We start from the raw sequence: 1,128,467 nt of genomic DNA, 5'->3' as shown, positions 1-1,128,467 counted from the left end.
CGTGGAAGATAGAATATTACTTTTTCGCATTCGATTTATGGCATTTTTGATTCAGAGCCAATCGCGTTTGAACGATCCGAGATCGCGCGGCGGAACGCCGGGGAACAGCCGGGGGTGTGGGTGTCGGGCATTCGCATCGTCAAGTGCCAAACGAATAAAACCTGGAAGAAGGACCTCCCCCATTCACTTCGTACGGCCAAGTGCGTAACTCGCCGTTTCCGTGAGTAAACGAGCTCTGCGAACTTCCATTCCGATTCGCGTTCTTTTCTAGAATACAATAACGACGACGACAACTTGACAGGGACTCGACGGGACAGGATTCTCTTTCAGTCTACTTTCGTCGCGTCACTATTGGTGCTTCCACTCCTCGCTCTCGGCGGAGTTTCGCGTCTTTTCGCCTTTCCAGAGGCAACAGGTCAATACATACAATCTACTTTGCGCGAGCGAACAGACTCTCTCCCGATATTACGTACGTACGTACGGCACATAAGAGCAGATACAACACGAGAGGGACACGTATACATATAACGACATATAATATGTAGGTATACATCACATACGGTACACACGTATATACACATACATATATATATAATATATATATATATATATTTTTCTTCAAATAATGGAAGACAATATTTCTCCGCTCTCCATCGCGTTAGAAGTAAGACTATAGCGATACACGAGTGTAATTCGAGTAATTCGAACCGCGTTAGCTTTTAAGCAGAACCTTAGCGACTCGCGAGTATAATTCGCGCACGGGAGAAAGTCGCGCGTATAGTTATTAAGACTAATTCACATTATCACATCCGCGACACATCACATTGCCGCACGCGATCGGCGTAACTTAATCAGCTCTTAAGAGAGTAAGGAAACGGCGAGTCGACGAGTTCTATTTAAGCTAGACTATAAGCGGGTAGTATCAATGATTAGCGGATATAGATATTTATGAGAAAGAGAGAGTGAGAGTGACGAAGAAAGAAGAGCGAATAACAATGAGGTAGAAGGGCCTCCGCCCTTCAAGGGAGGCCTCGGTGCGCGCGCGAGAAAGAAGAATAACGAGAAAAAAGAGTGAGAAGCGGATATTTAAAAGATATTATTACGCATCTTTATAAAATACACTTAAGAGTTCGTGCGACCGCGTCTCCGCGAGAAATGGAGAATCCAAGATTGAGATTAGCTCACGTAACTCAAGCGATAAATTAGACTTAAGTCTTTAAACTGCGTAGGTAAGGAATTTGTGAGAAGTATTATATATATAAAAAAAAAAACTCGTTAAGGGAATTGCGAAAGAAATGGATATTTAATTTATATGTATTCACACGCGTATTCATTAATATACGCCCCGAGATCGACTCGACGGCGGCGAGTGAACGATTGGCGATATTTTCACGAGAATACTACTCTCGTTTGCGTTTTACCAGATTCTCCGTATTTAAAAAACAAAAAAACAAAAAAAAAGAGAGAGAAAGGAAAATACGCCAAGTGTCTTTCAAATCGATATTTATTCGCTATTTTTTTCCTCCTCTTTGTTCCGTTATTAAATTATTTTGCCGGAGTACAAAGCGTTGGCAGTTGTTGTCCTTTTGCCTTTAGTCCGTAGATCGAGTCTCGTAATACGACCGTCTGATGTAAACGCGCGATATTCACTTAATTAATTAATTAATTTCTTTTTTTTTTTCTATTCTTGTAGTCTTTCGTATTATTAGTAGTTCGTTGTAAGTGTTAAATGACGATTGCACGTGTCAATTTGTCGCCCAAATGATCTCACGTCGATCGATGCTGACGAAGTATCGCGAATATCCGCACGAATCTCAACGGTCCCTTTTGATCGAGGTAGTTGGACCGCCGTCGGCGAGGACGAGCGCGGGGCGTCCTTAACGAGGAAAGGATCACGTGAGGGATGTGGGAAATTTCGAGCAATAAGCGATTGACTCAAACTTTTAAACTGCGCTAGACTACTACGAGTATTACAGTAATGATAATACAAAAAAAAAAATAAAAAAAAGGGAAAAAAAAGAAACGCGACAGCGCTTGTTGCGTGGCGCGTGTAATCGATATAGATAATCCTAGGTACATATGCAAACAAAATACTCGATGCGAAAGGATTTGGATAATAATAAAGTGTTGATACGGACGGCAAGGCGTCCTAGGAGAGCGAGGAAAGATCGAGCGAACAAGAGTTCGGGAAGGATGCGTTCCTTCCGACACACAAGTAATATTCTCTAGTGATACTATATACATATAAATATATATGAACAAAAAAATATAATTATATACATACACCGTGATGCGTTAAGGATAACAAAACTCGCGAGTGATATTTATGACATATTAAGGGGATATTACAAAAGTGAAAGCGAAATGTAAAAAGGAGGGGGAAAAAAAAAGAAAGAAAAAAATTGTGGGAGAACGAGCGAGCAAGTCATGGCAAATATACGTAGGGAGAAACGGATGAAACGTAACGTGATGAATGATGACAAAAACGATGACAGATAAGCGCGAAATGCGACGGAGCAAGCGAGAATCAGCTGAGAGATATACGTCTCTCGCTTAACTTCCCGTTCTCGGCGACTCCGCGTGCAATAATGTGCAGAACGGGCGCGTACTTAAAAAAAAAAGAAAGAGAAAAGAAAAAAAAGTCTTCCGGCCCGAATAACTCCCGCGACTTCGGCGCGACAGCCTAGCTCCTGTTTTTATTCCGTCATCAATCCATCTGTTTTCGGTTTCCTCTCTAATGCTATTTTTTTTATCTCTCTCATTTTCTTCACTCGAGGAAATTTCACGCGAAAAAGAAAAAAGAAATTAATTAGGACGTAGAATATCTATTCAAGTAGTAGCATTTTTTTTTCTTTTTTTTTTTGACGACGTTTTCACGAGGAATAACGAAGTAAAGGGGGGAAAGGGAGAGACCACCTGCCGCTCGCGGGAGTTGTTCCGAAGGGAGATACTTTCTGAGTTAAATCAGTAACGTCGGGAGTGTCGGGGCCTTTATCGATGGACTTATTTTCAAAGTCGTCTTCTGGAAGCGCAGAAATCACGAGACGCGCTTAACGAACACTCGACGATGCTATTTGACGTGTTTTTACGAAACTTCGCCGGAGCGCGGAGAACTGGAAATTAGAATCGACATCTCTATCAAACCGAAACCGAGACCGAGAGTCGCGAGAATCGAGTCGGATTAATTAGAATATTTATTTAATTAATTCATCTCAAGTCTGCCGACTCGAGTCCGTGTTGTCGGCCTCACAGAGATGGTACCGACGTAGTTTCGACGGGTTCAAAATTCGACGCGGATAAAAAGGGTCTCTATCTCGTTTCTATCGTCTATCCTACCGCGCAACGAACGTCGATATTATTTCTGGCAATCGAAATTTGATCTCGCCGAAAAGATCGCTACCGCTTTCTTATTCTCTCGATAAAGTACTTCGTCTGGTTTCTATACGCTCTGTATACGAGTCGAGACAAGTCTCATTCCCACTTTGTTCCAAAGGGAAGCCAAAACTCTCCAAACGGATCCGCATCGAAACTGCAAATCGGTGCCATTACGCGTGTCTCGAAAAATTCAGCGATGTATGAGTCTGAGAGCCGTATTGACGCGGTGTTAGCAGTATTTCCTCTCGGTACGTAACGGAGAAGAAGCGGTAAAAAATTTCCCGTGAAATTCAGCAATAAATTTAACTGTACGGAGCGGATCGTTCATCCGCGTCGTGATGCGTCACTTGACGCTCCTCTGAGCTATCATTTTAGAAGTATCTCACAGCAATGTCGCACCGACGGGAGACGTGACGATTTTATCGAGTGCTGTAACAATTTTGCAAGCTCTAATGGAGCGCCGCGAGCCGCAATGGAAAGAAATTTTTTAATCTTACCGCGATGCCGCCTTCGACAATTCGAGAGCGTAGAATAAGATCGCACGATAGACACAAGATTAATGACAGCGCGAGTGATATTAATTCTTTATAGGGCGGGAAGTTAACCTGTGGCTTTCGAAGAACAAATTAATGGGAAAAAAAATAATCAAAAAAATACATCACATAAAATGACTGTCTCGTAATAAAATGTGATCGCTGTGGACGGAGTCGCGTTGATAACAAAGTAGAAACCAAACTTTTACGACGCACGGTTGTGCTTTTTGTTCGCCAACTTTGCGATAAAACTCTTTACACGATCATATTCATTTTTCGTTTACCTCCGTATACATTTTTCGAAGCGAAATTGGTTAAAATATCGCGGTATCGATGTCCTATAAAGAATTGATGTATTATGGTCGCTGACAATCGTCTCGTGAAGCAACCATCGTGCCCGCGAATCCGATAACTCGGCAGAACTTTGCAATTTTGAAAACCAATGAAATCGTCATCGTCAACGGATAAAAAAAAAGGCATGATATTCGCACGGCGAGAGTTGACATCGATATCGGATAATCGAGCTTTGCCTTGTCTGATGTTCATCTACGATCTAATATCTGCTCAGTGACAAAAGGATAATATCTCGTTATCGCCGAGAATAATGTGTCACCACGGCTAAAGCCACCTTTCTTTTCCAGACCAGCAGGTCTTCCTTTCCTCTCCCTCCCGCCCTTCGATTTCTTCCGATTTGTTCCGATTCCGTAAGCCTCCCGGTATATACGTACATACACATACGTACATGCATATGTACGTATATACGTATATATACATATATATTTATATTTGTATCTCAATCTGATAATTATGTATCTTATATTGCGAATGTTGATATAGTAATTATATTAGCGTAGCTGGTATTTTTTGATGAGCGCTAACCACCACTAGTTGTGTATGAAACGTAGGTGAAGCATGCTGATTGATACATCTTTCCTCCTATATAATATCAACCTATTTCTTATTTTTTTTTTATTTTTATTATTTTTTTTTCTTGCCCTCTAAACCTTCCCTCCTCGTCTTCCGCTTTTCTTATTACGGTTTGCTTGCGATTTCGCTTCCCACCGACACGAATGTCATCGCTCGAGCGTTCAAGAGGGACAGGATATAAAGCAGGATGAGATAATAAGGATTCCGACTGCCAGTGTATCGTACGTTCTCTATATTCAAGCTTTCACAATCGCGTGAATCCTTTAACGGCTTCCCGTCGTCGGTTTTATCCGCAAATTGCGTTCTTTCTTCCCGCGGCTGCGATTAAATCTATTCGCTTAATCACGACTGGCTCCACGTGGCGGCTGTGACGATTCCAGCTAATCGAATAACTACGAGCGCGCTTCTCGTTTCCTCGTACAATTTTTATTTCACGCTCTTTATCTCACTCAAGCCTCGTTCGCGTGATCCGACATTGACGCGAAATTATTAAGAGACGAGCGCGAATCGGTGATCTCGCCGCGATTAGCAATTTCTTTTTTTTTTTTATTTTTATTTTTATTTTTTTTTAACTTTTAGCTGATTTTTTCCCCATCCTGTTTGATTACCACGATCCAAACTACTTCCACCTGACTGTGAGAAACATCTATACGAGAAACGCTCGCGAGCGAAAGCTGTCGTTTCGGATTTCTCACGACAGATCGATAGCGATGCGGGAAAAGGTGAAAAGAATTTGCAGGAGGAGAGAATAAGAGAGAGAGAGAGAAAGAAAGAGAGAATGTGAGAGAGAGAGAGAGAAAAAGAGAGAGAGAAAGAACTCCGTAGTATATACATATATACGATATATACGCAGAGCTCCTCCCAGAACGACTAATTGCGTAAGCGCTGATACTCGATACTCGAGAATCGTATTACTATTACTATTACTCATTATCATTATTACCGCCATTATCATGATTATTATTACTATTTGACGATAATTATTATTACGCATCAGCATCATTATTATGCTTGTCATTACTTATGATTATTATATTATTATTATTATTATTAGCTTACATAAATGCAAAACACACTCGTATTACGTTACTGTGACACGCTTAATTAATTACACGCGCGAGTGTGCGCATCGCGCGCGTGTCCGCGTGTATGTGTCGCGAACCGCGCAGTTTCATCTAACGTCTTCCTCCGATCCGGAAAAAAAAAATCGTTCCTCCTTTACGTTTACTTTTACCGCATGTTCCCTCATTATTCGTCGCTACATTCCTATAATGTGCCAGCCACGTAACGTGCCATAAAGGGGACAGGGGTCAGGCCGGGGGTCTATATAATAATAGACGCGCCGCGACGCGCGTAACCGATTTGATATCGCCGATTGCTTCCTGAAAAGAACGGATACGAGAGGGGAAAAAGACGTTTCGCGTAAAGGGGACGCGCGAGAGGGTGATTCGCCATGTAAAGTCACCCACGGAGGGGAACGATCGATGACTACCACCCGCGACTCCCTCTTTCCCTTCCTTTTCACATCGCCGAGCTTCGAAATTCGAAAAGATGTTCGCTTTCCCTAGGCGTCTCACTTTTCTTCCTTTTCCTTTCTCTGTTCTCCGCAGATCGCCGACAGCGAAATGTGGAAGCCGATGTAAACGCGACGTTCGAGTCTCCGATTTTTAGTTCGCGTTTTTATTTGCCCTCTCGTTTTTCTTTCCGTCTCGGTTGATTCGTTCGTTTTGACTTTTCCGACTTTTTCGTTTCAAGGGGAGAGGAGAGGAAAAAAAAAAAAAACGGGAAAACAGTGGATCGTTCAACGACGACTTTCGCGCTCGCGTTAGAACACGCGCGCGATGAACACGCGTGTGTACCAACGAAAAAGTACACTTCCACATACAGACACAGGTATAGACATACATGCAATATCCGTACACGCGTACATACAAGGCAGAGGAATTATACGATATTAATGCAAGAATACGCTCGACGGCGCACGCCAAGAACAACACACACGAACGAAAACGTAACGTAAAACTAGTATAGGTTGATGCCTAGAAAAATTGCCAATAAAGTAGTCGTTTAAAACTTGTAGCTAACCTCTATTTGTGTATATCTTTCCTTTATGTATTTTCTCACTCGGCTCCTTTACCCCACCCACCATCCCGTCCTCTATATATAGTTACAGATTTTCTCTAGGAACTCTCGGTTCTCATTTACGGTCCATTTCTCATTTATTTATTAATTAATTTATTTATTTATTGACAAATTTCGTATGTCCTGCCTAACTTGTTGGCAAAAAGTAATTGCGTTGGTGCTGTATATACTTGATTATCCTATTTATTGTGTACGTTTATTTGTTCCTTTTTTTCTATCTTCTTAATAAAACGAAATATATGCATAATTACGTTTTTTATTCATGTGCATTTCATATATTTATATATGTGTGTCTGTTACAGGCCAAACTCGAAATTCGTCAGAACCTGTCTTTGTTAAACAGAACTCGTACGAAGTTGAAAACTCATTAGAGTGGGCGCAATGATAGACTTTACCTCGGCCCGAGAACGGAATCGAGGGGTAGCTGTCTCTCGCGAGATGGTGAACACTCACGTGGGAGCCTGGAATCATTCCAATTCCGGCTGATAAAAATCGGATTCTGACTGATTTCGAGTTTTTCTACCGCGACAGATACATACATGTATACGTAGACATGGATAGAAGACGTGTGTGCATCTCGCGTGGGTGCGTGCGTATGCGCGATGCACACACATGCACCCACGCGTATGTATAACATATAATCGGCCTTTTTACTACTTGTCGTAATAATAATTATAGTTTTTGATTTGTTATCACTAACGCCCAACTAAGCGTCTGTGTTTTGCCCGGTAGAACACTGGAACCGTCGCGCGCCCCGCGGAGGTGGCGGCTCGCTAATTGGCAAATTAATATGAAATTGCAATTACTGTCGTTAACCCCGCTGGGCGCTCATTTCGAGCCGCTCTCTGGTTGGTCCAAACTTTCGTGACTTATTTCATATGCGTTTTCACAGAGAAAAGAAGAAAGAATTAAAGGTATTGAAAGTTAAAGTTTAATAACTCGCGACGGATATTCTACTTTTTTCTATTCTTATTTCTTTTTTTTTTTTATACGTCAAACAACTCGCAGCTTCCCGTTATCTCGCGATTACGCGATCGATTGCTCCATCGCCGGAGCAGTGTAATATAAATTTGCCCGGCCCCTAGTGACAATGTAAAATTCATTTAATCGCACTGCCGAATTTATCACCGTACGGCCCAGCATCGCTGAGATATTGGACCGACGCCAAGGATAACCCGGATTTTAGATCGTGGCTTCTCTTTTCGGAGTTTGTGCGTCTTGAATATACGGAGGGGGAAATCAAAAATCCGCGCGGATCTCGTAAAGAAGAATATTACATTTATTCGAGTAACGCCAGCCGACTTTCAACTTCCAGTATCACTTGTTGCTCTATTTGCTGCTTCGTGTGTAAAGAGGATTACCGACATACACGCTATACTATATAGCTGATCGCAAAACTGCTGAACGTATCTCAAGACTTTGTACCTAAGCGTCGAAATCTTTTATCGCACCTTTTTCACGTTTCTGAAGCGTATCTTCGTAATTGTACCTTAAATATAAGTTTTGAAAAATTTTACCGAACACGAAATTAACAGAGTTATATAAGTTTGTAAATTTTTTTTTGCGTTAGGATCCGTTTCGATCAACCAGAGAATAGCGCGCATTTTTGTTAGATAGCTATCTTGATAATTATGTCTTTTACTCTTCCTATTACCCCTGACGCTTCTTAAATGGTTTAAAACAGTCGGCGAATTTGTTGTAGCGCATGCATCTTAGATAGACCACCTCTGGCGCACTCTAACCGGCAAGTAACAGTATATCTCGATGTATTTAATTCACACTTTTTCATTATCCATTTCCTGTTGGTCCCCGTGTTAAAATAACGTTGCTGATATTTGTTCGCCCCAAGTCTTTTATAAAAGTGATATCGATTAAGAGAAAATAACTGCCCCTTTTCCCGAGAAACGATATAGCTGCAAGGAAGCATTGCCAATTGTTCATATTCATTGAAATTTCGTAGCACCACGTCAAAGTAATTAAAAAAAAAAAAAAAAAGAAAGAAAGTTAATGACAGCTATGTAATAAACATGCGGCTAATGCATTAGCATTTAAGTTAATATATGCATTGTCTTTATGTGATTATAAAAGTGATTAAATCCTACAGTCGTGTAATTGCCGAAAATAGGCCGCTGATAAAATTTCAGCAGGAAATAAATCGCGATAATTGAATACGTAACAAGCGTGAGATTGAAAATTTTGAATGAGAGCAAACATTAATAAATTTCGCTCTGTTGCAAAATAGTATAATATGATTATATATAATTACCGTTTTTAATTTTACATACAAAAAAATTATATTAATAACTAAATTTTATGCCAGCAGCTATACGCGTTCCTCCGTTTTGCCTTTTATAAAAAAAAAACTTAACTTGTCCATTTCCTCTATTTTCCCCCCTTTCCACCCAGTTTCTTCCTTTAACGAGTACAGATGATATAATAAATATCCGCAGCCGGACGACATAGCGCATACAATTTTGCTACTTTATATCGAAGTAGATGTGTGCTCTACTAGCTTTTGGAGGCGCGTAGGCGTACTTTTCTTATGAAGAAATTGCACCTTGTCCCATATCCATCAAAAAAAAAAAAAAAAAGAAAAAGAAAAATAGTGAAGTCCTATCTACGTTCGATCAGAAAAGCCGTTGTTAACGATGGGCGCTTTTTCTTTCCTCGAGCATTTAATTACAACATTTCCTTTGCCAAGCGTAAAAAAAAAGAGTCTATTACTTCTCACTTACCACGCGAATTTATGCCTCGCTCATCTCTCTAGCTTTCAGTGAAGTATCTAAAAGAGAGATGAGACAAGAGCGCGGTTATTTATGCTGGGAGCCTGCAATTGCAATCTTTATAACGAGCGAAATCTCTCGCGAAGAGCAGCGGATGATGAATGATTCATCCTCCGACGAGAGGATGATGAATCCGCCCATCGGTAAAACGTGCATTCGCTGATACGAGCGTGTCATTTCCATCACAGCACGGAGAAAGAACTTTTCCAAGTCCCGAGTATCGTTTCGCAAAAAAAGGCAAAGATGACCCGAGGCATTTTCTGAAGACACAAAAGGAAACCGAATCTGCTCCGCGATACGGAAACTGTTTCCTTGCGTTTCTTGGCGCGCCCTTTACTCGAAGTCTTTCCGGTGACCAATATTAGATACGGAGTATATCAGACGATGTGACGTGTACATGTACGCGTGCAAGCGCGTACATATACACGTGTAGATAAATATATATCGTCTTGCCTTTGAAGAAGAGTGATCTCGCGCGTACTTCGTAACCGCGATTTTGTCAATCTTGTTGTTAATCGTAAGTAGAGCGACTAGCGAGCAAATAAAGGGCGGGAACGAGGGTAATTAGCCGAATCGGAAGTAACGTAGACCATAGAGAACTTTTTACACGCTCCCCCGTGTCGGCGACGCGATGACACGCGCCTACCTTTCGTCACCCTTTCCTACCTCCACCCTCGTATAGTGGGTAAACGAACCGACGAGAGAGCCAAAAGTATTCTCGATAATGTGATACTAGAATGAGACCACCTTGCGGCAACTATTGCGAGAGCAATGGGAAGCCGAAGGCGTCGAGTTTGACGGTTAAAGCGACGGCTTTAGTCGTTACTCGTGCGCTCATTCACCATTAACCCCCGACTCGCCTCTTTATCCCCCGGGAGGGGAAAAAAAAAAAAAAAAAAAAGAAAACAGGGAAAGAAAAAATCCTTCGTTCTACGAAAAAAAAATCGAGGAGACGGCTGTTACTCCTTCACGATCGGCGTCCTTTTCCCGTACGATTTTTCGATGGTGTTACTCGGAGAAATAAACGAAAGTATTATCGCACCATCTTCATCCCACTTAAAACCCCCCGCGCGCTCGACGACCCCCTTTTTCCGATAGCTTTCTCCGTGCGACCACCTCAGCCCCCAGTCTTCCGAAGCCCATTCCTCGAATTGTAATGATTGTTTCGACATGATCCGAGTGCCTTAATCCGATCTCTATGTCCGATATCTTGCTCTTCATGTGTAACGAAAGAAAAGAAACGGAAGAGAAAGCCCTGGGACGCCCGCGATTTAGACGCATATTAATTTCTATAGGCAGTAGAATTGAGTGTCGATTGGTAGAGAGAACGCGAGAACAAGGCTGGCGAACCGAGGCGACTGTTTCGAGAGATGGTGCACGTGGTGGAACCAGGTAAGACTGTTTAACAATTTTCTTTTACCTCCTTTCTTTTTTTTTTTTTTACTTTTTTCTCACTTCGATATTGCCTTCGTAGACTTTACTTGAATACGTCGAGCTGGTGTTTTTTAACCGACATGTTTTTTTCGAAAGAAAAAAAAACCGGGGAGATCATTTTCGAACAATTTTGAATCCACCTTCTTAAAATGAGATTTATTTTTAAAGATCTGAAAAGGTCCGAGAGAAATAAGCTTTCTTTGTTGTAACAACTTCGCGCCATGAGTTTAACGCTTCTCGTTTAGAGACGTACGAGGGAATTACGGGTCTATCTACTTGGATAGATTTCCAAACGGTAACAGTTTGAAAAACACCGTGCTCGAACATTACGGAACTAATGTGTTTGGAGTACTGAAAGCATCGCATCCGTCAAAACGCGACGCCGCGGGCGTTTTACGCTCCGAATCACGTGCAGACAAAAAAAAAAAAAAATTGACGGTGTTATCAATTTGCTGAGAGTATACTCTCTTTTACATTAATATAATTACGGTATTAACACTGTTGTGTTCGAGCACATACATGTCTGACACGTATCCAATACCTTTCCCGCAAAACATATATATCTTTCGGTAAAAGTAAGATAGAGAACCACAACTACTTTGTAGCGTACTGAAAATAACGAGATATCTGGTACTTATTGTTCGCGCTTGTGAGACGAGTGGCGTCGCGCTTTGAAAAAGAAATTCTAAAAAGTTGATGGATGCGATGCACGAGGACCTCTTATATAGCGAGCATTGATGTTATCGAATAACTATGTCGTTTCCAGTGTACCTTACTCCTCGCTGTTAACACGAAGAGAAGACGTATTACCGTATTGTATAGTAAATGTCGCTCATAGTACTAGCGATAGAGAGAATTGTCGATCGTGTAGGCGTGTAGTTATGCATAACCGCGACTTTTAGAGTAATCTGACAGAATCGGGCTCGAAAGTCGTCGGATCGGAGGTGAGGGAGAACGATTCGGGCGAATGGATCAAATAAGCAGAGATTCTCAAGAGAATTTCCAAAAGTATTTACCAAAGACTTTGTCGTAACATGCATTATCGCACGCCGGCATAAAGTAGAAAAGGAGCGCGATTCACAAGATCTGATGGTACGTCGATTCCGATTCTGGGCATTACGTCACTGACTGAAACTCAGCGTGGAGACGATCGCGTTTTAATCATTTTCAAAAAGGGGAGTTATACCGAGGAACGCTTAAAAGATGCACTTCGATCTCGAGATCTCGCGCTATATCTCAGCATTCTCAGTAGTTGCCTTTATGTGACTTGGTAGAAGAAGAAAAAAAAGAAAAAGAGAAAAAAAACGGCATTAAATGTCAATCAAAATGGAATGTACGTTTACGGCTCCCTTTTCTGTTTTGCACTATTTCTCGCACCCGGATGTAGGACACCGCCGAGGTGTCGAACAATTTTGTGATTCACGACGGTCGATGGAAACGTATCGTTTCCACGGCAATAGTCTACTATAAAGTACTAATGTCGGGGGATAACTCGTTGGCGGGGAAAACGCCTCTGTATCAAGGCGGCAACGAGGAATGCGCCCCGTGCATGTGTAACCGTGATTTGTACATATACTAACATATTTCCGAGCGGCTGTCCCGCGCTCGCGACAAACTCTCACAGTTGGATCGAGCGAAATCTTATCTAGAAAAGTATTACGTTCTCGAACAAATCCAAATTCGTTATTTATTTCCGTCGCTCTTTATCGTCACACGCGTTCGAAACTTTTGAGTATTTATAGCTGCGCGATTTCGCACTCTTACATTATCAAACCTTACGAATACCTTTAACCGAAAAAAAGTGTGCATGCACCGGAAGCTTGAATATTTATGTACGTTCATAATCAATCCATTGCGACGCAAGACAGCCGTTTCGTAAGAGGCAGTGAGGCCTTACGTAATCGCATGTGTGATTTAAATAAATTATATATATATATATATATATATCATTGAATATTTGTAATGGTTCGTCGTTATTGCTGTCATCCAGTACCACCAATGTCACCAATCATCTTCATCATTACTCTCTCATCGCCATCGTCATCGCCATAGTCGACTATCACGTTTACTTAGCAAGTAAGATTGTTGAAAAAAATCGATTTTAAAGCCGCGCGTAAAAGTACGGCGCGTTCGCACGTCAGTTTTTACACGGGTGATGTAATACATCAGGCGTAACTCGGTTTGAAAACTTTCCCCTCTTCCGAAGGGGTAATTTTATTCGAGCCGCATCGCATGTCAAATAATGTAACATAATATTCTCGTTATATACAGTTAGTTTCGATCGCGGTAATGTTTATGCCTCCCGCTAGACCATTAAAAGAAGTTTTTTCGAAAATCAAACACGCAACAACGCGAGCGTATGCGACAATATAATTATTAACGCGCCGATCAATCGTCAGTTAACAGTATTAGGTGGAAGCACGCGATTGAAGAGACGATCAAATTCAACGAAAATGTTGTTAGTGAGTTACCCTATAATAACGATCGCGAATCAAGAATTTATTGGTTTTCTTTTTTTTTTCTCTCGCATATTACTCTGACGAGACATACAGCTGTCGGCTAGGAGACCCTGAGATCGACGAAGATGTATTGTCGCAACACGACAATAAGATATAATGAAAGAGCGAAACGATCATCATACGACACTACAACGTGCATTATAACTCTTTTACTTTTCGAGTGACTTTTTCGAAATGGGACCCACGCGTTTTTCATAGCGCTTTTTTAAAGCCGGACACGCGCGTCGTGCTGGCGTCTTGTTCTTCCAATACGTATATATTACATACACACATTTAGGTACGCGACATTACATATGTATTTACGTACACGCAATTATACTTATAAAACACTCAAACAAGACATATATCTACTTTTATGGCATATAACGGTTGTACGATTAATAAGGACGAAAAATTCGAGCGTGCGGTAGAACGTAGATATAGAATTTCGTGGAAAGGATATTTAAATTTGTAGCTTTGCTTTTTCGATATACAGAAGAAGAAAGTGTCGCTATATCGTTTCATAACGCGACGTTTTGTCAACGAACTGAGATTGTGCCGCTTCGTTCCTTTCCCTTCGTCTTATCATAACGGCGGATAATATCTGCATATTAATAAGTTAACAAGGGAATCGAAAAAAAATATTTCAAAAGCACGAAATATTTTATTCGGCATTGATTTGACCCGAGTATCGCGGAATACTTATTATTGTCGTATACTGATACATATCGGAAGACAGATTTTTTTCAGTAAAATATATTTTAACGAGATAAACGTTGTTTAACTGACGACACGTCGTACGAAAATCGATGACTTTAGTGATAAAGCTTTCAAGACCTTTTACTGTAACGAACATTACGTGACGGTGATTGATACTCGACGATATTCATACACATATACTACATTTGAGAAATATGTATTGAAACTTGCGCCTATACGTAAAATACAAACGCGATTAATTGCAACTATATATATATATATATTTTTTTTTATCGCAAATTGATTTTTACGTGAAAATTAATACGGCCATATAGACGTCTCTATTGGCACAAACAGAATACTTTTTCCATCGCGATTCTTCATGCAACTTCTGTACTTTACAACATCGCGGATCCCACGTTGTCAGTTACACACGAAATATTTTTTTATACACGACATTTATCGAACGGCATATCAGTGCGAATCGTCGCATGACAATATTCGGAAATCAAAATAATGGGGTCTTCCAAGAATAAAATTTAAAAAAATAAAAAAAAATAATAATAAAATAAAATAAAAGAAAGGAAAAGGATACTCGTGCACCTTTCGCATGATGAGAACAACTTTACGTTGATTCTATCGCATCGCCTTATCGCTTCCATGTTGAAATTCTCGTATGAGCATCATAAAGAAGCATTATTCTTTTATATATAATTCACACTGTAAATACTCTTTTTCTCTACGATGTAAATACTTTCTTCTCGAGATATCAAATGATATTTATTGGAAATGAGTTAGCGAATGAGTGAGTGACTGAGAAAGAGAGAGAGAGAAAGAGAGAGAGGTGAGAGAGCATCTTAGTGAGTTCGTTAATTTCGCAAGGCATTACGGAACGTGATAAGTGGCGGTGGTCGGCTGAACCTTGCGATCGGTTTTCGATCTGCCGCTGGCCGCCACGTTTTATTTAATTCGTCAGGATGTCGAACGACTATATTACGACACGCTTTAGAGATAGTATCCTTAAGAGACGTACAAGTCTGCATTATATAGAAAAGCATTCAGTTGAATTAATCGACCTTTACGTCGTGCTGCGACAGCGTGACGACAGGTGATGGACCGAGGATAAGATCCGCTCTTCGAAAATATTCGTCGCGGATGAACGCGACACGAACATCGGTAAAAACTTTTTTTTTTATTCACGGGGCTGCCTTTCTTTCAACGATCTTTCTTTAAAAAAAGTGAAAGGGCGGTAGAAAAGAATTTCGGCTTCACGTTCGTGCCTGAGAAAACGATCTTTCGAAGACCGGATCTCTCCGTCGGCTTTTAGCGTACACGTAGCATGTCAGTAGCAATATATTATATCTTACGTGATAATTGAAAAGCTCGAATTCATCACTAAGTATCATTAGCTCTATACGACACATGTAATCCGTTGTCAGTCGAGTGCAGCCTCCAGCATATTTCACCGCATAACGCCATTTGATTATTACGACCGTATTATTATTATTATTCGATGATAATCATCGCGCGTTGCGATATCGCTTCAGTGTCAGTTCAAAAGAAGTCGTTTCGTCGAAGTGAAGAAACGAGGGCGATGAAGAGGCACGGTATCGAACGATCGCGACGATATCACACACGTACATATGACGTAGCTGGTTGTTTAATTATTTATTTATTTGTGGGAGACACGAGTCTATTCCGTAGCGTAAGCCGCTCTTGTAGGGGGATAAAATTTAAATTGACATTATTCTGTATATTTCCCGCATTTCTTTTGAGGAGGCTTCAATGTAGCGCCCATTCTTTCGCTCACTCCACCTCTGCTGGCAATGATTTCATTATTTTCGCGCGTACACACCGCCATGCATTTGCAAAAATAACGTCGCACGAAATACTGATCCGCATGGTACTAACCACCTTCGTATTATTTCGAATTCGTTTAATCGTGTTTGAGACACCCCGCGTCTCTCAAGCAGAATAAAAAAAAAAAAACACGTTGGGCATTCTCGTCGAATTAAATAAACGCAGAACGAGAAAAATGATAAAATCATTGCCAGGAGAAAAAAAAAGACTCAATTTCTGCAGCACACATACGCATACACACATACATAAATACATACATACATACACACGGACACAATTGGGCTAGAACTAGCTAGTTAGACGGCTGATTAGTAAAGATCTAGTAATCACGTAAATAATTTGGTTATCCATATATATAGATGAGTAAGCGCAAAAGACAGTAATAAGACATAGATTTTAAGCGGCTAGTAGGATAATAATAGGATGCAAACATCGTGCAAGAGAGAAAGACAGAATTGTGAGAAAGAGAATAATTACCAACGTATTTACTGCAGGTAAACACTGGTTATTGTACCTGTTGTTGTTGAAATCATTAAAAATACTCTTATTCCATGCTAATCGCTTACTAAAACTTTGTTTTTCTCCCCGTCCCCACCCTCTATCACCGTTATCTAAGTCTATAAGTAATTGAACCTATAATTGATGCCCGATTGATAATTGACCGAACGTAATTAATCGGAACCGGATCGCGAAATACACGCAGAAATGCGTATCAACTAAAACACGATTTCCCAGACAAAGTGTTAAAGATTAAAAAAAAATCTAGATTTAACGTAAACTGTTGGCCACTTTTTCAGAATTTGTTCAACAAAATGAAGACTAACGCAAACCACTTTACGATAGTTGTAATAAACGATTCAACCAATTTACAAACTTGACAATGAACGTTAATCGAGTCGAGGTTCATTACTGATCGTAATTAATAATCGAATAAATTAGTTTCTAATTTAAACTGTTTAGATGTTTGACGATTTAAAATTAATAAGCTTGAAGCTTTCTTGGATCGTTTTTTTTCTTCTTCTTTTTGCAAGCGTGGTAATTAAAAAAATAGCCGTAATGAATGCAAATGCAGTACTGCAATATTTGAAACAATAATTATGAAATCGGACGAGTACGGCTTCGTACGAACGTAAGTTAATTAATTACGATTAACGTATCGAGATGCAGATAAGAAAAACTTGCAAACAAATTTTTTTCGAAACGTCCGCCTTTTTTTATTGTGCTCTCTGCAAAGCACTCTACGACAAGCTTCGACAGGGTACAATTAACGAGACGTTAATTTTATAACGCGCGTTGTGTTTTGAGACCAGCGTTTATTCCGCGAATCCGGAGTATTAGTAGTACTCTTCGTAGATAAGTAGACAGTGATTATGTAAGTCCTTCCTAGATTTTTCAAATATATCTCATCACATAGCGCTTGGATATAAGTACTTTCTACAGTGTCCCACCGTATCTTTCAACCGTGCCTATTAAACACTTCTTTACGTAGATGTCAGTTTGTTCACATTTTATAAATATATATATATATAAATATTCCCGTAAAAAGATGTCTATTCCAGATTCCACAGTGAAATTCCGGCGAGTTCTACAAGGAAAAAAAAAAAAAAATTCCGCGGGACGGAAGCGTCCCCGTGACAAGACGCAATCTCTCGATTCTTGTCGGAAAAATATCGGATCCTAACGAGCGATTCAAGTGCGACTCCACATAAAAGTCCGCGATACGTAGATCGATCCGGTTCGCCACCGCGTTTGCCGCGCGCATATGTACATAGATATAAATACCAGTATCTTTTTTGCTGTAGTAGCTAATTTGCCCCGTAACGTACCGGTGTACCATTCTCACCCTCCACCCACATCCGCCGTAGAATCTTTTGCGCCCTCCGTTTCACGCGGTGACCCGACCAGTCGGTGAACGGCATGTAATCTTGGTACCTAATTGCGCTCGGTTTCCGGCGAGTGATGCTAGTAGACTAATGCGTAGATTTGACTTGACATAATTAACGGGAATTAAGGCCCGGAGGTACGTTAACGCGGATGCGCTGGACAAGCAGCGAGGAATGTCAGAGAGGTGAGTGTGACGTCAGGAAATAGATCGTTACGTTCTTTTTGTCTTTTTTCTCCGTTTTTTTTTTTTAGGGAGAAGGGGCTCATAATTTCTTTTTCCACCCGTTGCACCTATCCCGCTTCTCTCTTTTCTCTTCCGCCCGCTCCCTCGTTTGACCAAAAATCAATGAGATGCAAATTGCATTGCGTCGTAATTATTTCCTGGCGATTGCCCGCGTGTTATCGCGCGTTTGACAAGTCACGGTAGCTCATGTTAAATTCATTCGTCATTGTTCGCAGATGGTTATTCACGACGAGTGATCCCTAGCGCGCGTAATTCCTATTAGTCGAGCAACCTGTCCCGTCCGAAATTTCGTTTTCTTGCGGAGGGCATCTCGCGTCTACGTACGCACTTTTTCGTGTTACTTTTATTCTCCCGCTTACAACGTTACGCAACGTTAACATTCCGTATTAGAACCTCCGTGGTATCTATAACCATCGTTATTTAATACGACTCGATACACGATCGATCCCTTCGCCTGTCGCGACGATATTTTACGACACTTTAAAACCACTCGAAGCGTATATCGCCTTTCGAGTATCAACATTGCCCCGTGTTAGTAAATTGAATGTAAAAAACATAAGATTATTGATCTCCGACAATGCATATTGCAGAGAGACATACAAATAGAGATACGCAACAGTAAAATGCACGCTGATTGCGATAGAGATGGATTTTCCCTAATATACATCGAACTCGTGAATGAACAACGGTAAATAGGCGGACTTAATTACAGGTATTTAACGAGACCAAAATGTAAAAACCTTTTGATTAAGGAAATTAATGATTAAGGAATTATCTGCGCGATTGGGATTCAAATCCCGATATCGTTAATCGTGATGTTGGCCTAACACAGGAGGAAAGCCGCAATATGAAGGCGAACCAAAGTAGAACTTTCTACGCGAGATAAAAGTTCGATAGGAATTTTTACTAGTAGATGAGTAGATAATTGGTAGACAATTAGAGAAGTTTTATGTTGGGAAGAAGTCGCGCTTTCGAGTACTTATCAGAATTAGAAAGAGTTATAAGACAAATTTATACGAATAGAGAGACGTAATATATCACGTGTTTTCACTGTTGGCAGATATTTACAATTTATCGTAGTCTAAATTTTATTAACATTTGACTTTTAATATATAAATTGCATGGACTTCCCTTTTATTTAAATACCTATGTAAAAAAAAAAAGAAAAAAAACCGTACAACGAGGTTCGATATTTTTATCTAATAAATTTTATTCTCTAGTCTAATTATTAATTTTTAAAAATACCGTATATACACCTGTTATATATGTAAATACTTTTATAATTATATTAAAACAATATATAGACATATATATAAAAATATATATATATACATATATATGTTTTAATATATTTTTTATTAACATATATAATTTAATATTACGTACACAGACGCGCCGGAGTATTCGTGCCTGTGATAGAACGCGAGATATACAGCTTGCTTGGTGATCTTATTCTTATCGGTCGTAAAGCCAGCAAGTTATTACAGGAATTGTCATTTGCTTATTACCGTATTTGTGAAAAAATGGAATTACTATAAAACCGAACGGGTAGAAATTGATCGATATATCATTAAATATCTATAACATATCTATAACATTAAATATTATTTTATGGTATCTCGCGCACCCCTTCGTGTGCATTATGTTCACATAGCACTAAGAAAGCTAGTAACTAGGCGAATGCTTTTTGTATGTTTACTTAAAGTACAAATCGTACAATAGCATATATAATACATATATGTGATCTATTTAAATGATAGTCCACGGATCGATATATTTTAGATTAGACGTTACTAATTACGCAGAACCTCGCGGTGGACGCGAACGGTGTAACGCTGTCGCGAATGACGCCCGTAACGAGGGGAAATTCCGAGCTCGTTGACTTGAAAACGGTGGAAAGTGAAGTAATTGTAATTGTAATAGAATGTAATAGTGTAGTAGTCTCTTTTGCTTATACGCGTGGTTATCTCCATTAGCACACCGACTATCACGACGATCGGTCGCTCGGCGGGAAAAAGGTGCAGCGGGAAAGATATGCGTCGCACGCCGGCCAAAAGAGTGGAAAACGCGATAAGTCCACGGCGAAACCGACGAGTGGCAATCGGATAGTCGGTGTGCTAACTGCACAGATCACGACATATCGAACCCTGCGAGGTCTTGGGCTCTAAGTAATAATTTAATTTTCTACGAGTGACATTGCGAGACCGATACAACTTTTGCAAGTTTAGACCAAGTTTCTAGCTGGCTGGATGACCAAGGGCTTTTTTCTAAATCGTAACAGCGTACGTCGTGAGAGGGGAGGATGTAAGTCGCAAAAAAGATATCTACCTGCCTACTTCCTTCCAAGGACAGCGTTCCGCAGCGTTTTGAACAACGGAAGAGAAGAACGGCGAAATGTGAGAGTATCGAGAGAGCGTCTATAAATTATTCTCGAAAAGTATTCACGGTAGCAACGAATTGATCAGCTGTTCCCACCTCGAGGGATCACTTGATATCATTATACCGCATTAACTTTATTAATGATATTATCTCTATGTACATATATACATATACATATATTTTAATCAATACGTAAACCGTCGTCTAAACCCTGTTTCCAAAATCCTCCGTGCACGATGAAGAAACGAACGCTCGAATTGTACCCTAAAGCATCACTCGGGTAAAAATTGCTTGCGATTTTACGGCAACGAAATTTCATAAAGAAGCGGAAGAACTTCTCGAATCGAATGCTCGCGATGCAAGTTAATTCACTTGAAGCAGCTCGCGATCGACAAGTCTGTCATTATTTTCACGATCCGTTTCATTTATCGACGACAAAAATGAGAATCGTTAAAAATGAAACTACGAAAACGTCCGCGTCTTCCCGAAACTTTCTTCCTTTGATTACAGACATTTTGCCGTTTTTAATATTTGATCGTCGACGAAAGCGGATCCTCGGTTCCGGCTCCAAATAAATTCACGTGAAAAGGACGACGGGCTTCTCAGACAGGCATATATTCCATTAGGTTTGTACAATTCGAGCTGTCCGCTGTTGATATGCTACAGAACGAGCGGGCGTGGAGGAGGTAATACGCAAGGGAGATGCGAGAGGAAATCGATATTGCGACCCCCCAGGGGCACGCGTACACCCGCGTCAACCGAAGTGCATCCCCTACCTTATTCTGTACCGAAAGCTGTTCCGGAAATTCCGTAATCTTCCGCCCCCTTAAAAAAAAAAAAAAAAAAAAGTCACGTAGTCGCGGGTACAGCTATGTTATCCTCGTTTTATAATTTTTCCTTTCACGAATAAAATGCGCATAGATTGCGCGTATATTGGAAAAACCCTGGCGGCGTACGGAGGAGATGGATCAAATTTCTACTTATTATTTCGTTGCACGGGGGCTTTTTACGTCTATCTCGGTGCATCTTTTCAATTTTGAAATGGCTCCGTAGTTCGCATATACTTAGACCGGGTACTGCTGGGAGCAAGGATGCCTTAAATGTCGTACCGTGGAAAATGTCGTCTCTACAGCACGACTCAGATCCTTTTAAGCTTTCGACGTAATATATTCCCTTTAGACAGGCTGACATTGTCGTCTGGCAAATAACTGAGTCGTTAAAATAACGAGACGCGGTATTAAGTAGCCTTGGGCATAATTAGAATTCCGTAATGCGAACGTTACTCTCTCGTTTATATTTTATTTTATATGTGAAATTGTTTCGATAGCGAGAGAAATTACTTAAGATATTCGGCAACGGTTTTCAGAATTTGCTTTTAATTGTACGCGTTACCTGATGTTAGTCGTGTCAGAGAAAAGCTTAAACGGCCGTGATACGTGAAAGACTCTGTAGCGATCGTAAAGACTTCCAGAGGGAATTCCCTTCGCTATTATTCCGCTCGCGTTAGGTCTTAGAAAGCACGAGAAACATTACCGATGCAGGGAACATTATCTATACATGTATGGATGATATTTATCAACGCAATAAATACCATATCAAATATTGTAATAACAGGAGCAGCCTACAGAATCTTGAAGTAACAATTTTCGTATTAAAAAATAAAAAAATAAAAAATAAAAGAAATACTTTGCATAAAAATTGAAACGCGCGTATTATTAACAATAGAGCAGAATTATATTTAAATAAGAAAATAATTAATTTCTCCAAGTATCTCTTCTTCTTAACATTTCGCATAATAAACAGTTAAAAATCTCCGCGAGTTGAAATATTCGTCGTGAATTCAGTAAATTAACAGGCGAAAGGTTGATTAGAACATTTTTTAAAAGTATCGAATAATTGATGGTGTAAGAGAAGACAAGATCGATCGGAGAAACATTTTGCCGAAGTCGCTCGGTCTTGAAGCAATTAAGTTCTCTTCCTAAGGTTCGACCGAAATTAATGAACGAGGTCACGGCAGTTTTACTTGTTGATGCTCGCGAGAGGTTCCGCCTCGTTTCTAAGGGCGACGAGAGCAACGGCCCTATATCCACATAAGTCCACAAAGCTTGCCGAGGATTTCTTTATCATTTTACCACAGCGAAATATTCAATATAGCCGGCTGCATTATGTAGCGAGCTCGGACAAGATGCTTGAGCGAAGAGGAGGAGAGGCCGGTGGCTGTGGTGAAGGAAGACGGTAAGATAGGTAGGAAAAAGTTGAAGGGAATAGAAAAAAAGGAGGAAAGTATGCCGCGAACCGGCTCTGCATATCAACTACTTTGCAAGATACTCTGGCTAGACTACACCGGTGATACCGAGTCACCGACACACCCCCCTTCGTCATTCCTTGGTCTCACGCGTGGAAAGTAAAGTGGAATCACGCGGTATTCTAAAAATCTACCTGTTACTCTTTGTATTTTTTTTACTAATAAATTAAATTTTCTAGACATCGACATCACGTTTATAATCTTGCGTAATCACCTGATCGTGTAATACAAATGTCTCTTATTTTCTCGAAAGAGTAACGACGTGCAACTCGAGTCGCTATAAATTAACTTTGTCTACCCGATGTCCTGGGAGATGTAAAATAACGAAGAAAACGGTGTTTTTCTCTTAAGACACGCCGCACCGGGTGTTATTTTTACACGTGTAAAATAGTTTTATTGTCCCTCTTGATTAGAGGAGGACCAAGATTACTAGTTGCTAGTATAGAAACGGAAGCAGGAACGTCTGTTCCACATATCGCATTAATTCGTGAAAATTTTATTACGAGACCACCTACGAAATTCTCCAACGTTAATATTTAAGGGGCGGGAGAAAAAGGGATTCAGCCTATCCCGTGAGGATTCTGGACGATGCTTTCGCGCCGGCGGAACGTATCTCAGGAAATATATGGGTCTCGTGCAGACCATCTCGGACAAGCGGTTGCCGAGGGTGGTCGGGACGCGAAAAGGGGGTCGATAGCACAGGTCTGCCGGAAAACGGTGCCTACGTGTGAGCCATCTACGAGACATTCGATTCCGCCACACGCGGAGCAGTAAACCCACCCAAAATAAAAATTTAATTCAAGGAAAACAGTTTTACCAGCGAACAATATACATTACATACGTATTAAGTTACGCCTATAATAAATCCAGGGAAATCTAATTATTCCTGTCCCCCCCAGTAAAGAATGAAGTTTCAGGTAAGTGCGTATTAATTAATTTTTATCTCGCAAATGCATACGGTTAACAACAGAATCGATAATTAAAAGCCAGGAATGTGATATTAATATATTAATAATTTTTCATGTAATATAAAATTTTTGGAAAATTAAAATTTGGAAAAAAAGAAGTTTATAGGTTTGCAAATATAGGATTTCACCGTTTAATATAAAATATGATTATTTATTTGTACGTTGTTAGTATTCAGTAAAAAATTTATTTTAAATGTGTTGGTGCAGATGATATATTGAGAAAAAAAAAAGCTTTTTGACGCCTTATGCTTTTAGTGTTAATCTATATTTCACGAAATGTTTAATGTTTTCCTTAAATTAACGATTAATCAAAGTCAGTCGCGTTAATATAGCTCACCTCCCAATTTTTCTTCAAACCTTCAAGCGTAAAGAGCATAGAGTTTTTAGCTTTGCAGCCGCATCTCGACAATGTCAATCCACCCAACATTTCTGTGTAGAAAACATAAAGTAAACGTAGACACGCGTTCTTTTAGCTCGGACTTTTAACATTATTATAAGAGCAAAACGTAATTCTCTCAGTTGCGTAATCATTAAGTAACGAAGAAGAGAAATATGATCCGTTCCACTTACTTGGAATCTGAACTGTTTGTATATTGTAACGTCACGGTTTCGACGGGAATTAATTTCGATAAATTGTTATACGCAAAATCAAAATGTATAAACGCTGACGAAATAAACCGAATATCTGCCTCGTCAGAAAAATTGTGCACGCCTCATTTGTTAATTGTGCCTCTTTTGTTGAGAAGTTACATTCTCGCGTGTATTCGCAACGAAAGTAAATGTCAACTGCCTAAGAGTTATAACTTGACAGTTTTAAAACGGCAAGGTTATCACGACGCTTCGATGGTATTTTCGGAGTATCGCAGTAATTACACGTAATAATTAGTATCGGGCATAAAACATATTACGCACGACTTACCCCATTAATATCTTTTTATTATAACGCTGACATAAAAAAATATTTTTCACTCACCAATTTGATGCGCAGCGGCGGAGTTCAGCAACGCACTTGCGACGATACTATAACATAAAATTGAAACATATTAATTGTAGAGGCGTTCAAATATCTATATTATATTATAAAAAAAGTTATACGTAGCTTTAATTAATTTCTCAATTATAAACTATTAAAAAATAGAGTTAATTTCTAATAAAATAAACTTTTTGAAGATGTATGATTGTTTTCTTTACTAGTTATTCAAGTTTTAATTATTTTTAAATGTTATTGGCACAATAAAGCAATCTTAATGAGTGACAAAAAATTTAATTATTAATTTTTAACAAATAAAAATTTATCCTCACCGAAATGTTGCTCCGCCGAGGCATGACGCCCATCCTGGGCCTCCTCCTCCTCTCCGTCTGGATTGTGTCTTCCGTCCCCACACAGGAAACTCGCGAAAACCGCGACCGTGAGTTTACAATCGCGATAATTATTGCACACATTCTTTAGCGCGATATTGTACCACTCCGCGTTTGCAAAAAAAACGAATAGACAAATTTCATGGCCCGATAACTATGCGACATTTCCGAATCGCCCGACGAACTGGCTGTTCGTACATTTCATATCGGCGACGAGAGTTGATTTTTCCTTCGGACTTTTATCTAAATAAAACAAGTGTTTTACTTAGATAATATCCTAGGAGCACTATGCTGAAATTAATACAACTGTTAATATATACATATACAATTGATATTTAATTTCAATGTTTAATTGTCTGAAATATTAATCCCGGATTTCGCGAACCGTTTGTTATTAATATTATTTTACACGTTTTTTTTTGGGGGGGGGGGTATTATTTTATAACGTACCTAATTTATTTAGTATTATTATTTTTTTATTTTGCATATAATAAATATTCCCACCCGAATATTTAGATATCTAAGAAAATTAAAAAATCCATGCGACTCACCGTACCGATGCGCAGCAGCGGAGTTTTGTATCTGAAACATAAAAATAAAATTTAAATTATAGGAGCGTTCAATAAAATTCTTATTATTTCAAAAAAAAACTTCTTTTGCGTGATTTTAATTTTTTGATTGTATTTTTTTAATTTTTAGTAGAATAAAAATTGATCCTTACCCTTAGGTTGCTCCGCTGAAGCAGGATGCCCTTCCTGGGCCTCCTCCTCCTCTCAGGATGTGAAGATGTCGGGCAGAAATCTATCTAAACAAAAAAAGAATAACAGATTTGTTAGATACTTGCTCAATCACCGCGACAAAATTATAATAATAGAGAGAAAGACTTTATAAGACAGATTTATTTACCTTTTGGAGTTCCGGTCAAAGCCCCGCTTCCTATTGATAAAAAGTACCGAGTGATACTGCGAGAAATGCGAAGCCTTGCCTAGTGCAACCTTCGAAAAGGATGAAAGCGAAGAATGTGAGGTACACAGCTCCGTCCGCCCGTCCTCTCGTGTGTATTTTTTCACCTGAATACCTGCAGGCAATGTAACACGCTATAAACAATTTTTAACACCGAATATAATATCTACAATATTCACTTACTGATTCTGATGTTGTATGATGCTTCCAAGGTCTTCCGGATCCTTCTTCTACACGCTTTGGCAAAGGATGCTTCTCTCACCAAGTAACGGTGATGAGCCCACTTCAGTTTCTCTTGACTCTAAAACAGAAAAAAAAGTTTTATTTGGTTAATAACAAATTCGTTTACAAAGTATGAATATAATATAAAATTTTAATTATTTCGCGGCGCGTGTAGAGACCTGCTCGCGTCGTTAGCTGTGTAGTTAATGCGTCGCGAGACATGAACGTGCGCACGAGTCTTGTATGCCGCTAAGATTGCTCTAGATCACGCGGTCGTCGTAGGTCTGCATGGCATCAGCAGAGTAAAATCAGTGGAGTCGCTCGGCTGTGTAGTTGATCGGCACGGCTAGATGGTCGCCCATCTTATATGGTGTGATCGTGTGAAGGTCGTGCGCGCACGAGTCACGTACGCCGATCGTGCGACCGACCTCTGCGAGTCACTTGCCCGCTACTCAGCAATTATCATACTCAAAATTACGCGAATACATTACGAACATCTACCTGATTAACATGTCACTATTCTCGTCGATGAAGTCTCACTTCGAGTCGAGCGAGCCTGAATCAATTACTATCGGATTACATAGTCGGATCGTAGAAGCGAATATATTTCTCGAACGAATTGGGAGTATCACTTACTTTAAAGGAAGGGAAAACGATGTCGGACACTCTCCGCACATACAGGATAGGAAAGAGAAGGTGATTTTTCGCCAGGGTTGCATCTTCGTTCGTTCTTGTAAGCGGAAATTGCAGAAAGAAGGGAGCACGCCTTCTGTAGGTCCTACTCGGTCGAGCGCCAGCAGCGGATAGAAGGGGGAAGGAGAAGCGTGGCCGTGCACGGACTCCCTTCCGCACAGCAGCACATGCGTACTTAAACATTTAATGACTTACGTTGTCTTACCAATACGATATATAATAAGTTACAAAACACATTACACGCCGAACATGATATAAAATATTAATCAAATGTTAAATTAAATATATCGCAAACCTGTAACTGATCGCTGCGATGTTTGTCGATTATTTAATCACTTGTACTTTACGTAATAAATTTTTTTACTCCCTTCTAATCTTTATCAAAATTATTAAAAAGCTATACGAATCATGAATATTCTCGGGAATATACAAACCAATCGTGAAAGTATCGATTTTTGCGAACAATCATGCGGAAAATCAGCCGTCGTTTTTTCAGACTCGGAGAAGAAAAGTCTCTCGTTCGGAACCAGGTAAAATTAACGCAGCAAATATCGATCTCTTTTACGTAATCGCGAAAAAGTTGCCGACGAAGAAAATTATTCAGAGACGCACAAGGACAAAAAAAAAGACATCGTGATGGAAACGAGCTATTAAAATATGTAAGAACAACAGGAACGTGACCACGGTAAGCGAGCGAAAAGTATATTTATTTTTCTCGAAGAATTTTTCCTCTCTATCTCTCTCTCTCTTTCTCTCCCTTCAAACGTACGTTGCGAATTTATGTCAACCTACCAACTTCCATTAAATTAGAAAGAAAGTGCCATTATTCTGAAATTATATTAAGCACCACGAAGACCGCGCTCAGAATTTTGTGATACGATTAAAGATAACTAACCATCACTTTAAAGCCGAAGTTTAAATGCGTTCTGCAAAACTATAATTTATTAAATTCCTTTTTATAAAGATGCCCTTAATGAAACGTTATTTTCTTTCTCATAATCGAATGTTAACCGGAACGCATTACGAGCGCACGTTCAATGCAACAATTGGAATAATTGTTTCCTTGTCGTCGTAACATTTCAAAATTTTATGTAAATACATTAATAATAAACGTAAAAAGAATTCGCTGTTTTAAAAACACGCTGACACGTTTCGAGTGTTTCGACACGATTAAAATTGTCCTCGAAATCAGCGTCGTCGAATTTGTAAATCCTATGAATTATCACTCTATAATTTTTTTTTTCTTTCCTGAGCGAAATTCAAAAGAGTTTGCGGCGTGATTTTGCGGAGAAAAAAAATTTCTGATAATAAATCAGCCCGGCAAACATAGATATCATTATTATTACAATATTGTCGCGATATTGCCGCAACATGACGACGTTGTTGTAACGTCGCTACGATATTACACGCCGGGAACATATTACATAATTATAATCAATCGGAATACGCGGCTCTCCGTCGCTATCAAATATCAGAATTAAATCAAGAGTAATAATCGGCGATTCGGTGCGATTAATTAAGAACAGGAATCCCTTCGGGCGAATAAAAATAATCGGTAGGCGCCCGTCTCGCGTGACTAATGAATAAAAATGATAAGAGAGAAAGAGAGGAGAAAGGAGGGCGGAAAAGGAGAGTTACGCGACGACGTGACACGCGGTTTCGTTTGACGTATAGTGCACACGTGCGCGCAAACACGCACGTAAGTACGTAATCGGGCTCGCTTCACGTGGCTGCGCTCTTTCACGTCGATTGTCGCGGGACGACGAAGCCCTGCTGTCACGTGCGGTCGCTTAGTTGACGGATATAAGCCCGTGGATTCTCGGGATCCCGGTACTCGGGCGAATATTTGGCACGTGGAGCTCAAGTCCGAAACCGTGACGGAATCGTGATGGTATCTTAGCGGCAGGGGACGGACGACAGGTCGGCGGGGGTGGTGGCGCGGGTGCTGTTGTGTTGCTGGCGATGACGGTGGCGGCGAGGTACGCGATTTCGGGACGTTAATATCGTTCGGCGCCGGGAGAAGGGAGCGTATCGCTAAGAGGCCGAGCGAGGCCGGGAAGAAGGTGAAACTAGTGAAAGTGAGCCTCCATCGCGGCCGCGGCAGCGAACGGTGCATAACCTAAAAATAAAAGCGCACCACGCACACATACGCACTCTCTTTCTCTCTCTCTCTTTTTTCCTCCTTCGCGTACTCGTTGGGTTCACGCTCGCTCTCTGTGCGCGTAGTCGTGCGCGCAGTAGGTTGTCCGTGCCGTCCGCTGACTCGCCGTTCCGCTGCGGAAATTCTTCACCGTCGATGCTCGCCGCACGCCCGCTCCGGGAACACGTCGTCGTCGCGTCGACATGACCGCGCGGGGCCGGTCGCGAAGGTGCTCGCTGAGGGACGAATGATTTCACCGAAGGATCGCCGGCAGCGTATGGAAAACATGGACACCGCGAGTAACGAATCGGCGGGAGAGCAGGCCGTCCCCGACAGCACGGTGCCGCGGAAGTCCTGGTCCGAGCTTCGTGCCGTTGTGAGCGACTTACGGAGGAAGCTGTCTGGGGTGTCGGCTGGATCCGTACCGAGCTCGATAACCTTCCGATCACTTCCGGACGGCCGGTGAGGATAATAATGCGCGCACGATCGCGCAACATATATGTCAAATTTGTTCAGGAATGATTAACGCTATGCTCACTCTTCTTTTACAGGACTAGAATATATTTTCTAAGCACCCCGAGTAACGGTTGGGAGACCACCCTTTTGTACGTAGACATTGCACATGCGGATCACGCCAATGGCTACCGACTGCACTGGCAGCCTGTCATAGAGGCCAATTTTCAAAGGTAAACACTACCCTTGGCTGAGATATGCCGTTTGTACTGTTGAAAAGCACTTGGGTCTGTTATACAATAATTTTAGCGTATCAAGTACAAACAGATTGTCGAAAGAGGAACAACTGTTGTGGGAAAGGAAGAGACTCGCTACATGGGGTATAACCAGCTATGAAATCCATGCAGAAAGTGGGAAATTAGTCTTTCCTGCTGCTAGCAGCCTTTATCAATGTGTGGATACTGGATTTATGGTAGTATCAGTATATCGTTGTAAGACGAAAAAGCAAACGTTTAACATACATTTTTTTTTTTTTTTTACTAGCCTGGGCCTCTCTTTCCATCAGAGATTAGAATGTCAACGACTGGGGCAAAACTATGTCCTCAGATTTGTCCCTGGAATAACGCTTTAATCGCTCATACATGTTCGGGAGATTTATACTTGTCTCATAGTATCACAGGTTCTTCAGTTCGATTGACACATGCCAGAAAAGGAGGCAGAAGTCTTATAGACGATCCACTCACTGCTGGCACTCCCTCCTATGTTATGCAAGAAGAATTCACAAGGTTGAGTCATTTATTATTAAATTTATTATTATTAAATATTCTCATACTAAAAAAGTAAAAATTAAATAATACTTTTCTATTATTTGCAGGTATATTGGCTACTGGTGGCAGCCAAAGTCCATGTTTGATGGAATATATAGGATAGTATACGAAGAAGTGGATGAGAGTGATGTTAAGATATATTGCTTCCCATCGTCGAATTCTGACGAAGTAGATGAATTTAGATTTCCTAGAGCTGGTATGCCGAATGCCAGAAGTAACTTGAAAATGGTGCAGTTTCGTCTAACGGAATCATTACATATCGTTGATATTGAAATACTGGAGCTGCAGTACCCACTTCACATTATGTTTCCATGGATGGAGTACATGGTGAGAGTTGGATGGACTCCGGATGCTCAATAGTAAGTTTAAGGCAAAATTTGACACGATACAGTAAGTCTTGTGTTAATACTAGTAGATAATGTTGTTTTGTCAAAATGTAGCATTTGGGTGCAACTGTTGGATAGAAAACAACAGAAACTTGAACTGGTTTTGTTGTCGATAGACAACTTTTGCGAGCCACCACCGAATACGTACAATACAGAAAAGCACTTTATACCCGCGTCACCAAGCGTTCAAGTGATATATTCCGAGCAAAGTCCGATTTGGATCAATGTGAATGATCTGTTGTACTTTTTGGAACCGAACGACGTAAACGAAGTTAAATTTATCTGGGGAAGCGAGGAATCTGAGTTTCGACACTTGTATCTCATCACGTCCAGTATAGCAGGTTTATAATACGAGATCACTATAATTATTTTAGTAATAATTTTACTCGACACAATTTTTTTTTACATTTTATGTTTTAAATGTAGGGTTGAGTAATGGAGTGGAAGAGCCTTTGGATAGAATGGATAGTATATTTCTTCGACCACGTATTACTTCCAAGATAGCTTTAACGCAAGGAGATTGGGAAGTTTTAGGAAAAAAAATATGGGTCGACGAAGTCAATTTCATCGTCTACTTTTGTGGATTTCGAGAAGGGCCATTGGAACAACACGTTTATGCAGTTTCGCTGCGACGACCGTTAGAAATACGATTGTTAACACGGCCTGGCTACAGTTATAACAGTATATACTTTAACAAAGAGTGCACAATGTTGGTCACTGTTTATAGTTCCATTAAAACATTACCAACTTGTCAAGTACGTTTTCGATAGAGCATACCTAATAATACTTTAATACGATGAGTAAAATTATATCGATTTTATAGGTATTTAAAATATCACAAACTGATTGGACAGTGGAAAGTATATCGCTCACACCTGTAGGATATCTTTTGGAACCGTCGGTGCCCGAATCCGAATTGTTGGCGCCCGAGATTTTCACACATAAAATTAAATCAGGGGACACAGTCTATTCAATGATATTTAAGCCTCACAATTTTCAACCCGGAATCAAGTATCCCACGATATTAAACGTTTACGGAGGACCCGAGGTACAACTGGTATCAAACACATTTAAAGTAGGTATAATTGTTTTAAAACAGATACATGTTACGTAAAATTAAAACCTTACTAATTATTTTTTATTTTTGCAGGGTTTAAGACATTTACGAATGCACATGTTAGCTGCTCAAGGATATTGCGTGGTTTTAATAGACTCGCGAGGCTCACAGCATAGAGGTTTAATATTCGAAAGTCATTTACGACGTAGGATGGGAACGGTAGAGTTAAACGATCAAGTTGAGGTGTTGGAGTGGCTGACAGAAACCACTGGATACATTGATCTAAATCGAGTAGCTCTTCACGGCTGGTCTTACGGCGGATATTTAAGTTTGATGGGTTTGATACAATATCCCGATATATTCAAGGTGTGCACACACTTATGCTCAATGTTTTTTTTAAAGTTTAGAAATTTTTTTAAATACGTCTTTATTACGATTTGTAGTTGGCCATTGCTGGTGCTCCGGTTACCTCATGGAATTTTTATGATACCGGTTATACCGAGCGTTACATGGATTTGCCACAAAACAATTCTCATGGTTACATGGCTGGATCGGTGCTAACATATGTAAACAAGTTTCCCGACGAAGAGAATCGTTTATTAATTATTCACGGTCTCATAGACGAAAATGTACATTTTTATCACACTAGTCAGTTGATCAATGCTCTTGTAAAGATCGGTAAACCGTATCAACTGCAAGTTTATCCCAACGAGAGGCATAGTCTGAGAAGTCTGGATGCCAGCAAACATTACGAGACGACCCTGCTGTCTTTTTTACAGAATCATTTATGAACCGACGTTCTCCTTTTTACTTTCGTTGTTTTTTCTTACATTGTTAGATAGTTCGATAATAACCGTTCCTCCAAGCAAGTTTTGCAAGTTTGAGTAACTGCCATTAATTTATGTACACATTTAAGCATAAAACTTAAAACAAAAAAACATATTTTTAGGTAATCAGATACCTGTACTAATTTGTGTATAAAAATGTGCCTGTATAAGGCTTTTAAGATAGTATTATATTTTTTTTATGTAAAATATCTACAACAGCACAGTGTGAATATATTATGTAATTAATTACCAGGACGAACTTCTAGCAAGGAATTTATAATGCGTAAGTTATGCATAATTGAAAAAAAAAACTGCATACAAATTTACGAAACGCCGCTGTTAAAATGTCACATAATAATCACGTTTAAAGTTTTCTTAATCAGCTATTGTCAAATCCTATGATCGTGATAATATTGGTTAATCGTGACTATTTTCTAAGAAAAAATGGACAATACTCAATTTACTGACAATAGTTAATCAGGAAGACTATTCTGAGCATGTTTCTGTTTTGCGGTCGTTTCACAATATGTTAAATCGTTAAATGTTACCAACTGTGACTATGTACATACATTTATTGATATACGTATCCCTCTTATCTTTCTACAAAATGAAAATCTGCGTGAGAAAAGTATTTGCGTTCTTCAATGTTGTGAAATAATCGTATATCCTCAATGGATAATTTATCAATAAATAAATTTACTATTTTATATTTTTTATAAATTATTACTATAAGCTACAATTATGATATCGTATACAATTATTTCATTGCCCTTGTAACAAAAAAATTGTAAAAATATTTCCTACAAATCTTTATTTTTTACATGACACAATTATTGCAGACTTGTTATTGATAAAACCAATTAATAAGAAAACAGTGATTGCATTTGAAAATTAAATTAAAATGTAATTATGAGATATAAACTTAATTTTATCTATTTATGTATTCTTGGTTTTACGGTTCAAATACCTATAGAGGTAACGAATTCTTTTGTTGAGTTCCTTCCACTTGGTAGGTCTTGCAATTGGAAAAATGCCCTTTGCCCAAATTTTTTTCTTTCTCAGTAAGATTTGATATTCATTGCCTTTAATACCTCGCAACCATGAGGGCACATTGTAGAGAATTTTTGTAGGATGTAAATTATCTGAGCCTAATATATCAATGTAATCATTCTGACCATATAGTGCTTTTTTTTCAGACCAAGCATCTTTTGGTCTATAAATTGGCATAGGAAGTCTCCGAGTAATATTTGTACGTGGTAACAGGCCAGTTATATTAATTAGATCGTCATATCCATATCGTCGTATTAAAGGGCCTTTTGCTAACTTGTCTGCATGGTAGCGAAACCGTACTGTTGTTATTTGTGGAGTCCATGTGCTTGCAATAGCACGAATAGAGTTTATAACCCAAGACATGAGGTCTAAAAAAACATATAAATAAGAAATTATATACAAATTTTGAGGTTTATATATTATATTTTAGTTATATCCTACACTTTATTATGTAATTTCATCTGTGACAAATAAAACAACTATAAATATAATACTGTTCAATATAACCTTTTCGTCACACATAATACTATGAGCTTATAAAATTATAAAATTGAATACAAATAATAAATAAATCTTACCTTTTTCCGAATAGTAAGAATGCCAAAATTTCGTATAAGATTTAGAAACAATAATTTATATAAGCTGATTTGGTATCAGATGACTCCTCTCACTAACTAAATTCGATGGTGGCTCGACGAGATACTCGCCATACTCGGAACTCGGAACTAAAATAAAATTCTATTATTTGATTGGTCTTTATGGGCCAATCAGTAGCAAACGTCGATCCCGCCAATTCATGATGGCCGCCAGGAAATTGGCGGAAAACGGCTTTTGCCGTGACATCAACTTACTTCTCATATACTTCTAATATTTCGTGAGCATCTTCAGATACTCGGAGCCACATTGTAGTATTTAGTTTTATTAAAGGCACAGTAAAAAAAAAATGATATACACAGTTTACAAAATTATTTAGAACTGTAATTTTTACATGAAAGCTTATGCTGAACTATTACAATTATTTGCATTAAAATTATTTCAACATTGCTAAATTATTTAAATATGAATACTTGAATATTTCACGCATTAATTTTTGTTAGCGAGCAACTTGTTGTAGGAAATATGAGATTGCGACGAGTATCCCGGCAGCCGTCATTAACGAGCCTGCGAAATAAATAAAGAAGTAAGAACTTAAAGTAACTCGATTGAGAGTTGGGCCGAATTAGTTTGCGACGATGCAATTAAACGTAATTAACCTTTGCAACGCTCTCCTTCCCTACACACGCACTGCTGATTCTTACACTCCATTGTGTCTAAAGACTTGTCGCCTTCGTAGCATTCATAGTTATTCGAGCAAGTGAAGTACAAAGCTGCGAAATGATAAAATAACGTAAAAAATGTATAACACAATTCCTTAAAGAAATCAAAGCAACTCTACACAATCGAAAGTAAAAATTACGATAAAGTTACAAACTATAAATCGCGTAATATAAAAACTTTTATTAAAAATTCCAATTTATTGAGATAACTTGCGAGAAGTCCTCATTCGCTTATTCAATTATAAATTTTTTTAATCCAGTTTTGTTTCTAGCGGATAGTTAACAGACTCGCAGCCGGCTGTTTTCCTTCGTCAGCTTTCACCTTGAAAAAAGAAGAATGTAAGTTATATACCTCGACTCTGCACGCAGGCTCCAGTTTCATTTACGAAGTGATATCCCGTGATACATTGACATTTTTCGTTGATGCATAACGCATAATTGAAACTCTCTCGGCACAAGTCGGTGTTAGCTTGACATTGATCACCGATTTTAACTGGTCCTGTAACGTTTCATTTTTCAATTCTGCCACTTGTAAAATACGAAGATCAGGCATGATAACTTTCGTAACTGTTCCTTTTCTCGTTTTACCACGAGAAGGATCATGATTTCTACTTACTCCTGATGCAATTTGAAGAGTTTTTACTGTCAAGGAAGAAATCATCTTTGCAAGTACAGGTGTTTTGCTTGCATTCACTGTTCGTGATGGTTTGACACGGTGTATTGTCCAAGCAACTTAGGCCAACAGCTGCATAAAAAGCAAATATAAATGTTTAATAATATAATTCTTTTTTGCAATCTAACTACGTAACCAAACAATTAAAAATTAAACGAATTAAAATGACAAGCAGTGTACAATAAAAAAAAGTAAATAAATAAATAAATAAAATGTATGCTGGTAATATTATCGCATCGTTATGCTTCTCACACTGTTCAATTCTGTGCGACACTGTAATCTAGAATATATTTCGCTTGAAAATTAATTGAAACAATAAACTTACTGGCAATGCACTTCGATTTGTCGAGGCTTGGTGAGTAGAACGGATTGCATAGACACATTTCTTGCCACCGACAGAACGCATTTTCGATGCAATCGACATCCCTCTCGCACTTCTCGCCAACGTACGCAGCATGCACATGTTCCACTAAAAATCAACAAAAAAAAGTTCTCGTTATAACAGATAATCAATCGATGATCAGAACAGACAATTTGTTAAATATAACGTGACCGATTTGCGTCGAAATTTATGTTGGTAATCGCGATAATTCGGATACACTCACAATCCTGTTGAGAGGAAACGTAGCCAGCTAGCGAATAAAGAATGAAAGATATGCAGACGAGAGTCGTCATTGGAATAAAGACTTATATTCAGGTGTGAACATGAGGCATATCCAGGCAACTGCCAGATAGCAGGTTCACTGTGTAATTACTTTTCACTACGGGACTTTACGCCCTGGTCAGATAAATGTCTTATCTCTAGGCGTATCTAGCGATATCTCGTTTGGAGTGAATCACCAGGTTTCATTTATCGAGCAAAATGCGTTCATCGTCGCACATTAAAAATAGAAGATGTGTCAATTTACTTGATTTCATTAAAATAAGAAATGCAAAAAAGTCTTCTTTTATTTCCGACAATTTATCCTGGCTGTTTGCATATTTAATAATATTTGGTTACTTAAGAAAGACGTTAGAACATCGGATAATCTCGTTTCTCATCTGTATATCGTGTAAAATAAAAATAGAACAATTGTGACGTGTAATTAATTTACAAATTTGCAACTCTCCAACCTGATATTCGAGATAAGGCAAGATTTACCGCGTTACTTTATTACATATCGTTTATATGCGTTATGATAAGATCGAATCGAAGATCGTAAGAGAATCAAGATCAACGCCACTGACATTATTATTACTGCAATTCGCACATTTTGATGAGCGTTTCTTTTTCGTCAGTAAAAATCAGGGTCAATGATCGAAATAAAATGATACGAATGACGTAACACAATCGACGTATTTTTTAATTACATGCCAGACCCATTGACTAAGCGTTCATTCAACGGCGATTCGTGTCGTAATCGCAATTATTCTGCTAATTCAGTCTCATCAAATTATTATTCCTGTTACTATGTGAAATCAATATTTAATTTCACTGGAAATTACGCAAAAATTAAATACAACAAATACTTGCACAAATACGTTGTGGATTTGCTCAACTTGATATTTTTAAATATTTTTTAAGCACCGGTAAAAATGCATCAGCAAATGCAATAATTATTCGTAATTGTATTACCTTTAATTAACAATGACTGTGTAAAATAAAAAAAAAAGTTGCTTTCCGACTATATAAAAATCATATTTCGCATTAAATTATTTCAAAACTATCTTAGCTGATTAATCTTAGTTTGATTTAAAAGTGTATACCTATTTAGATTACTCACAAACTTTACAATTAGTTGCAAAGTAGTTTTTTCTGCAAATCGCAGCAATATTCCCCCTCCCGTTCTTCCTTCATTAACCGAAGTCGTCAAGCGTGAGAGGCTTATAAATCTAGTTTCAACTGGTTTTCGTGTTATACGAAGAAAAATTAATTGAGAAAAATTAACGAAAATGAGGTACAATCGGTTATTGCAACGGTAGAAAAATTGAAGCAACAGTTGTTTAATGAGTTCTGTGAAACTAATGCGTGTTTCGTGACGTTATTAACATTCATATAGCATAAATGCTGATCCGATCTGTTCGATCTGTTCAGAGCGAAGCCGGAGAGGAAAATAATGCCGTCGTAGTGGGAGAAGAGAAGACCGCCACGGAGACGGACAAGCACAGAAATGTATTTACAAGCGAGTAGTCATAGGGTGTAAGGCAGTGAAGGAGACGTAAAGGAGCATGTGCTTAGCAAATTCGCATGTGGATTCTACGGCTCTTCGAACAGTTCGAACTCACATTTGCCGCACGCGCGGTGCCGATCGCGTATCAATTTTCTGAACAATCGTGCTCGTGCACTGCCCACTTGCAAGTCAAGAGCACGCTGTGAAAAATAAGCAAATTGTAAAAGATCCTTTTCAAAAGCAGAAGAGATGAGTCTTACCGGTGTGAAGATCTGTGTAATCTTGGGCATAATTACGGCGATTGGCCTTGCAAACGGATATAAAATCGGTAAGTGTGTAACCAATGCCATCGATCTGCCTTATTAACTTCATCATCTCGCAGGTTTTGCATCCATCAAAATAATTATTTATAAACAGAGATTTAAATCTGTCTCTCTCTCTCTCTCTCTCCCTGGAAAAAATAAAATGCTTGCATTTTTTTAAAACAATCGATTTAATTGCAGATCCGCCTATTCCGTGCTTAAACACGTCAGATTGTAGAAGCTTACCGGCACTTAAAAGCGATGCTTTTTGCACAGAAGGAATTTGCATGTGTCCGAGGGTAGAATCTGGCATTGAAATATGCTCTAGCATCAATGCATCTTTGCATGAAACAAAAATTTCAGGTGATAATTGCAAGCGAAACGCAACTCGAGTGTATTAACTGGAGTCTTGTTTTGTTTGTTAAATTTTCTAAATAAAATACCTGTATCTATAATTTTTTTGTCTAGGTCCGCTAGTTTTTCGAGTATGCAAACACCAGAAAGACTGTAACTTTACAGGCGGAATATGTAACACTACTAACTGGCAGTGCAATTGTATGAAAAACTACGTGCCGTCGAGCAACAATCATCATTGCGTTGAAAGTAAATTCAGAGAATTTTTTATAATAATTTTTCTTTTTACAAACTCTGCTTAGTAAAAAAAAAAAAGGCAATATTAGACTTAGCATTTTTTTTTAGCTCAAACGTAATTCAAGATTTTTTAACTTATTATTAAATTATTTAATTTTTTTATTAGTCTTACCTTCTTAAGTATTAAACATATTATTTTTTCCAATAGTTGTAATAATTAATCATTATACTGACACGATTTTTTGAACAGAAATCAACTTTGAGGATCCTTGCATAGATCATAATCAATGTGCAATACTTGTGACGAATTCTACTTGCAGTAACAATAGATGCATTTGTGAATCTGGTTATCATCACACAGATAACTCATGCTGGAAAATGGCGAGTAAGTGTTATAATAATGTCTGTTTCTCACAGAAATTTTTTTTGCAGTTTCAGGCAAACTCTAAAATGACAGAAAAACGATATAAAATTTTATAAATAATAATATTGTTTTCCTATTTATAACCTTAAAAAAAAACTTTGTTTTCTATTATTATTCTCTCTACTGTTTTTCCTGGCTTTGTAAATACTTACTGTGAATTACAAGCGTACAAATACATTTGCAGAATATAATGAGCCGTGCACAAAAAGTCAGGAATGCTCGCACATTGAAAATAGTATCTGCACGGAAAATATGATATGCGGTTGTGCAGCTGAAACGGTATTGAGCACTAACGGTGCGAAGTGTTTGGCTGTCGCCAAAAAAATCCAGGACGAATGCACGGAATCGATACAATGCACCACAACGTTCGAATTTTCAGCTTGCGTTGACAAAATGTGCCAATGCGAAGAAAATTTTCATTACGAATACGAGTTGACGAGATGTTTTCCCAACAGAGGTATGTACGCTGGAAAGTAGATATAGCGTTTGATGCGCCGACGGCAGCTAGCGAACGTGATTTTAGAGTCGTGTGCGTAGAGTTTCACATGTGCCGCATGTATGTACCGCGCCGGCCGGATTGCCGAAGATTGATTTCCCATCGTTCTCTCATCCCTTGCCTCTGCCGCCTAGGGTTACGTATGCTAGTCGCTGTCACCGCAGAAAACGCCATATCTGATCTTCGGTGTATATACATGAATCTTCAACTAACAGCTTGCTCGTAGAGTCGTCGCGTGAGATTTTTAATTAAAATTTAATCCCACATTTCAAATTTAATTCCACAAATCTTCTCTGTAGTCTATAAAAAATTAAATAAATTGTTTTTAACATTTTGTAGAAGTTGGCGACGAGTGCGCAAATAATTATGAATGTTACCAGATCGAAGATTACAAGAGTGATCCGCCGATCAAATCCGTAATGTGCAACTCTAATAAATGCACGTGTGCAAACAATTACACCTTGATTGAGCATAAATGTGTAAATGATGGTTAGCAAGAAGCAATGTATATGATACGCATTTATAAAAATATAAAATTAGAAAATTGATAGTTACCTATTTGCAAAGTATAATTTTAATTTTACTCGTACTTATTAAGCAAATTCTAGCTTATTGTAATTTATGTTTGCAGGTTTGAAGCTTTTCTCGTCCTTGTCATTAGTCTCTCTTATGGTAGCAATGTATTGCTTCTCGTAAAACAATATAATTCTTTCAAGAAGAATACTCGATTATTTATTAAATTTAATTAATAAAACCTTTTATTGTTTCAATTAGATTATTTAAATAAATATCACTATACTTTAAGTACACTATATTTAAAGTACATTACGAATCAACAAATATGAATGTTTAAATCTATATTTGCGATAAAGTAGTAAGCCATTATTATTAGTTTTGTTGTAAAAAAGTTTCTCACCTAGACTGTCGATAAGGGCGAATCCCTCGAAGAATGGAGAGAGCGTCAGTCGAAGAAGCCTTCAGCGAGGGAGCTGCGAAACGTTGGTCTGTCAATAGCGTTTTGCCTTGCTTTAGCTGTATGGAGTCATGGACTTGACTTGGACCGCTTGGAGTGCAGTCGCCAACGCGCACAGCTAGCGTGAGCATCCGTTTTGTCGGCGTGAGTTGTAAAGTGTCATCCGGGAACATCGCAATCTTGGAGACAAATATCAAGGAACACTGTAAAAATATTACGTTAATAAAAAAAAACAGGTGCGATATTGTGAAAGAGATGTGAGTTAAAAATACAATGGCTTTAAAATAGTAATTAATACAACAAATGCTTGAAATATAAAATTATAACATGGATGTAAAAATCAAACTGATTATCAAGTTATGAAATAGTTTCAAAAATATATCGAGAAATAGTGCGTACTGATAAAATTAAGTAGATACAAAAAAACATTAGTTTAGTCCACTCGTGACTTAATATTAATTATATAAACTTTGTAAGCCTATAAATTAAGTGTTGCTCAATATTTTAAATAAAAGTTAAAGTCAATACCATAATTTTAACATGCCGAATAATTAAGCAAGACGCAAAATTAATTTTTTACTTGTCAAATTTTGATCGGAGATTAATTGATCAGAGCTCTCTATAAAATAATTGTTGTAAATGATAAACCGACTTTCTACTGACTAATTGAACTGTCGTGTTTCAATTTGAAAAAAAAGACAAAATCGCAGGCACGACTGTTTTAAGGACAGTATTTTTATGACCCAGTAATCTTTTCCTCTCCTCCACGAGGAATCGCGGAGATCGCGGAGTCGTGGAGACCGGATCTACGCTCCTGATTCTCACAGTTAGGTGAATGTCGAGTAGAGCCGCTCATAATTAAAGAACAAAGAGGGTCTGTTCCCTACGGCCGCCTGTTATTCGATTCAACAATGTGTTTTGGAAATGAGATTACAACATACGTGAGTCTTCAACAAAGCTCGTAATTGTACGAAATGTTAGATATTGCGTAAATAAGATTAGACCATTAAATTAACTGCCGTTTTAACTATGTCACTAACGTCGTCAATACGATCTAGGAGTAATTATCGAATCGAAGACCAATTTAATTCGATCTAATTATTCAATCTCTTTTCATTCAAATTCCTCATTTAAATTATTTATTTTTATTTCTTTTTTTAATTATTATTATTTTTTAAATTATTGTCTATAAATGGACCATGTCGCATCAATCACGTTCGAGCAAGAAATCACAGAAATCACGTGCATTTATCGTTCGAATGGTTTTCGCTCGTAATACGGTACTCTTGGGCACAACAATGGCTTCTGCTGTTGTGCGATGTAGCACCGCGTTGCGCAACGTAAACCGAAACTATAGAAACGTAGGGCGCTAAACTCGTTTTGTTGTTCGCCGCGATCGACCTTCGAGCGCGTTCCCGGGACCGTCATTGAAAGTCCAAGCGGACAACTTCGCCCACGGTTTCGTGTCGACAGACCTGCGGCATTGAAAAGCCGCTGGTAAACGCTCGGAGTGTCCACGCTTGTAGGAAGCGCAAAGGCGGAAGTTTTCGCGAAGCATTTGCATAATCCGGTGAAATATAAATCGAACTATTAACTATCGAACTATTAACGCAGAAGAGAAGCAACGCTGAGTTTGCGAAGTAAAGCGTATCGTGTTCCAAGAAAATCAAAGGGCCCGCTTGGTTGCACTCGCGCGTAATTCTTTCCGCGGCTAGTGCTCCCGTCGACGAACGGAAGGATGACGTTTCTTGAAAAACACGTCGAGCATTTGCGCGTGTTAGACATTAGACGTTGTGATTTTAATTAAAATCGAACGGGACCGGGATGCGTTAGGACGATTTAACACCTGTTACTCGTTGACAATTCGACGCGCGCGAAACCATTCTCAGCGATTACCGTCAATGAATATGCGATATGTACACATTTACACTGTAATGCATCGTATTCACAAAATCGACAAAACAAAATAATGCTATAGCGACAAACTTGCTCGCACGCGATTATTATCTACCGCGAGAGTCTGTCTGCAAATTACAGCGAAAAAAAGATCTCTTACGTTGGAAATTAGTTAACTCTCTGCTACGGTACCCATTTTTAACTCCATCGATGAAGACAGTCAATCGACATTTCAATTAATTCCTTAAACAAAAGATAGATTAATTAATCGTTAAAAAGTCGAGAATCAATCCGACTACATCAGAGAGAACAAAGTCAAAATCTCACGATCTTTCATCGCGTGAGACGTGTCTAATGAACTTACGTGAATCCGAAGAGTGACGTTCCAGATTGATTTATCAAGGACCGACGGTGATCGATGCCACGCCTGGGATAAGTGAGGAAGAGGCGACGGATATAGGTGATCAGGGTACGCCTTGATGATGTCCACCCGAGGGTGTATCCGGGTCTCCCTGCCTACGATCGCCCAACAATTGAACGGACGAGGGGATCATGCGATCATCGTCGTGAGCTGAACAGGGGAGTCGAGGCTGTCGGGAATCGTGACGTGGCGGCCTTCGAGCGATCAAGACAATCGGCCGGGCGATTCCCCGTCTCTCCCGCGCGGCATCTGAAAATGACAACAAGTCAGTGGCGGCGGCGATGATGAAACGTCCCGTATGCGGCGTTAATCCGCCGTCGCGAGGATGACCGGAACGTGGACGGTATACGGTTTCACGGGGCTGCTCGTCCTCGTACCCGTTACCGTCTGCGCGACAATCACCTACGTCACCGGCAACGAGGACTACCTGCCCCCGCGATGCGGCGACCGCGTTAACGCTAATCGCAGCAACCGTAAGCACAAGACGAAACGATGTCGGTGATATCGTGGCGCAATTCGGCTTTCATTAATCAATAAGGACGAGGCGGTTACGTCTCGCATGTCGGAAGCTCGTAAAACGCAAGGCTTCTTCGATCGTTCATCCTTTACGGATCGTACCTAATCGATTATCCGACCGTGCTAGTTGCGTCACGGTTAATTGACCAGCGAATAAAGCCGATTACGTCACGTATCCGCTGACGTCTCTCTTTACTTTTTTTTAATTAAACGTGAATACAATTTTACGCTTAATTTCCCCTTTCTTTTTGCTTTTTTTTTTCTTTTCTTTCTGTCACGAGGTAGCCACAAAAATTGTTGAAAGTTAGTCGACCAATTAGATTTTCGCGTTTCACGAAACCGTGCCTAAGGGCACAAACGATATGTATCTAGATTTTACCTTATAAGTAATTATTTTCTAAATAAGATAAATATCCTTTTCTTTTTCTCTTATTTCAGAAACATTCTCCCAGTGTAAATACGACGTCGACTGTATTCCGAATGCATTTTGCCGAAACCAGCAGATCTGTTCCTGCAAAGACAATTACATTGAATTTAGGAATAATAACAACTACAAATGTTTGAGAGGTATTGTCACACTTTTCTTTCACGTTCACATTGCTCGGGCGCGATAACGTGATCGATTACACGTTAACGTTTTATTACCTCGCAGTCAGAAGTAAAGTAGAATTTTTAGAGAAAAGAATAGGAGCGGAGAGGGCTGCTCTAGATCTCGATCTAATTATTCGAGCAGTCGGGAACGATGTCGTCGACCTCAGAAATGAGATCCCGCGAAGATAGCCGTTCATCCCTATTCGCCATCCGCTCCTTTCTCACGATCCCGCCTCACCTGAAGCGTGTCGTCGTGCTTGTTGAGCCAGCAGAGGTCGCGAATAATTTCTATGAATGAGTCAGAGTGGCGTAGATCCGTCTCTTTCGGCACGATCATTGAATAAAGATACTTTCCGAACATAAGCTCCAAGAACGTGCTCGGTGTCTTGTCTTGACGACGTTCACTAAAAGTTAAGCAATCGAAATTAAAAGCGTGCATTGTAAGACATTTGCACTTTGTGAGGTAAGCGAGGTTATTCGTGGCGCTCGGGGCGAGATTTATTCGCGAACGGGATGACAAAATATAGAAAAAAAAAAAAAAAATTTAAGAGGTATAAGGAACATTTTATTTCAACAGTGGCCACTCTCATCGGCGATCCTTGCGAGGAGGACATCCAGTGTGAGTTTACGTTTACACCACAATCGGAATGTCGAGAGGGCACTTGCCAATGCGCCCACGATTCCCACTTCACGGACGGGAGGTGTTACGAGTCCGTCGGTGAGCATTGCAGCTATTCCCTGGGAAGTATCCCAGCCGGACCCTCCATTGTGTATATTTATGAGAAAAATAAATAACCCGAGTTAGCGTAATAGTTAGAGACGACGCGACGAGCGGTCTATTCAATTTGGTGAACAGACGTGACTCGTAACGTAATAAAATACCACGGCTAGCTCTCCTACCGTTAACGTTTTTTTTTTCCATTTTGCACATAAATTACGTTTACCGTTGCTTGCGTGAAAATCAAACGCGATGGAAAAACGAGGATTACTCTGCTTTTAGGTTTGGGAAAACGTTGCCGCTCGAATCGCAATTGTTATATCAAAAATACTTTCTGCGAGTACGGTTTTTGCACTTGCGGTTTGCGTCGTCACGCGAATGCTGATAACACCGGTTGCCTGCCGAGCGCCAGTAAGTATTATAAAACTCGACATAATTTGTTATTTACAATTTGATTTGATTTGATTTAATTTTAACTTATTTTATTTTATATTATTTTATTTTATTTTATTTTATTTTATTTAATGTTAATTAACTTAAATTTAAACACTTTCCAGAGTTAGGCGAACATTGCAACAGCGATGACGAATGCATCGTGGAAAATTCAAAGTGTGTGCACAACAAATGTGACTGTAAAGTTGATTATGTGCTGGCCAAGGAAGATCAGCGATGTTTGAAAGCCGCTTCTTGGATTGGCGACGAGTGCGAACAGCAATCCCAGTGCCAACTGTTTCTCAAGCATAGCAAATGCGGCACGAACAAAACATGCGAATGCATCACCGGTTCCCACAAACGTGGCCATCGATGCTTCGTCGATGTAGGCAAGTACTTGAATACTTACATTCCTGCTGATATTTCATATTTACTGCAAAACGTTCGCTTGCGTTGAATATCTTTATACCTTTGAAACAACATTGCGATGATATTTTTTCATTACAATTAAATAAATTAATTAAATAAATTTAAATTAAGCAAAATGTTATATCAGAAAATTAAATAAAAATATAGATTTTTACATGTTTAATTTAAGCATTTTGATCGTCCATTATCGGAGCGACAAAATTTTATGTTTTAGACTTGGGTGGTCGTTGTGAAACTCATCATCACTGTATTACTATGACGTTGAAAGACTCCAATTCGACCTGGAAATCAAAAGTCGACTGTGTTAATGGTATAGAATCATTTGCTAAATATATTAAACGAATGATTAAATGCATAAAAAAATTTGTTAACGCAAATAAAATACTATTTTATATTTTTTCGCAGGTTTTTGCACCTGTACTGAAGGCTATACGTTGATGGACGAACTGCAGGATTGTATACAATTCAGTGATAACAGTAAAAAATATTTATAATATAATAAAAATATTTAAATTATAGAATATATATAAATACATTAAGTGTGTAATAATCAAGAATCTTTTTGATTATTTATTTTATTAATACACGTATAACTAAATTTATTTATTAATTTTTAATATTTTATTTTTACAGGTGCAAATGTATGGCAAGTGTATAGAATACTTCTTGTTGTCGTTATTGTGGAATATCTTCTGCGCTAAAAATGGTGAATAACAATTTAAATCAGCAAAATAAAAATTTATCAGTCTACACTATTTTAGAATATTAAAAAAAAGTTAATTAGATTAGGCTGAATAAGTTATTTTATGCAATTTAGACCTGTATTGTTTTATTTATTTAAATTATTATTTAAACTGAAACGCGCTTTATGTAAATTTGCTATTTCAACTAACAGTTATAAGCAGCCAAAGAGAGCTTTTTCCTTGGAAAGCAACAAATGTACTGAATTATTAATAACACTATTCTTTTTATTTTTATTTATTATGCTCCAGAGACATAATAGACTGTCCCTTTTCATGCGTTTCGCGAAAAGGAACTCTTCCAGTCTTCCTTAATCATATCACTGGCCTTCTCAGCGATCATGTACGCCGGTGCGTTTGTATGACCGGCGATTATGGTCGGCATCACACTGGCATCCACAACCCTGAGACCATCGATCCCGTGTATCCGCAACCTGTGGTCCACTACCCCGGAATTCTTCCGTGTGCTCATCTTGCATGTGCCAGCGAAGTGACCTAGAGTCGTAGATACGTGACGGGCGATGCAGGCCCAGTATGCGTCGCTCTTGAAAATAACATGCTTGCATCCCGGAAACGGTACCGGAAGTAGCGTGGCATTGAAACGTTTAAACGCCTTCGTGGAAGCTACCTCGATAGCCTGCGAAAAATAGAAGAAAAAAGTAAGTAAGATTATTAAAAAAAAAAAAAAATATATATATATATAAAACATCCATATTAATACGCGAGGACTGTTCTTACGATCTTTATAGCTTGCACCATTGTATTCAGGTCATCCTCGTGATCGTAGTAATTGATATTTATGACTGGTGAGTCATGTGGATCGCTACTTTTTAGGGTAAGTCTACCGCGACTCTTAGGTCGCAGAAGCACAGGTACGATCATGAAGCTGTCGAGGCCCTTATAATCACTGAAAACCTCCTCGTAAAACTCTTCTGTTAATCCCAGGAGACCGCGATAGCTGCCGGAAGTGTCACCAGCTAATGAACTCGCGCCTAACACTAATTCGATGTCGGGATACTCGTCATCTAATGTCTTGCTCGGGTCAGCGTAAGGATACGGTTTGAACATATTAGAATTCACAGTAATGGAAGTAATGTTGGGAATAACTGTAAAAAAATAATTTATAATGGTTTTTGTTAGAGCAAATTGAGTTTAAAAATTAATAAAAAAATAAAAGACACGTTAGTAACATTGCAATAAATATATAAAATACGATCCGAGCTTCCATATTATTGTTATAAATATTTAAATTAATTTTTTTTTTAATAATAATCGGTTATGATTAAAAAAAAAGAAATATAATTTTTTTTGCGAGTTTTAGGTGATGATAATATAATACTCACCGTATTGCTTATTGTTCTTGTGCGTATTTACACTTTGATTGTATTTGAACTTTAATTTTTCTTTTTGCGCTTTTGTTATATACTTATTAGCCTTGGTATTAACAAGAGCCAAGGCTTCGGCACCTCCAGGTATCGTTAAAGGACCTGTGCCTTTTGTTAGGTATTTCAAAAATTCAGCCGGATTTGAACCTAAACGTGGTTCGACAATAGTTACGCTCTCGTTGACTAGAAATGTTAAAGCCGACATGCTCACATGATCCTGCAAATTAAATCCTACTGGAAGATCCTCGATTACGTTAATGCCTAACGAATTTAAATGATCTCTCGGACCTATTCCAGAGAGCATCAACAGCTGTGGTGAACCAAAAGTACCTGCGTAATAAGAAATATTATATTTAATAAAAAGGTAAAATTTATCTCCAAAAGTATATTTTTTAAATACTTTAGTAAATAATCAGATTATAATTAATTACGTTTTATGTAAAATTTCATGTTTGCTTTATTTTATAGTTATATTTATCCACTTACCTGCACAAAGTATAATTTCTTTAGTAGCTGTAGCGAAGTACGTTTTATGATTCTTTACAAAATTAACTCCAACAGCTTTTCTTGTTTCAGGGTCAATGACAATTTTCGTCACTGTCGACAGCTTGGATAAATGAAAATTAACTCTATCGCGAATTGGGGTAAGAAAAGCTTTGTTAGCGCTGACTCGCTGGCCCTTTCGCAGATTTACTTGCGCTGTCGAGAAACCAATGAACCTATCACTGTTGTAATCTATCAGATTGTAACCAAGCTCTTGGCCAGCCTCTAGAAAACGTTCTCTTAGAGGAGTAGCGTAAGGAGGAGTCGTAACATCAAGATATCCATTGTATCCGTGATATCTAACGAGAAAAGAAACGCATAAAACGCAGGATGAGAAAAAGCGTTGTATAAGATAGAAATTTTTTTTAATTATATAAAAAAAATCTAAGATAACGTCAGTAACACACGATTTCACCACGTAAGTACCTTACGTTTTTGTCAATCAATCTACACTTCTCGGACTTGATAAAATACGGTAGCACATTCTTGTAGCTCCAACCAGGATTGCCGAACGCTTCCCAGCCATCGTAATCGGCACGCGTGCCTCTGGAGTAGATCATAAAGTTTACCACCGAGGTGCCACCAATTGCCTTACCGGTCACAACTTTACAACGACCGTCAATCATCGAGAGGCAGTATCCACCGCGACCGTGTACGTCCTGTGGTCGCGACTCGCTTTTGTACACGTGAACGTAGTCCGTGATGTGGAGAATCGGCGCCAAAAAGGGGATATCCGTGAGGAAGATTTCATCTCTGCCTTGCTCGAGTAGCAGGACGTTCCAATCGGGATTTTCGGTCAGACGATTCGCGAGCACCGATCCTGCCGAGCCGGCACCGATCACGAGGAAATCAAAGGAGAGATAATGCCACCTGGGTACAGCATCTTCGTCTGGCATCAGATCGTTTGGCGATGAAAGTCCCGCGAAGAAGTGGAATACCGTTTCGAGAATTGTCGGCGGCAAAATCCCCCCGGCACATCCCAGGAACAAAACTATCAAGCAAAACTTGAACATCGTGGATCTAATTTTATCGCAGCTAAGAAATTTTTGTCTAATTTTTTTTATTTATTTATCACAGTGTCTCTAATGCATTATTTGCATTTTATTGATACGATAATGAATTTTCTGTAAAAAGCTAAGACGTTGACATTATTAACTTGACGAATCGAATTAGAATTGTAATTTAAAAAATCTCTATTCTCAGTTTAAATGTAATTGATGAGCTTTTTTGATTAATTATTTTTAAATTGGTATAATTTAATTTATTTGATTAACTTTCTATAAATCGTAACGAAGTCTTTCCAATATAATTGCCACAGTCTGTCACAACACAATGTTCATTCGCATCGCAAATTCTCATAATGGTTCGAAATCATTAATACGTATTTATCATCAGTTATTTAACTCAATTATCATTCCATTCACTTTGAGGCGCAATTTTCGAAAGCTCTCAAATAATCATAATATGGTCGGAGATTTATTTTTTATATAAAATTGTTTACGCAAATATTTTAAATTTTTTACATTTTTATCACTCGTTATGAATGTATTTTTTATTGTACACAATGCATGCTTGCCTTTTCTGATTTAACTGGCAGTGTTGATACACGTGTAAATGTAATAGCTTTACTTTGTACAACTGTTCCGAAAGCACGAATTAACATTTTAATAGAAAAATTATAATAGTGATGGAAAATCGATTAAAAGTATAAAATCGTGTTTGTACCACGACAGTCGCTCAAATACTGAAATCGAATTAAATCGACGATCATCTGTAGCATTAAAATTGGGTGAGAGAAAAAATGGCAAGGACGACCACTTTTGATATTCTTGTAGAAACATTATGTGTGCCGTCAAAATTACGATGCGGTGTCCAAACATCTTGTGCAATTCTCGTTAACATTTTTTCTTTCCATTGTGGATTATTGTAATTTATATATTGGTATAAGATTGACATAAAGTTTAAATATCAAAACGTTGAAACTGTTAACAATTTATATTGCAACAATAATTAATACTACCAATTTTTTTTTGTATAATATAATAATTTAATGAAGTAACTTATTTTGTCTTCATCTTCTAGCATTTTTTTAACGAATATGTCTATCAAATTAATTTTGAAATTAATATAAAAGTATTTTAATGAGTAAAAAAATAAAATAAAATTTCCAACGTTTAGCCGAAAAATCAATTCTAATGGCGACATTTATACAGTTAAATCATTGTGATTATTCAATGTGTAGCGTCTGATTGAACGAAGCAAAAACACCGAAAGTTCTTAAAGAAACCAGTCTCGCTTGTGACCTACATAAACAATTTCGTAATACACGCTGTATATGGAACATCTATTTTTACGTCTTAGAAGATTGGGAATTGCAACTTTATGTAACGCACGATTGATATTACATAATAAAATAATTTCTATCTTTGTTAATAATTTGAATAGATTTCTATTCAAATTTGTGGTCATACCGGTACCGTATACAAAGAATATGTAATAACTAAAAATAAATAAAAGAATGTAATAATTAAATAAAAGTAATTTATACTTTGAATTGTTTTAAATATAATTTCTACCTCAACAAAACCCAGATTAAGTTTATTTTATTATTATTTTTTTTGATAATATTATTTCGTTGATTTATTACTATAGTAATCTATAGATTGTTAAAAGCAAAGAATATTTAATTTAAATGCAACAAATATTTATAAAAAAGAGAAAGTTATAAGCCAAATATGATTAAAAATGAATACATTATTTAACATTTGTTTAGTCATTACCAAATAATTTGATTATAAGGCCATTATTTCTTCTAGAAAATTATTGTCAAATTAAACGACGCAATAGGTTGAAGCCTTATGTCGCCAGGATTCAACTAATCGCGTTGCTTCATTCGTACAACTGCTGACGGTGAAGGGTTGTAAGGTTACATTCCTTTCTATTGTTTTATTCTTTCATGGTCCGACGTGTCAAGCAGTCATATGCGCGCGCGCGTGTGTTCGTACGTGTGAGACATAAATGCATCTTGCAAAGTAATCGCATTCAGCTTGATAAAACATGTATTTAGCGTGATAGGCGTGCGTTTGGTACAACAATTATAAGTCCGGACGACAGTCCAGCGTCAGGATGAACGTCGTCACCGCGTTGAAGTTCTATATAACGAGAATGACAGAAGACAGTGGCCCTGGCATGAAAGTTCTGCTGATGGATAAACAAACGGTAGGAATAATACATAAATCACGTCATTTGCCTTCTTGCAATTTATAAAATTCTCTTACCTTCTCATTTCTCTTCTTCTTCGATCATGTATCATTTCACTTTGCTCTGAAACATAATAAAGTGGCTGTAAAAAACTATGATCAGATTTTAAAATGTCATTATTATTTTTTTTTTTTTATATTCTAGACAAGTATAGTGAGCTTACTCTACAGCCAGTCTGAGATACTAATGAAAGAGGTGTACCTGTTTGAGAGGATAGACACAGCTGTGCATAATGACACCCTGAAACATTTGACATGTATAGTGTTTGTGAGACCAACCAAAGAAAACATTGATTTGCTTTGTAAAGAGCTCAGATATCCTAAATATGGAGTGTATTATATTTGTAAGTAGCTATGCATTAAAAAAATGAATATTAAATGTTGAAAAATTTATGAATGTGTTGTAAAAGCTGGAGATGAAAAGTAACAGTTGTAATAATTTTTATTTATTCCTAGATTTCAGTAATATTATTGCCAAGGCAGATATAAAACTTCTGGCAGAAAGTGACGAGCGAGAGGTAGTCAGAGAAGTGCATGAATACTATGCAGATTATTTAGCCATTAATCCACACTTGTTTTCACTTGGAATAAATGCTTGTTCTGAAGGTAGTTGAATTTTTAAAACATGTTATTGAATAGATCTGTGAAAAATTGTTCATTTTTTATTCTGATTTTATTTATATATTGCGGCTTAAGGACTAACATGGGATCCAGTACACTTGCACAGAACTGTTCAAGGAATAACTTCAGTTTTATTATCGCTAAAGAAATGCCCATACATTAGGTACCAAAATAGTTCAGACATGGCAAAAAGATTAGCAGAAAAAATAAGAGAGGTGCTCAGTAAAGAGTCGAATTCCTTCGAATTTCGCCAGGAATCTAATCCTCTTCTTCTGATAGTTGATAGAAGAGATGACCCTGTCACACCACTGCTTAATCAATGGACGTATCAAGCAATGGTACACGAATTATTAACGATTAATAATAATAGAGTGAACTTATCCCATGTGAAAGGCATCTCAAAAGAACTAAAAGAAGTTGTTCTGAGTGCAGAACATGATGACTTTTATGCAAATGTAAGAAAATTTTTATTTTATTAAATTAAAATTCTTGATATCATTTACATGTTTTAATAATTTTATAAGCTACATTTTTTATGAAAAATTTTAAAAATATATATTCTTGAACAGAACTTGTATCTAAACTTTGGGGAAATAGGACAGACAATAAAAGAATTGATGGAAGAATTTCAAAAGAAGGCAAAGAAGCACCAGAAAGTTGAGAGTATAGCCGACATGAAACACTTTGTAGAAACGTATCCACTTTTCAAGAAACTCTCAGGTACTGTATCAAAACATGTTACAGTGGTCGGAGAGCTATCGTCTCTTGTGGAAAAACATAATTTGTTAGAAGTATCAGAATTAGAACAAGAACTGAGTTGCCAAACCGATCATTCCTCGCAGGTAATTGCTTCATTTATTTTTACAAAATAATTTTAAAAAAGTATATCTTGCATCTCTTTGTAATATTAATTTTTTTCCATTTGTGTTTATAGCTGCAAAAAATTAAAGCACTTATTAGTAATCCAAAAGTACGAGATGTGGACACGGTACGACTCGTAATGCTTTACGCACTGCATTATGAAAAATACACGAACAATGATATAAACGGTTTAGTAGAATTACTTAAAAAGAGAAACGTTTCAGATAAATATATTAAGGTATCTATATAATTAATAATTTTTATAAGAAACATTCACGTATATAATATATAAAGATCTAATATTTCCAGCTTGTATATAATATATTAGAATATAGCGGTGTTAATGCAAGACAAAGTAATTTATTTGACCGAGAAGCAGTTGCTAAAATAACCAAAAAGTTATTCAAAGGACTGAGTGGAGTAGACAATATATATACGCAACATTGTCCTTTAATAAATGAAACGTTAGAAGATTTGATAAGAGGAAAATTAAGCACACAAATATTTCCATATCTCGGCAACATGGTAATGTCGCGAAGGTAAATTACATTAAATGATCGATCACACATACATGTGTATTAAATATTATTAAATTATACACTTTATTGTCCCACTTTTATAGACCTCAAGATGTAATAATATTCATGATTGGAGGTACAACTTACGAAGAAAGTTTGGCTGTGTATAATTTAAATAAGCAAAATCCAGGAATGAAAATTATTCTAGGTGGTACTACTATCCATAATTTTAAAAGTTTTGCCGAAGAAGTGCACCATGCCACCAGCGGTATTTTAATGCGATATAAAATCGGAAAACATTAATAATGTTAATATAACATTATGCCAAAATATTTATTTACTTCGTTATATATTTTGCTATTTATACATTTATGTAATATCCCCCTCTTTCTTTCCTATGTCACGAATATAGAACTATTCCACGTAAAGATTTTTTAATGTAAATCATTGCGAAATAGTGCATGAAACAAAACATTCTGCATTTAACAATTTTATATTCTATAATTTTGTCGTAAAAACATAATTTTCTTCTTGCTAACTGCTATTCATCATCCTCATCATTCAGCACATATTCTAGCGGCACATTGGAGATCTCGTCATCCTTTATTGGTACCTTTAATAAACATACATTATTTTTTTTAATATTGCAATAAGCGTAATAATTTTATTTAGTTAAATTTTATTTGAATTTTTTACATTATATATATTTTTATAATAAAATTTTAAATTAAAGATTTATTGAAATAAATATATTTAAAATTAAATAAAAGATATTAAACATGTTATTAAGAAATATTAAACATGTTATTAAGAAATATTAAATTTTTTAATATAAAAATTGATATTAATTGGTTAATTTTCATATAAAAATATATTTTCAATATACAACACTAGTACTCACGTTTTCTATTCTTCCTAGGTATTTTAATAAATTTTCTGCTTCTTAATAAATATATTAGGACCTACAAATAAAGCTACTTGTAGCTTTAATTCCACTATTGTGTCAATTTTGTCTTTTGAAAAATGTATTTGCAGAAAATAGTACTTTTTATAACAAAAATATTAATTAAAAAAAAAATAGTTTTCGTTAAGAATTTTTTCAAAGCAAATATAAGAAACCAGATAAACCAATTAATATCCAATATAAATTATATGTTGCAAGAATTCTTATTAAATTTATGCTTTTATACACACACACACACACACACACACACACACACACACACACACACACACACACACACACACACACACACACACACACACACACACACACACACACACACACATATATATATATATATATATATAAATAAAATTTACCTCTACAATACCAGTAGATAACGCATAGCCTGCCATCGCCACTATAGCGACAATTGCGGCGAAAATTTGGTTTCTTCTTTTGTTAGGAAATTCACTTTCAGAATCTCTTCTTAGTCTTTCAACATTTTTTTCAGCTTTTTGCTTCTCATAACTCTGATAGTCATTCTCGAAGTATCTCTGTGATATGCGTGACACATACTTTACTAGATTTGTACAGGCTTTTAGATGATTTTGTAAGATTGGATTTGGTAATGGAGCCTTAAGCAATGGTGCCAAATACGAGTATACAACAGCGTCTATTGTGCTAGGCTGTTCCCCACAAAAAAAATTTTCATCTCCAAGCCTTGTGGATAACAATGTTAAACATTTTTGTGCTTCTGAATATACCTATTGTTATATAAATTTTTAATTAAGTTTTGTTAAATATACCTTCGATTATTTCGCTATACATACCTCATTTTCAATAACATTTATATTTTCTTCTAGAGGATATAAACTATCTATTAAAGCTTGTGCTTGTCGTTCAAATTTTCCTGGATAATAAAAATTAAATGGAAAAGATAATGCTTTGCAGTACCATGGTCTAATTAGCTCATCTAAATTTTTCTTATCTATCCACCTAAAAATAACAACATGTAATAATCATACATTTTACATTATTATACATCACAGTTACAAAAAAATAGCATTGCATAAAGCTTTAACAATGTTACTAAGATGCACTGCAAATAAAACTATTAAAATTATTTCTGTAAAACTAGAGTACTCAACAAACATGTATGTAACATGACCAGAATAATATGCAATTCATACTTAAAAATAGTGTTATTGTCAGAGTAATAACTAATTTATCTAATTAAATTAAACTTGATAAATTTAAAAGTAATAAGTATTGAATTTTATTATTCTGGTACATTTCTGCAAATCTTGTACCATATAAACTGAAAAGCTGGATATAACTTTTCCTTGAGCAGAGAATCATAAGCCAAGACATCTGCACATTGCTTATCACTTAATGTATAATCAGAATTATAATGATTAGCCCTGAAATAGGGTAGTATATCTTTAACTGTATCCAAAGTGTGCAAATCAGCTTTAAGCAAAGGTAATCGACCGTTTGGTGTTGTAAACAGATTACTAGCTGGATTAACTTTTAAAGGTATCTCACTGAATTTGGCATATGCCTGCAAACAATGACATTGTGTTAGAAAATGCATACCTTTTATGTTATAAAGACATTATATTGCTATTGAATAAGTATTGACATTAAAGTTTCCCAGTGAATATAACGCAGTTAATATAAATTCTGATAATGTATTACTGTTATAATTTCTACAGCTAAAACTATCGTCTTCATTTATTGGTGATTTGGCAAAAATTCTTTTATTTTATCAATTAATCATTCGTTTCTTAGGCCGAGTATATGTCAGTCAAAAAATCGACTCAGCGAGAAAAATCCTCGCACACGCTGGAGTCAATAATATTAAAAAAAAAATAATTAATAATAAAAATGGAATAGAAACCGCCGTCGACTAGCGTGCCTTAACCTATATTCATCGACCCGACGCACCAGAACTTGAAGACATTCAATATCGACTGACGGCAGACCCCAGTCGCCCTTCCACACGTACAACTGCAGCATCTCGGCGTTTGCTATTTTCGAAAACTCTCATCGCCAGTGAGATTACACGCGCTCGCTCGAGCGAGTTTCTCTGAACCGAGAATGCCCGTCCACTTGCGTTCACTAAAAATTTTCTCCGGTAAACAATACAGGGTCGCGTGGCACATTGCGGGGTAAGACGGTTTCTCGAGAGAATTCGGTACGTCACAATTGAACTCTCTGCACTTTTATTTCCCCCCGACCTCCACCTTTCGTCCAGCTGATCGGCAATATCGGCATTATCTCTAAGACGATGTAATAATTATCGTAAGCGTGAGTAAGGATTTTTTTGCATCGTGTTTTAATGGGTTTAAGGGTCAAGCGCAGTGACAAATAAAAATGGAAATAATGAGAACAGGCTGCTAAAGTTTTTGAAGTGAAAAAGTGGCGATAATTGACGGTAATCAAAGATCTTAATTGTTAAAATTGTTATGATAAAATGTCTAACACGCTCACGCCGTTTGTGTATTGGGCCCAGACGGAGGGCCAGATCTCGCTAAAAGTTGACCTGACCGACGTAAAGGTAATCACACATTCCATACCTAGCACAAGTTATTCTGTATCTGTAAATGTTAATTCATGATTGTGATACTGATAAAAATTGTCACTGTACGTTTTATTTTGCAGGATCTTAACGTCAATTTGAAAGAAACCACGTTGCAAGTCACTGCTTGTGGACAAGGAGCTGGTGGACTGAACAATTACAGCTTTGATTTAAATCTTCACTTGCCTATTGATCCAAATGTAACAAGTTCATATATTTTTACATTTATTCATATCAATGCAAAATGTACTGAAAAAATAAATTGTGTAATTTTTATTGTAGGAGAGTAATTTCAAAGTGATTGATCGCGAAGTGCACTTTGCCCTGAAAAAAAAAAATAATGGTTGGTGGCCAAGATTAACTAGTCAGCCACAGAAACCTTCATGGCTTAAAATCGATTTTGACAAATGGAAGAGCGAAGACATGGACGACAATGAAGATGAGAAGCGCGACATTCTTAATGATTATCCCGATATGTACGATAAATTACATAAGGAAGAGTTTGGTTACAGAAAAGGTATACATCGCGAATAAACGTTATCTATAATAATGTTAAAATTTAATACATCGTATTATGATTTTCCAGAGGATTTTATGAAAGTGTATCTAGTCATATATAATCTCTGTCAATTTGTCGGCTTCATTTACGTGCTTGCTGTAATGGCTATACGATATTCGCGCGATGGGCCAGGTATAGTTTTATTTACACACATTATTTTGTTTTGTGTGAGAAACAAGTTTTAGAAATTTTATTCACAGCGGATTAACTTTATTTTCGTAAATGTATTAGTTTCGTAAATTTATTAATGCAAAATTTCAGATTCCATGAAAGAAACGTACGACACAGTTGGTGGTCCTTTCAAGTTCATACAGCTTTTACAATTTTTGGAAGTGATGCACCCTCTGTTCGGGTATACGAAGAGCAGTGTGCTGGTGTCCCTTTTACAAACGGGGGGTAGAGGGTTCGTGCTATTTTGTATGATCGATGCCGAATCTCGTATGCAAACTAAACCGGTCGTTTTCTATCTGTTTCTTGTATGGAGCACGGTAGAAATAGTTAGATATCCGTATTACATTACACAATTATTGAACATTGAAATACATTTTCTAACCTGGCTGAGATACACGATATGGATACCGTTGTATCCATTGGGCTTCATATGTGAAGGTATCATAATGCTGCGGAACATTCCGTACTTCGAGGAGACTAAAAAGTTTACCGTTTCTTTACCGAACAGTTACAATTTCGGTTTTCACTTCCCATCTGTTATAAGGCTCTATTTACTCTTCCTGCTCTTACCTGCAATGTATACGGTAATGTCCCGTATGAATCAGCAACGCTTGAAAAAGCTGCGAAAGCCTGAAATTAAAAAGAAGTAAAACTGATTTTGCATAGATAAACTCTAGGCTCGTATTCCTCTTTTTATCTGTAATTATTAATATGCAAAAAATATAATAAAATAAATCAAGGCACATAGGAAGAATGTTTTAACGTATAGAGTTTTTATAATAATTCTGTAATTTTATATAGACGTTTTGTATGTTTTTATCGCTAGATTTTTGTAAAAAATTGAGTTTAAATTGTAATAATGCATTTAAATTTTTTATTCTATGACTTATTTAATACACAATTAAATATTTTGTAATATATTCAGTGCGAGATATATTTTTAGTCTGTGTACCGATATATAAGAATGAAAAGCATTATTCATATAGAGTTGTCTCATCTGATAATTATACGATAATTATAAATATTCAATTATATTTCATAATGGTGTTACTAAGAATTTGGTTTTTTAGATACATGTTTTAGGTATTCAAGTCTTAAATACATTCTGTATATGGAAAAAAAAGATTAATAAATTATGTAAATAGAACAAGCATAATTGAAGGTTAATTATTGGATATACGTTTAGCTTGTGATAAAGTAACAGCTTTTAATATTTAATAATATAAATATGATTTGTAATTTATTATTCTTATTGCACGAACAATATAGATAATACAAAATTTGCTTGTTTTATAATTATGTTACGTTACTATTATTTCATTTATAAAAAAGAATTAATTCTCACCTAAAAGTTGCTCCGCCGAAGCATGATACCCTTCTTGGTCCTCCTCTTCTTCTCAGGATGTCTGCGGAATGTCGGGTCGGTCCTTTCTTCAATGCTAGAGTACTATCTGAAACAGAAAAATTACAATTAATATTCTGTTCTGTTCGATGTCTTATTGAGCTATCGATTTCTTGAATCAAAATTAAAAATTTAACGAGAAAGTTCTTCTATCCGACGGCAGCCGAAACGCTGGCTTCACACGGACGAGCCTCTGTATCTGTCGCGTGGAAGCCGCGATTCCAAGTTGGGCTCTTTGCGTCCGAGACATTAGCAGGCGCTACGGGCACACACGGACACGGCATTGTGCCTAGTGTGCGTATGTTGCCCGTCTAAAATCTGCGATCACTGGCGCAAACTCCAGTATAATTTTTCGGAGTCGTAGTCTATTGTTTGCGGTGGTCTGTGGATTGCGTGATTATTTCGCTGTAGGTTTTTGAGTTTTATACAAATATTAATTAACGACGATTTCAAATAGTCATGAATTATTGTTCATCATTTTACGCAGACCTATTTCTACGGTATGAAAATTGCATTGTAACTATTATCTATTTTAGTACTAAGATCAAGGTTAGGTTTTGAATTAAATCAATTCGTAAAATAATTTTTATTACTTTCACTGGTTAGGGATTGTGATTTTTTCACAATATATGATTGTCAAGAATACAGCATTTAATATCATAAATTGTTTTAGCTATTTTAGATATCAAAAGACACTCAAATAACTAATAAAGAAATTATTCTATGGATTCATCAATGACTAAAGATAAAAAGGTTGCACTATTATATTTATAAATTTTATATATGTTGCTTGTTTTATTTATTTATACAAGTATATATGTATATTTGCTGGATGTGTCTAATTTATCAAATTAGTAATACACATATATTTTTTATCTACACACAAGTTTCTGTAATAAAACTATTGTCAATTGCTTTTTAGTAAATTGTTCACTCCATGTATTATTATTTTTAATCACGTTTTATAATACTGAGATGATTCAAGATGTACACAATATTAAATGGATGCCATCAATAAGATTGCTTAGGTAGGGTTAAGATTAATTTATATAATTTAATTAGTAATGTTTATTTTATACCATGGCATCTGAGCCTTACTTGTAACATTAAAATTTTTACTGGCAATCGAGGACAATTTTTATCATTGTATTGATTTTATTTCATCGATATATATGTCATTTAATACATTTAAATATTGTAGTGTAAAAGTTGAACATTAGAAAATATTTAATTCCTGCTTTTTATGATTTCAGTTGATCCCGCATGCCGTGCACTGTGTATCGACGTACTGTCTATCTGCTACACCTGCACCGTACTTTTTTATTTTTTTTGCCAAATAAATTACGTTCACAATAAAAATTTAAATATGGCTGCCTTTATCAATCGTACAATGGTACAATCATCTATGATTGGAGGGGACAGCCAACTTCGATCAGATATTAGAAATGATAATTCTCCTCTACAGATCTTTGTTAAAGCAAAGAAACGGATAAATGATGTATTTTTGGATATTGAAAAATATGTAGAGGAAACTGTTGACTTTATGTCATGTGAGTGAAAAACATAATAAAACAAATATGTACATAATATTATAATATGTTAATTTAACTAAATTTGTAATTTATCTAATTTTATAAAATTTTTTAATAGCATTGCAAAATGATCGGGATATTGTAACAGAGACGGAAGCTGTGAAAGTAAAAGGTTACATAGACAAAATACGAGCAATTAAAGATGTTCTTAAGAGAGATCACATGAAAGTTGCCTTTTTTGGCAGGTAAGCATAATTATTAAGTGATTATTGAGCAATAAAATATATCGTATATGTATTTACAGAACGAGCAATGGGAAAAGTACTGTAATTAATGCTATGTTACATGATAAAATTTTGCCGAGTGGTATAGGGCATACTACAAATTGTTTTTTACAAGTTGAGGGTTCTGATAATGGAGAATCATATCTTATTACGGAAGGATCTACTCAAAAACAACCAGTTCAATCTGTTGGACAGTTAGGGCATGCTCTTTGCAAGGAAAAATTATGTGAAAGCCATTTAGTAAGAATATTTTGGCCAAAAGAAAAATGTTTATTGCTACGAGACGATGTAGTATTTGTTGATAGTCCGGGAGTAGATGTGACCCCAAATCTTGACGAATGGATTGATAAGCATTGCTTAGATGCAGATGTCTTTGTTTTAGTAGCAAACGCTGAATCTACTATAATGGTTACTGTAAGTATAATATATCTGTATCTATTTATAATATTTGTATAATCTTAAATGCATAGTTTTTTATTTAACATATAAAATTAAGTAATTAATACATTTTTTTTGTAGGAAAAAAATTTCTTTCATAAAGTTTCAACGAAATTGTCAAAACCAAATATTTTTATTTTGAATAATCGATGGGATGCATCTGCTTCTGAACCAGAATATTTTGATCAGGTATGTTTTATTCACCAGTATTAATTATAAAATATTAAGCATTTTGTTACACAATTTAATAATATTACTGTATATATTGTTACGCTCCGCGTGCATTAAACACCACACTCGCGAGTGCTACACGGAAGCCGCGAATTTTACGCCGGGCGTAACAATATGTTTAACAATATTACTTTATGAAGAATTAACAGTATTAATTGTATGAGTAAAAAAGTTTTCTATAATAACATAATCCTTAATGAATTTGGCAATATTCTTTATTCTTTAGCTGGCCAAAGAACAAAAGGAGGTAAGTTTGCGTGTATGATGAGAGTTGCTTATTCTTTCATTGATATCAATCAGTTTTGATTGATATAAAAAACAAAAGCAAATGGAAAGAAAACTCTCTATATTTTAGAAATGTAATATTTGTTGCGATAAGAAAAAAAAAAAAAAAAAGGGAATAGATGCTTTGTTATATAATGTTTCAAATATATTCGATCTTAATTGCAATTTATACACTGTTAAAAACAAATGCTATGCACCTACTGCATGAATTTGTAATATGCTAATTATTATTTAACATGAACATTTTATAACACAATAAAAATTTAATAATAGGGAAAATATTTTATTCATTTTAATAATATCAGCAAAATTCATTATGCTTAACATCACGATAAAGTATAAATTATAATATCTATTTTATTTATTTATTATAATTTTTATGTGTAGGTAAGAGCACAACATCAAGAACGTGCTGTCGACTTTTTATCGAAGGAGTTAAAAGTCTACAATCCAAAAGATGCTGAAGAACGTGTTTTTTTTATTTCTGCAAAAGAAACTCTTCTAGCTCGAATGCAAGAACAACGTGGACAACCTGCTCATAGTAAATTTTTTTTCGAGTTATTTAACTATTTTTGTGTTTAAAAATTGTTTTTGTAATGTAAACTAATGTATTATTTATACAGATGGTGCACTAGCAGATGGTTTCCAAAATCGATATTTTGAATTTCAAGATTTTGAAAGAAAATTTGAAGAATGCATTTCAAAATCTGCAGTAAAGACTAAATTTGAACAACATTCTCAGCGTGGCAAACATATCGCAACGTAAGGATCTTAATTAATCACATAATTTATTTTGTTTTTTAAATTAAAAAGTTGAAAAAGGAAAAAAGGAGTTATTTATATTTATAAAAGATGTAAACTAATTTTTTTTATTAATTATAGAGACATACGTCAAGCATTGGATGAAATATTAGAACGAACGCAAAAAATGCGAAACGAACAATTAAATATAAAAAAAGAGGTTCATGATAAACTGAATTTCACAGAGCAACAATTAATGTTGCTAACTCAGGAAATGAAAGATAAAATTCATCATATGGTAGAAGATGTAGAGCAAAAAGTTTCTAAAGCTTTAAATGAAGAAATTCGGCGTTTATCCGTTTTAATAGATGAATTTAACGTACCATTTCATCCTGAGCCACTTGTTTTAAATGTATATAAACGAGAACTTCATACGCATGTAGAAAATGGTTTAGGTAATTTTTAATACGTTATTTTAATATGATAAATTTATTATGTAACAAATTTATTACTACTTTATGTTTTAGGATCAAATTTACGAGCCCGACTTAGCACTGCTTTAGCATTAAACATGGAAAATTCACAACGAGAAATGACCGAAAGAATGTCAGGATTATTGCCCGAAAATAAAAAACAAATGTCACTTAATATTTTACCACGTCGGGAACCATTCGAGATATTTTATCGATTAAATTGCGATAATTTATGTGCAGACTTTCACGAAGATTTAGAATTTCGTTTTTCTTGGGGATTTACAGCAATAATTAATAGATTTGCAGGAAAACAAAGCCATAAATTAGCTATCGCAAATTATCCGCAAGAGGTAAAATTGCGGATATAGATTAAATTTTTTTTTTATTAAACTAAAAAAATAATGGTTTATTTTTCAGATTCCACCATGTATTACATCACCTGCCGATAGCATCGATTCTCTCAAATTTGTTTCAAGTACACCAAGCTTTCCACCACGGTCCGATGATTGGTCATTAGCTACTCGTATAGCAGTTGCATCTGTAACATCGCAGGGCACAATGGGTGGTCTTATTATTGCCGGCTTTGTATGTACAATATTAATTGCAATTAATTTTTATATTTTTTACATGTAGAAAAGAAAGAAGGGAGAAAGAAAGAGAAATTTTCACAAATAAATATTTCTTTCAGATGTTAAAAACAATAGGTTGGAGATTAATAGCAGTAACTGGTGCTATCTATGGTGCTTTATATCTCTATGAACGTTTAACATGGACTAATAAAGCAAAAGAACGAGAATTTAAACGACAATACGTTGACCATGCTACCAAAAAGTTACGACTAATCGTGGATCTAACTTCTGCAAATTGCAGTCATCAAGTACAACAGTACGTTATAATATTTATACAGATACATACAATTACGTTCAAAAAATAATTGTACTTTAATTTTAATTATTTTAAAATGTATTTGCAACGTAATATGTTTTTTTTTTTATATATATAACTTCTCAAATTAACTTTTATAATTAATATATAGAGAGCTCTCCAGTACGTTCGCACGGCTTTGTCACTTGGTAGATGAAACTACATCTGAGATGGATACTGAACTCAAAACTATAGCAAATACTTTAGCCGTATTGGAAAAAGCAGCAGCTAAGGCAAAGCATCTTCGAAACGAAGCCAACTTTTTAATAAATGAGCTCGATACATTCGATGCAGCCTATTTAAAACCTTTAAATTAAATGAACAATTTGTTTTGTACATGTTTATGAATTTATGAAAATTGCATAATAGTTTTACAAAACAATACTTATATATATATATATGATATAGTTGTTTAAGTGTCTGTAATACTTTGCTTTTAGTTTAAAAATGGAGAAACTAATACCTTATGTGACAATTGAGTGATAGATATTTATATACATATATTTAGATTAATTTTCTCATTTGATAATTTAATATAATTATCAATCTTTGTTTGTATAAAAAATGTGATTTCCATATTAGATAAGTCAAGAGAAATGGATAGTCATATTTAAGTTTGTTATTGTTAAAGTTCTAGTCTTATCATACAGGAAAATCAACTTCTGTAATAAAATATACCGAATAACTTATCTTTATTAATGATGATTATTTGATTTATTAGAAAATTAAATAAAAAGTAGAGATATATAAATTGTTGCATAAGAGAAACGAATGAAAACCATTAATTTATATGTATATTCACATTTTTTACTTTCAAAAGCATTCTATTACGGATTATTGAATATTCTACGTTTTTCTTTAATAAGGCTTATATAAATCGTACTTTTAGACCTATTACAGATCATCAATCTTGTTTAATTCGATATTTCGAACGTATACATGTAAAACTTTATCTTTTTATTAGACTGTATTCACTGAAGAATGTAACTGTAAAACTACGAATAAATAGAATTAATTGTTACACACGAGTAATGTATTATCTATATTTCATATAATTTTATGTATTGGAAAAATATATTTCTGTTTAAAATAATTAACTTTATTGTTAGATTAATTTTATAATTAATTTCCTTTTTATACCCTTACGTACTATATATTTTTCTTTATTTTATTTATTATTTATTTTATCATATTTTATCTTATTTAACTAAATTTTTAATAAATACATTAACAATTGAATAAATAATAGTAATTTTTTAATTACAATTAAATAAAAACGGTAACTTAATCATGCGTTTATTAAAATAAATAAAAAATTAAAAATAAGATGAGAGATTCGTCAACTGCAAGGTTTCGAGGCGGCAAATCGTCGAAATCGTCCGAAAAGTATTAGGAGGTATTAGAAATATAGGAGAAATAAGTTCGTGGCTTAGCAAAGTTGGCGTAAACAGGCTCTCGCCGTGCTCTCAACACCAACTTACTCCTTCTATCTTCTTCTCCTTCTATCTATACTTCTAATACTTTCCGAGCATTTTCGGATACTCGGCGCCGCGAAATCCCAGAATTGACGAACTCGACAACTTATGTTACTTGTGTCCTGCATGCTGCATCTCGTTGAATACTTGGTAGAAAACCTTATCGAAAGTAAAACAAATTCTTAGCAAGAGCAACAAAATAAGAATCAACGAGTCCGAGTAGTTGATATTTTTCGGGTAAGTAGCCTTTTTCGCAAATATAAAATTTATTATATTGATCAATGAAGTTTTAAGGTTAGATTTCGTTATTCACGTTCTAACTTGTTCACGCCCGGCACCTTCGCGACGTTTACGTAACGTGATTATTTTCAGCACGTTGATAAACGAGCCAGCAAAAAAAACTCACAGGAAATGGATCCAGGATTTCAAACGCGGAAGAGGAAGGAGCGGTTGTACAACAAAATGCACAAAGGCGCTGTGGGTGTTTGTATGGGCGTCACTGCAATTGGTGGTCTTTTGCTTTGTCTCAAAGTATACGAATATTTTCGATACATTCAGCCTTTGCATAATGCGCAAAATAAACTGTCCCAGGATGAGCTGCTGCTCGAGGGGAGGAGCAGAGAAGATTCTCCCAATGTAGACCTTTCAACATAGAACAATGCAGTTGAAACATATATATAAGCAATCTTTTTAATATATGGCCAAAGAAAATAAAAACGTAGAATGAACATGATTAATTTGCCTCCTAAAAGAAAAGTAGCCACACTGAACGAAGCATTGTAGTTTAAAAAATGTATATGCCTATTTATAGATTGTAAATGAACTTGTACATATTTATAATTCTTATTAAAAATTTAAAAGTATATTTACTGGTTGTAGACAAACTTAATAGATTTGTTGTGTAATAGATATATGTAGATTAAATGTATTTTATTGGTTACTAACTTAAATATTTCAAATATCATGCGTTAAATTGTAAATCTTTAATAATATATGTAGCTTTTAAATTGTATTATTTATCTAAAGTTAATTTCAGTAACCTAACACAGCTTTTTTTAAGATAGAATTAATTGACTCGTGATTCTTTACATTATTTATTTTCTTTATTCGAGTTTTAATTGTAATTTCTTCAATCCTTTCTCTCCAAATGGTATAATAATAATTTAATTTTATTCCATTGCAGTGTATCTTTCATTATAAAAAGTATGTTGTGCAATATTTGGCCCTGAGTTATCTTAAAATTTAGAAAACTGTACTAAATCTCGATCAATAAAAAATGGAGAATATTTTTAAAAAATTGTTGCTTTGTATCAAAAAGCGAAAAACACCTCCAAATATTTTACATAATATGGAAAATAATTATTTTCTAAAGCAGAATCAACAAGTCCATATTATTGGTGTAACTAAACATGAATAAATCATGTATAATGTGCACTACTTAATTTTACATTACGTAGACTTCTTCTATAAGTAGGCATGAATAGAGCGTGGGATAAATTTCGTAATAATGTGATATATACGAACGTTCTTAGGAGCTATATTGCTTCCTTTGCTAATATTCTCTTTTACAACGTACAAAAAGACATCTATTACTACATGTAATATTTGCGTAAAATGCATCGCAAATCATTGTTCAATCTAAAACATGATGATATTCTATTAAATCTGGAACACATCTCTTTTTACGGAATATCGAAATACGTATAAAATTAATTAACCTTACTCAGTAATATTAATCTTACAGAAATATAAAAGCAGAAACTTTTATCTTGATTGGCTTCTGAGTTTACAATTACGTAAATGTATATATATTTACAATGAGTTTCAAGAATGCCAGTATATTGACATAATAAAAATTATTTATCGCTAAACTTTATTTTATCGAAAAAATAGTACTCAACACTAAAAATGGTGACAATTCTTTCCAAGCCCTGTTATCTCATCGTAACATATTATTCATGACAGAAGTGATTTATCTTACGGAATAAGATAAAGTCACTTTTTTTCTAATAGACTAAGAATTAATCATAAATAACAGGAGGACGACTTTCAGAAGTAATTCTAAAGTATCATAAAATTTTTTACAATAAATAAATCATTTTACATCTATTATTTACACTGTTATCAACCAAGTACACGTTTTACGTTTGCAAAAAGACGGTATATGCACGAAATTACAAATGACATAAGCGGGCAGTTTCTTCCTTTCTTTCCTAATCAGCGAGCAAAAATTATCGCGGTGACAAGAAAAAAAAAATTGACATTCTTAACGAGTCAGTAACAATAAAGTTACTATCTGTACGTTACGTAGAAGGCAATGCATTTTGTACGTCAACCGGTAGCATTTACTCTTGAGTACAAAATACAGCTTACTGTATTCTCGTCTTGTATGTACAATATATGTTCTTGCGTAATGGACACAATTTGTACTCTATTCTTCGACAGTTTCAGTTTTACAAAATAGTGCAAAAACATTCATAGGCCGGTACTCATGGTCCATTTTTATATTTAAGATTGCGTTAAATACAATCCTAAGATGTAAACCATGGAGTCATCGTTAGCATCTTAAAACTTCTTCAAATGAGAACAGACTATGAAGGTCTACAAAGTAGACGTTGTGTGTACATCAAATAAAATCTTCCCAAATATTTCATTATTAAGATTAACGAAATTAATCATGTGACTTGATTATTGTACGATTAATGTATGACATAATTACATACATGTCATAAAATATCAATCAATGTTAAGCCCGGCATACGCTATAACTGAACAAATTCCGCATGTATAATATAGTATTATTAGTTCGAGTGTGTATTTATAATTTTTATCTAAATCCAATTTTTCTGGGTATAATAAACGTATACTTGATAATATAACTGTAAAAAAAAAAATATATTTTTTTTTAATTTGCTTTAAATCGCTATCAGATCGATTAAATATAAAAATCAAATTGTAAATAACGTATGAACAATACTCTCAAATGTCACAAATTTAGGGAAATTTTAAAGAACGTTTTGTTCGAACAATTATGTTCTTTAGAATATATAATATTTACGAGTATTTTCCATACGTATAGTATACAAGTATCCTCGTCTTTTAACATAAAATGAAATAAAAATTAATTTAGATAAAATAACTTCTTTTTTGCCGTTATCTGTAAAGAAAAAATATTAATATTGCTTCGTCTTTTCCACAAATTACTTATAAAAAGTTAAGTAAATTATAAAGTATAATTAAAATTATACAATTAAATTACACAATTTTTTTTCTAGCGACAAGTCAAAAATCGCAGTTTTGTATGATATATCGATATGGAAATCGAGTGGTATTTATATATTCATATGTTTTACGATTAAAACATGTTTGATCCTACACATTTACAATCGATCAAATACTTGCACAAACCCTGTAGCCCGCAGGCTAGAAATGTTTTGTAAACATTTTTTGTGAATCTGCTACAGATAAGTAAATGGTTATGAATTATTTGACGAAGGATTTAAGCTCGACTCTACGCGCATTGAATCGATTCTAGCAACAATTTTTAATGCCGGGCCTAACTTGATACTCATCGCTGACATGAGATGGTCTTCTTTCAGTAGCATGAGAGCTTGGCCATCAATTTCTTGAATAGCGAAATCTTCCGCGTAATCGGCACATCCTGGTAAACCACGTATGAAATCGCACACTTCACCCACCTGCATAAAATACATGTTGTATACATTTAGGGTATGTAGGAACGGGTTAATGTCGGACGTTTTTTTAATAGAAAACAGTTGAGAGAAAATGGATGGAGGCAGTAATAATTAAATAATTAAAAAATTAAAGAGACAAGTAAACGTAAAATCTCATATATATGTATATGTTTTTAAAATAATTTCATAAAGATATTTTATTACCGTCCATTTAACTGGATTGACTTTCGGCAGTGATTCATCGGTAGATGTAGTAGTCGTGGACAATGTTCTCTCCTCGCCGTTTTTCTTCGTCATGTCATTATCGATAGTTTTAGTTTCAGTCTCTATTTCAGTCCACTGTTTCTCTGTAGCATCGCGATCTCGCGTTTCACGTTTTTTACTGTAAGATAATAAGTTTTTTTTTTTTTTTTTTTTTTTTAAAGAAGATAGTTACAAGAAAATATTAAAGAATATTAAAAAATAAAATTGTACATATAATACTTAATGCATGTTCTAAAGTATGCTCACCTCTTTGCACATATTGATGAGCAAAATCGCTTTTCTTTTTTCAATTTGACGTTTTGTTCATCAATTGCATTACCGCAGCTTTCACACTTATTAATTTGATTACCGGTTCCATTTTCGTCATTTGAAAAAGCAGGACAACTCTTCTTCTCTATAGTACAAGTTTTTAATATTAGTTTGAAATTAAAACGTAATATTAATAATTAAAAAAATGATTTAGTTTACTTACTTGGCGGTTCTCCCTCGTCTGTTTCTTTTTCTGTAACAGTATTATTCCGATTAAGGATATTGGAGGTCTCCTGACTGACCGCAAAAGGTTCAGACGCTGCATATGAAAATTTATGTTCGTATCATAACAATATGCAATATGAAAGTAAGCACGGTAAATAAAGATGTAACTATAATATATACCTTCTTGTATCACAAATCCTTCTATCACATGTGTAAGGACCTGCGGCTTCACCATGGCTTTAGGCGGCGCTTGTTTATTGTTTACTATAACCGTTGCAGAACTCGGTAGTGTCTGTAATTCATCACCAATTACACCATTTGTAATCGCATTCACTGTATTGGCAAGCCCTGCTAACGGGTTATTGCACTGTTTTTCTTCTATTTTTGGAGCCATTGTTTCTTCTTCTTTCATTGTCGTCTTGGATTGGTCCCCATCTACGTTTGCATAATTACAAAACTATTATCTTCGATCAATGTAAATCGCATCTAACGAATTTCTATTTATTAATAAAACAAGATTAATACCAGTTATTTCCGACTGAAGTGACGCTGTGATATTTTCCGTGGTGACAGGTACCTCTTCCTTCTTCGCAATTGACTTCACATCGTCAGTCATTATTGGAGGATTCGTGGTAGTTGGTAATATTAAAGAGCACTCAGCTTGCGGATTACGATCTGGCGAGGTGATCATTATTGTCGAATTAGTATTATCTTGTGTCGATTGATCTTGCGTCGTATTTACGATTGGAACTGCCTGAACTTGTGACGCACCGCTCATTATTTGATTACCGATAATCGTTGGATTGATAGCCTAGAAAAAAAAAATAAAAAACGAAAATTAGTTTTAATTTTAAATTTTACTTTTTTCTTTTTTTATTCTTTATATAAAGATAAAAGTTTTATTATTTTAAACTAAAATTTTAATTATATTTATTATTTATAATTATGTAATATAAGTGAATGTTTATAAAATAAATAATTTTCAAACAGTATAGCAATCAGTACCGGTAAAGGAAGTTGTTGCATAGTTGACATTGGAGGCTGCGACATTGGGTTCATTTGCGATGTCGCGGCAATCCCGACTCCAACTCCGCCCACCGAGACTACTGGCATAATGGAACGATCGGCTCCTAGAACTACACCGGGTGGTGGTTGTTGCAACGCCATATTTGCTACACAAAAAATGTTTATACTGTAATATTATCGTATGTAACGTATTTTATATTAATAATTTTTTATTTCGCGCACGATATTTTGATCGTATTACACAAATAACAATTTGAACAAACATCCTTACTCATGATAGGTTTATTCTGCATTTGGGAGGATTGCACTTGTTGATACTGTTGTTGAAGCTGTTGCTGCTGCTGCTGCTGAGTTTGCTGCTTCTGCTGTATGAAGACTTGCTGATGCTGTATCGTTGGTTGAGCTTGCTGTGGCTGTTGTTGCTGCTGTGGTTGTTGTTGAGGAGACTGTATAGGTTTGCCACGGCCTTTTCCAGTAGTAGTATTACCCTTACTCTAAATATTTAATAAATAACGATATTGTTGTACAACAATTATCTTTTTATTACTGTTTATGCTAAGTGCATTTGTAAATTGACTATGTATACGCAAGTCATCACGCACGAGTTGCAAAATATTAAAAAATGTATTATAGCTTGATATTTTATATTATCTTTTAAATAATACATTTTATATTATCCCAAAATAAAAATTAAATGCTGAAATATCAAAACTAATATAATTATAGTAACCTGTGTTTGTACTGTAGCTTGTACTCCGTAAACAGTCTGAGTCGAGACGGAACTAGCAGCTCGTACATTAGCAGCCTGCACAGCCAAAGACGACGGTAAAATACTCAATGGTCGTTGGGTGGTTGTGCTTGGCTTGCCTTGTTGAGACTGTTGTTGCTGAATATCCATCACTTTAGCTGGTTTTCCACCAGTTGCCGTTATTTGTTGCACACCTTGTATTTGTTGCGGCGTTGCAAGAGCTATTTCAAATATTAAATAAAAAAAACAACATTTTTTTAGTCCCGCAACACAAACTTTAAGACATTTTATAGGCAACACACGCGACACAGGATTAGAATTGACTTGTAAGGCGAATTTGCGATACTTAGGATGTCATGAAATGAGTAAGGACCAGGAGAACTTGGAGACCATGTTGATAGAGTGACTAAAGTCGTTGAAATAGTAAAGGGAGGGAAACCGAGCACCATCTGATCTTCTTGGAGATAACTGGGCACGGTAACATGAGAATTAGACGTCGGCGTTGTAGAACTGTCGAAGGCTTGAAAAAATACAGGACAAAGTCTTAAATTAAAGAAAAGAAAAAGAAGCTTTGTGCGAACTTTTCGCTTGTATGTATGACAAAGTTCAAAAAATAATAAACAGAAAAAAAATTTATTTTTTATTTTGGAAATGTTAAGTATATTCATAAATTAAAAATTACTAACCATTGTGCGCCTGTATCGGTTGTGGACTTTGTATAAACATATCAGTTTGTGTAGGACCGCGAATGAATATTTGATTGGGCGCAGCAGTGAGCAGGGTCGGTTGCTGCAATCCAGTGGTCCATACTTGAGGAGCAAATTGCCATGGTGCAAACTGCATACCACCAGTTCTTCCCCCTGAAGGTGTCCCGGTAGTACATGCTGTATACTGTTCGAAATAGATCGTATATAAGTAATAATATTTAAGAAATGATAAATAAATACAAAACAGAACTTTAATATCATAGAAGAATAAATATTTTTTTGCTATATTTACCTTTTGCACTTGGTCTTGCTTATTCGTGGACTGCTGTTGTTGTTGCTGTTGCAATGGAGGTGGTGGTTGTGGAGAACCTAACACACCAAGCTGGCCAAACACTAGTGTTTGACCAGCTCCAGGATTAGCAGACGTGGGTACTGGTAAATAACCCGCGGGAAATCCTGGGACTTTGGTGCCACCGGCACCTGGATGTCCGCCTCCTTGTCCAGGCGTGGATGTTGCAGTCAACATGTGAGGAGTTAGTTGAGCTGCAGATTGAAACGGCTTGCCAGCTGCTATGACCTAAAAAGTATGCATTTTTTCTAATTAAAATTAGTCTATTAACAATTACAAAAAGAGAAATAATTAAATGCATATTGACTTTTAGCATGTATCATATTTTTTACATATTATTTTAATAGATTAACAATTTTATTATATTATATAAAATGCATATAAAATTATATTTTTATTAGAATTAAAGAAGTACAATAAAAAAATTTTTTTTTTATATTATTTTAAAATTTTATGTACTGTGTTTTCGAAATAAAAATGAAAGAAAATCATACCTGAATAGAAGAAGGATTTATGCCTGCTGGATGCAGCGCAAGGTTCCCTGGCATCAACAAAGGTGTACCTTGAGTATTATACAATTGTTGTAAATGATAGGCTTGACTTTGCATTGGTTGTTGAATCACTTGGACTGCTTGTGGATGCGCAGCCATTGTAGTTATGGTGGTTGCGCCTTGTTGACCAGATAATGTCATGGATACACCACCTACTCCCTGTTGTTGATGCTGCATTGAGACTGCAACAGCTCCCTGCAACTGTTTTAACAACAAAACAAATAACAATATACCTAAATAAAATTTTTTTTTAATAATATATTAATATAGAAAACTATAAAACATTATTAATTATAGAATAAAGTTTAATTTTAAACAGATATAAAAGAATAATTACTTGTTGTGGCATGCTGGCAGCTACCTGTGGCTGCACTTGAACTTGAGTAGGTACAACAGGCCCATTAGCTTGCTGCTGCTGCTGTGGCTGTTGAGACTGCTGCTGCTGCTGCTGTTGTTGTTGAACTTGTACTTGCTGCTGAACCTGCATTTGTTGTTGTGACTGGACTTGCTGCAACTGCTGCTGTGGCTGAACCTGCTGCTGTTGTACCTGGGCTGACTGTTGGACTTGCTGTGGCTGCTGCTGCTGTTGTACATGTTGCTGTGACTGTTGGACATTCTGCTGCTGTTGCAGGTCATGAGTTGTGATCATTATTTGCTGCTGTTGAGGCTGCTGCTGTGGTTGCTGTGCTTGTGACTGTTGTGGTTGTGAAGTTGAAATTCCGATTGGTTTAACATCTGTCATGTTTTTCTTTATACTCTTGTATAATTAAAGCACGCAAGTTCTCTTAGAAGAAAATGTGGCTTTCGTTAACAACGTTTAACTGCGTGGAGCTCTTTTTTCTTGCCATTTTACACTCATATTAATGCCAATGTCGATCTCTCCATTGTGCTGCATCTGCAATCCAAATAAAAAAAAATTAATTTCTCTTAGTTTAATCGGCACTGTATATTTCCGTCCGCACATCACGCACAGAATGCAAGGCGGATATTTATTAACAAAATAATTATTTTCTTAGCCTTAAAAAGTTTATCGTACGTCTAAAGATATTCCGATTCGCATTTTTTATTCACGAATGAACGACCACGTGTATCGCCAGGAATGTTCGACGTGCTTTGCGCGCAGCGTTATCAATTTCCATATTTAAATATCGCGGCGGAGTATTTGTCTCGCGATCAAGCTCCGGATACGAGGGGCGAGCGTGAAGTAACTATCGACGCGACCGCGCCATACGTGTGTCGGTCGCGTCATAACCTTCACCGACACACGGGTGCGCGTACTTGAGGACTCTGCGAGGAGTTCGTCTGGATCGTTGCCGCGGACAGGATTACCCGGGAGTGAAGTGCGCCTCACACCGCATTCTTTTTACTTTCCTCCGACGGTCACGCATGCAGGAGTCCCGCCCGGCAGAAGTAAGTTCTCGTAAAAAATAATCAGCGACTCGGTGCGTAGAAACAGCGCGCGGGCTTGAGCGCGACAAAACAAGTGACGGCATATGGTTTGCCGATCCGCTCGACGTCGATGGGCCCGTCGCATCGAGGGCTCTTTTTACTTCTGCTCGTTCGAATCAACATTTTTTTTTCATCAGGAACAAGCTGTCGCGTCGCCGGAGGTCGCGCCGCGAATAGGTTAGGCGGCGATATCTATGGCGTCATATGACTCCTCCAAGATTCTGAAACCAGATCTAGCAAAATACGGCGTCGTGCGCTTTCCGCGGCAAGTTATTTGCCGCGAGTTTGCGTTGCGAGATAAGGATAGTGCTGAGTGCCTCAAAATGTTCGAACATCGACAATATTGCGGCATACATGTGATACATGCGGCGGAAGTAACGAATTTTATCAACTGTTTTCCCAGACGAATATACCAGATGCAGCAGAATATGATAAAAATGTTAATCTCTGCTTAATGAGACGCGCCTTTCCCCAGAAGAATACAGACACTGCAGAATGCGGAGAAAAAAAATATTAATCTCTCTTTAACAGAGCGCGCCTTTCCCCAGAAGAATATAGATACCGCGGAATATGGTAAAAATGGTAATCTCTGTTTGGCCTGAGTGTGCATTTTGCACAGTCGTTGCATGCTTTTAATTTCACTCTGTGATCTCGCAATTTTTAATTCGATACCGCTGGAGTAACTCGAACGTCGAACTACATGATTTTAACGTTCAAATTTTAAGCAAAAACTATTAATTAAATTGCTTTCTGTAATTGTAATTCGTCTCCGATTAATTACAATCGAAATTGTATAGATTACCATATTGTCGAGAATAATTTTACAGAATAATTCATTTACAAACGTTTCTTACGATAAAAAAATAATTATTTTAATTTCTTTTTATGTGACTTTTCAGACTTCAAATAAATTGTGTTTTATCTAAGAACTTATCATACAGAGTTGTTTTATACTTTAACAAAAACCGTGTAAATTTATTGTTAAAGTCGTTAAATATTCAATTATAAGTTTTTTTTTCTGAAATAAAAGCTCGTTAAAATAAAGCTGGCGCGAAATAAAAAGAAAAAAAAAATCTGGTTTACGTACGTTAACAAAGTTTATATTTTTGGAAAGACAAGAAAAATGTTTAGAAATTAATTTTCTTCTTGCTTTTTACACGTGAGAATCAACTTCCCGTATTCTCTTAATTCACTTAGCGAAAAATTCTGACTCCAAGCTCTCCGCATTGCGGAAATAAAACAATATCCAATTTCAGAGTAAAACTAATATGTGAAACATATATCGTACCAATGCCGACGAGGGAATTTCGTGTAAAAGGTGCTTCAACACATCTGCAGAGTTTTTCGTAACGCCGGGGGTTCGATATGTTTCCCGGTGAGGAAAGAAAAAAAAAATAGGGACGCTCCGAAGAACGGCATCGAGAACGAAGAGACGGAAAGAGAGAGAGAATGGGGTGAGAGCGAGCAGGGCGGAGGATCATCCGACGCCAATTTCGCTCGGTAACGTAGAGTCCTGAATATCTCGGCGCTTGAATAAAAACCATTCCGGGAATATCGATCCGACGTGAAACGACGATTCCATTTTGGCATGAGCGTGGACGCACACGACGCGTGTGTGCATGAAGGAACGAGTGAGCTCGCGAACAAAATGTCGCCCCAGCCCATAGACCCACCATAATTAGTGGCACAGTAATAGTAAGGAGGAGAAAGGAAGGGGGAACACCGCGATCTAAAGGGGAGCGGGAAATACGATGAAAGGCGGGTTGACGCAACGAGAGGGGATGGGAGAGAAAAATCAGCGGGGAGAGAGAAAGAAAACAACTGTGCCATGGGGACGGCTAACACATGGAGCTCGGCATAATGGCAATTTTTATAAACGATGTACAAATGAATGGTTACGATACCGAGGACACGCGGCAGTCCGACAACACGCCAAGAGATGTGGGCCCTTTTTTCCCCCCTTTTTCTTTACGACGAGCTTGTTTAAAAATGAAGTAAAATTCACGGTTGACATCACACTTGCGCGGCGTGTCTGGCCGTTGCGATCGTCCCTCCGTGCGAATCCAAAGTGGCGGCGTCTTGCGGACGCCGACATATTGAGTTACAAAATGAAGAACACCGGAGATGAGACGGGCGTGTGAGAGAGAAGAAAGGAGAGGAAGAAGCAAACGGAAAGAGAAAGAGAGAGAGAGAGAGAGAGAGAGAGAGAGAGAGACACGAGGAGGAAACGACAGAGACAAAGCAATGTTATCGAACAGTTGCACCGTTCGTCCACGACGACTGTTGGCGTATAATTAAGCGTTAGCGAACACCCGGCTAGTCTTTTTTTTTCCTTTTGCCTGGTATATTAAACGGCCGTAAAGGCATGGCGAAGGGGTGGGTACATCGACAGCCGTTTTATAACAACGACGACGACGATGACGCCACCACGAGTCGTCGAGGCCTCCGACACGAACGTCTCGCTCTACCTTTATCAGGTACTCACATGGCGACTGCGCAGTCACACCTACACACACTGCTTCGGTTGGCGGCGCGTTGTACGTGATTCGTATACACGTGTGCGTGTAATCCGACTCGCACTACTACTATTTCGTCCGTCGCAGGATGCCAACGGCGTGCTGTCCGTTTGCTTGAAGTTGTTTTCACTTTTCACGAGTTACTGATTTTCGTTACGCGACAACACTTGGTGAAATTTATCGGCACGGCTAGGTGCACGTAACCAACTCGCGATAATAGTCACTCGTCGCCGTCACTACTATCGATGATGCTACTACTACTGTCGTCGCTGCTGCTGCTAGCTGCCTCCCTGTTCCACACAGTATAATACAGCTACCTCCGAATACCCGCGCGTTTCTGACACACCCATCCCTGCTCTGAGCAATTTTCCTCCTGCACGCCGCACGACATCCAGCGATTGGTTCAACAGGGACAAATCCCAAAGGCATCGTTCGCGTCGAGAAAGGCGGAGCCATTGGATATGGTGGATACAAGCGCATGCTCACTAACGGTACCGCACTCTCTCTCTCTTTCTATCTCTCTGTCTTTTTCTCTCCCTTTTTACCACTACCTATCGCACCCAGTCGTCCTATCGTGTGCACATACACAGAAGCATCGACCATTTGGTCCTGCACGTATACAGATCTATAGTCCGTGCCATATTTCACAGCATAGCAGTGGCAGACACGTACAGAGTTCCCTGAATTCCCTTATATTCCCGTTTTTCGCATATTCTCACAAAATTCTTTTCTGTTTTTTTTTTCTTTTCATTTTTTCTTGTGAAAAATAACTTGTTATAAATTTTCTTACTTTATATTTAATTAAAAATTTTACTTGTATTATTAATAAATTTTTGATATGCTATTAATAATTATAAATAATTATTTGAATACATTGTATGTATTACTAATATATTCAATGACGATTAAAAATACTTTGTAGATAAAAAGAAATTAAAAATAATCTTATAATTCTTATTACAGCGAGAAACAATATAATTTAAAAAATTATCGCTGGTAATATCATTATATTTCGTGCATATCATCGTAAACAACGCATGATTGATTACCAATAATACTAATTAATACCAGACACTTTACGTAACAACGACTAAACGAACAAGATTTTCAGAGAAATTTTTTACCCAACATGAAGAACTGCTTTTAACGCACGAACAGTATTTATCGAGAAACATTATTATTACCAAACCAACTGCTAATTATTTTATACATTTCTGTAATTATAAACAGCTACAATTAAACACATGTATATTACGTTATTGTATACGTGTAGAATTTGAAGTATAAAAATTTTATATAAAATTATAAACGAATAACATGCACGTAGTACATAATTAATCGTGTATAATTTTGACACGGTCTATAAAATATAAATAAAATGTGACATGGATGTAGCGTGAAGTTATTATAAAGTTCAGTTGCTCATGGCCCCGCATGGGCGCGTACGCTCCTCACGCAACTGTCTCTAAGCCGAGTTTATGCTTCCCGGCTCGAAACTTGGGACTTGCGAGCTGCACGCAATTGGCCCATCGCGTTCTTGCGAAAATTTTCCGTTCAATCTGTTCAACTTGTTTGTAGTTAATTTTTGTCTTTTATTTTTTAATACAATAAACGTAAAGAAGTATAACTTCAAAAAGAAAAAACGCAAACGTTTCGTATCTTTGATGCTGATGCGCGATGCGATGTTAAGGAAAGCTCTAATTTTGATGTCGAGACCTCCATGCATAATGCATCCCACTACGCCTAAGGCATAGAGATCCATTCTCGCGCGGATCAAGGACACGGGAGTTATTTCGTTGTGCCGATGGTCAGAACCCTTAAAATTCTTCTACGTGTACCTTGATATTTGTTTATAAAATAACTAACTTTCCCCATATTACGTGCAGAAACGCGAAAGTTTTATTTTTGACAATTGCTGTTAAATGCAATTAAAACCGCATGTTTGATTAATTAAGGAAATTGATTAAAAATCCTTAGATTACGGTATTTTATCTCACATGCGACGATTACATCTTGCTAGCATAGCGAGGCAGGAATCGGAAAAAAAGGAAACCACGTTAACGCGAAATACAGATTTATCGTTCATCTCCCAATACCGGTCTCGGATTTCGATGCGAGGTGCGACGGTAGGACGTATCGCGTAGGGTAGGAAGAGTCCCGGCTGTACCAATCCCAATAATCAAGTCCCTGCGTGAGCAGCGGACACGCGCGCGCGCCCACACATAAGCGCGTATGTGTGTTCTCAGGGGTCGAGTCGGTGGATTGGCGGTAGGAAGCGGAAGGGGGGAAGGATCACCCTATAGTCCACGTCTATGCTATGTTGCGAACGATGGAGCGTATCTCGGCATCCGTAGTTTGCCGTTCGACCGTAGAGTGCGATGGCGCGCGGGTGGGAGAAGCGACGCAACCAATGGTATAGGTCGCAACGGGGTTGCCAGGGAAACAAGTTAATGATTCGGGCTGCTACCAAGGAATTGGTTTGGCCTGGGTATGGTCAGCGCGCGGAACGTTGCTTTACGGCTGCGCATGTGCTTGATCGAAGGAAGGGAAGCATCTTCCTCGCTTGCGCTTACGCGCCGCGTGTCGTCCCGTCCCGCTCCTTCCTGCTCTCCGTCTCGAATCTCGATATAGTCATGGTCGATGCTCGTGAATTGGCTGAGCGGCGCCTGTATGCGTGTATACGCTTACACGTACTCACATACACGTGTAGCCATCTCTGAAAACCTCATGCCCTTGTGTTCATCCTGATTCGACCGGTATACACATATGCACACAGGCACGTCCCGTTCACGCACACGTTATATTAAACGCAGGGTGGCGTGCGCGCGCGTACACAGCGTTTAAGTCGTTGCGACGATTGGTTCCCTTCCCACTACACTCGATCTCTCTCCCTTGATATTTTCCTCTCTTCTTACCCCGAACCGCTCTTTCTTCTCTCCGTATGTCCATCGCGCTTCCCTCTCTACTGCTGGCTCATTTCACTGGCATCTCCTCCTTTCTACACTCAACCTCCTCCCTCTCCCTGACCTCTTTTTCCCCACGCAGTCTCCTGTTCGGTAATATAGCGTCGCGTATCGTTCGGTGATACATGACGAGGAAGGGGCAGGAGTAGGAGGGCTTCCCCATCGAAAGATTCGCTGTAGATTATAATATATCCGATGTCTGCATCCGATCGGTCCTCGAATTAACGTCGAGAAAATGGTAGCGACCGTAGGGACGGGGGGGAGGTAGGGAGCAAGACGTAATTACCACGCAAGTGCCATTACGGACTTATTGGGGCAACAATGCTCGAGAGCAGCAGGCTATCCTCTTCGTCACGCAGTATCGCGATATATTCGATATTCACAACAATATTAACTTATCGTTATTTGCGCAAGAAGTATAAATTGCGTATAAATTAAAAACATTAATTCGTGATTCAACATAATTGCATCGAACAATTACGCCATTACATTTTGCACTTTATTAGATTGGCCTGATTGATAATTAATTGATCTTGCGCGACCGTCCCGATTTCTAATTCTAAGCAATTAATAGACCCAAAAGAATTTTTAATCTCGCGACGCGCCCACGACGAATGCGTTTCTTTTAGGCAGCGCCCCTTCCATTATGCTGAATTTGAAAAATGAAGCTATGTCTGATGGGCCGATGTCGTCCCGACTGACGGCGCGACGGGTTTTATTGATTGGACATTTAAGATTTCAGCGGCTACATTAAGTTTCATCGATCCATCGCTTCTATTTTCCACCTGCCGGCCACGCTAAAATTAAGTCCTTAATAATTCCCACCCTCCGCGGTTTTTCGCGAACGCGCGACAGCAGCCGGAGATCAAAAAGATCTAACGTGCCAACGCGAAGGACGTTTACTGCGGGACTGATTAATTATGGACGCAATTACGGAACGTCCGGGAAACGGCCACCGTCGATTGGAAAAAAAATCGCTGTGATCGAACGTGCGTGAAACGTTCGTTTATTCATTTCAAATTGCGATATATAGGGTATCTGAACGAACGCATCGTGAAAAGGGTGTGATTTACATATTGAATTACGGTTGCAAAGAGACGCTTGCGAAGGGCACTCGAACGAAATCCTGCTAATTGAATGCAACGTGAAAATTAATACCCTTCATTACGCGTGAACAAGCGCGTGAAACGGCAGAAATATTATAAAATCGTATCTCGTTAATTTTTATGTTCGTTTACATCGACGCGGATTGACTTCAGTCTTGATTTAACGTACCTCTTATCCTTTTTCTGTAATTATTCAAACTGAAAAGAGGTGAGCGAATTAAATCGAAACTAAAAACTAATGTATGTATAATTGATGAAAATAAACCCTGTTCTGATTTTTTACGTACGGAGAAAAATCGATTGTGATTATATATCTCTATCCCGTGTTCCTCTTTATTCGATTACCCATTTTTTATCGATGGCCTAAAGCGAACAAAAAGAGCTCCGTGTTGTTTGTACAGAAAAGTAGAATTACACACGGTATGAAGAGTACGTAAAGGAGCGAAACAATGACTATGTTTTTGATATACCACGAAGTTTTACCGAAAAACAAAAAGCTACGTTTTTAAAACTCGTTTCAAGAACCTCCCAATAAACCTACATCGAAATTCTTATGTCCGAGGTAAATTTCTTCTATTGAAATTCAACCACGAGCTTAAAATGCTCTACAGAAGTGAAACCCAGATGCGTAGTGTAAAATAAACACCACTAATTAGACTACATAAATTTATCCTATCTAAGTAATTTGATTAATGGAGTACGTTTTACGTCAATCATTGTTAAAAATATTATAACCATTTATAGAAGGCGCACGTGGGACAAGTGTCCCGGGACGAAAAGAGTTTAATAATTGGATAAGCAGATTTTTTTTTTCTTTTTTACGAGCAACAATTTCACGAACGATGATAGGACGCTGTCGCAAAAATCAACGACTGCTTTTTCAACACGCCATTACGCCGATCTCACGGAGCGGGACACACGCGTGTCGGTTTCGCATTAATTACGGATACGACGAATCGCGCTTTCTGCACGATCGCGCGCGCGAAAGGCAAACCGCGCGTCCGGCTATAAATAGGCACGTTAAGATAGCCACGCCTTAATCACTGTTACGCTGGGACGAACGGCCGCGTTAACACGACTTGATATCGTTACGACAGACATCATTCCGCAATCCGCATTCGTTTATTGTGAAGTGACAGACTGGTGCCGCGATCCAAGCGGAAGACGAAGTCGTCGTGACGTTAAAATGATATTTAAACGGCACTCAATAATTATTTTTTCGATGTTTCGGTGGTATTTTGATATGTTCATCAAAAAGTAAAAAAAAATTTACTTGATCACCGCAAAGTAAAAAAGATCGAATAGATACAGTTTTTTATAAGATATAGATAAATTTCCACTAAACGTAAAGAATGGACTTAAGTTATGTGGAAGATGGTAAAATCTAATTCAAGATAACCGGCCCTTTCATGTTATCTCGATTTTATCTCGGTAAAAAACGGATAGATATTTTATTGTCTATTTTTTTTTATCACGTATCTCTTGCAATATTTCACGAAGCGATAAAGTGTTTCGCAATAGCTCTCAAATTTATAGACATTCGAGAAAAATTTTAAAAATGTTCAATACGTAACTTACGCAAAGTACATGGACTACAAATAATATTTAATGTTGATATTGTTTTTTAGGGCTAATTTTTCGTTGAAGACAATTGCAATGAGAGGCATGCAGATGGACATTTTGCTGCGGTGCACTAAAATTGCTGTTCGATGCTCGGGGAAAATTGCAAGTCGCTGCTATGCAACTAGCAGTGTAAAACCTGAATTAACGTCGGTCAGATACAAAATGCGACGCGGGCCCTACGCCACGATCACGGATGCGGATGTGCGTTTCTTTGATTCGCTACTCGGTCCTAATCGTCTTATCACTGACCCGGATGAATGCGAAATCTATAACATTGACTTTCCAAAGACCGTCAGAGGTAAGCGCGAAAGACGAGAGGGTACGAGTTTTAACTGTGCAATTTTTTCTTTCAAGGAATACTTAGTGATACGCCAGTTTTATATGTTGTTTAAAATATAAAATAAGTTATTGAAACTATAACTATAAATTGTAGGCGCCAGCCAGCTAATATTAAAACCAAGATCTACCGAAGAGGTGTCTTCCATTCTAACGTATTGCAACGAGAAACGATTAGCAGTTTGCCCACAAAGTGGTAACACCGGCCTCGTCGGCGGTAGCAACCCGGTATTTGACGAAATTGTTATCTCGATAAAGCTCATGAATAAAGTTTTGGACACGAATGAATTGGCAGGTATGTGATAAGCGCAATTACAATTTCGACTAGAAAATATAATCTGCAAGCTTTCGAAATTTTGATAGAAAACTAAACGAAAGTATTCGATATTTATATTGCGATTGCATTTGCTAAATTAAGTTAATATTAAAATTTTCTGTTCAATTTTTTAAATCAAAAGAGTTCGAGTTATTTTTTGTACTTATTAAATATAATAATTTAGAACAGAACAATTCCATAAAAAAATAATTATATTTAAACGTTTTTTCTTTTTTTTCTAATAATGTTCTCTTTGAGAAAAGTATATTTTAAAGTGTTGCAATACGTTTCTTCAAACTTTCAGATTAAAAAGGTATTATAAACTATATAATCAAGCGTTATTTTTTTTTATGTTAGATTAAAAGTATAAAAACTTGATAGGTGTACTCACATGCGAGGCTGGCTGCGTTTTACAGGACCTAGAAAATCACCTGGCTACTGTCGGCCTGATGATGCCCTTGGATCTTGGAGCTAAAGGTAGCTGCTTGATTGGAGGTTGTGTATCTACTAACGCAGGTGGATTACGACTTCTGCGTTACGGCAATCTGCACGGAAACGTCTTAGGAGTTGAGGCAGTAAGTCTAAATAAAAAACGTTGAAATTATTACCAATATTTAATTTGGAAAATAACCTATATAAATAAAAATGTAAACGTTTGATTAAAATCTTAAATCTCTGAAAGTTCTTCACCGCTTGCTTTGATATTTTAACAAAACGTTGTATTCGAATAAGTGCGTATTTTTATCTATTATTATTTATTATCTATATAATCTATATGTCATACCTAGAGTCACAATAACGCGTGGCGAAGTACAGCTGGTATTAAATAATTATCTTTATTCCAGGTGAAAGCAAACGGCGAAGTCGTGGACGCTATGAATGCGTTAAAGAAGAACAATACCGGATATCACTTGAAGCATCTTTTTGTCGGCTCTGAAGGTACCTTAGGCATTGTCACCAAAGTCGCTATTCAGTGCCCCCCATTGCCAAAGGCTGTGAACGTCGCATTTTTAGGTACGTATATGATATCGACGTCAGCCAAATAAAATGATACGTTTGCTTCAGCTGATCAACTCTCATCACTACCGTTGATTGTTTCGATTTGCCGGTGACGGTTGACTCGATTCCATTAATATCTCAAATTGACATCGGCGTCGCCGCCGTCGCGCGACAGTCGCAACCACAATTTTAATTTTTCTCATTGTCACACCGACGCGAAACAAGTTTGCGATTGACTTCAGGAACATGCTCATGTAACTTTTTCGCTAATAGTGTACTCGTGAAACGTGAAAAATGAGTATTGCATGTGAACATGTATGTATATGTGTGACTGTGATGTTTTTTTCACGTTTCACGATATTATTTTTAGCGGAAATGATACATGATCGTGTCCCAGGATATTCATTTAAAATATGAAAAAAATTAATAATGTCAAATACTGCATATTAACAATATCATAATTTTTACAGGGTTAGAAACCTTCGATAAAGTGTTGAAGACATATCAATTAGCGAAACGCGAACTAGGCGAAATTTTGTCTTCTTGTGAAATGATGGATCGACTATCTCTGGACGTCTCAATCAACAATTTAGGTTTGAAGAATCCATTGACAGACAATAAGAATGGTCACGAATTTTATATGCTTATTGAAACTTCTGGAAGTCACCTGGCACATGACGAAGAAAAACTAACTTCGTTCGTGGAAAAAGCGATTAATAATAATTTTATTGAAGATGGCACTTTGACAAACGAAATAACAAAAGTTAACGTACGTAATTATTTTTGTAAATGTTAATTGTTTTAGTCAAGTACAAATATCACGGATATGTTCTATAAAAATTAATTTGCAGAATATATGGGGCCTTCGAGAGAAAATTAGTGAAGGCGTGTTACGTGACGGCTATGTTTTCAAATACGACATTTCTCTACCTTTTACATCATTTTACAAGGTTGTTGAAGTACTTCGCAAACGAATAAGTGATCCACGAGTTGTTAGAATCAGTGGTTATGGTCATTTAGGTATAATTTAATACATAAATGACAATAATTAAATATTTAGGAATATATATGATTTAATAATTTTTGTTTTTGTTTGCAGGTGATGGAAATATACATGTTCAGGTATCTATACCAGAATATTGCGAAAATGTAGCCGCGCAATTAGAGCCATTTATCTTCGAATATGTATCACAGTGCCAAGGTAGTATAAGTGCTGAACATGGAATAGGATTCAAGAAGACAAAATATCTCTACTTGAGCAAAACTGCTTCTGAGATCAAAATCATGTATGACCTAAAAAGAATGATGGATCCAAACGGTATTCTGAATCCGTATAAAGTTTTGAAGCCGATCACAGAAGAGTCGTAGCCATCATAATTTATAAGTGATATAAATATTCAATGTGCCATATAAACAAAGCCAACGAAAATCGTACGATTGCTTAAATGATAATCATAAGATGTTTAAGAAAATGCCAAAGTATTTTATTGTACGCTATTAATACAAAAGTATTTAGCGTTATCTGGAAAACTTTATATTTACGTAAGATTCTATATGTATTTTTAATAATTTTTTATTCACCAGTAAAAGCAAATAAAACGATTCGGTGGCTAAGTCCTCGCTTGAAATAAATTCACGACAAAATTGGTAACGCAAAAAAATATCAAAATATATGTTTACCAATATTTTAAATGCTTATATTTAATATCATCTAATTTTGAAATAAAATACAATATAAAAGTGTACCTGATATGTATGGTAAGAACCGACTGTAATATAAAGTGAGCGATAGTTAATAAGGATCTGAAGTGCAAAGGAGAGAGAAAACCTAGTTTTTCTATTGCATATGTGCACATTTGTTAAGCATTTATAATTAAAAGACATATATTTTAATTTACTAGAACAAATCATGCACACGCTTTGCGTGCGCTATTTTTTGAAAGGTCTTAATTCATGCGCGTCATTATAATTGGGGGCAGTAATTAATTATAATTTCTACTTGATAATTACAATTGAGTAACCTATGATTGACGACGGGTTACTGGTTTAAGAGACCAAATTACGAACTACGAAAAAAAATCTTGCGACTTACCAATCTGCATGAGCTTCAGCGGAGTTTTAGAATTGTGCCGGTGACTGTAACATAAAATTATACAATATTAATGTAGACGTGCTGACAATTGTTGATGTTTAAATAAAAAAAAATTACGCGTATGTATTTAATTCTTTAATAAAAATAAATAAAAATAAAGTTAATAAAATTGCAAATTAAAAAAGGAATTAATTCTTACCTTAAAGTTGTTCCGCCGATGCAGGATGCCCCCCGGGCCTGCTCCTCCTCTCAGATGGGACGTGTCGAGTCATCCTTCCGCGGCACTAGACACTCGCGAACGCACTCCCGTAAAAAGAAAATCATACAAAAAACGCCCGAAAACTGACGGCACTCCCGAAACGACCGACGAACCAACTACGGTTCGTATAAACAGATATCGGCGTGCGGCACTATTTCTCTAACAGTACGCAGTACTTGTCGAGTCATTTTCCGCGTGCTGGACACTCGTAAGATAGTCCACGATACTCCTGACCGTCTCAAATCCTCGAATTCGAAACGAGAAACGGGCTACGACGCACGGGTGCCTCGACATTTTCGTTTCGAACTCGAACCGCGTGCTCGTCGTGTCCTCTGGTAGTACGCAGTAGCACGAGGTCACATAGTCCGTTACCAACTCACAATCAGGCGATCGATGAAGCTCTGTGATTGGTCGACGCACTAGGGAAACTACGCGTCGACCAATCACATCGTTTCACTAGATACACGATGATGAGCTGTGAGAGAACACACGTGGATGCCTCGACGTTTTCGTCTCGAAACCGACGTTCTCCGTGTGATCGTGTGTCCTCTCGTTTGCAGTAGAACGAGTCAAGTAAGCTCGTTGCAAGCTCGCGATTAAGCGATCTATGGAATGCTGTGATTGTCGACGCACTAGGGTTAATAATAATTTATTAATAAAGTTAATAAAAATTTAATTCTTGAAATTGGCACAATTTTTTTTTTTTATATATATATTTTTTATTAAGTTATTACCATTTGTGTTGTGTAGCTTCCTTGCAATCGTTTATCATGATGCACCGGCGATCAATATAATGTAATATGTAAATATTTTCTGATATATGTATATATACATGTATAAAAACGATGTAATTAAGTACAAAGCTTATAAAATACTTATACGCATTACTTGGGACTATAAGTTTCAAAAACTTCTTTAAAGACTGGCTGTATTTGTTCCAGCATATCAGAGGCCAGCATTCCTCGTTGTTTGATTTTGAAAGCTGTCTGATTGCACTCTCGAATTAATCTCGATGCAGCGTAGCATGCTACTATTGAGGGCGACAAGGCACATTCGCTAGTTCCAGCCGAGTTAGCCCACCACCAGAATACCGCTAATGAACCAGATAAAAGATCTCCTTGTCCACCACATCTCCTTCCAGAACCAGCCATATTACATGATACAGTCTCAGTATTTTTGTGACCATCTACAATCACATCCTTTGCTCCTTTATGTAAAATTATTACATTTTTTCCAAGAGCCTCTGCCACATGTTTCACGTCAGAATTTTTAACTACAGAAGCAGGAGGGACAGACTTGTCGAGTACCGCTTTGATCAAACGGCTGAACTCCATTGCATTAGGTGTTAAAATAACTCCAGGATAGTTCTTTATAATTTCTGGCTTTTGGCAAATCAAGAACAAACCATCCGCGTCAATAACCAATGGTTTTCTCGTCTCTCTACAAATCGTTACTAAATCAACAATTGTCTCAAATATTTTCTCATCTCTGCCAAGCCCAGGTCCAATCAAAATAACATGCAGACGATCAAGCCAAGGTTTTATTTGTTTTATCGCGTCTTGTTGATCCAGGACTGGATGGACTATTGGTTCCGGACTAAATGATTTAATGGGAATACTAGCGTCCTTAGCACAAAATATGTGAACAAGATCAGCACCAGTTCTCAGTGCACTCATAGCTGCAAAATACGGTGCCCCTGTATATTCAATGCTGCCACCAAATATGCCAATCCTGCCGTCTTGACCTTTATACTTGGTATCAATCAAATTTGGTATAACTTTTTTTATTCCCTTCAACATACGTTCATCCACAGTCGACGACATAGACATTGTAGATATTGATGAAAACCTGACTCGTAGCCTACAGAGAAAAGTACAAATGCCAAATGCTGCCATCCTTAAGATACAAATAAATATCTCTAAATATATCGCAGTAGCATACATACAGCAATGTAAAAGATCTTTACAGAAGTTATATACAATCTTCACAATTTATTAAAATCCTTAAGTTTTATTTTTACGTCAAGTACCTGACAAAATTATCGTCTAATGACGGTAATAAATGATCAGCGATGTTATGAGACACAAACGTAGTTAGGAACAATCTCGAATTTCTCGAGTCGATGTATCTTTGTTTCTCTTATCGGACAACTACCATATCGTTGACTTGAGTTAAATTAAGAAGTTGCCGAGTCAGAAAATATTAATGTGCCGTGCTGACATAACCTCGAAACATTTTTACACATAATAGATATTATACAATAAAATGTCCATTAAAAACTTTCAAGAAAAACGAACTGCGGTTGTATGTATTCGTATATAATATATACGTATCTCACATAGTACTTGAGAACTAATAATAAATAAGGTGATAACTTTGTCAATGCCGGGGTTTCGCGATGCTGAGTATTCGAAAACACTTAAGAAATATAAGGAATATAGGAGGAGTAAGTTGGGTAACTTTAATCAAATAATTGAACGTGTAATTAAATTATCGTTTTAATTTTAATGTAATTGAGGATTAATTATTATTTATCCGTTTGTTAATGATTTTTTAATAATATTAATTTTATTAATATTAAAAACTGCTTTACGCGTTTAATAATTTTTACCAATGAAACATATTTAATTATTTATCCATAACATAACTGAACGTATACTGACCAATAATATAAATGAAGGAAAAAATTAATTTGACGAGGCATCTTCACTGGAACGCCATGAACGAGCACACATGTATCCCTGTCTTCTCCTTTGTCGCGACGTAAATAAATTGTTCGTGGATCCGTGTTTTGGTGTACCGAAAAGTATCACAGCGGTCGATTGTCGATATTCATGGTTTATATTAAGACTTCTGCGTGCCAGATACGAATCGAGAATCTGAATACCTTCGTATAAACTGTCTAGATCGCAGCTGGAACATCGTCGATCGCAGTGACAATGTCTTCGATATGAATTGATCTTTGGTGTGGTAATCGGCGTGTTCGTCATTGTTCTGGGACTGATATATTCAATGCTGCTGGTTGCTTCCGATACAATCTCTAAATCATCTTGTAGTTTCTCACAACTGTTGCTAATCGTCGAAATTTTAACACAGCTGTCACTAAAGAATTTTTTGGAGGAACAGCGTAAGGAATTGTAAGTCAAGTTGTTACGGTGATATAATTTTGTCAGTTTAGAACCCAGAAGTTTAATAACAGCACTTTTGGAAGGAGGAAAATCTTCTTGATGCTCATTAATCTTTGTTACAGAAGACGCAATCGTTCTTTGATCGTGTTTCAACATTGGTGTCTCACAATCTTCAACGCTTGTAGCAGGAGTTGACAAATTGTCGACTGAAAGATTGGAGGGGTTAAGAGCACAGCCACATGCACCTTCACAGGAGCAATTGTTTCTGCCATTCAAACTGTGAACCCACGAATTAAATAAATCAATATAACTCTAACTCATAATAAACAAGTAATATATTGTATTTACGATAATTTTGAAATTACTTATCAACGTGCTCGCTATACTCCTCTTCTAAAACTCGTTGGTTATTTTCTTCTAATACTGTAGTATCTCTTTGGACTGTTTCGTGTGCTATTCGAAATTCTGTTGATGGATTTTCGGACTGTTGATTCGTATCCGAAGCGACATAATCTGTTCTATTTGTATTAGGAACGTCGGCATTCGTGAATAAAGATGATTCGCTAGAAGATGGACGATCGCCAGGAGAAGATTGAGGATATTGCACGCTGCGCCGTAACCAAGTGCGATGAACAGGACAAATTTGCTTCATTGACGCTGATAAACTACTTAGATTCACATTTCTTAATATAGTTCTTGGAGGTGTGATATACGGGGGTGGTGGACTCTCGGGTACATTTAATGTATGTCGATCGTTTCTCGATGTTACTGTAATTGTTTCATTGCTACGTCCGTTATCCGTGTCTTCCACGACCAAATAAGTAGACGAGTTCAAGTTCTCGTTTTGCCTTAATTATAAATATTAAAATTAAATTCTCGAAATTAATTATTTGCAATTAAATATTTAAATATTATAATAAATAGCTGCTTTTTTGTGAGTTTTAATTTTTTAATAATTTGTCTTTAAAATTTTATTTATAATCAAAACTTACTGGTTTGGAGAGTTTCTGTTACAGTTTAAACATCGAGCCTTTTTCGATAAGGCAAGCTTCGCAACTTCGTCATAATCCGGTGGAGCTTCATAGCCGGGTGGATCATCTGTTACGGATATTTCATCGATCCGTGCACTGTCTGTAATATCGAAAACTGTCGAAGTGAAATAAGAGACATTTTATTCGCACTGGTTTACAGAAGCAGGAAAAATTCTTTTAAAGTGATTTACTTTTTTTTGAAACGCGATGTCAGTGCCAAAATTCTAAATAAAATAAGCATTTTCCACAAAATTTTGTACCTAAAAGCTCGCTGATAGTTTCGAGACGTGACTGTAGTTCTCTTTGCTGTCTGGCTCTGGTTCCTATTCTGTATAGCAATATAATAAGAGCTGATATCAAAACGATCAATCCTAGGCTACTAGCAATGAATACCAGAGTAGCCGTTTTCAGATCGGGATATCGATCGATCTTTGGAAAATAATAGTTTGCTTTGTTCATATGCCATTTACGATCATGTAATTCCACCTCCCAATCTGTAATGCCATTACGTAAAAATTAATTTACAATAAACACAAGTAAATAAGAGAAGTAAAAGAATGCAATCTTTAATCGTTCAGAATGACAGATACGTACTTTGAAAGCAAGTCGCTGGTTCGTCACTGTTATCACCGCAATGATCGAAACCGTCGCAGTTTAGTTGACTTGGAATGCATCTGTGATTCTGACACAGAAAATCGGTGCCCGCAAAGCAATCTGTAACGTTCGATTCAATCAAAATCAAATAAAACGTATAATTGGCTGAGTTGGAACAAGGCAGTCATTCGTCGTCGTCGAGAACAAATTTACCCATGTAACTGAAAGCTGCATAAGCGATCGCCAAGTGCGAACTTGGGCCGAATGTACCACGAAGGCTCACGTGAAACCCGCTGGTAACTGACGCGATGTGTTCTCTATGTCTGAGTGGTTGTAATTGATTTGTCGGGTGTCGGATAATTTCTAGCGACATTAGAGCAGAAGTTGGGCCTTCTTTTATAATTAATTCCGTATTGCCGGCTGAAAAAAAAATATCGTGTAGTAGCATAGCAGGATAAATCAAATTAATTTAATTTTTGCTGTTATATTAAGTATACTTTTTTTTTTATACAACTTACCCATGTCAGCAAAACCCACTACTTTCAAATACATGTGCGTTTTCATATGTAAAAAGGTCTTAGGCGGTCTGATTAACCAAACGCAATCATAAATTTTCACTCCTCGACCGACCATGTTCATCATTGTAATAGTACCGCCCAAATTTTCTACGTATCCACCGCAGTCAGTGATCGGTTGTATTGATTTATCGTACGTATGGCCGATTACAAAGGAGTAAAAAGCTTTGTATCCAAGACCAGTGCCACCATTCGCGTAAAATCTTATTAATAAGGACGGACCGGAACTCACTATAACTGGTGGTCGAAATCGCGCACCGCTACTCACGTCCAATCGTTGTCCATTCCAATCGTAAAACTGATCAAGTTAGACATTCAAATAATACAGCAATACGTAAATTTTTTTAAGTTATTAATTACGTATTATAAGTTTAATTTCTCACAAGAATTTTATTTCGAATAAAAAAGATAATTAGAAACGCACCTCCATTATAGAGACCGTTGCTAATTGAAAGTCGCTAAACAACAACCTGATGCGACAGGAAGGAGCCTCGGTGGGACACGTTATAATATATTCCAAACCCAAATCCCGAGGATATCGAGCCGGGAAAAACGGTGAGGTCAGGATACCACTGCCAGTTCCGTTCAAACCTTTTGTCGGTGCTCTCGATGTCATTTCCGTCCCTTTTAGATGTAATCTATTTCCTGCAGAATAAATGCATCAATTTTAAAAAAATTATGTCGCTGCGCAATGAAGAAATTATATTATATTATATTATATAATATAATATAATATTAAAATTAAATTTATATCAGTATTTTTGTACTTATCTTGACATTCGGCAAATTAATTAAAATTTTTTTACTATTACTAGTATTAATACAATATCAATTATAATTACTAACTCTCTGCCGTATATTCGATGGTGAATGCATGCTTATGGGATTGACTGTAGAGTAAAGTTATAGACAGAGTTCTCGTGCTTGATCTGTATGTAATTGGTGAGTATAATCCGCAGAAAGGAGAGCCGGAAACCTCTTCGTAAGGTGGTTCTGAGATCCATACGTAATCGCATCTACAAAACAGATATATGCTTTCAAAGTGACTTTGCGGTTACCACTAACATAAACATGTATAAAACGTCTTAAAAATGATATAAATCCATTTTCGTAAAGAAAAAAAGAGAGAAAGAGAAAAAAGGAAAATAGTTGCTAATATTGCTTTGCTGGTTGCTTCCAAAGAGTATTATAGTTCGATATATGTATAACAGTAACTAACTTAACGCAGCTTATTTGATTATATTAAATCCATAATCTTTTTGTAATTATATGCACGTTATATTATTATAATTTTCGAAAGTGCATGCACGTATTCAGAGGCAATTAATGTTGAATAAAATGCATAAAAATACGTTTCAAAACTAAAAATTGTTTTAAACGATTCATACTTTATAGCAGAATGTTATATAAGATTTTGTTACTTCGTTCAATAGTCTGTTCAGTGTTTACCAATGTTACCTGCACGGGCTATCCATCACAACTCCTCCATCGTCACAATGATGTAAAAGCGCAATGTTTTTAAAAGTAGCGATTATCACGCAAGACGGGCAGGTCACTAATTCCAGACTGCATTGATGATGGGAACTATTAACGGTGATGGCATAAAGCCGCGGCATCAGCTGCCTCGGTGAATTTCCGCTAAACGTGACGTTTTTCGCGTACAGAATGCCCTTCTCGCCCAACTCCAAATACAGTCGTCTACCGTTGTGAGGCCCGCAAATATCTTCGTTTCGTACGACATTCCCTTTCGTTGCGAGAATCCACCAAAATGTCGCGAAGATCACTAAGTTAACGTTTTGTGAAACAAACACCAAGTAATTTATTTTCAAAGAAATTTTATAGAAAGCAATTTTCCAATTAAAAAAAAATTAACATGAATTAAAAATTGATTAATAAAAAAGGAACAAAGTTGAGTTTGTTTCCTAATAGAAATTAATATTTTAAAAACGTAACTTTTTTTTTACACGTTTAAATAAAATCGAAATTGCAATGAATAAACGGTCACTGTATTTCTTACCATATTTACAGTAGGACATATTCGTACGACGGGAAGCGACGTTCTGCCCTTTTCGTCGGGAAACCCGACGTGATTGTGCATAATTTCGTTAGTGCGATGACGGTGCCACATCATACTTCGCCAATAAGACATTTTTACGGCATCCCTCAAGCAAATGGCAATCACGTTATTCCAACAGTTTACATTATCCCACCTAGTTTAACAAGATCATATCATGATCAAATCGATACGAAAGACAGACCACCACCTTATGTATAAAAATTATATAAAAATTGTCTTTCGCAACAAAATTATTTTGAATACCTTTTGATAACATATTTTTAACAAACTATATTTTTGCAGCTTACAGAAGATTAATTTATTCCTTCATTCATTACGACTATGCCATATGATACGTTTTAATCTTTTTCTCTCGGATTTATTTGTCGCATTTACATTCTAAATCTAAAAAAATAAAAGAAATTAATTACAATTAAGTATTTTTAATCATCGGAATAATATAATAACAATACACATAATGTATACTTTATTTGTGCATAGTGATAAAAAATTAACGTAAAAAAAATATATATATACATAAATATTACCAGATTTGCATATTTCGAAATATAAATTAATAAAAAAAATATGAAGCTGGATCGAAATGAAATAAAGGGAGTACCAGGTGTTGCGTCGGGTGATATCGGGTGTTTCAGAATTGGAGGATTTAAAGGTTAGGATTCGAAATCCGAGTTATCCGAGCGAATTTGAAGTGACAAAGTTATGAGAGATCCTGATTTATTGACGGATATTCCAGAACTATCGAATGATTCGCCCGAAATGGATCTCAATATTCATCCCGAGAGACAAAGATTTCCTTTTTGCATCGTTTGGACCCCGCTGCCCATTTTAACGTAAGCTTCCGTTGAATAAATTCTGACCATAACCTCGTATCCGACTTTACACATTTGATATTTACTACGCTAATAATGTTTGCTGTGCATTGACAGCTATTAGAAAATACAGAAATAATGTACGTTAGGCACGATCTTTTTTTTTAAAGTAAAACTTATCGTGTTAAATCAGTTACATAGTTTATAATTAATATGGAAATTTGATTTTTAAGATATATTCTACCTTTCATTGGACATATGGGTATTGCGACGTCAACGGGAGTAATAAGGGATTTTGCTGGCCCTTATTACGTTTCTGAGGACAACATGGCATTTGGCAAACCTACCAAATATTGGCAATTGGATTATACGAAAACTGAGGGAGGCATACAAGGATGGGACACTAGTGTAGCCAAAGCAAGCGAGATTTACAAAACTAGAATGGTAACAAAATCATGATTCAAAGGATATGAGATTTTTTTTTTGATAGCTATAGCTCAATATTGATTTTACAGCATAATTTATGTTGTGATAATTGTCATTCTCATGTGGCAACAGCTTTGAATTTGATGTCATATGGTAACTCAAGCAATTGGAACATGGTAAAACTTGCATTCCTTATGTTGCTTCATGGAAAATATGTTGGGTAAAAATATATGATATATATAGAAAAAAGAATATACAATACAATTTTCTTTTTCTACTATTAATAATACTTATTATATTTGTTTCAGTATTATGGGCTTTCTTAAAACTTGGTTACCCTTCTGCATTTTTGTCACAATTATATTAATTTTAAGTTTATGTGTATATTAATTAATGAATTACACACAATCACATATAAGAATATCTTAAAGCATATAGATGTATCAATTGTAAGCTAAAATATTAATATGCGCAGAAAAGTTTCGAGGAATGTTATACAAATTACAAAGAATTATCTGTATCGATATTTGTCAGATATAAATATAATTTATTTTTCTTTATTTTTTAACTTAAGATGCACTACACACTGTGGAATATTAATTTCATTTTAATTGTGAATGTATCTGACTTTACGTTAGTTGACTTCCATTACGAGCTGTTACCATTATCACCAAAAAATCGAGCAAGTAATAATACGAGTTAACCGACGGTAAGTCAGACGTCCCATTTTTTTATTAGTACACTGAAAAGAGTCAGTGTACATCTCAACGCAAGTTTTATCAAACAAATTTTGTTGTAGTTCTAATAAAATTTACTTTGCTGAAAGTTATTAAATATAAAACGTTTTTTTTAAAAAATAAGCAAGAGTAAATACGCTCGCAAAGCGCGCACCTTGTAATGTCTCGCGACCTTAAGAAAATTAATGTTGTGTATGTATACATATAATACTACAGTACGTATGTATTATTCAGAAACGAAAGAGTTGATTACATGTGTAGAACTATGGCAATATTGGCATCGAAACTACTTTAATCACCTTAAATATAAATAAAATAAATTTTAAATATATTTTTTTTTTCTCGTAATGATTGACGCTTATGAGTAAAATGTTTTTCTCCAAAGTTTAGCGTTTATATATACATTTTTTTTGCAATTATTTATTATGATCTTGTAAATCTCTTATGAAAGATAGGAACATTGCAAAAAAGTATGGTTTGTTAAAAAATATAAGAATCAAACTTAATATACATTATTACATCATTATTATATGCAGTGTTTATTTTAAAAAGTGACTTCACTATACGCGTGTAACAGAAAAAAAAATATATATATGTAACTAAGTTTGATTCTTTAATTTCATAAAATTTATATTTTTATTATACATAACAATTTAAAAAGTTTAAAGTTAATCTTCAGTTCTGCTATCCAGTTCTGAAATAACTCCTGTTTCAAGAGAGAAGTCATAATTATAATTTTGATTCTCTAATCTTTCAATAAAAGACATTATTTCACTAATTCGTAGACCATCTATCTCCAAGTCGTTGTTCATGTTACTTTGCAACTGTTTACATAATTTAAATGGCACACCGCTTAGATAATGTGAAACATCCACTTGCTGAGTTAGTTTAGGTAGGTTACCAGCCGACATTGTGGGATTCATTGGTGTTCCCCCAATAAATGGATACAATCCACTGGGATAAGGAGTACTTTGTTCACCAACATTAGGTGGCAAGGAGGTTCGCCTTTTTTCAATTACTATAAAATCATCTCCTGGATCAGTGGAAGATCGTTCCTCTTGTTCATCCCTTGATTCAGGAGGTGAATCCTTATGTTTTTTTCTACCAAACAGCCAAGACATCTTCTGCAAAATATTTTCCACCTAAAAATTTATCTATATTTTTTTTGTCATAAATAGACAAGTCACAGTGATTCCAAAACGTGATTAAATAGGCATAATTGTAAAAAAAAAAAAAAAAAACGTTTAACACAGAAGCCGAGCTAAAAAGAAAACTCAGTAACGCAAGCGAACTTTGAACAGTCTGAGCTTAAAACAAGCTCGAAGTGTCTACGTAATTGTGATAGGGACAAAAGATTATAAGTCGTAAATAGATCGTATTCGAGGGTAGATTACAGGATTTACTCACGTGCAGGTTAGAAACTAATAAAAAACAGGGGTTTATTGCACACTCAACGAACAGCTCGTGCTACAAACTGACCATCCTGCTATCGCTTTCGTTTCGTCTATCAGTTTTTTCTCTAAGATAATAACTTTGCACTGTAGGCGCAAATAAATACGCAAGTGACAAGAGAAGTCGCTACGCTAAGCGCGTCATTCGCCAGTCAGTACCTATATAAAATCGCTATGACGTCACCGTGTCATGTATTACTCCCCGTACACCGAAAAGCAGATATGGCGTTAACGGCGGCTAGCGTACGTGACTTCCCCCTCTAGGTCCTCTCGACAAGTAGTGGGGCGCGCTCGTTGTCCCCTCAGTCTTTGACGAACGGCGTTCCGTGGTGCACGTACTGCGCACACTACGCTAAGGTTATGTACTACGCTGACCGTCGTCGCCGCAATAAACGCCATACTTGTCTTTCGAAATTTATACGAACTACTGTTAGATGTCAGCATCGCACCGAATCGTGTGGCGGAGAGGATCTTTATGATCGTACGTCAACGTAGAGAGCAACGGAAACTCCGAAATTTGTTATTTACACATAAATTTCCTGATTACTAAGTAACCTGATGTAAGTTCAGACATTTACATAAGATTTTTGAAATAATCTCTTTGAATTCGTATCGGGTTCAATGGCAAGAACCAACCATCTTGTCGAGCAGTCGCGGCCAACGAGATCGCGAGTACGGGTGGAGGGCTTGCGCATAGTGGCGCGTAGCGGCGCGTAGGTCGCAGTTCTCAGAGTTTATCGGGTCGGGTACGTTCCGAGCGGTATTTATTTTCGCGAAAAACGCGAAAATCCAACGCGTTTGCTTTCCTCCTGCACGTATTTTCGCGCGGGTCATCCTAACGATTTGAAGGCCGGAATAGGGCGAGCGGCGGCGCTCGGATTGTCGTGTATACGCCTTCGGAAATCCGCCAATTTGGCCTGAGAGCCATCGGAGTGCGCGAGCGCGGGCGCGCGGCCGCGGCCGCGGCCACCCGCGTAGTTCGCCAAAGCGCGTCGAGGTAGCGACGCGATCGCATTGTTTTTGTGCCTCGCCGTGTTCATCGCGCACGCACCTACGCACGCACGTATCGCGATCCGAAACGCACCGCGCGAGTGAAACTGTGGGTCCTGTGTTGCATCGTGAGTCACTTGCGACCTTCCTTTTCGGACCTTCTGCCAGCGGCCGGCGCTTCATCGACCCTTTCGGAAGTATCATCCCTGCGAAGGACGACGACACCGCGCGCGACATAGGTGTGGCGGGTAAGTACGATCCGTCTCTTGCTATTTACGCATGTACGTCGTGCGCTCGCTATTTCGCGCGGCGTCAACCGATACCCGACACTCGGTCATTTTACGTGTGGCTTTTATCACTCGAATTCAATAGCTGTCGCTCGAATTCGCGAGCGCGTGGCGCCATGTCTCGACGTCGCGAGGATCGCCGATGTGTCGCGTTGCGTCGCGTCGCGTCGCATCCCGTCGCATCGACGACACTCCGACGTTGAAATTCCCAAGTATTTGCTCCTCCCGTAAGCCTTCCGCGAAAGAGATGGGAACGCGATGGGGTTACGGAACGTCCTTTTCGAACGCGGCACTACGTACATCAAATCGACACGAGGTTTTGAAACCTCAGACGTAGGGAACTTCCATCCGAATTGTGCCGAGTGAAAAATTTGTTGGAAGGGCTCGCGCAGGGAGGGCATAAAATTGCGTTGTAATAGGAGTCTCGTCCCATCGATATTTACAATGACGTATTATCCTTCCGCTCGCTCCTCGAGATAATCTCTCGCAAGCGTCCACCTGACCTGACCTTTTGCGAGTGTACACATGTAAGCAGAAGCGTCGGGGTCGGTCGGGTCAGCGATTATGATTTTGAAACGTCCAGATTTCGAGGGCCAAGATAACATTAATGAAAAATAATCTATATATATATATATATGTATATATAATACAATGTAAAATTGATTATCGCGTTTATTTGGTTAAAATTGGTTAGCTTTAAGTCCCGTTAGATTCGAGAGAAATTGAACGGAGCTTACAAAGCCTCGGGAAACGTTAATGTCGATTAATCACTGGTACTCGCTACTCCAAGTCTGCGGCACTTATGCAAATGCATATTGTGCGGAATATACATATTTATGTAACTTTATGCGTTTTACATATTACACATTCTCGTTCCTACACGTTCACGTTGTATCCTACTTTACGAAACAACGTGACACAGATAATTTACGAAATTCGCGTCACCTAACACGCGACTCCCGCAGAATCGATCGGAAGGAATAAATTTTCTCAGCCGGGTATTATCAAGCGATTATCCGGGATAAAGTATATAAATTAACAATGTTTCTAAGTGAATGTCGTTGGCGTAGATTAATCTCTTCCGACGGATAAAAGAAAACCGGCTTGATTAGGAATTATTTCGCAAGAGTTACTGCGAGGAGTACAACAGCGCGGTTCTTAATATTTCTATTTATCTTTGAAAAATTATCCCGATAAAAGCTTGTTTACAAGCACAAAATGCGTGTTTAACCAAATGCACGTAATAGGAATATATATACATTTGGCGTGCGTCTCAACCGCGATTGCGAAATAACATACAACGTTCGAACAATCTTCTTTTGATTATGTAAAAAAAAAAAAAAATTTTATCGTGATTTTTGTCGGGACGTAGCTGCGTTTTATTAGACAAGAGTTTATCGTTTAGCGTAGAAGCCGCATGAGATATAAAAGAGAGGAAAGATTCGAGACATCCACGTTTCGAATCGCGTGCTGAATCGTCGTTCGTTATCTGCGCAGCGAGATAATTAATCCTCTATTCAATCCTCTGTTTAATCCGCGTTGCGACTCGCCCCGCGTTTTGTCGTGGCTTTAGAAGCGTTCGGGCTGCGTGAAGACAGGCTGCGTTAAACGGTAAAAAGCGTAAAACTCCACGGGAAGTTTTTCTTTTTTTTTTTTTTTCTCTCTCTCTCTCTCTCTCTCTCTCTCTCTTTTTTCTTTGCGCACGTTATCACATAGGATCCGCGAGCGAGCATTAATGCCGACGGCGATCACGAGCTTGCCGACGGCAGTCCGGCAATAAACGTTGCGCCATGAACGGAACGACGAGCGGCGCGTGGACTTAACCTTTATATCTTTTTTTATTCGCGTGTCGCGGCCGTTATATTTTTAATATCCTTATAGGTCAGAATTTATAGGGAAGCTCGAGTTATAAATATATCCCGCTTTTATTAAGTAATGAGTTGCATCGAATTAACTCCGCGTGCGAAGGATCGATAGGGCGCACTTTGCCGCCGTTTATTCCCCCGTATCCGATTCTTTTCCTCCTTTCTTTTTCGAAGATGTCACGTCGACGGTGGTATTCCGTCCACCCTGGGTTAAATTAAGTCTGAGGGAGAGCGTTGTTGCCTGCGAATGAATGAGCACCGGTTGCGATTGAGTTAATTAACAAAAAAGAAAAAGAAAACATCGAGCCGTTATTTCGTAACGAGAACGAAACTCGATTCATTACGTCCGCTTCAAGTATCGGCCCCTCCCCCACTGAGTCTTTCACATCCGTTTGCATTTCACGAGAGGGCGATTGTCGCGAGCGTTCGATGGCAGAATCGACAATAAGATCGAGGTGTTTTATCAGCTGTTGTTACGCAAATGATGCCGATATCGTACGGATATAAAATTGTGTAAACAGTTATTGAGGCCGATGTAATTTTGATGCGTTTAAGAAAATTATCTTCGTGTTTACTCGCGATAGGCAATAATTGGCTCTCGGTGTACGTTTCGTTGCATCCAGAATATATGGAAAATTTTACGCGGACCAAAATTAGGTCTCGAAATATTTATCGTGCTCGCTACGCCGGCAACGTGCGTGAATTAATATATCGTACGTGCGACATTTGACCTGTCCCCACACACTTTTTTTTTCTTTTTTTTTCCGCTTCGTCATCGCGATATATTGTGTAATCTATTTTCATCAGTCGACGCGAAATGTATTGACCGATAATTATTTCAAATCCAAATTGTATGCCGTTGCAAACATTATTCGGAGGAGGCGTGCATACGCGATACGTATTTCGTTGTCGTCAACGCGAGAATGGAATTTATTGGTTTCACCATGGCAAAGTTCATTTAATAAACCCGAATAGAAGTAATAATTTAATTTAGGTGCCGGTTAACCGGGCAAATACGTCGTGAGATTTTAATTGAACGGTAGATAATTACGTAACGTCATGTGTAATTACGCAGGACCTCTCCAAGCGTCTAGCTGCCTTCTTTTTTCACCTTCTTTCTTTTCTTCTTTTTTTATTTCTAACTTATTTATATTTCCGACAAAGACGATAACCTGCAAAACTGCACGAACAGCAAAACGTATGCGCGCGATCGGGAATAAATTATTTTACAACTATTATTAGCTTTATCGAGCGCGTCGAGCACGGTCCGGCATATTTAAAAAAAAAAAAAAAAAAACTATGGATTGCACGTTGATGAAATGTTATTTCGCTTTTCGTCCATAAAATTCAATCAGATTGGTCCGTTCGTTTCGCAAACAGTAGTTTATTCCGACTGTCGCGGTTGGTGGAGATGTGAATTTTTATGACTGTAACGGTTGCAGAGTGTATATTACGTTTCGTTTACAAACGGTTATTATCAGATGAAGAATGTGGCACATACCGAATTATTCTTTCCCCTCCCCAATCTCGAGAGAGAAAGAGAGAGAGAAATATTGAGATAAGTGACGGAAAAAACCTTTTTTGTCTATTTAATACGAGGGGTCAACCAGTACTTAAATAAATGAACAATGATTACCGTTTTCGGCAGTACGATACATTTTATTGCTGTGTATTGAGAATTATTGCGATACGTTGCTACGTATTTCTAATGTTAGTAGTGCCTGTTTTATTATTATACTGCCGGAATATATTTACAGAAAAATATACAATGATTCCCATTTAGTGGTTGACCCCTCGGACTTAATAGAAACTTTGACCGACAGAGATTGCCTTTTTTTTCCCAAATTAATATGTTGATTATTAATATTCTCCTTATCACGGCATGTTAACTCCTTATCTCTTTATATTATAAATAGTTTGACCGTAAAATTTATTGCATATAATATTTTGAAAATATAAAGTTATAAATTAACATCGTCACTTGTTTCAATGTACATATATTTTCGCATTTTAAATAAATGCAATGTGGCAGCGTTTCTATAAACGAAGAAAATACTATGATAAAATCTGCATAACAATTTTTAGCAGACAATTTATATGTAATTATTTATTATTTTCCTTGATTAATTAATTGCAGAGTAAAATCTATTGATTTCGATATTCAACTTGGCCGATACGTGAAACTGTTATATTTCAAGTTTTGATACCAGCTATAAAAGAATTTATTCCTTCGCAGTTTATACCTTCACGTATTGCGATCGATCGTGTAGTTTATTTTTATACCTCGGAAGTAAAAAACTACAGCTTGTCGTGAAACAATAGTCAATAACACGGGCTACGCGAGATCTTTTTTTTTTTTTTTATGAAATGATAGCGTATGTTCTGGTAACAAGCGTTGTCTTGCACACAAAATTTGCCCAATGTATAGATTTTCGATACAAGCAAATTAACAAATTATTTCGGGCAGAGGGTCACTAGCTGCGTGACCACTGAATATTAGTTTGTTTTTCTTCTGAATTCATTTTGAAAAGAAACAATCTGATTGCCGGTTGGTATTTCACCACGTGTACTAATTATTATTAAAGTAATACTTTCTACCAGCTTCGTTTCGAGCGGGCTTTTATTTTCACGCACCGGACTGTTTCAGCCTTGACTTTTGCCTAAGGTTGGGAGGTTATTGATTTAGAATGTTTATTATACCGTAATGGCGAGAAATTAGTAGCAAAATAAACTCGCGCTGGTAGGAGTGTTAATTTCTAAAATTACCGAGCAGTCCGCCGCGGTTTGCCGTCCTGCGTCTGACCACCGTCGCTTTCGGTCGCGCCTGATTTGTCGCATCGCAACGTAAATAAGTTAGGAAAGTCCCGACGATCATCGGAAGGTCCAACGACAGATTTCTCGTTGGCCTGTCGCGCTATCCCGATCTGTTCCGCTTCGTTCTATTTTAGGACATACGTGGCGGCAACTAGGTCAGCATTCAAGTGGTGTCCGTATGATATTGTGGTTGCCATAGAAAGAAAGGTTTTACAATATTTCTTGCTGTCTTTGGTTATCTGATACGTTTTTGACTCGAACACACGTAGCAGAAAAAAAAACGCACTTACTTTAAACGTTCGTATGTTTAAAAAGACCTAGGCGTAAAGACAATATTTTCGGAGTGCTGTTCGCTAGTAGAAATTACATGGCGATATTGGAAAAGGTTGTTAATTATTTCCACTTAAAAATATTTTTTTAATAGCGATAATCTTGATGTGGTATTTAAAAAAGTGAATATGAATATTTTACTACAGTATATCTTTGAAAATTTTACAAAATTGGACTTTTATATAAAATTATTAAACAAAACAAAAAAAAATTAATAAAAATTAGTTTAAAATACGTACCTAAACAATATCGAAATTATTAATGTCTAATTGTAAGTTTTCGAGTCGCACCGTAGAATCTTTTCGAAATATAATATTAAATATATTTCAATTTCTTTAAGTTTATATAATTCGTAAACGAATTGCGATTCTCGTTTTTGCAACGCTTTGGTACCCTATAAATATTCTTAGATGACAACTACGAACTTCCTCCTAGTAACTTGTGCCAAAGAGAAATTCCGGTGTGTCACAGGAAAGATCTAATAGGTTTCTCGCGGTTTTCTAATTGAATCGGTATTAATCCTTTTCAATCTAAAAATTCACGTGTGAGGATCGGAGGTCATACGCTAACCGCCGTCGCCGCGGCAAATGCCATATCTGTATCTCAGTGTACATAAATAATTATTTCTTATCAAATATATGATACATCTATCGATATATATTTATAGTAATGTTTAAACTGTTATGTAATACACCGCCATATCTTTTTCAGAGAGTCGATGCAATGCAGGGATAAACAGTGATTGAATCGAGTGTCCCGAGAGGGTAAATGTCCGGCACGGTGGATATTCAAACACCAGAATGACCAGCGAGCATCCATCGACGAGTGCAGTTGCAGCAAAAGGTACGTGCATATTTATAAACAGGGATTTATACATATTCATTAAAAAAAAAAATGTAGCTTTTATTATTCGCGGTAATATTTAATTGATCAACGAAGTCAATTAATTAAAACACATAAAGACCGGTGAAATATTAAGAAATTGGGATCGTCGAGAGGTCATTTCAGTTTTGATTTTCATTGAATTGTAAATAATTTTCGTGATTGCGCGCGTGCACACGCGCCGAATAAAGATAAATTAAATGCAAAATGTAATAAATTTACATAGAAAATGTATCGCTGTTGCGAAGCGCGTTTAAATTTTGCGTCATCGGTCGCAGTTTTTACATTTATTCCATTATGTCGTTGAATAATTAAATTTCATTGCGTACTCTTTCGATTTTACTGGGAAAAAGAAATACAACGCGCGCAGGAACATATCGGAAATATGGCTGATGGGTCGTTGGAAAAAAATATTGCGCCTCGTAGCAGATTTACGATATTTTTACGAATTTTTTTCAAAGTCTGACTTCGACGTTGATGAAATTTTTGCGTGACACACAAAGAGGTTATCAAATTAATAAAAATATAATGAATAACGAGCTATATAACGCCTCGAATGCGAATAAACGAATAATAAAAGCTAAATTTTTTTTTAATTTTATTAAAATGATCGTTATAAAAGTTTGTTACATGGATATATCTTTAAGTCTCGCGTCTCGCGCACATTTCGACGTTACGATGTATATTTAATTTAGAAAAGATTCTTTTATTGTCTCTCCTCACGTTCCATGGTACGATTGATAAAATACGAGTCGCGGATAAAAAATTATAATCGATAGAATATCACGCGAATGTTTCGCGTAGACACGCGTCTTCGTCGTGATGCCAAGAATTCCGGAATGCCGCTTACATAGCACAAATTCCCGACGGTCGATTCGAAACGCGCGATTCAACCACCGAGTTGACGGCGAGGATATACCGTGAGACGCGACGCAATGTGCATTTGTATTTGTGACATCCAGATAACACGCCTGTAGTGTCGGATTACCATAGAAGCGCAAGGGACCCTTGCTCGAAGAGGAAACTCGAGATTTCAAAAGGAAATAATTTCGGGCTCCTCCTATTAGTACCATTACATAAAACAGTTACATAATTCTTACACGATGGTAGTCTTTTTTTTTTTTCTTTTTTTTTTCCTTACAATTTATGTCCGATGTAATAGTTTTTCGAGCATAGGTATTTCGTGACACGCGTAAGTATAAATGTTAACTTAAACGTGACAATAACGCGACGACCCGTTGGCGTTCATCTCGACGCGAGACTTTTTTTTACCATCCCGTGGCGGGAAGCTTTCGCGAAATCAGTTTCGCACGATGGGTTCGAAAATATCGTAGTCCGCCTCTGCACGCCCGCACGCTCTAAAATATTATTATCCGGCATGGTCCTCGAAATAGCGCGTTTGTTGCGCGCTGAATTTTGCGTGCACGCAGTCGCGCCGTGCCCGCACGCGCATTTACGTATGTGTGCATGTACACACTCGGCATTTATATTAATAGACCGTGCACTTTTGCCGCGCCGCGATGACCCATGTACACGATGGAACCGCAGCGACGTATGCAACGTTACGCCGGCCCGAGACGCTAAACAGAAAGAGATAATTCTTATTAGCTATCTGTACTATTCGCGAGTCCTTACGCACCCTGAACTTATTATTTTTATTATTATTACACATCGCAGCTCGTTAATCGCGACGATTTTTCGCTCAAGCGAGTCACTTTTCAATCGGAAACTCGTCCGTCGGTCACGCATGCTTATCTCGATTTCGAAAAAAAATCATGAAAGTTATCCAGGCTAGGAAATGTTTTAAACTATTCGACAATACGGATACGACATCTTACACTCTCGATGAATTGATGTGAAATATCGTAGAAGCATAAATTGTTTCTGTCCGCGGAGATATAACGTAAACGTGCATGGCGCGATGTCTGCGAGGATCAGGAACGTCGACGCTCGCCTATAATGCACACGAACGCATTAAATAACGCAGCCGGTCGGGCTAATGAAGCGCGGCGGAGACGAGGTGAGTTTGCACATATCGAGTGCACTTCTATTTTTAGCCAACGCCATATTGCGTTACGCGTTTCGTAACTACTACCGATACTCAATCGCGTCAACTAGATCGTTAACGATTCTATTTACTTGGTACATTTTATACAACTATTAATTAAATTACACGCGGCAGTGTTTGTTAATAACTCGACTTCGCTTTTAAAAACTTGTCAACAATTTATCTCTCGATTTTATTGACACAAAGGTACAACGTGCGTGGAAACATTTTGGAAATACGTTCGATAGGACTGTCAGAAAAATACGGTCTCGTGGCGGATTTACACATGTACGATACTTTAACAAATTTTTTTTTTTCGAAAACCGGCTTTGTTGCTTTCTATAAAGCTATCGTGTCACACGGGAGGGAAGAAAAAAAAAACTATTTCGAATAAAAAATTTTTAATTTAACCGAAGTATAACCAGAGGGAACGCACCGTGAAAGTTATGGAATCATTTTTATAACTGCTCGATATAAACGAGACGAGACTCGATTTATATTCCTTTAATTAACTTTCGAAGCGACATTTCGTCCGGCGTAATTACTATATCGCGGATGCTTTTATGCGATAGGTCTTATTATCTTTAATTTATTCAACGCGTTGAAGCGTAAAATTAAGAATATCGAAAGGGAAAGGGATCTTGTCGAAAATCGTTCAGCTCTAGTTGCACATTCGCCTTTCAGCGTCGAGCGCAACGATCTTGGTTGCGCGCTTTCAATTAATCGGCAGCATCAATGAGGCTTCGAATCGTCGCCTCTCCTTCCCGCGGCTCTCGTTCTAAGTCGCGTAGGTCGGTCGAACTTGACTTTGATAGAGCCCGGTTGATTTTGGCAAGCACGCGTGTGCGACACAATTTATTCTCGTTTCGCACGTAGTCAATTCCATGACGGTTTTCTTTACGCGAGGCGGAAAAAAAAAATTTATTAATGAGATATAGTGGGTACGCTTTTCGAGCATCCGACGCAACGAATGAACCGAAATAACTCGAAGCAGGTCCCACCGGGCCAGGATAATAATATGAATGAAATACTGGCAACCGGGTTGTTGGGTAAGAAGTTGGTGTTCCTCGAAGCCAGCTTACGCTCCTCCCCGTCCTTCCGTTCCTCTCAGTGTATTCGTATATCTTTTTCCTCGAAATTAGAGGACGCTGCTTGAGTTCTTCTGGCTTATCTCCACATGAATGAAGAGAGAACGTCCTGGCACCTGATGATCGGTGGACCGGTTAAGGTAGCACGGGACATTTAATCCGTGAATGATCGCGAGAGAGATTCAGCTTTAAATTAAAATGCCTGCGGTATTTTCAAGCAAGCTATATACATGTAGATGTGTTAACTTCTTTTTTTTTCTTTTTTCATTGTATGAATATATTACGAGAAAAGATTAGAGTAACTTTGGTGTACGCGCTTTTTTCTAAATTTACGATATCGACGTCGGGCGCGATACGTGCACAGAATTGTTTTATTTTACCTTTTACCGGAAATGGTAGGGAGCGCGGGGGCTATTTAGCTTCTGAGAGAGGGCGTAAAAGATCCATCATTGTGTGACGATAACGATTATTACGACACGCCGGCAAGACCTCCCACGATTCGAGCTGTCGCCGACAGAAATATATTGTTTATTCGGTCGTGAGATATGCGGGAGACGTTTACAACTATTATTAATCGGAAGTGTTGTGCCAAGTCGTCGAAATAAACCTCCCCTTCCTCCTTTCCGTTCGGTTATCTCTCCCGTCGAGCTTTTATATCCTTTATATCCGCGCGCGCGCGGCGTATACGGGTTTAAGCGCGGACGATAACGATTTTATTGGACGCGCGGAATCATCTCTGTCGTGCGAGTTCGATGGCAGGCCTTTATTCCGGAGACGAATGTGCCGATGGCATCTGGCATTTGAAAATAGTTTAGCCAATATACCAATCTCGCCGGTGATGTAAGCCTTGGTGTCGAAAATTTTGCTGTAATCGAGTTGCACTACTGTGCGATAATTTATTTCCTTTTTTATTAAAATTTATAATGGCTTGAAGCGTAACGTTTTGAAAAAAGAGCCAGCTTTTAATAATTTTTTACTCTTACCGCGGCCAAATCGCTTTTTTTTTTAGCCGATCAAAGTAAATATTATAGGCTAACACCACCTGCTGTACGAAAGTGGCGATAAAGAAAATAAATAAATGAGAGAGGAATACTTAACGCGATCTTCGATTTTAATGAGCGGCTGTGTTGGCGCGCGGAAATGAGAGACAGCCGGATAATCGGCTCGGTCTCTCGAAATTGCAGCATTCATATAAGCTCGCGGAGTCGTCGACGAATGTACGATTGAAAGTGCCAAGATTTTCTTCGATCGTAACGACGACGCCCCGGAAGACTCACTTAAGATCGTTAAGTACACGCTCAAGCCAAATTTAACTGACGAGTAAATTCCCGAGAGCCAGACAAATTAGAGATGATAGAAACTCTCTATTAGTTGAATATCTTATCCGTGAAAGTACAACAACTCGACTCTCCACCGCGTTATACTCTAAATGATTTTCACTAATGTCCCTCGGCCGGCTCATTTCGTGATAATAAACGTCAGGTTAATTGTTATTAATTCGTAAAAACGTAACAGTTATTACTCTTTCGGTTAAAATTAATTTTTTTACTTAATTAAGAATTGAATCTTAACGCGTAACAATTTCGTATTTCCTTAATTTCCAACGACTGTTAACGTATAATCGAGCACAACTATAATCTAATACGAGTACTTGAGAGCCAAGGCGAACGTGACTTTGATCCTCGCCTAGTTTACGAGAATTCTATTTTGACGGATGACCATTTTAATTGGAGAAACTTAGGGAGGGGGGAGATCAAGCGGAGGGCCAGTCTTAGCGCTGAATGTGTGCCGGGCGGAGTGGATATACGGACTTAGACATTTCACGAACGTATTTTTACCGTACCCGCAACCATATGGCCATATTACCGAAAGTGCCAAGTTATTTCCGACTGGGACTAACTATTTTCAGAGCTCGACGTAAGTGTTTTTCTTCGGGTTTGTCGCAAAGGATATCTGGCAGCCCGTATACACGAAATACCACGCAATTTTCTAAAACACAATCATCTTAGATAATGATAGGCGACGTTCGGACAGCGGACGCGTTCGTTTGACGTCAATGCGGAGGTTTCATTCAAAAACAAATTCTACGTTTTTCCCGCCGTCGCATTTTGCGTGTATCTTTGATTTCGTATACCCGTTTCGACGTGATAAATCTTGGTGGCAAAAATACTTGATCCACGAATTCAAAAACCATGTAAATCCTCGAGCGATAATTTTAAAGGGGGAAAAAAACGAACACGTGAGTCACGCTTATCGAGTGAAATTAATCGTTCGTTTCTCATTTGCTTATTGTTAGTCTGGATCCGGTTAAACGGACATTTTTTTTTCTTTCCTCCCTTCCGAACGCATTTCGTAGTCTTCGCTATTATGTTTTTTCAGCGGCAAGATATTTTGACATCTTTCTCGTATATTGTAGATTGCGTATTTTATTATCTGTGAAAAAAAAAAAAAAGAAGGATCTCTCATCTCTCGAAATAAACACGACGCATATTAGTAAGTTACACATGCTGATTTCGCGCACGTGTGCCAAATTGATTTCCATAAGAATAGCTGTCGTCTATACATGTTTCGATCAATTTGTTTCGAAGGCACAATTTATATTAATGGCAGCGCAGATATCGAATTTAAGATCAATCGTTTTTTTTTTTTTTTCGAGAATTTTTAATGCTAGCGATATATTTAATCGTGATTAACATAACGTTGCCATGAGTGCGCCGAAGTAGGAAAGGTAATAAATTACCGACATCGACGGCTTCCTTATTATTGTTTTACGTCAAAATCCGGTAAATACAACGTGTAAAATTTTTTTTTTTTTTGCACGCGGTTTCACACGCCGGTTAACTTAAATTCGATACGTTCGTGTGACTTTTCGCTTTGCGGCAAAAGAGTTTGTTAATATTAACTTTACTCGATGGGAACGTGACGCGGATCGGCTGGACATAACGAAATCCGCCGGACACTCGCTCCCGCGCTTGTAATTATTTCTGTCTGAACCCAAGTACCCAGCGTCGTGCGAGAAGTTATTCTTATGAAAGTTACGCCAATCTCCTCTCGCGTTTGCGACGCGTCGACGTCAGTCCCACCGGGATCGCGGTCCCAGAGCCGATTGATGATATTTCGAGATATCTCTAGCGTATCTTGGTCCTCGTCAACGTCGCCACCTTCGCCCCCGCCTTCGGTGATGCATTCAAAAACAGTCCGGACACGAGTTGGATCGCCTGGCACGTCTTGGCGGCGTCAATGCGGAGGTTTCATTCATCGTTCCGTATATTTTTGATTTCGCCCCGACCCCGCGCCCCGCGCCTCTTTTGCCGCCCCTCGGGTTCCCTCTTACGTCCGCGGGCCTCACTTGTTGCTGCATCTGACGCATCACCTCCTATATATAGCTCCCGCCGAAACAGCCGATATTATTTTCGACATTCTATTCCGCTTGTCGTTTGATCGTCAGCTCGGGGGGAATCGAGAGGTGAACGAAGACCGAGAATAAGAAAGAGAAGAAGTGGGCGGGGAACGTCGCGCTTTATACACGCGCCGGCTTAAAAATAGACGGTGAGGTGTCGCGGGAAGATGCGGGGGTGTTATTACACGCGAGATAGATGGATTCGCAAGCGACCACCGGTCATTCCGAAGTTAACGACTCGTGTGAGAGACGACGTTAACGTTTGTTGCGAGCGAGCGAGCGCGCGCTCAAGCTCCTTCTATTTTTAGACGGCCCGATCGGCAGCTATACGGGCATCGTCAAGGCCGCGCATTGCGAAACGATTATCGATGTTGGCGCATGTTACTGCAGTCAGTCCCTCGATCCAATCTCCGTGTTCTTTGTATACGCTTGTACTCGCGCGCGCAACTTATTCCGTAATCGGTTCGCATTGGCATTAGACAGGAAAATGGAATCCGTCGAAAGTTGCCTATTTTAATCTTGTGCAACTTGGCGGGGGACCACGTGAACGTGTGCCCCCGCCTTCTAATTGCAACGTAAATATACTTTTAAAGTAACTAGACTTAAACTAAAGGGTTTTTTTATGTCGCGGCTGATTAGCTTTAAAACACGACTCGCACGGCACTCGGTGATAATACATAATCATCTTTGTCATCGCGTCATTACTTGAAATACATAATTGTTTTACCGACCACACCTTTGGTTCTTCCTTTCGGCGCGCGGTCTTTTGAGTACAACTCGTATATAGGAAACGTGAAACGTCCACCGTCGAAAGTGAAATTGGCGAGAGTCCGCCACGGGATAAATTCAGGCCTATCTCGTACTTGGCGGCAATGACCGTGACCTCGTCCTTCGTTTGCGACAAGTCGATCAAATCCATGGAATAGCACGTAGCGCAAGCTGTGGCACGTATGGCGCACGGGTTTTGTAGATTTTTAGGGTCTGACCTGCCGCCACGGTCGAAGAAAGTCCAGAGACTAGGCGAGGTATCCCTCGAAGTCTTAGGGATAGCTAGGCAAACGCTCGAACCGATCGGTCCATAGAAACGCTCCGCAGGTGGTACCCGCGACCACCAACATCGCCAACTCTCCACTCGATTCCGCACCCATGAATATTCCACATTGTATCAATTTTATCGAAATGCTTTACTTATCAAAATTGTTCTAATTAAATTTATTTCTTTGCCTTCAACAATTTACAATTTCGGGATTAATTTACGAAATATATGATTAACCGGTGTTATCAGAGAGAAAGTCGTATTACATTGATTAAATATTAATTAAAATTACTCAGTTTGAAATAGAAGTGCGGGATGTGGCGGGTGCATTTGTAAAGAAATATTTCATAATAAAATATACTAGCTCGCATTCTGCGCTTGTGTGATACTATCAAATAAAGGTCATCTCGCATATTGATATTGAATATCGGATTTTAAGTCGGCAAATAACAGCGCATGCCGTTCCATGAGTTATCACATTTTTCATCAAAGTAGGAGATAAATACTAGAAAACATAAAGCGCAATTTTTATTTTATTTTATTTTATTTTTTATTATTGTTATTGCCGCTCGCGTTATTTTGTTGAAAATTTGAGGATTATCTCGTGATCCCATCAGTTCATGGTGTGCCCGACTACACCCACTATGCGGCCGAATGCATATACTAAGAGAGGATGCTGCAATAATCTATAATTAGAGACATTCGCGTCCCAGTATCGTAAATACCCGGCTTGGCTAACGTTTCGAGAGGAACCTAGGCTTGAGAAACTTATGAGAAAGAAAGGAAAAAAAAAAAAAGAGAATCGGATAATTTAATCGAAGGGGTTGTTTATAATTGATATGCACTCGATTCTTTCCATCTTATTTTCAAAGAACACATGCCGCAAATATTCAATATATGTATATCGTACACTGGAACACAGATATGGCGTTTTACTGCGGCGACGACGGCTAGTGTACGTGATCCTTACATGGTGTGCAGAGTTTCGCACGAAACGCGTAGTACATGTGTCGCACAGGATCGAGAAGGGAGAGTCACATACGCTAGCTGCCGTCGCCGTAGCAAACGCCATGTCTGTCTTTTAGTATACAATACTTACACATTTTTTTTTTCTTCTTTTTTTTCCTATTGAATGTTTTAATACTTTAATTATATCTTATCGAGATTAAATTCTGTTTGTAAGATACATTTATTTTTAGAAACATTTATATAGATAAGACTCGAGCTTATCTTCCTTTCTATATTTTAGTTTACGAGATACTCTGTGAATTTTACGAAACGTTGACATTCTGTCACGATCGGTAATACAATAGGCAAAGTGATCTATTTACGAGACGTGGAAAAGTTGAAGTTGGCCGAAGTGATTCGGGAAAATGATTTCTTACGTTACGTCTCTCATCGTAAATCAAAGTCACCGGCGGGCGAGAGTTTTTACGATCGGTCGTCGTAAGTGTTTCGCGAATGAACGGAGGCGTCTTCGTTTCGACGTGGCGGCGATGTTACGCCGGCGGATTGACGTTTCCGCTTGCTTTCGTTAATTCCGCCGTCGTTTATACCTTACCTCAGATATCGCGACTCGGCAAATGGAAGAAAGAGGGACGGGAATTCGAAGGAGGGGAGGGATGGATGCAAGTGCATGCGCCGCGATCGCATACGCGTCGCCGTACTATCGTGCAATTACGTTACACAACGTCGTTACACAACGACGTTTTACAATAAAGGCACAAGCCGGCGGGTGTATTTCCGCACCGCGTTATAAATAAACTACTCGGTTATGCTTGGCATTATGCATGCGCGCATATTGGCGCGCGGTTACGTTGCGCGTTACGCCCGCGGAGCCTTGCGAGCTACACAAACGACGATGCAATAATGGTAACTCGAAACTTTATCCTGCTAACGAATGACCGTCAGGATCTTTCTACGTGTACATCAATTTTAGTCACGTTTATAGTTAGGTATTTATACTGCGATATGTTTCCCGTTCGACTAGTATTATTCGAGACGTCGCGAATACATTTTTCCCAATAATTAACTTCTAGCAAGCTTGCTGAATAGTGTCCATTAATGTCCGCTTGCAAATCTTCAGAAATGCAAGGTATATTTTATTTAAGTTGTTTTAAAAATAAGATTTTTTTTTTTTTTCTGAAAAAAAAAAGAATAATTTTATTTATTTATTTATTTATTCACGTATTAATAGTTGACAGTTTGCTGTATTTTTAATTAATTTGTTTGACGTTTGTGTCTGTTAAAATAATCCGTGTGGGGTTTGTGGCGGTGGATATCCCGACAAGAATTTTAAAAGTCGGTTACATACGACGAGTTTATATAACGAAGTAGCATTAGACCAAGACAAGAGGATTAAATTTATTGTAGCAATTCCGTTCGATTGAATTTCCATCCAGCGGCTCGTCATCGCGCGGTCACTCAGCGGCGACGAATAACTGTCGAACCGAAATTAGACGGCCCGGTGTATAATTAATCCGCTCGCTTCTTTCGAGAGGCGGCCCGACGAAAATTGCGGTTGATTGAAAATCAATGCAGGCCGAATCTTCACCGCGACCGTTCCGGCGAGATCGTTTATTTTTAAGGATTAAGCGCATTGAAGGAGAAAGAAAGGCACGTTTGGAACCACCGTTGCCGTCTGCATTATTTATTCTCGGGGGTATAGATAGGTAATATAGCACTGTGGTCTCGCACCGCGCCGGTCAATACACTGTTGAATAATTTAGGTATGATCGCGTTCTCTATTTATTTTCTCGTGGGACATTTTTGCTCGCTCGAGCGAATCAGGAAGAAAGTTGCGAGATTGGAGAAAAAAAAAAAAGATAAAGAGAATGAAGAGGATGATCGGCAGCCAGGATGGTGTCAATTAATTGACTTTGCGCGTCGTCTTTGATAGTTAAACTCACGTGTGGAAGGTATTATTAAAAGTATTTGTCGCAAAGCTGCAAAATGTTTGCATCAGTACCTCGGTTCATCATCAACGCGGGTTGAAGCGATGCAGTTGAACGATTTTGCAACGCGGAGGAAGGAAATTGAGAACCGTCTTGAAATTACGAGTTTAAATGGCAGACAATGGCTAACATAGATAGATAGAATACTAGCATAGCGATTTAATCTTGTTATTCCTTAATGGTCTACGACTACTGTCTGACGCCATAGTACTGTTAGTACATAATTTTTCTCCGCGAAGCTTTAGCGAGATTTAATTTCCATTCACCGTCGCGAGAGTTACGCGATTAGTTTGCCGATTGAGTTTTGTTGCCATTTTTGTCTTCCCTAACGTCTCTATCTTTTATTTTTTTTATTTTTTTTTTGTGTCGATATCCCTTTCATCTCTCGCGGTTCGAAGCTAACTTAACAGGCGTGCCATAATCTTTGCAGCTGGAATAGAAACAGGCTTCGTCGCTGTCGTTGTGAGTTGGCTACAAATACATTTCGCATAATAATAATAACGATCCGTGTGCCGTTACACGTCTAATAATAGATAGGATAGTATCGATCGACACCGCGCGACCAAAGACGATATCTTGCCGCGTTCCTCCTCCATCCACCCTCCACCGCGTAATCTCGGCTATTTGCGTCCGACGCGCGCAACCCGCGATTTTGCAGACGCGATTAATTATTTCCTTACAGACGGCGATTATTGGAATTCACTGTAGTTCCTGGAGAAGGTACCCCTCGCTATCTCAAACCGCTTGACAATCCTCGCGACGTTACTGCACCACTTGTGCTCATCTCGCTCGCTGATCGCGCTTGAAAACTGCCTATTCAGAGAATGCGATAACTCTTTTCCTCCCCTTCATGTTCAAATCTGTGCGGGGAATAATTAGCAATTCCGAAATAAAGTCTCGGCGATAAAAACAGATGAATTTGCCCTCGAGGAGGGCACATTCTTATCGCGCGACATCTTTAGCCGTCGGCCTTATCGAGTCTGTTCCACTTACATCTTTTTATTCGCGGCTAGATTATTCTTAATGAACGCGGTGCTAAAAATAGGCTGTCGGCGATCGTCCCGCGAGAAATCTCCACGCGTCCGTCGATAGACGGTAAAATCATCCGCCGTTATCAGCTGCGGTGTGAACACTCACGATAACGCTATTTATGTCGTTCTTCGGCACGAGGCGACGCCGGGAGAGCGCCGCGAGGATTGACCGCGCGTCAAACTTACCGGTTGCACTTTGTCCTCGAATCGAATCGTTTCTGCGCCACGAGCGATTTCATTTGGCTTAATATTATTTTATTTTACCTTATCATTGTTTGCCTTTACATCCGTCGTTTTAATTACAAATTAGCGCGGCTATCAAAGTATTTTTGTGAGATAAAACAAGACGCTCGATTATGTTATATATACATATATTTATATTTAAATAAAACAATAATCGACCCGTGTTGTATCACGCTTGTGTAACGTCCTCACTTTTGATTCCACGGGGCGCTACGTCAGAAAGTGGAATTTATTGCCTTCTAATGAAGTCTCTCGCACGTTAGCGGCTCGTATATTTAGCGCGGCTATAACGATCGGTGGCTATGCGGACACGAGACAAAGTCAGCTGGCAGTTACGAAAGTGCGTGCTCGCGTGTAAGCGACATGTATCATGTGTTCAGGTAGCCTATGCAGGAAACAAACGTGCCCTCTCGATGCTCGTTCACGTGTCCGCGACCATGCGCACGTGAGGAGTTTGCGCCGTATGTGTGCAAACTTCTCGAGGCTGCGAACTATAATCGTGATGAGCCTCAGGACCATAGACGCGTGCAAGTATAGAACCACGGGAGAGAAGAGAAAGAGAGATATGGTGTTAAAGCGCCGTTTCCCGTCGCGACGTGCTATTTTCTGATCGGTCGGTTCTCCGAGAGCGCCGAGAGAAAGAAGGAATCGGTCACAATCAGTCAGTTCGATCGATGATCATTTCGCGTCGCCGTTGTTCCGAAGTCACGATGGTATCCCGCAGCAAGTTTTTTTTTTTTTTTTAATAATGCTATGGCAGATCTCTCTTCACGGTGGTTTACCATTTTTAGGAGGATGTAATCGTTTTAGGCGAGCTCTTAAAAGAGCGCCGAAGACTGAGACGTTTGAAGCTCAACAGGAGTGAGCAAAATATCTGCGGATATAATTAGTTAGACACGCGTTACTGTAAATTACTTTGACGCAATGTATTTCGGTACTTAGCCGACAATTAGACTCGGGGCTTCTCGAGCTTCAATACGTCCGCCGTATCGCAAAGCTCCCGAGGACTCCGGGCACTTACGCTAAATGCGGACTAATGAATTGGGAGTGAGGTGTTCCACTCACCCTCCGCGGTCCTCCCCCCGTCCCTCTCCCCCCGTCCTCTCCGCCGCGGCTGTACGTAGTGTTCCCATAGCAGCATTGACCGTTTCTATTTATATAACACTCTTGTGCCTTCGTCGCACCCCGCGCGTGCCGTCTTCGCGCTTCCATCCATTCCGCCATCCGCCCGCCCCCTCGTTCTGCACGCGCTCGTATCTCCCGCGTGGATGTACGGAAATACATACAGGTAGACGTACGTACGCACACGCGACGCGAACGGTATACGCACGGTTACGGGTCTCGCGAGGTGGGCTTCACGTGGGCGGATTATTCGTCAAGAAACATCGACTTACCTAGATTTGAGCGTAACTGGCGGCGCGCTCGTCGATTCCCATCGATTCGACCTAGCCACGCGAAAAGAAAAGCCATTCGAGAAAGGCAGAAAGGGGGCCCGGGAGGTAGAGGAGAGCTCCTACGAGTTATTTTTGGATCCTTGCTAACGCGACGAGTGCGTTCTTCGTAAAGCTTTTTGCACCGCGAGATGTAATAATAGGACGATACGATAAACTCGCCGGGCGGCTTAGGGCGGCTCGGTGGTCGTCTAAACGTTAAAAATATGTTTTGCAAAGAAGAACGACGCCGCTACGAACGTTTGCTCTATTGTATCGCGAATTCAAAGCGAAGAAGGGAGGGAAGAAAAAAAAGAAAAAAAAAGAAAAAAAAAAATAATAAAAGGAAATGTAGGTGAAGCTAACAATAAGGAGAGAAAAATGTTGTTTGCGTGATAGACACGCATTATATTTTTTTTTTTTTTTTAATAATTATGCACTCGCGCATGGTGTGCCTGCTTTAAAGCTGACTGAAGGGTTACCGTCATTCACGTTAACTATGACACGTATGTAACTACGTTCTGTAAATGTCTGTAAATAAAAGTGAAAATAAAAGCAAACTTATCGGACTCGACAAACTCCTCGCGGGTTATTTTAAGTCGCGTAACGACGGTAACCTTTTTACGACGAATAAACTCTTGATTATCGGTAAAGTCTGGTCGAACGTTATTAATAAAACACGCGGACGCGTGCAACTGTCTTTGTACTATTTTTTAATAAACGATAAGTTCCTCGCCAAATATAGCGGGACGTCGTAAAGAAGGGAACGATTTCATTCGGGTATTCCAGGATGCGAGATATATCGTTTGACCTTCGGTAACATAACCCGTCGCTTCTACCCTATATACACGTGCATGATTTCTATATATAAATAATCAATTTTGCCGTTAGCTCGACACATTCAATCGTCTAGCTTAAATATATCTTTTCGCTGCTATTGTTATTGAGCACGAGAGAATTTTTAAGAGCCACGTCCTAAAAGTTGCAATGTAATGAAATCGAGATCAGTTTGACGGTAAAGATAATATTACGCTGTAAACGTAATCGTTGTGTCTAAATATCTGGCCGAATGCTGGAAACATCCAGCGAGATGGAATTTCGTAAGCGGGCCGTATTTAGGCTTACGCGATGATTAGATCGCGAAAAGACGCCTTACCGCAAGCGTTAGGAAGGTCAAGGTTCCACAATGATGGATTAACGCGTATACGCGTCGCACGCGATTTAGAAGCTGCCGAGACTCTGGTGGCACGGTGTTATATGCAGTTGCACGTCGCGCGAACACGTATTTTCTTGCTGCACGTGCCGCCGCCACCGCGTGCGCTAATCCGCTATTCGAGAAAATAGCTTTCTCGCAAATCCACTGTCGGAGATTGGTCCGGGGAAACTTTTGTTTCCAGCCGTTCGCGCGCGCGAATTAATTGCAGTAACGCCTAGATTCAATTAATTTCCGAGCATCACTCCTCGATCTTCCCCGCAATTGGCTTCAGCTTTTATCTCGATCTCTAATCATTTCTGAGAATAATTCAGCGAGAAAATTCCAGGGCTAGTATCCGATTACGAAAATGGCAAATGTAGTTTTTTTTTTCTTCTTTTTTTCATGTTTTAAAGGAAAATTGTTGTGCGTATTTGCGACATGTTTTTCGCATCGTTTCCCTTGTTCAACAACAGGATCGTGTTGATGCGATAACAGTCGCAACTTTTGCACGATTATTTATGAAGGAAGTAAGTCTAAGAAAAGTAGGTCAATGCAAGTCCACGATGCTCGTGGTAGGAGGAAGAAAAAAGAAAAAGAAAAAAAAAAAAGAAAAAAATGGGAACAATTCCGTTGGCAAAATCGATGGAACGCTCGTGTTCCTCGGTGAGTCACCTTTGATTTCTTCTATATAAAGTAGTACCTCCTCTTCATATCTCACATAAACGTGACAACAAACCGTTATTCGTACAACTTGATGTCTGACAAACTTCAATTTCGCTGCAAATGCCACGAGTTGTCGTAGTTATAAAATAATATTTATCTTTTCTGTTATTATACTTTTTTTTTCCACTTGCATTTTTAGTAAACAGTCGCATATTGATATTTAATGTCGAGTATTAATACGTCTCTCTGTTCGAATCAATTTCTATTAAAAATGCAAATTGCATAATGGATCGAGCTATATTTTCGAACACTATTTTACATATGAGTTAAATATACAATATTGCGAGATAAAATTTCTCTTTCTTTTTTTTCTAAATTGTTATATTAGCATTAAAGATTGAGAGCCATTTTGTTTTTCGATCGCAGTTGCAATAAATTTAATTGGGCGTGTTTGTCGTGTAAAAAAAAAAATAATAATAAATAAATAAATAACGTCCAATCTCCGATATTTAAAACACGTGCGTATGTACGCACAGCAGCGAGTATCTAACAATTATATAAATGTATTGAATAATTGCGAAAAAATTGCGAATATTTTTGTGTGCGCGCACGCGATCCGAATAAATTAACATTTTTAGAGTCAGCCGGAAAACTCGAAAGTGAAATGATTGTCGAGATCGAGTGTGGCAGAATTGATGCGTATACGAGTCATGTCCGGCGCGGAAGATGCTCAGCTGAGCCGTCGTTGCAGCGGCCTCGAGTATTCGGAGCATCGGCATGGTTGCACGAGCAGCGTGCTTGCTCCCAGCGTATAAACTTGGGGTGGAATTAGCGAATTTGCCGCATACCACGCGCACATGCACAAAATCGACCGTACGGTAGTGGCGTTGATACCGACGCGGCTCTCGAGGTGCACACAAAATAGCGGCCGCGCGTTTATTTTCGTCGGCTCCATTTATTTTCGCTTCGCAACGCGCGACCTGTCGTTCCTCCCTCCGACGATATTCCCGATCCGCCCCGCTGCTGAATTCTCGCGTTTCACGCCGACTCGTTTCGCTTGAATTTCCACTCGTTAACAACTCCAGCTCGTTGAAGTTAAATTGCGCAACGAGGACGCTAGTTTATCTATCGTAGCACTTGTGCGGACGGACGGCGCAGGGGTTGTTTAAAAACAAAAACTTGTTTTTTTGGTTTTTTTTTCTTTTTTTTTTACACGTTATACGAAAGAGAGAGAGAGAGAGAGTTGGGTGGGTTCTGATTATATATTTTGGTTATTTTACTTTAATATTTTACCTCGATGCACCATTAACGTTTTATCGAGCATTATGAGAATAGTATATAACATAGGATTTTCGCACTCGGTGCTAAACGTTTTCAACTATGCGACACGATTATCACCCTTTGACATATCCTGCCCTCGCGCGTTCAGTTTATCTCCTCGGTCGCAATTTTGACGTTAATTCAGCGCGCATAACGAGTGCAGCAACGCGATGAGGACACGTTACATCACACAAAGGCCGCGTACGCGAGGGATGGACGGGACGCGATGCCCAAACGAGCGAACGAGGGAGAACAGAGGGCGAGAAGGAGGTTCTATATAGTCTCTAAACCTATTCAAGACTCGGCTTTGGTAGCTTGCCAATTCTATTTTCTCGAGCGAAGGCGGGTTCGCATTGTGCCCGTGCTAATTTTGTTACGGACTACCGCGGTGCGCTCGTGTGTGTGACGTGGGTGGTGCTCACCCGTTGCCGCACGCTGGATTCTCTCTCCCTCTTTCCCCCCGGTACCGTTTTCATTTCTCAACGCCTAGCCCCTCGGAAATACGCACCGAGAAAGTTACGCAGCATCCTTCGGTGCGATCGATCCCTCTAGACCGACTCTAGGATGATGTAACAATCTTTTACCCGTAAGAAATCAACCCCAGCCGTCGATCAATCGCGGTCGAGGTATCGACGAAAATTCATGATTCGCCGGGGCTGGCAAAAGAATATATACACGGTGCGCTCACGTTCTCCGAATACGTCTCGAAATTCATTCCGGTATTTAAGTGGAATAAAATTTCAGCCGCGAGTAATTGAGATCGACGGTTAGGCGCACGATAATAGTGGGTCGTCGTCGTGTTTTTAAATGATTACGTTTTTCGCCGCGTACGTATTCCCGCGGGTAATCCCATGGAATAACTATTACGCTAGATTCCGAGTAATTCATGTAGATTTGCGAAAATTATTCCCGATGCAATTGCTCGTGACATTAAGAGTTATCGCTAGACGTTCACTCGTGAAAATTTGAATTCATGGCGAAAGCGCAGCCTGAAAAACACGCGGATCGATCGGCGTACATGAACGTTTCTATTTTCGTCTCGTTGCGGCCGTTGCTGCACCGACCAATGTTGTCATCGATTACTCATCCCTCGCTGCTCTTTGCTGCATTTTTCATCGGCGCTCGCATAAAATGCTTTCGGTACGCCGCGATGAAAAATACATCCCCCCCCCCTCACCCCTTCTCCCGCCTTCTCCTCCCTTTCGTCGCCCGTTCGATGCAATTTGTAGCAAAATCGTATCTCTAAATCTTTACCAAGTAGGGCGTTTCAATAAATTTAACTCTTATCGGGATAGCAGTGAAATACTTTTAAGCCAGGAGATACTCGAATGCGATCGCGCTGGACGTTTATTACTCTTTTACGCGGTGATAAATATGTGCATACACGTGCAGAGCTTCCGAGCTAATCGGCGAATTCAGATCAGACATTTGTTTTTTTACCAAGTCGTGAATTTTATTTTTTTTTTTTTGTTAATTTAAATATTAAAAAAAAATTTATTATTTAGAACAAGAGTTTAACGTTTCGGCATTTTATCATTTTTCCTTCAGACGAAAAATAGATTCGATGTATCATATTTTATTACACTCGGATAAAGTAAATTGCACCGCGTTTTATATATTCCTTTTCGATGTTTCGCTTGAATTCTTGGATAAAATTTCGGGAGCGGCGTTGTACTTTTTTTTCTCTTTTCTTTTTTTTATTACATTAAGGTTATTGAATTTTTTACATCGAGCTTCTTCAGATTATTTTACAGTTTCGTTAAATAACGGACCTATATATATCTGTACCCCACGGTTTGTTACTAAATATGGCCGTCCGAGTTTTCTCACATAAAGACTGCATACAATGTTATCTCGGGCTTGGTATCAAGCGGCTACATTTAGCACGGAGTATAAGTTATTAATACGGGCCTATTTGTAGTGGACAAGCGATTCCTCTTACGACCAAGTCCAAGTCCCAATTGGTGCTTTAGCGCGTCCACATCCGGAGGCGGTAAGCCGACTAATGTTAGTCGCCGAGCATTTGGCACGGAAATTACAGTCCCGTCCGATTCCGCGGAAAGCACTGCGCATCAGCCAAGATCTGAGCTCGCCGAAGATTGACAGATTCTTTGGTATTAACGCAGTTGTTGTCGTAGGCGATGATTTCTGTTCTTTTGTCGGGCATTTATACATACAGCTTCCACGTGAATATGCGCGGCCAGCGATACGCGCGGTTGTTACACGTAAAAACTACGAGATACATTGACGATAAAAATGAGATTAGCGATGACGGAAGTTGTTCTTCTTTTTACGACGTATGATATCGGGTTAATTTGATAGACTTTTGCTTCTCGTCAGCAGCAATGGCTACTTTGATCTCGGTATATTATATCGTGTATTTACTTTGGTGCTCCCGGCCACTGATCAAAGCGATCGTTCCTTTCGTGGTGGAAAGATCGGTAATCAAAGTTCGTTCCGTCGGTCATTTCTTTTTCGACGTGCCGCTTTATATTCACATTTATTCTCGTTTTCGCAGTGGTTTTATTTCTCTTACAACGGGACGAATCTCTGCGCATTGAACTTGACGTAATTATACAAAGAGGAACGGCTTTTATTATATTTTATATTCATATATACATATTTTCTCTATAGCTTTCTCGCAGTTATTATCATCTGTTATTTCTTATGGATACCGCGGAATAATTTAGCTTCTTCTTAACAAGTCGTAGTAAAAATAATTCTATTCATATTCATCAAGAGTATTTTTAGAGTTAACCGACTTTGTTGGTTGCGGCTTATTAAGCCGCGCGTTCGAACAATCGAATTGGAATATACATAAATAATTAATATATAATTTTAGTTTAGCTGAGAGCGCTTGCATACGCGCGGTTGCGAAAACATGTATGCGATCAAGTATTTCGAAATCGATATGTATTATTCAATGACGTTATACAACGTCGGCGAATTGTCGAAAGAAAGTTTCGACTGTCGGTCTATTTCGCAGCGAGTTTTGGAAGTGGACGCGCCAAGTGTACACGTATGTAGTAATAATCGGGGGGAGGGGAGACTGCGAAGTGCGAGTCTCGCGTGTCGCGACAGCATTCTCACGCGAGGAAAGTGGCAGCGGCGCCGTTGTGCGCGCGGCCTCCAGCACAGCCTGGCAAGAGGGGTGAGCAGGGGGTAGTAAACATAACCCAGATTCACGGCCGGAGGCGCCCAACCTAGGAGGGAGGTACGAAGAGAGAAAAAGAAAGAGAGAGAAAGAGACGAGGGCGAACCAATAACCTAGCCTAATAGCATTGTGGAAGTCGACGTAGCGCTTCTCTCTCTCTCTCTCTCTCTCTCTCTTTCCCTCTCTTTTTCTTTCTTAAGTAAAGGTCACCCTAGAAGAGTCCACGGGTGGAGTGCCGGTTCTATTTATAACGACCATCACCTCTCCTCGTTTTTCTCTTTCCGTCCTTCGTTCCTTCACTTCATCCTTATCTCCCCTCACCAAGTCACTCTCGCTCTATCTTTCTCGCCACCTTGCCCTCCTCTCTTCCGCGCTCTTCCCTGCCTTCGTCCTCTCTCAGGATCCTTACCGCCGTCTCTCCCTTGGACCCCATGAACACCACCCCCTGACACGTTTCCATCTCCCTGCCCGTCACCGTCGTCCACCGTCCGCCGGTTGTCGCGCAGCCTCGTCCCACTCGATCCTCCCACGAAAGACCTATCAAGTTATAAATAGCTCAGGCTTTCCTCACCTTCCCTCCGCCCGTACCTCCCTGCTACGTTGGCGGATCGAACGGCAGGAGTGGCGGAACAGTCTCTACCTGTTAACCTACGACAATGACGACGACGGCGCTGAGACCGCTCGTGTACCAAACGAATGGATTCGCTGAGTGCGCGGCAAGTTAAGTAAGAGGAAGTCACATCTTTTCTTCGTTAACGTTTACATGTCATCGAAAAGATTACGATATAACTTTAGAAATTCTCTCTTTTTTATTTTTTTTTTTTATTTTTTTAGTAGGTTATTAGATGTTTAACTTTATGATTTCGGGATAGCTAAAGGAGAAAGAGAGAGGAGAAAAAAAAAGAATTAACACGGGAATAAAAATTTATTTGATTTAATAAAATTATTTTAAATTGGTGTAGCAAGATTAAATTTCCAGTTTTCCGATACAGTTAATCTCGAAATTTTTTATTTTTATTTTTATTGATAACTGTGTATCTATATCAATTAAAATTAATCAATTATTGTCCGAAAAAAGAAGTAATAATAATAAGTTTTTCTCTTGAAATTCTCTTGAAATTGAATTTTAAGATATTGATACTCACGTTTATAAAACATTGCATAAAGTACTACGCTATACATAACAACGCAATATCTTTTTTTTTACAAAATAATTTTATAGTACGTACACGCGAATAAAAATGCATTTAACGATCTTCCTTCACGTTTGATAAAGACATTTATAACTTTAGTACATTATTATTTACCTATCAAGTAAAAAGGAATAACACGAAATATGAGAACGATACAATCGAGTGTAATTTCGAACATTTGTGTACAGTAATTGAATGATACTCTTAATCATTATTTTTCAAACATCTATTTTTAATCAATCCTTCAATTCCGATTAAGTCCGATACCGAAATATTCCGAGAACAACGTAGAGAGAGCGAGGAGGACGATACTTTAAGAGAGAGAAATCTCACGCGATTATGGGTCACACGTGGTGAAATCTTGGGGGTTCCCCTGGCAACATCACGATCACGCACGGTGGATGGCTACCCCGTTCTTGTCGTATTGTGCTGTCTTTTTCGTCGTGTTTCCTCTCTTGTGAGTCAGAAACGGGCGCCGCCGCCTCGTGCTGTCACGATGGCGCCAGGCTGCTCTCTTGCCGGGCAATTTTTCAGTCAGGTCCGGACTTTCCTATGTATATGCACACACGGCCACTTTAGAGCTGACAATTGAGAATTGATCGCGATAATCATAATCCTTCCCTTCTCCTCTCGCTTTCTTTTTGGCCGAGAAAAGATTCGTGGAATTTAGGACACGTCCGAGATTATTTTCGCAGCCGAAAGCACCGAGAGCGGGTGCTTGGGCGCGAGGAAAGAAAAATTTGTAGACATCCTCGCGAGCAAGGCTCCGCTGCACTTTAAACCGCCCCCTTTCCCAATTTCACCTCGCAGCCTTTGTCCGTTACTCCTTAGATTTTTTAGAACTCTCCTTTTGTTTTCTTTCGCCACGTCGACTTACGTACATTTGTCTCTGTCTGCCACCCGCGCCATCGGGCCCTCTTTCACTATACAGCGGCATGAAAACGTCGGTCCGTCCGACGCGCGGCGAATATTAATGCGTGTTTTTACACGTGTGGACGTTTATTTTTGTCCGTATTTTTAGCGGTTGGTATTTTCGAACGATTCGGTCACTATTTTCGTACTAGGTACACACATGCGCCCGTTGTATTACCGCGAGGAGTACCCGTCTAACCAAACTGTTGAAGCAATACGCGCTATTTCTCTGAGTCCCGTTATAGTTATTCCACGCAATAATCAATTTTATTAATCCGAACGAAGTGGCTGTATTTAAAGACAAGATACCATGCGTGACGAGGCAATAAAAAAAAAAAAAAAAAAAAAAAAAAAAATCACTTGTCTTAAGATAGTTTGTCGGAAATTAGCAACGTTTGTGTAACAATTTTTTTTTTTGGGGGGGGAATCTTACTTTTTTATTTGACACGAGGTAAAGTGATACTCAGTAGAAACTCAAGCCACCCCGATAGCAATCCGTCTGCGATGAGAGATGTCGTCGACGACGAGATGCGCGGCTTTTTTTAAAAGCAGAACAGTCGGCTTTTTAAAGACGCGTATTTATACGCTCCGGACGGCCTCACGCTGAGATCGAGACAGCCCGATGCGATCCTCGCGTCTGGTTTTCCGCCTGAGCCTACCGGATTCCGTTCAAGTTCGCTCTTTCGATTTTAATTAGAAACCCCAAAAAAGAAAAACAAGATATATTATTTCCTTCTTCTGGCATATAATTTTAAGGGATGTGCTTTTCTTTTTTTGTTTTCAGGTAAGTGTCAACAAATTTCGCGTGTCCGGCTATCACTGGTGGTGGTCATCCCAAGGGGTGAAAGGGCCTGTTAGCTAGGTGGTAAGCAGCTAAAAATAAAACCAGTACATCATATCGAGCGATCCGCTATAAATAGTCCAAAGTAACTGAGAGGCTCTGAATGTATTAGAGTCGGCTGACTTACCGCATCATCTTTTGCAAGTTATAAAAATACGTTGCTACGTGACTCGCATATTATGCCGCGTTAACGAAATTAAGTATTAAATAGATCTTGACATTTTTTTTTTTTTTTTTATTCGACATTTTTTGCTAGTACTCGGTGTTACTTCACACAGAGAAGGCGCGCGATTATTATTCCGCTCAACTACTCGAATATAATAAAATCGACAATTTTCCAACTAGTTGTTTTGCATAACAAAACGTATGCATGAGATGTTACGCTCCATTCGGCCGATGTATTAACGGTATCCAGCCCGGTGGATCGATAAAGTTTAGGGCGGGCAACGAGGGTTGATGGCGAGAGAGAAAACCCGCTTGGCCTGACCTTGCTCGCTATTTTTGGAAGACGACACGTGATTGGAAGGTGGCCTTTTTTTTTAGCCGTCGGGTAAAGAAGAAAAAAAAACGAAAAAAGAATTCCCTCGATCGAATTAGATCCACGGAAAGAGGCACGCTCGTCAAAAGCGCGGGAAATGTATAATACTACGTGCGAGTAACTTATCGCGAAGGAAGAACCGTATTCTCTTATCTCTCTCTCTCTCTCTCTCTCTCTCTCTCTCTCTCTCTCTCTCTCTCTCTCTCTTTTTTTTTTTTATATAACACTTAACATTACAAACATTACTTGCTGCCATTGAGCCTGCTCGCGACTAAAAAAAAATATATTTTAAAAACCCGTACTTGTAATTTCTGTAGAGCGAAAGCGTCACGTACGAAATCGCATCTTTCGAGTATAATGCGTTTATTTTAGGATTTGAGGTAAACAGGAATGTAGATTCACGAAATGGGTGCTCGAGGCGATTTCGCCTTCTAAGAGGTGCAAAAATTTTCCAATATATTTAAATTGGAGCTACTGTAACTTGTTTATACGTGACAAAAATACATTTCGGATTCAGAATACAAGTATAATGAACTCGTAAAGTTTAGCCGCAGTTTTTGCTCGTCAAAATACGTATAAAGAAATATCTCGCGTTCCCATCTTCTGCTTTATTCGACTTTATAATTTTGTGCTATAGATACGGAGAGATGAGTCTCTGTTTATTCAAAACCGACATATTTTAATAGAATATATTTTTATAGGAAAATTCCAATTTCGGAAATGGCGTTTCTACGCGCGTTTCACTACTTGCTGGATTATTCATGTTTAAGCTTAATCTTAATTATCAGATAACAACGTGTCAATTGCTCTTTCGTAAAATGCAAATCAGTCGAGGTTACACATTCAAAAAACACGATTTTAGATGTTAAATCGATCGTTCTCTACAAAGATCAATTTTTAATCTATTTAAAAAAATGCTTTATCAAAGTTATAAAGCTGCAAATTTTATTAAATACCTTGTGAAGCATCCATAAATAATAATGTATAGTATTTAATAATGATGCAAGAATAATTTCATTTATCTAATCCGATCAGAAACTTGAATGGATGATGCGATACGACGACGTGTATTTTTTTTTTTTTCTTTTTTGTTTCTTTTTTTCCACGTAGCATGACCGTACGGATTCGATAAGCGTAATCTGTGCAGTGTCATTAACGCCAGCGGCGCGGTCGGTGATTATTGTATGATTTCGGTGAATTAAAGTGTAGAAAACAAAGGGTTGGCGATAAGAGAGTTTCCGGGAGCAGCCGGCCGCGGTAGCGCCCACGGACTTCCGATAGCGTGCCTCGCATTTTTAATCCACCGTGATTATTTGCATCTACTTAATAAAGATTTGCCTTTTTACATAATTTGCAAATTCCCTGAAAACATATCTTATTTTGATGAGGTTGATTCTATTTTTTGCCTCACGGCCCCGGGGGATCAATATATTTAATCCTCTTTAACTTGAAGAAGACACTTTTGCGAAATCCCGCAAGCTCGTTAATTTGAGGAACGGTTCCGTTTAGTCTCGGCCGCGTGTCTACCGAATATCGGCGCGATTCGTTAGAAGTTTAACGTTGGCCGATTGATGGACACGGTCTCTTTTACGTGAGCAGATTTAATTACGAACGGATATAAGTGATTGGGATATAAATACTAGGCCCGCGGGAAAAATATCGATTTTTCAAGCGCGTAATAAGGCGAGTCCCCTATGCTCGTTTCCCTGATGATTAATCGGGCTTGTCTATTTATGACGAGGAAATAGTGTTAAATAAACTGACGTACGAACGAAAGCGCCCACGTTATCGTAACGCACGCTTGCGTTGCGCCGCGTCCCGTTCGATCGGCTCCCGCCATTTGCGCGGAATATTTGCCTTCGACACGTGTCGCATATATGCATAATTACCTGATTCACCTGCGCGCCCGTAACGCATGCATATCGGTTACAATAAATGTAAGACTGTACTTCCAAAGGGGAAAATAAAGTAATATAAAAATGAACGTTGCTCGAGAGAAGAGCAGTATACGTATAGCACTCGGCTCAATAAATCTCTCTTTTACACGCTTTTGACATATAGCGTAATTATATATACTTGTTTCGTCAGTGGTCGAGTCGCCACGTAATATTAATTAATTAAAATGACTAATGTAGTAAAAAAATAAAAAAACTGCCGCGTAGATGAAACTTTTGACGAGGTTCTCGATAGCAGGTAAATAAAAATTCGTACGGTATTACGTCTCTTTATTAATTGCCGGCAGTAAAAAGAGGAAAGAGAAGTTACACGGCGGCAGCGGCCGGGCCGCCGGGGCCACGAGAGACGATCCTGGGGCGCGAGGAAACGCGTGGACACAACAATGCTGGGTCGCTATAAATAATCGAGTCTGCGGCGGCGGCCGCGCGGCGGCGCGGAGGTCGCGCCCGCGCACCACGAGCGAGAACGGAGGAAGAGAGGTGCGACAGCGGCCCGACGCGGCCGCGCGATGCAGTATCCCGAATCGTATCGCGTGGCGCGCGTCTCTTCGCTGCCGCCGCTCTCGTTCGCGTTCCGTTCCGTTTCTCGCGGCCGTCGACGTGCGACCTTCGTCGACCAAGAGCTGACTCCCGGCGCAGCGGCAACGGGCGCGATACGACGCGGCGCGAACGTGACACGTCTCAGGTCGTAGGAGAAGAAAAATGACCCTCGTCGTCATCGCCTGACCGCGAGTGAGAACCGTGGTGTTTTTTCGTGTGCGTCGGATATATATCAAGTCGCGCAAGTGTGACGGAGAGAAAGAGACGAGATCGTCGGATACGCGCGTGGCGTTTCTGCTGGATTAGATCTTGCCCTCTTACCCGCCCACCCCGCCGATCTTCTCACGCGCTCGAATTCGCCTGGTGGAGAGCCACGGCCGGGTGGCCAGGGAGGGGAGAAGAGGGATCTGGAACGGATGCCGCATGAGAGGTAAATGGAGAAACTGCGTTCTTCTTCTTTTTTTTTCCCTTTTTTTTTTCTTTCCCCCCCTCCCCCGTTTTTTTCCTTCCCCTCTTTCGCGCGCGCGGTCGCTCGTTCGGGAATGCAGTTGTTGCGGTCGCCTGCGCGGCAGCCATATTTCCGTGATTTCGCGGAGAGCGCGATGTCGCAACCAGCGAAACGGCGACGACCGGGACCGTCTTCCACCCGCCCTCGGCTTCGCGCGTCCCGATAGCGTGCGCGCGTGCGCGCGCGCACGCTTCTTCCACGTAGATTCACGTTTTTTCGCGACGCCCCGCATCCCGGAGCGCGAGTATCTCTCGCTCGATAGATAACACTTGACAATGTGCGTCGCGCAAAGATTGGAGTAAGGGCGAAGACGCAGCTCCCTCTTCCTTTCTCTTTCTCTCTGTCTAGTTCTCTCTCTCTCTCTCTCTCTCTCTCTTAATTCCTTTCTTCCTCGTGCAGTATGCTTTTATCACAAACACTCGTGGCGTCGAATATTAATGAATGCATCGACGAAAACAGACCGCACGGCGTTTTTGTTTTGCCGCGATAACACGCTTTTTGTGGGACGATGAAAAGACGGACGTCAGTGCTTTGTGAGTTCCGATAAACGGTTACATGCAACGGCATCGCGACGCATTTATACCGCGATCGATCCGGTTTCCCCTCTGCTTGAATTCGTTTGGTGCGAAAAATCACCTGGAAAATCGGAGAGCCCCGCGGCTGTCAACATTCCTTCGGTATGCACGTGTCGAAACCGTAAACACGACGTACACTCGCGAAGATCTGATCGCGTGGGAGAGGGGAAGGGAGAGGAAAGAGCGAGACTGGCCTCTCTCGGGTAGCAGGAAAACGCTCCGCACGCAGGAAACACCTGTTGTGTGCGACGCCCACGTTCTCCGAGTCGCTCGCTCGCGCTCGTTTGTGCCTTCGCCGCGATCAGCGGCGGTGAGCGCGCCTCGCTGGCAGCCGCTTTATTAAACTGGCCTCTCGGAAACCGAGCCTATCGATTATTAGAACGTAAAAATAACGCGCGAAGAACAGAAAAAAAAAGAAAAAAAGTCGCGACATCTCCGTCGTCGCGCAGAGTTTCGTCGAATAAGTGATTTCTTATCATCACCGCGGCCGTGTAAAAGGAAACGTCCGCGGAAGTATCGTTGCTTCTTCCAGTACATGTCACTCCGGGCGATTTGTGCCGCGCTATTGAACGTAAAGAGTCAGGCGTTTTTATCTACGCGACGGATGAAAGAACGGCTATAGTCGTGACGCGGCACGATCGAACGGATTCGGTTTCGATTGCGATTGCGATTCCGGACGTTGCATCGCTCCCGCATTGCAGCGGTCAACGAACGAAAACTATGCGGCACGGACGCGTCGAGAAAGCAAGCCGTGCGACAATGATCACGTCACAGCACCGGACCGCCGCGCGCTGTGCCCGTCGATTCGAATAAATCACGCGTGCAATGGAACACAACGATATTTCGCATTCGCCGCGTAAAGCATTCCCTTGCATCTCGTCCCATGTCGTCTCGCGCGCGAGAGAAACGGGCGAGTCGCTTGACATTTGCGCCGGCGATAGACGATTAATGTACCGATAACCTTATCCGGACGAAAAATCATAAATAATATTCCGCGCTCTATCAAAACTCCCCCGGTCGGCAATCGACTGTTAAATTTGCAAATTTATTTATTTAATAAATCGTACATTTATTTGGCTCGCACACTGTCGTTCAGCTTTGAAATTAATTGAAATGTTGACGTATCGCGAAGGTGCGCGTACAGGCGTATTAATTAATTACTTATCTATCACTATTTTGCCGGAAGGATTAGATCTTAAATATTATCTCGCGCAATTTGAATTTAATTTAATTTCAATTATAGATTCACATTGATTACGTGGAATACTGTTGTGATTGATATCGGCGCTAAGAGTATTGTACACAAAACAGATAAAGTAATGGAAAATTAATTTCGCCGTGCAGTTGATCCCATTAATTTTGATTCACATAATTTCACATAACCAACAATACGTTTGTATACAACGTAAATTATATTACCGAGCCAATTAGCGGCGCATTGAAATATGCAATTTAATTGGGTTAAGCGGATTTGCGAGTGCGCAATATTCCGTGCGTTCTTGTTGTTCGTTAAAAGATGAATAAGGACGGAGACGCGCACGGATCACTCGGTCGTGATTCCCAAATGACGGGATTGGAATCTTTCGCAGATTCGAGGCGCGTACGTGTCCGCCACCGATAAAACACGTGGAAATTTATACGACGTTTGCTACATCCACTTTTGTACGCGAGCTTAAATGCGAAATATTTTCAAAACGCTTCAGCATATATGTTTGATATACGTTTAAAAAATCAGAGAACATTTATATTCCATCGCGAAACAACTTAAATACTCGCGATCGATTATATTTGTAATCGACGCAATATTCAGATTTTTAAGAAATATTCTCCGCGATGCCTTCTTTGTTATCGCGCGTCCCGCGAGGTTCCGAGCAAGATAAAGCGACCTTAACGCTGGAGAATTAAAATTCCACCTAGGTCGCGCCGCCGTAAGCGTTCCCTCGATTTCTACCTTGCTTCGCGTAACTACCTGCCATCGATTCATCGCGGTATTTTACGACGTCGAAACTGAAGAAACTTACTTCCGAAGTCATGCCAGCTCCCCCTTTTCCCCCGCATAATCGCGTAACCTAAGTACTCTCGCACGCGACGTGGGAGAGAGAAAGAGAGGGAGGACGTGAACGTATAGAAACTTTCCCCTTGTAAAACGCACCGATCTACGCGTAGGATCCTTCTTTCGCGAAGCAACGGATCGCAAATTTCTTCTCCCCCGTGCTCTCCGACCTACATAACGGAGTTCTCGCGACTGTCTTCGTAATCGTGAACGATCGCCCGCGGTAAACTCGTTAATTAAATCGACGGATCTTGACGCGGTTTTAACTCTTAATCGCCACGTTTCGTACAGTTGAAAATTAAAATAGACTTGGTAGTTGTTAACCAAATATTAACGAATTTATATCCAGCTTTTTTTTTACGTAATTTCCATGGATGGAGTTGCATCGATATATGTACATGTATGTATGTTCCGTATACGAATTTGGATGTTTAACAATTCAATACTGTGCCATACGTGATGAGACACCGCGAGAGTTTGCCTTTACGTTCGCCGCTCCCATTTACGCATATTTGAAACTTGTTCCGCGCCGCAGGTGTGTACGGGGTCGTGTATTGCGTGTACGTACGTGTATGTACGCAAAGCTGTGTAATTGGCGAATATATTATTAGACACTAAAGTAGCGATGAAATGTGCAAAACGGCGGCAAATTTTGCACGGAACCGCGAAAATAGCGACGCGTACGAGAGCGAGAAAAAGCGTAGGAGTAACCGCTACTGTTTGTTAAAGGTCGGTCTCTCTCTCTCTCTCTCTCTCTCTCTCTCTCTCTCTCTCTCTCTCTCTTTTCGGCCTCGTTGATTTTTCCCTCGCCTTTCTCTCGCCTCATCACGCAGCTGATACACGAGCTCGTTGACCGGAGCTTAATTTGGTAGAAAACGGTAGAAAAGATCTAAAGGCAGGCGTTGTAAAAATAATTCTATAACAATTTATAATAAAACTTTGTTTAATAAATTGATTAACTTTTTTTTTTAGCATTTTCACACATTTTCGTTAAACATTTTATTATTTAGTACACGATATAACTAGTGTAAAAAAGAAAATGCTCGATGACGGTAGCTTAAAACTTTTTCTTACATCTCTTTGTTTACTGATCATTTTGCATTTTGTCAGTAAAATTTATCAGGTAAACGCAACTTATTGTGACAGTGGCGATTGACTCGATCGCGACGTGAATTTTCACGTGCGCCTGTATCGCTGTACATATATCGGTACGTGAAAAGTCTTGGAGGCGTGGCAATGTCGAATTTAGATTCTTGGCGGCTACTCAACGGGAGAAATAGACTAGTGAGTAGGTAGATAAATAGCCGCTTTTTCGAGAGAAAGAGACCACGTGTGTGAAAAAGAGAGAGAGAGAGAAAGAGCGAGAGGAAGAGAGAGAGGTTTCGGCGCGCAATCGTGAAACGAAAGGAATCGGACAGTGAGAAAAATATATGTAGTTCCCTCCTGTGTCGAATGTGGTGTTCTATTGCTGACACACCGGTTAGAGACTTGACTTGACTTTTGATCGATGGCAAAGTAGCGCGGTCGCTAGATTTGTCTTTCGGTTCGCGCTCTATCGAGACCGTTACTTTTAATCGAACGGTTGTTGCGTTATGTCTCTAGGGAATAAAAGATAAAAAAAAAAAGGAAAAAAAACTTGTCGACTAATACGGACTAATGTTCACAACAGTTTGAGCGAAGTGAAACAGCGGCAATCGGTATCGATATAGCACACGGACTAACACAAGCAATTAATTAATAATGGTATTTTAGTTGATTACAAATTTGTGGCGTTTACATAATTTACTCGCGCGTAAATTATTTCGAGCGATATTCATTTCGAAAGTAGCAAATTTCAAAGACTCGTAGCGCAGAAATAACAACAGCGATTAATTAACCACGAGCTAATCTGTAGAACAAGCAACCTTTTCTAATTTTTAATAACACCTTGATTCTCGCTGATTAAAACTTTCCCCCCCCGTCGGTTTTGTATATTCGTGATTATTTTCGTGTTTCGACGAGATATACTTATATTTCGCCGAAACACGAAAATAATCACGAATGGTCACTTGACCACTGTTTCAGTTATTTATTTTTAATTGGACATCGATATATGTATGTCTGACCACGTTCCACGGTGACTGCGTTGCCCTATAGCGCACAAGTTTCCGCTTCTAAAGAAAAACCAATTCGATCACTGTGGCTTCGGCTATATCGCTAGGCGCGCATATGTGCGTGCGTGCATGTGTTGTATAAATTAGTGAATTAATAATACCTTGTCTTATACGCGGTGAGTTTGAACACATTGCGTACACGCGCACGGACGTGCATAAGCACGTGTACGTATGCTCGTGTTTGTGCACGCGTTGCGTACAAATGAACTAGCCGCGACTTTTCTCTCGTAGTGTATACTTTCTTCGGTCACACGAGGAACACGTCACACGATTCCGCATATGCAATAGTCTATAGCCTTACCATATCACATGCTATATTTCTCATGGAATTTCCGTGTCTCCGCATGTGATAGCGGTTGGATTTTTGAATCGTTTCTGCGAATCGTCGCATACGGCGATTTATTTTATGTCTCGATCATGCGACATAAAAGGCACTTGGGCCAAAAAAGAAGTGGAATATCGTTTTGCTAATAGAACTTGACGGCGTGTGTAAATCGTACGCTTTGTAAATTATAAAATAATAATTTCCAGTGTCTGTAATTTTTTTTTTTTTTTTTTAAGAGGAGAGGAACATTTTTTTAAAGAGATTTTCTTATTTATGACGGATTTGGTCGCTTTGCAATCACGCGTATCTTTCCGTTTATAATACGAGAAGAAAGTCGCCAGCGCGCCTTAATCTTCTTCTTTGGCATGCCAGAATACCATTATAATCGCCTTTGGCGCTCTCAGGGAATCTTCGCATATAGAGGCGGCCAGAAGGCAAGTTCAACATCCCGCTAATGGTACAGGTTCTCCACCGCGGCAAGAAGAGCATTCGTAAAGTGGTTACCGCTAAAGAGAGAAAAGATCCAATCGAATTATAGATAGCGTGAATTGATAGCTTCGAACCCGATCGATAGATTCGTATCACGTACAGTTTCGTACAATATCATTTACTGTGCCTTAAGTCATCCACGTGTAGCCATATTATAATTATTGAGGAACAATTTAGTGTACGTTTTTGTCGAGATAAATTTACGGCTAATAAAATAACATTGATTGAGTAGCGAGAAAAAAGAGAAAGAGAGAGAGAGAGTTTGTCCACGGGTCAAAAAGGTTTACGATAAAAGAGAAGAAAAGGAAACGCTGGATGACGTCATGGCAGTCATTCGCGCCACTTAGGCGAAGTCAAGGGATCAATTTACGACGTGAATGGTCAACTACTTGCCTCTCCCGAACATTCCATCCTCCAACCTCGAAACCTCTTTCCGCTTTCGTTCACCTATCACTCGTCTCGAATCAATGATATGATAAACGACGCTATCTCACCGACGCCAACGGAACGAATTGCATAACGTGTTGAATAATGCATTGAGTAATAACATCGGAAAATATATTTTCTTTAGGATTCAATCGCAATCTCTTATACAGTCTCGTAATAGATTAATCACACGTTGTGCCAGGTTCTTATTTTTCTTTTTTCTTTTTTCTTTATTTTTCTTTTACATCTCCTTTAGTGGTATGTAAAAATAAAGATTTGCATTGTTGATTTGTTCGATATATTCATCTCCGCGATTAAGAAATAGCGGGAATAAAAATAAAAGTAATGTTACGTGGCTTCGCGAAAAGGAAAAGGAATTATGTTGCGATTTCAATAAGAGTAAATATGTATAATGACGCGGCTGTATAAAAGACGGAGAAAATGTTAGCTCGATTCTCGTGCGTGTGTGTTGTTTGTATCTGTTATGCGGTCAATGATCTTTCTCTCTTTCGCTCATATCTATATTGACAAAGATCGACTCGTCTTCCCACGTATACAATCTTGCGCCGGGATTACTCGACGAGACTTCATGTATGTAAAGGCATGAGATTTCATCTCAAATTAGAAATGCGAAATAAAACAAACTATAAATTATTGTTAAAATAAGCCATGCGTGTAAAAATTGGGAAATACTTAAAATTTCTATTCCGATTATTATATTCGCTGCGATATAAAGTAAATTAACAATTAGAAAATTCTATGTATTTTTTTTTGTATAGGAAATTTATTTTGTATAGGAAAAATTACGAGGTCCGTGTTGCACTGCATTTAAAACAAAAAAAAAGAAAAAAAAATAGAAAAAGAAAAAAAAATAGAAAAAGAAAAAAAATAGAAAAAGAAAAAAACAATTTTCTGCTCGTGCTCTAAAAATGTTAAAATTTATATTACGTTATTGCGCGATTAATGTCGCAACGTTAATGCCAACCGACAAGTTTCGCTTTGATAAATGAAGACCCATGACTTATCACGCGACTAATATTTTATTTTCGCTCGCTCTTACAAATCGATTGTACGTAGAGGGAGTGTATAAATGGCGAAGAGAATGAAAGATATTCCAACATCTCGCGTTGCGCCGCTTTGGCAACGGTTTTGTCATCAATCATGCACCCCAAGCACATGTGCAAAATCGACGGTTATGTATTAATCGCGTCAATATTAAGGGGCTGTAATGTTAAACGTCGCTACTTAACCTTATAAATAGCCAGTCAACGTCAGAAAAATTAATACAATGTACGATTTGGCAACTCGCTGGCACGCGACATGCTTATCGTTAGCATAGCAATTGTCAGCAGCACATATTTTTATTCTTCGGCGTTTGCGCCAACGTTATTCATAATTTTATTTAACGTGTAAATATCACGTTCTTCTATTAAAAAAAAAAAAAAAACCCGTGTTAAATAAAATCGAATTAATTATTACCGCTTTTCCGCGATGCCGATTAATTCTCTCAATTGGCTCTCTTCGTACCGCGAGAGTAAATGCTAGCTATTATTTTTCCGCATGTGAATTATTCATGAATATTATAAAATGTTATAATTAAACAAACTTTTTTTGTATGTAAAATATTTACCATATTTGTTGCAACCATTATACATCTCAAGTGGACAGGTATTAAGAAACTGTCGAGATTTTATTTTAATCTTTAACTTTTGTCTGCTATTTTTAGTCATTACGTATTTCGCGGTTGTCTTTACTTCGTAAGTCTTTTTTTTCTTCTTTTTTTTTCGTTTTTTAGTTAGTCAAGATACTCATAGAATACAATTATTAATAAGCGTTATTAACAAGCTAAGCTTTATTGTTTAGTAATTATAAAAAAGCTTTTTTTTCTTCTTTATTTTTTACGCTCCTTTTGATCTGTTTTAAATTAAATGGCTCTCCTTTATTCTCTTTCTAGATCATCTCTTGGATACGCGAAAAGAGTGGTAGAGAACGACGAACGCAGAGAAAATCTCGCCGATAAGACAGGGGTGATGTTTGTAAATTGTTAGCCTTTCGGGAAACGCTCGTGAACTCGCGTTTTGTGACAGAAAAGATAATTGCGGTGTTCACGTTGGCAAGTGTTAAAATCGATGTTGAATAAAGGAGAGATCCGGATGGTGCTTCGCAGTGGATACTAAATATCTCGGTGGATATACTACTTAAGAGTGTGGCATATGGCCCTGGACTATGGTACTACCACTTACAATATGCACCACACGAATCAACTAGGTACGTATCAAAGAACGTGTGCTTAGCAGTATCAAACCGGTTTACTTTCGGGTTCTTAACCATCTTCTCTTTTTCGCAAGCCAGCAGCATCTCTTTACAAAACTTGAGCTTCTTGAAAGACCTTTTACTCCGCCTGAGAAGAGCACAAAAATTATCTTTTTGTTAGAATTTTTTCAAAGGAAGAAAAGAAATCTTTATTTCTTATCAAACTGCCTTTAAAATTTATTTTAAATTTATTTTAGCGTATATAAATTTTTTTTTTTTTTCTTCTCGAGTAAAGTTTAATTCAAATTTTTTTTTTTTTATTTATTGTAACTTATCGTTTAACTTATCCAAGTTTTGAAATATTAATCGTTTTTATTCGGGTTAATTTTGAATTAAATTTTTATAAGTATGAGAAAAAAAAAAAGAGATGGATTTGAAGCTCTTCGGAAGAAGCGAAAAAGAAAAGACGGTGTAATCGGTCACGGTGTGCGAGTTTCATGTTTTATCGTGCCACGTATACACAAATGTCATTCTATATGTATACATATAACGAACGTTCGTCTAATCTTAGCAAGCGACCACCGGCCAAAGATACGAGCAAAAAGTATTTACGATTCTTTTTTTTATCTTGGTTGCTAGAATAGATTTGTATCAGTATCTTTAAAGTACCTTATCAGCACGTGTCGGTTAAATTTTTAAATTAACTACGTTCTAACTTTTAAGTATTTCCTATTTCATTAAATTTAAAAAAAGACAAACCACATGCGTATGGCTTCATCCATAAAAGCAGACTTATTCGTCGGTTTGTGCCTAGGTCGCATGCCATTTCCATCAATTTTATTTTTTTCCATTCGCAAATCGTTATGCACTGGTCTTTTAACTTGCATAAACTTCCCCGACACAGTGCACGTGGCCGCCAAGACAATCGGGTCGAGGATGGCGAGAAATCGTGCGTGAAAATTAGATAGCAAACGAGCGAATAGTCAGCCGTGTCTCTTACACCAAGTGCGCGTTCAAGTCGGACGCGACGTGGCGGGATCACTGCCAGAAACGTTATACTTCTCTTGGCAGAATTGTCAGTAGGTCAGATCAGCGTAGTTAGAATAGAGTTTAAACCAGATTACACTTTTACTCAACGAAATATTGTTTAGTCGTATTTTTTTTTCTTTTTTTTTTCTCAGGCATTTATATATTATAAAATAATAATGACGAGGAATAAAAGCTCGTAAAAGTCACTTGTATCAGAATTTTACACTAAGGAGATGATCGAATACCATGTCGAAATGGCTTTAAAATTTATTGTATTGAGCAGTTAGGTGGGGTTTAAATGTGTACATCCGGAGAGAACTTTGTAGGAGGTTGATTGTGCGGCGCAATTATATTAATTAATGCGGGCCCTAATTATCTTTGCTCATAGCCGACGCACTCTACACACTCCGCGCATTGCAAGTCAGTCGGCCAGACTAATGAGGAAGGGAGGGTGCTCAAACTTGATTAAATAAATCTACCATTGTAAGGGACGTAACGTTAACGTATCGTAACAACTCGGTGGAATAATGTACTCGAGCGAGAGCAAGACTGCCGGAGTTACGAAAAAAGACTCGCTGGCAAAACGCAGCTCGTCCAGCGGATCCGCTGGTACACATTCTGGTATAGCGTGCCAATTTTCACGGGGACGTGAGACCGAGGCACGCGAGTCGCGTGACTCGCAGGCGTGCGAGTCAAGTCGTGCAATTTGTTTCGCACACGCGCGAACCCGTCCACTTATACATATACATCTTAGGATCGGAAACGCGATTATTCGGAGATCCTCGCGCGCGCGTAAATTTTGGAAACCGATAATACGAACGAACGAAACGTTTTCGTACCTCGAACATCTTTTCATTGAGCTAGAGTAGCTGGACATCACAGAGGCTGGTATATCGAGTACGTGGCGAGTGCATAAGCTGCGAAATGTCGCGGCTATTCTTTCCTCGTGCGACAGCCGGCCGGCCGATTCATTCTAGTGGATGCATTGACTCTTTGCGTATTGGCGAGTGTGTCGGCCAGGCGGTATGTTTTTAAAAATGTATGCCGCGCGCGATTCGCTATCGTTCATTATTCGCGGCGCGGCGTCGACGAGCGCCGCGACGCCCGCTATCCATACTCGGTGAGTTCGGCTCGGCACAAAGAGGCCGGTCGGGACAGAGCGCAGAATGCCGCCGCGATAGAACCGCGAACGCTGACGACGAGTTTCAATGCGTCCTCGATGCATACCACGCGCCGTTCGGCGCTACCACTGATGCAACGCGTAATACTTGTGGCGTTATGAAATGTATAATTTCTGCGAAAACGACGTCTTGATTAGATATAATCGTGCAAAAATAGATTCGCGGCAAGGAAGACACCGATCGCGTAATTTCATATTGAATGAGACCGATTACGTCAACTATCCTATAATTGCGGACAAATGATAAATGATCCTTCCAAAATGCCACGTAATATTCTTACATCATGCGTGTTTTGTCGATCGACAACTTGGTAAATATGGCATCTACTATCAGTTTTAATTACCGCATCTTTATAATCACCGGCGAAAACAATTTCATTAATTAGAATAATAGCGCGGGTACCGCGTGGTAGAGATAGGGAAAACCGGTGACATTCGCAGTATTAAAAATAACATTACAATTTTTTTTTCTTGTTTAATTAATATTATAAATAATTAAAATCTTAAAATATATATATATATTTTTTTTATTATACTTACATTATTATGGTTGATACATTTCATCGCGATTTACATTTTATGTAACTTTGTTCTCTCTATGCGTCGATCGAGCACTTTCCGAGAATATCTGCGAATCGCACGAAGTTTCCTGAATAATTTAACTTGTAGCAGCCAGGTATTTCTGGCTTCTGTTTTCTGTGTGTATAAGTTCGCGCGCTGATGCTTTCGTATTGCACGTACACGCGATTCAAGTGGTTTTACATATCCTTGCGTCGACGAATTTTTCGTTAAGTTGATTTTAACAATCTGTAATTTTTTTACATCGAATTTTCAACGTCGGATGAATATCCAGCACGTTAAAAATTAATGTACCTACCAAAATTTTCGTCTTTCTGCTTCTCGTCTTTGAAGGCACTCACGTATATATCTTTTTTTTTCTCTCCCTTCCCTTCTCGTGCAAATCGGTTTATTTTCCACCGGACAGTTACCAAGTGTCGTATATTTTCGTACGTGGAAACTAATGATCGTAATCAAAACGACAAGCACTGGTGTGATTAGACGCAGTTACGCAATAACCGTGAATATGATAGACGCGACGTCGTATAATAAGCCTTGATTACGCCGTTTCCTTCGTCGTCGCTTCATTTATACACGTGTATATGTATACATATATATATATATATATATATATATATATATATATATATATATGTATGTATGTATATACGCCGGCATCGAAATTGTTATACGTATACATAAGAGAGATTACGCGTAAGAAGCACACGGTCTTGTATCACCAAGTTTTCCGTTCCGAAAGCGGAGGAATCTTGGTGCTTTCACGAGATTGAACAGTGTGTTCAAACATCAGAGTTCGGTCGTCGCGGTTTTGCCATATCCATTAGAGAAATCAAATCTTTCCGTTTCTTGAAGCGAACAACAAGGCTTGTAAGAAATCTCTAACAAATTCGACAGTACCGAAAAAATGCAGGAGTCATAGCTTCCGTAATCATTCTAAAGAAAAAAATATAATTAATGTTCAGATGTATATTTAAATGACATTTAAACAGAGGAGAGACGTTTTTTTTAAGTACTACGCAAGAATGCATCCGCAGTTGGCTGCTTAAAATAATGAAATCTAAAACAATTTTCTTGAACGTAAAAGAAGCGCCTAGCAAATAACGCGCGCGCTGTGTAATATCTAGTTAAATAAAAAAGACGATATACGCTTGACAAACACTCCGTTTCAATTATGCAACCGTTTCTTAATCAGTTGCATAATTCTTAATAATTGTCTGTTTAATCGTGATTTCTTAGCGTATTTTTAAAGTTCAAAGTTCTTATGCTAGCGTGTTCGTTCTCCGCCGCGGTACGAGATCAAGTTCTACCCCCAATGATTATCGCGCGATTGGTGGCCGTCGTGATCGATACGCATGCTACATACTTAAGCGAATAACACTCCGGTAGTCCTTTTGATAGCCCAGTCTCGTTATTTAATTGACAATAGTCGTTTCCCGCCGTAACCGTGGTCGAGTTTACCCAACGCTTCGAAGCCCACCACCTTCCCCGGAATGGAAGAATGGAAGGAAACACGTGAGAGCACGGGTGGCGCGATGCACGAAAGCAAAGAGAGGAGAAGTAACGGGGCGGCGGAGGGGCTCTCTCTTCCTCGGGATTAACCTTGGACTTGACTCGAAGGAATGCACCGTGCAGTGACCTCGTGCACGCTCGCTCCCTCGCTAACTCACGGCACTCATCTCGCTCACCTTCCTTCCCTCCGTCGCAGTCGCCGCGTCAGCCCATTCCGTTTCACCGTAGGCGCTTGCAGAGTGCCAGGCTACAGCCTGCCGGTCGGTGCATTCTTTCGTAGCCTCTCCCGAGCGGTTTCGGCGCCGAAAAATCCTGGCGCGGAAGTTGTCGAGGGGGCCACTCGATCTTTTTCAGGTATTAATACATCTTTCACCGCGTCTCCGAACGCGGCGTTTCTTATGTTAGATAACAATATCGGCGCAATCCCGTTGCAATCTGTAGGACTCATCTTCAATCTCCCGCATCATCGCGGACTGTAGTTTATCAAACACTACACTCGTATCGTGCGTGTTGATAGAAAATTACCGTACTTGCCTCTCAATATTTTTCGTCTCTTCTCCAAGTTAAAATAATCACGTTTGATAACTTGGTAATTGTTCAATGACCATGTGACATTAGATAGCAATTTTTTTTTTTTTTTTTTTATAACTTTATTGATGCTTCATTGATGTTTCAGTGAGATAGTTTGAGATATGTTTTTGGAAGAATTAGTACAATTGAGAATATTGTTCGCGACACGTATCTTATGTGTAATTTCAAATTCCGGTATATTCATTGTGTACGTAACTTATTCTTATTCAGGTATAACGAGCCGTGGCCGATAAAATGGTGATTAATCTTCAATAATAATAAATCAGTGGCGTATACGATACTAAGGTCATCGCGATGACTGTGCCGACACTCGTTGGACTATTATGGCCTTCGTCTGAAAATAGACCGGTGACTTTGTGATTGCGGTACATACATATGACGTTGAATCGATCTTGTATAATGAACAATAGAAGTGCAACCACTACGATCGATAGATCATCAAAACGATATGTCGCCTGGTCATCAAACACCCGATAAAAAATATCTTGATTATGATCTTTTAAACATGCTCGTGGCTTATATCGATCGAGTCTTTTTTTAGAATTATCTGCGTTTATATTCGAGTGCGTATACATATATCTCACAGATATAAATTTAATCGATAGGTATTAAGAAAACAACATAATTCGTTTTCCGAACAAACACAAGCCACTCGATTTAACGTAGAGAATTATTACAATTTTGTATGAAATTTCAAAGAAACGATCAAGACACGCTGCATTCCCAATAATCGAGAATGAATTCCTTAATAAAGCAAGTGCTAATAAAATCTTTTCTTAAATCGATGCTATTAAATATAGATAATTTTTTTATGTCTATAACGTAGTTGCTGATTTTATAAATTTAGTCGAGTAATAGATTTTTTTTTTTCTTTAATTATATTCAACTGTTATAAATACTTTGCGAAAAGTTTTTGCAAAGTGTGACGTGTTTTGGATGAAACGTAGGAAGAAAAAAAAAATAAAAAAAAATAATAGCGTGTCTTATCTAATCGCGAAGCAGCTTGACTTAGCGCGCAAGATTAACGCAATGTATGGCAGACAGTGCATCTTTTAATAGTTTTTCTTCTCACTTTATATCAGATAAAACTATAGATTAGACAGATACAGCTGATACGCATATCACAAAAACCTTTGCAGAAATATGAAAGAACGAAAAAAAAGGGAAAAGAAAAAGAAGAAACTATTTAGATGAAAATAGTAGAGGGTTTTGTGCTTCGCGGTATCTTAAACTCACAAACATCCAAGGATCCGGCCTGGATTCTTATCGAATACAAATACTGTTCCGTCGAGATCTGACTTTTTTTCATTCGATTATCTGTCCATATGTGAACGGTGAAATAAAAATCGTGTAAAATTATAGGAATTTGCAATCGAAGACAAACTGATCGGCGTAATAACAATATGCGATAGCGTTATCAGTTGTGATATAATAGTCGACGATAGTTCGCTTCAGCTCAGGGCATTTCTTTCCGCGTCTCTTTAATAAGCTGACGTCAATCGATAGCCATTATGTATCCGGATAGCATATTCGACGAGTATTATAATATTTTATTTGCAAATTAGCGTCGATTGCATCTTAAGATGCAATGCAACTGAAACTGAACCTTTCGCCTACCTCTCAACTTTTGCTCTCCCCCTATTGTTGCTCTTCCTATTACTGTCACGCAACTGTCAGTTTTGTAAAACGCTTGTAATTTGTTTCAGAAGACGTGGGTTATAGAAGTGTCGAGATCACGTCCGCTTTCACGCATCTGCCGCAGAAGGGTAAGCGTCTTTACTCTCTGTACGTATATGTAAATTCGTTAAAATTTTTTCCTGCGTTAAATAAATTTTCTTCTGCTCGTTTTTTTTTCTTTTTTTTTATTTTTTTTATATTTTTTTTATTACTTATTTGTTTTTTATTTTTAACAAAACGCAAAAGCCGTATTTTTCCTTGTTCCGTCGTTTCGCGTTTGATCTTTGACATATAAAGTTGAACGTATATACAGACACAATGCTAACATATGTATAATACCAAAGATACGACGTTAACAAAAACATGCGATTTGTAACCGATTGAAAACTGAAAAGCCCGTTTTGAAAAGCCGAATTCAATTCTCGAAAAAAAAAGAAAAAAAAAATACGGCGATACAAATCTGATTTATTATTATCACTGAACATCGCTCGTCTCGCTCGCTCGTCACTCGCAAGTTCACCAAATGTGTTGCCAAATACGATGAATATATTTTGACACCGGCTCTTACTATTTTAGGCTTAATTTATACGCTTCTCGCGACAGCTTTCTGCGCTACTCGCGTCGTGTTGTTGGGTCGAGTTCGAGTGGTGGGCTCGTGAACGAGCGGCCAAGCGAGTCGCGCTCACGATTGGCGAATATCTCTTGTTCCCCGCTTCGACGCCTCGCGTCGCGTCGCAATTTATGAGGCATTATCAGAGCCCCGCGTTCCGTGTCGCGCTTGCGATACTCGTGGCCGGTTCAGTCACGATCCGTCCACTGACCGGGCGATTTTCTACATTCTCTCGTGTCGCGCAAGTCTTTTTCCCACTAGCCTCTTTGTCTCACCTCATCTTCGCCGACAGGCACCGCGCGTAATCGCTTCCAGTGCGAGCTAAATTTAGCGCTGACCGTTGCTTTTGCCGAGCCGAAGCGGCGTATATAAAGCTTTCCTTCCTCTCCCCCTCGTCTTCTCTCGGCCGCAGTTTCCTGCACGCGCGAGGTGCTAGTGATTGCGAGATGCGAGAAAACGTCGTGTCGCGTTGGACCGCGAGGCAGCATCCCACCTGTGGAGGTTTTCACGTCGCGATCGCACGAGCTTCAGACAGACTCGCGTCGGAGTTAAAACTCGCCGAGTCGGTGCAAGTGATAATGAACCTTGGCGGGAGAATAATTCCAGATTAAAAGTGCATCGCGAGGAGCAATCAAGTGATAGCGGACACCTCCGGACTTTCTCAAAGTCTCATCTTTGTGCAAGATAGTGACGAACCGCGTGGCACCGAATGAATAGAATTTTGAACTTTGGGACCGAAGTAGTTTTCTCCGAGAGTTCCTTTACTTAAAACGAAATCGAGATTTCGACGTCTTCCGAAAGGAGCAAATCTCCCAAATATGTGTCCGTGACGCGGGAAGATCGCGGCTAAGTGCGACAAAAAAAAAAAAAAATAAAATAAAAATAAAAAAAAACCCGAAGAGTCGCGGGGTATAAATGGTGTGTGTATTAGTCGCGCGTAATAAATGCTAAAAATAGCCTCGTTATCGCGCCGCGAGCGAGTATCGGAGGCGATAAACATTGCCGTCGCGTTCGAATTCCTCGGTTTTCTCCTCGATATCGTCATAGAATATCACGAAGAGAACGGGAGAGAGAAAGAAACCCGCCGGTGTCCCCGTTTTCGACGTCGAGCCGGACCCGGACGCGGGTTCTCACAACTCCGCTCAGCCAATTCGAAATTAACCTGCCGAATACCCGGAAAAAAAAAAGAAGTAACAGATAATACCGTCGGCACACGCGAGTCGCGATTATTAACGTAATCGCGCGTTCCCGAGAAATCCCGTCGTCATCTAAACGCGAATGACTTAAAAACGAAAGCGGCGCTAAAATTTGAGCTGGTCCCTCGAAAGTTGATGCGCAAAGATCTTTTTTTTCTCTCTCTCTCTCTTTAATATTCCTACCTTGATAACGTTTCACGCGGACATGAACACCGTGAACTTTTAAAATGAGGTAAAGTGGAAAGCTGCGAACGTTTCAGGCGATTTCTTTCGATAATTCGTAACATTTGATTAAGTACAAATTCTGGTAATATATTACAGTACGTGTTCTCTCGTTAATTGATAAAAACAGTAATCGATAAAAATGAGACTCTGATTCGCAAAAATGGAACTTTTCTACCACGTCACGTGTCGCTGAATGAGATAATGATTATCAAGACATTAGTGAGTGAAACCGAGTGATCTGTTAACGCAAGGAAGTCATGCAAGGAGAAGAGCGCTTTGAAGCTTTCCCACGCGAATCGTCGATAGATAAGAATCACGTGTCGTTTGTCTCGCATTATTAAAACAGTAAACAAACAAAAAAAAAAATTTATATATATATTGCCGTCGAGTCTCATCAGTGGATGGGATTTAAAAAACCAAGGCAACTACTTCCACGAGCTATGAGGGTTCACGTGCAACGGGCGAGCGTGTTCGGTCCGCGCGCGCAAAATTCGAGCGTGAAGATTATCGGGCATCAGCATCGGCATCACGATCATGGAACTGTCTGCCAGCACGGTGGCACTCACCGAGGCATGTTACCGGACGTGTATTGTTGTTGTTACATGTGCGTAGAGATGGCCAGAGACACGCCGGGTTCTCCGATGCCGCGACCACGAGATTTGGCCGCCGGTGGTGGAGGCGTGGCAACGGCTACCTTGACTTCCGGTGCTTATCATGCTGCAGCAGCCGATACCGCCAACCTGCACGGCCACGCGCTGCAGCAGAAGATACTCGAGGTAACGTACGACTAATTTCCACTTATGTTAAAACGCTCCCCGCGACGTCACGAAGATAAACGACACTTATCCGGAAAGCCTCTTCATGCTGGCCACTATCGGTTTTATTCCACGTTACAGGAGGTTCCAGGGGGATGCACGGCAAACTTTTGCAAATAATCGATAACGAGGGTACGATGTAATATTTACAATGCCGTTATTTCGAGCAATGGTACACGCGCATGGTGTTGTAGGTATCGGTTTATCCAGGAGAACGATTGCAAAAGTATATTATTTAATAATTATTAAAACGATTACAGCTCGCAGCTGTCGTATACGAGTTTAACCCATTTCGTGCTTCTCCCCCACTTCGTCGAAATCAATTACAGCGACGGGATAACATACAGAAATTTACTCTGAACACACAGCGAAGTTTAGATTACTAGGGCCGAGCGGAGTTTCGATTGGGTTCGATCGATCGTGCACGTTTTAGTTACATCGCAATTAAGTTCAAGGACGTCAATATTCCCGCGAAGGCCAAGTTTAACGCTGCGGAGAATCCGCCGGAAAGTAAATCTATCCCATATATGTGATATTCCGCAACTGCGGTATTCTGTCTTGCCACTTGATCAGATGTCACTTGGGAATTGAAACAAGCAGACTTCTTTTTTTTTTTTTTTTTTTTTTTATAGCAACGATCAAATAACATCAAGCGCCGTTGCATAAGTAAATCGTGACGTTACTTTTAAATTAGTTAAATATATTTAGTGTTGGCATTTTAAATGCTGGCACGCGTTCACGTCTTTTTAACGAAATTGTCACTATTGTTTATTGTGAGAAGTTTTCACACGTGAGGAACAAATTGTATTACAGTTACGTAAACGAGTGCATTTGTTATGAAAATTCTAAATGAACGATGTATCAGTGAATAGGAGAGGAGGGCGTATTGGCTTCGATCTTGCTGGCATAATATTTTATTACGCAGGAATATATATCTGGCTGGCTGGCAATCGCCTTTCGGAAATCTCGAAACACAAGGATGTCGCTGCGTAATTCGTATACGGTGAATTCGATTACCCACGGAGCTCGCCACTCAATCGTCGCGATTACTTCATCGGGAATAATTCCTTGGCGGAATTCACAACGCGCTATTGATACGCGGCCACGCGAATTAATCTAATGCGCGTCATTTGCGCCATTATTCGATTGACGATTATAAATAGCACTCGCGATATCAGTTATTGATAATATTTGCGCGGTTTGATTTTAAGCATTGCCGTCAAGTATGCATTTAAATCGCGACTTGATACTAACATTTCGAGGCAGCTGAACATAGATTTAAAACTCTTCCGATTAATTAAACTAACCTTGGCCCTTGAACTAGGCGTATGTAACTTAAAAGCGCACTTATCGGTATTGGTAATGTGCACGTGCAACGTTTAATTTTCCGACGGTATTATCTTTCGCACGCATCGAAATAATATTATACTATTATTGTTATCCATTATACGCCACATTCTTTTTCTCTTATCTGTATTTTTATTCACCGGGTGCTAAATACTTCTTCGAAGAGGGATCTTTATTTTCGAGAGAAACATTTCTCCTACGATCAAGGAATCACTTTTTGTAGTAAGAGCCAAGGAAGCCTTGGTAACTTTCTGCCGTTTCGTTGATTTAAGAATTATGGCCAAGCGTAACTTCGGCTTCAAATCGTATGTCGATTTTTGACATGTGGCCGCAAAAAAGGTGCAACGTGTGCAACGTGTATATGAACAGGGAGGGAGGAGAATCGCGTGACAACGTGCCCGTTTGCGGACGTAACCAATTGGGCAAAATCGCTTTGCTCTCTGTGTCAGCAGCCCTCGCATTTCCTTCTGAGAAAAGGCAACTTAACGCACGCCCACGTGCGACCAACGACAAGCGGGCAACGAAAAACGTTCGAGAGACACGATGAATTGGATTAAACGTGTCGGATGCGCGCTACGTTGGCGTGTCGGGTGTAACTTTGCGCTGGCACTGACACTGCCATTGCCACTGCCAGCAACAATGCATACCTTCGCATTTCCACTCGGCATATTCATGTTCTGTTCAATCTTTAGTTCAGAGACATGTCGATAAAGCTCTCCGCACTCGATCTCTTTCCTCACTTCTTTTTAGTGGACTCATCTTTATTTTTTACTCGGAACAAACAGCATTAATATACAATATCATGGTACAGAAAAATGCACTGCGAACACCTGACGATGATTTCAGTTGAAAAGAGACGTCTGTTACTGTCTCGTCGTTGCGTTTTACTCACGAATTTTTGCGAAGCTAATTATTCTGCGTTTAGATACTTTTTGACATTTTCAGCTTTCAGCTGAGAAAGTTACATTACCCTTGAGATATCTGGATTTGTTTCCAGCTACAGCAGCATCATCAGCTTCAGCAGCAGATCCTCCGGCAGCAATACCATGCACAGGAACGACAACTGGCAGAACTACACGAACAACAAATGCAACAATTAAAGGTAAGGATTATCATTTTTCTTAAAACAGAAAAAAAAATAAATATTAAAATTAAAATACGGAGAATAGAGCTTGTGCGTTATTAGATGCATTATCCATTCATACACATACAGTAAGAAAGAGAAAAGAGGGTGGTGGATTTCTTCCTCTTTTTATTCAACGGTCTCGGCTTCTTATTTTCATCATGCCGATTCTTTAGTTATGTCTCTCTCCCTCTCTTATTCTTTCATTAATTTACTGTCTTTCTCTCTCTCTCTCTTTCTCTTTCTGCCTCTCTATTTGTCCCTGCGCTAGTCGAAAGTCCAGCGGAATATTCCTCTCATTGTCGTCGAAGCGCGTAACGTGCGTCACAAAGACGATAATAACAATAACGGTTGATCGTGAAAATAAACTGGTCTGATTGCCTCGCATCGTTCCGCGAAATCCCGCGGGTCCTTGCCTAACTAGATTCGCTTATCTCTTTTTTTTTTTTTTTTTTTTTTTTTTCTCTGCTATGAAGCCATAGTACGCTTTAATTGCTAAGGATGGTACGAATATGTACATTTTGTTACCGGACGCAACGGCCAGGAATCGATAATCGTTCAGAATAATTGTCCGTCACTTTGCGTATGAACGAGGACGATCGTTTTTGCAAGTGATGAAAAGTAAACCGCGGATGCGACCAGCTGAAAAATATTTATAGATAGACGGGTATTAATTTCCCTTGCAAATATAAAATTTATCTTTACATTGAATTATCTTTAAGTCAACTCTTTCTTGAGTGTGAAGTAAATTTTTATTTATTTATTTTTTTTTTGTAGAATAAATTTACACGTTGGAAAAGAGTCAGTAAATTATGCATTCTTTTAACAGTGTTAAAATATATCTTGTTTCTCAACAAATGTTTGTTTGTGCTAAATTTGTTGGTGTGTAATGAGAGTTCTACTACAAATCGATAATCTTTCCGCGTCGTATAGCACGCATGCATCATGACGTTCGCTTATCATAATCACGCATGAATTCGTCGCATCGTATAATCTTGCACATGTAACACCGTATATATTACGTGAATTAAATAAATAGAGTTTTTCGTTAATTGTCAGTCTTGGAAATAAAGTTTATTGCATTAAATACGACGCGCTTTGTTTACCATGCCGTGTAAAAAAATGGGAATTACTGGTACGGTATGGAAATTTATAGTACTGCGACAGGTTTTGTGTTACGGGGATCTGAGTTTGAACTTTGGGAATACGGTATCTTTCTCGCGAGAAAAGCAGACGAGATAACAACAGCCGTATGGAAAATTACCGTTGAATCCCATAGCCCCATTGATGCAGCAGCTGTGCGTGGCATCTCGTAATCGAGCTAAGGCCACCGATAACAACTCGGAGGGACACGGTTTGCGTCATTTTGCAGACGATGATTGTTTGAGCTGCATGAATTAATCCCATAGTTACCGAATTAAACCAATTAAAACATAACTTTCCTAAGGATGGGGGATTGGTAAACAGTAAATACTACCCTCGTGGACTCGCAACTTTGTCATAATTGCGTATTTTTGGATTATGAACGAAATATAATAATTAATAGGATAGAAGGCTTAACTGGGTGAATTTTTACTTTTATTTTTATTCGTGGAATTCTGTTTGGTGACCTCGGAAAGGCTAAAAGTCCAAAAATCTAAATAAATGTCAAAAAAAAGAAGAAAAAAAGATTTACTGACAATTTGAAATTTGGTTGCAGCTCTGGGAACAACAGAAACAGATGGAAGAGCAGAGGCGAGAGAAGGAAAGGCTCGAGGCTCTCAGAAAGAAAGATAAGCACGATCATAGCGCAAACGCGTCTACGGAAGTCAAAGAACGCCTTCATGTAAGTTTCGATTTCTTCCTCTACCGGAAGATGCTAAATATAGAAATGGGAAAGGATTCTCTAGTATTTTTGACCTCGATTTTGAGCACTGATGAGTAATGAAAACATGACGCTTACGATTACAGAGTTTTCTGGTGAACAAGAAGCAAAGAGAGGCAGCTGCCGCAGCGAATGGAGCAGTACCTGGAACACCAGGATACAGGAGCTGGTAAGATGTTTACTCAACTCTTTGAGAAAGCGTAGAAAACGATTCCATGTCGTGAATATCATTTCTGAGTTCTCGATGAACATGCTTCGCTTTAAAATTTATTCAAGTATCATTGATTTGTTATAAACGCTCCAAATATTTTGCTTTTGTTCAGGTTACAACCGCAATCGGAATCATCGAGCACTACGAATGCGGCGCATCCGTATCAAATGCCGCAAATGCTCCAAAAGTTCAATGACGATTTCCCGCTCAGGAAAACAGGTGATTGTCCCAAGTTGTACCGATTAATTTATGCATACTTTATACAGGTAGTTTGTGTGGCAATAGAATGTCTACTAAAGCATGGTGTTTCGATGTTCGAGAAACGAGTTGAATCCTAGAAAATGAGCTTACGCGTCAACACGATGTTTGCTTTCTTTGATTATAATTTTTATCCGAAAATAAAAAGGATAATGATTATCCTTAATAAGATTCACTCGCTTGGATTATTCGTAAACAACACCGACAAGTCGTGCGTATCATTTTTCAATTAATTATGGATGAATTGACAATTAGTTCTTACAAATATTAATCTTTTTTTTATGTGACACTTTAAATCTATTTGACTTTAATAAAAATATATATATAAAAAAATTAAGCCACGTTTGTTCGTATGTTCTTTTAATGCGCGCGATTTGTAATTTATATTAGTCAGTTGGCGAGTTACTCGCTAATTAACGTGTGTATTATCTTAATGTAAATTATCAGTCATGTTGATTTACGTAAAATGTGCATTAACATGTGCAATGTATATCCGTAAACTTGAACACAGAAAACACTTGCAGCATAGAGAGAAAATAGTAAAATAGGTAAAGTCTGATTCTTTTAAACGTTTATTCGGATTATTGATTAACTTCGTGTACACTAATTTTATTCTATATTTTTTTATTTACGATTTTCTTCGGTAAATGTCGATTGAATACGAATAATACGAGCTAGCGAACGTGAATGTGAACGCGAAATGTCTCGCGTCGCGTTCTTGCTTGCCTTCCATCCGTTTCCTTTTCTCCTTCCTTCCCCACCCCTTTTTTTTACTGTATGACAATGACCAACTAACAATCGGCTGAAAAAATTGGCCAGCCTCGGAGCCGAACTTGCTGAAGGTGCGACTAAAACAACGTGTGGAGAGGAACATGGCATCAGCGTTGAGAAACTCACCCCTGATGGCACGCCGGAAGGATCGCCTGGCGTCGCACCTCAAGCGGAAGTCGTTATTAGCAAGTATGTTCCTCTTTCTCTCTCTCTCTCTCTCTCTCTCTCTCTCTCTCTCTCTCTCTCATACATACACACAAGCGCGAGCTTTATCTCTTTGAGAGAACTACTTTAAAGTATTTGACAACGAGACCTCTCTTTCTCTCTTTCTCTTTCTCTCTCTATTTTCCTCTGCGCAAGCATTTGCCAATATTATGTTATAAACATCTATTTTCTTTCTCTCTCTCTCTTTCTTTTTCTTTCTTTCTTTTTCTTTTACTTTTTTTTTTACTGCACCCCGAGTGTTCAATTAATTGATTGTTGAATTTTTTTGACGCTTGTTACTTACTCTGTAACGGCATGAGCAAGACTACTCTTCGATTAACATATGTAAAGATTAGCGCTAAAACTTTCGTTCAGAGTTATTTAAGTGAGTTGTTACTGACGAGGAAATATCTTGAATAACGCGAATTGAGAGGCATTTAAAAAGCTACGTTTAGATACAACTTATAAAAGTAATCTGTCGTTTAAGCCGGTTTTTCGTGAATCGTCACGGTCAAAATTAACATATACGCCGTTACACATCGGCAGGTGTGACGAAGTCGATTTATTTCTCGGTGTGTCATCGAATCGTACGATTGTCGTCCTCGTCTTTGTTCGCGTTGTAAGTTGTAAGTGCAATGCAAATGCACATTCGCATGAAATTTTTGGAAGCGCGTCATCGTCATATTTATTTAACGTACATGCATATTTATGTTGCGCGACGAGACGACACCGTTCTTTTCTATCCTTTTCGGGGGTGCTGACGTACTAATTGTACGTTTTTCAGACCCTGGCAGCAATCCTGAGTCCGGGCCTAACTCACCTCCAACCGTGAACAATTCTCAAGCCAGTCCCACTGCTGGAAGCAACACGGCGATACAGGAAGTAAGCCTCGACATTTACGTACTATTTACATTGTTACAATCTTTTTGATGCCGTGGACGTTTATCAGGAAATATATCTCTCTGATTCATTACAGGAAAGTGAAAATCCGGCATATGGAGGACGCCTCACTAGCAGTAGTCAACAAGGTAGCCTTTCGGATCTTTCGCTTTTTAGCTCACCGTCCATGCCTAACATTTCATTGGGCAGACCTCATGTTCAGTCAAGTTCGGTAAGTACATTTTACCGTTTAAAAAACTTTTAGTTATGACTGCTCTCTTACATATACGACAGTTTAATTAGTATGTGTTTTAATTGCGAGAACTTTTTTTTAGGATAAAAAAGAACCATGATATTTTGAATTAAATAAAGAAGTCATACAAAGTAAATGTTGTGAATATAACGAGATATTTTTGACAGCAAAGTTATTTATTACATTAGCTTCGAGTACAATCTGCACTTTGCATTGTTACTTATCGTTCAAACGATAAGATAAAGTCGATAATTTTAGAATATTTTCAAGTGTTTAATTTTATTTATTTTTTTTTAATATTATTTTTTATTAACAGAGTGGGACAAAATTGGCACCAGTGTCGGAAGCAGAAGTGCGGGCTGCGTTTACAGCTCGCCTAGGCATGCCACTTACCGGTCAAATGCTACACAGCAATCTGCCGTACTATCCAACCTTGACGGTCATCGAGGGCGAACCGACTTACATCCATAAACAGATACAGCAAAATCTACAGGAGCAAACGACATCGTCTGCGACAGTGGGTGGCAGCAGGCAGCATCCGGCAACAGCAGCAGCGACAGCGGTATATCACACCCCGACACCAATCACGGATACACAAGTCGCACACGCAAGACTGCAAAAGGCTGGTCATCACCGGCCTTTAGGTAGTATGTTCCCTCTTTGTCTTTGTAGAAGCTCTTTTACCACGCGCGTGCCCTGTTTCAATATATTATGTGACGATCTTCTCCGAGCCAAATAACTCTGGAAACGAGACTGAACTTATCGAGGCTGGCTATTCAAAATGTTCTGAGGAACCATTTTTACACGAAACACAGCACGCGTAATTTAATAACTCCTTATCAACAGTGTGTTAGACCCAAGAATTTATACAATTTTGTTTTTTTTTTCTGCTTTTTCTTTATATAGGTAGAACTCAATCTGCGCCATTACCGCTCGGTCATCCGATGCTGCAAGGTGGCATGATCGCATCAACCACTCATTATGAGGAATATTTAGCAGAAAAGCAGTTGCATGATCAACAACAAGCGCACAATTATTTAAAACAGCAGATCCGCCAGACTGTTTTAACGCGAGTTGGTTCGCGTGGCCAGACCAATCAATTAGATGAAGCACCAGAGTCTGAAGAATCTGAGGTAATAGATCTCACGGGTAAGAAGGATCATCCGGAGGAAAGCGAAATATCGAAACAACAGAGAGACCGCGAACAGTTCTTGCAACAACAAAGGGATCTCATGATGAGACACACATTGCAGACGAATGAATCGACTATCTACACCGGAGGTTTAAACAGAACCGCTCAGTCAGTCAGGCCACTCTCAAGAGCATTATCGAGTCCTCTAGTACATCTAGGTAAAAATTAATAGATAATAAAATACGCATTTATCTTCAACATTATCTGTATATATCACTTAAATAATTACTTTTATTTATCTACAAAAAAAATAAAATAAAAGTAAAAAATATCAGTATAAAATTAATAAATAATTTTTAACTAATAAAATTATTTTTTTAAAAGGTCCTCAGGGTAGCAGTGATATTTTCGTAAGAAGTTCTTCGCATCGGCTTACTACGGGATTAGCTTACGATCCACTAATGTTGAAACATGCATGTGTCTGTGGCGAAACGGTCAGGGGGCATCCTGAGCACGGTGGTCGATTACAGAGCGTGTGGGCTAGACTATCAGAAACGGGTCTATTGCAACGTTGCGACCGAATACGCTCGCGCAAGGCTACACTCGAAGAGATCCAAACATGCCATAGCGAAGCTCATGCATTATTGTTTGGTAACTATTTATTATTCTATCTATTTAACAATATAAAACAGTAATATAAAAAGTAGTGACATTAATTTATTCCTGCGATGTGCATAGGAACTAATCCAATGAACCGACAAAAACTGGACATGTCTAAGCTATCGCAATTGCCTATCAAGAGTTTTGTCCGACTCCCTTGCGGCGGAATTGGTGTTGATTCAGATACAACGTGGAACGAGCTTAATACCGCACCTGCCGCGCGAATGGCAGTGGGATGCGTTGTGGATCTTGCGTTTAAAACTGCATTGGGCGATATTAAGAACGGTTTCGCTGTAGTAAGACCGCCCGGGCATCACGCGGAAACGAATCAAGCCATGGGTTTCTGTTTTTTTAACTCAGTAGCGATTGCAACAAGGCTACTTCAACAGAAACTCGACGTTAGAAAAATTTTAATTTTAGATTGGGTAAGAATTGTTATTATCATTGTGCTCGCGCAACATAACATTTTTATGAGACTGTAACATACATATTACTGTGATTTTAAATTAAAATAATTCTATATAACAAATAATAGCATGCACAATAGACTTGAATTGTAACCGAATTGCGGTTTTAAATACTTTTAGGTACTCTATATTATAAATTTATCGTATTTTAAATTTTCGGCAGGATGTTCACCATGGAAATGGTACTCAACAAATGTTTTACGACGATCCGCGGGTGTTATATTTATCGATACACAGACACGATGACGGTAATTTTTTCCCTGGAACCGGCGGGCCTACTGAGTGCGGCGCTGGCGAGGGTCTCGGCTTCAACGTAAACGTAGCATGGTCCGGTGGCCTAAATCCACCCATGGGCGACGCGGAATATCTTGCTGCGTTTCGTACGATTGTTATGCCAATCGCAAAAGAATTCGATCCGGACATCGTAATCGTTTCGGCTGGTTTTGATGCAGCTGTGGGCCATCCAGCGCCACTTGGTGGCTACAAAGTCAGCCCGGCATGTTTCGGTAGAATGACACAACAGTTACTTAATCTGGCCGATGGCAAAGTCGTCCTCGCTTTGGAAGGAGGCTACGATTTAGCGGCAATCTGCGATTCGGCACAGGAATGCGTTCGGGCATTGCTTGGTGATGAACCTAGTCCGCTCCGAGACGAAGAACTCACGAGAATTCCTTGCCAAAACGCTATCGATACACTACAGAAAACTATTGCCATTCAAGTAAGTTTAATATTCAATAGTTATTTATATTAAATAAGTATAAGTTAAAAATAATTTATATGAGAAAGAAATAATGACACTAATTAAATGTATTTAGTTTATCGTACAACATAGTATTGTATTATTTCTTAGATGTCACATTGGCCTTGCGTAAAACTCGCTGCCCATACAGTTGCTATGAGCGCCATAGAGGCGAGCCAAAAAGAACACGATGAAACGGAAACCGTGTCCGCAATGGCCTCTCTATCTATGCAACAGCCTACAAACCTCACGTTAGTATCAAATTTTATTATTATTTTTATGTTTATATCAAATTTGTTAGATCTACGAGATTATTAAAATTAATTGCATTATAATACGCGTATATTGTATTTATTTATAATGACAGGACCACGCCAGAACATTCCCGAGAGGTTTCCGAGGAGCCGATGGAACAAGACGAAGCCAAATGAGGTGTATAAAGACCATGCTAAGTGTAAAAAGCGTTAATTAATTGCACAAAACTGTGTAAATGCTCTTTGGGATCTCTAGAAGTGCATTTCTCAGTTCGGATCGAGGAACTCGCCGTCATCATTACTACGCGCGGCTTACTGTGACAGGTGCACGGTCAGTTACGAATGTTCCATTCGCAGGAACGCGATCGACAGCGTGTAATTTCGTGCAGTCCTCAACTTAAAGGTTTGCAAACTTTTTTTTTCCATAGTTAAACAACGGCCAAGTAATAAGGAAGACGTGATCTGTAACGTTTCGGGAGGTTAATGATGATTTTTGCGGTGATAATATCGCAACCTTGCCAGCCTCCCTTTCTTTACCTTTTCTGTGTTAGACGCGGAAGCGCAAAAGTTGTGAATTTTGCAAGTGTTTCTATTGCACCTCGCGTGTTTAATACGCGAGATTGTTGTATAATTAGCTATGGATGACAAATTGTATTTGTCTATTCTATAGATTTCTTTTCTTTTCTTTTTTTTATTATTGTGGAAGATTTGTAATCTTTTTAACGAATCGCTGTTAATGCTGTTAAGATAAACTCGAGCGCGCTAAATAAATAGCTTTCGCCCACCAATTGGATATCGCTTGACAAATTTTTAATCCCAGTGTCTTATCGACGAACAACGAATGGTTTTCGAGACTTGATGTAAAAACTGGAATGGAGACATTTCGTAATATTATTAACAAACTCTTGTCTGGGTAGTACCACTTAATTATTGTGGGGGAAAAAAAAGTAGATCAAGCGTATTGTCGTTCGATGATTCGGTGGGACAATATAAATTATGAACATTTGCGTTTATTCAAAAATGATGGACATCCGTGAATACTTTGTTAACGTTATCGATGTTTATGATGATAAGGCGTCGAACTTTTTCACAGCTGTATAAAATAAGTCTGATGCATCATGTTGCCTTGGATAATTCACAGAAAAAAAATAATTATTCGTAATAATCCGTATATATACATATATATATATTTTTTTGAATGCTAATTACGCTCTTGGACATCTGCTTAAAATACTTTCAACGAGCCGTATTTTATCGAAACATTCAGGGAAACAAATACAGGGAATTTGAGAAATAGCTGTGTTAATACGACATATGTATCTTAGAGATCCTTTTTTATTCTGCCTATTATTACAAACAAAATATAAATGCGCTACGAATAATACATCAACTGTAAGATGTATGATTTTTCGATATAAACCATTCAGAATATTGGCATAAGCATCTTTGTGTACAAAATCGCTTTTCTAAGATTAAAAATGTATTTTCTGTAAATTATCATCTAAAAAAAAATTAAATAGAAATGATAAAATGGCAGGATTTAATAGCAGCTCGAATCGTTGTGAGCACTCGCCGTTCTTCACTTAAATTTCGTAATGAATAAAATTAAAAGAAAAAATACAGTTTCGATAATATATAAATATATATATTATACGATTTTAAAAAGATAAATATTTTATATACGGGAGTTCTCTTCGCGTTTAGCGATTTGAAGAGGTTTTCCATTGAAAATAATAATTTGATAAAAATGCGTAAGAAAATATAAGAAAGAACCTAACCGACACACATCGGTAGGATAACTTGACGTTAAACGAATCGTTCTTAATAATGTGCTAATAATAAATTGCAAGGTGCACAGATTTTTCCCTGAAAGAGGAAGAAGTATTTAATCTAATTGGTGTGCGTAAAAAGAAAAATGTTCTCCGGATTTTCAGAGATTTTCATGCGTATGTCAGGCTTCGCTAAAAGAGTTCGTGCAATAAGAACGATTGGACAACCATATATTTATAAAAAAAGACAGTAGCGTTTAGATGTATTTTCTCCGATTTGACACGCGTGATCTACACTCGGTGAAAAGGCCGCGCATCGTGCTGGTCACTAGCGCTTTCATTGTTTCGTCGTCCGATTCGCTTTCCTTGTTCTTCGGGCATTCAGAATACAAAGTGGCGAGAGCTCCGCAGTGCGTCAACTTATCTCTCGAATCGAGACGACACTTAATGCAACTTAGACAACAAAATTCGTGATAATGTTAAAAGAAAAAAAAAAAAAATTAATGGAGAAAAAAAAGAAAAAAGTCGATGTTTAGATTCTAAGACGATATTGTATCGTGTGCGCGAATGTGTGAACGTCGTATATATGCCGATACCACGTGCACGCGGTAAAAATGTGACAGAATGCACCTGCTATACCGAAAATACAATGCCGAGCGATGCCATGACATGTCAATATGTAGATTGTTCCACGACCAATTTCTGTACATATAATCAGATGATGCGCGATTATCATTAATTCTTATATTGAAGATACAAGATTATTCTAAGTCTAAATTGAACCCAAGTTTTATCTGAGTAATTTTATTACAAAATTATTACATTTATGACAAGGGTTTCGAGTTTGCCTCATAAGCTCGGCAATTATTTGAGTTGATCAAACTTTGATTTTCACTTATGGTTATTTATATATAAAATTCCTAAAATTTAGTTAATAGACTTAGAATTGAAAATTTAGGGAGGTTGACATTGGGCGTTTTTTTTTTTTTTTTTCAAAATTGTTTACAATACTTGGCTACGAAGCAGTTACAAGTATTCACTGCATAGAATTCCTTGTCTGTCTATTTAAGGTAAATCAGTGCCAACGACAATTAAAACGCATATTTTCACGAGCACGTGCGATCGCATCGATATTCACGTTAATTTATATAGTAATATTTTCAAGCGCGAAATAAATCAGAAGTGAAGTGGTCGTTTTGACGAGATTTCAACAACATGGCTTGCTGCGAACAAAGGCTGGTGTGATTTTTGTGATATTTTGTAAAAAGAAGAAGCTAAACTATATATGGTTAATTAAGCGTATTCGTTGCGGGAAGATGTGTACGTATAAGGAAAGCGAAAAAGAAGATAAATATAATTCACAGATATAAGCATTTATTTTTGTGTCATGCATTTTACGGAAAAAGAAGAAAATAATTAGAAAAAAAAGAAATAAGATGAATATAAGAGGAGAGTCTATTAATAAACGAATTACAGGATGCATATGTTATATATCGTTCGTCATGCAAGAAATAAAAAATATATATCTATAATATTATATATATGTATACACGTATACACGTACATATATGTGTATGTATATATATTTAAATATATGTACATTGTATATCCGTATACCGCAAGAATCTCAAGTGTCTGTTAAATATTTGTCCGATAAAAAACAATTCATTATAAAGAAAATGTGTAAAGATTGACTCGATGTATATTAAGTATAAAAATACGAGTCCAGCCTATGTGTGTATACAGTAAATTAATTAAGAAAACGAGGAAGAATGAAAGAAAAAGTGAGTGTGTGTGTGTGTGTGTATGAATATATGTTTGTGAAAGAAAAGACAAGAGAAATAAGAACGTTATACGACGATTCGTGAGCACACCAGTCTATCATTGAGTTGAAACAGCAATCGACTCTATTATAACATTATAAAAAGATAATTTAAGATATGCGTGTATATCTGTTTATAATTTAAGAGCGAGTCCATCATCGACGGCGCCTGCTTGTCTCATGGTAGTCGTGTCGATCAAAGTAAAGAGTACGTTAATCAGCTCGGTCATAATGAAGAGAGAGAGAGAGAGAGAGAGAGAGAAAAAGCCCTTTTCGAAGTTTACAGAAAATATCGCATAATCTCATCGTGGGCCTACAAAACCCCTGGTTAATCACATCCCTCGCGCTCACTCGCGATATTCCCGCCTTGTCCATTTTATTTCCCAACGTATGCTTCATTGTGTCAGATTGCCGTACGATTACCGTGCGATTATACCCAAGCAAACAAAGCGCCTGAAAAAACTTAGATTTGTACTTGCATCCTGTGAAAAAACAACTAAAGAGATTCGAAATTCTGTATTGTGCAAGCTTTATGTATAAAGATTGCATTACACTTGATGAAAAGATCACGTTTAGCGCGAAATGTATAATATTGATATGAAATGTGCTACAATGTTAATTAAATATTATTTGAACCAGTGATTTTGTACTTATATCTCATATCTAATTAATGCTAAACGTGGCTGTATTTTATAATTGGTATTCAAAGCAATTTTTTTTTTTTTTTTAGATTCACCTTAAGATAAAGTACAAATTTAAGTCATCACATTTGATTCGCGTGCAGTACATGTGTGATACAAACGCAGATTTATTCTACTAAAGTTTCGCGTTGCTTGGACAGAATCTGAACTGACTTGACGTTTGAGAGCGAGAAACTTACGACATTCCGGTATCACCACCCGTGGCAAGTTGATACGAACTAAATGTAAATGACTACCTGTTAAGTTCTTATCCAAACGCTGAGTATAAATGTGGATTTTAATAGAGCTCTATTATTACGTTAGTATACACAAACATGTACACACAAACACGCACACACGCGCATACACACACGTACACATGCACGAATATACTATTTACATTGCATAAGCTTAATGTAATAGTCATAAATTTTTTATGTATATAAATGTAACTCGTAAACTAATTTTAAATAAAAAGTATAGTCATTGTGTTAAATGTTACAGCTATTCGACGTGACAATCCGATTGATCGTGCCTTAAGAATAAAATATGATTCAATGGTGAAGTAACAATGTTACTTGTAAATTAAAATAACTAAGGAATTCAACTGATTATCTTATCTTCCACCATGTAGTGGTACCATGTAAAGTTGTACGTACATCCGTGGTTCATCGGTGAAAAATATTAAATGTAAGTAAAGCAGTTTTCATTAAGTTAAAGGAAGCAAGATAATCTCGCAAACTTGCAATTGTAATAATTGTCAAAAATATTACGTAGAAAGGTTATTAAAAAAAAGCTCAATCGATATTATACATATCTGTATATTTCAGACTTGTAGACACAATTTATAGCTCTTATAGACATTTGTATTTCAGCAAAGTGATAAAGTAATCTACTTGTATCACACCATTATATGCATTAAATTGAAAACTTACAGCAAGATTAAATTACAGTCAAAATTGCAATCGCAGTTAGAATTAAAGCGCATCAATTAAAATGCCATTTACGTATTTTCGTATTTACCATTTCGTATTAATGCCATTACGTATTTCAGAAATATATTTATTAAATATTCTCACTTTTGAAGAGGGCACTCAGACTTCCACAAAGCCGTGATCTAATGGAGCAATTTATAATATATACAACCATAAATAGAAATATATTCCTCATGAATATGTCGTTATGCTCAACGAACTAATATATAGTTTGTCACTTGTATGTGTAATTCAATTAAGCGATCGAAAAAAAAGAAAATAAAAAAAGTAAGTATATAATTTCCAACGGATGTAAAATGTTTATAAGACAATTATTTCGATTGACGATGATGATTTTTTTTAGACAAGTCAATGAAATTCAAAAAATACGATTACGTGCATTCCATTAATTAAAAAGATGAGTTTTTTTTCAGTAAGACACAACTAAGAAAGTACAAATATGCATCACGATGTTGAATTCAACTTACAAGTATTAAACTCTAAGCGGATGATGATCGATATACATTTCGTTGGATTTATATAAATCATGAGATAGAACTGAGCTTAGCAAAATTTCCATCTGTTTCCACACTCATTACACAGAACGAAAGTAGTCATCGGCTCGTCGGCCGAGCGCGTTTGCACTTGGTTATACGTGCAGTTACGTTTCTTGCATTTACCACACTTGAGCAAATCGGTCTTGGTTCCTTGTACAGTAGCGAGCTGCGCGTCGTTGATGGCCTCTTTTTTAAATTGCTCGCGTAGCTGCTTGATCTCGTCGCTTGCCATTTCATCCGCCGTCATTACCGCTAACCTGGCGGGCGTGATTGCTCCAACTAAGAAGTTCATTCGTAGATTAGGATTCTTCGCATCGCGCAGGTTAGCGACTCTGCTGCGCACCTGTAAAATTTATTAAGTATTTAAAATTACAAGCATGTACAAAATACAGTGTACGTAGCAGATATTACATTACACGTGAAAAAGAACAATTTCACATGCGAGATAGTGAATAATATATGTTTAGTTACCCTATTTTTGTATCTGTTATCAGTATTTTTAAATTCCGCATAGATTGCCTCCTCCAATTCTTCCGCTAATTCTTCTGGAGTAGCACAGCCATCAATGACTTTTCCATCGACGCGTAAAGCTGCAGCCAGTAATTCTCTGCATTTTAATCTGACTGCATCTGTTGTGGTAGGAGCTGGGAAAGACGATTGTTTCCTTTGAATATCTTTAACGGGTTTTTCTTCCTTCACTTTTGTTTCGATGGAGTCGGTTGTATCTTTCTCTTTTTTCTGATCGCTTTCTTCTTTCGCTTTGTCTACTTTCTCATCTTTCTTTTTTGAACTACTCGACGACGTAGAATCTTTCTCTTTATTCGATCCTAATACCAAGCAAATCGTTAATTTTCATAATACGTTATCTAAAAGTTATTAATATATTTGTTACATTGTGCACATACCCAAAAACTTTTTCCAATTCTTAATTAGAGTTTTCGATAAAGAAATAACTTCCTCGTCCCTGCTCGATTTCCTCAAGGCATTTACAGTCATTCCAATGCGCGTTTTAGTCAAAAGTTCCAAATCAACAGGCAATTTTTGAAGGATCTTGAGCAATTCCAAAGCCTGCTCCTGGCCCTGATTGATAAAAACACTACTGCATCAGCGAGCTTTATGCTTTTAAACAGTATAATGAACATAAATTTCAATACTAACATCATAGCTGTATACATCGCGAGTGTTACACTTTTTTTACTTTTCAGAAATAATTATAGGATCAAAGACAAAATAAAAAAAAATAAAATAATATATTATTAAAAAACTAATTACGGCAAAACATATCTGTAGGAGAGTTACTTTGTAACAAAAGCCGCGTGACTCGCAACGGAAAAATAAAATAACGATGCATACAACAAAACAACATTGAAGTAGTGGGATTACTACGGTAATACGGGGGATATGTGGAGTGAATTGGACGCCATGCGGCAGCGACATCGTGCTCCACGGGTAAACAAAACGTTGGTTCGCGGGATATCTCGTTACGTGGCTTCTGCTTTTCCGAAATCCGAGTTGGCGCGCATCGAGAACGAGCGGAGCGCCGCGGCATTCGGCAAGATGCTAGGCATTCCTCGATAAGAACGCGGTTCCCCATTTTAACGCGCGCGCACCCCCCGGCCAGTATACTCTGCGGATCTTTATTTTACTCACTTATTACTCACCGTCCCGTCTCCGCTCGACATCTTGTTGAGCTTTTTTTGAATGCGCAACACTTCCTCTTCGGCACTCATCGTCGGCGCAAGGCTGTTCGTTGCACAAAAAGTCGGTTATAAACAGACGCGAACGTGGACAACACCTCCACACCTCGTCGCTCGTCGACGCTCACACTCACGGTTGTCCCTCGCGATCTCGCCGATCGGCGATGCAACGCTTCGTCCGCGACACTCGACGAAGCGACGGACCTCAGAACTAATAATGACCCAACGAGCGAAGGAAATCAGGTCAATGCAGTACCGCCATCTTCTCACGTTCCTTTAAAACCGTTTCGAAGCTGAAACTTGTTTATCCAGTCCTTTTTCTTTATCATAAAAAAAAGATGTTAAATTGAATTGAATTCATTGTTACAGCTTTTCCGCGATGCAGAATTAATTCTTTCGTTTGGCACCATTTTGTGCCACAAGATTTGTCGACATTATTTTTTTCTCGTTTATTTCATTGTAGCTTTGCTAATCGCATGTTGTCTCGTTTGAGTCGTTTGGCTTACTTGGTTAAATGTAAAACATTTTTTTAAGAAAGAATAAATAATAGCAAATAACTAAAACCCGAAAATTTAGTTCGCGATACAATATACATCTATTGTTGCATGCAAGTGTACGGTTGTTGTATATAGTATAGTAATATATACTCTATGGGTCACAATTAAGAAATACAATCTGTGAATTGTATAAATTTTATTACACACATTTTTATAAATATACAAAGAAGGTTCTGAAACGGTATATTTAATTTTGCTTTTAATTTTAAAACACTAAAATTTAATAAAATAACACTTTTCTCTTATATTTATCTACATACGAGAAAATAGAATAAAACTAGAATTCTTTTAATTTAATGATAAAAGATACATAATACTCAAAATACACTTTTTTTATAAGGATCGTACAAAGTTTCACGAAATTAATAAAAATAGTTTAGGCATTTAATGAAAAAATTAGAAGCATATGTGTGAGAAACTTTTTGTATGCGGAACTACTTATATTAAAAAGCTTAAATTGTCTGAATCACAGCCCTAATATCTAATTGTAAAAATTATAGTTAAAATTATATCCCATCGCATGAATTCTTCTTCTCTAAGTTTCTAAAAACTCATCAAATATTTTAGAGTCGATGTCCAAGACTATTTCTTCTAAAGACGGACCTTCTGCAGAGACTGATACCTCTAAATATGAAACACAAAATAATCATGTTAGTTACATGTATACTTTTTGCATTATTACAAATACTTTTACAATACACACTTGGTATGGATCCAGTTGCTTTATATTCCTCAAGATCTTCTTTAAAAGCTTCTTCAAAGGTCTCTCGTCGTTCTTTCAATTTTTTTTGCTGATTTAATTCATGTTGTGAGAGTCTCTCTGTATGCTCGTTAGCTAGTTTTGCTGAAAAATTAAATTTAAGTAAATTAATAAGAGCTTGGTTAAGAATACAAAATATGTTTCTCTTTTTTTCCTGTGTGGCATACCTTTAAAGTTATTTAGCTCCATCAATTTCTTTTCTTTATATAAAGCCAATTGGAACCGATGATCTAGTTGCCTACTTTGTAAATCCAACATTTCGTTAAGGTCTTCCAATCGATACAAATCTCCTTCAACTTCTTCAAACATTTCTTGCAAATTTCCTTAAAAAAATCAAAACTTTAGATAGCATCGTTTTTCATTTGTGTTTTAACATATCATATTTCATTTTTGAAAAGAGAAACTACCTATTTGGTCCATTAGATCTTGAATCGCATTATTAATTTTTGGAATATAAGCTAAGGTGTTATTCAAAGTTGTGATGTTGCTCCATTCTTGTTCAAGTTTTTCATAAATACAAGATATCAGCACATCTGCTTCTTGAGCCTTTCCTGCATTTTCCTCTGTAAGCTCATGGAGCTCATTCCACTGCAATTGAAAGTGATGCAAAACATCTGCTCCAGCATCATAGTTTACATTTCTCACAATGGTTGGCTTTTTGCTCTTTGGCTGATCTGTACTGGACAATCCACGTATACTGAAATCATTTATAATGCTTTAAAATTCAAAAAGTTGCCACTGCTTTATGCTAAAATATCTCACTAGTAAATTATTATTTAGAAGCATTTGATTGATAAGCAACTAATCATCAGTTAATACAATAACAGTTCTGTAACTATTTATATAATTTCTTTTAACAATAAGAAGTGTTAAAATATAGATATTTTACCTAGCAGATATACCTTCCTGCACTGTTTGAAATTTGCTACGTAGTGAACCAAACATATTTTATCGATTTAAAAGCAAACATTCGCTATCAATGAACTGCCAATAACGCTTTTAGATCTTGTATAGCCTGTGCCAATAAAACTTTTTAGTACACAATTATTAATTAAATAGCAAAAGACAACTTATATAAGAAGTCTGTTCGCATCTTTGAGTTCCGTGTAAAAAGATGCAAGTGATCGAAGCTACAGTTTGTCGATCGTTATCAGTAGACAATTGACATGTCACTAAGGAGCGAGCTCAGGTGTTTACAAAACAATGCACTCAACGTCAACCAAGTGATAATTAATTGTCGCGTACCGAGTAACGTAACGGAATACCGACAGGTCGACAATTCAATCAACGGATCAGAATTCTCTTTTTTTGCTTCGTGAAAGTAAAATTACATTAAAACCCAAAAATAATGCGCGAAAACTTCGGCTTGTCAAGTTATCACGGAAATGATCAAAAATGATGAACGGTCTAACTTCATTATCTGCACTTCGAGTACTTTATGCACTCGGAAACGAATTAAAAACATGGCTTTATGCTTACTGTACACAAACACGCTGATATTTGTCGCCCGGTAAAAAAAAAGTAATAACACAGTAATAATTATAATTTAATTTTTACGGAAAAATTACGAATCAATTAACTGTTGTGTCATTTTTTGCCGCGGAATTTTTCACGGCAAGCGTTCTCCCGACCCGTGTGAAGGGAGTTTAAGACGATATTCATACGACAGCATACGACAGCCAGACTCGATTGTTCTAACATTCTGGTAAATTTGCTTATCAGGTAATCGTATATCTATCTTTACCTTGGTTTTTAAATAGATAAAGGTAGGAACATGTTTACCTAACAAACAAATTTGCCGGAAAGTTGGAATAAACGACTCTTAAATGATTGTTGGGGCTTTATACATAAAATAATGCGTCGAAGACTGAATATATTTTTCTCTTACTCTTCTAGAATTCTTCCAGAACAAATTATAATTGTAAGCGAAATTAGAATACGAGAGGAATGCTGATACGGAGTAGCCAAAATGCAAACAATGCAAACCGTTGAACCACCAGTTCGCTGATTTGTTCGTTGCGTTAGATCATTTCTCGTTCCCGAGCAATTTCACGTCGTTAAAGCTCTCTCCACCCCGCCCTGCCAACCAACTGCGGTGCTTAGCAACCGGTGAGGTCAACAAACGAGGTCAAGTTATACATTAACCTCGCTACGAGAAAATGGTATAGCTATATTACCGATAAACTGTTACCGCATAGCTTTAGCCAATTTTAATTATCATTTAAACATTATTATTATTAAGCGTTATTAACGTAAGAAAAGTTTATAATGTAAAAATGAGTCTGCATGAATATACTATACCCTGAGGCAGCCTAAACCTCGTAGAGCACTCGCAGACGAACTTCGATCCGAGCTTTGAATTCAACCTTGAACTGCTCGCATCATTAAAAAATAAAAAAATAAAAGGTATTATAACGACATTTCATAATAATCTTTTTTTTTTTGGTCGTATAACTTAATTAATTTTTTGGACCGTTGAATTTTTTAAATCGAATTGTGTTAATTATCTGTATAATTTCATGCTACGTTTTATAAGAGACAATTTCTAAAAGTAAAATAACTCGTTACAGCATCTCTACAGCTAAACCTTGTAGCTAAACATATGTGAGATAAAAGAAAACTAGGGCAAGATGAAAGAAAGACCGCAACAGAAAAGAAATTGGAGAGCTTGTCGTAAAAGTAAGTTGCAATTTTTTGGTAATAAAAAACTTATAGAAATTTTTAACGTATAGACAGCTTTGCCTAGGGTAGATATAGAATGAGAGAAAAGGCACCTAGAACAATCAAGTAAAACGAATGACATGCCAGGGCAGTGGGGTTGATTCCCCTACTTGGTTGGCTACTGCATTCTCAAGCATTCCTTCTCTGTTGAGCCGGTCGTTTCTGCTGTTCCATGATGTGGGATAGAAGCGCGCCAGCAACGGCAACGACCCATTTAACCAGCAACGGCAACACAGGCACAGTAACAGCATGGAAAATTCCACTCCTATTCCTCTGCCACCCTTCGCCAGCAAGAGCGGAAAGGAAGACGGCAGGGGGGAGCGCTATTACTTTTTATTGCGTTCTCCGCAAGCACATAAACTCATATTGCGGTTGAGTAATGTTAGCTTATACTCGGTTATTGCATTCCCGTTGGCTACAAGCCAACATGCACCCGCGACTGCATGTTTCATTATTATATTGAAACTTTGCTTCATATTATTTCAATGCAAAAATAGAGATACAGCGGTATTACGTATTTTAATATCGATTGTAAACATTTGATATTCTACAATTAAATTGTAATAGATGTACGGTCTTGTAACAAGCAGTCGCGGATTTATTAAATATTTTATTAATTTTTTTTTTTTTTTTTTTTTAGCAAAATTCTTAATGAAGCTTTCCGTGCTCGAAAAATCGAAGGTACAGGACATAAATCTTGTTCATGAGTGGCATGAGTGAACAAAATTCGTTAAGAGAAAACGGTGAAAAATATTGCGCGCAGCTTGCGGTAAAATTACGTTCGAGTTAAAGTAACAAGAGGAAATGCTGGGTCAACGTACGTTACAAAATGTCTTTCATCTCTCTCCGTACTCTTTCTCTTTCTTTTCCTCTATTCTTCGTCTCTTCCTCCACCTCTACCTCTCTTTAGCTCCTACTTTTTGTACCGAAGTTCTGCTACTATATCGTGATAATCTTGAATGTTTCAGAAAAGGGATAATCTCCTCTGCGCCAAACTAACGCAGCCGCTGCTCATACTAGTACGGAGATTCTACCAGTCGTAGTAGAACAGAAGTTATGTGCCGGAGTGGGAGAACAGGTAGGATCGATAGTCAAGTATTTCTCGTGATGTAAATACCAGCGGCAACCGGTTATATATTGAACCATCCAATTGCATGCCGACAGCTCTGCAGTATTTGGCCACAGCAACGTCTAATTGGTTGATTACGCTGCTCTGATTAGCTTTTAAAAAACCGTACCTCGCAAATGTATCCTGCTACATCAATTCATTAATGAATAGTAGCGTAATACATTTCCATTATCATAATGTAAAACGAGCGAGGTGAACAATAATGGCTTTTGTACGCAATAATACGCTATTTACAGATGTCGAGCGAAATGTTACGACACGGCATTTTTTAAATGGACTAATTTATTATGAGTGAGTATACTTCACGATGCTACTTTCAACATTACTTCAAAAATACTTAGCTCAATTTGTTTCTCAAATCAGTTACTTGAATAATTTATAACATGCAATTTGTTTGCTTTACATATAAATTATTTTTTCTTTCTTCTGTTCTGGAGCGTAGTGTACACGTTTAATTATTTCAGTTCGTCATTAAATTCTTTTCTTTTAATTTGCATAGGTATAGAACTTAACTTTCCGAAAAGGGGAATTTGGACTGTTATAAATATAGAATCCAGGTATAGTGCTTCTCAAATATCTGGGACCAAGATTTTGTTACGATCAATAGACGGCAGATTCGGCCGTTTTCGACATGTTCCGTTAAGTTCCCCACTATATTCGTCCTCATCCGACCTCTATTACCAGCCACGCCTCGCTTGTATAAATTCAGTCAGGTAAATTGGTTATTCGGAATGGAATTATACTATTTGCGCACTATTGATGCTCATTAACGTAAAATTAACAATTGAAAAAATGAAATATGACTTGACTATTTTTCATTTTTTTTTCCAACAAAGTAAAATGACCCATTTTTAATGAAATATCGATTTTTCTCTCAAGTAATTAAATTTTACAATTTTACAAATGCATTATATCCATTTAAAATGAGGTCGTGTCCCACCATCGTCTATCAGCTTTGAGCCCCATAATCTATTGATTCAATATTATTTTTTTTTAGCAGAGCGCGGCTAGCGTAACAACAGTTGTCTAGGAGGATTCAAGTTATGGATATAAATCGTGAGCGGTGCTTTTAAGTGCAATGGATGGGACAGATGGTAATTGGACAGTTGGCGTTGACGATTACCGCCAGGGAATTGCGTGAGTGAAGGACTCCGGTTGAAAACCACAGTATTTGGAAGCGCGCAAGGGCGAGCGAGAGGGAAAAAGGGATGGTGAAGAGGCAGCAGGGAAAGAGGAAACTTGGTAGAAGAGGGCAGCGAAGGTGTGGCGAGAGGGGAAGAACGGATAGGAAAAGCGACTACGCGCAGAAAAGGGAGGAATAGCATAACAGGTTGGTAATCACGAACGGCTGCTGCCGTCGCTCATTGGTTCCCCACTCGTATTCGAGTACACGTTTGGTTAACTTAATTTTCTACCTGGGCTCCTTCCATCGTCACTTTCCTGACTCTTCTTCTTTCTTGACTTTCACGTTATTTCTCTATTCGTTGCATTTCTGTTAATTCCGTCTTCCTGTCTACCCGCTCGCGTCCGGCCGTCTACTACATTTCTTATATTCGTCGGGTACCAAGCTGAAAGATTTGAATACTCTTATATCTCACACATGCGTAAGTATAATTGCGTATATTAACGTAACGAGAGCGAAACCCCCGTGCGAGGGTTTCATGGCCACAGAGCTGCAACAAAGAGCAAATAGGGGCAGGAGAGGAGGGAGAAAAGAGGAACGGTGGCAGCTGCAAGAGAACAAGAGAAAGATAGAAAGGGGGAGGGCAAAGGGGGAGGATGCACGGCTGGGTGGAAGACACGAAGGGGAGGGAGAGTAATAATCCTGCCGCCGAGAAACGACAAACAGCGCCCGCTGTCTCGCAAGCGCGCGCGCGCGCGCGCTTCTTTACGAAACGACGCAGCAAAAAAAATTCTGAACTCATCTCCAACAATTCGTAACAAGTTAATTAGACTGCTCGTGCGCGATTGGCAATCACCATAAGTTTTTATTTTCTGCCACCCCGTCGCCCAGCATCGTTACCGCGGCACTAATAATAAACTCGAGCCGAGCGCAAGAGTGACGAGTGACCGTGGCCGGGAATTGCGCACCACGTCACTAAATTCTGTTTGAAGCGTGACCAAGTGTGCGGTCATATTAACGAAACGGCCGCAGTAGTGATCACGTCACGAATGTAACCACGCGTAAGGGCGGATTGCACCAGAAATGCGCGGGAATACGATCGTGCTCGCGCGACAGCGTTCACGGCAAGATCAAGTCGCTCTGGTGTGCTAAACCGTCGCTGTGTCAGCTGTTTCCGCAGTCGCGGTTTCACCGCGGGGATGTAAGGGAATGCGATTCTTTTCAACGCTTATCGCTAAGCTCGTGGGATCTTACGAAGGCGCGCGTTATTTAATCGCCTGGCTTTATCTACCACTGAGCATTATTTACGTTTGCCGATTTGCGAAGTTTCAAAATTCGAATGCTCCTCGCCAAAGCTACGATTCGAAATGTCGAGCTCGTCCGACGAGCTCACGTACAGTGTCGGCCGCGAAGGCACTTTTTTTCATCCCTTGAATTTGCGTGAAGGCATAAGTGCGCCTACCGCAAAAAGCCATCCGGCTACTCTCAAATCGGAAATTCGTGGGAGGAAGATCGCGATCGGTAGTTATTAAAATTTAGCAAATGATTGCCGATAGCACGCGATGTTCGCGATATCATTTACGACGCACGCCGGGATTGTTCGTCCGAGAATAAATCGATGTTGATAAACAATGTCCGTAAGTATAATTTGTAAATTGCAATTTACTGAAATAAAAAAATCTCTCGTTTGGTTCCAATAACAAAAATTCTCGCGTTGTATATATATATATTTTTTTTATTTTTTTATTTTAAATAAACTTACATAGATAAAACGCGATTGAAATTGTTAAATGTTGACATGTTACGTTTTATAACAAATCTGAGTATTAATTATTTATCTCGCACATTGTGACAAGTAACCTGATTGTATCATAATTTTCAGGAATTTAAATTTACGGCAAAAAATAAGATCTATAAGGACGGCGCTGTGGAGCTGTTGCAAAATTTCGGTACGTGTTTGTATAACAATAATCAGTTGTAACAGAGACTAGTACTTATTTTATAAAGTAAATTCTGTAAAACAATTTTCGACGTAAGTGTGACAATTTTTTTTTCACGTTGTAGATCTTAAATTATTAAAAAATTTGATAAAACATATATTTACATTTATATATTTTTTTTTATATAAATTAATGCAGTTAATATCAGCTAGTTTTTTTTTAACTACCTGTTATTCTCTCTATCGAACTGTATCTAAATTATATTATATATGACGTTTGTCGGATATTTTATTTTATTTCAGCTTTACACCTGGGGATGAATTGTTTTGTATTAACATGTTTCTAAAATTAAAATCTGTAAAACCATCTGCATTCATGTGCCTGTTAAATGTGCATATAAATATAAGTTATTTCATGAATATGATTCATTTATACATCTCAATTTTTAACAATACATTCTTTCTTACTAGACTCTTTTAATTTTTTTTTTTTAATAGTACTATACTTTATAATGATCACAAGTATTATTCTATGTTACTCTGTTATTTTGGGGACTATTATAATTTAATGTCAACATCTTACTAACATTGGTAATAGCTGTGTACTTTATACTCCCCCTTTCTACTGGTTTGCACAAAGTAATCTATGTCTCTTCTCCTGCCATCTCATTATATGTATCTCTTTTTCAATGTTATAAAAGTTGTTAATAAAAAAATATTCAATAAATTATGAAATTACGACCATCAACAGCTTCAGCGTCTGATCTCATTGTGCAGTTAGTGACGGCTTTTTCAGCAACGTCCTTATTTCTTTCGCATATATGTCTTAATTTTTTTAATCAATTATTAATTTTTAGAGGCCCAGGATGGTTGGTAAACATCTATTTACTAAAAATCAACATCTGAAAATATTTAATAATTCACGAACTTGTCGCTTCTATTTTTCAAGAAACAGAAGAAAAAGAAAAAATAAATTAAACTAATACTGAAGTTGAACTAAATTGATGAAAATGAACGTTATCTAATATAACATTAACATCTTTATCAATTCTCAATATAAGTCGCCTGAAAAAGAGAAATGGGTAAAGTCGCTTCTACCGTATAGGTTAGAAGTTCATAAACACGTGGTAAAAGACACGCGGGTAATCAGATCGCGTGATAAACACCCGGGTGTTGAGTGACGAGATGTCGTCTCGCCGCGACTCCAGTTTTTGCTCCTCGTGTCACCGAATAACGCAACAACGCCACCCGCGACCGACAAAATACTCACCGGTTTCTTTTATCGTGCTCGTTCGCTTTTCATGTGTACTTTTTTTTAGCTGCCCGTCTCACGCTTCACCCGGAACAATCCAACGCAAACGAATAAGCCTCATTCACGCTCAAAGTCGCCCGTGTCCTGGTCTTTTCTTTATCTTTTTCCTCTTTGAAACAGACGTCTCCTTTTTTTTTTTTTTTTTTCTCCCTTCGAAACTCTACCTTGAACCTGGAGCAGCACGATAGTTAACGAAGTCGAGACTTTAATTTTCACTTCTTCGTCCGCGGGTTACTACGTTCAGAACAATCGATCCACAATTAAAATTCGGTCGGTCGGTCGGCCGGCGGGGGTATGTACATTCCAGCACTTCTGCAAAGAACACTTTTCACCGGAGACGAGCCTGTGGAACTCGCCGTGACGCGGCCTCTCGCGCGCGGAGCACGCTGCCGCGCGCGTGGGTACGGCCAATCTGCTGCAAGAAAATCGCGCGCTGATATGAAAGCGGCCAATCCGACGCACGCTTTAGTCGTTTCGTATCGATTGGCGAGTCGTGTATTCAATTCTCGAGCTGGAGAGTGCCCAGAGCGGCAATTATTCCTCGGGCCGGCGGCCATTTTGCGCGAGTACCGCCGTGTCACCGCACCGATTGCCGTATCGCGCGTGCAGATCGCGCGCGTCGATTTGTTTACGTCGCGTCTTATGCAAATAAATGCACGTACGTACGTGCTACCAATACGACGCGGGTGGTCGCGTCGTCGGTGCATAGCGTGCCTCCTGCGCGGTCGACGTGCACGGCGCGGTGCGTGTGGTCCTGTGTAAACGCGCACTCTTGCAATAATCGCGAGAGTTAAGTCAGACTTTCGGCTCTCTGAGAGCGAGCGAACAGTTTACGTTGGCAAGCGCGATAAATCGCGGCCCACCTAACAAGACCCCGTCAACGAAAAGACGTTTCGGTTCACCTCCATCGGTGCATTCCTTCGGTGCGTTTGTTACCACAGTTTCTTTCTCTCTCTTTTTCTCTCTCTTTCTTTCCCTACCCCCTCTTTCTATCTTTCCCTCTTTCCTTCTCTTTCTTTCCAATTTCTTTCATGCGTTTCTCTTTTGCTCTCCCTACTCCGCTAGAACGATGTAACTTCTGCGCACCAAACAAACTTTACACGCACGTAAGTGTGACAGTATACGTGTGCGCGTGGTGTAATGATATTCAAGCGCGCGAATACGACACGGGAAGATGTAACCTTCTCACCAGGGAGAAGGTGTAGTGACGGGACCCATGCGTTCTGTTTCAGACGAGAGTGAGGGCACTCCCAATTTGTCAGACGATTGCCTCAGCAACCAGCAGCATCTTCTGGACTGCGATATTTGCGGCCAGCGTTTTCCTTCGAAGAAACCGCTCCGCGTCCACATCAACACTCATCTGAGGAAACTGCGCATTGTTCTCAGACGAGTGGCAAATCCGAAAGTAGTAAAAGTGAAGAAGGATACCTACTGGCTGGAGCCTGACAAAACCAGCTTGCTAAAACTGACTTTGAAAAAGCAGAGCAAAACAGATTCCCTTAAGCTCACCTTGAAGAAATCCTCGAAATCGGAAGATTTTACTGTAGTGAACAATAATTTGCACCCTATCATTAAGTACTGTCAGCAAAGAGACGTGGCAGGTGCTAAAGAAAATGATCCACAAAGTGGCAAGGCAGAGGAGAACTCGATTGACGAATCTTTTGAGAACGTGATGGTGGATCAACAAGTAAGTCCTTTTTTTAAGTATTTGCAGCTTTGAAGTTGAATATCTTTTCATTTTACATTGTTATATTGTTTGCAGGATGATTATGACAGTGTTAAATTGGACACAGATCGTCATAATTCTCTGGAAGATAATGAAAGGCCATCCACAGATATCAATGAGAGTGACTCTGATGTAGGAAGTGATATGGCAAATCCATCTGAGAAAGAGGATCAGAATATTGATGATGTACAGAGCACCAATAACTTTGACAGTACTGAAAAGAGGCTGTCTGAATCTGAGGATCATGAAGAAACAGATGCTCTGGAAGCTTCCTGCAGGGAAACTATTGAAAATTTGAAAAAGCTTGGTGAACAGTCAAGGTATGTTGATTGCAATGTTAAATTAAGGGAATTCTCTCATTAAAAATAAAAATTCTAAAATAAAAAAGAATGTGAAAATTATACAAATAGATCGTTGTAAAGATAATATAAATTTTTTGCTTATGTAAGTGTTTGTAGCTTTTATTTTTATATTTATATATTTGTGTTTTAATTATTAAATATTTTAGTTTCAATACTTTGCTGAATTTAGTTTTTTTGTAGCTCCAGGTCAACCAGTCAACTAATTGATGGTTCATCAACGGAAGAGGAAGATGATAGAAACCAGGAATCCAGCATGATACATAATCTCGAGCAGAATCCTTCCATCAGCATTAGTTCAAAATCTTTTCCATTTTCTAATCATACTGAACGTACAGCGGTATGCGACATTGAAGATAAGAACAGAGAATCAACTAATGTATCGCAGACACAAGGATTCAACTGGAATCAACTGTCCGCTGATTTATCAAGCAAGAACAGTGAAGATTTCAACAAGGAAGATGGTGAACAACAAGGAGACAACGATGCAAATATGGATAATGCCGGATCGATTTTGCAGAGCTTTCTTATCGAACATCAGCGGCGCAATCCGAACGAAGTGTCATTGTCGAACAATATGTCGTCTGGCGAAACGGCAGAGTATGTGCCCCTTGAAAAATTGGCGGAGACCGTCAATACATGCCGTGTTTGTAATGAGAAATTCAAAGACATTGCACATCTGGATGAGCATCGTAGTAAAGCCGGTCACTATCAGTGTAATATACCAGAATGCGCCAGTCTTATCTTCCATTCAGCAATGGAGGTGTCGATCCATCGAGCACAAGTACACGGTACCCCGCTTTCGCCAAGCGTAAATCAATTGTCGCCTCATCATTTGTCATCCAATGCAACTACACCACATCTCAGTCAAACACATTCGCCCCACACTGTTTCTGCTGCACCCATAGAGATATCGTCGACAAATGGTTCGCATCAACTCAGTAGGACTTCGCCTTTAACATCGCCGCATCAAACAAATTCACCGACATTTAATGCGGGAGTGGCAATGGCAACAACGGGTGGTGCTGCTGGCCAACAAATGCAAATACCACCGGTAAACTTTGAACAACTACCACCACCCGTACAACAACTGGCTCAGCAAGTGCAACGTATGCCTCTTCCACAGACACAAATGCCCCCCAGTCTTCCTCCAGGAGCTAATACAATGATTCCTGCACCAAATTATTTTGTGCAACCACCGCGACCACCGCCGCTATATAGGGTACCTGGCCCTCAAACTGTACATTATACGCCGCATATGGCACATTTGTATCAATACGGGCCGAATCCGTATTCTCAAATAGCAGCTCCTCCGCAAATGCATCCTCAATTACCCCAACAAGTTCCACGTGGACGATACCCGTCGGCGTCTGTTGTTCAAAACAGCAGGTACATATAAATCTTTTACATTTAGGCCCGCTTAACATTACCGTAGTAAGCTTTAATCCGTAAGAAATTAGTCAATTATATTAAAAACTCCAAGAAAATTATCTAAGAGAATTACGGCTTAAAGCTTACTACAGTAATGTAGATCGAGCCTTATGTATATTTATTAGATAATATTCTGAATTTTTAGAGCACCACGGTTGCCACAAGGCACTGGTCCAGTTCCTCGTCAGCGTATGAAAAGGCCTATGCAACAAACTATGCAGCAACAAAATAATAATACTTCTGCAAAACAAAGACGTATGGACGTTCTGTTGCCCGATAGAAACGAAGATGCAGACTGCCATGTGATAGCTCAACAAAAGCGAAATGACGGACTGCCCGTTATTCAAAATGTTCAAGGGGCTACTACGCAACAAATCAATAGAAACGATTCTACAATACATCTCACGGATTCGATCACTTTAAGTGTTCGGCAACCAGGTAAATTTATAGTATGCCGAAAGAATACTTTTATAACTGTAATAAGTTGTTTGCTTATTTTATTGCTTATATTTTTGTTATGCGTATTTTTTTTTTGTAAAGTGCCTCTTCTATGAAATTTATTTTATATGATTTTACCGTAGTATTTTTAGCTTTGTAAAAATAAATATGTTATTTGTAATTTTTAAGTTTGATTTTAGTAAGATCCATTTTAATATTTTTTCGTTTGTTATGTTTTGTTGCATACATACGCTGCGATTGTGTTTAAAAGAATATGAAACTTTCGAAACAATTGTAATTCTATTCGCAGAAGGGGTGCATTACAATAAAATAGTATTATCTACTTTTACTAATCTAAAGGTTCCATCCCAGCTCAAGTGCAAAACACGTCAAATCCTGGGGGAAAGAAATCCGATGCTAAAGCGGTGGCAAATGTCCTCGCGGCTCGAGGTATAACCGTTACTCCAGCTGCAAATAAAAATAAAACAAGTGAACAAAACAAACAGCAAATATTCTCCCAGCAGCAGCAGAGGCCATCACCTTCACAGCAGACTTTAAATGTTACAGCACTCAATCTGAATTCTGCTATTTCTATCATACCAACTAGTTCACAAAGAAAGCAACAAGAACAAGGGCAATTTGCTGTTCCACAAAATAAGCAAAACAAATCGCCAATTAATGATCAAGTTGAGCGACCACCGCGACCGCCAACGGTAGATCTTACACAGGACACTCCACCACCACAGATGCCAGTGGTTAGACGTGGTCGGCCGCCCAGGTGAGAACAGTATATTATACCTTGTATTATTATATGTATAATTATGTTGTTGGATTTGTTAATTATGATTAGCTCGAGATATAAAACGTATATTAATATTTTTTAGAGCATTATTAACGTGTCAGGTGTGCGATAAGAATTTTCAAAATCAAGATATGTTAACGCAACATATGGCGAGTCATCGAACGACTAGTAAATTGCTTCATAGGTGAGTTACAGCTATCTTATTCCATACGTTTATATATATATATATATATATATATATATATATATATATATATATAACGAAATAGAATTAATCGATTCTTTTTTTCTTTTTCAGATGTAATCTCTGTCCGGCTCAATATCCTACAGTTCAAGCATTAACAACGCATAAACAGACTTATCATAAGGAAGTTGATACCGTGGCACAAAACGGAGGCACGGAATTGGCTTTGCCAGTTGTAGATTTGAAGTCGCCGCATGTTCTGAATCGTTTGGTGAACTTGGGCATTCAAAGCTACATACCATTGTCACAGCTAAGTGCTCAAACTGGTGGTTATTTTGGCTTACCGATCATCACAATAGACGGTGCGAGAAATACGAGCACCTGCAATCTGGGTGCGCTTGGTGCTACCTCCATATTAAGTCTTGGTCCTCTTAAGCATATATCGAATGGGTAACTGTGGACAAACTCATATTTGGCCTACCCACGTGTGCAATCACGCTCTTTTGGTTATTATTCTTTTATTCAAATAGATTTCTTGTTGCTGTATTGCCAATGACCATGACACAATAAGACGTCCTGATTTCTGAAAAGAAAATCGTGATATAGTTTAAGTAAAGTCGTCATGAATATGACATTTTGTACATAAAAAATAAATATTAAACATGCTCTTTATATAAGAAATACGTGAGATTTATTTACGGTTTTTTTTATTTTGTTATAAAAAGAACACGATTGACGACTGACTTAGACATAAAATTTATTATTTTATATCTTTAGATTTAAAGCAATACAGTATTCTTTACATAAAGCTTTTCTTATTAAAGTTATACTACATTTTGATAAAATAAGATTTTAAGGCCCAGTTTATCTAAAAAGTTAACCCCTTTGCTACGACGGAGCTCTAGCCGAGGAAACTATTATCAAACACGAAAACTGCAAGTATGTTTTACCGTGAACAGAGCTTGACTTCATTATTTTATAACGATTATTATTTTAACTTTGGCTGTGCTTCAAAATTTACTGTTTGTGCAGTGAATCTATTTTTTCGATAATATATTAAACGTTTTTGAGAGGCTTTTCGACACGTGTCTGAAAATTTATCCTCACATTAATCTCATGCACGGTAAATATCGTATTCTGCATTGTAGTGGTCATTTATATGTAGCTTAGTACTCGGTGGATATGTATGTAGCCATTCGTAGCTAACGGGTTAAAATACGAGGAATGTAATATATTACAAGAGAAATTTTAAATTATGTTAGAATTATTTTATATATATTTTTTTTAAAATAAAGATATAAAAAATACAGAAAAAATTTTTTCTGTGAAACTTGCGTACATTGTGTATCATTAATTATCAAAAAGTAATTGCTGAATCTTTTTTATTTGTTTACGCAATGCTTTAGGTTTAAGATATTATCTTACAGTTTTATAATTTTTTATCCATAAAAAATTATATAGCATTACATATAAAATGTTGGGTTGTACTACATGAAATTATTGATATTTAGATTGAAATTGATAAATGAATAAAATTGAAAACAGCATGCTTCGTGATTACTCGTATCTTACAATTATTAAGTTTTAAATAAATTAAATTTTTTTATCTTTCTTACAGATGAAAACGATATATGATATAATAATTGTAAATATTTTTTATACGGATTTGTAATATGTAATGCAATATAGCTGAACAGAGAAATGTATTATTATAGTTTTCTTAGTGAAGACTTATTCAATGTGGTGCTTCGATAAATTTTATTCAGAGAATTTTAATCTAAATAAATTAAGATAAATCAAAATGTTAATGCTATAATGATATTTTGATGAAATAAAATTCTTTTCTAAAATATAGGATTTCTACATTGACCAGTAAAAATACACGGCAATTTGTTATGGTACAACCTAATATAAAATATTTAATGTGCAATATGTACGACAAATTATGCTGATGTACCTAATCAGATTTACCTTGTTAGATAACAAAAAATATTGTCTGAAAAAAAAATAACATCGATAAAATTGTATCTAATATTATTACAACAATCTTAAAAGATTTACTCATTTTGATTATTGCATAGCGAACGATATGTTGCAGATACATTAAATAAAAAATTAATTTTTTTATATTATATAAATATTTCTTTATATATAATTATTAAAAAATATTTATATAACATGCTTATTGCCGTATCTCTGAATTTTGGATCAAATACATAACTTTTTCTTCATTTTTTAAAAAGTATATTCTTTCAATTAACAGTTAAGGTGAGTAGACTCTTTTAAGAAGATTATAAACTTTGAATGAGCAACGTTGATACGTTGATGAAGAAACATTTTTCTTTGCGTGAAAAAAAAGCTTTTATTTTAACAAGATATTAAAACGCAACTTATTAAGTTGTATATAAGTACATGTTGTAAAGAGACAGATAAAAGCGATTAAAAATATATTCCTTTATATTTAAAAGAATGTTTTATAAAAATGTTAACGTATACGCATCATATATAATATTTATTACCATTCCTGTCAGTTACACCATTCAGGTCACAAATAAGTATTTTCGTTTTTTATATTACATATTTTCTGTATCTCCATGATAATCCTATTACATTTATTCGTTACATATATTATTCTTTATATTAATTTATGTATTTTAAATAAGTGGCCATCTCTGTCGAATTTATGGGAACGATTTATCATCGCGAGCGACTGATAATAAAATATTAAAGTATTGTATATGTGTGTATGATAATTAAAAAAAAATGTACATATATATATGTATATATATACATTGCAATATATATCTGAATATTTCCGTCGCAATCCGAATGTACAAGTAAAAACAACTGTTGGGCATTGTTCACCTTCGTTTTTAAGCAGTAACTCTCAAAATATATTTAAACGAACACGTTTATAGATAATTTTAATTGTTTCTTTATAGTTGAATATAAAGCGAGATTTAATTTAATCTCTTGTTTCATATGTTGGAAAACATTTCAGCTTCATTAGTTCCTTGAACAGTTTCTACTATTTAGAAGGAAAAACAAAAAAAAATATATAATATGTTAATTTTTTTATTCGACTTTTATTATTGTAATTTTCCTACTTAATATTGTAAAACATTATATGTTCAAACACAACGATTAATTTACTTCTTCTAATTAATCTGTAAGTACGAAAATACGATTAATAAGAAAAATTCACAAAATATTTTATACTATGTGTCAAATGTGCTAGCATGAATAAAATATCTGGCAAACTGTTGATTTTTTATGGCCTTTAATGGTACACGCGGAATAAGTAGAATAATTATTTTTACATAAACTGTTTAATTAAAATAAAAATAAAGCGTCTAGCTTTTTCATATAAAACTTTAATTTTTAATTAATTATATACGTGTAATATACATATAATGTTATAGTTAACAAAGTTGTTTTAATGTGAAAATGCAGCTTGGTTAAAAGATTAGAAAGGTGCTAACTGAAAATGTTTTAAAGTATATATCAACGAAACATCAATTTCGTTTATTATTAATTATATATTAATATTTAAGAAAAAACGCGAACTTTTCAATTTGTACATACAAAGCTATTTTTTTTTATTGCTAGATGGCAGCGTACTCTTTCATCAAGTGCAGAGCGTGTAGGTGCAGAGTTCGCAATTCGCGTCACGGCTTCTATGACTTTTCTAATTATTCTGAATTAACATTCGTTTCCGTTTCCAGACACTTACGTTTTCGTAAATTGTGATCTTCAACGTTGATAAATTACATGGAGGATACACTTAGAACCTCGATCATCAAGCGTTTATTCGGTTATTCTGTGATATTGAAACAATCGATAATTATTACATCGCTATAGTTTATATCTAAACTTCTTGTTTATGTTGCCAAAGTTAGTATGTAATTTCTCTATTGTGTTTTATGTCTGACAGTTGTATTACGTTTGGTTTTAACATTGCCACATTTTTGTATTTTAGCCAAGAAAATGAGTTCCAATACTCTCACTGCAAGGGCGGAGGAATACTTTTACAGCATAAATCCCATAGCTCGGAGAATCGGCGAGGATATAATTGCAACGAAAGAGGCCTACGAGGGTCTGTGGAATACCTTGAGCACCGCTGAACGCAATCAAGCCATCAACGAAACCATCATTCAGCCGGAGGTGGCCTTGAAGTATACCTTGAAAAAAATTGAGATAGCTAAAGAACTACCTGAATGGTATCCAATGCTACGGATACAAACTGGAATGAAATATGTCATAGATGAAACTGGATCCGTGAGTATAACAGTGTTCGAAATATTTGCAACAAAAATTAGGGTAAATATATAGTATAACGCTCTTACTTTGAATTTTCTTTAAATTTGGAAAATGTGTTTATTTTAATGTCTTTAAATTTTCCCGAGAAAGAAAATTGTTGCTCAATTTTTTTTTTTTATAAAAAAATTTTTTAATGTCGGTAAATAAAAAAATGTCAAATTTATGACTTTAAAGATACCGTGCGTACATTATTCTCTGCTATAAGTATAAAGCAGAAAATCGTTATTTGCAATAGGAAATAATAGAATAATAACGTTTCTCTATTTTATACATACACATAAAAAAAATTTTTAATAAAAAAAGAAGAATTTAGCGACGATTTTTCTTCTCAGGAAATTTAAAAGACATCGAAATAAACATATTTTTCAAATTTGAAGAAAATCTAAGGTGGGGGCGTTATACTATATATTTACGAAAATTAAATAACATTACTGACTTGTTTAACTATATTACAGACATTACGATGGCGAGATGAACACTCGGCACCATTTTCATTTAAAACCCAATCGCAAATGAATCTTAATTTAATAGATTCTAGCGAGGATATGAAATCTAGATCGATGAAAACTCATTTTGGAGAATTGCCACATTTTTCCAACCCTGTGAAAACGCAAGGAGATAATTCTTTGAGCGACAGTTATAGCTCCACGCATCAAGTCGATTGTTATCCATCGGATTGTTACAACGATTTATACGAAAATGATCAGTGTAGCGATTTATTAACGAATGGTATAGACAGTGAACACTCTGACAGTATATTTGCCAAGTTGATCAATAAGACCTCTTTATTAAAGTTACAAAGCAACATTGATGACGATATGGAGAGTTTGGTAAGAGATTCCGATACAGACAAAAGTCAATCAAATACCTTAGTGGTGACATCGCGAACTAAATCGACTGACATTAACGAATCCACGGCTCTATTAGAAACTCCCAGCTCGTACAGTAGCTTCCAGTCATCTCAACTAAATCAGGATGAAGAGGAGAGAAGTATACCAAAGACTGGATTCGAGTTTCTTGATAACTGGTAAACTCATTCCATTGTAGAAAGATCCCTTTTTAATACTCTTTTAATACATGAAAGACAATTCCTATAAAATTTTTTAAGAACGTATGCCGTGTATGTGAATGCAAATGTTTGAGTAATATATTTAATTATCCTATTGCTATATGTTGTATAAAAATATGCATGCGTGTTTTGTGTTAAAAGAGTATATACGGAAAAAAAAACAATATTTTTTACTGTACAGGCTTTATAAGATTTTTTATGCTTATATTTTGTAATGCTTTAACTTCTACTGTAATACTGAAATACTGCCAATTACATGACAGATGATGGTTTAACGATGAGTTAAAGAAGACTGAAAACGATAATATTTCCAAAGAAACGTTCCCAAAAGATTTTATTCTTAGATCTCGATAGATTATATCATGTATCTTTCGGATATCGAGTAGCAATGTTAGTTCAAATTTATTACCTTTTATAATATAAAAAAGTATATAACAATGTGCTTATTACACGAATAGGCATTATTAATATCGTGCAAACGTGTCTGGTCACTATTTACAAGCAATAATTTATTTCTTGATAAAATTTATGTAAACCGTTTTGTCAATTATATATCATAATATGTATATTACACAAATACGCTATAACTTATTTCGCATGGATACATATATGCTTATTAATTATATTACAAGTCACCATTTGGTTTTTATATTCGAGGAATTCTTCAGTTTAGTCAATTTACCGGTCTTGTCTTCACGAAAAGGCCTCTAGTTACTCGGATTTTTTCTTCAAAAAAGTTACTTAAATTGTTTTTAAGTAGTCCAAAATCCGGACAACCAAACTGAAAATAAGATATGCGAAATTTCAACGTGTGTTTTTATTAACGTTACAATTAAAAATATTTGTGATTCACATATTCTTGAATAATTGACATTATTACCTTCAGTGCTGGGTGATTTTATGATCGCTAGATTTTCGTCGCCGCTGCCGATCTGGGCAATCTCGGAAGTTCGACAACAGCCGAATACATTTCTTTTTGTTTTGGTGAACGAACAAATACCTCGCAACTCAGTCGTTTTCATTATTCGTTTGGCCTCTGATTTGCGCTCGAAGGGTGACATCAGTATCAGACGCCGTTTCGAAGATGCTCGAACTGAGACTGAAAGAAGTCACTAAGTTATAATCGATTACTGTTAGTTAATATAGTTGTTAGTTAATATTGTAACAATTATTTTATTCTTGATAAAGTTATTAATAATTAAATGAGATAATATCATAACAGCTAACTCACCACCCGTAGCAATTTTATCTTCTGATGCACCCCTATATATGTTTTTCGATTTGTTCGACGGCCCATCAGTTAATGCCGACAAACTTTTTGAAGTAATGGCTGTTTGATAATTATCGTTACTCGACGATCCACAACAGACATTCGGCAAGGATTTACCCTTTGGTTTTAATAGAGTGATTTGCGGTAAGTAAGAACCTAACGAATTGTTATTTAGAATATTATTTTACCAGAATATGTTAAATGTTATTATAATTATATAGTAATTTTAGAAACACCATGCTTCACCCTTTTTTTTCAGATGTTCTTTCGAAGGACTGCAATGTCCATACTTTGAGCATTTTTGTCCATTGAGACAATCTTGATTCATCGAACGTTTGTCTTCTCCTACGTTACTATTTCCGTACTGCTCTATCGCTTGACGTTCCAATTCCTGCAATATCGTAATATAAATAGTGATACAGCAATGTAAAAGGTAAGTAGCAACATCCGTTTGAAATAAAAAATGCAACTATGGTTTTTTAGTACCCATTTAAAATAAAATTTTATTGCTGACGAAATCCGCCACTGTCTTCTTCAAACTTGACGTTGTAATACGAATAAACGACAAGTCGGACACATTATTTTTCGGTAGTATGATTTAATATCAGATATTTAAATGTGAAATTAATATTTACTAGAAGAAACCATGCACACGTCATTACATTCGGACATATTAATTTCGAATTAAAATTATGTACGTACATAATTTTATTTCGGCGCAATTAAGCGACAACAATATTTCAAGATAAGAGGCAACAATAAATGCGAATCTATTGCTAACAATTTTTTATATTAAGAAATGTTTATAATTACTTGGTACTTGAGCGCCAACGATTCCTCTGAACTCTTATATTGTTCCATCGCTTGTTGTTCAAGCTCATCGTACCTGAAAAACCAGGGAACATTTAAATTACGAGTGAATCTAATTAAAATATAATCCGATTATCATATCGAATTTATCACCCTAAATAAATTTTTTAATGTACCTCTTTTCGAAAACATCCGGAACTGCGTCATTCGAGATATTCGTCAGGACATCTCTATAAAGCGGCCGTTTCGCTTTTCTATCTTTCTGTTCGGCGTTCGAAGTCTTACATCTTGACTTTTCATTCTCAAAAAGTTTCCTTCTCGATCTGCCTCTTGAGCTCTCGTTTCCAAAAGTTTTGTCCTTCAATCGAAACGAAGTTTCAGTCGAGGTTTGTTGGCCTTGCGGTGATTCCACAGTCGTTTTCCAGTTACCATCCGCTCTTTTGCATTCGTATTTCTCCTCGAAACTGCGTAGCTCCGACACGAGGGTGTTTACAGTCATAATTTCCTTCGTTTTCTTTGAACAGTGGTCTTTGTTGAGCCACTGTACCTGCACGTTGTGACCGGAAGTTTTTAAACTCTGTCTAGAATCCAAAGAGAAAGGTTGGTGAACGGTGGGTTTCGAAGATCCACGTCGCGTCTTGATACTGTTTTTCGTTAGTAGTATGAGATTGTTGAAATCGACCCCGTGACTCTTTCGCTTTAACATCGGTTCCTGATAAAATTCTATCGGTCGCTGATACACGGGTATGGGCGTCGTTGAACTCAGCTGAGTACAGGGTAAAAATTTTTCGTACACCTGCAAAGTATTACGAATGTATATGAGTGTTTAATAATAACAGTTAAATAAAATAATTAAATTTTTTTTTATAAGAAAGTATATAAAATATATTTCTTAAAAAAAAAAAAAAAAAAACCTGCAGAGGACGATGGGTGATCGCAGGATCGTGAATTGGTTGCAACGGTGTGCAAACTGTTAAAGGTGACGACGAAGACGTTGCTAACTGCAGCTGCATTGGCGGTACCACTCTCTGCATCCATTCTTGTGGAGAATAAAACACGTTCGCCTCTGTGGCTGGTAATGCGGACATTCTAGAACTCTACATTTCAAAGAAAAGAATTGCAGTTAAAAAATTTCGTGGCCTACATGGAAGAATTAATTTTTTTAACAAGCTATTGAGCCTTTTATAAATGTTAGTATCGTACCGGAAATGCAGTTGCTGCGACGTCTTGGTACGGCCTGTTAAAAGGAAACAGTTCGCTCTGGCTGTTCAACGATGGAAAATAGCGTATCTGGCAGGTTCTGCGGTCCTTGTCGTTGTTCAGGCTGCAAGTTATCGGGGATAAGTTCGTTTTCGGAAAAAATTCCGGCACTTCGGGGCTTAGAATCGGTGGCGGCGGAGGCGTAGGCGAGAATGGAGACTTTCGTTGATACTCTGTCCTTAGGAGCAACGGTTGATACTGCAATGCGCAATAAAGTTGCGGATGATGCTGGATAACAGGCTGCGTTTGTCGCGGGACGCGCGATTGTTGGTTCTGAGGGCATATCTGCTTCTGATGTTGTCGATAATGTCGCTGAACTTCTCGAAACTTTTCAGGGTTCCATATGTTACGCACCGCATCGCTCTCAATACGTGATTGCAGCTGTATTTCCGCGGCGGACTCGATAGTGTACCAGCGATAACGAGCCAACGTTTTCGTTAATTTTTCACGAAATTCTGTCAACGCACAATATAGAAATAATTAAAATTAAAAAATAATTCTTATTATATTTATATCATTAACATATGAAATAATTGCTCACCGTCCTCGTCCGATTTACGATTCGAAAGTGATTCATTGAGCAATCCAATTTTTTCGCTTCCTTTTCGATCGATCCTCCGGTGTCGTCCTTTCAACCTCTCGTTCCATTCAGATTGAAAATTTGGGCAGGCAAGGGCTTCATTGTCCCTTCTTGCGGCGTTACATTTTAATATTTGCATTGCTGAGCTTTGCAAATTGAACGTACTATTAACGAGATATTAAAATCCATTCGCAGGTAACACTATAATAGACATATTTAATATTTTTACGTTTGTGATATAAAAAAGGAACCGATTTTTGAGATGAATGGCGGAGAGAGCAATTTCTTAATTATTTTAATTACTCGTATTTTTATACCATCAGATTTTTTATCACTAAACGTAATTTATACGTAACGTTTCTAATTAAATACCATCAATAGTTGTGCGTTTTACCGTGAATTATTTGGCGTTCCAATAATATCTTTATCGCGAAGCTTTCCGGAAGAGAAAACTTCGCGAAAGGTAAAAATAACATGGAAGTGCTGAAGTAAACTAACGGTTCCCGATGTGATCGCGTGCATCTCGGCGAGATTAACCGGGCGAAGTGTTCTTGAACTTCAGGAAGCATCCACGGCTCCACGGGCTCCACGGCCGAGCGGAAGTAACGAGGTGTGCCACCCGACGATTTGCCGTCGTCCGGCCTGTACGTTCTCTCATGCTGCTCGTTGTACTCGTAATTACCGTATTTTGCCAGGCGCGATTCGGAGATGACGTCTCGGACGAACCTTGGACGATAATCACCATACTCCTTGTACTTCTCGATTATCTCGCAACTCTGGTATTAAACACAAGCGATAAGTTACAATTATGTCAAAATAAATTCTCCTTCCTGTTATCCCGAAAAATCTGTAATGTCATGGTACACGCTGCAGCAGCTTCATTTCTTTTTCTCGTTTTTTTACAATTATTTTATTTTACTTTCAACAATTTGCAATTGTTCGTTTTTTCATTTTCAATAAACGAAAGAGTGCAGAATGCGTTTGTAATTTTAAATGTAAACGGTATTACAACTTTTATTGTTTTCAGAAATAAATATGATTTTTTATAACGAAAAAAAAGAACCGGTATGATCTTTGATAGCTTAGCAATAGTAATTTCTTTTCTTTAGGCGCAAAATATCGTTAGATTAATGAGCAACAATTATTGATGAAACAAATGTTTTAAAATACGTGTGAAATGCGATGCTTCGAATATTTGAATATCTGTCTCACTTGAACCCAGAGGGAATAATTTAACTTTCGGTAGGGATCCTCGGGCTTAAAAGTCCACGTCTTATCAGCGATCAAACTGACATTCGCGTATGCGCTATTCAGAAGCTCGTCATCATATGACGAAAGTGAAGATATCATTATCTGTACATTATAACCGATTGATATCAAGTTCTGGTAGCACGAGAGATCGGCGAAAAACGTTCGCCTGAAAAACGCACACTCTCTTTCTCGTATCCTGTTCGCAGAGCGATCGAAACTTCGATCCTGCGTTAACAAATAATAGCAGACACTAGTACGTGTACAACGAAAAAATAATTCGCAAAATTGCAATAAAGCTGATCGGTTTCGACCGCTTTGACAAATATCGGAACGTATAATGCAAGAGATGAAGATCGAAGCTGAAGCAATTGCGATTCATCGACGTGTAGCAGATATTTGTTTTTTTTTTCTTTTTTTTTTACGTTACAAAAGTTACTTACTTTACAGGGAAGAATCAGAATCTGCAATGAATATACACATCATAATTGCATCTCTTAAACAACGTTGGAAAAATGTATAATCATAGGTTTTAAATTAATTTAATATCTTTATAACTTATAATTTCTTTTCAAAATACCTCGAGTAAAGGTGGCCTTTTCTCAATAATTCCAAGCTCATATTTCTGTGCAATCCAATTTGTATTTTTAATTATTTACAATGTAATATAACCTCAACCTCAACTTCGTGCCGCTCGCGTTTTCCACCATTTTCCGGTGGCGACGATGACGAGCCCGTGCGGATTTTCTCGAGACTAGAATTAAATTTGATTTATTTAATTGGTCCGTATGGGCCAATCATTAGTGAACAAAATTGGTGGGAATGGGCTCGCCAACTTACTCCTTTTATGCTAATACCTTCATATACTTTTAGGAGAATTTCGAGCGATTAGTCACCGCGAAACCCCGAGATCGGACGGACATATCATGACGTTTACTTTTAATTTCTCAATCACCTATGTGATTTTTTATTTGATGGTTTAAAGTCTTTTTTAATAACATTAGGCATTGTAAAGCGTGAGCTTTGTGTCATTTATTCGTGCTTCTTTTACGTTTTTTAACATAGTAAAATTAATGTTAGAAATGTCTCGCTTATATTTTACGTAAAAATTTAAAGGAGGGTGAAAAGAAATAAATAAAGAGCTTTTACAAATCTGTAATTTATTTTACGATGATGATATAATTAGCAAACATTCTCTGGCACTCGCACACTCATTCGTACATTTGTACAGCTCACGTACACGATTTTATTTACAAAGTGAAATCAGACAGATCTCATAATTTACAATATAAACGCACAGGGCGATCGTTGAGAAGGTGTATTCTTGCGATCGCAATACGTCGTTTGGCGAGAAAAGGAAATCAGTCTGCGAGCAGCAGGAACGCTCAGAAACGTTCAAGAACGCTACAACGGCACCGTTTATTGTCTCTCTAACGAGTTGAGCACGAATTTAACATATTCGCAGATCACATTATCGTCCGCGTGGCGTTCTACAACGGCCTGACAATTCCGTTCGTCGGTGGCATTCCGTTACTTTCGCGATTACAAAACTAGAAAAGCGAAGTAGTTGTAACATAGAAGACGAACCTTCTTATCTACCTCCCTCGACAGGCGTTCTTCTTATCGAAACGACGTGTTTTCGGTCGAATAATAAAATGCCACAAACACTACAATATTTCGCATTGTTAAAATTTTTTGTAGACAATTATTTTAATTAATTTGCTATTAAAAAAATTATCGTTTTAAAAATATAATAAAAGATGAAAAATTAATTTCGCGTATAAATAAATGATATAACAATAAAAATATTAAATCATAAAATAAATGTCTACATAGCATTTAATCGTTCAAGCGATAATTACGATGTGCGACCGCATCGAGCACGTATCTGGCACGACGGACTTAGGATATATGTATACAAAGTCGTAAACAATTAATTGGACTGCTTCGATATCCAGTCGCACATCTCCCGTCTCTCGCCATCAGCGGATAAATTGCTGCAATTAAAATGGCATTCAACGTGATCGTAATTCGTATTTAATATCGCGTATGGTCACTCGAAACACGCAAAACATACAAGTTTATCATTAACATTTCAATGCCATTAAAATTAATATTATTAGCAATATTAATATCGACTGTTTAAAATCAATTAAATTGATTAAACATTTTAATATTGTAAATAATATTAATTTTACTAATATTGATTCTCTTCACAACATCTCGTTTCGCAATACTTTTGATATTATGTCACAAAATAAATTTTTTTTATACGTTTGATTGTACAATTAGATAATAGATAACGCAGGTTTTACACAAATTTTTTTTTTTATTAGACATATATCATTCAGTATTTACAAAAAATAAAAATTTACGAGATAAAGTGATGCAATAGAAAACAAACGAGTTTCTTTTGTGAACGATGGACGGATTATGCGGAGAAGTCTATTTTTCTCTATGGCAGAATAATTACGCGTTTGATCGCGGCGCTCTGCCGCGATTCTTAAACGTTGTAGCGAACTTTACACAAACACCTTTCGTCAGCATTTTTCACAAGCGTACTCTCGTGACTCGAAACCACACAGTCAAGCATTCAATCTCGCACAATTGGATATCGCTATTTATACTATAGATTTACAAACGCTGGACTAATCAAACTAAACGGGCGGTAAAACAATTCAATAACATTTTTAACTGAATCTTGCACGTTTCGTCAAGAGACGAGGAGTCTTTGTAATTTCCCCGCAATAATGTTTACCGTCACTAAATAACTATTGTTCACTAAATTACCCCAGTCATATTCGAGGATTCTTTTCAGACGTATTCCTCAGACGGCTTGGGGATATTCGCTGGCAATCTGGTTACTCGACTGGTGCTGTCCGGTAATTCAGCGATGTCGATGAACACGCCGACGAGACTCTCGAAGTTGGGTCCCCAGTTAAGCAGGTAGTCCCAACTGAGAGCGTCCTCGGCTGCAGCGGTGGTAGTAGTAGTGGTAGTAGGCGAACCGTTACTGGTGTGGCCACCATAGAGAAGACCGCCCATATGAGTTGACAAATCGTCGTCTGAGGCGACAAGAGTGCTAAGAGAGCCGCGAAACGAGCTGTCAAAGCCGTCGTAATTACCAACGTTTGGCGGTAGCGGCGGTTTCGTTGATTGCGACGACTCGACGGTGCTCCTTCCTTGCGGACTGCTCCTTTCGTCGTCCTGCTTAGCGAATAGATTATCGGACTGCTTGTCGCCTACTAGTGACCCATTATCGTATTCGATTTCTGAACACGTAAAGCTGTCATTGCCGCTTTCGTCGGTGGTCGACGAGTTCCGTCGTTCAAGCCTTTCCACGGGGGGCGTGTGACGCCTATGATGATGGAGAGGACCATGCGTAGGAGGGCCTCTGGCTTCGCTGGACGAGCTCACCGCGTCCAGAGTGGAGACCAGACTAGACGTTCTTGGACGGGAGTTGAGTCGCTCGATCTCCTCCGCCGTAAGACCCATCGGACCCGATGACACGTTGTTCACAGAGTTTTCATGGTTGGACTGCGGGGCCTTCCGGCTGGCGGTTGAGCCTGATAATTGACTCATGATAGGCGAGTTCAGGCTTCTTTCGCTGTTGGAATTCAGCGCATCCTTACCGACTCCGCCGGATGAGGATGTCGTGGCTAGCAGGGCGCTTTGTAGCGGCTTCCCGCTGATGTCGTGCAGCGTGAGAATCCGCGGTTGTTGCGCAGACAACTCGCTGCTGGGAGATAATCTTGCCAGAGGAGTGCTCTGGAGCAATTTGGGCGCTGATCCAGGTGGTTGATTCACATTCGGCGGTGGCATAGCTCGTGGAGGGAAGGGTCCAGTATGACGATGTTGTTGCCCCGTGTGTTTGTGATGATTACTATAATTTCCTGTGCAAATAATTTTTATTTAAATCGATTAAATATATACATATAAAAATATATACATTTTTTTAATAATATAACACTAAATTTTAATGCTCAAAGCATATAAGTTAAAAAAAAGAACTTTTAAACTATTTCTAAATAATAAAATATTAATTTTTTCTTACCTATAGGAGGCGGAGTAGCTTTATATTTTCTCATACCATCGCGATAGCCCTTGTAATGATAGACGATGTCGATGTCGCTAGGCGCAATCGAGCTAGCATTCTCTAAGTCGTAATGTTCCGGTATGTCAGGCTCTGGATTATGTTCATGCGAATGAAGGGAAGTTTGAGTGGGTGGTGGTAACGGTGGATGTTCATCGCGAATAGGAGGCGACTTGGTGACTTCACGCTCAATGATATCCGGTCGTTGCGGCCGATGTTCTGCGGTAGAGTTAATCTCGCGTTCCTTATACTTCTTCGAGATCAGCTCAGGACCTATGTGACCGACACCGCGCAAATCTGACGTGTCGGAAATATACGTATTTTCATGACGTGACATGAGATTATCGTTTCCAGAGCCGACTAATGGATTGCTGGTCATGATAGCGTTGGTATTTTTGTTAACAACCGATGGGCCTGACTTCTCCTTGTTCTGCCGACGCAGTCGGAAGACTATAAAGCTCACCAAAATGGCAATTAACAAGATAACGAAGAAAACGATGACCAGGGTGATACCAACACTGAGAGGATCCGCGGACGCGGCTGCGGTTATACCAATCAGACCTCTACATCCAATGTTCACTTTGCCATGATAAAGTATATCTTTGAAGATGGAACTAGAACCGTTAAATGATTGTACTTCATTGTTAATAGTAAAATTGGCTAGGCAGCCTTCAAAACTCCTAGAACCAGCACTGTGTGCGTAATAAAGATCTTGGCTAACACCACCAATCGAAAAAACAGACAAATATGGATCGAGAAAATCGTGAACTCCCGCCGAATCCAATTCATCGCCTGTTAAAGTACCATCGATCAACAGTCTCAATCCTCGAGCGTAAGCATGGAGAGTTAAATTATGCCAATGTCCATCGGCGAGACCACCTTCGATATTAATTGACATATTCACCGGTGATCCAAGTAAAGACATGTAGATTAATTGGCCATTGCGAAGCTGAAAGTATAGTTATGTTAGTAAATTGCAAAATAGAACTCATTAATTTATCCGTATGAGCTATTTCTTAAATAATTTTTTAATATTTAATATTTTACGGAATATTAGTTAAAAAATATCTTACCTCTATAGATGTAAAATGTTTATTTGTCGCAGCATACATTAGAATACCATCAGGCTTCACGGTTCTAAACATTAAACCGATTGTCTTCGGGGGAGAAACATTCGTTGACGAGCTCGTGTTCTCGACACCGCGCTTCAGACGTTTTTTGTGCCATGCCGTTGAACCATTATAGATATATTCCAACAATTGCATTCTTCTGTGTTTCTCCGAAATCTACGCGACAGTGTCATTTATAATTTACAATTATTTAAAAATAATATAATAAACTAAAAATGCTAATAAAGTTAAAGCATAAAAAGATATTTTAATTAATTAACTTACATATTTTAATATTTTACTTGAAAAATGCACTGATTATTATAAAATATTAAATTATTTACTTATTTTTACCTTAAACTCGATAAATCCTCCTTCGCTCAACGTAACTGGTTCCAAAGCACTATGACAATTAGGCGCAATAAAGAATCCACATTGACACATTACTTGATGCCACTTATCGTAACATTGAGCACCCACGCCACAAACAGATACAGTGCTCTGCTCGCCTCTCAAACAAAGATTTTGCTGCGATCTGACGCATGTAGATTTCACGCCACGTGATGCAAGTGGATCTGTTAAATTCAAGACTCGTCCGTTTATCGACACAGAATGAATACAACCCACAAAGTCATCGGAGTGCACTTGGCCTGGACGTTCCAGAACGGGATCAGCGTTTTCCAAACCGCCCAGTAAAAGAGGATTATTGTTAAAATTTAAGGCCCTGTAAATACATTAAATGTAATTATTCAAAGATAGCTCGAAATAGAATATAAAGCATACGGCCAATATATAAATAGAAAATAAATTACATATTTATATAAAATGTTACATAAATTAAATACAAAAAAAATTTAATATTAAAATAAAATACTTTTTAATTTATTAATTTAAACTTTAAACAAATTCGCAATCTACGATTTTACCAGCAAACTTTTTTGTTAAAAAAAAAAAAAAAAATAGTTACCCAGTTGGACCTACGCCATCCGCGTAGCAAGTATGATCACCAGGTTTACAATCGTCGCAGACGTCGCCGTGTTCCTTACAGGTAGACACGCTAAGTGAAAGAACTTTGCCGTTTCTCGTAGCAGTAACTTTATGCCATTCTCCATTTGATACCGGCCGTTCTTTGATTGTTACCGTGCCAATTGCGCTTCTGGCACCGCCATACGAGAATACTACTCGTCCATTTATCAGTTCTAACACGACAAAATCAGAGCGGCCGCCTGATTGTGAAGCATAATTGTATAGCAGCAATGCATCGGGTTTCGTGGTGGCGAACACGATCGTGATGTCATTCGTGTTAGAGTCTAGTGCTGGGAATGCCATATATGATAATTCATCGAAACCAAAGGTTGAACGTTCGCAATGCCGGCCATAACGACCCTCGGGACAACTACATCGATATCTGTAAATAGTAAGTTTATTTCTTATTTCATTTTTATATAAATCATTGTTATTGAGCGGCACAAATAAATTGTGACTATAAAATTATATTTAAAAAATCAACAAACCCAGGTTTTTCTCCTACGCATAAGCCACCGTACAAGCAAGGATTCGGTCGACAGGAATCTGTAACCGCTTCACAGTGATTTCCTCTGTAGCCTGCTCTGCAGAGACAAAAGAAACTAAAGCTGTCTGGGCTTTTTCTGCACGATCCACCATTTTGACACGGATTGTTAGCACACGCATCACTTCTTTCGAGCTCACATAATTTGCCATCACGATCAATAGGACAAGTACATTGGAAATCATATCCTAAACGTCGGCATTGTCCTCCCTATAGAAAAAGAAAGAATTTTAAAAAGCTTGTGCTTATATCAATTTTTAAGAACTGCAAACATACAGATATCCGTAAATTATTTTTATAGCACTTACCTGTAAACAGGGATTTGGCGAACACGGGTCTTGCCTTTTTTCACATCTGTCGCCAGTAAAGCCATCGCGACACTTACAAGACATCTCGTGTAACATTCTCGGCGATGTTAAGATCAGCGCCTGGCTGTCGGTGATTCTAGCATCGTTGTATATAACTAACCCATCGCTACAACTGCCTCCGTTTTCACATGGCGTATGTTTGCATGATGAATAGCCGATAATGAAAGAGTTATCCTCAAACAGTTTCTGAATTTCATTTTGATTGCGCATTAGCAAATCGGTTACCTCGTATCTCGTTCTGTAACCTAAAAAACAAAAAAAAAACAGATAAATTATTGTTAAAATTTTTTTTTTTAGAAAATCTTTATAAAAATAAAGCTTTACATTAATTTAAATATTAACATGTCTACAGTAATATGTTTTATTTTATGTTACAGTCACCGGCAGAATTTTACAACTCCGCTGAAGCTCATGCAGATTGGTAAGTCGCATGATTTTTTTTTTCGTAATTGGTAATTGGAGATCTCTTAAAAAATAGCGCGCGCTACGCGCACGCATGGTTTTTTTCTGATAGAGATATTAAATAAGAAATATGTAACTATATTAAATGATTGTGATATACTTTTAACGTACCTTGTGAAGATTCCACCGCTATGTAAACGTTTAAATCAGAGCCATTTTCGCCGATACTAAAAATGGTAAACGTGTCGCCGACATCGACCTTTTTTTGCAAAAGATCTAAAAGAGCTCGGTAATATTGACTTAGAAAGTCATCAGCGTTCAATTTAATAATTTGCAGAGTTATGCTGTTTTCGATTGTGGCATTTGAAAAGATCAGGAATTCGACGGTGACTTTGGAGATCACATCTGGATGTCGTCCGTCGTTACCGGAGACACTCAAAGAATAGCCGACTGCTATAACAATATAATCAAAATATTAATTTAAAAAATTCTATATATTTTAAAAATTAAATATATGAATTATATGAAAAAATATTCATAAAAAATTTAATGTACACTGAGAGGCAAACACCAAATGCCATATTTTCCTCTCAGTGTCTGTTGAAAGACAGATATGATGACGGCAGCTAGCGAACGTGACTTTAGCGTCGTGTGCGTCGAAATTCACATGTACCGCATGTATATACCGCGCCGGCCGGTTTGCCGAAGACTGATTTCTCCCCGTTCTCTCATCCCCTTTCTCTGCCGCCTAAGATTATGTACGCTAGCTGTTGTCACCGCAGAAAATACTATATCTGCTCTTCAATGTACAATTAATATATAAACGTGCCTGATGAAATTTTGTTGGTGTGCAAATCGCAAGCAGTAGGGATGGTAAGCACATTTGAATTCGAGCCTTGAAGAATTTTGCACGAGAAAACTCCAGTTGTATCCGGATCATTTGGATGCACATCGGCGATTTTGCCTAATGGTGTCTCACCGTTAAACGAGTACACAATCACGTGCACTGATCTCGGGGTGGATGGGCTGTCGTTTTGATCGGTCACGATTACGACAACGGTGTGCTCGCTTTTCATTCTAGGTATACCCGAGTCTTCCACTTCAACCTATAACATAAAAATTATATTAAAAATTGACTCAAGATCATAAAAAAAGAATTTAATTATATATTTTGTATATAAACACGAATAATCTCCGTTTTTACATTTAAATACCAACCGTGAGATCTAGTTGTGGCATTGTTTCCCTGTCGAGGCTTCTTGTAATTCGTAATATACCCGAATGCTTGTCTAAAGTTACCATATCGTTTTGTCTTCCTCCAATTAATTTATAGGTAAACGGTGCGCCATTAGGCGGTAGATCGAGATCGGTTGCGCTCAGAGTCATGATGCTGGTACCTGCCGGTTCATTTTCGCTGATATAACCGATTACTTCTGGTGGATCAAAGATCGGCCCATTATCGTTTACGTCCATTAGCTCGATGTGCACCATCGCAGTGCCAGTTTGTGGTGGCACACCAGTGTCAATTGCACCAATCGTTAGATCATATACGGGTATGCTCTCGCGGTCCAGTTGCTTTGCTGTCTCGACGTCACCGGTCTGTGGATCGACTTTGAAGGCCTGACCGATATTGCCGCTGATAATAGAATATGAAAATTGATTGTTTTGCGGCTTGATGTCTTTGTCGATCGCGCGAACTGTGAGCACACGGGTGCCGTGGACAGCACCTTCCGATACGCTAGCGTTATAAGTGCTCTGCAGAAACTCGGGCGGGTCGTTACCATCCTGGATAGAAACGATCACCTGCGCTTCGTCTGTGTCGTTACCGCGTATACCACCGCCGTTCTTTGCCATCACTGTCAGTACTACGCGATTCTGCGTTTCGCGATCAAGCCGACGTGACACGCGAATAATGCCAGTATCCAAGCCGATTGAGAACCCGCGATCGTTAGACGAGCCCACAAAGAGATAGTAAATGCGGCCGTCTTCGCCCGAATCCTGATCAGTCGCTTGCACCGCACCAACTGATGTGCCCACTTCGGCGCTTTCCGACACATCCATATGAAATACAGACTGAATGAAATGAGGATAGTACTCATTCACACCGGTGATATATACTACCACAGTCGTAAACCCGACCATCTGTGGAGTTGAGTCTGGATTAGACGCGACGATGTCAAGAGTGTATTCATTTGCTTCTTCGTAATCAAAGCTGACATCCGATGTAATTTCGCCGGTATCTCTGCGAATGCGGAAGTGATCCTTGCCAGTGCCGCCAAGGATCTCGTAGTGCACTACGGCATACTTAGGCGAATCGATGTCTCGGGCGATAACCTAAATTTTCATTGAAAAACAGATTTAAATTCATTAATTGATTTATTAAAAAAATAAGGCAAAAAATTTTATGAGATAATAAGTTTATAGCAATTTCTTTATATTCGATTTAAATTAAAAAATAGAATCGTTTTTTTAATCCAACTATTAAATTAAAAAAAAAATAAAAGAGTAAAATAAATAAAATTAAAACATTTGAACGTACTTTATATACGAAAGTATCGAGTGGTGAATTTTCAGGCAAGAATGCTTCGTAGACGCTCTGATTAAAAGTTGGAGGATTATCGTTTATATCGGAGACATTGACAGTTAAGGTGGCTATTACATGCTTCGGCTCGAATCCCAGATCCGTTGCGGTAATGTTCAACCGATATTCCTGTACTAAGTCATAGTCGAGAGGTTTAAGTACGCTGACTGCACCAGTGGTAGAATTCACGAAAAATTCCGACCTTTCATTGCCACCCGAAATCTTGTAACGAATCATGCCGTTAGGTCCTTTGTCGCCGTCCATAGCTCTCACCTTCAAAATCGTGCTATTAACCGGTTCGTTTTCCGGTACTAGGACCTGATAACTTACGGCGGCAAAAGTGGGTGCATGGCGATTCTCGCCAGAGATCACGAGAGTCAGAGTGACCTCATCCTTTTGCGGCGGTACACCTTTATCGATGGCACGCGCTTTCAATAGAAACACCGCGCCGATAGGAATGCTGTTAAGACTTCGGCGCACGTATACCCAGCCAGATTGCTTTTCGATGGCGAACAGATCGTCGGTGTTATTCAGGTGCTCTAGTGAATAATTGATTTCCGCATTCACGCCAAAGTCGGCGTCATCGTGAGCAATCAGTTGAATAATGCGCTTGCCTACTCCATAATTCTCCGGCACCGCTGACAGATAAGACCTTTGTTCAAAGTGAGGCGCGTTGTTGTTGGCGTCCACCACGCTCACTTGCACGACTGTCCTCGAAGACATCGGCGGTTTGCCGTTATCGGTGGCAACTACCGTCAACGAGTACAGATTCTCCGGTGAGGATGGCTGATGTGTGTGCTTGTAACGCAGAGTACGCTTGCTAAAAACTTCGCCTGTTGCCGGATCAACAGTAAAAAGATCGGACGGTTGAAGTAAACTGTAAGATATAACGGAGTTCGGTCCCTGCTTGTCGCGATCAGTAGCCGTGACTGTGCCGACGTGAGCCACTCGTGGCTGGAGCTCTGGAAAATGGAAATGATAGATGTCTTCATCAAATTCGGGTGCGTTATCGTTTTGATCTTGAATGGTGACTGTCAAGGGAGTTTCTATTCGCCATGCGCGGTCTACTGCTACGACCTATAACAAAAAAATAGAAAGTAATAATAGAAAGTAAAAGAAAAAAAAAAGTTTAATTTTTATATACAATGAGATATAGTGTTTCAAACGCGATTCTTTCAATTTTATAAAGATATAACGTTAAAAAGTTTTTACAATATGTGGCATTAAAAAATATATTACTTTTAATATATATTCGTCCTGCTCTTCTCTATCAAGTTTCCCAGTTACAGTGACGTTTCCGCTTACAGCGTCGATTGAGAACTTCTCTCCTGGATTTCTGACAAAGATGTAACTGGAGTTCGCATTCGAACCGATGTCCTTATCAGTGGAAGAGATGCGTATAACAAACGTGCCAATTTCTGCATTTTCTGTCACGTTGACACCGTACAGTCGCGAGAAATGTGGTGGGCTATCATTTTTATCCAAAACGGTAATTAGTACCGTGGCAGTACCGGTTAGTCGAGGATAACCTTTATCTTTGGCTTCCACAATTAGCTCGTAAGACGCAATCTAAAGAAATTCCGAGTGAGTTAACGTAACTTTAAATAAATGATATCATTAATTAGCATGCGAGACATTTTCAGGATATTTCGATAAAATAATTCCAGATAGTTGCTTTAAATATTAAAATAAATTAAATATTAGAGTTGTAACATTCCTACCTGTTCGCGATCCAATTGGGCATTGGTTTCAATCAACCCCGTGTTGTTATCGATGGTGAAAGAATCGTTGAAATTATTAATTAGATGATACGTGACCTGACCGTTTTTACCAGAATCACGATCCGTCGCAAACACCTTGGTGACGAACAGCGGAGGAAATTCCTCTTCCATCACGGTTGCGTTATAAGTAGCTGCTTCCATGATTGGTGTGTTATCATTAACGTCCGTGACATTTATTAAAAGTTGGACAACACTGCGTAGTGCGGGTGTATCCGAATCACAAACTTCAATCCAAGCTTCGTAGTGCGGAGCTGTTTCGTAATCAAAGCCAGTGGCAACTACGACCTAAAAAAAATTATATAGCATTTAAAATATTAAGAAAATAATTTTCACAATACTTATCAAAAGACGCGGTGGTGTCATCATTAAAATTATATCCGACGTAAGCCCGTTTTTACAAGTTTTTGGTTATAAATTCTACATAAAATATTAATACTAAAATATTAAAATATTCAATATTATTTACCTCTCCAGTGCGAGAATTGATTCTCAAAGCGTCTCCCACATTTCCGCCGGCCATGCCATAGATCAAATTGCTCGCTGATCCGGTTTTTGGTGTGGTAGCGCTTAGTTTGGTGATTACCTTGCCTTCGGGCACATCCTCAGGCAGGTTGAATCTTGTGCTGACACTTGATTGAAACGTGGGGAACAGTTGACGCTCCCACAAGTGGATCACCAGGTCGGCGGTGACGTGCTGGGGCTCGGCACCGCAGTCTGACGCCTGTATCTGAAGTTGATAAGTAGTCTGATCGCCGATCAATTCATGGGTAGCACGGATCACGCCGTTGTTGGGATCAATAGTAAACTGGTCGGCATCCTTGCCGTGTAGCTGGTAAACGATCCGCGAGTTGTCGCCGTCATCGTCGTCGCTCGCCTTTGCGCCAAAGACGAAGTCGCCTTTTAAAAAGAAAACAGCATCAGCGTTCTGCCGATTTGCGGCTAGCTAATTAACGGAATGCAGAGCCATTCTACGGTGGTTTTTTTCTTTATCGGTAATTAATGCGTCTAATTAATGCACTCGGTATTGCTGACGGTCTCATTACCTGGTTTGGTCGCACTCGGAACGTAAGCTGTGTATCGGGGACTGGAGAAACGAGGCGCGTTGTCGTTCACGTCCGTTACGTAGATCGTCAGATTGACGGCAGATGCTCGCGGCTCTGTCGGGCTCGAATCTCTGGCTACCAAAGTCAAATAATACACGGCAGTTTGTTCGCGGTCCAGCGGCATCGTGGTAAATACCTCGCCCGTGTCAGGATCTGCGGAAAATCGCTCCGCTTTGTCTCCAAGTAGATTGTAGCTATTAAAAAAAAAATCATAAAAATTATTTAGCCACTGCAAATAATTTAAAATATTAAACATTATTTGTTGAATAAATTTTATCGAGTAAATGGCAGAATTACGCAATAATAAAATTATACTTTTTTTTTAGATTTAATCTATACGATTCACACCACTCACACAGGATCATAACAAACATCTCCTAAAATGGAGTATATTTTTAATCGTAATTACGCAACATCGGTGAATACTGCCCACCTTATTTTTGCATTGAACCCTTCGTCCTTGTCCGTGGCGTGCGGCTTGGTGACCCAAGTTCCGGCGGGCGCGTTCTCCACCACGGTGGCCTTGTAATCCTGCCGGGTGAACTCGGGACTGTGATCGTTTACGTCGAGAACAACGATCTTGATGATGCCGGATCCAGTGAGAGGCGGCGAGCCTACGAACAGCAAAACGCGATGTGAAACTTCAGTTGCATCGCCGTCGAACAGTCATAAAGACAGCCACCGTCGCGTCGAATGCGCTCTAGCTCGATACTTTTCTATTTGTCATGTTTCCTATTTATTTGGTGTTTTATTTTATTTTTTATTTTGCGCTTTTATCGCTATCTTGCAAACGTCGCGCGACTGTAGTTGGGTCAGTGGCGCGATTATTTCGCTAAATTTACAGCCCACCTCTCGCGGCTCGTTTATGACGGTTTAAATCGGTCGAAACGGAAGGTAAACCGGGGCCATAATTTTAACAGAATATTATTGTGGGGTCCGCGCGTCGCCCGTGAGACGCCGCGAAGTGATTTAGAACTTGCTCGTGCCCGCTGTGGAATATATTTATCTTTGACTGGTGATTTACTTTCGCTCCTGTAATTTTTCCTTTGCCAATTGTTGTGAAATTAATCTTAGTAAAGCACACGATTAAAGAAAGACGTTATTAGAGCAAAATCTCGCGCATCAATATCAATTATTTTATTATATTGTTGCAATTTTCTTTTCACTTATTTTTAGATAGTTTGAGAACTAAGAATCTCGTCAAAGCCGCTTTGAAAAATCAAAGGGCAGTATATTGAAAATTAAATATAGAAAATAAATGGGATCGTGAGGAAAAGTAACTTTTCTGGACCGCGGAAGTGCACGCGGTGAGCTAAATAATGACCGGCGAATGCGGGGGGTAATTTAGACGTGACACACGTATTCCTCGAGCGGTTGCCCATTGTGTTATCTGCTCATGATTTACGGATCGGGGTGGCCGGAGTAACGACGTTAACGCGGAAAAATCCCAGCCTAATTGCGCCGCCTAAAACGCACTATTATTCTCCAGCAGGGCAGGAGAGGAAGGGGACAATTTCTCTGATTGTACATGGGATATATGCACGTATACGTGTACGTACATGGATAGCGTTGGCGTAGCCCAGGGCCATGCACTCGCACGAATGTACGCCGTTTAATCATGCGAAGAGTTCCCGTCGTGGAGCGAGAGAAAGCGGGAGAAGACGGAGGTCGAAACTGTATTTATCATGTTCTAGGCAAATATCCCGTAAGAGCGCGGATTGAATGTATGTACAAACTTCGTCAAGAGTCTCACACTTTCCCGCAGACTCCGTTTCAGTTTACTTGAAACAATATATCTAAAAATAAGGAATAATTTATAATTATTAATTTTTTAACAAAACGAGACATTATGTATGCGGCTAAAAGGTTCGCACTTCTTAAAATTATTTTAACGAATTGCATCGTACAAGAAAAGAATACTCATCCCCGAGAGCTCGGTATATGTGAATAAAGTTAAATATAATTTGCAAATATAAAGTGCTATGTACTCAATTTACTTCTCGAAATTAACGAACCGTCTTGAGGTAACGGTAAAGATTCGACGGAAAAACACATAAAGATAAAAAAGAAATATAATAATAAATAAGCTAATATTCAAGATGAATAGAAGAAATACGTGAACGAAAGGGAGTAAAATGAGGCAAACGGTATAACAATTGCAGTGCACAATTATGTGATAAACGCAAGTTCATAAGGAAAAGAAGACACTGTCCAGAAGAGACGCATCGCTCTCTTTCTCCCTTCGGACGAGAAGGAGGGACTGTGAGGTTTGAAAGGCGCGCGGGGCCTCATGGCCGGCGGAACAAGAAGACCAGAAGAGAGAAGAAGGCAAGAACGAGACAGCGAGGCTAAGTGAGAAACGTGCGAAGGGAGAAGGGGGAAAGGAGGCCCTAAGGCCTACAGCCGAACGAGAGAACCGGAGGAAGGAATGGCAACGGAGCAGCAAAAGAAGGAGAAGAGAGGAAAGGACAGGCAGACAGGGAGGAAGGCATTCGAGGCCGATTATCATAATCGCGCGTCATAACTCTGCGGGCTTGTCTACCTTGCCGGGGACCGATTGGGCCATCGAGCCACCGCGATCGGGGGCGGGACGGGAGAAGAGGCAAACGGGGAAGGGGGTGAAGGCTGAAGGAGGGAAAGAACCGGGGGAGGACTACCGGCTTCTACGAGGAAGCAAGGAGGAAAAAAAGAAGGCTTAAGAGGGAGGAACTGCCCACCGCTTAAAGAATCTCATCGAACAACCCACAAATTTATATCCAATTTGTATATTACCGCTCATTACTTAAACCCACCGCGTACATCGTCTATCGTTCCTCGTCTATGTGCTGGGCAATGTCCTGCTGTTGACAATATTGACATTTTGAAAAATTGTTTGACGAACGGCTGATACGTATTCGTATCGCTTTTTAATGATCTGTTTATCCTTGTAACTTACAAGACGATTTTACTTGTCTATATGATCGAGTATTAAAGCATTCCAGTAGTATTGCAAGATTTTTATAATGCAGGCAGAATATTATAACATTAATGCAACATTTCTTAAATATTATGTGTTTAATGAATTTAAAAAAATTAATTATAAGAACTTACCAGTATCCATAGCGTCTAGAGTGAGCGTGTATTCAGAAACCAACTCCCTGTCCAATGGACGAAGAAGCATTATGTCGCCAGTGGTTGCGTTTATGCGGAACAAATCCGTGTCACCATTTTTAAGGAAGTACCTTACTTGGTTATTGTACGGTGGAGTATCTGCGTCGTACGCTTTAACCTTTTAACAAATATACATTAGTTTTAACTCATTAACTAAAATTTATTATAAATTTTGCACAAAAATGTGGCGGTATAAAATTTTGAGTCATATAATTGTAAAATACAATTTTTTAAATAATTTAATTTATTACGTTATTACCTGTATTACAAAACCGCCACTCGGTGGTACCATATTTTCCATAACGTGCGCGAGATACGGTGAATCGAGGAAGACCGGTGCATTGTCATTGATGTCTCGTACGGTGATGGTGACCTGGGCCATGTCACCGCGCGGCGTTTTTCCGACTTCCGCTGCACAGTCTTCACTGCGAATTGTGAGGTCATACCGGGACTTACGCTCGTAGTTCAAATTCTTCGCCACCCGAATTACACCACCATCCTCCGAAATCATAAAGTCCCGATTGTCATCTCCCATTACAATACTATACCGCACTCTACCGTTCGCACCCTCATCACGGTCCATTGCTGAAACCTGTAGTAAAAGCAACAAATATAAAGATTTAATATATATAATATAATATTAATAAAAGATAAAAGAATAATAATTTACTTTTACATTTTAATATTATGTTATAAAACAAGCCATTTTATAAAAATTGTAAGAATAATATTTAACTATTTCAATAATTTTCATTAACAAATTTCAGAAAAAAAAATTTTATATATCTATATACATTTTATATTTGCTTCACTAATATTAAAAGAATTTAAGGAAATGTTTTTTTTTCCAGCTTATTTCAACTTTCTTAAAGTAACAATTTATCGCAATTACTGACTTGAAGCACACTGGCGCCGATGCTGGCGTTCTCGGCGATGGTAGCGAAGTACTGCCTGGGTTCGAACACCGGTGAGTTATCGTTTTCATCGAGTACCGTAACGGAGATGATGGTCGATGACGATCTCGGCGGTTCGCCACGATCTTTCGCAGTGACCTCTAAGGTGTAGTTGGATCGCTGCTCGCGGTCCAACGATCCAGAGACACGCAGCAGCCCGTCCACTGAGCCGAGGGTAAACGGCAAATTACCGTCATCCCTTAGTGAGTATTCGACGTATCCGTTCCGACCCTCGTCCCGGTCGATGGCTTTTATTGCCATCACCACTGAGTTACTTGGCGCGTTCTCAATTATAGATATCTTAGTGGGTGATATAAATTCCGGCGACATGTCATTCACGTCCAGCAGCACCACTGTTACCTGTGTCGTTTGAAGAAATTACATTTTTATTGATAATTATCAAATTTAATTTGTGAGTTTTTTTTTTTTCTTACGTTATCAATATTATATCGACCCGACACTTTACGATAACGTGTTAAAGTTTAAGAATCTCTCCGGAACGTTCTCATTTATATTAAAACGTTGCAGGAAGATTTCTGGAATTTTTTTAAGACTGACAGACACACCTGCACTGTGGAGGACAATGGTCGAGCCGGTGGTAGAGGGCTGTCGGTAGCGCTGAGCACCAAATTGTAGACCGGCTTTCGCTCGCGATCGAGTGCTTGGCGGGTGAAGAGGGTGCCGTTGTGGGCCACTCCAAAGTCACCGTCCTCGTCGCCTCCAGCGACGGCGTAGATGACCCTGCCATTGTCGCCGGAGTCTAGGTCCTGAGCGGTAACTGTAAGCACGGGCGTGCCAATGGTCACGTTTTCCACAATATCAGTCGCATGTGGCCCGGTTTCGAATATCGGCGCGTTGTCATTTAAATCGACGACGTTGCAATATACCGTCACGGTCGACGATAACACCGGTGTACCACCATCTGTCGCCTGCACGACGAGGATGTAATGCTGCACCTGCGAATAATGGTAAATTAAACATCCATTCAAAAGATCATCCCATATAAGTAATAGATCGCATTAATCGAGTGACTTAACCAGTCACTTACTTCTTTAAGTGAATTTTTACTCTAAAGAATTCAAAAAGACATAAATAGAACAGAACTCCCTCGCGTGTTTTATCTCTTTCATACGCTGTTTAGGAGCTCGCGATGGATTAATAATTGTGCACGTTGCAATTAAGTTTTTCCGCTTTGCGGAACGTTAGTATTTCGGTTACGCTACCGGCTACAGTTCCCGAAAAGTACGGCTAAGTATGGCTTGTCTCCGAAAATGTAGCGCCGGAAAGACTGCCATTAAAGACTGTCTGTTCATCGATCTGTCCGTCTGTTATAGCGTTAAACCCTAAATTCTAGCGTTGCCCACCGCTCCGGGTAATATAATAGCGCTCCTCCGATCTTTGAATGTAGAGGCGTGTTCGTGGTTATAATCGGTGCCCGGGGCGTCCGACGCGTTTTAACGTTACACGCGCGCGTTATTTCAGTTCCGAGAGACCGACTCGAACGGAACCTCATCCCGACAAGCCGCCGTTAACCCCTTCGCATCCAGCAACCGTTATGATGGACATATCTATGGCGATATGTAAACACACGGCCTCAGAATCAACCAGCATTATCGTTCCAGTTCGTGAACATGCTCTGGTTCGTGGCCGCGATCATTTAATAGCGCCTTTTTACGCGGAATAATAAATGGAGAACGGGCGAGTCACACTCGTGCGTGCACGCGGAGAAATCGTTGAGAAATCAAAGAGCCAAGAAAATTTTCAACACACCCGTTGACGTCCCAGGCGAACGTTTCGAATTATTGAATTTATCGAATTATTGAAACTAATACGATCGTAAAACTTCTCACGGGCTATTTAGAATCGCGCGGCGGTTCGTAAAAAATTCAAATTCCCGCTAATAAATAAGGATTATTCCGAGAGGGTTGAAACCTCGCGTGATTCATTTAAATTCCTTCGTAATAGAAATTAATTAATTAATTCACTTGCGTTACTAAACTTGCTCTCGTCAAAGTCGACTCGTCGCGGAGTTCCACGCGAATTCATCGACCATTCGTGATTCGGAAAGGATTTGTAAATATAAAATTCAAATTTATGTCAGAATAAAAAAAAAAAAAAAAAAAAAAAATCTTAACGCGACAAGGTCGAAACTTGCGACGATCCTTTCGCCAATTGACGGCTTTATTCACGATAGAATTTCTTGTTATAGGGCGTGATGGTATGCGAACACTTCTGTATATGCTATCAACCTGTTCGTAGTCGAGGCTCGCGGTGAGCGTGAACACGCCGGTGCTTGGATTCAACGAGAACACGTCGTTCGCCCAGTCGGAGATGAGCACGTAGCTCAGGTGGCTGTTGGGACCCTCGGCATCGATGTCAGTTGCGACGACCTGGCCAACACGGCTACCCCTCGGCACGTTCTCCGGGACGTCGAACGAGTAGGCCGTGCTCTGGAAGGTCGGCGCGTTGTCGTTGGTATCGGTGACCTGCCAACAGCGATAAAAAATTCTCCATTAGCGTAATATCGCGACGGCAAAGCAAGGTAATGTTCGCAGAAGGAATATACAGTCTATATAGTCTGTTACGCGGTAGATCTAATGGACCATCTACGTGAAAACATATCAATAAGATTTGGAGCTTTGATATCATCATTTTAATTAAAAGTAAATTATTTTCATAGAAAAAAATTTAAATAATTTTGTGAATAGTCGAAAATTCTTTTTGAATGTGTACAAAAATCTTAGATAATATTTCAAAATTATTACAGTGACATATCTGTTTTGCTACGCGCTCTACGAAAAATTTTTTTAACGTTTAAACCTCGTTCTAAGGGCTGGGTGCCTATTTCTCCTCCGAGGAATTCCTTCGCGAGAGCTTTCTTTCCCCAGAGGCGTTTCAAAGGACACAGTGAGGTGCTTTCATTACACGCGCGCCTTTCATCCCTCGCGTTTATATAACAATAAAAGCGGCAAGGTAAGATTTTACCCTTCGCACCTCGCGCGCTTCTTAATAGACGCGGAAGCTGGGTACGCGCGCGGCCTTAAAATAAACACTCGGGGAATAAAATCGGCCCGAATGGTGCGCACTCGACGTCACTCTTGGATAAACACCCTGCAACCGGAAATATTCGCGGCGCGCTCACTCTGTTCGCCTTCGAATTATTGTGCCACCTCGACCAGTAGTAGTCCCGGCGCGAGAAAACATTCTCAGGGTCCCGCGGGCTATTTATCTGTGTAACAATGCGCTCATTGTGATCGATCGTCGCGGCAGAGATGAAATCCTCATCGGAAAAAAGGCAGCCCTTAAGGGCGAGAATAAATAGCGCTGATAAACACAATTTTCATCGCACGCAACGATCTCTCGAACGCGTTTCCAGCTAGATTTCATGATTATATATTTTCTCTTAAAACAAAAAGAAAAAAAAAAGAGCTGCATCGTGTCTGAAAATCGAATTAATTTAAAAGTGATTTAATATAATTGGCCGAATCGCGATTGGCATGCCAACGTTGGCGGCGTGTTTCAATATTTCACATAAATTTCCGTGAAACATGATGCTGCTAGTTCTTCTTTTGTCGGCCGAAAAAGCCTCACGAAATCAAACGCGAGTGGCTGATTTCCGTGAATTAACATTTTTTACGCATTTGTCAAAAAAAAAAAAAAAAAAAAAAGAAAAAGAAATAGCTTCTCTCCTCCGTCTTCTTCCGCCTTCCACTCTCGCTTGTCGAAAACGCAAACGCGCAATAATTTAAATAACAAACGATACATTAATTTTTCGTGTACACATGTACACATGCAAATTACAGCCAGATATGTTAATAAGATAAAAAAAAATGACATTTCTGCACGGTGATTACGTTTGCGGCTACCAGTTTAGTGTGATTTAACTTGTCTGTCGAAAAATACAAATAAATTAACGTCTATCTAAATTATTGCCGATGTCCCGCACCAGGAAAATTAATATTCTTACAAGATAATACTAAACTGACACGTCTCCCTAGAGATAGAGCGTGGTCGAGACCTTGCCAAGTTTTCCGCGGAGACGGACGCACGGTGAGGTAGAATGAAGTGGGCACGGTTTGATTAAGGAGGGCTCGGAGACGTTTGCAAAAAGTGATGGTGTCCCGAGACGACAGTGGATGACGAGGAGCCAGCGAGAAGAAAGGAGAAGACGAAGAAAAAGGTACGGAATGGAAGAGGTTGGGCAGGAGACGCTTTGAGTCACGGTGAAGGACCGGGGGACGACAAGGGGTACCAGACGGGTCCCAGATTCCGCGACCAAGACGCGTATGTAGTTCGCCGAGCGACAATAACACACTTTTGCTAGTGTTCTCCGATCGCGCACGTATGTGAGTGTGTAATTATAAATAAATCTATTAAAAAAAAACCCAGCAAACACAGAAAATTACAGAAATATTGCAATGTCTATGCTTAATTGTTGCTTCTCAATTAGATCAATACGCGCATTCGCAGCTTATTACTAAAAATTATTAAACGCAGAATCCCGTCTCGTAGAAAATGTAAGAGTAATTGACGCTTTACGCTCTGTAATGTCTAGTTATAATAAAAAGTAGATTTCACTATTTATAACGCGTGGAAGTTGCAGAGAAAACACAATCGGTCTCGTTTCTTTCGGGCATGATGAATGTCGTACTAACGATCTCAGGCTGATCGCTTAAAATAATATTTGAACTAGTAAGAAGAAAATAACAAACCTTGTGCGTTAAATATTAAACCAGTCAATCAATTTCGTGAAGTCTTACCGATCAAAAATTATAATCCCAATTAATACGACAAGCAATTATTGTTTCAGTAGCACCAAATTTTGTTCTGCTTATTCTTTCAAGTTTGTGAGCGAGAATTAATTTTACCAAGAAGAGAAAAGTGTAAAAGGGGAATTTAAGTAAAAAAAAAAAGAGAACAAAATTCTCCAAGAGATCTAGGAAGGTCGATCAAAGAAGAAATAGTTAAGGTTAGCGAGAGGAGAACACAAGACAAGAAAAAAGACAAGGAAAAGAAAGAGAAAGAGAGAAAGACTAGCATAGGACAAGAGGACCAGATGTAAGAGGAGCCAGAAAGGGCAAATTCCACAACAGTCAGCCAATAGAGAACACCCTTCTTTTATGATAGAGTTCCGTAAGTATAAGTTTGGACACTGTCCGTCATTTCCAGACTCTCTAATTATGATATTGTAATATTTTTTAATCAAGCAAATCAATATAATATTCAATACATTCTGTTATAAAAATATACAAAAATAAATTAAATTCAATAGCCCACGTGCACGAATTATTTCTATAATTAATAAATTTCTAACAAAATAATGAGCAATTAATTAAAAATTATCAAAGCGACAATCTAAATTCTTTTTCTCTGAGGAGTTTTAATAAAGCTCTAAAAATTGTCGAGTTATAACCGGATCTGAAATTTATTTGCCTTTCTTTTTTTTCTCTTCTTTCTTTCAGGATAGAATAGTGGACACGAGTATGCGGCAGACAAAGTCTTTAAAGGAATTTCAGCCATTACGTATCATGAGGATAATTTTTGCGATTGTCTCCGACGGGATCCCAATGCAACCTGGCCGGCCCGGTGCCGGTGGTCGGGGTTTCTCTCTTCGGGCTTCGTTAAACGGCCGGACCCCGGGGCCGATTTACGTTTTTTATCGCCACGAATCGTTTCGACCGGACCGCGTAATGAATTATAAGGCGGGACGCGCGTCACCGAGCACGCTTCGTAATAGCGCACATCTAGGCTTTTCAAAAGGTACTGAATGAAGGTGCGTATACCTTTCGATTGACTTTTGTGCATGTGGGTGTTTATTTTATTTTTTTTTTACGATATAAATTTACTTATATCTTATATTTAGATTAATTAAAAGTCCATATCCTAGTCTCGTCGATTACAAATTCTGATTGAAATATCAAGCCTTTTTGCGACAGTCGCACGATTTGTCATATTGTTTTCTCATTCCGATATCCTGATGTAACCGATCTAGCCGCGGGATCGATTTTTCTTACGGCACGTCGCAATCACGCAGAGACGAATTCGATCTTTTTCGCCAAGGTGGGAGACGGGTGTGCCATTGTTGCATGCACGTGCAAAGCGAATGTGCGAGCAATCCGCATGGCGGGTCGCCAGGCAATCGTAGATTTATCTTCCGAGTGATGCCCGCGCTGGTACGCAATAGCGCAACATTGTTCTGCCCGAGATCGCTCGTTACGATAGACAACTCTGACTTATGCGTATGGCATTATAACCGTGCACCCCGACTTTCCTCGCCCCGCCGGCGTTTTCGCCTGATTACCGGCCATTAATTGAAAAATATCTGATCCGCCCGCGACCCTTTACCCACGCCTCGCGAAACAACCTGGCGCAAGTTTGCGCAAAGCTTGCACAATTAATTTTTAATTTATTCACATTTAATCAGGTTTTATCAGTTCAAATCAGTAACACGAAGACCAATTTACTTTTGTGTCTCATAAAAAAAATCTTAATTTAATTAAAAAAAAAAATAAGTGTTTTCTTTTTCTACATATATTTTTTTCTCTCGATTAAAATTTGCGACCTTCTAATATAAATCTGTTTGGTTAAATATCTAATTGCAAAACGAAAGGAAATATTTCCGTGCTATTAAATAGAACAAGCTTCCTCTTCTAGATAGACAAATTTCACGCTGCAGCGTGTCGTGTTTCCCGGCTCGATTCCGTTAGAGATTGATTATCTTGAAATTGACCAGTAATTGGTCTCGCGGCGATAGCAATATCCCGTACAAATACCCATAAATTAATTCATCGCTATAGTTACTTAACATCTTCTTTCTTTCTCACTCTCCTTTCTCTTTTGATCTCTTTTATTCCTCAAGAAGATTCGTTATTTGCGTAACAATTCCACGAGCAAAGACATAAATTAACCAACGTCGCCAGCGTTCACTCAACGACCGAATTCCGTCACGAGCGCCGGATTATTATTTAACTGCAAGAGGAATCGCCGATATGAAGCAATAGGCTACAGTTATAGTAGGAAGTTGTCAGTGACCTCTCGGCACGAGGACGTGTCTAATGCATTATCGACTTGACCCCACGGCTCACGCCGAGCATTCCGATACTCGGGAACAATCGTTCGTTCTGGCGGATCAGTTCACCCCCGCTTCCCTTGAGCTACGAGTGCCATTTTCGATATGTCGCGATGCTTTCGGAGAAAGTGGTTGCTTCGTATTCTTACGTTTACCAAGCTGCTTATTCAATTGTTTATTTCGTTCTCGCGTAATTTATTCCTCGCGCGGAGAAGTTATTTCCTTGGGATCGATCATGAATCTTTTGTGTAAATAAGTGAAAAGAGACTTAAGAAAAAAAAAAAAAAAAGAAGGAGAAAGCGGTACTCTTCACTTGTTCATACAAAAGATTCATGATCGTCTCCCATTAGCACACCGCGTTTCAAGTCTCACCTGTATATGAAGCACGACGTCCCGGTGCTGCAGGCCGTCGTCGGCGCGCACCTTCAGCACGTATTTTTCTTTCGTCTCTCTGTCGAGAGCCTCGGCGAGGCTTAGCTGGCCGCTTGTTGAGTGTAGCTTAAATTGGCCTCGCGTTTTGTCATTGTCCACGGATTCTCCGCGATCGCCAGGCCGATGATGACTCGGGACCAGGGTGTAAGTCAAGGTACCAATGGTGTCCGGGTCATGAGCTTTAAGCACCGTGATCACGGTGTTAGGCGGCGCTTCTTCGGAGATTTGAAATTTCCACGGTCCCGGGCCCCACGTCGGCGCTACGTCATTCTTGTCCAACACCGTCACGCGTACCTGTTGCAGAAAAAAAAGTACAATTAGAAGTAGTTCGCTGAGATTATTTCGCTGGTCGTGAAAATTAACCGTTGATGTCACGAGATGCGAATGGATTGAAACCGTATCTTAAGTATATCATGCAGTTTTTTTTTTTTTTTTTTAACTCGATACTTTTTTGGAGAAATTCGTGTAACAATTATATGTATATACAGCGAGCCGGAGAAAAAAATTATAAACACTTAATTTTGAAAATACGTCGAGAGCCGTGTATGCGATATGAGAGCTCGCGATGATTCGGCTAACGCCGAAGACGTAATTGCGTGTAAAGCCGAAGGGAACGTACGAAGGCCGTTGCGGAGCCGAAGTCACGGTATGCATGCGAAGACTCGTGAGAAAGTTAGTTTTTCGATCCCGCTCGTGCATGTCTCATTTCATTAAATTCTCAGTCACGTCAGCGGCTACGAGGTTTATGCGGCTACCAGCAGTCAGGGTATCGAAAACGACGAGGGGTGCGGTGAACTATTGGAAAAGCATAATGCGAGAGTAACAGTACCCGAGTGATAAATCAATTGCTGTATGTACTTGGCCACGATACTTGCTAAACGTTTCCCATATGTGAGTTCTCCGTGTGTTAAACGTATATGTAAGGAAGCTTAAATATAACAAAGTGACATTCACAAATAATCTTCTATATGTACAATAGATGCGGACAATGTGACAATAAAGAAAGACCATTGAACGCTAAAACATAGTTGCACAAAGAAACTCATAAATCTTACGCTTATTGTGTAGAAAAATTATGCAATTAAGTGCGCGCATATAAATATACGCAAAATAAAATCTGATTAACGCGCTGTCTAATAAAACTTTAAATAAATTAAACAAATTAAATATACAAATTTGTATTATATAAATTAATATGTAAAAATGTAACTGCAGTTATAACATACAATATTAATATTTTTTTACCTGAAAATATCATAAGGGTTTCAGATTTATATACCTGCGTCAGCCACGAGTTCGCTGCTCGCAATGCAAATTCATAAATTGGGATATCAGTCCGGATAGTCCGGACAGCTCGAGCGTCTACAAAGGATTCCTAATCCCGGCATTTGCGTAATTGATGAACGCATCTCGAAATATATATATATATATTTCGCACGCGCGCTATTGCGAAATCGACGAACTTGCTTAAAATACTTTCTCGCGTGAGTCATCTCGCTCGCGGAAGAAAGGTGTAAATTGTTTTTCTTTTACCGCCGGGCGACGTAACCTCGGCCGTGGTAATCCTTGTGCACACATAATCCGGACCGACGAATAAATACGCGGACATTTCTCAGGTAGGGAGCTTTTATATAACGGCCGATCTGCGAAGGTGCGCATCCGTCTTCTCAGTAATTAGTCGAGCCTTCTCCCTTTTCTCTGTCATTGATGGAGTGGTTGCCATCGATTATTGCTCTCGGGCGTCTAGGCGCGCCTATACCGTCGTCGTCGGCGAAACAACGCTGCGGAATGACGAAACAAAAGCCGAGGCCCGTAGCTGAAGAGCCGGGTGGCGGATTAAGCGAGAATAAATAGTCGCGGTCCCTCGCCACCATAAATCGCCGTGTAACCCAGATGCGCCGATCTCTGCCTGGATGAATGCACTTGCGCAACTTTTGCACGACTGACGCGTGTCGCGTTTCCAGACAATCCCGGCCGACGACCGGTACCACTCGCGCGTTATTGCAGTTACGTTATGCCGCAGCTTTCATCCCTATCACGGAACGGAACGTCATCGACGCATAATAAAGCCAATTAGGAATCTCGTAATAACAGGTAAATGTAAAAGATATATTTTTACAAAGTACGATTTTTTATTATTTTACAACAAGTAAAACTTTGATCAGTTTTAAATTTTATCTCTATTTCAAAAGAAGACGTATAGTGTAAAGTGACTAATTAATGAGAACAGTTTATCGGAAATCCAGCTTTCGAGTTCTCCCTTTGTTTTTTTTTCCATTTAGACAAATTCGTATCTTTTGCAACAAATCCGATGTTAAACCGATAATTATTATGGATTGGCATTACTGCCAAAATTCGACGCGATAAGAGATATCGATAAAGAGTCGAGACCGGGCAGCCGGAGCCTCGTTCGCCTAATGTATTCACGTGTACATGCAAGGAGAAGTATACCGACGCCCGTTCGATGAAATAAATTTATGCAAAGTCTGCCGGACCGGGTCCACCACGTCGCCGTCGGTAATTATAGGTGGGCCCGGCCGTATCGTCATTAATAGCGGCTATCGACAATCCCGTGTTAAACGGCCGCGACGTATCTTAACTTCCCGACATAGTTCACACGATCCGTAAGATTGGCCTTATCTCGTAATGGCGCGATAACGGCGCAGATTGTTGCGTGAACGGTCCGCCACCCATGCATGATGTCCGTGTTAAGCGAACCAACACTTATCTCAAGCAGGCGAAAACGCTCGAGCCCCGTGAGTAACGCGCTCTCTTCACAATCCTCGGTTAATCGTGTCCCGTCGATTCCTAATTTTGAAACTGCACTTCAAAAGTCATTGAAAAAAAAATCGGGCTGGTTGCTATTCTCACACGTTCCTCCATACCCTCACTATCACACTTTCTCTATCATAGATAATTATAATAAAAAAATTTTTTTATAGCACGCATTGTATTATACAAATTATATTGTATTTAATTAAAAATTATAAGATTTATTAAAGGTGGGTACATTTAAATTCGTAATTCTAATTTGTCGTAGCGAGATAAAGTCATTATGCCGTAGCTTTGACATGCACTACTTGTAGACCCGGCATTTCAGACCGGTTGCATCAACATCACTTGGCGGTAATCCCAATTAACTTGTTTTCTCTCTCTATCTAAATTATTCGCATAACTTCGAGAAAGGCATAATAATTCTAGCATTCGCTAATTTAGAGTTAGTTAATGCAGAACGGGATGTAACGTAACCTTGGGTCAGATTGCGTCAATGTTAATAGTCCCTCTTTTTTTGGTCATTATCTCACATTGAGATCATAACTAATCTCAATTACCTCGAATAAAAAAATTTGCTGCAAATTTTTTATAATACATATAAGGCGATACAAAAATAAAACTCGCAAAACAAATTGTAATAAAATAATTAAGAATTGCAGTTTTTTTTTCTTAATAAATATAAAGATTTACGTGTAAAAAAAAAATTAGTTTCAGATTTATAAAATTCAAGAATGCAACGTATAGCTTTTTAATGCGACATCGAGGGCAACATTTTCTGCGTCGGCGTTGAAATCACCGCGTGGAGAGAAACGGCGCTTCCTCGATCTTTCAGGCCTTCGATCGCGCGTTCAATTCGCACGTTACGCGATCTCTCTTCCACTCTCTTTCCTCTGTCGCTGTCATCATCGCGAGAGCGGTCGCGACACTCGGTGTCACCGTCGCGAGCGAGCAGGAACAACGAGCGACGAGCGAAGCAACGGCAACAATAAGCAGACAAATCAGTGCGGTCATATAGCTGTCTCGAGTGCAATCCCCCCATCCCCCGTTTCTCCATTCTCTTCTCTATATATTTTCTCTTTCTCTCTTCCTCCTCCGTGCCTTTCCTCCCGCTTTACCCCTTCGATGCGGCGCGAGAGCGCGGTATATGGGCGGTAAGAAACGCCCGGAGAAGAGCATTCGGAGTGCAAGGAAAGATGGTATCTGCGTCAGCGCGGTCGGGGATCAGCGGATCGGATCGAGTCGCTCAGCGGGGGTTTCTTTGGGTCATGCACGAAGTAAGTCCCATTCTTCTGAAGCCCGTTCTCCACCCGCCCTGCCCCGCGTTCGCCAACTTGGCCCGAGGCCTCGCGCGCTCCTCCACCCTACCTCTCCCCTTCTCTTGGCTCGCTACGCGGCCGTGCCATGGTATGCATCCTACAGGCTGATACTCGTCGCTCGAGAGCGGTCCCCGTACCTTTTACCGAACGAGGTCTTATGGATTCTCTATGAGGGGTCGAACCACTGACATCGACCGATTAATAACGCGTCTTCGTGGGGGCTCGCATGGCCCACGACGACGACGTTTCTTGCCGGGAACCCAAGGAGTACACCGTAATTCCGTATAACGATCGGAGACAATAAGATATGTATCTACTAATAGTCGCTTTTCTTCCTGCGTCTTCCGTACGACACATGGAGAAATCCGAGGGAATCGAAGACGGAAAATATACGTGAGAGCACAAGCGGAAGATGTTATCTGCAAAGCCCGAATTGATGCTGTGCTCGAGAGGTTCCCTCGCCTACGGCTGAAAATTCCGATTTCAAAAGACGAGCCTCAAATAAATTTCACCAAAAGTAAGATTTTCCTCGGTAAGAAAAAAAGTATCGCGTTGACTGTATTATATTTTATTCTCTTTTTTTCTTTTTTTATTACAAACATAAAAAACATTAAAAAAATTAAAATTATTAATTTATATATAAAAAAAATTGCTTGAAATGACGGTAACTTTAAAAACGGCCGCTGATAACTGTGTCTTAAATACTTATATACGCTCGGGTGAAATCGTACCTTTATTAATTTTTTTTTTTTATCTTATGCAAAGCTAAGCGAAGATCGTCGAGATCACTCATGTTTGCATGCTTGCATAACGAGCGGTAATTATTAAACGTCGGAAATTCGTAAATCGAAGACGCGTACCATAACCGGCGTGATTATCGCGCGATTTTCCGCTTCCCGCATGGCCGCCCCGCTCACGTGGAATTTCAAATTCCGCGATGTGTATCTACTAATGGCTGCTTTACGCCTCGCGATCGTCGGCCACGTTCGTGAGCGACGAGAGCATGCAGTTGCGACTATGTAGCCGTTATTGCAATGTAATTATTACCCGGTTATTATGTGTGCGCGCACCCCATACATCTCCATGCGGGGCCTCGCACAATCGGGGGATCGTAATTTTTTAATTAATTAATTAAGCCATTTCCTGGGCGCGTTTAATGAATTTCTCAACGCCGTTTGTTTATTAGCCGCTGAGCCACAAACTGGTTCCGATTCCAGTAGCAAGCATCCGAGTTTGTAATTCTGAATTCGTAATCCCGAGTTCGTAATTTAGTTCGCTCGTGTCGCCGCGTTGAAATTATGCGCAAGTGTAAAAGATAGAAGGGACTCTTGATGTCCTCGCCGCCTCCTCGTGCAAGCAATTTACAATTACGAAGAAATAAACTCATAATGAAATCAAATTTCCTTGCTTTAATATGTATTAAAATAATTATTTTACATTAGACCCGATTAATGGCATCGATTGACGAATAGGATTTGACAATCCGGTCGTGATCGATAGATCACTTCGCGATTTGATACGCGACTTTTTTTGTAACAGCGGTACGAAATAATACTGGGACTTTAAAAAATTTATATTAAAAATAACCAGCAGTTAAAAATGAAATTTGTAATTTCCAGGCCAAACTTGTATCGGTCGTGTTTATCGAATGGAATGCCATCGCTTCGCTATGAGGGGTCGACGTCGCCCAATTAATATCGACTTCGTCGTGGGAGCCGTGCGCCAGGTCGAAGACCTTAGAGACATTTTTCTAAAAGTATTTTTTAAGTCATTTACTTATTATTAAACAGGCTAACGAGAAATTTTCTCACGTACTTTGCACCTGTTAATTAATAATCACTGACTGTGTACTGCATGTATTTAGATATAAATTAAAATATTGCGACAAGAGCAGTGAAAACAAGGCTGAAAATAATTCAAAACTAGTTTCTTGTGGAATGCTAATTAAAAGCACTCCATAAAGCGTTAAGTAACTTGTAATCAGTGCAATGTTTGTACATTGTTACCGCACACGGCTCTTTAATCCTCGAGCATTCCGCTCGTCATATCGCGCCCTAAACGTTTCTTTGCGACGGGAGTTTCCCGATCGATTGTTCGCCGGCAGCTAGCGTGTCAATAAAATTTAATTGAAAAAATTTCAACGAGAAATATCGTAAAATTATCGTTGGATCCAAAAGTAACTATAATACGCTCTTCTCTCAGTGTAATTCCTCGTCGCACGAACGAGCGCGTAAGTTCCTGGAAAAACGTTAATTACACCGCTTCGTCATTCATTCCGAGCGAAGCCAGGCGGTAATAGTTTCGTCGGGACGAAACACATTTTCCGCGAGGAAGAGAGAGGAAGTCGGAGAGCGCCAGCATTCCACGGCTTAATAACGAGCCGCCGCCGCTGGATCCCGTAGGCTACACTGTACTGCAATTCCGTATAACGGCCGCGCGCGGAGGACAATAAGATACACATTCACGATGCCTAGGACTAACACAGGTTCGTTTTCTCGCGACAGTTCGACGGTGGAACGCGAAGGCACCGCCCGACGTCAGAAAACCGAATATCGCTTCGAATAATAATAATAATAATTTATAGAATATTTTTTGACGGATGCCATGGAAGCCACGGCAACTGTCCCCATCAATCGTTAATAGCTCTCTGTCGTATCGCTTGTACGAGGTGTCCCGGAATGCCTGAGCAGCGTTCCCGTTCACGAAGACCTGGCGCGACTTGAAAGAATCTCCTCGTGACGAGGATATCGAGACCTGTCCCGGCCGATGCGTTCGGCGATTTAATCTTCGGCCGAGAAAACGAAAAGGTCGGCGAGGGGGAGAATAAAATGTGGACTGTTCGAAGCTTAATATTAAACTCACGGACGAGCGTTCGATTCAGATCGGTTTCATTGAGACACGTGAGAGAGACCGCTGGCTCCAAGCCTCACCCGGTACTTTTCGCAAGAAAATGAACAAAAAGATTTAGAGCTAAAAATATTAAAATTTTTTCTGGCAGTCTTATCTATCAGCTAAATGTGCATTTAATCTTATCTTTTTTTTTTTTTCTAAATGAGTAAAGACGCGTAATATATTATTATCAGCTAGGTAAAGTTTCCTAGTAGAAGTTGGGACCAAAGTAACAGGTCGTTTTACGTTTTGACTGTACGTGTGTATGAATGCGTGCGTATGTGGAAAGATCGTTTGTGCACCGAGTCTGAATCGGCGTGGCGTGCACCGGCTCTCGAAGGATCATCGCGCGTACAATACTGGCATGCGCATCCAAATAAGAGGACGAAAATATCTTTGAAGCCAGCCGGCCGGACCGGCCCGCTGACATCGTCGACGATCGATAACGTGAATTTGCGACTTCGTCAGGACACGGGTAAAGTCACAATGTCGTCATATCTCATGCGTGCCGATCGATGAACGCCGGCAGGTATGCGCCGATCGCATCGTTTGCAACATTGTGTCACAGAAGGGCCAAGCATATTAATTTCCGTCCGTCGAGCGGTCTGACAGGCGACGATGAGAAGAGGGGAATCCGGGATCGGTGTCCTTGAACTTCGTTCTCCTCATCGTTCTCTCCCTTCTTCATTACCGGAAATGTAATTTCTATATATTCCACGTAGCTTTTAAACAACGAATTATTCGTGGCCGATCAATTTTTCCATTCCTAAATTATCCGGAAAGTACTTTAAAGCACTTTTTTCTTTTAGTCCTCTTTCCCTCTCTTTAATTATAATTATAATCAATCGTTTTTAGATGAAAAAAAAAATTTAACGCTTTCTCACGCACAGAGATAAGTAAGATCAATGTTCCGAAAATAAATTCGAAAGGAAACGCTTTTTACGGGCTAGCCCGGCGATCCGTTCTCGAAGGGTTAATAGCAAGATTTCGAGCGATAGTAGAAATATTATATGACGAGAAAAAGATTGGAGAAAGATACGTCTTATCTTTTCCACAGACTGCGGGTTAAAAAGGGACATCGCTCGTCGTAGTAAACAGGGATGAGATATCTTTAGCCGCGTAGAAAGATCTAAGGTTGCCCACAAGCCGTCGTTCGGGGACGTCGCACCTTCGTGCATATTGCAACGGCCTTCTCTTTCCGCCGTGTCTCGAGGATGCAATTAAAAAAGGAGGAGCCGAGCGAATGCGACGGCGAGGGACGCAGGGGGGACAGGTAAGAGGGCAAACACCCCGACAAGGAAGCCTTCCAAGTTTCTGCTGCGGTTTCGCGCTTACGGGGCCCGCTTTGTTTTTCTCGCCGCTCCCGGGGTCCGCTCTCTCCATCGATTTCTCTCCTCTCTCGCACCCCCGCGTGGCGCATGAGGACTTTCGCGATCGTGTGGCCCCAAGAGACGGGTCTTATTGAACAGGCAAGATATCGCGGCAGACCGCAGCGTGCAGCTTAAGTGTCCGTTACACGTGGAATATGTCACGAGAAAACAACGTCGATGGGGAGAAGATCGGTAGCTCTTCCCCGAGTAGTTAACCTTCGATCGCCTCGCTATTTGGTATGTCACTTTCGATATGAAATCCGAATACACTACGACATTGTTGTAAAGCCGTTTCTACGATATTGAATATTAAAAAAAAAAAAAAAATTAAAAAAATTTGAATCAAGTAAAAAGCGATCGGTAATTATAGCAATTGATTCCTTTTTAATACGTGACGTAAGAGTAAAATACCAAATTTTTTTTTTAACAAATTAATATGCTTATTGATTATAAGCGACGTCAATGTCGCACCTAAAATTTTTATGCCTAGCAAGAAATATCCGTGTTTCTCACGAGGTTTGAAACTTAGTTTCGCTTTGCAGCAAAACCAGCGGCTAGGAAATTTATACTCCTTGCGTATTATCATGACAATGAGAGGCATCTTTTTCTCAAAGTACCACGCCGCGTCTTCTTCGCTAATCCTAATTTAGCGACTGCCTCTTTCTCCCTTCCTCCCTCTCTCTCTCTCTCTTTCCTTTTTTTTCCCTCGCCATCGGACGCGGTGCGAGACGCGGGTTTAGGGTAGATGCTGCTCTTTGTGCAAGATCCGTCAGGTGGCCGGTGATGGATCATCCGTTTTGAAATACGGCTGCTAACTTATTTTTATCTCGCGCTTCACCTCCACGGGAGGATTCGTTCAAATTGTATTACAATACCGGTCAAACGAGGAGTAACGAGCAGTGCCGGTGGATTTAGAGCTCCCGCAGCTCTAAGTGCAACAGCATTCCTCGGACGCACTTTGCCCTAAACTTGTAGAAATCTTTTCACTTTTACCGTTTGCGAATGCTCCACATCATAATTTGTTGCAGGTGTTATCAAAGTGCTTTAAATATGAATTCGTTGAAAAGCACGTTTTTGAAGCATTATTTGCAAATAAAAAAAAGGTAAAAAAAGAATTGATATATACAGAATTTAATTAACAATGACGCGCTTATGACTTCGATTTTTGTCTCGAGGAACTAATTTTCGGCAGACCAACGATTTGAGTGATCAAGATCCGCGAATCGATTGCCGTCGATCTCCGGACGATTAAATTGACATTCCGCGTTGTTCACGTTAATTTATGCGCTCGACAAAGTCTTGTTCAATGCGTTTTGCGAATGAGAAGATGCAACTAAGAAGGTGGTGGAGTGAAAAATACGCGTGTAACGTAGGTCGATATACACGGCGTGCTTCGCGGCGATCATCTGACGTCAGTCTCATCGCAGCTGACCGGTAAATAATTTTATCTCGTCGCAGATATTTCGAAAGACGTTCGCGTTTCAGTTTTGCGGCCGGGACCCTAATTAATTCCGTTAAACAAAAACATTAGCCTCACGTAAATTTAAAAAGATGCGATCTCGTCAACGAGTCCTTTAGCTTAGCTCATCAGAGGCGGTTTTAATTAGTAATTACGTGGAAATTAAATATTTTGACACTTTTTCATCGAAGAATGGCCGTCGTGGCGAAGAATATCCGGCGATCTCGAGTCACCCCGTGTGCATATATGTATAAGCAAAGGACCGATCTTAGGGAGGCACGGGGGAAAGTCGGGAGAGAGGGACGGCGAGGATGGCGATGAGAACGGTAAAAAAAAGGAGGCAGAAGGTAAGTGGAGTGACGCGTGTAAAGGTAGAATAAGGAGGGAGCAAGGCGAAGAGAAACGATGAAGAGAAACCGAAGGAGACTCCGGATGAGAGAGAGACGGAGAGAAAAAGAGAGAGAGAGAAAGACGAAGGTGGAGAAGACGAGAACGCGAGGGATGCTGCGAGAGGAGGAGGACGTGGCGTGGCGGCCGGGAGAGAGGGGCGGGTGGGGATTGTCTGGCGGAGGAACCTCTAACAACCTATGATCACGTTATTAATTGAAAGAGGACCGCCGATGCTACCGGTTACGCCATTGACTTTACGTGCCACGTTACGGCCGTGTGGCACCGGCACGGGCTCATTTTTTAACGGAAACACTCTCGTCGATATGTACACGCGTACGCGTGTGTGTGCGCCCGCACGGTTTTTTTTTTTTTTATTGCACCGCGCGTGACACGCACACATCCGTAAAATCCGGCGCACCGATGCCCCCCTTCGGGGTGAACTTCCGCGGAGATAAGGAGATACGCGCGAATATAATGAGATTGTAACGAGTTTAACCGTAATTGACGACGGCTCGACGAGTGGATGCGAGGGAGACGACGAGAAAAGGTGACACGTCACGACGTTCTTATGAAAGCTGAGTTATTGAGCTTTTCGCATAAAAGCCCACGGTGATCCGGCAAGGCGAGCGGACCTTTCTTTCTTTTCCTCTTTCTATCTGCATGATTTTATTAATACATCCCGCAAGGTATTTAAACATTCGCTTTATAATCGTCGCTCGCGAAAATCGCGATTACAATAATACTCGAATGATGCACACTGCGTGCCATTAGTAGAATATCTGTGGGATCGAATAAAGGACCTCTAGGGAGAAAATTACGGCGCAAGAGGACCGAAGAAAGAAATTGGAATCGCTCTAGGAATTTCAAGTCGACGGGTATCGGAGTCGCGTCAAACTGATTGTATAGAAGATACGATGCACGTATGTGCTATGGGCGAGAGAACCCGGGGCCCGATCGCGCTGGAAATGGGGCCCGCTTGAGAGACGTGGAGAACGAGAGGAAGAGAGGAGAAGAGAGAAGAAAAAGAATACGCCGGTCGAGCAACTCTTGCGCGACAGTCCGGAGTGTAGACACGTTATATGCGTATATGAGCGTGCAGGCGCGTAGAACACGTTCCGCAAAGGGAAGAGAAAGGCGGGTAAGGGCAAGAAGGGCGCGAAGGCTGCGGGCTGCTTATCAGAAAAATTTGTGGCGCGCGGCCCGTCATTTTTCGCACGCGGCGGCGCATCCGTTCGCCGCCTTTGTGCAGGCCACAAGTTAAATTCATTGTTTATTATCGCGAATTGTAAAACTGCCTTTCGACCGCGTCGCAATGCTCCGCTTTGTATAATAATAAGCATATTTAAATCACTCCTTTGGAAAGTTCCTCAGCAGCTTCACCGCGCGAGGAATTCGAATTGCCTTCCCAGCTCCGTCCCTTCATATTCTAAGTCTTGAAAATCCTAAAGCTCTTGAAAAGAGCTAGAAATTATCGTCAAATACCGAAGCTTATTGTTCGAAGATTTCTATCCCTTTGTATTTATTCGCCGGCAATGTAAAAGATGAAGCGTCGGTTCTTTTATCTTATTTGCACGGATCTGTGCTGCGAAATCGAAATCTCGAGGGATTTGCATTTTTTAGCGCGGCCTCTTCTCACATTTGGAGCGGTTTTAAAAATACTAATAAGGGTACAAAAATAGAGAGATTTATCCGATAGGATGAATATACAAGTGAAGACGTATACCAGTCGCTCTTTTTCTCTCTTCGCTCTCGTGACGTCATCGAACACGTCTCTTTCGCAACGTGGCAATCGATTGGGAAAAAAACCGCACGGTAATCGTTCGGAGAAATTCGTTTATTCGTACGCGCACGTTTATCGGCATATTTCGAGCCTCGATCTCACGAACATATACTGAATTATCCCTTGTTTATTATCGTATTGTCGCGCCCTTCTCCCGCATCCGCCGCGGGCCGTAAGTTATTTTCTCCTTTGATTTACCGTCTTTGCCAGTTGCGAAAACGAGGGTGGCTTATTTTTCTTTCTGTCTCTCTCTTTCTCTCTCTTTTTACACTCGGTTATTCGGCTCTCCATGTACGATTCTTATGTAAAAAGCCCAACAGCGACGTCTGCACACGGCACGTTTCGTGCGTTCTGAAATTTCTCAACGAGTCGCGCACAGGCGATTCGATTCGCACTTATTCCCTGATCTTTTTTTCAAGCGCGTAGTCTCAGAGCCAATTGTTCCAACTTCTTGGTAACTCTACCCGACTGGTAATATATTATATGTGCCTTCATACATTTAGAAAAAAATATAAAAATATATTTTTATCGTTTTAAATTTAGAATTGTCTTAGGTAATAGCTCAAGTGACTGTAAATGGAGTTTAATTGACCCCAGCTTGCTATCGACGCACACCTTTGAAACGTTCTGTATATCGGGTTACACGCACATTTCTCGCTCTCAGCCGGAGGCTGTGGGCTGCACGATAATACACGACATTCCTCGATTTTCTGCATCTACAATAACGTGGGTAGCCAGTTTGATATTTGTTATCGCGTTTGGCACGTGTCCATGTCCCGAGCCTCGTTGATAAGCTTGCATTTCGATTTCAAAAAGTAAGAATAAATAATTTATCCACGCTTTTAAATACTTTCGAAATAACGCACGATATTCCATGCATTTCCGTCTCGCGATATCTGTATTACACGTCGAATATTTTTTGCTTCGTCCGAGATCAAAAATACAAAATGCGCATAGACACGCGGTGGTTTCATTTGAAACGAATTCCTTTTAATCTCCGATTCACGTCTCGAAGACGCAACGTCGTGGAAATGTGTATCGACGATCCCGCGACACCGTGTCTCGCGCAAAGAAAAGATGCGACGGCGATTTTATCGGAAATAGCCGGGACAAGCACGAGAGCCGCGGATAGCTGCGTTTTATCGCGAGACCTCTTCGGTGCCTATGGAGAGCGCACGGATTAAATAAAAAGAGACGGGAAGAAAAAGAAGAGGCCCTAACGCGCATCCGCATGCTTCGAAACGCTCGTCTCGGCATGGCGGGAGAGGCGACGTAGAGGCATTTACCACATTTTATGCATACGGCTGGTTGCGTACGCCTGACTCGCGCCCGTGAACCTCCGCGCGAGATGCGTGGCTCTCTTTGCGAGTCGCGCATCATCGATTTATCATCCACAAGCCGGATTTTTGCCACCGGCGCTTGTCGCGCGCTAATTTCCCCCGTCCTTCCGCGTTCCGTCCCACCTCGCTTCTAGAAATTATTACCGAAATCATCCCGCTGATTAGATTCCGCGCGGACTTTACGGGGTGACGTCCGGCAAATCGCCGAGACGGTTTGCATGTTTTCCCGTTTCTCACCGCCGGCGGGTTTCCCTACGCGGCCATTCCGCGAATGCCGTACGCGTAAATTTTTGAACGCTACTCGAAATGTTCGAGATTATTTTCAGTCTCCCTAATTGACACCGTCGTATTCTTAAGTTTAAAAAATAAGATTTTCTTAAACGGCGATCACACGACAGAGAAAAAGTATACGTCGCGAATCCGTCAATAACTTTCTTCGCCGACTCCAGATCGCAATTCAGAGTCTCTGTCGATTGGTACGTACAATTGGTATTGTAAATTTAGCGCTCTCGTCTTTTTTGCTGATAACGTGGGTGGTTCTGGACCATCATCGTATGTATTATTCGTAAATTATCACTGCAAGAACAATCTGAGAGTCTCTTGTTGCAACGATCGCAACGTTCCTCCTCCAATTACAACTAATCAGTACAACGAGGTCGTGCTATGACGACGATGCGAGTTAATCGCGATAAGTTGCAATTTCGCCGCGGAGAGCGGATCGCAATTACCACTTTCCATCTCGTGTCGGCGCAGTAGGTCAGATGCAAACTGGTTCTCGCCTCAGGCCGCGTAATAGAATACGAGGACAAATGTACAAAGTTGTTCGGGGCATGGTCGATTACGCGCACGGTTTTCACGACCGTCCGGAAATTTTCGCGAAGGACAAATTTCGAGGATACCCGCACGATTCCGAGGAAAAGGCCGACGGAATAAATCACGAAACATAATGTTGTAGCAATTGAATCATTCGAAACGACAATCCGAAAGCCATTATTTCCTTGCAAGTTTAGAAAAATTAATTTTGACGTAAATTTTATTTTTAGTTAAAATTTAATAAGAAATTTAATTTATATTAATTGATTTAAGGGTTCTCTTTCTTTTTTCTTACTTAAGACTAACAACGCCGCGATAAGGCGATATACATATAAAATGTAACCGAAATAAACTGCGGACGTTAAGTTTGACGATCGAAACGTTACTGGAAAACCGGAAATGATTATCCACGCGCGGTATTCAATAACGGTAATACGTATTTCATATTTACGACAGAAAAATCCGTTATGAGTAAACTATGAAAGTATCTTTACTTCGAATGACTGGCTCGTTTACTTTACGACTTCGACTGCTGAGAGAACATTTCTTACCAGAAATATAATCGACTGATTTGATCTTCCTTTACACTGCTTTCATTGACAATTAGCAGCTGGGAATTAAATTCCTCAAACTTCCAACCTAGACTAACAATTAGTTAACAATTAGTCAAAGCTTCGAACCCTTAACTTGACGCTTAAAAAATAGATAAATTTTTCGAACTAAATATAAGTAACAAAAGAATTGAATTACACAACAATGGCTTTTCTTCGGCCTTATCTCACGGTCTATTAGAACTGTTTACGGTTTACGGGAAAGTGAGAGATGCAAATTTATTCAAGACACCCATGCTAGTAGCATATATCTAAAGGAGAGAAAATTTGACGAAACCGAAGCGTCGGTACACTTTTCTAATCCACACAAAAGAAAGAGGAAGAGCGGAGAAAGGGTTGTTGAAAGGAGATGCGAAGTGGAGAGAAAAGAAAGCGGAAAGCCGCGAGACGAGTGTGCTGGCGGTGCGCCGCGATGGCGGCGGAGGGCGCGGTGCCAGGAGACGAGACGAAAGAAGAAAGAGTAGAAGAGGTAGAGGACAGGGATGTAAATCATAATATGTAAATCCGTGTGATTTCGTTTGACTTCGGCTGGCTGGCTGGCTGGCCGGGACCAGCGCGCGGCGCTTCGAACTGATGGCCACTTGGCGAGAAACTCGAAAAGGCATTCCGGGACACTCGCGTCTCTTTTGGTCCTTCATCTCTCTTTCTCTCTCTTCCTTTCTTTCTTCCCTTCCTCTTCGAGTACCTTCTCTTACTCGATCTCCTCCACCCTTTCTTTCCCTATCCTGCCTCGGGTAGATCTTCCTCTTTAACTTCCCGCGATCTTTTTCTTCCCCCTAGTCATCCTCGTCTTCCTTTCCCCGTTCTTCGCGAGTCTTCTCGCCTCGCCCTCCGTTCGACCCGTTCTCGCGTATCTTTTCTTCTCTTCACATTCAGGATTTAACAATCTACGTCGTTCGTTCCAAGTAGAAACTAGGAACGCTCGTAAATAATTTCGTGGATCCGAAGGTCGCGACATATGTACCCCATGTGCAATGAAAATTAGAATGTATTCTCTCCGACGGTATACACTGGATTTGACCGAGCTGTACAAGTTTAAAAAAAACTTTCTACCAACGTTAACGGCAAATAAGAAAAAAAAGCAGTCTCTTTTTTTAGAAATTGCATTAATTTTCTTTATTATAATTTTTTTTAAATACATTAACATAATTTTTTGTGAGAAATAATAGCGTGCTTCTCGTCTGCTCGTTTCCAATAACTTGCCGTAAAGAAAATCGCAGTTGAATTTCAGTTTCCGTTTAATGATGAATTATCGGTGCGGATGATCGAAGAATAGAAGGAGAAGAACGGCGAGAGGGGACAAGCCGTGCTTTCTAATCGGCGACGTATATCGCAGCTCGCGCGATTAAAATCGGAAATAGATCCACGAGACCGTTTTCTCTCTTCCTCACTCTATCTCTTCAAGGCGTCTCCTTCGCATCTTTACTGCCGCGCGTTAAAAATTCTCACGGGAGGAAGAGCCCGGGGACTAGAGTGGACCATAAATAATTCCGAGGATCCGTTTACCTGAGGGGGTAACGATGGATTCTCGCGGTGTGCACGTACACGTATATGCGGGCATTCGACAATGGCCCCCGGGTGTTGCCTTATCGATAGCCGATGCGTCCGTACGTAATTAAGTTACAAAGTGCCCGTTGTCAAGCGTCTATTTTCTGTGCCAGAACATACCTGGCGATACGGTGCCTCGATCGTCGACTTGATTGAGACACCGTCGTGACTAAACGTAGCTCTCGTTACTCCGAGAAAATACTCTACTCGACCGGCATCCGTCGTTACCGTATCACACGTCGCGATGCGTTACAAGATTTTCCGTTAAAAAAAAGAAAAAAAAATAAAGTAAATTCCAAGCATCAGCTGAGATTCAAACATATTCATTTTCGAGAGGCCACGCCTGTCGTCGTTTTGAAGAACACGAACGTCGGTTCGCGATAAACCGTTTCCTTCGTTTCCGAGGGAATTCAGAACCGTTCGGGAACCGCTATTCTCCTGGCAATCGCGCCAGTTGAGCGGACTCGCGTGCGGCTTGTAGCCAACGGCTCCTCGCATAGTCAAAGGCAATATAAAAGGTATAGAGAGTGTGGAATTCAGCCGTCTCTCAGCTTGAGACCCGGGCTCCGGGCTTGACTCGCTTCTCCGAGTCGACTCGAGAGCCACGGGACTCTGCGGAGTCCTCCTCTCCTCCGGAGTTGATGATGGAACGAAGCATTCTGGTTCCCGTCATGCTAGCCGTAGGCCTCGTGCGCACGCCGGAGCCTGGCCTGGTCTTGGGCTGCTTAAAAGTCGGCTCGCAGCAAGTTACACACCGGCCTACGTCCCGTCTCCGCGTTTTAAATCGATTGGCCCACGTATCGAGGCCGCACGCCAAAAACGACTACGCCTTTTCCAAGACCGTGCAAGTTAGCCGGGAGATTCCGTCCGCGCGGTGGGTAGTCCTTAAAACTTTTCAGGAAATACGCGAGAAGTACTTTGCGGAAACTGGGATAAAGTTCAGAAGAATTATATCACGATTTCGTGTTATTTCGAGTCGTTTGGAAAAATAAAGTCTTTCGAATCTTTCAGGTTAAACGCGGTCGATTTTATTAATTATGCCTAGCGTCGATCGGTCTTTTGAAATTCCTGTTGCTACCTTGCGTTCACGGCGCGACGGATTCCACCAGCGAGCGAACGGTGATCTCGTACAAAACGCACAACTCCGATCATTAGCTTCGTCGGCAGCACATATCAAACGAGCGTACATCCACGATTAAGATCGATTACACTTTATCGTAAGGTAAATTAGATTTCAATTAGAGATTGAAAGCGAAATTGCCGGCGAGATGCCGGTTCATTTGCAAATCGCAATCAAACCTTCGTTGAAAAAGAAAGAGACGGATCAATCTGTTCGGCGATCTATCGATCAATAACGTCGATGCCGTGATTTTTAGTCCGGCGATTTCGGTCGGAAACTTTGAAAGTCGATTCGGATAGAACCAGACTGGTCCACTCTCCCTTCCGAGAAAAAGGAAAAAGAGAGAGAGCGAGAGAGAGGAAGAGAGAACGCGAGAGGGAGAAAGCGAGAAGGATGATGAGACTAGACGAGAGAGGACGTAATCACGTGCTTCGCTTCCTTTTAAATTGATCGACGACCCATAGGCGTATCGTTGAAAAACATCGATGCTGCTTTTCTTTACAGCGCGTCGTGCGATCGTAGTGCAGCTGAGATTCCGGATCTGATGCGGACACGCCGTGGTTTTACGGCGGACGTTACGGCGACCCGCAGCCACCGTTATATCCCGGAATACCTATAAATATTGTTTCGCGGGCGTTCATCCTCGCGACCAGACGCTTCTTCTTCCCCGCAACGCTGTTTAACTTTTCCCGTAAAGCGTTAGAGTAACAAAGAACATAAGTTTTCGGTAGAAGGGAACAGTACGAGATCCAAAGCCCTTTCGATTTTCTCGATTTGCCCGTGATGCGCGCTGATTTTAGCACGATCTCCTACGTATAATAGAACAGAACTCGAAAATTCTCTTCTCGGACGTTTTTTAATAATTACATCTTACACATTTTATTCCAATAAAATGGCTATAATAAATAGGATTTATATAAGACGTTTATGTTATTAGAAATTCGTAAGAAATAAGGCAATATTAATACGTCGGTTTACAAGAGTTAAAAACTAAAGAGAGAGAGAGAGAAAGAGAGAGCGAGAGATAAATGCAGAAACAAAGATCGTTCGTGAAAGTTGGCGGCGTTGCGGCAACGCGATATGCCTGCCTACGCGAATGGCAGTCCGTCGGTCGCGAGTACGGTTAATAAGCGAGCGAGCAACAACAACGGCGGCGTATATATCCGTGGTAAACGTGGGAGGCGTCCACCCGGTGGAAACCGGTGCGCGATCACGATGCAAAAGGGTTAAAAGAGCCGGGATACCGCGGGATAAAAGTCTGATTTTTGTGATTTGGCGCCGCTTTCTAAAGCCACGACACGTCAGACGCCGTTTGCGCGCGCGGGATTCTCCTCAGTGGGGGATATTAGAAAGGACAGGACGATAATCGAAGGTCAAGTGCTAAACGCTCGCCCCGAACGCTCGCGGCTCTCGAGTCCTGGATCGCGTTTAACCCTCGATCACGCTTGAATTTGAATAACATTACTATCACGCTACGTCGCTTTCCGCTCTAATAATAAATAACGCGCAACACTTATTTTTACCAGATATCTACGAATTAATTTTTTTTCTTTTTGTGCTTACTAAAGTCACAACTTGCACTTGTTCGAGCAAGCAGAAAAATAAATTACTTTATTTTCTCAAACCAAACCGTTGGGTCTAACATCACACGCAACTCGGGAAACGGCATTTTCTACTGAAGGGATTCGCGTTACACCGGATTGTGCGATGCGTATTTTAGTATTTCATAAGTCGTAATAGGAACATATGTATGACCAGCTTTAATGGCAATTTTTTTTATGTTGCAGAGAAAAAAAAAGGAAATTTTAAAATAAAAACTTTTAGAGCGCGGAGGACACGGAAAGCGGAGTCGGATTTCGGTGACTCAGTCCTCTTCTTCCTCTTTCTTTTCTCTCTTTTAACCTTTTTTTTCTTTCTTTCTTTTTTTTTTTTTTTTTTAAATTGTATCTCAAACGTAGCTATTCGATCGAGAGTGTCGGCACGATGTAAATGCGTGTAAAATTCTCGCTGTCTTTTGGACGCCACGCCGCTACTTTGCGCCCCTTTTTATTTTGTTTGCTCAACCAGTCTGAATTATCAGAATTAATTTGACGTTAACGACACGTGCCTCGTGGGAACGGTGAATTTTGGAAATTAATTATTTCCGTCGGAAATTCATCGGTGTCCTTTCGTGTAAACTTCCATGTGCATATAAATTATATTTTTAACACTAGCAGAAATGAAATTTCTTTCTTACGTTATTACCTTAATACACAGTATATTTAGAATACATTTTTAATTTTACTGTCAAAGAGCTTTTTCGGATGGCGAAAAGAAAGTGAAACACGTAAAAAAAAATACCACCGAATATTTTCTCCCGTCCCCACGGAGTCAACCAATTTCATTATCATTCCTCGTTTCTATTCCGATTTCTAGACAGGCTATTGTCCCAGAAATAGCGGCCTCTCACGATTATTGCTGTTGCTCTTCGAGGTGTGTAGGTGTAAATAAAGATCGCTCCTAAATGTTCGATTTCCATGGCGCGGCGATTTATTCCAGGATTAAGGAATAACGCTAAGGACCGGTTTCACCGTAGGTGAGCTTTGTCTCTTCGCGGTTTTCCTTCGTCCTTCCCTACCTCCCTTTTCGGCCGCTCGATCGTGGCCGGATCACCTTCGCCCGCGTCAAAATGTCTCGCGGCACGCTCGTAATCGTTACTTATTATTTTATATAACGCGTAAAATAACCGGTACGTGTATGATTCAATGCAATTCGATGGCAGCCCGGCGCGTTCGCTAATGCGTTTCGCGAAATGCGTAACCATTCTGGGGAGGGATAATCACGAAATTTCCTTGCGTCGCGCACAGTCGCGGAGTCGATTGAAGAAAAGGTGTTAATATTTTTGAACCTAAAAAGTCAGCTTCTGTTTTTTTTTTCTCTTGTAACAATAATAATTGAATGCGCGATAATTTAATGTGTCACATTTTATTAATTTAGTAATTTAATTAAGACTCCGCCCGCGGATTTTAATAAATATCTTTATTGCTGATGGACGGGGGGTAACATCTCCCTTCTTGTTCATCTGGGAATAATCGTGGAAGAAAAGAGATGTGTCTGGGCGTGCTGGTAATGGCGTAATAAACGATTAAAATATAATAACATGTCAACGGGCCCTTTTCGGCGGCCTTCGAGTGAATCTCGAAGGATGTAGAGAGATGGAAGGAGGGATGAATGCTACAATGTTCGGCAGTGTATCATTATCATATCATAATAACGGCAGCAACGCTATTAAGGTCTTAATGCACCGCCATATTCCGCACGCGGGATACTCCGCCAAGACAAGTTAAGGATCATCGAAGTGACGGATCGCGGAAAGATTAAGGAGTACTTTACAGCTTGCTAAGAGCGTCAAACTCGCGCCAAAGCCAGCTACCGAACGCTCGGGACAAGACTCCGCGATGTAATACTCGAAAGTATCAAAAGGCGACTTATCTTAAAGTAAAAGATTTTTCTAGGTGCTAATTTTTTTTATTTTTGTATAATATTTTTGTGTAATACACGATAAATTCCCATTTACATAGTTTATAACTAAAGTTATGACAAAATTGCGAAGCATTTTTTTTGTTGGATACGCAAGATTAAAGACAATTGTAAAGTCGACCGTGCGACTCTGAGAATACAAAAGGGAAAGCAGCGATTAAAAGACGCGTGGGAGGACGGAGAAAGAGGATTACTACATTGTGAATTCAGCAGTTGTATGGGCGTTAAAGCACGTTAGAAGCGGATCTTTTCTGGCCCTTCAGCCTTTTGAATATCACTTTTTGAATAAATCTGCACCTGAACGTTCGTTGTGGACCCGCGGCACTTGCGCTTCTCTCGCTATTCTTTGACATACCATTGAAAGCTCAATAGGTTGTTTGCGGAATTCCATTAACTTGTCCTGATGGTACTTTCATACAAGCACTCCTCTAAGCCAAGCCACAGTTCGCGCTCCATAACTTTCGAGTAAATCGATATATTTTTATATATAAAAAAAAAAAAAAAAAAAAAAAATTCCGTCAAGGCCGCGCGTATGTTAAGTGGACGGGCTAATTTTTGAAATTCTTGCAAAGTAAACGGCAGTGCCGCGTTATACGAAAACAAATCTGCCGGCCGATTGATAAAAGACGTTTTTACACCTGGCGTACGTGTTCCGAGAGAGAAGTTTATAGGAAATAAAAGAGGAGAGAGGAGGCAGTATGGATAGAGGAAGAGAGCATAACGAGATACGGCGTTATTGCAGCCGAGAGGATCCATATAGCGGACGCGAGCACCGTCATTGTTGGCGGGACTCTCTTTTCAGGACGTCTGAAAGAGGCATCAGCCAGCCGAGATGACCCCGCGCGCGCTGGAAACCGGGGCCTTGCCTTGGCGAACCGGGGCCTGAATATCAGACGGCGGCTTTCTCGCACTCGCGCCGCGTGTCGTCGCGTTTGACACACACCGAGCCGTATTTCGCGCGGCCGCTCGTAAGATCCCGAACAATTACTTGAGGGCTCGGCCTTCGTGCGATCCGACGCGACGCGACACGGCGCGGCGCGATTCTCCTCGCTGGCGCGCCTCGGCATTGAAATTTTGTGGGTGTTAAACGTACGCGCCACACACTTTGTATGCCGTCCGAGAATTCGCTCGTGCAAGACGACGTCGCGAAGGAAATCGCGCGAGATCAAGATCAAGATTTTCGGTACGATAGCACGAACGCTGATCCTCCTTTTCTCTTTTGGAGAACCATTCATCTTTTATTAAGTAACGGAGCTTTTTATTCATGTAATTTTGCTTTTCTATCTGTGCACAAAAGATTCTTTCAAGATCTTATAATACGCGACTCTAAAAAAAATTATTGAGTTTACACGAACTCGATTACGCTTGGCTCGCCCGCTAACTCAACTCACGGTTTAGAGTTATTTTTATATCGCAACGTAAAAACTCTACCCAGCGACTTCCTGCCATCCTGCCGCATGCGGTTGGAATATTCGATTAGTTCGCGAGTCGCGAATTTCTCAAATTAAAGCGCGCGTTTGGTGAAAAGGATCAACGAATAAAAGAAGAAGAGGAGAGAAGGGGTCGAGAGTACCCTCATTAATAAAGGCTCCGCGTGAAGGTTATCCGGAAGACGGGACTTTTGTGCGTACCCGAGTTAAAAAGCGTCGCGCGAGACAAAATGAGCTTGGTAAATGTGCAATCGGTATAATAGCGCCCATTATGCGGCCTTTGCGCGCGTAGAGACCTATAAATTCAAATGCGAGCCGCGGGAAGCTGTCCGGGGACGGTAAACATCCGAAGCTTTGAAGAACAATGGATTCCCGGGTGAACGCCGGAGATTTTTAGAGGCGCTATAAAAAATTTTGAATACATTAAAATCTTGACGAATATATCTCGGCATTATAAGTTCGAATTTACGAACGTTGAATTTATAATTCGCCGAGAAGTGGCCGACTGTTCTCGATCGTACGGCGGGGTCAAAAGAAATTCAAGCGGGAACGGCACTACGCGATATTTGCGTCGATTGCACATTGTGACACTCGCGCGAGACAGATCTACATACGCAGATCTCATAAATCGGCAATAATTATAGCCGGGCGTGTTTCGCCGTCGAGAGCGCGGAATGAAAACGGCCGCGATGCACGAAAGGATCGGCTCGATCGCCATTTTTAATTTGCATCGCGGGCATTTCCGCCGTTTTAACATGTCAACTCGTTTGCGATAGAAATTATGGATAGTTTACGTCCGACACGTTGCGCCGCGCGCCCTGCTACTCGGCCGCGAGTATTTACGAGCTCGCTTTACGACATAAATAATGCTAGAATTCATTACTCCACACATAATTACGATCAGAATTTATTCACTCGCCGTAAATACTATTTGACGGCGCGTACGTGGGCACCTTGATTGACGGGCGCGAAATCAACTATCGGTATAATCATTGTAATAATTCGTTTCGCATCGAACGCGGAATTTCTATCGTTCTGGCGACTCGTCGTGCCTTTTAGCCGTGCCTACTTTCAACAAACGAAACGAGGCATTCTACGTCTTTCTACGCGGCAGCGCGTCTTGCGATCGAGAGCGTCCGAGATGCGCGGATCGATACCGAGTGAGATGAATACGGCGCTCGCACGCGTGGAATTACGGAAGGATAACGCCCGCGGGACGGCGATAAAAAATCGCGCGGGCGCTGCAATCAGCGCTAATTGTATTTACGATTACACAGCCGTATTACCGATGTAATTACGATAGCCGCGCGCCGCGGATATCTCGGCCGCTCGCACGCCCCGCGAATCGCATCGCGCAATATCTCGCGAGTTACCGTTACTTCGATGCATCTATTATCTCGCGATCGACGTGCGAAATCATTTCATTCCGCCCCAGCCGCAAATTATTCCCCGGGATTGATTGACGGGCGCTTTCAATAAATTTTCACCCCGCGAATCATGCGGGGCCTGGCGCGAACCCCGCTGCAACAAGTCCGCGAGTTAAATCAGCAACGGCAAGCGCTACTGTTGCAAAAAAAAAAAAAAAAATTGCGAATCTGATTAGCAGCGTACGCTCTTAATTTTGGTCGAGTTTAAGTCGTCGGAGAAGGGAATCGCTTATCGCGCGCGCTCGCGCTTGCGGAGGGTGCGCTCTTTATTATCCACGGTTACAAATTCCGACGTGCGCTTCCCGTACCGCTCGGCCGTGTACGGGCGCGTATTAAAACCGAGAAGTACCTGTAACAGCGGCGATCCCGCGAGATATGTAAATACGAAACGTAATTATCAGCCGGGCGGCCCCGGGCGACGAAGAATTTTAATACGACGCGGATAATTTCGATTTTATTCAGTGAGCTGTGCTCGCGTAGGAATTTATCTCACCGCCTTGAATTCGCGATTTGCACGGTGCCGATTTCAATTTTACTAAATCCCCCCTTTTCGCCTCTTTCTCTTTGTTTCTTTTACATTTTCTCTCTCTCTCTTTCTCTCGCCTCTACAATGTTACAATCGCAGCATCCGCGCGCGCGATATCCGTCTCGTGATAGATGAAGCGCGCGTGCTGTACGCACACGCACGTCATTTCGCATACTCGCGATCGCGCTCGGGATTACGGAGTACAATCTGCCGTACACGAGCCTAGACGGAAGAGAAATTAGACGGCGATGCGAAACCACCGAGAGAACCCGCGTGCTCCTTAAGCTACTCGAAGAGAGCGCTCGGCCACGGGACCACCAACGCAACTCGCACGGAAACATGCGTGGCAACTTGTTTAACCCTTGAATCGTCAATGTAAGTTACGCGAACGAGTTTCCTTTCCTACAATGTTTTTTTTTTTTTTAATATATTTAAAATATATTAATCAATCCCTTACCATTCCAACAAATTAAATTCCAATAACTAAATATATTAAAAGTAAGTAGTTTAAAAATATGTGCGACTGGTTTTCTTTCTCGTTGTGCGTCTTTATGGTATCACATATGCTTATATGTATGAGCTTATACGTGTATGCGTTTGTCAAGAGGTAATTAACATAAACCGATCTCGATACAGAGATCGATCTTGAACCGAAAAGAATATTCTGTATCGCGTGCTTACAGGTACGCCGATCGACACGATGGGTTCCGGACGATGGGGCGAACGCGTTCCGACGATCTGTCTCCTCCGATCTCGCCTATCGATTATTTTTATTTTCCTCTCTTGTATCGCTTTTTGTTAACACGCGATCCAACGCGATGAATATACGTACGATACATAATTTGAAGTTGAATTATTTTATGCTGCACGGTAATAACAATAATGCGCGGTAATGCAAATTGAACGGTTGGGTATTAGAAAACTAAAAGAGATGTACAAATTTTATGTCAGAAGCGGAAGAATTTCGCTTGCGAGAACAAGCGATTATCTGCCATAAAAGTTTCCCCGAGAAAAAAAAAATCGGCGTCGAAAAGTTATTCGAAAGATCGTTATCATTAAAGTTCGACGTGGCGGCGGAGGGTAACCCCGTTGTTTGCTACGCACTTTATTTAATAAAATGCTACTCGGGAAGAGGGGAGGGGAAGAAACACGGGGAGGAAGGCTTAATATTCAACGATCGGAGGACGGCAACGCAAGGGAGCACAAAGTGCCCGTGCTCGCGGCGGATATTTTCCCTGAAACGCGCCGTGGCGGTCGCGCTAATTTTTTTCCCTGCGTTTTTTTTACCCTCTCCCTTACCGTCCCTGGTCCACGGTGTAACCGCGAATTTTTTCACGCACACACACGCATGCCGAGTCCGGCGAAACTCGCGAAAAAAATACGCGCGCTTCTTAAATTCTACACCACGCCAAATACGTCGTCCGAGCGCGATCGCTACGAGCGTGTGAACGTGTGTATGTGTGTGGGGCACGTAGGCAAAGAGTTCCCGCAGGGCTCAATCGTTATCGCCGGTGCCTTATCTCGTCTTAAGACTTCTTTGCAAGAGCAACGTAAGAGCGAGGCCCTTCTGCAATTATCCCCCTTTGCGTCCGGCACCCCTACTCCCCTCATCGATCCCTTGCTCGCTTTTGCCCGACGTCTCCCTCGAGTCTCTCGGAAGAGAGGCTTTTGCACCAAGAAACTCCCTCTCTTTACCCCTTTTTACTCGTGCACTCCCTTTCAATCTGTAGATTTGATTTTTACTGAGATATACGCGCGTGACATTATTTATCTGCACGTGCACGGTGACGTCTCGAAGCCTTTCTTTCGAGTTTAACGAAAAAAAAAAGCTAATTTTCCGATTTTTGAAAACATTTGTTCTAATGATATGAATAAATACATAAGAAAAAAATAAACTTTCGTTTCTCGGATATAAACGACGGTCCACCGGCATCAAAGTGGGTGCGTCATTTTCGATACTTATCGGCACAAGTGAAAGGCCATAAAAGGCTTCTCCAGCGATCGATTTAATACTACATTTTACGCTTCTACATTCGGCATTGCGAGAGCGTATCCAAACATTTGTTTACACGATTTTGCTCGGGAATATCTTAAAAGTTCGAAGTTTAATCCTCATAAACTGATGAACACCGAACTATTTTCGTTTTGAGGCTTTTGGTCCTCAACAAGATTTGAAATAAAGCTTTACAGAAGGAGACGTCGGTGCGAAGTTGTTATTCAAAGCGGCTTTTTCCAGAAGTCTATTTTAAATTTTACGAAATTATTGTTATTCGGCTACTTACGTCGAATAGCAACTAAGATGATGAAGACATAGTAATCTCGAGATACAACCCGTATAGCCCGCAATCTGGCGCAATTAATTAAAAGGCCAACTCCATAATACAATTTATTATCATCGTCATTGCCCGACGATATCTCTCGCGACGTCCATTCTGCGAGAAGTACTCTGTATTAACGCGCGGCCGAATTAATTAACGGATATTATGACCGCCACGGAATCCATTTAAGTGTACCTGAGAGGCGCCAAAGGTGTTAATTTAAGGCGGTGCGATGCAACGCGCTATTCGCGGTTGTTAATTCGGCCTCCTAAACACCTTCACGTCCAGATTGCCACTTGAATCGACAATCAAATTACGACTTTTGTCAATAAGCAGTCGAAATACACCTCGCCAAGCGTACGCGAATTAAACGTGCGTAGAGACAAACAAATTTTGTAACAAAAAAAAAAAAATTGCAATGAAATTTTAATTGAACGTAGCGATAACCTACAGAAGCGAGAAGTGAACGGTGATCTCTAATTGTTCGCCACTGAATTTTCCTCGGCCGCTGATCAGTTATCTAGCACGCGATCCAGGATAAACGCATTTCCCGCGAGAAGGTATCTCGCGCGAGAACGATTATACCGATACCACCGGCACGCCCGTAAAACGCTATTATGTACTTTACGAGCTCCGCTCGCGCTCTTAATTAGGTCATCTCGCTTTAATGTCAGGGAGGCACTAAACAACAGCAAAAATCCGACAGCGATAGAAATTTCACCGCAATCAGCAACATTGTCAGTTATATACGAGCAAGCATCATTCCATCTTTAACTTTGTACCAGTATAAAATTTTATAACTTAATAAATTACATTACGCGGCATGCGCAGGATTAAAAAAAAAAAATATATATATTTTATACGATGCGAAGAAGCTCAGAATTTATGTAATATCGAGAGCATTTTATCAAAGATAATTTAAAAAAAAAGTTAAAAAATTAAAAAAAATCTATCACGCTTTGTTATTCATTTATATTCTCATAATTAAATTTCTAAAATATTTACGACTTTTACTCCGCATGTTGATTAGTAGCGATAAAGGAGTGATAATAAAATTATACGTATCAACAGTAAACGTGTAATCTTTCCGAAAATTTACGATGATAGTACCGCGATTGAGAAGTAAGTGCAAGTCCGCGTTAATTTGAGATTTCGCGCAATAAGTAAGCGGAGGGATGCAACGGTGGTTTAGTCAGCGACATCGACCGAGCGAATCCATATTTTCGCGGCACCCCGTATACACAATGCACGTGAGGGGTGCGGCAGACCCAGAGCTGGTCAGCGGCGGGCCTGACAGTCACTCAATGAATTATTGGCCATAATAGCAGTGGCAGCGAGGCCGGGGCCTGATTCTCTCTCTCTCTCTTTCCCACTTTCTCCTGCGTCTCTCGACAGGCCCTCGTGCAACTCGATTCCGGCGGCCGTAACCCGTCGCCGTCGTGCTCAGCTTTGGCGCGGGCCCAAATGTATTGTTGCTATGCATGCTCAGTAGGCCACGCTCTTTACGAGCACGGTTCCCGCAGAAGGCACTCTCGACGGCCAAACACGCGCTTCTGCGTACAAAAGTTTGCACATACCGAGAAAAAAAATTTTTTTTTTTAAACTAAATAAATTAATTTTTTGAAAATCTTACGCCTGATCAAAATAATTATTTTTATTTTATTCAAGCCGAGTTTAAATAACTATAAATAAATTAGAAATAATAAAAAGTAATCAAAAATAAAAATCAATAAGAATTAAATGTTCTAAATACGCGACAATATTTAAAAACGAAATAGAATTTGAGTGCGTGCGTTTCCACTTAATGACCACGAGACTTTTAAATTAATTTTTCGTTTTGTTGCTTTAAAACACGCGGTTTGGAACACCCTGTATATCAAAACCACTTGACAATGGAAAGAGAGGACGAAAATTACGAATGAGATTGCGGAGAGTGTGGAAACGCGTAACGGAATCGCGTTTTGCAATCGATTTACAGTCGACAGCTGCCGCGCCGGTGAGATTCATTCTGACGCGGGCTGAGCAACAACGCGCACACGGCGATTAATTAATTAGAATGAATATTATATCGAATCCGGCCGGGCGGATCGACGAGAGAGCGCCAGGCGAGTGGTCTCGTGCCGCTTTTATTTTAATCGGCGATCTGTGTTAATGATTCCTGCGCGCGGAACTCGCTCTCGGAAAAGGATCATTAACCTTGGAAGTGATCCCGGAACGTTTGCGGTGGCTGCGTGGTGTCTGCCTTCACCTGCTGAGAGAGTTGGACGTCTAACGGGAGTCGGGTAGTTCTCGCGTGTGTTATCCGCTCGCAAGTCCGATTGTTTATATGTCGCATATCTTTGCAAACGCGCCGGGACTACAAGATATTCACATTTTCCTACGCCGAAGCTTATACTCTGGGAAGCGCAAAGTGAATGGAGAAATAAAAAAAATCATTATAAGAAATAAGATATCTATCGAGCTAGTTAAGTTTGACTTGCATGATCGATCTTTCCTGCGGTATAATGATTTACTAAATATCGAATCGTGTCACGCGGTTCGGGTCGCCAACATCATCTGCTCACGACACACGCGTTAAAATCACTTGCGTAAACGTGGCCTTTTGTGCCGTCGGTTTATATTTCTACCATTAAACGCAACAATACTCTTCGGACTATCAAAAAATAATCTTTTTAATCTTTGAGCATGAATAAATTATATATTTAAAAAAATGTGAGAAAGAAATTTCACACCTCTAATTACACCGGCGCCAAAAATGTCTTGAATCGCGCCGACGGGACGTGCGGAATGATTTCCACTGGGACTTAATTAACACCAACAGTGTTGATTAACCAGAACGATGATTATCAAGGGCTACTTTCCGTTCTTTTAAGGTCGACCGAGTAATGTTCTCGCATTACTTTGTGACATTTTCGTCATAACGTAACGCGCCCATGTTACTCTCGCCGCGACGCAACAACGATTATCGTCGTAATTATCGCCGCCGTTATTACTATTATTTTATCATCTGCGTGCGCTTATCGCCGCGGGTATCCGCGGCTGATGGAACGAGGCTGCGTAGCCGATAGTCGCGTTCAATGGTGATGAGGATGCTGCTTCTTCTCTCGGGATACCGGAATTCTCGCCGCTCTGGCAAGAGAAGAACTATCAAGGCAAAAGGGGAAAAGAAGAGAAGGCAGAAGAGCGAGCCGAGGCAACAGATGGAAAGAGAACGAAAGAAGCGAGGAGGGAGAATAGCGGGAAGGGAGAGTACCTACGCATTGCGGCAGACATTATGCTAATCTGCGAGCGAGGATGTATGCCCGATAAGCCGACCGTGTACCGCCTCGGTGTATAAGTTCCCCTTAAGCTTTCCCTTGCCGCACCCCGCTCTTTCTCGTGCTCTGCTCTCTGGCCTCGTCGGTGAAGCCCAGGGGCTCCACGCCCTCGATCTCACATACGTGAACGTTATCGGCAGTGTGCGTGCCTCACATTACGTCTTACCCTTCTCGCACGGCGGCCGGACGTCGCGGCGACGGACCACGTCTTATCTCTTCTTAACGAAAATGTGGAAGAGCATTCAGCTCTCTCAGAGAGATGTTACACGCCCGCGATCGATTTTCAAACTACGTTGCCCGGTTTTTCTTTTCTGCTTTCTGTTTAATAAGCGCAATAAATTTTTTTTTATGTTTAAAAAGAAAAATGTTGACAAAAAGCTAAATATGACATTAAAAAAAAAAAGATTCTTTGACGTTTGTTATTTTTGCAGTGATTGATTTGTTTATAAATATTCGCGTTCGCTGTTTGTTCGCTAAGTATATATACATTTTAACGCGAGTAAATCTTGCTCCGTACCATGTTTGTGTAATTATCGCGAGGATACATTTTTCATGAGTCACGCTCTGGCAACGTTCTTTAACATTGTATCGTCTGTCACATATTTTAGATTATGTCACTTTACGCCACTCGCATTACCACCTTTTAACATAATCCTGGAAAAGTGCGTTTAGATCCGTTAGTTTGAGCGCAATGTCGAAAACTTCGGCCGTTTTATTACCTGCTTCCTAGCCGATTTCGAGCCTCCTTATCTTAATCATGCAGTCACGACGGCGCTAAACTTCAGAAGAACATCCTTGTTAATTATTTATAGGTCCTATCTACCTATTTCTTTTTTATCCTAAGCCCTTCTCCGTTGATGAGAATTACTATTCCCGTGGAACGTTAATTACTCCTTTTTTTTTAACACAAATGCTCTCTCTCTCTTTCACTTTCTCTTTATGAATTTTTTCGCAGCGGCAATACTAATGTCAGTCTCGTGATACCGGACATTCCGCGAAAATAATGCGGAAGAACCGTTAAAAGACGAGCGTGTGTAAATGTCCTGCGGTGAGTGGAAGCCCGCTTAAAAACCATAATAAGGAAAATATAAAGCAGGCCCATATACATCCGGCACGATAAACGCGTCATGTATGCAACAATGTTTATCGGATTCTTTTCCAAGCGTTACTATCGCAGTTCTACAAGTTTATATCCGTCGTTTTATTTCGCGAGGAATACATACGAAATTTTATATTAACCAATCATAAATCAAATTAAACACAAACGCGTGTATTAAAATAATAAGTATTTCAGATCCGACAAACAAACAAATTTCGCTAATTCCTCTCGCAAAATCAGTCATTATCGCTTTCCTTTCTTTTCCTTCAAAATTTCAATCTCATGGCTCGTTTTCGCGGAAATGATTTCCTTTGCGTGCCAAGAGTTTTCTTTTTTGTTGCAACTCCCTCGAGTCCGATAATTTTAAAGAGGACGTAATTCACGCGAATTAATGGCGAACGTGCGGGCATCGGGTGGGTAACGCGATCTTTAAAGGGCGACGGCGTATTTGTCCACGAGCCGAGATCGAGACAGGATAAGGAAAAAGAAAAAAAAACGAGAGAGAGAGAGAGAGAGAGGAGAGAGAAAAAATAATGACAGCGGCGTGTGACGTGCGGAGAAACGCGGGAGAAGCGACGGGTCAATTTGAATACAATGGCACGCGAATATGCATTTTCTCGCATTCCTGCCTCTACATGGCTGCGCACACGTCTTCCTTTAATCCTCCAAGCGCCGTCACTCTCGTCTTGATCTCGTTTCTAATAGATTGCGTTGGACCGTGCCAAAATTGTCTCTCATAACGTCTCTTCACGTTTCCGCAGAAGAGACGTCGGAGCGATATTGGAAAGTTAACGTCAATTTATTTAAAAATAAATTTTGTGGATTTTGCTTTTTTTTTTTTAACCAAAGACTTTTCAAAGCCCTCTCACGCGTGTTAGAAAGAAGGAGAACGAGAATGGCAAACATGAAGATAGACTAGGAACAAGAGGTAATACGTTTGTGGGATCGAGCGAGAGATGGGGACGAGGGGAGAAAAGTGAGACGGAGGATGCCGAAGGCGTAGCAGAAGAAGCAGAGAAGAAAATATGAACTCCGCGTGAGATAAAGGAAGCGAGACGATCGTACTTGAATGGAGCGAGAAGAGAGGGAAATACATTTGTAGAGTGAGCGGCGTAGAGAAGAGAGAGTTAGAGACGAGGATAGAGAAGTGTAACCGTAGGGAATGAAAAGAGAGCGCAGAAGCGAGGAGATATCGGAAACGAGTGAGAAAGAGCACGAGACTCGGGGCAAAGAATGAGAGGTATGCGAGAATGAAACAGAGAAAGAGAAGTGGAAGAGAAAGACGAACGAAAAGAAAAGGTGGCACGTGAGCGAGACAAAGTGAGACGAGAGAAAGAGCAAAGAGGATGAAATAAAGTCGGAATAAAAGTGTAGAGGAGGAACGTCAACGAAAAGGAAAGAGAGAATGAGACGGCAAGTGCGTCGAGAGAAAGAATGGAAGTAGGTATCGCGCGATGGAAAGAGGGAACAGGAATGTACAAGAAAGAAAAGACATAGAGAAAGAAAGAGAGAGAGAGAGAGATAGGAGGACAGGGAAAAGGAAAGAGAGAAAGTCGGTAGATGGAGACGAAAAAATATTAAAAGCAAGCTAAATGAGAAATCAAAGTTTAGTGTGGCCAAAATTAGAAAATAAAAAAAGAGACAAAGAAAAATTTATACATATTTTGGAATAAATATATAATATTGTATTTTATTTAAAAAATATAATAATTTAATAATTAGAAATAGATAATATGCTACTTATATTTAAAAGAAGAAGTTTGGATTTAGATTAAAAAAAAAAAAAAGAAAGAAAGAAAGAGAGATGAAGAAGCGAAAAAGTACGTATGTGTTGAACGAAGGGCGTGCTCACGAAATGGTATAAGACTGGTATATGCTGTTGAGGCGATTGACTTAGAAAGAAGAGAAGAGAACGAGCCGCTCGAACGAGGGAGACAAATGAGGAGCCTTTACTCCGCCATCGTCTTTCATTCTTTTTTCTTTCAACCTCTCGCACTCGCTTTTTTGAGAGTCCTCACGCAGGAGAATTTCGACTTGCTCTTACTCTCCTCTCGATCGTGCGTCGTTCCGTCGTGCTTTCGTCGCGCCTCTGTCCCTCTTCTTCGCGTCTTCGTCGAGCGAAGTCCAGCAAAGATGAAAAGAGTCTCGCTTTGGCGGACGATGGATCTAGTTAATCCTATCTTTGACAAAACCCAGTTTTTCTTCACCTTTCTTTTCCACCGTTCTCTCTTTTCATAAAAAATGCAATTGTATTTCTTTTTTTATTTTTTTCTTTCTCGTTATTTTAATTTTAGATATTTCTTCAATTTTCTCGTTCTTTTTCTATCTCTTTTTATATCATTCTCTTTATGCAACTTTATTCTCTCTTGCTCTTTAATTCCTCTTTTAGCACCGTTTCTTTCTCTGTCCTCCTCCTTCTTATCTATCTGCATTCCTCGAGTAAAGGACAAGCGCGCGTTTCTTTCTCCTTTCTACTGCGCCAACACTAATTCACGTTGACATCTCTGCGCGGTGGACAAACCGTCCGACGGATGAGTGGTTACGTGAGAGTGAAAAGCGCGATAAGGAGCCCGAGTTCATCGTATCCCATCGACCAGAGCTATACGTGGAAGCTGATTTGGTCAAGGGATACGGAATAGTTTAGAAAACTTTATCGGGAAATCATCAAGTCTATTAACAACGATCGAACAATATACGAATATAATATTACTGCGGTCTTGTTTATTCGTAATAGTATACGATTTTTCATATTTATTAAATAATAATTTGATAAAAATTAAAAAAAGAAAAAAAATTATTGGTGTGCCTCTCATAGAAAGTTTCGTCGACGTGCTTAATCTTTTAATTTTAATAACTTGACAAATATTTGGCTTGGTAACAATAAAATATTCTGTAAATAACTTTTATTCTAGCTTTCAGATTGAACCTTACGTCGTTTAAGATACAATTTCCAGACGCTGTTTATTCAAAATTAATCGCCACGATCGGTCCGCGACGGTGAAGAGAAGACGACTGAGAAACATGCAACGAGTGTGACGATGGAGGGTGAGAAGGAGCGAAAGGAGGATTCAACTGATGAAACTGCTCGGGAGCACGGTAGACGTGTAGTGATTCGTGTTTCTTGTGTCCCAAGTGTTTGTCTAGGTCCTAAATAAATGTAAATCAAGCACCTTGGTCCGGTGATCATCGGTGGAACTGGACCCGAGCCCCAGACTAAACTTGAAACCAAATCTCTCTCCGGTGGCTATACGTCATTTGACTTTACGTTACACGTATGGTCGCGATCGTGTCTCCCCTCGCACTCCTTATCGCGCCGCTACCTGCTACTAGAGGTAAAAAGGTATTTAAAAAAAAAAAAAAAAAAAAAAAAAATGTCCAGTAAAATGTTCCGGTCTATAAGATCGCGTAACTACCTGATCGCTTAATCCGGAATAAGGAAGTAATGACACCCAATCGTCACCACTAAAGAAAAAAAAGTTATCTCTATGGAGAATGCATTAAGAGAGTTGCGATTTTATTTTCTCGAATCAACACTTTATGAGCATACACCCGCAATCTACGAACCACTAATTACAGACTCGGATACGAGAAGCGATTCGCGGCCAGAGCGAAATCGTAACACGGCAAAACCGGCTGACTCGGTACCGATCGCTAAATCCGATTCACAACACGTTCCTCACGTGCTTATTAAATAATCGCGATCGTGCGTTGTATACTCACGTGAGTCTTGTGATATATCAATTTTATGCGAGATAATGTGCCGAAAGAATAAAATATCGTGCGGTTACGACACGCGGATATGCCGCCTCGGGATTTATCTAACCGTGAAAAGTTGAGTTTAAGTCGCTGCGAAGATGCGATCGTTGAAACTAATACCGATGTTAAGCTTATTTTAATATTTATAATTCAACGACAAGAGAGAATCTGGAACGGGTTTCTATATATAATTTAATGTGCACTGCACGCTGAGAATAATCACGTTATAATGTAAATTATTTTATAAAATCTATATTCGGTGTATAAGATCATAGACAGAGTTCTGTTTCAAAGTGAATAATTTTAACTAATGCCGAATAATACATTCTTACGTGAGAATACATTTTAATCTGTGTAGAATTGCGAGGGAATTGTGCAAAGTAATTGGATGGAGTTGTTACCTCACAGCACGCTGGAATTTTGTAAACACGCGTAGAAAACGTCAGAGAAATTAGATCGCAATCTCGTGCGATGAATGAAACTTGGAATTTTCACATTCAGCGTTGAAGATACGAAAGAAAATAAAAAAAAATTAGACGTGCATTTTAACGCAGAGTTTTGAACGTCCTGTCCGTAATAAAGTTTGTTTCTTAAAGCCGCCACAAAAGCCATACGATGATGCAGAGGCTGTGTATGTACAGTGGAAGACAGGTATGGCGTTTGCTTCGGCGACGAAGCTAGCGTATGTAGCATTTCACAAAGTGTACCGCGGTTCTAATATTTTTTCCCCCGTCCTCTCGATTCTTTCCCTTGGCCACCTAGGGTCACGTACGCTATATCTGCTGCCGTTGCCGCAGTAAACGCTATATCTGCTTTTTCAGTGTACGTGTACTCTTGTAAGTATCCGTATGGAACTTGTGAATTCGCTCGGCGCGCGAGAAATGGTGTTGTGAATTGAATACTGGGGTAGATGTATAATATATCGCGACGTCGCGATCGTAAATTCCCAGGTACTTAGTACCACGCGAGATTAGGTCTTTATGCGGGCAGACTCGAGGCGCAATTTTCACAATTAGCGAATAATCACGCGGCGTTGTTCGAGCGCCGTCCGGATTTATCGAGAGAAAAGGAACAGGCCGAGCGTAATCGGACGAGTTTTGCGCGAGTTTCTTCGGTCCCGGGGCCCTCTGGTCGAAATCCGTGGATGCGTGTGCTCGCGCGAGAGAGAGCCCGCCTCGGTCCCCCGAAACGGCGAGCCACCACCGTATCTGACGGTCATTAGCGAGCGCGCGCTTCTGAGCCAGTTGCGATAAAAAGCGGAGAATCAGCCAAGTAGTATTTTATCGAGGACATAGTTCTCAGGAATGATCACTATGCGAAGGTCGCCCGATTATGAAAAGATACCGGCTTCGAGGAATCATTCTTTTCACCGCGCCGTTTAAAAGAAGCATCCCCGGAATTGTTGGTTGTCGTCGCGCAAAAATCGCGGTACGTTCCTTCCGCCGATTCAACCGGGTAATTAAAGTCGTTTTAGCGAAATCAACGACGTGACGAGAGACAACTCTAATAAGTGGAACTGACGTGACGGCGAAGTTGTGGGAACATTTCCATCTCACCGTAGAACGTTTCCTAATTGCGATTACTACTGTCGCGTAGAAATTTGATATCTAATTATACACGTGTGTGTATATATACATATATGTGTATAGCTTCCCTCTCATTAATACACGCAACGACGATTACACTCATTGTCTTCATATTTCAAGTTAAATAAGTGCACAAATAATGTTTCTTAAAAAATCCCTTATTTATTAGCTTCTGCCGTAATTTCGCGGGCGAAAAAAAAAGAAAAAAGTGTTTCTTCGCGCAAGTAAATGGAGTTTCATAATGTACGTGGCTAATTGTTTCTGCAAAACGTATCTTCTCTCGTCGCTGAGGAACTCATTCGTTCGTTTCCAGGAAGAAAAAAAGAAAGGCGAGACCGACCAATAACATTTTGAAAAGCACAACAAGCTCTTAATGACATCATAATTGAATAATGTCCGTAATCCGGGGCTTTTTCGGCGGTACGTGGCTGCCGGCCGCGGTTCCTTAAATCGCATAAGGATACAGATCGCCGGATACAGACGTAAGTCAGGACTCTTTCGTTTCGGATCGCCTTGCTCTCTTATAATCTGGTGGATGCTCGTAAAAACTTGTTCGCCGGTCACGGTGGTGTAATGAGTGATTCCCTCAAGTCGGCTCGTAACGACGTCACTTCGCGTCTTCGGAGACTCGGATCTTTCGGCACTTTTTAATTTAGAACGTATTTCTCCCAACTGGCCCTTTTCTCATTCCTCTAAAATGCCTACAAAGTTCGCGACGCTAGTCTCACGAATACTTGAAATTTCAACCTAAATTATCAGATTCCACGATTTTCAGTCAAAAGCGGTACGGATTTTCGACCGACAAAACGTTAAAAATTTTTTAACACGTGGAAAACTCCGCTGAACGTTGAAGTGAAAAATTCTTTGAATGGTTAATCTTTAGCTTTTCAGTACGAGTCGATTGAATGATTTCCTTCACGAATTGATCCTCAATCGTTTACGAGACTGCCTCAAGAGCGGTTTTACTTAACGCGTAGAAATCACCGATGAATAGGTTTCAGCTGCGAAATCTAGCACCGTACAACGCAGGATTATGACCGGCCTCTTGTTAAAGAATATTCGATACCTGGACAATCAATAGAAAACCCGCCTGCTGTACAATAATGGATGCGCCCGTGTTAAATACGTGATCGACCAAGCAGGTAAAAATTACAAGCACAATGAATATTGAAGAATGGCTATAGAATTAACTAAGCAGTTACAAAAAATGGCCGTCCCGGAGACCTGTAAAGCTAAAACTGCAAAAAATGCAGCTCAAGAGAAAAGAGAACATAAATCCGTAATTTAATATTTCAAAAAATTATTAAATGTAAAATGGTAATCTTCATCGTAGAAGAAGCAACAGTATAGCGCGCGGTTTATTTTAAATAAAAGTAACTGCTATAATTATCGATACTATCAGACTTATTATGTTGATTCCCGTTGTAATACCGTATGTTGCGATGACTGCAATATTTCGAAATGTCAGCGAAAACGATCACGCAGCAGCCGCTATCGTGGCGCAGTGTCATCGTCGGTACCGTTTTTGAATTAATTAAGGCACGCATTACTTGTCGATTTGGGCTGTGCATACGTAACATCGTCCGCGGGTTCTCTCATTAGCGTCTGGCTATAATCAGCCGACATATCCGGCTGTGTTTCGCGGTTACTCCGATATCGCTTCTTCTATTGCGCGTATATTTCCTCGATGTGGTGGTCGCGAGAGTATCAGAGAGAAAGAGAGAGAGAGAGAGAAGGGGAGAAGGAGGAGAGCTTCGCTTTTTGCAAGCCGCGAATTTAAGGAGCGCAATCGAAAATCCGTTACACAAGAAGCGAGGCGGTCGCCAATTAGACGCCCCTCACTGACAAGGATTTCGTAAGCGGTGATCTCCGCCGTGCGGGTTATGGAAATTAATTCCATAGGAGAGACGCGAGAAACGGACAAACGTGATTTGACAAATCTGACAGTTTCGCGCGCGTTCAGTATTCCGAAATGGAGGAGATTAATATTCAAGTATCTATCATATCACACGCACGACTGTGACAGATGGCCACTTCGGATTTCACGTCGAAATTGCGATACGAATATAATAGAAACCTGCACGCGTGCGAAATATAACGCAATACACCGTAATATTATAATAAATGTCAACAATTATACATATGATATACATCTATTAATTACTTTGACCTAAGACGCTGATAAAAAAATCTATTTTGATTGTACGTCAATCACTAGCGTTGGCAAACGAGAAAGGATATTTAGTAGATATTAAAAAACTTGTACCCAGAGAGAAAGAGAGGAGTAAGCAATTTTTATAGTCTCGGTGATAAGCTGATACGAACAATACGTCTCAAATCTCGCTACACTTGGCGCCTGTTGATTCGATTCTTTCACCCTCCTGGTTGTCCCTGTCCCAATTCTTTTTCTTGCCATGCACTTCTAAAGAAGACGTTGAAAAATGAGCGGGATGACGATTGTGATTACGAGCAGGCGAACAACGGCGCGACGAGACAGACAGGACGGAGGGCGACGGTGGTGGCAGCGGCGGATGATGATGATGAGCAAGAGTAGAAGATTAGCGTAGCATTAAAGATGCCATCTCTCCCGCGTTTCTTTCTTTATCCCGGCGAGTCGGATCGGGCGCAGCGTGCACGCTTTGTATAAATGTAACGCTGGGAATTCGTTCGCTTTCTGTAATCTGCGTCGATATAATTTTACGAACAACGTCGCGCAGGGGTAGCACGCACCCTCGCCTCGCTCTCGTGCGACGTAACGGATAACAAATAATCTGCAAACACGCCGAGGCGATCGCGTAACGGTCGCGCGAGACCGCGAAATAGAAAGAGTTAATTGCGGGGCTTAACGCGTTTAACCGTGCATTATTAATCACTACGGCCGACGTAATTATTGCCGGCTATTATTAAACGCTCCCGCTCTCTCGCGCGCGTACGTTAGTGCTGACATTACGTTCGTTCCGTCCCGTCCCGCAGATAAATTTATCGACTCGAAAAATGAGTATCACACGCTTACATTTCGCGCGGAATCTACCCGCGGTCGCCGCGGACGTGTGGGCTAGCGATTTGAGTGTTACACCTTTGTGACAATGCGACATATAGTGAAAATTTATTTTTAAACGATCCTTAACTGTTCTCGAAGTTTGAACGCGCAGCTAATTATTAAAAGTGTATATTAAGCAAAAATAAATTTTTAAAATTATTGCAAATGAAAAATTAATAATAATTGGAGAGATCGGAATTAGAATATCCAATAGAATTGCGAGACACTAAGTGTATATTTAATGGATCTCGAAGTCGAGTATCCAGCGTGAGCAGAAAATGATTGCGTTAGAGGGAACTCGAGGCACGAACGCCGAACACACGTGCGTTGAAGTCGGCATCGCGGGATATATACTTCGCCGTACGTCTCTGGACCCAGACGCGAACCCCATTGCGCGATAATTGAAGTCACGCTTCGTGGGAAGCGCGGCCTTCGCAAATAGAAGTGCCGTCGTACAAAGGGTTAGACAAAGGGCGATGCTTGAGCGTTTCGACGGTATGACTCTGTGCACCGCCTTCGCGGCTACGCGATGATCTTCGAGAGCCTGGCAAAAAGCCGTCGACGTGAACGAAGCCTGGCGATGTTGTCCGCGAGATGAAAAAGAGGACAGTTTTGGCCCGTGAACGCGGGGGAGAAGAAGCGGCCCGAGTTTTCGGACGGCCCCGGGAGGCCACGAAGACGCTGCGCGGGATCAGAAAAGAACGCGCCCCGAAAACGAAACAAAAACGTCCCACCTACAGTCGGTGATTCCCGAAGAGTCGCAGATCCCATAGCGAATGGCCAAGGTGGGAGAAGAAAAAAGAAACAAGAGAAAAGAAAATATTTTTCCACGATTAAAAATATAATCTCTAACAGAGGAAGTATAAAAGATTTATTAAAAGGTTGATCGTATCTTATCTTAATTTTCGAGTAGATCTCTACAAAATTATTTGAGAAAAAAGTAAGGAAAAACTCATTCTTTGTTTCTTGCCTTGATAACGATATCGGTTGATATTCGACTATAATAGCAAAAGGCAGGATATAACGTGTAACGTAAAAAAATCATATTTCTCGAAAGCAGCGTTACCAAATAAAAAATTAAATTTAAAAAACTAATAAATAAATAAAAGATAAACGCGTGGATGAAAACGAAGGGAAGCCAAGGGCGACGGTAGTCAGCTTGAAAAAGATGGAAAGGAAGGGCGAAGGATCTTCAGGAATAAAGCGGCGTTGACGCACACCAGGGGTACAGATGGGACCAACTGTGCGCTTCTCAGCGGTCCTAAGGCTCCGGCGCGCGCAAGTAAAGACTGCACTCGCTCGTCCGAGATCAAGTTTTTCTTAAGTCTTCGAACCATCAGAAGAGTGAGGAGAAAGAGAGAAAGAGAGGGGCCAAAGGCCCGAACTCGAATCCGAGTTGATTTCCTGGCACGCGGTTCATCTTGTCGTTTATTCCTCTGCCGCTCTCTCTCTTTCTCTCTCTTTTTCTCCCGTTACAACCAAGTCTGTTCCTTGTCTCTCGCTGTTTCTCTGCCCTTCAATCCCAGATGAAGCAGGACTGGAGCACAGATAGAATATCGGTACCATAAACAAGGGCTCCAATTTCGAAATTCCCTTTTCTAGGTAGCTCTTACGCAAAATATAAAAACAGAACAGGGCAGCTGCGCCTACCTGCGATTAATTTCTGACTTTCTACTAATCAAAATTTGGCATTACATTATTCTAGTTCTACAAAAATAGCAGAGAAATATAATTTTTTCAAATAAATAGTACTATGTCGAACGTTATAATGTTCTATTTTCTAATTTCTTTTCTAACGAGATATTTTTCTTGAACTCTTTCAACTGTGCTTTTTTATATTTTTCCCACATATATATACATGTTAAAATAGTCAACTATATTAATGCTTTAACGTTTTCAATTAAAAATAATAAAATAACTAGTCAAACTGCCAGAAAATTTTGTCGTTAAAGACAAAATTGCAAATTTGCGAGACAACCTGTACAAGTGCAGGGTAAAAAAGTTGGAATTAATTAGGATATGCTTCGTTCTAATAAAACGAGACCAGACGACGACGGCGGTGGCGGTGGCGGTGGCGGTGGCGGCGCGGCGTGGTGCTTTCGTATAAATTTGAAACGCGCCCTGTAATTTGAGAAAACGTCCTGGGTCCTAAGCCCTATTTATGCAGCACTGAACCGGCTGTAAACCGTACGTATTCACGATCCCCTTCACCCTTCGTCTCTTCCTTCTTCTCCTTCTCTTTTTCTTTCTCTGCATCCTTCTTCTGTCCCTACCGCGAAAGGAGCACGTTCTTTTCCCCGCGTGTTGTCCTTCCACATCCATCGCTTCTCATCTCTAAAAAATCTTCTTTGCTTTCCTCTCTTCATCACGTCTTCTCTCTCTTATTCTCTTTATCCTTCTTTATGTCACTCTACCGCCTGCTTTAATTGCATTAAGGGTATTGTTGCGTAACGCAATTCTCAGCCGGTCGAATTATCGCTTCTCCGAAGGGAAATACGCGACGCGCGTACGTTGCCGCTCTAATTATTGTGTCATCGAGAGTGAGAAGGAGAAATTGATGAATGGGATAGCGTTGAAAGAAAGGCCGAATAGAAATAATAGCGATAATAAAGTTTCCCTCCCGAAGATTGTAAGTTTTTTAACAATATGAAAATTATGTCACGGGTCTTCTTCACCATTAATTGTTAAGTTTCGCATAATTATTTTACTTCAAATTAATTGCATAAATAATTTTAATTAATCTAAATTAAAATTAATAACAATTAATATAATTATAATTGTAATATGTATCTCATAAATAATATCGTGGCTCAAAAAAAATTATTCTACCAATTTATTAAGAAAATTATACATGTATCTAGTGCAACCGGCCGAATAAAAAGTTTCAGTATTTAATACATCATTAATATCTTCTGAGTAATTAATCATGCGTATAAAATAATTACCATAAATTTGTGTTTTTGATTACTTGACAAATGTAACGGTGATGAAAACGTGTGAAAGAAAAGAAATTAAATGTTCAAGATTGTATCGTATTTATCATTCGAATTAAAATAAAATTAATTATTAGATTCATTATTACGCACTGCATGTGATAATGCACAAGAATTTTATGCTTTTTAAGAATAAATAGCAATAATAAAATGTACAGAAATTATATATCAAATCAAAGAAACGTTTCAATGACGCTGGCTCCAATCATACCGTCAAATCTATCTCGCGCGGTATCAATTCAGCAATTATAATATCCCCGGCGAATCTCGCGTCGCAAACGACAATCCAGATTCATCTGTTCGCACGGCCGCTTCGCGAGAAGGGGTCTTATCCGGCAATCGAGAAATTACATTACACGAGACGAGCGTGCGGGACGAGCTGGCACGCCGCACAAAAAGCTCCGAATATCTTTCAGGAGCCGACGAAGGGAGCATCATTAATATCACCAAGACGATCAATCAAAAGCCAAGCGGCGCGGACTTACTTTGGTAGACGTCGTACTGGGCCTGGTGCCGGCGATGCCGATGGCATATATCTCCACCTCGTACCATTGAACGCCGGTTTCGCGATCGAGCTGGGCCGCGGTGGACAGGACGCCGGTCTTCGTGTCGATGTCGAACAGCCGATCAACTTGAGGCCCGTCGCCGGCAGTTACGTTCGTCACGTAATACTCGAGTTCCACGGTGGATCGACGGCTACGCGCACTCACACGCAAAATACTAGTGCCAATCGGTTCGTTCTCGTGGACGTTACCTTCTATCTGACCTCGATGTTCCCAAACGGGCTGATCGTCGCCAGTTTCGCCCGGCACGATTAAGGTCACGTAAGTCTCGGACGAACGACGCTCTGCCTGAACCGCCTCATCCGTCGCGCGGACGCCTACCTGATATTTCAAGGCACGCTCAAGGGAACCACTTCTCGAGGATGCTTGCGGAAGTTTCATCATGAGCTGACCGGTGTTACGATAAATACGAAACATATCCGAGTAATTAACGTTCGAACGAAGCAACTCGTATGTCACTAAGCCGTTGGTGCTAGAATCGAGGTCGCGAGCAATCAGCTGTGTAACCACGACGTCCTTGGTTGAAAATTGTTGATTAAAGCTACCGGCTCGTAGAGACGGTAACACCACCGCCGACATGCTGGTGAAGATCGGCGCGTTATCATTAACATCTTCGACTATCACGATCACTAGTTTCTCGGCGGATAGACGCGTACTTGGCGGCTGCGCTTGATCAGTAGCAATCACCACCAACTTGAAAGTGTCTACCTCTTCGCGGTCGATCGGAAGCAACGTATGAATCACTCCGCTCGATGGATTGATACCAAAACGTCGCACCTCGTCCTCCGGATCTTGACTGAGAATCGAATAACTTACTACGCCGTTGTCTCCTGAATCTGGATCCTCGGCAGTTATAGTAACGATCGGCGTTCGTACTAGAATACCTTCACGTATTTGACGCACTATTGCTGTATTTGGAAAGACTGGCGGGTTGTCGTTGGTGTCGATCACCTCGACGGTCAAGCTGGTAACCGAGCTGAGCCGTGGGTGACCTCCGTCACTGCATGTGACATTAAGCGTGTAACGCACGAGCTCTTCGTAATCCAGCGGCTTCTTCAAGTACAGAATACCAGTCAATGGATCGATGAAGAACGTATCTCTTTTATTACCTGCCGATATAGAGAATGCCAGCTCGCTGTTAGGCCCGAGATCGTTATCGGTGGCCTTGAAACGCAATAGCTCGGTGTTAGTTGACGTGGTTTCCAGCACGGAGATTCTTAACTTGTTGTCGACGAAGCGCGGCACATTATCGTTCTCATCGAGCACCTCGATGTGAACGGTTGCACTAGATGACAGTCGCATTTCCAAACCGGCATCGTGTGCCACGACGGTCAGTACGTAAGTGTCAGATGTTTCGCGATCGAGCTCTTTCAACAGCGAGATCTGTCCGGTGGCCTCATCTATCGTGAACTGACCGTGCTGATTACCATCTTCTAACGTATAAAATACATCGCCGTTCAACCCCTCGTCTACGTCGGTCGTGTACACTCGTAATAATTGCGTGCCAATCGGTGCGCCTTCGCTCACTTGCAGTCGATAAGGAAGACGCTGAAATTGTGGCACATTGTCGTTAACATCGGTGATATAAATCGTTACCTTAACACGGTCATGTAAACGATTAATGCCATTATCAGTAACAGTAGCTTCCAGATTGATATAACTGCCGCCGGTATTCGTTACTAAGAGCTCGCGGTCAAATACACGCAACGATCTAACAAAACCATTTCTCGGATCGACCACGAAATCCTGCTGATTGACTGGCAGCGAAAACATGAGATCAGCGTTACGGCCGACGTCGTGATCAGTGGCTAGTAGCTTACCTACAAATGTATCGGGTGGCTCGTTTTCGCGTAAATGAAAACTGAAACTGCTATTAGTAAATTTAGGCGCGTTATCGTTCTCATCAATTACATGTACCACGACAGGTACCATGGAACTTCGTGATGGACTGCCCTGGTCGGACGCGGTAACTTCGAGTGCGTAATAATCTCGTACTTCACGATCAAGCGCATTCTTTACGTATAGCTGGCCATCCGGAAAGATACCGAAGCGGCCCTCCGCATTGCCATCGGTAACGCTGTATAATATTCTGCCGTTCGCACCGAAGTCCGCATCTTGAGCTGTTAGCGAAAAAAAACGCTCGTTGACTGGAGTGGATTCCGGCAGCGAAGTCTCGTAACTAGTCAGCCGAAAAACCGGTGTATGATCATTAACGTCTTCTATCGTCACACGGATTTGATGCTGGGCGGACAATGGTTGTTTACCGGAATCGGTCGCTGTTACTTCTAAATAGAGAATCGTATTAGGCGGTGCGCGAATCGGTTTGTCTAAGTAGATAATGCCCGAGTTTTCGGCGACTCTGAATTGCCCGTCCGGATTATGCGTCAGAGAATAAACAATTCTCGCATTGGCGCCAGTATCACGATCCTTAGCTCGAGCCAGGCACACTTCTTGTCCCACCGCCGCATTTTCACGAAGAAAAATTTCATCGCCTCGCTCACCTCTAGGAAATTTTGGCGGATTATCGTTAATATCTTGCACAGTAATGTTGACAGTTGTTTGTCCGTACGCGAAATTAGCACGCGCTGATAATTGCAAACTATAAAATGCGACACGTTCGCGATCCAGACAACCAGCGGTGCTTATAACGCCAGTGTTCTCGTCAATTTTAAAATTGCTCTTAGGATCGCCAAATACTATAGCGTATCTTACTTTATCTGTGTCGACGTATTGCGAAACATGCACGGTACCGACCTCCCGATTATTAGGCGAAATTAAATCGCAATCGCCGTGATCTTCCAAAACGCGAAATTCATAGCCGTTATAAGTATCAAATTCAAGATTTTCTAAATTCTCCTCGCGTATAATTTCTACTACAGCATTTCTGACTGCAACTCGATCGCCAGTGTCTTTCGCCGAAATAATTAATTCATAAAGAGTTTCGTGCATAGCATGTAGAGAGCCTTTCAGAATAATTTCACCTGTTCTTTCTTCTACCATGAAGAGACCTTTGCCGCCAGATTCTAAAGTATATCTCACTTGAGCATTTTCCCGAGCATCGGCGTCGGTCGCCATTACTTTGCCTATTGTCGTACCTATCGGAACATCTTCGGAGATTGACATTAAATATCTCCAGGGATAAAAAATCGGCGAGTTATCGTTAATGTCCTCCAACGTTAGCATTACAGTAGCGGTCGAAGATTGCACCGGCGTGCCTTGATCCTTCGCTATCACTAGAATTTTGTATGCTGCTATTGTTTCTCGATCTAAAGCAACCATCGTCGTTAGCTGACCAGTTAGAGCGTCTAAAGCAAAAGTCTTGGGATAATTTCGCGAAACGCTGGAGTGTAAACTATACGCAACACTGCCATTGGTACCTTGATCGTTGTCGACAGCCGTGAGAGTAGCTACTTGACTGTAAGGTGGAGTATTCTCTGATAAAGTGACCTCGATGACATTTTCTGAAAAACGTGGCTTCTCGTCGTTCTCATCAAGAATCGTTACCTTGAGATGCGTGGATGCGTATTTAGTATTCGGCCCGCCGTCTCGTGCCGACACGTGTAGTTCAATACTACCTTGAATTTCGCGATCTAAAGTAGCCGTAGTCGTGACTAAACCAGTGTCGCTGTCGATGCTAAACCATCCTTGTTCGTTACCAGAACCGAATTCGTAATAAATACGCGCATTTAGCCCAGAATCCGCGTCTGTAGCAGAGATGCTGGCGACGAAACTGCCGATCGGCGCGAGCTCCGACAACACCGCTGAGTACTCGCTTTGCTGAAATACGGGCTCGTGATCGTTGACATCGTTTACATGAATTACGAGATAGGCCGTGCCTGATCTCGGCGGCGTGCCCTTGTCGGTGGCGACCACCGTGAGATTATACTTGGGTATTTCCTCGCGATCCAACCGGCCGTCGACGCGTACGATGTCGAAGCTCTGCATCTTTTCCAATCGAAAATGACCCAGCTCATTGCCAGCACGTATCTCTACACTGGTTTTACCATTCAAACCTTCGTCGTCATCGATCACAGATACCGCCGCGACAATCGCATCTTTGGCAGCGTTCTCGTCGACGGTAGCGGAACCTGTATTTAATGGAAAATAGCTGAATTTAATCACAGGATCGTGATCGTTTGCATCTAATACGTTCACTGTCACGTAAGTACGACCATCTTGTCTAGGCGAGCCATGATCGCGAGCGAAGACCGTGATGACGCAGCTCTTAGGGCAACCGCCGCTTGGTTGTTCCACTGTGCAACGTTGCTGAGGGCATTTCAATGGCTCGGCCGTCGTGATCGTACCAGTCTCTGGATCGATTGTAAATTTTCGCTCATTATCTGGCAAATAATACGTCAGTTTAGCATTATCCTCCGAATCTTTATCAGTAGCATGCACCGTCAGTACTTTAGTGCCGACTGGCGCGCTCTCGTTCAACGCTACCACGTAATCGCTCTGTTGAAACACGGGCGGATTGTCATTCACATCTAATACTGTCACGTTTACTAGCAGATAACCCAGTCGTGGTGGTCGACCGCGATCACGAGCGCAGACATTGAGCGAATAAAATTCTACTTGTTCCCGATCAAGCTTGCCAGTAGTCTCGAGATGCAGATACGACGTTTCACCCGTAGGATTTCCTGTTACTTCTAAACGAAACTTACCATCTGTATTTCCATCAACAATAAAATAATCGTCTAATACACCGTTCTCTGGTGTATCTCGATCGGTCGCAGCGTCTAACAATAGCTTGGTACCCGCCACAGCTGATTCAGAAAAACTAACTGCAATACTAGGCTCCGGAAATTCTGGATTATTATCGTTGACATCGAGCACCAGAATTCGTACTTCAATCGGATAAGTCGGTTGACTCGAAAGCACGACAAGATCAAATCGATCACTGCTGAGAGTTTCGCGATCGAGAATTTTGGCCGTTCTTATTTTGCCGGTCTCCGAATCGAGCACAAACTCCTGGGGCGGCTCGTTAAATCTATAAGTGAAGTCGGGCTTCAGCGGTATCCTACCGACTAAGGTGCCTTTGGGCTCGCCTTCTTTAATCTCAAGCTGAACTCGCGTGTCGACCGCTCTACTCTGCATCGCCAGACCCATCGCTGTGCCACTGTCCTGCGGCAACATTGGTGACCTTCGTGGCACTAACCGCGTGGCTCTTTGAGGTAGGTTGCGTGAAGTAAAATAGTCGTTGGACGCGGCCACTGCCATCGTCGCCGTCGCCGTCGCCGCCACCGCCGCTGCATCCTGGCTGACGACCTGGCCGCCATTTTGCTTCACCACCAACAGTAGTCCCAGGAGCAGGGTCAGGATCATCGATTCTCTTATGATCATCTCTTCTCACCACGACACGCCCACCTGCCTTGGCCAAATCTCGGCTCACGGTGACTTGTCGTAGGCGTAAAATCGCGCGCTCCGATTACGCACTACCTGTCGTTCTTCCTCTTCATGGTCGTGACCAACGATAATCCTGTCGTCTTCCGCATCTACGTGCCAGCGCATTGCACGTATCGCGACATTCCTCCAAAGACGGAGATTAATCGCGCGCGACGACGTGAACCGCCGTCCTCTGTCCGGCGATGCGTCGCATTTTTTTTTTTTTTTTTTTTTTTTTTACCAGGACCTGAGTCCCGATTTAAACTCACAAGCTGGTGGGTGCTTTCTTTTCCGTCTTCTTTTCTCCTCTTCTTTTTCGAGTCTGTTCCTTTCTCTCTTTTTCGATCTTATACATGCACTTTCTTCCCTTATCTCCTTCTTTCTTTCTCGTTTTCTTCTCCTCTGCTCCTCCTTTCCTTCGCCGCTAAAAGTCAAGTGTATACGAGAAGAGACTTCACCCGGCAGAGGGGGCAGTGACCCTCCGAGAGCCGCGCCTCGCGAAACGCGCGTCTGCGGATGTTCGCGAATGCTTCGTGAGCGCGAGAGTGGAACGTTTCGGACGATTTTTCGATTATTGATTTGCTACCTCGACTTTAAATCAAGAAAATCTATTCTTTCTTCCCTATCTAGAAATAAATTTATCTTCAAAATTGCTCTCCTATTTCAGCTCTTACACGGTAAACACCTGCATTTACGTCACGTACTTCGGTCTGTCATATTGCATCTTCCAAGTGACAAATCTTTTGAAATGAGAAATGGTACGCGTAACACGAACTTTTTTCGCGGCCTATCTCTATATTTTCTTATATCTCAAAACACTTAGATCCCTCGGAATTCACTAATTTATCACTAAAGATTAACCCCTGTGATTATTTCGCGATAAAAACACTGCACAAAGACGAGAGCACACCAATGTTGCACCGCAGCCGGTAGGATCCGTTCTTCGGACCGATCGCGTTGTAGGTGAATTGCGGAGATAATAAGCGCTTACTTCCTTTAGTGATACACTTATGCGTACGATAAATTCACAGACGGAGATACGTGCTTCGTTATTCCGAGTAAAAACTGTCCGCGAACAGCATTCGGACCGCTGTTCTTATATCCGGCTGTTGCTATACTAAAATTTATGCCTCAATCGAATATGAGGATGGCACCCGCGACGATCTAAAACCGGCCGGAAATGCCGGGTTAACTTGATCGGAGCGTTTTACGAATTTTACGTTTCTTAATCGCGCGTGTCGAAGTCGCCGGTACATCCGATCGGCAATCTTTACGAATTTGGCGGTTTTAATTCGCACGCGCGGAGACTCGCTGGTTATTCTTAAGCTTTCTCTTATTAAGAGCTCGGGGTATAACACCAAAGTCTGATATTCAAAGCATAAGAAAAAAAGAATACGATTTTACGACGTACATGTAGTCATCAGAAGAGTACAGATCTAACAAACGTGTTTAATAATTAATCCATGAAAGTCTTTTTAAATTTACGCGATATAGCACTTCCTCGAGTTCGTCAATTACGAGGCAATATTACGGATAACAGACGGGTTCGCGTGCGCGCACGCGCGCCGCGAGATAAATGTTATCGGCAAACGTAGTCCAGTCACACGCAATTAATAATATAACTTGCAACAGAATTAAAAAAAAAATAATAAAGATAAAGAATAACGAACAAATAGCGAAGCACAACGGGGCCGTAATGAGTGCGACGTAAGGCCCCGAAAGAACGCGGAACCTGAGCACCGCGAATAAGAATGTCGCCTTCCCGAGGGCTGACCTGACTCGACTGAACCGAGCCGGTCCCAGCACCTCGCCGCTGCCTGGAGAAGCATTCTTCAGATAGGCTGACGCCGTCCCTCTCCGATCGGGCCCTCTTTCTTTCCCTCCGCCATTTCATCTTTTTCCCGTTCTTTGCACCTCCGTTTTTCCTCTCTCTCCCTCTTTCTATCTGCGCTTTTGCCCCGACCAACCCGCGCAAGGGCCTATCGATATCACCTTCTCTGTCCGCTCTGAGAAACACTATAGTTCTACCACATTTCCTCGCTCCACGACGATCTCACTCGCTCTTTTTAACAACATCGCTCCTTTCCTTTCTCTTTCCTCTTTCCCTCCCTGTCTTTCGTGTCAAGAAACGTTCGATCTCCTATCTTAGTTACTCTTTCCTCGCCCGAATGCTCATTTTCTTTGCTCTTACCTTGGTACCTCTTTCCCATCTCCCATCTTCCACCTTTCCGTTCTCCTCACCCCCTACCATTTTGCCATACCACTACCTATCTAAGAGTACAGATTTCTTTGTCGGTCACGCGTAGACCTGTCTTTCCCTTCCATTCGCTCTTTCTTAAGGCTCACTGCTTCAACGTGAGTCCCCGTTCTCCTCTCCTATACTCTCGCTCGACTCACCTCTCCAGTTTTCCCTCCTCACCATCTTCCACGCGCGATCCTTCCACCTTCGACTCGCCTCGCGCATCCCACCGTCGTCTTGCTGAGATATTCTCCCTTTTGCCCTCGAGGAACGAGCAATGCGGAGGCTCAGGTATGTAAGATGGCCGCCGCACGTTGAAGCCCCGTACAACGAGGACGTTGCTTTACGTTGACGAGAATGAGAGAGAAACGAGAGAGACGTAGCGAGAACAAGAGGGACGGTCGAGTGGATCGAAGAAAGAAAATGAGGAAGAGGGACAGATGAGAAAAATGAAAGAGAAAGAAAGAAAGAGTGAGAGTAATACAAGAACCGGTGAGAAAAAGAGCGACAGGAACAGAGAACGAGAGATGAATAATGCGCGGGGGAGGAGGGGAAATACTTAGAAGAACGAGTAGGAGGAACACCCTGACTTAAGGGATGCCACGAAAAAAAAAACATCGAGATATCAAAAGAGGGGTGTGAAAAATGGAACGAGGGTAATCCGGATTCGCGACCTGTATGATCTTCCAATTTACAATTTTTAAAGTTCGTAGAAAAAGGAATTACATTAACTCGTTTCTCTTTAATACAAAATTAAAATGTAATAGTAAAATGAATTAATCACTCAAGATAAAATAAAATAAAATTATTTCAAAACATTTTTATATAAGTAGCTTCCATATGAAAAATATGATAACATTTTGTAATTAGCACTACTGTGATAAATGATATCGTAATTGTATTTTGACGTAAAAAGTAATTTTAAGTACCGATCGTTTGTTACATGAGAGAGAAATAAATTTAAATTTGATTCGTAGGCTTGTTTCTTGAAAGAGACATTTTGTGTTCTGTAACGATAACGCACACATGCGTATACCATTTAATATTTCAAGATATCAGAAAAATCATAACTCAAGATAAGAGTTCTAGCATTTATCTGGATATAGTAAAGCCACATTTTATACGCCGAAATTATTAATTAAATTAACCTTCCCATACATCGAGTTTCACGAACTCTGAACATCGCTATTACATACAATCCTGATTTAAGAGACAGACGTTGCTTTCTGCTTTAGAATTTAATAATCTGCAGATATTTGAGTCACTGTAACTTTTGGAAAAAGTTCTTAGTCTGAAATTCTATAAAACGACTGATTGCTACATTCTATTATGTCCCAGCAGAAATCCGATCATTCCTCCCCACGTGGGAATACAAAATTACTAACACCGAGTACAATTGCTTTTCGCAATAGAGCAAGCGATATTCTCGAGAATACAAAGTAAAGAATTAATAAAAATGTTTTAACAGCTCATTTTGTAAGTGTGCCTCAATAAATAATAAATATCTAATTAATTGATTATGTGAAATGCCCTCCCGCTTGTGGTATCATTTACAAAATTTTTTGCATAGATTTCATATTTCAATTTAAATGAAAAGTTAGCACTCACCGAATGACTGCAGCAGCGGAGTTCTAAGCAACGCTCGAAATTATGCTGAACTGTAACAAACAAACATATCTAGGTTAAACAAATGTAATGTAAAGTTAATTAAAATGAATAAAAAATTATCACATTTACTTGTTTACCTTTTTAAATAAAATGTTTAAATAAAAAACTAAGTAATATGTAAAATAAAATGATGCTTACTCCATCGTTGCTCCGCTGTCACTCGATGCTTCTCCCAAGCCTGCTCCTCCTCTCTAATTTCTTGACTGCATTTACACATCAGTTATACATAAAACACCGAGTGATTTTAATCGCGAGAAGATACTGCAATATGTTTATCACGCGAAGCTTTATATGCTACTCCCAAAGTTAAAATAACTAAATTAAAGTAATAAAAAGATAAAAAAAACGACGAATTTATATACGTAATTAATATTAAACTAAAACCGCGCTGTTTCAATTGATTGTAATATAGAAATCTTCTTTGAACATTTCATCGTAGCTACACCATAAATTCGGATAACCTGCAATCATAATAGAAACAATATCTAAATTAGAATAAAGTTCAAAGTAATATATATTTAAAAAATTGATTGTGACATATATGTGTAACAGTGTGTACACCAAAACGCACTGAATCCCATGTAAAAGGCTGATGGCCCAATTGTAATTTAATGTACAATCTTTAAAAATTAAATAATATTTGCAAAAAGTACGTATCATATAAAATATATTTATTAAATGTTTGAAATATCATATAAAGTGCGAAATAACTTGTGTTGTTCTATATGCGGCTTTTATAGTTCAAAAATTATGAAATACTAACGAACGGTGAATAAAATGCGATCAACGCGCGAATAAACGATTATTTAATTTCAAGTAATAAATAAAAAATAAATAATAATTACCTGTCCGCCTTTCCGATGTCGCCCAATGCCTCCCAGGCCTCCTCCTCCTCCTCCTCACTCATCGCTGCTGATCTTTCGCTTGCATAACCTGCTCGCAAAAATAAATTCATCAATTACGAATATGTACATATTAATCGTTTCACCTACAACGATCATACGATGTCTCTTATTAATTGCACGCGAAGTACATCTTTTCGCGACGCGGTGCATGGACAGCGCCGAACAAATATAGAAATACTGAACAGATTCTCACGAACTGTAAATTAATAATTGTACTTACGTAAATTATTGCAGCAAAATCCGAAATGGCGTCGTGCTATCGTAGATTGGGTAGATTGATAACTTCATGCTTGTACTCGCACCTTCCGTGATCTTTTATGACATCCCACGACTCTCCATATAACAAAATATGTCGCTCGCCGATTAAAGTGCTTGATGACGAAAATCAACGTCGGCGTGTATTGCAAAGAGTAAGGCACGGAAGTATAATCCTCGTCCTGTTATCCTTTTGCGTGAATTTCGATCGAATAATTATTACGCGATACGCGAGGCTGCAACAAAATTCAACGTTACACGAACGAATCCGCATCGCACGGAGTTTCAATTACTGCTAAATATGAGTAAATGTACAAGTCAACGATAATGCTTACCGATTAGATGCGTCGCGACGCCGGCCGGGTCCAAGACGAGCTCGGTGCGATCTTGTAACGGCCGAGTTCTACAAACGCCATGTTCCGTCTCACTCACGATACGTGGAGCTGCAACGAATTTCGGCGATTCGCGAACGAATCCACACCGCATGAGTTTCAGTTACTGCTAAATATGAGTAAATGTACAAGTAAACGATAATGCTTACCGATTAAGTGCATTGCGATGTCGCGATGTCGCGACGTCGCGACGTCAGCCGGGTCCGGTGGGGTCCGAGCAGTCCGATCCGTCCGAAACTAGCTATGTATATTACATCCTTGCATTGAGCTGCACATGCGCTGCGCTTGCCTCACGTCCAATAAAAATTTTTAGTTGACATGGTCGATCTTTCATTGGTAAAAGCCATCGCGCCTTATACAAAACGGCCTATTATATTGAGACTTGTTCTGCTAATAGTAACACTGGCACAATACAAGTCAAATTAATGTTTGATACAACGCGTTAATCAAATAAAAAATTTAATAAATTTTAGTCTATAAAGGCAATTAAGAAATTGATTTTTGTATGTATAAATAACTCTATAAAAAAAACGTTAAATACATGACAGACTTATAAGTTAAGTTTTATTAACAAAACGTATATCTTTATGTATCTTTAATATAGAAAAATAAGTATTGTACAAAATGTTATTGTAATTGTATACTAAATAAATTATACTATTATTTAGGTGCACCATAAGCATCTGGCATTCTTTCTATCGTATATCTGTGCTGAGATATATACATTATTGGCACGCCTGGTATCTTCCGTATTCTTCTTTTCAAATCCTTATCATTTGTTGCAACAATATAACACTTGTGCTGAAATAATAAGGATGTACATAATTAAATTTTCTTGTTTATACCATTGAGATACATGTATATCGTCAGTATATATAATACATTTCTTAATACAATAAAAACCTCTGTACTTACTTGCGTTACTCTATTCACCAGACAATCGTCCGCATAAGTTCCCTTATGCATACATTTTAATCTTTCAAATCGTGGATCTTTGATAATTCTCAATGCTAATTTATATTTCTGTCCAAGTTTCTCCAATTCGCCCATCACACAATCCGTTATATATGGCGTACATTTTGCATAGAGACATTCCATCATGTTCTGTATAACATCCAACTTATTTTTAATTGAAAAGTTAATAAAGTTTGTATCAATTAAAATGTGATACGGTGGTCCAAGTTGTGTGTTATATTGAAAGAATAACGCAGAAGATTGTTGTGGCCTAAAAAAAATTAATACTATTAATATTATGCACAGATTTCTATTGGAAGTAATATAAAATATCAGATTACAAATGTAAGATTATTTACACTTCTGTAATTTTCATTTTAGTCTTGTCTTCTTTTGGAGTTTTCTTTGGTGGTAGTCGCTTCTCAGGTTTTCTATAAAAAAAAATTTATGTTAATCTTTTTTTTTCTTGCACACAATTCAGAAATTTACTAATATCCTTATATTTTGTCAACAATCACATGAGACATCAACTTACATTCGTGAATCACTCAAACTAATCATTCTTTTCATCTGAGCAAATCTCTGCATTACAACTTTGCGAGTTTTCTTATTTTTCCCCTGTAATACATAAATTTACATTAAGTATTATTATACAATACATATGTAATGTAATTATGTTTATGTCATGTTACTTTATTGTATAATAATATACTAATAATTGTATAAATTGTATAAATTGTAAAATGATATACTATTTAAATAAAATACACTGTAACTGCTGACTTATACATTCTTACTCAAAACTTATACAGATAAAGCAAGTATTTGTAAACTTGCATTATTTTAATGTATATATTTCTAAACTCTTACCATTATATTTGCTGTGGAAATGTGTGTATATCTTCAAGTTCTTCTGGAAGAAACATAATAAATTAAAAATTGAGTCACAGAAAAATTATAAGGTGCAAGAAGCACATGTGACGATTTTTAGGTTAAAAATAAGAAATAATTTTATTTCAAGTTCCAACGCACTGGCGATACAAATTAAAGCTTTTAACTTAGAAAAAAAGTCGTATTTGTAGCAAAAAGAGAATAAAAATAAAAAGTTTAAAATAAAAATACATATTTTTAATACATAACGAAGATATATCTTTTTTGTTAATCTACATTTGCGGATGCGATGTACTTACACAAATTATAACTAGTTAAAAATCCTGTCAAAGAACTCGGAGCAGTCGGAGCACTCGTAGTTTTCGGAGGCAAGATATATATCAGGATTAACAGGATGGTGAGAACTGAACAATGAGTCTACTTATATTTAATGTCGTGTCAATAGAGCGCACGCGCAAGAATCGAATACCATACCATAGTGCACTTACGTGAGTGAAATTCGTGAAGCGTACATCGTATAGTATAGTCAGTTGTACACAGAAGAAGGCGCACGAAACGCGAAAATATCAGATAATCAGGATACTCAGCTGTGCGTAAGTCATTTTGACGATTCCACCGGTGGAGTTATTTCGAATAAATTACATTCGGCGTAACGTCAAGCCGTTAAATCGAAATAATCGCGGAACCACGACGTATGTAGAGGTAAGTTGTGGAAAGACGAGAGGGCGGTGAAGAGAGGCAAGAGAGCGTTACTCGAACCCGGCTTCGTGTTCGTAACCGACCAACCGTTGTTCCCGATCGATTCGCACGTCGGCGAGACGCGCGTAGGTTCATTTTTGCACCACCATGGAGGCCCTGATACCTGTAATAAACAAGCTGCAGGACGTGTTTAACACCGTCGGCGCTACGGTGCTACAATTGCCGCAAATCGTCGTATTGGGCACGCAGGTTAGTCGAAATTTTCCTTTGGCCGAACTCCTTACGGCTTCGTCACTTCTTTCATCACCTGGACTTTGCCTCTTTGCTCTCAAGATTAAACCGTCGTATTAATAAAAGAGAACATTGTAGAGATAATTATGAGGGAGAAGATGCGGTTGAAAGAAGTGTCTGATGTCGATTATCAATGTTGACATTCGAATTTTGTTTCGTTGTCACGCACAGTGTAACGATAATCTTTTCATTGTTAATGGCTTTCTATGCATCAGTATTATAATTGAAGATAACAATATCATTATTTGTTTAAGTTGTTTTTTAATTACGTATTTATTGTAATTGATTAACTGACGATATAGGTTATAATAAATACGGGATTTTTCAGAGTTCTGGAAAGTCATCTGTAATAGAAAGTTTGGTAGGCCGTTCTTTTCTACCACGAGGGACAGGTATTGTCACACGACGTCCATTAATACTGCAACTTGTGTACACACCCAAGGATGATCGTGAACATAGAAGTGCAGAGAATGGCACCTTGGACCTGGAGGAATGGGGAATGTTTTTGCATACAAAGAATAAAATTTACAAAGATTTTGATGACATTCGCTCAGAGATTGAAGCTGAAACTGACAGAATGGCTGGAGCAAACAAAGGAATTTGTCCAGAACCAATTAACCTTAAAATATATTCATCATCTGTTGTTAATCTGACACTCATAGACTTGCCTGGTATTACAAAAGTACCAGTAGGTGATCAACCAGAGGATATTGAGTCTCAGATACGTGATCTTGTATTAAAATATATATGTAGTCCAAATTCAATAATTTTAGCAGTTGTCACTGCCAACACTGACATGGCTACTAGTGAGAGTTTAAAGCTGAGCAAGGATGTTGATCCAGATGGCAGACGAACATTGGCTGTTGTTACAAAATTAGATCTTATGGATGCTGGTAAATTAAATTTTTTATACTTTACATCAAATTTGTTGAATTTTTGTTGATTATAAAGATGAATTATATCTTATCAATAGTTTTTAGTATGTTTTTTCTTTTTTTTTAGGGACTGATGCTATAGATATTCTATGTGGCAGAGTCATTCCAGTGAAATTAGGTATTATAGGTGTGGTTAATCGTTCTCAGCAAGATATAATGAACAACAAAAGTATTCGGGATGCATTGAAAGATGAAGCAACATTCTTACAACGTAAATATCCAACATTAGCCAGCAGGAATGGCACTCCTTACTTAGCAAAAACTCTTAATCGTTTACTTATGCAACATATTAGAGATTGTTTGCCAGAATTAAAGGTAATGATTTAACTGGAGTTATTAAATTACATGGTGTATTGTTAAAATAAACATTTTATATATATTTTTATTATTAATATAATATTAAAGTAGACATATCTTTGTATAACTTGTGCTTTTTAAAAACAGAACAGAGTAAATACAATGGTCGCGCAATATCAAACCCTGCTTAACTCTTATGGAGGAGATGTCGAAGATAAAAGTCAAACTTTACTGCAAATTATTACAAAGTTTGCAAATAGCTATTGCGCTACAATAGAAGGAACGGCAAGAAACATCGAAACTACTGAGCTGTGTGGTGGTGCTCGCATTTGCTATATATTTCACGAGACGTTTGGTAAAACGCTCAACTCGATAAATCCATTGGCAGACCTTAGCAAAGTAGACATATTGACTGCTATTCGCAATGCAACCGGTCCAAGACCAGCCCTCTTTGTACCAGAAGTTTCCTTTGAATTATTAGTTAAACGGCAAATACGAAAATTGGAGGATCCCTCACTGCGCTGCATAGAGCTTGTACATGAAGAAATGCAAAGTATAATACAGCATTGCGGCACCGAAGTGCAACAGGAGATGCTGCGTTTTCCTAAGCTGCACGAACGTATTGTCGACGTTGTTACACAATTGCTACGTAGACGGCTCCCGCCTACAAATTCAATGGTAACTTATAAATTTATTGTATATTTATTTATAATATATTCCTTGCACATAATAATTTGATTTTTAAAACAAAGGTAGAAAATTTGGTTGCAATAGAATTGGCATATATCAACACTAAGCATCCTGACTTTCACAAAGATGCAGCATTTGTATCGTCTTTACTTAAAGATGCTGATGTAGATTACTTAAAACATAATAAACGATTAACTTCAGCATCCAGTACTATAATCACCAATGACACAGTAAGTAATCTCTACGTAATATTTTTTTTATGAAATGTGTTACATTAATATATTATCTTTTGTGAATATCTCGTCAAGTTATTTTAAGAACAATAATGTAAATATTTAATAGCAATGTTAGCCCATTTATCAATTTATTCCCCATTTTATCAGCATCACTTTTAATTTCTTATATCTCGTTTGCAATTAATAGTATAGCATATTTATAACAGATTAAAAAGTCAGTCAATAATCAAGGTGAGATAAACTCTGTTTCCAATCAGACCAAGGAACAGCAAGGACAGCAAAATCACTGGCTGCTAACTAACTTACTACTTCAGGGACGAATGGAGTCATCTGGTTCCACGGATGGTTCTCCAGTTAGAATGTGTGAAAACAGTTCCTCCTCGCATTCGAATCCAGCGATCGAATTGCAAAAAGCATCCCCGCAGCAAAAGCCGGTTAATCTGCTCCCAGCGGTACCAATACAGACGTCCCGAAAACTTAGCGACCGTGAGCAACGAGATTGTGATATTATTGGTAAGGAAATAAACGTAACATTTACGTTAATAACTTTAATTTTAATTTTTTTTTATGGTTTGCAGAAAGACTCATAAGATCATACTTTTATATTGTACGAACGTCCATTCAAGACAGCGTACCAAAAGCCGTTATGCATTTCTTAGTCAATTACGTGAAGGATAATCTACAAAGTGAACTTGTCACACACTTGTACAAATCAGATCAGGCTGAAGCCTTATTAATTGAGAGCGAACACATCGCTGTTAGGCGTAAAGAAACAGCGGACATGTTAAAGGTATGTAAAGAATGAAATATTTAACATTTTCGTAATAATTAATTTATAACAATTGTTTTTTAATTCTGCAGGCATTGACTCAAGCAGGTCATATTATTAGTGAAATTAGAGAAACGCACATGTGGTAATTAAATGCCTAAAACGTCATCGGATTCTAGTTGAATTTAGGTATTACATCTTTGTGTTTTAATGAACTAAGTTAAAGGATGTACTTTATGAATGTATATGATGACATTACTGTACATAATTTTTGTCTTTCTCACGCAAATACGATATATGCATCGCTATTGAGAAGCAATGATCTTGGTATGTTACGTCACCCATTTTTATAGAAAGAGCATGATAAAGATATAAAACCGTACTTAAAATACGCGTCTATGCAACTAGATTACTATTTGTTACACAGGATGCAATAGGCTCGATCTTTTATTATCTTCGATATTTTATAGATTTATATGCTGATTCTGGTACGAAATCGATTAACTCCTCAATAACTCGTTTTTTATTATGCTTTTTACCGAAATTATATGCTTCTTAATGATTTAATCTAATTTTGCATTGCTTTGCGTTACAATAACTATTAATACAAATGTAATCGAGAGAATTGTTCCATGTATTTTCTAGATTTGCTGTTAAATTTTTTTTTTTAATAGAAAACTGCAAGTATTTATTTTTAGTGAATTGCTTTTCACCAAACTGTAGAATAAATTAAAATAATTTCACTGCACTAAATTATTATCATAATTTAACTTATAGAATATTATACTGAAACAGAGCCAAAAGAATTGTAACATTGAACGATACATTGTTCTGTTTTAATGCATTCGTTATTCGGTTGGGTCAAGTTTTTATTGATAAAGTTTGCATGCTCAAACAGCAAAGGCAACGCGTCGCTATAATGTCCCTGATACATTTTTGCAATAGCACTCAACCTTTTTTGAATTGACGTTTGAAATTGTTTTTCGATTTTCTTTAAATCAGTAATTTGTTCACATTTAATGCATTGATAATTGATCATTTTCGCGTCTGTTATCGAAGAATTAATCGATTCTGAACATGTTGTACACTTATAATTTATCGTTTTGGGTAGCGGAAATGTCCAATTTTGCTTGCAGGCATCACATCCACACAGAAACCGATACTTCTTCCATAAAAACTCGCGCCTATTTAATTTGCTCTCACTGAGAAAATGAGGCCCGTAGCAATCGAGAATCTCGCAGCCTTTGCCGATGAAGCGTAACGCTTTGACTACGACTGTGCCTGTAACATAGAAATTAACATTTTATTGATTTACTTAATTTATATGTACGGCCAGTTCATTCTTGATCGGCTCACTTACCATTCGGATAGGAATGGCGTACCACATTGGGATAACAGCTATGATTCACGAGACTGACTGTAGTGTAAATCGCAGCACCAATGTTTCTGGGCTCCCACACGTGCGTTGCCTCATCGTAAACGTTTTCGACAATCTCGTACGCATTGTAGTTAATCGCCTGCAAGTGATGCAACATTGCCGTGGCAAGTGAAACGACAGTTTCCCTCGTGCAGACAACATCAAGTTTGCTCAAAACTGAGATCAAGCATTTCATGAGAAAGATTGCCTCAACGGCGCGAATAAGGTTCACATTAGCTTCGACATCAGTGCAGTGAGTCTCCAATTGAAATACCGTTCGATAATCAAGAGGACTGTACGTCTTCTTCGATCCCAAATCCATGCGTTCTTTTTGAACGTCATCATTGTCTTTCGCGTTATTATTAGCATGATATTGTAGAAAATCAGTATTCAAAATGCATGTAATATCCGCATTGTTTTGCAGCGACAGTGCTTGTATAGTCGTGCGATAAGCTAGCAAGAGATAAGACGTTTGTTGACACGCGTTGTTCAATGGATTTTTGAAAAAATGATTGAACACTGAGCACTCATATCGGTGATACGTCTCCCATGCTTCCTTGCGACATGCTTCCGTGCAAAAAACCACCTGGAGAACGCAAAAATTAAATTTATATCTGAGGAATTTCGATGCACATTGCAGAGAACTGCATAGAAAAAATGATAAATTAACGCGAGCACTAACAAGCATAGAGTTGGATAATTCGAACTAGCAGGTATACATATGCTGCTTTTCATTTACACGAAAACTCAAATAATTCTCACTTGTGATGTCATTTTATTTATTTGTTGTTAAATATATGTTTAAGAATGATAGGATGGCGTCGCAAGTAAAAATTATCTGAATTTTGATGTTAGTGGAAACGCGCGTGGCGTTCGCGAATATAAATCATGCGCTCTACTAACTGTTTGACAATTACGGCACGGAATTTTAATGCTGTCTTCTAATTTAAGTGTGGCATGGCAGTGCAAACAATTCCTGTCGAGCGCCGGCGGATCCGTGCTAAAAGAAAATGGTCGGTCGACAATGAGTACAGTTCCTGGTCTGATGTCTCTTGTAGCCACGAGGTGCCGGCCCTTGGTCTCGTCGAACAGCAGCTCAACGCTATCCGAACAGCTCGTGAGATGCCTGTGTGGCTTGCCGTCAATGGTGGGCAATGCCTGACTGGAAGAAGAATGGCAAGAGGAAGAGGAAGTGGAGGCTGTCTTTCTACGAGCACCGCGTTTCTTGGAGGACGCAACTTCCAACTTCCGGGAGCACTCCCGTTCTAGTTGAAGGCATTCTTTCCTACGTTGCACCGAGTACTTGACGCTCTCCGCAGAGTCGTTATAGAAGCTCGTAGGAAGCGCCAGCATGCACTCGCAGTCTCGCAGACATCTCGCGTAAGCACGCAGGTTGTAGAAACGCCTAGCGCGTTCGCAGATTGCATCTAGGAACACTCTACTGTTTGCACTGGCCGCAAACAGTGATTGCGTGAGAGTATTAGAGGCTTTTATCTCCTCTGCGTGATCATCTCCGGACCTCATCGCTACTTCGAGCGATCTCTTATACAGCCGATCGGCCTGCGCATCGTTCTTACCCTCGTACGAGTCGTCGATTTTCAAGTCCACCACACTGGGTATTTCCATAAGCATCTCGATCATCCCTCGCCTATCACCCAGCGCAGATAGCTTCGCGAATTGAGTCGCGAGCGGCTCCTGTGAGACGGCGTCATGCACGCTACGACGAAATTCAGCAACCGAAACATGTCTGTAACATAACAGAGAAATGATCAAAAGTATCAAGTTTTAATTAGGAGACGCGATGAATATAACGATGTCTGGTATCATATATTTAATCTAACAAAGAAACCATTATTTTGTCGCGAGAATTATATTTGAAACAATTTTGAAATCCAATAATTAAAGTACAACAATATTTTTAAAAAATTCTAGCTTTCTATAAATAAATATTATACAATATTATCATTTATATACTAGACTTTAATTACTTATTGGAAAAACTTGCTATCGAAAAGCAGAAATAATATTTTAAAGTTTACGCATTAAATACATTTAATTTTATTCATAAAAAAAATCGTACTCATGGTATTGCAGACTCTAGATTTGGTCGACGAATACAGAAAACAACTCAAATTTTTCGCAGACAAATCACGTAGACATTTCCACAGTTTCTCTAAATTTAACGTTATAAATTTAATCACAGACAGAAATAGAACACGAGCAGCAGCCCGTCCAGTTGCGGAAGCGAACATTCCGTTTGCGGAACTTTTCATTAGGCAAAGACTTTACATCAATTAAATGCTTTCAAACGGGGTAGATTTAAATGAAGGAAAGATTATTTAAGGTCGAGAAGCAGCTGGCTTACCCCTTTCTCGTCAAAGACATTATTGCTAATAGTTCTCAAGATTGATTGTGCGTTTAATACGAAACATACACGAGATCTGTCCTTTCGCTGCGAAACAGAGACGCGAACACGACGGATTCTAAAATTAGGCCGACGATGTATGTACTCGTTGCGAAACATGCTCGACGAGTTCATTTTGAGATGCGAAAATCTTGCCTCTTTATATGATATTTATATGCTAAGAAAAACTAATTAACTAATTATTAATTAACTTATCGATATATATATAATATATTCTTTTTTTTTATTAATGCGGATAAAAGAAATGTATCGTGTGATATATGGAAAAGATTAAGAAGAGCGAATTATATGAGCTGATTCGACTCTGACCCGATTTTATTTAACCCTCGATGGAAACTAAATCTATTTCCCTGATATCTAGTTAATTACAGATTCGTAATAATAATTCAAATTTATAAAATAATAAAAATTAAACTGGCATTTACTTTCGCGGCTTTTTAAATAAACATTCTCTCTCCGCCTTGCCAGTCTCGCCAGTAGAAATAAAAAGTTACCAACAGTTACTAGAATGCCGTGCAGTCGTCACATGACGGCGACGGGTGTGCGTGACTTCGCGAGGCTCTCGATGTGGAGATCGAATATTAGTTAGATAAAATCCGAAAAGAGTATTGGAGTTACCGGATTACTTAGATTTTTTCTGGAGTATCAAACGTGCTTGGGGGCTGCGAGATTTTGCGCGTATCGTCTTAGGCGAACAGCGAGGCTATTATCACAATGAGATACATCTTGGGCAACACATTCGCGATCACCGCTTCGGCAACGATCCTTATTTTAGGTATGCTTTACCTTGTATGTTATAATAAAAATAACATATGAAGAAACGAATTAAATACATTGAAGCCGTCGAAGTCATACGTGCTTTTGACATTTTGCCAAATTGTATTTGACGTCATTGCATTTCGGGCAATGTCTTGTCAACCATATCTATTTTATTGAATAATTTTTAAGTGCTTGTACAGCAACGTTATTTTATAATTGTAATAATGTATAATACATTTTGTATATTTTACATGTTGCAGTTTTGTATTATGTATTTACTGGCAAAGGGGAGCAGGTTAGCATTGGATGGTATGTTTATATATATATTTTTTTTTGTATTACACATCAGTATTGATTTTTAGGCGCAAAAATATCTTAAACAATTTATATATATTTTTTTTAGGTTCTTAACAAATACTTCTCCATATATGTGGTGTACATTGGGTATAGGTCTATCAGTAGCTTTATCTGTAGTAGGTGCAGCATTGTAAGTTCCATATACTTATAATTTCAAATAAAATTATTTTCTGTTATAGCTGATTAAGTATTATAAAACTAGCTGTATATTATAATTTTTTATTTTTTTTTATTTTTAGAGGTATCCATACAACAGGAGTGTCTATTGTTGGTGGTGGAGTAAAAGCCCCTCGTATTAAGACAAAGAATTTGATTTCTGTGATATTCTGTGAAGCTGTAGCTATTTATGGTTTGATAACTGCCATTGTTCTATCTGGAATGCTTGACAAATTTACATACGCACAAATCCTTGAAAATGAAGAGATTAAGAATCAAAATTGGTTGTCTGGATACTTAATGTTTGGCGCTGGTTTTGCTGTTGGCCTTGTCAATCTTTTTTGTGGTATAGCAGTCGGCATCGTTGGCTCTGGAGCCGCTCTCGCTGACGCAGCTAATTCTGCCCTTTTCGTCAAGATTCTCATAGTCGAAATCTTTGGTTCTGCTATAGGGCTCTTTGGTTTAATTGTTGGTATTTATATGGTAAGTTAAAATATGTTGTAAAATCAGTAAGCAATGATAAATATTTAAGATTAATCGACAATGTCTAGGAGAAATCTATATTTATATTTGCATTTTTTTTCAGACATCCAAAGTAAAAATGGGAGATAAGCTATCATAAATTATGAAAAAATAAACTACAGAGTATTATTGGAATCATAATATTTCATTCCACATTCAATTCCACCAATAAAGATGATTCCAGAAACATGACTGCATATATATATATATATCAAATCATTGTGAAGCCAGGAGAACTTTCTTAATACCAATGTATGAATTTGGTATATTATTGCATGTCTGTAATTATACTCATGCAGTTTTAGATGACCTAATATCCATTCTGCGTCTATAATTGTGAACACTTATGTTATTTTAGACATTCTTTAATTTTTTTTTTTTTTTTTTATTATAAAAGTGATAAAAATTACGTCTAAAAAAGTTACAATAGATCATAGTTTTTATCAATATTAAAAAGCGATGTTTTGTTTGATATTTTGAGTGCGTTATAGCGCTCGCTTTTACATAAATTAGTGTACATATTTCCTTATCAATATAAGTAAAGTATCTAATACAAAATACTATAATTTATCCTTATCTTCTAATCGTTAGCTGATTAATAGGGAAATAGTTGTTGAAAAATTAGCACAAACTGTCAATTCATTAAAAAGTATTAAAAATATTTATTTAACAATTGTATAAAAGTTTTATTATCAGAGGTAATAATAATCACTATTATTGCTTTCTTAAAACTCCAAAAAGCAATTTTGTGCCTACCTCTGATATAAATAACATGATTGTAAACATTCTAATAAATGTACAATATTATATAATAGTTCAATGATCTCGAAAAAAAGAATCTAAATAAAAATGTAACGGAATATATCTGGAAAATTATATAACTATAATTCTCGTGTTATGTATGTAATACATCGTGAATGCTTTTGAACGCATGTTCTAACGCTTGTACATATTGACTAGCATTACGACTACCTTCATAGCTCGTCACGACTGAACCCAAACGTTCGTTCTGGATCATATATCTAAATTATAAGTTAATTTTGTTTAAAAAAAAATATCTAAAAGATGTAATAAGAGTTGACAATTATATAGTGTTAATAACAATATAACTTACGCGATTCCGTAACCGTCAGGTACCACTGGCCCAAATCCGCCAACCATTACATCTGGACTTGATAAGGTAGACGTAGACAATACGTTGTGATTTAAAGCAATATAAGCTGGATCTTGAAAAACCGCTAGCTTAACGGAACCCGATTTCTCTGCGATTCTTCTTAAAGCGAACAAGTGCCTGTCAAATCCTTCACCTGTAAAGTATTATCAAATTTATATGCATTTTTTTGTTTGTTTGAAAACTGTTTAATAATTAATTTAAATGAATACCCATTACTGCCTCCTTAGTAAGCACATTGTGAGCTTTGCTGCAATCAAGTATCATTTTTTTTAGCTCTGACTTAGAAAGCTCGTTTTGCTTCTTAGTCATAGCGATGCAGATCGCTTTAGTTTCTAACGTACAAGGTCTGATAGTTTCTGTTCTGCCGTGCTTATATGCAGCTGTGCTGCAAGATTCATAAGTTGGTACTGATTTACCTTCTAGGGTATACAATGCCAATTGGAAAGCCAGCTGCATCACGGCATCCGGACTTACCCCGAGGTTTTTACATTGATTCTTACCAAACTTGTCGTAAATCATAAAATCAACGCACAGTCGATTAATCCACTCCTGATAATTTGCTTTCTGTTTATCAATGATACTTTCGCTCTTTGGGTCTATCAAGAATTCTAATCTTTCTACGTTTACACTTTCTTTCGAGAGTTCATCTACTTCGTTAGGATGAAATTTAGGTTTTTTCGATATATCGGCTTTCACATCCTGCAGAGAACAGAAAAAATTTTTTTTTATTGCAAGCTTTAAATATTTAATCGCATTAATAATATAGTAATATACATAAAGTTGAAACAGTTTTATTACTTGGAAGTATCTTAATACCGCAACTCCATCGCCCCATGAATGCTCAAAATTTATTCCGCCAAAACCATCCTTAGAAACAATAAGGGAAAACGACTTGTCGAACCATCGATTAGTACCGTCCGTATGTAAAAACGTTCTAATTAACTTGTTGTTGTCAGCACCGATAACTTTGTCATCTAAGATCATTACGAATACAGCTGAATCAATTTTATGGAGAATTTCCCGATTCCCCGTTTCGATTAAATGTGAACGTGCCCGTGCCCATTCATTTCTATCGCATGATGTAAGAATGCCGACGGGATATTTATTTGGTGGTTTGTCATCTTCTAAAATGGTTTTTAGGCACGCAGCTATCTCCTTAGGGCTACGAATACAGTCGTTCGCATCTAAAACATCGAATGCATAAAAATGACCATTCCTCAGTACAACCAAGTGTTTGGCCGACGGATTATGAAAAATTCTGTCCTTTCCTAATTCTGGTATCCTAGTAGTATGGAACAGATTTTTATACTGAGACATATCTAACGGAAAAGCCTGTAATAAAAGTGTTTTGTTAAATTTATTTCAAACGAATTTTTTGTATGAAGCAACGAATTTAGTCATACCTTAAATAGATATGCGCCGTACCAACTAAATCGAGATGGAATTAATCTTGTGACATTACGAAATAACTGGGTGTCTGATTTTTCAGGTTTCATATGAAACACTTCTGGTTCTAAAATATTATTCTTAAGCGACTTTAAAAATCGTAATGACGATATAACAAGATTTGTTGCTTTTATTAATTGAATGTTATATTTTGGATCCGATTCTGGCACAAATACTAGAAAAGGATTATAATTGATTGGCAAAGGCTTGCGGTCTTGTAAATACATGTCGAACCATGGCTCGCTGATATAACTCGTGTGTGGATTTCGAGCGTTATTTTGGAGTAACAGCTTTTGCAAGCTTTGTCCCTCGTTGGCGAGAAATTTTGACACGTAAGACGATGTGCTTTGCAATTCTTTTTCATTCAGCAGAGGTTTTTGAGCATTTAAATACCTTCTACACGAATCTTCAAGTTTCGGTATTGGTAAACGAGGCAAAGATGGTTGAAAATGTAACGTCGGCACCTTACTTATCTGTATATATTGATATTCGTTTGTATTGTACAAAGTCGCGGTACTCCTGTAAAACAAAGACATACAATTAATACCTTTTTTTAAATTAAGTAGCAGAACATTTAAACATCCATATGCAACTTTGCAAGCTTGTCATTTAAACAATAAGACTAAATTTACAATGACTAATTTCAATTATTGCAAAATTTTAAAGTATAAAAATAAAAGCAAACTTATAATATGCCATTGCATTTATAGAAATATGCATAAATAGAAATAAAACGCTACTACCTAGCTAATTGCTGTGTTAGGGCCACCCCTCCACGGTTTATCTGTAATATACGTAACAGAGAAGAGAAATAAAAAAAAATGTATGAATAAAAAAAATTAAACAGCGAAAATATATAGAACATATGTATACTGCCTGTGTTAAATAAATAATTTACCATAACTTTTCGAAATCCGCCTTTCGTCAGGACATACATTTCGTATAATCCAATGCTCTTACTTTTAACTGAATTATTTTCAAAGACGCAAGAAAAAAAAATGTGTACAAAAAGTTAATAAATTTATAAGAAATCACTGTACATGACGTGTATACACGCACAGTAGTTTCGGATGACAAGCAACAACAACTCTTGATCACCCTACTCCTCTCGTCTGGAGCAAAGACCATGTATTCCCTGAACTCCGAAGCAGAACTTCGTTAAAGGAGTAATCTAAAATACTACGAGATGTCACCACCATTGTGTTTTATAAATGCGTTTACGTAGCGCAACGTAGCGTCAGCTGGCGTTTACGCGTGTTGGATGATCTAAAAAGAAGAAGAATTTTATTTTAAAGACACCAAGAGAATATTTTGGCTTAACTTCTCGATGCGATATTTTCTGGTACGTATAACTTAACATACATTATGCTTTGCATCATATGAACGAACGTTGTGGTCGTAAAATAATCCTCACGAAGTAACCATTGCTGTTGAAAGGTTAGGAACGTTTATGATGCTTAGAATTATCGTTTCTCGTATGCAACTCTAAATAGGGAAAGAAATATTACAAAGAAAGGTTCTATTTTTATTTTAGTATTAGCTCGATTTTATTTCTATCTTAGTATTGCTTTGATGTGATTATCTCGTTAATAATCAATGATCAATTGCAGAGTTAACAAGTGTGCTATATCGCGAAATACAATGGAAGAGGTTCCAAAATTAGAGCACCTTTCTTTGGTGTCGAAGATCTGCACAGAGTTGGAGAATCACTTAGGACTGAACGACAAGGATTTGGCCGAATTCATTATACATCTCGCCGAGAAGAACAGCACGTTTCCCTCGTTCAAGAAGGTCCTGATTGAGAATGGGGCCGAATTCTCTGACTCATTCATGGCTAATCTACTCAGGATAATACAGCATATGAAGCCGGTGAAAACGTCGACTGAGAAATCCTCCAAGTCAACGATTAAACAAGATGAGCTGGCATTAAAATTCCCAGCGCTGGCGTTACCGAATGAGAATTCACGTATCGAAAGCAACAATGTCAGGGATGAGGATATCGTCAACGATGTGATGGCTTCCTTTGAAGCGTTTGCGCCGTCTAATAAAAAACAGTCGGTTAATGCCGAAGAAAATAATGACAAAGCAGACAAGAACGAGAAGAGAGAAAAAAGCAAACGCGGAAGAAAAAGCAGAAGCAAGTCAAGGGAGAGAAGACGACACCGATCTAGATCGGAAAATCGTAAAGAGCGGCGACACAGATCTAGAACGCGTTCCAGATCACGTTATAGATCGCGCGATCGAGCGCGAAAGAGGCGTTCGAGATCGAGAGAGCGCAAAAGATCGTGGTCTCGCGATCGCAAAGATGCTCGACACGCGAGAAGACGCGACACCGACAGATCGAGATCAAGATCCGCCGAAGAGACGCTTTCCGCGGAACCGGAAGTAGGCAAGATTTACGCAGGTAAAGTCGCAAATATCGTGCCGTTCGGATGTTTCGTTCAACTGGAAGGTTTAAGACGGCGTTGGGAGGGCTTAGTTCATATCTCTCAATTGCGACGGGAAGGCCGAGTTGCGAACGCGAGTGACGTGGTTTCCAGAGGACAAAAGGTATTGGTGAAGGTTCTCAGCGTCGGTGGGCAGAAAGTATCTTTAAGCATGAAAGACGTCGATCAAGAAACTGGGAGGGATTTAAATCCCGTAGTGCCGATCGCAAAAGCGGAGGAGGATGAAAAACATTTGCGCAATCCGGATAGGCCGACTTCCCTACTGGAGCTTCAAGGTAATTACGACGAAGACGAGACGTATTCGAGGAAGCGCGTGCAGCGTTTGTCGTCGCCGGAGAAATGGGAAATCAAGCAGATGTTGGCTGCGTCGTGCATCGATCGAAGTGAGTTGCCGGAATTTGACACGGAAACCGGAATCTTACCGCGAGAGGACGACGAAGAGGAGGATGTAGAGATCGAGCTTGTTGAAGAAGAGCCACCGTTTCTGCATGGTCACGGAAGAGCGCTGGGTGACCTTAGTCCCGTACGAATAGTTAAAAATCCGGATGGCTCGCTGGCGCAAGCGGCGATGATGCAGAGCGCTCTCGCGAAAGAGCGAAGAGAGCAAAAAATGCTGCAACGCGAGCAAGAAATGGATTCCGTGCCCACCGGCTTGAATAAAAATTGGATTGATCCGCTACCAGAGGCGGAGAGTCGCACGCTGGCGGCGAATATGCGTGGCATCGGTCTGCAAACGCAGGATCTCCCCGAATGGAAAAAACACGTGATAGGCGGCAAAAAATCATCGTTTGGTAAAAAGACGAATCTGACGCTGTTGGAGCAGCGTCAAAGCCTGCCAATTTATAAGTTGCGCGATGATCTGGTTAAAGCTGTGACGGATAATCAAATTTTAATTGTTATTGGAGAGACTGGCTCGGGCAAGACAACTCAAATCACGCAGTATCTAGCGGAGGCTGGTTTCACCGCGCGAGGGAAGATCGGCTGCACACAACCACGACGTGTCGCCGCTATGAGCGTGGCTAAAAGAGTCGCGGAAGAGTTTGGTTGCTGTCTAGGTCAAGAGGTCGGTTACACCATCCGTTTCGAAGACTGCACCGGGCCAGAGACCAGCATCAAGTACATGACGGACGGTATGTTACTGCGCGAATGCTTAATGGATCTAGATCTCAAAACGTATTCGGTAATAATGTTAGACGAGGCTCACGAGCGTACAATACACACAGACGTTTTATTCGGTTTACTGAAGCAGGCTGTAGGCCGCAGGCCTGATCTCAAGCTGATCGTCACTAGTGCTACCCTCGATGCGGTTAAATTCTCGCAGTATTTTTTTGAAGCACCTATCTTTACCATACCGGGGCGTACGTTCGAGGTCGAGGTGATGTACACGAAGGAACCCGAAACTGATTACCTGGACGCCGCGCTGATCACCGTCATGCAGATTCATCTGCGCGAGCCACCGGGCGATATCTTACTTTTCCTCACCGGACAGGAAGAAATCGATACAGCTTGTGAAATTCTTTACGAACGTATGAAATCTCTGGGTCCAGATGTACCGGAGCTAATTATTCTGCCAGTTTATTCGGCTTTACCTTCCGAGATGCAAACTAGAATATTTGAGCCAGCGCCGCCCGGCTCGCGTAAGGTTGTCATCGCCACGAATATCGCCGAAACCAGCCTAACTATCGACGGTATATACTACGTCGTCGATCCCGGTTTTGTCAAACAAAAAGTCTACAACTCCAAGACTGGCATGGACAGTCTTATAGTTACGCCAATCAGCCAAGCGGCTGCGAAACAACGAAGCGGAAGAGCTGGTAGAACTGGCCCTGGAAAGTGTTATCGGCTTTACACTGAGAGAGCTTACAGAGACGAAATGCTGCCCACACCGGTTCCGGAGATACAACGGACAAATCTGGCCACCACCGTACTGCAACTCAAGACTATGGGTATTAATGACCTTCTACACTTTGATTTTATGGACGCGCCTCCAGTTGAATCTCTAATCATGGCATTAGAGTCGTTGCACAGCTTGAGCGCTCTCGATAATGAGGGCTTGCTGACACGTCTGGGCCGACGAATGGCAGAATTTCCACTCGAACCGAACTTATCTAAGATGCTAATCATGAGTGTGCATCTTCAATGTTCCGACGAGATCCTGACCATCGTCAGCATGCTGTCAGTGCAGAATGTCTTTTATCGACCAAAAGATAAACAGGCTTTAGCCGATCAGAAGAAAGCGAAATTTAATCAACCCGAGGGTGATCATTTAACTTTACTGGCGGTTTACAATTCTTGGAAGAACAACAAACTGAGTAACGCTTGGTGTTACGAAAATTTCGTGCAGATAAGAACATTGAAGCGTGCCCAGGATGTACGTAAGCAATTGTTAGGTATAATGGATAGACATAAATTAGATGTAGTATCAGCCGGCAAGAACACAGTGCGTATACAAAAAGCAGTTTGTTCAGGATTTTTCAGAAATGCCGCGAAAAAAGATCCACAAGAAGGATATAGAACGCTTGTCGACAGTCAAGTAGTCTATATTCATCCAAGCAGCGCGTTATTTAATCGTCAACCCGAATGGGTAATCTATCACGAATTGGTGCAAACTACCAAAGAATATATGAGAGAAGTGACAACGATCGATCCGAAATGGTTGGTTGAGTTTGCACCTGCATTTTTCAAATTCAGCGATCCGACAAAACTTAGCAAATTCAAAAAGAATCAGAGACTGGAACCGCTTTATAACAAATACGAGGAACCAAACGCGTGGAGAATATCGCGGGTTCGCAGACGCCGTAATTAAATATGTATACTTGTATATCCTATGTATATTTTTTTTTTGATAGTTTAGACGAAGCGGAATATTCAATTTTAGCTCTCAAAGTGGTTTGTATATTGCGTATTATTTTCATGCAGCATGCTTAGAGATCCGGTAGTATAACATATAATTTAATCTAATTTTTTATTATTATTTAGTAAATTAAAGTTTATTAATCGAGTTGTTGCGTGCATTAGAAAGCTTGAAGTATGATGAAAAGACAAGTATACAAGAATGCGATAAATGTTATAAAAAGTGAATTGTTTACTCTGTACATATTTTAAACATTGTAAATACATAATCATATTTATATACATTATGCAATAAATCTGTAATACTTTTTTCAATACTTAAGTTTGTAATATTTTTCATTATTTGAATTTTTACTACTTTCCAGGGTTCATCAAAGATCTACTTTGATAAATGTATGATATTATACATTAAATAGTCAGTCTTTTTAGAGAAGAGGGCATTATTTTAAAATTATATGTATCTTTCAGTCTTTTCCCTCTTGATTAATTATTAAATTTATTAAATAAATACATTTTCGATAACATTTAATAAAATGACATAAGAAAGATTTCTCTAATTTATTCTTTTCTTTTCTTAGATTTAACTCTGAATATACTTATAATAACAGAGTCTGTTCACGAACGTACATTTGTATTACATGTAACGTGGTGACATCTCATTCGTATAAAAAAAATCCATAGGAAATTTATAATCTTTCAAAAGAGACAAATTGATATTTTATGCAATCAGGAAGTATCACTTTTTTGCCCCTCCCCACTTGTGATATTGTTTAATAATACTATTTCTTAGCTCGATGATACAAAATACATTTTCTGGAAAACAAGATTCTATGCACAAATTGAATTATTGAGATTGTTGCCTCTTTTTCACTAATTCCACCAATTGTTTATAACGTACTTGGCATTCTTCCTGTAAACAACAGTTTTTAAATTATTACGATACATCAGAATTAAATCTACAAGAAATATATATAACATACCTTTGTCTTCCCTTCGACACAATTTGCAATTTTCTCCCACCTATCTGCAGACGCATTTTTGGGATATTTCGTCAAGGCTGCTTCTAATGCTTTTTGTTGTTCTTGACTCCACTCAGTAGTACCGACTGAATTTTCATTACGAGTTTTAATCTTCTTAGGTTTCTCTTCCGTAGAAACTTCCTCCACTGATTCGTTTGGCTTCAAACCTTCCTCTTTTACCTAACATCAAATAAACACAATTCAATTTCTGTTATTAATTAACAATAAAAATATAATTAATAAAAAGATATTTATATATAAAAATTAATATAAATAAGAAATAATAAGAAATAAATTGAATGCAACAGTAATAACCTTTTTAGCCATGTGCGTAACTTCCGCAACAGTTCGATTCATAACGCTCGCGATTTTTTCCCACCGTTCCGGAGTTCCACCGGGATACTTTTTCACGTATTTTATTAATTCTAATATATCGTTATCAGTCCACAAACCACCAGATACCGCTGGCTTCTCATGGACATGATTCGTACTATCGCAGTTCTCTTTTTTAACAGTTTCCTTAGAATGATTACCGCTTCTTTCTTGTGGCGTAAAGCCAAGCCTACGTTTTCTAACACCGCGCGAAGCGGTTACTTCCGGTTCCGGCTGTTCGTTCTCTTGGGCTCTGTAACAAATGTTCAAGTTTTTCTAACGAATTAAATTAATTGTAATAAAATTATAATAAAATTCTTACAACGCTTCTTCTTCCTCTTGCTTTTTCTTCTCTTTTATTTCTTTTAATAGTTGAATAACAAGACAAATTGTGGAAGGAATGGCTTTCACGGAGCCTATTATCCACTTTGGTAACTGAATTGGAAGAGTGTTCCATATAGTTGGAGTAGGAATTTTTTCCAAAAAGTCAGCTAAATCTGGAACGTCTATCTTGCTCTTTCTATTCTTTTTTTGCATCTTTTGAAGTTTGCTACCCAAAACTTGTTCCTGCAATCATGACGTATATATTAATTATTACACATAATATAATAAAAAATAATAAAATCTTTCTTAATTGCAAGTATATATTACTTACACAAGTGTATCGTTTTTCAAAATATGCTGCCCAGGCTATGATATATTGGCATATTGTGATAGCTATGAATAAAATAATACTCATCTCCAGCAATCCCATTTTTCGAACATGACGATAGTAGTATACTGCTGATCGCCAATTCGGTAGCCCGTTAACGAGCACATTATCATACTTTTGCCGCTTCGCGGAATCTTTCAAAATATCATAAACAGCGACTAACTGAAAGTAGATATATATTAAAATTACCGTTAATATGTTTAACTTCTATTCTTTTTCTTTTTTTAAATACCTTTCTAAACTGCAGCTCGGCATCTTCCGCTGAATTTTTGTCAGGATGCAATTGCAACGATAGACGTCTGAAAGCTTTCTTGATCTCCGACGCGTTCGCGGACTAAAAAAAATAATTTCTGTTAATTCTAATCGCTGTTTTATACAATCACATCAATATTGTAAAATATGTATACGCATTTGAAGAAAATTACCTGTGGTACGCCTAGCACATCATAAAAATTTTGATTGACCTCCTCGACCACGTCGAACACTTCCAGCTCGTCGCTGTCCCACGCGTGGGAGGACCTAAACACATCCAAAAAAAAAAGAACTCCGAAAAGGATCGACGGCAGATTCATCTTCGTCCACCGCATGCGAACATATTTGGAAATAATTTAACGACCGTTCGTTTAGGTGCAACGTGCGAAAAATTCGCGTTCTAAGACATAATGATGTTTCTTCGCTTCTCTGATCAGCGTGTCCAGGTATCAGGTTAAAGGTCTCCTTTTTATCGCGGGTGCCACATTGTCAGATTGCTGGCTACTCGTGTCGTGTGTGGTGGCCCGTGTGCTCCCTCCGTGCCATGCATACTCCGAACTCCGATATGCTCCGATATTACTCGTGATTACACTCAAATGTACTCGAATTGACGTCGGCGAAGGTGGCGTCGCGTTTCGAGATTTCTTAGGAATTAAAACACGGTGCCACCATCGCCGGCAGTGGTTGTCACGATTGTTGGTGGCTTATGACAGTGGTGATCAGTGGTGAATATTTGAAGAGATTGTTAGTTAAGATGGACCTTGAGGTCAACAGCAAAATACGACCTTTTAACGAGAGACGCGACAGCCGTCGTGATACGAGAGGTACCGACCCCGCGAGACCGACGCACGAGTCATCGGAACGCGTCAATTTTACGTGCTGTTATTCCGCAGGTTTCAAGAAATCGTGCGATATATGAGAGACCATAACCCATGAGGCAATCTATATGCAATCACGCAGACGTCTCTGGCTGGACAGTAGCGAAGATATCGCACAGTCAAAATGTTGGAGGGACTTGTCGCTTGGGTGTTGAACAATTATCTCGGCAAATACGTGGAGAACCTAAACACAGATCAGCTGAGCATCGCCTTGCTATCAGGTGAGGTTATGTCGCGCTGCGCATTTCTTATATTATATTTATCGATTGCTGATTTTGTCTTTTTAACGGATGCTTGTTTTAGGAGAAGTTGAATTAGAAAACTTGCCCCTGAAACGGGAGGCTCTGCGTCATATTGGACTGCCAATGGAAATTAAGGCTGGATTTATTGGTAAAGTCAGATTACAAGTCCCAGTTACACAGATAAGGAGTGCATCATGGGTGATAGGTATAGAGCAGCTCTATTTAGTTGCGGGACCAATTAATCTGGATGAGGTAAATTATTATATTATAATTATATTATAATTATTATACAAGTTCTGTTTTCTATTTAAAAAAATCTTAATAATTAATAGAAAAATGATATAAAAGGTAAGTTTAATATCCATATATAATAAAATAATAATTTTAAATATAAATTTGTAGTATGATAATGAAGCAGAAGAACAGGCAATACTAGAATATAAACTTAGTCGACTGGATGCTTTGGAAGCTAGATGGAGAGCTGATATAGAGTACAATCCTGGTTATTATGCTTCAAGTTACAGCTCATGGTTAAATTATGGAACATCTTTAGTGACAAATATTATCGAAAATTTACAGTTAAATATCAAAGATGTTCACATTAGATATGAAGATGGTATTACTTTGCCAGATGGTAAATAGAAAGCTGTGTACAAATATATATAATTTAAATGAAAATTTATTACATATTAATATTTAGCACACTTTTGTATACATAAAACTTGTAATGTTTTTACATGTAGATAATGCCATTGCATTCGGCATTACAATTGGAGCATTAACAGCTCAAAGCTGTGATGCCAGTTGGATTCCCAGTTCTACATCGTGGAATCTTACGGATGCGTCGTTTAAGTTAATGGAACTTGATAGTCTTTCGATTTATTGGAACCATGTGAAGAAAGATCAACTCTTTGGTAGTCTTAATCTGGGCGATCTAGCTGTAAGATACAGAGCCTAGTGATAACACCATGTTTTAAATATCATTTTTATTTATTTTTATGCTACTGTTATATTTATATTTACTATAATATTTATTATTTTATAATCTGTTCAATTTTTAGATTGCCATGAGCAAAAATAAAATTCGACGGCACATCTTATCACCTGTAAATGCAAGAGCGCACATTAAGAGAGATCGAACCGAACGTCCATTAAGATCTATTAATAAGCCACGTATCGTAGTTGATTTACTTTTAGACGAAGTACCATTAGCTATAACAGATGTAAGTCTTACAGATTATAATAACTAATATATAATCAAGTAACATTGGCCTATGCGTTGTAATAAATTATATTTTTAGCTCCAATATGAAGAAATGGTCAAGTGCATTAAAGAACTTGATCGCATAAATCGTTGTAAACAGCAATGGCGTTGTAGACCAGTAATTCCCGTTAAAGAAGCTTGCAAAGAATGGTGGAAGTATGCTGTCAGGTGCTATCTCGGCAGGAATGCGCTTAAACCGAAACCAACTTGGAAAGATGTACTTGTTAAAGCCAGAGAAAATGTTTGTTACGTTCAAACGTATACGAAAATGTTAGGTACAAATGAATATCTTTTAATACTTTTTATTTATAGATTTTTATTATAATATTTTCTTGAAACTGTAAAGTTTTAAATAATTATTTGCTAGGATCGCCTACTTCAATCTTACCTCCGGAAATAAAACTATTAAAAGAGAAAATTGAAAACGAGCGGAGTTTTGATGAGCTTCGAGTATTGAGGGAACTGGGAATGGAAAAAGTAAAGCCTGCGAAATCACGACAAGAACCCGATATGAATATGCCACAAGGACGCGGTATGCTTGAACAATGGTTTCCACAATGGTGGGGCTGGTATTCGAAAACGCCTCACAGCAGCAATGGAACACAAAACGGAAATAGTTCAACTACTTTTGATGGAGAATTGCTGGACGTTTTAGCGGATACCGTGAATGATGATACTCTTCTGCATCGTGATACTGTGTTTGGACAATTTAATTTCGCCCTAGTACAAGGTGCGATATCGTTGTGTACCGCAAAAGACGAAAGTAATAATAAGAGAACTGTGATAGAACTGAAATTTGAAAGAGTGAACCTGAGTTACGAATCACGACCCAGATCTGGATCACACAAATTTTCGATCAGTTTAGGCGCGTTGTATTTACACGATTTTCTCACAGAAAATTCCACGTTTCCCATTTTAGTACAACCGCAAGTCGCGTCTAATGGTATATCTTCGCGTGTTCGCAACTCGTCGGAGAAATTAACAAAAATGCCGCGTCATTTATTTGAATTAATTTATGAAAAAAGACCGTTGCACATTAACGTGGATCATTTATTGCACGTGTATTCGCAGTCGTTGGATATTGTGTACAATCCAATTGTGATATATTGGCTGATTGATTTTATTTTCAAACCGCATCGATCGGTGTCGTCGAATCAACGATTTCAAGCAATGAAACGCCGTACAAGAAGACAGTTAATTAAGAATTGGGAACAAATCTTGGATGGTGATTTTGTGTACCGCTCATCGTGGGATCTGCAATTTAAAATTTCTGCACCACAAATTTTATTAGTGGAAAGCTTTATCGATTCTAACGCGGCTGTGGTGATGGTAGATTTCGGCAAGTTACATTTATCGAATGACGCGAATCTGAATCAAGTGATATTAAAAACTGAGTCATTAACTAGTGACGATGACGAAGATGAGAGATATGAAACGCCTTGCTCCACTCCGCCCGGTAGCCAGGAAAATGGTTCTTTATACGATTTTCAGGGGCTATCTGAAACCGAGTTACACAAGAAATTGTACGACCATTACTCGATCGATTTAGTGGATCTGCAAATTTTAGTGGGCAAAACGAAAGATAACTGGAAGCACGTTCGTACGAGAGGTATGTCGAGTTTGCATTTTCTTGAGCGTTTTAATATATCGTTACAGATTGAACGGCGTGTTTTCACCACTTCAGATCCAAATTTTCCATCGGTTACGGTATCCGGTAACCTTCCCAGATTAGTAGTGCACGTGAACGAGCAGAAAGTTGGCGCAATACGCTTAATTTATAATTTATTATCAAGTTTCTCCATCTCCGCCGGCATCCCACAGACAGAAGCCGTTAATATGGAGCCAAAAAGTCCTAGAAAAGAAGAAAATCTGGATCGCTCTTTAAGCCACGCCGTGATGGTACAATTTATCATCGATCAGATGGCTTTTGAATTACAGTCGAGAGGTCGTAGCGTGGCAGAGCTGCAAGTGTCCGGCGTTCGGGCGGCTCTCAGTAAAAGAATGGCAGATTTGAGCGTGTCTCTCTCTGTTCACGGTTTACTTCTGGTTGATGCTCTTCAGGAATTTGGACCCGATTTTGAGCTATTGGTGGCTAGTCATAAACACGTCGGCATGGATAGCGTTTCTGGCAGATTGAGAGATTCGGACCCGACGTCACCGATCTCCCCAGAGTCGCCCGAATCGCCAGATTCTACAAAGCCACCAAGACTGACTTCGCCCGTCGCTTTGACTAATGCTTTATCGACTCTGGTGAACAAAGTCAAGACTTGGCATTCACCGAAAAATAATTCACTGGTTGGTCTGGAAAAATTTGATTCGGAAGCGTTAATTGTTGTAGAATTGACTCTTGTGGACGATCCTACGGAGAATCTAAGAATGGCAAATATACAGTTTAATAATCTAGATATTATAGCCAATCAAGAAACGATCGTTGAATTATTAGGATTTTTCCGAAGAATTTTACCATTACAAAAATCGCGAGCAACATATGTTGCTAGTCGAGATGATTCTCTGTCGAGCCAGAGTACAGAGGCAAAATCAATATTAACGCGAACGGAGATTACCTTCGATTTTCATCGGCTGAATGTGCTTCTTCTGCGTGCAGTTGTGCAGGACAATCATTTAGTGGGACAAAAAATTGCCACGGCAACTATGTCGGACGCACGCATACAGGCGACATTGGCTGCAAATACATCGATTTCAGGATCTCTCGGCGGAGTACAAGTTCTCGATCAAACGTCGACTGGAAAAACTCATCAGCGAATAATTAGCGTGGGTAGAGATCCCTTGGCGGAACCGAATAATCACCTATTTGAGCACTTGAGCAGTTTGTCTGATCAACCAGAGGCATTTAAATTTGTAGTAAATCGTAGCGCAAGGCAAGCTAGCGTAGAAGATTGCGTGGAAATTGATCTTGAACTGACAATACGCGTGGCTAGTGTTTGGTATACTCACGCACCTCACCTGATATCAGAGCTGCGTTCATGCGCTGATGAATTCAAGCAATATTTAAGCAATTTTGCACGCCAGATTAGCGCAGCCGCCACCGACATGGCAATTGGTCTAGTAAACGCTGATGATTGGACTATTCCACCACGTAAACGACTACCGAGTGTCTCCATCGATCTAGATACAACAAATGTGGTATTATTAAGACTAGATATGCTTCTGGAAAGTCCTGTCCTCGTGATACCACGTTCTTCGCATAGCAGGCAGGTTTTCGTTGCTCATCTAGGTACAATGTCGCTGAAACACGAGCCTCATTTAGGATCCATGGCGAAGCATAAAGTCGCGCTAGAAGTGCGCGATATGAATCTATATTCTCTCGAAATGTCCGCCAACGTAGGACAGTTGCAAAATAACTTACCGAGAGCCGAAGAGATGTACTCGTGCGAAGTATCAGGTAAGCCGATACTGCACGACACAACGCTGAAAATCTTAGTTGAAAAGCAGAACACTTTGACGCAAAGTACGAGCTATTTACTTGATGGTAGCGATATCACGAGCAACAGTCCAATCGTGCAAGTACATGGCGCTGTTATAACACCGTTGAAAGTATCATTATCGCGCGGCCAGTACGAGCAACTGCTCGATACCACTCATCGGTTGTTCTCCATGCCTGCCGTGACTGCCACCGCCGCGGTATCTGAGTACGATAATGTTGACGGCGCGTCTGACTATTCGGAGAAGCTGGATCTCTGCGTAAAGGTCTCCTTCGAGCTGCCGATTCTCAGTGTAGAATTGAAACAAGCACACTCAGAGCAACCACTGGTAGAGCTATCAATGCGTGATTTTGTCGTCAAGTACGATAAATTGCACCGGAACGAGTCTAGCGTGCAAGTTGCCTTGCGCTCTCTTTTAATGGAAGATCTTTTGTGCCCGGTCGGTTCAAAGCATCGCTACATGATGCAGTCATCAGCTCCCACGCGTGCGAAACTACCCACGGGTGCCTCAAAGTCCTGCCCAGATCTCGCGTTTGCACAGCAATATAAAAATGCCTTTGGCCGCGGTAGTTTGCCAGATCGTTTGGAGACGTATACGTTGTACGACGCGATTCCAGCACACTGGCGCAGAAAACCAGCGGTCTCGGCGACCGACACTCCGAACACTCCACCTCCATCCCCGGGCGGTATCAGCAGTGAAGAAAATCTGGTGCTAATGAGCATCACTATGATACATCCTGAAGAAAACGTCGTGCCGGAAGATCGGTTTTATCGCAAAATGGTAACCGTGGACTTCAATTGTCTGGACTTAGTGATAAGCGTGGAATCGTGGATGGTCGTGTTTGACTTTTTTGGAATTGCAGGCCTATCTGGAGCGACAAGTGACGAAATTGTCGCGCATCGAGCCACGCCGGATAGCGATAGCACCAGCACGAGTAAGGTGGATGACAATTTGCCAGCGAGATCAGAAACTGAAATAGATGTGAGGTCGTTGACACTGGTACTGACGCAGCTGGAGCGCGAGATAGCTAAGGCGAACGTATCTAACGCGAGTATGCACATTCTCAAGACGATAGACGGCAAAACCAAGATATCGGGATCTTTAGGCTCGATGTCGTTGCTGGATCTAACACCGCACGGCCGATTTTACCGCGAGAGATTTTTGTCATCCGGCAGGAAGGCTCTCAACTTTCAATATTCGAGTTACGCAGACTGCGAAGATCGGCCTCACGACGCGCGACTGAAACTAGAAATGTCCGCTGTACATTACGTTCATACTCAAAGATTTGTGGCGGATTTACAAGCTTTCTTTGGCCACTTCTCACAACTGTGGAGTATTATGCGAAACTTACGGGCTGGCGTCGGTGCAATTGTAGATATCAACAAGCGAAGCACGCGACTGTCATTGCAACTGAATGCCGGCGCGCCTGTTATACTGTTGCCTGTGAGTTCCAGGTCCGACGAATTAATTCTGCTAGATTTGGGAGAGCTCACAGCACACAATAGATTTGACAACTCGTCAGTCGTTCCGGATTGTCTGTTAGACGTAATGCTACTCGAGCTGGTTAACATGGATGTGTACGCGGCACGACGACTTGAATGCGATTCGAGTTTGAACGAAAACGCAGATTCTTTAATAGTCGGTGGTTTTCTTATCAAGAAGATGGGCTCCTCGTTACTTACTGAGAAATGCCATTTAAAACTACGCGTCGAACGTAATCTTGATACTTACGTCAGTCGCGATATACCCGATCTTAGCATACACGGAATACTGTCGACGATGGACTGCGCTTTAGATCCGAAGCAGTATATGCTGATTCGTGGTCTCCTGTCTTACAACATCGGAGAGAATCTAGACGACCTGCGTCTGCTGGTACAAGATCTGAATTACACGGTGGAATACGCGATTCCGACTGCAGACAATAGAGCGAAAACTTGGACGCGATCTTGCATAACTCTCGAACTTGTAAACGTAACAGTGAAACTACATCCGAGTCATAATATCGCGGCGCTCGCGTGCGTCAATTTTATCAAGTCTCGACTAACACTGGACTCGCTGAGCGACGGCTCGCAGGATATTGATTTGGTATCACAAGAGATTTTAATCACGGACACTCGCTTTCAAAATGAGCCAGTAGATAAGCAGTGCAATGTATTTACGCGAATTTTACAGCCATTGAGAGATGCGGTTGACACAACCGAAATTGCACACGATCGTGTTCAAGCAGAAGTGCATCATCGAAAACGTAAAACTTATGCGGCGACCACTATTCTCTTGCACAGTATGCGACTGACTGCTATTCTAGATTGGTGGCAAGCTGTGCGAGATTTCCTATTACTCAACTCGCCAGAACCGGACCCTATACTCAGCGCCGTGCACGTGTCAATTGTCAATCAAGATGCTGACAGCGACTCCGCCGTACCATTCGAACTGAAAATTAACATTACCGATTCCGAACTAGTTGTTGTAGAGGACACTGCGATTCTTGACACTAATGCCGTCATTCTTAAAACAACAGCTGTTTTATCGTACCGCTCGACACCGCAGGAAGGTGAAAAGCCGCTCTCGTGTAATCTTTCGCATTGCGAGCTGTTTTCTTGTATTCTGGGCCTGGAGAACGAGACCGCCTTGTCGATCATTGACCCGGTCGGAGCGAGCTTAGATTTAACTCAAGACAAATGCTTGGAAGTTCAGCTGCAGCCGTTGTGCGTGAGACTGAGTTATCATGACGTTACCATGTTTTCAAGAATGCTGAGCTCTCTTCCTAAACAAACTTTATGGGCGAAGCAGAAATCAAGCGAAGTGGACAGTCAGATAAACAGCCAGGTACTGAAGCTAATTAATTTAGGCTTTGCGGAAGCCGACTGCAAGCTTGCATTAGATCACTGTAATGGTAAGCTGGACGACGCCGCTTTATGGCTGACACAGAACGCCGTGCCAACAAGCGCCGAAATGGTAGTGAACGACGATTCGCTTTTGCGAGCCATTGAGCTGCAAGTATCTTGCATGCGGATCTGCATTATTGACGATTGTCGTGATGCGGACGTACCGCTTTTGGAGGTTACTTTGACAGACTTGAACATACGGAAGCTGAATCAGGAGCCGGGTCTACTGTCGGCCACTGTTGGAGTAGATTATTATAACCGAGTGCTGAGCGGTTGGGAACCCTTCGTCGAGCCTTGGCGAGCAAACATTGAATGGGAACAATTGTTTAGCTCGCCCGATCCGAAAAGATTACGCGTGTCTATTAACTCTTATGATTCTGTAAATGTTAACGTTACGCTAACATTAGTGGAGCTCGTACAGCTAGTAAAGCATAATTGGACGCAGGATTATTATTTATCTAATGGAAACACGATTGTGGGCAAATCGGTGACGACAGGACAGATTTATCGACGTCGGTCGCCTTTCATACCCTTCGCCTTGAAGAACGAGACCGGCTGCCGACTTTGGTTTAAAACGTTTATCGCTACTGCGGATGAGATAATAGATGTTAACAAGGCGTCATCTCAGACGAAAAATATTTTAGATAAGGATGATACGTGGATAGAAGTGACTCCAGGAGACACAACACCATTTACGTTTGAAGAAAGAGGCAAACTGAGGCATCACGCAACACATATCGTCAGAAGACATCAAATTACGGTACTAGTCGAAGGGTGGAAACCAGTAGATCCTGTTACTGTTGACCGCGTAGGCATTTATTTCCGACATGCAAACGCCGACATTACCGAATTTCAAGTGAGATATTATTTTATACTTATATTACTTATATTTAATTTAAATTAATAATTTATTAATTATTATATAATTTATAATAATAAATTATTATAAAATAATTTATTATTATATAATAAATATATATATATATATATAAAAATAATAAATTTTATTTATATAATAATTTATATTGCTTTTTGTTTAATTCTTTTAATATTTAATTTTAGCCAATTACACCGAAAGCTAGAGTCGTTTTTGCTGTAGAACTGGAAGGATCTGCTAGGAAATTAGTTACCATTAGATCAGCTCTTCAGGTGTCCAACAAGCTAGTACATCCGATTGAACTTAAAATGGAGAAATCGTTAAATCAACTTGGATGTTAGTTTTTATTTCTTGTGTATTGCACTTTATTAGCAAAATTAATCAAATTAAATTTTTTTTTTAGATTTACCGCAGATTTCGACTAGTACTGGAAGAATTCTGCAAGTACCGGCGCAATCGGTGATGTCAGTGCCTTTAACGCACACTGGAGTGCAAATGTGCTTTAAACCGCTTATCTCGAATTTTTTATTTCAATATTGTACCGAATCGGTAGATTGGACGGTGGTTAAAAAGCCGTCGGAAGTAACAGAGAACTATGTCACGTGTCGGACTAATCAAAATAACATATTCAGGTAAATAAAATAAAATTTTGTCTAATGAAACTATCAAAACTTACTTATTCTCATTTCTTATATTATAGGATGTGTGTGGCCGTAAAACGAAACAATTATCCACTTGATGGTATGCAAGTATTACCAGCGCACACAATTATAGTAATGGCTCCTATAACTCTGACAAATTTATTACCATACGAATTAATATACGAGGCAGGTGTAGAAGGCGGTAGAATTACTCCTGGTTGCTGTGCTGATTTACATTGCGCAAATTTGAACGAGCAATTAGAAATTTCAATTCAATTAGACGGTTATCCGGGATGCGGAACGGTACGTGTGACAACTAATAATATATACGTTCGTTTAATGATACTACAATTCAAGATTAGTCTCGGGCTTTCTCAAGCTTTCATTCTTATTTAAAGCCATTTTTGAGTTTTTCAAAAACAAAAAATAATAAATATAATTATACATTTCAGATAATATTACCACCAAACAGTTGTTCTTTTACCGCTCGTTTGAAACTGTTGGATTCCGCCAGTAGAATACTCTATATGCAAGCAACTGTGACTGTCGAAAAAGGTGCAGCGATGCAAATCAACATTACTGCACCTTATTGGATCATAAACAAAACTGGTTTACCGTTAGTCTTCAGACAAGAAGGAGTCGGCATCGAAGCAGCGGGACAATTCGAAGAACATGAAAGGGCTAGAATGGTAGCACCATTATTATTTTCGTTTAGCGATGAGGAGGCCAGTAGAACTTTATCGGTGAGAATTGGAACGGAAGTTCATCCTCATGGCGTACCACAATGGTCTCAGCATTTTCACTTGCAGCCTGGAATTCACGTAAGTATAATAATTTTTTTTTTTTGCGAGCAGTAAATATAAACTTGCTATAATAAAAGTAATATATACAGAGTGACAGTTGTACATTTTATACTCTGTAGGTTCATCGCTTAAGAATCAGTCTACGCGATGGAAGGCCTGATATAGTTTACTTAATTAGCGTGGCCACCCGTGCTGCGAGAGGGAGATACAGAGCAACTACAGTAGTTACGTTATCACCGAGGTATCAGCTACACAATAAATCATCTTACACGCTGGAACTAGCTCAGAAATGCTTTACAACAACTATCGTAAGTTTATGACAATTATTTGTAATAATAATTTTAAAAACGACAATTTTCTTAATGCAATATCGATTTCAGTCTCATCCGGATGCTCAGGCGACATATATAACGACTATGCCTGACTGCCACATGCCTTTCCACTGGCCACGATTGGATAAAGATCTATTGCTTTGTGTAAGAATTGTTAATGTTGCAGATTGCATGTGGTCGGGTGGTATCAGATTGGACGACAATTATTCATTAACTATTAACGTCAGGGATGTAACGGGGAAGATGCATTTTCTACGAGTAGATGTAGTGTTACAGGAGACTACCTTCTTTATTGTATTTACTGACGCCGATACTATGCCGCCGCCTATAAGGGTAGACAATTTTTCAGAAGTTCCTTTGCTCGTAAATCAGGTATATTTATATATCTTTTAAGAATTGTGTCTAAGTGAGCATATTAATATTTATGTTGACTGTATTTTTACGAATTTTATAGTTAATGTTTTAATTTTTAAATTCTTATATTTTTAGATTGGAGTTCCTGATAATTTACAATGGACTGTAAGACCCCATTCGTCAGTACCATATGCCCTGGACGAACCAATAAAACCTCCTGGTTTAGTGCTAACAGCTCCTGGAGGCGTAACAGCCTCTTATGACTTAAACATATTAGCAGAGGGTAGAGGATTAACTTATGAAAATTTTATTTACATCGCGTTTACAGGTATTGTATTTTAAATAATTAAAATAATAGTTATTTATCTTTGATTATCATGCTTTTTTATTTTTATAGGTACTTTCAAGACTGATTCCGATCTTGGTACAGGCGAAAGTAATTTAGATCCGCTAGATGTAGAAACTCAGAGATTAGTTTTAGAAGCTGGCTCTGGAGGGTGGGTTGCTCTTCGTAGAAAACAATACGGCGACAGGTCACAGCTTTGGAGAATGACTGGCGACGGCCAGTTACAACACGAAGGTGATAAAAATATTAATTGTTGAAGATATTTTTAATATAAATTGTATTTAAAAAATAATAATAACGTACTATTATTTCTATGAACGTAATATTTTTTTTAATGAAATAGGCTCCAGTCCGCCGAGAGATAAACATTCGAAAACTCCAGATACAATATTAGTTTTGGATATAGCAGGTACTGCGCCACAACCATTTACATATTGTGCTCTCGCTCTAAAAAAACCGGATCCTAGACGACAATCTACACAGACTTGGCGATTTACCGACGATGGACGTCTATGCTGTGCACATAAAAATATGTGTGTTCAATCAAAGGATGGCTTTATGGGATTATATGAAGGTTAGAATTCTTTCATTTACTCGCATTGGTTGATTTGCTTAATAATTAAATCGATGAATATTATATGTGAAAATTGCAATTTTCTTTTGTCACGCGCTTTATCATTAGACATATTTTCCGTTACTTTGCGTTGCTTTTGATTAGTTCCACATACTCCTGATTTGCGAGTTGTCATTTTTAAATGTGTTTGAAATGTAAATTTAGTGCTTCTGTTTTGTAAATTGTGAAACATAAAATAAGAAATAGTTGAGCGGTACGGTATCGTTGAAATTGACAAATTATATTACATATTTAACGAAACAAATTAAAAATGCTGCTTATCGTCATACGATATTGCATTATTATTTAATTTTTTATTGTTATTTAAAATTTTCTTCTCTTTTTAACAATATTACTTTCTTACTGTTTTTGATTTGAGAGATCTAAATTGATGATGAATGTTGCAGGCGGCAGTGTCGCCCGTTGGCAAATGTGTACGTATTTCAGTGTACACATTAATATCAGCCGTTTCCTATGAGCTTATCCATAAGTATTATACGTGCCATAGCATATTTCTCTCTGCTTGTTTTGCCATTTTTTTACTGTTTTTTTTCGTAAGCATTGCATATCTACCAGAAACGTTAAAGCGCCATATAAAACAAAAAGAAAAATCTTTTTTCGTGCAAAACGTTATCAAATTAAGAGATTGTTTCTTAATATGACTTATAAGCAAAAATTAAACAGTCAATTTCTCAGATGAGTCAATCACGGCGTTATCGTACTCTGGCGTACAGTGCTTTTGCATTTGCAATTTAAAAAAAATTGTATAATTATATCCTGTGCATTTTATACGTCGTAAAAGGAACACTATTGTTTTTTTAGGGAGCGAAGCTGTCCTCGGTCCTCAAACACACGACAATCCACCGCCAATCGAACAGCGTGTGGGTAGACAGAAATTACGACCAGGTTCTGGATTCTTATCAATCAGAGTAACAACTGACGGCCCAACCCGCGTTTTGCAAGTTTTAGATATCAAAGAAAGAGTATGTATTAATTTTGCACCAAATACACAGTAATGTAAGAAGTAAATTATTAATAGCATTAATGTCTGTGTTAATTAACACAAATATTTTTTAATCTCTTTTAGAAGAAAACATTTGAACCATTTGCTTTACTTGAGGAACGTGATTGGTCACACATCGCCAACAGTCATCGGGTTACTCAAGTCGATACTGACATTGAAAAGATGGATTCTAATGAATTAAAATTGGAGCTGAACCTACCGGCCGGTCTCGGATTATCCATTGTGTCGCAGAGACCAGTGGAAGAGCTGTTATTTGCACGGCTAGCTGCAATCTCCTTAAATTTAGTCCAGACCTCATTGAATATCACACTAGACTTGAAAGTTGCCGACGTACAGATTGACAATCAATTGTTTGAAGCGCAATGCACTTCAGTTTTGTTTGTCACACGGTTATTCCGTACGGAGGATGAAAATCGACCTGCTCTTCATTTAGCAGTAGAAAGATTAAAGTCGAAGAATCAAAATGCCGAAATATATAAACATTTTTTAGTAAGAGTAAAACCACTCTGTGTACACCTGGAGGAAAAATTTATCTTGAAACTAGCAGCCTTCCTTGGAATTGGCAAATCTGAACTAGAAGTGCCCGTTGATGAGAATGATTTCAAAGCACAGAGATTTATTTCCGAGGTGTCCGCTGCTCATGCTAAAAGATATTACTTTGGTGCTTTGAAACTCGTTCCCAATCAAGTATGTATATGTCGACCTTAAAAGTATTATTTTAATACATAATACATTTATTTTTTTCTGTCTAGGTAAAACTCAGCGTGCTTACCACGACGAAGCTGCCACATCATTTGCAAGCTGTAAAGAGGAAATTAGGATTAACTTTGATTAATTTTGAGAACGCTACTATTGAATTGGAGCCGTTTGCTAAGAAACATCCTTTCGAGAGTAGTCAATTTTTAATACATTCTATCGTAAAGCACTATAAAGATGTATGTCGAAAATTGATATGCCTTTTTTTTTATTTATTGTAGTTTTATACTGATGTGGAAAATAAATTTTGTTTTAGGAATTAAAATGGCAAGCCGCAGTTATTCTAGGTTCTGTTGATTTCTTGGGAAATCCTCTTGGATTCATGAATGACGTTACAGAAGGAGTTTCTGGTCTTATTTACGAGGGCAGCGTGAAAAGTTTAGTGAAAAATGTCACTCACGGTATTTCGAATTCAGCGGCAAAGGTGACAGAATCGCTGTCAGATGGATTAGGAAGAGTAATTATGGACGAGAGACACGAAGAGGCCAGACAAAGAATCCGGGCTAATACTACGGGTAGTAGCGATCACTTGGTAGCTGGATTAAAAGGTTTCGGTTTCGGTTTGCTGGGCGGAGTAACTAGTATATTCAAACAAACGTACGACGGAGCGACCAGCGAAGGTTTCCCAGTAAATGTCTAAAAATTAGTTTAGTGGTCGATATAAGTATTATCTGAATTTTGAGGTAATGGACGATATTAAATTTCAGGGTTTTTTCGCGGGTTTTGGAAGAGGAGTAGTAGGCACAATAACAAAACCAGTCGTTGGGGTTTTAGATTTGGCAACAGAGACAGCTAGTGCAGTACGAGAGACGAGTAGAAGGTAATATAATTACACTATTGCAATTTTCGTAAAGATTATATGCTATAAGCATTTTTTTTTTCAGCGCTCATCGTGCAATACCAAAACGCGACCGACCGCCACGTGTCGTCAGCGGTTCTACCGGGCTTCTGCCACCTTATAATCGTCAACAGGCCGAGGGCCAAGAGTTTCTGTACAGCATTAACAATCGTGATTATTCCGAACTGTTCGTTGCCTATGAGTGTCTCTGCAGTGGCTCAGAGAATCTTAGAGTACTGGTATCCAACGAAAGAGTGCGTATTATTTCTGGTGGCACAAAAGCGGTGGTAACTCAAGTCAGTTTAGCGGACCTCCTGCGTTGCCAGCCAATGAAGAAGGTGCAAAGCAACAGTATCACTTTGCATTACATAGAATTAATATCCAGGTTTGATTCATCAGCGGCGGTCAATCTGGACGGACTGGCTGAATTACTGAGACGACCGAAAGTGCGCTGTGATAACGAAGAGATAACAAAGCGGGTCAGTATATAAAATACAAAGGTGTATTTTTAAATTTAAATGTAGCAGTTGCAGCGCAGAGAAATACGAAAATTAATTTAAAAAAAAGATTTAAAGTTGCAATGCTGTTATAATAATTGTTATTTTTAAATCGGTATAAGCATACTACTATTATTACAATTTGTTCATTAAGTTATTCGTTGTTATAGGTATCGCAACAAATTAATTATGCCAAAGGGATGCACGAAGAGCGAAACTTAACGTTATCGTCGTCAGATAATATGTTGGATGATGTGCAACATTATAAGTAATTAACTGCGCGATTAGAATTTGATCTTGTTTCTAACGCATTTTCCTTGACGTACTCTCTCTAGTCAAATTTTTTACTTTATCTTGTAAAGCGCAGAAGAATCGGTAATGCCTTAGCTACAACGTTTAACATTAAGTTTACAAGAAGACTGATATAAATTATCGTAAAAGTAATTACTCGCTCAAGTAAACGCGAGCATAAATTGGGTATAAATCAAGCATAATCAAATTCTAATTTTGTGTCTTGCGACTGTAACATAACTTTTGATACGGATCGATAAAATGTAAAAATGAAATAGTCGAGTAATTTTCTAATGATGTATATATGTATACATATATAAATAAGTGTACATATGTCAGTTTTACGCACGTGCAAGATGTCTCAATTCGCCGTTCACGAGACTGTCTTTTACGCTCAGTAGAAAGATTAAGGGCCAATTACTAAGGTGTTGGAAAGATCGGCCCTAAATGTAATAGATCAAGATAGACATATGTTTAATTAATAGATAAGTTTGCCAGGAACAACCAGTCCTAAATGGAAAGATTTTATCTTCATACTAAAGCCTACGTATTTTATCACACTTAAAGTTTTAACTATTTGTATTTTAAAGTCGATACGCCCTGTTAACTTCTAAGAGGTTTGGTTTTTGGCTGGGCACTGAGCCCTAGAAATGTGGAAATTTTTTGACGCGCTACATTTGTGTACACTGAAAAGCAGATATGGCATTTGCTGCGACGAGCGGCGGCGGCGGCTAGCGTACGTGACTTCGTCTTTCGGTCGACGAGTGCAGGAAGGTGTAGTAGGCCGCGTTCCCTCGTATTTCTCTGTAACCGGTGCTCTGCATCTCCGCGCGCGCTTCATGTGAGATTCGACGTACACCACGCAAAGATCCTTTACGCTAGCCGTCGTCGCAGCACCACAAACGCCATTCCTGACGGTGAGTGTACATACATGTATTAAAGTTAACGAGTTACTTATTCATAGATGGATTGATCTATTTTATGTGTCGTCAGTATGTAGAGGTTATGATGCACGAACACACTGTAGTTTCGAGTAAATTTGGGATGCTTTTGTTTAAATATATGTGCTGTAGTCACATTGCTATCACTTTGTGTTTCGTAGTATTACGAAAACGCCAATGATACGATCGTTATCAGCACAGAGTAAGGTTGCGCGAAACAATTAATTTTACAATGCCTCGAACTGTTTTGTACAGAACAATATCTTTATGTATGTAAAAAAACATCTTATTTAATAAATGTATAAACTGTACAAATAGATTAAATCAGCTATATGTAAAACTGGCGTACTAAATGCGAGAATAATATATGTTTGTAATGTATATCATGTTGATACTTGCTAAGATTAATAAATGTTACAAGTATAACAGCAAATAGAAATACATAAGGGTCTTTTTATTATATTTTAAGACATTAATTAAAAATACATTTTAAAATCATAAAATCTTTAAAAAGCATTTGTGGATTTAATGTAAAAATAAAGAAATAAATTTAGAGGAGATATTAAAATACGTGTCAAAGGTGGTAAAAAAATTTCATTAACAGCTTGGTAAAAGGAAAAAGTTAGGATAAATAAATTTTTTAATTGTCCCTCCGATTTCAAAACTTTAAACTATCGTCGTGAGAGGTAGCATGGATCGAGTGTCATTTCTCGGATTCGATCGAACGCGTTGAACTTTGAAAAGTCGTGTGTGTGATACGTCTTCGTTAGTTAGCTGCTGTAATTTATCGTTTCCGACACATGTAACAAAGAACATTATTAACAAGCAGCTCGGAGACATGGAAGAGACATGTCTAGAGGAAGGGCCTGCGGTAATTTTCGAGAGAGCCATTTTAGAGATCGCCAGTACCGACCGTGAGTTTCGCCGTCAGTTCCCTCCGGAACTGTCAGTGACAATTTTGTAATATTTTCCGATTTTACGAAAGTATGCTACAAGTTGGTCATTTTTTTCAAACGTAACGTTTAATTTCAGCCGTCAGACCATCGGCGGAGAGCGTAGACGATACATCGAAGCATCACTCAACGTCGAGAGACGTGTGCAACGCACCGTTCAAACACGTAGACGTTCATACATTTTTCACTGACAGAAACGAGGTCGTGGAGAAAGCGATAAGCGACTGCACGGAAAAACTGATAAGGCAAAATAACGACGAGCTCGTGGGAAGTTGGCTCTTGACAGAGTACGTACTATCTGTAAATTTAGCGCTTTCCGTATTGCAATTTTAAGCTGACAGAAAAATTGAATTGTTCATAGAATAAGTTTATGGGACACGGAAAAAGAAAGGCTTGTGTTGTTGACGACAAAAGCTCTTTACTCAGTAAAATACGATTTTATTTCTCTGAAAATACTTGACTTTAATCGTGTGCCCATATTACTGTTTGATACAGTAGTTACAGGAGATTTAATTTATCCAACCTCATCTCTTGCACCGTGAGTATTTGTAATATTTTAGGTAATTTGTGTATCTAAGGTTCAATTGGTCAAACTTTCAGGTATTTTTACCTAAAACTTATACATTAAAAATAAATTTACTATTCTGTGATGGGAATATTTCTTTCAATCCTGCTTTTCTATCAAAAAGAATATTTATAATACATACAGAATGTCTTGTTTTAAAGGATTCACTCAAATTTCTTAAAAACACTGTGTTAAATAAAAAAATTGAGTGAATTCGTTAAAATAGGACACTTTGCTTTGGTGTTCTCGTCTAGAATATATGTTATTTATGTTGGTCTAATGTATTCTAGACGATTAAGTGGATTAGCAGAAGGTGTGTCGTCTCTAATTCATTGTGCAGTGCGCCAGGAATGGTCATCCATTGCAGGTTGCACTAATCTTACTCATTTTGAGCCTAGGTATACAACTTTATTGTCAATTAGCACAATTTTTTCATTTTATTGTACCAATTTCTTTTTTATATATCTTTTTTCTGCTTCAGTATCATGCTATGTGTTTGTAATAATAAACATTGGCTTTATGTAATATATTTCTCTGTATAATTATATTACGTTTTCAAAAATTTTATGATAATAATATGTTGCTAAAATTAAAAAATGGTAAGAATAACACATAAAAGATTAAATTATTTAAAATATATATACAAGAACACTCTGTATATTTCAGTATTTACAGAAATGGAATTGAACATTTTCAGAAAGCGATTTATGTCGGGAATAAGACTTATGTGGAATAGAGGGCAACCTTTGTCTCTCATAAAAAAATGGAATCCATTTGCAAAGGATATACCATGGCTCACATATGCTAGTCATCCGTTATTCTGGTACAAAGGTAAATGTTACTATCAACTTGATAAAAAAAACTGATGATGATGATGATGATGACGATTAATGAGATGTTCTTTTTAGATGGAACCGAAATTATCAAAACGAGATTTGATATTGAAGCTTTCAATACTACACTGAAAAGTTTATTACCTGAAGAATGTCTCGCTGTCAATATGCCGATTATTGTGGAGAACTATTGTGGTCTCGGTGCCTTAGTGCACAATAGAAATGGCTTAGGTTTTTTTAAAGTACGCGGCAAAGTCAGTTTTTAACTGTTTTGATCTCTTAAAGTTGCAAATATTGCAGATGTCTTTAAGGTTAATATTTTTTCTCATCTTTCTTAAAACTTTGTCCTATTATACATGATTTTCATGTACACTGAAAAACAGATATAGCGTTTTCTGCGGCAACAGCGGCTAGCGTACGTACGTAATCCTAGGCGGCAGAGGCAAAGGATGATAGAACGGGGAGAAATCAGTCTTCGGCAAACCGGCCGGCGCGGTATATTACATGCGGTACATGTGAAACTCGATGCACACGACGTTAAAGTCACGTTCGCTAGTTGCCGTCGCTATACCTGTCTTTCAGCGTACAGTATTACTATAGGATAAAAATATTACACTACGCAATCTTCTACGAAAAAAAAATTATATATGTAGGGTGTTCCAGACCACCCCGTATATACATATATTAATATTAAGTTACATATTAAAATTAATAGGTCTATTTAATAAGATTTTTGCTATATAAGTTCTATAACATTGTACTACAACAAAACTTCTATTTCTTTCTCTTTTTTCTCTCTCTCTCTCTCTATAATGACAATCAATCTCTGTAAGATGCATTGGATTATTTATAAGATTAATGAAATCAAGATTGTGATGAGATTTTTTCTACCATAATTAATCGCGATATTTGAAGTCAACTAGTTACATAAATAAATTTTTTTAGTTATTTGACATAAGTATGTATTTTTAGATCGATCCAAATTATTGAGTTAAAAATACTTAATATCTTACATAGATTTTTTATAAATATTATTAATGTACAGTAGCGCTGTACTTATAATGCAACATAAGTCATACATCTTACAGAGATAGTATTACAGAGCATTTTTACAGAACAGATCCATAAATCTGTATGTTAAAACATATTGAAATTAAATCTATTACAGTTAAGACTTAACAATTGTATAACTATTATAGCTATCAACAATATTTGCTTTATTTTAGCAAGATATTTCATAGATAATATAATAATTATTATTTTGAGAGTTACTTAATTATTTTCATACAACATATTAAATTAAATACGCTGTATAATTCTTGTAATATTATATTTAATTTCTTTATAAAAAAAATGTTATATATTTATATAAGCATGAAAAATATGAGTTCCGAGTTAATAATAAATAAAAGAAATTTTTAATATATTTCGTACTTTCCAGATTTGAAAGTATAGAGATATGCTTTTACGTGTTATCACAGAAAAATTATGATTTTTTTTTGTTACAGGTTTCTTATTTGCACTTATACATATCGAGAGATTAATTAATAATTTATGATCGACCCTCGAAGTCCGGCCCTCTCAAGTCGATTGTGGACGTGCAAAAATCGCTGAACGGTAGCAATTAATGTACTCTAGTCTATTCTAATTAACTGAATTGGCTTTTAATATATTTCAGTATATTACTGTAGTCATAAAAAAAAGTTTTTTTCAATTTTTTTGTTTCTTTTGCAGTTTGTGCATTCAAAAAATTGCAGATTATCAGATCAGCTGATTTCTGTCGGATGAAGTTAGATTGCGTCAAATTTAGGTTAAAGTGTCGAACCAACAGGTGTCTTGTTTACTTTACCTGTTGAATTCAAGAAAGGCGTTTGGTATCGTAATTATTTTTAAATTATCATATGCTACACTTATCGCAAGCTTTTATTCTTCAATGCTTCTTAATATTGTATTAAATAGAATACTATAGTTGTCTTGCGAACAATTGTGATAATAAAAGTCTTGAAAATTTTATATCGACATGAAATGTTAATCTAGGCTGTTATACTGTCGATGATTCTACGATGATTTCATTTACTTTTATCGTCAACACGCGTACAGTAAAATGTACGTTACAGGTAACATATTAATGGTTTTTACATATTATCAGCTATATATTGCAATTAAATTAAAAAGTAATAATAATTTTTTTTTAGATTTAAAATATATATTTGACGTGCAAATTGTGTTGTGTTTTTGTGGCCTGTCTTATTGGAATAATTTAGCCTTGAAAACGATATGGAAAGTAAAAAAGTAAGGCTGAAATAAGTTAATATGCACACACATCATTTGCAGCAGCAGATTTTAATGAAATAATTGAGTTAAATAGCAGTCCAATGTAATGACTGAAGGCGAATTTAACACAGTCTTTTTGATGTAGACTACTTGGCATTAGTCCTGACACAATTGGATTGGACTTTATTGAATATTTAATCGGAAGAACAAAATGCACTTTCGATTCTCAAAGCAGAAATCAATATTTTTAATTGGCTACGGAATCGGTTTTCTTCTTCCGTTACTGTTTGTTTTATTAAGAAATATATTTGTGACCGATCCAATCGTTTCAGAACCATTATTGTGGCAGCCTGAATACTATTTAAATAAAAAACCTCGTCAGGAAGAAGTCGTTTTACAGCTTTGGAAAAAGAAAAACAAAACGTCTGACCCTAATAATATTACATATCATGCCTGGTTGGTAATGAAAAGCTTGAAATTACATAAAGTTGATTTGGACAAGTACTTGTATGGCCTGCAAACCGAAGATGAGGCAAAAGAAAAAACTATAGAGTGGAATTGGTTAAAACATCGAGTATCCATTACATGTGTGGTTTTCATCGATCAGCTTAAATTAGGAAAATCAATTAAAGTTACATGGGGCAAACGTTGCAATAACATATATTTTTTTGGGCATCGTTTAAAAGACACTGAGTTACCTATTATTAATGTAGGTGTAAAAATTGTGTCCTCTTGGCAGCTGTTATGTGAAGCTATGAACTATATTTGGAACGATCTAGCAGATCAACTAGAGTGGATTATATTTGTGAAAGATGACACTATGATTATACCAGAAAATTTACGTTACATGGTTGCTCCACTGGACCACAGGCACGATTATTATTTGGGTCATCCAGTGGTTCTATGGGGTCAAGTTTACAATATCGCTCAATCTGGATATGTTCTTAGCAAAGGGGCACTAAATAAATTAATACAAATGTTCAATACTACAGAAAAATGTATCAAGGGTGGAAAATATTGGAAGAAAGAAGATTATTATCTCGGTGAGTAATACAATACTATGTAAGTTCGATAATGCATGCTTGCGATATGAATTTTCTGTTTAATTTTACAGGAAAGCATCTGTCATCCTTACATATATATCCGTCCGATACCAGAGATCAGTACTTAAGAGGTACTTTTCACGGTTATTCTTTACAGAATCTTTTATGGGGTGTGGCAAAACCAGGCTATTATTTTACACACGCTTTGTATCCAATAAAAAGGGAATGTTGCTCGCCGACATCTATAACTTTCAGCGTTGGTGAACCCGATAAAATGTACATGTTTAATTACATGTTGTATCATTTGTACGTATTGAACGGTGAGAGTCGATTTGGTAGCGTTCCTGCTAAAGTTTCAATACGCGAAGAGAATGTGAGTGTTTAACATCGTATATTTTTCTTAAAAATTCCGCCAAGTACTGAGTTAACTATATAATTTAAATAAATTTAAATTATGTAATATTAAATTAATATTATTTAATATTATTTATTTATAATAATATTAATATTATTAATATATTTAATAATATATTTAATAAAATAATATTATTTAAGTAAATTTAAATTATTCGCTAAATATGACGTGCAATAAAGTGTTATAATAATCATAAATCGTAAATTTATATTCTAGGTTTGGAGGGTTGCTCTGAAAGAAGAATTCAACATTACGCATTTGAGTGATATGTCCAGCGATGCTTATTACGAAATATGGCACTCGAGGTATTCCGAACCAGAGCAGTTAAAAATCTCGAAAAATTATCGGATGACCCCAGATGCATTAAATTGTTTATTGGCGAGTTATAAAGCAAGAAATCAATCCGCGTTTGACTGTAGAACTAAAAGCGTCGCAGATAGTACAAAAAACTGAAGTATCTACAGTTACTCCTAAAAGTATGTGGACACCAACAAAATTATATAGTGATGTATGCGGATAATGAATGTATGTATATATGTTAATTAGTCGAGTTTTCAATTTATTGTCATTAGAATTCAATGTTTTACGCACTCTAGAATCAAATTCGTCCCATAAATTTTCCATGGGATTTAGATCCAGGAACTGTGGTGGTGAATGCAAAAACTTTAGACAATTAATTAATATAAATTCTTCTTTGAATTTCTAAATCGTGTGTAGATTTGAATAAATTTGTTTAATATTTATTAATTTATTTTTCTTAATGATGTAATCGATGAAAACAAGTTCATTAACTCCAGAATTCTCAATACAGCTCTATATTATTATACCGGCATCGTGCTTAATTGTTAGTTTCAAATTATTTGGATTTAATTCTTTTTTTTTTTACGCCACACCATTATTCTTCCATTACTTCCAAATTCATTTTTAAGTGATATATTTAATATTAATTTATTTATAAGTTTTTCTAGGTAAATTATTAATCGGAAATGGCTGATAAAACTATTTCCTTTGTTATGCGTAGCATGTTTTATCGAGTTAATTAGAGGCTCATTAACGAAAGTGATAAGTTAACCATGTTCCTAAAACGTTTTCGCTAAGGCATGCTTATCACAGCATTTAAGTGATTAATCGATAATATAAATTGCTAATATAAATAGACATACAGTAAATTTAATAATTATATATTTTTTATAATAGATATCTCTTTGCTATATATTTTTAAAAATGCACACATCATAATTAATTTTGTATGTAGACATTTGATATGTACCATCGAATTTGCGACCGACTGACCTACATTTTTCATCTTTCTCGTTTATCAAGTGCAACTTGAATTTATCACTTATCCGTTTCCTTCTAGAAGTAGATATATATAAGGGCTACTCTGACTTGCGCTTTTTAAAAGTTATTTAGTCCGCGCAATTCATCTAAATCTCTTCTGGCAACGAAGTTACATCGTGCTGGCATCATGGTGCCATTGCAGATACTCAGATATTTACTCACATTGATTGTCATTGCGAACAATTTAATGCAAGGATATGGATATTCGGGAGATATGGACGCCGAAGAAGTAATGAAGTTCGTATATTGTTTATCTTTCTTTTGTAAAAACTGAAATTTTGTAATAATATACCTAAATTATAATTTGTTTTTTTTTAATTATGCAAATTATATTTAAAAATTTTGTGTTTATTTATAACGTTTGTTGTTGCCTGCATTAGGAAAGAGGATATGCTGAATGATGCGTCGGGTTCAGTGATCGACAGTTTTTACGACGTTAAAAGTAGCAAAGGAGGAAAACGTGTATTTGCAGGTGGTTGCACTCATAGACCAAATCCGCCTATAAACGGCAAAATTAAATGTTCACTAGACAGGTTTGTATTCCAAAGCTGGAATAAGAATAATATTGCTCATTTTAAATTATGTGTAAATTACTCTATAGATTAATGAACACATTTTTTTGTAATTCGCTCAGCAGATATTTGCAATTCTATGAAATATAGAAATTACACGGTATTTAATTCTACAAATAGACGTTAAATGGATGTAAAACACCTAAAAAATATACTTTAAGTACAATAACTTTTTGTTAATAGCGGCTGCATTGCGAGTTGTGCACCGGATTACAAGTTTCCCAACGGAGTTTTTCATTTGACAATTACTTGTGTCGATAAGGAATGGCACATTGGAGAAGCTGAGTGGAATTCAATACCACACTGCGAACGTACGTAACAAATTTAATTAAATATAAAAAATTTTGTAATAACAAAATATCTTTTCAATGCAAGTTATATATTAAATTTATCGATAGCGATCTGCATGCCGGAATGTTTAAATAATGGGATATGCGTCGCCCCTCATCACTGTGATTGTCCCAATCACTTTACTGGTCCGCAGTGCCAGTTCGAAGACAGACCGTGTCTGAATTATTCTCCGCCTGTGCTTAATTCTTATAAAAGATGTAACTCGAAGTAAGTTATATTATTTAGCAAACACAAAATATTGTGGCAACATTTAACTGCTGCAATATTCTGTGTTTGTTGAGTTCACATTTTTATAAATTTTTTTTCTATATTTCTTAAAGAACATGCACCATATCTTGCATGGAACATTTTACTTTTCCTGATGGTTCAATGGTTGCTAATCTGATTTGCAAGAATGGGAATTGGATGCCAACCAGAAGCGATTGGATCAACATTCCGGATTGTGAACGTATGTGTGCACGACCATCACATTTTTATATACCACGTAAAAACAAGTACACAAAATATAATTACATGATTGTATTCCTACAGCCGTGTGCGATCCACCTTGTCAAAATGGTGGTATTTGTCTGCCAATGAATGTATGCCAATGTCCCCAAAATTATCGAGGATCTCAGTGTCAATACTGTAAGTAAAAAATGTTTTTAATTTATAATTTATAGTTTTACGTATTAAATATTTATTAATTATTAAATACGCTTCTTTTGTATTATACAAAGTAAATCATAATAGATGAAAGTAAATTTTTACCGACTGAATGTTTCGTATAATATTACACAGCGTTCAGTGTAAACTAAAATTTAGTTGGTAACTGCTTGCATCCATAACGATTCACTCTGTATATTTTATCTATTTTTTGCAAATATCTAATTTATAATCGACAGCTGCTGATGTCTGCGATGCCGAGAAATTACATTTCAATGGTGGATATCACTGCAGAGATGCTGGAGAGACATATTCTTGCAGCTTATATTGTCCGCCGGGGATCAATTTCGAATTCCCAGCTTCTTCAGTTTATACTTGCAATTATGACACAGGAGTTTTTGAACCTCAACCCATACCGCAATGCAAAGTCGAAAATAATGTCAAAATTATCTCACACGGCACCTTTCATAACACTTACGTACGGGAATCGAATCATTCTTGGGCAATGGAAAACGTTTACGACACCAAAATGAAACAAGAAATTTATAATGAAAATTACAGGACTCATGGCAGCAATACATCTTTATATCCAGTAAGTATTATATATCTTGTTATTAAAAATTTGACTTATTTAATACTATTACAATTATAATAAGATATGTTTTACATGCATTATAGTAACATTTCAGCACATTGTAACGTTGTTATAATATGACTGGAATATTTTGTGTGTGCTGGAAACGTTATATGCAAAAAAATTATATTAATTTAAGTAAAAATAACATAATTAAGTCACATCATATAAAATATTACAGATTCGATTTAATACTCGTGACGATCGCGTAATGGTGTTTGAGGTAAATCGACCGAGACCGAAGACTTGTTTTATCTGGGGAAATACGCACTTCAAGACTTTCGATGATAGAGTCTACAGTTTCGAAAGCGATTGCTCACACACACTTCTACAAGATACGCAGGAAGGCGTTTGTACAATTGTAATGTTAAACAGCCCAGATTGCAAAATTGAATCAAATGGTCAGTGCTCTAGGATCGTAAAAATGTTTGTGCACGATAAGAAATACATGCTTAGCAGCGACGATGCAGGTATGCCAGTGTTTTCTAACGACAAACGATCACTGCCGATACCGGTATACTTGCCTGGAATACGCGTGGACAAGTCTGCGCATTTTATCCTCGTCTCTCTCGACTCACTGGGCGTAAAGTTGAAATGGGACGGTGCCTTATTGCTACAAATTGAGGCTTCCGAAAGTTTATGGAACAAAACAGCTGGTTTGTGTGGCACTATGAACGACGATTCAAACGACGAGTTCTTAATGAAAAGCGGAAATTATGCTAGTACCGTACCGATACTGGCAAGTTCTTGGCGCGTTTCTAATTTTGAAGGTAGTAACAATGAGTTCTAGCCACTTTATAAATCTGCTAATTATTTAATTTAAAATACCCGCATTACCATGCAGTTGTTTTTATAATTTATAATAAATATTTTTTTTTTGCAGAACCATGCGATGATTATGAAAGTGTGCAACACGCATGCGAGTCAAGAAATGAATTTATTCACGACGCCTTCCAGTTCTGCAACAAATTGCTTTCGAATGATAAATTCAAGGTTTGTTCTGATACAGTTAATTTTTCGGAGCTGACTGATGCCTGCTTATGGGACTACTGTGCGTGCAAACACGATGACAAAAGAAAGTGTGCCTGCAGTACAATGGACGTTTACGTTCGCCAATGCGCTCACAAAGGAATCGTGCGATTAAATGCATGGAGAAACGATGATACTTGTCGTGAGTCAACTGAAGAATATTTTATGCATGTTACTTGCTCGTATAATGTCACTTGCAAATTAATTTGCTTAACTTTTAAATGAATAAATATATAAATTTATTTTAGCAATTATTTGTGATGGTGGACGAGTATATATACCATGCGGTCCAAAAGTGCAAGCATCTTGCTTTTCCGGTATTGAAGCAACAGTAGAAAGTTCTGAGTGCGAAGAGGGCTGTTTCTGTCCAACGGGCACCGTAGAGCATCAAGGCAAATGTATTTCTTTGGAAGAATGTCCATGCAAATTGAGAGGTAAATTGTTTCAGCCGGGTACGAGCGTACCAAAGGGCTGCAACGTTTGCACGTGCACTTCGGGCAAGTGGACATGCACGCAGATACAATGCGGTGCTAGATGTGCTGTTTTGGGCGATCCGCATTACACTACATTCGACGGCAGGCACTATGATTTTATGGGAAAATGCAATTATTATCTGATGAAAGGAGAAAATTATTCAATTGAAAGCGAAAATGTTCCGTGCTCTGGAGCGATATCTCAGGTTAGAGATTTCTCTTTTTTGTTGAGAGAACATAACGTATTAAACTTTTTTATTTTAATTTAAACTAAAAGAAAATCACTATTTATTATTAATTGACTTATTAATTTATGTTTTAAATTAACTTCTGTATGTAATAATTTTTAATTATTTATTTCAGAATATGGGTTTTACTTCTGTAGATTCCCCGTCCTGCGTTAAAGCTATTACTATCACTTTCAGGAACACTTCATTAAAATTAAAACAGAATCGTCAAATTCTAATAAACGGTAACGAAGTAACTAAATTGCCAATGTTGATTGATGGCGCTCGAATACGAATTGCGAGCAGCATATTTGTAGTAATTCGTCTGTCGAACGCTTTAGAGATATGGTGGGATGGTATATCACGTGTTTATATTAATGCTCCCGCTGAATTTTATGGTAAATTGTTTTTATTATAATATGAATTATTTAAATTATTATCTTTTTAATGAATATCGAATTATGATCGTTCAGGTCAAACGAAAGGACTTTGTGGCACGTTTACCGAAAATCAGAAAGACGATTTTATAACACCTGATGGTGATGTTGAGTTTGCGGCTATTGCTTTCGCAAATAAATGGAAGACGAGCGAATATTGCGCTGACGAGTCTGAGAGTGAACCGAAGCATCCCTGTGAGCTAAATCCTCAAAAGCGAGCGATCGCGGAAGAATATTGCTCCAAGATACACAGCAATATTTTCTCAAGTATAAAATTACTATTTAACATTACTGTCGGTTCCTACCCCTATATACTTTAAATGTTAATTACACAGAATCGTATTTATAAAAATAAATTAATAAAATTACTATATTAACGTAGTATCGCGAATCATATTCTTAAATTTATTTTTTTCACTTTAGATTGCCATTGGTACGTCGATCCAACGGAATTTTACCGAGATTGTGTGTATGACATGTGCGCGTGCGACAGTGATATAAAATCCTGTCTTTGTCCTATGCTAGCGGCATATTCAAAAGATTGCGCGGCGCTAGGCGTGAAACTTTCTTGGCGCACCGAAATCGGCGAATGTAAAATTCATTGTGGCGGCGGACAAACTTATCAAATCTGTGGAAATAGCTGCTCAAGGTAGCACGTTGTAATATATTTATAACTGTACTTATTTTTTGAATTGCTATTTATACATCTAATTTGCATGTCTTAATCTATACAGATCGTGTGCAGACATCTCTTTTTATCGAGACTGCAGGCAGGAATGCGTTGAAGGCTGCAATTGTCCGGACGGTCAAACGCTAGACGTGAACGGCGAGTGCATTCCGATCGCTCAGTGTCCCTGTGTGTATGCTGATCGTGAATACAAACCAAATTATCGAGAAATTCGTCCAGGCACGAAGGGACAAGAATTATGCTTTTGCATAAGTTAGTATTAGAATCGAAATTTTCTCTAGATAATTTTTATAATACAAAATTTTAATTCTTGGTTCTACAGACGGCGTATGGGAGTGCCGATTAGCAACATCAAGTGAGATTCAGGAATATCCACCAATTACGGAGCTGTTATCTGTTTGTCAAACCAGCAAGCATCTAGAGCTGACGGACTGTGAGCCTGTGAAGCAGAGAACGTGTAGTAACATGCACGTACAGAACGACCAAACGCCTTTAGCGTGCACATCTGGTTGTATTTGCAAATCTGGATACGTTTTGAACGTGCCGAATGGCATATGCATTAAAGAAGAAGATTGTCCCTGTCATCACGGTGGAAAGAGTTATACACAAGGCTCAGTTATACAAGCCGAATGTAACACTTGCACGTGCGAAGATACTAAGTGGAAGTGCACGGATAGAGTTTGCGCGGGTGATTTTTTTGTTCATTTACACGTTATTATTAACTATTTTTTGTTATTTTAATAATTGTGTTTAAGAGACACAACTAATTACTAAGCGCTCAGTAATTTTTTTTTATTACAATTGACTTCTACTTGTTGTTATTTCCATCTTGTGTAATGTATCATATTAATAGATTTTTTTTTTGCAGGAGTTTGTTCTGTGTGGGGCGATTCACATTATAAAACATTTGATGGCAAAGAATACGATTTCCAAGGTGTATGTGACTACGTTCTAGTGAAGAGTGCACTGAACGAGGAAGATTGTTTTGACGTCTCGATTCAGAACGTACCTTGCGGTACAAATGGAGTTACGTGCTCGAAATCAGTCAAGCTCGCGATTGGCAGCGGTAAACAACAGGAAGAGCTTATTCTAACAAAAGGGAAACCGTTGCCTAAGGGACTTTTTAAGAGATTGTTAATAAGAACCGCCGGTCTTTTTGTGTTTGTCGACGTGCCAGATTTAGGACTAGTGCTGCAATGGGACAAAGGTAAGAGTTGTGCACAAATTATCGAAATATAAATCAGTCGATGCTTTGAAAAGTTTACACTCGATTAATTTTTTATCAGGTACCAGAGTATATATAAGATTAAATCCGGAATGGAAAGGCCGCACAATGGGTTTGTGCGGTGATTACAATAATAATGCCGAGGATGATTTTAAAACACCGTCCGGTGGAATATCCGAAGCTTCCGTCAATCTCTTTGGGGACTCGTGGAAGAAAGATCTGTTTTGTCCCGAGCCAAAGAACATGCAAGATGATGCTTGTGAGCAAAATCCGGAACGTAAACTGTGGTCGTTACGCCAATGCGATGTACTCAAATCGCCATTATTTTTGCCCTGTCATTCAGAAGTCGAAGTAGAACCGTATCTACGAAATTGCATTTTTGACACGTGTAGCTGCGACGCCGGCGGCGATTGCGAATGCCTGTGTACGGCGTTGGCCGCATACGCACACGAATGTAATTTGCGAGGTGTCCCCGTGAAGTGGCGAACGCAACAACTCTGCCCGTTGCAATGTGATGAAAAATGCAGTACATATTCGCCCTGTATTTCGACTTGTCCACGTGAAACATGTGACAATTCTATGATTGTAAGAGACAGTTCGCATCTGTGCATGGAAGATATTTGTGTAGAAGGCTGCCAGTTTCAGCCCTGCCCGGAGGGCCAGGTATATCGAGACGCCAATTACACCGAATGTATAGCCAAGTCGACGTGCGCGAAACCTTACTGCATTGAGTTGAATGGTGTGACGTATTACGAGGGTGATAAAATCAGTGGCGATGACTGCCACAGTTGCTTCTGCAGTCGCGGAAAAGTAATTTGTAAAGGAGAAGCTTGTGTCAGCATCACCACTACTGCTAAAACTATTTTCGACCCTTTGACAGAGCCTCAAAAATGCGTGGACGGTTGGACTACGTGGATTAACAAAAATCCAATGATAAAAGGCAAGAAGTTTTTAGACGTAGAACCGCTGCCTAGTTTGATGGATTTCGCCAATGCAAACGGAGATGCAGTTTGTGATAAACAATATATAATTGACATAAAATGCAGATCTGTTAAGGATCACTTGAGCCCGAAGGAGACTGGCTTAGATGTAGAGTGCAGCCTGCAGCGTGGTTTATATTGTCAATCACATCCGAGTCTTCCTTGCATTGATTTTGAGATTAGCGTGTTATGCCGGTGTTCTGAGCCGATTACATATAATATCGAAAATGCGACGACAGAAGCTAGTACTGAGAAGAAACAAAATTTTGAATGCGACGTGGCGCAGCCTAATTTGCCACACCCGACGAGCTGTCAACTTTTTTATCAGTGTGTTCTTACATTGACGGGATATAAGCTAGTGGAAAAATCTTGTGGTCCTGGCACTCTTTACAATTCAGAGATCCATGTGTGCGATTGGCCTACGGAAGTTTTACGTACACGACCGGAGTGTTCAGGTGCGTTAGGGCAAACTACGCAAGCCAGCGGAAAAATCGAGTGGAGCAGCAATACTGGCAACCGCTACGAGAACACGTTGTCGACTACGGTGAAGAAAATCGTGACGACCACGCATGTATGTCGGGACGGAGAAACGTGGAGCGAATGCGCAATTCAATGTGACAGAACGTGTCAATATTATAATTATATTTTGATAACTCAGGGGCACTGCAACGAAAGTATCGATTGTATTTCCGGATGCGTTTCGACTGATCGGCCAATCTGTCTCTCGCACATGTTTTGGAGAGATGGAAATACTTGCGTAGAAGCGAGCCACTGTTCTTGTAGATCTCACGACGGAAGCTCAGTCGCACCTGGCGCTATCAAAAAAGAATCCGATTGCGAAACCTGTCAATGTATTAATAATTATTACACATGCGACACTACTTTCTGCAACAAGAATTCGAGTCAACAAGTGACGATGGATGCAAGAGAAGGACCGGAAGCAACTGTTACCTCGCCATCCATCAATAAGGAAACGATTGTTCTATATAGTACGGTTACTCCACCCGAGGAGTGTAACTATGCTAACTATGTACCGTTGATACAAAATTTACGGAAGGAAGTGACTATCCGCACTAGCAGCAGTAAATATGCCATTTTACGATCTGAAGATTTGTTAATACAAACGGTAGAAACAATGCTGTTGCCTAAAAAATTCTGGGAACCAGAAATGATAAATTCAGGTCAGTGGCTTGATATTGAGTTTGATAAACCGGAGCCAATATATGGAGTGATTCTGCAAGGCGGCGTTGTCGAGAATAAATTCGTAACGAGTTACAAGGTGCTCTTCTCAGAAAACGGCCAAACTTTTTCGTATGTACTTGATCATGAAAAGCAGCCGCGCGTGTTCAGAGGGCCCGTCGATCACGTTCAATCTGTAAGAGAGATATTTTATCAGCCGGTCGAAGCGAAGGTTATCCGCATTACTCCGTTGACGTGGCACAACGGAATTGCAGTCAAGGTGGAATTGTTAGGCTGCAGTAATCACGTAACGACGACAACGAAGGCAACGATTTCTGAAAAAACTGCCAGACCAACATGCGAAGACTCAATGGGACTGGACGACGGACTGATGGCCTTACAACAGGTTTCGGTGTCGAGCTCGTCGTATCTAGTTCAAAACCTTCGACTATCCGCGGAAGGCGCATGGCGCGCGACTTTAGACAATCCTTATCAATACGTTCAGTTCAACTTTTTGGAGGCTCGGACGCTGACCGGAATTATAACCAAGGGTGGCGACGACGCTTGGACGACTGCTTACAAAATATTTTACAGTAACGACGAACGTCATTGGAATCCGATCGTCGACGAGAATGGAGATGAAAAGATATTCCTCGGTAATTTTGACGCGAAAACTCAGCGAACAAATTTCTTTGAAAGACCTTTGCACGCAAAGTTTTTAAGGATACAGCCTGTCAAATGGCATAATCACGTCGCGTTGAGAGCCGAAATTCTGGGCTGTTATTTAGCGTATCCTGTGTTGGCAACGTCGACATTGGTCCCGGAATCGACAACGACGTTATTCGATCGAGAATGCAACGTATGCGAAGGGATCAATGAAATGCTAAACGATGTTTGTAGATGCGAGGATCCTAGCTGGTGGGACGGAGAGTCCTGCGTACCGAAACGAGAGTGTCCCTGCGTGGTTGGGCATGTTTCTTATGCGGTAATAAAAATTAATAAAAATAACGATAACAATACTTATTAACATTTGCAACAAAATAATAATTAACGTTTATTACAGGTAGGCAGCATGTACGAGACCGATGATTGTCAGCAATGCGTATGCTCTATCGGTGGAATAGCTTCGTGCTTACCGAAAAAGTGCGAGCCTTGCGCGGGATCGGGTCTGCGGTCTGTCGTCGGTGAATTGTGCACCTGTCTTTGCAAACCTTGTCCAGAAGGAACCAGGCATTGCCCTACAAGCAACGTGTGCGTGAATGAAACCCTATGGTGCAACGGTATTCAAGATTGTCCAGATGACGAAATAAATTGTCTAAAAGTAACTTTCACGACGCCTATCACTGTCGAGCAATCGCTAGAAACAATCACCGAAAAAACCACAATTATCGGTTCTACTCAAACTAGCTTATTACCATGCGAAGAACCGATTTGTCCATCGGGCTACAGAATAGTTTTTAAAAAGATTTCTTACCGCTACGCCCAGCCAAAACACGGTGTTAAAACGAACATAAAATCTAAAAATCACAAAGATTTTACAAAGGGACGCAAGAAGCCATTCTATAATCATTCGATAAAAAATCAGACTCCTCAATTAACAGAGAATGTTCAATGCCCGGAATTTATTTGCGTGCCTACTAAGCCTCCTATTTATCCTAATGAGAAGCCGAAACAGTGTCCGGAAGCACTTTGTCCTCCACAGTATGAGGTAGTGTACGAGAAAATAAGCATGTATAAGATGCGCAAGTGTCCGAAGTACGCTTGCCGATTGTTATCTCTCCAAGAGGCGGTATGCAACGTCACAGGCAGAACATTTAATACATTTGACAATATGGAATACAAGTACGATATCTGTAATCACATTCTAGCCCGAGACATGTACGACAACGAGTGGTATGTTACGTTAGAGAAGCTGTGTATTGACTCACACGGACAGCAAGAGTGTACGCGAGTTCTCGTAATAATGCTGAACGAGCGTGCAATTGTACTATATCCTGATCTTCACGCGGACATTGACGAGTACACTTTTACGGCCGAGCAAGTCGCGCGATTCGGAAATCGATTGTCTAGCTTTAAACTTTCACGCACTGGCGACAAAATTATTTTTATCTCACATCATTATGGATTCTGGGTGATCTGGGACTCGGGTGCGAACGTGAAAATCGGCGTTGTCGCTAAATTGATTGGCCGTGTGGACGGTCTGTGCGGATACTTCGACGGTGACATCAGGAACGATCGTCAGACACCTGAAGGTACACAAGCTAGGAGTACCGTTCAATTTGGAGATAGCTGGGCGATGGAAAACACGGAATGCGATCTACACGTGTGTCCACGTAACGTTCAGGAACAGGCTTGGACGATCTGTAATTCTGTGAAAAGTCCGACGCTTTTGAACGCGTGCTCTGCAGCTGTCGACATTAACAGGTAGCTTAAAAATTTTACTGTTGTACTTTATGAAAACTTATTTGACTTACTGTATATCTATGTGTAATTTTATTGCTATTACTCTAGGTTTATATCTCACTGCGTGGAGAGCGTGTGCTCCTGCTTACAAACTTCGAATAGCTCTTACGAAGATTGCCGATGTCGTTTGTTAACGAGCTTTGTTGGCGAGTGCGGCGCTGCTAGAGGTTCTGACGACCAATTATCCGACTGGAGAACCGCTTACGACTGTCCTGCGAGCTGTCAGCCACCGTTCGTTCATCGAGATTGCTTCCGTAACAAATGCGAAATCACTTGCGATAATCTGCACGAAGTCGAACCATGCTCGCCAATGCGGGGTGTTTGTTTTTCCGGCTGCTTTTGTCCCGACGGTTTAGTACGCCGGAATAATGAATGCGTGCCACCAGCACAGTGTCGAGATTGCGTATGCGACAGTCTCGGCGATGCTAAATTTATCGGCTTTAATCGCAAAGACTTCAGATTTGCTGGCAATTGCACCTATCTACTTTCAGGAAATATCGCTCGAAATACAAAGAGTCCGGATGAAACTCGCGCATATCAGATTTTTATTACCAACGGGTATTGTACTGCTGGTACATGCACGGAAATCCTTACGCTGCTTTATGAGAAGCACGTAGTGCAAATCAAACGTGCAGAATACTCGAAAAGTCTGCGAGTAATAATTGATGATTTTCAAGTAGAACAATTACCGCACAATCGCACGTGGATTATTCTGGATCAAATATCTATTGGAAATGTAGCTCTGCTCATACCGTCCGTTCAATTGGAACTCGTTATCTTTCAGCAAAATTTGGCGTTAACTCTAAAACTTCCCTCGCATATTTTTAGCGATGATACTGAAGGTTTATGCGGCAATTGCAACGCCGATACCGAAAGTGATTTCGAAAAACGCGACGGAGGGACCACGAATGACGCCGAGGAATTCGGCAAATCCTGGCTGATCGAAAATTTACCAGCGCACTTGGGCCTGAACAATCAGATGTGTTCGAGTAATCGTCAACCTCAGTGCATACCCCCGCCAGAGGAACAAGATCTATGCAAAAAGCTTCTAGATTTAGCAGTATTCAAACAATGTTATAGCATTGTCGATCCAAAACCATATTTAGACTGCTGTCATGACGCCTTGTGCACTGGTGGAAACTACTGCGATAGTTTAGAGATGTATGCAAGGAAATGTTTGGAGGCTGGTTTGTGTATAAATTGGAGAACGAATGAAATCTGCCCTTACGAGTGTCCTACGAGTAAGCGCCTATTTCATATTTTAATTATTACATTTGTATTAACTAAACAAAATAAATTATATAAAGAATTAATAATTGTTGAATAACAAATATTAAAAAAAATATTTTTAAGTATATTTTTTATATATTAAATGAATTTGTTATTTAGATCTTGTCTATCAAGCATGCGGATCCAGTTGCAAAGAAACGTGTGATACTGTTAATAATTCAGACAATTTGAAATGCACAACATCTACTCCCATTGAAGGATGCTTTTGCCCAGAAGATTACATATTCTATAACGGTTCCTGCATATTGAAGAAAAATTGTTTTATTTGTGATAAGGATGGTCATATACAAGGAGATATCTGGTATCCTGATAAATGCACCAAATGCGATTGCAATAATGGAGTTGTAAACTGTCACACAATAGAATGTCCTGTGTTAGATACGATCTGCGAAAAAAATATGACACCAGTACTTATTAATGGAACGGAAGAAAAATGTTGTGCAAAATATTTATGTAGTGAGTTAATATACAGAGTGTTTTTTAATATATTTATTTCAGCGCTCGGAATTAGTAGCTTAGTTCGGCCGATTTCTGATTGTCTCCGCCTTCGGTCCCTCACTATCGCTCGAAGCTCGACGGCCGGCTGCCGATCGCCCGCGAGACGCTTTAACTTAGGAGCGTGATATATTTATATTCACGTTAGAGTCATACACTTTATTAAATAATTTAAAAAATTCTTTTTCTTAATTAATAATTCATATAATTACATATTACTAATTTCTTATTATTAACATTTTTATTATTTTAATAATTATTTTACTGTGTAGCCGAGTTTCAAACATATAAAATTATATATATTAAAATACATTTTTATATGTTTGAAACTCGGCTACACAGTAAAATAATTATTGAAATAATAAAAATGTTAATAATAAGAAATTAGTAATATATAATTATATGAATTATTAATTAAGAAAAAGAATTTTTTTACTTATTTAATAAAGTGTATGATTCTAACGTGAATATAAATATATCACGCTCCTAAGTTAAAGCGTCTCGCGGGCGATCGGCAGCCGACCGTCGAGCTTCGAGCGATAGTAGGAGACCGGAGGCGGAGACAATCAAAAATCGGTCGAACTAAGCTACTAATTCCGAGCGCTGATTTACTTATTAGTACTGCAAATTAATATTTAAAAAACTAACAATATATATTGTTTTATGAAGCTCCAAAGCCGACAGCACCAACAATATGTGTAGAGTCACAAGAGCCGGAATGTGGCTTTGGCCAGATAATGAAAGCGATTATCGACGATAGTGGTTGTCACAAATTTATATGCCGTACGTATGATATAATCACTTTATATATATATAATAATTTTATCTATTTCTTATTGCAAGATACATAATATTGCACGTAATTTTAGAATGCCTGCCCTCAAACGAGTGTCCTACTTTCGACAATTTTACAAACGACGTCGAGCAGTTGCAACCTGGTTTTACGATGGTAATGAATACATCTGGTTGCTGTCCGCGACCAACTAAAATATGCAATCCAGAAACTTGTTCCACTGCACCGAACTGTCCGGATTACTACAATGTTGTTCCAATAATGCCTCTTGATAGTTGCTGCCCCACTTATGAATGTGGTATAGTTTTTTTTTGAGAATTATTTGTGCTTTTTACTAAATTGTATACACGGGCGTTAGAAAATTAAAAATAATTAAAAGTTTTTTAAATATAATTTAAAATAATGTAAAATTTTCTTTTAAAAATTAATATTCTTAAAATTACGATTTTTTAATTTATATAATTCTATAATATATCGATTTTATTGCTACTTTTATTATTTTACTTACATTTTAGTACCTCCAAAAGATGTGTGCCTTTATACAACTAACGAAAACCAAGCCGAACAACGAATAGTAACAAAGAAAGTCGGGGAAGAGTGGAAAGATGGTAAATGTACAACGTGTGTGTGCGAAAATTCAAATAAAAGTCCTAAAACGAACTGCTTAATCACGGAATGTTCAAATATGAGTGTACATCCTGATATGAACAATTACGTATTAGAAGAAGTACTTTTAGAGGATAAATGCTGTCCAATCTTTGAACGTACTGCCTGCAAATGGAAAGACAAAATATACCATGTAAGAACATTTCGAATTCACGTATATGCACATCGTAATTCTTTTAATACTGTTATTAAAATACAATATACATTTATAATAAATTATTTCCAATTTATGTTATTAATATTACAGGTTGGCGAAAGTTGGAAGCCTAATATTGAAAATCCTTGCCTTACAATGCAATGTACCAAAGAATCAAATGGTATTCAAGTATTAAATAAAATCCAAGAATGTAATACTACTTGTGACTACGGATATGAGTATCAAGAATCTAATGATGTAAACTGCTGTGGTACTTGTATCCAAGTTGCATGTATTATTGAAGGCATGCTTAAATATATCGGCGAGCAATGGTACTCTGATGATTATTGTATAACATATTTTTGTGCATCCACAAATGGAAGTGTAAGATTATTGTCATGATGCAATTATTAACAAAATTATGAATTAGTTTTAATTGTACGAAATTTCATTTTTAGGTATATCTACAAGCAACCACTGAGACTTGTCTAGACGCTGATCCGCAGGTGGAATCCGATTTCGTGATAGAAACACGCAAAATTTTAGGGAAATGCTGTCCAGAAATTGTTAAAGTAGCTTGTCGCAATGATAAAGAAATATATAAACCTGGGGAAACGTGGAAATCTCTCACCGACAACTGTGTTATTGAAACATGCGTGAATGGCCCGAATATAACAAAGCGGAAAGAGATTGAAGTGTGTTCCAAACAATGTGCTCAAGTAAGAATATTTTCCATTGCACGCATAACGTGTCGTCGATAATTACATTTATTATATTATATTAAAATGTTTCGTTAATATGACAATGATCAATTTTCAAGGGATGGTCGTATCAGGAACCAGAAAGTGACAAATGTTGTGGAGAATGCAAACAAACGTTTTGTGTACTTGAAGATATTCTATACGCGCCTGGAATGACATGGTTGTCCGATGACAATTGTACCATTTACACGTGTACGGAAACTAATAAACAGGCAAGTTATTTCTTAAAAAAAAAAAAAATTTAATTGATAGTTATTAATTTTTTAATTTTTTATTTTATTACTGTATAATCATTTTAGCTATCTCTTGCTACAAGTCTAGTCGTTTGTCCAGATGTAACAGATTGTCCCAACGAATTAATTTATCGTGATCAATGCTGTAAACGATGTAACATGAGTATTAATATAAAAGATCAAGTTAAAGGTAAGTATTTTTTATTTAGTCACGCGATTACTGTAAATAAATTATTATTTTTTTATTACTATTCTGCAGAAACATGTGAGGAAATTATTGTGAATGCAAACAATACTATAGGCATGCTGGTTGTAAATCATCCATTCCACGGAAAATGTAAAAATATAGATCCTATTGAGGGCGTTAAACGGTGTAGTGGATCGTGCCAGTCTTCAACATTTTTCGACAGTGGTAACAGTAAAAACTTAAGTTAAACATTTCTGTTGCATTTTGTTTCTCTTATCTCATTTTTTTCTTACACAGAAAATTGGAATCAAGTGAACGACTGTCAATGCTGTCAAGTTAAGGAATACGTGTACATTATTATCAATTTGACATGCGAAGACGGTAGAAAATTGAAGAAACAGTTACCAATACCGCGCTCTTGCTCTTGTCAAAATTGTACTTCCTCGGACATTAAACATTTTTAATATTTAACGCAAGAGAATGAGGAAAAGAAAGCAAATAATATTAAAGAATTCATTATTTTAGATCGTTAATTAAAAATATCAAATTGAAGAGCTTGTGGAAAATTTTAATGATTTATTTTCTAAAGAAGTATTCACTGTTATGCATGTAAGTTATAATAAATATATATTTAAAAATTATATGCTATTCTAAAATTATAAATATATAAAACAATTTTATTTTGTTTTTACGAATACATTAATGTACTTCGTTATTTTTATATTTAGAATCTCTCTATGTATTGTAAATTAAATGAGAAAAATTAATTTTCTGTATTAGATCAACTAGACTCGATGATTAATCTGTTAGATTATCATTATATTATAAGAATATTATTAACATTAATTTATAATAACATTTTATATTGTAACAAACATAGTAAGAAATATATTCTTTTTTTATTTTAAAACATATTGCATTTATCATTTAAACATACTAGAAGAAACCATGCGCACGCTACGCGCGCGTTGTTTTTTGAGAAACCCCAAATTTAAACTACAAAAAAAAATTTTACGACTCACCAATCTGCATGAACTTCAGCGGAGTTGTGGAGTTCTGCCGGTGACTGTAACATAAAATTAAACATATTATTGTAGACATGTTAATATTTAAATTAATGTAAAAGTAAAGCTTTATTAAAAAAAAATTTTCTAAAAAGAAAAAAATTTATATTTACCTAAAAGTTGCTCCGCTGATGCAGGATGTCCTTCCTGGACCTGCTCCTCCTCTCAGATGCGACGTGACGAGCCATCCTTCCGCGCACTAGACATTCGCGAACGCGCCCGGATCAATTACTATCGTGAAAATTACTAAACACTTTCACACGTTATTTTTTGGAACTCCCGGAAAAAGATAATTGTAAAAATAAAACGCCCGACAACTAACGGCACACCCGAAACGACCGACGAACCGGCTGCGATTCGTATTATCACTGTAATCGGCGTGCGGCACTCTTTCTCACTGAACACTGCACAGCAGCGGAGTTCTTCTGGATCAGAGAGCCCATTCGGAATCGCGGCTTCCACGCATACAGATGCAGAGACTCTCTGCTCTGGATCTGTAACAGATAAATGAAAAAATTATATTGTAAATATCTAATTTAATAAAAGAAAATAATTAAAAAATGTAATAAAAAATTTAAACCATTAAATTCTGAAGAAAAATTGCAAATTAAATCAAACCTCAAAGTCTTTTAAATAAGACTATCGAAGAAGCCACCTAAATTACCGACAAATTGAAAGCGACGGTGGCGGACTCGTAGCGGATTCTCTCGAGATGCTTGTTTGTCGTTGATTTTTTCTTGCATTTTGCAACGCAATGTGTGTTTTTATACTTCACAAGAGACTCAAGAGACTGACGTTCATTCAGAGAAATGGATAGAAATAATTTGACACAAAGAATTAGCTTAACACGTCACGTATAACGCTTTTGAAAGGAACGATGTCGAAACAGCACAAAATGTTGGAGTTGAATAAATGCATTTTGTCTAGATTATGGTATACGTCTTTAAGTATTTTCGATGCAAACAATGGCAGTAATTTTTTGAAGCAGTTTCATCACTCTTGTTGCGTCGACTTGTCTGAATTGGAAAGTGTAATTGAGGGCTTGATGTAAGTTTTACTTTGTCAGTTTTATCACTGTTATTTCAAGGCTTATTTTTATTTTACAATATACATATTTTTATAGACATTCTCCCAATGAAGAGCAGTACCAATGGATTGCCTATGTATTACTGTGGGAACTTATAGATAATAAATCATCAAACGTTGATAGCAGTATACATAGTAACATACAAATGCAGCTTGATTGCATACAAGTAAAAAATGCAATAGAACTTTGCAATAATGCCCCAGAATGTTTATATGAGGTATCTTCTTGGTAACACTAATCTTTTATAATGACAATTTTAATTGGTTTTAAATACAAAAATTCTATTGTTTTTTAGGAATTGTTGATATTTCTTCAAGATATAAATGACGAATATAGTACAAAGCATACTTCAAGTATTATATTCCAACAGATCCTTACATTCCTGAAAAATAATTTAGATATCAATACAGAAACTGTATGCTGGATTATAAACAAATTAATATCTACAGTTCCAGATATACATAATGTTGCTAATAATTTACAAGATATATATTTTTCTACTTTGAAATCATGCCTATCTCATATTCCAACAAGAAAGAGTTGGTACTTTAATCATGATGCATCTGACTACTGTTCTTCATCTGATTTAATTACTTATAGTAATTCATTACAAACGATTTTATGCCTTTTATCAAAAGCAAATGTAGATACAGATGCACAAATCAAGTTTCTAGAAACAGTTTACCCTATATTTTCAAAATTACATCATATTAAAGATATTGAACTTGCATTGTATTCAAGAAAGAATGAAAAACTGTTAAGTGAATGGCTTTCATATTGTAATAAAACATTCGCACTTCCTGAAAGAGCAGTCACTTTACTCACAGCATACAAAATAAGTGAAGGTATATTTAAATTAGCAGATAACTCCTGCATTGTTTTATGCAAACAAGCATTACTTAAAAGAATATGCACAAGAAAATTACATTGGTTGAATGATATTTTGGTGAGTTATTACCTTTCAATTTTTTCTTATAACTATATTAAAAACTAAATTTTTTTATGTTACAGGATGTATGTTATATCTTCATTATGGAAAGGAAATACCGCGAAGTTGAATTATTGCTGTCCTGTAATTTATTAAAGAGATTATATCCAGTGTTACTATTTAAAGCATTAAATGACAGTCCACAGACGATAATTAATACTAGCGAAAGCTGTAACAACGGTATTTTTTATTGTGAGGCTATCAGCTTTCTTTTAGAGAAATGTTATCCTGATTTATGCAACGACTATGATTTAAACAAATTATATACACTTCTAAAGAATCATATTAAAATTGTGGTATATATTTTGCAGTGGAAAAAGAGAAATTTTGTAGATGCAAAATTAGATAATGAAGAATTAAAAAATGTGCAATCTTATGTGATGGAACAGACAGTATCTGTAAAACAAATTTTATCTCTTTTGCAGAAACACAGTATACTATTTGTCTTGAAATTTACAACAAATATACATGATCAAAACTATAGCAACATCCAAGATTTGCTGAAGGAAACTTTTTCGTATCAATTTGCGAACTTCCAAGCATATTGTTGCATAATAAGCGCTTTAAAGGCTATTTTTTTATGTGAAGTTTATAACACTGAATGTAAGCAAATTACCAAATATTTTAACGATATGATATTACACTTATCTTCTTTATCCTGTTTATCATTAAGAATAGAAACAATGAGGAGTATATTCTCTTTATTATTTCTACGTTATGAAGATCTCAGTGTTACAAATACTAACTCCAAAGATGACGATTGCAATATTCGTAAGTCGATAGAATATGAAAAGTCAGGCTTTGTAAGTAATAAATATGCTGTAAGAGACACGTTACATTATTTATGGAAAAGTACTTTGCTTACAATAGAAGAGATAAAAAAATTACAAGAACTTGAATCGCAAGAAGAAATACAACTTCACGAAAATATATCTACCTTTTCGTCGACATTAACGGACACTAGGTGGAGATTGAAATTCCATATGGGATCTGAATTTATTGACAATGTTGGTGTTACACAAGATGAGCCTGATAGTCTTTTCATCACAAATAAATTAGACTCTGTGATGTCCAAAAAATCACGATTATCACATTGCATCAAGGAAGATACCTTTTTTTATAACAAAGATAGCACTTCAGATGAAACTAAAATTAAATCTGACAGTAGTTCGGAATCCAGTTTATTAGTCGGTAACAAACGCAGAAAGCGTTCGAAAGTCACTAATTCAACGACAGATTGTCTGTTAACGAAAGACAAATTATCTTTAATAAATTTGATGCTGGCTTCAAAGGAAAGTTTGATTTTGAATTGTTTATGGAAAGCCAATTTTCAAAAAGCACACGAAGTAATTAAGGTAATGTTGCATCATAAAACTTTTATACTTTTTTTAATGAGTTACGTACATTTATATATTTCTTATCGCAGTTTCAAAATTTTCGTATGCGATGTATTCATATTCAGTAGCCTCATATTTAACAGGTTCCTTCACACTTTTCTCCTTTTTTAAATCTTTCACGAAAACGCCAGGTGGATTTTTTGCGTAATATTGTTTGACAAACATAATTCTTTTTCGCGGAAAACAAAATTTACAACGGAGACAACAGCAGCACCATCCTGAAATAAAGTTTTATAATAATTCTTTTAGAACAAGATTCACATTGCAGAAGAATAGAATAAATTAAATAATACAGTAACCTCTTTGACACCAACAAGGGATTGCTAAGCAAATATAGATTAGCAACCAAACTCTGAAAACCAACCATGTTTTCGAAAGAACAATTTTTACAGTCGTTACATCTTTCGCGTGTTGATAATCATATAAGAGGCATTCTATGGCTTTAATACCAATCTGGCTTATTTCCTCTTTTGTACAATTTCTAGGTCGTTTTAAATCCATTATTTTTTTAAACGTCAGTTTTAAAGCTCCTTTTTTCTGCTCTTCCTTTTCAGTATAATTCAGTACCTTCCCTTTTTTTATATCGTCTTCTAACTGCTGTTCATATTCCATTTTAAATCTTTTATAATCGTACGATTCTTCATAAGAACTTTCATTATTTGCAAGAGTTGATCTCTCGGAAATTGAAGACTGTTCCAAAATATTTTTTATTGCTTCTGTATTTATTTCGTCAGTTGTAACATTTCTCTTTCTTATCGTTTGAAAGAAATCTATCTTTTTGTTCGTTGCTGTTTCATAATAGTTCGTTGTCTTTTCGCGTCTTAGTCGTATGCTTTTCTTATTTTTGTCTGTTTGTTTGGTAATGGAAAACTATTCTATTCATGATTATATGATTAATAACTTTTCATTTTACAAACCATATTAATTAGTACCTTTTTTGTTTTTTTCAAAATTGATATGCTTGGTTATTTTAACTGGTCTCACATCAGTAGATTGTCGTATAGTTTTGGAGAAATACTGAGAGATTCAATAGCATAGAAATTGTTAATAATTATCCATACGTATAAAAATAATTTTTATGTTTTAATGAGATATTTACTTTATCTAAATTATTTTTAAAACCAGCAATAAATGGTTTATTTTCTTGTTCCAAATTGAATATTTCTTTCATGTGCGATTGCAAATAGAGAAACATATTTGAATACGGCTTTGTATTTTCGCTATTACGTTCGTTGTAATATTTTACATGAGAATGTAATGGTCTGTATCTGTCTTTATCTTCTATGAGAGATTTAAAATCTGCAACATCTTTTGGTTGAATCATTTCATTTTCACTCTCTTCGTTGTAATTTGCATCATCCACTGCGATTTCAAAGATTTTTGTGTCTTGGGTATCAATCTGAAATACACAACTATTGTAATTTTAATTAAAATGTAATTTAAATTTTACAAAACACGAATAGATTGATTTAATTACTTAACTGCATGAGAAATTGCTTGTAAAACGTGAATCTGAATTATTAGAAACACAGCTGCCTTTCGATATAACATTTTAAGTCATTTCTCCAGTTATTTACATATATTTTCTATTCCACAGATGTTCCATATGGAAAACACACAATTAGATGGCATAGTTCAATTTTCCGAAGCATTTCATAAATTTAAACGTAATATATGTAAAAACGTTTATACTTCAGATACAATGGATTCTTATAAAGAAAGCCCGAAAACTTCTACACTAGAGGTAAATTAATTTTTAAATATATAACATGCTGCATGATTTTACTGTATATAATTATTAAATAATTATAAAATGTACACGAATGTTACAATGTGTTTGCAGAATATAAAATTTGCTGCACGAGGAGGTGTACAGTCCTCTAGATACGTTAATCAACTTGAAACATTTCTAGCTTCTCAACGAATACACGCACAAATGTCAGACACGAGTATCTTACATAGCGACGAAATGTTGACTCTCAGCGTGCTCGATCTAAGCTTGACTGTAGGCGAGACTCGTCAAATTTCGAGTAATCTATGTGACATAGCTATGAAGTATTTGAAACTCTGTGAAACGTTTGACAGCACGGGGCACGCAAGTTTCTTCTCGAGAATCTATCAATTGTTTTATGAAAATAAAAATAACGTGCCTGTAACAACTATACTGTGTGACATCAGAATTCCATTGTACGTAAAGGAATGGAAAGAGAACAATGCCGTCTGGCATGAATTTGAGAACAATTACCATACTTTGTACGATCTCGAAAGGTTGAAGATTACAGAGAGACAATCTGAAAACAATAATTATATTCTAGGATTAAAAACGATAAAGAAAATATCTGATATTTTTAATAATGAAAATTATCTTTACAATATTTACTCTTATCTACAGCTTGTATCTACTATTATTCCGGGTATTAATTAATTCTTTTATTTACTTTGATTTATCAGTTAAGCTAATTGGAGTTTTACTAATTTTAATTTTATTTTCAGACAACACGGATATACGGACAGTGTCTGATTTGTTGAAAACTCCATTACATTATTATTTTGGATATCAGATATTTAATTTAAACACCGAGCCAGACAAACTCGAAAATGTCGCTTTTAATTTACAAGTTAACTTGATTTACAGTATCCTTAGAAATGCATCTCCGAGTATTTCATTCTGTAGTGAAAGAAATTATACCAGTATCATGAATTCTGAATGTATTGTACTGAATCAATACCAACAGGAATCGGTAAAAATTTATTAAATATGTAATTTTTTATTTTAGTTAACACGTGGTGATATATTGTATTGCAAATAATATTTTTTTTACAGACTATAAAAAATGTCACAGTAAAAGGACCGAATCAATGCGTCTCGGAGATATTAACGGAGCTCTTACAAGTTCTCGGCAATGTAAGCTCGAGACAATCTCGTTTGGATAATTTGTATTTAAAAAGCATCTCTGATCATGAGAATATTCGGACGATTCTAAAGAAAACTTCGAGCCTTGCTAGTCTCGATCTTTGCGAATTATCTGTTGGAGACGAAACGTTGACATTTTTTTTGAACATTTGGAATCTCATGTTTCTTCATGCAAATTTAGATGTGTGGTCTAAGGATCCGCCTCTCCAAAAATTGAGACATGCGATCTCCTTGACATCGATCGGTTACATGATTGGCGACCTGGGCTTGGTAACACTCGCCGCTCTTCGATCAAAGTTACTCGGTAGTCTCGCGAATGACCTCAAATTTTTTACACACGTGGAAGAGCTCAATGAATTAGCATGGCAAGACTTGGACCTCACGCAGAATCCAAAAATAATTTTTGCTATGGCTAATGAATTTTACGGCACGCCTGAGATTCGCGTATACGAAGCGCATACATTGAACAATGTATTGAACGATGTTGCTCGTGATTATATCGCATATTATTTATCCGAGTCGTCTGATGATGACTTTGGAGACAGATCAAGGCGGAAAATAAAACTACCCGATCTTGTGAGACAGTATCAAAACACGTTTTCACGAAACGTTGATGATGCGACAAACGCTAGTAAAATTTCGTTTTCAGTAGATGGTTTCGAACAATTAAACGGAGATGTAGATATAGAATATGCGACATCTGACTATATGTACGAAATAATATTAAAATATTCCGAAAATAATATATCCAGCATTAAAACTGCAAATGCAGTCATGCAGACGTCATTATGGGAGACTCGAAACTTAAGACCCAGTTTATTGCAATATCTAGAGAAACACTGTTGGCTCCTTTCTTATCTTATACAGAAGATTCACGATCCGACTATTTCAAATAATTGCAATAATATACAGTATACTACGTATTTTAATAATCTCTTGAACTCGTCTTGGGTTGATAAACTGAAGTTCTTATTTAACAATAATCAAACTCTCGCTGCTATTCATGATAACATATCTGTGCATGAATTATGGCATTATTTTGAACTTGAAGAAGATCATGATTGGCAAAATTTTTTGGAGATATTAAACGCTTTAACTGACAACGACATGAAATGTAATATAGAGCTACAACGATTCAAGGATTTAATTCTATGCCGCATGCTATCTAATCCGAGTGTGCTATCAATTACAAAAATGCTGCAGTACGTGTACCAAATCAAAGATGTCCATATATTGGCGCAAATAATATTGCACAATGTTAACAAGTGGCCTATAACTTTATGCGAGCACGCGTTAAATCATGCGTTGCAACATGATCATAGTCACAAGTTACCATCGCATTCCAAGCATCGGATGAATGGTATCTTGTGCAGAATAATGATCTTTCACAAAATGATTCCGTATTGCATGCAAAAATCGGACAGCACGTGGTATGACATCGTATATTGCACAGAAAAGATTGATCCGTTTGAGATTATCAAATCTCTTATCGACGCGGATCAATTTGAAATATGTTTGGAGTGGCTGGAGTGTCAAGCGTTTTCTTTGGAGATGCAAACTCCTATGATCCAAGATTTCCTGATAGGCCTTTTAAAAAATGAACAGCATGATTTTAAACAAGCTTTAAAGGTATGCAAGAATTTTTATTATAATTTTTTTTTTAATTAAAAGCATTTTTGAAAATGCTCGTTATTAATTTGTAATCAATGTTTTAGTTTCTTCAAGTATTACCATTGAACCAGTCATTAAAGATATGTAAAGGAGTTCTTAAGAAATTAGAATCTATTAGTGCATTACAATTTATCGCTAATTATTTGGTGGACCACTGCAGAACAATAGAGCAACCAAAGTATCGTAAAACTTTAGTGGGACTAGAAATTTTAAAGTTGTTGGAAAGCAAAGACAGGACGTTGTATATCCACTTGATAAAAGAGCCATTACTGATGCTGGAACAATTATTAATGAATAGTAAACTTGAAAATATTCAGAAGATTTTGAATACGCTGTACGAAGCTTTGCAGCATCCCGACGTAGGCATCAACAATTTTGACAAAATTATAAGATTTTACGCCAAAAAGTCATTGGATTTTCGCGTATCGCTTCGTGATAGCACCGAAAATAAGACTAAAAATATTTCACAATCTAATGCAGAAGCAGAAACTAACGAATTTGTTATGCCTGTTAACGTGCCTAATAAAGAAGAATGGATTCCAAATGATAGGGTAATTTAGAATATCAAAGTTTGATTCTAATTTTATTTGTGTTTTCAATTATTAAGAGTTCCTAACAAAATTATTTGTTTAATAGGCGAGGGAATGTGATTGCTGCAAAGCTGTGATATTTTCGATGTTTAACAGAAGACATCACTGTCGGCGATGCGGACGTGTTGTTTGTGCTATGTGTTCTCAGCATCGCATGCAAGTTGCTGGCTACCCCAGTACTATGCTGGTACGCGTTTGCGATGACTGTAAACGTCAAACGTTACTGCAGATGCGCGCGGTACAAAACGTTCCTTCCACATCTAGTAGTGAGCTATTCGATTGTTGGCGTTTGACGAGAGATGAAAAACAAAATCGTACTATAAGGGAAGAATTCTCGTTCGAGTACGCGCCAAGTATCTCACTGTGTCTTGCTATTTTGAATTTACACTTTGATCCCAAAATATATACCAGGTAATAATTTGTAAATTTTTCAAAGAGAAATGCATTAAAAAATGTTACCATAAAATAGTATACATATATACGTATTAATTTGTAAGAATTGAATTTAGTGGTAATTTGTAAGAAATAATTAAAACAATTTTTATTTATTTTATAGTTTCCTTTTGGATCGATGCGATGAAATGAAACGTTTACTCCAACCCGTAAGCGGAGACAGAATAAATCCCGAGGTTGATCACGCAGTGATCATCAAGATGATACGTTCTTTGTTACTCGCGGCTAAAATGAAATGTGCGAAATGTGGCTTCAATACCGGCCTCGCACACTGCGATCGATTCTTATCACAAGTAGATTTAATTGCGATTTTGATCCAGTCTGATTGTGTGGCTCTTATACCGACCGGTGACCTCGAAGAACACACACTGAGAAAGTGGCGTGATCTTCTCACTGAAAAAGAACGTTGGACTTTAGCGTTAGATGTTAGCACGAAGGCGGGACTCGATACGCAAGGCGTATGGGCCGCCTGGGGAAAGGCTTGCTTGAAGGTAGGATACTTGGAACAGGCGAAAGAGAAGTTTCATCATTGCTTAGACAAAATCGTGCACGAAGATTTCGACGATTGGGTTGTGTTATCTTATTCTAAAGAGTCAATTGAGAATTCCAAAACAAATTTAACGGATACATCGACATCTACGCTGAGCGAAAAAAAAAGTGCGTACAGAGACGGCCATTCAAAGAAGAATGAACATTCCAAGAATCGACCACTAAAAGATCCACCATTATTGACCGAGATCTTGCAAATATTAGATAACTTGAGTATACATCGATCACGAACACAGCATCCAAATTTACAACCGAAGTCCGACGCAGCGCAAGAAATTTTACAGACGCTCAACAGTTTAAAAGCTATTAGCCAAAACCAATTTAATATTAAATATTTATTACCCGCTAATCAAACAATTTACTATCAAGAAAGTTTGTACTATCTGTTAGCGTATGGGAGTTACACTTCTATTTTACAGTTTTTTTTAAAGCATAAAGAGTTTGATAAATGTTTGGCATATACCTTGGACAATGACATAGAGAGTGATTTATTTCTTAACGGCGTTTACTTGTACTGTTTGAGAAATGGCCAGGTCGAGCAACTTCATAATGCGATGAAGGCAAAAGATTCCACTCTGGTCATTTGGAGAAGGTACTTAATATCCGTCTGTCATTTTATGGAAAGGAAACAATATTGGCATATTCTATACCAAATACAGCTTTTCATGAAAGACTGCGTGAGAGCGTCGATGACGTGCATCCATTTTTATACTAACGAAGCGACCACTTACTCGGATTTGCACAACAGAATGTATTTGTTACAAGATGCTCAAAAGCATTTAGAGTCGGAATTACAAATGGAAGGTTTGATCAAAAGAAGAAAAAGCGTGAGCTCAAGCCACAGCGGACAAAACACTTTAGCAATGGAAATGGAACCCTCGGAAATAGACAGGCACATAAACACGATATGCAGACAGACAGAAATTGTTAAATTTTTAGCAAACTGTGAAAAAGAAGGAAGGAATTCTATTGAATTTTTAAATCTCTTCCCAGATATTGACAGTGATAATTCTCAAGCACTTAAGTTGCCTACGTTATTTGGCAATCAACAGCAAAAAATTCATTTAGCTGTTTTAGCTATATTATGCGGTCGTGATATTGGAGAAGGATTCGGCATAGCTTTTAGAATAATACAAGGTTGGCCATAAATTACTACAATTACTACAATTATTATGCTACAGACAAATTAACGTTTTATAAATGTTTCTTCTTATCTTTTTACAGATTATAATCTTCCACAACAGAAAGTTTATTCTTTAGCTGGTCATGTGCTGGCTTTAAAAAATAACGTAACCGCAATCGAGCAATTAATCAAGTGTTGCCGCAGTTCTGGAGCACCTAATGCCCACGTCGTTTCGGATCACGTCTTGGCACACTGTGTGAAATTATTGTTAACTCATTCGTATACCGAACAAAATTCGATTCTCAAAAATCACATAGACACTTTAATCAGATTAATAATTGATACAGAACTTCGAGTAAGATTTATTCTAATTACGTCAATATTCGTCAATATGCATGTATATAATTTAATTTTAATTTAATTTAATTATATATATTTCGTAATATTTTTTTCAGATTAACGCGTACATTGAAAGTAAACAATTAAAGGCTGCATATTTACTTGCAGTTAAACATTCTAGAGCACAAGATATAAGAAGAATCTTAAAAGAATCCGATAGACTCGGTCAAAGTGCCATTAAATCGATATGCATAAAGTGGCTGCAACAAGAACCAAAAGGATAAAAGAAAAAAGAAAGAATATATCTTTCTTAGATATAAAATAAATCCTAATTTACATCATTTTAGTTTTACAGCCGTTTATTTTACATCTATAAGTATATGCATACAAAATTTAATAACTGTAATTAATGTCGAAACTTGACTATCATGACGATGTTAAAGTATTAAAAAAATATTAAATGCAAAAACAGGAATGTATATGGAATAAGAAATACATTTCTAATGTTTTAAATTAAAAGATAAGAAGAAGATACGTGATTTTGCAAACATTTGTACAATTCTCTTATTCTGTTTTAATTAGTTACTATTAGAAATTTTTTTTATTAATGTTATTAGCTATTGTAATATAAATATTTAAAAAATAGTATATTTTTCACAATTCTACGTCAGTGGAAATCGGAGAATATTCTCTTATCTTGAAAACAATGTAAGATAAATTTAATTAAAAATGTATTATGTTACACAAACATATGTGATTAGCATTGCAATTTTATTTACGACACTTTTATATTAAATCACTCGTATTTATATATACGTATAAAAGAAAATAAATAGAAATATAAATATAAAAACAATTTTCTCCTGAATTACTTAAAAAGAAAAGCTTTACTTTTATCTGGAATTTAAAGGTTGTAAAAGTAAGATGCTTGCTTCTTACGGTTTATTTTCCGTCAATGATGATAATCTTTCTTCATACTTTTCAGCAAACGTACTATCTGTATTTTTAATAGCTGACAACAAAGATTCTTTCTCGTATTGCGACCAATTGCTACTCCACTCTCTGAAAAGCTTGACGCGACACTGAAACAAGCTTGGTGGCCTGTCGGATCCCTCGCAACCCAACTTCTCCATTCCAGACACCAGTCCATTCACAAGCCCTGCAGGACCGCAATTCTCCAACAACACACCCAGAAAGTCATTCCGTTGCATTTCGGACCACTCTTGAAACCATTCTATCATGTAACGCAGTTGAGCCTCGTTCGACAACATAGTAGACATGTTCTCACTTAAAAAAAAAAAAAAACAAAAACGGCACTCAGGTTTGGATTTTGGCAGGTACAACATGCATGCATTTTATCTTGATTGTTTATCACACTATCTATCTCATCGTAATATTATTACACTCATTTGAGTTATGAATTTTCAAGTATTAAAAAAGGAGAGTAAGAAAAAAAAAAAAAAAAAAGATAAGAGTTCTTTAATATAGAAATTCAAGTGTGAGCAGTTTTTAAATGAGCTTAATAAATTCAACCTAGAGCCGATTAATAGCAATTTACCGCTAATATTCTATTAACAAAGAAAATGCTGAGATTTTATTGTTTTAATTTTGCAATTAAATACTTGTGCATACAAATGTATATGACTACATATACCGTACATAACATATACATTTATTACCACAATTAGATCATTAAATAGAGCTACCTCTTTTTTGCTCACATTACGTTTCTTTGAACAAGTGGCAATTTACCACGAAAAGATGCAAACGGGACCGGGGTAGCGAAAGTATTAGTTGGCAAACAACTGCGCGTACACTTTCGCTAGGTTATGAACGCCACTCGGTACTAACGCAGCCGGATCCGAGAAACGAAGTGGCTCGTCCAAGTGCGGAAGGTAATCGACTTGACAAAAGTGTGCGTGAACAAAAGGGTGAATTACCAAGTTGTGCCTCCGCTGGGCTCGTTTCTGTTGCAGCCAGAGGCTATGCGCACCGCCACGTCCGTTCCGTCGTCGTTCAACGGTGATCGTTCTCACGTAGAGAACGCGTGTTATCGCTTTCTAGCCATTTGTCACGACTGCATCTGATAAAAATGATATCTATCTTTTGAAAATAACGTAAACGGAAAGAGGAAATGTGTCCGACGTGGAGTAGCATTTGAACGTTTTGTCAGAACGCCAACGATACAATGTTTATTAATGGAATATACAATTTACGTTGACAACTTGCACTTTTTGGGGTTAGCTCGCTCTTCGTTCTCCTCCTTCTCTTTTTCATTCTCATTCTCGTCCTCGTCCTCGTTTTCATCTTCCTCAGCGGATTCCAAATCAACGTCCGAATTCGACTGGCTCGCTGTTCCTGCACAAATTGCAAAAATCAAGTCACGGGCGAGAAGAGGGGAAATATTACTCGTATTAAATACCGTACCTCGTACAGCGGTCTCGCCTCGTCGCTCAATTAACGCGGTTAAGAAATTGTTTGCTTCCGACTGTGCGTCCCGTAGGTTTCTCATCAGTGTTTTCAGGTCGTTCCCGGGCTCGGATCGGGCAGTTTCGTGCTCGTGGATACATTTTCCTTCGTCGTATATCTTGACTCGCACGCCGGTAACGTTCATCGTGACCGCTATGCGTTTGAATTTCACTCGCGTGAACACGCGCGTCTTAAAGCTCTCAAGTTGATCCTTATTCATTAATTGAAACCGGACATTCGATATCGCGGCATTTAAAAAATATTATTAGTTATCACAATTTATTAATATATATTATTCGTATAAATTTCTTATAATCTAGAAATACAAATTATAGATTACAATAATAAAATATAATACTAATAATAAGATAATAATAAAAAATAAAACATTAATTTATAATGTATGTTCGACAGTTTTAATTGGTATTTATGTTTTAATGTTTCTCTGTGGTATTCACAGACAGAGTCTTCATCTCCTTTATTAAATCATCTACATGTTTTCCATCCAAAAGATTTTTTATGTCATTTGTTATTTTCATTTTTGGTTGGTTTTTCTCTAAATTAGGACAAAACACATTCTTCAAAAAATAAGAAATATTTGTAGTGGTAAAATCGAGAAACTTGTAAAAGTTCTAAAAGAAAAGTAGATAATGTTAAAAAAACAATTTGTAATTATTTATAATTCATAAATCATTGAATATTTAAATACCTTAAACTTTGTATTTAACGGATCTACAGACAAAGCTTTTAAAAAGTAATCTGCAGCATTTAGCATATCTTTGCGCAAGGAATAATGGGTTGTAGCAATTGCTAAAAACAAAGATATTTTTTTTTCTGCAACTATCGGATCATATTTTTTTAACATTCGCAACAAGTGCGGCAAGGGTTCAAGCTCGCCCACTTCCCAGCCATACTGAACATAGTATAACTCTGCTGCAAAATTATTATGTTCTGCAGCTTTTTTATAATAATATAGAGCTTCCTAAAAAAATGCAGCATATGTGATTTAAAAAAAAACGAGGAGAAAAATATGATATTAGAAACATTGATCACTTAGACGAATAAAGTTATATATTTTTTCAAGAAATAAAAATTTTTTAACTAAATGATTAAATTGAAATATTAAAAATGTTATTATTATTTAAATTACAAGCAATTTATACTTGCCTATTTATTATTAGAATTTTTTAAAATCAAATATAGAATTATCTTTTTTGCACAAGTTAATAAGAATGTATCATACACATATTACAACATATAACATATAATATACATATAACTTGGTATTATACTAACTTTATATTCGCCAATTCCTTCATATAGGATTGCCTTATAATGGAAACATGTAATGTTGTCTGGCACGAGTGTTTCTACTGTATCGAGACATTCTTTTGCCAATAAACTTTCGTCAGACGATACACGTAAGAATATACGAGCTAATTTTAAAAGAACTTTGAAATTTTTTGGTTTTTTTTGTAAAATTTGTTTTGCTATTTTTGTGACATCTTTTTCATTCTCATTTTTTCGCATAACATAGTTTCTGTCTCTACAAAATTTATAGAAACTTTCAAGACGCATTTGCAAATAGTATATTCCAAATACGTCGTCTGTAGACGTTGCATATGCAATTTCAAAATGTTTCTTTTCAAGGTCTGACACATCAATAGAAAGACTTATTAAACGTCTTTGACGTCTAAGGCTTTTTGCAAAAATAAAGTGCCATAATGCACAATCTTGGTTTTTTTCCAATGCCTTTTTAGCTGTGTCAATTGCTTGAACGACACCAAAGTCACCCATGCACATCCATATGACACTTTGACAACCATATAAGGCACCTAACTCAATATCATTGAACTGTTCAGTGTCAACAATATTTGGTAAAATTTCTTGAATTTCAACTATAACATTAGCGTCATATAAGAAAAAACATTTTGTGGCATAAAAAACATGTTCAATGACCCTTATTATTTGATTATATTCTTTCCTACAAATTATATAATAAAAATATAGATTAAAAGAAAGGTGAAAGCAATATAAAATTAAGTAAATGCATATTTTATATTACTCGTGTTGAATTTTTATCAATAATTCTTCAGCTTTATTAATTTTTTTTGCTGCTTTTTTATCATCTCCACTTGATATAAATTTATAGCAATCCAACAAAAGATCTAATAATTGTTGTAGTGGATTGATTTCTTTGTCAATCATTAATGATTGATCGTATTTGTTCCCACAAGCCATTGAATATCGTGTAAAATCGTCTATTATTTCCCAAGTAAACGGGCAATGTAATTTGGATAGTTTTTGTTTTATCTCCATCTCGAGACAATTGGCCATATTCTTAATTTGAAATAATTTAATAAAAATTATTAATAAAGAGGAAAGATACATCTTTTTGTTAAAAATTAAATTTTTAATCTTGCGATCAGTAAATTAACCTCAAATTTTAATACTTTTTTTATATAATATGATAAAATAATAATAAAATCACAAAAATAAAAAAAAATAGATATAACAATCGAATAAATAATATTTTTATTGTGCAATAATGCAATATGAAAATCAAAATATATATTACCTTTTGCTTCGATTATTAACGTATACGTAATATACAAACCAATAATTACTTCGATTATGACACCAATTCGTATTATACAGTGCGTTATGTACGTGTACGTAGCAACAATGTTTTGTTTCATATGTATACTGCTAACTGCATTCTTACGGTCTGAAAACGAAACAAAATAAAATGAAGAATTTAAGCTGTTTAAGCAAATGAAAATCCCCAATCACCCAAGTTGATATAAACAAATAACTCGCGCAAGCGTAGCGAATAGCGAGATGGAGAAAAATATCTCTTAGGGCCAGTTCCTTCACTTGTATATAAATTTATTTTCCAGATAAATTAGATATACGTCAATTTTTGTTTATACTTTAGATAATACACGTGTAAATTACTTTATACTTAAACAAAGATGCACGAATATTTTATCCGAAAGACAGTTATCAAGAAATATGAAGAAATCGGGCATAAGATTACAAAATTAATTTAGAAAAAATCATGAAAGATCTTCAAAAAGAAAATAATAAAAAGACGTTGGTGATACCTCGAAATCACTTTCTCTTCATGCGTCACAGTTTTAACAGTTTGCGTCACTCGTGCACTATTACCTCATAAACGATTTTTTTATTTATTACCTCACTGCAGTGATATGATAACAGTGCTGAATATTTTACAGAACAAATGCAGAAAAAAAAGACTCAACAGCAAAAAGAGAATAAGTATTATATGTATAATCGGTTTTTTTTAAGTATATGCGTGTATAAATATAATTGTATCGCGTAGCGTTTTTATCAGGTTAAGTCTGTTAATAACTTTTAACAATTTCTTAGACTACATTTTTACTGTTGATAATTTGCAAGATTTATCAAGTTTCTCTCAACGTAATTGTAATAAAGTGGGTCAAAGACTCACGCGCGACGGGCAATGCATTTTGATGACTATATATGTACATATATGTATTATACTTGTAATTAGACAAAAGATTCTAACATATTTTACTAACACTACGTACGTACGAAACAAGACAGTATTGCAGGTCCCGTAAGGGGATTTTAAAAGTCAAGATAATGTTACAATACAAATTAACTGTAGTTATTATTTTTAACGACAGTTGAGAGAATTTGTCAATATAACTCATGAAATAATTAATGCTACATTTAATTGTACAGCTCCGAAATGTTCATATATTATTTCAATCGTTTAAATAAATGTAGGTAAAGGCGAGTGATCTGTTAAAATGTTAGCAGAGCTCGGGGTTTTTATATTGCGCTGGTTACTGGGGAGGCAATTGGAATGTTCGGTATGTTGTGCGACAAGAGGCCCCTCCGTTCGATACGGCTTCCATCCTTCACTCGACTATATAAAAGCTAGCCGCCGCTGATGAGTCGCCGTAGCTTTTCACTCTTACTTGCGGCAACGTGAGCTGAAAAAGGAATTGTTCTTCTCTCGTAGTCGTCGAGTTTTACGTGTTGAATATCAGACCCGCATGATGAAAGGGCAGCTTTTTGTCGTACTGGCATCGCTGATGATCTTGGTGGTCATCGCCGACGAGAAATATGTCACAAAATACGACGATGTGAATGTGGACAAGATCCTTCAAAATAATCGTGTTCTCACTAATTACATTCGGTGCTTGATGGACGAAGGGCCTTGTACCGTTGAGGGCCGTGAACTGAAAAGTAAGTAAAAATCAGTAGGCAGTTCTTACTCTTTTTAATAAGATTAAAATTTGTTCACGTACATTATTTATATTATTTCCAATTGGAAAATACAATTAGAAGCATTGAATGAATAAATGTGGTTGCAATTGTAGCTAGAAATACGACAGAGAGTTCGACATGTACCTATGTACATACACATTAAATACTCTCTCTATTACATAATTGCGAACTTTCTCGCGCGTATTACATCTGCGCTTGCTTTTAAATTTATATAACGGTAATATGTAAAATTTAAGTTTACGTAAATTTTGTTTTAAAATTTACATAAACTTTAATGTTAATTTAAATGTTAATATAATAGCATTTATAATACTTATATTAATTAAATTAAATTTACTTTGTATTTATTCGATGCATTTAAAAAGCTTCAATAGCCCGACATATATTGTATTAAATAATACATGTAACATATCTATCAAATACGTCTAATAAGAATATTATTTTTAAATTATAATTTTGTATAAATGCTATTACAAAAATATATTTAGCATTATATAAAATATTTGTGTAAAACATATTGTGCTGGAAATAGTTTAAAATCTTGTTATATTAATTAGAAAATGGAAATAATAACATGTACTTTTTTATTTATAGAAACTCTGCCAGACGCTTTGTCGAGCGGATGTGATAAATGCAACGACAGACAGAAAGTTACGGCGGAAAAAGTGATAAATCACCTTAAAGCAAAGCGATCGAAGGATTGGGATCGTCTTGTTGCTAAATATGATCCGCAAGGCGAATACAAAAAACGCTATGACAAATCGTAATTTCTTTACACATTTTTTTATGTAACTGCTATGTTTTACGAGAAAAATAAGAATTAATGTAAGAAATAATTTATTGTAATGTACAATTTTGCGAAACAACGTAGCCTTGTGAACAAATGCACAATGATGTAATCAAAAGGAATTCAATTCACATATGAAAGCAAAATTAAAAATTTCGTGCATTTACTTTATCAGCATTTTCTGTAAATGCATATACAAGTTATGCAGTGTATTATTCACTGTGCATGTCATCATTTCTTTCAAATAAAACAAAGATGTCGTCATTACACAAATATTTGCAAAGAGTGTATTTGGTAATAGGTATACACACAGTTATCAATCATAAAATGCAATCGAAAAAAGATATATCCAAGAAATATACCGAAAATAATTTTTTCTTCGAGTACCGAACGTTTTTATTCTACACGTCTCTTCTTAACCAACGAGCCAAGCTAAAACACATAAGAAATTAATGTACGAAATATACTCACTCATTTGTGTATATAATTCTAGTATTATATACATGCAATTACTATGTTAAACATACAAGATCGGAAATCGCTGGCAGATTATTAGTTTGGTCGGTAACAGGAGGTTCTTGCTCACGATTTTCTTTTTGTGCGGCTGCCTTTTTCATGTTTCTATGTTGAGGGAAAGTAGGCATAAGCTTTGGATCGCATGCTGTAACAGATTGAACTAATCAGTTGTATTTCTTAAATAGATAGAACCTTTATCTACATCACCGCTTGGAATTAGTAGCCCAGTTCGGCCGATTTCTGATCGTCTCCGCCTTTGGTTTTCCACTATCGCTGGAAGCTCGACGACCGGCTGCCGATCGCCCGCGAGACGCTTTAACTTAGGAACGTGATATATTTATATTTACGTTAGAATCATACACTTTATTAAATAATTAATAAAATTCTTTTTCTTAATTAATAATTCATATAATTACATATTACTAATTTCTTATTATTAACATTTTTATTATTTTAATAATTATTTTACTGTGTAGCCGAGTTTCAAACATATAAAATTATATATATTAAAATACATTTTTATATGTTTGAAACTCGGCTACACAGTAAAATAATTATTAAAATAATAAAAATGTTAATAATAAGAAATTAGTAATATGTAATTATATGAATTATTAATTAAGAAAAAGAATTTTATTAATTATTTAATAAAGTGTATGATTCTAACGTGAATATAAATAGGAACGCTCCTAAGTTAAAGCGTCTCGCGGGCGATCGGCAGCCGGCCGTCGAGCTTCGAGCGATAGTGGGGGACCGAAGGCGGAGACAATCAGAAATCAGCCGAACTGGGCTACTAATTCCGAGCGCTGATCTACATCAAAAGGAAATTTTTTATTCGAGAAATTAAAAAAATTTTAAATAATACTTACGTAAAGGAGCTTCTTTGAAATAGCTACTTTGTAAGCATTCTTCGGCAGTTGCTCTCTTTTTTGGATCGTACATAAATAAAAAATTTAATAATCTAAGGCCAGCAGCACTCAGCCATGGGAATCTTTGCTTTAAATTATTATACGGTTGCTGTTTAAGCGTGAAATTTTGTAGCGCTGGTAATGAATTAAATTCTGGCCAAATAGCCTCACTGGGTGTACCCAATAAATCGACAATTAATTCTAATTGTGCAATTTCTGATCTGCCAGGTAACAAAGGTCTGTGTCCCAATAATTCTCCTAATAATAAACAATACATATTACATATTTGTGAATATTGTAACAATATTGGAATAAAATTAATTAATATGATTGTTACATATTAATATATGTGCTATAAAAACAAAGTATAAAAATTTAACACATAATTTTATACATATATAATATTGATAAATAAATAAAATTAATAAGATTTTTTGCTTGTGTTTTTTTTACCTAATATGCATCCAGCTGCCCACATATCAACAGATGTAGTCTGTGTCTTTGCTTGTAATAGCAATTCAGGTGCTCTATACCACAGAGTCACCACTCTAGGAGTCATTGGCTTTAAAGGTAAACCAAACCACCTGGCCAATCCAAAATCGGCAATCTTTACACAACCTTTATCGGTCATGAGAAGATTAGAGACTTTTAAGTCTCTATGAACGATAAAATTGTGATGCAAGTAACGTAGCCCCTTCAATACTTGCAGGACTATACATTTAACCTGGCTTTCTGAAAACGGTGCCTGCATATTGTCCAGCAGGCTTGCTAAATCTTGTTCGCAATATTCCATTGCAAGAAATATGCTTTCTAAGCTCCTGCCTACTACTACTTCTCTTAGATGAACAATATTTTCATGCCGACAGGATAATAAAACAGATATCTCTCTAAGCCCACTTACTGGCAATCCATCTTTTTCGTGTTCCATTCTTACCTTTTTTAGCGCAACAACTTTATCATTTTTTGTGTCTCTGGCTCGATATACAATTCCATAGGTACCTTCTCCAATACGATTCAGTTTTTCAAATTCAGAAACAAACCTACATTTACCAAGCTGTAAAATACAGACAAAACCTTTAATAAAATTTTTAGAAGTATTAGACAAATAAAACACAATTAATTAATTTAATTTGTTACAATATCTTGTTCCGGTATTTCCATAGCTTTGCCAGTCAAAAAGGATGTTAATACACCTTTTCTTGTGATTGGAGCCGAAGGATCAGGCCCCGACTCGGACACCGCTTTTTTATCGCTATCATTACGTTCTATGGACTTTTTCTCTAAACTTTCCTCTGAAAAGAAAAGACAATTGTTCTCGCGTAAGTGTATTAGTTCCTTATAATGTAAACATCAATTGATATATTCTATTAACATATCTTTAATTTTTAAGTCGGAAACTTTACTTCTACTGTACCTTTCGTCATTTTAGCCACTAAATTGCACACAAATAAAGACCGTTTAATCAATCTTCGATGAAAAGGCAGTAAAAATTAAATACAAGATTATTTTTGCCGACACCGGTAATACAAAGGTATACCACAAACATAGAAAATGATAGATTGTGTACTTATGTGCAAATAATACAAATATGGAACCGAAATGCGGTAGCCAATTGACTTTTTGCTCTTACGGAAAGGCGAGTAGTTAATTTGCCGTAGCCTTTCGTTTCGTCGCGTTGAAATATTTTGGCGTCTCGTGCACGTCCAATGGAAACTTCTGCTTTTTCGAGGAAGCCATGGTAAAAAAAAAATCGAACGTCGCCGGCATCATGAGCGGCCACGTGAGAAACAGGCAAAAAGAGTAGGTGAGGGAACGAACCGCTGACTGGCCGACTTTATCGGAATGAAGGTGCGGCGCGCGAGCTTCGAAGCACGCGTCGCACGCGATCGAAAATGACCGGAATTTTCACCGAACCGAACCGAATTTCACTAACCTAATTTCGGCAAGGACGCGCAGGCGAGTGTGTACGTACGTGCGTACGTGTGGCTCGCCTTGGCGTTTATAAAACTGCTCGTCATTCTTATCGTCGCCATCGTCATTATCGGGAAACTTTACGTTGAACCTTTTAAGAACACTGCGAGAAAACGTCGCCTACAGTGATACTGCTGCTCGAGCTACGGTAAGTTTAAAAGGATAATCTTGTGTCACGTTTGAGTAACACAATTATTAATCAAAATTAACAAACTAATCTGACTGTTCTCAGGGCGTTTACACTTAAGGAAAAAAAAATATAAAAAAGACGGAAGGAGTATATTATAATTCTAAGAATACTTGCTGCATGACTCGACAAGATGTGGCCAAAGGACGTCGGCATTTGCGCTTTAGAGATCTACTTTCCAGCACGGTACGTAGAGCAGAAAGAATTGGAAGTATATGACGGTGTGTCAGCAGGCAAATACACAATTGGGCTAGGACAATCACGAATGGGATTTTGTAACGATCGTGAAGATATCAACTCCTTGTGCTTGACTGTTACCCATCGTCTGTTGGAACGTTATAATATCAAGCCACAGGATATTGGTAGATTAGAAGTGGGCACTGAAACTATTCTCGATAAGAGCAAGTCAGTGAAGACTGTACTCATGCAATTATTTGAGCCCTATGGTTGTACTGACATTGAAGGTGCAGACACCACCAATGCGTGCTATGGTGGCACTGCTGCACTTTTCAATGCCATTGCATGGATAGAAAGTAGCGCTTGGGACGGTAGATTTGCTCTTGTCGTTGCAGCTGATAACGCGGTGTATTCCACGGGTAGTGCCAGACCTACAGGTGGTGCAGGTGCAATAGCTATTTTAGTAGGCCCAAACGCACCTCTTATATTCGACCGTGGTCTCCGCGCGTCCTGCATGAGACATGCTTACGATTTCTATAAACCAAATCTGCACTCTGAATATCCTGTGGTGGACGGCAAGTTATCGATCCAGTGCTATCTCAGCGCTCTAGATAGCTGTTATCAATTGTACAGTGAGAAAGCTAGGAAGAAGAATCCTAGCGATAGTCCGGTGACACTGACCAATTTTGATGCGATTCTCTTTCACTCGCCGTATTGTAAACTCGTACGAAAATCTTTTGCCAGGCTGGCTTTCATCGATTTTTTAAGCATGCCAGAGAATCAAATTCCTGAAAATTACAAGGACATCTTAAAATTCCGTACCATGAAGCTGGAGGATACTTACTTCAATCAGGAGATCGAGAAAGCTTTTATGCAGTTAAGCAAAGAGGACTTTGAGTGGAAGACCCAACCCAGTCTGTTAATAGCAAATCAAGTTGGAAATATGTACACACCGTCAGTGTACTCTGGTTTAGTTTCATTACTTATATCAAAGCCGATAAATGAATTAATAGGTAACAAGATCGGCATATTTTCTTACGGTTCGGGTCTTTGTTCCAGTATGTATTCGTTAACGATCGCAAAAAACATGCAAGCGGAATCTGGATTGTCAAAAATTATCACTGCTCTCTCCTATGTTAAGTCACAATTAGAGAAACGTCATTGCGTTTCTCCAGAAGATTATACTAAAGTTCTCGAGTCGAGGGAACGAAATTGCCACGTTGTACCATTTATTCCGGAGAGTAATATAGATGATATGTTCGCAGGAACTTATTATTTAACGCAGGTGGATGAAAAATACAGGAGGACGTATAAAAGAGTATGAAAGATCAACGTATTAGACAAAGATTTAGATGTTATTATATATCACATTGCGTTGTGGATATCAGGTATAGATAAGAATCTAAGGTTCTTTTGGGTAAACTTAACAAAAAATATTTTTATAGAATACGAATGAACTATTTTTGTGCCAATTGCTTTTTTGTTGATTTATAATATATAATGGAACTTTACAATGTCGTTCCCTCCTTACATTGTCAATTATAAATATGCTTTTAAATGTACTTATAATTTGTTGAAGTTTAATTATCGTTACAGTTTATATTTATATAAATTAAAAAATTATATTTTTATCAATATAAAGACGAATGTTAAAAGTGCCTTAACTTAAATCGATAACTAAACTGTTTTATTTGTATAAAAGTTTAACTGTATAAAGAAGTATGAAGTTAACAAAATATTAACACCGTGCAATAAAAAATATTGCTTACGAAATAATAAATTAAACACATTTCATTGTTATATATAAGTATTGTTATATAATATTTTAAGAAATTAAACTAGCACGATTAAACAGAATAGATTATTAACCACTCAAACATTTATATTAATTTATTTGTCTCACGATACAAGATAGATCGTACATACCTTTTGGGTGGTCGAAAAAAGTTGGAAAAGCAAATAGTAAAGTTTGATTGGATTCGATGCACGAAATATATTGAGAAAGAGACGAATCTTGCTCTTCGTAATTATTTTCTTTTTGGTTTTGTCAGTTCTTTTTTTATTATATAAGGCGTGCAAAATATTAATGTGTATTACACGAAGCGCTCATTCGTGTAATTATTAATCATATTTTCGTTTTTGTATAATTACATAACAAAGTGATGCGTGCATTAGAAAAATTGACATATGTGCGTTCGAATAAATTCTCTCTCTTTTTTATATCTGTCTCTGGTTACAATCTTGATGTTTTGCACGTTTTTTTTTTTTATTCAAATTGGATGTACACCGAAGAGCAGATATAACATTTTCTGCGGCGATAGTGGCTAGCGTACGTAATCCTAGGCGGCAGAAACAAGGAATGAGAGAACGGAGGGAAAATTAGTCTTCGGCAATCCGGCCGGCGCGGTATATAATACATGCGGCACATGTGTAACTCGACGCACACGACGCTAAAGTCGCGTACGCTAGTCACTGTCGCCGTGGCAAACGCCGTATCTGCCGCTCAGTGTACCAACATTTGTAACATAAATCCATGACTGCTTTTATATTGGCCTACATCTGCTTAAGTATTCTAAACATTTTAAAAATTATTAAAAACACGAATAAATGTTAATTTTTCGTGGCATTGTGTAAAGTGAGCACATTGTTTTTATACAATTTATTTCGATCTATAAATTTAATTCCTTCAAGAAGTTAAAAAAAATGCATTAAAAAGAATTTTTGGGCTTAAATAGCATTTAATTGTTCACTTAACTGTTATGAATGCTTCAACATGTACTTTAATATTAATCACGAAGAATTCGTCACCATTGCATTGGAAAGTTAGAAAGGCTACATTGAATTGCACTAGCAAAATAATTTCAGTAGAAAAATGTAATACTGATAGCGATGTACATACATAGAGAATGGTCTTCAAGCAAAACATATATTTTAATTTAGAAAATAATAGTTATGCCCGAAAGTCAAATTTATGCCTCTAAGACAATTTCAGAGCTTTGTTCTTTTTTTTTTTTTTTTTTTTTTTTTGACGCTGAAATCGCAGAGTAGAGCGTTCTCATAGAAGCATCTCTGGTTTTATCGCACAAGCGATCCAGCAAGAAAAGCTGCAATGATAATTCGGGAGTCGTTCGGAAGATTAGATGGTGAAAAGATGGAAAGAGGCTTTAGTCAATGACGAGTAAGAAAAATATCGACCTTCTCGGTTTGATTCGTACCATCGAAGCGACGCTGAAGCGGCGCGGCTGCTCTTCGAGGAGGAAAATTTTACTTGGATTATTAGTAATAAGTATTAAATAATCGATAACAGATAATTATAACTATTCTTTACTTTTTTTTTTTTTACTTTTTAACTTAATTAAAAAATATGATTTTTTAAAGAGTATATTTATGTGCTTTTGATTTTATATATGTATCAATATTATAATTTATTTTTGTTTAATAATTTATTAGTTGAATCAATATCTAAGTTATTAATATTATAATTCGTTGTGTTGCATTGTGCGTAGAAATAAGAAATTTGAACAACTCAACTATTTTATATGATTTTTTTTTATATTTCTGAAGATAGCAAAAATATTTATTTTCCTCCCAACTGTGTCGTGAATCAATTTTATGTAATTGAGGCGGAAATTTCCATGAACAGCTTTGATAACTTTCACTTTTATGGAAGTTGTGAAAATAATTTAAGTTAAGGAAAGTTATCGCATATAATATATATTTGTATCATGGAAATCCCGATTTTACAATTGATACTCGACAAACGAAAACCAGCGCGATCGCGAAGGGAAGTTTCGTTTTTTCGTTTTATTCACAACGTGAACAGTCGTGTTTAAAAGTTATCTAAGCTTCCCCATATAAAAAATGTGAGATAAATAATTTTACGGTCGCTCCAGTGTCGCTTCGAACATGACGAAACAGTTTTTAAACATTTATCCTTAACTACGTCACATCGACGTGTTTTACAATTTCCTGTGTGCTGCATCGTTCTGTTCTACACATCTTTTTTTTCACACAAAAATAGTTTTGATATATTTCTCTCTATCCTCTTTTACCATGCCTTTTCTTTTTTTTTTTTTTTTCCCCCTTTTTTTGTCCAACACTGATTATATTCAACACGATTTACACTGAAATAGATCTGACGATTCTTTTGGGATGAAGGCTAGTAGAAAGATAGGCAGAAAGGTAGAGTGCGAGAGAGAAAGTGAGAATCGATATATCGTAGGGATGGACTTTCTCCTCTTTCTTTTTCTCTTCGGTTTGCTTCATTGACTCTTAAGATTAGTGTACAAGTCTTGACAGCGATTATAATGTAATCACTATAGTTTTTCTTTCTCTTTTTTCAGTACGTAATGTACTTACGTCGTGGCAAATCGTTGTTTTTGCTTTTTCACAAAATCGATAGCCATTTTGTCGCCGATTCGTGTTTCCAGTATTTGGAGAATCGGATGATCTTGAATAAAAGAAATTTTTTTATTTTTAAACTTAGAAATTTAGTAACAAATTTATTCCATTTTAAAATTTAAAACAATCTTTAAAAATTTATAAGTCGTGGTTTCGTAAATTTAACAGTTCGTGAAATCTATTTAATTAATTTACTCACGTCGATTTTTTTGGTGCATAAGTGGTAATTCTTGATGCTTGAGGCCATGAAAATTGTCTATGTTGGTGTTTGTGTCGGCAACTCCAGGAATACTGCCGAGTCCTAGAAAAGCTTCGCCTGCGAAATCGTTCGCCGTAAGAACGTCATGATCCATTACCGTAAAAAGAATCATCGCGTTAGGATCGCGACACTGTTCCACACTAACCGAACTGAAAGGAAGAATATATGTTATCTTATAAATATTGTCCCATTATTAAATTAAACATTATTGCACTTTAAAACGTAATAAGTATAATACTCACAATTCGAAACACTCATCAAACATGGGATTCAAAGTTCTTTTTTTCACATTAGTTTGTTGCTCAGCACAATGCTCGAACATTCGTCGTGGTAACAGTTCGAGTATTACGAAGGGATCGCTGAATCCATTTGGATCTAATGGTATGACATCTCTAGCATTTATCACCTCGACACAAAGAGAATCATGATTTAAATAAGCTCGTACTGTTAGAACTCCATATTCGCAGGAAGTTGTGCTAAGTTGGTCCTAAAAGGTAACAAATATTATTATATTGTAATTAAAAATATAGCTTAAAAATTATATATATAATGATTTTATTTAAATATTAATAATTATAATTAATCTGCAAATTGTATATATTATATTTATATCACAGATATTATGTACCAAAAGACGTTGCTGGTAAAATCGATCGATCAAAAAAGTCGTATCCATTTTATGATATTGAAGACGCTCTTCCGCATTCATAAAACTCTGACGGCGTAATATTTCTAGAGGCAAGCCCTTGTCATCGGCATTAAAAAATCTCACTAATAAGTCAAGCGCTTCGTGCAATCTTTCGTAAAACATTGCCGGTTTATCCTGCAAATAATGTTTTATTATTTTGTCATTCGTATAATTTAAATGACATTTATATCAACTTTAAAACGCGTCACACACATATTGTCGAAATAATTTTATTATTAAAAAAAAAAAAAAAAAAAAAAATGCAAGAGGATAATAACGATAAGAACATAATTACTTCGGCATTTCCATCCATTTGATTGGCTAATTCACTAAGAATTACTTCCCAAATGTCCTGCAAAACGCGGTTGAAGTTTGCGGCTAGAAGAGCTGAATTAAGTGCTACCAGATGAACATCCAGGTATTCCACTAAAGGTGCAATTGCCTCTGTAGTTGGTAGACTGTCGGGAGACCAAGCCAAATGAAACATCGCTTTTTTCAGTGGTGGCCTCATCTATATAAAATGTTAAATAATTTTAATACGTTATTTTATACTTTTTATTTTAAATATACTTTAGTTGCATGCAGTACTCTGAGAAACAGATATGGCATTTGCTGCGACGACGGTGGTTACCGTATGACACTATCGTGATGTGCGTCGATCCTCACACGAAATTCATAGTTAATATACCGCGAAACGCTGGTCGCTGAGAACCACCGAGAACTGAGGGAGATAACAGTTCCACTACTTTTTTCCCCGTTCTTTCGATTACCACCCTGGGTGGGCCTGAAGGGCGGTAAATGCCGTATCTGCCTCTCAGTGTACACTAGAGTACGATCAATATGATTAAGATGAAAGTTATAGTTCGCAGCTTTTCAGTACGCGTTTGTTAATACAGTCACCGATAGTTACAGCGATATTATCACAACAGTAATTATGCTTGCAAACTAATAAACGGTAGCGGCGTTTTAAACCTCAGATGCAAATTACATGGCACTGACTTTATGACCTTTTGAAAAAAGTCACGAGATACTCATCTAAAGATTGTGATAGTAAAGAATATATAATACAGAATGCTATAAATTATAAAATAAGTTACTTGAGAAATCCAATTTAAAACATAAGCAAGCAGTCGTAATTTTTTAAATTTATATTAATATTTTATTTCACAGTACCTTTGCTCCAATTCTTGAAATTATTTGATTAATGAAGAGTAACATTTGCCCAGGGGTTTGTTCCAGCGGCGTTATCATGGTATTTCGCCATTGTACTCGAACAGATTCGCCCGCTTGAGTTTCCAAAGCTATTAGAATTTGTTCCACGCGAAGTTCTTCGCCTAGATCTAATAACCATCGTCTCACATACTCTAGTCCATTGACAGCTACGCACATCTGAAAGTGTGATAAATTGCCAATTAATTACCGAGCGTTGAATTATTAATTATCATATTCCTAATATTTTGCCACTGAACAATATTTCGATTTTTATGCGTTTTATAACAATTTTCATTATTTCTTTAATTACAATGTTTTTGTACATTTTATTACGATATGAGATATTTAGAATGCCAAATGTAGAAAATTTGTCTTACCTATTCATTCATGTATATATGTAATTATTTAATATGTACAAATTACATTTTTAATTTATATTGCATATCTGTTTATAATATACTATGCGTTAGCCAGCAAGCATTAATTATAGTTTTTATACAAATCAATAATTTGCTAGAAGTTGTATTGCACATTGCATCATGCTTCACTTGTCGTGCAAAGTTGTAATCGCATCCCACATTATCATAGTTTAGCGAAACTACTTTGCAAAGCAGGAAGTGTACTACTGTTTGTATACTAAAGCGAAGCAATCTCTACCTGAGCGATTACCTCATCTGTGGTCTTATATGGTGTATGCTCTTCATAATATCCGCTATCCGCCAGTTTCTGATGTGTTATCTCTGCGTAGTAAGCTGCGGAGCTGCATATCGCCTGCAGCAAAAGGGTTTTCACATCACGTTATTGCAGTGTTATTAGCGCTATATAAAATGTGTTAAATATACAGCATATAATTACGTAATTTTAAAAAAATTATAATTTTGTAATTATTATATAAAATATATCCACAATAATTTTTTTGGGGAGAGGGGAGAAATATAAGCAATGTATTCTAAATATTAAAACTCTTAAAAAATAATGATTACTCACATCGATGACTTTCAACACAAAATTATAAGATCCAGCTAGATCCGGCCACGCCAATTTTTTCCAAAATTCTTTAATCTGTAAATTAAATATACAATTATTAATATCTTTTTATTTAGTAAAATTGTGACCATTGAAATAATTATTTCGTAACGGTATAAATTACTGTAAAAATATTTGATAACAGTACCTGATAAAAGCATGCAGTGGCATCGATTGCGGATGTGCAGTGTTTGACGAAATATTCTCCGGTACAGATGCGGTCGAGTTCCGCGGCTCTTCGCACTCTTTGAACTGCTTTGAGTTTTGCTAGATCTAGCCACTTGTCGATAGCCGGTCTAAACCACTCGTGATATTTACAAATTGCTAGAGTTTTATGGTCCGATTGTGGTAAATTCTCCTTCATACTAAAAAAATTAATCAACCAATAAGATATAGCACAAAACTATAATATTACATATTGTAAATTTTACCTTTTTTTAACATAAAATTAATGCAAATAAAACAAATTACAAAAAATTAATATTTATTATTATACGTTATATCAATTTTAAAAGATAATTATGCCAATATGAGACTTAATAAGTATAACGTATTTACTTTACAAAGTCTTGAAGTGCCAGGTAAAGTTCGAATATTGGCGTTCCTATTTCAGCACCGGGTGGCAAAACATATTCTTCATCTCTGTTTTGACCGTGTAATTGCAGGCAAGCGGTGGTAACTCTTGCGCCAAGCTCGTTATGCATCTGTAAAAACGATCGGTACAATTAAACAGTGAACTATTCGACCATATAGTTAGACGCGCAAGCGAATCAAATATTACTCTTAATAATTACTTTACTTAAGCTATTATACTATTATACAATGCTATTTGTACTCTGCGGCGTAATATTCTTGAAGCATGTGTCGAAGTTGGCCTAATTTTCAATGTTCTCAACTAATTAAATAGTAAATTACAGTCTATATCTTTTTACTAAAATAGCAAGATATGGTCCTATGAAAAAAATTGGTACATGCTTTTTAATAAAATAATGTGTACATAATTACTTTTTATATAATTTACATACGATCTAAAATGTTATTTAAATATTCGTTACAAAGAAATCAATTTATAACAACTCTACGTACAGCTCTCATTTCTTCCTTTTTTTAAATTTTTTTTTTTGTTGAAGAACAATTAACTTGACGTAATGCATAAAAATAAATTTTAATTTTAATTTTACGTGTTATTACGCATTGTATATACTTCATAATAATTTGTTAGATTATATATGCATCATTTAGATGTTATAAGCCCTTGCGGGTTTGCATTTTCGGCGTAAAATTGCATGTAAAGCTATTAAAAGTTCAATTTCGCGTATTTATGGCAAATTGTGTTACATGCTGACGTGCGATCCTCTGCGACTTTATTCAGAAGAGATCTCTAGGGAGGTACCGGATGTCAGTCTTAGCGATACGGTTAACAGAGGTGAACTGAATTGTTATGCTTGTATACGTGGACATATGGTCAGCATTATAAAATTTCTCAAGCATCTTCATGAAAAACTACTTAAAAAAACTAGCTCAAACATGTGGTATGTTTGGAAAGTTCGAAATATTGCCAGCGTACATTTGTACAATTACACGAAAGGGTAAAGATCTTTTCGTAGATCATTTTTCGCATAACTAATATGCTACGTTGTGAAATAAATATATAAATGGAAAAGTAGGATTCTGTTGAAACTTCGTAAAAATTTACGCTCAATTAAATTTGTTTGTACTCAATGATATTAAATTTCTTGGAAGGAAGGTGGTCAGATCGATAACAAATCGATAAGACATAGGATCTCGTAATCGAGGTTTCCGGTTGAAATTTTTCGCGGTAGATCGTAACAAGTTCAATATCAGTAGTTACAAAACTTTTACGAGGGAGCGAAGTTTTATGGCATCTACGGAAGAAATTTAATCAAGACTTGCGAAACGTCAGATGTCGAAATCGAGGATGCGCGAGAACATTCCTGAAAGTGCAAAAAATGTAAATTACATGTCTTTTATATTCTCGTGCGTCTTGGAAAAAGAAAATGTTGGTTTATTAAATTATATGAAAATATATGTTTTTAGATTTAACTATTCTTTAACTAATATTTCAAATTTCAACGATTTCAAAGAACAATTTTAATAAAGTCCAGTTATATATATCTTTTTCTCGTAAGTAATGCATTGTGCATTGATTTCTGTTTGGTTCGTGGAGCGTAATTAGGCAATCATGTGTAATGAAAAATATATCTGTACTTCGGCTAATAGTGAACAGCGGCAAATGAGTAATGCGTCATTTGCTGAATTGGCGAGCGCATGCAATAAATACGCGTTAAATATAGCTGTGTTTTGCTAACGATCCGGACGTACGCATGCAATATATATGCGATGATTTTTATCTATGAAGACTGTACGGAGTTGTATGAAAAATATGCACTAATTGGTGAAAAAGAAAAAAACTAATGCTAAAAGGCACAAGGCAGTAGGGTGCGTCATAATCTTTGTAATTGTAAAAAAAGACAAAAAAAATTGCTGTAGACCTCGTCAAATAATATTAAAATATTACAAAATAAAATGCTTTATATTTATAACATACGTATATTAAAATTGTTTAAATTCGTACACTACTGCCCATTTTGTGTGCTTTGCAAGTAACCTTTTTGTATTTATGTGTGTAAAAGTTAAAAGTGTGCTTTTTTTTACTAAATAAACTATATGTATATGAAATTTTAAATACTATACAGTTGCGAACTTAGATTCAATTGCAATTGAATTTAATAGCCTCGAAACTAATGTATATATAATAGTATATACATACAATAAAATATATTTAGTAATTACTAGGTTGATAATGTCCATTTTTTTTACTGCATACTTATATAGTCTTGATTATTATTTCATCATTTATTTTTTCATTTACATTACTTATTTTTCACGTACCGTAGTACAGTCATGTAATAGTTTTACTGTGCGTAGTAACTAAGTATTAAATATTTTTACGGGTATGCAGAAAAAAATGTGACGATTTCAACGACGTTTTACATTATGCAGGAAATTTGAAGTAATAGAAAGAAAGAAAGAGAGAAAGAGAAATAGAGAAAGAAAAAGAGCTAGAGGCAAGAGTAAAAAAGAGAAATAACAGGAAAGAAAGAGAAAGTTTAATATTTTGTGGTGGCGATGAAAAAAATACCTCGGAAGTGTTCTCCATGTGTTTCGCCACGTGTTCCGCCAGCTATGAACAAACATCTTGTGTACAGTAAAATCGCGCTGACCTGATGGACATTTATAATTCGTCGTCGCGCTTTTCATCCAGCCTGGCCCTTTCAGGTCACTGCGATGCGTTTATTTACAGCGTGTCCGATGGCCTTACCATAATCGCAATTATTTTACAACTTACTTTAGTTCTCTTCAAATGTGCTCGTTATTTTGTACCGTATAACACAGCTTTAATCACCATTTATATTTCCATAAAATAATATATCGTATAAATTTGGGACACTCTATATATAAACAGTAATATGTATTGTCATCTCAATGCAAGGACGTCGACCGAAATTATTTCTAAATAACTTTAACACTTTTATACTTTACATCGAATTAAATATAGCAGTTAAAGACCAAAAATTTAGTTGAATTTCTCTGTAAAATATTCTAATTAAGGTTTCTTTTTTTTCAAATTTAGATATATTAGAAAAAAATAATTAAAATAATCTTTTTTCTTTTATAAAAATTTTTTTAATTTGTAGACACGATCGACGTCTCGAATAAAGCGTTTAAGCCAAACATAGCACATCCAGCTTGACGACACAGTGAATAAAAAATAATGATGTGTTATGTAACAGTGTGTTCTTGACGCGATATTGTTGCAAAATCACAAGTAAAAAATCTATTTATATAAATATTTTTATGGCCTATTTATGAGGACCGTTTCTATCATTCGCCTATTCTTACCAGCTTTTCCAGTTGCTTGTAAACTGCTGAGAAATATGGCACACCATTCGTGCTGGAACATAGGATTAATAAAAGTTATCAGAAATTTGTATATTGCCTTTAAAAACTTTCAGAAGAGTTTACCTTTCAAAAAGACTATTGTAATATAAAAGCCCTTGTTCCAAATCGACTAATAATGCAGTTACTAAGTTCGTGAAATCTTGTAAAACTCGATCAATATCTTGATCAGGCTCTTGATCATGGCACATGGTTTGCTGTCTGGTATCTTCATACCTGCAAAATTAAAATTAAATTTGAATAAAAATGTTTGTAACAAAATATTTTTTATTGGTTTGTTACATCTATTTACCATTCAAGAGTTCCTTTTCTAAGAGCGGTAATGATTTCACCACGAATTTCCTTATTAAAAGGGCAACAAGTCCGGAAGGCTTTCATATTTGAGAGAAGTCCCAAACATCTACAGTAATAATTTTAATTATTACTCGACGTTATAAATTAATCGCGTTTCAAATTATATAAATAATCAAAAAGTAAATTATATAATTTTTTTTACATTTATATTTATATACTGATCTAATTTATCATCGAATTGTATTATTATCATAATCAAATTTTTTATTATAAAGTACTTTTTATTTAAAAAATTAATTTACCGTAGAAGATAATCCAACTTCGATATAGTCGGCCTATACAAAGGCGGATACAATACCCGATGCAGTCTAACTTTCTTTAAAGACACTTCCAAAAAATCATTGAAAGAATCTGCTAGACATTGTTCTGCGTCACGTGATAATGTTTCAGTATGCCATCGGTTGTCAAGTTCCTAAGTTTGAAATAGTTCAGGCTTATAATTGTTATTTAATAGTTTCATTAATGTAATATTGTCGTATGTAAGATGACAAAATGCAAGTTGCTTCAACAACTCGACAACAACGACAAGTTACCTGTAGAAGACGATGAAGCATCCTTGGATCGACAGCAGGCTGTCGAGAACTTGCCACCCATCTTATCAAAGCCTGCTGCAAGTCGGTGACATCACCTTGCACTGCGTGTTGATGTAAAATTGTCAGCGCGGTCTGGGGAAGTTCTCCTATGAAGTCTTCCTGAAAAAAAGACAAAATACGTCTAATAAACGTGCTTTTTTGCGTTCAATCTCGCATTTTATTTTTATTAAATACTATACATACCCCTTGTTTATTCATTTCGTAATTAAGAAAAATTGTGTACAGTCTTTCTTGTTGCCGTAACTCTCCCCAGTTATCTTCCTCGGATGTTCCGCGGTCCTCTCTCGTCGACAGCCATAATTTCAGTCTGATTCTACCTTGGATATTACTCCTTTGTGTCCGCGCTTCGAGCTTGTACCACTGATCTACTCCAGTACTCGGAATATCCTATAAAAACATTAATAATGTGAGTTAGAATTAATAATTATTAAATATGTACAATATTATTTTGATAATAATTAAAATATACAAATTATAAATATCTTTCATCAGTTTAAAATATTAAACATTGTCTTCTTAACGAATAAAGACGCAGTAGATTTTTATTATGTATATATTAAAAGACACTTCACTAATAAATTTATTATAAATAGAATAATTACCACTAAAGGGATGTTTACACAACCTAGGAAGTCATCCTGACTACCAGATCTAGCACTTTGTGCAATTTGCTTGAAAAATCGTCCAAGACCCTTTACACCTCGTACTTCGTTAAGTTTGATAACCGCGTCGAACACGGAGGATTCGTCATCGTGATCCCTGGAATCATATTTTTGCGATACTTGAGTTAATTTTCACAAACATATTTTTTTAATTTCTCTACAATTGTTATAAAATACATACGATATCTTTATGCCTATCATTATTATTAGAAAATTATTATGTGTATAACGCAAACTCACCATATGTCCAGATGAAGAATATCCGTGTTGATGTCATCAATGTCGCTGAAACAGGAATCGATGTACAGTTATGTACGAGTACACGGATTTGCAATAGTTAAACTAATAAAGGATCGCCATTGCGAAAGCCAATTACGAGGGGGTTAAACCCCAAAGTTTTCGCTTACAAACGGAACTTCTCGTTCCAGCGCGGGCTCAACGTATGCGGCTTCACCGAGGTGGCTCGTATAAACTTCGCGGGTAGAGCACCGCTCAAGGACTCGCGGTGTTCCCGCCTGCTGCTGTGCTCCTTGCGCTTAAATGAAAGCCTGAAACTGATTTTAAATGAACAGTTTAATAACCCATCGTAGCCAACATATCAACAACTCGTTCTAGCATTCAATATCCGATCACAAAATTTTCTTAATTATTTCAGTAAACTTACCTCTTCCGTCTTTAGAAACGGATACTACTATATAATTATCAGCAATAAAAAAAAAATAAATAAAATAAATAAAATAAAAAATCTTAAACAAGACGCGTGATAAACGACCTTATAATCTAATATTTTCATTTTTAAAATTCATATATTTTAATTGGATTTATGGTTTAATTTCTTTCGAAAATAACTTCGCACTTTTCACAAATCCTTCCTTAAAGAACAAACTATCGGAATTGTATCATTTTACAATTATCTTGTGCGCAATATATAAATTTGTTTTATCTGCATCCGCATTGTGGTATAATAATCTCGAGGATTGAAATTTTCAATTTGATTGACAAATTGTGTTAGAAGATAGAATATCAAGTTTTCCTCACAAGGCTTCCAGATCTTCTATGCCAATGTGCAGCATGACGTCTGTTCTTGTAAAATCCCGGATGGAATTTCACGCGGTTAACAATGTGCATACATAGCGTATGGCACCTTCGTAGACATCGCACGTCTTGCTGCAGCTAGTGAAATACTGTTCGTTTGCGTTGCCGCTGCATTAATCGCTTTACTTATACCACCAGGTGGCGAACGAAACAATATAGGAAGATACACCGCAAAATGGGCTTGCTCGCTCAATGCTCTTGCCTGTTCTCCATCCGGAGAATGATGCTTGCCCGCTCACAGAACTTGCCGCATCCGGCGTGTCCATTGTACATTGCGTTGTATTGTGGTAAATGTCGTCGGAGTTAGCGTACAGAAAATGCACATGTCATCACGGATTCGTAATACTCTAGATTGGCATGCCCTGATTTCTTAGCCGTAATCATTCGTTATTCCAAATCTGTATTAACTATTACAAAGCTCTTTGTGACAACACAATTATCACTCAACGCAAGACTTACATTTATTTATAAGTGTGTTCATCGCACTGTCATTATATTGTAATATATTTCAAAATTTAGAAAGCTGTAAGTTTATATTCAAATATAATTTTTATTCTCGAGTGTATATTTATCAACGTCGTCAATTTATCGTATCGCCGATGCCCGGCAAGGTGCAATTTCTTATAATAAACGACATTTTCAAGAGAGCAGTTACTCATTATTATCTTCATTAATATCAATAAAATTATTAATATCAATAGATAATGGTTTCTTCGGGGTAGAACATAACTCGAATCAAAGGGGAAAGTTCAATTCTACAGTATCGACATACTTCCTACGAGAAATAAAAAATAGACCTTCCATACCCGTGAGCAACAATTTTATTTAGAATGATTAACATGATATCTATCGTCAGACTAGATTAAAAATCTCTTGGGTGCTTTAAATTAAATTTGCTCATATCGTCATCTCGCATTTCTAATTAACAGTCGACGACAGATGGACTTCAAAAACATGCAGAAATAATAACATTTTTATAAAACGTTTGCGTATTTTTTTTTCTATATTATACGCCGCGATAATTAAGTTAATTATTTCTTCTGCGTCCTCTTATACGTTAGCTTACCTGTGATGCTTTCGGAGCTTCTCATGATGGGAATTCTCGATCTCACCGCCGTCAGAAAGGGCGCGAATTGCTTGCCTCGGGGATGCTGGGGGTGTATGAGGCGAATGCGCCGCTAAATTCGTTTGTGGGCTTAATGGCGCACCTGCGTTGCCAGGCTGTATTCCCAACATACAGTAAGGATCGCTAAATCCTAAAAAGCATGACAATACTGTTTCCTTACAAAGATCTTTGTGCAGCTTGTATATGATTCATAGTATACGTAATTCCAATTCCCATTTTTTTTTTACTAACATTATAATAACGTTACATTTTCCTCGCAAGCATTTAGAACTTCTCAATAATAATTAATCGAGTTAAGATAAAATATACTTCGGCGTTTTAATTTTTTCAAAATTAAATATCACACAACTAATTTTAACTGGCTAAGTCAATACTTTGTTAAGGTAAAGTTTCAGCGTTTTTATGTTAATATAAAGTGCGGTTTCGCTATTTGTTTTTCACTAAAGATCTTAATTTCAAAAGTCAGTATTTTCACTAACTTGTAACTTGAAAGATAATCACAGCTCGGAGTGCAGCGAAACTGATTGAACTTACCGTTGACGTCCTTTGCCTCGAGTCCATCGGCTTCAATCACTACCACGCTTAGCACGACAATAGGCGGCTGTAACGGTAAACAGGTTTAATTTTATTTAATATACTATGTACAGATGTGTATACTTCGATATTTCGACGACATATTTTTTGCAGAAGAACAATAGCAATATCATAATGTCCGAGAAAAAGGTTAATAAATGGATGTACCTTTTCTTCCGAAGCAATATTGAGATATCGCCGATGTTGATCCTGTGGGACTCCGAAGGCTTCTTGGGCGTATCGATACAGGTCTTCCTTGTAATGTGCGTATTGTCCTGTACTAGCTCCCACAGTGTTCGCAATCGTGTAAAGAACTTCTATGTACAACTGTTCCATCTAAAAAAAAAATACCATCCAATCTTTTAATATAATATTTTGTAGATAATAAATTGCTTTTCTATTTTATAAAAAAAAAAATACATAAAAATAACAATGTTAAACAATATAATAATAATAATAAGAGCTCTTTTAGAAATAATATGTCGAAAATTCTGTTAAAAGATAATTAACTTAAAGGTTTTCTTTGTCTGGTTAAACAATCATGTTTCTCTGCTCCTTTTTGCAGAAATTTAAAGCAATACGATATTCATTATACCAAGAATACTAGAAACTCATTTTATAGAAGATAGAATATAAATTCATGAGATGTCGCGCTTCTGTAATTCAGTCACTATCGTGTCGTTTAATTTGAAGAAAACCACAAAAACGTACACTTCGTTAACATAGTATTAATATGTTAAATTAAAAAAAAAAAAAAAAAAAAAAAAATAGTTATAAATTATTTTGGTAAAGCAAAAGAGTTTTTAATAAGGTTGACGAAGGAAAATTTACACGCCAGTTTTTGACATTGCGAGGAATATTCTCTTATTTCCTCTTTTTCTGTTAACAAAGAGATGACATGGGGATTAGGCCAATTAATTTCTTCCGTAACACATGTAGCAGCCTTTATACTACACCGAAGACAAGAGGGACAATGAATATGAAGATTAAACGAGGGAATGGCAGGAATATTGTATCCAAGGAGAGCGGAAAAGGAGAGTACGCTAAAATGATGAGCAGAGCTTGGCACGGGAACTTCGTTGAAAACTCGCGAGCTCTCGTGGAAACGCTATTTACTTAAAAGTGTTTTTCCGCCTGGATATTTATTTTACGAGAGTCGAGAACCGACGAAACGACAGTGCGAAAAATTGTGTGGATATTCAGGGACCCACAGCGAAAGAAATATGTATATATATTTAATGAAAGATAGCGGATACGTAAGTTTACGACGGTTGAATCCGTAATCTATCACAAATCCGGAGGACACAGATTTACAAAATTTACGAAGATCCCTAGACCCCGTACATTTTTTAATATCTATGATATTGGGAATTTTTATTCCAATTTACTCATCTCTTTTCGAAGGACGGCAAAGGGACGAGCTTTCATATAACTTTTAAATAAACTCTGAAAATTGTTCGCATTAAGCATTCGCGCTTAATATCACGTCTCCTGAATTTGAATTAATAATTATGTCTCTGCAAAGATGCGCAAATCGAATTTTGTTTGGATAACGTACTTTCTATCAATTACATTGGATAGGTAATTACGCGAACTGGTAAGTAACGATTAAGGAATTACAGAGCGATTGGATTTGAAATCGAAGTTTCAAGATTTGAAATCGGAACATCGAGTTGGAAATAATCGAGCTTTTCATTCGCACGTTACAGTTGGTAAATCGAAACGACGACGAAGTACTCTCATTACGGGTTTTCTATCTGTTACTTCGATCGACGAACGAGTGCGCTCGTCTGACTTGCACGGCTCCACAGACTTTATCTACTTAGAATAATACTTCAAACGGAACGAACGTAACTACTCGGCCACACGCAAAGCTCGTTGCAACCAGGATGACGTGTGTTAAATGTAACGCCGTTAGGTCGCACGCGATTTAATCGTGACGAGAGAACGTAAAAAAAATATATATATATTGTATACCGTCACTTGTATAATAATAATGCTAAAATTTTTTCCAGTATTTGCAAAATATAACGGCAGTAAATCCCAAAAGATATATTTTACAAAAACTGACACAGAAAATCGTTTGCAAAGTTACGTAAAAATTTTTGCAATAAAAATAAACAGAACTCATGCATGTGCAGGATAGAAAATAAGCAAAAATTGTCGCGTGAAATTATTTGGTTTTACCTCTTTTTTGCTAAGTCGATACGGTTGCGAAGTCAAACTCGAATCTCTGGACGGTGGTGGTGGTTCCTTCGCTCTTGCTTCTACTTCCTGAAGCACGACGAGCCTTCGATTCTCCTGTTTCCACGATAACGCAGTGAAACTTTCAAAGAAGGATCCATCAGTTTCTTGAACACTAAAAAATACATTAATAAACAATTAAATTGAGTGGTACAATTAATTTTTATTCTGTAAGAAAAAAATAATTTAGTTCATATATAAAATTTCGTAATATGCTGATGATTATTCCTTTTGTAAATAAAACCGTATTTCGTGCACTGGCTTATTAGCCAGGTGATTTTTTTTTTATCGTCGCGTGTACACCCAGTTTCGCAATCTCGCGAAACTATTGATCGCTATCAATGCTCTCTTTTTCTCTCGTTCTGCATTGGAATTTTAATCCAGCACGTGTATATTCAAAGTAATAAGCAACATATAGGATATATTTAATATTAGATATAAATTATACAACTATTTATCAAACGATAAATCTATAAATAATATTACTCTAATAATATTTCTTTACAAAAAATCAGAAAAATAATGTTATGACTTTTGACGTCAATTTGGCTATCAAGTTTATGTGTTTCGCCTTTGTTGCGAAAAACAATTACTGTTAACGTGCTCTCAATTATTGCAAATGGAAATGGTTGGGCAACCTCGAAAATACGACACTAACCGAGAGAGATTGTTAAGTAACGTGATGGCGCAAACCTATAATTGTTCCAAGATGATAGAGATCTCGGTTACTTCGATACATATCGCAGGAATATTCTGTGCATGGTCGTTGAAATTAAATTCGCAACACGGAGTATATTGCTGATTTCTTTACACGTTGTGTTGTAAGATGCAAAATAGAAACTAAATAAATCATCGTGTACAAATGTCATAGTTGAGACAAGTTTATAAAAATAAAAAATAAAAATTACATAAGTTTTCTTCTTCAATTCTGTTATATTAAAACATATTTGAGTAATCGTAGAAATATCAAAGAAAAAAATTCCTGCAAAATTTTTTTTAGCCATTTACAAGGTAGCACGCAAGAAAACCGACGGTGAAAAATGCTTCGTGCATAAAGTACAGCTTAGAGTTCAAACTGCGTATCATTTGCATAATGCACTGGTACTGGCGGTGCTCTCTTTTACGGTTTGCATAATTCGTGAATCGACGTATTAATAACTCAAGCGACTTTAGTATTTTACATTTTAATGATGTCTTTATGATCAAAAGTAACGACGTTATGGGCCGGCTCTGTCGTTAATTTAATTTTTAATTAAATAAGTGATTCCGCAATGCATTTAGATGACTCACTTTGCGTTGCGGCTTAATTACGACCTGAAAAATTGTGCAATTTTATTTCCATTTCTATAATTATTACGTCGAAATATGAGAGAAGATTACGTAATTCGCACATGCGAGTGAAGCGCAGTAATTGCTCTCAGTTCTACGGTAAATATTTCTCTCAGAAGTCACACGTGCGTATAATCTCAATCGGAAAGCAAACAGACGCATCAATGAACTTTCTATTCGATTTCCGCTAATTGGAAGCAACAGGATTTTCCTGAAATTTTATATTTATATAATATAATATTTCACTTAAATAAAAAAAAAAAAAAAAAAAAAAATTACTCCTTACCTAATATAATTAAATATCTTAACGAGCAACACCATAAAAAATGTGTTAAATTTATATTTCTGTTAAATTAAACCTTTTAATTAAAATGATACATGTAATATAATTAAAGCATATAATATTTAATTTTTTATCAATTACTATGCAATATTTTTATTAGTTTCATTTCAAAACTGGCGTTATTTGCAATTTTTGTAAAAAATTTTTTTTTTCTTTGTAAGAATTAATTTTTTTTTTGCCGTCAGAAATATAAGGTCAAGGTAAAGTGATAGGTGCGGTGGATAAATCAGGGGAGCAAAGGCATGTCGCCGGAAAGAGACAGCGGGGACAATAATGCCGTCAGCGTGGCTTTTTACAAGGGATCGGGTAAACGGGTGTGAAAAGAGTTGTTCGTAGAGGAAAAAATGCTGCGAAAGAACAGAACCACCCGTGGGCATTCTCGTAATGGAAACCGAAAGCGTACCGTCGACATTCTTCTCATCTTCATTCTAACGTCGAGAGTATGTTCGCCACGCTGTGAATTGTAATTTGATCAACGTCGGACTTCCAGGACTCAACTTTCAAAGGCTTATTTTATAAATTACGATCCCTCAATTATAGAAGAAAATATAGGCAATTTTCCTAATTGTTTATTATCTATCTGAGTCATCTATTTATTAAATATGCGCTTAATAAATTTAAACTTTATATTTTTACGTTCATTAAGTGAAAGTGTTAAATTTGACGCTGTATTATCTTTTACCTTAGTACCTTTATTATACTAAATCAGGATTTTCTTAATGAATCCATATCAAACCATAGCTCTACTTTTGCTTATATCGTAAGACGTTGGAATAGTCCGCTTAGGAGAGATCTTCTATCCCTCGAGATTCACCCCTTAAGGAAGCGTGAATATTTCACACCCTTCTTATGCAGAGATTCTCTTAAAATCTCAGAATTGTACATTCAAACGAAATGCGTCTTCAGTATCTTTATTATCGATTCCTTTTTATTCAAGTCTAGGGATTCGCAGTAAATTATACGCATGAATAAATTGTATTCACGGTTGCTTTCTTTTTTCCTTTTTCCTTTACTAAAAAAAAAAAAGATTTTTCAATTGTTCAAAGGAGTCTAACATTTTTATTAAAATGAGATATCAACGGTGTTTCTAGCACCGTTCATCGAGTTGTTCTTCCTGCTAAACGTAGACACTGTTTCGCACGTCTGATAGTCTTGACCTTGTCTGTGCCGAGTCGGATCCACTGACGAGAGAGGAAATAAGTGGGCACATGTCCTCGTTATAGTGGACGGTCAGCCCCGATATCGTATTTCAGGAGCGCGCCTTCTCGTCCAGAGCTTGTTAAGCGCGCTCCGCTGCGCTAATTTATACAAAGCAGTAGGGCCGTATATTCCGACGGATACGGTATTAATAAACGCTCCTTGCGTATCTCGAGAGGCCATCGGGGGCGGTTTTAAGCTCCTGACGTGCATACGTGCCTTTTGCCGTGGATGAAGTTTCTCGGTATCGTGGGCAGCTAGGATTTAATTCCGACTTTGTTTCTTTCGCTCTCTTAAATAACTGTTAAGTCTGATCTTCGCTAAAATATTTTTAATAAGCTTGTCTATGGAAAAATACCTTTGAGTATGAACGTCGGAAATTAATTTCTAATTTTGCAATTTAATTAATTTAGTTTTAAGGTCTCTGTGAATGTTTGAGAAATAAAAGAACGTAGAGAGGCAGAGAATCACGGTAATAAAAGTGATTGTACGCGAAACAAGTGCTTGTAATTTGCGTGTATACGTTACCATCTTTTTTTTTCCTTTTTGAAAAAAATGTGATTTCTATCTCTCAAAAAGTAATAAACGAACATAGAATAATATATATACATATATAAAATAAACCGGCAAGGGCGTAAAATAAAAAGCACTACGCTAACGTTTTCTGTAAATTATTTCTTGGGAATAATTATTTCTTTATAGTGCAATATAATTCCTGCAATCTCTTTCACAGCTTATAAACAAAAAAAAGAAAAAGAGTTATCGTTTCATATCCACGTACCGTATTATTCGAATTAACATGGATCGTTTCAAAATAATAAAACAGACATTGGATTACCCTCTAGCGCGTGGACGGTAAAAAAAAGTTTACAGAAAACTACACGAGGCAACTAGGAATATAACTGGAACGTGCGAGTTCTTGATTTCTGCTTGATTGTTTACGCAAACATTTACGTTTTGCCAGCAAAATGTGAAACGTTATACTTCTGTTGGCAATACATATACATCCACGCTTTATATTATTTGTGTGATGTATGATTTTGTAATGCATTTCATAATATATTTTATATCACGTTTAAATTAATTATTTTATTATTTATAAATTTACGGATAAAGATAGTATATTAATAATTAATAAAGTATCGATATCTTTTAAAATACTTGTATCATATAAATTTTAACTATAATATTTTAATACATTTTTATTAATAAAATACTTGATATGTATTTTTTATCGCCAATCAAATTCATTTAAAGAATGAAATCAATCCTCGAAAATTGACCCAATTCGTATTTTTTGGCTATTATTTTTAAGCGAAGCACAGAAGCAGAGTTTTGTAAATTAAATATTTTAGCTGCGATACAAAAGTATGGTTCAAATATTTTAACTTTCTCTAAAAATCCATGATTTTTCAAAATCAGATAAAAAAAGGAAACACTTGGTAGTTTTTCCTTGTTAACTGTGATGGTGACAAGCAACCAGTGTTAGGTGGTTGATATTCCGTTTCTTTGAATAGTGCTCTCCTTTTAATCTAAAGTCTTTTATAAAATCTAGAGACGCAGATCGTTATCGAGATATTCATGTGAAAGAGCCTCTCTCTTTTGAGAAAAAGAAGCTTGCAGCGTGAATAAGATTAAAAGCTGAAATTGCATCGTCTACGTTTTAGTTCTCTCGGGAATTCAACTATCGATAATTCCACTTTTTTTTTTTTTTCAAGGTTGCATCTAAATTATCACGAGATATTGTATTTTACATGTATCTTTAATTAAACGTTGTTAATTTTCAAAAATGCTTCATTATGTATACTTGGTAATTTGTGCATTTTTTTATTTTTAATAATCACAGTTTCATACTTTTCGTATCTGATAGACAATTATTTGTTTGAGTAATATCCTTTCTTTTATGGAAAATCAAACGCCTGATTTAAAAAGGCAATTTATTAGACTTAAATTGAACAACTTTTCCTCGCCAAGACAAAAGGGGGAGTTAAAAGAAAAAACTTCGACTATGATTGACCTTTTTGCACCGAAAGCTTTATCGTGCATTTCCATCAAGTAGCGTTGCGGGGCTTTCCGGAATTCTTTCTATTAATAGAATCCATCGGCGTCTTTTCTACTTTTGTTAAAAGCGCAATCTTTATTTTTTTTTATTATATCATATCTTATTTCAAACCTTTTCCAATTTTTATGAAATCTTTTTGACTGATCGATCTAATATTCGTTCCTGCACCTGTCCACACTTTCTCTTTGTGCAAGTCCCAATTTTGTACCCTTTATTTGGCCTTGGATAAAAAAAGGAAGAGAAATTTTATGCGACCGCGGTTACGAGCTTACCCTCGTCGAGATATTAAAAGTATCTCGGGGACCTCGATCGTTCCACCTGGACTACTTCTGGGAATCGAGGCAAGCCCTCGCGGCGAAACTTCGCACGCATTCTTTTATCGATCTAACTACTTATCCTGCCGGGAGAATAAAAGTTTCTGAAATCGTGAAATAAATATTTTTTCTGTAGCTCAGTAAAAAGAAAATTTGTTTCCTTATGAACAGTGTAAAATTTTAATAACGACGTGATGAGTAAGATAGAGATGACAAGAATGCTTCTATTCCAAAAAAAAAAGAAAAAAAAAAAGGAAAAAATAGCTTAGAAACATTATCGAAGAGTCACGTTTCTCGGACATTGCCTTCCATACAGGTCTTTTTATCTTGGCAGCCTCCGGACATGTCTCCATATTTCTTAAGAACGTCCTCTTGTCCACGTGCTATTACCTCCATTAGGGTGACTACATTCTCGTTTCCATTCCCGTAGGGTGAACCATGTGGTCGACATCGATCAGGGTACTGTGTGTGTACGCCGACGAACAATGACGACAATGTACGCATCGTAATCGCGTCATATCGGCGCCAAGCCATTCGCGTCCCGTGGTGAAAGCCATACGATCGGCTCTGTTAATGTAACTTCTCGCTTGTGTTCGTAGAACGAAATATTGCGTTCATATCTTGGCACACGGGTGAGCTTAAGCTGCTTTCTGCGTACGGTGTGAGTAGTTGAGATACGAATGCATTAAATATGTATTAAAATTTTATTTTTTGCAGTAACAACCCTCGTGAGAATGAGAGAAATTATTTTTTTATCTTTTTTTTTTTATTACGTACACACTCAAAAGTGCATTGTACGGTTCAGCGATATTCTTGAATTTGTGAAGCGTAAAAGAGTTATGCTTTGTTGCTCGATAATGTAAAAAGTTCTTGCTATAGCTTTGTACTGTAGAGATCTGCGATAGCGCTTCGCGCGTAAGCAACTGACTATTTTTTATTAGCATGTTAAAAAACGGTTTATGCTACTTTTACTGACAAAAGATGCGGCCGTAAAAGAAACCATTTTTACTAGAACGCTGTCAGCCAGCTTCGATCGCTTTTTATTTCTATCACACTTGGTCTCTACTTTTATCTTGCAATCTTTACTATGGATACTGTAATGCAATGGAGCGTCACATGATGATGTTAAATGTTCTCTCGTTCCAATATATTGATAAAATAATGTCAGATAAAATAGATTAAAGTATCATCAAGTTTTAATGAAAAATTATCGAATAAAAAAAAAAGAAAAAAAATTTTATATCTTATTTCCACTTCGTCCATAAACCCAACTAAGTAGGTATTATATTTCATTAAAAAATAATTATCAGCCTCTATTATATTATTTTACATTTCAACAGATATATTCTCTTGATTTTAATTAAACATATGCGGTAAATTTTTCACGTTTTACTCGTAATTATCAGCCATTAATTAATTAAAAAGTATTACATATTAATGACCTGCTCATGCATTTTTTTAAAATGCATTTTCTATGTTTCTGCAATGAAAGATTTTGTTTTTAATTTCTCCACAAAATTTGACTCCACAAATTTTAGTAAAGTTCTCATAAAAATCATACATCAAACGGATCCGTATTTGTAACAGGGGAGATAATTGTTGCTCGATAATGGTATGGCTATTGCGATAGCCAGCCACGAAAACCTCAAGGATCAAAACTGTGTAGAGCCTCTTGGAGAAAGCTTCCACGTGTAACGCAACGGGCGTGAAACAGGACACTGTAAAGTATCATACAAGCAGATGCTGCTCTTTTCTCTCCGATATTTTCCTAGCACGGTATACGCGACCACTTTTATGCTCTACCACGGACACAAGCGCGACACTTGTTGACTCTCTTTTGCACGAGGTCGCTCAAAGTGCTTACACAATCTTACACTACTGCGATCACCCAATGCAAGTTAGAACCGTCGGAAGCGTCGAATTACATTGCATTCACGCTGCAACATTAATTTCAACTTTAAAATAAATAAAGTGATCAAAGTTAAACTATTTAATAAGGCAGCATTCAATTATCGTAATCAGTTCTTTTTGCGAGGAATTCTTAGAATTTTAAATATCTGAATTATATTCTCCTACGGTTTTATAATTACATATAAATATAATATAATATGACGATCACTTTTGACAGATACATGTTAAATTCATAATTTCTCTTTATATCTTTGATTTACAAACATTTTTTAAATACTTTTGAATTAATTTATTATTTTAATCCATAACACAAACGAAATAGTATGATAATCTAGATAATAAACATTTGTTTAATAAAAAAAGTTTAATTAAAATTTATTTAAAATTAATAATATGGCGTATTTTTTTATTCACAGATACTATAATCGATTTAATCACATTTAGAAACTACAACCTTCTCGTGCCATCAAGATACTTTTTTGTCGCTCTTACCTTTCATCAAAAGATTATGGAGAACGATAAGAGTCTCGACATCTTATAATCTTAATTGTCCGGTGAGGAAATTAGCGCGGAATAGAATTAGTATCTCCGCTAATGCTCTTTGAGATACTCGACTTACTAAGTTAAGATTTCAAGCCTGTCGCGAGATGAGATCGGCTAAAACTTACCCTGGGAATGGTTCGCTCAAAGAAGGGTCGAACGCTTCACAGAGTTTTACTCACGGTAAATATTTTACGGCGGTCGTTGAAAAGTAACGTTTGCATTATACCGGCCGTAATAAACCTTAATATACAGAATGTTTGTAATTTTCCCACCGAATACATTTCATAAACCGACATTAACTCTATAAAAAAATGGAATATGTCATTCATTTGCCTTACCGCAGTTGATGGCAGGATAAATTAAAAATATGCCATTTACATAAATATTTATGCAAAATTGTGTGTATATTTTAAAAATAAATTTCTACGTAATATTTCAACATTATTTACTTCAACATATTAACTTTTATTAAATAATGTATTCACGTTTTCATTTATAGTTAAAAAAAAAACTATAAAAAAAAAAGAGAAAGATAAGTAAGTAATTCATGCTGCAATTACTTGTAATATGTAAAAAAAAACCTGTTAATATCTAATATAATTATTATTGAACATTTTGCATAAGTACGTATGTCTAAGCAGAATTTAACCCGTTGTAACGATCTGTAAATAGTGGTGGTCGTTCATTATGTTGCACTTAGGGCCGTCGCAACGCTCCTTGACAATTTCGAGCACCCTTCATTGGCACGTAGCTAGCAACGTAGTTTCCAACATTAATCGCGAACAACAGCTTCGTCGTTGAAGAGCCTTTTAATAATAGTTCAGTCTAGAGCTTTTGCGCTATTGTTATAAAAAAAAATTTAAATGGTCGATTGAAAATGTTGTTAAATGTATTTTTAAAGCCGTATACGCGCCTCAGCCTTGCGGTCGTTAGAACATAACTCAGGAGTAATAAACTGGAAAAATGAGACTAATATGAAATCGATAAGTATCGAGTTTCATTGATCCTGCCACGTTGCATTCGCGAAAGTACAGTGCAAAACTCTTCGAGCGGAGTCAACATCCGGAAATCCGCGCTTGATTTTCAAAAACTTATTCCCTGCAAATGTCTTACGCACCTCAAAAGATTTGTAGAGCGTAATTTTCGTACCGATATAACGTAAAAGTTCTGCTTTTGGACAACGGACGTGACAATATCACATCACATTACATAACGTTGAACTTTTTTTAGGGTAAAAAATATATTTAAAAATATATTAAAAAGAGAGCTTTATAAAAAATTATATAAAAAGAACTGTATCAGATAAATTTCGTAAAATGCTTTATAATTTTAGAATGATAAAACTGCCTTTTAAGTTTATGATTATAAAACTAAATATGCAAAGACACCATAATCCGAAAATAATAAATAAGTTTTTATGGCGTTTTTATGTATTAATTATTTTTGAACTAATATTATAAATAGAAGCATTACCTCTTTCATTTATTACATGTAATTACGTAATATAGCTGCATACTATTGATGCAAATAATTTTTTAAATAGACGATTTGCAGGTATTATGAATAATGCGTGGATTCTTTTCTTTAAAAATATTAATGTAAGATATCTGTTTTAATTTTTGTGAATATATAAACTACTCAAATAATCTATATTTACTAAAAAAAAATTGTCTGACAAGGTAACAAAGTTACAAAATCCCTTTTTGTTTTCAAAGACCGTAATGCTTCACTTTACGAACAAAATGGATTTTCGTGTCAGAGTGTTTTTTTCCTGAAATAACTGTAGTTCTGCAAGCATTCCTCGTCTATAGGTATAATACAGGATATCATAATGTAGGCGATAAAACCCATGATAAAAGCATGACGGTCAACTTAAAACTTTTTTCATAAAGTTCTCTTTTTTTTTTTTAAGGGACACCGTTGATGACTGTGCTACGAGGTTAATTCGTCATTTCAGGATCGCGACAGCTATTTTTGGCCATCTCCGTATGCCCATTATGGAACGTTTCCAGGCGTTTTTCACTTTTACGAATCCCCGCCGGCCATTTGCCGTTTTACTTCCTCTTTGTAATTTCACTCGCGACTCTGTTACGCGGCCCTGCCTCTTTCTATTTACTTTGTCGCGTAGTTATATGACACGAGTTAAAAAGTGACGTTCATATAAATGAATATCGATCAGAAATTGTAGTGCAGAAAATAAGCGGTGAGTCCATTAAGAGCTTCGACGCATGTTAGCATGTTTAATAGCTTTCTCTCGTAATAGTTCAAGGTTTTTTTTTATATCGATAGTCAATTCAAAATCACCATAGTTTGAAAATGTCTAGCGTAAGACATTCAACGAGTAAATGAAAAACTTGTCGATTTAAATATCCGTAAAATTAAAGACGTAAAAAAAAAAAAAAAATATGTATTTAGCACTATCAAAATTTAAAAAGGATAAAAGCAAACAAAATAGCGATATCAAAACGCTTTGATTAAAAATGTTGTAACTTTGATATTTTAAATATATCACATTAAACCACAATTTCTTTACGATATCCGACATTTTAGACGAGAAAAATCTTGACTGATTTATCTCAGACTTCTTATTAAGTTGATACTCTTAACAGTAAAAAAAAAAAGGTGCTAAAAGTTTTAATACGTATGAGAACACGTTCTATCCATATTTGTCTTCATTTTTCTTGGGCTTTCGGCGATTTACGAGCAATCTTTAGACTAATTATGGACGCAACATACCAGTACATCTTCAACTCATCGTAACTCCTCATTAATAAAATTTATAACTTGAACGTCGTTCTTTAACGTTCGTTTTTAATCTCTCACATTTTAAGTTGATAAAAATTTGTTAATAATATCTAAATTATCATCTTATTTCTTAATAAAATTATTTCTGATAAAACATATTTTTTCTATTTTATTTTAATATTGTATATCACATCCATTCGTAGCAAGTCATGATCTAATTGTCTATTAAGTTCAATAAAAAAAAAGGGTTGTCAGATATTGCTTCGGCAATTTGCCAATTACAAGACTATAAGCGTCGTTTAGAACGATTGCAACAAAAGCCATTAGATACCGACGAACGACGTAAATTCGATAAAGATTCTGAGAATCCCGTCCAATTGCTTTGAAATACAAGACAATACAATACAAATTGATTGACGCTGCCAATTCAGACAATACATCACTAAAAGCAATATATGTCAAAACGGAGTCAGTAGGAAACTGGACAGTAAAGGCATACGTAAAACGAAGTTAAGGAAATGCGGTCATGCGAGACACGATGTTCCTATATGACAAAATGTGACATTTTACTCCAAAACGTACACATGTCATGAATACGTATAGGAGCATTCCTCAATAGATGTTCCTTTGTGACATTCACGGTTCACCGTTTCAAGAATATTATTACGTTTAACGTACGTTTGTCAAATATATAATGTATATCACGGTCAATAATTTTTGTAAATAAGAAAATAAAAAAAAAGGGAAATTTCTTTGTTAAAATATATGTTAAACGTGTTTAGTAAAGTCCAATGTATTGCATTTAAAATTTAACAATATTTAATTAATTGTTAGTTATTTATATATTATCTAAAATTAGCTTCAACGCACGTAATTTGCCAATAATACTCTATATTGATTGTGGATAAAAAGTAATTTACAAGCGCTGCTATTAATGACGCCGTTGAACGTCGCAATATGGTTATAAAAATATTTTTATAAAAATTTCGAGCGCTTCTTCTTTTTTTTTTAAGAAAAAAAAAATTGTATAATTTTGTTTTTAAAAATTATTTTAAAGATTAAAAAAGTCTGTTAAAGGATAAGACATGTAAATGACTAATTGCTGCATCTAATATAATATCAATTAAAATGTCACATTAATCAAACAGTTGTTGTAAGAAATTGTCGATTAAGCGAGAAGCGTATTGCATCAGCCTACGTACCACCTGTGTTCTCGGACAAATCGATAGACGCACACTCCAGCACAATTAGATGAAGCTTGATTTCTAGTAGAGGTGTTTACAAGCTTGTTTATAATCGAGTAGCGGATAGAAAAGCGATAAGTTCAGGCTTACGCCTGCAAAAAAAAACGTATCAACACGTGCATGTACATTTATAATTTTGGTTCTTTGTTTATAACTCCATTGTTTTATCACAAAATTCTTATAAAATGGCAAAATTATTTTTTTTTATTAATATCGAACCTCTTCAAGACTTAAATAATATAAAACAGACGTTATTTAAAAGATTTTTAAAATATTTTTTAATTATTCCCCATTATTTGTAAAAATTTTAAAACCTCTCGTAACAGGAAATAGGTAAAAAAAAATTTTTTTAAGGAGAAAATACTATTATGTAAGTATTTTAAATCGTGCGATAATACTTGTAAAATGAACAAATATTATAATTTAGGTCCTAATACAAAGTTTGAAAGATGAAATCTTTCTTTTAAAGTTCTGAACACTTATTTAAATTACATCAATTCGAGCTCTGTAAAAAAAAAAAAACTTAATAATAAAGTGAACTTTATTTTCTGTGACCTCTTCTGAGAAATAGTCCCTCTTAAAGAAATATCAGACGTTGCCATAATGGAGTACAACATTCTCTGCAATAACAAGCAGATTTGTATATCCTTGAGCGCATTCTCTTTGTAAGCTATCACAATGATGCAATCATTGTAAAGAAGACTATTCCGATTCGTGCAGCATTCTCTGTTATGTATGAAGTCGTTTAAACTGATTTGTCGCTTTTTCGTTGCTTAGCTCAGACAATTTTCAAATGCAGATACTCCAGTAAATTTAGTTCCTTGTAGCTTTAACAAGCTAAGCGTTATCGAGTATAATGCATTTTAATTTAATTTAGTAATTCGTCTTAAAGAAATTTTTTTAGCAGCTAGCTTTTGCACGCCGAAATAGGGCGCAAACGCAATAAATGTCAGATATGACTTTGGTATAACAAGATAAGGATCCAATTGTCAAGGAAAGTAAAATTAATGAAGTTGAAGAATATAAAGACACGCTGTAACAGCATGGTGCACTTGCCGCATACAAAATGAGGTACGCTATTGGACGCTCCATTAAATGATCTCTTTAAGTCGGGGATCAAATCCTTGTTAAAGAAAGATTAAATGCAAGCAGAATACTGACATGTGTTTCTCATACATCGTGCATTATAATGGGCGTCTTGCGCTATCATATATCACGGAAAATATCTCAAATAAGCGCGGAAGGCAACGTGGTTGTATCATCAAAACGGAACTGGTGTCGTCCTCCATTACGACGTAATGAACTTTCCATTGTTTATTTCCTTCCTTCATGCGGGATCCTCATCAACGTCGTCAACGTTGATTAAGTTACACCTGCTGTGTCTAACTTCGTTTGCCAGTCTCGAGTGAGATGTCTCGCTGGGAGAGACATCGTCATTTTATCTAAAACGACAGGCGATTCTCCGTTAGGATAATTCGAAAGCAGCTAGCAAGTGATTGACCCAGCGTGGTTGCTCTTAAATCCGTGTTGCGCACGGTGATTTTTATATGCCAATAGCGTTCAAATGAAAAAAACTTTATTTCACTTCAAACTGATATATAAATATATCTTTTAAACAAAGTTTAAATTTTTCTTTCACAATGTGTAGTACGTTTAGGCAAATCAAAGCGTTATTTATTCAGTACTTTGTTTTATATTGTCAGAAAATAACCGTGTTGAAGATGAACGTCAAAGGAAATCGCAGATGCGAACAAACCCTTCTTCATCTTTCTCCGGAAGTAGGTTATTCTAAGGACCTCGTTTTATCTCTTTGTCAAAGCGTGTCTCGGTCAGGATTTACTATTTGCACGTACATACGAAATATCCTGGAGGGATGATGTTCCCCCTCGGAAAGATATGTCATTTATCATTTTACGACAGCTTCCGGCTTCATTAAAGAATAACGTTCCGCATGTCGCATTAGGTAAAACGCCGGTGATTCGTCGCATCGAAATATTTTGGAATATTTTATACCATTAATATGCCGTTTGTAAATATAATATTATCGGAGTTTTTTTTTTTTCTTGCAAAAACGCGACTTGTAAATCACTGTAACCTATCGATATGAGAATATTGGTTATCTCATGTAGGATGTACTACAGCTTTGGAATTTGGTGAAGAGCAAGTAGCTTTTGTTGATCTAAAGTCAGTTTCGTGAGGAGGCTACGAGAACGCTTGTACAAAGGATGTCATGTTGAAAGGATAGCAGCCTTTGATTATAACGGCTTCTACTGATTCCACGAGTGAATTGAGGTCATCGAATAGGCCGGACCTCGATATGTCCTTTCCCTTTGACAAAAGGGATGGTTCTCGGTTTCGGGACAAGCGGTGGGGGTTCCTCTCATCGGTCGCTTTGAAAATTGCTGAATTTTTTTTTCGGTATACACGTTGAGAACATTATTTCCGTGTTAATGCCCTCGTTCAAAAATATTTATTGAACCAAATAAATTGCATTCTCTTCTATATAAATTCACCTTTTGATTAAATTTAATGTTTACATTCATAAATTAAATTATTCATTATGCAAACCGGCGAGATCATTAATAAATGTAATGTCGAAAAAAAAAAAAAAAAAAGATAAAAAAAAGATAAAAGGTACCTCGTATCAATTAAATTTGGATGAGAATCGAACCATGATAGCACACGAGCTTTGACAGAAAAAGGATTATTTGAAAACTAAATGAAATTGGAAAAATGTCCCGGAACGTTTCACTAAGGTCTTAGCCTGTCATTGTATTTTATATGAGTATATTATTTTAATTACTTCAACAATAGCTTTTCCTGGTACCACGACGATATAGAACAACGACACTCTTATTTTATGTATCATATATGTGTATATCATTATATAATTTTATTAACTGCGGCATGGGCAGTTATAGTAAATAAAAGTACCAATATTTATTTAGTCTTGTTAAAAAAATAAAAACTACAGTTAATAATTTATATAAATAAAAGTATATAGATTTAGACAAATTAAAAAAAAATACTGTATTTATTATACCCACAAAATCCGTTTTTAAATATTAATTAACAGAAAGACACGAACTAATTGAACACTAATTTAATAAAAATAATAGCTAATTGTTATTTATAAAATAACTTCAAAAAAATATTATATCTTTAATATATTTTTTAATAATTAATTTTCAAAAGTTTTCCTTCTTCAAAGATAAATCAACTTAATAATCTTGCGACGTGTTGGCGGATATGTCTCGCGAAAATGTGGCGCATAAACATACACAATGTATAAACTTACACGAAAGAACGTAACTGTACTTTACGTTAACTTTGCTCTGTCTTTCTTACAATGGACACGTAGGAGTTCGTTGTGTGTATAAAGTTCAAAGGAAAGGCAGAAACAATGAGCTAAGATGCTTATTCTTGCACTAGTTCTTTCTTGAAACTGTGCAATTGCAGTAACAAACTTTGCATAAATTGTAAAACCTTCCGAGACAAAGAAACATTTTATTTTTGTAATTATCGACGTGTAACGTTTAATATTATACTTTTTGCCATCTTTCGCGTACTCAAACTCTCTCAAATTTATCACGTATGAAAATATAACGGGAGAGAAAATATGGATTTTCTGATAGAAGTAGTATTCACTGCGAGAAGGTGCGCTAGTAAAAAGAAGATGGGCGGGCTTTAAAAAGAGATTAACAGTTCGTACTAAATGGCCGACCGCGCTTATGAATATGCAACAAAGCAGCTCAAGAGAAAGGTCGCAACGCATCGTGGCGACCTTATTAAAAGTGCATTCGCCGCAATGTGCATGCAAAACTCTATATGAAAATACCACCGTAATTTGTACTTTTCTCCTGCGTGTCTCACGAACTGCAGTTCATCGTCGTAATTTGCAAATGCAATAAAAACTTTTTATAAGAAAAAGAGTAAGCGAAAAAAGTGAAAAAATGTATATGCGTGTGCCGTGAAAAGTCTTATGCTGCTCACTGCAAAACGTTCTCAAACAGAAGCAGAAGATGAGGGGCGTAGTTAACTGGAAAGCTTAGCGCGCAGCGCCAGCGTAACCGGATTAAAGCGTTGAATGGCTAGCTCACGCAACAGAGGCAGTGTCTTAGTGGAAATCCGATTCAAACATTTGAAATTGTGCGAAGAGAACCTTGGAATATTCGTGAGAATTCGATTCAGCAATCAAACAAAATTATTTGCTCGAGCGTGCGTAAATGATGCTGCCGTGCGTTTCAGATAAAAAAAGAATAAGCTCCCCTCGAAAGAAATATCGTTTCGATTATAATATTTTACCTAATTTTGTGAATTTTAAATTTTTAACCAAATCTACTCGTGTTAAAAGAATCAAAGTATTAAATATTTTATTTTATGTGTTTATAATGTATATTATTAATTATTTTAATATTGCCTTATTATTTCATTTATAGTTAATATAATTTTTTTTTGCCTATTATGGATTTATGTTATCGTATTATTATTCATTTAATTACTTTTAAATTTATGGAAATCTGCATGTGTTGTATATCAAGAATGTCTATCGAAAGTTCAACAACTTCTTACTAATGTGAGATGCTCAGAGTACTCACCCGGAAGTGGCCTGTATGTCGACCTCCGGCCAGGATGGTCTACGACGGCAGAACATAAGAGGCGGTCGTTCGCTAGATCCGCCGCTTCGTCGAAAGGAGCCGACCCGTCTCGGCGATGTGGCACCACTTCCTGTCGCAGGATGTACCGTCAATCCCGAAGCTGGAGTGCACTCAAGAGTACGTCTACGTGCTGAAAGAGAGCGCGTGTGCGATGACGTGACAGTTCCTGGCGGCGGCACAACCTAAAAGAAGAGAAGACAAATCGGATATGTTGTGAAAAATTCAATTATAAAATTAGTCCACAAAAATGATTAATATAATGTTACGTCTATTATTTAATATTATATTAAATTTACAAAATTTATATTTTACAAATAAACAACAGTAGCAATAATCTAAATAATATGTTTTAATCAATTTAATAATTATAAATGTCAGTGAGTAACTCAATTTCAAATATATAGTAGATGCAAAAAGAAAGAAGTTTAATATTAATATCCTTCATTTCATTACGTTTAATTTTTTGTAAAATGTGTTTATTAGTTCTCGTTTAATAAACGTTTGAATTAAATCATTAATATCAATAAAGATGTTATTTTGTTAAAACGTTTTTGCTCATTTACCTACTGGCTTTCATTTAGATACGTAAGATTTAATAAAATCACATTTGCTCATTTATTCAAATGAGTGAGTGATGCTTGCTACAAATATCAAATAAATCGAAGCTGCATACTATTACATATACGCGTTCAATATAATAATTTATCGTTGAAAACACGCCTCCATTCGTTGGCTTAATAATATCTGTCATGCTTATTAGAGAAATGCGTCCCTATTGATGCATCATATATTAATAAATTCCGATTGTGATCGGAAATCGTAATTTCGCATTGTTCAAATTTTCCTTGCGCATGCTTAACGTTATTTTAAATATAATTTATATTTTCAATATTGATGACATCGAGAAACAGTGTCGCAAGCGAATTAAACTTTTTATGTCTGGATAAATTAGCACCGATGTAACAAGCGGTTAATTACTCTCTAATGTATATCGGTAATCAATAAATCGATTTTTCCACAAAATAAAGAACAACGATTACATCTCTGTCCGTCCTCGGATAGTAACATATCCTCTTTAATTCTCGTTTTTCTTAGTTTCTTTAATCAAGAAAAAAATGCGAGGAGTTAATCTTAGTTTCATACAATTCGATTTTCTATTAAGATTTTTATTGAAATTTATCGCGTTATTTACTTGAATAAAATTTGCGTGTTCTTAATTATCCAGCGGCACATTGGGAAAATTAATGTTAGAAGAAACCTACTCGCTTGATTATCGAATTGGTAAAAAATACCACCAACAATTAATGATTAAATTTGTCTATTACTGCAATAATATATTCTCAGATTCAATTATTGTCAGTGACGAGTTAAAATAATTTATAAATAAAAATAATTATTATTCACCGTATTTTACGTAATAAAATTGAAAATTTAAAAGATACAAGAGGCGAGAAAAAAAGTATTTTACATTAAAGTATAAACTATTTAATACAAGATTCTTTACTCATTTTTTGACATATTCCAAGCACGTACCTTGGGAAAACCGTGTGGCGTAGCTTGTTGAGCAGCAGCCGTGCTGGTGTTGGTCGTCGAGGTAACGCTTCCGGTAGAACCACTTCTTCCGGTCCCGCTGGCATCGCCTTTCGAGTCCTCACGGCTGAAGGAGAACCTTTTCGGACTCAGACTAAAACTAGCCACGCTGTTCGTTACGTATTCCTGCAGAGAGCTGAAGAAACTCATTTTATGGCTGTCGTGGTGTTCCTTTTCTACGTGAATGTCGATATTAATTTTTCAAGCGATCGAACGTTGTCATCGCCGTCTTCCCTCGGTATTCTTTCTTAGCTGACTCTTAGGGACCGAATATCTGCGGTGCGCCTCAAAATCTATAGGCATCGATCTTGCGAAAAACCAACTAGATACCGTTTATCGGCTGACTCATCGTGAAGGAAGGTCTTCCGACCACGGAAACTTTTACGGTACTTCGTCGCGTCGCAATATCGATTCTCGGCTACGGCCATTTGTGACTTCTTTTCAAATTCTTTTCGCGATTCTTCTGAGAGATTTTTACCCGTCGCAGGAGTCATCGTACTTCGTCGAGTACTTAAGATATTGCACAGTCTCGACATTTCGGCTCACACCGTTGACTCGAGGCGGTCATCTGTAAAAAATTGAATTTGCGCTGTATTGCTAACATGTGCTAAAATTAATAAACCTTTAAAATAGCACGGTACACAGAAACGTTATTTCAATAAATCCCGCGTATATAAAAATCATCTGTCTTCTTATTATAATATAAATACGGAGTTAGGATAAAAGTTTATTACCCAGATTTTAACTTACGCCAAGAAAGCTATCGCGTTGCCAACTTGCTAAAATGTTGCGCGAATACATTAAGGGTATCTGAACTTTTCAATGTAAAAGTTTCTAACTGTTCGTAAACTGTTCGTCAACTACATTTGAACTTAAACACGTATCATCCTACGCAAAGATTAGCAATCGATTTGCCAAGAATATTTAATCTTACTTTAAAATTTTGAACAATATATATTTTATATTAGAATCTTAATTGGCTCGTATCCTCTTGATTATAAAATCCTAAAAAAAAGAAAACTACTAACAATATTGTCGTCTTAAAAAGAAATTTCAAAACAGTGTAACATATGTGTCATAATTGTACGTTAAAATAAACTGACTTATGCCGTCAGTACGCGAGAGCTCAAACTCCAAAGACCGAATATCCCGACATGATATTCTGCGGTTCGTTCAAAAGTATCTGCCGTGATCCGAGGGGCTAAAAGACCTGAAGTGGACTTGACGGAGCGTAATTACGAGATTCGAGACGACTTGGGGCTAGCTCACAAGCTCTTTCTGGTTGGTTGGGGCATTTGTCCATTACCTCGTGAGCCCCGCACATTAACCGAATCTCATTTGAAATACTGGGGGTCCCTGCGATTGAGAGCGTAGAGAAGGAAATCAGTAAAGGGTCAAGGGGGTTGGGCAAATTAATCTGCGACCAGCTGCATTTCCGCTGCGGTGCTGCGTGACGACGCAAAATACATACACGCGAACAATAAATTGGACAGCGATGCAATTAGAACCGCGATTGCGTCTGATGAACAATCTCGTGAATCGAACGCGATTTTCTATCTCTAGAATCGGATATTTTTGCGGTTACTCGGCAAATATTTTTTGAATTGTATTAGTAGTAGAAATCCATTATGATATACACGCACGTACGCACACGTACAATGAAATTCATGCCGTGTTGCATCAAATTGTATATACATTTATTGCAAACGAGGTATTCCAGAATCTGTGAGTTTTAAAAGAATATAATTTGATTTAAATTTTATAGAGTATTTTTCTTAAAAAAAAATTTCTGTATAAAGGCATTTTTGTTACTTAAACCCAATTTAAAAACTACTGATTCTTTCAGATTATAGTTAAAAGGAATTTAATTACAAGTTTATTGATAAAACAGATGCTGTAATTATCGCGTAATAATACTTTGAAAGAGACATACACACATGTATGATATTTTGCAAATATGTCTCTTTATTATTTGTATATTAAATTCATATTTTATATAAACAAAAGTGAACATTTATAATTACATTGAATAAGCGTTAATTATTACGCCATTGAATGTAAATAATTACCGAGCAAGAGACTATTAGAAATAATAAAGTTTATATTTAACAAAATTAAGTTAAAAGAAAAAAAAAAAAAATTAGAGAGCTGTCGCTCTAATACAACTTCAGTAGTTTTCTTTCTTATGCAACATAAACTACAATTTACGAATGGCACTGTGTAATATTTTTGTCGCTCTCCAGTAAACCGCTGTTAATTGCAATCGGTTACCCAAACATATTTGGCGCGAAATGTGGCACTCACATAGACTGGTATCGGGCAACGTTTAAGCTTCGAAATTGTCCCTCTAATCCGAACCGCGGTGTTTGCAAAACCGCCGACGTTGCGAGACCGTCGGGCTTAAGAGAAGTAATGAGCCCTGCAGGAAAATAGGATGACGTAGCCAAAAGGTAAACGCGCAATACAAACGCGATTTGAAGGGGTAATCCGCGAAGTTACATTGAGATCACGGAAACACACCAGTAAGTTACGCTGTGTTGTAAAATCACGTTTCACGATCGAATCAACCGAGCCGGCTGGAAAATGAAATGTCGTCCCCTCGAGGTGATACCCGCGAGCCTATTAAATCTTACAGCTCCGAACCTTAGCTCACCGTCTCTATTTCGCGAGCGCTTTCATGTTTCACAAACTGTTTAGTGAGTAAATTCGTACGATAATTCGAGGATTAAATTCTCAAATTGCTTCCGACATATCTAGCTTGTATAGAACGATATTGGGGAGAAACTATAATAAAAATTTACTACTTTAATAAAATGTACTTATAAATATTTCGTAAAAAAATTTTTTTTTTAATTATTTCAACTAAAAAAAATTATTTCAAATCTTATTTTTTAAAGTGCAAATATTCAGCATTACGATGTCATCAATAATATTAAACGTTTCAAGAATGTACCTTAAAGGTTTCGAAGGTGAATATCTGGATCTTTTATATATAGTAATATCATATTTCGAAAGTTTATTTCTGCGTGAAGTTTTAATGAAACTGCGTAGTTTCCGAGTAATATATAGAAGAAGAAAGGAGTTATAAATTCCTGTAAGGGAGCACAACAATTTCTGTTGACGTAATAACTTTTAGGTTTCGAAGAACCAAAGGAGACAACATTCATTGTGACTTGTAACATCGCTTAACGATCCGCCTTTGCTCTAAATATCTTTTTATCCTTGTAATATTTTGCCGGAATAATTGCTTTCGTAGTTCGCCAATGTGATAATGCGACTCTTGATGTGATACAAAAGACTGAACGTTTTTCTTTTTCTACTTACTCTTTAAAAATTTTAATTGAGCAGTTGTTTGAAAATGTTAAAATATATATAGCTTTCCTCTTAATATATTATGTATGTTATAAGAAATATCTTGCTTTGATTGACGTAATTACATTCGCAAAATTATTTTTTGTCTTAATAGTTAAAAATTTGTAAGTTATTAAATTCTATAAAGCAGTTTAAACAAATATAATTGTAAACAATTTAATATTATTAGATAAATAATTTTAAAATCTCAAAAGACTGTTAATAAAAGTAGAATTCTTTGCCGTTCACAATTGACTATTCTCTCCGCTGTTTTGATTAGGTTTTTTCTCTTCATTGTTCCAGAGCAATAACTGTCTTCGAAACTCGTTTCGTTCGCTCTTAACGTCTTGTGAAAAAGAAAAGCGTTTAATCTTGTGAAGAGTTACGCAAAATATTTACAATTCGAGTGGTGCAGCTGCGATTTTTGCTATTAACTAATATACAATTTTACAATCTTTATTTTAGAAAAAGCGAAATAAAGAAAATCAGATAAAAAATTAATTTTTCTTTACTAAATTAATTGTTCATGTAATATAAATTTTTAGCCAACGTTAAATCCTAGATAAAAAGGATTTGTATAATTTATACATATACATATGCATATCTCGTATAGCTCGGTTTAATACTGCGTTTTGCAACACGGCTACATTTTGAATTAAACGAGTCTAATTGTGACAGTTTATTATTAATTACGAAATACGTAAAGTCGCTGTTGTCGTATCGCAGAGCTTATGTGATCAATAAGCAAAGCGGATTATAAATAAATCTAATCTTTGTGTCAACGTACACAATTACATTTATTTTTGATTCAAAGTATATTGTCACCGACACTTAGCCAGAGTGATGTGTTTGCAATAGTTTGCCAATATGCGCATTTTATTTAACTAAGTGTAAAATAGAATTACAAGCACTGCTATTTTCAGTATCATTTGTAGTTTGTTTAGAGTGCGTGATTGTATATGTTAATTACATTTCTCTTCACATTTCACGTTGAGATCAATGCATTACAAGTGGAATACACTGATTAAATGGATGATTTATACGTAAGCATTAATTTTAATTATTTTCACAAAATAATGAAGTAAAAGTAAAAATATTAATTAGTAAAATATTATTTAATAGAAATAATTTCTGAGTATAGCTCCAGGACACGGTGACAAGGATTAATGCGAAACGGAATGTAATTTTGAGTAGTGCACAATGCAAGTTAATTAACTCGTGGTAGCTCGTTATAATCTCATTTTGCAGGCGTGTTACCAATACTTTGCTGAAAAGAGTTTTCGGCCGAAGCTTCATTATAGAAGTACGTATTCTAGATGTAAAGCACGCAGGTTCATTTTCATAAAACAATTTAAAGCTTGACATTTTTTTTTGTTCTCTCTTTTGCATGTCTCTAATGACTGCATAATGTATTTAACGCGAAACTCATTGACTACAATTAAATTAGAGTTTTCCCTTTTTTTTTTAGATACACGGATGATAATTTTTAACTTAAAAGTAAAACGATTTAATTAACTTGCGGGAACGCATAAAAAATGTTCATCCTTAAGTGAACCGTATTCGTGTATTGTTGCGGTTCAGGTATACGAGCCCTCGTGAAAGTGAATGCATTTATTAATGTAGAAGTGTATACAGTTAAGAAACGAGTATTTATTTCACAAACGCAAAAGTTCGTGTTGAGCGCAAATAACCTCGACCGCAATTAAGGTTCGCATTCATTGCATTTGTCGCTTGATATAAATAACTAATAAATTGCTTCAATCATGCAACATTCTAACGTGATTAACTTCGTTCGTTGGTACTCGTTTTATTTTAGTATGTAATATCATTTTTTTATTTTTTTATAATATATATATATATATATATATATATATATATATATATATATATATATATATATTGTAAGAAATTAAATTTTTAATGTAAAATAAAATTTAAATAAAATTGTTGATTCTTAACATACCACTTAATATATCGTTCTTTCAAGCATTAAAAAAAAAATTATTAACAAAAGGAAAAGTGTATTAGTTCAAAGACGTGCATGACGTATCGTTCTTAATTGTTACATCGATGTGGCGTACCAAGAAGATCAATACGTCTTCCGTTATTTTCTGAGAACGCAAAGAAACTCACGTGTAAATAACTAAAACGAACGGCGACCAGCATCTCCTTCCGAGACTTTCAAACCTCCGTTTCTTTTTCTACAGTAAATAAATGAAAAAGAACGAAGCTGTAATCCAGAGTTACACGTGACAGTGATAAAAAGCTAACTCTCGCCCTCCAAGAGACGGTTGCGTTAATTAAAGGGCTGCATTAATTAATCGAACTGCAAGATTAACGTACCATGCACCGAGATTTATGATCGTTTACGGTTTCATTGTGTGCTTCATACGGGTTTTCATATTAATAATATGTACGTTGAGAGAACGATAGGGAAATTGTGGAAGAAATAAAAATTAAAACGATTAATTAATTTCATTCGTGATTATTTCCCATTTGAATATCTCCTTTTCCTTGATAAAGGCAGGTATAAATTAATTAGATCTTCCGCAAATGCTTTGATGCAAAGATAGTTGAAGGATATTAGTTCTACCTTTTTTGCAAATATTTGACGTTACACAATGTAATTTTTGGATTTTAAATTTCATTATGTTAGGAGAGCTAGACAACCGCATTTAGTACTACACTAGATATACAGCAAACGTATGAATCGTTCGCAACTGCTCCATGCAACGGAGTACATCTTACCCTACAACCTTGTAAGCTAGAAACCGTCTCACTTTCCTCTTCCACAATCAATCATATAAATTAGTTCAGCTTCTGCTTTAATCCAAGCAGCACCGCTATATCATTGTGACATAAAAACGTTTCAGAGTTTACGTGTACAGATGATAAAATATGAAAAAACTATATACTACAATTTAAAATAGTATTAACTTTGCTAGAATATTTAAATCTCTCAGAATAACTATAGTTTGTTATATTCGTCTGTTAATTTAAAATAATGTCTGTTATATTCATTATTATGTGACATTAATTTATTATTTATCGAAGTTATAAAAAAAAAAATAAATAAATAAATAAAGATTTATTACATTATCTGATAAGAAATGCGTTTTTAATGTTGATGTACGAATTTCTTATTTTTACGAAATTTTGTTTCTTTAGTTCTCAATCGGTTTCGAGAATCAATCATCGCATAGTTGAGCTTATTTATACTTTAGTTTAACTCATTGTTCACGAAATTTAGCAATAAGGGCAAAAGTTTACCTCGCGAATACAACATTTGTGAAACAATCCGGGCAGATGCCTTTGAAGTTCGTTCAGTAAAGATTTTTTTACGAAATAAAAAAAAGCCATTGCAAGATAAAACGAATACTTCGATGCAGCCCGATTCGAACCAATTTTATGAGCCAATCTGTTCGGTTTCTCGGCCTTTCGCCTATTCATGCGGGCATTTGTTCTTTTATTTCAAAAGCAGCCATTAAAACGCTTCGTTGCAGTGACTTGATAAAGCCCGTGAGATGATTGACGCGAAAGTAAGCTAAGAAAGCAAATTACCATAAATTATACTCGAAGCTTTGAAATATTGCAGAAATTTACATATTTCTTATCTATTACAAAGTCATATTCTTTCTTTTAAGCAAGATTATATGTATTAATACATCGAATAATTCAAATTCACATTTACTCTAGTAAATAACTGGAAAAGATATACAGTAAAAATTGAAATTAGACCTTTAAAAATTATCTTGATTATCTAGACGTTTGTTAAAAAGGGTAGAAATATAAAAGTATTCTTGAAGCAAATAAAGCTTTATCTTAATAAAAATAAAATATTCCGCCCACGAAAAAGAAAGGTGAATTGAAACGTAAAAGGGTGCCTTCTCAGAAAAGAGAAATTATAGCATATTAATGTGATTTCTAATACAAGATATCTTAGAGACAGATGTTTGGGTGTCACGAAATATTGGGGCCTACAATTTTATTACAATGTAGATGAAAAAGTCTTCTACTATTCATAAAAATGTTTAAGTAGACGAAGTAAGATTTTTTATACTAATTCAACAGTATTACATTGATTAACTATTTTAATACGGATGTATTGAAAAATTATTACGTATCTTTTGTTCATAGTTTCCAATTGGTGCACACAAAGTAATAAAAATATTGTTTCAAAATTTTAAATTAAAAGTTTATCACTTCGTAACAAATTTTTTACATGTCGTTATACGTATGTTGGTGCGAAAACTTTTACAGCATTAGGTACTAGCGATAACCTCGATTGATATGCAACGTGTTGTGATAGTCTATAATGATGGATGAATGATACAATCTTGCTGAGTGATAAAAAGCATCTTGATCAATTTACTTTGATTGATCGTTATACGACAAGCTTAATTTGATTTTTGAACGCATTGTAATTTAAATTCAAATTCGCGAGTATAAATGGCACAAAATTGTTGTACAAACGAATGTTTAATTATTTCTTTCTATAGCAATTTTAAATAGGTCAAACAAATTTCTTGAGAAACGTTAATTTATTGATATTTTATGTAATAAATAATTAAAAAAAAATCTATGTTTAATTCTAACATCTCAAGTTTAATTAACTTTAATAAAATTATTTTAATTGCTCTGTTCACATTAAAAAATTTTGCATATCGTTTTTAATTATATTTATGCAATTATTGAAATAGAGAAACGTGATAAAGCATAAGCATGTAGTCAATAATTTCGAGATTTGTTTACATTTTCTGCTTCGATGTGCGTCATTAAAGAACAACATTGATCATTTGCGAAATTATGTTTAACACACTTCACAAAGCTATTGACATTTCCTCCTGTGTATTCAAATGTAGACAATAACACTTTGTTCGTAATGTTCGATAATAAACGCGTGCACACGTATTAATATCCATTTCCGTAACTTGTATCTGCGCAACAAAGTAAAGATTTTATTTCTGACAGACTTTTCAGATTAAAGGGTATTTTTTAACGCAACATTTTCACCTCACGTATATAGTCCTGACATGAAACTGGAGTGCATCAATACACTGCAATTAACCGAAAATTAAATGGAACAACATATTGTGTGTGTATGGCAAACAATGGTGTTACTGTAAACATGGAAGTGTTTGCATTATTTCTACACTATCGATCTTTTGCAGCGTTACAAATTCGCTTTTTCTACAAACATACATATAATATTCATGCGCAGAGAAAAATTTACAAAGAAATCGATACTAATGAATACCTATAACATAGGTAAATATAATAACTATAATGCGTAATCACATGTATGCTCTGTTTTATTTAATGTTTTTACCTTTTATGTCACGTTTATTTCTCTTCGTTAAAAAAAAGGGTTATTTTCTTAATAAAAAAAGGTTTTTTTATATTTATTATAAAATATTATCGTATATTACGCACTTTCAACATACGTTAGTTATACAAAGTATTTTTCATACTGTACGCGGTTAATAGAATAGTGTGTTATCGACATTATGTAATGTAAGGTACAAAGTAAGAAAGTGCATTAGACATAGTATTAATATAATGAAGCCACTAATGTACGCAAAAGTGTTGAATAGTTTTATACGATATTCTGAGGACGTAAAATTATAGAGAAAACTTATAATGCCAGTTTATTTAGTACGCATGCTATTCAAGGTGAACAACTCGTATTTCCACGTAGCTGGCTATAAAACTATCGATTTTAACTTTGTAACGATAAATATTCTCAGCTACATAAATGTAAAACGCACTGTTAGCAGACATAGCTTTAGTGAAATATGTATATTTTTTTTTATATCAAATTCTTCCTTTCTGTACAAATGTTATACTGTGTAACATACGTGAAGCAAAAATATTACAAAATTGTCACAAAACAAATACAAACAATCGAGTAAAACGAATATATATCTTATCTGAACTTGTTGCGCAAGCTGTCAGAAAAATGATAGACACACAAAAGCACTATTAGCTGACTCACAAAGATAACAGCTTGAATAAATTGTCGTAATAAGCATTTCGGTTAATAACATGAGTAATTAAATTTAACGCAAATCATTAATAATAACTGTCATTTTTTTTCTTTTCCAATATTAGATTAATATATTCGCAGTACTTTAAAATGAAATTGTTATTATCGTTCGCATTAAAATTCAAATCGGATTAAACAAATAACTCACAAGTTCTATTTAAAGAGAAAAATTCTGCCGCAGGAGATTATAAACGCGGGTTTTGATAAATATTTAGATCTGGAAAACGTAGATTAATAAACATGCAACTGTTTCGAGATATTCATAGAAGATAATTGGCGATATAAACAGCCACATAAAATAATTACAACTTTCTCGTTTTATTTGATAAATTAATTTATACTAGCGTTATTTTATTTTTTCTTTGTTTTGTTTCAACTAAGTATTCAGATAAGATAGTATTTTAATAATAATTATAATTGATGTAATTATATAATCTTTACTTTGTACTGTTTTTCGGAAATTTTTTTATTTTATAAGCCCTTAATGTAAAAGGGAAAACAAGAAATCTTTCGATATGAAGCAACAACCGAATAAAAAACGAGATAAGATTAATTCCTAAAGTGTTCCACGTGCGTGACATTATTCCGAGTGCGTGCACACGTCCTTACACATTACGTTCGTGCTTTTCCGTCCACTCGTTCTACTTCGTGATTTACACAGAAGTACCTGAACAATTTCACGGGATAAAATATTCTGCCTATTAGCCGTTATCGATTTTCCGATTTCGTATAATTCTATTTGAATGTTCGAAACATAATTTCTGCAACTCAAAAGTAGGAGCAACGCTTGTTAATTTGTAAAACTCGTGAAATAATGCTCCGCATGATATTAATAATATACGTGCGATATTAAATTAAAAATAAATAATATAAATATCAATTCATAAAAAAGTAAACCACAAATAACCACTATACGTCCTCTAGAAATGAATTTCTATTCGCGTCTTAAAATATATCATTGTCTAGCGCGTTATATTAAATTTACGTTAAAGACGTAACGGCGTACTATTTGCAGTTGTTCACAGAAGAACTATCGGCATTGAGAAAATAGAGTGATGTGAAAATTTATCGATCGTACGAGCGCCCACATGTCGAGCTTAATCGGGCGTGTGTTACACATGCGATAGCTGTAACACACGCATAGTCGCACGTATTGTGACGCACGCACCCATATTCGAGAACGTAATATTGCAGCCGTGTCGTTATCGGCAATCAGCGGTTGGCTTCTTTACGCGTGAACAGTCACGCCGGAACCCTTGTCAAAGGCTACTTTCGTTAAACCAGCCAAGTATTATTTTAGTGCCAATGACGTTTACATATTAAACGCAAAATATCCTATTCTATATGCATATTTTATATAAAATAACTAAATTTATTTATAAATAACGAATAAAGTCTAGTAATATTTGTACGTTTGATATGTATACGTACACATGTAAGAATGTGAAGCAAAATTGCATCTCGTAAGAAAAAAAAAAATTGCAAAAAGGGATAATTAATGTATAAAATCAATCGCACGATTGTAACCGGTATACAAATGTGATGGAGACTACGGTTATCATTTTTAAAAATAATTGGATCTAATGTTAAAAAAAAAAAAACTTCCGTAAAAAGTTTAAAAAAACTAGTTGTAATAGCTTTTCACATCTTTTTATTGTTTGTTCTTCGTTGATAGAAATCAGCAGCAGTTACCCACGATAGCCAACACCCTTTATAAGGGTCGCGATAGGTATTCAAGGACGTCATGAGAAACGGCTTCCCACTGCCAGTTATACTTCTCGATTCTCCCTGACCTCATTAAACGACATTTAGAAATTTTACAGAAACTCTGAAAATTTTAGTATTCAACGGTAAAACAAACGCGTATGTTGCGAGAATAGAGCAGTATCGTCGGAAGTTAAAAATAGTCGATCTCTCGATCTTGTTCCATCTTGAGAAGAAACGTAAAAAGAACATAAAATAAATGTGCTCAAATAGCTTCGTAAAAAGTGTGATAGATAACGCGAGAAAATGCAAGAAACTGTAACGAAGAGTTAAAGAGTTCTGACCCAAATTACCAATGTAATAAGTAAAAACAGTCTTCCATTCGCTAATTTTTACAGTCAAAAAATTCTTTCTTTCGTAAAAAAAAAATTATAATTTTTCCAAAATATTTTTTGGTGTTAAAAGATTTTAAATATTCAGATATGACATTATCAATTACTTGTACATCCCTCTTGAACAGATCGCACAAAAAGGAATTTAAATTGTGCGGATAAATGATGGTTAAAATTCTTTTTGACGCGGTGCATTGAAAGGAGAATACAGCTATCGAAAGAAATGACTAATGAAGAACAAAACTAGGCCGAGAAAAGCACCTGATGCTTTGACGTTGTTCCTGCCTTGACTATTGCATGAATGATCACATTGCAGACTCTCCCTTCTCCGATATACCTCTCGACGTTCGTCTTTCCTGCATTTTCGCCGTTTAAGAGTACTCTTATTCTTCTGACTTTTTTCTCTAGCTCTTCTCTAGCGTACTCGAACTCTAAATTTTCTCCATTTTTCTTTTCTAGTGCGTCATTTTCTTTCACAATCACTATATTAATTGTTTACTTATTTTTGAATAAAATACATGATATTTTTATATCGCAGCAGAATGGAGTAAGATAGGGTAGAGCAAGAAGGTGGAACGTGCGTCAGTTTATGCGTCGCTTAAAATATGTACTTATCTAATTGTTCATTTCTCGCCTCTCTTGTAGACTTCGTTACTTTAGTATTAAAGTTAAAATAACGTCGCTTTGCTAAGTTTTTTTTCTTTCTTTCTTTTTTTTTTAATAAGTATTGCAGAATAAATCTAAAACTGTGCGCATTATTCTAATTAATTATATCAATTAATTAAAATATTGCGCATGCAATGCTTATTATATTAAGAATTTAAAAACGGGAGAGTTTACTTGATATTATTAAATCCAATATTTTTTTACATTTGTGTTAACAATTTATGGAATTCTGATAAATCTTGAATCTGGCAGACAGCTTTACGATTTGATACAAGACAAACCCATTAGTTCTGCAATTAGTTTCTGTCGTATCTACGAAAAAGAGATGAATCGGGTAACTTCTCTTCGTTGCGTTTGACAAGCAATAGGGGCGAGAAATAATTATGCGCTTCTACGTAACGAATTTACTACAGCACAGCCACTCGATAATCTCGAAAGGTACAATTTTCGTGTTATCTCTAATAAATCACGGAAACAGTTTCGTAATAACAATGTACCAGTTATACAAAGTAGCGGTTCGTATTTAATATGCAAAAGTATGTAAGTAAATAATAATGCAAGCTGCGAAATACTACCAGCTTTGTGTGATTTATGCGTCACAAGTAAAAAGTAATCTGTAACTGACAGGATTTAAAATAAATGTTTGAGGGAAAACTGCCAGGTGTACTAATTGTTAGCGGCAAACAGAAAGGCAATTTCTCAGTCGGCTAATCGTATAAACTTCCGCTAATGCCTGCTATTCGCCCGATTAATGTACTCTCGACAATTATCTGGCGTCATAGAAGAACTTTGACTAGTTTTCACCGGAAATTGCAACTACGCGGAACACATTGCTTTAAACGAAAAGCGACAAAGTTTCTCGCTAAATATCATCCATCGTGTTCAGAAATAAAATATAGAAAGCATATTCTATAATATTCTCTTCCAACTATTTTTTTTTAATTGGCATATCTATGTGTGCGTGTGTGTGAGAAAAAGAAATAAGAAAGCTTTGCTCAAAAAAAAAAAAAATTAGCTAAAGTAAATTAATTGCTAGTAAAGTTAATTTGAATAAATTACTTTTTTATGTAATAAAAAAAAGAGATAAGCTAAAACAGACTTTGTAGATGTAATAAAAATTGACGACAATTTAAAATGCGAAGTAATTCCTTCTTATTTTCGTATATATGTTCGAAGTTCAGTAAAAGTATGCGGTTTGAAATACGTCACGAAGAAGTGTGAACGTTAGAATTACATTGTGTATTATAATATTAATACGTAACGCTATGCGAAATAGTAGACATCGACCTAGTGGGTAAATAACCGTTAAGAAATCACCTCGCATTTCCGTCAGGAATTGGTAGTCTCGTTACGAGGATAATTTCCGCGTGAACGCGTCTGAAGGATCGTCGTCGGTGAAATGACGAGAACAGAGCATAAGGCTCGTTAAAACTTGGCTCAGCCCGACGTTTACTGAAAGTTTCAACGTCTGAGCACCGAGCAGATCAAAACAGGGCAAGGCGAATGGAAATTTCCGGTTGCCACGTGTAATCAACAACCCAGGGAAAAGTTTGCATCGCGATATGTATGCGCTTAACTCGCTGCATTCTCCTTACATTTATCTCATTTTTGGATACAATCTTAACAAAAAGACAAATTTGCCCAGGAATAACTTTCTCGAAGCTCAGCAATAGTCATTTTTATGCCGAAAATACTCGCTGAATATAAATGTGACGTCTTAAGCGTTGAGAATAATGCAGAAAGTTATAAAAAGTAAACTTGGTAAGAGACCGAGCAAGAAAATTCGACAGTTTCTCTACTACTAACTTATTCATTGCAATGTCACATACTGAGAGAAAAATCGTTATGTAGTTTCAAAATCATATTACTGAGTACATTCACGTGGTCGAAAATTGAAAAATTTAGTAAAAACGAAAAGAAGAAAGATAATAAGGTAGAAAATTTTTTTCGCTGGTTATTAGTTCCTATGAGTACGTTTTATTATTTTAACGTTCTATCACTTTTGTGTATTGATCGTGTGTCAAATAAATCTGTGCAACAAATACGTGAAAAATGTAGGCGAAAGGGATGAGTTGTAGAAGATGCGTTAGGAATTTTATACAGAGCTTTGCAATTTACCAGGTGGAATTTAGTAACAGGAATATCAAATATAATACTCGACGTGCAATAATATGCAAGCCACGAACGGGTATTTAGAATACAATTCGTATCGCCGTTCAACGCTTTTGAAGTAGCCGTATTTATTTGTTGAGCGAATCCACGTTCAAATAATATCTCAAATATCTTTTATAAACACGCATATCGGCAGCTTTTATACAGAAAACGCAAATTAATTCTGACTGTTTCAAATCGATTGTGCATTTAATTCACATCTTGATTACTGTGCGTAACGTCTGACTGAATTCATTCTCATAACACACACAATTTATATCTTATCAATAACAAATACAGCTCCACATAAATATCCAATACTTTGATAGCTCATTAAATGCAGAATCGTTCATATTCATGTGCAACGTGTAAGTAATTAAGTGTAAGTGTGCACATATATCAATTATAAGAAAATAAGTTATTTATTCGTATACTTCAACGCTCGCGGATATTTTGTAAAAACAAATTTTGCCGTATACAAAATAATAAAATACCTCGCGTTGGGTTTTGCAACGAGCGAAAAGCACTAAGGGCGGTATAATTAATTCGCAAAACGCACGATAAAATGCCTTTCGACATGCGACTCTGAAACGCGCGAGCAATTTGTCTACCACAGAATCACGTATTTCGCATACCAGTAGAAGTAGCCGGTGTTAGAAGCCGGTCACTACGACACATTGCACGCTAATAAAAGAAACGCTTCAGGAAGCGCGCTACGGGTAATAAATTGCGCCAGTAGTTCAAGTCAACGTATAACCAGACAGTTATTGTGCAAGGAGTGGCATTGTGAATCGCATTCCCTTACATTTGGATCAACGCCCGAATAAAATTCCCAGCACAATAACATACGATACAATCATTTTTCAAGTCGCAATACTTAATGTCTTTTTAGTATTTTACAGCGAGCATAATTTAACAAAATGAAAAATTTCCCCCATTTTTCCACTTAATTTTTGTTTAACTTGATTACTAATGTAAAACCTCATATATGTATATGACATTTAAAATAATGTACTTAGTAAAATAAAACTTTAAGTATAAAAAATAGCACGCGTTACGAATATTCAGATTGATATAGTACGAAGGGAAAAAAAATTAAAAAGAGAAAACTCCGAGAGAAGTAGAATACGTGTCGACGATAAAAGTAATAAAAAGCTCTCGCTCTCGACTAGGGCATGCAAAAAGTCAGTTGCGTTTGATTTTTCGTTACATCGTTGCATTGATTTATACATTAAAATTATCGGTTCCCCAATATCTCGGTATCCGTTTTAAAACCGATGTTAATTAACCAATCCTTGAGATTAAACACAAGTAAAAAAAAAAAAAAAAGAAACTGAAATACGTCGTACAAAGAAAGCTACGAAAATCACCAACGCCTCCGAACGGAACGTATCAATTCTGCTTCAATTAAGCGTCGAGATTAATTACGCGCGATAGGCGTGAATTGAATTTATGCATTATTCATCAGGTCGCGTTCAGCGTGGCTTACGGCCGTATCTAACTTTTATTAAAGAGAATTATTCGCATGGACTTTAGTTTTATAACAATACAAGTTTATTTATCTTATTAAATTCTTAAACGGTTCAAAATAGATTATTCGGTATTTAGATCAAACAACATGCCGTTCTGTTAATTAAAATAAATTATTTTAATTTTCGCTATTTTGTTTTCATTAAAAACAAAATTTAAAGATTAATTGTGTATTCTAATTTATTGAAAAATTAGCTCTTTATCTACATAATTAATAAAAAAAAGTATTATCACATAATCTAAAACTAAATATGCTTTTACTGAGAAAATAATTAAAAAAAAAAAATTATTATAATAAATGCGAATAGAAATAGAATTCATCATCGTAAATATGACAGGGAAAATTTAACCACCGGAGTATCTAATCTTTGTTTAATCATCCATTTAACGTTAACGCTCATTTCGTATGCAAGCCATTAATTTACGATAGTTCTTTCATGGTTTCCCGCGCGAGTTATATCTGTGTTATCGAGACCGCACATCTCACGTGACATTCGCAAATCCAAATTTACAAAACTTCTTGCTGTCGTTCGTGAGTGCTGATTACGTGCATATCTCTTAATTATACAAGAGATCATAGAGATTAATCTACTGCGATTGCTCTGCTGATACGACATATGCATATACGCTCGAGTCGTGAACGGAAAATATAACTTAAGCATTGAAGACAATATGTATATTAATTAATTAACTATAAATAATCCTTGTACGTAATTGGAGATAAATGTGAAATAGATTATTTTACTTTTAAAGGTAATGAACGAGTGGCCAATATTTCGAACAATCCGTTCGAATAATTGGACACTATCAAAATTTGTTGCGATCCCTGCAAGTCCAATTCGGTTGCATTATCAACTGATTCCTGCTCATAGCCGCAAGCTGGAATTCACCGTCAATCACGAATGTTAACAACGTATACAAGTCAATCCGCGTGCCAATAACGAATGCGGTTTACTGACCGTCGGGTCTATGCACGATGGTGATTATGATTATTATAATTATATTAACGTATCATTGATGCGGACCGCGCAGGAACGACATGTCCATTACGCGGCATCGCGCCGGAATTTACCCGCAACCCTCCGTCGTCGCCAAGCAGCCTATTAATTACATTAATTAATTCAACCAGATATTCACCGCACCGGCATGCTTTAAATATACGATTGCCTACCAGTAGCGATAAGTCAGATTTTGAATAGACTACAAAGTATGACAGGTTTTAGAGATTAGAGATCGCGTGAAGAACAAACAATATAATTGAGGTGTAATTGAGATGTAATTGAATAAACATGATACATCTTCTGCAACGCATTATTAACGTAATGTTTTAAATTCTTAAACGTGTAAGTATTGATTTCACGAAACAGTCGAGTAATCTATCAAAGAACAGAACAATTTTCCATTAGAAAAACACTATTGGAAGCAATATCCTCGACTTTGAATAAGTCGTGCGCAATTCTCCAAGGATTCTCTTCACGAGAATTCTAAAATATCGTATTGTTATACCCATACTACGAGCAATATTACGACGCAATATTATCTACGAGGAAGCAATAAAACGTCTAAAAAATATTGAGAAAAATTAACGCCGGAGAGATTTCTCTACCTTTTTATACGTGGCAGGCCGCTTTCTCACTGCTTCCTATTATCCAGCTATCGTGTTCGCAACATTAAAAACTCTTTTTTTTTTCCCTCTCGCTTTTCTCTTTGCTTTTCTCCCCCCTATTTCATTACAGATAATCGTGAAAAAGATGGAAGAACAGACTGCTGTTCGTTCCGAGTATAGGAATTGTTTTCGGTTCAAAAAGTTCAATCAAAAGAGAAGTGATAAGAGAAAGAGAATAACTGGAAGGAAGAAAGAGAAATTAACTGTGAGAAGGCGAGAGAAACAGGAGGAAGAGAGAGAGAGAAGTAGGAGAAATTAGATTCTTTGAATCTTGTGCGACATATGCGTACTGGCTATTGTTCACCATTATGTACTTTAATAGAACGACAAGAGGGTAGGTCACGTCGGAGATTTATAATGCACTTTACGTAAATTAGCTTCAATTTTCCAGACCTCAAAGCGTCATCAGCTAACCACCGATAGTAGAGTTTCCAGTGGAATGCAGAGCAGATTTCAACTTCACGAAAATTTAACGTAGGATCAATCTGTGATTCAATGTTAGACTTACTGAACAGAACTTACAATCCGAAAATAAAGATGTTCTATATATGTTGATTAATATAAATTAAAAAAAAAAATACTATAGGTGCTATATTTGTAATTTATATTACAATTTAAACAATTTTATTATTGTATTAATTTTTAAGAATTTAAAAAAGTTATTGTCATTACAGAAATGTAACTTTTTGTAATTACTACGCATTACAGTATAAAATGTCAGATAATATAATAATGATAATAATATTCACATTATGTAAATTAATTCATAATAAATTTTGAATAAAGATTTATTATTTCGTGAATTTCTCCCAATATTGCATGTGCACTTTCATTTCATTTATTTTAGTCGAGTCAAAAATAAACGTAAAAACATGTATCGTTATATTAAAAAAATTCAAAGAAAAAAAAAAAATCGCATTTTATGTTCTTTAAAAATTTACGAAATTTATCAACACCCTAGGCACCTAAATCAAACATCATTTCTCGGATAATAAACCTGAATAAAGATTGACAACAACGATTTCAGAAACGAGTTAAGTACGGTCAAATCGGAATTCGAGGGGAAATTCTAGCATCGCGTTAAATTCGAGCGTGATAACAGAATTTATTTCGCACAATTCAGCATTCCTTCTTCTTTACAGAACTACGGAAATGCGACGAGCAGGTTGCCGTAGAACCGAGTATGTCAGTTCAACGAGTGTGTTTATCCTTAGTCGGATTGAGCGAAGGAAAATCTTTTCGCGGATGCGTGCTATCAGTTTTCCACAGTGCTTTAGTCAGCGATGAATTTCTGATGAATCTTTCCAATATCGAAAAACTTTCGTAAATTTTCACTTAATATCCACCAAAGCTTTTCAACTACGATTTATTTGATAATTTCGGAGCATCTCTGTAACATATCGACAAACAAGAGAGAGCAAAATAAATTATTGATAAAAAAAAATATTTTTATCTTTCGATATACTGTGATTTAAAGCCACGAATTATTTATATATTTCAAGAGAAATATTACACAAATTTTAACGTTTACATCTAAACAAGGAATCCAAATTACAAAATTATATTTTCCATTTAATGCTTCTTCTCTGAACTTTTTATTTTCTCAGCAGACATTTTTGATCTAGCTTAAAGTGCTTTCATCACTGACAAGTCACTGACCAATCGATTGCGATAGAAAGACTGTAAGAATTCACTATTTTACCCTTTGAACGCGATACCCTATCAAGGACTGAGTGATTACTCGTTTCGGTTGTCGTTTAATTAACAGAGATTGCACGAGTCGCGCTCTTAACAAAGACTCTGCTTTACACTGTTCGATAATTTCAATTCTGTGTTTATGTAGACTAATACCTTAATAATTCTAATAGGTTCAACTACAACAAGTATAACAAACTTGATGCATCCGATAATTTATAGCATATTTGCTGATAATTCCTATTTATATAAAGATCAATATATTAATGTCGTTTAGAAAATTATAAAAACGTTATTTGTTCTTTAGCTTATTAACACTCGATCACAATTTTAACAACGTTACAAAAAGAATAAAAACAAATAAATAAAATGTTAAATGTAAATTCGACATATCATAAAAATCTCAAAGCACTTAAATTATTTGATTAATAATAATGATAAATCAAAAGCTGTATTTTAAAATTATAAATACAAAACTTTGTTATTATTTTATTGATTCTATGTCGATGTATGAATGTGTATGCTCAAATAGAAAAATTTTATACATTTTATTTTAATGCTTTTTCGTTTTACAATATTTCAGGTGCTAAAATAAAAATTGAAAATAAAACCTTTTTTTTTTTTTTATTAGTGAAGATTACTTTATATAACGTGGTAGGTATTCCCATGGATTCCAAAATAGAATTTTTTACGATTAAATAAAAACATTATTAAAACTTTTTCGACCTCTTGCATTAAATTAATATTATCTAACATACATACACACAGTTGGAAACATAGAATAGTACAAAGTAGAATGTCTAATTCCTAACAAATTAATAAAAATATCCAGCTATTTAAATGTAATACATGAAAATATTTGCGCTCATAAAAATAAATTCCTAACTGGATAATACATACATATATTATCGAATGCTGAACAGTGCAACGCGAAAAAAACCGCGTCTATTTTGCGTTGTTAACTAATTGCATTGAGTTGGCACTCCCACCTATCGAGAGACATTATCTGTTCATCGACCTACGAACAACAATTCAGATAGACCGATAATCTTCGACATGTCCGACAGTACGCTGATTCTCACTACTTGCTATACCAGTCGATTGCGTACGTATCTAACCTAAATAGAATTTGTATTAACGTGATCATTAACTGTCACGTAACTAACGTTCGCGATTATTGTGACAATGCTTAAATTTAATACGACGAAAAAATTACATCGTAATTAACAGAGAAGTATCAAAAGACATTCTATCAAGCAACAATCGTTAAACGGTTGTGAATGGCAGACACCTTGTTTCACACGTTTTATTCAAGAAAATTGAACAAACCAACCGTGTTAAAGTTGATCAAAACTTTTTTTTTTACTGCTCGCTCTCAAACAATCGAATAAGTTTTTAAAAAAGTAGAATTGATAAAAGTGTTCCTAATTTCGAAATATCTTCCCTTTATTACATAAATTCATCAAACTCCTTAGAATACGGTAGCGGATTTCTTCGAGAGGAAAGGGAAATAATCAGTCGAGAAATTGATCACTACCACTATAATGAATAATTAAATCTCAATCTCTTTTAATATTAATTTTAATTCGATCCACCGTCCGCGATTAACTTCGCGCCGCAACAAAATGGACAATTAAAACAATTAAAACAATTACGTAGAAAATTGCTAAAGTTTCTGAATGTGTATAATTAACACGTAGATAACACGAGCCGAAGCATACACGCGCGCGGGCGAGCGCGCGTATCAAATTCCGAATGGAGTCTTTGCCACCTGATCCGGTAGAGACCGGAAGCGACCACGCGATTTAGTGATGCCACTGGTGACCCAGTTCACACTAGGATCGCAAACGCAGACTCCGATTACTCACCGTCACGCAGCTTGTTCAACGATGGTGACGAAAAGAAGCGATCGCGAAGCAAGATCTGCCGAAGCAAATCGCGGACACACGGCGTGTCGGTCTTTCAAATACCACCGCACGTAATTTCGCGATGTACAAGTATTCCCGGGTGTTATCAAGACAAATCGCGATAAAGAGTTGAGCGAACGAATTCACGTTCGAGAGCCGAAGTGGAGTAGCCACTTGTAGAGTCGGCGGATGACCGGGCGCGTAAACCAGACTGGCGGGTTGATAAACAGGTGAGATGTCGTCGCGTGCCTCTCTCCCTCTCCCGCCATCCACTCGCGTTCCACTCCTTCCACTTTCACCAGTTGCACCCTCCCGATTTCACCCCGATGCATCTCTCTCCCTACCGGATTGTTCTCCCCCTCTTTGCCTATCGTCCATCTCGCTCTTATTCTGAATTCGGATTATTCGTCTCGCTTCGATCCCTGTTATTCTACCTCATTTTTCGTTTACTCCGTGGAAGCTTCTCCGTTTCTACCATCTTTACGCATTTTTTTTTTTTGCCCTCACGTTGGAGCACCGTATTAACTATCTCTTTCCCGCTCGTTGCTTCGAAGCACCCCTACTTTCTTCACCCATCTTTCCGTCTTGAAACACCCTTACCAGCGACTATCTTTTACGTTTCTCTTTTTCTTTCATTCTAGACACCACGTCATGCATCTCCCTCCCTGATTCACCCTCTCTATTTCCCAATATCACCTTGCTTCCTTCTACACACTCGCCCTCTCGTTTTTCCAACACAGTTTCCCTCCTTCTACGTTCCTAGATTCCCCTCTCTCCTGCGGTGTCCCTCTGGCTTCCACCCTCTTCAGTGACTCCCTCCAGCTATTTCCCGATACCGCCCTACCCACCAAGGTTCGTGGTGCGCTGTTTCCTACCCCCGCAGGGGTACAACCGGAGGTACTTGCGTGCGCAGCACGTCCATCGATCTATTTTAGCTCACCTACGCTCCTGCCAGGCCGGGTATATACCTGCTGCCGCTTCCGTGCCGTACCCTGCGCGCGTACGGGTGCGTTCACACTACACATGGGAATGAAACGAAGAGGAAAGCTAGAGAGAGAAAGCGAGAGAGAGGGAGAGAACGAACGAAACTTCGATAAGAGACCCAGAGACCCGAATTGTCGATTCTAGGTTACGAAGATCAAGAGAATTCCTGGGAGGTTAGTCTACTCGTATCAATGTTCGACGAGCTTATATTCGCTTAGAAATCATATGATTGAATAAATCACGAAAGGTCCTCTTATTTATCCTACATATTCCATAATTATTATTTATTGCTTATAAATATTTAGACATACACGTTTTTCTTTCCAAGATTGAGACTATTTCATGCGTTTATCAAAAATTTGTTCCTGAAATTATACAAAAATTGCCGAAATTGTAATAATTTATGCTACTTTTTTTTGTGTACTTTTTTTATCTATATTAAAATGTTAGATTTTGATCATAAATTCAAGCAAATTATTTTTCTGTAAAATATGCAAAATATACACATATGTATACATCAACTTTGATCAATTCCACGCTAAATTCCAATGTATGTCCAACAGAAAGGCTCAAAGAGTTAGTATTAAAATTAATATTATATATTTCAATACTTTTTATATACGAGTGTAAACACAAAAAAGCGAATTGGTAAAATTTAAACATTTTATCTGGATTAATTTTTAAGTACGTCTATTCTGTCGAAAGTCAATGTCATTGCAAATAATTAAAAAATTTAATAAGTATGTTGAAATTGTTTAAAAACTTAAAAAATATTAATTTAAAATATAATAAAAAAAAATTTTTTATACATTTATTTTAAATAAAAAATTATTTTTTTTAAAGCAGTTCCAGTTTAACAGTAAAATAATCCAAGTTCTATTGTTTGTAACATGTTGCATTAGATCTTGTAATATCGAGCACAATAAAAAATTAATTTCCACTATCTCAATATTCTTATAATTAGATTTCTGGATTTTTCATAAAATTATTGACTATACGCAGTGCAAACAGCATGATGATTGTGTTAGTGCTATACGTAAAACGTCATCTCGGATTAATACTGAGGCCGTCTACTTGCAGGAGATTCTAGCACGATGCACGTTATTCGCGTGATTGTAATTTCCATGAGAATTACTTGGTAGCACAAATGTCACCAGTATACTTCACATTTATTCGCGACAGTCACGCAAGATATTAAACTTCATCGTGCAAGAATTCCTCTATGATTGCTGTTAACTTGAGATGCATTTTCCATACGTGTATATTTTACTGAATAAAATGTTAAATAAAATACATAGACATTTTTTTAACCGCGTAAATATTCGGCAATTGTCTCTTTTGATCATTTGGATCAATTATTTTTATTAAAAAAGTGGAAAGAAGAACGTTTTCTAAATTCAAATAAATTGTATTGGAAATAGATATGTTACAAATTGATAAAAATAATTTTTATATGAAATGAGTTTCATAAAGGCAGAATAATGTCAGATTTTATCGCTTCATCGACTGTCAATTTGCAATTAATAAAAACATAAGTACAAAATAAAATGTGCTACATCCTGAAATTGAGCTCTCGATAGCATTATTTTATGCCATTGTGTGCGCTACTGTATATTTATGGGATTGACACGCATGCTAGTTAATAGAACCGTAGCTGGTTTCTACGATGTAATAATGAAATCGGATTATCGATTTCATTCCCGAGGCAAATAGTCGTATACCGTAAATGGCATTGATAGACGTCGCTATGAGGTGTACAGAATAATAGTGCTAGAGCACACAACTCTTAATGGAAATTTTTCATTAACTATTTGATCTGAAGACGCAATCTGGAATTATCGTACGCCAACGTTTTGTATTAATGTTATTAATATTATTGAAAATTCTAGCTATTGAAAGCTTTATGTTAACTTGCCAATAAAAATTTTCTTTTTATAACAAAATTAAAACATTTCGTTATTATTAAGCTCTTTTAATTTATTTCCCATCTTCTCTTAAAAAATTTAACAGTAGATACTAAAATAGAAAATGCATAAATATTTAAAACCCTAACTTTCTTGTTACACTGTAAAACTATTAAACCTTTTGAACTATTAACTTTAGTTAATAAAAAGTTGGTAGTAATACTTTCTTACAATAACAGATTTTTTATTTAATTTATTAAAAGATTAAAATTTCGTAGATAATCTTAAATTTTCGAATTTCTAAATTTTATACGCCAAGAAAAAATATGAATTTTCTAACTTGTAATAAAATCATAAAAGATATTTCAAATTGATAATGTTACACATCGCAAGTACTTTGAAACGTGACTTTTCAACTTTCAAAAAGGCTCAAACATCGTGATATTCAATACATTACCTTTGAACTTCTCTAAAATTTTTTGCTATTTGTTTTAATACATAAAACATACAATGTTTCCGTTCTATTTTTGTTATAATATTACCCAACAGCATTAACAGTCAATAATATAAAAATAACAAAATAAAAATGCAATCTTAATTAAAACTTTAACCTTGAAAAATTATCTTTGTTTATTTAAAAATAAAAAAATCAAAGTCAAATTCTTATTTTTCAGAAGAGCGATAAATTTACTTTTAACTATTACATTAACTTTGGCTACAACATTTTTAAACAGATTTAACTGAGAAATATGGAACCTTTTTTTTCTTTTATCCTTTCTCACTTTCCTTCCCTGTATATTTTTCTTTGCGTTTCTTTTGCGCGCCGAAAGCGATACCTTTATAAGTCACGATTGCATTTAAAAGGAATTCCGATCGTTAATATTGCACGATTAAAACCGCGCGGTTTCTAGAAAATTTTCTACCACGTAATATCTTCCAGTCTTACAAGTTGGAGTTTCCAGGTCGAGAGATGCTTAGCCATTAATAGCGATTGTGGCACAACGGAGATGAATAAGAGCATAGACGATGCTCGTTGACAATTTGAAGGAATTCTGACAATCTTTCTTTTCAACGATCTATTTTATACTGTTCTGCTTACGATGCATCAATAGCCTTCCTACACGTCGATATAATACAACATACAGACCTATCTTAAATTCGCAAAATTATTGTCATCGATCAATAATTATTGCTGTCATAATTTCATCAAAGTGATACGTTCTAAATTTAACAATTAATATTTTAAAAGACGAATTATCATATTATAATAAAATTTCCTGTTGCATTTGTTTATTCCGATTTATTCTGTTCATGCGGGTTGTAGAAACAAAACGGCAAATTACTTTTATCGGTACATATAAAAATTTCGTAGGTCGCGCAATTTTCCAATTCCATCCAGAATGCATCCCTGACATTTTCCGCAGTACGGTGTAACGCGTACAGCACAACCCATGTATAGTACATCGTGAAAATTGCTATCTTTCAATTTCACCCATGCCGAATTACCGCCGAATTAATTCTCTCAAATAGATATATAAATTTTTCGTTCTGATTAAAATGCGCTTCGATTACAAGTGCGCTCCTAACTAATAATTTTGTCTATCAAACTAAAGCTTTGTAGAAATAAAATAAAGAGCGTAAGTTCACGATATTAAACGTAATTACTTGTTATACGCGCAATGTAATGCATTTACGTGTTCACGCTTAATTAACTTCAATTTAGAAAACGTAACGCTATTTCATGCATAAAGTTAATTTATTATACCGATTATAATACTTTGCTACTGTAATCTATCCAACATCTGTAATTTTCTCCGACGTACATCAGTAATTTGAGAGCTCAATTTATCACGAAAAAGGTATATGAAAGCTATTATTCACTATCAGGTTAAACTTAATTTTTTTTTTACAAATAAGTTTTTTTTTACTACGTTAATAAATAAATTTTGCTTTCGTTCAAATAATTATAATATTTATTTAAAGTCGAATTTTTTTCCCACCCCAAGCAACTATCATTATTTTGTTTCGCTGTTTCTCAGTCATCCGTATTTTTTGTGACTGTTCTAAATAAGTTTCCGCGTGATCTTCCCTTTTTCTTCATTTTGAATGTCGGTCGAGTGAGCTGCGGAAATATATTTTCTTGGTAGTTCGACTCACAAACGAATCATGAGTAAAAATAAAAATAAGAAATAAATACTAGAAAGAAGAGTGAGCTACAGTTTTTTGTGCGACATATCAGAGTCGGAAATAAAAATAAGATCAAAAACCTGCAGCCAATACATTTTCCTTTTGTTTAAAACGATATACAGATGTTATTTCAAATTTTCACGCAATTAACTTTTTTTTTCGAGATGTATTGTCCTTAATGCATTTAATTGTTAATCAAATTTTTAGAAGTTCTTATTCTCGAAACTAAACACGATTGCAATACCAAAAAAATTACTACAAGCAACATTATTCAATTTAAATTTGTTATTATTTATTAAAAAAAACTTATGTAATTTGAATCTTAACAGAACTAATGTAGTAATCAGTTTAATTAAATCTGCCACAAATGTTTATATTGCAAACAACAAAGAAACTAATTAAAAAAGCGCGCGCCGCGAGATATACAGATTACGTGAATTTATCTTGATTATAAACGAACGCTGATTTCTGCGCTTCTCGCATCGAAGCAGATTCGAGATTAGATTCGACGCAACAATGAAGCATTGTCGATTCAATAGTGAAGAGGGAATCAACCCGGGACGAAACTTAAATTGAACTCAATTTCTAATGAAGTCGATATCAGTAAATCCGGACGGACCACTTTTGCCATCAATAACAAACCGCTATAAATTCCGCTGTAAGGTATTCGTGCATGTGTATAAAGTGCATTACGTGCGACCTCTCGTAACGCGGAGATTATTTGTGATTCCTAACGTTATTATCTTTACAGATAATATTTGTCTCTTAAATAAATATATATTATATTTAGAAATAAATTTTTCTGTTGCCCGTATTGCTACAAAATGTAAAAGCGGTCTGCAAACGATAATAAACTTACAATATACGCGGGTTTGCTTTTGCATAGAGGGCATAAAAACTATAGAAGCCGCTGATGAAATAGATTGTCATAAAAAAAAAAAAAAAAAAAAAAGAGTTGAAGTTAATACTCGTAGTATTTTTGTTTTGTTTGTTCATAACTTTTAAAAACTGGAGAAAACGATTTAACTTTCACAGGAATTTACATTTCCGGTAATTAACAAGGGCGACGCTTAATTAACAGAGATTATCTAACAACATAGGTGCCTGTTATCATCAAATAACTGATGCAGCAAACAAAGTTTTGTCTGCATTAATAGCCGATGTGACAGCTCGCCGTAAAGTTCGTTAACATCCACTCGATGTATCCCATAGCTTAGAATAATACGATAAAGCTTTAAAATAGCAGTAAAATACGAAAAATAACTAAACATCTTGAATATTTAACAAATAATTTAGCAAACTGTGCAACAAACAAAATTTCTTAATTGTTTAAATTAATTAAAATCATTAAAATGTATCTATTACTTGTACGCGTTTCAATTGTGAATAATTGTGTGCTAATATTTCTATTTTCTCTACAAATATTGTATAAATTAGTTAGTAATATATCCAACAATGGATAGAATCACAAAATTGTAAAAATACAAAATATTCACGAAAAATAAAAATATAAAAATTTATCGGAGATAATGTTAAGTATAGAAATGGTCAGCAAGAAGAAATGGCCGGTTCAATATTGGCATAAATTTTGAGACACAAGTCCGGACGTAATCCTAAGTAAGTTGATCTCAGACGGATTGTGGGGGTTGACTCGAAGGCATGAATACGAAAAAGAAATTGTTCTTTCTTGCACACGCGAAGCTTTGAAGTGGTGGTGCTGAGAGGAGAAGCTTCGGTAATCCTTTCGACCGACATTTTTACGTCCTCGACATATTGAGCGAACCCAACGTATGCGACAAAAGATTAAAAAAAAAAAACTTTTTCAAGAACAGATTTGACCTGTTTATAATTGCGCGTAAACGTACAATCTTTATTTATTTCGCCTTTAAGCTTCTTATCATATTTTCTATTTTCTTTTTTAAAAATCAAAAGGATATGCGTTAAATTTATTAATAACAATTAAGTAAAATTATTCAAATTTAAATTTATATAAATTTTTCGAACTTTTATATTAAATAAAAAAATAATCTGCTTTTTTTTTTTTTGGAGTAAACGTTTACTTTGCTTGTAATATTTTATGTACATATTGCAATATCACCGATATAATATATTCTAACACGAGTTTTCTCCCACCGATTTCTATGTACATATGTAAAGAAAGACTTCGCGCTAGATTCAATCTTACATCTTTTATGTAAAATATGAAATACATAAATAAGACTACAAATGCGAATCATGTGTCCTAAAGTTCATACAATATTTACGAAACTGCCTGTTATAATTAGAGAAATGAGCTGTTATAATTAATTCATCCTTTATGTCAGGGCGTATAATTCGAAGCGGAAATACCTGCGATCACCGTTGCGCATCGGAAGCTACAGCACTTATTATAGAATATTGCATTCTAGCCGCATTCTAGTCGCATACTAAGGTGCGGGATTAATTCCAACGTCGGTTAAGTTTGGTCTTAGTTTGACTAGTTACTGAGCTCATTATCAAAACAGTAAAAAATTTTCCTTATGGGGGAAAGATGTGAACGAAAAAGTTAGAAAAGCTTGTTCTATATTCAATACTAACATTACTTCTATAAAAAATTACCTATACGTATAATGCAAAAAAATGAGAAAGCGTAAATGTCTAAAAAACAATAATTTTTTTTAGTTTACACGCGTTCTCCTATCTTTGACTTAAGCGCAACTGTGCTTTAGCTAAATTTAATTTAATTCAGTGATTAGAAAAGTGCCGAGTTAGATACACCCACTTTAAACGTTATACGAATAATATTAAAGCCAAAAGATACACGCGTATCATGAACTCTGCAATCAAGTGCCTGCATTAATGGAATTTTCCGGATTGCTAATACCGGAATCAGACTGGTGAAGAATCCGAACTATTCAAATAACGAAGTTGAGAAACTGACGCAATAACTGGCATTCATAACAACTCTCCTGTGAATGTATTTCGAGCTGGCTATTACAATTGTCGGCAAAAGAAATTGCCATCTACAAACTGTCGAAAGCATCTGTTAGATGAATAAATGATCTCTTCATTTAAATAGCAACGTCGTGATAATATTTTTGGTGTACCGCGCTAATTAATATATTCGTCTTCTGTAATTAATACTTTTTAATCTTTTTCCTTTATATTGTATTATATTATTCTGTACTATACCGCGTTGTGTTATTATATGTATTTTATTTAGATATTTTTTATTACATTGTTAATATTATTTTACCGTGTGCAGTATCATTTTTCCCACCCGAATTTTAATACTATAAATAAAAAATTACATTTGACTTACCGATCGATGCGCAGCAGCGGAGTTTTTTTGATGATCTGTAACATACAAATAAGTTCACTGTTAAAACAAAAGTAATTTTTACGTGTGTAAGAACAACGTTAATTTAATAAAAAAATAATTATTAATTCTTACCCATGGGTTGCTCCGCCGAAGCAAGAGCTTCTCCGAAGCCTCCTTCTCCTCCTCTCAGAACATCAGGGCTTTGGGTTGTTTCTTTCTACCGCGCACAAGACAAAGTGAGGATCCGTTGGGTTGTCCGGATGCTTATCTAAACAGAAAAGACAAATTTTAATTAGATAATGAAGATAAATTATTTTATAACATAAAATCAGGTGATAAATAAACGTACAATAAGTTCGACTTTTCGACGCCGTGTGTACGAAGATCCGCTGCGTGTGTGTTGTGTGTTCGCCTGCCGGTTGAAGAATGAGGAAGCAGTGGGGAAACATCGCACGAGCCTACACTGTCCGACCCAAAGCCACCGACCTCTGTCTACGTACTATTTACTTTGGAATGTGCTACGATGATCTGTAACATAAAAATAAGAAAATTAAATAAATGTAGCTTTTTTTTGACGCTTTGCGATATACTTGCCTGTCGAGAGGTAAAGATCACTGTAACGACGTGTCGATATGCGAGTCACGACGCCGCTCGGTTGACTTCCTCTGGGTACCTCGGTCGACCGGACGAACTTCCTGCGTTATAAAATAATATATACTTCTGAAAGCTCAACAATGCGCCCGACTGCCGGCAGACAAACATTAAAGTGACGACGTAACGATAATTTGCGAGTCATGTACCGCCGTTCGTCATTAGCTTCTGCGTATCGATCTCGAGCGCTACGCACTTCACGCGTTAAAATAAATCACGTATGCCGATTTTTACATTAAGTACTATGTATATTAATATGTTATGGACTTACAATCGATGGATGCGTTGAGAGATGGATTAAGCGGGCTGCCTGCGATCAAGTTCCTGGTTAAACGAATCGGCCATTAACTTTTTGTACTGCCAACTGTATTTTTCGCGCGCGCGGCACCTTCGCAACGCGTCGAGAGAAAATACCGGTGGTAGTACTGAAATATAATGGCCGACTCGGTTAATCGGAACTTATTCAAAGCGCGCTTAAATCAAATTTCATCAATGCCAATTATCTTTCGATATCGACTTAACTCGCTGTTTAACTCTACCGAGCCGAGATTGAAATTGATTCGCATGGTAGAAATGGCTTTTACTTGATTATTTGTAGCTGACGCGGAGCAGTTTAAGAAGTGGAATATAAATAATGCATAAATATATAAAAAATTATTCATAGATAAAAAAAAAAAAAAAAAAAAGTGCGTGCTCTATTATGGCTAGTAATAGTTAATATCCCACGTACTCGATGAATATAAATTAAATTTTGTATAATTTAGTGATCAAGCTCTTATTTTGTTAATAAATTGAAAAGTAAAGAGAATATCAAAGAATATTTTTGGTCGCTCAAGACTTACTCCGTTCACTCGTAATTTAAATAAATTCACAAAATAAAATAATATTAATTTTAGCCGTGATATCTGAATATTACAGACCGGTGAGTTTCGCAGCATTTCTTCTTCGTCCATCTTCTTTCTCTCTCAACTTTATTCTGTCAGTTGAAATTCCATGGAGGCTTCCAACTCATCGTCGTTTACTTGACCTGAGCGTCATCGGTGATTTATTTTCTTTCATTTTTCGTGACTATCTTCTTTTCCTCCGCTGCTATTTTTGCGGTTGGAAAGCGCCGTGTCCATTAAAAGCGCTGCAATGAATGTGATAAACCGACTTTTAAGGAAATTTTTACAAATAATAAATGCACACGAATAATGTGATGCTAGAGGAAACTAATTTCATTGACATTCCCCGACGAGACCATCAATGTTCGAAATAAAGGTCATTTAGATCGGTTTTTATAATTAAGTACACTAATTAAAATATAAGATAATTTTAAATAAATATTATATCATTTAAGTTTTAAAAAAAATATATATATTATTTATCGCAAATATCGTAGTATTTCAAAGACGACGAGAGAGCTAATTAAGAAATAACTTTTTCCAATATTTATTTCTTGTAAAAGAAATTTTGTGAGCGCCGAGATGCAGCTTGACGTAATAAATTCCAATATACACAACGTAGAAAAGAAACTTCAACTTCAATCGATGCTATTCCGTATATGTATATGCGTATTACAATGTATCCGCTGACGATATACCGAATTCTTTCGCGCAGTCAATATTGATCAATGCAGCTTGCAGCGTTCACTTACGATGGAGCGGAGAAAAATGCCGGAAATTCGTATACGCCCTTCGCTATGTTGGTCGCATGGTTAACATGACCAGAAAGGAAGGCAAGGACGAAGGATCGTGGCGCGGTGGGCTCTATAGAAACGAAGGGCGCGCATACGGTGCATATCGGAAATCGATGCGTACTTGCCTGTTGCCACATTGCATACGCATTTGTCCGATTTCATGAATGTATGTATTGCACGTTACTTCTTTCCCTCGAGTATGACCTACGGTTTCACGGGTGATAACTTGTGGCGTAATTAATCGTCAGTGTCAACAGTGAAGACGTTTAATTGTTTCGCACAATATCTCTATATAGATGTCGACTTCTTTGTTAACGTCGGCTGAAAAATATCAAAATAGATAATTAGACATTTATAGCATTCGATTGGGTTTATGAAAGCTCATTGTAATTAATATTTCTTTTGTCTATTCTATTCGCTGCTCTAACAATGTAAAATTGTCTCACTTATTAACTGGGTTACGTTTAATTACCAGATGCATTTGTGACGCATTCCTAAATATAATGACCTAGTTTGAGAAACCGTTTCAAAGAACGGCTGTCTTTTCTTAATTAACAATTTTAGAACACATTTTTTTTAATTTTGAAATGACGCTGTTTACTTCGAAGGAACGGCGATAAACTTAATTAAACGTATATTGCATTATAAGAGAAAGTATACTATGATTATGTTTCTATTATATTATTCTTGAAAATGTTCACGTAATAAATTTAAAAATTAAAAACAAGAATTTAATAAAATAATATAAAATAAAATAAAATAAAAAGATGTTGAAACAATACTATCTTTTAAATATAAAGTATTAATATAATTTTAACAATGTCCAAAAGAGTGAAAGTTGCAAAAGTAGAAATAATAAATTAAATATTACTCATACAAAAGAAAAGGGATTTCTTTTTTTTAATTTGATACCATTCACTGGCATAGTTTTATACTATAATCGATAAGTGAAAAAAGTTGCTGTATATATTTTCTACAGATAACTATGTTTGATACAGTTATATTTCGATAATTGAAACAATTGAAAAAGCCACAGATAATACGATAAGTTTTCAAACAACTTCTATAAAGAAAAGGATGGGAATATCGACTTTTTCTATTCTATTGTGTTACGGATGTACCTTTTAAACGATGATTAAATCTATTCCAGAGACAGTAGGGAGAAACGAAAGTAATTGCATTTTTCTTACAATCTCTTCTTAGATTATTCTGATGGGCTTTCCAATGTTTTATCATTGTGAACATAAAACTGAAATTAAAATAATAGTACAAACATTTAAATGTTCTATTTATGTACAATAATTAAGGAATTATTATTTAAATAATTACCATTTAATATTATACGTACGTTTCTTTAGCACCCAATAACATTTAATTTTAATTTAAAATTGCAATTTTATTATTACATATTTTGATTATCTATCAAACAAAGATCTGTCGAAAGAAAAAGAAGTTTCATATGACAATATATAATGTTATTATGCATTCCTACCTATAAAGCACATGTAAAATAATAAAATATAAATTTAGTACTACGATAAAAGCTAAAAACTTACATATTTAAGTTACGTTCCGAAATGTTTTCTGCGAGAAACAGCGAGAAGAATTTTACTCAATGTCCATTACGAAACAGTTTCGAAAACGGTTTCCGGAACGGACATCGAGTAAAATTTTCCTCGTAGAGAACGTTTCGGAAGGTAGCCTTAAATCAATAACCAAAGACATTTACCTATTATTGATAATATCAATATTCCGCGTTTCGATACTCAATATACTTTCATCAAATCTCGGGCGTTTATATATCTACCTTCTTTTACAACCACCTCAGGATCCTTGTTATATATTTGTTTTCCATCGTATTCAGATGAACCACGAACAAAGAACTATTCTATAGTTTAGGCACGATAGAGCAATTCGACATTCGAGCACCATCTAGCGATAGTCCTGCGTTCTTTCAACGAGTTTCCATGTCTCCAGTCGCGCGCCGCCACCAGCGAGCTTCCGCCTCGCACCGCGTCGTCGAAAGGTCGCGTCGTGGCAATTGTTGACAGCCACTGTAGGGTAAGCTTGGCACAGCTGTGCGTTTGGTCACAGCAGCACGGTTTCTCTAATCACAGCGGCGCTGGATCCTCGTCCGCCGTACGCGTCCCGACGCAGCCACGTCCAGGCTGCGTGTCCCGGCCACCGTCATCCGTCGCGTCGACCGATCGAGCCGCATCGTCGCCGAGAGACCGGGAGGGACACAGAACTTGGAAAAATGAGGTATCGTAACGTTCACGCTTGCCGTGCGGACGGTAGTGTTTTTCGCGCGTCTTCGAATCACCTCGTGCTAGCTTGCGCTCCCGTGCGAATCGCCCTCGTGCTCATCGTGTGTCGTTAGCCGTGGAGGGCCGAGCGGGACACGTGGCGTCTATTTCGCGGCATGCAAAAACGACGGCACGCGTCCACAGGCGGAAACGGGAAAGCGCATCTGCGTTTATCAGTCGCCATCTTTCCCGCGCTGACATTTCTGCCCACCCCCAAATGTTCATTCACACCTCGGGTGTTTAATTCGCTGACTCGGAAAATTCACGTCGCGTACGACTAAAGAATATTCGCCTCTTGCCGCCGAAGTACGCTCGTGTGTGTGTGTTTTTTTATCACTTCCTATGAATACATGCGCATGTGTGTGTATATGCACGCCATGTTACGGATATCTAAACAGCGCGCATGGCTTTTGTATATATACACACGCGTGTGTGCATGTACGATTATCGCGTGTGAGAATCGTGTCACGCCTAATTGTTGATAGATTACATGTGTGCACCGTTGAGGCATGCTTTGAAAATGGCTGAATCTACGAGCACATACGCAGGCTTTTATGTATGTATGGATTCTGATATGCGTGCAACACAACTTGTCACGTAGGAGCTGCATTGTCGTCGCGTGATTTTCACTGGCTTACATCGGGGTTTGGCGACGTTATCGTAAATTATCAAGTCACATGTGTGATAGTTATGAATCGAAGTCCTGATTGTTGTAATCTATATAATACAGTAGACTGGAGTTTTTAAAATATCTTGGTGAAATATTTATCTATGATTGCATCAAGTCTACGTCATGCGATAACTCATATAATTTTAATTACATGTATGTTTCTTTTTATTTTCTTTCTATACTAATAAGTGACATATCATTATAATTTGTGTTTTTTAATTGAGCTAGATTATATTAGAATCAAGTTCTTTTTTTTTATTAAATTCTATCAAAGTCAATTAATTGCTAAATAAAAGAAATTAAAATTTGAAAATTGTATGCTTAGAATAATTACTTATTCGAATTATGTTGTTTGTAGCAGTAGATCACAGATGACTACAATGAATGGGAAGAGGCCATCTTCAATACCTTCTAGACATCAGCCAGAGACACTGGCGCAACATTTTGACCTGATCAAGTATATCTATGATTGTAAATATGCATTTTAATTTAATTAAATTTGACTAAAATTTGTCCCCAAGAAGTCTGTATTTTTTTTTTACATTTGTTTCATCTTTTTCAGCATGGAATTCTGTATCTAGAGAGCTAGATATGTGTCACAATCAGCCACATAGTAATACCTCCAATTATAGAAATGGAGCGTCAGTCACATATTATCAAGAACGTGAGCCAAATCCACAGTTAAAAGGTAAACATTTTGTTTTCTGTGCTTTATAAAAATAATAACAATATAATAAAATTATATTTCTCTTGTTTTTATGTCTTGGTCTTAATTTAGTTAAGATTATAATGTAATATATAATACTGGAGATTAGTTTTTATTTTTTGAAGATGTTCAATTATTTTGTTTTATTTTATTTGGTGTGAAATATGTTATGGATTAAAAAAAAATATATTAGATATGATGCATTTTACATATTTTGCAGATTTTGAGCCATTTAATTTGGAGGCATGGTGGGGACAACGTGTTGTACAAAGTATTACTAGGAATGCAAATTCCTAGTGCCAGGCCCAACATACTGATTACAATCGAACATTTTCAAACAGACATAAGAAACAAAAAAGATAAATGCTGATGGCGGATTTAATCTTTCGTTTGAGGTTGATGCATTTAACATTCACAATGGTATTGTAGAACTGGGATTCGAGTAAGAAACTACAGAAAGACATAAAAAGTAAGATTAAACATTATGTTATTTGATTAGAGCAAAAAGCAGAAAACGACAATCTTCTCGAAACTTTCTTATTGAAGTTAATTTATTTAAAAGATACGGCTTACTCTTTTAAGGCGATTTTTACGCAACAAAACGAAACTCATAGGTGTTAAAAATTGAATCCCAATTCTATTTTAGATATGACAAATGTATTTATTTAAACAAAGTTTTTTAAATTTTTTAATAAACAAAGAAAGCAAAAAGAAGGAATGTAGATTGTAATACGAGATAAATATGAAAAAAATGTGCTAAACATTATTTAATATGAATAGAAAAAATTAAGTAGTGGAAATATAATAGCGGTGTAAGCATTGTTATACGAGAACATTCCTTTTATGTCAAATATGTTTTAATGAAACATATTAGACTTTTTTTGCTATTTTAAAGACACACTAAATAATCAGAAAAATATCTGTTTGTATTGTCTTTGTAAAACTGGAGAGAGATGTTTTATAATTAAGAAAAATATGTGAAACTATTTATTTTAGTTTTTAAATAACACAATATATAAATATATAATAATACTTTATATATATATATATATTATATAATTATATATAATGTCATTTATATGTTATATAAATTTTATATATACAATTATATATAAAATTTATATGTAATATAAATTTATAGAAGACAAATCTTTCCACGTTCTTTAAAGCAAATCTGAAGATAATCATACGTTTTAAATCTCTTAGCAATGTTGGGCGAAGTAAATTTACTGCTCAACAGTGCACAAAGCATTTACAGAGTGCTCAAGCTTGTTTGATAAAAGTTTCATAGGTAAATTTTAGAATATGTATTTTAGCATATACACATAAATGTACTTTTTCACATGTTACATCTCACATTTTCAAGAGATTTTTTCACGTCCATAAAATGACTGCACTTTAGCTTAATACGTAAATTATAAATACATTTTCCACCTGTCAAAAAAAATTTTATTAACGTACAAGTTGCACTTAATCGCAATGTAAAATAATATGATTATTGCGATTTTTAAATATACAACATATGTATTACTCTTATTATTGTATATGTATGTACATCTATGCGTGTATAGTTACTATATAAGTTTAATCATATAATGTTTCTAATGACAAAACAATAATGAGCAATGTCTTTCTATATACGTCTGAATATTTCTACTTTGTTTCCTGTTTATTCCCATCCGATTTAATATTGTTTGTCGTAAGGGAAATAGTTTGTGTATTTTCTGATGTAAATTGTAATTTTGTGTATAAAAATTTAACGTATTATTGCATATTTAATATTTTGAGAAATAATATTGAAATGAGAGTGCGAGAAATTTGTGATTGATTGATATCTAGTGCATTAGGTCAAGCTTGTATAACGACGATACATATGAAATTCCTGAGAAACGATGAATTCTTCGAGTGCATTAGGCTAGGCTACTGACACGGCAGCTATTCGCGTGATATTTCACGAATGGAATGTGAGGTATAACCGAACCGTCGATAGCTATCATACCAAAGAGACACTAGTAAATTGTGAATTCTTCTAAAATTAATATTCTAAATTTTTTACGCTTGTTTATTAAATTTTTTTATCTGAAAAATTGTCAATTAAAAAAAAAGACGTTTATATTATATTAAAAAATTCCTTTTTAAATAAATATTTGAAATAACTGTTAATTATTTTAAATAGGATTACCGACACAAATAGCAATGAAAAGAAGCGGAAAAATCCGAAACTGTATTGTCGTTCGGTGCGAATCAATTTTATTGTTCAAGACAAAGAGTGAATTAAATCGTATTTAATTTTTAAATTAATAAACATTTTTTATTTTCGAGAGCAATAAAATAGTGCCATATAGATACGAAGATAAAAAAGAAAAAAAAACTTTTGTGTCTTTCGTAGCAATTCAGTATTACTTTCTCAATTTATTAAATATCAGAAAATATTTTATTTTGTTAAAACCAATTAGACAAGTAAGAAGTATAAATTCACACGAGCATGAATAATATGTATCCATCACGGTTCATTGATACCTTGACAAAATTCGAGCGACATTGAGCTTAAGGTGTACCTAGGGTACGGTATAATTCACATTGTAAGACGGAAACATAGCTGTTTCACTTCAAGTATTCCGTAGCGCGAAACTAAATGTTACGCCGGAGTTAATACGTACAAAAGCAAATGCTCGATCGACCGTTTGTTTTGGTAGCAGAACCGCGCGCGGTACAGCGCGCTGCTGTTGTAAACACAAAGAGAGCTCGCTCGCCGGCTCGCGTTTCTCTCAACCCCCATTCCCCTACCCCACACCCTTTCAAAGGTCCTACCGCTCTCGGTGCGAGAGACGCAGAGAGGTGATATGGACCGAACAGGTGGAACGATACGAGTCGTCGTACGTCCAGTGCAAGACAGATATAGCATTTGTTGCGGCCAGCGTACGTGACTTCCCTCCTCTCGATCTCCTCCCTTGGCCATCGAGTACGGGGGAATAGAAGAGCTCGGTGGTTCTCGGCTGTTCTCGGCGGTTCTCGACGGCCGGTGCTCCTCGCTCTCCGCGGCACATACTGCGTACTCTATGTGAGACTCGACACACCACGCTAAGGTCATGTACGCTAGCCGCCGTCGTCGAAGCAAATGTTATATCTGCCTTCCAGCGTACCTCTCTGCGTGAGAGATTGTATAGAATAGGTAAAGCGACACAAGCCATTGTACGTATATGTCCCTCCAAAACGTGATTACGACAACGACATCGCGTGTTCGTTCTCGATTATATTACGTATCTTTATGAATATTGAATCAAACATTCGTCACTTTCTTCCACAGTTGTGTCGCCGCTCGGTACCTTCCAAGATTTCCTGTCCGCTTCAGATTTTGCTGCTGCCTTTTCCTTTATACCGATGAGGATTCACGCTCGCTCCTTCGGTCCACGAAAATACTATTCACAACGAAAACTGCTACGTCACGGACGGATGGAAAAGTATTGTGACCGTTTAAAAGAGTGAAGCTTGTCGATTCACTCGCGATACGTTGCGCGCTCGAGACTAGCCAGCATAGAGGTGTTGGAGAACTCGCGACTAGCTTTACGTGATACTATCGTCGTCGTCCATCTGGGCAATCGTAACGCGGTGCGGTTGTCGTTGCGGTATGCAAATGCGTACGCGAAAATAGTGATATTTGGGGACCAACATTTGCGTGATGGAACGCTCGAGGCGAGAGTAAGATCGTCGCTTCGTCGAAGAGGTATATATTTCGCGGATTATTCGTGCGCGATACCGTTTAAATATTCAACGTACGCAACCGTGGAAACGCACGACCATCGGATGTCGAGATACGAAATGCAGATCGGATACGAGCAACTCTTATCGAGCACCGCGTTCCTCGAAATGAAATGAATCCGTGCTCGACGTTCTATTAACGACGACGTACGTTTGCGTGCGGAAACTTAACCCGATTATCGGAAACTGAGCGCGATACGACCGCGAACGAAAGTAGAGGTTAGAGACGAGAGACATTGATCATACGCGAGCGATCGTAACATCGTATTGCCGATATTATTGTTTAACGATACCGTAAATGAATCCGTGAGTGAAAAGTGCTGTGATGAAGCATCGACGAAAGCTGAGCAACCAAACAAAAGCCGAGGACGAAAGCTGAGCAACCCAACAAAAACCGAGGAAGGGAGCAATTTGAGGAACATCGAATGACGGTAAAGTAATCTCAAGATAAATAATGATTGTTTACTTTAGATTTGGCTACTTTAAGATTTTGCAATCACAAATTGATTTGTATTTGCAACACTGTCGTTTTTAAATGAACAGTTAATGAAATTTATTGAATTTTCGATATATTATAAAAGAAAAATAAATGCATATGTACGACAGTATTAAAAAGAAAAATAATTTATATATTTGTATCGTAGATTTTTCACAAGTGGTGGATAAGTTAAAAAAAATTAACAATAATGAAACAATCACGTTTAACAGTAATTGCGATTATTTTCTGCATCAGCAATTTTTATTAACTATCTATTTTAGTATTTAATATATCTATTAAATAAAAATCATTTACAATGAAAATAACTGAAGTAGAATATTAGATAATAAATATATTAATATAAAATCACAATTTGTATCGGTACATACGTATTACGGAAACATGTATGAACAATTTATTGTGCGGTAATTTTTGCTTTGTAAATAATTGTTATTTTTGCTTTGAAATACAAATAAAAAATTTTATTTTTTTAATTACGCGAATCCGTGATGTCCAGTCAAATTAAAAAAAAATGAAAAAAATATTAAAAAATGAAAAAAAATCTTAAAATAGCCAATTGAACGATATTGATGTTGGGTAAAATTTTTATGCTCATGATAAAAATACTCTGCGATAAGTGACGAGTGGAAAGAAGAGTATTTTTCTCAGATACCTACACATTTAATGTATGTACTCATGTTCGCTGGGTTCTGATGTCTCAGAGGATGTTAGTCGAAACGATGCTGCATGACTAAACTTTCTTATTGAAGTCGCTAGGGCATTGTGCAATTGCACCTTACCGATCGCGACGTTTCCTTCACGGGTTTGTCCGACGTAAGCTCGGCGTGAAATGGAAACCTTGGGGACAGATACAGCGCGCGCGAAAGCACCGTGTGTGTGAGACCGTTCTACCGAATTGCAATCGGAGATTATATCGATTTGATCGAATTTCACACCGTGCCAAGGAAATAACCGTACCACCGTGTGCTCGACCGTATTTTTCTTATTTGCTCTCCTGCAAAAGCGAAATATTTTTTTGCCACTCAGGAATTGTATCTTACAAATCGTTTTCGAAAGATATTTTTCGTACAAATTGATTTCTATTTTTATGAGTATTATTTTTTTTTTTTTCATATAAAGTTTTCTTAAGCCTTAAAGGAAAAGCAATAACTTTTGAGTGAATAACAGAACAATCTCGATTTATTTGACAAATGTCGTCACTTCTTTTCTTTAATATTTTTTTCTTTATTTATATTTCTTTAATATATTCTTTAATATTTTTATTTAAATATCTCGGTGTAATAATTATCAATATATGTATAAAGAAAGCTTAAGCTGTAATATTCCAAAACTCGTAAAACTTTTACATTAACTTAAGGGTAGTCGCCGGGGAGAATATTCTCTTCATCGTTTCGCGATAAACCCATTAGATGTACGTTTACGGCGAAAAAGCTGCGGGCTCTATCGCAGTGTAGTCAAGAAATAAACAGAAATTTATCTTTTTTTTTTTTTCTTGAAATATATTTTGCTTTTGACACGTATATATGTATTTTCATACAATATATAAAATGCAGTTATTGCAAAATTCTATTGTGAAAAATAATAATTACATAAAAATGTCTGATCATATTAAAATCAATTAAAAGAGAAAAGTATTAGGTGGATCGTGTTTTGACAATATAAATAAGTAGCGAGAATAGGAATTATTTCAATTTAATCACGGAATATATTGTTTTACGTTTAACAAATACATCTTGTTATTCAAGATTTTGTTATATATTATTTTTTACGAGTTTTGTATTTAATCACAACTCTGAGATAACTCGTAATGCCATGATGTTCGCATTTTCAGTGAAATCATAGATTTTATCGACTGCTTGTTAAAAGCAAACGAGACATTAGATATAACGTCTGGCCAAGGCATCGTTACATTTTATTTTTCTCAACGTTCGATCGTTTTATGTCTCAAATAACGAGATTTTATGTAGAGAATTGCGGTCGCAATTTATTATTCTTTATGGTAAGGTTAATATCAACACTTTTTCACCTGTCAATTCTCAATTCTTGTGTTATTTTAATATGAGATAAGATTTTAAAAAATGGGCTTGTGACCTCGGTATCAGCTGCGTAGCATTTGTTCAAATTATTGAGAAATATAGAGAAAGAGCGTTATCGGTCAACGTCGTCAATGATATCGAGGATTTTTCGTGGCCTCTCAATATGAATAATGGATGATCCCCATGGTATTATGTATATGGTTTTCGATAAGGATAACAGGGGTTTGATCCTTGTGCTTGATGGTTCGAAATTGCAAGTCGGTACTAGTGAGACAATTCACATTCGATTGTTAAAAAAAAAAAAAGTGTTCCCTCAAAGATAGTTGCATTGCGCGCGATAAAATGTTCGCGTGAAAAAACGTATCGTTAGTAGATCGAATGCATATTGATTAGAGAGTAGTCTTTGATCTCTGATGTTGCATACGACAGTATTGCGCCAGGAAGTTACAATGAGCTTTTGTTCGAAGTTTGGTTTTCTCGCTATATGTATGTATGTGGAGGTCAATAAAGAAGTATTAGTCGAAAAATTCTCGCAATGGTGTCGTTGTCAAAATCGACGCATTATGAGATAAATAATGCCACGAAAACTGAGATTTAAAAATAAAATAACGAATTAAGTGTGTAAAAGTTCTTGTTTAAATTTCTTTCGTATACTTAAGTTTCCTTTTACGTTCGTTGAATTATGAATAACGAAACACGTACTTTTTAAAAAGAATGTGCTAACTGGAGTATTTAAAACTCCTTTAAAGTTTCTTATCTTTTTAAATGTATAATAATTTCACAACCTTAACTTCAGTTTTGTTTAGTGTATAATGAATTCAATAAAAACGCTTTACGTTTCCAATTTTATTGTAGTTTAAGGCTAAAATTTTCGCTTACTTTTAATTTTTTATTTGGCGTTTTATCTGCGTTTAAATTTTCGCATTTAATTTTTCAGTTCTCATAATGCGTCGTAAAATCGTGCTTGATAATTTGATACTGGGCAAATAATAAATTTTGAGATCAGAAATAAAAAAAGTTAACGATAAATTGATTGAAATATGTGATTGGTATTTCTAATCAACAATTACAATACACGAATCTAGATGTCATGCGTCTAACAAAAATAAATTATATTAATCTTTTTTATTTAAATTTAAACAGCGTATTTCAATATAAAATAATACGTTGTTTTCAAACGGTTATCTGTCTCGCGCTAGGATATTCTAAATGTTTTTATATATTTATCAATTTCTTATACAAAACTTATACATGTGTGTAAAGCTCTCTCGAAATTTATGAGAAACTGTTCGCGAAAGATAAGGTTTGAAACGCCTTGCAAGACATAAACTCGCCTGTTCAATTTATCCCTAATGGATTTTACCGTTGTTCCGTACGCTTAAGCCGGTAGGATCAGGAACGGAAGTTAAAAGAAACTTATCCTTAGGGATTTCTCTGTACATGTCAAAGGTATTTGCAATAAATAATCCCATGGGTTATTTCCATTTAATCTTTTTCTAAATTACTTTTCTAAGTTGCGTAAAGATTTTAGATTTCGTGGTAGCATAAACATTCGTCAAATTTATAAACACATTTCTTTTTACAAAATATAACCAGCATTATTCTGTGACTCGTGAGGAAAATTAATTTGTCACGCTTAATGATATGAAAAATCTTTTGTTGAATTTTTATGTTTGTCATTTTAATTTTAATGAAATTTGGAAAAAAAAGAACACATACATATTTGCATTAGAAATTCATAGACAATTAAAATAACATTATTAAATGTTGTTAAAAAATAATAATTGCAAGAGATAATATTTTACATTATTTATACTATTTATTTATTATATCTACTCGTGGATTCAATTCTATTCGCATGAGTTACTAATCTTGCTTATTAAACAGAAATATTTAATAATAATTTCTGTGGAAAAGCTGGTTTCGTACTGTAGATATCTGCTTCACGTAATCATGAGAGGTAGCGAAATGCCGTATGTATGTACATTCGCTTTACATTTTCGTGGAAATTCGCGATCAGTCGTCAGTACACGCGCCATACATACGCATGTTCTTGACATCGGTAATGTTCCGTGTAACTTTACGGGTTGACATTGTGTCACTCCTTCCGACGTGTTACAATACGATGGCCGAATATCGCAATTGAACTGATTTACACTCGCGGTAATTCTTGCGCTTGCGTTATTTGACTTTTACAACGACGTACGCATGTTATGGAGTTTTGCTCGGGCGGTGAGAACTACTTGACGATAACGTTTACAAATGTGCGGAGAACATTGTTGAACGGTGATGGAAATGTTACACCATGGGCGCTTGAGAACTTGACGGATCGATAGCGCAAAATGGGCCGCAACACGGTTGCCTTTTGTTCGCGAAACTTTTGTACACGAAAGTGGACGATGCTCTCAGTTGGAAATCGTTGCAGGAAGGAAGTACGTTGACGTCCTGCTGGTTCTCTCTCTTAGCTGAGACCATAATGTTATATAAAATCTTTCTTAGGACTAGATTTTTATCAAAAAATATCTAACTTGCTGGGTTAACTTTATTATTATTATTATTTTTTTTTTGAAATAATAATTATTGTTGTTAATTGCTATTGAGGAATATTTTAATGACCGTAACGAATAATTTATAAGTAAAAATCAAATCACAAGAAATCGTTAAATGGAAGTTAAGCAAATTACAATAAATTAACTCGAAAAGTAAGTTTACACATGGAGATAGTGTCACGTTGATCGCAAAGTATTGTCGCGTCTCCTTTTCATCACGTTTCTAAGTTAATTGGGATGTTTGGATTTGCGCATGTGTAACCGGACCATTTGTCTGGCTATCTGCCATTAATTTGCACGTACTCTTTTGCAACTAATCTCACTGTTTGTTTACGTTTGTACATACGGGCACAGTTAGTTCCATTTAACACTTCAAATATCTAAAAGAACGTCGATAAATGACACGTTACAAATTAAACGATTAATATTGCGTTTCATCGGTGACGCGTAAACTTTAATTGCGCGCTTGTTTGTTGCAAACAGTGGAATCAAAATTAAAGCTATTAAGCGATATCATTTCCGTAATCGCCCATGGCGAAATATTCCCCGCCGTAAAACCTGCGATGTAACTCACCGATTTATTTTTAGCCGCAAAATATTCTTCAATAAATTTTCACCCACGATAAACGCCAAGACGGTCGAATTTATAACGCTCGATACGCCTTTTCAATACATTACTCGTTTCTGAGTTACACCTGAGAATAATGTTTTTTAATTTTTTTTTTTCTCCTACGTAAACCAAAACATAACTCAGAAGCATCAGGAGCTATCAGTTTTAATTTACGGTTTAATGTTTTATATGATACGAATAACGTATCGTGAGGTACAACATTAATTAACCACGGAGTGAGGGAATACATCGTTTGATAGTTAATTTGAATTGATTCGAAACGTTTATATCTAATTACTTAAAAGTCAATTGTACTCAGACCTATAATTGCGGGAGGTAGTACACCATACCCACGGAATTTGGTATGTCTATTATGAATAACTATCCGAGTGAAAATTGAACCTAACTGTTATCTAATTACTAGCTAATCAATCCGTGGTTTATCTCGTGGCTGTCTAGCAAAAATGTTCAGCACTGAGTCAGTGATGTAACGCTTCTAACGTTTAGGTACTTCACAATTATTCTTGGTTAATAACGAGCAAGAAAAGCTTGATATCTGAACGTTTTTCGCCGCGTGCTAATACTTATGTTGCGCGTTCTCACTTATGCAACGCGCGCTCGATTGCCGGACGTATGCAACCGATGCAATATATAATTTTAATAGTTGTACTTTTTATGAGTTTTAATAAACGTGACATTTGAAGTCGATCGTGCGCAAGTAGCTCCGACACGCATACAGACAGACCGAGCTAGTGATAGAGATTATGCTTGGCGTGACGCATTCGCGGCTTATCTCGGTTGCAGTAAATTAATTCGTTGACGTTACGCTGTAATATGTACACATCACGTAGGAAATGACCGTAAACTAAATCAAGTTGGCTTTGAAACATGTCATGCATGCGATTAAAAAAAAAAAGTAATGCAAAATAGAAAAAGAGTAATTTATATATTTATTCGTACAAAAATACGATAAACTATTAATAATTTCTTATAATTTACTATTTTGTTAAACAGTATGTATCTACATTTAAAGGAGCGCAGTTGAAAATGTAAATTTAATAAATACGCAAAGTACAACAAATATAGTGACCGTCTGAATTACCACAAATACAGCCGCTTACTATTTGCGGATTATGATATGTAGCCCGCGGGCTCGCTAATTTGTATGGAAATCTCCAGCCGTTGCCGCGAGTAAAATACGCGTAGCATAGTTATCCACCGTTACAATATCAAATTACTCGCTTCATGTGACGTTGAATTTGCTGTCGCCAGCATAACGGCTACCCATGTTCTGCGCGATAGTGCGCACGAATGTATAATTTAAAGGTAGTTTACCAATCATTGACCGCTTTTATTTAGTGGCAATCAGGGATATTGACTATGTTTGCTCAATAATCAATCCGCATCGCATTTACTTATTTGACAAAAACACATATAGTGTATTTTCAGATAAATATTTTTTTTTTTTTTTTTAAAGAGTTTTCTATTTTTGACAGAAATTTTTTTTAAGAAAATTGTTATTGCTTTAAATTAATCTTATCATCTGCAAATTACAATTTTTTAAATAAATTTATTAGAATTGCTTTTTTCGTTACAAAAGAATAGATTTAACAAAAACGTTATCAATTTTTTATTATGCATAACGCAAATCTGTCTATATTTTATATTATTAATGATGTTTTTATTTTTGTTAAAAATATAAATATTAAAATTACAAATTATGATAAATTAAAATAATAAATGCTGGATATCTTAAGTAAAAATCTTTTTATTAAACAGTCTTTTCAAAGTAAACTGGCCGAAGCGCTTATAAAACTTTTCGAAGTCGAAAGTGTGGGGCGTAACGAACAATGGCAAAAAAGCTTAAGTCGTAAAGACGTGCTTAAAACTTTCGGATAAAGAGACGACTTTCGACAAACTTCCGTATTAGCCGCCGATTTGTGTTCTTGATGTTATAACGTCGCGTTACTAACACATAATAAAATTATTTGTAATAAAATGATTAAATTCAAATCTTGATTTACGACTTTTCAAGTTTTTCATCAAATTTAAAACAACAAGTAATAACGATACAGAAATAGATCTGCAATTTTTTTTTAGTGATTTAATTTTCCTTTATAACAATTTAGGTAGGAAGATTTCTCTTTGATGTAAATGCGGTTCATAATGCGACGATGATTAATATGTTCGCGTTCGAGCGCAACAAATTAATTATAATGTTTGTTGGTGAATAACAAACAGCGTATTATGACATGGTATTTAACTACTTACTGGTGTTAAATTAAAGCGGAGTATACAGGTCAAAGGATATTATTAAATTTCTTAATTAAAGGTTTAAGAAAAATCATTATCTACACAGCTTTGCCTTAAGATAACTAATCACAGTATCTTTTTATCATTAAAATCATACGAATATACTGGAGATCAAAGAGAAATACTTCGAACAATGGCTAATTGAAAATAGTTCTTTGTAATATGCCGAGAGTTGGGTATTACGCGAGGAAATGAAGAAAGGAAAGAGAAATACTCGAGAGCGAACATTAATATTGGCTAACGCAGGAATCGCAAAAACGTCTTTAATGGTTCGCGATGAGATTTCGTAATGAAATTTATTATTCCACGGTCTTGCTTTACGGTCCGGGAAAGGAAAATGAATCGCCTTTAAGATAACTTAGAAATCGATTACAACTAACTCCCGTGGTATAGTTAAACACATTTACTATTTCCTTTTCAACGATAGATTCTTATGCAACTTTTGTTTGCTTATTAAAGTTTGGGTAAACACATGGAATCCGTACGGAAATAACTGTTTTGTAGGTACATTGAGTCGACCATGCCATTTACAAAGCCGCTTTGTCAGATGGACATTGTGCGCGTCGAACAATCGGAAGCTTTAAAGAAGCCATTGCCGAGCGGTGCAAAATAATTCGCGCGGAACAGATTGTTGCAACTTTGTTGTCGCATCGGCTGCCATGAATTCTTGCTGGTTCTGTTGTTGCAATGAAGTACAATTACTATGTGATAGGGAGGAGTTCAGTGATCCTTAGAAGTCGAGAGAATTGCAGCATTCTCGAGATAGCATCCCAACATAGTTATATCAAAGGTTTTATACCAGTGTGCGACACAGGCAACTATCTACATATGTATATTTGAATAAAATGAACTCAGAAAACATGGGGGGGAAAAAATATAAGAAAAGTACATACTGTCACTACGTCTGTAATAAATTATTAAATATTTTATGGTACGAAAAGCGAAAAAGTTTATAAATTAATTATAAAATGTAAATGTATATGTTCGGACAATAGGCGCGGAATCAAGAAAAATCGGATTTGTAAGTTTTGGAATATATATTTTCACAATAATTGATTGTTAAAAAAAAGAGGTCTAAAAATACTAACAGATAAAAATTCTTGCTGTGAGACGTGAGTTGAAATTGAAAGTGTGAAATGGAACGCGAAGTAGTTCGATTAAGAAAAAAAAAGTCTTGCACGAGCTTCTTGGTCCGTGATATAACACATCGTGAAATGTTCTATCCCTTTGATTGATTGCCGCAGTAAATAAAAGTAACGGTGTACTTAAAAATATATATTACAGCTACAAGAATTTGTATATTAATAGAAATTTAGGAAAATAGTATTATCGAATAAGCGGGATTTTTCTTACTTTTATTATTTGTATTTTCAGCAAAGATCGCCGTTATAATTTAATAACGTAAGGGGTAGAATAACGGTAAAAACACATGAGGATGGGGATGACTTCACATTTACGAGCACTCAAAATACAATAGGGGTAGCAAAAACTAGTCGTAATCGTGAAAGAGAAAACTAGGATATACTTGGTGTTCAATATTTCGATCCTACATTCGATACATTTCCGACCGATTCCACTGACCACAATTGGATTTCCCAAGGATCCCTATGGCGAGTCGAATATCCGCTTGTTCATCCGGTACATCCTCCGTTTTCGATCTCATCTTTTTTCCCCCTTTCGTTTTTCTTTCTCGCACACGACAGGAAATGCATGCTTGATCTACCGGCTAATCGAGATTAATGGAAATCACAGGCAGCAGCCAGTGTATCTTTGCTTACTTGGCATATGTGGACTCATTCTTCGGCATGTCGAAAATGTTGCCATTACTCGAGCTGACAATTAATCTTTTTCTTTCGCAGTAAAACACGTAGAATCGTCGTGAAAAGTCTTGCGCAAGCATCACGACGTTTTCTCGTATTGTCGAAAACGCGATGGTTGACGATATTAAATTTTGTGGTAATTGTTTTTATTTTTATACGCATTTTGTAAAACACTCAAATTCCATTGATTACATCTTTACTTTAGAACAGAGGTTTTTATAGTTGGAAAATATAGGATAGATTGCTGACGGTACATTTTTCGCATTTCATAGTTCCAAGAAACTTATAGTCTTTTCTTTTCTCAACGTAGAAAGTTGGAATTGAAGATCAACTTACGTCGAGTAACCTTGTCAGCAATTTGCAATCACTTCTCTGCCTGTAGAATAATTTTAAGAAGTTTGAGTTAGCCGAAAATATTTTAATATAGGTTTCCCAACAAATTTGTGAAAAAAAATATTTTAATCAAATTCGATTTCTAATTTATATCGTTATTTTTAAAATATAAAACATTTATTCATATTTTATGGTGCATTTATATATTTCATAATTGTTCAGATTTATGGCTGTGAGTGAATACGGCTAAAAAAAATATTAATTAGGCACTAATATTGTATAAACGATAAAGAAGAAATTTATTATTATCAAAGAGCATATATATGAAATGCATCTTAAATAATTTTAAGACATCGTCGACAAGTTGAATCCAGACGAAATAGATATTTGCGTTTGTAGTTGTACTTCTTCATTCAACATGATTAAACTCCACTTTTGCGGCAACTCTGAAATTCGTCTTCGAAAGGCTTCCTTTCAAGGAACTCTTTTTCACTTTTTATTTCACGAAGGAAATTGCCGCGCAATTCCATACTAAATGGTGACGATACTTTGGTCCATCTCGCTAATAATTATTTTAATTGAATCACTGTTGCTATAAGTGTTTGCAGTCAGTTGAAAAGTCAGAACGTTTCGTTCTAGAAAATTACTTTGCGGTTGATCTGTCCATTTTAATTATAATATTTCACTATGTTTTTATTTTTTGTGGAACATTAACGTTTATTAAATTTTATTATATATTTTTTATTGTAATGCAAAATACCGGCATGTAGAAGTATGAAAACTCGAAAATAACTAACGGTTGATTTGTTTTTGTGATATTAATATAATAACGGTACAAAAGTAGTATTAAAAATTTAACACGAAAAGATAACACAACGGAGTATTACGGCAAGATATAGTGCGTCTCGTGTATACTATGCACACGTTCTTCATATACCTAATACCCGTATATGTTTAATAAATACGATACATCGCCACCTTTCATAACACGAACAACGCTGGCCACGAAGTGTCGGTGTCTCTCGCGTGCATTACCGTCGTCGTGACGCTAAAGAATGAGAGTAGTAGAGTCATTAGTGCGTCCTAGAAGAGATTATTTCCGGCAGCGTTCTCACCTTTTTTCGTGGACGTTACAGCAATGAGAACTCGCGCGTGTACATTGCTGGCAACGTATCTTTTACCTTTTGAAATACTTGAGAGCATTCTAACGAAATAATTCCCACGTTAATTACCGTCAAGAAACATCGCGCGCAATGGTAAATATATTAATATTTTGAGAGAAGTAATATGTCGTGTTTAATTATTGAAAATAAAATTACGATTATTATTTGAAATAAAATCTATCAAGGCTTGTGAGATTTTTCAGAATTCGTAAGTAATGATGTTCGCTGCAAATACGTATTCTTTAAAGTTGCACTTATTTAAAAGTTGCACAAAAGCATTATTAAAATACGTTTGTTGGCACTTTCGTGTTTCTACTCGATGCCATTGATGAAATTCCAAGCAATATTTCCCATGTCATCTAAAATTCGAAGGACTCACGCGAGAACTAATAGAAAAGTATGCTGGAATTCCAATTTAACTGTTCCGTTGTCGATTACACTGATTGGTTTTCTCGTTTAAATGTACGCTTCGGAAAATGTCAGTTAAATACTTTTCAGTTGAGTACTTTTTTGTACTGATTGACTGTCATTGCAATCTCTTACATGTACATGAATTTTTATCACGAAACATGAAAGGACTTAATTAAAAAAAAATTTTTTAAGTTTTAAAAAAATATGCTACATTATCATATACATATATACGTATATTAAGTAACAAATATTAATCTTATAGTTATTAAAATTGAACGATAATAGCACAATGCAATAATAATAAGAAAATGAAATATTTAACTGATAATTTCGTTTTATTTCAAATAAAGTTATGGATCTAACTGGTTGGGCTTAAACCTTAGATTATCGAAACACCGTGCTAATACAAGGAGATAACAAACAAGCAGGTGAACTGAAGCGATTAGAAGCTTTAATCCCGTTAAGTACTTATTGTGATAACAAACTCGATACCAAATACAGCGCTTACTATAATCGGTCCGTTATACATGGACGATTGGTCAACAAAGTCCACAATACTGCTGCTTTGCAGGACCGAGAGGTAAAGCAAAGATCAATAGGCTAAGTACACGATGATCTGCGGTGCCCAAATACATATAATAAATCTATCAGATACATAGCTGTAACAATAATTAAGCCTTTCCAGGATAACGATTGAAATATAGCTTTTAAATTATTGCAGTAGCTCAAAAGTAATCTCTTTTGTGAATAACTTATCAAGATCAAGTGCTATAATTTTAAGATCTGAAAAATATGAAATCTTACAATTTTTTGACATTTAAAGTAAAATAATATAAGAACTTTAATAGACAAGAATGATAAAATAAAGCTGCTTCTGAAAAATAATTTTGTCAGATAAGGGTTAAGATAACTTTTCGAGTTTATACCGCTTAAAGACATTTATCTCAAGCAACTAGGTTACGTATAACAGATGTCATTTACATCCCCTTCACTCATCTGCAGATTTGGTTGGTAGGAATTTTAAGCAGCTATTTATTATTCGCACTGTGAATACGCTTCTACTCTTTCATCATCGCGCAGTTGCTCTCCCCCCAGTTTAAATATTTGTTTTCACTTATCTCGTGACCGTAGTTAATTAATGAGAGCGATTTCCATTTTCCTTCGCTTAGACCTGAGCTGAATCCGATTAAAAGTTTTGTGAATAAATTCACAAGCAATAGCATAATTGCGAACGTATGTAAACTAGCGACTTCAGAAATAGGAATTTAATTTGTGACTTGTATTTTACTTTGTCGCCGGCATGATTCTGTAATGCTTTTACTTGCATTAACATTAAAGTTTATGTGGTCGCTGTAAACCATATGAAAAATATTTCAAAAATTTTGTTTTTTTAACGAAATACAAATGCGTCTACGTTAATCGATCGTATTCAATTAACGAGCACCGTAATGTATATACCTGATACATACAAATTTGCGATGTATTCGATTTAATATTGGAAAGAATATTCGAACGACCGAAAATAACGGGTGAGGGATGGGTGAGGAATGGGTGAGGGGTGGGTGAGGGGTGGGGAAGGGATAGCGCGTCAGAGGATGGGGAAGGGGTAGCGCGTGAGGTACGTGATTCAGTACGCCGTGCTTGCCTGATCACCTTGGCATTCGACCGTGGACCGTTGAGACTCGAGCACGCTAGATCAGAGCTCCTCTGCGAACAGAAAATCAGGTATATTTAATAAAGAAAGCGATCGGTCGTATAGAATTCGATTCCCGCGATCGGTTATATGAATGCGGAGAATATTCATTGGTGCTATTTGCGTCTCTACATGTAATTTTTATTACGTACATCCTCTTTTCCGACTACTCCGCGTAATCTACGATTGATTGAGTAAAGGTTATTTCTACTGTGCGAATTAACTTCGATCTCGTTTCGGCAGAAATAAACGGAGTTGAGTCGAGGTCGAAGACAATTGGCATTGATAGAAATTTGATTTGAGCGCGCTCTGAATTAGTTCCGATTAACCGAGTCAGCCATTATATTTCAGTAGCACCACTGCAGTGGTGTCGCGCGCGCGAAAAACGCAGTTGGTAGTATAAAAAGTTAATGGCTAATTCGTTTAACCAGGAATTTGATCGCAGGCAGGCCGCGTAATCCATATCTCAACGCATCCATCGATTGTAAGTCCATAACATATTAATATACATAGTACTTAATGTAATAATCGGCATGCATAATTTATTTTAACATGCAAAGTGCGTAGCGTTCGAAAGAGATGCAGAGAGATAGATAGATAGATATATGGAGAGAGAGAGAAAGAGAGAGAAAGAGAGAGAGAGAGAGAGAGAGAGGCGGCGTACGTGATTCACGCATGATATTGTTAATATAATATTCGCCTGCCGACAATCCGGCACATCGTGGAGCTTACAGGAGTAATTATATGTGTATATTCTTTTATAACGCAGTGAGTTCGTGCAGTCAACCTTGGTCACCCTGAATACACTCGGAGGAAAACAACCGATCTACGTACATGCCTACGACCCCGCACATAGGAATTTTCCTTCGATGAACGTCCCAAGGAGAAGTTGTGTTGTGTTCTCGTCGCCGATATCAATGAATTAACGAACCGCAACCGATTCGTCAGTCGTGTTCTCGGGAGCGTCGTTGTCCTCGGGCGCAATATTTGGTTACGTTGATTTTTGCAAACGCGAGTATCGGACACTGAAGCGCGAAATAGTGTAATTAGTAATTCGCAGTTGTAAATTCACGGTCGCGGCTTACGTGAGTGCGCGTTAGGATGACTCGACACGTCCCATCTGGGAGGAGGAGGAGGCCTTGGAAAGGCATCATATTACGGCGGAGCAACGTTTTGGTAAGTATCATTTTTCAGCGAATAAAAAAAATTTATTTATTTTTTTTTTTTTTTTTGAAATAATGAAAATTATTTGAAGTTTCTCTACAATTAATATTTTATATTTGAATGTTACAGGATCATCATAGCTGCCTTGCTGTAACTTCACTGCTGCGCATCAACACGTCCCATCTGAGAGGAGGAGGAGGCCTCGGAAAGGCATCCTGCTTCGGCGGAGCAACGTTTTGGTAAGTATCATTTTTCAGCGAATAAAAAAAATTTATTTTTTATTTTTTTTGAAATAATGAAAATTATTTAAAGTTTTTCTACAATTAATATTTTATATTTGAATGTTACAGGATCATCATAGCTGCCTTGCTGTAACTCCGCCGCTGCGCATCGAATCGGTGAGTCGATAATATTCTGTTATATTGCATGTCTTTTGATCTCACCGTTATTAAGAATTGTGCAGTACACGTCGAGAAATAATAATGATCATATAAAATTACACATAAAATTGTTAAAAAGCAATCGTTAAACAACTGCGGGTGGGAAACAAATGCTCATACAACTATTTGATAAATTTTCATCTGCGGTATCATAAAAACGGGGGGAAAACGCGCTCAATTTCCCCAGACTCTCACAAATCTAAAAGTCTGAAAAATATTGGAGAAGCGATTAATTGCGATTTATTATTTATGTCATTGCAGTATGTTCGCGATAGAAGTTTTAATAATAAAACGTGAGTTGGGATTCAACCCGATTTCGCGCGATTTGTATTCGCAGTCTCGATTCAATTATTTATTACTTAATTGCTGGACAGGCAATTAACGTCATGGTGACAACGGATTATTAAATTAACACTATTTTATTTTTTTTTTTTTTTAATAACTTAAATCTTACTGCGTTATATTTAGTTATCAAGTTAATGAGTTTGCTAACGTTGCATATTGGTATGCGTGCTTGCAGCATTTTTGTAACCGCGTTTTGTTATTTGATCTCATATGTTAGGCAGCAGACAATATATTAGAAAAACAAAAATCGGCTTTTATACATAATTTATTGAGAATGCACTCGATATTTTCTCGTCGTCAGAATCTGTTTCGGATGTATGTAGGTGGCGGAGGAAGGTGCATCACAGCTTCCATTATCCAAGCATTCTCTATTTGAATGTTTTATCATTCAAGTGATTTACTATTCTAGCACGATGTTTCCTTTTAAAATAGTAAGAATTTTTGTTACTTGAAATATTATACTATAACATATATTATATAAAACAGCTTGTTTTCGCCATATTTGCGATTACAATGAATTTTGCGGAACAAACATAATTATATTTTAATAATAATTATTGCTTTACATAATATATAAAATAATATACGCGAAAATAGCTTTCGAGCTATAATTACATTAATAAAATTAGTTTTTATTTACGAGATCTCTTATTACTAAAATGTCGAAAAGTCTAATTTAATATTCGCGATCTGTTTATAATTCCTTTAATCTTAACTTGAAAAAATAAAATATTGAAAAGTCAGGAATATAGAATCTAATACTTGGGTGGGTTTTATATTGTGCGTCAAGGCGACGATCGAAATTTAGATCCTGAGGCATCTCGATAATATACACCGCGAGAATTTTTCAATGGCATCGACGCTAGGTTGTGCAAATGGTATCGTCAAACGGCGATCGTTTTAGCGGAGACAAGGTGGAAAGGATCGTAGAAACGTTCTCGCGAAGCAAAGAGCTTTTCACCCTCGGGCAATATCTTTGTGGCGACACTCATATGTGTCAGCACATAAACACGCTTGCCGCTATGTCAGAAAGCTACGGTGTTACGGTCTTGAAACGGGTGGGGACAGTCGGAAGGATATGCGCGGTGTCCTAATCTTCTGTAAATCGTACGTGACTAGAGGCTCGACAAACTTCATTAAAGTTTGACGTCCGCGGGATTGGAAAATGCGGCGAGTTCGTGGTTGCTTGCTCTCTCGTAAATCGCGCGCGGCAGCAAAGTGACGCTCTTTTGCTTTTAGGGTATGTCGTTTAGTTGAGATTGTAAGTGTCGATAGTAGACTTGTGGCTGTTGTGGTTTACGTTAATACCCGCGGCCGTGATGGCTCTAATTACATTTAACCAAGAGAATTCGATCATTTTATTCGACTTTGCTGACATTGATATTACGTTTCTTTAAATCATTTTTATAAATATAAATTTAGAATAATTTTTTGAATTTAGATATTTTAATTTATATTGTTAAATAATATTTTGTATACCTATACATTTTTAGTATTTTTTTTTATTAAGTAATAAACTTGCGTTACTCACAAGGGTAGACTTTTCTAAAACCACGAGAGCAACAATATTTGCCCGTATACATATTTTTTGCTTGCATACTCAGCTGTGCAAACAAATGACCGTTACACACATGACGAATTCGGAGATTGGGAGAGAGGATTTATTCGTAACAGAAATTATTCGTATGAATCACATGTTTAAAGCAGGGTTCGTTTGTTAAAACTCGTTATCCCGCGTACAAAATTTTAGCGATGCGGAATCCAAGATGCATTGTTCGCGATTTGTTTTCGTATGTATAATAGAGACGACATTATGACATTAAACGTTAACGTTACTAAATGAAGATGCATCTATAATGTATTTGAACGCGTATTTTTAATTTAAACTATTATTAAATAATATTTTGTACAAAAATGCTTTTAAAAGCGTCTAAATATTTAACGTTTATTTTACTATTTCTATTTATCTATTTTAGTTTTTAGAGTATTTAGAATTTATTCAGGATACACTTTTAATATTATATGCCTGCTTATATTTAGCGGCGATACATCTTTCAATTTTTCTCAAGGATCCATGCGAACGGATCTTATTTTTCGTATCTTATATATTTTTATGATGTGCTTTTCGCGTAAATTGTGCACTGTAATTTTCACCGTACTACATATATCGTATATTTAGCAACGCCGTATAACTTGATATCTTATTTCGTCTACCGTATATTCCTTCTCTGATGTTTCATTGACTGAACTTTTCTATTTTTATACGCGAATATATATATTTCCACTTAAAGCGATCAATTAAACGACAAATTAAAATATAATTTTTTTACGGATATTCCTTTCTTGATTGTAAGGTTAAAATTGCAGTTGAAGTATATTTCGAGAATAAAAACGATGCTATCTTCTTTCCGCGAAATCTTTCCAGTAATGAAATCTCTTTTGCAGTTTATTTTTATTTGTTTGAGGATCATGTTTAAATTATTAATGTACTCTCTGGTGAGGTTTATCGTATAGAATTAAAATATACATAGCACAAGCAGAGCTTGAATGTTGTCGTTAGTCATTGAGAAGAAAGCAATTGATAAATTTTACTTCAATGCCATTAAAATAAATTAAAGTTATTATTTTCAGTCCCTTCTTTATGAAATTGATTTTTATACGAGTCACTTAAAAAAAAAAGTTTTTTTTTAGTTTTTATTAGACATACGTATACTTAGTTACACACGCAAATATTAACGTACTATTTCTTAGGGTCTATGAGCTAACATACTTTTACTAAAATTAACAAATTCCATATTAAATATTTCAACATGCAATCTGGGTTAATTGGAAAATTAATTAATATCATGTCGGTGTGACGCACGACAATTTTATGGATAATTACGAGACTTTTTCTGGAATTTTAACTATGTATTAATTATCGTTGCAATAATCGTACTTATTAACACTGTCGAGTAACTTTATCTTTAACTTACGATACAAATGTATCATTACATACATTTCTTTTTTATAATTAAAAAATTATAATACAATTTTTTTTTTTAAGAAAACGTTTGAAAGAATTTTGTTTAAGTTTTCTTCGCGTGTAGTACATCAAATATAATTAGAGATTAAAAGCATAAGAACCTTAATATTAGAGGAAGGTAATTTCTTATACACACAATCAAATCGATAGCATCATAAAATTTATTACACAGACTTAACGAATACGTGCTTGTAACTAAATATACGGCTATTGGTAACAATATAACCGTCGGCCAATTTTGTTTATAACTATCAGGCATTTTGGCTCTGTTAACTGAGCGGTTTATAAATAAATAAACGTGTTAACAATAAACAAGTCAAACACGTCAATTCGTTATGTAGTGATTTGCGATAAATTCCACATTCGATAGCCGAAAGCTATTCATAGTCTGCATTTGAAAGCAATGCAGAATCGTGCTCTGAAACAGAAAGATAGACCGGACCACGCCCTTTCCGACGTCGCAATTCCTCTCACGCGTAGGAGAGCTTGTAAAAAACGTACCGCTCAAAATAAGTATAAAATTACTTTCGACTACTTTCTGAAACGTATGTCACTTACCTTTGCACCTTCTCAGCAAATATTACAAAAGTGTTTAATAAAAAATAAAAAAAAATAAAAAAAAAAAATTGCTAAACTGCGATAGGAATTTTTATTTTGCACTCGTGCGATATTCAAAAATAATTTAATTTATTGCTATTGAATCTGGTCAGAGTAACATTTATGAAGTGGCGGTGCAATTTTCGCGACGCGATATCTTGTTAGCGTGAACGTTAAATGAAAAAATTCTCGTCACGTTCCTCTGAATACCAAAGAAGCGTCAAATATGTACGGAAGAGTATTAAAAGAAAATCGATTTAATTAAGAGGAAATGCAACTTCAGCGAAGCTAATCGAGACCGTACATTCGCGGCTGCTGTTCCTTTTTTTTCTACATCAAAGATGAATTAAATTCCAATTTTAACATTCCAATGTCGTGGCGTGACCGTGAATACAGTAACTATCGGATAAAAAAAGAACTCGATAGTATACTTATTCCGAACAAAAAAAACACAGAAAACTGCTGGGCAGAACTTTGTGTAAAATTAGACGAGCAGAACTTCGAAGATACATTGTGCATTTGTAATGTCGTTAAGTACATTTTACGCGATACTGATTGCACTTAAACATATACGTATTCCGATTAGGAAACTTACTGAGTAGCTATCTGAAACGTTTTCCAAGTTTTCAGTCAGGTAAATTGCTTCATAAATTCCTTCCGTTCTACGTTTCTGATAAGTAACATCGTACATATATCATACGCGATTCTGATATTCACGTATAATTATAATTCGCACAAGTGGTTTCATTAAAAAGAGAACACAAATAATGAACAAAAGTTTTTAAATGGAAATTTGCATTTTAATGTATCATTTATTTGCAACGGCCAAAAATACTTAAGACAGTACACTAGCAACATTTTCTAATAAATGAATGTTTTATGACAAAAATAACTCGTATGATGATCGCAGTGTACTAAAGCTCTCTCATTTATGCGCGTAGTAGCGTGGTTTTAAAAGCTTAATATTGCAGTTTTCGTCTCTATCGAAATTACATGTAAATGAATTCCCGGAAAAAGAGCAAAAGACTGGCGTTCTGTCACCACCTGACTGTATTTGCATCCAATCCCATCAATAATACGAGCTGCATGAAAGTTTCAACGAGGTTCCCTTCGAATGAAATCGCGTGAACAAATTCATAAAGAAGCACCGTCGACCTCTAGCATCCCCCATTAGTTGATAAGTAAATTTCCTTGAGAACTTTTGTCACCGCCGAAAGGTCAGAAACTTGCGGTTCCTCGAAAACATATACCTGTTGCAGTTCTAAAAGTCTTTGTAGTATTATTCAGTAAAAAGCACCCCCGTTTCTTCGAGGCGTGGTTAGGTTAGTCGAAGGGACGTTTGGGACTCATCTTTTCTGTAGAATATTCCAATGAGAACCACCAAATGGGGATGAGAAAAATCATGTTCTTGTCAAATCTACTGCCATAGATCGAAGGTCGAGGGTCCATAACTCTATAGGATTATTTGAATTGTCTATCCCTTGTGCAGTGACAAAATATATCTTTTATCTTTTTCATTGAATATGAATTGAGATATTACACAAAATTGATATCTTTCGTTAATATATGCTGACAATTTTATTAGCTTTATGATTTAAAATTAATCATTCAGTAACATAATGGGTAATGTGCTTAATGGATACTTTGTAATATTTTATATTATAAATGCAATTCTGTTTAAAAAAAATTTAATAATATTAAAAATTACGGAAATATATGAATATCATACAATGTATACATGAAAAAAAAAAAAATAAATAAAAAAGTATCACAGTATTACAATTTTGTTGCACGAGATAATATTAAAAAAAAAATCTTTTTTTTTTTAATATAATACATTTTTATGCAATTTAAATAATATAAATTACAAAGTACATGTACAGAATTAATTCGTGTTTGTTATAAGTTTAAGTAGAGATTACCAAATTTCAACACAGTATTTGTAATTTTGACGCATAGTCTCGGCGAAATTTTCTTAATTAATTTGCGAGTTTGGCATTCCGAATGTCACCACCAGCTGCGATTCTGGATTTTGTAGCATTTCGTGTCTCTTCATTTCGCTGACGGTTTTTCACTCGTATGAACAAGCAATTACCGATAGCGGTAGTCATGTTGATAGTGGCGGTTTCCGTTGAGACGATGAAATAGATTTAACAAGTTGATTGTTCCTGGCAGTGAATAAACGTATGGATATTTGCTATTGTGGAGGCAATTTGTATAAACTCCAAACAATTTATATGAACGTAAACCGATCGATGCAAAAGTAATAATGTGTGTGAAACCGATCAAACAGAATTCGAGACATGAGAAAAGCAGTTAATAGACATTTTGCCCTTTAGATATTTCGTACTTTAACTGATATACGTTAGGTTACGTTTGTACGTTTTCTAAAAACTATAAGAATATGTCTTAAAATTATTAATCAATGGTACGTGTAGAATACACGAATTGAACCGCGCACGCGCGCGTATACCGACTTGAGTTGTAAAGTTCCGGGATATACACATACCTTAAAATATCTTAGCGCCATGAAAAAATTTGCTGAGCTTAATAAATAATTAATTTAATACGTAATTTGTGGCTTTCAATAAAAAGAAAATATTCTTTTCGTATTATTTTCAATGGTTCGACGAATCTTAGGCAATACTTTTTAATATTTTTTTTTTAATAATTTTGTTGATTATATGTATCGATATAAATTAATTACTCGCTGCCATATAATATTCTGCTTAATTGGTATCTGCGTAAGGATGGTCCGAGGTTAAATTGTGGCCAAAGCATATAATTGTTATATCACGCTCGATTATTCACAAATGGAAGTTGGTCGTGGCCATTGGTATTTTGCTAATTAGTCTCGGTGATTAACAGGGAAACTGGAATTCCTGTTAGCCAACTGTACTAATATCCCAGGTTAACATCACGGTTATGCGATGTCGCGTGGGAATCTTGGGTCCCTTATGATGTGGAACTTAGTTAAAATCGCACACTCAAAGATTAGTTCCGGAATTTCATCAGGAAAGGGTTACGGCGCCTTCCATCCGCGACGGTTGGTTTATATTACACCTAGCACTGCTGAGGCTAAGCTGCTTTTGCTACCGGATAACATGCGTTTAACTAGAACTATAATTCAATATAGTTTCCTTGGCCGATTAGAAAGTTCACTGCGAGCATATCTATGACGGACTACATTATAGAAATTTCGATACGTGAATTCTATAATCGATAATTTAAAACCTGAAACAAGTTTACTCCAATGTGTAGGTTAATTCAGTTTATTTACAAAACTTATAATTTGAAATAATAATAAATTTCATTAGAAATAAAGAAATTGACAGAGCATAATTTATTGCATTAATTAAAATTAAATTAAAAAAAAAATTGATGTCTATTATTATTATAAATGGTTTCATGTTCTGTGTTTGCTTCACGTATTTTCCAATTGACTCTAAAATCAAGCACGGTTTCGGTGTTCTAAATGCAATGATCCGTAAATCGTATTGTCGAAAGCCTTCCGTAGAAATCGTATTTTACCGGCCACCGTGAGAGTGACAAGCGCGTTAGGATGTCGAAAACAAAAGCTTCTGAAAGAAAGGGTGGGTACATCTTTATCGGCGTCTTCTCTCTACGTTGCTTTTTTGGGTTTCCTGCAAATATAAAAGATAAAATTTCGAGATTCAATCTCTAGACGCCTTGACGATTTTTCGTAGTTCCTCGCATTGTGGACATACAGTACATAGAGCAATGTAGTTATCCAGTCAGTATGGATCGATGTCGGTCCTTTTCATTCTGCTTGCTCCTTTCCAGACAGTCTCGCAGATAGGCATTGCAATTTTCCGCCCCTTCACGAGAACTCCATCGTCCTGTCGAGGCATATAAATGATGCTATTATATAAGCCATACTGTTATCCCTTGACGTACCTTCGAACAATGCTTTTACTAGATACGCATAGCAAGGATTTTTATTATTATAACTTGTTTACCGTCGTCGAGATTTTTACCGAATTATCTTTAATTATCTCATATATTTGAGATCCGAAACCTCAGATGTTCGAGTTTTACTCGATAAAACTAACAAATAATTGTTCTTTGTTAAAAATGTCTTTCTCTTTATTTTTATATTCGTTGAAATTCTTTACAAGTAAATTCATGTTATTTACATTGACTTTTTGGAGAATGACGGTAGTTTATTTGTGTCGAAATTGTCATTGCCTTAAATCTTGTATCCTCTTACGACGTTGCTCGAATTTCTGATTGTTCCTTCATTCCCTGACGGTAGACATTGTCTGGTAGAGTAATTCTCAAGGATATATATTCTAACTATGAGTTAACGCGTTAACGCGTTATACAGCCTCCCTCGAGAAACATAAGTACGAACTCACGTACAGAAGTTATTGTGACGCGAATAGTTGGAGCGAATATCGAAGTTTATAGAAATTTATATTGTCACCATATAACGGTATTATTACGGAAATTAATTATTGTAACAATGTATCACCAAATTATATTAATCACCGCATAATACGATTTATCTCAATTCTAACATAAATAAATAATTCAGAAAAAGATTAACACGTAATAATAAAATACGTGTATAATCACTTATACATATTGAACAACCTTTTTCTTTTTTTTGCAATTCTTTTGTGATCTCGTGCGAAATTTATGCCGTTAATAATTTATATTTTATACACACAAAGGATTATAAAAAATACTTTGTAAAATATAAAAATTATTCGTGAAATATGTGTGAAAAAAAAAAATGTCTTTTAATGAATGACGCAGGATAATTATAATATAGACTCCGCTGTTTTATCTAATAGATTATTTATTACCTATATGGTAAAGTGATATTGATTTCCAATTGAAATTCTATCATCAAACGTTCGGATATGTACTACGTCTTAGTTGTTTCCCATGAGGATCTCACGTCTCACAAGGCAATCATGGGGTCGTGGTATCCCTTGCGTTGTACAGGATCAATCGTGATCCACGTAAGACACCCGGTACCATACGTCGGGGATGACACGGAGAGGTGGTGCCCCGAAGACGCAGAACTATACTCCGGAGTTTCGGGGTGAAACGCGTGCGCGGGTGGTTTTAATCGGGGGCGGGGGTGCGGTCACGGGGACAGTATCGTCGCTCTTCAGTTGGGTTTGGTACGCGTTTCGCGACTGGCCACTGCGCGGCTCTTCGCATACGGCGTCTCCGTTCCACTATTTATTTTTACCTTTTAACGTTAACCTCGGGAATCGCGGTCAGGGCTCGCGGTGTAGAACATTCTCCTCCGTATTTTTCCGTAAACTTTGCTTGAACTTAAACTCTTCTTCTGGACCTTTCGATCATACGTCGCAACTTTGTCGGAATAACTGACTACGGATGCCACGTACGTGTACGAGAACTGAAGAGTGTTTGTTGGAAGTTCTTCATACAGATTCGACTGTCACATGATGAAGGGTAAGTCGGTTTATTTTGGGGGAAAATCGTTAGCGTTAGACATAACGAGGAGCACATGATGATTATTCAAGTCTTACGGAAGAAACGACTAATGGTTAAGTCGGCGCCGGGCATTTGACGTAACTGAGTTAGGTGTATAGGGAGGAGAGCTGGCTTTTGTGGTTCTACGGAATGTGTAAAATAAATGGGCGATGTGACTTGTGGGTTTACTTAGAGAAGTTAGAAGTGCATTTATTAACGAACGATGAAGGGTTATCGATTTTACTTTAATTGTCATCGAGCAAGGATATAAAAGTCAGAAACTGTATTTTGTCCCGAAAATTAATTACAAAGCAATATTGAATTTGGATAATTTGCATTCGAAAGTGCGAAGGAGAATTAATAGAATAATTTTATTTAAACTGAAACGTTCCTAATATTGTAGGATCTATAGACTAATCGAGTCACTGCTACTTGATTTCTGTTATTTGATTCGGAAAAGTTCAATTGGAAGATAACTTTTAGATGTTATTAGGAAATTCTTACGTCTAATAATATTATTTTAATAAATAATCAGAAGGGCATGAAAACGATCACATGAATGATTTTAGAGAATTCGTCTAAGATTGAAATAAAAATAAATCTAAAAACTTGAACGTCTTAGACACATGTCTTTTTCTCAACCAGAGATATTTTTATCTATCTGTACATATTTTTAGTTATTTTAATTAATATAATAATTACGTTTTTGAATAAGCATGCTATGGATATACAAATAAATCCTATGTAATCGGATTATTAATATCAATTTTACGCACAATCACATGATAAGCATTGCTTTTGCAAACGTGACTTGTATATCGTATTTATAAAAGTATAAATATTTGCTAGTAATGTCTAAATATTATAAAGTAATCTCTCTCTTTCTCTCTCTCTCTCTCTCTCTCTCTCTCTCTCTTTTTTATTGTGACAATTATTGGTTTGATTAGTATTTTGAAGGATAATAATACAGTGATTGCAATAGAAATTTATATACTAATTTAAATAAAGCTTACCCATTGAAAAACTCGCGACGGCGACTTACTTTTGCACACTATATTATTAGGAGGGAACAGTTTAACCCTTCATTTAGCACAGTCAAAGCGACTTTAATTGCACATTTTGTGGTCGTAGTTCGCGAGTTGCCACGCGGTTATATGGTTCGACATATCATCTCTGACGATATTTGCTTATGACTCGCTAAACTTTCTAAATTAAACGTGAATTCAGTAAACGGGCGAAAGGGATTTGGATTAATTTTGATTAATATCTATTATCGGTATTGTTATTTCTTTTATTTATGAAATTGAAAGTATAAAACTAAATTTGTTTTACAAAAATTTTAATCGGTAATTGGCAGCAGTATTTATACGGACGATTTTATTTATTGCGTGGCAACTAAGTAATTATCAATATTGTGTAAATTGTCGTTTGGTAAAGTGTAAGGACGTTTAAATGGCGAAAATTATTAATTAACTATCAAACCTCATGCGACGGCAAACTGAAAGGCAAAGACTGGGCACAAAGTGCTTAAATAAATGAAGTTTGAGTAGTTGCTGTCAAAGTTGATTAATCTAATGGTATGGTGGTTCGATTTTAAGGTCCAAAATTGTGATCAGATATTTTCCGAGTAAAAAAAATTTTTTCAAAGACAACTTAATAGAACTTCCTAAAATTTAATTAATTTTGTAAACATTATTAACAGTTAAACTTCGATAGTTTCAATGCATTTGTTTTATTAAGCCTTTCTGACTATAGTTATTTTATGAAATGGTAATGCCTTTGTAACAATTATCACAGTTAATCAGGAAGCGAGTCACGTACGTAGTTGAGAGCTACTACTATTCAAGACAAAGGGCGAAATGAATAAGGATATAGCGAACACTGACAATTCTAATTATCTTTACAGAATACGATTTTCGAAAATTGTTTTGCTATTTAATAAAATTTTTTTTTTTTTATTTAGTTTTGTTTCTTTCTTGCTACGTTTAATTTTTTTTTTTAAATAAAATACATATATGATATTTGGAATACGTCAAAAATTTTTGTTAGCCGAATTAGATTGCTTGTTATAATAAAGCTTGATAATTTTACAGTTTTTATAACGTATTTAAAAACAACTTGTTAACAAAGAGATTTTATATTTAACATATTAAAAAGAAATTATATTATTACTCTATCCGGAAATAAAATTCACGGTGGAAATTATTAAGAAAGATCACCTAAGAATAGCGGATCTATATTCGCACTATTTCTGTCGTAATAAATCACCTATCTTCGGCAACTACCGCGGTTAACGTTGTTAATTAATGATCCTCGTGTCGAGCGGAACATGTGACGGGTTGATACAAAGAGTAGAGATAAATTATCCTTGATTGTACAGTTTAGAAAAATAAATAGAAAATAGAAAGTAAGAGAAAATAGGATGGGAGAGAAAGAGCTCGCATTATTTTGCGATTAAACCTTAACATTTATTGCATTTATCGTGGATATGTTAGTAATATTTGTATTATTAAGTAATAACTAATTATATTCTATAAAGTAGATAAATTTAAATATTACATGAAATATTGTTGGAAAAGAACATGTCTATAATAAAAAAAGGTTTAGGTATTAGGAAAGAATTAATTCAAGTAGCTATACATATACTTTTTTAAATTTTTGACAGAAAGGATAATTAACAATATTAATTGCTAGTCAACTAACCAATGAAACGTCAGCTCTAACTACTGACAACACAAAGGGGATGGGATAAATAATGCTTTAGTAACTGACGGCTAGAATAATTTTCCCTACAAAGCCGCGCTTGCGGCATCAAGGTCCGGCAGGCGTTTTGAAAAAAATGTGTAAAAAGCACTGCATGTTGTGCTTATTATTCGCGCAAAAAACCGACGAAAACAAGACTATAACAATGTCCATGTTAAAAAAAAAATAATTTGCAAAATTGAGTTTGAAATACGAAAACATAACAATGTTAAAAATCTCGTCATACAATTATATCTCATTTTTACTCACAAAGTGATTCAGAAAAGTTGGGTTTAGAGAACGGATCTGAGGTTACATTACGTATACTTTTACATATATTCACTCATTATACATATATTCTTAAGTTTACAAATTTTTACGAACGGTAGCGCAGAACGTTTAATAAAAATTGAAAGAAAAATGTATTTTATGTTATTAAAAAAAATACATATATAAAATAATAAAAAAGAACAGAGGGGCACTTTGATATAAGAAGTAATAAATGTATACATGCATGATATAAAATAATGCGAATCAGATTTGTAACATCTTATCTTTCGTGTCATTCGAGAAGTGACATTCGGTCCCTAAGGGCTCAAGGTACATTGCTCCGGCGTCTTCATCGTTATGATAAAAAAATAAAAAGTAGTCGTTAATTAAAGTCAGGTGGTTTCTCGTTGTCAGATTTAACGAGATTCCTTGTCGGTATGAGTTAGGGTAAATGTGTAATAGACGGGGTTGATTAAACTAATCACGCCGCAACACGATTTTAGGGTTAAATTAGATACATCGTTAAGAGAGATACAACATAGTTAATAAATTTACGCGCTATGGAGAAGTTTCAAAGTACAAGGTATTTTTTTTTTTGATAACTAACTTTTTGTTTAAAATTTGCGGGAGTAGACAACGCGATTAGTTTTACGAAGAAAAAATTGACAGTGGACTTTTGGTACGATAGAAAAATAATAAATAAAATTTAATTTTAATTTTCGGCGTAACAGACTTTTTTTTAATCTTTTTATGCAAAACGTTGAAGCTTTATTAAACATAGAAGATGAAAGGTATGATATATTACAATGCACGCCATGGTGTAAAAAGTTATTTATGACAAAAAAAAATACAAGCAGTTTTAAACTATATTTGAATATTAGGAAGACAAAGATAAAGCTATTTAATGCGATAATTATTATGTTCTTTATGATACTTTGTACTGTACAAAAAATGGCAAAGTTTAGTTTTAATTATAATTTTTGCTTTCTTAATGTATTATCTTTGAGATTACAAGGAATATGGTATTAGTTGTAAGTAGCTGCGCAAGAGTATTTTCCAGCTTAGTTCGGCTACTTAAATCTTTTATATGTTCTTTGAAGCAATAGTAAAAAAAAAAAAAAAGAAAGAAGGATTAACATATTATATCTGATGTTTATAGTCTTTAGAGGTGAGCATTTTACTTATGCACAAATAATGTTAGATGTGCAGAATTAAAAAACATATACGTATACAATAAACGTGAAAAAATTTCGGAAGATGTATGGACGTGACGTTTTTAAACGTTAACACCGCTTTCGCGTGCGCAAAAAAAAAAATCTGATAAGTAAATCTTTTATTCACTATTACTGAAACGGTTATTTTGATGCGGGGATTAAAGCTTGAATATTCGCTGCTTGGAGAAAATGAGAAAATGCGAGGGTCGCATCTCAGGACTTAGTCAGCAGCGCTCGCCAAAGGGTTGAACCAACATTTATTCAGCTTTTATTTTTATCACTTTTTGTAACGTGGTTTATTGCCTCTTCGGAAACTTCTGCTGGTGACTGCTTTTGCAATTGTTCTTAGAAGTCAAAAATTTAAAAGAGTGATTTTACAATGGGGGTGGTATATTCGTAGAAAATGGCCCGGTACGTTTATATTATAATTGTGAAACGGTAACCGACGAAGCATATATATTTCCAACGTAAATAACTTTAAAGTAAAATGATGTAAAACTATTTAGATTGCAACAAACTTTTATTTTTTATATATATTTCAAAACTTAATTAGATATAATTGTATTAAAAATGTTAAATATTATTAATTTACATGTTTTTCACTTGAAATTTTTTAAGTGCACTTTTACGTGCGCTGTTACGCGCATTTTTACGCGATTATAAAAAGGCATAAAATATTATCTTTGGAAAATTAGTTTAATTACTTTGTTATAATGCTTAAATAATTATTACGTATTATTAATGTATTTTGAAATGACAGAAACAGTAATACTGATATTCAAATTTCGTGCTCCTATAATGATTATTACGGAACTAATTATCGTAACGTGGCAATTATTAAACCACAACAATGCCATCGTAGCACCTGCACGCTTGAGCGAGCTAACGATGTGAACGCGAAGAATGCATTTGCGGTATCATCTCATGTAACAACGCAAACATAAGTATTTATTGCTGTTGCTTATATTGTCGTCGCAGCGCTGACGATGCATTTCACGTTGGCGACCGTGCAGTTGAAAATAGCAAGCGGCATTTTTCTGCAGTCACAAATATATCAGTAAAGGATTACCAGGGCCATTTTCAAGGATTACTGCGGATATTATTGCGGCATAAACATTAACACAAATAGTGGAAATAAGAAATAATGCGCTTAATCTGATAGCCGTACATTAATGGACATTTCAATATTAGAGTAAATTAAAATCCGCTTAACGTTATAAAGTATGCATATATATTTATAATTGCTTTTATTTATTGTTCACGTTACTTATTTTAAATTCATGTATGCGACAACATTATCTTTATTTAAAATTAATAAGCATGTAATTGATAAATTAACATCTTTTTATCAAATTCACTGAAATAATCAACATTTTAAAATTAATGAAAGGTGTAATCGGAAGGGGGGAGGAAAGGGTGTAAGTGTAAAGTCATTAATAATATAAAGTAATAGCTCTAGAGATAAAAGCTTGCATCATTTAAGTTACGTTTACAACTTATTATTTCTGAAAAATCGTACGAGAAAAGTTTTCTCTTTGCAGCGTTATGAATTTTCATATTTAAGTAGATAAATGAGCTGAGGCGGGGAATTCTATTGCTTCGCGTTTAAGAGAAAGCAAAGTCAGGAAACATTGTGAGGTAGAATCGCTGGTGGTAGATAGTTACATATAACGTCGATCAAGTCTGTGGATGGCAAATAATTGCAATTCTACGGCATAATTTATACCATAAATGCGCTTCTAGGGAGACGCGGTTCTGTTCTCTCTGCTGTGTGACGAGACCGTAATACTTTTCTAGGAAAGAACTTTGAATTCTAAAGCTGTACCATATAAGAAGCTGTAAAGGGTAAATTAATGGGAAAAAAAGGACAAAGTAAAGATGAGATCTGTAGAAAAATTTTATTTTGCCCAGCTGTATCTTTTATTATATTTCTTTTTATGCTTTGACTAACATAACGTTTAAAAAGCAAATAGTCAGAAAAAAGATGTTTAGGCCGGATTACTTTGCTAATTGAGTTAGATCAAGTAATATATTTTAAACTATTAAAATCTTTGTATTTTATAAATTAAATAGTTTGTTAGTAATAAAACAAATAAAATAGTTAAAAAATTACAAGGGTTTATTTAGAAAAATATAAGAGTTGACTTTATTTAATATTTTCTTTTACTTCTATAATTTATTTTAAACTTGATTTAACATTTATTTTGTGTCGCGTGTTTCTTTCACTGCGTACATCTCCAGTTTCATACATTTTTAGTATTACTCTTGAAAAATATTACGAACTGTTTTTGTAATATAACACGATTAGTATAATATAGTTGTTCGTTACGATTATGCCCTGTCCTCAAACTAATGCATGTGTCTTTAAAATGATCAATGAAGGTGTAAAACAAATTCTTTTACTTATAAAAAGATAGCGGTATATAAATTCGTATAAGCATTTCTCATTTCTTTTCACTGTTGCTTAAAAAGTGGCCAATCGATCCTTTAGTGCTTTGATATATCGCGTCTTCACAGAAGTATCGAAGCTCACAGAATTTATGATGATATGTGTATAATTTATAAGTAAATATACGTGCACAACGGACATTTAATTGCAACCGATGATACTTGACAGGAAAATAATAATATAATGTTATAAAATACGTCGGCGCGTTTCATGTATTTATAAATTACTTTTCTGTATAAATATTGAATATATAATATGTGGGAAGTACTTTAAATTATATGATGTCTGGCAGAAAAATTTAAAAATTGTCTCGAGCTGCATATTAGACCATATTTCAAAAGACTTTGGACTGGTATTTTCAATATGGAGCACTTTACTATTACGCTCAAACGCTCGTGTGTTTGCTTGCTGGTCAAACGCGAAAATCGAACCAACCTTCAGTGGCTTGAAAGCTGTAAAAATCAAACTACAAACGAGTACAGCGTCGAAAAGGAAGCGGAGTTAATAGGATAAACATTGAGGGCGTGGATGCGGCAGGATGCAGAAGAATATTTGCATTTTCTGCCGTTTTTTTTCGCACCGTTGCACCCGCTACATTCGCATGGCTTCGACGTAACGTCGTGACTTTTCTTGCATGTCGGATAAATACAGTGATTTATTTGAAAATGTACGTAAAAATGTAAAGCTGTGAGTTTTTCCACCGCGAATCCTGTTTAAAGAAGCTGCACCTGAATATTGCACGCAATCATTTTTACGGTAAAAAGAAGCAGCACACATCTTTACAGCTTTGAACATAAAGTGCTCTTTATTGTGCTTAAAATTAAACGGACCTTTTTTGTTTTAAAATTTTCTTACATTCCATATTTTTTTTATAAATTTCTTTTTTATACTTTGATTACCTAAAATATTTATTTTTCAACAATTTTAAAATTATTTCGGAGCTATTTAAGTTTTTTCTTTTACGTATTTTTTTTTAATTTAAAATAATAATAACATGTTTAGTTATTATATTTTAAATAAAGAAATGTGACAATGCAACAAATATAAAATCTAGAGCATTGTAACAGTTTCATACATATTTTTTTTGTACATATGTTATCCTGAGATATAATGAGAATCGCGAGAGCAAGAAATATAAAGCGATATTTTACACCTTTAATGATTAAGCATGTTACTTGATATATTAGACACATGCAAGATTACGTGATGGATGTATTTGTCATTGGATGCCAATTAATCAGCAGATCTAGGTCAAAGGCTGTTTAAAACGCGCAAGTTGATCGGCGTGTGTAACGAATCTTTTTTTTTCTTCTTTTTTTTGTTCTTTTTTTTTTCTTGATAAATAACCTGTATCTAAATCAATATCTCGTTTCTTTTATAAATATTGGATTCGCGTGTATGACACTCCATTTAATTTCATGTCTATACAGAAGTGAAAAACTATGCTTCATTGGAAAAAAAGTTTGTTCTTTTGTTCTAAAATTAATATTTAAATATAATATTTTATAATTATAAATAATGACGAGAAGTATAAATAATTTTTATAGAATGTAATTTAAACAACGTTTGTGGTTGGTTATCCGTACAAAACTATCTTTTTTTTTGCAAAGTTATTAATTTTATAATTAAAAACGTTTATTTCTTTTTTTTATACTTAAAATTCTAACACTGTAATTTATTGAAAGGTGCTATATAATATTTTTTTTTTGCATAGAAATACAGAAACATACTTAAAAAATGTTGTTTATTAAAAACCGTATGTATTGCCTTTTATTTATTCTATAAAAACATTTATACATGTCTGAATTACGATCTCGCTTATATTTTTCTACATAAACTAATACTGCATTGTTCGTGAGCGACTGTTGAAACATTGATTTAATACTTGTTCTCTTGTCGTTTTTCGGTTATTCAAAAGAACTTGTCGACTGCAGCGTGTCTATTACTAAAATAAAAAAAGAAAAAAAAAACTTTATCGTGTACATTTGATTGTGCCATAAAGGGATCGCTGTCACCGAGGCTACGTATTGAAACAATAGCTAGCTTGCCAGTGCTAACGCGGAAATTAATCAAATAACCGAAATATGTATGTAGCAATAATCGGAGTGTGACGTTGACGAGCAATGCTTTATAATGTTTTTAGAGCGTGAACGTGATAAATGGTTAGGAAGGGTTGAAGTCCCAATTTGTTCAGTTTAATGCTAATTAGTCGCAAGATAGATGTGACGAAATGTTAGAGATATACGTGCACGTTTGTCCGTCCGTCTAGCAAAATGTAATAAAAACAGAGCAACGTCCGAGATTAAAACTGATGATATATGCGAGTTAAACATAATAAACATATCTGAATTCAATTTTCATTGTAAATTGAACGAGTTTACCGGGTGTTTCGTCTTAACGCACCGGAAAATCCGATTTTCCAATGCGTTCAAAACAGGTTCGTTTAATGCGAGAGTGCACCTATCTCTGCATCATATTCTATTTAAATTGGAAATTACATTGCTAATTGTAAGCGCGGCACGTTTTTCGATTTTATTCTCCAGTCGATAATCACTTTTGCATAATTAGATCATTACAGTTTTGCACCTATTTTATTTTTCAAGCGAAATAAGTGCGGCGGATAAGTTTTTTAATTTGTAATAAATAACAGTCGCAACTTTATGGGTGCAAATATATAAATGAATTATCCGTGAAGCTGTAAGACTTGGACGTTTGCATTACTATCAATTAAAAACAGGAAGAATATTTGCTCGTAATGAAAGTTTAATATAAATTATTGATTTATTAGTACATTTTTCACTTCAAAACTCTTTATGAATTTTATTACAAGACGATATCTTGTTGCTATATCTATGGGATATATATCTATAGAATTATCTAAACGGTTTTAATTAAAAAGAAAGTAAACCTGTAAAACTAATAGTATTTGGAATGAAACGGGTATTATTTTTAGAATTATATGAAGAGTCAAATTTCTTTCATTTTCCTGAATTTACCCACGAGATGTTTCTAATAAATCCGCTTACGTGAATCCCATTAATTTTCATCAGGCGGCATCGATCAATTAATAGTGATCGGCCATATACCGTAATCCAGAGCTATCTCAGTCTCATCATGAGCTTTCGTTCTCCACTTTTTGCTTGCCTACGTTTTGGCTTCTTTTATTTTTATCTGAGGTATTTTTATCCAAAGGACACGATCACGACCAAAGAAGACTCCATTCTCTTGTCTCTATTTTTTTTTTTTTTATATTATTTTTTCTTTCTTTCTGTAAATGTAACCAATACATCATCGCAATTTTTTTTTTTTTTTTTAAATTTAGGCGTATTAGTTCTTTTTTATATGTTTTGACGTATATGGATTTTTTCATGAATTTTTCGTATTTACATCAGTTTTTAGCGTTTTTATAAATTCCCAAATCTGTTACATCACAGCTATCTTTCGTATTGGATATAACGTGTATACAAAATCGGTTGGGATAGATCGGCAGAATTAGAAAAAATTGTTGGAAATAGATTTACTTTAAAGAAACATAGCCAAAACTAGGAGTTATTAGAAAGAGACTTATAATTTAATGAAAATTCGATAATATTCAATATACATAACAATAAATTCAATATACACCAAAAAAACATAAAGATTACAAATCGACAACAGACTTATATTGTTATTTTAACCTATTATACATATAATACCTTTTTACACTTTGTTTTACACAATTTGTATACGTTTAAATGCTTTAATAATTAATATTAAACATTCTTGATTAAATTTATACGAAATATCAGTAAATGCTATTGATTATTAATTTCTGTGACAAGTAATTAATTATAAACAATATGAAATTGTATAATAATGAGCGTGAGAGCGTTAGCAATTTTGTGTAAGAGAAGAAACGATCTTGTTTTTAACCATTAAGCTGATTTTCAATAAATATTCATTATAGTGTATATTGGATGTTTCGTACATTGTCATATGCGTTGTAAGGTATTTTGTCTTGCAGATTTATGTCTCGTCAAGTTTTAAGAGGCCCTAAAAAAAATTTTGCTTGAATAATTGCGAACAAAGTCAAAATAACTTCCGCAATTCGCCTCTAAAACAATTACTGCTGCTAGGAGAAAGGTTTTTTCGCCGCATAAGTGGCGTTAACAATTTTCGTTAAACCCGATATCGTGCGAGTAGGATTTCACGGTTTCTCGACCAAGCCTACCACGGCTGGATAACGCTTTGAAAAAGTTTTCATCGAAGTCCAATACTTCATGTACATACATATCAGCGTTCCACAGAAAAATTTCTATAATAATGTAATCAAGCGTGTAATAAATTCTATAACAATGTCGCATTGTAGTTTATGAACGTTCCATTTTTGATCTCTTGATTTTATATTTTAGGGCTCTCGTCAAAAATGTAGTGAAAAATTGCAACAATTTTGTGCTTTAGGCGTAAAAGTTTAATAAAAAATAAAATTAATAATAACATGTCTAGGTAAAGAAAAGTATCTTTCAAGTTTTTATATTTTTGCAAATACGCAAGTTTATATACCTTTGAAATCGTTAAATTTATAATACGTTTCTGTATATTCTAGTTATTCGATATTATGATGTTTGCCTTAAGCCTCTGGTTTTATACTAATCCATAACATGACCATATCACAATAGATGGTGGATTTAAACAGTATATTTTAATAGCAATAGGCCTTAGAGCCCACGTGATGTAGAAAGATATTGCATGTTTCACGCCATCATAATAGTATATTTTAATTGCATATAAATATGCAAATTTGAGATATCTATTGTTGAAAACTCGAAGTTGCACAAATTTTATCATTTAAATAACTTTGCTTTAATGAAGAGATGTGTTCTTTTATTCGAAACGTGCTCAACAATTGCTGCATTGAAAATGTTTATTGTCTTCAAAATTTTCATTGTTCCCAACTAGTCTTATGTAATTACTCTTCTAAACTCTTACAATACTTTACGAGATAAGCTTCGAAAGTTTGATATACCGTGCTTTATAGAGCATTGCAAAAATATTCTTCTATTTCTTTAGTTTCGTCCTGTTGATTTAAAAAAAAAGTATGATTGATTGCAATTAGTTACTGCCATTAAACGTTACGATATGTGTTTTTATGACAGTGGGAGTTGGATAAGACAATTGTAGAAATGTGTATTTTCTTTTGTTGGAAAGAAATTTGAGAAATGTCTTTAATTAAATTTTTTCGGCCACCACAAAAATCTTAATAAATAAAACTGCGACGTACTATGCAGTTATTCTATCTATTTTTGGTTAAACAATTTCCTTCGTGAAAGTTACTTCTCGACATCTTTTATATATTTTTTTTTAAACGTTTATTTTTTATCTTTGCTTGAAATCTTGCTTTACGTAGCGTAAGACGATTCATATTAATACTTCAAAGTGCTTATTATTTTGCAGACAACTTTCAAATACAATTATCAATGTTTTATTACTTCAATAAATTTTCAACAATCAGTGGTTTTTGGCTTCTGCAAACATTGTTTCTTCTTTTAGGTATTATGAGATTAACTTTACATTGGGATTTTACGAATGTCGAAAGGGATTTTACAGAATATATGTGGACGATGTGTGCGCGAAAATTTATTTTTCCCCCGATGCGGTAAATTTATTGGCTATCGTGATACATTGTGGTATTAAGAACATTTTAATCATGTGGCTTTTAAGCTTTTATCTTTTTCTCATTCTAGTGTAATGAGCGATATCTAATCTCCAATTTCTTTTTTCTTTTTTAATCAAGAAATTGAGTCACCGGTTAAATCTGTAACACATTAAAAAATTATTATTTAAAAGAATAGCAAATATCTTTTTTAATAGTTATAAATTTTAAAATAAATAATAAGGGCGTTTGCCGCGGGAAATGAAAAGATATTTATGCTTTACGGACGCCATCAATCGTAATCTATTTCTACAGTGCTGAGAGCACAATAAAGACAGAATAGATACATCAATTATTTTTTGTATAGCATTATATATAAAGTAAACTGAATTACGCCCAAAGCTCTCGTACCGTCCTTGCGATCGTTCATCGCTATGGTAAATGCTTTAATCGGCTTTCATCGCGTTACCGCCGAACGATTCCGCAACCACGCTGAGCAAATATCCGAACACTTTAATGCGCTGGTCGAGGTTAAATGAAACGAGTGAAGTTACCAATAATCAATAATCCGCACGCACTTGGCGACATCGTGCAAGAATCAGTTCCGTTCCGCTTGCTATAAGTTAAATGTCATGTTTCTGACGGGCTCGAATAGCAGAAAGGAAGAACGAGGGTTTTTTTTTTTTTTTTTTTTTTTTTTATCATATCTCTTATGATACTTTTCAAGCGAGTGCAATATAAGAGAAGGACATAAACAGGGCATAGGGAATTGCTCACGTCAATACTTGCACACAAAGAACCGCGACAAAGGTTTACGATTGCGAACCTCATTTTCCAAATAATCAGCTTTACTCTTTTGTTGTTCAACACGCGTTACATTTGATAGGCTCTAATAATTTTTTTTTTTTTTAATTTTGATTAATTTATTTTATTTAAATTTTTTAACGTAGATTGTTTTATTTAAAAAGACTTATTTAAATTCAAAGGTCCAGAGTTGTTTTATAATTTATTACATTTTATATAATTTTCTGTAATTTGTATAATTATCTTTTATATATTTAAAAATTTGTGACAAATATTAGGTTAGCTACATATGTATATACATATTATCCAGTTTACAGAAGAGTACAGCGTAACATTTGTAACTAGGTCATTTTGGATAACAAGTCGAAATTTTTTATCTACTTTGATCTTTATAGCATTTCTTTTCTTAAGTAACTTTGAATAAAGGGAAAGTTCATTATTTTTCGTACTTGATAATAGCTGAAACTGTTTCTTCTCGCGGTAACTTTTTGATATGTTAGATTATAAGTTTGTTGAAATTGAGTTATTAATCTGTCAGCAGTGATATGTATGCTCCAATACACTTAAAAATGTTATTACTTTTTCTTTTACAATGATATTCGAGTTGTAAGTTAAACATTTTCTGAAAAAAATTCTATGTAGTTTTCAATTTTCACATTTTAAATTTAATTTTTATTTTTCCTTAAAATCTTTTTATATTTTTATATTTTAATATTTTATTAAATTGTAAATTCATACACAAATAATCAATATTAATTTAATACGCTCGTCTAAATACGTTCACACGCAGCAGAAAACGTAATTTTTTAACTGCATTATTTTTGATAAATTAAACTGAATTAAACACTGAATTTTTATTTATTTAGTTTATTTTACACGTATACGAGAGATATCTCATGTTTTAGTACAATTAGAAACTTTTTTTTTTTAGCACTAATATTTTGTACGACAATATACTCTATCATTATTACGAAACGTGCATCATAGATGCTAGTCACGCGATATCCGTCGTGAACGCTTCACGTCGTATTCTCAAAGGCGGCTGAAATTTTCTGGCGTTCTCCGTTAACTCGCGTGGCATGTGTATAAGGTTTCGTAACTGTAACCGACAAAGTTTCTGAGTATTAAGAGCATGCGGCTCAAGAATGCGCTGGCGTATTCGTTGCGGTGTTACACGCGAGGGAGACTAGCTTTCTTACAAGCACGGCGTTTGCGACGCGGAATGCACGAGAATACCGTCGTAAATCTGCGAAACTGCGACCGTGGCGCAGGACTCGAATAAACGGGCAGGAACAATATACATGGCGAATGTCGCGTTGCGCGTCACCTCCTTCATCCACTTATGTATATTCGGCGGACCCAGGGAAAAGCAAACACTCCTGCGCTATATAGTCCATAGAACAAACGGAAATTAAATTTATCTAACGATCTTCGAAATTTGTGGGTAACCCGGATATAACTCTGAGTTTAACTTTCCACCCTATTTCTTTGTGTTACGTGTTTACTGCATCGAACGATAAGTCGGGCCGCTTCGATGTAATTAATTTCTATAGATTTCCGTTAATTTTGTTCCTTTATTTTGTTATAAAAAATATATAAATATTATCTTGCAATTTGATCATCTCACAATTTACGCGTCGAATATAAATGGCAGAAAAAAAATAGAAAGAAGCAGCTTTCAGATTCATGGTATTTAGTTGTATTTTTCATTCAGAAAACACAATATTGTATTTTTTTGCCACGTTTTATGAACATTTATTTTATTTTTAAATTAAAATTGTTATTACTTTGGAAAGAAAACACTGTAGCAAGTGTTTACTTGAGAGTGTCGTCAGTTTTAGACGTCGATTTTACACAATCCATCTCCGGTTAATTAATGGGTTATTGCAATCATGAAACTTTACGTACAAACTAATTTTCAGACGCAAACATAACAGAATAATTATGACTACATGGAAAACGTTAAATAACGCACTTTTATTTATTGGGTACAGACTCTACAGAACTAAAAAATAATATTTTTTTTTAATTAAAAACTCGAATAAAATATCTTAATTTTTAAATCACTCCAGATGCACGGGTGGGTAAGCTAAATTAGCGAGCGCAAAAGAAATACTAAGAAAATCTTATTCTATTTATTGTGCACCATTTGAATTTTAACTAGTTAAATTCTAAATTTAAAAAATGGATATATTACAATTGGATATGTAGCAAGTCATATAGGTATAATAATCAAAGTAGAAGATCAATCGCGTCCCTTTCCAAGGGATAACTGTACTTACAATCTTCAATGTATCATATTGTTGGCAGGCGGATATCAAAGGTTCAAAACGAGATTTCCATTTGGCAGAGTTAAACGGAAATTGGACATGCGTAAATACACGTGGTTGCCAACTGGAAGTTCTCCTTAAGCTCAATGTGAAAATATCGATGCGGAATATATCGAGTGACCGAGCAAAGCCTGACCGGGTATGCATTCGCTCTACTAGGTGCATGACGTAGCGTGAAGGGACGAGATAAGAAGCTCGTTCTGACGTTTATCATGAAGCACTTTATATTGTGCTATAAGAGATTATATCCTCTATGCTTTTACTTAAAACTGAAAGTACTTGAACTGTTTTATTTTAACTAACCGAATTTTTATTATTGAATGGGATATACTTTTTAAAATACGTTTTGTTTTTTTTCTTTTACTTTAATATCTAACATATCTCTATTACGTGTATAAAGTCGCGAATTATTGGGTGATAAAAATTACATTATCGACATTATAATGACATTGCGGCGAACGTGAGAATTTTTGTAGAGTGTAAAAATGAAGGACGCAAATCGCATGGAATACGAACTGACAAATTGCATTAAGTCTCTCCGAGAAAGCTCATTAAATTCCACGTAATCTGATTCCCGACACGTCAGTCGCGCGTGGCAGCTGGGCTTCACGCCCACGAATTAACGCGATCGGATTGCGTTCAGTGACGAGGTCAATTTCTCATTTTCATAACTTTCACTCTTCACATACACCGCATAAAAAAAATTTTATTTTATTTTTTGATAGGTAATATTAACCTACATTAACATTCTCATCTAAAGATAATTTAGATTACGTGTTTATTGAGGAAAACGGAATAGGAACAAACTTTTAAATAGATTACTTGTGTGAAAAACTCAATTTTTTATTAGATTCTATATATATAACAAAATCGTGTACGTGTGTGCACGCGCTCTAACATCTATGTAATAGATTTTATATATGTATAAAGAATGTCACGGGACTAAGGGAAATTTTTGTCGGAAAATACATCGTAAAATTAATCCTCAGTATCGAACTTTTTCCTATCGTTGAGATAAAAGCTGAAGCAGAGAGCTGGTGAATTTTTTTCGATCGCTCGCTTAAACTGAGTGTACCACTAGTAGAGAGTTCAAATGGAAGGAGATGGCCGCAAAAATGTTCGCGTTCTAGCATGGACCATTCATCGGCAATGATTCGCGGTTTTTTGCCGGTTGTTGCGGCTTACTCGACGTCACAATCGTGGTCATGATACTAGTTATCATCGTCGTGCAGACAGATCTGTCGTTTATGATGTCGAGTGAAAGTTATGAACACTCATTAAGTTTGCAAATTAATTTTTTTCCTTTTTTTGAAAATAAGTAAAGTTCTACTTTTTTTTTCTTATACTTTCATACCGGAAATTTATATAAAAAATCTTATTATGTGACTTTAGTAAGCGTGTTTTTTCTTTTTTACTTAACTGTGAAATTATGAATATTTTCCGTGCACGATAAAAATTATTATTTGGCAACAGCGAGATGAAATATAGAAGTAATTAGCGATACTCTTTCTGTATGGTACGAATGCAAGCAATTAGAATTGGATAAGTAAAAATAAAAAAAAGCTTCCAATGTCGTTTGTAAAAGCATGGATGCTGTGCGAATTAATCAGAGAAAATGCCGTTTGCAAACAAAAATACGTAACATCGATGCGTTACAAAGTTTATTTATTCAATTTAACATTTTACCAAAGAACACTTAGTAGTAACTACAACCCGTTTCTATATTGCGTTTACCCTTTGCTTCGCTATTATTTACCACTACTTCTCTTGGATTGGTTTCCCACTGTTTTATTTGGTATATGTAGTACGTACGTAGTAGATATGTAACCATATACAGAAAGAAAATTCACTTAGAATCGATTTTAGTTATTTTTATTATTATATTATAACTTAAAACACGAATTTTGTTTTTAAATATAAAAAGTAAAAAGTTTTTGATGAAAAGAAACCTTTTTGGTATTAGCTTGACTCTAACTACAATTTCTCAAAGATCTCTTAGCCTTTGATATTTTGGTGGTAAGGAAAATCACGTGACAGCTTTTTACTTTCTCAAATAACAAAATCTTAGGATCACAAAGCCATATTCGTGATAAAAATTCATGCTGCTGTTGTAGATATTATTATACCTAAGCAAACAAGTTTCAAACGATGAAGGATCAATTCAAAATCAATATTAAAAATAAAAATTTGCATATAACTAAAAAAAATATTGAAGTCAGAAATTATTAAAAAAAAAAAAAAACAAATTTAATATACTTGGAATTTTTAGTAAAATTATTAATTTAAACTTTTAACAGACTGAGTGAGTGGGTGAAGATAAGAGGGATGTAGGTTGTCTTTTTAGGTTTAATTAAAAATTCCTATAGTTGATTTTAATTACATTAAATTATCTGTTAAGAGAAGCAGTTTTGGCTTTTTAAAATATATTATTTTATTTGTTGATGCATTAGGATTATTGTTTTGTCAAAATAATTTGATATATATCGTTCGGTTGGTATAACGCTGAGAAGCTCGCGTGTTCTGTAGTAAAGTTTAAATGTAGTGCTATATGTATACACAATGTGCGCATCGCGACGCTATGGGGCGCGATATCATTTCGCGGCTTTTCGCAGCGAAACTTCGCGAGCTCGTTAATTCTTCCACCATGATGTAACTAATTACGAAACTAATACGATGCGGAAGGACCAGAACGGCATACCTGAATGCCTAATTAGAAAAGTTTAGACTGGTTCGACCATGGCTAAAATTGGCTAACTTAATGTAAAGAAAGTCCAAAAATAACTGGCATTTCTTAAGTCTACTTGATTATTAATAATTAATTCGGTGCGTTAAATTACATCTTCATATCAGTATTGGTAATTAATTTGAACTTTGAAAGGCGCGTAAGATTTACTAAACGCATACGTATAAATGAAGCATGCTTTATTATTATTTTTAATTTACGTATGTTGTAACAAGCTTATTTATCTTAATTACTTTAGAAAAGAAAAATGATACGTAATTAAATATTCTTCGCGTTTCATCTCGTGCGTTCTGTATTTGTCTTGTTATTATCAAAAGCGCTTACCCATTGCGTCGGAATGAGACACTTCGAGTTAACGATGCTTGAACGAACGTCAGATACAGAATTGACGATGCGCAACGATATATTGCGCCACTTAATAATTAGAGCCTCTTATCGTCGTGTTCAGCGGGACACATGAACGGGTTTGCAGTTTGTTTAGCCAGAATTTCGCGAGAGTGCACAGTTGTAACTATATCGGGCATGTTTAGACCTGTAGTAGTAAAAACTCCGTTTGTCCCGGCGGTCAGGCCATTCGTAGTCGTTACGTGGAATGTAATTATGCGCGTATAATAACTCACAATTAGTTCACACGTTAGAATCACAGAAATCCTCGGTACATATATCGTTTTAATGCATCATGCTATTTTGGCGCACTACGTAACGTTATACATATAGGTAACGTTTGATTTATTACCGATCTCGAGCTCGCAACAGTTCCTCTTGATGTTACTTGACAATATTAGACAAAGAACATTTACGTGAATTATATAATAAAATAATTTTTATTCCGTTATGTAATTTTTGAAATTATTTATATTTTTAATATTTTTTGTCATATCTTATTTGATTTTATTTGGAAACAATACATGCCGTTCTACGTGTAACATTAAAATGAATACGTTTATAAAGCATTATTTGTGACACGTTAAAATTGTAGGTGACGCGTATCGATTAGACGTACTAATGGAAAATTTTTCACGCATTAGCAGATACATTCATATTTAACGTGCGTTCGATCTATTTCCGAAAATTAATTGTCCGTGACTAAATAAAATCCAATGAACTTGCGAGGGGCCAAGTTCGATGGATTTGCGACACACGAAATTAAAGTTGGAAATTAAAGTTTTCTAATTTCCGTGTGGCGCAACGTGAGAATTTCCGGGAAGCCATTTATTACATCGGCATGGTAAACAGTTTTCAGTTTACACAAGAAATGTACCCCGATGCAACGTTTAAGAAGCGGTAAATCTGTAGTCGGTGCGTAGTCTTCTCCTGCGAAAGTGATTTCAACTTTCTTCAACGCGCGGTTTACATTATTGCGGACAAGTTGCAAGATTTTGCAAGAAATTTCGCGGGTCTGCGATGTCGCAGTGTGTTTTGCCGTTAAGCGGTGTGCCGTATCGTGTTTTTACTCGCAGGTGTTGATGTACGAGGTTGCTGACGGAGTCGGTCTTCATGTTTAATGAGACTACATTCGTGTGTTAATTGCTTTCAGTTGATAAAGTCCTGCGGATATTTACGTGACCTGTAAGACAACTTGTGTTTACACAAGAATTCTTATAAATTACCCGAATACTTTACGCGGATAATTTTAGGTGTATATTGAATTAATTTATTAAGACAAAAGCGCTTTCGCTTTTGTGTAGGTGACCGACACAACTGTGACTTTAATAGCAAATGGACGTAAATATACTTATTTGAATTTTTAACTAATTATTCTTGTCACGTCGTGGATAATAAAATTGGGCATGCTATCGAAAAGTTCGAAAGTTATCAAACTTATGGAAAGTAGTAGCTTGAAGTTGATGTCTGCATAAAATCGCTTTTAAAATCGAATATACTTTTCCTGCAGGACTTTTCGGAAAGTGTCATTGCTTAAAGGTGCTCGAGGGAAAGGGACGGAAAAGAATCTTTCAATAACTTTTCATAATCCTTCAATATAAGAATTACACATATACAGAACTATTAATTTTCAGCATTACATTTTTGTAATTTTTAAAAAACTTGGGATAGGTATTATTAAAATCGTACAATTAATTTCATTAATCAAAATATTATTTGTATAGTTGCAAAGTCGTAGTTTTCCATTTCGACATATTCCCAAATTTGAAACGCAAAAATTGTTTGTGACATATTGACAAAAAAATACGTGTTCCAAAACTTTTGAACTCGATCAAGGGAGAAAAAAGAACAAAAGCAAGAAAGGGGACAAAAAAAAGAAATCACGTGCGAAACTAGAAGTCTGTGTATGGTGCGAAATTGTAATCGAAAAAAATTCCTCGCGGCTGTCGCTAGGCGATTTCAAGCGCTAATTTAGGAAATTGCGGGCTGGATGAGAAAAAGGCGATAAAAGTCGTTGCGCTTTCTATCTATTTGAATACCGTTACCGACCAATTTCCTCTCTTGTTCGCTCTCTTTGTTCGAGCCAGCTATTAACACCGTAGAATGAAAATCAAATTTTGGCGCAAACATTGGGCGAAACTCGATTTTCTCGGCCCAGCTCTCGAATCGTCTCTGTCTCCGATATTTCGCATATATATGTTACAGAGATATGCATATACATATGTATATGTGTGTCTGTGTGTATACATATATGTATATACAATATATACATGTAAGTATACTTTTAAGCAAATAAGTCGCAAAATTGAAATCGAGATGTTGAATTTACGAGCCACGGCCCTAGACATTTTTCGAACAAATGCGTCTCAAGCGATCGTTTACGACGTTTCTCGATTATCGAAAAGCGTCGGGATAAACGTGTAAAAGCACTAGTACTTTCAGTAAATGTTCTACTTTAAAGTAGAATCCCTATCACGTAAATATCGTCGACGTGATGCAATTTTGTTTCCACGGAATGTACAAAACAATCAGATCGTATGGTTTCACTATACGCAAACGTAATCATACCGTAAAATGGATTTTATGTAAGCAATCTTGCCGCGTGAGAATAGCGTTTTGAAGGTTACTCGATAAAAGTTGTTTGAATAGAAATAATAACCATTATTCTTTCCCTCGTGTTAGAAAAAAATATTCTACGTTGCACTTTTTGTACTAAATTTCTTTTATTCCTATTATAATTCATATTTTTGAGAGACAAGATTTAGGATTAAAAAAAAAAGTTAATTCTTTAACAATAACAAAAACAAAGTTATTTCGGAATAAGCTACGTATCGAATAATCTCTTCTTACTCACTCTTCAGTCGTAATCGCTTGCTTGCTTTCCTCACGTCGGACTGACGCCTTTTCCGCTTCGGAAATCCACTGTGAAAGCTCGGCGCCGATCGAGCTCACGTCGTTTCCTTTTTCTGGTTCTCTTCTGAAGACTATCCAGCCGCGCTTTTGCGTCGACGTTGACGTCCGTACGGGGAGCTATATCCGCGTAGATCGTTTCTGCTCTCCAGCTCGTGTCGCGTTACTTGATACCGTCCGTCCCTAGTCCGTTCATCGTGGTGGATATCCATTCCTGACGAAAAGGGGGGCACTGTTATTTGTCACGTCCTGCGAAAGGATTGAACCTAAACGTGGCTAACGTGCAAGTGTGGTACGCCGCAGTAAATCTCACGGGCAGGGTTCAAAGCTGGGATATTTGTCCAATACGAACCAAGGAAGATTCTCGTTCTGGTCGAAATGCTTTGAAGGGTTGTAAAAGGGCGGTAACACATGAATTTCGTGACTATACCCATATCTCTTCTCGCGAAAGTCGTAGATCTTGCTAAACGTATTATTGTCACAGAAAAGTAGAAATTCAATAGAGCCTATGATTCTCAAATCTTTAACTTGTTTGTGAATTGTTACTGCTGTACGTTCAAATACAAAAGTTTGTCTAAATGTTTATAACGATTTGATATTCTTACCACCTCGGCACATGGTGTGATACGCTATTAAAATTTGCTGTCTTAGCAATCGATCAGGATTGGATTAAACAGCCTGGAATCCAGCTTTTATGGGTCACAGAAACCATTTGTCCATTTAACTTGCGGATCACTGGCCGTGCCGGATCTCGTTTTCTGGCCGAGAAATTTTAATTAAACGATCTGGTATGTGAGCTCACCAAGCAAACAATCTCGAAAAAAATTTTTCAATTCAGAAACTTGTTTGAGGACTTTATTCTCGGTTTCATATAGCAATTAAACGCAAATAAAAAATTCTATGTTATACATTAATACACGTAGGTTTCTATACGTAATTGCCTATCGCAGATATGACCAGAGCTTAACTAACTTGGGGGAGAATTGGCTCTTTCAAAGAGTATCTGTATCCTACATGTAAAGTAATTCGTAAATTTACTTTAAACAGTTTTGCACCTTTGATAAATTTTATATAATGAGTACTGTAACGATAGTTTTGTAATAAAGTGGTATAGATTGTTTAAAATAAGAAGGTAAAGAACAAAATAAAAAAAATTTAGGTCAAGCAGTCGATAAAAACTACATAGGAAAATAAGTCCTCGGGATTCAATTTAACAAAAGTTAGTGAAAGCTTACATCAATGAAATGTAGGTACTTAAACTACAATAAATATTAACTCGTGTAAACTTAATTTTCGATGCTTAGACGACGGTCTTGCATTTTACATAAAACTAGATCCTTCAAATATTTTTGCGTGGCCATCCGTTGGGAAAATTTAGTAAAAGCGTGCGCCTTCTCGCGATGTGCCTTTGCGGCGCTTTGCATTTAAAATTTACGGGTATTTCTCAGAGGAATGTCGGTTTCGTGACGAAGTCGAAGTTAGAAATGAAGTCGATAAATTTGAACAAATGCGCAGACGCATTAGCGAACGTATTTCTTTAAGTATAAAATAGTTCAGTACAAAACAATTTTTTTTTTTTAAAGAAAAGTATTGCGTCAATAGATGAACAAAATCTTCATGGTTATTTTGATAAAGTATATAATATAACTAAATAATAAATAGAGGGCATCGAGTTTAATTTTCTAATAAATTTGCAAAACCTGATGAAAATTGGGATCGAAGGTTTCCTTTCGGCGTTCTTCAATTTAACTCCAACGACATTCAATATTGAAAGGATGCTGAAACGCGATATTCAGAGTGGCGAAAAGTTAGGCGGACAAACTTCCTCGGTGTCTGACGTTACTCCGTACCGCATTTGTTTCGTAAGGATGCGTGCAAGTGCACCGGAAACCGATCAGAACTTGTCGCTCTCTACCGCAGATGCTACCGTTATTTCGTTCGACATGATACGGCGTGTTTCAGATTGCTGCGCTGAATTATACATTTTGCTCGCCAACGGTGTACATGTGAATACACTTTTTTATTAAATTGATGAATGAGCCTCGGGCCATAAATATCGTTGATATGAATTATAAATGGATTTCTGTGAATGTCGTTATATATACCGCACATAAGTTTGCTACATTGTATAATCCAGACATGTGATGCAATATGTAGGATTATAATACAGTTGGTGTGATCATTTTTTTTATTTCCCGAGGGGTAGAGAGAAAATTTTATTAACACATTATTTATCAGATTATAAATTTATAATACTACAATTAATGTAAAATTAAAAAAAAAGGGAATAAATTAATATATAAAAAGATTACGTTTTAATTGTACAAAAAAAAAAAAATTAATTCCAAATGCTTTACATGTACACAGTGCATTTTTATTATTTTCGCAGTTTCAATTATTAAAGTACATGACCATGCGATAAAACGTCACAATGTTTTATTGAAAATTGCGTAGATACTACACATATTTGTTATAAATATCCGTTGTATTCGAAATATTGTTACAGAAAAAAATTTTTTTAATATAAATTTTTTGAATATTTGATCTTTTCTTAAGTAGAGATATTTATGTACGTATATCGCAGAAATTCTAATTAGTTAAACTTATACAGCTGTAAATGTTAAGTGTATTAACAGTATCAATTTCACGCCGTCTTGTTTAATATTCGATATTGATGTGTACATACGTGCATTTGAAATTATTGCATTTACATTGCTCCAGGCTGTGATCACGGACAACATAATAGGGAAACAGGAACGTAAGATTGCATTATGAAATATTTATTTTCCGTAAGATGTATTTGCTTTCGCGGAGAGGCCGATTTTATTTTTGAAAATTCTCGTACCTTTTGTAACAATGGTGCTCATTCATCATTTTCTCTAACATGTTTTTTTTCACATTAATACAAAATATGCGTTTGCTGAATTCAATTTTAATAATAATATGAAATAGAGTATAGCTCACGTTAAAAAAAAAAAAATTACGAAGAAATTATTTACGGGGTTTGATATTTAATTACAAATTTTCTAAATAATTATTAAAATACTTGTATACGTGTAGTAATTGTATACATAATTATAATAAGTAAATAAAGAAATTTACGTTTGTATCACTATCAATTATTGTAATTGAAATTTCGGTTAATTATATGTATAATATACTGATTATTATCCACTATTGGATTTCTGATTATTAAATTACCAAATATGAATTATGTCTACAATTACACGAAATACATATTTATCTATTTGTAGATCTATAATTTATATAAAAAATTAATATTATCAACAAAATTTTATAGACTTGGTGAAATATAATATGTTTTATACATTTAAAGATTTAGAATAATAATTAGTAACAAATGCCAAATATTATAAAATAAATTATATATTATTTTGATACGAGACTTCTGGCAAAGTGTTCTACTATTCTGGATTATAACCACCTGTTTTCTAACTGAATAATTTGATACGTTTAATATCAATCTCTGACGTCGTGCTTTCAAGCTTTATTCGCTTACAGCTAACTCTTTTCATATTCATATTATTCAAATGTTCCGAGTTTTGAAAAGACCCTTGATTGCCCGTAACCCCTTTTTTACAGAATAAGTGCTTAAATTTAGCGATCTATCTATTTTCTCAGTTACTTGCCCTCTCGCGCTGGAAAGAAATTAACTGATGCTTATTATGAATATTTTTAAGATAATTTTAGAAGCGAGCAATTACTTGAAATCATTAATTTTATAACACATATTTTTTTTTTTTTTTGCAAAAAATAGTATATTGACGTAAAAGTAGTATTTTAATGTACCAACTCTGAAACACAACACCAGCTGAAGAATATATTTTGTTTGCATTTAAAATTTAATGCTGGTCAGTACTCTGTTATTGTTAGATATCAATCAATTTTGGTCAGAACATAAAGCACACGCAATCGATTTGCAACAGAACGGAAGCTGTAAGGTAATTTACCGGAATATTAATTTTCAATGTTACACGTCGTAATAGTGTGTAATTTGTTGATGATAGGTCGATCAAATGTCGGATAAGATAAAAATGTCAGGTGTAATAACATCATAATGCGATTATCGCAATTGATTATGTAGCTTTCACATTAGTCTGATTAGAATTATACTCCGCGCGATTAATAGTTCCTTTGGATTTTTGAACATGTTTTTGACCTAACTTTTTGAATTATTTAAAATTCAAAATTATTTATAGATTTTTTTATTACTATTTTTGGAATGAAAAAATCTATAGAGAGATTTTAGCATTCTTTAAACGTTAAAATTATAGAAATCTGAAATTCATAGAATTGAAGTTCTAAGGCTTCTATTGATTCCGAATTCTACGATTTTGTGGGTAGACATATATTTGATGGCCTTAATTTCTCTCTGAAATGGAGCGACATAGCTTTTGTACGTTTAATTTGATTCATAAATCATACGCTGCGTAAATATATGTATATCTTAACTTACAATTGATTTTCATTGCGCCATTATTACAAGTAAAAATCATATATACTATTGTGCTTTTGTAAACATTTTTAAGAACGTAAATTCCAAATTATTTTTTGTTCAGCTTACTGTGCAAAATTAAAATGTGTAATAGAACTTTTGTAGAAGCCGAGACTTTGTAAAATGATATCTATTTTAATTCAGTACAACGAGACACAATCTCTGTGCTTTGTTCTATCCACATACGCTGGGTATCTCTTTCCTTCGGCCGACGTTCTTTTACTAGCTCGCAATCGAGATTACATCCAGGGTGTAATGCACAGTGGTGTCCAAGGGAGATGTTTCGCATAATTGCGATCGTATATTGTAACGCTGGCGGTCCAATTTTCACGATTTTTTTTTCTCCTCTTGCAAGTGCTTTGTTTCGTTGCCTGACATCTGCCTTATATTTCCAATCCAATTTTAACTCGATCAATGTTACGTTTGTATAAAAGTAGAAATGCAAGTGAAAACAGAATCGAATACATAGCACTGTTCCGGCGCATGGGATGGAAAAAACGTAAAAAGGAATTCGATACCTATAACAATGATGAAATCGTTAAAATGAAAGATAGTATGTCTTTTGTACGAAGTACAATGATACGAAGTTCTACGATGTATTCATATTTGGCAGTCTTTTGCGCGTGGCTGAGATAAACGTTTGAATTATTCACGTTAGTAATTTTATGGAAACATTTAAAAAGATATTAAAATTAGTTACTAGTTAATTACTAATAACAGTCTGCTTTAACTTTTTAAATATTGTAACCAAGACTCGCGCATTAATTACCACTTGCTGAAGTGGTAAAAGCGGCGTAACGAGATAGCTATGTACATGTACTGGCCAGGTTGTACAGCAACACGATAGTTCTGTTAACACAACCGGATGGTAATGTTCAAAGTTTTGTAGAGAATTTGTCAACAAAGTGCCTTTGCAAGAATGGCAAAGTTTATGGAAAGTTTCGCGGAGGACAGAAACTCTGCTAAGTAAGGTGTCATTATCCACGTGAGGTATCATTATCCACGAAAATCTCCGATTACCCTTAAATTTCTATATACGAGCGGAGCGTGAAAAATAACATTCCGTAAGCTCCCAAAATCTAAGGAAGCGCCCGACGATATTGCCGGCGTTTCGAGATATGAGAATCGCGTTGCGGATTCGGTGGCTTCGCACGGAGAAAGAAAGTAGTATCACGGGCGACGGCGAGAAAGAAGCATTTTCAATTTCGGTTTTTACGATCGGATTTGCGTTCGAAAGTTTTGACTGCGTCATTTATCTCGGTCAGGTGGATTTTAACGTACGATTTTTCCTGGTGACGGCTTGTTGAAAGGTTGATATACTTCACCGTATGTGTTGAGGTTTATACTTTAAAACGAATGACCTCGGGAGATTTATTTTAGCATGTAAAAGTTAACATTTTGCGAGCAAACAAAATTAAACGAACGACAACTCACCATTTCCTTTTTTTTTCTTTTTTTTTCTTTTTTTTCTCTTTATTAAGCGCACTGAGAATACTGAGATTTAGCAGATTTAAAGACTTATATTCTGTCGTAGTCTGTACCAATTTTAATATTTAGTATTTTTTTACTTTCGGACTCGATTAAACGAATCTTCATTTTCTTCGTTCGGAGAAATAGCTGAAATACATCTTGAGAATATCTTGGGAAACTTGTAAATTCCAGTGTGCACTTAAGAGACGCACCGAAACGCACCGTAAACTTCTACGTTTAAATTTTCATTTAGCCGCGAGTACATTTTGTCCGAACAGCGCGGAGTCAGAATAAAAGGGCTAACGTAGTTCGCGACGGTAATTTTCACGGATACTTCCAGCAGTGTGATAACCATCCGACGCTGTACGACGGTAGTATCGATCATCTGGCGTTGCGCCGCTGGCAGGATTAAGCGAAAGGGCGTAATGTCGTCAGGCGGCTGCCGCCACGTCAGAAATTAAATTTTCGTATAGTATCTTACGGTAGATGATGAAATCGAAACATCACAGAAGTGGTGTCTTGGATCACGGCGGGTCGTTGTTTTCGTGCACAGGGCTGACAGCATCGAGCGACGACAAATTTATTGCTTGATCTGACACGGTAACGTGAACGAAAATTTATCGCCGCAAGATTTTCGTGGAGGTTGGTATTTTCGCTACGACAATGGAGACGTCCCGAGGGCGGTGGAAACAGTAATGCCTCTCCGTTACCTCGGTGGATAGCTTATATTGCTATTTTATTTTTACTCGAATTTGTCGACTCGGATAGCTTCAAAACTCGCACCGAAGCGTGGCTGCCGTCGCGCTTCCTCTCAAAATGCAAAACGAGATAGAGATCGCGCCCTACTTTACGCAGAGCACTTTGCGATACGCCGCGCAATGACAAATTATATGTCGGGGGTTACAATCAAGAAGGAAGGATGATGCGTTATGAAGCATCCGATATCGTTCGCAGGCCGGAATTTTCTCGACGGCTTATCAGAGCAGAAGACGGGGGTTGCGATTCTGCATCCGGCGTTTCACGATAGCACTCGATTTTTCTCATTTTTCTCAATTTCTCCGTCTACTTGAACGAGCATTCAGCTGTGAACGAAGATTCCAATCGAATTAGAGTCGGCAACGACATGGACGTTTAGGAAATAAAAAACTGACGAGGACAAAAAAAATTAGAAAGAAATGTAAAAATTGAACTCTCGTTATACTGGCACGTTATAATTATGCAAGGTGTCAGTATCTCGAGGGGATCGTCATCGTCGTTTGTGAACGACAATGCTTATATTCCGAGATTACTGGTACGGAGGCGCGAAGGAGAATGTGTCGTGCGGAACAAATGTTGAAAGCTTACGGAGAGAGAAATACCATGGGGAAATAGCAAAGAGAGCTTTCGGGTTCTAATATCAGGTGCATTCTAATCGGGGCAATATATATAACGTAAGGAAATACTTGGATCTAGAAAGGTATCCTTGCAATTCGTACAGCATGACAATTTTCCATTCTACTTATTTGATAAGATGATTTCATCAGCAAAGAGTCAAGTTTAATTTTGCGCATCGCTAATCTTTATTTCGTATATATCCAGTGTACAAAATTAGTATGTACAAAATTATGTTTCTTGCACAACAGCTTAGATATTCAGAATAGGATTCAGAAAAGGATACTCTTTTTCTTTTTTTCTTTTTCTCTCTCTCATTTACATTTTCTTTGATGTATAATATTATATTCAAAAGTTATCTAGTTAAATACTATTACCTTATAAAAAAAAAAATAAAAAGAAAAAATTATAGAAAATCTTCAAGGAATATTTATAACCCGTTTATTTTCGGCAGCTAAAAGAAAGAAGATTGTATCCTTGAATAGGCGGCGGACGTAGCTCGTAAATTCTGATGAGGACTAAATATCTTTTAATCTTCATTTTCGTCTCGATCCTGTCACTCTAACTTCATTATACTGAAAGCGGAGAAACATGATTTTCCCGGTAAAGCGGTCAGTTGAATTTGAAAATTAGGAGAGTGGTTTTTAGACTACGTGAACGTATACACGGATATACTGCGGTATTTCGGTAAACGACGATCCGGTAAGAGGCGAAACGCTTTCGCGAGGTGGTCGACTTTGAAGAAGACAAAATAATCGATTATATGTATTAGGGAAAGGGACGCGAGATAAAGTGCATAAAATTTACGAGACGAAGAGAGATGGTGGCGAGGGAAACAAACGGTTCACGTCGTTGAAAACTATTAAGTACTGAGAAATATCGTTGTGCGCATGCTTGTCGTGCAGTGAAGTGTACGTCAAGAGAGCAATTCCATTAGCTGGTACGTTCGTGCGCGATCGGCTTTCTGCAACGGATGCGCTCCGACATGCACGATATCCTGACAGAGACGCAATCCATAAACACACATATGATATACGAACAATATTCTCTCACTTTTATAATAAGAAAAATTGAGAAACGTCAAGAAACTGAATTATTTATTTTCTTAGGTTGATAATAATAAAAGAATACAATTTCGGTGCTATTAGCGTTGTTATTGGTATTATTAAAAAGTTTTCCACCATAGTACGATATATAATACTACGTCTATATAATAATTTGTTGCGAAAGCACGTCGAAAATTGGCTAGAACTTTCTCATCGCGATACAACGTAACACTTCGCTATTGACGTCATACCATCTGTAGTTCATACGTGGCAAGTGGAGTGAACAGATGCGGCGTACGATCGCTAGTGCCGAAGTAACTTAATGGATAACTTCAAATTCATACTAAGTTTTGCACATCTGTGTGCAAAAATACGTGAATAAACGCAATCAAATCTTACATCTCAGTAAATGTACGTCGCCAAGTTCGAAGGTATATAAGCTTGTCACTTTGAATGATGGATGATGCCGGGGTATAAATTCTCATTTTAAATTAGCTCGGCGGAGTCGGCGTAGATTTCATATTAAATTACTGGTGTACTTCTGATAATACAGCTTTAATGATACGCTAACCGTGACGTTGAATTAATTCCGAAAGAAAAAAAAAGTTGAGTTGACATATTGACGTCTGCGAATTAAAAAAATTTTTTCATAAATTATTCAATTTAATTTTACTCGTACTTTTTGAAATAATGCATCGTAATAGTATCACCATCTATTATTTCGCTATTTACGACAATTAATATCGCTCGGCTAACCCGTGAAAGGGCGTAGGTTTTAATGGAAAACGCCAATAGTTTTAATGTTTAGGGATGATTCAATTTTCCACGCCATTACATAGAACAAGCGAAAGTTGATTCGAGTTGTGAGTGCTTCTGCAGCTCTTGGAACTTTAGCGGCGGGTACGAGCTTCTCTACGCGTAACCCTCGATATCTCATATCTAGCTTGGACTCGCGCGAATGTACATACATGAGAGCTCACTCATTCATGGAAAATGTCTCCGAGTATAAAATATGCTGCGTGCATTCCATTGGAATAAAATACTCTACGAACGGCGGTACGTTCGATGCATTAGTATGCAAAGCATACGGGGGTATATTCATTGGCGCACATTCGCCATTTACGTCGAACACGTGCGTTAGTTTGCGTAGGTGCACGTCCGCGTTCATGTTCTTTCGAAAGACCTCATATTCGAAATGAGAATGTAAATGTCGTTGTCTTTTCGTACGTTTCGATACGTGCCGCGCAAAAATCACATTATCAATTGACAGACAAACTATTGGTTAAATTGAAAGAAGACTTTTACGAATAAGTTCAATAGATACATAGGTACACGTATACTCTTACAGAACTATCTTTTTAATACTGCTGCATTGTGTATACATTTTTTAGTAGAGGAATTAATTTCTTAAATCAATATAATATTTGACAATTTAAGATCCATGCGTAATATATAAAAATTATTATTTTCAAATCCAGTAAAATTTACTGTAAGATTGCAATAAAGGTGGTAAATCGAAAGGATTGAATGTTGATCCTCGCAACATGTGATGCTGCACACGTGCGCATCTCAAATGTCAGATTGACTTTTCGAACAATCCAAATAAAGATACATTTCCCGAAATGTTGATTTCTTTTCTCTCGGAACAAAATATACATCGCGTAACATGTATCTAGAATGAAAGGTACAATATAATATCCAAAAATTTATGCCTCGCAAAAAATTATCTTGTCCTAAATAATAAATTATTTAATGTGTCTTTTATCATCGCCTTTGCTTATATTATAAGTGACAGCTACAGGAACATATGACGCGATAGAGAATTTAAAATCAGATATCCGGCGGATAATTAATGATATATGTATAGTATGGATTACTACGACACGTGTTATAATTTTAGCGCTGTGCGTACACGAATCGTGCATCTTAATGATTCTACGCCAGCGGAGTTACGGGATTAAGGTAAAATCTCGCAGGTACGCGAATTCGTTTGTAAAGTGCATGCATACGCGCGTACGTGAGTAAAGTGCTGCGGAAAGTCGGCGCATAGCCCAAATACACTTTGCTAACGAACGTGCGAACTATGCTTAGCACCGGATTAGTATTAAACACGCTGAATAATGTCTTGCGTAATAAAAATGACATATTGGAACTTGTTCCACCTATTCCGCCGGTCGCGCCCAGCTGCGTGCAGTAATGGCGAAAAAATTAAAGAACTCCCGCGGTGCTTTCCCGCGCGGGTATTTAACAAAATTACAGGAAAAAAATTTTACTTCTCGCTGCTGAGAACACTTGTATACGTAAAGTAATATTGCCTTCTCCATATTCCCCTTTTTATATTAATGATTACACTTTTACTGGTTTTTTTTTATATTCTTTTTTACAAGTCCGATTAAAGTGATTACGCGATGCGTTAAATTAAAACATGTTTTTTTCTGTACCAAGAAAACGCTCGATGACAGACAAATATTACAAAGAATATACATATATGTATTTTCGTTTTATTAATTTTATCGTCAAAGTAATTTTGACAGTAACGGAATTTGTGTAATATATTCTCTTTCTATTTTTAATTAAATTTAAACTACTTTTTTTTTTTTAATCAAGGACTTTAATCGTTCTTTTGTACTAACTCGCAAACATCTGGTGATACAATTTACAACAACATAAACATTCGCCTTCGTAACCAGTAGGCGTTAATTACAGAGAGGAAGAAAATCGTGCGACCTCTCCGTTGCGTTCTCCAGTAGCCCACAACCGCTCTGGTTGCGGGCGCTGCGTCGCACACTCGAGAGACCCTTGGAACAGCTCTTAAACCTTGTAAATCCAACGGGATTGTTTCCGCTGTTTTAGCTATGAAACACGACAACAGTTCTAGGACTCGAATTTCCTGTGGTACTCACAGCTTTTCAGCTCGGGTGTCCTGAGGAATAGCATCGTTAATAACAATTTACCACAAGAATATCGCTGTAACGCGATATGGCGATTTCAGAATCTTTTCTTCGAAATACGAGCGCCTTTGTTTATGGATATTCTTATAGTATATTTTGATCACGTTTCGAAAAATGATAGGAGAGACGAAAAAAATGTGCTGGTCGCACGAATTATTAAATTAACTTTTGTATATGAAACAATTAAAGTAAATATTTTATTTTAATTTTTTATAACAGTTTAGGAATGAGAATTTGATTAATTCGATATGGCAAGTTAAAATTAATAATTTATGTACATAAAATTTTTGATAATGAAAACGTAATATAATGATTAAAAACATACGAGGTTCTTTAACTCATCAAGTTAAAAAATCAGCATTTTTTTTCTTAATTTTAACTGTATGTTGTATATAAAATTGTATCAGTTGTTGATTTTTCCACTATTTAAGACGGTTACTCGCGTGAAAAACTTTCGTTTTATCTCATCGACAAGACGGCGATCAATGATTCTTTGATTACTATAAGAGTAAAAGCGATACCATGTCTGTGCAATTAAGTATCATCTAGTGTTTCGAAAAGAAATAGAATAAAAGGAAAAAAAAAAAAACAAGGCACTAGTGTCGAACACAAAATTGACATAACTAATGGTTATAAAGTAATGCACTCACCCAGCTAATTCCCAATTGCGACTAACGCAAAACTTCGATTTGCCAAATCGATATCGACGATAAAGGAGAAAGTTCATTAAAAAGTATCGAATGCTTTTAACGTCTTTTTAAAGTAATATAATAATTATTTATTTTATGAGATAAAATTTGTGCAATGAAAAAAAAAGAGTAAAGAAATCAACAGTAAATATGTGAAATCTTATTTAAAAACTAGAAAATATTTTATAAATATTAATTATTAATTAAATTGTTAATTTCATATTACCTATTAGTTTTGATATTATTAGATTTAATTCTAGCAGAAAATTTTGTTAATAAAAAAAATCAATATATTTTCTAAACATATATTGATAAGTTATTTTATTGACAGAAAGAAAATGCCGAATATTTGCTTTGTAAACTGCTCTACATTTTCGTTTCTCACTGTTCACTGCACGCAATACAGCGATTCTCGAAAAATGCGAACGACATCCTGTCGAGCGCATATGCAGCTATCGTAGGAATATCTAAAGGAGATGGAGATGAAGTGCATAGAATTCGAAATTCACTAGTGAATCGGGAAACAAGAATACGCTTCGGCACCTACCGAAATCGATCAGTCACTCGTTGCGCTGTAGCGAAAAAAAAGAGAGTGTAAAGTTTTAGGAGTTTAGTGGTTAAAAAAAAAGAGGAAAACGTTCAAAAATATCGGGTGGAGTACCGTGAAATATTGGACAGTCCGAAGTCCTCGACGGACGAAAACAGCTAGTCTACTTGCCGGAAGAAATTATGGCGAAATTTCGCTCGATCGTTTAAGTCCCATTCGTCGTAGCTATTTTCTTTAAACTTTCGGCAAATTAAAACCTATTTTCTAGATACATTAAATCTCTTAAATACTTATATGTACAATTTTATTAAATTACATAACAGTAATAATGATATATTCGTAACCGAATAGGGAAGTTTCGGTCTTGTACGGAATGCTTTACAAAATAAAAAAAAAACAAAAAATCAGTAATTCTAACTACGTAACGAGTGATATCTCGGTGACGTATAATAGCTATTAATACGAAAATAATTATTGTACAATACGATATAGACGTATTATGTTACAAGTTCCGTCCTCGTAAACGCTACTTTGAAGTAAAATTAATTTCGTAAAATGTTAATTACGTTATGCAAAATATTAAACGTTATTAAAAATGTAAAATATGTGCCCATAACGACGTGAAAACGTGATTATGCACAATTCGACTTTGTGACATAGTAAATCGGGTGAAAATAAAGAGAGTGCAATATATGTTCCACAACACGTACAGATGAATGAAGGGAAATATTCATAATTTGCAAATGTCGGTGCATCGGGCATGTAAAAAAAGAAAATTGTTGATAATATTGTACATACCATTGCATTATATTTCCGTCTTTACCGTAATTACTCATGCAAATATTTTTGTTACACACTTTATCGTAAAGTTTAATTTAATGGAGATGTACATACATGACACATAGGACATAAAACAATATGAATAAATTCTGTAGAAAGTATAATATAATATTTAAGCTGTAAATTGTATTTTATACACAAATATTGACTTGTCATATTAGTAGCTTTATTATTCAATACATACGAAATTAATTTCTTGCGTCATTTATTTCTTTTTGATAAATTGATTCTATAACCTACATATATAAATAACAAACATGAAGGTAGAAATAGTTAATTACGTGAAATCTGTTTATGTAATAAACAGACCGGATAATACAGAAAACAGTCAGCGATATAACGCACGTTTGTGCGCATTGACAATTGGATGTTGCTATATGAGAAACTTTGTTTGATAATAACGCTTTTTAATTGCTATTAATAGTTTCGAGACGCGGAATTAAAATACGTATGTGTGTGCAAACTAGTTTGTTCGCAACTTTGGAAACTTTAGTCCTCGTTTATTGTGTGGATGAAGAGGTAGGAGAAAATGTTAATAATATCTTCGTGCTATCTTCCGCTTCTTTGTTTTTCGTGCCTTAGTAAAGGAAGTTATGGCAGAGAAATATTTCTGTTTGAAAAACTTTGTCGAACTTCCTTGTTATTATTGGAAGAGTAAGCAGGAAGTAGTAGATGGCAAAGATTTTCCTTTTGTTTTGATTTACATTCTCAAGGAAATAATTTTTTTTTCTCTATTATAGTTTATAAAATTAGAGGGAACGTGTATTATTTAAATATTTTTTCGGACATTGCCTTCTTGGTTTTGCTTTGTTTTTTTTTTTATTTTTTAATCAGAGATGCATATTTTTATGCAAAGTCCTGTTAAGTTTTCTTGTACTGTAAATAATAATTATTTTATTCCTTGTATTTTTCTACACATACACTGAATGGCAGATATGACGACGGCAGCTAGCGAACGTGACTTAGCGTCGTGTGCGTAGAGTTTCACATGTATTGCATGTATGTACCGCGCCGGCCGGTTTGCCGAAGACTGATTTCTCCCCGTTCTCTCATCCTCTGTCTCTGCCGCCTAGGATTATGTACGCTAGCCGCTCTCGCCGCAGAAAACGTCATATCTGCTCTTCGGTGTACCATTTAATATTTTATTATTTTTATATTTCTTTACTGTTTAAAAACGATTCATGACACAGATTTCTTTTAAAGTCCCGTACATATCGACTTGTCATATTATGACTTGTAATATATTAGAAATATTAAAAAAAATTTTTCAATTTTTTTTCTTTTACGTAAAACGTGGAATTGCAAATTTTAAAGACGAATGTTTGTGATTAGTTTCGTGAAAAGGCAGATAGAAAAGAAATAACACAAATTGAGACAGTAAAAAGTAAAATGGCACCGAGTGGAAGGCAAAGAGTTGCAAATTATATGAGGGAGAGGAACGTCTAGTATGGAAAGTAGAACATTGAATGTGTACGCAGAGATCTCATGTAAACCAAATCCACGTTGAAAGTCATTCACTGATCGTTACAGTTTTTTACTACTATACTTTCGTTATTATAATTTAGTGCATTCCGATTCAATTGTTTTATGAAATGCTCGCTACAATAAACATTCCATTCATATGCGACGTTCTTTTCCTTCTTCTTCGTTATTTGCTCAATTTTTTTTTCTCAGTTAAAATTTCTCGGGTAAAAAATTCTTTCGCGGAGGCACCAATCTACCGGGCGTCGTTTGTAAGAAAAGGTAGGCGAAAGGTAAAGTCCTTAGTAACTCGCGCATGAGGTTATCGTAAGAAATGACGCACCGTTGGCCAACATAGCTGTCAAGCTCCGGTCTAGAACTTCCACGATGCTATAAAGTTTCTCAAGAAATTGCGGGAAAAAGAACCGTCATTTTATGCTCTTGTATTTTTTATTTTTTTTTATTTTTACTGCTTTGTTTTTCTTTAAGTCCGTTATAATTATACTATGTTCATTACCTGCGGAACTTTTTCTCGTCTTATTTGTTATGTAACCAAATTTATATTTTATAGGTCAGCGATTTTCCGCGTTTTAACATTAATCGCGTTACTTTTATCTAGGTTGAAATAATGGCTATAATTGGTTTATCGAACGAAAATTTTTGAAGAAGACGTGAATTTTCGCGTTTTTTAAATGAACGCCTTAATGTAATCCAGTTTCTTGAACTTTCCGCGACAATTTCGTCAAATGGTATGTAATTTGACGATTGTCAATGGTACGATTGTTCTGATCTCGAAAAATCCGCGAAGCACCACTACATACTCGAGTAACTTATCTCTGAAAATCCCTCTTGGCGCGTTTCTTACTATAACGACGTCCAAGAAGTTCATTGCCTTCTTCATGAACTGAAGTTTTTAGGATCTGCGATTATCTAGGGTGAAACTTCTCTTGGGATTTTACAGAATTCTAAGATTTTGTCTCTAATTTATGATCCAATAAATTAGGAATGTACGATTGTTGAACTTTTTCACGTTTACTTGTCAACTGTGTGATAAAAATAAATCAAACTAGTAACCGTAAAAATGTACATATAACAAGATAGAAAAAAAACAAGTTTAAAGTATTATCATTTTATTATGTAATTTCGTTAGTGATCATTACCATCTAACTAAAATAAAAAAAAATTAGAACCGCATTCCGAGATTTAAGGAAAGATAGACAAATTAAAACTTTTTTAATTCTAGAAATCGAGAAACCATTTAATTTGGTTATCGAAAATTCCGCTATAATTAAAATAGTAAATTTTAATTCATCACTTTTATCTTTTAAAAGTGACTTTATTGAACGTACACATCTAACTTTTTGCTATATAATTACACAGATAAAATGTGTATCATTGAAACTGTATAAATACTTTACGTAGATTAAACGAGCTCTCCCGCGTTTCCAGATACGAACATTTAATAAACGTTATCATATGCTGTTTAACGTGTACGATAAATATTCATTTATTATTAAATTACTATATACGATTATATTAAAGTTAATTAAACATTTATATGAAGAATTAAATTTTTAACAATGTTGATGAAATTAATTTGGCATAAAGATGTATAATGTCGGTTAGCTAGGGATGCTTTTGAAATGCTGTTACAAAGCGCATTTATATGCTTGAAGCGGGGAATTTCTTTTTGCGTAAAGACAGGGTATGTATACTAGCGAGCCACTCTCGTGCTTTCCATAAACAAAGCGGAGGGAAACTCTTTATCCGGCGTATTTCGAATGTCCCTGAGGTCCTCGCGAGATGTTTCTCACAATGGAATTCCAATTCAAGCAGTTTGCAATGGTTATCAAAGAAATAAAATAAATTACCGTCAATTAAAGCAGAATGAGGATATATTTCTACATTTTAATTGCCCGAGTCTAAAGGAGGGCTGTCCCGACAAAAATATGTTGCGTTCGAAAAAGACTATATTTGGCTCGGATATCTGACATGCCATGAATATGTAAACTCTTATACGACTTCTGTCGTAAATGTAATCTTTATACGATTTCACTTTGAATGCGGAATATTAAACAAATATTTCTGGGAGTCAAAATAATTACATTAATTTTGTTTTTGGGTAGACTTTATATTTTTTTCATATTACATTTTTATTTTGTATATAAAAAAATAGTATAATTTAATTGTATACGGACTATTGTAATCAGCTCGTGCTATTAGAGGAAGGCAAAACTGATCAGACTTATCAGTCGTTCCACCATGTGTGGTCTCATGCGCCAGTGACGCAAACGTATATACAGATATAGGTAGGTGCGACACGGTCATGGAGTGGGTGCGGCAAACACCTACTATCCGCAATCCCGTGCCAAGGGGCCAAGGTCGCTTTTATCTTGCATATAAGTGCCGATGTCGTTGTCGTGCCAACACCGCGGAAGAATTTTTCAGCCTAGCACTCCATGGTGTGCCGCGCTTTCGACGAAAAGCTGCCCGATGAAAAAGAACGATTTGCATCAGCCGGCGTTTCGGTCGTTAGCCGCGGCAGGAAAAAGCTACGATAGTGCAATTTGCTTTGCCTAGCCCGCGCGTCCGCGTTTCTTGCCCTATCAGCAAAAAGCACGTCGCTTTCGTAATGGAATTGGCTCGTGAGGATGTCATCGGTATAAAATATTTGAGAGAAGAGCTCAAGTTTGAATACGAAATTATTACTTTGAAATGGCAGTAATATTTCTGCAGTCTAATGCCTCGCAAATTTGGCAAATTTGATTGCCGATACTATTGAAGATACTATCGATACTTAGAAATTTTTTATATTATTATTATTAAAGTTCAATCTTTTATGGACGTACAAAGAATGTTGTTAAAACAGAATTTTTTTTTAATATAACAGTTTTCCAAATATATAATTTATATTTAGCGTTATAATTTATTACAATTAAAATTAATAATTTTATTAAAATCCAGTAACTAATACAAATAATGTGAGTTAAATTAAAAACATATTGAGGCGAAACGTTGACTCGTTCGAATAGCAAATATAGGAGGAAGTATTAAAGCAAGTGATGCTCCGGCTTGGCACTCGATGACGATATAAATTTAAACGAGATCGTCGATTTCTTGTAGCATGTAATTTGTGCGGAGAAACGAGTTTGCACACATCCAGTTGATAGGTAATCTTGCGCGCTTATTTTTTAACAAGCAGAGACAGTTTGTCACCTCGCGAATCTTCGGTGGGATGCATCGCAACTTCCATTTCCGTTTTCACGGATACCAACAGCTTCTCCAAGCTGCTTGCGGTCACGAAGCTATTATGTTACACCGAAGGACGGATTGGCAGATGAAATCTCTTTACTATACGCTACCATACGTATCGTATTTCGTAAAAGATAGAAATATTTTCTTGCAAATGCAAAAAGCGTCGCACTTTTTAAAATGCACTTTACGTCAGTATATCGATTTGTAATAGAAATTGGTCAGCTTGAACGTATTAGCTTCGTATACTGCGCTATTTATGTTAAAGTGAATATATCATTTTGCTCGAAACATTCAGAAAATTTCCATATATTTATTGACGTAGAAGTTTCTATATAATAACTGTATAAAAGTAGCTGGGATAAAATAACATTGATTCACGTTTTTAAAAGACGGTTAAATACTCGTATCTCTCTTCTCCTCACTTGATTAATTTATAGTTCTAACATCTGGCGAATTCAATTCGGTTTGACCAATTAATCACCGAAAGATGTATGTGAGAAATAGCAAAAACGTGCAGATAAAAGTGTTACTGAGCTTCTAAAATTGATAATGACAGGAAGTATAGTGTTCGATCAGTTTTTCACATGTGAAGGCTTCGGAACGGTTCCCATCGATCTTCCACCCCCGGTTACTGTTTCTCGGCACGCGAAAGGGGCCCGAACGATTGAACATTAAAATCGCTCCGTTCCCCCAAGGTGATTAAGCTTAATAGAATCTCTAGGGCGAAACTCTTCAAGAAGCATACATTCGCAAAGAGCACTGGCATGTGAAATATTCGTCCGTGAATTAATGCATTTTACACTACGGATTCGCGATTAATTCGTTCCCCAAGACTCGAATCTTATGTGCACGTCACGTTGCACGTCAAAGACGTTTTCATTTAGACCGAAATTATTCCTGTGTTTGAAATACAGAATTCACGGTAGCCTTGCGCAGCCCCTGCTGTACTGAATTTGGCAGACATTTCAACTCTCTTCAATTCTAGCTCCCAGCTGGATCATTTACCAACAAGCGCGAACAGTATTCTCTGTGGTTATCTACGTGTTAGATGTTGAGAGATCCTATTAAAAAAATTATTATTATTTATTAAAATATAAATTAATGTAATATAATTTTGAAAAAAATTTTAAATTTAGCAGCATTAAGACATTATATATTTAAGTATCATATTCATTAGATTAATTAAAATTAATTAAATTTAAAAAAAATTGTTTGCAGAATTACGGAATTGACGTATCGTAATGAATGCTTTTTCAAAAATTCTTTACTGCTTTTAGGGGAATTTTTATATTTTTTTTAGAACTTATATTTTATCGTGGAATAATTATACAGAATAAAAGTAAATTAAAGTGTTATTTTTTTTTTAACTTTTATAAAAGTTTGATTTTAATTTTGTTATTTAATCAACATTAGAGTCTAGATAACCACGAGTGTTGGGTGGCTTAATAAAGATAAAATGAGGCTTAAGAAACTGAACTGTCTTATTGTACTTAGACTCTCGACAATTCCACACATTCTGACATTTCACAAACTGCTTTTCACACTAGTCTCGTAAAGGCATGTGTCCTCCGCTTAGGAGCAAAAATACGAGCGTAACGTTACTGTCGCTCGAGTTACCATTGGAGCTTTCTTCAAAGTTCTTCGTATTTCTTTCGTATTCCATGTTCTATTCACCAGCAGACAGTCCGCGATCTTTATCCGAGCTATTGACCGATCAGCAGAAAAATATCTATAATTCAGAAAACAAGTTCGCTACAATTTCTTCTGTAGTTTCTATACTTTATACATGTATACATATATACTTTTCATCTTGACAAGTAAAAACGTAAATTATATATTTACTAAATTCGATATTAGACAATAACATAGAAAATTATTAAATTAAAATATACATATACATATTATAGAATAATTAGCGATACTTTTTTTATTATTAAAGGCACACGTGCTTAAATCTTGTTTCAAATTATTTTATTCATTTTCAAAGATTTAAAGATTAAAAAAAAAATATATACATACAAAAAGTTACATGTATAAAAGATTTTAAGGTACGCTTGTCTGAAACTGTAGAAAATACAGATTTATGTTATCATAGTTTGCATGCATCAATCGATTTGCACGATGTTGAAGACCAAGCAGTCGATATACATTATGCATTCCCATAACATCGCTTATATATTGTATCACGTCAATACCGTATGTGATCGACAGCGTATCTCAGCAGCACATTTCGATCGGTACGATCCCGTGAACGTAGTCGAAAAACGCTTTCATACACAGACTAAATATTTCTGACTTTTTGAGCAACTTCATTTCCAATGGCAAACACGAGCGGTTCCCATGTAAACTAAAACGTACATCTTTTTATTGCTTTAGCGAATGTATCGATTATACATGAAGATCGTTGTGCGTTTCCCTGTTACTGACCGACTACTGCTTGTCGTATTTTCATCGACATAAAAATTCTCCTCCGAGCCACGGCAATTAATTCATTGTCCCTACAGTGCGTCGTTACGCGTACGATTTATATCACCCCATTGAGCGAACAGTGATTGGCAGCTACCAATAGGCATTGTTCGCCGGTCATTTCAAAATAGCCTCGAAATACAAGCAAAGTGCATGAAATGAAAAAGTCTGCATTATAAATGGTTATCAGGAGCGATATCAAATAATATATAAATTATTTAGAATATACGTAAATGACATAACGATAATAACATAAAAATCTATATCAGTTTCTTTGAATTCAATGGTTGAAATATATAACTTATTTGACGTACACAAACGAGATATTCTAAAACAGTGCAGTAATATAAAAGTGGTCGTTGAATACAGCGTTCATAAAAAATTTAGTGTTTATTCACTACGGTGATATGCATTTCTGGCAAAATACTTGTGCACGAAAATTCACCTCGCGCGCAAAATAAAAATATGCACAATATTTTTTCATATATTGTAAATTATTATATAAAAATCGTAGGAGACGTCATTAAAAAATCATTTCGTACGCACAAAAAAAATTTGATTTTGACAGAATAATAGATATGTGCTTACGATTTTATCGGTGATGGTGATGGTTTTAATATAATTTTATTTGTTTTAAAAGCGAATTCTTTACCGAAATGCTTTCCGCGACGCTATTGTACAGTCATTCGCTTCAGCACACATAATCGTTACGTAGTAAAGCGTCGATTCTCAGCCACAATAGAGTCTTCGTTCACGCCCAACGAAATGTAGCTTTATCCAGAAACAATGGGAGCTGTTACCAGATGTGAACTGTGGAACGATTCAATATAACACAGAAAGTTTCTTTGTAATAACTAAGTAAATAGAATATTTAAACATCAGTTTTAAAAGGAATAAATTTAGAACGAAGGAAAAAAAAACCCACTCAATTTTTCTTTTCTTTTTTATAATCTTTAAAGATTTTAATGATTTTTTATTAAAAATAAAATAATTGCTAAATAAAAGATGGTTATTAAATATCAGAGCAGTAAAGATATTTGTAATACCAATGCTGGGAATAAATTGAAGTGACATCTCTTTAACGGGTTAAAAATGTATAATTAATCAATTTGAGAAATACGCGTCGGGATGCGTTATTCATGTGTACATATAGTTTACCGGAATCAATAATTGTGTGGCTAATAGTAGACCAATCAAACTCTGGCTGAATGATACGGGGATAGTAGGCGTCCAGTTGGCGATCAACTGCCATTCTGATCGGCACAGAATTGCGCCAGGAGTTCCGGAAGTGCATGGTACAAGCTGTAGAATACAGCGCTACGCTCGGCAACAATAACGAGTAACGTGCCTCGCAGATTGAGAACAATGTTATGCAACTTTGGGAGACAAATACTGTTCTGTAAGTTAAATGTAACTGTCTTTGGGTAGTCCGAGATAAGCTACACGTACTGACTTTATGGCCGGCCAGAGCTTAGGTGAGAAAGTGTTTCACATTATATATACATATATAACTGCGAAGTTCTTGTGTACTCGAGGGTGTGCTTTGTACATACGTGCAAGTATTCTACATGTGTAAATCGTGTCGCTGGCCAATATTAGTTGTGCGCAGGGACAGCTTCGGAGTTAGCTAGATTGTAGACGAATGTATTTGATGTCTAGTGTGTACTCTAGTATATACGTACTGTTATATGGAAGAAGAGTTCTTTAAACTCGTACTTGTTTTCGTTAACGTCGGCGAAATTTTTGAAACAAATGGTATTAAAATTAATATAAGTAATTTCAACGACGTTATAGTAAAGTTATACACGCAGAGAAACGTATCCTATACAAATTTCATAGAGAAGCATGCAAAGAATTTTTAAGTACTCGTAGCATTGAAATATCTGAAAGACAGATATATATTTTTCATCTATATTTTTAGCGATGAAAATCGATAGAGAAGCGCATATTCAATACTCATTCGCAATAGCTGGCATTCCCATTTTGCTGTCGACTCAATAATGCAAAGTCACGTTGAATTTATAAAGAGGCATTTCTATTTAATGCGGCATATTTTAAATATTAAACGCTACAACTATGAGTTAGTATTTCACGACGTCGCGCGACGCCCCGAAGTTGCCGGAATAATATGTTGCAGGAACTTTCCCCGAACATAAATAGGAAGCATTTGTAATCTCGATGTCGGTGAGATAGTAAAATGCATAACAATTTGAGAACCGCGCGCTTACAAACGGTGCTCACGATATTCGTCTCTGAAGAAATTTTCCGAGTATTCCCGGCAGGGATAAGCGAAACGATGAAAATGGTCGTTCCCGTACGACCGGCGGATTGCCGGCGATGCTGTCAGAAATTGCACAAAACGTTAAGCTCCTCTGGCGCATATCGACCAGCGCTTTGCACGAGCCGCACGCGGTTCATATTTAAAAAGATAAACAAAAACGTGATAGAAGGGCGATTGGTTTACCTCTGAATTTTTCTACGTCCCCTCGTTGCTGCAACACGCAAAATTATTTCACGGGGTTAAAATGCCAGGAGATTTTATGATAAATCATGATTTTATTTCGATACGTCGCCATATTTTATTTAACTGCAGTTATTCGTATCTCTCTAGCGCATTTAATTCAGCGTGGAATGTTATCGTTAGGCGTAAGAAAAATAGTTCAGTAGTATTTGTTACATTTATTGGATTCCTGAGATTATTTATTACGTTGCATATTATTAATTAAATAAGACAAAGTAAATTTTAAAATTGAATCGAAACTGTGCAAAGGAATTAAGAAAAATTAACTAGTCATGTTGTTTGCTCTAGTTGAGGCATGTTATTTGTATCGGTTCACTTAAGTTCGAATTTAAGGAAAGATTGCTTGTAAAGTAAAATAATCGACTTCGATCAAGAAGGAAATGAGAGAAAGAAAATGGAGGGTAGCATAATAAGAGCGAAACAAACAACGATGAATAGTAAACTAGATGAAGAAACATTGCGCTGAAAAGAGAGATAACTAGTGGTAAAGAGGTGAATAAACGTACGGAACGTGCGAAGGTGCTTTTCAAGGAAAGGGCTTGGGTCGATCGGTCGAGCTTTTGTGATTTTCCAACCGGAAGAAGATCAGAAAGCAGAATAGGATCTCCCCGCGCAGGGATATTCTTTCATGGAAGTTAAGTAACGAAGCTTCAGAGCCATATCGATGTAGCCGGAGGTTACTGTCCTTTTTCTCCCGGCAGTATTGATAGGGCAGATGTGTTTCGACTTTTAAGTACTAAATAGAAAGAAGTAGAGAAAAGAATTAAGTTTCCTTCCCGAGATAAGTAAAAGTCATAAAAGTTATCATTTTTAGTCTCTATTTTGCAAAATCTTAAATAAAAATTATTGAGAGAAAGTTAACAGTTACTTTTTAATTTGCCGCTACATTCAAGGCTTATTAATAATAATAAAAAAGATTAAATAATAATTTACGATACAAAAATTAATTAAACCATTTGTCTTCTAATGATTAACGATATAAAATATATCACGATATCAAAATAAAGTACTAACCGGTGTTGCCCGAAAAATTTAGTTTTCGCGGAAGATGTGAAATATTGATAAAATATAATTCCTTTTTTGTTAGGGTGTAGTGAATTTGATATAGTATCAGATAAGACGACACTTTCATGACTAGAATCTTTGGGGGAAGAACGAAAGACATTCCGTATCTATATAACATATAGGGCGCCCCAATATCAAATTATTCGCAGAGAGAAGCGTGAGTCGATTGTAAGACGAACCTACGGAAATCAGAATGTGCCTTGGGCCTTGGAATACCGAGTACTCTTTGGCGTGTAAGTTCGCAAAGGCGAATGTATATGCGTCGAAATGGAAATGCTTTCACGGGATCCGCGTGTGTTAAAGGATACGCGACAGCTTGAGAACTCGATCTTGGGATGCTTCGTACCGTCTCGAGATCATGTCTCATTGCCTTTTTTATTCCTTTTTTTTCCTTTTTTTCGTCCTTTTTCTCCTGTGACAAAATGTCACATGGTCGTCTGTGTGAATCGCGCAAATCTTTGTACGATTGGCTGAAGGTACGCATGGAATTCGATTATCTCAGGTAAAACCGAGCGAGGAGGATGATCGGAGTGGCAGGAACGACGGTCGTGAACCGTAAACGACTTTGGATTTTAGATTAGCAAACAGATAGGTAGTTGATATTTATTATTCTAAAAGATTACAGCTTTTGGTGATGTAACAATTTGCAAATATTATTCGTATCAGGATTATGATAACATAATCTTTAAATGAGTTCTGTAAAGGAAACACTGAAATATTTTTGCCTTTACGTGTACGTACAATCGGATAAAATTATAAAATTTATAATGGAGTATGCTGAAAGATTTAAACTCTTTTAAAACTTTTAATAATTTTTTCCACATAAACTTTCATTCACTACATTAATACTTTTTATATTATAAAAAAAACAAAAACGAATACTAGGTATTTTCTTAATTTCTCGAGGAATCGCAAAATATTTATCATTTATTTCATGCAATTATTGCTGCAATGTATTGTAACTCGCATAGCATAGTCTTCGTTCAATTTCCATTCAGAAAACCAAGTGTGCGCGACTGGCGAGGACAAGATAATGGAATGGAATTACAATCGTGCCAATGAAAACAATACTGCGGTTGTGCACATGCCACACGATGTCGACGCTCCAACGTAGGCCGAAATATGCCGTTTGCGTTTACGATAAACCAGAATGTCTCGTGTCAAACATTTTCATAAATGTTTCCAAAATTTAGATTTTGAAGAAATATTTACGTAATACTTTATATCTCGATATATACATTTGCAAAATTATTCTAATAAATTTGATAATTTAATACTCAATTATCGCTCAGTGCTGAACAGTTTTGCTAGACAAACACGAGATGAACCACGAATTGGCTAGCTAATTATTAGGTAACGGTAGAAATTCATTTCCACTCGAGTTGTGCCAATAGCATAAAATATTGAAAGATTAAAGTAATTTTAAATATTTATGATTTTTATAATATAAATATTCAAGTTATTAATGCCGCAGTGTACGTATCCCTAAAATTTACATTAAAAGCGGCATTATTTCGCAGGTGAAAGAAATTTTTAACGGATGATAAATTGAAGAATATTCGAATGAATACGCGGCATTTCTTTATGTATGAAGAATGTGGATATGCGTTTTTGAGATATGTGAAGACGCGTGCAAGAATCCGTACACGGATTTCGCGTTTCGAAAAGTGGAGTCTAGATTTATCTGCTATGTGACCCAACAATAACGGGCCCACATAAAGGCGAGCGATATCTTATTTTCTACTTTGCTCCAGTTTCTCGTATAATCCAATATACCCTCTTTACGTTACCGTAAAGCACTGTCATTCCCAACGGCATTCATTTTTTACAAAGCTTTTGTTTTTCTTTAAGATTGATTTTTTTTTTTTTATACGTAAAATTAAAAGGGTTTAAATTATACTTTATTCATTATCTTTAATAAATAGAGGCTTCATTAAATTCTTTTAAATTCAAATTATCTTTCTTAAAATATAAATAATCTTTTCGTGGATAAATATAAAACTTCACATCTATTTAGCGAAATATATTAATTGTATACGTGAGCTTTTAAAAATACAAATACTGCAGATCAGCAAAATTGAATTAACGTTATATTAATAATCGTTATTTAATTATTTAAAATTACATTTGAACAATGTCTTGGTTTTATATAAATTAATTTAAAATATATTAGCAACTTATTGATTTTATTTACGCAATACAAGATTGATATGACGTTACATTAATATTTGAAACTGTATAAGGTACCATCTATTACGCTATTACGCTAAAAATAATACTAATTTTTACTAATCAATGTATATTAATCCTCTGATCAACGACTCATTCCCCAATTGATTTATCTATCAAAGAAACATATCTATTGTCAGACTTTGAAAAGTTTGCCTTCTCGTCTAATAGTACTCCACCTGATATCTTTCTTCTATTTGTAGAATCTTATCATGACAACGGATTTATCCTTAAGACGACGTCGGTGTAATGACCGCGGAAAACACGGTTCGCCACTTTTACCGCATACGCGCTCAGGGATTATCCGATTTATCTTCTTTATTCGGTATTCTTAGGAGTTACTTGCGGAAGGGGTATAAGAGCGCACGCAGTTTCTCGATGTTAGATGATATGGCGGCTCCGGAGTCCCTACGGTGTGTACCGGTGTCCCTGGAGCTCGCTTTTGTCTTATTGAATTTATCGTCTCGTCGGGTCTAACTTTGTATGGAGCTGCAGCCAATGGTCGCCCACCCTTTCGCGCCATCGAATTACTCGCGTCCGTCGGGACGGCGAAGGGTGGCGTAAAAGCGTGAGATGGCACGGTAAGGGCAGGAAAAAGGAGAATTTAAGGGTAGCCAATTTATGGGGAGCAACTGTAAGAGAGAAGTATTATTTCTTAGATAAGGGAACATTAGCAGCTAGATCGCCGCTGCTTATTTAGGGTCAAAGGGTGAAGACGGAATTTGCTGGTTGACTGAGCTATATTCAGGCAAGTTACTGCCGCTGAGGGTTTATCGCGTTTCGTATAAGATCGTTAGTAGACATGATTAACTCTCTTTATTCGTAAATATTGAGTCTAATGTTTAACGTGCCAGTTTATTTGTTGGATAAATGTTTGACGAGGAATTAAAAGTTTGATGATAAAAAATTACAAATGTTGGCAATTCAACGTTGTTTATATACATAGATTAATTTTTATCACATAATTTTTACAATTATATATTTATTTGATTATTGAGAAACGTTCAATGTTGCGATAAAATAATTAAAATTTCATGAGATCAACTTTAGCTCAAGTTGTCGACGTTGCATCGATATTGCGCGCTTTTGCCTTTGTTCCTCTTGATTGCTTTCTTTGATCGAGAAGATATTATCGTATCTTTCAAGGTGAGAATACTCTTAGGCAATAATCTTTCAGCGCTACGTTTTTGTCTCGTGTAATGAGTTTATTGCATATGATTGAATTACTAAGATAATTCGAGTCTTCACTAGTTAGAACGTTCAAAGGCTTGCCGCGATATACATGGCGTTTTATTTGGAGAGAACAGAGAATTGAAAAATCCTTTGGTACGGCGTACTGTAAAAATCGCACCTTTTTCTTCGAAGACAGACAACTCGGAGCGACCTTTGTTGGCTCGTAATGGAGCAATAAAACGATCCAAGCGAGCACTGCCTTCGTAATGAGAATTTCTTAACTTCTAATGAAGACTTTGAAAACGAGGCTCGAAGTTTGCACGTCGGAAATTCGCGCAGCGACAAGTGACAAGACTGCGAATTTTCCTTACTATGCCATCAACAAAGTTTTATTATTATGCCGTTTAAGTTCCAAATGCCAAAATCTTGGCATTATTTATTGCATTTAAATTAAATTACTATTGCGAGCTATTTATTATGTAAGTTATAATTCGCTATAATTTATCGAAATATAATGAAAGAGAGAAAGAGAGAGAGAGAGAAAGAGACATAATGAGAAAAGGAGAGAAATTTTATATGATCAAACATTAATATATTATAAGTAGAAACAAATAATGATTTTCAAACATCTTTTTACGATCTACAGCTGGCACTTAAGTCATAAATAATGGTTTTTCGTTTTAACGTTAATCGCTTTTGATGTCGTGGTTAAAGACATTATTATTCAAGCATTTTAAACGTTTTTCTAGTTGAATAATCGACATTTATTCTCGTTTACTTTAAGAAACGCGTTGTAGCTGGATCAGACAGTAAAAAAAAATACATAGTAGAAAAAGGTATATGTATCCGTAGCAAGGGCTAAAATGGTATCTGAAAGAATGCTTTTCTTCTCGGTGTTTTTAGTACGTCTACCTTTTGTAAATTTACTGTTCTTTTAAGCCTTTAAACTTGAACCAGCATTAACGTAGTCTAAGAGAGAAATTCGCGGTCTGAAAGTTTAAATTACTGAGATGTTACACGTTAATTTAGTTCAACATTTAATTTTGATGTAAATGTTCACATATATTAATATAAATTAAAATAATTAATTAAATAGAAGAACAACAGCAGTGTAGATATATTATTTGTTCTATTCATTTATATAATTACACAAATTGACACGCAAATGTTTCTTCGATATATTTATTATTAAAACACGTTAATAATTAATGACAAAAAAATAATGTTGATAACTCACGTATAGTCTTGTTAAATTAATCCAATTACAAGAGTAATGAAATAATTTAATAATGTGCGAGATATTCACGATGCCTCTTAAAACAGAGTAGGCCATCTGCGTTATTTCTGATGCATTACCTCCGCTTTCCCATCCCCCCCGAGCCAGCGATATTTGCCGAGAAAAATGGGTTGAAAGCTATACAGGACGCTGGTATAATCAAATGCATGCGAAGACATTGATGGTGTTTGCCATAAACTGTCGATATCTATCGCGATCTCGTGCAACCTCTTGGGAGAAATAAAGCATGCGATCTAAATGGGAATTATTATCGTGTACCTCGCGACATTATATGTACTTACATGCCCGTTGCTGCGGTACATTATACATAATGCATTATGTAAATGGACTGCCGACAAATGCAAATCGTATGCATAGTTGCGTCAAGTGTTACTATACTAACGAAACTGTTCGGTTAACCACTTAACATCGTAACTATCACCCAACAGCTAGCTATATTATTATCATATGCAAACGCCCAAAATATCCCATAGGCACTACTCTGCTTCTAATTGCAAACCGGTCTCTGAGGAAAATCAATTCTATTCGACAAACGTATAATTAGCAATTACGGCGACATTCACAGACAGACTTGTTTAAGCAAATTCAATTCATCGCACGAAATTATTTTTTTTTAATGTATAAGAATTTTCTAATCGGCTTTATTATATTTTTGTCAATAATAATTTTGCAAGAAATTCTTGTCTTCATCATAATGATGCAAACGACACCGATATATTGTCGTAGAATTTTTCCTCGATTAATAGTTGTAATGAAATACATCTTCCGCGCGGTACGAGCGGCTGCAATTTCGAAGAATATTACGAACGTCATAGTTCTCTTTAATACATTGAAACTTTCTGCGAGAAACATCGCGGCGTCGTAACTTCATTCATCGGAGCGTACAAAATTTTTGAAGAAAAAGGAAGAAGACATAATAACGAGTGGAAAATTGTACATTCTTGTAGTTCGTTTTTCCTTTTCATATGTTCTTCCCTGCAATCTTGTACATAGGTTTTTATTTTTTTTTCCTCTCTTTTTTTTTTCTTTTTTTTTGTAGTATTATCCAAATGAGGTTATAGCTTGCCTTTTGGTTTGTCGTTCGTTTTTCAGTATTCTCTTTGCTGACGCCGTATGCAGCAACGTCTCGAACCCTCTTTCGCTGTTGCGTACTTTACCGAAAATCCTCTTACAGGTTTTATCGATCCGACCTCAAAGAGCTTTGCGCAGCGCGTGTTTGTGTCATCCTGTGCATAAACTATTAGTCTTAGAACGGCGTTGCTTCTCGACTTTGCCGACAGCTTTCTGTTTCTCCCCTTCCTCGTGTTTGCTCCACAAACGCATCCCTATATTGCTTTACGCGATTTTGCTTCCACCTTAAGGTGGAATTCCATCCATCCGCGAATACTTATTTTCGCTCCCGTATTATTTGACGAAACCTGGTTTTCTTCGAAGCCGAGAAATTCAAAATTGAAATCACACGTCTTGATCAATTCCTCCGTCCGTCGCCTGTTTCTCTGGGACTGGCAATGGGGAACCTCTTGCCGAACTCAATCACAGTTACTTCGTAGCATCTTTCCAAAGTTCTCTCTCGCGATACTTCTGAGTTTCCTAGATTCGTGAAGTCGTGTAGGAGTACTGAGACTTTCCACTTTCCTCGTAATTATAAAAATTATAAACTAAACCCCAGAAGGGAGGGTTACTCGATTTATTTGACCCCGGTGAGAGCTAATAATTCGTATCGAGACTGTATCCGGTGATCGCAGCGTTCCGGGTTATTTCACTTGATACATACATCGAATGAATTCTTGATTGAATATCGAATTGCGGTTCGATAGAAAAGAAATTGAAATCACCGGTGATTGGTAAGCTATCAAGTAGATATAAGTGATATAACAATACCGGAGTACGAATCATGTCCTGGAAATGTTTAATCTTCGGGGATCGAGATTACATATTTCACCTTTCTTTCTAATTAAACCTCGAATTAAACTTTTAAATCGCATAAATTGTTGAAATTCATCGGATGTCGGAAAATTTCTTACATGTACATACGATAAATAGATCAGCTTGCGGCAAAGAAAAAATTTTTATTTCAATTAAAATTTCTTTTTATTTTAAAAAAGATTTAAATTATTTTCAATTAAACGATTAATTACTTTAGTATAATTGAGATAGACGTGCGAAATTATAAAGGGAAAACAAACTTTGTCTTAAGAAAGATATTCTCGAGTGAATAATCACGACGTAAATAATTTGTTGAATTTATTTTATTACTTGACATTTTAGAAAAACAGACTTAATTATTCTCTGTTTTTTTCTTTTCATTATTAAAAATCAATAGAAAATTTTTGGTGGGCTAGAATATTGATTGCACTGATGTTGCTTAATCGGAATTTCGATTATTGGATTGTCATTTATCTGAGACACCGCTTATTCGATACGACAAATCCACGTCGTACTTTTCGATAATGTACTGATATTGAAATATTGACATTGATGTAAAACTTAATGACACACATTTCCGCGATTTGGATGACTGATGACAGCTTGATGTTAACAGAAACGCTTGACACAAATTATTAATTTAATAATTATTATAAAATTAATTATTAGCAATTGCAATCGACAACGTTTGTATAAAATATTTATACTAAAAAATATTTTTACATTATTGCCGTAGTAATAAATTTTTTAAAGCTTACATCATAAAATGTTTTCAGAAAATATATTAAACTATACAATATTATATTTACTCATTAAATAACAAGTACCTGTTGTTATTATATCTCATTTACGGGAAGGCAGAACGTTAATTAACCTACACGCTTAATCACTTCAGACGTTCGTAATCAGAGCCGAGTTTCGATTTTCAATCAAAGTAGACTTACTAGACAAATAGATGTACTGCTACGATATATCTTAACTAATTTGTTTCAAAAGTACGTACGTATATTACGAACAAGAACGTCGATTATATAACGTCTTATGAAGCGCGTGAAAGAAAAATAATTAAATGTACGTATTAGAGAGTGGCGTAGAAATGCAATAAATACGCGCGATATTAATTAAATCGAAATGAGCCGCGAAGCAACATAAAAAAACGTGATGAAACATACGATACAAAAAGGGAGGAAATTCTCGAGACTATTACGATTGGATATACGTTATTATATCGTCCACGTAAAACTCGATCATTTTCACAACTTATCACGTCACATTGCGTGCAATGTGGTTTCCGTTTTATTCTCGCATTATAGTACGTTTAAAAACTTAATGCCACCTATAAAGGTATTTTATTCATGTAAGTTTTTTCCTTGCAGAAAAAAAACAAATATTTAATAAAATAAAATATTATTGTTCTAAAAATTATTAGAAATAAATTTAATACTTTTTGCAAAGTTATTTTAACGGTAACTAAAGTATATTAAATGTATATAAAAAAGGTTGAGTTTTTATAAGACAAAGCTTAAAACAATTTTTTTTTTAATATTTAAAATTTAAACTTTTTAATTTTTGTAAATATCAAAATTTATTTACCAATTTATTATAATCAAAACGTACTAGAATTCGTGTTGTCGTAGAAATAATTAATTTGCTCCTGCATTATTCCTGCACTAGAACTATTTGCATTAAAACTAAATGCTTGTAGCATAATAAATTAAGTTATTTGTGGTCGTCCGTGTGATATGCAACGTTTGATACAACAAAGGTGCTTGTTAATTGGATGTGTAATTATCACAAATAGATCAATAGATAACGGTGAGCAGGTTGGTTCCCTTACATAGCGGTTAGCTTGGTACCTTAATAGAAGGTACAAGGGTTCAGAGATAGAATCAGGCCACAGGAATCCGCGAAGACCGGCGATTCGTGTACCAAAGGCTATCCATATGGGACGTGGTTCAATATCGCGAAACCTGATACGTAGGGGCGATAAACGCGCGGGTCAAAGCAATACGTGGCTGTAAAAACTCAACGGTCTCATAGCTGTACGCCCGTGTCAATATACCCTATGGACCACTTTAATCGCCTGTCGACTCGTTGATTGCCTTCTGAGACGCCGAACATTTCGTAAATATTTACATTATAAAAGATTCGATTACGTAACGTTATAAATATAAAATTGTTCTCCTCTAAACTGCTGATATGACAAAGTTTTCAAAAACACGTGAATTACATTTTATTTAAATTACCAAAAAAATAGTGATCAATAGTTTAATCACATTTTATTGTAAATACGTACAAAGAATTTGTACGTTTATAAATCTTTTGTACTATTCCGTTTAAAGATCTTTTTAAATTTATCATTTTTGCATTTTATTTCTAACTATAACACTGTAACGAAAGCAGCTAATATATTCCTAAACATATATGTCTTAATGTAAAAAAGAATTTCTTGCGAGTGAAGATCATTAGACGTCTTTACGTCACGGCTAAAATAAATATTTGATTTCGAAAATCATCCCCTGTGAAAAGGATCGAAAGAGAAGAGAGAAAACGAGGCGAACTTTGGCAATAAACTCTAACAAACCTGACAAGATGAAAAGTATCTTGTAAAAAGTTTAGGAAGAATTTATATTATTAGATACCGTAACTGTCGCTATGTTGTCTAGGTCTATCCAACTCACAAATTGTTAATCAATTACCGGTATAAGAACTTAAATCCTTTTATCTTTAGCTGTTTAACTCTCTCGTGGAAAAGCTCTTTAGAATTAATCCGACTTATCTAATATACATATTTTATACAATATTAGTAAACTTCTTATCTCATTAAAAACCGAATCAATAAAATTAACAATGAAGTTTCTTTATAAGAAATTTTTTTAATAACTGTATTTTCTCTTCGGACAACGTTTAAAATTGTTTATATTATTTTAAATTATAAATTTTGTAATTACAAGACACGAAATTGGTGACGTTAGGAATGAGACGTTTTAGTTATTGTGCTCACGTATGAAAATAAAAATTACTGTTACGCAAGTGGGGAAAAATATTATGCAATCCCGCGATTGAACTCGTACTAACTGTATGCATTTTACATTTTACATTTGAATGTATAATGCTGGCCTGGGATTAAAATTGTTTGCATGCTAAGTCAAGCGCGTTGCTCATAAATTAGAAGCCAAATTCGCATGTGACAATAATACATATAATGCTTCTATTATTACGATTTCCATGCAAATCACTCTATCAATGATTAATAGCTGCAGTCCCAGGAAAAAAAAATAATAACTAAACGTTTAAAAATACCTGTCGTATGCGCAACATTATTCGAATACGTGTTCGAAATATAAATTGCAGTCGGAACCGACGAGTGTCTGCGCGGTGGAAGCATTGCAATAATGAAATAGCTGCCAGTGTGTCAAACTTTTGAAACAAACGTTATTTTGAATGCAGGTCCGACAATCGAGAAATGAAGCAGGAAGTATCGGTAGTATATCACTTTTGTTATCGACAGCACATCATGTACTTTATATATGTAACGAGTTTATATGTCGCGTGTACGTGCTAATGAAGGATTACTTATTAATGATAATTGTAAAATTTTACGCAATTCTCTTTTATAGAATATTTACGGAAAAGCGTGAATATTAATTCGTAAAATTATATTTTATTATTTTATTTTCTCGTTACATGTAAGCGCCAGTGTTACAACTTTATTCGTGTTTATTGTCGGAAGTTAGATGATTGAAGTTCGATTGAACTTAGAAAAGTGACCGTGACGTGAAAGGACTATAACCAATATCTGTAACACGTTACGAAAGTAAAGCCATAAAAAGCTTTTATACTATAAATTAGGAATTTATTTTGAAACAGAATTTTTTAATGTTAGTAAGTTTTTATTTAACGTATTTAAACAATTTAAGTGAATAAATATTTTATAGGTAATGAATTTTAAATTTTACATGTCTAAAACTCTTAAAATTTATAAGAATTTGAAATATTAGTAAAATCTCGAAGTTGTAATGTTTATTAAATTTAAACTAAAAATTAATATCAAAATTTTTATACTTTTGTTGCTCACGCCTTTTTTAAAAATCAAAAGTTCTTCAAATCTTTTTTTTTTTAGATATCATCAATAGGTTGTTGAACTTATGTGAGTTCTGAACAAAAGTTTCGTTCATTACTTAAGAGTTTGTTCTTTAAAAGATCAAAGTATTCTAGTAAAGTACGAGAAAATCAAATCAGAAAATTTATAAAATTTAAATCATAGAAGGATTCACAGAAGTTAAATATACCAATCGAAAGTCTATATGCTCTGAATAAAGATTAGATTTTAACCAAAGATTTTATTTATAAATATATGTTATTAAAATAAAATATATATTTTATATTAAGATGTATAAAATTTGTAAAATTGTCTTATTGCGCGATATTAATTTATATTGAACTGGGCAACTTTTTATTTTATATCGAAATATGTATCCTGATAAATCTTATTTGTAAGAACGATGTACATCGACACTATAAGTTTATGAAATTGGAATATATCCGATGAAACTTTATGGATTTACAGTATCAACATATGGACTCGATTCTTGATAGACTTAATCTGTCTGCTAGAGCATTTCACATTCGTGTATGATATATATGATGACAGGTAGCAATGACCGATCGAACTGTTCGACTAATCCCCCCACGGGAAACCGACTATTATATATGGCCGTCTGTTGCTTCGATGGTTTATACGCAATTTCCCCTAAAGCGAGCTTTAGATTATTACATACAAAATTTACAGGTCAAAGACGCATCTACAGATTTCCCGAACTGTAAATGAAACCTCCCGTTTCAGATAATAGAACAAAAGAGGTAGAGCGAACCGGGAAATTAAGCGAATCGGAGACTTAACTCTAAAATGAGCTTATAATGCTCCGATGTTAAATCAGAGCAGAATAAGACCCTCTTAATTAAAACTGTCATTAGTAAGAAACGTAAAGATTTATTTTACAACGTTACTTCTTTTTAATATTGCGTCGTAAATTAAGTACTCACAATTCTTAATTTACGTTTATTTATATCCTTCGAATTAATTAATAATTTAAAGACTCGAGACAAAATACGTAATTGAGAATCAAATTGAGTAATACAACCGAGTGAAATGTTACTCGTCTGGTACTAACAAATCTTTAATTTTTGTTTCAGGTACGTTACATCGCGACGAGATCCTACGGTGGCAAAAGTACGCGTGCACGCGGCTGTATCGCATCGTTACGATGTTAGAGAATTCGTTCGTGTTTTGAATGGAAGGGAAGTGTCAAAGTAATACGAAGAAGCAGTATACGGTAGAATTAATCGTCGGCAGATAGCCGTTTCATGATACAAACGGTTGTCGTATCGGGCAACAAATTCTGCATCACATCATGAAGACCGCGTGGATTCTCTCGTTGATGATGTCGTTGGTGCTAGGTAGTCCTGCCGGTAGCACTATTAGGGAGGGTGGCATTAGAATCGGATCCGGCAGAGGCACGGCACCCAAAGGAATAAACATGGGCAGAGGCAATTCAGCAGTTCGTATTGGCGAGGGAGGCAGATTATCGAACGCGACGAGACAGCGATCGTTTCCAACTACCACGACCACTACAACTGTCCCTACACGTTTTACGCCGCAGTCGTCTGTGGGGAACAGCTTTAACATTACCAGTCTAAACGTAAGAATTTTCCTATAAATTAAATTTATAAAAAAAGCAGAACTTTTTTTTTTTTTTTTTTCTTTTAACTCATTGAAGATGTGTCTCGTTAAAGTCGAGTAAACTCGAAGGAATCCATTTTATTAATTTTATACAAAGAAATTTTACATTGCAACAATTTGTAATTACATAATTTTTTTTTTCTCTTTTCTTTCAAATAATATATTTTACGCCTTGGTTATTTAATTTATATTAAATTTTATTCGTGGAAATTATACTTTTCCAGCTGCCATTTTCGTTTAAATGCAGTTGACGAAAAGTTTTTAACGTTTTGGGAATATCTGGCGCGGAGATAATTATTCTTAATGAATGATAATGAATTCATTGAGTTGATAACTCACATTATTCGCGGATAGTTACCTTGATATTTTTCTGACTCTGCCAAGAGAGAAAGTTCTCGGGAAATCCTTCTCGTTTTCGATAGATTCATGAATTCTTTTTCAATTTTTCATAGTTACATTGGCGCACAATGGGTTAATTTATAGACTCTCGTCTCCATTTACTAATTGTAACAAGTACCGTCTCGGAATCGAGATAGATCCCATAATTAGAATTGATAGATATATGGTTGGTAGAGCAATTCGTAATCGATAATCGACGGCATGCGCCACTTCTCTAAATTAAGTTTGTTATTCAAACGGTATGTGAGAGAATATTTATTATAATCCAATTTCGCAATTATTAATATCACAGAAAGTAATACTTTTACAAATAAAAATATATCTAAAGAATAAAAAAAAAATTTAATTATAAATATAATAAATATAATATAATTCTGCAGAGAAAAATTAAGGCATAGACTTTGGAATATTTATGCGCGTATTAAAAATATATTTCCACAAAAATGTGTATTATCCGTCAAAGTAACTTTGTTGATACTAACGAGGTTTGTTGATGGAGTTAATTCTTTATTCCCGTGCTTATAAATTTTACATTAAATTCTCCGCGATTGTATCGTATATCTTATTATAATACGTCGATAGCTTGGATTATCACGGACGAACGCGAAACACTCTCTGTTGAAATACCACTTTATCGATGCCTTTCACACAAGGCACGATGCCGCACCGATAGGCCGAAACGTAAGCTGTTGTCCAGTCTCAGCCTACGAAGATATTCATTCACATCGATCGATTTATGCAACAGGTGCGCGTCAGTCCATTCTTGCAGTAATAAAGCGAGCAAGATGCCCTTACTGTAGTTTTCTGATCGCTTTGAGCTACTTAATGTATCGTCGATCATAATGCGATGAACAAGCGGCAAGTGAAAGTTATGAAGGTTTATTGTTAATATTCGAGAAGCTTTACTTCGGTGCATTAATACGTCGCACTTTATATTTAAAACATTAAACAAAGAAAATATATTGATCGCCTAATTCGAATAGCTTCATTACATAAATAAGTGACGGCAAAATTATTCGAGTCGCTGTAGGATTAATTTAATTTTGTTCAATAATTATATAAAAATTTACGATTTTAACACACGCTTTTTTAAAAATATTATTTGCTCATAAATCGTCAAATTGAAATATTTAAGATATAACTCGGTCTAACGCAACAATAATAACGACAAAGTAAAATAACGTGACACGTAATGGACGTATTTCTCTATGAAATCGTGCACGTTACGAGTAAGTGTATATCACAACTGTACTCGTTTCTAAACTTGTGCCATTTGTAACGCGGCGGACGCGTCAACTGCCACGTCTCGGTTGAAACTTGGCGAAATATCGTTTCGTACAACCTGTTGACGATCTTTCTTATCGTTTGACGAAGCGAGAGCAATTTATCATCTGGCCGGACGATGTTCGTCTTCCACGACGACTGAAAACGCGCGACGTATGTTTGTAAGATAGGGTAATACGCACCTTACCGAAATTTCACGTTTCCCTCGTCATATTTGTGTAACAGGTGGGCATGTTGGTGCCGTACAAATCCTTTGGTGTGAGGGAGTACACCAGAGCAGTCAGCTCCGCTATTAGCGCTTTACAGAGGAGCACGAGGGGTCCGAGGTTGGGGCTTTTCCAGCGATATGATATTCGCGTCAAGATAGTGATGAAGGAGCTCACTCCTAGCCCTACCGGTGAGCATTAATTTTATTTGATCGATAGCACTGTTATTTTATGTTGTCGTTATTACACACCCGCGCGACATACATACATCGTCGAAAATTATATCACGTCGCGTGAAGGTAGGTAAACAAAGCAAAATTGGAAAATTAAAATTGCTTTTGAAATAATTGTATTTTGATCTTTAAAATTAGACGTCGTTTTGGGGGGGAGTTATTATTATTTTCTGTTTTTTTTTTCTTTCTTCCTTTTTTGAAGTACAGTTGTGACATTTTTGCATTTAAAATGCGGTACACATATGGGAAGAAATTTGCATTTCTAGTGAACGAATAATACTTGCAAAAATCCTGAAACCTTTGTTCTCACTTTAAAACGAATTTGGTGTTATATGCAGATGTTTTGTACTCCATTTTGCAAAAAGCGTAGAATAAATCGTGCAATAAATTCATTGAATTGCAAGTGAAACGATTGTAAAATATTTTAAACGGCGGTAGAGATCTTTGGACTTTGCGTTTCTCTTTGTATTTACAATTGCGAAAGAGACGTACGAAACAATAAATCTGTAGATTTTTCTAAGACGCGTTAAATTCGAGAATGAGACCGGGAAAATCTTTTATCGATTTCAGTCCATTTCGTTGAAGACATTGGAATCTTTTATTATACTATATAGGAGAGCTTGTTCGTTATCAAACAAAATTCTGAACGTCGGAACTATGCGTTTTCTTCGCTAGTACTCCCCTTTGTGCCTGTAGGGTACAAATTAACACTAGTTCTGCGATAAAGAGATTTAATGCAGTTCAAACGAATGCAAAGCAGAAATGTAAAATGATTTAGATTTATCTCCTTACAATTTATGTAATTATTTCTTTACGAAGCTTACACCCGAAGTATAAAGATAATTAACGTAACTACGGAATAAATTTCTAATTTATGCTATCTTCTTAGTGCATTTATAGCATCCGTTACAGCATGCGGAATAACGGAGAAAATGCCGTGTAACGCGAGATAATTAGGAAACGAAAGCCGAACGAGCAAACGATGCCTATTATAATTTCAGAATAAATTTAAAACAGTTAATTGCCCAGGCATATACGTAATCGAATCAACGAACCAATTTTATATGTGTTTATAAAAACGTATATATGGTCACTATTTATTTAACATTCTAATCATTACCGTCGTATGAGACATACATTTACTTCGCGTAGCGATTTTTAATCCTTTCTTGGAAATTTTTTACATTGACATTTCCACTGAATATTTTAACGTCGAAAACTTTGCGTCAATTTTATAAAGCGTGAAGTGGGATAGAAATGAAATACAAGCATTCCAATCATTGTGGGTTTTGATGGATGAAAATGCATAAAATACATTTATTCTATCGATTGCACATGCTGACCCGCAGTAACAGCTTCATACTCAATTAATTTAGAATGAGATAGGATTATATTGAATCTATGCAAATATTGATTAAAAAGGAAAAAAGAAAAAAAAAAGAAAAAGAATTTTCAAGGATATGAGAAACCGTTTAATATTTAATCTCACTTTTTACCCGTTGTCAGTATATTAAAATATGAAAAAGGAAGTCTTATATAACTGCACAGTTTTAAACATACAAATCTGAGAACGTTTGTAGATGAAAGTTTAGATATTTGAGAAATTTCAATTTGTGATATTCGTATTCAGAACAAGCTAATATTATTTTTGGAATTATAACGTTGCCTGCTTTACATTCTATGCTTTAGGTATTTCACGCTCGTAATAGGATCGAACGCATTGGAGCTCGAGTCTGAAAATGTTATTATGTAAATGTCTTTAATTATTTTACACGCAGTTTAATGTAGACCAAGGAATTTTTTTTTTTAATCTCTTATTTCAAGTTTGTAATCGCGTGATAAACGACGGTGAACGTGGAGACGATCGGGACCCGTCTTCTCGCGGCGATTCTATTGGCGTTAGCGAAAGTTCTCCGGGGCTCATCGAATTTATGAAAAATCGGAACCGCGTTGAAATCGGATGTTTTCATGCTGCTGCGTTCTGTGAAAAGAAAAGAGAGACGTCGGGCGCAGTTCTTCCATGTAAATCACGCCGGGAAAACTGGACGACAGCCAGGCGCCGCTCACACATCACGACGCGCCGCGCCACCCATCACTGCGCACCGTGTTCAGTCATCGCTTCACGCGCTCCTTGAATGAATACATTAGTCGAGAAAATGGTCGTACCGCCGCCGGAAATCTTAAGTGAGTGATGGCAATCACTTAGAAACACGGCAGCATCATTTGTCGGTCCATTAAATTTTCCGTGCTGCAAGAAAATTCTAAACGACGCAGTGAGAATTAATAAAAGCGACATTGGAGAGACTGCAGCGTAATAGTAATGAAAAAGATACAAATTGCTATTACTTTTAGTGCTTTGTTTTTCAGATTTCGTTTTTAATTTTTTTTTTTTTTTTTCGCGAAAAATCTTCTTTTTAGATTATCGTTGAATTTTATGGAAATAACGCATACGTGCTTTGTTCTGGATTAGTATTATAATTATTTCTTGAGGAAACACGAGTCGAATTTGAAATGTTCGCATTTTATCTTTTAGTTTATAAAATCGAAAGCAATTAAACGAAATAGACAAGTATTTTTAATATGTAATGATCTTTAAGCTGCGTGTATAATTAGCATTTCCGATTATCTTCTTGTGTGAAAGCTTTCCTCGCAACTTTCCGGCAGCTTTCAACAATCTTATCGGATACTTTTAACGGCACAATCGTGACAACTGTATTGGGAAGTAGCGACGGCTTCCTGAAAACCGGAAGCGGTTCGGCCGCAGGGCAAATTGAACATCGCGGTTAAACGCAGACACCGCAACGGGTGACATGTGTAGAGTAAATCGCGAGCCGCCGCTAGCAGTCACGATCGATATCGGTGCTTTCGATATCGCGAGGGCAATTTCCATATGCACGAGAACTTTTCTGTACAGTTACGTTTATTAAAAATGGAAATAGTTAACGTTGATCCATAACTGATATGTCAAAAAAGCAACTAGTACTTGATATATGAATAAAAATATATGTAGAGTCAATATGCAGGCTGCCCGCGTCATAATAAAATATAAAAAGAACTTAAATATTAAACATATATACCTAAACATTTTATTTATAACTTCTATTAAAAAAAAAAGTTTATTAAATTTTTAATTACGTGAGAAAAAAAAATTCGCGAATAATGCAACATTACTGCACATCGAAAATTTAAATTAACGAGGTACAATAAAATTCGTGTTAAATACATAACCGCGAAAATTCTTTTAAAATAGTTAAATTATTCTAAAATTAATAAAACGTATCGTGAGATAGAACAAGAAGAGCGAAGGGTAGTCGTGCAATTTTACGTGTCGTGAAAAATGTGAAAAGTTTACGCGAGCTTCGCGATTGTTGGTGTAGTTTTCGAGTTACTCGCATATCGACGGTTATAAAGCTAGGTTTGTGCCAGCATCGTTGCGTGAAAATCCATCGGTAATTCTAGCTAGCGTCACTAAAGGAGATCGCCTCGTGCCTTGAGAGAACGCGCTCTATTTTCCATCAAGCAAAGTGATCCACTCAATTTTATCGGCGACTCGATAATGCCGGCAATGCTGGATTGAGCTAGGCGCTTTATCGATTATTTAAAATCTTGTTAATTGCCGGCGTTCGATCGGGGGAGTAGTACGGATAAGTGAGCTTTCGCTGAGCTTGCAGACTGTCGCCATCTGACGAAAAATAACGGAACGTTTTTAAACATGGATTTCAAAAATTTTACTGCTTAATTATAACATAACTCGAGAGCTACTTAGTTGTAGCTTCTTCTTTTTAACGTATTATTTTTTATTATTTTATTTTATTAAATATATTACAAAAGAAGTTTGAGATCGACTAAGTCTTTTTTGAATGTATTTAACATCGAGTACTTTTTAACGGATAAAATAAAAAGTAAAAAATATAAAGAAAAATTTTATTACGCTTCACGTTTGCATCTAAAAGCTGAGATTTAGAAAGTAATGTAATTGTACAAAGTACTGTTCATTGATTTCATGTTACTTACATTTATTGTCTTACGGGATTAAGAGAAAGTTTTTGGGTAAATCTCGAAATTAATTAGAATTGACTTCACCTAATCCCACATTAAATCCTATACTTAATTATACTAATTACACGCTTAGCTGTACTAATCACTAATTGATTTAATTATAAATTAAAATGCTTAGAAACGTAAAAGAATTTAATGTCTGCTTAGTAATCTTTAACTTTTGAAGCTCAATTTACGTCATAAATTTATTTAAAAACTATTTACATATTATTAATTAATCAAAAATAAAATTGAGATGTACGTATCCCTTCAGAGTATTTTAAAGAGATAACATTTCGCGTTTAAATACTAATTTGTAACCGCCCGTAAAAAAGATTTATGAAAACATTCAAAGCATTTTCGCGTAGTCGCAGAACGACCGTGAAACGCACAACTTTCGTTAAAGTATCAGGCTATCTCGCCGAAATAGAAAATCAAGATACATCCGAAAAGTTCAGAAGTTACATTCTGAAGACTTGTGGAAAGTATAAATGAGCTAAACGAATAATCTCGCCCACCGTTTTCCTATTCCGCAACTTCTATTCACTTTCTTTTTTTCCCCCCACATCCCCCTTCAACTTTCTACATTCGCGAATCCAAGCATGCTGATTTATGGGTCTCACACCATCCCTTGGCTACTGGAAATAGTTTCGATTTGTTAGCCACGCCTTCTCCACGACACATAATTTTGTTTAGGATATTGCATGTCGATGGAAAAATATCGAGAGACGAAAGAACAATAGACAGATAAATGAGACGTTTCCTAAACAAAGTATTAACGTATTTAATTAGCCAAACGTATATAAATGAAATAGGTTTATGTAGGTATACCACGTATATATGTATATATATAATTCTGTACATAATCTACTCGACGAAACTTAGCGATCAAGATTTCTGAGCAATTAATCTAAGGCCAATTTACCGTTCGTGACGTCTCCGTTATTTGATCGCATTTACTTCAATCAACGGTAAAGCTCCACGTACATCAAATTAATTTCTTCGAAATATTTTATATTGTAATTATATATTTTATGAACTGCATTGAAATATTAGTTAATTTTGATTTAAAAGATTATATAATATATTTATACGTATACAAATATTAAATAACAATTTTAGCATCGAAATAATATGTATATTTAAATATTTTCGTATTTAATATAGTAAATTTTCGTGAAATTAAAATTTCGTGAAATTAATTGGTTTGAATATCGAACAAGTTATACGAGGCGTAATTAAAACTGCTTTTCACGCGCGTTTTATACATTTTTTTTTCTTGTTCGTTTATAATGTATGCCATCTAATAGCTGCAAGTATTTAGTGAAGTTTCTGAATGATCGCTCGACATTCGATCTACTGGAATCAGAATGCCATAGTAGGAAGCAGCGTGTTACAAGTGCTTAGCATACCGTTTGAAACGCCGATCGAAGAGCTTCGGAATTATTTGCCTTAGTGTTCCTTTGTTCACGTCCTTATTAAGAATCCTTTAGTCGACAACGTTACTTTAAGAAATGGTTGACAAAAGAAGGTACGAAGATAAAAAGAAAAAGAAACGTTAAAAAAAATGTAATAAAAATATTTTTATATATCGTAAGACCTTTTCTTTGAATATATCGACTTCTATTAATTTTTAAATAAGACGCGTCTTATTAAATAAATAAATACAACAGTTAAAGAACAAAAATTAGAAATTTTTTTTATTAAAATTTATATATGCCATATATTTCAATAAAAATATATTCCGAAAAAGAGAGTACAAACTGAAAGATACGTTTAACAAATAAAAATTGAGCAGATATTTTTATATTACTTGTTATATTTATAAGTACGACTTCAATTGATATTAATAACTGCCACTAATTTTCTCGTGTTTTAATCTAATCGTCTAATTTTTATCATTTTTTTTACTATTTATTTAAAGTTAATATTATATATTGTAATTTAAGCCTTATTAAAATTATTAAATTATAGAAACATATAAAAATATGTCACCAATGTTAATTATAACATAAAAAAAATTGCGCTTATTTTGAAGTGTAATTGGAAAAACCGTACATTTTATACGCGAAAGCTGACGGTCAGCTCTGCTTACTACAGATATTTTCTGCAAGAGATTTACGCTGTTTTTCAAATCTGCAGAAAATATGATTGCGAAAAGAGTTGCCAATTTTTACGAATCAAGCTTTATGAGACCTATGTCACCATGTCTGAATTTTATCGTCCCGGGATAACTTCGCGATCAATTGGTGGATTTCACCGTTGACTTACCGGCGACATTCGTACGAAGGCTACACTGACCCCTTCTTCAGCAAGTTCAAGCCATTCCAACAAACGACATCCCCTTATCGCGCGCTATTCCGTAGATTGATGCGGCTACATCGTTCGCTTCGGTACGGAGTTCAGATTGGTGTGCGTCATCGATTAGTAATTTGGGATGCGGACTTTTAGTCTTCCGAGCTTAATCTTTTTACTTATTCGCCTTTCTTGTAGACGTTTTTGATAACCAAATCTTTGCCGTTTAAACGTTTACCGATTAAACGCGAAACTATCAAACGCTTTTTCGTAAAATTTGTAATTATGATTCTAAAACAATTTTAATAATTTTTTTATTATTAAAATACAAAAATTTTAAGGGTAATTTTTTTTTTTTTTTTAAAGATACGTTAGTTGCTTTTGACATTGAAGGGAAAAAAATACTAATTACATTACTGATAAACGCTCGTTATTAATTTATTATCGTTAGGTATTAAATTATAAAATAGAAACATTGAGCTTTAAATGAGATGTGATAGAAATGTCAATGTCTCACTAGTTTTTCCTAGTATAAAAACAATACTCATCTATTAGCAACGGACGTCTGACCTGAAATCCGTAAATAAGTTTCCCAATGTGGAAAACCTAAAGTGTTCCTTGCAAAAATAATCGCTAAATTTGTGTTAAATCGAAGAAGTAACTTAACACAATGGATTACTTGATTACAGAAATAAAAAAAGTACGTGATACTAGAGTCTAGTTACGACCAGCGGAAATTTTCTATTCCAGCTGCGTCGGCCACTTTTATCTCTCTTTCTTCAGAAGATCTCTTATTCACGAGTTATTTTACCATCCTGGAAAATAGTTATAGGAATTTTCTTTGAACTTTATTTCTAAGAAATTTTAAACAAAAACATTTCTTTTTAAAGCAAATTTCTACAAATTTTATTATTACATCTCGTAAATTCATCTTTTATCTTTATCTTATGGCGTAATTTGTATCGTGTCATATATTTAAAGATAGCGTCGTGTTGTTTTATACTGTGCATATGTAACGCGCTACGATACTCCAGGAAGCACGCGTCGCGTAACATGTCCGGCATATCTTTTACGAATAATATAAAATGGGAGTATCATCCGCTTCAAGCAAATTCCGACTATCGCGGGTAAAGTAATATAACCTTTCCCCCCTTTTCTAACAACGTGGATCAATCACGGTAGCACTTGCCATTTTCGATCGTCCATCAAGTAGAAGTTTCAATCGTACCGGGACTATAATCAGACAGGTACTATCGCAATGAACTTCTCCACGTATATCGATACGATTCCGGATTTCGTTTCCGATGCCATCTCACTGCCGAGAACATTTAATCAATCCCGTCGTTGCCCGGTAGGTCTGTCGAATGCGTCATTTGAACGGACTACTCGGTACACAGAGGGATTCTCTCTGGATGAAGCCGTTCGTCACTCAATAAAAGGGAGGGAAATCAGGTCGAACCGTTAATGGAGCTTTTCAGCGATCTCGCGGTGCTTCGCCCTGGCCAATTCTTAACAATCAATTTTTGCCAATCAAAAGATACGGCTAACCGTCCCGCAGATGAACTTCACTTTCCTTCCTGATGAAAGCTTCGTATTGTTATTTCAATAACATCGATTTCTTTTCCCCCCTCAATAAGTAGAACCCCAGCGTAGCTTTGAAAAAATATTGCGGCGTTGCGACGCGACGAATGAATCCCGGGGAATAATTGCGGATAACTGCGCGGGGAATTTATCCACCGGAGTACAGCTAGAATAAATATTACTTCCGCTATTTACGAATATTATTTATTTAGTACTTGCATATTGGATGTTTAAAAATGAAGAGCTCGTACGCGCAACATTATTTAAATAAACTTTATTAAAAATTAATTTTTTTTTTTAAATAAAAATTATATATGAGTAATGCTCAAAATATGTCGGATCGAGGATGCAACTAGGTGCATATCAAAATGCAATCAACACTCAAAGTCAAATGCGTTTAAATTCCTACTTTCTTCGGCTTGTTAATTAAACTTGTAATAAGTTTGCCAACTCGAGGTAATAAGTTGACTTGCAGTATATCAAATGTACATATACATATATATGTATATGATATGTATATGTACGTTTGATGTATATCGTATGTATGTTGCAACAAAATTTGAAATTGACGGTACGCACAATGTAAAACGATTGTCGACATATTGCAGAATGGAAATCAATATAAACGGATACAAACTGTTTCCTAAAGAGAATTGTGTTTAATTAGAGTTGCAACGAATAACTTTTGACGATTATTTGTTGCATAACAATTGCAACAATTTTAACGAGTTACGTATGTAACAGTTGTACTCGTAATAGCGTTACGTGCATGCAGAAAAATGATATCGCCACATACATATTGAATATCAGAACCAAGAGTTGGTTTCAAAGGTCCTGCCCTCCTTTTCTTAAAAGAACAAACAGATAGAGGGCCAAATGGAAAGAAAGTCAAAGTAGGTCATGCCTAGAGCACGCGTTATTTGGTTCGAAGATGAAAGGGACGCGGAGGCAATATTCTATAGCAATACTCATTTGATACCATTACGTATTACATGTCCGTCTCTACGTAAAGGGGGAAAATACGCTTTGTAGCGCGAGGCGACACGAGAGAAGAGGTGCGAGAAAGAAAAAAAGTACCGTCATTTGGCCGATGTAACAAAGTAAATTGTTCGGGACGCGATGATCGAATCAAGGATGGTTCGCACAAAAAAAAAAAAATAGATATATACATATATCTCAAAGAGAATGCATTTAGATTGGGCACGTAACAAAGGCCATTCAATAAAGTGATTCAGCGTGAAATCTCGTAAGCCGAGTGCATGCGTTATGGTTTTCAGCGATTCGATACGAGCTATGATGCTTGAAGCACCCTTATGAATATTTGATGTCGATACCGTTATGTCGGATTGTCTGGGTATCCCATTACAACGCGGCAGACATACTCAACTATACTTTCGCAAATGACTGTATGCATAATAAAAAGAACCGTTTGTGCTTTCGATTTCGTTCACATTATACAAAATGCATCATTTATTGAACGAAGTTTTTACGTATATAAGAATAATTAAAAAAAAAAAAAATTTTTATATTAAAATTATAATAATATTAATTATTTATTTTAATAGCGTATTAAAAAAAGATAGGCACTTATATTCATAAAGATATTATTTCAGCGTAACATTACGCGCGAGATTATTTCATAATTTAAATCGTTTTTATATTTTTTATGACCTCTATTTAAAAAATCTCTGCCTCCAAAAAAAAAAGAAAAAAAAGAAGAACGTAACAACGTATACGCAGTATACGTCGATAAACAAAGCTGTTTCTTTTTCTACAAACAAATTTTTCAAAATAAATATTTAACTATTAAACTTGCGCTTCTGAAACTACTATTGATGCTTTTTGCCGGCATCATATTCCGCTACATTTCCGAAGGAGACTACCGTGCATGCATAATGCATGCATAATAAAACAGCAGTTTGTAACTGTAATCTTGGCATTAGCTTCTATAATATGGATAATCTTTCGCATAATGTCTTGTTTACTTCAATTTTTCCGTAGGAAAGGTCGAATTAGATATTTCACGGGGCGTTGCGGTATATTCGCGGTGTATCGAAGTTGCTTCCGCGACCGAACAAACGAGCAAACAATGTTTGCAAAGCCAGCCAGTTAATTCTCTATCTGTAATTGATGAGTAAACAATCACTTAGCGGAAATTCGCAGCACTTCAAGCTATTCATATACGTTCTCTCTGTTTGCGATGTAATATCACGGTCTCTCGCTCGCAAAGACGGCCGCTAACGGCACTCTCGTGGAATTCCAGGGTGCGGAAATGTAGTCAAAGTAATTCAATATACCGTCACCGCCGCTCTTTCATCTACCGGCCAGTCCATTTATGGACGGGAAACCGACGTTCCCGTCTATAGTTGACATTTATTTAGACGAAATATTGTTTAAAATCGTTTTTACTCGCGAGATACCCGGAAGCTCTTTTGTAAATGTCCTTGATGATATCGATCGAGGTGACGGAATTTTTCCAGATGAAAGCTATCGCAAAGGCATTCGGTTACAATTTTTAATATTGCAATACTCTTTCCCTCGATTCATCAGCGCGAAACGAAAGAATCTTTCGCCATCCAATTTTATGAAATTGTCGGGATACATTTATCGTTGAAGTTTGCTTTCTAGACGTTCGCGTACAAGTTCGATACGCGGCAAAAAGTTTTCGTGCATTTTCCTGATAGTGTAAATGTTTTCCACCGAGTGTGCAGTAACAATGAGCTATTTCTAAACTTCGATAAATTCAAAGATATTAAATTTGGTTTAAGTAGCGCGCTAATGTGATTAAAAGTACGCCAAGCAGCTAAGTTTTAAATTATACATGAAACTTTTCTACGAAAGTTTCTGCAGCAAAAGCACATAAATATTGTGTTGACGAGCAGCCGGTTAAATTCCTATAAAATTTCAACACTAGGTTCTGCAAAAGGTATATCTCAAATAATATATTACTTCGAGTCAAACGGTATGTGTAATATATGTATAATATAATATTTTAATTCTGTCCCGAATATGAAGTGAAATCTATTCTATACTGATTTTCTTATTAATTATTTCGTCAACAAGCGATTACTTGTTATTTCTCTTCCGTTGGCTGTGCGAACGTTGTTAATTCTGCAATAACAGTGGAGAATCTCTCGTTCATAACGAGCGAATTATTTCATCAGAATTCAATTTACACATATGTGTGCGTATGCATGTGTGTACGTGTGCATTGTACTTATTGCGATTGCAAATTTCTGTGCATCTGCACATGTTGTGTTGAAGATGAACTCGAATGGCATGCATATATTTGAAAAGATAAATGGCAAAAAATGAAAAAAAAAAACGAAGAACAAAGCTATATCGCACCTTTCTCGTTTATTCCCTTTTTTTTCAAATATGGAACTACGATCGTTAATAACGTGCGAATATATTTCGATATCGAATTCCATCGAGGGGTCTTCAACTTTTCTAGGTATGGCAGGATCGTAAACTCCATCATTTCTGCGGTATTTCAGAATTTTTTCTGAAGAAATCTGACGATAAACATTATTTCTGAGACTATATATTTGTTGTAAAATATATATTGCTCATCGATAGAATTTTATTAACGTACTTACGTACAAACTAATGAACGGCAAACAGCACAAAATAGAAACTTACATAATTGCTAAATTAATATTCATACAAATAGTTGAATAAACTGTTATTACTGTATTGCACTGCAATTATTTTCGCTAAGCTGTAGGAAACTGTTTGTCGCAATTAAGAATATCTTCAGTTTCACGATTTAATTCCGCGATAAATCTAAATATTTCGCATATTAATACAATTTCCCATTCTCGTAATTTTCACATCAAGTCTTGCGGCGGAACTCAAAGTAGACGTGTAGCCGCGCGCTGCTAAAGAACACGTTCGTGTTTTACGTGATATGTTAACGAAAACATACAACAGGTTCGGATGACTGAGCCAGACAAAACCCATTCGAATAATTACTTTACTTTCGCACGTGGGGTGGTAACACATACCGCGAGCGAGACTTATCCTTTATAGCGAGACTCCTAATTACAGGACAAAGAACGAAGTACGATACTGAACTCTCTTATTCTCTATTCAGTATGAATCCAAACAAAATTACGTACACTCTCTTCTTTCGCTGCCGCATGGTAACACAATCACGTACGACGATGGACTTAATTAGAACTTTGCGCAGCACTAGATACGTCAATTCAATAAAATTCTTGAATCAGAAGTCCCCCGAGTTTAAGATAATGTAATTTGATTATAGAATTTTTTTAATTCGATGTTAAAGGTCGACCCTGCAGCGTTATATATTATTCAATGGCTATTAAAGTTCTTTAAACGTGAAATGAAATTAACTAGTTAATAATACATTGTTTTGGTAATACATTTAGTTAAATTTAATTAAAACCTCGATTAAAACGATCAGTATTTTTGGAGATATTAAAAGTTTTTTCTTTTTTTTAATTTGGAAACATAATAAATTTTAATATTTGTATGTATTAATAAATTACATGTATATTAGGAATAGTATCAGTTTAATCTAAAATGTATTTAAAGCGATTAGAATTCATGGACTTGGCAAGAAAATATGGCTTATTAGAAATGTAATTAAATATTATCTTACTTCACATTAATAATATTTCTTGATCGACATACAGAATTAAACTTTACTTGAAGTTTTAATGGTATTCGACTTTAGAAATAGTAGAAACTTCAGTCTTTGAAATGCAATGTATACGTATACACAGTATAATATCTCTAACTTCACACATTTTTTTTTTATAGTTACTTTATTAAAATATAAAGTCTTAATAAAATTTGAATTTATTTTTATGGCATTAATAAAATTTAAATGATCATAAAACGTTATAATTAATCTTAGATTTTAATCTCAATTTTTGATCGATAGTATTTTCAGTTTCATATAAATTTTATCGAACAGCATCTTTAAATGTCTCTTTGCAGTTTTAACGGAATTACTTTAGACTGTTAAGTAGTTTGCCGTCGGTCGTGTCGGACAAAATTCTTTCGACATCTTTTGATGCCGATGCTGCTGCTTATTACATTAACATAAGAATGGATGTGCATTTACGGATGAAGAGAGTTGGTGGAATCGAGTCCGGGTTACTGGCGCCTACTTGGCCGAGTTACATTTGCATATCCTGAAGAGAGAAAGTTCTTAAAAAGGGATTACTGACGGGAGAAGATACGAGAATAATCGGCAGTGTAAAGTGTTTGTTCTTGCGATACTCCTCACGAGAATCTGTATCGATTAGCGGCATCTTCCGTTTAGGACATATAGTAATATATTCAGGGCATGTATGTGCGAAATTACCTAGTCCACGTGAATACAATTACCTATTAATCGATTATCGATGCTCCTATCTCGTCTTTCGTTACCGATGATAATTAATTCAATTATAAATATTGATAATATATATCTAAAATTAACGATCGTGCACGTAATTTTTTTTTTTTACATGTAAAAAAAAAGAGTAGCAACGAATTTGGCGAAACAGCTAAAAATTTAAATAAAAAAATAAATGCTGTTTTAATTAGATAAATATAAATGCCCCATCGTGAAAATATAGTTGCCACGATATACTAATTTCCTTGCCCGTGTCGCAGATTCTGTCCAACGTAATAATTGTTTTCTTTCCGCATGAAGGGGCAACGTCGTTGTCTCCACCTTGCACTATACAGTTGCTTATTGCATCAACACTCAGTGAACAATTTTAACAAACGGGAAGCGGAGCAAACATTTTTACTTTTAAAAAGGAGTGCAAAAGTATATTTCGTTTAATAGAAATATAATTGTAATTAATTTATGTTTAATTAATAATTTATTTTCTCACACCAAATAATATTCACGTCTACATAATAAAATAATTATTACTATTAATTAAAATACTTTTGCTGCATATACTTTACGATACTTTGTGCTTGCATAAAAATTATTAATTATTATTTATTATAAATAGTTTTTCGGCAAAATCAACTTATAAAGTTCGGAAAAGCGGATATCGCACATAATCTCGCTATGAATAACGGTTGCGTGCTTTCGCTGACCTCGCCCGCGTTAAACCGCAAGCCGGATGTCACCCTCGCGGCATTGTTTTCCCACTTGTCACTTCTTGCTTCCCACTTTCTTCGTATCGTGTCAGCGTTCAAGAGGCAGGCCCTTAGTTTCGGAGACAATAAAGATGAAACTGATAAGGGTGACGATAAAAACGGGAAATAAGATCAGGGAAACGTCCAAATACTTTTTTTTTTTTTTTTCTCCATATTATTCCGAGATATTCGACTTGTGCTATATGCGAAAATCCTGGCGATCCTTAAAGTACCGTGGACCGCCACCGCAGCCGCCGTCAGCGCGTATCTGTCGTGGTATCCATGGTGACCTGACATGCGCGATGGGGTTACTCGGGCCATCCGCCGTGGAACACACCACGGGGGTGGTTTTTCGTGTTGGCACACCCGGGCGGTTGGCTGGGCGGTGTCTGTGGCCTTCACTTTCCTCCTGAAATCGAAGGCTACGGGGGTGGTAGTCGTTCCTTTTTCCTCTGTCTCTCCTCTTCAACACCTTCTTCGGTTTCTACCTTCCTTTTATTTCTTCTCTTTATCTCGTTCTTTTCTACTTCTTTTACCCCACCTCGCCCTGTTTTTTTTATTTCTTTCGCTTTTTTTTCTTATCGCCACGTTTCGCGCTCGTCGCATTCGCGTCTAGAAATTCATTCCTTTACGGTGTGCGGGCGTCATCGAGCATACACGTGCCAGTGGGAACGCGCGAGGGTTACCGTACAGTCGCGTTCGTCAGAACGGTGCACGTGTTGAAACAACAAAAAAAGAAGTGAAAGTGTCGCAGTCTCCGCGATTCGTCGCGTTGGTCGGTTTGTGCGGGTCAGAAGGTAGAACGACTCGCGTTTCTTCTTCTTCTCGTTTACATCTCTTGAATATTCTCGAGGGCTGACGGGTTTGTAGAAACGATCTTTACCGCAGGACCCGCTTACGAGCGTACAAAGCGCCCGGGTAGAGCGTAACGAAGGATCGTGCACCGCATGGATCAACCAAAGTGTTTCCACTGCGCCAGTGAAACTTCCCCCCCGGTCACGTGAACAGCGGGGGTGGCGAGGGAGGTGAGAAGGAGCGAGCCGAGGGTGCTCTAGTCGGTGATACGACGACGAAGAGCGAGATACAGTTCCGCGTGGGACGCTGCCGATGGATCCCCCGATTCTCGCCGAGGGCCAAACTATAAACGTCGATCGATCATCCGAACAGCTGTTGCGACGATCGCCGCTGGCCTCAATTGTTCTCGCGACCAAGTGCCGACGCGTACCGTCACGGCCGATCCGCGGCACTTAACGTCATCGTGATTAGCGAACTTTCGTCGTCGGATACTGATTCCCGCACGGCCCCGGCGAGCCCGTCGTTACAATGAGCCCGAAGAAATATTCGGCGCTGAGCGCGGAGGCGGAACAGCTGACGTCGGGTGACGATAACTCGAGGCGCGTTGTTCGCAACGTAATCGAACGACCGATACCACGGTGAGACCCGAACAAACACGTATCCTCTGACAAAGTGCGAAGCGAACCGGCCGTGAGCCATCAGCGTGGCCTCCACCTCGTGTGACGGAACTTCGTTCGACGCGTGGATGCGTCCAATTTTGATCGAGAATGACCTGATTCCATCTTCGGAGCTAAGATCGATCCTAGAGGGTAGTATCCCTCTCCCCGTTGCTCTCCGCGTGTCCGTCTCCGTTTTCCTCCCTCGCAGATTCCGTAGGAGCGGCGTGGCGCGTCCTCAGAAGCGGATTTCCACAATTCGGCCGCGGATAATCACGTCCCGATTGACACTACTGCCACATCGATCACTGTCAAGTAGATCGCGCGATCGCACCTTTGTGCGACGGCCGCAGAGGTATTATGTGTCTGTTGATCCAGGAAGGGAACTGTCGATGATTATTAATGACGCAAGCGCGGATAAGTACAGCTAATTGCAAGTCAAAGTCTCGAATGTAACCTTATATGCGATGTTAAAAGTAATTTGTTTGAAAGTTTTAAGTCAGGCCATTTAAATTATTAAGTATGCCAGAATGTATTGAAGTTAAAAGCCCCGAGCGATGTTTTTTTACTTTTACTTTACGTTTCTTTTTTTTATTTTAAATCTAAATTCTTCCGTATATACTAGAATTTTTTTAACACTTTAAACAACAAATGTGCACGATTAATACGATTAACAGTTTTAGGCATTTAACACTCAATTAAATATTATCCCATTAAAATTTAATTAAAATCAAATCCAATTAAAATTTATTATAAAAATTATTTTTAATGTGTTTACATTTTAACATTCTAAGTTTTGGGCTTCGGCAATTGACGGATTAATAACGATCGATATTCTTTTCTCTTTCCCTCACAAAAATCTATTGATACAATTCTCTCTTCGCTTGGTTTTGCAGTGATTTCAGCCACTCACGAAAATATCCCATTTGAATGGCGCACTTATCGTTCGTACTCTGTGCTTTATCCACAAGAGCGATATGCCAATATGAATGGACAATTTTCGACGTTGTGTGCAACCCCCATGAAATGGTGCTTATCTTTTGTTCTAGTAATACTACTGCTCCTACGCGCATCGATATGTTATACTCGACTTATGTCCGATCGGCTTTGCTGGAGTGCACACACAGCTCGCTAAATTCTCGAGAACGGCGCGCACGTGTCTTTCAACATCCGCCACTCTTTTGTCTGATAAGTACCCCAATCGGTTCGCTAAGTGCAAGTCATTTGCAGCTCTGGAAATACGTAACGGACGGCCTGCTGCTTTGCGCATATCTGTCGAAATTCTACGCTTCTAGGTTCGCGTTTGGCTCTTTTGCAACCCACAAGTGCAGCCTTCCGCATCGCTTAGCAAGGCGCTAAATCCTTGCAAGTGGCGTAGATTTAGTTTTATCCAGGCTCGAATAAGCACATCTATATTCTTAGGGTAACGAAATATTATTTCACTCTTGTCGTCGTTTCATTTTATTTTTATCTCTCATCTCCTCCGCAATCTTGGGATAAACGGTACTACGTTTTGTTTACCGAAATGTGTGTGACGTCAATGTCATGTTATATTCACAACCAGTCTCGCGCTGTTCGTAACGATCGTCCGGCAACGCACAGAGACGATTTATCGCACTTCAGAGTCAAGCGAATGTTCATTCGTAGCGTAAAACGGTTAGCAGCACGCTCCTGCAACGTTTCTTTAGTTATCGCATCCATTATTGCTGCACGAGATATCGATTCGTTGCCCACCATTTATACGAACCTCCAATACCCCTGAATAAAATACGGCACGTTTATTCTTGTTTTGTTAATAATCCTGGGTACGCCAGATTTGCTTTTCACCAAAAATTGATCGCGTAACGTTTAACAAAATTCGCTGGATAATATAAAAATAGGAAATATTTAACTTTACAATTATATAAAATAAAGATATATATATAATTTACGTTAAAAAATTTTTTTAATTAAAAATAGAAATTAACATGTTTAAATTTTATTATATAACGTGTATGTGCTCCGCAACAAGCATATTATTATACAGTTATTAATACGGTATGATAACGCTAAGCAGCTTTTCTTTATAAAATTTGTTTATTGAATATGACTCAGCCCGGGCTTCGATCATACAAGAAGCTTTTACTGCGTTAGTAACCTTATTGCTCCGCAATCGCGTGGAGTCTGGATTAAACCAGCTGGAACACCGAAGGGTGGCGCATGGCCTTAATAGCCACGTTCATTTTTTTGTTTCTTCCGTCGCTCGTTTTTCCTTTTTACCTTTCACGAATTGGTAACCTTACACTGTGTTTTACGCTGCAGGCAGTCCTCGGACTGGAGAGTAACATGATTCTGTTCCATTTTACGCAGATTTCTGTTACATACGTTTATGTCGTACTTGAAGAAAATCTTTTTCTTTTTTTCAAGATGTTTTTATTAACTTGTACAATATTCTGTACTTTTTTTTTTTTTTTTAGTTTATTATTATATGGGTGGTTACACTTTTTCTCTTTTTTTATTTAAAAAAATTAATAATAACTACTTTCTTACATCTCCCTTTTTTAAAATTAATTTACTCAAAAGTTAGACAAAATATGTATATTATTATTGATACTTTTATAAAAGTAAACAATTGGTTTATTTAAAATATCAAAAATCGTACAAGTGGAAAACTCTCAAAATTTTTTAATTAACGTGACACGAAAGTATAATTTAATCAAAAGTATTAATTATAGCAATATATCGAGTTTGCCACTTGCGTCCGGAACAGTTTATTATTTAAATTGATTTTGATCAAGATAAAAACGCATTTTACAAAAATTTTAAAAATGTAGAAAGAAGTTCCACGAAAATATAAGATTATATTAAGATAATGCTTATCTTTCTCGAGGTCTCTCTTCTTTTTATAACTCTTCGTCCTGTTTATATTATCCGCTAGCGAACATACAGCTGTAATGTGTACAATATACTTTATACACATATATTATATATCTACCATATATACCTTTGCGTGTGCAGTATATATTTTCTGTTAACAGCACCGCCGTCTTTTATTTGTCAAGAGAAAGTGGTCGCATGGCCAATGTTAAAAAAGCAATTCCAGAATATGTCACCCCTTATGATATACGGCAGTCCGGCACAAAGCCGTTCTTCATTTATATTTTGTAGTTTACTCTCGCTTGTAACTCTTGCCTACAATTTTACATTTTTTTTTTTTTTTAAATCCCCGTGGTACATTTATAGCATCCATTATTGACATTCGAGCCACGTGTACAAACCACCTGTGGATAGTGAATATGTTTAAACCTACATTTTGCTTCTTACCTATATATTATTAATACGCGGGATAGATTTATAATAGTAATTATATACATGGTGATAATGATGGCATACAAATATGTTTGCATTGATTAATATTATGGTATTATTCACTTTCGAATGTTATTCGTATGAATTAATTTCAGAGATGGTCAGATTTTTTTGTTAAAAATAGATTTTTATTAATGAAACTAATTTATGTGTATCTAAAAAGAAAATTGAATTTGTTTTTTCTATTAAAAAGAGGAAAAGGAAAATAAACTGTTAAACTTGTAAGACGTTAAAATAAAAATAATTTTTAAAGCAACAGGTTAAACGCGATCACCGATGTAGTTTGAACACCTGGCTGTGTTATCAAATAAAGCACATATAAAAATAATATTATAAAAATTTATTTTAATAACCAGTTAAAAAAAGCCTTAAAATAAGATTGTTATAGCCAGAAGAAAGTATTATGTTCTGAAAGCCGTTAACTTCTCTAACAATATAATATAATACGTACACACGCCGGTTTAATAATATTACAAATATAATTAAATGGAATTTAAAAAATCAAATATTTTATAAATTGCCGCGAAATGATAGAACAGGTTATATCTTTCTCTGTAACTTTTTAAACGTGTAATATTTTTTTTCTACAGCAAATTTTTAAATAAAAAATTTACTCTTTTAAATATATTAATAATTAAAGTGTTAATTGTGCACATATACAAAAAATGAGATGTATATCAGATTTTCGTATTTCACCAAATAATTATACAAGCGTTTTAACGCAATAGTTCTGGTTTGTGAATATCACACGTTGAATTTCGTTTATGAAACACGTGGATAAGCAAATAGTTAAGCCGCGTTAATCGCACTGATAAATTCACCTCAATTTTGAGCTTATCACAATTTCAAGGTGCATTGTGATTATTGATAATTATAATCGCACGTAACGATATATCGCCGTCAATGAAATTCATTGTAAAATCTCATCGAGTGAATTGTGAAACTATTAATTTCGTTATCACTGAAAATCTGTGTGTCCAAGTACGTATATCGCTATTCGATGCAGTTTAAAGTGTAAAGCTCAACAATTAATGACAAGAATTTTTTTTTATATATTTTTTCTCAATTTTATTTTATCGCACATTTTCAATTCGTGTCGAATTTAATTTCACGCGTTTGATTGCGACGAGGGGCTGCCGCTCGTACAGAGGGAAATGGACAGGAAAAAAAAAAGGACAAAAAAAGAAATTGACGCGGAAAGCCTCGAATCAGTAAAGCAGAAAGCTTGCCATCAGATCTGGTCTACGCTTTATTTCACCTATGTATTAAAATTGATCTCTCTTTTGTTTTTTTATGTTTCAGTCGTGTAAATAAAATTACTTACTATTGACTCAAGCAAAATTGATAGTCACGTTACTAAAAGAGCTTTAGCTTGTAAATAATTTTCTTGATTCATAATTAATTGCATACGATTAAAGTAAAGTGTATCGATAAAAACTGGACATACTATTGAAACGTAAAAATACTCACGTTTTTCATAAAACGTACAGATGGAAAATCTGCAAAACTGAAACATCGATAGCTTTTAAAAACTACATATAAAAAAAAATAATAATAATAAGTAACAGTGCACGCGTATTATGAGTCGGAAAAATGGAAATTTAATTACTTCGTCAGATCTTTGCATATTCTTCACTCGCGTCAATTCAATTCTAACTTTTCAAGTTGAACAAAAGAAGAGAAATGAGGTAAACGAGTAAAATTGAGATGAAAGACTATGCTTAAAGAAGTAACATGAATGATGGGACTAAAAGTTTTTGGCCAGGTATTTGAAAAATCGCTAAAGAAAGTAAGAGCTTTGGCAAGTAAAAAATTTTACAGATAGCCTTAGAAAATGGAAAGATTAAAAAAAAAATTAGGGGATTGGAACGTATTATATGTAATTAAATGTGTAAAGAAAAGTGATTAAATGCATGTAAAATTTGATTTCACGAATGTTGAGCGTAAAGTAATTTTAAAATAATAAATAGAAAAGTAATATCTTCAGTACTTCAAAGAATAGAACAGTTCATACGGGGAGACAAAATTGAAATTTATGTCAATATTTGAGAAGCATAACGAGAGTAATTTAATAACTTCGACGATATCGGAAATTCAATGTGAAAACTGAACAATCATCTAACTTACGTGATTGACATTCTAATTATTATATTATGTAATACGTGTTGTCAACTTCTTACTTAACTATTTTTCTTATTTTATTTTCTCGTTTAAACTATTCTCAAACCATTTATTATTGTGCTAAATAATTATAAATTGTTACGTTATAAATTTAATTGTTTAATATTTTTTTTATTGAATAAAACTCTTTCCCCGACTTAAATATAAATTAGAATAAAGGAATATTACTGCAATTTTATCGGACGCTCTATCTAGCTTTAAGATTTCTCAATAATGCCCCGTGAACCATATCTGCCGTTTCAATTCCCTGCAGTCTCGCGGTTTGATTTCTCTTTTTTCTCCCCATTTCGCTTGGTATGGATCAAAAGGAAAGAGAATAGTACTCATTTTGTTATCATCTATTCTTTAAAATTGAATATTATTTTGGAATGATAAAAAACTGCACTAGCTATTGAATCATAATTTAATTCTAAGATTATAATTTTTATCTTAAGTCTCTTTAATTATTACACGACATCAACGTATGGAGATAAACATAATTCTCTAAGTTTTAAATATTATTATAGTAATAACAATTTTCATGATTTTGACTTTTAACTGCGAAATAATTAGAATCTCTGTCACGACACAAGAGAAATGCTGTCGTGTGTATCTGTATTAACGTTTTGAGTTTGTCGCCAGTCTGGATTCATGCCATTTCCGGACTAAGTTAAGGTTCTAATTCTATCAATAATTCTGACATTGAAACAGCTAAAATCGGTTTGACGTAGCCAAGATGTTGTCAGATAACGATACCCGGATATATCCGTAAATCGCGTTATCACCGATTTCCCGTTTGCATAAACGGCTCTAATCCGATACATAACAACTTTAGCACCTATCGCGGATATCTTGAATCTGTCGGAAATTGTACGTGAGTATTCATAATATGGAAATATATCGTTTAAAATAAAATATGTATATTAATCGGTCTATTACAAAGATTATCATTTCAATTCTGTGATTATATTATGTTTGAGGATGACGTTACCAACGTTAGAAGATCGAAACAATGTAACGCCATTATGTGGTTTTTTAATTTGTCGCAGTTTGTATAAGCAATCAGACAAGCAAATGTATTATATGTATTGAAATAATTACTGCACTTCGAGTCGGACGTTCAATGCACTGTTTTCTAATATAATTATACACTCTTCGAATGCCACGAATGCTCCGAACTCTCTATTCTAGCTCAACACGTTTCACGGCCAAACTCGCGCAATATTATTCGAGATTCAAACTTTACTAAGGCGGTCATCGGTTGCGGGATTCTGAACAACGTGACTGCGATCCTTCCGAAGTACTTTCCGAAATCCAAAGCTTAACTAGAGCCGACGTGGCTATCTTCCTAAACTTCGGCATTGGTTTCTATCGGTGATTTCGCGGGTGACGCGGCATAACTTCGAGCTTATCGAGAAACACGTTTAGAAACCGCGAAATCCTGCGGTTGTCTTTTCCCGTTAACGACAATTTCCTGTTGTGGAATGCAACACTTGTTAATTACGCGAACTAGTTACAAAATTAGCTTGATTTTCTCTGCGGTTTGTTTGTATAATTACAAGACTATGTACCGCGGAGGTCAGAGAATAAAAAAGTTTTTAAATTAATTTTTTACTCTGACAAACTATGTGGTAGACATATAAATATAAATCATGTGCACGTAATACATACGGTGGTTTCTTGAAATTATTTTATTTAAAAGTTAAAAAGGAATACTTTAATTAAAACAGAAATAAATTTTACAATTTTTTTCTTTTTTTAATTCTAATAAATTGCAAAAATATATAAAATTCATGGAAATTGAAGAATAAAGGAAACTGTGCAAAAGAAAAAAAAAGTGCGAAAAAGAAATTTGAAAAACAGATTTCCAAAAATATTTATTTAAAAAATTGGGAGGTAATGAATAAATTAATTTGTTAAACTTGGATATTTTATTCGCGACGCGTTATCACGAAATGTGAATAGATACACTATAATACAAATTCCCGTTTATCGTTTCCGAGATCTGTAGATGACCGCCAATTTTTATAAATCAAACGCGATCCGATTTTTTCTCTCTTTTCTACCATGACCATTTAATTCTCGAAATAACCAACAAAAAGCGGTAGAAAAACATTATTCCATGTTGTTTGCGTGAATGAGAGAACGTAGGAGCGAGCACATCGAAGCACCGTCAATCGAACATTTCCGCCGATTTCTGCACTGTGCGTTCTACGACAGATAAATATACCGGCGAGAGAGGAAACGAGCTCGTGATATAGTACAAATCCGCATTCTTCACTGCCCGTTGTTGTTTGGATTTACAGCGCATTTTTCTTGTGAACGTTCCGATTCTATCGCGTGTCATATTGTCGACCAACCTGATAAATGAGTATTCGATACGATAGAGAAAGTGTAATCCCCTGAAAAACTTTGTGCTAAAACGTGTCTATGCATATAAGTTTTTTTTTTTTTTAATATATCTGGCATTTTTCGGCATAAAATACGCAAATATTCACTTTCACAAGATATTAATATAAAATAAAAAAGCGTAGAAAAGTTTAAAAAATGTAACGAGTACAATCAGCAAGAATTGACTTTCCCTTAATTATTATCACGAGGCATTGAATTTAATTGGTAAAATTAATTTTTTTTTTTTCTTACATGAAAGGGAGAAACTATATGTGCTAACTAAATGTAGGCGTATTATATGTCGTTATAATTACCAATTAATGAGGTATTACGTGCAAAGGTGCTTCTCCAACGGATGAAATCTCAGTAATTGGTTCAGCCACGGTTCTGACGCTCTAGATCCTCGCGAAATTATCGAGCCGATTAATTGAGAATGTCGTAATTACTTCCGGTCAATCTTGATGCCGCTAGACAAAGAAATCCTAATTACAGCAGAGCGGAATCGGAATTCGAATATTGTCAAATTGTCGATAGCTACGCGTTCGAAACGCCTTGATATTTAATTTCGGATTGATTTATTGCTTAGCCCATTGTCTGAACAATTTAATATTCAATACGATACAGAAGAGATATTCTCTTTTTCGCAATACGATTTTATTATATTAATTAAAAATCCCCGCGTGTTTATCTGCTGGATTCATTATTAAACGTGTGTTGCACAAAAAAGAAAAGAAAAGAAAAAAAAACAAAAAAAAAAAATTAAAACTCGGTTTTTCGAGAATAAAAGCCAAGAAAGAGAATTAAATAATGGCATTAAATACTAAGAGGTTTAATATATATCTATAAACGCCCGAGAATTAAAGGATTTACAGATCCAGTTGCTAAAGTATTTAAGTATTTAAGCGCATAATATTCTACAAAGTTAAAGATAGGAAAGAACTCGGCACGTGAACATTTTCAACGGTAAAGAACCCGAGAGGAAATAAATAACTCACTTATCTATTACATATTCGAGACTTGATTTGCGATTACGGATTATCCGCTAGGCTATCGAAATAACTTTCTGTTTTATCTTTCAGTATCATCGTAAGCGCACCAGCGACTCTCGATAAATGTTTCCTGAACGCTTACAAGTTTTTCGATCTTCGTGTCTAGAATATATATATTACTGTCTGTTTCACGCTAATGAATCAAATTTTATCTTTCTTCCACGGAAAGAAACCTAACACTATCAAGTTTCTAATATATCAGAAAGAATATATTTACAATTTTTGATGTTAAATAATAAATATATTCATATATGAACACTGATAAAAAAGCTGTTATTAAAGTGTCTTATCTCGTTGTGATGGAATGTGATATGTGTTTTTTCATAATGCCCCGTGCATTAATAAAATAATTAAAATATACATACATATATTATTATCACGGATGGTACTCGCAGCATTATACAAATAAATTCTACATTCGCAAATAAATTCAGCAAGCAAAAGTGTGTAAAATTTAAGGTGTCTTACTTGAGCTTTTAAGTGTGACGTTCAAAGTGTTGTAAATCTTTAAATATTATCGACGTGCATTTTAATTAACAATGACAACAATTACTTCGTTGACGACAATGATTAGAGTACGAAAAAAATACATCATAATGACTGAAGTGTTACTAAAACTGAAGTTAACTGTGCAACAGATCACTTACAACTGATTCGAACTTAATCTCTATTTGTAACCGTGTACCTGATTTACCGTAAAGCTCGCGAACAGCTCGACACGAACGAGTTGTACCGCGTGAACAATTGAAAAACAAAGGAACCCATTTCGCTACTGCAGAGGAAAAAAAAAATTAAAAAAAAATGCGTGGCTTATTCGCTCTTTTAATGGTGGGCGCAATAGTCGCCTCATCGAGGGACGGATTAAAATCATCGATTGGTCAAACTGATCAAAAAGTGATAAGAGGCATTAGCAATACCTCGCTGCCAAAGCTTAGCGTCGGCCTGATAGTGCCGCATACGAATTTCGGCGTGCGAGAGTACACAAGAGCTATCAACAGGGCTGTCGGCAATTTGCACAAAGGTCATGCCAGGACCAAAGGCCAGTCCAGGTTCTCTTTCCTGGACAAATACGAGTTTACCCCGTCTCAGGTCAATAGTACCATGATGAAACTTACACCGAGTCCGACAGGTAAATATTTTCGCGAGTAATTGAATTTCAAAAAGAATTTATTATTTCCCCTAAAAGGATTTATATTTAACATTTTACATGTACGTCTGTGTTATTTCGACACACATATTTTTTTCCGTTTCATATAACTTTACTTAATTTTTTTTAACGTTGATGTTTTTCTAATTGATGACGTGATGCGATTAGATTTGTGCAAATTTAAATATATGTATACTGTAGAAATAGAGAGAGAAAGAGAGAGAAAGAGAGAGAGTGAATGATAGAGATCACTGCGAAATGGTAGGGTTTAAGACAACTCCGACGGGCAAATAAGCTACCACAAGAAATTGTGGAGCCGCAGTGTTTGTTCTGAATATACATGTAGCCGACTAATGTCGTAAGGTAATAAGGTGGAACACTGTTGTAGCGCCATTAAACTCAGGTTCTTACCAACGTATTTTCTCATCGCATTGACAACGTGGAACAGCGCGTTATAATAACACGAAAGATTTAATAGCTGTATTACAGATAGATATCCTTGAAGATTGGATTTCACCAACGTGTACGCGACGGTTTTACAAAATTTTATTGATAACAAACAGTTCGTGAAATTGCTTCGTGACTGCGTTATGATATTTCTCTTTCTTTTGTCCGGTTGTTTGATTTGCTGTTCACGTCGCGCGAACATCGCCAAGCAAATACAATTCCGCGCGGGCTCCTCATAATTTCCCATCTGACGACGTTGGTTAGGAGAAGATTTTATCATGGGAAATATTTCACCGCACCGTTGTTCGACCATAGGAATGATACACGGTTTCGTCGGAATTAACATTGGCGCATTGCGTTTCTTCGCATCTGAAAGATGTTCCGACGAGCCAATATTTCAGGCTTAACTCACACGTTCGTGGTGACAGGGTGGAGTCGATGTCGGTGTATTTACGCGTACGCTGCCACCCGGTGTGTGATTCTCGCGTCGGGAATTTCCTTCTCCGCCTAATATTTGGACAGCGCGCTGGCTATTCCAATCTCAATGTTTACAAAATGACCGCAATCATACCACTTTAAGGAGCGCGATGACGCTTCGGGCTTTAAAAATTACCTTCTTTCAAATAGTGCCGTAAAGCGGAAAGCGGCGTGATGGAGAAATGACCGCGTTACCAACGCTCGAATAATCACAGGCAACTTCCTCAATATTTCTTTCCGATCGCGAGAATTATACATAATACATTATTGCGCGTGAAAATGTTTTTTAAATCCAACGTTTTCAATTTTCTGAAGTAATCGTTAAAATGGACAGAATGAACGTAATGTTGGCGCAATCAATTTACTTTAACAGCCATGATCGGATAATGCAAGGGTAAACGAGATAATCTTCAATTCCAATTTGTTCTATTTTATTAAACGAAATCAACGATATTTAAGTAATTGAGTAACTTTAAACCTTAATTAGTTTCAAAAGTATATTAAATACTTAAATACCAAGTTTAGAGAACAGGCGACTGATTAAGCGGTTATCGATTAAGCTCCTTTCATTGTGCTAGGTATCAACTGTCATTAGTTTCATGTTTACGGAAACACTACTGTACTACGCCGAGAGCTCTTAGACTAATTGTAAAATATTTACTCGGGACGTTTAGCGTGCGTTCAATTAAACTTCTCTCAATTTATATTTCACTGGCAAGGAAGTTCGAAAAACCTGCCACGCCTTTTACTGCTTGAATCTTTATAATTCGCGATAGCGTAACGTCAAATTTCTCTCGGTCGTTAATCAATTCTAATTAAATAAAACTTTAAAATTTACGACTGAAATTAAAACCGCTGCGTATTAAATTCGGGCGAAGAAAATAATCGGTTAAATATGAAGCAAATAATTTATAAGGTTTATGCGTGTCGATGAAGTTTTCCGTTATATGTTCGCGTTATACATATACGTTTCTATCGCCTAACTGCATAGTTAACAAACTTATAATTGTTATTTTACAAATTAAGAACGTTTATTAACCACAATTTATTCCAGGGGATAGAATAATTTTTGATAAACACCGTAAAATTATAAAAGCCTTTGTCGTGGCACGCTTATAATTAGCTGATTAATTAATATGCGGTTAAGCTGACTATCGATATATGAGGGTTCAGCCGCAGCAACCAAGGCAACATTCCCAAGCTAGTATCTCCGATTACGGCAGCGTAATCGTTACCGATATTGTAATTACTGATGAAATATCTTCGTGGCCAATAATGCAAAATCCTCAATTTGTCAGGATTGTCATTATTGGCATCGTAATTGTTGGTAGAAACAAACGCGACCAATTTCGGTCTACTAATGTAGACGTGTTAATATTAATGGCTCGGGAGCAGCGAAATCGCGTTAAGTTGCTCCTAAATATCGCGATTTAAATAATGTCACAGAAGCAGTCCTACAAAGATAACTAATCTTTATAAATTGCATTAATTGGATTGGTTAGTATCAGTACTGATTAACGGACTACGTTAAATATTACGAAGTATATTTTGATAATATATAAAACGACATTTCGCAAAAAAGAAAATATTTATTTGATAAAAAATAAACGTAAAAAAAGTACGAGCGACTATCATGGAATTAAAACCGAATATTAATTTGGGACGTGCCAGATGGAACGAACAACGTTCACAGTCGTTAATTTCGCGCATCTAATTTTAAATATCATTTGCTGCTACAAGCGAGAATCCAACATTTCATTACGAATTATTAATTTTTGCGGAACACGCGAAGTCGTAAATAACTCATTCATTGATTTAAACCAAATACCAACGAGTCGTAAATAATCTGCTCGTTAATAACACTTGATGAGAGTTTTAAACAAGCAACTCTAATTCGACGAGTCCGTCGTTCATTTGGGACATTTATCGTTTTTTAGTACGGTCATAATTCATAAATTTTGGAATAAATTCAATACTGCTAAATATCTTTTACCCTATATTTATCGCCAAATGTACGAATAGGATTTTTTACAATAACGACATAATTTCGTTGTGATTAACAATACATCGCTAATTTTATTAAAAATTAATTGTCGCGATAAATTTGAAATATATATTTTTTATAGTAATTTTTAAAAAAAACGTTGCGTGTTTTTATTGTTTTATTCGACTAAAATAATTTGACTTAATTTATTTTAGCGCGACCGATATGGTCAACAACAACGAATTATGAACGTATGGTTGACAAGGTTCTCGACTACAGTATACATATTCCGGAATCAAGGTAGTTTCTGATCAAAGGAATTTACGTTAATCGACTTGCTGTTGCTTGATACAGATTTAGCTGCTACATTCGTGGTGCTATGTTTTCATTAATTCGGGACAAAGCGTAATTTATATACCTACATATAGAGAAGTGAAACTTGGCCCGTTAATTTAATACAATCATTCGAGAAATACGTGGCCGCAGTGGTTAGAATATGTTGTGCGAGTACGCGAATAGAGAGAATAAAATGTTTCATCATCTCTTTCGTCTCAAGCGACATTAATCACACATTAGCGCTATTTTGTATATAACAGCTCTTATATTTTTGTTGCAATTTCACTTAAACAAAAGCACATATTGCTATATAAATATGATTTTATTATGCTTACTCTGATTACGGTTTTGTTAATAATGCATGTGAATACGCAATTGATGTTATGTTAAAATAATACTACTCGCCGATGTTAATGTAGTTACGTTACAAATCAAATTAATTAACTACGTATTTTCGTGGCGTTGATTTCAAAGGCACGAAATTGCCGTTTGTATCAATTGTAATGTTCTCAATGACTGGATTGATTTTCCCTTGGGATTTTGATCGAATTTTTCCATGAGAGTTTCAAGAGAAACAGAGAAAGGAAGAGTGTAAGAGCCAACCGTGTAACATATCGAATTAGTTTTATGAATATTTTTTTGTAAAACTGCAATAGTCATTTTAATATACCTAAATTATTTGCACACATTCCGAGGATTATACAAAATAAATATACGGTAATATTATAAAAAATATTACAGAGTCATACGTAAGGATTTCTCCGATGCAATCTAAGCCATTCACTTAAATCCAGGCGTTCTATACTCTTTTAGAATCTGAGTTCAGTGCTAAAGCCCCTTTGCTTTTTACTTAAATTGAATTCGGTAAACTAAATAGACGAAATATTGCGCAAAATAAAAATCGGTTAAATAAACTTTCAATTACTTCGTATTCCGCGATAATAAACTAGAAAGAAAATGAGGTCAGTTGGTCAAGCGTGTTGCTGCGTAGGGTAGGTTGAATTACGTTCGCGGTCGTCGTTCCGTCGTCGTTTTACTTTCCGCTTTTCGAAAAATGGGCGCGTGTGATAAAGGCATAGAGATAAATTTAGTAGGAAAGAATAACGCGGCATGACGGGGTTGCCGTCGCAAAAAAAAAAAAAAAAAAAAAAAAAGAACCGAAGGTACGAGTTCCGCTTTATTCCTGCGGTTAAATGATAGTGCATTCAGCATATAAATGCGTTTAATGGCTTTGACGAAGCGAAGATTTACTCGATTAAACTCGGCTATCGTAATTTGCTACGTATGACGCTAATCGTCTATCAATACTTACTCGATTAAATTGGTAATTCTATCGCTTCGTAAAATTTAAAAAGAGCTAACCGAAAAAAAGATATATTTAATTTGTGCAATTGATTATTTCGATTGATGGCGTTTTGTAAAATAATTTAAAATTATTAATACGCATTGTATTCAAGCAGCGACGCGTGAATGTTAATAAAAATTAAACGTTAAAATAAATTTGTTTAAGACAAAAATTAAAATATTTATTTAGTTGTCGTATAATTTATGTGTTCTAGTTATCTTGGATTCACTTTGCAAGGAGTTTCTTTCGCTGAATGTATCGGCCATTCTATACCTTATGAACTATGAGCAATACGGACGTAGTACGGCCAGCGCTCAATATTTTCTTCAATTGGCCGGTTACTTAGGAATCCCTGTGATTGCATGGAATGCCGATAATTCTGGTCTGGAGAGAGTAAGTTGGTAGAAATAAAATAAAAATAAAAAATTTATTATTATTATTATAATAAACGTAAAAGAATTTGTAAGTTCCTCCGAGTGTATAAAAAAGAAATATTTGCTTGCGGGTAAATTTTTTATTAGCATCAAAGAATTCCTCGAGTACTCGAGCTATATTGAAATATATGAGATGAAAACGGGCAGTTTGCAATAAAGCAAGTTTATACCGTTTACTTGCTCTTTTCCCGGTTGTGGACGTAAAAAAATGTTTTTTTTTTTTTCACAAAAACATGAAGTTAGAATTGAAATTGAACGGAAATCCACAATTTAGTTTTATTAATAATTTGTATTTTATTAATAATCGCGGAACGTAACCGAGAATGCCGTTGGTTTAAAGCGGGCGTCGCAGAGCAACCTGCAGCTGCAACTGGCACCGTCGTTGGAACATCAGACCGCGGCGATGCTGAGTATCCTAGAGAGGTACAAGTGGCATCAGTTTAGCGTAGTCACCTCGCAAATAGCTGGTCACGACGACTTCATACAGGCGGTCAGAGAGAGAATCTCCGACATGCAGGACACATTCAAGTTCACCATACTAAGCGCCATTCTGGTCACCGAACTGCACGATCTGCTTGAGCTGGTTAACAGCGAATCTCGAGTGATGTTACTATACTCGACCAGAGAGGAAGCTATTGATATCTTGAACGCTGCCAGGGAGTACAAAATTACCGGGGAAAATTACGTGTGGGTCGTCACGCAGAGCGTTATTGAGAATCTACAAACCCCCAGCCAGTTCCCGGTTGGAATGTTAGGTGAGTAACAAAATTACATGCATACTATGTATTTACGGTCACCGGATCTGTGAATTTGGGTGTCTGGACTATATTACGAAGATCTATACTTGTGAATCCAGGTGAAAATATACGTACTCTAATCCGTATCCCGGGACACATATGCGCGTAAATAAAATAAATAATTGTAGCATATTTTAATTAAATTTGTGATTAAAAATTTTTTTTTTTGACTAAAAAGTTACTGGAACATTTCCATATTTAACATTTTGCATAAAAAAGAGCCTTCTTTCGCACTTTGCAATATTTTTTTATAATTTATCATAAAAAGGAAAATAATTTTAAACATTTGGAAAAGTTAAAAATTACGTTACGTATTACAGAAGTTATTTTAAAATATTTTATTTTATAATTAAAAATGGGATACAAATATGCGCGTATGGTAAAAGGAGAAAAGTTTTAGTTAATTAACGTAGAACTTCCTTGGAAATAAATAACCTAAAACACATCCTTATGCGAAGCATCGGAATAAAACGAAGCGTTACGTTGGTTGAGCATACGTTAATCCTCAGAATATGCCTTTTATCTGTGAGAACGCATGGCTTTCGGGCGAACAGACGAAAAGTTATTCACACCGTGACCAGAATCGCGGAAACAGAAAATTGATTCCTTCCTTGAGAATTTCCCAAGAATATCCTTGAGGGAAAAATAAATTCGTCGAATGCCTTCCAGTGAAGCACGTGGAATAACATAACTCGGATTGAATCTCTTTCGTCTGAATTTCTGCGAGCTAAAACTAGTGCGATAAACTCGCTGTGTAAAACGCAAACACTTCGCACTCTTAAACGATTGCTACAAAGCGAGGAAAGCAAACGTTACTTATATTTAATATACTTTACCTCTTTCTCTCAATGTTGCACGAGTATGTACTTAACCATTTCTTTAAATTTAATTTTGATTTAACTGGTGCAAAACAGTTGCACATATCATCGAGAAAGACACGTGGCTATTTGCAGCTTCAAAATATTTCTAAAGAACAAGCTCGTAGAATTCAAAATCTTTCTAGACAAGCATCTCGCCAAAGTTTCAAAAGATTTCTCGAAAGGTATTTTAAAACGTATTCATACAATACAGAAATATTTTGTTGACTTGTGACTTTCACGGGTCAAGTTTTTGGCCGAACAAAACACGTCAAGGAAACTCGGCGATTCTCGCAGCTAACGTTTCTCGGCCTTGCGATGCATCGATTTATCTTTATTTTTCTCTCTTCCGCGCGTCCTGCTTACACCACTGATATTTATGGAAATGTAGTTGACGCAGTGTGTCGCATAAAAATCTGGTTGAATAAAATCTTGTATAAAGCTTAGTCAATTTTTTTACAGGAAAAAATATATTATATATATATATATATATATATATATATATATATATACTATATTTGTTCCAAATTTAGGTAAAATAAAAATATTAACAGTAGTGTTTACGAAAGAATTTGTTATAAATAAAAATGTGTCAAGTACCTTTACAGATTAAATTATAGTTTTCTTTAAGTTTTAATATTCAAATTACAAATTCATTAAGAAATAAATCAACCAAAAAAAAAAGAAAAGAAAAAAGAAAAAGCAAATAAATCTCCAGTTATTTTCAATTTTCTCTTCGGTTGTTCATTCGGTATTCGTTCTATCGTCGACAGAGGAAAGCGAGAAAAAATGGAAAATCTCATTCTTTACCGGTATAACTGAATTGGTCATCGTGTAAACCGATATAAATCTCGTTAGTAATAAAATCGCTTTAACGAATCCATCCGATATCTTTTTGCTGCTTCAGGTGTGCATTTTGATACGAGTAGTGAGAGCTTGGTGAACGAAATCACGACGGCAATTAAGGTCTATGCTTACGGTGTCGAGGACTTCATCAATGATCCGAAAAATGCAAATCGTAGTCTGAACACTCAACTAAGCTGCGAAGGAGTCGGTGAATCACGATGGAGCACGGGGGATCTATTTTTCAAGTAATTTTCCATAATTTGCAAAAATACGGATTAATTCATGCGTAATTTAGGGGGAAATTTTCTGAATAACAAAAGAGAAGCTTCTTTCAAATAATGTACATAACATTTTTACAAACTTCATAATTAATTAACGGAATCTTGTAAATTGAAGAATCATATTTCAGGAAATAATATAAAATTTTATATTTATTTAATAATATTATATGCATAACAAAGGTTAATATTATTGAACGATTCGAATGCAGTAATTTAATAATTTAATATTATGATCGTTATTACAAATATCATAATTTAGTATTTTAATGCTACTCTATGCATATTAATATTTCAATCGCAAAGTTCATAAAATGCATTTTGTATATTGAGCTCATATTTCGTTTCTTTTAATACTATATAATAATATATTGTGTCTCTTTTTTTTTCTCAAGATATTTGAAGAACGTTTCCGTCGAGACTGATCAGGGAAAGCCAAACGTGGAGTTCACTCAAGATGGCGTGTTAAAGGCGGCGGAGTTGAAAATTATGAACCTTCGGCCGGGAGTTAGCAAGCAGCTTGTTTGGGAAGAGGTAAGCTCAAATCATCTCGCATGCACTTTACCAGCCACGAAACTTTACCATCCGAAAGCTATTGCTAGTCGGATAAGATACGGCGCTGCTCCGAGCGCTTACAAATAAATACATAAAGACGAAGGAATAATTAAACTAAAGCGCTGAATCAAGATTAGAATCTTTACACCACCTCCGCTGAATGTAACTGAATTTCACCGTGATGTCATTAATGCAGCAAGATGTTTGCATATATCTGCATAAAGTTTGCATAACGGAAAGAATTTCTGATATAAGAATTAAGTTGAAAAAGAAACACGCGAATATTTTTAATTCTAAATTAACGAATAACAGTTGCGCAATTATAAATTCCACGTAATATAATTTACTGAAAATTAAAAGTAAACTTGTAGTGTGATGCTTCGATAAATCATAATTATTAAAAAATAGCGCCGAAAAAAGCTTGAAATAAATAAAAAGATTTTTTTTTGTTTTTTTTTTTTTTTTTAACTTTCAGGCAAAGAAGCGCGCGTTATCGAGTAAAAATGTAAAATTTATCATCCTCGCACTGCCGAAAAGACCTCAAAGAGGTTTTACTATATATAACTTCGTCTCTTTCGTTGCATTGGATTTACGGCACTCAGGCACGGAATTGCGATAAACTTCTACTTCTCTTCGCATCCTGTCGCCGACGATACTCCCTTTTGCAATCCGCTCGCCACGGAAAACTGCAAACGAAGTGGCGTTCTATTAATCGGTAGGGCAACTTTATCATAATCCGTATCCTTTATCGTTTTCATAGCTCGACGTTGGATCATCCGCGATAATAAATTAATGCGTCACGAGAGGTTTCCATTAAGTTCGCTGGTTCTCTCATCTAGCGAACGAAAGCATATTCCGCCGTTCTAACGCTTTCTAGAAATTGTCAGACTTGGATGGGTCATAATCGCGTTATGAAATGCTCAGCAAGATATTTCAGAACGTACTCGTTTCTCATGCCGGCAGCACAATTGTCACGTACGCAGCAATTGAGAGACCTACTGCGTGGTGCTTTGTGGCAGATAAAACTAATATAGTATCCCTTAACGTGCGCGATGGAAATTTCCGACGCAAAACACATATTGTTAGGAAAATTTCCCTTTTTCCGGAAGCTCGCGACAGTCTTGTGCAAAATTTAGCACTGACAGATCTGCATAATTTAAGAAGGAAAAAAAAAGTTACTGTATTATTTACAGAATCTGATAAATTATTCAAAATAAGCGGGAGACATAAAATATTTCAGATTTCTATACGTACTTTGTTCTACCTACTTTTATTATTATCGCGTCGCGACGTATCGTTAAATATTCGTCAGAGATTTTTACTGCGTTTATAAGTTTTAACAGCAGTATCGAGTTATGTAAGTTCGATAGGAATTTTGTCAGAAACGCCAGCAAAGTTTAACTTCACCTTTCGACATTCCTCTCACGACACGAATCCATCTTTGTTCAGCGAACCGTTTCATCCAGGAAATTCTTTCGTCACCTCATTAAAGTTTGAAATGCTTGCGTTGTGAGAACCACAACGTCTCGACACAGGCAAGAATTTATCATTCATCCACTTCAGTAAATTCACCATTTGCGAAAGATGAGCTTGCCATCAAGATAGACTTCATTTTTTTTTTAATTTTTTTTGTCTTGAATGGTTGATAAAGCTTTTATACTTTGCGCAGCTATTCATAATATATTATGATCTGTACCAGGACGGCACTTCATAGTCACCACGTTGATAAAATATTGTTCTAATATTCCCTTATCCGGTATTAGGAGGTTTCAAGTTCTTTTTACGTAATATTCTTGCACCGTATTAAAATATAATAAAATAAGTTTAAATAATTCTATTAAATTTCTTGATAAATAAAAAGAAAAAATATTAAAAGTTACAATTTTAATTTTAATTAATACATTTTTATAAAAAAAAATAATTTAATTTTAAATTTGAGATACTTAATTACTATTATATTTAATATAGTATAGTCTTAATTAAAAATATAGACATTTTAGAGACTTTAAATAAAATGTAATTACTATTTTGTTGGGACGCATTTATCTACGCTTCACGGAGCTATAATTGAAAAGCTATTAATCCAGCACCTAGTTCGTCACGTAATGAAAGCTGCACTAAAATTTCATTTGCTGTCCTGCAACCGGCAGGACACGAAACTTTGTTACGCCAACACGCGCGACCGTCTTGATTCAGCGACCCTCCGCGCGCGCCAGTCACGATTTTAATTATTTCTTTTAAAGACAATCATCTCGACGCTTTGTTACTCCGGAGAACTAACAATCCGCCACGCGATGCCAACCACATCTGCCGACATCTCTTTTCTAATTATATTGTCCGTTTATATCACGTCAGCACGAATCACCACCTACTAGATTTCGAAGCAAGGTTCCGTATTTCCGTTAATCTCATTTCGACGGTGACAGCCTTCCGTTTTTACTACGCTAGAAATAATTAATTGAAGATACCGCAGAGACGAACTTGATATTTTCCGCGGAAGATTGAACTGACAAGTTGATAAGAGAAGCGGCAGCATTATAATGTATACATGTAGAGAAAAGAACGCGTTTTTAAATTACAATACAAAATGTTTTTTTTATTTTTTCTTTTTCCAATTTGGTTTGTTGAATGCGAAATAGATGTTAACAGCCGAATACATAATACGTGCTTTTTACGGAAATTATTGGATCTTGGATATTAATAATATTCTTGTATATACTACATTATATATAACGTACACCAACACGGCGTAAATAATGCTATTGAATGCAAGCTGGATCGCATCATGAATTCATTAGAATTTCAAAGGCATTGAAATGTTTTGCATCTTTTTAGAGGCTGTATAATCAAGTTCACAATCATTTCAAAGAAATTAAAATATCTAAAGAAAATGTTGCACTGCCAATGTTTTAAAAATTTACATGTTATAATATTTCCGTGCAAGGTAAAATATAAATACGTAATAAACTTATATTAACACGGGCGCGAACTACTTTTTTTGTTTTCCCCTTCGATATTATTGAAGCTTAAATTTTATAGATTATTCACGCTGTAATTTCAGGAATATTATATTTTTCTCGAACATTAATTCCGATTTATAAAGAACGCCGAGTGTTTATAAAAAATTTTTAGCCGATCAAATAATGCATAATTTTTTTCTGACTCGCACATATTTTTCCCGCGCATTTTGTTACTAAATTGCTGGCCTTTTGCAAAATAAGCGGATTATCGGATCAAAGTCTGTCCGTTGCGCGCGCGGTATCGCGCGTGAAACGCGTCGATCGGCTAATCACGTTAGGTACATCCGCTAAATCCCAATTCCCGACGCAAGAATCGCGCCAAACTCGCCGGAACGCAGTTTACTCCAGGCCCTCTTGCATTCGCGCAATCGCGCGAAATTAGGTCGTCACTTAGGAAGCTGGAGGTAGAATTAATTAGTATGCATACATCAGCGGGATAACGTGCGACGCGACTCCGACAATCAACTGTACACACATAAATGCACGTGCAACGGGCACTCACCATTTAGTCGATATTTCAAACATACCATCACTTTGTGCGTATATGCTTACATATCCTCTTTCCCTATCTCTCTCTCTTTCTCACTCTTGTACTTCTCCCATTTTTATAAAATGAAAGAAATATTCCTTATTAAACGACAGCACGAGTTAAAGTGTAACAATCAAAGAATTTAGAATTAAAAATTACTTTCGGTAATTTTTTTTTTTTTAATTTTACGTCTAATAAAACAACTTATACTGATTGTTAAGAAAATGATAAAAAAATAGAAACGTTTATTAAATTATTAAATACGTAACACTTAATTAACGAAATTATTTTCATTACATGTGTGTAGATTTTGAGAGGCAAACACAATTAATTAACACAAACAAGTGCAATTAATTTTAGATAATGTAAATAAATAGAATATATTATATAGCACATAATGTATTCAATAATTATGTATAATATTAATTTATATATTTATATATTTATTTGTTAAAATTTGCATGTACATAATTAGAATGTTCAATAGGCAACGGGATGAATATGTACAAAGATGATATTGACGACCCTTTAGCTCTCTAAAATCAATAGTAACTCTACCAAAAGGAATAGCGACGAAATCTCAATTTTTTATGACCATTTCCGACTATTCGTGATAACGTTCGCGACACCGTTGCGTTACTCCCCGAAAACGTTTACATTTTTCATAGAAAAAAATAAAAGTACTAACGGAAATAGCTGCGATATAACCCCACCGATTTTCCACCAAAGTATTTCTTTATTTCTGCACTGCGGGTAATATCGATTTTTTTTCCGCGTCCTATATTCCCCAAACAAAAATGAATTCCGGGGATTCTCAGCAATCCAGAGGATTACGTTACGAAATCCTTAGTGCGAAATCGGGCAAGATAGCAAAAGATGACCAAGGAAAAGAAAACCAATTACGGCGATAGGACAATGTGCCTGAAGAAAAGAACGGCAATTTACTGAATATTTTAGCAATAAAATTATTGGAGTATCAGAAATAATTGGATTTTTATTGAGTATTATACAAGATAGCAAAGAGATAAAAATAGGTGTCAGTAGGAATTACGAGTTAACGATAACTAGCACCGTGAATAAAAATGGAAAGAAAAAAAAAACTAATGTGTACATGGTATCAGAGATATTCCGATGCACATCAGAGATAATCGTTATAAATACGCGCGTTCTCTACCTAGAAATAAATATTATTTTCAGATTAATATACGTTCGAGAATAGCCATTGAACATGTTGTCAAGCGCGTCATATCCGCACTCGCCAGTAAGCTCCTGCGATAATTCTCTTATGTCATTAGCACTTTAATGAGAATGTTTCCTGAAACTTCTGTTTACAGTTTGTAATCGTCTTGTCGCGATCTTCCGCTGAGAAGGACGGGATGAACCATTCCCTACAAACAGTGGTGCATAAAGGATGGTAATAGGCGCACGTCCAATCTAAATTGTTGACTGCACCCGCGAGACGAGTAATTAGTCAATTATCGGAAACAGCGATGTACGAGGCTGCCTCGGGAATTAACCGTCGACAACACAACGTCGCGGTCAACGCGAAGCTTTTCGGTACATGGATATTATGCGAACGACGTATATGCGTGATGACGCACGCGTGTATCCTAAGACACGGACAACGTTGTAAACTAATTAGGGAAATTGCTCGAATAGCGCTATCTGACGCTCCCATTTGCTCGTTGACGGTGTTAATTGCCTATGGAACGGAGAATTGGAAAACTGGGGAGACCGATCGAATTCAACTCGCGCTTCTGCTAAATCGTTCGCGCGACGCTCGTTATTTTCAACCTATTAATTTGCGTATTATTTTATTTTATTTTATTTTTTCTTTTACGTGTGTAGTAGAATAATTTATCAATGTTTATTGCAACTTTTCATTTGCGTAAACGCAAATAGGACGTTTTCCAATAATTCATGATTAATTAAATTCGTATTTCAGATCCGACATACATGCATATTAAATTTCGTATACATACATATACATTTATTGTCGCATAATCGTTTGTACTTACAGTTTTTTTTTTTAGTAAATTATTTTTAGTTATTAAATATAATTGACGCGAATTGTCGGCAATATATTGAGAAAAAAAATTATTCATATAATATTGTTATTTACGTGCGACATAAATTCGCAAGAAAGAAAGTCGAGAATTTCAATACGTTAAGGCGTTTTGTCATTTTATTTGATCAAAAATTCAGACTCGGCAGCAATTTAAAGTGCGATAACTCGTTGAATTTCCGGAAACGGAAACGGCACCGTGAGCGTACACGTGCCACATATGCGTTTTCCCCTGTCTTCTTGATTTATGTTCTTTTCTATTCGCATTCCTGATTGCGGTACCGCCGAGGATACTAACAGTCCCAGAACGAGCTTAAAAATTGTCTGTCCTCCGAAGAAGATGTTTTCAAGCGGAAATTTAAGTCGGAAGTTTTACAGATTAGGGAACTGTAGCGGACTTAACGGGCTCGCTGGAATCATGCCAAATACTGTGGCATGTATCGTCGCAAACGATTTCGGTAAAACGCGGACAATGTATGGGCCGTAATCCCCGTTTCCCCCTGACTTCACTGAGCTTATCGAAGGGACAACCTATTGTGGAAACTTTATGTCGCGGTCGAAACCCACCAGGGCCAATTAACCTTTTCCAAAATTGCCCAGTATTCTTAGCGCAGCAAATTCTCTGTGAATTTTTTGCGTCACGCACAGTAAATTTTTAAACATATCGCCGGTTGTCATATAAAGAAGAGAAAAAAAAAATAAAAAATAAAAACAACGGACATTACGTTAAATCACACTCTGGTGCAAGATTCAAAAGTCAACAATTGCATTAAATGCAAATTAATATTCTTTTAAATAATTTATTTCCGTTTCTTAAAATTTTACGTAAACGCATTTTAAATTAAAAATAAAAAGAGAAATTAAATAAATACAGAATTCTGATTTGACGGCTAATAGTTTCGTTACTGTTCAACGAAGATTACGTAGCGAAACAATTTTTTTTTCGGGCCCGTCCAGGGTGAGGGAAGAAGTTATAGTGGGACTGTTCTTTCCTTCAGTTCTGTGTGGTTCTCAGCGGCCGGCGCCTCGCGGTATATTAACTATGGGTTTCGTGTGAGAATCAAAGCACATCGCGATAGTGTCATACGGTAACCTCCGTCGTCGTGGCAAATATCATAGCTGGCCTCTCATGTATGTACACTGAAAAGCAGATATTGCGTTCACCGCGGCAACGGCGGCTAACTTTTCTAGTTCGCTATTAGCCGGAAATAATTGTCTAATAGCTACAGACGTTCTGAGCGTTACATTTTTGGCTCAATGCTGGATAGTTTTGATAGACAGTCACGAGACAAACCACAGATTCATTAGCTGGTTATTAGATAATTGTTAAGCTCAATTTTTCCACTCGAACAGTGTTTAAGACGTTTGCGTAGTTGTCGCGTACACTCAATACGTCATTCTGCTAGGTTTCGTAGCTATAACTGCTCTGATTATTGTTGAAAGTTTCGAGTTTCACCGCGGCGCAACAAACTGGTTAACAAGATGTAACTGCTAACGTGTCATGAACTAAACAGGCGACGGAAGTTATAATTAGAGAAGGACACATTAACGAGAACGCGATAATTAGGAGATACCGAAAGATTTTACGGTACATCACGTTGATCTTACGTCAAAAGAGCATTCGAAATTGCCTTGACGAGAGCGTCGTGATAGAGAATGTCAACGTCAAAGAACATGTTACGCCGTATCGTGTGGCGCAATTAACTCGATATAATCTCGACTCGTGTAATGAACTTGTAATCTGTTCATTAATTTAGAGCATGTTAACGTAGTCATTAATTCATCACCGGCGCTTTGTAGCCGGGCACCATTGCACATGACGTTTTGCGAGATATTTTCTCAGTTTCTCGAAAGTTTAATTTCCGAGTCTTCCCTGCGGTCTGCTGGCCCGCGCTACAATCGCGATTTAAATTAAGTTGAGGGTAACGAGCAAAAGCAGAAGGAAACACGTATTATTTATTCCACTGTTAATTGTTACCGCGAGTTAAAATAAAGATACAATTTTGGTAATTGCAAACACGGACGCGAAAGAGAAATTAAGGCAGATTGGAAAGTGACGCCTATCTTCGTGTGCATTGCAATTTTATTTATATTAAAATTTTTTAAAATAAATTTAATTTATGGAACGATCGTTAAAATTACTTTCTTAATTAACGTTACTTCTATATGTTAAAATAAAAGTGGTTTAAATTTTATGTGCATATATACGTATATCTCAATTTTTTTTTATTAGATCGCATAATTCTATCGTACAATTTACGATATTATATCCCAAAATTTATTATTATCTTTTGTATCTCCCTCGAAACACAATCTTGTTTGTCGAATATTCTGTTCAACGTTATTTTCATTAATCTCTTTTCCAATCGCGCGTAACCGCGTTAACTCATAAATACATACGCGCTTGTCATAATTTCGATACAACCGAAAGATTTTCTATGCTGGGTTAAGCCCAGCGCAGGATGCGGTCGATAGGTTCGCAAACAAAAAGATCAAATTACATATAGTGTTAGATCTCGAGCTTTTAATTAAAAATGTATTAATCTCTCGGATGATCCTCAGCTTTCCTAATGAGACTGATAAATTTTAATTGGAAGGTTACGCATTTTTATTTTTTTTTGTCTTTTTTTTTTACGCGCTACGCGCGCACAGTTTTTCAAAGGATCTCAGTTTGCGCGCGTTATTATATTTGGGGACATTAATTAATTAAAATAATTTATAATTACAATTAGCGTGTGCCGACACATCCTCGCACCTGAGACTCTGCGACCAGAGATTTTGTTAGAGATTTTGGGCCTTGAAGAAAAAAAGAGGACCGCAAAGAAAAGTGAGACCGTCAATAGGTTCGATCGTCGCTTGACCGATGTCCTTTTTGCGCGAAGTTTTCGGAAGTAATAACGCTCGAGTATATGGCGTGAAGCAAGTCAAGCGAGAGAATCAACAATTAACAAATAATTCACGCGTCACACGAATTTTTTAACTTTTTAAGATAGGATGACACTGACAGGGACAAAAAAATGTATGATCATACGGTAGCACGGGTATATGAATTTTCATGGCAACATACCCCCGGTGCATCCTACTCCTCCGTACCGTATCGGTTTCTAATATGCAGATGTCTCGCGCGTATCACCAGCGAGAGCTTTACATATTCAAAAGTTAAGCAACACTCACGCCGGGACGATGCAATTTCGTTTTATTGGCCTCTCTCACCTGGAAAGTTGCTATGTATTCTACAAGAAGTCATTTACTTTCTTCGCTGTAGTACATGACGGGCAAATAAATTTTGACAGTCCGATAAAGACAATATACATAGATCGACAGCGGCGCGAAAGAACCGAAAATTTACGAAGCGACGTTATATGTTGACGGTGTAAATAAACTGTCCTAGTTTTCGGGCCCTTGTTCACATCGCTGTAAAATTACCTCTTTGAATGGGAACATTTTGGAATGTGCGGTATAAATCAATTCGCGTTCGAATGCACTCGATTATACGCATCGTACGATAGTCGATGAATAGTCGATGAAGTGTGATAGAAATAGCTACAGCATGTTTCTAGCTTTAAACTGGATGTGTAATAATTTTTTTTTTTTAAAGTTTTTAGAAAATAGCATTAAATTATTACAGATAATGTGAGGATTTAATAAAAACATTGATTTGCAGGTATTTTTTTTTAATGTAAAATGTGATAAGAGGTGTGAGCACAAAGTTTATGGGAATATGTGTAATTATTCTCTTTCTCTCTTTTCTCTTTTTTTTTTTTTTCCTGATAAAAGAGAGAATTTCTCTCCCGTACGTACCTTTAGAAATCTGTAAAAATTAAATTGCACTCTATTCTGTGAAAAATGATACGCCCCAATTTTTTATTCGCATAATATTTCATATCGTAATTTCACATTCAGCTCTTTTATGATAAAATATATGCAAAATGATGTTTGACTTATCTATTCTGGATATTGCGAATAAATTGATTTTTAATAATACGTAATAAGAACAGAGATATTGCTTTGTAGAAAATATGAATTAATAAGCGACAGGAATTAATAAGCAATTTTCAAGCTTTTTTAATTTCCTTCTTTCGTCGTGATGCAAAAACCTTTGAGATAATTTCGAAGATTCATCTTTAACTGTCAGAAATTTATTAACACCGATTTATTACAGAAATATTTTTCTTTCTCTTGATCTTGCAACTACAAATTAAGAAATTACACTTTTAAAATTGTTTATGTATTTAAAAGAATATTAAAAAATTTAAAAGTTTTTAATAAAAAAATCGAAAAACTTAAAAATTTGATACATAATTTGAATTGTTTTTTGTTTCTTCTATGCGCACATAATTTAGTCGTTTTATAACAATAGAGTAAAAATCCACAGTTATTAAAAATTAATTTAACGTTTTTGGCGAAGCTTTTACTCATGCAATACAGTACAGAAAACCGAGTGTAAGTGCGCTTTTCAATGCCGCCCACGTGCCTTTTCCACACGTCGGTCACGTATTTTCACCTACAAAACCTGGGTCGACCGTAAGTTTCTACGTATGGAAACGTCTGGCAGCGTATGTGCAAATGGTTTTAATTACGGATGTAAATTACATCTGCGTCAATTTAACATTTCAGTAACCCGTTATCGAATTCGAAAAAGTTTAAACGTTCTTAACGTCTCAAGGAAAAATATAAAATCGACGTAATTAACATGTAAATTCTGTAATTTGTTTCCACGCTTGTATATTAAAAAAAAAAATTATTTTTTAATAGTCATGTAATATAATATTTATAACACGAACTTATTAGCATCTAATATTAATTGCATTTTTCTCGTGTTACTTAATATCGTTAAAGAATCTTTTTCAAAAGTTATTACATAATTCTTGGAAAAAAAAGAGAAAAAAATTAATTAAGTTTTTATTTTTCATCTTGCTTCAATTCTTTCTTCGCGGCAGTACGAAAGTGGCTAAAGTTCCCGCCAACCAATCATTATTAATGTTAAATTTTCTGAGGCGGTAATACGGGCAATGATGGATGTATTATAAAATTTTCATCGACATTGACTAATGGCGCTCCATTATCGAATACAGTTTCGTCTGAATAGGAAGTAAATTGCGCGCTCGATAGTGAGAAACGATACGCGTGGGAAGCAAACAAGTTGAAGTACACGATGAGTTTATATCGGGGTACAACTAAACCTTCTTTTCCAGATTCGTCACGAAGCGATTCAGAGAAGTGCAGAGAGAAACTTTGTAATTTTACTTCCGTTTCATGATATACTTTCATCGCTGACACTTTCCGTTAAAAACAATTTTGCACGCAATCAAGTATAAAGCAGGAGTGTTGTAAATTTTAAAGCAATGAAGCTGAACTTTTATCGTAAAATGTTTTATACGCGTCAAATAGGAGCCTTAAGTAAAATCAAAATTAAAGAAAACGTTTTAATTATATATATATATATATATATATATATATATATATATATATATATATATATATATTTATATAAAAAAAAAAAATTAAGTTGATAACGTAAATACTCAAGATAATCCATCAGACGTTAATACTGTATTTAATCACATTTGTCTTTATTGCTTGTCGGCAGATCGGTGTCTGGAAATCCTGGGAAAAAGAGGGTCTAGACATTAAGGACATCGTCTGGCCGGGCAATACCCACACTCCTCCGCAAGGCGTGCCGGAGAAGTTTTACCTCAAAATAACCTTTCTAGAAGAGCCACCCTACATCAATCTTGCACCGCCCGATCCTGTGACCGGAAAATGCTTGGTGGATCGCGGTGTTCACTGTCGAGTGGCCAAGGACTCCGATATGGTTGGGTAAGTATGAAAAATAGGATTCTTTTTCCAGAAAGACATATCCGTCAATACTTTATATCGATATTTAGACGTTTAAACATTTACAAATCAGGAAATAATTATCAATATAGGTGTGGTATTCGCGTGTCCTGTTAATTATTAATCTCGAATTACTTATTGATATTTATTAATAAATTATTTTTATATGCGAGCTACATTTCACGCTGCATATTTCTTATTTAGTATTTTTTGTGAAATTTCTTATTTAGTATTTATGTACTAAATACTTTTTTTTTTAATCTGAGTTTAATCGATTTTTAAAATATTATTAATAATGTTTTCAAACGGGATTTATTGAAAATGGTTCTGCGTGTAATATATTATTACTGCCGTGTACTAAAATAGACAGATTCTAGTTTGTAATATTCCGGAGAAATCGACTTATTACGACGGACTCAACGGTGCTTTTAGGCAAAGACCGAATATTAAACCCGACTACCATAGTGCATGACACACTTATTTCATTTACAAGGGGTACTACTATAGTACACGTGGTGCTTCTATACCAAGTTGGAAGAAGCCTTGTGCATATCAAATCCAAAATTAAAGGGTCGGTCTTTGAAAGCATTGGACAGGTAGGGCCAGACTAATACTCACGTTTCATCAGAGAGCGAAAGAGGTGACACTTATAATGCCACATAATGACGTTTATCATGCGGTAAATCTATTGGAAAGCACTTTACTACGTGTCTTTAGCCTTTAGTAAATCTTTGAAGTTTGCGTTTAATCCTTTAAAGTACGCCGCTAAATTTTATCATATTCAAAGATAACGAGATAAACGTGAAATGGGCGTAATTGCGATCATTGCTATAACGACTTCGTCTGATAGTCAAACGCAGGTGGCTTATTTTCATCAGATTGTTTTATACCGATCTTCGCGTCAAACGCGAGCTGGAAATTGTTAAATTTTATCGTACGTGTTCTCGAACGTCGTTATCCAATTTGGAGTATCATTGATATCGTTTGGGGTTACAGTCTCCGGCAGACATTTTCTGCATATAACGGTATTTATTTGCGCGAAACCGGGTCACGTAATATACGTTAAAAACTCTTTCCTGCCTGCATTCTCTGTATAGTATATAGTGTATGCGACAGCTGTTGCAAGCGCTCGTTTTCAGTGTAAACTCGAGAGTCCGCGAAAAAATCTATTTCTGTGTAAAAACAATACAGCACTTGGTTCGAAATAGTGCGAAACAAAGTGGCTCTCTACATTTGGATAAATTTTTATATTTGTTTTGTTGGCAAGAAATTGTTAGACCAACGTTTTCATTCTATTCATGTGTCATTAACTATGAATGAATCGGATAAAAAATAAGCTGGAAATTTGGACTGCAAATAATACGTGTATTTTTAAACGTGACGCAAAATTAAAAAAAAAATTTTTATCTCGAATGTTTTACAATAATTTGATCGGAAATTTGCTGTTTACATATTGTTTAATCGTTCGCATCTGTGTTTTTTTTATTTTTTTTTTGTGTGTTTCGTGAAATTTAATTCCAGAATATTTAGTTTAGACTGTTAGATCGTATTATTTCTTTTGTTATTTAACCATTATTCTCGTGATGCTTCGAATACAAAATTAAATAACGAATCCTAGTAACGCACGAGAACAGAAAAAGGAAGACAACGATTTAACGTATATTTGTACACGTCAGATCCAAGAGTCCAATGCGAATCGCGCTTCGAAAATAGACAGCCGACAAGTTTCCCAAAGGCATTCGCGAGAATAACAGCGTGGAAGTAATTGAAACTCTTCTCTTTCTCTTGCGAGAAACGCAAGTCGTGCGAAGAAACGTTAGGAAATTACAGTGAAAGAAACAAATTAGATACAAGTCGATTTTCAACTTCAATTGTCGATGTCACAGTTATCCAATTCTACGGAGAAATTTGAAGGAAACAAACATTCACAAATTGATAAATCATATTACAAAACAGTGAGAGAGATTTATTCTGTATAATATTTTTGCTTTATTTTAATTTAGTAATTTTTTAAATAAATATTTGTCGAATTTATTTGCCTTTTTAAAAGCTAATGTTAGTACTGTAAAGAAAATATATATTTATGTTTGTAAAAAACGCATATTTATTTGTAAAAAAAAAAAAAAAAAAGAAAATAGTACTTTTGATTTCACTAAATTGAGTTAATAAATTCTGTACGGCGAAAGCGCATTTAGCTACAGATGCGACGCGGAATGCATACTTAAATAAGAAAGGTTCTGAAAAAGATTAAACCATTAGGAGAAACTTGCACATCGCATTACCCCTTTTTTTTATGTACAGTCCGCGGCAACTAACTGCTGCCAATAAAAAATAAAAATTACGTTTCATCAGTCGCTACAGGGAACAGAGGAAATTACCTAATTGCTAATTGTGTGCAGCCTGGAAGAACAGCGCGTTACTCTCATTTAACGAATTGATATTAGAGCTGTAAGAAACTTAGGGAGGTATTGCACGGTGCAGAATAATTGGCAATAAATTATACCGAACGTAACGTTTCGCCGATGATATACCGTCGGCACGAATACCAATTTGTCCGTGTTACATTTTTAATTTTTCTTTAGTCCGGAGATCACATTCTCATCCAATTAAACAAGCGAGATAATAAATGTTACCTCACCACGATTATTTTCAACGGAGAAAAATGTGCTTGAAATATCAATGAGTTCATCAAATTCATTTTGATAAAAGATAAAACCTTTCGTATTCGTATCTATACTTTGTGCTTGAATATATACGCGTCAAAAAAAAAATTAATTTTACTTTTATACATATACATATATACATATATTTTTTTTACACAGAATAAGGTATTATAAATGTGAAAGAAAAATAATATATAACGATGTAAAATTTAATAGTTTTTACCGTTTTCACAATTCACTCTCTACTGCGTTATAACCGTTTAATAGATCTTACGCTAAATATTTCATTATTGCCACACTTATAATCTCTGGCAAGACCTCGCGAGCAACGAACATATCTCTCTATATTAATATGCAAATCACTTAGATATCCTTTACCAGAGAAGTGGCTGAGGCACCTACAAATGGTAAAGGACAACCTCTTATCTCGAGTATGGAACGGAATACAAACGCGAATAAGTTCCTGTGAAACGCGGGGCTCGTTTTACGGTTTAAAATGCAGTCGAGTTGAAAGCGGAAGAAATTACATTAACGTGTTTCAGTGCAAAAATAGATTAACCCCAAGATGGCCTAACTTAATTCCAACGTTTGTAACGCGAATCATAAATATATACGAATTATTTCTGTAAATACAAATATATATATATATATATATATATTAGTCTTAAAGGAATGTTCGCCAACGACAAGAAAAAGAAAGAAAACGTTAAAAAATTTATTTTGTTTGAATATTACATTTCGGTTCATATTGGTAATGATATTTTGTATGATAATATTTAATCGGAATCTTAAAATGAAATTAATAAGAGAGTTTATTTGAGGCTTTAACGGTACAAGATAATTACCTAAACTAACGTCACCAGACTAACTTGGGAGGATTATAATTAATGACGATCAACTGCGATGGACAACGTCCATTTTGCTTGAAAGACACCGTTAATGACGTAACTATTGCAGCTTTATTGATAGACTGTACATGTGTATAAATTACAATACAAAACAATGCTCAAGTTTCTACGATGCGATAGTTTGGTAATTAATATTACGAATATTTTGACGCAATTAAATGTGATATTTGAAGTTTACTTGCAATTTATATAGGCATATATTATTCTACCGCATTATGTCCACAATTATTGGTATCCTTTGACCCGTCCATGTAGGCAAGGTATCGAATCTCTCGTTAGTACGCAGGTAATCGGTGTTTCCTTCATTCGACTAATAACGTTTCCCGATAATTCGGAAATGCGAATCGATAACGATAAACGCTGCTTCAAGGCGAAGGCGTAATTCAAGACGGCTCAGATGTCCGTAATAATCTCTATTATACCTCATGCTAATTTGCGAAACGAGAAGGCTACGCGAACGTGTCTCGAAAGCTTGATGCTTGTGTAAAGACGGAATTCCGCAAGAGTGTTGTATCGATACGAAAAGCTCCTCGACGGAACACCCGTGTAACACTTCTTCAAGGTAAAGGCCTCTCTTTGTAGCTCCAACCTCCTTTGTAGCTCCAACTCTTCTACTTTCGTGAACGAGGGAAGAATCTACTTTTCATAAAGTAGTAACACGCTTGACAGACTGTCGAGTAATTCAATGAGATTTTTAACGCAAGGCTGCTGAGAAAATTTATTTTAAAAAAGAGCAAAGTTAATCACTCCTTTCTTTTAAGGATAATTACATTTATGTAAAATAAAAAAAGTATGATACTCTTTTAAATTTATATCAATTGTTAGCGTAAAAAAATTGGCGTTATAAATATTTATTAGGAATCGCGTGACAAGTGCCTGCAATATGTATTTCTCATTAAAAATATACAGTATAAATAATTCTTTTTTTTATGAAAGAGACTAGTTAGAATTAATTAATATTTAATTACTTGTATTAATTTAAAATCTAAATTATTAAGTATTATTAATTGTGAAAAACAGTCAAATCGTAAGTTTTACAAGCAAGAAATGGCAAAGTAGAAAATTATGAAACATGAAGCAAAAATAAAGCTCGATAAAAAGTTAATCGTAAGAATATATTATACGTATCACATAACGCTAGCCACTTAATCTTTCGGAAACGATTTATCTGTCAAACGTCAAGCGATCACAGTACGTAAAGAGCTGCCGTTCATTTTTCACGCTTCTGATACGCGGCAAAATAGATCCGCGGTAACCGGCCGCGGCTGCCTGTTGTGACAAATCACTGTCATTGGATCGATCCACTGTGAGGATTTAAAGCGCGATTTTTGTGCCATTTGCGTCATTGGCAATTAACGTGTCGAATATCCAAGGAAATGAATTTCCGGAGGAATATAAAAACCGCCCGCCGTATTATAAGGAACGAAAGAGAATTTACATCAATTACAACGATGAACGCTGGCACGTTCCCGCATATGCCTCTGGGAATATCAACGTCAGGCATCGCTCGTCTGCTGACTAAAATTACGCAAATGAAGTTCGCGATTAATGTCGTTTTATATAATGCACACGTACCAGTTTTACTCTACGTTACTTGCCCGCAGTAGTAGAAGTGCGTTACTGTCAGACATACGTGTCCGTGACTTTAAGTGCACTCCATTATTGTCGAGTGGTGAGACGAGTCTTGCGCGTTATTCGTCGTGTAAATCAAAAGCATACGTTTATTTTTGCGGTAAGATAATTTAATTTTTTTTTTTTAACACCCTTGGTCAAACCTGCTGATTGAGATTGATTTTTATGCGGTAAATATTCAATTTTCCGCTCAAGTATTATTTTGTCGAGACTGTTGCGCGTTGCAATGCGTAAAGTTATCGGTTACAGTATTCAATGCAGAGATGTCCAAGTATATCATTTTGGAAATGTTATCGGACTAGCAGCGACAGTTTGTTCGCACATATGAAATTTTGTATATATATACATATATATATAAGTTACTGTAATATTACATAATTACCAAGAATCTTACTTCAGAGAAGGAAGTCATTTCCGTCCTCTAGAGGCATATAGCTCATCACTGGTGAAGGTACATTTACTATGTAATATGCAGTAATACATTATACATATAACGTGGTTCATAAATTACTGGTCGTATATGTCTTTCAAAGCAGATGAGTTAACATCAACGTTAACCGTTCGGCATTAAAACAATAAGGAAGTTTGCTGCGAACGACTTTATTGATCCGTACCGGTTTTAGAAACTCAGAAATAGTTCCTGACAGCGTACTCACTATAGTTTCGGCATGTATAATTTTGGATAACTTTATACGCTAATATTATACTCGTATATAATACGAATTTGTTAAATAAAATTGCAAGTATAAAAGTGAGTTAGTTAGATGTGTAAAAAAAAAAAAAAGAAAAAAAGATATTAAGAAATATAATTATTATTACATGTACGTATATATACGTACTTAACATATTTTACATTAATCAAGAAACGTAAATTTTTACCGAAATTTTTAAATTAGTTAAACCTTTAAACTATTTATTTAACACCACCATGAATCAATGACAAAAGTAAAATCTTATTCTTCCGAGCAATAAGCCACGTAACATATCGCACGAAATTAATTTACAAGGGTCTGTCACATGTGATAAGCTATCGCAGAAAACGTAATGCCCATTACATCGGACAGTGTCGGAAAATCTTTTGAAAATGTCGACTACGAAGAGTTAAGATCAAAGTTTTCGCTTCTTATCCGACGCATTACGCGACAGAAACTGAAAAGTTGAAGGCATTACGGGCGTGAACTTCTCGCTTTTAATGCGACGCTACATTTTTCTCCGTGGTAACAGTGGCAGCAGACTGTGCACTCCCTCGAAATTGTGAGCACCTTTTACGTGCCGCGTGCCACTGCGAAGAGAGTGGCAATAAACGTCAGTAGCAAAGCATTTTATGACAGTGCCCTCACTACGATACTTTTCTAGGCATCGTCGCCAAGCTGACCTACGAATATGTATTCGATTTTTATCACCGCCGATTCCGAAATATATTTTCATCGAGACATCGCGCTCTATCATATCGCGAAACGTATTTGCCCTATATTTATTTTACTGTTCGCGAGCAGCGTTCTTCATCGTGTCCCTTTTTTCTCGACAAATATTTTCACTTTAGACAAAAAAGGGCGCGATTTTCAGTGAGATTAATACGTTCTTACAGCGACTGAAATATAACTGCAAATATATTTCCACATTATATGAAAATATTTATGTGGCACCTCGTATATGTGTACGGTGCACCTCGGTATAAAATAGCTCCCGACCGGAATTTTGACTGACGTAATGACTTTTCTTTTTATTTTTATAGGCAAATTCTCTTTTTTGATGAAAGTTTAATTACAAAACGATATTACAAAAGCACATAAACATATATATCGCTGCGTGTATTCCTTCAAAATCGGAAATATGATACAAAAGAAAGGATGAGATAGGGCACAACACCGAATTTTATTCACGTGTGGGTATTGGAATTCGATATTTTCGTGCGTCGCATACATGTCAGCGCATCGACGAAAATGCCGTAATCGACACCGTAAACAATGCAAAAGTCTGGTTGAATATACCGTTATGGAAACATATCTATCACCCAACATTTTCAGATTTTTTTTTCTTGTATTTTTTTTTTTGAGAATTTTTTCTTTCCCCTTAAAAGCATTGTTTTGAAAAACATTGTTTTTGATCGATTATTGATCATAATTATATGACGGCATATCAAATTCACGATAAAAAATAAAACAATTAAAAAAGAAAAATAACTATGCATTTTAATTTGGTCGATAGTTGTGTATGATAGATTTAAACAAACGAAACTTGAATATGTATATATTGATTTCTAAATTTTACTAAAATAGTTTTATCATTTTTCCGAGTTTATTTCCAATTTTATTAATTGACATTAATACGGTATATGTACATACCTATTACGTGTTTAAATACCTCATTCTCAGAGCAAATTTAATTTTTAATATTTTGCTATAACAAATTAAAAAAAAATTTTTATGTTACCCTGGCCGTCATGCTAAATGGAGCACGATGTCTGCAAAGCGATGTTGGCAAACTTTTAATCGGCAATTTGAAGTAACGCTTCAATGAAATCGACCACATTCATTCAGCCGCAAATAAAATACATTGAAACAACTGTTTGAAACAATTATTATACTCGCTTTCGCCAATTTAAGCAATTTACTATCGAGGAATCAATACAACATATCGTTAATATGCTTTTGTCAAACTGTGTCAAAATGTATTTCATTCACGCTGCAATTAAAGCTGTATGAAATAAAATTTGTTTACATTTATGAATTATTCAGGGAGGAAAAACAACTGTTATTTAATATCCTTTGTGTTAACTGATACAATTGTAATTCAAGCAGGATTACAATACCTCTCTATAAAACATAACGATCGGAGGACTTTAATTAGAAAAGGAATCTGTTGTGCGGTTTTTGGAAAGTTAATTCGTATTATATAGCTTTAGTAGGTATAATTAATTTAATTGAATATTACTTTACTTTATATTTGCGTTATCGTAATGCAATACAATCAACGTGCATTTTTGTGAAAAAATTATTATATTTTAAATTACGCTTTATACTTTGTTTATCTTAATAATATTGGACACTTAGTATATCAGCATTAATCACGACTTAGACGTTGTACACAAAAGAGTTTAATGTTACTCTCAGAGTGAATCTTGTTAGTTGTATATGTCAGATGCATGAAAGGGCTTCATTCCGAGGGGCGATTTTCTCAAAAGGCGGCCAACAATGGCTGTCAGTTCTTGCTCCAACGACATCTGACCCGAATGGCACAGCTGCGGTGAATTTAATTGCACCTTGCTTATATACCGGGATAAAGAGTGAAGCAAGATCGTTTAAAAGAACGTCGAAAAATTTTTCAGACGAAAAATAAGGGCGCCTAAATAGAAAACTTTTCCAAGGCGTGTCTCGTTAATTAATAATTTCTTTACGGTTGCAATTCTAATTTTCCTTGAATACATTACTCTCATTTATAATAAATGTTTATTACGTAGAGAGAAAAAAAAAAGTTTGCTTGTTACACGAATAATATAATGAAAATGCTTTGGGCGTATTGCTTTGAAATATCAAACTAGACGTTTCTTTAAATAGTTATCTACACATATCATAATATTGTTTGAGGAAACAGAGCAACTCACTTATTCAGTCTCTTTACTTTCTCTTTAAAGCTCTATTTTTACTTTGTCACAAGCGTCGATCTTTGTTTCTGAAAAATTTTTCTTTTATAAATAACGTACAAATTGTAAAATTTTTTTAAATTAATGTACTTAATTTTGTATTCTTGAGATATTTTTCAGTATTATTTTTTTTTTACGATTACATTATATTTTCGTTCTTTTGTACAATATTTTTTGAATGAAATGTTCTCAAAAATTCCGATAAACTATGCGCTTACATGTTGTATATTACAACAATCGACCGTATCTCTTAAGACTCGAAGAATTTTTGTTGTTTATTTTACTCTCTTCCGAAGTTGTATGCGCAAGTATGAAGTGCAGGAGATTTCTCATATCCGCTACAAATACTGGCCCGTTTACGAGCTCTCGTTTTATGTTTCAGAATAGATATTCAATCGGCACAGAAGAATGAAAGCTTTTATCAGTGCTGCAGTGGATTTTGCATCGATCTGTTACAAAAGTTTTCCGAGGAAATTGGTTTCACTTACGAGCTCGTAAGGGTGGAGGACGGCAAGTGGGGTACTTTGGAGGTAAGCTTGAGCAAAATTCATGAAAGGTGCTGCTTACGTCGCACAGAAGATAAATGTGCCTTGTAATGCAACGAGAAAATTCCCGCGGAACGTTTACCGCATCTGCAACGACGCGGTTATTCCTCCTTTTTTTTTTTTTTTTTTTTTTTTTCGTACATTTAAAATTTCTGTCCTCTCACGTTTACGGCAGGCAGCTAACATCGCGAGGAAAACGTAACACGGCTTGAGCACGACTGATCGTTAACATCTGTTTTTACAGTTTCGAAATATACGTAGTCTCGCGAAATATAAAACAAAACGCGGAGAAAGGACGATTGCGCTCCACTTCTCCCAGCCCCGCAGATTTAGGAATGTAATTTGAAAGCTGAATTATCTGACGATAATAATTATCTGCAAGCACGTGTGTTGACCTAGCTATTGATGACTGTTATTACGAAAATCTACGCATGAATGAGCTTTCAACGCGTTTAATTTCCGCTGCACAAAAGTTGCTTCCGACGCCGCCAACGTATATTTACGCCTCAACAGCAGCTGAGATGGCTTAAAAACAAATAATTTTCCATTTATCGTGGGTTCTAATCACGTTACCGCATCATTATCATTATCATTTCATGATTCTCGCGAAAATGCGGCGCGTATTAAATTACGATTATTGGTATTGAAGGTGACGAGAAGAAATAAACCTGTTTTGCGCGTATAATAAATTTCAATGCTTTACGTTTTGTTACATATTATAATTTCAGATATAATTATAAATTTTATTTCATACATTTCAAGTGTCATTAATTTACGTTAATTCGTTCACGCGTTACGTCTTTTGACGTAGACAATGTTGCGAGCGATAATCGGTTTTTATTACAAACCTCACGATTTATCACTTGTTGTACGCAGCATGGAAAGTGGAACGGGCTTATAGCCGATTTAGTCAATCGGAAGACTGATATGGTGATGACTTCGTTGATGATTAACTCGGAAAGAGAGGCAGTGGTAGATTTCACTGTACCTTATATGGAGACTGGCATTGCCATTATTGTAGCAAAGAGAACGGGCATAATATCTCCCACCGCATTTTTAGGTAAGAATCACATTTACAGAGATCGCTTCTCGCTAACGACGTTTTAATAACATGCACGAGTTGACAATACGTTTAAAAAATACATATTACATTTATCACAAATAAACAATATTACATAAATTGAGTAAAATATTTGCAGTGACAAATGATAATATTATTTCGTAATATTAATAATGTTGTATAAATTAGGAGAATATTTACAAAAGCAGTAATTTCGTGCAAATTGTCACCGCCACGAAAATATATATGTGGTACTCAGTGGCAGCTGAAAGCGGGAAACTCACTTTAACACCTAAATTAACAATACAATTTTCAGAACCGTTCGACACGGCGTCGTGGATGCTAGTAGGCATTGTCGCCATACATGCTGCGACGGTAATGATACTGCTCTTTGAGTGGGCATCACCTTCGGGTTTCGACATGAAGGTAAACCCTTCAGGCGCTGCGCAAAAACTGGTATTTTTTATTTCGCTTTTCATTAACTATGTGTTAGATGTTTCCTTCTCGTTCGCACCTTCAACTTCTTAATGCACAAATGTCACGGTGTCATAATTAGAATAGTAATTAATTACAATGCATGCTTCGATGTTTGTCAGGGGAAAAGACGTTGATGGATTAATATCGCACTGACTTTTAATTCCCGGTTATTGTTTGTATTTTATATAATTTTACATAATTTACACAACATTTTTTGACGTACATTTTTATTAATATAAATAAAAAAAAATTATACAACAATCGATGCATCTGCACCTACGATGATCCTGTAACATGCAAACGAAATTAAAGTTATTTGATACACTTTTTTTTTAACGCTATGATTTTTTTTTGCATGCAACTCACAAGAAATAATTTGTACAAGAATGACGTTTATATCTGTTCTTTCTTATACACTAATAACATTATTTAAATATGTGTGTAAAAGATGTTATATGTATAATAATCAAAATTATTAAATTAAAATTTACAATTGAAAGAAGATCATAATTACATAATAATATTCTTACATGTAATGTAATTTGAAAATTTACCAGTGTTTCTATTATTATTACATATACATTTTTTTTTAATCCCAATAAAATATTAATTTTCTTTTTACTTTTCCTTTCTCTCTGCAGAAAAATCCATCGACAAATCATCGATTTTCGTTTTGCCGCACGTACTGGTTGGTTTGGGCCGTATTATTTCAGGCTGCCGTCCATATCGACTCTCCCAGAGGATTTACAGCCAGGTTAGTGAAAAGGATCCCTTACCGCAGGACGTCGTTCTCCCGACGAATTTTAATTACCGACCCAAGATAGAACTCGAGCGACAAATTAGTCTTCCGCCTCTTCGCTTAACCATTCGAGATCGGCCGCTGTGCATAAATGTTCCCGGACAAACATTTGCTCGCGACAACCATTCTAAAATGTAAATTACTCCAACTACTTATGAGTCACCAATCACATTGCCTCAGATCCAGAATCACTTGTAAGTTATGCATCATGTTGACGCAGTTCAAATTTAGTGACCCAAATTGATGTAAATTAATTAATTAAATTCGATTTAAATAGCGGGAGATATTGAGAATTCTTTAGAATGCTTTAAAGTCTATCGCGATTACAAGATTAGAAAAAACAAGCTGCAAATATTTGTAACATACATGTATAATGTATTACAAATCGTGATTTATGAAGATTATTAATGTTAAATATTAATATGTTGTGTACATAGATTTATGACAAACGTCTGGGCGTTATTTGCCGTGGTCTTCCTCGCCATTTACACTGCCAATCTGGCTGCCTTTATGATCACGCGGGAAGAGTTTCACGAGTTCAGCGGTGTGGACGACTACAGGCTCGCGAAGCCTTTTTCTCATAAACCCATGTTCAAATTCGGTACCGTGCCATGGAGTCATACAGACAGTACGCTGGCAAAGTACTTTAAGGAAATGCATTCTTACATGAGAAGCTTCAATAAAAGCAGCGTTGCAGAGGGTGTCGAAGCTGTTATCAGCGGGTAAGTAATTTTATGGCACGATTTAAAATTTAATCATTAATATTTATATTACACGATTTAAAAAAAATATTTATTTAAAGAAAAAAAAAGCACGAAGCACAAAAATTAAAACGATGATTTTAAAATATTATCGCGGCGTAACAAATTTACATTGTGATAAAAAAAAATCTTTCTAAACGATTCGCATGCAGATATCTATTTAAAAAGTAAACCTTTTTTTTTTGTATATTTTTATTTCTAGTACACAGATTCCGTATAAAATTTTTAATAACTGAAATAAAATATTTTATTTGACTCATATATATATATATATATATATATATATATATATATATATATATATATATATATATATTGGGTTTAGTTACACGTAAACGTACTCTAACAAACCTAGTATTTGACGTAAAGAAATATACGTCGGCTTGAAATTCAAGCTTAATAAATTGTAATCATTTTGCAGTATTGTACGTTATATGCATATATAAATTAAATAAAAAATCCCGCGACATCAATTTCGTTGTAATAAAGATTTAAAATATTACTCCGGGGTATAATGAGATACAAAATATCCCGTTATAATTTCTGCAGGGAGCTGGATGCGTTTATTTACGATGGCACCGTCTTGGACTACTTGGTTGCTCAGAACGAAGACTGTCGGCTACTGACAGTCGGACAGTGGTACGCTATGACCGGATACGGTCTGGCGTTCTCCAGGAACTCAAAATACTTACAGATGTTCAACAAACGTCTGTTGGATTATAGAGATAACGGTACTTTGGTGTTCCAAATTTTTTTTAATCCTCTCAAAGATCACGTTCACGTATAAAAATGTTCTCTCTCTGTGTGCGTATGTGTGTGTAAAATATATATGGGTCCATTAATCTTTCTCGACGGATCGTTTATTGCATATCCATTATCTACGTCATTCCATCGATTCTAGGAGATTTGGAACGATTGAGAAGATACTGGATGACTGGGACGTGTAAGCCTGGAAGGGAAGTACAAAAGAGTAGCGATCCGCTAGCGCTGGAGCAATTCTTGAGCGCGTTTCTTTTACTGATGATGGGCATTCTTTTGGCGGCGGTTCTTTTATTCGTGGAGCATCTGTATTTTAAATACATTAGACATCATCTGGCTAAAAGCGACGATGGTGGCACATGCGCTATTTTCAGTCTAGTAAGCATTGTGAATTTTAATATCGCAAGAATCTCGTAATTTCCTGTGCTATTTCTGGAACTAGGTCATTCTTAGCTTTAAAACCATCTATATTATAGCAAGCGACAGATGTTTAAATATTAATGATATCTTTCGAAAATAAATAACACCATTAATTCAAACTATTTCTCAATAACGATTCGAATACATGTATATCTTTGAGTAAAATAATTAATAATAATTTTAAATTTAAAAACAATATATAAAATAAATTTATAGAAACGTATTGACACTAATATTTAATTACAAGTTTTTTTTTTTTAGTATTTTAAAAACTCTTTACAAATTTATTTGCAAATTAATTCTTTTTTTCTTTTCTTACTCGATAATATCCGTTTTCCATGTAATATTTGTCTATTTTTATATACTTTTTAGTATTAGTATTGGAAAAGGATAATAATAAGCAAAATGTTTTATTTAAAGAGTGTCGGGAAGTCCTTGACTTTTCGGGGTGCAGTGTACGAGGCACAGGATATCTTAAGACATCACAGATGCAAGGATCCGATCTGCGACACCCACTTATGGAAAGTCAAGCACGAGCTTGACATGGCCAAGATCAGGATCAGGCAGCTTGAGAAGGATCTCGAGGCCCACGGAATAAAGCCCACCCAAACCAAGTACGTGCTCCGCTCTTCTCCTAATATCGTTTAATTCCGTATTAAGCTACGAAAGTACTCGACTGTACCCGGGTATTTGCAATGTGATCGAACGAAGAGCTGAATTGATCAAGTTTGAATCGCACGTTTACGAAGACAGGAAGCTTTACTTTTCTCAATGATCAATCATGCTATTCGATTATCTATAAACTCGATCACTTAATATCCGATGAAGCGTCATTCTTTCGCGAGGAATTTGATTGCAATAGTTTTCCATCCGACTGATTTTATTTCTTTTTACTGGAAACAGGAAAAATCTGCAAATTTTTAGAATAAATTATCTTGATATTTGCGTCAGAAGTTTGCATGACAAATGAAGCACTTTCTAATATGATTAATCTTTTAATGTCGGAATTTCTCTGAATCGAAGTGTCGCAGTCGTACGCGATGAGAAAATGAAAATCTAATGCTTTGAGCTTTTGACAATTTTTTAAATATTAAACGAAAGTGAAAAAAAAAAATCGTTTTTTTAGCGTGACAATAAAAAAAATTAATCAATACTGCGTAACATCTAGCCGTAATAACTTTACATCCAATTTAACGCAATATTCACGAGAAAAATTAAATTAATTCATATTTTAAACGAAATTGTTTTCTAGTATACGATATAAAAATACTATACGTATAACTATTATAAACAATCGAATAAATAAAAACAATTTAAAAGGGTAAAAAAAAATTGAAAAAAAAAGGAAATTAAGAATTGCTTGATGAGAAAAAAAATTCTTCAGAGACTACTTTACTAAAACGTTTTACAGGAATAATTAACGCATCGTGAAATTAGGTTTAGCGTCGACATTCAAAGATTAATTGCTACCATTTAGTCGAGGTAAAAAGAAAAAAGAAAAGAATCACCCATCCGCGCGTGGCAGAAAATGAGATGATGTTCAGAGTCACCAGCCGGCAGCAGCCATTACGCATTTTACTTTTCTTCTCTAGATTACAATTTACGCTTTTATGAACGATACTTCTCGCAAAGTGCTATCGCTTGTTTTTCAACCTCGAAACTGGAAACCTTTCGTTTTTAGAAAGCTTTCTTTTAAATCTCCTTCATCTTTCCACACTTTTCGCTCTTCTGCCGGAAATTACTTCGCAAAGCGGAAGTGGACCCGTGACAAAAGTCTACGCATGTAGTTGCACAGTTATTCTACTTGTCTTTGTTTTAACATCTTAAACAAACTTACGCTTGGCTTCTCGCGGCAAATTTCCACGTTAAAGTTTAATTACTGGAGAAATCATTGTTCTACGAGTGGCAACGTCGAAGCACACGCATCTTAAAACGAATATATTTGCGGGGCCAAGCTTAAGTAGTGATGACCTATTTTCTAACGTCACTTGGCGTCTTGTTTGCACAGCATGTACCTATCTATAACAGGGCGAACCGTGCGTTTTCGATAAGACGTGTGCTAACGCCTTTTTAATATCGCTTTCTGTTACGTTTTCTTTTTCTCTCTTGCTAACAGAATTTTTTTCTCAAAGATGCTGTATATTAAAGTAGTAAATATTAAATGCAATATTAAATTTATTATTAATCTTTCTTTTCTTTGGATTTGAGATATCTTTAAATTTAATATATTTCTTCCAATAAAAATAAATAAATAAATGCATTTGCAGTTTTTATGGAAAAAAAATATATAAAATAAAAAAGTCTTTTAGAGATTTTCTATTGAAAACGCTCGCTTTGTCACTTCTATCTATTTTCTTTCTACTTTCGGTAATATATATTTATTGTATACAATATTTATGCTTACATACGTACAGTAATATTCTATCGATTATTAGCACACGCATTTGATTTCTTCTTGTACATCCGTTTGCGGTATTATATGCTCACTGCGTAGATAATCGGAAAACCTGTTTTGTCTTATTTCGTGAGAAGCGAATTCACCGTCATTTTTGAGAATAAAAGGAAGGAAAGAAAAAAAAAAATTTCTTCACGAGAGTGGAGAACGTTACGTGGGGTATCCCGGGGGTGTCGTTTCGTGTGAGCGGGAAATTGTTTATTTGGGTCATGTTAAGCGATAATTGGTGGTTCGACAACGTGAGAAGGAAGCCTGGCACATATCCACGTCGGCTTTTTTAAAGGAGGAAATCCGGAAGTCTCGGCTGGTGGCAAGGGTGCTTACAAAGTTCGGACCGCCGTACACCACCGGAGCCGTTGGCGGTGGAAGCTCCGCATCCGCTACCGCCATACTTCGATTCGTAAGTCCGCTAATGCCAAACTACACGTAAGAACGTTCAGTGACGCAGGAACTTACCCACACCTCGTTGAATACCTTCCCGTTTAAACTTCAATTAGGTTCGCTATGGTGCGCAATAATCTGATTTGTCGCAATAACTCGAAGAAAAAAAGATAAAATAAAATAAAAATAAAGTTCCATCAGTTTTCGCGTCACAAGTAACATCACACTAACATTTAACACGATCATACGAAATTACATTTCAGTGCTCCACCCTTTTTAAAATTGATCGAACACTATTCAGCAAAGCGCGCGCGCGTAACCGTGACGTTAATGAATTGTTGGAGGGCTGCGGCAAGTCCTTAACGCGCAGAACCCTTTTTTTCCGAGCTTTAAGCTATTGAAATTTCTGTTACACAGTTACAAACCCCCGATCCTACGACACAATGGCACCTCCACACATTGCATCTAGCTGATGTTCCTACGTCATTGCAATCGGTCTCACATGGTGTAGCAAAAGATCGTTCTACCAATCGACTAAAATTTTTGCCACAACTCGCGCGATCCCGCGAGAGGCTCTGTTGTTTCGCAAACTCGCGCGACATCCGTTCCCCTTAACTTCACTTTTACCGTAATGAAGAAATGACAATGTGCAGCGAAAGAAGAGACAAAGAGACGCCGAGCGTCACGCGGATCGACGACGGCGGGGCGCCTCGATTAGAGAGACCAACGGGTAGAAATTTAACCCGGGGACCGTAGAGATTTAGGCGTAGTTGCTGTTCGCTTCTCTGTAGACTAGTAGATCATCTGCATAATTTACGCATCGAGTATCTTTCGCTCATACACCTTTAGTATTGTTCTTACCATCACGAACTTGTTGTATATTTTTATTATTTTTTTTTTTTTTAATTTGATTTTAATGTGCTCGAGAGCATGGCATGGAAAGTTCCAGGAGGAAACTAGCTAAATAACTTAGGCGTGTCGGGTGCCGACAGTGTGTACATTATAGGTAATTACCCGTGGTGGTTTGTGGCGGTTAATCGATTAATTACCTATAATGTCCGACGACGACGGTGTGACAACGGCGCGGCGAGAAAATTAATTCGGGGTGTGGGAATATTGAGAAAATCCCGCGACCGACCCAGGGAGGGAGGCGAAGACGTGGAAGGCGAGGAGAGCATGATAAAGTTTACTTTATAACGTGTAGGAGGCAACTTCCGTGGTGTTACGACGGCGATAACATAATCTTTGCTCGTTTATATTCAGGTACATCGATGCCGTCGAGGTTGCTCGTCCGAGGGATATGAGTAGAAACCATGTGGTCAGCACAGAATACGCCGAGACGTTCTTGCCTACAGAGATCTACAGGTAAGAACGCGGAATTGTGCGATATTAAGTCGGAAAAGACCGGTGGTCGAAGTGTCGCGTTATCAAAATTTATTCTAAATAGTTCTCCAAAATAACATTTTAAAAGTTTTCTTTTAATAATATTAAAAATTCACCAACGTGTATTAAAAATGTATAACTTATTAATGAAATTTCTAGATAAATGACGTAAGTTATTTGTAAGTGACATAAAGTCGATCAAATTTTAAACGGAGATGTCTCAGATTATGTAAAAATAAATGGCTTGTCACAGGATTCCGGATGACGACGCTACCAGGACGGAGATCGCCGAAATGGAGACAGTTCTGTGATCGTGAGAAGGTCGGCTTCGGTCGCCCAATCGCTCTATGTTGGAAGCGCACGGGGCAGACTAAGAAGCCCACGCAAACTCAAGAAATGACGCGATTTAAGAAAACGAATCGTGTTATGTTGCTCCTGCCTCGAACAACGAGCTCCACCCCACATCAACCTTTCGTTCAGACGAAGACGCTGATCCGCTGATATCGATCCTCGGAAACTGTCGTCGCGCGCGCGGTGAAACAACGAGAGGAGAAACGTCGTCAGTGCCTAATGATCGAGAATCAACTTGTGACCAAGAAGACACCACAGGATATTTTGTGACCCGAGAAAGTGCATTTGTTGTCGACACTCGCGTTACACGCCTAAGAGATGCAGTTTTTGTATCTTTTGAAATATCGGCAAGAATGCACTTGCATTTACACAACAATAGTGATCGTTACGAAAAAAAAAAAAAATGTTTCAGAGTTATTGAATCTTCGTGATATACACTCGGCTTTCGATCTGCGGGGGACATTTATTTTTACCAACACGATCGACAAGTTATGTCATCGAAATCAACTGCTTCACGCTCACATAGCTGTGCGGAACCGTATAAAAATTCGTTTCAAAATTATAAACCTGTGCCTAAAATTGTTTGGACACGACTTGAAATGCATTAGATAATCTATTAGGTGTTTTAAAATATAATTGATTAATTTAAATACGATAACAAAGTAAAACTATTAATTTATTAAAAATTTTTCTCGCCGAAGTAATTAATTTCCGTTAAATATATTTTTTTATTAAGTACTATGTTTTAAAAATTACATATTAATTAATAGTAAAAATTTCTACATAGACATTTTTTAATTTTTTGCAAAACAAAAGTAATTAAAACGTTACATTGCTTACGATGTATTTTTCTAAATCATTTATTAATGTTGCATTTCTCTTCGATATACTTCTCAATACTTTATATATTTATATATATAACTATGTATCTTAAAATAATTAATATTTTAATTTGCATTTTTTTAAAAAGTGCAAGAAAGACAATTGGAAAAAATTTCAATTTCTATCGACAGCTGGAACCAAGGCTACGAAACGAAAAAACACTTATTCAGGCATCAACAACGTAATAGATAGCGATAAAATTCCTAAATTATATAAAAGAAGAACATTCAAACTTTGTACGAGCTCATGTCAGTTTTCATTAAATGTCATATGATAATACGTCGATGAAAATGGTACGAAAAGATCCGAAAATTGAAAAATCTAACCGATATCTTAATGGGAAATGTGTACCATACGAAATACTTATATGATATCTAAGCCTGTATGTCGAATAAATTAGTGTTAATAAGTCCGTATAACTATAAAAAAAATATAATATAACATATATATATATATATATTTAATATGGTCACATACACAACAATGAAATATTCTAAAAAAAAAAGAATCTACTTCAAGACCGTAATATGCTCAAAAAGAAGAACTAACATATACAAATAAATATGAGATAAAAATCGAACTATAATTTGCGCGTATCGCGGAGTGTCGGGATACATTTTTAGAAAAATATCAAGTGATTAAATATAATCAATAAAAAAGAAACAATACGATTCAGAAATAAAATTCCCGATACCTAAAATTGTGATTTATGTTGAATATGTATTTAGAAAACCACTTACTCTACATATAACAATTCATTACGTGTTTCTTAGATATTTTGCAAAACTAATGTAAATTTTATAGATTTTTGTAGACTACATACGTTAATTCTCGAAGAAAAATAGAACATCGTTGCAAAGACACAATGTTCCTGACAATCCGCAATAACTGATTACTCGAAACAGTCGACAAAACCCATTGACCGAATTCGAGTTTCACGTGCGTATCGGATTCGAGAATTAAGATAAAAATTTTAAGACTTATGTCGCTGTATATAACTGCATCAATTCGTATGAAGCTTTAACGTGCATTGCAAACTATAAACAATGTTTCTAGTTTTCACAAACTAAAACATAAAATAAATTTTTCACGTAAATACATAAGCGCATTAAGTGCTATTACTGCGAGAGTGTTATCTAATATAAAGTTTTTATACAAAAATACGTTCTTTGCAACAAGAAATTTCATACATTATAATAAACTTTAGAAATGCACATTTAATTTATATTAATTATAAATCTAAATATATTTTTTTATAATAAAATTTAATAGTAAATAAATATATTATTAAGTTTGTAATTCACTTTCGGTGGGTTTTAGGACGCTATGCTTTCCGAACCTGCAATGCACGTTAAGTTATACGCGGAATGAAATAAAAATCAGAGCATACTTCGTAGGAATACGAGATATGCTCGCAATTAATTCCGCTTAATCCCATCCATAAAATCATTAACTATTCGTACTAATTAATGTGCAATGTGCGTGCGCAGATGAGCTCGGACGCCAGTCTTTGTCGTCTGCGGAGTATTTTAAGAAATACATTACTGTCAGAAGAAAACCATGTTGTTACTGTTGTTGTTAAAGATAAAGAGAAATGTTACGTTGTTAAGTCAAATGTGAGATAATTATCCTCAAAGAATATTGGCATGGTGTATTTGAATAACGCCATAATAATAATGGAGCCGGCAGAATCGTTTGAGTTCAGTTACATTATTTTATTCGTGCATAAGTTCAGTCTATATAAATTTCTTTTTTGTATTTTGTAATAACGCAAGCACTTCGTTAAATGCCTAAAGGAATTTATATGCGAGACAGGTGAAGCTTGGAAACACTGTGTAGAATACTTGCGAATATTTAATGAGAATTATAAACAAAAATATTCGATTGATGCCAATACCGCCAGCTCCAGATTATTACGTATGCCACGATTCTAATTAAACTTTTAAAGTTAAGCTCTTCACGTACGAGAAATCGTTTTTTCGCGCGCGAGTCTTATTCCTACTACTGAAAACTTCGCGTGTGAACGTGTGGAATGGATCTGATCCTTTTAAGGTCTGATTGTAAGTGTAGTGTAAGGTTTAATACCGAGAATAATCGAGCCTTGTTAATTTCGGAGTGCATTTATAACACGATTCGTTCAGGCAAAGGAGGGACACCTTCCACACGTGCAATTTCTCTACGCTTTACGTCTCAACTGTTATAAATCCCTCCCCTGCCGCATGCGTATGCATTCGTGAGCTTGCACCTCGTAATTATGTTAATCCACTCGAGCGACCGTTTTTCACAAATGCAAAGTGCCCCCCTTACATCTCGGTCATTTCCTGTACGACGGTGTGCGCACTCGCGATCTAACGCGGTATCGCTCGAACTTGCGAACTTGTTCGCAATGTTGCGGAGAAGAAAAAAAAATTTTTTTAAACCAAAACTTCTCAGTATATTTTACGTCGACAATAGTCCTCTTGATCGAGGGGATTACCGTGCGGTGTCACGCGGGCACGATTATTTGCGTCGGCGCGACGATTAGCGATCGATTAACTTAATTAGCTAATAAGATTAATAGGACGAGATAATTATACGATTTGATTTGTCGACTAATCATTACTGAACGCTAATGGAACATGTGGGAATCGATGTGCGCGCGAAAATTAATCCCGCGGAGGAGTTGTGACACACGTTTCTCCCCCGCTTCCTTCAATATCGCTCAGAACGCGATTAACTTGAGCGCTTATTGAAATTATAAACGCTGCGGGCGATGCGGTTTAATTAATTTTATATGTGAATATATATACATATATGTATATACGCCCGCGGGCCTTTATATCGAACGTGATGTTAAAGCAGTCACTATTACTGATCGTGGGAGCGACATTCTCCAGACACTGCCTAAATTTGAGCTGGTTTTTACATACGGCGAGATAACACAGCGATACAGCGTACGAATTGCGAAAGAAATTGAACTCGACTACAGGATTAATCAATTTGCATTTATTAGACGTTTTCTTTATAGCCATCTTGTAGATTTTATAAATGAAATTAAAGGTAGCGAAATAGCATCTTTGGCATAAAAGTTCACTTCCCGCGAGATGCAATTTCACGCGAATAAAAGAAATATAAAGAGAGTGCCATAAATTAAAATCAGGTTGACTGTGCGGAAATAATTTTGTGCTGAAGCGTAGGTAGAGATTGCAAAATTATTTAATGTATCAAGTACTTTAAACGTAAAGTTTAATTTTTTTTTAATTTAAAGTTTGCCATTACTTGTAAACTGCGTAATCAGTTTAATAATTTTAAAAATATTCTCTAGCGTCATTGCTATTACTATCGACGCGAATTTAAACGATACGTTGCATAAAATTTTTAATCCATAAAAGTTTCTTTGGCGATATTTGGCGTTCTTCTTCTTTCAATTCTTAAAATTAAAGCTCGCAAAGAATTTAATCTTTTCTTTTATTAATACATATAATTTAAATAAATACATAATTTAATTACATTGTAGGGATAAAGATATTGCTTGTAATATGAAATCTGTCACAACGATTCGTCAATCAGAATGGTTGCAAAACCCCGAAAAGAAATCATTGTGCGCACACACGAAATAGCGGCCTTAATAATTTCCATTATGGTAGTTCGCTGCGAATTTCTCATACTATTAGATGTATACTGAATTTTTTTGAACTAAGAGTAGATAACGATTTTTTATTTTTTTATTTTTTTAATATTTTTTTTCATGATCTTCGTCAAACTCAAATCCCTCGCCTTTCAAACTTTTTATTGCTAGCCGAAACTTTTTCGATTACAAACTATCCAGATAAATTGTTTGAACAGAACCATTATTTTATATTATTAAAACCGTGTAGCGAACAGTTTTATGTTCAAATTAAAGATTTACAAGTCTAAAAATTAATAGACGATAAAGTAAAATCATATAATTATTCTAGTTAATTTGTTAATAAAAATTTTACAATATTAATATTATAAAAATCTTATAAAGTGTAAATATTACAAGAAAGAACCTGTGTAAGAAAAAGTATTAACGTTACTTTTTTATATATATTTTTTTCTTTTGTGAAAAATTATAATTTACGTTGTATTGCGCGAGGATCGATACAACGAATAAAAAAACGCCACTTTCTAAAAATTTATGGTCCAAAAATTGCTCTACTTATTTTAAAGGTAATAAAGTTATACGATTAAAATATACATATATTTTTCAAAACGTAATTAATTTTGTTGTCTCCCGGTCAAAAATTTTCTTGATATTAATTTCTATTATATTCTTGTAAAAATTAAATTAAAAAAGGAATTAATAAAATTTTTAATTATATATTAATTTTGATAAGTACTCGCGCGAATCAACGAACAACTCACTTGTTTATATCGCGATGTAATGTTCGATTGTTGGCATCGAAATAGTTACGGCTACGATTTCAAAGAGCACATTATCGTAAAAAAAAAAAAAATATATAAAAAAAAAAAGAATTCTAACTCTAGATTAGATATGAAATCACCAAAGGCGTCACACCCGAGCGTGAAGGGTCGCGCTGTTTTGTGCCAACTAAAAAGATTGCTGTGACATCACAATTAGAGGTTTCATATGAGTATGTGCATACGAAAAGGTATATGAACATATGTGTAGTATGTTGTACTCGGTCGGTGTACTTGTACATGAAAATGTACATGAAAAACCTCCTCCGCTCGACGAATCCTTTTCGTCCTCGCTTCCCCGTCTTCGTCGTCGAGGGCTAGGATTAGCAAACCGAAATCCTTTAGGATTAGCCCTTTAGGCGAAGCCCTTTATAGCAAGCGCGGCTTGAAAATAAAACCTCGCGATCAGGACTCTTGCGGCAATAATAAAGTGGTCCTTGCTCCCTTTGTTCCCGACTCTACTTCCGTCTATCTCTCTTGAGGTTCAGAATATTGTACTCGTGTTTCGAACCCAAGAGAGAGCTAAAGAAAAAAAAAAAGGACCTACACGACGCATCGTGAAGTGAAACTCCTGTCCGTATGGAACGGCGGACATTCGTGAGTTCCGCGGTGAGAATGGACGAGGGATGAAAGACTCGAGCAGAACGTAATCGGGGTTTGCTCCGCGAACTTTGAACGATTGTATTTGTAACGTTGCAACGTCTTGGCGGAACGCGCGAATATTAGAAAGGGCTTATAAAGAACATACGTGGTACGTGATTGTATGTTGTTTCCAATAAAACATTGTTGTTTTGTATATTAATGGTTACTTGTGCTTCATGAGACATTGCCATTCTCTTTCAGTTTCTTATTCGTTTTATATAGTGTAGTGCTGTTCAATATTCACTTGTGACAGTTTGATTACACGTTACGTTTGTACATTAATTTATAAATGTTCTATACTTACTTTTGCCTCGTCTCTTGTGCGTCGTCTCATGGTGCTTTCAAACTGTTATCGATTGTAAAAAATATAGGTGTGCTTTACTTTCAACTTATCAGGCGTCGCTAAAGGGAAAAATATACAATAAAAGTTAGCGTTTGTTGATTTAATTAATATTTTGCGTGTAACAATTGCTGATAATACATTTTTATTTAAACTATAGACGGTAAAGCAATGTGATTCACTGATCGATTCGCAGCAGCGGATTATGCAGCTGCGACGACGCTATAAAAAAAATAATATTATACATCAAAGTAAATTAAAGAAAAGGGCAATAGTATAAAACATTTTAGATCATCCAACGATGTAGATATTTGCTTTCTTAATAGCTGCAATTTGCATAAACTGCGAATTCGGAAACATAAAATGCCAGAATCGGAAATTTAAATCGCATAAATTTAAACTGCACTATAATTTACATCAGATCTGGAAATAACATTAGCACACATTGTTTTCCCAATCGCCAGAGCGTTTTTCGCAATCGTGAAAGTGAAATTGAAGATCGCGCAACGGTCACCCGATAAATATCTGAAATCCTGAACACGCGGGTACAGCGGTCCACGTGTTAAAAAATTTCACGCGTATCGCATTACAACAGATCCGCGTCATAAAGAAAGAGAACGAACCCGCTCTTGCACCGAATGTACGTTGTTGCACACGGTTTATAGCCCTCCATGGAACCCCGTTGCTTTGCCGGCAAATCTACATTTATCGTCGCCTAAATAAAGTGCCGCGGCATAAATCGCTCGTTATAGTGGACGGACCAGCGATGCAAATAAAACGAATCTAAATGCATACCTAAAAGCATTCTTCGTTCCTTTTTGTCCGCTCTGTCGTATACATGTCTACGTTAAACAGTCGTACAAGGGTCGGCAAGGGGACGATTTACCTGGCGAATGCAAAGAAAACTATTAAAATGCTAAAAATGTTTATCCACCAATGCGTGAACGATAACGCTATGTAATATTTTTCTTTTCTTCTCATCATTTTCTTTCTCTCCAGGATACTGCTGTAACACAGAAATAGCGAAAAATCGACAAAACGATTAATTGGTTCTGTCAATCCAGGCAGGAGAATAAAATGTCCAAATAGTAATGGAACTTTGTCGGAAATGCGATTTATGCCAACCGGAAAAAATTATATGGCGATGAAACACGACTCTATAATTTCCATTAAAAGAATTTCAACTCTTCTTCTTCTAAAAATATATTATTTTTAATATTTTTATTATATTTAAAATCTTAGTCGTTTCTTTCTTAAAAAAAAAAACATTTTACAATTAATTACAATTAATTAATTTTCGGCAATAAAATATTAAACAAATAATCATGTGCCCACATATGTGGTTGAGGAATTAAAAATGAATAAAATGATAAATTTGTTAATACCGGAAGTTTCGCGGAGTCAAGTCTCCGAAAACGCCTTAAAGGTATCAGGAACTTGAGCTTAGAAAGGGTAAGTTGATGCCACGTGTCAGAGCGCATTCCCGCAAATTTCGCGGCCGCGCCCCTTTTGTAATGGTTGCCATGAAATTGGTGGGAACGCGCCACGTGCTCCGACACGTGCCACCAACTTAATCTTTCTAATCTATTCATACTTCTTAAGCATTTTTGGAGACTCGGCGTCAAGAAATCCTGGGGTTGACGGATTTATCATTTTGTTTACTTTAAACTTCTCAGCCACTTATATGAGCGTATGATTAAATTATCATTTTTATTTAATTGTAATTGATTATCTAATATTATTTATTTAATTGTTAATGTACTTTTTAATAAGAGAGTAATTTCGCCAAACATTCTTTCACTGTCAAAATAAAATAATCGAGAAATACCAGCACCAAGGAAAGTTGATTTTTATAGCTTAGTTCTTAACTAATCGCGTGTTCTCTTATTTGGCTCTCTTGGTATCGCGAGGTAATAATTAAAAAAAAATAAATATATTTAATGTCTAAATGTATATTTAATTTAATTTAATTTTAAGAAACGAGAGGTGCTGAAATATTATATAAAAGTCGGACGTAGTTCCTTTCAAACTTTCGCAAGAAGATTCAAATATCAGTTTTAAATAATAATTTTAAAAAATAATTCAGATAAAATGGAAGCAGGAAATAATAATTCATAATTTATAAATAATAAATACATTAACAATCTAATAAAAAATATTTAATCTTTATTTACAATAAAACAAAAAGGATAATTTAATCGTGCATTTATACATATAGGAATCGAGAAATTCGAAGTAAACAAAATGATAAATCCCGGGGTTTTTCGGCGTGAAGACTCGGAAAACGCTCGAGAAGTATTAAAAGTTTAGAAAGAGTCAGTTGGTGGTACAAGCCAGGGTGTTGCTGTTTTATCATTTCGATTACCATCGAGTAATAAGCAGCTCGAGCTTTCCTCTGTTAATCAAGGATGACGCCGGTGGCGAGAAAGTGCCTTCAATGCCCTGTCTTGTACCATCAACTCTTCTTAAACTCTTTTATACTGCTCGAGGTTTTTCGCACCGAAAAATCCCCGGGATTGATTGCTGAAAAACAGATCAATCGTCATTTTCGAGCTTCCAGAATCGTCGTCGTTAGAAAATTCGTGTTCAATCAATAATCGAATAATCGTAAAAATTTATTTCTCAAAAAAAAAAAAATTACACGCAGTAACATCGATAGTGAAAGATATCGGGCAATAAAAAAAAAGTATACATCAAAGAATAATTTTGATTTTATTATTTAGCGCTAAATAATGCCATGTACAACGCCATTCAGTGTTTAATTTTTAACGGCGAATACATAGAATACGTAGAATGTAACAATATACCTTCGTTTTATTTGCCATAAAGGCTAACTATTATCCAAACGAGATCTATCACGATGCTCATTTACACTCTGACCTAATTAAAGCAGATCGTAACCGTTACGACGTTGAGCGAGCCATACGTCATTTACCCACGCATGTTAGTTTGTCTTCGATCGTAAAAGTAAAATTAAAATTTCACATGCGCCGCGTTAATATACCGATCGTTACAGCATCACGAAAGAGTCTTTTGGTTTTATTCGTACTACTAGCAATGTTACTTGCAGTGAGTCATTATCTAATGTGCGATGTAAATATATACAGTTTACGTATGTATATACATGTATGTTACGTACAGTGTTGGCATAATGTGTTAAGATATAAAGAACTAAAGTAGAGCGGGGTTTAGCATACGCTTGTAAAAATTAGTTAATGTCGGATGAAGATTATTCGATTCAATTACTTGTATAAGACAAATTAATTCAATCGTTCCTTTAATCGGTAAATAATTTGATTTGATTTAACAATAGAGATATACCTGGAAGAATAGATACTGAATATTAAAATTATTTGTATATTGACTAATCTACTTTAATAATTACAAGTGCTTGTAATTGCAAAATTTTTATATGTATATTAATCTATATTTTATTAAATTTTTTTTTAATCAAGATATGGAGTCGTCACGCACTTCATAATTTTTTTTTTATATAAAGCTTTTATAATAAAAATAACAAAGTTACAGTAAAACTATTATTTAATTAATTTTGCGTCGAATTGTAAATTTTTACAGTTATTTGTAAGTGTCCGAATAAACAGAGCTAAATCTAAATTTTAAAAAAGATTCTAAACACATAAAAAAATTTTAGAGCTTGCGTTTTCTTTCTTTTTTTTTTTTTTTTTTTTTTTTAATCACTCGAGTGTTAATTATCTAATGTAAATTTCAAACAAAGATTTTTTAAATATATAAGAACCTAAATACGTTGTAATGTCGAGCATTTTGCCTGGAGCTATTTCTGCACAAAGAACAAACGAATCGTTTTTTATTCGACACCGCGATTTTACTCGGCGCTTAGTTTCTCGCCCGGCGATTCTTTTACGAAAAGAACTGACTGAAACTACGTGTCATTTTGCACACACACGCGTGAATTCAAGACGTGCGAAACGTGACGGCGATAGCGGCCGGCTAATCGTGCATCGTTTTCAGTTTGAGCGCACATGTCATGTCAAATCTTTCTACCGTACTGGGTCCACTGAAACGAATAGAACAGCCGATGAGAACGTCACACACAGTTTCCTCAGAGATCACCCCTTGAGGACACACCGCAAAACCGGTGATTTGCGCACAAATATTCCCAGACGTTTTAAGTCTTACCCTCCGGCTTTTCTCGTAAATTGATCACTGCACTTCACAGACGAAGAAAGTCTCGAAACTGCAGGGACTGTCGTTCCATTTGAGTCCTTTGCCGTCCCTGTTCCAAAGCTCCAGGCAATGCTCTTCCTCACCGTTTTCATATCTGGAATAAAAATAAAGATGTTGAATAAAATTTACATTATTTTAGTTAAATGTAGACTAGTATAAAAATATATTTAATAAAACTTTCGTATATAATATAAAGATTTCGCATAATAACTTATTATAATTATATCATCGCATAAAAGATTAAATTGTTTAAATAGAATTTCCTCCTTTGCTAAATTCGAAGAAACCTTATCAAAAAAGTTCATAAGAATAAAATCGATGACTTTCACCGGAAATTAATTCTAATACGTCGACGATCGTTTTATGACCGTTCGTATCGCGATGGTAGAAGTAGATGGAATTTACGCAATCGATGTCAGAAAGAATGTAAATTGTTTAGGAAACGCGTAGCAGATTTACCGGAAATTATTTGGTTCGCCGACGTTCCAATTCTCGAACGTGATCGGCCTGCCGTTAGCCATCCAGAAGAAGGTCCCCTCTTCGGCTTGATCGGTGCCAGAAGTCCAAAAATGTTCGTGACCGAGACCGAAGTCCTTGATATGCTTCTCAAGTCTATCATTCTCCTCTTGCGAGGCTATGCTCGCTAGATGCATCCCGTGATAACGGCAGTACTGCGAGGCTCTGTACCAGTTTGCCTGATAAGCAAATAAAGGTAGGTAATATTTTACTCAGATACTTTCTTTTTCGACAATACGCCATTAGTCGTGCCGAAGGTTCAGCATAAAATACGCAAAAATAAAAACTTGCTTAAACTCAATATTCTATTATAATAATTTGTTACATTTCAATCAGTTAAATAATCGATCAACGTTAAATGTTTAAAACTAAATCTTCAATGTAATACAGATGATTAGCAAGTCGCTTGTATAATTCTATTCGGTAACAGTGCACTGAATTATTGCAAACTAGCGATGAAAGGTTTTGTCAAAACGACAATTAATTATACCGAAGTAAAACGGTTGAACTGTTAGTAAATTATGTGTAATCAAATAACGGCACCGATAAGCTGTCCTTAATATTCGCATACAGTATACTCGCGACCGTTGATTATAGCAGATTGGTTGGTATTAATAATTAACAGCGCGCAGATTGTGGGGGGCACATTAATATTCACACCAAAGTTACATAATCACCATTTTGGTATCGATTTCGGCAGATTATATTCAAGAACTTAATTTAGAATATTATTGGCACCGTCGTTAATAAAACCTATTAATTAACGCGCCAATAATACGATCTGTAGTTATCCCGCAAAAAGCGGCTGAAATATTGTTAATTTAGTTAATTTTATACCCGTGCACGTCGTTTGTATCAGATATTTTTTTTATTAAGAATCCGTGTACCGATATTTTATATGCTTGAAGAGAACTCAACGAATGTACAGCACCGCGAATTTGTATTTCAATATTACGACGCGTTTGCTTGCATCCGTGTGGGTGATTACGGTCATTTGCACTGCGTTACGTGATTTTTACGACCGCGATGCAAAAGTGCGAGCGTCGTTGACCTCATCGGCAGGTTCTTTACGATTGTTACGAGCTTTTCTTGCAACGTTTCATCGTATTTGCGCTTAACCACGGCGAGGCCATCGTTTAAGTGCAAAGTTGGACCTCGATCGTTTGCGAGTCGCAAACGTGCAGTTTGAGTATTTATTTATGACATTCTTGATAACGCAATGCTTGCAGTAAAGGTAACGCGTTCTTCTTTGCGCCAGTGGTTAATTTCAAAAACTCAGGCTGCAGCGGAGGACCATTTATGCGTCCCGCTAAGTTCGCGAACTTCTAAGTTTCTTATCGACGTAATTAGAATGCATACGCGTTTACTAAGAGACTAGATTATCCGCTTGGAATTCCGTGAAAATGACAATGCAGCCGTTACACGTATGCAGCAACTACACTACACTTCTACGAAGTATACATATATTACGTAACTTTCGGTATACCTTGTATAATTCGGCAAGTTATCGCCGTATTATATCGGACATACTCTCGTAATAGAAGTATTATCCCGGCCAATTTAAACTTGTCAGGTGTGACGTGCAGAAATATCTTTTATCATTATCGCTAGATTTTTTGTTCAATATTTCGCAATTATTTATAGTATCCTATCTTAAAAAATTGGTGTAACGCGTAAATTAATTGTTAATTGTTACCGCTTGCTTCACGCCAAGCGAGAGTCAACGTCAGCTGTCAAGTCGGCGATTTTAAGGTTCGATTTAATTTTAATATTTAATTAATCGCTTTGTCCTTCTTCAGCGATCGCGCGAAGCACACGTACTCACCACGCTCTACACAGCAGCCACGTGTGTTCGTTCGTATCGGAAGTGATACTCTTTTACGTATTACGTACAACGAAAACCTCGCGATACGAAAAGTATCTTCTCCTCTCCATTCTCCGTGTGAGAAGAGCTCGTGTGATTACGTCTCCTTTCATAAAGTAAGTAATATTCTTATGCGTGTTGTGTAGACTCGCGCAGTTTTAATTAATTATCCGGGCTTGCTTGCAGGTAACCAGTCCGAGGACGAGGTTCAAACGATTTGAGAAGAAGCTGATTAACTCTGACGGGAGGTCCGATGATCTGAGAGGAGGAGGAGGCCTCGAAAAGGTATCGTGCATCAACGGAGCAACCCCAGAGATAAGAAAAATTTTATTTTTAATTATTAATTTAATATACCGTTTAGAAGCGCGTGCATTCTTTTTTAAAGACTAAATACTTGTAGCATCACTACAATTAAATTATATATTTTTTTTGTTATAGATTGACGCAGCTGCATCCGCCGTCGTCAACGAAAGTGTCATCACCGCCGATATTAAGAATTATACGAACCGCAGCCGGTTCGTCGGTCGTTCCGGGAGTTCCGCTAAGTATTCGGGCGTAGTTTTTTGGCTTTATTTTAAACGCGAGTGACGGACAGGAACGCGCGAAAGTGATCAATATAATTTTCGCGATTGTAAAATCACGGTCGGGGTGTTCGCGAGTGACTTGTGCGCGGAAGGATGACTCGACACGTCCCATCTGAGAGGAGGAGCAGGCCCGGGAAGGGCATCATGCATCGGCGGAGCAACTTATAGGTAAATATTAATTTTTTTATCTTTACATTAATTTTAATACTAACATGTCTACATTAATATATTTTATTTTATGTTACAGTCACCGGCAGAACTCTACAATTCCGCTGAAGCTCATGCAGATTGGTAAGTTGCATAATTTTTTTTTCGTAGTTTGTAATTGGGGTCTTTTAAAAAATAGCGTTTGCGTAGCGAGCACATGGTTTCTTCTAGTGTATTAAAAAAAAAAAAAACCAAAGTTTATTACATTATCGCACAAAACGTTATCTTTTTTTTTATACATACTCCGACTGTTTAAGAAAAGTGTTTATCTCAATTTAATGAGAGTTTTGCATATTTTGCTGGGTTCCGGTGAAACTTAATAAATCTTTTTGGACCTTAAACGCTATGCTAATTAAAGTTTGCCTGAATTAACATCGCTGGCAATTAACACTGTTGGTAGCTAATGTTTATGTAAATTATTTGTCTTAACTGCAAACTGATCTCCGTAATAACGTAACGGGAACGAAACTTAGAATTAATATACGTGTGCACATTAATCAAACTTTTAATTAACTTTTAAATAATAATTAAAAAATTTTAAATGTATGAAAATTACTTTCGCCCGAGAAGGTTATACTCGTCTTCAAGATAGAGTCCCGTAAACATTTTATTAACTATATTCACGTTTCACAGATCATTTAAGTATTTATATTTAATTTTATATTATTATACGCTACAATTTTCGTTGCCAGTGGTCCACTTTATTATCACTGTTTGTCGTTACAATCTCTGTGCGTCGTGTACATATACCGTATAATATGCTATACGTCTTTCACTCGTGCATTTAGCCGTTCGGAAAGAATTTATTCAAGAGCACGGCAAATATTGTCTCTCGTTCCGTCAATGTCAACGATATACCGAATTTCGCCGCCGCTCTTTTCTCGTCGGCTCTTTCAACGGGATCCCCCGCCGCTTGGCGTGCACACGGCGGGGCCGAAGCAAGGAGGAACGCGAAGGACGCGAAAAATCGAGTGTAACCCGCCGGGAATGCAAATAAAGCGCAATAAATAGAACGCCCGCCTCACGATTGCACCGTAGCGGCCCCGGCACGATGGTGTTGCATTACCGGCGCGCATTCCCTTTTCGCTCGAATCTCGCAGTAACGCGCCGCGAAACGTCGGGCACGAACCCGTCGTTACTCGTGCACGATGGCTTCGCTTAAGCTCGGTCTATGTTCCCTAAACGAAACAGCAATCGTACGTGACGATCAACGGCAAGAGCTATCGGCTTCCGCGGTCCAAAATACTGTTTTACAGCGTTAAAAAAATGACAATAAAAAAAAAATTGATAGCAGATATAAATTGAGAAATAGATCATCTGCGTCTTTTGGAGAGAAGAGCCAAGGTGAAATATAGTACTGATTTTATTCTATTGTACGAGTAATATGATTATACAAATTATATCGGAAGCAGAGACAGCAGAAAGCTCCACGTTTATTAGATGTTCCCGTTTATTCAATGAGAGTTATTAATATACTTCAAAAGAAAGTTAAATCACTTTTTAACAAATCTGATTTCCTTCGCTGCTAATGCTCTCGACTATATTTTCTTCCATTGACAAACGGGTATTGCACGATGATATTTTATTTCTAACACGTTTCATTATAAAAACGACAATTAAATGTAAGATTTAATATCCACCGAGAAGATTTCCGCTGGTAAATAACAATAATACTGTACATCTTGTCGCAAATCAAACAAACGTGGCGGATTCATTAAAACAGTCGGGGGAAATAAGTCAATCCAGAAACCAGACTTTCACTCTGAAAATTTCCTCCTTTTCCAACTTAAATAAGTTCCTCCGTCAAGCGGAGAAACAAACATCCTCGGTCGTTAGAAGACAGCCGCGAAATTTCTGTCGAAATGTCGGTCATTGCCCCGTAAGGAGCGAAATTGTTTTGCAAGGTCTCGATTAATGGGGCGCCGGCCATTATTTGCTTGCGAAACAAAGAGGGACTCTCTCGCGTCTCCAGCGTGATCCGATTAAAGCAAAGGGTCAAGAGGGAAGGAAAGGATCCCCCCATTTACTTCCTCTTCGCTCTTTCTTTGCGAGAAGCCCGCTTAAAACGAGCGCCTTTACATCACTTCTACACACCTCGAACGAGGTCACGAGGTGCGCCAGAACCAGAGCCACGATGAAATTACGAAACCCGTGTTAATAGCGCATGAGTCAATAAAAGCGCCTAGGTTATCCGGGAAGCCGTAATAAGGGCGACTCTAATCGATACGATTGTGTTTGCGCACGGACGGACAAGCGTTTACACACGTCAGAACCAGAAATATCGCCCTTTCGAAAGACCCGCATGAGATTAGCTGGCGGTACACTGAGATAGAAGATACGTTTTAAGCTTCAAACTGTCAGAAGTATTATAGAAAGATAACTCATCGCGAAGAATTACTTTTTAAATATTGCAAAGTAGCAAAATATCTATAGATAATTATGGTTTGATTATGTTCAATATTTCTGCATCTTGATATCACTTTCGCTAAAGGTTCTTTCGAATTTTCTTTATACGCCAAATATCCTATTTCGTTTCCGCCTCAACGTGTTTCATCTTCCTCTTTTCGTCACGCGAATTTCTTTGCTGTAACCAACACAGAGTCGCCCGTTATCCGAAAAGACCTTTACCATCCCGGTCCCCGGCATTCGATGCACCGTAAAACCGCCCGTGACAGCAAAGCCGGAAAGTTACGAGCTCGGAAATAATTTGATAAAGTCCGAAGACCCCGGTCCGGGTCGACGGCTTGGTCAAATAAATCAGCGTAACTGGCAGGAGCGATACCTTGAAGAAGATCCCCAGGTAGTATCTCTTCTCGCCCAGCTTCAGTAAAGGCATCGTCCATCTTGAAGCCGCCAAGCTGCCGCTATGCTCGTCCACGCAGTTTGGACAGTCGTCTGGAAAGAAAATGGAAAGGCCATTAATATCGATACGTTAGGTTTCAGCAAAACGAGTAACGACAAAAAGAAAAAAAAAAAAAAGAAAAATCCGCAAGTATTTTTTTTTCCCCTCGCAATTTATTTATTTAGCAACATAGCAAGTACACACTCTGGCGCGTTAAAAAATACAGTTCTTACCACGGATTTTTTTATCTCAATTCCGAATATATCTATTAAAGTATATTGCACAAAAGCGCGAAAGCAGCTTTGCAAATAACGCATATGATATTGTCCACAGTTCGAATTAAATATTTGAACATTATTGAAATAATACAAATATTTGTTTTTTCTTTTTTTTTTTTTTTAACGATACTAAAATTCTTTGCCGTAATGTAACCTGAATTAATTTCTGTCCATCTAACTCGAGTTTAATTTACAAAAGGAAAACAAGGCACATAGTGAAACTTCATGCCTTTTTTCCGTAAGTATCTTTTCAATCAGTAGTGCAATCGGTTTCTCCGGCTATCCGACTATATTAGGAGAACACAGCAATTGCGACGAAGGACTTCGGCAATTACAATTACGCAACGCGGAAGAGATCACACACGTATGTGCACGTGAGCGTGTATGTGTGTACGTACTTATGCACGTTATTGTGCGCTTGTTTCTCTTTTATGGCTTTTACGTAAAACATCATCGTTAAAACTGATAAGAATGTTTTGCACGTTATTAAAAACGCGTACGCTGATTTTTATTTTTTTTCTATACTAATATAGATAAATTTTATCAAATTTGATTGAAGCTGTAACGCATCGTGTTCGCGAGTAACCGTGCGGAGATAATAATAATAATGAAAGCGGAAAGATGCTATCCAAGCCTCGATAAATTCACAGCCGAGTGAATTATGTGGTACAACAAAATGCCACGCTCACGGTATTACGTAAAGAAAGTTTCAGGCATTCCAGTAACCTTGATCAAACAAACGCGGATTACGAAGATACGGTGCCGCACGTCTCCCATATGACGGCGGTCGCTTTCACCGAGTTCGCGTCACTTCTCAGCCGAGCTGCGTGGACTCCATTCGAAAGTTGTCTCGCAGAGCTCGATCGTCGAAAGGCAGGTCGCGGTAAAATGCAAGGCGGATATTTTTCTTAACGGCAACCCGGCGACGATCGCCGCGGATGATTAATAATGCTCGTAACAATAGCCGCCGTTGACGAGCTCATTGTGCTGCATCGGCGCTATGCGCGATACGAAAACGATATATCGCGATTTACTCGCGGGGAGAATTACGGAAGTCTCTTGTCGCCGGAGGATGTGCGCGATACCTCGTGGAACCGTTTGCTTTGCCGCGCTCTATGCAGTAAGGCTAAGTTAGAACAGTTATACGAGCAAGTTGCGTAAACCGCGAATCCCTCTGCGCGTCGTCTCTCGCAGCTACGATGCCGAAAATTTCGGAGACGATTCCGCCTGGTCTGTACGCGACACCGAAATTTCTCCGAGCTCACTCGCTATAGCGCACACGTCATGCGAGCATGCTCGCGTGCCCGCGTCCGTCGGTTCATTAATTGTCGCGGTAAATGAAGCTCACTTTCGCATAAGTAGCTTGGGGAGTGGCTCTGGTTTTTTCGTACTTTTATGCACGCAATGCATCGCCCTCACTTTTCCTCATTCGCTCTTTCACCGTCACGCTAATCTTCCTGCTGTTAACAAAATTCGTTGTTATTCTACCTTTCGCATTTTACGCGTTGCGCAACGCGTAAAACGCGAAGCTGCGAAACGTTAACACTGCGTTACGAGGCAAGATAGATTAACAGCTATATATATATAGTATTTTTTTTTATTGTTTGTGTTATCGACAGACGGGTGATGTAAAAAAAATAACAGTTTTATATTTCTGTATGATAAGAGATCCATAAAATCTGTCAAATTCCTCGATGTGTAAAATATTTCGTCAAAAGAAAATCTGTGAAAAGTAGTGACGAAACAGCGTTCGAGTAAGTTTGATTCATTGAGTCAATCGAGCGAGGTAATACAGAGAAATCGTGTTAAAGTTGGTGACTTTTGTAAAACTGGAGAAGACGGCGAGGGAAGTAGACGACTTCTCGGTTTCATCGGCGGACTAATTAGGCCGGCTTACTGCATATTTTAATAATCGTCTCGTTAATCTCCGCGTCGCGGCGTCGGAAAACATTTCGTCGTGTTAATATTCAACGGACTTCTTAATAGACACCTCCGACTTTTGCTTCCTGTTCTACTTTTTGGTTCCACAACATCGTTTATCGTTACGAAGAATACAAAATAGAAAAAAGATAAATTACTTCCATTAAAAAAGCCATTAACGGATCTCGAGCCACCGTAACTTTTATTATTCAAGTATCGACATAATTATAGCTTTACTTTCCCGATATCGATAATACTATATGTATTTACAAAGTTTTTAACATATTCTATTGAATTAATTACGGGACAAACACTTATGCATGGTATAATAATTTTTTAATTATTAAAAGATCTTCAGTAGAAAAAAATATGGCATTATATTGAGATTAATGTATAAAATTCGTATAAATTTTAACAATTTACTTAGAGATAAAATATCTCTAATAATATAATATCTAATAATTAAATTAAAAAAAAACCAGCAATGAGTAATCCACTATAACAATAAATATAGAAATTTTTTTTTTTTTAGTAATATGAGAGAAAGCATAATCGTGCTGTAATAAATATGTACGCTTTCCTGCACTATAAAAAACCCGACAAAATTCGAGGGAGTTAGATGACACTGTTCATACATACTGTTTGTTTTACAATGCACACATTCTGCTAAATCCGTTGCTCGAATTTACAAGTTCGCCGGCGGTTATTGCGAAACTTAATATATGTTGCGATAATTCGTCCAGCGTGTCCTTTTACTTGTTCTACAAACAGGTGAGGGAAAAAAAACATTTTGTCTAAAACTTTAAATTAAAATTATAAGTTAATGAATTATTACATAAAAGTTACTTTTATCTTGCACGCTCAACTCCCTGTATTTTGTCAAATAATATATCTAGAGAATAATATTGAAAAATAATGAATATATGATTTTGTACGTCTCATTAGCGTGATACAACATTTCGATAGCGTACAGATCCATCAATCATTTTTAATGTCCGCTGAAAACGTAACGCCCGACTGCGATTTAAAACTTACAGTCAAGGAGGTAAATGATCCTTCGACTCTTAAAATGTCGGATTTTATCGACGAACGAAGTCCGCACTCGTTCAGAAGAAACGACATCGTAAAGACGAATTTTACGAGTGTGATCTTATACGCGTACAATCCCGAAAAATCACGTAAATTAAAATGACGCGTTATGCAAGAACGAAAAACATTTGATTGCCGTTCCCAAGCTGGCGATTATTAAAGATAATACACATACATAAACGTCACTTTTTAATAGTTACGACAATGATAATTAAAATTATAAAAGTTACACGAAGTATTTGTCTTCCAAAAAATTTTTATAATTCAACGAAAATGTCAAAATCTCTGCTCGGTTGCTCTGAATTGCGGTTTTTACAAAAAGCGTGATTATTTTCAACTAACTGCACTGAACCGACCCAAGTTCATGCGCGGTTTTTAATGGACTAATGATTAATGTGGTACCTCGAAGCGATAATATGCTCGTACTGAAACGAACAAAGTTCTGTCGAACATCGCTCGGCAATCTTTTATTACGCGCAGTCATCGAAAACTACATTAAAATGACTAATGTATGAGTACCTTAATTAAGGAAACGATATCTCGGATACATTATAAATGACCACCATGAATAAATCAAGTAAAATCAATTTCTCTTTAGAAAACGACATTAATTACTTGTAGGTACACAGATTTAATCGACATCATTCGTCATCTATCTCTCTGATACCAAGAAATTATTTTTAGAATACGCTTCGAGAGTCCCCAATAAAATGTCGAAATACAAAAAAAGAAATAAAATAATATAATATACTAAAGAGCATCCGCGGCGCCTGTGTATAATAATTAAATAAATTTCTCGCTTTAAATTCGACGTTGCTAAATATGTTTCTGAAAAACAGTTAATGGGACATGATTCTGAAGATGATCGCCCACGGCAAAATAATCCCGGCGAATGGATCAGCTATATGAATTAACGACGTCTCCGATCAAGGTGTCACTTTTAATCGGACGTTAAGAGGACGCGATTAAATAGTCAACCGGTCGAATGACCGACTAAACTTCACGGGAGCGACTGACCTTCGGTCGAACGTATCCTTGACACGCTTTCGAAAAGATAGTCGTCGCCGCCGACTCGTGTTCGGGAGCGTTTGTATTCGCGGAGGAAGATTTTGCCAAGGATGACGGACATGCCGCGTGTGGGCAAAATCACGGGAGCCACGTTACGTGAATGCCCATTATGGCGCAATGCATACTGATAGGGTGATCAAAGCAAGCGGTCACGGTCCGCCGGCACGCAGCAACTGCACCCTAGAGTTGTCAATGCACAGCAACAGTAATGTACAATAATACAAGCCGAGTGTAATATAGCATAGCATCGAGAAAAATTATAACAATTTAATATAGCAACCGTTCTTTTCTATAGTTTACAAGAAAATTAACGAACACATATACACACGTGTAACACATTTAATAATATATTATTTTTGCATTATTAACTATTAAACGATCACTTTCAATACTGATGCTGCGATGCCTACGAGAACTTAAAAAAGAAAATGAGATGAAGTGTTTTATTATAGATTTTTGTAAAAATTTTACCGATGAAATTCAAATTTATTTCCTCACGAGAAAAACGAACGCTTTATCCCGTACGAGGATAGCGTTACGTAAAGTATCAGCTTCAATAGTGGAAATATCTTTGGAACTATCGAAGTGGGTTGTCCTTTCAGTGCACTCGCATGACTCCCAGTTCTATTATGGATCGCATATTGGCATTGCTGCACGCCGTCGAAATGGCCGTATAGGTAGATCCGATACGGTACAATCCCCCTGAATTCGTAGCCATGTTGAGAGCGATGGAGAAGACAGGGAGAAAAAGCGACGGTTTGGGTATCGTTTTCGGCAAATGGAAGAGGCAGGTTTCCACATTTGGCAATGGAAAACGGCTGCCACTGGCTGAAATTGACTCGCGGAATCGCGACGCGGAAAAGCGGATGCGGCCTCAACGTACGTCACGATCTCGTCGAGCGTGCAATCGGTGTGGACAAAAACGGTGGGTTCGAAATTCGAAGAAATCTACGTTTCTCTCTCGCGTGTCTTACAAGTGTAATTCCCTTTGGGAAACCCGGTGGAAAAGAACGCGTTTCTGGCACAACGCTGAGAATAAATTCTGAATTTATTCGTGATTTTCTTTGAAATTTACAATTTGTTTCGAAATCCCGCAATATTTCTTCATAATTTTCTGATTGTTCGTCTAATGTGAACAATTTTTTTATTAATTGTTGGATACAATATTTTACAGTTGTACGTATTTTTAGTAATATAAAATAGTTACGTAACAATTAGAAGAATTGTTCAATGTCAACCAAGTATTTTTACTTATTATATCAGTTAAATTCTTGTCATTTTACGTACAATTAAAACGGCGCACAGTTCTGAAACCATATAATAAAAAAATTTAATCTAATAATCTGACTGCAAAGTTTCTGATGAAGAAATGCAAATGAAAGAATGAGATATCCTCATAAAATTTAACAGCATCTATTAACTCAAATTAAATTGCGAAAGATATTCTCACTTTACCTTTATAACACAATTTTTCATGAACATGAACTCGAAAATCGCATATTCAATTTGAGAAGTATTTCAAGTGATTATTTCTGCATAATAGTAAATGATTCGAACAGAAATCTCTGATCTTTGCTTAATCATAGTACGATACCCCGTTAGCACATTATTAGAAATGCGCTGAAAAATTTTCATGAGCCATAATCATAAATCAGATTTTGGAACTCGGCGTACCAAGTGTCGGTTATAAGCCCACAAGAAATAGAAAGAAAAGAAAAGGAAGAAGAAGAGGCGTCATCAATGTAACGATGACTTAAAGACGGCACCACCATCGGAAAGATACTCCCCGAATACTTTAGCCCAAATAACCGAGGCTCCGTTATTACCGTTCCCACCCATCGCCATACTTCCTTACGAGACTCCTCTCTCTCAAGAGGAAGAGCATCCCGGCGCTCGCGCGTCCGGAAAATGGAGTTTACGTAATTTCATCAACGGCCGAAGAGGGAGAGAAACCGAGTAAACGCGCGGAAGGGAGAAAATGCGGCGGGGAGAGAAAATGCACATTGTCCCAGGAGGTCGCGCTCGGTGTAACCACCCGAGAGAAAGAGAGACGGCGAAAGAGGTAACTTTGGTTCCTTTTATTACTTCACCCGATGGAGAACCGGCGCGCCAACGGAGAAATGAAGCCAATCAGCTTCATCGAAACTTTCTCCACGGCATGTTTGCGTGGAAGTGGCACTTACGTGTTCGCTCGTCCGTCGCGCGCTGACCTTTCGCGGACGCGCGCCACGCCAGGCTAATTAAACTCCATCGGAGAAAAAGCACGGCCGCGGAGGAAAAGCTCGATCCCGGCTTCGCCGTCGCCGCCGACGAGCTTTGTCGGCAGGGCGCTTTTTGTGCTGGGCGCGATAATAAATGATGCGAGAAGAGGAGCCGCACACGTCCGGCGTAACCTCGGTGACGTGGGTGGCGCAATGAGAAATTGCATCGCCAACTTGGCATCGTTCGGTTACACCTCCGGTTAACGATCTCAATGTCCCCCGAGCGTCGAGAATAACACAATTCTCTGGTGGCGTAAAAAAAAGAAAAAAATAATAATAATGGATAAAGCTCTGTCGTTTTCCTATTAAAAAAAAAATTAATTTTTGTCATTTTTGCTAATAGAATATAACTTTTTTGTTTCAGATGAAAGTCCAGAGGAAGACTTTCGTCGAAGAAGCACCAGCTTGACATCTCCGTTGAAAAAAAGTGGAAGAAGAAAAGTGTCGCACGCCGAAACTATACAAATACGAACCACAGCCGGTTCGTCGGTCGCTTCGGGAGTTTCGCAAAGTATTCGGGCGTCATTTTTTTATATAAAAAATTTGTAATGGGAGTGTCCTGGACTATCGTGCAAAAGTGTTAAATAAAAAATTAATTTTTATGACAGTAATTTATCGGGCGCGTTCGCGAGTGTCCAGTGCGCGGAAGGATGACTCGACACGTCCCATCTGAGAGGAGGAGCAGGCCCGGGACGGGCATCCTGCATCAGCGGAGCAACTTTTAGGTAAGCATGAATTTTTTAAAATAAAGTCTTTATTAAAAAAAATGTTTACCTTTTCTTTTATTAATCTTATTAATTTACTACGTCTACATTAATATTTTCCTTTTTATGTTACAGTCACCGGCAGAACTCTACAACTCCGCTGAAGCTCATGCAGATTGGTAAGTCGCATGATTTTATTTTCGTAGTTTATATTTAGGGTCTCTTAAAAAATAGCGCGCGCACAGCGCGCGTATGGTTTCTTCTAGTATTATAAATTTTGCAAGATAAGAAGTGATGAAATATTTAGATTACTTCTTCAGAATTTTGTTCATAATTGTATCTCGTTTGCATTATTCAAAATTTCGCAACGCCATGCCCTAATGACTTCAACGTTAAAACCTACACTAGCAGCTATTATGTATATGCATATGTATAAATCCAATCCATCACGAATTTATTCTTGCAAAACGAGTTATTTCCGACTAGCTCTCGATAACGATGCGACGATGCAGTTACTTCGTTCTCTATCTTTTCCCCGGTTACATCACAAATTCGATATCATTTTACGGTCGTCGCCGACGTCTCACGAGACTTTAATGTTTTATTTCACTCAGGGCTGCCTTTACATGTACCTGTTTCGGCGCTCGCATTTACAGATTTAAAATAAAAATTGTAATTGAAAAGAAAAAAAATTTATATACAACTGTATTCGTTTCCTCATAAGTTTGAAAAAGTTAATTATTTAATTAAACGTACATCGTTAATATATTAACTTGCACATATAAAGCCAATTTTTTGATAACCGTAAATTTACAAATTTAATGTTTTTTTAATTAATAATTATTTGAGTAAAATAATTCCTGCATGTTTGAAAGTAATTTATTTCAAATATTCTTTCTGCTGGATTTTGTTAAAATTAAAGTATATTTTATCTCAACGAGGAAACGCCATGTGACAGCCCTGTTTTTGCGAAGATGCATTTCACCGTGCACTTCTTTCAGAAACGTACGTCTATGTGTATTTACGTTGAAATAACCCGCGACGATCGCGAGATGTGTTCGAAATGGTAGCCGGTACGTGACGAGAACACGTGGATAGCCACGTGAAATCGATGCAGGACGCCGAGCAGATCGGAAAAAGGCGCGGCGAAACATGATCAGACATTCTTCACTGCATTCTTTAGTTCTAGACGATATAACCTTTCCTTTTTATTGCTCATCTTAAGTAAAAAGGTCACGACGACAATTTTATTGATATCCGTCGATGCAACAGTCAGCAAAAAAGATTTTAACTTATTATTCTCATAAATCACGTTTCTCAAAATAAAATAACTTTCTTCTTAACACACGTTTGTTTGTACGATTAAATTGTAATCAAAATTAAAATTATAGACACGTCAAATGATTACATCACAATTATAAAAAGTATATTAATTAAATGGCTTATATAAAAAGCTGGGTAAAAGCTTTGATTCGTTGAACATTAATTTTTATCCGAATAAAACTTATATTTTACTTTATACTTCCATTAAAAAAAAAAAGGCATCTCTTTTTTTGTTGTAACATTAATAATATGCGGCCGCATTTGGTGCGTACGAAATAACACGTTACTAGGATGACGCTTGTAGCGATGCCATTAAGAGCATATTTCGGCTGTTGCAAGCGGTCGGAAGCAGATTATGTTATCCTATTGTCAGACGTATAATCATATTTCACAGCAGCAAAGCGCACCGACTGTTGACGGCGTAATTAAACTGTGATAAATTCAACGTACGCCATTAGATAATGAGTGTGCCAGCTGGACATAACGCCGGGGCCGTTTAGGTGCGTTCGTTTCGTAATTAATCCCGTAAACGCAATAACACGTTCCGCCGTGAATTTTCCCACGGTGGATTCACCATCGCGAGATTATCTAGCGGGGCAAGTAATGTTATTACAAAACGATTGCTAATAATTGATAGACGTGAAGTATACGCTTTGATATACGCGCCGCTCGATTACGAAAAAATCAAGAGAATAACCAATCGCTAATGATTTAATTAGACGCGGTATATACAATTATTATCGACTGATTAGCATCAAAGAAATACGTGTGATAATGTTTCTGGAAGTCGATTTAATTTATCACTCCGTTTTATTTAATTATAATTATAATTATAATTTATTTAATTTATCACTCAATAATTTTCAATTAAAAAATGCCTGATAACTATATAAGTAACAAAAGTAATAATTAAAAAAAAAAAAAAAAACTTGTTAAACTATAATATATCGTTTGATGATATTACGTATTTAGAGAAGCGGAATTTATAAAAAAGATATTAAAAAGTCATTGTTGAAATACGTAACGTTGCCGAAGTTTCGCCTTCATCTACATCTCTATTTTAATACGCGCTGAAATTTGCATTTTCGCATGCGGCAAGGTGCGACAATTTCGTACTGGTCTGTTCAATACGGACGACGTTATCTAATTTTGGTTTTGTTTTACCGCGGCGGACCGCAGACCAGCGCGAGCACGCCGATGTGTCCGGCGGCATTGCAGCAAAGATCGGGCTTTCCTCTTGAAACCGCAATCAGGAGCACGTACACTTGTGCAAGTGCCGCGTAATACTCTCACCATCTGGAATGCCAGTGCGATAAAACAAAAAGCGTCGTTTGAACGTTCAACGGCACTGGCTTTGCTAACAGCATCGCGAGTTAATGCAATTGACGATAGATAAAGCTACATTAAAATTTATTTTTTTTTTTTACTAATTTCGTTCAACTTTAAATAATTGTGCACATGCAAGCTTTAAAAGACGTTAAAAATCAATTAAAACAAATTAATCCCTATAGTATCCACTTGTAAAGAATTAAATTATTTAAGAATAAAGAAATGTAAATCGTAAATTTAAATTGTAAATATACGTAATTAGATTGGTATCTTAAAACTTCTGGCTATTTCAACAATTTTTTAAATAAAAATAGAATGTTGTTCCTAATAGCGACAGCTTAGCGCGTTAAAAAATTAAAATCCCTTTGAGCGTGACGACGTTGGAATAAAGTAGGAGCCTGTTCGTAAGATAATGTGCCGGGATATAAGTCATTAGCTTAAGTTTCAGCAAGGAAATATTGCTATAAAAGACAGCTCTGACAAATAAGAGGATCAAGTGAATCTTACAACGATTAGAAATGTTTCCTTCGCATTACAACGCAAAGTGTAAATAAAACTTTACACAAAATCTCGTTAATAAAAGTTAAATTGAGTTAAGGCCTTTATTTGAAATAAGCACAAGTTCTTTTACAACTTAAATAACACGAGAATATTATTTATAGAATATTCTTTACAACAGATTTTAATAAAAATTTCTATGCATTTTACATTTTACAATGTTACGCGAAATTTATTCAAATTTGTTGCGGCCAAAAAGAACGATCTTGATAAAAAGATTCATTGATATAATACATTTACATACGTGTAAAATATCGTCTTTTATAGAAATCTCTTTTGCGTTTTACAACATGCTTACACCCCCCTTTTCCGCTCAACTTGCAATATTTATCTGCTATAATTAAATAAAATTAAAAAAATGACGCGTGAATCCGCAATCAAACTGTAAATAAAACAATCTGAAGAAATAATTAGATTCTCATCATACCGCTGGCTTCTGATCATTGGGAAATTAGTCTTTTCAAGCGTGACGGGCGTGTGTGGCAACTCTCGAGCCTTTCGTGTGAGATAAGGCTCCAGGATATGCGTCGTTAGCCCGGGAGCCCGGTATAGGAGGAAACACTCGCGGGAAGAATATTGCGGTACAGAGGCGAGGGAGATAGAAAGAACGGCATACCGCGCCGCGCAAGTGCAACGCCTCGTATAGACCAAGCGGAGAGAGTATCTCGTGTCGTGCTGCACTTCCGCTCTGTGAAGTAAATCGTGTGCATTGCAGTGCAACGGACCACCGGCGGCTGAGCGTAACGCGAGGCAAGCCACCGGCACGTAAGATTATGAAATTCGATAGAATAACGTCATTGTGCTAAATCCTTAATTACCGCGCTGTAAATCCCGCCGCGGAAACGTTCATACAAAACGGGAACACGTTCCCTGCGGCACGAATCCTCTTCAAAACTTTGCTGACTAATATAACGAAATAAAAAATAATTATCAATTTATAGCGAGCAGAGCAGATATTTAGAATAGAAATATGTATAAGTCGTTTGCAGCGTGGTGTATAACGTTTCCAAATTCTATTCTGGTTTTTTATCCATATAATTTTTTATTAATTTTGCGGTAAATCTGTTGCTCAATTTGTCATTATGTCGACATTTTTTTTAATTAAACCAAAATAGTATTTTAAATTTCTTTTTTTTTTTTAATTACAGCTGCAGAAATATGTTATAACAGAAACTCGAATATTAATAGGTATTAAAAATTATTTTGACTTTAGGGAATGTTAATATTATTCATGTTATGCATTATCTGAAGCCCACACAATGAATATTTAACAGTTTCTATTTGCAGTAAAAGTTATAAAATTTATTCCAGATCGCGCGCGCGCAGGTATTAAAATTACATGATTTATTTTTTATTTATGCACGTACATTGTGCGTGTTATACATATATCTCACACTTTATTACTGTTCTTTTCATTGCTGTGCTTTAAAGAAATTCACGAGTAACCCCATATTTTCTGTAGTATATAAAAAAAAATTAATTAAACGTAATTAATAATAACAAAATTTAATCAATATTTCTGAAAAACGAGTTTAACGATAAAAGTAAATTATTCCAGATTAAGCGAAAGTGCTACGAAAGTGACGGAAGGAGCGAGTTCTAGAATTGGTGAAAGTACCAAAGAAAAAGTTGAAAAAAAATTAAAAAAAAAGGATTAATTGAGGAACCGGATGTAAGCCACGGTTCAGTCTGACGAAATCTAGATGTAATAACAGTGTAACGGTTTTATCGATCAGGCTAAAAGTTTAGTGGAAATTATACGATAAAGACCACAACGTCATTACGGTAACGACAACAACGTTGTAAGCGATTTACGTAATGTAGTACTACCGTCATTATAAACGAGTGAATGCTTTAAGAAGATATACGTACATACATATAATTCGAAACTAATCAGATAAACTCGAGCTAAGAAAAAGTAAAAAAAAAAAAAAGAAATTAAATATATTATCTTAATCAAAATAATAATAATAATTTTCCGTCTCTAAATAATTATAAATATGTATATATTTTTTAATATGAAAATAACACGTTGATATACCACTTACATAAAATTATAAAAAATTGTGCAGTATGCAATCTTCATTTTTCTAAATTTTTTTTTTACATATGTCACAGCGATAAATAATGAATCTCGATCGGGCGGCGGTGCAGCTCGTAGCGCCGAATACGTGACGTAAGCACATTTTGCCGTATCCACGTTTAGACATTAAAAAAAAAAAAAAAAAAAAGAGCGGAAGCAAAACGCGAATTCGCTCATCGTTGAATTGCGGGAGGGATCGATTCATAGCCGGGATTACAATTATAGCGCGGAACCACTCGCCGAAATCATCGACAAGCCGTCGAAACCAGATCACCCCCGCGTCACATTCACCGCGCACCACTCCCAACCCCATACTCGGCGAAGCCGTAACAACACCAGACGGCAATCGAGAAAAACAAGTTCACATACCGCTGAGTCTGCCGGGAACAACGTGCAACGATCCGACGAAGAGGATCGACAGCAAAAGGGAACGTAGCCATGTGACCATGTCGCCGTCTTGGATATTGTCACCGCGATATTATTCCAAGGGTCGTGTCCGATCTACCTAGTCCTCTCGTTTCCGGACAAGACCTCATGTAATTCCGACCGATCGATCGACGTCCTTGACACGCGCGTTCGCGTACACACGAAATCGTGAGATCAACGATGCTGGGTCTCCAACAGCCAGCCGGAGAATGTTCGAATCTCGAGAATGTCCGGCCACGTGTACCCCGCGAATTTCTTGAGGATCGCAGAAAAGAGTTACAGCGCACCGGTTATGCGGTAGAATGTCACGCAGATCGACTCCCGGCTGAGAAGCCGAGTTCTCTTTTGCTGTAAATCCCGTCCTTATGTACAGTGCGGTCGCGTATTGGTATGCGTGAGCTCGATGAAATTTCGCTGGGGTCGCCATCGTGAATTCGGGTCGAGATCGGATACCGTCAGACGCCCATTGTGTCGGTGAAAGGTAAAGATAGATTTGGATATAAAGTTCTTAACAATAACTCTTTTGCAAGAGAAAGAAAGAGAGAGAACTGACGCTACAATACGATAAATCTTAATAATCATATTAATTAATTGTAATTATTAATAATTAACCATTACTCAATTATAATAATCATTAACATTCAAAATACCTCGCGAAAGAAGTCTAGAAAAGATACCGCAGAAAGTCAACGATATTTCGCTGCTTAATTAAAAAATATACCGTTGAAATTAATTCCAAAAAGTAATTTAAGGAAGACTTTCATAAAACTGAAAATTTATTAATTAATATTTTTTTTATAACTCAACAACAAAAAAAAAAAAAATTAAAAATACGTCTAAAGTCAATATAATTGAGTGTACAAAGATTCCTGTTAAATATTCATATAAACTCAAGAAACGAGGAATAAAATTTGTTCAACATTTTCGATCAACAAACAGATTCTCTCGTAAATTATCAACCTGGTTTGCCGCAGCACGACACGCTGTATGACACAACGTTAGTTCATTGCAGGGCGCCCAAGTGCATCGTCAATTATGCATTGTGCAAAATGTACCTAACCCTCCACTTTCCACATATCAACACCGATGCACCATTCTTCTTCCCGTATGAACGCATATACCCACGTCACGGAGTCTATGGGTATATTTATTCTTAAAAGAGTACGTTGACTGGAGAACTTGCAAACTAATACACACACGCGCAAATATATATCAAACGCACCGTTATGCAAACTGATAAAATAAAATACGCAAAAATGAGCTCTGTAAAATATTTACATGCACGTAAAGATTTTTCATTGACGGTTTGCTTCGATTTGAATTTTGATTGCTTTCGATATTATTATTTCACTTTTATATTATTTATTTAAATTGTTATTTAATCTAATTATTGCGGTAATTAGTAATAACGGTGGAATTTTACTACAAATACAGGGAAAGTAAAACTTGCATTTCTGCTCCGTTCAATATTTATTTTATTGACAATTCGTTAATTATTCTCTTTTGAACAATTGTGTTTTATGTTACACAAATTTGCACGTGTACACATTCGTTAGCAAATCCCTTCGATTTCATCTACCTCAAAGACAGAGGAAGTTAAATGAGATTAAGGGATGAACTATTCGAGGAGCAGAGATCATAATTCAATTCAATTATATTGGTTCTGCCTTTTGACTATCTTGATCAGCGTAAATGGATATTGGATTTTCTCTGATCAAGTTTCTGATCTTCCGAGACAAACATCGACGACTTGAGTACCGGTGATCCTAACATTCACTTTTTCAATGAATTCTATACCAACCGGCCTTCACGCATTACTCATACTCCGAACTTAAACACCCTCGGATCAAGTTTAGTCCGTATGTTCGAGAAAGGTATATACGTGTCGCCAACGAAGGTAGCCAAAATTTTTTATCGTACGGAGATTTATATAGTCGAGATTTTTTTATTTTATTGAACGCACAATAATTTAAAAAATGCCAATTATAATTTGTAAAATTATACATCATATTTATTATTATTATGAATTTTAAATTACTCCGTGATAATTTCGGAACATATATTGTGCATTCTTGAAAAAAAAATGTATGCAATTATATTAAATATTTATTTAGTTCTTTTAATTGTAATTAAAAATTTATCAATTCAGCGTTGTAATTACTCTATTTATTCAATACGCATAATTAAAAAAATTTTTATCGAATAGAGTTTAAAATACTTCGAAAAATATAACATTTAGGGATTTTTATTGCACAGGTGATGGATCGCAAATAATTAAAAAGACGCAGCCGCGCGAACTGGTCAGAGAACACAGAAAAGTATTGCAAGTTGATTCTTTCGGAAGAAGATTCATTGATTTAATTTCATTTTCTCGATACGAACGAGTTCGCCTTTCACTGAATTGTAAATTGAATTTCTCGATCTCCCCACCCGACAATGTGCTTGAAAAAATATTCGTGACGTAAATAAACATCGTTTTCAATTCAATTTTTAAATTTAAAAAAAAAACTGTCTCTCTCTCTTATTTTTTTTTTTTATTTTTTCCTTTCTTGTTTTTCAGATCTTCGTATTTCACACAAGCAAAACTCTGATTTCGCATTTAAAGTATCCATTGAAATTTCAATCTAAAGTAAATTTTTCCCGGTTATTTAAAAGAGAGAGAACTTTATAGGTTTCGTTTTATATAACTAGTCATAAATCTATTCTGCAATTAACAGAACTACTTTTCTTCTGAAACAAAAACGATCAAAAGTATTTTCTCGTTTAAATATAGATTCTGGAATAACACCCTTTGGTTCTTTCAACGGACGTGATGGCATTAAATGGCATATATCGTTTCACGTATACGTTACCATATAATTTATCGCGATCCCCAATACGATACGTGACCTATCTCTTATTCTGAATAAAATTATAGCATAAAAATTCACATTGTAAATGTTCAAATTTTAAACTTCTTTAAAAAAAATTCTAATTTATTTTGCATTTTTTTTTTTTTAATTCTTCTAAAGAAGTGGTATTGGTTTATAAAAAATATTATTATTATTTTGTTAATTTTTCAAGAGAAACTCTACCTTGGACCATTATCATCTCTTACTGCGAATCCTTCTTTTCACGCGTAGTTAAATCTTAATTAAACGTTAAACGTTAAATTACGAGAATACTGTATTATCTTTTAACGCAGAAAGCCGTAAAATGCATGCTTTATGAGTTATTCAGTGTGCGAGTGTGTCAACGACATTTCAACCCGATTATTTCAAAGACTGCAACGATGACATTGTCACTATCCCCGTTGCCCGCGTTGGCATTGCGAATTTTCTTCCGGTTGAAATGACAGAAAGCGGAGGGATCCTGCCGGACTGAATTCTTGTCACAACGGGGCCATAATTTCTTCGTCATAAAAGAGATGGCAGGCAGTTTCTTGCGAGAGAAACTCTCATGGGAATACGAAAATATTCCTTCGATGCAGATCCTCTCTCTCTCTCTCTCTCTCTCTCTCTCTCTTTCTCTCCCTTTCGCGTATTCTTTCTCATTCCGCGATATACTATAAAGTTTTTTATTTTCACAAATTAAAAAGTAAGATCACGACTGTTAACAGCAGTTGACATTGTTCAAAAAAAGAAAGAGATGTTAGTTTCATAAACAAACATTCCAGCTTTAAAATCTCATTTTAAATAGAAAAATTTAAGAGAATTTACAACTTTAATTAAAATATTTACTATGTACTTATACTGTTCCACTAAATATTTTTCTTTTGCACGCGATTATTTTTTCCTCTTCCGAAGATTCAATTAAAAGAACAACCATTTATTTCTTTCAGTAATCATTAGACATACGGTTACGTAATCGTGACTTCGTGATTACCGGCGATTTAGATCAGAGATTTCTAAGTTGCAACAAACCCCTCAGCGTGTAAAATCAAATGCTTCGATCTTTAATCCGTGGCGTGCGATTCGTCAGGGCCTATGGTCGCCGCAATCAGGTCGTCGCTTCAATCGGTAATCGTCACCAAGCGACGTTTACACGCGCGATCGTCACCGATCACGTTCCGTATCGCGCGCGAGCGGAAATAACGTCATCAAAATCTACAAGGATTGACAGGAAATATACGTAGAAATCGACATCTCGACGAATTATTCATGAGAGATTTGCACCGAGATTATTCCACGACACCTGCGCGACGCCGTGCTATTGAGAATCCTATTTCTGTACTTTTGGTCGAAAGAGCCAGCAGGAATAAATCACACTAGGGGAAATCGTGCGAGGTGCACATTGTACCAGCAAGAGAAAAAAAAAAGAAAAAAAAAAGGTCATTGATTGGATAGGTCAACCGGAGAGGAACTATTTAACAATTGTCGATGAACGACGTGAATGTGAACGTCGAAAGTTGCAAGTCGTTGACGCGTTAAGTAGATATTAACCATCGGGATGCAAAGCTACGTGATGGATTTGCTAATAACTGTGTTGCAACCGCCGGGATTATCTCGGATGTAAATTACAGCTTGAAATTTAGTTTCTGGCACCAAGTTTACATTCGGACATATTATTACTATGTGCTAATACGTATCCGCGTCGCTTGTACAATATATTTGCGAATAATATTCATTTATATCGCAGCAGTATTAACGATGCAAGTTTAAACTCTTCGATTTCTCGTACGCCTCGCGTATACATTTATTTATCGCGCTATTACCGTTTTTTGTAATTTTTCACGAATACGCTCTGTTTATCAATTATTTGGTAATCGCGAGATAAAGTTTGATTAACTGATTGACTACGTTTTACCAGGACTTGACATTAATCTCTCGTATTCTTTCGTAACGTAACCTCTCTACATCAAGTCTTTTTTATAAGTTGGTTTTAATAGCATCATTATCCTCAAAAGAAATTTAAAAAAAAAAAAAACTTTTTTAAAGCCTCGAGCAAAATTTGCGAAACGATAGGATACTTTAATGATCCTGTGTCTTCTAAATTTTCATTATTCAGTACTTTAATGCCGCCGCGTGATCGATCGCCTGCAGCAAGTGCGAGGGGAGCGAGCCTGCGGGATTCTTTCGCAACGTGTTTTGCTGTGTGAACACACGTCGTAGGAATGTAGGCCTCGGTCACGTTATCAGGATTAGGTCAACAAAGTTCGAAATAAAATTTGAGAGTTGTACGTAAAGTCCACAGAAGTGTCGTTTTTCTTTCACAAAAAGCGTGACACAATTTTTTTTTTTAATTCAGATCGTGATAATTTTTTATAGAAACTTAAATTATGCTCGAAATATATCAAGCGCACAAAAGTGCATTAGGCTCTTTCCACTTTAAAATAATTTGCATTTGAGATATCAGGCCGCGAAAGTCATTTTACCGGTCTCTCATCACTCGTCGCATTTCAAGGATCTATCGCGAGACAAAAGCGGTAGTTTAATTATACTAAAATATGCACGCTGATAGCATCCATATATGTAGAAAGGAAGCCTACGTAGGAACCTGTATTGCGAGTAAAGGCAGCATTTGTTTTATTAGGAAACTCACACTTGAAGAATTTCAGATCTATGGTGCATTGTGTTGGCCTTAAATGCGAATTTGTCGCATAAACGGACTCTCGGTTACACGCCAGCCGCCAACTATTGCAACGCGGGGCTTTATGCACTTGCTGGACCACGCGCGCACACACGTGCAGCTGCGTGAACACACGGTGTCACGTGCAGAAGCATGCGCCAGGCACGTCTGTATGTGAAGCAAAGAGGTATGACTGTAGAAAATGAAAGTTGAGATTCCATGGCGTGTCGTTTCGTAACCAGGGTCACGTTAGGCTTAGAAAGGCGACGTTTAGTATTTAAGCTCCTAATATCGATCGTGATTTCAGACAGAAGCGCAAACAACCCCTTATTACAAACCTCTTATTACACCCCATAAATCAACGCAAATAAATTTTTTTTTTTTTTTGAAACATGCTCATCGCGTTTATGCATTGATTACTGTTTCCGAGAGAAAAATATAGCAATAATGAGATAAATGATTAAAAACGTGACATTTCTAACGATCTTTAAATGTTAAAGCGGAACACTTTCGTGACTAGTATTCCTGCATTTAACATTTATCTTTATCTTTACCTTAAATTGTCTTAAGGTATTTACTTAAACATTTTCACCGTTCTCTATTTTTTTTCTTTTTTTGTTCAACTATATAAAATTTTGTATTTTAATATAATTAACTATACTTAACCGCTTTAATGTTTTACTTTGTAATCTCCTCGCCAGGATTTTGCTTAATTAATGCATAATAATACTCGGAATTAATTTGAGAAGGCAATAATCTGTCAGTCTGTACGCCAACCTGTCATCCACATGCTTCCCCCTTACACTCAAAGCATCAGCTTTCTAACGATCGTTTGGAATGATATAAAATCGGAGATCAATCCCCATACCGTTTTCAGCATAAGGCGGATGGTGTTTTCAATATTATCGGCATTTTCGAGAGAGAAACCACATGCTATTGGACCCGCTAATTACCTGTCGTCTATCGCGAGTGCCTTTGAAAAATTCCACATCCCTTATTTTACTCATCAAGTACTTATTAAGTAAAATTTTGATACATGCAGCATCGTTAAATTACGTGAATAAATATGTACTCTGATTATCGTATATTTTAAAAAACATTTTAAGTTTAGTAATGTGAATGAAAGATATTCTTATACATAGTTCATAATTATTCTACAGTGTTTTAAATAATTAATTCACGTACAAAAAAAGAAAGGAAAAAAATTCCGACATACCAATAGCGGTTTCTCGCTTGATAAGTCGATATTATATACTTTCTCTCTAAAGCGCTGGCCTTGGCAACGTAAACTGGATCCGTTTCACGATACATTTCTTACGATTTATTTTGGATTTATCACGGCCGACGGTCAGCCATTTACGGATAAGTTTCGCTTTATATAAACTGTCGACGTTACATGATTGCGCATATTTAACATATATAGAAAATTTAATGTTAAAATGCTTCAACGATGTACGTTAAATCAGTTTCACATAACGTCGATACGCGCCATTGGCACGTACAAAAACGGAAATCAAGTGTATTAATTATTCCTGCATATTAATTGTCTGCCTATTTACCATTTGCATAATAAAATCTGCTGCCGAAAAAATTCGCGAAGCATTATTGTTCTTAACATTTTTATTTTATGACATTAATGAACGTCACGCGAATCAGAAACAAGGCCTAAATAAATCTGTGCGGGAGGTTTATTCAATTAATTATAACGTGCAAATTTATAAAGATCAAATTAATCTCTGTTTGATTAAGCAAAATTTATTTCGTGATAAAATGTGTAATCAACTTAACGGATTTATCAGCGAATAAATTGGTAGAGTAGCTGATAGAATTTTCTTCAAATTAAATTGATTATATGGTTTACCACATAGCCACGTTCCACACCTACAATTTAATTCCGATCCTTTACCGCTTTATCGATTGTTTGTTCAGTCAAAATTGAGTTACAAACCGCATAAAAAAATGTCGTGAGAATATAATACTTTTATGAATAAAAACAAAGCTTCTCTTTTATGTAAAAAAAAATATTTATGTTATAGAAAAATAATAATTTGTAATATTTATAAAATTATATATAAAAAATTTAACAACTTTTTTTTCTTATGTTAAAACAATGATAAATACAATTTTTAGTGCACCTATCGTTTCGCAATAAATAATATTAAAATTATCCTGCAGAATTTTCAATATTTCTAGACAATATAACGTTTACAACCTTTTTTCTTTTTTATATATAATTTTTCAGTGAAACATTTAATTTTGAACTACACGTTCATGTTATTTACAGCGGTTGATCGATTTACAATCATGTGTTTTAATGCAGCTTAATCTATTTTTAGGGCTATTTTAATTTAACCGGGGGCGTTGGCGCGCGAAATCATTCCCGATAAATCATGTAACCGACTTACGCCCCCGAAATTCCACGCAAATCGACGGATCGATCGAATTTCAGTGGCAGTATTAAATCGATTACACGCCCCACTGCAGCGCGGCTGGGTTCATGGGGGCGGACAAGCGCGAAGTATCCCCGCAGGCATCCTCCTCGCACAAAGCGAGGATAATTCTGGCCTTTCCAGCGCGCGTACGCCAAGCTGGCTGAATGGGAAAGCGAGCCGACTGGATCTTCCGTCCGCGAGTCGAGAAGACTTGATCGCACTTAGGCGGGCCTCCGAGTCGCGCAGCCGGAAACGATCACGTAATAATGCCCCCGTTTTGTCTCCAAGTGCTTATCATCCCCGGCCAGATTTCCAACTTGGAACTCGCCTGAAAGCACTCACGGTACATTGCCTTGACGAGTATGTAATAACGACTCAGCTGCCGTTAACTACGACGCATGAGCGGCTTCTCGACTTCCGTAGTCAGGACGAGAAAGTAAACAAATATACATTTTTCGCCGCGGAATAAAGAGAAAACTGTGAGAAAGGGCTGGAACGGAAATGCTGACAAAAGCCGTATTTGCGTGCAGAAATAATTATGTTAAACGCGCCACTTTACATTAATCTTCAAAGCTTTAAAATTCTTGTAACGAGACACCAGACTTGTTGGTCGAGCAGTGCAATTTAAATTACTCGAGATCACCGTCGCGGCTGATTATTTCTTCAACGTATGTCTTAAACTTGCAGGGAGGACTTTTGGTAAGGATTATTGGCTCGAGATTAGAATGGTAATGAGAGTTTCGCGAGCCCTACGTGCGCCGACATTCACGCTAGATTATCATTTGCAAGCATTTCCGACGACGCCTCCGTCGAGTAGACTGTATAACAGTCGCATTATGTTGTGCAAGAGACGGCCAGCGAGAGTGTATACGGTAGATACTTGGCGTATTCGCGCAAGAAGCGTAATTAAGACCAGGCCTGAGGTTCTCTTGTCTCCATTTTGCCGTCTGTCGACGGCGAAATCGGACTCGCGGCTGAAGGCACGCTAGTTAATGCGACAAGTTGTAAGTTACATCGTTTAATGCGCTGTTAGATCTACTCACAAATTCCAGTCTGCGCCTGCTTAATTAAGTCAGATGCTCTCCGATTATCCATTACCGATGTTCCGAAGCAAATTGCATGAAATACGTCGCGTGACCCTATCCGCGCGGTTAGCATTGAAAGACGTTTTATGAAAAAGATAATTGAAATAATAAATTAATTAGACCTTAGAGCGAAATTCAGAAATATTACATCTTACGATGTAAAACACGAAAGTGTTTAAATATTGAGATTCACGCGAATATTCGCGCTGTTACCCGTGGTCTTAAGCTATTCGATTACGCAAATGCATATTCTGTTGCAAACTGAGCATCATGCAAAACCACGCGGCCGCCTAACTTAATTAATTAGTGTTTATACGAACTTCTATTTCAGGAAATTGTATAAACTGATTAAAAGTTCGAGATAGGTGCAGTTAGAGAACAAACGGCTACCTTGTTTGAATCGTCGGACAAACGAATTATTATCTATTTATTGTCAAAATTCCTAGGTTCGAGAGCCGATTGATGACGGCAACGTCGTATAATTTTTCAACATCTATCATTTTCGTACTTAATTTAATTGTTGAGTGTTGCAAAAATATTCATGATTTGATCTTCGCGGAAGGGAAATAAGGTGGAAGTGAAAGTCAATTTAACTCGATACCATCTGATTGCAGCTTCGGCTGCTCGTCCAAGTGTGAATGTAGAGTGAAAGATGTTTACAGAATCGAAATTCTATTTGCAAAGTGAAATGGTCTGATTACAAATCTATTCTGGTACACGCAACGTGTAACGCAAGCCGCTATCGCGTTCGCCGTAACTAAATGCACGCGATTTTAATTTCGTCTCGACTTTCAGCTTTTCGTCTGCATTTGGCATACATATATTAATAATAAATCGCTAGATCAATCATTTCTTTAACATACTTTTTTAAGCCAGAAAATTAAAATAACAGAACACGTTCAAATGCAATTTAATTCTCTCATTCAATCGATAACGCGAGTGTACACTCGTAATATATTTTATTATTCTCAATATTTTAAAACATTTCTCTCTGCACATATTGTGTGTTTTCAGCATGGATCCATAATCAACCGTAAAATAAACCGTGTTAGCAAAACGGGACCAATGGTGCTTCCCTTTCTCCGTACCGGATTTTAAATATTTACTCGTCGAATTTGCACGAAATGCAGCAGCACTCGCTATCATCGAATACAAATTGCATACCGTAAAACGTAATACGGTGACTGCGCGAAGTGCATCGTCGATTCCTACAAACATTTTGATAAATTGAGTGATTTCTAATATGATAATAACTGTATAAACATGAATCTTTGCAGCGAGAAATAAGAAACCGATGTATACGCGACTCTTCGAACCGTTAAGTTAAACAGAAATCGCGAATGAGGAAGGTAGACAGTTGTGAGGCGGAAACGTGCGACGTTTACAGAATTAAAGTTTGTTTAAACATTGGCCGAAGTTGTGAATAAACTCGAAAATTGTGTCATACTTCTATAAATAACGTTATGAAATTCTACTGTAAATGGGGAAACTTAGCCGCTTTCATATTTTTCGGATATATTTTAAATACTCCATTTTAATAAAAATATTAAATATAAAATACTTTTTTTAATTAAAAAAAAATAATTTTTTGCAAAATCTTATAAAATATTCAATATTAAAATTTTATATAATGTAAATAGCAACCTAGCAATGTTATAAAATAAATTGTAAGTGTCGAATGCTATGTATTGAAAACGTTAGAAGATGATTACAGTATGTGTCGGCTATTAATATTCATTCTATGATTAACACCAACACAAAATCACAAAGGTGATATTTTAATCAATTCGTGAACGTGACGAAAATCAAGATTAAAGAGCTTGCTCATGCACATAATGCAGTTTAATGCCAACGTAGTGATAAAATACAAAAAAAAAAAAAAAAAAATTGCACGTTAAAATTTTAAGAATATCCGCTACGTTGTAATTCTCGCTGCAATAACTAAAGGACGATCCTTACATTAACGTATCGTGCGTTATTTTTCACGCATAAAGCAATTAATGCTTATTTTTTCACGGTCTAAAGTATAAAGAACAACGTAAAAGATATGAAAGATTAAAGCGATGTATAATTACATCATAAAAGCATCACACGCTGCTGTTAAGATGAAAGATCGTTAACTCTGTCTCTGACTTTTCGTTTTTTTTTTTTTTTTCTTTGACAAATAATAAAAAAATATGTGTCTATACATATAAAAGTTAGTTAGAAAAATTAAGTTATATAAATTTTTTTTTTTCTTTGCAAGTTATCTGTAAAATGTAGGCAAGCTACATACGCGTCTCATTTTCGTGTAGTATACATAAGTATACATGAAATAAACACTGAACCTGAATGTGTGCGTGTAAACTGAATATTAAAAAGACACATTTTGCGTAAACAATTATTTACCATGCAAGTAAAAAAATACGACCACGCTTTAACGGCTAAATTAATTTCTCTCTTTTCCCCTCTGTAAACTTGCCCAGTATATCTTGATTTTTTGATACAGTTTTAATTTAACATTTCTAAAAGGAAACTTACAGCATCTTTACTGGAAAAGAAAAAATAATTACTTTTATTGTCCGATTCATTAAATATTTAATTTCAAACCGTTCGCGTGAGTGTGTGTATTTAATAATTACGTCTGATAAATATTTACAAAATAAATTTTCTCGCAAAACAATTTTATTAGTTATCCTCGCAACTTAATTTACTGATAATTTTAATAAGCGCATTATGCACAACTCAATAATTACGTTTGTGAAATATTAATTAATTTTGTGAAAGAAATATACCGTAAATCGCATGCGTAAAACACGTTAATCGTTGCAAGATTAAATATGTAATACGTTATCTTTGAAATCAGACTTTAGTTGAAATATATTTCAATTTATTTTATCCCACTTGTATTAGCACACTTGGCAATGTAAATAAATATCGAATTTAAAAGGAAATTGCTTCAATATTTGTACAAATAGTTATTTAAATTACTCTTAATTAAAAAATTTGTAATTTGTAATTCTACGTAATATGCAACTACATTAAGCAATCTACTTTTGTTTACATTACTTTTATTAAAAAATCAAATCTCCTTTAACAAGATTTCAAAGTTAAAAAGTGAAAGTCATTTATTATCCGAATTGCGTGATTATTATACCGTGGTTGCTCCGGATATACTCTCTAAATTGAAAATTACAAATTCGCCGCTCTATACAATGACGTGCATTTTTACTTTCATACGCGATAATATTTTCGTAAATACGACAAAAGCACCGTACGCGCGATGGTAATATCGATTGCTATATGTTACGCGAAAGATTCGATAATTTCTGTCAACCGTCGACGTTGTTGGTTGAACAATAACGCAAAGGTAGACAATCGTTGGACAGATATCGGAACGCCCGCGATCGCAATTTTACCGCGATTTCTCGCGACCGTGCGCATGTTGTTCGTAGCGCGTAAATGTACTCCAGCGCTTACGCGCGCTCGCTTTATATGAACGACGAATTGACCTGTCTGGACTTCTGAAAAAATCCAGGCAACGCGAAAAACGTGCATGCTGGCAGTGCGGTTGACGAGATTGTTCGCACGCACAACAATAGAGTGATGAATTGCTCACTTTCGCAATTGGAAGATGTCTCTCTGTCTCCGAAGACGGATATATGATCTATTTTGAGTGCCGGTTGAATGTACTTACGCAATTTTTCACCGAAAATTTGAAAAAAATACGCATTACATTAAGAAAAAAATATATATATTGTATATATATACATATATATATATATATATTTTTCTGTGTCTAGAGTTCTTTTGTTTGGAAAAAAAAGTCTCAATTAAAAAAAGAGAAATTTATTTTAGTTATTAAAAAATATTCGATAGGAAACTGAGCGCGAATCTCTCTGATTCTCAATATTTCTAATTAAAAAATTAAAAATTATTTGCGACGACTTTCCATTAAAAATGTAATGTTTTAAACCAGCCAATTTGTACTACGTTCTCATTCTTTATTTAACCGCCGAATATTATACCGAGTGAATCGTCAATCTTGATTATCGCGGAAAGCATGCGGATATCCGTGACAACAAACATGCATATGTATGTATGCACATCGGTAAACTTATGACGGGGACAAATGGCGTTTTCGAAAATGCTTCAGGTGGTGTTTGCAACTACGTATAATCGCTTAAGCGGCATCGGGATTAGTGTAGCATATCGGTACTTCAAGGGCAAGCCGTGCTTGACATCGCCCGAACTTCGCGCGTAGTATCGCGCTTGCTTCATGAAAATTTCATAAAAAATTTGCATGAACGGGATGCATCCGCGAGCGTCGCGCATTATTTGTCTTTGTCAAGTCGCTCTATGGCGACTTCGAGGGCATTCACTCGCGCGGCTTGCGCGCAAATGCATTTTTCTCAAAGAGACAACCGGTCCATCGCAGTGATATCTTAAGTACTACCGACAATACTTTTCATCTCGGCTAGATCCGTCTTTGTTCTCCTACTCCTTTTTTTTATAACCATTGTTGAATAGTATAAAAAAAAAATTTAAAAAAAGTAACGAAAATCGTACGGGGCAGATAATTATTTTAAATGTGTTTAATTTCAAAAGCCTTACTAATAATAGAATAAAAGTCTCAAATAAAACTTACATATGCACGTATAAAGTGCAAGATACACGATGCGACGTTAAATTTGGAGTGACATGCACGACAAGAGAAATCGCGAAAAGAAATCATAACGCAAGAATGAAGGAGCAGCGAATAAAACTTATCAAGAGTCTGTCGCCGTATCAGAGTGCAGCCGACAGCATACGAGGATTTGATTGGATAGGTCGCTCGATTGCATATTGCATTCGACGAATATCGAAACCCCTTGTGCTCAATTAAATCCACGACAGCGCGACCGATGGAATATCGAATTCGTGGAGTTAAATCGCCGGACGATAAAAAAGGAATTGCGTTCGTGAAATCATTTCGATACAAAAAAAAAGAAAAAAAAGAAAAAAGAAATGGATAAAGAACAAGCGGGCAAGAAGGGAAAAATATTGATGCAATGCAAAGTGTGTCGATAATTTCAGTTTTTCTCTACAGCGTCCCCATTATGTCACATATGTCTCCAACTATTCGCAAATGGTAGTTCTTTGTCAGCACCCTTTACAACAAATATTTGTATACTATATTTTACCCGCCAGCATTTTTCGAGTTTTTTTTTCCTTTCTCTTTTCTTTTTTTTTGTCAAATAAAAACAAATCACATCAAACATGTTGATTAAAATGCGGTATTAAATTTATATCGATTTTAATAATTATATTACTTTAATGGAAATTATAATAAAGTTACGTGCACCCGTATGTAACGTAGAATTTCTTGGAAAAGTTGATTCTGTTGAACAAACCTTTTCCACCACTATACACGTTTCATTGAATTTTAAAGTTTCCATGACTCTATAACAAAGTTTCTCTTACAGAAACTCAATGTACGCTCTTAAACTAAAGAAAACATTTTAATGGTAAAATAAATCTCTTTTTCGAGATATGAAATCGAATCAAGTCATTTTTCGCATTCAATGGAAATGGAATTAAAATTAAATGGTTTAATTTGATAATTGTATTCATGAACGCGATAGCAGTTTTATTAAATTTTATCATAATGTAAAAATATGTAAAGCTTTTAATATATAAATTTATTTCCTTTAAATAACACTGTCTTTCAAATGCAAAAGTTCAATATTCGTATATTACGTCAAACATTTCTATATTATTAAAAATATTTAAAATTATTGTCTGCCGATATTTGAACGATTTCTGCATAATATTAAATAACTAAGTGCATTACAGAAATTTTGGAAATGTGGGGATTTATTTGACGTGCGGAAAACGCCAGGTTTTTTTTACTGGAAACAAAGAGAAATTAAATTATCGCCCAATTCTGTGCGAAACGAATCGCTAGAAACAGGTATTACTCGGATTGAAAAAAATCTATCCGGCGCGTCGCGAAAGCCGCGTCAAAGCTTTGAAACAGAAAACCGATAGGAACAACGTAAAACTATCCTACGTTGATCTCGTTCGATTTTATGTACTTGCCAAACTTTCATCACTATTTTCCCCGTATTGCTTATTCCGCGTCAAACCTCGCACAGATTTACAGATCTGCATTCTTTCACCTAGCAATTCCCGGCGTATATCAGGGTAAAATCTTACTCCGACGTTTCAAACGATCTATTAAGTCTCAGTATGTCTATATGTCTCAAGGGAATCTTACTTTTTTCCATGTTAAATATATGTATGTTTTCCTACCTACCTCACACAAAAATTTGTAAAAGATTGATTTCACATACGAATATTTAATATTGTAATTTTTAATTGCAATTTTATTATACTTAACATAAATTAGAGATTTATATGTATTATACTTTTTATATGTACCAAACTATTGAATTATGATAATTTGTTTTAAAAAAAATTGAAAGTTCCGGGATCGAATTTGTGTCGGTGATCGTAAAATCATGTCACGACACCATGTGCGATTTAGAGCGTGCTGTCGATGCAGTTCCATGTATACCCGCGATCCTGAACGATTCACTACGGTTCAGTGCGACTCAAGCTCGGAACAGAAGCGGCGCATCGTGACGTCAATACACGCTTCCCTAAACCTTTGTCATCGCATTACAGCAGATTGACGATAATTTTGTTGCACTGTCGAAAGAAACGAAAAACCTGAGTGCAGTTTTTGATATGCCTTACTTCGAAAAGTTACTATTTAAAATATCACAAAATATCTATACTACTTTCCACAAAAAAAAAAAAAAAAATTAACTTTTAATAACTCATGCTATCACTAAAATACTAAGCAGTGTGCGTTTTAAATATTATGTCAATTTAAAAATAAAAAAATTATATCACAATTAGAAATAAATTACCAAAGAAGAAACAAAGAAACACACGCGTGTTTCTTTTCTATCTTTATTCGAAATCTAAAAGAAACAACCTATTGCCGACATTACGAGCCACGGCCACACATCAGCACGGAACTCCTCTTTCCTTCTCCCCTTTTCTCTAAGCTCCACATTTCATCGCGTACAACAAAATGCTTTTTTGCCATTCCAGAAGTAAAACGAGATAAGGGACACAACAGAGGAACGTCGGTCTCCAATTAAAGTGTCCCACAAGGAACGATAAACCTTTCCCTATCGGCTGCAGTTATTGTTCAAGGTGAGTCGCGATTTACCCGCCAAGAGATCGAATCTGGTTCTGCTCCTCTCGCTGTCCTCGTAGCCCTCGAGGTCGTCCTCGTAATCGTCGTAATCCTCAGGGACAGGACGGCGGTCGCCGTCATTGTCGCTGACATTTCGCGAGACAAGATTGTTGCCGGGTGGACCTCTCTGAGTGGCCTGTCGGACGCGGGCCCGATGATCATTACTGAAGAGGACCGACGGCGGCGGCGGCGTCGACAGCTGAGAGCCTTGAAGGCGACGCTGAAGGTAACGGGCCAAGAGCGCTTGTACCGCGTCTGTCTCCGCCGTGCCTGGAAGACAGAAAGAGAGACTCGCTCTCGTGATCAGTCGACAACATCCTCCCGATTTTACGATATCCCGCTGAGCCTTTACATCCGCATTCTTACACTCTGTCTTTTTTCATCTCGTCTCTCGTCTCGATTTTTCACCATCTATTTCTCCTTTCCTTTTTTATTATTATTTTTTTTTTTTTATTCCTTTCTTCCTTTCTTATCGTCAGTTTTTTTCTCATTTTTCCGTGATGTAACAACGCTCGCATTTCTCTTTCGCGAGGTTGGAGACAAAAGAGCTCGAAGCTCGATTCGGGGTCGCCGCCCGTCCTTCTTCTTGTGTCATGTGCGAGATGCATCGCGTGTGCATCTCCGTGCAAGCGTAAAGATATGCGCAATCCACGCCCTGATGAAATAGGTTCGGCGATGAGTGTAATCCCTCCTATACGGTGGTAGATTGATAAAGAAATGTGGATTTATTTAAAAAAAAAAAAAAGAAAATAATTATGCGAGAAGAAAGAGAGAAGGCGACACGTTTGCAGTTGACAAAAATGAAAAACCATCTGAGTGACAAGTACGAACACTGGTAAATTAAAAGTATTAAAAATAATACCTACTACGAGTAATAATAATTAGGATGTTAAGAATGTTTCAGTTGATGAAGAAGTTAACAATTAAATTATAGTATAATGTACAATCACACAGACGGTAGTAGTGATGGAATAAATGATACAGAGATTAAAGATGGGTGAAAGTGATTAAAATTGCGTGTCAGATCTGGCGTTTGAATCAACATAAACACGAACAAGTGTGCTTACAGTGTGGAGACAATATGCGGTGGAATACTTGAACCCGCAGAATGTTTCATTAGAGTCCCAGGCTCGTCTGCGTTTGATGTTTGAAGAGCTTTTGCAAATCATCGTTCGGTATCAATGTACACGCGATTCGTAGTTACGTCAAGGAGACGGAACGAAATGAAAGGATTTATAAATCATTCGATATCACTTTGCGATCGAAGATACGATCGAGACTGATTAGTTAACATCAAAGCACTGACTGCGCACAACTTGCACACGCTTTGTCTAGCTAAATTGAACTTCATTAGTCAGTATTGCTAACCTCTCGCGAATCATTGTGTTGTAATACTCGTTTAAAAAATATCTATTTAAAGAAAAGTGTATTGAAATTTATTCAACTATTCAACATTTTTAAAAGTGAAAATTAAAACGGTCAACGTTCCTAACCGATAAGATTCTATGTGAACGTGTTACTAGCTAAATGTTGCACGAACTCGAAGGTAACGCAGAAACGGATAATTAAAGATGCGACGGACTAAACGACGATGGCGTGAGAGCTGTTGGAGGATTTGCGGCGACAAGAAATCCAATTTTCGGCGAAGTCCAGCACGGGGGACGAGTGCAATTACATCGATTTCTACTAGCAAGCTTGGTGCGCCAGCATGGCTGTCTTGTAATTGAATTGGATCAATTGTATCGCACGAATCTTATCATTTCTCCCCTCGATCCTCTTCCTGCTTTTATTTTTTTTTTTTATTTCGATCCTTTTTGCTGAACGAAAGCGCTCGTCAAACTGTTATTCCGGGCAGCGGCTTCGTGTAATTAAATCCTACAGGTAAACGTTGATCCCATTATGAAAAAGCATCTGGCAAACTGGCGGAAAACGAGCGACGCGCCGTCGTACGCGCACTCTGTTTTCTTGTTATATTTCGCGCGAGCTGGAAAATGCACGCTCGGGTTGACCGCAAAGGATAAACCTTCCGACGCGGTGATGCCCTGGCAAGGATTTTCAGAGTTGCCTCCGAGAATCTTTGGCCTGGTGCGAATCTCGTTAACCTTGCTTTCGCGCTCAGACTAATTTAATCGAGTGTATATCGAGAATTTGCTTGCATGATGTAGTTTGTATTTATTTATTAATTCAAAATAATATTAATTGTAAACCCAATGTGATGCACATTTAATTGGAATTGATTGGTGAAAGATTCAGATTATTCAAGCTTCATAAAATACATTGTACATATTTTGACAGGTAAAAAAAAAACGTGTAATTTTGCGCAGAATAAACTGTGCGTTAATTTGAACGTTATTGTTGAATGTGGAGGAAATTGCGAAAAACATTGATTGGCCTTTGAAACAAAGGTTTAGAAAAAAAAAAAAAGAAAAAAAAAATATATCTATATATATATATCCAACCAAATATCCAACGAAAGCAATAATAACGTATCGTTCAAATTTTTTATATACTCGCGGTTCGAAGTAAAAAGTAAATACAACGTAAACTAATATTTGACACGTTACAGCAATTAGAAAAATTCTCACATATACGGTTCTACAAGACAACACATAAAGCGATACACGATATCGGAAAAATAATAAAATGTCACCATCCAAAATATTCCATGACCATTTCTATCTATTTTTTTTGTGGGGAAAAAAAATTCAATGAGCAATTGCGCGAATAGTCGGAACAAAAAGGTTTATCCAAACGAACATTTATTACACAAAAATTTCTGTGGTTTTAATTCATTCCGAGTTTTATTAACTTTTTAACTTTATCAAAAATTACATGTTTAAAGTTTATTAAAAATAACTGTAATTTAAAAAATAATATATTTTTCAATATTTTTAACCACCGAGTTTAATCAACGAAAAATAAATTGTAAAATAAATAAAAAATTTAATAAAATAAAATTATTAACTTTCATCGAATTATATGTATGACAAGCAGGAGAGAGAAATCTCGATTCAGGTTACAAGAGCATGAAATAAATCGTGGTAAGTCATGGGTCACACCATGCAACAGATTAAACGGATTTCTTCACGAATTCAACGTGAGGTTCGCCTTAAGAGGAATTCAGCGTTTTCAATCAAAAGATGTAAATCCGTGGAGAACCATCGTCAATGTGAGAATTTTAAACCAGAATTCAAGGTATCTCTTTGGACAGGCCAAATTTCATACTAATGGAATAGAAAATTGACGTCAAAAAAGAAAATTTGCAAAAATGTAATCAAATACATCTTTCGTTCGAGGAGGAATTTTTGCCGATTTGTGAAAAATAACATTTAAAAAATAGAAAAAAATGAAATGTTTTTTCGGCAAATAAATGAAAACAAGTTTTATTGTTTCTCAGTGTCGCAAAAGAATAAAACAATATAAAGGATATGTTGCTCAAAAAATCAATCCTAAATATTTTCTTTGGAAACGAACAATTATTTTACCCAAATGCTTACGTTATTAGTAAATCAATGATTTAATTTTAAAAGTCAATATTAATCACTTTTTGTTCAGATTTAAGTTTAAAAATTCTTTTCCTCCCAAAATATCTATTTTTAAGTGTTTTTTCCGGAAACACCGATAAAAAACTAAAAACTGTGGAAAGTGTGCATTCCAAAATAACCGACGTGCTGAAATTTTGAATCGACACACAGCGATTCGATCAGGAAAAGATCAAAGTCCAAAGAGGAGTAGAACTTTTCGAAAATTGTCGAACGGAGAATTGCTGGCAAAGATTCTTCTGGCTGGAATCCCAATTTGAAAAGAGTAGCCTGGTTTTCTGCATTGGGTATTCCGCTCAAGCGCGAGAGATCAACTTATTATCACCGTCTCTCCCGACGTCTCGCGGCTGAAGAAATTGTCACGGCCGACCGGAGAAACGTGAGCGTCCTTTGAAGTGATTTAAGTTTCGCTTGCGCGTTCTCGACTGCACGAGAAAGGGGTAAGCATTAAAACGGAATGTCCCGCCTGAACTGATTTGCAAGTTTCGCGTCTCTTATCCGACCCGCAGCCGGCGCGGAAACCAACCTTCTCCTGTAATCCATTGTCCCCACTTCATAATTCAATGACTTTCGGAACTGCGTTTCCTGGACTATTTCCTCGACGAGTCTTTTGAATGTTTTATGTGATTTTAAGATTACCGCGGCGGCGGCGGCGGCGTAGCCGGCGATAGCGAACGATACGCTTTTACCGTAATTGGATCTAAATTCTGGAACGGACGAACGAAGTCTAATAATAGCTTTACTTCTCGAACGCGAGCTATTGTACCAGAGTCAATATTATCTTGTTATAGCCGAGTTATAAAAGTAGGTATCGAAGAGAGAGCTCTAAGCAGTGATACGAAATAATTTATAACATCGTAACACACGATGATATATCCACTGCGTTAATATCGCAATAACGTAAAAAAAAAAAAAATAATAATAATACACGGAATAAAAATCCATTTATAAAAATCCTACTAGTAATTAAAAAAAAAGATAAGGGTAAGCGGCGTATGTGACGTGCGTGAGCTTTGTTCCCCCTCCACCCACACTCTCGCTCTGTCCTTCTCCAGCGTTCGAGCGAGACGTACGTACGCAGCACGTGCTCCGTACATATTAAAGATCTACGCACAATCGACGGGCCAGAGGCACATAATCTGGCGTGAATTACCTTCCTGAATTAATTGTGCGTACCGGCAACTACTTCTTTTTGATATAAAGTAAGTGAAAAGTTCGTATATGCGTATATTAAATTCACGTCTCTTTGCCGTAAACGAAGCGTCGATAAGTACAGTCAGACTCGAGGGAAGAGAGTCTCGATCGACCAATCCGCGATAAATTCGGGAGATATTCATTCGTGGTGTAGGAATGCGAAGTCTGAAAATCTGTTAACATATTTTTATGACTGCGAAGTGATCGAGAGTAGTGGTCGGTCAGTCGCGCGCGCGGCGGAGCACCCAAGGGCACGGGGAAAGGGGATGGGTGCTCGCTAGCGGCAGTCAGCCGGCTCGCTTCTCATACGTATTGCGTAGGTTCGGGACTCACGGGTGTAGGCACGGGGAGCGCGGGCCGCGGGGAGTAAGGGGGACGGTAAGCGCTAGCGTGCTAGCGCAGGAATGTGTGCGACCGGTCACCCGCAACCAAAACACGCGCGCGGTAAGATAAAAACAATACGCGCTGAACAATCCATTGAACAGAACAGAATATTGACTGTAATTTTTTTGTTTCAGATAATTGAAGAAGGACCACCCCGACATCCCGCAGACATCCTGAGAGGAGGAGGAGGCCCAGGAAGGGTATCCTGCCCCAGCAGAGCAACCCCGAGGTATCAATTTTTTTTCGGAATAAAACGTTTTAGATTTATGATAACGTTTTTTAATTTATTTTATTTAATTAGATATAATATCTACAAAATAATTTTTTCCTTCTTCTGTTACAGATCAAGAGAAACTCTGCTGCGTCGCATCGTTCAGTGATAAATAGTGCCGCACGCCGATATTAAATTATACGAACCGCAGCCGGTTCGTCGGTCGTTTCGGGAGTGCCGATAGTTACCGGGCGTCTTTATCACGATTATATTTTTACGAGAGCGCGTTCGCGGGTGTCTAGTGCGCGGAAGGATGGCTCGTCACGTCCCATCTGAGAGGAGGAGCAGGCCCGGGATGGGCATCCTGCATCAGCGGAGCAACTTTTAGGTAAGCATGAATTTTTTAAAATAAAATCTTTATTAAAAAAAACAATTTTTACCTTTTTTTTATTAATCTTATTAATTTACTGGCACGTCTACATTAATATTTTTCTTTTTATGTTACAGTCACCGGCAGAACTCTATAACTCCGCTGAAATTCATGCAGATTGGTAAGTCGCATATTTTTTTTCTTTATTTCGTAATTTTGTAATTGCATAAGATCAGTTCACGCAGTATACTAGCAAGCGGCGAAAGACGTTGATTCCTAGCTTTTCTAGTTCGTTATTTTAACCGGGAATAATTGTCCAGTAGCTATAGACGTTTCGAACGTTACCCTTTCTGACTCAGTGGTGGTCAGATCTGTTAGACAAGCACGAGATAAACCGCGGATCGGTTATATAGATATAACAGTTAGGCTCAATTTCGATTTGGGTAACGAGCGGGAAAGTCAGACGTATCAGAACGCTGAACATATTTGGATACGTACTCTCCGGTTTCAACCCGAGAAAAGCACAATGTTTCGAGATTTATACGGCGTAAATAGCGAAAGATCCTGTGTAAACGCCAGTGTTTTGTATATACGCGAGTTCCCGTACGTGACAAGTACCTTAAGTAATGGTAAACAGAGACGGCGTATTGTACGCAGGGTTCGGCTACAAGGCACGTTTTCGCCATCAATAGTGAGGCTGCTCATAAATGTCTTTTTAAATCTTTCGCGGAAAAAAACGAGAAGTTAATCGGTTAATGTTAACCGACGTAGTAAGAATTACGCGGTGCACTCGACATACATATCTAACGTAAAAAAATCTCATAAGTTAAATAAAGCCTAAACGAGAAAAAAAAAACAATTAATAAATATTGATGTATATTCTGTGAGAGAATTACCACAAAAATTATTCGCAAACAATTCACGTAATGTATCATTTGGCAATAAAAATTGCATATCTCAAACTTCCATAAAACCGACAGAGCATAACTACTAAAACGGCAAAGGTCCACTAATATTTCATCGCGATAGCATTTTTTTTCTCCGAGAGAAAATGTCTGTCTGCTAGCACGCCTCCGTTCGTCTGATATACGCCTCCATTTCGCAGTTTGACGGGAAAGAAGCGGCAGAGTAGCTCGAATGCAACTGACAATAATTTGTCAAGTCGGCCACTCACGACTTCTTATATCGTTCCTTCGGACAAAGAGAATTTCGTTGGAAGGGCAGAGATTTCCCGCTCGAGTTTCTTGTTTCGTCGCGCGTTTTCCACACGTCGCACAAGACTCGAGATTTCATAATTGTGCGAGTGCATTAGAGGAACGTTTTCGTCTCGCAAAATTGCACGCCACTTGGAAAACATAGCAAAGAATTCAAATAAAATATATCGAGAGTTCTCATGGCGTTTCTTAGGACGGAATGCAAGCACTTGGCAACGAGCCATGATCGTAACCGGAATCTTCAAAAATTTAATGGACGCGCATTATTATTATCGTTAATCATAAATAGCCGCGTGCAAATAAATTAATTCTTAATCAAAGAAATTTTTCGTTATAAAATATCTTTATATTCCAACTAACTGGAAGACGCAACGTAACAACGTGACATTTGCAATATTTTTTTGTAGATTAAACCTTGACTTTGTATTCAATCTAATAATTTCTTTAAAAAGCAAACGGGGCTTTGAGTTTAATTAACGTAGAATTTAAACGAGGCCCACAAAGCAGAAGACGTCATCGCGAGGACTTAACTCTTATCCTTTTCTGCATGCATTCATGTACTCGGAAGAACGGTCAGTGACCCAAACGAGTCACTAAAACCACACAGGAGATCAAAGATGAGATTTGAAAGAAAATCTCATCTCAATGATTTTATAAGAGCTGAGATATAAATTCTTTTGTAAAAAGATGTAAAGTTTCTTATATTATTTTACTGTTTAAACCATCTATTTATATTTTGAGAAAGATTCTTGCTAATGAGATGCACCAATAACAATTAATAATATTATCAAGCATTTGGCGCGAAAGAAGTAAGATCTATTTTTTTACGTTACCATTTTATATTTTTTCATTAAGCGGCGAGTAAACGTTTTATTCCCTGTCATCCTTTAACTATAAATACGGAGTATCATTTCGCTTCTATTGTGCCTCTTTTTATCATCGCATTTTACGTCGTATACGATGGTTTATTTCAACTATCAGATAGTCATTTTATTTCTTCGTGCGCGCAGCCGGTTTTCGATGTAAAACCAAAACGAACGTAACGGGTATAAAACGTGACATCGAAATTCTGCGTTGTACAATAAATAATTTCTCGATAATTGATGCCGTAAATGTCACGGTTATAGCGCATCAATGTTCATTTATCATCAATTGTCAAGCAATATTTTATGTTGCACAATAAAGATATTGTTAAAAAATTTATATTAACATTTAACAAGGAAAGAAAAAGTAAAGCTCTGTAAAAATGATAGAGAATATATTAAAAAGAAAAAATAAATAAAGTTAAAATTTAATTCTATTTAATTAGCAGCTCTAAGTCAGTAAAATATTAATACGCATATAAATGTAGCTGCAAAACGCATAAACTATATACGATAATATCTGCCAACTTTCATTTCATATAACCTGGAAACTATAATCCTCATATTATTAGGAATTTCGACTTTAATTAGTTTCTGGAATAACGGCTTTCCTTGCGTTTTCTGCAGTTATGTCGTGTATTTCGCCCAATAAATCGTAAAAAAACCGAAATAATGCGTAATATTAATAACATTATTACACTATGCAGAATACTTTATTTAATCATAAACCTACTACTTTTATTTATATTATTCTGACTTAATTTATATCTTTAGAAAATAAAGATCTTATTTTCTATTAAGAAATTAATCAAAGAATGAGAAGAAGCTTCAAATAAAAAAAATTTGTACGAGTCCGGATTACTTTGTCAACCGATCAGCTTTGTGGGAAAAAAATATAGTAGTTGATAAAAAGGTGGAGCGAAATGTCAGGCATGAATAGAGAAAATGAATAAGGTATAGTAAAGGCGGTTATTCAAACGCAAATTACTCCTAGCCCCATTTCCATTTTGCAAATAAAGCGCGGCAAACTTTACCGGAAATAAGAATGAGCTTTCGTGCAAGTATGCAACGGTTCCTCCTTTCTTCCCTTAACCGCACACATAAAATTGACTTTTTCTATCGGATTTCTTACTCCTAAATTACCTTTCATTTCTACATCTTTGAAAAATTTAATAAACGCGCGGAAATTAAATAATAGAACGGCTTAATAGTATCCTATTGCTAAAATTCTCCTCCTAACGTTTTGTTCAACATCTGATATTGTTGCGTAGCGTGGTTTTCTCGACAGATAGACGTAACCATTCGAACACGTTTCCTAATTGGCAGCTTTTTTTCTCCGCAGTAATTGGAAACGGTCGAGAAGCGTCTCCGTGAAGTGATCTCGAATTGGAAGAACGTGGAACGGGGAGTAAAAATAAAAACGTCAGTAGCAAGCGGAAGGCTATAAAGAATCGACGTAAAAAAAAAAAAATTTTTTTAGCCCGCAATGCGCGTAAATAAAAATTTATGGTATTCAGAGTTACAAAATCTGAAAAGGCCGCGCACCGCGTAGCGGATGTCAGCGATTATGAATGCAAAGGTATCAACGATGAGCTAGCGATTTCACCTGTAGTGAAAAAAAAATTTCCGGTCCGGGTCATATCAGCGGAACTGCTCCCGCATCTGTAAATTCGTGTGTGCTCTCGTGTATAAGATCGCATGCGCGTTTGCAAGCTGTTTCCACTTAACGACCAGCCGTTTCAGGATTTTGAAACGTCATGAAACGACGTAGCAAGGTTTTCTTCGTATTTATGCCGAGCTACGCTCGAATTTAATGAGCTCGACGAGTCGTGAAAAGTTCATTCCGTAACATCGTAAACCATTCAATTCCAAAAACCAAGCTACATACGCGATGATACGCTCCAAAACTCCACATCCGGAAACTCTATTAATTCGGCAAAAACTGCTATTTTAGCGCCAGTGCTAGGAAACGAATAAAACTTGCATCGTGTACGATATATTCGATGACGCGCGTTTCGATTTCGAAAATATTTGGGTCCGTGAAATCTTTACAAAACGTTAATAGCAATTACGAGTTTAGCAAGTGATTTATTCAGGCAAAACGTCGGTGGCGTTCCGCGAATATCAAATATTTAATTTTCAATAAAAATTCAATTTTCAATCTTCGAGGAAGTAACGCGACACCGCGTAGCTGTAACCGCCGGTAGCCGTTCTTAAAGTCCGCAAACCTTGCAGCGAATTACGATAGCGTTCGCAATGTAAATGTTTGAGCTGTGGCTGGAGTACACATGATGCGTGTGCACTCGCGAGATGTGAGACGCTGTTCTAATGGCTTCGAAATTGTATAGAAAGTTATGGTAGAGATCTGTTAAAAGTTTCATGATATAAAGCTCGCATCGCTAAAAGCTCCATTATCAGTAACATAAATGTTCATAATTACATTATCTATTTAGTTTGCAATATTTAATAATAAGCCAAGAAAATTAATAAAAGAGTATTATTAATTAAATTGACAAATATGAAGTTCGCTGCGTAAAATGTTTAAAAACGGAACGACAAATGTAATTAAAATTATAGCAATTTTTTTTTCTTTTTTACTAAGTATAATTTCGAATTTGTTTTCAAATTAACTAACGTGACACAACGGTAAAACAAACGCCGAGAAGAAAATATTTAGAAACTGCATTCTTTGAAAGAAAGGAATTTTGATCATAATGAGATGATCCTCACGAGTAACTTTGTGGCTGCAAACTATCTAAAATATGAAGTGTCTCCCAAGACTGTGTAAGTTCTTGTAATCCACGTCACTTCATGTAATGTAGCGTCATATTATGCGCGAAATATGTTACCACACGGGACGAAGCTATCACTATCGCGGAACACGTCAAAGGACTGCTTGTCGGTATCGTCAAATTGCAATTTAACCGTTATCACATTGCATTACAAAACGTCAGCGCGTAGTCGAATAATCCCGGTTGCGCTTTTGAAATTATTCCATTTCGTATAACTATAATTTGAAATAAAAATAACAATTCAAAAATGTCTCGACAATCTAGAATTTTCTGTGTAAAAAAATTGAGAATATTGTAACACTTTGGCCGTCGCTTTCGCGCGATATTTCTCGGTATAGAACAACGCACGTACATGGAGTTTACTAAAAATACAGTATCTTAGTGGCAATAAAAGCTACACTGCGCCATATCGCATTCGCTTGTAGTTTGTGTAGAAAAGAAATTGCAAAAACGTGCGCCGTATTTCGATTTTATCTCCGTATCAAATTAGTTGAACAATTAAATACTGCAGGACAAAAACGGTGAAAAAGGGGGATTTTTAACTAGAAAACATCCCGCCCAAGCGATTAAATTGATCGCTTTTGTTAATATTCGACGCGATAGATGCAAATATCGTGTGAAAAGAAAACGAAGGAACGGAGAACGGAATACTCGTTAATAATCTGAAAAAGAATAGGAACCGGTTCGAAAAATCACGCGTTATATCCGGTTTGATATAAATATAAATCAGCGTACCGATCATAAATCCACTGCTGCTGTTTTTATATTTACTTGCTTTTCCTTTTTATGTATCACGTTGCGAACCACGTTCTATTATAGTAGATGTAGCTTGGGCAATAATTTTTCGTTAATGTACACTGATATGTCGACACAAATTGCAGTAAAAAAAAAAAAAAAAAATAAAAAAAAATAAAAAAGTATACACTATTGTTTAACGCATGCCTGCGTTATTACATTTTGCTAATTCAAATAATGTATCTGAATTATAGACATTGTGCCACTTAGATAATTTATATTACGGTGAAGATAAAAACCCAGTTAATTACAAGAAAAAGTGCACGAAAAGCGAAAATGAAAGCCACGTATAAACTATTGTTGTATGCGCGTTGCAAATAAAATCACGTAATATGAACCGCAAAGATCGTGTTGGAGATTCGCGAGAGGGAACATGTCCGATCGTTTCGGGAAAATCAGCAAACTTTCCCTCAATCCTACCGACGCAATTATCCGAAGTTCCGGTTTCCGATTGGCCCGCTTGGCTCCCGGATATTTCGTAGGTTAAACTTTCCGCGTAGACCGACCTCGGTGACCTCCTTCCGCTTTTATTGCCCACATTGCAAATTGGCGGTATACGGAAAAAGTATACGTATGCAAAAGTTTCATTTAAATCGCCGTGCCCCCTCAAATAAACCCGCCGTGACGACCACCTTCGATGCGAAGGTTTGCGCGCGTCGCTCGATTGCGATTTCCAAATTGTCGTTGGAAATAGTTATCTGAATAGTACGCAATTTCAATATTATGTTATGAGAGTAATGAGTTTTCCCTTGGCTCGGTTCGCTTTCACATTTGTTTGCCCGTACAATGCCATCGTTGTACTATTAAATTAAAATGAGAAACACCACAAAACTTCTGTTTCATTAATGATAACATTAAAAACTTAATTATAAGAACCTTATCTTTCCTTAAAAATAAAAAATAATAATAATAAATTTTTTTAATTATTAATTTAAAAAGATCTAATATTATTTGTATAATTAAAAAGTCCCTCTTTTTATTTTTCTGATTTCAACTTGTAATTTTAATTCTTGGCGACCGTAATTTCTTTCCTTCCTTTTTTTTTTCTTTTTTTTTCCGTGTAGAGTCAGGGATCTTTGGAAAATGCGAGTAGTGACAATCTAACTGACAGGCAATGCGGAATGAATACAGTCGAGTTCAGCGACGAAAGCGCAGAGTGCAAAATCATCGCGGGATCGGCGGCTACGCGATATTCGCATACAATACAGCAGGCGCTGCATCGAACGGACAATAGTCCTTTTTTCGTCGAAATGGGAACAAGGGTGAAGGGAGAGCAACGTAGCGTGCGGCGTTAAAGGGAGGACGGACGGCGCGCGTATACGCTGTACGTGGTAACGTAAATCATACCTCGAAATAGATTCGAACGGTCGATCGTGGATTGCAATGTCGGCGTACCATAAACGCTCGTGCACAAATCCGATTCGCTCTGAAATCTTATCTAAAGCCGGGCGCTAAGCCCGGCTCATTTCGTATCGCGATTACGTTGCGGATTAATACTTTCAGCACTGTTAATGGGACAACAACAACAGTTTTCACGAACAAAGTTCACAAATGCAATATCGATCCGGCTCTTTCTATATAATGAATAATTGAAAAGAGAAAACTTGATGTTATCTGTTAAAAAATTAGAGATTTTTAGTTCACTTAATTCACTTATTTTTAACGCTATTGTGTTTCGAAAGCTTTTTCCGCCGGTATAAAATCAAATAAAATCAAACGCAATAAATTAATTTTATTTTATTGTTATCGCACGTACAAGGTGACCGATAACGATGGCGATTTTCCAGATGATACGACCTTCGTTTAAACAAAACGCTTAATCGACGAGCGGGAACGGTCCGATGAAATCGTGATCAGTACGCGCGATGCGCCGGCAATCATTGCGTTCGCGATTCGTTTGCTAAACGAATTTGGAAAGAGGGCAGACACACGAGTATTGTCCGACGTTGCTCACGTTAAATACGCCGGTTTAATTACCTATTGAACGCTGTAAACGAAGTTGGATCGTACAGATGTTGACAATGGATTCGTTTACTCGAGCGCGCGCATAAATCGCGAACATAGCGACATCGCGGATTATACCCATTACGATTATGAAAGTTTATCACTTCTACATTATTACCGGGCTTATTAACAGACCGGAAGCAATAACCTGATGGTATCACTCTCGCGTGTTAGCAGAATGAAAATTCCGATTTTCATTAAGTGTCACTGGTTTCAATTAAAATAGGATTTTCAATTTCCTGACGGAATATCAATTAGGTACCAATTTTCCAACGACAACGTCCCACTCTTGTTCCGCTAAGGGAAAACCCTGATTTCGATTCCGCTTTAATTACATCTGCCCAACACTGATTGCCTATTATGTGCTTCTAGACGAGTCTAACAAGCTCCGAAAGCTCTCTTCGCGAAGAAAGCTTTTAGCTGCAACATTCTCCAATCACTGTTTATATTCAGCATCATTCATATTTTTTACGGTACTCTGCAGTTTATACGCTGCAATATCAACGTCGGTAATTATAGTAAATTTATATTCACAACAATTTAGAAAAGGAAATATTACTTTATTAATAAACGTTGAAAAAAAAAAAAAAATTTTTAGGCAAAAATCAATAAATACAAAGTAAATTATGCGTCGCAAACTTTATAAGATTAATCTTTAATTTAAAAGCAAGTTCAGATATCTTATCAGGTATCCTATTTTAAAAGATTTCCATAATTCGGTGGATGAATAAAATATTGCCCGCGAGGGATCTACCGGGGATTTTTCACGGCGAAGGTATTCATCCTGAAATCTCTTGCGCGCGATATTCTCATTTAATTCGATCTTTTAGCCGTTCTCTTTGTCAGCTCCAGGGGATTAGTCACGATACGAAATTCCTTATACCGCGGCTGTTTTCTCGGTTCTCAATCTGCTATCCCAATCTCGCGGGGCATCATTCGTTGGCGCTCACCCGAATTCCTAGCCTTCTCGATTTTCAGTGCCTTTGAGTTTATCGTGCGGATAGAATGTCTATGCGCGCGTCGTATCTGTTTTGCGGTTGCTCGAGCAGCAAAAATTTTATGTGAAAACTACAGAAACCACTCGCAAGACATGATATTCTGGCCTTTATAATAGCCTGTCTTGGAGATAAACTTCGTACCTTGACATATATGAGAATCGATCGCGTCTTAATTCAAACACAAGAGGCTCTCTCATCCCATATTCATACGATTATATTTAGGGTGCATATATTTTTATTTACGATCATTGAATTAATGCTACGGCCAGTAAAATGAAGAGCTTGAAAAGGACTTTAAAATTTTAGTCACTAAAAGCCCTGCAATTTTTTTTTATATTATTACTATATTGATTTTTATTATATACGTTAACTGTTATTATTGTTATAACAAATAATTATTTTTCCTATTTTCCTTTTTTTATTAAAATCTTTTTCGGGTATTTTTTTAATTACGTTTTACGTATTTATTATAATTTTTAACTCTTGTAAATATTTCATAATTGTATCATATACACTGCAAAAACTTGTAAAAAAAAAATTACAACGTAATCTTAGAGACTTGCCTTTCATCGCGTCTTGGTCACAGACGTAACCGCAAAAAGAACAAAAAAAAAAAGAAAAAATTAAGAGAGAGAGAGAGAGAGAGGAGGATAAGAAGAGAATGTTGTAATCCTTATCGGCGAGGGGCAACACGTAGGTCTAATTAACTTCGCGTCGGTTCCAAGGATTTAATCCCGTGGAAAACTGTGTGCACCGGAAAGAGAAAATGTTAAGACTGCATCTTTCGCAATTCCGTGAAATCGTTTCCAGACAAATTGAAGATTTTCGAAGAACAGACGAAGTGAAGATGTAGATTTAATTTTTCCGCCGTTGCCCCGTCGCAGTAAACAGTAAATTTTTCTACTCGAAAAATGAGATTAGATATCGCGAAACGCGATCGAGATTTTCAACAAAGATGCACTCCCGTCTATTAGTCCTAAATTATCCTCGCCAAAGAAACGAGATTAACGACGAGATTAAAGATAATTAAACAAACGACTGTTAAGATTGATAATACCTTACTCCGTAGACTTGGGAAAAAGAACTGGAACGTAATCAATTACAGCAAACGCGATCTCCGTTTGAAATAAACTAATTACGCTTTAAATTCTTATTATTAATGCAAAATTGTTTTGTAAATAATTAACCTTTCGACACGCATTATTTTAACTGTGACGCCAAGCAACGACGGAATGCAACTGAATCATAAAGTGACACTAAATGCACGTTGACAAGTTGAATCAGGGCTAAAAAGTAATTACAATGCGCACGCGAATTTCACTAATTTAATATCCAACGCGATTTGTCCAATGTCGGTTTGGATGAGACGTGATATTTTCGGTATGGTGTACGTTTACTAAGCCGCATAATTGCTCGCACGCACATCGCTCTTCTCAGCGATTAACCGTTTAATTTATCGCGACGACGAGTGAAGCGTTTGAGCACGGCTACCCTGATGATAGTTACGTAAAACGGATGGACATGTTAGAGCCGGAGCAAAGGTAATTTATCGAGCACTTAGTCCCTACAGTGACGTCATTTCTCGGAGCGTGAAAGATAATCTATCATTGTGCAGCCAGACAATCGTGGATCAGGATTTGCTTTCACGATTAAAACAGTTCATTAAGATTGAAGTAAGACGAATTGCTAGTCTATAGCATATGATCGATATTTCGTTCAAAAGATATGATTCGTCAATTGTTTGCGTTATTAAATACTTTCTTTTTTTTTTCCAAATATTTTAATAAATATTTTTCGAAATAAAATTTGTAAGATACTTTTGTATCTAATGTAAAAAAGAAAGAGCTTTGACAAAAGTTTAAAAGCTTCCTAAAATACTTTCGAACATAGCGTTTACGGTATTATAACGCTCGGATAACGAGATTACAGAAATTTCAATGTAAGTACTCACTTATATTTTTATCTCTGTATTGCGGCCGCGCATCGCCAATGAAACAGACGAACAGCACCCACACCGCGAGCCAGCACGTTCCCATTTTCTACCTGAAATAAGAAGCAATATCCTAAATAGACTTAATTAAGAATTCAATGGTGCAGTACACTGCACTTTGCAGTTTGTTTACGATTGCAATATTACTGCGGCTTTTTCGCGCGACCTTTTCGCTTTTAAAATACACCAATTTCATATCGCAACATGGCACAAAATAAATATTAAAATAAAATTAATTTAATTACTTTTAAAGCTAATATATTGTGCATTTAATTAATGTACGACATATTATATTATTCGAAAAAGTGTATTAAATCCTGATGATTGATTTTTATCGAAGCCTTGAAAAACGTATATTTTAAATTTCAGTTAAGGTAGCATAAAACAGAGTAAGATCCATATACAATATACATACATATGTACGTGTTTTATACATATGTATATGTATACTTGTACATAAAGTAAGTTTGTTCACAATAAATTCTAGACGCTCTTGCTTGCTTGGAAGGAGCATCGTCGTTTCCTTACGAAAACTTATCGTTTCCCCGTTGCATTTCTTCCGATTCATTATTGTGCTTGTTGCGGCGAAGTTGCCGCCCACAAAAGGATAAGCATTTTAATTTATAAAACTTTTAAATTTATGTTATCTCTTTTACAATTTAGCTCGAGATACGTACACAAAATAACTTCGACGCAAATAATATCGTCTTAGTTTGTTCCGTTGCAGTAAAACGCAGGTTTTTAATAATTGCATTTGTACATCCCTTTCCCACTTTTCTAAAAGGTTATCAATCTTCGAGATACTTTGGAGTGTAACTTCGATTTTAATTTTGCAACGTAAATCCATTTGCCTATTCTATCGTACGGGGAGAAGGGATCGATAATTGCATTCACACATTTCTATAACTACGTCGGATCATCGATCCTATTTCGTAATCGCTGAAGGGATAATGCTCCTCAGCCGTCGAGACCGAAGACGATCCTTTGTGGCAATCGCGCGGATAATCGAAAACCGAGAGAAAGAGACACGTAGCGCGGGGATTCGCGGCGATAGAACACGGTTGAATATTTCCGGGCTTCCCGACGGGTGTGCACGAAGATGTTATAAAATATTTCTTTGAGGATTTCGGCTACGGCAATATATATTTCATTCGACAAGCGCTTCCGCGCGAGCACGTATTCGAAATTCTTTATATCAGTTTTCGCGAATATTATTCGCGAGCCGAGCGCGGAAAGGTTCCGCCTGCGTAAAGTGACGGCGTCAACGATTGCTTTATCCACGAACGTCAACAGAATTTTTAACAATACGCCGAAAATCCAATAAATTTCATTAACCAATTTGCGATTAAAAGATCTTGAGACGGTCAAACGTATCGTTAAGCGATATAGATAATAAGTAAATAATTTTAAGATCTACCATTTATCCGCGCGATGTTTCTCAAATCTGCTCCCTTTTCTCAGCTCACGTCCTTGCTTCCTCGTCACAGGTACTCACAATTTATACTCGCTAATTTGTTCACAGAGTCGTTAATATAACGTACGTTACGTTCGTTCGTGTATGATCAATAGTGTCTTTCGTCTCTAACCTCCACTTTAGCTCACGGGCGCCGTATCGCGCTCAGTTTCTGGTAATCGGGTTAAAGTTTCTGCACGCAAACGTACGTCGTCGTTAATAGAACGTCGCGGCACGCATCTATTACATTTCGAGAAACATGATATTCGATAAGAGCTACCCTACTCGTATTTGATCTAGTATATTTCGTAACCTCCGATGGTCGCGCGATTCCACGGGTGCGTACGTTGAATATTTAAACCGGATCGCGCACGAATAATCGGCGAAATATATCTCCACGGCGAAGCGACGACCTTACTCACGCCTCGAGCGTTCCGTCCCACGCAAATATTCCACCTCGATTTCAATATTTTTCGCGTACTCATTTGCACAGCGCACCGACAATCACGCCCGCGTAACTGTCTCTCGATCGGGCGCGGCGATATTCTCGCGTGAAATAAGTCGCGATATCTCTCGAACGCCCATCTTGGATTCGATCGCCGCCATGCTGAATTTAATCGCGTAGCTTCACGCGGATAATTTCGAGCGTCTAACGTTCTCGCATCAGCCGCGTCACTTTCCCGCCGCGACGCACCGAAGTTTCCTGCTGCAAGGATTAACACCAAGGATCTCGTGCGAGCGTCGCGAATAGTATTTTCGGCGGAGCGAAGAAGCGAGAGAGCGAGTGTTCGTCGACTGCGAGAGGAAATGGACAGCGGCGAGATCTAAAACGGGGAAGGAAATCGAAAGAGGTAAGGGTTTTCTATTCTCCCTCGAAAGGAAAACATCATCTAGTACTCCGAGAGAGCGCGGGTCCTTTTTTCCGGGGTCCGAGACCCCAGGATCATCTTCAGATAAAGTACACAAATACGTGTGCGACATCGGCGTACGCGCACACACGTTCACACGCGCCCGACGACGAAATGATACTCGCGCTAAAAGTGGCGGCCCACCCCTCCGCCTTGGAGGATCCTTCGAACCTTCATCGATCACTGTATACCTGGCCGAGGTCAACTTCGGCCACGTATCTCGTTTCATGGTTAGCCGGCTCGAAAATATTCCCTATCCCTTTTTGTCGCGAGGAGAAAAGGTCGACCCATAGTGCCGCCACCGAGGCGCTGAAATTTAGAACCCGTTCTTCGGAGGTAAATAAAACGTATTCGGGTCGTCGGATCATCGAGTCCCTGAAACCCCTGGATTCGCTGATCCCGGAATTACTTTCCTCGTTGTCCGTCAATAAAAAGTGTACGTGAGAATCATTCTCGAGGCAGCTTCTTAAGAATGTAATAACAAGACGCTGACGCACTTGCATTTCGATACGTCGGGTTGGTTGTTTTATTTATTTAATATAAAGATTTCAATTGGCGTTATTACAAAATGGGAACACCGTAGCCACTCAAGCGGTATACTCAAGTTAAAAGCAGTAGGTAACTTTACTGTTGTAATTAATGTTTTGTCTAAGTATCTAAGTACGTCCTTAGTAATTACTAAACTTGAAAGCGATGTAATTTCAGTAAGTTTAGTTATCAGTGCTGGATACACATAAATCTCCTTTGTACATATAATAACAAAATAATAACGAGAACGTAACGTATGAGAGATATACCGCGTATATGTTCACATATGTATAAAGAGAATCGCGAGAGTTATAGTTGATTACAGTTTTGTCTGTGAACGAAAAAAATATTTTAAAAGACGTGAAAAAATAATTCTTTACATTCAGTTGAACGACAATATTTTTTTTTCAATCTAGATTTTTCTCGTAAATAAAAAGTCAGCTAGTATATAATAATTAATTAAAAATAAAAAAGTTATTTGTGAACAAAGGCAGTTTTTAGAAAAAAAAAAAAAGTAAAAGATCGAGCTCGTTCAAATCTAGAGTAAAAACAAAAGAATTAAGAAGTAAACCACTGTCAATAGAGTTAACGAATGTAGAAAGATTTGTGAGACGAATTTCCGCAGGCAACCCTGCTAGTGTCCGGTTGAGTAATAATTAGGGCTCTTTGTCACCGAGGTGGTAAGCCAACCGGTGCTTCCACAAGAAAGCCCTTCGATCGAACAAACTTCCTTCGCTAAGTAGCTCCCCGCAGATTAAACTAAATCGCTTATTCGTAGAAAAATGTACTTGTTGAAAAAGTGAGAAATAATACATACAAACCTACGAGTACGTCGATCGTAAGATCAGACAGTTATTAACAACGAGATGCTAACAATAACGATCGTAATAAATAACTTTAGAGAACGCGGTAATATTGCAGCGGAACAAATATCCAGGAATGACTTTCCTCGGGTTGCGAGCGATACTAAAAGTTATTAATGACGGTCTCGGCAACCCTCCGTTTCGCCTTATCCTCATGGAGTGCCGAGAATTAAGGAAGGTGCGAACGAACATAAGGATAAAACCAGAGAAAGATAAAAGTTCAGTTTCTCTCTTCTCTTATAAAAAGTTTCTTTGCTTCTTCTTTCTTACGGCAGCGAGAGCTCACCTTACATTCGTGCGCTCGCCACGGCATATTCTATATACTGCAGGCTTCGTTATTATCTCACCGCCACCATAACGTCATTCTTAAGCTTTGCTATCGTCCGTCTGCTTTGTCGTTATTGCGCGCCGGAAGCAACATTAAGCACGGGGGTATAAATATAAACGATTGCCGGAACGAGAAAGAAAAAGGCGAAAGTACCGCGGCTACATTTTTGCGCCCGTAATCGTCACGAGCTTACAGGACGGCGATAAACGCGAAACTGCTCGTGTATAATGGCATCCACCCTCCAATTTCTAACGGAAAATCGTAGAGGAAGGAAGACGGAGGTAAACAGAAGAGATCCACAGCCGATCGATATACGCGATGAAACATTAAGATTAGCTCTCGTTCCGCGGAAGCGTATCAGTTACGGACGTCTTACTATAACTTGCATAGATCCCATTATATTACAACAGTGTCATTCAACTATTTAGATCATTAATCGATGCGATTATAACGATACAATTTTGAAGAAAATACAATTAAGACGTGTTTAATTTTCATAAATTCTAATACGTAATCTTCTTTCTTGATAGTTGGTATAAAATATTGAAAATATAGTTACGTCTTGAGGTCAAGGTACATTTTGGAATTATTTTATTTCTTTGTTTTAAGGATATACGTTTGAACGAGGTTCGGGGTTTTATTTTCAATCTTACCGCAAATGTTACCTCAATGCCGCACAGCCCTTTTCCACTGCTCGGCCGAGGGACATTGTGAAAAATTGGCTCGGGTCGTTCAGACATCGGGATTCCGGTTAGGGATCAAATCGTAACGAACTTTCGACCTCGTCGGGTAGCTAACAGAAATAAGTCTAAGAAAGCGGGAGAGGAACGGAAGCGAATAATCCGTCGTGGCACAAATGACGGCAAAATCGATCCGCAAGCGACACAAAGCCGTCTTACGCCCGGCCGATATCGGGACGTAAACCGGAGCCGTTCTCTTCACGATGTTCCCGGGGAAAAAGCTTTAGCGACGATACGCGCGGATATATCTGCGGTCGCGTTTTCTCTCCCTATTTACTCGCGCGAAGGGGAAAAAAAATTTCCCTCGGCTGGGGAAGAAGGTGGCGGCAGCAGGAGGAAATAGAAAATGCGAAGCGCTGAGTAGAAGAGTGCTATAACCACCCTCAAACAAACCCTTCTCATCCCCGCGTCGATTCTATACCCGCCTCGCGTATATCATCGTTCTTCAGTCCATGTCTTTTCAGACAATTCCTTATTTGTACCAGATGCCTTTCGAAACTCTTTTATCTGCCCACGCGCTCGCACGTCAACGTGTACTTAAGTTTGACGAAGCGAGGTAATCGAAAACGGATGAAAAAGAATGAAGTCAAAGGGGGAAAAATAAATGGCGGTACGAATAATACGAAACGTAGAACGTGATATCGCTAAACGAGATATCGGACGCGTCGTCTAACGTTACAAAAATAATTAAATAAATTTTGATATAAAAATGTGATTTTACATAATAATATTAAATTATACGAAAATATAAAAAAGATAAATTGTTCAAATTTTATAGTAATATTTTTTTATTTCTATTTATTTATTGCATCGAAGTATAGGATAGATCAGGATATAGAAACTCGTGACAGATAGTTTTAGTATCTATTTCGAAGGCGAATAGAAACGAAACGAGCAATAAAGAAATACGACAAGTATTTCGTTCCATGTTTCCTTTTGTCACGGTCGCGATGGGCTATCTCGAGGCGCGTCCTACGTAGCATCAGTTTATTTCCGGTAGAAGTGGAGAACGTATTACAGTGGATCGCGGTGTGGAGGTGCACAAGTGATAAAATGGTGCACCTAGTCAGACACATCGAAGGATCCGCCGTTATCTTACTTCCTTTTTGTAAGTTATTTTGTTCCACACCCCATCTCGGAGTACCCGCCCTTTTTCCATTACATCACTCTACCTCTGCACTGATTCCAGATACACGCCGATACGCGAATTCGAAAGATGAATGATTCCGAGAGTATATAAAATAAATAGAATGTATATATTAAAATGTGTATACACTTAGAAGAGTCATATATTAAAGAGACGTAGGGATGTGCGACATAATTTATAAAACAATCGAGAATTTCACGCAAAGTATTATAGTCGCGCCAGTCTTTCGGATTTAATTTAAGAAATTAAATGTCTAACGTTGTAATTATATAAATTAACAATTTCATTAATTAAACACGTTTACGTTTGATATTGTCACAAAGAATATATATCCCGTGCGTTATTTAATAATTGGATATATTAACTATGGGTTTCATATGAGAATCGAAGCACATCACGATAGTATTCATGATTTAATCGCCGTCGCCGCGGCAAATGCTCATATCTGCTTCTCAGTGTACACGCGGAAATGCGGATGAAAATTGTAACGAGGTGCCGTAACTTTTTACGCATCGCAACAGCGCCGGCTCGACGCGTGTCGACACGTGCAATTTTTTTCGCACGAGTTCACCAAGATGCGTGTAATAATCCGGAATAACCAAGAAAGTGGAAAATGCATTTACAGGCGCTCTTTGGTCCCGCGGGTGCCGTTTCCAAGAGTTCGCATTTTCCCTTTGATCTACTTCAAAGTGTATACACCTTTAGTCACCCTCTGTCTCCGTCTCTCTTTACCTCCCTTCTACCTTGCCCACGGGTTATCGTGTGCGGTTTAAGAGTATCTTGCGCCTAAAAGTAGATTCAACGTACAATGCCCCAAAGGTATCGTTTATGCCGGAATGGCGAACGAAAATCCAACTTTAATCCAATTAAAGCACACCTTCCCTGGTCTGATAGTGCGCTGTGAATACACTTTAACTATTTAGTCTGTCTTTCTGCCCTACTTGACAGAAACTATTTCCCCGACATATTAACAAAGTTAAATAGCAATTTACATGCAATTGTTGCCTAATAATGGCATTACTAGGAAGCTTTAATACTCATGGAATTCGTTAATGAGCAAGTAAACTACGTGACTGTGAGATAAAGCAATTTATTGTATGTATATATTGATAGAAAATAGGAAGTAAAACTTGCTAACAAAGCGAATTGTCGCGAAAAATACACATTTAAAGTCAGCGTAACGTTTAATTTAAGAAGGTATTGCTCGGTTTGCAGTTTAAAGCGGTACAAACACTGCGGGAGAGAATCTATAATCGTAAATAAATGAAGACTGCTTCGAAAGTGAATAAATGAGCTCACTACGAGGAGTTTGCAGTAGGAATAAGGAGATAAGAGGATGTTGTGTTCACCCGCACGACACACGCACGTGGAGACAATTAACTGTACGCTGAACACGTAATTTACCGAAAGGTACCTGGGAAACAATTAACCGACTTCACCATCAATGAATCTTTGCTTCACGCAAAGCGAAAAGTTTACTCAATCAACCCCTAAGTAAACATCACTTTCTTATCATACAAAATTAATAGTTTTGATTAATCTGTGATATAAAAAAAAAAACTTTATATTTAATTTTTGTAATAAATAAATTACTTGAAGGCGCGTAAAAAATTATTTATAAAAAAATTTATAAAATGAATATTTTAATATGTCTATCTATAATTTAAATTTGATTTTTATTTGTTACAGATAAATCGTCATACATACATCGTCGTACATACATCGTCAACTCTACTGCTGTGCATCGTTCGGTGAGTAATAAAATCTTTTATTTCTTATAAAAACTTTGGGTGGGAAAATTCCTTCATACACAGAAGAATATTAAAAAAAAAAAAAATCGTGTAAATCGTGTATTTCGCAAAAAATAATTTATCGGCGACTTTGGCGAGCGCTAGATTTTCGTAACGTAGTCTCACGGTACTCTTTTCCTCAGATCAATAACCTTGCAGGATACGCACGCACAAACCCTGCATTCCAATTATCACTCGCGATTCAAAAACCATCGAATACTCTCGTGATGTAAAATTAACTGTCGAGAAGTGCTATCTGCGCCCGGTCTCGCGATAATCGATCGACATCGAGTGGTAGGTTCGGGTTTAATTTTCAGGAACTCACAATCGGAAGGATACTTCGTTACAGTCCCTTCCCCTTTCATCCCTCACTCTTTTGCTAACCTGCGGACATACGCTGAAAAGCCACCTGTTGATTGGTGGAAATACCGATTCTCTGCTTCGCTCAGTGACGGGTTTTAGTTTGCTCCGAGAGAACTGCGAGCACCCGCGCGTTTTCAGAAGTAGCAAGACTGCAGAACTTAGAATTAGGGGAACCGTATGAAAGGAGATGTACGGCGTTTAATTAACCACCTGATCGATACACCTGTCCCGGGAGCTCACCTGAACCTGGATTTCTCCAGGGGTAGCTTTACAACGCTTATAAACGAGTCACGGTACGACGATTGCTCGAAATTACTAACGTCATCTTTTAAACATCGTTAATTAATTCGTTATTTGTCGCCAGTTTCCTAATGAGTTTTATATATACTTTTAAAATTCTTTCTACATATAAATCCAAAGATTTATTTAGTTGCTCTTTAAATTTGATAAAGCACGTAAATCGTAATAATCCGAACGCCTAGAAATATGTAATCTTTACGGTAAATAATTACAAAATAATTAATGCTTAAACATACATAATTCTCTGAATAATTACATCGCGCAAGTTCCTTTTTTTTATTTTTATTTTTTAAATCTATAAAGTTCTATTCAAGCGTTCTTAGAGGTGCTGGAATTCGCTTAGCGTACTAAAGTTTCGAACTTACTCAACGTGGTCTTATTTTAGTGTATCGTCGAGTTTTGCTGGATTGTTGAACAGAGCATTGCTTTAGTTCCTCAGAGACGTACAAAAAAGAACGTAACTTTGAAACGCGATGCAAGTACGAACAGCCATAGTCTCGAAAATCATCTTTCTATACCACTTTCATTATTCATCTCAGTATTATAATAACTTAATTGAAAAAAAAAAACGGATTCTTATTTAAATTATAAATGTCAAATTATATCTTTTAGAAAAATCAACTACATTAATATTACTTGTGCAATGGTCGTTTCTCGTTCAATATTAAATGCGTTGAAAACAAATATTTCTAACAGCCAAATAAGTTAATTAATCGTTGATAAACGAATAAAATATTAATTAACTAAAATGGCAGATAAAATGTTAAAAATATATAATATTACTTAATAATATACACACGTATATTAAGTATAAAGGTAACATTATTATAACGCGCATCAAGATGAAGATAATTAAAATAATGACAGCGATGCAATTAACTGTCTGTCATACGAGGATCTCTACTCGATCATTATTTTACACGTATATCTTTAATATTTACCTGCCATTTATTGCATAATTGCGAAATGCGCTCAATGCAATCGTTATGGGCAGGGCCGCCTTCTTTCACATATAAACAGCTTTCTCGAGCAATCCGTCCTTGCAGCAAGGCGAAAGTAGAATGCATCGTATAAGTGAGAGACACGCGAATGTATGTACCTGCGAACATTTCCTGACCTCCTAGTACACCGATACCAATAAGCAGCGACTCTGCGCACGTCGATCGTGGATAACACACCGCATCTTGCACCTGCATGCATGCGCGTGACCGACGCGAGAAATCGACTCGCAGGCGTCCACGCAGACTTGCAAAGATATAACATAACACGACCATAATAACGAGTAGTAAAAAAAACGGAGATCTATAAAAGCTCTAACCGGCGTAAAAGGAGAAATGTTTCATATCCAATTTTATTTCCAAATTAAAAAAAGAAGGTTAATTGATTAATAAATTCTGTTTTTTTTGCTTACAAAATAAACAGTAATAAAACATATTATTTTATCGTTAAATACGACGGGCATCGCGTAATATAATATTTTCATTGCAAATAATAATACTTTATTGCAACCGTGTGCTAATTAACCAGATTAATTTAATACTGAAACGTGATAACAATTGTTTTTTTTTCTTTAATCAATAAGAGTATAAATTTTCCACGCGTATTAAAATAGAATTTTATTATTGGATATCTTCATTCTCTTTTTAAGACCGAATTACAATTTGCTCTTCTCGGGCGGGAATTCTATTCTTGTATAATTGCTCACGAAGGTACCGGCGATCCAATATCTCGTGTTTCGAGCAAAGACGCGGCAGCACTTTGTTTCGGTCCTCCCGACGAGAACGAAAGTTATTACGTGATACAACGTCTAATTACTCGGGACAACGACTAATGAGGGACACCGGAAACGTCGGTCTCGCGTTACCTTTACGATAATCCAAGCATCGAGTCAATGGCTCGATGCACAACCTGCGCCTGCCGCCAGGCCGATTCCTCGATCGCCTGCTTGCCTGAGATTTAGAGGTGCAGCATTTTACCTGACTCAACGCCCACACCTCCCACCTTCTAAGATACGCTATCAATCATTTCCGCGATTTCCATCTTTTAAGTTATTATTAAAAAAAAAAAAAAAATTCTGCTCTTATTCTCTATTTCTCTTTTCCGTTCGATCTCTACCTCCACTTTTGAGAGAGCTTACAAAACGGTGGAAGTTTTAATTAAGATTCGCAAACACCGATGAGAACTGAGTCAGGTATTTTGCGTTTGAGTAAGCTTCGTAATAAGGCGTCAATTGGTTTTGCAGTGCGCAAAGTTAGCGACCGCTTTGAAAAATATTTGCTGAACAAGACGCTGTTTGTCTTCGAGCGAAATATTGCAGGAAATTTATATTTAAACGCAGGCGGAACGTGAATGTAAAAAATTTCGTTGTGAGAGTTGTAGTCGCGCAATTTGATAATTCGCGATCACAGAATGGTGCGACTTGGATTGATTTACATTGATAAAGGAATATGAACGGTTTCCATATTTTACAATTTTAATAAATAACATTAGATTAAATAATTATAAAACTTACAATTCATGGTTTCACTAAAAAAAAAAAGTATACGCTGCACAATTTCTTTTTATTTTTATGTAATTAATAAATTCAATTATCTTTCCTAATTTTAATCGGTGCAAATTTATCTTTCTTTAATTATATTATATTATAATCATAAATCATAATCATAAAAACCGTAATATAATATTTTCAATTAATATCTCTTTCCATTACGAAATAATACTAGAATTTTGTCTCTTAAACATGCCGCGTACTATCTGACTAACTGGCGACCAGGACAAAAGTAGAAAATTAACTGTATACCTATACTTACTACACCACGTCACGCAAAATAGTCTGAATGATTTCGACGGCTAACGAGTATCAGGAAAGCAGGCAAGCGGCCGTGGCTAGTAAAGGAAGCGACGACGTGACGCACAGGCTACGCGATTGCGCTGACATTGTTATCAACACCGAGACGACGATAACGACTCGTCTCGCGCGCATCGCAAACAGGTGAAACGCGCAACGGCTCGCCACCAAGTGTGATTTCCTTTTCAGGTGAATTCCGCGATCGCGGACGAGCAGGATAGCATAGACGACAGGATGTTGCACCTGCTCGAAGGTGGAAGGTCACAGTTTACCGTTTATCCCTACCTCTTACCTAGGCCCTCCCTCCTCGCCATTTACCTTCCTCCTCGTTTAATCGCACCTCACGCCGCGCGGTTGGAGTAAAAGGTACGCTCGTGGAATAAGCCAGTCGCGAATACAACGGACGAATAACGAAAATCGCGGGGTTTACTCGCGCTTATTTTCCGGCAAAATAAAATTGATCGAGATTATCCCCCGCGAATGATCAATGAACTTTTGTCATATGAAAGATTTAACCGCTCATAAAAATAAAATCCTCGCAAAAGCGAGAAATTACCGGCAATGTTTGTGAGAAAGCTCGAGACTGAAATTGGTTTCGCGTCGTATGTAATTTTGACGTGCGTGCAATACGTACATATATTGTTGTTACGTCCTTTCAAGTTTTTCTAATTTTAACTCGAATTCCGTAACAAATTAGAAATCGTTTAACCTTGGATTTGGATTAGGATTAAAAATTCTAAAACATCTTGCACAAGTTATTTTACATAAATCCTTGAAGCGACTGAAATTAAACATTCGATTGAAAACAACGGCGGTAATATTATAATCAATAGATTTATATTTAAATATGTTAATTCGCGTAATCGACCATGTTTCAACGAATTAATTTCTTTTCTAATCGTGCTCGTGTGGCGTTAAAACTTTGAAATATTTCCGAGTCCACAATTTAAAGTTACGTAAATTTCACTCTTTCAAGGAAAACGTACAGTGTAATTTTCGGAGTTAATACCATTTAACAAAAGTAAAAAAAAAAAAGCTGAACTATCCGTTCGTCTTTTTTTTTTATTAACGATAAACGCGTATCGTTTATTTATCGAATGAATTGTTGACACATATGTTGCCCTACTACATGCTCTCACAACCACACTATTCGCGTTATCAGTTATACGAGGAGTCAATACAGCGACATATTCCTTAGTACGTTCACCTTAGAACTGTCGTGCTACGTTGACCTATCCGTATTTACGTTCATGCTGTTCTCCTGACCTGAGGAAATGTTTGATTTGCTTCAAACTCAGACGATTGTTTCCTCTAACAAATCACGCGAGTTTTACCATAAGTCAACGAATAATTTACTTCGCATTTATGGCGATTAAAAATGCAGTTTTCTTAATTGCGCGGGTCAAAGAATCCCGAAGAAATTTCGACTTCTCGAGCATCTCGTTATGATATCTCGCGTAGAATTAATTTGACCACCTTTCAAAAGGATAGTCGTAAAGTTTCTAAGAATTCTCATAAAACTCATCTGTGGGGATTTCTCGATTAAGAAAGGTCGTTAAACAAGTTCCGCAGTAGAATTTAAAACTTGGAAAAAAAAAAAACTGCACGCCTTCTAAAATGCTTGACATATATATGTATTTATAATGTAGTATACGTGATATAAAATCATGTAGCAGTTTAACAAGAGTATCAGAAGCTTAAAGTAATAACGGCAGATACTGATTGATAGTTTAGCGCAACACAATTGCTCAATCAGACAACAATTATTTAAATTAGTTACGTGAACATAAAATAATCTATAATTTTTTTATTCGTTTGAAAAATAACGTAACATACAAAATATTTATAAATAATATATATTTTATCATTTAGAAGCTATTCAATCTTATTATATAACTCTAACATCTGCCTTTCAATGTTTCGATAAGAAAGTATTATCCAAGCTTAATAGTTCATAACAGAACAAGGAAGTTAAAGCCGAAAGAGCAATCCGATTTGTCATGCTCAGGTCTTTCCCTGCGTTTAGAAAGGGAAGCCATAGGTTTAGGAAGCGTTAAAATAAAACGAATCTCCTTCTATCAGAGCGGTAAAGACTGTAAGGAGGACTCATAGTCTCCGTGCGCAGATAAATTTAAGATTCAGGTGCGCAACTAGATACTCACTACCAGGATTTCAGATGACAGAAAGAATTATGCATTCCCTTAAAACACTTTTATATAATTATTAATAATTTAATTATGTAACATATCAAGCCCCTTTTTTTCTTTCTTTTAAATTCATACAGTTCAATAAATTAATTTTTAATCGAAAACCGAATCAATGATATGTGCATCAAATATATAATTTATGTAACCCGTATATTATTATTACGTACATAAATAAAATATGCAAATAATAAGTTTTATTTGTATCTTAGATAATTCCGGCGAATGAAAAGAAAAAAAGTATTTAGTCGCGGAAAAATCCGACACGTGTACGTTTCCCTTTTCTTCGAGTAGTCCGCTTGTGAAATGCTCGAAGTGATAGGGCACAGACAGCAATTGTCCACCTGAATTCCCTGAGCGTGAAACCGGTCGGCAACGCTAGCTAGCCGATCTCTCGCGCAACCTGATCTCCTAGTCGAGTGCACCTGTTTGCTCACCTGAAGACAGAACTTGTCTCTCTAAGGTCATAACGCGACGCCGCTTGGGAAATCCGATCGCGCTACCGATTAGAAATAAAAGAGGATTTTTCGAAAATACGTAACATCGAAACGGTTATCGTCCAATACGTACTATATTTCGACATTATTGGAAAGCCCAATTGCAATAACAGTTTTCAATTAGATCTTTCCGCTTTCTTTCGATCGATCGTGCCACATTTGAAAAATACATTGAATAATGTTAATGACATTTACTTTCATAAAAATGACATGTGTAATTATAAAATCTATACGCAGCACATGATTCATAATGTGTAATACTTCTAGTCTTTACATTTACATGTCCTTGTGTTATGTCGATATTTAAATACGTGTCAATAAATGTATATACGTATGGACGCGCGCCGTACGTAATATTCAGCGTTAGGCGTAGTGCTTTTCGATTACCTTATTTCCAATCTAAGAGAAACGAGAAACGTGAATTTGTTAGTTAAACGTTTCGTTAGCAAGATTTAATATTAATAGTTTCTAGATACAGTTGTCCATATTCCGGCGAAATAACGTTACTCGTCTAATACAACAGAACAACAGAATTGGACAAGTTAGTGATTAAACTGATTAATTAATTATGCATAAAATGCGGGTGGCCTACAGAAATTTAATTCCACGGATAATCTCTTCGTCGCACGTCGCTCAAGCGAATTTCCTGTCATTCCGTTCAACCGACGACGACGGAACATAAATTTGTTACGCTAATGTCCTCACTGCAAATTAGCTGCATTAATTTTGATCTCCAGAGAGTGCGCAATCGGATCACCCTTGATGTTATTAGCGCAATAAATCGCGCTGCCACCGAATGCAAAGTAGATGCAAACAAAACAATTAACGAGCGCCTCAGTTATGCGTAAAAACCGCCGGGTTTCATCGAGGAAACTACCGCAGGATTTATTTATCATTCATGCGATTCTATTCGTTTTTCTCCCCGAATCCGTCAGACTCATCCCGATCCTTTATTTCCCGTGCAGCGATACGCGAAAATCGTGAAATTAAAAATTTGTACGCCCTCCTTTTTTTTTACGCACGATAATTCGCCACACGGTGAACAGTAATTTGAAAAACACGACGGCTCAGCGTAAAAATTTCATAAATTTTCATTTGCTCAATGTTTTTCTTCAACGGACAAATTTTAAAGTCAGATTCGTAATCAGAGCTTTAAAAAAAAAAAGAAATAGGCGAAGTGGAAATATGTTCATCAGGAAACAGAGTTCTTCCCTAATAAGTAGTTTATGCAAAATTTACAGAACAATGAAGAAATAATTCCTTTAATTACGAAACAGAAATTCAGTGAACAAAAAAAAAGACAGTTTAAATTCTTCCGTTTTCCCAAAAGCTTCTGATTTAATATAAGATATAATATAGTAAAATTAAAACTGAAAATATTTTATATTAAAATTTTTAAATAAAAAGGTATTCTTACTTAAAATATTTTAATTAAAAGATTTTAATTAAAGCACTTAAATAATTGTCGCCACCAACATAGTTTAATACATAAAATACATATTTATTTCATTACTCTTATTTGTAATACATCTAAATTTTTATTCTTCTACCGTCCGTACGGAAGCGACATCGATCTGTGCTATTCTCGTTACATCAACATGTAGGATGCAGGGAAAAAAACGCCTTTTCCTCGTTCCAATAGCGGCAGAATTAACCTGCCGCTTGGCTGCACTCATTGCCACACGTTGACCTTACGTAATTGTTTCGTAATGGCACGTAACGAAGCAATACATAAGCGCGCGCAGCATCGATGCTACACGAGATAACATCAGAACAATTGTGCTCTTTAGAAAGGTTTTTACTTTAACAATAATTTATTGCAATCGTTAACCCTATTAGGAATACTCAACTAAACCAGAAATAAAAATCTTACTAGATGTCGCATTACATTTCAAACTCGACTAAAAAGATCTTTCACTAAACATTTCATTACAAAATAAATTATCCTAATCTTGCAGTGAATAGGTAAACGCTCAATTGTATAGGTTTTATCTTTTAAAGTGATCTACATTAATTTAATTCTTTCCTCTCCATCCCCCTTTTAAAACGTACACTGTCACTCGGGAATAATGATAGAACGCCGCTAGATCACGGGACAGCTTAGCGTCGAAAGCGTGACAATTCGAATGCAGCGATCGCGGCAACAAAAGAGCCGTGCATTCGCGTGTCCCACGTCGTCATGGAGGCATTAGAAAGCATCGGTAGATACGGTACTCTTGACGCAGGCGCCATTCAGCCTCGTCCGCGGGGTGCAATGCATGCAGATATTGCACCGGTTACCGCCTCGATTGCGGAGCAATTACCACGGTACTCGTTACACGCTCGACAAACAGGCGCGATGCTTCCTTCGCTAGCAGTTTCCGTTTCTCCTCTCTTACCGCACGAGTGCGAAATTCGTACCGCGTGTCGAAACTTCCGACCAACGACGATACTACTAACGATAAGACGGTTCCGTAGTAGATGAAATTACTAGTACGTATATACGTTGGCGTATCGCGATGCAAATGGAAATGGATTGTCTTCACAAGAGAAGCGAAGAAGTTTCTCCGTTAGCATATGTATAACGAACTAAAAATAAGATTCAAGTATCTATCTTCACTTAAAAAGTTCCTAAAGATCGTCTCCGCGAATTAAATGGAATAAAATAATTAATGTAATAAAAAATAAATATTAACAAATAATACAAGTCGCTTCTTCGTAACTGGTCTTTAGATTTAACGAGATACGAAATGAGGAGAAATATTTCACGGGAGCGCAACCGGGTATACACGGCTCTTTTAAAAAGCTCATTTGCATTTCTTATAGCCTATTAATTATCGCTTAATTATCAGTGAAATCGTACGGGAAATAATAACCGTCGATGCGAATTAATTCCGGGATAACGAAAGAGAAAGGAAGAAGAATAGCGTCGTGAAAATGGTATAACCAAAGCTAGCCGCAAACAACATAGAGAGAAAAAAGAGAAACCAAAGTAATGACGGGTTACTGACAAACGATACCACAGCGGCAATTATACCGGCGGGCTTTGCGAGCCCAATATTCAGCGAAATGCCTACGAAACCGTTGGGATACGGTCGTCCATCGATATTAATTGATAAAACGGATTTCGAATTACTCCCGCGGCGTTCGATGATATTTTACAACTCGCGGAAATCCAGCTTGACGTAGTATGACAGCGGACAGCTCGATCGCGATCGGCCGTTTGGCACAGAATAAAACGGTTTTGTTTAAATCGATATGTATAGAGGGCTATCCCAAAGCCCATCCCTCCGACCCTTTAATTTCACTGACAGATCCTTTGGACAATTTAGAGTTGAAATTACGATCCGGCAATTTGGTATATTTTGTGTACGGCGAAGCTGAATCAGCGAGGCTCGCAGCAACGAGAAAAATGGCGTAATCAGATTTAAAGAGTACGCTCGTTGCTTAATTATAATGGCAAATATCAAGCACCGAAATAATTCCATAGAATATATTAAATTTTCAACTTGCAATAAATATAAATTTTTACCTCAAATTAAAAGTGTTAATTAACTTGACGTTTACAAATTGATGAATACATATATATTTTCCACTTAAATTCATTTTTTTTTTTTTTTTTTTTTGCGAGTTATATCTTTTAATGACACTTTCATTAATATTAATTTTAATTTTAGTCGCACCTATATTTGCAGTTTGTAAGATTGAAATTAATTCTTGGGTTATGACGTTTCTGTCGTCTATTTCTGTTGACCCATATTCTTCGCACTTAGATGTATATTTAAAGTGGATTTCATAGATATTTAGTAACAAAAATAAAATAAAAATATATATGTATTCGTGCAAAAATAATTAATGTAACCATAACGCATTTTTTTTTTTTTTTTTAACTGTACCGTAATATAATTTGAAAAAGGAAACTACCATTATTACCGTTAACGATGCGTCGCCCATAGATTCAGAGCTTGAGGAAGACTCGGTTTAATTTTCAGTTGCGTGAAGATCGCGTTTGCCGAGGCGGAAGAACGATCGTTCATTAAGACGACGACGCTGTAAAGTCCGTTTCCGGGCAACGTACTGGACAATTTGCTCTTCACTGTAATCGCGACGCATTCGCGCGTTACTGTATACCCAATAACGCTAACGAGATTCCCGTAGATTCACGCACGTTGTGTCTAAGCAAATTGGCAGACAAACGTTTGGTCAGACCCTCGACAAATCGGCCGATTCAATTGCGGCGCACGTACAAACCAGTTCCAAGTTTCGGAATATTGAATTGCTTTCTCGAATATAAAATCATTAATGACACAGTATTAATATTATTAATAACTCCAAATAAAAAAAGTTCTTTGATCGATGCCTCTTGAGATTTTAATTCTACTTTAAAACAAGAGAATTTTAAAGATTGCAGCATCATTAATCGAGCAAACAAAATTACATTAAAGTGTTTAAGTGTCGCGAAAATTTGTTTTAACTGAAAAGGATTGATCTAATTCGGTTGTAAACTAAGAACTGAAACCGAGATCGTAGGTTGCTAGAACTAAGGTCGCATCGAATAGGGTTTATATGTCAAAGGGTTATACTGTTATATGTATGAAGGAGCACACAGAATGTGACAACCGCATTTCCTGTAACCATAGATCAATAGGATTCTGCGTGAGCTCTATTATATCGAGACGTCATACGTTGCAATATTTAATCGTAAACAAAAAACGATTAAAAAATCTATGACTCCGTAAACAACTTCAAATATTAAAGTTAAATAAAACTGTCGGTACATGTTGTTGATTATTTAATATGCATATAAAATATTATAGTTTTACATAAATCTAGGCAATAATTATTCAAATTAATTCTTAATTGACAAAAGTTACGGTATTTTGGCTTTGTTTCTTTTTGTATCCTTTGTTTGTCATTTATACTCATTTGCTTATAAAGACATTTACGTTTATGGGAAAACCGACACAATACAGTACTATTAGCTACACTGCTGAGTATCCGCGCATTCCTGCGGTGCCAGCGACGTAACCGGATTATGTGGCATGCATAGGTGAATTAGCAGGCAAATGTTCGGTAAATTCGTTTGTTGGCCGATCGATATGTCGTGGTATCGGTATCCAGCAAATTCGATTGTTCGAATAGCAACCGAGATGCTCGATTAAGCGAAGTGGCAATACTATGAGCAATAGTTGCAAAATCATATTCAATTTACATTACACTCGTGCAGTTCTCATTGTATTTTTTTTTAGTAATCTATTATTAAAATCGTAACTCGTCTTATGTAGATACTGTTAATTAAAAAAAAAAAAAATCCTTGTTCTAGCTCGTCAATAACATTACATTTCGTAGTTTGTAAATTTTAAAACGAAGGAATTACTTATTTCGTTTAAATAACATTTATCTCGCTCAACTTTATTCGAGATAAAACGAAACAACGTCGCGGGCCGGCACGTTTTCTTCGCGAAAGCGACAGGCAGACGTAAGAAATGATCAGGCGTGGAAGCGTTTTAACGCGGGTACGGTTCAAAGTTACGATGAAGCTCACGTACTGCTTGAATGCGTTCTCTCGTTCGTCCGTACATCAAAAGTTCGAGCCCGAAGATCCATTAAACTTTATCTTACTACTTGACTCACCGTTTCGCAAAGTTGGCTAAAGAAATTCCACCGAGGGTCCCTCACTTCCTTTTTTTTTTCCGCCTTCTTCGTCCCTAGCACGGCGTACCGTAACACATGAGGCTGCTTCGCACCTTCAGCACGTCCACTAGCGCACTATGATCCCGACAAAGAGAATATAACCTCGTGAAACAATTCGGCTTTATATATTCGCGGTCGGCATTAATTTGGCCGATTCGTTTTAAGACGCGTATACATTTACCGAACGAACACCAAACACGCAAGAAACGCGAATATCCGTCGGCGCTGCGAAGCTGGCGTGGTGGATTTTGTTACTGCTTTATTTGTTAATACGATCGCTTGCGCTCGATACTCTTTAGATGTTCGTTCGTTAACTGTATACACACCTTTACAACATGGACATTTTATCTCCCACCGCAGCGTCAAGTGGCTTCCTGTGTCCCTGCGATCCCGATAGATTAAATATGGCGCACCACAATACCGGTTTCGTGAAAGTAGATTACGCACGTGGAAGTGAAATTACAACTGCCTCGAAAAGAAGAAGGTTTGTGACATTTAATGCAAGTTATCACGGTTAGATTCTTGGAATTTGAGAAAAGTAAAAAAAAAAAAAAAAGCTAAGCACCGCGAGTCGCTTTGAGGTAATTACTATAGGTTGCTTTCTAATTTTATAACACCAATTCCTAAATACGATATCTTTTAAAACCGGAAAGAAATATTTCCTCGTTTGATTTTCGTATAATAAACAAAATCAATTTATACAGCACTGGATTTACAGTATCGCTAAAATTATCACTAGGCGCCGCGTTGAATCGTTGCATATATTATATCGAGCGACTGTAATATGCTAATAGAAATGTTTGATTCATGTTTCACGCAGAATCACAAAGTAGACGACCGAATTTTCAAATCTCGCACGTATTCACACATGTGACAGATATTTTTGTAGCTAATTGAAATCGACAGCCACTGTGATTAAAACAGTGGAGATAAAACAAAACAAAAAATTTGAATATTAAAAAAAAAAATATCAAACTGGTTTTCTTTTTGCCGTTTAAAAAATTACAATTAATTACTTGATTTTTTTTTTACGAAATATACTACCAATTAGTTTAATTTACAATTACAAAGTTATAATTCCCTGTGACATTGAATAAATAACTAGAGTTATTTATATCATAATTTATTTGCGTCTGCGAAAATGCAAATGGCAAATTAAATACTAGTGATTAAGCGTTAGTTAAATAGTAGATATCGTACCTATCCGTGAAACTTTCGCGACGGTACTATCACTTGATGGACATTTTACGCGAGCGACGTTCTTAAAGGTGAACGTTAAAACTAGTAGTGGAACGCAAATTAGAAACGGAATGTTTGCAATAGCAACAACTTCAAGTACGCGGATTGTTACGAAATCGTCGATTTATCGGTCAAAAGCCTCTCGTATTTCGATTCGTTGACCTTAATTACGTAAAACAAATTCTATATCAAATTGCTTTTTAATTTTCCGTTTCAAATACGATTAATTGGACAGTAACTATGTTAATTAGTCTGAAACTGTTAAGGAACGAAATATATACGTTTATATATTTTTATATCTTAAAAAACAAAAAAAATTGATTTAACTTTTAGTGACTTGTTCAGTTTAACTTTTAGCAAATCGATGTTTCGTCGAATCTAACTCTACTAAAAAAAGTATCTTTGTCGAACGATCACGCCCTATCGCCCAGCAACAATGATAATATACATATAGATTGTCCCTAATTCCCTCTTCACACATACGGTAACACGATTCAATATACAACGATCGATCATCTACAGCCAATCAGATCCTGTGTGCCGCCCGGGTGCGGCCAAACAAATTATTTCCTCCCGATTAGATCAACGATGCGGTAGCATATCACTCGGACAAGTCTAATACACTTCGGTCATCGAATTAAATTGCACGATCACGCGATGCATCGGCGTTTTGTGTATCTTGCACTCTCATTCACACTTACTTTCCGCTTGACCGCAATATCCACCGCGGAGAGAGTATTTATTAGAGAGTGAACGCATATCGAGGAGCGATACTTCCTTTTTTCATTTTTTCGAATACATACGATATACACAATAAAAATAATGCACGTTAAATATTATAGATATTCATGTCTATAAAAATATAATTTTACACCAAAGTCAACTCATAAATAAATTTTGCACCCACGTAAGAAAAGTAGATTTTAAATTAATTCACACGTGAAACATTTCTTTCCATTGTTGTTCCATTATTATAAAAAAAATATTAATACCTTACTCAATTTTACTCAATTTAATATTTATATTATTTATTTTATATAAAATTTTTATTTTGTAAAGTATATAGATGATAATTTTGAGACAAATTAATTTCTTAAGCATTTCTTAACATATTAGATTTCTATTTTTACTGACGGTAATATAACAATAAATGCTGTATTAAGACATTACTTTCAACACTATTACCAGAAGCAATCGAGATAGCTGCCATCAATTTCAATCCGTATGATATCGATCAGATAACAGGTATCAATGCCGGCGCGCGATAGCCCGCGGCGCGAATAAAGGACCCGATACGAGCTGATCGCACCAAGAAACTCGGAAATTCCCGTTCGTGATCTTGTCGCGATCGGCACGCGCCAAGACCGATCTCGAACGTGCCGCGAGAGAAACGTACTCGGGGTACTATTTATTCCGGCTCGCACGCTCTCGTTCCCACGAGTATCGGGCAGGTTAAATTCTAAGGTGAGGGCTGAGAAAGAGGAAACAATGAGACGAAAAAACCTGGCGGCGCGATTTGCCAGGTGGCACGCGAACAACTCGACCGGACGGACGGACGATTCCCGAAGTTTAGACCGCTGTACCAGATGGAGGTCTACCGAGACACTGGCGACTTCTCTCGTTACCAGGACATTCGCCAAGTCTCTCACAAGTTGAAACTGGAGAGAGAACGAAAGAAGAGAGAGAAGAGAATGGGTCTTCGCGTTTTCTTCTTCTCTCATGCAGAACGGCACTCGCTCTCGCTCGCTTGCACTCATGTTTTTCATGATTTTCTCCTGTCTCCCCCGCCGGCTCGTACACTGGCGAGTACGTGGGGAGAGTGAGAGGTCTGCGTGAATGATTTCGCGGGGGCTTGGCCCGAATGGCCACGTATATGTCACGGTAGCGATCGAAGAAGTTGTCTCTCTTCCCATAAAAAAAAAGGAAAAAAAAAAGAAGTATATTGTCGACGATAGTTAGGTGAAATTAATGGTAGACATCACAGCGAGAGAGAGAGAGTGAATGATTGGTTTACGGTTCTTTCGAGTTAAAATTTATATCTTGATTGTGAACAAATTAAAATGCTCTCAACTCCTATTTTATAGAATATAAAGATGCCAAGTGTTTTCACCGAATAGTAGCTTAATTAGTTTCATTATTGCATATTTTTACTTTCTCTGAATTAGTAATAATTTATAAAAATTTTTTAATTAAAATAGGATACCTAATTAGCCGTATGTAAATAATGCATTAACATTAAAAACGAGAAAGTTATGGATTTTAAATCTTTATGGTAGCATTGCGTGATCGTCGCGAATAAGAAGAAGAACGTAAACTCGTTTCCCATAATTCCACCTTACGCGAAACCACCGACGGGTTCGAGAAAACGTTCATCATCGAGTTGGTGTACGCAAACAAAACGTATAATCACGAGCAACCTTTATCAATATTTTCACTCGCGCGGCATCGTGATGTAAAGAGAGTGGATATTTCTTCGGGATGCCGACTGATTCCTGGTTCATCGCGATCTAGAACTCTGTACCTTCACTAAGACTTAACAGCCTTCAACCATCATAAAATATCGGTGTCATCGCGATACGAAAGCTTATGATACCTTCACTGTCGGTTTCAGTGACCTGAAACGACCTCGTACAATTAGTTTCTCGCACATAAACGTCGCTGTGATAATCTTTCCCAAAAACTATTACCAAAACTTGTTCGATTGACGTTAACTTTATGCACCGTTGTACCAACAACTCATAGAATATAATAATATTAGAATAGTTAGAGGCGCTGAACTAACAGCTCATAGAGTGAAATTATTCTAGCCATTGGCACCTCATTGGGTTAATTGTTGCGGTAGCTTTGTAATTTATAGTTCCGGCTGTGGTCGACGATCCGTCATACAGTAGCCGGCACGTGATAAATTGCAACGATATTGGCTTGAGATATGTCAAGATAAAAAGAGCCGAGTGTCGAAAATCGTGACACAAGACATTAGAAGAGCGTCGCGAATACGTCTGATAATTTTAATAAAAATAATAAACAAATGTTTAAAACGATATAATGTTATCTGGATCACTAAGATAGTTTTAAATAAATAAACGCTGCTTTTTTTTATTGCACTCACCTCCCGTACCAAAATCTAATCTAATAAAATGCAATTTGTAATTTGAAGCAAATTTAGTTAACATAATTTATAAACGAGTTTCGATCAAAGCACTCAGATATTTCTACACGACTATGCACTGTATTTTAGAATAAAAGCCATCGATTTAATACCGACGCTTATCAATATAGACAGGAATGTTACGTGAATTAAATAATGGCTTATACAGAACACGTTGCAAATTAGAATCAAATTTTCTAGAATATGCGTAATGACTGTGATAGCATGTAATCGAATAATTGATGGGTTAATCGTGTTACAGTAATTTCGACAGCTCGCTAAAATTTTCTCTTAACCGTTCGATCCGTTACACGTCAAATAAAATAGGAATAATTACGTTGAATATAAAATTAATCAAACGTTTATCTCATTTAGTTTAAACAGCTCGTTTATTTTTTCTTTTTTTTTTTATCTTTTTTTGCTACAATTGACGCAAATTATCGCATCTGATAACGCAAATTAATATCTTCAAAACGCGAATCGACGTACATAACATTATATTTGCAATATGAGAAAAGAGCGTGTCTTCACTTTCGCGTGCGTTTCCTCTTTGTTAAAAAGTTTGCGTCGTTGCACGCTTCGCGGGGTACAACTTCATTATTCAAAATCCATGCTTTATCTCGCAATGTAATTTTCATTCCCTCCTCATAAACCGGAGACGCGGGTGTCGAGTTCGCCGCAAATTTGCGCAACGCGAGCGCAATAGCGCGCAAGACCGGCGCATTGATGCGCCGCCTCTCACTCGCGCGTTGAAATACTGGCTTCTGTAATGGAATAAATAAGTAAGCGGAAGAGCTTGTGTCTTCATAGCAAGCCTAGCATTTTAATTTCCCACCGGGATATTTCATTTCGCCGTACATCACAACTCTTTCTAACTCCTTATCACGCAGCAAGATTCTGCCGCAATTCACAATTATTCTTTCTTTCTTTCGCGACATTTACACATCGCTCAGATTTTGCGAATCATTGCATATGCATATTAATTAAGACAATATTCTGGAAAATATTACTGAGGCAGAAATAAATTTAACGCACTTTGCGAGTGTGCGTACCTATCTACGTGTGTGACGTTCTTTATTACAATAATTCTTTTTTAAGAATGACACAAAAATGGCTTGTATAATACTTTTTCCGTGACCTTATTTCTAAATGAATCTGCCCATTTATCGACTGAACCACTTCGCAAGAATATTTCACAAATCTTTTTAAACGCTCGGTCGAATGTTAAAGTACATGGATGTTAAAAAAGGTTCGTAAAAAAGAGAAGGCGGCGGAAGGAAATCCGTTCACGTTTCACCTGACTCTTTTGCTATTCGCAATGATTTACTAATGTCAATAAAGTCTCGCCAGTACCATAATTTTACAATGTAGAGCGAGGAAAAGAGCGTGCTTTCATCGTACGTTCTCGCCATAATATTATCTCGTGTAGAGACTATAAATATTAGGTGGCGATAAGGCCCCGTGGAGGTATTTCAAAAGAGTTTTGCATAACGAATATTGAGGAAAGTGTTTTTGCAAATCACTAAAGCAGACATTGAATTCTATTTCCTGACACGACTATGTGCTCGCTCTCCACCCATTTTCCACTCTACAAACGCTCTTATCCTCCCTCGAGATGTCATCCATTCCTCCCTTTTATACGCAACATTCTCGTTTTCGAGAATGGCTGCAACGTTTTCTGTCTAGCACCCCAACCATTTCCGTGTTTTTGCCAGACAGTAAACGGCTATCGCAGTAAGTGCAGGGAATGCGTCTTTTCTATTAGTTCCAAAGCGATAACGCCGAAAACATTTTTAGCTGCCATTTAGTAACTGTTTTTTAAGAGAATTGGTAGTTTAATGGATCGATTTTCTTTTGCATTTCGTAATTAAAACAATTTTTACCACGTTATTCGCAAAATTAAAATAATTTAATAAGTTTACAAATTATGCCATTTTGTATATCGTTTAATTTTTGACAAGGAACGTCATTGTTTATACAAATCAATATCTTTTTCATTTAAAAAAAGAATTAATAATTTAATTTAAAGCTCTAAATAGATATTCTCGTTGATTTTTATTTAATAACATTATAAATAATCCATTATTCGCCGCTTATAAGATTGTTACGGGATGATGTGCAGCCAATCGGCTAACTATAATCCGATTTTCGCGACGAGGGGGTGCGCAAATACAAATTTCACGTTTTCGCGTTGCCTTGCCCTTTCCGTACAATGCACTTCCATTAGCGATAATCGCCGGTCTCGCTAATTACGTGCTTCGCGTTAATACCCAACTAACGATCGTCGGCTTGTCGGGTTGATCTAACACGCGTCTGGATAACACCCGGACTCGCTCCGTGGGATTGTAAGTGACGTCGCTCGTCGTAGTCCTAGCGGAGATAAGCCCACGCATTGTCTTATGCAGAGCACGGGGAGTCAAGCTGCTCGTCTTAACTGATTGACCTCTATTCCGGAATACCTCTGGACGACCACAGAAGTGGGATACGCGAGCCGGTCTCTCTCTCCCTTACAAATTACTTTGCCGTGACCGACAGAACTGTTCTCCCCCGAGTTCTTCACCGGTCATTCATAAACCGCGCAAACTGAACCCGAGATCTCGTACATATCGGGACCGCAAAACTCTCAAACTTCTCTTTGTGACGGATGGAACTCACTCGGTCTTAGTCGGTCTGCTTATCGGTCAATTTGCAAAGCATTCTGTCGGAGTCTCTGTTTACGGGACCCTAGCTAGGCTAATTGTTCTCTCCTGACTGAATTAGCGATTAGACGAGATAGATCTCCCTGCTGTCCGTGGCTCGAAGCAATGTGTATTGGCACGATTAGAGGATTCCCGAACCAATCTCGATGAGCGATCGCGTGGTTGTTTAAGTGAACTTCTAACATCGCCTAATAAGCGCGTGTCTTTCTTTATTAAATCTAAATGTGTTATGTTGTTTTCGATCAATGAGATAATACATTTTTTTATATACTTATAATAGTATTTTATAGCATTATTGAGAAATATTAACGTATATAGTATTATTAAGTTGTTAACGTAATTATTAATATTGCCAAGGATAAATGTAAAGTTTATGTAATATACGTATTATACATTTTTGTGGTGCGTACAAGGTAACGTCGTTTAAATTGCTCGCTATGGAATAAAATCATTGACCTACAGCGAATCTGTAGAGTTCAATGTACAGGATCGAATTTATTTCACAGAGCTTTTCCACGCCTGAAGGTATTTCGAGTTGTATTGATGAATTTTTATCTGAATTGGACGTGTCTATGAAGCATATACTAATGCAGCTTCGATCTTCACTAAAACAAAGTAAATTAAATAGTGATGTAAAGTTGCTCCGGTAAAAGCAAACTTTTACACGCTCCTCTAGGCACATCTGTTTTTTACGATTAATGCATTTTTTTTTTGCGACCTATTGCATTTATGATCATTGTAAAATCACTGATTTATCGATATCTCTATATGCGAAAGGATATTTAAAAAAGAAAAAGCAATAGAAATAAAGAATGAATAAAACAATGGATAAAATGAGAAAAATAGAAATGAAAAAATATTGTCAAAAATGATTTCAACTGAAAGTAGAGAAAACGGTGATTTCTGCAAACAGAAACAGCAAATATTTTTTTGTCAAAATCAACTACTACGGACTTTATGGGCTTCCGTACTGACGCAAAATTTTATTTGTTCACGCGGCAAAACATCCTCTCAACAATCAACGATTCTTCACTTTCTATCTCCCTCCAAAAAATGCTCTTCCCGGCAATTGCTGAATTTCCGTCTACCTTGTCATTCCGATATTTACGCGAAATTACGGATTTCTCTTCGAAACGAAACATAGTCCGCTACAACCGGAAATCCTTGGCAACCGTACAAGTTGGCAGGCGAAAGGTTTCTTTAATCTTCAGATATCCCAAGCGCGCAGACTGAAATTGATTAGAAAACGCGCCTGAAAGTCCTGAAACTTTCTTTCTAAATGAGAAAATGCACACTTACGAAAAGTTTTATTGCGCAAACATTGCGTAATATATGATTGTATCGTGAAAATTTTCAAGAAAATTAATTAGCGAATATTTAAAATTTTCAGTAAGGAAATATGAAATGTAAGTGATGGAATAACAAATATAAAATATAAGTTTAGTAATAAATAAATTAACATTTGCCGCATTATCGATATACTACATTTTAATTTTTATATAAATCTTTCTGCGAAAAATTGAATATGTAAAAGTTGCCTACAAATTCACATATTATTTTATTAATTTTTTATAATACTAAGCATTACAGAGCGCGCACAATTTACTCTTGCTTTTTCTACGTTAAAGAAAGATTAATTTACTTCGACAATTTATAGCAAGAAACTACGACTCCACATATACATATGTATATCTCTCCTAGCATTTTGAATACTTTTTATTCTTTTAAATATAATATACATATATGTATACAGTTCTACATTGATTATATTTTTTTTCTTCAAGTTAATTACGTGAACTACAAAAAATAAAGTTAATTAATGAATACCGAGACGTATCCATTACAGACGCGCGATATGCATATTGCAGTTAACATCTGCCTCGTATTTCGTACAATATTTAGCTTATGGATTCTTTTTTTAACGCATTAATTTTTTTTATAACGCAGATGGACAATATTGTTGAGCGTTCAAATACGGGCATACGCCAACGACGCATGTGCGACGTGCGCCGTACGCTGCGCAATCTTCGGTCCCCGCAGTCCCTCCTCGGACACCCACGCCGCGTGAGCAGGATGATCTACGCAATCGACGCTCCGTTCTTGTTGGAAGTTTCGCGCATATCTGACGAAGGACCACGCTACCCTGGCGAAAAGTACCTTCTCCTGATCACGTTCTACGTACGGAGAGCTCTTAACATCACTGTACCTTCCTTCAAAGTAAGTCAATTCCCATATGTTATACTTCTCCCGGCCGATCTGCACGTAACCCGCGAGTGATCAATTCAGGCCTACTTCGATTGAGCTTCAAGCAAGCTGATCGACAATTAACTTTAATACCGTCTACGACGTTTTCGCGAGCCACGGAATTTTCCATAACATGGTCGATAGAAATGTTGTTGATAGAACGAAAGGTCATCGTCAATCAGTTCGACCAAAGCTCGCTCAAAGTAAGATTTTATCTATGAGAATCGAGTTCCGGTTAATATTCTGGTGAGAAGTTCTTTTTATGTATCGTGGTAATGCTGCGTAGTGAGCGAGCAACACACAGAGGTCGGCGGTGAGGGCGGCGTACGTGGTTTGCGTGCACGCATCATACACACAAGATGGTCGACCACTCTGATAGTGGATAGATAGAACTTACCGTAACCGCACGATCCGTGGTAACTTAAATACGCACGAGACTCGCGAGGGAGTTCACGTCGATGTCGTCGCGTCGCACATAATAGTAGACTTACGCAGTTAACTACGCAAGCAGGTCTCTACGCACGCCGTGAAATAATCGTATCTTTTTAACAATCTCATAGTCAATTTGTTAATAACCAACAAAAATGTTTTATCTGTTTTAGACGCAGAGGAGAGACTGGAATATTCTCGTCGCCAATACCTGACGAAATCCGACCCGACATCCTAACAGGAAAGGCCTCGAAGGAAGATCGTACAATCCCAAAGTAATTTTAATAAAATTGAATAAAATAAAATTGACGATTTTTTGTACGCATTATTTAGTTCTCGTTTTTCCTCTTGTTCTTTTAAATATAATATACATATGTAGACAAGAATCTAATTAACCACATATTCTTTTTTTCTTTTTGTTTAAATAGAAATCCGAAGTAGCCAGTATCTTGTCCGGAAGGAGGATCAAGTCCTGAGAGGAGGAGGAGGCCTGAGAAAAGGCATCATGCCTCAGCGGAGCAACCCAAAGGTAAGAATCAGTTTTATTTAAATAAAATTAAATTTTCTTGGTATTTATTAGAATCATTTTGTATCTTAATTCAATCCAAAATAATAATTGTTTTAATTGTTTAACTAAAACACTAATTAGAAACGTAAAACATTTTTTTTTATAGTAAATTTTACTTTAATCTCTCTACAATAACAAATTTATTTGTTTGTTACAGATGTAACTCCGCTGCTGCGCATCACAATCAGTAGGTCAGACGCATGCTTTTCGTATACTAACATTATTCCTGAATAAACGCGGTCCGCGTGAAAAATTAATAATAATAAAATATATAATATAAAATATATGCACATCCCGTACAATTTATAAAAATAAAAATCAATATAAAAACATGATAAAATATAAAAAAAAATAGCTTCGCGTATATAACCACTAACACCAAATTGTATTAATTAACTGTATATTTTCTCTCCTTATACCAGTACAGTGCTTTCCGTCGCCGATATAAATAAAGAAACGAACCGCAGTCGGTTCGTCGGGCGTTCTCGCGAATGCGTTTAAGTAATCGGGCGTGTGACTTGTTACGCGAATTTTATAAACGGGAGTGCCATACATTATCGCTCGTAAGACTGTGTTAAATAATTTATAGTGCTTGCGATTGCAGCTTCACCCGGTCGCGTTCGCGAGTATCCAGTGCGCGGAAGGATGGCTCGACACGTCCCAACTGGGAGGATGAGGAGGACCCAGGAAAGAGCAACATGCATCGGCGGAGCAACTTTTAGGTGAGGATTAATTTTTCATAACATAAAATCGCTAGCTTTGTTTTATTATCAGAAAACATTTTTTTTATTATAAAATTAATTCGAGACGCGTATTTTTTTTTTTGCAAAGAGCAGATATTTTCAGCATCTCTATAACTAATTTTTTTTTATTTTATGTTACAGTCAACTGCTGTATCGTCAACTCCGCTGCTGCGCATCGACCGGTGAGTCGCATGATTTTTTTTTATTACGATGTCAGGGTTTACAGGAAACTTAATGTACAACTCGTACAATTAATAAAAAACTATAATACGGTATAAAATAATGTAATATGTAATAACATAAAATAGTACAAAAAAATATAGAGTCCACATCTCCTGTTTAAAATAAATAATATCACGACTCTAAGATGTGCTCCTAAAATATTAAAATTTACATAACGAGCGCATGAGTTAATTCATCGATACGTTTTACTTAAATTATGTTCCGCGTTAATAACAGAACGCCGCAAAAAATTAATTCTAAAAAATAATTAAATATGCCTCGAGAAGCGAGCAACTGTTATTTAATTATAAACAACAATTACCGCGTTATTAAATAATAATCCTATAATTTGACGTACTTCCCGGTTTCTAACTGCGAGAATCCGGTGGATAGGAACAAAGAAAGTAATTGACTTGGGGTTGCGCGTTGCTAATGAGCCTTCGATTCAATGTAACACGGCTTTTTTAAGATAGAAATCTCTTATACCACTCTCTTCCCAAATGCCACAAAACGTTTAGAAAGACCTACAAACGTGAAAATCGGCAAATACGATCGAATAGGCGAATTATATTTTACTTTTATAACATATCTGAATAACAATGGAGAAATTGCAAATTACTTGTTTCGTTTTTATTATCTAATTCTTTACTACTTACTTTTTGAAAATTTTTTTGTTAAATTTACGACGATGAGGGCTTTCATAATATTAAAAAAGTTTTAAAGTGCAGAAATCTTAATACGCGCAAACTGGATCATATCTCCAATGTTATTTCGCTCGAACCGCAACTAGTGCGGGTTACCTGATTAATTAATGACTCCTCTATATTCACGGGGATGACGTTTCGTTATGCGAGCGTGCTTTGTTGTACCATGGCGCCCGACGCCGTTATTGCTGCGCTAATTCATCTGATCGGCCGTTTATTAGCATTACACTCCTAGAATGTAATTCCGTGTACGCGCCGTCCATTAGTGGCTGCGTAAACCTATTCAGACATCGAGACAACATTACATTCGAACAACACCTCGCACGACTATCGCAAGCTATGTCATGTAAAGAACTTAACAGGCAATTTCGTGCCTCCGCGGAAACAGAATTTTCGAAAAAGAATTCCGTTTATGTGAAATTATAAAGAATACAATTTTACTTTCTTTTATACACTTTTGCATACTTTCGTATATCTTTTTTTTTTCGTTGTGCGAGAGTAATGATAAAAAAGTAAATTTTTATTAATATTTGCGAATGCAAGCGAACAAATATACGGTACCGAGTACTTTAAAAAGATGCGCGGAATTCCGAAAAGATAAATGAGCGAGCAATCAACATTTCACTTCTTCGAAATTAATTGCGCGCCGGTAGCGAGTAAACTCGCTACTGGCAACGAACTTCGAAATTTTCTTCGCGTTCTGGATTTATGTTCGGCCAATCACCGTGCACTTCATACTGCCGGTCTATCAAGAAAAAGACACCGCGAAGAAATAAGCCCGACAATCCAACCTTCTCCTCCTTTTCCTACCGCTCTCTCGCCCATCCGAAGGGAAAACGAGCGTCATTAATCGCGTCGCGGAAAAAGGCCAGAAAGGACTTCCGCGACTGGCTTTTACCTCTCGCCAAAGACAAAGAAGGAGAAAACGAGGAGGTGATGGGGGCGGATGAAAGAGACAGGAAAATCCTGAAAAATGTCAAAAAAGGAGGCGGTAGCTAGGAAAATTCTGCGGCGTGTTGTCAGGGCAGCCTGGGTCACCGCAGACAAATAGACCGTGTCAGTTTTAAAGCGTCCTTCCGGTGTGCAAAGGTATGCGTCGGTATTCATGGAACGTGCATTCTTTGAGAGGATTTTCCCTTATCTAAAGGGTGCCCTTTCGGTCATCACGGTATAGTGACTCAACATCATGACAGACGCCCGCACCTCGGTATTCAGAAATATTCGATAAATATAGAATATGAGTCCGGCGTTTCAGAAATTTCATCAAAAGAATCGCGTTTAATAAAATCGCGCGTTAAAATAAAAACAAAGAGTAATTTAATTATAGATATTAGCAGTTATAAACTAAGACAATTAAATTACGGCGACGTATTTTTATATGAATGCCGCCCGAGAGTGCCGACGTGAAAATTTCGCCCGACTCTACGAAGTAGACGAGAACATTCAGTAGCTATTGAAAAGGAAAATTGTTCGTCCCTCTTCAGAGATTTTCTGACATTTTTCCCTTCCGCATTTCGCATGGATGTTCCACGGAGTTTTGAATTTATCGGTCCGTCCTACATCCCTCGCGCTATCTCTTTCTAGTTTTCGTCCAAGATCTTACGTCTAAACCCCCCCGGGATCTAAAACATGGTAATGGAGTTTCGTGCCTCTTCATGGTGGACGATCGACCAGAAGAGGTCGGGCTTCTTCGGTGAATGAGGTTACAGAAATTTGGAGCATCCGCTATTCGGAGTAAAGTTTCGTGTATACGTTAAAGATATACAATAAAGAGCGATAAAAAATAAGCACTCCTTAGCAGAGTTCACAACACGAGAAACATCCCTTAGGATTCTAACTCGGTAGTTCTACCAGTGTTACGTGACCTAAATCTCAATTTAATTTCTCGTACACGTTTCGAATTCCCTTTGCCACAAAATTTTGTCATAGTCTTTACAACTAAAAAGAATTCTGTAATTAAACGCAACGTAAGAATTTTTTATTTATTTGTTTACTTCATAAATTAAACTAACGATTAATCAAGATTATTTTATCGGCGTGGAAGCAAAATAATTCGACTTAAGAGTTTTCTTATCGTTACATAGAATACATTGTTACACGTATATTCACAAAAGTACTTTATATAAAGTAAAATAAAAGAAAAGCAAGATATTCGTAAAATGTTTTGCGGAAATTTAATACAAGAAAACACCGCACGTTCTTGACACGGTCGTTTGTTGATTATCGCAGAGGAGAACTGCGAATTTATTGCCGCGCGACACGTGATCGTCGTACGAATTCCTCCCGAGATCCTTCTCTAGGACCCCATATCCTAAACAGTCAAACAAATGGCCGCGGAACGGATGCTCGTGAATCTTCCTGATTACCCCGTCCTAAAACCGCCATTCTGATGGCGGATCACGCGGCCGACTTGCAATGATGCAGGGTGTAGCAAGGAGAATAGAGCTCATGGAACACGCTACGAACTATGAACAATAGGACCGTGTATAGCGACAAGCTGCTTGCGAAGGGACTACTACGTCCATTTAGCGTTAGGGAATTTTAATGACGATATAGCTTGTTTCTATGTCGAGCGAGAAAAGCGCCTGTTGCTGGCATTGTTATACCGCGTAATATTTACCTTCCTCAACAATCCCAATCGTGCGTTTTGTTTTATTTAAGATAAAAGTACAATGGTCGCCGGTTGATTATCGAATCGTTAGCACACTATAATGATCGTTCTAACAAAACTTTGCAGCGATTACACATACACATAGTTTGCTGTATGAATAATATAGAAGTTTCGTTGAAATAAATAGTACGTACTTGTTGATTAGACGCGCGCTTAAATGCACCCGGAAGCTTAAAAGTACTCCCGCTCAATTTACGTATTAAATTGAATTGCATCGTACTTTTGTGACATAATTGCGTGACGCTAAATAATATTTGTAAAAGCGTAGATATGCGCGAGAGGGAGGAAAGTTTTGCTGGAATAACCATTTGAATAAAAATTTAGTTGGATGTTGTCCAGAGACTCGCACGTAACTACACGTGCACGCACAAAATGCAAACAAAAAAAAAACAAAAAAAAGAGCCCCACGGTCTAGGTCTTCCCCGCGATTTTTTTCGTGGTCTCATCTGCATTCGAATGTCGTAATTTGAATATTTAAGTTGCACCGTTGGGGTGGGTTATTTTTTATTTTTTTTTTTTTTCGTGTTATTGAGAGCACAGTTTATTTAACCATTTATGCTTATTCATAAATTAATACGCGCGAATATTTTCTGCCCGTCATTTATTTTCACGACTACGAATTTCTGCCAATTACGAAAGTTTAATGTAACGTGATGAAACCAAATGGGACTTTACCTTGCGAAGCTGCAACCAGAGCCGCTTGTCAATTCGAAAGATACCGCGCGATCGAAGACATCGTTAAGTTTGTAGCGCTAGTATCTATTCATGGTTAGCGGATTAATAGACGTCGAAGTGTTGAAAGTTGCGGGCACGATGAGGAGCTTACGAGCAGACCCCCTCGGTTTCTTGAAACTAGCTTGGGTGATTAATCATCTGTAATTAGTCCAAAAATCGAAACACCAATTAACATAGTTAATTCCAACGTCAGAAATTAAAATACAACAGCATTAGAAAGATTTTAAATTAAAATAAAGTATTCGATAGTTATCGATTTGTGGATTATTTTAAAATAAAAATTACAATTTTACTAAAATGTAAAACAGTTTTTCTTCGTAATTGAATTACATACATTTTGCACATTTCGAAAGCTGCAAAATGAATTTGATAGTTAACGAGCGTAGAAACATCTCAACCCGACAGAGGAGAAAAAAAAAATATATATAGATATTCCGCGTATAATGGCACTTGCCTCGGGTCGTGTGAATTGACAGAATAATATACGTCCCAGGTACACTGGGGGCAAACGGCAAAGGGTTATCGTGAAAGCAACGCACCAGCGAAATTACAACACAGCGCATTCGGTAAACCGACGAGCCCTCGTAATAAAACGCGCGCGAAAAGAACCGTTTCACATTTGCGCTTTAATTAAAAGTGCACCATGCTTTTTGTCGATTCACGCGCGCACGCACGGGCGAAGTAAACGTTATATAGCTTTACGTGAGGGCCGTTGGTTCGATCGGTCGTTATTTTGCATTATTCTGTTTGGCAATTAAATAGTCGCATACGGCCTTCTGTTTATTCATTAAAATATCCACCGTCTCGTGTCCCGTTAAATATCTAGAAACACGTATCTTTATGTCACCTTTGAATAGCAAATTATTCAATTAATTATCGCGCCAGTAGCGCTTAATTTTGTTTATTTTAACGGTTAAATTTTAATTTTGCATACCATATCTGGAATATTTATTATCAATAGGTATTTCTGAATGCAATAAAGAAATTTTAATTACAAATTTTTCAATATATGGCTTTTGACATATGGCTTTTGTTTGGTAAAAGTTTGATAAAAATCTTTATAATTTTGTATACTATAATTGAATGTGTAATAAAAATCTACAGAAATTTATATCACATTTTTAATAATAATGCATCGTAAAAAGTAAATTTTATACATATATTAAATTATTTTTAAAATAATTGTAGACATACATATAAGTCCTTTTTTTAATATATAAAAAAGATGTAGAAATTTTTAAATTAATATTAATTTTACAAGTTCTTTTCTAAAAAATTCTCAACATAGCTGGCTACAAAAATTTTAGTACAAACATTGTTGCGCAGGGAGCATATTTATTTTACGAGCATTATACACATAGCTCATGTTATGTTTGCTGCACAGATTTATATTAAACAAAATATAAATAATTCTAAATATCCTGTTGTATTTACGGTATACACGTAATAGTTAACATTTTCTGACACATCTAACGTAATTTATAAAAAAAATTAGCAATTTGCTATTCAAAGTGTTAGTTAGTAAGTAATTGCGATTCGAAATGATACAACCACGAAATTTTTTAGATAAAAGTTTAATACAAAAATATGTCGCCTATTCGCATAAAATAGAACTACTTCGCATGTATGCGCAGGCGTTTTTGGAATTCGTTTCCCGTATGGAATTCATTAAAATGCGCAAAGTAAAAGTGATATCCTCTTTCTCCTCCATATGACCAGGCATGTTACAGCTTCGTATTCGCGCTATCAAAGCACTTTGTGGTCGGCCACAGTGACGCAATTGTGTTCATGCCGGCCACAAGCACGCGCTTCGCAGGCTACTACCCAACATATACAACTTGGTAGGATTTTCGCTAGTTCGTCAAGAATAATTAACGAAAATTTATCAGCCCCTCTCCTCTTTCGCCGCAGCCTTGTTCTCCATCAAAAACACATCTCTCTTGCTAACGCGATTGGTGTTAAAGCTTTTTATGCTTATCGTAAATCTTGTACTGCAAATACTCTCGCGAAATACATTAGCGCTCGTTATGAGAAAAAACTTAACAAGATATTGTTTTAAATAAAAATATGAAAGACCTCGTAATGGATTTAGCTTTTAATTTTTGTGACAAGATTTTTATTTTGCAATGGCTTTTTTTTAATTAAACCATGTTCTACATTAATAAAATAATTATTTTTTTAAAAGTATTGCTTTTTGCAATATCTTTAACAATGCTTCGGATATTTTATTAATTTTATTATCAATATTGGATTTATAGAAAATTCTGTGCGTAAAAAAAAAGTTAGAATTTTAAAACGATTATACGTATGTATATCATACATATATTTTTTTTATAATACATTATACCTTTTTATCCACCAGAATTTAAATATCGGTTGACCCAGTGTTACTTAACATAGAAGTATTAAGTATTAATATATGAATAATTGTCTATGTAATGAACGAAGTATAAATTAAAGTAACAAAGCATAAAGAAAACATGCACCATTTCTTTATAAATTTGTAAAGTATTTATTGAACACAAATTATTTTAACCTTTATTTTTTAAAAGAAGTGATACAATCCCTTGCGCATAACGTTATTATTTAAATATTCATGCAAGATATTCGATCAAAATAATTTATTTCCATTCTGTGTTATTAAAAGAAATGGTGCATAAAATCGACTAATACGCTTGCAGCCGGAAGTGGCGCGGTAATTCATTATCGATTAATCATTGGAACACCAACGAATGTAGCATTATATCCGTACTGCCATTAATATCGATATCAGCTTTCGCGATTAACGCCGATTCGCGACGGATTAAACCCGATTCATCCGCGTGGAATCGGCATTTCATGGGAAAGTAATTTACCCTGCAAGAGTACGTCACGAAAAGAACTCTATTTTTTTCTTAAGTTTGTTTTTTTTAATATAAAAAAAGCACGTTTAAAAATTATCGGCATTAAAATTATACGATACACCACAGGTTGGAATTGCTAATATTATGATAAATTTAATCGATATAGATATTACGAAAGCGCATCCTTTTGTTATTATCAATTATTAACTGTTAATCATTGCGAGAAAGAATAAGAAAGAATTATCCACGTTTGAAGTATTGAGGTCAGTTTTCGCGAGATAACATCGATTTCAAAGAAGCCTTCGTTTCTGTACGTCGTGCATCAATTTCACGCAAACGACAGAAATCGAATGCACCCTGCGCAGCTTTAAGGCGCCGCAAGCTGCCAAATATCTGGCAGCGTTTTCCTCGGCGACACGAGTCGCCAGAAGAAACCTCCTTCTCGTTCTCTCTCTCTATCTCTCTCGCGGAAGGGTGGGCGATGTGGTGGTGTGTTCGCTTGGGTGTTTCGAGGCCGCGTAGTAGGGAGCTTGCGCCTAGCCAGGCCGACTGGCTCGAGCTTGCGAGCTTTCTAGCAGCAGCCAGTCGCCGGCTGCCGGGCCACGACCTCACATCAACCCGGTTGCTCTTCGCTTCGTTCGATACTGCACGAGAGAACAGCTAAATTTTACAATCACGTTTCGCCAAATCTTTCAAGTTTGCGTTCAAGGCTCTTGACACGACTAGGGCTTTTGTTGCAATTTTCGTCTATTTGTGAAAATGGCACGCAAAGGGAAAAAGTTCTACGAAGTTCTGACAGTTGTGTAAAAAAAAATTCTCACCCGTCCGCAAGCTCTCTCGCGCAAAAGTGTTTTAATTATCACAAACTCTTGCAGTCACACACTCGTTATATTCGTAGGTTCGTTCGATCGGCTTATTTAACTTTTCACGTTTATTTGCTCGCGACGATTATTTGTACATTCGCAAAAATTTTCGTGATGCGCGAATTGAGTCGGGGGACCAGGTGCAGGCTTCAAGCGCGGAATTCGAACGTGTAAGAATTTGTGTCAGGGACTGTAGTAGTATCAAGGGTTGAAGGTCGAGGTCGGGGGTGAGAATTACATCGTACGAAACAAGTGACGTCCATCGGTTGTTTTTTCAAAGAACAGTAGAGTATGGTGGATGGGTGACAGACGCGGATCTACTGTAGGTCGAAGGTGTTTTTCAGCATCGGTGGGACCATGTGAGGTTCGACCATGAGGGTGAGGATTTGATTTTAATCCCCTTTTTTAATACAAATTTAAATAATTTTCGGCTTTTGAGGAGTTTGTTTCTTTCCACACTTTTATGATTTAGGATTATTTTTTAGGATTATTGTCATTTAAAATTCTTACCTCAACAAAATATTAACATTTGAAATAGGGTTTTACAAATTGTAATGCTAATCCAATCAGTATTATGTAAAAAGTTTTGTTTATAGCGGAAATTCTATTTTTTTGCGCAGATTTAAATTTGATAGTTACCTACGTTAAATATTCATCTGCAAAAAGAACTTTTTTATCGTATTAATTTTTACTGATATTTAATATTATTTTAATAATATTATGTACCGTGACAATAATATGTAATTTTTTTCCAAAATTACTACGCAGCATATGGTAGTTTTATTTTTAGTAAAATTTTTCCATAAAAATTTATGGTTTAATTATTTAAATTATTATTAATTTAATTTTATATTTAAAACATTATCTCCCTCTGTTTCTCTTTCTCTCTTATCTTTGAAAACACAAATTAAAAGTAAAATATTTAAGTATAATGTACAAAATAAAATTATCTATTTTTTAATTACTGATTGAATTAGAGAAAAATGAAATAAGCTAAATGCGCAAAGTTCAATTTTATCTATAAAGATATTATAATTGCGAAATAAATAATTGTAATTATACGCTTTTATTCATTTTATTTTCTTCATTTGGTATTAAAAATGGTATGAAAATTTTCACGGGCCGCACAGTGAAAATTATCAGAAGTTATAATCACGATTTCCATTGAACGAGCACATGGCATACCTAATATAGCTTTTCATCTCCTCGAAACAGTTCCAATTATTTCATGCTAACTAATCTCTGTAATTGATTAACTAAAAGCAATTCAGTAACAAATTATTTCAGTTGAAATTTATATTAGTACGAATACCGACGAACCTTGCTTGATATACATCTCCTATACGTTGCTCATTTTCAGTTTACATATTACAAGCCATTAACAAAGGATACAACATGTGTGCCAAAAAAAAGTGGTTTAAGCTTTTTATTCCATAATAAAATGTATCTTTTTGAAAAGTTAACATTAATTAACTAGATTCACATTTTCTTCAACCAGTCGCTTGAAAAGCATCATTCTAAAAGCCTAAAGTAACGTCAGTTTTTAAGTTTAAGTTTGGCTCCGTGGAATAATTTCACGGCAAACATGTTCGAATGTTATAAAACTTGTAATAAGGAATGATTTAAGTGACAACAGATTAAAGTCATCTGGGGAATTAGAGTAGGTTAGTCCTTCGTTGCTGTCGACCCTATAACACCAACGCCATAATACCCCTGGGCGAATTTTCATCCATGGTAGTTGGAGCGCGGCGTGGCATAACTTCCACTAACTTAGCCGAGTCAAATTGGGAAGTGTCCTAGACTGCGGTACTTCGAAATGACTTAATCGATGATGCTCACATTTTGTATCGTCTTAACTCACGACTGAGATAATTATTTCCCCTAATTTGAGAAATATGCGCAATCAAATTATCGATATTAACTTATTATCTATACATTTCTTTTTTGATCCAACGGAATAATCTTAATGCTTTTCTTTCATACATAAAAAAATGTGTAAAAATACACAGAAAATATTAAAACTCATTGAAGTTTTAGATGCAACCAATTGTAATTTAATAGATTTTTTTATTATTGTAATTCTGTACTATTCGAAAGGAGCGATAACAAATCGCTCTAAAATTCAAAGAGGTTCTTAACTACATCGTCTCCGAGATGCTGAACTACTATTCGAGCTTATTAAAAGATGCATATCGTGATAAACTCAGAAACTCACCATACTAGGCAAGTTCGGTCGCAAACTTCGGTGGTAAATTTTATTTGCACGGCTAACACGTCGGTACTTGCCGAAGATTTTCCCCTTGATAGTTTCGGGCACAGGTTAAAAAAAAAAAAAGAAATCGTTCGAGAGACACTCACGACGTACTTCACTTTAAGCTCCAGTTGGCGCGAGAAATTTCGAAAAGTTTGGGACAGGTGTCGACAGAACATCCTCCAAGATAAATTACACGTCTCGTCTAACAGAAAGAAATCTTGTTTTAAAACTTCAAACGATGAATTAAGCTCGCAAGTATCTAATTTCGCGTTGTAAACATCGTCCTTGCAATGTAATTTTTCCCGTGATTATTTCCCGTAATTATTAATTTCGTTAAAAAAAAATATAAATTGTTTTAATTAAAAATTTTCAAAATTAAAGTCAGCCTCAAATTTTCGGTGGTCCATGAATACGAAAGTGATGCGAATATTGAAGGTATACTGTTAAAAAGCCACTAATTAAGAACATAATCAGCAACTGCTTTGAGACTTTGGTAAATGCTGGAATCTGCAAGCCTTCCTTGTGTTTCAAGCTTGATATTTATATTAGCAATGCAAATTGAAATCGGATGCGGCTAGCGCAGCAACACAACCGACATAGTACGGCTACACAACATTCTGCGAGCGTTTACATAAAAGTGAAATTAGGAGACGTAAATATAGTTTACGTCTGTATAGCTTTTTTCCTTTTTAAGCGTAATGAAATTGCAATTTTAAAAAAGTAATTTTGGTGTAAAATTAAATGAAACTCGAACTTTAAACACACGAATGAAAATTATGTTTCTTTGACATTTAAATGGAATACAGCTTCCATTTATGCATATTTTTCTCAAAAATAAATGATTAGTTAACGTAAAATGTAGAAACCACTTCAAGCGGTTGAAAAACGCACAATATGCAACCAAGTATGTATCACTGAATAATGCAATACTCTCTCGCAATATTTACTCGCACGGTAAAATTTCAAAAACTTCTTGTTCCTAACAAGTACACTACCTCTTCTTTTAGAAAGTTAGTTGAAAACGAAACGACGTGTTCAGGCCCCTAAAATAGTTAAAACATTTTCTGACGATGGTATATTATTTCCCATTCTGTAAATTATAAACGCGTTTTAATTTCTTTAACAAATATTTAAAATAAATTTTTATCAACAATTATACAAATTTAGTAACGCAGATTGTTTTAATTGTGAACGAATTACATACCTTTACCATTTTATTGGATATGAAAAATGTTTATATCTTCTATTGAAAGCAATTGCTTTTACAATCAAAGTAAATTTGTGAAAAAAAAATTAATTCGTACAAGTTTTTGATTTAAAACTATGCTTTCAATTAATTTAACATTTAAATAAATTTATAATAGAAAATTTTAATACGAAAAAGTTAGAAAAGTCGTATAAGTATCAAATAATGTAGTCCGGTTCTTATTAAGGTAAAATTTTAAATGTTTACATTAAATTAGTTATATTCACTTTCATATAAATAATCCACTTTAGTTTTGATTGGTTTTCTATAATTAATTAATTTTAATAAACAATATATGTATATTGGCGTACATTATTAAACGATTAAACGCACATAAAATAAAACTCGTCAAAATTTTCATTCGACGTAACAACTGTTTTCATGTAGAAATTTGTTACAATCGTGCAACGAATGTAATGAATACTACAATGGAATTAACGGGATTTTGATTTTCGATTGATTCTGCGGGATCCGTTTACGATTATCGATATTAAATGGTTTCACTGCAATAATAACATATTACAGCATGTTGAAAATAATTTTACGTTACCAAAAAGAAATATCTATTTTGCGTGTACTAAAAAGTAAGTTCGAGTGTTAGACATCGCGCAGTTAATTACTATGAATCTCGTGAGCGGTTAATTAAATAAAACGTATAACTAGAGTCCGCGAGTTTGATATAAATGTATATACGAATTTACCGTGTTATCATATAAACGCTCATTAATTGGATTAAAGTATAGAAAAATTATACAGAATATTTTTTACGTCGCTTGAAAAGTAACATAAAACCAAGTTGGATAATATAATTGTTATAAAAAAATCTTAGGAATATTACGTAAGAAAGTTATTTCCATTTCGACGATAAAAAGTTATGGGTGAAGAGAATCAACCCGACAAAGTAAATACGCGTAGGCTGTATGTAAAAGTTCTCGATGGCCTGGCCGACAAGAGGGAAATCGCACGATACCCCGAATCGCCAAGGATACAGTCGAGTGAGCGCTAGATTCGTACAGTACCGGCCGTCTAATTATGTATTCCCTCGTTGATCGAAATCCCCGTTTTCCATCCGAGCAACCATACTCGTGCCGTTGCCCGTCGAGACACACTTCGATGATATCCGCGCTGGTTCAAGCGGAACATCTTGTATCGCTCGTCCATAAATCGCCAACGGTGCGCGTGGCGATATCGTTAGCATATGTATTGCGTTTTACGTCTCGGTATTACCGTGCCACCGAAGATTGGGTAGTTTTACATCGGATATGTAACAGGAGACGGATGTTATACGCGCCGAATGCGCTGTAAAGAAGACGCGACGTGCGTGCGATATACCTAATCGCGAAGCGTTGTCGAGAATTAGGAAAGATTATCAAAACGAGATCATCGATTTCTACGCAAATTTAATAAGAGCGGCGCGGAAAAAAAAATAAAGATTAAAAAGATAATTAAAACTGACTATAATCGGTCATTTTCATTTTTTTGTACTTTCTGACGTTATATTATTAAAAGACGAAAGTTTGCTTTAAAATTGACCGAGTGCTAGAAAGATCAACGGAATCAAACTACATCTATCAAACCCTCAAAGTTTGTCACTGATTAAGTCGATCTTTGATCTCCCGCATAAGCGAAGAGAACTAAGATGCTGGCTGATTATGTATGGTATTTACTAGGGTTCTATTCCGGAGCGGTTATAGGGGTAAGCCGTAAATTGAGAAACTTCGACATTTCTCGCGGTAACCGTGTACGTTGTTTCCACAAAATAGAAATTTTGACGTTATATTTATCTGCGCGATCCAATTGTAATTTGTAGACGTGTCTAAGAAAGAAAAAAAGAAACAATTCGCTTAACATCTTGAAAATTATTTTAGCCTCTGCAACGAAAGTGCCGCAGCAAATTGCATCGTACCGATAACAATCGAGTGCTTAATGCCCACCATCCCATATGATTTACTTTTCTAATTACGTTACTAGCATCTAAACGGAACAACGTCTTCGGATTCTAAGTTACTGGCGAATCCGTGGCGCGGATTCGTAATACTGTAATAACTCACAAATCCTACTTACGACACAATCCGACCCAGCATCCGATCGTTCGGCGCGGCACAGCGCAGCGTTCCAACTAGAACCGCAAGTAATTTATTTGGGTTCGCCAGCACGAATACGAATAATCATTCAGACTCTCCGCGAACGCCGCCGCGTTTTCATAATCCTCTTACATTTTCGGCGAATTGGGTCGCCGAAAATTATATGTTGTTACATTCGCAGTTAGCTATTCTCCGCTGGTACATCGCCGATTTGAACGCTATAGAAAAATTGAAACTAATATGCGCGAAACTTTTATCGAATTCCTCCCTATCGAATGTCATGATCATACGAAACACATTAAATATAATTTAACAAAGAATTAATTAGAAGAAAAATTACAAGATAAATGTTGCGAAAAAACAATGCTAAAAAAAATATAAATAAATAAACCGCGTTTACTTTTACGTGCGTACCTAATATATAAAAAAAAAAATATTTTGGAGCATCCGAATGCTGACTTGGAATCGTTTTTCTTTTTCTACTTTCTCGATTATTTGACAGCTATATAAAAAGTCTTCGTGACGATTAAAGAACGTTGGAAATTGGTTGCTACCCCCCCCCGAGGAAGGTTACCTCCGTTGGAAGTTCCGATCGTCGCGGCGGATTTGCATGTTTAATGTAATCACGTTAATCGATTAAAAAGATTCGGGCGTGCGAACGCGACGCGTGGGGGCGGGTGGAAAACAGGTGGGAAAGGATTAAGAGATTCTCGCTGCTTCTTGCAAAGTATCCCATAAGCATCCTGTAACGAACTCAGACGCGGCAAAAGTTTTCACAGCGCCTTATAAGCGTGCCGGCTCCGCTTGAACGAACGCTCCATTACCATTCATGACGATCAGAGAGCTGATTGAAAAGTTATTATAAGCACTGCTATACCCTTAAAGCATCGAGAAAATGAGGAACGAGGAAACTTGGGGAGGGGTATAACGTTTCATTATGACCACTTTTATCTTTCGTGTAAAACGATTAAATATTTTCTGATTAAATATTTCCTGTGCAACGAACTGTTTCATTAACACAATTTCTGGATAGAATATTAAGCGTTGAATAAGCATACGAAAGGTATTTTAACGAGATCATCAACACGTGTGACATAAAACTTTAATAAAATCGTAAACATAAATATTATATGTGCAACGTTACATACATATAACGTTGAAGATGAGAGAAAGAGAGAGGCCAACTAAGTTTTCCCAACGTATTAATGGCTGCAGTAATCTAAATAATTTATTATCTGAACGGAAGTGTCCGTCTTTCTGTCTTTTTCCCTCTCTGCCACTGTCATGAAAAAGTAACATTATTTCTATCTGCTCGTAAATGGAAAGAATAAACAGATATATGTATACGTAGATAGAACGAGAAATGCACTTCCATTGTGTGTTGGTGCTACTTTTAAACTTAGAGCGGGTGCTGTAACCCAGTTTCTTTCCATTATCATGTATCTTACTTTCTAAATTTGAAGTTTAATATACTTTAGCATACTTAATTTCATAAAAACGCTGTTGATTTTTCAAAAATTAAATATAATTGTTGACAAAGGTATATATAACTTTTTCACGACAATGTGCCGTTTGAAGTTTAATTCCGCGTTGTCGTTGCATTGCCCTCCCCCTCTTCGTATTTATTTATTGTATGTTGTTCGTTTAAAAAGTATTTAATACACAAGATAGAAACGAGATTTCCTATTTCATCTTCGTGTCTGCATTATAAAATAGACTTCGTTACGAGCGATTGCAAATCTAGCGATGTAAATTGAAATGAAAAAACAATTTGATCAAAATAGTCGTCGCCATCTTTTTAAATATCTTCTGCGTAAGCTTTCTGTACGCTTTTAAAAATATGACTCAATTACAAGGTATTTCTAGTCCCCAGTTACAAAAGCGTTATGATAGAAGAGCGAGATCCGTTTCACGATGAAATATAAAATTCTGATCGCACCAGTGAATTATAGACGTGCTTGAAAAAAAAAAAACGGCTGACCGATACTTTTTCCATTAAAATGTTTAAATGATTTAGCGAACGCGCGCGTACGCGCCGCAACAGCGAAATATTTTCTCGTGGTTGGGGAAGGAAAGGAAAGTGCACCGGCAAGAACGAAATTAATAACGAATGCAACACTAAATGGAAAAATATAACATAAACGCGACGTGCCATTTCTATATTTTTTTTTCTCTTTTTTCTTTTAATTTTACGCTACGGGGACACGATCAACAAATATACATAGATAGAAACCGACGGCTTGGATGAAACGTGACGGAAGGCAAGAAAAATCTCGCATTATCGACGAGAAAAAGCAAGATAATAAATAGGCGAGATACATTCCAAAGTGAATTATACACTTGAATTGGCGTCCGAGGTTATACCAGGGAAGTTACGGTCGAGTTTGCTAACAAATGCGGATAAGGATTTAAATATAGCTAGCGTCCCTCGCCCTATTCGCGGAAATTGATTTCCTTGGGAAAAAGATGAGCACGACTTGAATAATGCGACTTTATTGAAGTAACAAGATTTCGTGTTGGGTGAGTGGTTTCTGAGATATCCGAGCGGTCTAAGAATAAAAAAAAAATGTTAGCTCAAGTCATATCGGTTAATCGCATGAATATTTCCGGCGTATTTATAAAAAAAAAAAAAAACGATTATTTTATCTCGACATAATTACATTATTTCAGAGAGACGTAAATTCTTTATAAAAAAAAAATTTTTAATTTATATTCTTAAAGTTGTGATAAAAGAAGTTTCCTATTTCAAAAAAAAAAAAAATGTGTAAAAATCATCGCGATACTTTAAATGGTTGTTGCAATAAATTACGACAAAACTAGAAAATGCAATTCGAACGTAATATTATAAACGACGCAAACGTAAAAGGGAAATGAACAAATGAGTAAATAGAAATACAAGGATATCGTGCCAAAGAGAAAGATGTTTGCATAATATATGAAAATTTCGAAACTACTCTCTTGGGGAATCATGGGCGGGCGAGGCTAGCCAAGGAGATGAGGGATGGAACCAGGCGGAAAGGTCAGAGTGGGTGCACTCCGGCGGAAGGAAGTCGGAAAATAAGAAGGATCTGCGGGTCACATAGGAAGCTAGGCGGCAACTGGAGTCGCTAGATTTCCGGGATTCTTTTACCCTTGCTACGGTCGCGCCCGTCGTCGTCGTCGGTGTGCCTTCAGTCAGCCTGTTTCAAAAGTTGTTTCTTATTTATTCATGAATTACGTGACGCGCGCCCTACCGCATCAAAGGCAGATGCTCCGCGCAAAATATACCGGCGAAGAAACTTTCCATTCGCCACCATCGCGGAAATCCGATGTTATCCCGGGCTAGGAGCTGGCAGGATTAATGGATTGATCGACTCTTGATCGCACGGCCCCGGCGCAGACTGAGATGTTGGGATCGATGGGAAACTTTTAAGCGCGGTTTTAATTGGATGACACAGTATCCCATCTGCCGCAGTGCAGATAACCGCCGTAATAAAATATTAAATATTCCGCAGTGAATTAAATGTACGGCTTGTTCGTTCAGGATTGTGTCAGCACAACGTAAAAAACACGACTCGCCTTGTCAATTTTCACAGGGAAGTAAGTCCAGTTCGGCTCACCGCGTAAAATCAATAAAGTACAATCGGTTTATACGGGTTTCTTCATTGAAATTCATAGAGAAGCAAACAAGTATATGATGGAGAGGGGGAGGGATACTTATAGCTTTTTCGTTACACTCTAGATCTCTGAAATTGAACACTTGTATTTATAAATCATATTCGATATACATACTTTGATTTTATCTGCATTTTAGAGCAAACGTGCATGTACGTAAATATGAATTATATAGATTATTATGCTTCACATTCTCATAACTTCTTTTAACGTCACACTTTTACGTGCTTTATTTCGTATATATGTATATTTAATTTTTTTAATGAATAATTATATAATTTGAACAACTTACGTGATGCGTGCTCTAACGATATATCATCTGCAGTTAATCGAAAAGTTGAAATAAAACTTTGATTTCCGCCTTAAAACCTTAACCGGGCTATTCTTCAAGATCAAATGGCACCGTAATCTTAGCGTGATGTGAGCCTGAACGGCTTCGAAATTCACGGCACGTCGAAAGACTTAATTCGCGAAACGTCCAGAAAGGTGGTAAGCATGAATAATCGTTATGCCACGTTTCTCAAGTCGACTTTTGCAGACTCGGCCGCTCGAAAACGGGGAAACCATCTATTACGCATCATTATCGAGTCTCGATTTATAATCCCTCACAAGCTCCTAGACTGGCTTCTAATACTTTATTGAACGATCGGTTGGTTCTTCATATTGTATCGCCATTGAATCGATTCACTTAAGCGTCAATATTAATACATTTTTTTTTATACATATACAAACTTTTTTTAAATAATAAAATAATTGCATAATTTTTTTTATATTTAATAAGAAATACTCCGTAGTATTTAACATAATTTAATTACATAAAACTTAAAAATTAAAAGAAAAATGAGAAGCAGGTGTAAAGAATTACTCGCGTCATTATTATAATAATTTTTCAACCTCTCGATTAATTATATCGCGGAGCCAAAATGCAGTTATTTACAATTATCGATTGCCGTTGGCAGAAATACTTCGACGTTAAAGTTTCCGAACTAACCTAATTAAACTATAAGGTTCTCTCTCGCCGAAATCCTTCATATAATGTTATCGTCTAACCGCGATAACGAGCTTCTCATTCCCCCGTAATGTTCGTCAACAGAGAGAAACTAGAAAATTTAATACCACTCTTCGTCGATATGACACGACGCTCGAAACCCTGCTCGGATCGTTTATCAAACTGCAAATTAACGTACTTGTCTAAATACGAGTGTATGACGTTTCTAATGTTACGAAACCATCCATTACGATCCATTATCCAACCCCGCAATTGACAACCAAGTAGAACAAGCAGGTGCATTACTGGCGGTCTAATGAAATCTGGCATCTGTTACACTCCAATTTTGTGAGACAAAAAAAATAATGATAAATGCAACAATATCACACTTTACTAATTAACTTTATTAACGATTTATTTATTTAAACGTACTACTCGTAAAAATCCTTACGCTTTATTCCGTCATTTTTTTTTTTTTTTTACCAAAAGAATAATATGTAAGAAATTATTTGTCACATTCCGCCGATAAATGGAAATGTATTTCCTTGCATCACACAAAAAATTCAGGAAAACAGATCAATACCTCCGCGATTTGCTCGAATTCATGAATTCGCAAACGTGAGTGGTACATTAATCGGTAACTGTATCAATGCTTTTTTTTTTAAGCTGGTATCAGAAAACTAGCGTGCACGAAGCAACATCGTCTGATTTACGATCTGTTGAAAGTTTGGGAAATAGAAAAGAGGGGGAGGGGCATACGTTACTTTGATATAACATTTCGTCAATGTCGTTTAAACCGGCACCATAAATCGATCTTGCATGCGAAATACATATTCGTACGCGATTTACGCGATGCAATGAGAGATCCTACGTTCGGAAATATTCACCGAAACAGTCAAGATAACGGTGTACCATGCGAAAGTAATAAATTCGCCAATAGGTAGGACAATTCAAAAAGCAGAGGGACCAGGGATTTCTCTTCCCTTTATAAATTTCCAATGCACTCAAAGTCCTTTTATATTGCGAACGCTTTCATGGATGTTCCTCCATTCCCTAAATGCATCTCTCGATGCACGCACAAGATTGCTCGATTTTCTTGCTCAAACACAATGTCTCCGAATTGTTGTCTCGATGCGAATAAAGTACACAACGCAAATTATCTATGATAGAAAACAATAAAATAATAATTATTTTCGAGTATTTTGGTAATTTATTAAGGCGGAATTTTGTATTATTTTTAATTCAACTAATGACAAATTTTATAATAAATTTTACCGCGACGTAGTTAACCTTTTTGCTCATTAATTAAGATTTAAAGATTATTAGAGTTTGAAATTTTAATTTACTTCCAAAATGTACATTATTAAAATATTATTTTGTAATCGTACGATTATTTATAATTATAAATGAATCAAGCACGGTATTATCTTTGCTGCAATTAATACCATCTCTAGTTTTGACCGTGTTTCTATATTTTTCGTTTTTTATTAATCTCCATTTTTTTAAATTTATCTCTACAGACAAATTGATACGATACGTATGATTTATAGTAGCGGAAATGTAGAATATAAATATGGAATATCAATGTTCTTTTTCTACAAGCAGATTTTCCTCTCTTAAAATTATTTAAAAAAAAAATCTCAGGAAAAAAATTCAAATTTTTATTTATTTATTTCTACTTTCCCGAAGTTATTTTCATTTCTTTTTCCAATAATTTCTACATATAAACTTAATAATTTAAACTCTGTGTACCGTGTAAGAAAGATTTCCATTTTTATATCCCTTTACTTTATTTGTGTTTTTCATTTATATTTATTCCGTCGTGATCTACAAAATTGTCGAGTACAAAATCTCGGCTTAATGAATTCAAGATTACAATAAAACGTTATGCTGCAAATTTTTTAAACAAACTTACGGAATATATGTCGGAGGTGAATTTAGTAATGATGTCGGTAATACCATTCAATGGTGTGACATTAATACGTTTGCAATTCGGCGACATGCGTCTTAACTGCGCCGGCTTAGGAATACCTTCAGGAAACGCCTTAGGCATGCCATTGTAGACCTTAGTACTCCAAACGTTTGCAGAATGTCCCTGAGATGTGCCATTGTCTGTCCAAATATTCGGAATGTCCATACGATGCTCGGTGGACACTATTATGCTAGTTAGGTCTGTACATTGTATGCTGTTTATTACGTAATCGCCAGATACGCGAGCTCATTTAAATACACACTAATGTGCACCTGCACGCATCGCTTATATGCATATGAAATGCAAATCGCAATATGTAATTCTATCTAATTCAATGCCCGTTTATACGTTTTAAGATTCGAACGCAGCGGCATAATAAATTAACGGATTATACGGAATAGAATTAGAAGGATTTTCAGAATTTTTATCGCAAGACAAAATGTTTCTCCGTCTATTTCGTGGCGTTTTATCAAGGTAAATTTTAATTAATCAGTCATTCATACATACATGTGTATACCTCGCGTTGTTAATATATTTTAATAATTAAATTCTAAATTAAATATCGGTAAAAAAATATTTTTAATATACAGTTTAAATTAATTATATGCTTTTGCTACGTAAACGCTTTATTAGAAATTCAGAGCTTGGATCGATCAAGTTCTGACTTTTTTTTTATTAAACATTAACATAACATAACTTGTTATTTGCATTTCATATCTGCGAGAAAATTATCCAACATTTTTTGGCGCATTAGGTTACAAAATACATTAGTCGTAACGCAACATCGTATCCGTATGATTTTCAGCGCGAACAAGCTCGTAAGAAATTCCCATAAGGAACTAAAATAATCGAAAGAAGTACAGCATTCAATAAACCAGACACGTAGTTCCCCTGACTGGCTAGCACACCTTGCATTTCTTCGCTTATCGATTTAACTTTCGCATTTTCATTTCGTGAAATATTCACGTGTGTATGAGATTTCCCGTTCTTCTCCGTAACTGTTGCGAGTATTCGTCTGAACTTGCAGTAGGATTTCAAGCCGAGCATAAAGCCGGCAAAGCACATTCGTTGAGCATGTGATTTTCGTCTCTTTTTGCTCTTTTGCACGTCTCTTTACTCGTTTCTCGCTTTCTCCATTCTACTTTTCTCTTTCTCTCTCTTTTTTTTTTATTCGATTTCTCTTATCTTTTCCTCTTCCTGTCTCTCTTTTTCTTGCTCTCATTTTCTATAATATAAAACTGACAGGCAAAATCGTCGAGCACGCGATTTTGCTGACTCCGTTCCTTTATTATACATTCCACTTCTCATTTTCTTCTTCGTTCTGTTACTTTTTCTTTTTTTTTTCTTCCCTTTTTCTCACCTTGTGCATTACTCATACTCACCCTCTGTCTTATTTGCTATTTCTTATCTTGTCCTCCGTTTTATTTTTATTCTTTACTGATTTCTTTCTTATTCCTCTTCTTGCCTGAAATAAAAGAATCATACTTTTCCGTCAAATATCTCTTCCTTCTTAAAGCTTCTCTATTTTTCTTCTTGTACTTTTTTTCGTTGTTTCTTATCATATTATTGTTATATTCCTCCTTTCCGTCTCTTATAACATTTTACACCAGTTTTTTTTTTTCCTTCTTTCCGTATCATCTTCTGCATGTTTTCTTCTTCTCTTTTTCGCATCTTTTTATGCTTTTTTGCCTATTTTTCGCGCTTTAAGTTATTACTTTGTTTTTTTTTTTTCGTGAAGTTGTCTCCGTTTTCTGCTTATCCTACGGCTTTCATTACACTTCAATTTCTTTTTTTCTTTCCACTATTTTCCGCTTTTCTTCTCTCGTTTCTATCCTCTCTTCTTCTCTTTCATGCATTTTACACCCCCTTTTCCTTCGCTCTGTCCTTCCGTTCTTTTGTTATTCTATGCTAACTTTTCTCTGTCCGCGATCGCAATTTCACCTTGGGGTGTTGGAACATTCGCGTTTACACCGGCGAAAGCTTTTGTTCGCGAATTGAAATGCCCTGCAATTACGAGACTCGCGGGAAGTATCACCTGTCGGGTGACGCAATTTCTTCGTGGCTCATTGTTATCGCTCTCTCTCTTACTATTCGCGGGGGCAGTTAACGAGCTGGCCCAACATCGATTTTACGCGAGATTTTGCCGTGTGCCCCTGACAATCCGTCGAATGCGATATACAAAAAGCCGAAGAGCTTCGGCTGGCCGTTGAAAGACCGAGCAGGTTCCACTTTTTCAAAAGCTATTACACAAAAGTTTGGGAAATAGTTTAGCCGTATTTCACAGAAATGTCGAATAATGAACAGCCAGAATTTCACGGCTAAATGCGCAATGCACTTTATTTGTAGTTGAAACCTAACATTATCCCAACGTTTAATTGAGTTTTGGGATTAAATATAAAATCGGTAAATTTATTTTACCCCGTACTTCTCCGATATACATATATTATCTAGTAGACGTGTTTGATTATTATTATTTAATAATTAGTTAATTATCGAAGCTCAGAAAATGCTTCCTTTAACCAAACCAATTTTTTAAATTTCTTGCATAGTTTCTTTATCGTAATTAAATTATTATTTGAATTATTCGAGAAATAGTTCTGGTAAAACCGGAGCGATTATTGAAATATTAATGTCTCTGTACAAGCGAGCGTTAAATACGCTCTTGTTGATTAATAGATCGTCTATTTAACTCTCTCGAAGCTGGTTTGCTATTTTGCGTCCTGTCCATAGACTAAGTACATCAAACACGATTATATAGCCAATGGGACTTGTAATGTGTTGGAATTACGCGCGGTATTTGGGAGGGTAATATCGGCACAATTTGTCTTTGATACACACCTATATCGCTGATAATATTACGGTTATTATTTTGCAACTTTATTACTGCCGCCACGCGGCTGCTTTTCGTTCGACCATTAATACTATGTCTATACAATGAATGACGATTTCGACATTTTACCGTCACACACGTGCAATATTTACCGCTCGAATATATTGCACTCGCACATATTCCATCTTTACTCGTCGTGTTTTAATAGCAACATGTTAAAGAATTTTTTTTAATTTTACATTTTAATACGCGGAAAATAGATACTTGCAAACGAGTATTATTTAATTGCATTTAAAAATAATTTACAAGTTTTCGTCGCATTATTTTAGAGAAACGGAAAATTTTAGAATTTAAAAAACTGACACAAAGATTCGACTGTTATTTCGATAGGGATAACCGTTGATTCGTGTTAATTTGTAATTGTAAGCGGCGAGGTAACAAAATTCGGGCAAATCTACTTAAAATAACTTCCGATGAGCAGGCACTCTAAATTCAAAGCAGTAACCAATGAAAGAAATCAGGGTTGTGGGATTTCAACGAGATTTCCAGATGGCAAGAACGACCCACATTACATTAGCTCCCACGCACTCGAATGCCGAAGAAGTCGTCCGTTGCGCCATTGGTAATGCTCTTTCCCGGCAGTATGTTTCGCGTAATTGCGGGGAATTTCAATGACGTACGAGGCGAACGTTTTCTCGTGTAAGTCAGCTGGATATCTCACCGAATCATCGCAAATGCCTTTTTTGACGCCCTCAGTCGCCTCCTTTCTTTCAACTAAAGCGCCGAATAGTGAAACTTCACTTTGTAATTTTAGAAAATTCTTTAACCATTTTCTTTTATCGATGAAGAAGAGAATATAAGTTTTATTAATAGTTCCGCTAAAATGTTCTTCGAAGGGAGAAAGGGAAAAGATTGGAAAGAAAGCGTTTTTCGTTGCTAACTGGATTCCTATCGCACAAAAGAAATCATTCTTGGTTGTAATTTTAAAAAGATGCACCGAGAGAGACTAAGAGAGCTACTTAATTCTTTCAATTAATAATACGTAATGTATTTTTATTCGTAGAAGTGTTCGTGTTATGTAACGCTGTCCAAGAAAAAAAAATTTCAAACATTTATATTACACAGAATTTTTAAACATAAAAAAAAATATTTCTTAAAATATTTGCAATTAATGCGTATATTTTTACCAAGTTTGACATTTGATTTATACGTAGAAATTTTCTCCAGGTAACGCAGAGAGTTAAAAACATAACTCTCGAGATATAAAATTGAGTTACGATAAAGTTAATTCGTGATAAAGAAATAAATAATTCTTCGATGAAAAAAAAAAATTATAACCTACGAGCAGGCATCACGTTACACAACGTCTTTCTTTTACGCAACGCAATAATTAGTTAAAAATGTATGCTGCAACGCGAACGGTGTTACTTAATTAGAGAGTATCTCAATGACAACGGAGAAAAAGAAATGTGCATTTTTCGACCGTATAAATTCAATTTCTCTTAATGCTTTCGTCAATTAACCTGTCGCTCGACCAAAAAAAAAAACCAAAAAAAAAACGCACTGCGAATTAATTACATCGTCGAATAAACGCTACGTCCTCGCAGGTTACAAGGTCTCGTTAAGGGAGTCGTACCGGTGTACTTTTAATCTTCCGCGGTGCGAAATTTTGCTTGAAAAGAACTCGTTCAATGTCGCTCGTATTTTCATACCGCTGTGGAACGCTTTGACCTCTCTCTGATTCCTTTGTTGTGCGAAATCCGATATCGCGCTATTCCAATTTCGCCTCTGTGTAGAATGAGAGGAACGTTTTTCATTTATCGATATTCTTAACCCTTTGTTCTCCGTGGAGTGTCGGGCAAAGCCGAAACTTTCCGCTTTCTTGTGTTAGCATTCTTATAGCCGACAATAATTGAAGCTCCTAATCTCGCAAAAGCCTACCCGCTCGACGGGATTTATTAAGCCCAACTAATTATGCCATTGTCAAGTAATGCGTGCAATAAACATATTACTTCGCCGTGTAATATTTCTTAAAATTAAGTCATTTAATCGCATATACATTTATATGTAATATACATTTTTAAATTGAGAAATTACTTCACAATTTTTGTAAAGATCCAATATTTACTGACATTATCCTTATTATTTGCGTTTTCTCTAGAATTAAGTGATCTTACCATAAAATGCGATTACATTCCCCGAACATATATATTAAAATGAATTCAAAGGATTAAGTAGTCGGCACAATTGGAGCGTTAAGAAACGCAAAAGCCTCGTAACCATTTTCAAGCACGTGCGAATTCACGGCTTATGTAAATAACGGGTGCTAATGGCAGAAAAGAAAATTTCATAGAGCTGATATTAAACCAACTCGAATGTGCTCATATACCGAAGAAGAAGTTCACGCAGGCGACAGTAATTTCATGTAATTACCGGGAATTTCAATAGTGGAGAGAATATATGTATAAACTGTCTGTCGCCCCCGTGTGTGTAAATTGCACCGCTTTTATTTAATACTTTTACGTTATTCAAGCCATTGAAGTAACATTATGCCGGAAACCGCCCTGCGCACCGGCATGGTTTATTTAAATGTACCTTTTAAACGCGTCCCGAGATAACTACCCGAGGATGCTCCTCTCGTGTCACAAAATCAAACGCAAATTTTTTTTTAGTTTAGTTCGGGCTTGCCGCGATGTACATTTTTTTATGCACATTTTATCTTTCATACTTTTTTTCCTCGATAAATTTAATGAATGAAATGTTCTTTTATAACGTTCTTCCTTTCCGCAAAATAAAGAGAAAATTTATTAAACGTGTAAATATGCATCTTCCAATGTTTCCTTAGCAAATAGTCAGGTTCAGCAGTTTATAATGTTTTTAATAAGTATTTTTAGTAGCAATTTTATAATTGTCATACCGAGGAAAGATATTATGTCCGAAATTACTCAGTTAAATTGTACGAATAGCTTTTGTATACTTGAATAGATTGCGGTCGCACTGATTATTTTACGTAATTGCAAGTGACTCTGTCGTTATAAATGCCTGACAAAAGATCATCTGTACAAACTCAGATATACACCTTTATTTAATCTATTGAAATTACATTTCTGATTTTCATTGTAATTAGATCTAATTAACTTTTTTATCCGCTGATATTTCCTAATGTAATTAAATACAAATCTGTCGTTTCAGGTAATTGTATTATAAGTGTAATCATGGTTACATAAAATTTTGAGTGAGGCATTCATTATTTTCTCAAATAATAGAAAATATTGAGAGAATATCGTAGAATACCTTTCGTCATTTACATCGGTCAATAATAATAATAATAATTAAAAAAAAAAAATATTTTACACAATTAAGTCGCAGCTTTTAGTATAAAGATTTATAAATTCCACAAGTACAAAAGTTTAATAATGCAACAGGTATAAATGAGTAGAAGTAAACGTAATTTCTTTTGAATACTTTTTTAAAGTTAACGATCTAAGTAAAGTGACGCAAACTCTAATGTAATATAACTCTAATATAATGCACTTAAAAAAAAGAAAAAGAAAAAAAACACGCGACAGTCTCACGATACTCGAGACCGGTGGCAGCTACACATTTTCCCACTTTTTCCCTGTTTACAGTAGCTTGCCGCAATTAATGCTAATCTACGCATAGAATAAATGAGGGGAGAAAATTGAGCGATAGAGCGAGGAGACGGCGGAAACTACACTTAGAGGCTGTGCAGCTCTTAAATATTCGAGTGCATTTACTCGTCCGTTGTTCATGCTTCTCTAACCATCAACTAGCGCGGAAACAGCTTTCCTTCGCTTCGATGTAATATACCCAAATCCACCATCGATCTCACCTTTCTTAAGGCAGTCTTGAAACGCATATCGCACCTAAGTAGTAGTATCGAGCTCAACGGAACATCGATTGACTAACTCGAGCGTCCGTATTTTTAATGCAATTAAACAATCAAATTTTTTTTTTACGAAATCTAATTCCTTTCTCTTCAGGCAATACTAAAGTTTTGTGCCGTCGGCTTGAGTTTTCCACGCGTGAGCAATTTTTGTTTTAGAAAAATTAATTATACGCGGAATATTTTTCAATATATGCGCACAATTTCCGAGGGACACTAAAGTGCTGAATTAGCTACTTAAAATTTTCTGTATCACGAAAGATGCACGCCCTTAAATGTGCGCTCGTACGCCTACTCGGTCTTCCGCTCTACGTATAAATAATTCCTTTACGACATAAGTTTTATAGCTCACCCCCCCGTGCAACATTAATTAATCACGGTAATTAATTTTGACATATACGAGGCTCTTAAAGATTAAAAGGAACAGCACCTAAACATACTTTACGCTACATTAACGCTTTTGTAAACTGTTCCTGATAAAAGAATGCTATATATGGAAGTACAAGAGAAAGAGAGGAAGTTAACACAGTAAAAAGTCGCAGTTTCATTAATTTATCACATCAGTTAATATAGCGACTCGGTATTTACAAAAGAAAGGTGTGCGCAATAACTACTTTCAGTTATAATTACTTTTATAAATTAATTTAATTTAATTTGCCGATGTGTCAACTAATTTGATTAACACGTGCACTTATCATTAACGAGTTCTTCACAATACATTTTTCATTTTTATTCATATCACAGACGCATAATTGAGTATTGCGATAGGTATGGATTCTCCCTTTCTCTTTGCTAACGAATTATAATTAAACCGAATATTCCAATGTTTCGAGCTCTCAACGGTATTGGGAAATTAGAGTAGGATATAATTCTACGTCAGAGTTCCTTCCTCTTTTCTCTTTCTTCCTGTCTGCTATGAGAGACGAACCGCGAGAGCGTGCAATCCGGGAAAATTTCTCTAACTTCGTCATCAAATATCACCAATAAATTTTAACTGCGTGCGGCCAATTGGAAGGCCAATAAAATGCGAAGCGTAAAACTAAAAGGAACTTATGGCGAAATGAGATAAAGAAAAAAAAACTAAGGAGTAAGACTATTTTCTTAGTTTGTAAATTTTTAAGACAAGACAAACACAGAGAAGGAAAGTGTTGAGTTGGATTAATGAAATTGCAGGCAGAAAACGCGCAGTCGGAACCTTTATTGTTCCGGCACTTATTTACGCGAATGAAGGTATTCGGGGTAAAAATTTTTGCGCTCTTTTATGGCAGGGATTTATTTGCTTAAGTGTAAGTCACTTTATTAAATTTCTCTCGTTTCGTATTTGCTCGAGATGCTTATCATAAGAATTACCACATTTTTGGAACTGTTTTTATTCACGTAAAAAAAAAAATTGTATAACACTCAGATACCGGCGATAAATTTATAATCATTATATTAATAATTATAATTTTTTCTTTTTCTTAATTACATAATTTCCTCGCACGTAAATTTTTTTAATTGAAGTAAAAACACGCGAAAACTCTGCAAAATTATTTTAATTATTGCTTGAAAATTATTAATTAACAATTTTAATTATTTCGACACTTCAGTAAAAATTGATTTTAAATTGGCAAACAACATTGTTAGGCGATTTACTGTATTATCGTTTTTTTTACGTAGTGCTAAATTGACTTTTTTTTACCACGACTTATCTTGCTCAAAGACAGTATGCAGTTCCGAGACAGTTTTTGGTAGGATTTTATGGAACGTGCCGATGTACACGATCAATTTCGCCGTCCGGAAAAAAAAGATGTATTTTCTCAAACGAGAACCGTTGCACCACGGCAAGTGGAAACTCCTTGACATAATGAAAAATAACAGCCGTGCGAGCGCGCGACAAAGAGAGAGAGAGGGAGCGATACGAAACTCACGACGGATGCAAAAAACGGGAAATTTTTTCCGGCCCCTTTTTCCGACAAGTGCGAGAGAGGGAAACGAGCTCTGGGCGCAAACCGGAAACGAAAATGTTTCACTTTTTGCTACGTCGATGAAACGGGCGTCGCACAGCACTGGACTGTCGAGAAATGTTTGACAATTATTTTAATATTTCCGCGAACTTGCCTCGACTAACTGCAGCTTCTTTCCCGCCCGTGAGATAATTAACTATGCTACGTTGAAATGTTCAAAGACGTAAAACAGAAATGTTTGGCAATTTCATGCACTGCATTTTTGCAAAAACATCGTATATTTCTTTACATTAAGATACATTTTTTTTTATTTTTTGTCATAATATTTATTTAATTTTATTATTTAATTATTACTTTACGGATGAAGAATTATTACAAAATAACGTTTATTTAACATAAAATATGTCGGGAGCTAATGATTTCCGTTGAAATTATAATACAGAGCCGATGATATATTCGAGTGCGCGCAAGTTTATTGACGCGCGAGTTGGTATTACCTATATTTACATTTCTCGAATTCGACAAGGAAAGCATTCGATAAGAGACGAGACATTGTACATAGACGTAGCGTTGAATAGCAATGAGCGAATAAATGCAAATTATTCCGTGGGCTGTTCGAAAAATTTAATTAAAGGGAACTTCGCGGTAGTCGCGAAAGGGGCAGTACTCGGTGAATCTTAAAAGCGATAGTATCCAAGTCTCTGTTGAATTTCATAATTACGAAGTTTCCGAATTTCATTATTATACGAAGAATGGAAAAGTTAAAAAGAGAGAAATAACAAAAAAAAAGAAAGAGAGAGAGGAAAACAGTTTATTTGACGAGATGATGAACGATATTATATGGCGAATGCGTCGTAGAAATATATACGTTATTAAATTCTATATATTCGTGCAATACATGGCTATATATTTTAAAAAATTATTTGAATATTTTTTATAAATTTTTATTAAAATGACTTAATATTGAAAAAGTTGGAAACAAACGGAACCCATCTTCGGGAATAATTTTACTCATTATCTCAAATATTTAAATTAGTTTTATAACAATAGATAAATTTTGGAAATAATTATGTATTTAAAATAATAGTTATATCCAAATAACATTTATATAAATTATTTTGCATAGCAGATAATTATTATTTAAATAAATTATCCATATGTATACATATATACATAAAAATATTTAATAATTCATTAATTTGTACTTTAGCTAATTGTTTACATATCGATTAATTACCTTGATAGAATATTCAATTTTTTCTTAACTTTTGTAAAAATCTGATATTTTAATTTCGATGGAACGTCATACGTATACGAAAAGAAAAAAAATAGCATTTTTAATTTGGAACATTTTTTCTTTCTTCTTAAATTACTTTGAGCTTTATAAATGTAAAAGTAATCAATCACGTTATTTGTCTTGAAAAAAAAAATATATTTGAAAATTCAACAGCGCTATGACACTTATAACGCTACAAAACTGTCAAAATTCTCAGCTCCACTAAAATAGACGACACTTCACAGTACTTCTTTGACGTGCCGTGATATTTTGGCAAAATAGCAAAACGCTGATCGTGCAGTATAAACAGTCGCTTCGCTTGCGGCTTTCGTGAATAGAACCATTGTGGAAAAACCGGAGATATAGTTGAGAGCAGAGCCGTCCAAAGGCTCGAGAAAATGCGTTTCATCGATCCGTTGTTTATCCGAAGCTGCGACAGTGTTTCCCGAGGATCCGGATAAAATTTTTAGAATTTCCGGATGATCTCGTTGAAAGATTCTGTACTTTTGGACAGCTAGGTTTTCTCGCGCAAAACCGTTTCGTAACTTTTAACCCAATGTAACCTTTATGCTTTTTCCAACTGTTATATTTTGCAAAAGTCGCAATGGCATTAACGCTTAATTAATCTTACACTCTTACGTTATAAAGAACAAAAGAAAAGATACGGTACTATAAAAAAAAATAATTAGGAACGTCCCCAGGAGCCAATTACACCGGAAAAAGGTCGCGTAATATTTTTTTTTTTTTTCTGTACTAAGTCCCAGATTACATCTCGGTGTTTTGTTAGATTTTTTTACTCTTTCTTGTGACATCGCCGTGCTATTATATCGCGTGTGTACATTTACTCGACAGTAATATTTTCCGTGCCGCAAAATATCAGCCGACATTTTCCTCTCGGATTACAGGGAATTATTTTATTGAACGCTTTGTTAACGGTAAATAATGATCCCGATGCGCCGTATTTTACCCATGTTTATCGCTTGGGCGCAGCAGCACGCGCTTTCCTCTGCGTCCGCCACATTCTCGCCGCATGCATGTGCAGGATATGTTCAACACGTAGCGCGGTACCGTGCAGTAGCCCGGGGAGAGAGGCCCTCCCTCTCCGTAGTATTAAGTCGTCTTAACTGGCGAGGGCAGCACCCCGAGCTAGCGTGAAAAGTAAGCTCACCGACAATAAAACGCTCTTACACAACGTGTAATTCCCTAATATTTACCACAGTTCTTTTAGACAAATTACGTTGTTTATCTTAAAAAAAAAAAACATATTATTATGGTTATAATAATTTTAATTAAGAAAGAAAAAAAATTTATTAACAATTTAGATCCCCGATATTTTAAAACGAACACGAGATAAAACGCGTTCCATAATCAGTTTTAAATTTAACATAAAACACACTAGTCTCGTTCTGCCGTTAACAAATCCCACAAATTATGTACTAAAAGCTCGTTGGTGTAATAAGCCAATAATGGAAATTAACCTGTTCGCAAAGTGGCAAACAGGTGCGATGAAAAGACAATTGCGTTCGATAAAAACGAGTGGCTTTTAATGCAGCCGTAATTGCCGGGCGAGGTAAATGAGGGAGTAACACAGCTCGGGACATCGCGTTGCTAATCTGAACGGAATTAGAAGACGCCAGACACTCTTGAAATTACACCGGGTGAAACAATTCCCTCAAATCACCGGGTAAACGAGGCATATCGCGTTCGCGCGCGCGCTCTCTATCTACCCTTATCTTATCGCGCAACGATAAACGAGTAATAACATCAGTGGTTGTTCGTACTAATGCGGAGGTATATCGGCCGCGACCATCTCCACACGTACGCCTTGTACGCGGCCGTGAAATTTCCCTCGTGCCATTATGGGAGGGTATCTTTCTGTTCCGTTTAGAAATTACCTCTGTGGAGATTACTGGAAGGTACGGAGAAGGAAGTTACCTCTAGAATTCAAAGGGAAACCGTAACATGTCCATACAAAGTAGCATTTAACAGTAATACCACTCTTTTATTAAAGACAAAAAATAAAAGAAGGATCGTGTCAGTTTATCTCTATACTCGATCTAGATGAAAGAACTTAAACATTTCAGGATTATAATATTCTCGTAATTGGATGAAAAGTCCTTAGACTCGGAATAAGTTTTCTCGAAGTTTGCTTAGATTCTTAAAAATAAAAATTTAACGGTACACGAAGCTCTTCGTGCCACGCAGGAATCAGAGGGGCACGTATAAAAATTTATTTTAATCCACGTTTAGTAATAAAATTTGATAGCGAGTGGGTTCAAATAATCGCGACGTAACTGACAAATTTTACGGAAATTATCGAAAATTATATTAAAATTAATGTACAAAACGTTGACAAATGACAAATGCGGCGGGATGGGTTTAATTTGATTCTTATCAGCCAGTTGATATATTACATAATGGTCGGCAATTCGCACGGGGCATTAGTAATTTTCGGTACGGCCCCTTCTTTGTTTTAGTGCACATCGCGCGTGCACAAAATGCAAGCGCGCACAATTGCAATCGCGCGATGCATGAGTCACGTGCGGTCCATTGCGCATTTCCATCACCGCGAGAGCCAGGGCGCAAACCCCACAGAGCCCGCAACGTTATCGTGTCTGGACCGTGGCGCATTCTCAGCCACAAATTAAGCTAATCAAACAAAATAATAATGGCCGCACAAAACAGGGTGCCGGAATATCCCGCGGTCGTGCAGAATGTTTTAGTCGCATAAATACAAAGGTGATTATGGCGAGCGATAAATGTGTACTACTGCTTTATGGGGAAAAGCTGGCTCATTGCTGGATCTCTATACCCAAAAATAGAACGCGTTATAATACAACGTAACGTTAAGCAAGTCGGCGCGCGGTATAATAAATAAATGAACGTAGTAATAACGGGTAATTCATAATAAAATAAAATAATGTGACTCGGTAAGCTGGAAACAACGTACCACTTTGCGATATAATATGACAATTTCACATTTATATATAATTTCAAAATTATTTTAATGTAATATTATCTTTGTACGATATATTAATTAATTTTAAGTTACGATAACATATTCCCCCCGGCCGGAGTTTCAACATCGATTCGATATTCCACGTAGGATCGCGGCGGGAGGGAGAGAGGCCCGATTATGTACAAACTCTATGTACCGTAGAACAGCAAATTCGGCGGTCATTAATTTATTCTGTAACTAGGTACCCGCGAAAACCTATATCCGGGGCCTGATGGATCGTGTATACCCAATGGCGTGCAACCTTCTCTTCAATGTGCAGATTATCCCTACGCGACAATTAACGTTTGTTGGTAATAGTAATTAACAAAAGTTATGAACAACATTAAAATTAAGATTTTTTTTTTAATTTAGCAGTTAATATTACTGTTCAATTTATCAGATTATTTTAAAAGATATTTAAATATAATTCTCATCTATATTTAATTTTTAATAAATTATGCTATCGGTAGTATTTTTTAAATATCTACATTTTTTTTTTTTTTTAAGACCAAAGCTTTTAAATAAAACCTTCGTTCTCACTGATGATTAGGTCATATTATAAAAATGTGCACAGTAAAACGTGTACGTATTACGTAAACGGTGAAAATGTAACGGCTGAATTGTACAAGGGATAGCCCATGCCGATGGTGCAAATGTAATTGCACAGCTATCGCGGCCGCAAGATAGGAAACTATAAACATCGCTCGCGTTTCCGCTGAGGCGTCGACCATTTTGGAACCGCAGCAATATAATTTTCCCAGGAAACGAAATAGACGGCTTCACCGTGATTGGATAAACACAGAATGCGTATATCAAAGCCGCTTTTATTTTGAGATAAAAATAATTTTCGTTAATAATTCCTAATTTGCACATCAGTAACGTTAAACATTGTATTTCCTCGATATTTCGGATTAAATGTTGAGTGCGTGACGCGCCGTGATATAAAATAAACATTCTAATGAGATTATATTAAAACTTTTATCATATTATATTACTTAAAATGTATTTCAAGTAAATTAATGAGTTAACTCCATTTTGTAATTTATCATGAATAATTAATAAGTATTTATTTTTAAATAACATTTTTATAATAAAAAAAATATATATAATATTTAACATTTAATACATTTTTATAACTTGCGGCTACGTAAGCAAAACATTTCATAAATAATTTTACATAATATTATTTAAATACGTAATATTGTTTAAATATGGAGTATAATTTACTTTTCCGTAAGCTACATCTTCTAAAATTTTAACATTTCAATCTAGATACGAAATGATATTAATGATCGTGCCATTTTGAAAGAAACTTTACCAGAAAACACACTTGAGATATCTTCACTTTCCTATGAAGTTATCAGGCGGAACCAAACGACTCTCTTGAACGAGTAGCAAATACTCGTAGCTCGCAAGTGTTTCTTAAGATCAAAGTACGGCCCTTAGCTGATAAAATCGTAGCAAATCGACCGATCTCGAACCATATCTTGAACTATAACTAGATATTGAAGTTTTTCTTTAGAAAAAAAAAAATGTATTTTTAATTTTACTTTGAGAGAGTTGCATTTAAATTTTTAATTGAAAGTTGTTTTTGACGTAATGTGACAAAGTTCTTCTCTTCATAAAGTACATCATAGACTAGAATACAGTTTTACGACGTAACTATCGGATAGCAACTCGTATTATATTCACATCACGCTTAACGTTCTATAGAGTATGTTACCATCCTTCATCTACGCCTAGGTACGACATTCGATGTTGCGTTCCACGTGATCTCATAAATATACGAAAGGGTTAACACGGTCGTAATTTTTTTTTTTTGTACTGTCGCAAGGGAATTCAAAATATCAGTTTTGTATTAAAAAAAAGAAAGAAAAAAAATAATTGAGATAAAACGGTAACAAACAGTAATAATTAAGATAAATAAAAACTCGAGCTGACGTGAATTAAAATTCTTATCGCTCGCAACGATTAACTTTCGTCCTTTCTTGATTCAGAGACACGACCCGCGTGAGTTTTCGCCGCCGAAAATATAAATCGCGAAGCTATCAAACTTCGCGGAACCGCGACTTTTTGTTTTCATTTTTCATTCGATATCGAAAAGTAGCGCCGTGCTTCGCGCGCTCGATCCGCGGACGTCGAATTCACGGGGGTACAGACGAAAAGAGCTCATTTTTAAACTTTCGTAAACGGTGAAGGAGAATAGAGTATATTTTTGGGCAGGCGAAGTTTCAGGAATTTCTACTTTGGCAAACTCGATGGGGGGGGGGCGGAAGTTGTGGAATTGAACTTCGCACTAAAGCTTAAGTCACGAGCGCGCTCTTTTCGCTAATGCTGCACTTTTCGGATACAAAGGAGCAGCGGAATACAATACCGTGAAACAAAAATTAAACTTTGGTAAAATAGGGGATTAAGTTCCAAGGTACGTTCGAAACTAATTTCCAAGTGTAATACCACCTTGTAACCATATACCTGGTTTCTTCATATTACTATTTATTAAATTAAATTACTATTATCACGCGTTTAAATTAATGCAAATTATTTATTACAATTTATTTGCTATTTTACAACATAATAAAATTTCTATGAGGTCAAACTGCATATAAGTTTATCACAAAATAAATATACTATAACAGAATTTTTTTTATTTATATATACATATAATATTGTCTATTTATTTCCGTTTCTCGTTTCCATTTAAAAATCGTAGACTCGCTACCGCTAGCGAACGGAACTCTGAAAATCGAAGCACGCGGAAAGGAATAGCGATTTCGCATAGTATTCGCAAGGATTCTGTGATATACAGAATGGTCCGTTCGTACGCCTTGCACGTTTGCTCATATTACATATGTATGATGTACATTTTATCCATGCAAAACGTATATACATGTATATAATGTTGCTGTCACGTGATCGAATATTCGATGATATTCCCAGTGAATCAGGGTCAAAATGAGAAAGTATGCGTCAACAAACAGTAATTCGTCGATATGCGACTGAATAATTTCCGATAAAATTTGACTAACAAAATATGAACGATCATTTTCATACAACCAGAACAGCGATTATAATTTTCAGTGAAATAACACTGACAAACGTTTTTCCCCATTTTTTCTAAATGTCACGTTACTAATCCATGTTTGCAGACAGCAAACTTTAATCTCGTCTTTTATGTAAAGAAAAGCGTAAATCACGAATCAAAAAATTAGAAACCGTAAACGTTGTAATTCGTATAAATTTAAATAATTATTTGCAAAATACAATGCTAGTCTCTTTTTCATCAACATTGCAATTTTTCGTAATAAAAACAGGAAAAAATATATATATGTATATACGAAATATATTTCAACGAATAGCCGATTTTCACTGTCACAGAGAAATCTATTTTTGCGTATCTGCAACGTTGCAAAAATCTGAACTCGTTGGAAATTATAGAGATTTCAATCCCAGCTTTTATTCGTGCCGTGTTGATGAAATTTTTCACATTCCCGCGAAGTCAACGTGACGCGAAGTAAATCAAGGGAGAAAACTGCGAGCTAGGTAAGTGCTCCTCCGGACACGCTGGAAATATGGGTTTCTGGTACCGACGAGAGAGTGGGTGGTTAACGTCCCTTGGGAACACGGACGGGGCAAGGATTCTTTACGGACACTCTCGATAGGAAACAAGTCGCAGAAACGCGTGAATTCCCACGCGTAACATTGCCCGTGTTACATATGTAGGTACGACTCTTGGCGTTGGGTCTCCCGACGGGGCTACACCCTTGTCAAGGATATTATCCGCGGAGAGAAAGTTTGTACGTACCGACTTTATAGGCAAAGTAATTTATTATCATTAAATTACTCGCCACACAATGTGTCGTCAAAAGTAGGAAAAAAAATATAATAAAATAAATAACATTAAACGTAATTAACCGACCAACAATTTTTATTAAATATTCTCACATTTCAAAGCACGTGCAGTTTTCGATGATATCGCCATGTATTTTTCTTTTCCGCGAGCGTTATTTTATCACAATGTGGTAGAAAGTAAAATTATAATTTTCCTAAATATGCTGAAGCTACAGGATAAATAACAATTTGTGTAATTAATTTTTCATAATTATGAAATTTTATTTACCTTCTGAGATTAATTAGCATTGTCGCGAGAATTATGCACGAAACCATTTCATAATATAATTTTCTTGGTGCTTTTTGATATATCTCGGGACTTTAACGGATATTTGTTAAACATTAAATTGCAATTATTTTTTCAAGAGAGATCAAAAGGTAGATACCACTTTTGTTTTTCCTACAAGTTTTTCGTAAAGTCACTATGATCCCATGAGAACATGCAGTTGCAATTCATTGATGCTCTAGAGATTCGGAATAGCACGGTACATAATCGGGAGCTTACACGGTGAAAGGAGTCTCTCGATCCTATTATTTTGTTGATCCTTCGCGCGTTCACTAGAGGATCAATTCATCGAATTAGAAACAATCGATGTGCACCACAATTGGCTCGCATTTACTTTTTTTTTCTTTTTTTTTAATAAAAAAGAGTATTTAAGTTTTTTATTACGTATACACGTGTGATAAGTTCGAGACACCTAGAAAAAGTAATTTCTAAAATATTTTATAATTAATCTGCAAAACTGCATATTTTGCAACTATTATTCTCACACATATTTTATAGTTACGAAACATAAAAAATGAGGATACATAATTTCCATGAAAAATTTTTTAACCCTAAAAATGCTTATGTGCAGCCAATACGTTCTTTTTGATAATTATCGTGCATTCGGTTATGTATTAAACAATTACAAAATTAATTCCCGGTATATTAACTTTTGATTGACTCTGGCATGCCGGAGATTCCGTTATGGTCGCGTTGTAAACCATTATCGCGGCTTAGCTGGTCTATATGAAGCTATATGAACGCGAACAATATACTGTCGTGATAATACGAAAATATTTTTATAACGCAAACACACAATAGACTCAAAATTAAAATTACGAATATTACTTACTGTAATTTTATATTTCATATAAAATAGAGAAACAATATAACTATATGTACCTACTTCAAAAATATAAAATAAACTTTAAAAAACAAAAAAACCATATGCAATTAAGTTTTACGATAAATATTGAGATATGAAAAAAAAAATACTATCAAATATAACTCAAAAAATATTAAAATGGTCCATAAGGAACTGTAAATTTACTGATATGTCAATATCTGTGAACAAGTTCTCCTCAATACACACCCGCACACAATAGATTTCTGCAATATTCGCGCTGCCTTGTCTCTACTGATCGATATCTGCTATTAATCTACGCGGACAACGATAATTGATCACCATTCGACGGTGTAACGATTTATCGCGGACATTTTTCACCAAACGTTTATTTCAAATGTCTAGTGTCTGCGTGTAACATGCCAACCGATTCTTACCATTTAAACTGCATATTTCGTGCATTGTATCAACTTTTATTGCTTTTTACTATTGCTCTTTTCTCATTTAAAAAAAAACTCAATAAAAAAAAAAAAAAAAATTACAATATACTTAACACAAAGTAAAAAGTGAGAGAATAATTTACAACAAAACATGCAAAAGTAACCGACGGCTCGACGTTACGTAATTTATTAAAATATAATAGGAAAAGTAATAAAAGTGTCATAATTAACTAACAATTAAAATTTTCCTCGGAAATAAGAAGTTTAAACAAAATGATAAACTTGGGCAGAGGACAGTCTCGTTTCGTAACGTGTATAGTTGTTTTCACGTCTTGATGAATAACTGCAGTGTGTACTGCAGTTGTAGTTTCGGGATAACGCGTCACCTGCACTGCCGCAGCGAATGCTTCAGCATTGACACTGGGCCGGGTTACTAAAGGAAGATTACTGCGACGACGATAAAGACGGTTCGGATCGTAAATATGCACGGGATATGGTGTAAAATTTAACGATTCAAGTTTCCAAGCCTCCTCTCTCGCGCGCGCACGGGGGACGCAGTTATGCGCGCCGACGGGGTGGGTAGGTCAGGTGGGGGAGGGTAAAGAGGGTAGCAGATGTCGAAAGTGGTGCAAACCCCTGATCGCGTACACTCACATTTTGAAGTGGAAGTCGATAAATCCCCCGCCCTTACATCGCAGGAAACGGCACATTCCGAGATTAATTTTGTTCCGAGATTAAACCGGCGCACGGTTTCCGCCGAATTCCCCGGTTGCGCGAGATACGTGGTTGCAAAAGGAGACACACGCTCGGAGGTGCTCCCATCGAAAATCGAGTAGCAATTTATTTCACCTACATGCATTTTATTGCAGCTATCGTCGGGAAAACAAATCGGACATGAATAAGTTATTGGATATCGCGTAGATTCCCCCGCAGTTTACCCTCCCGAAATGTTCGATAAAGTCTCGCGCATCTATAATACTACATTCAAACGGATACACGACAACAACTTATTCGCTATACATTCGTCATATAGTTTCAAGTTAAATTTATATAAAATTTAAAACATTCGTACTATTTTTTTTTTTTATTATCTTGAAATTAAATCTCTTTTATTTGAGAGGTCTATCTTTCCACAATCTTTCTTCCTCGGAGAAAGTAAGTTTTTTTAGAAGGGGTAAAACTATTGAGAAAGAATTGAGGAAGAGGGTAGATGTTTTTGGAAAAGTTCGTGACCCAATAGTACCTGGTGGTATCTCACCGCGATGAACCTTCTAATATACCCGAACCCCATGGTGCCATTCGACTAAGATCAATAAAGCACCTTGCCTCTCGCCATCACGCGGTTCCGAGGATGCGAGTTGCGGTATCCTTGTACCCTCGACAAAATTGCGTTGAAGATGTTTTGCGAAAATTATGAACGTTACATTTAAAGCCTGAGGCTCAACGTTAATTAGAATACTTTACGTATTTGCGTAATACTTACGCATTTTTTTTTCTTTTTTAGCAAAATCTTTCTTTCGAAAATTTAATTGACATTCACCTATTTTCTACATAAATTAACAAATTGTAAACTGTTTTACTTATTGCAGTTTACTACTTAATATATCTTTTTTGCCGTGTTTAAAATAATGTGTTAATAGAAGGCTATAAATAATCAATTGTATGTTTAATGTAATTATACTGTTTGCGGGCACACTTGTACCCAATGCGTTGATCAATAATGCAGAACGCAAGGTAATGATGAGAAATTAAATAGCAAATAATTGATATCGAGTGAACTATTGCACGTATTACTAATTAATAGTGTGATTAACGGTAATGTAGTCAAACTTTAATTTATGCGTCATTGACAAGTCACCGACATTTGCGCTACGCCATTACACGTGCTGATAACAGCGTATTATCTTTTAACACTACCCTCGATAATCCGACGCATAACCTGCCCCAATTATTTAAGCTAAACTAATTGAGCCGAGGCTGCCGTTAACATGTCACTAGTGTGCGCACCATAATCCCGAACGTTTTCATAGAGAAAATCGATCGTAATAAAAAACAACGGACAAAAATAAAAAAAAATAAAAAGAGAAAAAAAAAGAGAGAGAGACATCGTTTTGAGCGCACAATTTCACGTTTGCAAACAAAAGACTTGTTCAATTATTTAAGCTAAATCACGGGATACACTTTGAGAGTGAAATAAAATTAATCCGAACGAGCGGTCAGAGATTAATCAACGAAAACAAATTAGAATCGATTTACGCCGTGACTTTCTATTAACTGTCAGAAATAAGCGCAATCTCTTTTGACGAAGCGAAAAGTTATCTCCCTTGAAAAAGCTTTCGGTGTACCGTGGTTAATTCGCATTCATATTTACGTGGACAATGACCTCGGTGGAAACGACTGCCGCTCTATTGCATCGGGTCCTTTTAATGCTTCCCGAGAGAGAGATGCTCAGAATCTTCATAAAGGAAATCCGCGGTCGCAACTATTATCCTCTCGCAAGCAGTGCCCGGTGTCCTTTAATCTCGACGTGGAGGATCCCCCAAATAAAACAAGGCTCCTGACAAAGATTTGCCTTATCTCCGCCTCTCTGCTTTCATTTGTAATATTTATGCCACACAGACAGGGAGCACGGACAGGGGACCAGCGGGAGAGTCCGACAAGAATACGTAATGGTCACCCCCCTGACCAAAGCAAATCTTTTAAATCCAACGGCAAATCCCCCGTGATGCAAAATATTCAGGCGCCGCTGTTGACTGTCTGTTCCCACTCGTCATAATTATGCCGTCATAAATTATTCAAGCATTACGGTTTCTCCATCCTAAAGATTTTTTTTTTTTTCTTTTCCCAAAACCCCTGTCCGCGAATGTACAATGACCACTCGCGCGCTCTTAGAACCAAATACAATACATAACAACGATATAGATTAAAACTTTTCAAATAAATTACATACTACTTTTTATTCGGTAGCTCAAAAACAATTGCGGTTTACGTTTAGGCTTCAAAGTCGCCTGTTTCGGGTGGTAAATGTAATCTCCGCGGTATTTCAATCGTTCGACCGGTTACAATTATTACAGCAGAAAGCGGGATTGAATTTAGAGAGCGCGGCGAACTCCGAAACAGTGTGGATCATTGAAAACACATGCTCACCCCTTACCGCAACGCTTGCACTCATCTTCGCCGCGACCGCAGCAATGCCGCAACAACGACGCGCGTCCTCCCACCCCCTTACCCCTCGTTCTATACAAAACGGATGTTTCATTTGCGGACGCCATTATTGCAAGTGAATAAATGCCGCTGCTACCAACTCTCACCGCTTGGGATACCGGCCATTAATAACTCCGCGTAGGACGAATAACTGGGGATCGCCCAAAGTGCGATGCCAGTTGGAACCCGCTGGCGCGTTACACTTGGCCGAAGAAAAACATATCGCGTTGGTTACCGCGCTCTAATTAATATCGCGGGATTGCCGAATATCTTCGCGCCTCCGTTTTCGCAAAAACAAAATTAAGTTGTCAAATAAAAAAGAAACATCTTTAAAATATTAATAATTCTTTCCAATTAACGTAAAGTTATGGTAAACAGATGAAATTACTGTCAATGTTAATTAAAAAGAATTTAATGGATAATTATTACGTGAGATAGTACAATACCCCATTCGCGTTACATTCACCAGTGTCTATTCTACTGATGTTTAGACTACGCCTGACCGACTCGAAGTCAATTAACGCTTAATTCGAGCAAATTCAATTCTAATTCGGATCAAAACGGCATCGCACTTAATCCAACCAGGTTCAATCAGATTATATGCATCACCTGCGATTTCAACTCGAGCGCCGTAGATCAGGTCGGAAATTCCAATGCGCACAAATTTACATCGCGCACCGTTCAATGTAGGCCCTTGATTTAGCCGTGGCCGCGCTATAACTCGGACCTAATTTATATTTGATCCGCATGAATCCATCTCTAATGTATGGCGGGACTCAGCGTGATCCCAGGATTCGAGCTAAGTCCCAGGCCGCGATCGGGGTTCCTCTCGCATCTAAGATTAAAATCACTCGCGAGGCCAGCTCCCAAGCGACCGATCCCATAGTCTCTTTATAGACACCTAATTATTTTACTAATGCGCTAACGCCGACCGGTCGCTTTGGACCCTCAGCTTTAATACCAGCAATGCATTACTTATTGAATACGAGACATCTTGGTTTAACGTAACCGTGATGCCCTGGCGAGAGAGAAGAGCTTTAGAGCTTGCGTAGATTTCAATTGCACGGTAAATGGCAAACTCAACGCATTGAAACAAATAGTCCGTTCGTCCGGTTGCGACTGCAAATGAGCAATGTAAATGCAAAGGATATATATGTGCAAATAATATTTAAACAATTAATCGTATGTTAAATAATTCAGATAGAAATTTGCGTGCATTTGGGATACGATCAAAAACTCAATAGTGACGTAGAGTTAATAATGAATAATTTAACCGCAACGTAAATTAGAAACATGATTACATTCCGATAATGATTTGGTGCTCGTTTAAGTTATTCAAGTCATTAATCAAACACGAATATTGTATGAAGGCTGATACGTACCTACGTTTACCGCGACGAGCCGTGCTACGAATTCGCGAGATACGAGTGTATCTCGTTACGTTTTAATATTTTCACTTTAGCAAAAATTCATGCAGTCATTAATTCGGCATTAAAAAAAAGAAAGTGCGTATTCGTGAACGCGCATCGTCGTAAATCTGCCGCATAGATCTGCACCGCGCGAACCATTCGGGGCTGCAGGACTGATGATGTTTTCGAGCATACCAACAATGAAACTTCGTAAAACACAAACGGGTGCACACATCGCGCGCGTCGACGACGCACCGACGAACGAGCGATTTATGCGAACGTATAATGCGATTTCGGCTGCCACCGCACACGTACATGCTGTCTAAATGCCGAACCGCATGTCGAACAGCAATGTCAAACTCGATCAAGTTTCCACCGCACCTCGAGGCAAATATTTTCACTGCACGCTTCGCAACATTCGCTAAATTTGTTAGGACCGCTCGCAAATGAGCAATCGCGCGCAGATAGAGCGTCATTCCGGTTTATTTTATTTTTTTATTTTCTTTTTTTTTTTCAATTCACTTAGCGATTCTAATCACCATTTATTAAAAAATGGTGCTTTTTACCCATTGCTTCTATTTGCATCAGCAACACGGATTTTTATTTAAAAAATTGGAATGCAAAAAATCTAATTTCGAGATTAAAATATTAGGTTTAAATTTATTGCGATATTTCGCGAAGTATCTCATTAAAGTCTGAACAATTAAGGGTCTTTTACGCAGTGAGGTATACGAGTTTTGTACGTACAAGTTGCGAGTTGTCATTTTTCTTTAGACTGCTTCAGGCGACAAATTAAAGGAGCAAGCGTGCAAGACGCGCGCGGGTAGCACGCTGTTTCTTTTGATATCGACACAGAGAAACAGCACTCGTCGCGGCTGTTACAGAAGTAATAGGGTGGTAACGACGGGACGAGTGAGAAACTCGAACAAGAGGGTGCACAGGCACTCTCAATGATCCGTGGAAGTAAACTTGGTTCTCGCGTGTGCATTGATCCCTTACTTTTTTTTTTACTTTTTTTTTTTATTTTTTGCTTGGCGGAAGAAAAGTTTTACGTTCCCGTTTCACTGGCTGTCCCGTTTCAGCCGAAAGTATGTGTAATTACACGAATGCGGTAACTTGAAAAAGCGTATTGTCAGTAGTTAACAATAGTGGAAGTAATGAGAGAAGAAAATACTTTATCTGCAAACGGTGCAGTCATCGGTGCAAAGTTAACCCCGTGAATAAAAGTTTAAACGCTTGCGAAAGAAAGCATTTTCGCGATAGTAATAAGTAGTTCGTAAAAATTCGACATTTTACAAATTTTTCAAATAGAAATCAATATTGAAAAAAATGTTGTATTATATTAAAAAGTATCTAAATTTTCTACGTACTTCTGTGAAACAATTTTTATTAACAATTTACATTTTTATGCATATAACAATGTAAATTAACAATATAAACTTTTTTTTGTAAGAAATAAAATTCTGTCGGCACTCTCGGAGTGAATTAAATATTTTCGTTTAATTTTATTCTTCCAAAAATATTAAATAAAAACCTAAAATAATAAAAGTATTTGTTACAACAATTTTTTTTACGCATAGATGCTCGGTAAGAGGCACCGACTGAAGAGAGTTAAGAAATTTTTTTGATTTAACCCATCCGATCTACCATTCAGTCTATCTCAGTCGACAGCGTAATGGCGTAATAACGACAAACGTGACTCAGAGAGTTAGAATAAGAGCTTTCAGTGGTGTATGAAAGCAGCCTCTTCGCGTACTTTCTGCGCGTCTCTTATTTCACTCGAGAGAAGTTGGGTTGCTTCATTTTCACTCAGCTCCGCGTCGTTCTATAGCTCGCTGCTGTATATAATTATACATAAAAAGAAGAAAAAAAAACAAAAAAAAAAAACCCCAAGACAAAAAAAACCGCCGGCAGCACTTCGCTAGATGTACACTGAGGAATAGATATAACGTTTGTCGGGGCAACGACGGCTTAGTGCACACTAATTGTAAGAGGTATGGCTATTTGCCGCGGCGACGGCAAATGCCATATCTGTCTCTCACTGTACCTCGAAGAATCTCCACGCGGAGCTATGTCATCTCTTACATTGATAAAACTCTTACGGGAAATGGATTATGTCGAAATCAGAACGGATTTAAAGAACGCTATGCAGACTTCGCGGAATCATGTTTAATCTTTCTACTTAACTGAGCTGAGCGATTTCCGCAAGAAGGTTGTACACAAGCATCACGGGAGTACCTCAAGGAATTTTTTTGTATAATTACATTACACGAGATTGGAGAGAGCCGCGGAATTGCGCAGGAAAAAGTCAACCTTCATTTTCCGCTTGAAAGAGACTGCGTAATATTCCGAGATTTATCTGTATTCCTTACAGTACTGAAAATTTTCACCACAAAAGGTACTACCCGTAGGGTTTTGCTAATTTGTACAGGGTATTTTCAAACGTATCACCGAGAGCATCGCTTCCAAAAACTGTTGATAATAAATTAGAATCAAAAACAAAGTCATATATAATTAAAAAATAATTTTATTATCTCATAATTATTTATTTGTTAATTTGTGCCGTGCATTACGAAATAATACATTTTGTGTTTCGGATTAATTCTTTCTTTTTTTTTTAATCTCATTAAAATTACTGGAATTTGTCACAAATAATGATATTCGAGATAAAAAGCTAAAAATAAAAAGGATATTAAACTAAATTATATAATCTAGTTATAACATTCAGGTGAAAAAATACAGTACGCTCTCGCTTTCATGCTGAATAAATTACCGCGTTAAATTTTCCATCGTCAGGTAGATTAAATTTTTTTTTTATAAAATTATTCTGAATCGATTACGAACCTTTTTAAATATTTTCCATCGATATTTTAGCAACTTTTGCATATTACTTAAACTTTAAAATTTTTTTTACAAAATTCTCTGATAACATTTTGTCAAAATTTATATTACAATATTTCTATAATTTTCAATATCTTCGCAATTATAAATCAGAATATCATAATTCATGATATTCGCGGTTATATCCCGCCAGTACCACAATTCAGCTATATCGCAACTGCTTTGCCTTTTATTTATACCAAATTCGCAGCGTTTACACTACCGGCAAGCGTACCAGAAAGGCGCGACCATGCGATTCGCAAAAATTGAGGGAAAAAAAAAACAAAAAAAAACAAAAAAAAAGATGCGTCCGTCGTCTACCATCAACCGGTCACCATAAAGCCCGCTGGGGAAATTTTGAAAAAGCTTCGCAGTGCGTTTCGCTCGCATGCGTGCGTCATCGTGAGGCTGCATGAGTTCGCTCGCGTGAATATTTCCGCGGATGCATTCGAAAGCGTTCTCGCGGCATCGTTGCTTCGGCGACGCGGTATTAAATTGCACGCCATACCGTGCGGATGGCCAACGTCAGCGTGTAACGATATTACATTGAGCTTGGCACACGCACCGCGTGCCTCGCCTCTCGAGTATATTAAACGCGCACCGTAAATGCCGTAGATTTCACACGCGCGATGTCGACAGTTATCACGAAGGACGATATAATGCTCGTGCAAGTTATCGTCGCATAATAACATAGCGCGAATACGATCAGCTGATGTCGAGACCGTTATCGTTAACCGTCGGGTGCGCACTTGCGAGTCGTATTTTGCGAACCGAAGTAAAAACAATAAACAACGATCGTTATTATCTAACAATTCAATATCGCGAATTGAAAAATTCAGATAAGACGAGATTCTCAAGATTGGAAAATTTAAAGAGTAGATTTTAAGCATTTCACAGATAAGAAATGCACGAGTGCAAAAAAAAAAAATTGAAAGTCTCTTTGGAAAAGTTTAAATTTAGAAATATTCGTCAAAAGAATTAAGTATTAAAATACTGGAAAACAGATAATTACAGATATACCAACGTGAAAGAGGGAAATTAAATGTCTTCGTAATTAACAATAAAATAATATCTTGTTTAAATAAATATTTAAGAAATAATATGTACTTCACGAAAATTTCTTAGATGTAAGTTACCGCTTTACGAGAAAAAAAACATGGTTCATGTGTCGATCGATACTTAACTGCAAGGAATTAATTTTGGAACAGGGCTCGATGTACATGTAACAGCTGGTTATAGGACGTAACTTGTTACAATTTGCGAGTCATTAATATTGTAATAACATGAGCCGAAAATAGAAGTAAAATCACTGCAGAATAAAATAAGCAACACTTGTGCAAAACGTTTCACGATAAAACATTGTTAAATTATCTTTAGTTTTAACACTAAAATAACGTACGAGCAATTATTCTATCTCACAAGATTCAGTTATATATTTAATTAAACATAACGTAAAAAAAAATTTACACGTAATATACACATATAAATCCGTCAGCAATAGTAAAACATATGATTAGTTATCCAAGAAATTTCGATAGCTTAAAAAAAAAAGGAACAACAATACGAAACTTAACGCAGGCTCTACTCCCTCTTTGTTTCTATTTTCTACTTTACTCGTCTATTTAATATTAAACTTTGCGGTCGTTTTCCTCTCTCTCTCTCTTTTTTTTTATCTTTGTCTTAAGCATCGCGTCGCTCGGAAATTTTGCGGGACGTAAAGTCCACGCTCGAGACGTAACTCGCTTGCTCGATCTTGCTTGCGGTATTGAAAAGGAAAGAAGGAAAGCCGAATAGATAAGATGGGTTCGAAGAACGGGGAAGATGAAGTCACATAATCTGCATGGCACCGCCGGTGCCAATGGGATCAGCGCGCCGCAGCGCCTTCGAGATACTTCAGCGATCTTTGAATTTTAACATTTTACTTCCGTGACTTGTTATCGATGATGCTTCCCAAGATAGCTTCACGTCACAGACCCGTTTTCTCGGAATAATATCAATTTGATTTTAGCGACAAACGTAGAGAGATCTTTGAAAAAAAAAATTCAGCACTATTGAAGAGATAAAATGTCATTTTTTTTTTTTTTTATATAACTTTAATAATAATAAATATACTAGAATAGCGGGTTTAATGAAGCAAAAAATATATTTCTTTGCTTTAAAAAAGAAAATAAAAATAAATTACTGCTCGAAAAAACGAATCTGGGCAAATCTCGAAAAAAATATGCAACGTAAGAGGAATGCTTATAGTGGCGTTCGCAGACATCATCAACGCATATTTGTTGCTCGCGGAGATTTAACGATATACGCGTAATTTCCTCTCGTGACGTATACTCGAACTCAACTAGCTACATAGCTCTTGTATCCACATGAGATACTGGCCTGCTTTTTTTGCGTATCGCTTATCAAGTCGCTCGTTTCGCGCACTTTCCTCTACCGTGTGTACCAGTGATTTAACCCTCGTAGGTACAATTTACCTTTCGCGATATTTCTCTCCGAACTGTTCCGTTCAATATACATTATACAACGACGAAGATCGTATTATGGAATAAACGTAAAAAAGAATTTATTTAAAAATATATCAAAATTATATTTTCTTTTTGCAATCGTCAGCTTTGTAGAAATACAAATATTCTTCATTAAAATTAACGATGTGTTAAATTTTAACGTTAAATAATATTCGTGATTGTAATTAGAATAAAACGATAAGAAAACAGTTTGCTCATTTTTACTTACAATAGTTACAATAAATTTAATTCGTGCGCCAAGTGCAAAGGCAGTCATTGATTTTTATTCGTAGCAAAAAAAAAAAAAATTAGTTGAAATATGAAATGTACGACAGAATGTTACTACACTACTATTCCTTATCTCGCCTCATACGTAAAACTTACTTTTGTGATAGAATTTTGTGTTTTAATATCCTGTTGCTCGTTGTTTGCCGCTTCCTGGATCTGCGTCGGTGCAGGACGCAGCTCTCTCGGGAAAAAGCTTCAGGCAGCCGTTTCGTTCGCTCGTTCGTTGCCCGTTACCGTACACAATTTATTTTCTCGGCTCTGCTCGTGATTTCTGCCGCGTACGCCGCCAAGTCGTATCTCCCGTAACTGCTATTTTTGCCATATCCTATGGAACGGAAACGGAACAATAGAAATTATTTCTTGCACATAATGATACACAGCGTTTATTTATGACCTGCAAATGCATAGTCACTAAATTATCAAAAGCAAAAAGATCGTAACAATTTATGTTTTTAATAATTAAAATTCGTAAGTATGTCTAACAAAATTTAACGTGTCGTACTTCTTTACATTTCATTAAAAAAAAATAAAAAATAAAAAAATTTTTTTATAGACTTAATACATTGATAAAGAAAAAATAATGTGTGCTTTGGACTTGTCACGAATATACGCGACAGATCTTATTACTTCGAAATGTCTTAAGATGCGATAAATAAATTGCGACAAGTATTACAAGACACGCGCGCGTAATCCATTCTATCATAAGACCGAAGAGGAATTGTGTTTCGTAAATAATCATGCACGTTTTCACGGGGCAGCGTGATAAAGGCTACTCTCACCGGACAAAGACAAATTATTTTTATGAACACACGGGGGAAAAGAGGGTGCTCGCGACCCTTGTGGGGAAGGATCTGGTACACAATGGGAGACGGCGAATGAAACGCGGCTGCTTATTCGGACGTACACAGGACTCGTAATAGATCTGTATGTACAGGGGGGGAGAGGATCGTCGAGGTCCTCTAAAAAATTAACAAACCCCGCCGTAGAGACGGCGTTGAGTTAATGGCCGCTGCAATATTCACAGACCGAATGAAGTAGGAACCTTTTCAACGAGAAGCTCGTCAGACGGCTCCTCGCGATCGCGTGAAGACTGTCGTCTACAGTAGTCGACTTTAAAGTTGTCCCTCCTCTAGTTTCTAACGAATTCAAAGCAACGAGAAGCACCATTTGTAAAAAAAAAAAAAAAAAAAAAAAAGAAAAAAAACCTGCTCTAATTTTTACATACAGGTCGTCGTCGTGCACGTTAAATTTCGTCGAATGATTATTCATTGGAATTTTAAAAAGAACTTTAAATTTCACGTTTCAAATTGTTACTCCCGCGAGTTATTCCAAAAAAATGGCAGAAACATATTTGAATTCAATTTTCAAACATCTGTCTAAATTGAAGATATATTGCGCGCGTAGCGAAACGCACTGTATCTCATACGTGTCGTCTCCGAAATGAATATATCTTCCACGGCGATATAAATGAAATTGAAAGTGTCGCATAATTTAGGCGCGCGTTCGTTTTTCTACGGCGGAAAGACAAGTTCCTCATGGACGAGATATTCTTTTCTGAAATGTCCTCGTAAGGGAGATGTACGGGATAAAAGTGTCAAGAGCGTCCCTGTCTCGAGATATTTCCAGAAGAACGCGATAGCACGGGCGCGCCCACTAAGTACAGAACGAGACGGAGAGAGAGAAAAGGGAAGAGTGAGTGAGAGAGAGCCCAAACGAGAAGCATACGTTGTCCGTTCTAATATAAACCTTATCACTTGAATTTTCCGTCATCATGCCCTCTGCGCAAAACGTAACGACTCGCCTTAAGGCGAAGTCACTTGCCGTTTTTACATACTTGTCCGCGGCATTCGCGCTGAGTTGGGCGCGAAACGCGCTGGACCGTGTTATTAAAATAAATTTTGCAATCCCGGTTTCACGTAAGAAAAATGAGATCAATTTCATCTTTATTCATACACGCACACGTAATATATATTCATTTCGTCAACGTCTTTCTCATTCCACGAAGATGCAGCTTCGTTCAAATATCTTCGTTAAATAAAATCGCATGTAATCTTCTCTTCGATAAAGCTCCCCCCCCCTCCTACCCCGAACTCGTCCCTGCAGATTCGTCTCTAATTCTCGATTTATTTCTCGACGGCGCATAATACAGGACGTATTTCCGTTCGCCACACATGGCTCTGCTTGTCGATTATCCTTTAACGTATTTCCTTGCACAGCATCATCGCGTCGCGTCGCCGCGCCCTGGCGATCGTAAAGCACGAAGCAACTTTGGAAAATATTATCACCCATTCGACCTGACGCGAGTCGTAAACGCTGTTCAGAAAGTGTCATGAATCTTGCGTTCCGTTCCATAAGAAGGAAAACAAGATCGAGACATCTTTTATCCGCGATACTCTTCTACGTTATTCCTCCCCTACGACGCGCGGGGCGCATCGGATATTCCGAATGTACCGCTAGTTTATGAAGAAATATATTTATCGTTAGCGTGACATTTTCCGTACATATAAGGCCACCTACATTGTCGTGTTATGAAATGTATACGCGTTCCGATTGCGATGCACGACAAAAAGAGATTAAAAAACAAAAGAGCAAAAAGGAAATGTCTCCGCGATAACGAAGATAATATTCGCGCGTTATTGTTACGTGCAGATTTTTAATTCCTTATCCCGTAATTAAAGTCACGATAATAAATGCATCATTATACTTTTAACGCAAATAACGCGATATATTCGAAATGATATACGAGTCACGCTGGAAACGTGAACCATATTATTCTACGCGAGCTATTAGTGTGAGAAATCCGATCCAAGTATTAAAATACACTCTCGTCAATTCGTACGAGTATTATATGATACAAGTACTAAAATATACTATAGTCGATATACATATATGTATATATATGTATATATTATATTTGCCCTTATCTTCGCACAATTTATATCGGATATTGGACCGTGACACACGCTTCGATGCGTATCACACTCGTATTTTGCGCAGTATAAACGTGATTTATACGGAAACTCGGATGTTTTACCCGTCGCGACGTACGAGATTGATACTTCTTCATTACAGTGTTGGATTACTACGTTTTCAGTTTATGTCGCTACCGGAGCGACATATCGCGCATAAAGAGTGCATGCTGTTGCACATTCGAGACGCATGATGGATGGTCAGACGTAATGAGGAAAATATGCCGGATGCAGGGCAACGTCAAAAGTTGTTACGAATTCCGGTAAAGCCGAACTAAAAACAAAAACACGAGAAACAGTAAATACGAGAATATTTGCTTTCCATTAAAAAATTTAATACACTGTTCTCGTCACAAAATTATAAATTACATCTGCCACTTAATTTCGCGAAATCTTTTTTATTTTTTTATTTTATATAAAATTGAAAGAAAATTATTGCGGTTTTTTAGAGACAGTGATATACGTGAATTTTCAAACGGTAATGACATAATTGTAAAAAAAAAAAAAAATTAAAATTAAAAAAATATTTTAAAAAATAAAAAAAGTAAGTTTAATAATAACAAATAAAGTAACGTACGTCGCTATTATTTATGCCTGACGTTATTAAGCTTTGGTTCTGAATATTTCGCTGAAAATCTGTTCACATAAAATTTTCCATTACCTACGCCGGGGCTAACAATCCATTTCAAAATATTTTCACACCGGAAGAGATCAGATAAAGAAACAAAGAAATGTAGCTTGATAAAACACGGCCAAATAGCACCGTGGACGAACAGCCGAGATAAAAGGGCGGATGGAGAAGAACTGTTCGTAAATAGGACAGATGGTATAGTATATATATGTGTAGTTCGCGCAGCTTGATCGTTTCATCGCTTTCATTTCTGTATCACGTCTTTCCTTCCGGTGCTCAGTTTTCTGATTTCTTTGCGCCACGGTGATCGTACTTTGACAGAACATGCGAGAGAAAAAGATGAACGGCCTGCCACCGTCGCGAGCATTAAAAAGAGACAATGAGAGTTTCTTCGCGTTAGCGACGCGAGGACGCACGTTTCGTTGTAAGCTAGCCGAGATGGGGTGTGATACGTGCCCGTGTTTTTCTCGTTTCTTTCCGTGCGACACGGATGCATTTTGGATGCGTGAGGCAACGGGTTGTTTGCGCCGCGATATGACGGGTCGTGGTGTCGAGCTAGAGAGAGCTTCCGAGCGCCGGTACCTTTCGGTTAACGCGCAAAAGCCAGATTAGAAACGGTACTAAAATAGTACCGCATTAATGAATATAAGTAGATTAAACGCACGTCTAGAGCATTCGCAAAACAGTACGGGGTAGCGGTACTGTGAAAAAGAAAAAGCTCCCCATCTGCATACTTTGTCCGCGAATCCTAAAATTTTATTATCTTTATTCCTCCGTAAATTTGTTTTTCATTTTTTTAGATTTCCAAGTTGTGGCAAACACACGTAAATTTTTTGTACACCGTTTAAAGCTTTTAAAACCGGTATTTTTGTTTTAATTAGAGTAAAATTTTTTTTGTTTTTTTTTTTTTAATTAAAATTATTATTCGTACCTTCGGACGTACCTGAGGATACGAATTTGCTACATTACGCGTATAAATGCGTGCATGTTTATGTAGTTTTTAATTATTATTAATTATTATGCGAGAGTCATATTTAATTGATGCAAACTCCCGCATAAGTTCGCATATAACACATATTTAAACAAAATAAATATGAATTAGAAACTTTAATACTGACATTGAACAAAGTTTAACACAAGCCATTTTCTATTTGTATGCAAATTTCTCTTCCCGGAGAATGTAACGTTAATCAAATTTACGTAATTAAAACTTGTTTAAACAAGCCTCGTAAAACAAAACTTTGAAGACAATACGCCAAGAAGCAAGAATATTTGTTCATTAGGGAATTACGAAGCTCCAAATTCAAAAGATGATTCCAAGTATAGCCCATTAAGTAACGAGTAACAGAAAATTCAATAGCTGCAAGAGAGTCAAAGAATCTCTATAAACTTTTATTATTTCGTACTTTTTTTTTCAAATCTACATGGACGACATTCTGTCTCATTATAATGAAGAAATGTTCTTTTGTAAAAATTAGACACGTCAGTATAGGTACTATAAATATTTTATAAAGTCACATATTGATTATGTCAATTGTAGAATTTTTTTTTTTTTTAATTAGTGCAAATTGTAAACCTATGTAGTTTCAGTGTGAAAATCACAGTATTTCTTTTTAACCGACAAACTGCTCGGTGCAAATTTCGGCCAAAGTTGGTTTGCAATTTACCATACGTGGTCACCGGCAAATACATTCAACGAATTCAACGGCGTCATGTAACGGCATTATTTATAAGGAGACAGTTTGCAGCCCCGCGATTGCGGTAGAAATGGTACACGTCTGCTTCGGTATTTTGTGCTTCGTCCAAGCTTAAAGACAACCGCGGGCTAATCCTTTTACTGGCTTGACCGAATCCCGTTGAAACGGATTGCCGCTTCGTGTTAGCGTTGAGTTTTTCGTAGCGACCCTTTTCTTTCTATCAGATACTATTGTTTCGCCTAAGCGCTTCTACGGCGACAGGCCATTGCTGACGCAAAAAAAGCATTTCTTTTTTTTTAACAAAAATTTAAAAACAGAAAAAAATAAGAACAGGAATATATATTAGTTTAAAAATAATATTCGATAGTTAAATCAATTAATTGTACTGTACATTATCAATTAAAAAAATTTTTTGTAAATTTTTTATTAATGTAATAATTGGTTTCAAGAAACAAAATTTTTTTTTTATAAATAAGAAAAAATTAGAAACGTATTAAAAAAAAAAAATTTTAATTAACGCAACAAATCGCAACTGAAATCGAATAATTGGCGAGACGCGAAGAAATAGTGACCTCTCAGTAGCCGACGGCCGACGGCGGCCAGTGTATTGCTTTCCTCAATTTTTCGAACTTAATTTTAAAAATAAATAATTATAAAAATTGAATTTAAAAAATATTGCCAAAATTAAATATTAAAATTAGGACTGCATTTATTTAATTATTTTAATTACGACGAACAATTGACGAGATGCGAAGAAAAATATCAGTAGCCGACGGCCGACGGCGGCCAGCGTGTTGCTTTCCTTAATTTTCGGACTCGATTTTAAAAATAAATAATTATTGAAATTAAAATCCAAAAATATTGCCAAAATTTAATATTAAAATTAGGACTGCATTTATTTAATTATTTTAATTACGACGAACAATTGACGAGATGCGAAAAAAAATATCAGTAGCCGACGGCCGACGGCGGCTAGCGTGTTGCTTTCCTTAATTTTCGGACTCGATTTTAAAAATAAATAATTATTGAAATTAAAATCCAAAAATATTGCCAAAATTTAATATTAAAATTAGGACTGCATTTATTTAATTATTTTAATTACGACGAACGATTGACAAGATGTAAAGAAAAAGTATCATCTCAGTAGCCGACAGCTGACGGCGATCAGCGTGTTGCTTTAATCAATTTTTCGAACTTAATTTTAAAAATAAATAATTATAAAAATTGAATTAAAAAAATATTGCTAAAATTAAATATTAAAATTAGGACTGCATTTATTTAATTATTTTAATTACGACGAACAATTGACGAGATGCGAAGAAAAATTTCAGTAGTCGACGGCCGACGGCGGCCAGCGTGTTGCTTTCCTTAATTTTTGGACTCGATTTTAAAAATAAATAATTATTGAAATTAAAATCCAAAAATATTGCCAAAATTTAATATTAAAATTAGGACTGCATTTATTTAATTATTTTAATTACGACGAACGATTGACAAGATGTAAAGAAAAAGTATCATCTCAGTAGCCGACAGCTGACGGCGATCAGCGTGTTGTTTTAATCAATTTTTCGAACTTAATTTTAAAAATAAATAATTATAAAAATTGAATTAAAAAAATATTGCTAAAATTAAATATTAAAATTAGGACTGCATTTATTTAATTATTTTAATTACGACGAACAATTGACGAGATGCGAAGTAAAATTTCAGTAGCCGACGGCCGACGGCGGCCAGCGTGTTGCTTTCCTTAATTTTCGGACTCGATTTTAAAAATAAATAATTATTGAAATTAAAATCCAAAAATATTGCTAAAATTAAATATTAAAACATTACGTTTCTATTTTTTTCCTTCTTACCTTTTTTCTGTGGCACTATCCCGAGTCCTCTCGATGTGCTGCAGATCTTGATTCACTTCACATTATCACATTGATTTTTGTTATAATCGTTATCATTATTACTAACACTCACTCGAAAAACGTACGACCGAGAGAACTACGGTATATTATCGCGACGATTTTTAACGTTTGAAACTAGGAAGCACGACAGACGGTCACTTTTTCGAATTTGTACTCGACGTTCGTAGCACTGCTTTTTTTCGCTGATTTTCACTGAAGTCGTCCCTGACCTCGAAACAAGAAACTTGTTGCGGTGTGAGGACGAGGGAGGTCCAAACGTCACTTTTGAATTTTCGGTCAACTTCTGCAAGTGGAATACGCGACGTCGAGAACTTGCAGCGAGCTGAGAATAAAATGGGCCGCGAAACACCGAACGCGACACTCTTCAAACTAAAGCGCGTGTCCAGGAGTCAGTTTTTGAAACACAACGTAAAACATTTTTTTCAACTTTGTCTCTTCCGGTAAAAAAATAAGTAATGCCGAGAACTTGCAACAAGCAGCAAATAAAGTAAGCCGCGATAAACCGAACACTATGTACTTCTAATCAAACGTTTCACGCGTACTCTTTCCCCCGAGTCGAAAAGTCACTTCTCGGAAACGAGACGAGAAACTTTACCGCGACGGAGACAAGCGAGGTGCAACCGTTACCGTCGAAACTTTACACACTGGCAATAATTACGCGCACCGGGAACCCGCGAGCGGACGGTGAGCAAAGCGGGCCGGGGAATCCGGGACGTGGCAAACTTCCGAGCGTTTCACTTGCGACGTGTCCAGAAGTCTTCCTCGAAGCATAGCAGAAACCAATGAATACGGCACAAAAGTGCAGGGGGTGACCGTCTGTACCCGAGTCGATTGACTTCGACACTTATACGTATGCGATACTCCCTATCCGCGGACAAAGATACGCGCTGGTTGCGAAGAAATTAGAATTACGTACCCGCGACCCGAGACTTCGCAGCCAAACTGAGCTGACCGTGAAATCTTCCTAAACGGTGGCTAAAAAATTGATGGAAGGGGTTAAAGTAGTGGGAGATTTTAAGCCCTTTGAGAGAAAGAGACACCCGTGTAAAGAAAACGAGACAAGCAATAGGCTCGATCCCTGATTGGACATCTTCGATCTTGCGACGATAGAAACCGGAGTCCGCGCGGACTTCTTGGAAATCACCGAGCTCGAAGCAGTTCCGAGAACTGACTGAAGAAACGTAAACATTGGGGCTCGACGAGCACGAAACCACCGACGAAAATCAGATATCGCCGTGCTCTGCTTTCGAGCATGTTTTTTTACGACCGTGAAACGCGTCCAAACCCCACGCGAAGCGAGTTTCGAAGGGTAATAAATTAATCACAACGTGTCGAAAGTGACAGATTTCTTAGAATCGACGCTCGAGAAGTCGTAAAATTTTCGCTCCCTGTCTTTTTCATCGAAAGACGTTGGCGACGAGAGCTAGAAAACAAGAAGGGGCGGTTAACCGTTGCTTTCGACGAGTCTCTTTCCGAGTAAAAGACCAACCGTCACTTTCGGGTCTCCACATCGTCGTCTTTTAGATACTTTTAAAACTCTCCCGTTCGTGCGAGCCTCGAAAATCAAATAATCTGAATATTTCATTGTAATGTACTTTCTGCATCAATCATTCCTTAAAAATTTGCACGAAATACAGCAGAACCAAACTAAATAAATCGCATCAACAGATTTTTAATTAATAAATAAATATTAAATATAAATTTGATATTCAAAATCTTAACACTAGAAATGAAACATTGTAGAACAGAATTAAAAAAGTTAGAAAAATTTCAAATATTAATTTTTCTTTTAGAGAACTAATTCTTTTTTTTTAATAAATAAATAACTACGTCTTTAAAAAATAGGTCCTTTTTGTTTTAACGTTGCATTAAAATATTGTGTGAAAAATATTAAACTCGAGAGAGTTCACTAATACTTCTAATAAAAGAGATGGTAATTTGTGGTAACTTCATGAAAGAGAAAAATGAAAGCGGCATATATCAAAGCGTAAATGTCAGCATACGAAACTAGTGATAAATGCAGCTGTGATCACGCATCTCCGTTGGGATATATGCATTCATCATTATTCTATTCAATGGTCCGTTCATTTCGACTTTTTTTACGCCTTTTTTCATCGGAAGCGTTGCACTGCCGATCTATAATGCCAGATCCGTAGACGAGCAGTCTGACCCAAGTGACTAAAATTCCCTCAGACGTATATAGATGCCGCAATATAAAAAAAAATTTATATTAATCACAGATTTCTTTTACCAATTAAAAAATTATATCACGCATTATGCAATATATTTTTTTTAATATTAATATAATTTTTTTAAATCGAGTAACAGCGTACGCGAGCAAATAAATTTTAAATTATTAACGCAACAGAAATGAATTAAATTGAATTAATTTAATTTCAACGACAATAATTGGGTCGTCGTAACGTTTCTAAATAAAACCGTTATTTATATATTTATTATAATTGTTATAGACGATATTTCCGGTTGCGGAAGGTATTGCGCCTATGATTCCAGCGAACTATTATTATCAAGAGAGATCTGTAATGCCAGCAACACCCGTCGGAGCGGTGATAAATGTTTGCCTCTATTTAGCCTCATTACCGGCGATTTGTTATGTCGCATATAGTCGCGTCGCCTTGTTAAAATACCCTTTTACTTTTTAAAATATCACTTTAAGCGTATTAATTTAAAATATATTTTTATTTCTCGACAATACCCATGTTAAACGTAACGAAGATATTGCCGTTAAAATATAAGTATAAATACACCGTCGCTAGTCTAATTTAGATTTCACAGTATTTCATCCGTCCGTCGTTGTTTATTAAAAAATTATTAACAAAATAGGCTCAATTAAGCCTCGATTCTGTTTCGTATAATTTAACTTTTCAAAGGAAGATACAATTATATCTTCTTTTACGCAGCTGCAGAGATTAAAGTAAATTCGCCGAGTGCTTAAATGCTTCGTGCCGTTTTATTCTAAGTTTATAATTTCAACGATTTAAAACCCTTTTTAATATCGCCGATATAATCCTTCTCTTGGATATTGACCCGTGGAGAAAGCCCATTAATATCGAACAAGGCGACCCGAGGACGACGCAGAGTACGTCAAATGACGAAGTCGGTACACACGGGCTACATTTAGCCTTGGCCAGTTGATCCGAGATTATAATGTATGGTATGCGTCCTAATATTAGATTAAATTGTAATGTGCGGGCGCGCGCGAGCTCACGTAGAATTCACCTCCGCGTGTATGACCATGCGTACGATCATTAGAATGCGATTATACGACAGTCGATCACTTAATGGAAGTATACATATATATATATATATATATATATATATACATATATTGAAACTCTCATTTTGGGCGGGATTAAGCGCTTATGACGAAAGAAGATTGGATTTATTTCGAAAATAACGAGATACAAAAATCTGGTTTTACTTTTTAATATAATTTAATAATGTGACATATACATAATACATATAACGCAACACTCTTGAGCAGAAAAGTATCCCTTTCGTATTTTAGTTCAATGAAAGTAACGGATTCATCTTGCTTAATCTGATAGCTCATCGGAAAAATTAAAATCGAATAAATCACGTAAAAAAAAAAAAAAAAATAGGAAGTTTAACAATCGTAAAACTATTCTTTAATTTTGTAGAGTAAGAGAAGTGAGATGAATTTTTATTAATTCTTTCTGCCTTTTCGTGATTTAAATGCCAGCTGTTACTTCTCATTAATAACATTTCCCTAAGATACGCCGTTTAAATCGTTCGCTTAAATCGTCGAACGTGTTCGCAATTGAACCTCTCCCCCTCTTTCTTCTCCGATATGCAGATACGCAGAATTCGTAATTAGCGGTACAGTATTACGTCGTGTGCCTAGGCGCCGCATGCCATTTAATTCGCTCAAAAATCTCGTTCCTCACGGAACGAGGGTTCAATTACGACGCGTTCAACGATTCAAGCGGGCGCGGCATTACTGGATGTGATTATCGCGACGTGGAACGATGGAACTGTCGCACGGATTCGCCCGCGTCATCCGGCCGTTTTACGACGGGGAAATCGTGCCAACCACGGTGAGTCATGAATATTTATCAGCTTCGAGGACAGCTCGGTGGTGGCCTCGCAAGAGTGCCTGGCATTGATTCGACCGGCTCTGCAAGTTCGGTATTGTATACGCTGTTATTAGCGGCTTCCGAGTAATCAGCGTGACAATGTCGAGCTTATGTATTGTTTTGGGAGGGAGGGGGTGGAGGGAAGGTAACAAGATAATGGATAGGGGGACACGGAACGCGTCTAGTTTAGTTCTGGAATCGCGAGTATTTAAACCCTTCGACTCGCGACAGCCCCGCGGATATTTTCCTTACGCGTTGAGGGAATCGCGATGAGCCGCGGAATATTTATTTCAGATAAATATTTGCTGATTAAGATTTACATACTGTTCCAAATATCTGGGTTGTGAGTATAATCGCTCTCTCCGCTCTATATTAAAATGCGCAATTGGAAGAATTTTGTAATCAAATTTTATTGACGCATCGCAAACGGCACATTTTGTCTTTATAAAAACGTATTATTTCACAGTAACGTAGCCCGTGCAAATAAATTCTGCAAATATACCAAAATTTTATCTACGCTAAAATAGAAATTTATCTCTGTATATTCTCAACCCGGAACTATGGGTTAAAGCTAAATTGTTCTGATATATCCCCGCGTATCTACCAATGTTGCTGTCAACAACTTTAACAATGTCTAAATTTATTTTCCTGTTTAATATATGAATTATTCACGATAAACGCATACCCTGGATCGTTAATTACCTCCCGATAATCATATTTTAGTTCTTAACGGCATGCAGTAACCCGAAGCTTTTAAGCAATTAATGGGCGTAGCGTTAAAGGAGGGATATCGAAAGTGCCGGCGACGCAAATGCGATTTCGCGACATGGAAAATTGAAGGTCCCAGTCATCGCGCTCGGAAAAAAGCCTTCGCGGTTTGGCTCCCAACGGCTGCGACCGGCGAAATAGATCATAAAAGTTTCATTAACCTTTGAGTACTTATGTTTTTTTTTTTTCTTTTTTGCCGTCAGCATTTTATCTTCGCTACCGAGAAGTACTTTAATTCCGTCTCAAGATTTATTCTTCATTATTTAAACGTCAGATTATATTATAGACTAATTTTTATTATAATTATAAAAAAAATTAAATGCCCCATAAAAACATTGCGTAAAATTCTATATAAAAAAAAAGAAAGATTCTCGTTTAGATTAGTACGTACATATTTAAACTTTTTTTTAAAACTATTTAACTTGTACTCGTAATTTTCTTGGCGAGAACAAACTACGCGTTTCTACTTAGTAACTCGCACATTCTATAAGAGAAAAGCTGCTGTTCAGTCGCCGTCGCGGCTGAAGACAAAGCTGTAGCATGGTAGATGCCATAAAGAGGAAGAGAAAGGCGTGGCACTTCCGCGTGTGCTCCATCCTCTCGAGGAAGCTGACGTAATTTCCACGCTGAATCAGCAGTCGGCGCAAGCAGTCGGCGAGGCGCCGCGAGGCGAAAAGTCCATTAAATGTCCGACGAACAACGTCGCTTTTCTCCTTCCTTTATTCTTCGCGTTACACACGCGATATTCGTCACCGCGGCCAGTTTATATTCCACCGAGAGACAGCCTCAGGTGCCGGCTTCTGATCCCGCGCATCGATTCCCGCGCGCGAAGGACTTTAAGTCCTTTATATGTAGTAAGGGTCCAAGCACATCTGACAACCACACGCGTATCGCGATAATTCAGCGCATATCTTTTCGCGTAATCGAATGACGATATAAACGCGAATATTAATACGCGACGAAAGTACTCGGGCGATTTCGCTTAATAAAGAAATACTTCGATAAAATCAGCGACAGCTTTACAGTTGAATATATTTTTAATTCGTTATCTAAAAAATTTCACGAAAACGTACTAAAAACCATTGATTACGATATTAATTACAAGATTTAATTAATATTATTAATATTAAAGAATTAATTTCGTTGAGAATTAATTAACTGCCGCGCGATCGTCTGACTAACGAGTTCCGTGGATTGAAATTGCGGATCGTAAAAATTTCATCGTCGCGCGGAAGGTAACCGAGCGACATGAATTATTGCAAGATTCACAGTGAAATTTCCGCAGTTCCAAAATATTTATGGCTTCTTAAACCAAAAACGCAATATAGCGGTTAAAATTAATTAAAACCATATATCTAGTTGGGGTGTTTATTAATGCAGAATTCTCTTCCCTTGGATGCTACCGAACGTGGCATCCGGCGTGTGAACCGATTTCTCGTGTCAGGAATTCGGCAACTTTTCGTTATTTCTCTCACGGTAGGATAAAATTTAACGGCGCTCCGTCTGATGTGCTGACCAACGGCAAACTACGATGTAAATGCATCGAGACGTGCGGATCGAACTTCGGACGATGCACCTCGAAGAGAGTTCTACGGAGTTTCGTAGGGACGACCATTTCGCGGCTTATCGAACACTTTGACGAATTTCACGTGAATTTCAAGATTCCAAATAATATATTATCGGATGTACTAATTACAGAAAATTTTATTAATTAATCGGAACACGTATACGTATTAAAATATTGCATTAAAATATTTCATAACAAATCTGGGTGATAGCGATCGTTGCGGTAATAATACTGCTCTCTATATTTTTATCATTAACGTAGAAAAGCCTCAGGAATGTGAACAAAGCGATTGCGAGGAAGGGAAAACACGCGATCAGATCTCCGTGATTTCTTCTAGTCTGGCCGGAGATGAATCGACGGAAATCACGAAGAAGAAATAAGAATCGCTGGAGAACAGTCGTAGCTTCTTGAGCTTCGAGCTCGAATTTTTTCTTCTTTTTTTTTTTCTCAAACAAAAGACCAAAAACTGTGAAACGAACGATAAATAGACTGATTTGCGATCGAAAATACTATAACTAAGATGGAAACTCGGGGAGAAAGAAACGCAATATATTTTAAATAAATTACCGTATAGATTTTATTTATATGTTTGATAGTTACACAAGTTTTTGTTCTAAAACTATATTTCTTACCACTGCATTTAACAATGTTTGTTGGCATCTTCCTCACGATAACGATTAGACGGAAATTGCAGAAGAAGGATTGTTACTACAATTGTTTTTTTAATTACGGCCACACTAGTGCACGTGCACGGTTTATCTATTCTGCGGTTTCTTGGCGGTTCAGGTGAGGTGGTAATTGAGCGGAAATTGGCGAAAAAGTAACTGCGAGATTGCTCCACTAAAGTAGCTAAAAAGGCTGATTTTGAGTGAGATTGCCTTTTCTATTGAAAATAAACTTGCGTGAAAGCGCAGTTAACATGAATATTGATAGTAAAAATTTTTGGAAATAAATAATTAATGTTAACATGCACAACATTAATATGTAGCCAATTTATCAAATTTGCAGCAGATAAATTTTAAGATTCATACAGTTAACGAACACAAAATAGTGCAAACGAGATAAGGTTAGTAGTAATAGGATAAAGCTCTCGCGCAATAACTTGCAAATTGTGTTAAGTGACTGTAAATTACGTACGATCAATAGAATATTATTTTGGCTCTACTAACGCTGAAATTCAAAACAAAAATTTATGGTTAATCTCGGTAATTTCTTTATTTAAACGTAAATTCAAATACATGATAAAAAGGTTTTAGTGGAATAAAAATGTTTATTTAATCAAACTTATATTAATACTTGGCTATTTTTTTTTCTTTTTTTTCTAATTACCTTAGATTACTTCTTAGTCGTTACATATAACTTTTCTCATTTAACAGTCGATTAAACTCTCAAAAGTAATCACTTTTAGCTCCGTGTTATGTCATAAAACTTGATCTCGGCAGACATTTTTCACGCGTATATAAAGATAAAGGTCTAAAAACTTGTTACATATTTATCGTATTTAAAAATCTTGTTTTATACAATCGTTGTAGCGAGAAAATAGTTTCTCTTGTAAACAAACTAATTCAGAATAACTAAGACAAATTGTATTTTTACAATTTTTAAGCTAAAAACAAATTTGCGAAGTTGAGTTTTTGATATTCACGATTAGTCCTGCTCGACAACAATACTTTCACGGTATAACGATGTTTTATCCTTTTCTCACATTGCGATAGTTCCGATAATCCGTTTCATCCTTTTGGAAATCCCTCGTTCCACTTGTGATGATCTCCTGAATCGCGAGATTCAAGATAGTCGAGCTATTCGCTCGACTTCGGGCACTCTGCAACCGGAAATGAAATCCGTGCACGTACATACGTTGAATGACACACTGCAAAATCACCTTCTTGATCAAGTTCCGTTTAACAAAATAACCTACGAGCAAAATACGCAGCTGAAAGGTTTTCCGTGACTCAGAAAAGAATATTACATTAAAAAAAAACCTTTAATACAATTTATCTATGCTATCGAATGTTTTATAAAATAATTATTATAAATTATATTGTGTCGCGAAATCATTAATCGAGAATTGCTAATGACGTCGCAGAGAGAACGCGCTGAATTAGATAGCTTAAACTCGGCTCTATCGCAGTGTTTGGAAAAGTTATTCCTGAATTTATCAGCGAGAAATATCGCACAAAACCTGCAACAAAATGTCAAATCGGCAACGATTGATAGAGACCATTTATGGATGGGTGCGCGCATCATGTATATCGCTGCAGCCACGCGCTCGTATAGAAAGCTACGATTCTCGATGCAACGGGTTCTCCCAGGATCGGTATATGCATTCAAAAATCACATCAATGTTACGTCTGCGCGGATGACGATTGATAAAACGCGCGACTTGTACGGAATAAACATCGGAATGATATTTATCGTCGAGTACGAGTAATGTTTATTCACAGATATCATATCGCGGCGAAACAAAATCAATTTTAATAATTAAATTATTTTTAACTGCGTTAATGTGTTTTTTTTTTTTTATTCGAACGAAAGATTTTTGAAGTTATAGAATTCGTAGAATTATTTGAGAATAATTATTACCACGTTGATTCTTAAAAATTAATTTCTTTAAAAGAACATTGCTCGTGAGGCATTAATGATAAACATTTTTACGAGGCATTCTTTTCCGACACGTATGGTGAATCGAACTTATCCACTTTGCAGCAGTTCGATCCTTGTAAAGCCTCGCAGATTGCTTCGCTCGTTACTTTCGTATCTTTGTAGGAAACATCGGATTTGCTAGCAACTTTCCCCGATCGACTCAACATCGAACTTTTTCTCTCGCTCGTGGCACTCTTTCTAAAACTCGAACCGGAAAGATCCGCGACACTTCTCTCTCGAGAGAGGTAATCTTTTTCACATGCCCCAAATACGCATGCTGAGTCACGTCATAATCGACAATTCCTCTCGACACTTGTAGAAAATTCTTTTTCGGTTGGCAAAAATTCCGAGTGTTTACGCAGATAGAAAGATTCTAAGCGAATTCTTAAGGAATATTTTAAGACAAAACTTAATTCTTTTTTTCGTATTTATATCATTGAATTATAAAATTAATATTCTTGTTTTTAACGGTGATATAATATTGGCAGCTTCGAGTTTATTGATTTGTGGTAGGAAATTTTGTATTTGGATATTTAGGTTAAACGAGATAAATGTAATTATCTTATTATATAATAATTATATAAATTATTATTTGTTATACAAACTTTATCATAAATATTAAATTTTAATGCAGCTGTTACACTAAAGTAAAACATTTATTAAATTATTTATTTTAGAATTATGTTATAGTTTTAATTTTGATTTACGTGCAATAAATAATCGTGCAGACAGATGAATTGTCGATGCTTTTTGAAAATATAAATATGTATTGCCTAATTATAATGCTAATAAATCCGCTCATTCGCCACAATGATCTAGAGACATAATGAAGCTACTAATGCTGAATTTAATTTATAGCGTAAGGTACAATTACAATTAGCAATATAATTAAAATTAACAAAATAATGCAAATTGATTGAACAATTCATTGGCCTCATTAGCTCAACGTTTGTTGGTGTAATCTGTGTAAACTATACAATACAATACGATATATGAAATTCAACTCACTTTATTATTATTATTATTATTATTATTATTATTATTATTATTAACGAACAATATAAAAAAATGTCAAGCTATTAAAATTTTTGTAAAAAAAAAAAAGAACCGACAAGAAGAAACAGAGTTTGAAAGGGTAAATATAGCTTTTTTAATCGGTATCTATTGAGTGGGAGCGCGTGCGTAAGCAAGAGTAGTTACCATTAAATTGGATTAGGCGAGCCAGGTATTGCGCTGCTGCAAAGCAGTAAGAACGTAAATCGTGATCAGTGACATTGATCACCCTAGCTACGAGATCGTCGCAACACGCATTGTCCAACGCGTGCGAGTGCATTTTCAAAAACTGAAATTCCGTTGATCCGTGATATATATCTGTGAGATTAAAGCGATCGCTTTTTCTCGTGTCCGCTAATTCCTCCCGAGGACCCTTAAGCGAAATACTATTAATTATAAGCTCTCGTTTGAAGTAATTACGTGTAGCTGGCTTACAGCGTCCTCATTGTTGGAAATTTCATTTCCAATAACCGCGTGAAATGGCACCTGCGGAAAAACGCAATGATCTTAACATCGTTAGGTACCTTTTATTTTTGACAAAAATACATTTTTTTTATATTTGTTGTTAAATATTATTGGATATATTAAAAATCCGGATTTATTTTTACATCTTTCTAGTGTGGTTAGCAATTTTTTTTTCTTTTTATAAGAACAACTTAATCGTTAAGCAACGATAGAGATTTAAATTACCGGAAAATTACGAGGGGAAGGTAAGAGATTAATAGAGGAAGCTGTCAACGATACGCTGAAAATCGATAAAAAACAGAATGTGTTGTGTATCGGTTTACCGAATTATAATTGCGTTAAAGTGTGACCCATCTGTCTGGAAAATATTTGCCGCAGCTCAATTTGCATAGAAAAGGCGGTCCGCGCTCACCCTCGCCTCTCGCGTAAAATTAAAACGTGTCACACAAACGTTGATATCATTTTACAGTATTGAATTTAATTAAACTGCTGTTACAACCGCGCGATATTGGTTTTTATTTTTTACGCGGCGATCGAAGGCTTCAATTTATTAAACTAAACGTGTGACAAGACTTTAATTTATTATCAAAATAAGATACATTCTGCGTGACGCGCATAAAAAATTTTTAACAATCAGTATTTAAAACAGTGGCAAGGTATTACGTATCGGAGTATCTCGTTAAAGTCTGCGTTAATAAAAACCGTTTACGTGCCGCCGCGTTGCGCACAGATTTTTTTCGCACTTTGTCTACGATTGCGTTACACTTTTTTGCACTACTTGCCGTTATTAAACTATACAACACTATGTCGGTGTAAAAATGAACCTCTGACTGCCTCTTCGCCCACTTATTTCTGGTCCTGGCACTTCTACCGAATGCTAGAAACGCGCGAAAACCGGCCGAATTTACGGCAAGAACCAACGCACGAAGACCAAAGTAAATGGCTCTTAAAAGTGCACACGCTCTGATATATTACGTAAGATATTTATTTTTGGATATGTACATACATAGTTTCGAAAGACATAGAAATTAAAAAAATATTTTTATTAACACATCGAAATTTTAAATTAAATTTATAAAAAACAAAAGATTTTAAGAGTAGTTTAAGATCGGTTACGAGTGCAAAGATATAAGAACTATTATCGTTTACTGAAAATTGAACATATAATATTAAATGAGACAATTGCAATAACGATGAAAAATATTTTCACATATAAATAAAAATTTTATAATAATGCGTGAAATAAGAAAGTTACAATTCAGCCGTAGAACACAAAGTAAAAACGACTTTCTCGTCGAGCATAGTTGAAGCTTTTAATCGCTCAACTCGTACTTACACAAAAGAATTCAAGAGGCTTGCGCTCGTGTAATCCTCATTGAATCTCGCTTCGGACTCTCGAAATATTCTTCTATTATTTTAACATTTTCGCAAAGGTAACCACGATTTATTCGTGAAAGTTGACAGCAAAAAAGAAAGAAAGAAAAAAAAAAAAAAAAGAATCAACGGGCTAGAATCTTAGCAGAAAAATATTTTTCTCCTGTCCACACACGCGTGAAATAAGAGAGTTGGTCAAAACTCCGTTTCAAATTTCGTTCTGAGTTTCACGGAAAGATATTCTTCATCGAGTATCCCACAAAGATACTCCCACACGTACTTTTCGCGTTTTATCCTACGCTATAGTATATTTTTATTACGGGATTGCGTATAGCGTGCTTGCATTTTCCACGAAGTTTATTTATTTTCAAGAGTCATAGCCTTGAGCAGCTCTTGTACGGAGAATAATTTTGTCTCCCTCCCCTTTTCTTTTTTAACGGAAAATGAGATAGAAGCGCATCAGCATTTTTCATACGCCACCATATCAAAAAAAATTTCCCCGCTATCTTTTTATACTTTCTCGCCGCCCTACCCCGGTATTGCAGGCTCGCCGAAGGGTCGATAATGGAAATACTCGAAGAGCATAGATGAAATTCCTACGCCGAGTCCGATAGTGACGAATATCCCGTATTTAAGATCGTCGAAAATGTAGTCGATTGGTATTTGATGGAGTCACTATTGAGGGAAAAGAATGCTTACACGAGTCGACGCTGTCTATTGCCGTCCAGTCGATTAATAACGCGGTTATTATTTGTCGATCAAGAACATTCGTCAAATCAATAATGCAACGCATTTCGCGTTTCACATTTTATTCTCATATCATTTTTAATGTTATAATATTTTAAAAATATAAAGTAGATGTAAAATTTGCTAAAAAAAATTTTTTTTACTTAATTTCTTCTTTTTCTTTTTAAACATTGTATATCAACTTTAATGAATATTAATTGAATTTAATGATTAATTAATTTTAAAATGGCAGATGTGTCGATAATTTATTAAAATAATAAATCTTATATCCGAGATATTAAAAAGAATAATAACGTGATGTGTATAAAAGTTTATCATACTATGCAGTTGATGGATTTGTAGAGCGTATTATGTGCCAATTAAATGTCGTTTTGAATCGATTATTCCCAAACTAACAGTTGAGACGCTTCAGGGTCTTCCAATGTTACGTCCGCTGGCGAGACGCGAATTGAATGCACGAATGTATTGCGCATAGGTATGTCGAACGGTGAACACAGTCGAATCAAGATCCTTTGTTAAAGACAAATCTACCAGCGCATAGTGCAGCGGTCCATCCTGAGAAGCAATTGAGTTAAGGCCGTTTGTACTGGACGGAACGCAGACGAGGAATTCTCTTTAGGGCTAAGTAGACTGATAGAAAATGGGCTACTTACGATTTTAAGTTTAAATGATATCCGTAAGAAGTTTGATAAATAAATTCTTCATGGAGTTCGTATATAAAATTCGTATACTTAAAACCGTAATAAGATTTCAAATATATGTTATTAAAACAGTAAATTAATATAAAATAAAAGAAAAAGATCTCTGTCGTTTTTAATATAATACAAAATTATTAAAAGAAAAAAAGTGAAACGTATTTATCTATTACGTATTCAATTTGATATACATGTAACGTTGCAAAAGATTCTAGAATTACGTGCTTAATAAGTTTCTTACATATGCAGAAGCTTTATAAGTACGTTTTGCCTGACAAATTATATAAATCATTTATACGCTGGTTCAACTTATTCCTCGCATTCTCGTCGACTTATTTCCCTCGGGGGCTATAGATACGCGTAAGACTAAATTAATTGCAAATCTCGTTCCGAGTTTCGCGCGTTTGCTCGTTGGTGTTAAGATTCGCGCACCGCGAGAAGTCGCGGTGACGACGAGTCACATTGAGTTGGCGAAACAGGAGCGGTTGGTGTTCAACTTTACCGCGAGATGAGACATCGCGGGCCGCCGCCTCGTGGCCGACTAGTTGAGCCGAGATTTCGAGCTGAAAGCAAACTAATCCAAGTTTTAGCATCGCGGGGGAAAAGGGGAAGGGGCGGCATATGAGGGGGAGGAGGTCGCGACGCTTCGCAAACTCGTAAACGAAGATTCCTCCTATGTATAAGCGAAGGCGAGCCCTTCACCCGAGCCGAGCGAAAGCGACAAATTGCATCCGGAGCAATTGACTGGAGCGCTTAAGTTCCCTAACGCCGAGACTCTTCGGGATCGTGAAGTGCGACGAGACCGATTATCGAGTGCACCTGCTACGCGACGATCGATCTCGCTCCGGCTCAAGAAGAGTAAGCGCGTCGGGCAGGCGTTCTAAATTCCCTTGGAAAATATTTATTAGACTCGGCGGGGACGACCGTCGAAAGTCCTTTCTCTCGCACTCTCTCGCTCTCCGCGAGAGGTTGAACCTGCGAATGACGTAGACTTGAATCCGCCTGTCTTCATAAAATTAATCAAAAAATGCCTGTTCCGCGGCGCGCCACCTGCTATTCGAAGTTACTGTCAAAGCGCTTCGGCAAAATTAAATTTTTCGGTGAAATTACTGTCGCTTGCGTAATATGACGCAGAATCGGAATATGCGCTTCCTTTTACGTTCCCAGTATCGTATGAAAACATTTGTAAATGTAATCTGTAAATATTTGATTTTTTATATGTTTTATATATTTGCGTGTAGTATAAAATGACTCGATAGACCTTAATATTAGGTGGTTATATGTTACATTAAATACACACCAAAAAAAAAAAAGCGCAAGCGCAATTGCGGAATCATTGAAATAATATTAGTAACTTCGGCACGTTGGAAGGTAAAATTATACTATAAAGTTAGTTGATGAAAAACTTTTCTTATTCAGTTACATTTCTAAAACTCGAGTTGCATAAAATTCTTGCCTAGAGAAAAGTTTGTTTTTTTATTCTTTCTTATTTTTTTTTTTTTTTTTTTTTTTTTTACTTAATGCCAATATCACTTTATTTCAAGAGAAATTACGTCTCTCCGACTTGGAGTAAGAAATTGAATATTGAAAGACAAAGAGGCGCTGCGATGAATAATGACTCTCGGCATATTTACTAAAAGAAAGAAAAAAATTGATTGCAAGTTCGCTCTCGATGTTTATCTCTAAAATATGTTGTGGCCTGGACACCCTGTGTGTAATAGATGGATTTAATATGTTAATCCCCTTCGCTTCTTCAGTCACACGACGATCGCGAGAGAAAAAAATTTCTGAAAAATCCATCGAGATACGTTGAACGGATGTCACTTTGTTCAAAATTCGAGCATCCGCTATCTCGTGCCCTTCGTTGAGTAAGCGACACTGGTTGTCGCCGTCACCGACGTCGTCGTCGACAGAATTTAATTACTCGACGGTAAATTACTAGGTAATCGAATTGCCGGTGCCTAGGTCGCTTATGAAAAAGCAATAATCAGTGCGGATGAAGGCGCAGCTGAAACGCGGCGTGAAAATTTTCAATGAGTTTACTGAAATCAAGATAATCTCACAAAAATTTCCAAACATAATCTCTGAAATGTCGTATACTTTAATTAAATTATTCGGCGTGCTTGTCTATAAACGATGTAATTAAATGCGCTAATAAAATGTATTGCGGCATATCGCGCGCTACATTACTAATTATTACTTTGCTTCAGCTTTTTACTATCTTTATATTAAGATAATATTATCGAGACTTTATATATCTTGCTTGTTAGCCACCCTCTCTATAAATAATTATCAAGTTTGATTGGTATGATATACGTATACATATAATGGGATTCGGTTGTTGCAAATAATCCACGCACCAGGCCTAAATTTACGACTCTGTCCCTTAAATTCTCGTTAACGTGATTAGGAACGTAATTATGCGACCGCGACATCCTCTCCTGCAATCAACGCCGATGGGCAAATATGGCAACGATGATGTAACCGGTGGGAGGCCTGAAGGTAATCAGACATGTAAATGACACGTTTACCTCTGAGATTTGCATTAATTCCGCTAATCGTTTCCATCACATTGAAAACGGATTTCTGGCGAACTTAAACATATAAATCGTCTTTTGGTGAAAAGAATTGGCTTCCCATGACAAATGACATAAATATATGCTTTATTCGATCCATTTTTATTATCTATTTTGTCATTTTTTAATCTCTTTTTTATCACAAATATTTTCTAATCGTTTAAAAAGATTGCATTAATTCGCGAGAGCTCGAATTTCTTCATTTTTAATTATCCCGCGATAATAATTAACGTTCAGTATTTGTAACGATCGTCAGCACTTTATCAGAAGCAAAATAAAATATGTAGATCCTTCTTAGGTCCGTGCGAATTACAATATTTGCGTTGTGAATAAGTTTCGAGGCTCGATAACGGCGTTGAACATAAATCCCTGTACCGCGGGGCCCGAGGATGAGACGAAACAAACACTCAAAGTCGTGAACAAGTTTCGAAACCGAAAGCTCGTTGCCGAAAAGGATTTGCTGCTCGTGTGCGTCTGTCCATCGGATGTTTCCAAGCGTGTACGCGAGGTTTACGAGCAAACATGCGGGCGTCCCCTTTGGGTTTGCGTACCTTCGTGTAGCGTAAACCGAGACCACCGTGCGCGCAAACGGTAGCAGGAAGGTAGGGACTCCCAACGACTTGGCCGAAGTTGCAAACTGCAGATTGCGCCGGACCGACGGTCGTATAACGTCTCGATCTAATTGCGAGCAATGTTTCTCTATCCTCCCCTTTTCCCGCACAGAGATTTAATACTAATATCGCACCCGCAGTTATGCAGATGTCCCCTGCTACTGAGCAATATAGGCAAGCGCATTAAGGTAAACTGTACGCGAAGCATTGTATAACTGCGCTATGAGTATTACGGATTTTCACTGAAAAAATTAAAAAAAAAAAAAAAAAAAAAAAAATAGAAACTTATGAAAATTCTTTACAACAAAAATACTTAGTTGAGAAACAAATTGATAAGTAAGTAATAGACTGGAATCATAATTTATATATATATATTTTTTTTATAATTATGGATATATAATTTATTTTATATATTAAATATGTACACGTATTGTACAGTTTATAACTTTGTGGAAATGTTTTTATGTTAAATTCATATTAAACTCTCTTGTTATTTGAGCTTTCGCGTATCAAGAAGTTTAAAAATAAGAGTAAATCCTCCGCATATGTAAAAAAACAAAAGTTTAGGCCGACTTTAGGGACTTATCGTTTTGCGTGATCGTCTTGTTAAGCCGATGTTTTGGCACGATCTTCTGTCTTTTGTACTCGACCACTTTCCCGTTACGACAGTAGGGTCTGGGTGGGTTTTCGATTACCCATCTCCAGACCGCCGATATACAGCAGCCATGCATTCCATTATCCTGTAACTATACGGTGGTGACCCACGTAAACCCGCTAATGGTAGGTCTGTTTGTATCTTTGTATGCGTATACCGTGCATATCTAGACCTGGAATGTAAACTACCGCATAAAGCTGATTTCTGTATTCGCAATCCTCCGGCAGGCGGGTATCGCCTAAATTGTATTTCGGGCTTCCGCGCAACTTAGGCAAAGCCAGTTGGAGCGTCTACTTAGGTATTGACAGGTATGATCTACGATAGCGCATACTTTGCAATATATGCACAATTGTTATGTCGTGGTGTGCGTATTTCCCTTGAAATACGAAACGGGAAATTGTCTGGAAACTAGTCCAAAGATAACGAAATCGGCTGAATAAACAGATAGCAACGTTTTTATGCCTTGATAAAGATCACTTTTTGTTATTGTCATCGTGGTCATCATATTAAGCAAAATTCAAACTTTCGTGCAACTAGAACGCTTAGTTTATTTTTAATCCATTAAACGTTCAATTATTAACATTTGATTTTGATAATTAATTAATATTGAATTTAGTGTTATAACTAGACCGTTATAATATGTGTATTATATATCATGATTTAAATTTGTTTAAGTTAATTATTATTATTTCTATCGTAATTGATTACCCAAATGTCGTGGAAAATTTAAGCTGAAATGTTGCACAAAAATGAAAAGCATTGTTAGATACTTTCAAAGGAATTTTCCGCTTGTTGTTACTTATATTTATGTTTTTTCTCTCCTTTTTTTTATCTCTCTTTTATCGCTCAGTTTTTCTCGTCTTCCATTAAAATTGGCGAGTGCATGCACGAGTATACGGCGAGATTTATGAGAGTGGCAGATCTTTAAGAGAATTACCTTTTGCCAGGTGGCGCAGCGTGGAAAAAAAGTACTTCTTTTAAAGGGTCTCGATACTGAGGAAAACACGAGCGAGAAGCTTCCGACAAACGCCCTAAAAAGGATTACCTACGTCCTCCTACTTCTGAGAGCGCGATACAAAACTGCGCCGTTAAGCCGGACGCTTAAATCGACGTACTCCACCTGATAAACGATACTTTTCCTCACCCTATATTTTGTAGGTAACATGTCGGAGATGGTGAAAGGATCGCACGTAAAGTATAGTGTAGAAAACGTGCCGAAGGTTCACTATAAAATATTAATAATTGTCCACCCATTAATATCGTCAAATCTTTTAACTTAAATGAAATAAAATTAAAAAAAAAATTAAATTAAATTGCATTTTAACGATTAATAAAATCTTTAATTTTTGGATTTTAATATTATAAAATGTTTCAACATTTCTAAGTACGCCTTTATTATTATATTAATAGGCAAAATAACGATGCTGTATCATGTAACTTTAAGCATCATTTCTTTCGTCTTTCACAATAACTGTAGAAATGAGAGAATATCTCTTGGCTCAGACGAGACCGTCTGTCCCGAATTTTCTACCCGACACAAGAGACACGATGCCTTTCATTCTAAAGAAAGCATCGTCGCGAAGAGGCTGAACTTCGGCTTGATTACGAATTGAAAGTGTACCGTGCGATTCTCGCCCGTGCCTCGCCCCTCGCGAGGGGACATGGAGGCGAATAAAGGGACGTCTGTCGGTCTTATAACTGGCTTCAATGCAGTTGCGGGAGCGAGATAGAAAAGAACAATTTTATTCGGCGAACAGTCACGTGTCGATTAAATATGTATGACCGGTGTGTGGCGCTAGAACGACGAAAGGCGGAGAATTGTAAATCAGAATCAGAATTGAGAACGTCAGAAAAATCGTCGACAAACAGTAAGAACGTAAATCTATGTATGTTACGCGTTAAAAATACATATATGTTTATGCATTTTGTATAAGTTGAACCTCGTAACAAAATGGCCGAGTATTAGGTGAGATTATAATTTAATTAATTAGAAACCCAATTCATTTGTTAATATCAAATGGGTATATTTCGTTAATATTTACTTTGCGATAAATTTTCGACGAACAAACATAAATGGAATTCCTAAAAAAAGAAAGAGAACTTGTTTCTCTAAAAAAGTAAGATAAATTCGATATTTTGAAACAATTTAAGACTATTTATTAATTTTTATTCTTTTTTTTTTGTACGTTTGATACTGGAGAAACTTTCTAATGAGCAGAGACAGTGTCCGATACTTTGAAACTGGAAGTCTCCTTACAAGAAACTTCGTCAGAAAATCCGCTGAAGATTTATATTATTTTCGATAATGACAAAGAAGAAATAAATATTATCTTGACTGGAAGTATTATTATCAAACGCATCTACGATCTATATTTGTGACAAGTATTACTATATTTTATTCTGTAAGATAATAGTATTATCATTAGATTTGCACTTTTTAAACAGAACCAAATTATCTGCTTAAAAGTAAATATTAAAAAAGAAAGATAAATTTAAATAATGTTAAAGAAATAATAATCTTAAAAAAAAAAAAAAAAAAAAAAAAAACAGAATATATGATTCTTTGACATTTATAAGCATCCGATACAATCTTGACGAAAGTATTAAATTATTAATTGAGATTTCTTATCGTACGACTATCTAATATGCCAGCGAGATATAGAAAAATTAATGTTACAAAAAATGCGATAAGTTTGGAACGATTTCAGACCCGTTCAATGAACAAGAAAGCTATTACAGCGATTTCTGCAAAATGTTCATTCATGCGAGACAATATTGCGTCGGTAAAAACATTGTTTAAATATTGGGAGACGCCGACATAGCATAGATTATTGAAGTTCTTGCAGACCCTTTTTTTATCGCAACCAGAAAAAAAAAAGGTGGAACCTTTCTTGTGATATCATGCTTGCGGGCGTAGCTTTCGCGAACGACTTTTTGAACAAGACCTCCTGACCCGTTTAAAAGTTTCGTGGCTTTTCCTTTTCCTTCTCGCTACCTTTCCTTTCCAATCTACTCCCTTTGCGCGTTTTTCTTTTTTTTTCTTCACATCCTTGTCACGAGTGTCTAACTTTCGCGAAATGTTTCTTCCGCACGGTTTTTCCAAGGGAATTATTATTGGGGCGGACACGTTTCCATTGTACTTCGTGGCGAGTAAGTGTGATCACGTTATACCAAAGCTTTGTATAAAGTTGACAACTCGCGTAACAAATCTCAACAATTTTTGTGTCTTTAATTTTCCAAAAAGTAAAGCTTTACGCGAGAGAAATTTTCCAGCTTCGCTAAATCGCTTTCAGACGCACGGAAACTCGAAAACGCCATTATCGTGGGTACCCCTGGCTTCATTATCATAAGCGGACGATTCGCGAAGCTCGGCACGGCAGCTGTTAATCGTCACGTTCCCGATTCCCGTCTCGATCGCATTTTCCCGCCGGCTATTAAATAATTAAGTGCCGGCACTTAATTCGACCGAAGCGAGGCCCGGAACGCGGAAGAAGATCGATCCACCGTAACTGTGGAATATTTCCAGGGAGACGCGGCGAGACTATGTTGTGCTCGATAATGAGAAGTACTCACTGAGAGCGATGTGTAATTAGAGACGATGGTGTGCGCCGAATGGCTGAACGTGGTCGACAGCTCCGTGAAACGGCGCGTACGTTTTAGCGACGAAAAGAATGGTCCTGATAATGAGCGACATTTCGACGGTGTGTTCCTAGTTGGATGTTGACGAGTGATTTCGTGAATAATGAAGACTGTCCTCGGAGTATTACTACGGTAGAAATCATTAATTTACAAATTGAACATTAACAAATTCCTCGATGGAAGAGCGATCTTGAGTCCGCTCGTTAAAAATTCCAATCAAAACGAAGAGACAAAAAATGGAAAAGGAATAGGAAAAGAGAGTGGCAATTTTTATAAAAAGAATTTATAAAAAATTTTATAAAAAAAAATTTTTTGCGTAAAAGTTTAATTTGACTTTTTTTTAAGTTTGTTAGCTAAAGTGCTACTGTAATATAATATAGCAAATATAAATATTATTTTCATAATAGTTCGCAAAACAGTACATTTTTTATCATTTCATTGAAACTTTATATAAATAATGTTATAAATACAGCTAAATTGCAAAAAACAAATGGCGGCGCGTTGAACTCATTGGATTGCACCGCATCCAGTTTCCACTATCGTGTTTCTATTGTTGCCGTTGCCGTAAGGATTACAAGCACGGTTCATTAAAAACGGTTGTTACAGCAGCTAGAAGCGTGCAATATGTATCTCACCGAACAACGGTCAGTAGAAAAAGGAGCACGGAGAACGAACAAACTTCTGCCTCTACATTGTAAGAATTTCCAATAAACGCGTTACACGTGAGTCATTATTTCTTGTCCCGAGTAACAAACTTCGTTTTTTTTAACCATCGATTTACAATCGTTAGTCGTATTGTGTGCTTACATAAGTCTCGTTTGTTTCATTTAGGTAATATTGTCCGTCGGTGGAACGCGAAAATTACAACGAATACTTGTATGTACCGTTCAGCTTTTACTTCTTTTTTTTTTTTTTTTTTTTACGAGTCGAAAGAGAGATTACGAATGACAATCGGTGATCTGTTCGTTTGATCAAGCACACGATTGAATCAAACCACTACTAATTCTGCACATCGCGAAATTTCTGTTAATGGATGAATAGATGGGTTAAAAGACGTTTAATTACATCTCTTTTCGAAAGTTGGATTATTGAGTCTGTTCTCGATAAATTTTTTATCGACTGGCCCGGATCGCGAATGCCATATCGCAAACTTCTAATTGATAATTTGAGCCACACGTGATTTTCCACAATCGTAGATGCATTCTCGCTTTAAAACATAAGCAGATTTGAGCGACCAATATTAAATTTTGCGCTAGTGTATTCGCTTTACGACTTTTCCACAGTTGTTTCGCCACACTAGTTTAAAACTTTATGCGTGTTGAAGGAGACATAAATCGAGAGCTTTAAAAAAAAAAATATAAATTTTTTTTTATTTTTTTTTTAATCCAACGCGTTCGAGAGAATATTATATACAATTCAACATCTATCACGCGCACTTTTCACCGACCAATTTTCAGCATAGCCCGACTGCTTGACATTCTGTATGGTGGCACGTACGCAGTGCAGACTAAAGCACAGACGTAATATTCAGGCAAATCCTGTACGAATAGTCTCTTTCCGCGTCAGATGTATTTCGCGTGCGCGGAATTTGAAGATGCCGCACGCATACTTCGAATTTGCGAAATAAACGTATATTTCATATGTGCCTCCTTAAATATCACACATCGGTCTGAAAAGTAGGAGATGCTACAATTCCTTCGCTTACGGAAATGTTATTAAACCAAACGTTCACGTAAACGCATATTTTTATAATTACGTATTACATTGAATTTTTCAAAATATCAGTGATCGATAATTATTTTACGATCTTTCGTTAAGTAATAAAAATGAAAATTGAGTTCTTACGAAAGTAAACAGTTAACAGGCTTGGTTCAAATCGAATTCAACATCCACCTCTGGCGCTTTCCAGTTGTAACATGGGTGGTTTGTTATTCCAGTGCGGAAGGGACGCCAACGGTGTTCTCTGCCAACTTTGCGCACGGAGTTATGTCCTCGCGGGCAAATGCTGCGCATAACTTTGCCACTAGTGTCTGGCCTTACTCGCAGCTACTACTCGAATGCTGCGGCATATCCTGCGGTGCGGATAATATTGAGTTATACTTGACAATGCATACAGCTTTCTATGGTATCAATGAGCGAAACGGTTACGTTAACGCATGGGGAAGAACAACAGTTGTTTCTGTAAGGGCACACGCTTTTAAAAGGGTTCCTATTATTTTTATGCTTTTTCAAAAACGAATACGTACTATTAGCATACGTCGTTAGGATGTAATCGAATAAGAAACAGTGGCATGCATATTGATAAAATTGAGGTACTTATAAAAAATTAAATTGTTTGCAATACACAGTAAATAGATATAATTATTATAATTAGACATTAGATTTATTATAGATTTGAGTGAAAATAAATAGAATTTATCTTTTACATATTTTCTTTAAAAGTTCCGCAGGATGAAAGGTTTGCGAGCGAGGTTGGCCCGGTCCTTATAAATAACTTTCTGCCGCGACGTAGAATGAATCGATAAAAATAATAATGCTCTTTTCTTCCTAGCAACTATCCCCCGGTAGTAGTACTAAAATTGGGTGCGCAAATTCGTGCTGAGCGAATCCATGCAACAATATTTCACGTTTGAAAGCACCGTATGCTTTTCCGATACCCGGCTGGTTTGTTTTCCTGTTTGCCTACACAAAGCTCTGGCGCTATTTTCACATTTCAATCTATCCGACTGTAGAAAGTCGTTACACGAGTGCAATCGACTGTTCTCGTAAGCAAAACATTTTTGTGTTTTCGCGTTCTACCCGCAAAGAATCATGTCCTTTATTTCTCTACGCGCGTGGCGTTCGCGGAGTTAGACATTTTCGCATTAATTCATGGAAAAAAAAAAGATTGACTCCAAAAATCCCGTTTAAATATGTTAACGTAATATACGTCGATTCAATTATTTTATTCGTCAAATAATATTTGCACATGGAGATTCAAACGGATCGAATATTGGCAAGATTTTAAACAACCGGCGAGATTATCCAGAAAAAAAAATATTAAAGTACACACTCCGTTTTTTTTTGTATTACGCAATAGAAAAATATCTTTAATATAATAGTTTAATGAAATATTTAATAAAATAAGGATAATTTTATAAAGCATTTATTACATGCTTTTTTTAATATAAAATTATTCTAATCAAATTCTAATTAAATGTATTTCAATTTTATCACAAACGTCCGATGAATTTTAAGATAATTTAAGATAATTATTCACAAAACTTTAATTAACAAATGAATAAACAATTTGCAAGGCGCCAATTAGCGCCGGAAATGATGCAAATAGAACACGATCGAGCGACGCGAGTCTTCAAAAGGATCATATCGCACTTGTTTTTGCCCGGTCTCTACTGTATGCTGCAAATTTATCGAAAATCAAGTTCCCTTTAAACCTCAGGCGTTCGGCGAACTTTAGATCGCGCGATTCGTGCGTCGAAGATGCGGTTTACCACCATCGATTCGAAACTCTCGCACAACTCCGGCACCGTATCAAAGTGGTTTCCGAGCCCGTCAATCCGTTATCCGTCGTGCGACATAATGGTGTTAAATATCAACCGAATGTTATATCGCAGAGTTAACGTTCTACATGTGAATTTTGTCGCGCTACCGACGCGCGTGGTTATTTTTTTTTCTTTCTCTCTCTTTTTTTTCCTTGTTTTTTTGTGTGGATTTCAAGTGAAAAAATATCTTTCGTTGTATCAACATTTTTAGATGGAATTTTATCGTGCCCGTATGAATATTGATTACAAAACTGTATCACTACGCAAATTGAATTCGATTGTGGATAACAGATTTGAATTTTGATATTTTTTATCGGGGAGGGAAAAAAAAAGCGGCCCGAAGAAACACGCGTATAGTCGAAAGCTCGTTTTTGACGTCACGCAAAAATACACAAAGAGATTTTATTTCACCGTGTCTGAAAGGGACTCGGTAAAATGTGTGTATTTGTGAACATGCCCATCTATCGCGTGTTATGGAAAATAGATCGACATCCCGTCAATAAACCCGCCATTCTACTTTCAATGCACAATACTCGCTCATAACGTGGATTTATTTTAATTAACGTCAATTCCCAGTCAATCAAATGTAAAAAGCGAATTATTATGCACGTCGGCTGGAGAGCAACGTATTGCTAAAAGAGAAAAAAAATATATTGTAATTAGTGCACACGTTAATTCGCCAAAACCGGTTCGATTATCGGCCATTGCTGCTGATTGCTAGAATGGAAAAGAGAAAAATTGCGTAGAAACGACCACCCGAAATGGGAATAAATTCGCGGCCGTAATTCGGTAATCGTTTGGCTGAAAAGCGATTAAAGCCATCGTTATAGGGTTTATAACGACGGTTCGGTTTACGTGCATATCTGCGGTACGTAATACAGTCTTGACCGTGAATGATTGTAGGCATTTGTTAGCCGATTAATTAGCACCGGTAAACAATATTGAATTACTAAAAGAAAATAAAAAAAAAAGAAAAAAATTACGTAAAAAAATTAAAAAATATAAAAAATAAAAAAAAATAATAAAAATGCGGAGTAAAAATAGAGGTACAACACGAAATGAAAATAAGAAGAGAAAAAAAGGGAAAAAAAAAGATCGTTTTTATGATGATGCCTTTGTGCGTGCGGTACATAGCGCCTTACGCGTGGCAGCACGAAATAAAATGCAGCGGAATTAGTTTAGACCGGAGTTTACAGCGGAATACAGCCGAAAGGAAAAGCACTTACGAATTCGCGGTAACCGCGCAACTTTGTTAAACCGTAAGACAGAATTGTTAACGTTTCTCGTTGTAGAAGTTCCTGAATGTTTATTTGAGATTAGATCACGAGAAATGCAATAAAATATGTGCGCGCACGTACAATCTCTGTGTTCTTGCGACGCCATATATTCATTTAATACCTCGGATCTATGCAGAAGAAAATAAATAAAGTTAGATGTATATTTAACCGGATATTTGTCAAAAATATATCGCTGTAATATAAAAATGTGATCTAAGCTTTCAATAATATTAAAAAATATTTTTGCGTTTCGGGCGGTACGATTAACGCAAGAGTTTCAATTTGTTGATTTATGCGAATTCTGGCGAAATGATCGAGAAAGACTTCGCACTGTAGAATTGGAGAAATAGCAACCCGAATATTTCCAATCTCGAAGTTTCATGCTCAAAGTTCTCGCATCGAGCCATCTTACTCCCAATGTCTGATCTTCTCTTTGCTACGCCGTGCCCACCATCCTTTACACTCACACAAATTGCACTTTTTGTGTCCCCGCTGTGCTCACTACGTATGAATCCTGCGTCAGAGAAATAACAAAGTTCTTGGGATCGAAAAGTTCGCGACCGTTTTATCTGTTTTTTTTCTTTTTTCTTTTTTTTTGTTCCCTCTTCTTTGTTTTTTAATCATGTATGTCACATTTCAAGCTATTTAACTTTTTGTTCGTCACATAATTCTATATAGAAATACTGTTAAGTATTACTTTTCGCAAGCAAAGGATTAAGTATACCGGAAAATTCTGTAATTGTATAAAAAGATTTAAATAAAATATGAAAAGAAAACTATTCTGCAAATACAAACGGAATGTCAAATTAGATAATGGTGACTTTTGAATTTAAAAGTTTCACGTAAATGTGTAAAAAGTTATATACCACAGTCAAATTTACTAATAAAATATTACAAATTATACTTATAAAAAGTTTGTTAAAGTAACATTAATTTTTAGTTTTTAAAAGAATTGCGAGACAAGTTCAGATAAATAATTAATAAAAAAATCTTTTCCTACGTACTATAGGGAATACCTACATTATTTCACACGTACGACAATATAAAAGTTATAAAAAATATATCGAAATACAATAATAACTTTGTGATGAGCATTAAAATCTTGCGTAACGATTCGGCTCCGCTTCTGGGCCATATCCAGAATACTCCCAAATCTCTTTGCCTCCATTGCCAGATTCCTATCCCCAGTCCGTGAAAGTCTCATACATAATTTACTCCGTATCATGCGAGTGATCTGCAAAATTAACTTAAACACGAAGCGCGCTGCGCCAGCTCGGAAATGTGCGAGAAATATTTACAGAGTCGAAGCGAGGGTGTCCGACGAAACGGCCGCTATCGATTACGGAGGGGCCGCAATCTAGGGAGCTGCAATTCGGCGCGCATACCCGGGAATCAAAACACGTCGCGGGTAAAGGAAGAGAAAAAGGTAGCCGGGTGAAATAAAGGGAAAGGACTCCCACGCGGACGGATTCCTCCATCCTTTTGTCTCGATGTTTTCTCGCAGGACTATCGCACTTGACGGGAGTTTCCGCGGCCGGCGCTTTTCCGGATTGCGCCCCGAGCCCCCATCCATTTGCGCCGGTCGTCGATTTTCCTCGGCGACGGGGAAATAGCGCGAAAATCGCATCCGCTTTTTTTCCCAGGGAGCTAAAGATCGTACCTACGAAAATACGCGCCGTTAACTCCGCAAATCCACTCTCACCGATTTCGCCCTGTGTTATTACGCGCCGCGCGCGGGTGTCGAGTAATTTATTCGCGAGGGTACGCGCCGCGGTGACATTTTCCTATCATATCGGAATCATAAAACATACACGCGACAGCCCCAGCTCGACGTATCCCTGTGACAAGTGTCGCAGTTTTGACGGGAATATTGCCATTGACGTACCTTGCTTACATGTGTAATGCCTGACCGTCGCAAATCACGTTGGCCGCCGCTCGCTTGGACGCGTCGAAAAATTGCCACTGTGACGAGAAACGCGTCGCGCTCTAAAATATGCACCGGGCAGTATTTTTGACAGCGAAACAGGGCTGGAAGACACGCCCGTGGACGTTGCATAATTTTTATTTATTTGAATTGTTCACGTGAATTCGAGGTAAATCCGAAAAATATATATTAATAAACATTAACACAAAACGGATTCTGGATGCAAAGTAAGATAACGTGCGGTGATAACGAATTAAATCCGCGCGCGTGACAAATTTAATAATCTAAATAAATACGCACGTATGCACATTACATTAGCAATTAATAGATACTATCTAAAGTAACCATGCGGTATTTTTTTTTTCTAACGGCTATACGTACGTAACGTTGATGATATTTAAAAAGTGTACTAAAGTATATAGAATTTTTACACCTAATCGTCGACGCTCTCCGCCGAGATTCGATGCTCCAGGAGCACACGGAATCATTTCTCTGACCATTGGCCGCCATCTTCACCTTGCTCTTATCCCTAGAGAAATTTCCATGAAATATTGCGCTCAGTCACGTAACATGAATTGCTACCGTGGAATTTCCGATTCACTTGCCTTACGTTCGCGCATTTGCCCCTGAATTTCCACTTACATGCGCCCCGCTCTATCTGAAAGATCGTGATTGAAAAATCTGAAAAAATCAAGCTTCCTGAAAAGAAGGATCACTGCGGGCGTTTATCGTGATACGAGACACGTATGTATTTCGTCGCATACATAACGCACGTCCCACGCGTGCTATACGTTCGCGTACACGACGCGCGTTGCGCGTGTAAAAATGCATTTTTAAAAGCGTTTCCTTTTTTTTTCCCCTCCTCACGCATCTCGATCTCGCATAAACGTAGTACATAATTCTATAAGGGAGACATATGGCAGAAATTTTGCAAATTTCCGTTTCTCCCGTGCAGTATAAATTCTCGACGCGTTAAAATGCATGCCGTCGTTCGGGCGGAACGACGTCTTTGGAAGAACATCTCGAAGTAATTTTTCTTTCCCAGCAGCGAGTCCCGGCGAAATGGCTCCGGCGAAGCTGGTTGCGGGAAGATCGAGAGTCTCCGATTGTTTTTTTAGAATTTTTTTTTGACTTCACTCGCAACGGGAGAGAAAAGAGAAAGAGAGAGATAGAAAGAGGAAGAAGAAGGAGAGGGGAAAAAAGTCCGTGCGCCGTCGCCGTGCAATTTCAAACGTTACGATGTCCCCGGAGAAGAGAAGCTACAAAGTAATTTTTCCCTCGCTTCTCTTGCTCGCTCGCTCGCAGGATATTCCCGGTGAAACTTAAAAGTGCCGCGAAACCCAGTTTGCCTCGCATGACCCCTTTTGAAGCACGCCTATGTAGTTCAAGCACTTGAATAACGAATGTAACGATGCTCCTTCTCTGTAACGCGCGATGTTCTATGACGTTGTGCACGGATACTTATCGTGAGAACTAAACCACTTTCTCGGCATTGTATCGTGCGCAATATTCGCAAAATGTTCCGAAAAAAATTCGCGATTTTCAAGTGCTCTTCTATTGGAAAGCCGAAACCTCACTTTATGGTAGAAAGACTATTAGAATTCAAACCGCGATCTAAATCGGCTACAGTACGTCGCCTTTTTATGCCCGAACAGCGCCGATCGCCAAATCGATGCGTTAATTATGAAACGAGCAATATCGTGGGCTCCGTATACGAGCACGGAATATCGAATGGACTACCCAATTTAACCCTTTGCGGCCCCTCATCTCGGCGAGTTAGATAGGATCGAATTATCTATTTGTATAACGAAAGTGCGGAAAGCGTGTGACAAAGCGGACTTTTTAAAATATACAATTTTCATATCGAAATATAAATCGATTGAAAATTATTAATAATAACGCTTTTTCTCAGCCCTTGTCGCGAAATTTTAACAAACAGTTAATTTATCGTCGTACACAAAATTGTATCCTAAACGTGATAAAATCCTACTTTCTCTAATATTCCGATTCGCGCCTTCGCGGTAATAATTGAAACTGGTTCATCTAAGTAATGAAATAAATCTTCGGCAACGTCGATGCGCGAATCCACCGAGTACATTCACCGGATGGCTCGCCTCGTTTATACTCTTTTAATACGGTCTTTTATTACAGTTGACATTTGGATGCAAGCCAATTCAAAACTTTTCTTGCTATTTTTACCCCTTTCTCTCTTTCTCCCTTATCACCTTCTGCATTCCGCTTCCATATTCAAGAATATTAGCGAGACTACAGGCTTGCGTCCAAAATGTAACTAATTTTTTTTTTAACGAAACTGCAGTTGTCGCTAATGCCAAATAACGTAGAACTTTGATAATAGCAATTTTCATTGGCATAAATATTCCAGTGGACCGTATACTAATTGATGCAAAGACGGATTTCACGCGAGATTATGAAAATATATTTCAATAGCATATGGAACTAATATCGACTAGTTAATGATGAAAACTAAGCGCGACACATGCGACAAATGTAACGTTACTATTCAGTGGAATGACTGCATGGATTCGGTTCAATATCAATCGTCTATAGAAGCGAGCGATCGTATAATCGTCGTTCAAACCAATGGGTAGAATTTCAACAATATCGTTCGCATGGCACTAAATCACTTTCTATTCATTAATCATCAAGCGGTAGGTTACGTCATATAGTGGATTTATATCTCATTTTGGTATTTCGCTCGCTCCATTAAATACGCCTGAAATAAGAATAAAAAAATTTCTTATTTCGATGATTATAATATTATTTTGTACAGTCAATTAACTGGCATTTTAACAAATTTTTTTTTGTAACGCGGAAAATTGAAATTGGTAGAGTTATTGTTCTGTGAAAAAGCCATTTCGGCAAAAAAGAGAAAAAAAAAGAACAAGAATTTGATTTTGTAATAAATTTATTTTTAATCTACGTATAAATTCTCGATTCATCTAGAAATTATATAATAATTTTACAAGGCAATACAAATTCGATTTAATGAAAATTTGTTAATAACTGTTGCCTTTGAAAATAATATTATCTACGTTTAATTACGAATAGAATTTAATATGCGCATCTCATAAAGCGAAGTACTACGAAAATATGGTGTGATGAGCTGCAAAGTCCGTAATGATTATTGCCAACTAAAGTTAGCTTCGCACAAATATTTCCGTAAGACCACCGGAAGTTCAAACAACGCCGAAGCTCTCTCGGAGAGCCCGGGCTGGCGCGGAAAGCGACATGTATGGCTAGCCGAGTATGAACAGACCGCATTCCCGCGGTCAACGAGTAGTGCGGGTCGTCGTTTGGTCGAGCAGTGGATACAGTTAAACGACATTGCTCAGCACTCAAGTAATTCTCGTTCTTTTGTACACGACTAGCACCGAGCCGAGCTAATCCCTCTTGTACACGAATCTCTCGGCTCTTGCAGCTGATATTTTCCAGTACGATTGAACCTTTTATATATATGTACTTTTGATTCAAGCCACTCGATCCGGTCGCGTAAAAGCTCGGGGGGATATAAAAGCGGAGATAAACAATAGGTCCTTACGTTCACCTCTGTCACGAATTGTTGAATTTTATTTCGGTAAAATAATTATCTTGTCAGAAATTAACGTCGGTAATACTTGGGCAATGAATTAAAAATACAAACCCCTCGCCTCGGTTTAAACGATGCGCGATAAGCTTCTTCCGTAATCAATCATCGTTGAGAAGGAAAAAAAAAAAAAAGAAAAAGAAACCATCAATCATTTTTCCAAAGAATTCACGTTGAAGGCGAGCGTGTTTCCTCTTTCCCTCAACAAACTCGTAAACAGAATAATGTACGGAACAAAGAGATATGCTTCATCTACATGACTCGTTTGATATAATCATGTAACATATGGGAAGGTACCGTCGCAGTTTGCCCTACTAGGGATTACTCGCGGCGAAGATTAAACCCCGGCCATCGTGTACGATTTTCCTCTATATTTGCAAGCCACCGGCAAAGGAGAAAGCCTTGGAAAGTGAGTAACGAGAGCTTTGATAGCCTGCTCGGGAAATAATTCACTGTTCCCTGAATTTCAAATCCCTGGCAACAGGCGAACCATCCACACTGGCATCGCTTGGATGAGCAAGGCTTAATAATTTATAATCTCTGTCAAAGCCCCGAGTGTCTCTATTTCAAAAATATCATTGTTTCCGAAAGTCATCGGCTTCAAAGTACACAAGGCGCGGAAAACAACGTGCTTGCATATCCGGAGCGTCGCTATCTTTTTCTCATAATTTCTCTCTTTTTTGGTCCATCTTCATTACGCGAGATAATCTCGCGGGGACAATATATTACTCTTGCATGTTGCGTTAAATGCATACGCCAGAAAAAAACTTTTACAGCATGGTATTAAATCGTTTTGCGCCATCATTGAAGTCAACTGTTTTTCCACCACGCAATTTATTTAACAAATTGCCAAGAAAAAGCCTCTTTGACTTTTGATAATCATACGCGGCTATATGTAGCATCCATTCACAAGTAAAAGCTTTATTTTTACACGATATTTAAAGCGGATACTGTATGATTGTTAAAAAAAAAATCCAGTATTTAAGTATAATCTATTTTTTTACGACTAATCGACAATTATTATTATATTATAATTTTTTAAATTAATTTCTGCTTAATTACATTTTAATTAAAACTTAATTTATCTAAAATATAGGTGTACACGTATCAAAAAAGAAAGTTTCTCTTGCATTTGATCTTTGCACAAATAACTATCTATACCTTTGTCTTTTAAATATAATTCAGATATGGAAGATTACCTGTTCCATTATCTTCTCGTGCAGAGTGGCGGCCAGAATGGTGTATGGACAGTAAGCGTGATTATACTGTCGATTGGCACCTGGGTGGGCAGAGTCGGGCCACGTCCAGCAGATGGGGAGCTCGCGCTTCTGACGTCGCCGCGTGAGCGATTGGAAACCGTTCGACAGGTTCTTTCCGAGGTGCCTTTGATCGACGGCCACAATGATCTACCGTGGAACATCCGTAATTTCCTCCATAACCAGTTGGCGGAGTTCGATTTCGACAGAGATTTGCGTCAAGTCGCGCCCTGGAGCAAGAGCGCGTGGAGTCAGACCGATCTGGTCAGATTGCGGCAAGGCATGGTCGGTGGCCAGGTAAATAATTATTTAACAAACAATTTAATTAAATCGTAATAGTACACATACCCTTCAATAACCGAACGTTTAGAATTATTATTTAAATAGAACTTTGAATATAATATTTTTTTCTTTTATGTATCACATATGTATTCTTCTATTTTCAATATTTTTTTTTATATTAATCGGAATATTTGCACAAAAAATTGCGTTTAAAAAATGATTTATTATTGTTTGTTATTGTGTAATGTAATAAGCAATCTAAACGAGGATGTTCCGCGGAAACTATACTAGAGATGACTAGGCGAGTTTCAGGTGTCGGCGATATTATGAGCGTGACGGATTGAATGCATCGATTATCATCGCATGCGAGCACTCAGGAGCTCGTTAGGTCTGAATGATGCGAGCATTAAGCGCGTATCATGCTTGCACGCACATATGCATTGTAGAAACGATAGCGATGTAATGGGAAATAGTCGTATACTAAGAATAATAAATAAAGTATATAATAATGTCGTTAAACTTTTTTTTTAGCTCTTTTTTCTTTTATTTTGTTATAAAATTTAAAGTAAAATTGCATATAAGAACTTGATATATTTGTTTTAATGTGTAGAACAAAAATAATGAGAAAAACTAACAAATATTGCTTTAATAAAATGCAATAGTTACGAAAAGAGTTATGCAACTTAGGAATTTAAAAGATAAAACAATTTTTTGTCAAAGATAAACACTGCAAAGAACGCAAGCAATTTGCATTCTTCCCTTGTAAAGTGAAGATATTGCATAACTGTGGCCGGAAATTACATTCTTTTGCTCATCTCTAATATCACTATATAAATATATATACAATATAATATACGTCGTATAATATGTTATCTTAATATAGATATTTTTTTCACATTTTAATTAATTTAATATAAATGTAAATTGCAACGTATTTTAACTAACAACATTTAATTAAAACATTAATTTTTTGACAGAAATTAAATATATATAATTCTTCTTTTTCTCTCTGCTACATCTCTCGTATTTTATTATTTTTTCGGGATTTTTTTCGCCATGTTCTTTAAATAAACGAAAGAAATACAGTCCTTCTCAACTAGCTGTACGATCGTTTCCTTCAATTATATTTTTCACGGTCTTTTCTAGTTCTGGGCCGCTTACGTGCCATGCGAGTCTCAGCATCTTAACGCGGTCCAGCTGACTCTGGAGCAGGTGGACCTCATTAAGAGGCTTATAGAGAAATACTCCCAGTTCATGCAATTTGCTGCATCATCGAGGGGTAAGTACATCTTGCCGTAATGCGAAAACGTCGAGTGCTCGAAAATAATGTGCCGCAATTGATAAAGCGGCAGCTTTACTCAACTACGTTTCTGACTTCTAGAGATTTTGGAGGCCCACGGGAGGGGTAGAATAGCTTCCCTGATTGGAGTGGAGGGTGGGCATAGTCTAGGAAGTAGTTTAGCCGTTTTAAGAACACTTTACCAGTTGGGTGTACGGTACCTTACACTGACACACACCTGCAACACCCCATGGGCGAAAAGTTCGTCGGTGGAAGACGACGATGAAGATGGTAAATTAGATGCAAGTTTGGAATAAACATCTACTTCAGAATGAGCAGAGTTGAAACTTGCGAACTTAATCTCATAAAGATTCATGGATCCATAAGTAGTTTTTAAAAAAAGAAAGAACGAAAAATAAATAAAAGTACAGCAAAAATTTTTTATAAATAAAATACCTGATTGTACCTTATGTTAATTTTTTTTTCTAAGAGAAACGCTATAAATATATATTAATATTATATTAATTTTGATTACGTTAAATTATTTTAATATAATGTTATATTAATGTCTCTCTGCCATGAAATTGTTTTCGTTGATTCGCTATTTAAATCAGAAAGCTAAAATTAAAATGTTAAGAATTAATATAAGTAAATCTTTCAGGCGGAGGTCTGACAAAATTCGGTGAGACAGTAGTTAAAGAAATGAATAGGCTTGGAATGCTGGTAGATCTCAGCCATACTTCGAGGGCAACTATGAGGGATGCTTTGAGAGTTAGTAAAGCGCCACTCATTTTTTCACATTCTTCTGCGTTCGCAATTTGTAATTCCTCCAGAAATGTGCCCGACGATATTCTTAAGCAGCTGGTGAGTACCGCAGATATCTTTCTAATTTATAAAATGTATTTAACAGTTTTCGTTAATTGTTTTAAGATAAAAAAAAATATATCTCTATTTTAATCGCGTATATTTTTCAAGAGTTCAAGATTATTTCTAATTTATTATAATAATGTCACTCTCCTGCATAAAACACTTCGTTCAATAATTACAATATCAATAAGTTAAATAAAAAAATTTCCATTGCGAGTTGAATAACCTTTTATGCGGTAAAATTCAACCCTTGTGTAAACGCGAAAATAGACAATTGGCGATACGAAAGAGCAACACGATGTTTCGAAGTGAAAAAAAAAAAAAAAAAAAAAAAAAACCCTTTTTCCTTTTTCTATCTCCCTTCTCAGATCTTCTTTCAGCGGACAGATAATTATCCTGGGCGGCGGCCAGAGTTCCAATAGCAGCTCGAAACATTTACCGGCGGCGATTCCTTTCTATTGTCGAGTTTTGTGCTCCATTAAGGAGCGCCCGGTTCACTTCGGCTCGTTAAGAGGCGAATTATCAAGGTCGAAAATTAACGGCGCCGAGTCGACGGTGAATGCGGTACCGCGATAACGAGGTCTCCTTCCGGCGCTCGTCGATTCTATCGATCCTCCTGTCGCCCCGGGGGGTTGTACGTTTCGTTTTCGAAGCAAAGGCACGGGCTAGGGTACAGTTTTCCTCGTGCGCCAACGGAAAATTACGTGTTACACCTCTCATTGAGTTGGCTCGAAATTCCCGGTGCGACGGTGTGAGGCACGTTTCGAATCGCACGACTATAGAAATTACTCCCGTTTCCCGTACTTGTTTCCAGGCTGATAACGGCGGACTGGTAATGGTCACATTTTACAATTATTTCGTGAAATGCGGACCCCAAGCCAGCGTCTCGGACGTGGCCGAGCATATATATTACATTAGAAACCTGATTGGCGTGGACCATATCGGAGTCGGCGGAGATTTCGATGGCATCAACAAGTACGTTGGAGATACGAGATAAGTCGGCGCGGAATTAATTAATAATATCTTCGAATCTTGGAAGCTATGCCTTAATCCTCATAAAATTTGCATGCGCAATATTGCTTCGGTGATAACTTAAGCTAGAATTCAATTATCACAAATCCTCTATAACGTCAACCATCGCAGAAGAGTTGGCCTTTCATTAAGATGAATTAATCCTTGAAGTATTTCGTGTAAATTTTTTTTTATAATAACTTAAAAAAAAATGAAAAATAACGTTTCTAATTACGTTGAACATGATCCTCTCTTCGCAGAACTCCTCGTGGTCTCGAAGATGTTTCAAAGTATCCTGAACTATTCGCCGAACTTCTCCGGAGTGGCAAGTGGAACGTACTCGACCTAAAGAAAGTCGCCGGCTTGAATTTACTGCGAGTACTCAAACAGGTTAGAGTCTATTAAGATCCTGGATGGACTGAGAGACAGATATGGTATTTGCTATCGCTGCGGCAAATGCCATATCTACCTCTAGTGTGCACTAGCCGTCTTTGTCGCGACAAACGTTATATCTGTCTCTCAGTGTACGTACGTACAACATACCTTATAGCGTTCCGGCGCATCTTAATAGTATTATTTTTTTATCACAGCAATAAATATTGGTAGTTACGCGCTACGATATTTATATATACCTTCCTTCAATCTTATTTGTGAACTATCGCTTTAAAAAATATTTAGCAAGCGTACAAAAAAAAAATTATTTACAATTAAAACGTTAGTAGTAATTTAATTTTCTAAATTTAATTTAATATTGCTTACGGTGATATTAATATAATTACAATAGTATTAATATTAATAATATATCATTAGGTAGAGCGTGTGAGGGACGATTTGAGGACAGCTGGAGCAACGCCGCTTGAGGAATATCTTCCAGACTCGCCGGACACGATCGGCAATTGTGCTCTGGATATTAACTCCGTGCAAAGGGTCACGGAAGTCTGATCGATCGACTGTACGCACTGCCCGACGACACGCGAATTAATCTTATGCCAGCACGACCGTTCCCTACAGATGGGCATGGTCGGAGGACAACCCAGTTATGCTGGGAATGCGGGGTCGTGGCGAAAATTCGATTATCTCATTCACTACGACTTGTATGCTCGCGAAAGTTCTTCGAACCTCGTGCGAAAGCTCAATTAAACGTCGACATTTGCGAAGGCTCAAAATAAACCTACCTCGATACCTGTTTCACAAAGGCGACGGGCAGCGGATATCGATTTATGTTTTATTTAAAGGCAAGTACATTCACATTTTATATTAAAAAGTAATCGGATATTATGCACCATCAATAAACAATCGTAAAAATATCAGATATTTAACTTAAACTAACGATTATATTTTGTAATTAAGAAATTTAATAATTGAAGAAAATTAATTTAAAACAAGAGAATTAAAATTTATTTTTAACGACTTACTACTAAAATAAAGTACTGTAACAATTAATTTTATAACAATCTGTTCGTCGCCATTCATCATCCGTAATACACAGACTTTTCTACTTGATAAAATTCTAGTGAATCATTAACAAGCTGGTCACTGTAAAATCTGTACTATCTTACTGCAAATATCTTCACGATCGTGTAAATATCTAAATGATAAGTGATGCGCCATCCAGTAATCGCGTAAAAACAAAGCATCATTTTATCGATGCACGAGACTGTTTCTAAACTTCGATGTCTTCCTCTCTTGGAAACGATCGTAATATGTGTGTGAAAACTATGAACCCCGGCTGTATACCTTTGAACGTCTTCCTTTTCCTCATTGCACTGACGAAAACACGTGCTTTACAAAACGATAATATACGAGGGAAAAAACAATTCGTCGTCGTTCCTACGAGCAACGTATATATAATGCTCATAACAAATAAAATTAACATTTATTCATCATTTTATTTTTTAAATACCTTAAATCCAAGGCTCGGTTCCATTTAATAATTTTTTGTATCTTACAATATTTTGATAAGTTTCTTTTTACACGGAAACAATTAAATAATATCATCACTATAAAACGTTTTATTGCAATTAAAAATTTATTTTTATCCCGTAATTAAATTTCAAAATTAACATGTAAAACCTATGTTTTAATATTTCCAAACTTTTTCCAATAGCTTTATTGGTTTAAAAATGTTATTGTAAAAAGAAAAAAAAAACGTGTACATACTTTTAAATTGCAGTAATTTTACATAGTTAAAATTACCGACAAACGAACTATCTCCGAACTTTCTAATGCCGAATGTCAAATTTACACATATCAAAGTTAAAATTATTCATATTTTATACTGCAAAAGCCATTCTAGTTTTGCACAAATTTCTTACGATAAAGCTTACGAAGGAGTTACGAAGTTCACGGGAATATTTAATCGAGAGTCGCGGTAATCTGAATATGTTGCTCGCAGGTATCGATGAGAACATAATTGATGACGGACGTACGTGTTTTTCGACGTATTATGGACCGGACTGCGATCTATCGTTAAACCGCATCCGGCCGTTTCCTTGATCAAAACATCATTTAAAGTCTAAAGACGGGGAATTAAAAATTGTCTAGAACAATCGATCGTAATTATAAGCAGAATCACTTTGCGTCAGTTTGTTCCTGGTAATTTTTACATATCGCCGTCCACCTATCTGTGTCTCGTGTGCACTTATTATATAATTCGCGCAGGATGAAACTCGATCAGAACTGTGTGGAAATATCGATAACTCAAAACGAAAGCTTATCAGTTTGCGCGAATTATGCCCTCACTCCACCGTTGGAGTAGGTGATAAATTTCTAGGATATCAAATAATTTCGTTGTATCTCTCGAACGAATTCTATGAATAAATGTTTCTATTGTAACTTTGTCATGATCCCTCCTTTCCAATATGTATGCCTACATCGCAGTATTTAATTATAATAATAACATATATTTTAAATTGAATTATCTGGTTTTGGTAATTCAATAATTTTTAATTTAACTTGACACTTATTTTAATATTTTATTTAACTAAAAATAAGAAATTTGTAGCTTATAATCTACCACTTAAACGTATATAGTCTAATAAAAGATATGCAATAATTATACAAAATAAACTTAACTTTATTATCCAGCGCGGTATTCTTATACAAACGATGTATCATACATAATTTCTTAATCGTAATGTAACGTAATAATTACATACGGCAATGATGATCAGTGATAATAAAAAAACAATGAGATTATTTTACAAAGTGTAAATAGATGGACACTAATCGTTAATATGGCTAAAAACTTACACCTAATGTCGGAATAAAAAAAGAAAGTTATTTACAGATAATTCACAAGGTACATCATTTACGCTGACTAACATTTTAACACATCAAAGATGATCTCAGCCACTATAAAAGAAATTTAAGATTTAAAATAATTTTTAATGATACATGTAAAAGCAAATACTGTATTGACAGAACTTACCTCTGACAAGCTTAATTTTATCGTCCCATTTTGCAAGGGATCTTTACTCTCAAATATCCCTATAAATAAATGTAAAACAATTAATACAAGAACAAAATACAAATATATAAATTAAGATATAAGACAAATCTCATATGTAAAAAAATATCATAATAAACGTACCAAATGCGTCGCTTAAATGTAAAATTGCCGAAACAAAATCACCAAATCGAAGGGTACCATCTTTCCTCATGTATCGCAGAATCAAAATAGATAATACGTCCGTATTTAATTGAAAGCCTACGATAAAAATTATTATTATTTTATTGAGAAGTGGAATACTTAATTCGCGGCACGATATAATTCTTTTTCCTAACGTACCAACTTCCAGCAGAGCATCTCGCAGTCTTTCCGCTTTAAGAATGCCCGTCTTTTCCTTCGTGTGATTTTTGAAAGCGGCTTGCCAGTATTTTAAACTGCACATAAGATCTTTGAAGTCATTGAACTTTAACCGACCACTTCCAGAACTCTGTTTTAGAGTCGCGAGAAATGTAAGGAAATTATTGTATCGTATATTTCATTATTCAAAAAGAAAATTAATAAATAAATAATTTTACTTAAAATTTTAATTAAATACAATTACGGTCGAATTAATTGTTGTAAAATTAATATATTTTAAAAATTAGATTCTTGTTAAAAGGATACATCCATAGTAAGCACCACTTGTCGACAAACTTCCATGCAGGCACAGCTCTTGATGTAATCTAAAAGTTATAAAAGAAATATTTATTTAGATTAACATACTACGTAATATTTTACATTTTATTTTGGCAAAATTTTCTATATATATTTTGCTTCGTAGTTTTACCAAGTTTTACATCGTACCATTTGGCAAACAGGCTTCTAAAAGCTCTTGCAATTCAAACGCATTTACAGTTCTATGTTCGTCGGCGAGCTGTAAAAATACAGCTTCGTATTGAGAGAAGCCTTTTCCTTCGAGAGGAGGCGCTTTAACAATTGCCGATTTCATTAACGATGGCGGTGTATCTAGCAATCTAAAACATTTATAAATGGTTTACGTTAAAAAAAATAGTTGCATTACTTCCTTTTTTATTTTAAATTATAATATATTAATTTTTGATGACTTAAAGCAAAAAATGTTACGTATTTTAAATTTTAGGAAAATATACTTTTATCAATTAAATAATAAAATAGTAAAAATACACATAAAAAACGAAAGGATATACTAGTATAAAGGCAGCAAATTATAAAAAAAAAAATTTCTTTGATGTACTACGTGTCTTTAATAAAAGACTGTATGCTCGGGAGAGGCAATTACATGATGTATCCTTTGAAATATGAGCGAAGGAGGATTTTAAAACTATAGTTGGGACGGCGTAACATATCCTCACATGAGTTAATATATGCTGTACATTAAATGCACCAAGACGCCTTTGTGCCGCCTCGCGCATGCAAGCATATATGACATCGGCAAATGCATATACCTACTTGAGTTTTAGAGGCTTACTGCTGTAAACCCGTAATGTGAAACTCGTTTCTTGAGTCGGCTCGAAGGTCGTAGGTACCAGCAGGTAACCACCCTGCTCGAGCTGACACCTGTGGCTCACCTGCCGACTATTTGTGTATTGAGAATTCACTAAAGATTTGTTCTTCTTAAAAAATTGTTTGTTTATCGATTCGGTACTGTTCTTCGGCAGCGTGTACGCCGTGAAGCCAATCACCTTAAGATAAAACAAAAGTTCAATAAGTTAATTTGTTAAGAAACATTTGAGTACAATTTTCTGAAAAGACTTCTTACTTTCGGTTCCATAATCGAGTGCTGGTTCAATGAAACGATTACTTCCTCCATTTCGCTTAGAATCAGATGTAATTGTGGATTTATATGAAAGGTTTCTGTAAAAAAAAATCGCTAGTTAATTATTTTATTTTACTTAATTAAATAATATAAAAATAGATTAAATATATATTTAAAAAATATATTAAATAATCAATTATTTATTATACGACCGCTACTTTTGCGATTTTAATACAATTAGTGTAGTAACAATATTAGTAACGCAACAGTAGTGACGATAAGTAAGATTGCGAGTAACGTAGTAATTAAACCTTGATTATTTCGACATCCTCCTGCTGTGACACCTCTCCTCCAACTGCCTTGATAGAGTTTCATCTGCCAAGTGTGTTTACTGTGCAATGACGGTTCATCTCTCGAAGTTTCAGCATCTAGATGCACAACTTCCAGATGAGTAAACGTCTTAACGAAATCTGAGTATGATATCCTGCAAGCAGTAACAATACATGGATAAAACGATTCCTGCAAACTTCTCAACTGTAACTCACGTATTAAATAAAACTGCTAAAAATTCACAATTTAAATTACTCAACAAATAAACAGTATAAAATCATTATTTGGGTTAATTTAATAATAAATTTTTTGCAGCTTTATCACTCGTGACGTATTATACCATTTGTATGTTATAAATTTTTTTACACTCACCAAAATTCACCTTCGGCCATATTTCTTACAGCCAATCGTTCTCTTTCCATTACTGGTACTTCATCCCATTCAAGCCCACCTCTTGCCCAGGCGCCGACGTATTCCCCGCCGGGACCAAGGGGATTTCTTAATTTTACTAATTGCACTGCCTCTCCTCCAAAAGTTTCCACCTGTGGCATCGAGATCAATGACATTCTTTCAAATACCTTTTATTCATATTTTTATTGTTCTTCTAATTATTGGGCGTTAAACGTAAAATACAACCAACATACTAACCCTTTCAATCGCATACAGCCTGTAATTAATTCCCATTTGTATCCCATTAGCGAGCTTCTCTGTGCTGGCACGTATCTAAAATAAAAAATAAAAGTACGCGTAAGCAAAATATTCGGCAGAATTCGAGCTATATGGCTGAAACATTCTTACCTGTTGCTGATTATTATTTACTGTACACGTAATAAGAGACGTCATGTCCAAAAGTTTTGACAGTGCTCGTCCGCAAGCAGTAGGATCTTGACGAATCGCGATACTCTCGGTAATGCCACCCGTGAGATCAGACAAGCCATCCAACAGCGTACCATATTTAAGCGCCTCGTAAGAACCGTGAAGTCTAAAAATAATGTTCAATTTATTTCACATTGATAATAAGAATATATTTTACAATAATCCAAGTATAATTCTTTATCTTCGCGATTGCTACTTAGATCACTTTAAATCATTTAAGATAAATAGAATAAATGATTAGACGGACAAATAATTATGCAAAAAAAAAAAAAAGAGGTAATTGTCCAAGTAATGAATAACGTGTATTAATCATAATAAAATTGCTATCGCTCATCAGCCACGATTTATCGTGACAGCAAAGACCGATCGGTAATTTCTCACACTATTGCATCGGCACTACACGAGCGTGTAGCAGTACGAACTTTCTTAATCGCCGAGAGTACTCGGCCGGATGAGGGAAAGCGGATGGGTTAAATTTTTTTTTCTTTTTTTTTTTCCCTTGTGACCTCTCAGCTGATATTACACTACGCTATCATAAACTATTCGAGAACCGCTTTCATCGAATCAATCTGTAAAGAACCCGTTGTCTAACGATAATAGCACAGTCGCAGATTCTCCATCGGGAAAATTACAAAATCATTAATTTTAACAATACGTATTTATATACAGGTATGTTGAAAGCAAAGCGTAAGAACACTCGGGACGGTTCTCCACGCGGAACCCGAAGAAGAAACGTAATTTCATTAACGTTCCAGAGTCGCTCGGTATCGCAACAATCTCGACGAGATAACAAAACTTTCAATATCGAGCCCGACGGTAAATATAATTGGTATTTTATACAGGACCGTTCCTGACCTATGCGCGTGCGACGGGCGAGTAAAGGAAAGGCCGGGAAGAAGTAGAAGAAGGTCACGAAGATGCTCAGCGAACCTGTCGGGAACTCGAGCCGAGGATCAAGGGGGAAGGGTGTATGTATGTGTAAACGATATTATCTTTCTTGCATGTGCCGTTCCTGCGGGAATTAACATTCCGGAGATAACGGGGTTTGCGGCGCAGCTCGCTTCGTTTCAAACGCCTTTTCTTTGTTATTGCGCGTGCGGCTTGCGCGTGTTCGAGTCAATCTGGAAACCGTAACCATTCACACGCACGATCGCGGGGTGTTACCTGGGTATTTTCTCAAGGAAAACGTACGTAACACCCAGGGAAAAAGATCCCGTCCGCGCAAATGGATCGGTATTGCAGCCGACTCCGCGCGCTTCTTACCATTTTTATCTCACCTCGCCTTTTTTCCTGTAAAAACCGCAAAAACCAATATGCAAAGTGTCTGTTACTACGCGCGATTAATCATACACTCGAGCAAACGATTATTGCTTGATTTATCGAAATAGCAAAAACGATTTCTCCACCTCCTTATTGTAGTTATTAATTGCGAGATACATAAATTGAAAGGCGTAAATCGCGCAATAAGAAATGTAACGCTTTACATATCCATATAAAATACACTTTTCGTGTAATTTCTGTCAATTACGTTCAACAAATAATAATGAAACAATTTAATAAGAGATTTCATCTTTAGGAGGAAACGCGGAGGTGCACGCAAGAGTTCAAGTAAAAAGGTCACCGCACTTTCGACCCGAAGAGCGACCGAGGTGTCTGCTAACTCTGTCTTTGTCACTTTGTGACTCAACGGTTAACAGCACGTTCGCCTGTTGATGCACTTCCGTTCCGCGTTTGTCTAACGGAGCGATGCAGTCGCACGCGCATATGCAACGTCATTGTCACGTTGTCTCGCTCTATTACCAATCATCTACGTCATCATTGTCAATCGTCTTCCCCTGTTACTACGTACTCGTTACATCCCACTCGCAGTGGCATTCTTGAAATCGTTGCGTGACTAGATGATGATGTATAATCATAAAATTGCTCTTCTTTCGTTCATAAAGCTGCGCGGTTGAGAATACAGAAAACAACTCGCTCTACTAGGCTCCATTCATTATATTTTTTTAACAACTATATAGATACCTAGACTTTCTTTTATTATCAGTCATTCTTTTACCGAGCAAGTAATATACATTCGTAATTAATTCATAAATGAATACTAAACCGAGAGCAGTGTTCCGCGGTAATTATGTTGGAGAGCGGAGGGGAGGGAAAAAAAAGAGATATTGTTAAGTATAATAGGAAAGTATCAAAGATGCGGCAGCGAGATATGAAAACATATATGCATTAATGAGAAACGGGCGATCGGAGAAATCCCCGGGGCATTTATTCATTAAAAATAAGAACAGAATGTTCGCCAACCGGTCATAATCGCGCCTTACATCCGGCCCGCTGAATATCGCTAATAAGTTGGGTCCGCGCGAGCGGCTTGCGACATCAATCGGCAACTATTTTTTGCTCGCGTTTCATTTCGCGATCGACAACTTTTCATATACGCGCGCACGTCACGCGATTTGGTCTCGCCGGGTCTCGCTCTATTTTCTCTTACGTAAGCACGGGATATCTTTCTTTCGCGCGTATAGAAAGCGCCGATCGAGAAGTAACTCTCCGGCCGGACGGCGAATCTAGCGTGCCACGATGATGACTGGCGTGATCTCTTACAAACATGCGAGCGGCGAGATCTTGGCGATATCAAAACGGGCGAGATCGACTTGTAACTGTTCGCGCCGGAGCGAGCGTCCACCTTCGAGAGAGGGATTATCGGGCATGCTTTTCGCGGCCGTTTTGCGCCCGCGAATACGAGCGTGGACTGTGGTCACCAGTGCACTGACCTCCGATCCATTGCCGGCGAGCAGCGATACCGACTACTTGCCGAGTGAAAGTATCGGAGGCCCTATGTACCCTCGCCAAGCAATGCTCTCGCGCCGAGCGCGTGTGCCTGCGTGCACGCAAGTCACGCACGCTCAACATACGATCGGGTCGGCCGAGTACCTTGACGCTGCATGATTTCTTTTCGGGTCCGCGAGTGTCTTCGACTTGAACCGAAAGCATAACCAACGCGTATAGAAACTATCACAAAAATCTCCCCCGTTGCATATATCGCGTTTTCAAATATGTTGATGCTGAGGTTTAGATAAATTCTTATATAAATGTTTCTTACGTATTTAAAAAAAAAAAAAAAGAAGTACAGTTTCACAAGATACTGAATTTATACAAGTAGAAAGGTAAACTTTAAAGTTACGTAAAAAGTTTCTTGAAATGTAACAACCATCAGCGTATCTATTTTTATGTAAAGTATACTTTTCCGTGCGTTAAATCAGAAGTACTTCAGTTATTAATACGTCGTTTTGTTTAATAATAAAACAATAAAATTACACGTGCTTTTAATATAAATTGCAAGCTCAAAAATGCATACATTTTTACTTTGTAATTTTTATCGATCAAACAAATCTGAATAAAAATTCAATTTTAATAATTCCATTAATACAAATACAATATGCAACATGTAAATAAACTGCATATTAAAAAATACACGTGCGTACACAAACGTATTTTATAACTGTCTCTTATAATACCGCCATAAATACGTGGTATACAAATTAACGCTTTCTGCACTGCTCGAAAATTTAATTTTCGTACGCAATTACTTTCCATTCCACGGGCGTACTCGCGCAATTCATATTAAAAAAAATATATATATTTAAAAAATTTTTTTTTAACACAACACTTTCTACAAAACGAATGAAATATACGAATAACGATAGGGGTCTGTTCGGCCGAGCGAGATTCGAGGGAAGCTAAGCGATGTTTTCTAATGGAAATCGTCGGGGAGGCATGTTCTGCATATTCTTGCGCGTATTGGCACGCGAAACTCTGCGCGCGAGGCTTTCTAACCGATTCTCGTCGCTGCTACTGGTTTAATAAAGCTGGCCGATCTGATCGGTCAGATTTACAGCAGGGTCGTGGTGAAAAGAGGAAAGGTCGGCGTACGCGCCTACGTCTTTCTCTTTCTCTCACGCTCGTTTCCCGGAGGCCCGTGGAACTGTGTCATCGTTGGGATATTTACCGACTCACGTACACGACGTGACACTGTTACGGGATTAATTCATCGTATCGCGATCCCATCGAGAAATATATGGCGCTGATGCGAAAGTATGTCGGCTTGATACGTGTCTATAAATTGAACGGGCCTCGGTGCTATAATATCATCGTGCATTCCATATTTGTTTTGCGCGTGACATTCTATCGCGGAGCGGCATAATCGCGTTGAACATAAGCGATACGATATCGCAATCTTGCAGAGCGCGCTGCTCGAATGGCCACACTTAAAAAATCAATACGATTCGAAAAATACGTGGAAATAAAATCCTACAGGTGTAATACCGATAGATATGTTCGACAGTTACGATTATCTTCGATCCTCTGGTTCATTTGGTTACATTATACAAGGAAGGGATTACGGTTGTGACTGAATTATTCAACTATTCCTGCGCGATGTTGCCGCGCGATTATTACGCGATGTAATAACTGAAATTACGTCGTACAATTTTTTTTTTCACCGTGAAAAACCAGCCGCATGCGTGATGCGGTGTTTCCCGACACAGCACGGAATCATAAACATTATCGCGTTAAACTTATTGTGCCTGCATAATTCGCAACGTGTGCAAGTATTACACCACTTGTAGGGTCACTCGTAACATTTCCATCATCGCGCGGCCATTATAGTAATCGTAATTGCGATCGAGCATACGCGAGAGAAAATTATGTTTCCGCGGGTAAAGTCGTATTAGCAGCTACGAATTACGTTTTAAATCGAACGCTGCAGCATCAATTAACCGCGCTGTATATTTTAACACTGATGACCGGAAGTCGTCGAGGATCTGCAACGTGCGATCAATTATTAACGAGCCACGACCTCGATGTGCTCGACCAATCTTCCATAGATGATCTAAAACAACGCGTCCACAAAACCCATCAATTATTAAATTACGTTACGTGTAATTAAAAAATCAAACATGATTTATGTAATAGAGAGATAGCGATGATAATCTAACATTTTATGAAAGTTTCATTATTTTATCAAAAATTCGAAAGACTCGTTATTATAAAAATAAAAAAAAATTTTTCCTTTTTTTTAGGCCTCACGTAGATTTTATATTAAAAAATATATATCACGTTAATATTACGTGGCCATAAAAATAATTTCAAATAAAAAAATTTATTATAGTGAATACGCATTGCACACACGCCTCTTGCAATAATAACGCAATTTTTTCTCGCTTGAAACCCGTCATCATCCTGTTCTGCTTTCACCAAGAGAGCTCGGCGCAGCTACGATCTCTCATTACGCACGTGTACACAGTATTGTGACGTAAAAGTGGTGCGTTTGATGATGAAATTATAGCAAACTGCGTTCACGGTTGTTAACTGGGAACATATCACTCATTGCCAGCGTGATGTTCTGTTAGGCACCGAGATTCGTGCGGATTAATATTATTTAGACAAATGATGGATCCTTAACTTACTTATAAGAAAAATAGCTAAGATTGTTTCTTTTTTTTTTTTAATTTAAGAACCCATGATCCTCGAGCGTAACGAATACACATACTTAAAAAACTCATCGTTACTAAATAGATATAGTTAAACAGTGTGAAAATCTAGCAATTATCCAGCCGCGTTAAAAACCTTTACCTAATCAACTTCTTTTTAAGAATTATTCAATATTTACAGCAGTGATATATTTTAAGTATAATTATTTTTAATTACAGAGCAAAACTTGAAAGAACTTTTTGCAGTGTAAATTGCACAATATTCTTAAAATAACTCATTCTCATGGTGAGAAAACTGTTACTTTTTTTAAATTAAAAGATGTAATTTTCTCTCTATTATCAGAAGATAATAGATGAATAAAGATGTGTAATGAAGAAACTCACGCAAGACAAAATTTTCTACGTTAATTTGGAAAAAAAGGAAGAAGAAAAAAAAGATAAAAACGTCGCTAAATATTAAATAATCGTTATTCGATCATCGTTTACTTTCTCGGAGAATCTCTTTTGTCCAACGAAGGACGAGGTCATCTTTCTTTTCGATGCCATCATCTTGCAAGCAGTTTCAAGAGCAACGCCCAAGCGGGGGTTTACACTCACGATGGGGCAAGAAATCGAGAAGAAGAAGAAGAAAGAAAGGAAAGAAGAGAAAGAGAAGAATGTGCGAGACGAGGATAACGAGGGAAAGGAAATGGTAGAGAGAGGAGGAGGTACGTACGGTCATCAGGGGAAGATTAAGAAGAGGAGCAAGGACCTCCGACAGAACCGGTCATCGTCGTCCGTTCGTCCGCGTAAACTCATCTTCCATCTCACGACGGAAGATCGCGCGCCTCGATTACTCGCGCTACGAATCTGAACGAATCGCGAAACGAAGTCGCCGGTTGAATTTTCAGTTTGTCACCGAAACGAGCTTGATCGCCGTCTTTCATCGTTCCGCTCGTCGAAATTCGCAACGAGTAAAATAATACAATCACACAGCAATATATTTATGCTTGCGAAATTTAATTTCTCAAGTTATTTGAGATGAAAATAATGAAACTTGTGTGCAAGAGTTCTAATTTAATTTTTTTTCTCAGTACTTTGATAATTTATTAATTTTTTTTTTTTTCGAGTTTATTACGTGAGTAATTTTAAGAATTAAAAAAAAAAAAAAACAATTTCAAGGAAGATATCTCGCTGCTTTTTTGTTATTAATTCGTTTCTATATATGGTTCCATTTAACCCGTTTTAAGGCTCGGCCAAATTTAGACCAGCATTTCAGAGGTCGACAACCACTCGTACTCGCAATCTCACACATATTACATCCACAGCGATGACGATCGAAGTTCATCGATCGAACGCGCTGAAGTCGATCTTCGCGCGCGGGTTCACCTTGAACAGCCACCTGGTGAACGCCTACGCCGCCCACGGCAGCTTGCCGTTCATCTCAAACTGACTCGAAAACTACCTTCGTTGTTAGAAACGCAACATCTTGTCTTTCCATTTCTATAATCTCATGCCAAGATCGAAGATTACGGATGAAAGTGACGATTGAATTAAACAAACGGATAATTCTCCGTGCGCTAATAAAGATTTATATCCTCATTGATTATCAAGCTACAATATTGTAAAATATTCTTTTACAAGTATATTTCAAGTCGTCATTTTATTTTATCTACGTTCTTTTTAGATTAATTATATTTAAATTTCTTTAGTAACAGTTTCATCAACATTTTAATTGAAACATTTGTTATATTAAATAACATGTAACATTCATACGTCAACGTCAAATAATAGACACAATTTCTAAATCAATCTCAAAAGCAACATTAGAAAATTGCGGTCAAAGCCACATAATCCCTTAACTCATCGATAAACAACTCTCCTCACTTATCTATTTTATCTGGGTCAACAAAGCAGCGTATTTCTTATGGATGAGATATTTCTGGCTTATCTACCTGGCGGATTCATTTACCCGTGAAAACATAAAAAAAAAAGAAAAAACGGTCGAAGAAAACTTACTTGGCATACGCTTTCTCCAGCAGCGCCGGCCAGAACTGATCGCTATGACGACTTTGCACGAAAGCCAGTCTTCCGTGAACCGCTGGTAATCTGTCGTCGACGAGGACCTCCACCCACGCGCCGCACCACCATAATCGAAACCTGAACACCCCAGCATATTCTGCGGTCGGCGAGCCTGATGGCTCTCCACCACTGCCAAAACCTTGATCGGCTGGTACCACCCTGTAGAATAAGCCCTTGCTAAGATGTAACACACCTAAACACGATACCAGCCACTTGTCACCTGCCAACAAAACATGTTACGTCCTGTACTGTAATACTTTGCCTGTATAAAGTTTAATTGTATCGTGAATTTAAAGAAACGCATTTCGTCTTGAACGACTTTTATAAAGAGATTATCTGATTAAAATATTGGCAACGTTCGTCGAGTAACAGAAATAAACTCCGTTTGAAAGAACGAAAAAGTTTCGGTAATGGTCAAACGTGATCTTAATGTCGTGAGAAATTGTCTAGGATCCAATAATGACACTGCGCTCTTTCTTACTGCATTCACTTACTTTACTTTCGTTTTCGAAGGTCTAATCGCCGATTGAGCGTTCGCTCTTACCGGCTTTTTGTCACTTGCCGGAAAGAAGGAAAGGAAAATGAGAACAAATTGCTCGGACACGGATTTACATTGGGCACTTTCGATAATAGCTTTCATGTTACGTTAAGATTAACCTTTAGAAGAGCATTAAAGAGAATGGAAATAATAACAGCTAATTTTGTACGCTTCTAAGTAACAATTTACGATAATTATCACTTTCTCTTAATTTCACTTATTATCATAAATAATTTTAATTATTAACATTATTATTATTATTTAATTTTTTTGTATGCTAATAATTCTTTTTTTTTTTATTATTAAGTTTGGAACGCCACGTTTAAGTGATCTCGAGATAAACTCAAGATGTCTCTTGACTTTGATTAAAGTTTAGTGGTATCGATCGAAGAACAGACACGTCGACGTACAAGATCGCGACGGTAGATTGCCAAATTTTGCGGTGTTGTTATGTAGGTCGGTACAAATTATTACATGTCGTCATTTTGCTTGGCTGTGCGTGCTGTTGCGTACACGTTAACGGGACATGTCTCGTGCGCTGCAGCGAACGCAGTTATATCTTCAGGAATGCGCCCGCATGGCTTACTCGAGGGCGCTCGACTTCCGACGACTCGGTGTAACACTCGTAAATTATATCCGAATCGCGGAAGAGATTATGTCGCGGAACGTTCTATGGGTGCATTAGTACACGTCCGAAGTACAATCCGTTTTGATTTCCTGAATTGGTTGCAGTCTCGCAAACTTTTCGAAGAGCAGAACTCGAAGAAGGCAAAATTATTGTAGCTACGTGCTTGTAATAAACAACGAACGTATTTCGCTACGCAATAAGAGCTTAGTGCTAGATCGGTGAAAAATAGAGATTTATGTTGGTAAAAGTTAAACATAAAGTAAATAATTGTGACTAAATAAGTAAAATAAAAATGTTGCATATTAAATTAAATTTAATTTACATTCTCTGTATTAGTAATTAAATATTAAAATTACTAAACGTTATAATTATAATATAACACATCATAGTAGGAGTAAAATAATATTAATTTACTATCAAGTTTTATTATTTAAAAAGAAATTTAAAAATATGAATTTCTTCTCAAGAATGTGGAATTTAATTATTATAATCGTGACGTGTAATAAAAGTATCGCGGTTATTATCTGTCAATCTATATTAATAATGAGGTGAAAACGGGTTTGGTTTCCTCTCTTCTTTTCTATTTCCTCTTCTAGGTAGAAATATGAGAATTTCAATCAAGATAGTTTATTCGATTAACACTGAAATACTGACGTTATTAGCAAAACTATTTGCCAGTTCGTATTTATCGCGAGAAAATAATTTCAATGTTTGATATAATATAGAACGTTTGACAATTGTTACTGCATTTTTATAATTTACAGAATAATACTAAACGGAATTAACGGAATCTTCAGTAAATTACATGTTTTAACATAGAAAGACACAAATTTTAATTTAATTAACATGTACCGAGATTATGAACGTACATATATCAAACGTTACGTTTGTCGGAAGATGATTACGAGCGTAAGTTCTGACTGCAATTAAATTGCATTAATGCGATCCTAGTTTATTTAATTATGAAATTAAATTATGATTTGATGTAGAGCATATAACAATTAATTAGACTAGAATTACGTTAACGCAGTTTAATCTAATACGCTACAATATATTTTTCTTCATTATCAAATTTTAATATATTATTAAATAATTATTTTATATAAGTAATAAATCGTAAAATAACGCGTCATCAAAGTTTGAGTAATAAATAGATGTGAAAGTTTAATATTCGATTACTATCCATGGTAGTGAACTCCCATAACCTTTGATCGCGCAAGAAGAAAGAGTTATAAGCCAAGGTTTTCAAACACACGTGTAAGAACCCAACATATCATTATCTCTATCGAGGGAATTCCGTACTGTTGGGATAAGGCAGGAAAGGCAAAAGCGGAACGACCAGTTCTATCATATGCGGATGCCTTTCTTACGTCGGTTACTTATGCACATTTTACATCGATGATGTTTTTAGACGAATATTCTTCTGCATTCTCTTTCAAATTTTTCTCTTTCCCTTTCTTTCTTTCGTTATTTGGAGTGTAATTATTTTTTCTAAGTAACACTAACACTCACCCATTTTTCCAGGAATAACGTCGAACTGAGCCGGAGCGTCGCTGACAAAGATGGGCCGATTGCACAATTCCTGCAGCAAAAGAAAAGTTTCTGGTGAACATTTATTTTTAACGGTAGACATTATTCCAAATGTTTCTACAATCATCTTTTATATTTGTATGCCACATTATCATCGTAGCTGCATAACTACGTATAACTCCGCCGCTGCACATCTAATAGGTGAGTCAGAATTTTTTTTTCTTTCTTTACTTTTATTAGGTCTGCGTTGTGGGAAATTGTTCTTTACGCGTGGAAAAATAATATTAATAATATAATAATTAAAAAAAAATTTTTAACATAGAAAATAATGGCAATGCAAAAAGACTCGCGCAACTCGTATAATATGTTTAACAATTAATAAAGAAATAATAAAATGATAGTCGCGTATACGTCTGATTATATTAACTCGTCCTACATAGAGAAATGCTAAATAGTAACTCGAAGCACCGTATCGCAATAATCGGGGCCATATTAAATAACTGTTCTCCAACTGTTGCATCCCGCGATGGCGTAATACCGTCCTCTTTCGGCGCGCTATTTCCGGTCGGCGGTACGTTCGTGATGGGAATCACAAACCGCGAGGGCAATCTTTCAGTGACTGTATTAAAAGCGCGTCGCGCACACCAATAGCCGCGGTTCTTCACGTAATTGTTAACCTTGTCGTAGAGATGTATAGCTGTCACAGTGACTTTTATTGCAATGCTTATATTCGACGCGACGGTGCATGGCCATGCAATATTTTGTTCGGTGAGTAGAAGCTACGGTTACGCGTCGACGACTTTGCTTGCCGCCCGCTCTTTTCTCGACTCATCGTGCAAGTTGCGTAACTAACACCGCAGGATCGTTGATCTCGCCATCTTATTCTCGTTCTTATATCCCATAATCACGACTGCGCATCACAAAGGATTTAATTCAACTTTAAAAAGAAAAAAAAATTTAATCTATTTAAAATCAAAATACTAAATTTATCTCACCAAAGATGCTTTTCTTAAAAAATTTGTACAAATAGTATTATTACAAAATTTATACGTGTATAAAGAATTATAAGTAATCATAAAGTAAACCAATTGAAAGAACAGCTACACATTTCAAGTATTTTAAGGGTGTATAATTATTCCATTGCGTTATAAGAAATATAATTGTTTCTTTAAAACCGGTAGCGATATGTTAGCGAGTAATAATTAAAAAAAAAAAGTATCAAGATAAAATGAATAGTTCCGTTACTCTCGGTCCGACTAAAAGACATGTTCCACGATCGTAAGCACGCAGGCGACAGAACTACGTGTCAAGGTTGCGAACTGTTTTCGTTACGGTTCCTAAGTTCCACGTTGCACGTCTTTCCGTTCTTTAGGAACTGGAGCGAGCCGGAGAAGCTAGTTTAATTCCAAATTACTCCCGAAGGAAAAACTTGGTTGCATTAACTAACAGAAGAATAAATCTTTAAACATTCATGCCCTAATTACAAGGTAAAAGTACGTATCCTCTTTCAGCATACTTTCAGCCCGTAGAAAGTAACTTCGGGTATAAAAAAAGTATTTAAAAAATAAAATTATAAATAGATATTTAACAGCTTAATTAAACAATTTCAAGTGGAGTCTTACCTTCGGCCTCTTCCATTGGAACTGGAATGGCGGTGTCTGATGATAAAACACGGACGCTTGCGTCGCCGGAAAGTCTGGGTCCTCCCAGAGTTCACCTCGTTTCAAGCACGAACGCTTGATTCGTTCGTACTCGCTCATTACGTCCTGAAAAATAAGCAAGATGACAATTTTAATAAGCTACATACGTTTTTAACGTCGTTACTAACTAAACGAGTAATCGTTACGTTGTTCGTGTTAAAATTTAATTTATCATTAATTATATCGATCGAACAAATTATACATACGCCATTGGAAATTTTCATAAAAGTAATTTTAATTGTTTACAAGAATGTATGAAGACAAAAAGCTTGATAATCCTTCGACAGGAAACCTCCTAGTTAAAATAAATTAAAACGTTACGTGATCTAATTAATATTAATGGCTCGTTACTAATAGAGGGTGAGAATTTAACAGTACTTCTAACCGCATATTGTATCCCCCATTCTTCTCTTTATCTCATGTCGTAATTACGGAACGTACGAAGTAACAGAAGCTTAAAAACTCCTCTGAAATCCAGGCAACGCGGCTCTTGCGACAATTAATAATACGCATTTGCAAATGCCGACATTTAAATCGCACGAGAGTGCCATGGCCAACTTCTTAAACGTTCTCACGCAAAATACTACTGATACACTTTAAAAAGAAACTCGCTAGAGAGAATGAACGAAACATAAATCCATTTAAGATGTTCAGGATTAGCGTTATTTCGCAGATCTTCATTCAAGATTGTTAAAAAAAAAAAAAGAAAAAAGAAAAAAATCTTAAAAACTCTCTTACACGTCTCGTAATCGTCTCGATGAATTTCAAACACGTGAAAGAACATTAATAGTAGCGCTTTTAGAGAAAATATGTCCATGTCGTGGTGCGTGCTGGTTTGATACTTTTCGGAGGCACGTTTAAAATTCTTTTGCATATCCTTTCCCACGCCACGAGTGTACCTCATTGACCTCTATATATTCTTCGATAGCGGTCCCATCGAGCGGTCCGCAAAATTTTGCTGTTTGCGAGGTAAACGACGCGTCAGTGGACCTAAAAATCTCGTAATAACACCTTGTCAGCTGGGCAAGCGCAACAAATCACTTTCGTAGATGCCTATTCGCGCGTTCCCTAATCGAACGGCGCGTTTGTGACCCCGATGTGCGCGTCAATAATGATTTCAAGCTCATCGAACGTCGTATCCAGGTCGGTACTCTCTCTCCTCGTCGTGATTTTCTTACCGTGACGTCGCGCGACGTCCTCTCCTTCACGCGGTTTATTTGGCAGGAAATAAAAGTCATTGACACCTCTTCACGTGCGAAGGCTTTCGGAATGAATTACGGCGACTAGTCGTCTCGCCTGCCGCGTCCGTAACATGTGACTTTACGCACAGTTTTTCAGCCGATCTCACTGTCGGCTCGTATCAGCGACAGTTTACACTGAGCTTCACCGGTGATGCCCGCTTGTCTAATGGACTTTAATGATAAGGCGTTAACGCCAACGCAAAATTAAGAAATAAAGAAATGCCGTCGACCAGCAGACCGGATATTCGCGCGGGATATTCGCCTGCAAAACATGCACGCTACACGTAACCTGAGAATCTATTAATATTAATGCTCTCGTGATTATGTTAACACGTTCGATACTTATTTTACTAATATCTCATGCTTATGTGATAAATCAACGCAGGAATGAGGAAGTTAGAACAAAAAAAAAAAAAAAAACACTATGTACAAGTGTAATATTTGCTTCTTTGCTTCGAATTGCAAACCATCGTCGAGTAATATTAATTATTAATTCCAAAATATACTCGCGTAAATTAATAATATTAAAAATAATAAAAAATTTTTTTTTAATTAATTATTTAAAAAATATAAAATACTATACACATTCTTTAAAAAATAAATTATTTTTTTGTTTTAATTGCCGCCTGCGAATGTGTAACATATACCGATTAAAGTCTCGACGTCGATTGTTACTTTGGGTATTTGAAATATCAACGAGTTTGAAACGGACACGTCCACGTTTCATTCCGTCCTCGCCTCTTCTCGTTGCGAGATAAATGTCGCCATCACAATGATTGGCCATTGAATCGTTTCTGCGACGGTGGAGATGTCCTCCACGCCTCAGCGAGCAGTAACACCGTCATTATATTTTGCAACGGTCGTTGATAACATATTTTCACCGCGTGGGCGATAATGCGGGAGAAGGTGTGCGGCGCGTGGTCGTGAAAGCGTCACGATTGCGAAATACTCAATTACATTCGTCGGGGCGCCGCGTTCCGGTTTCGAGCATTGTTCCGACACCGGCTAATTCCTACCGACGTAGTGCACCAATTAAGATCGTAATAAAACGCCGGCGGATAATTAGCCCGGGGCCAGAGGTCTTTCAGTCGCCGTTCGTTCGGCACAAAGTCGTACCCGCTTCTTTCCGCGTTTCGTTCTCGCGGCTCGTCCCACCTTACTTTTCCGATATCGCAATTCCGTTTTACGCTGCGCGCCGGTTGCCTTGGCATACCTAGTTCAGGCGTGCCCATTTTACATTGTCGTCGCTTGACAAAGAGCGACACGTCTGAGCTACCTCTTTCGTAACACACTGATCATGGGACAGTTTGATGTTTTTCGCTGCACCTGCACCGCGATAAATTATTTTGCGGAAGTCAACAAGCGTGTCTCGCGCTCGAACGTTTCTACAATATTTTACATTCACTTCGCGCAACTGGATTAATATCTCTTTTTTCTCTCTCTCTCTCTCTCTCGTTTTTTTTTAATCAAATAAAACCAATGACAAAAATAATATTAGAAAGTTTTAACCGGTCTCTCGCAAGATTGTCAAGATCAGCATTTTATTGCTGAAATAAGAAGAAAAAATGGAAATGCCATAAAGTTAACATTTTTGCACGAGTTTCGAATAAGGAAGTGCAATCAGAAGAAGACAGCTTTGTGCATTGTTGTTTCGTAAATCTCGAAAATGGCCCTTAATCTACCTTTGTGAGCTCGAAGTCATTTTATCTCCCCAAGAGCAGCACGAGAGGTACGGTTATAATGACTGAAATTGCGGAAGGCCAAGGAGTACTATCGTGGATCCGCAGTCCACGTCGGGTGAGGTAAGCCATAAAGACTTTCTCGACAACCACCGACACACCGTGTAGTGGTCCGTGCGCCTCAAGGCCGCGAGAGAACCAAGCATGAAACTAGTTCGACCGGTACGAGAGTATATGGTAGCTATTATATACCTAACGTGTATAGTAGATCGTTCAAGTGTTCGCTTTAGCGGAAGGTAGTTGCTCGGGAATCCACCGCGTAAAACGCATCGGCTTTGGGTACGTCTTCTGAGTTCGAGAAACAAGACCAGATATCGTCGATCCATCCTTTCGTTGATTTCCGTTCGCCGGCTCGTCGGTCGTTCAATTCTTTGTCTCACCGAATCCTTTAATCGGTCAGTTAATTTTTACAAACGTAATCTTTCTAAGCAGCTTGCTCGTAAGTATTGCATAATTATTATTATTGTGAAAAAGAGTTAGTTTCTCGAATTATATGTTTGCACGTGTAAGAACACGCGAGTATTATATGCTCGCGCGGTGAATAAAAATAACTTAATGTGTAAAAACAAATGTATAGATATATCCACGCAAGTGCGCGGAGACCGTTGATGACTAATCGTATACTTTCTAGTGGTCAGAGAATTTTTACGCCAGGCTTGCATGTATGGCCTTGAGACTCGGGCGCATCCAAGCGGAGTACTCGCAGGGCGAAAAAGCGTACCTCCTCCGTCGTGACTCTGCAAACTGACGATGATCGTGCGGAAATACGAGAGCTTTTGCGTTCTTCCTGTCGCGATTCTTGACACGTCACTCTCCGTAAGAGCGTTTTAGACACCCGAGGTCTTACCGACGGGAAAAATTTGGCGTCGGTCACGTGTTCAAAGGCATGCTATTACGTTCACTTTGCAGTTTTGCACCGCAAAACGAGCAAGGTCGATTATTTGATCGGCGCGTTTATTCACCGACTGCCGAGACATGCAAATATAATTTTTTTTTTGTAAAATGCAGTTTTATACATACACATATTAACTATCTCGAATAATATAATAAGAGATTAGAAAATTATTCTCTTGACATTTATTTCATAAAAAGAAATTTTTTTTTTAATAATGCAAGTTAAATAATAAATTTATCAATGTTATTTCTTTGATGTAACAACCAGGCCGAGATGCATGTCTGTATAACGGTACTCAACAGCGAGCATTCTCGGTAACCTCATGAACTGCGACCCTAATTTCTTCCTCTCTATTAAAACTCGCTCTATTTTTTTTCCCTCTGCAATTATGCCGCCTCCGTAAATTCCGTTGCTTAGCTCATCAAACAGTTCCCTTATTATTACGTGGCACGAAATAAAATCATAAAAGTCCGCCGTTACAAATCAGAGGTATTCAACGCTTAATTTATCATTAATATAATTTCGTGGCATTTAAAATCTATCGCAAATGATACAAGAGTATTTATCAATCTTGGCAATTATTTAAAGTAAAGTACATATTAAATGAAAGCCTTCTAACCAATACGTATACGTTTGTATTTTTATCACGCCATTTGCTTGGGCAAACTAAAATCTATTTGTAAAAATCACGTATCTGTATTATATGTATATATTTAAAAAGTGATGAAGCGATAACAAGATTTAAATAAAATATAGAATAAATAATTTTATACTTGAGCGTAACAAGTTATATTAAGCTTCCGAGTATCTTTCGTTGAATCTTTATTGTTGCTGGCGCGGTGGTATTTCAAGGTGCGTTTACGACTGCGAATAAAACCGAGCGCTCGCGTTGGTTCCGTACTACCAGCACAAAGCGAAACAGGAAAATGACGGTAATTTCGATTACGCATAATTTGTCGGATCCTGCTGGATACACTGTCTCTCGGCAAAAGCACTTTCTCTCTCCTCGAGCCGAAGCACTTCTTGTTCTTATGAGAACTACCTACTCACTGCAATTCGAAACGGTGTACCGATGTAGTTGCACTTTTTTTTTTTTAGTATCTCGAGTTACTTGAAAGCGAGGACCTTACAATAATGTCTCGCCTTCGTGTCACCTCGGATAATCGCTCCGATCGATTTTCCTTCCGATCGAGCAGTCTCGCGAATGGTTTTGGATAATTGACAGTCCACGAGTAGCGATTTCCCTACCGGATATTCAAGGCATGACACTTCCGCGACGCCAGATTCAGCATTTTCACTCGGTGCGAGAAACTTAGAAAGTTGCCACCTAGCGTATTCTAATGCCCGGTAGTACTGAAAATCGGGCGAACGGGCGAAGACCTCGTTAATCTTTTTGAAGCGAGAGAACTTTGTAAATGTCGAACTTATTGGACGGAAATTAATCATTTAAATTGGAAATTTTTACCAGTAAGTTCCTAGCGGAAGAAAGTTTCTGAATAAAATATAAAGTAATAGGTAGTATATGCATTAATTACAAGGAAAATGTTTTAGTGTCTTCCTTATATTAATATAATTTCTTAATTTAAAGTAAATCTTCGTAATCATTACCAAAATTTAATATAAAAATTATTCCTCTATTTCCAATAATACACATATAATTAATAGATAAATAATAATTATAAAACCAATCTAGTAAGAGTGTATTAAATTATTACAAATTTATCATTGCGGCACATTATTTAGTTACAACTAGCATCAATGATTATATAAGACTTCGTTTAAGCGCGTTTCTAACGGCATAATTATACATTGACATCGAAAGTGAGTTTACTTGTAAGCACTCTTAATCAACGTAACGTGACAGCAAAGTACGTAATGTACAAAGAGTGTTTGAAATCTGTTTAAACTTTCATCCGTGCTACACTTTCGTGTAAAATTTCTTCAATTAACGAGAATTGATTATACTAATTTATCTCGTTTAAAGACCCAAGCTATATAATTCTGTTAATTGTAGAGAATTTCGAGATCCTTGAAAATTCAGGGATTCTTTTTAATTATTTTTTGTAGTGCCTTCAATATTGACAATCCTTCAAGCCCTTTCGCTCAAAGTAGTTCATCTCGTAATACTTTGCACGGGGGTCTTTCATTTGCGATCCCTTCGCACGATAATCGGACAACCTGCAAGCAGCCGCTCGTGCTCCCACTCCCTTGACAAATGCCGGAAATTTGTGCAAGCGCCTTAACGTTATCACCCGGTCGATCGAGGTACGCGACTCTTGATTTTCCACGCGTGTCTATTACCTTGCCACGGTCTACAATTCTTATACATATATGTGCTTCCACACTAAGCCCGACGTACCGATGACGAGGCCTTTCCTCAAGTTATTTAAGTTCAAATACTTTTCGCCGTCAGGGAAGCAGCAGATTGAACGTCACGCGCGAATTATTTATTGTTTCACTTAAACTAACGCTTCCGCAAATCGATTTTAAGGCTGAAACTAGTTTACAGTCCAGTTTTCCTTTTTAGCACACTTCCAGCCTCCGTTTGAAACGGTCGGGCGTAATCGGATGCAAACGATAAAGCAATTATTTATGAGAAACAAATTACGCCGGGCAACGCGAACGCTATCCGTGATACTTGCGAGAGGTCGTAAATCATTTGTTTTCTTCGAAATACACGGCCGCTTAATTCCATTTCGCCAGTTTCGCTTTGCGAACGGATTCACGTATATTCCGGGCATCATAATATTCTCCAGCTGACACTAATTTCATCCCGAACAGATACTGATTTACGGGGGAGACTCGCCCAACGAGTTAAGTTTCCTCGCCAAGGGATCGCTTATTGTTAGTTGTTTTTCTGATGTACCTGGCGGGGTTACCGCTCTCTTCGCGATCACGCTCGAACTCTTCACCGTGGTTCCTGAATCGCAGAGCTTCCCTCAAGTCTACAATTGACTCCCTCGACCCTGAACGATTCTCGTGTTCCGAGAAACACTTTCCTCAGACGGTTGGAAATCGGTGACTAATAATTTCCGCAAGTTAACGGATTTATCAGTGTATCTAAATTGATTCATCATGTTTCAGTTATACGTTTAAGATCTTACGGTACGTCCAAAGAAAAAAAAAAAATACTTATCTGTACTATCTCACAAACAAATCTTTAATTTTTCGCGTATATGATAAGACGAATCAAATTGTCATTATTCGATATTACTCAACATGATTAATAACGTGTACCACGCTGTTTCTCGTAGAGAAAATCTACTGGAAAAAAATCTATTTAATTAATCACTTATTATTTTAAGAACTAAATTTCTTATTTTTTGATATTTTTTTTGTCGGTTAGGGTGAGAGAAAACGAGTAAGAATCCCTCAATGTCCTTGAGTTTGCCTTGAGTTCATCGTATTCCTCTCTACTTTATTCTACGCTTCGAATTGCAATTTCTTCTCGTCCTCGCATCAAGCACTCACATCAAATTATTTTCATTAAGATAAATTCAGCAAATAAACCGCACGAACTCAGGATCCGAAGATGCAACGATCCCTACGGAGTTTGAAGTATAATTATCCGCGTTTAATGCGAATGATAAGAAACGATACGAGTCTTGCAAATTCAACGTCTACAAAAATGTACATTAAATTTTTATACCGTGGCGAGGTAAAATTATTATAAATACTATTAATGACACGATCTACCAAGAAAGCTGCAACGCCTACTCGAAAATTTAAAGCTAGAGCCTCACAGCCCGACGTGTACAAAGGCCGTATGCGATATGCGACTAATGTATTGCGGATTAATAAATCTGTAGGCGACGCAGCGCGTTCCTTCGTATCTCGTATTTCAGTTGAGCATACAGAAAACGAGAAAAAGAAAAAAAAAAGAGAGAGAGAAAGACATTTGAGAATGGTAAGTATTCTGAATGTCAACGCAGCTGCAGCTCTTTATCCCAAGATATTTCGAACGTAATTTCACTTCCATTTCAGCTTCATTAACTAAAACTACTTTGTGTAGAAATTCGTGACGGGCGCGCGAGTACGCGCACGTGTACGTATGTGTCGGTGCACGTTAACGTTAAACATCAGTCTCTCCCATCGATACTTTTGTACGTGCAATGTCTACGCCGTTCGTAATTTGTGTGTTTCGAGGTCGCGGAGAGAAGACCCGGTTTCGCAGAGAATCTCGTAGCGGTGGAGAGGTAGAAACGCGCCGGTCGACTTCGAGGTTCCTCGACCATGTAAGACCAGAAGGAACAGGTGAACAGGTCGTCTTTTCTCTCTGTCTCTCCCTCACCCCCCTCCTTCTTTCGGCCTTTTTGCTGTTTTATGTAGCAGTCTGCATTATCTTTCGATGTAAATTTTGTTGCTGCGAAAGTGCAGCGAGCGGCTAATGTAAATTCGTGACGTCAATGTACCGATTGCTGGGGTAGTGTGTAATTGATTCGGTCAGATGCCGTAATTATACAAGGGAAATACGTCGAGTGAAACGAGAAAACATTACAACTGAGAAACGTAGACATTATTTTAAGAATATATTATTATATTTCTCTTATGTTTTTCTTTTAATCGAGATTCAATACCCGACAGAGATTTTTAAGAGTTTTAGGAAAGAAAAATAATCACCGGAGTTGTACGTTACGAAAGAAAGATATCTTAATCGTCTTCCCTTTCTACGATGTAAGATTTTTGGACAGTGAAAACACCGCGACCCACAGATTATACTACACGGATGTTCGCTTATAAGGTAAGGATGACTGACCTAAGTTAATGGACTTCAAAACGGAGTTTGAAGATGTAGGTAGGGTTTTTTGCGGTTTATGGGTGACGCATTCGAAAGTAAAAATTCTTCAGGGCCGTATAGATTCTTTCGTAATAGTAATATCCTCAGTACGCCGGTAACATCGGAGTAATCTATGGTTAAGTGCTAACTAAAATTACGGAGTTGACTCACCCGTAATTACCGAGACAGGAAAAAAAAAATATGCCGTGAAAATTTATATTAATTAAAAGGTATTGCCTTCATCTGACATCAAGATTTCTTACAGTAAGGAAAAAAAAAAAAAAAAAAACTACTAATGTTTCGCTACCTTAATACTTGTCTTCGCACTCGAATTACTATTCGTGTACACGTGCCACGCGTGTCCAACGATTTCCATTTCACTTATAGTTGGATTCGGCGCAAACAGAATGAGATGACTTTCTCGCAAAGAAATCATTCTAGTCACATAGTGCGCCGCACCTTGCTAGAAATTCCGTAGTAAAATATCGACGAACACGAAGAGATGTAGGCAGATGAAGAAGGCTCTCGTAAGAGAAGATGAAACTACCATTGTATACGAGCAAAAAAAATGTAGGCCATCGTAATTTCGAAATACTGTCTAGATAAATTATTAAACTCGTAAATAAAGAGAACGCCTCTGAGCCATTAACGTTTTAAAATTAAAAATTTCCGTATTATATGTAACATTGTATCAATTCGAATGTACAATATTAACTATAATCTACAACTAATTTTTACAGATAATTATAAGCAAAATTTGTTTTCTCCATATAAATAATTGTGTAATTGGTTTCGATGAAATATTCAAGATTACATAAAATACATAATTATTTTATAATTGAAATATATCGGTATAATTATGTATTTTTGTTTTCTTAATTACAAAAAATTTTTTTTTTATATTAATATTAATAACACGCTAGCAAAATAAAATTTAAAAAACAACGAGAATTATGCCTCTTAAAATTTACGCCTTTATTTAAAAATACCTCGATTTATTAATTATTAATAAAAATTAATTCAAGATCACGTGACCGAGTGAGAAAGTTAGAGGCTTAAATACATTAATAAGTACTCCTCATCGCGTACCTACTTTTAACTTAACGCGATACTCACGTTAACCATTCGTAGTCAGGTTTCTTCAGCTTCTCGTGGAATATCGCCTCGAGTCAGCGAGAACTCGCTCGAGTATTTCTCTCGAGCCCTCACGTAGCCGACACTTTATCACTCGGAAAAAAGCGTCTTCATCTAACACTCGATATCGAGACACTCCGCGCACTTACTCTTAAGTTCGCGCTTACCAGCTCGCTCCGGAGGGGCCCGTAAGTCGCATGGACGATCGCGTATCTCGTCGCGGAACGTGAGCAGGAGGTGCCGCGCCGTCGGGACTTCCGCCAGACAAATGTAGAAAACAATCGGATCGGTTACTGGGAGTACGAGCCGAGGCGCGAGAGAGCGCGGCCCCGCGAACGGAGCTGCTCTTCTGGTACCGACTGACTACAACCGACTGGCTGAATTGGTGACTGACTCTCTGCGCCGGCTACCCGCGCCATGGACTGCCACTCGAGGATTCGAAGCCGATCACCACCGTCCTGGCCAGCCTTCCTCCTCCTTTTCTGACCGTCGAGTATACCTCCGGTGATCCTCTCTCTTTTCCTCTCCCTCTTCTACTCGCGAGCGACCGCCGTCGCCGTCTCTTTCCTTCGGCAAGGAAAGAAGCCGAGTGCCGTTTAAACGGCTAGAGCATGATATATTTACAGAAGATAATTACTTCGTCTATGCAATCAGCTGACGGAGATTTTAATGCATCGACATATTACGCAATAAAAAATGTTACACGTTTCTCTTCCGGAAAGTTTTTTAAATTTATCGAGTAATTGATTAAAATCATTAGTGCTGGCTGATTTATATAAATATTTCAAAATTTTTATTTTTCTATCATTATTCCAAAGTGGTGTAAATATTTTAATTAAATTCCCCCCTTTTTGTATCTCTTATCGCTGTAATTTACTCGTATCGTTCCTCAAGATAAAAGCGATAGATTGATATCTCTTGGAGTTAATTGATGGAATTCTTGAAAGAGCTCTAAACGATCCGAAAAACAATATATCGCACGGGCGATCACTGACGATGCCAAATCTGTTCCCTGCGATAACGTAATTTCCATCTATCGAAGCCGTGGAAGCAGGACGGTTTCGTTTCGGTCGCGAAGTGGAAAGTGTGCGAGAGAGGAGCAGGAGGGAAACGACTGAGGAACACAAGAAACCGATCTCCAGGAGAGCGACGGAGAGACTCGATCGTAGCTCGGAGGTATAGCGTTCTGGTGAAAGCTTGTACACGTTGACTTTACTCGAAAGGTTCACTCAGGCCTCATGCCAGAAACTGTTCTCGAATGTTGCAACCGATTTCTTTAAAATTGCTTTTGTAGAATTTAGAAGATGTCTTTCCACTTTTATCATTTTATAATACAAAATATTAAGATTATAAATTTTCAGCAGTACTTGCTACTCTTTATAATTTCTCTTTTTTTATATTTTTATTATAATGCAAATAATTAACCCTTTTTTTAATCTACAACACTTTTATTTTGTACTTTTAATGTCATATTTTCGAAATAGCTGCTGCAATTCGAAAAAGATTTTAGTTCTGGCTGTAATTAATGTAATTACTGTAAATATCATTGTGTTCAACAATCAATTAAACAGAATGTATTTTTTAAATAAATTTCTTATCTCAAATTATTTTATTGTAGTAATAATAATTAAAAAATTTATTACAAATTAAAAGTAACAAAAAATGTTAAAATTATTTACCGAGTTTTGTACCTGTGCAATAAATTCAGAACAACGAAAACTACATTTTCAGAATCCGATAAATGCAAAACTGCTGTGAGATATCAGCTGTTGTTAGCTTCAACAAGGAAGGTATACTTTGCCGACATCTGACGAATGTACCTGAACTAAAAGCCATTTCAACAGCTGAAATGAAAGGTCTTCAGGGTCTGAGGTATCGCTGATAAAGCAAAATTAAATAATACTTGACATTTACATTTAATTATTGCATATTTCTATACATATATAACATATTTAAATCCGACATTCTTCTAAATTCACCTGAATTTAATTACTCATACCTTATACAAGCAACATATAGAGGAATACCAGGTTCTAAACACGACTGAAAGATGGCAACTCCGTGTCAATTCAAACAAGATCCATTATAAAACTTCCAATACTATTATTAAAAAAAAAATAAAATAAAAATAAAAAAAACATTATAACTCTCGTAATTACAAAAATCTCTTTCCTTCCTTTAATTTTCGATTGCCTTAAAACTTTCTCTGTAAACGTTCAACAATCGGAGGCTTGTAAAACCACGCAGCAAATTATCCCAGGGATACTTCTGATGAATAATCAGCTCGAGAGCCGTCCAATTGTAATTTAAAGCGACGGACGCTAACTCGACTAACGGTTCGAGAAACGGCTCTTTTGGCAACGCGCGCGTCCGCGCTGTGGAATTTCACGAGTATCCCACGCGAAAATTCGTCGTGATCGTAACGCGCTAACGCGCCAGTCCAGCCCGTACCTTTACGATCGGTAACGCGTTGCTTCTCATTAACGTGTAATTTATTCAAGAGAAATACGGAGAGGCGGCCGCTGGCCGTTTGCCACCCGTGGGGTCTCAATGGCTCGCGGGTTCGGTTCCGAGGAGCCTGGCACTCGTGGGAGAACTCATGTAGACGGGAAAAAAAAATTCATAAGATTCTGGAGATCGTTGCCGAGATAACCGGCCATACTGACGGAAACTCATGGAACACGATAATCCAACTTGACGTTCGTTATCTTCACGATTATTTGGACTCCCCGTTACAGCTCCCACTGTGCGGTTCTCGGTGCGCGCACGTCCAATTAATAATCTTCTAATTCCTCGTCGGGCCTACTGAACGCTTCTGTCGCTAGATATTCAGTTGATTATCGTGTTATCCCGCTCCAAAAAATACGCGAGGCGTATATCGATAAACTCTAACGAGCGCGAGGAGTTGTAAGTTAATTATAAACGAGCCTGCTTTCCTCTCAAACTTTATTACATATTAATTTGCTATTTCCGTTAATTGACAAATTTACCATCTTAGAATACGAGTATTCTCTTCTGTTTCGGGACTTCGATTCTCGATTCGGTGTCCCGCTTTCTCCTAATAATAATTCGTACCGATTACGGCGACGCAGCGTACGAACAAAGTAGCTCTTTTTACGCCCGTAAGATCTTAACCCTCCGCCTGTAAACGATCCCAGAAGTGCCGCTCCCGCGCGCGGAAAGAATTTAACGCGTATACTCTCGCGCGTCGCGCGCGGACCGCAGGCGCGTCCCCATTATCTTCGGGCGTGCCAAAGAGGATGGCCTCCGGCGGTTCTCACCGGGCAGGAGACGAGACAACGGTAAGCGGGGTATATGACGGTGCGTACACACTTCAGGAACAGTTATATTCGCGCGGCGTACCAACGACCCTTATTTATGTCGTCGCCGCGACCGTCGTCGTCGGCAGACCCTAACGCCGCTCGTCCTCCTGCGCCCTTTTCTCGCCCTCCTTGTTCTTCGGCGGGTCCCTCTCGCAACCGCATTATCGGGCGGGCAACGTGCTTTTACGGTCGGCGTATATCAATGGCCGGCCTAAAGGAAGATCCATGGAATGGCGACGCTGGCAGGTAGAGCTTGTCGCAGGATGGTACGGTAAGGTTGGGAAAGAGGGGAAAGGCCCGTGACAATGCCCGGGATATAAAAACTTGCGTAAAGCTGTCCCACTTACGTGGGACCCCGCGGGATCCGGCCCGCCCGTGCTGAATGGGGCGCAATAACCTTTTATTTATCGACGGCTTAAACAGCGAGAGACCTTTTCGCGTTTCGAAATTGAAGATCCGCGCTCGAAGATCGAGAATGTCTTTCGGACGTACGAGACTGCGAGCCGAGTGAAAATCGTCTTCCTCTCGGCCGATTCAATTACACGACTTAATAGCGTGCTCGATCGCTTTGTGCGATTTCTGCTGTGCCACCATTATCGCGCCCTTTTTTAATTACATGCTCAATTACGTTGGGTATTTCGCTCAGATTCGGAACGATTCCGCGGCGTCGTTTGTGCCGAGGAACATTTTCAAACGTAAAAATCCGCGGCCGATGCCCTTGCATCGCGTTAATTTGGAATCACTTGATATCCTTAGAGATTTATACTATTGTTTGTTATTATTAAAAAATTGACCGAGTAATAAATAAGATGCAAAAAATATAATATAATAATTACAGACTTAAAAAAAAAAATTTTAATGCAATCACCAGGAGAAAACTTCCCGGATATTCTGTATATTTCTGTAACCAAGTACGTAGTTACTCCGATTTCTTGACCTAATCACGATAACGACCGTACGTCAACCGGTGCGCTACTAAATCACGCGTTATTACGACACGTAATATTTACGATGCGCGACGCGATCCGTATAGCGTTGCATTTACATGATGTAGACAACGGCGTGGATTGACTCGCCGACATAGATCCGGCGCGGCTGATGAGCAGCTTCGGACCGCTCGCTTTAAAAGCAGAACCCGGGCTAAAGGGTGGGTGTGTACGCCGTGGACGATCTTGAAGCGCACCGCGCCTATCTCGAAAGAAGAAGGGGGCCTACCTTTTCCAGGAGGACCGCAGCCCTGGGCCCCAAATTCCTGCTCGACTATTACATGCTAAAGAAAAAGCGGAGAGACAGAGAGCGAGAGAGAGAGAGAAAGAAAGGGTCGAAACACAGGGCTCTCTGCCACACGAGCGCGTTCTCTCCATTAGAATTACAAATATACGTGCCACACGGCACGCGCCCTGGGCGCTGAACTTCGTCGTAGCTTAATGTCAGGCATTTCGCGAGAAATTCATCACAGGCCCCGCGGCCTCGAGGCGAGAGCGAGTCTTCTCTTTACAACCGTTTCACGACTCCGAGGAAGGAAGGGACTGAGAGCTCGCGCTCTTAGAGCCGCGAGACGCCAAGTCGCAGACGCCAGATGGTGGAGCCCGTTTTCGCGCTGTTTTTCTTTTTCTTTTTTTTTTTTTTTTATAAATTACAGAGCACTCTGCCGGGTCGCGGTACGCCACCGCACGAATCCGCCGAATGCATCGAGAAAGCGCCATCGATTCACCGATGCGCACGCTAGACTTTTGTATAAGAACCGAGAACTAGCCACAAGGACTACCGTTGGTGTATGTATAAATGCACGTGATTGCTTCTATTAAAGATCTGAGAAGATTGCGCGATTAATTCCCCTGAAATTACAGGGTTTGACAAGGATGGGTGTGTGCGAACTAAAATCGACGATTCATATATGCGGCAACCCGATAATTACGATAGCGAGGCACGCAGCGTCTATTAGCGGAGATTCAGAAAATGTATAACGGTATCTCGCACACACAGCGCGTTCTCTATCTATTGCTACTTTGTAGATGCATTGAAACGTGTTAAGCGCAGATGGATTCACCCGCAGAGAAAAAAAAAAAAAAAAAAATTAAGCAAAAAAATCAAATCACTTTTGAAGATAGAGATCTTCACGGTATTTTAATTTCATCCGCGATGTTTTTATGTGAACGCTATTTTAGGAGACGAAATATCGAGTAGATCCCACGGATAAAACGAAACGTCGATCCCATCGATGAGAAGTACTAACGTGTACACGCGTAATCGCGCGGCCAGTGTATCCAGCCGCATTACACTTTCGAATTTGTGTACTTTCCCATAAGGGGGGTAGAAGTGCGCGGTGAAAGGAACAGGACAACGCTCTTCATGCATGAACTCCTCTCTGTTCGAAATATCGCGCGCCGAAATCAGCAAATAACGACGGTATCGGTGGAAAAAAAAAAAAAAAAAAATGGTAACAACGACGTCGCGCTGTCGATTTACGATGCGATAGATCTCTGCCGCCGGTTACGAAAGATCCACGAGTACGCCCTCATCGTTCTTGCGATCTGAAGGGAAGGGAAAGCACAAAATTCCACCGCGACCCGCAGGCTCGAGTGACTAGATGTTTCGCGCGAGATTCCCTTCGGGAGCTGCCGGCGGCGAAAAATTGTTATCATTCTTACGCCGGCACGATAAGGCCCCTATTTGCGGTTCCCACGCCCGCTCATGCACGGCCCCGTGTACACACGTGGATTTTTCGACGCTCTCTCGCGCTATCGCCCGCGCCGCACTTATCGCGATAACCGACGCCGCCGCACAAGAGACGCCAGACTACGTCGACGGAGACGATCGCTAATTCTCTCCCTTCATCGTCTTTAGCTAACGCAGTGGTTCTCAGCAATGCGCGCAAAAAAAAATTAATAACAGCCTTTATCACCTATCAAGAGAAAATTTTTACAAGACAAAGTTTCATTAATAAGTCTAACAATAAGCGCGCGTTTACTTATCGTGTTTACTACCGAAGCTTATTTAACATCTCTTTCACGCTTGTCTGATATCGTTCGTTAACGAGGCATCGGAGGTTTCCCCTAAAATTATTCCAAGCAAGCAAAGGCGGAAATCCGGATGCCGGGATAGAGAAGAAGGTTATGCCGCGGAGTTACAATTAAGGCCGAGACACGTGGAGACGTCCTGATAAAACCGTAATAAATTTATCACCTCCCGATAATGTTTCTCGTACATGACAAACGCAACCCTGTGTGAATCAACCTTGAAGGTGGCGGTCTCGAGCCGGTTGCCTCACGGAGGACGATCGTTAACAAGCAAAAGAAGCATGCGAATGCAACTAAGACTTAATTAGTCGGACAGAGGCCGGTCCAGAATATCCCACGTCGTTACGACAAAATCATTTGTGGACCGTTGCTTCTCGAGAGCTCTCTCGTCTATCGGACGCGTATACGATTCGGCCCGACGCAACGATTTAATTACCGGTGTCTTACGTCCCCTGTCTTCTCCGTGCACCGGCGCTCGCCTTCGATAATTAATCGACCGCTTAATTGATTAATCGACTAATGGCCAAGGATGATCAAGCGTACCTAGACGCATACGTGTACATACATCCGCCCTGGTAATGGAGCTGTCGTGAATCTCAAATTAAAATTCTTTTTTATCTCTCTTGAATAACAAACAATGCGACAGAAATACAAAAGCCGCTCGACGACGTTTGTCGTACGTAATCTATAAACGAGAACGTTAAAAGTTTATTTATATTGCGACGAAAACAATGAACGTTTTAATAGCGGAATCTAGGTGAATCAATAAAATGCACACAGTATAAAGTATTGGTTGAATGAAGTGGGGCGCATTAATTTTGCACGCTCTAGAGCTGAAAAAGATCTCTTAAAATAATAGACTAAAAGGTACGATAATGAAATCGTTATAATTGTCGATATTTACCGAGGCGAAGGGAAAAAGATTGTATTAAAGTATCCGTGGTAATATCGAGTCTATGAATCCATCGTATGATCGACTGGCGCCGAGTAAGCGGAGCTGCATCAAGTTTTTACAGCGGCGTCCCGCGTAATTGCAATAGTAAACTTCCGGACACTAGTAATTATCGGATTGTTCGAACTCTGTCGTCTGCACACACCCCTTATGCCCGAAATACGTTACGGGACGTGCATTTCCCGCCCGATTTCCCGGTGCGATTTCGATTTCTCTGGGAGAAATTCGATCTGGTGGTCTATGCAGATTTCCCGATTCAAGAGTTTGATTACATCGCCGGACCCTTCCGGCGCCCGCGGCCGGAACTAGTTTAGCAGTTGGTTTACGTCCACCATAGAACGTGCTAAGTCGGTTACGTTCGCGTCCCACACCGGCCGCGAATCAGTTTCCAGACGGAATATGCGCGCGAGATTAACGATAACACGAGTCCGTTGTCTTGCTTCTGATTTCTCGCCTGGCTAGCTCGCGCGAGCAAAAATCAGGGTCCGCTGCCAGTCGTAAGAGTAATTAAACGGCGCGACATCGTGTGACGACGGAGCCATTCACTACGTACGTCACACATGCAAGAATGCAATCGCGAGTCATCCAATAAAATCAGCAGAAATGAACGATCGCGTCCGACGTCGGTGTCCCTATATTTACCATTTGCATATGACATCCGTTAACTAGAGCAATATTTCGTCACATTTATGTAAAATGTATCACTAATCGCACGTATTTATCAAGATCATACTACGTCCGTTATTTATGATCCTTGCACGCGGTATTCAAATTGCACTACATTTTATTTTAATGACGAGCTTGAATTTAATTTTCATCAATATTTCATTTATGTATCATGATAGATGAAATAAAAAATAAGATTTATTTATCTATTCGCGTAAAAGTTAACACGAGAGTAATTAGATTTTATTTATCTATACCTTTCAAGAATTATTCGCATTTTGACGCATCGAAAGAAAGTGAATATCAAATTACACGGCGGTGTTTACTATCCCGAACGAAAATCAAATGCGTGTCACTGCGCGTCTGGAATTTACGGTAATTTGAAAATTTTTAAATTACTCATGAGCAATTTTGCGGAAGGTCCAAATGCAATCGTAAAGTTACAACGACGTGCTAGTAGTAATTTAAACTCCACCGCTGCGTTGCGGTACGCGCGGCTGTCTTCGCTGAGGGATAAAAAAAAAAAAAAATAATCGGAAATCTCCCCCATGTCAGGGCGAAATCCCCGGGTGAGTTCCACGAGTGTCGTAGTAACGAGGTGGAGGATGTAACGAACATCTGAACTAATCTCATTTCCGGGAAAGCTCTGGATACGACGGTATTGACCACGATGGCACTCCTTCCTGTTCCGCGCGCAGGAATTAGTTTCTGAAACAATTCGAGAGCGAGGCACGTGCTGACCGCTACCGCGATAGCAAACTCGGAAATTCGTGACTTTATATCTGACGGTTGTTGCGAAAAAAAAAAAAGAAAAAAAAGAAAAACTGTTATATGTTTCTTCATCAAAAAATAATAAATTAAGAGACACTCGGTGTAATTACTTTGCATTAAAAATATTGGCTGATAATTATTTTCTTAATCTGCGATCGAATATCGAAGAAATAGAATTTATCGAAAAGATAGAAAAAAAAAACGGAAAAAATAAAGTGTATTAGTGCAGTGAGAAAAGAATTCTTTATAAGATCCGATAAGCCAGCGGTGGAAGAAGCAGAACGAGACTAACAAGGAACGAACAGAAACGAGCGGCGCGACTATGGATGCGCGGAATTTATTACGACAGTTCAAGAATATAGGTAATTATTTACGTTTATTGTTCGATCCTGATGTTTATGGTTTATGTAAATTATACGCCGTAATGGGGTACCTAACTACCTCTTCCTATACCTCCCCTTCGTTGCGAAAGCTCATCTTTCCGCTCGCCGGAGAGCTTAAGATCGTTCTGCGATATCGTCCAATTCGTGCGTAACCGACAACGATCGATAGTATATCATCCATTAATCACGTAAGAACGACTTTTATTTCTCGATGTTACGAAAATGAACTCTTGGGTTAACGACATGTTAATCCTTAACTGTACTCGCGATGATTAAAATAGCGATTAATTTTTTGCTACTAAAAGTTTAGTAATACTTAAGAACATATCTTATATAAATTTATTATTACCCATTATTGTAAAAAAAATTAATTTTGTGTAATCTACAAACATAAAATAAAATAAAATAAAAAAATTAAATTAAATTAAAAAAATTAAATTTTCCGTTTAATACAAATAAAAATTATTTTGCAATTAACGCGCTCACAGACATTATTCATTAAGCTGTTATGATGCAGCAACTTTCACATTCGATTGATCTATCGTGATCTCTCGTCGTGACTGATATCCAAAGGCCAAGTCGGCAATCGGCCACTACGACGGCGGCGGTTGCCGACATCGCGGAGCCTTTAACGCGGAGTTACGTTTGCAAATTGGACCATAAAATCAACGGTTATAACAGGCATCGGTTGATTGTTCGTTACCACCGTTGCCTACGCGTGCGAGCGTGTGTACGATGACGATGCGTGTCGCGAGGGACACGCGTGTGAGTGCACGCACCGCGGACCGACCGGAGGAGGTTAACTACCGTGAAACATTGCATATGATATAAAAGGCCATTCCGATATTTCATCGGGTGGTATGCGGTAGAACCGTCGGGAGCGAATGTGCATCGAGGGCGAATCGATTTCTCGAGAACGAGTAGCCGACGGTTTGGCGAACGCGCCCCGTACACGGTTCTCGCACACCGTCGATCTCCATTCTAGATCTTCATTCGCAATTTCGTCCCGAGGTATTCCGGCTATTTATTATCTCATCGCGCGCATCTGCTGCCGGTCTGCGAGGATCCGTCTATTGCATTTTTAATTAATCCATAGGTACATATCGCGGTATCGCGCGTCGACGATCTCGCGCCACGTTCTCTAACGAGCGTACGGTCTGTCGTCAAAAATTCGAAGCCATTTAATTTCGAGCCCCCTTTTTTTCTGTCTTCGTATTATTATGTTTGCCATTAAACAAATTTTATAAAGAATTTGATAATGTGACTAATCAATAAATCACTGATGTAAATTAAAATTTACGTTTGTAAAAAAATTTTTAAGTACCGATTTTATATTAATGTCTGTAACATTTTAATTTTTAAAAGATCTCTATTCAAACGTGTTATTATATTTGGGAACATTTTTTAATTAATTATAATAATTTCTTTATAATTAGAATTGCCTGATCTACGCTCGATGGCGTATTGCAGGTTCACTTACCTTTGTAACTTTTGGTTAGGTTAGGGTACGGTATTTTCCATCCGTCTGTCTGTCCTTCCTTCCATCCTTCTTTCTTTCCTTCCTTCCTTCCTTCCTGTCTTTCGTGGCAGTATTCCGGATTATCCTGACATGTTGTAACACTTTAAATCACACGACACTATGTTACACTGCTCTGTTTTTTTTTTTTATAATCACTCGAGAGACGCATGACCGAAAGGATGACGGTAGATTATCGCGGCGATTTTTCACGATTGAAGTTAAGAAGCGCGACAAATGTTTAATTACTGTATAAATTTGCAAGGTCCAAGCGAGAAAATAAAGCGCGGTCTAAGAGTCATTTTTTTCATTCCTCGATTGATTCTCGTTGGTAGAACGAACGACGCTAAGAACTTGCGTCGAGAAGCGAACGAGACGGGCCGCGATACGAAATGTTCCCCGCGCACTTGATCTTTATCGAGTTCCTCAAAAATTCACTATCGAAACGAGATGACAATCTCGGCCGCGACGAAAAAGACGGGCGAGGTGCGGATCTCCTCACACTCTGACGTTGGCTGTTGCCGGAATTCGCCGAAAAAATTTTAATGGCAGCCGGTCGGCCGGAAATGTCCGAGACTGAGTAATACACGACGGACGTTTCGTGCACTCCACCCGCGACGTAACCTCTTTTTCCGGAACACTTTTTCGAGGCACGAAACGAAGCGCAGAACGATGAGTGGAGTAACAGAGTACAGAATATGGTTGTTCGTTCCCGGGTGGACCACGTCGACACATATTTGTGTGCGAAAACTTCCTATCCGCGGTCGAAAATACGCGATAATTGCGGAGCGATTACCGACGCAACGTTCCGCCCGAAGCTCCGCGACTAGACTGAAGTAACGCGTTAGAGATTTCGGGCGTTGGAAGAAAAGAGAGAACCGAGTAAAAAAGTGACAGTCGATAGGTCCGATCGTCAATTGCGCGCTGTCCTTCTCGCGAAAATAGAGAACGGAGTCCGGGCGGAGTTCTCGGAAGCGCCGAGCTCGACACGGAGTCGATTTGTTTACGTTTTTTTATGAGCTCGCCGAGCTCGTGGCGTCTTGCTTCAAAAAAGATTGTCGTGTTCGATGCTCGAGTATATTTTTCCACGATTTCGATACCCTACCGTCATTTTCGAGCTCCAAGAGCGTCGTCGTTAGAAAACTCCGATTCGAGCAAACCCCAAAAATAATTTAATAACCTGAATATTTTTCCGTTTCGTAAAAATATATTCGCTATTTTTTTCTACTATTTCACACATTGATCTAAAAATGCGAGAAGAAACCCTCGTCATTGTATAATGCGATGCTGGCTCGAGAGTGAAGTCGGCGTTCGTCCGGGTAATTACGCGAAGTAGATTCGGTATCTCGATGTCTCTCGGCGAGGTTCCGGCCGATCGGTTGTTTCTCCCCTTAACAAATGTCCATTACGGTCATTCTCGTTGACTCCCTCGACTCTTCGTACTCGAGTATAAGTTGGTTGATGCGTTCGGGGGCGGCGAGGGCCGGAAAGTACGCGCCGCTCTTTGCGGTATTAGTTGCCGGAGGATAGAAGGAGCCGAAAGACCTTCCAAGGCACAGAATCCCTTTGCCGGGTAGCTAATTGCAATCACGATCAACAATCTGGCGAGGCAAGTAGCCAACGGACGCATCGACGAAAAGAAACTGTGTTGAAAAGTACTCCTCTGTCTCGCCCGGAAATTAAGCTACGTGCAAAATGACTGCTAAAAGTCTGATGCAAGTATATTCGTGCAAAAATATTAAGTCCTCTTTTTTTTTCTTTTTTTTTTAAGAATTTAAACTTACAATAGAACACAATAATAATAAATAAAAAGAGTCTAATACATACCGCAATAATAAAAGTATGTAAAATTATGATATCAAAATATAACAAAATACTAATTTAATTATATTAATTGACTCATATTAATAATGCAAGAGAAACATATTTGTTAATGATGTTAATGATGAGTTCTTACGCGAAACTTATTAACGTCAGCTTTTTTAACCAAGCATAAAGCGTTTGCATCAATATTAAAAATAAAGTTTTTGATTTATTTTTGGATCTTAATGTTGCGTTATTTATACAAATAAACCGTGTTAAAGATCGAGATAAAATCGCATTATTCTATAGTATAATAACGCAATGAAGTGTGCTTTCGTTGACGAATGCACGGCAGTGAAATGTGTCTGGAACCGGCAACAGATTGGCCGATAGTTCGTTCAGAGCTAATGGGTACTCGCGATGGTTACTAATTGGGTAGATCGTTGTTCGTCGATATTGCAACCGGCAGCCGGCAGCGAGATCCAAGCCCAGCAGAGGGCCCAATGGAATCTCTCTATCGGCGGAACTGACGTCGGCTTTTGTGACCGCGGCTCCGCGTACCTTAGAAAAACATGCCATTGAACGCCGGTTCCCTCTTTCACCAAGTCAAGGGCGACCCTTTGCTATTCCGCCGATTCGGCTTCTGTGAAGTTGGCACTTCATTTCCAAAATTTTTATTTTCCGTAAAAAAAAATTCTTTCTGTAACTCGCGGTGCCACCAGAGACAAAAAAAAAGTGCAATATTGAGTAATATCGAGATCTACTGCTAATTAGATTATTTCTTAACGCGCATAACATGTACGTGCAGTGTGACGTAGCGGTAATGTTATTTGATAAACTTCCGTTAAAAATACTCGAGATTTCAAATGTAAATAAATTCGATAAAATAATTCGTTACGGCGATAAGATGAGGATAAAGATAACACGTGAGTTAAAACGTTGCATTCGTATAAATATATGAATGCAACTGTTTAAAAAGGCAAGTGCTTATCTAACGAGCATTTAATACCGTAATTTTCTTAACTTACATACCATTTCGAAGCGAAATCATTTAAAAGTCTTCTCAAATTTTTTAGAAATTTCTCTTCCGTCTAGATTCAACAACTAACATGTAAAATATATTTTGCCCGGTGAATATATTTTAAGGTACCGCGCAACGGGCCAGCGGAAGAGCCGTCGGGCCCTTTTAGATACACGAGTAAAATATTTACTGTAAAGCCACGCCGAGCGATAACGCGTCTCCGATACCAATCTAGCATGACGCATGGTGTCCTCCTAAAGAATTATGTTACCTGCGAGTATTTATTGCCAACGTGCGCAGGCGGCATTCGAGAGAAATGCTTCGAAAAGAAGAAAGTAGAGAAACGTTTTTACGTAACCGGGCGTTCGTAATTAATCCGAACGATTGAGCTATAATTATGAACGACGAAACGGTATTTTCGACCGCGCTTCGGGAACGCGTCGATAATCCGATTCATCGCGAAGTGACGGTGCACGGGGGCCAGGTTGACGCTCGGTGCAAACATTAACAGCTGGAATAACCGCTAATCACGGCGATGCCAGGTGGGTACTCTGCTCCGCGAAGAAATATCCTCTTCGGCGCGCGCGGCAACGTCCTTGCGAGTCTCGGCGAACGGCCTCGGGAGAACCTCTTGCCGAGTTTCCGGGCTGTGCAAGTGATGCACGACGATGTGTGCCAGACACTCTCGCACGCCTAGGAATTCCTGACCCTGCCCACCTTGACTGCCTGCCCACGAAGCACTCGGGCTCCTCGAGCTCGGGCGGGCTGCCTGGAAGCGCGCCTCGAGCCTCCGCTCCGCCGCGGAAGATAATCGCGGGCGTGAGCGGCCGGCGCGCGCGTGCAACACGCTGGCGCGCACACGCGAAAACTCTCGCGACCGGTCTTGCATGGGCACGGCTCTACGGCTTCCTGGCATCCCTTTGTTGCACCTACTACCAGCCGACTATTTATAGTTCGCGACCTATCGCACGCGCGTATACGAACCGATTCTTCTAAGAGGCGACTCGAAATTTGCGACAGCGTTAAGTCGACTGGACGTAGGAATGCAATTTACCGTCAGACACTATATTCTTGTTTGATTCTAGATTCGCGTATAGAGTAAAGTGTGTATATATAATTTTTTATGAATAATTGATATTATTTTAAGCGATTTTTATACGCGTAACTAGCGCTGCAGTAAAAAAATAATTGGGGTTTAAAACCGTAAATATCAATCGACATTTAAGCAAATATATAAATGATAGAGTTGTTTGTAAAAAAAAAAAAAAAGAAAAGTTTAGACATTCAATAATGTTTCTACACCATTTACCAGTTCATACATCACTACTAAAGGTAACGATTGGAAATTCAGAGTAAAATATTAGTCTCCGAACACTCCTTTGACCAGGTTCGTTACTATAAGCCGTGATCTCGGTAGATTAATGTGAAAGAAGGAATGATAATGCGTTCTACGCCAGCGCGCGCCGGTCGCGGGTATAGTTTTCGCGTCTGAATTATTGCAATTCTAACGTGTTGTAATTACAACGAGATGCCATTACGTTAAAACGGCCGCTTCTGAGTGACGCCGGTGTCGCAACGTGCTGTCAGACGCGGCACGAAAAACGATTATCGAGCGCGATCGCGAGGAATATAAAATCCGCCATCGCCGGAATAAACTGTGGCCAATGATGTGGCGGAGCATTAAATAGCGAGCGCGTATTACTCCGCATTATTACGATAACTATTATATATTGTTACGACTGGCGCGGATTTGAGTAACGGCCGAGCGTCGCCCGCGTGCCCAGGCATCGTGCGGGCTCGTTGGGCTTCATCAGGAAGCGATTGTCGTCCCCGGCGCGACACGTGGGACGAGAATCGTCGTAGGAGCAATCGTCTGGATAGACTTTCACTGGCATTTTCCTCGGCGCAGCAACACCCACCCGCGTTGCGTGAACGCGCGCGTTCGCGAGGCGATCGACTGGGAATTACGATCCGGCCGTTCTCATCGGGCGATACCGTCCGTCGCGATAAATAACCCCGTAATGCAGGCCTCGCGTGGCCGTCCTAAATTCGTGTCGACTGCCATCGCGCTGACTTTTACGTCGGCAACTGAGACCGCGTGTCCAATAACCCGTCGGCAGAGATCGCCGATTTATCAATTGGTTTTTCCACTCCAGAAGGCTGCCGGTGTTCGTACAATTCACGCCGCGGCCGATACGAATAATACGCGGATGTCGTTTCAACAAGCACGTAGCTGACGTTAAATACAGCCCTAACGTGATAGGTTTATGATAAGATTGTTCGACGATTTCAGTCAATCGCGATTTAGTTATTAATAACATGCTTTATACTATTTTTATTTTAACATTTATTTAATATAATTTTTTTTTTATACTTTAAGCACTATAGATTTTTTTCTGGCACAAAGCAAAAATCGTTCTTACGTTTTGTCAACTATTAAATTATATACACCTGCAATCGTATTAAGATAATGACGTGAAAGATTTTTATTTCGTTTGGATGAAAGCGTTGCTGTTCACGATATTCTCGACACAGTGATATATCAATTCTCGAACGTATACCCGCAGGTGGCCAATAGGTATATAAAACGTCGAAGGCACCGCGAACGGCGACTTCGAGAAGAAGCCAGCGTTCTCTTAAAAGAGCTCGGGTCGTTTATATGAGGTTTCCACAAATAAATTTATTTATACCGGGCATAATTGAGTAATTAAATAATTCACTGAATTATTCAATTTCACGGTAATTTGAAATCAACGCATACATTGATATGCAAAGATATCGTTGGTACATCTTCAATATTTGATTTACGATGAGCGATAACGCCCGCAATTATTCAGACAAGGGGATTTGAAATTCATAACCATTCTTACTTTATATCTAATTAGTATCGATTCTTACCTGATAACCTCATTCGCTCGACAGCAGATCTCCCCGAATTAGCTCCCGCCATTTTTAAATTCCACTCCGAATTGATTATAGGAGAATCATTAATATACAGTTATGCGGGGCATGTGCATCTGCAAAAGAGAGAAAAGTCTAATCAGTTTATATTTCAAACATAAAAGCATGATGTAATGTAAAAAAGAAAAAAAAGACAAAAAAAATTTTAACAGTGATTTTCAGAATGTATTTGATAAATAGAACTCTGTATTAGAGTTTATTCTTATCAGTACTTTTATCTTTACTTTTCGTCCTAAATAATTATTTATTTTGTCATTAACAAACCTATTTTTATAGCTTTGTAATAACTCATCGTGATAAGCTTTATCTCGATTGTTATTATAACAGAAGACACGCGAAAGAAGCGGGCTGACTTCCCAAACGCTAAACGACCAATCGAACCTAATAATCTGTCGCGTAATGTGTAATCGATCGGCTAATTAGCGTGCGTGAATTAGCAGTCTTTATTAGCGCCCTTCGTAATTATTCTCTTTCTCCGTGCAATGATTGTATAATTTATAGCGTTATAATATTTCAAATCGAATCCAGAATAGATTATAATGAATGATTGACGCGCGTGAGCATGTGCAGAATAAAAAGACGTCGACGTGAGGGTTTGGCCGGAAGTGGCAGCGCGATTGCAGCCACGTGCATAAGTCTCTGCGTTTACGAGGTCTTCGCATAGAGGAGTGGCGTTTAGCGAAATTCATTACTTCGTTCATTACTATTAGCTCTTCTTCCTTTTCGTCCTCCCTCCTCTTTCTTTGCTCTCGGTTACGTGGCTGCGCCTTCGGATTGTCGTAATTTACGAGGCTCTCCTTCCTCTACCACGTCTTCCCATTCGTTTAGCATTCGCGCTAGCATTACGGCGTTGCACGCACGATCGGTGTACATGCTCGCAGTTAGTATAAAGGCGAACAGAACCATGTGCAATATTAATGTATAAATTTATATGCGGACGAAATGGAAGAGGTAGAAGCGACGAAAGAAGAATACTGTATCGAACATATATAAATTAAATAATAAATACTAACAATTATTTAAACACTACGAATCGATGTGTAATTACTACAATAAGGTATAATTGTCAATTATATATTATACCATCGCAAAATTAAAGAAATTATTTGTATAACAATTGTATATTACTGGCGTCGTATATATTTCACGCCTGTTAAACCAAATTAACTCATTCGCCTTCTTTTTTTCATAATTCTCAGTCCGAAAGATCGTCGTTTTTAGCAATATTAACGATTCAACATTTATTTCTTGCACGTTGGCGTTAAAGTAATTCATCGACCAACCACTGTTATTTCCTCGGTCCCAATTATTGTCTATAGTGGACCCGAAGGTGCACTTGAACGAGCCAGGTTGTCCTTTTCAAAGACTCGCCGGAACGCCGTCGTAAAGAGAAACGGGTGGCCAGTAAAAGGTGCGTCCTCGAAAAAAGGAGTCGCGCGTCGGAAAGATCGATCGGCGATCCTTTTCAACGATCCGCCTTTCGTGTCCCCGACGCGGCACTCCTGGCCACCTCGTACCTTGCAATTAGCGACTTACGGCGTACAGGCGGCCGTTAATTAAATTGAAACCGATAGCCATAGGAACAGCTTATTACTCGCGCCCGAAACATCACCTTCTAGGAAAACGGCTTCCATTTGCCCCTGTTCCAAACCAGCTGCTATATCATAAAACTGCAGCGCATTCGTAAACCCTATGGACGACAAGAACGATAAGTACATCTGTACTAGGAAATCACTTTCTATGAAGCACTTATCTATGCTTACAGATAACTCTAAACCTCTTCTCAAATACACAATAAATAAAATATAAGAAAAAAAAGTAAAATAAAATAAAATAAGAATTGAATATTTTAGTATTATAAGAAATTTTCTAAACTTTTAAATCAATAATTAAAATATAAATTTGTATCATATAAGATTAATATAATTAAAATCAAGGATTTATTTTTATTAATACTTCTGTATCGTAATCTTTTTGTATTTATATTTTCATGCGCACGGTATTTAAAAGAATCAGAAAATGGCGAACTTGTTAAAATATCTCGGCTAAGGCAGAGCAGTCTTCGATTTACGATACGTTCGTATGAGAATTTTTAGCGACCTCGAGTCCGTAACTGATATGATAAATCCTGGGCAAACAGTTTCGATCTTGCTTGTACGCTGTTAAAGCTCGAGCATTTCTATTACATCGACTAGGTTTTTTTTTTTTTATTTTTATCAAAACCCTGTAGATCCATACATTTAAACGAATTATAATTAGCTGATAAACATTTGTAACGAGAAATAACATCTGCCGGATTTTCTGGCGACCTTTACCTGATTGCGCAAGCGAAAGAGTCGCGATTATATATTCAAACATACTGGGCGAGTACATATTCGAACCTACAACCAGATTCAACAGATGTATATTATAATTGCGAGCTTATACCACGCTGATATTTATCAATATCGATACACGAGCTGCCTCTAACACGCTGCATACAAAATACAAAGATCAATTCGATAATGGAGATAACCATCACTTCACTTTTTTTTTTTTTCTATCTAATCGCGGAAACTCGACTGACCAGCCGAAGGTGATATTTAATATTTATCACCGATCCCTGGTCTTGTAAACGAAGACTTACGAGACATTGGACCCGGTCGGAAAATAGTTCCAAGTACTGGCTGTGAATGCCTGCGTGAGTAAGCGATGTTCGAAGGATGCACTTGTCCGCCGAGTATCCTTACTGGCGTCGGATGTCCTACAGTATATATAATGGAGATTAATACGAGTCCGTATTTCATGTATGAGAACTTTGCAAAATTCCGACATAGGTATTAATATACATATAAATCGGCATTTGCATTATTATTTAATTAAAAAAAAATTTCCTAATTTATCTACAAAATTTATACGAATACTTTTGGTTGAGAGTACAAGAGTTCTCACGTAAAGAATTCGAGAAAATGTGAAAACTGCAAAAAAATATACTTTTCTGACCTACTATGTTATATTTAAGTACATTCGTATTTCTCGAGCCTACAATTCTGTCTTTCGTGAAACTGACAACGCCCGTTTTGCATACCGAGGCAATGAATGCCGGGGCTGGGAGCTTCATAGGATCCCTTTTCTTTCCTTTCCTCTATTTGCGTCCTCGTCGCGTCTGTTCTCCTTCCTCGTTCTCTAGCTATCTTTCTCTCAGGATAACTCGAGAGGCTTTTACCTTAGTGCGAGAAATGGCGTCGCGGCCCTACATGGCAGCAAGTCGTTAACGCGGTGTCGACGGTTTTCTCCTCTTGACAGTCTCTCGGCATTGTTGGCGCCTACCTGCCTGGATTGCAACGACACTCCACCTATCAGAAGCCTCACCCTCGCTTCTCACCCTAATAAGGCGCCCATGAGCACGAGGAATGTCTCCTATACTTCCGAGACCGCATACCGGTCACCTTGATTGTCGAGCATCGAAAGAATTTATTTTACAATTAATATCGCAATAAAGATACACCCATATAATAAAATTTTATTTTAAAATATATATCATAACTTAATAAAAATATTTTACGAGTAAGACAAATTTACAGAAACATTTTTAGATTCATATAAATTATATTTCTGCGTTTATTTTATATGTGTATATATATTTCACATTTTATATACGTGCTTAAATTCTCCTAAATTAAAGAATATTTTTATGGAAAGTCAATTTACTTGATTTCACGTTACACAAACGGTCACAGATGTGCAACGTGAACTAAATTTATCAACAGCGTGGGTGTTCTAATTTGGAACCGCGACCGATCTCCACCAAACTCACGAATGATATACGCTGATTGTAATTTCAATGGAGCTCGCCGACATAAATCCATCCATCCAGGATGGAATACGCCGCTCATCCATATTAACCTAAACGAATCGACTCTCCTTCCGGGTCTGTCCATGGTGGATGTCAGCGGACATTCTTTTCGATATCAATCTCTTACCCGAGATACAGTTCAATCAGTATCTCAACCGTTTATTTAATATATATACACGCTTCCACCATTGTAAGTCGCGATTAATGACGCGAAGTATCGCTTCCTCGTCGCTGCATTTAACTTAAAATGTCCCCGTGAGACGGAAATCATTAAAGCGACTTTTTTTTTAAAGCATTATCGTAATTATAGCACGAATATTTTACAAGTAATTTTATATAATTTTGTATTATTTCAATATGTCTTCTATCACGCCAATATCCTCGCTGACATAAATTGACTTATCATCTGCTGTATTAAATCTACGTAACGCTAGCTTGCTTCACGAGGCTGGTTCTAAGCTTAGATTGTAAATACGTATAATAAAATAAAATATGTGCCTTTTCGATACTTCTTCTAATTAATAAAATAATAATAATTAAATATTAAAACATTAGGAATATTAATTCGTAATACATATATGTATAAGATCATACTCTGTATTTTGTTAGTTATCGGGTTTATTAAATTAAAAGCTTCTGCTGTCCGTAATAATTACAATAAGTATAGTTTCCGTGACGCTAAAATACTTTCATCTAATTAAAAGGTCGAATGCATTAAAGTCCATTTGGCAATGACGTTTCTTAGTTATTTATAATACCCTCGACGCAGAAATATTCGTGCCTCGATAAACCGTCCCGTTGATATTCAATTAATATAATTGCCAGTATGCGCTCTAGAATACCTAAGATCGATCGTTTATGTACCAGATTTTGCTCGGTGCCCCCGGATTTCGCCACAGAATCAGGTGTTTCACTCTCGGCTGCAGGTCGGAACGATAATCGCGCGAACAGTTCAAAAGCAGTGGTTTAGTGCGTGTTCGCCGATCTTTAAAGCCTTTAATAAGGGGCTCTGGCAAATAACAAGGTTTGTCCGAGTAAACGTGTCTATTTACGAGATACGCGGCTACGCAAACTCCGTTTTCCTCGATCTCCCTCCTTTTTGATAATCACTGCATTGAGTTTAGGAAACTACTGATTAATTTTTCGAACATGTTGTCCGGTGCACATAAAGCAAAAATCACAAGAACCGCATGCTTAATTAATTTTGAATTCTCATACAGGGAGAAAGGAATTCTTAACACTGAGAACGTTAAAAATAAAAATAAAATTATTATTTCAAGAATTTTCATATAATGTTCTTTAATAAAAATTTATTGTCCAAAATATTAGATTATTAAATTCATTAAAATGTTAAAATTGAAAAAAAAAGTATATATTAGTATTGATATTATCTCTTTTGTTATTCGTCGAATTAAAGGGAGCAAACATGCAATTTTACGTAATGAAAAATGACGACTTTCCGATATCGAGTCACTGATTTATCACCGATATAACGAGCCAAACGACTTCGACGTCGACAATAATTAACCCTCATTGATTGGCTCTATTGTGGATAAATAAGGCTCTGGTCGTCTCCGTCTCTTCGGCGTATACTAATCGAGACGGCCGTGTCACGAACGAATGTCCCTGAAGATGAGACCCATCCAACAGGACGAACAGTGAGCGATACAACTTTGAAAGGTATTATATTAATGTCTCGGCAAATATAGATTTTAGATTCTTTTAGACAGAGTACATATTTTTATAATATTTCAAATTTTTAAAAAAATATTTACTGATATATATTACCTTATTGTATTTTGCATATCCTAGATATGTAAAAACAGAATCTTAAGATTAAATACAATTTCTGTTAATCATACGATTTTTTTTTTAAACATTAACTGATTATATTTAAAAAAATATATAAGCAGGCTGTATTGAATTTTTCGTTTTCTTCAATTAAATATCGTCGCTGGTAGTTCTTGAATTTAAAAGTGCCGGAAGATATAAAGGTGCACGTGAACGGTCTATCGATATCTTGGGACGATTTGTCGCGGGCAGTTCGACGTATTTTAAACCTACACGGAATGGTAAAGCAATGTAAAACGAAAGATAGAAAACGAAGGATCGAGAGAGCGAGAGTATAAAAGAGAGCGATAACACGCGATTTACTAATCGTGGTATCGCCTTTATCCCCAGGGGTCGTGGGGTTGGACGATGAGCAACGGCGGTGTACATTATTCGTAGAGAGGCCCCGAAGTGCACGAAATCCCCCCTTTCTCGTGAGATACGACCAGACGTTTCGACTTCTCGGAACCAGGCGGCGAGGTCGACGAGCGCCGGTGAACCGCGGGGATCCTCGCCCACGCTTAAACCGACGCACAAAGCGGAGAAATCGAAACCAAATTCGATCCGGGGCCGAACATCGGACGTGGCTTGGATGAAACAGGTGGAGGTTGACCTCGATAGGTCAGCGGAAATTAATACGACCACAGAAATACAACCTGATACTTTAACGTGTACCTCTTCCAAGATATCCAGGAAACGTCTTTGCTTTAGCTGACATAAATTAGAACAAATTCTTACGTAAAAGGATTAATAAAAAAAATTATAAAATACGTATAATTTAAATGCATTATAGAGCACGTCGCGACTTGTGATTTATGACAATATTAGATATCGTATAATCATTTTTTCAACACGTACGCGTTACTTTTCGCGCCTAAATTGGCACCCTTAATCGCCACCGGAGGGCGATGCAACATGTGTATTATCGGCGCGGAAGAATGCCGGGCCGGTCGCACAACTCGAGAAGAACGCCACGTTTCCGTGCGTGATCTTGGGTATTCGCGCGAAGAAAGCTTGTTCCTTCACGGTGAACCATAAATCCTGGTACACAGCGGCTTGCTATTCGACCGGGCTGAGTCCGCCACACAAGTCGTGCCTAACCGCGGTAAGATAATTGGCGAAACGTGGTAATCCGGTAATTACAAAAGATCGCGCCTAATTCTACGACAAACTCGCGACAAGATAAAGATCGGCGAGCAACGAATATCTTCCCTTCCGGATCAATAGATTACGACTTGACGGAATTAAAAGTAAATTTTAATTTTAAATTAATATCTCAAGGATCTCGCGATAAATTTTCTGCTAGAAAAGGTGTCGTTAATGTTTAACTATCCAATTAATACAGTCGTCTACCATTTCTCGCGTGAGGAAACGACATCGCGCGAATAATTTAAATTTCGAAAAAGGATTTTACTGCTCGTCGATGCTCGTAATTCAAAGATCGTCACGTCGTTAAACGTAATCGAGATTATCGCAATCGAGAGAAGATACCCATCAAAATTTTACGCGGCCGACATTTATATGAGATTACGAATACCTTTAACTATTCTACGGAGCCCCTAATAAAGATGTCTCCGCGCGATTTTATACGACTCCTATTTGGCGCGTAGGCAGCGGATTTTACGACGATCTTTACATATTATCGCCGTGAGAGCATATGCCACGTCGATCTCAGTTCGTGGTTCAGTTCATAGATTCGTGCCCGGTTTTAACACCTCATAAAATTATGAGTAATCGTCGCATAATGTTGTCAGAGCATGGCAAGTTATACGTTGCCCTCCATTGTATCATTCAATGTTCCTTCGATGATCGTCAATTCGAGCAGGTCGAATTCACACGCGCTATCGTCGAGATTCTTAGCGCGTTACCTCGGTGTAATATTTTTTCCGCTGGAGTTCGGCGTAACATTATTCACTCAATCCGTGAAATAAATTATTCAATGTTTTAATTAAATAGAACATCTAAAAAAAAAAAGAAATAAAAAAAATTTGCTATTTTACAACTTGTCAATTTGTTAACCTGTCGAAGAGCTACGGAGCATTGTACGTGCGCGCATAGATTAAGCATCGCCTACGTAAATAATGTTCGACAAATGCAAACGCTCGTTTGACAAACTCGCGTCCGACGTAACAGTGATAATATTAAGAGACGGCTATTAACGCGCTATTAATACGAATGAGCGGTCAAGCGATGAACGACATCGCGGTGATTCGTCCTCGACGAACGTTCCCGGCGAGGCTCGGGCCAGTGTAGACGAGTGGCATAAATCAGCGGTACGTTAAGTGTCCCCCGTATTAATTAAGATAGCGGCGCGGCCCAAGATGACCGCAGACGAAGATGAGCAGCCAGACGAATTCGTAAAAGGGGGAAGAGAGAAGAAGTAGTTTTGTGGAAGGAAAGCTTCACTTGAGAGAGCAAGGAGAATGAACAGCGAGGGAGACGAAAGAAAGAGAGAAGCAAACGAAGTCGCGAGCGCGACGAAGGTGGACGGCTGGCTAGCGTGATCCTTTATATGCGGGGACCAAGGGTACAAGACGAGAAGGTAAGAAGGTAGGCATAATGGCGTAATTATCCGAGGACGAGACAAATTGCGTACACGCCTGCTCGCGACACGCTATGGTCCACATGTTCAAGCGACGCCGCCGCTGCCGCCGCCGTCGGCTGGCTTCCTCGGCGCGTAGGAGTCGAACTTCGGCCCTAAGGGGCCCTCCGCCGTGCGTCGCAATTGTCTCGTTAAAGTCGCCGCGGGACGCCTCGAAAGAAAGATCCACCTGATCACGCGAGAGGAGAGTCGGGAGGGAAAAAAGGAGAGGACGGGTCGCGTACAGCTCACTGTTGTCTTCACGGTGAATTATATCCGCGATGCATCCTGAAGATTATGATGCGTTCCTCGTTTATTCCACATGTATCTTCACCTATCTGACATACGCGGAATACCAACGGACATTTAAATACCTTCTGCGTTTTGACGGAACGACGGCTTTCTTTATCGGCGCGAACGTAGTTGGACGTTTAATCATATTAATTCGCGAGGACTTTATATTGCTGCGCGATCATTATTTCCAAAACTATTGAGTTTTTTATGATAATAATAGGTAATAAAAAGAATTATGTCATGAGTTATGCTTGTTATTTTTTTTTCTTTCTTTCTTTTACCTTAAATAAAATAAAAATTTTAAAAGAAGGATTTGAAAGTTTGGGAAACGGTGTTTCCTAGACGTGCGCAAACGCGGCGAAGATAACGTGTACATAACGGTTATGAAAGTTACATGCTTAGAAACCCAAATATCTCTTTGCGATTGAGATCTGAGACGTGTAAAAATTTCTGCTAATTATTCTTGAAACATCAGAACCGTAGTTTTAGTTAAATTCAAAATAAAATAAATATACACCTTGTTCTCAATTACAATTATCATCAGAAAATTAAATTCTGATTAAGATCCCATATATATACAACAATGTGCATCAAAATATCAAAACGCGAGGCACGTTGCAGATTCATATACTCGTTTAATCATAAAGTGATCCAAGATAATGCCAAATAAAATTTTCACGTTGTAAAAATAAATTCGTTGCGCGGCAACGCCTGTTTCTTTCTTTTTTCTTTTCTTTTTTTTTTAAAGCAACGAGACAATACAGCGCACGAGTACAACGAACCCTTCTCAGCCTCGCTTTTGCTTATAATCTCGTCGGATACCGCTAAGAGCCGTGTCTTATGATCGCTTCGCTTTGCATCATTACCGTCTCGATAACGCTGAAAATACCTATCTTTTATTATCGGTCTCTTCTTTATCTACTTACTTACGTATCAATTTACTTATCTATAAATCACTCCATCGGCGGATCTACGTATCTCTATCGCGGCGATACAGAAGAGGCTACCTTCCACGGCGACGTAACGACCACCTAATGGGAATAGTAGCCTGCGCGTGTATAATTCAACCCGGCCCGACGGAAGGCAGCCCCGTTGTTTCTGGCGCCCTGACAAAGCGTTATCTGCGAGAGAGAAAGGCATGTATAATATAATCAGTACCAGCGATTGCGAGCTCTCGCGTGCTATCTTCCGAAAATACATCGCTCAATTGCCAGCGAGAAAACCTCTTGAGGCTATTGTTACGACGGGCATGCTTTGTTACGTCGAGAATGCAATCGGAGCTTCGAGACCTTTGCAATTTTACTTGCACCTTTGTAGTGTCTTAACATAACCTGGTGTTTAACCAGCGCGATCACGGAATTGTCGAAATATGAAATTAAATATGAAAACTCGCCGTACGGATACTACGCGCCGTGCGATTTGATAAGGCGTACGTTCAGGCGCGACCATGCAAGTATAGTATATTCGTCCGCGTTTCGAATCTTCGTGCGCGTGAGAACGCTCGTGTTAGGTCTTCGACACGTGCGGTGGCCGTAGGTAGAAAGGTGGCTCCGAATCGTCGGAAGGCGCAATACCGCACCGCGAGGTAAAAGTGCGTTTTCCATCAAGCGGCGAACCGCAATGCGGCGTAGTCGCACATGGTAGTCGCTCGCGCGTCGGCGAGCGGTCGCGTATAGCTCGCGGTCCCCACGAGAGGTGTACGTACGGCGCATCGCAAATTGTATTATGCCGCATGTATGCAGATACGCCTTTCCCCTGCCGCAAAACGCAATTGTCCCCCGAGCCCCCGGGGGTACAGTGGGACGGAACGCGGCGCGCATAGCGCACACGTAGGCACATTAAATGCGCGCGACGCGTAACTGTAACCGCTTGCAAACGTTTGCAAGAAGTTCCCTTCCTGCGCGAGAGTTGCGTGCGCCAAACTGCACGCGGCGGCGCGGCATGCGTGATTATTTTTCCCGCGACTTCCCTCGCTGCCGGCTGCGGCGGGGCACACCGCGGCGATTTACGAGTTTATCCTTTTTTCCTTTCCCGTCCACCGAGAGATAACGACCGCGTTCCTCGTACCAGAAGATCCTTTCTCTCTCTCGTCCATTTTTCGAGATGACGCTGTCTTGGCTCCTTCCCAGTAATTTCCGCATTGTTCGCGACGCTATTATGACAATCGGTGGTGCTGAAGAGCATCTTCAAATATCACGTAATAATGCACGGAGCAATCGACGCGGATCTGCAAGTTGTCCTGCGTAACCATACCAGCCGTAAAAAAAAAGATATATGCAACGAGAAATTATTATTCCAAAGTAATTAAAGAAACAAATAAATAAACGTGCAACGTGATTTATCTGAAGAGTAATTTTATCCTTAATATTCCCAATAGCCTTCTATTCAACGAGATAATGTGAAAAATGGACGGGATTATGCTCGCGAAAACTCGTAAGAGCTCTCCAAATTATTCAAAGCAGTCCGGAAAATGTATTAAGACGTTTTATGCCGAGTGAATATGCTGCTGGGCAGACAATAGCGCGATAACTCATAATAGCATCGGACATTATACCATTGATAGGATACAGGGCTACGTACTCCATGAATGCCAATGAGAACGCAAACAATGGTCCACGTAGGTAATAATTCCTGTGATCCGTATTCTTTCGTCGGTCGATTTAAGCCGGCCCGTCGCGAGCCCGAGCGCCGTTAGGAAAGTGCAACCGCATTTATTAGCGCCGGCCGCGTATCCGCGGCGCGTCAACGTCCGCATAAATATGGATATGAAGCCTGCGGGGCGATATAAAATAATTAATTCGGATCTCAATGGACAGAAATAGTTCTCCGCCTTAAACGTTAAACCAAAAAAATAAGAAAAAATTATAATAATCTTTTATTTCGCGATATTATTGTTAATAGCAACCTAAGTGTAACGCACTGGATCATCGTATCGCGAGAAATTTAAAGCTCGTAACATTTTTTGTACGTCTTATTAAAAATATGCTACACGTTCTGACGACTGGCGCAAAAAACTACGGGGGGAATGCTCGAGCGCACCGAGGCCATTTTACTCACGAGGGAAGAGAAAGAGATACTGCTCGATCACCGTCCGTTTATATTTAGTTGATCTTTCGATCCACTAAGCCGGTAAACAGTCCGTGGATGGGACCCGGTTCTCCTTTTCTTCCTCGGCATTTTTGCGCCTGTTATTTTCGCCCTCGCTACCATCGCGCGCAAAAAGGCCATCGGGAGTTCTGATCGGAGACAAGAAGAGAGAGGGGGGGAGAAAGGGGGCAAAAGGTGGGTAGAAAAATGAGTAAAGTGGAACAGGGGTAACAAAGGCGTACCAAAGAAGCATCGACAAGAAAAAGAATCGAGGAGCAGCGCCTACGCCCCAGCGGACAGACTCCCTCTATTGTAATAGTCTCTTCCTCGTCGTCGTCGTCGTTGTCGTTGTCTTCTTCTTCTTTTCGTTCCTCTACGTCTGCTTCTTCTTCTTCTTCCCCTCTGTACATGCATGCCAGCCACTGACTAAGCCCTCGCTCCTTCTGACAATGAGTCAGTGCACTCGCCACGCACTCAACGAGGGAAGTGGGAAAACAAAAATAAGATGAGGCCGTTCTCTAAGAGGAGGCGGAGGAGGCGGCGAGCAGCCAGGCAAGAAGAAGAAAACTCACTCGTGGAATACGCGGGCCAACGGACAGGATGCGATGCATCACTGTCGAGAATCGAGCTCGGCACGGGTCAAAGTTTACGAAATCGGGAGGACAGTTCTTTCTCGCATTTTATTCTACTTCTTTTTTTTTTCCTTTTTTTTCTTACGTCTGGTTTGCTCTAGTAACTCATTGCGCGCATACCCCAAGACGTCGGAACGTAATTGAATTTTATGCATCTTGAACGTACACGCGTTATTTCTACGCAATATGTCACATATAATACATAAAAAAATTTACTTTCTCTTCAAACAGATTATTACATAAATGGAAATTCTTCTAGACAACCTCGAGAATTGTTTGCGCCGTTGTAGCGTCATAATCTTTTCAATAGTGAGCGACTCAATTACGATCCTGTCTGCATTAAAGATGCGCCACTGTACGTGTAGGAGAAAGGCAGCGCAATAAGCATCACGTCAAAGACCTTATTCCGCGGAACGGACATCCGGCTACTTTACCACAACGAATAATTCAGCAGCCCGTAATTTCCCAAGAAGAAACGTAGAAAGCGGAGGCGCGTAGGTTAAAGTTCGATACGACAGATGGACGGCTTCGATTTTTCCACGGTTCGACAGCGGAGTGCGTTTGCTTGCCTACGCATCATCAGAGGAAAGCGGTACGCGAGTGGATATCGTGAATCAATTTATTTGATGAGAGAGAAACTATGACGAGTACAGCACACATCAAATAATACCGGTGACTTTTCGAGACTCTCTGGCAAATAGTTTTCGAAAAATTACCGGACAAGATCAACATAAATCAATATTTTTCTTTTTTTTAAATTGAAACAATAAATAGCATTTTATTGCAGCGAAATAATAATTTTAAATTACCAAATAGGGTCATTTTACTTGGAGGAGTTGTGAGCGACCGGAGCTTAACTTTCATTAGTTCTCGCACGGATTTTGCTTGCTCTCTGCACGTATTCACGTCCGCGGTGCACTCGCGGCGGATTTACTCGCGCTTACCAATTACCGCTAAGCGTCCAAGTTGAGCCGAGTCGTTTCCACGGTAATCTCGGTTTCTATAATCCCGCGCGCGCCTTCTTCCCTCCTGGCGATTGTCCAGCTGTCAGCCAGCGCGAAACTATAAGCGCATCTATACCGAGAGCTATTCGCTTTTTGTCCGACTCGGCAGTCGCTCGCGCCGTGTCAGCTTTCCTCTTCCTATCCCGAGATCGCGCTCGTAGATTTGGCCGATCTTGGAAGCCGAATGATGACGGCGATGCAGATAATCCCGAGTGCCGAGGGTTGCTCGCGGCCACCGAAGTTTCCCGTGTGTAGAAAAATACGCCCCTCGGCGGTCGGAAATGACGTAATGACAATGTAGCCACGGCAGAAAAATACTTCGCGGGTTGGTGAACGTACATTGTCGGCATGCACCTCACGACTCACTCTTGAATTACAAGCTTGTGTTCTAAGAAAGAAAATTAACTACAAAAATAATACTTGCAAAGCTTGAAGAGTTTTTACGTTGGCTTAATTAAACTCGATCCATTTTGACAACGCTGTCGTTAATATAAATCAAACGGACAACAAAAAAAGTAATTCTCGCTATTGAAATCGACTTCTTTCCAAAAATAAAAAATTGCATGCTGTTTTTTTTTTTCTTTTAAATTGATGGGAATCTCTGTAATTATTAAATGCCGTTGTCGATTTCGTTATCGTAGACAAATATATCTGTAAACAAGAACAAGGCGGAACGCGGTATCTGACGGTCGCTCCTTCTCTAAGGATATCGAAGTAGTATCGTATAATTTATTCTCCTAACGCAGTCCATTATGCGGCACAAGATGTCATCTGGCGTACAGATCTGGGAGAGAGCGCGCAGCGTGATGAAGAAGGAACGAGAGAACGGAAGGAGCGGGCAAGATGAAAAAGAGAGAGAGATTCGTATCGGTAACCAGTAACACTGGTAACACGGGTAACTGTTAGTGACGTGACGATTTCGACAGTGGGACCTACCGGACTTGGACAGCCGCTCCATCATGGTACAAAGTCCCATCGTCACCATCGGATCAACTCACGCGGAAGGACGTGTGTTTTCCCTTCCGTTCATCCACAACGGACACAGAGCGGAGCGATAACAACGGCCGCGATCAAATCGGATAAGGTGCGGACCACCGTCATTAAAATCTACGACCGGTAATTGCGATCACAGTCAATTCACTCGGTGTGCAGGCGAATTGAAAATGCGGCGCCCCTTAATTGTTAAATTATTACAGAAGCGTTGGATTATTCATTTGTGTAATAATATTTTATCTTTTTACGTTATGTAAAAAAAAAAAAATAAAATTAGAAGATTGTTAATGGCACGATTGAACAAAATATTCCAGTTAATTAACCTGAACAATTTCACGATCGCCGTAGATCGATAAAAATCACTCTCCATCTGCGTTCCTTAAAAAGACAGGGAATTCAGAAGCAATCTTGTTAAGGTCCAGCAAGGTTCGACTCTGGGGTCACAACCTTTCGCATGCGATAGTTGATGCAACGGTGGTAATGATTCGCGAAATCGAAAGGTCACGATCCCGGGCAACCTCGGCGCGATCATCGAAACGAGGCAAATCGTCGCCGATACCGATCGGTTTTCCCCCGACAGCAACGCGAATGCGCTTCGAGATCAGCAGCGAGAAATATACGTGACGGTATTAAGCGGCGATTTCGCTCGACTCTTCGTAAATTGCCCTTGTAAGTTCCCCCCGCGGTGCAGAAATATTCCCCATAAAATGTCGATCGGATTACATCGATTTCTTCCCTCACTTTGTTGCAGCCATTCCTTCATTCGCATCGTTCTTTACCGTAGGATATACTTGCGATTTGTCTCGGTAAAATTGTGCTAGACGGTGAATAGTAGGAGGAAATGGGATGAATCGGCGTTGATGAAACGTTTGTAATGGCTTTCAGCTAAACTGCCAGTAACCTCCAGTTAGATATTTCCATGTAATCATTTCTTCACTTCTCATAAATAAACGTAACATGTACGCACCATGCGTAAGTCATAAATATTTTTTAGAATACAAAATGTACGGGCTGCTCTATTCAAATTTTGATTTAAATAAAAAATATGACATATTGCATTTATAGTGCATAAAAAAATAAACTAAAAGAAAAAAAACAGAAAGAAAAAGATATTATTCTAAAAGACATTGTAACAAGCAGTTTCATCTCAATTTTTTATGATAGAAAATGTTGTTTAATTTCGAGTAACCAAGATGAGTTGCCGTCTATCAGCTTCTAATGATACAGTATCGATCATCTTGTTTTACTATCAATCATGACAGAACGCTGGCATGCAGCCATACACGCGGATGCCGTGCATCTTGGAAAATAAAAATGCCGCGCCAAGTGTTTACTGCATCGATCTACTGTAACTCCCGGACTTGTATCAAAGGAATTTCATTATCTCTAATCTCGGAACAATATTGCGCCCGCAGTAGCGACGTGAAAGAGAGAACGACACAAGAAAAAAAAAAAAAAAAAAAAAAAAAACCGTGGCGCACCGAAAGTAATTGACCGAGAGAAAGGGAGGGAAGATAGATCGCTCGGAAATAAGACCAGGAATGAAACGCGTGGACGATAGGCAAGTACAGAGGAGAAAAAGCGGGAGAACAATTGCCGCGGAAGAGACGCGTGGAAGTATACCGGTTACGTGAAAAGGACAAGGGAGAGACGAGAGAAGATTCTGAGAGGGGAAGAAGAAACCAGCGCGCGGATCGGTTAAAGAGATCCCAAACGGACGTAAAGGACGACGGGACGAAAGGGTAAGAAGCGTCGGGGGAATCGCGGAGGAAGAAATCGAACGTTGTATCGGTGCAGGTCGGCCGCGCATCGCGGCCGAACCGGCCGTAGGATTCAATGGGGTACGCGAATGGACCATCAGTCACCAGATAATCTGTAGCTCCTTGGAATATTGACAATGACAAAGGGGTCCGATAGACGCGCGCGCGGGCTGCACACCGGCGGCAAGGCGGCCGCTACCTGCTACCCATAAAGTCCCCGGCGCGGATAGCCTCGAGGCAATCCTTTCGTGCGTGCGCTACGGCACTTTTCTGCCTCGTCAGCGTGCCGACTCCGCTCGTCCTCGTTTCATCTCGGTTAATTTCCCTCTGTCGCTTTTTCCGGGTGCCCTTGTTCGTCATAGCCGCGCTCGGCTTATCAATCATTTTCTGTCTCCTCCGCTTCTTTTTCTTTCTTTCTCTCTCTCTCTCTCTTTCTCTCTCCGCCGCGTTACGGTCTTAGGCGCTTTAGAACCAGAAGCAACCGCGATCGCGAAGGCCGCTTAGTTAGTTAGAAAGTCTTTTGAATCGAAAAGACGTAAAAAGTTAAAATTCATTAACGTGACTGTAAAAAAAAAAGTTAATACTGTTTTGTTTAATTATTGCGATAATTAAATAATATTCTTATGTAGTGATTACTGTAACTTTATTGTACAACGATATTCATATTTATTATATCAAAAACGTAATTGCATTTTTGTTATAAGTAAAAAAAATTATATACTAAAGTTACAGTAATAATTTTTAATTTTTGTTGTACTTATATTCTCGTAAATATAAATATACACAAATTAAGACTCAAATTAAATTGATTTAAACAGATGCTCCAAGATAACGCGTCACTTTTAGAGAATCGAGAAGTTCGCGGGGTGAGAGCATTGCTCATCGAAAACTCATCTATCTCTTCCAATGACTACCGGCATGGACGTTATAATGTCTCGCGCACACAACAGCCGGTCTATGAGGTCCACCAGATATCCAAGCCCGTATCTAGCCAGCTCGGACGTATCTTAACATCGGATCGGCACGAAACCCCCACTTGACTATCACCAGAAGCCAGACGGATGCTGGATAACGACCGCGACTTACAAATATTAATCGTACCGACGGTGGACGGCTCCTGTTTTAGAAAAAAAAAAAACCATACGGAGTAGGTAAACAAGGGTTGTCAAGCGATCGGAATGTTTGGCGCGATAGTACCGCTTATTTTACGAATCGCTTTGATTCACCGAGATTCGAAGTCCAGTCATTGTTTACGAAGAGGCGTAACAAACGGTAGACGAATTCACAGCATTCCTCGCTCGACGCCCAGCGACAATAACAAGTACGCGAAGCACGTTCCGACGAAGCGAAATTTATAACCGCGACAGAGGTAATAAAAAGTTCCGAACAAGGTGTCGGTTAATAAAATATATGCCGCGTTTGCTAAAAGAGAAATTCCGTTCTTAATGACATCACTCCACTGGAGAGAAGATTCATACGTCGGTGAATTTACTCGGAAATCTTCTATGAAGTCTCCGTAATCCCTGATGTAACAAGTTACACGCGAGTGCTTTGATCATATTGGAAATTTCCGGTTCGCATGATTCTTCCGCAGATTGAACTGGACGAGCGCGAGCGGCGAGCTAAAAAGTTAAAACGTCAAAGTTCTGCGGCGGCGTGGAATGTAACACGCGGAAGAGCGGCCGCGAGCGTATGCGCTCGACGACGAACAGGACGAGGAGGGCGGACGCGATACACGATTCTGAGTGAGGATAGTACTGAGGAGGCTCGAAGTAAGACTTCTTCGCGCCGGCCGATGAAGAGCCGTAACCGGGAGAGGAAGAACCCGTTCGAACGAGGGTTTATATACCGCGTATAGCTTAGGGCAAGGCTGTGGCAGCCTTGCGATACCGTCTCACATGAACAGGTTGAAAGACTTTCAGGAGTCCGCGATGCAGAACAAACGATTCCTTCCCTCATGCCACGGTGTACAACCGATTAAAGTACCACGCGCGAGTGCTAATAATTGCTCGTGGCGACTATTTCCAGTCGCCAAGGTGAGGAAAGGATCGTTGAAATAAAAAAAAAAAAAAGTTTATTTCTCCGCGCGTTAACGTCAAACTTAATTTGTACTTATGATTTAGAATTAGAAAATACATAGGTATTATTTCATCCGCGTATCTTACACGCTGTATCTTGAATTTTATAATGTACACGGCAAGAGTATATAATATGTGAAATAAAAAGAGATATGCAAAGGAAATAATTTTAAAATAATTAATTAAAAGGTTAGAATTTAAAGAATATATTAAAAATATATATATGTCCGTAGTTGAAATGCATTGTATGTTTTAACTTATTTTATTCTATGTCGCAATCTGTATTCATTCGTATTCGCACACGCACGTAAGAAAAATATAAAAAAATTAAGTCAAATCACACGATCGAATACTACCGATCGCACACGGTTGTCATCGAAAAGGCGAACTTCCTTCGGGGAAAGAACATCGGATGCCGCGAGGCAAGCAAAGGCCTAAGTTACATGTTACACCGGTGAGGCCCCTGGGGCCCCATTACGAGCGCTACCTCGTCGTTGGCGATATTACCGCAAATTGCCACCCTCAAAAGAGGAACGGCCCCGGCTCCGGCGGTTGCTGGAGCCACAGAGTCGGCCGATTGCTCGGTGCATCGCCTACGTCTCGCAACGTCGGTTTTACAACTGGAGCCCCCTCGAACCCCCTTCGTTCCAGCCCCCTTCGCAAAGAGCCGCGCGTCTTCTCTCCTCCCGCGTCTTCCACTCCCACCATCCGCCTGTCCGCGGCGTGTAATACTGTAATCGAGCAATTTCGGGGCTTCTCCTTCGAATAAATCCATGGTTAATGCCTCCATTGGCTCCCCTCGCCTCTTTTCGTCTCCTTTTATCTTCCCTACGGGCCTTTACCTCTCTTCTCCTTCATATTTTTGCCGTTCACCAACACCACCTACTTTCCTCCCGCTTTTTCGCCTTTGGTATCTTTTTCTTATACACTCGGTACGCTCAAAATTCAATATATATATATATATATATATATATATATATATATATATATATATATATGTATAAAAGATAGAGAAAAGAAGAGAAAGAAAGAAAGAAAGAAAAGGACTTGGCTTCTATCCGAGCACTCGGAGGCTCGCGTGCGGCTAAGTGGGCCTCAAGAAAAGGGGCCCCGAAAGAAGAAGAAGAAGAAGGAGGAGGAAGAGGAGACCGGAGGTAAGAGGGGCATACAACACCATCCACTACCTTTTACCTCAACCATCCTTTCGCCTCACCCACCTGTCTGCCGGCAATCTTCTAGTAGCCTTGGGCTACCACTCCGCGGCTACTACAGGGGCTACTCTTCGGCTACCAACGTCCGGTCCTGGTTTCATTCGCGGTGCAGTAACCCTTCTGCATGTCCGTCAAGGATACTTTAAGACGAGCTACGTGGTTCCCGCGCGAGCCCCTTTTGGCAGCGACGATTAAATCAGCTGGATTGAAGAATTTCTATATATTCCCATTTCTTCGAAAGTTTTTTTAGCTCAGGACATTTTATGTTCATTATTTTCCATTTAACTCTCATAAACTTATGTTTCTTTATCGTACAATTATTTTATAATTTTCGTATTAGTTTTTAAGTAATTTATAAACAACTTTTTTTGTGCAAATTATTAAAAAAAAAATTGCATTTATAAACGTTACTTTTACAAAATTAAATTAAAAGAATAGTTTCTAAAATTGTTTGAAAAACGGTGATTTAAACGTCTTAGATTAATTTATAAAGATACTAATCCTTTGATGTATCATTTCTTTCTCCGCCGAGAGGCGAATATTCTGGTTCAACTTTTTGTGATTTCACATCAGCAAGAATTTCCTTCACGAATTTCTTTACGGCTGCCGGCGAAAGATCATCGGGCGGACCGCGCAAGTGCCCACGCTTTTTCTTACCTTCTACCTCTTTGCCGGCCTACCCTAATTTTCGCGTATGAGCTGCCGGATTCGCCTCGGCATCTGAGATGGTTGCAGGTGATCCACCTGCCTACGCAGAAGCCGCCTTTTACGCCGCTTCGAAAAATATCGTATTAAAAAAGTGATTCACGGCTTTTCTAGATTCGAGATTATTTCTTTTAACAATCTAAAATTATTTTTGCATGTTGTAAATATACCCCAGAATTTTTTCATTCAATTACTAACAATAAACTGTAAAATATCTTAATAAAAATCTAATTAACTATATAAATAAAATTATATTAGCAAATAAAAAAAAATAGCTAACTTACAACAATTTTTGCCGATGTACGTCCACGAAGCACCGCGAACCAAAAATTTACATCACAGTGCGCGCTCGATACCTTATATAGCGACTGATTTGAATCTAATTAACACTCCAGAACGAGCGTAACCTCGTGGAGCAAGTCTAATTAAAGGGGACCAATTACATCTCGCGAGATCTCGCAATTAGTCGACGAAGGGAGGAAAGAGACAATCTTGAGAAGAGAGACGGATCTCGGGCGCGACGTTCAAAAGACCGTGCCGGCATCTCTTCCTTCCCAGCGGGACGCGCGACGAATCACAGCTTCATCTTGGCGCAATCTAATTGGCCAGAATGGTCGCTTACTAATTAAGCATTCGACTAATTATTAATTACATCGACGCGACCGCTCGAATTAATTCGCCAGGCGGCGGGGTGCCCGGTGCGCCGCAGGGCATATTAGCCACGCATAAGTATCGCATTTAATGCACGCGTGCAGGTCGCGCGACAGCGTGGCACACACTGAGAGAGCATGAGCTACAAGGACGCGAAATTCCGAGGATCCCGTGTAGGCAAGTTTTACGCGTACGCGGCTAAGAAGTATCGCCTGTTCGTTCGTGCACGGCTTCCCGATTTATCTACTCTTTCCGGCTCGGTGGAGTCAAATGAAATAACTATTTCAAATAGCGGATAATAAACATTTTTTTTTTTTTTTTTTTAGAAATACACTACAGTCGGACTCTACGAGCTGCATTAAGACGACGGCATGTGCAACGTACGTTGAGACAGAAATTAAATTCCATTCACTCCTCCCCTTTTTTTTCTTCTTCAAGTCAGGCCATTATTTTGGAATAGTAATAATCATTAAAATTTTTTTCGTACGTTACGCGCGTTAGTGGACTTATATTTTGAACGGACGTGAATTTATTTGGATATATTAACTGCTCGAACTGTTTAATTATAATCGAGTTTTATGATTGAAGTAGCATCGCTTATCTAGCAAAGGTGGTAGCTATTGCGTGCCACGAATGATGAATAAGTTGCACGTAGGCAACGATTTGCACGCGATTTATATGGCGCCAAGATACGTTCCCGGAGGCTGTCAAGGTACAACATTGTCATTTCGATCCGTCTGCGTGGCGAAGCGATAGCGATTTAACGTACATACGTATGTTTATAGCGTGAGCTTAGGCGTTCGAGTGATTTGCATGCGCTCTGATACTCGTGAAAGGATTTATCAAGTCATACCTGTGATTTATTTCACTGGCATTGAAGGGCGCTCTTAAAACCTCAGCATCCTAAGTAGCTCTTACTTCACTTCTCATACTTTATTCATATTGCTATATTGCTATATTGACGAATAAAAAACTTTATTATTATATAACAATATCGTAATACTAATATCTTGTAAAATACTCAAAGATAACTTATTACTTATTTAACTTTAATATAAAAAAAATATATAAATTAAATTGAAAATACACATAATTTAAAACCACGTAGCAGAACAGATAAAAAAAAATGTAATTCTATATTTAGAATCTTATATTCACGATAAGAAAGTAACAGCAGTAAACTCGTAAATTTTGCGGAAATACCCGAACGCCGTGTACACCTCATTTTTGTCGATCGGAGCCACGGCTTTACGCATTTCTATCAGTTATCGGAAATTGGTATCGCGAGCATCGACGCGACTTAAAAACCGATCGGCAATCCCGCGCGCTTGTTGCGAAAGGAAATCTTCGTCTTTGAAAAGAGCTCGGGAAGAATGCGCGCGAGAGAGAAAATCCAGTATCTCATTTCGATTTATCTACTTTGTTCAGCAAATACTCGGTACTTGCGCCGAGAAGCGTGTCTAAGATATCGCGCTGGGGCGTAGGTGAACAGGTGCAGCGCACACGAGGTACACGCGCGGGCTCGCAATTTATTTCGACGCACGCGAACGGGTAACACACGCGCCCTCGTTCGTAGATATCATTTACGATTATGGATCGCCGCTGTTTGCGAGTTCGGCGATACCTTGACCGACTACAAGTACCGCCTGTCGCGGCAGTGAGTATATCATCAACACTTTTATAGCAGCGCCGGTTATTAATAGCCGTGCTCGCGCATTATTAATTTCAAACGATCGCGAAGTACTTTACTCGGTGAGGACTTCCGGATCGATCTTAGATGTACCGATTATCATCAGGCTCGTTTCATTACCGGAGAGGGAGGAGATATTTTTACGGCAACGCGTACAATTAAGAAGGCCCCCTCCTCACTGGATTGGTTTACACCACCGCGAACGGATGATTGACTTTTCATTATAACGCGCGTTGCGTCAGCCTCAAATTATTACCTATCCGCCGCGAAGACCAAACACTGAACGATCATATCCGCCGAATGACGCGCGGGCACCGATATCTGATTCTCGATTATCGGCCGGTCGGATCGTGGTAATACGGCAAAGGGAAATTTTTCACAAACCGAAATCCAATCGTTGTCGCGGATGTCTCAGTCATTACAGCGAATCAAAACCAATTAATCTTGACGTAGCATCTTTATCTCATCTAATATTTCTAATTTTATTCACCGCGTTTATGCATCGATATTATCGCGCATGACAAATTACGAAAGACAGCTGAGAAGTCAACTTCCTTGTGGTACAGCGGCGGTACTGTTTTTAGTCGCTAATTATATTGACATCATCCTGTATCCAGGCGCGAATTGCAAATCTATTAAAAGTTGACGGTGAAGTTACTGGAGGGATATTAATAATTCCGGCGAAGTGTCGATTACTCTCCTCTTTCAGGCTGCCACCAAAAGTGTCGTAGTACGGGGAAAGATTAAAAAGCCTGTTCTAGGCTGCGTCGCGGGACGCGGGAGTGGTCGGGCTTTAGTAAACGAAAGAGAAAAAGTCGACGGCAGAAGTGGTGGAGAAAGAAGAAGAATACGACGCGAATGGTGCGCGCGGGGAGGACGCGGGAACGGGGAGAAAGGGACGATGTGCGTGCATGCCGCTCACGTAGCGTGCCAGCCAGCCTGGCAGCCTGGTGGACTCCCTTCGGTCTCTTCCTCTTCTCTCGCGAGCAAAAGCGAGATCCCCCGGTCTTTCTTTCTCTTTCTCTCCCGCACCGTCGTTCCTCGGGTTTTTTTTTTCCTCTCTTTCTGAGGAAGAGCAGCGCTACGAAGGGGGGAAGGGTATCTTCCTTTTTATCAAACTGCAGCCTCTTACCTGGAGCACTCCCACCCACGGCCCACCTGCGGCTGGATGGGCATTACAACAGGTGAGCGACTACCGAGAACGCTCGTCGCGACCTTAAAGCCGTATCGCGCAATGAGATTTTCCTGCGTGACGTCGAGGGATCGACGGGGCTAGCGAGTGACCAATTAAGGAACGTTGTCGAATAGTCCCGCTTCTTTTTCTAAATAAAGACACGGCAATTACTTTTCTCCCTTACCGCAACGCGTGGTACTTGCATTCGTACTTCGCAAGTTCGTAAGAGCTTCGATATTTCGGAATGGAAGAATAAGAATTTAAAAATGACGACTACTTTCTCGTGGTTGTATCATATTTTATCGGCGCTGAAGTATTTATGCCGCGTTTATGAGGGGAAAAAAAAGAAAAAAAATAATAAACGAAAAGAGAACGCATTGACGTTGACGATCGACAATCTCAGCGTGCAGAACGAAAATACTACTCGGAATAACTTGTTTTTTTTTTTTTATCGCAAATTACCATAATTCGAGTAATATAATGTTGCAAGAATTAAGGACGTGTATAACTTATTTCGTGGTCGTCACACGAAGGCGCCTGTGCCCAAATGCCGAACGATGTAGGAATGATTTTCGCATATCAACGACACCGAAACGATCAGGCTCGTCAAAATTATAACGGTTCTGACCGCTGGATGTAACGCGCGCGGTTTTTGCCGGCGATGTTCATCGAAAGAAACGACCTGATAATCTTTGCAGTTATGACGTATCAGAAACGAAATTGCGACGAATTCGAGCACGGCACTCGAATTCTTTAGTACTTATTAATTATTAAAACCGGTATTTCTGCTCGTAACATGGAAAATCCGAAATGCTTGTGCATATTGTCCTAATAAAAGCTTTCCGTGCGCGCGGCACGTCGAAAATTAAATTGCAACGGGGAATGTATTTCGAATTAAGCTGCTCATTAATCATTATTAAAGTGTTTCTTTATGGACCCAAAAGTTCCTTCTTTTTCTACGCTTTCTCCTACGTTCTCTCTCTCTCTCTCTCCCGTTTTTTTTTTCTTTTCCGGTGCAATTATTAATTATATGTTTACACGCAACAGGAAAAGTGACATAATTCTTGTGTGTGATCCAAATCTTGTATTCTCATGCTCATTTAAATTTGCTGTCAGTCCTTTATATCTTCTTTGGGAAGGAACATCTTCGTCTGTCGCCTCTACGTGAAATTTCGGGGCCATTTATGATGCAACACAGATCTGTCAATACGTTTGACGTATAAATAATGATTATGTGCAAGCAAACGGGAACCGTCTCTCATTGAAGTTATCGACTGAGACGATTCCTTTCGTAGAACGCGCGGTTTTACGGGGCGTTTTTTATTGCGTGCAACCGAGTGCGTGCGTGCGTGCGTGCGTGCGTGCGTGCGTGCGTGCACGCTCGCGTGCATGCGTGCGTGAGCGAAATACCGAAAAGTTCGGACTATCTTCTTCTCTTCCTCCATCTCTCCACCTTCCCCCGTGCATCGTCTTTTTCGCCCTCTTTTTCTTCCTCTCGCGAGCCGTTCGCCGGAAGCGAAAGAAGCTCGAGTCCTGCTGCGATTAACCTTTTCAGGGATGAATTATCTCGCTCGTCAGGTCTGAGTCCCGGCCTCGCGATATTGCGATTTCGCGATTCGTTGAACGGACACCCGCTGGGAGTACGCGCTAGGAGTCGACGACAGCGGAATTGTCGCATTATCCGACTGCAAGGGACTTCCAAACGGCTCTCGACTCAGAAATTGAAAGCCGCATAATTTTTTAATAAATTCAGTTTCGACGATATATTTTTAAAAAAGGCTCTAGCACGGAGTGCTTTCAGTAGAAAAATATTTTACACCGTATTTGGAATATATTTAATAGTTAACGTAGTATGATTTCGCGTTGTGTCACGTTTGACACTAATTTTTTTTTAATTGTTTTTTAATTGCAATCTCAAATTAAAATATACACTTGTTGTAAAATGCATGTTTTTTATTCTTACTTTCGATCGATAATTTAGTTGAGTTATCTACAATAAAACATCTATACTGATCTCGTAAATTTTTTTTTAATACTTTATTGGGACAAGTTTTAAAAACGATTTCTGAAATAATAACTAGTATGTAGTAATTAATACTGACATGGCGGATCAATTAAAAATGAATGTACATTAATGGAAAGAGAAAAAGAATGAAGTATGTGCAAGTTTCCTTAAGCAGACAAGCGTGTGATTACGACTTAAAGATCGTGCAGGCGAGGGATTAAGCATACGAAAAAGAAAAAAAAGGAAAAAAAAATTAAAAAACAAAAGAAAATTAATTAAAAAGAAAAATTAGCCCGTTAATAAATAATCAGATATAAAATAATACCTGGGCAATCATAAAAAATAAAAATAAGTTATTAAATATAGAAATTAATAATGGCAACTTAAATTTTCGTCGCTTAGAATCTTAAACAAATGCCTCGCGGCGGTTGCACGCTGCACGTTGATAACAAGAGATAGTAAGAACTTAGGTTTGCAATCTCTAACGCCGTATTCCAAGAACTGTGCAGGAACTGCCAGCAGAAAATCGGCTGAAACCGCACGGCCCATTGATGTGCATGCAAAACAGCCCAGCGCTGGCTGGGCAGATGCATGAATGAGCTACAGTCGCTCGAGAAAACTATTCGTCCCCTGCATGCAACGCAAGATGCAACCGTAGCGCGCGATTCTCTTTCACGAGATCGGGTGCCTGTGGGTGCGTTTCGTGTTACGTACTTGTAAGGGCGTAACCTGTGCTCACCGAGACCTTGTAACGGTCAATCACGGATTCAAGAACTTGGGTCAATAATACCTTGCAGACCGCGCGAACGATAATTGCCGAAACGAGTACTCGGGTATGTTTTCGGGGGGAGAAATTCTCGGAAATAGATAAACGGACTTATTACTTGCAAACATAAGAAATGAGATAAAAGGTTCTTATATATTTTTTTTTTCTCAAACTAGTACTGTACGTTAGAAGGAAACATTGAAGGAGATAAAATGCGCGCGTGGTGTATTCATCAATGATTTACACTTCCCAAATTTCCTCCGTGCAATTTCGTATGTTATTGACCGGAACCCTTCAATTATACACACCGATCGATCGAACAACTGAAATCGCTTTGAGGGTCATATCCTGACCTTTCACCGGATCCTTTCTGAGCATCGGACTTTTTATGTGAGAAATTAGCGTGTTAATATTACGATATTATGAAAGATCACGCAACTGAGAATATTCAATGAAATAATCAAGAACAATTTTTGAGTAGGGTTATTATACAATTCGTTATAATTACTTTAATTACGAGATAATTATGACACGTTCGATATCGGTTTTACGAAGATGGATGATACAATACTTCATCAATACACGTTTTTCAAGTCGCGCAGCCCTCTTGGTAATCTGGGAAGATCGGATTACACACTGCCGATAATACATATGTCAATGATATGTTCGTGATATTTCTCTTCCGTTGTTCTTTCTCAATTGTTTCGTGTCCCCGTCAATTTTGAAAATAATGAAAACGAGATCTAGCACGAGTAAGAAAAATATATATATCGATATAGTTCGATCCTCACTAAAACACTTTTTCTATTTTTTTCCGTAGAAGAAAAAGCGGATTAAAAAAAAATTGATAAGTATTTAATGAGAGGAGTTTAAATATTCAATTGTACTTTTTTTTTTTTATTCTCGAAGTGCCGGTCTCCAATTAGTTAAACGGAGTCGATCGTGATCCAAGGCTGCGGAACAAATATATTCGCCATGCAAACTGGGACGATTACGCGCACGATATAACCACGCCTCGAAGAACGTTTATGCGTCGGCAACAAATTTCACTTCCGATTGGCGGAAATTATTCAACCCACGATGCCACGCTACATCGACGCGTTCGGTGCAGGAGCTTTCTAAGGACGGTGAATACGTCCGGAGCTGCGAGAGCGGGCGCAGATGCAACCGCTCATTACCGAAATCGCCGCTTTTATTGGTTACGCGTGAATTTGTACGCCACGGTAGAAGAAAACGACCTGAAGATACGAAGAGAGACGAGAAGCTGCGGCGAAGAAAGAGAAACACCGAGAGATCACTCGGCACTGCACGTGGTGAAATATTCTCGTACACATCGAGGGTAATATGTACAGAGGAAATTCCAAGTCTTTCGGTTATTGAAATCATAATTTGCGATGTACTTGGCAATTTTGTTACTGTAAACCATTTTTTTTTCTTCTAAATTTAATTAAATAATTTTTTTTTTAGTATTTAGATTAAAAATAATAATTTTGTAATTTAAAATTTGTATTGTAATAATTATTATAAGAAATATACGTCAAATGTGAAATAAAGAAGTCCGAATAATAAGGTGTGAAATTTAAAGCCGGGTATGCACTTTCGCCATATATTGACGTCTTTGAGTACATGTAGGTTCCTCAGCGCGAGATGGTGCGCCTTAATGAGAAACGGAAACGCGCAAATCTCTGTGGAGAACGTTGAGCGAATGAGCGAGCGCCAGCAAATGAACGTATTAATTATTTTTCTTGATAATAAAAGCCGCCATGCCGCATCGTTCGGCATCTTTGCAATTATAATTTCGTTTCAACTCAACGTAACTGGCAGTCTATCAGCGTGCAACGTTACTCGCGAACCTCGCGACTAAACCGGAGAATTGACCGCGACCGAAGTAGCATTAAAGTCTCCCTTGTCTTCGTGTTTTACAGCCTTGTACGTCATCATTTTCCAACTCCTTATCACGATTAACGGCAATGCTTGAAAAATCATATTCGTATCACTTCCTAATTTTTATTTTTAATAAATTTTTTTAATACCTATCTACACGCGACAAGTTCGCCGTTCGAGCCAGTCCTCGCATACGGAAAATATCGATCTCGACGCGAAATCCATCTACGCCGTAATACGACGTGCGCGGTCGTTACAATTTATCAAACGACGACTTAATTTTATTACCCGCGAGATGTACTGCCGCCGTCGGATTAATAAAACGGTCTACCGCGAGTTCAACGATATTTTATTAGAGACAGATCCGTCCGCGCAATCGCGACCGCGGCGGTTCTCCAATGGTCTACATAGTTTTTAATTCTGTCGGAATGGCGTGCAATAGATCATGACGGATGGATCGTGACGGGCGGAACGTATTGGATAGATCATGATGGATACATCACATCGGAGATATATTCTCATTTCGTGCGGCCGCATAAGGTATTAGACAGAACCGTCGTTTTGCCCGGCGCGAGATTGCCGCTTCTAAAATACATCGATTTCTTAATCTCTCGCTCCTATTTATTCGGCGCAATCGATCCGTTTCGATTTCGCGGCGCGACCTTATACGGACGATTCTAATTTACGAACGCTCAATGAAATAACGAGAAAGTAATAAAATTACGAAATTGTAAAACGTTATATTAATAATATTAGGTATTGAACCACTCGCGATAAATTTCTAATAAAATTAATTCTAATAAAATAATTAAAATTCTAATAAAATTAATTTCTAATAAAATTAATTAATTTATCAAGACTGACGCGATTAAACGTACGAATTTTAATCTACGTCAATCTCGTCATCTGTTTAATCACCTTTCCCATTTATATGTATACTCTATAACAGGGTGTTTTTTTCTAACAAAATTAATTTTAGCTCTTATTAAATAACACGCGCGTATTAGCATGCATTATCTTCATTATTATTCAAGAAATTAATTTTTTTCCGTGGCTCCTATGACTTTCCGCGGCCGTAAACGCACGTTGTTACGCAAGTTCTACCGCGCGCCGTTTTCTGCAGATGTCCCGGCCGATCGAGAAAATCGGCTGCGGGGAACAGAGTCGTCATGAAAGTGGCGTTGGCGTGGGCCGGGGATACCGGCGCGTCTACGTCTCCCTGAAATGAAGAAGGGGGCCCACATCCCGACGACGAAGAATCCGCGAGGGAACGATCGATCAGAAAGGAGGCCTGACACTAATTGCGGGGAACACTCGGGGAACACGCGTGGTCCCAGCGCGGAACGTTCGTCGGAACGAAACCAGCGTGATTTATCGCTTATCGCCGGCTGCCTCGTCCCGTTGATTGGCTGACGAGGAGGACTCCGGTTCGGCGCGACACTCGTGTCCACCCTTCGATTTACGATCGGCGGTGTCCGGCTAGCATGACGCCGAACATCGCCAACATCCCGACCCGCCGATATAAGTCGACCGCTTGTTGATTGGCAACGAAATCGAACAGGAATTGCTCGCCGACGGTCTATTAGCTCAGTGTCCGGAAGATACATGCCTTGACGATCGCGTACGCATAAGAGCCGCCGGCAGTGGCCGAGTAATGAGGCTGACTTTCAGCGCGCCCGTTGAATTCGATCTTTAAATACCGCCGTGTCTTTACAACGCACTAATGTTACGGCCTATCTATCACGGCGCTAATACATCTTGGATAGCCTCACGATAAAGTACCGAGGTATTCATTCGTGACACTAGGAATGCCCGTGGTATCTAGCGATAGACTTGAAATTACAAAACTATACATCGAATCATAGAAATGCGAGATACGCTACAGTGGCGGAATTGTGTGGAAGAAAGATTATATTAAAGAAAACAGTTACATTCTCCTTTTAGCCGACATTCTTTTATTTAGCCTTTGCTGTACGGATATTCCAATGGTTCGAGAGATTCGACTGGAGAAATTAGAAACTCCCACGACACGTTCACTCTTTCAGATGTTAACGCGGAACGGCGGTCCGACAATTTGCGAGACACGCATTCTTAAAGGTGGAATTACCGGTCGCAACAGTGTCCGCCAATTTTTCTAATGCGATGCTTACGGGCACACCGCACCTTCCGGGAAGCAGCGGTATTGTGTCCCGAGATTTTTCCTTCACCCGGATGCACCTGATGAAAAACACGGGAGACGCGCGTCGCACATGCGTGTTTTCCGTAAAGTCACGCTTGTTGGTGCGTTAGTAAATTTATTAAATTTACTGACTAACATTTTAATCGTCTAGAGATTTACCGCGCTTGCAATTATCAAGCTATTTATTTTAGAAATAATATAAAAGTAATTTTTGCGAATTATATAAATCTGATTTAACGTTCTTTGTAAAATTAATTTTAACCCATATTAGAATTTGGCTACAAATGGTTCCTGCTATTTCTTTGTTAAAAAACGACTGCAAGATTAAAATTCAAGCTTGTGTGTGTTTTTTTTTATATCGGCCCTCTGTCACCGTCAATGTCGTCTATTTTTCGAGAATGACACGGAATGTCATAAAATTCAGTGATATCCGTTACTCTAATTTGCAAATTTCCGCTTGATCTTATTTCTCGGTATCCGCCGTGATGCGTGAAATTTAATAAAAAAAATAAAAAATAAAAAAAAAAGAACAAAAAAAAGGAAAGCAGAAGGCGACGAGTGCGATGCATATATTATCACGCATAAAACATTTCCGGCGACATCGGCGAGTAACGCCGAATAAATCGTTTCTCGCGCGTACTCTCGAATCCCCCCTCGCGGGGGGGGGGACCAACGATGATCCAGTTGGCGAAGAAGGAGAGGTTCAGAGACGGGCCGAAAGTGCACGTATCCGAGACCCAATTACCTCGACTCGCGATGCCGCCGCGGCGCGTCCCGTTAGGAAGTTGCGTACGCATGTACGAACGAACGCGGTGGCCACCCCGAATCAAATTGAACGACCGCTCCGCGAGACCGTGTCACGTCCGCAAGTGCGGAAGAACGTGTACGCGAATACCCCCGATATCGAGTGAAACCCGACGATGAATCCCCGCGAGACGAAGCGTAAGGGTGGGAGAAGAAGGTGGACGGCAGGGCGAGGTTTCGAGACAGCCCCGAGGATATATCGCACTTCCGGGCTGCCCTCGAGACCTGACCTTCTCGTCTCTGCTCGCGAATTCCTGCACGCCGTTGCGGATGTGCAGCCGAGGACTTACCGCCGCGCCGCCGGCCTTCTGTTTTCTCCGCCGCGCTCGTGTTCGCGCGTTTACTTCTTTCCGGTTACAAGCGCGAGCTGCGGGAAAAGCTCGTTTCGTTGGATTTAAAAGGAAAAAAAAAAAAAAAGAGTCGGGTCTTGCACGAGATATTCGATTACGTAAGATACATGTATGTACCATGCAAAGGTTGCTAAGAATAAAATTTATTTTCCGCAAGATACCAATAAATAGAAATATCGGAAATCAAGCTGCATTTAAAATCGTATAACGTAATGATTAATATAGGAAAATTTTTCTAATAAATATGTTTCTGTATCGTCGTACAATGTATTTTTTATAAGCTTGTACACTTCCCGCTCCTGATAAGTCATCGTTATACATATATTATAGTATATACGGAACATTTTAATGATTCGTAAAGTTTACTGCGGATGCAATCGCGCTTCTATTCTATCCTCGGGGGTCAATTCATTCTTCCACGTACATTCCTGCGCCTGACTATTCAGTATGAATCAAACTCTCGGCAAGATATGTCTATTCCTGTAGTACGCAATAAAAAAAAAAAAAAAATTAAACTTCCCTACTTTACATTTTAATTTTCATATTTGAAATTTATATGCATTAATTTTTCAAAGAAATCATTCTTTTTAACCGCATAAAAGTTACGAAATGTGAAAATAAAAAAAAAAAACCTCTAATAAAGTAAGAAGAAAGAACGCTTTTAGATTATAAATAACGACACATGTGAAAACGATTAATGTATTTTAATACCGCCTGCCTGGGAAGGTTTACCGTGAAACCTTACCAATTTCCACGTCCTAGTAAAAAGAACATACATATGCTTAAACACAAAGGCTCTCGCATGCGCGAAAGATTTTAATTATGTACATTAAATCAAAACACGAAAACAAATAAAACGATTAAAAAAAAAAAAAAAAAAAAAAAAAACAACGCAATCTCACGAAACCCAACTCCAACGCAATGAAGAACGATTGTTATCACTACCGACTTTAATTTAAAATTTCTAACGGAACGGCGCAACGAGGGAATGTTAAGATGTCGAGATAGTTTGCCGGATATATTTCACTTCCGCAATATTTCGTGGGGGCGACCTCAATTCCGTGAATACTCGTGCGAGAAGTGACACTGCATTTAGAGAGACTCGTTATTTCTATTTTCGTGACCTTCCCCGCGTTAATAACGTAATTAATGTCTCTAATTGTTTCGGGAACGCTGGTTCCGATAGTTTATCAAATTACTTTAAAGGCCGCTCGTCATTATTTTGTACAGTAAAAGAGAATTATGAAGCGGCGGTGTGTCCAAAAGTTAATTAATTTATGAGGCCGCTTAATCTCATATTACGCGAATCCTGTCTTCGTCGGTAACGTTATGATAGAAATAAATTGCTGCCGAATGTTGGTCACGGATAGCAGGAGGAAGGAGAGAAGAGAGTTCGGGTGCCCTCCAGGCGAATAAATAATCGATACACGAACACCACCTGTGAGAGAGGATACCTAAATATATTTCGCACTCCGTATATTCTCAGACAGTGCTCCAGAGGCATCACTGCTACTGCGGGAAAGAGAAAGAGAGAAAGAGAGAGAGAAAAGAGAGATTTCTACGTCGCAACCTCTGACCTGGACCAAATTATCGCCATTATAAAAGCCACACTATTCATCATTAGCATTCGATTGACGTTATTTTATGAGAGATACATCGAGAGATACAATTTAATGCCGACTGTGATCTTCATTATTTTCTTCCCTGATCTTTGCACCGCAAATTTAATTCCATCACGAAATATTACCCAATTAACTTAATTCTCTTTTTTAGATTTTTTTAAATTAATGCAGTTTGTTCGGGGTTTATAGATTAAAAAATTATTTTATTCAATCAAACAATTAACTCTTTTGAAATTATATATATCTTTCTACCACCGTGTATGTCGATTACGATTAAATATTAAAATAAAATCCGTCGGAATTATTGAAAAGCAAAATTTCGTTATCAATTTCGCACGCAAGAAAAAATTCTCCTCGCGATTCTGATCGGTGATACAATCAGTCGATCGATCGGTCGGTCGATCATCACCGACGACGCGCACGCACCCGCAACTCGCAGCGGTGTAAATCTGACGAGCAACGAAGAGGGGTAAGGAGCGCCTTTTACGATGATGGATCGCCGGTCGAACCGGACGGGAACGTCGGTCAGGTTCTCCAGGTTCGGTCCCACACGGTAACACGCCGTGGGTGGGGACGCGGGAGCTATACACGTCTCCTTGGGCGCACATAAATTCGCACGAACCACCATAAATCGCGAGTGGTAGGCGCGAACGCGGGATGCGGGACGGGGGTGTCCCGCTTCGCGGTTTCATACTCGCGGCGCGGGTACCGGGCGAATGCGGTCTCGTTTGGGAATCACGTTGGGACCTGGGTCTCGTCGGGGCCCCGTAGTCACGAAGGCATCCGGTATACGAAGACGTGCGGCGATCACCGAACCGTTCCCTCGACCGGTTTGTATCTCGCCGCGAATATGAATGAAAGCATTCTCCGGAGCGCGCCGCATTTACTACGGTAATTATTGACCGATGCGACGGGCCGCATCCTGGATTTATCGCACGCGGAATAGTTTGCGACGAAAAAAGTAAACATTATCGTAATGGCGGAGAGGTTTTTATCGCCGCTCGGATGCCTTCGTGCGATCAAAATAAATTCGATTAAATTAAACGATCAATACGAACGCGCACGAAAACATAAACTTGTGATATTCATGGTTCGACTTCTTTTTATCGGAAAGTATTGATTTCTTCAATAAGTGCGTTGCCATTAATTCAAATTTTATTAAATTAAAATAATATTGAACAACTACACGTTATAATCTATACGTGCTTGTACATAAAAAAAAAATAAATTATTTATTACACCTCAAATAATATATATTTGTTAAATCTTATTTTCCCCCCATAAGCATATACAATTTTATTCATAAAACAATTGCCATCGACCGATTTATGCAGTCGTAAACCTGCTGGTACCACCTGCAGATCCACGAGTCAAAAGTCGCCGATGTATTTGTAAATCAAGGTATTCGCGAGAAATGCGACGTCGGCAAAACCGTCCGTTGCTTTTCTGGTCGCAAGTAGAAATAACATGTCGAACCATGAAAAGGAATAAGTAAAGAAGGTGAGGCCCTGAGAAGGGTCCACAAGGAGAGCAACAACCTTACATACTTGTTGGCCCACTACTTGTACCCCCGCGCAATACGCGTTCCGCATTGATATTATTTCATTAACTTTTTGCCGGTTGCCTCGGTTGTTGGTACAGTGGTTCCATCGATCGCCTCCTCCTGCAGCTACCTTATCTCCCCTGTATCTCCCCCTCGTTGTTGTTTTGAAGGAACAAAAATTATTGAAAGCGGCCACGTAAGATACGCACGTCTTGTAGTTCACGCAAATTCTAAAAAATAATTTTTGACAGCGTTTTTTTTTTACAAAATAAAATTATTTTTAAACGAGATCGTAAAATTACATCGACGACGCTTCCTTAGATTATATCGCTCTGTATTTTAAGTGAAAACGCTCACGACTGATTGTATAACTAGTTCTCATATGCGTGAGCGCACTAGGACAACGTAATGCGATAGCCAGAACTAATCCCGAGCTCGGTCACCCGCTTCGCTTCCTGCTCGGAGTTACAAAGTGCGGGCCGCGAGTCGCGCGGAGAAAAAGAGGATCGGCGCTTTATTAACGAGGCGTTCCGCAATAAAGCGGGACGCGCGAGAGCGTATTGCTCTCGTCTCGGGTCGAAAGAACCGCACGGGGGCCATCCTGTTATCGAACCGATCTCCCGAACGGTTCCGCGCGAGTTCCTCCTCGCGAGAGAGGCGTGTTCGGAGGGCACGAAAGGGATGTAGATACGCGATACATTCGTTGCTCTTGCCCTCTCGCCCTCTCGCGTCCTTCTTCGATCTGGTCTTCTTCTTACCCTCCTTTTTCGTATCGGGCAATCCTGAATCTTTCACGGGTTGAAACTCTTTCGTATACTTTCCGCAAGTTCTGAATAATTTCGAATAAATCCTCGGACCAAGCGGATCGATTTTTACACTTTATCCATATGGTTTATCGCAATAAATTATAATACGTCTTCAAAGTATTTTAAAAACTTTTAAAAGCCTGTCGTTTTATAAAAAAAAAATATTTAAAAAATGTGCAACATGTTATCTAATACTATAATATGTATAAAGTATAATCTTTTATCTTTCGGAAACTTATAATCTCTTACACGGTGATTTCGGGAACTCACGCAACGCGCTTTTACGCATTTAAAAAGTGCGTTTAGAACGCGCGCGCTCTTTTCAGGTGCTCGAGTAGATATGCGAGGACCGCGAGCGTTAAGAAGGCGCAACGGGTGAGCTCTTTCGCGTATATATGTGTGCGCATCGCGCAATTGCAATGGACTCTGCATTAAACATAAAGCCGAACCCCCCGCAGGAGCGCGTAAGGCGGTGATCTCGATAAAAACCCGTCCCATTTTCCGCGCATACAACCGATCTGACGCTCCGCTATGGTATCAGGCGTTCGTAACCGCGTGCCTGCTTTCGTATCCTTTGAGAATTTTTTTCTTACTCGTTCTTGCGATCGTCGCCTCCCCCGTCGCTCCGCGCGGGCTCGTTTCGTAAACACCAGCGGATGTAATAAATCCCGCCGCCGCTAATTCTAACCCGAATCATCTTTCGTCCTTTCTCATCGTAATCAAACGCACATTCCCCACTTAAGATCCCTGCTGCTCGTGTTTAGTAGAGAAATCCAGCACGGAATTATCTAATTTGTGAAGCGTATCCGTAATGATGCACCATCAATATCTCTCAATATCTGAATATATATATTTAACGATCATGGGAACCAATGGTATAATAATTAATAAGTATCCGTGTCTAATTAACATAATTGAATACGAGTACGCGTAACGGTATCCCGGAAAGAGTATTCGCAATTCGAAGAAAGACGGAGAAAAACGGAGATACGTACTGATCTCACACAAAAATTGTGCAGGTAGATTATTTCGTTCGTCGTATCTTTTTATCGCGCCGCTTGCTTGTTTCCTGCGCGTGAAACCGCCGCGGATTTCAAAGGAGCACGATACCCCGAACGAAATATCAAATGGCATATTGGACTATGCGTGGCCCTATTTCCTCGTACCAAATATTTGAATGTTTCATAGAATAATGAACGACGCCATCAATATATTATAAAGATTCAACGGCCCATTCGTATCGAAGATACGAAACGCTTCTGCCGAGGCCGCAAATATATTTCCGCGAATAATCGTAGGAATGCCGTCTGCTGTTCGAAGCCGACTTGTTTTATTAATTGCAAGAATAAGTAATTCCGATGTCGCGGCGAAAGAAACGTAATAGCCGACACAGTTGTCTCGACTACCGCAATTTCAATACGCTAATATTGATTAATCAACACGCATTCGCGTCATGCGGCAAATAACGTTTCGCGGATGGAATGTCGCGAGGATTCGCGAAAATAGCGTAGGCGATAATGCCGCTTCTCGCGGCGGGTAATACGCGTGCGGTTGCATCAGAAGTAACGCATATGTAATTTATTGGCGTCGGGAAAAGGCGAACGATTCCGATTTATTCCGTGCTAAGGCATTCGCGGAAAAGTTATGGCGTTTAGACCGCTCAATGTGCATTGCCCGCGGCGCGGATAGTCTAAGGGCTATTAGGACGGAGAGAACCTTCCCGTTACGCGAACATCAACCGCCCGAATGTTTTATTATACGTACGATCTATTACTAAAACGATTTGCAGAGGTATCCAATTTAAATGCAAAACGCGTCGCGGATACGAAATTTTTTACCGCAAGTACGATATCATGAAATTACATGGAACTATTCGATAGACAAAAGTCACAGAGTTTATTCCCCTGATGTACATAAAAAGGAATAATCATAATTGATACAAAAAAAAAATATTAAAGAAACGACATAGAAATATTATTACTATTACGTGTTACTTTGCAGTCCCTTCTTGAATTGCGACTGTTCTTTTCAAGCAATTTGTTAGAATCGTGCCACGCATTGTTTTATCTATCAAAAACTGAATACGAAACGTTTCGAAATGTTGACGAAACAGCGTGGAAGTATTTAACGAGAAGTAGAAACGTACGCGTAACGCAAAGGGAAGAGCAAGCCGGCGAAAGAGATGAAGATTGAAGAGACGAACTCGCGCGCGATGCAGCCTCAGATGTTATTGTCATTTCATATTGCATAATAATAAGCCTTGATTAATTAACAGTTTTGATAGATTGCCTCCAGTCATACGGTACGGAAAATAATGAATCCGGTATACTAACTAGGAAGATGAAGATGAATTATTATAACTAGAAGAAAATGACGATAATGATGATGACGACGATGAAAATGAAAGACGATAGGCAGGCTAGCGAGGCGCGAAGAAACAATCGACATTGTATCCTTTTACTTTTTTCCATCGCGGAATTTAATCGCAATACCGATTTACGCGCAATTCAATCTCTCTCTTATTCTCGGCTACGCCAAGTCAATAAACACGTCACTTCCGTCATATGCGACATTATGTAATATGGAAAAACGCGCCGCGGAGGCATCGGTTCTCGCATCGCAAACAATGCGATGCAAATTTATTAGCAGATTTTTCTTTCGAGAGCTCATTATGCGGCCGGCCGATTGCGCACCAACAAGGATTTCTTTGCCACTGTGCCGTAACGTATGTATTCGTCGTATTATGCGGAGGCACCACCTGTGGGTACGTCGATACGCATTATTTACAGAGACGCAATGACGTCCGCAATTTTCCGACGACGAGGCTGGCTCGCACCGGCGGTTTGCGACTAATTTTAAAACGGGTCAGCCGCGTGACGATACGTGATTAATGACAGACATTAAGACAACGATAGTCATGTTTTAACATAAAAGACAATGGTGCCCACTAACAGCCTTGCGCGTTTTCCCTAATGACCGTTGACTGGGCAGAGTTTCTAAGGTGCCACCTTTGCACGCGGGACACGGAGCGTGTGGCTCGGGCACTCTTTGCGCCAGCCGGACTCTCGAGATCTCGGCCGGCAATCTGCTCATGTACACAAATGACACGTTAGGACTGAGTTAAAACAGCGAGTTCAACTATTTTACCCTCTCGTTGCGCATCCCACTTCCAAGAATTGCCTCAACGCCTACTTGTCAAGACTTGCACTAAAAGCAAACCTTTGCAGACCGCTTATTAAATAGATTACGGCTAGAACGCATTATGGAAAGTAAGATTATTTATCAGAAATCACAGTGTAATATAATGTGCGTTTTTGTTAAATTCTAACGTTAATTTGTAATAAATAAATTACAAAAAAATCTTAAACCATTGTTTAAAGTATTAAATGAATAATTTTTATATTACGGCGTTCGCTCTTACGTACAGAAAGAAAAGAAAAAAGAAAAAAGAAAAAAAAGAGAGAGAAACCGCCGTCCTTCTCCATCTTTGCTGTACCCCGTGTAATTAGGTGGCCATTTAGAAGAAGGCGATCGCGCCGTAGAAACGCGGGTGCTCCGAGCGTTAATGGGAACCGTCCTGGTCTATCATTACGCGTAATACGGACGTGTAATACCAGCTGGTACCTCGCACATTCGTACACACGCGTATATATGTAACGTGCACTTAAAACGAACGCTCCTACCGCGGACGCGAAAGATGCGCGCCGACGAGAATGGACAAGCTATCGCCGCTGACATCAACAACACCAACATCACCGAGATGATGGGGCACCACCACATGTCGGTATTGCAAACCCACATGAAATTGCATATCCGAGATCTAATAATCCACGCTATTAAACTATCTGTTACACTTGTGATGAGCGGATACAGCTATATCTTGAATTGGATAAAAATTATGAAGAAACAGTGCAAGAAAAAAAAAAAAGAAAAAATTTCACGAAAAATCTGAAAAACGCTGTTATCAACGCTCCTCTTAATATGTATCTTATAATAAAGTTTTAATTTAAAATATAATAAACACAACGTAAAACTCGTTTCTTTTTAATACGAAATAAGCGGAAATATGGTAAATGGATATTTTCCTCTTTTATACGCCGTATTTCATTCGTTATTCATTGCCTCCATGTGAAACGACATGATATATGTATAGGCGAGGAATCGATTGCGATATTTTAAATCGTAAATTTAAATACACAGATTTATGATTTTAAAGAGTCTAGGCGCGGGATGAGTTTCTCAGGAAAACGAGGGACGGAACGCGGAATCCAGGATAGCAATTTCCGCGATTCCGAGAAACGCAATATTGTTACCATTAGTATTACTATTCGTACCGGGGCGAGCCACCTTCTAGCGCGAAGATGATCGCCGGCGACGAGAGCAAGAAGATCCGCGGAAACCAGCATTACGTAATTGGCTAAGGTTTTCATTAGAAACTATTATGAGCTACCGCTGCCGCGGCAGTCGGGCCGGCAGCGCAAAGAAACGGAATTATCGTCGGGCTTGAGGATACAAATAAGCCCCGGCATCAGCCTGGCATTGTGGCAGACGCGGTGGGGTTCCCTCGTCGGCTACATTCAACCCATCAAGGTCGCAATTTTCTGGTACCGTTAAGACGCTATAAATTAATTATCCACGTGCGTTTGCGCCAGGCCGGACCCCGGCCGGATTATAGTTATCATACGTTTCGCGTTGCGTTTTATCGTACGTCGTGACGCCAACCTCTTCCGAGAGGTGCTCAAATCGGACTGTAGCCAACGTGACACGTGATTTGTTGATGCCGCTACGATTCAAATTCCTACGTGATCAACGATACGCGCTCAGCATCCGTTCCAACGGATGCAATTACTTTGAAATATTCGTCGCTTTTAAAATTTCTTCGCCTCACCGTCGCAATTTTCGACTATTTATAATCGCGTCCGCCGCGCCTCGAGAAATACGTGCAGGTTGCATATCGACTGCTCGTATCTCATTGTTGTTCAATATTGCACCGCCGGAACTCACTACAATCAAGACATTCCTATTGATGTTCCCGCGGCAGGGAATCGAGATCTGAGGCGACTACGAGAAGGAAACTGGTAGCCTTGAACGGCCTCCTATCGCAAACACAACGCCCGAGGCATCGAACGGCTCGCATTATCGAGGATAGAAGCTTGGCTCCCGCGTGCGGTTGTCTCGTATTATCTCCTCTCGCCGTCTACCCTCTTCTCTTTCTTCCTTCCTGACGCGTCGCCGGAGGTACGCGTACAGTTTATGGTTCTTGTCAATAGCTACGAACAACCTACGAAACGCGGAAGCGTATTTACTGCTAGCCCTATGGCCCCCATTCGGATTCGCGATTGTGCCTTAGCCTTACCCTGAAGACTTTTGTCTGTTTATCGTATAAACTAAAGCCGTTGGTCGCAGCTCGTGTTCTACGCGTAATATTATTAATATCGAATAAAATCTGAATTAAAAAACAAAAAAAAAATAATAATAAGCGGTACGTAACAAAGGTTTGTGGGCCCGAGCCTAAACGTCTGCGCGAAGCAGCGGTCATTCTTGCGGAATCACGAGAGAATGCAAGAGCTCCGTAATGAAAATAAACAATCAGTGCGAACAAGTCAATATTTTTATCTTATCAAGAAAATTATCTTATCTATAAACAGTTACCTTGCCGTGCAACTACGCCGATTGGGCAATTGAAGAAATATCTCGCAATCGTTTTACAAGTATACGCCGCTGCGTAGGGAAGCAATTATTTCTACGCACCATTTACTCCAGGCTAAAAATCGGACGAACAACGGGCTTTTCAATCACCGCTCAGCCAGCTTGAAAATTGCTTATCGACTTTAACAACGTGCTTCTGTGCCTCGATCCGATGGATCAAAGATCGCGGATCGCGGACGATTCATCGATCCGAGTGCGTGTCACGAAGGGAGAAGCCGCTATTAGCCCGTATTGTGGGAACGTGAGACGATAACCTGCGAAAACGCGTATGATAATTCGTCGCGTCCTAATTAAATCCCTGCGAGGAGCGCGCCGTGCGAGAATATGAAAAGCACCATTGTATGCAAACGACGCGGTGAGAGTGCAGCCGTAGAATTTATCAAAGCGATCGATATGAAAAACCGCAGAGAGAAGTGGCGGCCACGGCAGTCCCTTCCATCTAAACGTAACGCCCCGAGGGGCTTCGAGAGAAACGGGTTCGCATTATCTATCCGCGTTCACGCGTTCGGCTGAGCGACGTGCATTCGTGACGGGAGTGATCCGCGAAATTATCATCACCGATGGCAAATAACGCCGCAAGAATGCCGGGTGTCATTTATGCCATTCGAATTACTCACTTCGACTAACGTACTTAAATTTTCTGCAAAATAATATTTTAAAATCACGCAATTCCTCAACATGACTGACAACGATCTATCGTTCGCGCTTGCTAAATTGATCCGCGTGGGTTTAAAAAATTAGTTTATAAATTAACGTTCGATCGCGCCACTTAGCGCCAACAACCAACGAGACACAATTGTCTAGAAATTCCTACGGCGATATTCGCTGATTTCGCAGCCGAAAGATTCGAGCATCAGCCCCTCGGGGGGTCTTTCTCGTCTTCCGCAGAGAAACGCGTACCGCGACGCGTACGCTCAATTACGCGTCAGTATACGCGCACGCAATATCCTCTGCACATGGGCGCATTATCCGCTGCTTACGATGGCTGATGGTCAGCTGATAAATTTACGGCCGCGCTCCCGGTATGCCCGGAACGAGTACGAGCGGGGAGCGGCCCACGTATTTACGGGTACAAACGCTTTTTATTATGTGTACATGCGGTAGGTCACTTCCTCTCTGCTCGCGTGCCCCGCGTGATTCTTGGTGGACGAAGAGGCGAGAGCGTATCCCCTTTACCAACTGGACAATTACGCGATTAGCAGCCTAGCGCTTTTTCTTACCAAGACGGTAACGCCGTGTCTTAACGTCGTAATGCTAGGTTGTCACGAAAGATTTGTTGACTTTTCTAACGCGATCTTTGGACTAATGACAACGAAACGCCGGACTTTTTCAAACCTACGAACGAATATAAAATTTAACCTCGACGCAAATAAAGTAATTAATTTATTTTTTGCTCAAACACTAATTATTCATCTCAACGTAATAACTGTCTGCCTAATGAAATAGCTAATTTCCTAAAAAAAATTTTTTTTTAACTTGATTATTTTAGCGCTTAACAATTAACTCTTTTTCAACGTAAAAAAAAGGGGAAAAAAGAAAACCGAAAGAAAAAAAAAAAATATTTTAGAAACCAAGTACGTAGCGTGAGATATAATTCACCGCGAAAAGATTTTAACAAGCTAATAGCCGTCATCAAGATGCAAGATGCGATAAATGTTTTACAATCGCCAACGTTAATAGGAAGCGGCCCCAATGAGCGATCACATCGACAGGCCTGATAACGCACCGATAGTCCGATAATTCAAAACGATACACGCTCCTCGCGCGCGAACTTTCCGCGCGGAATCGACCGGGTGGATCGCATTGTTCCAATGTTCGCCGCGGCAATTGATGCGTTACAATAAATTATAACGGCCGCGGTCAGCTTGTCAGTAATGATAAATAAATTACGTTGGCCGATATTTATGAGCCGCGCGCGGGCCGCGGAAGGTATCCTTCCTTTCCTCCTCCTCCTCCTCCACTCCTCCGCGTATATAATACCGTATCGTGATAGCGTATCGGCCAATAATTCAAACCGGCTGGTCCCGCGGCCGACGACCCGGAACGACGCGTTTAACGCGCGTCGAAATTTTTCGCCCGCTTATCGGTTCGCGCGCGTGCTCGTGGCGAACGCGCGGAGCCCGCGCGCATCTCGTTGCCCGCGTCTGGTTCTTGCGGAAACCCGAGAGCCTGCGGATGCGCTTCGCTGAGCAGCCGACCGCCGCACGCATTAAGCGCCGAGCAATAAAGTATCCTTAATACGCCCGTCGACCGAATACATTATCGCCTTAACGATTCGGAATGCGGACCGCCAGCGGTAATCGAGCGGATGCCCGCGGCATGAAAATCTAGCGACACAGGCGCCACGAAGAGTCGTGCTCGGCTCGAAATATTCAATTTGATCTGCGACGAGCTCGGTGAAACTTGACGGAAAGAATACACGTTAACTTTCGCATAATTAACTAAGACGTCCTTATATCCTTTTCTAACGTATTTGTGTGCGATTACTGGCTCGAGTTTAATATGCATGATACAATTATCGTATTGTAATTACTTCCGTGCCGGAAATCATTATTATTGAAACGGGATAGACTCTGTCACGATCGAATTTTAACCGAGCGCCATTTGACCCCTATTATCCTTTCGTTCGTTCTCCCTCGTTTTTACGAGCCCTCCGTTTCCCCGCCCGGGTCCCCTTTCGCCTCTTCGCGCTGTCTCTCTTAATTTTTCTTCGCCACGCATCGAAACCTCACCGGTGGAAACGGACCGTCGGAGGAGCCGGGAGAACGAGCGGGGGGCGCATATTTATTCCCAGGAGCATACACCTAAGGTACACTCTGATATCTCACCCCGAGGGCGGTTACGCAAGGATAATAATTATCGTCCCGGCGTACCTGGAGAGTCGTGAGCGGCGGCGATCAAACGAGTCTGCCGAACGAGTCGCTGCCGCGAGGATCGTGGGGACGAGAAAGAAGCCTCGGGGGCACACGGAGAGAGGAACCCGGGGCCCGCCGCCAGCACCTGCCGGGCAGGGGTCCTCATGGGCACCGAGGTCGCGACACACCGATCGATCGAAACGAGCGATACCTTCCGTCTTTTGTCTCTGACGGTTCTCAGGAGTCGCTTTTGCGTCTAACTTGAATACTCTCATTAATCCTGCCTCCGAACTCTCGTTATTGATGACGTTATGTAATCGATGGCAACCGTAAGTCATTTAGTCGGAACGAGATTAACCGTAATTAGTTAGCGGTAGTGGGCGAACAAAACTGTTTTCTTTTTTTTTTAAGTTAAGAAATTAGATACCTACTTGTACTGTTAATAATTAAAAAAAAAAAGTTATGAGTAATGCATTTTTTTTTTTTTTTTAATTAACGCGCGGGTTATGAAATCTACGAAAAATATATCTATTTTTTTCGAAACGATATGCAACTATTATCGTCGACCGTACAACTCTGACAGAGACGCATTTATATCGTGGTTCTGCGAGTTGTGTCCGAAGGACTCTCGAAAGAGTCTGAGTCTAGTGACTCGGCTCGAGTGGAGCCGGTGGACCTCACGCTGCATACTGTGGTCAGTGGCCTCTGGAGAAATAATATTCCCACGCCCGCGCAGAGACTTTGGTCCCCTCTTTGCCACCGAGTCAAAGAACAGAGACAGATACAGGAGGCCTACTCACGGTCAATTAAATGACATTTGTTCCGATAGCTATTAAATCTGGGACACACCGTACTTTTTCAACTTTGTTGCAGCAATGTAATGCAATATTTTCTACACATTTTTAAATATTTCCCTTTTTTTTACAATATTTAATTATCACTTTAAGAAATATCCAATTAGTGACGTGCAAATTTTAGAAATGACACGATGATGATTTAAGAATTACTAATGAATGTTTTATGCAATGGTATGATAAATACAAAGTTTCACGCGATAGTGACAAAAATAATGACGCCGGCGAAAGATTAACGATAATGTCGCGAGTGGAAAATTCGTGAATGCCTCCTGCGATTCTAATTTGCTCCAAAAGCCACTCGGCGTCTGTGTGTATTATAATTACTAATGGGTAGCGGAATTCGCGCGATGTGACGCGTTGTTTCTTTCTCGTGGGAACGTAATCCTCGTGTCACATCGGAGCCCTCGCTTTCGCGTGGTCTGACAGTGGCCACAAAGGTGGCACATAAGTTGCGCTTATCACTCGCCGGAATAGTGAACCGTGGGGCAGCTTGACTCTCGATGTTCCTACGTCGCCGCGTATTGCGATGAACATGCGATTAGAAACGTCTCACGTACTAGCAATTAATGTCTGCCACGGAAGTATCAACTTACAAGAATATGTCGAATCAACGTCGTATTAATTTAGAAACGTCGTTGATATTTTTTTTATATCAGCAGATTTTATATTAAATAATTATTTGCAAAATTTAAATAATTAGAGATTACAGAGCGTCCGCCTCGCCCGCGGTGTTAGATTCGGACATTAGTTAGATATATTAATTCCTTTGAAATAATTACTATTGAGTGATATACGGTCGATGGCGTGTTGCCGGTTCACTTACCTTTTATGTTGAGGTTAGGTTAAGGTAGATTATTTTCCGTCCGGTCGTCCTTCCTTCCTTCCTTCCTTCCTTCCTTCCTTCCTTCCTTCCTTCCTGTCTTACGTGGCAGTATTCCGGATTATCCTGATATGTTGTAACACTTTAAATCACTCGACACTATGTTACAATACTCTGTTTATTTTTTTTATAATCACTCGAGAGACGCACGACCGAAAGGATGACGGTAGATTATCGCGGCGATTTTTCACGATTGAAATTAAGAGGCGCGACAAACGTTCATTTACTGTATAAATTTGCGAGGTCCAAGCGAGAAAATAAAGCGCGGTCTAAGAGTCATTTTTTCATCGTCGAGAAGCGAACGAGACGGGCCGCGATACGAAGTGTTCCCCGCGCACTTGATCTTTATCGAGTTCCTCAAAAATTCACTATCGAAACGAGATGACAATCTCGGCCGCGACGAAAAAGACGGGTGAGGTACAGATCTCCTCACACTCTGACGTTGGCTGTTGCCGGAATTCACCGAAAAAAATTTTAATGGCAGCCGGTCGGTCGGAAATGTCCGAGGCTGAGTAATACACGTCGGACGTTTCGTGCACTCCACCCGCGACGTAACCTCTTTTTTCCGGAACACTTTTTCGAGGCACGAAACGAAGCGTAGAACGATGAGTGGAGTAACAGAGTACAGAATATGGTTGATCGTTCCCGGGTGGACCACGTCGACACATATTTGTGTGCGAAAACTTCCTATCCGCGATCGAAAATACGCGATAATTGCAGAGCGATTAGCGACGCGACGTTCCGCTCGAAGCTCCGCGACTAGACTGAAGTAACGCGTTAGAGATTTCGGGCGTTGGAAGAAAAGAGAGAACCGAGTAAAAAAGTGACAGTCGATAGGTCCGATCGTCAATTGCGCGCTGTCCTTCTCGCGAAAATAGAGAACGGAGTCCGGGCGAAATTCTCGGAAGCGCCGAGCTCGACACGGAGTCGATTTGTTTACGTTTTTTTATGAGCTCGCCGAGTTCGTGGCGTCTTGCTCCAAAAAAGATTGTCGTGTTTGATGCTCGAGTATATTTTTTCGCGACTCCGAGACCAACCTTCACTTACGAGCTTCTAGATTGTCGTCAATATAAAACTTTTATTCGAGCAAGTCTCAAAAATAATCTAATCTAATTTATTTCTTTAAAAATTACACGTAACGCACGCAGTAAAGCGATCGTTAGCAACGATTCATGCGTAACATTACGTTTTTTATTAGATAGAATTACAAAGATTAAAGCCTTGTAATACTTATTATAAAATGCTTCGGAAATAGAAAATAAAGCATTCGTGGGAGAATTATAAATTATTATATTCGGTGCCGCTTAAAATAAATCACGGTGATCTCGTTGACGTGTGTTTTGAACACACCATCGCAGGTAGCCGTTCTCATTAAAACATGTGACAAAGAATCGCCGCGGGTGACACCGTTTAGACGATGACTTTAATTGCCTGAAACACGCATTAAAATTCGATCTGGCAAGCTAGTTTAAGCCTGTTACGTTCCTCATGATACATATGTGTCAGAGCAACATCTGGCGTCTTTATTAATTAATAATTTCTTTGAGATGTATCTTTTTATTTATTTAATCCCCCGAGCTCAATAACAGATCCGTGTAGACACCTACGTTTAGTATTCAGGTTAAAATCCTTTCGACCAGTTTTGTCAAATGTGTAAAGCGTAGAAAAACACGTACTCAGCATAAAACGTACGAGGATTCGACGGACATACATCGCGCGAACGTAAAAACGTAGTGACAACTTGCATCAGCAATTCGTCGTCGGCAACGAAACTTGCGGGACACGACAAACGGTACCGCTTGTCCTCCGGCTTTTAATTCTCGCCGTCCAACTTGCTCGATCGGGAGGGAGCTTGACCCACTTCTTCTTCTTCATTCTTGTTACCATCGCGCGACGCGTTGTCACATCACTGAAACAACGATCGATCAGCTTAAGAGACACACCTGCAGGTTTCGCTCACGAAAACATTACGTTGCGAAATTGTCACGCGTTCGCGTATTCGTACGTTATCTACATTCGTTTACTGTAAATTATATATTCGAATGTATCAAGCCGTAACTTTTCCGATAAATTTTTTATAAAATTTCCAATTATCGACAAAGCAGTGAATTTCGCAAACCTAAACTCGAAGTGCGAGAACAAGGTTTAATCTATGCGAGAATATCTGCAAAAACCTCATAACGAGAAACCATGTAACGCCTACGCGATTGCTCTGCTATCTTCGCTTCTGCAGGTGAGTCATATACGATCGTCCCCTACCGTCGGCTTTTACGCTTGTACCCGGGAACGATGATGAAGAGGGCAACCTCCCGTGGATAGAAGATCCGTTCTAACGAACGCTCCTCGTTGGATTTATGTCGCCGTTTATCAAACGCGGGATGAAAACGTAAGCGAAATGCATAATGAAACGAACTTCGAAGTGAGCATGTGGCTTTCAACGATACGCTCAAAACGCGCGATCGTTTTCGGAACAGCCGAGTAGTAAAGTTTGAAACTGAAGGTCTAAAAAATGGCCCCCTCACCTCCCTCAATTAACAAGTCTTTTTGCCATCGCTCTTTCTTGTAAAATTTGAATTAAACTCAAAGGTAACTTTCTAAATTAAATTATTGTAAAAAGATAACGGAGTTCTGCATCCACCAGGCGCTTCAACGTATCTCTCTGAAAACTTTCCGGCAGGTATAATCACGATTACTCGGGTAAATTCATAAATTGTCACGTGACGAGCAATAATTGATAGAGTTTAATTGAACTGCTTATTATCTCTTCAAGCAGCGAAACGCGATGAGGCTGGTAGGATTTATGCCGCCGCTTATAATCCACGGCGTGGATTACATTAGCAATACATCTTTATTAACGCGCTATCTACGAACTGTCCTCGTGATCAAGTGTTGCTAGTTGATTACGGGCGTGATTCTTGATTGCTACGCGAATGTAAGATCCAATCTGGTGAAAACTTGTTCCCCGACACTCTACTTTCGATTATGATTAAACGCTCGCCGCTATTCACCTACTTATCATACGCGCGTCCTTTATCACCGCGTAGATAGCTAGGAAGTGAATCTCGAAAATTTATGCCGCTCGGCCAGGCTGCGATTGTCGAGTGGATTAAGCCGATGGATCATCGTTATTACTGACCGCCGTCGCGGTCGCGCAGGCGAAGGTATACGCGACTCGTGCGACACCGACTTACCAAATCTATAATAGCGATATCAGACCGTATATCGACGATGATGTCTTCCTTTTACAACGCAGGAAGAAGGTGACGAAGGAACGTCCTGCGGCAAGTGGAAAACATCCGTTACGGGGAACGGCTTCCCGGGGCGACCCTATCGTTTATCAGAGCCAGAGGAAGGAAGCGCGATGAGAATAATGGAGCATTTGATTTTTCACCTCGCACGCGCGATAGCGATTTCTAGAGAGGAGAAAATTCGCGCATTTTCATGGAGATCACGTATCACCGATAAAACAAATGTCTATCTTCAACTTACAAAGTTGCATTCATAAAGTCATCTGCCGTGCGATTGATACTACAGATAGCGGAAAACGGTATCCGTGATATGAGAAAGACCTCGTAAAAAGTACTGCGTTATTAGGGAGATAAAAATATCAATTTATCGATAATTTAATTTGTAATAAAATAACGGATGGGGCGTAAAATAGCCTCCAGACATAGTTTTTTTTTCCCCCCTTTTGTTATAAACGCAATTACATATTACTTATATACTTATATTATTACTTATTACGTGTATTAAGAATTATCTGTAGTGTCTGTAAATTTACATAAAATGGTTATCGTATTTTTACACCTCTTTTTCGATGTTATCGCTTTATCGACCTTACGTACATCTTGGGCAGCACTTGGAGTAACTGACTCTCCTTTCTAGATGTCAGTTGCCAATTTCCGAATTGCGTGCTCAATCACAGAGATAAGCGTGAAGCAGGTCCATAAGAGTATTATATGTCGATCCCAGCTTGTCGCGATCATTGGATACTATCGCGCTAATGAAATCGATTATGGCTCACGTAAGTTAAGGCACAAAGTGTAGTTCACGCAGCATCGAAACATTAAACGCATATCGGTGAGATATAAGATCGCATTAGAACGCATCTTCCTCCTTCGTGTACCGGCACGGGTGATGAAGAGAACACTCACCGGAGAATCGACACGCGCATTATCCTCTCCCCAGAGTTTCCTGAAGTGATGATGCTACCGCTTATCAGGCACGAGGTAAGAGGCAAAAATCTCTGGGCTTGTCTGTCGTTTGATAATTAAGAAAACCACAGCATAACAATCACCTAAATTAATAATTATTCTTCTAATTACAAATAAGAGAGAGATGAGAACTTTATATATTTATTAAAATTTTTGAACTACTTTTTTTTCCTTTTTTTAATAATAAAAAGGAAAGCATTCCGTTCAAGTAGCGTCTATTAAAAACGAAAAATTAAAGATGGAACGAAACGGATGTGAATAGAGCACGATAACACTTATCGCGCAAGAAACTGCTACATAGTTACAGATCTCTCGCTTTAGATATTAAGTTTTTTGACCGCGTTTGAGCGCGTTTCGTAATTCAAAGCTTGATACCGGTAGTCCAGTCTTAATCTAGCTCTAATTCCACACGTCTTCCAGCAGCCGCGGATTAACGCAGTAGCTAAAGTACTAACCGCACGGATGGACGTGCGTTGCCTCGCATCTAGCGGATACTTGCTCGTCAAGCGGACTCGGCGGAAGCGGTCTCGCGAGTTTGCATCGATTCACCCTGCCGCGGCGATCATATACCACCATCATGCTGATGTTGCGTAATTGCGGCTTACAACCGACTAAGCAAACTGATGAGCAATAAAATGGTATCCCCGAGCCGCTTGCAAACGCATATCAGCGCGCTATTCTTGAAACCGTTATCAAGAATCCATTGTTTTCACTCGATCATTCAAAGGTATATTTAAAAACGCATTTTCGTAAATCACTCGCATTCTAATTAATCGGTCTACATTGTGGCATTATAACATTTCCGATTGTAAGATATTTTTGTAAAATATTAATACCAATTTAAATTTTATAATTATATTATAATAATTAAAAGGCAGTCTTTCTTACGCTAGTTGAAGTATCTCGTAAACAATATCAAACGCGATAAAAGTCGCGGTCTATAACGCGACGTGTAGGAAGTACTTGCGACCTTTTCTACCAGGAATCGATGTCTCCCGGTTTACGAAGAGACTTCAAGACGTCCGGCACTAATCGAGACAAATGGTCATTGCGCGAAAAGGGAAGAGAAATCTCCCATTGGGAGGCGTGACAATGCAGAGAATGCGATTTGATTCCTTTACCATCTTGCACCGCTCTTACATCGAGAGATTTAATTTCTCGAAATGATACCTAACGTTGACTTGAAAGACTGCTCCGTAGAAATAAACGTGACAAATAAACTTTTTATACACACGTAAATAAAGCATGTATTATATTAACAATTTCTTAATGTTGGCAACTGTGAGAAAAATAGCGGAATAATTTCATGCACGACATGATAATCTTAGCCATTATATTATAAAGTAATAAAACGATGCGTCGAGGATGTAAAATCATAAAACCTGTTGATGCTTTGCTAATATTTCCTCGTGATATATTCACTCCATTAATTGCTCAATCGCTGGTGCTAGAATCGTCTAACTTTTAAAATTATTTTATCAAAAGGGACCTTTCGCGCGTACAATTAAATCGTCGAATTCGAGGACTCTGTTTCAACGTGGCGTTGAAAGAAAAAAAAATTTGATAACTCGATACTGCGGCCTGTCGATCCGCACAGATTTTAAGAGGCGAAATCAATTAGCCGTTAAATTTAATTCGACGTGGCCGCAACGTGTCGCAAGAAACACATTGCGTTACGCGCGATTTCGCCTGCGGCCATTAACAGCTCCGCTCGTCCGTTCCGCTCCGACCGTAATTAATTAAGCTGAGCTTACTGCCTGCTCACTTACCCGTCGGCGTCAACCGATCTCCGTACCACCGTGAGCGAATATCAGCAGGAAGTGTCCACGAGACATCTCGCTGACGAAAATATCGTTATAAGTTGCCCTCAGGCCAGCTGCTCGGGGCATCACGACGAGGCCGCAAACAAATAAATATGACGGAGATGACGCGAGGCCTGACTCGTAAATCAGTCAGGCTTCGCCGTGGATTCTGCAGTCTAGCAAAAGCTTCGATTCTCATGCGCCGATCCATAAGAATATATTTTTTTTTTTTTTTAAGTGACATAAATACCAGAATTCTTCTCAATGCAAGATTAAGATTATTATAAATTATAAATATTAAATATTATAATATAAATTTGTGAATTTATAATTTTAAGAATCTCACCGACAGATTGAGAACGATTTTACTACGTACACAACGATAATGATGTCTAAAATTACAACTCGTGGATCGAAGGCGTGGCCGTTTTGCGACAATCAATCAAGATCTGCTCCGTAATATATTTAAATAGTAACTTGGAAATACGTTCGATTTATCTTCTATCAATCTATCAATCTTCGGTACCTTCAAAGATTCTTCCCATTTGAACGCGTAGAATTAACCGACAATTCTCATTGAGGCAAACGGCCGGAAACTGGCGTCATTAATGGCCCGCGTGGACTTAATTATTACTTTCGGTAATTACACTTTTTTCTACCGTTTCTACTTCGCCGGAGTGTTTCATTAACGCCTCGTACTGTTCGTGACACGATACGTCATAGTTAACTGCCACAGAAATTTTCAATATTCCTGACGCCATTAATTATGCAAAGATGTAATCTTACAATTTCACAATCGTCTATTGAAGCACTTAAATGCGGTTGACCGTACATTTGGAATAGCGAAAGAAGTGGTTAAATAATGAAAGATATGAATCATTAATCAGGATCATATATCAATCGACTTGCAAATCGCTTCTCACAAATCGATTAGAATATAGATTCTCATTGACGTTACCGCGTCATAATCTTTCACATGATATCACGTAAACAGAAAGTGATGTTTTAGCGCGCGCAGCAGGTTCCTTTCTTAGCGCACGATACCTCGTACCGGGAATAATATTCTTAAAATTTTTATCTAGGTAAAATACGCCAGTTTTCAAAATCGCTGGGGAAGCGGAAGGAAAACGCGGACCAAGGAAGTAAAATATATATACTAGGTGCCAGGAGAATCAAAGCGCACTCATCACGGCCGAGTCTTAGAAAACGTATGGATCATAAGTCAAGGATATTTCGTTCCCGCTGATTCCGCGACGTTGACGTCGCGCAATTTGCTGTCCGGTAACGCACAATAAGGGCGTTTCTCGCCGGGATCTATTGAGTTAAGCGGAAAATAATGCGTAGACGTGATGAAACGATGACATCAAAAGGGACGGCGGATTTCTCTCTTGCGAGATCGCACGGGTTACGGCGGCGAGAGCTAGCCGATCCGCACTCTCGTCGAACAATTATCTTAATAGCGCGAGTGGCTCTAACGAATAACGAGGTTTTTGCTTACGTAAAATAAGGAGAGGAGAAAAGGCAGGACGCTGACACTCCCGCCGGCGCGTCTCTGCGGTATCCGTCCAGCTCCGGCTCGCCGCCGGACCTGATGAACCGCGAGGCTACGTGAGGCTCGTTACCTCGACGAGAATACGAAAGAGCGCGTAAGAACAATCAAGAGAGAAAAGCTCGTTAAAGTTCGCAAGAGTGTCTGCGGGATCGCATCAAAAAGGAAACCCCGCTATGAATTTGAGTTTCACTCAGACGCGCTCCTCGTTAACGTTATGCCTCATTCAACGGGCGGCGATTTTATCTCGATCCACCTTGCCTGCGTGGTTTAGAAAGTTTTATTCCGTCGCCCCTCCTCGCTAAGCTTTGCGACGCGAATTGTAAAGTTCTCGGTGTTATCTTTATTTTAGCAATGAAACGGTCTCACTTCGCGTACATATTTTTAAACGCGTTTTGTAACTTGGACTTAAGAGAGGTTTCAACGAGATTTTTCTGTGATTTATGCATTCGATCCGTATCGCGCTTATGTAAACTGTAAGAAGTGAAAACGCTAAGATTGAGAAGTTAATAAATCATTCGTGCGACATAAAAATTCAGTGACATAAAATAAGAATAAATTTGAACTAAATGCTTGTGCTAAGAAAAGAAAAAAAAAAAAAAAAAAGCTGGAAATACTTCGTGACGTTATATCGACGAATTTACCTAAGCAAAAATACTTTTCTCTGTGAAACAATTTTATTTACAATCTTCGCCAGTTTGTATCTTCTTCCGCGATAGAGAGGATCTATAGAAGCTAAACAATAACGCACATATAAAAGGGAGAAGATGGCGATGAAGAGGCCATAGAATATGCCAAAGAAAATCTTCGAGACAGCCGATTATTAAACCCTCGCGGAAAAAAAAAGCACCGGTAGATTCACGGTGATGGAGAAACGGTGTATAGACACTTTATCGGAGGCTACCGACACGATGGCTCGATTGGTTATCGAGAATCGATCACCGGGATTGCTGAACGTCGGTCAGCGTTTGGAGTCGTAGAAATCTCTTCTTGCCTTCTTGCGGCTCGTATTCGCTGAAAGATATGACGTTGATTGCTCGTCCATGGAGGACCCGGTGATGCACCGCGCAAGTCGATGACCTTCGTGACGCCCGACCCTTCGAAGAGTGAAGAGAAAACGGCAAAAAGAAAGAAAAAGAAAAAAGAAGAGAGAGAGAGAGAGATGGAAAGAGAGAGAGACGAAACGTTTGCGGCAAAAGGAACTTTGACTCCCTGAAACGTCAGTTTCTTCGTCATCGTCTTTGACGACAACACTTCGTGGACGTGCATAGCGGGCGGCTCGAATTCTTCGACGATTTCTCAAAGTTTTTCACACCTCGAGATTGCCAGCTGTATCCCGTTAGCGAGCAAAAGGTTAAACGACGGCTAATGTTAACGCGAGTCGAACGGTGACGTTCACAAATCGATCGTAAATTCGTGACAATTGCAATCAACGATTATCCCCGTATTTCAATCAGGTATCGAAAAACGATCGGGGTTTATATTCCTCTCTGGTCATCATAAATTGCAATTCCCTTTTGCATAAGAAAGTAAAATTCAATTACTTTGATAAACAAGCGCCTGAATCGGCAGTATTCCCACCAATAACGATATTAATGATACGAGCAATAATGATAAGTAAAAACATATTCCAAAGAGGAGCTTCTGTTTCGCGTGTGTGCACGCGTGTACGTATATCGTATTGCTTGGGTATTGGTGGAATATTAAACGTGAGGTATTTTACGAAAACTTGTTTCGATTAGACTGACGATACAATGTTAGCCTGATATATCGAAAACGATCGAACGGCTCTCATTTGAGTTGACCGATAAAATTCCTGTTCTTATCCATCCTCCATTCGTGAATATCTCGAGATAAGAACTGGCTACTCGGACGACATGGAACATCGTAAAAATTAGGATAACGCTAAAGGTGCCGAACGCGGACGTATGAGACGTCTTCGCGCTCTTATCTGTTTACGAGTCTCGAAGTCGTGGCGACTTCGCGTTGCGCGAGGTGGATAAAAAAAAAAAAAAAGAAAAAAAAATCGCACGGATGCTGAATGACGTGGGTGGGGTCCAGCCAGCTCGTTTGAAACGACTGGACTTCTGCAGAGAAAGAGACGAAGAGAGCACCGCGCGTTTCTCGTCCAGTGCCTTCGTTCGAGGCAAATTCGTCGATAACGTCCCACGCCTACCCGCCCGAATAATTAATCATCTGTTCCCGATGGACTGACATACCGTTAGAGCGGGTCGCCTTCAGGGTACGTTGATCCTGCGTCGGGCAAAAACAATTTCAGTAACACAGCGCTATCTTGCGACATCACAAACACGACTGTATTTTAATATAATTATATTTAATTTAAAATAAGGGTATAGAACATCCGCCAGATAAATATCGACAAGGAGTTAAACTGAGACGAAACTTTTCATGAATAAAGGCAGCATGACACAATTAACAGATTAATATAATTAAAAAAATATATATAAAGAAGATAAATTATCTGTCAACGAATTATAAGTAAATTAATCGTTGATAATTAATTAAAAAAAAAAAAAATTACCCATCAACCCAAATTCTTTTTGCTTTAATCAACTTTTTATCTAAGTAACAATACGGTACAAAAAAGATCGCAAAATATTAATAATACGTTAATTCACCCACGCGTTTATCTTTAAAGCGCGATGTATCTCAAACGCAAAAGCGTTGAAAATATTTTTGATCAAAAAATAGGCTCCGTTTCTCTTGACGCAGAATACACCTGACGCAAGATCGAACTTTTATGTAGCGCAATATGCGAATTGAGATTTCGAGGAATCTCTTTCGCTCAGGAGCGAGGTTTACCGTAGTAATCCTAAAGCCGGAGTAAGAAGAGCCTTGCGGTAACCCGATCTCGCCGAATTTTACCGTGAATTTTTATGGGGCTGCTTAATGGCGTTTTAATTGCGTGGCCTTGCCGCCTCGGTTGATTAAGCAGTAAATTCGCGTATTCATAAAACACCGTAGTTTACGAATGCGCAACGCGTGCATGTATACACATATACGTGCGCACACATACACGCGCGCCGTGCAACTTTTATCCCGCCGCTCCGTCTCTCGCACATCACATCCTTTTATTATCCATCCTCGTTCCCCCTCCCGCCCTTTTTTTCCAGCTCGCAGACCTCACGTCGCGAATTATACGCGCCACGGTGTTATTTCGATCCTCAGCATGTCGCGGCTGATCGAGGAAAATCGCCTTCGCGCGTTTTACGACGCGTTGCGTGAATCACTCCGCGCATCAGCCGACGCGCGTATCGCTCGCACAGCGCGCTTTAAAAATGATATAACGCAGTAATTAATCCGAGATACGCTTTCATCGGAGCGGACGTTAACGGTCGGCGATCGGGTCCGCCGAAAATTCTTTACGCCAGTCGACGGGGACTAATGAAAAGTAGCAGCGGAGTTTAATCTTAATTTAATGCTCGTTAAACGAACGGTGCGTAACTTCCTTATCCGGCACGGTGAGATATCAAAAATAAAAACAAAACGCGTAAGGAAGTGGATTTCAAATTTATCTCTCGTATTCACGAGTCCTGGCGGCGGCGGGGGCGCTACGCGGTCTAAATTGGCACACGACCTTTCTTTCCAGGATACACGGCTCGTAGGTATACAACACAGTTAGAGATGAAAAATGTATCTGCGGTAGCGCTAAGCCGTCATCGATGCAACCAGCCCCGAGATTGCTACTTTTAATGAGATGGATGCGGTTGCAGATACGCGATATCTGCGCGATAAATCACCAGTGATTCTATCTCGGCAGGGCATCAATACCGATACTCGCGATGTCGCCCGTCCGTCATTAACTTGATCGCAAGAGCATGTCGTCGCGCAAATTTGTGAGAGAAAGAAAGAGGGAAAGAGAGCGGAGAGGCTCTTCTTTTAGAAGCTCGGCACGGTGCTCAAAAATGAAGGAGGCGTGTGAACGAGAGAACCAGCTTCGTAAAGCAGAAGAAGAAGAAGAAGAACACGAGGAAAAAGAAGAAGATAAAGAGTAAAACGGGGATGAGGGAGGTGTGTCCGTGCGCAGCGGCTACCTGCAAAACCACTCTCGGACGAGCTATATATCGCGGTCCCTCCCCCGCGCAGTATCGCTTTAATTTTAAATTAAAATTCATGAACGGGTTATTACCTTTTTGTCGGATCAGGTTACGCACTTTTTCGGGGCCAGGCCGTTGCGATTCTCCCCGGTCGCGACTCCGCGGCTGTTACCCTCGGCCAGCGTGCCTCTCGGTAGCTTCAAGGACGTTTATTTAATAAAACGTCATCGGGCTAGATGCTCGTCGGCAATTATAAATCCTCGTTACGCCGCGAAAAATATCGAGCACCCCATAGATTATATCCGCCGTCGAAGCTGCCGCATCGCGTAGCGGAGCTATTGCTGCATATTATAAAGATACAGATTCCATATCATCTTCTTTTGGTTTCTCAAATAATAATAATTGACGAGCATAATAATTACCGACGGAATGGCGGTATATATCTCCATCATTTTAAAATTAAAAAGCTTTATGTGTATACTTTATTCATATCATGGAAAGATTCGTCCGATTTTATGTTATGCTAAGATAATTTTTCTTGTGTGTAGATATCAATAAATAAATAAATTAAAAAAAAAACAATTTTTTATAATTACAACATTCTTCCTTCGTTCCCGGTATTGTTCATATTTTCGTATAAATTATAAAGGAATTTCGAACCCGAGTAAAAAGAGAGTTGCACGGAAGAACAGCAACGCACCTGTGATTTCGACCGACCTCAAAATTATACTTACAGAGTCCTAAAGCTAAATGGATCGGCATGTGCTCTAATAAAGCTAGGAAGAAATTGCCCTTTTTTCGCGTAAAAACCACCTTCGATGATCGAAGGACGACACTTCGAGGTGGCCTTGGTCTACCGACTAACCCGAAATTATTGTTCTCTCCGTGCCGGCGATGATTCTTCGAATGCCAAGGACGCTTTTAACGCGCGATCCTCTTACCCGACACTTACAAAACCTAACATTATTGTAAAGATTATTGGAGCGATCTTTTGAGTAACCGCAGTTTATGGCGCAACGTCTACGAGTTGCGAGTCAAATACATCTAGTAACTGATAATGGACCAATCTGCACCACCTCCATTTGCGCGAAAGTACAGGTATAGCGTTAACTACAAACGATAATGTAACAGAAGCTCGATAAGGAATAACCGTAATCACTCGGCTGATATTTATAGGCACAATAATATATATTTATATCTCAATTGTACGTTATACTTTGTTCATCGTGCATTTTCGTAATTATTCTAAGTCGTGGTTTATTGCGATATAATACTGTCACCAAGAAGTCGAATGTATAAATGCATTTGAGCAGAACAGAAATATTAATTTACTTTTTCTCGAGACAAACTTTTTTTTCGTGCTTAAGCGCGCGCACATGTGCGTTTGTAAAATTGACAACTTTCTCGATTATTCGCTCAGTATTTCTCGTAGATTTATAACTTAATTGTGGCAGCATATTATCTCCAGCCTTTCCTCCACTCATAAGATTAGATCGTACTTTGTTTTTACGCGCGATAAGCATTAGCGCTGGGCGCTTCGTATTAAATAGCGCGTCATAAAATGCGCTTTGCCCAGTGGTTATTAATTTTTTTTTTTCACCCCGAGTGAAATAATCTCCCTACACAAATCCCATAGTCGACGAGTTACGAACAAGATCGTTGCCTCTCCCGTGAACCGCGCGTTCAGCAGGACGTAGCGCACCACCACGTCATTAATTAGGAGCGCGCTCAACTCCCCGCGTCTCGAGGATTCATTTGGGCGCTGTAATGAAACTCGAGCAACACGCAACCTCAGCGTACCGAGCAACGGTAGTAAGCTCTGCCTCGTGTGCAAATAAAGCGTACAAAACGTCTCGCGAGATCACAAATACAAAGATATATATATATTTTTTTCGAAAAATTATCGTAACTTGTTTCATTGCAAATTATCATTATTCGATATAAATTGATAAATTGAATATTTCGCCGCGAGACCGACGTCGAATTCCTGAATCGTAAATTTTCGACATTTCTACTCAACGCAATTTTTAGCAAAATAATTTACAATCTTTCGGGCTTCTCCAGGTTTTTTTTTTTTTTTCTGTTATTAGAAACACACCTTACACGTGATCGTCATAAACTTATGTAAAACGGTAATGTATTGCGAGGCATAGCAAGGACGTTTAGCAAGGACTGCACCCTGTGCCGTGACGGGCTTTGAGACGCCATCCGTTGAACTAAAAAATCTTTATTTGCATACCTATCGATTACGGTGCAATTTGAGAAAATATATGGCTTACATGTCCGAGGTGTCCGCATAATACAGATGCCACAAAGTGAAATCCACGGCGTGGCGAGCAAGATAGGCGGAATATGCAGGGTCGGACTTGAATAAAATAATGTCTCAAGCGCAATATTCTCTCCATTGATTTTTGTAGATCGATGACCACGACGTTAACATGCTTATTGCAGGTTGTAAAAGAAAATTACGTAAAGGGAGAGTAAATAAAGAAAACTATAAATAACTCTACCGCCTTATGCTTTAGTTAGTAGAAAAATTCCCTTAGAAAGACGCTCTCCAATAAGCTTCGGTGAAATAAAATTCAAAAATTTTATTCAAAAGACATGATTGATGTCTTATCGTTAAAAAAAAAATTAATGTAACGATTCTTTAAATAAGCAAATTAATTAAATAATTTCTAAATATTCAAGTAGCCTATGCGAGAATACGTGTGAAATAACGTTAAAAATAGTTCAATGATTAAATCCTGAGCCAACAAAAAAACCTGATTGAAAGAAATAGTAATCTTTTAGCAATAAGAAGATCTACGAGTTGAGGAATTTTCCTTACAAGATACATTTGCCTGTTCTTCGGAATGGCGTGCCTGCCTCTTAACTCGGAACCACCGCGGCTCGATACCTAAATCCATCGCTGGCAGTGTGGAAACTCGTTTTCACACAGCGCGCACTGCCCGGCTAGACATGCGTGGGCGTGTGTAACGTAGCGTAACGCAGGCCGCTGCGAACGCAAGCGCGCGCGCGCGTACGAGAGGGAGGCGCGGAATGGCAGCCAGGTATTTCCAGATAATGAGCGGCACTTAGGCCCGCGTGGGTGGCTGAAAATAGCCCCGTGCTGACGATACGAGCCATCGTGTGGTCTGTAATTCGAGCCTCGGTCAGGTGCGTCGGGTCGATTACCTTAATTCTCGAAACTCGTTCCCTTCTCGATTTACAGGCGCTTCCAGAGGAGGAAGCATTATATCCCCGTCCCAGGCGACTTCGGTAATATCACCTTCGCCGGACGCTAGCGCGAGATTGCTCACTTAACTTTCAGTTTGAAGTTATAAAGTTAAAATATTGCATTTAAACGCACGTCGAAACTGTACTTGCCGCTTTATTTAAAAGTTCCCGTCGGGACTTCTCGCTCGAGAGAGGTCTATCGCCGCTAATAAAGCGGTCATAAAGCCCGAGAGGAGGTTGTATATTGATTTAAAACTCAGTTAACGCGCAGAGTTGTAATTTATACTTTTCTCGAGGACATTAATTATTACCGTCAAGCTGCTTTTTCGAATCATTATTGTTTCCCGAAAGTTCGCGTGGGCAAAATTTCGAAAAAGCATCAGCCGCCTTTGATAGAACATACCGTTAAGCTTGTCAACAGGTTACAGCAATCAATTTAAACAGAAGCGAGCACATGCTAGACAACGTAACGATGCGTTCCTCTTCTCGTATATTCCTACCATTAACCGTACCGGCTATTAAGTATCCTCGCTCGCGACGGTCTCTAGAAATAATAACCGAACCGTTCAGCGCGAGCCTTGCAAAGGGAGAGCCTTGTTAAAGCTTTAGTTAATCACGGCTTGGACATCGGTCACACGTTGTCGTGCTTAATTCTCGTGCGATGCGTACTCGCGCTCGGTCGTATCTCTTTTCAGCGCGATCCCACACTGCCCTCCCTCCCATTCTCTATCACCGTCGTAGCCTCATCCTCCTCCCTTCCTCTCCCCCGTTCGTTGGACGTCGCGCATAGATGTATCTCGGTCTCCGTATCGCAGAGCTGAAAACTCAATTACTGCTTAATGAATTGGCACGAAGGCCTCTCCGCCACGAAGGAGGCCAGCGGGCCTCTCTCAAACAAGGTTTCAACGCGGTCCACCAGTAACGAGCCGCACGGTAACCCGGTGCAACCCGCACGTACGTACATCGGGGAGGCCGAGGAGATACGTAGCCCGAGATACGGTCATCTCCGCGAGAAATCGATCTTCCCTCAGCAGCCACGATCGGCGAAACGCGCACCATATCGATCAATTCCACGCTCGTCTTTTAGCGCAAACAGCTGATCGGCACCGCGAGATTCAGCGTGATTCCGTAATCGGCGATTTTCCTGATCGGCAGGGAAGTACTTGGCCGCGAGCGCGCGGTTTTAAATTTGATGAAAGATATTACATTGTACGTGATGGGCGGGATTGAAAAAAAGTTCCGCGTGCGCCGCTCGAGCGATAATCGCGAGTACGTGTGTAAGATTTAATGAATAAACCTTCCCGCATGCCTGCCGTTACCACGAACTTCCGGTAATGGGACCCTGCCGAACGTCTGAAATTTGACCAAAGGTCAAACATATATAGCTCGCGTAATATAACGTTCGAAATTCGGTAAACGGGAAACAGAAAGCAGGAATAACTTGTATTTAAAAAAAAAAGAAGAAGATTTAATTAAAAAGCGTACGCAATAAAATGTAATCGAATTTCATTTAATTAAAACTTAATTGCGTTTGTAATATTCTCCAACTGATTATTCCTCGGCCGTTTGTTTTTCTCTTTTACATTCGATTACGGGAGTCGTGGTGAGCATTCGAAACAAAAGTCTTGTAGGGAGATAACTTCATTAAGCGCGACGGTGGAAGGACCGCGCGGTGCAACATTTATCTTACCACGAAAGGCAATGACTATAACGAAACAAGCCGAGTTTTAATGAAAAACACGGCATGGATCATTAGCGCTGAACAATATTTACGAGCGGCGAGCGCGTGAACAGTTTAGATTCCGGCGTAAACCGGGGGTATAAAAATTTTTCTGAACCAGCTTTCGCGCGCACTTCGCCTTCCCTTACGTGCTAATGGATCGTCAAGCTTTTCTCCTCTCTTTTTTTTCTTTTTTCTTCCGCCTCAAACGCGCACAAGCCGAAGTAAAGACCGAGGATTTCACGAGCGGCGTCGTGCATGCTCATCGGCCAGTCCCGCGAAAGTAGGGGCGCAATTAAAAAGGGCTGCGTAGGAATCGCACGATAAGCAATTTGGCGCTAAGTCCATGAAATACCGGCGACGTTAATCGCCCGCGCTACCTGGCGCACGATCATAAATGTAAAGCGTAAACGCGCCGGGAACGCTACGGTTATCCCACGTGCCTTGACGAGGCTCGTCTTGAGAGGGCGGCGGAGAGACAAGGAAGTCGGTGAAGCCGAATGATCTCCCGGAGCCGCCTCGTTAGCTATCGCTAGTAATGCCGCGTTGAAAGAAAATTCTTGATGCAACTAAAAAGTTCGAGATTATATTAATAACCGACTCGGAATTTTCGGTATCTTACGTGGGTACAAGATATTTTTCTTTTTCTTTTTCACGGACGCGACTTAGCGATTTTAATGACCGGTGATATCACGCCGGGAAAGTTCAACGTCTGCATCTTTCATGCCTGTAGGCAATTAAAAAAAAAAAAAAAAAAAAAATCTATTCTATTTTATTCTGTAGCTTTGTACGTTACGTTGTATGTTAAATAATTAAATGCGTATAGCTTAGCAGTAAATTAAATAAAACGCAAGATTGCACGTCAAAGTTTATATTAATTTTTTTTTATGTAGTTTTAATAATGCCGTTTTTTAATGTTGGAAAAAATTGTTGACAGTGTACAGGCTTGAGCATGAAAACGAATGTACTTGGCAATATAATTATTATAACAATCAGTTATTCTTTAAAACTTGTAAAAAAAAATCTTGAAAGAAAAAGCGTGCCCGAGAAAAGAACCAAGCAGCTTTCTTGCAAGTATCGATAAATTATGAAATATCCACCGTCATCACGGGTTGCCAAATAATCCGTTAAATGTTTCGCGAATGTTCACGGAATTACTGGTAAGTAGACGCGCTGTAGAAGAACGGCGAGAAAAAGGGAATCCCGGAAACCGGAGAAATGGGCAACACGTTGCGGCAAAAACGGGCCGCAGCTGGTTTCTTCCACGCGGTGAAAAAGGCGCGCGCGCTTCCTGTTGCGCCACGCGGCCGCGGATTTATTTTTCGACGAAACGAAATTAAATTTTACGTTCAGCGGCAATAATAAGACCTGTTGGTAAATGCCGGAATAAAGAGGGAGAGGAAACCACGAGATAATAATTTCATCCCGTAAAAGGACCGATGGCACCTCGTATTTAAGCTTCTTTTCAGCAAATGACTGGTCATCCCGCGATAGCAACTTAATTCCTATACTTACGAAAATAAAAGGCGTAATATTTTCTAGATTTATATGAAATAAAATAAGTAAAACGAACGGTTGCGCGACACTCGATTAATTAGCGTGTCCGTTTATAATTTGCGGACCGGAAAGCGAGGCTTGAGAAAACCACGAAGGCGGGAGATATTGCTTTGTCAAGAAAGGCATAGGTGTATTCTTTACGAGAGCATGTTCAAGTGTTTGTGGCCACCGCGTGGGCGGGTACGCCGATAGAGCCTACATGCTCCTCGGCATGTGCAAGCCGGACTCGGTGGTTGCTCGACTTTTTCGATTACCTTTCTATCTTTTTTATTTGCCGCCGTGTCGAGCCCGCGCGATGGGGCTCATCGCCAAGAAAAAAAAAAAAAAAGAAAAAGGAGAAAGATGCGATGTTCGGCGCGTAGGAGGAACGCTCCGTTCATTCGCCTGTGGTGGAGAATCGAATTTTAATAGCCTGGATGCCTTTGAAGATTCTGGTCGATCGCCGCAAACGAAAACGAGAGAGACGGCAGGCTACGGCTATCGATTTAAATATGCAGCGAACGTCGAGATACTCGTAAATATAGAAAAAACGTAATTTTTATGCGGGATATTTGTATTATACTTTCAACACAGGATATTGAAACACGATAAAGTATGATTTATATTAGAGTCGACAAATTAAAGCGATTTTTTCTATTCTAATCCCACGAATCGATCTGAATTCAAACAATAAGAATTATTATTGCGCGTTACGTAAGAACGGCGAAATTTTAATTAAGTTTCTATTAACCGACGTGAAATTAGCGCAGACGACGTTTTGCGAGAACGCGAGAATTAATTCGAGCGAATTAATACGCAACTACGATCGATAATTACCGCCGACGTAACCGACATTGTTTTAAAAATTACCCTTCATGCTGCAACAAGATACGCTAATGGGCGAGCACCTGCTCGCGAATATTGGCTCTTCCACGAAGACTGCCGGCTTCGACGAAATCACATCGCGGAAGGTTCAAGGCACTCTTCCCGTAGATTATGCACGCCTGTCCTCCTACTCCTTTCGAATGGCGAAGTGGAGCATCGACTGCACCCGCGGTATGAATATGCAACGCGCGTCCATCGCGCGCGCTGGGCACAAGCGTGTTAAGCCTGGTCTACCGTTGAGAGCACACAGGACGAACTCACATAACATGCAAATCTACTTGTTCCCGTTGAAATCATTTTCCATAATAATAATCATTACAACGATATCAATGACAGAAAAAAAATTGGCAAAATTATAAAATATTAGTAACGCGGTTTTGCATACAAATAAAAAAAAAATAAAAAAAAACTTTCAAGTTTAAGATTTTCACTTAATCGTATCGATATTTAATACAAGACGCAAGTAAATCTCTTTCGTTGAACCTGCGATTCGATTTCTCACGTGAGCTGCGACTTGATCGTTTCGACATTGGCATTAGACGTCTGCAAAAAATATGTACCGCGTGCACGAATGTGGAAACGGCCTGAGAGCGCGCTTACCCGTCGGCGCAATGACGAATGCGTGTCGGGTACATCGGTAAGCACGCGTGTAAAGTCGTACGTGCGACACACGTGCGTGTCGAGGGTGAGGCTCATGTGGGTGAACTCTCTCCGTTCCACCCACACGCCACGTTCGCTTCTTGCTCACGCGCGACGGCCGTACTTCGAATGGCAATAAATATCAATGAACTCTCTTTGTACCTGTCCCGCGTTAATTACCTGAGACCATTTCTTACATACGAGACTTAAAGAAGACCCCCGAGGAAAATAAAGGTCTCTTAATTACACATAGCGGTCGTCCCCATCCCGGCGCTTTCATTCAATCCCCGGCTCAGAGATAGTATTAAAAGAAGGCTTTCGGGTTTTAATACCGTTAATAGCCATAAACATCATATTAATAAGATATAATGTGCTTTAACGAATGTATCTGCCACTCCGAAATCCCGATGGTAGAAAAATCGCGTGATTTAATCGAGTAAATTAATTTTATTCCGGCAATTCGTTAACTCGAGATTGTATTAAGTGAAGACACTCGGGGTGCAGATTTAATTAAAATTCTTTAAAGTTGTAAAAGAACGCGGTAAAAGTGGATAGTTGGAATGCGCAGCACGTAATATCTAAGTCCTTAAATTAATTTATTTAATTTATTGTTCGTATAAAAATTAGATGTATGAATGTATTAAAAATATACGCACGCGCTATAAAAATGTAGTAACAAAAATGTATCTGTGTTAAATAAATATTCTATATATGAAAAAAAAACTATAATGTAATTTACGTTTTTCAAAATTTTCGAAATAAAGACATCAATAATTTGTGTATTTCTGTTTTCTCGTCTATAATTACTTTCTGATGCATTATTGTACTTGTATTATCAAAGCTGGTCACGTCTTTCGGAGAGACGTACTCCATATACCTCGCGTGTGGAATCGATATCCGTCTCGTAAAATCTCGTGATACGTCGGCTCACGCATTATGTCAACCGAGAGGATACCGGATTTATACACGAATCGTCGTCCAACCGGCGCCTTTATCGTCGCGCGTTCAGGTTTTCAGGGTTGTCGAATCGGTTTCGGTTATCTAAATTGCATCGGAATCGATGTCGGTGCCCACGGCTTTGCCGCGACGTCATAAACCAGCACCTGTTGATACCGACGCGTGCACGGGGTGGTCCCGCACGTTGTCGATGGACGACGTGTAAAAAACACGGGGACTGCAAATACTTCCACTTGAAATATAATCGTGGGAAGAATTCTTTTTTTTTTCTTTTCTTGTTATTAACAAATGTACCAGACAAACATACATACTTCACGTATAAGGCAACGATAAAAAGATGATTAAAAAATGGAATGGAAAGCACATTGAAATAATTAAATAATATTTAAACAATGTTAAAAAATATATTCTGTCAATTAATCGAACGTGAATAGACTCTACTGTCTAATGCCTATCATCCTACTTCTGCATTCCTTTATATACGGCGTATAGTACCGCGAGTATTACCGAGCCGAGCCACCAGCGAAATGGTGCAAAACTTGTTTAAGAGCCGAGTATTTTGAGTTTCTGTCGGCAGAAGAACCGCGGGAGAGGAATTCCTGGAACCGATCGGCGGCCACACGAGCACCCAACTCCTACCGGCATCCGCCAGAAGGTAAGCCAACTCCACTTCCTTTGTGGAATATTTCATCGTCTGATTAACGCGCGGCCTCTAATCACTCACACGCGCGTTTCTCACCAACGCGTCCGCGGTCTTATAAGCCGTACACACGAGCGACTAGCGCATGCTAGCCGCGGGACTTACACGAGTTCGTCGCGCAACACTTGTCACGGTACGATAATCTGACATTGAATAATGAACTGTGAATAATTACGCAAGGTGAAAGGCACGCCACCAGCTCCTCTGGCTCTTCGAGACGTTTTGACATTCCGGAAGGCTCGCCGTCTAACCATCGATCGTGGGTGAGCTCGTAAAGTCGAGGTCGCCACTCGACCTTCCAAGGTGACCAAGATGTGCGTTTGAACATAAATTTATGCGCAAATTGCCGGTAAATTTGACATTCGTTATTATAACCTACTACTATTCTACAGAAAAATTTTTTTCTTATTACGATTCGCTATTAAAAAATAAAATTTTTTAATTGCAGTTTAAGTCTTTCTCACGTTTATTTAAATATGCACGGTTCAGGCATTATATTTTGATTCGATTATTATAATTAATAATTCATAGTTAATGCAATCAACGTATTATGATTACTAATAACGTTATACTATATGCCATGCATTTTTCATACGCTCGAACAATTTCTTATACAGGATTAATTCTAGCTGGTAATATGTTCACTCCTTCCCTTTTTTGCTCTTGTGCCATAGCACAATTATAGAAATATTATTCTCTATTTGTAACTTTGGAGAAAGCAGAGTAAGGAAGTTTAACGCTTTCGAGTTATTTCCTTTTCCCAGGCTTTCGTTACGAAAGCAGTTCGATTATGTTCCGTATCTATGGAAGGAATTATATTTCTGTATAAAGTGCAATGATTTATTGGCGGATTGACGTTGCACGGTTAGGAGAGAATCGTGTCGAAACATCGGGAGACAAAGACGGAACGAGTCGGTTCTACCGGCTCATTAATTTTCTCTATTAATGACTGCAATCAGCGGTACAAGTGTGCCCGGTGAGCGCTCAATTCTGTTCTCGATTACGAATGATCCTCGAGATACGATGCCGACGCCTAATCACCGTCGGTAGGAGCGCCGGTAATCATTGAAGACTCGGCAAAGATCTCTCTATCAACCTTATAATATTATCGATTCACGTTCAGTATTCCAATGGAAATAAATTATGGCAATCTATACGGGAAGAAACAACTACCGGGGGATACCTATGCATTTGAAATAGAAAAATAATTCTGGCGTGTGTAAACAGAATTCGAAAACGAAGTGATTCCAAAATAAAATTATTCCCGAGGAAAAAAGAAAAGTCTCGTAAGAAATAATTTATCGGATCGTTTAGTATAAAGAAATAATTTTAAAGGGATCCAACAACAACCAATGTTGCACACGTATACCTTCAAGTTTCATAAGTCATACTTAAATATATGTAGAAATTGATTGAGAAGGAAATTAAGTTTCAGAGATTGACCAACATGCAAATTAATCCACATCTTACTTAGCATAAATAACAAGAACAAGTATATGATAAGTAGTTGCAGGCGCCTTGGGTTGTCAGGCCTTCGCTAGTTGAACGGAAAGATAATCCTCCGCTGAAGGGCTATGAAAGGAACTACTTTATGGCACTCTTTTACTCCACCGCAAAAGAGAGAGACGTATCCTCCTCCCTTCCTCAGCTGTCCGAGTTTCCCACAGTTCTCCGCGAAGGGGTGACCTTTGTTTCGAATAAGAAGGCCTAGCCAACTATCACCCCCTGTTTCACTATGCCCTATCTTACGTCAGTTTTCACTACCGGCGATTTATCGGCGGCGAATTGTGAAAGTTTATGTACCGAAAGTTTATGCGATGCGCCGTGTTTGCGTCGAGCTCTCTTAACGACCGGTTCCTCTCCGAGGGATAATCGAGGAAAGCACCCCTCCTTCTTGTACCCCCGAGAAAACGTGATGCCTATCGATTCATCATTCCGAAGGGAATTTTGTGTCGTAAGCGCCAACGAATTTCCTGACGACTACAAGCGTATTTCCTTGAAAGCGTATAGAAAAGGCAAAAGATACGAGGCATTTCAAAGCCGTTGCACATTTTAATGGCAGGTGTTAGAAAAATTATTATTATATCCCACTTAATCAATATTAAAATATCAATTGATATATAATTATATAAAATTGAAAAAAATAAAATTAACGTGTAATATAATAATATAATCTTTTGCCGCAAATTTTTTAATTTAATTAATGTAACTTCAAAATATTAATATATTTATACATCGATAACGCTTTGAAATCGCGATTTTTACATCGCGGTAATAATTTATGTTCAAAATAACGATATTAAGATGACGATTAGCTTCATCGTTCAACTTGATCTATCGAAAGACACACTTGCTACACTCATCGAACGGCTTTCACAGCACTCAGCCGTCATTTGAATAATGCACGAGTCAAAAACTGAATATGGATGGGACCTGGGGATAGCGGCGCGTTGATCTTACGACGAGACAATAGCGTATAGACAAAGGTAAGATAGAAAGAAATCGATTTCGAGATAAACCAAAAAGAAATATCGATTCCGTTTCGGAGTAGGCATCCGCGATACAGCGGGGGTGGGAAAGACGACCGGGAACATAACTGTGGGCGTTTAGGACCGGTTGTGTGCGTGTGTGGTTCTCCTCTGTGCGTTATGAACCGGGAGCTCGTTAATGCGCGTGCACGCCGTAACATAATGCGCCATCGAGCAACGCTAATAGTTGTTTCGTACCGACGACAACCTCGTGAAATAGGTCCCCTCGTGCTGGCCCGTGTATCTCGTACGCCGGTACTTGTACGATTCAGCCGCCTACGCGGATCACGCATGATTCACGCGACGCCTCCTTCGACGAGCCGACGCTCTTAAAGGACTGTAAATTTGTCTTCTTTACTTTCTTTATCCGAACCGTTGTGTGTATAATGCGCTTCCCCTTTCACGATACCCGATGAAAATTGACGACTACACGTTAAATTTTCAGCCTAACTTCTTTAACGTCTGCGAAACGATTTACACAACTTAACCTAACGATCTATAATAAAATTATGGCGATATGTTAATATTGTACGTTAGCTAGTTATTTTATAAAATACGAAAAAAAAATTATGCGACTTACCAATCTGCACTTCAGCGGAATTGTAGTGTTCTGCCAGTGACTGTAACATAAAAAAGAAAATATTAATATAAACATGCCAGTATATTAATTAATAAGATTAATAAAAAAAAGTAAAAGTTATTTTTTAAATAAAGTTTTTATTTTAACTCTCGCTTGGCGTGAAGCAAGATAAGAGACAAATAGTGACCTGTTTTTTAAAAATGTATTAATAAATAAAAATTTATCTAAAAAAATTAAGAGAAACTTATATATATCTTTGATTTATATTTCAAGAAAAAATTTTTTTTTTATTTAAATAATTTATATTAAAGTGGAAGAACTTTAACTTTGTTACTAAAATTGCGGTCGGAGTAAAATATTTTATTACAGGAAAGCGCTCGTCAATTTGTGGAGGCTCGATTGTAACTCTTGTTGTAACAAGCGGCGTTATTACGTCGTAATGTCAGAATAATGGCAACTTTTACTAGAACAATGGTGTTGGCGACACAGCGACGTACCGACGCCCGGGACACCTTCGTTCGTGGGCAAACACGCTGTTTCGTTTTCCCCTCTCGCAAAGAGTGGCACCGTGTGGTGTAGCAAACGCGTCATTATGTATCGTGGTCTTCGCCACCTACGTGAAAATTTTAGAAAGACACGACGACGGGTTGGGGAGTCTACTTTGTATGCGCGGATCTTGTTTCGCTAAAGCACGTGTTAAATCTCAACTCGTGTAATAAGATATTTTGCTGAAAGCATAATGTAAAAAATTGTATGCTTTTTTACTATATTACTATTTCAAAATGAAAATTTTTATACAATACTTTTTGCTAATTAGACAATTTTATTTTTATATTAATATAATTTAGTTTTTAATAAATAAATTAATAACTGACTAATTTTAGGTATCTCTCTTTTTGCTTACAAATTTACGAGAGACGATTTCGACGGTGTCATTGACCTTTGGTAAAAGAGCGTCCAGGTGTATCCCCGTGACTTGTTTTCCGGAATCTCGGCACGCATGAAAACGCAATCGGATGATACCGGTGGAGGGTACCGATGGAACGTTTGGAAGGCGAGTCTCTTAGCTTTCCCAGCTAAACGGTAAACGTTCCCCTTCGCATCTTGCGCGGTCAAGAGGGTGACGTTCACGTAACGAGAGTGTGTTACGTAGAAAGGGGGAAGTAAAGAGGGGTAAAGGAAGGGGACGCAGCCCTGCAGTTCTTCAAAAATATGCACCGGCGAAACGGGCGGTGTGCATAAGAACACGTGTGCCTGTATCGAGAAAACGTGGGGGGTTAGCGACGAATATCCACGTGGGAGTAAACGTTTGAAGAATTCTTTTACAATACTCGTTTCCTTACATTGTCCTACAAGTTCGATCTAAAGAAATGTCATCGGCAAATTTTTTTTTTAAATATAATTTTATATTTGTCGATAAACTGCTATCTCTGTTTTAATATAAATTTGTTTAAAATTCAGAAAGAAGGAAACAACGCGTAACTTTTAAAATTATAATCTTACGCGTTTAAAATAAAATAAAAAGTTTAAGATCAGATTTTAGAAATATTTCTTATTGTAAAAATTTTTTCAAAACTTAGAACTCAGCAATCCCGTACTTAATGCAAGCATCTGTCTTCCGTCGATTTTACAGTTCATTGGTTTTATCGTAAATGCCAGTAAAAGTCACCTGCCGAAATTTTAGCGGGAAAATTTCGAGACCGTACTCGCAGCCCTTGCGCCCTCAATGCATTAAATCCACGGATCCCTCGCATGACGTATTAGCCTGCGCGTATGGGTCGTACGTGACGTTAAAGGCTCTCCGGCGGTGTTTTGGCGGGAAGCAATAAGGTGTCTTGCTTTTGAGACGCGCCTGCGTAGCTTGCGCAATTCCCACACGAGAACTGTATACGCACCGAAATTTCTCCCTCGTCTTCCCCTCGTTAATAACTCCCTCGACAATAGAGAGACCGTTCCTTTAGGTTCCTCGAGCAGCGGGAGGAAGGGGATTCTGTCTGGATAAAAGCCGCCAGTTACCACCTGGAGGCACCGTACACCTCAACGTGGGAGCTGCTTGTTCATGATACACCGGAATTGTTTTTTATATACTCGCGCAAAAATAAGAAAATAAAATTTGAACGTTAAAAATAAACGCTGAATAAAATCTGTACGTATCCACGTTTGTTTTAAATAATTCGATAACTCGCGGACGATCAGCTCGATAGACGCAATATACGTAAACAATATTACGAATGGTATTCGAATAATTTGCGATTCGCAATCAACGGCAGAGGTTCGCGGACCTGTCGTGTCGACAGCCCGAGCTTGCCGTCCGTCCTATGTCGCGTTCCTCATGCGCGCGGATACGCACAGTTTATTCAGAGTTGCATTGTAGAGCGACGGGCCGAGGTCAGGAGGTTCTGAATCATCACGATCCTTATCGGTCCTGCCGACTCTCCCGAGTTGCACGGGGAAAGGTATCCGAGACAGGTAACCCTCGGTTAGCCCGAAGATAAGTCACTGCATGTCTAAGCGCCGTAGCCGATTATCGTCTTCGTCGATCGTGCTCGATTATCTGCAATTCAAAATGCTACCAAAACGACAACGACGACGATGACGACGACGAAGTGCGCGGCATTATCTTTCGCGGGAGTGCTTCTGCCTCTGGCGAGGACCGATTTGCTTTCGCTCGCAATCAGCGCGACGTTACGTCGCATACATTCGCATACGAGTCACGTAGAAAGCAGTGCAATCTGTGGCACGAAGGATTAAAAGATTTCGCACTGCCGAGCCGAGTTGCAAATAAAATCAATCAAACAACGAAAGAAAAAAAAAAAAAAGGATAGAAATAATTACAAAAAATTTTCTCACGTAAAACTTAATTAATATAGTTATGAATTAAGCTTCGACACAAAGAAACGAGATTCAAGCGAACGTAAAAATAAACCATCGACAACTAATGTAACAAACAATATAATAATTGTAATAAAGAGATTGTTCATAAAAAAAAAAGATTTAGCTACTTTCAATCACAGCAATCACCTTATTTCTTTTACTACAATTACATTGAACTTAAACGGAAGCAAGCATAATCGTGCGTATAACGTACAATCAGCCTCAAGACGCACAGGTCACATTGTTACCAAAACACTACTTGGTGCGACAACAACGGTGAACCTAATTAAAATGCTGATGCGAGTGGCGGAGGGCGGTCGTGGGAAAGGCATAGAAATAAAGCGCGGTGAGATTTTCGAAAGACGATATCGAGAAACTCCCCGTTTCCTCGCAGTGGAGACCAGCATTTCGGCGACCCTCAGGGTCGCCCGAACCCTTAATCTAACCCCTTCGGAGACGCGAACGTCTCTAATTTGCATGTGCACGTCGCATACATCTCCCTCTTCCTCCCTCTTTCTCTCCTTCGTCGCGTATGTTTTCGCGCTCCCCGTTTGACCAAGTGAACGACAAGTAAAAGCGCGATCTGACGTCACGTTGAGTGCGAGGAGCAAGCAACCCCCGGCGAAACAGCTGCTCGCAAATTTCTCACGCGTCCAAAAGCCACCGCGAGACAATTGAACTTGATTCCGGTTCGCCTAGGGTGGTTTTCTCGAGGTGCAAGAGACGAGGGCGAAGAAACACGAGGGAGAGATCCGGTCCACCCATATGGGCACGCACCTTCCGCCGCGAGAAGCCCGCCCTAATGACGCTTCCGGAAAAATCGATAGACAGGTGGAGCAGATGCAATCGGGATGCCGCATGCTAAGATGACATGGAAATCGCCGCTGTACGTTTTAACCGAGTTGGACTTAACGTTTCATCGAAAATATTTCGAGATTTATTACGAGGAATATTACTTATTATTAATTATTTTCTTTTCAACATTATAAAATGTTAAAATATCTATTAAATATCTATTAAAAAGGAAAAAAAATGTAAATTAGTAATTTTTTTAAATGTCAACCCTATGGAATTATGGAAATTATATTATTTAAAGAAACAAATAATTGTGAGAAATTCAGAACGCTATCGAGCCAATTAAAATGAAATACGCAGATAAATAAATCTCAGTGAAATTTCGTAGACTGTCTTCAAGTTGTCGTTTCGCTATGACACGATTTCATAGTCAAGCAGCCCAGGATTCTTGTTTGTACGATGTATTCTCTCGGAGACATGTATACGCAGCTGATCCTGTTAAATCCTAAATTTGGGTTCCCGTCGAAATGCCACGACGATCAGCGTCGGTTATCGATGTCGAGCTATCTCCAGACGATTCGGCAATTCGACCTCATATTCAGAACAGAGGTCCTTGCGTCCTGATCCCGCTGTTCGACTCGGCTAGATATCCTGAGGTAATATGCATTCGTCGGCCAGCCGAATGAATTATGCAAACTCCCAGGGACCCGATCCGCGCAGTCTTTATGCATCGATTTCCTGTCTTCCTTCTGCTTTGTTTTCGTTTCCTTTCTATGGCGCGTTACCCGCTCCTGCTGACCTAATACTTATAAACGTCTAGGAACCAAACATAAGGATATTCCAGACGAATATACTGTGCTAAATTAATAATTTAAGACCTTACTTACTTCGCTTAGCAACAAATAAAATAATAAATAATTCCAGATTGTTTCGGATAATTACTTGATATCATTATTATTACAATACAGTTATAGCAAAACTTTAATATTGCAACAAAAGAAAATTGTTGACTGTAATTACGTAAATTTTAATTATATAAAATTTAATATAAAATACTTTAAAATATATATTAAATAAAAATATAATATGTTTTAAAAAATTATTTTGGCATTTAATGTGCGATAAAAGTAATATAAAAAACAGAACGAGGAGTGACGATCAAGCTATTGTTTGTTGTTCGCCACATCGATACTAGTCAAAATATGAAATGCGCGCGTGTTGCTAAGCGAATTCAGGTTCGACCTAGCAATGGAAACTGCACTCGGTAAACGACGGATCTAAATTCATGTATTCGGCCGCGCGCGATCGACGCAGTCTGGTTTCCGCAAGCGATGCAAATATCAAACACCAAGGTGCGAGTCTGTTTGCAATTGCCTCCCACTTTGCAGTATCGTTGCCGTTAAATCTATTAAACGTATCCAGTCAAGAAGCTTATGATTCAAGCACTTATATCGCATATCGCTATGCCTCGCAAAAGTGATATCACCAGAAATATTCATACAATTGCCGTCATTTATCGTAAATATTAAATAAAAAAAAAAAAAAAAGAATATCTCCGTCAGCGTTTAAAATTGCAAGAATTTTATTTCGACAAAAGGAAAATCGTGTAAATTAATTTTTATCTTTGCAAAGAGGAAGAGAAGAGAAAGGAGAGAGTTGCCGTCGTCGTGTCGCGGTTCATGACATACACGACAGAAGATGAATGCCCCGCGCTTTTGTGAGCGAGCCGCAACTCCTTGGGCGGGATACGTGTTTTCTTCATCCTGCCCCGACGCCGTATGCACACTCTTATGATGAATGTCGACATTAACCGAAACAATAATTCAATTAAGACTACCGTTATTCGCGATTCTGCCGGCGTCGCGAGGTCGACAGGTACGTCGACTCGTTGCACGCGCGCCTATTGTGTGCACTGCCTGTAATATTCATGTCCATCGAACGATACACGATTTGAAAGCTATTCGTAATTGATACACGATTCGGCGCTAGGCGATATGGAGCGGAATACGTCGCGATTTCAGAAGTAAATCTTGCAAAATATAACATATGCACGCAATTATAAATACACAATCAATATGACTGATTGATGTACCCATGAAGATGTACAATTTGAAGACAAATACGCGAAATTCTCTTGCGTTCCGAACGAATAAAAAAATTTAATCGTACGTTACATTCACTTGACATAAATAGCAAATTGCATTGAAACGAAGTTTTCGATTTATTCCAAAGCAGTCTCTAAACTCGACACTATTTATATTTTCTCGTAATAAAATATATTACGGCATTAAGTAGGATCGCTGCTTATTAAATACGAGGATAAGTACAAAAAGAAAATGTCACTTTGCAATTCTACGTTCAATCCGAAGTAAAATTCGCTTTAAACTACAATCTGCCACTTTCTTATTTCGACGCAAGAAGAAAACTCGCGTTCATTATGTACAACGCTGATTCGATCAGACGTATTTCCGTGCTCTCGGGGGACTCGTGAGTGCACGGGGCCATTGTTTCTACGTTTCGTCTGCGGCTTTTGGCTTTACTCTCGCTCTCGACGAGAGATAACGGCGTAGGAGAGAGAGACCGAGGGTCCCTCACCGAGTATAATTATTAGTCACGCTGTGGTCAGAGAATGTATACCTGCACGCGGTCTGACCGAGACCAGCGTAGATTCCATGTTATTTCCACTGATTACATTCATTATCGGATTTAAAGTTAGTAGACCCTTAGTTAAGAGCGTCCCGAGCGTCTCTCTCGTTGGCCTGCCGAATGCTACGACTCCGGCCGAGACTTTTGACGCACGAACACGGCGAGGAACCGCCGAGAACCGTATATTAATTTTATTAAGCCGCACCGATTATTTTGATCTGCGTTTCTCTGCTGGCATCGATTTCACCATTTCTTGTTTTATCATTGCAAAAAGATTGACGTTTTCAAACGGTCCAACAAAATCGAACGCAATTAAATTAACTTTTATTATAGAAAATAAAATTAGAGAATTTTAATATTTATCTATTATTGTTTCTAAGAATGAAGTTTTTATCAAAAAAAGTTTCAGATAACGCCTGTCGAATACAAAGTCACTTATCGGTGATGAAATTGTCAATGCCCACGCAAAATAATGAGAAAATCGTGTACGTGTGTACGACGTGTCTAAAAAAAAAATCTCTTGAAGGTGCACGCACTGTAAAACATTTTATATTTTTCTCATATAGCGTGATATAACAGATTAAAAAAAATCTCAATCAAAAGTAAGCAGGTCGATGCGTGTGTCAGGTCATCGCTTAAATTCAAAATATTTTGTCGAATATTCGCTGACTTTTAGCGCAGCTGACGGCTCTCGTCGTTATAAAGATAAAGTGATTGACGTATTTTTCTCCAAAAAAATAAACATCTTTGATCACGTTTTGATCACGAGTTTATCGCGATATTTTCAGTCAATTTCAGCTACGCCTATATTTTTATTCTAATATTTACTTAAATTTAATTCAATTGTTAATTTACGTTCTCATACCCAAACCGCTTTTATAAATTTATTTTTTTTACTCAGAACGCGTGACGTTTTTAATCATAGTTGTCCTCGATATACGTTATTATACGTTACACGATAAATTTGACCTTCTCGTATTGCAGATGCATCAAAGCATGAAATGGATCGATGAAATCCACGACAGATTTTTCCGTCGGGCAATGAAACTGCTGATCAAACGATGTCATATTGGCCCCGATCGATACAATTGCGGCCAATTGTCGATGTTCCCGTTTCCGATCGATTGGATTTGCGGTGGGTGCACGATATAGAAAATAATACCGTATCAATGCCGACGCGGAAAGTCCGCAAAATGTACGGCCAATAAATTATGTTCGAAATACCCGCGTTGAGAAATTACGCAAACATCGATAATTTTTTATCAAGCTATATATTCATATTCATATCATTCATAAAACGTCTGCGTGATTCGTACGGTGTATTTTTTTTTTTTTTAGCCGACAAGTATCTCCCGACGTCCGCGTATCTCACCCTTTATTTGCGAATTTGCCATGATAAATACAAATACGTCGTCGAGTAAAATAATTATGATGCATTGCTTTTCCAACGAATGCGTGTTGTTTACGTCTCTCATAATAAAGCATGGGGCCAGGAAAGAATCTGATATAGATCTCGCCACCAGTTGCTTCGAAATTACATCACTTCGTGTGCAGCTAAACACGGTGTGGGACACTACGAATAAATCTCAACCCCCGGTGGACGCGCCGGGGGCGGTAGCGGACTTCCGAGAGAAGTGGAGAATAGAGTAGTGCGTGCTCACCCCCGGAGAAGGGCGCGTCTCTAAGGGAGGAGTCGGCAAGCAAGGATGCCATCGAGGAGGCGGTGGAGGAGAAGGGACGAAGAGAGGTATCGGAACGCGGCGTGGGAACGTAGGGAGAGAACGTTCACCACCCCTCTCGACGCCAACTCGCTCATCGGAAGGGGAACAACGGGGGAGAGGTGAGTTTTGCAACCCCAGGAGACGGTCGTCGACGAAAATCGTCGCCGACACTTAGTCGTTTCTCGTTCATTGACACGCGTGGGTTCGTTTTTCATCCTCAGCACGGACACGTCGGCGAGAATTCGTTCGCGTGTAGCTCGCGAGAAAAGCAAAAAAAATTTTGCTGACATTTCTTTTGGTATAAATGTATATTAGTCCATTTGCACGAAAATTTTTATCTTTTTTTCCTTATCGACGCGAGCTGTTGTACGGAAGAGTGCAGAAAATATAAAAAAAAAATTTTTAAGTGCTCGTAGTTTTAAAATAATTCTTGAAATTATTGATTATTGTCGTTATTAAATTTTTGATATGTTCCGAAATGAATGTCGTCTCTCGGAAAAATTGTAAGGTTGCTTTCTACGTGAAAATCTGTTACAATGGTGGAAGTAATACATCCGACATACGTAAATGAAGAACGAAATTTTAAGGCGGTAAGTACAACAAATTAATTTCCAATGTAGATTGTAAACGATGTTATTATTTTGCATTATGTTACCGAAGATACTCGACAATATTGCTGAATGAAAATGTTATCACTTTCGTAACAAGTAGGTAGTATCACTGTGTGTTTGAGACAATTAATTATATTAATTAATATTGCTCGTGTATGAAAATCAAACTCATTAGCTCATAAGATAATTATATCTATTTCTGCTTATTATATAATTTGTTATTCCTGGCAGAAGAATTTAAAAAAAAAAAAAAAAAAAATTACGCGGTACATTTAGTTTTATAAATAACGAATTAAATTGACCGGCGCAATCTCAGATTACTTACATCGCTCGGGTATTGACCATAGCCTCGTTAACTTGTTGATCCGCATAAATCGCGTCTATGTTCGTGCACCGCGTGGTATATTGAGAGATCTCGAAGGTAAACCGTAAGGAGATGTCAAGGGAGGAGAAAGATTTTTTGCAAACCAAACGACACTCTCTTGAAATGCGTATGAAATGCGAGGTATCACGGCGTAATCGACGGAGATGTTGAGGCATACGATTCAAAAATAAGAGGCTGAGGCCAGCGGAGAGAACGGAGAAAAAGAGGGACCGCGCCGAGACGTCCGTCCGAAGCGAAGAGAAGAGAGGGTGCCCCCGTGAAGGGGGAACCCGGAGGAACGCGAGGGGAGACCGTGCGTGCCCCACTCTCACTGACCCTCTCTCTCCCTACCAAGGCTCGTGTCGCGTGTCCCATCTCCCACTTCTCTCCTACCGACGCGTACACCGATATCGCCGCCGCCACCGCTGCCCGCGAATCCGGCGTACCTACACGCGTAATCGTGCGCGCCCATGTGTGCATCGGGAAATGGTTTTGCTTATAGTCGGTCGCGCGTTCGTTCCGACGGAAAATAGTGCTGCCTATCGACGTGAAAGAGCAAGAGAGAAGGTGAGACCCAGGGTGGCCCGCGCGGGTAGCGAGATCGGAGGTGGAGGCACAGAAGGGTACGTCGTACGTGTCGGAGATGCACACGCGCGCACGACGATGTGACGGCGGACACGCGTGTAGTGGAGAGAGAGACCCTGTCGGAAGAGAGGAACGCGAGGACGAGAGAAGAGACGGAGGAGAGAGAGGTGAGACTTCTCCTCGGGGGCCTTAGTCGCAGACTGTCCGCTACTACGCGCGGTGTTAACATCACCGTTGTCATTGTCCGATTCTCTCTTTCTCTTTCTCTCTGTCTCTCTCTCCTTCGTTACTTTACCTATCCCTCCTATTCCGCGTGCTCTCCTTTTCCTTCTCACCTGTTGCAACGCACCCCCTTTGATCCAGTCGTTTTCGAACACCCCGCTTTGAGGATCTCGCACTTCGCGGCGATGTGACGCGCACTACCTCGCTCAGTATCCTTCGAGAAACTATCACGTGTTCTGGAAACGACCAACACGACTGAATTGACGAGATCTTTGAAAGAAATCACGAAGAGAGAACGTTAATATCGATTCTGGATCTGTTGAATCGAGTAGAATCGTGGACATTGGTCGAAAGAAAGTTTCAACCGTTAGCTTCTCCAGCGGTAGAAAATTATTTCTTGTGAAAGAGCAATCATCAAGAAAGGATTTCCACGGTATCGAGTTGTAGTCACAACTTGGATATCTAAGACGAGAGACACTATGTCGCCGGATCGGCAGTTGTAATCAACCAAAATTTCGTGGAATTGGCTTATTTGTGGATTACTTATCGATCTAAGATCAATAAATTCGACGACCGTGGATGTGTGGAAAGTGCCGAGAGGAGTATAAACAAGGATTAGCATACCTGACTACGCTCAAGATTTCCGAGCTTGTCTTCAAATAAATGTAGTTTATTTAATATCGCTACGAGCGTCGCTATTTTCACGTGAACTGTAAGAGGACGCCCCCGCCGTAAGTCACTGAATGACTTTTAATAAATAAATTGGACGAAACGAAGAAGACATTGCCGAGAAACTTTGCGACCGCGTGATTCCTTTACGAGAATAGAAGTCGACTCGTTTGGGCGAAGTAAATTTCGAATAGTGCCAGACGAATGTATAACACGAATTCTGAGTGAAGTGGAGTGCCGGCTACGAAGTGTGCTGGCATCGAAAGGTACTTTCCATCTCATCGTCACCATTCAACGACCGTCGATAAACGGATTCACATTGCCATCTGCACGAGAGGTGAGATCGTCGCGTAGCGTGATTTCTTATAAAAAAATTTATCGAATTTACATATTATTAATTTTCTCTTCAACCAGACTCTGCTCACACGAGCAGAAAAGAGTTGACGAAAAAAAGCAAAAAAATAATTTAAAAAAAATATATTTTAGCGCAAATAAATGCATTTCTCTTATATATTTCAATTTGATCAACGAGCTTTACGAAGATATTAACGTTAGATATATAAATGTCAAGAAAAAATTCCTATCATAAAGCGCTTAAACGTTATTCACGTAGAGCGATTATCGGCGAGAGATATCACAAAAGCCTTTACTAATTGCCCTGGGACAGCGAGATTCATGTACAGTGCAAAGAGTGTCGTTAAAAAAGAAACTATCATTTGTCTTATCAGGCGTCGTTAGCACCAGCATAATGTTCGTCTGCGTCTGCCGCACCGAAATATTTATTAACGTTTTTTTTTCCTCCTTTCTGCTTAACAATTAAATCGTTTCCTCTTGTCCCTCACGTGCACGCGCGAACTCGGGCGTCTTCCCCGGCGTAAGAACAACGGACCCCGCGCGACTGTAAAGCTGTCAGCGGGAACGATAAGCGTCCGTTAACTTTATGAGCATTAACCCCTTAACAAAACGTAGCGTTTGGTGAAAATAAACTTTCGAATGATATCATTTGCAGAGAATGTGTACCGAGAGCAGGTCTCTTATATGCACTCGCGCTCGCGTGCGCGTGTTTAACGAGCGGCAATAAAAATATCTAATAAGCTACCGCCACAATAATTAATTCTGGCAATAGCATTAATCGTTGCCATCGAGGCGGCAATTATTTTTAAACGTACTGCCGTTACCCGTTTCGTCGTAAAACCCCGCTATACTGCCGGCGCTTTTTCTACCCAATATCCCGTAGCGGTGTAAAACGCCGCTTCCCTCGAAAAGCAAGACGCGCATTTACCTGCGCGTAAACGGGACCTATCCATTAAGGCTTTTGGCCACGGATAAAAATATTATACCGAGATTTTACGTATATTATATGTTTTAATTGAGGAAATCCCCGCGCTGTATCGGGCTTGTAGGAGCGCAGCTTAAAATCAAGATAAAAAGATTGTGGATTCGCTGGTGTCGATTTTACCCGCGTAATCTTTATTGTCACTTTCCCGGAAGCTTCTTAATACGAGGATATTACGGACATCCGCAAAAAAGTTCTCTCGGCAGTCCACGTCGAAACACTCCCGTATAAAGTTACGGCAGATCCGAAGCGCGTCGCTTAAATGAGGCACGAGTATGCGGAATAAAAGAAGTGAGAGGTGAGGCGAACCGCTGTAGATATATCGTCTAATGCGGATACACTATCGACGAATAATAGTCGGCGCGTATACGCTCGCGCTGGCACACGCGCGCGATTCGGTACTTACATAATTCGCGCGTGTTACAAGCAGTAACGCGGGTAGCCGACATGCAATCTGCTCATTCTTTCGCGGTTGGAGCTGATTGCATCTGAGATACGGGTCCAGGCTCGGGCGGCTCGCAAGAATACGTCAGCAGAAACGGCTCCGGGAAAATAGACCACTCCTTCTCGCTTTGCAGCGCGCGAAAATCACCTATTAACCTCGAACGTAATACTCACTTCGAATATCTATATCACCGTATCGTTTTAATTAAAACGGAATTGAAAGAAGCTTGTTTCGTATATTTGTATGGCTATTTATTATCCGTGATACGTGTTTAATAACTTTAATTCAATATAGTTAAAACTTGTGAAGAATTCTGCTGATTAATCGCAATTACCACCTGCTCGATTTACAACGCAAGCTTGGCAAGTGCGACTAAAACACGTATGCGGGGGACAAGATCGTAAATGCTTATCGCCGTTTATGCAATCGTAATAATACCGGCAGTTATCCGTCTCGTGAGATATTTTGGACCGCGGCCAACTACCATTTTTATTCTTTAAAGGACAATAAGCGCAACCGGCTCGCCAATGCCAGTCGCAGACCTGTTCACGTCGATTAAAGTGCAATTGTTCAAATGAATCTCCGCTGGGTGGACAAGTCATTATATATCTACGGCCATAATGGCATTTGTAGAATTTTGTGCAATCGGTTTCGTGTGCAATGTTGCTCGCAAATATTTCGAAAGGTGGACACTTAGTCGGAATGTTGTTCTCGTAAATCTCTTTTTCCTGGATCAATTGTTCCTCTGCGATAATTTGAATCCAACACACCGCGAAAGCGATGAAAATGACGTATATTCCTGTACCGAACAAAGTTACGGTCAATCGCATTATGCCTTTCGTTATAATAATCAATTTAATTATAATACAATTAATTTTATTTTAATTAGAAAATTAATTTAGTTATTTATATAAATTTAAATTGATAAATAATCTTATTACTTATTATATTTATTGAGCGCTTACCCTTCATCGTCTCTTTGTCTAATCAACTTAAAATTTCGGGAAAGAAAAGACGTAGTGCCTGTTTATCAAACTGCTTTAATCGTTGTCTTGACTGAATGAATTATTTCAAGCGGGTCGGCTTTTATAATTGTATTATATCAAATCACAAAATCTTTTATCATATCTTGGATGATTTAAAATATCGTGTCTTTCTGAATACCGATCTGTTGATATGATTTGTAACTTCCTTTTTACGTGATAAGATTATATTAGCCGTGGAAATTTCGCAGAATGATTTGTAATCTTTGTTGTGCCAAATTTTAATCAGACAATAAATAAATCATGTAGAACCTAATAATTTAATTGTGTCGAACTGTTTACGACACAAAAGTTCGGTTTATAAAACCTTCCTTATTTTTATCACTATGTTTAATTTTATCAAGCGTGGTTTTACTTTTATGGTACATTTTAAAACATAAATAAAATTAAAAAAAAAAAATTTTTGTTCAGAAATAAAACTAGAGTTGCAATAACATACTTTTGAAATATCGTATTTCTCTCTCGAAGGAATTTCGATATCGATTGATTTGTTATTCGCATTTTGTCATCCCGTGGTGGCACATAAACAAAACTGTAAATGTAAGGTACAATGAAGTGAAAGTAGCTGCAAGAGATTGGACTTGTTCCACTAGATCTATTATTCCTGATTTATTAGCGATATTATGACGCCGGTGGTATTCGATACCGAGTTTGTTTGTAATGCATCAGCTGCAAAGAAATTCCAATAACTCGCCGTAACTCGGACCGTGAAAACAATGCTAATTGCGTTACGTTAACGAATTTGACGTTAGGAATATCTAATACGTTTACCGCGTTCATCCGTTATTTTATGCCGTACTTAAAACGCAACATTTTCACAATTAGAATATTTAATAGTATTTAAAATAAAATTAATTTCTTAGCTTGGGCTATTTTTACGTTTGTCACGTAGATTTCTGTATGATATAATCCGCCATCCAATACGGATCCACGTTTGAAATTCCAAGGACAACAAATCGGAATCGTAAGTTTCGATATGGCCTGCTACACAGATACCACTCGATCATAAATCCCCACGCAATTCCGGTTATCGCATTGAAGTGGACTGCCGCTCGGCGGCAATTTGTTATCGGCCGATTTATTGCATTTCAGCGGCTGTCCCGGTACGTCGCCGTAGTGAACGAAAGTATCTATTCGAGATTGCGATTTCTGTCTGAATATGCCGGTGCACGAGAAAGAAATACCAGCGCGCTATGCCATAACCCCACGAAACACCATACCGTACCGGTAGCATAGCAACTAGGGGCTGGATGTACCGAGCTTGTTGTATATGTGAGCTATATATCACTAGTTCTTGCATGCCTGAACTCGCACGCACATATGCACGCACGTATGCACGCACGAAAGTGCTATGCACGGATGCACGCACGTACGTACGCCTAGGGGCTGGATTACGTGCACGCGTCATACGTATAAATACGTTCCGCGTGCGATCATATGCGACCAAGTAGTGTGCGTGTACGTGCCCTGCCCTAGAGGAGACAGATGCGTAACGCGCACGCATTTGCGTCCAGGCACGCGAGCACCCTTTCTTCGGGTCATACAGACTTGCCAAACTATTCCGGTGTCGTTCAACGAAGTATAATATGAGAAGAAAATAAAGTAAAATGTTTTCTACGATACATAATATTTAATATTACTTTAATTTTTACTTAAAAAAATATATTAAAATTAAAGATATTTTTTTTTTAATTATAAAATATCCTCGCTTACTTAGTCTTTTCTGTAATGTTCAAATTAATTAGCATTTTAGATTTTAGACTTTAATTTCCATGGAATATTAATTGCACCGCAAATTACCAATTTCTTGTATACCTCGAGATGCATGAGATAATGAATTAGATCCCGTAATCGGAGGCAAAATCGCTACGCTATAAATCCGTCACGGTCAGTACTGCTGAGAAGACTGCCTCGGCTTGTACATAAAAAGTTTCGTACATGCGAAAGGGACACACGTGCCGCGAGAATCGCAACTTTGGCGGAGCAGCTGGCGAGGCGAGCCAAAAGAAACATCGAGGAGTTCCCTAGTCTAGACCTAGATCCATCTCTAGACGATCAGATGGACGGCCGAGCAAACGGACAAACGGAAGGGAAAGGGAGAGGAGAAGAGAGACAGATCGCCAGACGTAGGGCCCGAAGATCACTACGGCGGTAGCACGTGCCCCATTCAAGACGTCGTCTTGCCGCTAGGGACCCTTCCACCCTCGTAACTTAGCCTCACCTAATCCAACCTCCTTCTAGCCGAGGCTATTCAACCGGTGACGAAGCGAGCTCTTTGTGACCTGGGTTCGATCAAAGTAGCGCTAGTACTGATTCAGCCGCCGTCTCGTTTTCTTTCACGCTCTTTTTTTTTATCGCGCCACACATCAGGAAGTTATAACGTCCGCTCGCTTTCGACGGGGGCATGCAAGGCACCCCGAACTTAAGACGGCTAATCAGACGCGAAATAATAGAACAGAGAACAGTAATAAAAATTGGGCGGTGCGGCGTTTCTGCTTTCGGCACGTATACAACTCGACTAATATATGCTGAGGGTTTGACGTTCCTTAATACCGTGAATCGCGAGTGGGTAGAATATTAATTTTTTTTTTTTTATCAAAGCATGAAATGTGTATATAGAAATCAATGAAATAAATATAATGATTAATGGAAAAACAAGATTAAAACAGGCGTAGTACAACGGTCTCAAATTTTTGTCAAATTTGACGTAGAAATCACAAGTTGATATACATCCTGCGGCTTTACTCTGTGCATTCATCCTGCATTATCTCTTTTCTTCAAAGGAAATCCGACTTTCCAATACGAAATACCAATTTGTCAAAAGTCGTAGACATTTAGCGCGTGCAACCGCCTCCGCACATAAATCAGAAAAAAAGAGTATTAGCCTTTCGAACGTTTACACGCCCTTCAGAGGTCTACGAGGGATTGCTTTTCATTGCCTCTTGTAAACTCAGTGGCCATAAAGATTTCGGAAGCTTTTCGACAGCTTTGACTTTTCTTTCGGAATGGCGAAGCGGAGGTAGGGAGGCAATGGGTCAGCGAAGAGATGGACCACCCGTTGTTCCTGTTTGCACCATTTAAGGACAATGGTACGCAAGCTACGCGCCTTGAAATTGCAGCGGAACATCGTCGTCCCGTTCAAAGAACCGTAAAGATCGCGGGATGTCCATTCGCAATAGAGAAAAAGAGAAAAGAAAAACGACGGACTGACTAAAGGATCACCTTCCTAACACCGGGGGTTTTTCCTTGAGAGGCGTGTCATCACCGTGACCATAAATCTACAATCTTCCAGTTTAATCGGTACGAGAGATTCTTCTGTTTATCTTTTATCGTATTAGATATTTTCTTTTTTTTTATTTCGCAAAAAGATATGAACTCTAGTTTCAAAGTCAATTAATTTCACAAAAAATTGTGAAAATCCGATATTACGTAAAATTTTAATTACTATAATAACAATGCATGTTCGTGAAAATTACAAGATGCAAAAATGTAAAGTAAGAAATTCTTTTTAAACTTGGTCCACGGTATATTTTGTGTTAAACGCTCGTTCGGCGTCATAATACCAATGTGCTTGCATGACGCGTCGCTACTGGACGCTACCGCGGTTAGTATAGCGGCGATGAACCAATTCAGGTTTCTTTGGGGCTCCGACTTCTCTTTTCACGTCGCCTCGAAAGGAGAGCTCGATATTCTTTCAGAAGCGCGATAAAGGTTTCGCGCGCCCGAGCGCAAGTTGAAAGGAGGACTCTCACAGCGTGTGAAACCATTGGCGCGATCTGCCGCGGGCGATCGTTAATAATAAGGCTTCATTATGGTCCGCGGAGCAACAGTATATAGCGTACAATTACGTGTCAATTCTGTCAACGTGTATCGTCACATCGCGGGATACCTACGCTCTTCTCGAAAAGAATTAAACTCATACACGCGATACATGCGCACGCCCCGCGGTGTGAAAACTTTTTAGAAAATATTTTGTTTCGATTCAAAGCATATTTTCTGATCACGCAATCTACTTTGACATTGGTAAAAAAAAAAGAAAAAAAAATTGTTAAAATTGCTAATAACTTATATTTTTAAATTCTCAAAATTTGAAAATTTTTTGAACTTTAATTATTTACGAAATAAAAAAAAGAGAATCAATTTTTTTTTTTCTTCGTCAGATTACCTCCGATTAAAAGATATCTTCCGAATATTGATATCGGAATCTAGCATCCGTAAGATCATAATTATCCACGGAACTGTCGGTCCCTAGAAGTAGACGTAACACGACATGACGGGCAACTCGTCGTTGCGCACCTCTCGCGAAAGATACAAATTGAGATAGCTGCATCACACAGAGGGGCTTTACATCGCACCCCTGCGGCTTCGTTGTTCCTATGCCATTGTCTCGTGAATACGTGTACGGTGAGGGGGCGGAGGGGACCCTAAAAGGCACATACGCGCGTGGTTTACACGCGGAGTACAAGGCAAGCTGCAACAGCGAGCGCCTCATCATAACGGTCGCCGACGAGGTCACGGGGAATACGGGCGACAGGACAGGCAGCCAGCCCGAGGGCCATTATTGTGCGCGCGGACGACGATCTTTATGTGAGATCTTACACGGGGTCTTGGGCGGGGGACCCCTCTTTTCCGCCCTGCGTCGCACGCCCATAGCGGTACGGAGGGTGCTGCGGTTTCGCTATTTTTCTCTTTTTAAATAATCCCTCCCGTTCCCTGTGCACTGGAGCTCTCTATAATTTCCCTCCTTCATACGCGGGCCCTCACCTCGGCGCTGTAAATCTTTCAAAGCGTCGAAAAGTACTATACGCGAAAAAAAAATGATATATCGGTGTACAATAACCTTTTCCCCCTTTTTTATTTTAAATAAAAAGATTTCTTATCGTTTGACTTAAAGGATCTCGTTGTCTATGAATTAATTCGCTTAACAAAAGGTGTAACAATCGTCTCTTCTCTATCTTTCTATATCGCGTGTGCCTTTTGAAAATTTTATTCTCGCAATTAATCTTCGCAGCGACGAAAGTGTTTTTTACGGAAAAATAAAAGAAAGAAATAAAGAAAAACATCTATATGTATAATTTCTTACTTACCAAGTCATTATTATTAATCTTACGTAACTGATAACGTTACAATTTCGTAAATACGTATTCACGTTCAGATTCGATCGGAAATATATCTCCCAGGAAATAAATCGTGTTCTTTTTTTCTCTCTTTCCCTCCGTTGTCAATGTCGCGGCAGAAACACGCACTCAAGCGGCGGCGGTGGCGATAACATGGTAGGGGCAAATCCTAATGAGGATTCCCTCTCTACACCGGCTACAGGCGACCGGCGCAAAGTAAATGAGCAGGTGCCTCTGGTATGCGCCCCGCCTACGCTTTCCACTCCGCTCCTCGTTTCTCCACACGCGTCTCTCCGAGCACTTTGCCTCTTATTTTTTTTTTCCTTTCTTTTTCCCCCCTTTTTCTCTCTCGCTTCTCGCGCGCTCGCGATGGGAGATCGCGTGGAAAAATGGTCGTCCCGCCCGACAAATTATTCGTTTTTCCCTCACGGTCCTCCCCCGCGCCGACCTATTCCCCGTTCCTACATATGCAACCAGTCACGACCGTATTAGGGTGCATTAGGAGAACTAACGTTCATAATTCACGCTCGAATTCTCGGTGTTCCGCTCCGCCAACGTCGGGAACCTGTTGCGCTACGCGCGCCCGTCGTTTCGTAGGTGGATCGTGTAAATTACTTCTGTATTCCGTGTGCCACTTTCATGATGCAGGCATTAAGTTTCCTCTGTCCTCTTTACTCTTTGCCTGTTGCCTCCATGGCCCGCGGACTAATCCCTGTATTTATGATTCTCGAGCGACGCTCGGTCTCTATTATTTATTTTACAAGTTTATTCCAGATATCTTGAAAATTTTATTTTACTCGACACGAGATTTTTTAAGAGAAGAATCTTTTTCAAATCTTATATTTAAATAAAAAGTTAGTTAATTTTACATCGATACGTCTCTTTGTCGGCGAAATACATTACGAAGACCTTTAAAACTTTCTTCTATAACGGACGTGTCTCTCGAGCGTTTATTTCGTTGATGTTCAGTGGGTTACATTATCGTAAAATGTGAGTTGAATTCAGGTCTACTTTCCTCCGATGAAAGTAATCGGAAACGGAGATTTAGATGAATCGACGCGTAATCCCCTTATCTGTCCGATCGCGAATGACGAATCGACAGGACGGTCGTTAGACTTTCAGCCTTGAGGAGAGACCTTCCGAAGGTGAGGAGAGACGGTGGTGACACGGCTAGCTAAATCGGGAGGAGAGTTCTCGGAGCAAGGCTCCTCTCTTCTAGTCGTACGTGCCCGCGAAGAGGTCTTCGAGACAGAGCAAACGCGCGCGCTTTTTTAATACCCGTGGCCGTGCATACTCGGTTGCGTGCTCGCTCATGAACGCACGCTCGCGCATACGTATCTTGCCCGTGTTTGCTTAAAATCTTGACGCATGACCGACCGTTTGATTTGTTTTTCCTTTCTCAGGGCCGGTATAAATGCTCGCGTAAAACTAAAATGTCGGCCAGAAAATATTTCAACCCTTTAACAACATCGGAACGTTCCTCTCGAAAACAGGGATGTTCACTATAGTTTCGTCAGTATTACATTTTTGTTTAATTATCCGGTAACTTGTTAAAAATATATCGCCACGTTATACGGTGAAACGGTGGTTTTTGTCGAAAGTTAAGTCATCGAATTTTCAATTCCGCTAATTAATTTAGTTATTTAATTCAACCTATTGCGATAATTTAAATGATAATTCAAAGAACATATTTGGGATACGCGGGACACGCGAATCCGATCCTGTATGATTTCTGGAAGAGAAGTCACCGTCCGTCCTTCGTCGATTGTACATTACCGGTGACCTTAACGACGTGTACGTCTCACTCTGTTCGTCTACCAAAGTTATCGTATCTTCTCTCGCCTCTCGGAAAAGGACGAACACCTCCTTACGAACCTTCCTCCGCCGCGGTATGTAAATATACGAGAAACGAGAAGGCTCCTCATCTCGGACGACCGACCGCGGTGCATCGTATCGTATTCCGCAGCCATTTGTCTTCGCGATCCGGGATTACGTTACCACGATGATACACGATGACATTTATTTCGGAATTTGTTCGGCTCGGACCTGGGGTCCTTTCTCTCCTATCCGAGAATCCTTCGCGGACACTCCTTTCGTCGCGAGCCACGCGCATTTATACACAGCCGGAATCGTGCGAAATAAATAAATGCTCGAGAGAGACATTTACTTTAAAATTATTCTTATTATTTCATATTACCGTTTGTAGAAATAAAATAAAATTTATTTAATTAAGAAGCTTATTAAAGCGAAGTATTAATATAAGTCGTAGGCGTCAACTGACATTTCACCAAAGTATTAAAGTCACGTAAATGACAAAATTATGTCTTGAGTTATCTAATTCAGTTATCTGTATACGATATTAGGATGTAACACGCGCAAAGCTGTGACAACTTACGTTAGATCCGTTACCGGCTCCGGTGTCCTCTGGTCGCGTGGGGAATTAGTAAAATCTGATATAACGCGACATTACGAGCACCAAGATTCTGTAAACGCAGATGCCGTTACGAAATCCTAACTCAACGCGCACGAGCTCCCTAAAAAGGGAGCGTATGGCGGAGATCAAACAGCTGGATCATCTCGTGCGTGCCTTTAGGTAAGGATCTCTTTCTTGCGGGAAAGGTGGGTATACACCCAGGTGCAAAGCTCGAAAGGCGTGCGTCACAATGCACGTACATACGCGCGCGTGGTTTGTCCGACATGACGTGAAAGTCGCGCGTTTAAAAAAAGGAAGTGCAGTCTGCGTTAATACAAGTCAATGACCGTTTTCTGCCTTTCCGGAAAGTTCAAAGACACTCGAAACGATGCAGATCTATTTTTGCTACCGCTAATCATTGAATTGTTGAATTATACATGACTAAAAATTATTCTTAATTATCCTTAATTATAAATTAATTTAAAAACTCTAAATTTTTACATAATCAATTAATTTTTTTTTTCTAAAAATATATTTAAACGTGTAACTCAATCACGAAATAATTTATACACACATCTAGACTTCTTTCAGTCAAATTTATCTTTGAGAACTCTATTAATAGAAATAATTAGAGATTCAATACGGTAATTTTCTAATAAACTGTCATTACAAATATATCTATTTTACTGCGTTGCACTAATTGAGAAGTATGTAGGCATCGAATTGAGAAAACGGCAATCGGCGTAGCGTAAAAATTGCATCAATTGCTTCGTATCAAAGAGATCGGAGAACAACATAGCGATTTATATACATTATACGCGCTTTGTGTCGTACGCTTCAACCTATAATTACATTAGATTTTACGGACCGACTGGCGACGCGAGGTGCGTGGGCACCACGCACCGCGGAGAAAATGCCGCGTGGATCGTTTCGAAAGTGCAACGGTTTCTAAGAGGCGTCAGATCCGACCCGGGCTCATTAAGGCTAATGACGTGGATCGCGCAATTATTCCAATCAGCGATGGCCCGGTCCGGGGTTCTAATCTATCAATTTGTTATAATTACAATACAAAGGGGAAAACGAAGGCGGGTGAATACACACGTGTATACCATTTCGTCGCAGTCCCTCGCATCTATCAAATTACGTCTCTCAATTACGAGCACTGCTAAGACCGATTTGCAGTTTCAAACGCGGTGCGTTCTCACAATTCGGATTATTATCCTTTTCGTAGAGCTATTGGTGCCGACAAATCAAATCAAGTTCGCACGACGATTCATAAATCATTCGAAGACGATTAATAAATTGCGTAACCGTGATTTCTTACAAAGGTAACATGTAACGAGGAACACATTTGACCGCTTATTCATGTCGATGAGCTACAGATCGTCGTAGGTACTGTTACGTATTTGATTTTGCGCGGTGGTCGCTCGGCGCATTATGCGTTAGGAAAAAAGAGGAGTGAATGACGTTAAATCTGTATTCGTGGCACGCGAGTTCCTAAAATAAATCAACTTCGACTACTCCGCGCTTTACGGTTCTCCATCTGGCATTAGGTCGCCGCCGTGGCGGCTCCTTCGGTAGAAAAAAAAAAAAAGAAAAGATAAAGAAAAAAATGGAAAGAGGAAAAAGGCAAATACGAACGTCTAGAAAAAATTCAAACGGTCGAGCAGCCACTTAGCGAGTACTCTCGACATGGTGGACACGTGTCTAAAGTGTGGCCGGAGTCTCAACCACGTGTCAATATCTCAAGGGGCATTTGTTTACAAAAGTCGTACAAAGAGAGGACGACGCGTCAGGTATTTTTATCAGAAACTTTCCAAAAGGCTATATTTGAATCTCTGCGTTCACGGAATCGAGCGAATATTTCAAATTTGTCTTTCGATTATCCTTAAAAAAGGTACTACTCTCGTTTAATAGCGAAACATTTATTCCCGATTGAAACATTTCATAAAAAACGAAAAGTCCGTGCAAGCTCATAAATGTATCGAGCAACGCCGACAACAATCTTATCATACATCAACGAAATTATTTTATAAACGATTACTCTTCCAGAGTTAACCATTAGAAACCGTAAAGTCGTTCAGCGATAGTTTAAGAGATGTGCAGTGCGTACAACGCGCCGGCTCACCTTATCAAACGTCTATGCGTGCGTGTGCACGCACCCTAGGACGCGTGGGCAGTCCCGGCGAGACGCCAGTAAGATAGCTTTTTCTCTTCTCCTGTTCTCTCTCTCTCTCTCTCTCCTTCCCTTCTTTCCTTCCATTTCATCTTTATCTCTCTTTCTCGCCCTTCATTCTACACGTCGCGTGCAACCCTATTCCCTCTCTCGTTTCTGGACGTCGTTCTCGCTCTCGGTCACCCTTGGCTACCTCGCCAGTAAAAACAGCGTGAACTGGTCGGTCGCGTGCACAAGGTAGGGAGATAGGCGTGGTTCGATGTTCGTACGTGCACCCACGCGCGTTGGTGTGCGTGCGCGTATCTCGCGCCTATTGCTCTCGGTTAGGCTGACGCGATGATCAAGAGAGGGGACCAGGTCTTCAGATCCGGAGAGGGTACCCGAAGCCGATGGTGGGGTCAGCTGGCACGGGTTAAAACATCGTCGGCGGAGGGGACCTAAGGTTCGTAAGACATGAAAGTCAGTGGGGGATGCCGCGCACGTGGAGAGAGAGGGACGGAGGGTGGCGTGCGCGGCTGAAGGTGAAACTTCTGAGCCGCCGCAGCCTCGCAGTCGGCGCGAGACCGCGCTACTGAAAGGGTCATTGTGTTGTCGGCTGTGCGAGCGTGCGTCACGTCTTTCTTCTTCACCGAGGTGTCCAACGCGCTCTCCCTCAACCCCTCGTTTTTTCAACTCTCGCGCGACAGCGAGAGAGCCGGACCACGTACGAAGAATCGTCGGAACGCGAAAAGGGGAGTTCGGGTTATTCGCGAGAGGGCTGCCTTTGCTCAGCGTACAAAAAAAAAGAAAAGAAAAAAAAGAAGAAAAAAAAAAAAAAAAAAGCGCGCGACCGTCCGTCGATGCGAAGAATCGTCGTGGGACAGCTCGAGTCTCGCCTGAACTCGTCAATAGTAGCTGCCACGTGATATTACGGCGGTGACATCCCGACGGACTTGAGAATTCTGTGATCTCGATGTGCCTGATTGATCTCGCTAGCCGGCCGCTTGTATTAGTGTCCCGCACAAATTTCTGCTTCAACTGTTAAGGGTACCGGAATTATCGGGAGAGAGAAGAAAAGCCTACCATCGTTAAACGTGTGGGAGAGAACATCGTTATATTGCACATCGAGTAGTGCCATTCCCGATCTCGAAAGGGAGCGCTCGTTTAACACGTGAGCGAGAAGCGGAGGCTGTGAAGTGCCGCCGTTAAAGGGATCGGCGAAATTTCTGTGTGTATGTGCTAATGCAATGTGATCGACGCTCGCTCGTCGAGCAACCCCCGCAGTCGTTGTTAGTTCGTTGTTTTCCGTTGTACCGCCGACTCGAGTATTGTCCGAGGGTATTAAAAACGCCGCGAACTGTGTGCGCCCGCACGACGGCCCGGACGTTCGATCGTTACTGTGATAAAGCAAGGATGTTCTCCTGTATAAGCTAAGTTCAGTGCCTGCTGTATTGTGATTTGTGACTGCAAGGAGATAGATAAGGAGGAGCGCGCGGTACGATTAAAGTGTCCCACGGTGGAGGAGGTTGAATCTCCGGAGGATCGGATGCGCGGCAGCCCCTAATTGTTACCCGGTAAGCGACGACCCCCTCCCAACTTTGCCACCCTTCCTTTACGAAAGCGCGCCGCGATGTTCATCGACCCGTCACGATTATAGATAGGAAGCCTCGGTTGAACTGAGAAATAGCAAATATTGCCGATAAAAATATTGTTTCGTTAATAACGACATGGAATATCCTACGACGACAAACATTAGCTCAGCATTACTTAATGAGTCTGTATCGTAATATGCCGGGGTCTCTTTAATTTCATTTTTGCGGTAAAAAAAATGGTATCTGGAAAAGCTTGCTGCAAACATTTTGTTCAAAATTTTAATTGTCACTGTGTCGGTCGCTAAAAATTATACGCCAAAAATTTCGAGAAAAAATTTACTTGTAATCTTGTTTTGTACGATGGGAGAAAAAATTAATTAAAATATTGAAAGTGGAAGTATAAGCTGTTATACAATATGTTTTACAATGCTATGGGATTATCGTGTAATTTTTCTCGAACGGGTGTACACGGCCTATAACGTTATAAAAATGTCACGTTAATCGAGGGTTGCTGTGGTATCGCAGGCGTGCGCTATATCGAAACTCGGTTAACGGAATAATATTTCGTCGTAGTTTTATTTGTTGCAACTTTGTTGCCTGCTCTATTAATGTCGGTACTTTAATCGGTGCTCCTACTGCACGTCGGGAGAGAGAGAGACAGAGACGGGCGAACAAAAAATAAAACTGTTGAACAAAAAGTCAGAGTCAACATTTTTACCTGACGGTTGATAAATTGGGGTGGCGACGTGCCACAAATAATTGTCTGCCGATACGTTTAAGCGAAATCAAAAGAAGCGCGCTTCGTCGGGAGAAACGAGAGAGATAATAATCGTGCAACGAACTGCCATTTAATATCAAAGCCATTTCTTCCACCCTCGTTGACACTAGAATGCGTTTATAATCGATCTCACAGAAGCCAGTTTTCCTTCGCTGTCACGTGCGAGGGCGGTTTTAACATCGTTACGCCGCGCTCATCGAAGCATCGCGGCGCTAAGCGTCGGAAGTGGAGCGGACACGCGTGGTAAAGTAAATACGTGCGAGGCGTGTTCTCGACTACTCTTTTTTTTTTTTTTTTTTTCACGCTCGACCTTTTCCGCCTCGCGGTTGAAATTTTTAACGTGGATCGATGTAGAAGTTCGAAAACGTAAGGAGAAAATATATATTTATCATTATCCTCGAATGTCGCCGTGGTGATACGTATTTTAGTTCACAATTCCAAGTTGCATACAGAAAAAAAATAGAAAGAAGTATCGTTCATTCGAAATGACTAGTCTTCGAATGCGACGACAAAATATGGATAATATTTTAACTTAAAAAAAAAAAAAAATATCGATTAAATCTATGTAAAAATGCGCACGATGGATAGCACGATAATGGATTATTTTCTTCTCTGATTATTTTAAAATATACTTTACTGCAACCCGGATACGTTAGGTGTAACAATAACACTATTCGGAGACTCCACGAAATTAAATGGAGCGATCGACAAGATTTGCGCGAGACTCGCGGGTTTTGAAAATATTTCTTAGCGAACGACGTTGCTCTGATTACGGGACTACCCATCTTACGCGCGAGGGTGGCTTAATGTCGGAAGTGGAGCGGACGCACGCGTTAACCCAGCCACGTAGAACGATCTGCTGCGACCAATCTCGTTCACGCGCTTCGTCCCTTCACGCCTTGTGACTTTGACGCGTGCTAAGCGTGACATGTACGTGTTAAATCTCTATTGCCGTTACCGTCGCGCACACGCCGATTTACCGGATGTTACATCGCGGAATTTTGTCGAAAGTGCGCCTTGTGTACGCAAGATCAACTATGAATGATACGAATTAAAAAACTACAAAAAAACATCTTGACTTAAGTATAAATAAAAATATTAAAATATTTCTGTTTTGTCGCTATTTATTAAGATAAATTTTATTTTATTTTATTTTATTTTTTTTTTGGAGGAGATTGATGTATGTTAATTATAATTTTACATTTTTTTTTAATGAATATTATTATTATTTTTACTATTAATTTAGTAGAATATATCGGTTTTCAATATTAGGTACAGTTTATAGATTTAATCGTATTACGTTACTTGAGACAAAATTACAATAACAGTTGTAGGTTCTCTGCATTGTAAGTTTAACTAATGTTTATTAAAAGAGGTAAAATAATCGTGTGAAGTTCACTTCCATTGTTTCAGTGAGTGCTTAATGCGACGAAACAATTTCAGAAGTCGGTTCTTCTTGATGCGCGTAATAAAGAATGTGGCCGGACACGGTGCACACAAAGTGTCAGATGTCACGGCTGCCCGTCTTATTTGCAAACAACGTACCGAGCGACGAAAACGCATTTCAATCTCGCAAGCGAATTCCCTTCTAGACATTTTCATTAACATACATTTTTAACGTAACAATCGTGTTTTTGTAGACGTATTACGTAAAAAAAAATTAATTTTACTTTATTCATTATGTCCAGTCGAATTCCATGTCCGTTCTCGCGAAACGAGCTATCAGTTCAACGTTACGTCCGAAATACATGATGAATCTATATCGAATAAAACATTCGATAGTCGCGAATTTAATTGCAATTAATATTTTATACCTAAATCAAATATGTTGACTGAAAGCGAACGTGTACGAATCATCGAAACTAGACGTAGTTTTTCTCTATTGTCGCCATTCGGTGACTGTCGCTCGTCGATTGATATTTATTGGCGGGGACGATTTATCGTGCTTTATGCGCGCATTCGCGCCCGCCGCCGGTCGCCGATGCGCCGCAACAGCAGCTGCATCGGGGCCTCGGGTCCGTGCGCATAATGATACATTGCGCCGGACATGAAAGTTATAAGCTTTAATTCGAGGCTCGCGCGATTCACCGTGCGTCGGTGACCGTATATCGATCGCCAATTTGCTATGCAGATCGAAGGCCTTTCGGTACGCTCGCTTCCCCCGGCGCAGCCCCTGCAATCTTCCTCCACCTTCTCGACCGCGGCCCTTCGTGTCCCTCTCCGCCCACCCCTCGTCATTCTTCCTTTCTTTCCGCGCGTATCTTTCGCGCTCCCACGTAAAGACGGCGACCGTGCAGAAATAGAATAAGCGAGGATTAAGGTAGACGCTATCTCAGCGATAAGATTACACGCGACTCCTCCGTTAGGAGAGACAACTACCAGCGCGCGCGCGCGCGTTTTGTTGCTTTCCTGTTACGCGAAACAGCGCCCATGCTTCTCAGATCGTTCTTTATTTTTTTTTGGAAATAATTATCATAGTAGGAGAGTTCGTCGGGTAAAAAAACATTAAGTAAAGTTCCTCAAAGAAATATAAGTTTAAATTGTTCCTAATGATTTAAAGAGACCTGACGCTTTTGTAATTCAAGATAATTACATGGCAATTAATAATGGTAGTGTTCACGTGGTAATAATTGGAAATAAATTTGATAAAATACAAAAAGAGGTAAATTTTGTTGTTTGGCCAGTGCGTCGGGAATATCCCATTATCGGAACACTTGAAAATGCGCAAGAAGCTAGTTTATTTATACATCAATTCCGTGTTCCATGAATTTCGCGCGCCAGCACATTTTCTCCGGTCTTTGGACAAATGTATCGCGAAATTGTTCTTGTCAGATCGATGTCGCGGCAGTTATATTTCTCACGATGGCTCACGTGAGCACGGCGGCGGCTTCGATATCGCGATTTTTACCAATTTGACGAACGCGGGATGATCGAACGTGAGTAATCTCTTCGTGGCACGGCGCCGCAATTAGGAAATCCATTTGGCGTAATTGCGCCAACGATCACTCTCAGTACTAGCTACCGCGCTTAATCAAACGGCCGCCGCCATCCACTTCGCCATTTACCCGCGCAGAACGTTTCATAAGGTCTCAAAGCCTGCGAGTGCGTATTTCTTAATGTATTCGTAATCGACTTTTTTTTTCCTCCCAAAGATTGAAAACCGAGCGTAACTACGGAATCGTTTAATAACGAGAAATTATGGAGTTTTACGGAATTAAACTTCAAGGTAAAAGAGCTTGAGCAAAAATGCATATTTGTTAAGAATCATATTTTTGTAATTATTTTAGTCTTTAAAAATGTGCATTTGTCGATTAAAAAAAAACTATGTTATCTCTAAAGATAAAATAAAGTAAAAAGAATTACGAAAGGGAAGAAAGCATCGGATATAAAATAAAAACATTCTTTATAACGAGCACAATAAGTTATAAAATTAATTCACGTTAAGGTTCTACATGAATTTTCAATTCAATAATTTTTAACGCAAATAAATTATTTTATTCAGTTATTATTGTTTTATAATTAATATTGCGTAACACAACGTTCAATTTATTCATTTTAAAATTTATCAAATGCACGCATTATTCGTTGTATTCGTTATTTAAAAGCACACCGGCATCAAAGCGTTATAAATGTACTCTTTCGCGTTTGTATTTCGTTAATTTTATTATCCGAAGAATATATTCGTTCGTTCGCGATTTCGAATGTACGCCCACGAAAATCTGATGACGTCGGCGTAATGATCGGTGATTATGCTAATTCGTGGAGTCTGCGAGGGCAAAATCTCGCGCTGCGATACGCGTTGCGAATTGTCACCTGTACGACGCAAAGAACGCACTGCGAATCGTACTCGCGAGAAGGCACGACATGCAAATCACGTCTTCGAGGCGGTTCGTAATTGACGATGCCGATTTTTAGAGACGCACGCTCAATAGACGGTCGAAAACCTCGCGAGCGTAGACGTCGTGAAAGCCTGTATTTTGTATTGTCAGTCTAATGATTCAACGGATCATAGCTACGTACAATATCATCAATAGAAACTGTTCGACGAAACGTATGTCATCTTCGAAGAACGGTGCACGATGAAAATTCAAAGTTCTCCAGAAACTCTAAGGAATTACACACATAAATCCGATTTATATGTATATCTAAAAAACACAGTTTTGGAATAATTTGCGTTCGATTTTCCGCGCTCGTATAACAGGTACCTCTCACAACGTCCAAGTAAATTAGATACCCTTGGTACAGAAATTTTGTATTTTAACGCGCGGTTATTTTAACTTTTCTCTCACTTGAAAAGTCTATGTTATTCGAAAGCAACACGCGGACCGCCGGGAAGTCGTTTTAGAGCGCTTATGAAAATGTGTAAGACTACGCACGCGTAATTGTATGCGCTGACGACGAGCCGAACGCGGAGGCGTGTGAATTCTCCTCTAATTAATTCTCCGAGCGGACTGATAATGCGGGTTCCGAGCGCGTTGAGCGAGCGAGAGAGCGAAACAGTAGAGCACCGCCGCGTAGGTGGCCGCTCGAACGCGGCAAAGTTTCTTCATCGCACGGCACCGTGCGCAGGTGTAGCCTTCGCGTAACGAACGAACGAACGCCCGATAGCTTTCGACGATATTTTATACCGTTGTCTGTCCTCCGTCGATTACCGCGGCACGCCGAGAGATCTGTGGAAAGTAAACGCTTGCGTAAAACCGTCGTCCCGGCGGCCCCTCTCGCTGGCACTCCCCCCGTGTCCCAAGGCGACTCCGTGCCAACGAATCTAAAATGCTCACCTCAGCGGGCGAGTAGGGTAGCCAACCTGTGTGCTCAGCAGAGGAAAATTTCGCTTCGCTTTAGCGTCCTACGCGAAATTCTTCCAGCCGCACGGACACGGGCGAACACACTTGATGTACGCAAAGACCACCGTTTTATTACTTTTAAATTGTAAAACGTAGAACTACTGTAACGATTCGCAAAAATACCAGATGCCAGATAATATGCCGAACGATCTCAATTATGACAAAGCAAAGAAGTTTATATGAAAATGTGTGTTTAAAAATGTCCACGTATTAGATTGGTATTTTTTTTTTTTTCCAAAGAGTTTACGTAAATCTGTAGATTAAAAAAAAAAGCTCGGCACACCTTAGATACTCGAATACCTACAACGCAAGTCTCTAAATACATCTATTAGCGAAGCTTATGCCATCCCGGCTACGGATCGTCGTTCCAGTCGCGCGATATAGATACACAGGCGCGGAGGTTGGAGTCGTTAATCACAACGGCGTAAAGCTTAACCGGGCGCGCGTGCCGGGTGGGTGAGAGCGAGGGTCGCACGAGGATAACACGGAGGGTTGGTTTCACTGGCCTTGACCGTGAATCCACCCCCCGACACGATACGGAGTTGCACAGGTCGGTTGGGTTCGTTCCACGGTACAATGCACACGGGTGCGCTATGTGTGGTATGTCGTCTCGCCGCTTCGTCCTCCGCACCCGCTGAAAATCAATATCGCTCTTTGCTCGTGCACTCGGCAGAAGCTGCGTCGCGCCTATGGACCGGTCCACTGCGGCTGAAGACTCGATAGAACGTTCGCTCGTGTCGGAAAGTATCAACGCGGCCTATCGCGATTACAGATCTACGTCAGATAATTTTACGCGAGGAACGAGTCTAAGATCGATCGATACCGGCGGCTGATACCGCTAAGGCGTAAATTGCAATTAATTCTAAATTATTTCAAACAAACGTTTTCAAATTCGGTATTTAAAACGTTTCGCATTTTAATTTGTTATTGTCCGATATTTACATTTACCGTAACTCGCAAAATTGAGATACGAAAATTCGAAAAACGGACACGCCGCAGCGAAAGCTGCGTTCGAATTGGAGCGAAAATGTCGCGTCGGTGAAAATAATGGTACAACGTATTCGTGATATAAAATTGGTAAGCGGTACAAATATTACCATGAATCATGAAATATATATATATGTATACGTATATCTGTATTAACGAATTGCGTCGTTTGCTGCGACAAACAATATCTGGCTCAAATGTATTATTGGCAAATGTTGTTGCGACTGGCACAATATTTTTGCTAATGGATCAATCGAATCGTGAAGCTTTAGACTTAATAAAATGATACGCGACAATCTGCGTTCCGAGGGCGAAAGGTGCTAAGTACAAATATTCCCCCTTACGATCTTAAAGCTGTTATCTCGGAGATTATTCAATAATTAAAGTGCACGGACACGGAACTCTTATTTATCTCGTTATATATGTCTGCGAGCATCAATAATGACTGTCACATTCGTGTGATTTCGCCGGATTTAAAACTGTATCGTTTTCATAACAAATGCAATAAATTTTAAGTTGATAATTTTTTGCTATTACTATTTATTCCTGACGGCATAATTTTACTTATCGCAGTTTAATTAAATATTACATTAATTATCGAGAATGTAGATTATTAATTTCTCTTTTTTTTTTTGTTCGCGATAAAAATTGATAAACAAAAAAGAGTACAATGAAAATCCGACCATTCTATATTATTAAGACCAAACTGATAAACGTATGCAGCCGTTTATCTACCGTTGGGCGTAATACACTTGCAACGTGCCTGGGACAGGCGCAGCAGCCGAGTCATATCTGTCAACGTTTTATGTGCTGGCATCGCGATGTCTAGCACTCCCACTAACGATCACGGACGAGGCGGATTTAACGGAATAATTAACGCCCACGCGTGTTTTTCGTATCGCCGACTGTCGCGATTGCCTGCCGCCGCGATTCGTCAACATTAATATAAGCAGATCGTATCGGCGATTCCGATAGCGAGCGATACGCGACGGACGTGATGTAGCGACTCGGCCATTTCCGGCGACGAATTTTTCCACCTTTTCCCTCGCCCATCGCGGATCGTTAATTGCCTATCGGCGCGAAGATCGCGCGCTTTGTCGCGACTCGCGCGCACGCCGCGCGCCGGCTAACAAAAATCGACGTCCACGCGTGACAGGCTGCTTGTTTACTGTTAATTGGACGATGCTGAATTTGCATTTTAATCGATCGCCAGTTCAAACCCGCGAGCGCGCGTTTTATTTACCTGTGAATCACGTTTTCGAAATTTGCCGATGCAGCGTCGGGAGATCCGTCGTGCGCGAGCGCTCGTAAATAACAGATTGCCCGGGTAATTTGGTACCTATAAATAGAATGACCGATCGACTCGACCGGTCGTCCAACATCTTCCATCCTTTTGTTAACAAGGTTTTCACGTGACGACATGTTTGCAGCGCAAACGCGCGATAACCCGGCTTTTAATTTAAAACACTTGCGTAATATGTTTGAAGGCGGATTTGCGTAAACGTTGTGGTTTATCGTAGCGTCTTACAGTGCTAAAATTTGTTTCTCTATGCTGTTTAGAACGAATTTCGACGATAACGCCGTATCAGAGTGCAAAGATCCCCAGACATTTTCATACTTTGTTTGCTGTTTGCATGGAGAAAGTTCGCAAGGTGCTTCGCGCTCGCCCCCGCTCGCGTTTCCTCTCCCGGAATTCCCGATGTTTATATAGGTCAGGAGATGCGCGTGGCGCCTATCGATCGACCCTGGGATACGAGTTCAAGGCCGCGCATCTCGCGTTTCAGAGGCTACGCCGTTTTCTCTCGTGCACGAGCCACCACTACATCCGCGCGCGCTGAATGATAAACGTGATACTTGTCAGACTTTTCAAAGTGATCCCAAACATCCGACCCTCTTGCATCGACACATTTGATTGGAAAGAGAGGAAAAAAAAAACCGGACGTACAATATAACGTTATTATGTCAACGCCGTTGTTTCAATATACCCAAAGAAGTTAGGATATATTAATCCTTTAATGCTTCCTTATAGCGTTTTGAAAACACAAAGATGTATTAAAATGTTTAAAATATTAAAATCGGTAACCGAATATTAAAACTTCGATATGTCAAAATAAAATACCAAATCCGCGTATATATACAATATTGATATCGTATTATAAAATCCGTTTTATCCGTCGATAACAAATCTTCTTTCATATGCGCGCACTAACGCGTCATATTTTAACGCGTTTCATAATTCATAAGACTTTTTATACAAGATAATATATGCTAGTAATTCTTACATAATATCTCCATAAATGTACATAACTGGTTTCTCTGGTTGTAAAATATGGACGCGAAGATCACCTTCCGAAGAGTATTACGACGATAAATTGCTTATATAAATATATAATAAATTATATTTTGGCATTGTTATAGGTGCTTATATCTTCACGCAACGTTTTGTGTAGAATGCAAAAATATTCGACTAAGATGTATATGTCAAAGATATATATACATTTTTCCAAGTAAAACCTAGCTTAAATAATAAAATTTTACTCGTTGCGTATATGAGAAAATAGACCTATTGTCTCAACTAACTCTCTCCAATCGTTTCTTACAAAATAAAAGACGTATGTTGTTACGTGCAAGCATTACTCTTTTCTTATTTATGGTTTTATTATTTATGGAAAAGTGGTGCGCGATTAGTAAACCTTTGACGCGATGAGGTACGATATATTTATTTAAATTATTTGCTCGAAGGTAATTTCGACGCAATAAAGACCTAATGTATCGACTACACTGCGTGAGCGCACTGATTTCAGTCATTTAGCACGATAACACTCAACTCTCGCGCTCGAAGCGTTAATCTCCGGGCCGATTCTCGGCGTTCTCGTTTTCCCTCGCCTAGTCGTCATCCCTCTTCTTCGTCTTTCTCTTTTCGTCTTGCGGTTTACCCGTTTCCGCAACCGTAGCTACCGATGAAAGATCGCCGGCGCTAGGAAAACGATCATTCTCTATGGTCGAACAGGTAGCTGGGTTGGGCTCGGGTCGTTAAGTAGGTGTATGTACCTGCCGCGCGAGATCGCAAAGTTGCCGAAGTGCTACTCTGCTACCGGAGTTAACAAGTTGAATCGAGCTTCTCTCGCCTGACTCTCGCGGGGTCATTCACCTTCTACTTCATCTCGCTTTTCCGGATACGAAAGTATCAAAGAAAAAATTGTTTAGGAAATAATCGAGCGAAAAGAACAGCTGAGACTGATTACAAGTAACTCTTTTTGTCTTTTTTTTTAACGAGTCGGCAATAATATATCGATTTTTTAAAGCACTTAGAAATCAATAAACCGGTTTGTGTTTAATTATTTGTGATACTTATCGCTATTTTAAGACACTAAATTAGAGAACGTTAATTTTCGTTTTAATTAAAATTAAAATAACTCTTTCGAAAAAAAATGTGCCTTTTGATGCGAGACTAAAGGGAATCGTAGTGCTTTAATTAATCAATCAGGCGTCGATTATCTCTAGTCCCGGCTCCGTTGTAAGACGCCGATCGATGTGTATCCGTGCAAGAGAAAACGCATCGTGAGATATCGATATCTGACCACGCGCCTCGAGTAACGAAGATGAGGTGCATAAGGTTCCTTTGCTCTCTACCCGCGCTCTTGTATTCACCGCTCGTATACATACAGAAGCAACTCTTATCGAAGATCGGATCGCCATCCTCTTCCTCTTACGGCAGTCTTGCGCGTTTGACGTCCCGAGGCTCTCGGTCAGTGGTTCCCAAAGAATCGACGTTTCTTATTTAATATATCGTGAAAAGTGATATTTCGCGAAATAGAAAAAACATATATTTCTACGAACTTTATAACGCTTTTCAAATCTCAATTTCTAATAATGCGAGAAAACAAAATTAATCCTTTAATATAATCGTCGTTTAAAATAATCACCGACAAGAATGTCCTAAAATTAATTCTCTCGTGTATGTCGATTAAACAAAAGGAATTATGTCATTAAATGTCAACGTTGAACAGTCACGCGCGATTCACGTGTACAACTTTGTCGCGTTCAAAGTTCATCCGTATTACACCTGTTACACGCGGTCGGCTTTTTAGCTTCTTCTCTTCTACCTCTCATTTGTAAGCATTTCGTTCCTCCTCTCGCCTCGAACTTCTTATTTGTTAGCTGCCTCTAAACGTTCCTGCCTACTCTCGTCCCTCTTTCGGACCGCACGGCAATAAATTCTCCATGTTGCTACTTGTTCCTTGTTCTCCAAGTTCTTTTTTTTTCCTCCCTTTCGCTTCTCTTTTGAACCACTAATCTACTGTCTTTTCATCGACATTACAAGTTGGTAATATTTGTACTGGCACGCATTAATGATACAAATTATAATGACAATCAACGACATATTGAATTTGCTAAGTTTTCTATTGTTGAAGCCGCTAGATTTCAAATTATAGGCTAACTTATGAGATTGAAATACGTTGACACGTGCGCGCGATTCGGAGCGCATAATTTAGAACCCGATCACTAAGGAAACATTCAATATTGACTCGAGTATGCAAACACCCAAAAAATATTTAGGCTCTCAAATGTACTAGCGTCCCGAAAATCTTGCTCTTTAAATATTCGACTAGTCAAATATCCAGATGTCCAAATAAATCGTTGAATTAGTCAACTATCGATTGAAGGAAGATTAGACATAATGTAAGAAATTTCTTTAAATATGACTTAAAACTTGTGTGTATCTGTGAAATACTTATTTTTTAATATCATAAATATATATCTCACGGTGGTTTTAATTTTTTTTTTTTTTTTTTTTTTTTTTAGTTTAATGAGTTTTGCTTTTATATAGAAGTATTACTAATTTTTCACGGTTGTATTCATTAACAAAGTGAATCTGCAAGTATTTTCAAGTTTTATTTATTTATTTTTAATAAATATACCGCTTAATGCAATTTAATATTCTTTTAATAAAAAGTTAGCGGAAATATTATCAGTTATTTTGAATAGTAGAAATTAAATTAAAATACCCTGTGCATCTTGCAAGTGTCATACCATTTCACTTCATCAGGCAAACTATTATCACTTTTTTTACAACCTTGTCGCCATATGCTATTATTATTTCAGTTTATGCCCGGTTAGCCGTCTACAAGAATTAACTGCGAGTATGAAGCGCCAGGTGTTTTCTTCGAAAAAATAACTACTGGTTTGATACTGGTCGCAAATTCAGACACTTCGCGCTGTAGTGATTAATTTTAATTGGCCCATCTGTCCTGCCGAATCGTATACCTCCCTTTTTCAATATTTGCCTTAAAAGGATGACTTTATCGATAGTGATTTATACGTGACATTCTGAATAGATTTTGCATTTAGAAATGGATTAACGTTGGACTGACGGAGATTAATTGATTGTAATTACTATTTCAGCTATCTAGTTGTTATAAAAAAAAAAAGAGAGAAAAAAGAGAAAATGCCTCACTTCGAAATTGCACAAACAAATGGAAAAAAAATGTCATTGAAACTGGATTATTCACTTGAATTATTATTGAAATTAAATTTTCCAAGCGATGAAAATGCTACTTAAAAATTCTCTGTTTGCTTTGCTGGTGATAAATTTTCAAGAATTTTAAGTAATTATGCTCAGTCAACTTCGTCACGGTCGATTAAATAGATTGGGGGCTTTTTTTAAAGCGGAGCGTTTCTATCGAATTAAGCAAATATATAATTAATTTTCTTTCACCATTAGTTTATGCGCGCGTATAAATAACATCAATTTATTATTGTGAACTAAATTACTTTTATTCGCATTACACTAAATACTATTAAAAAATTTTCCGCGAGACTTATTGTTAATTAAAAACTCATATGTTCAATATGAGTTCAATATGAGGATTTATTGCTTAATAGAAATATGATAAAAGTGTGTATCTAGTATTAGGAAGACTCAAATAAATTTTTTAAACAACATACTAAGAGCAGTAAATACGGACTTTTTGGTTTGTTTCCTCCGTCCGTGTCCCATGAAGATTTATCATTTTTCATTTATCATTTTAGTCACGAGAAAAACGGCCGAGTAGCCCTCTTCTACAGACCGCGTACTTCCTTGATAAGATCGCGCTTTCTTGCGTGGTATTAAACTCTAATCTCGGAGGGGAAGCGGCTAACCAATGCGGAAGTCGATTGCTATACCGTGCTTTCGAAATTATGTTACGGAAAGAATGCAGAGAAATTAACACGTATCGCATACTGCAAGCTATTGTGTCAAATTATTAAAAATTTCTCAATTTAAGATAGCATTCTTAATAAATTTATATTATCTATTAAATTACTTATTAATTATACGTTATTAATTTTTTTTTCCACGCATACGAATAAAGTGTCCATCTAAATTTAATTCAATTAGAAAAGGAGAGATTGTTGATTCCCCACGTGTTAGATAAGTTTTTGCTGCGTGATGAGTTCTCTTATCTTTTCTCGTGGCGTTGAAGTGCGAAGTACAAAACGGAAAATATAGATATGCGGTAAATGACGCGACAAAATACATTTATCGATTATTTTCGTCACCGTTGATCAACAAATAGAACGGTTGTACTGCTATAGCTAATAAAATATATGAAGCAGACCGAGGCGCATCAAGTGCGTCAAGTTGTTACGAATTATTTATGTTAACAAGTATATAATTTAAATAACGGCATTCGATTTATATAGACGTGCGCATAGTTCTCATTTACTTTATTTATCAGAAAATATCGGCGCGAGAGAAGTTCTTCGTAAGCTCGAAAGCTGTTCATAGTTAGGGCGAGACATTTATTGTAGCGCAACGAAGTCAAAGTTACAGGGAGCCTATTCTAGGTTTAATGCACCTGCGACTACAGTTTTACGACCGGCTGGGAGATCGACGTCTCCTCGCAAAAATAGAACGTCATTTGGGACATTGTCGCGATTCTCCATGTATGTGAGCGACAAGGATGCGAAGCGGGATGACGGCCCCGAGAAAAAGAGAGAAAGCCGTCGTTGCAGACAGTGACAGCAAGTGATTTAGAAAACGGTGTCCGCCAACGCGCAAAAGCGCGCACGCAATTTCAAAGCTGACGCTCGGTCTATATGTATATTGTGTCTCGCGCCGAACGAAATAAACCCTAGCCATCAAATGGAAGTAAATCATATGAAAATATTTCTTTAGTGAAAAATTTTGCAATTATTACATTTTACATGAATGATTAAGAACGTAGAAGATGTTCATAAAAATTTTCAACGAGAAGTCGATATTTGCAGTGGAATTTATGTAAAAATTTCAAGTCGGCTATTCCTAGCGCGATACAGTGCAGTGCAGTGCTTTATTGAAATGTTACGATATATAATTGATTTCAAATTCGCGCGTTGGTACAACGCGGAGGCGGTGACTACTAAAACACGAAGATATCGAGGGTTTAACGGCTTTTGTTTGTCTTGGCGGGATCTCGACGAAGTGAGTAGAGCTCATTTGCAATTTCGTTCACTCGGGAACAGTCTTGTAAGAGATCTCGAGAATGCCGTGAAAACTCTCCAAGCATTTGCGTCGCAAACGTATTACTAACGTTTCTCCATCATCGTCCCACGTCTTTTTGCATTGTCGGAAAGTAGACGCTGACAGAAATGAGAAATTATCTAGGAATTCCGGGGAGAGGCTCTTAGGAAAAAGCTCGAACATCGACAGTACAATAAAACGTCGACGTATATTGGGAAAAAAAATAAAATAAAAAAAAAGATTTATCGTTTTAGAAATTTGCCCGATTGTGGTTTTTCGCGACTTCTCTACTTCTTCCAAGCGCTTATTTTCATTAATTCTGAAACGATGGTTTCGAAGGAGGAGTCCCTTCCGGAGAACGATGTCGGCGGTGTGGCGTCGCGTGGGGCCGCTATTACGTGGGCAAGCGAAATGGCCATAATATCTCGCGAGGCCTCCGCAGAAGGCAGTAACGCAATAATGTGTCGACTTTATGCGACAATTATCGCAAAAGCTCATGGCGCGGAAAGACGACGAAACCGCCTGCGAGATCGCATTAACCGGCCGACGGTGGGCGCCTCAGCGTGTGGCACCTGTCCAGTCTTTACTCTTTTTCCCTTCTATCCCCCTGCGTGCTTTACCTGCGTCCTTATGAACATGACGCCATTAGGTCTTTTTTTCTTTCGAAATTCTTGGAAGTTCTTTATTAAAGAGTGTGACATAAGAAGGGTCTCTCTCTTTCTCTCGTACCGATGTGCTCTGATTCTCTTTTCTCGGGATTGTATCTTTAGACTTCCGATTAGTGCATGGCAATACGATTGTCGTAACGTAATCTTCCAAAAAGATGTGTACATTTATAAATTATAAAATTTTTCTAAAAGCTTAAATATGTTTTTTCTTTTTTTTTTTTGTAATACCGTATTTTTAATAAAAAAAGAAAAAAAAGATTAAAATTAATATGACATATTTTTTCTATAATTCACGAACAGATAGCACTATATCGCCATGATAAATTATCATGTTATACATTTATAAATATGTTACGGGTATATAAATCATGCCACGCGAAATAAAACGATATTATGAAAGCGGTGAAAATCAGGCAGATTATCTTTAACTCGATTTGCAGAAAACAAATCGGTCGTTAATTGAGTCGGTAATCAAACGGTAAGTATTAGTCATCATCTTTTACGCGGATGAAAGTATCACCGCGTAAAATCAAGCGTACCGACGTAATAGCCATGACTACCGCATAAGTTATTCGATCCCGTGTTTGTGCGACAGACCATATCAAACCGATAATTATCAACCTCGATTGCGCACCGGAGATAGCGGGTGCTGTTAGCAAAACCGCGCAAAATCGTGGCTTTAACGGCGTTATTGCGACTTCGCCAAGTTCCTCTCGTAACGAGTTCTTGCGCGCACAAGCTCTTCTTTCCCGGAAAGTCAATTCTTCGAGTGCTCGGGTTAAAGCAAACGGGATATAGAATAAAATAAAATCAAACAGCGAAACTAGGAGCCACGATATCGTTGTGGAGTGAACGAGCTCACACTTGTGATAATGTTTCTATAATGTATCTTATCGCGAGAGTAACTATATCGGTAATAATAATTGCGTTTTAGCACACAAGAGTACCGTTCGGAAAATATTTTTGTACCTCGACGATCGGAAAGCACTACAACTGTAATTTTATTACACTTGAATAACGTTGTAATAGTTTTCTTACGTATAAATCATTTCATAAGAATTATATTGGCGCGCAAAAAGTGTCACAGTAATTTTGCTACATACAAATACTATACATTGACCGTGTTGCTGTAATTTCCTTCCATATAAATGATAAAGCATTATTAAAGCGATAATTATCTCGCTTTATCGAATCAAAGATAATAAGCCGTGGTTCGTGGTAATGATAAGCCCTTGACGTGTTAAAATAATGACAAAGTTATCGACTACGATTGTATATGACGATAATTTAACGTCATTATATTTGCCCCTGCTCGGGATATAAAAGCGGATACTGTGAAAAATTTGATGAAATACTTGAAGTTTGATTACCGAAGTTATCGGAATCGCGTAATCTGTCCGGATACGTTGAATCAAATATATTCCTAATGTGCAAAAAGTTATAAATTGCCTAATATTCTTCGCCCGACAAGTATTTAAATACTTACATCATAGCGAGATTATAGCTAGAATTTACGAGAGAGACCAAACTTTAGAAAGCCACATTCGCAGGAAAGTGGAACGAACGTTAAGTTAAAAGAAACAATTCTTTCGACGATTAATGCACAATTGGGATTTGCATAGGATTAAAAAAAAAGAAAAAAGTGTTACAAGTAAGATCGTAAAATAAATATGGCTTAATAAAATTTTTGTTGCGATGAAAAATCTTTAGCATAATACTACCTACTCGCGAATTAATACGTTGAACTCGATTAGTTGATGATTTTGCGAAAGTTAATAACTCCACGTGCTAAAGCTGCGTGGCATTAGACTTTGTAACAAGTGCTCGTGTATACGTTGCAAGTTCCGTTGGAATTCCCGGCGATCGCGCTGGAGATGAAAGTGGTGCGTTTTACTTCGTAATAAATTATTGGCATTAACGAGTCGCGGGCGAGATGAAAGTCGGTGAATTCAGATCGTTAATCGATCGGCTAATTTTAGCAAAAGTGTATCACGAGCGATGGCAAGAAGCGCGGAGAAAAAAAAGCGTGTTTATCGCACCCCATCAGGGGCGCATTCGTCAGTTCTCGTAATTATTTCTGATAAATGAACAAGCGACGCACGATCGTTTCGGACAGCTCGAGAATGTGGTCAGGTCCGGTGATTTTCGCCGACAACGTGGGTTGAACGTAATTAAAAATGTGTCATTGTTATTAACGACGCTTGATTTTTTTTCCCCCCCTCGAATCAAGATAACGAGAAAGTCGTCAATAAGGAAGGGGAAAGCGGGCGATTAAAACAAGTTAATAAGCGTTAATTAAATCGGCGGGTTGTAAAATCGCGATCGGGAGATGCATTTTCTTAATTGCATCCGCAGGCGAGATTTTTTTTCCTTCTTTTTTTTTTTTGCTCTTTTTTTCGGCTTACATCTTACGTATTCCGGCTCCGATAAAAAATTCATTTGTGATAATTACCTAGCTGTCACGGATTTAAAGAAAGTCAACGGTATTCAAAATATGGGGTAAAAGATCGTGCTGTTTAATCTCAAACGAAATTGTTAACGTTGAATCGCTCACTAAAGTGCATCAATTAACGAACAATATGCTAATTCTTAAAAAAAAAAATTAACTGTTATACATAATGTAAATTATTTTTTTTTAATTAAAAAATATTGATAAAAATAACACCAATGCTTGCTCGAAATTCAGTTGCATCCTACTTTTATTTTTTAATATTTATTATACTATCGATTATAAAAGCGAATTATACGTATAAAATGTACACGAGCGTTAGTAGCACTTTGAGCTTGAACCCGCAAGTTTGCTAAGTCTAGATAACTGTCTGAACAATTAATCCTACGGAATTGAGAATGACAGTGTCGCAGCAGGACGCTTTGAAACTGCCATTCGCCGAACCAACAGTTTTTCTTCTAACATTGTTAAGTCGTAGACTTGAAATTCCACGCGGTGTCTAGCAGGTTAAACAGATTCTTGACGGGCAGTCGCAACTGTTTTATAATTTTTTTTTTCCTTTTATTTTTATCTACAATTTTTTTTCCCCCTATCTCGCTCGTCCACATCGATCTCGGCGAAGCGCGAAAGGAAATCGCCGCGAAACATCTTTATAGCGGCAATCAAACCGTGTTTCCTCGTGGAGAAACTCACGCCCGAGTGGAGGGATCGGTTAATCCGTTGCCACCGATAAAGCCATAAAACGAAAAGTTCGCGAAAACGAGGTATGCGACTGGCTATCTGTGAGCTTAGTGGAAAAACGGATGACACGGTAACATAAATCAGTTTCTATTACACGTTTTATATGTGAAAAAAATATGCGAAAGAATTAATGAGGAAAAGTAAGACTTGAGATGTGCGTTCGAATCTTCATAGAGATAAAAAATTTTATTGCGAAACAATGTTATACGCATTTAATTGTTTAATTAATTTATTCTACATTTAATTTCACGTATTAATTTAATGTAAAAAGAAATTATTTTGATTTTCGCGGATTAATTTTTTTCCACGTTTGAAAGGTGTATCGCTTACTTGACCAATATTTAAGTACGAAATAGCAACTTGTTCGTTCGATCAACTTTATTCGAGCTCGTCATTAATTATCCATTATGTTGTACATCTTTTTTCCTGCACGCGCATTATTTTCTTATTAACTCGTTTTTAAGCAATCCCACCCGACACAGCTCCGAGCTCATATTACAACATTTATCAGCATGTTTCATGATAAATAGAACTATAAATTTGAGAAAACTCGTGTTTGAAATGTCGAGAATTAATATCACATGTTGTCTAAACGCAAGCAAATTTAAAAATTGTATTTATAGATTAATTTTATTTTTTATAATTTTAGTTTTGGAGAAAAAAAACGGTACACACGGATTTTTCTTCGCGTTAAGAATGTCTACGGAAACGTAATAGTGATACCCGCGAAAAATCGAGGCTGTTCGTAACGAGCTGCGGTGACGTGGTGCAAAGTCCGGTCGGTCATGCGAGGATCACTTAGGGCGGTAATGACGATCGGTCGGCCAGATGGTGGCCGCGATAAAAACTCGCCTTCACCACGGCCATAGTCACCATATAATACCGTCCGTCCATCCATCGTAACGCGTCTTCCCCCCTTCTCTTTCCTACCTGGATCATTTACCTTTCCGTTCTGTCTGTCGAGCTATTTTCCAGTACCGGCGATCTCTCGCATCTGCTAGTTGGCTTTTAAGAATCAAAATTTTTCTCCGCAATACTTTCGGGTTATTTTTATCGAAAATTTAGAAATTTGTTACACTTTAAAAATAAAAAAAAAAAATAATAATAAATTGCCAAAAAACGCATTGCACGGGGGAAAATTATTTGCGATAATGATTAAAACAGAATATTTCATTTTTCTCGGATGTGAAAGAGGCCTACCGATACCATTTAATCGAGAACGAAACCCACATGAGAACCACTGCGATACGGTTAATCGACACTTCATTCGACGTGATCGTTTTTGTCGCGTCCGCGAAACGGGACCGTTAATTTCTCGCTCCGCGCTGTGAGATTTAATTTCGTAATTTTATGAGCGGCACATAAGAGGATGGGCGCCTCTTTCCTTGACGAGAGAGATCGTGCCGATCCGCATCAAATAGGTACATCTCGATGAATCGCAGATATACGTAGCCGAGAACGACGGCTGACTAGCGCCCACACCGCGCGAGTCGAGCGGGTGTCAAACGGAGATCATTTCAGATTGATTTACTGAGATGCGTTCTGTATCGATCGTCCTATTTGCGCTCACATGATCATCTTAAGGTGTGTATATACTTACGAACACCGAACGAACAGCGATCGCGAATATTTGCCGGTGATGTGTGTTGCAGGAATATTACTTTCGTAATGATTGATTTGTTTGTAAATGTTCACTTCGTTGTTCGTTCGGAGTTCGCACGCTAAGTGTATACACATCTTTACCTCTAAGCGACTGCTCGGCATTTTGCTTAAAAATTGACAAAATTAAAAGTTAACTGGCATCAAATTAATCAATTTAAATCGAACAACTATTAATCTTATTATCAGCACAGTCAGCATTTTTCAAGCAACTCTTTGTTGTAAAAATACTTTTTTATAACAGTTATCTATACGTCGAAATTTTTTAATTTTTTATTTCCGTTGCTGATCATATCTGCGTCAATTTTTTTTTTTTTTCTACGGATAAAGCCGTCAGATCTCGCAATTGGTTCCCTTTTCCGATTACGTTGGCGAACCCACGAGTGATAACGCTGTTCAGGCGGTCGATTTCGTTGAATGACAGAGAGGCTGCATGGAGAAGAGATCGGTTGGCCGTATCGATACATCAACGAGAGGAGAGGAGTGCAACCTCGCCCTTGCGCTCGATGACTCGGCCCGATCTGCCATCTAGATACCATACGTGATATCGCTGCGAGGAACTCTGAAAATCCGCGGGCGGACTCTCGCCGTGGTCGAGCCATATAATTTCAAAAGGCTCTCTCCCGGCGTCTACGGCGGGTGATTTATGTAGGACGCGTCGCGCCCGTTGCGGCATATAGAAACTGCCGCGGAGATGGCGAGGTGGAGCCGCCGCGCCGCGAAAGATCGCACTTCGGATAATTCTGTAAACTGCAGTATATTTCGCCTTTACAATCCACCGACGTTTCTCTCACGCGTCCAACACCGGCGTCGCATTTTAATATCGTTTGCGCGCGAAATTTCCCACCGCGCGCCACCTCGCTGACGAGAGTAATTCTTTAATTACATCTATCGCGAAAATATGATCGTGAATTTAACGAACGATAAATAACGGACTCGCATTCAATCGATTTCACATGTTATCGTAAATTTTGAAAGCATTAATACGGTGACTAAAATTGTTTTCCCTCTGTAATTCGGTTGTATTTTACATCGACCGAAGAATAAAATTTCCAATTTAATTATCGAAGTATTTGATATCAAAATGTTCGTCATTCGAGCGATTTTCTGGTAGTGGCCGGGCGCACATTTCGTTCATGCAGACACGTTCTCTGCTCAGCATCTGTAATTTCACCGTCTCGCTACGACGCGCACGCGAATGTGGAACCTGCGAAAACAACCCGCACCGCATTCTCATTTTTTCTCGCCCGCCGCTTTATCAATCTTAGTCGCGCGCACGGATCTCGTTCTTGCATAATATACGTCGCCGTTCACGATTTCACACCTTTGTCGTAGCAAACATTAGCGAATTACTTGATAAGGCATTTGACTAAAATACTGGCCATTCGTTTCGATGTAGTGATACCGAGTTTCCGTACAGTATTTCGACGCCAGTCGATTAGAGTCGCGCGCAAAAATCGATAATTTATTATTTCCGCGCGTATTCAAAGCAACCGGAATATTAAATAATATATAATTTATTGCGCATTCCTTTCTTTCACTCGTCCAGGACGTTATTAACAATGCTACCGTTTTAATATGTTTTTAAATATGTATATTATAAATATGTCATTATTACGGCAGATAGAATATTAAAAAGTGAAAATATCTGTCGTTTTCGGTAATTTTTTATTTTCACGAAATATTCTTTTAGACTTATTCGAATTTTATTCCTGGTCCGCGATAAATGCATAGGAATTATGATTTTGAATGAGAAAAAAAAATTTAATGTCCTCTAGTCGAAGATGTTTTAACGCGACCACTCGGCCTGGAGGAATGTGGCGATCAAACACGGGAAGTGCGTACGTGGCGTGTGCGTGATGTTTCGACGAAAGAAAGAAAAAAAAAACCCCGCCCCGTCGCGAATTCGTATAATAAGCAAACCTCGCGTTTATGTACGTAATGACTGAGTAGCCAGTCGGCAGGCGCGCCTTCTCGCAGGAAGGAAAACTCATAAACACGCGCGATCGGCATGCAACGGCTCGATCGGCGTGTCCGGCCGAATTTTTTTCCAATTTTCGTGCCGCCGTTGATCCCGTTCCCGAATGGTGATTGTGGTCGTTAGATCGGCACCTGTGAGACGGCCGCTTCTAATTATAATGATTGCCAAGCGCGGATACTGTTTGCATGGCCACAGAGACGACGGCGAAAAAAATGAGACGGCGCGCGGCGGCGGCGGGCGGGCTCGACATGCTGAGCGACTCGCGAACGGCTCCAATTTCTATCTTGGGCTTACGAGCGCACCCGTTTCTCTGTTTCTGTCGGCCACGAGGTCCCCTCGATATCATTAGAGTCGCGGCATCGGCTACCGACACGTTAATTAATTGCCCTCACCGCCCGTTCGGGCAGTTTTAATTGGTGACTCGGATCTTGCATGGCGCGTGCACTTGACTCTGCCTTCGCAACACCGAGAGGAATACTCCCTTGAGCGCGGAGAAAAGGATCTTTAAACTAGAACGCGATAGAATAACAGTTGCGCTTGTCGGAAAGATACAGATAACTTTAAATGTCAAGAGAATAGTCACACGTAACGTTTATACGTAGAATTATTGGATTTAATGGAGATCTTTTTATATTACATTAAATTTTTTTCTCCTCGACATTTTGATAATTATAGTTAATCAAGTTAAAAAAAATATAATAATATTATTAATAAATTTTACTGAATTTTTCAACAAAATAATAAAAATGTGAAGTTTCTATCACGACGGTTCGTTTAAAACTGAAATAAACTCGTCATGTGCCATACGCTGTTTGGCAAATAGCTGATACTTATTTGTAAAGGTTATACAAATAATTCACATTGTTTTACTAACGATAGACCATTAATATGAGGACTACAGATAATGTTTGAGAAAGCGAGAGCAAGGTAAGAGCACTCTCGCGCTCGGCACGCGACGTTCATTAAAGGCCTCAGGGTCGGTTGCTGCCGAGCAAACTCCCTTTTTTTTTTCTTTTTTTCTTCCACCGGATACTCAAAGCTGCAGTATCTCGGGCCAGTACAATATCGCGCCTACCCCCTTCTTCTAAAGCCGTTATTCGTCGTCATTTCGTCGGGGGTGGTTAATTTACGCGTTGGCTAATTTACGCCGGCCACTCATCATGCGGCGGCTTATTACTATTCTGCTTCTTCTCGTTCATTTTCCTTATTTCGCGCCCATCTCTTCTCCACGTCTCTTTGTCTAGCTCGCACTCGTACGCAGTATCCCTCTCGCGATCGCGCCTCTGGCGCGGGTGGAAATACTCTGACGGTTAAGACGAAGTACGCATGTCCTACTCTTCATCATCTCTGACTACGTGCTCGTGTACCGTGACGATTGCATGCCACATGCGACCAAATTATCAACGCTGCCGCGATTTCCCGGTTTACAGCGCAATATGCCTTTGTACAATAAACGTATTTCAAGAGATTGTTACATTCGAGATGAGTGTTTAGAATAAAAGTTCAAAGTTGAAGATTCCATCGCTCGTAGAGATAAAAATAGTTCTTGTTTTACTTTGTTTTTTTTCCTACAACTATCAGATAAGAATCTGACAGGTTGAAACATTGAAATATAACTTTTATGTTTTTAACTGCAGCTAATAAAGTTTAGAAAATTCTTTAGTATATATTTGAAATAATTAAATATATAAATCTTAAACTTCTCGTAAGCGAGAACGCTATATGAAGAATAACACGAGAAATACTATAATTCATTTAACGTTATATCCATAAAGTAACTTCAGCCTTTCTCGATTTAAGTTTTGTACATACGGAAAGTTTGCGCTTATAATAAGAATTATAGCGGAAACCCATTTGCCAGCGACCACATATCCGGTAGTCCGTAATTCAATTCTCCGCGAAAATGAGTCACCTCGGATCCTTCCCGTACCGGTCATTTATTTCATTTATATTTTTTCGTATTTTATTATTTTGTTTTATATGACAATGCATGCATCTCTGTATAAATAATTTTGAAAAATTAAAACGCCTGAAATTTTTCTTTAATTATTCCATTTTTTTTTTTTTTTTGCACGATTAACGGTACGATAATTAACTTTATTAACTTCAATTAGAAAAACCCTGCTGCGATCACAGTAATAGAAGAACGACAACATCGAGGATTGAGATACGGAAATCGCGCGTGACCGAAAAGGAGCAAGCACCTTCGGGTTTGCTGCAGACTGCTGTTTTACGTGATCGCGTGCAAACTGCGGTACGGGACGAACGGCAGGTAGAAGGGAACGAGGGAGGTCGATGATATTTACATACGGGAGATCGCGAGTCCACCGTGAATGTTTACGATATCCGCATAATGAGGGCGTGGGTGTTTCTATTAAGGCATACGGCCTATACCTGCCGGCCAAAGAGACCCGACCTATCCGAGGCTGATCTCTCTCCGCAAACTTACATTCACGCACGTGCGAGCGTGTGCACACACGCGACCACAATCCGAAGGAGACTTTATGCCGTTGACATCGAGAACTTAGAATCTGCTTGTGCATCTGAGTGCATCGTTCCGTAGAACTTTCTTCCAAGTGCCACTCGTTCCTCAGATTCTTTCTTTTCCTGCTGCATCTAATCTCATCGAGACGATTTCTTTTTAAACGATTCCAAATAAACGAACAAACTCCCACGCGCCGCGCATAAATGATTAAGTTACGTTCGACGTCCCGGCTTGGTTTTTTCTTAGAGTCGACGTTGTCTTAAAAATTTTCACCACGGAATTTATCAGCGTACTTAGAATTCTGCATCGCTAGTCGTGTGATGCAACGGAGAGAATGCGAATTAGTCATTTTCGTCCATTTATTTTCATTTCTAACGGAATAAAAGATGGTCCCGTGAATTTGAAGTAGATCAAAGATTAATCATTGAATAAGGCACGATTATTTCACTTAGACAATATTCGCTACTATAATTTTCACTTTTCATACGCATGTACGTTTGACAAATTAATCTTATCTATCTTCCCTTTCTTCGGATCCGAACTTTGTAAATGGGTCTCTAGATTTCGCGTGCCTGATTTCCATGTAAATTATTGCACGGACAATTGTCGGTTTCGCGCGACGAAGCGTAAAATATGTTCAACGAGCGTTGAACGAAGAGCCCGAGAAACTACTAGGAGACATCTCTGTCGTTTGGCGAATGCGATTGCGTGCAGCTACGCGAAACGACAAAACGAGACAGGCCTAAGGAATCGCCCACGCCTTGTACGCTGTCGTCTGCCGCCAGCCTCGAATTAACCCGCAATTACACGATAACGTCCGCTATACGAATGCTGTGGTTGGAATAGATTGTAACAGCCGTTACGACCGCATGCATTTACGCGTGTCCACGCCGCGCAGTACATATTTAACCTATTAATAATTTGAGATGTTCGATTAACTTATAATATCAAAAAAGTTATCAATTTATTAATTTAAAAAATCGATTCTTAATAAATTTCTAACTCGATACCGGCAGTTAAATTATTATATTATATTATATTATTTAATATTATATTATATTATCTAATATTATATTATTTTGTATGATATTTCAGAGATGTATAAGTAAAATCAATTATTATTAATCATCATTAGTTTGCCTTTCTAATTTTACAGATACGTTTTAAGAATTTTGTATAAGGTAATCTTCACACTAATTAAGTGAAATTTTATCTCATAACGTGCATACCACTTATATCTATATCAAGTTCTTTTTTTTTTTTTTTTCTTTCCTCCAAATTGATTATTTTCGTGTTTATTCACATACCTATCTTATCAATAGTTGTGTGCGCGGTACGATTCTCTATGCACGAAACTATCCAGCAAATGACGATGCAACTCCCGACCCATCACACATGCACAACATTACGACTGCTGGCTCGTAAACTTTTCCTTCTTATCGCTCTTATCAAATATTATCGTTGAGACTAAAGTATAATTACTAATACGATAAATGCCAGCTTGCTCATATATGCGTAGCTAAACTTTGTCAGTTCGATATAATGATTAAATAACTGCATCTTATTACCGAAAAGTATTACAACTGTATAGTTATCGCAACTTCTATCTCCGTTATCGAACTCTTTGCAAATCTCTCTCTTACTTGTTATTGGATTTTCTCAGATTAACTGGGAATCTCCGTGACCGCGTATGACCGCATTCTGCGCTACATTTTGGGGCCTGCTGCAGTCCTGCTGCACTGCAGTATCATGAGTCTTGCCATGCGGCACTGGAATATCGCGCGTACAACGCTGCCTTACATTTGAAGTATTTTGAATCGAAATATTTCAATACTTTGAAAAGAGTATTCCATTTTGAAACAGAATTAAATATCGAGAGATGAAAATTTTGCTTCTCAATTGTTACCCTAATTCATGTACTTGAATTCTAAAAATTAAGCTTTAATATATTTTTTAATCTTTTTAAAAAGTTACAAAATTAATAAATATAAAATTTATTAATTTATTTTAATAAAAAAATATTTAAAAAATAAAAAGATCTGTTATATAACTTACATTTTATTTTCAATCCCATCGTCAAACGATAGTTAAAATTTATGTCTGTATAATCAGACCAGTGATACTTTCCCGTGATTGTTACAAGGATATTCGACTACGGCGCTGAAAAACACGCTCTTGGTACGATTTACGGTATGTTTTTACACACACATTCATAAAGAATCAATGTTTCTCGCTTTTATGCCCAGATGATATTAAATTTTTATTATTTTCCACCGTTCATATCATCGCTCTCGCGTGGCGTTCTATTCTCGTATCATTTTATGTAATTCGGTAGCAAATTGCACTCTCGATATTTACGGTCCGCGGTGCGTACCGTAATGACACGCGATAAATTGCGCACTGTTACGAACGATGCTGTTCATATTGCGTTGTCAATGGTATGAGTTCGCGGAATGCTTTAGCGTCGTGACGCAAGGGAATCGATTGCAGACAACGCGGACAGCAAGCAGGAGCAAATGTTAAATGAATTGACTATTTATTTGTCGATCCGAACGTCACTGCCACCGCCGTATTGTCGTCATCAAGAACGTACATTCTAAATTATCGCAACGAGTGGCCACGTGCTCGGGCACTTCCACTTTGCTACACATTGAAATTATCACGGCAACCTAGAGATATCTATTCGCGCGAAGCTTAATTTGATAACTTTATAATTTGCATCTTTCCTGACCCTCCTTTCGATCAATCATCTTACTTAATAAGCTGCTGCGTTTCCCGACAAACAAGCTAAGTACGTGCTGTTAATTAACCGCAAAATTCTACTCTCGATAATAAAAGTTTAAAGATAAGAAGATTCGATTCCTGTTTCGAAATATACAATTTTAGACATACGTTTCATATTAAATGTTATCAGCCGTGAGTTCTTCGGCGTTCTCTTGGAAGAATCTGTCATTCGAAATGAGGTCGAGTGCTCTGGAATATTTTGTATGCATATGCAAGCTTTTTCAGGTGCGCTGCGCGGCTCTCTTTGGTTTTCGTCGAGAGAGCGTTAGGTCGTTAATGATTACCGGCCAGTTTTACGCTGGCCCGTAAGGCGCCGACATGTGCGTCGCGTTTCTCTCTCCTTCTCTCTGTTGCGGCGCGTCGTGCAAGGTGCAAACCGTAAAAAGCCAACGACGTCGACCGACGAACGACGGCAAGCAAAGTCGCGCGAGAGTTTAATTACCAGTGCACCTCTCTTTCTCCCTCCTTCTCTCGGTACTCAAGAGGGTCTCGGGACCGCGGGACCGACTGACTAACGACTCGACGATCTTCGCGGCTGCGGAGATCGCTCGACAGATAACGATAATTTCAGGAGCGTATTTTCAGACCGCCTCGTTTGGCTCTCCTCTCCACGATCGTTGCCGCCGTCTCTCTCTTCCACAAACGGGTCGGCACCGGCAATGGGAAACGGAGAGAAATAATATCGTTTCGCGGGAATGGATCGGCTTTCGCAATGACATTTAGATATATCTAGAATCTGCATCTTGGAAAATGAAATCGGGAGAGCATCGAGCGTTTACATGTATTTAATGGGACGCGCAGGTTTTGCGCCGCGTGGCGGTCAGTGCAGAGATGCGCGCACCGTAGAATAAAATGCGAGCGGCGCCGGAAAACGCGGCCGAATGAGAAGCCGGGATAATCGGATTATGCGCCCGTCGAAATGAACTCGCCTTAATGTCGACGGAACAGCGTGACATCGCGATACGTTACGGTTGACTGAAAGATCGCGGAGTGTAATGAAGAGTTTGATAGACATTTCGGAACTATGACAAGCAAATAATGAAAGTATGCATATTTTTACCTTGCTTATGCTTCATTAAAATATTTTTTTTTTTTAAACGACCCGACGGTAAAAAGTTTTTAGCGTGATTGCGTCAAAGACCAAGACTATATAACTTTTGTAAATTTATTTCGAAGCTTATTAGCGTAAAATCTTTTAAGTCAAGTTTTTCAAAAATTTACAGACGCCGAAGAATAATTTATCCACGCACGGTGCTGAAGTAACTTTTACAAAAATACGGTATCTCCAGCGTGTGCTGAATCTTAATGTACGTACACGTCGCGTAAAAAGATACAATTGAACTAGAAACTCCAGTGAAAAAATAGGCGCGGAAATATAATACGCAGATAGAGATACGCGTGTTTTTCATTTTTTTGCACTCGCATACCGTGCCTATGTACAGTCCATTAAAATGAAGAATACGGAATTAATGTCTTATTTAATAATGCATGATGCTGGATATCGTTCCGGCGTAAACAAGTGGAGTCGGAGGAAACTGGGCGTTATCATATCGGCAAATTATCCTGAAGGCGGTGTGATTCAGCGAATTCTAGCCCGTCTCCTTATAGAGACGAGGGCGATTGATTACACGCCAATCGGATCGACGGATCGCGCTAACTAGATCGTAAAAGTCGAGGACGACGATGCTTCTATACCTGCCTATGAGCGCCAAGTCCCGCCTCGCTACCGTGAACACAAAAACCGCGAATCGAGCCGACATCTTTTCGTGGAAGTTATCTAATGGAAGAGACTCTTGGCGACTCGACTCCCCGGTATTTATCGCGATGCTCTTTATAAAGCGAAAATCACAAAGGCCACTTTTAAATACGTACTTCGAATTCCTCCGGAAACACTACGCTCGAATGCTATTTTTCGGTTATATTTCGGCCACGTATAAATGCATATTATTTATTTGCATATTATTTATGTACACAAGTAATAAATAATAAATAAAATAAAATTGCTAATAACTTTTAAAATCTTTTCTACGACTAATTATTTGTCGTTTAATTTTTTTCCGTCAGATTGTTTTTCTTTCGAATAGAGTCAGAATACGTGTGGCGAGTCTACTTTGTTTTCGTTAAAGAGCAGAATCAAAGCTGCCGCGTCGCGCAATCTTGTCACGTTTTATATGCGTCCGCATCTTATATATTCGACACAAAAGAAAAAAAAGTGCCGTGGCGGCGTGTTAGCATCTTCGTCAGGGGAAAAAGACCGAGCCGACAAGGACCGAGGAAGACGCGGAAAAAAATGAACGATACCGCGCGCGCGCACGCCTTGTTCATCTCGTAAAACTTTAAATCAGTCTAGTTGGCCTGTCAGTCGCGTCACAAATGCGTACACTATATCCGCGCGTCGCACAAATTGCCACGCATTTAATTACTGTCCAATATCCAGCGGGGGGCCATTAATCACCTTCTCGATAACCCGTAATTTTCCACCGACGATAAAATCTGTCGCGCGATGAACGCTCGCTCGAGCTGGCAACTTCTTTGCATCGTATAGAGACCGCGTCAAGGGAAATGCACCGCGAAAAGAAGACGGAGAAAAAGACTAAAACGGTGGACAAAGAAAAAGAGATAAAATAGATCGAGAGAGAGAGTGAGAGAGAGGGAAGGAGATAATTTAAAAAAAAAAAAAAAAAAAAAGAATAAGGAAAGTGGCGTGCTTCTGTAACTCGTTCCACGGAAAAATTTGTGCGTGGCGAACGAGTCCTCTGCTGCTCGTAGGCTTGATATACTCGTTGTCAGCCTCCTAGACGAGGCAGCGGTTAGTGCTTTAGATAGGCGTAATGATTAACGAACGTTCGCGTTTGTCGAGACAGATCGTCGACCTTCGATCACCGGCCGTCGCGATTCCTCTAATTCTTTTTGCGGGCCTCACCCTCACGGAAAGATACGCTCGAATGGTCGCAACTTCGCTACCTCGTAGCCTATATAGATACCAACCACTGGCTTCCCTTCGGTAGCCCGTCTGGTTTTTTGGTAGCAGTTCGCCAGAGTCCTACCGCCACCGCGGCGAGCCTGTCTGCCTTAAGGCCGCTCTTCCTTTCCGAAGCAAGAACGCCGGATGGACAGCGAATAGCGAAAGACGCGAGCAACACTCATATTTATAATACAAATATCTAACCGCAATTATTTTTATGTATTTTCGTTACAAAGATAAAAATTTCGCAGTTTACTTTTATTTTTCTATAAAGTCTCATTTTGATTTTTATTATAAACGACATCTAATTATATTTTATTTAGTTGTTTAAATAAATGAAAATTATGATTAATGGACGCGATCGCAACTAAATGTTTAGATACGATTAAAGTAAAAAAATTATAAAATCACAAAACTATCAGATAAAATTTATTTCCAAAAATTATTTTTATATCTATATATTAAAATGCAGAACACGGCCGTAACCGTTTTAATAAAAAAAAAAAGTTATTTTTTTAAGAAAAAAAAATGTGTATTGTAATAAATTGGACTAAAGGATTTCATGAGTTTGCAAGAAATTGTCAAGAAACACTGAACGTGAAATCTCGCGCGCTAATCATACCCATCACTGCTGTGGCGCAGTGGCCACTATATGGGCAGATCGTGCAGGAGAGAAAGATCAAGCGCTCCACCCACGCCCACGTCTCAACCTGTTCTGTTTCTCCCGTCGAGCCACGGTTACAGGTGCCTGCTCGAGGGCATTCCTGCTGGAATTCTTTACCGATGATCGTCCGCTCCGTTTTCTTGCAAACTCATATCCTCGAATCATGTGTATCAAATCGTTGATAGAAATATCTCTACCACTTCTTTCTCGAGATATAAATATTTTACTTATTAATCTGAAAGTGGTTTGTCTGTTTCTTTTAAAATTAAAAACTCTAGCTTTATTAATACCTTGCCGTCTATCTTTAAAAGCCAATACTTTTTATATTTCTCGATAATCCCGAACTGCCTTAGAAATCTTGTATCTACATTTTTTAATTATTAAAGCAAAACTTTTTAAATATTTTATGAGACGAAGCTATGTTTGATATCAATTTTTTTCATCTTAAGATAATATAAAATTATTAACAAATAATGTTAATAAGAGAAGTAAAGAAAGAAATAAAATATCGCGGTGTATTCTAGAGAAGGATACTCTTCAAGTCTGACCGAAGGGACAAAAAAAAAAAAAAATTAAAGTGGTGGGAAGGTAGCGAATAAGTACGCCCACACCGTCCTCTTTAGGGGACCTGTTCTCGACATTTACGTTCTGATATCTTTTCACTTCGTTTACGAGTCCCCTTTACGTTTTACGACCGATCATCGAGACCCTTTCTCTCTGCGAATGAAGGCGGAGAAGGGTAGGACAAGTGGCGGCGCCGAGAAAAAAAAAAGAAAAAAAAAATAGCCACAGTAGTAAAGAAGAAAGGACCGAAGCGCCCATCAAACAAGATTCACCGCGTATCTTCACTAATCGAAGTGCTATTCTGCGAGTTGAATGTTCAGATCTATTACCTATCTATTCTCTTTTGATCGATGCGGTTTTGTAATCAATCCGTACAAGTATCGATCTGCGAATAGGTATAACATAAATATGACTTTGGTTGAGGAGATATCTAACCAAACACTTTATTCGAGAGCAACCTCCTGTTACGAACGCGCAATGTTATTTTTTTTTTTTCTTTTTTCTTTTTTTGCTACGCCACTACATGTTCTACCAAAGTGTCATCTAGCTAATAAAAACAATCACTAGCCAATATGTTAACATTCAGCTTCTCTCTTTAAGAAAACAGGCATAAAACTTGCATAAAGCAGTTTTTTCTTTTTGATGCGACAAAGTCGCGACGGCACCGAGTCCTTATTCTAGAATCCCGAGAATGCCCTGATGGTGCAAAGTTGAAGGACGCACGTAGACTGAAATAAATCGCGGATGCAGTCGCATTAAGTCACCTAAGCTGCGTCATTTAAGCAGCTATCGAAGTTCGCTTCTTGTCGTGGCGATGGGATTGCGGCCAGGAATTCGCGTGTTTCTCCGTGAACGGATTTCTCGGTATTCATAGGAGGTAAGCGAGGCCGGCCGCGAAGATCGGTCTCGAAACGGCGCACTACGCACGTACGCGTCGGTATGCAGCACGCTGGAGCCGCTGGAAAACCGTTGGACAATCCACATCCGCGTCCGCGTCCGCGACGCGACGCGACGCAACGCGACGCGACGCGACGCGACGCGATGCGACGCAACGCGACATACCGCACTTTTCCAGGAAACCGGACGGAATCTCTATTCTACGACTGTGACGTGATATCGAGACCGAAGGTAGACTCGCGATTGAGATTATGCACACACGCACATGTGGCGCCAAGATACTATCGCATTGAGTGTCATCGTGTACCATATCGATATTAAAGAGGCATCTCGTAATTCGATTTCTCATTTTCTAACGATGCACTCAGTTGGCAAAATAGGAAAATTCTAAGAAGCTTGTTTTAAATGGCCCTGTTCTCAGTTTTATTTAATAAATATCTACAAAAAATTAATTGATTACTTTCATACGATACACGCCTTGGAACTTTTAATGCCGTCGGCTGACAAAGACGACGCGAGATCTTAAAGTTCACGTAATGTATAATTAACTGTTACGATACGAGATTGTGAATAACGTTGCACCACAGTTGTGCCGCAAGTAGTTATTTACACCACGTTTGATCTTACTGGTTTTTTTGATCATAAATAAATCGCAATTAAGAAGAAGAAAAAAAAAAAAGATAACGGGTTTTTGAAAGTTAAATTTAAAATGCTACATGCGAACAATAGAAATTTGCCCACGCGTGAAAAAAATCGCAGTGTTAAACACCAATCGTCGATTATCTATCCGTTGATTCATGCACTCACGCTTGCACGATTTAAATTTCAAATATTCAGCCGACACATTTTTCGAGTTACGCAGCCGTGGTCTTATGACAAAGTAGTGTTGTCACGTCGAACAAGACGGACAGTATGGTCTACGCGCACACACGTGTACTGGCATTGATGGATTAAACGTATTTATACAAGTACTTAAAAAAATTCAAGCAGATGACTCTTCGTATTCGTTTCGTGGGAATCGGATTCTTGAAAATTCTATACTCGATCAAGGAAACACGACAATCATTACTCATTTGCGACTTCGTGAACTGTCGTAAATTATCAAGCTACACAATTCTCCATTTTTAGGAGCGCATTAGCGTTTTAATAGAATGCTAATTAATAAACCCGTGGTAGATCTTTTTCGTTTCGAATTAAATTCATTAATAACGATCGTGTTTGTCATCAATAAGTGATGATGTTGCCTGGTTTACAAAATGAACAAGATTCTTTTATCGAGATCGTTAAAAAAAAAAAAAGAGTTCCGTTATTCGCGGAGTGACCGAAACGGGGGCTGCATCGTGATAATCGGCATGGCGACGAGCGCGATCTCGGGAGGCGAGATCGTCTCTGTTTTTAATGGCGACCACGTGTTAATGACAAATGACCGATCGATACCGCAGCGTAAAAAACAGGAGGAATATTTTAATCAAGTCTCGTTACGGCGACTTGATTCTATTTCGTCGTGTTCCCTCATTTTCCAGAAAGCTTCCGTTACTTCGACACGAATCTCGCGCAGTTTACACCTGTTAGCTTTGCACATCGATACTTGCTTTTTTTTCGAAATTGGTAAGATAACACGATTTTATGTAAAATAATATCTTATTATTTTCACGGTTGACGTAATGTTCATGATATATTTTTCAATATTTTGTAAAAAAAAAATATTTTCAGTATTTCTAATTTTTGATGTTACATTAACCTATTTACTCTCAACATATGTGTAGATTGTACATTTCGATATGTCATACATATTGTATATATTTTTGTATCATATTAATTTATAAAAATTTGAGCTAAAATTTTGAATTTGCCATACTCAATAATATTATTTGTAATACGTGATATCGACTATGTATCGATTAAATTTTATGTCTATTTATATTATCATTAATCACGTTACATTTGCAAGTATAACGATATCATAAATAACATCATATATTATTAGGACGTCACAGTTTATTATCCGCGAATTTAAATTTTGTCTGTATAAATGTCGCCGCGATATGTCAATGACTATTATTAGCAATCTAACGTTGTTGTTAACATCAACGTTGCACCGATAAAATACCATTTAATTCAACGGTGTTCAAGTCACAAAGTGTAATAACATATAATCGGAAATTATTTCTCGTAAAAATTAATATATGCGTTTAATTGAAATTATACCTATGTCTTGTTAAGCGCAGGATCGAGTTACATACTTTCAATATTTCTAGCTTGAATTGAAAAAAAAAAATCTCGATTCGGAGCAAGAATTGAAATATATTTATACAAACCCCTGCGTAAAGATATATTCACAATAATGAGGCGTAATTTAATTCAACGATTGAGACAGTTTATTATAACGATAATGAAATAATGTACGAGATGCATGCAAGTGTGCGATAAATTAATTTCGAAGTCTCTTCGCCACACATTTATCCGTATTGTTATTTATTACTCTAGTGATATATGTATAAATATGATTCAGATACGCGGTAAATTAAAAAATTGATTTAAATTCGTGCAGATAACAAATAGATATTTTAATAACGAAAACGTCATTTATTGATTGTTTCAGGACGAAGTGGGAGGTAGTACGGTGGTAGCCGAGGGTATCGTAGGTGGCATAAGGGGCCCAGGCGGCGGGTGCCGCGCATCCTCGATGACGATGGCCGAGAGCGCCGTGGAGGACGCCGCAGCCGCGCCCCCGGGCCCGGCCAAGCCGCCACCACCCTCCTGTACAAACAATAACACGCTCGCGGCAACGGCTAACCGCAACCACCGGAACCCACGCAAGAAACGAAGACGGTTAGAACAAGTAGTGGGAACGTTGCATCGCAGTTCACCCTCTGAGGGCGAAGTGCTGAAATTTGAAGCCCCTGTCTCCGAAGAGGAAGACGTTTTTAGCTCGCCTAGATCGTCGTCCTCGCGGTCTGCCGCGGATACCACCGCGGTGATTGGAAATCAACTACCGTTAAGGTTAAAAGACCCGGAAGCAGTGACATCGACCGAAGAAGAGCTCAACGAAATCGGCCAACAGTATCACCATCATCATCCCCATCGGCCGTACCGCTATTCGTATCATCATCACCACCATCATCGACATCGTTACTCGCCCTACCAGAATAACCACCGATTATCGGCGACAAAGTACTCGGACTGTATGTGCAGTCAGTGTTCGCAAACGCTGGTTGCGTCGGCAGCGATGATGTCGGCGACCTCTCTACAAACACCGCTGTCGCGAACCAGCTTCACGTATAGTAGTATATGCGGCACATATAGCATATTCGAGCAGTACATGCATACCAAGTACCTGTCGTCGTCGTCAGGCGACACTTTCCGCGGACGCAGTCACTCCGATTCAGATGTTGTGCCCAAGTGGGACGAAACGCGAGTACCGGCCGCGACTACTTCCTTTTCATCTATCGTCAATCACCCCCCACGAAGTGGCTCTCTCGAGAGCGATAGTACAAGTCCTCAAGAATCGCCGTTAGATCTCTCTATGAAAAATCTGATGCTACAATCTACCGCGGCTGCTTCCGCGGTCTCTACTAGATCGCCTTCTCTTCAATTGCTACCGTCAGGCATCGTGACGCGAGGCTCGGTCAGCGTACCGGTCGTCAGGGGCGACGTCGCGTCACCCACGACAAAAGAAAGCGTCGCGGAACGGTTTAATTTGCAAGTTCTACCCGTCGTCGAGGAAATGGCACCGGGCGCGGACGTAGCTTACGTATGTCCGGAATGCGGACAGATGTTTAGTCTGCATGATCGTTTGGCAAAGCACATGGCGTCAAGGCATCGGCGACAAGGCCTTCACGATGCGTCGGCGAAAGCGTACCTCTGCGACGTGTGTCAAAGGAGTTTCGCGAGATCGGACATGTTAACTAGGCATATGAGACTCCACACCGGAGTTAAACCGTACACGTGCCGGGTTTGTCGACAGGTGTTCAGCAGATCTGATCACCTCAGCACCCACCAACGAACCCATACCGGCGAGAAACCATATAAGTGCCCGCAGTGTGCCTACGCAGCCTGTCGCAGGGATATGATCACGAGGCATTTGAAAACTCACAATCGGTGCGCGGATGGTCCTATCCCAAAAACGGAGCCCGGTCTACTCGGTGGCGAGGAGTGCCCTACTTTCGATCAAAACGTAGCGGCGCCGTCGGCGGTAATCAAAGCTGAATGACAACGATCGGTCGGATGACCCTGGCTAAACTCTAGCTCCAGGTTTCAGCGAGGATATCGCGGTAGGATCGACCGAGGATCCTCAGAAATTTTCGTGGATCGATCAGAATTTCGCGGGAACATGTTGAGAGAGAGAAATCGTTCAACAATCTCCATGACATTAGCCGAGCGTTAAAAAGAAATCAATGTTCGAAGAGATTGCGATCTTATTGGATCAAGAGAATCGACGAGAGGGAAGATTCGTTTTGTTTTATAATTCGATTTCGCAAGAATTCCGATGGGCAGTAACAAGAGTCTGTGATCGAACTAAAACTTTTGGGCTACTATTTCGGAAGAGATTGCTGCTTGACGCGTTAATTTAATTCTTTCGTTACATATTACAGTTCTTGCAAAACAGATTATAAAATAATTAATAAATATAATAAAAGACTTTGTAAATGAATCCAAAAATATAACAATTTTTTTTTCTTTTTATTTATGATCTTTATAAATTGAAAAACATATTAGCAATCTGCATATAACATTGTTTATATGCTGACTTTTATTTTAAAATTATTAAAATGTTGTTCAGTTTTCTACCATATTTGAAAACTTGAAAACTTTCTTTATACGCTTTATTTAGCGGAAGAATTAAATTCTCATGTCAGAAGCATCATGGAGAGCTGAATGACAAAAATAAAACTCCGCTCCCGTGAGTATTATACTGTATTATTTATCAAAAAATAAATTACTTTTGTTTAACATTTATTGCGGATTATCCTTCATGCGTCACACAGAATCGTGCGTATTAACAGCAAACGATGCCGAACAGTATTATCATATTTCTTTAATCTCCGTAATATGATTTCGCGATTCGAATATTTCTATTCTATCCAATTATTTATCGCGGTGCACAATATTGTGACAAAATAAAACTTTAGCAAAGGAGTCCGAGAGCAATTTATTTGCATGCGTATCAATGAAATTTATTTCAAATAAATCAGTTTATCGGTAAACCTTTTTTTCTTGTCTTATTTATTATTTGCATTTTGCATAGGATAAGGGTTAAATGCAGAAAATTGAAGAGGTAATAGTTGTTGCAAATAGCTTCCAAAGTAAAAAAAACAAAAAACAAATCATACGTCCCGTATGCTAATTGTAACTGTTTAGTAAGTAAATCGGTTAATAAATATATGCTCACTGACGATAAAACAGTAAATATAAATGGAATTAGAACGATAGCCGGAAGCATTAGATGCAATAAATTAATAATGAACGAAGGTAAATGAATACACACGTGTTCTAACGAATCTCATAACAAATATTCAACTTGTCTATTTTTTCAGACACGCACAATATCAGTACTTCCTTGTATCTCGGAGTATTTTTACTCCATATTATATTTTATATTATAGATTACATTAAAACTTTGACTGCAACAATTATTAACTGTACAACGATTATTTTTTTACTCTTTCGAAAGTGAATTATTATCTCTTCAACTTTCTGTACCACTAATCACATCCTGTGTACTTTTATGTACATTTTAATATAACGTTTTCAAAATTTAGAAACTGTCTTTAACTTTGAATCTTCTTCTTTTAAATTATTTGGTTATTAACCGATTGCTGTTCTGGACGATTATTTGACTGTCATGAAAATGATATACTATCTAACCATCTGCTCTCTTTATACATCTTTCGCTTTCTCGTTCTCAAAATTGAGAGACACACAAGCTGAAAATAAAGCATTCCTGCTCGGTCGCACAAATGCAGCGCGTTGAGGTATAAGAGGAGGTATACGAAAGCGGTGCTTAAAGGCTCGGATTCATTAGAATCGAATTGTGTTTTTATCGTGCTCGTAAAACGACCACTTGTCCAGTAATATTGTATGTACATAATCAATCACATCGCGCGTCATTTCTTCGCAAAAGACTTTCCTAATCTTCAACGCTAACTGTGGAGAAATTTGGAACGCAGCCCGTTGACGACGCGATATACGTGCCAAATTTTAGATGAATATTTCAAACACGCGGTTAACACACGCATCAACCCCAGTAAATTGTATATGTCGAGGTCTGGTGAAATATTCAATTCGGATATATTTCTTAATTTTTATATAAATTTTTTCCTTAAAAAATACATCGGATTACAAATTGTTGTTATACGATTTAAGATCATTGAAAAATCAAAGGTATAACAAAAATGTACAAAAGGAATTCACTAGACCTCAATTAAGCTGTTTTTAAAAGTTGTACTGTTAACAACATATCTGTCGATCAAGCAAGCGCGATTTACGGAATGAGAAAAATTGTTGGTGAAAAAAAAAATAATTTTGTTTGCTCTTCAAAGAAGACGAGACATCAATTAGAATCAAACTACTTAACAAGATAATTTCTAATTGAGAGTTAATTTTTCGCCAATATTTTTCTCATGTGTCCATACCTATAAATAGCGAGTCGCTATTGGTAACCTCGTCGATTCGCCCGAAACCTGCTCAAGTTGTTGTTACTTGAAAACTTGTTAAGACGACTTCCCGTATAAGTCGAAAAAATAAGCAAAAGCAGTGATGTATTGATAGTTATAAATGTGTAATCGTTGTTTTGCGATGGACATTTTGTTAGTGCGGAATCGGGAAATCATGCGATTGCAAGAATGAGAACAGTGTGAAAAAAAAATTCGTACCTGCAGAAAGAAAGAAAGAAAGAAAGAGAGAGAGAAAGAGAGAGAGATAGAGAGAAAGAAAGAAAGAGAGAGAGAGAGAGAGAGAGAGAAACGATGTTAAAGCATAATAAAGCATATAGAAGTAACGTTAATTAGTGAGTAATATTATTGACACTATTATTGCGTTGTATTATTGTAACTATTACAATTATAATTATTCGCGCCGCCGTTCGCCGATAAGGAGATAAAATATTTTTTTATACAATGCATCTGAAATATGCGACTTCGCGAAAGGCTCCAAATATGTGAACGCGAAATTCAGTTTGAAAGTCGTTCTCACCTCGAAATTAATGCTAATTAAGCAACGTTGAACGTCGCGAGAGATGATAACGTCGGCGTCAGTTCGTTATATTATCGAGGAACGAACATTCAAATTGACGCGATCGATACGGTCTCTTCGAATTTTTTTAACGATTTCCTGTAGAAGCTAAGTATACGCGAACAGCGGCCATTGCGGCGCGATTAATCGAAACTGGTTGTGGTGCTTAAGCGAAAAAGGGCGAATCCGACAGGTATCTTTGCGCTGTGAATCGACGAAGACAATCTAAAAGTACTCAAGCCATGATCTCTGTACGGATAAGATCGCTAGATCGAGTAAATGGTGAATTGAATCCAATAATCTGGCTTTAATAGAGCTAAAAGACTACGAAAGAACTATTTTACAACTTAACGGCATCATTTATCAATTATTACACATATCTGTAAGTAAAATTGATTTAAAATATATGCAAGCATATGTGAAAACGAAAACAAGTCTGATAAAGCGATTGAAAATAAAAATGCAACAGAAGCATTGTCTTCTAAAACGCGCACATTAAAGTGCATTAAACGAAATTTGATTTCGCTGTTTGCTCGGTCCCGCGGATAAATTCGTCTCTCGTTTCGGAAATGTCAATTCCACATAGTTTTATAATAGTTATACGGTGACTCGTTGAGCAGTACGCGCCGACATAATACTCGAGCTTACTCAGCCTCGATCGTTTTGTCCTTAATTCCTAACTTGTTCGTATGTATATTTGTGTACTTCCCCGATGTGTCTCCCATTCCTCGTCGGAAAAAGAAAAAAAAGAAAAAAAAAAAAGAAAAAAAACACGTAAAAATATCATCACGCGCTGATACTCGCGCGGTACGCCCGATGCGCGATACGCGCATGGTTACGTACACCTCTGTATTTTTGTATATCGAGATTTTTTCTAATTACCTATCTACCAATTAAGCGTTTTCAGAGGACGAGTAAGTAGCTATTAAAGAGAAAGTATTGTCGCTCTCTGCTTGCCATTTTACTTGCCCCCTTGATCGAACGATTGCTTGCGGTGTTTATTATATGGTGCGGACGTGAGGGATAATTGTCAAAACGGAGGGCACTTTGTTTCGTCTTTTAATCGATAATAGTATATATGTGACAATGCAGCTAAATCCAATTTGGAATTAAATATTTCTTGGTAAAAAAACGAAATACGAACTAATTAATTACGAAAGTAAATGACTTTAGGATTATACAAAAAAAAATGTACGACTCAATACATAAGATTAACTTTGAAGTGCCATCCAAACTTCGATCGCGCTGCAATGTTCTTTTGTTTGTTTTTTGCCGATTTATTAATTAATTTTTATTTTTAATATGATTTTCGAAACGAAAACATCGAGATTTCTTACTTGACGTTATCCCTCGCATCAATTCAGCCTTAAACTGACAGAATCTCTTGCGTAATAAGTCTGTAGTAACTTAAGTAAGAAAAGACGTGGGAAATGAACAAACACGTTCGACACGTCTTCGGGCAGTTAAGCGATCGCCGTGCCAGACCTGTTCTTGTAATTATTAACAAGTATAGCCATTCGTATGATTATTATTTCTATTATTAATATTATTAATATTATTATTATCTTTAGTTACGTTGTTAAGTAATTAATCATGTTTAATGCTTCTATTATTTATTTTGTTATCCCGTTCATGAGTCAAGCTTTCTATTCTCCTCTTATTTCCCTCCTCATTATTTCTATTCTTTGATCCCCATCCTATTAATTTTCCATTTCACTATTCTCCATTTAATTCATTTACTCTCTACAGTCGCCGATTTAGAAGAAGGGAGAAAGAGTTTCATCATAAAGCTCACATCTTGTAATATTTAATGCATTTTCAATTTAAATAAAACACATTTTGAATCTCAAACTCATCTCCCTTCTCTTCGGCGTAAATGGCACAAGAAAAGCTTGTCTCCGAAAGAGATTTTGATCTCCAAACCCAAACAAAAGTATATCTTTTGTAACGATAAAATGCTAATGAAATTTGTGTAAATGATTGATGATGATTGTGTACGTTAATTTATAAATTATGTTGTGTTTACGATTCGTGCCAGAATGGAAAAAAAAAATATAATTTTTCAACGAATCATCTTCGTACTCATTTATCACCCATACGTTTCCCATTATATTTTTTATTTCGTCTATTTTTCCTTTTTTCGAAAAATGTATAATTTATATTTTAATATACAGTAAATATTACGATAACCAGTACCTATTATAATGATTTTTCAATGTGGACCACAAAAGATTAAATAAAGATTTTATTTAAGTTTTATTTTATTTCAGTTATAATTAAAGGCTTAAGTTTTTTTTTTTTTTTTATTGAAATCCTACCTAAATATTAATTTAACAGTTACGTCAGAAAGTATGTGGTGCCTTGCAATGTTGGAGGGTTCATATTTAAGATAAATAAATAAATCAATATGCATAGATGCGAATAATATCTATCTTTTCATTTTAAGGCTGAAACAAAAATAGCTATGTAGGAATTCAAGGGAATTATTTTTTCAAGCGATTTCTGAATAAGAAAATGAAAACTTTCTAATATACACGTGATCAAGAATTCGTAATTTACATCTATACACACCGACAGTTAGTGTTGTGCAAGACAATCGTGATCATTATTTAAATAAAAATATCAAATATATAAATGTAACTAACACTATCGTATTCAAATCGTATAATTTTAACATTATTTAAGTCGTTAATAAAATAATATTCATATTATAAACATATTTAATTAAAGACGTTTTTATTTCACAAATATTTAATTACTTTTATTATGTAATGCACAACACTACTTACAACATTTACTACAATACTGTAAATATTTGAAGGCCTTTAATAATAAGGCGTCTTTGTATCCTTTTCTACTGCCGTGAATTTATAATCCGCATATCTGTACATCGAAATGAGGACAAGAACCTGTATGTTGCTGCACTTCTATGATGGAAATACATACGTATACGTACATATTCACGTTAAATCTGTTTCTTACTAAAGATTCTCCATAATTTTTCGTTGTACATTTCTTTTAAATCTATTGTGACCAAGTAATGCCATATTAATGTACTTTTCAAAATATATCTATTATTAGTGAGAACTATCTATGAATATGTAACAGATTATATCAAATGCTCGGCCGAAGATGTAGCGCAAAAAAAGGAAGTAAATACGTCACGCTCGAGGTGACACTGATAACCCGGTCTGACCCAATTGCCAACAAATTCATCACAAATAGTCGATATGCGTGCGTCTTCCGCGTCAAAGACGTAAAAACAACGGTTAAAGTCATACATTTTTTTCTTTCTTTTTTGTTATTAGCAAACAATTGTTGTGAATTCATTAAACGATACGAAACAAATAAATTGCAAGTTTAACGCGTTTGAAACGTGCTGAAAGTCTTATTAAGGACTTTATCGGAGGAATGCATATTGATAATAGATTTAATGTTTACATCATACGTCCCAACAGAATTTCAGTTATACACCTTATTATACGCGCGTTATGCTTTCGCTGGACGTGCTTTGCATCGTAACCGTATCATCCTTTTCGGTACGGTCGATATCCCGGATAAGCGGTAATGAAATAATCGACGTTTCGTGTAAGGGATATTCGGATAATCAGCTTGCCGATGCGCTATCTTCATAACAATATCTGCTGACACAATTTTTCAAACATGCACGGCTCGCTATCGGTGAACGTGCCGTAATGAATATCGGTTAATACAAATGAAAATGCCTTAATAATGAAAATTAATACGTTTTCGAATCTTTAAGCATTCAAACCGTATCGAGATTCCGAACGTTCCCTCTACCCGAGCTACGAGAACCGAATATCAGCTTTATCGATCGGATTAATTCCGTCTATTTGGTGCGCGCTCGAAAACTAATTAATATGATACTAAATGTGATTAATTGCGCTCAGAACATTTGCACGACATTCCGATTTTATGTTACGTTTCCCGTGCTTATTTTAAATTAATATATGCAATTTATTAATTAAATTTGATAAAGATTTAATAAATGTATTAATTCTTTCGGTAATAAGATATTATTGAAAAATGATACACGTACACGTGTGTGTATTGTTGTGAAGATTATATCTAGTATCATACGACGCGGTTTTTAATTTAAAATTAATGAAATAGAAGAATTTGCTGGTATATGCAAGTTTTTTATTTTTGCAGCTTTCATATCTTCTAGAGGTAACTCTTACCATCTCGTTATCTTTGTGCGAGAACGTGATGATGCTATGATACTCTACAAGATACCAGCCTTGAAAAAGTGCCAGCGAGGCAAATCGTGCTTCATTCGTCCATTCTATTTCGTTATAGTTCTACTGTACAAAGTATCGCTGTTAAACAATCTTATTTTTACAAAAATTCATACTTTTTATGAGTTATTAATATCTAAATAAAACTTTTTTTTTGTTAAGACTTTAAAAAACTATTAATTTTTTCTATTTATCAAATGCAGATTAGAACTGACATGTATGTTATAATAATTATTTACTAAATTCGAATGGTACATAATAAAGCACGTTTTTAATGTGTGTAATCAAGTTACGAAAAAAAATTGAAAAAATAACGAATCGGTAGCGGCTTTTTGATGACTTACAGATTTTTTTCTCGTTGTTATTGCGACGTGTTATAGCACTGCCATTCCTTTCCGCGAAAAGCCACGCCGCGATGTAACATGGCACTATGTGACGCGATTTCCGTGTTCATTTTCTCGCTTTTTCAACGCATACACGCGCGCGATCGCCAACGCGAACATAAATTATTGCGGACGCTGGCTGGAAAACAGCTCCGAGACGCGGGCAAAAAGAGCTCGCGCGATATTAGAAATTATAAGTGCCGCATCGCCGATCGGTTTTCTCCGCCGACTCCCACTAATCTTTTTTTTTTTTTTATAATACTTTCTTTCCCAGTCTCTTTTTCCTTCTCCTACTTCGTTAATTCTACGTGAACTGGTCGCGATCGTACTCATCACGACTTCCCGCTCCACCCACGTCACCTCAGCGTCCTACGGTTCTCGGACCGGTCCCATTTTTTTTTTTTTTTTTTACCAGCCTCCTTTACTCTCGCGTCCCCCCGCCTCGCTTCTGAGGGAGTTCTTCGCCATCCGTTTGCTGATCTATATGTTCGCTGTTCGTTCTCATCTCCAGTATCTCCGTTCGTTCGCCGCCCCAATGTCCCGCTTCCTATATCTCTTATTTTTTCCGCGCGGTGAAACGACTTGACTCTCTCGCAGAAAAATATCGATCGCTCGCCGAGATACCACGCGGACTGAAATGAGTTGTCGTCGTTGTCGCGAATCGGCACCGTCATTCGATCGTTACACTTGGTAATAATAACTATCGTTGCAACCTACTCACTCACACCGAACGTTATTAAGACCGGAAATAATTTTATTGAGTTGCGTCTATTCAGAATTATCTGTGCAGATTTTTTATACCGACAGCGGACGGTGCGAGTTTTTGCACGGGATACCTTAATTGAATATAGTACCATTGAAAATATAACTTTTTTTTATAATTTGTTAAGAAAAATTCTGGAAAGAATAAAGCTTCCCGCAAAAATTATATTCGGTATTTAATGTCGTAATAATCAATCGATTAAGAATCGATATCCTTGTGCATAAGCAACGGAAACGCATAATCGTCATTGATGATGGGTACGCAGCATCCGCCGAGTGGCTCGAGTGCTTTGATTCATGAGTGCGTTCGCGGCACCGTGCTAATTGAAACATATACAGGCGTCGAACCGTTACAATTATCGGCGCTTCCAGCGGTAACATTTAATTTCTAGTAATGAACGTTAAGCCGCGGCGCAAATCCGCAGATTCACGCGGTTCGCGCGAGCGCGAAGATTAACGAGCGCGATGCGCTCGTAAATTATAGCCGCAAGGCGGACGATGAGACACGGTGCGACGAACTTTGCCGAAGACACCAACCATTGCCAAGTAGTTGCTTAATACGCGCGACACTTTGAAAAAAAGTGCAAATTGTGAAATTTTTAGAGCAAAGGAAACATATCGGAACATATCACACGTTGTGCCTAACATCATAATGTATTTTTACATAATTTAACTAACGTATAGATTTTTTTTTCTATATTTCTGGAAATAAATATGCACGGATGTGTTCTGTGATAAGTTTATTGATTCGATAACAGCGCTTATTTATGTTTTCTATTTCTCTTCCATGCATAGCAATATGCACAGCGATATTGATACTTTCTGATCGTGACTACTCCCGATTGCGATTCTTAAATTCTTTAAATTGTTTCGACCTAAGTGCTACTCGTGTTGTTAAAGGCGCTATTTTGCATTATTGTGAATACTTTCATAAAACGAAAACAAGGTAGACTGCGAATTAAGAAATACGTGAGCCGTTCATGGTTATTATGCGGTCGATACGAACCGTCGGAATCGAACGCGCGTTTGTTCGCTAACGTGGCATTAGAGATCGCGACAAAAACTAGTTTACGAGAGAACCTGGAGACCGGAAACCAACAATAGACAAGTTCGAGCGTGAAAGAGGATACGGGAGAAAGATGTGGCGCATTTGCGGGAGCTGGTGAAAAAGAAACACGCGCGAGAACGCAGAGGAAAGCGCACAAACGCGTGTGCGTAACTTTTCTTGCAATGACGACCTCGAGGCATCCGGTCTTTTGCACGCATGCTGAGTACTTCTCTATTTATTAGATCCTTGGGGCGCTGCGCGGAGAAACTCCGCGGCATATCGAAGACTTTGAACTGTTTGATAACTAAACGTCGATCAATAATGACATCTATATTGTGCGATTTAATCTGTGTCTTAAAGCAACAACTTTATTTAGCTAATTTTAGCGACGTTTAATCGCCTGTGTAATCAATTTACTTGATATTAAAATTTTTAATCTGAACCCTTTGCTTCTGTACTATATCTAATTTTTTTTTTTTTTACTATCTTCCTTAAAAATGTCGAAAAGTATGACATATTGTCTTAGTATTTAAATTAGACATCAAGTTAACATGATTAAAGGTACGTACTTTTTAATTATGTTAACTCGCGCTTATCCTTAAATAAACTGTTTACTCGCAGATAGTAAATTATGTCATTTCATGTGTCGCCAGGTGACACGGCAATTCTGCAAAATGACACATCGAGGAAGATTGCGCACCACGATATCGTAATCGATTAATAGCCATCGCGAGGCCAAATTTACCGCGTCTGTTAAATAAACGATCCTATCGGCAGGTGCTACATGCGTCGCGAGAAGAAATACGTGCCACCGCGTGACATTCTAAAAAAAAAAAAAAAAGAAAAGAAAAACGAAAGAAAACTATCTCCACGCGGTATGACGATGCAAGGACGCCAGAGCAGTTTACGCGTAGGCGGTGGCGATAGGATCGAATCTGTGGTACTTATGCCCTCCTAGATATATCTCTGTATGCGTGTGCGTACGTACGTACGTACGAGCTCTATCTCTATTACCCGGCTAATTTCGCACGGCACGGCACGGCACGTCACGCCACGCGAACGCGATCAGCCTCGGATATGAAGTCTCCGGGCTACGGGACGAGTCGTGGTTACAAAATGTTCGCGCCGAGAAAATGAACTAGCCGTGAAGCGAGAAACGAGTTCCCGTGCGTGAAAAATATTAATTGTAAAGAGGAGCCGAGTGTTTCCTTTTTTTTTCTTTTTTTCTTTTTTCGATAACTTTGGATACCACGCGCGACGAATGCGACTACGAGCGTGGTAGTCGACTTATACCCATGTTTTCTTGCAAGCCTGTTACCTATCGGACGAAATCATTTCGAGCAATCTCTCCGCGAGAAATTTCTTGCAATCTCATTTCCTACCTCAGATTGGCTATATTTCGAGCATATCTTTATTAACGCTGTTCTAATCTCGTTTTAAACGGCTCTATTGAATATACAACTGGACTGTCTTCTAAATTTTACAAATACGGCTTATCTATAAGTGTATCTTTAAATTTTCTACAATGATGTACTACGTTTTTCAGACTCCAATAATATATCAATATATTGTTATATACGAAATTTAGTTAATATTATAGTAAAAAAAAAAAAATTTAATAGAAATATTAATTAATTTCATTTTTTTAATATTTGCATAATAGTATCTTTCTCTTCGCTTCCTCTTTAATAGTTTCTCATAATCAGCGGCATTACGGAACATCGAGTTCGATATAGAATCATCGGGCACTTGTAAAAATGTCGAGGTATAACGAATCGCGACAGTGGATAATCCACCTTCGTCGTCGTGTTTTTGTGTTACTTTTGTTGCGTTTACGCTTACCGTCATTTAAAGTCAGGAAGGCGAATGCGAGAGTCGAAGGAATACCTGAGAGGAAAGTTCCGAAGATCGCGCGAAGCTCGCGGTGCGATAATGCGCTTATTCATAGCGAATAATCCGCTTAATATGGCGCGACACTCAGTTATTAACACGCGCGCGCCGGTCAATTAGCACGGTTTTTCAACCCACGCCTAAGATTAAAATGCTCGGGATTAGTACCGGTAATTATACTGTATCGGGCATTAATTATTCCTCATCTTCGTTCGAGCGGTCTACGCGTTATAATTCCTCGGGAATAGAGGGACGCAATTAAACGGGCGGATGTTGCAGTCTAGAATGTAAAACTGTTCTATCTGATTGGAACTGGTTGAAGGTCTTATAACAATTTGTTCGGTTTAATACAGAAATTAGTACTTTAGTTGAGATTGTTGCGGTTTTTTTTTTTTTTTTAATATCTACTCTTACGTTATCGAGATAATAAATTGTCGTCTAAATTTAAAACAGAAACATCACAAAAAAAAAAAATAATAATAATAACGTTTTTATTTTATCGAAGACACACGTGACTTAATGTGCTAAATCGTCACGCGGGAGTAATAAATAATTGATACTCGTTTCTGATAAAATTAATATATGTATTAACGTATATTATATGTAGCAATATCGATATATTTTTCGTATAGAAATTATACCTGACGATAACGAAGTAAGTAACATTTGACACGATTGCTATTAAACCTGATATCATATTTCACGGCGGTTATTATAGCTGATTAAAGTATCTACCGCTCGGCACCGTCTTGGTGGAATTAATGTTAACGCACAATCGTTACTTTTCGTAATGACTTTTTACCGAATCGCAGCTGTAGCAGCACGCGGAGAAAACAGCTCTCAACTTCACGTACTTCCTTCCTATCAGGGGAAAGCCGGCAGGACGTCTTGGAGAACGCGCACGTCGACGGATATACACTCCTTAACATCGTTTCGCGATTCGCGCGATCGTCGGCCAACGTGCAAGACATTTATCCGACATAATGGGCGCGATCGGATGCGATCGAGCCGATGGAGAATTACGACGGTACCGGGGAGAGCTATCAGCCGGCGCGGCATCGATCCCGAATGCGAGCAAAATTGTTAGCCGACGGGATCGTAATTATCCCTCACAGTTATTAGTCGGAAATATATCAACCGGGTGACACGCGAAAACGCGCACTGACGTACGTCTACCGGCCGACGGACGGACGGATGGAGAAGGGCACGAAAGATACTGATCTCGGAGTATCGTATGCACCTTTCCTCGTATGCACCGCGTGGTGCTGCCGCAGGTGACTGTCGGTTCATCGTGACTGTCCGAGCAATCGGCACTCTTCAACGTGGAGATACTTATTTGCTAAAGTAAGCTTTAATCACCCTCCCTACAGTTGCCTAGTTTCGTACGAAGTAACCAATCCTAACGAGACTATTACCTCAGTAGATATATACGCCCGCATTTGTAGTCCCGCGTTAATTAATATACTTGTTATTAAATATAGTGTTACGAATTACGCGAATTTTTTTATTATTTATTTGTTAGGTTATTTTATATTAGTTATTATTATACAATAAATATGTAGTATATTATTATATTACTTTATTATAATTTTAATTTAATCGTGACCCTAACTGTAATCCTAACGTCAAAACGTATTATAAAAAATTCATGCGACTCACCGGTCGATGCGCAACAGCGGAGTTGACGACGCAGCAGGTGACTGTAACATAAAATAAAAAAAAAATTAGTTGTAGAAATGCTGAAAATATCTGCCATCTAAAAATTAAATACGTCTCTCGAATAGATTTTATAATTAAAAAAAATAAAATAAGATAAAATAAAATAAATAAAGTTTTCTGATAATAAAACAAAGCTAGTAATTTTAGTTATAAAAAATTATTTCTTACTTAAAAGTTGCTCCGCTGATGCCTGATGCTCTTTCCTGAGCCTCCTCCTCCTCTCAGTTGGGACGTGTCGAGTCATCTTTCCGCGCACTGGACACTCGCGAAATCCGCGACCGGGTGAAGCTACAATTATAAGCACTATAAATTAACACAGTTTTCGGCGCAATAATGTACAGTACTCCCGTTTATAAAATTCGCGTAACAAATCATACGCCCGATTACTTAACGTATTCGCGAGAACGCCCGACGAACCGGCTGGGGTTCGTTTCATTATTTATATCGACGACGGAAACACTTTAATATCTTCTTCAGCTATTATCCTGTAACAAACAAAAAAGTTTTTAATTGTAGAGACATTAAATTAAAATTGTTATAAAATTTCATAAAAAAAAAAAAATTTTTTTTAATAGATCTTAGGCTGATATATATACAACGTGGGCGTCAGAATAATTTCGTTATCGTTAATCGACCGTTACTACCGCATGATTGAACATAGATCAATTTTCCCCGGTCCTTTGAGATTCGATTACATCTTTAAAGTCGTCTCGATTATCATTCGTCGCGTCTCGCGAGGCCACACAAGGTGATCAACCAAATCGGTGGGCTTAATTAGCCAGTATTAATTCTTTTCGACTCCAAAGAGTTTCGGCGATCGTCACCCTATTAGAGATATCTTTTTTTTTAATGTCATAGTTAAGAAAGAGAAATGCGAAAGAGATCGGCTAAGTTCACAAGATCTTCAGAAGAGATGAAGAAAGATAGAGAAAAGAAAAGACGCAAAACGCGAAAAAGAAGAGGCCCCGCAGGCCGACGAAGAAGGAGAGGAGGGCAAGGGAGAACCGTAAATTTCCGTTATGGGACTTCTCGTAAAGCCGGCTCCGGTCGGCGCGATAAAAAGGCCAGTCCGCAGGTTGCTGCTCCGAGGATGACTCCTTCCTCTTGCCTTCCCGCTGTCCCACGCCCCCTCTCTCTTTACGCCTTCTTTTTGGGCAAGAACGACCGGGAAAACTGTGAGGAGAGACGGCGGCTGTCGTCTCCTACAAAGGTGTCCCTTAAAATTCGCGAGACACTACGATCGGCAACGCTAAAGAGTACTCGGTTCGAAAGATTCTCCTCTCCCCCCTCGTTAAAAGCGGCGGTGGCGACTTTGCTCATCGGCTGCTCCTCGCATCGTAATTGCTAACGCTCGCCCACGCGAAATCTCGCCAGGCGAAAATACGACTTAATGTCCTCTTCCTCCTCCTTACCTTTCTTTTCCTTTTTCTCTTTTCCCATGTAACGTTTACGTTCTTTCATTACTTAGACGCAATTGACAATGAAGTACTTTTTTATTTCTTCAATTAACGCAATATTGTTTTGCAATTGAATTAATACTAACGTTTCGAAAGAAACACTTTTAAACGAGTTTTGTTTTTAATTTTTTAATCGTATGCTTGTGGATAAATGTGGAATTACATGCTCGCTTTATGTGTTATGAAACAGTATAAACCGGGTCGCCAGCCGTAATCAAATATTATTTTACCTTATCCGGAAATACCTTCGTGTGAATTTCATACGTAAACCGTAGTAAATTCGGCTACAGTCTATGTGCATGGCGTCCACATTTAATAATATATTCAGCGAGCTTAATTTGATTAACGTAGACTGACATTCACGAATGGTAAATGCACCTGCGATAGAAAGTCTAGAAATTTCGGCTAATTAATAATTGAATGATTGGGAGAAGTGAGACGTAATATAGTTTTTCTTCGTGTCGTTTGCACCGTCTATTTGAAAATCCAAGCTCATCACCCGGATGTGATATGTCAATTATACATATGCGGAATTTAGGTCAACATTAAAAGTGACGTCGATATTTTGCGTATTTTAAAAGCGATCTCTCAAATAAAATAATATCAAAATTGCAAATTAATTAATTAAATCTTAATCATTTGTCAATGGAAACGTCATCAATTCTTCAAATTATCAGTTTTACAAATGTGAATTGATAAATGTATAATATTAAAGGTAATTTTTTTTTTTACATATGCAATAAAAAAATTTTTCTCATTTCTTTTATGACTTATTAACTTTTGCTAACTTCATGATTATTTTGCAATATGTTTTGCAACATATACGCGTGAAAAAAAATCCTTAAAAATGATTTATATGGCCAGATCCGGTTTCTATCATTTATAATTATCTACACCATAACTTACAGGCATTATTGACGTACATTTACATTACAAGAGGCTCATTGACGTCGGGCCATATGTACAGGACAAGAAAATGCGTTCGTAAATAGTATATCCCGACGACCAATAAACTGCAATTCTATCCGTCGTGGAAGAGTCATTCCGACGTAGTACGACGAGTAATAAAACAATCGTTTCGTTTTCCCGATTCGTAGTGGCAACTCGAGTTGGATTGCCGGCGAGGTATAAATAATGTAGAGCCATCGGTCGTTAGCTCTAAAAGAGCTGCCTCTCCGCGTTTCTTTCATCCGCCGTTGCTCTTCATCGACAGACAGATTATCGAGGGTTGCAATGGCAAAATCGGTAGACCGTTACGAATTATTACGACCGTTTTTATACATCATTTTGCGAAAATACGACTGCCTTGCACAATATTTTTAAATAAAAATTTTTTTAAGTTCCAACAGCCCAAATTAATTTTTTTTTCAATATATTTATTGACGTGTATATTATTCTAGTACTCGCCTGTTATTATTCGTTATGACTGTGTAAAATAAAATACTAAAATAAAGTCTAATAAGACGAATGCTGTTTTGGACAAGAGAAATAAATAAATAAAAAAAAAAAAGATTGCAGTGACAATTGTAATAGAGTGAACAACAATACCCGAGAACTGTGCTCTAACACCATCATGGATCTTCCCACGGATGAAAAGAGTTTGCGCGTCTCGGTTGACCATTAACTTCGAAATCTTCGATTTACGGTCGGTTTCTCGCGCGTTTCAACTTTATGCGTGCGAACAATAGCCGCCTACACCAAGTATTATATTTATTCGCCAATCTACCTGGTGAATGCGTGTACGCACCCTTTCTGCATGTGTATATATGCACGTATCTACAACGTCGCAACGTCCCCGCGCGTTTACAGTGTGGCGCGTATATATCTCCTTCACTTCCTTTCCGCGGCTATAAACTTTCGGAGTATCCTTCTCTTTTCTCGACACACCGTGAAAGAACGAAGAGAAAGAGCTACGGCATACACGTTGTCAGCCGCAACGCAACTTCGCGCATTCTTCCCGAAAAATGAAATACGTTCCTCTATTTATTAATCCAAGATATACTATGTTTATATATATAATACCGAGATGGAATCTCAAATTTCTCTCTCTCTTTCGAAACGTTAAATTATTCACAAAACATGGAACCAAATATTATATAGGAAAAGTGAGTTTAGTATGTCTGCAAATTAATTACCGAAATAAATTTTCATTATTACTGACATAAAATCGTTAATTCTTATACATTTAAAAATTCAACTCAGAAGACAATTCTGATTCGCGACAGAATGGTATTGACCAGGTCGACACATTTATTTATAGCCATTGTACGAGAAACTGTAATCGGCGTATTAATATTCGATCGAAGCATATATAAGTAAATTATTCGGTTTCGCTTTACGAGAGAAGAAAAATTGTTAACGCGAGTGAAAAGCATCGTTCCAATCTTCATCAATATGACAGAATGCTTTGCAGAATATATAGAGAAATCTAAAATGGATAAAGTTTTGAAAAAGAAACAGGTAGCAAAACAATGAAAAATCGATTAAGTGCCTTTTTAGTGGACCTCAAGATAACAATGTACCACGAACCAAATGTCGAGCGATTAAAGTCAATTTCGTCAGATCAAAGAGATCGGACAGTTGATATAGAACTTTTTACTGGACCGAGGGAAACTCGTTCTCCACCCGCGGAGACCTCTCTTCTCCTGAGAACGGGTTGACGTCACCTTTCTTTTCCCGTGCCGACCACGGAATCCACGACCGCAAATTCGTTTCGAATTTTTTGTAGGAGCATGCGGGCACACCTACGTCAAATCGTAAATACATTTATTCATGTTAGGTAGTGACCGAGTATTGTATTCCGGTCGTACGATTCGCTAAACAATGAAACGGGGGCGTTTTCGTTGAGCGAGCCGAAAAAGAAAAGGAAAAGAATTATAAGTACTGGTGGCGAGATAGGGAAACTATTCAAAATTTTTTTTTAAGTTAGCTATACGTCGATCAATTCTTATATTTTTTAACAATTCGATACACACGCAAAAACAAAATCATAAAAATTCGCGATATTAATTATTATTTAAAATTATAAATCAATAGTTTCTTAATCCTGCTTTCTTACGTTAAAAATTAATTTTATTATACTCGAAATAAATTAAAGGTCTGTTCTATTTAATACCCAAAAACATATAATGAATATAATGAAGAAAAAAAGTAAAAATCTTAACTTTATAATAATATGTTCGAGAGCTATGCATAATCGAATTTCTTGTGAAAAGGATATCCATGGATGGGATGTACCAGTGGCTGACAAAAAAAAAGATTGAAATTGGCGGTATCTTGATAGAAGGATATCCACTATTCTCTCGCAATTGGCAACAAGGAGGATCGATGCGCGGGACGTTTAATTGGCAATTATTTGTTGAGGCAGCGAGACCGACACCATAAAGCATTGTAAATCGACGAAGGATAAATTCTCTCTTCGCCGAGAAGACGATCACCAGCGATCCTACCCTCTCTCTGTTTACGACGAGAAATACATCCGGCTACGTGAACGCAATCGCGAGACGGTCCCTCCCGCCCTTTCCTTCTATCTTTGTGATTTTCTCTTTTATGTGTGCGCTTCTATGCGCGGATGTGAACGATATACGCAAAGGTAGACACAAAGAAGATTTTATAAAAGGTTTTGTATATTCGTGATTCGATAAACTGAGGAAAACTCAAAGGAAGCAGACATTATTTAGCGCGACACAATCAATAAATTTTTAAAACGTGTAAAAATTTTAGCACATGAGAATTAATGATTTATAAGCTAACACTCGTATTATTTGGAACAGAAAAAGAGAGTAAGAGAGTCGTGATATAAATAATTTCATTTTAACTTAATTACTTTCCCATCCGAATAAAGATCTTTATTGCAATGTCTATTGGAAAGCGCGCTATTTATTTTTGTTATTTATTTCAGAAAACATAACCGCCCGTGTGTGAAGATATGCAACAGGTGTGAAAATTGTCTCTGAAAGGAAAAAATCTTTTTCTGTTTCTCTACGCAAATAATTCGTGATCTACGTTCCGCGAGATAGAATCTATTTGGCTGCATGGATGTACAATTTCGATGTGCGAGTCCGAAAATCGTTGAGAGAAGTAACGTACCCATAACGTCGCTAAAGGTAACGGGAGGAGAGAAGAGCATCGATCGGCTCGTTAACCGACTGCACCTGCATAGAGTTGCACATATCGTTTGCGCGCGGTTGTGGCGTACGTGTGGGCCGATCTCGCCGGCGACCTCGGGGGCTGTTCGTAGCAACTGTGTGTGGAACCCCATGACTGCAGGGAGCCGCTTATTACCGATGCGGAATCAATTTCAATTTCGCGCGGGTTCACCACCTGCGATGCCGGCCGGTCGCGAAGGCCGCGCGCCTCGCCCTGAGATTACCTGGCAAAACGAACAAGCCTCGCAGCGCTACCTCGCACACGTGCTTCTCTTGCGCGTTTATTCAATCCATACAACGTGTACGACGGCAGACAGGCATGGTTAGACTCGTACTTATAATCGTTGTTCACATTTCGCGTTCTATTACCGAAAATAAAAAGTAATTTGACTCACCGGTACGACAATCTGTAAAATAAAGATATACATTTGAATTACAATCTTGTTGTACGAAATCAATTTCATATAAAATTTTACATTAATATAATTATTAAAATTATTTAAAGATGCTTTTTATAAATAGGAAAAAAAAAGAAAAGGAATAAAATTAATAATAAAACGCAGTATATATTCAATCCATTTAATCGACGTTTTAAATAACCTGGTTTTTCTAATTTTATATAATTATTAAATTTACCCTCTTGACTGCTCCTACGTCGCCAGATGCTTCCTTGGTTCGATGCCTCCTAGGTCCAATGCTTCCTGGGCTCTATGCTTCCTCTCTGCTTTCGTCGTTGCATGAACATATCCTTAGGAATACACGGGCAACTGCAATACATCGCCTGCTCTTCTGCTGTTCGTCAGGAGAATCGTTCGACATTTTTACTGGCCCTCCTAAAAGTAATCGTACACAAATAATACCGTGAAAAAATACCTGCAGAGAAAAAACAGCTAGCATTACAAGATGGATGTTCGTTATACGAATGACTCGCGACTCGTGACGACCGAGCGCCGTACATTTTCAATTTCCAGAGATATCTCCAACCGGTGGAAAAATTCAAGCGCGACGCGAAATACGTACGTTGTCTCCGTCGTGTCGACGCGTTCTTGGCGATCGCGCAAAAAATAATTACCTTGCGGTGTACGCCGCGGTGAAACACAAGCTACGGCTTTCGTTGCCATTTCCTCGAGCAAACATGTCGCGTGAAGTTGCCACGGCAGGTGCTCCAACGTCGCGAGACGCTCGCTCGCGTTAATTCGTTCGAGAAAATTATGGCGCCGAGAATCGGAGGTTGAGCATCATTCTAGAACAATGACGACTTACCACTGCTCGCTCACTCGAAATTATTGTAGTGGTTAGAAAACTCTGTCTATGGCCTTGAGCGCTCGAGTACGTATAGCAGTTATAAACATCGCGGTCAAGGTTGGTCGCGCGAGCCGTGTTTTTCCATCACGCGCATTTTAACATTTCGGGAGTCAGAATCGAAGTCGGATGATCAATCCCGATCGAGCTTTGTTCGCACATCTTCCTCATCCTCTATGTAGGTTACCGATAACGCGTTCGCGAAAAACTCGACCGACTCGGAGAACAGAATAATTAATCGAGGAACAGACTTACTTCACAGGAAATTTAGATGATCTCGGGTGCTCAATGTACGGAGAAGACAAACAGGAGAAGGGTCTTTCGCCCAAATTGTACCGCAATTTAGCAATTATGCGTGAGCCTATCTTCCGCAGATCCTACGTCGTCGCCCGCTGAGGACAGAGTAAAGTGAAGCCTGTTGCGCTGCTGTACGTGCGTAGCTTGGAGTCGTACGACCGATCCTGCACGACCGCCACCGAGAGCGCCCGACGTAGGAACAGAGCTCGGCCACGCTCGGAGGCGCTCGAGATAGATCGGTCGTATGACTCCGAGCTAGGCACGTACAGTAGCGCAACAGGCTTCACTTTACTCTGTCCTCAGCGGGCGACGACGTAGGATCTGCGGAAGATAGGCTCACGCATAATTGCTAAATTGCGGTACAAAGTGGGCGAAAGGTCTTTCTCCTAACCATCCTCTGCGTACATCGAGCACTCGAGGTCATTTTACTTTCCTGTGAAGTGAGTCTGTTCCTCGATTAATTATTCTGTTTTCCGAGTCGGTCAAATTTTACCCCACGAATTTTTCGCGAACGCGTTTTCGGTGAATCTAAGTAGAGGATGAGGAAGATGCGCGAACAAAGCTCGATCGAGATTGATCGTCCGACTTCGATTCTGACTCCTGGAATGTTAAAATGCGCGTGATGGAAAAACACGACTCGCGCGACCAACCTTGACCGCGATGTTTATAACTAGTATACGTACTCGAGCGCTCAAGGCCATAGACAGAGTTTTCTAACGACTACAATAGTTTCGTGCGTGAATATTTTATTATTTGGATATTATTTCGACGTGTAGTTTAGCGCTCGAGCTCTCTGTGTAGTCAATCGACCGCTATATCTTTGCGTAGTCAGTCGTGCTCTTATTTCAGTGTCCATTATTAAATTAGTTTGTTAACAGGTTACAACATAGACTTCACGGTAATCGAGATATTGCTCGGACGACCTAACACGGAGATGTTGCCGAACCTGTCAGGCGGGCCATGGGATTGGTGCAAAAATCATCATTTGATCGTACGAGACACGTAACCGACATTTTTACCATTGCGTAAGCGTTGTCAGCACGAGTGAAATGCGGAAGATGTAAAGTGAGTCGAAATAATTGAGAAGACTACCAGAACGCAGCGTTCACGTATTTCCGAAGTTTTCTATTGCAAATCGCGTAAGGATTCACTCTCCCGCTGTTCTGAGAGACAGCCTAGACAACGGAGTTTGTCGAGAGGAGGCGGCCAGGATTCAACAACGGAGCCTGCAGCTGGGAGAAGGAATATGCGACCTGGAAAACGAAGGCTGAGAGGAGGCGGCGGCCTGGGAGGCATCAGGCAATGGCAGAATAACCAGGTGTAAGTATAGCTTACTTTATGTAAAATATATCACGTTCGGACCTTGCAATCAATTATTTCATTTTTATTTAATTTTTTGTGAAAGAAGAAACAAGGTTTTTATTTTTAGAATATTATTAAAATTATTATTTTATTAAATATTTATTTCTGACTATAATAGAATTTAATGATACATTTTTATGTTGCAGATGTTTATACTACAATTCCACTACTGCACGTAACCAAGTTGTGCTAGCTCTGATTTTAATCTGAAATAATAGATCTATGTAAAAGAATATAACAAATAAGAATAACCTAAACTCATTGCGTAGAGGGAAAATAAGAAAATTGGTTAACGATATTTAACGACATTAAGTTTATAATCGTCGATTTTGTACACTTCTGACAGAAAATGCAAGCAAACAAATACATATTTAATTTTAAATGTTCCTTTCATACTTCTCTTTTACAATTAAATTTTATTTTGGTGTGTACATGCATTTTTTAATCTGAGAAAAGAACATAGTAGCTATGTTCGTAGATTTCGAAATTATAATTAAAGCTCCAATTTAATGATCTTTATCTCTGTGATTCCTTAATGTACCGAAAGATAATTGAACAGTCTAATCTTGATAGTTATAAAGTATCGAGCTAAGGCACGTTTTAAACACAATCCGTATATGCCAAAGAGAAATATGATATTTGTTTGCAGTGCAAGAAGTCACTAAACATTTATTACATTGGCACTTCTTTCGATTCTTTGCCACGTATATGTTAGACTCTTATCTTTTAGTGGTACATTGTATATCTTTCTTTTCGATGCTATTGCATTTAATTAATTACCATCGCGGCACGCTACACCATTTATTATAATCTTTATGCTTCGATATCGGCGCGGTGCCTGGGCGCTGTAACTTGCAACTTATTTGCTCCGAGATTACTCGTGTAAATAAAGTCGTACGGCTACCTTGCAGGTGCAAGGTGTTAAAATCATCTAAGCGTCGAGTAAACCGGAAACGCTGCAACTGCAGTGATTGTTATAGATAGATATTGATCTATTTTATTATTACGGATTCGAATTTATTTTCCGCGATTTTATTTATCCCGCATCTCTCTCGATCGGTGAAGGTACATACATGTACCGCGATAAAGAGATAGTTACACACAGTGAAAATTGTCGTGGCCATGCGTTTATTTATCTCGTTCAATAGAAAGACTTCTCTCCTTTAGATCTTACATGTGAGATTATGTTGTTCAGCTACCAGCGTTCGCAACAGGTACATTAAAGTCGCGTATAATCGTTTAGTGTACTTTTTTTTACATTATGCTCTCTCGTACAATGGTACCCGCATCGATATCTATTAATTATACGATTCTGCGATTCTCAGCTTCTTCTTGCTCTCTTATTCGTTTCGCCAAAGTACAATTACGCGCGTAAACATTTGTGCACGTGTTTACCAATACGATTTTATATTAAGCAGTAAATATGCTCGGCTATGCGAAGGCGTAAAGTACGAGCGTAAGTCGCGCAAGTATAAAAGTCGGCGAACGCGTATACGATTTAAAATATCGCCGATAAAGTTCGCTGTTTCATCGAGAAGCGTCGAGATCGAAATTGCGAGATTAGAGCTATATTGGTAGATACAGCCTTGGTAAAGCGATCAAATCACCCACTTCAGCATCGTTTCGAGTGAAAAGTTAAGAACTGCCGAAAGAGAGTAGCCCTTTACTATCGGAAAGCGTTGATATTCATGGATCTTTGGTGACTTTTATCGCGATGCAATGATGTTGTCAAATGTATTCGCAGCCTATGAACGATAACATAATGTAGTTTTTTAAAAATCTTAAGATTAATTTATCAGATTTTCTCAAGGGATCGTATCATTGCTTAAACAATATATAATGAATTCTTAAATGAAAACAAATCGATAAATAGACAGAATCGTCATTAATCAACTCTATATTTTATATTTGATATACATATTTTTGTTAATTTATCGTACAAACCTTGTTAAGAACTTTGTAAGATTTTTAGCGATAAATGCATTTTCAGAATAATTGTTTTTGAACGCTCGGAGTATGATTATCGCTTTCGGGAAATATAGGATAGAACAATAATAAATCCGGGTTTCACTTTCACGACGAGAGAAAGAGAATTAAAGCGCGCTCGGTGCATCAAAGTACGAACCGTGTAGTATTTGTACGTACTGTTGTTGAAGTGGGTTCGGCTCGCTTTCGTTCCGTTCGGAGGATGAGCGGAGACGGTTGTGGTGGCCAGGGCGGTTATAGAGCCGTAGCAATCGCCGTGGAAAAGGGATACCGAGAGAGAAAGATACTCCGCTCTCTCTGAGTGAGGAGAAGGATGAAAAGATGGCCGGTGTTCTCGCTCTCGAGAGGTTGATTGAGGTTGGTGGGTGGCCCCGCGCTCTCTCTTTCTCGACGCTACCCGGTAATGCCCTCTAATCATGGCCAGCCATTGACCATTACGGTTAAATACGATTTTGAACGATCCCATCCGCGGCAGACTTGGCGGAACCGGGCGCGGTGGTGTCGATATACGCGCTACTTGCTCAACGTACCGTGCGATATGGTGCATCTAACATTATTACGTCATATTTTACCGTTAATTAGCGTATAATGTTTCATAAAGGCTCTGGCTCGATGATACAAATGATCCATGCGCGCGTGCAGATTTAATTGCAACACATAAATGATTACTGCGTAATATTACCTTGTGAAATCGCATGTGTCGCGTTTTCGTACAAAACGCTTGTCGGATAGCGTAAATCGGTGATAATGCAAATAACATTTCTTATGAAAGAGAGATGACTGAGATGTCGGTAGTACAATGACACAGAATCGCGAGTAAAATATTTATTTTCAGTATCTTGATATTCTCGATTTTATGGGCTTTGTTCTAACGAGTGATATTTATCACGGTGATCAATAAATGACAATTCGCGCTAATGTAAATCAACAAAGTCGCCTAATTGCCCGGGCAATTTCTCCCGCGTTTTACGGTCATATAATTTTACGACGAATGCAATCAGGATGGAAAATTTCGATCCACTTGTGGTAGGCGATCGCGCACCGTTAATACTCAACTTCCGATTTATTTTTCTACCTTACGCGTTTGCGTTTCTCCGGACGTGTCCCGCTTCGGAATGTTTTGATCAAAGAAATCTCGCCTGCTTTCCGGTGTATGAGTTGAAGTCGTGCCTTTCCACCTTCCCTTTCAATTTTTTCTTTAATTTCTAAGGCACTTCTATTGCGAGTACCGACGATGGAATGTAAATACGTGGTACCAATAGGTTTTATGATTATTACCACTGCAATTCGATAGGCGAGGGCAGTCTTCTCCGCTGTCGCGCACGTCTCGTTTCTTCTACAGTGAGTTTGTCGCAAAATTTTTGCTACTTTCACCACGAGGAACCACGAGGCCTCGGATTTGATGCGCACGATCGAGTGCCATCGATACTTAGTATTTCCCAATCGATTTGCGCGCTTCCGGCACGAATAATATTGCTCCGACAGGTACTTTTCCTTGACCTCTTTCATATGGAACGTAATAGTTATATGTATAATCGTTACGCGCCTATTGAATAATTTTGCATTTATGTATTGTAAATTAAAGATATATATATTCATTAAATATTAAAATACGTATTTTAATTACGCGTTCAAAATAGCAATCTTCTTTTAAAGATAAAATACTCAAATTTATAAACAAAATTACAATGAGAATTTCTTTTAAAATCAGATGTAGAATAGGTATTTTTATTTATTACTTTTTATGATTTTATTTCCTAATTATAGTCACTTTTTAGATTCACTTTAAAATACTTGGGATTTTATTGCGAGTTAGACATACTGTTAAAAGTAAAAGGCTAAATAAATAGACAGATCGTGACATTTATTTCATGTTCTACAATATCCCGGATATCGCGATACATTAGTTAGCTGGCAAAATTCCGTCGCAAAATTGAGAGCCTGGATCAGCCCGTAAATCGCGCGCGCTAATTAAGCGATATAAAACACCAGTTCACACTATTCGGGACGCACGTGCTTCATAGGTGCCGTTAGGTTTTATCGTATTCCACAATGATATTCGATGTAGATCCCGATACGAGCTTTATCGTCTTAGAAAAGCGACCACCGGGATTATTTATAAGGGATACTCGTGAGATGCAGGTAAAAAAATAACGCGTTTCGCGATCGATTGGGACCGAGCATCGTCCTATTCGGGCCGTAAACATTATCGGTGAATCTATTAGGCCCAGGTAGCAGGTACCGCATACATGACACACGTTTGCCCATGTCCGGGCTGTTCCGCAACGCGGATTATCACGGAAATTGCGAAACTGCTTACTGCGCGACGATCAGCGTCGCCGGTGAGGCGTACCGCGCATTGTGGCGTCTCGGTGCAAAATCGCTCCTCTCGGGCGAATTCTGTGGCCGCGGCGGCGGAAACGAGCCGCGAAGATTACGGCAAAAACTGCTCCCGCAGTCTCTTTTACACGTGCTGCGAGCAGCGCGAGCGGGAACGCACAGAAGCGAGTCGAGTGAGCGAAGAAGGAACGAGTCATCGTTCGACTTTTCCGGAAAAATTCTCGCGCCGCACGTGTTTCCTCTTCCTGCTGTCCGTTACTGATCATTCGTGCTTTTTGCTGTCATTTCTACATTCCTTGATTGTGATCGTACTGAAGCACTTATCACTTACGCTATCAAAGATCTTACCGTAAAGACAATAGTTGATTTTTTTTTTTTTTTTAATTAAATAAATAGATATTTTATTAATTTTTTTTGTCGATATTTAATATTTTACGCCTATGTTTCCGCGAGCGTGAAGGTGGGCAGAAATTCATACTTATTACGATAGGAAATATTCTCTAAATTGTTAAATATTCGATTCATGGTAATCGTAGTGTTGGAATTCCACGTGGAATTCGTTTTAATTACATAAATCGCTTCCTCTTCCGCGTACTTCTATGCGTGCTGTAATTTCTGCTTTCATATGACTCTTCCCCCGAGTACTCTCACTATACGCGGATCACTCTTGTTTCTCTTATTCCTTTTTCTGCCTCGCACTCTCGCCAAAATAAAATTTTAAGTACGGGTCTTGCGCACCGTAGCTGAAGTTACCTACCGCATGAAACGCGTTCGCCCGCTCGACGATTTTACGGTGCACGGTCCGTGGTTTGGAGCACATCTCAGGTCGGAGCACAGTTTAAGTGCCAATTAAAGTACATTTAAAGAGAAAAGACTTCATTATTTGACCGGAGATTGCGTGTCCTATTTATTCTTAAACGAACATTTTGTTTGATTTATTAATCAGGCGCTACGTATTTCGTTAAAATTTTCTTTGGCGTTACGCGCGTCGCAATAAGCTCGCAAAAAGCGTGAACTGCTCGTGTCGAATTTATCACTCTGATACTTAAAAAATTTTATGATAGATAATTGCTTCGCTCGTCACCTTCGGTAATTTAAGAGAAAACGAGTAATTCCACGGACTAAGTTCTAAGCACGTGTTGCCGCGGATGACTCGCGAATTGATACTCAAGTTCTACCTACCGGTGCCGCGTGTACGTGCATGTGTGCGTACCGGCATCAGGCGTAACCTGCACGCATGTGCGTATGCGAGCATGTAAATCGTTGCTCTATGCGAGTGGCTACCGCGGTGCAACACATTCAGGAGTACGGCGCGATTCTCTCTCGGCCCCGTCGTGTCGTGCAACACGTCCTTGTAAGGCCACTTGCCCACCGGGTACGCGTACGCGTAGTATATCGTCTCGCCTTGCTAACGTGGACGTAGGAAACGTAGCATGTGCGTGTACGCATCAGCACGTGGTGGTGACCACTGAGTACTGACGCAATGGCGTTCGCTCGTAAATCGATTCTGAAGGAACAGACGGACATGGAAGAGGTCGTGCGTGCGGGAGCAAGAAATTGCCGCGCGAGAGAGCTTTGCCTTAAGGAAAAAAAAAAACCCCTATTCCGCCGATTCCGACCGATTCGTAACAACCAGTATTGTCGTAATAGGTGGTGTTATCGTTACTCGAGCGTTCGCGACGATTCGACCAATACCCGGGGACAATCTATTAAATATTAGTGCGTACCGTACTGGTAACAAAATCTTGTATTTGTATTGCACGTTGTATACCAGCTAAGTGTAAATTTATCGATATTATTTTATTCCAACATGATTAGATAGATTGATTGAGAAAAAACAATTATTTTCTTAAAAGCGCATTAAATTCTTCAAAGAATTTGCGGGTAAATTGAGAAATTTCGTGGGTCTAGTTTAGAAGCAAAAGAAAATAGCAGTAGACAAGATTAATTTATAACGTCACGATACCGGAAGTTTTAGCATAGGGCTTGTTTGTCAAGTGCGTCGCTTGCAACGCTCAAGAGTTGCTGCGAGCTTAATTGCATAATTTTGTATCGCGGCACCTCGTATATTGATTACCGCGTCTAGCGCGTGGATGACCGGCGAAGACAAATCACGCTTTAAGATTCTCATCGCCGCGCGCCGCGCAATTTCCTATGCTAATTTTCTCGCAGTTGTTCCGCGAGGGACGTCTGTTCAACAGCCGTGATTTCTCCAAGTCGTCGCGTCGCGTCCAGCTAAAAGAGAAGGAGAGAGAGATAGTTCAGAGATCGATCGAAAGTTCGCCGATTATAATGAGATAATTTAACGAGCAGCTCGAATCAGTCTCTCGGACACGCGTCACGCAACGAACGGAAACGACAAACGGAAGCGAATTCGATTTGGCCCGAAATGAACACTGCAGTTGCTCTTCGTAACTGATCTGTAAATTATTCAAATATTTCGCCAAATTTTCTTTGAATCTTATATTATTTGATTTAAAAAATCTATAATTAAACGTTAATTTAATTCATCAAGTATCGAGCATTTAAATATCGGGAAATGAAGGAACAGATATTTAAGCGGATGTTTTGATGATATCGAAACTTTGGTTGAAATTATAATAGCAAATACGCGTGCGTGGGATGAAAGCCCTTCGCTCACTTCGTTGTGCACCGAGAGCCGATCTCTCCCATGTCCAGTGGTATCTTCGGCCGCGGGCGAAACCAAAGAGATTGTCGAAAGTGAAAGGAGACGAAGAAATCAAGATGGATCGTGCGTTCGTTATAACGCAGGTTTTCTCGCTGCGTGCGGCACGCACCTTCCACCTTCTTCCATATGTTCCAAGGACTCGCGGTGAGCGCGCGGCGATCGATAGCACCGACCGATAGCATGCGTTTCGCTTCAGAATTGACGAATAAGACGAAAAGGCAAATGGCCACAAAACGTGTCTTAAAATTTTTAATAATCATATCTCTTCGTCAATTAATGAAAATATAGTATGCAGTTTTAATATTGTTATTTAGCTTGCAATTTTGTTTTCACATACCATAAGAAATTACATAATTACACAAAAAAATATAACTCTACCTTGATGTGGCAATGCGTTTCGTTGCCACATTGTTCTCATAAACAGCAAAGGTAATTCCGAGTCTTTGAAGTCGTAGGAACCAATACTTATGCTCATGCCCCGATATTCGAAGTTGCCTTGGGACGAATTCCGTTATGTTTTCGTCCATAAAGTCTAACCGCTGTCCGTTACGTTTCAGCGAAAGAAGCCTTAACGGCGCTCGTTACAACAATTTCGGCGCATCGCCGCCCTTTCGAACAGTAAAGAGGACCCCCCGAGATCCAGCAAAACGCAGATCTTTTCAGATTCTCTCTTTCTCTCTCTCTCTCCTTCTCTCTTTTAGACATTACTAATATCGTAAATTATATAACAATTATTAAAATATAATGTAAAATTTCTTTTTGTACGACGGACCAACGGCGATATTTTTAACATGATAGTATCGAAATGCTCGAATAAATTATAAATATTGAAATTAAATACTCGAACGCTAAATTGCCAATCAAATATTCGTATAGACGAACATCCAACATTTACACATTTAAGAAATCTTAACTGTCCAAATATTTTTCAAATTCTCAAGTGCATGGTGACACTGAGAGAGCACACAAACCCTCAAATACCGCAGTAATGGCTTCGTTGAAACGTACAAAACGAGAAAGCACTATTGGGGAAGCAATTTTATCGCGCATATTCGGTCGAGATTCGTACCTTCGAGTACCATCGGGTTCCATTCAACTCAGCGGGATTCGGCATGATAGATTCACTCTTTGGCAAACGAGAGCGAGAGACCGAAGTGCTCCAGATTGCCGGCCGAAAGAGACATGCACATGCGAGTGCACGTCACGTAATCACAGAATTCTCCGGGGGCGAGAAGAAAGAGAGAAGGTCTTCTTTCACCGCTCTCTGGGTAATTTCGTGCGCGCATACGAGGGGGATAACAGCGTGAGGGATCGGTCAGAAGAAAAAGAGATGGACAGGGGGGAGGAGGGGGATCGGTGGGAGGAGAGAGCGGCGAGCGAGCGGTACCACGAATTTAACGATTCCGTCGACTTTACGACGGCGATCGCACCGCCCTTATTATAACGCGGCTCAGGCCGGTTTCGGATCGCCCTTGGGAGACACTCGCGCATCTCTTCTCGCGTCTTCCACAAGAGGCACCCGCGCTATTACGTCATTAAGGCGTCCAATAAACTTCTTTTACTACTTCCTCGACCGCCGCTTCTCGCCGCGCGCGGTCGTTCAGCTCGTCCGCGTTGCGTCGTCGCGATTCCGTCCGTGACATCGCGCGGGTCTTTCACCTTTTGTGAGTCGTCGCCCTTTCCCAAAGTACGAAACACACATTAGAAAGTCCTACCTTGCCAAGATTTTCTTGTATCAGGAAAAAGAAATTAGTTAGTTTAAAGCACAGAAATACTTACGTAGATATTATGCTTGGAAACATATAAAAATTAAATGCGGAAACAAATTTTTATTTTTATTTTATTTTAACATTGTTTGAGTTATAATAACAGTAATGTAAAAGGAAAATTAATTTTATATAGGAAATTATTATTATTTAATTTATTATTTGATTTGAATTGATGAAGTGAGATTTATGATAGAATGAGTTTTGATAAAATCCGTGCTGTTGTTTTGACATATTAATATTATTTTAATTGAACCTAATTATCTGTACGCATATATGTTTTATATTTTCTATAGAAATAGCATTTATTTAAAGTTTAAAATTAAATTAGTAGGCATTAAAATATGAAGAATTTAAAATATGTATATCGTGACATCTCGTTGATTATTATTTCTGCCAGAGTTGAAAATAAGTACCATATTTCGAAATACAAAGTATTTTGTTTTCGATTATCTCGGGCTAATGAAGCCTCGCTTCGAGTGGCATTAAACGATGATATATGACTTTATACGTATGTAAAGACTCAGTTATCCTAGGAACTGCAATTTAATTTAAATTCCGTCACAAGGCGAACATTCGGGATTTAAAAATGAACGGTGGATTCGATATTTATGACGATTCAATAGCGCGAGAACATTTTTTTTTCGTGAACACGAGATTTAATTTTCGACTACGTCGGTTTGATATTACGTTTTTTTTTTTTTCTTTTTTTAATTCATGAATATGAATATCGTTATGCGAACATCGACAATTTCAACTGTTTCTCACAATTTTATCGAAATAGGTTGTAGTCGCGTGTTTATTTTAGCGAATTTGCTTTCTTCGTTCGGAGGTCATGACAGAATGACGTCGCGCCGACACAAAGTGCGAGTGAGTAAGCACGCACCGCTATTTATAATGCGATAAGAAAAACGATGGAGTCATTTCCCGATTAAATCTTTTTTTTTTTATTATTTCTCTACGTCGTCCAACATCCGAAGTTCTGGCCGGTTGTCAGGAAAAGTATTGTCGCCTGACATTTCTCCGGCGCGATGAGCTTTCGGTGCAGCGTCCCGGTCCAGACTTTCGCGATACAAGTCCTCTCGGTGTGTGCTATTGACCCTTTTTCACTACAGGTGAGCTGGGAGGAGTCTCGGACAGGTAGATACACCTAACCCGCGTACCGTAAGATATCAGGCTAACATCTAACGGGTGTTTTCGCGTAAAAAACGCTTTTTTTTCTCCGAGACACCCTGATTTGAATTTTGTCCCAGTCGATTTACAAAAATTGTTTGATCTTTTTACATATAGAAAAATATACGTTACATCATTATGGCATGCAACATTAAATATACCTAATTTTGTCAATAAATTAATTTTTATTTATATTTAAATTGAACAATTAGAAAGAAAAATGTATTTTTTTGCCTAAGAAATTATATTCCGGAGATTATAAAAGCATAAATGGCATTAATAATTACTTACTGAGTACGAACAATTAGAGACATGGCTATCGGACGGTGTCATCTTTAAAAGTTATTCACCCAGTATGTGGCGCGGCGCGATGCTGTGTAGATACGCGACGAGAGTGAATATAAGGTGCATAAACCATCATACATGCCCTTGCATGGCATTCGTGCGTTACGACACGCGCGTGCACACACGCGGAGTAAACTGAGCGACGTGTGTGTGCAGACCTGGTTACATCGCTATCGTTGTGGCCATTAAGTACATTGTGCTGGAAGGTGTTTTCTATAATGGATTCCTGTTGTTTATTAAAACGGGAGGCCCTTTACAAAGTGCTGCCGTTTGCTCCTTAACGACGTGCGTCTACCTTGAATTATGCCGGTTTATCCTCTCTCACGATATTGCTTACCAATAGAATGCGCGCAAGTAAAAAAATTCAAAAGCCGAATGATTTATGCACCTTTTATAGTATGTACTAAGCGATAGAAAGAGACTCTCGTGGATGAAAACACAATTTATAATTTAGAAAATATAAGAAAATTATTAAACACAAAAGTCAGTCTTTTAGGATTCTATTTGGATCACTCTCCGCATCTGTTTATTTTATATTTTATTATCTTATAATTTAATTAATATTATGATATTAAAATGAACTGTGCAATAACTTTACTTTGTTGTTACGCATGAAATCGGAATATTTAGATTGGTTGGTTTCATTAATCATTTGACTACGCAATAGGCAATAAAAACGATTTAGAGAGAAAAAAAATGAATTGGCTCGATGTCGATTGTTACTTTCTTACGAAATCATACGAGCAGGAAGCACGCTCAAGTGTGCCGGGATATTTTTACCACGCGACAAGACAAGACCCCTAGGGCCGCGCGCGTGCGACGCGGCGCAATCACCCGTTACTGCAAAAATGAGAGTATTTATCTCAATAAATTGCGATTTACAAGTACAGAAAATTACGTCAATTTAGTTACAAGATAATCAGCGAGACAGAGAAAGAGAGAAAGAAACATTTTCTTCTTTTCTTCTCTTTTTGTTAAGCGTGCGATATTGGTATTCCGCGCCGTCTGTATTATAGTCGTCATAGTGCGTCGTGTTACGGCATCGACGCACGTGCGTGACACGACGCCCCGAGAAAGGCTCGTGCGTATTGCGAAATATCGAATTTAACGAAGCTGGGGAGAGATAGAACAGGTGTACGCGCGCGATATTGGAAACTCGGCGCGCATATTTCAACTCTTTTTTTTTTTTTTTTTTCTTTTGCCGGCCTTCTGCCTCGCGGCTGTATGATAATCAGAAACGGTAAGAATGGAGTGGCGCGGATTATAGAGTTAACTGAATCAATGTACCTTGTCGTTCTTTAGTTTTTCTTAAAAATTGTAAATTACTTTAGAATATAATACCATAGAATTTCCGGGGAGAGATTTCTTGTGAAAAATTTGGAAGAATTTGAAATCGATAATCGTACGAAAAACAAAGTTGCAGAAAACTTATAGCTGTAAATTATCTATTACTTCTAATAATGTTTAGAAATTCTGACGTTTTAAGCTTTATTTTAAGCAGAATATATCACGAATATTGAATCGAGGAAAGTTTGAAGATTATGACGTTACGATATAAATTGGCTAGTATTGTGCAAAAGCCGTGCCGTTTCCGAGACAATTTCATGCTTCTAGTTGAGCTACTTACTAACTGGAACTTTAAAGACCCGTTAGAAAACGAAGGATTAAAGTGCCCGAGGAAATCGAAACGCTTTGACGATAATAATCGCGGTTCACAAATATTGTGATTATTCCACCACTGTAGCCCGGCTGCTTCGTTCGAACGCGATCGTTTCATCTTGTTGTATAATCTGACGATATACAATCGGTTATTTCTCGTTGTGCAATCTCGTGCATTATATTTACGTTCCACTGAATTATTGATATTATTGATAGCGGCATAAAAATTTTTTGAACAATAATTTAGAAATATCTTTTATTTACCCTAATTTTATTACGCAAATAATTATCGGTTTGTTGACGTTCGTCATTTGATTCAATTACCGAGATCTAGCTCCAAGTTGCTGCATTGCGGCACAATAGCGAAGTTCGAAAGCGACAGCGTGACCGAGAAAGTAGCTCGCTCGAAGGCAGAGCTCTCTGAGCCTGATTGATAATCGCGCTCTGCAAATATCGCGATTATCCAGTGTAATCTGAACGCGAGCGCAAGTCCATGGTATATAGTACATACGATCGTTGCTCTAGCGAGAATAAATAGAGCAAATATAACTCTCGCAACCGTTCGTGATCTTCGCGGGCACGTGATAGCTTATGTTGCGGGCAGAATTCCGGCTCGCGAGTCAAGTTCGCGCGATTGAATTTTACTTACTTCCGGCACGGCACGAATATGCCTAATCGAATATTCAATGGCACGCTAATTTGATCAGTCAATCCGGCATCACGCTTGGGTGCGGATCATCCCTTTTTCCGCGAGCGTTTCTTGCCGCGCAAGCACTTTGCTAATAGCCATCACAAGTCTCTGAATCCCGAGTGTGCATCTTCGGTAGGAGGAATCTGATCCATTCACTGATTTTTTTTTTTTTCTTTTTTTTGTGCCGCATTCTCGTTCTCGCATACGTTCGATCCAATCAGCTAACCGAGGGCTAGCTTCTCGTCCCGGTTATATCGACTTCTTGACGTTGCCGTCGACATTGCTTCTTTTCTCTTTCCTCCTACTCGTCCGCCTCATCATCGCTACTATTCACAGGTCTTAAGATCAATATTTGTTTAACTTGCCTGCTTCCGTTTGACAATCGTTTGTATCAACAATTCTTCGCGCGATAAAACGGCTAAATCCAAGCGCTCATGGGTGTGCGTGCCTGTGTGTTTGCGTATCGGGAATCGAAAGAACGAAAGAAAGGGAACATTCCGAGAGAGAGAGAGAGAGAAAGAGAAAGAGTTCGGCCAATTTGCTGAGTTCGATTTGAAGCGAAGGAGACTGGGAAGTGAAAGCAAAACTTCGGTTTCTTCTATTTCAAGATTTTCACAGCGTATGTTATTACAAATGCGCATGTAAAATGTAAAGTGCGTATAAGTTGTATGGTCCGATTTATGCGATTCGCATTACATTTCTTAACATAAATTTAAGTTTTCTTTTTTTGTTTTTTTGGCCAAAAAATTTTTGAATTTTTTATGCCTCTGTTATTTGGTTGAAAAATATTCTTTTACATAGAAACTATTATTAATCAATTATTTACATGTATATTATAAGAAGGAACCTATTTGCGGATCGATTTTATATTTATTCTCATTGTAATGCGTTACGATGGTACACCTATCGTTTATTACCGCAACTTAAATAGACAATTAAGAGGACAAACAAATAAGTTTGCGCGAAAGTTACTGCGTCGCTGTTAACCTGTAATCACGCAGGTTCGTTTGTCGACGCTGACTGCGTCGTAAAGTCGGGCAGAATCTGCCATGCTCGTTTCCGTCGTCCGCGAGTATCCCTTTGAGATTAATGGCCGTCGTAAATATACCGCGTTTCCTCGTATCGGTCGGATCCTGTGCCGCAAACGGTGCGCATTTCTGCCGCACCGAATGCGTATGCAAACCGACATTGCTGCATCGCGGCGAAGTCACGTTTACGCGCGACACCGGTGCACCTGTGTAAACGTTAACCGGCCACCGGAGTTATTACGGCAGCGTTAACTCGTTCATTCGCGAGAGACGTTACCTGCGTTACGCAAAATTAATCCCGCGACGCGCAGCAGGTAGTTTGCGACGTACCCGTCGTACATCCCATAAAATAATAATACGTTGTAACGAGGCGTCACTCTCGTTATTACATAAAATGGATATTCAAATCGTCGAGTTTAGTTGACAACTCCTTGCAAATTACGACACCATTGATTACTCGCTGGAATGGATGTTCCACGCGATTATAAATGTCCAGAAAATATTTAAATTGAAATTTTTGACAAATATATAAGGGTGGGTAAAATTAAAAAAAAAATATATATATCTGCGTTGTACTTGATATTTATTAAAACAATTACATATATTTTTTTTTGTTTCTGTTTAAAAAAAAAAATTTGTTTTTATTTTATTTTAATGAAAGAAAGGCATTTTAATCATATTGCGGAAATTAGCTTCTAAAAATAAAAATAAGACTGAATCGATTTAAGTTTCTATTTCCGCAATTTGAAGGAATCTTTTGAAAAGAGTTACAAGAGTCAATGAACTTATTAGTGATATTGTATAATATAGCAGAAGAAAGAGTGAAAGGATCGACCGGCGCCGTCGTAAAAGGTTCGCGCGTGATAATTAGCGCAAGCTGGTGGATAATAGACCTCCGCGGAAGAAAGACACGAGCAAACGGCGCGCGGTAGTCAGGCATTAATTAGGCGGGCAAAAAAATAATAGAGTATGTTTATGCCGAGTATGCAAAGTCATAATTCATTGACTGCGCGTGGTCGGGTATCTCGTGAAAAAGCACAGACTCCCTGTAATTGTAATTGATTTCGTGCGACCGCTTCGTTCTTTATTGCGGAAGATAAATTAATCCGGACCACTGCCGTATTGTCGCGCTATCTCCTTACTTACGGTGTGCACCTTGCCGGCGCACCACGGGCACCGCGAGCTTATCCGCTTATTTATAACGAAACTCAGGGCCAGCGCCTCGAGAAACGATGATGCGATTCACGCGATCGATGCAATTGAGAAAATTCTACTGTATGGTACGAGGGAGCACGTGCCAAATTAATGCACGCTTGCCGTTTTTGCACTTGTCATCGACAATGAATATATATATATAATAATAATAAATAAAGCAATAACGAGGGACATTGCAAAAACAAATCGCTGTAATAAACCGTACGTCGTCTAACTTTAAAGCGATTCGGAAAGAAGATGCGACACGTGTACGCGATAGAAGAAGTAACGTTAACAGAATGTAGATCCTGCTTATAATCTCAGAATGTTTAATATCGCAGTCATAAATAATCGCTCTCGCAGTGACCGCTATTCGAAACCGTTTGAGCTCGTATTTCGATGGTGGGTTGAGAGGAACGGATCAGCGGGGCAGGTATCGAGAGTAAAACGCGTCCGTTCGAAAATATCGTGGACGCGTAACGGCAAGAAGATAGCGCCGCACCACCGTTTGCAATTAAAAAGCGATTTAAATGCTAATGGTCGTGTGTAATTAATGCGCGTCACACGCGAGCTCTACGCACTGACGCACTGCGCCGCCCTCCCCCCTTCTCCCCGTATGTCAATTATTATTTCACCGAGAGATCCGGGGTGGAAACCTGCAGGGCGGATCCGAGGGAGGCAGACGTATCGATTTTACGAGACACACGTCCAAGCTGTCGATGGATTTATAATGGATTACTTGGCGGAGAAGAGTATCCATTTTGTGCACCGTGAAGATCGTTAATACTACTCGGCGCGGCCCGACAGCTCAGAATATCATTTTCACTTTACCGGAGAGCCTCGTGAAAGGTGTGCCAGTAGGAGGTACGCGTTAACATTGTATTAAAGTTACTTCAACACTTTGAACTCGGCGGACTTTTGCAATAACGACGCGTCAACTCTTTTCACTGTCAAATTCTAAAATCGTAATCACTCCTTTATTTCGTCTTGTCGTGAATATTTAGTTGTCCAATAAAGAAGTAACAGTGGACTTCGGTATCGAGCAACGAAATAAATACAACGAATTAAGCGGGAATAAGCATCGGCGCGGTAAAAAAAAGAGCTGTATAAAAATTAGCGCTTGAGTATTTCTATAATTTGTCACCGTGCATTTATCCTTATTAACAGAAACCGAGAGATCGTGAATATTTTCTTACGTAGAGCGACAAATTCTCGCTTACTTATCGCGCGGAATAATTTATCTACGGCCTACCAAGTAATTGGATTCCTTTGAAAAGTCCGATATTCGTCTTCGTGTGTGTAATTAGGATGCGCTGTCGGGTCTCTCCGGCCGGTCCGGTACGATCGTAAATAGATTTTTAATCGAGCAATTTATCTTTCCGAAATGTCGCGGTGCACTCTCTCGGCGTGGCGCGCGACCGAATCCCGAGGGAAAGTATCGGAAAATTGACTTCAGGGAAGCCCATTAGCCCACTGCCGCCACGAAAACAGGTCGACGATTTCTCGGCTAAGTGGCCCCGCACGATCCATACACGAGTTATCGCGCGATATCGTTCCCGCGACACGCCCTACGTAGCACCCGTTCGTGTAAGAAACGTAATAACAGTTATCGCCCTCTGTCAATCGTCCATGAAATAGGAACTCATTAATTCAATAATACGACCACGAAAAGATAGCGTGTTCGAAAAAGAGCCCGGTTCCTCAAAAACAAGCCGCCAAACGCGACTTCCGCTCCCTTGTCTGATAAGACACAACACAGTACAGTTACGTTGAATTAAGCGACGCGCGCGGCTTTGTACGCCGAGGTACGGCAAGGAGAAGGATATTTTCAAATAAGAAAGAGCTTATTCACTATTCTTAATAATTGAAGAGCTTATTTCCAAACCGCCTTAAGCCGCTTACAATCTTATAAATATTACAGTCAATCCGCGATTTTTTAATAGTTGACACGTGATTGCCGTCGTCATGATTTATTTTATTTGACGCAATCCGAGGTGCGAAGAACACAATCATTCGCGAGGATAATCTTATTGAAATACTTTCAAGCGAGCGGTTCTCTCCTCCGCACGGTTAGAACGGTTTAATCCACTTCACGTGCATGCCCGAGAACGCAGCCGTGAACGATCCGCGATTGGCAATCGATTAATCGGCATTATCCGACAATACTGACAATTCGTCGCGCCAATCTCCCAGTTCCCGTTTGCTACTCACCGTGCAAAATTCCACGTCAATTTCTTTCGCCGAGATCGAGTCGCCACGTTCCGTTGTCGGCAATCGTATCGTATATTCGCGCTTTTTGTCAATCGTGGCCGTTTTATTTTTGTCGCAATCGCGCTCTTGACAATCTACTTTTTCGTAGAAACAGACTTGAAACTTTATCTCGCATTTCCTCGTAATTATCAATATTTATATCGTTTATATTATATTTTACTATTCCTCTAAAATTATTCGGTGATGTACAATATTTTTTGAAGAGACATTTTTTACGACACTGAATGACAGTGATTATCTGATTGTAAAATTATCATTAATACAGTAATTGATGATTTTAATTTTATCGACAAACACATATTACTCTATTATTTTTAAAGCATATGCAATAACCATTTATACGGTTTTAATATATCTTGAATGTTGCAACTTATTTTAGAATACATATATAAAAGTTGATCTCGTCGATATAATTGAAACGAAACATTTATATTTTAAATATGCAAAAAATATTTTAATTGAAAAATATTGAGCTAATAATCTATGTATTATATTGAAATAAGTATCATGAGAAATCGCTATATTTAACGTTGTAATGAATATAGACAACCAGCGAAGGACTGACAAACGGTCCGACAGAATCGAGGAGAATTGCGGAAGGGAAATTGATTTATCTTTATCTCGGCTCTCTCTCTTTCTAAGATAGTAATTAATCGACGTGGGGCCGCAGCTTCTCTGCGGTTGCCAATATTTTCCTCTTTCAAGTTAATAACCGACCTCGTCAATTAGAGAGTTCCTCTAATCAAGGCTACGGGTAGGTTTTACATTATTTACGCGTCAGCTGATCGCGCGTATGAGACGGGCTCGTGCCCTTTTGGCCCTCCTTTGGTTTTCAAACGTTTTTTCCGAGCTTGTTCTTTTACATTTCTCTCTCCCCCACCGTTCCGTGTATCGATCTCACATGGGCGATTCGGTTACGTTGATGGTCGACCCCCAACCGCGGCTGTCGAAGAAACGGAGTGCTCGTCGTCGATTAAGACGTGACCGATGAAGAGAGGTCTATCGAAACCTTCTTCGAGGCAATTCCGTTTCCTCGCGGGGGTTGCCAGACTAAACGCGCATAGGTCGATCGTTCTCGCTCTCTTTTTCTCTCCCTCTCTCTCTCTTTCTGCACCTCCTGACCACTCTTCACGGGATGATCTATGAGGCACAAGGTGGAATCACGCGCTCCAACGGTTCGCGCTCTTCAAAAATGGTTTCATTAGAATCCAGGCGCAATGACGCATGTCTTCCGGTAGCGGTGACTTGCCCGTCGAATTTCCTCGCGGCGATGAGATAAGATCGATTATTTTATACAACGACGTGCCGCGGACGGTTAGGAAATTATTCGATTTACATGAAAGCGAGCGGCGTTTAGTATCCTGTCGTCGCGGTTGTTTATGCGCTCATTCGAAGTGCGTCGCCAGCAATGTTTTTCAGCTGGTCAACAAATCCGCCGAGTCATGTCCTATCTTTAGCCCGACCGCGAAGGTCGAGCCGCCAAGAAGATCCTTGGTTTACGATATCACGCACCTTCCGCGCGCGAAACAAATACATCGCCCGGGTAGCTGTACCGTGAGAATGACGCCTACGTGAACCAGTGCTCGGAGGGCATTCGGGATATTTGAACGTCGACAGGGCACGGGCGAGCCTGCGGGATCTGAAACGACGATCTATAACGTGGATCGTGAATCCCCACCGGTCGTTGAACTCGCTCACGGCCGTTCGCGGCGTGCCATAACGAGAATTTTAACACCCTCGCTCGGCCTGGTCGGCCCCTTTGCGCCACGCCGAAGGGTATCGCTTCCATGTGATGGCGTATACCGACACCGTACGTCCGTTACTCTCACCATCATTGCGGCGTCCTTAATTCCTCAGATAAGGAACATCGAGTAACTTGTCTGGCCCGGGTCGCAGCTCCAATTCTTAAAAGTCAACCTACAGAGATTATCGCGGATAAGGTAATGTCGTTGCTCGAGGTATGAGGTGAAGTCGAGGATACCCAACCGCGATGTTGTTCGTGGTAGATGAACCGTGATGCGAGACTAACATATATTATAACTTATGTAAAATGTAATTTTCTTTGCAACACATCGAGTAGGAAGTCGAGACAGGTCGCTGACATTCGAATCACGAGAGTTCAATAGATAACTTCTCGGCAATTATTAACGTTCATACATCGCGGTCTTTGAAATTGTTATATAATCGAACCTATAAATCCGCGAGAAACCTCGACTATTAAACGTTAAGCTCTTGTCGTGAGCTCTTTGTTGACACGTGTAAAATCTGTTAGCTGCTTTTACCTGGATGGTAACTAGCTAACAAGGTAGTTATTTACGTACGTTTAAAAAAAAAAAAACACTTCTTTCGTCATAAAAAACTGAATTATAATTCATTTATTTTATCTGATTTAAAATAACAACGCAGAAAATTAAACAATTATAATGTGCGTGAGTACAAAGATGTCATAAAGATTGGTATCTTTTTTCTAATATTATTGTACATTAACATAAGTGTTAAGTACTCAGGTTTTACTAAATTTTTTCTTTGTTTTTTCATTATATGCTTAAAAATATACAGCTTGCATGTGATTAGAAATCGTTATATTTTTTAATTAATTATATAATTATGCATGCGTAATATCTAAATTATTTCATTTCATGTTTGTACATCTAAAGAAATTTTTTTTTAAACGTGCGCGTATCTGAATTCACATTTCTCAAGCATACGTTTGTATCGTTATATATCGTAAATTCAGACAGATTTGATATTATCGAAATTATTTATGTTTTTATCGAGCGCGCTGAAAAATATGCTGCGTGTTAATCAGCGATAAGAATCGGGCATGCGTGGGTCAAGTGTGCGGATCGTTGCGATTCCCATATTTGTCCGTTTGTAAAGTTACACGGCTGTAGCTTTACTCACGCGATGCGTGACTTGCCGGAAACAAAGGGAAGTACGAGAAATAAAGTAACGTGGGTCTCCTCGCGCGCAGTTAGACGTTTCTATCATTTTTACGCGTATTTACAACTTGATTATAAGGCTCTTGGCCGCACAACGAACGCCGGATACAGCTAACAGGCATTAATTACTACATCATACAACCGAACCGAACTGACAACCTGTTGCATTCTTCCTAGTGCCTACTAGTGTCGCCGTTGCTGCCCCACGAAGGGTATATCGCGCGTTACCCATCCGCAAATTATTTTGATAATATCTATCATTTTATTAAATGCCAAATTTTTTATCTTTTCTAAGTAATAATAATAATAGTAATAGTTACATAAATAAATTTATATAAAAACTATTATTAAATTAATTTATTAATATAAATATAATATTCATTAAATTGTAAAGACGTTTGTCTTTAAAGTATCATGTAAGATATGTACGTACATACATTCGTACAGTTTACTGTAGAATATTATTAATTGCAAAAAAAGTTTTTTTTAACGTAAAAGAAGTAAGAGTAAACAATGCGCTCTGCACGCAATGCTTAGATGTATACGGTATTAGACGATTTCAATATCCGTAAACATGTTGTTTTGCCGCGACATAATTCTTATCAAAAGACATCTTTGACGTATAGTCTTGATAACGTAATTTCGGCAACAAGGGCGGGCCCTAAGTTCGCACGGGAGACGAGAATACGGAGAAGCGGAGATACCGCGACCGGTAAAACGGCATACGAGGTACCGCGCTGTCACCAACGAGAGAATATACGAGCGATCGCGAGCTGATGAATCGCTCTGAAACTTCAGGACGCTCCGGGACAGTCCGATATCGTCGCCACCGCTGCCGTCGGTGTAAACGGAATCGTAAATCGTTGCGACGATAAATGACAATTGCGGTTGACACGATTGGCTGCCGTACGCGATGCCGGATCGGTGCGGCAGAGTCGCGAGGGCGTTTGAAAGGGCGGGGAAAGGGGGAGAGAGGTAGCTCGGACACGTGGGTGGATGCAAGATAACGTATTGCATTACGCGCGTGGGAGGTTAATAAATTATTATTGCGCCCCGCGCGGGCTTCCCTGCCGCGGAATGATATCTCCATTGTCCTTGCGAATTAATGGCATGTGGTCAACGCGTAACGCGATGGTTAACTTGCGTACGGCGTGTAACAATCGCCTAAGTATCTTAGTCGGTAGGATCAACGCGATGATCGACGACATTGCTGCCCGAGCGCTTACAGAATTTATGGCACTTGCGTACAAATGTTACGTAATGAGAATCGACAGATATATCTTATTGCGGGACCATATTCGAAATAGTGATTACGAAGGCAATGGGATAATTTGTATCGCGGGTTAAATCCATGCGCAAAACCGAGCCCGCTAATCTCGTTTTAGCTTTGACTAAAGAGAAGTTTATACTCGAACATTCGCCGAAATTGCCTTACGCGACGGCGAGCCGGGCGTGAAAACTTAGAAGATTTTTATCGAATATGACAGGTTCGCTGTACCTAATTTATCTCGTTTTATTTCTTATCTGGCGAGGCGACACGCATTCATATTATGGAGACGCGTCGCGCGCGGGACAAAGATCTCGGTCGCACGTTCCTTCGTGGCGATCCATCATCGTAAGAATTAGTGTTGGCCACGTTTCTTTATCGGTTCGCACGTGGGAGGTGTAGGTGGAGGACGAGCCTTCGTGCCCGAGGATGATTCAACGTCCGATTGCATTAATGGCACTGTGGAATGTCTTTGTCTCGATTTGGTAGCGGAAACCGCGCATTCTGACTCATTGCACGCGAGCTCTTTTACTTTTGTTTGCCTTTTATTTAATATTATTAATTAAATATTATCAGCTTTATTTTTACATCAATTTTACGCGATTAAAAAATGAGATCGCATTCAAATCAACTCATTCGCGATCGAGTTATCGATTTCTCTAATGCATTTGAAACATCGCGATTAGCCTCGCAAATGAGAATCGTTGAATTTTAATAGGGATCGAGTATCACTTTGCGGTAGAGCTTGTGGGGTGAAAACAGAATGCGAAAATGGATTTAAGAGTTAACGGTTGCGAGTGTTACGAGGTATGATTTAAATACGCACTACTTTTAACGTATATGATTGTACGGAATACAGTTACTAGCCGCGATGATGGTAATAACATTAATAGTTTCTTACTCGCATTACACCATCGTATAACGATAAAGGTTGCCTTCGTATTGACGTACCCGTTAGTCATGCACCGAAGAATATAGTGTGCAGCCGGGCTACTTACTGTCGGATCAATCATCTAAATATATTGGCGTCATTACGAATGCGTGTAATGCCGATAAATCTATTCCCGTCGCCTTTACGTTCACCGTTCTTCTTTGTACGTCTCCCTGTCGCCAAGAAGTATCTTTTGCGCGAGCAATGCGACGAATGACGTTGACGCTCGCTTAGTGTGACAATTATTAATGAGCATATCCTCCACACTTTGCTCGCGATAAGTTCTTTATGATCTGTTTATGCTCTGTGGTTTGCAAAATGTATTAAAGTACGCACATACATATAATTTCCAATAGTGAATAATACAAATTTCATAAATGTTATACCGATAAGTTGTTTTCTTAAAAATAATTTTTTCTTTCTTTTTTTTTTTTTTTTTTAAATACAGAATATTCAATATTTAGAAGTTACATTTTTATCGTGAGAAAGTGTTGCGTTGTAATTAAAAATTAGGTTAATGAACTGCCGCACGCAGTTACATTACGAGGGCTCGTTACATTCATAATTAGAAACGTTTTATCATTGATAAAACCAAATTATTAGCTTTTCGTTGAATCAATTTTAGAAACTTGCCGAGAGCGATAAAGTCTCTGTTAATGACTTGGCGTTACACCTGGATGGTTTAAATTTTCTACCGGCGTGTTGTCCACCGGACCAGATGACCAGTAAAGGCTGGTCTTGACACAGTAGATTTATTGCCATTAATATCGACACGATATTAAAATGCGCGCCTTAATTAAAGTCCATTTCCTACGGTGCATTTTGTCGAATTCTCTGATACACGCGTATGTAAAATACGTTACGCTTCACCTGGTTTCGAAATAGCTATCATGTCGGTTAACCCGGCCGTGTCTTACAAATTTATGTCCTTCACTTGTCAAATTTCGTATCACAGCTGTCACAAGAAGCGGTGGCGTTACGAAGCGTAATTAATTTCCCGATAAACTATGACGAAAATACCGCCACAACACTTAGACATCTTTATCGACAATCTTTATTTGTAATAACGCTGTAAATTTATTTGTGTCACTTGCAACTACGAGTATTAAGCAGGCTCCCTGTAAATTGATATAAGTACGAATATTTTAATTACGTTTATATATTATCTTTATTGTGTGTACGTACATACGTATCGTCATATTAAATTTGATTTTCATTTTTCGCCAGGCGCGAATCAGGTTAGCAAAAATTGATAATGTTCTCGCGTTGAATGACAATAATAACCAGCCGTTTCCCGGCGCTCGATTTTGCCGGCGTACGCGAGATCACTTTGCAACTCATCTCATCTCACCTGCGGTCGGCGAGGTTTACTAGCACCTGCCGTATGAATCGGTTAACTCGTCGCGCTCAGTGGTAGGTAATACCACCAAAATAACGCCATGTGGAAACGCGCAGTTGGTCATTACATTTACGTACGCGTTACAACACGGTGGCATTCACGTACAAAATGTTATTTATACAATATGTAAAATGGTTATGATTTTAATATGTTGAAACAGATCTTATTGTATATATTTTTTTTTTAAAGCTAAAAATGGTTACATTAATTGCGCAAATTTTATATTTTGTTGCGTATCTTTATCTGGTTATTTATTCGTAATATCCAAAATTGATATTTCCGCACAAAGTATGCATAATATTGAGTATTATTTTTATTATTTTTTTTTTTTTTAATGTAAAATTGTTTTATTTTGCGGTGGTTGTCGCAAGCTAATGTAACATTTTGTATGTGGTATCGGTTTTATATGTTCGTGATTATAAATAGAAGTCAGCGAGTTATACGGTACCCGCGAGATAGCTACGGTGGCATTGCGCACCGTGTGGCGCTATTATAAGGGAGCAACCACAAACCTGTCAGCGATCGGTGTCGCGGTGTCGTACAGACAAAAAAGACAAAGAGACGAGACGACCGAGCTGGGTTCGCACACGAAAATCCGTTCCTCGTCGCGGTAAAGACAAAAGATTTGACATTGCCATCTGTCTCCTATGTATCTCTCGTTAATTTTGTTCTTAACTTCTATTTTAATCTTTTCTATCATCGAGAAAATTAAGCTTTGCAAGTTACGTAATAATGAACGTTTGTAAGTTAAATCTTCCGAATCGCGTAATTAAGCCCAATGAGAATTCTAACGCTTGCGATTTAAGATTTGCTATAACCGCGTAAGTAACGAAGCAATATTATATCGTCATTAATTGCGGTTCGAACTCTCGAGGCATTTGTTAAGTACGACATCTAATTACTATATCCTGTTGATATCTCGAATTACACGGATAGACATTAGACTGACAGATAGGGAGAAGGTCCGTGTCTTCATTGAAATCTCGAGAAAACGACTGAATGGGTTTCGCGGAAGCGGATAATGGGCAGGCGGGTGGCGCGTCGCGTCGTTTTGACTGCTCGTCCGTTCGCTCGCCCGCTTGCGAATCGCGCCTCTGTCAGCGTCGTAATCATTGCGGCGTGGTTGAATCTCACTGCGGCGCGATATGACGACAAACGGCCGGCACCGTCTCGGAACACCGGTCATCGTTGTTTGCCTAATGGGCTGCGCATTTCTCCGTCTGCTTTCACAGCCAGCTGATTATGACATGTTGGTCGCGTCTGCAAGCAAGCGAGCATCGAATACACGCTCCATACCACGTGTTCCAGGCACCGTAACGCCATTTGCCCGGCTAATGACTCGTTGGCACTTAGCGTTACCGAGGTCCAAACTCCCTTTCCTTCCCCTCGCGTCCGTTCGCGCGCGGATTCAAGACGGCTCTATTCGAGGGGAAAGTGTCACCGGGCGCGACTTTGTAGTTCGCAGGTTTAATAGTTACAAATCAATCGTAATACTTGATAACGTAATTAGCGAACATTATTTGCGAACGTTGGTTTTATTTTAAAGAATTTTCGTATATTATTTTAAATGAAAATCAGTCGAAGCTTAAAATAAGATATAAAGAAGCTTTGCAATTTGCAAATCTTTTATCAATAAAAGAGGGCTAGGATTATATAATATATATTAAAGCTAAACTGTGCAAGTTGCACGATGTATAAATTGCAATATAAGAGCTACGTAATTTTTCAAATAAATTCTTATCGATATAATTTTGACAAATTAACTACGGTAATCCATAGCAAATGAGCAATTTCCGATCCTGTTCGCGTGTGGGCAGGGTTAATAACGTGTTATTGGCGGTATCACGCAAAAATGTATATGATATGAATCTTAGATCCAATATCTACAGATACAATAACAGACACAGTAGCACTGGAGAGAACCCTTGGGCGCTTCGCAATTTATAAGAAATATGATATTAAGGATACTTAGGGCTACATATCACGCGATATCGATACATAAGTTATGGTTTCGGAAAACTAGAAAATTGCCCGTGAAATTTATTACGAGCGACAGAGGCCGTACGGCGGCGCAGATTTTACTTTAGAAAATATGGTATGCGGTTAATGAATCGATGGAACGTTACGGGATTAAGATCGGAGTAGACATCAACAGCCGCCGACCGTAATTCTTGCATATAAGGGACGCCCTCATCGGCGTCATCGTCGACGCGTTGTCGTTGTCGTCGTCGTCGTCGTCGTCGTCGTCTTCTTCGTCGTCGTTCCCGTACAGGAAACGATTCCGTCGCCGACGTGGAAACCGGCGTCTTACGCCTTGGCGGCGTGACGTCGCAATTATTCATCGCGTATGGTTGCGAGTAACAAATCGCCAGTCAAGTGGCAACACCGTTGGCAGCTTGCGCAAGACGAGAAAAGAGAGGAAGAGGGGGAGGGGTTTGGAGGAGAGGGATAAAGAGAACATACGAGAGGAGACAAGTTTGAAGGAGATCGGAGAGAAAGAGGAGATGCGGTGATAATGGCGGGCCGCGAAGGGGAATCGTAGCGCGGAAAAGAGATAGAGTAACATGGAAAAGGAGATAGCAAGTGGCGAACTCCTCCTACGTACGTCTAGATTCGCGTCTCCAGAACGTAAATATAGCACTAACGCATTATGCACGCTCGGGCTACGTCGTATTGGGCGTGCGATACCGACAACAGCGACCGTCTACGCTGTATCGCTCTGATGCGTGTCGGACGTGTCGTAGACAACGCATGCACGCGAGGAAAGGCGTCGGTCAATTTTATTTCGTGCGAATAAGGTGTGAAAGTCGAATCGAGATCGATAACAGGAAATTGTAAGATGCGGGAAAAAAAAGAAAAAAAAAAACAATCTTGCGGTATGTTCTGTTGTAATGACAAAATTCAATATCCCAGTTTCTCTTTTTATAAAAAAGAAAGATTAAAATATTAATAAATTTTATTTTATTTTAAATTTGTTTTAAAAAACTTAAGTGAAAATTTAGAGTTGCCGTTAGGAAAGTTAATATAAACGTAGATAAACTTTTAAGTATTGGACGATTTCTCCAAGAATTGATAAAAACAAAGGCGCGGAATATCCTTGATCTTCGCGGGTGTTATGCGCATGAAATAGATTTATTGAAAATAATCGTAAATCAGTGCTAAACAACAAGCGCAAGGTCAGTGGTTCGTATCGTAACGGTCAGAAATCTCAATTAGCTCTTTGTGCTGGATGTACGCCTGCGCTTGGATTTGATTAATGTACGTTTTACCGTAGGCTGCCTTTGTGTCTGAAGTCGGTGGCGGCTGAGAAACACAATTTACGCCGACCGCGATGGCAATATCTGTTTTATACTCGTATAACGACCGAGACTTTGTAAGCGCGTCTTGGCGATCCGTTATGATTTACATGGACATTAGCTTCGTAGATGAGGCTAAAATTATTGCTGGAATAACAGATCTCTATTATCATATCGATGAAACTCAATTATAGCGACAATAGAGTGAATTAATTAATACACAAGGTTATCTATTATTAACATTTTATAATGGTAAAGAATTCAGACATCTCACTATTTAGAATAGTTTATAAAATATAATTATTGAGATTATAAAAAAAAGAAACGTGCACAATATTTAATAATATTAATTATTTAATTTTTTTTTATGAATTTGTCTTTATTATGATTTTTTAATATTAAATAAAACCTATTAATTTTACTTTATATCGGTATAATTTTCAATTAAAACTTGCTGTATTTTTACCTCTTATTTATTTTCTATTTCTTCGGTCTATGATGATGTCTCGTAAAATGTATAGAATAGTACCACGAAGACAAATGCCGGCAGTAAAATCACGTTAATTGATGCACCATGTATAATCGTTACCTTTTCGTTTTGCAATGGTTCCCGGTTATATACCGCAATTTCCACAATTCATAATATTAATATTTTGTATAATTCTGCGCGGGAGCAGGAAAGATCGTCCGCGCTGCACTTCTCTCGGTGTTCTTAGAGATAGAGTCACGCCACAATAACTTTGTTCAGCGAAGACGTATTGAGCGCAATAAGAAATGAAACGGGCGACGGATTTGTCTCTTGTACAAAAGCGCGGGAGGATTATAATTCGCGGTTAAATCATAAGGAACGGACTGGAAGAAGAAATACCTCAATGAAACATAATCCGGGACATTAATTAACCATGTAGTCATAATACTGTCCGATGGTAGAATCGAGCCTCAGAGAAACGTTTCTTCTTCGTTTATTGTGCGAAGCCATGGCTGAATTAACAAATGGAGCAAGGGAAGACGAAATTATCCGTAAATGCTCGTGGCTTCTCGCGAAGAAGACTATTAAACGGCGGGATTGGAGAATGCAAAAGAAAAATGAAAGAGATTCGAGACGGTAAAACGTACAGTAGTCGTTGAGGAAGGACAATTCGAAGACAAAACAATTGTACGATCTCGCGCCAACGCTTTCATTTCGAAATGCAATGTCACATCGCGGAGTGAGTAAGCTAAAAGCCAAGTATTTCACTTAATATCGAATGACACGCGTCGGATTGCACTGACAAGGGGAATACTTAACTTTCAGCAGCAAGATAATAAATCTAACAACACGATTCACTTTTTTAAGAGGCGAATTTTAATGCTCCGACTCTTAGATTAAATATTTATCACACAATTAAGAATCACTCATTATTATTTTATTTAAACGAAAAAAGTTTATACCGACGTTTATTAATTTCTATCAAGATTTTGGGGTATGCATTTATTATATCGATTGATTTACGGTGAGATGATCGCGTTACGACGTATAGTCTTGCTCTCGATCGATCATCATCTCATGTGCAAAACGGGATTTCAGTTATAGAGCCAACAGAGAACAGAAGCCGTATGCACGCCTTCGTACGAATCGCGCTCGCCGATCTCGCGCCCACTTGAGATAATTGCGTCGAAGACGAGGTGATTAACTGACCAGGGTGGCTGCGTGGATTGTGGGTCGGCGATCTATTTCGATCTAGGTACTATTTTCCCTCTCAAAAGTGCTCCGATGTCTTAGCTTTATTATCTTCTGTTTTTTTTTTGCCCATAAGATATGTGTACATTCTTAATTTTTGTACAGCTTAATTATTTATTTTATACTGCGCGGAATTTAACTACATATTAAAACAATTTAATTTAAAAACTATTATTTTTATGAGACAATGTGTTTTTTTTTTTTTATATATGTTATATTATTTTTACGTGAGATGCTATTTCCCGTTGTATGTTAATAATTTATACTAGACTTCAACGAGAGTTCCGACTTTCCTTTCCTTTTGTCAATTATCATTTTTCTTCTTAATTTAACACGACTGCCGACTTAAAATAAGTTATCTCATAATACACCTTAGTCGTAAAAGGGAGTGGCGGGAAGGCAGGAGATTGTCACAATGCGCGTCGACTTGTCGCAAAAGGAGAACACGCCGAGCTTTCGCACGTTGCACGTATGTTACCGCTTTCTGATCTCTTTTATCTCCTCCGCGTATTCCTTCGTTCGTCGCGCCTCATCCTTTTTCCTTCCCCATCGGCGCGGCGCTTCGCTCCCTTCATTTACCGCAAGCACGCAAACCCACTAGCAGATCCGACCCTCTCTTAAAGAACAAAAGCCAGCCTGCTGGCTGCCTTCCTTTCGGATACGACCGCGAGGAGTGAAGTCTTTAACTTATTTTCTTTTTCATTCCGACCGAGAGATTCCATCTCTGTGGTACTTGCATTGTTTTATGTGGCGAGCGTTTAATTAGAGCATCCCAAATGCATGGAACATTTCACACGCTACCAAGAGCATAAGAAAGATTTATACCGAGATCCATACATCTTGGTTTATTTATTATCTTGTTTTAATTGTTTACGACCTAAGTTTGCCTAGTGCTTTTTTCTTTCTATTTCTCGACGTACAATTACAAAAATAGCCATGTACATACATCGAATAGCAAAGCGTGATATTGAAAGCTCGGTGATTAATAATTTTCAAGATTCAGATTTTGTCACGAATGTGGGCGCGAACGGAAAAACACGTGCGTTGGCACGCGAATTTTAAGACGTTTTCTTTCAATGGGATGCCGTGGTAGTCCTCACTCAATAGCATTCGTCGCTTTCGTGATGCGCCACAATGTACATACGTGATGCAATAAGGAAAACTTGGTGCGCGGTCGACGACGGTCGTGCGCGCAGTTCGCTCTCTCTATACGCCGCCAACTCGAATAATTCACATTGTCCGTCGGGAATGGTAGGCAGTTGAGGGTTTTCTTTTGCCAATTATTTCGGGACACGTTGGTGCGAGGAAAGAAAGCCCCGCGAGGCAGAATAGATCGCGCGATTTTCTCCGGACTAATTTAGCCGCGCTCTTATTCAACGTATGCTCCTTCTCTCTTTCACCGCGTCCAGGTTCCCTTTCTCGTATTTTCTTCCTCTTCGTTTACGCCTTCCTACATCTACCAGCGTGTGCGCCTTCCTGTTCGGAATTCAACTCGATTATTTCTCTCATTAACACCATCCGCACAGTCGCGGCGAACGATATTTTATAACGATTGACGTTCTCGCAAACCGATCGGCCGGCTGGCCAGCTGGTGTCTCGTCTATTGGCGAAGCACGCGAGGAAAATCTGCGGCCATTTCTATTGATAACGACAATTGAATCCATTAGCGCATCGGCAATAGATAAAACATTTATATCCACGCAATTCACATTTCCTAATTATTACTACTTTATTGTCTCATTGTTATTATTCTGTAAATCTCGGCGCACTTACGTTAATACACGCGTCTAATTTTAACGGATCGACGAGCTCGACCTGCCATCACGTCGTTCCGAAGACGGCGCTCATTTACGGAAATTTCTATCGACGCCGATTTATCTGTTGGATAACGGCAGATTAATGAGCAGAGGATTGGTAGTTGCTCGCGAGCAACCCAGTGATATTTTGCTTTTGTTTCTTAAGAGTCCGGCGTTGTCCGGTTTGTTACTCTTTCGCTATTAATTCTTCAGATATTATTTAACGTTGTTAATAAAATAAGTTATAATTTTTTAATTTCAAATATTTTATTGTTTTTTTTTTAATTTATTCTTTTAAATAATTTTATTTACTTTCAAAATTTTATTTTATAATAATACAAAAAAATATATTATATATTATTCTACAACATTTTTTTTGGGGCGGGCAGTAATAATTATTACATGATTTTAGTGTCAATTTTCTGCTACATAAAAGTACAAACTAAATTTATTTAGTTTATATGGTTTTGAGATCGAAATCATTTCACTGGCGAATTCGCGTGTATTCCAATCAAAGTTCCTCGCGGTCGTGCCCGTTGGGATTTTCTCTTCTCCCTGCTGAGTGTTCCCGCCCTCATCGTCGCCGCTTGCAATTTTCGACGCGCCTTCCTTCGCCCAGCGAATTAATGCTCGCGGTGTTTCAGGGATCGCGCGCGCCATTCATAACGCGAATGTTATTAGTGCAGATCGGAGCAGATATACCGCCCGGCCCGCGTCGTGTGGTTAAAATAAAGATGATGAATGCCCGGCCGTCCCTCGCCGCGGCACTGGATGTAGATTAATATCGGCCCTCGCTCGCTTACTACTCCGCGCGCGCCTCCTACTAATATCTGCCGTCTGTAGTAGGTAGTTGGTAGTAGGTACACGAGGATCCTTGATCGTCCCCCTCGTACTTGATCGTTTGCACTGGTAGCATTTTCTTGACAAAAATTCCTCGGGAAACATATATCTTCCTCATAATTTTCAAAAATTAATCTAAAACCGCAACCACCTTTTTTTTTTTTTTTTTTTTTTTTTTGTGAAGTGGGAAAGTCGTTTAGAAAAAGTGTGGCGTTTCTCTCTCGATAACATACCTTATGTTATTGCGAACACCTATTTGGTATAATTTTTACGAGACTCCTCTGTAGCCAGGCAGCTGCCTCTGTATTACACGGGCTCAAATTTCGGATTTGAATTATTATAATAACGGCTTTCATCGCGGTTCTATACGTTCCGCGCGCGTTAAGTATAAATATTCAGATGTTCTCGCATCATGCGTACGATTTACCGGTGCGGGCACGTTAATGAAATCGCGCACGCCATGCATACCTCGATAAATTTGCATAGTAGTGGCGCGCATATTTAGTCGGCCGGCGATTTCAGTTTAAGCCGGGGATCAAGGGGTTCGATCAATGATGTTACAAACAAACCTGCACTCTCAAAGCTCATCTCTTTCTTTTTCGACAAACGGTCTAACACACTTGTCAGTCTGTGTTTTTGGCTTGAGACTCTGATTCTATTCTGCCATAATTAATTTACATTCAAAATAAATGCAACTTAATTATGTTAGTTATATACCACAGTAATAATGCAAACCAATTATAGTTAAAACTAAATCTACGAGTGTTTAATGAACATTTTACATTCATTGCTCGTTCAAAATAAGTCCCTCGTCACTAATTTTATCGATGAGTATGCAAGTTTATCTAATGGCCGTGCTATAAGCGTGAGCTTCGTAATACAATCGTAACATATTTTATTTTCGATCAGAAAAACGCGTTTAAGTGTGCCCTTGCTCGTTTAAATGGCAAAGCTTACTCTTAGATCAGCTTAATTGGATTATACAATTGTAAAGCGGAAGCGGTCGGGCGAATCGATACCGACGTATGGTCGGCGTTACGATCTTGACGGAACTCATCGACGCTTTAAAGTCTACTCCGAGAGACGTACGTAAGCCACCTTCGACACTAACGACTGCGCGAATATCCGCGACATCGACACACGTCTGTATAATCCGTCGTAACGCGTCGCGAGCGGGTTTTCCTTCGCATATGAAAACGCCTTCTAACGAGACAAGGGCGTATCGCATCCAAAAAAAAAAAAAAAAAGATACGTCGCGACTTAAATCTATCGCTTCCACTATTAAAGCGGATGGTCATCTGATCGGGACGAGTCGCGTAGGCCGTGGCACAGGGTCGGAATCAGAATTTTCAATGATTATATTCGCACGGGAATTTTAGCTAAATTATTACTAAATTATTAATCTTTATCCTAGAACAGAATTTAAAAACAATTTGTGCGAACTGTGTTAAAACAAATAATTGGAATATAAATCATTATATGTATTGTACTAAACAATAAATATTCCAGCAGATTTTAAAGAAAAGGTTATACAATTTTAATTTTATATTTTATGAAATCTATTCAGGAAATTTGCTTTTAGATCAAAAACTTTTTTTTTTATACTTTTGGTATTCATTTTAAAAGTGGCGTTAAAAAAATTTTTTGTAATATAATTTTGTGTGATTATAACTTTATTGTTGATGTTTAATCTATTGAGGCTTTTCCGATAAGTCCGACCCTGGACCACAGTCGCGAGCGAAGGACGGACGATAATGTCTTGGCGACATACTCCGAACGCGTTTCAGATCCTGTTCGCGTTATCCGGGCTCGCGCGAATAGATGTACCTCTCGATCTGACAGAAGACACTTTCGAGCCATGCTGTTAGTTTCAAACTTGATCATGTGTTAAGAATTATAGCTTATAATATAACTGTTAGTTATTAGATTTGATTTTAAAGTTAATAATTAACCATTTTTGTTCTTATTTTGAAAAATTAATATGTTGTAATTATAATTTGCACGTGATTAATAAAAGTTATAATTAGTAATTTATTTATTGATTTACGACACTTAGGGTTTATCGAATTTAAACTATATTTTTATTAACAATAAATGATTATAACGTCGTAATAGAATAAAACATATGCAATAATAGCGTTAATTAAAATTGATTGGAAATGCAAACATTGCTTTAAAATATATAAACAATTAAATTCAATTAATTTAATATTTTATTATATTTTATGAAAATTTTTGTAGTATTATAATTTAGGCTTTTATGTGAGAAGGAAGTTGTATTGTGGTACTACCACAACGATATGGTTTATTAGTGTGCGAGAATAGCGTACAGCATTTTTATTACTCCTAATCAAAGAGTGGGCGTCCTTCCGTCCATTCGTAAAATACCGGCCGCCAATAAACAGGATTGTTAAATAGTCGTACTATAAAAAAGAAAGAGATATCGTTTGTTAAATTAGCTTTAACGAGCATCTAAATCATATATATATATTTTTTTTATGTAACTACTGCTTGTCAGTTAAGTTTTAAATCCGATTACTTAGAATCTGGCTTATAATATAAAATATATAAATTATATATTTTTAGTTAATTGGTATATACGTTGGATTTTTTAACAAGTTCGATGGAAAGTAACCTGAATATTTTTTAATTATTTTATTTTAATTCTGTAAATATTTCGGAAAGAAAAATTTGTTTTAAAATAAAAGTTACTTATTATGCATATATAAATTAAAGTTGCCAACTGATAGATGCTCCCACACTTTCTTTGGTTGAAATTTGCGCGAGTCCAGTGGCCTCTGTTAATACGCGAAGCATTCTCAGACGGCGTCGTCGCGAATTAATATAGCCTCGACGGCACGGTGCATCGGAGATTATAATTGCCCTCGGGATAATAAGAATATCCTCTAGGAATTATATGCAGAACGACTGCGGCCTGCGCTAAAGATATTTCTAATAAATTTAATCTACCCTCTCGTACACTCGACGCGCCACATTGTGCTTACTGTCAAAAAAGTTAATTACTCCCGTCGTCCTTTTAAGTTCCCCACGACATGCAATAACGCAAATATACGAAATAAACAGGAACTGGAATTCGAAACATTGTATTATGTAACTTATATCTATTCTTACAAAATTAATTTAACATTTTTACTGTTTCATTAAACGTTATTTTTACTCTTGCTTCTTCTACGTTAAAGAAAACTGCTTTACAAAGATAAATTTTTGGCGACCAACTACAAATGTATATGCATTTTACGTGGTACTTTAAGTATCTCTCGTTTCGTTAAATATAATTTATACATATATTTGACGTTAATTGTAACAATATTCTTCTCTTTAGATGCAACGATTTTTCTTTAGTTTAAAGCAAGTTAAATGTTCCCATTTATGTGTTAAATATATTCGCGTTTCTGGGGCGATTAGTTTAACTCGCGAACGAGTGATTTAAGTCCGTTTCGACCAAGCTCCGAACTAGCTGATCGAAGATGAATTTATCCTGCTACTAACCGCGTTTCTACCGGCCAGGAATTTCTGCACACGGCCGGCAGAAGTGTCGTTTATACTACTGAAAATTATTCGTCGGTGAGCTCAGTCGAAGCTCGGTCGAAGTGACACTTGATCGACAAGTACCTCGACATATCGGATAGTTATAAATTTGGATCGCTGTACAGCGAGCGAGTGACCACGGTGGTCAGACCACCAGAGATCGGTGGCATGGGCATTTAAAATGTGACTTGCGCGCGCGCGCAGTGGCCAACGCCGCAGCTGGTCGACCATGTAGCAGTTGAGATGGGACCGTCGAAAAGTAGGTTATCAGCGCGTCAGCTGACTTTCCGCGCTCCTTCCACCCACATATGCTTTTTCCCGACCGCACGTCGCAGCACGTGGTCGAGAGACGGTTCGGTGCGTAGCGCGAGAGACGCAGAGGTCACGACGTGCGGGAGAAACAGAGATCGGCGGATCGAGCGACGACGTGTTTCGCACGGTATTTATGTTACTTCGACCGATAGCCATCGCGGTTCGAGGTGATGATGTGATCGGCGGTCAAATACGCAGTTTACGTAGATGAGGAAGCGCTGTTAGCATAGGTTAAAACGTACAGGTAGCATAAGTTTGCACGCGCCTAAAAATAACCTGTAAATATTAATCGTAAATTTTTAGCTGACGCGAATGACTTTTTGTGATCGATACTAATCAAGTAAAACTTTTTTCTGTTTCAGAAGAGATCCAGTGAAAAAGTGAAAGGGCCGTAATTTTGCCGTCGAAATTTATTAAACGAACCGTGATCGGTTCGTCGGATTTGTTCGCGAGTGTCGTAAAGTACCACGCGATTTTAATTGATCCCGGTGTGTCGCGAGTGTTTTGTGCCACGGAAAGATGATGCGACCGACGACTCATTCTGAGAGGAGGAGGAGGCCTCGGAAAGGCATCCTGCTTCGGCGGAGCAACGTAAAGGTGAGCATAATTTTTATTGATTTAAAATAAACAGTATTTTTTCTTATTACGATTGCTTCTTTTAACAGTAAGAAGTAATACTGTATTTTATAATAATTAAAAGATGTAATTTATTATTTTAAAGAAAGTTTAATTTTTATTAGAAATTTTATTTAGATACTAGATAACTTAAGTTTTATTATTTTTTAATTGGATCGTATTTTAGACGTCTCTACAATTTATATTTTTTATTTGTTTGTTACAGGATTACCATAACTCCGCCGCTGCGCATCGAACCGGTGAGTCAGTAATATTTTTTTATAATGCGTTATGATCACCACGTTATGGAAAATTATATGCACAACTCGCACAATAATAATATAAAAATTATAATATATATAATATAATATTATTGCAAGTAATTTCGCGTAATCTAAAAATATTAAAAATATAATTAATATTATAAATATTATTTACTTTTGCGGCACGAAGAAAACGAGAAAATCAGTTAACATCGCAGAAACGCGGCAATAGAATGCTTTTTTGAGGTAGGATTTTATTATTATTTATTTTTATGAATTTTACTATAACGCTTATTTAAAACATCGAAAATGATTTTAACACAAAGATTTCGATTATATCGTTCGTTCGCTATAATCTCAGCGGTACTCCGCTTACGCAATCTACACACACCATCTGGTTTCTTTCACGACATCGATCGTATTCTAGATCGGACCTTGTAACGTTGGATTGAACGATGCTACCGAAACGAGCCATTGTGCTTGGACATATTTTGCTAAGAGAATCGAGCTAAGTTTAGCCCGTGAATCACGTGCGAGAAATAAACCGAAACGTGTGCTCAATTTTTAACTTTTTAATTGTAGATTATAACGGGACACGATTAATGCGACATTTAACACGATTATTCGATTTAGATAACAAGCAGCGGTAACTGTCAGTGTCTTGTAATTGGTACATAAATATTAATAAATACTTCCGACATTAAATAAATATATACTAATTAATTTCGGTTTTTTTCACACACATGCGCGCACGGACACATACACATTATATTTTTTTACAAAAAGGAACATGTTATTGATTTTCACAAGTGTGATATAAACATGGAACTCATTGATATAAAAATTTAATTTCTAAAACGTCAATACATGGGGATTAGAGATATGCGAACAAAATTTTAATTAAATTTTTAGTTTGCTTTGATGTCTATACATATTATGTATATTCTTTCTCTTAATACATGCGCTTTGTCCGCCTCACCATCATTAGTATTTCTGGATTGAGCTCTCAACAGGGTTAAGGTAGCTTAAGCGTTGATTGAGCGAGGCAGCTTGGAAGTCGGATTAGCCTTTTGAATCGGAATCTCAGTTGCGAAGTTAGGACTTATATACTGCCGCTTTCACCATAGCTGTCATCGCATAACATAAATTTCAGATGCGTTTCTTGCTTTCCATCTTTTCTAAATATAGTTTCTTATTATTTATCGTTATTTACTAGTGTAGAATTTTTTTTTTAATTAACTTTTTTCTAAAGGCGCATAAAAAAAAATTATTCGACGTTATGAGAGCGGGCGTTTGATAAACAATTAAAAAGGATCCCGACTCGGGCGACTTTGCGCGTTATCTTCACAATGTAAAGTCGCACCGGGACTCCGCGTAATGAAGATAATGACGGCAACGCGGTGGTCCACCGATAGCGCGCCGATACGATTATATCGATCCCGATCGTCGTCCACTCGTGCTTACAGTGGAGGGCAGCCGCGAGTTGAGGAAGGTGGGGAAACACGACGTAACGGCGAGGCGGACCATTAACTATTAAGCGCGCAGATATGCATATGAGACGACAGTGCGTGGGCTTGCTCCAATCGGCGGCCACGTCGCTGTATATTGCCAAGATAATATCCCGATCTGATTGGACGGTTATAAACGGAATATTGCCGCCGCGTGCAGGTTTTAACGCCGTGACGCCGCGCGTAGTCGATAGCTTTTCGACGTGCCGAGACACAATATATGACATGGACTTTCATAAGAACGGAACGAGTTTGATTGCGCCGTCACGTACGATTTTAAAGAAAAACAACGCGGACCTCAAGGTGACGGAGAATAGGTTGCATTATGGAATAGATTACATCAAGGAAAACTTAATTAAAAATTTATTAATCTTTTAGTTTCTTCATATAAATCTGTCTAGATTATTAAAAATAATGTAGAATATTTTTCTTTGAAAAAAGACCAAAAAAAAAATACAAAATTAAATGTAAAATTTATATTAATGTATAAAAAAAAATTAATTTTTCCGTTTGCAACAAGAAGAAACTATTTCTAAAGAAGTTGATATCGTTTCCGCAAGGAAATCGGGTAACGTCGAACACACTAGACAACCGGAAAGCACCTTCGCGACCACCTGCGCATCGTCTAGTATACGCATTCAATTTTTCATCGCGATTATATATTCGTTTGACGACGTTTATGCTGAATAAATATGCTAAGAGAACCTCGATTCCAAAACGCATAGAATGAAGACGTTCCCTTTCGTTCCATTTTTAACGTTCTCGAGGGTTCAAGCCGCATCTGCCGCGTACCTGCGCTATCGATTTTCGACCCGCGAGTGCATTTACCTCGCGAAATGGGCCAACGAGATACAAAAGACGAATCGAGAGTGAAAAGGAGGAGTTTGTCGGTTTGTACCTTGAAACGGGAACATCGACGCAGGTTGCTCTACCCGCGCATAATAATGAATCTTTTTCTCTTTCTCTCTCTCGCTTCTTTCGGAACGAAAAGCGGGCTTTCAGATCCGCCCGGAGCTCAACGCAATAATGGAAAGCGTGCCTATTACTATTTTATTATCGTTCACATATGTCGGACTACCTACTTACCGTTGCGCTTATCGGAGGCATCTGAGATGCGAGTTATTGCGATTAGTAACGGGCACGCTTCTCTGCATCTCGGATACTTTATTGCGATCCCGTACAATCGAGCGAAATACAAAACCGGAGATAAAACCCCTTCTGGTATACCGACGCGCGTTAAAACCGCGACGTGTAAATTGTTTACGATCCGTTATTTGAAATTATTTTCGAATATTGCCCGGGACGTTTCCTTATCGTCAGAGCGTTTCCGCTTATCCGCGGGTTATCGAAGGTTCAACGATAATTACCGATTACTATCTGCATCTCCGGCAGCGTCCGCGAGAGATCGAGAGATCCAGTTTAAACGCGGGCGCACAATGTGGCGTGGATCGATACCCCTCGACGCTAGTAGTTTCAGATAATTAATCAGAGCGCCGGCCGTAGATAACCCACGCGTAACTAGCGAAATATATCCAGAACTGTGCGCGTAGCAGGACGAGGCGTAAGAGTGATAGCCAGTATTAACGACAATCATCGATAACCCGTTCACCGATCTACCGGCAACTCGAACAAGTTCCGCAGCGAATATTCTTCCTACGAGGCAATATCTTTGACGGTGTCTCGGTGATTAGCATTTATCAGACAATGTTGCAAGAAATGTGTCCCTATCGCCGACTGATGAAAATTAAATCAGATTCTTAGGCGTTCTCCACTATCTTATCCAGTTACACGCGCATATTTCGAACCCGCCTAGGCTCTTTCTCGCCCACTCGGTCCCTCGCTCATCCCGCGTACCTCTTTCTCGTTAGCGAGCGGTGGCGCGCGGCTATAAATTTGATTGGCACGAGCTTACACGGTGTATATATGTCTATGCTACGGCGACTAGGGAACGCAGCTATTTCGATTATATCCGCGCGGATATTTGGGACAGCGACATTCCTATTAATTGAACTTAAAGTCACGATAGTTGTAGACACGAACACGGGAATCTGTGGGCACGTTCCCACGCAGACAGAGAAATAAATTTTAAGAGAAATATTTTTGGTAGTTATCGGAATTATAGATATTATAAAAAGAATATTAGACGTTTACTAATTTTTAAAGAGAAAGAATTTAGAAGAGAGAGAGAGAGAGAGGCAGGAAAAAAAATAGAAAAACCGTAGGTAATACTGCATCAGTTATTTCCTCGGATACTATTCTAGATTTTATCGAACGATATGTTTAACTATGACTAAAGTGCAAATTACATCTCGATTCTGTTTAAGAGTAGTAAAATGTATGAATATTATTTCTTATCTCTCTTCATTAGGGCTAACGTACTAGATCGGTACGTTATTCAGAAGTATATTCGTAAGTCACGGTATATTAAGCGCGCGACACGTGGATTCTCGAGTCATCTCGAAAGGAGGCACCCGCCCCGGGGTGGTGGTAGGAGATAGTCTAACCGAAATTTCGGCTCCTGGACAGGCTTAGTAGGGAGCATAATAAGAAGCGTTATGAAAGGAAGGCACGGGACAAGATCCTCTTGCACGTCGAATTCGAATCTGAGCCGTTGGTGAACACCTTGAGCACACACGCGACGCGATTCAATGCGACTCAGCTGTTTGCCCCTCCGCTGAGCTCCGGCTTTTTTTTCTTATTCTTTTTTTTTTTTTTACTACCCATCTTGCTTCGAGCGGCTAAACTTTCAATTTTGGCACGCGTCTTTTGACAACAAAAAACGGTTGAAGCCGTTAGATCCACCTATGGCACCAGAGATGCTGCGTTTCGTTTCTGATGAGACTGTAACTTGATTATAATAATACCCACGCCGTTGGCGAGAACGCGCGCGAGTCTCACTATTTGACAGCAATAAAAAAAAATAAAATAAGAAAAAAATTGATAGCTTTTAGAATTTATTCATTAATATTTTAGACTTTTTCTTGAACTTATTTAAAAGGGTATTCTAAATTGTTTTAATTTTAAAGTAAATAATAATTATTAAAATTAAAATTATTATTTCAAAGCGAATTGAAATGAATAAGATATAAAAAAATAATAAAAAAAAATTTTTTTTGTAGTAGCGGTTATTAATTATTATTAATATAATAATTGCAAACGTTGAAAGAAATTTACAGTTTTACATTTTTGCAAAAAATAACCAAGATATTTCGTAACATCTGACGTGTTCGATAATAATTTCGAAAATAATTTCGACGAGTACGGCGCGTAATGCGAGAGTCCCGATTCATTCCGAACGCATTCACCCTCCTCGTTTTTTCGTGGCAGGTACATATAGAATGTACGTTACGCAAGAATCCCAGTAACGTATCCAAGAGTTGCTCTACCTGAAACCTTTTAGATGAAGGGAAAGGAAAAAAAAAAAAAGATAGGCAGTATAGGGATGGCACGCGCCAACTTAACCGGCAAGGGAGTGGTGGCCCCGATCATCTGCAGCTGCGCCCCTCAGTTTCTCTGGTCTTGGCAGCCAAGCGGCTCTTTGCTGCTTGGCTGCTAGCCGATCTTGACCCGATCGTATCGAACGCCGCTCGGTCGACCCACTGTCATCCGAAAACGAATAACAGCGCCCGCGTTTAATCTCCCCGGAGGCCCCTGCTATTCTCGAAAGGACGACAAGTTGACTTTACATTCGTGATTTATATCTCGGCGTATCGCGCCTTGTCGTCTCTAAACGAGCAGTAAGATCGTCGATTTAACTAGAGATATACACAGAAATATTTCTTCCAAATGATACGATAAAATACAATTATTAGCTTCTTTTCATAGCTTGTTATCGACGTTATTGGAAATACTTTATAGGCTGATATAACTATATATTTGTTACTTCGAAAGTATAATTCTGATAAGATTATAAAAAAAGGTGAGTGTCAGCTAAATAAATCATACAAATAAAACATTTTTACTTATGACTTCACGAAATATAATTATACAACGCGTAATACATATAGTATTTTATTAAAAAAAAAAACTTCATATATTTGCACCCTTCGGTTGTATTATTGCCAAACGTATTATGCAAGAATCAACGTGGCATTACTTCTAATAAATGTAAATTTCATTGAAGTGACATTCCCAGTTTCTTCTTCGCGTCTGTAGCTTTAACATTAAAGTTTATTATTGCCGCGTGCATCTGGCAGGAGCTTGCTGTTAGCACCTATCTCAAGTCCGGGAAGAGCGCTTGAGGCCACCCTCGCGCCATGTTTAGACACGGTCACTATTCGTTTGATAAACGACCAGTGGGCGGCTGGTCAAGCGGTCAGTATACAACGTGTTGTCGGTATTGTCATTGCGTTGTGCTAACTGCGCGGAAACACGACGTGTACACGATTAGCCACCCTCGTAAACCCTGGTTAAGAGGGGTGCCGCCTCGGCCACCTTCAAGGCGGCGTATCCTCACGTGCGTATATCACGAGGGGAACGGCGACGACTACCAGCTGGCGTTACAAGGAAGCGTCCTTCTCGCGGGATTTTCGTCTCCATTGTCCTCATAAATGCCTCGCGTGAACGTCCGATCGACACATGCTGCGTTTTAGACGGATGTGGACGCTTAACTTGGATTTTTTTTTATCAATGCCGCGTCACCCTCCGTCACCTTTCCCTCTCGCCCGAAGACAATAATCATGACCCTCGGTATCTGTAAAAGAAATACAGCATATGACGTTACCTGTATTTAACTAGTCGGTAATGTGAGTCTTTCTTTCGAATTTTTGGGCAGCAGTCGGAGGTAGAATTTTATTACAAGGCCAAGTGTCGTAATTTGAAATAAAATAAAACGCTACAATATTTTAATAATAAATATTATTTTAAATTACTATAAAAATAATCTTAAAAATTAAGTCTTAATAATAGTTGAAATTTTTAATTATTTAAAATTTATTTAAATTAATTATTTTTCAGTTATTTTGAAGGTAGTATTTTAAAAGTATTATTTCAAAAATTAGAAATTATATTCATACATTTATCTAAAAATTATTTTATTTGACTTTTCATTGTACGTTACTAATTGTATTTTAATCTAACATATAATTTTAACTGGCAGCTGAATTTTAATAAAGCATTAATATACATAGAATGAAAAGCTATAAGCTTTTCCGTATTTTAGAAGTGTTATTTAAGATTGTACGCGAAATGATCTTGGTCTTGTTTCTGTCATGGTTACGTTTCTGAATATATACGTTCACCTTTTCAATTATGCCAGACGCTATCATCGACGCTATAACCGTAATCACTGTCGGTGTACGTTTATCGGTTGCACAATTAAATTATCATAGCCCTTTCAGGTAAGAGGGCTTTCGCGTTGATCCAGGAAGGAATAAGCCTTGGGCCAATATCCGAGAAACCGGGCTCAATCCGCCGTACATGCGAGATAATTTATAGAAATATCCACCGTTGCACGACTAGTTAATGCCGCGACAGGAATGCATTCGGTATTTCTACATGTTGCACGCGGCATAATGCATCTCGTTTTCTCTAACCGACGCTTTTGAAGTAACCGGCTACATAAAGATGTTTCGTAAAGATTTTCTATAGATATGGAGCACTCTCGGATTTAAATGCATATATTAAAACTTCTAGAACCTTAGCAGTGTAAAAGTATTAAAATAGAGTTAAGGTATTGAAAATGTATACACATATTACACTGAAAATATTTTACGACAGTCGAAAAATAATTAATACGCAGCTTGCATGTCTCATATATCGAATTAAGATTTATGACAGCCAATTGTTTCCATAGTGCGTATGCTTGAATAGTATAATCTCTGCGTATTCTTTGCGTCGACTTTCTTACGTAACAAATACGCGTCAACAGATGCGACGACAGGAAATTTAGCCCTTTGGATACGCGGAATTCACATTTTGCAAGCGTAACGTAATTGAATAGATTCGAAGTCGTGCGACACTCGTTAATTAAAATAGCGAGCTGTTAGTCCCATATTAACGCCAGGTTTACTGCCACGTGGAATTCATTGAAACGCGCGTACGACCGTCACTCAATGTAATTACCCATACCGTTCTCAGCCGACGGCGATCGCGAGCGATTCTCGTTAATGTCCAATGCTCCGTACTTCTCGCAGAGGCTAAACACGCACGTTTTTCATTCCCATATGTGCACATAAAAGGATTTATGTATCGTCGGCACAATCGCGTTTAATTCCGTTAACTTTCTTTAATGATAAATTTGATTTTCTATCGCTGGTGTATAAACCCGATGATACAACAAACGCGCTTCACAAATGTTCATGATATCATATAATATTGACGGTAACGTTATTTTGATCTTCATTATTCATTTGTGCGAAAGAATTCAAATTGCTAAATTTTTATGCAATGCATTTTTATTAAGACACAGTTAATATGCTTTTTATTTAATAAGAATTAAAGTTTCAACAGAAACATATTTCTCTTAATGTGATTACCGTAAATGAAGTTGTCTAATTAACTACATGTTAATATAATTACACTCGATTCGTCATTAGACTGGCCATTTTTTAGTCAAGAGATAGCAAGTTAATGATGAATCCTCGGAGAAGTTTAATATCGTTGTATCGTATTCGTTTTCGTTGAATTTACTTAATCGTCCGGAAATAACTTTCCTGCTAAATGCAATTTTTTTTAACAGTGTTCGGTTTGGTCGCGTGACATCGTCTTAATTTGCAATGGACTTGATCGAGTAACTGGTATCATAATTAATGCACAATTTACAGGCGTTAATTAAATATCCAGTTTGCATGATTCCAATTTGACGCGGCATAAACGTGTAGTGAATGTTTCTTACGATGATATACAATGTCGCTCATACCTTGTTATTCCTGTCGCATTTATTTTCCACAAATATAGTTGGCTTGCGTGCAAAACTATTCTATGCTTTTAATCAATTATGGTACATATTATTTTTAACTTTATCTATTTTTTTTCCTAACTAAAGAAAAATAATAATTTATGTGTAAACGTTATTTTTAAAATTAAAAAAAAATTTTTTTTTATTACTTATTGTCTATTAACAATCATAGATTACTTAATTTTTTACTATCAATTTTTGAAATAATATCTTATCATGCATATATCATAGATTTGCCGTTTTAAGTTAATCCAGTATCACTTTGTGCGTTGAACGGTGGTTGTGATAAATGTTCGCTTGCTACATCTCGTCTACAAATAAATTTTCGATTTTCTTGCACATCGCGCTCGCCTCGAACCAGCAGGTGGCTTTTGGATCCAATTTTAAGGGCGTTCGCGCGATGAATCTCTCAGATTTATACAGTCTTTTTAATTGCGTGCGCGCCGCATCCGTAGGCGGCACGAATCACCGGCGAAGAGAACTTTATTCAAGTCGCGCTCGGAGGATCTGTACCTTCGACAAAAATTATCTAATAAAGAACGTACGCATTCGTATATTTACGTTTCTATATGTGAAATCGGTGATCTTATGTAACGTAATATAAATAGGTCCAATTACTCTTAACAATTTACCGGCTGTCCACGTGCTCAAGTAATTTTAGGGCATAACAATTATCATTTCGGAGATAAGGTTGAAAGTATTTTTGCTTGGTAAAAAAAAAAAAAAACCCCCTCAAAAAAGAAACAAAGAAACAAAAAAAAACCGCTGTGGTATATGAACCATATACCTGCACGTTACATCATGACTGTTTCTTCTTTCTCTCTCTTGCTCGCTTCCTTTTTACGCTGGATGGGTGTTCGGGCTACAATTTGCCGGCAGGTGCTCCAAATTGAAAACCCTTCGTCTACTCCGCCTCTGCAGTGCGTCGCCTACGCGCCTTCTCGGTACAAAAATCGCCGGTTATCGCGCGGCTTTCCATCGCGCGTCCGTTAAATTCTCGCCGCCTGGCCGATCAGTCGATGCTATCGCGCCGAATAAAGTAACGGACGGGCCGGTAATTGAGCAACCGCCCGCCGTCGGTCGCGGTTGTAATCTGTGACCGGATTGTTCAATTCGTGCGTGTAAGCAACACGGCGAAAAGCCCTCCTTACGTTTCAGCGTCACGAATAATTAATCTCCGCGGGGAATTATTACCATTTACGCGCGACATAAATCTCGCAGACCAGCACGCCTTTAGAAATCGCGCGAATATGGGATCTATGAACGCGCACCGAAAAGCATACCGAGGTTGATCGGCAAATTACGTGATTGGATTGGAAATGGGAGAGAGATCGATCGATGTCGCTTTCCATTCGCACATTGCGCGGCGGTAAAATAATGAACGGACTGCTTATTGCTTTGACGTTTAATAATTCCTCTTGAAAGTACGACAAGAGCATAGAAAGCACTGTTATTTAATCTCACAGAAAGGATATGTTACTTGGTATCCTAAAAAGATTAATCTTCCGAGATAATATTAAAAAAAAAAAAATCAAGTCTAATAACTTTGTCTGTGTTTCTTATTTTACAAATTTATTTTATTTTATTATATATTTATTCTTATTAGAATACATTACATGTGCTAATTATGATCAAGTTTTACAAGAAGATTCAAATCAGTTCTTTTTATGAAATATTTCACCGCGGAATTTAATACTTTATATTTTTATTTAACAATTATATATCGATACAACGATATACGTTTAATTTGTAAAATCCAATCTTTGTGACATTAAAAGAATATAATTTGAATACAGTTTTATAAAAATCTTATAAAAATATTGCTGCGTTAAAAATCATATGTCCGAACGGCGACGATCGTGTAACGACTCATAGCTCCCGCGTCTCGTCTGGTTAGCATTTTCAAACGATGTCCAGGGCAATCTCGGTATACCAGTCTGTATAAACGATGGGGGACATCGTTCCTACGCTCGGCTACACTATGTAAAGCGTAAGTCTCGCTTCGGGTGGTGCCTCGTTAAAAGAGAGCAGCGGCCACGCGGCTCATATCTCGCCGTTGTAACACGAAACCGCTGATACAGGAAACGGACATTTCCGGAAACGTACGAGAGAAAGAAGCAATCTCTTATCGCGTCGGTAAAAGGTATGCCACGACATCTCGCGATACCGGCCTCGCTCCGGGTGCCAATAACGCTCGTTTAACAACGAGTCGTCGCTACAGTTATTATTCTCGACTTGCAACAGGAAATCTGTCATTAATTTCAGAAGTTACGGGTATAACTGCACTGAACTCCGAGCTACGTGACAACGGCGACAGCGCGGTCCCGCCTTTTCTGAGCAGGCCGTCTTGCATTAGTCGCGAACGGTACGAAATATTTTACGCGGATAGCAGACTGTCCGTACGTCTGTCGTGACAATAACTCAATATTTTCTTACAAGGCGCAGCTTTTCTTTGCTGAAACTATATCAGAGTACTAAATAATTTATTTTGAATCAAGGCGATATCAGAAGTTTTTTTGTTAATATAAAAAAACAGAGATAAATTTATAGAAATCAATTTTTATATTTGATATGTCTCTGACGTCGCATCTGACGCGTCCGCGTCTTTTTATTTCTAACATTTAAAGTATACGAAAGCATTTTCCAAGATATAAATGTTAATTATGTGTGTTTACATTTTTAACTATTTAATTGAAACTCACGACTTAATTATCAATTTAAGGTTTTTTTCTAACGCAATCGTTCACGGGTTGAGATTAATTCGAAACGGATTAACGTTATTAGCAGGTTAATGATTTTACTATAGCTCATTCGTTCCTTCAGAACGCAGATAGGTTTGCTATTAGTTTTAACGCGTAGTGGACATATTATTTTCCGGTCACGAAAGAGAGAGAGAGGAGAAGTAGACGTCGAGCGACGAGAATACAATTTCGCCGATAGCGATATAAATTTGCAAGGAGCTATTTAACATTAGCCGACATTTAACGGCAATGCATCAGGTAGTGCCGCATGAAGTACGAGTCTCTCACTAGGTGGTAGTGTTAGTGATGACGGTGGTGGACGACGGCTAAGAGGAGGAATGGCGCTGCCGAGTGCGGCGCTTATGTCTTCCTCTGGTAATCAGCTGGTACCTCCTGCCGGTCGAGGCCTCGTCAAGTTATGACGCGGTGCACCTGCCATATGAAAACCATCGCCGCTCGCCTTGGCGTCAGCTTGATGGTGCCGCTTCTTGCAATGCAATGACGCCATCTTACGATCGGTCATCGGCAATTTATTTATTAATGAGTTCGGGGCTTTGCGACGTGGGTAGTACACGGCATTGAAGAGTCCACTTTCTCCTCCCCCTCCCCCTCCCCCTCTTTCTTCGTCTTCCTCTTAGCTCTTCTCCATTGTCCTCCTCGTCGCTCAAACTAATTAAACATCCTGCGGCTGGGAGAGTGAATCGGACGAGTCACGATGCTGCGAGTCATGTGCAGTCATGGCGCCGTGTTTGTTCTTGCGACAATACGATGCTACGCGATAATGGCAGCGATTTTTTGCGCTCGATCGTCGCTTTGTCATGCCCCGGAGTCGCGGCGATCCTCAACAAACGCGCGCTGTTCACGTTATTCATGCAGCATAAGCGAGCACTTCTTTTCATCTCGCTCTCGTTGATGATTTTCCGATCTTCAATGGCCAGTATAGATCACAGGCGAAATTCACTTGATCATTCAATTATCCGCGCTGTTAACATTCTCATCAGGCGCTTGAGAAGATAGACCGCGATTTAATCTTTCTTCCGCGTTTTGTTTCTCTGGACGTAGGAGATCGGCGGCGATCTCGCGGAGCAATTGCCGGCCGATTCGCGTTTTCCTTCTACTTTCTGGAAACGATCGAGAGGATCGATTATCCAATTACTCGCGAACCTTCGCTCATGTGTGCTCGTCGTGTATACGTACACGTGGACGCTTTTTCGCCGAAGGCTGCGCATGAACGGCGCCGGCGTTGCACCGTGCTCGCTGCCATGCGCCGCGCCGTGCCACGCCGTTGCGTTGCATGCGTATAAGTCACCGTGTAATTTATCACCACGCCCAGCGAGATCTTAATACGAATCACTTATCGGTTGCCGCGGATACGGTGCGTACGATACGCGCGCGCGGTATCGAATACACACGCTATATACACACACGTCTCGAGGACTAATAACCGGGAGAGGCAATTAAGGCGAAGCCAATGAACGCCGAGGGAATCGCGGTTGCGTTTCTTCCCTTTTCCGCTCGCTCTTGGCCCCGCGTCTCCCATTAACGTGCCCCTATACCGGCGCCCACACTATTTCCTGCGAGACGCGCCCGTCCTTCATCCTCCGTTCAGCGCGACGCGAGAAATCGGAGCGCCGGTTAAAGATAAGGTGTACGGCAATCTAGAAAACCATCGATAGAGAAACCACCGCGGCTAATATGGTGCTACCGCGCGCTGTAACGAGCTAGGCATGCGTCGGCCGTTATGACTGGATAATACCACATTTTCTGAATCACAGACCCTGTACATGGGAAAAAAGATTACGGTCGTCTTTCAATCTTTTTTCTTTTTTTTTTTTTCTTTCTTTCTTTTTCTTTGCGATGGGGCAAATTACTGGCCACCTTAATCGAATGTTTATTAGACGTCATTCGCGATGTCATAAATACGTTATATTACTTTTTTCCGCCGACTTTCGACGGATTAATTACACTCAGCTGCAGTTAACGTGTCATTGCATTTCTTTTTGTCACGTTTATTGACGCGCATAAAATTTGCCATTTAATGTTATTTTATTGATCTGAAAATGATAATGTTTTAGATTAGTTTGGAGAGGGGTATTAGCTTGTTGTTTTTAATTACCGCATATTATAAAATAATCGGTTTTGTAATTAAAAATTATTTAAAATTTAATAAAAAACTAATATTATTTTTTAAGCCTATAAATCTAGAGACTAGAAATATATATATATTTTTCTTTTTTTTTTTTTTAATACGGAATTAAAGTTATACCATATGTACTCACGAACGTGTGAGAATACGGTACCGCGCGAGTACTTTTCTTTCCGCGCGATCTTATTCGTATCGTCTTGCCGAGCGGCGATGCAAACGTATGTAAACGTGTCTATACAAACGTATGCATATAGTCACGATAACTGTACCGAGACAATAAGCCGGCGGGGAGTCAGGATATGGTCTTATACGTCTTAATGCGCCCTCATTGTTAGCCGTTACGTATCGTCTTTACGTACGTCGGTCGGCGCGGTTGAGATGCAGCGGGAACTAAAATCAGATCGACAGAAGTACCGAAGGTTCTCCATGGTTGGCTCTCTCTACCCCGCGGAGGTTGCGGATCAATGATTTAACTGGGAAACACAGATGGAATCTGAAGTACATTGTCTCTTCTTTCATAGATCGTTGCGATATCGTAAGCGCGCTAGAAGCGCAACACCGGAATCCGTCCCTCGGCGATCCTGTTTTTATACCGTACGAAATAATGCGCACTTCTACCCTGCCATTTTAACGGAAGCCTGTGCAATTTAAAATACACGAAACAATTAAACTTTGATGCCGCGTAGAATTAATCAATGAAACGTAACGACGTGCAAAAATTAATATTTATTATCCGGATATATCTTTCTTTGCAACCGCGACGGTAATGGCAAAACCGTAAAGATCCGAATGCGATGTAATTATTATATCTCCTCATTAATATTCATCCTATTAATTATAAATTACATTATGACGGATAAGAGATACGAAAATATACGGAAATTGATGTTACGCTATTAATATCCTAAATCTCTTGCGAAATCGCGTAGCAATTTGCAAGATCCCGTTTCGTCGATTAGCAGCGGCGTTCATATATTACTCAGATCAGTGCATTTAAAAGTCGCGTACGATCCGCGTGTATGCTATATATGTGTCGGCAGCGTGTACCGGTAATGCGCCGGCACCAAAGGAGATCGGTAGCCGCGGACGCGCATAATGCTGCACAGCATTTCCACGTACGTATGGGAGCACCCATGCACGGAGGGGGGGGGATAAGGGGGGACCACACACTGGTAGCGTTCAATTTATATTTTGGGCGGAGTTACGTTATTTATTGCTGCCGGCCTTCGTGCCTTCGACTGCCATTCCGCGTGCCGCCTTCGATGTAAATGGGACGAGCCGCCCTCTCCTCCTTCAAGCCAGCACGAGCATGCACCTTAAAAACGCATATCGATGCAGGTCCATCTGTCGGTCTCTCGCGCGCAATATTCTTCCCTTACTCGCTCGTCTTTTCTCGTCTTTGTTCCCCCTCGTTCCCTCGCAATCCGCTTCCACCGCGTGCGCTCCCAACCGCACTTTTGACCTCGCAAGATGCGCGTTTTAACGAGCCGCAGTGTATAATCGCGGCGACATAAATTTTCAGTTTTGCGAGCAGCCGCTTCCGTGAAGTGCTCGTATCAAGTAATTCGCGGGGATCACCCACGTTCAGGCCGATCCGTTAGATCTCTTGTCGTGAGCCTCTTACCGCTTTCGTAAATAAGTCCCGCAAATTGGTTTTATACGGCATCATAACCGTAACGATCAGCTGATTCAGTTAATGCGATACGTTTGTGTGACTGTTTTTAATGGGTCAGTGCTGGTTACGTCGGTCTACAGAGATTACCGCTTACGTTGCTGATTCGGTACGAAAATATCAAATGGCACGTTAACGTTTACGTATATTACGGTAATTGATCATTAGACAATCTTGTATTAGCAGTAATTTTTATTATTTATATTGACTTCAATAATTATAGTTTAGAAATTTGTTTTTTTTAAATTCCTTTTATAATATCACATGGATGGCTGATACATTCAGACGACTCTCTAAAAGAAAGTAAAAAAATTCGACTTTGTCTAGCGTATGTTATGCCACTTTATCAGCTTGAGAAAGAGATCAGGATCCGCAGACGCGTAAGATCTAAGTAGATAACGCACGAAAATGAAAAAAAGAGAAAGAGAACGATAAGGAAGACGGTGAAAGAAGAAGGCAAAGAAGGAGACGAGGAACGAGCTGCCACTCAGCGGCCCATAAACTGTATGAAATATTAATAATGGCGCCGCTCGTTTGCCGTGGACCTCCTCGGCATACCCTGAAACGACTGCGAAAGAGACAGGTCTCGCGGAATTGTCGGTTCGTTAACCTGAGCCCCCGCCTGTCGATTGAGGGGCCTTCCGAATTAATTTCTCGCGATTTTTTTGCTAATAACTGTTTTAACGAATCCGCGCTATATCGTTAACGACAATGATGATTTTTGTATATTTTTGTGATCGTTTAATCATTTCGGTTGATCTATCAGGCATTCACACATATGATTATATTCGCAAAAACGTACGATAATAATAACGTGGCATTTAAAGAAAGAAGTACAAAAGATATAAAGTTTCTTATTAAAAAAAAAAAATAATAAACAAAATTTGAACGTAATATTTTAACTTGCGTATACACTTTCGGAAACAATTTCGAATTATAATGATAGTTATATATTCCAAGATCTAGAAGCTTGTACAGCATTAATGGATAAGATAAAAATTGAATAATTTTAAATTGGTAAATGAAAATGGGTAGACCACCAGAAGGAGATTTATAGCTGGATAGGCTTTTAAATATCATTCGTAGGCAGCAGGTGCTCTTAGGAGTTTTACCAAGGTTCGACCACTGACCGCATCACAATGAAAGACAATAGACCGTATTACATCGTGACAGTTCCTCTCGAACCGCCCTTGACGTTCATAGTTCGTTCGCGGTGAATTTGACGTCTGTAAGATCGCGAAACACCTGCCGGTACGCATGGTTATCGAACGATCGTCTGTCATTCGTCTTGACAATTATAAGTAAAAGGAAACGACGATTATCATTTCGTTGTACACCGTGTATTAAGGTAGAATAAAACAGCGGTATTAGGTACTGAAACGATCTAGCGACACAAGAAACGTCATTAGAGAAATTACAACGTTTACATATGTAACATAAAGGTAGATGTAAAACATGTGCAAGTTTAATGCAAATACTTGGCGTCGATTCCGTAAAATATATATTCGATCGACGGCGACAGGCGACTTCTATTTTTAGAGTGGAATATCTCGTACGTTTATCCGTCGACACACCATCACCGCCGCCGCGGAACGATTCTTATCGCGGTAAACTAAACGCCGAGTGATACTCGAACGTCTTTGATTATTAAAAAATACAGCCGGAGCGATTAATCGCTCACGAGGGAAAGAGAGAGAGAGAGAGAAAGAGAGAGGATGAGCTCGATTAACCGTGATAATTAGTTACAAGTGTCCCCTGTTTAAACTAGGTTGGCTTCTTTTTTTTTTCCCCCGCACAAGTGAAGGTACTTTAAATGAGTATTTACGCTCACATTGTCATAATTATTTCATAAGGACCATCGTAAAATCGGGCACGTTATTACACCGCGACGCGTGCTCTTTTCTTCGTTCGCCTCCGTTCGAAAGTCTTTTTCTTCTCATAAGGAACTTGTCGTCGCTCGTACGCGCGCCCTACCGATTTTGCCGCGAGGCAGGTGAATATTATGCATAATGAATCGTCTACGTTAGCTCTGGTACCCGGAAACTCGAGACGTGCCGTCGTTCTGGTATCGGTTAAGGAGGAGGATATCTGCTGACTGACGGACCGATATCGATATGTCGACTCGCCGTTTCGGTCACTTGAACTGTCTGGATACCTCGGTGATCGTTACAGCGAAGATATTTAGAGACGTATCAATATATCAATAATTGCTATCGGCGCGCAGTACAAACCGCAATTCGAGTTCGCTAAGCTGTCGCCTGTCATTGCCGGGGAAGCAAAGTATCGAGAGAGTCGATGGGTTAACGAGCGCGCGTCAGTGGCAATTAATCAGCGATGGCGCAGGTGGCAAGGACACGCGGCAGTTACCGTCTTGTATCTCGATCTACCATTCATCTCGCATTCCATCATTCGTCGTGCGCGCCACGCCACCACGTGCAAAAGTTAACATAGTCGGCCAGCGGTGTGATTTTACACGGTAGTTTTATAAAATTAACGACGTCGTATTTGCCCTGAACGGCGGCCGGCTTGGGGCACATTTCCGGTAAATTTACACCGGGAAAAAGAGATAACTGCGATTCGCAGTTCGTATTTAGTTCGACGTATGATATCGGTTGGAACATCGCGCGGTAGACGCGTCATTCGGACGCGTGGAAGGTATCCCGGTTGTGTTGGTTGTTGAGATGCGTTATCCCGCGATCTGCTATCGTCGAGTGAGGAAGAGTGTGATGCGCGCCGCGCGGTAACCAGATGATAAGGGATAAATTTTGTGCGATCGGTTCGACGCGATAAGACCGCGAGAACTCGCAGGTACGCGGAAATACGATCCCCGGTTGTTTCACGAAACGATCGATGGGCGGCGATCGCCGACTAAGTGTTACGCACATACTCCTGAAGACTTAATGAGAAAAGTAGGAATGCGCCGACGAGCGAAAAATCAGTCCACATCTTTTTAATTGCCTTCGATAGGGTGCACCGATCGTAAGAAGAGCGGAGAGAAGCGTTTGTGAGATCTATATCGACTGGGTAGAAAATTAAACACGACCGCGGAGACGACGCTAATGCGTAATTACGTTGTAGAGGTCTTCTACGATAATGTCTGTTTATTGAAATTTATTACGAATTTAGTTAATAAAATAAGAGTAGAAATAAAATAAAATAAAATAAAATAGAACAAGAACATAGATCGAACGTGTATTCTCTTTCTTTTTCTCTCCGGAGGCTGGACAGAATTTTTCATTAGCATACGCCGTAAAAACAAGGATTTATTAATTTTTTTTTAAATATTTTTTGCGCCGAAAGATACTTCCTGGAGTCGTTATCGGCTCGCAAGAGGCTTACTTTGCGCCGTCGGTCGGCGCAGAATTTCTGATGTTTTGCGAGTTTCTTCGTGCAACGATTTACGCTCTCCTGTCGGGCGTAAATAATAATCAACCCTCTCCCTTTTCTCGAAGAAGGCACTAAATCGCATCACTGATATTTCCTTTCCACCCCCTTCTCCCAGGCTTCGCCCGGCGTTATCTTCAATTACAAGTGGCCGGCTTCGTTTCGGTAACGAGTACTCCGCGCTACCGACTACTGATTCCTTTCCTTGCTCATGCAATTTTTTTGCTAGCCCCGTCCCGCGTTTTTGTTTAATCCTCCTGTTGGCGCGGTGGCAGCTCTCGGCTGCCACAATGTCCAAGCCGGCATGCACATAAATCTTTCGCACTTCGGTTGGATTAATGTCGTGGTATCAACGGTGAATAAATCAACTTCAGATAAATTGCCGAGAAGGAAGATTTCATTTCGGGGAAATTAGTCGTCCGCGTAACGTGCAATAGCGAATATTTTTTTTTATTATTAAAACATATTAGGTAACAATTCGACAGTATTTTAAAGAAATTCTGACGATTGCGACTAATTACGTTCAAATATTAATCGTTACGGATCTTCTATTGTATAAAGCGGTAAAAAATTTCTCTTTATAATTATACATACTCGTTACGTTTAGCTAACTCGAATGTAATACTGATTGGACGGTAATTGTATTGCGTCGAACCAGCAAAACTTTTAAAGTCCCGATTGAATCGCGCATTACATTAAAGTCAATCCGTGTCTGACCCTGGCAGTTCATCATTTCGATCGACGTCTCGTGGGAGGTATAAAGCTTCCATAAAGTAAATGACCTTACCTCCAGCAGTGATTTTCACAAGTACATACCGGTTATACACATTGCTACCGCGTGCATTTGCTCGAAGGTATCAGTATTTCCTAACGAATCGCGAATTTATTCTCCCAGCGTGAATAAATCCTTATCCGGTGAGCGCGAAGAAACTCATCAGGTATTAACTCCTAATTAGCGTGTGGATTCTGTACACACGTCGTCGCAATAAGCTGTGATAAAGTTGTTGAATATGCTGCTAATTATGCGAAATGCCTGGTAAAACACGTGTTTTTGTGAACAGACACGACGCGAAATTAATAGATTCGAGAATACAGCGAAAGAATCCGTTAATGTGATCGGAAACGCTATATTTCAGTAAATTGAGATATTCTACTTTTTATTTAATTTATTTTACGGAAGATATTTTTTTATTTATCACATATTAATATCGCGTAAAATATTTTATATATTTTGAACTGAGCAATCTTAATTTATCACATACCATTTTGTTTTATTTATTTAAATATTAAATTAAATTATTAAAAAGGAATATTATTAATTTTACATTTACTATATATTTTAATCATCTTCAGGGCAAACAAAATATAATTAAAAAGTCCATCTCTTCGATTTTTTAATATAAAGTTTTAATTCTTGTAAAACTTTCTAATATTCCTCTTTTCTGCACAATCTTGAGCCAGACTAACCAGTTTTATCTCGTGTAATTTGCGCGGTATTCTAAAATAAACTCGATAAATAACTCTTTCTTCTCGTACGACTGTCGCTTCACTTACGCGTGCACGCGGTCCAGTATCAGGTGCGTACGCAGTGCGTCATCTCGATAGGATCTCGAGTCTCGTATACGCGATTCGACACGACGACTGAACATTCCGCCCACTTACCTCTCGTACGGCCTGCTCGAGCTCGCAAAGCGCTCGTCGAATTTTGTCTCGTGGTTTGCTCTCATCTCGCTGCTCCCGCTCTTCGAGATCTGTTCTCGCGATTACCGCATGTACAGAAACACTTCAACTCCCGACTAGTCCCGACAGGCGATTTTTAATGAGACGCATGAATGAGGCAGTAGGAGACAAAAACTCACGGCATCCTTATATTTTTACATTTTATAAGCCTCTTCGAAATGTAGTAATAAATTAATTTTAAACTCGACGTTTAAATTCCAAAAACAAAAATAATTCTCATTTTTTGGGTAGAGGAGGGAAGGCTTCTTTAACAGAAATCTGCAAATTAATTTTTTTTAATTATCAAGAGCGATAATTGCTTATTCGTAATCGGTATTTAATGCGCATTTTTAGCACGTATTTGATTTACTTAACAACTTTATTATTATCAAACCTTTATTGTGTAGCATAAAGGAAAAAGATATATCTTTATCGGATGCAAAATATTGTCGCGCGTGTAATCGATTATTCCACAGAGTTAACTGGGAGTTCTTTTACGACCCGCGAGATGAGAGATACAGTGCCGATCGAGTCGAACAACGTTTAATGTCTATTCGCGCGTAGTCGTCACGAAATAAGTGATCAAAAAACCGTCCGTGGCAGGCCGCGCGCGAGAGACGGTTTTCGTCTTATCTTACATTCCATTACGCGGACAAGCTCGGGGACGACGGGTGGAAAGCCGCTTTAATGGCGGTTATCAGATTCAAAACCAATATCCTACGCAAGGATAAGCCGGGCCCGGGCTCCAACTGAATGATGTGGGCAGATAATCATGCGAAGCGGAGGTATCTCGACGCCACATGTCTTTCAATCGCCACGTACGTCTCTTTCTCCCGCATGATGGATATATCTTTTCTCAATACGTGCATATGAAATATATATATATATATATATATATATATATATATATATATATATATATATATATGTGTATACAATATATGTATATACTATACTATATCGTGCGGGAGACTGAAGCCGCGCTTTGGTTGCTCTCGCGATCTTCTCAGCTGCCGAGCCGATCAAAACTTTCGATATCGATTGGATATAATGACGCGCTCGTATATAACTATTGGATACTGCGGCGAACCGCAGGGTATATCGTTGCCTGAAAGGTAAGAAGAAACGCGCGCACAGTTGCATGAAAGTTGCAACCGCGTTGAGTGGAAAGGAACGATCGGCAGCACTCGGTAGATCACTCTATCGTCTGGAGTAGTCTGGACCATCGATAGCCGACCGATTGCTATTTATGTTGAGCTTTCGCGCCAATTATTTTTCTACGTGTTGAATTGATTGCAAGTTACCGATTTGTTTGCCACGTATCGTAAGTTGAAGGATAAATGCTTTGTAATTTACTATATCGTTTTAAAAAAGTTTTAGTTTTTATTAAAGAAGCCAAATAAAGGAAAAAAATTATTATTATTGTGAAGATAAGCGTAAAATAATTAACATTAAAAAATTTTTTGTGTTGAAAGTAGTTTTAATGTTATATTTGGCTATTTATATAATTTTTATTTCATTATTTATTACTATTTAGCATTGAAAAAATTGATAGTTAATCAATACTTCGGAAATGGAAAGAAAAACTACTCCCTTCTATCGTTTCGTTTTGTCTTTTTCTTATTTTTATTTTTTATTTCATTTCTTACTTGACGTGAATGACATGATGCACTCGTTAGCTTCGTATACTATCGCGTGTACAGGCGCACGCGTTTTTTCTGCTTCGGCAACATATATGCGGTATCGCTTGATCGAGGTATCATCCATGATCATCAAGATTGTGAAACAAAAACATAATTTCTGTAATGTTATCCATATTTTATCGGCATATTTTTATTAAGAAAACTAACGAAGAAATCTGTATAAGCGGTAACATTATTATATATTAATTTTTATGTATGTAAAGATATCGTAGAGTTTTAAAAAACTAGAGAAGTACATAAATACGGAAAGATATATGAAATTACTTCAAGTTTGATATTCGTTATAATTAGTTCTTTATACAACTACAAATATTATATAAAATATTAATTCCTTATGTTGTTTAAAAAAATATAAACGTATTTCGTTTAAAAAAGAAATTGTATGAGACGCAAGCCGAGAGAGAATGAATATTTTCGTAACGCATATAGTTCGCCATCCGAATGCGTGACAATGAAAAGTGAACGCTGAGCACTGACACGTACCCGCGTCTCGAGAGGTCCACGCTTATAAACGCATCGTCGCGCGTATCGCGTCGCGTCTCTCGTCTCGAAATCCAAGTTTCTCGGTAAAAGTTGGTCCCGTTGCGCGATGAGGTCTCCTCGTATATCACCGGGGATTACCGAGTCGACGGCGAGTCAGCTCGCGCGGGGGGCGTTTCACCGATGGACAAGGAAACTTCTACGCCGCCGCCGCCGCCGCCGTCGCCACCGCGTGAGTCTCTGTCACCGAGAAAAATGTCGGTTATTCTTCTCCGACTGTGATAAACGCGCGCCGCCGCACGAATATACCTGAGTCGACACGGGCACACGCGTGGACGTCTCCATTTCCTGGTTAACGAACGATCGCCGTTCTTCTTCTCGCACCATGACGATGCAGCATGCGGCCACCGTTGGTCAGCCGGTCGACAAATTAATGTCAAAGGCCAATTGGAGAAACGCGCGCGCGGGTCGAAGGGACGTCGCGTGTCTTCAAGGCGGAAGCTAATTCTGGGATCCTTGATAATGATTCGACGTGAGATCCTAATCTACTCTCTAAGCTCACGCGCGCATCGTCCTCTATCGTACGAAGAAAAGCGTAACGCACCGCCATCTTTCCCCATCTTCCTTCCACCTTTCTGGATTTCTCGGAACGTTATAACGTTATAGCCACTGGTATCTCAATCAAACGTTATCCGTAGAATCTCTCTTCTGCCTACGGCTTGTGTGACTTTCACGTATTAATTAGCAGCTTCCTCGCGCGTCCATCTGACGCGGTTAGCAGTGACGTTTAGTGTGGGCAGCCGGTTTATTCGCGCCAGTTCAGTTATTTCGTATTATTGCCAGAACGATCCTGCATCCTACGTAAGCAAGCAGTCGTTTCCATCGTTTATCCACCGGCGTACAAACGTACTTTTATGCAACTCCAATTCTAGAACTTAATCTCAAAATTATAATCTTAAATGACACTTGTATGACTGTGCAAATAATCTCCAGTCAATATTCTATTAATTTTTTATTGTATAATCGTCTCGCGACAGGAAGAAGATTAAGAATATCTGCTGTTATCGTGGAGCTGATAATAGATTATAAACGAGCAGAAATATAACATGTTAATGAGATATCCTGACGAGACCGCGATAATTAAAGCACCTAGGACAAGCATGTTGAACGAGCATCGCCAATTATCAATCCCCCAATAAATGATGTTTTTGACAAGCGATATTTATTTTGCAACATCATCGATAACCGCGCCGCGGCATTAAGCATTGTTATTGCTACCCGTGGCAATTCATTTTCTTTCCGGGGCGACGTAATTAATTATCGCGAGTCCGATCGTCAACGCGCGCGCCGATACCGAGGCGCGCTTGTAAATATGGTTTCTCGCGTACGTAAGATCCATCGATCCGCGGATCGATCGATCAAACGGAATGCACACGACGTCGCGTCGTGTGCGTGCGTAGAGGTTTCACTCGCTTCTTTTGCGCGAGGATGGGCAGCTGTCGAAAGTCGCCGAGGGGGAAAAAAAGAAGAGAAGCCATTTGTATTATCAGCAACGCGTAATTATCCCGGCGCAGTTTCCGCGTAAATTGTACGATATTTAGTAATTCTTTTTTTTTGTTTTCCTTTCTTTTTTTTTTTTTTTTTTGCTTTATCGCGTGTTGGCTTCGGGGCATGAAAGGAAATAATCGTTGTAATGAACTGGTGCGTTCTGCGCGTGAGCTTTTACCCGTTGAATATATCCGATTACGTTTAATGAGAAAATCGAGTCGACTTGAGAGACGGCCTCGCGCGTCGAAGCACGGTCAAAGCGTTGCAGAATTCGCCACTGTAGTTAATGCCGTCGCGCAGCTGGTACCGTTGATCGTCCTGCGCACCGCGACGACGTAAGTTGCCGATTACCGAAGAGATCGCACCGCTGATCGTGCCGCCGGTTATTTGAGTAAATGAAGTTGATAAGCATACACGGCACAAAATTGAAAGTTAAGGGTACCCAATAAGTGTTGACGTTAAGGGGAGATCATTTGACGATGCGCGGTTTCGAAGAAAATTTTACGCTACATTTTGCTTATCATTGCGCTTAATCGCGTCGCTAATCATACTCTTGGCGGCCGTATCTTCCATTAGCATTTTTCTCTTTAAACGAAATCATTACAATGTTAATATTTATGCAGATACGGTAAAAGAACATGCGCTACGCGCGTACATCCGGAATGCTATTATCGAAAATGCAACAAGATTTATTAGCGAACAAGACTGTCAGATAACAGAAAGTATAATAAACGGTCAGACCAGGCGTTTCTTCGGAAGAAAGTGAGGCATTTTCGAAGGGTTTTACCTTGAGGGCTTTGGTTTAAATCTGCGAGATCGGCGAGCTGGAAGTCCGACTACGCTGACTCGCCGCATGCGTGACTCTTGCGCCTAAAGAAAAACGATGCGTGCGCCAACATGTGCGAGGACTGACATAAATGAGGCTGCGAACATATGGTTGATTCATATGCATATCATTACAGATCGTAGATCTAAGCTTCTACGAAACGACGTGAGTTCGAACTTGCTCGCGGTTTACTCGTGGCGTCTCGATGACGAAGATGGTCATTAAATCGAGTACGGAATTTCGCGCCATTATATTCTCTTTGTATTCCGTATTACGTTGAAACCCCCAATAGGTACGCTAATATAATAATATTTAGTACGTAATATATTTTTATTAAAACGCGATAGTTAATTAATATATTTTTTTATATAGAAACGAAAGAGAGAGAGAGAAAAAAATTAGGTTTTATCAGCAGTCTAAAAGTACGAAATAATAACGGCAACAATCGTGTTATTGATCGAGGGTTCGATTTCTGTCAAGTGGGCGAGGAAGCCTCGAAGAAAATCGAAGACGAAGTTAAACTGTGCGGGTTCGCGTGCGTTTGATTACCCCCTCGAGCTTCGAGTCAGGTGGTTGTCTACCCGAACCTTGAAAACTTGAGATTCAAAAGCCGAAGAGCGTGGATTCCCGGTGTGATGGAGTGCCTTCGGGGCCATCGTTTTCTGGCTCTGAAACCGGAGATTTGACCAGAGAAACTTCACGTTGGATTCTTCCTGTGAATGTCTCTGTTCAAGGTCGGCGGGCGCGATTGATTAAATATAACTACTATTTTTTAACAAGTCGCTAAGTAATTGTTTCGCGTAAAAGATACACCGTCAAAACTTTTAATCGAACACCTCCGCCAAAATAAAATACGGAATAGTTGTCTATTGTAGACTGCCAGTTATCGAGACGCAATAATTATTACCGCCACGCATAGAAACTATCGATAATAATACATCGTCAGCTAGGTAGTATTATTATCGGCCTTGCCTTCTCTCAATTAAAAGAATAGACCGATTATAAATACTAAGTATTAATGTTTTCTGTCATTTAATTTTTTTTGTAATTCTTCTTAACCTTCGAACCTTTTAACGTAAAGCATAAATTATTGTTTGATGAATTTAATTTACGTAAAATAATTACGAGGAGTTAGCGATATTTCGACGAAATATTAAAATTCCATCGAGAAAGCCTTCTGCGAGAAAAAGGCGGCCCTCGTTCCGGTGGAACGACTCGGCGGACAATCCTCCTCTCGTCGGAAGATCCCGCCGCACGATGATGGATGCGCGTTAGCGCGGGAGTGCGCGAAGACAAAGATCCTACGGACTCCCTCCCGGCGTGCGCAACGTGCATTAGTTTGCGTCGCTCCCGCTGTGCGCAAATTAGAGCCGAGAGTGTAGCAGCGTGCACTGCCGCGCGCTTCTCGCGGCGCGGAACGAAGAGATTCTGGCGGAGAATGGCCGCGGACGGACGAGAACGGCGCGGGAAGGAGCTGAGGGGAGGGAAACGGGACGAGTAGCGGGCGGGTGGAAGAAGTGGCGGTGAAGACGGGAGTGAGTGAAGAAGATGGTAACGGAGGCGAACTCGCGATGAACGACCGCAATCAACGCAACACCGCCCCGCGAAAATTGCCCCCTTCTTCTCTCGGAATACACCCGGAATATATTATCCACACGGGTGTTCCACGCCGCGGCGCGTCCTCCTCGCTGGGTCAAGGGGTCGCGCACTCCGGAACGAACATGGCCCCGAAGGAAGAGAAGCGTGCCCGTGAAGAGCCGCACGATCGGTCCGCGCTGCATCCTGTTGCTCTCACGAGAGGAGACTCGCGAGATTGCATTTATCGGGACCACCGCGGGATCCTCTAGTCTTTGGATTGTCGAACGTGATTACTAGATTCACCCTTTCGCGTGTGATAAACCTTACGTATCTCCACAGAATATTTTTGGTACCAAAATAAAAAAAAAAAAAAGAGCAACGTAGAATCTGTTTAATTTATCATAGATATCGTGAGCGTAGCGAGTTTTCAATAGACAAAGCGAATCATATTCATATTTGCGTGACGTCGAACAACACCGCGATGCTAACTTCCTGCAGGAAAGTGCGAGATTATTTTTTTCTTTCTTTTTCTAAAGCAATTCTTTCTAGATATTGGTTTTGACGGTGCCCGCGGGAAAGGGATCCGTAAATCATTACGCCACTCGTGGCAGCGGGCCTTGGCCGCGTATCCGCCCTAGGTGAAGTAGCGTGTGGAAGTCGGGTTCCACTGTCAGTACCACTGAGATATGTTAGCTCATTACCGTGACGTATAGCTGCCGCCGGTAACGCATGCACGATATATCCATAATTGTTGCGGCGTGCCGGCTACGTAAGATCCTCGGAGGCGATTCCGGCGCGGCTCTGATATCGGTTTTATTGGCTCGATCGTTCCCGGGCGCAACAAAGTTTCGAGATACGTACCGCCGATTCGCGACCGGCCGATAGTATTCTCCGCGGAGTAAAACCCCGCAGAAATCCGAGCTCGCCTTTAGAAACCGCGCCCTCGCGCCCCACCACGTATCCGGATAACTTTATTTAATGCGCATTCAATATATCGTGCGCTATCGGGCCCGCCAACGATGCTGCCTCGTCGCGATTAACTGACTATTACACCGTAATGCATGCTACAATTTTTTTTTTAACTATGCTTCTCGCGACGGGATACGGAGAACGGGATAAGTCGATGGAATAGAGGCGTAACGTTGGTTTCATGCGAATTTTTTCAACAGGCTGAGATTCAGGCCTTGTAACATTACAATTTATTGCGCGATAAGTTGGTAGGAAAATATATAATGGATTGCGAAAACAGCCGCTTCGATTCATCATGTCTATTTATTGGCCATTAACGCAACGATTTATCGCATAATTTTTTTTTTTTTGGTCATAGCTACAATATTCATTTAATAACAAAAATTAAATATCCTACAACTGCAAAAAAAAAAAAAAAGAAACATATCACGATTACGCGTTGGCAAGATACTGTTCTTATGACCGCGTAACTTCACATTACATGTATATGACTATTGTAGTTTTGAGCTCAAGTTCTTCTGACTGCTCGCATTTAATTAATATATGATGAGAGAAGAGCAAAAAAAAAATCTTTTTCTCTTTTCTACGCTACCAGCATAGATAATTACCGAATAGCCGAGATAGTTAATCATGTCCGAACGGTCGTTCGTTGACGGTTTCTGCGCCTGGTACCCAATTTCACCGTGAGAAACCATCCTCGACAAACTGTTGTACGGCCCGGTACTTTAATCGACTTAGAGCCTAGAATCGGTTCCGTGCGTAGGTGTTTGAGAGACTTTTTCGGGACCCGCTTTGAAAATACGCGTCCACTCGACGGGTGCCGATAGGCATTCCTTCACAGGTGTGGAACGATCTCGAGTGTCCGGTTTATAGGACGCCTGAGAAAAGGGCGGAAGCCTGCCGCTATAAAAGGAGGATGCTTTTCTAACGATCTCACCTGCGTGTATTATCGTCCAACATCCGCGCATCGTACTCTATCCCGGCTATAAAAGCGTTCTCACAAGCAAGCGCGTATGGTATACATTTTTTAACAGCTCTTTGTCGAAAGAGGAGGAGGGAAAGTATACGCGCGCGTGCGTCCGCCAATGATATATGAACGTGAAAACAAAAACAATTTAAAGCCGATTTACATAGGACTGTTGCAGCGCAAGGAAATTACTAATTTACCTTGTTGACGCTGTCGCTTTTTTTAATTTCTTTTTTTTTTAAGTCCTCGTCGTATGGTTAGTAAAAGACGTACAACGCAGGCGGGAATTCATAAAGTTCCATCGAGGAATTTGATTAATCGATCTGGAGGTTATAGGTTCGATACGCTCTTGAGATTCCCGCGATCGGTTTTCGTCCCGCTTTTATGCATACGAGTCTGCTATAACGAGATTGAAAAAAAAAAGAACAAAAACAAAAAGTTTATATTCTGATGTACGATCGACGTTCGCGTCTATAAATGGTTACATTAATAGCGTAAAACAGGCGGCAACGCCATCGGTCTAAACGCCGAGAGGACAGTGAGCAAAAATGTTACGCAACGCATATACTTTTTAACTCACGGCCGAAGCTAATCGATTTAGTTTTTGTACTTGTTGTTAATACCTACGTTACGACGTTGAGATATATCCCGCGACAGGGGGAAAGAAAATTTATTATCGCTCGGAGCTCGCTGTCTTGAATATCATTATCTACGTCACATATCATTGTCATATATAGGTCTATTACGTCATTTACATGTCATCTTTTTTTTTGAGCGACGTTGTAATTTAATTGCTAGAAAAGAATGATTAGGTAATGACGGCGAGGTAAAACGAGAAGTATAGCCGTGCACTTGAGCTTCTTTTTTTTTTTTTAATTTTAATTAATGATAATTAGCCGATGACCGCGGTGAAATTTAGTTGGAATATGATCGCGTTTGTGAAATTGAAGAATTACCGGGTGCTTGATAAATGAGACGATAAGTGCAAAATATATACAACAGGTACTCGCAGAACTTCGAGGTATATCCCTTGACACGGGGAGAGGTTCCTTGTAACAAGTGATCGTGCAAGGAGCGAGGTATGGCGGTGGGGCAGGCAGGTTCGAGTAGTGCTCACCTTCTTAACTTTATGTATACTACGTAATGGTCGGCCGTTTATCACCCTCGCTCCACACGCGAGATATAAATGCGTTTTCTATTAATTCCTTCCGCCGAGCGAACCGGCAAACTGGCGCCCGCGACCCATGCGTTCAGATACGCGGCGTGCGGATGCAACCAGGTCACGCAAGTCCGCGTGACGATAAACCGAACGGATGCTGTACGCTCGCCTATTTGCTTGGAATCGTTTCGCGATCGATCTTTTGTGAGCGCCGTTGAGCGCTCTCCTCTTCTCGCGATGTAGCGATGTATTATCGGGGCTTAACGCACGGATAAACCCGCATGCATCGCGTCGCCCGATTTATATCTCTATCAGTGCGTAAGATGTTCCGCTCTTTTGACGCTCTGTTTACCCTTCGAAAGCAATTAATATGCGCGAAGAGTTAAAATTCATGCTACACGCGCGCTAAACCGGATGGACATCCATACAGGCTGGTTAAAGTAAAAATAATGTTAGCCTTCTACACACAAACGGTTTCGCATATACGTATACATATTTATTTTTATTGCAAGTTAAAAGCACTGTGTAAAATGTTTAATTTTAAAACATACGTTTTTCAAAGAATAAGATTAATAATTAAAAAAAGGAAAAAAGAAAAAAAAACTAATAAAGAAATAAAATTACTCAATTTTTTGATATTGAGACTTTATAATTATTGATATTAATTCCGACAATTATTTTTATCTGCAAAGTTTATTTATACGTCGTTTTATTTAAAGCGCCGAGCAGCGTACACTTGGGTTACTTCATTTAAAATCAGAAGCGATAATCGGCGCGGCACAACTTTATATCCTACGTTCTTATCCCGGCACTTTATCACTCGCGTACTAGTAGCAGCGTGGAGCAAGGACCGATTAATTCACAGACCGTGCGCGGTGGCAGTAGCGAAGGAGGCCAGTACCTAAGTCGTTAACGTCAGGGCCATCGATGGGACTAATTAGCCCCGCGCCGCCGTACTTCGGAAGCGCGCACGGAATGGTAGCAGCTGTTTCAACGGGAGCAGGTGAATCTCGCTACCGTTCGCTAAAGCCGCGGCACAAGTCGACGGGCTCGGCGACGTCGTCCTAATCGCCATCGCGCCCCTAATGACGTCCAACCCCTTTCCCGCGCAGCTACGTTCCATTCGAAATTCGCTTAATTGGCTGTACTGGTCAGTTATTTATTGCGTCTCAATATATATACCTGTGTACTTGGCGCTGTCTTTTAACGCCATATAGCCTCTTGACCGGCCTGTTTAGCCCTCTTAAACATAGTTAAGAAGAGTTTATAGAGCACAATTATTGAAAATAAAATATTAAAACGTTCCTATTACACATAATTACGAAATTTATATATCGATGAAAGATCTAAATACTCTTAATGTTTTTTTTTTCTTTTTTAAATATTAAATCTTTAGTTAATTTACTTTAATTTAATTTAATTTAATTATTAAAAAGTAAATTAAAAAGTAAACATAAAAAATTTAATTATTGATAATATGCATAATTTTTTACAATCGTTAAGTATCGTTAAATATTGATATTACTTACAGTCAGCATTGTCGTAATTTAGTTTAGGCGTTAAATCGTAATAATATTCTTCGCTTGAAACGAGCCTTTAAATTGCGCGTATCTCGAGCAAAAATCTAATTTTCTTCTTATTACCGATGTCACAGCGACGGACGTATAAAGCGTACGCACACGGCGCTGTATAAATTCGCGTCGGCATCTTGTTATCAGCTTATTGGCGATCACGGTTGCACTCGCAATGATACCGGAATCCGTAACACTGAACAGGTAAAAGAAACGGAATGAAGAAAGGAAGAAGTATTTAAATTAAGGTAGATCAAAGAACGCCGGCATTAAATAGAAATATTCGTTGATGCATACCACTTTTTATCAAGTAAACCTCTCCTTCTTTCTTTACAAAAAAAAAAACTTTTTGTTCTGCTGCTGTGAAATTATGTCACGATTAGATATTTAATAAACTTTTTTTTTAAATATAAGTTTGTACATGCAAATGGCGGATGATGCGACGTCTCAACGAAGAAACTGTTATTTTGATTTAATGTCACGCAAAATTCGCGACAACCCGTTTTTAACGACTAAATAAAAGTTCTTTGATAAACCATGTTCGCGCGACTTCAAAGACCGGTATACGCGAATAATACGTCGCGTTCTCGGCCGTTCGTCGATTTCCCGCGACATAAATTAACATTATCAGCGGGGTGAAGCAATCAAGGATCTCCGTTTCTACGGTGAAAATCGCGGGCGAGCCAACAAACTTATTACAGATCTATTAGATCGGCTAACCGGGATAAGAAAATATCTTGGCAGAAGAAAAATCCGCGCTTTGGCCATACGCACTCCTAATGAACGCTATTTACGAATTACGAACGCTTCGTTAACTCGCGCGCACGCGGTCGCGCCGGGTATTCGCGGGGATATTCAACGAGGAATGGTTATCGTAACCGTTTTTGCGAGCTACGCTATAAACCCAGGCATCCGTAATCGTAAAACCTTTCTCCCGTGCGAATTTGCCGTGATCAATGACCCAGTTATGTATTATGCGCCAAACAACGGCGCGATATGTTGAGGCACGCTTTCTTTAAAAGAAAAACTATATAGATACACCAACGCGAAACTTCTATTTTTTAATTTAAACGAAAAGATTGATATCGAAAAGTGTTATTAAAATAGTCGCTGGAAGCGATGAGAACGATATCAAGTAATGTTTGTGCTAATAAATTCTATCCCAATTTTTTTTTTCCCTCGTTTTCTGACACGAATATTACGATGATCTTTGAATGGAAATTTAAGCACGGATATTAGTAAATACGAAGATTTATGAGGCTGCGATACCGGATACCGCACCCGACGCTACGGGCTATCGTCAAAAAGCCATCCATGCGGCAAGTAGGTACCGAAAGCTCGGACTGTTACACGAACAATGTGGAATTTCGTTCGCTTGCCTGCCGGGTCCCAAGATCGTGACGTTCATCGCATTGTGTCCGTCGGGCGCGTCGGGCTGCGAAGAATTTCGCCCAGAAGCGACAGGCGCGAGACTTTGCGTTCGCACAACCGTTTTGGCTTTAACGGATATCGTGAGAGATCGTGGGCGGAGATTATTGTGATCGCGCTGAGATCGCTCGGACAGTAACAACGTTGCAGAACCAGGAAGCAAGTCCCTAAAGCGACAATGTAATGAGAAGCGATGCAAGAAAGTGGCAAAAGGATCGGGCATGAAATATGCTCTGGATGCTGCCGGTGAAGATGGCGGAACGGTTGGATTGGCGCGCGGTATCTACCGTATTCCATTTTGTATAAATATATACCTTTCCGCGACAGGAGAGATAAAATATACGGGCGAAACGCTGGGGCGAAGTAGATGGAAAAAAGATATTTAAACTGGTCAGGCCCGAAAAAAATACAAAGTGATTAATGCGTAATTTTCATAACGCAGCTTAACAATTATTGACGAAGAATACGGAAGCACGCAACGGCGGTTGAAGTTTCCGTGTTCCATAAGAGCGCGGAAAATAATTTTAGCTTCGGGGAAGAACAATTTTCAGTAATGATCGTATTTTATTTCGTCGAAATTTTCATTCGGCAGAAGTGCGGCCGTGAGTTACGAGACGCACCTTGCGTCTATCACTTTCTCATCCGCGAGAAAATGCGAGCACCGTCCGTATTTCTTTGGCTTATTACAGGATACATCTGTTACTGCGCCGGTAGCAGCAGCGTGCAATCAGGCACGTACATAATTCGAATGCAGAAAGAGGGAAATTGCCGATTAACCGTTTTTTAATCGCGTAGGTAGGGCATTATACTTGCGAGTGCAATCGACAGCCGTTACAGTCATTCTTACCACTCAACGATAAATGAGAACCAAATCATCCATTCGTCTTATATTTATGCGCGTGACAAAAATTGCTTTCGATATGTACAGGTAATTTGCCATTATAAATAATAAATCTTTATTAAATATTACGCTAGATCCTAGCTATTTACAATAATACATTATATATTTTTAATAACGTGTCTATTTATTCGACACGAGTCAGTCAGTAATTGAAGACTTAATTAACAATGATTTATATTTGTATGTATAAGAAGAAAGCTAACATTCTACTGCTTCCGCTCTCTCCCTCCCTATCTTTGTTAGAAATTTTTATTTCATTTTAATTATAGGATACGTTCCACTCGCGAAAGATCATTTACCGATGGGTTTACCTTAGCCGTGCGTTCGTGAGTTTAAACAAGATATCACATGTTGCACGAAGGCGTGTCTGACATGTCATGCGTCGTTGCGATTTCGCATCCGTTATTTCGCACAATGTGTATTTTATGCGTCATAATCGAGAATTACGGGCGCACGCGGCGTAACTTGGACTTTCGCTTGACGAACGCCGCGGACCTTTGCGAGGGAGCTTCCGTGGGCGACATTGCGGCCGGCTCTCGGAAAATGTAATATAACTCGTCGCCGCGGGATGAAAACACCGCGGTTTTACTACTCGCGATGCACCGGGATGTACAACGGCCGGCGTCTTAAATAATGCGGTGCCGCCGTCTCGCCGAGCGACAATCGTGCGTCTTCTCACTTAGCGGAGGCGCTCGTCCTTCGCGAACACGACAGTCAAGCGTGTTGCGTTGAAACATGCGGGGATTACGTTTCGTAAACTGCACTAAATCATCGAGGACGCGGTGCACGGCTGTCGCCGCTCGAAATTCTGCGAAATCCTCTCTTATATCAATATTATAATTATTCTGTAATATAACTGGATGAAGTACTTTTTATTAAGTACTTATATTACTTCTCACTTTACGTTTTGTTTCTTCACGTTATGGAAATTATATTTAGCTTAGTGTTTTACTGTTTAAATATTAATTATTTATTTAAAAGACTTGAACAATGGCTTATATATTTTAAAGTAAAATTAAATGACGCAAGAGGTATTATTTCTACGATATTTTTGTAGTGTCGTTTAATTAATTTATTGCTTAATAGTCTATTATTGTCAATACTTGCGAGTTTTACGGCTTTTTTTTTTTTTTTGTAATAGTAACCGCTTTTAAATTTATGTGACGTTCGATAAGTACCTGAGTAAGAAAAGAGGATTTTCCAACAGGATGTGTCAGACGTTAATACCTATATATCCCGCGACATACTGCGAATTTTCTAAACCTACCATTATCCCCTGTTGCAATATCGTACAGGTGTGGAGAACGTTTCGACCGGAAAGAAAAGTCTCGCGTATACGTCACGACTATTTATAAAAACTAATGGCGGCTAAACACTATAACTCATGAACTCATTATACCTAATAGCCGCCGGCGGACTTAAGTCGAACGAGTCCGTACCGCTTCTTGGCTCTGCGGCTTACAAATTATATACAAACCAGAATTATCTTGTCGGGGTGTGTATAAAAACGTGCTAAGATTACACGACGGACACGTAGTTCTAATCGATTAGTGAATTTCGGGGGAGCAAGTTTTGTGGACACGTAGCCGCAGCGTTGCTAAAACCCTACACTTTCCGCAGATGACAGCTATCTCCGTTTAAAATGAGAGTTACACGCGGCCCGATTTTGTGCCATAAATTTAAAATTTTCTTGTCGGCTTTTCAAACAATGTGCAAGAGGTAAAATAATAACGTTCTCAATGCGATATTTAATTAAATTTGATTTTTTTTATTATAAATTTTTTTTTAGATACATGTATTTTTTTTTTTTATAAAAATTAAAGATTGTCGTGTCGATCATTCATGATATATTAAACGTCTGCTCTTGGTTGCATCAGTGCCACGCGTTCCGCCGGAAACGCGACTTTTAATCCATTGAGGTAGAGATCCCTCGTGCACGCGAATTCGTTCGAGCGTGAATCGGCGACAGCAGAAAGAAACCATCTCCTTCGGCCGTGCATTAGAAATGTCCATCGGGTCGTCTAATTTTATACATGGTAAATCCTCCTCCCACACTCGTTGACGCGTCGCGTGTACGAGAACCCCGTGTTTATGCATATCAGGATGCCTACACGTGCCACGTGAATCCGTGTCGCGCCGCACCGGTATGCTTTATTCGGTCCATGCTGAATATTTTCCTATTAGAATTTGTGACATGGCGATAAAAGAGAAACGATGGCGTAGCCGACAACGCACAAATCGATTGCAACGACCGAGCGTCAAACGAAGTAGCCGTTAGGTCGCATTCGGGTCGTCAAACTTGCGCGAATTACGTAAAACCGTCTTAACATCCTGCTGCTCAGACACGAAGGGGAGGTGGGAAAGGGGGTAATGATAGATAGTTATTACGTCGATAGCGCGCGAAGAGCTGCACACCGGTCATCGATCATTGTCGCTCGAATATAGAACGCGTGAACTATAACTCGGATGTTGTCCACCGTCGTCGTCGTCGTCGCGCAATGTTAACATTAGCGTTAAATATTACCAGACCGTGATAGCGACTTAGTAAGAGCCTCGCAATACAGCCTCCGTCGTGGGTTTTCCCAGCGCGGACGAGAGCGAATCGTACGTTTCGCCGTGCGTGAATTAAGTTCTCTCCGAGGGAGAGATTTCAGCCTAGCGCGCGAAACCGTGGGATAAGTGTTTACGAAATAAACCGTGACCATCTTTCATCTTGTCCGATTGTTACGTCAGCCGTTATTCGTATCAACCGTTGAAGCATCGTCCGAGTTCATAGGGCATCGACGTTGCGCGGCCGGGAAAGAAGGAAATTCTAATAACATTCGGAGAGGAAGATAAGAGTTTAATTATTCACGCAAAGCGGGGTTCCCCGGGCCGCGGAGGGTCTATCTATCGGGCCCTAGCGCCCGATGCGCACACGCGCTCTCGGGCTCACGTAGTGCTGCAGCACCGCCGTACGTGCAGGGAGGTATATACCTTATATCCACCTATCGTGAGTGCGATAAATCTCGCGGAGTCAGGTGGACGATGGTCATCAGCTAGTTGCCGCGTGTAAGAGGCCCGTGGCCCTCCTCTTCGCGAAGGGGCCCCGGTACCTAGGTTTGAGTCTGTTCTCATGATGCCGGACGGCCCGGCGACGACCCACGACCCTGTTGGCTACAACTTACCGCGCGATACACCCGCAGGATGCTTCCTTTGCCGCGATCCACTACGGCATTCCTGGCTCCAAGCGTGACGGCGGACCGGAATACGCAATTCCGCGGCGTGACGCGGAAAAACGTTATATGCAGGAAACGCCGCATCGATCGTGACGTCGCCTGGTACTAACGCTGGACGTTCGCTTCATTTCCTTAGTCACAAGATTGAACTTCTGATTGAAACTGCTTGATTCCGTAGCGTAATACTTACGCGACACAACGTGCATATCGCAAGTCTAATAACATCTCGAAGCAGCTTGTGATTAAAAGCTGTTTACCTGTTTAAAAAAAAAAAACGTAATCTGATTTTAATAGTAATTACTTTTTTTTTATAAAGAGTTAAATACTAAGAAATTTTTTTAACTTTAGTCAAAATTTGTGGCAACACTTAGATATTTGTAGGCGGAGAAAAGAATTTTAAAAATAACAAAAAATAGATTTTGCTAAGATAAACTGTTCCAGCAGCGCGGATCTCGAGACGTTCTGCGCCGAGCTAGCGATTTAGCAGACTGAAATACAAAACGCGCGTCGGAATCAACCGCACGATGCAAAATCTTTATAAATCGTGAGAGGGGCGAGGAGAGTAGATAAAAAATTAAATAAGGGTTGCATCGCGAGAGACCACGGGATTTTTTTAGAGTTAGAATAATACGAAGCGAAGGAGGGCTTGGCTCTTATTAATCTTTAAATCTGGTCTCGTCAAAGAAGACACTGCGAGATACGCGAGGACAAAAGAGCTTCCCTCCAGCGCGATATCGCCACGCAATCTCGTCACATCGTACGTTCGCAAGGCGGTGATCGCGAAACATCGGGGAACGGGCAGGGACCTGCGGCGCGAGATAGAATCTCGACGAGCGACCACACAATGCCAAACATATTAATTAATGTACATCGCCTCGGGAGCTGCGCGCAACGACATAGGATCGTAGGTGGTGCATTTCTAACATTAAGCGCACCATGCTTGCAATATCGGTAGTACCTTGCGCTCAGTAATTACAATAACGAGCGAGATAATAAACTGGCGATAGGTAATATAACAATTAAATTAAAAAAAAAATCTACGTACTAAAACGTGGAATAATTGTAACAAAAGCATTCGTGTAATTAACGCGTAGTGCAATCGTAAATTTGTAACATATACTTGCAATTTAAGGGTCAAAATACAGACATTATTCTTAGGAGATCTTAAATGATTCGCGTGGTTCGTACGCAGCGTGTCGTACGTCGAACTTAAAAAGCGCCACGCTCGAAAGATGGGCGTAAGTCGAACAGGGTTCACGCGCGGATATAATTGCGTACACGAATATTATCTGCCCGTTTTGTCGGGGAGTAAATCGCGACTACGTCAAATGGCCCGGCTAACTTCAGGGTGCGAATACTTACGTGCATCCTCATTATGGTTTTTACTACCGCAGTTTCTCCGAACCATTATATCGTTACGTCGGCCGAGAGAAGGGCAAGAGAGAGAAAGAGAGAGAGCTCGCGGCGCCTCCGCAAAATGCTCTCCCGGCCGAGCGAGCGGGACCGTAAACGCGAGACAAAAATATTGATAAACCGGACGCGAGCTTGCGAGATCGCTGCATTACATACCTTGTGCGCATTCTGCTTTCGAAGTGGTTCACGAGTGCACGACCGTTTGAAAGGATAACGCGAGGCTGATTATCCGCGCGCATCAAACCTTATCGGATAATAATTTGTCGCTTAATCAACGACTGTGATTAAGAAAAAATTTTTTTTTTAATAGAAAAGAAAAGACGGGGTTTTGATATTTATTATATTTAATTTCCGCTCCGGCGAGAGGCACGTAATCTGCCGATAAATATTATAAAAACAGATAAAATGCTATATAGAGTCGTTTTACGAGGCGCACTTAGGCGGTATGTGGAGATGATCTCGATCCGCCTGGCCATTCGTTCTCCTCGCTCTACTCTAGCTTTTCTTTTCGCGTCTCAGTTTTTCCTTTATCTTATGCGAAATCACTTTTCTAGATTTTTTAACAAAAATGACGGTGCACTCCCATCACAAAACAGAGCTGTCGTTCGCGGACATTAAATTAAAGGGCCCTCTCGTCCACCTTTCTTTCTCCTATCGTTTTCTCGTCGCCGTGAGACGTACCGCCGGGATCGTTTTCTTGCGTATAATATCCTGTCATTAGTCGCCAGTCGAGAGGAAACAAAGCGCGTGCACGGTTCAGCGGCTCAGCTTTATCGCGGCGACGTTATCTGGCCGCCTCTAAGCCTCCTTCTTCGCTCCGCGCGCTGTCTCCCTTTCCTTCCTCGTTTTTCTCCGTATTTCGTCGCGTGATAGCGCGACCAGACGCATTTTACGGCGCTTTAACGCCCCGCGATGCCGCCGGCGATGGTACGCGCGCGCTCTCGACGCCGCGGAAATCTGGAAGTACGGATGCCCGGTTGTATTCACCGTGACGACGTTCCGCGGAGGAGACGATTACGATGCTTCGGCGCCTTTCATGGCAGACGGCGGTCGCAGCAAATATGTTAACAAATGCAATACTGTTACTCATCTGGCCTTCAAACCTTAATTCGACGCACTTTTCAAATTCCAACGTTACATATCGCGCGCGGCAGTCTGAGATTCTTAGACGTACCGAAGAATCTCGCTCGCGGATCGCCTCGGCGTCGGCAGTTATCGCGCATATCGATTTAGCCAATAAATTCTCGCGAAATTTACCGCCGTGCCTGCGCCCCCGGATCGTAAATTCTTTCGTGCGAGGAATCCATTTTTTTTTTTCCGATCTCACCGACAATTAGTTCGAGGCGCGTTGTAAAATTTCAATGGCGCTTCATTAAGTAAATGCCAAGCGGTGTAATTAATTCGGTCGATTGTGCTTGCGCCAAACCGGTCGATCGATTTTTCCCGCGCGCGTCCCGGGCCAAATAGAGAAACTAATTACCAACGCTGCCGATAATACGCATTGTCGTTCGCTTCATTGTTCTACGGATCTATTGTAGCGATGTGGCAAAACACATCGTGCCAGCCTCGCCTCTCCCTCATTCAAATCGACGGTGCGCTGCGTTTCGTCGCGCGTTTCCACGTTGCACGTGCATAGCGTGAGAGAGAAAGAAAGACACGCATGTGGGTGTTGCGTGATTTAAGCGTCTCGGCGGCACGGCCGCAAGCGATTTTCTTGATCCAGCAGTTCGCAAATCGCCCCCGCTATTGTGCAATCGTCGCGTATTACATATACCGCACCGTGCATTATCACCTCGTTGATTGCTTCGCCTAATGACAGGTCACGCCAATCATGTCAAGCGTATTTACCAACTTGTCGATTTATATACCGATTCTGCAATTCGAAACGGAGCTCCAAGACAGAACTCTACAACTCTGCTGAAGCTCATAAAGATTTAGAAGTCACATTATTTTCTTTTCGTAGTTTTAAATTAGGGTCTTTTAAAAAATAGCACGCGCATGGTTTCTTCTAGTATTATTTAAATTTCTATTCTAACTTTTATATATCTTTGCTATAATTCGAAATGCATTGAATATCTTAGCACCGTGTGCTGCATACTTTGGTTGTTATATTTTCTTCAATTTTAGGTAATGACGATTTAATTATATTTTTGTGGAAAATCGATCTCGCGGCATTCAAGATGATTTCGATATATCCCATTGCCGTGCGAGATTCTGGGTCAGAAGTTCACGTAGTGCCTGGACCGGGGTAATTCTATTCGCCGCGGAATCCCGGCGAGCGCGCCGGATATTTTTGTCAGAGTATCGCAGCGTGTTTGCGGCGCGCGGAGAGAATGGAGAAAGAAGGCTCATTTAATTGCAATACTTTGATATGGCAGAAAGCACACGGGCTTCGCCCAGCATCGCGACGCACGTTTAAGCGTTTTGGAATGAATAGAATTGCACGGCGACGGCGATAACTAACTACGCGGCTAAGCGCGCGTGAAATTATAAGTTATTGGAAATGCGTCCGTAAACTCGCGGAACGCGTCGTTTATGTCGCTACTAATTATAGAGCTTATAGATTTCGGTCAGCGATTATTCGTTCGAACGATTAATGGGAAAGCGAAATTGTGATTTGCCGTATATTTCTAAAAGTTTGCTTCTTGATTATTATTGCAATTAAGCATTTTTTTTTTTATTAATTTTTTTATTTATATTTATATATACATTTTTTTAATGCAGTGAAGAAGTCTGTTTGCAGAATTGTTTTGCGAGATCCGACGGTATACTCGAAACATCGTGCAGTTTTAATAAATTATTTCACGCGAGAAATTTAGGTTCGATTATCTAATTGAATCAATAATAAATTTTACCGGTAGATAGTGCCTACGCAAGTATCGCGGTAAAACGCAGCTAAATATCACCGATGGGTACCGAATGGGACCTTTCACGATTTCCGTGCACAATTTGAACGAATCGTCTTCGCGACTCGTGGGCGAGATACGTAGTCGATGAGTAAAGGCAAACATTAAATCGCGCTGCATTACGAACAATGCAACGTGCCCACACGATCTGAAATCTTCTGTCTGTCGCCCGCCCCGAGAATTCTTCGCGGTGCACCAAACCCACTATACGCCGCGGCCCGCATTCTCGATGCCACCCGCGGTCTCTAACCCTCGTGAATAACATCCCGCGCTATTGTTACCGTCCTAACGTCGGCAATTTGGCGCAATTAAAAGGCGCGAAATCCGTTTTGCCGTCAAGAGCGGCATTTAATCGCGATCGAACTTAATCATTTAGCGGCCTGAGACGCCGTTCGTGCTGGCCGATCGCTAATTTATGCCCTGATTCGACGCCGCGGTCGGCTAATTGTTTTTTCTATAGCGCTCCACCGAAGGGCCGTACATCTTGTTGCGTGTCGGCTCGCGATCACCCGTAGATCATTCGGCGGCTCACACGCCCCGCGATCGGTCGAGATCTATCCCGGCGCGTAAAAACCACTTGGCCGAGACAATTTGCGTGCCGCTCCCGGTCGGGGGACGGATTTGCTTCGCAGGATCTTCGCACCTGGCATTCCGGTTCCTGTCGCGCGAGCGAACGGCTGCCGAGATCGCGGCGATCGGCGATGTCGCAGAACGATTCGCGTGGGCGGCGCGTTCCCGAGCGAGAGGCTTCTTGCGGTGTCATTAAGATACGGTTAATTTACGGCAGTCGTAATACGAATGTAGAACATTGTTCAGATTATCAGCGACTAAACTGTCGCTCCTTCGGACCTCGGACGTCTCATTATACCGCGCGCGGCGATAAATCAAGACCGAGAAAGCTCTCAGCCTCCCTTTTTGTTACTTTTTTTGCTTTAATTGCTCAAATGATGTAAACAAGTTTGCGATATTTGTTGGGACGATTCTGAATATTTTATTAAATGTCTTGGTAACAATTTTTATTATTAAGATCTTTACTGGTAAGAAATTAAGGGAGATATTTTGAAAGCGCGATTGCATGACGATCAATGATTACTCAAATCTTTCCGTCGCGTCGTTTTTAGCGTTCAGAGCTCTTCCCTTCGCCATCGGGTGGAGACCCTTTTCGGTTTCGGTCGGTATCCCGCGGAAAACCCACGGCAGGAATTTCATATACGCGATAAAATATACTGGTCGAGCATTGAATCCAATTAATCACTGTTAATTACGGACGCGGGGGTCGGTCTGGCCAACGAGGGCAATTAATGAGTAATTGATTTCGATCACGCCACTCGCCGATCGGGGAAAAAAGCTACATCGTGATCACATCGTCGAAGATTGCTGATCGTAAATTCTCTTTTCCGCATTGAATTTACATATACGTTTAAAAAGCGTGCACGATCAATTGTGGATATCACAAGATTAAAAATTTATATAGACCAAATGTGCGAAAAATTATTAAAATATTAACATTATATTATATTACACAACCTTTTAAAAAAAAAAAAAAAAATTAATAATAATACATTGCCCACTTTATAGAGTTCTGAATAGGTGCTTGTGAAAGCAAACGTTCGAAAGCAAAAACTTATCACGTTGAGGATTAAGTCAACTTATTCATCGCTACTTGATTGTGTTCTGACAAGCGTGTAATTAGTAAGCTTTAATTTCCCGATTAAATCGAGCCCCGCTGGTATTTCACGTCTCTCGCGGTATTGACGCCAACTGTGATTAGGTGTATCCAGTGTATCTCCTGTCGGCTCTGACGTCGAATTCTCCCGTCAGATAGACTAATCCGCGGTCAATCAACTCCGTAACTCCACGCACACTATCCGCTCGATTAACAATCGTTCACCTGACTCGCCAGTGATTTCAAAAGGAAACCGTAGAACCGCCGAATATATAAATGCGCGTTGTTGCGTTACATTACATTACATTGCGTTGCGTGCCGATTCAGGAACACGAGAATATAAATTCCTCACTCCTCGTCCGTCGTTCGAGAAATATCGTGTCCAAGCTGGTCGGTATCTTTACAAGACGGAACGTAAACGCGTGTAACAGCGGCTTTTGCAAAATTGTTCTTAATTTCATTCCAAAATCGCGTGAACAAGATTCGCCAATTAATTCCCCGACGATCATTCGTATGGCCTTAGTAGCAAAACTTTTAAAACGCAATGAGACTTTGCGAAGGGACTTCAAGATACGTTTACTTTGAAGCAATTGTATAATAGTTGTTGTGATTATGAAGACTTAATTTATTTACGGCACATCTCGTGATTTCACGGCATTAATAAAATTTTCTTCGGATTAATCGAAGCGCGCAAAGTACATAATAACAGAGGATGCACAATATCAGATATATACTTTCATCGATATAATAATCGCAGTTTCTTTACGTCTGAATCGGCCGTAGTCATCGGGATTTGCAACGAGGCGAAACGGGTCTTTAATTAATTAACGCTGAATCCTCACCTTGACGTTGAGTTCAAATGAGGATGCATTGATGGACGGTCGATTTCGCTGATCGATAAGGGAGCGTCGCGGATGTCGGAGGAAAACGCTGAGTTGTGATTACATTGTTTGGAGCTGAATAGAGCCGTGCACGAATACGCAATACCCATTGTAGGCGCTCGGAGAGAACCTGCCGTTTCGCGGTCTCGTACCTCTCTCTTTTTCTCGCTCTCGTACCCCCCGCTTTCTCTCGCTCTCGCTGTACGTATGTTAGGTTTATACTTTATATAAATACAAGACCAGTGGTAACCCGACGTTTACCGGTTTCACGTACCGGAAGGTGCTCTCTGCGAGGTAGCTCTTCTCTTAGGTGCGTCATGATTAAAAATTATGTCATTGAATTACGACGACCCGCGTGTTAACTATATAAAACCGTAGGGTTCTATGCGGCGACGTATGATTATTTACAGTTAGCCGTGGGTAAAAGATAGTGATTTCGCAGCGACGATCTTCGCCGCGAAAGAAAGAATACTTTCGATCGGAATTCGCACCTTCTCACGTCCGTCATAATTGCGATTTATTTCAAAATCAATTAAATAGCGGCGGGGAGGGGAAAAAAAAATTACCGGTTGTCACCGATACGATACGTTCAACGTCACGTTAATCCCCTCGCTAAGCCCGGGGAAGTGCAGCGCATCTCGCTTGCACGTTCAACTCGTTACAATCGAAAAAGAGCGATCAAGAGCCGATCGAGAAAGAGCATAACGACCGATTGGAACGTCCGTCGATTAAAGTGACGGTCTTGACAACTCTCTGAAATTATATAGCACGCTGCGCGAGAATATGACGAGCCCCGGAAGACTGAAAAGGACTCTTTGTTTCGCATCGCGATACCGCTTTAATATCCGAGAGATACTTATCGCGGAGGATTTTCAAGCGTACGCAACGCCAAAAAGTACCGTGTTGAAATAAAACTGCATTAATATAGAAACGATTTACGTCTCGCGCGTCGTTAGAACGAAAATTCACGAACACATATATTTCGAAACTTTTTGTGGGTATATATAGAACGAGATTTAAATAACTGCAGAATTTGATGTAATTATATTTGCAAAAGGCGACTGTCTTACTTCTTGATCGTACATTTCTGAGATAGCGCCTTTAAATGTACTCATCTTTATTTAAGCGATCGGACAAAATATTCAAAGAGATATTCAAACGTTCTGTCGTAACGCTGTTCCGCTTCGCGTACGGTTACTCATAATGCATATAGATTATCGCGACAGGATTAATCGGGGACACTAATACGAGCGATCGACGGGACGGAGAGGATAATTAAAATTCGTGATGCGACTCCGACGAAAAACAGAGTGGTTAATGTTATCAACGTCGATATCAACCGTGCAGAACCTCACTAATTAGCGATGCAAATGCGAGTTGCAGCGTTGCAACGGGCGATAGGACCGGTGCGGATACATCCAACCTGCTCTCAAGATGCCACAAAAACCGTATCCGTATAGCGTGTCTATTAAACGCACGTCGCAGGTGTAACGTCAAAGCTCTTCCGCTAACCCACTGTATTTATGACTCGTCATGCGTTTGCGAGGCTTGCATTTTGCCCGCATTTCGACTTTATCTCAACGTTAATTTAAACAGAATTAATTAAAGGACTGTAGATGAAGAATTATTGATATCGTTGGAAGGTCTTATTTAGTAAAATCAGAAGTTTTTAGAAATAATTTTCTCACCATTCCACAAGAGTAGAAAAATAACTTTTAACTAATAAAAAAAATTAAAATATTAATAACTGCAAATTTCGTGACAATGTATCGCGTTTTCAATACCGCGCATATTTAAAAATTAATACGGTAATTACGATTAAAGGAAAATAAGAACCCTTTAAATTACGCGAATGACTCAATAGAAAAGTAATAATACCACCGCTTTCTAGCCCGCAGCAGTAGCGTTATATCCAGATCCGCGTTTCCAGTCGAAATATCAATCATCGAAAACATTCACGACACCACAAATTCAAAACCTACGGCTTATGCTGGTTACAACTTTTTCACAAAGTGGTATGACACGATGGACGAGGAATAAATTTCACAATGGATAATTATATGACGTGAAAGCGGTCAATAAACTTGTATTAGCGTGTTAACGACGATCGGGCCCGATCGACGTGCCGAACTGAGGCCAGAACTATTCGCGTTCTATTTTCGCGCTCACGTCGTCCTTCGGTTCGTTCGCACTCGTATTTTCATTCGAATCGAAAAGCAGACCGGTTTTGCTCGCCGCACCTACGACTTCCGGCTGGATTCGCGGGGCCACGAACCGATGCGCGAGAGCGGTAGGAGGTGCTCGTAAATTACGTCGGACTTACCGCGCCTGATATTTTCCTCGCGCGACTATCGTACCACCGAGATCATTATCGGTAAACACACTATTAGCGCCGGCCGTTGCTCGGACGCAGGCAGTCTGATCGGGGGTAAAAGAGCCATGTACCAATCTAGACTCATAAAACTGGCCGAGTGTCCAGTAATAACGTGCGAACGCGCTATCCATCAGCCGGGACAAAACAGTTAAGCGGTTATACAGCGTTGCTCTGAACTCTCTAAAGCAGCCGCGGTAATGAACGTTGATCGGGCGAGGCGAAACGTCGACAGAAAGAAATCCGGCAGAACGCGCGCTAAATCTTCCGCGTTAGCGGGGAGCGGTAATAGTAATTCACGGTTACATTTTCTAGATGACCGTCTGTTCTTATTATAATAAACCTAGGATTAAAAAAAAAAATTTTTTTTATCACGTTGTTCGATGATACAGATACGCGGAATTAATTAGAAATATTATTTACGAGAATTGATGTCCATATCTGTGGCATTGAAAAATGATCTATTTTAATACTAGAATTTTTTATTATTTTTTTTTTATTTTTTTTTTTTAAGTGAACGTTAAAAGTTATCAAGCTTTTGAAGTTAAGAAGATGAAACGGGTATCGAAGTTGAAATTGCGTGATCAGGTGCGCGTACATCCATCATATAATGGCAGTACCGTCTCGCACAATGTAAGACAGTCGATTAGGAGAGTACTGGTAGATGATGCGGCATACTTGGCCGCTAGTTAAGTACGGGAGCTGTATTGCGATCGATCGTTAATAACACTTCGGACTATAATCAGATGCCAGGATCGCCACCTGCTGTTTCCATATCGCCGGTGTAGCCTAATTCGTGTACCCGCTAGTTATCAACGACGCGGATCGTACGAATTAAAATCTCTCGTGTGGTCCGGATATATTATCCGTGAAGATGGCGGCGCAATTAAATTCCTCGAGCGTTGACACGAACTGGGGCAACGATTCTAAGCGGTGATTCATTTCTCTCGGTTTCTTATTGTACCTTTTCCAGATTTCTCTTCTTTCTTACGAGCAAGCGTACAACACTATAATTCTTGATGTAAATAACCTTTTTAATCATATAGAACATTCTGCTAAGTTATAAAACAATTTTTTTTTTGGTAACATTTTATTAATGAAATATTGAAAAATAACTTTGCAAGTTTGACAGAAATCATTAGTTTATTATATATATATATATTTTTTTTTTAATTCAAGAATAAGAAAGCTTGAAGTAGAAAAGACGACGTGTTTATGCTGAAATAAAGAAGAAATATTTTTGCCTTCCAGGATAAAATCACTTGCGGTAATTAACTTTATCTCTTTTTGTTTTGCTAATAGGGCGTTAAATGCTTAACACGTACTACGAATTGCGTGTATGTTTAGACGCAATTTTTGCGCACATTGATGTAAGTTATTCGAATGTCCACGGGCATAGCCTCTGTGGGCTAGTTCTCCTAATCTAACCCTGAGAGTCAACATTGCCGCCGGTGTAAGCATAAATCTACCGTAATGATATCACCGCGTAATGCCGAGATGACGCTATCTCGGCCGGTCGTTGTACGTGAGAACCCACTGACACCTCGGCATCCGGAGTTTCACGAGCAATCGCGCGCAAAGAGAAGATGGTATCACTGAGATTTTCTCTACGAACTTTTTTCCGTCCACCTCTGTCCGGCGCATCATTTAGGTAGAATCACGCGGCGACGAACAGCGTGAAACGATAGTTACTCCTGTCAACGACCGCGAATAACTTCTATTCTTTGTGCGATTTTGTATTTTTTTTTTTTGATAAAACGAGACTACCACAAAAACACAGTCATGAATCTCTCATTACTTAAATTTTTTCATGCGAGTTTTATTTTCAAAATTAATAATCTGCGTAAGTTTCGCTTTTGAACGGGGAAACGGCAAACGGTTCTCCGGTTGGAAGGATCTTAGGATACAGTTAGAATCGCATTAGTATCGCTTGATAGATCCCTAGTATTAACGTCACGTTGACCTCCGAGAGAGTCCTGTCGAAGAATAGGTAGCAGTTAGATCATAGCATTGTGTCCGGCGGACCTGCGGGACATTTAAACGGTAACGGGAATCGGCAGATGTCTTTCTCCATTCCATTCAAAACCGGTAAATACCACTAATCACTTCTCGATCCTCTCTAACTTGCAAATCTAACCTGAAAATTGTGTCAATGCTACTCATTTGAAATTTTCCAAACGAACAAACCAAATTGAAATAAAAACAAAAGTTGATGATACAATATTATGTAATCAATCAATATAAAGGTTACATATAAAATTTGTAAAAAGTCGAAGACTACAAAACAAGACTCGCTGTTGACGTACATTTCGGATTACTGTAATTTTTTCGCCAAAATAAGACAAAATTTAAAGTCGTGAGAGTTATCCCCGCGTCACCGATCGATAATCACTCGCGTCGAATAATTAATCCTTTGCAGTCTCGATTGAATAATCATAAAAATTTTCTTAACCAAATTAAATTTTGCAATAAAATATAATATATTTTTTTACGCGTCTAATAAATAATTTCAATTTTGCATAAAATTTTGATTTCAATTTTTTATGGACTGTACGACTGCGAAGGATTACGATTTATAATATATTTTTGCGTGCGGATGTTCACGATTGATCGCGATTTCGGTTTTCAATCATCTCCTTGTCGCTGCTACTCGATAGGCTGCTCTGGCTTCGATCTCGACTGTGGCTTTGGTGTCTGGACGGCGTCTGGTTGACGATATTCTTATTACATGAATAAGCCATGTCCTTTCGGAGGTTCTCGACCGGTAAACTCTCCAAGGTGTCCTCCGCGTGTTTTCTGGTCATGCAATTGCACCTGGCTGTAAGAGACCTCGATCGAGGAAGCGGACTTCCTCCTCCCCCTGTGCTTCTTGCGCTCCTGCTTCTCCTCCTCCTTCTCCTCCTTCCTTTTCCTCTGCCTCTGCCTCTGCTTCTACCTCCCATCCTGCTCTTGCGGCCCCGGCGACTTCGCCTTCGTGATACTCCGCGGCCACGTCGTCGCCTTCTTCGCCTCCTTCTGCCTTGCTCCATAGGCGCTACGGTATGCGCTTTGTATATGACGTCAGGATCCGTACTCAGGCTATAATAACGGCCGTCCCTTTTTAGAACACCGTAGTTCAAGCCACGTTTCAAGGCAGCTTGTATCTGTAAAAGAAAGCATTTTTTTTTTTGTTATAATTTATTATTTTATTGACGAAACTGTATAAAATTAATATTGATGACCATATAATTAATGACCATATAATGGTCATGACCATGGGGATGACCATATAAAAATACGTAATTTTTGCACAAAAAATGAATGTTGCTGATAAAATATTTAAGATAAATTGTTAATTAATTACCTGCTTCTGTATATTAGTTTCCGATCCCGCATATTGAGATTTAATGTAGCTTATGATCTCCTTCGACGTGGAACCTCGAATTTCCCGCAGATTGCGAATAGCGGAAGCCACGAGGGCCTGTAAATTTTGCTTCGTCATATTTTCTCTCTTCTTGTTATTTCTGTTCTTCAAAAATATTCCAAAATAGAAGTGCCGTTATGTACGATTTCATGAGCAGCGCTCAAAACTTTAGAAGCCAGATGCGACGAGCTTGGAGATATCGAATTGTGAAGGCGAGACGATTGTCGGCGTTGATTTCACCGATTCAGCGATCATCTAGCACGATTCGTGATGTTTTAGATGATTCTTAAATCAGTCGCGACGGCTTCTTTGCGACTTCCCGAAATGTGCGGCAACTAGCTGAGACAACTTGGACTCGGTGTACGCTTACACTTGAAAACGGCACATTTTAAGCCGTTTAAATAATCACTAAGAAGATTTAATAACCGATAAAAATCGGTCGTATCGGGATGCCGAATATAATTTTTAGGAAGAGAGGATGGAATGTGCTGTTTATCAATGACCTGTCCGGAGATAACTGAGCTGTTGTTATTGATGCGCTATTTTGTTGGATCCGCGGTTGCTAGGAAAAAGCCACGGAATCTAGATTCGGTTCGCTTAATAAGTGAAGATCTCGCGACGATTCCGACACTTTATTTAAATCGCTGGCAAATATATGCGAAGCGACGGGACATACTTCGTGGCATAAATTTCGGGAGATTAATATTAGCATAATAAAAGTTGGATTATTAATATACGTGCAATCGCCTGTTTTATTTTTATTTTATCTTGCAAGTGATTATTCACTTAATCAACATGAGATTATGATAATACATTGATTCTCACATTATATAATCCAGTTATATTAATAATTATGAGACGCGGTAATAAAGTACAAGCGTGTCGAGAGAGGTAAAAATAAATTTAAACAATAATTTGAAAGAACATATTTGATCGTAATAACAAGAGATAAGAAATCTCACGTGGTAAGTTATGCAACTGTCGATGCCGATCATTGAATAAACCTCGTTTCTTGCTCTTCATCGCTCATTTCATATTCCTCGGGCGCGCAGTATCCTTTTTTACATTTCTCGCATAATTAGCTTCGTCGCCGCACGTGCATTGCGATACAGGTAATACGTAAGTACTACCAGTAGAGTAAATATCGTGTCACGTAACCGGGATGCACCACTCCCATTGAAAGTACCTTAATTGATACGCTCGTATTAACACTCGTAATATCCCGGCCACGCATAATTGAGAAAAATAAGCAATTCGATCGATTATCGGCAACGTGCCGGTCGGCGATCCGCACGCGACTCTTCTCGGCGATAGTGGCCGCTCATAATCTTGATTCGAGCATTTATCATCGTGATGAATGTAATATAAGTAATATTAATGACAACAAAATGTTTGCTCCTACTCGAAATAAAAAGCGTGGAATCGTGCACTCGCTCGTGGCCGCAAAAGTCTCTCTCGCTCTCTTTCTTTCTCTCTTTCTCTCTCTCGGTAAATGCGAATGCACCGCCACGTGTATCTTGGCATCGTGGTGATGCAACATTGTGACTATATAAATCTAATGGGGGCTCGGGGTCATCGCGTCGGGGTTTACCCAAGCTTTGTATATGAAATTGCGCTACCGTAACGCGTGTATGCCGTACGGTAGCCGTGCGGTAATGCGCGAGGGTTTTACCGTCTCCTTCCCTTCCGTCCGTCTCGCGACTCTCATTATCTGTCCTTAACGGTGCCCGTCGCGCTGGCAGGAAAGAAATCTCGGTCCCTGAGTACACCGCTCGCTTCGCGCGCGTGGAACGCGCGTATCCTCGGACGAGAAGACTCGCCACCTCGTCGGGTAATTGGACAGTCGTCGGGATAGCTGCGGTTTACAGGAATAACGCGGCAATTTAGCCGGCCGCTTAAATCGCTATGCCCGCTCTCGCTCGCGCCGACGATTTCGTTCGTTAATCAGCACCAGGTGTCGCGAAATACCGCCTCTCTTCGAACGCGCGCACCTGCTTGTAAATGCCCACGTCTATACTCCAATAATTATTTATCAACGTCGCGCCGAGAGAGCGGGGGGCATGCCGAGCCAGTCCAGCATTCGTTCAGAGTGTTTTATTATTCATCGATCGCGGCGACGAATCGGCACGCTTAGATCTCCTTGTTTCCATCCGCAGTATTTCTTCCGCGCGACGTCGCGCGCGCGTTAAAACGACCACGAGCGCCCGATGTATTTCCGTAATTAAACTTAATCGCCGTACCGCGCGAGCGCAAATCCGCGATATATCATTCGCGACGACAAAGGCGGTGGCTTTGCCCCGTCCGCCGATTGTCTTGTTATCCGTATTGAATACACGTCGCGGGATTGAATTTGCATCGGTCGCCTCCGTGATACGAACTTCGTTCCTTCCGTGACCACGTCAGTTTCAGTTCACGTTTCGAAGTAGCTTCCGATTCCGATGCGACAACTCGTGGCGTGTTATTCGTGCCGACGTCGCGAGATATTACTTCGCCGACTTCTTGAATCGTGAAGGGAGAGCACCAGCGAAACCGATCTACCAGGTATTCCGTGAACGTGACTTCGTAACGTTCTCTCGGCGCGGGCAGATAGATAACAGTCTCGCAACGGACTCTCGCTCTCCGTTCCAGGGACTTTGTTATCCGTCCCGTCGGGACTCCAGCCGGGCGACGTGGACCCTGACAAATGTCGCGCGTCAGGATAATTGCGCGCGAAATCCGTCTCTCCCACGATGAACGCGCCGTCCCGAACGCCGCGGGAGAACAACGCGAGCGACGCAACCTGAACGAGGTTCTTCTCGTGCCACGCTTCTGCTCGCCGGCGGAATCGCGCAGCTTCGTGCGATCGTACGTGCCCTTCGCGCACGTATGCGTGTGTGGAGGCCGCCATCACCTCCCTCGCCGCGGGATGTCCGGCCGGATAGAATGCGGCGAACCGACCGTGACGATTGCCCACCGAGGCATTTTTACACCTACGCCCGCCCTTTCCAGGAATCCATCGATCCCGATCCTCCACACCTAGCAGCGTCTAATCACCGTGACTTCGCCAACGTACTTTCTTCTCTTAAGACAATGGGCCGGGGCTACCCGGAGCGCGTACGCGCCCGCGATTTTACTTGACGTAGTCCACTTCTTGCTGGCTCGGAAAGTCGTTAAGCGGTTGCGAAAGGAACGCGAGATCGCTCGCAAGAAGGCCCTACAGTTCGTCACAGATCTTGCGCTTTTTACGAGCGCGACGGTTTACAGTGGAGGCGCACTTTGATAAATTCTCGCCGAATTATACAACTCGGGTTAATTAGAATTTTAACCATTTCATTTATTTATTATCTTTATTAAATTACGTCATGTAAGCCATACGATAAGTTATGAGAGTACGATCTCAATAAATTGCGTAATCGTTTGTGATCGTGTCGTATTTTCTTAATCGTTTGTAGCTCGAGAAAAATTTAATCGGCACGTCGACATTTCAATTAAGGAAAAATCGAGACCGCTGTGTGTCTGTCGTTAAAATTGAAAAACACTTTTAATACATCCTGTGTAGAAATTCCGCGATCCTTTTTTTTTCTTTTTTTAATTTAACCGTAGGGTTAATTGCTGCTTGTAAAGATCAAAAGACCTAAGGCTGCGACAACGGTCTTAGAAGTGTCACGGTTCGAGGACACCGGCACGATTGCGCTTCGAAATATACCCGGAGGACGCTTATTAAACGATAGCGGAGTCCGCATGTGGAAAGAGACACAACCCCTCGTGACACCGCGGTTGCTCGGTCGGCCAATCGACGTGTTGATCGGCACATTGTCCACTGTCCACCTCGGTGATTGCAATTGGCCGATCCGCGGCACCTTCCGCAACTGACAGCCGCGCATAAGTCGAACGTGTTATTCGTTTTGCATACTTGACTGGCGGCGCCCGACGCGGTTCATTATCCATCGTAAACGCAGCTTTTTTTTTTTTTTATCATCGCAAATCGCCATTTTGGATTAATTATCGACCAACTGGGTGCGCGTCGCATTAGAGTTTTCCCCCGTGGCGCAATATACGCGCACAAAATTATTTCATCGGCCAATCGTCGAATGCTCTCGCGAGCACGCAGCGGTGGTACGATCGCATGAATATTACGAGCGTAATAAATAATTGGCGTTCTCGGAACGGAGAGATCGAGACGCGTTGACAATTTTATTATCATAATTTGTCTCGCTCGCGAGCATCTATCAACGGGACGATGTAGCAACCAGGTTTTAATTATTGCCGCGTTGAGATATAATCTTTCCGCTCGTAATGCGCGTGTCGCTTACGCTTTAGAAAGTGTTATGTGCATGTACTTATTAAGGCGTAATTTTTCATACTCATCATAAAAACCATGGCCGATTCTGTAATAATATAATACAATTCAATGATTGGCATTGCTTTTAAAAAACGATTTTTTAGTTGGCAGTTGCAGTTTCCGCGTACTTTTGATCTTGACAGAATTATCCTTAGTATTGACAGTTAGAATTATAATTTTATTATAATAATCACAAACTGCTGCGAAAGCGTATTTTTATTTAACACAATTTTTAAGAGCACGATGAATTCGTTTTTCGTCAAATTACACGTGTATCCTCGTCGTGGTATCTTTGACGGTTCACGTTAGGTTTAGGCGAGCGCGAATAAACGGCGGGCCAGCTGAAATAATCTCTTTCTCGCTTTTTTCTTTTTTCTTTTTCTTTTTTTTCCTTCCATCCATTCGCTCGATCCCGTACGCCGAATTTTCGGTTCTCCAATGGACTCGTGGCGGAAGGGTGAATTAACGGGCCAATGAGAACGGGCGCAGTTAATAAACCGGACATATTAAACGATTATATTAACACAACCGTCGCCGGAGATTAATGCACTCGCGGCTCTCAAACGTCTCACTCCTTCTTGCACGCGCGCGCACCGTGGAAAGGTAGAAGCCGACAAGAAATACGATCTACACGGTGTGGGCACCGCGGTAGCTTTAGGATAATTACGGCTCTGTGATTTTTGCGTATCGAAAGGCTATAGTTCGAGCGACAAGTCGGACGATTCGAAAGCGGCGCGTAAATAAAACGAACCTTTTTTTTTTCCTTTTAATATTGCTTTAATCAGGGTGAAACGCATCGTGGAGACAGGTATGATAAATGCCATCGGGCTATGAAGTTGTTCGGAAGATTACCATAGTAGGCGACTGTACCGTTGAACGTTGATTAATTAAAAAAAAAAATTTGTTTGTATGCGATAAAGTGAATTATGAACCTTTTGCATTAATAATGTATCAAGTTTTTTTTTTTTTTTGCTACGTTAAAATTTTCTACTTAATTTTTTTTTTACGTAAGTTTATATTGATGGAAAAGTTGTTAAAATAATTGACCGTAATTTCGCGAAAGAAAGTAAAATTGAAGTCGACCACGGGGTTTCCGTTCTCGCGAAAAAAATTAATTCGAAGTTCCAACACACGCGAAGTAGATGCAAAAAGGAGAAGGAAAGATGAGCGAGAAAAGGAACGTTTGATTACACGACAGCAGGTGTACTAGAAGAGGCGAGAACACGAAACTACTCGACGGTGGCGGCGGTAGGTTTTCTTGGCCCACCCGCACCTACCACTCGTCTCGATGTCACGTGTTTATAAATAGTGTATCAACGTAATGCCTGGCGGCTGTAACTACGGCGAGAGATTTACGAACACTATGTCGGAGTAGCGAGCAGGCAGCGTTCCCAAGAGAGACGAGACGTTCCTTGAACGCGGAAAGGAATTCGGCGAGAGATGTAATAACGAGGTTGAGCGACTCGCGCCTGGTTAGGCGTTACCAATGATTCCTGAAATGTTCCGTCTGGTCAGAGATTGTCGGTAGTATTATCTCGAGCTGTCACGTTCGCACATTATTACCTGAAACGTGATAGAAGATTTTGTTACGCGTTTAACGCAAAGTTCGAAATCAAAGACTAAAAAATTTTTTCCTTCCTTCTTTTTTTTGGTAAATTATTTTAATTAAAATAAATATTTAAATTGACACTCAATTATTTGTAGGATAAATATAAATGCCCGAATACTTATATTGCACTTGCGTGGATCCCAGCGGCATTACCGTAAAAGTGGCTTAACTGAACTCGACACGGACGATCGTGGAACCCCGAAAGGAATAGTCGTAAAAGTATCTTCGACAACGTAACGACACATATTTCACGAACTATGGCTTTCTCGGATGCGCTCTAACTATTTCGGCTATTTGCGACACTCGTCTGTGTCGGACATGCTCCTTCGTGTCTAACGTCGCGCTATTCCGCAACACGAGCAAAGTGTCCTCGTGACTTTCGGTCGAGATTCACGTTCGTGGTCTAGTCATCATCGCCGGAATTCGTAGCTCGACGGCGCCGATCGTCTCCAATTAGTCGCGCGCTTACAAATCGCGCGGTCCGAAGATAATTAATAATACGGAAAAACATCGTTGTCGTTGTCGACAATGCAGAACGGGGTTTTGCGTACCAACGAGCGATCTAAATTTAGAGTATTTGCATGTCCACAGTTACGTAGAGAATCGGACGGAATATCGACCGTAGTCGAGAATATTGTTGGAATTCTAAAATAGAACTAATTTTCTTAAGACTATAAGTATGCACGTCGAAATTAATTAATTATATTAAGTAACGTATAAAAAATACCGCGTATATTATAGATACAAAATCAATAAAAAGAAAAACGGTGTAATTTTTTTTTATATTAATTTTTTATTTTTTAATAAAAACAGTATACGGTTATTAATTTATTTTTACTTTATTAAAAGTTGACTCAAATATTTCGTAACGTAAGGGATTCTTGGGATACGTGACAACCAATGTTACATTCATCATTATATTTGTACCTCGAAACATTATTGGTCGAAATTAATTTAAGATGAAACGTATATACTTCTTACAATGCGATTAATTGCCTGTTTTAACGACTCCGGAAATATTACTCGGCGCGACGTGAATGGACACTTAAATTTGACGTACGATGAATGGCAAAGGATCCGTATCGTGCAAAATCGTGCGGATGAAACAATCGGGCGAGATGCGCACTGAACTCGGAGGAAGGGAGTTGAGAAATGTGGCACGAAGTGCATGTTAACGCACGTGATTCCTTCTTGGCGGATTATATACGCACACATTTGTTACGTTAATGGAATCTGCGACTAGTGATACACAATGCACGAGAAAATAATGGAACTTATAAGTTATAATATCTCAACAAGATCTAATTCCAAATAAACTCGACACATATGTCATCGAATATTAATCTCTGATTATTAAAAAAATTCTTGTTATTACGATTTACATTGTAATCGTGTACGACTTCGTGTTAATTATAAATTTTATTTTAAATTTATAAGTAATTTTTTAAGAATTATTATTTTAATAGAAATTGTTATATGTAAATTATTATTTGGCAGAAATTAATTATAGAAAAGGTTTATTAATCAGAGATAGAACACTTAGAAGTTTTAATATGTCTTGTGATTGAATCACGGGAGAAGGTTAAAAAGTGCTTGACGTCTGTCCGATAATCTCACAATCCATTTTACTTGTGATCGATGGGATGCTTTAACTCGGCGAAACGCCATTTCTCGCAAACGAGGGCGACTGAAGAGCCGCTTAAAGCGGACGCGACGATCTCCTTCCGTAGTCACTAAATCATGCGATTCTAAGCTCGCAGATGCGAGTTTATAAATGTATCTCCCACGCCCTCCACTGTCTGGCTGGATTTCTCTTTTTGCACTCTTTTCCAACACCCGTTCGCGACAAAGCAGTGTCTTTCGCTCTCTCGATTCTCTGTATTATGTGCGAATGTTTTGGAAAGCTAATTAAAAAGCTAATTCATGCGTCACTCACCAATTTTTTAAGATAGGATAAATAATGTACTGTAAATTTGTGATGTGCAATGCAGCAAAAATTTCCCGTCCCACTTAAACAGACTGCGGACTGTCGGTTGTACATACTTTTAATATTTTCTGTAAGTACAACTGGTGTGGTTAAAAATTTTTGATGCATTTTACATCATTTCGCAGACACATTGGACACGTTTACGATTCATATGTCAAATTTGAGGTGTAATAAAAATGTAAAATTACTTTAAATTGACGGGCCGTTTCTTCGCTTTAAAAAAAAAAAAAAAAAAAAATAAAAAATATATATATATATATATATATATATGTAATAAAAAGAATTAAAGTAACGTGGTCTAGCGGCGGTGTGTCAGTTAATGAAATGATAATCGATGTGCTTAAGGAGAATAATTATCAGCGGTGTAGTTATCGTAGCTGTGTGCGCTCTGCCTTCGGCGGAGAAGATCCGCCACGTTGAGAGGACGACAACCGCTTCTCGAGCCCGTAAACGCCGGCGATCAATTAATGACATTTATGACAGCCGACTCCGTTCTCTTGAGGAGAAGCGCCGGAGAACCGCGTCCTCTCTTTCGCGTTGAGAGTGTTCAAAGTGGCTTGTGGAAAACGTCCCCCCGAGAGCTCTAACGAATTAACGCCACGTGAGAAAGAGCGCTCAGTCTCTTACGGCGATCTCGAATTTGACTGTTGTTCTTATTAATTATCGTTATATTAATTTTAATTACGCAGGCAAAGATAAAAATTACGAAGCCGATAAATCCTGAATCCTCTTGCATTAGCCGAACAATTCTCTTAAAAAAAAAAAAAAAAAATACACCGTCGAGTAATTAAAACCATTCCATTCGAATTTCTTACACGTTTCTTTCTGAATATAAGACCTACGAAATCGCGCTTTTCTCATTCGCTTTTCTCTACGTTAACGATCAACTTCGCCCCGACCGCCGCCGCCGCTCCAGCGTGAGATCTCTTCGGCTCGTCGAATTTAATTGACCAGGAGAAGGGAGAGGGGTGGTTCACGCTGCTGGACACTCATTCGGGCTCGTGTAACAAGGAGCGAGGCTGTTTGCGACGCGCGACGCGCTTGAAAATAGACGCTCAATGCCTCACAGTGCAGACGGTGCGGACGGTAGACGGCGGCTGCCTGCCAACGCGGCTGCCGGCGACTGGCCCGCGCGACGCTTGACTGTTATGAGCAGCTATAATAACAGTGACCAGTTGCCGCGAGGAGGAACTCTCATTAATGGTACACCCGCGAGACTATGAATCGTGGCCCATGGTGGAAGCCGCGCCGCGCCGCGCTGAACGGACCTAGGGATCCGCATGGCGGATTCTGTGAACGCGGATGAATGTACCTCGCGCGTGTCTCCCGCGCGAGAAGCTCGTCGTCGCCCTCGTATCGTGACGCCGTGACAATAATAGCCGGCGCGAATGGTCGACACCGCGGCTTAGCGCGGACGTCCACCAGGGAAAACGGTCTTACCAAATTGTCTCGAAAATCGTGATAAATCATCGCGATCCCTCCAGCTAACAAAGGCGATATCATTAATACTGATGTCACGCGCGCTCGCATAAATATTCGCGGGGAGCTAGGAGGGGGATAATAACTTTTGCTGAAGAATCGCGCTGTTAAGTACAATGAATATGTATTTAATGGTGCATCACAACACCGCATGAAATATTATAACAGATACGCGCGTCAAGTTTATACCTCGGAAAATATGCCTTTTAATACGCCTAATTTTTATTTTTTTATACTAAACGCTCAAAAAACTTTCGCCAATTTTTACTTATTTACTCAAATGGCGACATTCGTTAATGATTGATAATTAAATGAGAAGTGCCGGTTTTTAAGAGTCTTTATTTCGGCGCGCGTTTGTTTTAGTCCGCGCACGAGACGTTAAAATAAATAATGCAACGTTTTTTTATTTTTTTTTTATTTAAAACGCCGAAAACGCACTCGGGGTCGAAACGGTAAGCGAGTTCGGAGATTCCGTCAGAGTTACGAACAACATAGCGAATCACTAATGGCGCGGAATGGCACTCGCAACAGCTTCTTTATCGATGTAAACAACCGCTAGAATCATCGCGGACCTGGTACACAGTGCCAAAGTGCCGTCGTATTTTTGGAACGCACTCAGCGTCATGGCGTCTCACGTCAGCACGCCCTCGCTCGAGCTACCGGTGTCTAGGTGCTGGCAAAAAGTGCCAACAGACCGAGTCTGTCTCCATCTAAGCCTCGTATCGGATGTAAAAGGGACGAATGCGTATCCCGTTTGTCACTTAAACTACACACGGTTAAGTTTCGCGTGAATAAAATTAATCCGCCTAAAAAAGTTTCTTTTTGGTATACCTTTACATTTAATTTTGACTAGAGAAATTATTCTTCCAGTAGAGAGAAAAAAAAATCCGTGCGTTCCGTCGCGTCGTTTGCGCTTCTTTTTTAACGGCGTATCTGATACGGCGCTAATTGGTTCCCGAAGTCGCAACGCGCGGTACCGCTACCGCGGGAAACCAATATAACGTTTACGAGTACACATAAGAGAGGGTCATAAATCAAACACTTGAAAACGAATGAAAGGATAGGGATCAGGCCGGTTTGCAACATGTGATACATCAAGGCGCGGCGTGCCGCATAAATCGTGTTTATATCGTGCCAAAAATCAATGTTTGACAAGCAATTTTTTTATTTTTATTTATTTTTTATTTTTTATTTTTTGTTTTATTTTCCAATTCCTTTGGCTTTGTAGCGGCGCTACTATGCGAGAGACTCGGTTGACAAAATGAATGTTGCAATGTCGAAATAAAATGTGAGATCGATTAAGAAGCGAAATTTGTCATCAATGTTGCGTGAAGCCCAAACCGCTTAATACATACGGAAATGATTTATCGCGACTAGAAAGAGTCGCTCCGTCATTCTGTCACTGTCCGGTCTGAAAACTGAAAGACAATTCCACGTGAAATGCAAAATGACCGTGTGATCGCGGATTTTATTTAGCTAATTTAAAATAATGGACAGTAATAATTAAAGTATAAAAGGTACGTGAATAGCAGATGCACTATTATGTTATAGTGATAATAAAGACAACATGAATTTTAGATTTATTATTCATAAATCAATTCTCTACAGTTAGCTTTTAATAGTCTACTTTACTTAAAAATGCAGCGACGTTGTTAAAAGATTTTCAAAACTAAGAGACAACTTACAAATGCTTGGTGCTGTATAAAAATACGGTTATGATCGTAAAAATTACCGTAAAATAAATTGGGTGCGCTTAATTAATTACACGATATACAAAGATCGATAAAATTTTTTTAATTCTCAATCCTATATTCTTTAGTGACAGTTTTCGCTAATTGAACGAAATAAGGCCAATTTGTTATATTTTTTACGCGACAATTTTATCGTGAAACCGCATGTAGGTACGCGTTAACGTCGCAGTTCTTATTGACGTAAATTTTGCGGAAAGAAAAGCGGGGATTGAAGGATGTCCATTACTGAAAAAAAAACCACGCCGTGCGACATAATGGCACGGTCGTTTTGTTTGCTTACGTTGAACGTCGGTCAAGTTAATGACATAAATGTATCCAACACGTAGACCAGCGTGACAACTGCTTCTTTTCCAACAATTCTTTAACGTGATTGGCGCCTAAACGATGCCCGAAGTAATGTGTATCATTGGATCATAGCGAAACCTGTATTTATCCCATCGATGCTGGAGTCGAAAATCTACATCGTGCGATTATAGTTCCATTACGGAGAGCTGCTTTATGAGTTTTCTTGTAACTTGCATTATCTCTTTATATTTCCTTATGTATCTAATTGCAGCGTGTTTGATCGACGTTTTAACGCGCATTTGTTAACTTCCAGCGACCATCGTTCCGCGGTGTGTCGTCGATTACATGTCATTAGAATACTTTTCAATCGAATCGCACAGTCGCGCTTAAAACAGGTTCCGTAATTGATTTCTTTTTTTTTTTTTTTTTTTTACAGAACTTGACACGCTTTATATAAGAGCGTTGCTCCATCGTGACGATCGTTGATGATCCGTGACTATTTAAAAGCATAAATTCTATTTCATTTAGCGTCGTTTGTTTCAGTCGACAATTAACCCGAATTGCTACGAAGAAAATTGTTGATATTATTTAGGAACTATAAATGACGCGTGACTTCCAAGTTAATACTCCCGGAGTTTATTTTTTGTCCGGCAAATCGAATTTTAAATGCCGCTCGCAATGTATTCGTGCGGATCTGACAAAGTGGTAACGCTGATGGAGAAAGAAGAAAAATAGGAAGGTAGAACGAGGAACATATCCAATTTGCAAATGTTATTCTTATCTATAATTTTGTGGATTAGCACAAATTTAACTGCGGCATAACGATCCGCCAATTACAGGAGACATTCTGCATAATTTACTGTTTCATTTAAGCGCTCGTGCACCATCTTTTTTAAGCCGCGTCACTGAACGGACATTTTTGTACCGCATATAGTTAACTGCAGCTAATATATTATTCCGTTCCATGGGTCAATAATTATAAAATGCCATGCTATTATTACAATGCTAACTTTCGATATTGACAACTCTTCTATTCTTTTGCATCAATCCGTGCATTATTCATAATTAAAATTTAGTAAAGTGCTGCAAATGTATTTACCAATTTTTTTTTTTGCACGTATGATTTAATAATTTAACGTTCTAGCGAAATGCTGATCGTGCAACATTTATGCTTAATTTCTTATCGATTTACGTCGATTTATGGTCGCGACCATCGAACGCGATCAGTGCGAATCGTTTCAGAGGTACTCCTGCGACACCGGGTTAATTGACTTCACGTTTTCATTGTCCCAGGGCGGTCACGATCCATTTAACGCGGTTTATTTCGAGCCGACGCGACGCGCTCCGCGCAGCTGAGCGCGTCTGCATCCATGTGGGTGTTGCCCGCCGGTGAATTCCCCGGTGTTTACTAATTTTGACAATTCTCTGTGCCACATCGCGTTGCCAGATAATGCCACATTAATTACGTTGTGTTCTCGGCCCTCTATTGTGTTCGGGAATCGACCACGATGCGGCACGACGGCGACGTTCCTCGTGGTTGAGCGCGACAAGTTGTACCGTAGGTTCCGTTACAAGAGGTACCCTCGTTTCATTATCGATTCAGTGCTATGAGATTGTGGTTTTTTTTTTGCAATTCCAGTTATGCACACGTTAACTAGATATAATATTAATAACAACGTATTAATTATTATATCAGTTTCTCTTATCGTTAAACGCGATCGTTCCCGCGATTTTATTAAATTGTCATTAAAGTTGAACGCTATTGCCGTCGATAATTAAATTTACGATTTTATCAATAAAATATTTTTATTTTTATAGGTATTTTATATTTCGCAAATCGATTCTTTCGAGTCTGTCAAGCACATAATTGATTTTTAGAAAAACTTTTTTAAACGAAATAAACATACTTAAATTATCTCATGCAACTGTTTTACGCATCTTTTATTAAAAAAAAAAAAATAAAAGACATCATAATTCTGATGTTAGATTTTTTTTTATTTAAATACGCCGACAATCCAATCGCGAACAGGAAATGCGGCCATCACCGATTGTGTCGTGTAACCCCATCCACCGTGTGGGTGTCGTCGGTAAATCTTATGCGCGTAATACGTCGCACGCCTCTGTCACGCGTGCGTCCCGTTGACAATGGAAGTGACGTGCGTTCTGCGAGCCGTGCGTGTGCAACGTGGATGCAACGCGTCGCGGTATTGCTTGCCACGCATCGGCGACAGCATCGGGCGCGCCCTGAAATCGAAAAGAGACAGACCCAAGTCTCGCATGACGATGGCCGTGTGCTTCTCCTCGTGAAATTGTCGGTGTGATTATGACAACCGACTAAAGCGGTCCCCGTTCGTAATACACGCGCGGAAACTGTCACGCGATACGTTATGGCACTGCTATTCGCGATACTTGAATGCCTCGCGGACGCATAATACGAAATTATATAATACGCGAGACCGCCACATAGCCCGCCATATAATGCAGACTAGTAGACTAATATTTTTCGCGGCACATGTTCTTATATGACGCAATAGAAACTTTATGCGGTTATTCTCTATCTTAAGATCTAGGTAAGTTGAAACCTCAAGTGTCGAATTATATGTATATTTAATATTCTTTCTTCAACGAAAATAATTTCGGCCAAATCTGCATTTTTTTTTTACTTTTTTTTTTCTTTTGCATCGTTCTTTTTGTCTTTTAAATTTCATAACGTTCCACGAAGCTACCATCAGACTAAACATCTTATTCAAGTCGCAGAAAGACAGATGTGTGTCCCATGCGAACAATTTCGAATAGCGCGAGCCGGAAGAACGAAAAAGTACCGAAATAAGAGAGATGGATGTATGCATTCGGAGAGAAAAACCGCGTCTGGAACGCACGGGACTTTTGAGAGAAACACATGCTCGTTCTTTTTCTACAGTTTCTCTAGATGCAAAAAAAAAATTCTTCTTCTCGTCGGGTTTTTGCCCAAAATCATCGTGAGAGAGAACTTATTTATTGACGTCTCAATTTTTTTTCTGCGTCTGACAATTGTAGTTCCAGGCATAAGTCTTTTTTAAACAGATTTTTTGTTCCAATTGGCAAACAATTTTTTATCAAATTACCGATAATAAATATAAAGCGAAATAGAATTAATATGGTATGTTTGTACGAGCGTCGAATTAACAAACTTTGCTAATCGGATTTCTATCGTTTTGCCGGAAAACGCTGAGAGAGAAAGAGAAGGAGCGAGCGGGAGAACGTTTGGCTCGAGACGCGCGGTCTAAGTTTGCCACAAACGCCGGACAACTTTGATATATTAGTTTCATGCGCGGTTACATAACCGAGCACGAGAGTTCTTCGGCTCCTCGCATATTCGACGTCAGGCGCTGTCGCCGCGGACGAGGCGTCGACGTGGTCCTCGTCGTCGTCGTCGTTGTCTTCGTCGCCGTCTTCGTCTTCGTAGTTGTCGTCTTCGCGGTCGTCGTCGTCGTCTTTGTCGTCTAGGTCTGCTGCATTTGCTGGCGTCGTCATGTCTCATAGGAATATACCCATACGATGACCTTAGAACTGTCGCCGCCTCTTCGACAGGTTTTCGATAGACGCCGCGAATACGTAAATTCCGCTCTGCGACTGACGATGGGAGTTTTCGATTGCTGTCTATTCATTAACGTTCGAATTGCGTTAACCGACGATCCCCGAGAGTCTCTTTAATCGCAGCGGCAATCGTTGGCAACGAGATAAGCACGATACCGCATGCTTCGCTGAACGCGTCGTAACGGAAATCGATAATAAAAAACGTGAACGGTGATTACCAGATTAATCAAAGGACGAAGGGCACAGAAAGATCTTCCGCGATTTATTATTGTAATTTATTTATTGGAGATAAAACACAATTTTTAATAATACGATATATTGCCTGACGATTAAAATAAGAGTGTCCAAAATTTCCGCAGCCCAGACAGCGAGTATAAATCAGAGAAAAATATGCGTATAAACCAGCAGACAAACTCTGTTGTTTCCTCAAATGCGACATGACAATCTGACTTGTCCGATAGACTCGGAACATTGTTCGTGTGGTGTTATGACAAATGCGACAAAAGAGAAACATAATGAAAAGCTAACGTAATTTCAGCAAATTTGAGTTCATATTTCGTTCTGCAACAACGTAAGTTTGCATTAAAAAAATAATTTAAAAATAATTTTTTTTTTTTGTTAACGATTAAACGGTATCAAATTTTTAATAACTCGCAAGAAGGGCCGTTTTTAATTGGAGTTATCGCGATCTTCCATTACAATGAATAGGAGGCAGTGGGAGGTGTCGGGCCGTATTTCGTTGTTTTGTCTCAGGCAACATGACAGTTTGGCATAATAGTTACACGTGTACTATTGTTCGTTCAATCTGGGACCACCTACCTCAGACGTGTTATGCATGCACGAGCGAGTCGAAAGACGAAGCGGAGATCAACGAGACAGACGGAGAAAAGGGGATATAAAATAAAAAAAAAAAATAAAATAAAAAAAAAACGAAGATTAAAGAAAAAGGAAAAGACCGAGAAAGAGAAAAAGAGAGAAAGATGTTATCCACAAGATAAAGGAAGTCGACAGTAATACGTTTGTTATTTGGCGATTCTGTGCGCAGAGCCATGTGTTATTATTACTATTATTACTTTCTCGTCATCTCTAATTTTATTTTTTTTTTTTTTTTTAAGACGATATAACAGAAAATTATATTAAAAAAAAAAAAAAAACTTGCGTTCGAGAAATATCAAGCGCGTCGTACAATTCGTAATTTGAAGTTTCTTATTTTATAATTCGGAGGCTACTAAAATGTCACCAGTTTATTCTGTTAGTGCCAGCGTGCGTACGGCGGCATTGCGCAAATTGATACGAAAACATTATTCGCCGGGCACGAAGCTGAACGTTTCTGGAGACACACGTGCATACTGACGCACATGCAGCGCCGTAAACATCGCGGATGTTTTATCGCACCGACCGCGGTGCACAATTATATCGCCAGATGCGTCTCCGACCGTCGTCAGCGCCGTCGTCGGGAACGGCATCGAGAGGAGAATTCCTCGTGACTACCTCGAGAATCACGCGCGGATTTGCGATACAATGTTCCGCGGGTTGTTTCGCGTGCACGCGCGTGACAGTATCACGTGTTACTCAACACTTCGTTGTCGGACAACGTAGCTCCGCGCTGTATGACTTACCCGTCATCTGACTTGTCACAATTTTGGCGATCCCTGCCCGCTTATTAGGCGGTCCCGCTAACGCGGCCTGTCTCGGGACAATGTACGACACGAAACTCGTTTCGTCTGATTACTTTATTTAGGAACAAGCGCGGGAAAGATGAGTAACGCGCTCGCGAGAGAAACGTCATAACTCATAAGTTACCCTCTACGCGAGTGCAACAATGCGAGTGTTGTAAAGGATTATATGTTTGAGGCGTCTCTCTCTCTCTCTCTCTCTCTCTTTCTTGCTTCCCTTCGGTTCTCTTTGCTAAATATAAGCGGGCATCTTCTTCCCTTTACCTTGCCACCTTAAATACTTTCTCCTTCGGTTCAGGCTCGTTATGCTCTCGTTTTACCCTAGAATCCGCATTCCGCGACGCCGCACCGCCGCAGTTTCGCATAATACGCCTCTTCCTTTGGCATTCCTTTGGCAAGACAGCGCGCGTAATTTCCACGGTATCGCCGCCTTTAAACGCGCAACGGCCGAGCCGCAATTCGAGCTGCCCTCGTCGATGTCAGTGATATTGCCATTTCGAGCGCCGCACAGTTAACAGCGATCGCTGACTGAGACGTGCTCCCTATCATTTGAAAATAGATATCCTGACCGTGGCGTTGAAAGCAAAGGTGTCACGTTGCTAATTTAAACATTCAGAATTTACAATCGCAAGAATTTGCCGAATAAATCTTGCGTGGACACGTTGAAAATTATTACCGAATAAAAATTCAAACAAAATCATTAACTTGCGATAAAATTGTCAAGTATTGTGCTGTATGTAAAAGTACCTAGTCTTTGATGAAGAAAAGGTTTCGTTAACTGAACGAAAATTAATATAGCTATCGACAATAGTATCTCAGGTAGACACTAGAGAGCAGTAATCTCTTTATCGGTTCTGCAATTTAATTTTCTTTCTATTAATTATAATTTCTTAAAAAAAAATTCTACTCGAGACTTACAAAATGCAATTTTAAAGGAGTATTTTTTATTTCGCATATATTTTTTTTTTTTACACTTTCTTCTTTCTCTTCGCTTGAAATCGTTATCTGCCGCTCGGTAATGTGCCAAAGACCGCTCGGGAACGGTCAAGAAGCGGGGAGTGGCGAGAGAGACATTTATAATCGCCGGACGAAAGGTGGAAAAAGTCCCGGTGCATTTTGTGCAGCTCGAGCGCGGCTTACGTAAGCGGCGTGCGAGAGAGGAGCATATTTATGCGCGTGTGTCACGCGACGGGACGAGACGAGACGATTTCTCAGACGGACGGACTTTACCACCCACGCGCGCGGCGGCCAACAGTGGCGTTCTCCATTTGTCTATCCGCCCTGTCGTTCGTCTTGCCAATCGAGGTGCAGCGTGACCGACACTGCACACCGCGACGTGTTCCCCTCGTCGCCGATGACGTATATGTTGCATCGCGGCGACAGCGCGGTCCACGCAAAATGCTACAATCATCGTTCATTCCACGCGCGGAGAGAATCGTCCCTGCGACTCTGGTCACGTTCATCCCCTCCCGCCCCCCTAACCCCTCGCGACCGTCGTCGTCGCCGTCGTCGTCGTCGTCTCGTTCGCGTTATACACGCGTACCACGTATTCGGCTGACGATTCTTCGCTACTATTTCAAGCGAGCCGCGGAAGCGGGTCCGCGGTCGAGTCTGCGAGCGCGTCGCGTTGGACCTTGTCCAGGGCGATCGTCCAATCGTTCGCGGAGATTATTAACGCGTGCACGCGGTAACCGATTGTCGCTGGACATTCCGCAATTTCACGAGCGATGTAACCGTAAGCATGAAAAAGAAAAAAAAGTTAAAAATTAAATAGAAATTTGTTATTAATCTACTGACGTCGAACTGACAGTCATGAAATTGTTATCTGTCTAATATCTCGTGGTGTCACGGGGAAAATAATCGATCGCAAGATTGATTAAATTAAAATGAATGAAACGTAAAGTCGTAAAGTTAGTTCACGATAGGCGGAATTAATTTTCTATAAACCCGCCCTTGTCTCGAGAAGTCGGGCATTCCCCGTCAGATCTCGATGAAATTGTCGCGAAGCAGCGTGAAACCCACCTGAATCCGAGGGGTGCACGCATCTCGGATACGTCGTCGCGTACAAAAGCACGGAGAGAGAGTCGTATGAGCAGAGTGAAGGTACGACGAGGCTTGGAAAGAGCCGAGACGTCGCCTGCAATAACTTGTTGCACCCAACCACTTGTTGCACGCCTCTCAAAATTCTTCACGCCTCGCCGAGCAATTTTACCGTAAATTGCCTCTTCGGAAAAAAAAAATCTCTCTCTCTTTCTTTCATTCTCTCTTTTCTCCCTCCCCCCCCTCCCCCTCTCCCTTTCTATCTTTTCTGTGATGTATCTCATCGAGTGCGAGGCCAAGACCGATGCAGGAAGACTGGTCGGGTACAAGCGTGGCTCGTGATATCGCGAATAGGAAGAGCCGAGAGGAAGTTAATAGACAAACGTAAAATAATAAATTGAGATTTTGCCACGAGACCTTGGCTCGCGGACGAGACTCGCGGTCGTTATTCCATTTACTATTCTTACAAGATTGCCTTGCACGTTATAATTTATCGTGCTCCATAATTTTACCGCGGTAATTTGATTTTAAAGGGAAAAAAAAAATTAATTTTGTAAATTTGGTGATAAAAAAATGTACAAAAAATGTACATTATATTTATTTTACGATTAAAGTATTTCGATAATACAATCCAGTTTGAAAATTTATCGACGTTGATATTTACGGTAAAAAAATGCGGTCATTTGCATCGTCTCGTATTCGTTTGACGCAAGAAAGTAACAGCCATCTCCGGTGACGTATCGGTGAAGCTCGTATCAGAAGACAACTTCTTTTTTCTTTTTTTTCTGCTCTTCGGGAAAGGAACCTGCTTATCACTTGCAGTCATTCGTCATTGTTGTATCGCTTTTACGATTACAAAATCACGCCCGCATGTCGAGGCTTAAAGGCAATTAAGGCTACGGCGATCAAATTATTCGGACATGCCGGTCCTTTGACGTCGCGCCGCCTCCGTAGTTACATAATTTTTCACGTCGCGATAGTGTGCGTGATCTCATAACACCACGTCAGTCGAAGTTGAACGTGAATCTTGGTGGATATTTGGCACTTTAACAGGAAAGGTTATTACCATGCAAACCGCTTCATTTAAAAACACGCATTTTCAGATAATATTAATAAGATTAATTATAAAAAAATCGCATCGTCACGTTACATCGTTCAATTTTTACGTATATAAACTAAACTAAAATTTTCGTAAAACGTAAAATAAATTTTCTAGCCTGACCCAAAGCCTCATCGAAGCTTTCGACTTCCTATGATTGCATTAAAATGCAGATTTAGTATCTCGTCCGAGCAATTTCTTTCATAAATAATTGCGTTTTTTAATCTGGTTTAATGAATTCGTTTAATCGATGACGACTTACACACCCTCTGACGTTTCGTCGTAAAATCCCATCAACCTTAACGTCTTAAAAACTTTTGAAGGCCGACTCTCGGACGGGCGTCGAGCAAAACCACGCGGGGAACGAATCGTCTCGGTTTCAGACCTCTTTTGCTTTTGAAAGGGGAGCGGCTACATGTGGATTTATTAAACGCTGAACGATGCGTAGTACATCAAAGTGAGTATTATTAGACGGTAACACGTCGCGGCGAAAATAGAAACACCCCCGCGTGTATGTTCCAAATATTGTTGGAACCTCGACCTTGCTTGCTGCGTAGCCGTACATCATCGTTCACTGAATGCGTCTTGTCTGTTTCTCCCCTTTGTGCCAGCGGACAGTCCGCCGTTTCATTATCGCCAACGAACGTAACAAGCGTGTCACTGTGTTTCGTAAATGCATAAATATTTGATCGTAATTGTGCCGCGCAACGTACGCGTATACTGCGGTATCAATCAAAATTTTATTACGCCGCTTGTTGTCGCAAAAATATTAAATTATTAATTATTCCGTACGGGAGAAAAAGAACGTAAACGAAACATCAAACGTAATTAATCGATCCTGCGTACAAGTGTACGGCCATCGCTCTAAGGGCGATATTCAATTCTCCGGCTATTAGACGCTTAACTGCTTGTAAGTCATTGCGCGAGCCAGGACATATGACGTCTTTTTAACGAAGATTAATTAAATGCGCCACGATGACAGTGATAAATCGCGCGTCGATACAATATCGCGCCGTGATATTGCACGTTTTAAGATTCCAGCGCGTCGCCGATTAACTTCTACTAATTAGATTGCTTTTGTTAGATCTTTGCTCGCCAGTTATCGCTCGACGACCGCGCAGTCGCGAGGATGCTCTGAAATCCGAGCCGGTCGACGTCGCCGATCTCGAGTCGGATCTCGAAAGTAGGTATCGCCCAGGCTCTCCTAATCGCGTTCACGCTCCACATCTCGCGACAAACGGTCAAGGAAATCGGCCGCCAGGTTGATCGGTTCCGATTGACGCGACAAATTTTACGACTGCGAGCCATGCGTTATGGCCCGCCGTAATCAGAGGAGATTCTATTCCACCACGCGTCTCTTCTTCTCCCGGCCGAATAATACCCTCGTACGCGCCCGCAATTAATATCGGCGGAATGCGCGAGCGTGCGCGTGCGGCAAAAATCGTTTCCATGCATGCAAATGAGGGACTCGGCATTAATTAGCGTCAACGTCGTCGAAGCCGGACCGCCTCGCGTTGCGCGAACGGTATATAAAAGCTCTCGCGCGGCGCAAAAACGGTCCACGCATTACGCATTATAAGCGCATATACGTGTGCGCGTATACGTCGCGTGTCGTCGTCGATAAATGTCCCACGGCCGATAGCGCGCGTCAAACGACGCCGAGTCTTATTTTTCGCCGAGCGGAAGGATACCCCCGGTGCACATCAGCGTGAATAGTCGATCGTAAAGTATTTGCTCTGCATCCAATTAATCGCATGTCCGTAAACGAGAGCGTGTTTTCCTCTCTCGGAACGCGAAGCAAATTCTATACATTTACAACTTTGTATTGCCGATATTATTTGTCAGCGCCGGGTTGTCTTAATCCGGCAATAACGGATTAATTCTAGGTAATTATATGCGGCGGATTTCTATGATTTATTTTGTCAAAACGGCGGACGTGACGGTGCCATTTAATGAAAGTATTCGCGAGAGAAAAGCTGGCGATTGATTTAATAGGGAGCGACGTTTCTCTAAAATTTAGCATCGAAAGCGTTATTATCTTGTATATCACGTATCTCCTTAATTCCTATGCAATTAACATAGTATATTATCGCGTACAAATCAACACGTTCAGCGTTTCTGACAACGTATTTCGCGTGTCGCGTCGCCTATAATTACGATACTTCAAAGTCTACAACTAGATCTCGCTGACACAGTGTAAAGCTCTTTGATACCGTCCCGTACGAATTTAAAAGAAAAGTTGCTATTATTTCTCACGCGATTATTATCTCGTAAACACTTTTGAACGCGAACGTAAAAAGAACGAAGCGCAAACGCCGTCTGCCATCGAGCAGAAGGCGGGCAAAAGCGGAGACGAGGAGGATTGCCGTTTTTCTCGTTTTCGCGTTTATTTATATGTCCAATCCGACTTGTAACACGCGAAACTTCATGGATGCTCCGTTTCTTTGGCGATAAACTCTTGATGAGGCAAAGAAAAGCACACTACAAATTGCTAGCGGTCTTACCTCCGATCTTTTATATCCGCGCGATAGTGTGACTGCTATGATTTAGATAACTTATTACCAACTCTTTAACGAATACGGAGATTAAATTCAAGATCAGCTGGTATCTAAGGAAACTTGCAAGAAAGTTTCCAAGGTTATAAACCCACATCGCGAACGTAAAATTTATACGATGTACCTGTTAGAAGAAAGACGTGAAAGTTATTATTGATTACGTCAGTATACCAACGTGAATAACAATAAATCTGTTTCATTAAAATTCCAAAAAGAATTTTTTAATTATATTATTTTCACGTGACTGTTGAGAAAGATATAATTTACGCAAGAAGCCATCACTTGCAAGGATTCTTTCCAATAAAGACAAAGATAATTTAATAAACTAATTCGCGATCGCGATTCTCGCGTCGTTCCTTCGAACGGGGAATAGAACCGCGTTCGACAACGAATCTTTCACGAAAGATGTTTTCCGCTACGCGAAAAGAAAAAGAAAATAGGAGAAGAAAAAGAGTTTCGATTCACGGCTCGACTTATTAATGGCCGTTGCTTGAGTCATCGTTCGAACGCGCTAAAGGAGGTGTATGTCTTGTTTGCCTTTCCACCTAATTCAACCAGCACACGCGCGCCCGGGCCGCAAACGCGCGCGTACGCATATTACACGCACACGCGCGTGTACGGCGCGCATTGCGCCTCTGTCACGGAAATCGCACCTGTCCGAGACTCGTTCGTGCCGCGAGCCTTAAGCCTGTCAGCGAGATTCATACGGACTCGGATTGATATATCTTCTCCGAGCGCGAATCCACTCGGCCTCTCTCCTTTCGGTACCTTCTTTCACCCTCTTTCGCACCTCGCCGATCCAACTGGGACGAGGAGTCGCCGCGGTCACTCGCGCGCGTTTTACGCTTAGCTTTTGGACGTGCGCGAAGGGGCCGGATGATAAAGGCACGAAAGAACGAAGGCCGCCTTACGTCGCAAACCGCGATTGTTTCGTGTGATAGCTGTAATATAAGATCCCACAAAAAAATACAACGTTTCAAATATAAATTATATTCATTTTTTTATTAGTACCACAGAATTTTTTCCTTAAAAAATTAAAGGCATTAAGCTTTTCAATTGTATTATCCCGAGTTTTAATAATTACACACGATTCAAGATACAGTTTGTGATTAAAAAAAAATAAATACGCATGAGGAAGTAGCACGAAAAGCAAAAAGGAGGGGGTGGGTACTCGCGTGCATCGCGATGACGTACGATAAAAAAATCTCATTTTCGTTGCACCTTGCGCGCGGTGCTTGCCACGCCTGCTAAATTATGTTTTCCCTAAATTGCTTCGCGCCACGCCCGCTCATACGTTTTCGACATCGAGAGGGGTTGACGGTCGTTAAGAGATGGCCGATTTTTCTTGCGCCGGTCTTCCGCTCGCGTTTCAACGTTTAAACCCCCATCAACCAACCGTAAAAACTAAAAAAAAAAAAAAAGATTAACGGTTCAGAGATAACATTTAAAAGAACTTTACACGAATTCAAGGATAGCATTTTTGACGTTTTATTTAAGTCCGTGAAAATATGACAACTCAGAAATATGATCATCGTTCAAAATGATACGTAAAACAAACTGAAACTACAAGTTTCAACGATGCTTTTCTACTAATAAAATATTCAAGTAAAATATGTTCAATTGAAAAAAAAGAGATAATAAATTCTTTTTTCAAACACACCGAATTCGTGACTCTGGCGCCGACTCGTGCATTCGCGATTAGAACTATGTAGTATCCAGTTTCTTCAGGTTTCTCGGCGCACGAGTAAACCTCTCGCCGGATGAATGGAAATCGCGTGAATGACCGAGGATCGCCTTCGGGTGATCGGCGGCGGCAGAATGAGCGGCGGCGATCCGGTATGCGTGATCGAGAGAATGATCGAGCGAGCCTCTCAGCCGGAGCGCCTCGTGATTCTTGCATATCGCTCGCTGTAGGGGGATTGGTGATGAGGAATAATCCTCTCTTCGTGGTGCATACGTACACGCGCTCGAAGGGGGTAAAAGAGGCGGGGGGCAAGCGGGAAGAAGGAAGGCGGGAGCCACCGAGGGGGACGCGCGAGGAGAAAGAAATAGCCAAGTGGAAAGTGGCAGGCCACCGTTACCGGCGCGGCCAAAAACGCGCCGCCTCGAGGCACACAATATGCAAACGACGCTTTAAAACGGGATATCTGCTTCTTTCGTGCCGTCGTCGGTATTATCTCGGTTTTACTGTTCTCGCGATGCGCCGCGGCGGCACGCCCGACCGGACGGGCGGTAACATTAGGCCCACACATCTGGAGCCTGGACGTCAGGGAAAAAGTTTTACCGGACTCGTAAAGAAGCGATGATAGGGACGATCAACTGGGTGGTATTCTTTGACGCTTTATTAACACGTACGCGAGATATCTTGCATCTAACAGTGATTATTATAAATACACGCGAAGTCGAAAGGCTTCTTCGTTTAATAGAAAAAGAATTCATTACACACCTGTGATTATATTTATTACAACGCGTAAAAAAATAGGCGCAGATAATAAAAAAAAAAATATTAATAAAAATAACGCGAACGTGCAACTGACCGAGAGGGAAATATTATCAGTAATTCTTGAAGTAAAACTGTCCGCTCCAAATTTCAACAGTCCTACAGCGGGGCGCTTTGCTATTTCGAAAGGGGGTTCCGTTACGAGCGGGCTCGCGTAAACGTCGACGATGAAGAGGCGCACGGGAGCCTCGGGGAAGGACCAGGTCGAAGAAATAAGAACGACTCGCGAAGGACGAGGCGAAGGGGAGAGCTAGCGGCGGGGGAGGAGAGAATTGCTCTACATATAAGAGTGCCGTAGCCCAAGGCGCGACCTGGCTACCGACGTTCCCTCTCGCTTCTCGGTGGGGCATAAAACTCGAATGGGGCACGGAGGGAAGAGCGCGGAATCGAGATTCGTGGCGCACGAGGGAGGGAGAGAAAAGGAGCGACGAAGGAAGAGAGCGCGAGGTGCGGGGGAGGGAAGAGGGTTACGTCCATCTCGTCCATCCTTTTGCCTTCTTCCTCTCGTTCTTGCTTCTCCTAATGATAGCGTGCAACGTTATTCCCCCTCCCCCTCGATACGCCGCTCCGCGCATCAGCAGCACCGGCAACAACAGCAGCGTCCAGCTTCGACGACGGAATATATACGGCGAGGTAACACGACGGACTGGTGAAGGCGAACCTAACTACCAGAGCACACCTCCGCCTCCGTGCACTAAAACATTACGACGCCGGCAGCGTCGACTGCCGCCGTTGCTCCTTGTAGGGTATCATCCAAGGCACGTATAGAAAGCCCTAAGTGCTACTCCTTCGGAGTCCCGAGAGCCGCTCTTCGGTCGTTCTACTTTTCCCTCCTCTCTTCTCCGCCGCCTTCGCCGCTATCGCGAGGGAGAGATAATCGAGCGAGACCCGTGATTACCTGTTGAGGGTGGAATTCATTATGAAATCTACTTTGATACATCCCGTTTCTCCTCTCGACTGATTCTTTGTTCGCCGCGGACCGTTTCGTGTCTATCAGCTCTCCCACTGAAATAAACAATTTTTATTTCCGAATTTATTCTTTAGCATTATTAAATGCGAAGCTAGCAAACTTCCCCGCGGCTTCAGCTCGCCCGCTCGAGAAAGAGAGAGAAAGAGAGGGCGATGAAAATACGGACGTTAGCATACGTTCTTCAGCTGCGTGGTTTTTAAATTGCATTTTTCCTCCCGATGTAAAATTATCCTGTCACATCTCGTTAGCCGCGGTCAAACGGTGATGCAGCGACCTTCGAGGCGGCCGAAGTCGAAGTCGAGCGCAGGCCGAGAGACGTGACCTCGTGGCTGGAACCCCGCAATCTGTCTTCCTTTCTACAAAGTTGAATTTCAATTCTAGCGTGTGCGTCGACTTATCCGGCAGTAATTGGCGCATTTACCGCGAGACGTTGTCTACATGCGGAACGCGTTCGGGCAACGGCCGCGTACCGGAACAAGAAAACCGCCCGATACGAAACGATATAATCGTATAATTTACGCGCCGCGGCCACAAATAGCCACCGCTGAATACAATCTAATATCTAATTTGCGGGCTACCTGGATAATTTCTCGTGCGCTCGTAATTTAATCTCACACGCTTCTTTATACGTAACGCAACGTAACGTTTACACAATATATTTTATTACACTTCTTTATTGCGAAATAACCGCCGTAATATTTTAATCCGCGGGGTAACTTGCTACGACGTGAACCGGTGCCAGACCTCCGCTGCAACAAATCCGATAAACGCACGCCTGTAAATGTGATGCAATCTTCAAGTAGTAATTCTCAATCTTTCTTTTCGTTTAAAAAGAACTCCGGATGTGGCAGTCAAGCTACTTTGGCGCCGACTTATTAAATTAAAGCTCGGCCAATTTAGAAAAACTTATTCGGACATCACACGTCTCTTGTATTTTAACAATTTCTTTTTTTTTTTTTAACATCTGTCGGATGTCTATTATATCGCACGATTATTATTCGGGATAACTGTCGCAGGCCGCGATAGCCATCGATAGCCGCTGCAGAAAGCGCAAGAACGGCCGTACGAAACGCATCGATCTCGAGATTACTGTGCCCGGCATCGCCTCGATGTCGAGCGCGAAATTGAAATTCAATTGCGCACACGGGGAGAAGCAAGCCCCCTTCGGTCATCCTTGCCGCTCGTTCTCCACTTGGCGAAACCTGCCTGGCCTTCCCCACCAACGCTGTCTCTCTCTCTCTCTCGTTTTTTTTTTTCGCATCCCTTCTCTCCGGGCGGGGTTTTTGCGCCGCTCGGAAGAGAGAAAAAGAGAGAGCGTGCACGCGGCTCGTTCCACAAGCGCTCGCCGCGTAACACGACGGTCGTACGTGACAACGATAATCAGCGAGTTAAGTGGGGTTTAATTTCCTTTGGGCGCGGGCGGGTGGAGAGAGACGCGAACGAGAGTGGCGGCTGCGTTGCGGAGCGGCGCGGAGGGACGCAAGACGGAGGAAAATGCGTGTATACACCTGCCAAGGAACACGCAGGCTTGTACACAACATAGGCGGATCTTGTGCCGACTCCCGTGGACGGAAAAGAGATACACGAGGGAGGAAGGGTGGACGAATAGCGAGGGGAGAGGAGAGAACGAGCGGCGGCTCGACAGGGACACACAAGAACGTCCTGAGCCCGCCCGCACCACCTGTAATTGGGTCCAATCATCGTGGTTCTCATGCGAGCTCTGCTCTAAGATCTCGTAAGTCGATACGTGCGAGGCGACGGCCAAGCTGCCACGATCAATAGCTTGCAATCGGCAGACACATGAAGTCGATATAAATCGTTTTGGTATGTAATAAACGTTAAATAAACTACGATTTTAAAAATATTATAATTGAAAAATCGTGACAGATACATGATAGAAACATGTCTTCATGTTCACGTAATCGTATTCTTTTGAACATATTAATGTTACTGAGAATTATAGAATTAATTTATTTCTCTATCGTAAATTGATGGTTACACGATGGCGTAAATTGCGCGTCGAAAACGTTTTTATAGCTGAATAAAATGTTTCGGCACGATTGTAATTGGCCAGCTAAGATAATTGAGGCCAATCATCGTGATTTTCACACACCACATCTGTTAAGATTCTGTAAATCAACGGTGAGCGTGACAAGCTTGCGTGAAATGGAAGAGGTTTCTGTAAAATTACGACAAATTAAAGTTTTTTTTTTTAATAATTTGTATCAATGATATATATACATATATAATTTTTTTTAAACTTCTCCATCTCTGTCGAAACACATATATGCATAATTGATTCTAGCGATTACTTTTAAGATTGCAAATGAAACGTTACTCGTTGCACGTCACTGTGAAAATTTTGCTGATGATTGCTAACAAATGAATATAAGATTACGATCTCGAGAGAATCTTTAAATGATCTTTAATGTCACGATATGTTACTTCTACAACACTTCCGCAATCACGTATGCGCGTTTTTGCTTGTTGCGTTTTGCTGCGCGTTACCACATGTTTGCTACGCGTGCCATCGACTTTAATCGCCGGTACGACCGCGGTTTCCTGAGACTTCTCGTTTCTCCGGCTCTGAATGAGAGTTGCTGTATCTATAGAAATCACTACGTATCTTCGAAGGCAGCTGCCTCGCCTCTTTTACCTTTCCTATACGCATCCAAAGTTGATAAAGCGACAGATAAGAACGTCGGTTGAATCCAAGCAAACGCGAAATAGCATCCATACACATAATTATAATTATATTTCTAACTTCACGTACCTACGTATTGTAACTATCAATCTTGAAATTTTTGTATATACACATCTTTAAAAAAATTAATTTAATAATACATTAATAATTAATAATAATAAATTATAACGTGAAGTTTTAAAAAAGTAAAAATTTTGCTTTATACCGAGAGTGCGAATATCTCCTGATATTTTTCTCGAAAAATATCCTCGTTAAAATTTACGACTTTTTGAATCGCGATAATGAGAAAAGTTATTGTACGAAAACTCGTTTGGAACTCACTTATTGTTGGTGCCCGTAGTTTATGATCTGTTCCGAAAATTTCATGTCCCTCGTCGCCGCCGAAGTTCGTCACAGAATGTCTACTCGATTGCTTTAAACTACCGAAGATATTTATGATACTACTGTTTCCTCGTGGTTGCACAATGTAACGTAGATGAAGAGTGAGTGGGTAGCATAAAGGTGGGTGTTAGTTATATACCTTAAGTTGTGAAGTTGTTAATGACACCTACGATGGTCTCTTCAACGAAAGCAGTTTTGAACTATCACGACTTCTGCATCGATTCAAAAGAGATAATACTACTTCAATCCATTTTGAGACTATAGTCACATTCTCATTTATTAACTTGTAATAAATTATACCGTCGAGAATCTTGTTTAAAAAAAAAAAAAAATTACATATATTACCCATTAAATGCTTTTACTTATTTAAAATATAAAGCACGTTTGCCTGATTTAATATTTTGAAATATTAAAAAGTATTTTTAATTGTAACGTTATGAAAAATTTATACAGATTTATTTTCAGTTATCTACAGTTGTTGTAAAAATATTATTTTCTGCAGTATTTGCACTGATAAGCGCGTTTTTTTTTTCTTTTATTTTTTATTTATTCTCTTCCACTTTACAGTATTCTTTTTCTCTGCTGCTTTCTTCTTCTCCGCCTATTTTTTTTTTTCCTTAACTTTTTTATTATCTTCCTCTTGTCTTTTTCTTTCTCCTTCATGTACTTCAGATGTGTTGCATGCGCGTGAACTTAGTATACACCTTCACCTGCTACTCGAGAATGAATCGACGATAAAAAGTAGAGAAAGAATCTTAACTCGTACTTTCATAGCCATTGAACGATTCTCTCTTTAGCCGCGTTCAGAAATTGCTTGTTTCGTGCAAAAATATATATATAAGATTGCTATGTCTAAGTCGTTTTATCAGCCTATAATTTTATCTTCTGGATATTAATTTTTAATTCTTTTTTTTTTTGGCGCTCGTTAATTTAAGTTGTTTCACGATTCTATTCTATATTTTAGTAGCTAGTCCATTTTCATTCTTATCGCCCGGTTGATATCCTCACGTGTGTGAATATAACAAGTCCGAGTAATATCAGACCCCTCGAGCGAGAAAGTTACGCGACTGGTTGACAGTAAAATGTGCGAATCGCCGTTCCCGAGGCGCAAAAAATCACGTCATAACGGTTAAAGGCCGTTAAGGTCCTGATCCTGGTTTGTTCGAGGTGGTGATTTCGCCACGATTATTTTTCACTCAGTCGGCGAGTAGCCGTTCGTGCAGAACGACAAATACTTTCGGGACCGGAAAGTCCTATGGCGCCGTGCTACTGAGTCCCGATATCAGGATCCATAATCGGCCGGCATTCTCCGGGAACGGCGGGAAAGGAACTTATGGCAACGTCTTGTAATGACATTAGTAAAGCGGGACGAGACCGTACCTCATCGGTACGTACTGGACATTCCTTAGATGAGCCGTTGATACGCTTTTATTAATGCAATGCTGGCTTATCTTAGTATAACGTAAGATTTGTTTTCGTCGATTGAACTCGAAGCGTTATTTAAACTTTCTCATCAAAAATAATTTTTGAACGTACACAGTAGACATATGTTTCGCAATTAAATATATTTTACGAGGAAAAATTATTTAAAATTACACGCGCGTTAAAACTACCCATTTTTCTTTTGGATCGTTTGGATTAATTTATTCTCTTATTGCGAGAGAGCGATGTCAGTTAAACTGTTCTTTTTCAGTAACAACTTTGTTAAGAAATGAACGTCGCGGAGTCGATAAGGTCTCACTTTGGTGCATAATCGCCAGTAAGAATCGGCGCGAGACATCGGTACACCGCTGTCGGGTTAACTTCTTATTGCAGCGTGGCGGCGTTCTTATCTCGTGATGCGCTCTTTTGACGCTGCCTTTCCAGGCTTCCTTTTTGCACTCGCGGATTATCACTCACCTCATGCTCTAAGGTACACGCTGTCAACGGCGAACGATAAGGGAACTGTAAACGGCCATCTTTAACCTGTTGCCTGTATCCTTATATCCATAGATAATATCTACATACTAATTAGCATAAATAAACATCGGTGCCGTTGGAAAATAAGGCCGCGCCCGGCAAGTCAAAAACGCTTCAGTTTTACACCGATATTACGAGTAATTTCTGAATAATTCTATAATTATATATGCCCTGTCATTGCGAAAGGGGGTGGGAGGGGAAAGCGAGAGGCTCGTCATCGTCGTCTCTCCCAACTTGTTTTCTTCTCTTTCGCGGCGCGTTGTCCGAAGGATATCCTTGCGCGACGCGCGTACCTGAATCACAGCTCTACCCACGTTCGTCTTTGGGAAAGGGGAGATCAAAGGCATGCGCGGGCCCGTAATGCGGACGCGGGTTCGCCACCCGCGTGTAAGAAATAATAATAATTAAATGCGCTTAATTGCCGGCGAGTTGCCGCGAAGGATTCGGACGGGCGATAACTCAGCGCCAGGGGTACTCCGGACTCCGAGCGAATGGCCGGCGAGAAACATTTGGTAGGATATTGCGCGTTGCGCTGCAAGCGTGCACAGTTCATTAGGGTGGATCCTTTTCGGCTGGCGAGGCAACGGGCGGCACGAGGGGGCACGAAAGAGGGTATATAGCGCGCGCGAAAGGCAAAGATAGCTGCAGAAGCACGAAGCAGTTAATATTGTCTCCTGGGGGCATATTTTACGGCAGATACAATCTTCAGGATGCCTCGCTAAAAGCTACACGTGTTTATCAGCGTAAGTCCGTTCCCCATTCGCCCCGCTCCGCGAGCCCCCTTTTAATATCTCGCTGCATCTTTTTCTTCCGTGAACTTCTTTCTCTTTAACATGGCCCACCGACGCTATAATTTCTCTCGCAGTAATTTCTACCGCCGTTTTCACTCGCCCCTGCCTTTCCGAATTTATTTATCAAAAATCTCGCACGTTACCTTCGCGATCCGTGCGCTCCTAGAAAGAAGCGACACCCGTCGCGATGAAACATTTACATTGCACGTCATTTCAAGATCGATGCCTTGAAATATCTTCTTGGAGAAAAGAATTTAATTCTTTCGTCACGAAAGCCATCGATGAATCCGTCGAATTTGGAATGATATATGAAATTTAGCATTAGTAGGTTTAATTTTTGTGCGATTTTATTGTGTGTTTTTTTCATCGTTTGCTTCGTTTTTCGCGTAATTCGCGTCGCACACGATTCTCGTAGGTGCGGGATGAGCATGCGAGTGCATCCGGTATATGACGAAGCTCATGCTAGTTCGTCTACTGGCTGATGATACCCCCGTCGAATGATGCGCATCTACCTGCCTCTCGTATACGCCGAATACCATTCCCGAGTATACCCCTCGGGCGTCGCAGCCAGGATTCAGGCCCCAGTAGCCGCGCGCTTCTAATATATTATTTTCTCTCGTTCACGTTGAGGGACCTGCCCTCCCGGTCGGCAGTACTTATCAAATTTTGTAATATTAATTATTCCCAATTTTCTCATTTAATTCGTGCGCGAGCCGTGCCGTAAACGTAACGCGACGACCCCCGAAGTTAAAAATTTCAACGGCTACAGCATCCGGGTTTGTTTTTATCCTTATCTTTTAAATATTACCCGTAGGGCGTAGTATTTGCATCGTAATCTCTCGTCTAATTACTTCACGAAAGTGCACGTAAATATACTAAGGAGATCAATAATTTTCGAAATCTCAGTCAATAAAGCTGTGTGAGAATATATCTATAATATACATATAATAAATATTACATAGCAATTCTCCGAGCGCGAAAGACAAGTGGACATGTCTGTCCCGATTACGAAAGATAGGAGGCCGGTCTTGGCTGCGATTTCTACATTTTTTTTTTCTTTTTTTTAACCGGGTAATAGATTCATAAGACAGCCCTTCTTACGTAGTCCACTTTTCCTTCCGTTCGACCCGCTCGATGTTATTTATGATCCCGGTTAATCGAGAACTATATCGAATATAGCGTAAATAGCGTATTTTTATTGCGCATATAATTCACGAGAGAGAAATCGTCACCTGCTTGGTGCCCTGCCGCTGTTACTGCGCTTAATAACTTTTGCGGAGCGCACCGGACATTTCGCCGTCGCGTACGACGCCTATAAAATGATACAATAATAGTGGCATTAATCGATTATTGCGTTAAACGACAGCTCGCGCATAGCGACGTTGAAAAAGAGAGCTAATAATCACGCGCGTGCGCGGCGTGAAAAAGATAAAAAAAAAATCGTCAATAGTGTCAGGATACGATCTTTTACGACACCGTTCCTCGCGCCGTGTTCGCAGCCTGTTTGCCCGAGTAGCGGAATCAATCGTATCGTTATTGTATTATCTTTCCGCGCGGTAAACGCGCGCGCGAGAGAGATACAGGAAAGTGATCTTGATAGGGAAGCAGAGGCAACAATATTTGTACTGATCTTTTTACTACGTAGAATTGTACAGTCACGATGGAATGAATGTTCCCTTTATACCGATGGTCGTCTGATAAATCGACAATTTTTATTTTTACATACCTTATTATTAATAAAGTAACAAAGATACGATCTCGAAAGTGATTAAAAATGTCGACACGGAAATGACCATTACGATTTTATTTTTCCTTTTATTTTATTTTATAAATTTGTCCCGTCGGTTGTTGAAATATATGTTTACGAGCCTTTCGTGCGCTCTGCAGAAACGCGCGCTAACGCGAATCGCAGAAAAATATCACAATGGTGACGGAATAAAATCGGAGATCGCGCGAGATCAATGGCAAAATAAGCGAGGAAGCGGGCCGTGAAGAACGCTCATTTGCATATTCAACGCCCAGTCGTGTTACGACAATAAAATGTCGCTAAACACGTGTTCCGCGGTACGATACGAGCCTGTCCTTCGACGCGTCCCGGTGCTGTCGGCGACGGTTCTTCCGATGCGGGTCGTTCTTCTTCGCGAACAGGTAACACACGCCACCGACCATAATCGCAAATTGCCCGGCGAGCGTGTGTACGGCTCTCGCGATTACACGTTTATTCGTTTACTCGAACGCGGAAGTGTCGCAAAGCCAATCGCTCAAAAGGTCCCGCGTGAAAGTCCTAGTTCGATAGCGAGATGACGGACGGATGTTCCCGGCTATTTGCATGCGTGGCGAGCAGTCAGCACCTTTTGCCACAATCCCCAGCTCGATCTATGATCACGAGTTTATCGCCATTAAACTCATTAGCGCGTCGACTGCCATAATGGCCATTCGTCATCGGCAAGTTGACTTCCATCGCTCTGGTGATCGCTAACGACCGACGTTATTCAAAAAAATTTTTTGCACTTGTGAAAAGATAAACGCTGTTTGACATAAAAATGACATTAATTGGTAATAAGACGGAATATAAAATACACACTCAATCGTGAAGTATAATTTTTATTTAATTGTACAATAATTTTATGACTTAATAATATAAATAGTATGTCAATAGGCAATGTTTGACACCAGTCTCTTTACAATTAAGCTTTATACGTAAAGTTGAATTAATGCTCTCAACATTGAAGGTGACTAATGACCAAGCGGGTCATTATCGTTTCTCGTCCGATAAGCCGCGAAGAACGCGGACCGTGTCGAGACCGACGGCGAGCTCTGCGAGCAGTTCGCCATGCTCGCGCTTTGCCGAGCGACGCGTGGGCGCGAAGCGATTGTCTGTCGCGTTCCTTTTTTGCGCCTAGATCAGCTCGCGGCAAAAATGAAAATACCTCGGCTCTTTGCTTAAAGCCTTACCTACGTGGGCCAGATCGCGCGAAAGGACGGATCGCGACAAAGGCGTCCGTATGCGTGCGCGTCGTGTTCACGTCAAACACGGGTCGCTTAATTCTACTACCGATTTACGTGCTGATTTACTCACTACTACCGTATCGCAGCGTACTTGCAGGCGCGAGACGACGGCTTTATGCGTCGCCGGTTTTGTTCCGCGCGTCCAACGTCACGCAGACACCGGCCACGTTGAATACGCTCACGGAGGTGTCGTAATTTCAATTAAGAACAGATCGAAGCGTGAAAAACAACACTGAGATCGATAGGCACGATCAGGCTCTATCAGCTGTCAGCCCGAACAGGTGGCCGTGAGGTCATTTCAATTTTCTTAAAGGACTTAAGCTACTGTCGCCTCGCGACTATCTCGCCGCGATCTCACGAGAAAATACGACACCGTGCTAGGTGCGCATGAATTGTGAATGTCTTTATGAAGAGAAATACATCTGCTCTCTTCAAGTATATTTGAGTTCTTTTTTTTTTTTTTTTTTGTCTTTTCAAGAAAAATTAATTTATTTGCGCACATCGACAGGTTTTTTCGGATGATCGTGGTATCGCAACACGAGGCGGCGAATGATAGATTTCGCCGCACCCTGTTGCACATATCGAGCTTATGTACATTGTCACGCTGATTGACGTTACGTAGTCGCGTCGAGTTTATACGTCTCTCGCGTAACAGGCACGACACGAGCGATGTCAAAGTGAGACTATAGTCGGCTCTCCTCGTAGCGAAATGCTGTCGGCACACGCGTGGCACGAATTCAACGTGGAAACCAGGTTCCCTCTTCCCCTCGGGCTAGCATTTTGAAACCGGTCCCCGCGAGAGGTCCGGAATGACACCTACGCCTTTACGCGCGGCTGGCGAAATCGATCGGGGCGCGACGAATTTCGCTGACATACCGATTTATTTGTCCGCACGAACAACGAATTACTCAATAAGCGCAATGATTAAGCCGCGCTCAATAAGGAGCGAGTACAAATCTATGAATAATCGCTCAGTTATTACACTCGCTTAAAAATAAAATCGTATTTCGAGATGTTTGAAAGTTCATGATTGCTTCATCATTTACGTAAAAAAAAAAAAAAAATTTTGCGAAATATATATAGCTTTAAAATTATTCACGTTGAAATATCGTAGATATTAAACAAACTCGAGCCAAAATCCGTGAGGATGATATCTAACTCTCGCGTCGCCGGTTTAAGACTTTGCATCAGCTTCAAGAAGGATCCACCTCGGTGTTGAGCGGTGGGACGCGATTTTCAGCGTATAGGTAACTTTTGTCCGAAAGCTTAATTACTTTGTCACGTATTCGAGGGCATATAAGTCTTATCTCGCGATCGCGGGGCCCCGGGACCGAAGGATGAAGGGTGGAAGGCTGCGTTTCGTGGGAATCGATTCAACGCGATACGATCACCGTCGTCGTTAATTCCCATCAGGCGTCGCGAGCGTGATACTAATCCGGCACTCGGCCCGATCCCGGCGCGAAGAAAGATACGGTCCGTGCCATGTCGGGCACCGCGGGCTGGCTCTCTTATTTCGAATCGGCCGCAAAAACGTTTTTAATCCGACACAAGAATGGGCGCCGTGACGGCTCCTTCATTAGGCTGCACCCACGAAAGAACGTAACCGATACTCGCCCGCATATGATCGGTAAATCCTCGACTCGATGTCGTCTCCTCGTCATCTCGCTGTTTCTCCGTGTCTGTAACTGATATCTTGCTGTCGCCAACTGTTCACGCGTCGCGTCCTGAAAAGAATACGTGACAAATTGGAAAATACGCCAGGAATCTTAACTTTTTAAGAAATTGGACATTGCGAAGCGTCCGCGTTATTTACTTTTTATGAATGTCGTATATCCTACGTGAATAATCGACAAATATTACATTTCTCAACTAATAGTCGAGCGGGGATTTTGCCGTATATGACTGAAAAGTAATTACGATATTAACTAACTTATTTATTTCAATAAAAAAATACAAGGACCATAATTTTTCGGACGTTTCAGTTCGTAAGGATATAAACGCTTTACGCGCCTCTCGCGAATTATCATAAGAATCACGCGTTTATGCGTTTTCGCGCATTATCGTAAAAGATACGCGTGGGAAGGCGTAAAGAATAGCGATAAGCCTCGCGCGATTCAATTGAAAGCGCGGTAGGTGCTGCTACACACAGGAGCCATTGTGCGCCCTTATAATATATGCGATTCAAATGAAATTGTACGAATATAGTAAGCTGAAGGAAGCAAACAGCGCAGAACATTTTTATTTTTTTTATTTTTTTTTGTATATTCAGACACCGCGATATCTGCTTTCTCTCGTTTTCTTCTCGTGCCTCCTCTTTCTTCGAGTTTGCGGTAGTTATAAAGTATTGTGTTATTTACATGCATACGGACGAGAACGGACGCGCCTTCCCTTTATCCCATTTAACTCGCATTATCTCTAGATTGAAATTCACGAACTTTTGGGGGAGATCCTTTCGGATATCAGAGAAAAGTTCGAGGCATTCTTTGGAACAGTCGAGGTCAGCTGTTCGCCACGTTCTTGACGAGTCGCCGACTGCTGGGCCGGGCAACGTCTTTGCGGGTAGAACGCTACCGCCCGGGACTGTAGCTTTTCACCTCCGCCTTAAACGGGATAATTAACCGTCTCTGCTCGCTTAACGGTAAAGCACGATATTTCAGGCTGCGGCGCGGCGGCGGTACCGTCATATATTGCATCCGAAGGCATGAGCGCAACCTCTCGCGCGCGTATAAGCCGCGCTCCGAGCTCTGCTCGTGGCATTACGCACCTTGTAATTTCGTCCAATTAAAAGCGGTCGATAGTGATAGTCGAGAGGATGCGGCGCACAGCCCTAGAAAGACCACGAGCGCATTCCCATTAGCGCCAATAATTGCACCGCGCACTACGCGACGCAAGAATAAATGACGTGCACCCACGGCGATCTAGAAGCGAGCAACAATTGTTTGAATATACAAACTTTTTATCAAAATCACCCGAGATCTGTAATAAATAAAGATCAAAAATGTGGATCTTGTCATAAAGACGAAAGTCAATTATAGTCCGGTCTTATGTCAAGGTTTTTAATTTTCCATTTTTATATAAATGTAAAAGGTTCACAGCGTCGATGTATTTTCGATATGGTATTTATTTCAGGTATAACGGGTTCTTTTTTTAAATCGATGATGACCCGTAGGGCCTCTCTTATCTACACGGGCTGGATCTGAACCGCGTGTGATCAGTAAAAAAAAAAAATATATAATTAATATAAAATAAAATGTAATACGAAGCAACGATAGCTGTTAAACGAGGCTTTCGAGATCACGGCGCCGTATATGGAAATTAAATGATCTTGTAAATTATATTATTAAGAGACACGGTAGTGTCTCGTATTAAGTGTATATGTATACCGCGGATAGACATTACAGAGCGCGCGCTTTGCGCGTTATTCTTTTTTACTTTTCTTACGTTAAAGAGATTTATTTTATACTTGATAATATTCAGCCGTGGTCGACTGTCGGCCGTGTTTCATTACCACCCGTATTCCATCGCTATTGTATTCATTTCTCTTAACTTAGCGCGATTGTCACGATTAAAAACCGCCGACGGTGTACCTTCCTTCGAATTAAACCCCGCGCGTTCGAGTGCTCGTCAGCCATCATGATTAACGCGGACACCTTCCGCGGCAACTTCATACGTACGCTCTCTTAAAAAAATCATGGCGGCGGACGACTTCCAAGACGATTGTCGAACGCTGTCTGACGCTGTCTCAGCGGAACTGTTAAGGTTCTCCACGTCGCGGATAAGATCCTCCACGTCGCGAATAAGATGCAGCCTTGCGTCGGGCTTGGAATTCTTCACAGAGCGCAAGTATTATTCGAAAACTCGTGGACGCACAGTGATCGACAACTGTTGCAAGTCGCGAACACCTCGCGTAACGGGAAGCTATTGCGCGACCGCCGGCGAATTATGTGAATTTCTTTAATTGATCACGGAAATTACAAGCGCTTGATCTAATCGATCAATGTATCCTTCGAACATCGCGACGTATCCACCGAATGACGCGACATATACGCCAGTTTGTAAGTCATCATATATTTAAGTGAATATTCGAGATAATATTTCATATAATATTCGTTCGGATAAATTCGCTAGCCTTCGGTCATTCGGGCCGCTCGGACGGCTCGAGCTCACGCAACATTTTCGTACCCCTCATTCCCTCGCCAGACGTCGAGCAGAGTACATTTACACGCGTGGTATGCGCCCGGTGGAGCTTCCGTTGTACTTAAAAGTAATTATAATTCGATAAACAGCGATTTCGCGGATGCGAATTTAGTTATGCGATTTATTTTTAAGTGAATAATGTTAATAAAACTAATATTTTAGACTAAATACTTCTAACGTAGTAATTTAATTTGTCATATCGCGTTAGAACGTTACTACGGTATATTAATCAGTTTATTTTATATTCTAAGGTCTTTCTTTTCTTGAGTACGCGTCGCGGTGGGTGAGCCAGTATCCCAGAACAGTTTCTAATAACGCTTATTTTTCTGTTTAGATAAACCGGAGAAGTTACCTTGTGCTCTTGTCGCCGATATCACTAAAAAAAGCGAACCGTAGTCGATTCATCGGCCGTCTTTCTGGCAAGTGCCGTCCAGAGGTGTCGTGCGAAATACTTCAATAAGATGTTACGTCCCAGACATTCCGAGAGGAGGAGCAGGTCCCGGATGGACATCGGGCATCGGCGGAGCAACGTTTGGGTAAATATCTTTTCTCATTACATTAAAGTGACAATCTTATATTCGATCTAATTGATCAGTCCGATAATAATTAGAAAAAAAATTGTAAAGAAAAAAAATTAAATTATTATTAAAAAAAAATGTTTTCTTGTAATAAAAACTTTTTGGAAAGTAGATAATCATATTATCAAATATTTTTTTGAAAGAATGAGTAGAAATCGCGTACAAATATTAAATTTGAAATCGATAATTATAATTTTAAACATATTTTTCATTTAAGTTTTATATTTGTATGCTACAGAATATCATCGTACCCTTTTGGACTTCGTAGCTGAACTCCGCTCGCGTCACATCAATGTAAGTCGATCTTTTTTTTATTGAGGTGACAAAATTACGAGTAAATGTATTATAATATATATATTGAGAGATATTAATTAATAACAGTGAAATCAAAAAATAAATTACAACTCGTAAATTTGTAGCCTCCGGTGGTGGTAGCGTAGTTTTTGAAAGTAGTTTAGTTTGAAAATGCAAAAACATTTTTTATCGTCTTTCTCGATTACTTGCGGCGTAGTCAAAGTTTTAAATAACTTTCCGAAAACCCAATCTTTAAAAAATAAAAAAAAAACCGTTTTCTAATTCGTTTGCGTATCGTAATTTAATTCTCGTTATAAAAACTTAAATATAACCGGCGAAATAATAATAATTAAAGTTTATCACATATATTATCTGGTCGTTTTTCGATGATCTCGAGAGATGCGGTCATCTCGTCGATGCGACGCAATCCGTGACGATGTATCTCCTCTTATAAAGACAATTAATATATACCATAAATAGGGATTGCGAGAGTGATTCTGGGTCTGGCAACGAGCGGCGAAAATTATCCGCCCAAAGCGTGTAAGGACGCGGCGCACCTGCTTCTTTTTCTTGCGCACACCGTTGCCGTTCGCGCGCGATAAGAGAATTCCAATTTAAACGACACTCTCCTAATTTTATATGGAGCGAACAAGTAATAAAATTCATTTTCGCAGAAACACGACTGAAAGGCCGCGCGCGCCCTATAGTTAGCCAGATGAAATCATCAAATTCGAAAGTTATATGATAATTTTAATCGCGGACAGGTTCATTGACGATCCCGGCGATAATAATAATGATACCGTAACGAATATTGAGGTAATCGTATACATATAGCGGTGCTGTATCCGGCAAAAATGTTTTGCGTACATTAATACTCGCGTAACGAGTGCTCTTTATTGATAGCTCCCTACGATCGAATGAAGCATCTCTGTCGCGTGCCGGTCACGCAGTTTTGTTCCGAATTATTTCTGCTTGTAGTGCAAACGTATATATACGTTATTACTTTTTACGGCGGAGAAATTAATGAGGCGACATGCAGCAGAAATCGATCTACAGGCGCGCTTTGACTCGAGCGTTTAAATTCTGCGGACGCAAATACATAAATCGCGCTGTAAGAATAACCGAACGACTTGCACTCGCGCATATAAATATCTGCATCTCGTGTGCGCGCCATTAAAATCCACGCGGGCAAACGTATATTTGCGCTGCGCGGCATAGCGAAGCGTAAAACGATAGGCTTGTCCTGGGCGCAATTAACATTTCTGCTACGTTTCGTATCTCGCGAGAGGAGAAGGGCGGGAGGGAGCTCGAAGCGGACTCGCGCTCACGCCGGCTTTAGTGCTCATTAATAACGCGATTATTAGGCGCGGCGCCAACGACTTTACGCTATTCGGGATCTTAACCCAATTGGCATCGGACAATCGGCCGCGTCGCGGGGCCGTTTTACCCTCCGATGAGATTTATCTTCTTTCCTTGCGATGCACCGCGTGGCGATGTCACCCATAATTCTCCCGCCTCGGTTTTCGTTCGCGCGGCTCGCGCTTGTCGAATAAATTTTTACCCGTCACCGGACAGCCTCGGCGTGTTACGCCTACACGTGCGTCGAAATACGAGCGAATAATACACATAAAGAATAATAACTTGCGCTCGAGGATACGGAGAAGATTCGAAAAGGTCGCTGGATAATTTCAATCGACGTTTTAATTTTTCTCTTATTTAACTTTTATCTAACGTCAAACGTTTACGATTTAAATGTATCTACCTAGAGATACCTCGCATATTTCAAACGTTACTCATAGCTTCGTTAATAGAATTATCTCCCCTGTCTGCCGAGCACGCAGATACCGCGCTATGCTTCGAGATACGAGGTACGGCATGGGCGAAAGCAGCATTCCGGAAAAGAGCTCGCCCGCGCGCGGCATGGTTTGCGTAGGTGGAAGATCGAGACAAGATTCGCGGATCGATGTGTTTTCTGCGTCGGAGGCGAAAGGTAGACCGTGCGGGAGAGGTTGACAAACTAAATCGCTCCTCGGGAGCTATCGTTGAACGTAATTGGATCGCGGCCAGTCGTTAGCCGGCGCGATCAGGTCAGCGATCGGCTGACGGCGGGACGTCTATGAGGAAGATAGAAAATCGACGGCGTTTGTTAGGGAACAGAAGAGAAAGGATATCGATTTAGCCGCGGAAGCGCTCAGCAGCGTCCGCCCGAGATCGATATCGATCCTCGCGAATTAAATCGCGATGTGTGTCGGCGCGCTTCCGGTCGCCGAAGATTCTATCGCGAGGCCGCGATCGCCAGCAGCTATCCTATCGATTCAACGCGTGTCCATTTTTCTTCTTCTTCTTTTTTTTTTTTTTTCACGCGCGATTTCTAATAAGATTAAGGAGCCGGTTGTGCCGGTGCGCGAGTCAACGCGCGACCCGGCACCGTCGTAACAAATAGATCGTAGTGTTTGCGATAATAACGATCGCGAACTAGGCCGCGGCCTAGGCGTGTAATACTAAACCGTTTTGAAATACCCGAACAGCCGGGGTAATTGCGGCGACAGGTGGCGTTGAATTGAGATCGGGATTTTTATCAATGAAATTTGCAAGCGGATGTTTAATGCCCAGCTCGAGTAGCTCAAGTATTATCGAGAGAGTACCATCTCGCCGGTTTTGTCTGCAACCTCTTTCTTGTTCTCGCCAACGTATGTGAGAAATGCGATTTCTCGGCTCTCTTGAGCGATATGTTTTTCAAATATGTATTTAATTTTCTCTTCATTTCTTCACCCTCTTTATTACTCGTGGCTTTTCAGTTTTTCTACGTTCGTATTAAGTTTAATCTCTGATTACAAAGATTAACGTCAATATCGATTAATAAGCACATACGTGAATTAAAACAGTAAAAATCGCGGCGCAGTCACGCTTTTTCTGCCGATCACGTTGACACGTCGTTTCCCGTACGCCGGTAGTATAAATTTATCAGGATTCCGCGGTGTGACTCGGTGGAGTACACGTTTCTAGTTTCTAGTCACGTCGTTCGTCTAATAATCGGCTGATCGAGCTACGAGGCGTACACGCAGCGCGCCTTGCACTACCGCGAACTCAACGTTCACGATTTGCATATAATTGCGCGGCTTGATGCAGCGTTTCACGCGTTTTCGACACTCTCTTCTTAGACAACGTGTTAGTATCACTGATCGACTTCCTGCAACCGATGACATTTATCGTGCCGGCTCAATGCGCGATTCGGCGATTAAAACTTTTTGTCACAAATTCTCTACGGAAGTGCTTGAATTATTCGCGTATTGCATAATTAAAAAACGTTGCAATTCAGGAAAGAAAATTAATCATTGCGTCCTTTGAAGAAAAACTTTTTGGTTACATTTGAATTAAAATAAAAAGAAATAAAGTAATTAAAATGTAAATTAATTATGTGATATAAATAGATAGGTTTTAATATAATTAAAAAAAATTGTGTATAATATATAAAATAAAACAAAATCCGTCGAGCGAGTTCGAAGGTTTGTCGATAGTTACATAGATGACTATCGGAATTATGATAGGCTCCAAATTGAGCGTTACCCGTGCATTATAATAAAATCGAGCAGGGGGTATACTTGTTTTTGGGATCAGGCCGACGTATCGCCCGCGCCCTGGCGAAGTTCACGTTCGCAGGACCGTTACGCGAAGAAACGGCTATAAATCTGCTGGACCGACACTGATTGCGTCCATAAATCGATCGACTTATTAAATCAATTAAATCGATTTATTAATTTTGACGCAGAAATCGCGCGGGACCGGTCGCCATCTCGCCAGGGTGATTGATTTATCGGCCTTAATCAATTTCCACGCCGAAAGTTTCGCATGAATAAGTAATTCCTCTCCCTGCGTGGTCCACGGCTATTAGCAGGTCGCCCGAGTACGGAATTATTATCCCGAGCGATTTTCGGCGTCGTGGCGCGGCGCGCTCCATTTTTCAAAATGACCAGAATTTCTCCGAGAAGAGAAAGGATCGTTACATTAACTCTTACGAAGAAGCACGGTCTTGTAATGAAGTACGAAAGCTGATATAAAAGATAAGTGACAAATGAGACAAATTTAAAAAGCTGCTTAAAGATCCCGCTGCAGCGGAGTCCGCGCGGAGACGTTGCCATTAATTTGTTGCGCTTTCAAGCGGTATTCAGAAATTTAAATAATGCGTCGATGCCACAAATCATTCGGTATACCTGTTATTAATCATCCTCGCGTTTAAACAGTTTTCTTTTCTCACAGTCACATTTCCTTACTCGAATGTCGCCTATCTTCAATGCCGATAGGTGGTTCAGACTAGATTATATTCCTCGACTATGTTTATTTGTCACTCCCGGTCGTTGTTTAGACATGCTAGATTTATACAGCGATTATAGTCACGATGATCTGTTATCATCGCGAGATAACGACATTGTGTAATACACGGTGGTATCGATAGCTTCCGTCGGCCGCTACTGGAAGGTCGGCAATACGTGTCGATGATTATCTGAATGACACTCGACTGTCTTCGAGTGCTCTAATTTGTTTACTGACGCGCGCAAGTACCTTGATAGACCTCCTGTCGAGATCGACCATTTTAAGTAGCATTCAGAACTCTTAAGTCTTGTTGAAAATTATCGTCGGAACGGAGATTTGTATCTAATTTTTTTTTTTTTTTTCTGCAAAGCTTTGTAAGTGGAGTTTAAATTAGATCTCGAGAAATTAATATTTAATTCTTTTCTTTTTTTTCTATTTAATTATGCTTTTGTAAAAATAAAATGTGGTTGATGACTTATTGAATTACCGAAGAATTAAATATTTTAATAATTATTCGCGATTATAAGTGTTACTAGTATAATTATCAAACTTGGTGAATACAAGCCCGTGGTTAATAATGAGCCGTAACGATGTTTTTACAAGCACTCTTTATCGAAGGTTATCTTTGATGTGAAAGATTGTGCACTATGAGCATTATGTCTTTTGAATTAACGATCGCTGTGAACGCACCTTTAATTGTCGGGCCCTGCCAACTCCGCGGGATGCCATGCCTCGAGTCAAGCATTCCTGACACCCTGAAGTGACTGTCGGAACCAGAAATGGAAAGAGAAAGAAGGAGAAGCAGAAGGAGACTAGGAATTAAACCAAGAGACCGGGAGAAAATATCTAGAGTTCCATAGCAATAAAAAGGCTCCTCTCGTCATGCTCGCTCATTATTTGCGTCCGACGATTATCCAGAATCAACAATCACGTAATAACGCCTTCGTCAGAGTCTTTAGGCTCGCCAATTGGTGTCCTCACTTAATGCTAAAATAAGTACCTCGCGGTGATTCAGTGGTCTAATAGTTCACAATTTAGAACGTATGCTTTCTATTTTATTTGTCTCATTTGTATCACTAAAGAAAAAAAAGAAAAAGAAAGAAAGAGTATTCGCACTAGAAAATTATTTTGCGTAATTTCGTACATTTTCTATTGAAAATTTTTTACGTGACGAGGATGAATTTTACCTGAGAATGCAATGCGGAAATTTCAAGAGGGACCTCCGCCCCGATCTCCCCACTTTACATCGCTTTGGTCACCGTGCTCGTTGACTCTCTTAGTAACCCCATAATGTACCGGCATTGCGACGCCGAAATGGCATTAAGAAATAACGGAGCTTCGGTCTTCTCATAAATACCACATGCCGTTCAAGAGTGTGCCTAGCGCCTTCTCGAAATATTTTATCTTTGACGCCGTAACATATAAAGTTTCAAGCTAGTTATCAAATCTTTCATCAAAAGAATTCGTCACATTTACACATAATTTTATGCCGCGTTTTGAAAACGAAAGTCCGATCTTAATAAAGTATATTTCAATGTATAACAGTCGGAATTAAATTGTAATAATACCGTCTGTGATTGAAATAATTCTTAATATTAATTTGAGGAATACAGAATACAGAAATAAAATTGCAATAGTAGATCGTCACCATTTCGCTCCCACGCATTGCCGTAAACGCACGTGTAGCCTAAGCGTGAAAGCTAATCCGCGCGGTTATCTAGTGGTCGTCGATTAGCCCGTTAGTCACGGAGAAATTATAGAAGGTAGAGACGAGGAAGTCGCGCGAACGGAATCAACGACGTTGCGAGTACGCGCGAAAAGTCACCTACGGCCGCAAACGTCTCGGTGCTGTCGGTCGGGGAAATAAAAGTGCATCTGCCGCAATCCCTGACGGAAATAGTAGCCAGACTACAGACGGAGTCTCGTTGCACGATATTTTAAGTGATATCAAGTTATTAATATCACGCGGTAGGTGTCCCGCGACTAAATATACATTTTTGGCGAGAACCCAAGTCATCCCCGGCTAGTTTTAATCGCGAGGGGGGAGGGATAATGTTTTACTCAATAATTGAAAACCGCAGATATCTCGCGTATTAGGCTTCTCTTACTCGCGGATACCGGATAACTTTTAATTGAATCTGAACCTTGTAACGCGTCTTACATGCACCTGCTACACCGTGAGCCGCCGATATTTCTCGGAGCAGCAAGGTTTCCGAATACTTTAATAGATTCTTGAAGTTTGTCTCTTCGATATTACTTTTTTATGATTTAGTAATGTTTTGTAATTATTACTTAAGTGAGAAAAAAAATGTATCTTCGCACAATTGCTTTACGCATTTATTAAGCGATCGATATTCATTGGGATGATCAATCCTACGCGATGAAATGACAGACGGCGGTTACGCGAGAAAGAGAAGGTCAATGGTCTATCAAAAGCCGGTCGAAGAACCCTCTCGCGACAGCTTTAATGGTGGGAGGGTTGGTAGTTAGTAGCCGAAGAAGCATCTGTTAGCGCCAAGCATTCACATGTAAATCAAGCACCACTAAGAGAAATAAACAATTGGAAACAAGCGTGCGAGACGAGTCTGACGTACGGAAAGATGCGCAAGCAAGTTTCAGCTTAAAGGAAAAAAAAAAAAAAAAAAAAGAAAGAAAGAAAAAGAAAAAAAAGACGAGACGAGGAAGATCCGACGTTGAGTACGAGAAGGGTGCGTATGAATTAAAATCGTTGCTCGCAGTGCCATTGTCACTCGATCTGTCCGATCTTCTTCGTGAAAGTCACTGTAATATTATCTAAGATTCCGCGCTCTATTTTGTGAAAAGCAATTTCCTGCATTCAGTATTCAGAGTTTGGTTTTCGAGCAACATTAAATATATTCTCATGTGCAGCAATGTTCGTCAAGTTGAATAGCTTTCAATTCGGCTTTCGAGTCCTCTTCAATACGATATTACAGTTTATTATAAAAGCACACAAAAAAAAAAAGAAAAAGAAATCTCCATCGTAAAAATATTCTTTCTTTTTTACTTAAAAATTTTTATGCCCGAAGCAGGCGTCTTCTTCACATTTTGATAATCCCATATTTGTTTGTTAGATCTCAAGTATTGAAATATTTATATTTTATGCGCCAAGAACAAATTGCGGTGGCTTAATAAGCGCGTCATGAAAGAAATAGCGGTCAAGGTAAAACATTAAACGCCCGCTCGAAATTTCGTCTCTAATTACACGGGGAGTAAGGTCACCACATTAAAATCGCCTTTCTACGCCGAGCATATATCGAGGTTCGGTGAACCCACACACGCTATCAATCTTGAGACGTAATCGTCGACGTTTCATTAGAGCGGTACAATGTAGCCGCGCGAACAATTTCCGCTCGTAGCGCCTCTCGGACGCACAAATATCGTTGTAACAGAGCGGCAGCGTTAATTCGCAACGTAATTCGCATCCTCCTAATTTCGAGTTCTCATTATTTATTCTCCCCGCATTTCCAAATAAAGCGCAGCATGCCGTCTCTCTGCGCTTCCCGCACGGTTCGACGGCAATTTCGTATTTTCTCTCATTAAATCGGCGTTATTATTGGTGGCTCGCGCGAGAACGAGCGCCAGTGAAGGGCGAGGGAGCCAATAATTGCAGGTGTAATACGTCCTTCGTCGCGGACGATTTATTCATTATCGTTGCCCGCGCTCAGAAGCCCCGATCGCGATCGGGGCGAGAATTATTTCTTGCCCGGGTTCTCCTCGGGTTCACCTTGCGTTTCCGCCTTTTTCTTGTTTCTTGCACTTCGGTATTGAAACGCGTCGCAGATATATGTCGACGTGTGCGTAATAGCCAAACGGCAGCTGGTCTTAATACTGCTCTACCCACTGCATTTTGATAACAGTAAATCTTATCCCGCTTGCGTGTCTCGCGATATCGTACAAAATAAGAATAATGCCGAGGTATATCGCGACGTATATAAATATCTTTATACGCGTACCAATCGTCACATAAAATATAAATTACGCTTTCTCTCCCGTGTGTGTTTGTGCACGTTAATTACGGCCCCGTTCGAGTCCCATTGCCAAACGCGCGGCGCTTGAAAGCTCGCGATATACCGATACCGATAGTCGCGTCGACCTTGCGGAGCGAGCGAGGGTAGCAATTTTCGTCGCGGCTTAATAAAATATCAAGCAACACTCGTTTCTCTCTCGACGAATCCTTTTCATCTAAACGAGCGGGTACGGGATTAAAGCGAGTTCATTGAGAATTTCTGAATCACGTTTGCCCCATTCCCGAGGGGCACACTCGTGCCCGCCAATTACGCGAGAAGGCTGCTTCCCTCTACGGTTCTTCCCGTACTCGAGCCTCACCTCCCTCGCTTGCAAACCGCGAAGGTCACGATATGCGCTCGACCGCAGTTACAGGCCCCGAGGAAACAACGAGAACGAGAGGAGGTGACCGGTGGGAGGCATTCTGGCCTTTGACCCGAACTTCTTCGTACCGCGAGATCCGCGATCGTATATTGCTTTCCTTTTTATTTGCTTGCGAGATCATCGATTGTTGTAATCGAGGATACGTCGGCTGTGAGTTGTTACGTTGGGGTGAGAGACGTACGCATCCGAAATAAATTACGTACGTGTGAGAAAAATTTGTAATTCTTCGAGAGGTATACGTGAGTACGTTACATGATCGTAATTATTCCTTTAGGCGGGTGAATTTAATTATTCGATTGGAGTTATTCTAAAATAATTTGCTTTCTCGACAAGTATGTTCCGAATGCTACGGAATATATTGCATATTTTTTTTAGCCAACGCGCAGCGATAAATTTTGCTTCTTGTTATGTTTTATTAAATAGTTCGTGCAAATAGTTTTTTAATGAATTGTTCTAGAAAAGTAGGTAGTACTAGTAAATTTCTGCGAAGGTAGCGTAAAACTTGGCATAAATATCGGTATGAATATAAATATCGTTGATACGCGGTGAAGAGCGAAGTAGCGGTGGAGAATGACGTTGACCTAATTTCAGATTAGTAACTGTCGCACATGAGGATAGAGCGCACATGTTTCATTTGATTTGTGTCATAGCATTACGAAGACAAGTTGTCTAAGCATCTTAGCCTTCTCCCATCATATTAGACGCATCTTAATCGGGACAGCGTAAACACGCTAAATTAGATCAATATTGACAATTTTTCATATTGATAATATAATAATTATAAATTTAATATAATAATGTTGATTTAATAATTTAATTCGCGTTAACAAAGTTTTATTAAAAATCTTTATTAATCACATAAAATTTTTTTTTAACGAATAAAGCAAGCCGTGAAAAATGTAAAAAAAAGAATTTATTTGAGAAAATCAATTCCGATAAATCTACGAATTTTATTAGAAATTGAAGAAGCGTGTAGGTATTGTCTAAACTCGTATCTATTCTCACGGACGACTTTCTTATAAATAACGCATTTCTGAGCGCGCGCACGTGTGTGTACGTGCATCTGATCCGCAAAAAAAATCAATCTTCCTCGAGAAAGTCGCCGTAAACACTCATTTTCACGGTCGAGGGAAATCGTGGGTGTACGAAGGAAACGAGCGACGGAGATGATCGAGGTGGAGGCGAATATGCGCGCCCTTGCCCGTTACGAGAGAGAACGTGCGCCGGCTTTCGTGCCTCGCCGAGATAAGTGGTGTATGATTTGGCGATGATTGATGGGGTCGTAGGTCAAAGTGATCAGCGGCGCTCCGGGCACCTCGGCTCACCTGACTCGGCGCGAACCTGAAAGTCTGGAATACCGGGGGCCCTCTCCTGACCCTCCCCGCGTGTAATACGCCTTCGCTTGCATCCTGCTTCGCTGTTCCCCTTTGCAATTTTTTGCTCTCCCTTTCTCTTTTTCTCTTGCCGGTCGGTGCCACATGCGAGTGTTCATCGCGCTTGATATCGCGGTTGCACCGTCGTTCTCGTCGGCACCTTCGAACGGCCCTCAAGCGACGTGACGATTTAAGACTTCGATGCGTGTTTGGATGATGTTTCATTCGCTGCAAAACGACGCCGCCGCCGGCTTAGATTGAAAGAAAATTATTACCATGCTTTATAAACGTCACGGGAAATGCACTGCTTTTATAAAAAAGAAAAAAAAGCATTTTGACATGGTTTTTAGTGTCGCTGGCTTTCTCATGATTTGTTTGAAAAAAAAAAATTACTTTAACCTTTGACTTTAATAATGAATAATATTTTTTATTAACTCTTAAAAATAATAACGTAATTTTTTTTTTAAATTGTTTGTTAAATTTTTCTAAACGCAATGAATTGATTTAATAGTTAAAGTTAATCAAGATGCATCCTTAGACATTCTAATCGTGAAGCGCGACAGTGTCATATTTTTTCTTTTTTTTTTTTAAATAAATTTTTTAATTTACAAGAATAGTCAGTCATTACGCGGGACACCCCGTGATATACGCAGTAATAAATAAACACCAAGTGAAAGTCTCGATGTTGAATACGAACATAAATTTAGATTTATCGGCAAAAGTTTAGCGACGCCGGTGACTTCTGTAACCCGCAGGGGCGAAAGGAGAGAACTCGCTCGTCGCGCAATTAAAATATATCGACATCCGCGTGCAATAAAATAGAATCTCGTAGCTACGTGTTCATCGTAATCCATTCAATTTCTACCTCCATGCGCGCCGATTAATTATTCGATCCGGTGGTTAATTATCGACACTTGTGATAACAAAATAGATGGACTCGACGAAGTGAGAAATGCCGCCCGCAGCACCTCTGACTTCGACGAATGAATAGTTTTAATTGTGGCGCTTAGAGAACGCGTTTAGGTAGGTGCGTTTTGTTCGCAGTGCAAAGCGGTTCTGGAATATCGACAAGAAAAATGGTTGTCCGGCGGAAACAGCCAGAACGGAGACGTACTGCTCACAAACTTGATTTTTTTTTGTCTCGGCCCGGTGCATTACGAAGCCTGCTCAAGCAATGTCGACCGCATTAATTCGGGATAATCAATTTGGGCCTAATTGGGGATTACGACGAACCGCTCGGGGACCTTCAGTCCCGCCTCCTCCGTCCCTTTTTCTCCGTAGGAACGCGGGCGCGACCGTGGCGCTAATAGATTAATTTATTACGCCAAACCCCTCAAAGACGCCGCCTGACTTCGTAGACCGGCGACATATTAGTATCGTGTCACGGCCGTCGTTAAATGAACTCGACGGAGAACCGCGAACCTTCCACCGTGCACCGACGGAATGTTAATTCCACCGCAATGCACACGCCGGAATGCACGCAAGACGTGGGTGTACCTCCTTTTTTTTTTATTTCTTTTTTTGTAAATTATTCGTAAAATTCTAGACCAAAGACTTTTCTAATTACAACAACAATACAGTACGTTACAATGAAATAATTACCGTATGGAACAATTTAAACTCGAATGATAATTACGGTCATTACACGCGTCAAGTATATACGTTCGATCTCGAAGATTTGTACACGTCGTAGATCTGAATACTACGAAGTTGTACGCTCTCAATCCGCGGTACATGCACCGTGTGATAATATTACAGTTCTTTATACAGGATAATGACAATCGGCCCGTTATTGTCGTTAAGGCTGCCTCTCTCGCATTTGTTAACGTTGGATCTTATCCCTTTTTCATTACGTTCTCATGACATCGCGATCACGCACGGAATAAGACCATTAGTGCTATCATAAACCAACGCCGCGAACTAATACTGGTCAATATAAACGCGATCTATTTCTGTCTCACGGTTTCTCTCTTATCGTCTCCCGACGATCATCGTCAACATCTTAGCGGCTTCTTCCTCTCCGATTGCTTTCTGCGACTGCCAGTTTAATATCGAACGATATATCTCGTCGCGTCGAGTATTGCGAGAAACATCAACCTGGGGCTATAAAAAGTCTTCCTTTCTTTCGGTAAGACGCCGCGATTATGATATTTTTCGCGAGCGTTCGACTATTTGTCGCGTGAGATTTAAGTTACCGCGAAAGCTCCCTTTATATGTGGCGCGCTACGTCCAGTGAACGTTCGCCTCGAAAAGAAACCCGCGTGAAATCGCGAGAGGCCCTTAACTCTCAACACCCATAAATCCAGGCCGTGTAGCGTCATTAGCACCGAATAACGAGGCCGATGTTATGGTTGGTCCAGCTGGAGTCCCTATCGCGGTCCCACGTCCGAAATAACGAACCCGTCACCGATGTAACCGCGGCACGGGGTGCGTCACATTCCCGGGTGATCCCAAAATAAGCCCTTCCTAAACGTAGCTACTTTGCACGAAAATCCCGGAATTCACCGTGCCGAAATCTTTTGTCGGTTCTCCCGCAGACTTTTCGTACCCGTGAACGCTCATTACGATGTTTAAGATTTAATGGAGAAAATTATTCAATATTTGTGAAAGAAAAAAACCTCGACAAAGTATAGATTACGTCTTCTTATAAAACAAAACGTGCGTAATTAATGAAATTGTGCTGAAATCAAACGTTTATTTTGATATTAATTTTATTTGCGTATTTTGAGTAAATATAGAATGTAGAAATTAAAAATTCTATTGTTTATGAAAGTGTCTTTGAGGTTGCCTGTCGTATCTTTAAATAAATAGAGATAATTTAGCTCAGAGATCGCACAGGCTGAATCGAAGAACGATGACGCGGCAAGAACGAATCGATCCCGTCTCGTCACCTATTCATATCGATCTACGTGGCGCGATGAGAGTCCTATGGAAATTTATTTATCTTATGATCGGCCAGCTTCGAACGACAACACCCACGTACTCTTCACGTCCCTCATTTACGGTCGTCTGGACGCATAGCGCGCGTTCTCGACACGCAGGGAACTGTCGACATCGCTAAATTCCGCCGTCGGCAATTTCGCTTAAAAATATGAAATCGTCGTCGATGTATGCCTCCTCCGATTGATCTTTTTCACATTTTATTTATTTTTTTTTTTCCTGTAAATCTATACGCTACGTGGCGAAGTGATTCATTCCGCTGGCAAAAAAAAAAGCGCTGAAACGACGGGACCTCGTCATCGTCGAACGACGGCTCTTTACGGCTGACGAAATTACGCTCGTGGATAACTTCGCGCTCAATATTCTCGTTGTTCGAAAGAAATTTTTCGAATCGGTTTAATGGGTGGCATCGGCAACGCGATAATCAACAGTGAGGTCCGGCTTATTATATCAGCGCGCTCCATATTTTCCGTCCTCAACCGCCGCCCCCGATGCCGCGGAGTGTGCGCGCACACCGGCACCGAAATCGTCGTGCAATTACTCGCCCATAAACGAGCGACGCTAAAGGAAGTTATGCGCCCGGCTAATAAAAGCACCGTCAATGACACACGCACGGCCGCCAGCAAAAAGCGTTAATGGGCCCGGCGCGCACCGTGCAAGGCCCCACGAGCACAATGTGCGGGGTATACAGGGTGCTTCTTCGCTTGTCTGCTGCTAGAAGGAGCTGAAGGCGATAAAGCCGATCGGTCAAGCTGCCGCGCCGAAAATTAACGCGGTCAATCACCGCCTAACGATTCTACCGCCAGATAAGAATGACATTTTAAATATCTTTATTGCGCTTTTTACGGCGTACACCGTCCATTTAGGCTCGTCGTCGAAACGTCAACTCGTTTATATCTTTCCATTTTGAAGCATAGATAATTTGCGAAACGAAATGACGAGGTATTAACGTTAGAAGTGTGGCTAATAAACGTGTCGCGATAGATAATGCGGATAAAGACTTTAAGAAATACTATTAAAATTTAAATTAAATTTTTCTAGTAAATGGGGAAGATTATTTTTTATTACGCGGTTATCGTCAAACTGTCAATAAAATTTAAATCTTTCGAATATTACCGATTCCATTTTAGGGAGATTGCATTAAGAATTAATGTCGCACTCATAAGAGACGTTTTTACATTTAAAAGTTACGACAAAAATTAAAAGAAATTAAAATCATTATTATCATTATGGTTGTAACGTTGCTGTAACGATTAATAACTCAGATATAATTGTACGATGTTTTATTTTTCGAAAGCTACGATTATTTGTTGCTCTCTGTTCTATCGCTCGTGTGGCTACGCGTGGTTCAATAACAAATATTCGTGGGTATCGCGACTCTAATTGAACCACTTCGAAAGTGACACCCTGTGTGTATTTGCGCGATTAAATTACCCGGACGCGACGACGTCGAGAGTCGGCCGCGGTCAACAACACGCGGCGACAGCGATCGGCTGCTCGGACCATAAATGCCTTCTTTGCCGCGGACGCTCTACGCGAATATAACATGCTTGTCAATAATTTATAACTCAGTCGTTAACGGCCGGTTTTTTTTTTCTTTTTTCCTTTTTTCTTTTTTCCGCCCTCAGAGCTCTTGTCCGCGAAACGACGGTACTGCCCCGCACGCCTTTTGCGCGACGGCGCGCCCGCATTCGGACGTCTTCTCCTTCGTCGGGCCCCGACAATCGTTTATGGGTTCGGCGGCTCGATTCCCATCGTCATTAAAATCTCTCGCTCGCTCGCTCGCTCGCTCTTCCAATTAATTGCGCGTGAAAACGCTTCGGCGATCGGCATGAGCGATGGCATACCGCGGCTGAAACGGTTGCGCGTCGCTTTCTATCGGGAGGGCTATACTACTGTATATACGTACGGCTTGTGCCGATCGCGGCGAAGATTACGTCGGGGCTCTTGCCATCTCGAGTCGGCGGTCATGGTCCACCATCGAGATCGATGATAACTGCGTATGGACTGTATCGGAATTAATTAAATGAGAATCATGGAAGCTTCATAAGAGCGCCGAAGAAAAATAAGGGAGGGCAAATCTTTGTTGCTGCAAAACCGAGATTGAAACCGGTACGATTTTTATAGGAATTTATTTGCCATAGATGTAGACATAATTGTTTTTAATATTGTCGCTAAGAGGATTCAAAACGTTAGTTTTTGATCGGAATTATTTGTATGAGAACAAATCGGTAGTTAATTTATTTCTAATACGTCGAAACACTGGCTTTTCGTACATTGAGACGCTGTGAACGCCGCTTAAAAAGGACAAGAAGTACGCAGACAGGTCAACAAAAGCATATTTCGCATTCGCTGAGCATAAGCGGCATTAACTCCAAGAATAGTGCTAGCGTAGGCAGTTCTCCCACATGCCTTCTTACATGTCACACACGCGTCACGCGAAAGAAGCAGGTAAAGCATTTCTAAGACAAACGAACATAAATGCGATATCTGTGAAACGGGAAAATCTTGTGAATTTTATCGCTGTTGTAGCATTAAAACTACAACGCAGTGTTAAAATTTTGTTTAAAAAAATTATAACAAAATTTAAATATAAAAAAAATAAAAAAAAAAAATCTAAAATTTTTTAAAATTAAATTTGTAAAATTTTTTTTTTTACATTGAATTTAAATGACAAACTTCTGATACTCATATGCCGCTACAGACATCACACAGCACGCGTAATCACGTCTTTAAAACGGCGAAATAAATTATTTTCCGAAATACCAAGATCATATATACCTTCCTCGACTATATCGTACTTTTATTACCTCGTTGCAATGTGATAAAATATGTATAAATAAATAATTACAAATAATTTTCGTTTTTTAATTATAAAAAAAAGTAACATTTGATAATGAAAAAATGAGAAAATAAAAAAAAAATGCTCGGTACCTTCCAGCCAGCTCTCCGCAGAAGTATCCAGCAGAGAAGTGATTACAAAATATAAAAGTGCTCTGCAATTACATTTATAGTATCTACATTATTATCATCGGGAAATTTAAAGTACCAACGAAGCGATCGAAGTATAAGTCGTTCCTAACGTTAATGCTTCCGAACACGCAACTGATATTAATCGACCCTTAATGAACACCCACTTAAGACGCATCGATAAACAACTTTATTTTCGAATCAGGGAATATTCTTCTCTCCGTCTCTCTTTCTCTCTTTTTTTTTCTTTCTTTCTCTCTCTCTCTCTCTCTCTCTCTCTCTCTCTCTCTCTCTCTCTCTCTCTCTCTCTCTCTCTCTCTCTCTCTCTCTCTCTCTCTTTTTCTCGCAATAAGATGTCACGTTATCTCGGAGAGGAGAGCAACTCCCTGCGGGGAGAGTCTCGCCGTTTCTCTTCGTCGGTCTGTCACGTCGTCAGAGCGGTCGGCCTCGATTAGGCCTACAGAATAAATTTCTGCGGAGTGTGGGAGCGAGGCGGCCGAGGTCCTCGTCTCCAATTGACCCCACTTTGCCGCAAAACTCAAGTCACTACGCGGGCAGATTTCAGTACGTACGCGGGCGCATGCCTAGATTTTCGCAGATTACGCACGGCTCTCCCGCAGGTGAACCACCGGTCACAACAGATCGCGCCGGATAAACACTCCGCGCGCACTTACCTTGGCCAGGATTAAGGAAGATAAATTTTCACGATAATAATAAACACTGTAATAGTGCTAATAATAAATTTACGACGGTAATAAAAATTATGAATATATTAATTATGCAAATAGGCGAAAAATTTTTTATTCACAAGCGAGAGAAAGTTGTTATTCTAAAAATCAGAATTCTTACGGAATACACTTTCAAATTTAAGAAACAATTTCGTGAAATTTATTTATCGTTCGTTACGTGGCGACTATCGTTATTTCAATCAGCCATTAAATTGCGTTCGCAGAAAAAAGAAGTAGTGTTTTAAGATTTTTATTTCTATATAGTATATTATTTGAAAGTTTTGATATATTCTAATTTATTTAAAGTGAAATACTCATTCGGTCACATTTAATAATTAAATGATAAAACTGAAAAAAAAAGAAAAGCTTTAGTTTACATGTTAAAGAAAGTTCAACAATTGAGAGAATTTTCACGATTGCGGCAATGCGCGTAATTTCTCAACGTTAAATTCGTTTTCATTGACGTCACGCAAAAATTAAGATCATTATCACGACTCTCCTTATGAGATAACAAGTCGGTCTTGCGCGCAAATATAGTACGTAAGTGACGTAGTGGGTGGGTTTCGTGTGGACGAGTGTTTAAGCATTAATTGAGACAAGAGCCGCGCGTTGGTGGTCTAAATTCTTTGCTATTCCGGGAAATCTATTTTAAGGGACGTGTATCTACGACAATTCGCCAAGTCCAAGGAAACGAGGAGTGACCGATGACGTGCATCGATATGTAGGCTTCCACTATTCTCGAGATTCTGCAGGCGCGCTTTGAAGACGACATTTCACGCGCGCTCGATACTCGCATCGTTCGCAAAGATATAATATCCCTTATATTTTTCCCCGAGCGAAACTAATTTGGCGAAGCGTAAAATTTGGTATTAAAACCATTGAACATATAACGTAAATAAATCTACGCCTACCGAATAATATCTTAAGCGATAAATAAAAATTAATTCGCCAGGTGTAGATCCGTTTTTTATTTACGGCAGATTTGTGTCGATCATTAATTCAATAAATCATAGTTGTCGTCCCGGTCGCTGTCTGGAGTTATTAATGTCAGACGTGTCCAATATCATTTAGATTAGCTCGAAATTGTCCGGCACGGAGCACCGCTCTCGATCGTGTCGGACGGGGGAACGACGCCCACACGCCGCAATGCCACGTCGCGTCTTAAGTGGTCCCAATGAAAAAAGCGCACGCCTGGAGTCCAGGGCTGGGTTCCCCGACAGTTGCATTATAATTACTACAAATTGAATCGTTTAGCCGCTTTTAAGGTCGTGAGATAGCGCCCGGCGGGAATGGAACGCACCGAATAAATCCGTCGCAGCATCCGTCCTTGATCTACCCGCCGCGCGATTATATTTATCGGTGTGAGGCCACCTTTAATAAATGTTATTTGTGCAAGAAAACGGCCTAGCCTGACGTTAAAACCGCTTTAGCGCCCGATCGTCCATCCGTAATCATCGTCGGCTTAAGAGAATATCTACGATAAAAGCAGCGCTCGAAGCGCGTCTCTAATTCGGAACTCGTTAGTGGAATAATTAAACGATTACGTTCCTCGGTTTCCTTCTTTCTCAGTTGCGAATATGCGACGTCTGTAATTGATGAGGAAACGTTAGTCGTTGATAACGAGTTTTATTATACATATACATATACATATATATATACATATATACGATATTCAAACTGATCGTTGCGATATATCTCATAAAAGAACTATAAATTTTCAGCAATTAACAATCGCCGTTCACCATAATCCGAAGCCATAATGATTGCGTGAAATTTCATAAAAATAAGGCCATTAATTTTATTACAAATCCATAAATAGATTTCGTAAAATCACATTCGTATGTCCTATAATTGATCCGGCCGCGGTTGCAGTTACCTCAGTTTACATTCCTTCGGAACCTTTTGTTCCGTGAGGATCGTAAATGCCTATAAACGTCCTGGCCACAGATCAGAAATTTACGGCCACTCTTCCGTAAAACGAGAGGCCGGCGATTATCGCTCTAATTGTAATTAACGTCTCGCCGCAGCGACGTAAACCCATAATTTTTTATTCATACACGTATTTATGGCTTTCCTTGAGTCGACGATAATAACGCGTGTCGCGCAGGCGTTGTTGCTTTTTAATACGAAATTACGTAATCCCGATAACATCGGACCGCATTACGGTAAACGTCGACTTTCGTGAACGGTCTCGCCGTCTCCGTCGACTACAAAGACCGACGGAGGGATAATTGGCGACATATATTAAGCCACTTCATCATTACGCTGCCTTAATTATCTCGGGTTACTGAAAGCCGACGAAAATTCCGTGAGATCGTAAAATCAGGTGCCGCAGTTTTCAACGTAATGGCTTAACTTGAAGTCATCGCCGGCGTAAAACTGACAAAAGTACCGAAGAGTCACTGCCAGAAGGTGGAATAAAACCGATTGCTCGTACCGCGTGTTAATATTCGTCGGTTTGTTTGCGTCGCAGTGTTATAATGTTACATTTGCGAAAAAAAACCTAATTGCGGGGTTCCAGCCGATCGACACGAAAATACGGGGCCGAGGCAACGCTCGCGATCGAGTTTGCCCGGCCTAGCTGGAGGAGAATCTCTCTGCAATGTAAATATCGCTTTACCCCCGAGGCTGATTCTCCTCGCCGTGCGCGACGATGAATATTCATGCCGGTAATGACGCGGATAATTGTGGTGCGCGCGCGAATCCTAAAGAAACTCGAAGGGACTACGCCTTCTCTGTACGCTCTCGCGCCTTCCTCGAGAGCCCTTGGGGCGGATGCGCGCGTAACTCGGTGGTTAATTCAACAACCATCGGCGGATTGGAAAACACGATTGCAATCACTCCGCGGTACGAAGGTGGAGGAAACGAATGGAACGTGCTCGCGCGCGCGCGACTCGCCGAGGCGGATTACGCGGAAGGAATATTAAGCGCGGGCCGAGCGAGCACCGGTTTACGGCAATAAAGATGCCACCGTCTGCGATTTGTTTTAATATTAACAAACTTCGTGGCTTAATTGACTTCGTCCCGCGCGATCGTAAATTACAGGGAGAACGGTAGCGCGAGAGCCAGCCTCCGTTGCGTTTTCATCTACTCTCGATAGGCCACGGCAAGTGCTTGCGCTTCAACGTTTACGTCCGTGTAAATTCATTGAGCCTGCTCGTATTAATGAACCAGTAAGATTTTATATCGGGATTATTAGTTTTACAACTTTGGCACGCGATAAATTATGGAAACGATTGGAAACACTCGCCGCTCGTCAGCTCCGTCAAAATCGGCTTGAAAAGATCTGCAAAACTTTTTTTTTTTTTTTTTTTTTTTTGAAGACGTGAACGAGCGAACGGGATTGAGAGAAGTGTCCGATACGACGAGAGGTGGGTTGGAAAGAAAAGGCGCGAGAATGGAGAGCAGCAAAGTGAAATGTCTCGGGCACCCACGCGACCTCGCCAGTCCAGATGAACTGTTTGTACGTCTCGGTGAATTTACGAGCGGGCCGCGGCCTCGTGCTATGGAGCCGTCGTATATTAGCAACTGAAAGCCAGCAAATGAGATCCGGGAAACATTACAATTACCATCGCAAACAATATTCCGCGGCGCTCGGGTCCGAGAAAACGGTTATTTACAGCCCATTATAGTCGAGGGACAGCCGAAGAGGAAGGAAGGCGCGGAACGCGTACCGCCTCTCGACGACACGCGTCGCGGACGAGCCTCCGCCTAAGAGGAGAATAAACTTTGAAGGGAAAGAATTCTGGTGCCCACGGGGGTGGGAAACAAATTATTACCACGCTAAACGTTTTATAAGGTATTACGATAACGCGCGTCCGTCCAGTGCAAGCGTTAATTGTTGACGTTTTATTTAATTTACTCTGCCATAAAACCTGTTACGTACCACGTCTTAAAATCAATGGCTTAATCTATTAAAAACTCATTTGCCGAATCCGTGAACCGTATCAGTTTATCATCAGCAAAAATTTATGAAGCGGGCGGCATAATAATTTTCACGCGTACAATTACCGCGCGAAAAAGGCGAGAAAGGGGAGAGTATGAGAAAGAAAAAGAGAGAGAAACCGTCACGCGGAAAATAATGAAACGCCCATTAATTCGCGGGAGTCGCGATGATTTACGCTAAGCTCCTTGTCATTTCGATGCCGCGCGCCGCGGGACTGTAAATTCCGCGCGTCGCTAGAAAGTCTTAAATCCGGCGCCGGCAAGAGTAATGAATAAAATGATCCCTCTTGCGAAGTATCATAAATAAATCGCCGACGACGTCGCGAGGGCCGCCATTGTGCCCGGGCGATTATTTCGCCGCGCATTGACCGCCTGGCAGTTTAGCGCGTAGAGCCGGCGAGTTTAAAAAGAATTTTTCTCGAATCAATCCATACGCCTGGCCGCGGCGTACCGCCGTTTGAAAATGGACATGTACATACAATCCATCAGCCAGCAGATCATTTCTGCGGCACGTTGTAACGCGTCATGCTCAGTCGCGGATTGGAAAAAAAAAAAAAAAAAAACCCTCGCGTCAATGCAACTGGTTGTTACACGGACGAGCGACGCAATCTTCTATAATATCTGAATTCACACATATCGAGAAAGTTACAGCTATTACGCGGCGTAAGTAGTAAATGTAAATATACACGAACGCACGTGTCCGTCCGTTTATCCATACGTTTCGATTATAATCTATCTTGTACTAAACGCATGACGCAAGTCCAATGGTGCAACGTAATGCGCGTGTAACCCGCTGGGGCTGCTCGCACAATGGAAAAAATTCAATTAAGGAGCTGCATTGTTTCGCGATACAATTATGTAACTGATTTGATAGCGATAAACAAAATACAAGCTTTCCGGGCGCTCTGCGTTATTAATAATGACTTTACGAGATCGATATGTTGATTATCACATTGAAATTATGAATGTAACAACTGTATACATAATGATCAGCACGATATTCAGAAAACAGTATGAAGAATTGTATTTCAATTCAATTACGACGTTATAGATTAAAAAGTCTAGTATAAATGTATAATATAAATTAATGCACGCGGAGCAAGATGAAAGTGAACAACTGGGAGCGCGAAAAATACATATTAGATATATTAAAATTAGAACATTTAACGTGAGAAAAATAAATGCAATTTCGCGCATTAAATGAATTCTAATTCCACATAGGGTTTTGACGGACGTTTAATATCCTCGTCGCACAGACGCGTGCAAACGGTTATGAAAGTACCTACGCAACAGTCTTAGGTCTGCCCTTTTTTAGTTACGTTCACGGTGCTCCGTCGCCAGAACACCGCCTAGACATTAGGCGCATTCAAAGCATTCCTCAATGTTTCACAGGTAGAATTTATAACATATTTAGCAGCCGGTGCCGCGATACGACGGCGAGATAACGTCGCCCGGCCTCGCGGCTTCGCGTCACACGCGCACGGGCGTTATACGCGCGTATGGACCCCGAACGAAGCAGCCCCTCGTCCGGAGATTTATGCGCGGCGCATGGAACGCGTCGTTGTCGCCATTGTGCGAGCATTAGGTAACTCGGTTGGTGCTTCATCATCGCCGATATAAAGGGAATAAAAAGGGACGATCGACCGAACGCCGGTCCTTCCCCGGCGGTAACGAGAATAGCTCGCGGGGCAAAACGCGGCGAAGCGCACTTCGAAACAAACGTTCGAACCAACGCGATTGAATAGAAGTCGTTACAGGAAACTTTCCCACTGGCACCAGCGTTCCGTCCCTTTCACTAATGCAAAGAGGCCGAGTATCGTCGGAATAAAATCTCGTCCCTCGGTAAGCTTTTTAGACCGCGCGGTCTTGTTTCACAAAACCTTCAACTCCACCGTTTTTTCGATGACGTGTGGCCGTCATAAAACTATAAATTCTCCAGATTGCTTTACGACAAAGTTACAGTAAATCTCACTTTAACTTTGATTAAGCTTTTACCAAGTACCGCAATGATTCTTCGAAACCGTTATACCGTCGTTCTTCGAAACGGCCAGAAATGATCGCCGCTCGGCGCGCGCGGCTGATCGCGCAATCAATCGTAGATTATTAGTGCGTAAGCGGTAATTTCTACACTGAATAATCACGCGGACCATTTTGCAGTACAATTACCCGCGGCAATCGTTTTACGAAGACGCTGCGAGCGACCGGTAGCCAATCGGTACATCCGTCAACAAACGGAGCCGCGAAGCACAGTGACAATCTCGTCGTCGATGAACGAGGTCACTTCTGACCGTTCTAGCAGCGAGATCGGCTTGATCTAAGCTGTCTTCGGCCGCCCGCGAGAATGCGGCCGGCATCTAAATAAGACACAATCGTACCGAACAATCGCATACCGCTGCTACCGCGGTGTACGACTTTCTAGCGTAACGCGCGTCGTCTTGACCGGCCTTGCTAGGACTACCGGCAACTGGCTGGTCCAGCAGTCGTCGAATCGACCGGTCAGCCGGTCGGCCAGTCTCTTTGCTTCGTTCAACAACCTGTTGCTTTCCGGCGCCGCGCATTCGCCGCTGCGCGATAAATCGCGTCACTGGAATGCCAGCCTCGAACCAGCCGCTGCCAGAAGGGTGGATTTCTCTGCGGTGTAGAAGTATTTTATACTTGCCTAAGAAATAAAAAAAAAAAGAAAAAGAAAAAGATCTTTAACTTTTGAAAATCTACGATTACCACACAGATCTCTGCAATCGTGAGAAAACGAGTATCGAATTCTTTGGTCTAAAAATAAATAGTGATTATTGTACAAAGTCATCATAATCGGTTTTGTGGTAAATTAAAAAAAAAAAAAATTAATTTACTACGATGCTGTACGAAAAGTTTGCAGACCAGCGTGAAATCGTGATAATACTTCAAAGAAATTTCATTAAATTCCCACGATGTAGCGCGCGAGCGAAACAACGAACGAGAGAAGACCCGTATCTGAAGAGATGACTGGTGATCGAGAATGGTGTTCGACTCGCTCTCGATGGCGGTTAATTAACATGAAGCGGGCGTCTTTTACAAGCTGTTTTCGCTTACTCTCCACTTTCTTTTCTTTTTCTTTTTTCTTTTTTTCTTTCTTCTCTTTCGCGACGCGCGACTATGCGAATGTATGTAAATCCAACGGTTGTCTCTCTCCTCTCGCGGCTCGTGCTGCCGCGTTGGAACTCCAGCGATAATGATACGTATCGGCGCATACATTTGGCCGATAATTAAAATTAATATAAAGATTAAGAATATTTACGACCGGCGGTACCGCTTGCGGATTCCAAACCCTCGATGATCACGCGTGCGCTCACTCTCGGGCTTACGAGGACAAAATCGATGGCGTCGTTTAACAATTAAGTGTTCGCTCGAACGGAAGCCCGCACGAAACGCGTATCGTCTATTTGAGAGCAGTGTATCTCGTAATGCCGTTTATCCAGATATCCGCACGCGCCAATTTCCGATATCGAGAGTCTATTCGATCGTACAGCCCGCATAACAGCTTAATGTGAGACGAACGAACAGATTTCCGCTAAAATTGATATTATTATTTCTCGACGCAGGTGCGAACTGTTTAATAGATGTGGCATGTCTCGCGTGTATTAAGTACGCGGATTCGTGAACAAATTTCAAACGGTCGTACAAGTAAAAAGCGTAATCACCTGACAAATTAATTTCCGATCCTAACGAGATGTTGTTATTATCGACGTCAACTTGAACCTTCGAAATTTATATCTAATCGTTCAAAGGTTGATGAGAATATTATTAATTGATAAATATTAATTGATTTAATTTTATTAAACTTTCCCTCGCGGAGTCACTGCTCGCTACCGAAGTAGCCAAGACGAGTCAATTTGTCGCATTATCCACTTCTTGTTTGCTCCCTGTTTATCGCGATTGCGAGTTTGCGTGAGTGCGACGGAACCTACAATTTCGTTCTTGGTGGCGGATAATTCCATGCCATCGGCGCGGTTTCCGGTCGCTCTCGTGGGATGACACAGGAGGACGATCATTTCACATCGTAGCCGAGCGGACACCTCGTCATCGTCGCCGAGCTGGTCGCGCGAGCGAAACTGCCGCCTCCTTGTCGTAGACACCATCGAGCACCTGACATAAGTCTATAAATACACAGGCGGTTCGCATAATGATCGTGATTACGATCCGGAAAAATCACCGTCGAAGATAACGATCGGGTTTCATTTCTTCCATTCACATTCGAATGCTGCAATTTTCATCACTTCGACGGCTTTGTTTTGCACCTCTGCGCGCAAATAAAAAGTCGCGTGAGTTTATTTCTGTTTATTAAAAAAAATTGTTAACATCACGTTATTTACTAGAGAATAATTATTTATTTAAAAAAAAGAAAGAAAAACTAACGCGTTAATTTTGATTGCCACGATTTAGAATTATCGTGAATCTCAGTGACGAGCATTATATTTTGGAAGACTATTCTTTTTTTTTTAACAAAAAAAATTAAGATTACAGCAGTTGGTGAGCTGTATTTGGAATCTGCCTGTACTGTATTTTATCGTTATTATATATACTCAAAACAGGTGCTAGGTTGTTCAAATGGACTTCACCAGCTGCGTCATATACGCATCGTCGTTCGATCCGTTTTGACGCGACTTATCGATAGAACTTGGAGTCTTTAAAATGCAAACGAGATCAGCGATGTTCAAAAGTCCTCGATGGAAATACAGGAAGCTTGGCTTCGTATTCGCTCGCTCGTCTGATCTTACGTTTTTTTTTTTTTTTTTTTTCTCTCTCCATCTCGCGCGCGAGCCGTAGTTTCCTCCTACGTGGTAGCCCAGCGGGTCCTTAGTTACGAAGTTTATGCGACGGGTACGGGATGCGTGGCGGATCTGTCGGCAGGCTCGTTCGCGAATTGCAGGCGACAATAACGCTTCTAGTAAATAAATAGCTTTACGTGATCTTCAGCCGTTACGGGAGATCTCGTCGTTTTTCGTTCTTCTTCTTCTTTTTTTTTTCCTCTCGCGGGATTCCTTTCCTACCTTTCTCCTCTTCGAGTCTTTATTTCGTTCCCCGATCTCTCGTTACTGGACTCAACCTGGTCCAACGCTAACCGCATCTCGTCGGAGAGTTAAGGAGAACTTACGACACGCGCGCGAATGTCAACTTCGCACCGCGAAACATTATGCATAATACAATGTGACGTAATAATATCTCCGCGTCGCGGAAAATGTACCTCGTACCTCGTTCGTACTCTCCGGAACTTCTACGGTTTCGCAATTAGAGTAGCACTCGGCGAGAAACCCGCGGTAAAATTTCGCGCGCCTATTGAGTCAGCGTCGAGATAATACCGAGTGAGCGGACTAGCCGCTACGGCGATACGTATAAGTCCCGGTTTTTATTAATAGCACTTAAATTTCTCAAGATCCGCAGGCCACGTATTTCTGTTCTTGCGAAGGGATACTGCCTGCCCCGGTATGGTAATGTACTCGTAAATTTCTCGCTGTACCAAGGCGGAAAAAGCGCCGAGCGGGCAAAACGCTTTCCAGCGTGTCGGAAGGAAGTCCGATAGATTTTATTGACATACTTGCAGCAAATAGTTTCACGGGCTTGCAAAGTCCATTTTGATTATCGATATCTCGAGCATATTGTATATCTTATTAGCAGATCTTATTAGATCTGTGCTGGAGTTCTCGCGAGTCAACGAAATTTATAGCAGACACTTAGCAAAAAATTGTTCCCGATAAGCGCGGTTCTCCGAGGCACGTTCTCGCGGATGAAGAGAGAGAGAGGGATGCTTTTTGCACTGCCACGTCGTGTGCGCGTGTTCTATTGATTGCTCTTCGATGACCGTACGGTATAATATCGCGGGGGAAGAAAAAAAAAACGCAATTACGCGAAAGCGTGCATAGTAGCTCATATCTCAATGCCGCCTCGCGCCGGCTTCGCCTCGGGATGAAGCAGGTGCCTCTCGTGCGCGTTCCTTCGTGTTTTATTTGTCGAATCTCGCACGTCATGCGGCTTAAATGATATTTTTATTCCCCGACGAGAGAGAGAGAGAGAGAGAGAGAGAGAAAAAGAGAGAACAAAAAAAAGGACGTGTACCTCCAATACTCGAGGCAAAAAAAAATAAATGAGTCATTTGCGCGCGAGGTTCCGGAGTTAGATTGGCTCCGTAGAGTTCAAGGTGTATCGGAAACGCGTCAGAAAGTTTCCCCGCGTTCTCTAGAGCGAAGTATAGCTGGACCAAGTTTAAAGTCTGAGCGACATACAGAATGAGCGGCTCCAGAATAAAAAGGTGGGTAGGAGGAGGCAGATGAGAGTAATCGTCCATTCACTCTTGACGTGTAGGTACCACTCGTCCTCCCGCTTTGGCCGTCGGCCTCTTTCGACCAAGTCCTCCGTCCTCGTCTGGTACGGAGGCACCTGTTGTTGCCCAGACTCGAGTCACTGCCGCTGTGTGGCGGCTGTGATCAGCGCTGGATCTTCGACAGCACTCGATGATCTTTCGTATTTTTGATCTAATAAAAAAATTGATAAAATAATAGAAAAATCAAACGTATACTACTTGATGCGTCGTTATAATTATTTATTAAACACGATAAAATTATTTATTACTCGTAAAATTCTTAAAATTAATTTATAAATTTGCACGAAAAAGGATTAAACGTTACGTGGTATAATTAACCATTAAATTCGATAGAAAATTTCAAAACGTTTGTACAAATGCCAGGAAACTTAAATAGTGTCGATGGTGTTCACCTACTCGTTATGTCGATGAACTTTCTCGTGTCGTGCGCCAGCCTCAATCTCGCCGGGACTCTGAAAATTATCCGTGATGTCGAAATCGTCGTCGCCTGTCGCCAGACGGGCCGTTTCATTCGGGGTCTACCCCGTGGTCGTCCTCTCGCCGGCTTAATTGACAGTAGCGCGCTCGCGACAGGGTTAAGCGGAGTCGCGCAGTACCCGGGCGCATTCTTATTAATTTTAATTAGGGGGGTTACCGCGGGTGTCCACAGTTTCTTGTACCCCGATGATGCACAGGGACGCGGGACGTTCGCGGCAGCAGCGGGACGTCCGTCCGCCGGAAAAAGAGGCCTGCTGCCGCCGCGAAAGGTGACGCGAAAGGTACCGGGGGAGGTAAGGTCCTAGTTATAAACGACCGCACGCTGCTCGTTGCGAATAGGGAATCCTGCGGAGAGGAAGCGCGTTGTGGGGACCACGTCGTTCGCCGTGGAGAACGCGCGAGGATCCGGATCCCTATAAGAGACGTTCCGACTTCGGAGCCCGTTTCTTCCCTCGCCTCCCCTCCGGGCGTATCTTTCGACTTTCGACGGCGATATCTGATCCTGCCGGCCGCGACTTCTCTTGACGGCTCCTGAATTCCGGCGCCGCGCGGTATTCCCCACTTAAAGTCAGTCAGCCGTAGCGTCCCGCGGCGGTCTCTAATTCCTCTAATTTGGCCATGGACAATAAAGCGTGCGTTTACGCGTGTGCGCGCGGGCCGCCTTCTGCGGGAGTTAAGTCGACGAAATTATTGACGTTGTTAAAATCCTGATTTTCGGCCGATCGTGATAGGCCTTCGTATAAGATGAAAGTGGCGGGCGAGATAGAGGGATATATCGGCCTCCCGATCGCGAGGGATATCCGATTTCAATCCCCGTGAAACGTTCTCTCTGCCAGGTCGGGCGAGCCAAAAGGAATTGCTTTGTGGCACAGTTATCGTTGAACATCGTTCTCGTTATTAGACATCGCCCGTTTCGCGATTGATGGATCGCACGTAATCAAAACATCATTATGCCGCTTCTGCGATTAATTATATTTCTGCTTTATACCCTACGTCTTGAATAATTGCTCTCTTGAGGTCTCTTAACAAGAATTTCTCGTTCTGCAAGTACTCCTCCATAAATTCTTTAGAATGCTACTCATCGTTAAGCGAGTTATCATCATCAGTTATCGTCGTTAAGCGCTATTTCTTGCAGCGCCGCCGCTTAAAATTTCTTTATCCCGCGAAATAATTGCTTTCGCGGAAACGATTCCTCGATTTGTAGGATACTGTTTTGCATATCCTTTAACTGGTTTTCGTTGCTAATCGCTCACTGCCACAAGTCGTTATTATTATCAATCCTTTTTATTTATTCTTTTATATTCCCTCTTCCTTAAAACTTGCCGCGAGAAGTTTCCATTAGATCTCGAATAGAAAAGAATATCTCGCGAGCTTTTTACTTCCACTTGGTTTTTGCGTTATTCCCATCGTCCACTCTGTCGAGTCATAATGACAGCGAAAAATCTCCGAGATCTATCGCCGCTTATGGCGAGCATCGCTTCGCTTTCCTCGCGGGAGAAGAGACGTTCCTTTCCTAGAGCGAGGTTCGGCGCGTCGGACAATTAAATCTTTTTAATCGCCCGGCGTAATTGGCGCGGATTAGAGATGCTGTCCATCCAACGACGGCCGCGACCCTTGATTATCGCCGATCGTCAGGGCAAATAACAGTGAAATAAGAGCGACCGAGGCGGGCAAATATGGTAGAAGAGGGCAGAGGAGGCTGAGGGTGGACCCAGCCTCCTTGCTCGTCTGAAGGAGAGCGCCAGTGGTGGGCATTCGGGGGCCCGAAGTGCGTTTCAACGGAGGGGAATACTTAGCGGAATACGTCCCAGTGATTATTGGCCGTGATAATGATCGAGTCGCTGCGAGTTGTCTATGGCGTGATTGCAGGTCGCGCCGTTGATCCTTAGGCCATGTGGTGCGAGGGCGGTTATTAAGAGCGACCGGTTCCATCTCGGGCACCGCGCGGGGACCGGGCTTAGAAGAGCACAAAACTCATGGACTTCTTCGAAGGATGCACCATTGGACGGCAAATGCAGCGAATTTTCGATACCGCGCAAAAAAAAAAAAATAGCCACAGAGTAATTTAATTAGACTGGTGTCAAATTTATCAGGCAGCACGCGAGAATCGAAATATTACATATTTCTTTGAATTTTTAACATTGGGCAGTATAATTGTTATACAAAATGATTATTCCTCTAATAAGCGACCAATGTCTTATAAATTTCACTTATAAATCTTTAATATTTCACACATGAAAATTTTATATATTAATTTAAACCGTAATTATTGTCTTTGGAGTTTCCCTTACTTCAGTGGTATATCTTCCGCTGTTCACCGTGGATTTTCGGGACTCTACATATTCTTTATTTTGACGTGGGTATTTAGCTCGACGTATTTACCCTCGAGAGACAAAGTAATGGCTCTGCAATTAGGCGCGAACGATTAAAACGGGGCCTTAATTGGCCGTAGTGAAGGCTCCTAAGAGAGATTTGCACTCTTCATCCCTCTTCGCGCGTCCGTCTCGTCTTCTTCTCGCCGCTTCCTTTTCTCTACATCTATCCCTCTCGTTTCATCCTCGCTGGTCTCGTAAGCGGTTAATGCTAGGCGATAAATCATGTTAACTCACGTAAGTAGTAACTAGTAACCGATTCGCGTTTGTACGACTCTCGTGAGATATTGGCTATTACGCGGAGTTATGGCGAAGATGCGTGTCCGATCTCCACCCGCCAGCTACGAAGTTGTAAACGATCTCGGATCACCAAAGGAGTCTGGAAATTTTTAGACGTATATCGAGCTATCGGTTGAAAATAATACAAGCCTTGGACGATGGAGTTTTAAAATAAAAAATTATATTATTAAATTATTAAAAAAAAAAGGTTTATTGACTTCCATCAACCGTATAAAAATAAAAGTATTGAACCAAATTTTAATAATTTCTACGTAATAGGAATACAAAATTTGTTTTTTTTTTTTAATATTATTTCGTATTAAAACGTATTATAACGTATTATTTAGTATTATAACGTTATGAAATAGGTGTTTCGTCGTATAATCTTCTTTCGCTTTTTTTTTGGGCATCTAACTATCTAACGGCTAGACATGTCGTCTAGATTCATGCAAATATTGTCGAGTAAATACCTATTATCGTCGACTTGCTGATTAAACAGACTTTTTTTTCCACTGCGTTTACTAGCGTTTTTTTTTCTTTTTTTTTTCTTCGTGTAAAATTTTGTTATGCTCCCAATATTTTCTGTCACGCGAAGTTATATTCGCGCTGCGGGCTATAAACGTTTAAAAATCGTATTTAGAAAGAAATAAATTAGCATTTTTTTTCCTAGGAAATGTTAATAACTCACGTGGCGTATAATGAAGACGCAAAAAATTTTTTTTAAACGCAGTTCAACCCCCGCCTTTGCTTAACTAGACTTCAGGTTTTTGCTCATTAATTGATTCTATCGCGTTAATGTTCCGCTCGCTCTTTAGTACTTAACAGCGCGGTGTGTGTAGGTGCTCGCCGACGTCCACCTACCGCAAAATGTATCCTTAAATAGCCGCGGGGATAACAACGTCGTCTAGCGCAATAATTTACGACGAACTAAAGTATCGCGAAGACGCTTTTATGCGAGGCAGGAAAGAGCGCCGGCCGATTTCTTCCGAAAGGTGGAATGCCTGGACGAAAGGGCCCCCACAAATTACGCGCGTTTCGTCGCATTTTATTCGGGTCGTGTCTTTGGGCAGGCCCCCGGGTTCAATCCCGGGTCGGTGATTACGGATTTCTGGGTTCGAATGGCCCAGGCGACTAGGAACCGTCTCTTCTGTTGCCGTCTCTTGCCGTATTCGAGACGACGACGGCGACGACGACGACGGGTGCGCGCTACGGTGAGGGCAAGGAGAACGGATTCGTCTTAAGCACCAAATTGCACGTATGCTAAGTGGCCGCGATTCAAATTATTATTATCATCTCTCGGCCGCAGAGTTGCCCTTCCGAGAATGATTATACGCGGGGGTCGTTTCGCTTTTTAAGGGGAGAGGAACTTGACGAGGGGTTTCTTCTCTCCTCATTTGAATGCGGTTTGGAGATTGCCAGGGATGCGCAATTTTTCATGACACCGCGATATTTCAAAACTTCTTACCTGAAAACAATATCTTATGCGATTTTAGGCAGATCAGGTTGTGACGTGAGGTAAAGCGATAAGAAAAATAATATTTTATGTAGTAAAAATTATTATATTATTTTCGACTCGAAAGGACTAAAGAACTGGTCGCTAAAAGTAATTTAGAACTAGAATTAATTAATCAATTTTCTACATGTTTAAAATTAAATTTATGATTAGTTTTATCACGTTTTAATATTATGAGATAAAACAAAGCTTGACTGCATGCATGAGAACCTCTGCGGAAATGATAGAGTATACAAAGCCATTCGTGCGCCCGACCTCGATTGGAGGGGATTTTCGTAATACGTTATTAATTTGAATACCTCGTGTGTGATGAATTATTTAACGGGACGATTAGACTAATGCATCGTCGCACGCTTTTTCCAAGTTCTCCGTTTTTTGTTCATAAGCCGCGAAATTACTTGTTCGTGATCACGAACCCGATCACTTTGTCCGACTCTAAACTAAAAGCTTACATTTATAATCGCCGTTTCAGTCCGAGACCTTAACCAATTTTGGAACGATTAACTAAGTTTGTCTTGAGAAAACCAGTTTCATATTCGCGATATTCCTTGTCATCGTTTTTTAATTTTAGCTTTAATTCTAATGCATCAAAGCTTGGCTTTCTTTTCGGCTGAAAAACGTTATGAGAAATAATTACTCGGAATCCGAAATATTCGAGTTAGTGCCTGTTGCCAAATACCATCGAGCAAACCGCAATAGAAACGTAGAATTAGCTAAGAAACGTCGCACCTCGAGGGGCATTCCTCAGGACTGCGCGGGGTACACGGGGTGCACAGGGATTTTGTAGGTAGGCCTAATAGAATGCAGAAACTACATTTATCCTCGGGGACTTGGATAATGTGTCTGTGCTCGTTCCGGGACCAAGCATTGCGCACCGCTAGTAATTAGGACTCATAATATGGCCCGCGGTGAGGATTTTGAAAAATCCTCAAGCGCCGAATCAACCAGATTCGTCGAATCGACAGATGGTTCCGACAGACGCACAGGAATTTCGTGGGTGGATCCTCGCCTCGGGGACACTTCCCGGGATACAGGATTAGGTTCAGAGATCACGGAATTGGTCGCCGCGGTAGTTGCCTTTCGTCCTTCCTTTCTTTATGCCGACCTCGATAAAACTCGAGAGATTTACCTAGCAAAAAATTACATATAATTATTTAAATCTATATAAAATGTATTATATACTTTTTATATAATTTTTATTTTTTTTATTATTTATTATATTAATAGTCATCCGACTTTACTTTTCAAAATTCGCCTGTAATGATGTATTCATATATCCTAAGATAGGATAAATAATATAATATAAATTTTTAATGTGCAATGCAGCAAAAATTTCCCGTCCTACTTAAACAGATTGCGGACTGTCGGTTGTACATACTTTTAATATTTTCTTTAAATATAACCGGTGTAATTAAAAATTTTTTATGCATTCCACATTATTTCCCTGAAAAAAATATATATTAATAGTAATATATATAAAAATATATAAATATATATTAACTTACACTAAGCGGCAAAAAATTATTATAATAAAAAAAAATACGGCACTCCGTAGTGTATACGAAAGCGCGAAACAATATTTCGATCGCGAAAAAAGCGAACTTTATCTGTTGAATGCAGTCGGTAAACATGATATATTACAGCAGCAGTTTGTCCGTAATCAACAAAAATAAGCTCTAAGTGCTGAAATTGCCGGTTCTCCATTAAATGATTCTCATTAAAAATTTCTTTTCGAGACTAGAACGGTTTACGTCGCGATCGGCGTATCTCTACTTCACAGAATTGAAACCCATACAGCGTCGGATTCGGCGCCACAGGTAATACATGCGGGTGGAAGATTACATGATTACAGTCATTATGGAAAATTTATAAAAAATCGATCGAGTTTTCATGGAGCGTATATACGCTACGGGCCTACACGCCGACGTAATTTCTCTCTTATGAGAGCCGCTAATCGGCCCGATTACCCGAATTTCTGAAAAACCTGGCCTGAATAAAATCGGGCCGGGTCTTCTAATGGAATTCTGATGGGTTGTTTGGGTGTGATTTTCGTTACCATTAATACGATCGCTTTAATAACGTAAATTTTATTGTTTAAATTAGACGTGACATATTATATCGTATCTACAAGAAAAGTACAAAGTTATAAGTTATGTCATATGTATATAATAGTGCGTTATGTGATAATACTTGAGTACGAGATAATGAGACATTTTTACTTTAGACATTTACGAACTCATTTCGATATATCGTAAGATGAGGAGGGATGTATTGCTGTTATGGAATCAGGAACGTGAGGAAACGGAAAGGGAAAGGGAGGGGAAGGATAAAAACTCACAAAAAAAAATATAAAAATAAACGTAAGTCGCCGAAAGCAGCTATGACAGAAGGCACGATAAATTGCTACATGGAAGCAAATCGGTTTACATTGAGTTGCTATTAACAAATAATTGCTTCCGTCCCATTTCGTTTGCTTGTCACTCTGATGTCTTTTGCTAATTATTATACAAAATGCATAAAGTGAAACAACAAATTATTGGATAACATATGATAGAAAACACGCAGAGTTGCTAAAAATTGTGTTTCTATGAATGCAAAAATAAGTTATCTTCATTATCTACATTTACAAATCTTTGATATTGTTAAAATAATTTTTACAGAATCGCAAATACTGCGTAACGTTAAAGAACAATTAAAAAACGGCAACAATACTTGAAATTAATTTTATCAAAACTTAATATTACAGAAGAGAATTTGTCTTAAAATAAATAATACTTTATGCGATTTTGTAAATGATTGAAACGCGAAAAAATCAGAGAGTTCAGTTAGCAAGCAGTTAACTTTAACCTTTCTATTATTCGTCCGTTTTTCTTTTATTCTTTTTTTTTTTTTTTTATCTCTTACATTTCTTTAATATCTCTCCCATTCTCCATGAATACATTCGCGATCTTAAAATATGATTTGTCCGTACGCCGAAAATATACGCTAACAGGACAAAATAAAATTCGCTCTTAACAATGTTGATATCGATGTAGGGATAGAACAAATAATGATATGATTGCGTGCATTATTACCCGACAGATTAACGATGAAATAAAAAAATTGCCGAGTTTAGTTGCCGATAAACGGTGTATTTACAACATCTTCCCATGTTCGACCATCGAATCGTTACAATAAGATCGTAATTGATGAGAAAGTTACTTCTCAGCCCAAAGTGATGCGCACTTTTCTCTTTTCCCCGTTTCGCTGCTACTACGAGCTTTGGCGATTGCGACAAGCAACTTAACTCTAATTATTAATTCTTACGACTTTATATTACTAAAGAATACTATCTTCTTTGCGCGAATCGCGTAAACTTAGTCACTTGCCGCGACAAATCGCGTAATTGCTTGACGCTCAAATAAACTCTCTGTCGCGATTTATATTATTTTAGTCCATAAAAAATAGCGATTATATTATGAGCGTATATAATTTCTTTCGCAAATACAGATATACACTATGTACTAGAACGCGTGTGTAGATATTTGGCTTGTGAGTTGATAACATGGAGATGGAAGTATGAGCATTGTATGTCAATTAAACGCACATATATAAGTTCCGCACAAATGTGGCAGCAAATTTTACAAGAATAAAATGAGTAAAACAAATACTTGAACGTTGTGCAACGCTGCGATACTGAGCGAAAAGTAAGAGAGCGTTAAAAACTAGAAAATTAAAATGTCCTTTATACAGGATCGTATTGTAATTCTAAAATTTCCTTAACATAAGGTATCTACAATATATAGGCATCTTTGATTGCAACGAAACTACATTTAAAATAAAAGACTGGGTTCAGGGGGATACATAGCATCGCGATTCTTATAAGTACGCGTACGTTGTTTCTGAAAAAAAAAAAATATCCCTTAAAATCGGAAAATCTATCGTGTTGTGCAAAGAGATGTTTAAAACTCACGATGTATACAATTCAACTTCGCGTAGTTGTAAAACAGCATCAAAGCGAGGGATTATTCATCCGCAGTCTTGTGACTCCCAATATTCTTTTCGTAGCTAAAAACAATCTTACTGATGCTCCTTATCTTATATCGCGTAACCAACGCGGTCTTTACTCCCTTTTTAACCCGAGTCTTCGAAGCGTGTTACGTTTTAATTATTTAAATATTTTACTTTTGCATATCAATGTATTACGTTGAATTAATTGCGCAGTCGTATAAATTGAAGTTTTAATTGGTCATTTAAAAAATAATTAAACTGTATGCAAATACGAGTATGTTAGAATATTAATATCACTCGAAATTTTACTTCTTGCGATTACAATAATTATGGAATTATTTAAGAATTAAAGTCATCAAAATATGAATCTTCGTAGGGATTCATATATGTATATATATATATATATTAAAAAAAAAAAACTAGGCAACATTATAAAGGATGAATTATATGGTAAAATGTTCTTAAAAGAACAGCTAAATAAATAACAGTGTCTTGTTATTTCGGGCCTTTTTAAACAGGCGGTAAAGCCCACAAAGTTGCAGTTTTGTCAGCGGAAGTACTGAGAAACGAAAACTCCGTCGGATGCCAACGTCCGGAGATAACTTTATCCTGATGTTGAGCGACTACGACGCTAGGTAGTGGCATTGTAAGATCGCCTGTAACATTTATATTTCATTAGGTTTACGTCATTCAGTTACTATTAATATATTTGTGTCATTAATAATGATTTCAAATGTATATAAGTAATGATTATCAAAGAATTAAAATTAATGAGAAAACTTACCTTGCAAGTCTGTGAGTACCAATTTGTTATCATATCCTGCCGTTAGTAAGTAATATGCTGACGGCGAGAATCGTATGCTTCTGATATCTGCCGCGTGAGGTTTGAAGCACTGAACCGTTCTGCCACCGCGAATATCAAAGAGAACACAGCTGCTGTCCTCGTGACCGGACACTAACAATCGGCCAGACGGATCTACGCATAGAGCAGCTACAGGACTGCCGACCTGTAATGGAATTAAATGCTGCTCAGACAAATAGTGTTTCTACTTTTAACGATTAGAAAAAAAAATGTCCGACAAAGATTTGATTTAGATAGAAATAACCATTCGCCGTACGGTCGGAAAAAAAAGTAACATTGTAATTTAATAATGTAAATCGAATATTTATCGGACATACCAAATATGACACTAAAACCACAGAAAAAGATGCAAATTAAATTTTAAATTAAATTAAAGAAAAAAAAAAAATATATTTTCTTATAATTCTATTCTGATCGTCACTTTTGATGGTCGTTATAAGCGTATCGACCGAGAATCCAAACTCACCCGGCTGCCAGGTACCGTTGCAGGTGTGACCATGTTGACGCAACTTCTCGTCCTTAAATCCCAGAATCTGACTGTTTTATCCTGTGATCCGCTAACAAACATCGCGCCGCCCCAGTTGTAAAGCGTTAACACGTGGCCGCTGTGGCCGCTCAAAGCCTGGAAAGGTGTGCCGGTCGTGCAATCGGTAACGTAAATCTTGCAGTCGCCAGCACCACCGCTGATTAGAAGGCTCGACTTATTCGACGTGTCCTCGAGGAAGCACAAGTCACGCACCGTGCCATCGTGCATAGTCAACTCGACTTCTTGCCCTGAAAATTAGACATGACATTTTTTAGAATAAAAATAAAATCCAGCTTTGTAAAGTTTACTTTCCCCTTTCCTCGTTTTACGAAGGCTAACATATATCTATCGTCCACCAAATAATACCTTCAAGATTCGACGTGTCGGCGTTAAAGCGCATTAACTTCACGGTTTTATCGTTGCTTCCGGTCGCGATCAATCGTCCATCCGGTGTCCACGCGAGACAGTATATAGAGCCCTTGTGATGCTTCGTTCTCTTAAAGAGAACGGTAGGTTGATAGGTCTGATGATCCTCCCTAAAAGCACACAATAATCCGATATTAAACACGCTATAATAAATAATAAATATTTCAACAACTCGGAGCGATAAAAATCATTCGTTTAAAAAAAAAAAGATTTTATTTCGCTCTGATGCACAAGCCATTTGTTTCGAAAAGGAAGGAAAATACTCGGATCTTTCAAGCATCACTTTCATCGAGCTATTCTCTCCCTCCTCGTTCCCAGCCTTCATCAACTGCGTCTCTAATTGAAGTCGATACCGCGCTGAATACTGTGCGTAAGGTTCGGCCGTGGAAACTAGGGAGAGGCTCGATGATCTCAAAGAGCGTGCCGTCGCTTTCACGGCGCCGGGTTTTTATGCAGATTTCAATTAAGCACAGCTCTTTTCCCATCGCGCACTACGCGTGTGAGATCGCGATCGCTCGAGCGATCCTCACTGCCGATCAGAATGCTCGCTCTCGTAAAATCTTCCCCGTTATTAATTATTATTCGTCCCCTCGAAGTCTATTCGGCTTGAGCATGACGCGCGAGATTAACGTCACTTCTGCCGCAATTTCCAGCGAGCGCCGAAGAGGAACGGACTTTCGAAAGTGACGATACGATTATTCGTAGAGGCGGTTTCTCTGGATAATAACGGCATAATTGGAGAAGTTCGTACCGAGTGATAAAAATGATGGAACGAGTGAATTACCGCCCATAATCATAAAAGAAAAGAAAAAAAATATTGACAGATGTAGTGACGTTAGAAATTCTCCGTCGAAGTATACGCGATAAAAGATTTTATATAACGAACTTTATAAGTTTAAAAACGCTTAAAAAAAAAAAATTTTAACGCTCTAGATTTATTTTTTAATCTCGCACAATCAAATATCCATAAGCTAATAAGTCAAATATATATAATCGCGAGTAACGAAACCGCAAACTCTGACGGTAATGTGATGGTATAAATGTCAAATGTATTAGGTTCCGTGATATCTCAGTTTCAAGCCGAGCAACGGAGTTACGTTCTAATTGAATGATCATGAAGTGTCACTCGGATGAAGTTTCATCGAATTTTCGTCTTTCGTATCTCAGATTCTTTCGTTCCTTTCGCAACACCGGATGTCGCGAGGTACAATCTCCTGGCGCCTCGTTATTCAATTCAGGTAATTACAAGCGCGTGCGTGTCATTAACGTTATAATTGAATCTCAGACGGCGGCGGTCGCGTTCTTCGGGGCTATTAAGCGAATTTTACGAGCCGTTTATTCGCGCGCCTTATTGTTGCGACGCTGAAACTTATTACGGTGGTATTTGAAAAGCGGCGTTTCGTGTTCAGTGGCTGGTCAAGTAGCAATTTTGAAAATTACGCAAGGCGCGCGTATGTCGCGCACTTTGTTTTACCACGAATACGAAATAGATGTAAGATTGTCTGTGGTGTAACGGCGATGTACTTCGCCGCGGCGCAAACTTTCTCGACGCGAACGAGAATCGTTCCGCGCGTAAAACAACAGTCGCGGTATGAGGCTACTCTCGCAAACGGACAAATGGAAATTGCTGCGCGTTATTGACTTTGGACACAAATTACAGCTCGTTGAACTTACCGGAACACCGTAATACGGCGTTAAATGAGCATTGCCGCGAATTGTTAATAGTAGACGGAACGTTCTGCGAGTGAAAGGAGGACCGTTCGTTGTCCACCTTATAATGCAAAAACAGACTGTCTTGAATTATAACACATAACGTTACTTCAAGAGAAAAAAAAAGAGAGAAAAAAGAAAAAACGAAACTATAATTCCGTTTCAGACAGTTTTTACACGTCGATATGAATATTTTTATCACTTTTAATTGTTACGTTACTTATTCATCCGCGACTGCTACACATGCTCCAAGAATTTTTTTTATTACTTTCTACATTTTTGCCTCACAGAATCTTTTTCGTCGACTGAAATTCACGATCTCGAAACTAAAGTGAATTTATTTCTCGAATTTCTGATTCCTAATTTACCGTTCGCATTTAAAAACAATTATAAAGCTTCGAGGAGTTGTAAAATTCGTAAGAAGCCGTAATAAAGTTATGCCGGATTGTTCTGAATTTCACGTAACTGACGTAAATTTGACGGCTGGAAAGATAAAATATTACGAGTCGCATTTCAGGGCGATGTAAACGGAAACGGTGTATTACAGCGCGGTGGTAGGCCGGTAATGGAAAAAACTGTACCGGCAATCCACATTCGCTGAACACGCAGGAATGCTCCGTTTGGCATGAAGGCCTCTGCCGCTCGTTAAGCCAGCACGCTCGCGTAAAATTAGTTTAGCGGACGCGAATTTATTCTTGACCCGCCTCAAATTTGCATACGACAACGTTCTTTTGTTACGTATGAATGACCAACAAAGACATGCCGATTGTAACAAAAGTTGTGCATAATCGTACAAGATTACTTTTAATTTTCTATAATATTAATTCGACGTATTCGATTATTATTTTACGTATTTCTTTCGTACTCCCAAATAATCTTACTTACGTTTTTTTTTCTTTTTTTTTTTCAAATATTAACCGACAATTAGCGAGAGCCTTGTTTCTCATTAATCCAGTAATTACTTTTCAATTGCTTTCAAAACGCTAGAGAGTAATTATATCTTTGCTACTATGAACCTATAAATCGAGGAACAAGGTATCGCCAACCTGTTTTTCGCTATTACATATTTAAGTCTGAAAGTTCAACATTAGTAACGGAGAAAAGGTGACGATAAGAATTTCCGTGCTATATCGCATAGATATAATTATACGTACATTGCATATGCATGCATCACAAAAGTAATCTCGCCAAATTATAGTTTGCGTTATTCGCAATAATACCGGAGCGCTTTTCCCCGCGATAAGGGATATCTATTGCAACGTGGGAGAACGCAATTTGATTAATCGTAATCTCCGTTCTAATTGCACCGCGGAGCGAAGTTGCGTTGATATTATCGCATCAAGATGATAGATAAGCCGGAGCTTATTGAATAGCGTGACGCGTTCCGCTGTAAGAGCCGTGATTTCTCTCTCTCGCGCTTCGCGCATTTTTCGTGGTCGCCGCTATCTCGGGATCCGAAACGTGTCCACCGCCGAGTAAAAACGACGCCAAGCTCGGCTGAGCAGGATTTATCGTCGTCACGACATGCGGCGAATTTTAGCTCGCGAAACGGCCGTCGCTTATCGCGAACGTGAAGTCGTTTCGTCGCCGGCGATTCTCCCCACGATCGGGACTGGCTTTTAACCGACTCGCACTTTACGGTTCTTTTCGCCGGCGCTGCTAAAATGTATCACAGCCCGCTCTCTCTCTCTCTCTCTCTCTCTCTAATTCTCTCTTCTCTCCAACCTCTCTCTTTTTTTCTTTTCTCTCTTTCATTTTTCGCAGAAACGCGAATGCAAATTTATCTGATTTCTCTTGGCGCTTGGGCAAGTACCGTACGATGATGTGTTCACCTGTCTGAGGGCTTTTCGATAATTGTACGACACGAATCCATTATTTTTTGCGTAAAACCGCTGCAATGATAGTTATAGCGCTAGCGCAATTCGCCAGAGAACAATGCGTACCGGAGACGGTCATTAGCCGTCGATATGCCATCGCGAAAATGGCTTGCGCGACATCGAAAGGTTCCGTTGCGAGACACGTTTCATATAGTCGAGGAGGCAATGTTACGATCACGCCATTTCCGCGCTTTGATTGAGTCCCAATCGTAATTAAACGATTTCTCGAACGTCCGACGTGAAACGGCTTCCATCCGCTATCGTATCAAACTTCCGCTGGCCGATACGAAATGCATTTTGTAGAAAGCTCAATATCGCTATTAACTGATCATCGATATACATTCACGCGATATTATATATACTTTCAAACAATGATTTAAAATCATAAATAAATAACTTAGTTATTAATCAACAAAAATAATTTTACGGAATATATAAATTATTAATTTTAAGATAATATATCAATAATTTTATTTGAAATAAAACCGCAAACGTGATTATTTGAAAAATGTCTTACAACCTCGAAACGAGTTAGTTTCTCGGGAGTAAAAAAAGAAAAAAAAAACGTATGTGCATAACGAATGAGAGTTCTCACCTGACGTCGTGCAGCTTCGGGTAAGCGCATATTCGCAGCGTCTTCGAGTTCGATCCCACGGCGTACAGCTTTCCGTGGGGATGAAATTCGGCACAGCGGATCGCCTGCACGTCCTCCAAAGCGGTGACGGGAACGAAACGCGGCCTGCCGCCGCCGTTGCTGCTTCCATTGCTGGTATCGAGTTCCGGTCGCGGCTCCTGCTGTAAAACGAGATTGTTCACTCAATTTGGTATTAATTCGCAATTATCATCGTGCGAGCGAGTGCACGGAACTAATAGCACGCTCGTCGTAGCGCGGACGATTACAAGCCACGCCGTTGCAGAACTTGCAAGCAGGAATGCACGCGGAAAACGCAGCTATCGTGATAAAACAGTATTGCTTTAACGAGATCTAATGAATGCCTGCCGGCACAAGGCAAGGTTTTTATTTGCGGATAGGACAAGTACCAGTGCAAATTGCGAATTCACCCTACCCGCGGTAAGTATGGAAACGTTGCGGTGAGACGAACGTAATATCCAGACAATATCATTGCGCTTGATACTCGCGCTCTTATTACTTCCTACTCGCTTATAAATTATTAACATTGAAATTATACAGAAAATAATAACTTTCAGATTTCTTGAAAATATTCAATCTAAATAAATTCACAAAAATAATTAATAAAAAAAAAGACGCCAAGTATAGATAAAATATTATTTTTAAATTATTTAGATAACGACTGAATTATAAGAATGATTTTAGAAGGAAAATTAGATGAGAAATTATATTCCTCTTGATTTTGCGATAATTATATTAGCACTTTC

General features: G+C 38.2%; 50 protein-coding genes, 4 long non-coding RNA genes and 1 pseudogene across 149 annotated transcripts in view; 28 read left to right on the top strand and 27 right to left on the bottom strand.

Moving 5' to 3' along the window:
* The first annotated feature begins 29,225 nt into the window (after positions 1–29,225).
* LOC139110722 (dipeptidyl peptidase 9) lies at positions 29,226–33,087 on the top strand. 3 transcript variants are annotated; one of them, XM_070670701.1, is made up of 10 exons: positions 29,226–29,870; positions 29,960–30,094; positions 30,171–30,333; positions 30,405–30,646; positions 30,736–31,047; positions 31,129–31,415; positions 31,501–31,829; positions 31,898–32,149; positions 32,225–32,497; positions 32,575–33,087. In XM_070670701.1, the coding sequence occupies exons 1-10, from the start codon at positions 29,656–29,658 to the stop codon at positions 32,920–32,922; spliced, it is 2,556 nt and encodes an 851-aa protein (XP_070526802.1). In that variant the 5' UTR covers positions 29,226–29,655; the 3' UTR covers positions 32,923–33,087. The 3 variants fall into 3 exon arrangements, with proteins under 3 accessions (XP_070526802.1, XP_070526820.1, XP_070526811.1); XM_070670719.1 differs by having other exon boundaries at positions 29,227–29,870; positions 30,189–30,333; XM_070670710.1 differs by having other exon boundaries at positions 29,227–29,870; positions 30,180–30,333.
* Positions 33,088–33,752: 665 nt separating this feature from the next.
* Positions 33,753–34,743, bottom strand: Mrpl51 (mitochondrial ribosomal protein L51). The gene is made up of 2 exons (XM_070670980.1): positions 34,587–34,743; positions 33,753–34,376 (listed from the first exon to the last, which is right to left on the bottom strand). Exon 2 carries the CDS (start codon positions 34,369–34,371, stop codon positions 33,895–33,897), a length of 477 nt encoding a protein of 158 aa, XP_070527081.1. The 5' UTR covers positions 34,372–34,376; positions 34,587–34,743; the 3' UTR covers positions 33,753–33,894.
* Positions 34,744–34,911: 168 nt separating this feature from the next.
* On the bottom strand, positions 34,912–36,789 carry LOC139110961 (prion-like-(Q/N-rich) domain-bearing protein 25). The gene is made up of 6 exons (XM_070670963.1): positions 36,603–36,789; positions 36,323–36,466; positions 35,941–36,069; positions 35,677–35,823; positions 35,262–35,375; positions 34,912–35,169 (listed from the first exon to the last, which is right to left on the bottom strand). Exons 1-6 carry the CDS (start codon positions 36,670–36,672, stop codon positions 35,102–35,104), a joined length of 672 nt encoding a protein of 223 aa, XP_070527064.1. The 5' UTR covers positions 36,673–36,789; the 3' UTR covers positions 34,912–35,101.
* A 1,171-nt stretch (positions 36,790–37,960) lies between these two features.
* Positions 37,961–40,681, top strand: LOC139110888 (prion-like-(Q/N-rich) domain-bearing protein 25). 2 transcript variants are annotated; one of them, XM_070670850.1, is made up of 7 exons: positions 37,967–38,475; positions 38,651–38,812; positions 38,918–39,052; positions 39,291–39,425; positions 39,649–39,921; positions 40,300–40,449; positions 40,592–40,681. In XM_070670850.1, exons 1-7 carry the CDS (start codon positions 38,397–38,399, stop codon positions 40,654–40,656), a joined length of 999 nt encoding a protein of 332 aa, XP_070526951.1. In that variant the 5' UTR covers positions 37,967–38,396; the 3' UTR covers positions 40,657–40,681. The 2 variants fall into 2 exon arrangements, with proteins under 2 accessions (XP_070526954.1, XP_070526951.1); XM_070670853.1 differs by lacking the exon at positions 38,651–38,812 and having other exon boundaries at positions 37,961–38,475.
* Positions 38,692–39,758, bottom strand: LOC139111021 (uncharacterized). Its single transcript, XR_011547132.1, has 4 exons — positions 39,617–39,758; positions 39,213–39,485; positions 38,893–39,097; positions 38,692–38,788 (listed from the first exon to the last, which is right to left on the bottom strand). It is a non-coding gene; the product is annotated as an uncharacterized lncRNA (long non-coding RNA).
* Positions 40,682–41,864: 1,183 nt separating the features above from the next.
* LOC139110845 (prion-like-(Q/N-rich) domain-bearing protein 25) lies at positions 41,865–47,036 on the top strand. 2 transcript variants are annotated; one of them, XM_070670839.1, is made up of 9 exons: positions 41,865–43,723; positions 44,205–44,333; positions 44,935–45,075; positions 45,358–45,486; positions 45,633–45,896; positions 46,151–46,246; positions 46,342–46,413; positions 46,570–46,642; positions 46,929–47,036. In XM_070670839.1, exons 1-8 carry the CDS (start codon positions 43,576–43,578, stop codon positions 46,635–46,637), a joined length of 1,047 nt encoding a protein of 348 aa, XP_070526940.1. In that variant the 5' UTR covers positions 41,865–43,575; the 3' UTR covers positions 46,638–46,642; positions 46,929–47,036. The 2 variants fall into 2 exon arrangements, with proteins under 2 accessions (XP_070526940.1, XP_070526939.1); XM_070670838.1 differs by lacking the exon at positions 46,929–47,036 and having other exon boundaries at positions 46,570–46,899.
* On the bottom strand, positions 46,749–49,617 carry LOC139111011 (glucose dehydrogenase [FAD, quinone]). Its single transcript, XM_070671042.1, has 5 exons — positions 49,031–49,617; positions 48,548–48,903; positions 48,020–48,391; positions 47,415–47,782; positions 46,749–47,313 (listed from the first exon to the last, which is right to left on the bottom strand). The coding sequence occupies exons 1-5, from the start codon at positions 49,615–49,617 to the stop codon at positions 46,951–46,953; spliced, it is 2,046 nt and encodes a 681-aa protein (XP_070527143.1). The 3' UTR covers positions 46,749–46,950.
* A 1,960-nt stretch (positions 49,618–51,577) lies between these two features.
* Vps45 (vacuolar protein sorting 45) lies at positions 51,578–55,151 on the top strand. The gene is made up of 8 exons (XM_070670834.1): positions 51,578–51,823; positions 52,010–52,208; positions 52,321–52,470; positions 52,561–52,940; positions 53,055–53,327; positions 53,420–53,584; positions 53,656–53,885; positions 53,969–55,151. Exons 1-8 carry the CDS (start codon positions 51,731–51,733, stop codon positions 54,165–54,167), a joined length of 1,689 nt encoding a protein of 562 aa, XP_070526935.1. The 5' UTR covers positions 51,578–51,730; the 3' UTR covers positions 54,168–55,151.
* LOC139110895 (metaxin-1) lies at positions 53,930–56,996 on the bottom strand. 2 transcript variants are annotated; one of them, XM_070670858.1, is made up of 6 exons: positions 56,758–56,996; positions 56,121–56,371; positions 55,641–55,806; positions 55,188–55,574; positions 54,766–54,826; positions 53,930–54,477 (listed from the first exon to the last, which is right to left on the bottom strand). In XM_070670858.1, the coding sequence occupies exons 1-6, from the start codon at positions 56,827–56,829 to the stop codon at positions 54,461–54,463; spliced, it is 954 nt and encodes a 317-aa protein (XP_070526959.1). In that variant the 5' UTR covers positions 56,830–56,996; the 3' UTR covers positions 53,930–54,460. The 2 variants fall into 2 exon arrangements, with proteins under 2 accessions (XP_070526959.1, XP_070526963.1); XM_070670862.1 differs by lacking the exon at positions 54,766–54,826 and having other exon boundaries at positions 56,758–56,982.
* Positions 56,997–57,092: 96 nt separating this feature from the next.
* Positions 57,093–59,277, top strand: Hacd2 (3-hydroxyacyl-CoA dehydratase 2). The gene is made up of 5 exons (XM_070670837.1): positions 57,093–57,370; positions 57,475–57,591; positions 57,674–57,908; positions 57,978–58,082; positions 58,212–59,277. Exons 1-5 carry the CDS (start codon positions 57,287–57,289, stop codon positions 58,769–58,771), a joined length of 1,101 nt encoding a protein of 366 aa, XP_070526938.1. The 5' UTR covers positions 57,093–57,286; the 3' UTR covers positions 58,772–59,277.
* Positions 59,278–59,809: 532 nt separating this feature from the next.
* Marf (Mitochondrial assembly regulatory factor) lies at positions 59,810–65,478 on the top strand. 6 transcript variants are annotated; one of them, XM_070670791.1, is made up of 15 exons: positions 59,811–60,023; positions 60,197–60,276; positions 60,446–60,551; positions 60,777–61,073; positions 61,174–61,300; positions 61,360–61,753; positions 61,859–61,966; positions 62,235–62,255; positions 62,681–62,834; positions 62,917–63,055; positions 63,176–63,489; positions 63,562–63,857; positions 63,925–64,092; positions 64,196–64,392; positions 64,544–65,478. In XM_070670791.1, exons 4-15 carry the CDS (start codon positions 60,890–60,892, stop codon positions 64,746–64,748), a joined length of 2,307 nt encoding a protein of 768 aa, XP_070526892.1. In that variant the 5' UTR covers positions 59,811–60,023; positions 60,197–60,276; positions 60,446–60,551; positions 60,777–60,889; the 3' UTR covers positions 64,749–65,478. The 6 variants fall into 6 exon arrangements, with proteins under 6 accessions (XP_070526925.1, XP_070526892.1, XP_070526899.1 ...); XM_070670824.1 differs by lacking the exon at positions 60,446–60,551 and having other exon boundaries at positions 59,810–60,023; positions 60,989–61,073; XM_070670798.1 differs by lacking the exon at positions 60,446–60,551.
* LOC139110697 (polyhomeotic-proximal chromatin protein) lies at positions 64,249–84,562 on the bottom strand. Of its 6 annotated transcripts, none has more exons than XM_070670652.1 (14): positions 84,421–84,562; positions 74,058–74,615; positions 73,664–73,921; positions 73,113–73,397; positions 72,800–73,004; positions 72,096–72,334; positions 71,637–71,859; positions 71,345–71,511; positions 70,865–71,150; positions 70,520–70,774; positions 70,338–70,433; positions 70,112–70,259; positions 69,806–69,983; positions 64,249–69,604 (listed from the first exon to the last, which is right to left on the bottom strand). In XM_070670652.1, the coding sequence occupies exons 2-14, from the start codon at positions 74,460–74,462 to the stop codon at positions 69,383–69,385; spliced, it is 2,967 nt and encodes a 988-aa protein (XP_070526753.1). In that variant the 5' UTR covers positions 74,463–74,615; positions 84,421–84,562; the 3' UTR covers positions 64,249–69,382. The 6 variants fall into 6 exon arrangements, with proteins under 6 accessions (XP_070526753.1, XP_070526788.1, XP_070526746.1 ...); XM_070670687.1 differs by lacking the exon at positions 84,421–84,562 and adding an exon at positions 77,655–78,005 and having other exon boundaries at positions 70,338–70,367; XM_070670645.1 differs by lacking the exon at positions 84,421–84,562 and adding an exon at positions 77,655–78,004.
* Positions 74,991–86,921, top strand: D2hgdh (D-2-hydroxyglutaric acid dehydrogenase). Of its 2 annotated transcripts, none has more exons than XM_070670835.1 (8): positions 74,991–75,130; positions 83,383–83,675; positions 83,811–84,008; positions 84,411–84,604; positions 84,875–85,043; positions 85,499–85,797; positions 85,880–86,048; positions 86,128–86,921. In XM_070670835.1, exons 2-8 carry the CDS (start codon positions 83,411–83,413, stop codon positions 86,394–86,396), a joined length of 1,563 nt encoding a protein of 520 aa, XP_070526936.1. In that variant the 5' UTR covers positions 74,991–75,130; positions 83,383–83,410; the 3' UTR covers positions 86,397–86,921. The 2 variants fall into 2 exon arrangements, with proteins under 2 accessions (XP_070526936.1, XP_070526937.1); XM_070670836.1 differs by lacking the exon at positions 74,991–75,130 and adding an exon at positions 78,125–83,185.
* A 1,134-nt stretch (positions 86,922–88,055) lies between these two features.
* Positions 88,056–89,819, bottom strand: Naxd (NAD(P)HX dehydratase). 2 transcript variants are annotated; one of them, XM_070670840.1, is made up of 2 exons: positions 89,325–89,819; positions 88,056–89,239 (listed from the first exon to the last, which is right to left on the bottom strand). In XM_070670840.1, the coding sequence occupies exon 2, from the start codon at positions 89,206–89,208 to the stop codon at positions 88,264–88,266; it is 945 nt and encodes a 314-aa protein (XP_070526941.1). In that variant the 5' UTR covers positions 89,209–89,239; positions 89,325–89,819; the 3' UTR covers positions 88,056–88,263. The 2 variants fall into 2 exon arrangements, with proteins under 2 accessions (XP_070526941.1, XP_070526944.1); XM_070670843.1 differs by having other exon boundaries at positions 89,409–89,819.
* An 11-nt stretch (positions 89,820–89,830) lies between these two features.
* On the bottom strand, positions 89,831–95,399 carry Culd (CUB and LDLa domain). 2 transcript variants are annotated; one of them, XM_070670622.1, is made up of 12 exons: positions 95,028–95,399; positions 94,725–94,917; positions 94,166–94,490; positions 93,554–93,723; positions 93,132–93,352; positions 92,651–93,005; positions 92,346–92,552; positions 92,133–92,252; positions 91,799–92,032; positions 91,500–91,653; positions 90,873–91,355; positions 89,831–90,784 (listed from the first exon to the last, which is right to left on the bottom strand). In XM_070670622.1, the coding sequence occupies exons 2-12, from the start codon at positions 94,741–94,743 to the stop codon at positions 90,067–90,069; spliced, it is 3,006 nt and encodes a 1,001-aa protein (XP_070526723.1). In that variant the 5' UTR covers positions 94,744–94,917; positions 95,028–95,399; the 3' UTR covers positions 89,831–90,066. The 2 variants fall into 2 exon arrangements, with proteins under 2 accessions (XP_070526723.1, XP_070526733.1); XM_070670632.1 differs by having other exon boundaries at positions 89,832–90,784; positions 91,500–91,638.
* Positions 95,389–96,582, top strand: LOC139110968 (transmembrane protein 222). Its single transcript, XM_070670975.1, has 4 exons — positions 95,389–95,617; positions 95,830–96,040; positions 96,112–96,242; positions 96,331–96,582. The coding sequence occupies exons 1-4, from the start codon at positions 95,487–95,489 to the stop codon at positions 96,410–96,412; spliced, it is 555 nt and encodes a 184-aa protein (XP_070527076.1). The 5' UTR covers positions 95,389–95,486; the 3' UTR covers positions 96,413–96,582.
* An 89-nt stretch (positions 96,583–96,671) lies between these two features.
* Positions 96,672–98,495, bottom strand: LOC139110984 (uncharacterized). 6 transcript variants are annotated; one of them, XM_070670987.1, is made up of 2 exons: positions 98,239–98,495; positions 96,672–97,901 (listed from the first exon to the last, which is right to left on the bottom strand). In XM_070670987.1, exons 1-2 carry the CDS (start codon positions 98,239–98,241, stop codon positions 97,428–97,430), a joined length of 477 nt encoding a protein of 158 aa, XP_070527088.1. In that variant the 5' UTR covers positions 98,242–98,495; the 3' UTR covers positions 96,672–97,427. The 6 variants fall into 6 exon arrangements, with proteins under 6 accessions (XP_070527088.1, XP_070527106.1, XP_070527123.1 ...); XM_070671005.1 differs by having other exon boundaries at positions 96,672–97,880; XM_070671022.1 differs by having other exon boundaries at positions 98,167–98,489.
* A 522-nt stretch (positions 98,496–99,017) lies between these two features.
* Positions 99,018–165,016, top strand: Hdac4 (histone deacetylase 4). 13 transcript variants are annotated; one of them, XM_070670545.1, is made up of 19 exons: positions 105,227–105,339; positions 127,829–127,909; positions 139,402–139,715; positions 146,295–146,354; positions 148,909–149,072; positions 151,456–151,560; positions 153,281–153,406; positions 153,532–153,614; positions 153,769–153,875; positions 154,734–154,874; positions 155,674–155,771; positions 155,866–156,000; positions 156,338–156,668; positions 156,928–157,371; positions 157,538–157,804; positions 157,892–158,238; positions 158,444–158,998; positions 159,131–159,270; positions 159,387–163,506. In XM_070670545.1, exons 3-19 carry the CDS (start codon positions 139,661–139,663, stop codon positions 159,448–159,450), a joined length of 3,222 nt encoding a protein of 1,073 aa, XP_070526646.1. In that variant the 5' UTR covers positions 105,227–105,339; positions 127,829–127,909; positions 139,402–139,660; the 3' UTR covers positions 159,451–163,506. The 13 variants fall into 13 exon arrangements, 12 of the variants coding, with proteins under 12 accessions (XP_070526683.1, XP_070526673.1, XP_070526654.1 ...); XM_070670582.1 differs by lacking the exons at positions 127,829–127,909; positions 139,402–139,715 and adding an exon at positions 99,018–99,448 and having other exon boundaries at positions 105,208–105,339; positions 146,298–146,354; XM_070670572.1 differs by lacking the exons at positions 127,829–127,909; positions 139,402–139,715 and adding an exon at positions 99,018–99,448 and having other exon boundaries at positions 105,208–105,339.
* On the bottom strand, positions 162,932–166,974 carry Tfiis (RNA polymerase II elongation factor). 2 transcript variants are annotated; one of them, XM_070670872.1, is made up of 4 exons: positions 166,726–166,974; positions 165,981–166,155; positions 165,547–165,902; positions 162,932–165,418 (listed from the first exon to the last, which is right to left on the bottom strand). In XM_070670872.1, exons 2-4 carry the CDS (start codon positions 166,069–166,071, stop codon positions 165,083–165,085), a joined length of 783 nt encoding a protein of 260 aa, XP_070526973.1. In that variant the 5' UTR covers positions 166,072–166,155; positions 166,726–166,974; the 3' UTR covers positions 162,932–165,082. The 2 variants fall into 2 exon arrangements, with proteins under 2 accessions (XP_070526973.1, XP_070526969.1); XM_070670868.1 differs by having other exon boundaries at positions 166,737–166,972.
* A 476-nt stretch (positions 166,975–167,450) lies between these two features.
* On the bottom strand, positions 167,451–177,349 carry Dysb (dystrobrevin binding protein dysbindin). 7 transcript variants are annotated; one of them, XM_070670919.1, is made up of 7 exons: positions 176,272–177,349; positions 170,391–170,461; positions 168,979–169,104; positions 168,497–168,786; positions 168,257–168,412; positions 168,033–168,173; positions 167,451–167,953 (listed from the first exon to the last, which is right to left on the bottom strand). In XM_070670919.1, exons 3-7 carry the CDS (start codon positions 169,032–169,034, stop codon positions 167,865–167,867), a joined length of 732 nt encoding a protein of 243 aa, XP_070527020.1. In that variant the 5' UTR covers positions 169,035–169,104; positions 170,391–170,461; positions 176,272–177,349; the 3' UTR covers positions 167,451–167,864. The 7 variants fall into 7 exon arrangements, with proteins under 7 accessions (XP_070527020.1, XP_070527001.1, XP_070527032.1 ...); XM_070670900.1 differs by lacking the exon at positions 176,272–177,349 and adding an exon at positions 173,355–173,584; XM_070670931.1 differs by lacking the exon at positions 170,391–170,461.
* Positions 170,198–171,685, top strand: LOC139111026 (uncharacterized). Its single transcript, XR_011547133.1, has 3 exons — positions 170,198–170,495; positions 170,660–170,768; positions 170,826–171,685. It is a non-coding gene; the product is annotated as an uncharacterized lncRNA (long non-coding RNA).
* LOC139110671 (uncharacterized) lies at positions 173,711–184,518 on the top strand. 2 transcript variants are annotated; one of them, XM_070670607.1, is made up of 9 exons: positions 173,711–174,699; positions 174,945–175,011; positions 177,546–178,000; positions 178,076–178,359; positions 178,582–179,787; positions 179,975–180,267; positions 180,628–181,045; positions 181,152–181,253; positions 181,368–184,518. In XM_070670607.1, the coding sequence occupies exons 1-9, from the start codon at positions 174,694–174,696 to the stop codon at positions 181,705–181,707; spliced, it is 3,171 nt and encodes a 1,056-aa protein (XP_070526708.1). In that variant the 5' UTR covers positions 173,711–174,693; the 3' UTR covers positions 181,708–184,518. The 2 variants fall into 2 exon arrangements, with proteins under 2 accessions (XP_070526708.1, XP_070526711.1); XM_070670610.1 differs by having other exon boundaries at positions 173,713–174,699; positions 180,640–181,045.
* A 346-nt stretch (positions 184,519–184,864) lies between these two features.
* Positions 184,865–186,917, top strand: LOC139110914 (uncharacterized protein C1orf198). 2 transcript variants are annotated; one of them, XM_070670888.1, is made up of 3 exons: positions 184,865–185,151; positions 185,233–185,531; positions 186,029–186,917. In XM_070670888.1, exons 2-3 carry the CDS (start codon positions 185,241–185,243, stop codon positions 186,602–186,604), a joined length of 867 nt encoding a protein of 288 aa, XP_070526989.1. In that variant the 5' UTR covers positions 184,865–185,151; positions 185,233–185,240; the 3' UTR covers positions 186,605–186,917. The 2 variants fall into 2 exon arrangements, with proteins under 2 accessions (XP_070526989.1, XP_070526981.1); XM_070670880.1 differs by having other exon boundaries at positions 184,866–185,147.
* Positions 186,918–187,130: 213 nt separating this feature from the next.
* LOC139110738 (uncharacterized) lies at positions 187,131–192,528 on the bottom strand. 5 transcript variants are annotated; one of them, XM_070670768.1, is made up of 12 exons: positions 192,391–192,528; positions 192,254–192,274; positions 191,061–191,338; positions 190,524–190,726; positions 189,926–190,437; positions 189,637–189,819; positions 188,899–189,518; positions 188,726–188,798; positions 188,159–188,303; positions 187,874–188,068; positions 187,523–187,741; positions 187,131–187,423 (listed from the first exon to the last, which is right to left on the bottom strand). In XM_070670768.1, the coding sequence occupies exons 3-12, from the start codon at positions 191,129–191,131 to the stop codon at positions 187,395–187,397; spliced, it is 2,250 nt and encodes a 749-aa protein (XP_070526869.1). In that variant the 5' UTR covers positions 191,132–191,338; positions 192,254–192,274; positions 192,391–192,528; the 3' UTR covers positions 187,131–187,394. The 5 variants fall into 5 exon arrangements, with proteins under 5 accessions (XP_070526869.1, XP_070526851.1, XP_070526832.1 ...); XM_070670750.1 differs by having other exon boundaries at positions 187,131–187,741; positions 190,524–190,763; XM_070670731.1 differs by having other exon boundaries at positions 187,131–187,741.
* A 425-nt stretch (positions 192,529–192,953) lies between these two features.
* Positions 192,954–264,749, bottom strand: Ft (cadherin-related tumor suppressor fat). The gene is made up of 23 exons (XM_070673966.1): positions 259,329–264,749; positions 216,362–216,715; positions 211,170–211,406; positions 209,487–209,876; positions 208,864–209,280; positions 208,227–208,559; positions 207,908–208,085; positions 205,251–205,431; positions 204,758–205,011; positions 204,181–204,611; positions 203,655–203,999; positions 203,173–203,502; positions 201,892–203,010; positions 200,571–201,686; positions 200,182–200,458; positions 199,524–199,805; positions 198,891–199,195; positions 198,527–198,792; positions 197,980–198,420; positions 197,367–197,736; positions 196,977–197,189; positions 195,865–196,852; positions 192,954–195,703 (listed from the first exon to the last, which is right to left on the bottom strand). Exons 1-23 carry the CDS (start codon positions 264,747–264,749, stop codon positions 194,625–194,627), a joined length of 15,327 nt encoding a protein of 5,108 aa, XP_070530067.1. The 3' UTR covers positions 192,954–194,624.
* Positions 264,750–270,830: 6,081 nt separating this feature from the next.
* Bka (FCF1 rRNA-processing protein Bka) lies at positions 270,831–272,690 on the bottom strand. 3 transcript variants are annotated; one of them, XM_070674043.1, is made up of 6 exons: positions 272,584–272,690; positions 272,075–272,117; positions 271,740–271,822; positions 271,564–271,635; positions 271,166–271,475; positions 270,831–271,051 (listed from the first exon to the last, which is right to left on the bottom strand). In XM_070674043.1, the coding sequence occupies exons 2-6, from the start codon at positions 272,075–272,077 to the stop codon at positions 270,911–270,913; spliced, it is 609 nt and encodes a 202-aa protein (XP_070530144.1). In that variant the 5' UTR covers positions 272,078–272,117; positions 272,584–272,690; the 3' UTR covers positions 270,831–270,910. The 3 variants fall into 3 exon arrangements, with proteins under 3 accessions (XP_070530144.1, XP_070530141.1, XP_070530143.1); XM_070674040.1 differs by lacking the exon at positions 272,584–272,690 and adding an exon at positions 272,395–272,566; XM_070674042.1 differs by lacking the exon at positions 272,584–272,690 and adding an exon at positions 272,395–272,566 and having other exon boundaries at positions 272,075–272,114.
* A 210-nt stretch (positions 272,691–272,900) lies between these two features.
* Drp1 (dynamin related protein 1) lies at positions 272,901–277,953 on the top strand. Of its 5 annotated transcripts, none has more exons than XR_011547629.1 (9): positions 272,901–273,043; positions 273,414–273,978; positions 274,088–274,335; positions 274,465–274,995; positions 275,070–275,237; positions 275,450–275,756; positions 275,822–276,033; positions 276,105–277,295; positions 277,384–277,953. XR_011547629.1 is itself a non-coding variant. In XM_070674028.1 (8 exons), the coding sequence occupies exons 1-8, from the start codon at positions 272,942–272,944 to the stop codon at positions 276,159–276,161; spliced, it is 2,082 nt and encodes a 693-aa protein (XP_070530129.1). In that variant the 5' UTR covers positions 272,901–272,941; the 3' UTR covers positions 276,162–277,953. The 5 variants fall into 5 exon arrangements, 3 of the variants coding, with proteins under 3 accessions (XP_070530129.1, XP_070530128.1, XP_070530127.1); XR_011547628.1 differs by having other exon boundaries at positions 276,105–277,682; positions 277,854–277,953; XM_070674028.1 differs by having other exon boundaries at positions 275,558–275,756; positions 276,105–277,953.
* LOC139113112 (SET and MYND domain-containing protein DDB_G0273589) lies at positions 276,794–279,896 on the bottom strand. The gene is made up of 4 exons (XM_070674030.1): positions 279,795–279,896; positions 278,333–279,176; positions 277,373–278,015; positions 276,794–277,293 (listed from the first exon to the last, which is right to left on the bottom strand). The coding sequence occupies exons 1-4, from the start codon at positions 279,812–279,814 to the stop codon at positions 276,794–276,796; spliced, it is 2,007 nt and encodes a 668-aa protein (XP_070530131.1). The 5' UTR covers positions 279,815–279,896.
* Positions 279,897–280,367: 471 nt separating this feature from the next.
* LOC139113118 (V-type proton ATPase 21 kDa proteolipid subunit c'') lies at positions 280,368–281,783 on the top strand. Its single transcript, XM_070674039.1, has 5 exons — positions 280,368–280,629; positions 280,874–280,922; positions 281,017–281,100; positions 281,210–281,609; positions 281,713–281,783. The coding sequence occupies exons 1-5, from the start codon at positions 280,569–280,571 to the stop codon at positions 281,746–281,748; spliced, it is 630 nt and encodes a 209-aa protein (XP_070530140.1). The 5' UTR covers positions 280,368–280,568; the 3' UTR covers positions 281,749–281,783.
* A 503-nt stretch (positions 281,784–282,286) lies between these two features.
* On the bottom strand, positions 282,287–285,378 carry Cpt2 (Carnitine palmitoyltransferase 2). Its single transcript, XM_070674031.1, has 7 exons — positions 285,167–285,378; positions 285,012–285,052; positions 284,226–284,787; positions 283,621–284,154; positions 283,032–283,521; positions 282,763–282,955; positions 282,287–282,670 (listed from the first exon to the last, which is right to left on the bottom strand). Exons 1-7 carry the CDS (start codon positions 285,203–285,205, stop codon positions 282,544–282,546), a joined length of 1,986 nt encoding a protein of 661 aa, XP_070530132.1. The 5' UTR covers positions 285,206–285,378; the 3' UTR covers positions 282,287–282,543.
* A 105-nt stretch (positions 285,379–285,483) lies between these two features.
* Positions 285,484–289,885, top strand: Pea (ATP-dependent RNA helicase pea). Its single transcript, XM_070674025.1, has 2 exons — positions 285,484–285,610; positions 285,879–289,885. The coding sequence occupies exon 2, from the start codon at positions 285,910–285,912 to the stop codon at positions 289,519–289,521; it is 3,612 nt and encodes a 1,203-aa protein (XP_070530126.1). The 5' UTR covers positions 285,484–285,610; positions 285,879–285,909; the 3' UTR covers positions 289,522–289,885.
* A 401-nt stretch (positions 289,886–290,286) lies between these two features.
* LOC139113115 (dnaJ homolog subfamily C member 1) lies at positions 290,287–292,499 on the bottom strand. Its single transcript, XM_070674037.1, has 7 exons — positions 292,097–292,499; positions 291,904–292,005; positions 291,615–291,833; positions 291,282–291,526; positions 290,903–291,212; positions 290,549–290,767; positions 290,287–290,478 (listed from the first exon to the last, which is right to left on the bottom strand). The coding sequence occupies exons 1-7, from the start codon at positions 292,256–292,258 to the stop codon at positions 290,413–290,415; spliced, it is 1,323 nt and encodes a 440-aa protein (XP_070530138.1). The 5' UTR covers positions 292,259–292,499; the 3' UTR covers positions 290,287–290,412.
* A 127-nt stretch (positions 292,500–292,626) lies between these two features.
* On the top strand, positions 292,627–309,507 carry Vps13d (vacuolar protein sorting 13D). 2 transcript variants are annotated; one of them, XM_070674022.1, is made up of 25 exons: positions 292,627–292,747; positions 292,817–293,022; positions 293,105–293,295; positions 293,446–293,677; positions 293,787–293,983; positions 294,105–294,266; positions 294,345–294,582; positions 294,675–301,492; positions 301,699–301,849; positions 301,917–302,145; positions 302,214–302,457; positions 302,607–302,975; positions 303,077–303,265; positions 303,338–303,661; positions 303,779–303,971; positions 304,041–304,223; positions 304,333–304,563; positions 305,010–305,036; positions 305,425–305,585; positions 305,690–306,313; positions 306,379–306,561; positions 306,639–307,010; positions 307,090–307,202; positions 307,267–307,699; positions 307,888–309,507. In XM_070674022.1, exons 2-25 carry the CDS (start codon positions 292,926–292,928, stop codon positions 307,987–307,989), a joined length of 12,063 nt encoding a protein of 4,020 aa, XP_070530123.1. In that variant the 5' UTR covers positions 292,627–292,747; positions 292,817–292,925; the 3' UTR covers positions 307,990–309,507. The 2 variants fall into 2 exon arrangements, with proteins under 2 accessions (XP_070530123.1, XP_070530124.1); XM_070674023.1 differs by lacking the exon at positions 305,010–305,036.
* A 161-nt stretch (positions 309,508–309,668) lies between these two features.
* LOC139113117 (tumor protein p63-regulated gene 1-like protein) lies at positions 309,669–312,726 on the top strand. The gene is made up of 6 exons (XM_070674038.1): positions 309,669–309,863; positions 309,982–310,189; positions 310,264–310,440; positions 310,758–310,865; positions 311,165–311,298; positions 311,376–312,726. The coding sequence occupies exons 1-6, from the start codon at positions 309,788–309,790 to the stop codon at positions 311,564–311,566; spliced, it is 894 nt and encodes a 297-aa protein (XP_070530139.1). The 5' UTR covers positions 309,669–309,787; the 3' UTR covers positions 311,567–312,726.
* Positions 312,727–312,808: 82 nt separating this feature from the next.
* LOC139113114 (glycoprotein-N-acetylgalactosamine 3-beta-galactosyltransferase 1) lies at positions 312,809–316,472 on the top strand. Of its 7 annotated transcripts, none has more exons than XR_011547630.1 (5): positions 312,809–313,417; positions 313,496–314,617; positions 314,689–314,990; positions 315,249–315,557; positions 316,393–316,472. XR_011547630.1 is itself a non-coding variant. In XM_070674032.1 (5 exons), exons 3-5 carry the CDS (start codon positions 313,786–313,788, stop codon positions 315,483–315,485), a joined length of 1,371 nt encoding a protein of 456 aa, XP_070530133.1. In that variant the 5' UTR covers positions 312,809–312,917; positions 313,035–313,417; positions 313,496–313,785; the 3' UTR covers positions 315,486–315,864. The 7 variants fall into 7 exon arrangements, 5 of the variants coding, with proteins under 5 accessions (XP_070530133.1, XP_070530134.1, XP_070530136.1 ...); XR_011547631.1 differs by having other exon boundaries at positions 316,396–316,414; XM_070674032.1 differs by lacking the exon at positions 316,393–316,472 and having other exon boundaries at positions 312,809–312,917; positions 313,035–313,417; positions 315,249–315,864.
* Hml (hemolectin) lies at positions 316,403–332,747 on the top strand. The gene is made up of 29 exons (XM_070674024.1): positions 316,403–316,610; positions 316,754–316,906; positions 317,129–317,256; positions 317,344–317,503; positions 317,617–317,744; positions 317,828–317,923; positions 318,181–318,533; positions 318,757–319,345; positions 319,459–319,746; positions 319,853–320,283; positions 320,441–320,702; positions 320,778–321,008; positions 321,165–321,390; positions 321,476–321,681; positions 321,752–322,117; positions 322,298–322,636; positions 322,716–325,798; positions 325,877–327,237; positions 327,325–328,517; positions 328,666–329,022; positions 329,731–329,844; positions 329,931–330,152; positions 330,370–330,653; positions 330,768–331,040; positions 331,115–331,375; positions 331,477–331,629; positions 331,717–331,840; positions 331,910–332,062; positions 332,135–332,747. The coding sequence occupies exons 1-29, from the start codon at positions 316,501–316,503 to the stop codon at positions 332,299–332,301; spliced, it is 11,811 nt and encodes a 3,936-aa protein (XP_070530125.1). The 5' UTR covers positions 316,403–316,500; the 3' UTR covers positions 332,302–332,747.
* Positions 332,748–333,630: 883 nt separating this feature from the next.
* Positions 333,631–344,803, top strand: Sptz (zinc finger FYVE-type containing 26 spastizin). The gene is made up of 13 exons (XM_070671743.1): positions 333,631–333,948; positions 334,025–334,205; positions 334,284–334,934; positions 335,000–336,331; positions 337,971–338,117; positions 338,217–338,787; positions 338,867–339,114; positions 339,198–340,916; positions 341,003–341,509; positions 341,595–341,959; positions 342,105–343,687; positions 343,775–344,028; positions 344,129–344,803. The coding sequence occupies exons 1-13, from the start codon at positions 333,779–333,781 to the stop codon at positions 344,294–344,296; spliced, it is 7,896 nt and encodes a 2,631-aa protein (XP_070527844.1). The 5' UTR covers positions 333,631–333,778; the 3' UTR covers positions 344,297–344,803.
* LOC139109499 (uncharacterized) lies at positions 336,325–337,924 on the bottom strand. The gene is made up of 4 exons (XM_070668599.1): positions 337,851–337,924; positions 337,473–337,785; positions 336,673–337,243; positions 336,325–336,591 (listed from the first exon to the last, which is right to left on the bottom strand). The coding sequence occupies exons 1-4, from the start codon at positions 337,922–337,924 to the stop codon at positions 336,383–336,385; spliced, it is 1,167 nt and encodes a 388-aa protein (XP_070524700.1). The 3' UTR covers positions 336,325–336,382.
* A 144-nt stretch (positions 344,804–344,947) lies between the features above and the next one.
* Positions 344,948–345,292, bottom strand: LOC139113076 (uncharacterized protein C14orf119). Its single transcript, XM_070673965.1, has one exon. The coding sequence runs from the start codon at positions 345,290–345,292 to the stop codon at positions 344,948–344,950; it is 345 nt and encodes a 114-aa protein (XP_070530066.1).
* A 518-nt stretch (positions 345,293–345,810) lies between these two features.
* LOC139111597 (uncharacterized) lies at positions 345,811–346,242 on the top strand. The gene is made up of 2 exons (XR_011547239.1): positions 345,811–345,907; positions 345,989–346,242. It is a non-coding gene; the product is annotated as an uncharacterized lncRNA (long non-coding RNA).
* Positions 346,243–346,751: 509 nt separating this feature from the next.
* LOC139111543 (uncharacterized) lies at positions 346,752–349,667 on the bottom strand. Of its 2 annotated transcripts, none has more exons than XM_070671912.1 (6): positions 349,589–349,667; positions 349,060–349,209; positions 348,547–348,821; positions 347,778–348,465; positions 347,191–347,463; positions 346,752–347,113 (listed from the first exon to the last, which is right to left on the bottom strand). In XM_070671912.1, exons 3-6 carry the CDS (start codon positions 348,816–348,818, stop codon positions 346,916–346,918), a joined length of 1,431 nt encoding a protein of 476 aa, XP_070528013.1. In that variant the 5' UTR covers positions 348,819–348,821; positions 349,060–349,209; positions 349,589–349,667; the 3' UTR covers positions 346,752–346,915. The 2 variants fall into 2 exon arrangements, with proteins under 2 accessions (XP_070528013.1, XP_070528005.1); XM_070671904.1 differs by lacking the exon at positions 349,589–349,667 and adding an exon at positions 349,275–349,585.
* Positions 349,668–350,530: 863 nt separating this feature from the next.
* LOC139111564 (ejaculatory bulb-specific protein 3-like) lies at positions 350,531–351,753 on the top strand. The gene is made up of 2 exons (XM_070671952.1): positions 350,531–350,723; positions 351,360–351,753. The coding sequence occupies exons 1-2, from the start codon at positions 350,531–350,533 to the stop codon at positions 351,530–351,532; spliced, it is 366 nt and encodes a 121-aa protein (XP_070528053.1). The 3' UTR covers positions 351,533–351,753.
* A 57-nt stretch (positions 351,754–351,810) lies between these two features.
* Positions 351,811–354,535, bottom strand: Cdc10 (cyclin-dependent kinase 10). Its single transcript, XM_070671940.1, has 6 exons — positions 354,391–354,535; positions 354,114–354,268; positions 353,430–354,030; positions 352,938–353,234; positions 352,080–352,213; positions 351,811–351,984 (listed from the first exon to the last, which is right to left on the bottom strand). Exons 1-6 carry the CDS (start codon positions 354,398–354,400, stop codon positions 351,949–351,951), a joined length of 1,233 nt encoding a protein of 410 aa, XP_070528041.1. The 5' UTR covers positions 354,401–354,535; the 3' UTR covers positions 351,811–351,948.
* A 230-nt stretch (positions 354,536–354,765) lies between these two features.
* Hmgs (hydroxymethylglutaryl-CoA synthase) lies at positions 354,766–357,168 on the top strand. Its single transcript, XM_070671926.1, has 2 exons — positions 354,766–355,095; positions 355,180–357,168. The coding sequence occupies exon 2, from the start codon at positions 355,268–355,270 to the stop codon at positions 356,633–356,635; it is 1,368 nt and encodes a 455-aa protein (XP_070528027.1). The 5' UTR covers positions 354,766–355,095; positions 355,180–355,267; the 3' UTR covers positions 356,636–357,168.
* Positions 357,169–359,369: 2,201 nt separating this feature from the next.
* On the bottom strand, positions 359,370–425,099 carry Unc-13-4a (BAI1 associated protein 3). Of its 7 annotated transcripts, XM_070671753.1 has the most exons (35): positions 425,004–425,099; positions 424,623–424,708; positions 424,396–424,523; positions 423,400–423,595; positions 422,517–422,725; positions 421,540–421,640; positions 421,295–421,473; positions 421,078–421,213; positions 420,946–420,980; positions 391,405–392,029; positions 389,812–390,053; positions 373,469–373,640; positions 371,450–371,617; positions 371,243–371,309; positions 370,649–370,838; positions 368,895–369,041; positions 368,728–368,772; positions 368,428–368,584; positions 368,009–368,212; positions 367,766–367,924; positions 367,475–367,644; positions 367,171–367,278; positions 366,945–367,094; positions 366,822–366,873; positions 366,061–366,102; positions 363,456–363,601; positions 363,046–363,262; positions 362,859–362,933; positions 362,529–362,642; positions 361,833–362,048; positions 360,955–361,170; positions 360,600–360,794; positions 360,214–360,458; positions 359,912–360,120; positions 359,370–359,761 (listed from the first exon to the last, which is right to left on the bottom strand). In XM_070671753.1, the coding sequence occupies exons 10-35, from the start codon at positions 391,609–391,611 to the stop codon at positions 359,667–359,669; spliced, it is 4,008 nt and encodes a 1,335-aa protein (XP_070527854.1). In that variant the 5' UTR covers positions 391,612–392,029; positions 420,946–420,980; positions 421,078–421,213; positions 421,295–421,473; positions 421,540–421,640; positions 422,517–422,725; positions 423,400–423,595; positions 424,396–424,523; positions 424,623–424,708; positions 425,004–425,099; the 3' UTR covers positions 359,370–359,666. The 7 variants fall into 7 exon arrangements, with proteins under 7 accessions (XP_070527854.1, XP_070527863.1, XP_070527895.1 ...); XM_070671762.1 differs by lacking the exon at positions 425,004–425,099 and having other exon boundaries at positions 424,604–424,849; XM_070671794.1 differs by lacking the exon at positions 425,004–425,099 and having other exon boundaries at positions 362,541–362,642; positions 424,623–424,848.
* A 190-nt stretch (positions 425,100–425,289) lies between these two features.
* LOC139111572 (MAPK regulated corepressor interacting protein 2) lies at positions 425,290–428,596 on the top strand. Of its 4 annotated transcripts, none has more exons than XM_070671971.1 (4): positions 425,290–425,536; positions 426,612–426,721; positions 426,813–426,938; positions 427,177–428,596. In XM_070671971.1, exons 1-4 carry the CDS (start codon positions 425,532–425,534, stop codon positions 427,251–427,253), a joined length of 318 nt encoding a protein of 105 aa, XP_070528072.1. In that variant the 5' UTR covers positions 425,290–425,531; the 3' UTR covers positions 427,254–428,596. The 4 variants fall into 4 exon arrangements, with proteins under 4 accessions (XP_070528072.1, XP_070528064.1, XP_070528080.1 ...); XM_070671963.1 differs by having other exon boundaries at positions 426,609–426,721; XM_070671979.1 differs by lacking the exon at positions 425,290–425,536 and adding an exon at positions 426,152–426,403.
* A 1,699-nt stretch (positions 428,597–430,295) lies between these two features.
* On the top strand, positions 430,296–585,076 carry Nmdar2 (NMDA receptor 2). Of its 10 annotated transcripts, none has more exons than XM_070671824.1 (22): positions 430,296–431,146; positions 444,912–445,318; positions 445,436–445,545; positions 445,657–445,704; positions 512,686–513,191; positions 515,141–515,312; positions 545,732–545,910; positions 546,292–546,706; positions 548,513–548,696; positions 549,125–549,263; positions 560,489–560,718; positions 569,965–570,112; positions 571,004–571,187; positions 571,504–571,643; positions 572,306–572,418; positions 572,901–573,185; positions 573,774–573,955; positions 574,126–574,361; positions 574,824–575,017; positions 577,142–577,258; positions 578,503–578,604; positions 578,876–585,076. In XM_070671824.1, exons 5-22 carry the CDS (start codon positions 512,904–512,906, stop codon positions 578,931–578,933), a joined length of 3,366 nt encoding a protein of 1,121 aa, XP_070527925.1. In that variant the 5' UTR covers positions 430,296–431,146; positions 444,912–445,318; positions 445,436–445,545; positions 445,657–445,704; positions 512,686–512,903; the 3' UTR covers positions 578,934–585,076. The 10 variants fall into 10 exon arrangements, with proteins under 10 accessions (XP_070527925.1, XP_070527950.1, XP_070527933.1 ...); XM_070671849.1 differs by having other exon boundaries at positions 430,297–431,146; positions 512,950–513,191; XM_070671832.1 differs by lacking the exons at positions 430,296–431,146; positions 444,912–445,318; positions 445,436–445,545; positions 445,657–445,704 and adding an exon at positions 454,820–455,167 and having other exon boundaries at positions 571,504–571,613.
* Positions 585,077–587,955: 2,879 nt separating this feature from the next.
* LOC139113297 (C-type lectin 37Db) lies at positions 587,956–728,925 on the bottom strand. Of its 5 annotated transcripts, XM_070674340.1 has the most exons (8): positions 727,953–728,925; positions 720,896–721,124; positions 676,157–676,354; positions 641,134–641,225; positions 595,422–595,534; positions 589,928–590,163; positions 589,421–589,562; positions 587,956–589,298 (listed from the first exon to the last, which is right to left on the bottom strand). In XM_070674340.1, the coding sequence occupies exons 4-7, from the start codon at positions 641,216–641,218 to the stop codon at positions 589,445–589,447; spliced, it is 552 nt and encodes a 183-aa protein (XP_070530441.1). In that variant the 5' UTR covers positions 641,219–641,225; positions 676,157–676,354; positions 720,896–721,124; positions 727,953–728,925; the 3' UTR covers positions 587,956–589,298; positions 589,421–589,444. The 5 variants fall into 5 exon arrangements, with proteins under 5 accessions (XP_070530441.1, XP_070530438.1, XP_070530439.1 ...); XM_070674337.1 differs by having other exon boundaries at positions 587,956–589,562; XM_070674338.1 differs by lacking the exon at positions 676,157–676,354 and having other exon boundaries at positions 587,956–589,562.
* Positions 679,606–766,800, top strand: LOC139113296 (dipeptidase 1). Of its 2 annotated transcripts, none has more exons than XM_070674335.1 (8): positions 679,606–680,300; positions 760,456–760,823; positions 761,955–762,087; positions 762,190–762,378; positions 762,749–762,951; positions 763,769–763,929; positions 764,226–764,355; positions 764,776–766,800. In XM_070674335.1, the coding sequence occupies exons 2-8, from the start codon at positions 760,458–760,460 to the stop codon at positions 764,905–764,907; spliced, it is 1,314 nt and encodes a 437-aa protein (XP_070530436.1). In that variant the 5' UTR covers positions 679,606–680,300; positions 760,456–760,457; the 3' UTR covers positions 764,908–766,800. The 2 variants fall into 2 exon arrangements, with proteins under 2 accessions (XP_070530436.1, XP_070530437.1); XM_070674336.1 differs by having other exon boundaries at positions 679,609–680,300; positions 760,494–760,823.
* A 29-nt stretch (positions 766,801–766,829) lies between these two features.
* On the bottom strand, positions 766,830–854,954 carry Calpc (calpain C). 3 transcript variants are annotated; one of them, XM_070674333.1, is made up of 17 exons: positions 854,273–854,954; positions 808,482–808,600; positions 802,724–802,847; positions 782,265–782,408; positions 780,625–780,694; positions 777,884–778,166; positions 770,319–770,502; positions 770,169–770,243; positions 769,893–770,062; positions 769,502–769,674; positions 769,194–769,288; positions 768,884–769,116; positions 768,260–768,429; positions 768,080–768,138; positions 767,756–767,903; positions 767,558–767,674; positions 766,830–767,454 (listed from the first exon to the last, which is right to left on the bottom strand). In XM_070674333.1, exons 4-17 carry the CDS (start codon positions 782,400–782,402, stop codon positions 767,333–767,335), a joined length of 2,037 nt encoding a protein of 678 aa, XP_070530434.1. In that variant the 5' UTR covers positions 782,403–782,408; positions 802,724–802,847; positions 808,482–808,600; positions 854,273–854,954; the 3' UTR covers positions 766,830–767,332. The 3 variants fall into 3 exon arrangements, with proteins under 3 accessions (XP_070530434.1, XP_070530435.1, XP_070530433.1); XM_070674334.1 differs by lacking the exons at positions 802,724–802,847; positions 808,482–808,600; positions 854,273–854,954 and adding an exon at positions 792,111–792,546 and having other exon boundaries at positions 766,830–767,319; positions 767,396–767,454; XM_070674332.1 differs by lacking the exons at positions 802,724–802,847; positions 808,482–808,600; positions 854,273–854,954 and adding an exon at positions 792,111–792,549.
* A 32,266-nt stretch (positions 854,955–887,220) lies between these two features.
* On the top strand, positions 887,221–944,559 carry Klu (klumpfuss). Of its 3 annotated transcripts, none has more exons than XM_070674525.1 (2): positions 887,221–887,342; positions 937,859–944,559. In XM_070674525.1, exons 1-2 carry the CDS (start codon positions 887,289–887,291, stop codon positions 939,467–939,469), a joined length of 1,665 nt encoding a protein of 554 aa, XP_070530626.1. In that variant the 5' UTR covers positions 887,221–887,288; the 3' UTR covers positions 939,470–944,559. The 3 variants fall into 3 exon arrangements, with proteins under 3 accessions (XP_070530626.1, XP_070530628.1, XP_070530627.1); XM_070674527.1 differs by lacking the exon at positions 887,221–887,342 and adding an exon at positions 889,422–889,540; XM_070674526.1 differs by lacking the exon at positions 887,221–887,342 and adding an exon at positions 902,244–903,286.
* Positions 944,560–960,078: 15,519 nt separating this feature from the next.
* LOC139113092 (uncharacterized) lies at positions 960,079–961,776 on the top strand. The gene is made up of 3 exons (XR_011547607.1): positions 960,079–960,194; positions 960,633–961,074; positions 961,263–961,776. It is a non-coding gene; the product is annotated as an uncharacterized lncRNA (long non-coding RNA).
* A 61,190-nt stretch (positions 961,777–1,022,966) lies between these two features.
* LOC139113075 (uncharacterized) lies at positions 1,022,967–1,023,798 on the bottom strand (annotated as a pseudogene).
* A 20,606-nt stretch (positions 1,023,799–1,044,404) lies between these two features.
* Positions 1,044,405–1,046,322, bottom strand: LOC139113128 (probable splicing factor, arginine/serine-rich 5). Its single transcript, XM_070674054.1, has 2 exons — positions 1,046,185–1,046,322; positions 1,044,405–1,045,984 (listed from the first exon to the last, which is right to left on the bottom strand). Exons 1-2 carry the CDS (start codon positions 1,046,320–1,046,322, stop codon positions 1,045,442–1,045,444), a joined length of 681 nt encoding a protein of 226 aa, XP_070530155.1. The 3' UTR covers positions 1,044,405–1,045,441.
* A 73,427-nt stretch (positions 1,046,323–1,119,749) lies between these two features.
* LOC139110045 (WD repeat-containing protein 47) overlaps positions 1,119,750–1,128,467 on the bottom strand; it is a 61,220-nt gene continuing 52,502 nt past the window's right edge. For 5 of the 7 annotated variants that reach the window (XM_070669589.1, XM_070669579.1, XM_070669559.1 and 2 more), the window contains 5 exons: positions 1,127,665–1,127,864; positions 1,123,423–1,123,592; positions 1,122,997–1,123,304; positions 1,122,453–1,122,675; positions 1,119,750–1,122,324 (listed from right to left, as the gene is read on the bottom strand). In XM_070669589.1, coding sequence (XP_070525690.1) covers positions 1,122,179–1,122,324; positions 1,122,453–1,122,675; positions 1,122,997–1,123,304; positions 1,123,423–1,123,592; positions 1,127,665–1,127,864 — 1,047 coding nt within the window. In that variant the 3' untranslated portion in view covers positions 1,119,750–1,122,178. The remainder of the gene's footprint in view (positions 1,122,325–1,122,452; positions 1,122,676–1,122,996; positions 1,123,305–1,123,422; positions 1,123,593–1,127,664; positions 1,127,865–1,128,467) is intronic. The other 2 variants (XM_070669569.1, XM_070669607.1) reach the window with 1 other exon arrangement.

This window comes from Cardiocondyla obscurior, linkage group LG02 (assembly GCF_019399895.1).
Source record: "Cardiocondyla obscurior isolate alpha-2009 linkage group LG02, Cobs3.1, whole genome shotgun sequence".
Lineage (NCBI taxonomy): Eukaryota > Metazoa > Arthropoda > Insecta > Hymenoptera > Formicidae > Cardiocondyla > Cardiocondyla obscurior.
The sequence above is the reverse complement of the archived record's forward strand: the minus strand, read 5'-3'. Positions and strand labels throughout refer to the sequence as shown.

Bases quoted from the DNA above. Each gene is read 5' to 3' on its own strand.
- Naxd (XM_070670840.1), bottom strand. From the start codon at position 89,208: ATGTCTATGTCGTCGACTGTGGATGAACGTATGTTGAAGGGAATAAAA.
- Cpt2 (XM_070674031.1), bottom strand. From the start codon at position 285,205: ATGTATGTCCTGACGAAAGGCGGATTTCGAAAAGTTATG. The intron at 285,053-285,166 runs GTAAATTATTTA...CGTATATTACAG, and splicing joins GCGGATTTCGAAAAGTTATG to ATAAACCGTGGAGGGGTGGC. The intron at 282,671-282,762 runs GTAAGTTATATT...CTTATAATTTAG, and splicing joins CCTGACGGTTACGGAATCGC to ATATATGATCCAGAACGAAC.
- Nmdar2 (XM_070671824.1), top strand. From the start codon at position 512,904: ATGAAGACCGCGTGGATTCTCTCGTTGATGATGTCGTTGGTGCTAGGT. The intron at 513,192-515,140 runs GTAAGAATTTTC...TTTGTGTAACAG, and splicing joins TTAACATTACCAGTCTAAAC to GTGGGCATGTTGGTGCCGTA. The intron at 578,605-578,875 runs GTAAGAACGCGG...GGCTTGTCACAG, and splicing joins TTGCCTACAGAGATCTACAG to GATTCCGGATGACGACGCTA.
- LOC139110697 (XM_070670652.1), bottom strand. From the start codon at position 74,462: ATGACAGATGTTAAACCAATCGGAATTTCAACTTCACAACCACAACAG. The intron at 73,922-74,057 runs GTAATTATTCTT...TTGTTAAAACAG, and splicing joins CTGCCAGCATGCCACAACAA to TTGCAGGGAGCTGTTGCAGT. The intron at 69,605-69,805 runs GTAATAAAATAT...TATTTTATGCAG, and splicing joins TCAATCCAGTTAAATGGACG to GTGGGTGAAGTGTGCGATTT.
- LOC139113128 (XM_070674054.1), bottom strand. From the start codon at position 1,046,322: ATGACGAAGCAAAATTTACAGGCCCTCGTGGCTTCCGCTATTCGCAAT. The intron at 1,045,985-1,046,184 runs GTAATTAATTAA...TTTCTTTTACAG, and splicing joins AAACTAATATACAGAAGCAG to ATACAAGCTGCCTTGAAACG.
- LOC139113076 (XM_070673965.1), bottom strand. From the start codon at position 345,292: ATGTCTACTATGTTGTCGAACGAGGCTCAACTGCGTTACATGATAGAA.
- Hml (XM_070674024.1), top strand. From the start codon at position 316,501: ATGGTGCCATTGCAGATACTCAGATATTTACTCACATTGATTGTCATT. The intron at 316,611-316,753 runs GTTCGTATATTG...TGCCTGCATTAG, and splicing joins GACGCCGAAGAAGTAATGAA to GAAAGAGGATATGCTGAATG. The intron at 330,153-330,369 runs GTATAGTTTTTT...CTTACATTTTAG, and splicing joins CTGCCCCACTTATGAATGTG to TACCTCCAAAAGATGTGTGC.
- Vps13d (XM_070674022.1), top strand. From the start codon at position 292,926: ATGTTGGAGGGACTTGTCGCTTGGGTGTTGAACAATTATCTCGGCAAA. The intron at 303,662-303,778 runs GTATATTTATAT...TTATATTTTTAG, and splicing joins TTCCTTTGCTCGTAAATCAG to ATTGGAGTTCCTGATAATTT. The intron at 307,700-307,887 runs GTCAGTATATAA...TCGTTGTTATAG, and splicing joins ACGAAGAGATAACAAAGCGG to GTATCGCAACAAATTAATTA.
- LOC139113297 (XM_070674337.1), bottom strand. From the start codon at position 641,218: ATGGGAACGTGCTGGCTCGCGGTGTGGGTGCTGTTCGTCTGTTTCATT. The intron at 595,535-641,133 runs GTGAGTACTTAC...TTTTCTTTCCAG, and splicing joins ATACAGAGATAAAAATATAA to ACGACTGTCCAAACTGCGTG. The intron at 590,164-595,421 runs GTATCGCTCCTG...TTTGCTTATCAG, and splicing joins ACCTGGGGATCTTCTTCAAG to GCAAACTGGTACAGAGCCTC.
- Culd (XM_070670622.1), bottom strand. The intron at 93,353-93,553 runs GTTAGTAATTAT...TTTATTCTGCAG, and splicing joins CATCGAATATACGGCAGAGA to GAAATAGATTACATCTAAAA. The intron at 90,785-90,872 runs GTAATTTCAAAA...GTGGGTTCACAG, and splicing joins TATAGCGAGCACGTTGATAA to TTTGAATGGCAGAAACAATT.
- D2hgdh (XM_070670835.1), top strand. From the start codon at position 83,411: ATGAGAGGCATGCAGATGGACATTTTGCTGCGGTGCACTAAAATTGCT. The intron at 84,605-84,874 runs GTAAGTCTAAAT...TCTTTATTCCAG, and splicing joins ACGTCTTAGGAGTTGAGGCA to GTGAAAGCAAACGGCGAAGT. The intron at 85,044-85,498 runs GTACGTATATGA...TAATTTTTACAG, and splicing joins TGTGAACGTCGCATTTTTAG to GGTTAGAAACCTTCGATAAA.
- Drp1 (XM_070674026.1), top strand. From the start codon at position 272,942: ATGGAGGCCCTGATACCTGTAATAAACAAGCTGCAGGACGTGTTTAAC. The intron at 274,336-274,464 runs GTAATGATTTAA...TTTTAAAAACAG, and splicing joins ATTGTTTGCCAGAATTAAAG to AACAGAGTAAATACAATGGT. The intron at 276,034-276,104 runs GTATGTAAAGAA...TTAATTCTGCAG, and splicing joins AAACAGCGGACATGTTAAAG to GCATTGACTCAAGCAGGTCA.
- Vps45 (XM_070670834.1), top strand. From the start codon at position 51,731: ATGAACGTCGTCACCGCGTTGAAGTTCTATATAACGAGAATGACAGAA. The intron at 51,824-52,009 runs GTAGGAATAATA...TTTATATTCTAG, and splicing joins TGCTGATGGATAAACAAACG to ACAAGTATAGTGAGCTTACT. The intron at 52,209-52,320 runs GTAAGTAGCTAT...ATTTATTCCTAG, and splicing joins ATATGGAGTGTATTATATTT to ATTTCAGTAATATTATTGCC.
- LOC139110845 (XM_070670839.1), top strand. From the start codon at position 43,576: ATGACCGGAACGTGGACGGTATACGGTTTCACGGGGCTGCTCGTCCTC. The intron at 45,076-45,357 runs GTGAGCATTGCA...CTCTGCTTTTAG, and splicing joins GAGGTGTTACGAGTCCGTCG to GTTTGGGAAAACGTTGCCGC. The intron at 45,897-46,150 runs GCAAGTACTTGA...TTTATGTTTTAG, and splicing joins TCGATGCTTCGTCGATGTAG to ACTTGGGTGGTCGTTGTGAA.
- LOC139110722 (XM_070670701.1), top strand. From the start codon at position 29,656: ATGATTTCACCGAAGGATCGCCGGCAGCGTATGGAAAACATGGACACC. The intron at 31,416-31,500 runs GTTTATAATACG...TTTTAAATGTAG, and splicing joins CATCACGTCCAGTATAGCAG to GGTTGAGTAATGGAGTGGAA. The intron at 32,498-32,574 runs GTGTGCACACAC...TACGATTTGTAG, and splicing joins AATATCCCGATATATTCAAG to TTGGCCATTGCTGGTGCTCC.
- LOC139113117 (XM_070674038.1), top strand. From the start codon at position 309,788: ATGGAAGAGACATGTCTAGAGGAAGGGCCTGCGGTAATTTTCGAGAGA. The intron at 310,441-310,757 runs GTGAGTATTTGT...AATGTATTCTAG, and splicing joins CCAACCTCATCTCTTGCACC to ACGATTAAGTGGATTAGCAG. The intron at 310,866-311,164 runs GTATACAACTTT...GAACATTTTCAG, and splicing joins CTTACTCATTTTGAGCCTAG to AAAGCGATTTATGTCGGGAA.
- LOC139111011 (XM_070671042.1), bottom strand. From the start codon at position 49,617: ATGTTCAAGTTTTGCTTGATAGTTTTGTTCCTGGGATGTGCCGGGGGG. The intron at 47,783-48,019 runs GTGAGTATTATA...ATTTTTTTACAG, and splicing joins CAAGAACAATAAGCAATACG to TTATTCCCAACATTACTTCC. The intron at 47,314-47,414 runs GTAAGAACAGTC...TATTTTTCGCAG, and splicing joins TGGTGCAAGCTATAAAGATC to GCTATCGAGGTAGCTTCCAC.
- Unc-13-4a (XM_070671753.1), bottom strand. From the start codon at position 391,611: ATGAGTTTCTTCAGCTCTCTGCAGGAATACGTAACGAACAGCGTGGCT. The intron at 366,874-366,944 runs GTAAACTCTTCT...CCTATGTTCCAG, and splicing joins TACAATAGTCTTTTTGAAAG to CACGAATGGTGTGCCATATT. The intron at 360,459-360,599 runs GTACATAATATC...GTTACCTTTTAG, and splicing joins TTTACCAGCAACGTCTTTTG to GACCAACTTAGCACAACTTC.
- Dysb (XM_070670919.1), bottom strand. From the start codon at position 169,034: ATGTTTGGTTCACTACGTAGCAAATTTCAAACAGTGCAGGAAGGTATA. The intron at 168,787-168,978 runs GTAAAATATCTA...AAATGATTTCAG, and splicing joins CAGGAAGGTATATCTGCTAG to TATACGTGGATTGTCCAGTA. The intron at 168,413-168,496 runs GTAGTTTCTCTT...GATTTTTTTAAG, and splicing joins AGATCTAATGGACCAAATAG to GAAATTTGCAAGAAATGTTT.
- LOC139110914 (XM_070670888.1), top strand. From the start codon at position 185,241: ATGAGTTCCAATACTCTCACTGCAAGGGCGGAGGAATACTTTTACAGC. The intron at 185,532-186,028 runs GTGAGTATAACA...ACTATATTACAG, and splicing joins TCATAGATGAAACTGGATCC to ACATTACGATGGCGAGATGA.
- LOC139113118 (XM_070674039.1), top strand. From the start codon at position 280,569: ATGAGATACATCTTGGGCAACACATTCGCGATCACCGCTTCGGCAACG. The intron at 280,923-281,016 runs GTATGTTTATAT...TATTTTTTTTAG, and splicing joins GAGCAGGTTAGCATTGGATG to GTTCTTAACAAATACTTCTC. The intron at 281,101-281,209 runs GTAAGTTCCATA...TTTTATTTTTAG, and splicing joins TCTGTAGTAGGTGCAGCATT to AGGTATCCATACAACAGGAG.
- LOC139111572 (XM_070671963.1), top strand. The intron at 426,722-426,812 runs GTAAATATGCAT...CATCTTTTTCAG, and splicing joins GATCAAGTATATCTATGATT to CATGGAATTCTGTATCTAGA. The intron at 426,939-427,176 runs GTAAACATTTTG...CATATTTTGCAG, and splicing joins GCCAAATCCACAGTTAAAAG to ATTTTGAGCCATTTAATTTG.
- LOC139110895 (XM_070670858.1), bottom strand. From the start codon at position 56,829: ATGCTGCAGTTGTACGTGTGGAAGGGCGACTGGGGTCTGCCGTCAGTC. The intron at 55,807-56,120 runs GTACAAGATTTG...TGTTATTTTTAG, and splicing joins CCAGCTTTTCAGTTTATATG to GTGGATAGATAAGAAAAATT. The intron at 54,827-55,187 runs GTAAATTTTATT...CTTTATTTGTAG, and splicing joins TATCTACTGGTATTGTAGAG to GTCCTAATATATTTATTAAG.
- LOC139110671 (XM_070670607.1), top strand. The intron at 179,788-179,974 runs GTACATATAAAT...CTGAATTTTTAG, and splicing joins TCTGTTGTTCAAAACAGCAG to AGCACCACGGTTGCCACAAG. The intron at 181,046-181,151 runs GTGAGAACAGTA...AATATTTTTTAG, and splicing joins AGACGTGGTCGGCCGCCCAG to AGCATTATTAACGTGTCAGG.
- Hmgs (XM_070671926.1), top strand. From the start codon at position 355,268: ATGTGGCCAAAGGACGTCGGCATTTGCGCTTTAGAGATCTACTTTCCA.
- Tfiis (XM_070670868.1), bottom strand. From the start codon at position 166,805: ATGAGTGCCGAAGAGGAAGTGTTGCGCATTCAAAAAAAGCTCAACAAG. The intron at 166,156-166,736 runs GTGAGTAATAAG...TTTATCAATCAG, and splicing joins TGTCGAGCGGAGACGGGACG to GGCCAGGAGCAGGCTTTGGA. The intron at 165,903-165,980 runs GTATGTGCACAA...GCTTGGTATTAG, and splicing joins GAATTGGAAAAAGTTTTTGG to GATCGAATAAAGAGAAAGAT.
- LOC139110738 (XM_070670731.1), bottom strand. From the start codon at position 191,131: ATGCTTCCTGAAGTTCAAGAACACTTCGCCCGGTTAATCTCGCCGAGA. The intron at 189,519-189,636 runs GTTTTTTTTTTT...AATACTTTGCAG, and splicing joins TCACCCATCGTCCTCTGCAG to GTGTACGAAAAATTTTTACC. The intron at 188,304-188,725 runs GTAATTATAAAC...ACGATATTGCAG, and splicing joins CGTTGGCGCTCAAGTACCAA to GAATTGGAACGTCAAGCGAT.
- LOC139111564 (XM_070671952.1), top strand. From the start codon at position 350,531: ATGATGAAAGGGCAGCTTTTTGTCGTACTGGCATCGCTGATGATCTTG. The intron at 350,724-351,359 runs GTAAGTAAAAAT...TTTTATTTATAG, and splicing joins TGAGGGCCGTGAACTGAAAA to AAACTCTGCCAGACGCTTTG.
- Klu (XM_070674525.1), top strand. From the start codon at position 887,289: ATGGTGGAAGTAATACATCCGACATACGTAAATGAAGAACGAAATTTT. The intron at 887,343-937,858 runs GTAAGTACAACA...TGATTGTTTCAG, and splicing joins AAGAACGAAATTTTAAGGCG to GACGAAGTGGGAGGTAGTAC.
- LOC139113296 (XM_070674335.1), top strand. From the start codon at position 760,458: ATGGAAGATTACCTGTTCCATTATCTTCTCGTGCAGAGTGGCGGCCAG. The intron at 762,379-762,748 runs GTAAATTAGATG...TAAATCTTTCAG, and splicing joins GGAAGACGACGATGAAGATG to GCGGAGGTCTGACAAAATTC. The intron at 763,930-764,225 runs GTACGTTGGAGA...CTCTCTTCGCAG, and splicing joins GATTTCGATGGCATCAACAA to AACTCCTCGTGGTCTCGAAG.
- Marf (XM_070670807.1), top strand. From the start codon at position 60,890: ATGGCTGCCTTTATCAATCGTACAATGGTACAATCATCTATGATTGGA. The intron at 62,835-62,916 runs GTAAATTTTTTT...TTATTTATACAG, and splicing joins ACGTGGACAACCTGCTCATA to ATGGTGCACTAGCAGATGGT. The intron at 64,393-64,543 runs GTACGTTATAAT...ATTAATATATAG, and splicing joins TGCAGTCATCAAGTACAACA to AGAGCTCTCCAGTACGTTCG.
- LOC139110968 (XM_070670975.1), top strand. From the start codon at position 95,487: ATGAGAGATCCTGATTTATTGACGGATATTCCAGAACTATCGAATGAT. The intron at 95,618-95,829 runs GTAAGCTTCCGT...TTGATTTTTAAG, and splicing joins ACCCCGCTGCCCATTTTAAC to ATATATTCTACCTTTCATTG. The intron at 96,243-96,330 runs GTAAAAATATAT...TATTTGTTTCAG, and splicing joins CTTCATGGAAAATATGTTGG to TATTATGGGCTTTCTTAAAA.
- Cdc10 (XM_070671940.1), bottom strand. The intron at 352,214-352,937 runs GTAAGTATTATT...AATCTGTTACAG, and splicing joins TTTCAAAGAAGCTCCTTTAC to CATGCGATCCAAAGCTTATG. The intron at 351,985-352,079 runs GTATGTTTAACA...TATGTGTTTTAG, and splicing joins TGCCAGCGATTTCCGATCTT to CTTGGCTCGTTGGTTAAGAA.
- Pea (XM_070674025.1), top strand. From the start codon at position 285,910: ATGGAAGAGGTTCCAAAATTAGAGCACCTTTCTTTGGTGTCGAAGATC.
- LOC139109499 (XM_070668599.1), bottom strand. From the start codon at position 337,924: ATGTTATATCGAAAGGCAGCTGTGTTTCTAATAATTCAGATTCACGTT. The intron at 337,786-337,850 runs GTAATTAAATCA...AAATTACAATAG, and splicing joins GCAATTTCTCATGCAGTTAA to TTGTGTATTTCAGATTGATA. The intron at 337,244-337,472 runs GTAAATATCTCA...TGAATAGAATAG, and splicing joins TTAAAAATAATTTAGATAAA to TTTTCCATTACCAAACAAAC.
- LOC139113112 (XM_070674030.1), bottom strand. From the start codon at position 279,814: ATGTCTTTGACGAGAAAGGG. The intron at 278,016-278,332 runs GTTAGTAGAGCG...TGCGTTCTCCAG, and splicing joins CGTGCCGTAATTGTCAAACA to GTGGTTTTTTGCACGGAAGC. The intron at 277,294-277,372 runs GTAAGTGAGCCG...TCTATGTTACAG, and splicing joins ACGCCATTCCTATCCGAATG to GCACAGTCGTAGTCAAAGCG.
- LOC139110888 (XM_070670850.1), top strand. From the start codon at position 38,397: ATGAGTCTTACCGGTGTGAAGATCTGTGTAATCTTGGGCATAATTACG. The intron at 39,922-40,299 runs GTATGTACGCTG...AACATTTTGTAG, and splicing joins GAGATGTTTTCCCAACAGAG to AAGTTGGCGACGAGTGCGCA. The intron at 40,450-40,591 runs GTTAGCAAGAAG...TTATGTTTGCAG, and splicing joins GCATAAATGTGTAAATGATG to GTTTGAAGCTTTTCTCGTCC.
- LOC139113115 (XM_070674037.1), bottom strand. From the start codon at position 292,258: ATGCGGTGGACGAAGATGAATCTGCCGTCGATCCTTTTCGGAGTTCTT. The intron at 291,834-291,903 runs GTATTTAAAAAA...ATCTACTTTCAG, and splicing joins CCGAGCTGCAGTTTAGAAAG to TTAGTCGCTGTTTATGATAT. The intron at 291,527-291,614 runs GTAAGTAATATA...TCATGATTGCAG, and splicing joins TTGAAAAACGATACACTTGT to GAACAAGTTTTGGGTAGCAA.
- LOC139111543 (XM_070671912.1), bottom strand. From the start codon at position 348,818: ATGGCCAATTGTCTCGAGATGGAGATAAAACAAAAACTATCCAAATTA. The intron at 347,464-347,777 runs GTTAGTATAATA...GCATTTTTTTAG, and splicing joins AAGGAATTGGCGAATATAAA to GAAGCTCTATATTATTATAA. The intron at 347,114-347,190 runs GTATTTAAATAT...CTTTTCTTTTAG, and splicing joins CGTTAAATACAAAGTTTAAG to AACTTTTACAAGTTTCTCGA.
- Hacd2 (XM_070670837.1), top strand. From the start codon at position 57,287: ATGTCTAACACGCTCACGCCGTTTGTGTATTGGGCCCAGACGGAGGGC. The intron at 57,909-57,977 runs GTATACATCGCG...ATGATTTTCCAG, and splicing joins AGAGTTTGGTTACAGAAAAG to AGGATTTTATGAAAGTGTAT. The intron at 58,083-58,211 runs GTATAGTTTTAT...GCAAAATTTCAG, and splicing joins ATATTCGCGCGATGGGCCAG to ATTCCATGAAAGAAACGTAC.
- Ft (XM_070673966.1), bottom strand. From the start codon at position 264,749: ATGATCATAAGAGAATCGATGATCCTGACCCTGCTCCTGGGACTACTG. The intron at 205,012-205,250 runs GTGGGCAGTATT...TTTTTTTAATAG, and splicing joins GGGTTCAATGCAAAAATAAG to CTACAATCTACTTGGAGACA. The intron at 203,011-203,172 runs GTAATATATTTT...TTTTTGTTATAG, and splicing joins AGGACGAATATATATTAAAA to GTCGTAGCAGTAGACCGCGC.
- LOC139113114 (XM_070674032.1), top strand. From the start codon at position 313,786: ATGCACTTTCGATTCTCAAAGCAGAAATCAATATTTTTAATTGGCTAC. The intron at 314,618-314,688 runs GTGAGTAATACA...TTAATTTTACAG, and splicing joins GAAAGAAGATTATTATCTCG to GAAAGCATCTGTCATCCTTA. The intron at 314,991-315,248 runs GTGAGTGTTTAA...TTTATATTCTAG, and splicing joins TTTCAATACGCGAAGAGAAT to GTTTGGAGGGTTGCTCTGAA.
- Bka (XM_070674043.1), bottom strand. The intron at 271,476-271,563 runs GTAAATAATCTT...AATTTTTTTTAG, and splicing joins AAAATGAAAATTACAGAAGT to GCCACAACAATCTTCTGCGT. The intron at 271,052-271,165 runs GTAAGTACAGAG...TTATTATTTCAG, and splicing joins TGGTGAATAGAGTAACGCAA to CACAAGTGTTATATTGTTGC.
- Hdac4 (XM_070670505.1), top strand. From the start codon at position 148,698: ATGGGATTTAAAAAACCAAGGCAACTACTTCCACGAGCTATGAGGGTT. The intron at 151,561-153,280 runs GTAAGGATTATC...ATTTGGTTGCAG, and splicing joins AACAAATGCAACAATTAAAG to CTCTGGGAACAACAGAAACA. The intron at 154,875-155,673 runs GTATGTTCCTCT...TACGTTTTTCAG, and splicing joins GCGGAAGTCGTTATTAGCAA to ACCCTGGCAGCAATCCTGAG.
- Mrpl51 (XM_070670980.1), bottom strand. From the start codon at position 34,371: ATGTCTTGGGTTATAAACTCTATTCGTGCTATTGCAAGCACATGGACT.
- Sptz (XM_070671743.1), top strand. From the start codon at position 333,779: ATGTCGAAACAGCACAAAATGTTGGAGTTGAATAAATGCATTTTGTCT. The intron at 341,510-341,594 runs GTAATTTAGAAT...TTTGTTTAATAG, and splicing joins AATGGATTCCAAATGATAGG to GCGAGGGAATGTGATTGCTG. The intron at 343,688-343,774 runs GTTGGCCATAAA...ATCTTTTTACAG, and splicing joins AGCTTTTAGAATAATACAAG to ATTATAATCTTCCACAACAG.
- Calpc (XM_070674332.1), bottom strand. The intron at 778,167-780,624 runs GTGAGTGTTAGT...TTTTGTTGGCAG, and splicing joins CGTTATTCCTGGAAAAATGG to GTGACAAGTGGCTGGTATCG. The intron at 767,675-767,755 runs GTACGTTAGGAA...TTTTTATCGTAG, and splicing joins AGATGCTCTGCTGGAAGTTG to GCTTTCAATTAAATACGGAC.
- LOC139110961 (XM_070670963.1), bottom strand. From the start codon at position 36,672: ATGACGACTCTCGTCTGCATATCTTTCATTCTTTATTCGCTAGCTGGC. The intron at 35,824-35,940 runs GTAAGTAGAAAT...GAAACGTTACAG, and splicing joins CTCTTCAAATTGCATCAGGA to GACCAGTTAAAATCGGTGAT. The intron at 35,170-35,261 runs GTTAATTACGTT...TTTATTTCGCAG, and splicing joins GGAAGGAGAGCGTTGCAAAG to GCTCGTTAATGACGGCTGCC.